Raw genomic sequence first — 1065693 nt, 5'->3', positions numbered from 1 at the left:
AAATGTTCTTCAATATTGCAGAAGGCGTCATTAACCTAGTATTTTTCGTTTAGGAGTAATTTGGTGCTAATGTCACTGGAACTTTTTCATTGCTCGTGAGTGTATTAAATACATTTATCATAACATAAAATGTTTAGAACCTCTGGAAATGGGGCTATTGCACCGCAATAGAGGCAATAACCCCATCAGCCCAGAGGCATTTACCCCCAAAAAAAGCTAAGCCTATACATTTTTAATTGCATATTGTGTCCGAATCTTACTTTATTTCAATAAAATAATATGTAAAGCATCAAAACAATAACAGTATTTACAGTTAGGAAACATAGATTCTTTTAAACAAACATACATTTGGAACGATTCAAAAAAACGTGTCAGGAAACCTGAGGTGGCCGAAAGAGGCGAAAAAATTAAAATGGCAGATTTGTTAAGAAAATTAACCCGGATACGACATCTATTGGTCAGAGGTAAAAGTTTTAGTTACAAAGATAGATAGCAGATGACTCCAGTAGTTCTAAAGTATGTGGTTCGGAAGATAAATGGATTCGAGGCATTAGCCCCGTAGGCGACTTGGCCCCGGTTGACCTTATTTATTAATTAATGCCGCATGTTTATAATAATTTAACAACTAACGAATGGACGGGGCGATACACACAAAATTGTGTTTTTGTGCGAACTGAATTTGTTTCCATCCGCAGATATGTTTCAACCATTAAATTTTGTAGAATGGATATTTCCGTTACTCGTATCTGAATAAAAATAACTGAATAATAATTTAATTCATTTAGGTAATAAAAATAAGTTAAATAAACTTAAACTAAGTAAAACGTTCAGTTTAAATTGGTAAATGGAAAGGTGGAGTGGAGTAGAGGTATAAATTTAAGTACTAATATTTAAAATATAGCGTAACCCTTCTGGCGCGAGTCCGACTTGCACTTGGCCGTATTTTTTCGTTAATACAGAAGGTTGATTTTTATACGGCCTCAAGGGACCATATTCAACTCGATATCTTTAGGCGTTCTTGAGATAAGCGGTCTTGATTACTTTTGTGATTTGACAGACAGATTATTTTTATTTATTTATTTATAAAAACAGGCATATATACAATACATTTTTGTTTGACAGCGCCATTAAACCGGAATGGTTTGTCTTGGCACATTAAAATGAATTTACACATATAGTAGGTACAATATTACGATACATTCACGGTTAAACATTACAGTACATTAATCGGTGAAGTATTATACTTATAGGTATTATCTTAACACATCGTACACTCCTGACTTAATACAAAAGCAAGTACCTATTTTATTGTAGATAGACGTACGGTGGCCAATTATGCCACTTCAGATTGCAGATTTTCAGAGCTATGCTGTCGGTTATTTTAGTATTTTTGCGAATTCATCCCCGATGTGATGCTTCGGAGAAACTCCGATTATAGCTCTATCTCCATACCACGCTTAGCAACAGCTTAGAATCGGTAGAACTGTCCGTGTCCAACCGTCACTTTTCACTTTTGTGACAGTCATCAACTCATCAATCTCATCACACTGCACGACACATTGGTTGTAGAACTTTGTCTTCAAACTTTGATAGAATGGCCAAGGAGAATAAGGGATAGAGCCTCCCGAACGCAGCCCAACCAAGTGATGCCCCTAGCAGCCTCGTTGTCGACTTCGGAATAGTCTCATTGATATTCACATTCACATATTCCTCTACAGTCTCTACACCATTTAGATTGTTGCATTCCCAACTAGTACTGCGACCGGAGTATTGAACATGACTTTCTCCTTTTCCAAGTTCATTCATACCAAGTTAGTATTTATAATACATTACATACATTGTAGTAGTTTGATTTGTTTCCGCTCTTTCCCGAAGAGACTCGTAAAAACTATCTCAAAATTGATTTGCCTATCCCTCTAGTCGTGAAAAACTAAAAAAAGCCGTCATATTTTAAAATATTCGGGATTGTGATGGCGTGGTGGTACCTATGAGGTGACTCTATAATAGTCTATACTATATGACAAAAAACTAAGTTTCGGAGCGGTCCTGCGCGAGCCACGACTCTATCTGGGTGTATTAAACGTGCCGATTGCACGACAGCTGCTCTTGTTCATTCGTTTTTCGTCAGTATAGAGTAACCCTCTTACTTCGAAAGGATAGGACACAGTTCAAATCGTTGGTTGATTGATTCATCTACAGTGAAACTATAAAGTCCTGAAATTAAATGAGGGCGCAGCTATCTATCATGTAGCAACCCTATATAGCGAAACAAAACTGACTTTGATACTTGAAATTTTGCCTTTGACTACCTACCCTATTTCTGTATTTAAAAACAACTTACCATCCACAAAAAAGCTCATTATTCAAGTTAGAAGGTGTTAATATGAAGGCTAATAGTGAAACCAATAAATATTTATTTAGATAACGTTATTGCAACTGTTTAAAATATCCGGATTTGTTGACGAAGGACACACATAGTAAAATCATCAATTTCTCTTTTTAGACGGCCTGTTCTTTTTCTTCCAGGAGTTAGAAATATTCCATTATAGAGCCCTCTTTTGCAATATGCCAGACGGTACTGTCCGATACTCCTATAAAATAAAATAAAAAATGCTTATTTGAAACTACCCTTAAGTTAAGAAAAAAAGAGTTACAGAATGACCCCCTTATTCATAGAGAAGTTACAGAACGTTTTAACTAATAAACTGTTTTGTCCCTCTCCGACAAAGAACAATTGGTTCTTTGACAGAGAGGGACAAAACAGTAAGTATATTAGTTAAAACGTCTCGTAACTTTTCTATGAATAAGGGGATGAGAATTTAGTAAGTAAACAAAAAATATAACTTCAAGTATCAAAATGTTATGGTTTGACTCAACTTAAACCAGCTCAAACCTACAACCAGCTGTATGTAAACAATGTTCGACTTGGGCTCTAAACCTAGGTTTATCGATAAATGAAGCGTTGGTACTGATAAAAAATAAATTATATCAATTTGTACAATGTTAAATACCCGTCATAGACGCTGTACGAGCGTAAACATCCTCCAAATTCGACAAAATGTGTCCAGCTTCATGTTCCGCTAAACATTGTATGTAAACTCGATAAATAACTTCCCTAGCTTTACTACGAATACTTTTCTTCTTCTTCCTAATTGCAAACAAGCGTAAATAGTTGTTTTTATCTAGATTATCCTAATAATTAATAAGAAAATTAAAAAAAACAGCCAACCGCCAACTGCCATAAACAATTGTTATGACTTTTATGTTTCGTTTCTAATGGTGCCAGGCTCCTGAAAATTTTAGTTCCTCAAACATTAATTTCAGGAATTAATAGTTTCACTGTATCTTTCAGTCGCCACCTTGCGACGACGCCGCGCCGACGCGATGGTATACCTACTACTTAGGTAGGTAAGCATACATAATGTTATGCGAGGAGCTTATTATATGGAGAGTGACTTATATAATTTTTACCTACATAGGTGTACATTTCTACGATTCGTTTTTTTTTATAACTAGGTATAAGGTTAAATTCCTACAACTTATAGATTTAATCATAAAAAATGGTACCTAGGTCGTAGGTAGTAGTAGGTACCTATTTAATTTCACAAGGATCTTATTTGGTACCATTACCTCTAATAGGGTCTGCAAGTTATATTTAGTCGCAAAACTCCGTTTGCGGGGGAAAATAATAATTATATTTTTCCCGGCGAAATTTCTAACCAGGAGGACTATTATTTAGTAAAATAATACCTCAAGGTCAAGTTCATTGTATTTATACTAACGTTTCTTTCCTGCATTCACAAAAGAACAGTAGGTAGATATTATTTTAAAAAAAAGTTAATAATTGTGCTTGTATATTCGACATTTCTATCCGTTTGAAATTGTTAGAATTATCTTCGATTATTATTATAATAAAATTACTTACTTAGTCCCGGGTTTTACGCATTAATTAACCAATGGTGGTTTACATTTTATTTCGGAGATACATAGGTATCGCTTTCAAACTAAAAATGAATGTGGCTTTGAGCGTATTTTAATTATAAAACAAATTATACGTATCGGATTATATGTTTTTATCATTTAAAATGAAATGGCGACGTTACTTTGAAACTAGCAAGAATAATCTCACTGTGGCAGTTAGAGTAGATTACAACTAGGAAAGTTAGCAGTCCACAAGATTAAATTTTGTGGAATGGTCGTGTCGTATGGATCTAGCTTCCAAACATAGAACCCTAAATTAATATAAATGTTATATTGAACTTTACTCGTATACATAAACTAAACTATATACAGAAATAGGGTTTTCATTGAAACTTGAGGAAGTCGACTTAAGAAATTGCTTACAGTTTGAAATACTACAGCCTATTCAGTTTTCCCTTATGCCTACATAATAATAATTATGTAGAACTTATAAAGCTTTCGTAGGGGGTTTGTAAAGTAAATCTTTGTGTATGTCAAAAAGTCAAATTCATGTGTTTTAGCAAGGTTTTGACATCAGTGTAATACATATTATACCTACTTGTAGTACTTATACACTTATGAGCAATGAAAAAGTTCCACCTACCATTGGTGTTCCATATGTCACTGGAACTTTTTCATTGCTCGTGAGTTTATAATTAGTAAGGTTATTTTTCATGTCATTTCACCACGTGGCGTGGTGTCTCCGTGGCCTGGCCGAGGATGCCCCGGCGGGGTCGAGGGTGCTTCGACACATAATCCCGTTACTTATTCATCAACACGCGTTCACTCCGCACCTCATGAAGGAAATTTACTTTAAGAACATCAAAAGGTTCAGTGTATTATGTAAAGATACGTACAGAATAGAAAACATCCTATATTTTGTTGGGTTGGTCGATAAAAAAATATCTACATGCGTTGCACGTATGTAGATGATTGTAAATACATCAACACAGAAGGTTTATTCATTTTTTGATATATTATTTAAAATAACCTATAATTACGTCAAACATATAAGACCTTTTACGTTCGGATGGGGTTAAAAACAATCAGTCGTCCTCTTGAAACAGCAGTTTAAAGTTCACAGCTGTCGTCAGAAAAATGTTCTTTCAAAGTTTGTATTAGTTTTAAAAGTACTGAACTATTTTCTGACTTGTAGAATATTGGCTTCACAGTTTTTATGATATTTGGACTTACTTTGTACTGTTTAATCTAGTTTATTAGAAAAGGGGTGGTATAACACTGCTTATGAGGTTTGCAAGCGTCATCGTGATACTCAAAGTGTTCGCATGAATTTCAGGGTCTTTATCGGAATTATTTTAGATACGTATTAAATAGCACTCCTAAAACATTTGTTTCCTGAAATTAATAAGATTATGTACTTATACAACTTTTGGGATAATAGGGCATAATAGCTCCTGTAATTACAGGTCGTCGACCAGCAGGCTGGATCGCATCCCACGCTCCGTTATACCTAAATAATAACGAGGTATTGCACAACCTTCTATAAATACACATATCCCAATATTCATAGCACTAACTGATAGCTGTTAGTTTACAAGAGCCGTGCATACCGTCAACGTGAATTAACGTGATACATGAATTTTTACCAACATAAAGAGTCGAAACTGGAGTGTTTGTCGCTGATTTATGAAGCTGTCCATCAATTTATCAAACCCTTTGTAAGATCTATGAATACGGGGTGATTGCTATCTATTTTGCTGTTCTATTTTGAGGCAAGGAGCAAATTATTATCAGGCGCCCGTGATGCACTTTAATCAAGTTCACCCATCTTTTATAGATCCTATTATATTGAACACGTCTTATTTTAGAAAAGAATAACTAGAGATTTGTATTTCAAGTAAAGCTGTATAATATGACCTAAGCTAGTTAAAATGTCGTTCAGTCTTTATTGGCATAACACTTGAAGGTTATTTATCATACCCACTTCTGACTAGTTCTGACCTAGCGTGCCCAAGTATTATATTTTCAATTTCGTGAGTATCATGATTATCATGAATGATAGATATTCATGTTTTTTTTGTATCTATACCTACATACATCATTGTACGAAACCACAGAAGAAGAGGTAAGCCAAAAAAGATTTTTACAAAGTAAAATACTTTTTACGAGTATCACATTTTAGTTTTGTTTTTGTGTGGATGTGGATCGTCGTCCCCAACATGTTTTTTTAAAGGATTATTAAATCGGCTTTGTTCAAATAAATCTAGCACATAAAAACTATTTCAATAAACTTCTCTGTTACATTTTAAAGGGGCTTTCTGCAACAGAGTGTCACTAACTCAGACTCCTTCTTAGCAAATCGGTGACAAAAACTAGAGCTAGCGTTTTACCGTGGTGAACCTGCCCATAGCGTACCCAGGGTTTGACAGACGTAAATAAATATCTGCCCCGCGTTTAACGGAACTTCGACAAGGAGGCTGCAAGGCGCATCCAACTGGGTTGGGCTGCATTCGGGAAACTTTGTCACATATTCTCCTCGGCCATTCCTCAGAACCTGAAGACAAAAGTCTTCAACCAGTGCGTCCTGCTCGTGATGACGTATGGTGCAGAGACGTGGACACTGACGGTAGGACTGGTCCACCGATTTAAAGTCGCTCAGCGTGCTATGGAGAGAGCTATGCTTGGGGTTTCTCTGATGGATCGTATCAGAAATGAACGTCAGAGGACTAAGGTTACCGACATAGCTGTCAAAATATGCAAGCTGAAGTGGCAGTGGGCTGGTCATATCTGCCGAAGAACCGATAACCGTTGGGGTAGACGAGTTCTCGAGTGGAAACCACGAACAGGCAAACGCAACGTGGGACGCCCTCCTGCCCGCTGGACTAACGACCTTAGGCGGGTGGCGGGTAGTGGTTGGATGAGGAAGGCCGAGGACCGAGTGTTGTGGCGCTCCTTGGGAGAGGCCTATGTCCAGCAGTGGATGATTATTGGCTGATGATGATGATGATGATGTTTAACGGATGTAATTATATCTCCTTTATATAGTAAAAATGACTTTTTGGATCATACAAAATTACGTGTATCTATCTACTTAGATGGAGTCCGCAAAAGCAAGTTATTAGTGCAACAACTTTCTTCTTCATTGATTTAGGGACATCATACCAGTTAAAGAAAAAACTTATACTTACCCCTAGCAAAGTTATCATTGTCTGATTCTATTGTGTATTGTTCTGTCGGAGCAAGAACCAGAACCAAGCTGTTCATACTGAAGGCGTACTCGGTAACTTGATTGTGAAGTCGATACGGTATTCTGAACACGCGCTCACGGACATGTCTCAGCGACACAAATAGCTTTCAAAAGTATTTCGCTTCGCTTATCTCTACTTCCAAATACTGCATTGAAGTACGTATAAAGTAACCAATACAAATATCAAAATATGCTTTGTTCTCAGTTCGTTGAATGTTGTATTTCTAACCGAGAGATTGCAAAGCTTTTAGGCGGTTCTCAAACTGCTACCCACCCCGCTGCATGTTTCCTACATTATAGTCGTTTTTTTTTACCTTAGTACCTGCTTAGTTCAGGGAAATTTATAAAAACTCTCCTTCTTTCAGTTGTTTCGGTTTTTTCAAATGTTTTTATTCCTTAAGTAAAATGTGCGTGGTTTTCTCCATGAAAAAATAAAGTCCTTTAAATAGGATTGGAGCTTTTCGTAATCTACAACTTTTCCGCAGAGAATCGCGCTTGAAAATGAGAATTCGCACATTTAATTTATTTTACGTTTCGCAGGTAAAGCTTATGCATTCTCAGAAAAAAATAAAACGACGAAGGCCGACGACTCTTTTTGGCGTGTGTGGGATACTTATAAATAACCCTAAAAAACCTTAACCGCGCTAACGTAAGACCTAACTCACAATAAGTGACTAAAGCCGTGCAAAAATATGGGAGAGGGCCGGCTCCGGAAGGCTATTGTATACTTTGCTATTGTATCGTAATGGAATTTTCTATTTTAAGAAGTTACCTACTTGATAAATAGCAGAATGCAGGACACCCTACCTGTACTGTAAACCCGTCAGATAGAATACTGTAAGCTTCGATTAACAATATACAAACGAATTCGTATTAAAATAATCGTTGACTGTAATGCTAACAGATTAACCTAGTAAGTAAGTACTTGAGTTTTCTAGCCAATAAACTGTTTGATATTCACTCGAGCGGATATTCCGCAATCTTGTCCTTCAGAGTGTCTGGAGTCTCGCGCCGAGTGTCGGCTGTCGGCGGCGGAAGTAATCTCTGCTCTCTGGAAATCAATTTCCATTGCGATCGCAGTGTCCATAGTGCGTAGCTACGTAGGGATAGATTAGCTAGCAAATGTGCCATGTGTATGGTTATAAATAAGTACTATTTTGTTTTTATACCGTGACCTAAAAGGACCTAAGTTTTGCCTGTGTATGAGGATCAATTTTATGGTGAATATTTTTTGGTAAAAAGACATTTAGATGCAATTTACTAAAAAATAAAAATGTGTGATGGGAACCGAGCTTTACGAAAATGGAATATTTGAATTTTCCATGTAATTGGACTGTCACAGCCAAATGTCTGTCAATAAGAAACGATGACTTCAGAAGATTTAATTACTTTTGGTTTGGATATTGACGTTGCACGGGACTGATCGCTCGGTATGGATCGGCCATTTTATCAATAGGTACCTATTACGAAACCAAGCGTTGGCGTTTTGAGGGTATACTTATGTTCAGTTGGTAAAATATAGGATGTAAAACTGTAAAAGTGATGCTCCGAAAACTTAAACAGCATACTCTTTACTATTTATACTGCCTATAAAACGGAACTGCTTTCCCGAGGACACACATCCTCGCAAATAAACATTTTTACAGGGCCTGGTTTTACACTGAAGCTAAACATCCTTAGCAAACCAGCAAGCAGCATTTAGATTTAGCACATTTAGATTTTTGAACCCACCAACCCGCCGTGGACCAGTCTGATGGGAAATAATCCAGGGGATATGGGATATGCATAAAGGCACTAACTCCGCCGTTATGTAATTTCGTTATGATAGTATATAATAGAGCCTGCTGTAACCCCGTAGTATTAACTATAGTGAATTACCTGACTATATAACAAGTTAATATTAGCTCAAGTGATCCGACTGCTCGCCCTTTCCCCTCCCCACGCTCTTTCTGATATTACATTATTTATATCAGGAATCACAATCACAACCGATATGAGATACATACAGGGTGTCCCGTTAGTCAGCAGACCGATGCCAGTGGCAGCAAGTCACTCATGTTACTTTGAACTCCCCATAGTAAAAAGTAATACAACTAACCAAATTAACCACCAAATACGTTAGAGAGTTAAGAGAAATATTCAAGTTATTTTGCTTAAATAAAGGTGTGTGATCTCCTATCGGCAGCAGCATGAGGTTGACTAACGGGGCACCCTGTATATTTTTATATGAGATTGTTTATACGGCCTACTATAAGGTTTATTATTTCACAACGTATTATTATTAGGTATATCGAATTGGTTCGGGCTAAAGACTGTAGAGTGTAGGTAGAGTTACAGGAAAATGAGAAAACAAAATATCTGATTTCCAATAAACATTTGAATTGATACCTATTGATAAGCGCAAGCGACCGAACATATTCGTGGTATCAAACAAATAATAGAATAAGTAATGTACTTAACAATATAATTATTTAAATAAATAAGTATGTGGGGACATCTCACACACGGCCATCCGACCCCAAGCTAGGCAGAACATGTGTTATGGGTGTCGGACAGCTGATATATCTACACAAATACATAATAAATATTAATATCAACACCCAAGACCCGAGTACAAATATCTGTCTATAAACAATCATCTGGCCCAGCCGGGAATCGAACCCAGGACCTTCGGCATAGCAGTCAGGGTCACTAACCACTACACCATTCAGCCGTTTCATTTTCATTTCATACACTTTAAAGTTTAGACATCGCATAACGTAGGTATCTACTTATTACATTACATTTTTTACTGTTTCAGTTAAGCTTTACTTCATATAAGCTTAGGAAGCTATGGCTAATCAACACTCACGAGCGATGAAAAAGTTCCAGTGAGAAACGCACCAAATAACCTACTCTTAAACGGAAAAACTAACTATGACATAGCAATATTTAAGTACCTAAGTAGCTTTAACGGCGTATCAGAATTTTTCCAAATAAACACCTAAATATTTTGTAAAAAAAACTATGAAACGTTTTAAAAAAATGGGGTTAGGTAGGTATTTGGAGCCAGTGTTTTTAAAGTTGAACTGTTTCTTTGCACGTGTGTGTATAATATAGTAGCCTTCTATGTACTTTTGTGTGTTTTAAAATAAAAACTGTCCACCTTTGATAAACAATCTGACCACCTACAAACCTAATAAACATGTGAGGTTGAAATTAGACATTACCCTGCAAAATTAGTGATACAATTTATTTTATCTATGACAGATTTATGACCACAATTTATCTGTAAACACATTTATTGTATGACAGAATTCAAACGCGACAGTATTAACTCTGTATTCAAAACGTGAGTTACGCGGGTAACAAATACAGCCTAGTGTTGCCACTTGATACTCCATTATCGATAGCATATCGATAGTTGAAGAAATATCCATACCTAGTCTACAGGGTGTTTCAAAAAGGGTATACTAAGCCGAAACCTACACATGTGCAGCATGTTATATCTAAGCCCGAAACTGAAATCAGAATTTCAAAATTCGCGAATAAAAGTCATTCTCTATAGCAAAAAGTCACGTGACCAACATAATTTCTAGCTTTTTTTTTAACCCTTTTTGCAACACCCTGTATCCATAGTTTTGATACCATTATATTATTGGTAAATAACACGCAGATTTACTCAACAAATTATCGATAGTATCGATGTTATTGATAGTATTTTTATTGTATTATTAATAGCTTTATTGGAGAGCAATATGTACTATCGATATACTTAGGTTATCAATATTTTGTCTATTTACAGTGTCGATAATATTGATATTCTACCGATACGCAGCAAATAAGCTATCGATACTATCCATAGTATAGCTTGAGATCTAATACTATTACTAGGTACTATCCATAGTATCGATAGTACCTATCGATATAGTATTTTATTTGTATTGTTCTTTCGATCGATTCAGTGGCAACACGGCATCACTAATACAGTGAGTATTAATTTTCCGCTTTCATCGTAAGGTAAATGTCCCAGTAGTTGACACAATAGTGACAATAATAAAAACGTTGTTAGGGAAAAACTTTTATTACGAAATCAGGCGGTAACTAAGTAACAAATTTTGGTAAATCAGTCTTCTATCTAAGTTATTGCCTTACAATCAAGTATCTAATTAAACGTTTTTTACTATTTTCCGAGAAAATTCAAACAGTCTCAAAATGTACCTATAATTGATAGGAAATTTTTCACTTCGCCCAGTAATTGACAAAGTAGTTTTACATTCTGTGTTCCAGTAATTGATATGAAGTCATCAACAAAAAATAATACAAAGTATTAAAAATCTGTCATAGCAAAATTAAAGTAATTTTCAAACATAAATCATTAAATATTTTTCATGTCTGAGCAACATATTTTACGCATTAACGTTATTTGATAGGGGGTATCAATTACTAGGTTTTTGATTTTTTCTTGTCCTAGTAAATGATACTCGTCACAAACAAGACATTATAATAAAAATTGGTAGAAGAAGCATGAGCAAGCGAAGTAACTTTACATTCAAACGTAATAAAAACAATACTTACCCGTAAAACGCCATAAATCAACTGCAATATCGTACCGGCGAACACTCCGACCTTAGTTATTCAATTTACAAAACACAAGTAAACGCGTTGATGCAAACGGCTACGCGCGAAAAAAAAATAAACGTCAAATTGAATCGATGCAGAATACTGACACTTTGGTAGTCAATTTGAGAGACTTCAAAGTTCAAATATTTACAGGAGTGCGTTTAAAAACTTAATTAGTTTTATTATTATTCAACCATAAAGTTGAAACTATCAATTACTGGGACGCTATCAACTACTGGGACATTTACCTTATGAACTGGTAGGTACAATGCTTTTCTAATACGAACGTGAGTCGTCCGGATCTGAAACGAACTCAAACATAAACTCATAGCAAATAAACTTCATCCAATATAACATTGTTTCGAGATTCAAATTCGCAAAAGCGATTTCATACTATATTTTGTGGAGATTATTATACAGACTGCACAGTTACTTATTTATATCTCTCATTTTTTAAAAGAAGATATATTCAATTTACGTTGGATTTGGACACACAGTTTTTAGTTCATTATTTATTTTGTTACAATATTTTTACAGTGCGTAATGAAGCTGATTAAAATAATGATTTTTGTAATAAACTTTTGCAAATCAATGTTACTTCAATATTTGTAGGGTTCCGTACCTCAAAAGGAAAAAATTAACCCTTATAGGATCACTTTGTTGTCCGTCTGTCTGTCTGTCTGTCACCACCCTTTTTCTCAGAAACGGGTAATGACATCAAGCTGATATTTCGCATAGATATACTTTACGGCCCCGACACATACACGTAAAGTGGAAATGATTTTTTTCCCGTCGTTTTGATGTGGTATCGTTGAATAGGTCTTTCAAAAATATTATAGGTATGCTTAAACCGTTTTTTGTTTCAGTGATTGGTTTACGAAATATTAAGCTTCAAAGTGCAAATTTTTGTTAGACTCAAGTGTCCCCCCCCCCCTGCTAGCTAAATAATTGGTCCAAAAAATATAGAAAAATTCACGGATGTAGTACGGTGGCCTGCGCCTAAAAGTATACAGGCGGAGTTTTTAAAATAGCGATCCCTGATGATTAAGGGACCAGCTACATCTGTTATAAATCCGGGGACGTGTTGTGTGTGATGTGTGTAGCAGTGGTGTTTATGTGGATGTGCTTGAGCAGCATGTGAGCTTGAGATCGCTATTTTAAAAACTCCGCCTGTATACTTTTAGGCGCAGGCCACCGTACCTATGATGAAATTAAAAGGAAAACTATTACAGGTAAGTACACTTTTACGGAACCCTCAGTGCGCGAGTCCAACTCGCACTTGGCCGGTTTTTTATACAGCAGTTTCCATAAGAATAAGATAACTTAAATATGTAGACTGGATCTTTCACAAACTCTTTGAAAAGAGCTAGAAAGCGATTAAGTTTCTGAATGACTTTATTGATCTATATTTTATTATTTGTAATTTTGCAAACTTTAATTAAATTAACAATAAAAGCATATTTGGTACCTTTTGTAAGTGCAGAAAATCTAAATTAGTTTTTGGAATTTAGCTATCTTGAAAGAAATTTTAATTTAGTTCGTCTAGTGGCAAAAGTTACTATTAAGTAAGTATATATTATTTAAAAATATACAAAGTATTTACCAATAAGTTATGTTCCAAAAAAAACATTTTATCAACTCGTCAAATTGAACAAGCAAAGAAAATTTCAATGAAGTTTTCGTCTACTCTCCAAAAATCCACAGTTCCTATCTATGTAAGTGCCTATGATTTTTTTAAATAAAGATTTAAACAACCGACGTAATGTTTATTCCTGAAAGTTAACCAGGTTAAGGAGATCATGTGGTTCTATTGTTTGGATGCATGTTACTTACAGCCTTTATAAAGACTATGTCCTTGATTTGCAGGCGCAGCATGGGACCTTGGGGACATCACCTCCGATCGTCATTTGTTTTGTTAATTGTGGAAGGAAAACATGCGATAAGTATTAAATTCTTTATTGTACAAAGTAAATTGGTACAAAGGCGAACTAAATGCTAGCAGCATTTTCTACCAGTAATAATACAGCGCGCCGGCGTTATACATAAAATAGTGTGATGGTAGCTCCACTCGTAAATATACATTTAAAAGCTGTTACGCAATAGGGAATTACTTCTATCACTTTATAGCTCTTTTTATCTCTCATGCGATCGTAAGTTTTACTCTTCCTACAAAAACTATAAACAAAGATTCCACACCTTAAGTTTTATTTGCAAAGCATAGATAACATTTATTTTATGAAATAATAATTTACCCTTGTATGAATCATGCGAGCTAAAGAAAATATGATTCTCCGTAGAAAACTACTTGTAAGTATGAAATGTGCAAGAATAACGAGTGAAACTCTATCTGTTTGCGACTGAAAACGTCGGTACAGCTAAGTTCTTTGTGTATGTATGTTTTATGTAAACATTATTTGCAATTGTATAAGAAAATCTATTTAAAGCTTTGTTGTTTTGCAGTTTCCATCATTTATGGTTAGGTACTTATCACTTAAATACCTTGTTACATATAGGTAACCATTGACATATATTGTATATTATTTGAAATCATTGTAGGTAACCCAATCTTTTCTAATTCTGATAGATAATGTCAATGTAAATAAAAAATATATCGATAATTTTCATGTTTTTATTCTGGAAAATAGGATTTATAATAATACACCTAATAATTCCTTGTCTCGGAAAACCCTATTTGGTTTCCAACCTGATTTGCACATTAAAATAGGCTTACCACCAATTTGAAAGTCAAATGATTTAGGATAAAATTTTGCTGCCTTTACTTCTTTTACGACTGTCTTTATGTATGTTTGTACTTATTAGTCGAAAATTGTAGGAATAAGTAGATAAGATTACATTGGATAGGGATTCTGGACAGGGATCCCAGGGTAAGCCGAAAGGGGGTTACCTGGGAGGTTCTATGACTTTTGAAAATTCTCCATAACCTGTACTACTGCGCCATCTTCACCGCCTAGTATATTATGAAGATGGTTTATGAGACTGTAGGATCTGATGTCCCCAAACTTACAGCTGTCACCAACAACCCTGTCTTCGGAGGCTCCCACTACCATTTCCAAATACCACTCAACATTCCTCAACATACAGTGACGCCTGCAAACTCCGAAATAAGTGTATAAGAAAGCATCGTTATTTAGTGTCATATCGTAGTGGCTGCTTTATCATCATGAAATTTAAAGAATAAACTTTGTCATAGTTTACATAATATATGTATAAATGTTTTATAGACAACTAGATATTTAGGTGAATAACTATTCTGTCCATCTTATACGTATGTCTTCGAATAAAAATCAGAATCAAAGTTTCAATCCAACGAGGTCATCAATCAATTTTAGTAGGCAATGATCCAGATAATACACCGGATTAAAAAACTGGGCAATTGAAAATATATCAATGTTTACAGCTCAAACAAACTTCTATCAATCAATGATAAAACACGTAGGATAATATGAGCAAAGTAAATTATTTTTCAATTTGAAATATTGCCCACTAATTAAGTAGATAGGAAATCTGGGATGTTTACTAAAATATTTTTCAATTTAAAATATTGCTTACTAATTAAGTATAGATTGGAATTTCGGAATGTTTGGTGAACGTGAAAATTGCACATAACATACCTAATTGATATAACACAAACATATTCTCGCTCAAGGCAAATTAATTAGAACATAACATCAACGCGAAGTGAATGCCGCAAGCCGCAAATGCGCCTCTGTACAACGCACATCATCAGAACCTGTGATCCTCGTGGACCTCACGGCTGCAAGAAGTCTGTGGCTGCAAGGTTACACCTCTACATCGTCTGCTCGTCTGCCATGCCGGCCCATGCTGCCGAGGACTGCGGGCCTATTCTTACGATACGACGCTAAAAAGTTAGTATTGTGCTTATAGGTATGTAATATCTTAATTTGAACTGTTTTCATAAAATTACTCAGCGTACTCGTAATCAGTTCAAATATTTTAGTCAGATAAATTTATCAGACTTTGTTTAAGATAAATATGCAAGATAAATAAAATCAATGTGTGGGTATTGTTGCTTCGGGTTATCATAAATTACAGGGAAACCGTTCATTGCAAACGAAAATAAAGATAAATGGAGGCGTTTATTACAATCTTCATCTCTCCCCTAGAATCGAGAACGAAAACAAACATGATGTACCTAAGTATTTATTATGTCGATGGTATAGTGTTGAAATGTTCTGAAATATTTATTCTTTATTTAATTTATTCTAATTAATATAACACTCCCATTATTACTTTCTAATTATAAGTAATATGGTTAACAAAGAGATTAATTTAAATTAAGTAAACTAAAAATACCAGGAAAATTTTTCGCCATAAATAATGCCTAATGCGGTAACGGAAATGGAATGTTGTGCGGAAAATTGTCAATGCAATTATGAATGAAAACTAGTTCTAGGTAATACGAAATCCTACTTACAACTATTCCCGACAATAACTATTTGGTGCTAGCAGATGAAAATAGTCACAAAATACCACCCATTTTTCCAAATATTATGGAGTTTATACTTAGAACAAACGGGGAGATTATTGTAATTGCAATCGACATAGTAGTGAGCAACTTACATAGATTGATTAGATAATACACTCACGTTCAAAGAAACAGTTCCACTCACAAAATGCCGACACTAAACGACCCCATTTTTTTCAAACATTTAATTTAAAATTTGTACAGAATATTACCGTATTTTGTTGGTAATATCCTGATGCTCTTTAAGATGTACTTCAATGTTGCAGAAGGCATCATTAAGCTAGCCTTTTCCGTTAAAGAGTAATTTGGTGTTTTTCTCAGTGGAACCTTTTCATTGCCCGTGAGTATAATTATACAGGGTGACTTTTTAGTCACTAACGAAATTTTTTCCATGAGTTAGGTATGTACAATAGAGTCGATTTCAATGAAAAAATTAGTAGGTAAATTTTTCATGATTTATTTTTTTTGTATCCCGAAATATTGGTAAAATATGGTCACTGAGTCACTGAGCAATAAATGTTAAAAGCGATAGGTTTCTCACGAAACAAACAAAGCCGAAATTAGACCTTATTGCCGCCATAAACCAATAAACTCTCGTTTAGCGTGAGAAAGGGGCGGAGCTTCATTTTGCAAAGGATGCCGCCGCTAATGGGTAATGCGTCATCGATCTGACGTCAGTCGCCTGCGCACCGCCGCGTCACACATGTCTCTGTTTACTCAAAAACCCTTTTTCTTTCGACGCGCGCGCACCCCGGCCCCGGGCCGACTTGTGTTGTGTTTGTGTGTGTGTGCTAAATGTATTCTAACCAAGAGTAGGAGTAGGTATGTCGAAGAGTCCCAAATTCTCGCAGACCTCAGAGATAAGATAATTGTCGCTTTCGAGGAAGTGAAAAATTACATTGTGGTGTTAAATAAATTAAAATACAATGAGTTGAAAGTGTTGTGACGTGCCAGACTTTGTGTAGATGTGTAGAAGGGACTCCACTTCGAACAATTTGATACTTCATCAATTGTTCATCACTTACAGTGATAGAGGAAGTGTGTGCTAATTACGGTGTTGCGGTAAGGTCCCCTTGGATTTGGATTTTTTATTGCAATTTGACGGTTCTAACTCTAACCCCTTGAAAGTATGGGGAAAATCATTGAGCAACTTATGAATTTATTTGAAACTAGTTGTTCCCGCGAGCTTGGCTTCGCCTTAAATAGTTTTCGTGTGGGAATTCCGCGATAAAAAGTAGCCTATGTTCTTTTTCAAGGACGAGACCATCTGTATACCAAATTTCATTCAAATCCGTTCAGTAGTTTTGGGCGTGAAAGAGTAACAGACAGACAGACACAATTACTTTCGCTTAGTTAGGATTCGCGGGCAAGTGGGCGTGGCCAGACGCGCTACTCGCGCTACTCGCGCACGGTGACCATGAGTCTTGGTTTTCTGGAGAAAACTTTGTGTGCCAATATCTTATAATTTTAGTACTGAAAGGTACTGAAAGAAAATACACGTAAGTTATATTTTTAACCAAGGAATGTTATATTACAATTTCGTTACTGACTAAAAAGTCACCCTGTATTATTATGATGACGTGTATAAACTTGTATGAGGATGTATCAGAGGCCACTCACTTTAGATCGCTGAGCCAGAGGACGAAGTTAATTGGATGAACACTCTAAAATAACTCTACACTAGTTAGTGTTTATAGTTATGAACTAACTAATTACCTAACTAACGATAGCTTGATAAAGGCCAAACATTAAAGGAATAGCTTAGAGAGTTAGCTCAGTACACCACATTCATTTGAATGGAAAACTAACTAAACTAATAGTATGGAGGTACCTCTATGTCACCTCGGTGTAAGTGCAACGTGCAACGGTTATCTCTACAAAATGGGGCCACTCTAGCTTTCAAAAACTAACCCCCAAATTCATAGAGCTTTTAGACACTTTACAATAGGTTTAAAATTGACGTATTGACATACGAATTTCAACTTTTTGACTGAGGTAAAGAATGGAAACTCGTGTGCATCAAAGTCAATTTTAACCTTGCTGTAAATTTACAATACGGTCTATGAATTTGAGGGTAAGTTTCCAAGCGCTGCTACGCTAAGCACGATCTCGTTGCACTATAAAGATTGCATGACATCTCGTTCTTAATTAGGTGCCCCCTAGACGATCAATTATATTGCGCAATATTGAAAATTGTAAGTTAATATTGAAGATTGCGAAAATGTCATTTGGATTGAAAACACAATTTAATCTTATTGCACAACAATCAATATATTGCACAATATTATTGTAGGTCTAGGGTCCACCTAAAGGCTCGATGACACTGCACTAGTCTTGCGCTAGTCTACACATCGTAGTGCGTGACTCGGTCTTCCGGAGGCCATGTTAATCTGCTTAAGCTCACTCTAAAGACAAAGCCTTAATACCTATTTATAAGTACTAAATATATTACTTAAGAAACTTAAAAGTTATTACTACGATACTGACTAATCATAGGTTTTACGGTGTCAGAGTGTTTTATGAATGGGTAATTTCACAAAACAGATAATGTGAAGAACCATTATTTAATAATAAAGAGTTGCTAACTTTATATCCACTTTATCTTTATAGGCAAGGAGCGGTTGCACTAAACACGCCCAATCCATATAAATGACGTACATAATAAATTGAGGCGTCAAGGGAAAGGGTTCACTCTATCTTAACGAAAAACGAAGTTTCGGAACGTTGCGGCGCTAAACAGATATCTATGTCGTCATTTTATTAAGCTTACCTATCGCATACAAATACAAGTAGGTATGACTTTTCTCTTCTCTCATTCCCTATATTACCGTACACTTTTACAAAAAAAATGTAAGTAAAGAGACCTACGAGTACATTCTGTTATAAATAAGCATAATTATATGCCTCTTTGTAACTCTTTGCTGCCTGAAATCTTATTTTCACTGATTGTTAATTTCAGAGGGTAGATGTAGAGTATAGAAATTGATGTTTATCTTCCTAGGTCTATTTGTGTAAATTTTTTAAACTTATTATTAGACCTTCCGTAACTAAATCCATTACGGCTAAATCTGTGTAATATCATAATGTAGCTATCTCTCGCTATAAATTGTTCCCAACTACCTATTGTAATGAAGAAACAGACTATGATTAATTTGTTTACTTTAGTGTAGCGCTTCTGTAAGGAATTGCTTATTTTCCTTCTCCCTGTTAGAGCTAATGCGAGCAGGTGCGGCAGATCTCTACTGATATAGAAACTTATACCTTGTTACAAAAAAAAAACTTGTCGTGACAACAGTGATTTTGATGCACAAAAAGAAGTTGTAAGTGTGCTTTGTGAATAGCGTTTACTATCCATGTAGGTTTTTAGAAAAACCTATATAGGAAAGTATGGCACAGTTTGATGAAATATAGAAGAGCTGAAGAATATTTAATCGATACATAGATACATATTATCTCTATTTATAAATAGAGAGGAATATTAATAAATATATTTATTACTAAATATATTTATTAATATTCCTCGTGTATTCAATGAATTCAGTAGATCACAATATTAAAGTGCATTGCACAGGGGGCTGAATACTATGCGTTGAGTTAAAGTCCGCCGATATAGATCCGTTATAAATTACGAGATTTATTTTGTCGATCGAGTGTGCGTTCAATACAATTTACAAAAGATCAATTACGTATATCGGCGGACTAAAGTCCCCGGAAGACAGTGCCTCGTCCTCGCCGAGGTTCGTAGTCGACGCTGTTCCGGGTAATTTAGTTTCCTGAAGGTGGCAGCCGCGGCACGCACTTGCTCCGGGCCTAATAAAATTGAGCCGTTAAGGGGTAAAATTGTGTCCGAGCGATTAATTTTCATTCCCTTATTATAGTAAGTAATTACGTATATATTTAACCCCCGATCAGAGTTTATAGGTGTATCAGTTTGATGGAGGGTGTCAATGACTGTCTTTTTTGTTTTTCGTAACTCTCAATGACCAAAAAGCGGAATGACCGAAAAGGAGAATTATGAAGAAGTGACGTAAGTATCCAATCTACTGCAATACTTGCACCGTATAGGTACCTGCCTTCGACGCACCCTGAGTCTGAGTAGTCAACGCGTTCGTTTCATCACGATATACAAGGTGGGCCAAAAGAAATGACCCTATTGGAAGTTTTGTACAAATGGCCGCCAATCCTAGTTCAACGAGTGTGTTATCTACACTCTTCCTGATTACGTATCTGTCGGATATCTTATACCTTTATCAGTGAAATCAAATTGAATTAATGGTATTTATACAGTATTCATTCAGATGCATATTCTTGCTTTTTTTATTCTGCAACAGGCTTGTTTAGAAAGCAGAGCTAGCTGGTATGCTGGCTCGGGCCGAATGGTTGTCTGCAGTCTGTCTACTTACGTGTCTGCCCGGAATGTATAATACTAGCGATAAATCATTGTGATGAAAAACACTCTTAAATCTTCCTTGCATTGAAGACGAATGTATGAAAATAGCACTATGATTGAGTGAATAGTCTGGAGTCTAGTCCGGTGTTTAACGTTTTTTATTTTGTTATTTTAAACGAGGATTATTACAAGGTTTAGTTAAGTACATAATATTATGAAAGTAAACTTAAGTTATGTTAGGTTTAAATTGAATATTCTATACCTACTCAAGTATTTTGCTTGCAACTTTATCTTACCTCAAGTACTCTAAAAATATAAATGAAACATTATTATTCAACCACAAACGCCTTAACAAAATAACTTGCGTAAATTATGAAAGCGAGTAGACAAGTTAACTAAATACGCTTAAAATTTATAAGACGGTTAATATTATCTAAAAAGAGAGGTATTAAGATTTCAGTAAGCAGATGCCTCATGTTTTAGCTCAAAATAATTACGGGTTATTTGTGAAAAATATTGTAACACGGAATGTTTAGTCAATAGAACATTAATGATAAATACACTTACCCTATTTCTTTACCGCCTAATTTGTTGATGAAATCATAGGTACTTTCAACATGTTTGGTGAATTACCCCGCATGCGCCCTGGGCCCTCGGGCTCGTGGAGGCACCATAGCGCTCCTTGTGCCAGCCGCTGCAGCCGGCATCGCCGCCGCTTCCAGAGTTTCCGAACGAAAATTACGTTCAAAAACTAAACAAACAATCGAAAACTTAACTAAAAAATTACTGGTTACTAAACGGACTAGGCCTGCGATAGTTTTCTCTGTGAATTCCGGAACTCTGTGAATTTATGTGGCGCTAACTGTTCAAAACTTTGTGGTGGTCATTTTAAAAGTTTTTTTGCAGTATATTTACTTTTAACAGTGATTGATCTTGAGTGATTAGATTCCATAGTTCTGTGGTAGATACTTAGTATTAATTTAGTAGTTTCATTCGGATAGAAACGAATAGAAGTCATCTGTTGCTGAAAGCTTCAGTATTTATAACTGTGAGCTTCTATACACGTGCATTCATCGAAGTGATGGAGTAAAGAATTATTTTGGTAAGTCCGTTTTTTCATACATAAGCAAATATCAATCATCTTTCAGAACTGAAGAAATATAATATGTTTTATGCGCACTATTATAATATTTTAAATAAGTAGGTACATTGATTCCCAGTTCTGTGAACTTTTAACGCAAGTGATGAGAATTGGTATCAAGAATCTACTCGTATGAGTAGATGATAATCAACTTTATTAAAATCACATTTTTTTAACTTATAAATATCAAAACTATAAATAATAAAAGACTCGGAATATTGTACAACAAGCGGCCTTATCGCTACGAGCGATCTCTTTCAGATCTTTTCATTTTAATCTAAATTTAACGTAGATTTTCAGAAACATACCTAGGTTTATTAAAATTTATACTATTTCTGGAAATAGACATGATTATTTATAAATATTAATATTGTCTGAAAAAAAAGTTAACTAACGTTGTCTGAAAAAAGAAATTAGATATCATTTATTCTATTATATTATTTATATTCCCTTATATCGAAGTGCAAGAAAGGAGCCAGCTGTAGTGTTTATCACCTATGAAAAATGCATGATAAAAAAATAAATATACTTATGTGAGATTTTTTATTTAATACAAAGATAAAAAATCGTTATCCATTGGCGAATTTCGCAGCATAAGTTCTACGATGCATCCAGTTTTCCAGCTTAAATAACGCAATTTTTCGAGGAAACCCTCTTTCTCTTTCCTGTTAAAGCTCAATATAAAAAAATACATTTGAAAGTCAAAACTCAAAATTTAAAAAAGTACTCGAATAGCTCAAAACAAATTCTATTTCTATAAATCGGCCACTGTGCATATTTTAACTCCTATATTAATAAAACTTAAAAATAATTAGATAAATGTACTTATTTAAGGCGAGAATTTCCTCACATATTCTATTCTATTCTCTACGGGGTGTTAGTGCCTGCACCTGGCTCTCCCGAATGAAACCTTTGAGCATAATCCCTATTCTATTATATTTCTACTCTGAGAGAAGGTTCAGGCCCTTAGCTCTCTTGGATGGAACCTTTGTAAATGCACGAAATGCACATATAGCTATAGTAAGCTGATGCATTATATAAATCTGTAAGTACCTATAGATCTAGTTCAGTACAGTACCGATAGTAATAATATGTTCTCTTATTTTTCAGCTAGGCAACCCTGCCACGACGTGTACCTAGAACTAGATGCTAGACTTACCTAAGCCCTAATTCGAACGGTAGATGTGTGCAGTAACTCAGCACCGAAGCCTTTGTCTGTCTGAGATATGTTTTGTTTTTATTGTAAACCAGTCTGAGCTTAGCTTTAGATGTGACTCACATAGCTGAGGTACCGTGAGCATAGCTCCTTTGCCTACGGCATCGGCAGCGCGTTAGGGCTTATATTACGGTTCAAAGGCAAATATTTCATTTTTGAACAGTATTCTGTCAAAGAATGTTATTTTCTGCGGAAAATACCTTTGTAGAACAAATAACTACTCGTACATACCAGCAGGTACAGGTCTGCTTTTTAAATTTTATCGATTTATCTACTTAAGTTAGGTATATTATAGGTACCTATCGAGATTAATAGAATCATTTAAGTAGGTACTTAATTATTGATATATCTATGTACCGTAAGTCATGTTGATACTTATACAGTCAGACGTGTACTTACAATTTTATAATATACCTACGTCCGGCGCACCCCAGGCAGTCAGCAACTGACGATGACGGACAATCAACTGGCTGGGAGATTCTTTACCACAACGACGGTTACAAACCCTAGTCCAACCTAGACCTAGTCTTTGTCACTGAAAACGTAAAGTTATTATGTAAGAAGTGATGGTTTCTTTTTCATGAAAACCTGAAGATCTTATTATGGTGGTTCTATTTTGTTTTATAATAGCAGTCAAGAGAATTGACCACCACCTTTACTGCGAATCATAAATCTGCAGGTAAAGTATCCATAAAATATGTGGAGATCGCATTTCTTCTCGTTTTATATTATAGGCATTTAAGCACCTATATCAAATTCAAGATAAATTCTGAAAGTGTAAGTACGTGTCACAAATTCACAATAGGTATAACGTGCATATTAAATTAACTACCTCATCGTTTTTAGGGGTAGGAAGCGAGTGGGAGAGCGGGCTTACTATAGGTAGTTAGGTTGGCTCTAGTCCACTATGGGTCACTTTAACGAAAGAAGCATATCATATAAAATTTTGCACACGCTCATTTTACGACAACTCTTGTTCATAGTGACAGGGCCAACCATATTATCTAAACATGTTATATGATAAAGGGCTACAGCAGAATTAGTTAGTCTCCACACATGTTCATTTAGTGGAATGAAAGGATACCTACTACGTGTAAAGACTCTGACTGTAAACCACAATTAAAAGGTCTTCCCAGAACATGTAGGACTGAAGACAATGTCAATGATTATTATGCGCAAGAGATCGCATGGGCATTTGACATTTCACCGAAATTAACTTGGAACTTGGATCACTGCATCTATACAAGCACCAGCGTAACACGTACAAGCTACGATTAACACATGAATTGAACGATTCGTACTTCAGAGAAAAGCTCGGTGGTGCTAAATTTGCCCAAAAAAACCTGAATGTTTTTAAAAAAAAATGACCAATTTACGCATCAATATAATATAGGCTCGTAAATTTTTAAAATTGCTACTGGAATAGCGAGAATTTAAAACTCAAACACCAAAAACAATGCATAGTCGAAGTGACGGTGTGGGCAGCATTCTGTGGCAGTAAATAAAATCGCTCGTTTTAAAGGGTTCCGTAATTCATAAGGTAAAATTAATTTTAAAAATACTTACTTAGTTATGAGGTGCGGAAACCTAATAAGTTTTTCAGTAAACAATATCAACACAGGTTCGCCAAGTACATTTAAGTGATTTGTGAAATTCTAAGAAACAAGTATACCAATAGATGAGAGTATATTCACTTTTTCACTCAGAACTCTCAAAGTACAAAGATGCCGTTTGCTGTAGACATCCACAAATTGAAGACCCAAATCCATTAACCTGAACCGATCGACTTTTTCAAGTTTCCTTTGTTCTTTGATACATATATAAGTATATACTTTCGTTTCAATACACTCTTATGCCATCTCTCACAAACTCCTCGAAAAGAAGTACTTACTGTATTTTATTTCAACTAGTACCTCTACTATATGGAAAACAGCCTTACAGCAAAAAAATATAAATAGACCCAAAAATAGACGATTGAACAATTGGTAACAGTACTTACAATTGTATGTTACTGGATTTCTGGGAATGCATACGTAAAACATTCAGTTTACACATTTTGTTATACATGTGTCGGGACTCGTGGCACAGAGCTTAATAACGCCCAACAAGCAGTAGCATTAGATCTAATTAAGTAGAGGGGAACCATTAATTTATATGTAGTCTTCAATTAGGTATTATCCTGTTATGTATTAAGTATAGATCTTAAGAGGTTCGTCTACGTATTTGGTGTAAAAAGAGATTTATAAAGAGCCAGAGAGAGCAACCAATAGGTATTTGATCCTGAAAGTTACATATGATAGATAGAGGAAATGTTGCCCGCGAGCTTCGCTTTGGCTTAAAAAGGGTCCTGTGGGAATTCCGGGTTAAAAATAGCCTCTGTGCGTCCAAGGTGTCAGCTTCCCGCTTACGTAATTTCATGAAAATCAGTTCAGTTGTTTTTACGTGATAGAGTAACAAACATCATAACTTATTTGTAGGATGAGTTGAATAATATTTAATCGATACATTCACAGCTCCATTAATTAATTACTATCCTCTTTTTGTTGACTGTACTTAGATATAGGACTCCGAGTTCCAGTGGAATGGCAGCAGCTACTTTAATGTGTGTGTTGATGTTATTATGTTATTGGCTTTTGGGGTTCGGATTATTGTACGAGTGAGCACGAAATTCGCGAAGAATTCGTTTCGGTAGCGATTATCGAGAACTAACAAATAAATAAAGTATGTATGTAAGTAGGTATAGGAGTATTTGTTTTTAGTTTACGGGGTGTATGCAAAAGGTGCAATCTGAAAGGTGTGTGCCTCAGTTCTTTATTCTGAAAAACTTCTCTTCTACGACTTTTGGTACAGGCAATTTAAAAAAAACAGATTAACAAAGTTTCAATGTAGAAGCCAATTTTAATGAGCAAATTTCATTAGTCTGTATTGTTTTCTGAAAACTTAACTGTTTACTGCAGTATGAAATGTAACAAAGGCAAATATGTATAACTGCTTAGGGCAAACTAAGTTAGTTGTTAGGTATTGTGAACGGCGTAATCCGCATAATACTCGCGAAATTTCTGGGAAATAGCGAAATCTCTGTTGCAAATATTGCAAACCAATATAATATGTTCTAGGAATTCCTACCGGGCATATGCATGTGTGCTTGAACCCAAACGCATATTCCTTCACACATTTCCACATTTTATTCTAATTATTATTTAATTGTGAGCCACCTCTGACTACCCATGCATCGGTGATTATAGTCGTGAGCGCATATACACATTCTAATTATTTTACTGCACAAGCTATACAATGCTATGCTCTGCGTTTCAACCAGCATATACAGGGTGTTGCAAAAAGGGTATACTAAGCCGAAAGCTATATGTGCAGCATGGTATACTTTTTTTTTTTTTTTTTCTAAATGAAACCTATTTACTGAAGTCGGCCATAAGGGACTTATTCAGCTTTACCTTAACTGTGGGGGAGGCGCCGATAGGCGCCTTCACCCAGTATTCAGCTTTACCCTAACTGTGGGGGAGGCGCCGATAGGCGCCTTCACCCAGTGGCATGGTATACTAAGCCCAAAACTGTGACTTTTTAATATGGAGAATAACTTATTTTTTTCGCGAAATTTGAAATTCTGATTTCAGTTTCGGGCTTAGATATACCATGCTGCACATGTAGCTTTCTTGGCCCCTTCCGCATTTACGTTCGTGTTTAATAATGTAGGTACTTACTTAGTACTTAGGTCAGATTCAGGTACTCCTAATTCCATTAAGTATTGAGTATGCCACCGTCTTCGTCACTTCTATAAACTAAATGAAACTTGTGAGCATGGCGGTTCTCTGTGAGCTAACTTCGACTCTCATTCGGCAGCATCGAGGTGGAAGATTCGTCAGTTAGTTAGGTTAGGTATGTACCTAATGTTCATTATGTAATGAAACCATTACAACAAGTTAATGTACTTACCCCAATTTAATTGCGGTCGTTAACTTATGTAACGACTGTGAAAGTGTTACTCAGGTGGAAATGTTTAATTAGAATACAGTACCTATATATATTTTTTTGTTATTTTTAGTACCAAAATACTTAACATATACCTAACAATAATAATTATACACAATAGTCTACAACATCCAGTAGTACTTTATTTAAATAGGTACTGGACAAGGTAAGTACAAAAGTGTATTCGCTGCCAACAAGTTGTTTGGACCGACATCATTGTCAGATCAGAAATTATAAACTTTTTTTAACTTTATGCTTCATAGTTTACCAATGTGGGGCTTTAGCGACACAATTAAATGTACTACGAAGTACCTAGTTCTTGCTACATCCGTGGTCTCACGTGCCATCTTTATAATTTTTACATGAAGGCACTGGGCCATACCGCGATTGTAGTAAGTATTGATCTTTACCAAATTAGCGGAGTTTCAAATTTCCGAGTTCCCAATCTATTTATAAATATCAACAGGCGGCGGCGGTTCCGCTTCGGGCGCCACCTGGCGGGTAGTGGTCGACCATCAATTACAGTTTATTAGAATGACTGTTATTTATTAGTTAGGCTAATCACTTGCTGATTCCTGAAAGTCTATTTATAAGTTATAAAGTGAAACTGAAAATAATTATTTATAAAGTTCAGAACAATTACAATATCATGATGTGCAGCTTGGTTACAGCATTGTCGATTTTATTAATATTTATTTTATGTATGCGAGCTCACGAGTTATGAGAATGATGGAACAGCGAGAGTCTAGTTCAGCAGTTCCCAATTATAGTGTTCCATGGATCTCAAAAATGGATCGCGAAAATACTGAAATCAAGCACTTTAGTGTAAATAGGTATATGTATCATTAATTAAAAAACCTAAGCTATGCCAACTAGGTTGTAGGGGTCCGCCAAAAAACGGAGAGCAAGAAAAGGTTCGGTAAGAAAAAATATTTGGGAATCGCTTTTCTAAATGAATTCCAGTGAGACAGCTCACACTTGAGTTAGTAGTAAGTACCTCAATGTGCAGTTGGCTGTTGTCAATGAGATTAGCCTCCGAGGTCGAGACGGTACTCGAGCGAGTTGATAGTAGGGTACAATTTAAAGTTGAATAAGTTCAATAGGCGGCCATTTCGACAAGAGCGATGTTTTCTAGACAACCTTTGGGTGAATGAAATGACTTATGGTATACAAGAGGAAGGCGTGCACGTATTGAACTATTATTGAGATAATATTTTTTATACTACTTTTAGATTACTTACGACATTTTAGATCTCTTTTAGATACTTGCTAGGGCCTGTTTTACAACATCTGGATAATGGCTACCTGTTAGATAAAATACACGTTTTAACTTTTTGTAATTATGTTTTAAGACATGTGTTTTTTTCCAGGGATATGTGGTCTAAGGTTTTATCACACAGGTAGCCATTATCGAAATATTGTAAAACGGGCCGTGTGTAAACGATCAATTAAATTTCACCTGAGATATCATAATGTGTTGGTTGATGCGGTGTTGCTGCAATATCGCGCCTTCGACGAACAATACAGCTCGTGTTTCAGCTTACTGAAACACTCATCCAGCTGAAACCTGAAACTCTAGCCTAGCATTTCAATTTGTAGCTAAGAATCAGTAAATTTTTGCATTTGCAGGGTTTTTCCAGGGTTTTCCCAAAACCAAATACATAAAATGATGATAATTACAAAAATAACATACCTACCTGTCAAAGTTCGAAATGAAGTGTGAGATTATGTTTATTATTTGCTATACATATAGTATACATATACTTAATAGGTATGTATCAGAAAAAAAATAAAAGTTGTTAATGTTAGATTAGTTTAACAAACCGGCAGACACAGCTAGAAAAATAATAGGCATGTCCATAATATATATCACATCTTTGAATAAGAGGTTCAAAAGCTATTTAATTTACAGAGAGATGGAAATTGGCCATAAAGTGCAGAGTACACTGGATCTCCATTAGCTCTAGACACTTTACAGTACCTGCGAATTACTCTTAATTTAAATCCGTCTGTATTTAGGTAACTTGTTACCAAGGGAACAAGGAAAATATTGATGCATCCAACTTACAAAATACGTACGTGTATATGTTACTGTAAAAGCTCGAACTACGGTAAATCCTAAGATTTACTAGTTGTCTTAGGCACACCAACATGCCGACACCAAATGGCCTTAATTTTTAAATCATTTAATTTAAAATTTCAACACAATATTTGCGTTTATTTGGTATATTCTGATGCGCTGTTAAATGTAATAAATACTGCAGATTTTCCGTTGAGGAGTAACGAATGCTGGAACTTTTTCATTGCTTGCGAGTGTATTAATGCTATAAAACGATTTTCTCGGAGCTGAGTAAAAATAGCGATAAAGAATACCTAGTCAGTGTTTAAAATGGTCCATAGGCTTATATCACAATAGAACGTATTACCTGCCTCGAAGCTAACGTCTAAAGTGAAATCCGTCCATTTAGCCAGCGCTCCATTTTACTCCTCACCAAAAAAGAGAGGCAAAAATAGCGTTTGGTAGCGGTGAAATCTTTATTGGTCGTTTTTTACGTCAGCATGACGAAGTAAAATTTAATTCGTACTTTCAGGGCGACTGTGAAAATTAGATTAGGGCAAAGTTTGCAAACAGGCGGTGCTTGAGCTCTAATGAGCTATGTCGCACGTCTTGGTAAATATGTATAAACACAGTCAGGTCAAAAAGAGTGGAAATGACTGTTGAATCTTCAAGAAAATATTCAGTTTGTTACAAAGTACATTTTTCTGCACTCACGTTTTTGTTTAGGCCCGATGTAATAGGGGCGATGCTATTGCTATAAATTTATAACTGATATTACTCTATGCATGAAAATAATCACAAAGCAATGTGTCAAAATTGTTGTGAAAGTAACGACAAGCTATCGGAAAGGTAAGTAATTGAAAAAAGCTATTAGTCTAGAGTCTGGATGATGCAGCATTTCAGTGGCTGTCGTTATAGTGGCGGTGTCGATGTCGTTAACTCGTTATAGCGGCAGACATAATATTGTTCCAACCACTTACTTCTTTCCCTAACGATTGAATACAAAATACTACTAAGTTAAGAAACCGCTTGCACATTTTTTTTAAATATTCTTCCTTCCCCAAGAAGTGCAACAAGACTCTATCCTCGGCTTTTCTTATCAACCAACTTTCAGTTCGGAGGGTGTCCCACGCTAGGCTTGATTGTTCGGATAAATCTTATCCTGGTGAAATTCTGTCGGGAAATTTTGTCTTTGTATTTATTATCAACACACACGCACGCACTACCCTGCGCTTTCGAAATTGGTATGATCGGGACGCAATACATAGTTAAATATATATTGTCCTAGTCTGGTCTGGTTTATAAAGTGTAGAAATTTCCAAACTTTTATTGAACCAATTTAGAATATTCTTATAACATTGGAAAGTCACTACATTTATCTATATAATCCTGAAATTCTTATTTTATCGGGAATCCAATCTTACCAGCCAAAACTAGTAAGTGTATTGAATATTTATATTTTAGGTGTGGATGGGGTTTATGACACCGATATGTTGCGGCGGTCTGTGGTGTAGTGTGTATATTTTTAGTAATAGATCTGTAGAGGTCGTGTTACAGCGATTGTTTAACCCACTTCGATAGCATTGAATGCAGCAACGAAATTAGCAATAGTCCTTTCTTTATAATATACAGTATAATAATATACTTATAATACGAGCAAGTATTATATAATACAAAAAGGAGCTTCCTGTTGGGAATACTAAATATTAATACTTACCTACCAAATATTATAGATATCCTACCCTATTTATTCCCATTTCCTATTATATATACATATGAGTATGTACGTACATTTATCAAAATAAGTGCTAAGAGAATCGTGTAAAAATATTCTAGTCACGTGACCAACAAAGTTCCTATGGAGACGATAAATATTCACGAATTTCCAAAAGTTGAGGAACAAAAGTTATCCAAAACGAGCCCCGAAGTCACCCTCTTTTTGCTTACTATAATACCACTTTTGCAACCATCCCATACTTCCCATATAAAAGTAGAAATACTTACTTATAAAAAATAAAAAACCGTGTCTGGCTTTGCCATTTATTTAATTCTACGGACTCTGCTAAAAATACGACTGCTAATAATGTTTCGTTATTTGTCCTTATTTCAGGAATTACAGCTCGAGGGACATCTTCTAAAGCTTGTTTGGGCTTTTTTATTAATCAGCACAAACTCGTGTCGTATCTATAGAATAATTTGTAGAATAATATCTCATTTTCTTATTTTATAAGATTCTTCGTTGTAAAATAAACGGCGGTGAAACTACTGAACGTATCCTCCAGAAACTTGCAGGGATTGTTCTTTGTATGACAGAGGCGCGCTCTAATAAACTATTTTCTGAAAAATAAATATAAAAATATTCTACGATTTCAGTGTTCCCACCAAGGACCTGCCAGTGTGCCCTAAACCGTCAGGACATCTCCGGGTATCAGGAAAATAAATAAGAATTCAATTAAAATTATCTATTGTAGGCTCACCCCCTTATTCATAGAAAAGTTACAATACGTTTTAACTAATAAACTGTTTTGTCCCTCTCCGACAAAGAACAATTTGTTGTTTGACAGAGAGGGACAAAACAGTGTATTAGTTAAAACGTTCTGTAACTTCTCTATGAATAAGGGGGTCAGTATGTACTTCTTACTTCTTACTACTACACGTGTTTTTCATGAGTCTAGGTACACGTGTATGTCTTGACTCTCGTGGGGCGGATTTACAGTTGGTGGGAAAATAATTTTTCATCACTCATGCTCTGAAAGTATAGGTGTGATTTTCCTAAAAAGGGGCATGAAAATGGCTCTTTTTATGCCCGGGGAAAATTGCTTTCTTGCATCTAAAATGTGATGAATGATGATTAAATTCAAGTAAAACCTGATGATAATTACCTCGCAATGAAAGTAAGGAAATCTCTGTGTCGTAGATATACACATCACATTTCTTATCATTCTATTCTATTATCTGTGGGGGTGTAAGTACCTGCACCTGGCTCTCTCGAGTGAAACCTTTGTACATTTCCCCAAGGTCTAAACTGCCTTCCTAAGCTTGGACCATTTCCCACCACGCTGGTCCTATGCGGGTTGGTGGGTTCACATTATAGATGTGCTAAATCTAGATATGCAGGTTTCCTCAAGATGTTCTCCTTCACCGCTCTTACACATCGCTTATTATGGAAGAAGAAATTACCACATTTTACGACATGTTTTTATTTCCTGTTTCCTCGCATTTGTAATGAAAAGCACAGTGTTTGCCTCGGGTGAACCCCTCGGGTACAATAAAATGTACTCGCATTTGATATGAAACCACACGTGGATTATAATTAGATACTCATACAGCACAGCACGTGGCGGTATATGTATAAATTGGAATTACAGACGGACGAAAACTATAGGAGTTAAGTATTTGTCGACATATTCCCTAATATAAACGTGAAATAAACTTAGTGTTGCATGAGAACCGGTGTTTACTTAAATGAAATTTCTAGTTAAAACCGGGTTTATACCAGGACTATATTTAGTCTTCGTTTTGTAATAAGGGGGTGTAACGGTGGAGTTGTGCTGAAAGTCTTGGGTTTGAGTGCCGACAGTAGCCAGGCACCGTACCCTCGATTATTAGACAAAGCAAACGTTATGATTTTGTTCTTAAATACGTTATTTTCGTATTATTTTCAGTCAGTTTTTACTTTCTTTCACATCGATTTGCCCTAGTTTTTAAATTCTTATAGTGTGTGAACAATGTCAATAGTTGATGATTGCTATAGAGCTGATTGGTGCACTTTGGTACAGTTCAGAACCTGCTCTAAAAGTATACTGATACAATTTTAGCCTGTGAAAAACCGCTATCGCTAATTAATAAACCTTCCTCCGGGTAAATTGAATCGCTTTGTTTGATTAATGCGAGTTGCGAAGAGTGCACCAGCTAGGCTAGCTACAGCTACAGTCTAGCTGCTAGACGGAAGCTTTGAGTAAAGAACAATTCCCGGAAAATTAATCAATCGCAGCGAATATTAAAAAAACGGAATATTAACTTAACCCTTACCTAATAGGACATGAGTCATTGCAAATTTTCCATTGGGTTTCGAACCTGGTAGAGTTCAGTAGTGCACTTAACCCCTTTTTGGTCGCATAATTCTTCCACCCAAAGGTTGTCTGGAAGAAATAGCTTTTTATGATCAGACAGGACGATTCGGTCGATACGACGGAAGATTCGGTCGGACACTAGTATATGAGAAATCTATATGAGATTCATTTTCTTCGAAGTACTTAAGATCATAGAACAACGCGGACTCGGATGTACCCTCACTTAAGATGGTGTATCTTAAATAAAAGGACATACAACATATAAATATCTAAAGGTACATGATGGAATTTTATTATTTACAGCCGAAGGGTACCTACATAGGTCAATGTCCAACACTCAATTTGTCCTGAAAATCCTGAAATACCCATCACAGTTTAATTAAATGTTGAACCTCGAACCTAGTAGAGTATCTTGTATAATAATTCCCCGGATATTTATTACTGAGTACGAGTACATTCAGGCGCAAGACTTGACATTATCAAAATGATTCTTCCCATTAAATTTAACTCAAAGTAAAAAAATATCCCTAAAGAAAAGGTTAAGTAACTTAACCTACATTGTTTCTTTGGATTTCATTTTGAAATTAGTTCTAAGTCAAGGAATCAATTGTTACTCTAATTACTTTTGCTCCAGAATTTCACCCTATCAGTTGGACGCTGTTATGCAAAAAGGACTTAATTCACAAGTTATTTAAAATTAAGTTAAATATACAAACCAAACCAAAAAGTAAAATAAGTTTTCCTAAGTGGTGACAAACGCATATTTATGTAAAAGCGGAATTAGCTTACTTTTATGGAGCTTCACACGTCAATCAGTACCTACTATTAAGGTACAGCATAAAATGTTATCTTATGCTGTACCTTAATAGTAGGTAGGTACTGATTGACTGCCTCACAAAATAAATTTAAGGTACACTACTTAAATAAGTTAGGTACTTAGCTCTTCTGAAATTGGCTCTTATGGCATGGTGCAGGGAAGGGTGAAAATACGGAAATTCAGTGATTCACTCACGCCCACGATCTCGAACCTTTTACCCAACCCATTGTAGAAAATGCGGACATTTGAACCATTCGTCATCTACATAATATGGAGAAAGTGTAATCAATCATGTATTTTGATTGAGAGTAAAAGATTTGGCCTTTCCATGGCTCTAGTTTTTTCGGGTACGATAAGCATTTTCTATTCTACTTCGGACTTTAACCTAATAATATATTGGGGATTGAAGAGTATTTGGATGAAGAGGTATACATGCCCTTCGGCTCCCTGGGACAATGACCCTAGACAAAATGTAACATACACCTGCTATCTGGTAATAGCTGGATGAAATAGGCCGCGTACAGCGTGACGACAAAGCAATTAAATTAATTACACGGTGGCAATCAACTGACTCCAATATTTTTCTTTTGTAATTTGTATCCTTTTTCAAGGTTCGCCCGTACAACAACCCGATTAAATAAAGCGATACCCGCAAATAAAAACAAGGATAAACAAACGAAAAAAGACCGTAATTAGAAGATAATGTCTGACCAGCGCGACTCAATCCGACGTGCCTCCTTTATCACCGACAAAGATTAATTTTATTTCAAACCAATCTTAAGAAAGGATAATAGCGTTTAAAACGTATTAAAACTTAACCAGATTAAGAGCAGATTTTCTACATAATTACACTTTATAACTTTTACGCAGAGAAACTATGCTTGGCCATTCTAATATGGTTTTCAGTCCCTACAGTATAATATAGCTTTAGCACCGAAATTGTTTATAAACGAGCATTTTCGACAAGCTCTTAAGTTTTACGTAGGTAGATATACCTACTTTATGTACGTATATTTCAATTTCAAATAAACAATGACGTTACATTAACAAAGGTTTAATTTGTTTCAGGTGATGAATGCTCTGGGTTGGGAGTGAGTATGTGAGTGGTAGAATGTGCGAGCATGGCGGAGGCGGGGGGCGGCAACTGGTCGCTGGACGAGGGCGCGTGGGGCGCGGCGTGCGCGGCGCCGGCGGGCGAGGGGGCGCTGGGCTCGGCGCTCTTCCAGGCCGGCGTGTGCGGCATGTACTGCGTGGTGTTCGTGGTGGCGCTGCTCGGCAACGGGCTGGTGTGCCTCGTGGTGGCGGGCTCGCCGCGCATGAAGACCGTCACCAACTACTTCATCGTGAACCTGGCCGTGGGCGACATGCTGATGACGCTGCTGTGCGTGCCCTTCTCCTTCGTGTCCACGCTGCTGCTGCGGCACTGGCCGTTCGGCGGCGCGCTATGCAAGGCGGTGAACTACTCGCAGGCGGTGTCGGTGCTGGTGAGCGCCTACACGCTGCTGGCCATCTCCGTGGACCGCTACATGGCCATCATGCGGCCGCTGCAGCCGCGCCTGGGCCGCGGCGCCGCCAAGCTGGTGGTGGCGGCGGTGTGGGGCGGCGCGCTCGCCACCGCCGCGCCCATCGCCGCCGTCTCCACGCTGCAGCGCCCCTCCGAGTGGCACATCCTGTGTGAGAGGTAACTAACTCAAGTTAATGTTGTGTTCGCCAAAACACGATAGAATTAATCCTTTACCCGAGTAACTTCCTGAAGCCTAAGTTACAGTGATCGGTAGTCCACTAATACCTGGTGGCTACAGATTTTCCTATCAGAATTCATATCTACTGCTTGGAAAACAACACCATCAAACTTGCTAAATCTAAAAAGTCTTCATCCAAAGTTAAACGCCAATTATTTGCAGATTATATAAATATCTCCAATAAGTCTTTGAGCTCTACTGACAGTCTTCAGCCACCTACACAACCTCTTCTCCCCAGGGACATCTGCGGCGAGCAGTGGTCGACCCCCGAGCAGAGCGCGCAGTACACGTGGGCGCTGCTGGCGCTGCAGTTCGCGCTGCCGCTGGGCGCGCTGGCGGGGACCTACGCGCGCATAGCTGCCGCTGTGTGGGGCGGGCGGCCCCCGGGCGAGGCGGAGAGTGCGCGCGACTCACGCATGCAGAGGTCTAAGAGGAAGGTCAGTCAACTTGTGACGGAAGTGGTAATTTAAGGCTCCCTACGCACAGGCAGAAGGTTTGCTTAGCGCCTAGCACCTAGCGAGTCACGTTTTTTCATCTGCCTTATACATAGTACCTACAGTTGACCACTAGACAGGCATTCCAGTCGCAAGGATTACTAAACAAGAACAATGTTATAAATAGACAAAAATAAAGTAGAAAATTAACTGAAAAATCCCGCTCAGCTATGAAATAAGAAAATATGCTGTCATAATCGAGAGCCGCATAATAGCCGGGGTTTGCAATTTTATATAATTCTTTATTATGAAAAAGTAAAAGCGTTTCCACACGAATAACAACACCCATTTCCACTAACTCATGTCTGTAAACTGAAAATGTACTCGTGAGTTCGAGAGCTATTCCAAACTACAAAGTAAGAAATTTAATTACATCTCTGCGAGAGGATGCCTGGTTGAGATGAGATCTCAATGCCACTCCGATCGGGCCATATTTGCCTGGCGACCACAGTTTACTTGTTTGTGTTTTGAATTATCGCCAACAAGGCTCTACAAATTCTGAAATTCCATAGTTAAATCCCAAAGGCTTTAGTCTAAATCCGTACAGTACAGCAGGCGGTATGAGCTGAAATCCTCTAATAATTTGGCCGAATAAACCCAACAACTTGTCGGGCAATTCTCACGAGAATCCATGAATCGATATAGGTACATAGAATAGGAAAGAGCATGTAATCAAAGGGCATTCTTCACTCTTATTGAATAGAAATCTCTTATGCTGCACTAGCTAGGTAGATTAGAATAATATCCGTATTTTCATGTGGCATTGTCGTGGGATACCCTGTATATTTCAGCAGATTTTAAACTTTGCTTACAGTGACATATCTCAGTGAAATAGCTGAAAGTTCGATAACCTGATTTCACGCCCTCAGATCTCACGTCTTCAGTTGATATTGAAAGATATAAAAGTCACGTTTTAGTACGGAATATAAATAAACGAATGAACTCCCAGTTTACATTTACTTCAAATGAGTAAATATTGGGCTTATTTACTCTACATACAACCTTTAAACAGTCGGAGAGGGGCATTTGATATCGCAATGAAAAGTTATCGTATACACACGCGGTTTTATACACAGGAAATGGAAGAACTGTTCTTTGATTTTAGACAAGTCGATGATGAATAGAATAATAGCAGAATGTTTATAAATTGGCAACGAACGTAGCTTTTATATTTATAGCAGTTTCATTTGGGTCGGAGAAAAATAAACAAGAAGGTATGTTTAAACTTCCACGCAACACATTTTAAGATAGGTAATCTAATTCATCATTATTGTTGTCTGTCTAATAATTCTGATTATCACATTGAAACCTTTCAGAACAAATTTTACATCGACATCTTATCTTGTTATTTTTAAAGAAAGTTTTGTTTTCAGATGATCAAAATGATGGTGACTGTAGTGGCAGTGTTCACGATATCTTGGCTTCCTCTCAACGTGTTCATTGTAAGTATTTCTTATCAACATCTATTACTTTTTTTCTGTGTTATACATATTTACCCGACTGCCGAAGGAGGAGGGTAATGTTTTTAATTATTAAATTCCAAATAATTTATTGTTAAAAGTGGGATGTTTGTAATGATCTCATATTATTTCATAGGTTCCTGATTGAAATGTTTACTTTAACTTTATTTTCGAAGTGCCTCAAATATTGTGCAACTTTTATAATTAAGTAGATCATCTCTGAAATCGTGTATAATTACATCCTCCTGTATACTAACTTTTTCAATCAGTTTGATATGCTGCACAAAATACTCGGCAATTTTTTTCTGTTTGGGTAATTTCATACGATAAGATAATGCATTTTCATATTAGGCTGTTAAATGTGAAAAGAGCTTAAGGAATTATGATAACGTATCTCGACCAATCTCGACGTACTGTTTTGTATTTTACCCAATAGATTGACCTGGATCTAGTGTTTCTAAAGCAATACTTGAGTTTGAGAAACTTTTGCTCCCGAAATTCCATAGGGAAATCAAAATTTAGGGTAAATAGGACTGTGTGCGGCCCACCGCTGGTAGGTACGCAAAACAAGTTCATAGTTCTGCATTTGCTAGAGCGAAATACTCATCACATCAGTCCTGAATGTTGAAAATTCACGCTCTAAATTTGAAAGTGCAAATTATTCTCATGTATTACTGTTATATATATGGTAATTCAAAATTCTTTAGAAATGTAGATAAAAAGGTGTTTTGTATACCTACCATGTTCCCCACTTCACAGTAAATGCTGGTAGCCTGTTTCCTCATATAAAGGATACAATTATGTCAATTAAAATGACGGGTTCAGTGCAGGTTGATGGATCCCAACATGAGCAAGCTTGTGCGACTAGGCTTTATTTACGACTTCTGCTGAAACAATAACAGCCCACCGCTTAACATGACGTCCGAAACATGGTAATCATCCACTTGAAATCGGTGACATTGGATGGGTGACCGTGCCATGTGTTGCTTAACTTCAGTTATTACTTACAGTACGATCACTATAGCTAGTTCAACTACGGACGCTTCGATTTTATAGGTAAAGTCATATTTTTTTGGTATTCCAACCAGGTGCTCTGGACGGTCCACCAGCACGACGACAGCTGGAGCCTGTGGCCCGGCATGCCGTACCTGTGGTTCGCGAGCCACTGGCTGGCCATGTCGCACACCTGCTACAACCCGCTCATCTACTGCTACATGAACCACCGCTACAGGAGAGGATTCAAACAAGTGAGTGACGGTGACAGTGCACGAGCACGACGACAGCTGGAGCCTGTGGCCCGGCATGCCGTACCTGTGGTTCGCGAGCCACTGGCTGGCCATGTCGCACACCTGCTACAACCCGCTCATCTACTGCTACATGAACCACCGCTACAGGAGAGGATTCAAACAAGTGAGTGACGGTGACAGTGCACGAGCACGACGACAGCTGGAGCCTGTGGCCCGGCATGCCGTACCTGTGGTTCGCGAGCCACTGGCTGGCCATGTCGCACACCTGCTACAACCCGCTCATCTACTGCTACATGAACCACCGCTACAGGAGAGGATTCAAACAAGTGAGTGACGGTGACAGTGCACGAGCACGACGACAGCTGGAGCCTGTGGCCCGGCATGCCGTACCTGTGGTTCGCGAGCCACTCAGACACTCGAACTATCGTCATAAGACATTACTATATAGGTTGCCTATAGTATCGGTATAGCAGCAATTGCATAGAAAAACAACACCAAAGCATAAAAGTCTGTAAACAAAGCCATCATCATGATCTTTCCTTTTTTCTTTGATAAATGGATCACTTTGAGAACCAATAATAATCGAACGAACGATCAATCACCGGTAATTTAACTTTGCGATTTCTTCCGCGAACTTTAAATATTTCTTTGTAAATAGTTAGAGACCATCTATACATAGAAAAGAGAAAGTATTATTAACAACAATATCCGAATTTATTTGTCATTCTACCCATATCTGTTCCAAGTAAACCCGAGACTGTAACGTAATACTGGCCTGCACTGTTCGGTCTACGATTCCGCAATAAATTATTAATCGCTACTCAAACAATCGAACAGATTAATATAAGTACTTAACACTTTTTGGAATATTATCGTCCTGTAATGGGATACCAACGTTTATAGGTAGTTTCAATTCAATTAAAATAAATTAATTTGTACCTATGCGTACAGATAAGTATAAAAAAATAGTTGGTCTGTTTCAATTAGATTAACTTACGTAAGTACCAACTAGGTGCACCTAACAATTATGTAAGTAAATACAAACTATTCCAAAATGAGTTTGAAGTTGTAACGTGGTAAGGTTAGTTTAGTAACGTATGCTAATACAGTTCCACTCTTGGTTTCTGTATACTCAGTTACTTAACATTCATAGGATACCTACGTTACCTCTACACAAGTTTATCTGTCCATAAACGTATCTATATCCACTCAACTCACTACGACTAGTCTATGATATATTATATTCCTACCTAGGTATATGTTTATGTATCTTTATTTTATGAAATACGATAGAAATAGCTTTGGAACTGATCAACAGTGACAATTATAGATAGACTTATGCGAGAATACAAATAATATCACGTAGTTTTTCGCCGAGATAGCAGACTTTTCGACCATTAAAAATGATTAATGAAGGTATGATCACTTTTATAACCTAAGTTTAGTATATAATTATCTTTCAGCTTATTATATTTATACCATTTTTTTTCCTACTTAACACTTTAGTCTGTGTTGGCTGTTCTTACTAAATTTCGGAAAAGGAATAAATCCAATAATCTTCGATAATGGTGCTGTAATCTTCGCAACAAGCCAAGCCCATCGTCTGTTCAATCACGCCACAAGGTTTTGATGGGTACCTATTAATAACGTCATAGGATACGATGATGGATCCATCTTGTAATTAAATGCCAATAATCTGATAAGGACATGAGAGACACTTTGTAATCTGATCCAATCTGTGCCCTTCGTGTCTGGTTTTCGGTTTGATTCAATGATTCATCCAAGTGCTTATGCAAAACCTATAATCTAGGCTGCGTCTAAAGTAGGCAAACTGTTGCCTGCATACTTAATATAGTCACAGAATAATAACTAGTACCTATAGAGTTTAGTATGCTGAATGTTCAGCGCTAGCCAGTTCAACGTTCAGCGCTCTATCTACACCTAGGAATTAATAATTCTTGCGCGTTATAGTTTGTAAGATAATCCGTTATACTTTTCGTTTTCGTTTACTACACAATATGTACCTCTAATTAAACATAATTCCTTTATCCCAGGTACTGAGCAGAATGCTGTGTCTGAAGACAGCTGAAGACGGCCACAGGTACGGCCACCGCTCCAGCGAAGGCCTACAATTGTCGGGTAAGTCTAAGTTCATCTTCCAGAAAAAAAACACAAGGTAGTTTGCTTTTTACTGCCTTTCGTTTCTATCATCAGATCAGCCCAGGTCGCCATCATATTGTTTCATTATAAGAACTATATTTATGATTTAAATGTCATTAGAATAAAATTAAAATTAATAAGTAAGTACCTTATTAGTTAGCTGTATAATGTGTAACGAAAAGTTAACAGTAAGCCGATATAGTGAATTTTCTAAAGTCGTAGAACGAAAGTTCAGGATTACCATCTTTCTATGGGTATAGGTACATCGTAATTTCTTACTGTCTAACGCTCAATTAAACTGTCTCTCTAAATAATAACACTCCATGGTTTGAATTTTAAAGTAAGTACCTAGTTCAGCTGAAAGGCACTGTAAACACGACGACAAAGACATGATGAAACAAATGTCACAAACAATTAAACTTTGTTAATAACTTGGACTTTCAGTTCGTTAGTAAACAGTATTCATTATTTATTATTATTATAGAGATATATAGAGGTAGGATTGACTGTTGGTATAGCCAATTCGCAAGTTGGTTATCATAATATCAGAGGGGTATCATTGTCAAGCGATTCTAAAGACACAAAAGTTTACCACTTTCTGGATTGTTTCGGATTTTCCAGTAGCAAAATTAAATTATAATAATTAAGTAAATACCTAATATATTCCACTAACACGCGAATTTAAAGACGTTTGAATTGTCCCATAAATCACAAAACATCGGCTCAAGTGCCACAGTTATGTCGTACATTGTAGGTACGCATTTTCGAAATGGACATAACAAAATCGTTTTCCACTTGATTGATATTTACTAACAAATAGCTGTGAAAGACTGCGCGATTCTCTATAGTCTGTGCAGACAAAGAACGATTGTCTCTTTAAGAGTAGAGTATAGCACTTGCTCGTCCATACAAAAAGAGAAAACGTTTTACTACCCCTAAATATTATCCAATCTCCATGATTTTTTAATATGTTATTGACACAAGGAATAACTAGGTTTATAGGTTTTCCTTTTTTCAAAATTTTCTATAGATTCAAACTTATAGGCACCTCAAATAATGTTTTTTTTGTGATTGCGACTTTGTTGAATTAAGCCGTTTGTGGATCAATAACAACGTTTTTTTTTTTTAAAAGCGAAACCTATAAACCTAGAATATATTAAGCTGAAGCGATTGACACTAAAATCAAAGAGATTGGTTGATATTTAGTTAGTGTAAAACGTTTTCTCCCAAAACCAGAATTTCATCAAGAAAAGTACCTATTGTCAGTGCCGAGCTGCAGTGCTCTCTATCGCACGATTGAGGGTCGGGGGAGGGGAAGCAAAGCACACGTACGATAGGGATGTCCATAGTGAAGTCGATAGTAGAGATGGGATCCCACCTGCGTTATCGATATCTATAGATATACACAAGATGTCCCATGTTAAATTGCACATCCGAATCATAGTGACACAACTCGTCATTCTAAACATCTTTTGTTTTAAGACTTTTGATTGTTTGCGAATTTTATTTTTGCTAATTCATAGAAACTTTGTTGGCTATGAGATTTTTTACTATAGACAGTAGATTTTTTTTCACGAATTTACAAAAGTCGTAAAACAAAAGTTGTTTAGAATTACAAATTAAGTCACTATAATTTGGATGTGCACTTTAATTTGGGACACCCTGTATATAAAAAGATGTGAATAGGAAAAGTTTAAAGTACTAGTAGGTTTTCAAGCAAAAAAATTACTAGTGACTATATTATAAATATTTAATCCTCACTCAACATGGATTAGGTTAACTACTTAGGGCGGCTTGCAAGAACGTCTTAAAACTCGATTTTGTTCAACTTAAGCTCAGTTTAAGCGTAAATCAGCAAAATCCTCTTGCACGACCTCGATTTAGTGTCAAATCTCGATTTAGAGAAACGTCAAAATTAAACCGGCAATATCTCGGTTTTACGCGTAAATCGAGATTTAACTTCTTTGTCAAATGTCAAAAACAATCTTTGAAGTATTCTTTTTGGTTGTTTTGTTGTTAGTAATTAGAATTTCTAATTAACTTACTCGGTAATATCAAAAATGTTTGAGGCGATGGGATATGCTCCCAGCCAATGCCAGCACTCTATGCAGTTGCGGAAGCCTCCAGACTACGTCACACCTTATAGAGTGCCCTAATGCCCCAAAGTGCAGTCAAGGAGACCTGATGAAGGCCAATGACCTCGCAATAAGAGTAGCAAAACACTGGAGGAAGTTAGCTTAGTAGAGCATTTACACGATAGAAGAAGAAGAAGATCAAAAATGTATTACTCAGACTACGTCACACCTTATGCCCCAAAGTGCAGTCAAGGAGACCTGATGAAGGCCAATGACCTCGCAATAAGAGTAGCAAAACACTGGTGGAAGTTAGCTTAGTGCATTTACACGATAGAAGAAGAAGAAGAAGATCAAAAATGTGTTACTCAGACGACGATAAAGAAATGATTGAATATTTGAATACCCCTTACTTTTATAGGAGGGTTAACTACTAAAATAACAGATTTGTTTCGTGCTTATCGAGACGATGAATTTATTAAAAGCTTTCGTCTTACAAATAATACCACAACAACCAACCTCCTCGTGCCTTACAGTCTGGGAACAATGCAAGAACTTCGCTGATCAATAACTATTTTGCAATGTTATAGCGTCACCAGTACCAAACACCAGTTGATTTAAAAACATGTTTATTATTATTAATTACCACTGTATATTAGTTATATACCTAAATCTTAAAATATGGCTTGTTGTTTTATTTTGCTTGATGATTGTTTCGCTTCTTTACTTAAAATATTGATGAATGTTGTATGGCATTCCTCTGGGGGGAGATTAACATCAGTCTTGTCCATGGAGCTCCACTGTCTGAACTACAGACGCGTTTAAAACTTTGCTATCTAGGTATATCTGCAAACATAAAAATCCAGTCATAAAAATTAGAGTAAATCACAGTACTCTAGCTACCTACATACTTTATTACCTACTATTATACAATTTATTGCCAATTTTATTTTGTAAGTAGCCATATAATAATAGAACTTACTTGAGATCTGCATTTTTACACTTGAGTGCTGTTTTTTCGTCTTTGTTTTCTGGTTTTTGTACCTACCAGTAAATTCTCAGTAGTTCTGGGTACATAAGTGGTGTTGGCGTTATATTATTCTTTACTCAGCATCTTCCAAGCCTTTTGTTTTTCGGCTACGGTCTAACCATCAGTTTTTTTATTTTCAATTATGAAATTATATGTGTCTACGTGGTTACATAAAAGCATACTTTCGTCACATGTAAAATTGGGTGCCCGTTGGTGTTTTTTACCTTCCATTTTTATAATTTATCAATTAGGTAACTAATAATATTTCGGTAACTGCACACGGTTGTTTGTTTATCAAGTGACACTGACAGTAACACTCGGTGACTGGACTGACATGTGACGACAAGTATATTTCATTTCACCCAAAATAATAGCCCACTTCATTGGAAACTATCAAATTTTAAATCAAATAGTGTATAACGAATCGTATAGACCGAATGAGAAATTGAATGATATCATAAACTAGGTTTTGTTAAATCGCTTTAGAAAAACCATGGCGCAAGACAGTTTTAAATCGTTTTAAATAAAAATCAGTTTAGTCTTAAGAAACGTTTAGTAAAGCTATGCTTAGGGGTTCTTTTCTGCAAGCCGCCCTTAGGAAATTTTATTTACTTACATCTAAACTAACATAGTTACTTACATAAAAATATAATACTTACTTACTTACTATAAATTGACTTGAGGCCACAAAAGCGAATAATAAAATGTATTCTATGATATAATTACTTAGGTAAGTATACTAAGACATCATCAGCCAATAATCATCCACTGCTGGACATAGGCCTCTCCCAAGGAGTGCCACAACACTCGGTCCTCGGCCTTCCTCATCCAACCACTACCCGCTACCCGCCTAAGGTCGTCAGTCCAGCGAGCAGGAGGGCGTCCCACGCTGCGTTTGCCTGTTCGTGGTCTCCACTCGAGAACTCGTCTACCCCAACGGTTATCGGTTCTTCGGCAGATATGACCAGCCCACTGCCACTTCAGCTTGCATATTTTGACAGCTATGTCGGTAACCTTAGTCCTCTGACGGAAAACCTCATTTCTGATACGATCCATCAGAGAAACCCCAAGCATAGCTCTCTCCATAGCACGCTGAGCGACTTTAAATCGGTGGACCAGTCCTACCGTCAGTGTCCACGTCTCTGCACCATACGTCATCACTGGCAGGACGCACTGGTTGAAGACTTTTGTCTTCAGGCTCTGAGGAATGGCCGAGGAGAATATGTGACGAAGTTTCCCGAATGCAGCCCAACCCAGTTGGATGCGCCTTGCAGCCTCCTTGTCGAAGTTGCTTCTGCCTAGCCGAATAGTCTGTCCGAGGTAGACATATTCTTGCACAACTTCGATTGTTGCCTCACCAACGGCGACCGGCTCCGGTTTGATGTGAGCATTATTATGACTTTCGTCTTGTCCAAGTTCATACCGAGGCCTACACGTCGGGAAGCAGCATTTAGGCCACTTAGCATCCAGCTGAGTTCCTGCAGAGATTCTGCCATAATAACGATGTCGTCCGCGAAGCGGAGGTGTGACATGTACTCGCCATTTATACATTTGCCATGTCAGTAGTAAATTATTGGGCATTCTACTCAACGAAATCAGCCAGGCGGAGGGCGACCGCAGGGAGCCCCGAACGGAGTGAGGCTTTGGATTTTTTGTGTTTGGTGTTCCTATAACAAACTTCATTAGATAAATAGTGATGATGGGTTACGCTTTCAACATTATACCATAAGAAACGCTACTGTTAACACTTTGTGCAAAATGAAATTTGTTAAACAATCTAGTACATTACATCTTACAAAAATCGATTTCGGTTCTGACAAATTACCACTTCGTCATGGTAAACTTCTGCCTACGACTATTCGTTGTTTAGTTTGTGGACCATCAAACTGTGGAAAGACAAAATGTAGTTGTTGGCCTGATTTTACATCCTAACGGATTAAATTTTCATAATATTTATGTTTACTCAAAAACGTTGCATCAACCAAAGTACCTATTTTTAGAAAAAGTATTAAGTCTGGTCCCTGGTGTAAGCTACTTTAAATACCGTGATAACGAAGAAGTTTTAAGTCCTGATAATGCTTCGCCAAATTCAGTTATAATTTTTGATGATGTTGCGTGTGAAAATCAAAATAATATTCGTGATTACTTTGCTATGGGCAGGCACAAAAATATAGATTGTTTTATTTGAACCAAACGTATAGCAAAATTCCAAAACAGCTGATTCGTGATAATGCTAATATGCTCATCGTATTTAAACAAGATGACATCAATTTACGTCACGTGTATGATGAACACGTAAGCAGTGATATGACATGGCTCCAATTCCGCGAAATGTGTTCACAAATTTGGAAAGACACATATAACTATTTAGTTATAAACAAAGACTGTCATAAAAACGATGGATGCTATAGAATGAAATTTGACACTTTCGTTCGTTTCGACAATTGATATAAATAAATTAAGCCTTTCACATATAAACATTTTAATATATTCTTTTAGTGTGAGAAGTTGTGAAATTTGTTAAAATGAGTGAAAAATCTATAAAACAGCAAATAATTAAATCTGCTGAAGCCGTTAAACAGAAGGTCAAGAATATGAAAAATAATAAACTTGATTCTGAATTAGCATTAGAAACAATTTTTAAACCAGTGACGGATCCACTTAAGCTACTGTCTAGTACTCATATTGGCGGTGCTGGAGAAAATGAAGAAGCTAACTCGGAATATTTTAATAGCGGAAAAGTCAATTTAGATCAGGAATTGACTCCTACGCGAAAAAGAAAATTATCTGACCCGAGTGTATCTCCAATTAACACATCCCAAGAGGCATGGAATGAAATTGATGATGGTACTCAAAGTGAATTGGAATTTCCACAAAATTCGAAAGATGATATATTTTTCGAAACGCTTTCCGATGCTCGTTCAACTCCGAATAAAAATTTTGTATCTTCATGGTCATTATCATCAGAAATCTTTAAAGATGTGCCCTTTGGAATTAGATTAGTAAAAGGTAAGCCAATGGTGGGAACGTCACTTGTTTCAGATTTTGATAATAAAATCAAAATTGCGGGTCATGTGTACGAAAAAACATCTGGACTTGTTGAATTACTGTACAAAAAAGAGCCCGATTTAAGCATAGTTACTGAAAATGATAAACAAAACTACAAGACTATATTAATAAACACAAATGCTCACCGGCGTGGGTTTGAGCCCGATCAACAAATAATGAGCAGCAGGGGTTTTAAGTACTTACATATTATAAAACCGTTATTCACTCAAAATAAAACAGTAAGTTCTGTTAAGACTACTAAAGGAAAAGGATTACCATTGTTAAAAAAAGTTAATCCAAAAATTGACTATGTTTATTGGGACGATCCAAATGAATTAGTTGAGAGATTGAAATTATTAATAGCTTCGAAAGATGCTGGTAACACTGGATTGGACAATGAAATCATTTCTATCTTAGAAGAACTAAAAGAATGTGGAGCATTAAATTGAATAAATACAAATGTAAACTATATATTTTTTTATTTCATCCCTAACCTTCGTTTGATTGCAATATGAATATTGATAAATTTGGTCATCACGTTCATAAAAGGTTGCGTGCGATGGACTCATTTGAATTCACTCTTTCAAATAAAGTGCTAGTTCAAAATGAATCTGGTGATTATGATTTGAGACAAAGTAGATTGAAAGGATTACAATTAGCGGTTGCTGCAGATGAAGCTGTAAATAAAGAATACGTTGACCAAAACAATAAACTATTTTGCAAAAAGCATAATTGTCTTACAGAACTTAAAAGTATAAAGGCGCAAATACAACAGTTACAGAAACAGTTAGGTGATAAGTGCTCGAGTACAGATGTCAGTAATATGATAAAAGATCACATTGTGGGACTGAGAGATAATACAAGGACACTATGAGCAAACAAAATGTTGTTGATGAAATCCATAAAGGAGCTAGAAGGAATTTTCCTCGTCGATCAGTAATTATAAAGGGTATTGATGATTTATGGCAATCTGATTTGATAGACATACAAAAATATCAGAAAGTTAACAAGGGCTATAAGTTCATTTTAGTTGTAATCGATGCTTTTTCAAAATATGCATGGGTAGCTCCATTAAAGACTAAAACAAAAACTGAAGTGTGTCTCGCTTTTGAAAAGATTTTAAAAATAGGTCGTAGACCTAAAAATTTACAAACTGATATGGGCACTGAATTTTATAATGATATTTTTCAAAAACTTATGAATAAATATAAAATAAATCATTATTCAACATACTCCACAAAAAAAGCTTCAATTGTTGAAAGATTAATAAGAACTTTAAAAGGAAAGATGTTCAAACATTTTAGTTTGGTTGGAAACTACAAGTGGGTTGGATTGCCATTGTATGATTTAGTTGATAAATATAATAATACTGTACACCGTACCACTAAATTCAATCCATCTGCAATTAATTCAACAAATGAATCAATTGTTGCAAAGAATATACAAAAATCTCAAAATTCTACAACATCAAAGAAAATAAAGTTTCACGTAGGTGATATCGTTCGGATCAGCAAGTACAAAGGGGATTTTAAAAAAGGCTATACACCAAATTGGTCAACTGAGTTGTTTACCATTTTTAAAGTAAACAAGAGTGTCCCTATCACCTATCATATTAAAGACCAACATAGTATTCCAATAAAAGGATGTTTTTATGAACAAGAACTTCAAAAAACTAAGTGTCCTCAAATTTATTTGGTGGAAAAGGTTATAAGAAAGCGCGGCAATAAGTTATTAGTTAAATGGCTTGGTCTAAGTCAAAAAGAAAACAGCTGGATTGATAAAACTGATATTGTTAAAAAATAAAGCATATAATAAACGTTTATCCTATCTTTTATTCATTATCTACTTAGTTATGAAAGGAAGAGGACTAATAAATACTTTCATCAATCATTTACCAATTGAGTTACATTTACCGGGGTACAACTACTGTGGTCCTGGCACTCGCTTGCAAGAACGATTGAATAGAGGTGATAAAGGAATTAATCCTTTAGACAGTGCGTGCATGCAACACGATATAGCTTATTCTAAGAACTCTAATTTAGAAGACCGTCATAAGGCTGACTTAGAGTTAAAGAATATGGCAAAACGCCGATTGAAATCATTAGATGCGAGTAGAGGTGAAAGGGTTGCATCGTGGTTGGTTAACAAAGTTATGAAAGCAAAACTAAAAACTGGATCTGGTATTAAGTCATTTAAGGCCTCAATAGGAAAGTTAAAATCGCTTATGAAAAAAATTAAACCAAGTAATAACAAAGAAGCTATACAGTTTGCATATTTAGCAGCAAAAAAAATATTTCATAAAAATAATAACATAAAACTTCCAAGAATTATTCCTATTCCGAAAACAGGAGGCATACTTCCACTAATTCCTATCTTCGCTGGTCTATCCGCATTAGGCTCTTTAGCTGAAGGTATTGGTGGAATAGCCAAAGCAGTCAGTGATTATAAGTCAGCTCAAAAAAATCTTGCTGAATCTGAGCGGCACAACAAAATGATGGAATCTATAGCTATAGGTAAAGGTTTATACATTAAACCATACAAGAAGGGGAAAGGATTATGTGTGCGTTCTTCAAAAAACTAATTACTAGGTTACCCAGGCGAGCACTTACTAATATTGATATAGTAAAATTTACTCATGACATACCATACTTTCGAGGTGTTTACATGAGAAACACTTTGCCGACAAAGTCCAAAAACATTGAGTGTGCTATTTTAAATTTAGACAGTTCAGAGAATCTTGGAACTCATTGGGTAGCCTATTGCAAAATAAATAACTATTGTGAATACTTTGATAGCTATGGAGATTTAAAACCACCAATTGAACTGATTAAATACTTAACAACAAAAACGGATATTTACTATAATTACATAAACTATCAAAAAAATAATCCATTTAATTGTGGTCATTTATGTATTAAATTTCTAAAAAAATTCTGGATAAAGCATTTATAATAAGATGTAGTAGTAAATTTTCTCATTAATATGATGGCATTCACACTATCAGTAACTGGTTGTAAATCAGCGTTATCAACATATTATTCGCCAGCGCTTCAGCTTGACGGTGAATATGAATGTGGACTTATCTTTCTGTCAACCTTTAACTCAATACCTAACATCGACCACAACAATAATAAGTTTTTTTATGGTGATAACGGAGTTATAGAAATACCCGAAGGATCTTATGAGTTATCGGATATTAATGACTATTTAAAAAATAATTTGAAAGATTGCACGTTTAAGTTAACGTGCAATAATAATACTTTGAACACAAATATATTTTGTTCTAAGGATATTCATTTTGAGAAAATTGGTTCTATCGGTAGAATATTGGGTTTCGGAAGTGAAATACTTAAAGCAAATATATTACACGAATCTCTCTTCCCTGTAAGCATTCTACCTTCAACCATCATTCGAATCGAATGTGATATAGTGAGCGGATCATATATAAATGGAAAACCTAGCCATATAATTTATGAATTCGCACCTAATGTACCACCAGGGTATCGGATCATAGAGATTCCGAAAAATTTAATATATTTTCCAGTAAATCAAAATACAGTAAGTGAACTTAATGTAAGAATATTAGATGAAAATAATAATTTGTTAAATTTACGAAACGAACAACTGCACTTATATTTACATTTAAGGCGAAAATGCTAGATTTCATAAATAAAAGATTGGAACCCAAAAGTAACGATGTCAGTACAACACCTACAGTGCAGCAGAAAGTACCTACTAAAAAGAAAAAGCTTACGAAAGAAAACAAGCAATTTTTAAAATACCTTAAACTTCTAAAATGAATATGTTAAACATCATAGATCCTATCGCGCAAGATAATAGTATCGAAAGCTATCAAGTTCATTCGTATAAACCTTACATAAACAGTTTTAACACAAATGATGAAATTCGTATTCCTATTAATCAACAAGACCTTTACGTATTGCCTTCAGCGAGTACAATATACATAGAAGGTTCAGTAAAAGTGTATCGACCAAACGGAGACAAAAAAGAAAGAGTTAGTGTTGTAGAGTTTGTAAACAATGCAATTTTGTATCTATTTCAAGACATTCGTTATGAATTAAACGGTGTAGAAGTAGATAGAATAAAAAATGCCGGTATAACAACCACTATAAAATCTTTGATATCGATGAATGAAAATGAAACAAAAATGTCTCGTTTGTGGGGATGGGACACTAATGGAATAAAAAATACAAAAGGTTTTTTTTCTGTTTGTATACCATTGAATAAAGTACTTGGTTTTGCAGAGGATTACAATAAAATCATAATGAATTGTAAGCATGAGTTGATACTACTACGTAGCAATACGAACCTAAATGCTGTAAAATTAAATACCAATGAAGTGTTAGAAGATATTAGCATAAATAAAATAGTATGGAGAGTACCGCATATAAAAGTATCAGATCGGGAAAGAGTCAACTTGCTTAGATATTTGGAAAAAGATAGAGCTATAAGCTTAGCGTTTAGGAATTGGGATCTCTATGAATACCCTATGTTACCAAGAACCACTAAACATACCTGGTCAGTGAAAACTTCATCGCAATTAGAAAAACCCCGGTTCATAATAATAGGTTTGCAAACACATAGAAAGAACATTGGAAGCGGGGATATGTCACAGTTTGATCATTGTCATTTACGTGACGTAAAAGTTTTTCTTAATTCAACATACTTTCCATACGAAAGCCTCAATATTAACTTTGCTGATGATAAATACTTACTACTATACGAATTGTATGCTAAATTTCAACAGTCTTATTATGGACACCGTTGTGCACCATTGTTTAGTTTAAAAGAATTTAAGGACTTATGTCCTTTGGTGGTGATTAATTGCAGCAGACAAAACGAAACTTTGAAAACGGGTCCCGTGGACGTCCGTGTAGAGTTAGAAAGTGACTCAGAGATTCCCGATCAAACATCTGCATACTGTCTCATACTTAACGATTGTATTGTTGAATATAAACCTCTTTCAAATATTGTGAAAAAAATTACTTGAATTCTGAAAAATATCTTGCTTTGTGTAATGAAATCGCATTACGATAAATATTTTTACCGTTTTTATTTTTATTATATAATTTTATTTTTTATGAGTAATTACCTACTGAATATATATTTTTATTTGTTAACTATTTACAGAAATGAATAAAAAAAATACCTAAAATACCTATTGGTTTCATTCCGATACTTATCTAAAAGATTGTGAGCAAAAAAAAGAGTACATATTTTTAAATTATTAACATTTATTGAGGTATTTACAAGATAATTAACTACTAAGTACAAAATTTAAAATTAAAAAAATATACAACTTAAAAATATATCTTATATTAAAAAACTAAGAACTACCTAATTACTTAAAATATTATTTTTAAAAATTATTATCACACATTTTTTTTGTTATTTTTTTAATTAAATTTTCAGTTAAGTCCAATATTTCGTCCATAGGATCTTCACAAACCCACTGACAACTCACTACAGCACTTTCACTGGTTGTGTCCTGGCACTCGTTGAGATCATACACCTCAATCTTAATGACCCTATTACCCTTTCGCATCGTGTTGCATTTTACAAAGGATGATGTCATCATTTCCTTAGCCGTTCTTTTCCTTGAGGTCTTCAATCGTTTTTTCACAATGTTCTGCGGCTGTGGAACTGGTCTTACCAGTTCAACGTCACTATCTAATCCTTCCAACATATTTTGGGCGTAGTAATAGGGATCATTGGGGTCATGAGTGTCGTCTAGGATCTGTAACAATAAAAATGTAATTAGGAACGCCTATATAAAATAAACTTGCAATAAAATAATTTCAATAAATATAAGTAGGTAGGTACATACCGATAGGGACATTTTTGAAATAACTTCGTAGTAACTATAATGTCAACAACCGCCGCAGTTCGCCTGTAAATCGTATTTGACTGCACATGGCACGTTACCTCCCCTCCCCCACCTACCTAAGACCTACATACCAACAGAATTTAAAATAAGTACTTAAATAAAATTTGTATCAATAAGCTGTTTTTGCTTAGTTGCTTGTTTCATTAATACCTAATATTTATTTCTGTATGCTGAAATTATAGGTAAAATAAGTCAGTAAGAATAAACTCAAATAGTTATGAGAACAAGTGGAAATAAATATATTTGTTTATGAAATAAGTACGAGTGGTAGGGTATATGAAATAAAATAAATTTGTAAGTATTAATTAAATATTCATATTTATTTCAGAAATACAATGTGTACACAATACTTAACTAAATTAAAAACTAGCGATACCATACACAACACCATAATATTACAGCGTGGAGTGAAGTTTAGTCAGGAATATAATATTAAATAAAGTACATCAATACAATTAGGTATAACCATCATAATATTATTATATAAATCATAATAAACTAATTTAGCTAAATATTTTTAGTACAATAATTGCTAATACATTCATGAAAGGCGCTTAATGTTTAAACTAACGAATTTATGTACAATAGTAATAAAGACAAGCCGTTACCCTAATATAATGGACAAATTACCCCAAGCTAACGTGGAGATGTTGTCGCGCTGCAATAGACGCTTATCATCGTTGCTTGACAGAGCAATTTTGTTAACAGTCTGAGTAAATATTTCATGCTTAATCGAACGAAACAAAATATTCTTTCTTCGGATTATTTGTTTTTCAAACAATGATTTTTTGTAATCTGAAATATTTAGTTTCTTTATTACAGCCGACTTTACTCCTTTTGCCTTTTTTATGGACCTGTCATCAGTGCGAATGCAATATAATTTCGATCGTAGGCCTACGAATTCGGATATAATCTTTCCACCCATTTCATCTTTAAACAGGCCCGGTATTTTTTTATTCTGTAACGGTATACCGTGAAGATTGTCGGCGTCGTAGTTACTCGTATCAAAATTATCTAAAAATATATTTTTTAAATCTTTATAAAAGTTTTTGGTCTGTAACATTAGTATGTACGAATCCGTATCTAAATAAAGGATAGACACATTATTTTGATACACTGGTTTTATTACAGAGTAGTAATAGTCATACATATGACTCTTAGATAACTCTAACACTGTGAAACCAATGTAGATTGGTTTATCCAACCGTACGCATTCAGGTTTCATTTGTATCGCAACTAAATCGTCTGATAGTACTGATACAGTTTGGAAATTTGGTCGAGCGATTAGTTTTTGTGCACAAGTTACCTGTTTGGTTTTGTTATTAGAATCGTTCCATTTTTTCACTAACTGCACGTTTGTACGTCGTTCAGTATTTTCCAATGTCTTTCCAAAAATACTGTTGTTCAACAGTTTAAAAAAGTCTTGCTCAAACTTTGACTTTGCTTTTTGTCGTAGTTTTGTATTAAGATCAATATATTTTTTTAAATAGGCACTTTGTCTAAAGGATATAACTCTGTGAACCTTGGTTAGTTTTAAGCCATGCTTTAGACACTGCTTCAAGTGAACATAATGGATGACATATCTATATTTATCATAGAGATTAGGCACAAGTTTATGATTTCGGCCGCCGGGTGGAATGCATTTTTCAGGACAAAAAGGAAGGTCATTATGCTCATGGTGTAAAATTTCAGGATACAATAGGTCTACTTCCAAAATAAAACCAGTATCTGCACTATCAGAAATACTTGAAATATCTAAATTATCAATTTCCTCTTCCGTTAGAAATCTAAAATTACTAAGAGGTAACGTCTGCGACATACAATATCCGTATAAATTATTAGCATCTATGTACACAATAAATGAATCAGGTTCAGATGAGTCATAGTCGGATAAGTACTTGTTATTCGCTTTAGCATAACGCTTAGAGCACATACACACACCACCTCTGATTCCACTCTGTATCATTCGAATCATCTCTAAATCAGTGAGGAGCTCTAGTTTTATTTGAGTTTTGAGAAGCATGCTGTCAAACGATAGGGCACTGATAGTAAGATAGAATAAGCTATCAAGCTCGTAATACTTTTTACAGGTTTTTCTAAAATTTTCAAATATGTCTGTAAGTAATAAAACATCAGTTTTTAAATACAGATCAGTGTATTCACCCAAATCTTTTACAGCGAATTTTGACCATACCGCTTGCGCATGCTCATAATCGGCATCGCTTATATCTTCACCCGTAAGTGAGTTGAAAAAATCTTCCTTTGGAGGCAATGACGTAATCTCATAGCGTTCCATATTTGACATATAGCAATAAGGATAAACACCTTTACGTACCAGCAAATCAAATGCACTATCGTCATGAAAATGTTTTCTCAAATGATGAAATTGAGTTTTCGTTAATGATTTCGCCAATTGATCTAAACTGGTCCCCAGAAATTTAAAGGAATCGATAAAACGAACTTGAATGCTCTCATCTTGGGATATCGGCACGTATTTCGTAAACGAAATATAGTTTTCCTTCGTTTTAGGTATAAGTTTTACAGGGCCAGGTGACAAAGCTAGCTCTTTTATAAACAAGTGGCAGTCGTACCCCGCTAAATTATGAAATACTACGGGAACGAACATAGGTTGTTTAAACTGTAAATTACAATGGGTATGTGCTGCACCGCGATATTTCCCGGTGATATGGCAATGATCACGAACACGATCTAAAAATAAGAAGTTTTTACAGATATAACATCGAGTGGCACTTTCAAAGTCTTTTTGATCTTTTTCCGTAAATATCATGCTTACAGTTTTTTTCAACACTTTATGAATTTTACGTACATCACGATTTAAACATTCGATAAACCTTGCAATACAGTCAACACCGCGGTAACTAACAAACTTGTCATATGAGTCATCAAGTGTGCAAACTATCTGGTACGCAAACGCTATCGGCACGTGACGTTGCGACGTGGATGTACTAGCGATGTTAGGGTCATTCTCACAGCCCTCATATTTGACTAGCATTGTTTCTAAGTCGGCATAAATCACAAAAGGCATGTTTTGTTTTCGCTCATAGTTTTTAAACTGCAAAAAACTCCCTTCTTTTGGTATTTCGGTAGCTACTCCACTGCATAAGTGAGTGTTAGCTTGTTCAGGGGTGGAAAAAAATAGTAAACAACTTTCGCAAATGTGTAACTTTTGATGGTGTTTAGTTATTTGACTTCTCACTAGACGAGTTAAATTTTTGATAAGACAATAATGAGATGTTTTGTCGTTCTCAATATATAATAGATGGATTACGGTCTTACCCGTTAATGTCTCTGATCTATACAAGGGGCCTGAAATAGTCTTCCCATCTTTCAGTCCATACACAACTACCGCAATGGTAGGGTTGTTTTTTTCGAATATAGTTATATCCGAAAATCCTACTGGAAAAGACATCCCCTCAATATTGAAAACTTTTCTAAAATCAGGGTAAGACGATACTCGTTCAGGATGTTTCTGAGCGGGAAATAGGGCTGCCACCACACTCCAAAGAAAACAGTAAGGGTCATTGTTCTCGATATTTAAACATGCCTTTTTATTTTTGATAAACTTAGGCAAATTTATATAGCTAGCACCTCGCAGCGGTTGATACTTGTTGATATTAATCTCGAGATGCGAGTTACTAAGAAATGTCCAACCACTATCCCTTTCTTGAAATTCTTCAATTTTTTTCTTAATTTCATTTACCAAGTTTAAATAAAGACGACCGAATGGCGTAGTGGTTAGTGACCCTGACTACTGAGCCGATGGTCCCGGGTTCGATTCCCGGCTGGGGCAGATATTTGTTTAAACACAGATATTTGTTCTCAGGTCTTGGATGTGCCCGTAAAATGGCAATAGGCTCGCCCGCTATTACATTGGGACTAAACATAACACTGGCGAAAAGTGGGTGCAGCAATGCACCTCTGCCTGCCCCGCAAGGGAGTATATTAGTACAAGGCGTGAGTGTGTGTTTTTTATCTTTATTTTATGAAATACGATAGAAATAGCTTTGGAAATGATCAACAGTGACACTTCTTGAGAGACTTATGCGAGGATAAAAATAATAGGTATCACGTAGTTTTTCTCCGAGAAAGCAGTTTGACGTGTCTGTCTCTGGCATCATAGCACCTGAACGAAAGAACCGATTTCAATATTCTTTTGTGTCACATCATCACATGTGTTCTACGGGAGAGTGTTCTTAGACAATATGTTTGCTGATAATCGATTGAGCCGTTTAAAAGTTACAGATGTATGTCGACCGAATGGCGTAGTGGTTAGTGACCTGACTACTGAGCCGATGGTCCCGGGTTCGATTCCCGGCTGGGGCAGATATTTGTTTAAACACAGATATTTGTTCTCGGGTCTTGGATGTGCCCGAAAAATGGCAATAGGCCCGCCCCCTATTACATTGGGACTAACATAACACTCTGGCGAAAAGTGGGTGCAGCAATGCACCTCTGCCTACCCCGCAAGGGAGTACATTAGTACAAGGCGTGAGTGCGTGTGTGTAAGTTTAAATACTTCGAATCAAAGTCATAATTAAGATATAAAATTTGATTTTTTGTTCCAAATGATTTTATTTCCTGACAATCATTTTTGAACATTAAAAACAATGAGAAGAGTTCTATATTTACTTTAATACAAGTATGCAGTTGTAAACATTTATCAAAAAGGTCCTTTATCTTGGCTCGAATTGAATCAAAAAAGTTATCTACAGAGTTTTGTTCAAACTCGCTGGTAGCTGTAATTCTATATGTGGCTATACGGGACTTGAAAGCTGAATTGATCATCTCGACACCATCGCATACAGATATCGCAGCGATTTTTTTATGTAAAGTACTACGTAAATGCCCTATCCATTTTTTCCTATCAATTGATGAACGACAAACGGTACAGTACGGCATTATTGGGTAACGGCTTGAAATAAAAAATGGAAATAGGTACCTAGCTAACTGAAATATTTAAGGTAAATAATTATTCAAATTAAATGAAATAAGTAATATTTTTAAATTAGGTACTTCAAAGTTAAGTTAAGTTGATAAATACTTAATATGAATTTTCGATATACTTATGGTTAAACGATGACTGAAATATTATATTGATTAAATGAAATAATATTCAACAGTTGAGTTAAGTTAATTAATTTATAAAAAAATCACTATAGTAAAATGAAAATGGAAAAACCTACCTAATTAAAAAATGGAAAAAATAAAAATTATAAAAATTAAATGAAATAAGTATAATATTTATTAAAAAACTTCAATAGTTAAAAAACGGTGGTAAGTTGATGAATTTACTTAAGGGTCTGCAAGGGGTAATCGAGGGTTGGCATTGTCATAGAATTATGTAGTAAACGATGCTCTACAACCTTGAAAAAAATCACACAGGTAGTCGAAGAGTCTAGCTAGGTGCTGAATGATTCGAATTTAAGTAAATGCGTATGGATAACTGTAAATAAAATTCAGAATATCACGAAAAACCAGAAAATCACACTCCCGTATTGTAACAACTGTTTCGTAATTATTATGAATTTTCATATGATTTTTATCATATTATAAAGTTAAATGCTTGGACTAGGCGCTAAATACCTTGTTTTTTAATAAACACACACTTATTTTGTGTAAATTAATCGCAAACTTGAGCAATTTTTTTCCCTCAAATCTTCATACAAATATCTATGGCGGCTTTCTGTGTTATAAAATCATAAACACAAGTGACGTTTGACTCAGTCGGCCGCTGGCCTCCAAAGAAGGGTCACGTCGGTTTAGGCAGCACTGACAGCTCGCGATCTTATCGTGTACAAACACAAAATCACTGCACATTGGTTGTCATTGCACTTTTTCAACTTTTATGACACCAACATAATTTGATTTGAAATTGAGGAAGCATAATTCTTTTATTATATTCAATACATTAAATTAGATAGTGGGTAATATTCTCGTGACATTACAGTCTCGTAAAAGTCTGATGAGGAGCAGGAATATAGCGAATGGATCTAAGTGATGACAATACGCAGGAACATTAGGTTAAGGATCAAAAATACAGTCTCATGGTGCTGGTGGAGGTATGGTCTCGTGAGGATCTGATGAGGGCAGTAACACGGTGGTGGCTCAATTTTATTTCAAAGATGTTAATAGCTAAAAGCATTGACTTTGGGCTATTAATTATATTCTTCAGAGAGAGAGAAAGATATTTTATTTTCCTCTGGATGAGTTAGGTTTACTGGGTTTACTAAGTTCATTCTGTTAATGGCACCAAGTTGTTATGTGTTCATAAGTAATAATTATTGATTAACAAAATGCTGTTGGTTCTCCACGAAAATGTAAAAATAAAAATAATATAAATAAAAATAAATTCGTAACGTAAAATTGTCAATGACGGAATTTCTTCTATAGACAGTAGCCACTAAAAAAAACCAACGATAGATTGCGTGATTTGAAGATAAAGATAAAGATACATTTATTCGACACATAGACAGCAACAACAAAAAAAAGAAAAATATGGATTTCAAGAAAAAGAAATACATACTTATACAAAACAACAAGGACAAAAAAAATAGAACATGAGACAAAAACAAAAATACAGACAAAATACAAAACAATAACACAACGGTTTGCTGTCCGGAGTGTTGAAACGGCACCAGCTCAGCATGAGCTGTGGACAGTAAGGCCACAGCACTTGATTGATCGGCGAGCTGAGCACCAAAATCAAGAAAATATTCAAAGTTTCCATACTCGCTTTTCACGCACACACATCACAAACTCATACCTTGTTCTAGGAGCAATGTCTACCCTGCTGCATTTCCATGACCACTTATCACTAGTGTCCCACCGGTTTCGGTGCTCAGCGGAATAGCACCATTAACCATTATTATTCTGAGATATCATCACTTTTTATTCTGAGTTACCCAACATAAAATCACGCCATCTATTGAAATCATTTTTTAAAATTAGGTTTTGTCTATGGTGTAATCCCCAAATTTAAGGGTAAAAGCTAAATAATTCTATTTTAACCTTTTTTATACCTATTATATTAAAAGACCTATTCAACGATACCCTACCTACACCATCAAAATAACCGGAAAAAATATCAGCCCCAATTTACTTGTATGGGACAGGGAGTACCACAATATTTTTTTTGGGGTACTCCCCATCTATGCGAAATGACAACTTGATATCTTTACCCGTTTCTGAGAAAAAGGGCGGTGACAGACGGACAACAAAGAGATCCTATAACGGTTGCTTTTTTCCTTTTGAGGTACGAAACCCTAAAAATAAGAAAAAATATTATGCTGCTACCAAAAAATGTACATACAGGTATTGAAAAAGCGGTATATACTAAACAAATTATAAACAAACAAAAAGGTATTTTGTTTGTTTATAATTATATATTTTTATTTGTAACTTTTTAGTTGTTTTTATTCTATGAAATTTTACGTCAGTAGTTCATGATCATTTTTTATTTCAATAATTTTGTTGTTATTTAAATAGGTACCTTCAATATGCATATTTTTGTAATGTGAAAATCAAGCCCTTTCATTCGGTACCTTACACGGCAATGTTGAATTATTATTTTTTCGATCATCACTTATGACCTCTAGAGGGTGCTATGTACATTTTAATGTAACGTCACATAAACTATAACCATCGTGCAATCAATACGCGTCTAACAATACTTCATGCATCAAAATTTATCAAGCCGTTTAGGCTACAGGAGGGAACAAAGAAACAGACAAACATACATACATACAATCAAAAAACATTACCTTCCTCCTTCGGCAGTCGGGTAAAAAGGAGTAAGACAGGGGGTCATTCTGAACTTTTGTTCTACGAGTTTTGGAAATTAACAAAAAAAACCTTTTTCATAGAAACTTTGTTGGACACGTGACTTTTTACCATGGAAAACGAATATTTTTTTTTCGCGAATTTGCAAAACTCGTAGAACAAAAGTTGTTCAGAATGACCCCTTGACTCATTCCCTTTCGGCTTAGTATAGCCCTTTTGCGACACTATGAATTTACTTTGCTTCGTCGTCGGGGTTCAGTTGGCTGGAGGATGTCCGAAACTTATTATCTACACTTTAATAGTTGTAGTTACCTTTCTACAAGTAAATACCACATTTGTTTGAAAAAGCTAGTCGGGTTCCGAGTATGGAGTAAAGTGGCACTCCTATTAATTTCTACTCTTTCCTGGTGCCTACCAGTGTAAGTAAAAATTATACTTAAGTACCTACCCTAAAATCACCCAAAATGTACTTGAACATGATTTTCAATAAAGTTGGCGAGTAAAAGTTTATCGAACCACTGTGCAAACTTACATGTGTGCGTGTCACTGCGTGTGCTGTGTGAAGAGCATTGAAAACCCAAATTTGGCGCGGCACGTCACCCTGTACGGGCCCTTAAGGCTGTCACTAAAGCTGGAAGAAAATCAGAATCTGTCAAATCTAGTGAGGGGGGGTTGAGGTATGCGGGGCGTTCTACGGACAATGACATGAAATTTTAACATAGTACTCGAAAACATAAAAGTGAAGACATGCCACTTTGTTAAAAATATACTAAGTAAGTAATATTGTTTTGTGATACGAAAATATTTATTTTTATTTGAAAGTATTTTTAATATTTAATAATTAATTATATATAAAGTCGTACCCGTGCCGATATTTATACAGGTTGTTGCAAAAAGGGTTTAATACTATGCCGAAACCTACGTGTGCAGCATGTTATTGATGTTATTTCTAAGCCAGGAAATGAAATCAGAATGTAAAAAAATCGCGAAAATATTATCAGAGTTTAATAGTTCAGGGTGTTGTATTAAACTCTGCCCCCGTGTGAGGTATAAGAATAGTAAATAAAAAAAGTATAGTTAGCCGAAAGGGCGTTACTCAGGCGTCACTCTGAAAAACTTTTATCCTACGTAATTTTTTATATTCGTGAAAAAAACGCTTCTTCATATAATTTTTTTTTGGTCACGTGACCTTTTAGTTAGACGACCTGTTTTTTTTTGGTGTTTCAAAAGCAGAACAGTAGTTTGCAGAACTCTGCATATACAGGGTGTCACAAAAGGTGCTGGCAAAGGGATATGGGGAGGTCACCAGAAAAATAATAACATGTAAGTACCCCCGCAAGGGAGTACATTAGTACAAGGCGTGAGTGTGTGTTTTTTTTTTTTAAGTACTTATGTGTATTTGGGATATGATAGAAATAATATTTTTGTTTCTTAAAAACCAAAAAATTTACACCTTGCTGCGCTCTTTTGCTCACTGTAAGTACACCTACAAATATTGCTGTATTAAAAAAAACGGTTTTGTAATAACGATTATAAAAAAAAGGTTATTTTCATGTCAAGGAGTCATTTACCTAATTACGATTTCACTCAACAGCAGGTGAACTGAAAAAATAAGTTCTAGTTCTATCATCACTTTAGATCGCAAACATTGTAACTCCACTTTTCTCGGCGAAAAGTACTCTTTGGTGTCAATAGAAACGTTTTTTGAATTCACATGTTTTCCTCTTTATTCGAAAAAAAAAAACTGTATTCCGCATTTTACCATTTGTTTTCCTCTAAACCCCAAACCGTGATTTTTAAACAAGAAAACTTAGTAATTACCCTTTATTCTCATATACAACGTGCGATGTAGGCGAACGTGAACGAAAACTATGCAATAAGCCTTTGTTTTTATTACTACTTTAGTAAATTACAATAACATACTCAACAACGTTAATTTTTTTTTGCAATGTTATGTTGTTAAATTAAGATCTAATATTTTATTAACATGAAGTTACTTTCAACTTTTTTTGCATCTATGCGTCGAATCACAGCATGACGGCTGCTGCAGCTTCCTGCTGTCCTGCCCTCCAACCAATCCCACCAGTACTGCAGGTTGCGTCGAATACGAGCCATTCTCTTCGACTTGACAAGACAGGTGCTCCCGGAAGGATCATAGATCGCACGGAACCCGTACCGTATAGATAGAGGCAACGGACTCCTTTGCAACAGCCCCCCAGATTCGGAAGTAGCCCATGCACTGCATGGCGAGCACAGCTGCAGCAATTTTTTCGTAATGAATCATTGGGATGTCATCCCCGAAGGAGGCTCTCAGCCTACCTCACGACCTGTGTGACATTAGAAAAATGCACTGTGCTAACGCCGTTTGCGAGCTTGATTTGCAGGACCGCGTTGTATGCCAAGTTCCACAGCAGAGGGGTCCAAGACCTACCGCTGTGGAACTCCGCAACTGAACTTCTTCTGTGAAAACAAACCCTCCCTTTTCGCATCCTTAATGTACTTGTTAGACACGTATGACCTCTGTCAATTTTCTGCAGATAAGAAGACAAGTGATGGTATACAAGAGCCGCCCTAAAGGTTCGCCCTCTAGGGGATAGAGTTGAACGCGGTTACTATTTTTAAGCAAACAGCCAGCGCAACAACTCGCCCGTGGTTCTTATCCTGCTCCGACAGTGAACGAACGCAAAGTATTGTACCCACTATTCGAATCCGCATTTCGGATGCCAAACTGACTGTCCGAAAGGTCGAAACCGTACCACCACAGAGGTATGACTCGTTCGAAGAGCTTATCAGGCTCTTACAGCAATCAGATGTGTCGGTACACTGAAAGATAATCTACAGGCCTGCTTTATTTATTTAGGAGCACTAATGGCCTCCTTTCAGTCATTGAGTCACTGGCACTCAGGCTGCGGTTGAACAGGAAGATAGACTGTCTAAACAAATCATTTTTAGGCTAGTTAAAAAAAACTTTAGGTGGGTAGTATGCCAACTAGAACTACAAATAAAACAGTATTTTTGTCTCGTCTAAAATTTGGTCACGAGGAGTTACGATGATTACGATCTAAGGTGACGCTGACGATATTTTATACAAGGTATTGAAAAAAGGGTATAAAGCTTAGCCAAAAGTGGATTTAGGTGCCATTCTGATCCACTTTTCTTCTACAATTTTGAAAATTCACGTAACAAAACCTTTTACATAGAAACTTATTCGATCACGTGACTTTTTACTATAGAGACCGAATTTATTTTTCGAGAATTTCCAAAACTTGGAGAACAAAAGTTGTTCAGAATAACCCCTGAGTCAAACCCTTTCGGCACAGTATACCCTTTTTGCAACATCCTGTATAGGTAATATCAGGTTAATATCAGGACCTGGGCCTGTAGAGTGAGACTCGGCATGGGGAGTCATAATTTATAGATCTTTTAGGTTGCAGTGGCGAATGGGCACTGGTAGCCCTGCCCTTTTCTATAACTATAACTATAGGTAATTTTATGGCAATTTAAAAATGGTATAACATTTATCTATTTGAAAAAATCATTAAAAATATACATTACCTATCACCCTAATTTAAAAAAAAAATTCAGCCCTTACTTTAAACTTATAACACCCCTCTATTTCCTTCAGGGGTTAAAAAACCTGTGTATTTAATATTTTCTTATGAGTTTTTTTTAAAAAACTAGGCTCTTACATAGTTGTACATAATATTATGCGGTATTTTATTCCACTTGTAACGCATAAAATTCATAGCTACAGTAAACATTTCATTTTTTTCATGGCGAGATACAGTCGCACTTAACCGCTTTTTTGCAAAGCTTGTTAAATAGATTTAAAAAATTATGTAAATTTTAGATCTTCAATTTTTAAAAATACTTACTTATTTTTAACAACCTGCACGCGTAGCACAGTATGGCGGTGACAAGATATAAATGACAGCTAGTTGCAACAAATTGTGTGATACCAGTTGTCCTCACAAACGCTAACATGGCCAACACGAAATAATCACTACAAGATGTGAGTTACAATTTTGACAGCGAGATTGGAAGATTTGTCTTATTTCCTAACATGGGTGTACCAATTTATCCACACATGTCTCAGTTTGACATTTGTTTAGGTAGCATTATATCACTCAAGTTCGAAGGTGGTGATAACATGTGACACAAATTATTATTTGTTTAGTTTTTGTTAATTTCATCCTTGCTCTACAAGAAGAGATGCAGGAAAGGAAAATTACTATAATATTTATAGGGAGGATGATCTGGGACTCTAATAACCCATTGAAAATGCTTTAAAAACAACATTTGTCAAAACACACATCCTCTTTTTTATTTGACTAAAATTATATATCTTTTACTTATATGTAGCGGTGTTAGCTCAGACGGGTAAGCGCCCGCCCCTCACGGAAGAGATGTGGATTCAAATCCTGTCGCTGACATGTGCTAATAAGTTAGATAGACATTAATTTGTTCCACTTAAACATTTGTACAGTTAAATTAAGAGGTGAAATGTGTGTGTTGAAGCAGACCAAAAGGGAAGCAACTCAGCGCATATGTTTTCCCTTAGGAACAAACCACAGATTTTCAGTTGTCTCCCATACTTATACTTTAAGTTTGCCTATTCACGTCAAAGTATGTAGGTAATGAAGTGGCTAATTGAATAGTTTGAATGCTAAATATAGAGTTCACGAAATTTAAATCATATAAACTCTACATTGAATACATCCGGCACACCGGGCAGTCAGCGACTCATTCTAATCCTTCACCACAGCGACAAACCCTAGTCAGGCTTTATGATTTATCAACAACATCTGAACAACACACTAACTGAGATGAAGTGGCTAATTGAATAGTTTGAATGCTAAATGTGGAGTTCATGAAGTGTAAATCATATAAACTGTACATTGAATACATCCGGCACACCGGGTAGTCAGCGACTGATTCTAATCCGCACACTGGGTAGTCAGCGACTAATCCTTTCACCACAGTGACAAACCCTAGTCAGGCTTTATTATTTATCAACTACACACTAACTATAAAAAAATAAGTGGGTATGCTAGCATGTACAACTAAATTAAACGGTTATAAAAATATAATATTTTCTTTAGGTAAGTAAAACATTTATTAAACTTTTAATTAATAAATTATAAAAAGTATACTATTTCACACACCATAAAAGCATATTAGGTATTCTTAGTTATCAACTATCACAATAATCAGTCTGAACTTGGCTTATATCAGTCATAAAATGGGTCTCATAGTATGTATGCCAAGTTCTTCAACTTTTTCAGTTTGGTGCCGCTCGGGTTCATTGTATCACCACAAGGTTGCTGATGTCATCTGACCATCTTCAGGTGGTTTCTGCCAACAAGAGCTCTCCAACCGTGTCTAGGCCATCAATTTCTGACCGGTTTTGACCATCTTCCGTCTTGCCTACAAGCCAATTTCAATGTTCTGTAACAAACAAAAATGTTTCATTAGATTTTAGTTATACTTATGAACTAAGATTATGACTCCTATTGTCATCTTCATCATCATCATAACCCATCACGTACCCACTGCTGGGGTACAGGTTTCCTTCCAATGAAGGAAGGGTTTAGGCCTAGCCGACCAAGTAGTGCCATGTGAAAAAAGTTTTATAAGTTGTTTTGTGTGCATATGCCCAATTATAATAACATGTCACGGGTACTGGCACTTACCTTAACTGTTTTTTTCCTTCCATTGATTATATAAATATTATTCAGTCAGGCCGTGGGACATGCATGGAAGATGATATTCTGCTGCGCCCATCAGGATCCTGCCCGGGCTTTTTTCTCAAGGCCTTCTAGCTCCTGGGTCCGGGTAGACAGTGGGTGGGTCATCAGTCAGGTGGCATGCTGTTTTTGTTCTTCGTCTCAGGGATCCGTTGCATCGACGGCTGCCGATAGCAGGAGCTCCCAAGGAATCTGAGCGTGCTTGGTCGGGAGCAAGCTTGGTCGTATATCATTTGATGAGACGATGTCCAAGAAACTCAATAAAGTAGTTTAATGAGCCAATATGAATCCATGGGGTAGCGCAAAGCAAAGTAATATTACCAAAACATTACAGTTCATTACACTCGAAACTCTCGAAAGCACCAAACAGTCAAAATTTTCTTCAAGTTTGACGTTTGGTGACATTTTAATTGCCAAAAAACCATAGACAATACAAACAACAACCACAAATGAGAGATTTTCGGAAAAAAATAACATTTGAAAAACCTATTTGCACAGAGCAGAAAAGTTATAGTGTCACTGGGACTAATGCCCAATCACCATCAATCACACAAATAAAATGAGTCCCATGTACACCCTATGCTAACATTTAAGACTGATATCAAAAAGTGACTCAATTTAATCAGTCACTTCACATGTTGTCTTATTATGGCCATACTAGCCGTGCTGTAGTGTACAGACTACCACATCTTAAAATATATATATATTTTTAATTAACTACGGTTTTTGGTTTCAAATAAAACAAATTATGAACTTACTTTTCAACACCCTGTATATTGTGTAGCTTACCTACCATACACAACCGTTAAAATAAAATAAATTACCCCTCAGAATATAAACAGGCTCGCGCTTTGGCATACTGCATTGACCGTATAGTTCTTATTCGGAGAATCTAATAAGTGTCATTATGTGCAATGTTTACCTTTATCTATGCATCTGTAACTCTATAGTAAAAAATGTAAACAAATCGAAAAGGCGAAATGTTTTCTAAGAATTTTCGGCTTTTCTGCATCTAAAATGATTAGAAAATTAACTTTCCATAGCAAATGCATATGTATTATAATACTTGTAGTCATAATTTGTTGATTTAATCAGTTTTTGTGAAATATTTGATAAAAAATAAAATGGCGTGGGTATCGCTCCTAACAGGCCGCCACCAGGGCGACGACTGAAGAAATCTGAAATCTGTCACGGTGTCATCATTTTTAAACAGGAATTTATTAGTTTTTTGCAAAAAAAGTTGACTTCTGGTCCATTAAATCCAACTCTTTAAGGTAACTTTGTTAAGAATTTAATTACCTACACATACATATAAGATTCCATGAAAATGGGCCCTCTGATTTCGAGGGTTTTTTCATAATAAGTCAAAAAATGGCAAAAGACATGGTGTGTTTGCATTTTTTTTTAACATACTTATTATAATCCTGCACCAATTTATAAGCAACTAACATGTTCAGTATACCCTCTGCTACAATATATATTTTTACCAATGTGATAGAAGCCACCGTTTTTCCAATCTAATCAAGTATATCAAGCCGACTTTAGCATTTTAGCTTTAGGGATCCCCTTAATATGAATTTTTTCGCTATAGTAAACAGGTTCGCAGTCTCCGAACACGGAGTGCGCTTCCCTGACAAACTTCTGCAGCGCCTGCCACGGCTCGCCGTCCTGCTCAGTCAGCAGTTTCAGATTGAACAGGGCTTTTTTCCACCGTTCCTCAGGCTTAGAGGTTTTAGCGTCAAGTGTGTTGTACACTTTTAGCTCAACATAAAATTCACCGTCGTTAATTAAGCTCTTTCGTACGGAGCCGTTGGCCACGCGAGACACGAAGCTAGACGATATAGGGTAGTTGTCCGGCGCTGCTCTGCTTGCTAGGTTTTCAGCTTCATCCAAAATCCCGAATATGTCCAGTTTGCTTGTGCCACTGGTCTTCTTCTTCTTATTAGTCCTGTAAACAATATATTTATAATTAAATAAACATAAAATATAGGTTTAAATTTATAAGTAGCAGTGGTGTAGGTATATTAAACGGCACGACTGTTAAAATATTGAAAGGATAAAGTGATTTTTGATGTAACACAATATATAATTTATAAAGGTCTTAGCCCACTTACACATCTCTGTACCCACTCACCAAGCGAGCTGTCTACTTATTTATATAATCAATGTAAAGTATATTAAATAAATATAAAATGCATAATTTTAATTTATATTTCTCTGTTGGGTAGAAAAGAGTTGTGTAAGTGGACTTAGACCTTAAGTATGTTCAGTAAATAGCGAGTTCTGTAGATATAGAGAATAACTAACACTTTAATGGTCACACAACACAATTATAACTAACATGTAGACCTCAAGACCTCACAACCAAAATTAATCAGTCTGTATAGGCGTCGATCCCGGTACATGAACCATCGCTGCTCACACAGCCATCGCATCATGCATTATCTTACTCAATTTTTATACAGTACAGCGAAAATAGAGGGTTATGGTATTAAATTAAATGAAATTTGGAATCATGTACCTAATTTTATAATAAAATAGGGATATGAGTACATACCTTTGGGGTTCTGCTGAGTTATTCTTCCGTTTGTTCGGGGCCGCGACTGCAGTTTTGCTTTTGGATGTGTGCGGCAGCGAGACGACACTTTCGTATTCTGAGTCAGACCTGTAAAACATATTTATTTTTAGCATTTCCATATCAAATTATCTGCACTAGATAATTGGGAGATTAAACTATCTATATTAAATCATTCATTTATAACTAACTTGAGATACTTTACAGATAATTTACTACTTGATGTGTAAATCAACATATTAAAATAGAAATTTACTTCATTATAACATTAAAGTTTAATTTAGGAGCACACACGAGGAAAAACAAAGAAACTTAACTGTAAGATAAAAAAGTACTCACGAATACTAACATTGTTTCAGGATGTTGATAGATTTTCACAGGAACCACGAACAGCACTTAAGGAATGACTGAAGAAAAACTGAAGGGTTTTACAGAGCGCACATACAGGCACGGTGATGGCTGAGCGAAGAAAGGACAGCCAAAAAATTATTAATTATTTAAAAACCATTATGGTTGTATTATATAAAATAATAAGTCTTACTTAATAATATTAAATTTTCAACCTTAACACTGCACTTTAAGGCTTACTTAGGTATTCATTGAGTTAGTCATATGACATTGTGAACTGTGCAATGTAGATGTGTGTCAGTGTGTGAAAATTGCAATCTCTGCAAAATAGATGTTTTCGAGTAGGTAAACCGACATATTTTGCAATAATGAAATATAACACCGGAACACGTTTATTGAAATGCATTTGTGCAACCATTACCCACAATTGGAAAAAGAGGTGTTATACGTTTGACATCTGTATAGGTGAAGTGTTGTGTTTGATATTATTTAATGAAGGAAGAAATAAACGACCGAATAGCGCGCTGGTTAGTAACTCTAACAGTTGTGCAATTAAGTGTTCTGCCCCGGCCGGGGATCGAACCCCGAACCCTCAGCATAACAATTAGAGTTACTAACCAGTGCGCTATTCGGTCGTTATACTTCTTTCTAAAATAAATAATATTGACTGTTATGGGTACAACATGAGACCTTATAGCTTATAGCTAAGAACGGTTATACAAGTGTTAACAGATAAGAATACATAGAACCATACTAGGATCCGTTCTTAGGTACTCGCATGTCACAAACACGAATAGTGCATGATGCGATTCGTTATTATTACCACTTATGTGGTAGTTAAATAAATAGGTTTCTTACTTAAAAAAACTCAACTTTCTTCGCTGTAAATATCTAGGTAGGTATATAAATTTACTTTAATAACAAAGTTTATTAACACCCAAAGTACAGAAAGTAATTTTATTTTATGAACCTATTTTAAAATAGAATCTAGTACTTCCTAATTCATTAACCACTAAACCATCGCATAAATGAATAGAATATGGACAAACAATAATATCATATATCAAGAACTGGCCGCAGCCGCGCTGCCTCGTGATGCAGCGTAAGCAAAACCGTGGAAAAGTCGATAGGCCGGGCGCGAGACCAATAGTTTTTAATATTAAACATACCTAGGTATAATTTCGCCAATATTAAGACCTTAAGCTGAGTCACAAGCATTTTTCGTAAAGGTACGTTTAATGTATGTAGTGTGTAATAAACTTATTTATAACTTTAAGTTTATATTGAACCAACAACCTGTGGAATGAAAACCACCATCTTAACCGCTACACCACAGGTAAACAGCCACGACGGTGTTTTCAAATATATATTATATCTCATACATATTCATATTGTTAGCTCCTGGTCTATTAGGCTTGGTAAAACATGGTAAGGAGTACGTAACATTTTATTTGAAATAATCTGAGTTAAATAAATAAGATGCATTTTATAGAAAACATATTTTATGTAAAAAAAACTATTTAGATATAAGTACTTATATTGAAGACATACTAACTTATATCAAACTAGTATGTTTATAACTTGATACCTACTTGTCATAAAAGAATTTCAAAACGTATTCGCTGACCATTTGGGCTTCAAGTACCTATTAGGTAAATATAATTATGATATTTTATCATACTCATTTCTTATGAAACGGTAGTTTCTTTAGATTGTTCATTTCTTACGCTATGTTTTAGAAAGTGATATCACGATCAAAATGATACCCAAAGTTGAGAACCCCGAATCACTTTACGTACATTGAAACAGACATTTTATTCATTATGGTTTTTAGACTCATACCACATGCAGGTCTTTGGGGTTAAGCATATCTCGACTTGAAGCGAGGAATCTGCGTCTTCGGAGTTGAGTGGCGGCTCCTAAGTCTTAAGCGAGAACTCTGCGTTTTCGGGACTTAGAAGCTAGATCTTACGCGGGAACTCAGCGCTCCCGGGATCGTGCCAAACCCAAGTATGGTTTAGTCCGGAGGTATCAGTTATGTATAAATAATCAAACAGGTTCCACAGTCTTAAGCGAGAACTCAGCGTTTTCGGGACTAAGGAGCTAGATCTTATGCGGAAACTCAGCGATTCCGGGATCAGTCTAGATTTAAACGAGGACTAAGTGTCTTCGGATCTTGACGCTGTATGATTATTTTAACAAAAACTGATATATACGACTTAAACCGTAAAACAAAAACTTGTTGGTTCGTTAGATTCATTTGTGCAGATAGTTTATATTTGTGTGATCTTTAATAATTAATTCACAGTTGGAAGCACTCATGTAAGTCAGTGTTTAATAAAATTTTAGGCAAATTATTTAAAGTATGAAGTTTAGTTCCCGAGCAAATTAGTAGAAATGCATAATCAAAATATTACCTATAAAAATAAATTATTGGGCATTCTACTCAACGAAATCAGCCAGGCGGAAAATAAATTATTGGGTATTCTACTCAACGAAATCAGCCAGGCGGAGGGCGACCGCAGGGAGCCCCGAACGGAGTGAGGCCTGGCTGATTTCGGTGGAGTAGAATGCCCAATAATTTACTACTCATGTCCTTTCCAGTCCAACGTCTTAAAGACATCTTCCAATGCATTGGTGAACAGTTTCGGAGATATCACATCCCCCTGTCTCACTCCACGTTGCAGTTGGATAGGTCTTGTCTTGTGGTCCTGTACTTGGACAGTCATAGTAGCGGCGTTGTACAGACATCTCAACACCTCGATATAGCGCCAATCGATTTGGCATCTCTGAAAGGATTCCAAAACTGCCCAGGTCTCGATGGAGTCGAAGGCTTTTTCATAGTAGTCCACAAAGGCTGATTATACTCTTCGGTCTTCTGTATAATCTGCCTTACTGTGTGGATGTGGTCTATTGTACTAAAGCCTTTTCGAAACTGAAACTCGTCTAACTTTACTACTTATACCTACTTCTTTCTATTTATCTTCAATAATTTCAAGTTTCGCTCACAAGTCACAACTCACAAGCACAACACAGAAATAATAATATGAAGGTAAGACGAAGACACTCCGTGTTTGGTCGCAATTTCTCGCCAACCGGCGCGGCGCGGTGGCGGCGGCGGCGGTGGCGGCGCGGCAGCGTCCGTCGATGTGTGCGTGACGCTACTTGCATGTGTGTGTGCGGTGCCCGGCGCGGGCGAGTGCACGAGCGACAGCAATACTTTTCCTAAATACCTATTTCGCTAGGATCGTTAATCGTTTAATCCGTCGCTGCCAGAGGCGTGCTGCTGAAACAAACCACGGCATCGCAACGACTATTATTTATTGTTTGCGCAAAATATTGATTGATAAAAGTAAACCTATAGGTACCTACTAGAAACACCGATCTGGTTGAGTTGAGTGGTGTTTTTTTTCATATTAATTCGTAGCGTACCGGGTTTTATTATTATACGACCGTATTATAATAGCGCAGTAGTTTTCTATAACAGTACCTATACGTCTGCATGAACTGTAAAAATATATAATTTATTTCGTACACGTAGGGGAAACTCGTGTAAATATAAAAAACTACGTTTGATAAAAAATGTGCTTATTTCGAATTCCTGAAACTTTTTGTATTTCCGGTTTTCCGTTGGCCCACACTTTATACTGGACCTTATTACAATTACTTACACATAACTAATAAAATACCACCTACATCACCCATAACACCCTTTATTCTCCCGTACAGAAATGGTGGGCATAAACGGGTCGAGCGTGCCGCGCCGCCTCTTCCTCTGCAAGTGCCGGCCCCCCCGGAGCGGCGACGCGGGCAGCGGCAAGTGCCTCAAGTGCGCGTCGATACGGCACGCCACGGACCACACGGCCAGCGTCAAGACCCTGCTGCCCGTCAGGGCGCTGTCCGTGCGCTCGCATTTGTCTTGAGATAATTATTGTAATCGCCTGAAACCAGCATTGACTTATATATTACTAGCGTAAGGACAGGCTCTAGAAAATGACACCCTCGCGTTGGACCTAAAATCTCATAAATCTGTCATAATTTGTATGAATTAGGGCCAGCGCGCTGGTGTCATTTCCTTTTGAAATCATTGCCTGAAACCCTGAAACGCACGTTAGCTTTATTACTTCTATTCTATGAATGCAACTATATGTACGACCGGTGCGAAGATCTTTAAGTATTAACCGCAGATTAGCCTCTGTGTTTAGCTGCGGTTTATCTATGACACCCTGCCTCTGTACTCGCCTACAGTGACCTACACTGCGGTTCATACATTGCCTATCTATCTATTGTATTACAGGCGTCACGGGTACATGGGTGTTGAAGCTGAAATGCCCAATTTTCGGTTTACATGATAAATGTTTATGTTGTGTTGTATGACATAGGTACCCTATTTTGCAACTTCTGTATCTGTAAACTGTATTACCGATTTTTGCAGGAGCCAAGAGTAGGTATTAAATGGTATTGGCGATAGAGTCCGCGCAACCACTGAAGTATCAGAAAAATCGGGAACTAACTTGCCTATCATATTTAGTTTTATGATAGCTCAGTGCACGTACCTCACACTCACACTCAACGAAATTGGACAGGCGAGGGACGTGTGGAGAGTGTGGAAGGGTCATTACTTACACATATAGGATAATTCTGCACAAGATAGAAACTGGTCACACTGCCAGTTTATCTTATACAGACTTATTTTGGGTTTATTGTTATTGAGTAGGTACTTTCTAGTCTAGAGTGATTTCGGCGAGTTGGTATGAAAGGAAAGTTTAAAGTGCGGGTCTAATCTGGATATTTTATCTCCACATTGAAATCCTTTCCTCATTCAATAATCTTTGACAAAATTGGCAAGTTTTGATGAAAATTATTGCTTAAATTCCTGAAACGTGTTTATTAAAGATAAAATTTTAATGGGAGGATTTCAGTTAGAACGCCTCGTGTTATTTAAATTCTATGGATATAATAGCCAGAATAGATCTCTTGGAATTCTGAAGTGATTTTTGTACAGTGACATTTTAACTCTAATGATAATTAATGTTATAAGTACTTATATTTAATTAGATTTCTGAGATAACTTTATTACTTGTTTTTAAGATTTATAACATGTAAGTAAGTATTACGTTTTGCTTACTTAAGTACATACATTGCCATTATTTAATAGAGATCTACCTACCTATACCTACCTGCCTCAATATGTAATATATTTTTATGTCCTACTCAACAAATAGAACCTATACATTAATATTTTACAATGACGCAATGATCTCAACGTAGGTAGGTAGTGCAGATATCTACCTCTCGGCTAATTCACCATATGCCATACATTAATAAATAGTTACCCTACCTATATTTTTATTTAATCCTTAGTCTAAACATAAGTGTACATAGGGTAGTTCTACCAGTCAACTTACCTGTACTATAAGTAGGTTACAACTTTTATTTCTAAATCTGAGCAGCCTGTAAGGTCGATATGGAACAATAGAGTAAAGTTATTTAAGTTTTAACAAACTTGTTTTAATTCAAACTTTTTCAATACCTACTTGCATTACAGCAATTTTCCAGAAACTATTTGAGGTGGCTCATTAAAAATTTATGTGAAACCCCGCATTTTTGTTCCAAGTTTCTAGCAGGGATGAAAAATTCATCATTAATTAGTTCCTATAACGGTGTAAGTTGGTTATGAAAGTTGATAACGAAGCCCCCGTCAATGTTAACCAATTTAAATTAAATGTTATAGATTACCAACTATCAAGTAATACTTTAGTTAGACATTGTTCAGAATCAGAATCCAGTAGAATACTTACAAAATAAGTTTTTTTTTACCTGTGGTCCTTATACACAGATCTCTTGTAGAGCCAGAGCCAAGTTTTTTTCTATACCTATCTATGAGCAGATCTAAATTTATTTGTGTCCTAATTAAATAAAATTAACCTCTTGCTCCTCGTCTTAGATTAACGATATGCGAACAAGATTGATGTTACATACAACAAGCAAAAATCTGTTCGTATTTTGTTTACTGCCAGTTTCTATAACTCTATCTATCTATAACTGGTAGTTAATTTCATACGATTTTGACAGATGCTTACTTTTGATTATGTCAAAATCGTATGAAAGTAACTACCAGTTATGGATAGATAGAGATATAGAAACTGGCTGTTAGAGTGCAACATGACAACCATTGTACCAATTAATAAAGTCACTAGGTACTCTTTGAACCAAACTAAGAGCCTATAGTGCGACAAACTTATCTGTTCCGGTGAGAGCGAACTAAATTGATTCATATCTCATTATTTACTAAGGAATTATATATTGATATAGATTAGATGGGTTTATTGAAACCACAAGAGCGTATTACCACTACTGGCAAACTTAAAATCTTATTGAATCAAGAAATATTACACATTTACGTGAGCTGTCACCGGAACAGATAACCCAACAAACATTTTACCCTCAGTTACAGCTATTTTTATAACTTTAACCTGTATAACTGTGTTATAATTATCTCAGTTCTAACATAAAGCGATAAAGATGAGTTAAAAAATGAAATTAGTGTTAACAGCAGGTTTAAGTGTTACATTGGTATTAGTCAAAGCAATTATAAATTAGATGTTATAGGTTTAAACTGTTTCTACAACCTAAAGTTATACAAGAGTACTCACCGACACCTGTTAACACTTATGGTTGTTAAGTGGTTTCCTTTAATACGCATACAAATCTTTAGGTGTCATATTGAATTTAGGCTGCAGTTATTGGTTATAAAAGAGATTTTGTCAAGAGTGTAGTAAGACAAGATTCTTACAGTGTTGGAAAACTCAACAATGCAGTTTTAATCTTTAAGGTTAACTTAACTTACGCTTATTGCGTTAGGCAAGTAGACTGTAAAAGTAACGGTGTTAAGCAAGACTGTGCGGATCGACTAAGACTGCATAATACCCTTGGCTAAGGGTGTTCTATTTCAAAAAGTGTAATAGATGACTTAGGTAAGTCTATATGTCTTAAATGTAAGTTCGCCATTTGCATTGGCGACCTAACCTATAAATTGCTGGGATAAACAATATTTTGCTTTAAAATACTTACCTATTTATGTGAATTTTGTCATTCCAGTCATGCCAATCGATTTATAAAACTAATGGACATACAACAAGGATACAAAAAAATACAAAATTGAGTCGTCTATTTTATATTTACTTATGTTTCATTTGAAATCCTTAATAAATTCGGAGCGCATTAAAATTGAGGTGGGAAATATGGTATACATTACAGTAAAATTACAATGGCATATTATTTTCAATTCACAAAACATGTTAAGTCAAGTTAATATATTATATTTACTGTTATTTAGTATTTATCAATACTGTCACTTTAATACTGTCGCGTATGATTGCTGTTGACACTATTATTTCCAAAGACATACAACTTGTATGGTAAAAGTGTATTCGAAAAACGGTAACATACTCACTTAACCCTTTTTTACCAAACAAATAAGAGTCAGAGTGTCAAATAACCATTCTACAACTACAACTATACCGGTAAAAGTTCTAGCTGAGAGTGATTAAACGCTCTTCTATAGTAACTTTAGCACTTCAATGACACCGTACTACAGGCTTTCTATAACTTAAACACTTCAATGACACCGTTTTACAGACTTTCTAAAGCCTTTACTCTCAAAATCGTGGGCCTCTTTCGTGGTTATAAGTGAGTTAGAGCACTCTCCTACACTCTTATACAGCTATGTCTTAACACTTTAATTTTCGAATGGAACCATTATACAAGTTATATGAGAGTTTTTTTAACGCTACGATGTTAGTTGGGAAGTTTGTGGCACTGTAGTGGGGTGTTATTTGTCGAGACGTTTATTTTGCACTGACACTCGATCTTGTTCATATACTTATCGTTAATCTAAACTCCACACAGAGGATGCCTTCGCGCCTTGGCACTGGTAAAGTAGGTACCAAAAGTACTTAAGTGGGTAAGTACCTATATCCTATTATACTATAGTATAGTTAGAGCCTTATCGAGGTGGTAGGGCAGCAGCTTCTTTCACCTAAGCCAAACAAAGCTTCAACACCAAAAATTTCAATTGAATACTTAACGTTATTTTAGCAATTAAAATTTTCGTTAAATAAAGGAAACAAAGGCTTTTTTATGCAAACAGTCGAGCCCAAAAGTTAATGATGATTAAATACGTGTTTGCTTAAGCATTACAGAGATGCTCATTATTGGAATGAGAGGGATTACACTCATTAAGTACCTACCTACCTACATTACAAAAAGAAAATGTAAATGTTTATAAACACTTCACTTCACTGTATGACAGGGATATGTAGCATTGAGAGCGTGCGTACGTAATCATTGAAACGTGAATAGTGTACGTTTACTTTAAAACAAAAAAAACTTAAGTACCTACCTATCTACCTACATCACTAGACTTACCTATTAATTACCTAAATATTCACTCTAGTTAAAATTTGCATGTTAGTTAAGTACTTATCTGTTTATGTTATGCCCCTACCAGTCACACACACTCGTAGAGCGGTGTGGCAAGGAAGTAGAAATATCGCGTCGTGCAGCCACGCTCGTCACACCGCACGCCACACTCCACGCCTAATATTATTAGGAACCTTGGAACATAATTATCAAGTACTTATACAGCTTTTCAAAAGGGGAATTCATCGGATATCCACTATGTTCGTGAACCTCTTGCGCTCCTTGCTGGATGCTCCTGTAACTGCTTCACGTAGGTTGTTGTTGTACCTTCGCACTTCCGGATTTTGAGCGAACACAAAGGGAAGCTCAGTCTGTTCGTATACAGCTGCGTACACACCGGGCCAACGAACGCCAACGGTTATCCCAACGATGGATATTAACATACATAATACAGGGCAGATTGCAGAAACGAAGGCCAACGAAAAACGTTCGTTGGCGTTCGTTGGCCCGGTGTGTACGCGGCTTACTACGTATTCTATTGGAGATGCGCTTAAGTACATCAGAGCGGTTGCTGGAGCGCCTATTTAACTATTATGCTGCCTGTATGCCTGCAAATGGGAGGACCTGAAGAAGAAGAATTTAAATAAGGTAACTATCGTGGCTGCGTTCTGGTCTTGATATATTATTAAGTAGGTAAGTATAGGCGAAAGAAAAGATCAAGATCACTGCTGCAGTGGCCTCCTTATTCTATCTCATTCTATCTACTTACTGTAAAGAGGGGTTGTCAGTGTTGTCACGCCATGACCATTTCTGGGCTTAGATATAACTAATACACTGCAAACGTAGGTTTCGGCATAGTATACAATACCCGTTGTGCAACAGCCTGTAAATAAAATAATTTAAAAAAAACTTTTTTCGCCGTTGCCGCCACTTTCTAGCGCTGGCGCGCTCGAGAGCTCATTGAACGCGATTTACGCAACGAAATTAATTTTTGACGTTTAACATTGACATGACACCTGTCATGTTGTGTCTCCTCGATTCTGTTTTGTCATTGTCAGTCAGAAAAAGTTTTTGAAAAGTTTGTTTGGGTGTTTTACTAGCATAAAATATTATTATCTACTCTTATAATAGTTTACTTACTACATTATTCAATAAAATATTACATGTATCAGAGGCAGACCACTAACCAAGCCATTTATTAAATAACCTTACTTAGTTTTGAGTCGGTCAAGTAAGTCAAGTTTCAAGTGTTACTACGGAAGATGGAGGAGAATCATGTAAATAACTTTGCCCTATCATTTGATGGAAATAAGGTAAGTTCACCTTGTCAACTAACATTTAATTAATTAATCAGATACGTATCTACTTACACAAAACAGCAATTTCACCCACCAAAAATATGTTAACATTCAGTTGTATTCCTACTAAGGCTTCTTCCTGATGTCAAGTGCGATTAATATGTCGCCGCCCCACCGCATCTTACTTGTAGTCCACTAACTAGAATCACCTTTAAAATACTTGAGAGACTTTATGTTCGTCTAGTGCGGAATTTGCAGATGATTCCACTGTAAACATGTTTTATGGAAATAAATACTTACTTTTTACTTTACATTAGACTCATTGAATAGTCATTTGACTTTGATGGCGTATGGTGCACCACACCAGATGCATCAAATCTTAAACTGTCTAACTTTCTTCATTCTTTTCTGATGGCAAATTTCTTCATCAAGTTTTGGACAATATGTTATGTTTAAGGTTTATTGATCTCTCACCTATGTTTTAGTTCTACAATGTTTCTGTCATAAATGTATGTGTATAGCTTGTGCAAAAAATGTAGCTTTCTAACCACAGCACTGTATGAGACTAATTAATTCAAGCGCCACACTGATGGTCATTTGCATTACAATGATAGTGCAGCATAAAGAGTGTTAAAGAGGCATTGAAAGCTCTGTCTGCTCTGGTTACTCAATTTCATGCATGGAATTTATTCATTTATGCTTAAATAATAACTTAAGGAGGCAAAGACAATATACCTACACTTTTTTGGTACTTTTAAGTTTTTAAAAATTTTGTTAACTCTTTGTATGAATTAACTTGTGATGCTAACAAAGATTATATAAAAATCTGTGGCACGGTTGTCTAGTGACACACATCAGCTTATTGAATTATTGTAATAGACGAGTCACAGTGGCATAACAGGATCAGAGCACTTAGGCATTGTGTGCTTTTAGACCTAGAGCCGTTTAGTGTAGCTTGTACTGTACTGGGTGATGGATTGTTTAGATTTAGAATGGATTTAGTTTTATCTCTTGACCCTCCAAATATGGCAAGGATAAATTACAAAAAGTAAAGACATGGAAATTATATAAAGAGAAAGTGTTTTCCAAAATGTTTTCTAACAGAGTATATACTGCCATTAACATTGGCATAGTGGTCCTAAGTTTTGTCGAGAGTTATGTGTTCCCTCTCGCTATTGTCAAGTGGATGATTGTGATAACTAAGTATGGTGGACTGCTTACCATTTTGAAGGAATACACTCAAACATTCAAGGATGCTGAATCAACTACCAAAACCCAGTACAAGTACTCTTTAAAACTGATGACCACAACAGGGACTAGAGCAAGTTGTGAAAATGGTAAAAAGAACTTATCACATATGAGTGTTGTTTGTATATCTGATAAGGATCACCAGAGGACCCAGGTAAACCGTTTACAATAATTAGTTTTGTAACTTAGTTAACATAGTTAATGTTGCCTGTGAGGGATTTTCAGAGTGTATTTCTGGAGAAGCCCCAGAGCCCCTAGCAATAGCATGCTAACTGTTAACTAGTTTTTTTTTAAATAATTGCGTAATATGACACACATTCAAAAACAAGAACCAAACATTTAATAATATAGACCTATAGTTCAAACTTTATATCATGGTTGTACGATATTTTTCAGCCAAAAGCCAATATGATACTTTGTATATGATGGTACACCAAGAAAACTTTGATTTTGAGTTATATTTTACAATTCTGCATCAAGACTTAAATATCTCTGTACAATAATTGAGATTTCAACATTTTAAGATTTTTTCTATAGGTACCATAGGTGTACAGTAGAAAAGTATGCCTTTTCGTTTACGAAGTAGGTACTCTTGATCTTGTGTGTAAATATGTATATGTATACCACTGTTTACGGGTATAGAGTGACATGTCGCTGTAGCCTCGTGACTCGTGACCCTGCTCGCAAGGGTTGTAATCTCAGCTGGAGGTCAGTAGGTACTTACACTTATCTTAGTACTTCGTCCGTACGATACCGCAGTCAGTAGGGCATCAACTGTAAATATGGTAAATTGCCAACACACCACCTAACATACTATTCGCAGTATAGAGCATGTACAGAAGTTTATTCCCGAGTGGGTAGGTATGAATTCATTGCAGTTAAGTATGCTGTTCACTAAAATTGGTGATAAAATATGATTATTATTATTTAATTCTTTATTGTACAAATATAAGCATAACATATTTTTCATAAGAGATCTTCCCATAGACTCATTCTTTCAAATTTTCCATCAGACATATCTCACAGACTTGTCAGGTTAATGAACATTTGAAATGATCAAGTACCTCCTATCCAATAGTTCGTGTTAAATATTGATACTGTTCGACGTCTGAAGCGTCGTTTCAGGAAGTTACCGGCTGGCTCCGCTGAGGCTACTCTAATAGTGTTAAAGAGGGCCACGAGCTTCGGCCGGCAGGATTTAAGCTTCCGACAAACAGCTAACCCGATTAGCTCTTTGACTGCACCCGGATTGATAGTTCCTAACTGATTGTGACTACACAGGCGAGCTTATCCATAGTTCCATACCTCTGCGTAGAAAGTTTACAATATTGATTAGTGCAAGTGACAAGTAGGTAAGTACTTAGATAGGTACGAGCATAGAACAACGCGGACTCGGGGTACGAATTGCCAACATTGCCGTCAAAGTGCTGCAAATATTATAAATCAAACACATCAATCCTACTAATATTATAAAGGCGAAAGTTTGTGAGTATGTGAGTGTGTATGTGTCTATGCTTGTTACTTCTTCACGTAGAAACGGCTGAACCGATTATAATGAAATTTGGTATTAGCTTTTATGTTGTTAAACCTGTTTGTTTACACAACAACATTAACAACTACATTAATGGTGCATGGTGTTAAAGGATTGTAAAGAGAATACGATCTCGACATAAATGGCATAAAGCAATTGTTAAATACGAGAGTAAAAGACGGCTGCTCGATTGACACTGACCTTTATTTCAACTAACGGTGTTAGTGAAGCGGTGACGTAGCACGCGCCTTATCTATTACTAGGTATAAGTACTTACATACCTAATATCCCTCCACCAAAGCTTACAACTAAGTATAATAATATTTAAAGGCTTGCAAAAACTAGAATAATTTCCTATAGTCAACTCTAGGTATATCTCTTAATCCTAATCTAGTACGGGAAGGGACAGGTTCGCGTGTTTCCTCATCGGGGGAGCGCGGCCGCTCCGGGGACTGGTGTGGAGTGGTAAACTCGACATCATCTGTCGGTGCCTCCTGGTGAAGAGCAGAGGCCGATGCCCCGGGCTCTGTGCTAGGACTATCAAAGTGTCCAACCAACTCTTCCCCTTCTCTAAACGAAAACTGCGTGTTGTCATTATCCAGGCTAAAATCGTAATGTTCGTTTAGAGATTGCCCTTTATACTTAAAAATCTGATTTTTATGTTTCTTTACTAAATTTTTGTCAACTGAATCCCTCACAAGATAAATAATCTTGCCCAGCTTTTCCACTATTGTTCCTCTTTTCCAAATGAATTTATTATTGTTTAAATGCTTCTTGTACATGACGTCATCGCCAGCGATAAAGTCCTTCCTAAGTGTACCACCTCGATATTTATTCTGTAAGCACTGTTTTTCATAAACTGTATTAGTTAAATTATTTGTCGGGGGCGGTGACGGTGGAAAAATGAGATCGAGTCTCGATTTCAGTTCCCTGTTAAATACTAATGAAGCTGGAGATTGCCCTGTTGTGGTATGCACCGAATTGCGGTAATCAAAAAGATACCTAAGCAACCTATTATTTATACTCTCCGCATTACGACCCTGTAGCAAAGCACATTTTATGCCCTTTTTTACAACTTTGACGAAACTTTCGGCTTGGCCGTTACTAGCCGGGTGGTATGGCGGAGAAGTGAGATGTTGAATTCAGTTTAGTTTACAAAAGTTTTTAAAACAATCTGATGTCATGGCCGTGCCGTTATCACTGACCAGAGTTGAGGGTATCCCGTAGTGTGACATAAAATCACACAACTTATTTACCAAATTGGATGACGTAACATTATTCTTCATGTCATAGCATTCGACCCATTTAGAATAGGCATCGACAATTACTAAAAACATCCTGTTATCGATTGGACCGAGAAAATCTAAATGAATTCTATCAAACGCTTGTTTCGGGTATGGCCATGAAACAATAGGTGAGCGCGGCGGCGCTGGCCGTAAACAAACACAAATGCTACATTCTCCTATCATTTTATCTATGGCTTCATCGACTTTAGGAAACCAAAATTTGGATCGTGCCAATGCTTTCGTCTTAACGATGCCTAGATGTGAGGTATGCAGTTCGTCTAAAATTTTCGAACGTAAAACTTCCGGCAATACCACCTTATGCCCTCGTAATAACACACCATTTTCGAACGAAAGTTGAAGCCTGCACAGGTAATACGGTTTCAAACTCTGGTCTGAAACTTTTTTTGGCCAGCCCTCCTGCACGTAAGTAACAACTTTACGTAGCACTGTATCACGTCCAGTCTCAATTGATAAAATCTTGTGAGTAACTGGCAAGCTACCATCTATGACAAAATTTACATAAGCGGTAGTCTCTTGTTGCGTGGCCCCGAGGCCGAGCGGCGACTTGCTATCGTCACGTGCACAACCCGGTTCTAAGGGCGCTCGTGATAAGAAATCTGCGCTATTATGTGCGCTGCGCACATATTCAATTTTGTAATTGTACGCAGATAAAAAAATTGCATATCTTTGCAGGCGGTTTGCTGAAACCTCCGGCACTCCGTGGTTTGGTCCAAAAATTGCAACTAGGGGCTTGTGGTCCGTTCGTAGAGCAAATGATCTCGCATATAAAAATTGGTGAAACCTACGTATTCCAAAAATTATGGCCGTTGCCTCTTTTTGAATTTGAGAGTACTTTCTCTCTGCCGAATTTAGAGTGCGGGAGGCGTAAGCCACAGGACGTTCCAGACCGTCTTCCCCTATTTGAGAAAGAATTGACCCTAACCCAAAATTTGACGCGTCTACTGTCAAAATTATGTGAGCATTAACGTTAAAATGAGCTAATGTTTTTTCCGAAGATAACTCATTTTTTATTGCACAGAAAGCCGTGTCATGTTCTTTTAACCACGACCATTTCTTATCTTTTTTTAGTAAATCGTACAGAGGCGCGAGCACGGAGGATGCATTTGGTACGAAATTACGATAGTAATTAACTAGTCCTAAAAATGATTGTAACTGATTTACATTTTTAGGAGTGGGCGCCTCCTTAATCGCTTTAACTTTATCAGGAGATTTCCTAATGCCGTTTTTATCGATGATATAGCCCAAATACGATACCTCATCCTTAAAAAACTCACACTTATCATAGCGTAAGGTCAGTCCTGCGTCCTTGAAACTTTGTAAAACGCGTCTGAGTCTTTCCATGTGTTCCTGCCTGTCTTTACCCGTTATCAATACGTCATCTAAAAAGGTTAATACCCCCTCGTGCCCAAGAATGCTCTCCATTACCTTTTGAAATATTGCTGGTGCTGAAGAAAGCCCAAAAACTAAACGCTTGTATTTGAAAAGCCCTTTGTGCGTATTAATGCATGTTACATTTTTATCATCTTCAATAATGCATTGGTTATAGGCGGATTTCATATCCAACTTTGAGAATTGAACCCCACCATGCAATTTAGTGAAAAGCTCTTGAACTGTTGGTAATGGGTATTTTTCAATTAACAATTGTTTATTTAGGGTTTGCGAATAGTCCGCACATAGCCGAACTGAACCATCCGACTTTAGTACCGGGACAATGGGTGACGCGTATTCCGAAAACTTTACAGGTTCAATGATCTCAGACTCAACTAACCTATCAATTTCCTTATCTAACTTCTCTCTCAATGCAAAAGGTACCGGTCTCGCCTTTATAAATCTCGGTTTCGCATCTTCCTTCAAGTGCAATTTTATTTTATATTTATTAAAACAGCCGAGGCGGTCTGAGAATAAATCCGAATATGTATGAATTAGCTGTTGGAGTTCGTTATCACCTAAACTAGAAAGCTCACAGTACTTTATTGAAGATAATTGAAGTTCGAATGCTGATATGAAATCACGGCCTAATATCGGTGGCCCGCCGTTTTTAATTATGAAAACTTCAAAGTTAATTGTTTTGTTCTCGTAAGTTATAGGCAAACTAACACACCCTAAACACTTAAGTTGGTTTCCTGAATAACTCAAAAGGTTTTTGTTTGTTTGCCGCAATGGTACATCACTGAAACACGAATTATAAGTTACATCAGAGATGGCCGTTACGGAAGAACCACTGTCAATCTCAAACTTCATTAGCTTATCTTTAATCAGTACAGTTTCTGACATAGGAGTACCGTTTCGACAACGAATATTATACAAGTACTCACCGTCATCGCCCTCGCTTACATTGTCTTCGCCGACATAATTTACTTTATTACACATTTTGCGTAGGTGACCTTTAGAATTGCACTTTTTGCACTTGTACCTAGCGAACCGGCACTCGCTAGTTTTGTGGTTTTTGCGTCCACACACTGCACATTTCACTCGATCTGTGTCGGGTTGCGATTTCGACACTCCTTCTATTTTAAAAAGAACGTCGCCGCCGCCGCTGGTCCCCGCTGGTGCACTCGCCGCCGCCGCCGCGCGCGCGCACCGCACGCTCTCCGCCTGGTCCACCGCCGCTGACAATGTCAGTTCCTTTATGTCCAAGGTGAAGATTTTCTCGCGTTCAGGTCCCGCTGCCATGCCCATCACGAATTTATCGAGTAAGGCGTCCTCTAAATGTTTAAAGTTACAATGAGCGGCGAGGCCTCTTAAACGGACCGCCCATTGTGCGTACGACTCCCCCTGCTGTTGTGACGCGGCGTAGAATTTACTCCTTTCAGCAAATCCGCACCGTTTTGGTATGAAATGGGCGTCCAACACATCAATAATGTTTTGGAAGCTCACTTTGTCCAACGTATTGGGTAAAACCAAATTACTCGCCAATTTGAAGGAATCGTCTGTGAGTGCACTCAACAATATGGCGCGCCTCTTAACTCCCGATTTATCGGATTCTTCATTTATTCCATTTGCCAGGAAAAACTGCTCCAGTCTACTCTTAAACGTAGACCAATCCTGTTGTTGGTGGTCGAAACTGGAAATATTTCCGACAAACGGAGAAAATGCTGCACACATTGTCCACACAAATTATGTTAATCTTTGAGGGTAGGTACGCGTCCCGTCGCCACTGTTAAATACGAGAGTAAAAGACGGCTGCTCGATTGACACTGACCTTTATTTCAACTAACGGTGTTAGTGAAGCGGTGACGTAGCACGCGCCTTATCTATTACTAGGTATAAGTACTTACATACCTAATAGCAATCAAAGTTCCCAGTATTAGTTCAGCAGCCAAGAAGCCGTAGGAATCATGTTATAATATGAAGCCGGTGCCCACTGACGTACTTTACCTAAGTATATTAAACTGTAGGTTACAGCAAAATAAGATATGTAATCATTTCTTGGGTTTAAAATAAAATTTCAGCTCGAAAATGCTCCCTAGACAGTCCTTTTATGAATGTGTAATTCCGATTAGAAGGGATAAAATCAATGTTATTTTAGCGTATTACGTAGGTGCATTCAATGATATTTTTATGTTCTTTGATAATATCACTGGATGTGATAACTACTATTGCATACCGTATTTCCTTGAACAGCCATTCCAAAATAAGTTTCAAGTATTTACAGTGAAACATATTACAGTTTCAGTTCTTGGAAAATCTGGAATTAAATTATCGAGGTGCAAAAGGTGACGTCCCCAGTGACATAATAACTCTACCTTATTATAATATGTACCTAAGTTCTAAGTATACAGGGTGTTGAGGTAACAAAAATGGTGAAGTAAACCGAAAAAATACCAAGTACCTATTTCGCGCGACGCCTGTAAGGGGCCTCTCGAGGGAATTCTTCTTCTTTGGGTACCATCTCCTATCGGAGGTCGGCAATCATCTGGCTTATTCTTTCCTTTGAGACTGCTGCTAGGAACAAGGATGTGGTGTCGGTGTTGTTCCAGTCTTTAAGATTTTGGACCCAAGATGTTCTTTTTCGACCGGGTCTTCGACGGCCTTGAATTTTCCCTTGTAGGAGAAGTTGCAATCGAGGGAATTACTGGATGATAATTAAAGAATAGAATAAGTACTCTTTATTTGGCACCATTAAAGAAAACATTACAATATGACAATCGGTTCAGCCGTTTGGAAGCTAGGTACGCTACCACAGATAATATACACAACACATACATATAATATACATAAACACATATACACGTCTTTTACAGTCGGGGGTTAAAAAATATATAGTATAAGGGATAATTGCTCTTGGTAGCCCTATCAGTACCAACAAATAACCAAATCCTGTCTTAGATTAATCACCATAGTTAATAAATTGAAAAAGTTATAGGCTTATCCGCCATTAAATAAAAAATATCAAGGATAACTAATTCCTATTTTGTTGTTATAAAGGGATTACGCGTTCAACCTAAACTGTTGATAGACACACCGCCCTCCGGCATCCAGATTCCCTTGAGAGATCCTTAATTTAACTTCAAAACCTAATTACAGAGGACTAGATGACTGAATTTAAATTATCCTTAGTGTCCTAAACTACTTATTTATACTATTACACAGTACAAGTAAATTTGTTCATCGTGAGGAACCTGTATGCATGTATGGTCAATAGCAACTTACACATGTACGTTAAGGATCTAACAAAAAAACGTCAAAAAACCATTATTATCCTCTTAACAAAGACTTTAATCATTCTTTGTTAAGAGGATAAAAAATGATTTTTGACGACATCAAGATTGAATCAATAAATAGCTCTACTTTTATATGCTTTGTGAGTTGACAAGATACAAAATTGTATAGCTACTTATACTATGTACCTAGATTCCAAAATGCATTGTACTCATCTCAAAACGTTTCAAGTGCTATCACGTGAGTAGTTGGAATGTACTTACACTGGAGAGCTCACTAGAACCACACCTGTCTGCCCGTTCGGGCGTTACAGTCGGTAGTACTGGGGGTCACTCTCTGAATCTACGAACGAACAAACAAGAAATTCCACGCAACCTTCAGAAGGGCTAGTACAGGACGCATTTAAGACGTGACAATAGTTTTGCATTGCGCTCACTCATATCACGCAACTTCAAGAGCGAGCGAGACGGAGAACTCTTGTCACGTCTTAATAGCGCCCTATGCTACAGGGCCTGCTTTATTCAACGAGATAGAGCCGTGGTTAGTGCAGCGCTCTGAACTTTAGGAAAAACTAAATTTCAGCGCTAACCACGACTCTTTTTTAAGCGTGCCTTTTCTCGTTCGTTATTCGGTTACTTAGAGAGTGACCCCCCTGATCATATTGATGCTGCATATTATAATAATATACAATCTAAATGCATGATTGAATGCAAACAGACCAGGGGGGTTACTCTTGATTGAGAAAAAACTGACTAATAAGAGCTGTCATGCAATCGATCGGTATGTTTAATACTTAGTTACAACGAACGAGATAGATGAACTTCGTTTTTCGTAGGAAGGGTAGAGTGACCCGCCAGTATTTCATTAAATCACTTTCGATTATTTACACAAATACCACAATACGAACTTATTTGCACAGGACATGAGCAATCACGGATAACACCATTCAATGAATAGGAGCCGGATTAATGATCCATCGGGAATATTGCTAAATTATTGCTATCATTTACACAATGGCCGTTCCATTCCAATATGATGAAGCAATATTTCGAAGGATATTCGTTACACGTTGTTATACTCACATATGTGAATTGTAGCGTTGTTACATGTAAACAGATTCCCAATATACATGCAAATTAAAGGTTTGTTACCCAACCCGCACTTGTAGTAGATGAATAATGTAATGAAGCAATAATTTCACAATATTCTGGACCTCGTAAGGAGGCGAACATATGTAGCATACCGCGAGCCTTTGATAATTAAGATATTATCTGTACTGAAAAGTAGGATCCATTTCGGATAACTGAAAAATCGCAATCGTGATGTGGTTTTACGTGGTACCTACTTACCTAATTTTACCTTTTCATGATTTTAGAGAATAGCCGTGGTCATATATTATCATACGATCTAAACGATATTTATTTATTTATTTCACAAGTACAAAAATAAGTGTAAAAATGGTGCACTTAATGTTAACAGCATTTTCTACCGGCCAACACACTTTTTCACTTGAATAAAGCCAGCGAAGAATATAGTTTTTATAAGTTTCAACGTTTTGTTTCAGTTAAGCTATTGCGGTCAAGAAGATTGTAAAAGGATTCCAGTAGCTTTGGGAAAAATGTATGGTGCTAAAGTACATTACTTAGATCTAAGGTAAGTGAATCAATTTATCTAAACTTTAGTCGTCCAAAAAAGGATCACGCTGAATTAGTGACTTACTTTGTCTACAAACAAATATGATGTAACAAAATATAGAGGAAAAATTACACACGGCCGGTCGTATCATCAGAAAAATAGGTATTCAGCGCGATTTATTATTTTCAGACAAAGCACATCTTTTTTTGATTTAATTTAGTAAATGAGCAATCGTACTAAAAGTCCTAGCGTACCTATACAGGGTGTCCCGTAAATAGTGGACCAAAATCGTTACACGTGTATCGTGGTTACGAGACCATGAAAAATCTTTATGCATTATCTTATTGAGCGAGTAAGGCAGGCAGGTATTTTATATCAATCGAATTTACGGGGACTCAAAGGGATATCTTCAAAGACCATAAGGGTCTTAAAACTCACGGTAAGGGGAGTATAAAATAGGATCGTTATTTCGTGATATTATCTGAGGACTTTGATAAATAGGGCTATAAAGCTCAAATAAAACTTCTTTACAACCGCACGAAATAAAAGCCCCGAGCTGGATAATTTGAAACAAAAGAAATCCTGATTTTACTATTCACGAGACGTGAACACGTCCACAGTTTACCTACATTCTTGTAGATCAGACAACTATTTGATAGTATAGTTGGTTAACTACGTTTTATCTAGGTACGGGGTTCCGTACCTAGATAAAACGTTATTTTCTCTTCATATTAGGAAAATTAAGGTTGGTAGTTTCTAGGGAGTACCTAAATCTTATGTAGGTTGAAATAAAAAACGTACTTGTTTTACGGAGGAGTTTTTGCTACATACTGTAATATTTCTCGAATACTACGACACCAGCAGTCGTTAGACTTCCCGCACAGGCTATTGAACTGCTGCAATTGGTAATAAGTCCCCATTATCCTAATTATCGGAGTCAATTACACTATCATCTGATCCATTAGTACTATTGATAACACTCATATTACTGAACAAATTGCTTAAAACTTGCGTTAAAGCCCGGTCCAAAAATCTGCTACATTAATCGCTGAAAATCTATGAAAACGCAGTGTATAGCTGATATTGGTCTAGAGGGGTCACTATGGCATACGAAAAACTAACGAACGAGATTTGTCACGCAATCGGTACGAAAACTCCAAAACTTCGTTTAACTAAGGATTGTAGCGCTGCGCTAACCACGACTCCACTACTATCCTTACTAATATTATAAATGCGAAAGTAACTGTGTCTGTCTGTCTGTTACTCTTTCACGCAAAAACTACTGAACGGATTTGAATGAAATTTGGTATACATACGGTCTAGACCCTGGGAAAGAACATAGGCTACTTTTTATCCCGGAATTCCCACGGGAAAACTTTTTAAGGCGAAGCGAAGCTCGCGGGAACAGCTATTTGTAATAAACAAACCGACAGCTCTCGTTCGTTCGGTTTGCTTAATCTACAGTGACCCAGGCGCGGATCCAGACCTCAAAATAGGTGATGGGCAAGCAAAAAAAATCGACCAAGTGCGAGTTGGACTCGCCCACTGAGGGTTCCGTACAAGTATACTTAACTACCTGAGATAAATTTCTTTTTAATTTCATCGTATGTACTACATCCGTGAATTTTTTCATATTTTTTGGTTTAAAAATTTTTAGCCAGAAGGGGGGGGACACTTGAGTCTAACACAAATTAGCACTTCAAAGCTTAATATTTCGTTAACCAATTGCTGAATCAAAAAATTGTTTGAGCTTACCTGTAATATTTTTCATCAAAACAACAGAAAAAAAATCACCCCAACTATGCGTGTCCCAAAAAAATCTCGTGAGGCAGGTAGCCCAAAAAAAATTTTTTTTCATTATTTTATTTGCCTATTTTGTCGGGCCGTAAATTTGTATAGGTATATACAGGGTGATTGGAAAGTCGATGTATTCCTTCAAATGGGTTATAGATGAAAGCATTTCCAGTCGATTGAACCCCATAATGCATTATCCGAAACTCAACCATTTCTGAGTTATTTAAGTTTTAAGTTATTTTTATAATTTTGCCAAAATTTATGTTTAAAAGCCAAATATTTAAAAAACTAACCATTTTATTAATACTTTTTTTATTGTTTTGCATTAGTGACACCCTAGTCAACTAATTATAATCATTGAATTTGCAATATTCAACTTAATTGAGACACAGTGCTTCAAAATAATTGAAACATTAAGAAAATGTTTCAAAAGGTGAAAACGAAAATGCTTAATTAAAAAAGAATTTTATCTGAAAAATTTTCAGGCACTACAGCTTAAAAACATAGTCAATTTATAAGCTTTAAAATGACATATTACAATCTAAAATCGATTAAGGTATGACCAAGATATAGCCAAAACGACTACATAGGCGGACAAATCTCAGTAGGGAAACGAACAAGATTTGTTCCAATTTTAAGGTAAAAGTCTTAACTGGACTTTGTAGAGCTTTGAACCGTTTACTAAAAATTATTGTTCTCCTATATCACGGTTCCTCAAAAGCACAGATCGACGACAAGGTTGCTTCACCGAAATAATGCTTGTCCGATAACACGGTTAGCCAAAAGTACTTTTCGATGACGATAGGTTCGACGATAGAATGCTTTTTCGACTGCACAGCATGTGAAATTGTTTAACCGACAAATTGTATCTCCTATAACACTATTCGGTGAAACTTTTCAGCAAAAACATTTGGCACAGTGTTTGAGCACGGTGAAGTTAAATCAATCATTGTCGAACAGTGCTGTTGTCACATGCTGGCCAATCATGTTTTCGGCGAATTAACCTTTGTCTAAAAGTAGTTTTGGGGAACCGGGTTGTGAAGAATTATTTTGTGTTACTTACCAATCATAATTGAAAAGTACTTTCGGCTAACGTGTTATCGGACAAGCATTGTTTCGGTGAAGCAGTCTTGTCGACGATCTGTGCTTTTGAGGAACCGCTCTATCGGAGAACAATAATTAGTAAACGGTTCGGAGCTCTACAAAGTCCAGTTATAAGACTTTTTACCTTTAAATTGGAACAAAAGTTGTTTATTTCGCTACTGAGAGTTATCCGCCTATGCAGTAGTTTTGGATATATCTTGGTCATACCTTAATCGATTTTAGATTGGAATATGTCATTTTAAAGCTTATAAACTGATTATGTTTTTAAGCTGTAGTGCCTGAAAATTTTTCAGATAAAATTCTTTTTTAATTAAGCATTTTTGTTTTCAACTTTTGAAAATTTTTCTTAATGTTTCAATAATTTTGAAGCACTGTGTTTAAATTAAGTTGAATATTGCGCATTTAATGATTATAATTTGTTGACTAGGATGTCACTGATGCAAAACAATCAAAAAAGTATTAATAAAATAGTTAGTTTTTTAAATATTTGGCTTTTAAACATACATTTTGGCAAAATTATAAAAAAAACTTAAAACTTAAATAACTCAGAAATGGTTGACTTTCGGATAATGCATTATGGGGTTCAATCGACTGGAAATGCCTTCGACTATAACCCATTTAAAGGAATACATCGACTTACCAATCACCCGGTATATTTATGCGAAATATCAGCTTCATATCTTTACCCGTGTCTGAGAAAAACGGTGGTGACAGACAGACAGACGGACAACAAAGTGATCCTATAAGGTTTACTTTATTCCTTTTGAGGACCCTAAAAAGGTGTTTTTTTTGCCTTGCCTTGAGGTATTGATAGGTAGCAGATTTTTGTGTATGATGGTAGTGATCATAACGCAATTTTTTATTTTTAAAAGCCCTCTGGATCAATAAATATTTATTTATTATTGAAAAAGAAATATTTATTTATTGATCGGTTCTTATTAAATAAGGAACACCAGCAGTTAAAACAACAGACATAACAGTAAATTTTACATTTCAAAACTGAAAAAACAGGTTATGATTTTTTTTTTACCGACAAAAGTTAGTGCTACGGCAAAAGTTACTATACAACGTAGGTATACAAATACAACTAGACTAAATTCTCATTTAATAGGGAATATGCATGTATTTTTTTATATTGCTATTCGATAATTTTACATCACTTTATTATAGTAAAAAAAATTCAACGCCAAAAAAAATATTTAAGGTACCTAATTTAAATAAAGTCAAAAAAGAGGATGGGCGTTTTGGGACATACATATTTGTCCATTAAAGATGAGTCATACATCGTTGGATAGCTCTTTTCAAGTGCGCTAAAAATATCATGACGACAAATCCGTATAAGATGTCCATTTTGAAATATATACGTTGGAAGCAAGTATTTTTCAGCGATATTGCACTCTATCTCCTATAGTATAGTGCCCTAACTGTCGGGCGTAATACAAGTAAACACGTATTATTAAAATGAGAGAAATTACTTTCAACTGGTTTTATTTACTGAGTTAATAAACAAATATAATATTATTATAAATGATGATCATTTGTCATAAAAATTCAAAATGAATGTGAAAAAATAACAAAAATATTAAAATTACAGAAACTAAATATAAAAACTTTCAAGGTACGATTATTCTAATTGGACAGTAAATCAGGACTAACGCTTCCGTTATATATAGAGAAAATGGAAAGAGTCCTGAAGTGCCGTCATGTCCCCGTTTTGTGAAACTTGAAATGTTTTTTATTTTTATAAAATTACTTACGCATAGAAAAAATCTGAATTTTTTTTTAGGATGATACGGAAGGTTATTCCTATCATCAAAAAATTAAGAGCGTTGTTGAATCTTTTCGGCCATAGCCCATTTACTTACTGCATTTTTTTTCTACTTTTCAACAATTATTTACTTGCTCAAAAATAAATTATATTTATATCTATCAAAAATATTGATAGAGGCATAATTTTGTAATAACATAATATTAATAAAAATAATATTTGACTTTATTTGAATCACATGCATATTCCCTATGTGGTTAATTTTATCTTTATAGGCCGAATAGTTTTATATTACCTACAGCTATTTAAAAGTCTATAGGTACTCACGAGCAATGAAAAAGTTACACTTACAAAATGTCGACACCAAATTACCAATTTTTATTAAAAAATATTAGAATTTGATCAAAATCTTGAAGTTTTTTATAGTAACTGTATTATAAAAACTATTTGGCTTATTAAGATCAAACTAGTCTAGTTGTAGGTACTTATACATAAATAGTGACTTTTGCTGTTAGCCAAAACTCACTCTTGGCATGACCGAAAATTTTATGGTTTTTGAATTCATCAACAACTAACCAGAGGGCTTTTGAGGTGGAAAAAAAAATAAGCATAATCACAGCAATAAACAGCCATACGAAAATTATAAAATAACGAAATTATTGTATTGAAATCCCGTGGTGTGATATGGCAAGGCATTTAGGTGATGGGCATGCCCATCTTGCCCATATGGGTGGATCCGCGCCTGCAGTGACCCTCCAGATAACTAGTGCCTCTACGTTTAGTTGTTTTGCTCAAGTGCGCCTACAAGTCGTTCCCGCTGACGAGTGACAGGGCAATTTCCTTGTTGACAAATGAATGGCCCGCCCGAGTCGACCTAGTCCGTGCTCGCAAGTAGGATCATAGGATTTGTTGGCCAAAATGCTAAATGTACTTACCCTAATTTATTTCTGACTAGCTTTTTCCATAAGCAATAATCACTCTATCTATTTAATAAAAAACGCGTCTCATTCCGTTAGTTACTCGTTTTAAAAGATCTAAGCATACATACATAGGTACACATACGCGAAAAGGTACTTTTCTTTGTATATGATAATACTGATAATGATCTTTCATATCCGTTCTCAGAAGCTTTGATTTGAAGCCATGCTATTTTCATACCTAGAAAGATCACAACATTGCTTATTCATTTAACATTCACAGATAAGCAGATTTTATTTATTTATAGGACAGAATCTACATGCTCACATCACATAGGTAGGTACATGGATATAATGGATTTGGACAACGCTCTTTGGTCGAGGATTAAAAAGTATCAGTTATTTCGTACTGTTGTTTGAATATTTGGCCATTGCAAATAAAATACAGAATTCTGTATATTTGTAAATGCCGAATAGTTCAAAAGCTGACACTCCGGATCTGTTACTTGCCTTTATGTATACAACTACATTTACATATACGTTCTCATTTTGAAGTCACTTTTGAACGGTTTTATTTAGCTCGTCCGCTATTTTTGCCATGTCGGAAAACTAATCTACAATTTTCGTTGAAACAAATTACATTTCAAATTACAGCAGCAGTAACATGTTTTCCGTAATACTTACCACATACGAAGGTATGTGGTAGAGATTAATTTAATCAATAAGGTCACCTTTTTGTGTCGTTTAATTAAATTTATAAGCAGTTATTTTGTATTACTTACTGTTATGGTACAAATAAACAGTATCTATTGTATTATATTAATAAAGAAGGTAATTACTTGGTTTAGTAGTAATAAAGTGGTTCGTATGTAGCGCGCCAGATGCTGTGTTTCAGGAATTCATATGTCTTAGTCACGTCAAAGGTTTGCGCTCATTTTTCACATTCGGCCGTACATTCAAGTCATATAATACGTTTTTTTATTAAATTTCTTCAAAGGAAATATTCTTTCTTAAGGGAAATAGTATGTTAAATTATCTTCATGGACAAGCTAAATATAAATACATACACACTCTGTATGCTTCCTCAACAATGTTAATAAAAATACAAGGTAACGGTTCAGTTTTATCAGTGAACTTGTCGTCGTTGGCAGGTCAATTACTTTCAGCACCAACTCTGAAATCCCGAAAATTCCGCTTTGTCCGTGTAGGTATTAATTTTTACTAACTAAGAAACTACTAAGAAACAGCGGTTTTGTTTTGCTATTTCTCTGAACTGGTCTCACAATAAAAGTGGTTCCGCAAAATTCAGCATATCGTCAGTTCACTGTTAAAATTTCATCCTATATTGTATTTATTTGTCCCTGATATTAAATTGCCACCCCTTATATTATTACGTTTATTACCTACACATGTCATAAGTTGCAGTCCCTGAATGCCTCTACCAAGCACAATACAGCCTCTCACATTTTATTAGATAAAATGCCTGTCCCGCGTTGTATTTATAGGCCCTTAAATGCCGGAACGCTTACTGGCCTTAGAGGTAGAATTTAATATGGAAATTGGCTTTGGTACTGTGGAAGACGTTTAAATTACAACTTGCAGACAAATTTAACTGTAAAGACGCTCACATTAAGATTACCCTACAGTTAGACCTAACCCGTTTGTCGATCAGTGTAAAAAGCGATAGGCGTAACAATAAATCAGAAGGGATTACCCACCTGTCATGGTTTCAGCTACAACAGTATCGAGACGCTGCGTGACTTGGACCAGTTCTGCGGCCTGGAGGAGCTGATCCTGGACAACAACAAGCTCGGGGACCACGCCGCCTTCCCGCCCCTGCCTCGCCTGCGCACCCTCGCGCTTAATAACAACCAGGTGAGAATAGAGTACATACTCGTAGACACGGAGTTAGATTTGCCTAGGGCAAGGGCATGTACTTCGTACAAAAAAAGTACAAAGGGCACGAAATTACATCACCGGCAATTAAGAAGTTCCACTGAGAAAAGCAACAAGCAGGTCTTCTTCTTCTTTCGTGTCAGTGAAATGCGATTTTTTATATTTGTTCAGACCAAAAAGAAGCAACTTTGATAGCATTCTGGTTGGCCTGGAGTAAGTCTTCCCGTGTGCAGGTGGAAGGGCACAGGGGACAGGAGAGTAAATGCTCCATAGTCTGGGGGGCGGTACCACAGTCGCATAGGTTGGTACCAACGGTATAGCCCCACTTACAGAGATGCAGATGAGAGTAGAGTATACACTCGTAGAGGCATACTTAGATGTGCCTAGACCCCTTCAGTGTATTAAGATACTTAGCGCATAAAAAGTAAAAAGGGCGCGAAACACTCACGGGCACAAAGGTCCAGTGAGAAAAACACCTAGTTACTCGTACCGCCTAAGGGAAAATGGCTAGCTTAATGACGCCGTCTGCAATATTGAAGTATATTAATTAATAGCTCACCAAAATATTGAACCAACTAAAAAAGTAACCATATTAATCGAATTTCCGTTTATTTTTTTAGTAAAATTAAGTGTCGGAATTTTGTAAATGAGACTGTTTGTTTGCACGTGAGTGTGGTATCCTTTAGTAGAATTTGTAAAAGCGTTACGAGATAATGGATAGATTATTTAATAGCCAATTCTGTACCTCTAGAGTTCATTACGAATTGGTCAAGTAGTGCTATTGTTCAATCTATATTTCGTGAATTTCTAACAGACTTATAAGCTGGAACAAAATAACTGGCAAATATACAAAGAGCAATCATAATAATTTTCTGTAATGAAATTTTTCGCTTCCCTTCCCAAGATGATTTTTTTAATGACACTCCTTTTAATCCGATTTTCCGACATCATTAGACTGATGGTTTTTACCCTTATTTTATTCATGTTAGCTTTACTGAATAATTGAGGTTATTAACAAAAACTAGCGCTGTAGCGATGATTTACCTATAAATATACCTATATAGTTTTAAACAATTTCATTATACTAAAAAACGATTTAAGAAAATATGAAAACTATAACATCGCTTTTTACCCAATTAATAATTTTTAGACGATATATTTTGAAAAGTTCCGTATTTACAGAAAATATATTTAAAGATGTTGAAGAAATATTTCATTATATTTTGTTAATTGCTAAAGCTCTCAAACAATTTCCGCAAAACGAAGCTTCTGCTAGTGATAGATTAACTTCTGACGGATGGGAGGGCGGGGGCGTTCGAAGGCTGTCTGTGTCTTTAAAGCAATGCGTCCTTCAAGGCATGAAAGAGAAGTGATGTATGATAATTTTTTTATGATCAAAAACATCCTGTATAATATTTTAAATTACTCTGAAATAGGCCGACCATTATGGATATTGTATTATTATTACACACACCGTATTCCTACTATTTATTCAAGAAATTGACCCTTTCGGTCGGCTTTATAAAAATACCGGGTATTGTTTTTACGCATACGAGTATTATGTAATAGCTTGAATTTACAGATACTGTTTACTTTTACTACAGGGATATTGGGGTACTTGCTATGCATGACGCGGAATTCGCTCGTTAGTGGATTGAATGAATTTTCGAATATATTTTACGAAAATAAACTATAATGTAGAATTAATGCCGCATATTATTTTGCTCTTAATCTTTTCCCTTAAGGATTCCATTGCTTGTTACATTGCAAGTTATGGTACAGCAGTCTGTACCCGACTTAACGGTTTGTTGTAATTTATCAATTCCTAACCTTGTGTGGTCCCATGACATGTTGACTTTGCGTTGGCGGAAATTATGTAAATCTACAGTGATATGGAAACAAAGGCCTTTGGGTCGGTGGACGGTGCGCCGACCACGTGTGTTGTTTATTTTAGAGCCCGATAACTGATCCGCTAATCACCTTTTCTTAATACATCTCAAAGAACATTCCTGCTCCTCTAACGTACACCCCGCGAGTTTAATTTGGCTATTTTAACCCCAATGAAATCGTTCAAAAAAGTATTATCCGTTGCCTTCCACGATCGCCGTAGTAAATGCATTTTTGATTCTTTAAGGACCCTTTAAGGAGCTGGCTCCTTAACTTTAACATTATTTCGACAAGAGACAAAATCTTAGCTATACATAAGTATATATCCGGTAAGTTTACAATATTACCAACTCGACTGCACCCTTTGCACGGTAACTTTATCGACACACATAAACCTCACTATATCGCGATTTACGAGGAACGTGCTCTAAACGAGTTTATCTACTTCCATAAAAATACCATGCGACCGGGCCAGGACGCATGAAAAGCTATTTCCCACCTCTAACTTTTCAGTTTAGTAGGTCCAAAACACGCTGCGGCATACCCGTCGCGTTAATGACATCGCGGTGGACCAGGGGACGGGACGACACGTTTTATGTCGTAAAAATGCGCATTCGTAAAGTAGCTACGTAATGGCGACACCCTAGCAGGGCGAACGAGGCCTGGCATCGGCGACGCTAATGCAAAGTGCTACTGTTGTTTTTAGCGTAGCTGAAACGTAATGAAATTTTGTAAGTCAAGTTTAATAGTGCAAGAAATGTGCCTACACCTAATGATATTCCATTTTTCGGGCCTGTATAATTATTATTCATAAAAGCAAATACTTTATGAGACTATTAAAAAAAATGACGCAGGGCTAAAATACAAATGCGAAGTTAATTAAAAGCTTTTAAATGAATAAATTAAATCTGTATGCTTTGCTGACTTTAGGTGGATGATCATTTCATTATTGTTTGTATTTTTCCGCCCTTAAAATAAATATAATGAATGTTACAATAAGAACGAAACGGTCTGAAATTTCGTATTCAGTGGTGTTGTATATTTAATTTGTTTTATCTGCCTTTGTTCCCCGAGAACTTTCTGAAGATCCGAGGGGACGAAACACTAATTGCAAGAAAAGAAGAAAATTACATAAAATATACAGGTCATAGGCCGGCCTGTCAGCGCATCCACTTACTTCATCAGTCTTGTACGGTGGGGATACCACCGCCGAACATTAGCAATTAAAAATCGCTCGGTCCTCAAAACTGACGTAACTTGTATGGATCTGTCAGATTTTATACAGGCTAGCTACAATGCGTCAGTGGTGGTAAGGTAGCGGTTTTCACAAAATTACAAGGTCTACGTAAGCACAGATATTCGTTTCCGGGTATTGTGGTTGTTTCCCGAAGATAGACCGCCCACTATTAATTACTTATGTGGGCACATTTTCACTTTGTGACTGAAATAACAAAAAGGCAAGAGCCCCGTCTGTCTATACGTGGGATGTTTACCTCTTTAGATTACACAGAAGGGAGCGGTGATGTTATGAATTATGATGTCCTATCTATTTTCGGAGAAATGGAAAAGTATGAATAGTGCGAAAGGAAACGAAATTCTAACAAATCACATCTTCTAGTATATTTAAACGAAGATACGGTAAAACCTATCGTTTACTTTTTATTTAAGTATTAATTAAAACTTTCCGCATTTCCGATAGGTCATTCGGTGCCTACGTTTTAAAGTTTTCTTCGAGAGCACTCTCACGGATGCGGTCTTTACTTTTGATTAAAAATGTTGTGCGTTTCTCTTGAAGGCTACCTAATACCAAGACTTTACGTAGTTAAGTGTGTAGCTAGGCTGCTTATTATACTTTACTTAATTACCTACATAATTAACATAGGATTATTCCTGATTCATGTACCTATCTGTCTTCGTAGACTAAGAGTACCTATACACAAAGGTAATTAAATTTACCCACTCCGCGTAAAGCGTTTGAGATTCAATAATTATGTAATGTAAGGTAATGTAGCCCGCTGTTAATTTCAATTCAATCAAAATTGTTGATATAAACCGCTTTTGTATTTATTTTATAATAAACATCACGCAATCGTTTAACGAATTTTCTATGCGATTCTGAAATGTACCATCAATATAACCCAATTGAGAGATAAAGCTGTGTTTTCCAATAATATAAATTAATTTTACAAATGAATGAGTTTGAAATTGTGAACAGTTTGGTGGACAATGGCCTACCGCTTGTCCAATAGTACCTTGTTCGTATAATCGTTTATAAGTAGATAAGTACCCTTCCCGCTTAATCACATTGTAGAATCAAAATCACCTGACGGTGAGAACTGTGGACTATGATGATGGCATATGATTGATACACAAATGAAAAATATTATGTATTAAGTACCTACTTAAAATAATTCAAACGCTTCTGTACAAACAAGGGACACCAAATAGATATTCATTGTTTTTTTGCGGTTTCTGGCTATTAATGATCCCCTAGAAACCCTCTACAAGTAAGACAATCTGATTGGTTACAGATAGAAGACCTGGAGGGTCTGCTGGACAAGATCCGCGCCTCGTTCCCGGCGCTCACGTACCTGAGCCTGCTCAGCAACAAGGCCTGCCCGGACCAGCTCTCCGACCTGGACAAGGACGAGTCCGACTACCAGCGGTACAGGTGAGCGACACACACTGTACACTGCACCTTATACCCTGATTATACCAACCAATACATACAACGACTCCGGTCAACTATTCTGCACCCAATGTGACCGGGTGTTAAAAAAAATCGGACTCTCCACCCATAAATCAGAGCATATGCGAGAAGTTAGACAGGGTCGTAGTTGTCGGATACTACGAGGAGGCCATCATCATCATCAGAGTGGCGAGACAGTATCCTCGGCCGATCCTCGACCAATGAACGGCTAGCAACCGGGTGGTCGGGCGGCTAATCTACGCGGTAGGTTATCCGTGTTTTAGGGTTCCTTTCAACCAGTGATATGCATCATAATACATCTTTGTTGGAAAAGCTTCCTGTGCTAAGTTTTCAGTAGGCAAACTGCTAATGTTATTAGGCCCATTTCGTTACTAGGCTCTCATAACGCTGTCTACGAATTGCGTAGAGTGAGCTCATAACTAGCCAACTGTGAACAGTCGGCATAATAAACCGATACGCTGCTAGTTCAGTTGGCGGCTAACAGATTGCCTGCTGGGATTGCAGCCTTAATGCCAAAAATACAAAATCGAATAACATTTCGACTGAACATTGAAAGGTCAGGGGATTAAATTGTGATGTCGTAGGTGTGTTATAATCGGCCAGACAAAGCGGGCAGTTATAACTTTGTGCCTGTTTGTCTGATATGGAAGAGCTTATCCATATCTCTGCACATATAGGTCGATTTTAATCAAATGTTCATAATATTTTAGAATCCCATATTATTTTCTGCAAACCTAGAAATACCTGTTGTGCTAGAAGTGCTTGACGACTAATGTCTAAGTGCATTTCATACTTGAATAACACTGAACGCAGAAATGCACGATGTAAAGAAAGAGCTGAGTGCTCGGACCATTTATAATATGAAACCTATTTTGTGCAGCTACATGTCTAACTGCATAATAATAATAAATAATGTTTTCTTGTTAACTCCAATTGAAGAAGAGGAACTCCAAGTTATAATCATTCTAATGCCGGACTGTTGAATTTAATTCGTCTAGAATTTCCGTTAGCTTATCTGTCAGGTAGCTACCCTCGTAAAGCTGTACAATTTATGGTGACGCGGCGAAGAGCGGCCGACCTCCGTGCGACCTCCAGTCTACGACGACACCATCTAATTACTTAACTAATTATTTTACCTGTACTTGCCTACCAGGCGTGGTAGTTTACCAACGTTTGTGCCAAACTTTGCAGGAATCTAAATATTTAATCTTAATCGTGTCAACATTTTCAACACTACGCCTTAACGACGCGACTACGAAGATAAAGTTATCAGCTAGGTTTAAATATTGGGTTGAATATTAGAAAATTGTGGTTTACGCCTCATTAGCACTTATTCCATTTGAAGTAAGTATAGGCTGTCGAAGACTGTTGCCGTTTTTAAATAATCTTAATTTAATATCTTTTTGATTTCATTTAATTTAACTTTAACGACATCGTTATCAATGTGAGTAATCTCTCTTGTAAATCATAAGCTCGGGTTCTTATGTAATTTCTCGTACTTTTAATATTATTGGACTTTCTTAACTTTCTTTCTTGTATCCTGAATCACCTGAAAGGTTCAGCCCCTAGGCGTAGGGATGTTCTTTTATATTGGACACATTTCCTTGTCCCGAATTTTCTAAGAATCATCCCAATTATTTTGGAAAACCAAAGTGATATTATATTATCTTTAAATTTCTGAGCTAAAGGCAAAAACAATTGTAGTGGCAATTGTGAATAATTTCATTTCAAATCAGAGTAAAGCACCTGTTTTATGGGTTCGGATAAAGGATTTTGAAAAAAAACCTAATTCATCAATAGTAGTGGATGCAAGATTATAGGCTTTCTTTATTCTATTCTATACTATTATACTTTGGGGGTGTTTACTCGAATGGAAGTTTGTGAGCATATATCCTCCTTAAGGCGGTCTTAAGTATAAGATTTATGCCATATCTACCATGTATCTGCTGTATGCCTGCGAGCTTTGCGTCGCCATAAAGATTATCTCGTGGGAATTCCAGGATAAAAAGCGCAATTGTTAAGGATGCTTACCAAATTTCATTCAGTTTTTACGTGAGACACTTACAAACTTTGCCATCAATAACTCAATACTGGTAGGATAAAGGTCACCGCACACTAACCGTGACGTAAAGCGATCGCCTTTTTTTCTTCTGACAACCATTAGAACGCGAGCTCGCGAATGTCTGTTTGACAGAAGAAAAAAGGGCGATTCCTTAACGTTACGCTTATATGTGCTGAGACCCTAATGTAGTTGACATGAAGGACCTAAACCAATACGCAAGTTGTTAATTCTGTTGAAAACTTCGCTTCGTCCGCCCATATTTGTGCCGAAACTTTTAAAGGAATAAGACCGATACTTAAGGTCAACACTCTCTAGCTAAGACTTGATTATTTACCACCATGCTAGTACACTGCGTGGTAGGTTCATTCATTTTAACTAAAAATTCTGGTTGAAAGCCGGGTTTCGACCATCTGTTGACTGTATGAAATCTCTGGACCGGTTCTAAACCAGAACTATCTTTAGGACACCGATAGGGAAGGGATGTTTACCTTTATTCTCCGTTTTTATAGAAAACACGCACATTCCGATACACAGATGCGGAACAGTGTGCCAACCACCTTAGCTTTCGTTTTATAATAAGGTAGTAAAATGCATTAGCCTCTTCAATAAACCGATTATAAATTGCGGATAGTGGAACAGTTCATCGATCATTATTAATCGAGTCACCTTTGATTATCCCCCGGGGTGCCCCGGGCCGGAGAGTTACTCTATACTGACGAAAAACAAACGGATGAGACTTTACAACGAGATGGAGGACGGCTGAAAGGTGTAGTGGTTAGTGGCTCTGACTGCTATGCCGAAGGTCCCGGGTTCGATTCCCGGCTGGGGCAGATATTTGTTTAAAGACAGATATTTGTACTCGGGTCATGGGTGTTGATATTTATATTTAGTATGTATCTATCTATGTATTTGTGTAGATATATCAGCCGTCCGACACCCATAACACAGGTTCTGCCTAGCTTGGGGTCGGATGGCCGTGTGTCACATGTCCCCGCATATTTATTTAAGTATTTATTTATTTGAGAGTCGTGGCTCGCGCAGTAGAGCTCAGAAACTTAGTTTTTCGTCATATAGAGTGACCCCCGGGTGCTCCGATCGATACACTTCCGCCGTAAGTGATCGTCCGTGTATTTTGATTAATAACAAACTTGCCCGAATTAGGAATATTGACTTTCATAAATATGATGGATTTGTAAGGCTAAAGTACAGTCAGCGGAATCATAGGTAGTACGAATATGTGGTAATAGGTACCTAGTTACAGTAAGCCTAATTTTGCCACTTTTGATAGAACACCATTCCTTTACGAAAGGGGGTGACACAGAAGGATTTTCACGTGAATAATAACCATGGGGAGTTCAAAATTTTATATCACGAATTTCTAAAAGTCGTAGGACATAATACCCTCAGAGCCATCCGCTATCGGCTTAAAATACCCTGTATATCACAGGCTATTAGACCGTCATAAATCATTTATTTTAAAATGTTACACCAACAAACAAATCATCTACTTAACGCTTCCCTAAATCAAATGGTACAACAGACTGCAAATAAACCTGATACCTCACAGTAGCAACATTAGTCTCAATGGTAGCAATAACTGTGGCAGTATCGAAGAACTTCTAATAAAGCACTACCAAAAGCAGCATTAACAGTGGCGGATTTACCTATAGGCCAAAAAGGCCAGTGCCTAGGGCGGCAGATTGAGAGGGGCGGCAAATTTGGCAAATAAGTCGTTTTTTTTACAATTAATTATACGTGTATCATCTGTAAGTACCATCCATGTATAAATTACTATTATAAAATACGAAAACGATTAATAAACGCTTTGTAATATTTCGATAAAACCGGATCCTGGATCATTACATACATATCTATCTTTGCTACTGCGAAAACAGAATTTGGAGCATATTATTATTTATCCAAACTTGGATAGCACTTCGCATTGCACACCGCTGCCCCCCTACTCTTGAAAGGATGTATTGCGTCTGTCTTGCGTTGGCAACATTTAGATTTTGGCCAAAAAAAGTCTTTTGGTGTTTTTGTAATATAACTTCTAAATTGTATGCATTATTTTCTTGTTTCTAGGTTCTTATAATAATTTTTTTTATTATTATTATTTTATTTTAAGAATTTTCAAAATCGGTTCATAAACGGCGGGGTAATCGGTGAACATACATAAAAAATATATAAAAAAAAAGATCCCGACGAATTGAGAACCTCCTCCTTTTTTTGAAGTCGGTTAAAAATAGGCATTACCTAGCTGATTACATAAGTATTTTTAGTCTTTGGGGCCCTCCATTAATTACTTGAGGCTCCTTGGAGGGGGTAAGGAAAACCTCACGAAACATCACGAGGGGGGAGGGGGGGTCTCGTTAGACATCACGTGTATGAATTTTTTGACAAAAAGCGCTAGGTATTTCTGAACCGAAATTTTTAACGGCGCAAAATTTTCTACAATAATAAATTTTATTGCAAATACACATTGTAAATGTTTTCCAATTCAAAACGCAATTTTCGATACATTTGTATCTATGTATTTGTGTAGATATATCAGCTGTCCGATACCCATAATACAGGCTCTGCCTAGCTTGGGGTTGGATGGCCGTGTGTGAGATGTCCCCACATATTTATTATTATTATTATTTATTATTTTTTCTAGTCAAAAATAGCCTATACATAGATTTACAAAAAAATACAAGTGATCCAGGGGGAGAGGGGGGTTCCAAACCTCACCGAATATCACCAGGGGTGAGGGGGGGTCAAAAAATGAGAAAAATGACCTCACGTGATTAATGGACGGCCCCTTTGTAAAAACGCTTTTGAAGAGAAGTTATGATTATTTAACGAAAGACAAACGCAATACATTGCCTTTCAAGAGTAGGGGGGCTGAACGAATGAACCGATTCAGTTTTTTTTGTATCACATGTGTTCTGCGGGAGAGTGTTCTTAGACAATAATTTGCTGAAAATCGTTTTTTAAAAGTTACAGATGTTTTACGCTTTAAAGTCTTTTTACGGGTTTTTTATTTGCCTGTCAAATTAAACTTTTTAGGTTAACATTAAACTCTTCAGTACATAGCGGGTTGCAAAAATTATCTAATTAAATGACAGAAATATGATTAAGTTCACAGTCGTACTAATAACGGAATTAAACTAACGTATTGAATTTCAAAAGTCAGTAGGGGCGGCAAAATATTGATGGCCTACGGGCGGCAAATTTGTAAATCCGCCACTGAGCATTAATGCACGGCTATACATAAGTTAAAATGCTGTACTGTAAAAATCTAATTCACCTAAAGAAAAACCTCATATTAGGTCTGTTTTCCCGAGTGTACGTAACACACGGCGGGCCACTCAATCACGTCATTAATTTGTGCCGTCGCAGGTACTTCGTGATATACAAGGTGCCGACGCTACAGTTCCTCGATTCACGTCGCATCACCCACCAAGAACGCAGTGAGGCGCTGAAACGCGGCGAGTTCACGAGAGTGAGACGCCCGGAGGCCGCGCCGCCCGTCTCTGTCGCTCCTACCGCCGCGGGGACCCTGCGACCGCTGCCTGTGGACTTGGCTGCGTTGGGCAAACACAAAGGTGAGATTCTCGTGGATTTTCACGCTCGAAACGCTAACCGCATTTTCAGGCTAGCATTTGTGTTTTGAGTTTCAGAGGTGCACGTGCAAGGTAATTTTACTGCAGAAATTTCAGTTTAAAAAGCTGGCGGTAGAATCTACATGCAATCTTTGCTTGGCGAGAAATAAATGTACTTACTTACCTCTGAATTAATTAAAGTTCTGAATGAAAGCCTTATGGGTCCCCGAGACGATCAAGTCGACTTGACAAGTCTACGTGCTTGAAGTGAATATTGATCGTTTACAGCGTTGACTTGACAAGTCCCGTCAATATCTACGGGCTTGACCATACTTGACAAAAAATTTGATTGACGGCACTTGCGCTTGATGCGACTTGACGCGACTTGACAAGTTTTATACATTTGCGTTAATTTTTGGGTCCACGAGACGATCAAGTCGACTTGACAAGTCTACATGCTTGATGGTTTCACTTGACGGCACCGTCAAGTCGCGTCAAGTCTCGCGTCAAGTGAAACCGTCAAGCACGTAGACTTGTCAAGCCGACTTGATCGTCTCGCGGACCCATTTGGTACCCTTAAACATAGTTAAACATACATGGCCATTATGTATAACCTGTATAACACCTTTATGAGTAGGTATTTTTGGTTTGCGGTAGATACTACATACTAGATACTTTCCTAGATAAACTCGTAGTGTTCTTTTCTCTATGGTTTATTATCCACTAAAGACACTACGTAGTACCTACCTAGTTAAGTATAGGTACTTACCTACCTAGTCTAGGCATGTTTAATGAAACCGTTGATGAAATGTAAACAGACTCCAGTGGAAAATCGTGTTAGCAAATGATTTTCACTACGTGACGGACACTTTGTTTAGTGTTTGTTGTTTTGTCAAAGTAGATTTTAGAACAAAGGGAAATTGATTATCTCCGCTATTATTAAAGGAAGGTACCGCAAATGTGATCCCTATTGTCTATCGGGACCCGCTACTGTTACACTCTGTATTGTGCCGTTTTAATTCCGACACAGAGTACAGAGTAAGCACCTAAGTACCTTGGAGGATGATTCGGAAAATCACAATTAGTAATGGATTTCCTCCCTACCAAAAGGTGGGTTTTTACAATGAATAGGGGTTCCCCTCATCTCGCCTAATCTTTATTGCTCAAATCTCGTTTCGCATAATTCGTAAGGTCTAAACTTTTTTGGTCAAATCATCACTTTGCCAAGTCTTACGTGGCATAAGGCTCGTTTCGCCTTAAACTCTTTTGGCACAGTCTTGAAACACCTAAGTCTCGTTTGCTCAAATTGTTCGTATAGGTATAATCTTGTTTCTCCTAATATTATCTTAATAAATAATATATTAATTATGTTGTAAATGTACAAATTGTGGTATTTTTCTCTTACATCCCGTAAATCACGATTTTGAGTTATCAAAATATCAAAAGTCAATGACCATTATAATTATTAGAAACGCCATTAAACCCCATGGGATCGAAACATAAAGATAGGTGCGACGACGAGCAAAGCGAGGAGGAGCGTGTTAGGTGCACATGTTCGTTAAAAGCAAAGCGAAGCGCAGCGAAGCGGAGCGGAGCGTTTCCTACATACAAGGAAACAATACACGGCACCAGTTGCGCTAAGACGCCCCATCCAAGTTAAAGCCCGAATATTATATTACTTTTTATAACCTATGTCATAGCATTATCAGCCTATTCAAGATTTGGCCATACCATTATTAGGCTAAACAATATTATGCGAAATAACTTTTTACTGAACGAGATTTATGCCATACGATTTTCGGCGAAACGAGACTTTGACCAAACGTTACTATGCAATACGAGATTAGGCAAATAAATCTTATGCCAAAAAAGGTAGAACCAATGAATAGGGTTATGTATGATTGGACTTATGATGATTTTACATGCCTTGTGGTCATACATACAACTAGTACTTAGTAGCTATACCTCAATATACGCCATGCACTACCTAGGCATACTAAGACTTGTTTGAGGATGTCCCAGTATACATTTTAAGAATTTTATAGGGTAGGTACCTACTTTTTATCTATTTTTTAGCAGTAGGCACCTAATTGGGTACATTGCTATATTGTGCTACCCCAAATAGACGTACTTAGACGGGCATCGGCACGCGGTATCTATTCTAGTAGCTACTGTGATCGATGCTCGTTCCATTTATTTACTAACTACGCTCCTTTGTTCCCATCGAGTCACACATCAAACCTGTCACACTGTATACAGTTGGGAATTCTTCATGAAAAGTGTGCCATCTAGTCACAGTGTTACTCGATGGGAGTATTACTCGTTGGGAATGATTTATTTCTGAATTCCAAACCAGCCGCTGTAACTGGATGGGAACATAAACTAGAAAATTCCCAACTGTTCTCCCGTTACTCGTTAAGATTTGTTCAGTGATGATGATGCCTAACCAGTGATAGGTACTGTGACTTATACAGTGTGTTGTTTTTCGGACCCGATGGGGGTTTTTTCTCGATGATATTACTCGTAGAAACCCTTAAAGTTTGTCGGGTCCGAAAAACAACACACTGTATAAGTATTTATTATTACGATTTTTTTTATTTTCGTTTCTTGAAAAAGTATGAAAATAGAAATAATTATTCCTAACAATCAAATAAGTTTTATTAAACTAGTTAACAATAAAATTATAAAATCAAAACCGAATTGTTAAATTCAATCATTTTTTTTCTATTAATGATAGATAGATACTGGGTGGGTAGTACAGCAGTAGCCACAAAATAATAGAGAAAATGAAAACTTTCATTTCCCAAATTTTGCGTGGAGGTGACTTTATGGCAGTTTGATATTTACTTATCGACTCATATCTGCTCTGCTTCACCATGAAGAAATAATTAGGTACTTCCGAAGTACCAACCTCAGATTAATGATGATCTGGCGCTTACATCGCGGGCGCGCCTCGGACATAGACGGAAGATGCAGATGATCTCAAAATAATGGCGAAAATTATGGGGACCAACACCGATCTAGTACTTACGTACTTATTTATTTATTTTATTCGGAAAACTTAAACTAGTTAAAACTTAATATTACTAATTTGCATAACAGCCATGTAGTAGTTATAGTTATCGCATATGGTGGAATTCAGATCCATTGGACTCTTGTATTGGCTCAAAAGACTTGATGAGGTTTCACTAGCGCCATCTACCTTAATCTCTTATTCCCTCCATCCAAAGGTTGTCTGGCAGAGATCGCTTTTAGTGATAAGACCGCCTTTTGTACCCTAATTAGGTTCGTCATCTTTAGCCTATAGCAGTCCACTGCTGGACGTAGGCCTCTCCCAAAGCACGCCACTGGATGTGATCTTTAGCTTTCCGCATCCAAATTAAGTTACAACTTGTATATTTTATTATTCTTTTGGGGTGTACAAATAAAGTGTATTCTATTCTATAATCGGTTTTTGTCTATGGTGGAAAATTCTTCGTTGAAAATCCCAACAAGTTACTGTGACTTGTTGGGAATTTTTATTTTCATAGTCCCAACTAGTTACAGTGTTACAGTTGTATGTGACACGTTGGGAATGAAGGAAAAGGGTGTTTCAACGAGTAACAGAGTGTGGACTGATGGGAATTTTGAACATAAAATTCCCAACGAGTAACAGTGTGACTGGTTGAGGTGTGACTGGCTGGGAACAAAGGAAATCGTGGGGAATTCTCGGAATAACCACCGCCGCCCACTGAGGCGTGCTTTGACTGATGATAATATAATTTTCTATCATTGTTATGTACTACCCTCGTGAATAAAGAAACATAATCATTTTCAATTCATAGTTTCAAAAGATGGCTGTAGCTCTTGCCCCTCTTCTTTGCCAATTATAGATAGATAGATAATTCTTTATTGCACACAAACACAGAAATTACACGAGGAAATACACAACATATATGGTACAATTGGCGGCCTTATTACCAAGAGTAATTTCTTCCAGACTACCTCGGAGGAGAGAAATTATACATATTAAAAGGGGAAAGTGCAAAAAAATTACAAACATAACTTATACTTTCAGGAAAATATACTATTTAATAGTATATTACTAATCTAATAATTAGAGCCGTTTCCGAATTAGGTGTAGTTTATTTGACTTTCCTTAAGAATTATGTTAATTTAACATCTTATCTGGCCATATTAGAGTGAGACTGTCCGCCATTTTCATATGGTTTCTTTATAGGCGGGCGTTATACCGCGAATACTTACTTAATTTCCATTTGTTTCAGGGGCCTACGGTAAATGTCATTACAAGTACACAGGCAAGCACTCGGAGGGAAACCGGTTCATAGTCAACAGCGATTTGTGATGTATTCATCATCATCTCTATCTACTAGTCGAGAGCTATGACTTCTATTAGATATATGCAACAATGTAGGGGAAAGCGTAGCGATCTGGTGTTTTATGCGATAGTTTCTGGTGTGCTGAAAATAATTTGGATGGGACATGATAGTATTGATAAGAAACATGTGTACCTAAAATAGATTTATACAAACTTGTACATAATATTTTATATGAGATTTAGTTTGCATTTATTTTTACTATAATGTTACCTAGGGACAAAATCAACATCACTGCTAGAATAAGTAAGGGGCCGTCCATTAATCACGTGAGGCTCAAAGGGGGGGGGGAGGGGGTACTGAAAACCTCACGAAACATCACGAGGGGGGAGGGGGGGTTCTCGTTAGACATCACGTATATTAATTTTTTGTCAAAAATTAGGTATTTCTGAACCGATATTTAGGACGGCGCAAAAATATATCGATTTGTAGTATAACCTATATTTTTTCTAGTCAAAAATTGCCTTTACATAGACTTCCAAAAAAATACACGTGATCCAGGGGGGGGAGGGGGGGTTGGTACCAAACCTCACCAAATAACACCAGGGGGGAGGGGGGGGTCAAAAAATGAGAAAAACGACCTCACGTGATTAATGGACGGCCCCTAACTACACTTTTACCTACCATGATTGTTGATAAAAAATGTATTGCTTTTAAAGTTAAAAGCAAATAAATGAAAGTATGAAGTTTATTCATAAATTTATTTTATTATTCTCATAATACGATGGATACTTTGAACCGTTAAAACCCTAGGAATGTATTAAGTTGGGTACAGTCAACATAAAAAATAAATTAAGTACTAAAAGTTACACTGAAAAAATGTCTATCGTACAGTATAATAATATGGTTTATCTTATAAACCATTTAATTTTCGCCTTGTACGTAAATGAATATGTACACGAGTAAGGGTCCTACTAACGGAGTGTTAGAATAAGAGGTAAGTAAATATTTTATATACACACTAAATGCAAATTTTGGCCTGACAATTTTGTCAAACTTATTACTTATTTTCTCTCTTTTACCTTCATTATATTCATCAAAGATATTATTGCGAACATAGAGCAATCCCTTTAATTAACGCTTTGAAAGGGATACAAATTCGATATTGGTAGGCTCGGTAGTGATCTAGTGAAGGCAGTGAACAATTTGACGTAGCTTTGTACGAGCCAATTAAAACAATGACTATACCCTCCTAGCCACATTAAAGATTTCTGGCAAGAATAGTCATTGTGAAAACTTAAAGGACATTGAACCTTCAGTGGAAAATATTTTCATTAATGAATTTAACACAAATCGATGAGCTAGACCGCAAGAATATCTTTGATTAGTATAAATGTGTTAAAGCTTATTTTTAATGTATTCGGGCATAACAATTCCGTAAATAACATGAGTAAATATGAAGAATAGACATTTATTCCGCCTTAAAACAAATGACATGGTAAAAGCGATATGATTTGTGCACACTTTTAAGACAATCTTATAAATACCAAAACATGCTAATTTATTAAAAAGTTTTAAGTAGATTTTAAGCATATAAAATATTTGTGTGACCTTATTTTGTGCACATTATTGAAGCCGTAATAATTTCTTATGAAAGCCAGTTACTTTAATTCCCTATAATGTACGTAGGCAACTTCTATCACATTATACCTATAACTACTATATGCTATTTAGACTCCGCCGGTCTTGGGATCATTCAATTTCACATTTATAATAATATGAAGTATTATCTTATTAAAGCATCGCATCAGGGGATTTTTTAAACACAACCGGTAATCTGGTCACAAATGTCACAACGCAGTGGAAAATTTACAATTTACAGTCATCTATTTAGGTATTTTATAACTTGTGTGCTTTATTTAATCGATTTTTTGATCTCTGAAGGATTGAAAATATCAATGTATAAACATTTCATAGCCAAGAAACAAAGCACCTTAATATTATTATTGCTACAAATTTTAAGGACTTTGCAATTTAGTTACTAGGTGAAATGGATCAATCAATATTTAAATAGACCCGGACCAGTGTCTAAAATACACCATGATAAATATCTGATGGCGGCGGTATTAAATGATCAATGTTTCAGCTTTTCGATATATTAGGCAATGATTTATTTACAAAAAAAACTTCATATATTATTATTCGGTCACCGATTTCTTTCTGTACAAATATAAAAATATTTAATAAAAATATAATATATGGTTCACCTTCTTGGGGAGTTACAACATAATACTTCACTTACGTAACTAAAATAGTACTGATAATGGAATGTGTAATCACTTTGAATGATATTATGCGTCCGTTACAATATGAATATACCAGACAATATGTCCACAAGCATCAAGCTGGCACCCACGTGCGATCAAATAAAATGGCACAAATTTTGTATTTATTAACATCACGCCGTTCATTATTCCTAACTACAATATTCTAACTACACCGATTAGGCATTAAGTATTACGCTTTCTTTTGAACAATTTATAAGTTAGTATAAGTAAAGAGTAAGAATAAAAAAGACTTTATGGCCGTACTGAAAACATCAAGGGTGGGAAAATTATAAAGTTATCAAAAATAAGGAGTGCCATTACATGACCTATCCGCGCGACACCACGCATACTGCAGCGCATGAATTGTGACGTAAATTATAATTAATATAATCTAAATCTCTTATTATGACTCGTTACAATATAATTTAAGCTACATACAAGTTTAAGCTTATATAAAATTTCTTTACAAAACACCGTTAATAGGCGAGTACATACCTACTTGGAATGAGTTACAGACGAACAAGGCCGAGTTGGCACGTGGCTAAAGTAAATTGACTCCTCGGCCGCGGTAGTTAGAGCTAAACTTGCGTGACGCAGTGGGCCAATTTCTCCACCTCTGACTGTAGCGCCTGTCTCTTTTCAACCTCCAGGGCCAGCTTTGAGTTCAACTCTTCTATCGTGGCGTTGAATTTCGCGTTTTGTACTTCTAGGAGCTTCTCTAAGTTTAATATCTGAAACGGAAAGGTGACGGTCAACTTACTATATAAGTTATTGAAGACAACTGAGCAACACAACTGCCTGAATACATAATAAACACAGAAAAACGGACTAAACACTTATGTCGATGTATAATTACATAAAATTTGCACGATTTTGTAATTGGTACACTTACATCACATTATTATGAGACATCCTAAAGCGCGTCTAGCTTTAGGCAACGTCCGTTGTGTGCCCGGATACTGTAACTACTAGTGATGTAACGAATATTCGCATTCGCATTCGCATTCGCGAATATTCGCATTTTTTTGGATATTCGCATTCGCATTCGCAAAATTTTGTGCGAATGTTTTGCGAATATCAGTACTTATTAGAAAACACTATTTGAAAATAATGGTAGGTTAACAAAATCGAAATGCATTCATCTATAACCATTTTACTTATAACAAGTATCACATTACCGGTCTTACTTTATCACTTGGTATTATTTATTTACTTTGGGAAACGAAATTTAAGATATAGTGAAGGTGGGTTATTCCGAAAGGTTTTTGTCGAGTTCGCTACATGTGCGAATTTTGTCACATTATCAGAACTGGTTGTCGCTTTGTATACTTGAATTTACAACCTAAAACTCTGTTTCATAGGATTCTGTCAATACCCTCGGAATTCGTAAATATTTAAGTTTCAAAAGTTGATTTATTTTTCATTGCTCGAGGGTAATTCCAGACATATGCGGGTAATTCCGATTACACCGAAAAATTAGTTTTACTTAGTTAATTTAAGCTAAAGTTACATAAGTATTTTTTTATCAACTTTAACCTCGCAAAAACATATTTCGTAATATTGCCTAGAAGCCTAGAACTGTCCAGAAGAACTTTTAGACATTTATGTGATATTTATAAGTAATTCAAAAGTACCCGATCCACAGAAATTCATATTAAAATGTTCCAACATTTGGAATTACCCTAGTCGGGAAATACAAAAAAATATGAGCTAGGGTTTTTAAACTCACAACTTAGTGAAAAAAATGACAATCTTTTGGATGAAAAAACAATCATTTAAACAACTTAACTGATTTCCTTAATACCTACCGATGTGCGGGTAATTCTGAAAGTTCGAAAATGCCGAAATATGCACTTTTTTACTAATCTTTCGTTTTAACACGCGCGCTCGGTCCTTGCGCCTGAGTCAACCCAAGCGAAGTTTTTAAGTTGCCATCAAGGTGAATGGTTCCACAGTTCAAAGTATGGCTGCGTTTGGAAGAAATCGCATATAATCGGAATCACCCCAGATTAGGCATTAGCCGACTTCAAATAGTTTCTTAGGACCTAAATATAAATAAACTCTTTAAACTTAAACAGACAAAAAGTGTATTTTGACAGTATAGTGTCAGAGCAAGACATCCATAGATTTAAATGTTTCGTGTAAAGTCGCCCTCAGAAACCGCACACAGACACAGTTACGGAGCTTAATAAAGCGTTAAGTTTATTAAGCTACTTAAAAAAAAATCTGCGACTAGTATTGGCTAGTCTGATTCGGAATGCGCCTAGAACAGAACGCACCTCGTTCAGTACGAGACTACCATTAAACCATAGAAATGGCGCCAAATTTGAACACAAACTGAATATTCGCATTCGCATTCGCATTCGCGAATATCGATATCAGATATTCGCATTCGCATTCGCATTCGCGAATGTCCAAAAACACATATTCGTTACATCACTAGTAACTACACTACACAACTACAAAATACTTATTAAAGAACTAATTTACAACTTACCCTATTACTAAGTTGCGTGACTAACTCCTCTAGCGCTTCGCTCTTGTCTCTGGCCGGCGACTTGGCGTTGTGCCGTCGCTCCAGAGTGCCGCCCACTGAGCTCACACTCCTCTCCACACTCTTCTCTCTCGCTCCCACACCCTTCTCTCTCCCTCCCACACTGTTCTCTTTACCCACCACACTGCTCTGCTTATCTAATTTCCCTTCTACGGTTTTCTCACTAGTAACCGTGCCACTAGAGGTTTTAATCTCCATGTATTTTTCCGTGGTGGTGGAGGATATTCTCTCGACTTTGGTGGCAGTTTTGTCGTTGAGCTCGGCGGTGTTGGTTCGTATGGAGGCGGCGGGCGCCGGCTGCTTCTTCATGTCGTCCAGCATTGTCGTGAAGGTCCGACCTGGAGGAAATAGTACAATAAATAAGGGGAAATGGAGCGTAGAAAATAGCCAAAATAGCTACACTGATCAATAAATTATGGGATAGCAGTCAGAACACGCCATCTGCTCTTTCTAACCGCGCTCACCCCGTAACTACAAGGGGTCTTAAAATGCCTCTTGCGCAAGTGATCGATTTAGGTGAACTGAACTTTTATGTTTTTGCGTTCTCGCAAAGATTTAGATCGTAAGTGGGCTCGCATGAGTTTATACAACAATTTTTTTTCAGAATCCACTTTAGCGGACCCTCTATAGTAATTCCAGAAGGGCTAGCACGGAACGCATTTAAGACCTGACAAAATTTTTGCATGGCGCTCACTCACATCGCGCAGGCTCAAAAGAGCTAGCGTGCAGAAAACTTTTGTCACGTCTTATTTGCGCCCCGTGATAGCCCTTCTGTAATTTATAATTAAACTAGCTGTTCCCGCGAGCTTCGCTTCGCCTTAAAAAGTTTTCCCGTGGGAATTCCGGGATAAAAAGTAGCCTATGTTCTTTCCCAGGGTCTATACCATGTGTGAATACCATACTTGAATATGCATCGACGGTATGGAACCCTCAATACCAAAATCACATATATAATATTGAAAGAATACAAAATAAATTCATTAAACGTTTAAAATATAAATTTAAAAATTTCGATACCAACTCTTTTCTTTCACTTGAAACCCGCCGTGACATGAGAGACCAGATGTTTTTGCACAAAATTATCAACAACCATATTGACAGTCCATACCTACTTGGTAAAATGGCTTTGTACTGTAAAGGCAACTCCCGCCATCCAAAGACCTTTGTAATTAAAAACTGTAGTAGTAACTATACTAAAAACCGCTTCGCTATAAGAGCTTGCGAAAGTTACAATAAATCACATCATATAACTGATATATTTAGCGAAAAACTCATTAATTTTAAGAAAAAAATTATTACTAATTTAAAAATAGCGTAGTAGTAGATTTGTCTGTAAGTAACTTATCATATAAATACATAGTAGGTACATGGGTAATATACCTAATTATATAATTATTATATAAGTACCTAATTATATGTTTGATTGTTAACTTCTTAACTTTATGCATCTTAAGCAGTTCAGTGATGTTCTGAGTATTTAGTAAAAAAATAGGTGTGAAAACTTTATTGGCTTGTGTGTAAACCTTATGTTAATTTATAATATGTAATAGTATAAGCTGTTTGTTTTCCAAATAAAGAAAATTAAAAATTAAATTAAAATGTGTAATACCAAATTTCATTCATTTCCGTTCAGTAGTTTTGGCGTGAAAGAGTAACCGACAGAGAGACACAATTACTTTAGCATTTATAATATTAGTAGGAAGTAGGATATTCACCAGCGGCAGTGGGCGAGTGCGCGTTGTTAGCGGGCACGGTGCGCGGCGCCGCCTCCGCCTCGCGCGGCGCTGCAGACTCCTTCTTCGAGTCCAGCGAGTGACGCACCTTCGTCTGTAATGTGAGGAGTTCATTATGTATTTATTAAGGGAGATGGTAGACAAATTATGTGCATAGGTTACATTGCTCGAGAGAGCGGTCACACGAGCATTATCGACAAAATATGATAAGGCCATTAATAAGAATATGACTGGCTGGATTATGGCTACCTGTGGGATAAACAACATGGTGTCACTCCCTGTAATTATGTTTTAGACAGTGAGAGCATGTCTATAATCCCAGACATTGTGAAACAGGCCCTTAAGAGACCGCGCCACCACTGAAGTTGTATGGACTATGGAGCCGCGGCGCTGCACACATAGAGCTTATAATAATGTCAGATGTATGATAGACAGGTGAGTTCGGAAATTTTGTCGTAAAACTTCAGTAGTGGCGCGAACTCTAATTATTAACCCTGTATTTATAAAACCAAGTGTCAGATTTCAAGAGGCTTACAAGTGTCAACGTGACAGTCGAAGTTCGACTCCTTGGTTTAGACATAACAATTTGGGAATAAGATAATAAGGAAAACAAAAGTGATTTCGTTCGCTTAAAGTATTAACAATGCTGCTCGATGCGCGATCTGAACAATAATGACATTGAGATATTCAATACATTATGGTTTATCACGGTTTACTGCACACAAGTCTTGTTTACGTAATGATTTATATGCAACACAAGATGAATATGATACACAGGATGGCGTTATATCACTGAACGACTTGCAAGAAATATTGTACCCAATACAGCGAACAAAACAATATTTTCTTATGTGCTCTTATATTTTACTAGCTAAATAGCTGAAAGATGTCTACTTCGTAAGCATTTTTCCCGTACAATTTCTGCCTTCAGAATCGACATCAATATTGTTTTATCGCTTTATTTAGTTTATGTAGTGTAGGCTTTAGTCACAGCTATCTCTAATCCTATTTTTTTTTAAATCTCTTCTATCCAAAGGTTGTCTGGTAGAGACTTCAAAACGGCTGAACCGATTTCAGGCGGCATGGAGTTAACTGACACCCTGGACATAGGCTACTTTTTTATCGCGGAATTCCCATGGGAATTTTTTTAAAGGCGAAGCGAAACTCGCGGGAACAGCTAGTTGTTACCTCCTTGTTGAGCTCGTCGAAGCTCTCCCTTACGGCGACGCGGCCGGCGATGGACGACGTGCTCTTGGACATCTCCACCGAGTGCGTCGACCGCTTCTCCTCCAGCCCGCACTCTAGTATCCTGGAATAAACGATTATGTTGTAAAAGTGTGTAGACTGAAGAGGGTATGTATTGTTTGCTTCTGTATTGGGGTATACAATACACAGAGGATGAATCTGCTCGACATTCTAAGGACCTTTAGTTTCATTTTCGAACACACAGTAGACAGACACCAAGGCTTCTTTACTATACTTTCTTTTATAATTCAGCACCGTGGGTGCAGGTCAGAGAATGACGCTTATCTAACCTAACCTTTCAATACGGTGCAAAACCCTAGTGTATAGTGTGACAAACTTATCTGTTCCGGTGAGAGCGAACTAAATTAATCCATATCTCATTACTTACTAATGAATTGTATATTGTAAAAGATTAGATGGGTTTATTAACACCGCAAGAGCGAATTAACAATACGAGCAAACTTAAAGTCTTATAAAATTAAGAAATATTAGACACTAGCGGTTCCCGCGCGCTTCGCTTCGCCTTAAAAAGTTTTCCCGTGGGAATTCCGGGATAAAAAGTACCCTATGTTCTTTCCCAAGGTCTAAACCATATGTATACCAAATTTCATTCAAATCCGTTCAGTAGTTTTGGCGTGAAAGAGTAACAGACAGACAGACAGACAGACACAGTTACTTTCGCATTTATAATATTAGTTAGGATTTATGTGAGCTGTCACCGGAACAGATAAGTTTGTGGCACTGTAGTTATTTTATTTTTGAGCGGTGGTAGCTCAGTCGGGTAAGCGCCCGCTTCTCAATCAAGAGATGCGGGTTCGAATCCCGGCGCTGACATGTACCAATGAGTTCTTTTAACTTAAGTACAATGTATACCATCGCTCTTACGGTGAAGGAAAACATCGTGAGGAAACCTGCAAATCTAGATTTAGCACATCTAGATATGTGAACCCACCAACCCGCAGTGGACCAGCGTGGTGGGTAATGGTCCAAGCTTAGGAAGGCAGTTTAGACCTTGGGGATATGCACAAAGGTTCCACTCGAGAGAGCCAGGTGCAGGTACTTACACCCCCACAGAGAATAGAATAGAATAGAATATTTTATTTTTTCATCACCTTACCTCTCAGTACTACCCGAGTTGCTCTTAGGGCCCATGCCGTCACTAGAAGACACAGACCGAGACTTGCCGGTCTCGGACACGAGGCTGGTCTTCTTGGCCTGGTTGAGCTTGAGCTCGGCCATCCACGGCGCGCGGTGCTTCTCCCACTCGCGCGCCTTGGGTTTGATCTCTTCTGCTTTTTCGGAGCTTTCTGTTGTAGGCGGCTGCGGGCTTTTCGGCTTGTCTGTTGGGACTGAGGGGCCACAGGTTACTTTGTGATAGTTTAGGAGCTTTTAACGTATGGCCCTATTGTAACTTATTTAAAATCACTTCCTTTTATTTAAATATTGTACGTGCTCACATCAAGCCAAAAATCAATGTCAGTTGCCAACTATAGTTATGACTCTTGTATATGTTGTAAATTTGTAATGTTTAAACATATTATTTACCTTCATGTCCATTGCTAAGTCCTATTTGTTGCGGCGTGTCGTCTCTGAACGCTTGACTTGGCGGTCGTCGTCGCGGCGCTTTTACTCTGCAGGAAAACAAACAATATTTTATCGGTTATCCTAATCCTAATCCTTCGTTCACATCCAAAGCCAGCGAGGCATACAAAATAATACTCGAGAACAATAAAACAAAAGATCGTGACAATTTCACCAAATATCTACCTTGGTCTATCTTGTAGCCGGATTGCCGTGTCTGAAATGACCCCACTTATTACTAGACTTCAACCCATTGGTCGACACATAAAAACTTTATACGAGTATTGTTCGCAGCTTCAGGATTTTTTTGTGAATCGATGCACTTATTTATTTACAGCCACGATGCCTCACCTGCCGGCCCTAGGGTCGTTGAGCATGGAGTGGCGCTCGACGTGGTCGAACGTGCTGGCGCGGGGCTGGCGGCTCGCGGCGCCCCCGTCCGGCTTGTCCCGCGGCTCCGAGCGGTCCCACTCGCCGCTGCTGTTGCTGGCGCTATACCTTGTCAAATATAGCAAGAGCCCTATGACAGCTGTCAAATTCATACATTTTGTGTCATTTAGTTCGTTTTTAAGGGGAAATTAACCTTATTTACAGGATCTGTTAATGAAACGGCTGTCAAATTCATACATTTTGTGACATTTAGATTGTTTTCAATGGAAAACCAACCTAAGGATCTATTAATAAAACATCATAGGGCTCATGCTATATCTTACAAAGCATAGAAGACACTGTCGACTAGTCTCTGTGAGTCGTTGTAGGTCATAGCCCTCACCTGCCGGCCCTCGGGTCGTTGAGCATGGAGTGGCGCTCGACGTGGTCGAACGTGCTGGCGCGGGGCTGGCGGCTCGCGGCGCCCCCGTCCGGCTTGTCCCGCGGCTCCGAGCGGTCCCACTCGCCGCTACTGTTGCTGGCGCTCGATGATACGGTCGATGACTTGTCTCTGAGATAATAGGTTATAGGTTAGGGAAGTGGTCTTGCGTTATTGTACTTTTTTGCTACTCAACTTTCTAAGGGCATATTTTTCAATAAATGTTATCCGAGGAATGAAATTGTTGCTAACACAGTCTTAGGGCTGATTTTTCAATAGTCAGATAAGTGTTATCTGATGAATAAAATTGTTGCTGCCGCATCTGAATGTTTGTATAAGACAGTGGCTGCAACAATTTTATTCATCAGATAACACTTATCTGACCATTGAAAAATCAGCCCTTATACAAACATTCTGACGCGAAAGCATTAGAATTATTCCTCAGATTACTTTTATCTAGCCATTGGAAAATTGCCCTATAACAAGTATTGATAATTACGTTTGATCAACTATTTTAAAACTCATATTGATGGCATGATGTCAGCCTTTACATAAGAATTTAATTTAGCTACGCTTTAACAACTTTGTTTAACTAGAATTAGTAAGCCAATGGCGGTGTTGTGATCAATAGATGATTAATTGTGATAATAATTTGTTCAAAAAGCCTTTTCGAAAACGCGGACTACGATTTTTTTAATACAATGGGTCAATTTATATGTAAAACTACACTATAAATGTTTTGGTTGTATTATAAAAAATACCTGGAATAATACTCAATAATGTAGGACGGCACATATTTAAATCAGTAGTGTATAAAGGAAAGAATGTACCGTATTTTAGAGTTGAATTACTATTTTGAATGGTGGTAAATAACAAGATTGTACTATACTTTCCTTTAAACTACATGAATCGAACTAAAATCTTCGAACAAGGTCTAACAATGTCGCACTCAACAATTCTAAACAAAATACAAAACTAAACTTATGTACACAAGCACTTCATGAAATTTAAATTTTCCTAGTGAACTATTTTCAACAGAAACTTACAAACTCATATCCAGGACTGAAAGGAGCCTGACAAATGGAAATATACACGGGTAAGTAGGTACTAAATAAATAAATAAACGGTTTGCAGGGTAAGTTTTGTGAATCATTTGTGAAACATACGGGACGGTAAAGGTAGTGTACATGGGTTGTATCTACTTCATTTATTTTAGGGATTATTTACTGTTTACTAGGAACTGGGATCAAAACTATGTAATCGCATTGGTTATGCTTTTCACTTCTTATTTTAAGCGTGTCGGTGACTAATACTAGAGCTGAACTATAGTTTGTCACCGTAGTGAAAGGATTAGCCAGTCTGATCAGTTGACAGTTGCTGACTGCGCCGAAAGTATGTAAAGTAAATAATATATGTTGCTATATTCCATTCCACGGGAAAAGACATCTAATACAAACAATATCTCCCCTTATTCGAATGTAATAAGGGTTCTGTCAGATGTCTTTCTCCGTGAAACAAGGTATAGGGATGGCTCCTTTTGTGAATTCTGTGCTTTGCGCTGACCTTGCACTAAAAATGGGTGTATAATATACATGGTGAATATCTTACTTATCTGAGGACGATAACATTTTGCTCTTCAAGCCGCTGAAGAGGCCAGTGACCCCGGACGATGGCGTCGGACTCTTCTTGGTCGGCACGGGAGGTTTCTTTATCTGATGAAAAAATAATAGGCTTATTATCTCTGAGGTACGATAAGGTGTAAATTGTAGCAGACGAAGTATCGATGTCGCAACATCACTACTGCTGGTTTCTATGGATTAAACCATAGACAAAAGCCAATACTGACGTTGCGAACGGCACCAATTTACACCTTTAACCCATATAAGAATATGCCCAGAACTAGTTTTATCATCAAGTAGTTTTACTTTGGGATATGTTTAAGATTCAAATTCTAAGTCCAAATATGCAAAAAACTTAAGTGGGTCGTTAGCGACATATATTCATAGGGCATATATTCCAAAAACAACTCCAGAGATGAACGGAAATACATTCGTGAAAATGTGTTAAAATGAATAACTTTTCCTCTCACCTGTCCATCGACGCCATCCGTCACCGACTCGGAGTGAACGATCTTCTCCGATTCGCTTTTGTTTGTGTGCGTGACTGTACTCTGTATGCTGCTTTCCTTACTCACTGTGTTTTCTTTGTGCAAACTGAAACATATTACGGGCGATTTGTTAGCTTTTTGTTACATAAGGGTATTTTAAAAGTGTCTTTGTAGCCCTTAATTATGTCTATGGCCTCATTACTTCAGGTTTGTGAATGCAGCTAAAGTATTATTGTGCTTATGTTTATAGGTTCGTTTTCTTTGTGTTATATTCATAAGTATTATTTTTCACAGCATAGCTTTCGCTTTTGAAAGAACTTCGAGTTACTTTTCAGTGCAAAAAAATACGCAGGTATATGTATAACAATTTTACAACCCAAGTAAGTTTTTGATTAGGACATTTTGATCTTAGAATACAACAACATATTTTTGCGATAAATCCCTATTGGTTTGCTAATTATTTCCCAGGTTGCATGGTTGCCTCAGAATCTCGAACATTATTTACTTCATATTCCAAAATGAATAACATATATTGACCTAGAGACACGAAATCCATATTAGTAAAGAATAAAAAAACATTGGTCAATCTAAATCTATAAGCAGGCCGTTTTACGGTGGCCAAATAAACAACCTTATTAGGTAGTTGGTGTTAAAGCTATAAATTATAAAAGTACAAAATACTTATTATATTAGATCACATTTGAGTAATCGAATGACCGGGTTATAATGCTGCCGCGGCGCCACGTCAAAGCATTCACAATTTCACACATCCTATTAGTGACATCATAATCTTTGGCTCATTTGCATATTTTATTCGACGTTTTATGCATTTATGCAATGTCTCGTGTATAATGATTGAAAAACATAATGGAATTACAAATTGTATCATTAATTCACTTTTTTAGCTATTCCAATGTCAACACAAAGTTGGATGTTTTTAAAAAAAAAAATCGTCTGGTTTGAATACTGACACAACTAGAGTTAAATATATACCTTCATATTTAAAAAAATATACGTGCAGTCACTAGACTTGAATCATAGCATAAAGATTTTTTTACATCTGCCCCTTCTATTCCAATTTCAATTTTATTATCCCGTCCCGCTCGCAATGCCAGATTCATTTTTGACAGCTCTAAAACCTACACTTATGTTGCTTCACAAAAGCACTTATTGCCTTATCTTAGAGGTACTGAGTTCCTTGGTGGAGGATATTTTTTTTTGTAAGTTTTTTTTACATCTGTCCCTTTTACTCCAATTTCAATCGTACTATCCCGTTCCACTCTCGATGCCAAATTCACTTTTGACATCTCTACAATCTATTTACAAAAGCATAATTCAATTACCTTATCTTAGAGGTGCTAAGTTCCTTGGTGGAGCATGTCTTTTCCGTGTACTTATTGAGCGAGGGGTACAGGTTGGTCTTGCCGGGCGGCCGCTCGGGCTTCTTCTCTTCTGTTACATCGTGCGATACTGGAAGGTAAATAAATAAAAAGAGATTATTTAAAAGTTACAATTGCTACTGAACTGTGGCAATAATTCTAGTGGAAGCCATTTATTAGGGTTTACATTTGATCGAAGGATGACCTCAAAAATACCTAAGTTTCCCGTAGGATTTCAGGAATACTTAAGAAAAATTTAATGTCTTCCTTTACCATCGCATCTATGATATAGATTCTCGGTAGGTACATAATTTTACACGTAAAACATTAATGAAAATTACATCATTCCTATCCCAAAATCTGGTCTATCATAGTCAGCCGGTAGATATAACTGTTAAAACTACAATCTCTAGAAAGCGCAACAGGTTGTTCCACGGTTTTAACTTACTTCCTAAACAAACAAACTTATCAGATAAACATGACGGCACAGTTTAGTTTTACCTTTGCCGTTCGCACAAAAACAATCACTCTCGACGAACTGTATATCTACGAAGCGCGAGCTTATCATTTCAAAATTGGAACACTATTTTCACATGCCCGGAAAACTCCCGCGATTTTCAATTTTCTTTTTTTCTACAGATTCGTTTTTATTTTTCTCTCCCGAGAAACGAGTTCTAAATATAAAGTTTGCATCAGCACTGAGGCAGCGACGGAGCGGAGCAGGCGATGAGGTAAGTTACGCAAAGTGTGTGCCAACCTTCGTGGAAATGTCAATAGCAACTATTGGTAGCCTGTTTCCCGTGCCCGGCTTCGCTTGTCGAGATAGTAAAGCTGATACTATGTAACTTCCTGGATGGGCGTCTTATGTGAATCACATAATTACTTCGATACGCCGCGCCGCACATAGCCCGAATTGTTTGCTTAATTTACAGGGAATTATTTTGAAGTTCTATTGTTTTTCATTTATTTTCTGATCAGTGTTCAGGAGTTTATGCAAATGTTACTTAGATACTTTATAACTGTGTCTGTTTGCAACTTTAGACAGACAGGCAGACAGTGAACTTTAATATGTATGTAAGTACATAAATATTATGCTAAAGTCGTGAGTAGGCGATTGTTTGCGCTCGTGTTTATGTTTGTGCTCAAACATTGTAAGATTGTAAAAAACTTTGTTTGATTAAGGTTGTTTTTAATTGGACTGCGAAGATGTACACTTTAAAGTATACTCTTAAACCAACTACTTGAAACTATCATACATTTAGGAATTGTAAGATCAGCCAAGCTAAGTCACCAGAGAAAAAAATTTAGATAACTTTACCAAAACGTTGAGAAAACACAACGATCTAACTGTGATGATTCCGGTTAACGGATAAAAGTAAACTAAACCTTTGTCACTGACCTCACTATAGTTCATCTTAATTGGTATAACTACCTACTCATATGTATGTAGGTTTGTCCAACAAATTAACATACAAACGGCTCTTATATTATTTTATCACATGAAGAAGGAAAAAGCCGTATAACTGAGCACGATCTGTCTCGTTTTCAATCAACTCCATTGATTGAAGAAATTCCTATGCGCCTTTGTATTGTTGCGGGAATTCCCTCGTCCGTTATTTCGTAATGTTGTGAGAAATATATAATCAAGTGCCCGTTATTATTATCATTCGGTACCGAGTATAGAATATAGGCGTATAAGTATATTTACTCATGATCATGACAATGTGAATGTTGCACTTTTTTAGTCTAAAACTATACCTACACCAAATATAATTATGAAGAAACAAAAAAAACAATTTGAGCTGTAATCACTGAACATTTTAAAAAGGGGGTGCAAATAGACATTTGTTCCTTCAATTCGACTAGGCCAACACGCGCGACGTTATCACTTCAAGAGAGACAGCAGTAGTTCAAGCCCTTAGTTGCCACCGACCATGAAGAAGAAGAAGACTCACCAGTCGACTGTAGTTGCATCAAGTTGTCATGATACAAACAAACAGTCAGCGACTGAGGCATTCTTAACTGGCCCGGTAAGCGCTACGTAAACGTGGTTTATGCCCTCAGTTTGCCATCGAACAAAGAAGAAGAACAAGACTCACCAGCCGGCAGTAACTGCACGAAGTTGTCGGGGAACAGGCCCTGCCTGCCGTTGAGCTCGCCGCGCCACCAGCCGCGGTCCGGCGCCTCCTTCGACAGAACCGTCACGATGTCGCCTTCGGAGAGAGATAGCTCGTCGTCATTCGCAGCCGAATACGGGAATAGCACCCGACAGAGCTCCTTTACTGTTGGATTTTAAATAAAAATTGTGTTAATGAGAAAAAAAACATGCAATCAACTTTTAAATCATATGGTGTAATTTACAGGCACATAGAAATATGTTTTCGCATCCTTAAATAAACCATTTGTACGTACAAAAATATCGTTGGTACATTGTAGGGTTTATGAAACTTGTGTGTCAAATCAACTAATTAACTGTTTGTTAGTTAGAAGCCGCGATGAGTATAGCATTGTAGTGTATCAGATAAGTGTTTCCTTACTTGGAATAAGTTTGGCTCGACCATCGACCTTCCGACAAAGGAATCCACAGATTGTTTATCAGAAGTCGCTAAACGCACGTTATTGTCTTCTATTTAATACTTTGTTTTAAAAAAATAAAGATCAGACAAGAAAGTTTTAACTTTGACATACTCTTGGAAAATATGATAAATAAATAAATAAATATGTGGGGACATCTCACACACGGCCATCCGACCCCAAGCTAGGCAGAACCTGTGTTATGGGTGTCGGACAGCTGATATATCTACACAAATACATAGATAGATACATACTAAATATAAATACTTCAAATGAAAGAAACACAGAACGTTACACTGCGCACTTTTAAGTCAAGTACACATTGGTCATGAAACACAAATTAAACAGTTACAACGTGTCGTAAAATATGTTTTGCACTTAAACAGCGCTTCGCTTTCAACCACTCGCCTTGCAAAAACGATTACAGGACTTCCCAATGACAGTGGCACACATGACACTGATAAAATCACAAGTGTTAGCTTAGATTACAATTAATTATAAACATGCATGATATCTAGCAATACATAAAGCGTTCGGTAGAATCTTAATTGAATGTGCGGTCACGATCTTGAATAAACATTAAACATGCATCAGAGTAATTGTTTTTAATAAGACTAAGATATAAATGTAAGTAGTATAGGTACTTGATGCGGAAAGCTTCAGAGTGCATCTATTATATATATTATAGCTTATGTCCAAAAGTAAACCATAATGGCCTGAACATGATAATGATGATGAAATGAAGTACAGATGATAAATAACATGAGGCAGATTTGATCCAAGATTCACAATTCAGAAGCCATTAAAATAAATAAAATGTCGTGCCTTGGCATATTGGTTGCAGTTATACATAATGATTATAAACTTTGTATAGTTTATGTTACCTGAATAGGTTACATATAGACCTATAGTTTATGTATGTAAGTACGATAACAAGGCGTAGTAATAAGTAATAACTCTCAAATTTATGATGTCATGTGATGAAGTCACGTACAAAAAGCAAATAAATAAATGTTCTATGAGTAAGTGTGAGTCTAAGCTTGTATTTTGTGTTATTGGCTATAGGTATTTTGAACTGTTGGACTCGGGCCTCTCCAACAATATAATGCCACTAGATGGGATCAGAAGTTATTTGCGTGTTTCTTAGACACCTTTCGCTGATCATGATCAGCCGTCAATACACATTATCCTTGTTGGGGATATCATGCTGTAAAACTGTTTCAAATACAAGTTTGCGAAATTGGTGTGCAATCATTACACTTAGTAGTAGTACACACTTAGTATACACTTAGTTAGTAGACAGTACCTAGTTGAAAGTTTAAAATATATCTTTGTAACTGTGGTTTGAAATCGCAGCAGTTCAATTCATGTAAATTGATAGTTTAATAACTAACTAGGCAACACACAAAAAGAGCCTTTGATTCGTCTACTGCTGCTGGTAAATTGTATACTGTGGCACACCTCTAACGTCATGTCACAATAACCCACGACTAGCATGGACGCCCCCCTAGCCCTAATACCCTAATTATAGGGTAACGTAACGTACCTAGGGACATTTTCGACTACCCCAACTTTGAATGAAGCTATCGCAGCGTACAACTAAGATATTAATGTGAAATTTTCTTTATTCGGTAGGATATATAATCTATTATCACTAGTATTTGTGCTTAAGCTTTAGTGTGGCCAGATTTTATTAAATTAAGATAAAAGTAAAAATGCTTGTTTTGACCCAAGGTACGTTACACGTTTGTACCTTGGGACACTGTTTCCTATAGCTTTGTACTATGGAAAATGCAAACTTCTAAATAACGCCTTATATATCTGTTCTTATTTATTTACTGCATCTCTCTTCTGTCTAGTTTCACTCTGGCACTAATAAGAACAGAGATTTAAGGCGTTATTTAGATGTTTGCATTTTCCATAGTACAAAACCATAGGAAACAGTGTCCCAAGGTACAAATTTAATCGTGTCCCAAGGTACAAAAAAGCAATATTTAACCAAAATTTAAATATCTTTATTTTTAATTAATAGGAATCTTTCAGATAATTGCCATGTCATAAAATTAAATAACTGAAAAGTTATATGTGACATCCATGTCTTTATTTAGAGCATGCCTCAATGAGATAAAGCAACACAATAAACTATACAAAAGCTACTTTTGACTCCAAAAAACTTCATACTGTCTTCACCACACACTAGATGCTGGTATGATCACGAGACTCACTAGTTTTGCCAAGCGAGTAAAATACTATGCCTAGGGTAGAATTTTAATGTTTTTATTTAGCCGGTTTTTAAAATACAATCAATGTCCCGAGGTACAAGCGTCCCAAGGTACGTTACGTTACCCTACCTACCGAGTAGAATAGCCGAGACATAGCCGTTAATTGTAAAAAGGGTATAAGGGCTGGCGATTTCAGACAGGTAGGATGGATGAGGAAGGCCGACGCCAGCGCCAGTTTCTTAGTGCTTATTGGCTGAAGCATTACGACGGTTGGACGATCCGGGTGACTCACCAGGTTTAGGCGGCAGCGCGGGCGCGGGCTCGCTCTGCACGGCCGCCGTCGCGGGCGCCGGGTCCAGCATCACCACGAAGTTGGAGGGGAACACGCCCACGCGCCCCCCGCGCCGCCCCTGCCACCACCCCTCCTCCACCTGCACGGGAAAATACGGTTCAATCGACGATACGAGGCTTACATAGACTTAGACAATCCTAGACGATCAACCATGTAACGTTAATAATAGACTTCCTTTATCATATCGTATAAAAGTAAATAAGTACAAAATAAAATAGGAGACTTTTGCAACTTTGGGAAACCCTAGAGGCTCAGAAAAAAAAACACGCACTCACGCCTTGTACTCCCTTGCGGGGTAGGCAGAGGTGCATTGCTGCACCCACTTTTCGCCAGAGTGTTATGTTAGTCCCAATGTAATAGAAGCCTAACATAAATATGGCCTATTGCCATTTTACGGGCACATCCAAGACCCGAGAACAAATATCTGTGTTTAAACAAATATCTGCCCCAGCCGGCCCGGCGAGGCTTAGAAAATAATGGTGAAATATTTTGAAAGGACGGCTTATGCTGCATGGAGTAGTTCTATATGCACCTCTGATTTTCTTATAAAAGAGCATTGCTATAGTTGTGCCCGCATATAGATAGAGTTTACACTATACAACATAGGGATCAATTCGCGTAAAACAAGAGACAGGTGACGGCCCTAACTGACACAAACACATTACCTTTCCCTTATTCTTCAACTTCCTTAGTCTGACCAGCTTCGCATCCTCTTTCATTAACTTTCCTATAGCCTCATCTCGCTCTTTCAATGCCCTTCTTGTATCCTCGAGCTTTTCCGAAGGTCTTTCTAGAGTGGACTTACAAATAAGGTTGTAGGTCCCTTCCCGCAGGGTGCGATAGCGCGGATTCTTATCATTGTCAGAGTACACCCACTGATATGTCGCAGTATAGGTTTCGTATTTGTACTGCCAATGCTTGTGTCTCGCTTTGCCACATGTGCAACAGAATTTCAGCATCTTACTTTACACAATAAATTAATTTGGGATAGTTATTATATTTGTTTATATTCCACCAGCTATCACTTTAACACACCGTAAATTATCTTGTATTAGAATTACCGATACTAACGTTTATTTATACACTAACTCATAAAGGCAAAGTAAATACGATACCTCCAGCCACGTCTTGCTAGGAGGATTGAGTTAATAACTGAACCGTATTCAGGTAGCACAGGTGAAAGGAAATAATCGCGTCCTTATTTATGTATTTTAAATTAAATAATCATTATTATATTATAGTTGGTGTTCAATTTACAACGGTATAATCAACAACCTGTAAACAATGACGATTATTGTCTATACATGATGTGGACATTTCCTCACGCAAGGTAGGGGGATTATTATTAGCTAGATCAATCGTGTTGTCATTTAGATGCTGAAAACTATCTAGGTAGATATTATCTGATTCATGTTCCCTTTGGAAAACGTAATTAAATAAAATTTGGATTGAGCAGTCTTACAGAATCTCGAAAAACTAGAAGAAAGGCTAGGTATGCCTACCACAGAGCCTAAGGATTATGAATTAAAGTTGATGATGAGGAGAAGTAAAACCGTAAACATGCTAGAAATAAGGTCTCACTTACCTCAGCAAGGACGTCGAGCACGTCGCCAACAGACAGCGGCAGCTCGTCAGGGTTGGCCGGCTGGTAGCTGAACACGGCGCGGCACCGGCCCTGCACGCCCCCCGACCTGCAAGCCACATCCATCTTTAATACCTCCCCAATAGGGATTCAATGGGGAGGAACACGCAAAGCTAATTCCAGATGTCGCGTAGGCCCGATTCCCCAGTTCTGATTGGTTGGTTCAGTCGCCATTTATTCTCCCCGATATTGTAATTGGTCAACCTGAAAGGCACACTCGATTGTGCTGCCGTTTCACTTGGTTTTCTTCCCCATTGCACTGAGATTTTGTGTCCGTACCTAGTACGTATCGGAGGTTTGGCATTCGCGCTGCTCCAAGTTAAGTACTTTAGTTTCGCATCCACTATTATAGGCTTTTTGGATCCTAAGTAGCGCTCCTGGACCATGGCTATATGGCTAAGCCAATATTTATTTTTTGAAATTCAAAAAAATTCACAGACACCGATCTAGTTTTTAGAAAGACCAAAACACAACTGACGATACGCCAGCGCGAATTTTTTAGAATGTTTACAAACGAATATACAATGAGGCTGATTAAATCAAATCTGAGATCACATTCGGTCGTGCACCTATAAATTATGACGAACTGGATCGCAGCGGGCGACATTGTGGCTTCGATACATTTAAATATTGATTAGGTAGCAACAAATTATACAACATCAGATTATACTAATGACCCGGTTTGTGGAGAATTTGCAATAAAATGCATGGACCAGTTTTGAATTTCCACTTTAAAATACATTATGAAATAAATGCGGATGGATTTAGAAGATGCTCTGGTACATAGTAAGTGAATACGAAATAAATTAACGTGGTAGGTATAAAGTTTGCATGGCTCTTTCGAGTGTTATGAACCTTTCTGCCGGGGTTAAACCCAACAGAGAAAATATTTAAAACGTGTAATAGTGTAATATTTATAATGCGAATAATATTAAGTATAGAATAACGTTGAGAACCTTAAATGATTATTTTATGATAAAAAAACATGGATTTTATCATTCATGTCGACTTCATAGTCACTCGTGTCTATTGAATAAAACTAAAAGTACATATTTTTTCCTAAATTTAAAACGTTACTTACCAGGTTTATTAAATTTGTAAGTTTAAAATTTTGTAATGCAGTTCCGAAACTAAACAATGCATGCAGCTGCACCCAAGAAAGGTATTTTAGAATCGCAAAACTGACACAGCTATTTTCGGTAATGCACTGAGTGTCATATGCAGAGTGCTTACGTGAGGGCATATATTATTATAAACCCCAACAATTTTTGCCCACCCTGCGCAAAAGACAATATAAAACTTAATTTTAAAAACGTTAAGTACCTACATGAAATCTTAGACACAAATTAAAATACATAAATATGGCCGTACACCACATACAATAATCCATCCATATGTAGGTATAGCACTATGATTGATTAATGTTATACTTTTTTTTTAATTATTACAATAGACTTTTTTAAACCTTCTTAATACTTGTGCCTTAAGCGTTATATTCAAACTTGTTCATGTTTCGCTGGAGGTGTCCTTGTAATATCGCACTGTTTACATATCAACATGATGAGTCATCTGTAGATCTGTAGTAGCTGCAAGTGCATGGCTACACCATTCATATTCATAACCGAATGAAATTTTCTTTTTAATTGTAACTCCCTTTGCTTGGCTTACATTAAATGCATTTAAAATTTAAAACCTGTCCATTTCAGGAGGATAAAATTTACCTACATCACCCTACATGTAAAAAAATATAATAATAATATGTAATTTAAGCCGTTTACCTAGAATGTCTGTTACCAATATTGAAGGACACTATAAATCAACACAGCTAAATTAATTTGAACCACAACAATCACGAATACAGTGTCCAAACTGAACATTTATCAACATTATCGCGGACTGCGCCCAGATTAGATAGCTGTGCATAATCATAATCATTATTGGTTAAGCAAATTGTAATTTTATTTTTAATCCAATCAGTGACGCAGTAAGATCGCCTGTTAATATTATATTTTAATTACATTTACGACCAAAACGGTGCAGCTGCACACCGTCAGAAGTCCCAAAGGCCTTAAGTTTCAGAGGTCATCATATTCGTTTTCAAACGGTTCTTTTAAGAGTGTCGTAAAATAGTTGCAGAAGTAAGCAAAGGACACCACTATATCTACCCCCGACCCCCGGGCGGCATCAACACGGCAGTAACGAGGCAGGAGGTTACATTTTCCCGTGCTATCCTAACTATCCTAACTAATATTATAAATGCGAAAGTAACTGTGTCTGTCTGTCTGTCTGTCTGTTACTCTTTCACGCCAAAACTACTGAACGGATTTGAATGAAATTTGGTATACATACGGTCTAGACCCTGGGAAAGAACATAGGCTACTTTTTATCCCGGAATTCCCACGGGAAAACCTTTTTAAGGCGAAGCGAAGCGCGCGGGAACAGCTAGTTTGGAATAGTAGTACAAATACTATGCTTAGTCCATTCAAATATGTCATCAATAGGTAAAAAACCTACTTGATCGATTAAAGAACACACTTATTAGGGACTCGTTGACACCATAGATGTAGTAAGATTTTTGATATAGAAGTGATCAGTACGTAAACCAGTTCGATTGAGTTACAAAACTGGCGAGATGTGTGTCAGTGAACTAGAAACATCATAGTCGCACGGTAATTGTATACAAACCAGTTTCGAAACAACTACCGTAGTAGGGGCCCGGTCCACTATCGCACTCATTAATACTATAATACTAGTAGGTAGAATGCTAAGATTAGAACTCAAATGTAGTTTAAAGTATTGAACAAGATCTTTGGAGGGTTTGTTTGGTAGCAGTATGTATTGATTTAGAAAAATATGAAAGATTGATAAAGAAACATTTTCAAGAAAGTTATGAATATAAAAAGAAATGTTTTTTTTACTAATTTCTTCTTTATCTGATTTATACCCCCACATGTACCTATCTATTAGTGAAGATTCAACTTACATGATTATGACTAGGTACATTCATTTAGCAGAATCACCCTTCACACTCTGATAGTAACAACAGAGCATGGGTGAGAATACTGCTGCAGGCCTACTTTACATTGTAATGCACGTGAACTTTGACATAGGCCTTGGGGCTACTAAATCATATTTCAGAAATGAAGAACCATTAGGAAAGGTGATGGAATGCTGTTAATGTTTTGTACTGTTACAATTTTGAGGTGTATGATGGGTTGGTCATTCATAACATTCTCTGTGCATTTAACTATGCTATATTTCATACTCATAAAATTGCAAGGATTATAAAATAGAAAGATCAAAAGATTTTAGCATAAAATCTCATTGATACAAAGTATCCTAACTATATGGCCTATACATAGACATCACTTTCTTAGATCCACTCATCTAGGTCTAGTGAATGACTGTTGGCTGATCTTGATGGTGATGATAATACAGACAAACAATATCTATCAATAATACTCGCCTATAGTCTATTTTAAACTGCCGGGGTACCGCAAGGGAGTACATTAGTACAAGGTGTGAGTGTTTGTATTGTATATAGTCTATTTTAAACTGTGTAAAATATTTTTTTTTGTGTTTTTAGGTAATACAATAAAGTAATCTCAGGCTCAGCCGTGAACAGCCAGATATTATTAATCAACACAAAAACTGACCTGTTATTAACATGATCAACAACAGACACGAAGTTGTCAGGGAACATGCCCCGCCTCCCCCTCAGCTCCCCCCGCCACCAGCCGCCGGGCAGCCGCTCCACGTCTTGCAGCACATCGCCCACCCGCAGCGACAGCTCGTCCGCTTCCGATGCGTCATACACATAGTTCGCTACACATGACACTGCAACAAATGGATAGCCTGTTGTGTGAATATTGTTTTTGTATGAAAGCTGAAAGGTGAACCTATTTGTAACTAGATTCCTGTACAAAATCAGTAAAAATAAATTGTTACTATTACAGTAACACTTTTAACCAAATTGTAGGTATAGGAAATCTTTCGTAGGGATTGTACTACTCCATAGGTTTCCTAATTACTCTTAATTTTTTTATTTGTGTAAACAATTTTGTAAAATTTTATTCACATCATGAAATGTAATCACATTTTTCAAAAAAAAATATTTATTCATTGCAAGCAATTTAATCTACATGCATTTCCATTCCTGTATTACAATATTAATTTTGGTGTATGGTTTATATTAATAACTATCTTACTTTTATAATACTAATTTAGGATACTATTAGTTTATTTTTAAGTTTGGCTACTCTTTTTAAAGGAATTTCTATGTGAAACCTATTCAAGCCAAAACTTCACAGTTTATTAACATAAATTTTTTTACAGAGTTTTGTTTTTTACACAAGGTTTGTAGTTGTATTTTGTACATCATAAAGAGGACATAAAAGTAAAAAGATTTAGATGTGTATTATATTATTTGTAAAGTTACAAGAAATGTATGGATAAGAACATGAACCATTCAAGTAGGTTTCATAAAATATGATAAGAACCAAAGGGTTAACATATTCAAAACTATTTAGATGAAGTATAAGTCAACATAGTGGACCAGGCCTAAAACCCTTCCCTCATTGGAAGGAGACCCGTCTCCCAGCAGTGGGGACATTATGGGCTATGATGTGATGATAAGTCATCATTAGGATCATTAATGTTTTACTGAGGGTCCATTCCATACGGTGACTGTTGTGCCTATTCAAAACTTTATTTACCCATAATGTTCAAATGTGTTAAGTATAGGTATTTATTTATACTTCAATGACTGACTTGGATCCTAAATGCAGGTAGGAACCTAATATTACATGAAACATGTAGTTAGTTGAGTTGCCATTTGGTGATTGTAGTCCAGAGTACACTAACCATTCTTCATCATGACATCATACACAATGCTCAGTTTGAATTGTGACGATCAGTGTACGATGAGGATGACTCACGATATGTTAATAAGAAGATGGTTAAGCAAACAACAATAAGAAAACAAATCATTGCCACAGTGTCGTTCTATTGCTAGATCTTGCGACCAATTGGCGCCCGAAATAGTGCAGTTATGAACATTTATTGGATGCATTTACATTAATATGAAGACGGTATATGAGGAGGAAGGCTAGGGCGTAGTACGTCAGCTAAATCGAAGTCGTAAGGTACAGTTATTCATACACAAACAAGAATATTTTACTTCATAGTACTTACCCTTTTGATTTGCATTTGTTTCCATTTTATTACTTAAAATCTACACATTACTTCATCACAATCGGTCACAATTATTGTTTCTTGAGAACAAATCAACATATCACGACAAAACACTGAGATTTATTATAAATAAGGGCAAGCGCTAGAAAAGCGAATCGACATGTTTTCTGATTTGTGATTCATGTCAAACTTTTTTTTAATTTCATTGAAGGAACAAGCTCTTACACAGAGCAACCTTAACAATATATTTTTAAAACTCAAAAAGTAAAACGGAGTAAAAATATTAAAATAAGCAAGTGATAAATAAAGAGTTTCTGTGTCTTTGGTTTGCATACATATTGGTTGGTTATATTACAAGATCTGTGTACAGTGCCACAAATTTATCTGTTCCGGTGAGAGCGAACTAAATTGATCCATATCTCATAACTTACCAATGAATTATATATTGATATAGATTAGATGGATTTATTAAAACCGAAAGGGTGAATTACCACTACAGGCTAACTTAAAATCTTATAGAATCAAGAAATATTAGACATTTACGTGAGCTCTCACCGGAACAGATAAATTTGTGGCACTGTACACAGATCTTGTAATATAACCAACCAATATGTATGCAAACCAAAGACACAGAAACTCTTTTGTGGCACTATACTAAATCTCATATTTTTTATATTAGTTATTATTCTAAGTCTACAACACAGAATAAAAATGTTGCCAAACGGAAAAATATATATTTTATAATGTTACCAGCATAAAAAAATCTCAAACTTGAAACCTCCGAATAATAACAATCGCGTGAATACTTATTCTGGGCCACAACCACAACTTTGCGACGCGTCGCGACGGTTAGAACGTTACCCTCGTCTGCGCGTTTAGAATACGCCAGCGCAGGCCAGCGCTGTGTATTTAATGATGATGAAATTATGACCATTTATTTACTGAGCAACTTTCATTGTTGGTCAAACTCTTGTACTGGTGTAATACAAACTTGACCAGTTAAATACAAAGAATTTGTACAGTGCGACAAACTTAAACTCTTATAGAACAAATATTAGACATTTACGTTAGCTCTCACTGGAACACATAAGTTTGCACTGTACATAATAATAAGTATGAGGGACGTCAAGATGGATGTATGTACCACATAACCACATATGAAATTCTATTCAATAATAATTCATTTACCCATTATAATAATGAAAAAACATTTACACTGTACAATTTTTAATAATTAACTGAAACCTATGAAATATTTTCTAATTATCTTTTATAAATGATTACTTTGGGCACAGGGAGCCTTCGGAGTCGGGAGGGATGCCCAGTTCTTCATCAGTCCAAGTTGAAGGGTCAACATAGGGGAACTCTCCCTGAAAAAAAAGAAGTAACATTTCAACCATCTCCTTCTGTATATTCAATAAAGGACAATAAATATTATGCGATGAATAAAATTATTGCTGCTACTGTCTAAGAGTGCTTCATAGCTACATAGAGAATTGGGTTCCCTGTATCTACCTGTACCGGTAACCTAATTATGCGAACATACCAACTGATAATCCTTATTTTATTCATTTGATGTGAAGTATCTTAATATTTTCTTATACTATCTTGTTAGAGAAGAACTTATTTATAATATATGTTCCTTGCCCTTGCTATGTACACAAATCATAATTAACTACATTATTATGATTTCTAAAAGGATCTTATAAAATACTAAAGGTGTTGTTTTCTTAGTTATAAATTATTTGGAATTATTTTGGAGTAATACGAAGAATTGCTTTCTATTTTATAGAGTAGAGAAGATGAAATGTTTGTGAGGAAAGCAACATACATAAACATGTTCAGGCTCAGTAGCAATGTGCCATAGGATCCAGAACCAGCACAGGCCACCCATGGCCTCGGCTAGGTAGATAGACTTCTTCGATGGCGGGGGAGGAGGCACTCGGTAGCTCCAGGTCCTGAAATTCATCAATTTTATGTTGAGTATTTGAGAGAATGTGAGTTTCACGTTGTGTAAGTATAGAGCATTGGAAATAATTTACCCATGTTCACAGAGCTAATAATGGTGAAATACGTTATTTAAACAACCTTTTAGTATTCTTATTTTGTACACGATATGATGGAAATGACATAACACCACTTACCCATGCCCAGAATTTCTTTTAGATTGCTGGGCCGTGTCAGCGATTTTCCTGAAATTACGAAGCAGGAGAGCCCTAGACAGAATTGTTCTATTCATTTTTGCTATTTAATATAGCTTTGGCTGAATAAAAGGGCCCAAATTCTCCAGTACGTGAAATAAATCAGTATTTTAGAACAAAATACTTGATTACAGCTGTCAAAATTGACAAGTCAGTGACATCAAGTGACAGGTTGTGCGTTGTGACATTGACTACGTCAACAAAGAAATAAATCTTATCTGTGATGTCGGCGATACGGTTGGCGTGTAAACGGTATGCTATCCGTACCCTGCAGACTCACCTCGCCGCGCCGCCTGCCACTCGTTTCCCGCGCCTGCTCCAGGTCTCGCAGCAGCGCCAGTACCACCGCGCCGGGCAGCGACTGTACGCACTCTCAGCTGCTCCATACATGCACCTATCATTTCGCAGACTCAAAAACAAATTTAGAAACCAAGCGCAGGATGTTGGGGTTGTTTATAATCTCATTTATGATGGAAGTATGAATGAAAAACTAAAAAACACTAATGCATTTAACCATGACGATTTATTTCAACACAGCAGATATATCTTACTAATTAAGAGCACTTATTTAAAACCATTAATCGCTTGGTAAGCAGTATTAAAGTGCTCCATAAGCCATTTTCTATCAAACAGCCACAATTTAAGAACAAATACACACGCAGAGCTTGAATATCATGTGCTCTATCAAAAATATGGGGCACCAAATACAAATACCACAAACTAAGAGACTAAATCGGCTTATCTGGTGGCAAAGTCTGTTGGTGGTTATCCGGAATGCTCGCCACCCGTAATAGTTAACATGGAATGCGCCTATATCTCTACACACTTGGTTTGTATTGTTTCTACAGGGTGAATTCGTGTACCTCGATGGCACTATAACATTTTGTTGCCTCGTGCCAAAGTCTGCTGCCTTACACCTCAGACATTTGAATATCATGTTATTTCTCCTCATCTTATACTTTCTCGTATAATACTGTCTCCGCCGCATATCTTGGTCTATAGGACTACCGCAAGTAGGATCAAGGTAACCTCTTGAGTCCGGATATGTTATATCGTGCTTAAAGACAGTTCTGTGGTCCAGTGGATATCCTCTTCTTACTAAACGTTTTCTATACGTTGACGCATAGGTGGGGGACATTAGATCCAAACGGTCACGCCGCATGATAGGGTCACGAGTTTTACTCCTATCACCAAATTCAATGGCTTGTCTTACACGTAAATCTTCATCTGCACACATGCGCTGCTTTTCTCTTTCAACGCAAACTTTAGCTAAGCGTGCCTTTCGCTCCAGTGCTTCTGGGGATCCTATAACATAACTACCTTCCACGCAAATGGGTGCAACGGTCTTCTTAGTAACTTTTACCTCTGATTTTCGAGATTCCTTTTCCTTCTTTCTCTTTTTACTTTTCTTTCTTTTGTGTGGTTTATCCTCTTTGTAAGCTTGTATTTCACCTTCATTCCAGTTGTGGTGATCAAAAATTATATTCCGCAGACGCTTTTTCTTAAATGGCTTTTGCTGTTTTGCAATACATGTTTGAACATAAACTTCATTTAATGGCTTCCTACTCTTTCTGCCGCGAGATTTTTTGTAATCGGCATCATCTTTCTTTTTGTTTTTCTTCTTCTTGTGCTTTTTTCTTTTAGCCCCATCTTCACTACTTGTATCAGATTTACTACGCCTTATTTTAATACCACTGATACTACTACTAATCTTGTTTGTTACCCGTGACGCAAAACTTTGAACTTCTGTTTTGCTTAATCTCCCTTTCACTTTACTTTTAAGGTTGTTAAGTTTATTTTTAAATTTGGTGCTGAATTTATCTTTCTTTGCTACATTCGTAGTATCACTAGATGACGTTTTATTTTTCGATTTCTCATCTGAATCATCAGTACTACTTTTATGTTTCTTAGTGCGTTTGTCTGTTTTGCTCGCCTTAACTTTCTTAGGTTTTGGAATTTTCTTAGGTTTGATTTTCTTTTTCGAGGTTTTAACAGCAACTTGACTAGCGCTGACGGTGTTCGGACTCTTATTTTTTGCTTTTCCCTTCGGACTTTTATTTTTAGCTTTTCCCTTTTTAGTTGGCGTATCATCAAGATCTTTTGTTTTAATTTGTGCTGCCATGACACTCGGCTGCAGCTTGACGAGGCAGGGGTCGCAGTGCGCGGAGCCCCGGGCCCGCGGCAGCTGCGCCTGCAGAGACCGCGCGTAGTCCGCTCGTGAAGCGTGCTCCTTGGCCAGGGACGCGATCAACTCCCGCTCCTTCTGCACCAAGTGGAGATGATCTTCGCGCTCAACCCTCGAAACTCGGTCGCGGAACCTCGAAGACCTAAAATTCTTCCCAAACGTCGGGTCACAGCGACACGGAAACCTAGTCGTACCCGCTGTATCTGTTAAATAAGTATTTCTTCGTCTCATCGCTTTACATTTCTTCGAGCATACTGGGCCTGCGTTCTTTCGTAAGAATCTAGATCTAGTATTGAATGCGGACTTGGCCCAGGCCCGACGCACTGTGCTCTTGCATTGGCACTGGTCCCTTCTGCAGGTGCACCCTTCAATGTACCTGAAAGGATACGACACGAACCAGCAAACTGCTGCAACTGCTAAACAAGGAGACCACAGACATAATAGCCACAATTTAAGGCACCGCTTCAGTGACATCTTGTATAAGTTTTTAGGAAAGCAGTCGCATTTCTCCTTGTCTTGCCCCGGTACTTTTGCACATGTACCTTGAGGTCTTCGGAGGACCACCTGAAAACAACGAAGTTCTTACAATAGATTGTGATTCATGGTTAAAAGATACATACTCAATGTGACTGTTAATATAAGCATGAATCACAATCTATTGTACTGGATGGAATGATTCTAACTATTACGAGTAACGCTCGTTGCAGCCCTGCAACTGACTTATCAACTGTACCTCACACAATAATATACCTACATACGTTGAGAACAGCATGGCCACAGCAACAGCTGACAGAAAAAAATAACGTTACTTACCCCTTTCCTTTTCCCGCGCGCTTGCGGAGTGCACTTGGCGACGGTCGTGCGAGAGCGTGCCGGCAGCCGCATCGCTGCCGGTCCCTTGTCCTGAGGAAACTGCACCGTCCTCAGCATCGTGGAGGGCTCGCAACGTAGCACCACCTGCGTCGATGACCTGAACCCCGTGCTGTGGGTCCCATCACTACGGAAACTATTCGTCTTTGATTTTATGACTTCTATCTTTACACCCTTTTCCATCTTTCCATTTTCCTCTTTGTTCTTTTCGTCTAGTTTCAGTTTCATCTCCTCAGTGGAGTAGATTTGCTTAACGGGCTCTAAATCTTGGATGTTGTGTTGGCTTCCCTTTACTGGTCGTCGTGGTGCTTTCTTCCTTCTACTTGTAAATAAAGATCTGCCAGTTATTCTAGGAGATGATTGTTGAAAGAAGAGAACTTTTAATCTCTCACGTCTGTATGGAAACGTAGGGGGTCTTAGATCATCTGAACGTGAATCTCGCGATTTGATTGAGTTGCTGTACATTTCGTTGTATGTTTTCCCAATATCTTTGATATATTTTGCTAAAAATAAATTACATAATGAAAATAACTTATTATAAACCGGTACGTGTAGGTACAGTATACGGTATTGTAAGGAAGGGGTGGAGGCAAATGTTAGCCCATGTCACAGAGTGTTGAATCGCAGTAGAAGATTGTTCAATCGAAGTTTTTCAGCTATAATACTCGTATACCTATGCGTTAGCTGATGCCGACCTAACGATAGCAGAGCAGATGTAGATACTTGGTGAAAATTGTGACCTTTGAAATCACTCACCATCGCCTATATATTTCTTACTCAATCGCCCTCTGGATTTTCTGTAAAGGAATCTTATATTCGATAGAACTTTGCTATCCTGTCGTAGCGTGTGCTCTTTTGGATTTCTGTTGTGTAATTTATATTTGTCTTTATTATCATGCTGTTCAGATATGTGTCCTGAGTATTTTTCGATAGAATTTTGTTTCGTTTGAACAATAGTTTTGTGTAGGACTTCATGTTTATACTCCTGGGTGTACTTTTTGTCCTGAACTGCTGTTTGAGTCTTTGGGAGAGCGTTTTCTTTAAAATTTACCACTCGTAAATTGTGAATATTATTATAATTCTGCTCAGCCTTGTATTTGTTTGGCATAATAATTAATTATAAAAGTTTTATCCCCAAGTACGGTCATGAAAAAACATTTTATTTTCACACGCAAATGATAAAATTGTATAAAATACAAAAAATCTCAGCCAAAAATCTAAAAATAATATCAAAATTGACAAATAAGCATAGATTAGAGAAGTTTACAAAGATTATTAATTTTTTCAGTTATATTGGTCTGTCATGAACCCATGGAAGTAATAAGTAAGTACTTGTAACTCACACCTTGCTCACACCACACCCGCAAAATTTTACTTTACTCGTATTTGTCTTGCGCCCCGTGCTAGACCGTGGAAATGAAGTAAAATTTTGCGGGTGTGGATGTTCATGAGTTTCATGGCAGATGCGATAGTATAGTGAGTGATATAGTCCGACAACGCTAACTTCACAACGGCAACGGGTAAAAGATCAGAGATCACTTAACTACCTATTAGAAAAAATTTGACCGAGAGAACCTACCCGGATAACCTAATGTTCATAGCATCCAAAAAAGCTACTTTACCAAAAATGACTGATGTCTACAAATTGACCTATTAAAACATGAACCTAGGCAGCTTTTTACACTGTATAAACATACAAAGACACATCCTTGTTGAGGAGAGGTGACCGGTCACTGCAGCCACAGGCCCCGAACCAACGCACGCGCAGAGTCGTTCACGCCGCCACACATACCGGACCTCCTTGCGCCTCGCTCAAGCGCGCCAAATTAAAAAAAAAACAAAAACTTTTTAAACAAAGAGGAAACAGACAACGAGGATGGATTAAAGTGATAGTGAAATGAAGAAAAACTTTTAACAAAGTTAGTTTGAGTTATCAAGTTCCAGTTTAGTCACGGATCCCATTGGCAAGGTATATTTTTAGACTCGCGTCCTGCCAGCCTGCATGCTCCGCTGGTTTCGTGCAAAACAGGTTTCCAGTCGCGAAAGTCAAATGTTGAACCCTGTCCGTAGATCAGTCGAAGTATTAATTAAGCTGTTTTATTGTTCGTGTAGAATAATCTGTTTTTTTTTCGGCAGGTGGCGCTGCTTACGTAAACATCTCATTCATAAAGTTCAAAAGTTTTTTACGATTTAAAATAGTAATACCTGATAATCTTATGTGAATTAGTGCTAGAAGTGTTCTCTGTTTCATAAATCTTCACTGAAAGTGTTATCTTGGAAATCCTGTGAGTACTTTTTCAATAACAAGTGAAAAAAGGCAAATAAACATACTTTTAAATTTTGCCGCCAACTTACTGCTGAAAAGTGTTATTGTTCCAATAAAAGTGATACGAAGTGGCCAATAATAACTTTTAACACGTCATCAAGAAATTATATCAATAGAAAAAGGCCTACAAATCCATAAACATTTTCTCAATTAGTTGTTTACATAATTCAAATTCAAACGATCTTTTCGCCAAACCATCAGAGCCACAGTGGCAACTTTTTGAACCACATCTAAAGATATTCTCAACCAAACGCAAGTTCGATTTATCACAAAGTGGTTCGACTTTGCGCCAATAGAGGGCAGTTTAATCACATTATTATTAAAAACGACAGAAGTTTCATACTTTCTCACATAGAGGTCGCTACTGGTATAGTATCGACGAGAAATGGATTGTAATAAATGCACAAAACCTATACGAGCGGAGGATCTAATAAAATGCGCTCAATGTCTATTCGTCTATCATTTCCTATGCGGTGGTATGACAGAAGGCGATTTTAAGAAGACTAGGACTATAACTAAGTCTAAATGGAAATGCGCGTCCTGTAAAATGAAACCATCCACCAGCAGCGCTACTGGGAATACCCAACAATCTCCAACTGAAAATGACAACCGAAAGCCACCCCCCTCACCGCTGAAAGATAACATCACTTCAATTGAAACCCGCCTGATGGACTACATAGGACAAAAATTCGATGCCTTGTCTGTTAATTTGGCTGATTTTAAGTCCTCAGTTAACAGCCAATTAGAAACCCTATCAAACACAGTAGCGACTTTTGAACAACGCATACGACAGCTAGAGTTCAAAACAACGGAGTTATCAAAGCAAAATGAAGAAAACCCTGAAATTACATCGCTGAACAACACTATATCCTCGCTACATGAGCAGCTGAACGCACAAGACCAGTTCTCACTTCGCAACGAACTCGAGATATCTGGTATAACCGAAGCAGAAAACGAGAATCTCTGCCACATTATCGCAACTACCGCTCAAAAAATAGGAGTTAAAATTAGCGAAGACGATATTGATATGATCAACCGCGTAGGTACCAGACACGATACAAATAACCAACCGTCAACCACTCAGTCACGCCCAATCGTAGTAAGGTTCATTCGCAACTCCAAGAGGAATGAAATGATCAACGCCCGCCGAGTCAGAAGAAACCTATCGACGACTGACATCGATCTGAAAGGTCCTCAAAATACGATTTACTTTAACGAGAGGCTGACCAAAACAAACCGGAAGCTTTTTCGAGACGCCAGAATGCGCGCCAAAGAGTTCGGGTACCGATACTGTTGGGTCAAAAACGGTCAAATATTCATCAGAAAAGAAGGGCAAAAATACGCAAAGATCATTAGAAATGAAAGAGACCTCAACGAACTTCAATCCGGACAAAGTTTTAAGTAGTAACATGATTTATGATGTTGTTATAATATTGTTTCTATTATCTATAAAATTCAGATCTCATTGTAAATTGTTATGTAATACTAGGTTAATTGAAATGTTCCTACTAACTATAAGCCACAATTACACTCGATTAAATTGTAAGTATAACACAATAATATATCCTATTCTATTTATGATCTTATTTATATATAAATTATCTAAACACACACACAAATTACGTAATATTATCCTCGTATCTATTTTAAAAAACAAGTGCACAAATGACACAAAAATGAAAGCAAAGACGGCCAAGTTTATGCGTGAACAAACTGAATCTCCCACCAACAAATTAAATTTTAACAAATGGCCAACTTAGACATCCTTAATGATAATATTGACGACTCTCTGGTTATTCCTTGTCACGCAATAGACTTACCTGAACTTTGCCATAATCTAATCCCTAATAATTATGATCTTAAAATCCTAACTTTCAACATCCGGAGCCATAACTGTAATCACGACAGCTTTACGATCTTACTGGAACGACTAAACTTTTCATGTGACGTGATAATCCTAACAGAATGTCGGCTAGGGTATAATCCAGTAATCAGATCAATGACGGGATATAGTCACTTCAACACCTACAAATATACTAATCAAAATGGGGGCATTATTATCTATGTTAAAAACCATTTAAACTCCTCAGTTACTGAGTCTGACTTTAGTGATGCTAACTGTTTAAAATTAACTTTACCAAACAATATGATCATAGTGGCTTTATACCGTTCACCATCCATTACTAATATAGATAACTTCCTAGTATCTTTGGATAACGTATTAAACACATCGAAAAACTCAGCTGATATTATTGTTGCAGGTGACATTAATATTAATATTCTGCCTGCATCTGACGACTCTCGTAAATCGGAGTACTTATGTCTAATGGCAGAGCACGGCTTGATACCAGCTATAACGTTACCAACAAGACAAAAATCGTGTATAGATCACATCTTTCTGAAAACGAAACACAATTCACTCGGTATAGTATGCAAATCATCGGTCACCGACCACGATATCTCGTTAGTTGCTTTAAATATTGGATCAAAAATATGTAAATCTAACAAACTTATAAGTAAAATTAACTATTCTGCTGTAACTACTGAATTAAAACACCTTGATTGGACTGATGTAACATCTTCAACAGATGTATCAGAAAGTACCACTATTTTTTCCAATAAACTTGGTGAAATTATCAACAACAACACAACAAAAATCAAGGTAAGTAAATCAAGATCAAATATTAAACCATGGATAACGCCAGGTTTAATTAGATGTATGAAAAATAGAGACAAGCTGCACCTGAAATATCGAAAATATCCAAACGATCCTACTGCACGTTTAATATACTATAGGTACAAAAACTTCTGCGTTGATTTACTACACAGAGTCAAAGCTGATTATGAAAACAGAGAACTAGCCAAACATAAAAAAGACCCAAAAAAGTTGTGGAACACCATCCGTGATATTTGTGAAATATCAAATAGTAAAGCGAATGCATCGAGTGAACTATTCAATAAAACAGAAACCCACAAAGAATCTACTAATAAATGTAACGAATATTTTACTACATTAGGTTCAAAACTAGCAAACTCTATCTTGGATCGCACAAATGAAACGGAGGAACACCTTGCTACTTTAGCATCATCATCACCAAGTTCGGCACAATCATTCTTCATGCAACCTACGGATGAGGTTGAAGTTCTAAGTTATATTCGTCAACTCAAAGAAAATGTTGCACCAGGAATTGATAGCATTAATAACTCACTTGTTAAACTTATCGCACCTTACATCATACAACCTCTCGTACACATATTTAATCTAAGTATCTCCTGTGGTATATTTCCAGATATCTGGAAATTAGCCTCCATCACACCAATTCATAAAGCCGGCAGCAAGGAATCACCTTCGAACTATCGCCCAATAGCTCTCCTTCCAGTCTTTTCTAAGCTTCTAGAAAAAATCGTCAATAGCAGATTGGTAAAATATTTGGAATCGAATAATAAAATTTCTTCCACCCAATTCGGTTTTCGCCATGGCCGATCAACTGAGGATGCAGTATCACTTCTAATCAGTTCAGTGTCTACACACTTAGACAAAGGCAGATGCTGTATCGGTGCCTTTTTAGATCTGGCCAAGGCTTTCGATACGGTATCAATCAAAATTCTCATGAAAAAACTCGAAAACCTTGGCATAAGGGGCATACCACTAGACTGGTTTTTAAGTTACCTCACTGATCGGCGACAACTGGTTAAGATAGAAGACACTTACAGTGAACCCTTACCTATAAAATATGGAGTTCCGCAAGGAAGCATTTTAGGACCCACGCTCTTTATTATATACATAAATGATATTTCATCGGCCTTTCCTCCCTCATCAAATGCAGAAGTTATCTGCTATGCAGATGATACAGCCCTCATCTTTCACGATAATTCCTGGCAATCTGTCCACCTCAAGACTACTAACGGTCTATCACATATATCAAAATGGCTATCTAGAAATTTATTAACTCTAAATTCAGAAAAAACTAAATACCTCTGCTTTCACAAAACAGCCGCTTCCAAACCAGATTCTGACCTAGAAGTAAAAATCCATTCGTGTAATCTCTCAGGTAACTTATGCTCATGTGTCTCAATTGAAAGGGCTCCCTCCATCAAGTACCTCGGCGTAATAATCGACGACAAATTAAACTTCCATAATCATCTACAATCACTAACGGGACGAGCAAGGAAGCTCATAAATATCATGCGTCTTTTAAGAAATGGAGCCACCCTAGAAACGTTAAAACTTGTTTATATAGCACTGTGTCAATCGGTGCTTAGTTATTGTATAAGCTGTTGGGGCGGCGCATGTAAAACAGCACTTATCTCTGTAGAAAGAGCTCAACGCTCGATCTTAAAGGTTATGCTCAAAAAGCCAAGGCGTTTTCCAACAACAGAGTTATACAATCTATGTAATGTTCTCACAATTCGCAAACTTTTCATTCTCAGAGTCATACTATCACAGCATCGTAAAACCATAAATTCAATTAACTATGAAATCATGCTAACTCGTAGAGTATTTAGAGTAGAGCCAGTCACTACTAACACAGTTTTTGGTCAAAGATTCCCTAATTTCCTGCATCCATATATCTACAATAAAGCTGTTAAAGAATGCGAACTACAACTCCTAACAGTGAAAGAAGCTAAGTTTAAAACACAAAATTGGCTAAAAATTATGGATTATAATGATACAGAAGCTATATTGTGCATTATTAAATAAACTCTCGCATTAACAATAAAACAATGCTAACAAGTTTATATTTATTTTTTATTACGTTATTATATTTTTTCACTATCTTTATCATATTTATTTTACTTTTATATATCAATAGTAGTATCTTCATTTTACTTAATGTATATATCATACCCGTATAATTATTTTTAATTAATGAGCCACCTGTCAAGCATTGGTAAATACTTTAGAAATAAACTACTTATCAGACTACTCACGATACAGGCCTAGCCTAGTGTGAGGGTCACTGACTCATTCATAGGAAAAACATCACCAATATTATTATTTCAATTATTTCTATCACTACTATTTGTGAATTACTCAACATTCTTAAGTTTTTTGATATATTTTTTTTTTTTTTAAATAGTTACTATTTAATTTTTAAGTTAAGTACAAATTTTAAGTTCTTAAAAGTTTTAATATTTTTGTTTTATGTTTTAGATGTTTAAATTTTATGTTTTCAAGTTTCTCAGCTTACATTTTTGATTTATTTTAAGTATGGTGTCAATAAAGACTTTTTAATTTAATTTAATTTTAAAATATCGAGATAGCGATCTCACTCAGGCTTCGAGATCGGAAGACGCCGAACTCTAGAGTGGCTAGAACAAAATGAATGCGTTTGTAATAATTCTATTGAAATTTACTAGGTTCCTAGCATTTTTTATTTGCCATTATATTTCACCAGTTTCAGGCAGGCCATAACCATTACCTACATACAGTATTTACTTGATTATGAATAGGCAGCATTGTTTCCTTATCTTGCTCTACATTTTCTTTCCTAGGTATTTGGCCTGTCGAGATAAAGAAAATGGGCCGACGTGCCGCAAACTAAATAAAACCTAATTATTTTCAGATACACCTTTTCTGATCTACATGACGTGAAATGGCGTATCTCAAGATACTATCAGCGATGACCATCATAACATTAGGTAAGTCTTTAAGAAAAATGTCATCTCAGGTCTCAGACTTCTTCTTGTTATAAGTTGCCGGTAATAAAGTAATAAATACTGCATTTAGTCGTTTATCACCGTGGAATGGATTAGCCAGTCTGATTGTTGTCAGATGCTGACTGCTAAGGCTTCCCCATCTGAGAATAAATAACCTTACCTAATCAGTATTTTTCAGGGGTAGTTAATATAATCTTTTAGTTCCTACAGAACTTACGCTACACTCATACAATACTTACTTACAACTTATAAATACAATGCTCTCAGATGTTCCTAGGAAAAATAAAGCTAAATAAATATAGAGATTCATTCATGTGGGAAATAATAGTAAACTTGTGATGTCACAGATGATTAACAAATACGTGTGTAACCTACTACTGTGCCCGTGCCTACTACCAACTGTTGAGATACCTACCTGCCTAGTTACATGTATATTGTATAATCAACAGATTTAATAGATTTTTTTATGAGTCACGTTTCCCTAGCTTGTGTGCTGCTAGTGTACTGGTAGCAATATGTACAATTCGAGGTCGGGGTAAAATTCATTTGCCTTATTAATTAATATCCACAAAGACCGATACTCATAATCGTACATATACCTACATTATTGGGGATACTGAAGCTCTAGCGGGAGGGAACCGTGAGTTATTTTAATAGGTACTTCAAAAAGAAATTTAAAAAAAAAACATAAAAAGCTTAATTGCACTTGTAATTGCTAAATCTAACCTAACCCAACCGGAATAAAATCCAGGACTGGCTGTAAAGTACCTACCTTACTAACATAATTTTTCAACGAACGCGAATTAAATTACAATCAAACAAAGTTGCAAGCTTGCAAGTTCTCGCAACGAGAGTAATAAAGTCTCAGTGAGGTACGCGGAAGGCTGAATGCGGTCTTCCGGCAGATGTGAGGGCAGAGGGCTGCGTGGAAGGCAACACGGGAAGCCAGTTAGATACCCGCCACATTGTTGTCATTACACACCGGAGGTTTTATATGGCGATACTTAATGAGTTAGGCATTGTCTCAATGCAGAGGTATTTTGTGATATCGTAGTGAAACTAGTGAACCGTTTAGAATTAATACAGACGTGAGAGTTTAACAGGGTATGCTTAGATCATATGAAGATGGCAATACTTACATGTTTTGTCAAATTAAGCACTTTTTATCGATTGAGAAGCAACAGGCTAACAGGCTCAACTGGCCATCAACATCAACCATGCAATTAAGGCCATCATGAAGGAATCGAACGAACAGCCTCCAATATATGTACTTATGTGTTTTTTGCTTAGTTAGATGCCATTAACATTATAATCGTAGATAAACTTATGTACTTAGATACTACCGATACTAATTGGTTAAATACTGGTTAAAAATCCTAGTATGTACCTACTGGTTCAGTAGCCATGAGTAGTACCTAGTGACTCTGTAGTAAGGTGAGTAATACACGGAAAGCCTTATGAGTAAACATTAAATTTTATCACGTCATAAAGATTTAAAGCGAAATCGTCAGTAACTCGTTTTAAATATATTAAGATAAAGAGTGATGACTAGATATCTATACCTACTTACCTAAGCCATAGACTATAGCAACTATAGGCATTATCTCTGTTCAAATTGAATGAATGAAAATGAAGGTGGGTTTTCAAACAGGTGAGGCAAGACATTGAAAAAACGACGTAGGTAGTTAGGCTAGCGAAGTATGATAAAAACTCTAAAGTATTGGTTTTTATAAAGTGTTTACATAATTAGTCGCCTCGCTACGAACACACACACACACACACACTGACACATCCAGATAAGACACGCAATTAGTGTAACCTATATTGCTCGGAAAAACTCTGATTTTATGACTGTGCCATATAAATCATATACCTACATACTTAAAGACTAGTATAGGATGCCTAGATATAATATAGGTACCTACCTTTTACCTACATCAGCTAACGGTTTATATGATAATGTACCGTATGGTATGTACTTGTAAAAGTTTAAATAATGAAAGTTTTCCTAAATCGAATTCATACATTTTCGTAATAATAAACAAGTTTTTTTTTAATTTTCTGCATTTCTTACGCCCTACATAGGTACAAAAGAGGATGCCTATACTTATCTAGATCTAGCTCACTGCTCCTGTCCAGTCAGTAAGCACTTGAGGCTCGAGGGCATCCTAAATCCTACGCACACTTATTTCCGTTGATCAGTACAATCAATGTTGTTTCTCCAACATTCAATTGAGGTAAGCCGGTTACATTCTTTATCGGCAACAATGAATCACCATTCATCTCGCGAAGCTTTTGATCCGACGGTGTAAATTTATCCGGACTTGGGGTCACTCTATATGACGAAGAATGAAGTTTCTGAACGCTGCTGCGCGAGCTACGACTCTATCGATTTTCGTCAGTATAGAGTAACCCTTCTGACTTGTACAACCGTTAAGCGTACTTAAATAATCAGACGAACTGCGACCCACTAATTCAAGTGTTGACTCACGCCAATCCCATGTGTACTTATGTACGTACCTGCATCGGTACATTGGGAAGTGTTTTCGCTCATTAGAGAAAGAATTTCTGAGGTTCATCAATATTAGTTTTATGCATAAGCACGCGTACCTTAGCCCTTTTTATGACTAACAGAGAAGGTTTATGCATTGTGTGTGGCACACACATACTTCATTATAATTAACAGCATTGGTAACAATTGTTTTTTTAACCTATAAAATAGCTCTCTTACTATGTCGAAGAAAAGATGATTGATTTGATTCTCACTATCTTCACTTCTTAGGTGTATTATTATTATGGATATAAGTTAAAACATAACACAAATAACTATAAGGTCCACCGTCTCTTCACAGGAGCACTAATATGCCATGCACAAGGCGTGCAGGCAACATCGCCGCCGCCGTCGCCAAGCTTACCCCAAGAGGTGGAGGACAACAGCCGCTACAAGACCTTGGAGGCCAACGCAACACTGATGAAACTCCTCGTCAATAACAAGGATGGAGTCAGCAGGTAATGTTTTTAGCTATCATCATCATCATCATCAGCCCAAAACGGTCCATCAGTGACCATGGCCTCGCCCCTGGAGCGCCACAACACTCGGTCCAGTCACATCCAGCCAATACCGCCTACCCGTCTAAGGTCATCGATCTAGTCGAGTCAGGGGGCGTCCCACGTTACGCTTGGCAGTTTTTGTTCGTGGTCTCCACTCGAGGAAACGTTCTCGATTCGGATTAAATTATGGCTGGCCCAATGGTCTCTTCATAGATTTTATTGCATTAAGCTATCTACATGTAAGAATATGCACTAGCGGCGATAAACCTCTACAGGCCGAACATTGACTACTACATATGTAGGATCGGTTAACAAAAGGCTATGATGATGATCCTAATGCCTCAGATACACAGGTGGCCCACGTAGCGCCTTCTGTTATCTGCGCTAGAATGCTATTAATTACGAATTACGATGTTATGTTCATCAATCATCTGTGACACATCATAATGCATCATGTGATGACTGAAGCTTAGGTCTTAGATAGTAAATATACTTAGATACTTCCTCGATTTGATTCAGTAAAACATATTGATTATTTGTAAAACACCTAGTAGGTCTAGAAAAATAGAAATCTACCCGTTATTGAAAGGAGTAAAGCCTGAAGCTAGTTATTATACGAAAGCGCACCGATAAAACGTTGCGCATTTAATCCGAAGAGAAATCTGCCTACATAGCGGCAGCTGCGCCATATTTGCATACATTGATAAACCTTTTACTATCACATGCAAATCTTACCCAGTAGCGGATTTATCGTAAGTTCGCAATGTGAGATAAGCATTTATGTACGAACAGTAAAGTTAAATTTAATTATTATCTTGTAGACTACATAGTAGATATTTATAATTATAATACATAAGTATATAATTAAGTAGACACGTGTATTTAGGATTTACGTGACGTGAGTTAGGTAATCAATAAAATGTATAGACCCTTTTTCTGGTAAAACTCATATCTAAAGTTTGTATTATGCTTTTTTTACAGCAACTGGTTACTGGCTAAATAAAACGGACGGAAGGCCAGATGGTCACCGCAGCCAGATTATATTTAAATTGGAGCGTTATTGTTTTTTTGCCAGGGTCCGAAAAAAATGTGCAACTGTGTGTGTAGGATATAATCTTATAAGTATATCGATATAACTCCTAACAAGTGTAGATATTGAGGCCAATCATACTTGGAGGCGGCTTGGTTATCACCTGCATCCTACTAGTTGGAAGTATGGGTTTTGTTAGTCTTTCGCGGGTCAACGGATGTAGAAATTTTGATGAAATTTGGTATGTAAGAAGAGGCACGCGAAGCGGAGCTCTCGGGCAACAGATAACTGTCATAGTCGAACGGGTCCTCCCATGCACCTGAAGATGATATACATACCTGAATGATGAATATCATCATAATCATCAGCCTATACCAGTTTTCCGCATCCAATCATTACAAGCCACCTTTCGCAAGTCGTCACCCATCTAGCCGGAGGGCGTCCTACACTTCGTTTGCCTAGTCGCTGTCTCCACTCCAGATACCTATGAATGTATAATATTTCTAATTCGCAGATCAGAAGTGTTCGACATGCTGCACTCTCGCGATGACGTGGAGAGCCACATGGACCTGCCCACCTTCCCTGATGACTCTGAAGACGCCCGCGTCGTCATACCGCCAGTCCCGGACTTACAAGCTGAACTTTTACAAGGTAGGAGTTTCATTGTAGCAAGATACCTTCGATTTAATTTTTCCTTTAATTCCTTTTAAGATACGTGTATCTTCGGCTTTTCAATCCCTTCCCGTCTGATATAAATCGACGGGTATTACGAAAAGTACTTATTTATCTTTGTGTATTTGTGTTGAATTTTTAAGTCACTGCTGGTATGTCACATAGGCATGCGACTGCGGCTATTATAAACTGGTCAGCTCAGCTGTTGAATGATAGCGGATATAGCGTGTGAAAAAGTAGAATAATTTACATGATCCATATTTCTTAAAACCCTCCTTCATGCCCCCAGGTGCCCCCGCTGATGACGTCACCCACGAGACTGACATAGACCAGGATATCGAGCAGCCACCGGTGGGGCTGGCCGCGGGAGTCATGGTCCTCATCACCGTCAGCATAGTCTGTCTCGCTTATACCTCCTTCATCGTGTGGAGACGGATAGAGTTGTGAGTGTTGCGCTTGAAGTGTTGTTTCAGAGAAGTCTAGGTCTTGTGTTTGTCGGCAACACCACCACGATAAGAAGAGGAAGAGTAAGATGGTGGCATGGTCGAGGTACCGTCGTAGGCGCGTGGCGAAAATAATAGATTATCCTGTTTTCTCCTATTCTGGTGAATTAAGGCCGAGTAACGTGTAACAGTTTGCCTACTGGGGACACAGCCTAAATGGTTTAAGCAGACTATGGCACAACTTATATGTCCTGTTTTAATATCGAATCGACTACGGAATATCAAATTATATACCTATTACGATTTATGTCCAAGAATTAAAGTCAACAAACTATGTATCAATCTAATAACTATAAAAAATGGGTTGTAACTGTTGAACATAAAAATCTTTAGCGTAGAGCCAAGCTCGTTAATAAATCTTAATATTGAGAAAATACGTGTTTCTGGCATTAAGAAATGCGCTTTCCTAGGCTATTTAAACTTATGGAAGACATAGTAAGTGGTTAGGTTAAGTCGTAAAGCGTTATGAATGAATATGGGGTCCAGAGAAGAGTAGCGTTATTTATCACATAAGTTACTGTTTCACGAATACGATCATGGTATCGCTACCTCTAATACAACGCGGTAAGGGCGCGTTTAGCGAGACTCGTCAGTGGGGCTTCCTCGCGTGAAGTATCTTCAGCGAGGGTCCGGTTTGAAACCCGATAGGGGCCGCGGGAGCTCAAGCGTAGGAAGTGGTCGAGACGGGAGATAAAAGAAAAACGTTAAGGTTTTATGCATCTGCATAAAGCGGCTTTGATACGAAATAAATGAGATGTTTTTATTTGTCGTAAAAAACAACTGTTTTCTGCTGTCAAACAGGTAGCTCTTGCATCTCTTGCATAAACAAGATACGATTTGAGGCCGAAGTCACGTGCTACGGCAAATGTTTTATACTATTATTTCAGTCGTGCGAGTACATTTTGCGAATTGTTCCAATAACGGCAGACACCTAACTTCCTAACTAGGATCTACATACAATAAAATGTAGATACCTACACAAATGAATAGAAACACAAAGTGCCCATCACACGAATATTTGACGGGTGGGATTCGAACTCGCGGCCTCGTGCTGAGGAAGCAGACTCACTACCGCCTGAGCTATAGTGACATTACGCCTTCGTATGTCTTAGGACTTTAAAAAATAATTTATAATTGTGTAATTATTTTTGTTCTACTGCTTCTTTAGCATAGTTATTACATAGATTTTACATAGATTCATACTTAATATTAAATACCTCTAATAATTTGTTTCAGGAAACGTAACGGGCTCAAGCACGAACTACTGAGAAATGAAGAAAACATAGCAGAAACAAGGATAGAAGTGAGTGCATATTTCAATGTACCCAATATTTAGGTACTTACACTGAGTTGCAGAAAGGATCTTTAAGTTAATGTCGGCATTAAATGTATTGTTGCCTTGCTTTGACAGTATACGGACAGAAAGAGACATACATAGATTTAATGTCCACATTAGCTTAAAGTCCCTTTCTGCAACTCGGCATTAGTTGTTTTAATTCCTACGGGGAACCTTAGTCACAATTTCTAAGCAATAATACCTAAAAGATTTATTGTTTTTTGCAGCTTTGATCGGCAGTAAACGCTCATGAAGCTCTGTGGCCTACAACAATAAACTACATCCATAAATCATATCATACAAATGCATCGTAGCCGTTTACCTAAGTGAAGGAACCACTACTTAACTAGGACCTTGAAAGGCTGACGAAAACAGTAGAGTTAGGATTATTTAAGTTTAAGCACTAGGCACCTAGGCATTATCGGCAGTGAGTATTTAAGTTTAGAGTCTATCTTTTCAAGAGTATCCCTAGAGTTTATTTAAAATGCGTAAAATCGCTAGATCTGAAATATTTATTTTGTAAGTAAGTGCCAAATTGGCACATCCCCGGCATATCATAGGCATTTGTATTTATTATCATTAGTTTACTTATTTGTTTTGCCATGTTTATTATTAGTAATATAATTATTTATTAAAATAAGAATGCTAGGTGTGTAGTTCAACATGGTTTAGTGGGATGTTGAACGGTGGTTCTCACACTGCCCTGCATCCAGCCCCGTCTTGCGTGTCCAAACGTTGCTTGTAAAACGTTGTTGTTGTATCTCCGTTTGAATAGAAAACACGCACAGTCCAACACACTGAAAACGTATCTATGTGTGTTCACATGTTCATACAATTTAGTTCATCAAAAATTAGCATGATACGCAGTGTTTTAATAGCCTTAGGGCGCCTTCAAATTAGTCGCTAAGTGTCGCGCGACTGCAGCGCTGCTGCAGCGCTGCAGCCGCGCTGCTGTCAAAATCCATATAAATTATTAACGCGCGACTGCAGCGCTGCTGCGGCGCTGCAGTCGCGCATCTTTTAAATTACAAAATTTATATGGATTTTGACAGCAGCGCGGCTGCAGCGCTGCAGCAGCGCTGCAGTCGCGCGACACTTAGCGACTAATTTGAAGGCGCCCTAAGTCATTATAAAAATACTGATGTGTACGTAGTCAAATGTTGCAGTCATATTATCGCGAAAAAGTTATGGTAGAATGCCAGTATCTAGCTAAATAATATTTTACTTTAATATTTGTACCATGAGTCCCTACATTTTCATAACAAATAGGTATCATAAGCAATTACTAACGGAAATACAAAACATTACCTTAGGTACATATACATATATCTTAAAGACTGATAAGATTTGAGAGTATGACCACAATGAGTTTTTTTTACTGAAATTTCAATCAACTAGGTAGGTACTTACCTTATTTTAAGTGTAAAAGTGCCATTACATTTTCTTTAAAATTGGTTATGTTATTTTATGTACTCTTAGACCATGAATGTAGTACTTATCTTTGCAAAGTCATATAACTTCAAATATCTGTGATTTATTGATTAGATTAAGCTAAGTGTAAGAATTTGAGAACTGATAAATTTCTTAATTTCTTTCAAATGATTTTTATTTTAACCCTGTATCTAGTACTATTTTAACTTAACAATCCGATTTAACTTTTTCAACAGTAAAACAATATTAAATAGAAATAAACATACTACAATAATACAAACTATAATATTATGTATACAAATATTAAATAAAAAAATGCTTTTACGTAGATCAGAAGGCAAGTTTGCTATAATATGTATAAATAAATATAAAATATCAAAGTTATTACTTAAATAGTTACATACATATCACTATTCATCACTACTGGTTTGATCAGGGGGGAGTTCATCACTTCTTTTCCTTGTGTCTAACCACCACGGGCCCGACGTTGTCTCTGGTCTCTTTGTTCAGGTTTCCATGAGAGCCGTCACAGTATGGCCACTGCAAAAAAAAAAACTTTTAGAATTTGCCTATTTATTAAAACATTGTTGTTTTTTCAATGCATGCAGGAAATTTTTTATTAAAGTTTTAAATCTAATTTGCTAAGCTTTGTTTTGATATTTTATGCCTAATTTTGTTTGAAAACAAATAAAGTTTTGGTTTCAAACTACATATTTCTAATGATAAGGCTGACAAGCAGATTACTTCATGCTATTTGAGAATAATCAAACTAGTTGCATAATAAAATTAGAATTAAGCCATTCCATATTAAATTAAATCATGTTTCTAGTTTTTTTCCTGTATGTAATAAAATATTTATATTGTTAACTACAAAAAAAATAATAGATTTGGTGTCATATTATAATGTTTATCATAATGCATACAATAAACATGTAGTTTGAACAAGCCAGTGAGTGCACATTTATCTAACATGGAGATAAACACTGTGTCAAGGCTCCCCCTTCCCTTCACTCAACACTTCAAGCAGCCACTTTAATTGCAAACAAATGACATTGAATTGAATTTCTTTTATCATTTATTACATAATGAATGGCTAATGACAGGCTAGGCATTACGGAGTATCAGAGTTTGATCTAATAGAATTTGAAGTCTCAGCTGTATGTTAAGATTGTTACTCCAACAACAACAAACATTATGAAGATATAAATATTTACTTACATTTTTGCTTCTCCAGCACCTGCATAGTGAAGCCTTGTCAGTGATATCTTCAATGTCTATGAAATCCACCACTTTTGGTATTTCTTTCCTTATGTCAGGGTTGACCTTGCCATTCTCTCGGGCCTTCTTAATGGTTTGATACGATACATAGGAGATGCCGCCCAGCACAGCCGTGGGGGGAATGAGAGCCAGCCAGTCTCGCACTGTCAACGAAATATTTATTATTATTCATGTTGGTGTAACATAACCAAAAAATAAATACGATCTTGATTAAATTCGAAAATGGTTGGTAGGTGATCTTTAATGGCCTAGTCTATATCGTTAAGGTTATTAGAAGTCAAGTGAAATCTTACCTCCAAGACGGAACCATCCTCCGATAGAGTCAGGAATAGGCAAACCAGCCAAATAGTTAGGAATTGATACCTTCACTAAATTAGAAACGATCTGCATTTTGATTCAGTACTAACTGAAACAAGTAGAACAAATAAAACTTTAAATCTTGTCCAATCTTACACCAAAATTCCAAAACGTGAACAAGAACAATAATTTCAATGGCATTTGATTGTCAAATTTGACTATTTTTGTCATGACTGTCATGTCAACCAGTCAACTGTCCAAAATGATCCGTTCCGTTCTGTGTTGACTCTCAGAAGGTGGTCCAGGAACCTTTAAGGTAAGTCCTACTCCCTTATCCAACCCCATATCCCCAAAAGGCCGTGGTTTTTAGGGTTCCGTAGCCAAAATGGCAAAAACGGAACCCTTATAGTTTCGTCATGTCCGTCTGTCCGTCTGTCCGTCTGTCCGTCTGTCACAGCCGATTTACTCAGAAACTATAAGTACTACAGTGATGAAATTTGATGGGAATATGTGTTGTATGAACCGCTACAAAAATATGACACTAAATAGTAAAAAAAAGAATTGGGGGTGGGGCCCCCCATACATGTAACTGAGGGATGAAATTTTTTTTTTCGATGTACATACCCGTGTGGGGTATCAATGGAAAGGTCTTTTAAAATGATATAAAGTTTTCTAAAAAACATTTTTCTTAAAGTGAACGGTTTTTGAGATATCAGCTCTCAAAGTCGTAAAAAGTATGTCCCCCCCCCCTCTATTTTTATAACTACGGGGTATAAAATTCTAAAAAAAATTGAGGTGATGCATGCTAATTAACTCTTTCAACGATTTTTGGTTTGATCAAAGTATCTCTTATAGTTTTTGAGATAGGTTGATTTAACTGTAATTTTGGTTAAGTTATTGTGCTTACACTGAAAACGATGTTTGCTGCTACGGAACCCTTTGTGCGCGAGCCCGACTCGCACTTGGCCGGTTTTTAGAGCAAGACTCCTGGACAAACCCTCCACTTCGACAATTTGCAGACTCCGTCTGGGTCATGCGTGCACACCTGTGCACCTGACTAGGATTCGGGTGCGCGATAGCTCTGTATGTGACTGCGGTACCAGGAACCGATGGAACAGTTGACCACCTTTTCTTTGAACGTCCCAACCTACAAACCTCCCTACGACTTCCTCCCTCGCTCTATCCCAAAACCTGTAAATATCAATTACCTACTAACACTTGTACATACTCCAATTGCTAACATCCTGTACAAATTTCTCAAAACTAACAATATTAAACTGTAAAGTATTTGTGTGTGTTCATTATATACTAAAATTATACTAACACTTTATTTGTGATGTCCTTGTATACATTTTGTTTGTAAATATCTCTAAATCACCACCGTAAAGACAGCAATAAACATTGTGTGTATCTCAAAATATGCTGTGTTAGTCACACACGGCATAAAGCCACAAACAAAGATTGATTGAAGATAAAATGTGCTATAGCGTCTCAGAATAATAATTTTCTTAAGTATTCTGTGTGAGAGAGTGGTTGATCGATGTAATGAACGGATCTCCAGCCACAGAATAACTAAAATAAAATCACACATCTGTCATGATATGGTTTTATTTTCTCTATGGTCAAAACTTTGTTTTGATTTTGTTGAAGTTGTTTGGACTATTCATAAAGTATTGTTGTGGTTTTAAAAGTTAAATTATCACGAATTTATCCGTTTACATTACAGCAATCAGTGTTTTAAAGCTTTCATTGTCATCAGCTACTAGCTGACTGCTGGATATTACGATACTGCGACCAGCACACCACTCTGTCCTCGGCCTTCTTCATCAAACCATGATTGATCGTGAGTTCAATGCCCATCATCATGAGAGCTCACGGTTTTGTCGGTGGCACAAGAGAGTGGACTGTGACTCGCCAGAGCTGGAAGGTAGGGTAAGAATGCAATATTTTATTTTATTTTATTTTTATTTTATTTATTTATTTACTACTTATATTATCTTACAGGATAAACCTAACACAATAATAAAGAAAAATAACAAACACAACAAAAAACTTTCTTAAAAAGACACAAACAACTAAAAATAAAAAACAATAAACTAATCAACACATAACATATGAAACATAACCTTTGCGAACTCACCCAAAGAACATGTGAGAATGTCAGTCCTCTCAGATGCCTTGTTGATTAGCCTAATAGCCCTAGTGAGTGGAGCGTCATGTAGCAGGTTGGTGCGGGCGGTGGGCACCGCGAGCAGCCGGCCCGCGCGCCACCGCAGCCCGCGCCCGCCCGCCGGCACCGCGAGCCCGATGCTCTCCAGCACAGTGGGATTGCACAACCATCCTCTAAACACCATAAATACCATTTTGGTCAAAGCCAGGTCTCTCCTAACTTCAATCTTGCTGTATCCAACCATACCTAGTATAAATAAAAATGGGTACAGCAAAGGATAGCCCGGATACACCCCGTACATTTTTAGGTAAAGATACCTTTTTTTTTTTTTTTTTTTTGTTCTCTTTCTCATCTGCCATCGACATTCTGTCTTCATCAGATTGTATGTTTATTATCCCTCGTTGTTTTGGGTGATGGTCCAGTGAACATCATCTCCTTGGTTTCTAATTCCAGCTTATCTCCACTTAGATTCTGTCACTGAGGGACAGGATGTGCCATCGCTTCAACCGTCGAGTATCCTCGGGGTCACTCATCAGTAGATCTCTCGCTAATTTGTTGGTATGTCCCTGCAACCTGTCCTGATATTTGGAGCTGTATGAGCATATTTCCTCTTTCACTGTGGGCATCCCCAGGTACTCGTGTATTTCAGCATTTCGGGTATACCAAGTAGCACCAGATATGTCCCTGAGTACTTTATTCTGAAAGCGTTGTAGGATTTCCAGGTTGGAGTTGCTTGCAGATCCCCAGAGTTGGATGCCGTAAGTCCAGATTGGCTTTATGGTGCACTTGTACACCAGCAGTTTGTTGTTGAGTGAGAGAGGCGACTGTCTTCCTATCAGCCAATTCAGCTTCTGATATTGTAGGTTAGCTTCTGTTTTTTTGGCTTTGATGTGTTCAGCCCAAGTAAGTCGTCTATCTAGTCTCAGACCAAGGTACTTCACACAATTTTTATGCGGTAGTTGTTCCCGTCCCAAGTTAACAGGGGGGCAGTCACCTTTGCGTAGGGTGAATGTGACGTGAACCGATTTTGTGGCACTGGATTTGATCCTCCATTTTTGCAGCCAGACATCAATATCGTCCAGTTGTGCTTGCAGTTTCTGTGAGGCTAGGATGGGGTCTTTATTGCTCGAGAGACAGGCTGTGTCATCAGCGTAAGTTGCCATAACAACATCATCATCTTTGCAAGGCAAGTCGGCTGTGTAGATGGAGTATAGCACTGGACCGAGGACTGAACCCTGTGGGACAGATGCTTGGATCTCATATAGTTTTGAAGTAGTTTCTCCTATTTTGACTTGGAATTTCCTGCCATGTAGGTAAGATTTGAGCACCATGAAGAAGGAATTAGGTACCAGGTTTTTCATTTTAAATAGGAGACCCTTGTGCCACACCCTATCAAAGGCCTGTTGTATATCTAGGAAGGCTGCAGAGCAGTACTCTTTTTTTTCTAGGGACAGTCGTATCTTTTCCACAATGCGGTGTATTTGTTCAACAGTGGAGTGCTCTTCTCGAAATCCGAACTGATGATCAGGGATAACTTTTTCTTCATCGAGTATAGGTTTTAATCTTCGCAGGAACACCTTTTCAAACACTTTGGATAGTAATGGTAGCAGGCTTATAGGCCTGTACGAGCCAGGATCAGTGGGTGGCTTGCCATCTTTGGGGGTCATACTATCTGCGACGTAAAGATACCTTAAAAATTTATTTTGAATACGCTCCAACATGAGATTATATTTAATTTCATGCGGAGCCCAGATGACTGCGTTGCTTTCTAATTTACTCCTAACTAGCGCATTATACAGGGCTTTCACAGTACGTATGTCTGTAAAGCCCTGGCAGCTACGGAGCACAAAACCTAAAGTTTTAAAAGCACCTTTACATATATTCACAATGTGATCACTAAATGACAGAGTGGAGGTGAACTTGACGCCCAGGTCCCGCACGGAGCTGACCCGCGCCAGCGCGCCGCCGCCCAGCGTGTACTGGTGTCGCAGCGGCTCGCGAGCTCGGCTGAACGTCATCTGCACGCACTTCGAACCATTAAACTCTAGTTTATTGTCGCAACCCCATGCTACGACCCTGTCAATATCCTGCTGCAGCCTAATCGCGTCTTCTTCATTTCTAATTTCTAAAAACAGTTTGAGGTCATCTGCGAACAACAGACAAGTAGCGTCCATCAGGATTTCGGGAAGGTCATTGATCATTATAATAAATTCTAATGGTCCCATGTTGCTACCCTGATTTACTCCTGAGTATGTTGAAAAAGGTTCTGAGTATCTGTTTCCAAAGTCCACGTATTGCTGTCTATTATGCAAGTAATTCCTGAAGAAGGTCAGCGAATGTGTCGTGCAGCCGATAGCTGCCAATTTGGTTAGAAGGATGTCGTTGTCAACCGTGTCAAATGCTTTTTTAAAGTCGAAATAGGCAGCATCGACTTGCACTCCAGCATCCACTGACGGAACCATACGAGACATGAAGCTGAGGAGATTACTGTTGGTACTTCGTCCTGGCCGAAAACCATGTTGGCAGTCGGACAGTTGACTACTTACCTCATTGTAAATCATTTTCTGCAATGCTGATTCAAAAACCTTCGCGAATACCGACAGAACTGCTACCGGCCTGTATCCGTTTACATCTGACCCCAAACTGCCCTTAGGAACTGGAATAACCCTAGTGATTTTCCATAGTTTTGGGTATAACGCACTTTCTAGGCAACAGTTATATATATGCAGCAGTGGATCGAGGAGCAGCATGCGGCAGTCCTTCACCAGGTAAGCAGGCACGCCGTCGGGACCGGCGGAGGTCTTGGGCGCGAGGCGGGCCAGCGCGGCAGACACGTGGCCGGCGCTGAGCGCGGCGAGGTGCACGCGCGCCGCGCCCCCCGCGCCCCCCGCCCGCGCCGCCTCCTCCACACTCAGCCGCGGCGGCTGTGCGCTTATATTATTATAAGTACCATACATTTTTTTTTTCATATTTTGTTTGCCAATTTGCCAACATGCAATCAAGTGAGCGTTTTTGTGGAGCTAGAGCTAGAGTGACCATCCTGTTCTATCACTGTCCTATTGCAACGTGTTTGAAAACAAAGAGAACCAACAAGGCAGGTCTGGAACTAATTGCTGCACAAATTGAAAATCTTCAATAGAATTGATTCTGAAACCTATGACCTATTTGAAATCCATTTAAATTGTTCCATTAATTTGTTACGTAAGTAAAGTCAGCTTTATTAGTAGCTATACACTTTTGAACCCTTTCAAACTCATAAACCATCAATAAGTAAAAATTAAGTTTGTAGATTTGTAAAGTCTTAGTTACAACAGTGTACAGCCAATAATGAAGCTGATTGTTCAAATTTACATGACATAGACTCAGCCAGATGTTTCTGTTAGTACATTAAAAGGATCAATAAAACATAATTGCATAAATAAGCAGCATGTTTATTGGGCAAGATAGACAAGAGATAGGCAAGATAGACATCCTAGCCGTAGATTTATTCATAAACAAAAACCTCAAAGTATCACATCACACTCTTTATAACACCACTTTTTCAGATCACACCATGGGTGCATCTCTGTAGATGATACCAGAAGCACTTGTGGAATGGAATGCAAGGATATATTATTATATCAATAATCAACAACTGTAGCCTCATACAGGATTAATGCAGGTAAGATAATGTTGAAGTGTTTATTTCTAGTCTAAGAAGTCAAGTATGAGAGGGCTTAGTTTCGTAATATTATGAGGCTACTTGGCAATTGAATTTTACCAATAGTTTATTATAAAGAATCCACTCAAAATCCCAATACTAGTGTTGAGACTAGTCCAAAAACACATTTCACATAAAAGAGCATTATTAGCATGATTTAACAAGGGAATCTGTTACTTTAATTGAATAATTTATGTTTAAATACATATGGAAAAATGTACAATACATATATCAATTGAATACTGTAATAATTCATTAAATTTTTGAAATGCCTTAGAATTCCATTATATAGTAGGTTTGCAAAATATCATTTTGTATATTATTTATTTGCTTGACGAAATTATGATTATGCTGACATGAAGCAGGTATATTTTGTAGGCTCATAGTTTAGAGCTATTCAGAGATTCACACATAGGTAGTAACTAAGAACATACATAGTTAGCTAATAGAAGGTTACATAATATGGTATTGGTGTATTGCTGCCATATCCTTGGCTAACTCACAATTTTAAATCTGCATAATAGATAAATAAAAATGTACATGTATGAGTTAATAAACTCATATCTTAAAAAAGCTAACCCTTAAACTAGAAGGTTCCAGTTTAAAGGTGAAGACTACACATGTTGTATTGTAGTATAGCTGGATAACATCATACCACTATTGTATACAAAATTATATTCTGGAATGTAGTTTAATAAAATTTCCATTATGTAACTATTATCAAAATAGCGATGTATCATGGAAATTTCTACTTCATTACCACGAAGTTACTTAAGGGGGTTCACACACTTCACAGCCTCACCGCGCGGATTGCATTTTCCATAGTAAATTTCCGCGCGGTGAGGCGGCAGTGTGTGCGGGTAAGCGAGTTTTCTATATAAACTGTAATTTTTGCATACAATGGTAATCCACCAACGACCTAAGCCTGAAAAATTGTATATGGCAGTTTGTTTCAAACTTTCAACACACACAACAACATAATTTCAACATAGCACCCGCGATACATACACTCGGGAGCAATGATAAAGTTCTAGTGAGATATTATGGAACGGCAATGGCAGGTGGAACTATTTAATTGCTCTTGAGTGTATTTTTCTTAGGTTTTTATTTTAAAATATATTTTAGCAGCAATGCATCTCTGCCTACCCCTCAACGCAAGGGTTCCCTTACGGGGAAGATAGGCATTATCATTATCAGGCGTGACGTATTTATGTTATGTTCACCTGAGCAGAGAGCATCTTGGTGTAGAATAAGAAGATCAAATAAAAAAATCATTTCAACATCTAAGAGAATCTACACACGTAGCCAATGCATTGCCGGCATCGTCCACATAAGCTAGAAAATCCATTTGTAAAAAGTGCAATAGACGTGCGCTAGTTCTATTTATACATCGCGTATCGGAGGCTGAGGAGGACCGACAGTGCTGCCAACACAACGGCGCGATCACGAGTTAGCTATACATCTTCCTTATCATCAGGTGACATTGATCAAGTGAGAAGTTTCATCTCTTTTGCTGCTCGGGTAGCGACTTCCGATACTCCTGTTGATGGTTTAAAGGTCAGTGTTTTACTTAATTAAATATAGGGTAGTTACCTCTAGATTTTCGTAGAGGGTAGAAGTTAAGGGATAGTAACAATAACATTAGTTCAAAGTAACTTTTAACAATTACACCGAATACTTCTATCTTTACTACATCGAAAACGCACCCAAAACCCTCCAAATTACGCTCGTGTTACTCAGAATTTGTCAATTTAAGCTCCTAACGAGAAGAGACAATAGTTTTAAAACTATTTAATGGTCGAATCACGAAGTTTGCCGCGGTCACATGCCAGCACCAACCTTACGAACATGGAGTAGTATGACAGTTTGCCCGAGCGCGTCCACCGCGCCTAACGTGTACGCTGCGGCATAAAACCGAGCAATCTTACGACCACTGGTGCGTCCTTAATGTATTTTTTCATGGTTTTATTAGTTTATTACTCAATTTTCTAGCTTATCGCCTTTTGAAACTAACGCTCTGTGTGTTTTTCGTTTGTGGACAGTGTGATTGTGATACGTTTTTTTTAAACGATGCAACAAAATCGCCGCTGCAGTTAATGTTTGTAGAATTAACGTGATCTAATCATATAACTTTCAGTGTTTAATTTACGAGAACGAGATCATATTATTTTTTCAGGGTTTATGTAAATAATTCTGATCTCATCTCTCATCTGTCTATTCTGAAACAATTGATCTCAGTCCAGGCCGTTTAACTACATCCATAGCTGTGCTCTTACTAATTGTCTATTAAACCTTGTTTAGCGGCACTTTAATTAATTAATTTCTTGTAGTTTCTTCAATAGGAATGATTTCATCACTAATTGATAGCATCTTTGGCTTAAGTTGTGTGTCTTGGCGACATTCCTTATCGTTCTCAAGAGAGCTGTTAAATAAACAATTAGGTAGATGATCAAATAAATTGTTAAGTACACTCCTGAAGATTATTATTATTAACAGTGTTTTATCACCGTTTTATCTAAAATTAATTTAAGACGGGCTTGAGTTTCCCGATTCCCTTAAACTAAACTATCTGTTCTATTTCAACGGAATCATATTCAGGAATACATACCTAGTATATAGTTAATTAACCTCTAGAACATACTATATAAATTTATCAATTGGATATCCTAGTTCCCAAGTAATAATACCTACCTAAGCTGATTTGGCAGTTCCGGTATTTTACCCTTGACTATCCGTGTGATCCCATTTCGTCAACTCATCTAACCATACAGGTACCTACCTGAGTATGTACATACATACAGTTATAATGTTTATATATGTACCTAATTAGAACTGAGTAAATTACGAACAAAATTGTCTCAGCCATGACTTAATCAAATAAAAACTCAAGTATTTTGCCCCTAAATATAAAGAAAAAGTTGTCGAAATCTCGTAATATATCATGTCGGTCGATCGGCCATGTCCTTGCTAGCGCTGGGTCTGGACCAGGCGCCCTTCCTCCGTGCCATTGAGAGCTGAGAACTGGTTCCCGAGTTGTGCCATCGCGGCATTCGCGGGCCGCGCGGTGCCCGATTTGGTTCTCAACTTCTCACCAATCTCAGCAAAAGGTTGATAATTTGCAAGATGAACCGCACCACCTATTTTATATGAGATCAATATTACAATTATAAAAAATCCAACGTTTAAACTGCTGTATGTGTTTTTTTATAAGACTGGCTGAAAATCTTCAGACTCCCACTTACGGGCATATTAAAATGTTTTTCCATGAGACGGACTGCTATTTTGATCATCTAAAAACCAAATAAATCTTGACATTGTATCAGGGGAACAACTAAGTAATTGAATCGGGAAATTGTATTTGATCGCAGCAATCAGTTGACAGGCTTGTTCAAGGTCTTCGCGAGATAAAAATGGAGAAAAACTCGAGACAAATTGAGATAATATTATGTCTTGTTGTACTGATAATGTCCCACTGACATGAGCGATAGGAATTTGATATGTAAGGTTACCACTCTCTGTTACACTTGCCTTGATCTAGTAAATCATAATAAGTATAGATATCCTATACCTGCGACTATAGTAGTAGGCCTCGTATTGCTATATGAATGTGTATAGAAAATCAACGTAAAATTTTCAACCTATCTCCCTATCTCCCCACCCATTGAGTTTAATGTATGACCTATACTGAAATGTTTTCCCAAATTAGGAAGTCTGATGCTGTAAAACGGGATGTAGTAAGAGTAAAACTAAGTTGAGGTGGTATTTTTGCCGTATGGATAAATTTTTCATGGTCATGTAACAACCCGTCACTTCATATTTGTGTCCGGACCCTGATAAGTACTCACTAACTCATGCAGCATGGCCACAACCACAAGAATCAACACTATATAGCCAGGTCTGCCTTCGGTTTAACTTCTAGCAAACCTAGCAAACCTATAGAGTTCCAAATGATCATGCGAATGGAAAAACTATGACAAGTCACGTGCCTCTATTAAGTAACAAAGTAAAGGCGTTACATTTAACTTGACTATTGTGCGCTCGATAGCCACATGATAAAATATTCTTAAGGCTCTTTTATATATCGTAACGTATCATCGTATCGTTTAGCAATCAAGACGCGAACGTCATTGCACTCATTCCATCTCTTGATGTAGGTGGGTAGATACTATGAGCAAACTTAGAAGTGGGATTACCTTGATAGTACTGTTGACATATTCATCATAAGTTGCTATACCTCTCGAGCTCACGAATTATCACGATGTAATTTATTTTAAGTAGTGGTAGTTACTTTACTACAATATCTACTAATTTTTTTTTTTATTTATTATTCATCCATACGACAAAATATTTAACGATGTAAATATTAAACTTAGGTATTGTTTTTCGTGCCAGCAAAAAGTAGCAACAGCAGTCGTTAGTTGTAGAACCAAATTTATGTTACAGGATATGTAAATTATCTGTTTGCTTTCAAATGCAAAGGTAATATTAAACCGTGAAGAAATATACACAGACTGTATACAGGCTGTTGAGTGATAAGAAACATGATTTGCACAATTTTAAAATAACTACGTATGTGTTTAAAGCGTAGCAGGAACATAAACTAAACTATACACAGATGCACTAAGCTACCAGAAACATAAAAACATTATGTTGCAAGTTTCCCTTCAAAGAATGCTCCTATAGTCATTCAATATTCCCATCACACCAAGGCCTATATATAATCTCCATACCTTTTTACCGAAGGCAAATTGCACAACCTCCAAGAAGAAAATCTAGTTTATATAATTCTAGACTATGAAAGTGTTGTGGTGAGATCTTGATGCAAATGTAAATTTAATCACCCGGCATCAAAGGCTTATCGTAGGTAGGCTTAACCTACATATATTATATCGTGACTATATTTCTTAAATCAGTACTTAGGTATCTTGACATTAAATTCAAGGGTTATAGGCTCGAGTCTCTGGCCTTGCCGGTGCATCCGATTCAGAGTTATCCCACTTAACACATAAAGTTGAAGATAGTAACTGGAAAAACAATCACATACTTTTTTGGAGGTTCAAAACGACCCAGTCTGTAGTTTGTTCCATATAATAAACGTCCGTCAGATAAATTCGGATATTATGATATTCTAAGAATAGTTAATGAATGAATGAGGAAGTCTTTTTATAGAATCGTGTTATGAAAATATTTTATAGGTAGGTACTATAGTATGTGACGAGCAAGACAATTTATGACTTTTTGAGTCATTCTATTTACTAATTTTAACTACTAGACTATCATAGATTTATTTTACTCAAAGAAGTCGTAAATGATAGTCAGCAAGACTTCCTATAACTATAATTAATGGTTTTCAAAGATAGCTTCTCGGCTGTTCTGAAAGTAGAGTTTGCTGAAGAATCCTTCAGTCTTTAGGAGTATTTAAAGTCAGGTGATGACATAATGATAAAATACGACCTTTGCCAGTATTAAAATAAAACAAGAAGCGTCAGTAACAACTCGTAGGGGTTCGATATGTTTGTATATTAAACTATAAACACTCTGCAGCACAAAAGATTTATATTGATTTACTTTGTAAACATTACATGCAAGTATTTATAACAGTGAGTTGGGAGTCCCGGACTATTATATACATTTTTTTTTTTTTTATGTAGCCTGGTTAGTGTCCCACTGCTGGGCAAATGCCTCCTTATTAGGGCGTGCAAAACCGGAAGGTTTTCAAAACCGGTTTTGAATTTTCGGTTTTCAGCCTCAAAACCGGTTAACCGGTTTTTCACCGGTTTTGATATTACTTATATATTTTTTGTCATACAGTACTAATTAAACAAGGGACGCATATTCTTAGATAGAGATATTTACAAAACATACGAATAAAACATTTTTTATGATATACTTATCTGTTTTTAATCAACCATATGACAAATTAATAATTTAGTGAACAGGAAAAAAAGTTAAATAAGAATTATCATAGTACTTACTGTTATCACATCTACAAAAAGTGTGTGGCACCTTAATGGTGTTTTTATATCGTTCTGTTATCATCAATAATTGTATATTTTAAACATACAGGCAGATTTTGAAAAAAAAAACATTTATCGTCTGATTCTTACGACCACTCTATAGTAGCAGTAAGATGATAAATGTTTTTTTGATGTATTACAGATTTGTTATCAACGCAACGAAAGAAAGCCTAACTCATTGATGGACACGACTGCATTTGATTTGAAGTCCTCAACACTTCATGAAAAAATTCCATAACGTCGAATGCAGTCCCCGCACTTGGCCTAATTATATTTTCAACAACGGTCAATGCAGTCCTGTTTTACCCAGAGTTTGTATGAAGACCACCTTGTTGTGCTTTATTGACCAAGATTTCAACGTTATAATTATGTGCACCCAGAGTACCTTTTTTTCACACAGCAATAAGTTTTCATACAGCAAAAAGTGTGAACTCACACGTCGTGTTTGCTTTACTGCGCCTAGGCAGAGTGCCGGCATGTGCACCAGAAAATCGTCACTCAATTTCCATACAATATTTTAGTGCTTTTTTATGAGTTTCACCATTAATCTAGTGTCCATCAGTGTGCCAACCGATATACAAATTCTTTTATTTTTAGAGTTTATGGGTTCAGCTTCTAATGTATGTAAAATGTATATAAAAATACGATCAAAACCGGTGAAAACCCGGTTTTCGGTTTCCGGTTTTGAACTCTCAAAACCGGTTATGAAAAACCGTGAAATATTTTCCGGTTAACCGGTTTTCGGAAAAACCGGTTAACCGGTTTTGCACGCCCTACTCCTTATAAATTGACCACCGGTCCCGATCCTGTGCCTCCTTCGGCCATTGAGGTAAAAACTTGTCGAGGTCGTCCCGCCATCTCCGTCTGGGTCTTCCACGACGCCGACGTCCATCATTGGGCACCCACTCGGTGACAATTCTGGCCCACCGGTCCGGGTGCATGCGACAGACGTGGCCTGCCCAGGCCCACTTCAGCTTCGCAGTCTGTGTGCCCACATCAGTTATACGAGTCGAGGAGCGTAGCGTGGTGTTCCGGATTCGGTCAATCCTTCGTACACCAAGTATAGTACGCTCCATCGCTCTTTGGCAAACCTTGAGTTTGGACTTCTGATGTTCGGTCAGAGACCAAGTCTGTGCACCGTAGGTTAGGACAGGCAGTATACACATGTCGATGAGTTGGCGTTTGAGTGTTAGAGGGAGAGTGCCCTTCATAAGATCTTTCATGGACCAGAAGCTCTTCCAGGCGTTGGTAATGCGTCTTTCGACTTCCTTGTCCTGCCTGTTTTCGAAGGATGCTATCTGGCCCAAGTAGATATACTCATCGACATATCCTATTTCCTGCCCGTCTACCTCGACCCTACTTTTGGCGCTATTGGTCATGACTTGTGTCTTAGACCTATTCATCTTCAGTCCCACCTCAAGGCTCGCCGTGCTAAGGTCTTGTAGCATTTGTGTCAATTCTGATGCGGACGGAGCGAACAAGACTATATCGTCGGCGAAGCGTAAATTTGTTAGCATTCTGCCACCAACGTCTATACCCTTCCGCTCCCACGAGGCCGCTAGCTTTCTGAAGATTTCTTCCAGTGTGGCAGTAAACAGCTTCGGAGACAGCGGGTCGCCCTGCTTCACACACTTCTGTATATTGAATATTGGACCTGGACTCTGTAGTTTGATATCTGCAGTGCTATTATTATATATCTTTTTCAGTATCTGTATGTAGGTAGGGTCTATGTCTTGGTTTTGCAATGCTGTGAATATGGAGTTGTGGGTGATGCTATCAAAGGCCTTGCTGTAGTCAACAAAACCAAGGTAAAGAGGTTTGTTAAATTCACTGTGTTTTTCTATAATCTGATTTAGGGTGTGGAGATGGTCGGTCGTAGAGAATCCAGGTCGAAATCCTGCTTGTTCAGGGGGTTGATGGGAGTCTAGTTTAGCAGAAATACGGTTTTCTATGACTTTAATAGCTACGTTTTACCTGAAAATAAAACGTTTATTAAACATACTTACCTTATTCAAAGCATAATATACATGAGAGAGTAGCGTACTTGACTTCCTGTCTGTACTAGCCGTCCGGAAACCGATCCATCGCGCCATCTTGAAGACCACGTGACTCGTCCATGCTTCCGCCACCACAAATAGGCAGATGATTTTATACTTTTTGAAATCATGCTCTCGTCATTGAGTCTTGAAATGTCACCAGGCAGAATTTAAAGTATTATGCTTTGAATAAGGTAAGTATGTTTAATAAACGTTTTATTTTCAGGTAAAACGTAGCTATTAAACTAACTTGACCGTTATTCAAAGCATAATATACATGAGAGACGTGTTTGTTATCGCCTGGTGGTGGTGGACTTATGATGCCAATGTGATCTGCTTAAATTTTACAATTATAAGATGTAATGTTTATTATAGAGGGTACTAAGAGTAGGTAATAAGAATAATGCATTTTTATTAAATATGATGTTGTATTCGTAGTAGAGTTAAGTAGATTATCCTTTTATCATGCGTAATTTTATTGATTTATTATTGTTTATTATACAATCAGTACTTATGTACTAAAATTATACACACATTTATGTACCTATATAATCACTTTTCCTATTGATCTTATGTATTGATTAGCTTAATTACAGGTCAATCACTTATGTAGTATTTGTGGGAGTAAATAAAGAAGAGATCAGTGTCTGATTATTAGGCCTTCTAGTAATAATGTCACGGCAATAGAATTTTCTAAATGTATTAGCTGATTTCCAATTGCCTCTTTCGAGGATATCATCTAATGAGAAGTTTTCGACCCAGTTTTTAGAGGCAACAGCTGATCTAAAGCTACCGGGGGTGCCACTTATGCCAGCCTCATGTAACAACTTTTTAATCCAGCCACTTATAACAGTGCGTGACGCAGCTTTTGCCTCTCCTGCGGTAGTCAGAAATAGGAAATCAGTTTTAACTAACTCCCTTCGGGGCCCAGATATCTTAATAAGGAGTTTTACCCAATGAACTGGATCTAATGATAAATTATTAGTATTTCTCATTAGTTTCCACCCAGACTGCTGATGTGTGGCATTGTCAGTTTTGGAACCGAAAACAGGTCTTAGGATTATAACATCTTGTTCTATGGTACAATACTCTGGTGAAATTTTGAGTAATGTTAAATCGTGTACACGACGCCCAGAGCAAAGCAGCAGAATAGCAGCTGTAAATTTCGACACTTCGTAAAGACTTCTTGGATTAGGATCTTTTTTACTTATATAGTTTGTTAAGACATCCACATCCCATATTGGAGGTTTTATTCTTTTTGGTTTAGCAAGAGCTATAGATTTTAGAACTTGTTTCACAAGTGTATGTGAACTAAGTTTAGTTTCGAGGTTGGGATTGCAAAAAGTGGACACTACCGATTTATGAACTAAAATGGTACTTAAGGATAATCCGTCAACCTGATGAAGGTCAGCTAGGAATCTTGCCAGTTGAGATCCAGATGGCTGAAAGGGATCTATGCCGTTCTTTGACGACCAGACCGTCCACCTTCTCCATGCAGGTTTGTATGTCCTCATGGTCGATTCTCGCCAACTCGAGGACAGTAACCTTTTTTGCGAGTCCGACCAGCCGGTCAGGTGTTGGTTCCACCCCCACATTTCCAGATTTCCAGTGTCATCTCCGATACTTTGGGAGGTGGAAGGCCGGTCGTCACGTCGACTAGGACATGGCTGAGATTCCTGACTGTGAACGGGGCTGCAGTTGCTCTGCTCTTCAGGTCTGGTCTCCAAAACACTTTGTCCCACCTTGGCACTACGATCAGGTATAGACCTTTGGCTGTATTCAGGTGACCTAGCACTTTGGGGATCAAATACGGAGGCGGGAACACCCAAGCTAGGGGATAGTCCCACATTCGACTCAAGGCATCGTGAAAGTATGCTTGTTGGTCTGACCTGTCGAGAGAGCAATAATTCTCCACTACATGTGCCGTTTGAGACGCAAACAGATCTACTGACGGAGTTCCCCACTTTTGGAATATTACCTGCGTTAATTGGGGTAACAAGTGCCACTCCGGTGGAGCCTTGTGGCGTGATAGGTGGTCGGCGTTTTGATTGTAATTGCCTGGAATGTGATAAATAGACATTTGGATGTTGTAATGGTCTATTAAATGGAATACCTTCATTGTCAGGTTCATTAACTGAGTAGACTTGGTCCCCCCCTCGTTGCGCAAGTAGGAGACTACCGTTTGGTTGTCGCACTGGATGAGTAGAGCCTTCGAGCTCAGGTGCCGACCATGACCTCGCAAGACGTTTAGTATGGCAATCATTTCTTTTTGGTTGCAGTGAAGGCTCTGTTCTGACAGAGTCCATGTGCCTTCCAAACTCTCGTGGTCTAACTTCGCTCCCCAGCCGATGTCGCTCGCATCCGTTGTTAGGTAATGCATAGGGAGAGACACATGTATTTGTGAAGTCTTCCTGCAGTTCTGTACCCACCATTTCAACTCTACAAGTACATTTTTTGGCAATGGGCGTGATTTTATTATTTGTTGCTTTAGCAGCGTGTTGACCTGTTTTTGAGTGGCTCGATAGTTTAGCCTCCCCCTCGGTATGACAAAACTGGCAAAATTCATAATGCCGACCACTTGCTGCAACTCTAAGGCGGAAGCTTGGCCTTTGTTGATTATCGCATGAAGCTGGTTTTGTATTTTGCCTACTATTCTCTCGGGGAGATATTTTATATTGTTCCAGCTGTCCCAAATAATTCCCAGAAACTCCAGAGCTTTCTGAGGTTTTAGAATTGATTTTTGTTTGTTGATATTCCAACCCAAATTTTCCAGCAGTCTTACAGTTTTGGTCACATGGTCCAGCAAGATGTCTCGGTTCTGGTGCACCAAGTAGAAATCGTCCAGATATACCAGTATGCGGACACCTTCTTCTCGGAGCCTCTGTGCGATCCAATTGGATATGGATGCAAAAGTTTTCGGGGCTGAACTGAGACCGAACGGTAGGCACGTCATTTCCATAAGTTTTTTCTTGTAAATTAGGCGTAAAAACCGACGATGACCTCGAGCTACCTTCAGATGGAAGTATGCCTGGTGGAAATCTATTTTTGCCATCCAATCTTGTGACTGGAGGAAGTCTGGCACACGATGAATGTTTATAAGACGAAATTTTTGTACCATAACGAATTTGTTGAGACTTTTTAAATTGAATATTGGTCTTGACGTGCCGTCGCTTTTCGGTCTCAGAAAAATCGTCGAAATGAAACTGGGGGACGGTGCTACCACCCTCAAGACACCTTGCTGCATCATTGTGTTTATTACCTGAGACATTTCTACTGAGGGTAATGTTATGTTGCTGCGATTGTTCGGCATGCACAACGGCGGCTTGGTTACGAATGGGATACGGTAACCTCTGATTATGTTGAGAATGTAGGGCGGTGCCCCGAGCAGTTCCCAGTTGTGGTAGTAGCGACCCAGTTGGCCGGCACGGAATATTCTGGCAGAGTCAGTATTTTCGTTTATGCTGTGCTCTACTATCCCGGTGGGAAGTGGGAGAGCGCTTCCTTGATCCTTTATGTGCCGTACCTCTTCCTCTGAAACCTGAAACCTTACCTCCTCGTCCCCGAAAATTACCATTTGATTGTTTAGAACGGCCATGATCAACCTGCTTGTAGTTTGGTTTCACAGGTTTTCTGGTAGAAAAGTCCTGTGTTGAGGAGGTTCCAGGATCAGCCTGCGGAGCAGAAGTACTGCGATCCTTTTGTTTTGTCCAGAAAACGCTCTTTATGCCTCCTGCTTTTTCAAGGACAGCACTGAATTTCTCGGTATCGAATAATGTAGTGCATGTGGGTGGAATTTTTCGTAATGCATTTTTATAATAGGGATCCTTGACGGATGCCAAAATTGCCTCTCTCCTGTGTTGAATTAGCTCCGCCCTGTGACCACACACGAGCTGGCATGTATCATTGGTAGCTTTAACGTACTCACCTGTCGTAAAAATATCGTTAAGCTTTGTGTAAATATTTTCGTAGCTGAGCTGGTCAGCCTGGCGTGCCCACACTAGAAAATCTCGCATTTCGCTCTGTAGTGCGTCACGTTGTTTTAATAAACCATAAGTTATCCCTGCAAAAGCTTTCTCGGTGTTAATGAGTGTCTTTGACGTATCATATTGCCTCACTTCTTCATTAGGATCTAGGTTAGTAAAGCCTGGCTTGTGTACATACAGTTTTTGTATATCTGAATACCGAACATCGGACCATTGTTCCTGGTCAAAGCGTTGAAGCAGTTTTAATTGTTCCAACATCTCAGGGGATGTGGTGGGTATAGCTGGTTCCTTAGTTTTGGTGGCAAACGGGAGACTAAACCCTAATTCCTTATCTGAATCAGCTTCAAATAATTCCCCGCTCACATTTGGGTCAATAATGTCAACATCCTCATTATTCAGGGAGTCTAGTTCAGGGAAGCTATTTCTGCTAGCTAATTGCCTCTTTAGACCCGACACCTCACTAATTAATTGTTTGAGCTTACGACCATGATGCCTCTTCTTCCGCTTGTGTCGGCGGCGGCGGCGCGCGCCGCTGGACGAGCTGGAGCTGTCGGAGCTGGCGCTGCTGGAGCTGGAGCTGGTGCTGGATGCGCGCGCTCGCTTGCTTCCACGCGCCGTCGCCGCCGCCTCCGCCGGGACCTCCGCCGCTTCCCTGCTCGTCGATGGACCGGGTTCACTCATTTTCTAAACAGAAACCGAACGGTAACACCGTTAATCACAATGTCGATTATAAATCTTGTTTCTGTTCCTATTCCGTATCAAAAGTGCATTGTTAACACTAACAAATTCAAAAAGAAACGGGCAATACCTAATGCTAAAGTAAGCAAATAATTATTGTTTAAAATTTAACCGAAGTTATATTTAATTTAAATACTGTTTCGTTGACCTGAACGAAAATTATTTCGAAAGTCACGGGCATTACGCCTGAAATAATGTTTCAAAAACTCACCAAGCTTCGCCAAATAAGGCTCACCAATATAATAATGCACTGAGATCCAAACCAGGGTCACTTGAGCACAAAATTCACATTTATTTCAACACTGGTGTAGAAAAATAATGAAATAAAAATTTCAAGCAAGTTTAAGATTTAATACGACTTAGTACAGAAATGCGGTGGGTTCCAGCTAATGCTAGCTGGGCACGTCCGCACCGCTTGAAATCAAAGACGCCAATGACGAGAGCATGATTTCAAAAAGTATAAAATCATCTGCCTATTTGTGGTGGCGGAAGCATGGACGAGTCACGTGGTCTTCAAGATGGCGCGATGGATCGGTTTCCGGACGGCTAGTACAGACAGGAAGTCAAGTACGCTACTCTCTCATGTATATTATGCTTTGAATAACGGTCAAGTTAGTTTAATAAATATTTTATAAATGTGCGAAATTAAACTAATTGGACGATAGTTTCCAATATCAGACCTGTCACCTTTTATCACCATTATATACATAACTATAAGAATTTCAATGTACTATATGTATATACTTTACACATAGGTATAACTTCAGTAGTGTGCTTTAGGAGAGCTACGTCCAGCAGTAGACTGCTATAGGCTGATGATGATGATAACTCCGTATACGTTTAAAACAATGCTTCAATATCGAATTTATTCAATAAGTATATAGTAAGTGTGCACTTACTAATGAATTTTATGCTATAAATAAGCATAAACTGTAGTGAAATTATCGTTTACGTGTTTAACGTCGCAGTCTTGGCACGACCGCTGCTGTTCCTATTTGAGTCTTCTCCGCATTAAGGGCTAGACTTAAGCATGTACCTACCTAAATAGTCGTCATACTGAAAAATATAAATAGGTATGCCGATCTACACGATATACGAGTGAGTGAGAGTATGAGAGCAAGGATAACTTTAATAACATACGGTAACGATCTATCGGCTACTACATTGGTACATCCAGCCAGTTTTCGCTATAGGATTTATAAAAAAAAAATTAACACCTGGCAGCATACTGTTCGTACATTAGAAATGTGTTTACATTGATGTATAGATTTCTAGAAATCTAGACTAGAGTAGGTGTATGAAACACGGGCTGCAATTTATCATGTCAGTCGTCGTTAACATAGATCGAATGGCGTTGGGTTTACACAAAGTACTTATCTTTAGAACTACCCAAGTGCTGTATTCCTGTGTACCTACTCAATAGCGGCAACGTTTCTAAAGCCATAGTGAGACGATAGTGAATTCGATAACATTTTCCGAGCAACGACTTTACTCTCTATTGGAAACTTAGCAAAGATAAAGGAAAGCTATACTGATTGTGGTTAACGTCCTGCTTGTGGTGATGATGTGTCATATTGTCAATGGATGCTCCCAAGTAATGGATATCGGGAACATTTTCAATTCAATTAAATATATTTTTACTTAACAACAAGTTCTCAACCCTTGTAGATTCCAATAAAATAAATATTTACTAGAGCCATGGGATGAACTTTCTCTGATAAATACAATTAATCAATAATTATATACACGGTAGTAATAAATAGTGTAGTCTGACGGCCTGCGCCGGAAGTGCGGGCGCATGACAGACCGGAAATGCCTGCGTAAGCGCAGCGAACCGGTAACCTTTAGGCAGAGTAAGTACTTGTACATGGTGATGATATCAACTCAATGTGTGCGGCAGGCGTACCTTGTGTTGTGACAGGAAAAAATGTATAAGTAACTACCTACTTATTTTACAAACTTTAAAATCTCATGAATGATTTTATCCAACCAAATAAGATGAGCTAACAGCTAACTTTTAAGTAAACTTTAAAATCCATTCATTTCAGTTTGTGTGTTTCAAAATTGCTTCTTTAACTTAACATTTCATGGTTGGTATATTTGGTTACTATGTGTCCGAATGGCTGTACGTACGTAAGCAATGCGACAGTGAAGGAGACTTGCAAATTCTATATTATTTAAATTGCCTAGTCACTCCATGAGAGTCATGAGTATATGAAAATGTATGAATATTGTATACATTTTGTCAGATACGGACGGGAGTACTGAAAGTGTTCAACGTTCATTCTAACTATTAATTAAGTACCTAATTAATTGACTATCCTGGACATTATGCCTCTTCAAGATTCATAAACAAGTGAAGGTCATAACATACCGGCTACCTGTCAAAGATCATCGGACAATCAAATAGATCACAATCACACACATCACTTGGAACATGGACATGGAAAATGATAATATACCTACCTATGATCTCCGTCAAGAGGAAACTTAAACTACCAAGTTCAAGTTATAAAGATGAGACGGGCAAAAACCAGACGGTAACCTATTGTTATGTGTCTCTGAGCATTGTTTACGCTGTAAGATAGTTCGAACAAAAACGTCCACGCCTCAACGAGTGGACCACAAAAACCAGTGGCCTTGCGAATTGACCGCGAAATGGTTTAGTTCCGCTCACCATCATCGCAGAGATGATCATGTTATCGGGTTCCGTATAGGAATATTGTATGATTGATTTCATTTATTTATCGATGATAAGTACTTACTTTAACTTCCTATCGTTCTGTATTTTAGGCCGGCATTTTTATAATTAACAAAAATACATTTTTATTCCCGCCTTGCCAAAAAACCGACACTGTTTTTTTTTATTATTAAAAACTACCTATACTATTATTATTAAAAAAAAACACGCACTCACGCCTTGTACTAATGTACTCCCTTGCGGGGTAGGCAGAGGTGCATTGCTGCACCCACTTTTCGCCAGAGTGTTATGTTAGTCCCAATGTAATAGGGGGCGGGCCTATTGCCATTTTACGGGCAATAGGCAATAGGCGGGCCCGCCCATTCTTATTATGAGTGGACTAAACTGTAGAAATTTTCATGTTCAGATGAATCCCTCCGTAATCTCCGCATACATCTTGCTAAACTGCCTATAAATCAAACTACTTAAACTACACCGCACTAACGCAATATTATCTTATTACAAACATTGAGTCATACATTCTTGACTTTGAGGTCTAAATTCGTGTTATTTATAGGTACTTACTTAAGGACTAAAGAACAGAGCATTACCTATACAGTATACACTCACGAGCAATGAAAATGTTCCAGTTACAGGGGGAACTTTTTCATTGCTCGTGATTCGTCATAAACGAGTGAATGTATAATATTTCTCGAATGAAAAAAAAGTTTCAAGATCTCTGTATTTTGTGTCTTAGCCTCGTCGAGTCCAGTGGCCACTGCGTGAATAAACACGAGTAAATTGGACACGCTTTTCGCTCACCAATAATAGCCATTGTAATTAGATAATTGCGGCATTACTGTGAGGCGCACTGAGATGAAGTTTAATATTTTACGTGTCCAGTTGGCCCAGTTTGTTGAGATTGGCCGGCTCAGCCATATTTAATAAAAAGGGTAGGCTCCAGATCGGTGTGTGATCTTTCTCCTGAAACTATTTGGCCCCCAATAGGGGCAGGGCCTTGGGTTTTGTGCCTGAAAAATATGTACGATATAATTTGAAGCTGAAAGATAATTATGTATATCATTGGTAACTAGCGAGATCAAATGTTTATTCAAGCATATTACAAAGTACCTTATACAATATACATATCATTTAATTACGTTAAACATTCATTTTCACTAGGTATGACAGGCAGGTCATATTTATTTGCTTACGATAGCTTTTATTGGTTAAAATGCGCAATCGGAATGGTGACAAGTGCGGGTGTCGGATTATAAGCTGGGTCGGCAGATCGCATCGTCATGTTATCGACAGGTTAGATATCTATATGTCGTGCAAGGCAAATGCAGCGAAGGTTAGAGGTAGGTGTGAGGTTGCTTTTAGCATGCATATGTGCTGTAGGTAACATTCGATCTTATATGTGGTTGACATTGAGAGATTATCTTATGTACTTATCTAGATCGGTCGTTTATGTCTCTCGAATTCAGTGTCGCTTGATACGCTACAGTTAGTTGAATAGGGTAGTAGATTCTGAGATCTAGAAGCATTCATTTTGATTTAGATTATTGCCTCTTTTCAAAGACATAAGGCTCTTTCCTAACGAAGCTTAGGTAGCTCTTAAAACACATTTGTACGGTAAATAAAACTGTTTCACTTTATAAAGTCTAACCATACCTACCATTACCATACCACCTAACCATAGACTTCGAAGAAAACCGCACAACTCCCATAACCAACAATCCTCACAGTATTTTTTTTCTTTTGCCTACAGAAGAGGACCTATAGGCTGCCATCATGGGGGCCATGTTCAGGAGCGAGGAGATGGCGCTGTGCCAGCTGTTCATCCAGCCCGAGGCCGCCTACACCTCCGTGTCTGAGCTGGGCGAGGCCGGCACCGTGCAGTTCAGAGATGTGAGTATACAGGGTGCGAGCGCTGTGGCTATGGTTAGAGCACTATAGGCTGCCATCATGGGGGCCATGTTCAGGAGCGAGGAGATGGCGCTGTGCCAGCTGTTCATCCAGCCCGAGGCCGCCTACACCTCCGTGTCCGAGCTGGGCGAGGCCGGCACCGTGCAGTTCAGAGATGTGAGTATGCAGGGTGCGAGCGCTGTGGCTATGGTTAGAGCACTATAGGCTGCCATCATGGGGGCCATGTTCATAGTGCTGGACATAGGCCTCTCCCAACGAGTGCCACAACACTCATCCAGCCACTACCGGCGACCCGCCTAAGGTCGTCGGTCCAGTAGAGGGCGTCCTACGCTACGTTTGCCTGTTCGTGGTCTCCACTCGAGAACGAAGTAGCAGCAGCAGTAGCTAGTGTGAGCACGTGAGCAACTAACTCGACAGTAGGTATTGTCGGTGGCCATCTACAGATCATCAACGTTTTAACGATTTGGTTGTCGTAGCTGTATGGAGATTTATGGGATTTCAAAATGTTTTAAAACATAATCCAATCCTTGTAAACGAATCTAAGTACTTTGACTAAGTATTCTCGTAGCTGACAAAACCGGTAGCTATGTAGAAAGTGACACTCTTAGAAAATACACCTTTAGGATGTTAAAACTTTCTAGTAGGTACATTTGATCAATTAAAATTATATGTAGAAATAATGTATGTGTAATCGACGCGACGTGGTTGGCATTTATATTTTTATGCGATAATATAAATTACCGATTGACATCTTGTTTATGTATTTTTCATAAACAGAACGGTTTACACGTTTAGATGTATGTCTATACATCATTTCCGACCTAATATTTATAATTCATAAACAATTGTATCTATCTAAATAGATAGGTATTTTGTAATCAGTTATTGTAAACAAAGCTTTAACAAATTAATTAATGTTTTGTAATACAAACTATTCAAAAATATAAAATATACATTTAAGTATACCTTAAGTATAATAAAATCATAGTTGGGTACTAATTCAACCAACAAATAGTTAAATATTGTAATAAATGCGCATTTTAATCGTGCAAATGAATAAAAGTACTATTCATAACTAGTTTATATTGACGTTATTTATGGAATCATCTCATAGTGTCACCAAGATCGTTGAACTTTGTGACTCCTTTATGGTGTGTCGGTAGGCATATTTTAGGTGTAGACTAATTATAAATAAACCAGTTTTGTTTACATGAGTTCAAAATAGAGATATGCTTTTATTATGTTTGAAATATGAAATATGAAATATGAAATATTTATTTACAGAAAAATGGATACATTTGTCACACAGTACTACATCCTTATTTCAACTAAACTTAACTAATGAGACTATTTGTGACAAGTAATGTAGCATCTGCTGCTAAACTAGGTATAACCTGTATTTTAGCCCGCAGCGCCCGTTACCCGTTAGTTATATAATATTAAATTGTTTAGATGCTGAAACTTATCTGATTATTAATTATGAGTACTGTAGATAAAGTATGAGTTACATTTAATAGCTTAGGTTAGTTACATGAGGATACCATAGGTGGATACAAGTAAGAATAACTTTTCTTAAGTATGACTAGAGACAATTTATCATACATAAGTAACTAGTTATTAAATTCATTCTCTTAGTTATTATAAACTGAAAGTATGAACAATAACAATATTTAATATTTAAAGGGAGTAAAACATAGTTAGATTAATAATTTCTTGTTGTAAAAGGGTACCACAATCATATTTGAGCAGGTAGGTAACTAAAATGTGGTGCTTTGTTAGAGGCATAAATAGTTGTTGATACAATAGTAGGAAAGAATATACATAATATTATTATGATTATTGCAACACAGCCAAAAGCTCCTCAGTATCATCATATGTGAGAGAAAGTAACCATTTCTTCACTGCTTTTTTAAATTCAAAAAAATTCAAATTATGTATAAACATAATCTTGTTAACCTTGTTATATAAAAAGGGACCGAGAAAGCAAAAGAATCTCCGTACAAAAGTAGTATGATAACGCTGGGTCTTGCATATGTAATATTTTCGACGTTTGTTTATTATTGACGGATTATATGAGACCTGACTATGCTGTTTGCTTAAAATATTCAGGAAAAAGAGTTGGCGAACTGTTAGTACCTCACAATAGCTATACAATAGTTTAGTAGGAAAAAGGAATGGCCGAAATGTGCAAACCTTTAAGATTGCTCGCTGAGCAACTTCAGCGCTTTTCAGGTAAGTTTTGGGTGCACCTCCCCAGACTGATATGCAGTAATTAATTATAGATTGGCAGAGGGCTAGGTACACCTGTTTTAGGATGTTAGGTTCGAGAATGTGCCTTAGAGTCTTAAATACAAAAATAAGTTTTCTGATGCGGCCGGATAGAAGTTTGATATGTGGTTTAAAGCTCAGGTTGCAATCGATAAGAACTCCTAAGTATCTGATTACGGGTACACATTGTAGTTTAAGGCATGTACAGTTCCCTGAGCTATGAGGGCAAGTATGATTATAAATTGCAAGGTCTTCATTTGGTTGACCGGAACTGCGGATTGAAAAGGTCATATACTTCGTCTTGTCCACATTTAGAGATAACAAGTTATTGTTTAGCCAGTTTTTAATAATATCAAAACTATGTTGGGCTGCTTCAAATGCAAGTTCCCACGAGTCAGCCGCCAGGATTACAGCTGTATCGTCTGCATATGATATTAAAAATGTTTAGTGTGTAGGTAAGTAGATACCCGCTGTTCTCGTTTACAAAAATGAGGATACTTCGCGATATCAGCAATTTTCAATGAAGAAGTTTAGCCAATAACATTCCATACATTAGTATTCCGGTCGCGAAAACATTTTTGCTGCTTACCTTGTATTTAGGTACCTAACTACCTACTTAGCAACCAATGAGAGCTTCCTCCCACTTAAGACGAGCCATCGATTTAGGTACCCACAGTACAAATTAATAGGACCATTTGTGTACCTGATGAAACAATAAAGACATTCCATATGTACTTTATTTTCATGAATTTCCATGGTTTAATGGAAAGCCAGCAGTTGTTCAGACTAACTACAAACAAATTCAATCCTTGTAATCCCCTTTGAAACACCTGTACGTGTATTAGTCTATGCCTGTACATTTTCCAGTAAAATGCGATAACATTAAACTCATATAAATACCATTTAATGACTTTCAAGTAGGCAAGTTAACTACTAGTGGTATGTAATGTAGATATGACTAGATCATGATAACATTGTTTTATATAATTAAGTGCTAGGGTATTAACAATATGCACGTGTATTTTATTATTATTCAAATTATAAGTATATTTACATAACCGTATTTAAAAACCCTGAAACAGACCTTATTAAAGTACTAGTCATCCCTTACACTGCTTTGACAAAGATAATGTATTCGGCTATAAGTACTGAAGCTGTGGTTACTCATTGTCTAAGCAGCAGCAGCTTCTTTTTTGTACGAAATGGATGTCATATGAGCGCATAAACTTTTATACTTAACATTTATTTTTTTCTTAACATTCCTTTTGTAAAGAAAACAGAAACCACTGCTCTAATATAATGTATGCTTAACTCAACCTACTTTTGCGGGTATTATAACAAAACCCACTTATCTTTTACCATTAAACCTACCTATGTATAGTTACTTATTGTAATGCGAAATCTGACTGTAAAACCAACTTTCCCCTGCTCCACACACTCACATTACATATGTGTGTTTCAAACGAATATGTTAATAAGTACCTAAATGTCTAAATTTAATTGAATCTAAAATCTCAATGTGCTGAACTAGGATCTAGATATGAAGCTACAGCCACCAACACTTTCCTTGAAAATTCCTATAGGTACCTAGAAAACAACAATCTGAATTTTCCATTTTCAAATCCTAACGCAACGACTTCACGCCAATAAACCATCTTCTTCTTTTTAAGAGCCTTGCTCTTGTCGGTGTAGTTCCCGCCAGTTCTGTCACAAGCCAGTACCCGTATCATGAAAATTCGAGCTAACGAATAGAATCGAATGCGAGTGCGACTATTGTCAACTTGACAGCACTTTCGAACACTTTTTACCTTTCGAATGAGTTTCGAAAAGAATGACCACAGAGTACATAATATTATTCTGACAATGACCTATGGAATGATAGCTGTCAAACTTTCGCAAATCTATACACCGCCATTTTGTTGTTGACAGGTTGACAGCACTTTCGAATAGACTATCGAATAGAATATGGTGCGGTTTATCGTAATACGGGTACTGTTCTTTCAATTCTTCGTTCGATACGACCTTTTCTTTCCTGATAACCATAACCAACAAATTCCAAATTCAAACCTGCTTCTCTTTCCAGCTGAACCCGGAAGTGAACGCGTTCCAGCGCAAGTTCGTGAACGAGGTGCGCCGCTGCGACGAGATGGAGCGCAAGCTGCGGTACATCGAGGCCGAGGTGCACAAGGACAAGGTGGAGGTGCCCGCCGTCAAGGAGCCCCCCAGGGCGCCCAACCCGAGGGAGATCATCGACCTTGAGGTCAGTCGTTAGGTTAGGGTTTTATATTGATTTGGTAGTTTTCCTAAGGATACCCGCAGATTGGAGAATTTCTTTCGGTCGATGTTTAATCGATAACCTTTATCCAGACATAAAAACAGGCACTCAGAACCAGCAGACTATAATGGCTTAGGCACACTATAATTACTATTATCTAGAATTTACTTATGTACTATAATAAATTCCGTATGGAAACAGCAGTTCCCATTTGATAGTGGTTACCTTAATTTATTCTTTTTGTGGCTGATATAAAAGGTCTGCATTAAGTGCATCTTGCATACATGTATTAATTCCTATTTATGATTTGCAATAATTATTAACCTAGCTAGAAAATCATGCCATTGTGCAAGAAATGCACTATTGCATTCTATCCATTAATAGCTATTGCGATAAAGGCATGGAATATGTTGCATACATCAATATTAAATAACCTCGCATTTCGCAAGAAATATCGTCTGCAAGTTATATTTTTTATAATAAAATGTAAATGTATATCTAGGTATTATGCTATTTGAAATGAAGTATTTACATATAACGCCAAAACGGTATAGAAAGCCGAAAAGGGGGTGACTCTATCTTCTATCCACCCAAACTGAATGGTTACGTGAATTTTGACCATGCAGACAAGTTTTTTTCATTTCCAAAAGTAAAACAAAATATTATTCAGAATAATTGTTGCAACACCCTGTATAATCTCATCCTCTTCCCCTCAGGCCCACTTGGAGAAGACAGAGAACGAGATCCTCGAGCTGTCCCACAACGCGGTGAACCTAAAACAGAACTTTCTGGAGCTGACGGAGCTCAAGCACGTGCTGGAGAAGACCGAGGCCTTCTTCCTCGCGCAGGAAGAGAACGCAGAGATACAGAAGTGAGTGTAACTGACTCTCTGGATTTCTGGGCGCCTAGTACCCCAGCATTATAAAGATAAGCCATTAAAAGCTAAAGTAGCGCCACAACACTCTGTTCTCGACCTTCCTCGCTAGCATCTACCGGCTACTGGTCTAATAAGTCATCGATCCAGTGGGTAGGACGGTGTCCCACGCTACGATAGCGTTTTAGCTGTCCCACAACGCGGTGAACCTGAAACAGAACTTTTTGGAGCTGACGGAGCTCAAGCACGTGCTGGAGAAGACCGAAGCCTTCTTCCTCGCGCAGGACGAGAACGCAGAGATACAGAAGTGAGTTTGACTAACTCTTTGAGTTTCTGGGCGCCTGGTACTTCATCATCATAAAGATCACCTAATAATTCCCGCGCTAATAGACAAAGCGGTGAACCTACAATAGAAGTGAGTGTAACCCTTCAACGTAATCGAGTTCTCGCTGTGGCATACTGTTTGAATTTATCGGCGCCTGGTACGTCATCACGACACAGAATAATAATATAATCTCACTCCTTAATATTTATAAATGCTTGACATAAGAGGCCTCTCGCAAGCAGGGCCACAGCACCTCTTCAGAATCTAACTGTAATAAGGCCCTTATGACAACCTCAGGCTCCGTACATCGGTACAGTTTAAAACATTTTCCGCGATGAGTTTTCAATTCTTGTGTCCGCTCAACACAGCAGAGCCCCAAACCCACATGGCCCCAAACTGCACTAACAACCATCGCCTTCCCCAGATCGCTAATGTCCGACGAGACCAACCAAACCGGCAACACACAAGGCCGCCTCGGCTTCGTTGCCGGCGTGGTACAACGCGAGCGAGTGCCCGCCTTCGAGCGGATGCTGTGGCGCATCTCCCGCGGCAACGTGTTCCTACGCCGCGCCGAGCTGGACCAGCCGCTCGAGGACCCCAGCACTGTGAGTGTAGTGTAGCGTGGGACCCCCCCTAGAGCGCATGCTGTGGCGCATCTCCCGCGGCAACGTGTTCCTGCGTCGTGCCGAGTTGGACCAGCCGCTCGAGGACCCCAGCACTGTGAGTGTAGTGTAGCGTGGGACCCCCCCTAGAGCGCATGCTGTGGCGCATCTCCCGCGGCAACGTGTTCCTGCGTCGTGCCGAGTTGGACCAGCCGCTCGAGGACCCCAGCACTGTGAGTGTAGTGTAGCGTGGGACCCCCCCTAGAGCGCATGCTGTGGCGCATCTCCCGCGGCAACGTGTTCCTGAGTCGTGCCGAGTTGGACCAGCCGCTCGAGGACCCCAGCACTGTGAGTGTAGTGTAGCGTGGGACCCCCCCTAGAGCGCATGTTGTGGCGCATCTCCCGCGGCAACGTGTTCCTGCGTCGTGCCGAGTTGGACCAGCCGCTCGAGGACCCCAGCACTGTGAGTGTAGTGTAGCGTGGGACCCCCCCTAGAGCGCATGCTGTGGCGCATCTCCCGCGGCAACGTGTTCCTGAGTCGTGCCGAGTTGGACCAGCCGCTCGAGGACCCCAGCACTGTGAGTGTAGTGTAGCGTGGGACCCCCCCTAGAGCGCATGTTGTGGCGCATCTCCCGCGGCAACGTGTTCCTGCGTCGTGCCGAGTTGGACCAGCCGCTCGAGGACCCCAGCACTGTGAGTGTAGTGTAGCGTGGGACCCCCCCTAGAGCGCATGCTATAAAATCTAAAGGTATAAAGATAGAAATGATAGAACTGTAGGTATGTACGTTGGTTTTGAGGTCACACAGATCTGACGATGAACGCCATCTGTCTATTTAATATTATGCAGGTACTACCTAATTAGCTAAATAAAACAAGTTATGGTTATATAGTTATGGTAAGGCCACCTGCCTTATTTTAGGTACATACCTAGTAACCGCACAGACTATAGTAGCATACCAATTCCTTAAAACATCCCACTTTATCTTACCTTACTTAAGGTCTACTAATCAACCACCCGACCCTTACTTACATAATCAAACCTCATCACCATCCGCAGGGCAACGAGATCTACAAGACAGTCTTCGTAGCGTTCTTCCAAGGCGAGCAGCTCAAGTCGCGCATCAAGAAGGTGTGCACCGGCTTCCACGCGTCGCTGTATCCGTGCCCGCCGAGCAACGCCGAGCGGCAGGACATGGTGAAAGGAGTCAGGACCAGGCTTGAGGATTTGAACATGGTGAGTGGTTTTATAACGTCATATTTTACACTCATATTTTATAAAATATATAAAGACGTAAATGAGAAAGCCGCCGCCGTCGTATGCTGAGCGACAGGACATGGTCAAGGGGGTTAGGACCAGGCTGGAGGACTTGAACACGGTGAGTGTTCATAAAATTCATCACGTCAGGTTTCACACTCGTGTGTTGAATGGATGAATTTTAGAGAGTGGGAAAGAAGTTACTGAACGCTGTCCTATGCTGAGCGATAGAGCATGGTGATGGGAGTCAGGACCAGGCTTGAGGATTTGAAAATTGTGAGGGTTTTTATCACTTCAGGTTTCACACTCGTCTGTTGAAAGGACGAAGGTTAGGAAGTGTGAAGTTTATGTAAAAACAACTTAACAGATTTACACGGAACTGCTCATTTATATTTATTTTATAATAACAAATTATATCAATCAAGTTATTGTGACCTAGGAGCGGATGAGGGGTTCTCACCCATATAGGAACGTAGATAAATTAATTAATTTCGTAAGAGCTTGCATGCAATAAAAAATAATTAAGTGGCAATTTACGTATCAATTCGATCCATGTCTAAACAAGAGACCAGTCTGTCGCAAATATGGAGGCTAACGACCTTGTGCCACATTCGACGTAATAACACATGTTTTATATCCTTATTTATTTAGGCATCCATATTTTACATTCTTTTACATAATTTCATCGTTATATCCTAGCCGGTTATCACCTTCGTGTAAAATAGAAGTACATTATTGCACCCTTAGCAGGCTACCTACAGAGTATTGCAAAAGTTGTATTGTATATTGTGTAACAAAAGTGGATAGTGTCTCAGGTCGCCGTTTTAAATAACTTGTGTCCCACGACATTTGAATTAAGTATAAATGAAGTCGTGAAAAATCCTATTAATAGGTCAATAGTGTATGCATCTATCCTTGGTGGAGGCTTAAAATATGTTAATAAATCACCTATATATACCCTACAGAACCACACTAACCTACCCCATTACATCCCAGGTGCTAAACGAGATACCTACCTATACCTCATAGAACCATAACTTACCTATACCTTTCACACTCTCCAGGTGCTAAACCAGACGCGCGACCACCGGCAGCGCGTCCTAGCCTCCGTGGCGAAAGAACTGGCCAGCTGGTCCATCATGGTGCGCAAGATGAAGGCCATCTACCACACGCTGAACCTGTTCAACATGGATGTGACGAAGAAGTGTCTGATAGGAGAGTGCTGGGTGCCGACGGCGGATCTGCCTAATGTGCAGAAGGCGCTGGTTGATGGATCGGTGAGTAGCGACATCTAGCTGTTTAATTTGTAAACTGATACCTTGGACCGGCTGCGTGGTATGTTTATCGCGTAGATAAAGTTGTTTAGTGCATGTCCTATAAATAATATTGACGTGTTTAATGAGAATAGCGATGTGACGTGTATCTTCGTCGATAAAGATGCCAAGCAACGGGGAGGTAACACAGATTATTTTTCTCAATTATTAAGTAGGTAATTATGATATTTAAAATGTAGTTAGAGCCGGTAAAGTTAATATAGGCAAAGTGTCTGATTTCACGGGAGTTAATTGAGTCAAGTTAAAATAAAATTGCGGTCAATAACTTAGTTTATCTGAGTCAAAATTATGAATCATACCTACATTGTTGTTACATGAAATAGTCCACGGGTGTTATTAACAATTAAACTTGTATACTGAGCTGGCACCTGTCTGTGTAAGTAAAATGGGATCTTACACCTGTTCAAATTGAACTAAAATTTAATTGGCATACGTCAAGTCAGTCCGTATTGTTACAGACAGTCACAGTTGTTTGTTACATTATAAAATTAATAACATGGCGATTCACACTATGCTATGAATGATCAGTTGCATACGATACAATACAATGATTGTCTGTGGAATGTAAAATATTGTGTCTACGGCTTTAATCTACTGTCAAACCGTACTCCAGAACTAGTACATGATCGCCAGGCGAAAATAATAAGAGCATTCCCGCACAGAAAAATGGGGCTTCCAATAATCGATTAATTTAGACCAAAATTCCTTCCTGCTCAATTTCCATATGGAGTAACTTAGCGAACCAACTCTACATCTAAGCTACACTTTAAACAAAGTAGGTATTTCGTGTTAAATTTATAACGTTCTAACATTCCAAAACCTCTCCACGATTCAGAAATCAGAATATACGCTCAAAACAAAATATTCCGTGTACTATACTAAATAACAAAATTGAAACATTCCAAAACCATCCCCGTTTCAGAACGCGTGCGGCAGCTCGATCCCGTCGTTCCTGAACTGCATCGAGACGCACGAGGAGCCGCCCACCTTCAACCGCACCAACCGCTTCACGCGCGGCTTCCAGACGCTCATCGACTCGTACGGAGTCGCCTCCTATAGGGAGTGCAACCCTGGTACGTTATCCATCACATCGTATATCTATAAACAAATGGTCAATGCGCAGAAGATACTTCTTAGGTCTACTTGGTGATTGGTAGGAAGCGTCAAAACGAGTGACGCTATTGTTGCGCTCGGCCGCTGTTAGTTTATTGTGGCAAGGTCGCGCTCCAATCCGTTCTTGTCATTGGTCCGTAAATGCAACTTGCCTACATGGTTAAGATCGATAGGTCAACCTAATCCACTGTTGGATAGATAAAAGGCCCACCCGTTTCCACGTCTGAAGAGTTTATGACAATACCGTAACCGTAATCGTTGAAAATAAATTTACTATAGCTTCAACCTCCATTTTACTGAAAATCTTATAAAGTAGCAAAACCTTCATACAACTCCTGATTAGTAAACAATTACCCAAATCTCTAACCACCACAATTCCCAACCTTACAGCGCTCTACACAACGATCACATTCCCCTTCCTATTCGCTGTGATGTTCGGAGACCTGGGCCACGGCCTGATCATGGCCATGTTTGGCGCGTGGATGGTCATCAAGGAGGTCAGCTTGGCCAAGAAGAAGTCCAACAACGAAATCTGGAACATTTTCTTCGCCGGTCGCTACATCATTCTCCTTATGGGTTGTTTCTCCATGTACACTGGGATAGTCTACAATGATATCTTCTCGAAGTCCATGAATATATTTGGGTCGTCGTGGCGGATTCCGTATGATAATGCGACTATGGAGAACAACGCCGCGTTGACGCTGGATCCCAAGGATTCCTACTCCAATGAGCCCTACTTCATCGGTATCGACCCTGTGTGGCAGGTGAGGTTTCTTTTGGTTATTTTCTTTCACTTTTACCTTAGGTATATATGTTGTCAGGTAGTTTAAAAGCAACATACACATATTAATTAGTTTTTTATGTCCTCTCATTGCACTTTTTTCACTTGTTTTATCATTTACTTTGGCATTAATTAAGTTCATATTTGAATCATGTTTTTAATTTTTGCATTTTATGATTTATTTTATTTTGTATTCGTTATATTTTATTTTGCTCCCCCGTGTAGACTGCAGACAACAAGATCATCTTCCTGAACTCGTACAAGATGAAGCTGTCCATCATATTCGGCGTGTTCCACATGATCTTCGGAGTCTGCATGAGCGTCGTCAACTACAAGTTAGTATTTACTAACTACGAATATTTTGTTACTGTTTATAAGTAGGTAGTTGTACGAATGTTTTTAAACTGTAATTAAGTAGTTGTTCTTAATGATGAGTCGTGCGTGTACCATTGAAGTCTTTTCTGCAATAGCCACTCTTTAGGTAGACGAGGATGGTTTAAATTCTCACAGAAGGTACTTAGGTACTATCTGTTTCTTTCTGGATTGTAAGACAACCATTGCTACTTTTCGCAATGTAACATCGTAAGTATTTACTTTATTCAGATTCGTAGCTGTACGTCTTCATAAGTGGATATAATTCAACAAAAATTGATCACACGAAACCTTGAAAAACCACGCGGTTTTTCCTTATTTTTTCCTGTGTCCACTGCGATTAAGTTGACGGATTGTTTCTTCATCCGCACGTTTTACACTTGTGTTGTAGGTACTATAAACTAACCACCCACTCTCCCCCTCAGTTTCTTCAAGCGTCGCTACTCGATCGTGCTGGAGTTCCTGCCGCAGCTGGTGTTCCTGTGCCTGCTGTTCCTCTACATGGTGTTCATGATGTTCTACAAGTGGATCGCCTACAGCACCTTCTCCACTGGTAAGGACTCCACGCATGGTTGGCAAAAAACTGGTTCTAATTGTAAAATTTTAGGAGAATTCATACATTAAGTAGGTACGTCTAAAAAATGATTTATAGCAGTAAAAAGAGTAGAATAAGAGTAAACCAACCAAACAAGCAGTCTCAACTTTTCTCTTCTTATTTTTGAGAGAGTCAATTATTTTATAATTAATCAGTCACCAAATTAGACAATATAATATATGTGAAATATGTATTTATGGATTTGTATCCTTTGCTCTATAGTTTAATACATAGAATAAGGCGGACATGGTTTCATATCCTGTACTTATCATTATAATATCGTCACATGCGGCTATCAAAAATGTGTGTATATCTCATGTAAGGCTGAACATTCTTCTCACATTACCCAATCTCATCCTCTGTTAGAAGAACCAAATCTACAATAAAAATCTCATCTCCTTTCAGACGAAGCCTACAAGCAGGGCTGCGCGCCGTCCGTCCTGATCCTCTTCATCAACATGATGCTGTTCTCGAGCACCCCGGCCGAGGGCGACTGCAAGGAGTTCATGTTCGAAGGTCAAGGCCAGCTGCAGAGGGTGTTTGTGCTGGTCGGGTTAGCGTGTATACCGGTGATGCTGCTGGGGAAGCCGCTGTACTTGTTGAGCGCTAGCAAGAAGAAGGCTAAGGCTAAGGTTAGTGACTTGTGGCATTGTTTAGTAGACTTTTGTGTAGGTTACTTTCCTTACTATACTTATGTATGGACATTATGAAAGGCACGTTTTCTATAAGCTACCCAGTGTGCCCTGATTAGCTATGATCTCATTTCAATATCATTACGGGCATCCTGGGCAACCATAGTACAACATCCAGGCACTAACAATGAATCTGACTGGGTAATTCTTTTACCACGGTGCCAAACGCTAGACCAGCTCTAATGTTTGCCACAAAAACGATTGAAGAAGTGTTAATTCAATTAACTTTTTGATTTTAAATAATCCCATATGCTAACCTGTCAATCCCCGCTCTACAGGCAGAAAACTCCAACGGCACAGTAAACTCAGGCATCGAGCTGCAAGAACAGACAGACATCGAACAGAACGGCGCCAAGCCCGCCGCCTCCGCCTCCACCGAACACAGCAGCGAACACGAGGACGAGCCGTTCTCCGAAGTGATGATCCACCAGGCTATTCATACTATCGAGTATGTGTTGAGTACCATCTCGCATACCGCGTCGTATTTGCGGCTGTGGGCGCTGTCGCTCGCTCACGCTGGTAAGTTACTAGTTTTATAATTTAGTAATTTATTGCTAACTTGCACCCCGAAAAATAGTGTATTAGAGGGCGTGATTGTGTATGTATTTAATGCCATCAACTGCATGAGTGTGAAGTTTCTTATGTTCCTTGGTGTCATTTGACGAGTGTATTTGCGCATGCGCTTTTATACCTATTCAAATATGCCTAATTAATGAATAGCAATGACAAAGGAATAAAGAGAGGACCTGGCATAAAAATCGGTACTTAAAAATATATCGTCGTCTCTTTTTAACTTATTGGTGTTATCCTACGTAAAAAAGGACAACAGTAGTTTTGTCTTTGCCTAAAATTACAACATTGCGACCGGTCGCCATGTTGATTGACATCCAAACACAAGGTACTTCAGCTGTCAAACAATTTGTTTGTTTACATTTTTCAAGAAAAAAGCCGCCATTTTAATTGAAACCAAAGTTTAGGTAGGCGCATTTTTTTCGTGGATATGCCATGTCCTCTCTTTATTCCTTTGTCAATGATGAATAGGCATCTTGTTAGTTTGACAAGACACAAAAGTGTAAAGCTGACTGTACATCGACGTATAGAGATAGAGTAAACCCAGAACATGTCTACATAAAATATTAACGGATCACACTGAAAAAAAAAACAAAAAGTAATACATATTCGTTTTATTTAAATTTTTCAGTGTGACCAGTTTATCTTATACAGACTTATTTTGGTTTATTACAGCGATTGCACACCTATTGCATCAATCCCGTTAACAAAACTAACTTTTTTATTTTTTCTCACATTCCAGAGCTATCAGAAGTCCTGTGGAGCATGGTGCTGACGTTCGGGCTGCACGACACGGGCTACGTGGGCGCGGTGAAGCTGTACGTGGCGTTCTGCTTCTGGGCGCTGTTCACGCTGGCCATCCTCGTCATGATGGAGGGGCTCTCGGCCTTCTTGCACACGCTGCGGTTGCATTGGTGAGTGTTACAATTACTAAAAGCAGATTTTTAAATAGCCAGATAAAAGTTATGTGAGGAATAAAATTGTTGCTGTCACTGTCTAACACAAACATTCAGACATTATTAACAACAGCATCAGAATTATTTCTCAGATAACTTTTATCTGAATATTTAAAAATCAGACCTAAATGAGATAACAGGCGAAAATATGTTGCTACTCCATAAACTTCGGTGTGGAAATTTGAGTTATTTGCCGGTAGAGGCGCCACTTTGTATGCGGGATAATGGGATGTTCAACATGCAGTAGACACTGCATGATCTTTGAGGTGGGATATGGGTGGTCATATCTGCCGAAGAGCCGAAAACAGACGAGTTCACGAGTGCAGGCTACGAACATGCAAACGTATAGCGTGATACGCCCTCCAATTTCAAGATAGAGCGAACCGACCGATCCTATTATTTCTACTGTCAAAAGTAACATACTGATCCCATTATGTCTACTGTTTATAGTAACTGGTATTTGAACAACACTATTCTCCTTCCAGGGTGGAGTTCATGAGCAAGTTCTACTCGGGTCTCGGGTACATCTTCCAGCCGTTCTGCTTCAAGACCATCCTAGAACAGGAGGACAAGGACGAATAAACATTACACAGAACCAATAACAAACTAATTTAATTCACGTTACACCTGTAACTGTAGTTTAGTGACGAAGCAGTATTTTTTGACATTTTAAGAGAATCCGTCTCTCAGGTCACAAGTTAAAGTTTAATAGTTGATTGTATTTTGAAATATAATGATGCACGTTTATTTTACTTTGTTTTACTATGCCGTAAATATTGGTTTAAATCTTAGCTATAAAATTAAAATAGAACGTTTCTCTGGCATATTTATTAAGATACATGTACAAAACTAAACTAATTTCAAATTGCACTTTAACCTATGTTCTAAGATTAGTCTTGGCCTTTTCCAGGATTTCTTTTCTGATTTTCGGATAGTCTGGGTGTGTTTTCAGGATGTGTGTGGAGACTACGATGCACTCGGGGTATTTCTTCAGCTTCAGGTAGGCATGTGCTAGTTTGTACCCGACGGCTAGGTTCGTCTTGCCGGTGTAACGCCACGCGTTGTCGAAGTTTTGAGCGGCTGACTTGTAGTTTTGCTCCTTCTCCGCTAGGAAACCTGATAGTGGAAAGGATATTTTAGAGAAATTCAGACCGTCTTCAAAACTATTAAGTGTGAAATCTAATTTAAAAAAAAAAACACGCACTCACGCCTTGTACTAATGTACTCCCTTGCGGGGTAGGCAGAGGTGCATTGCTGCACCCACTTTTCGCCAGAGTGTTATGTTAGTCCCAATGTAATAGGGGGCGGGCCTATTGCCATTTTACGGGCACATCCAAGACCCGAGAACAAATATCTGTGTTTAAACAAATATCTGCCCCAGCCGGGAATCGAACCCGGGACCATCGGCTCAGTAGTCAGGGTCACTAACCACTACGCCATTCGGTCGTCTAAATCTATTTACAGTCGTAATATTCTGCTCTACATTACTTACATGTTGCTCTATATTGATTATTTTCTGTTCTACATACGCTAGATTCTGCTCTCTACATTAGCTAGTTTCTGCTCTACATTACATAGATGCAGCTCTACATTAGTAAGATACTGCTCTACATAAGATAGGTTCTGCTCTAAATTAGGTAGTTTCTGCTGTACATTAGTTAGATGTTGCTCTACATTAGTTAAATGCGTCTCTACATACGTTAAGTTCTGCTCTACATTAGCTAGTTTCTGTTCTACATTACATAGATAGTGCTCTACATAAGTTATGCTCTGCTCAACATTTGCTAGTTTCTGCTCTACATTAGATAAGTAGTTTCTTCTCTTACATTAGATAGATGCTGCTCTATATTAGTTATATTCATCGTGGGCAGACTCAGTATGTCTACCTTAAGTATTATAGGTTCAACAATACATGTTGGCTACACTCCGCTTCACGTGGACAACTCACCTAACAGCTGGTAGGCGGGTGCGCAGGAGCGGTTGTGGTTCAGTATCTTGGTGAGAAGCTCGCGCGCCGCCTCCGCGCGCCCCGCGCTCACCTGGCTGTCCGCCACTTCTAGCCAGCATCTGTGGGGGTGATACAATCCTAACTAATATTATAAATGCGAAAGTAACTGTGTCTGTCTGTCTGTCTGTCTGTTACTCTTTCACGCCAAAACTACTGAACGGATTTGAATGAAATTTGGTATACATACGGTTTAGACCCTGGGAAAGAACATAGGCTACTTTTTATCCCGGAATTCCCACGGGAAAACTTTTTAAGGCGAAGCGAAGCGCGCGGGAACAGCTAGTAATCTATATAATTATATATAAATGAATTGATGTTCGTTAGTCTCGCTAAAACTCGAGAACGGCTGAACTTGAAATATTCGGTCTTTGGTCTTGAAATATTCGTGGAAGTCCAGGGAAGGTTAATTAAAAGGTAAGAAAGGTAGGGTAGGGTAGTGTAGTGTAGTGTAGTGTAGGGTAGGATAGGGTAAGAGGCGGTATGAAGTTCGCCGGGTCAGCTAGTAGTTATTAAAATTTTCTACAGTAATATTATAAAGAAGACAGATTTAACGAGGAGGAGATTACACGAAAACGGACTACGACTATCTTGTCGCCTTGGAGGTCAACTAGTCTAACTCTAACCACATTTTTTTAAAGAGTTGTGTATAGAAAACAATTCAGAATCGATTAAAGTCTACTGAGGACAATCATTCTTAGCCTCAAAAAAAATTGTGGGTTGGACTAATTGACCCCCAAGGCGACTATCTATGGTATATTAATACGTACACTAAGTAAAGAGATTTAGGTAGAGAGTTTATCAATAAAAAAGATTTGAACTCGGCGTTACCTTTCCAAGCCGTCAGCATTTTCCGGTGTCCAGGGTATTGAAGAGATCGTTCGTTTCAGAATATTCTTCGCTCGTGTTGGCTGTTTGAGAACGTTATACCTGTAAGTAAATATTTGTGTTTTATGGAGGTACTAATATTAAAAAGAAAACTTTATAATACAATTTGATTGGCATAAATATTTCTTAGGTCAAGATACAATATAAAAGTTGTATGGCACCCGTTACAATAAGTGAAGCGCACTAAGTAAGAGTAAAAATGATGATTAAAGACACGGATATCGTAAGATAGTGTGAGTCCGTGCACGATTATCGTAATATTATTTATATACTTCACGTTGCCGTTGTTTATTTAATTAGCGTTTATGACACATTAACTCATGTTTATATCAATTTATGTCGAGGGCACCTTAACTCGCGTTTATAAATCACACTTACGACAACTTCAACGCACTGCTTTTGACACACATCTTTACTCACGCATTAGCAACAGCCAGCAGCAGATACGGGTCGTCCTGATGCGCATCCTCCCCCAGCAGCGGCAGGAACTCATGCAGCACGCGTTCGGCTTGTGGCTTCTGTCGTGAAGCAGCCAATAGCAGCGCGTGGAGTGAACGACGGGAGCTAACGGGGACTTCTGATAGGAGCTTTTCGGCCGTGCGGAGGGCTAGCGCGCGCGTGTCACTGGATGGTGGGTTAATAGGCATGATTAGTTTATACGAGTGATTTTATTAGATGTTGAATGAGGAAGGCCGTGGGTTGTGGTGCTCCTTTTGAGCGTTCACCAGTAGACGATTAGGGGGTAGTGGTGCTGATAAACATACTATTTGACTCTCAATGTTAATAATTACGTATTTTTGGCATAGCGTCATCGTGAGGTGTAATATGAGCTATTCTTATTATGTTAATTATTTTTAATGTCAGTATATAAAGTTGCCCTTAGGGCGATGCTCCATCATGTCCGATGCTACGTCATGGCCACCAATGGGGCCTCACCCTAAGGACATGAAATTACCCTATAAAACTATATATGGATAACAAGGCAGTGCGGCAACGAACCGCAGCAATGGAGCTTCGCCCTTAGGGATCAAATTTCCCCACAAATCATTCTAAACCACCACTCACCCATCATCAGCCCCATAGCCTCGGGCGGGTCCTGACTGAGACACAACAACACCATGGCTCGCGCCGCCGCCGCCCCCCACACTGCGTCGCGCCGGCACTGGTTCAAACTTATCCACAAAACATTATATACCTACCTTGTTTCACGGGGAAAGACATCTGACAGGACCCTTATTACATTCGAATAAGGGTATTTTTTGTTTGTATCAGATGTCTTTCCCCGTGAAAAAAGGTATAAACCGCCCACCACTCACCCATCATCAGCCCCATACCCCTCAGCCCTGGCTTCAGGCGGGTCTTGACTCAGACACAACAACACCATGGCTCGCGCCGCCGCCGCCCCCCACACTGCGTCGCGTCGGCACTGGTTCAAACTTATCCACATTTTTATACCTTGTTTCACGGGGAAAGACATCTGACAGGACCCTTATTAATTCATAATTCATTTATTTTCTGTTAAATTTACATCGTCAGCTTAATAATTAGGTATAATTAATTAATACAAATTAATAATTGTATATTAAACAAATTTACAAATTGATAATAGGTATGTCACAATGTGTCATTAAATAATTACATAATATAAAATATATAACAAAAGGTATGTCAAATTAGTTAAATTAAATTAATACTTATGTCAAAGATAATTAAAATACAAATTTTTGTACCTATTGTACCTTAGCCATACTTATTTGTCATTAATAAATTCGTCAAATGTGTAAAAAGCCTTCTGGCTCAAATATTTCTTCAGATTATTTTTAAAAATATTGTAACTTGGTGACTCCCTTATGCCATCTGGTATTTTATTGTATATTTTGGGACCAACAATGTCTATCGACTTTGTGGTCTTGGCTAGCCGATGTTCGGGGACAAACAAGTTATTTGGCCTTCTGGAGCTGTACCTACTAATTTTCGAGTTTTATTACGTTTTATTACATTCGAATAAGGGTATTTTTTGTTTGTATCAGATGTCTTGCCGCGTGAAACAAGGTATAAACCGCCCCACACTCACCCGTCATCAGCCCCATAACCCTCAGCTCTCGCCTCGGGCGGGTCCTGACTGAGACACAACAACACCATGGCGCGCGCCGCCGCCGCCCCCCACACTACGTCGCGCCGGCACTGGTTGAGCTGGCGAAGCGCTGCGTTGGGCTTGCCACTGTAGCTGGAGAGAAGGCCCAGGCAGTAGTAGTAGCCTGGAGGGGTGGAAAGGTTTGTTTATTTTAACTGGTACAGTAAGGTGCAGAGAAACCTGACCCCTCTCAGAAGCATTGTTACTATGAGAGGGGGGTCAGGTTTCTCTGCACTTGACCGTACTAGCTAACATTAAACGTTAAAGAAGATAGGCTGTTGGTAGAGGGTAGAGGAAATAAGGTACAGTCAGCTGCATAAGTAGCTATACACTTTTGAAACTTGTGAAACTCACTAACTGCCTATTCATTCATTCAAACATTGACGTCGCAGCTGACTGTACTTTGTGTTACGTTGCAGGTGACTCTAGCAACATGGTGGTGCCTGAGAAGAAGAGTGAGACGACAGATAAATAGTACTTTTTTATGAATTGATGCATACCTGCACTTTACATAAATCTGGTCCTTCGAGCCGGATAAAAACCCAGTACTTTGTGTAGTGACTCCTGTATTTAATGAGTAAACGTAGTCTAACCGGCATCAAGCTTGTCCCCAGCGGCGGCTCTAGCGGCGTCCAGGGCAGCCTCGGCCTCGGCCCGCGCGCCGCGCCGCCACTGCACCGTCACGTGCTGTGCCAGCGCCGAGTAGCTGCACGGACGTACGGAGAGGATCTGTTGCAGGTGCCGGTGCGCTGTTTCTAGGTCCACCTGGGAAGTATGTGAAATATTGACGTTCATAAATATAGTACACACGGTGTAGCAAAAAGGGTATACTAAGCCGAAACCTACGTGTGAAGCCCGTAAATGAAACCTGAGTGTCAAAATTCGCGTCTTGTTGTATGAGTGTCAGACGTGATTAACTTTTATTTATTTATTTAATTCTTTATTGCACAAATATAAAAATACATGTACAAAAGGTGGGCTTAATGCTAAGAGCATTTTCTACCAGCCAACCTACAGGAGGTGCAGGAAAACAGGTACTTACAAAGATGTGCAAAAAAAAAAAAAAAAGGAAAAATGTAAGATGAAAGAACTAAAAACTAAATAGTCACTTAATAATTATCTTAATATATAATAACAATACATTCAAATAATTATATAAATTTATAAAAGATAATAATAATATACATATAATATTAGGATACATAACTATAATATATACAAACATATAATAATATAATATCCAGACAGGTACACGAAAATGCTATTTATTTAAGTTGCTGAGATAATGAGCGCGGGTTAGTCGCTTGAAGATGTGGCGAGAAGCTTCTCTAATATTCTCGGGAAGATTATTCCATAGGCGAACGGCGGTGACAGCGAAGGAGTTAGACATAAAACCAGAATGGAAAGAGGGCAGTGCTAATAGATGATTATGGGAGGAACGGAGATGACGTGTATGAGTGTCAGAAAGAAAATCAAACATGGATTTAAGATAGGGAGGAGTATTAGGCTCGTGGAGAACGGAGAAAAGGAGACATAGGATACGAAGATTCCTACGATTACGAATGGGGAGCCATTTTAGCTGTGAACGGTACTGAGAAACGTGATCATATTTACGTAGCCCAAAAACGAAACGGATACAGGTATTCAATAAGCGTTCAAGCTTATTGAGTAGCACTTCGGTCAGATCCAAGTAACACACATCCGCATAGTCTAAGATAGGTAGGAGCAAAGAGTTTACTAAGGCTAGTTTGGTGTGTTGTGGAAGAAAGTTTTTCAAAGGCGAAGCATAGAGTGGAGGGAAGCGTAGATTTTGCGGGACACTTTGTCTAACTGTTGCTCCCAACTTAAGTGCTCATCTATGATCAGACCAAGATCATTGACAGTTGTAGAGAAAGGTATCACACGACCGTCAAATTGAACTGGTGGAACAGTGGTGTAGTCCAGACAGGATAGAAGTCTTGAACTTCCTACAATTATTGCCTGACACTTTTTGGGGTTGACGGAAATGCCAAAATGCTGCGACCACCTTAGTATCTCATCGAGATCTCCATTCACCGCCGCAAAACTTTTGGCATCGGTTGGTATGGTATCGTTAGCAAATAATGATTGATTGCAAAACTATTAATCTAAATTAAAGCGTTCGACGACACTAAGGGCTACAAATGATTAAATGCGGAAAGCTAAAGACCGCATCCAGTGGCATGCTTTGGGAGAGGCCTACGTCCAGCAGTGGACTGCTATAAGCTGATGATGATGAAGCGCTACAGTATAGTAAGGTTTACCTTCCGGAAGGCGAGGTCGGCCATCATGACGGCGGCCGCCTCGTGCTCGGGCTGCGCGCTCAGCAGCGCCGCGCACGTCGCAGAACACTTCTCCTGGTTGTTCATCTGAAATCAATCATGGTTGCATGCTAATAGAATAAGAAAGAAGAAAGAAAGAAAATATTTGGCTTAGACAGCAATATTCATTTACTTACATAGAAACAGGGAAAGTGATAGGTATAAAAAATATAGGTATTTCATCTAATATAAGTACTGGTTATAAATCATATTTATATAATGAATTTGCTGTCTTCGTCAAAGGTGTCCACTCAGCTACTAGTTAAAAAGTTCCACTAAGAAATATTTAAGTACGTTTTAAGTTGGTAATATTCTGATGCGCTGATAACTGTACTACAATATTGAAGACAGCGTCATAAAGCTAGTCTTTTCATTGCTCGTGAGTGTAGTAGATCATAGTCCGAGAATAGCCGTAGTAATATGCCAAACATTGTAGTGGTTAGTGAAGTGATCAACGATGCGATGGATAATATAACTCCGTTTTCAGTATCTCTATAGCCTTGCTAATGGTGGACATAGGGAACGTAACTGAATGTCGCTTTATGGGGAGGGGAGTCTTTGTTTAGATTTTAATATTCGATTGACTTGATTAAAAATTGCAAAATGAAATTACCTGCGCATACAACTTAGCCAAGGCCAGTAAAGTATCCGGATCTCTCGGGCACTGGACCAGCGCCTCAGAATAAAGATTAGCGGCGACAGCAGGTTCCTTTGCAGACTTGGCTTTGGCCAAAGAACACAACAACGAAGCTAGCAGTCTCTTTTCTTCTTGCAGGTCTCCCCTTGCATCTATCTCTATTCTTTTCACAATTGCTGTTTGAATATCCTTAGCTTCAGTAAGTATTAGTGTAGTGTTGCCAGCGGTAGGGTTCTTCAATTCGCGTACTTTGGCCTGAATGTCGAGGAATTTGACGCGACGCTTGAGGGTGTTCATGTCTTTCTCTTTGTTTTGAGGCTGGTTTAGTTCCTCTGATATTGTTGCGTCCGCTTTGTCGTATTGTTTTAGCTGTGGATGCAAAAAAAGTGTAAATAAATGTTTTACCGTGTTAGACAATTTTTTATACATATTATACAAAAATACATAACGTTAATTAAATACTTTGAAAACCTTAAATAAAAATAAAAAAGTTCCACCCACTAAGTAGCTTGCTATGCCACTGAAACTTTTTCATTGCTTACGAGTGCACTACACTTTTACCTATACATGCCTTGATCAAAACACCCAAAAACTCAAACATGAGCTCCTCATCACCCACTGCCTCCACGGCCTGTTCGTAGTGTTGTATAGCTCTGTCGTATTCGTGCATCTTGACCAGGGCCGCCCCTAGCTTCTTGACGAGTGACACGTCGCGCGGGCTGGCGGCCGCCGCGGCAGCGTAGCACTCCGCCGCTTGTTCTGGCTCTGCGGGTGGGATAGAAAAATAATGAAAATCTAAAAAAAAACGTTTATTTACCTACTTAGTCTAGAATTGGGTTTCTTTCTCCCAAAATAGGATACCCTGTGCTATGGGTAGCCAGGCATCTTTCGTATACTATAGTCAAGTTAATTTACAGTCAGCTGCATAAGTAACTGTATACTTTTGCACCTTGTCGAACTCACAAACTGCCTATTCAAACATTGACGGTTTGTTATGTAGTCAGTTAGACAAGGTACAAAAGTGTATGCAGCTGACCATACATTATGGGGAGAGTGTAGAGAATGGTTTTGTGGCCAAAGTTGCCGGCTAAGATTCAAGAGCAGTAGGAGAAAAGTTTGCGCTGGGGCTGACTGACGAATAGCGTGCGGCCCAGACCACTATATCTTTCACAGGCGTAAGAGCTTAGCTTACCCCAAAGGTACTAGAAATGGTTTCTGCGTTAGACCAACAATTGTATCAAGAAGTTTACCCAATAACTGTAGATACCAAAGACAATTTTTTTAAACATTACATACATTCATAATACATACAGCCATTGGCATGTAGAACTCACCATGAATAGACATGTAGGCATCTCCCATCATGGTATGCGCGTCTGCCATGGGGTGGTTACTGACGACATCTTTGAAGCAAGTCGTGAACATCGCCTTATCTTTCTTCTCCTTCAAGTAAATATGGGCCATTTTCGTGTGCGCTTGGAAGTAGTAGGGCTGACCGGGCTTTATCTCATTCAGTATGTCTATAGCTTTATCGACATCGTCTTTCTTTAGAGCCAATTCAGCCTTCGCTAACGCTAAGCGCCCTTCTTCGGACGTGAATGATAAGTCCTTAATAGCATCCTGAAATAAAAATGGTTGATTAGTAAAAGAAGTCTCCTCGAACTGAATTATAAAGTGAATTAATAATAACAGTTTAACATAACTTACTTGCATAGTAATACCAGCTTCGGAGAATTGGCTAAGTCCACTTTGTATCTCAATGATTTGCACATACAGAGTTGCTTTGTCAATGATGTTGAGATCGGAATCAAAGACTCTGCTCACATTAGCATTCTTATTGTTGACAATACTGAGGGCTGTGGTGAAACTTGCCAGGGCTTCCTTGTGTTGGTTGGCGCTCTTCAGAATTACTCCATTGAGGAAGTGATAGATGGCGCTATCTCTGACTTTAAAGTTGTAGCTCAAACACATCTCCAGGCACTGGGCGGCCTTTGTGAATGCTTGTTGCTGGATGTGGATCTGAGCCAACAGGATCTGGCTGCCAGCATGCGTGTTGTCCAACTCCCCAATGTGTTGGGCCAACTTGTGAGCCTCACTTGACAATCCAAACAGAAACTTCAGCTTTGCTAGCTCGTACAAACCCGCTATAAGCCCTGGACACGCCTCACACACTGTATCCAGAATCTTCAAACAATTATTTACAGAAGCATGGTTTGTTTCCTGAGTGTAGATGAGGTAGCCCACTATAACAGATGGTTTCTTCGGCAAATGTTTCTTGTACTCCTTGTAGACATCCAACATGAAGTCAGGGTCCAGGTTTTTTATATACAAAAGACTGAAGGGAGATTTTTTTGCATTTGCGATTTTTGTTTCAGATGCAGTATTGAGAAATGTAACAGCTTTAGCTGAGCTCTTTTCATTGAGTTTAGCAGAAAGCAAGTACAGCAGTGGCAGCTTGTCAGAGCCCTGCATCTCAAACAGCAGCTCAATCTGCTGAGCCGCCTGCTCCGTGGCTCCACTCTCTGACATCTGGCACAATGTGAGCCCACACAGGGCTATAATAGAGTTGCTGTCTAACTTACTGGCTGCTTTGAAGAAACCTAATGCATCCTTAGTTTTGCCTTGCAGGATGCACTGGTAGCCGACCTCACTCAGGTAGTCCACATTCTGCGGGTACATTTCTGAAGCATACTGGGCAAATCTGTAAGCCTGGGAGAGTACGGAGCTTGATTTACAACATGTTTTAGAGTAAATCTGTGCAGTTGTGTAGAATTGGTAGCCATTGTATGTCTCCTCATTTTCCATAACTGTGAAGAATCTGTTTAACTGATCTGCTGCTTCAATGTAGTCAGAGTTCTTGCAAAGGGCTAGATAAATTCTTATTTTCAAGGCCTCAATATTATCAGGTTCCTGCAGGAACACTCTTTCAAGAGTGTCATACACTGCATCCCACTTCTGCATTGCAAATTCATTCTTCAGTTTTTCAACTAATGGTACAACTTGTCCCGGGTCACTGACTATGAGTCTATCAAGGGTTAGGTTAGAAGCAGTGTGGTCTTTAGCAAAGTATTTGTACTTGGCCAGTCCGAGGAGGCCCTCAGGGTGTTTGTTGCTCTTGTTGAGAGCGAGCTCAAGGCAGTCCAGCACCGACACCTGCATCTCTCCACTGCACAGGTACATGTCATTATAGCCTTTTAAAATGATTGTATCAACATTATTTGAGTCTCTCTTCAAGGATTTGTTTATGTACTCAGAAGCCTTCTCATACTTTCCAGACAGAGATAGAAACAAGCCAGCAAAGTAATATGACCTGGCAGTGCCTTGTTTTCTTTCTTCCTTCAGTTTTATTTCCAGGCTGTGGAGAGTGTCTCGCTCCAGGGTGGCCAGTGTCTTGTGGCCATAAATCAAAGCTATGAGGACCGCCAGGAGTAAGTCAGGATCTGATTGAAGAGGGGTCAGTTCATTTATCCCCTGTTGGACTTGACCTTGTAAAATTTGGGCAATACCATGGTAGAACAAGAAATCTGAATTATTAGTCAGCTGTGATGCTACATGTTTAGATACTTTTTTAACTTTTCCATAATATTTTTCACGCAGATAATAATGTATGTTACACCTATGCCAAGCGGTATCCATTATTTTCTAATTATTCTAAATCCAATTTTACTTTCAATCCCTTGTACTTATCTATGTTGTTTTGGTAGTAAGCAGCCAAGAAATGGCATTTACATGTCACATGCAAGTTTTCCTCCTTAGCATGATCAAAGGCATACTGCAAGAAAAAAGCACAATTAAATATGGACCTACTACTCAGAAATAAATAAGTATAACAGAAGTAGAGCATTGAATAGGTACCTACTTGTGAGTATTACTTACTTGTGCCAATAATTTCCCAACTCCTTTTCCTTGGAACTGCTGTGGGACATCTGTATGCACAAATGTTATATTCTTGCCATTTTTCTCATATCCCAATGTAGCTATAGCTAATAAAATAATAATTATGCTATGAGTAAGTTCAAAGTGTAATAGAATCTTGATCATGTACCATTTATGAGGTATGTTTTTATAATGGTTAAGTAGTGATACATTTAACCAATACTGAAACAAATAATATCATCTAAACAGAAAATAATTGCCATATTCTTACCGCCTGGCATCGACACAGTGTACTGTTGCCTAGCAACATCATTCACAACATTTAGGACTCGCGTGCAAAAATCTCTTGATCGAGTTATCATTCCAGACATGGATTATTGTTAAAATAAGCTGTTTTAATTTAATTTAGGAAAAACAATTACCTACGCCGCAAAATATTTACGCAAACAACACACACAAAAAGTTTATTAAAGTAAACTTTTTTTTGGTGTTCCAGATCCTCCAATGTCAAAATTTTAAAAAGTATGATTTGAAAAAACCTCTTTTGAATTTAAATTGTTAAAATGTGTGGGTATTTTAATAGTTAGCGCTATATTTTTTTTCTAGTAAGTACGTACGTAATTTTAATCAAGAGAAGCTTAAACATTTTATTTAAAAATTAAAAATGCAAAAGTCAAGAATAGCTTTTGCGTAGATTACAAAACTTCAAAACGTTTCATTTTACGAAAACTCAGGTGACAGATGAAGCTTTAAATTAAAATACCTAGCTACGTAGAAAGAACCGTATTGTGCAGATTGTGCTGCCATCTACACTTAACAACATAGAAACAATAAAACTAAAGATTAAAGTAATGGAAACATAAATACAAGTATTTCATTTCATTATTACCTTCTTCAGTTTCATCGTTTATTATATTATGTATGTAGGGACATTTATTTATTGTTTTTCTATGCAAGTATGGCAATGGGATGTAATGCAATGCAATCTAAGCGTGGGACGCCTTTTTAGGCAGGGAGCCGGCTAGCCAAAGGGCTGTAGAGAATTGATGAGTAAGGAGTTGGACACAAGAATATGGTGATATTGCGTGGAACAGGCATAGTTCCTCATCCATCAGCAATGAAGGGTTGTTGCTGTATCAGCTAATGATGATTGTACTTACATTACTTAATTATAATTGTATTTTTATTTGAGATTCTTTATCGCACAAATATAAGTCTTACTTACAAAAGGTGTGCTTACTTCATTTATTTTTGTTTCGGTAGTCTACGTAAATATAAGTTACTTACTTACTTAAGTCAACCTTGAATCCTTGACTATCCGTCTGCATGAGCCTGATAGCCCGTAGCTAATCGTTCATCACGATTGTTGTGGGTTGAGTGTAGTGGACTATGAGAATGTGCATTTTTTATTATAGACTTAGGTGCATAACCCCGTCTAAAAACCAGTCTAGTGAACTCTGGAGTTTAGATAAGTACTAACTGATTTTCAGATCTTTAAAATTAGAGTTTCCTTTGATCACTGTTAACCCCGTCACATGCCATTTGCAATCATTTGTAACTTGTAAGTAAGTAAGTACTTAGTTTCAACACATGTTTAGTAAGGCTTAAGAGATTTTTTAATCTCAGTTTTAAAAAAGGAACTTAGGTATCCTTTGATAAATTATTGAGGAATTTAGGCCGTTTAGATATTCGTTTAGTTCCAAAGTACTTGTGCAAATGCCGTTGCTCAATGTTACCCGCTACTACTTAGTTCCATTAATTAGCATATACATAACTGAACCCATAGTAAGGCGATGGCGGCATTGTGGCCACATGTTTGTTTACACATGGTGTCGTCCAAATATGCGTCTGTGCCGGTGAATGAATGAGTCAACGCTCGGTCAAGCGAGGGTTAGGAGTGAGGAGAACTATCATGGTCTACTCGATTCGATCTCGAATCTAACACGTAGACATTATTATCTGGTACTGCTAGCAGTACCTACCTAGTACAGCCTAGGTACCAGACAATTTCTGTACTTAGGTACTTAATACAGAAATTCATGATTATTGTCACCAGTCACCACGCCATCGCCATCATCCAACATAGGTTCGCTCACAATCAATGAAAAAGTTCCACATTCCATCGACGTTCCATGTGTCAATGAAACTTTTTCATGCTCGTAAGTGTCTATACACTGGCACTATTGCCACAAACTTATCTGTTCCGGTGAGAGCGAACTAAATTGGTCCATATAATCTATGTCAATATGAAATTCATTAGTACAGTAAGTAATGAGGTATGGACCAATTTAGTTCGCTCTCACCGGAACAGATAAGTTTGTGGCACTATATTTAGATCAGATGACTGTTGTTTGACAAAGGTTCCATATATGGGGTCACATCTGCCCATGGCCTCTCACATCCAGCCACTACCAATACTATCGAGAGATGGAGGAGGGCGTTTAACGATATAGGCTCAAAGCAACGGCTAGTCGCTTCTACTCAAGAAATAATAATATAGCTAGTTCTGCTGTATTCCGGGATGGTATATCATACCAACGGATGGTGACGGATAATCCACTGTTCCTAAATAGACTCTTCAGACTAATAATCACCAGGGCTAGTACGGGGCGCATTTAAGACGTGTCTTCTTGAGGCTGCGCGTTGTGAGTGAGCGCGATGCAAAACTTAGGTCACGTCACACGTCGTAAATGCGCGCCGTGCTACTAGGCCTGACTGGCTTTTACCGCGGTAGGGAAACCAAATCTCTGCTCTAGGTCTATAAGTTTGTCCCCAACACCGAAGAAGATAGATAAATATCTGTAAAAACAGATTGTGTGATCCCCGAAATGATATAGGTTCCTTCCTACAGAAACAACCAGTTAAGTAGGTACGTTTAAGACTGCACATCATTGATAGAGATGATGATGACTAAGTAGGTAACAAATGTCCTGACCGGTTCTACCTTTTTTGGCATAAGATTTATTTGCCTAATCTCGTATTGCATAGTAACGTTTGTTCAAAGTCTCGTTACGCCGAAAATCGTATGGCATAAATCTCGTTTAGTAAAAAGTTATTTCGCATAACATTGTTTAGCCTAATAATGGTATGGCCAAATCTGGAATAGCCTAATAATGCTATGGCATAGGTTTATTAGGTTTATACAAAGTAATAAATAATATTCGTTTGGCTTTAACTTTGACGGAGCGTCTCCCTACATAGCGCAAACTGGTGCCTTGTATTGTTTCCGCTGTTTGGAAAACGCTCCGCTCCGCTTCGCTGCGCTCCGCTTTGGTTTTGATGAACATGTGCACCTAACACGCTCCTCCTCGCTTTGCTCGTCGTCGCACCTATTTTTAGGTTTCGATCTCATGGGGTTTGTAATAATTATATTGGTCGTTAACTTTCGATTTTTTGATCATACAATATCGTGATTTTCGGGATGTAGGAGAAAAATACCACAATTTGTACATTTACTACATACTTAATATATTATTTATTAAGATAACATTACGAGAAACAAGATTATACATAGGTATAGACGAACATAAATTTGAGCAAACGAAACTTAGGTGTTTAAAGATTGTGCCTAAAGAGTTTTAGACGAAACGAGCCTTATGCCACATAAGTCTTGGCAAAGTGATGGATCGGCCAAAAAAGTTTAGACCATACGAGTTATGCGAAATGAGTTTTGGTCAATAAAGATTATGCCAGATGAGCGGAACCCGTCCTGACCGTTTTCAGCCAATATGACTGCGATCTATGGATATGTAGGGCACTACATCATGTAGTTTCCTAAGTTAGGATAGGACCAACCATACGAGAGTCAGATGAACCAGAGTACCCCAGCGAGTCCTCTCAACTCCTCCTCAACCAGTCTCGTGCGCACGCGCAGTCGCTAGCCGGTCGCTGCGCGCGCCGCCCGTGCCACCAACACACACATACACACACAAACAACACCGCGAAACACAAATCGACAGTTCAAAACAAAACAACCCTGTTCTTTCCCACAAGTGTTTGAAATACTGGTTAGTGATGGGTTTTAGGAACCCGAAACGAGTGAATCTGTTGATGTGAATCGTGAACTGTGTGGTTCCTAGGAAATGTTGTGGTTGTGATGTGTTGATTGTGAGTAAGCTATTCTATTCATTAATCTAAGGGCTTCGTATTATTCTTCGTATTCAGACATTAAAATCTAGGTTAAACCATAAGTTATTGCACCTACGTTGAGTAGTAGGTAACGTAGATACCATCAGAGAGCCTATAGGTATCTTGGGTTCATCACATCACAATATTGAATCTCTATACACAGCCCATCTCTAGTAGCAAAAAAGTAAAGTTAGATGATAATTAACTATAATAACTTTACGTATAAAGTTATAGGTAAGTAAGTAAAGTACCTACATATACTGGTATAGAAACACATATACAACTACCTATAAATACTTAACAGGTTCTCCCTTAATAAATATTATGGTAAAATTTTATTAGAGCACTATTACTTAGTAGACTGCTAGGTATTCAGAGATGATCTGAGTCATAAACAAAATACCTATCGGACAAGAATAGCATAGCATCCTTCGATGACGTAATAAAGAACCAGACAGTCATTTGTTTCTATTACCCAAAATGACAGTTCTATGTGGTTCTACTCCGCATGATAAGTTTAATCCTAAAGTCTGCTTTTTAATCACATCAGATTCGTTCTATTGGCGGGAGAATCGACTGCTGAGGTTCATCAGAACCTGTCAATTTAGTACCTGTTTGAGATTAAATAAACAGATTGATATAAACTCATTCCAATTTCCAAAATCCAACCACACCGTATCTTTCCAGGCTACACGCATGAACCATCCAGTGGCACACACACGTGACCAGTGTCGCTCGGAGTGCCTGGGATGTGAGCAGTAGGAGGGCATATGGGGCAATGCGTGTCGCGGGGTCACCCCGGCTCCTACGCCTTCTCCCGCCACTACGACTCCGCCAGTCTAGGCAGCCTCAGCTCGGGACCTCATCGGCATACCTGGGGGGTAAGTCACTTAGCCTAAACTGAAGGGAGGAACTGATAAGGTGGGTGTTATCTATTGGTGCCTTGCTTTGCAGATCAGATCAAGGTTGATCTTAGTTTAAAGTTCTTTCGAGCAACTTAGCGTAAAACACACACACAGTCAGCCTGTAAATAGTCCACCTAAGGGCATATATAGGCCTCCTGCTAGAGGAAGGATTATTGCACAACAGTTAGAATCAGCAACCGCTGCGGCGGTCTCTAGGATCATGATCAACTATAAGACAGAACATGGTGAGATGATGATATGCAAAATTTCACAATCTACCTATTCTGCTATCCATGATGACAGTCTTCAATTCGTAAAGGTCTCGAACACGGTATGCATTGGTGTCGAAAGCCACGGATAGGTAAAGGAGTCACGATTTCATCTTGACAACGCACGCTTCGCTGTCATTATGCTGGTCCATAGTCCATATAATAATATACAAGACCAAGGGAGGGACGCATTCATATTCAAACTTTGAAGAGCGAGCAATTCCAACAAGAATAATAAAAACCCACGCACATGCAACCGAAGACTCGGGCAGGTCGGGAAAAAAATTAATCGATTCAGAGTCGGTCATCATTTGAGTGACTACACGTTTCTTATTATGGAATCAATTATTCTTATTTAAAAGCCAGCCGACGCTTCAAATCGACGCATCAAAGCCAGTGTTTGATGCTCCAGTTTGCGTGTAAACACAATATTCGATCCAAATGCTGCATCGTGGGTCCGTGAACCGTGACTCAGCATGAATGGACCAGCGATGGAGCCTCAGATACTGGCCGCAGCAGGCAGCCACTATCAGCTGCATCACACGCCGATTGTCCGACCAACACAATGGGGGCCACTGACCCAATCTAACTGAGCATCTTTTCCCTTCTCCCGTTTCAAATTGTATTGTTATGACTTTATGACCAGTGAGACTGAGAGACGTATAACATTACTGACGTACTTCTTGCGCTGCAACCTGCTACAATAAGCTCACAAAACCGGATTAGGCAATAAGGAGCACAATGAGCACTAAGCTCCGTGAGTTAGAACAGTTTTTGATCTCTAAACACAGCGTGGGATATCAACAAATTAGCGATAGATTATTACGAAACACGATCAAGATCTATTTTATTGCATCGATAGGCTATCGACGATAACTTTCGTTCAAAGCGAGTTTTATGTTTATGGAGACGCTTTATGGAACGATTAAAACCTTAATACGGCTGTAAGAAATTTTATGCACGCCTATTAGCATTCGCTGAATTCTCCTCTGCAATTACAATGTACCTAATGCTGAGAATGTTCAATACTGAGGTTGAAATTCCAAAAGTAGCGATAGTGTTCGTAACTTGACCATTTCTCTGGAAATATTATGAATTTTATGCACCGACCACGATGGCTCGGTCTCCTATAACTTTCGTTAGTTTCTCGTGTCGGTTTCACCCGGGTTCACGGCTGGTCGTCAATTAATCCGGGTAAGTGCCATCACTGGCTGCACTTGTAATTACATTTTCACCGCGAGCTGATGCGATGCAAGCGGCTGCCCCATGTAATCGTTATTGCTAAATGCTCATTTACATGCCATATTCAATCTCTGCCTGGTGTTCATAACTCAGTTGTATTGCTTACCTCGGTAATGTAAAATTTAAGTCGATGTAGGTACTTATACTATAAGAAGAAAGTACGTAATAAGAGCCTCTACATAAATAATCAAATTTTAAGTTTAAAGTTTATTTGCGGCTGTGACGGGCCATAAACCACGTTTTTTTGCACAATCTTGGCTTGGTTCACACCAAACCTAATTACCCATACCCACAGTGAGTGCTTTAGATTGTTTAGCTCACAACATAATTTAATGTCAGTTTTTATAGATATAGGTATAGGTATAGATGTAAGCACTAAGCGCTAGCTTTATTATAGTTGATGGTTAGAAGTTATATCTAAGAGCTAAGAGGACATGCGTGCATCTTAGCTGATGATTATGATGAGTACTTTGAATATGAATATTGAATTTCCTCTACTGAATTCCAAACAATTCTTATTACATGCCTATGTAAAAATAAATATGTAGGTAGGTAATAAAACATAATGATCTACGTTTTATAATTCTTAATTATTCATTAAATTCGTCAAGCATGCAATTTGTTATGTTCAGAGTGGCTTAGAATAACAAGAACAATTCCAAGTGGATGAAACAAGACGACGTTATATTATTATCAAGCTGGTTAGTCGGTACGGAGGGCTGTGGCTTCCTGTCGGCAGTGTCGGTGCTGACCGCAGGGCACTGATTGATTCATTTCTTCGGCTATCGCATTCTTCAGAGAAGGATTTCCCTTTGGGGCTTTACCATACAGTGTACTGAGACTGCATGTGGTAGTATTAGGATGCGAAGCCATAGCGTATTTAATTTTAGTCTTCGTCTCGGCAAAGCCTAAGAGATTAGCCGGGTAATGTTGAGTTTAGTTTAATTGAGGCACTCGTTACATACATTTTTATGTAAAAGGGCAGTTGCTGAGGGCCGGACGGTCAAGACCCTCGGTACCACCTGCGTACCATAGACTGCAACACAGCACAACACTCTATACTTACTTACATTTTATATTACGTAAGCCAGGATTTTAAAACAGTTTGTATTGTGTTCTTTCTTATTGAAACTTATTACCGGCTTACCCCCTTAATTGCGCTGCAATGATATTACTTATCTTGATCTTGATAGTCTGAAGTAACAGTTACATCAGAGTTATAATAATAATGAGTAAAAAAACACTAGCACGCGAGCACTGAACAGATACGACAAAAAATAGTCTATTAAGTTATTATTACTTCATATCATCTGGCAATAATCTAATCCAATCACAGAGGAGGAGAATTATTGAAAAAGCCAAAAACTGACCCTGAATTTTTTTCCCAATATTATTGAGGTACTTACCTACCTAGTCTATTTAAAATTACTCTAATTAACTTATAAGTAGCGGCGTTTCTGGCCAAGGGCTTTAATATTTCAGATACTAACAATGGTCCTTTTTTATCACTATTCTTCTCTCTTGCATTTATGTCCGTGTTTCTCTTAAAATATAAAGGTACAAAATAGATTATTATACCCGTAGTTCATTGATACATGATACTTCTCTAATAAATTTGTATTTGTCTATCTATAATACTTTACTTTCACAAAAGGTTGTATTACACAATTTACTTATTGATTGGTCGGATTGGGTTTATGAATTACTTACTTATCTTACGTGGTAAATAATCTCATTTCGCGGTCGAAATGATATCAAATTCACTTTCTTTTGACTCACTTTGGCTGATTGATTGAAACATAATACTTTGTCTTTTATTTGTATTAGAAATAAATATGGCCTCCGTATAAGTACATGTGGTTTTTTGATACCAAACAAATTTTCATATATAATTTCCACTTAATTAATTGACGGCAAACTGTATGCCAACTGGATACGCAGCCTAAGTGAATTCATAAACCCACCCACGACACACCACGCTTCTGTCTATAAGATAGCAGAAGACACCCCCGAGCTTTGAGCTTTCTGCTGAACTAGCACGACTCGCGGCTCCGCTCGTGATCACAATAATTCACGACTATTTGTCCATCTGTCCGTCTGTATGCCCATTTGCGTTTATCTAGTCGGATCACGCTCTTCCGTAACTGTTGTTGTTGTGAACTTTCATAGCTGACATTTTACAACTTATGTTACGCTTTAATTGGCTAAGTAGGTTATTTTACTTAAAAGTAACTTACCTAATCAAACATATTAAGAGCTTTTTAAATAAAAGTGGGCTTTTAATAAACTACTTATTGAGGTTTTTAAGTAATAAACTGATATACCTAGGTACCATGTGTAAAGATGCTCTGCCTCAATACACAAGACAATTCGATGCCATTAAGTTTTTCTTGCATGCAGCTTTCTCTCTATTTGTTCATAATAGCTTTTAGCACATTGTTACAGTGTTCTCACATAAATGATTGTGTAAAACTACTTGGCAGTTGATAAACATACAAAAACACTATATATGTGTACTTTATATTGTCTTCCTTGTATTTGTAACAAGAATTACGGCTTTTTTGGTCTGCTTAAGTAGAGGTTTTTGTTCCTGTAAGTACCGAAAAGGTACAGTATGAAAACCTGCTGAATGTAGACTCAGTATAACCAGTATATTGAATTCAGTCTCAGTCAAAATCAAATCTCAGTACAAGTATTTAATAATACAGAGTGGCGTCTGCTGTAAAAAAACTGCAATTTTCATGATTTGCCTGAAGGTTTCTGTTAGTTTACACTTCTTAGCTAATTAGGAAGCTACAAAAAATGATTATCAACACCTTGTTCGCTTGTCCAAAGTTCCATGTTCTGCGGCGGCGGACGAAGACTCGTATGCAATCATACATATCAATCATTAACGACTATTATTTTCACATCGAAAATGGTTAAAATGCTTTTATCCGACTCCAGTGTAATATTAGGTACTTATAAAATGTTTTTTATAATGACGTACGTGATTGTCGAAATTCGTGGGAAAGTGCTCTTCTTGAAGGCCCACTTTAGGTATGAAGTGATAATCTTATTACTTAGAGCTTTAATAAGAAAACAAGCTAAGCCAAGTTACTCATTAATTTATTTATTAGGGGTACCTACTTACTAGGTATGTAGGTATAATTAGCGACTTAGTAGGTATTAATTATTAGTATACTTATTTAAGTTTACTACCTACTTATTTGTAAATAGGCACTTAGATATTTTTATAAAATATACCTAAGATCTAATATGATAATTTCTGTATTCTAGGGAAAGGTAAGCAATTACCTAAGAATAACCTATGTAGAGCTCAGTGAGATCTTAAGTACTTATGTTCCTTATGAGTGAGATGGACATGAATCTAGTGTTTCCCGCGCATGCGCATAATGTGCCGGATGTAATGTATCCACGAGTATGATTAAGGTTAAACATAGAGAGAACGTCGCTTGATATCCTGTTATATTTATATGAGTTATGGGCAAAAACGTAAAGATCAAGGAATGTCTATGTCTAGTCTAAAGAAGCCTTTTTGCTAAGCCATCATACTTAAAGCTCGTTGAGCGACGGAGACGGAGTTAATCAAATTTTTAGTGATGAGTAATGCTACAAGGTCGCATTACCTGTGTTTCTGCAATTAAAAAAATATAGAAATATGTAGATGGTACGTAATATTATCGTGAACGGTACGCGGCACCGGTCCCGCCGTTATTTCAATCAAACAGTCGTACAAAGCTCATTACGTGCTATTTCGCCTATTTAAGTGGAAGGAATCGGTTATTTTCTAAGGTGAAATATTCCAGTAGGTAACAGTATTTTGAAAATATATACAGTATGTTCGTGATCTATTTCAGGAGGTCGCAAGGTATAAAATTCAGTGTAATAACTAGGATTAATTTAAGACGGAAGGTATAAGAAGCAGCAATGCATTATTTCAGCAAATAAACGTCCGTCGAAACGAGAGCAGCAGTCGACAGACACATAATAGACTCACCTAATGGCTGGCATTGTTTCACAGCGGAACCCTATTAGCTACACCTAGAGTAACTAGACACAGTCACGGCTAGCAGCCAGGGTGCAGCGGAGGTTTATGAACGTGCTCCATGCAGGTACTACAGACTTTCGAACCTCCTTTCACTACACGGCGCTATCCCGCCAATCTGCAATGCTCCCGCGGAAATCTCCATTCTAATTTAATACTGGCTGATTTTCGCTTTGAATAGTGTTTGGAAAAGTTCCGAATGTTTTCAATCAAATACGGACTGAATAAAAATTTAATAACGTTTACAGATAAATTATGCGACTCCATATTGCCTACCTAATGAAGCGAAGTAATTATAGACGATATAGGTACAGTCAGCTGCATAAGTAGCTATACACTTCTGTACCTTGTCAAACTGACGAACCGTCAATGTTTCAATGAATTGATAGGCGGTTTCAGATTGACAAGGTACAAAAGTGTATGTCCTTTAGTAAATATGTTCTACATAGATTTCTTCCCACCCTATACACTACTCATAACTCACTGCTTGCTAGGATGAACTTCTCGTATTGGAAACTGAATTGGAAATTGTGATCAGAGTAACATTTTAGCTGAACTGGGGATTGTTCTCTACTAAATACAGTGGTCAAAAGGTTGTCTCATTTGATTATTTGACTTTAGTCGTAAAATATGTTATCTTAATAATATGCTTAATCTTACTTCGTAATTTTCCATGCGTAGCATTGTGTAATGTTGACTAGCGCCGCGCCGCGGGCTCGTGTGAGAATTAAATTAATTATACAATGCATGCCGCGGTGCGTGCCCCTACACCGGAGACATTGTTGTGGAGGTACAGTCGATAGATAACCACACTCACGGGCAATGAAAAAGCTCCAGTGAGAAAAGCATCAAATTACTCCTAAACGGAAAAGCCTAGTTTAATGACGCCTTCTGCAATATTGAACTGAATTTAAAAGAGCACCAGAATGTTACCAACTAAAATCGTAAACATTTTATTCAAATTTCCTATTAAAAGTTTAAAAGAAATTAGGTTATTTTGGGGCGGAATTTTGTGTTTGGAACTGTTTCGTTGCCCGTGAGTGTATTATTTTTATCTCCCTTACAAGATTAAGGCTTTATTAATAATCTTGATAAGTATCGGAAGGCAAACGCCCGGTCAAGATTGGAGATGAAACTAGAAATAGTAAAGTAGTCGAAATTTCATACATTAGACATCAACGCGCGCAACTGAACATTCTTTTTGAAATTTTAGTCGAAATTCTATTAATTTTTTTATTAAAACTTTTAAACCTAGATCATTAATGATAATCAAAATAGGTTTATAGTATAAGTAAACAAGTAGATTAACTGGTATATACAGGGCCTTGCAAAAGATGGTGACTCAAAAGCTTAATCTGAATAACTTTTATTTTTAGACTTTTAGAAACCCGTGAACGTATAAGTATGATACAATAATTATATGGTGTGAAAATATGATATAGGTATTACATACCTAATAAATACCATACGAGAAACGAGTCGTACTACTCGTAGTTACGTACTGCACCCTCGGAACATGGGTATCACTTGCACCGGGAGATACAACAACACAACCGGTGTGTCGGCTGTTGCGACAACTGGACGCAACCTGACATGACAACCACAACTACATGTATGTACAGGGTGTTGAAAAAGCAGTGTATGTATAGTAAGCCGACAAGTGGATTATCCTGAAAAACTTCTCAATCAATCAATAACAATCCTCTCTCCTCTAACCCTCTTCGGCTTCTCACCTTTTTGCAACCCCCTGTATATACCTACCTAATACAAGTACTCAACAAGTGTCCTATAAATTATTTACAAGTGTAGTCTCATGGTCCGTCAAGCGTCCGTCTATCTGTCTGTTAGTTTCCGTTGCGTTGATTTATGGCGGTGGTTTCGCGCAGACCGGCCGATTACTAAGCGATTATGTTTCACATTCTTCCTTAGGTTCCACAAGTTCCACTCGTTTAATTATATCTACCTACGGTACGGTCAGTTTTATAAGTAGGTAGATATACACTTTTGTAACTTGTGACACTAATAAACCAAAATGTGTCAATGACTGACCATTTCGAGTTGGATAAGTAACAATAATGTGTAGCTATTTATGAAGCTAAGTACAAGGTAGGTACTGATCGAAATGTTTGGACTAAAATTTAAAAGCTTTTTCGTTCTATAACTACACTTCTAAATACTAAATACTAGAAATATTTAAAAAAAACTGAAATTTATAAAAACGATTGTTTCTTACATGTGTTTTATACATTAAATAAAACCTGACTGAGGGACGACGACCGAATGGCGTAGTGGTTAGTGACCCTGACTACTGAGCCGAAGGTCCCGGGTTCCATTCCCGGCTGGGGTAGGGATTTGTTTAAACACAGATATTTGTTCTCGGGTCTTGGATGTGCCCGTAAAATGGCAATAGGCCCGCCCCCTATTACATTGGGACTAACATAACACTCTGGCGAAAAGTGGGTGCAGCAATGCACCTCTGCCTACCCCGCAAGGGAGTACATTAGTACAAGGCGTGTGTGTGTGTTGTTTTTTTTTCTGACTGAGGGAGTAGATACCTAATCGAAGCAATAAACTACATACCTGATTAAATATGTATACCCAGATTAAGCACTTTTACGTAGGTATAATTTAATTTGCCTTCATCGTACTGCAAGGGAGCAGCATGCATTTTGCTTTTAAAAACTTGTATTGTTTAACGTTGTTCCAACACATTGCTAAATTCACCAATTATAAACAACCACATTAGGTAATCAACAGATAACAGTGTAAGATAAGATTGTTTATTATATACCTATACTTAATAATTATTTACACTCACTATTTATGATTTTAACTCTCTAACTGTCTCTCCTATAATTGATTTAATAAATTAGTACCGGTATGTATGGGCATTATCCTCAACCTTATAAATGATGACTCAAGTTTGCCAAAAAATTTGAACAGCACCTTTAGAGCTTTTTTTAGAAATATGTATATCATTTTGGATGGACCCTTGGTCCATTTAAATAACATTATATTCTAACATGCCTGTATGTCCATGTCAGTATGTCAGCTTTAAATCGATGCAGCTAATTTAATACATGTTTTGTATATGAAAACTTTAATATACATTCATGTAGAGTGTGTAACGGTATCTAAAGGGTATAATAGAGATTAATGAGATAGCAAACAGCATAGCTATAGCTTTATAGCAACACTAAAACTATCTTAAGTATATTAGCTTGTGTAGACAGTATAACAATACTGTCTCTAAATCAAACTAAGGGCTGATTTTTCAATAGTCAGATAAATGTTATCTGAGGAATATAATTGTTACTGTCACTACCTATCTCATACAAACATTCTGACGCGACAGCATCACATTTATTCCCCAGATAACTTTTATCTGACTATTGAAAAATCAGCCTGAGTCATTTATCTACCTCCTACAAGTTGCTTTTCCGAAGCTATGTTTCTAAGGAAAAGTTGTGCAGTTTAACCATAGGTGTAGATCTTGTTTTCATTATATGTAGTAGCTATTCATTTACACCCTGTATAATTGATTGATAAAGGCATTTAGAGATCGTAGATTTTTTTTAAAGAAACTAGGAAAGAAAGAAAGAAAGAAACTAGCAAAACACCCAGTAACTGACCACCTTAAGGGAGTTGTTCCAGTAATTTATCTGTAGCGGGCTCAATTCTTATCGCTTATTAAATCCGATTTTTGTTTTAGAAACTAGAATAACAGAGCTACATTCCTGAGTAAACAGCAAACATGTAGAAGTTACTCATTTTTTAATATATTTTTGCAAACAAAAAGTAGTGATTTTCCCAGTAACTGACCACTAAAATCTAGTAACTGACCACACACGATGCCAGTAACTGACCACCAATTTAAAATGGTTTAAAAATGGAATTATGATTAAATCTTATTATTATTTATTTATTTGATTACTTCATGTAATAGTACCGATCCTCTGGTCTCTTTTAATGTGTGACACATCACTTTTGCTCAAGGTTTCTTAACTGAAAAGTGCATTAAATTAATTAATCAGATTAATGCATAATTTAAATGATATCTTATCCTAATAATCAACCATTTATTTATTAAAAACACAAGTTTATACATTTTTGTTAAATACTAAAAACAAAGGAATAAACACACATGCACATAGTGAACACGCATTTTAAATTTACAGCTTTCAGGGAGATTAAGTGGCCCCAATGTAGTACCTTCAGATAAGTCACAGAAAGGGCGATTTTGTTTGTCCGGAACAAGCCAGTATCAGTGGGATAGGCCCATGAAGCATTCATGGTGCCAGAAACGAGCATTTTCTTAAATATAAAGTAGCGAATCCAAGCGCTAAAGCCGGTCTTTTCCATATTCGGTATCAACTGATGAGGAGGAGGAATCGTGGCGGATTGTATTGTCGGCCTGGGAAAACATAAATTCCCCGCCGGAAAAGTAGGCCCTTTCCCCGCCGGTCCTTTCAAGGATGTAGGACCAGAGACAGATGGTTTTCATTATTGCTGAAACCCTACCCAGAGACTTTCAGTGCGGCTAAAAGAGTCATTGAGGCTAGCCATTGTAATTATGACCGAATCAGATATTGGGGGTTAGTTTTTCAGGATACAAAGATGCCTTGACGAACGGGATTTCAATGACTTTGTTGAGGATTCAACTGGAATATTTAGGGTGCTGTTGAAACGTGCTTTCGTAGGTAAGTATTTGGCCAAAGACAGAAGTAGTCATTTCTGCAAGGGGAACAGGGAATCTTTGCCTCGTTGAAGAGGCGTCACTGAAGCAGAACATCGCTGTACTTTCTGCATTTTCCGCTGCTGGACTAATGTGTCTGCCAATGTTATTATAGCGTTGCCAGTGGATTCCGGATAGTTGTGGTATCGGTTCCAAATGGCTGGGGTGTTGGTCGTGGTAACAACTTATAGAAGAATGCCCCATTTCTTGTGTGCCAATTTTACCGTTCTGTTTAAAATCCGCTGGCCGTTCATAATGCCATTGAAGGGCGTGTTGGTGCACCGGCTGAGGGTGCTAGCATTGTAGGTAGTGATGCTTTCTTTTTCCTATTTTGCTGAAGTGGCTTTGCCAGTCTTTGGAAAAATGTGGAGGCGCGTTTCGTCGGTAACGTATATTCGGGTTGGGTCATTAATAGCGTCATTAAGGTCTTGTTCGCCAAGTGCTTTTGTGCTCGGGGAACCAATTTCATCTGGTTCACAAGCGCTGGCATTGGTTAGGTACGCCTTCAGCTGTTCTGAAGAAAGCATTTGAGTATCTTTTCATAGAGTGAGATGGTGAAAGCCATTTGTCTCCTGGTCTTGCATTCTTGAAGGGACTGCTCCAACGATTATCTTTAAGGAAAAATTGTGACATCTGTCTTTATCCTGGAGAATCCACATTATCCTAGGCTGATAGTATATTTTTATATATATTTAGTATGCTCCACTAGCGTTTTTATCTTCCTCATCAGCTAATACCGAATCTGGAACAAACTTGGACTTTGTGTTTGAATTCTCTATATTTTAAAAGGTGCCTGCATGTCACCCTGAATTATTTTGGAATGTCTTGTTGATCCTAGTTTGTCTCAGACAAGTGGAATTGCCTTTTCTATACTTTTTTTGCAATCTTGGCGCTTTTTCATCTCGCTGAAAGCTGTAAAAATATATTATATATAATAATACCAGTAACTGACCACCAATTAACCCAATAACTGACCACCTATGTCAGTAAATGGAAGGAGTGAAGATAGAATGCTCATATTTTGACACAAGAAAATTGCACATATGAGCTTTAATATTACGTTCTTATTTTGCCTAAATTCAGCTTCAACCAAAAATCCCAATAACCGACATAGGTGGTCAGTTATTGGAAAATCGCTGTTTTGTCGTCCAGTAACTGTCCACCCCATTAAAAACAATCAAACGGGAAATAACAAGCTGAATCTTATCAAAAACGTAATCTTTATAATTAAATCTATATGGTATAATTTTTTCTTTCAATGATTTCAATTTTTTTCATGGTAAATTTTACGATCAAAAAATTCACTTACCTTAACAAATACGTTAGTCACAACTGCAATTTACTCGGTTCGCGCGCCAACTGAACTTTTTCGATCGCTCACTATCCATCTGTTGGCGGCTAGCAAAATCTTTTGTATCAGTAATGCTCTCAATGAACCACAAAATAGACTGGATGTTCACTAGATGGCCCTGCTTGGCTATATTTCTTATTTATTGGAGTTGAAGAGGAAGGTGGTCAGTTACTGGCACATGGTCAGTTACTGGGTGTTTTACCCTACTGTCAGAAATAAAATCAGTCTTTTTTGCAACCAGTCAGAGAGCGATGGATATTGTTTTTAATAAAGTATAACTCAGGCTAAATTTTAATCATTGTAGTTGCAAGCCACGCACACTTGTATGAATGTATTATTAATTAGGTATAAATAATTATAGTGTTATTTTGCACTCCTGACTTTATTACTACCAAGGCTGGCTTTAGTACTACCAAGCTTAATCTATCAGAGACTTTGTTTTACAACCTACCATTATACCTGCAACAAACTGCGTATGAGGATAACTAAAGGTGAGTCTACACTTGGATCTGCGTCCCATGATGCAACCGAACTCCACTGGGAATTCATTCAAGGCAAGGGATTGTTTTTAGCCTTGCCACGGCGGAGCCTTAGTTTGAATACAATCATATTATAATAACGGTTCTACTTAAATAAGTATGTGTTAAGTACTTATGTAAAGTAAGCTTTAAAATTTAACTCTGCCAATAGTGAAGATCGCAGCCTGATTGGAACATCGGGGAACTCCACGCTTGCTCCGATTTCAAAACGATATCCCGTGCGCAACTCTTTATGCATGCCTCTGTGTTTGTAGTGAACATGAGACCAGGTTTTTTACCTTTTAGGTAAGTACCAGCCGACTCCCCGATAGTACGTGTGACGCATTCTTCAAGAGGGTCACTCTATGACGAAAAACTAAGCTTCGGAGCGCTGCTGCGTGAGCCACAACTCCATCTCGTTGCCGATTGCATGACAGCTCCCGTTCGTTTCTTTTCCGTCAGTATAGAGTAAACCCCCTGTGCTGTGTGTGAGGCGCTGCAGTAGGGTTCATTGCTTCCCGCCGCCGCCGCCGCCGCCGCCCCGCGCCCGGTCGGGGCTCCCGGCGGAATGCAGCGGTACCTGTTGCCGACATATCATAATTTATAAGGCTTCGCACACACAAGACACAAGATAACAGAATTATCTTTATTAATATACTAAACGTAGGTACAACTATCCGCTGCGTTTGTACCTATTACTTGTTGCCTTGTGGTATAAAAACAGTTGTTCGCTGAAGTTTTATTGTCACTGAAGGCTGCTGCTTCTCCCAATCATCATCAGCTTCCACCACTGAACATACAGGCCTCTCCCAAAGAGCAAGTGTCACAACTTCCTTTTCCAGCTCCTGATGATGGTTCTGCAAGAAATAGAACGATGAAAGTCAATACTACGATAAAATATTGTACAATGAAGAAAACATTTCGAAAAGTCAACAATACGAATGCATTGCCTTCTTAACTTGTAATTAAACTTAAATATTTTTAAAAAACTTAATACATAAGTGGTTGCCGGCCACTCATCGATGTAAAGCTACAACAGCTAGGTATTTTTCTGTTTCTTCTTCAGTATAGGCAGAGCTTTATCTCCTTATCTTGTGTTGTAGGCAGACCCCAACTCCCGCCGGCACGGCTGTATCAGCGGACACTGAACCGCCCTGATTGGACGAGGGACTGGTATGCTATACGGATATTCTGATCTCAGTACCTAAGTATATGCAAAATGGTAAACACGGCAACATACCCCAGATAAACCTATTCGTATGATGATTTGAGTCAGTACAGTTGTTTTTTCTCAAGTTCTTCAAGAATAAGTATAAGGTAATAGTGCGGCAGTCAATTTACGTTATTCTATTGCATTGTACTGTAACGTATTATTTGTGCATCTGCAAACGTTTATTCGCTCCAAGAGATCTAGTTTATAACTGTTTTCATTAAAGGTTGTTACCTTGGTATTTCTGTAACAGAAATGTAGGAGAAATACTTATGCCATTGTGAATTACGAGCATAGGTATTAATAAGTATCCTAGATCTAAATAAGACCTAGCAAACCTAACGCTAACCGGAATCTGCCACCGCCGCCTTGACATTTGCTAGTTCCAATCGTGGTCTTACACACCTTTACTACTCAACATAACAAAAGGTTTCTAAAGAGACCAACACGTAGTTCGTACCCATAGTAATAAAGTAAGTAATAAGTACTTATCTACCAACATAAGTGATAGTAAATAAACAGTGGCCCAGCCAGTTGCCTTGACACGGTTCATTTTGCACCTGACTGTTAATTGACATTTTGTAAAGCACGGTGTCATTCATTTACCCAGCTGACTGGATGTACGTGCAGCGAGCACAGGATTCGATACTATTTTCGAATCCATATACATTTTGTACTAACTGACAGACGTATGACAGGCAACTAAATACGTTTAGCGTTTGGTGAAATTCCACCTAACATATGGAGAAAACAAATGTCACTTTTGGAACTAACTTACTTACATTTTGACAGTGACAGTTGACGATACGCAACGTTAACGGAGGATCGAAACTCTCATGCTCGCGACTCTGTGCCTGTGTGGTGATGTCGAAAGGGTCCCCCTGAGGTAGGTACAAAGTACACTGCCGGGCAATAAAATAGTTCCACTGATATAACACCAAATTACTCCTAAACGGAAAATGCTAGCTTAATGACGCCTTCTGCAATATTGGAGAATATTTAATTGCGCATCAGAATATTCCCATGTAAAAACTTCAATATTGTAATAAAAATTCAAATTAAATGTTTTTTTTAAAATGTGGCATTTGGCAAATATAACAAAATCTCTAATTATGCGTTTATTAGGTGTAAACGTGGTATTTTGATAACTCAGTACTTGGTGTTTCCTCCGTGTGCTCTCAATACAGCTTCTACACGATTGGGCATGCTGAAAAACAGATTCTTCAGCATATGCTGAGGAATGTTCTCCAATTCTTTGATGAGCGCGTCTTTCAAGCCACGACGTGTAATTAGAGGTGGAACTCGGTCTCTCACAGGTCTGTCCAGCTCGTCCCGAGCATGCTCAATGGGATTCAAATCGGGGCTCCTTGCTGGCCACTCCATTTTGTGGATTCCTACGTCATGAAGATACTCATTTACAACTTGAGCAATGTGGGCCCGTGCATTATCGTGCATGAACATGACATTCTCGCCCACATTGACCAAAACGGACCAGCATGTTCATTGAGGACCTCATTGATGTATCTCACAGCAGTTAGGTTCCCGTTCTCGATAGGAACTACCGCCGTTCGACCCTCTGCAGAGATACCCGCCCACACGTGAAAGCTGCCGCCGCCGTGTGCCACTTTTTCTTCAAAACATACTTGTGAAAAATGTTCTCCAGGTTGTCGGTATACTCTTTTCCTCCCATCATGATGGTACAGCATAAATTGTGACTCATCTGAGAACATCACTCTGCCCCATTCGTCCTCACCCCATTCTGTATGATCACGGGCGTATCGCAATCGGGTAACTTTATGATGCCGTTCCAGGTTTTGGCCAATTGCTGGCATGTAAAGCTTTAATCTTCGTTCGGCAAGACGTCTCCTGACTGTCCACTCGCTTATTGGCTCCCTTCAAACTTGTAGAAGTTGTTTTAGAACGGCTACTCCCGTCTGATGTCGATTTCTTAACATGATTTCCGCAATGAATCGATATTTTCGGACTGTTGTGCACCTTGGCTTGCCAGTACCTGGTCTTCTCAGGTTTAATCCAGTCTGCCTAAACCTTTAGATCACTCGTCGTACAGTAGTATGAGTCACGCCCATTATTCTGGCCGCATTTCTTTGGCTGGTTCCCATTTCCACCATGGTGATGATTCTCGTACAATCCTCGCGTGATACAGGCATGATTTATGGGTACGAGAGCCGTAAGACTTTACAATTTTATAATTCTTTCACAACGACAAAAAAAAAGAATGAATTTAAAAGAAAAACTAAAAACGAAGCAAATGTTGTCCTAAATTTTCAAACCCGAAAATTTTCCTTCTTATCTTTTTTTATCGATTGGCTTCGAAAAGAACACAAAAAAAAGAGTTTGCATTTAAAAATGTTTGCATAATAAACTATATTTCATTAAACTTTTTAATTCATGAAGGTAGGTTCTATATCTTAGGAGATATTAAGGTGTTTGTCGGCATTTTGTGGGTGGAACTATTTCATTGCCCGGCAGTGTATAAGTAGGTAGGTACTAGTAGGAAGACATCCTACACAGTGCACACTGTGTGGCACCTCTAGCAGAAACTACATGTAAATTCTTCGTTGTTGCACATAATTTAATAAAAATATTTAAGTAAGTAGTAACTCTACAACCCAGGAATCTAACCTAGGTATCTATAAAAGTTAGAGATGCATTTGACAGTAATTGTTAGTTAATAACAGTAACAGCGATGTATGGCCACTGCCCTTTATTAATGAAACATTTCCGGTTAGTCAGTTGGTCAATAAACCGTTTATTGACTGATAATTGTGACAATAATATGATTGGTAGGTAGGTATATAACTAGTTAGGTAAGTACCCATAAGAAATATGGTATTCGTATGGTAAGATAGCGGCTCGTTTATCTGTCTTAATTCTAGTGGTAATAAAAGGGAAATTGTAGGCAGGCGAAGTGCTGAAGTCTATATAATTAATATACCTAGTTATTCAATTTCTTTATTAGTAACAAATTAAAATAGATAGGGTAAATTATGGACACAATCTTTCATGAAATACGATACTACTTATGTGTTGATATTTTCGTTTTATTAGAAAATACATAGATTGTTTAAATAATAGCATAAGCAAAGCAGCAATTAGCATGATGAAACTAGGGTCAGTAACAGTAACAACAGAGTGATTGAACTAGCGGGTTGCTCAACATCGTGTGAGGCGTGCATTGCAGGCGGCATGCGGCAGGGTTGGAGGTAGAACTTTACTGGGTAAGGCTTGTGGTGTGGCAGTAGACACTACCCTTAATCAAATATTGGAAATAATATAATTTGAATTTTATACTGGTATTGTAACAAAACAAATGTATCCGTTGATTGCTGGATTGACTGGGTACTCTAACCAAAATTTCATTGCTGTGGGAATGCAATTCACATTAGTAAGAACTTTGCGTATAAAAAGGGTACATAATAATATATCTCTGTCTAAGACAAAATAGGTAGTCGTGTAACCGTATCTACTTCAATCTGACTTCAATAGTTATACCGTACGAAAATAAAATATTTGCGTTTACATAAAAGTAATTAAAACCTAAGGAGGTTACGTGAACATAATTAATTTACTAGCTAGGTAAGTACAGTGACTAGCGGAGATTAGACACTTGATAATAAACTTGTTTTGTACAAAAATGGTAATGGTGGGTGCCATTACCACATTGCAATGTCTTCCCACGAACAAATAATGAGAGACTCTACAATTTTGAGAGCAACGCATATGAAAAGAACAATTTTATGTGGCCTTTAACAAATTCACATGCCAAGACTTTTTGTTTGCTCCATAATCGAGCTCATTATTATATAAGAAAGCATAAATATACAATCTCGGAGTCCCACGCCATTGCTCGCCATAGAGCGCTTTCATCCATCGCTCTTAGAAAAAGCGTGAGACTCTCCAACTACTTAGAACATATTTAGAAAGAAAACAAATCGATCGAATGCTTAGAAGAGGTCGTGACGACCATTGCCATTAACAATGCTTATTCAAGGTGTTGCGACTTTCGTTCGTCGAAACTGCATCTGATGGCAGGCGGGGGCGAACAAACATTGCTGTGCACACAGCTAAAGGTCATCGAAACAAATGTCAAAATAGTAGTGGCCCTAGTGCACCCTAGCATGTTCCATGTAGGGTGGGCGCAGGCGCGCTGGCGGCGGATCAATGCGTGCGCGCGCCGCCGCCGCCGCCGCCACCCTCCGCCGCCGCTGGGACCTTCTACGCAGTTCACCTCACATAAACAATACCGCAATATCTACCGGGTTTACACCGCGAATCGTCCTTGACTGGCAAAAAACTGAGTCGACCGCGGTTGTAGACATTGTGAACCATCAGTGTGATTGAGTGAGCGCTGCCCGCTGTCCGTAGCTCGTTGAGTTATATTCCCTGTGCGTGAGTCACGCGTGATTCCCGGGCGCGGGTGCTGGAGTCGCGGTGTGCGGGTGCGGGCGTGCATGGGGCGGCCTCGGCCCGCGGGCAGCCCGGCGCCGCGCTGAGCCCTCTCCGGCCACACTATGGATGACTGCAGCAACCTCTACGACGACGAAGCTCAGTGCGACATGGTACGTTTCCCCTCGACTGCAACCGCTGTGTTTTGTAACTGATGCCACCTTGTAACACTCGCCAGCAGCTGGTTAGCTGATGAACGCACGGTACTCGTAACAACATGTGTTTTAGACTGCAACTGTTACATAACAATTGCGGCTGTTTGAGAACGAAATATTTCACAAAGTTGAAAAAGATTTTATAGCATTTAATTTAACAAGATGGACGCGCTTTGAATCACAAAAGTTTCGCATCTTCAGTTGATAAATTATCTTTTATATCTTAAGTATCTGCTATAAGCTTCTTAATCTAAGAGTATCATCAATTGAAACGATTAACGCTTATTTAGTCAATTGACTGGTTAAAAACATAAAAATGGGCACTCGTTCGCTTCTCAAATAATAACGTATTTGTTTTGTCTATTCACCGACTACACTGGTAAAGTACCTACTTAATGGTAAGTAACCGCAAGTCCACCCATCACTAAGCAATCACCAGATTATCAAACTATCAATTTCCTACGACAAAATAAATATAATCTTCATTTAATTATAATAGTGGAGACTTTCGTGATGTGATGTTATGCAAGATGATTAAATAAATACCATCTAGTACCTTACGTGTCTACCATATTTATTTATGTTTTGATCACAAGATTGCGGAAGGGAAGCTTTTTGGATGCAAGCTTTTTAAATATCATCCTTTTTATAAACTAATGATGTACTTATGGCAATAAATCTGCAAATGAATTTAATAAATAATCTTACTGTACCTACCTACCGTTTGACATAATATTTGTAAGATTCCTAAGTAAAATTCAGCCTATACATAGCGTAATAGACAATAAGAAATTGTGAATTTTCAAGTGATATGTTGTAAGTACAATATGTTTCTCTAGATGGGATGGATGGAATGGGAGATCATCGCTAGCCATTTCCACAGCATTTCGTTTTTTGCTGAGTCATTTGCACGTGGTCGCCGGTTGCGGTTCAGACATCGACATTCCCCCTCATTTGAAGCCGTTTGGCAAAGTGCCTGCGGTAGGCTGGCTGCATTTTCTGATATTTTTTTTACTTCCCATTGCACTTTGCTTTGGTTCGCTTCTAAATAAATATCGGCATTTTTCTATAACACAAAGATTTTAGTTATAACAGGTTTTCAGGAGTCTTAAAACTATACTTATCATTTTTCACATTCATAGTTCACCGTACGTTGTTGTTTACTCTTTAATCTCTTGATGATACATTTTCATATACATATTGGACAGAATAATATAACCGTTAGTTATGTATCACAGATCTACACTCCATAATTATAAACAACATTGTTTCTAAATCATGTTGATAGGAGTACGAGTATATCACCGACTCCGCCCTAGCAATGTATGTCAAAGAGTTCTAAAAGATTAGTGAAAGTGGCTGAATAGGAGCAATGGCAGGTGGGTATTAATCTTCATCATGTCGGACCAGCTCTTATATCCCACTGACATTGAAGTCTTTAATATAACAATGGCCACAGTCCATTTGTCTTACAGCCTCACGGCTGTTAGCTGGTGTATTGTATTAAATCATTATGTCTGCTATGAATGGGTCTCTTGGTCAAACGCTGTGATGGTCCAATAGTCAGTAATTGCATAATTTTATTAAATGATGCAATTCAATTTTAAGTTAGTAAGTAGGTATGTTTTTTTATATTTACATAGGTTCTGTTTCGTTTAATTTAGATATTTCGTAGCATAAGTTGTATATAATGTTCAATCATATAGTTTGTACAACCTTGTATTTTGAAAAGTATTTTGATATTTTAAAAATAATTTATGAATAGGCACACAACAACTCTTATTTTCTTTAAAACTACATAAGTCGACTATTTTTACACATTGCTTTAACTTTCGTTTCATAATTACTAAAACCAATTTAGCTATATAATTAAAGCCATTAAGATTTTAGATACGAACTGATAATAATATGCCTAAATTATGTGTGTAATCTCGGCACTTGAGTGAATGCTGAGTGGAAAGATTTTTCTTAATAACTTACAGGTAGGTACCACGCTACCTAGTACTTCCGTAAAGTAGGTAGATCGTATATTTTCCAAAGTCTTTTAACCCTTCTTTAGAGTGGTATTTGACATAATTATAAGGTGATTGACTGCCTATTTACAGCGTTTAGCATATAATAATTACATCTAAGCATGTTAAGGCCCTTATATCGGAACGTGACCTCAAGAAAATGACATGTCATGTGTATCTACAATAGAAATTAGCTATTATGTTCTTCTTTGAATAATGTCAATAGCACAACGAAGTACTATTGAAGGCAAGTATAGAGGAATTAACGGTTCACAGTGCATTCTACTGTATCTACGAAGACATTGAACGCTGTATGAATGTGGCAGTATGTCTGACTGAGTCTTCCTTTCTGTAGGAATCTCATTGGATAACGGGAAGTGAAACTGCATACAGAATTCTATTCAATTTATATTGTCACATTTAGTTACAAGTTGAAGGAAGGCGCATGCCAATCTGGTTTCCGAGAAATTATACATTGTCGGTTAATTAACATGGCTAGATATTAAGATATCGATGCGTTTTTGATGAATGAACAAGTTTATTGTATAAATCTTTGGAAGCGGTAATTTAAGTTTGCATATTATTTGAATATCAATGGCATGAGATTTAAATGCGATGGAATTTGTTGCCAAATACTATTCATAAAGGCTACACTGTGTTTCTACGAATTTGACTCAGCACGCTTGAAATGATAAGCAAAGGCAAGGGGTGTTGCAAAAATTAGGTAAGTGGGTATTGTTAGCTGAAAAATTGCCATAAACTGCCAGTCTAAACAAATTTGGTTGATCATGATAGTCTTGAGAATTAGATGCCCTAAACACAGAACTCGCAGGTTGCATCGTATTTTATGCTGAAGCAGTTAAATTTATAGTATGGCAAAGAGTGTCCAAAGCTCCAAATGTTACTGTTTCTAATCTATTGAGAGATGTACCAGATAAAAAAAATCAAGCCCCATTCGATACAATTGAACCAAATGGAATAGCTATTGTTAAAGATTTCATTCTCACAGCTGGTGCATTCTAAATTGATAGATGTTCGATAAAATGAGCTTTCACCGTGTATGGCGTGGACTGAATGTACAAGCGGCTACAAGACAACTGTCCATCTGATTAAGATATGTTACAGGGCTTAGGTACTTATGATTTATTGTTTGCTAAAAGAAAAGACTGATAAAGGTTAAGGAGAGAAAGTACGAGGTAGACAGGCTAAAATATTGTACCTACTTATAAGTTCAAAAGCTACTGGTGTTGTGAATGGAATGGAGTCAATGGAGCCAATGCAGTCAAATATTTTTTTATTTTTTTATGTTTTTAGGGTATATATGAGATGCAATACTTTTTTGCAGATAGGTACGTTAAGTGCAAACTCAAGTGTAACCATGTGTTCTTTCGGCCAAATTCTTTATTAATTATTCCGGACAATGCAAAGAGTTAAAACAACATAATAGAAGCAGCAGCATATGTCTGTGAAGACGTTAGCCTTCGGACCGAGGTCTTTATTATCCGTTTAGTTGCAGTCTATACAAGCTTAGCATTGTTAATGCGTTCTATTTTATCTCATCGTAATCATTTTATGTATTTGAGAATGTGAATAGTAAAACGAACCTATAATAAGTAAAGAGACTCTTAGTAGTAAACCCGAAGATACAAACTCAGTTAAATTAAGTTTAAGTTTTCTCAGCTAAAGTAACAAACTTAAAAACATAAGTTCATCATCAAGTTCCTTGAAAGCCTTCAATCTACAATGTACCTATGCAGCTCCACGCTGTTATGTTTACGATCATAAATACATGATGGCAACATAACAGACAATTTGTTACAGCTAAGAATGAGGGTTCACCGTTATAGGTCTGACAGGCGATGTCGGCAGATAGAGGGCAGCGAACAGGCGGCACCATACAGCAGAGAACATGCGGCCTGGCACACTAGGGATAGGTTTGAAGAGCAAATCTTATTTAAGCGTTTACATATAACAGCGGATTACCCGTTTGAACAGCCCTCCTAGATCATTGAAACATTGAAACATTGAAACATATTTATTGGTAAGTTTTTACATTACACGTCAAAGTCACATTAATTAAAATAATTAAAATGATTAAAATAATTAAAAAATGATTAAAATAATTAAAAAATGATTAAAAATAAATTCAATGATTAAAATAAATTCAATCATTAACAATAGTCATAGTAACATAGGTATTTGGAATAATTATACAGTAAATAATTCATCAAAGGTTAGAACGCTTGCTCAACAAGCCATTTCTTAAGCCTAGACTTAAAACAATGTATGTTTGTGGCGGACGTAACATCGTTTGGCAGAGAGTTATACACTGCCGGGCCCGCGATGCGAGTGGTCTTGGAGAACTTGGTGAGTCTTCGCGGCAGTTCAGCGAGTCTGTCGGCGCCCCGGGTCGCGTATCCGTGCGCGTCACTGTGCTTCTTGTATGTGGGTAGATTCTGCCTCACATATAGTGCAATCTGCAGTATCAGTACCGACGGCAACGTGAGGATTTCGAGCGACCTAAAGTGCGGCTTGGCTGAGGTATCCCAAGAGACGCCTGCTAGCGCTCTAATTGCCCTCTTTTGCATTCTGAAGGCACGCTCCCAGTCGGCAGCGCGCCCCCACAGCTCTGTGCCGTACTGCAGCACGGAGTGCACGGTCGCGAAGTAGCACGCGCGCGCCGCCTCGCGCGGCAGGACCCGCGCCACTCGCCGCAAGGCGAAGCACGCGCCGCCGAGCCGTCCGCACATCTTATCAATATGCGGCCCCCATGTCAGTTTTCTGTCCATCTCGAAACCTAGGAACGTAGTTACATCTACTTGATCTATGTTCGAGTTACCGACTACGACATGTATTGGCTTCGGTGGTCGCCCTGATAGGTCAAAGTGTAAGAAGTGGGTTTTCTCAATGTTAAGAACGAGACCGTTAAGTCGGAACCACTGAGCCAGCTGAGATGCCGTAACATTCAGCTGCACTTCGAGGCCCTCGACAGTGGGTGCAGTGGCTACCGCCGCCACGTCGTCGGCGTACATGAATACCTCCCCACCGCTGACTGCGTCGGGGAGGTCGTTAAGCAGTAGCGAGAACAGTATGTTGGACACCGACGAGCCTTGGGCCACTCCTATTGTTGTACTCAGTGGGTCTGATCTCGTCTTACCTTTATCCCCAACAACCACCTGTGATCTATTTCTCAGGAAATCTGAGAGGAGGGCTAACGTCATACCACCGATGCCGTAGTGTCGCAGCTTGGCGGCGATGACGTCGTGGTCGGCGACGTCGAATGCCTTGGACAGGTCGCAGCAGAGCACGGCCACCTGCAGGCGAGCGTCGCGCGCGCGCAGCACGCGGCTCACCACCTCCCGCACCAGCTGCGCCGTGGAGTGGCCCTCGCGGTACGCATACTGACGAGGGGACAGCGCCGAACTCGAACTCAGAAACGAAGTGAGCCTAGTACTTATCCCGTTCTCGAATATTTTCGAGGTAGCAGGTACGACAGATACGGGTCTATATTTGTCTAGGTCATCTCTTCTGCCTTTACCTTTATATATAGGTGCAACCTTGCTTTGTTTCAAGGGCACCGGATATACACCGTCTCGGATACATTTATTGAATAGTGTTGCTAATACTGGAGCGATTGGCTCGGCAATGACGTTGAGCAACTCCATTGATGTGTCATATATATCTTTTGTGGGCTTATGCGGTATACGTAGCTTAATGATCCGGTGCACCTCTAGAGCCGTGAAGTGCAGCAGCCGCATGGAGCGGTCCGGCGCAGGGCGGGCGGCGCCCAGGCCGGCGCTCGCAGCCTGCACGTCGGCGCGGGGCGCGCCACACGCTAGTGCGGCTCCGACATAACGACTATTCATGCAATTTACAATCGCCTTTTTGGACGGGAATTTATCGCCGTTTGAGTCTACGACGATGTCTATGAAGTCGACGCGTGATTGGTTTAATTTACCTCTTTCTTTATTAACTACCTGCCACATAGTTTTGCAGATATTTTTACTTTTACCGATCACGTTTGCGTAGTGTTTAGCTCTTGTCGATTTTACAAGTTGCTCGTACTTATTGTTGAGCTCTATTATTATAGATTTTAAGCACATATTATTAGGAAATAGTTCTTCTGCTTCTTTCATTTCAAATAGTAAACATTTAGTATTTTTTATTTCGTCGCTTACCCATGATTTATCACTTTTTAATGTTTTCTGTTTGAGTGGGAAACAGATGCCGTGTTTAGTCTGGATAATGTTGATAATAGACATCGCCATAGCCTCAGCCGACAAGTCACTCCTTACCAGGATTGCCTCCCAGTCGATGCTATTAATAGAAGTTATAAAATTTAACTTGTTAATGCAGGATAATTCTCTTACCAGTATCTGTTTAGGCTTTGTCTGCGGAGGTTGAAACGTGACTACAGCTCGTACGGCGCGATGGTCGCTGAGATGCGTCACGACCGGCGCGCAGGACACGCAGCCCTCGCCCAGGGTACTGTATACATGGTCTAGGCATGTGGACGACGTAGCGGTCACACGCGTAGGGAATCCCACCTCGCTTCTCACATCGCAAACCGACAGTATATCGCAAAGATGTTTTTTATCAGCGGAGTCCACCAACAGATCGACATTCATGTCACCTACAATAATACAGTTTAACTGCATGTTGCCGATCTTGTTGAGCAAACGTTCCAAGTGTAACAAAAAATCAGCGGATTTGATTAAATTTGTCCTATATATACAAACTACAGTTATGTTGTTGTCAATTAGATCTACCGCGGAAACCTCACAATATTGTTCAACTGACATGCACGTTAGGTCAGTATTTTCAACTACATTAACACTGTTACGAGCATAGATGCATGATCCTCCGTGTGATAATGTTTGTCTGCAGTACTTTGATACTAGTTTGTATCCGTCAATGCTCACGGTTTTTAGTTCAGGTTCATGGAGCCAATGCTCGGTTAAACCTAATATATCGCACGTTAATTCACTCCGCATTAACACTTCTAACTGTTGAGTCTTTTTGTCTAAGGAGCGAATGTTTTGGTGGCATACTGTGATAATAGTATCATCTTTATTTGGTGGTCGTGGCTTTGTCAGTGTCCGTCTGGTCGCGGCCGATGTTAGCGGAGGCGACCGGAGTGGTGGGAGTAGCGGCGGAGCCCCGCACGGCGGCAGCGCGGGGCCGCGCGGGAAACCAGTCTGAGAAGCGGACGCGCGGTGGCCACACAGTCGGCGAGTTGAAGCACTCGAATAGGCACTCAGGAATCCCTATGACGAACGATGCGTGTCGAGTAGTTTTTATGTTCCTCTTTTCGACATAGTAATCCTTAGAGCTTTTAATTCTGTTGAGGAATTTCATCACATTTTCTGTGGTTGTCTCAGGTAAGAATGACCATGCCTGGATATATTTAATTTGCTCTACTGTTTTTAGCTCCGAGTCTGCATTTCCAGTTCCTACAGTAACTGATCGTCGGTTTTTGCGTCGTTTTGATAGTACCTTCTGCCAGTCTCCGTCTTCTTCAGCAGTAGTCTTTTTGAGCTTATCATTTTCATTGGGTGGGATAGCGCTTGTCAGTTTTGTGGCTCCAACCTTGGGTGCGCTCGTCGTTGGTGTTGCGCGTGCGCTCGGGTCGATGGTGGGAGCGCTGTTCGTCGCTGCTCGGTTATCTTCGGTCACCTTCGGTGTTGTGATAGCAGTGAGTGACGGTCGCGAGGCATTTTTGCTCTTGGGAGCGGCGCCAGCTAAAATCGCTTTAGCGGCCGTTAGACGGGCCTGTCGTACTGGGCGCTGCGTCGTCGCTGCGGCCGCTAAGTTAGCTGCCGTTTTCGGTGTATCTGTTATGTGGGTAGACTCACCAGTTAGCACCTTTATTGATAGTGATTGATTAGATATCAATGCATTTTGCTCGTCAATCTTCATCTCCAGTGCACTCACTTTATTAGTCAACACATTTATTGATTTTTGCATATCGCGTACCAAGTTTTCGAGTGATTTATGAGACATTTTACGGTTGTTACGAATTAAAAATTGAACAGCGGCTACCGTGCGTGTCGGCCGCGCATGCACATTCCTCATCTCAGCATTGCTGAAATTAGCCCTTTGTAAGTTACGCTAACACTGCTGATAAATAGAGGGGCCAATATCAGACCAGGAGATATGCAACACTCGGGTATCATTCGGAGCACCTACTTAATACTCTCACCTAGATCACATAGAGATATACAGAGATATCATTCGCCTTACTTCAGGACCGGTTGCCTTATCTACTAATGGCTGCCATTAGAGTAGTTATGGTGTATAAATTATCCGATGCAGTTTTTCACTGCTCAGCCGGCGCTTAGCAGGTTGTTGGGAACCATATCATATACTTTACTACCAGTTCTGCTTCAGGCATTTCATCATAACTACAGATTAAATAGTTCTCGAGGAATGTTTTAAATTATATCCCTGTGACTTGTTCAAGTACCTCTACTCTACTTGAATGTAAGAACTTCAAATAGTTTACGCTGTAAAAAGGACAGTTTTAAAATATCTTTAACACTTGCTATTGATATTTTATCACTACAAACTTGAAAAAATCTGGACTAAATAACAGTCAAAACAAGCGGATTATGTAAATGACACACCTTTTAAAATTCCAATACTGTTTTAAGTTTAAATTTTGCATAATAAAATAAATTCGCAGGTCACAAGTCGAATCGAACCTACATAACATGCTATGAGAAAACTCTCACTGTTAATCCTTTAGCCCGACACCGCTGTTCATTACACGAGTGAATTGATTTGTAACGTTTATGTATCAATCTATTTGAATGGCGATATTTTCGTTACTTTTAAAGGTGAGTTCATGCGTATCCGCGTTATTGTTAAACATAATGGAGTTATTTTCTTCAATTTATTCTTTTTGCCTCACTTTGTTGTTGGTAGTAGCTTGGTTGTCCCTTCCCTATCTTTTTGTTAGTCATTGGTGATGTCTTTACTTTACTTGGTTGTTTTTGTATCTATGATATCTAGGGTAAATGTTCATTACTTGAGGCACACTAACCAGCGTTAGGGTTGTCTTTGGGTACTACGCCCATCGTTCCTTATTTCAGGTTTTCCATAATATTATCTTTAAGCTACTACATGCAACTACTTCCACTGAAATGGTTTTTTTACGTACCAATACTTAAATATTTTCAATATTATTAAGTAAGTAGGTACTTATCTTTCATAACTTTAGATATAACTTATGCAGAATTTACTTGAATTTACACTTCTTACACTTCTTAGTTAGGTACATTTGTATTCAGATTGGTAGACAGCGTGTTTTGAAACTATACAAGGCCAGAACGCACCCATAGTGTACTAGCACTGTATAGTTTCAAGTGAAAAAAATAAATATTTTACTTGAAAATATACACGATTTGTGCGTACTAATCGCGTATACTTTCAAGTTGGGATTTACTGAATCGTACTTGAAAATATACATTGCTATTACGCATATTGCTTGATTGGCGTACTTGTCGCATATAATTTATACCTACATGCTGATTCTAATTTACTTAACTATTTCGGTAAATGTAAATGACTACAATTGACTTGTTCTGCCTGTCATACCTATAAATTGATAATAAATGAAGATAAACAAGCTCTAATCTGATTGATAAATTGATATTTATAGCAATCATACTTGCAAGTAAGCATACCTACTAATATCTTATTATTTAAATGAATTAAGAGTAATATCTACTACACTCCTGAACGGATAAGACTAGCTTAATGACGTCGTCGGCAATATTAAAGTGCATTTAACAGCGCATCAAAATATTATAAACAAATAAAATAGTAAATTTTGATCAAATTTTAATTTTTATGGTTTAAAAAAATTAGGGTCATTTGGTGTTGACTGTTTGCTACTTGGACTTATTCATTGCTCGTGAGTGTAGTAGGTATTACCCTATAGACCTATTATAGACATATTTTTCATCAAGTTTTGAATTCACCGTAATTGTCTTTTATGAATTGTTCTACACCCTCTCATGAGATAATTTTTACTATTAACAACAGTTCTACAGTTTAATATCAATTTACTTTTTAACTTACGGTGTACTTAAACAAAAAACACGTTACGAAATTAATGCCAAGTGCGGAATGATGATGCAATGTTTAGAAACCAATAGACTTATTACTATTTCGCATGAAAGAAAGAGAGAGCAACAATTCAAAAGGGCTACCTGGTAACTAATCACGTATAGTTTCAAGTGCTCGCATTGTCGCTTGGCGCTTGAAAATATACACGATTAGTACGCAGTGGTAACTGCTGCAGTATATTTTCAAGCCATAATTTTGGCCCAACTTACTTGAAAATATACGCGATTAGTGCGTAATGGCCTTGTATACTTTCAAGTAAATCATGGCACCATTTTAATTTGAAAATATACGCGAGCAGTCCCAACCTCTGCGTTCTGGCCTTGTATAGTTTCAAAACACGCTGGTAGACATGTATTATACATGTTTTTCCTTCGCTGGAAGATCAAGATACTTACATTCGTTGATGTAATATTGTAATTATGCGTTTATTATGTGCGTACATCGAGGCTAGGTGCTGTAATAAGTGCCTTTGTTTCTGAGATTGGTAACCATTCTGATTATCATAGAATAGTATCTACGATTGGTATGCAGGTAGATACAATATGCATTTATACTAATTTCTTTAGATCTCCTGAACGCCCCTTTCTTTATATCGTAACTTAAACTTATTTAATTTCGTAATCTTATGGCCAAGTGTTTTAAATGGTTTAAGTCATAATGATCGGCACAGTCTAAACAGGTTGAAAATTTTGAATTTATTAGACCGTACAGGCTACCTACGACCAACCTACATAAAAGTTTTAACATATTTATAGCCCAGTCAGCGGACGTATGACAATCCAAATAAGTACCTGCTAATACGTGTGGTTGAGGCGATGTCGTCAGTCGGACGGTAGGCTATTGTTTATAGTTGGTAATATCCTTCCTATGACGATGCGAGCCACTGTAGACGAGCGACCAAATTGAACATATCTCCTTGGAGACTATAGTTACATTGAGTTGCACACTCTCATGCATATTGCAGGGTTCCCTACGTAAAATCGAAACACAAATTACATATAGGGTCTTGTATGTATGCTAAAGGGACATAACGTAGTGTTTTTTTTCTGTGAGAGCGACCTCCATAAATTCTAACCTGCCAAACTGCTCTTTTGTTTTAAACGTGGAACGTGTTCGTAAATGCCACGTTTGAAATCGGATACGTATCCGGTATCGACATAGATTTTACTTATGCCAACAGCAATGAAAATGATAGTGGCTATATATGTAAACGATGCGGACACAAGTGCACTAAAGTCGACTACGCCGACGACGACGGTGACAAGTTGACTAAGGGTCGGCGCCCATTATCGGCATCAGCAGGCATCAGGATTTTTGATGATAAATAGCATTATTACATTAACAACGTGTAATAAAGTAGAAATTTCCATGATTCATGCTGAAGCGGTATTTTTGTTAGTGTCCAATGTCCATATATATTATCATAGAAAAATCAACTTTATTTCCATGAAGTTAATGAATTATGATATTTCCTGATGCCTGCCGATGCCGAAAGTAGGCGTTGACCCTAAGTCCTCAGCAAGTTCCAGGATCGTTGCGTTCGCGATGTCACCGCGGCAACTTTAATCGCCTTCTTACATTAAACTCATCGAAGCATACATTATAGCATAGGAAATGAAGAAACACACCTGTCGATGACATAACGATGCACTCGAGTTGACTGTTAATGTATCTTTAATGTGAAGAAGAGACCAAGACAAGAAAAAATAATATAGGTAGGTATGTAGGTACAGCCTTAAAAGTAACAACAACCAAAAGTCTGTTAGAAACTTACGAAATAATGTAAAGTTGGAAATTGAATTTAGGCGTGATTGAGATAACGCATAACTTGCAAAACACCGTCAGTATTTAATTTTCCAAGCAGCCGTGCGTAGCCTAAACGATGGCTCAACGAATATAATAGGTCGAATTACGCTGACGTCAGCGTCTTACTAATTCCATATTTATGCATTTTATTAGTGGTATGTTTAATTATCTTCCTTTTGTTGTGTTGTGGGCAGCGGCCGGTGCTGTCGGTTTCAAATGGTTAATAAAATGTTTTAATAATTAATAAACTCAGTCAATCATGTGTATTTAAATAATAATAGATTTCAATCCAATCTTCATGTCCCACCAACCAACCAACACATACAACATGCCTGAACCAAACCACCGGCCCAACCTAGCCCAACTCTCCTCCTTATTCCCCAGGGTCACTCTAGCTACATATCACCACCGCCTAACCCCACTTTCCCCTCTCCGCAGGGTCACTCTGGCTCGAAAGGTGCGAAGAAGCGAGAGAAGAGCGCGCCAGGCAACGGCAACGGCAACGGCAAGCCCAGCCGCGGAGTGGCCACTTCCTTCGGTTTCCGGCGCCGCCCCGCCAGCTCGTCCAGGGCTGATGACAATGCAAGGAGGCGCAAGCCTGGCGACAACAATGGGAATGGAGGTACGGGAGATAGGTCTAGATAGATAGATAGAAAATTCTTTATTTGTTCACATACAGGAACAAAATGTACCGAGCTTATATAGAAACATATAGGTACAAAAAGGCGTCTATTAGGGATGTACTAAGTATGCTGTGTGTTTTCCAAAAATATAAATAAATAACTTAGTTACGTGCACCCCGTCTGATATATTATAGTTGCTGATAAAGTAGATAGGTGCTGAAGCTCAATAATTGAGTTATTTTATTTACACTATCTAGTTCCAAAACTTATTTCTTTCAACCGGAAATAATGATTCAGCAGACTTAGCAGAGGCTCTCCTTTGGCCTTTGATAATTTTCGCTGTGATACCTTCTTTATTAGACATTTATATCCAAGTTGAGTAACATGCAATAATGCACCGTTTAAGGTACGAGCCGTATAAGTATGTAAGCCCACCATGCAGGTAATTTAACCCTAAGCACTGACTGTTTTACTAAGTTAGTTCCTCTTCCTAGTGCCAATGCGTGTTATGCATTCTTAGTAGATGGCTTGGTGCACCTAATATTACCTATCTATCGGTTACCCAGAGCAGCATTTAAATTGAAGATAGAAGGTATTTAATTATGTTGTTAGCATATAAGTGGCTCCCGTTAAAAAATACATAGGGGTCTCTATGTAAACCTAGATGTTAACAGTCAGTGAGATGGTCTTCTTCTGCAGCAGGTTCAACCGAGGACCTCCGGGTCGAGGAGATCCTATCGGGTCGCTCGACGCCCCTGGCGCGGCCCCGCAAGGAGGCGGCTGCGCAACAACTCCGCACGAACAGGTGAACGCCTTTCCAACCACGCTTGCTTATGATCCACTGTTACGACTTGTTGCTAATCACTTTCTTGCAGGGGCTTTGCTATGGAATTAATCGCAGGCGCTTCAAAGTTTAGTTTTTTGGTGATTGGGTTTTGTTTTGTTTTTTTCGTTTATTTATGAGGATGGTATGAATTTGCTAGGTTCGGTTTCAGGCAGCCGACCATCAGCAAGACTGCGAAGGTGGGCGACGTGAACTGCGCGGCGGAGCAGGCGTTCGGAGTCAGCCCCAAGGACAAAGACTCCACAATCAACAATAACGCTTTAGGTAACTACTTCACTTTACACTCCAATAGCCGTCTACTCCCAGGTCAATAAATTGATTAAATCGCACACTCCCTGAAGACAATGGCAGTCCCAATAGCAATCAATAAATCCAATCACATTCAGATACACCGCTACGGCAGCAAAGCACGTAACATCGCTATAGCTATTCTATTTTAAACTTTATTTGCAGACAAGAAGGGTTCAAATCCGTATAACAGCCAGCTGGTGAGTCACCCCACGCAGGTGACTTCAGCTGGGCAGACCACCATTGTGGGCCATGCTGGGGTGCCCAAGAGCGTCACCAAGCAAACCGTCATATTGACGTATCAGCCGCAGCAGCTTTTGCAGGTTTGTAATGAGCTTGTATTAGTTATCAGTTTCATGATTCAACAAATTAATAATATTGTTTATAAGACTAGTACAGTATCTTGTATCTAGATAGGTACTTGCGTTGTTACGACGAACAATCACCAGCTAGATGGACAGCTGAATTTAATTGTAGAGGAATAATTTGTCGCAACAGCCGGGCAGCCTTATGAAACATTTACTTTCATATGAATTCTCTGAGTGCCTTTCCATTCCATGTTTTGCTTTTGCAATCCACCTCATTTTCAATCAAGTCTTTGCAATACGTTATTTTAACATGAAACCTTCTATTATTGGCATTTTACACTCGCAAGCATGAAAAAGTTTATCCGTTTAGTAGTAATTTGGTACCTACTATGTCTCTGGGAATTTTTCATTGCTCGTAATTCTTGTGAGTAGTTATACCCATTTAAACATTAGGGTAATTACAATTTACCTTCATAGTTAGTCAGTGCAATGAACTTTATTGATTTTAGCATTGTGTCCACCTGATTGTACGGTCATGTGCAGAGAAACCTGACCTCCCTCTCATAGTAACAATAACAATGCTACTGAGGGGTCAGATTTCTCTACCTTATACATTGCGAATTGGTCAAAACAAATAAACACAGGGCCCATCGATAGAACTAAATAAAAATCCTCCTTATCTCTGCACTATCTCTTCCATCCTATCCATAACCCAACTCTCCTGCGCAGGAGTCGCGTCGCCCCCCCGCGCCCCGCAGCGCGTCCGCCACGCGCGCCCCCGACGGCCCCCGCGCCCCCGGGAAGTACACCTTCCAGACCAACCAGCTGCCGCGCCCGCAGTACCCCAGCGTCAAGAATGTCGACTCCAAAACTGCTAAGCAGGTTTGTGGCGTGTTATTGATTGGCTTTGTCTATGCTTTCGAGCTATGTTTTTGATATGCTAAAAGACAAATAGTTAGGTTAGGTTAGAATCATCTGCCAACACCCGAGTCCGCGTTGTTCTATGCCTACCAACTTCAGGACTAGGTATCTACTTGTTTGGACCATGAAAGTAATAAGTTTGTGCTAACGTACAACGATTGGACCAAAATGTCGCGTAGTAGCGATTTCCAAACAATATCCTCGAATCAACGCATTGCTTCTCACACCTCACACCACAAAGATGTTGTTTTGATGTTAATGTTCCCTTTAATCTATTGACAATCTTTAAATAATCTCCGCTGGTGACTTCCTGTTCTCCATTTCCTTCATTAGTCGTCTGTTTATTGACGCGAAAATAAAATTCTTCCCGATCTTGTACTAAACTAAACCAGACTCTATTACTTTGCCAGCTAAGTTGGGTTTACGATGTGTTCGGATGTGGGTCACGAGACTATTTTAAAGTTGTCTATAGTAGATGAGCGTGGACTGAAATATCTCTGGAGTGCGCTTGCATAGGTGCACTACGCTCACTGATACACACGATATTGTGAATCTGCAGATTAGACGATCGAATAGGCATATTTTATTAATTTTGAATTTGTGCTACTTATTATACAAGTCAAGTACTTATATGTAGGTATAATAAGTAGCAGTACTTATTGAAAAATTTCAAGTTAAGGCAGTATGTAGCAGTAAATATCAGACTTTATAGTGTTAAAGTTATCATTAGTAGGTATAAGTAATAAACACATTATGCAAGGATGTAACAAGAATAAAGACTTGCATAATGCTTACTTTCGTATGTAAAGTTAATTGGCCAGTTAGAGGCACAGGGAAATTCCCAGTTTTATGATATTTTTAATGAAGATGTTTAAAACAAAATGGCTTAAGATTTATGTATTTTTATTCCATTTATAATTTCATTCGAATTATTTACACCTTTCATGTGTTCTAGACCGTAAACCCCTACTCTGTAACTACGTAGCTTTAAATGTATGTACCTACTTACTAAGGTAAAAGTAACATACGAAGCAGACGGGTTTTTTGTTGAGAATAATTTAATTACTTAGTCATAATTTTGTAACTCTCGTTAGCGATTTTTTACATTTAGAATAACTTAAACCAACTTCAGGTATCTATAAACTTGGTAAGTTTTTTTTATGATTGTCTTAATTAACGAATTGTACATACATTCAGACACATATCGAATATTGACTGGACGTGTTTAGTTAGTGGCGCAAGTGTCGCCACGACTTAAACAAAGTACCTATCTCGATCCCGGGAAACATCGTACCATGTGGAGCCATGTTTTTTAACACCTTTATTTTTAAACTCTTAAGTAACGTTTGTTAACCGCGCGACATTTCGTAACCCGGCGCCCGCGCCCTAGCGTGGAGGGCCCCGTCCTACGCTCCATTCTGAGATATGAGCTCCATAACACAACATGGTGAATGTCTACAATATACCAAAATAAGACGTTTTTTGTGAATAAAGTGCAATGGCTAAGTTCGGTGTGTTGTGTTTCCAGGTGGCCAACAGTTCGCGGAAGATCGCTACATCTACCGATGGATGGAGAGAAGGTAAGTTTTATAAATAACAACAATAAAACGAAGGTATATTCCTAGTAACTACTACAAAATCGTTATTTAACTCGTACCCTTCCATAAAAAAAAAACCGCCTTTACGAATTGTGTTTTTTAAATTTGATATTTTCGTTTTTCATGCAAATAAATTGTATTGGTATTGGTAGATTTTTTACTGAAATTTAACATGGAAGTCCTTAATAGACTTGTTTCTAAGATTTAGATCAGATCTCTAGTCTAGCATTAACAGCCAACAACTTGTAAACTTTAAACCATGTGTAAACTAAACTATCACTTTTCCCCGCAGGCGCTAGCTCGACAGTCTCCACGGACTCGGGCGTGTGGACGGGCGGCGAGGGCGGCTCCCCCACGGCGCGCCGCCGCCCCCGGAACCTGGAGATGGTCATGAAGGGCGCCCACAGCTTCCATCTCAGAGAACTCAACATGGATGACTTGGATATTTTGGGTAAGAGGTTCTTTGAAGGGTGGAGGGAAGTGCCAATGTTCGATCCAGGATTTCAAATAAGGACACCTCTACGCAAAATCCAGAACTGTTAAAGGCCATGGAGTAACCATCAAGATTGAACTACTTATGTTATACGACCAACTTCTTAGATACCTACTTATTAACTTATTAATCCTGATTCCTATTCCACAGATGAGAACGTCGTCACCGGCCATACAGTGATTCCTCTGCCTAAAATGCCCAGCTTATTTGATGGCAATCCGTCTCCAGACTTCGAAGTACCAGCTCCAACGTACAACCCTCCATCACCCATCATGACCAAGCCTATGGCTCCAATAGCTACGGCTGAAGTGACCAGCTCTCCGATGTCAACTCTCGAACGCTATCGGACCAGGACCAGACCTTCGAGGATACAGCCCATGCTGGACTCTAAGGAAGAAGAGAAGTTTGTCTTTGACCGAGCTGAGCCTGAAAGTTTCGCGAAGCAGGTTGGTTTAATGCTTTATACCTTGGATTCTATGTCTTTCAGTCCCGTTACTCCAATATTGACCTTTGGGATACCGATGCTCTTGTCTACGCTCCCCTATCCTGCGCTGCCAATTTCACGATACCAACGATACCTTTATTTACTTTCAACAGTTCCATTACATTTGAACTTCCTAGGTAGTTACAACAGATATACAATAGCTAGCTTTAGCTTTAGGCGATCAAAACCTAAATGAGAGACATTATTTTCCTTTCAGGAGTTATTCCCGAAGCCATCAAGCCGGGCGGTGTCTCCACCGACGGTGGGGTCCAGCAAGGAGTCCAGTCCGTCCTGCAAGAGCGAGGGCAGCAGCTTCGGCAACAGCACCACCGGCACCTGGCAGAACCACGCGGCTGGCGAGGCCATGGCCACCAGGTCAGTGGAGAATGTAGTGTCGAACTCTAAGCAAGTGACAATGTGAATTGAAGAAGCTTATTCTTGTTTGATGATCTGACTTACCTGATTGTGACGGGCGGGATAAAGATTAAATTATGAATCGAATCAAACAAATATTAACAATCTCTCAGATGCCGCACAAGAAAATATAACTAAATCAGAAGAAGAAAGACAATGGAAGCGATGTGAAAGCACATATGAACAATAGTCGTTTCTTCTGCAGGTCACAAGACGACGTGTCCCTGGCGCTCAGCGTGTCCAGCTGCGAGGACGACAGGTCCAAGCAAGAGCTGAAGGAGTACGTGAAGCTGGAGGTGGAGGTGCCCAAGAAGACCATCGTCATCGTGGACGAGCCGCCCGCGCCGCACCCACTGCTCATGAAGTCCATCAATCTGAGCCAGCATGAGAGCTCTAGGGGATCTTTGATGGGTGAGGGTTTTTGATTTGATTTAACTTCTCAGGCACAAACCTGAGCCAGCTTGACAGTTCTAGGGGATATTTGATGAGTGAGGATGATCGAAGGGTGAGGATTATTCATTTGATTTAATCTCTCACGCACAATACACAGGAGGCAATATCCGTATCGGATGAGTTTAAATTGTAATGGCTTTTGGTTTCAGTCAATAGAAAGAGAGGATAAACTTTGAGGACTGATATCTTACGCAAGCAGCAGCCCTAAAACAATATTCAGACGCTTATCTATACTAAGATACTAATATATTTCACGTTGTCTCCAGGTTCAATGACCAGCTCCAACTACAGCACCACCAGTACCTGCACCAACCAGAGCCTCGAGCACAACCTCACGCTCACCCTCGAAGAGTCCAAGTTCGACATATCGGCTCTAGAAACTTCCACCCACAGCCTGCTAGACGACGAGACATCTCCAGCAGATAGTCTCATCTCCTCTACTAGTACCACTGACTCAAACAACGACCTGCAGATAGAGCGAGACGTCACGTCTATCACCAGCTCCGCCTATCAGACGGCCAATACTAACACCAAGACGAAGTCGCCAGTGCCGATTGAGGAGGAAGATGGCGTTGATGGGGAAGCGTTTCTTCGGGAGAAAGAGGATATGTAAGTGTTTTTTGTAACAAAAAAAATACTTATAAAATAGCCTAAACCTAAATCATGAGTCAAGGGTCCATAGTTTTGTATGTAGGCTGGTGAGAAAGCATTTTTTTTGTACGGAAAAAAATCATAGTAGGCTATAAGTTATAAGTCAATGCTACTAAACCGAGGTTCAGCATAAATCGTATTAAGTAATACGTGCTTTTATGGTTTTGTTAGTACTCGTATCGGCACGCAGCCGGCATTGTTTGAAAACATTAAATAACCTTCGTGTTATTCGGTCATTAACAAGGTCAATCGATTATGTAGGTAGCTAATGTCTAGAAAATTTCTAGCGTATTAAGGTTACAAACTTAAACCGCCTCATTTAACAGTATAGCGTCATAAGCATAACTGTATACATACCTATACCGACTGTAGGAATCACAGGGAAGCTAAATCTTAAAATGTTACAATCTATTTGACTCCTTCGAAGCAATTACCTTATTAGCCGCCACCAAAGAGGTAAATTTTGAAGTTATGTACCTCCTTTGACTATCCGTGATCAACCTCTTTATTATTTTTCTTTTTCTACAGCGTGGTCCAGACTGGCGAGGCGTTCAAAAACTCCCCGGAAAGTCCCGGCACACCCACACACGCGTCCGGGTCACTGTCCCTGTCTGACGGACGGGACTTCTTCGACGATGAAATAGCTGACCAGCCAGCATTACTGTTCAGGAGTGAGTATTATGAGTATTTTTAAAAGTACCTATAAAAAACAAATGCGGAAACAACTATATTTTAAAAAAATTAAGTAAAATTTATAATGCTAGGAATAATAACTACTTATATAAAAGTAATAATTATAACTTTATTGTAGAAAATAACGAAGGCAGTCCTTCACTGAAGACCGTGGAGTCGGAAGCCAGTAAACAACTGAGGAAGTCCCGGGAGAGGATCAACGCCAGCCACGCCAACAGCCCGCAAGTGCAGAGGAATCGTAAAGGTAAGAAAATACGATAAAGTATAAAAATATACATCTAAATATAGAATAGGTGATAATAAAAAAAGTTTAAAATATGTAAAAAAAACATACATACATACGAATTGAGAACCTTCTCCTTTTTTCGAAGTCGATTAAAAACAACGAAAATATTGGCCTGAAATATTTCTGGATCTCAGAATAACGACTAACTAATCATAACATCGAAAACATTAATGCTGGCCACTTAGAAACTTTCGAATCGAAAGAATATTATAAGAAAGAAATACTTAGAGGTATATTCATAAATTCTGAATTAATTTAAAAAGTCTAATTTTAAGCATTATAATTAATTAACGTTACGTTTCCTCTGAGAGCTACATTGTCATATTCCTGTAACAATGGGTAAATAGGCAGATATTTCATACATAACGATCGATATAGTAATACACATACGATTTTATTTTCAGTCACATTTAACAATAGACATTAAATAGTTCATAATAAACTTTCGATGTCATGAACACCGAGGCTAAATTTCCAAAAAAAAAGAAAAGTCCACTACCAATCCTCAGCAGCATGTCCACTTAAAAATCAGTTTAAAATGCTAATCATATCCCCATTCCCGCAGTAGGTATGAGGACTGGCGGGGCAGAGCGCACCCCGTCGCTGGACACGCTCTCCAGCCTGGCCTCTGATGACCTGATGATGAACGACGACCTGGCGCGGTCCATCACCAGCCTGCAGAGCGTTGATGATTATATTGAGAGGTTCGTTGATGACACTTGAATCCTTAATTCTGTAGTAGACATGAGGACCGGCGAACAGTGGAACAGTGGGACGCCCTCCTGTCCGCTGGACCGACGACCTTAGGCGGGTAGCCGGTAGTGGCTGGATGAGGGAGGCCTAGGACCTGTGTTGGCAGAGGCCTATGTCCAGCAGTGAATGATTATTGGCTGATGATGATGAGGACTGGCGGCGACGAGCGCACCCCGTCGCTGGACACGCTCTCCAGCCTGGCCAGTGATGACCTGATGATGAACGACGACCTGGCAAGGTCCATCACCAGCCTGCAGAGCGTCGATGACTACATTGAGAGGTTCGTTCATCATCAAATAAAGATAAAATGCTTTATTACTTGAATAATGAGAGTAACGAGCATTTGGGTCCATTAGTGACTTACGAGTTGGTAGGTATAGGTCTCATATGTGTACAAACCCATAGGCATGTTAAGTTAAATGAAAGTACGCATATTATGATATTGATATGAATGCATGCATGTCAAATGGATGATGCATTGCCAAAGCATTTTATGTACGGTAGTTGCTATGGCCTACCTACTTCTTCTAGAATATAATATTTGATATTAAAATAATGGTTTCATCTGAACTGAAGTAAGTAGTTTTTTAATAGATCCAAACTTGATTTTTTCTAGATCATTGCCATGGAGATACCAAACCTATTTATTACTTCTGTTCTCCCGGCTATGAGTTCTCCTTTCAACCTGGCCAATATCCAAAAGTGGTAACATTCTGTATCTGAACATACCTAATATCAAGTAACTACTTCCCATATCTTCTCCTAACCGCTCCCGAACCCCCGCAGACTGGACAGCTCGCTCCGCAGCGGCCTCAACTCGCTCGACGAGAGACAACTGCACCAGGAGTTGTCCTCCCAGAGCGCGGTCCGGCAGTGGAGCCAGCTGCTGGAGCAGAGCAGCCGCCTGGACCTGCAGCTCGCGGCCATGGCCGGCAGTACCACGCACTCGCTCACTGCTAGCACCACCAGCCTGTCTAATATCGGGTAAGTCTTAAATACGTAATCTAATAGGTATTTCCAAGGTTTTCGCGATTTTATAACGGAGATAAGGAGCTTCACCAAGACCTGTAATGGTGTGCAGCCAGTATCTACATATTGTGACAGGTGGATCTAACTCAGTCACAAATAATCGAAAAGCGCGGAAATGGTCCTCTGGCAAGGGTCACCAAAACACTTTCTTGGATGCTGCTAAAAAGCTGTGCCTTAGAGGCCTAAACTCGCTGGACGAGAGACAACTGCACCAGGAGCTATACTCCCAGAGCGCGGTCCGGCAGTGGAGCCAGCTGCTGGAGCAGAGCAGCCGCCTGGACTTGCAGCTCGCAGCCATGGCCGGAAGTACCACACACTCGCTCACTGCTAGCACCACCAGCCTGTCTAATATCGGGTAAGTCGTAAACGCTCATTACCAGGCTATACGCGTTTTTGAAACAGGGATAAGAGTCTTCGCCAATAGTGGCCAAGAGTTGATGCGTTGTGCAGCCATCATGGATTGGTGCAACGTGGTAATCTCTACTAGTCCTCTGGCAAGAGTTACTAAAACACACATTGACTTGGTTATGCAAAAAGAACTGTGCCGTAGCAATGAGAGGCTACTCCACCGGGAATTTTCCTCGTCCAAGACTGTGAGGTCTTGAAGTGGGGGGGGTGTAGCAGAGCGCCACCAGCCTGTCTAATATTGGGTAAGTCGTAAACGCTATTATTTCGATGATGAATGAGTAGATTCGCGAAGACTTGGAGTGTTGTGCAGTCCATCATGTGTCCATCATCTAGATATTGCAATAAGGAATGTTGCACTACCATCATCACAACCCCTCACGTCCCCACTGCTGGGGCACGGGTCTCCTTCCAACGAAGGAAGGGTTTATAGGCCTAGTCCACCACGCGGGTCCAGTGCGGATTGTTGGACCCAAAACAAGAAAGCTTGTGCTTAGACAGTTGTCCGAAGGCAAATACTATAGGCTATACTGTTGCCGATATAGCAACTTCACAAAACTTCGCTATGACCTCCCTGTATGTGGTAAGCCCACGCCAACCGAGCCAACGTGCTGTGGATCTTAGATAATAATTGATTTGAATCTGCAGTGCGGCAGTTAGGTTAGCTTCAGAACTCATTTTGTTTATCGTGTCACGCCTTTATATGTAAGGTCGTAAAACAGTTTTAATACCGTATTTATAATACAGCATGGGTGCGATTTAAATATTTCTTATTTCATTATGTTATGTAGGTATAAAAAATACCTAATGTGTGGAATCCAATAAGCAAGGATGGCAAAGAGAATTTTAAGAATTGCATGTAAACAAAAGAATTTATTAAACAGATCATATTCATATTTACAAACAAGATACGATCAATGACAATGCAATGGATTTGTGTGATTGTGTGATGATGACCTGCGGAGTTTATTTTCTTCTGTTTACGATAACAATAAATTATAATCAATACAATCTCGTTATTGTCTTCAATCGTGGTAGGAAAATAAATTCATATTGCATCTTCAGAGAGTGTCGTGGCACGTTGTCTTGTATTTTAATAAAATGTGTGCTCATAAAAGGTTTCATAATAATGTAATTTCGAGAATACCCGTTCGGTAAGTTGAAGTTTGTATGATCAAATTATTGAGGAGAATATGCGGTTGAATGTGCTGTCCTAGAGGAAACTACCTATATAAATATATTTTTTTACAAAACTACCTAACAAGTTTTTTTTAAATAAGAAAATGTTGATGCCGTAAATTTTCATATATTAGACATCAACGCAGGTCCGGAAAAAAGAAGTTCAAAATATTTCATAATAAATAACAAAACACATATTTGATTTTTATTATTTGCTGTTAAAATCTAGATAATTTTGTTCGCGCCGTCCTGTTTGAAATCCTACTTTATGATACAGACTTGCGTCGTAATGTAGCACCAATTATTTATTTATCTCTTTCTCTCAAGTGATGCCTGTGACACGATGGGCCGAAGACAATGAGCCATTAGTCATTATTCAAGCACTTTTAGATCAGAACCTGCAATTTTCTTAAACACTCAGCCAGTGGTTTATCGAAAATGAGGTCCGATTGTTGCGCAAAGCTTTTATTCCGGTTCTTCCGGACACAATACTCATCGTTTTTCGGTATTACCTCATCCATATTGTGTCTGGTTTACATTCGAGTAATTGCACAGCTGTGTAAGTTGGAACAAAAGGAGTTAACCGTCTTAAGTTTAATTGTGTGAGTATTTATTTGGCCTGTTTCGTCTTGATACGACAATAGCAATTACAACAATAGGAACCGTTCCTTGCAGACGGATGACGTTAACTCTTCAGACAATAAATGAGCTTAAATTGTTTAATGGTATACCTTTACCTACTTGCTTAATTATAGTTACTCTTTTAAATATTCAGTTTTTGGTACGTTGTTGAAGTTACGACTTCATGCATATAATGTTCCTGCAACGGTATTTTATTATCATTGATATCATCACTGATAACTAGAACTACTTAGGTACATGTGGAGCTGCTCTGTCTGCCTCAGTGATGTAGGTCAAAACACTTGATTCTTGTAACTTATATCGCCATACACGTCATCTATTATTGATTTGAACAATAGTAACATCGTTATAAAGTAATCATGAGACATTATTTTCTAGGTAGGTATAATAAGGAATAAGTTGAGTATCATCCGAAATTACATATCTTAACCAAATCAGTAATATGGAAGTCTATATCTGCAATGATATTATTGAACTACTTATTTAGATTGACTTATTTATAATTAAATTACCTAAGACTTATTTTAGTTGCCTCCGATTAAAGACATGTAAAAGTTTAATGGCACATGATTGATCTATATCTGTATCATACATGCGCTGCGCTGCAAAAACCATCAAACCGAAAAAGTCCAAGGTCTTTCATTCGTGCGCTTACAGAGAGCTTTGTTTCGTAAGGTCCTTGCTCCACGAACCACGAGGCGAGCGTGCGGGCCACATCTCGGGCGCGGAACTCAACGCAACTCTAGTTAGTCTGTGGCCCGCGCCGCTCGCACACGCCCGGCCCTCATAGTTGAATACACTCCGGCCCTACGGCCAAAGTACGCGAGTCCCGATCGCGCGCGCTTCCCGGTTGCCGAAACCACAAGCTAATCAAAAGCTCAGCGAAGTCTGTGCCATTGAACTCTTTGTAAACAACGTGTTGTGAAGTGCCCAATTTATTTGCTGAAAAAATTCGGACTGTTTTCGGGTGTGACGGGAATGATGTACCCACGTAATGTGATCAGTTTGATTGATAAAAGAAACAACGTTTTGGTTTGGTAAATTTTTACGCCGTTGAAATCAGATTATGACGATCTAGGCCAGGCTAATTCAATTACAGGAAAATCTAAGTCCTATTGACCCGATTGCGGTGTGCTATACAACACATAATTAAGAAGGTAGAATGAGGAGTTAGATTTTTTGTTGATAGCAATTAGGTCCATCGCTCCATCAATCAGTCTACATAGCTTTACGGGGCTGGGAGGGTAAATAATTAAACCCGGTTACATCTTCAACTTTAACAATTAATGGAGTGGCGCACATTTCCTGTGGGAGACTAATGTATCGTATGATGACGATAAATAGTGTCTTTATACAAGGTTAGGTGCACATTTGAATTTTTATCAAAACATACCGGTTTTTCCTCCTTATCAACCTAAGTTTTTCACGAATTACCATCACAGGTCTCGTGAAACCGCGTGTCAACAACGCACATTTTAAATTATAATTATGATAGGTAGGTAATAGGTATATTAAATTTTCATTGAAGATCAACGAAGATAAACTTTTAAATATGTAGTATGTTTTGTATCTTCAAACGAGTGCCGTACCTACTAAAACATGCACACTCAAAATGCATACTTAATAGCCAACTTGAAGTGGTGGGTAGATAACCAAAATAAATATAGACTGGACTACACCCAGATGCCCATAGATCGATAATAGATTATCATTACGAAATTGCGACCGTTTATTATTGAAGCAGGTAGGTAGATATTAGGATTGATAAAAAAGCTACTAGGATTAGGTACTTACCTACATCTGTATATCTTTATTTATCAGTATTCAATAGCATATCCACCAACCCCACTAAATATTACAGTATACCTATTATAGTATAGGCTTCTTAAAAAGTTTGTGCTATAAAGTGCCGAGTTTCCTGTAGCTAAAAAAATAGAACAAGTACCTACCCATCTGTGCAGAGTAAAAAAATATCTATAGGGTGTAAATGATCCTTAAAGGTTTGTCTGCATTGAAGTTGGGGCGGTATTGTTGTCCAAAATCGGTAACCATGACAACATTGAATAGCACAAACACGCAGTCCGGACATAAGGCGATAAACATCGACGCGATTTTTGTTAAATTTCTTTGAATCGTGCGAAACTGACGTTTATTTTTAATATATAACAACAATGTGTGAAGTTTCTGATGCCTCTGATAGTTTAGAAGACTCGTGAGTGCTAGAAGATAAAGATAAAATCTATTCTTCCGCTTTTAAAAGTTAACTGTAAAGTTTCAGATTTATTTTAACATTTTATAGTTCCGTTCTGAAACTGCGAATTACCGTTGCTTGTCGAGCATCTTAATTAAGTAGTGCATACATGTAGCTATTCTAAACGGGCCTTACATTTTTTTACTCCTGCACATCTAGTTAATTGTGTTAAATACATCATACGCATGTATAAATAGTAGGTAGATGAGAATCATTCTTGTAATACATACTTTTTATGGCTTTATTAGTAGTTTATGTAGAAAAAATATTGTTATAAACTGATGTAAATGTATAAAATCAATTGAACATAATTTGATAAGTACCTACTGACTCAATATGTAGTAGCTTTAATGCATAGACATGTTTTAAGAATTTCAGTTGTTATTAAAAATGTTAGATAGTAAATTGTGAAATTTTTGGTCAACTGCACGCATTACCTTAATTCTTAAAGTTCTCAGACTCGATTAAAAATGCATTGTTGAAAGTGTAATTGGTAGGGTAAATTGGTAGCATTTTGCAGGCAAGATTTAACAAAAATTGTGGCTTTCGCAATTTAGTGTTGAAACCGTAATCGACTGAAACGTAGACTCTTGTTATCCCTGGTTGGTAAGCAAATTTTCTGTGCGGCGAATTATCGTCGGTTTAGCATAATTAACACTAGAGTAGGCGCGCTCATTTAACTCCTGGGATGGTCGCGCGGGCTACATATGTAGCCCATTTGTAATGCCTCATAAGCACAGATATTTGATTGAAAAGTAAAACACTTTGCTATATTTCAACTATCATATTTTTTTTAAACTTTAAAGTAAAAAACGTATGAAAATTTTCTAATTTTAACAAAGTTATTAACAAACAAAAACATACTTCTAAATATCGATATTATTTGAGACCATCGCACAAATTAGATATTTTTTTTAGTTTAGGACACAAAACTTATAAACTGATCATAGTTTCCTACAATATAGGATACAATATAGTAGCAGATGGTGGAAATTTACTCCATTTCATACCATACCGGGACTTGTAGCTGATCAAAACTGATGATGATGATGGTACCTTCACATCACATCATCTTCGTCCAAATCTTCTACTTATTGTTCACTCTGCGATAAATGAGAATTATCGGAAAGAATTAACGGTTCCATAGGACCTACTTCTTCGCTTTCCTTCAAGTTATCACTATTGTCCTCGTCTTCCATAAGCCATTTCCGAATTTGACCTTCGTTCACCGCCATTATTACCTAAAATGATTCAAATGATTTTTTTGTGTCTTTAGTCCAAAATAGAACTAACAAAGTAAAAAAAACTATCAAGTAATATGATTATACATTTCACATTAACGTAAATGTGCATAAAAAAATATTTAATCTAAGAAATAAAACAGAAAATCAGAAAAACACTTACCTAGAACGGTCGCGCGGGCTACATACGTAGCCCAGCAACTTTAGCCGCTGTGCTCCTCAGGTGTCCGTGTGCCGAGACAGTGGGCACGCTGCTGGGTCACGCGGGGGTTCGTGAGGAAGGAATACACGGGGAGACGGAGCGCTAGTGCCGTGCGTTCTAGATATTTACAACAAAATGATACCCTGGTCTACACCTGTAGCCCACGCGCCCACTCTAGTGTTAATTCCACAGTTTATTGGCCAATGCTGGCAGTTTCTCTGACTAGGTAGTAAGTATTTACTTTAAAACCCAACTCCAAAGGTCGTAATAGTCATCGATCACGTATTTCCACTGAAATAAACCAATCAAAACATTCAACTACGCCTAGAAATTTACACTGACCAAAACGATTGCAATTGACACTCAGAGGACAACGAAGTGACGAGTGAGACCAATAGCCACTGACTAGGTACCAGGACAACATCAGGTAGTCTATAGTGCAGTGTAGTGAGAGGGCAATGAAGTGACGCGTGATATCAATAGCCACATACTAAGTACCAGGACATCATCAGGAGTAAGGTTGTCCCAAGTTTAGTGTAGTGAGAGGACAATGAAGTGACGCGTGGCACCAATAGACACACTAGGTACCAGGACATCATCAATAAGTAGGTGGTTGGCAGTGTAGTGCAGTGATGAAGATGGACAAGCCGGGGCTGATGCTGGATCGGGAGGCGCCCGCCAAGGGCATCGTTGCTCATGTGGTCACCATGCTCAACGGACAAGCACAGAGGTAAAACTCAAACTGCGAAACGAAAATCAATATACCTAATGGTAAAATAAGAGAATTCTGTTAGTAGGTAGTGTCTGAACAACCCGATTTCGAAAAGGAAACCGTTGAACAAAAATATTGAAATGTTTACTTTTCGGCTGTAATATGTCGCCTACTTATCTTATGCAGTTATTTACGTCCCGACTCCGCGGCGTACATCCGCTCACCCAGGATGCACTTTCACCACTTACATGTTTGATCCTCTTCGGTATGCCCACTTATTTTTGTAAAATCAGGGGAACAGTTTCAAATTAATATACAGTTCTAAGGCGTGTAAATGTAAATAAGTATTTTTCAAAAGAAATCTAAGCAAATGAAACATCGATGAGGTCACAATTTTTTGATGCACATCATTATCTTATCATTACAGAGCCATTCTGTATCCAGGACCAATGGAACAAATAATGTAGGATGGGTAAAAGTATAGTTTAATATCTTATACCCCATTTACACTCTCGCCTCGGCCCTCGCCTCCTCGCTCGCCTCGTCACTCGTGCGGAGGCGCGAATGTAAACACCCACTCGCGTGCGACGCGAGTGGGTGTTTACACTCTCGTGCAGAGTTCAGTTCATAGAGAAAAAATAAATAATTGTGAAAAGAGCGCCATCTCGAGGAGTTTTTTGTCATACTCTATACGTCATACTGATCGTGCGCCATCTCTTTTTATTTCTCAGCCTCATTGTACATACATACAGGGTGCCCTTGGGACACCCTGTATATATATGCTGTTCCCGCGCGCTTCGCATCGCCCTAAATAGTTTTCCCGTGGGAATTCCGGGATAAAAAGTAGCCTATGTTTTTTCCCAGGGTCTAGACCGTATGTATACCAAATTTCATTCAAATCCGTTCAGTAGTTTTGGCGTGAAAGAGTAACAGACAGACAGACACAGTTACTTTCGCATTTATAATATTAGTAAGGAGTAAGGATTGTATTAACTTCAATCTATAATGATATCCTAATCCTTACTATCCTAACTAATATTATAAATGCGAAAGTAACTGTGTCTGTCTGTCTGTCTGTTACTCTTTCACGCCAAAACTACTGAACGGATTTGAATGAAATTTGGTATACATACGGTCTACACCCTGGGAAAGAACATAGGCTACTTTTTATCCCGGAATTCCCACGGGAAAACTTTTTAAGGCGAAGCGAAGCGCGCGGGAACAGATAGTAAGACATATTTGCCTTAACGTAGTTACACCACGTTACCAAGTCACCAAGTTAAAATCAGCAAGTTAAAATGGGACATTATAGGGTTATCCGAAGTCCGACGAGAGGGAGAGGATACGGAAATTCTCCAGTCCGGAAACTTGCTGTACCACCGGGAGGGCGACCAACTGTCCCAAGGGGGTGTCGGGTTCATCGTCAACAAGTCCCTCGTCAACAACATCGTTGAAATCGGAAGTGTGTCGACACGGGTTGCGTACCTCATCCTGAGAATATCTAAACGATACTCAATGAAGGTCATACAGGTTTACGCACCCACATCTAAGCACACCGATGATGAGGTCGAACTTGCGTATGAAGACGTATCGTCTGCCCTGCGTAAGCTCACTACTCATTTCACGGTGGTGATGGGAGACTTTAACGCGAAACTCGGAAAACAAGAAGGCGGCGAGACGAAAGTGGGGTCACATGGATTTGGAGTCCGGAACCATCGTGGGCAAATGCTGGCTGACTTCTTGGAGAAGGAGGGCCTCTATATGATGAACTCCTTCTACAAGAAGAAGCCACAAAGGAAGTGGACGTGGATTAGCCCCGATGGGAAGACTAAAAACGAGATCGACTTCATATTGACGGATAAGAAGCACATATTCAATGATGTCTCAGTGATCAGTAGGGTTAAGACCGGCAGCGATCACCGACTCGTAAGAGGCACTTTGAATATAAACTGCAAAATAGAACGCTCCCGTCTAATGAAGTCCACGCTCCGTCCTACTCCTGCTCAAATCCAGGATCCCGAAAGCTTTCAGTCTGAGCTTTGCGACCGCCTGATATATTTAGAGAATTGCGTTACAGTTGACGATTTAAATAATAGGTTTGTGGAAACTGTCCGAGAGGTAGGATCGAAATATTTTTCGTCCCGAACCAACCGAGGACCTCAAAAACTCTCAGATGGGACTCTGAGTCTCATAAGAGAACGGAGAGAAATGAGGTTGCAGTCTTCAGTTGATATGGTCGAATACAGACGTCTAAACAGACAGATCGCCAAAGCAAGACGTTGCGATATGAGACGCTACAATTGCAAGCGCATTCAAGACGCAATAGAGCAAAACAAGGGCTCCAAAGTCTTTGCTAGAGATCGACCTGTTCGGCAGACTCTGTTGACCCAACTGTAGACCGACACTGGCAACACCGTTTCATCAGTGCCCGAAATTCTGGGAGAAATTGAGAGATTCTACGGACAGTTATACACCACAACACAAAACCCTATTACCAGCGGTGCTCACGACAGCCGAGCGCCACTCACCCGACACTATACCGAAGATATTCCGGACGTCAGTCTAGACGAGATTAGTATAGCTCTCAAACAGCTAAAAAACAACAAAGCTCCGGGAGATGATGGAATAACGACAGAACTTCTGAAAGCCGGCGGTAGACCGATTTTAATAGCACTTCGGAGGCTGTTTAATTCCGTCATACTCGAAGGCACAAGCCCGGAGGCATGGAGCAGAAGTGTAGTGACTTTGTTCTTCAAGAAAGGCAACAAAGCCCTATTGAAGAATTATAGACCCATTGCACTTCTGAGCCATGTGTACAAGCTGTTTTCGAGGGTTATTACGAATCGTCTCGAGCAAAGACTCGACGACTTCCAGCCACCCGAACAAGCCGGGTTCCGAAAAGGCTATAGTACCATAGATCATATACACACGCTTCGGCAGGTTATACAGAAGACCGAGGAGTATAATCTACCTTTATGTCTAGCGTTTGTGGACTATGAGAAAGCCTTTGATTCTATTGAGCTCTGGGCGATGCTTCAATCCCTTCAGCGGTGCCATATAGACTATCGCTATATCGAGGTGTTGAGATGTATGTACAATGCTGCCACAATGTCAGTTCGATTACACGAACATAGCACAAAACCGATCCAGTTGCAAAGGGGCGTGAGACAGGGAGATGTTATTTCTCCGAAACTGTTCACCTGTGCACTGGAAGATGTTTTTAAGCTTGTAGAGTGGAAAAGACTGGGCATTAACGTCAATGGCGAATATATCTCTCATCTACGATTTGCTGATGACATAGTGATTATGGCGGAAACGCTGGAGGAGTTAGGCGAAATGCTCACAGACCTCAATGATGCCTCTAAACAAGTTGGGCTGAAAATGAACATGGACAAGACAAAGGTCATGTCGAACGAACATGTTTCATCATCGCCCGTAACTGTAGGAGGTGTCACCATCGAAGTTGTCGATCAGTATCCCTACCTAGGACAAGTGATCCGATTAGGTAAATCCAACTTCGATAAAGAGGTAGCTCGTAGAATCCAACTCGGATGGGCAGCGTTCGGGAAATTACGACACATCTTCACTGAAAACATACCTCAATGTCTGAAAACAAAAGTTTTCAATCAGTGCGTGTTGCCAGTGATGACTTACGGAGCCGAGACGTGGTGCTTCACCAAAGGGCTTATCCACAAGCTCAGAGTTGCTCAGCGTGCTATGGAAAGGGCTATGTTAGGCGTGTCCCTGCGAGATAGGATTCGTAATGAAGAAATCCGCAGGAGAACTAAAGTTACCGACATAGCCAAAAGGATTAGCACGCTGAAGTGGCAATGGGCTGGCCACGTAGCCCGCAGAGCCGACGACCGCTGGAGTAGAAAGGTTCTGGAGTGGAGACCCCGTGTCGGCAAACGGCGTGTCGGTCGCCCCCCCAACCCGTTGGTCTGATGATCTGCGGAAGGTAGCGGGAAGCCGCTGGATGCAGATGGCGGGTGACCGTTTGGGGTGGCGATCGTTAGGAGAGGCCTATGTCCAACAGTGGACTACAGAAGGCTGAGAGAGAGAGTTACACCACACAACAGTTATTACATTTATTAGCTAAATGTAAGTTCAATCTATTTATGTACCTACCTACATGCACCAATAAATAAAAAAACTAATTATTATATAATTATTTATTACCTCGCATATAACAATGTTTCAGTTCAGTTTTGTTCATGTCACTTGTAAAATAATATGCGAGTGGGTGTGTGTATTCCTTTTTATTCCTTTCACCATGAAAACCAATTCCTGTTTTGCTAGTTTAATGTTTCCCAAGAGAAGCAAATCCTTTCAATTGATCCTAGTGGCATCATAATGCACTTGTGGTGATAAAGTCATTTCGTCCAAGATAATAGTGCATCATTTATCCTCGCGAGGCAAATCTTTGACGACATTTATCAGTTTGGTACACATAGTATTTTAATCTTCAGCGGATATGAAGATGTCGAACGCTCTTTGCCAGTGCCGTCATTTCAGCTCGGTTCCCGTGGAACCACGTGGAACCTGGATCCATATGGAATCTGTTAAGTCGCAAGAATTTCATAAAAACACTTTTAGCGGATAAAGATGCTTTTTCTTGACACATCATTTTTATTTGTTTATAAAATTTATAAATAACGATAAACCGAGAATATAGGCTTTTATTTACAAAAATTAAACATGTTATTTGCGAGACATTGTAAGACAACTGAACTGACACTGACACGCAATTTCTTCATAATAGCCATAGATCATGACAATGTTGACATTCAAATACTACTTATCTATGTGTCTTGTTATTGTTCTATGGTCTTGTTCATAACGCCATCTTACATCTTTTTTGGTAATAAGAGTAATATAAAGAGATGGCACTACCTTCTACTAAAAGTTCAGCCACTAAGGCACTGACCCCCCCCTGGTTCAGTTGTCTTTGAGCTAGCAACGATGGAGGACGTCGAAGTTTTAGCCGCAACAATAAAGAATTTATGTATGATCACCCATTACTTCGCCGTTTATGGACCGATTTTGAAAATTCTTTTTTTTTTGTATTGGGTTGAGATCCCATTTTTTTCAAATTTTGATTCCACCTCCAAGGGTGGGTAAAGGGTTAAAAACAGGCTATGAATTTCCATTTTGGGTACCTATTAACCGATTGTACCTGTAAACACCCGCTCGCGTGCGACGCGAGCCCGACGCGAGCTCCTTTGACTCGTGCCCCAAAAACCGCTCCGGACGCGAGCGCCGCGAGTGGCGAGGCGAGCGAGGAGGCGAGCCACGAGCGTCTGTTCACACTCGCGCCTCGCCCCTCGCCTCCTCGCTCGCCTCGCCACTCGTGCGAGAGTGTAAATGGGGTATTACAGCTTAATTTATGTTAAGGGTTACGGGCGTACCCACATTACATAAGCGTAATAAAGCTCATTTGCATAATAAAATCTGCCAGTGTTGGTAATAAAAAAACTACTTTTTAGGTGCACAAAAAGTTCATAAATATCATAGCAATCGAGACAGGTTCGTGAGTTTATACTTTTATTGATTTATTTCTTTTTAAGTTACCTAATAGTGATTTATATCAGTTCGGTGCTATATTATTAAATGTTGCCAAAGTTCTGTAGTGAGTCTGTGTTGAAGAGAATGTTCACAATACGAGTATTTACGTAAATGATCAAGATAATTTATGTAACAAATTTTGGGTATCACACTGAAGGAAAATCAACTTTCAGTAAGTTTGTGTTCTAAAATTTGCAAAATAACTTGATAGTCGAATTCTGTTATATATAATTATAAAAATAAACTAAGTAGGTATGTTTAATATTTAACATGGTCGTGATGTAGGTATTGCTGCTTATAACGGTCCAGGTTAAAACTCCCGCCTACTCTGTCTGTAGATAGGATTGGGAGATGACTCAGCCAACAACTTTTAGGTAATTAAATTATTTGCTTAGAAAGGCGGAGTTATTACCAAAATATTTAATAATGTACAAAAAATCTTTAGTTATTTTCCGCCACAAGACGCAAAGAAAGTAGTAGGTATCAAGCTTAAATCTAAGAATGATTACCCTCCACAACCATAACCAATTCACGGTCACCGTCACAAAGTACCTAATGACTAGATTTTCACTAAAAAAAGAAAGGTAGATACTTATGGGTTTTGTTTTTTTTTGTTATAAAGTAGCAGTATGTATTTAAAGTTTAAAGTAAGTAAATGTCAGCAGGAAACCGTCAATTTCACAGCTGGCGCGGTCAGGGCCTTACTTTAGGTCACAAATAAGTAAATGTCTGAAAGTGTTTGCACTTTTGCCAGCAGCTCAACTGAAATCTAAGGAAGTTTGCGTCATAAATAGTCATAATATGGCAACGGCCTCGGCTTTGGTTGTCAATCAGTCATCAACTCATCATATCGGTTTTAGATTGATGGCTAGAAAAATGTAATGGACGCGGGCGCAATCCATATGATGCCGTTTAAACCAAATCCAACCTCAAGTAACTTGATATTTGTACTTGCTTCTCTATTTACGGCCAACACTTCAGCTGTGAATATAAAGAGTGTCCTGTTTTCTTTTGTATTTTTATCGTAAAAGGCTAAAATGTGTATGGCGGTACTGGTTTCTATTTTATTCAACGAGCAAGTTTCGAATTTCTGCGGCACCTGAGGTTGTTGCCCCTCGGATTATAAATAAGGTGCCTACCTCCGTGTAACCATAATATGCATATCACCTTATTGTTTCAATATACATGTAGTTACATAAATACGCGACTCCACGCAAATTTATTAAATTAAATTAAACGAATCCTACGCGACTGTGCCTGATTGCAATAACTAATAATGATAAGAAACAATAAAACGTAAATGTATAAGTTGATCAAGGCAGCATAAAGTAAAATTACATTAATACAAAGTTACAAGTTAAAAAAGTTAATAGCCATACATGAGTTCTCATCCCATCTCGCCGTCAAGTTGTACGGCAGTCAGGTGTCAGATGAACTCATCAACATGAGTTTTGCTTTCCCTATTGAAGCGTCGCCGGCCGCCCGCCGACTGTGATTGATGACGGCAAGTACGAAAGGAATGTAGGGCTTAATGCTGATGACGATTTCCATCCGACTAACGCACCTTACGAGCACTTGTAGCCAGCCCATGCGGGAAAGGTTATTTAACGCTGACACAGCACATATATGCTTGACAGATCCAGACAGCTGTAATTTCGGAACGGTTCTTCAATTACCTGTGATTTACCGTCTAACAATTACCGTATACTTTTGACAATGGCGTCTCGCTTGGCTGCTGGATGCGGGCCCGTGACGACGTTGCGGGTCGCAGACGCTACGAACTTTTCAGTCTTTACTCTAACTTCACTCGTTATACTTCATCGGGTGGTTAAAACAATATCGTCAATCGTATTACCTTTGCCCTAAATTCTTCTGTGCGAAAATATGTTAGTGAGGTGTTCCGCTCTTTGTGCGCCAGTGGGAAACTATTTCCCTGTGTGTAATACACGCATAAGTCGCCGACTTTCAGCGCATTAAAATACATGTATCGCTTTGTTTTACTGCACGGACTGAATTGTGTCGCTATCTGGGGGAAAACGTGGCACGTTACGGAATATTTTAATTTTCCTACAGTATAAAACAGTCGTACGGGTTTAACGCACAGATTGAAGCGATATACCTACGTATACATAGCTAAGCGCTAGGGGGATGCAATGAAAGCTGCACATCTAATAAATCAGCTGGGAGCTAACGCGGGGTCTGTTTATCGAGCGGGTGCGCGCATGCGCGGGGCGGGCGGCGGAGACCGAGGAGCCAGTCCCTCGGCCCGCCGGCAACGCGACTCGCGCAAAACAAACAAACGCACAGCAGATATATACTAATTCTCAACACATACTCGCGTTAATTCGCTAATCCAATCATATTAGCACAAGTCGGTGTAGGATCTTGTAATGTGGAAGCAGTAGAAGTGAGGGGAACGTGTCACGGGGACGATGATAAACAAAATCACGTGCAGAAGAAAGTGTTTAGCGCGGCGCGTCCAGCGAGCGTGACGGGCGCGGTGACGCCGCTCAACATTTCATTTGTATCATTGCTCCGTGCTCTCCCTTTCCGACACACCTGGCTGCGCCACCCGCCGCGGCCCCGGCCAATCAGCGCGCGGTGCATGTCACCGTCCGCAGCCTCCGCCGCCGCCGGAGCGAGCCAGTTCCGTAATGTGCCGGACGAAGGGGATCGAATCGATGAGCGTTTAATAAGTAACGGGATCCTAAACAGAGTGTAACCGAGAGTCTGCGTGCTGATCGGCGTTCGGCATGAATGAGTAGGGTCGTCGCCGCGAGACTGCGAGAGCCGGGCAGGTGCCGCGGTGGTGGCGATACCGCGGGGCGGCGGCGGCGGCGACGCGGCGCGCGTCAGTCGAGCGCGTGCGTGCGCGCCGCGAGAGTGTCTAGCGCGATGCGAGGGTCGACCAGCGCGCCGCCGGGCCCGGGGCTGGGCGCGCGGCGGCAGAAGACGGACCTGCACGTGGCCGAGCCCGCGCGCTCCGCCAGCCCCGCGCCCTCGCTGCGCTCCCAGCGCGCCAAGCTCTACAGGTGCGACCCACCACCGTGGCGTGACCGCTCTACATTACATTTGCCTTACTTTTTTTTCGTACTAATAACTCCAGTGTGTATTTTTTTATTTTCTGTATTTCGGACTAAATGTGAAGTGTTTTGATATGCTCGTTTGTAAGGTGTTATCATAAATTGCCAAGTTGATATCTTGTGAGGAGTTGGTCACTGTGATAGCGCCGAATCTATAACATGAACACATATTGAACAAGTCGCAATGTTTATCAGTTTACAAAACTTGGTGTTCTTTGGAAACTTGTTTGTTTTGATTCCCCATCGTATGATCACAACAAGGTATACACGAACATTCACACGTTCCAAAAATGGAAACAATGGACGGAGGTGCTCGTGCAGCGCACTCGGATTATCGGAGTTATCACACAATGCCCATATGCTCGAGTTGAGTCAAGTGAAGGCCAAGTGACGGCATCTGATTTCTGATAGTGCATTTGGCCACTAGCAAATTAAATTTGGTCTAACAACTGCTCCAAGGCTGCGTATTAGAGCGGAGGTCCGCGTGACGTGGGCACTTCCACTCGGACCTCACACACGGGTAGGAGCGGCGGCGGCGGTCACTGGCGCATGAACACTATATACGAATATACAATTGATATTTCCTGACTTCATCAAACAATTACAGCGTTTAAACAGCCCGCCCATAGTGATTTGTTCATATTCTATGTGGTTTACACTCGTGCCTAGAGCTACGCTACATAGCTACAGCTTGTTAGCTCATTTTCACGGTTTATTGGACAATAATTGCAACAGCGGATATTCGGAATACTTTTCATCATTCGCTGGATTAGAAACATTGGACTTATTCAGTTTCAGTTCAACCTACAATAGAGAGGTCAATAAACGACCTACCTAGAATAGGGTTGATAATGCCATGTTTGAAAAGGTATAAAAAGCCCTGAACTGGGCTAAACTGGGGTGGTTCTATTAGGATTAGGGTGGGTTATGAAGACCTTTACACGCCCACCTGACAAGTCTACGATTGCCCTAAATTAGCTAATTCGTTTAGTGAGTCATGCGATGGATTTAGCTCAGTGGTGACGTAGTAGCAGCTACTAAACTTTCAGATTTAACGGCAGTTTTATACCACAAGCGAAATTATCATACCACAAATGTTTATTTGAGTAAGGAAGTTATTATTCAGATTTTTTAATGAATAAGTTGTTATATAGGAAGGTACTGTAGGATTTAAATGTTCCAATTACTGATTCATAAGTAAGTACGTAGGTATTATTAGGTATAGGTAACGTAACGTTAAAGGATCCATTTAGTTATTGGTATTGTATCTTCAATTCATAAAACTTTCGGCAAGTACCTACATAACACAATCTCCTACCATATATCCCCCCTTCTAGAGCCAGTTTTCCATCGCTAATCCACTTATGAATATAGCCTACATGCCTCTCCTAATCAAGCCTCTAGAAACCCGAGAACTTGACAGATTCCTTGACCCTTCCAGGGCCAATCACCCGCTCTATCATCAGCCAATATATACTACATTCCTCGACCTGGAGACTGCGGCTTTATGATTAGCCAATAAAATCCCACTACAGACACCACAAAACCCCAAACACTAACAGCTTCCTCTCCACCCTTCCAGGGCCAGCCTGCCTGTCCGCACGGCGCGCCTGCTGCAGCGCTCGCGGGCTCAGACGCCATCAGACGCCGGCGTCAGCGACGGCAGCGCGTCGCCCGCGCCCGCCAACATACTGCAGGATGTCGTTGACATCAAGACGCTTCTGCTGCAGCTCAAGCGAGTGTTACAGGAGGTATGATGCGAGGCTGGTGATCCAGGGATCGAGGTTGGAGATAGAGTGGGGATGATTGATGGATGGAAGGAAGATGGGTTTGCACTGAAGATCATAGCAGAGGTCCGGTTTATTGATGAATTTAGATGGTGTCTATAGTGGTTTCTTGAAAACGTGGACAGAAAATAACGTAAGGCATATTATAGACAGTACAGAGCTTAGGAGCTCAAACACAGTGATCATGTTGGGGTTTCGCGTGACCCGTCAGTAATTTATTTCTTGGTATAATGTAGATGTTTGCTATAAGAACTCAATGGAGAAAGATCAGTTTTTTTGTTAATGTGTACTCGTATGTGCCGTGTTGAGTGAGGCATTTAACACAGTCTATTAACATGCCATGTCGTCAATGAAAAAGATACATGTAACAAGAGACGGCCTATCAGGTAGTTTGTATTAATTACTTAGAAGCTCAATAAGTCTTGGAAATACCATGTGTATATTAATTTCTGCACCAATTAAATTGGTCAAATTAAATGCAATGATCTTTGGTGCAACCTTGAGAGCGGTTTCACAACGTAATAAGTTTACAAGTGGCAATATTGGCAAACCACAAAGCATATGTGATCCAATATATCAATAACTTATTACTTGTAATCCAAGCTCGATTCCTCACATCTAAGCCACAAATATTTCTCAAACACCTCTAAATTATTAGATGTATATAGAAAATGTTACATGTGAATGCAACCCTTTTTTTATTCCCATCAATTTAATATTTATCGAGTTTTATTGTTGGATTTTGTAATTTATCTCCTTGATAACCAGAAGATAACTTATTTTATCACGAGATATCATATGAAAATATCTGAGTCATAAGCACCTACAGGTATGTACAGGTACCTACATTATAATCACATTACCTAATGGTATAATCGGATCAGGGTCTAAAGATAATTCAGAAATCCAACAATATAACAAAGTATGCTTTAGTTGTGTGTAAAATATGTAAATAACAATATTAAAGCATGGTCATAGAACTCATTTAGACAACAGTAAACTGCAAGGCATGTAAACGCATTAGTCTTCGTCAGTGTGTTACCTTCACTCGTGCCTGCCTGCAATAGTGGTCAAGCGAAGCCATTTATGCAGAATAGGCTCATTTGAATATATTTATTGAGGAGTATAACATTTATTGCTTCCAATGTGTTACACAAAAACGAGATATGAAGTTATGTTTTCCTAGTACAGCACGCAAGTTGTGAGTAGTTTTCAGGAAAACTGAAATCATTTGGATATTCTTTACGTAACCTCTTAGTACTTGTTGCTTCGTAATTTCACCGTTTATTCAATTAGAGTAGATATGAATTTTAATTTAATTAGTAGACTTATTTTATCCTACACTGAAATGATCTGAAAAACTGTTTGCCTGCATTATTGTTTTATCATACAACTTATATTTAGTGAATGAACCTCAGCATCCAATAAGGCTTATTCCCAGCAAACATGGAAAATACGGTTTTGCAAAAGTGGTAAACCAAAAGGGGGCTCTGCTCGTCATTCTGAACAACTTCTGTTCAACGAATTATGGAAATTCGTGGAAAAAATATTCTACCTGTAGTAAAAGTCACGTAATCAAAGAAATTTCTTTGGAGAACAATTTTTTTCCGCAAATTTTCGTAAGTCGTAGAAATTAAGTTGTTTAGAAAACACCCTTCGAGTTCACCCCCTTTCTAACAACATGTAAAAAAATAGAGCATCTTATTAATTTTCCTGAATAAAACGATTTTTCCAAGTTCCGCCGGAAATAAGCCTACCTATCCTCTTAAAGTATTTTTTATTTCCTTTGTTTTATTTTGTACCATAATAACCCAACGCAAGCGTGTTTTTGTTTGCGTTCTGGCTTGTAGTGGCACATATTGTTTGGCGTGTTGTAATGTGTATTTGTTTGATTGCATCGCGTTGTCGCCGCTAGCCGGGGGACGAGCTTCATTCGATGAGTGTGAGTATCGCTGAGCTAATTAAATATTGAACTAATATTACTAAGTAATATTAGCTCAATGGCTTACGAGTTTGTTTTGCGGCGATCCTTCACATGCGCCTGCGCAAGGCTATGTTGGCACTATGCTCGTTTCTGCGCTGCATGTTTTAGGGTTTCACGAGTGTATATTTTAAACTATGTTTAAATGATACGTTACATAAGGATATGGCCGGGATCGTGATGGAGATAAACTCCAAAAAACTCCAAAAAGAACTACTATGTAATCATTGTAAAATCACAACTAAAATAAGTTAAATGTAAGTAAATAAATAAATAAATAAATATGTGGGGACATCTCACACACGGCCATCCGACCCCAAGCTAGGCAGAACCTGTGTTATGGGTATGGTATGTGGTATGGTAAGTAACACAATCGACTGCGAATAATTCTTCCATTATGTTTAAAAGCCATTTACATGATTATCTATTTAAATGCACAACAATACACTTGAAGCAGGTACACCAAATTAACATGACAAAACGGTACCTTCTGTGACTGCTACAATTAGCAGCTACACAAAAACATTAGCCTCATGTGCGGTTTGCACAACAAATACATTCATAAAATAAATTTGCGAAGCGAATATCACGCTGTTATTATAATTATCAGCTTTGGCGCTGATTGGCGGGCGTCCTGAATACAGTCAGACCGTGAAAGCTTAAATACAGTCATCAGCGCAATGCTAAATAATAAGGTCAGGCATGCGAGTTTTACTGGTCAGGATATTGTATAATTAAGATCGTATCGATAAGGGTGGCTATTGGTGAACCTACATGATGATATTAATAAGCCTTACTGCCTCCATAATCAGAGGGCTGTTTACCAAGAGCCGTAAACTTGAATGTATTATTTATTTTATCTGCTGATTATATTAAAGAAATCCAGCCACTAGGTATGCAGAAATGATTATAGTGCCAACAATATCCCGTTACACTTGTTACGCTTGATCGCTCGCCGCAAAAAAACTCATTTTTTTATTATTATTATGGCTTTTCAATGCATCACTGCCGTTCTGTTCACTGCTACTGTTGCCATTTTATCGCACAGAAATTGTTGCATAACCAATTTAAATTACATATTTCATAGCTTACTCAGTTTCTCAATCATATTGTTTAAAATCATTAATCTTACCAAAGTAATACTATCCAAAATTCTATTATTTCTAGTTCTTAACTTCCAGAGATAAATAACCTAAACCCAGCTTAACAAATACTGCAAACTTTCACTCCAACCGTCGGCCCAATTCCGCACATTAATAAAGTAACCAATGCGCATTGCAGAGCGAAACTCTCGACCCGTTGTTGACGGTGTGCGCGGAATCGCCCGCGCGCGCCAACGGGCGCCCTCCCCCCGCGCTCCGCGCCGACGCCTGCGCCGAAATGAGAAGACAGATCCTCTATCTACAGGTTAGTTCATAATCATGCCTCTTTTACTTTCTAGCCTGTCTCTTGTTTAAGGTCGGCTTTGTGCGTCATGTTCATATATGTCACGCTATTTTACGCTATCCTCTTTCTTATCCTTCATAATCATACACGATAGCAAAAATACATGAAGGGTTACACAGAAGGAGCCTCCTAAATGATTTATCCAGTTTAAAACAAGGCGAACGATATTATTGAAATACATATAGGTACTTGTATGATATGTGTATTAAGTGACCATGCGCAGGAGTGGATTACAATACAATGCCACGTGTAAACATGATAACAAAAGGTAGAAATAAGTTACGTACAAATTTTTAAGAAGTGAGATGCTGGAAGACATTAAATTGTATTGGGCTGGGAGACTCATAGGAGACCTCGCAGAGAGAGATGACAAAATCTCATTAACTTCACAACTAAATCCGAACCACATCTAAGACATCCTCCATTTCAAACAACAAATTCAACATGCCCCGGCATGTGATCTTTCATGATGCGACATTTAACATCCATGTTTCCGTTTCCAGAGTCAGCTAGAGGAGCGCGACCGGCTGGTGAAGGTGCTGCAGTCGCAGATGCACAAGATGGCGGAGACGCACGACGCGCGCCCCGACGACACCTGCACCGTCGCCACGCAGACTGACAGGGTAATGTTACTCTCTCTTAACTGTACCACTAATTGCCAGTTATATAGCAATAACTCTATCTACCGATGAGTAACTTTCATACAATATTGACAGGCTGTAACTTTTAACGAATTGTCGAATGTAGAGGCAAAAGTTGCGCAGGATGTCCTACGGCCCGCTTAACCGATGACGTTAGACAAGAGGCCCGATGTTGAACGAAGGGTATAGTGGCGCTACTTGGAAGAGGCCTAACAATGGATGTTTAGATCATGATGACTATCGGGAAATCTAGAATAGAACTCGCACAAAGAGTTACGCAGCACGGGATGTATTTACACAAGGTTTTTAAAATCGATGAAACTACAACTTAAGAGATTCTTGAGGTTTCATGACTTGACAAATTCATTCTTCTGCAGACATTCTTTTCTGAATTCTGACCGGACAATGCTCTTTCTTTAACACTCTACACTACATCATCTTCTAGTTAACATTCTTTTCCCACTAATTAAGAACTGTCTCATATTTCTATTTTCTTACCAGAATGCAACTTTCTAGTCTGGTTGACAATCTCTTCTGTACATTGTATCCGATTTAATAATAATTTTCTTTTTTCGTTTCAGTTACGGCCGCCGATGAGCACTGCGCTAACGAATTCCGAAAATTCCGGCCTAGTGAGGTAAACACACGTTTTAATTTCTTTAAGTACTACAATATCGTAAAGTTATTATTAAATTAAACCGCCAAGTCATTGAATTTAATGAGATCTTAATCTAATTTATATTTTTACAACAACTTCAGTATTCCGGATCATTAATTTTAACTGATTTACACGCTATTTTATACCTTGGACCTCCGTTGAAATCGATATCATATTACTTTGCAACTTTCTATCTCTCTTTTTATTTATCTGTTTTAGGTTGATCATCACCTCGGTCGATTGCATAAAATCATTCTTACACACAATGCACATCATTTTAACTCAAAAGAACATGCTTTTATATATTCCTCCGATGATTCCCACTCATTATCTACCTCGCATTAGCCCTAATTACAGCACTATTCATAATACCATTTCTAATACTGTACCACAAAATTTTACTAATTGGATTTACACCTTCAAACATTACATGCATACTAAAATGACTTTTGCTCCAACATCCATGTGTAGGGTTGCATTTTTCATCACCCCCTATTTCACTGGGTTCATTTAACACGTCTAATTCTTCATCTTTCCCATGCTAAATTGGAATTATCTCTTTAAATTATCCATCAATGTAATCCAGCTTATTAATATCATTTCCTTCATGTAAATTTTCATTTCTTGTTAATTCCTCACACGCTGCCCTAAATTACAATTGGTTGGATTGAACGTGCAGTTTCCATTTGGGGAATTCCCGCGTTCGTTCGTCGGATCAGGTAGATTGGTTCGATTGCTTGTTGGCCGTGTGCCTCCTCTGCTCTGTCAATGTTATGTGCTTGTTGCATCTTCTGTACAAATCTAGCGATACCGATGGCATCTATGTAACCACCGAAAAAGATATCGATGAATATTGCCAAAAGTTTCTCGGCTATAATAAATAATAAGTGATGGAGGTTTTAATAATAAAATAACAGATGTTTTAGCATGTTTTCATTAAAATTCAATCTTGCGCTTTAGTGACTCTTTCACGTTGTGATCATAGAAAATAGGCAATTTAGAAGTGATAGTTATTTAAGTTCTAAAAAATTGTGCCTTTAATTTAGATTTCTAAATATTTAACAGATGTCTATATCAAGATTTAACCTTGTAAATAATTTTATCTAGCATTGGTGCTATTGAAAAGGTATTGGTTTTGATACTAAAGAGTTATTTTATGCTAAGCACCGGCTTAACTGCACGTTGTTGAAGTATTTCGAAGTGTGCAAGCAAAACTTTAGGGTGTTTTTGTGGGTAGTTGTGATTTTTCTTCGATTGAGTTTATTTTGTTTGCCGCGTATCGGATTTGTTTGTAATATTCTTTGATCATGAAATAACTTTCTGTGTTACACGCTGCCATCCCAGAATATAAAGGTGAGCGAGTGAGACTAGGCTAGAAATAAGATTTTAAGATTAAAAAGTCAATTTATCTTAAACATTGCTCATACATGCCTTAAAATATAAATAGAACAAAATCTACAAATACTTAAATAACCGAAAAGACCCCAACAGTCATACGAAATTTATAATTAAATTGCGAAATGAAACTAACACCTCCACTTTTGTCCCGCAGTTGGAATGAACAACCGAACGCTCGGAAGCTGCAGACATACAGTGAAGCACAAAAGACTAAAAGTAGAGTGACTAACGGAATCCCTGTGAAATGCACCTGCGGCGCCGGCCGGAGAAACGGGCTCTCCGGAGACGACCTCGACAAAAAGGACACCCTTCTGAAGCCCACCAGCCGAGTCGGCTCCAAGTACATACAAGCCATCTCCACGGAAAACAGAAGGTACATAAAAAGAGATTCCTCAGTAGGCGAAAAGACAATACCGAGATCGTACATGTACTCCACCAGATCGAAATCCATCGAGAACTTTCACAACCAGGTCTTCTCCACGAGAGAAACGAATAATTTCAGCAAAAACGTTCTGATCGAGGAGTCCAACGTGATGAAACATCACACGTCGTATGGGGACCTGTACAACGGACGGATCAGTAGCAAGGAGAGTGTGAACGGGAACAGACACAGCCCGAGCCTCAACGGGCAGTCTACGGACACTGACTACAGTTCCGACGGCGGCTACAAGTCTCTGCCGTCGAGCATCAACTACACCGGACACTCTCCGCCGAAGAAAACCAGCGGCATACCGAGAAGGTCCTTGGAACAGAAGTTTCTCACAACAAAACATGTAAAAGCGAGCGCTATATGAGATACGACGCTAAGTACTCGAATAGATCTCAACGGATACGTAAGGTTCGATTTTTAATGCGAATATTTTTCGTTTTCGGTTCTCTATTCTTGCCTTTAAGTGTGAACGGACAGAATCAATAGATATTGGCTTCAGAGTGAGTGCTTGTTTTGGTAGAACGGTCCCTAGTTTCTGAAAGACGTGTCTATAAAGTAACTAAATATTTTATTTGTGTCGTTCTATAAATCGATGACTTGAAGATAAATTTATTATTACATTCAATAACCCTTTGAGAAACTAGGCCCCTTTCTTTGTTGGGCTTGACAAAGCTTGTTCGCATTTACGTTTTATTTCCCCTCATTGTAAGGCTACTCGTATTATTAAGCTAAGTTCAATAATTGGATGCCAAATTATATCTATGTAACCTTTTGTGAGCCCAGTGTTAGCTAATAATTTACTTTCAGGGAGCCAATTCTCGATCCTGACATTATAGGACATGGCATTCTGTCTACTGAAGAATCTTGTAAGATAGATTCTTTCGACAATTTTGCGGTAAAAACTTTATTTTATGAAAGCGAAAATTGGCTCCCTTATTGACATGAAATTCTTTATGAATGGATGCGAGGATGCTTAGTGCAAACTTTTTATTTACTATTATTATTTTATTGATAAAATTATATTAAGTTACGTCGTTGACCTCTCTGTACTGTACAGTAGTTTATCAGAACATATTGTATGTATGTAGTTATAATTTACAAAGTATACAGGCGATATTGTTATCTTAGATTTTCTATGATAGACAACTAGTAGGGTTTTGAAGCTGTTATATGTGATAAGAGTGGCTGTAAGAACTTGTGTTTAGTTTAATTGTTACTTCCTGTGCGTTATGGCTACCCACACCAATCGCTGTAATTATTTTCGTATTATCTTAAGTATTTCCCCGGTATTATGAGGACCCAAAGGTTTTAAACGGTACAAGGCTATAGACAAAGCATTTTTATAATAAGGTTTAATGCATCATTTTAGAAAGGATTTGTAATAACTTTAAATGTAATCATTAACTTATTTAGTCCATCATTAATATTATATTCCATGGCGCCTACATATTGCGTACTTAAATGTCGATGCCTAGTTGGGTACGTACTTATATCAATCTGAAATATTTGTTAGCTATGTATTTTTGTAATCATTTAGACATCTACATCATATGTATTTATTACTTACATTTACCATAAAAATAATTTCATAAAACTACTTATATCAATAATGTAATATTTATCACAAGTAATTAAATAAAAAACTGTATACTAACTTAACCATTTAAAAGATCTTATAACACCAATACCTGTACAAGTGCAATAAAACTACTTATACTCATGTACTTATGGCTACTAGTATCTGTTATATTATGTTGCTGATTTCCTACTTTAGTTTTGTAAGGATAAGCCCAATATTTAGTAAAAAATATTATTTTTAAACACTGAAGTTGTTTTAATAAATAATTTTAATTTTCTCTTCTGACTTTGATTGCTTAAAAAACAAAAACGAATCAATCAGTGGTTACTATTGGAGGCAAATTTTGAATTTAAAGTAGTGTTGCCACGAATAGTGAATTGGCCGAATACCGAATACCGAATATTCGGCGACGCTGCCGGCCGAAGCGCCGAATATTCGGCCGCCGAATATTCGGCTCTACAACCTGTTTTTTTTGTTCCTGGAACTGCTTTGAAGAAGTCGCTACAGATTATATGAGAAATGCTAATTATTAGGAGGCAGAATGCTGTGGCAAACGAGTTGAATTTTTATTTGATAATAGTTCGCCTAGATCGGATGGCCGATCCTTACGGTGGTCAGCAAACAAAAAATAATACCCATTCCTTTTGAAATTTGCAAAAACTTATCTTTCTTCACCTGGAAGTAGCATTTGTAGTGAGAGGTTATTTTCTGAGGATGGTTACAATGAAAAGCGCAATCGTGGGCCACCAAAATTTGCTGAAATGCTCGTTTTTATCCAGCAAAACTTACTACTGATTAATTTTAAGTACTAAAATGTTGTGATTTGGAAATAAATACACAATTTCGATTAAAATAACAAGTCATTTTTTACATGATTTACTATTCGGTATTCGGCCCGAATAGTACGCACTATTCGGCCGAATACCGAATACTGAAAAAACTGGCCGAATAGGCCGAATACCGAATAATTGCCGAATATTCGGGGCATCTTTAATTTAAAGGTCTTCGCACATTATAACAACTCAACGGCGAAATCTCAAATATCAATGTCTAGCATAGAGTCGAGTCGCCGTTGAGTTGTTATAATGCGCGAAGACCTTAAAGTAAATTTAGGGGTGTAGTTCTGTAAGTTCCATCCTTGTCCCTGATAAGCAAGCAACACACAAGCTCCTAAGCTTTGAAAATACCGCCTACTCTCAACACCTCCAAAGAAAGAAAGTTATAGTCATAAAATAATAAGGTCTATCTACTCAATGGAATGCCAACTACCAATTTGTAACAGAAACATATTGGAAACAGTTTAAAACTTTTATTATATTACCAGAAATATATTTCTTAAAATTCGATAAAATAATAAATAGATACACACAAATTATCCCTTACTTACTATATAACAGATTTCCTAATAAGTAAAAGATAAATAAAAACATCCTACTTATTCCCTAATCACTAAGAACCAAAGGCAATACAGTACCGCAGGGGCCTTCAAAGTAGTAGTGGAACTCCGGAGTGGCAGGTGTGGGCTCGATGTTGAACTCAGCGACGGTGGCGCCCCGGGCTGCGGCCTGCGGGGCGAACATGGCCGCCGGGTACACCACCAAGGAGGTGCCCACCACCAGGCACACGTCACATGCTGACATTGCCGCCTCTGGAATAGATAGATGTAAGGCTGTTTTACAAAAAATTTGAGAGGAATAAGTATGTCTTTAATGTTGTATTTCTTAACTTTATTATTGCTTTTACTCTGTGGGTGTGTATGTGTAGCTCTTGGACAGTGGTTGGCAAATTTTACATTGCCATTATGTTTTAGATGTTTTAGTAGATATTAAATCCATTACATATAGGCATTAACAGTTCCTACAGGGTATGGGCATATCATCAACTATATTAGTGGTTAAAAAAAATTGAATCTTACCTGCTTTATTTAAAACCTCTGGTTCTAGGCCCTCTCCAAACCAAACTATATGTGGCCTCAACAGTCCACCGCAGGCAGCCTTCTGACAGTGGGGCAGAGATTTCACAGGGATATCTGAACCTATCTGGGCAGAATCAGGTGCACCTTTGCCAGCCAATGCCTGAAAAGAGAATGGGGATCTCAGTTTTTATAAAATAGTACATAAATAAGACAGTCAATTGTAAACTTGATCCTCTGAGAGGGGTCAGGTTTCACTGCTCCATACATATAGACTGTACCTACATAGATTAGCATAATTTTTCATACATGGGTGTTTCCAGCACAAGAAAAGTCTGTGATTGATATGTTTCATAACCATCAACATCAGACACATAGCATTTGTCTTCTGATGAAGAATGCTCAGCACTACTCCAATAGTGACTCTCATCATCAAATTCACCAGGTACAAAGTTTTATATCAGATTTTAAGTTGTGTTATGATAAATAAAAATATATAGTCTTTCTTACTCTTACCTCACATATAGGAGAGTCTGTATTCACCAGTACCTCCTTGCACTTGGTGCAGCGTGTCTTGTACAGGTTCCCGTGGAGCTCCACCAAGCTCTTGCTTCCCGCTCTAGCATGCAATCCATCTACATTCTGTGTTATCACTGTAATGTTTTTGTCTTCAGCATGATTTTCTTCATATTTCGCTATTGCTAGATGACCCTAAAAATAGTGTTGAATGGTAGAGATGAGGTTGTTTATTATTGAAGAAAATACTATTGCTACTACATAATACTTGTCGGAAAAGCATATTTATGATGTTTGTCAAGGGCAGGTATTGATAATAATAATATAATTACCGCATTAGGCTGCGCTTTTGCTGCCACTTCTCTCCTGTAGTGATAGAACTCCCATACAAGACTGGGGTTCTCGCGGAAAGCTCCCGGCGTGGCTAGAGCTGTAGCCTGGTACTTCCTCCACAAGCCACCAGCCCCACGGAACGTCGGTATACCAGATTCAGCACTTATACCGGCCCCAGATAGAATCACTACATTTTTAGCTGATTTCAGTACTTCTTTAAATTTAGTCATGTCACTCGACTGCCTTTTAGCCATAATTGTAGTTACTTTTGAAAATAGGTTGTTGGTTAAACTTCTATAGAACATACATGAGCTCATAACTTATAGTATTGCACTCTAAGATCAAAGCAAAATAATAAAAAAATACAAAAAAGCCCTAAAAAAACCGAATCAAAATATTTACATGCGTGACAGTGACAGTGATTGAAGAATATGAGGAGTAATGTCAAATACTCTGTGGCGACTCCTTAGAATAATAACATGCAGAGCGGGTTTTCACAGAATAACTTCAATGAATTTCTACTCTATGGGCTTACTTGTTACGACTTGTTACTCACTTCACTTTGCTTCTTTGTTCACTTATCATTTCAGTCAATTTCTTTCCGTCACGTCAGTCAGTCATTCAAATTTCAATTTCCAATCAACAAATTACTTGAACAAAATCTATCAGCTGATTGTTGCCTTCGACAAAAAATTATTGTGCGTGGTATTTTAGTGAAAGATTGTTAATTTTAATGCTGTTCAGAGCTGCTTAGTTGTGTTTGGTACTAATATCATTGTATTCCTAATGTGTTTCTCGTAGAACGTGTTTATTAAACGTCTCTCATCACTGTGAAAAATGAAGTGCGTGTTTAACTCGTTAAATATTAAAGTGATATCTATCAAGAGGTAAACAGTTGATGGGGAACAATGGATGATGATGAAGCAGACCTGCGGGAGCAGATCTTCCACAACAATGTCAGGGAACAAATCGTAAGTAGCTTGTTATTTACTTCGCTGACCTGCCAAGTTTCACATTTATTTAGGACGTAAAAGTACTTCCTAAACATTGGAAGAATCCGGAGATTTCGATTATTGGGTGGCATCTTTACCATGCATATTTTAGACAAAGGCCAAATTTGTCTCCATGTAACTGTTTTTTTATTACAACTGTGTTTGGGTTTCTGCAGTTAAGTTTCATTAAGTGGTCCATTCTAAAACATAGTTTACATGCTCCTGAATGTCCTTGATTTTAAGTTAATTAGACAAACCTGCTCATTATAATAAAATCCTAACAACTTAGGGTCCTACAGAAATGTCCAGCAAATGGTGTTGAAAGTATGAAATTCAGCATGATTGATCCGATAGATTTGGGGTACTTATACTTTAATTTAACTATAATACTTTCTACTACACTGTGTCTATGAACCTTAACCAATCCTTCCTACACAAAACTTTTATTGTTTCAGATATTTCTACTATTGTTCATATTACTGTACCTCTTCTCATTTGTGCTGATTGAGAAGTTTCGACGGCGAGATGGTGAAGACTACTTCATGGGGGACGAGGACGAGGTGAAGGTGTACCGCATCAGCCTGTGGCTGTGCACCTTCGCTCTGGCTGTCTCGCTCGGCTCCGCACTCTTGCTGCCGGTGTCCATTGTCAGCAATGAAGTGCTCATACTGTACCCCAACAGCTATTATGTGAAGTGGCTCAACAGCTCCCTCATCCAAGGTATTTGAATTTAAATCCTAATCCTGTTGCACTGCACCACTTCATGTTAATTTATGCTTACATTTATGACATATACCTACATGATCTCTTCCTTAACCCATCAGCTTTGAGATTATTATTATTTTTACCCTGAAATTTACTGCATGTCAGAGATAATTTTTAGATTTGTAACTTTTTAGCTATCCCAGAAAATTCCTACTTTTTTACTACAATTCATGTCCTAGTCCTGTTTCCCCTTTAATTTTCCATGGATACTATTGAGCAGGATCCCCTGTCAGACAAACCTTCTTGCCTTGCTTTCTTTCCATTTCGCTGAATAAATATTATTTTATGCTGTAATAAATAATTTCATTGCATCAGCAATCTGTTTTCAAGGCCAGAAACATATTGATATATTATGTTTGTAAAACGTCAATAACCAAAATAGTAGAGAAGTCTGTCTGTACGTTATGCCAAACACCTTCTACAAATACCTACCTAGCTAACTTTATGAGTACAACTTTTATTTTAATATTAAAATTCAGTGCCTTCAGTACAAACGAACATGAGTCTAAACTGTATACAATAACGTCTCAGTACTTAGACACTGTTTTTACATGATTAAGATCATGATAAGATGTGGTGCAACTAGGTATTATTCTAGTTGCATGTTCAATGCATTTAATTACCGCTTCTGGTTCTCATAACGTCTGAAACGTACCTACATATTGCACCGGCTTACTTACTGTAGAGTAGAATTCTAGACTATTGTATCCTAATTTATTATTTACGGAGGGTCCGAAAATGCCAGCACCTGGCGTATTGAATTTGCACCTTTATGAATGTCCCCTACGTTATCAAACCCAAAAATAACAACAAAGAAAATTTTCAAGGTTGACGTATTGATCGTGTCGCCTGCGCCTTAGAATGTACTATTTGCACACCATAAATTTTAAAGCCACCTAGTTGGTACGAAGTAGGTACACCTGGCTGAACGAACGCTGTTTACTTAACCGCAAATACCTAGTCGCAACAAGCGACTTTCACTCAAACAAGTGAGGAGTCAAGCCAAGAACATCACTCCTCTAACCGATCTTTTGTTTCTGGGGAGTCAATCCACCAACATCCCGCTAAACCGATTTTCTTTTGTTTCAGGTCTATGGAACCACGTGTTTCTATTTTCAAATCTGTCGCTGTTCGTGTTCCTTCCGTTCGCGTATTTGTTCTCGGAGTCGTCGGGGTTCCCGGGGTGCCGCGGGCTGCGGGGCCGCGTGTACGAGACCTTCACGGTGCTGGCCCTGCTGGGCGTCGCCATGCTGGGCCTCGCCTACGTCATATCCGCCTGGCTGGAGGGGGACCGCTCCAGTATTGATGCTTTGTTGAGTAAGTACTTACCGGCGGAATACCTACTGATTGTGACGCCGTCATGCCTGATGCACACGTATTGTGCTAATAGGCAGGGATTCGGAAGGCAAATGGTTAATGCATGTAACACGGAACCATATATTTATGAACGTGTCCATGAATCAAGAATAGACACAAAGTTATTCCATGAATGAAACTTATAATTTCGCAAGATTTGCGTGGGAATACAAACTATTACAGACACGTAGTAACAGTAAGCCGGTAGCTGTAAATTATGAGCTTAGAGCCAATGTTACCAGACATACCAAAACCAATTGTGTAATACAACTAAAACTATGTAGTCTGAACCACTGAACCCTACAATACTCTACATATTTTATTTACCTAAAGACTAGCTCTGGCTGTGGACTAGCTATTGTTATGCTTCCAGAAGTACATATAACATGTAGGTAATGCTTCATTTATTGAGATAAATACATATACGCCGCCGTATCTACATCCATAATGGAGTAAACATTGAAAAATAATTGAGATACCTCTTTATGAGCTCTTTATAATCAAAAGACATATTGGTACATGTTTGAGCCAAACAAAAGGCTCATTAGACAAGTAACTTTCCAGACGGATGACCAAATATAATGCATGGAACTGAATCGAATAATCGGTGGTCTATGTGTTTAATTGTCTGTGAAGCGCGCCGGCCATGTCTGTTTATGAAAGTCAATGTTAGTTGCTATGTGCCGGGGATTCAGCTGAAAATATTGTTATGAGTACCGAGGAATGTGTCAATCGAAATGCACTTTTAGCGATATGTTTACAACTCGCAAGGCACGCCATCTGAGTGAAATCCACATCTGATTTATGATGCAGCGGCTTGTCTTCTTCTTAGCGTATCGGCAAGCACTAGAGCTGGTCTAGCTCTAGATTTAGATTAGCCAGTCAGATCAGTGGCCAATTGCTGACTGGCCAGGGTAAGGTGGGCTTGTGCACCCCGGCAGAAGGCAATATTAGTCTCCTTATCGTGTCGGTGAAAAACACAAGCACTAGACTAGGGTTTAGCATCGTGGCTCATCAAGTACCTACAGCTACCTAATGACGATGTCTTCTTCATTGTCTACCTATGTATCTGACACCAGCGACTCTTCGAATCCGATTTTCGTATAAACACCCTGTTACACTGGATAGCAGAGCTGTCTCTATGTGCAGTATTAGGGGGTTAAAAATACTATTGACTTGAAAAATATTAGGCACCGTTCTTAAAAAATACAACAATGTTAATGTAACATTAGAGTATTGCAATTTAACGTTTTTGTTTCCCCCAGGTCTGTGGACGTACCTGCCATTCCTGTATTCGTGTGTGTCGTTTGTCGGCGTCCTTATGCTCCTTGGTAAGTTATAATAATTATATTTTTTCGCACCTTTCTGGCTGACGTACACAAGAATATTCCTAGTTTTAAATTGCTCAAAATCTTTTAAATCCAAAATGTATTTCTCGATTCACTGTTGATTTATTCCGAAATGCGGACCTTTATCTCATAATATTGTCAAGTATTAAATGCACTCCGTTTTACTCGTATTACATATCATATCGTAGAATAGTAGGTATCAGTCGGGCAGTCGAGCCATCACATAATGATTGGAGACGCGACCTGTGGATGCTTCTGGAATCCGTAACAGTGTCCTACCTACTTACATTACTATGTCCTGCATATCAAAAGCAAATGTAAATTTTGCGAATGAATTTGACCGTAATTCTATGCAGTACTAGTCCTACACCCTATGTTTATTCATTTTGAAACACTATCAGTCTTAGTACCGACATTATTTATGTTTCCACTAGTGATGTAACGAATATTCGCATTCGCATTCGCGAATATTCGCATGTTTTTGGATATTCGCATTCGCATTCGCAAAATTTTATGCGAATGTTTTGCGAATATTACAAGTAACCTTGTTAATCACATTATTACCCTTACTTTCTCATTTGGTACCTATTATTTATAATAATAAATCTGTCGGATGAGTTCGTAAGTTCGTATCCACTTGGCAAATCTCGGAATAAAATTGAGACAGCCTTCTGAAGCCCCATCCATACGCTTGCTGTTTGTCACAAACACGGCAAACAGCAAACAAAGTCGCAAACACCAACCACAATCACCGAACACAAACAGCCATCCACATGCTCGGCGAACGCTCATAACATTCCGAACCGGCAAACACGGCGGACGACGAGCTATTACTTTCGGGTTGACATATTTTTATTATATAAATTAAAACAAGAGAAAGAAAAAAAGAAAATAAGAAGAAAGCAAAGACGATGGTGGGATAATAATAATAATAAAAAAAAAAACTGACTTCTTCTTTTTAATTATTATTTTATTTTATAGTTTTTAGTTTATTTGCAATAATTTTTAATCAAAAGTAAGATGCAAATGATACCAAAAAGTCCTACTAATCAATACGAATCATTCAAGCCTAAACACGAGGTAGTTGCTATATACCGTTGAGGAGTTCCCTTGACTGCCTTCCGTTTCCATCATCAGATCAGCTCAAGGTCACCATCATATTTTTTTGTTACAAGAACTATATTTATGTTTTTAATTTCATTAGAATCGGTTAATATGTGTCCAAAATGGAAATTCATACCCTGTTTTTACCCCTTTACCCACCCTTAGGAGTGAGATAAAATTCTGAAAAAAAAATGGGACCACCTGGGAGCTCAACCCAATACAAAAAAAAAAGAATTTTCAAAATCGGTTCATAAACGCCGGAGTAATCGGTGAACATACATAAAAAAAAATGCGCGCCAACGAAAAAGTGTAGCAAGTTGATACGTCCGCCTCCCGCAATGCTAGCGCGCATACTGATCGCTGCCAGACGTGTGGATACGTAGCGAACTGTTTGCCGAACATCCTTTGATCTGGCAAGAAAAACCGACACCGATGCCGAACACAAACACAAACAGGCAAACAACGACAAACACCCATCCACACGTCAGTGTTTGCTGTTTGCTGTTTGCTGTTTGCCATTGTTCGCCGAGCGTGTGGATGGGGTATGATACGCACTGAAATCTATTAGAGCACCCGTAGGTAATCGTGTCAGTGTCACTGTCAGCCTTATTATTATATTGTGTGATTAGAGTGTGACACACTCAGACACCGTACCGCACACAGTCGCAATGTGTCGTAACAGTTACAAGGCTAAATATAGTGTCATCATCACGACATTCACGACCCATCACGTCCTCACTACTGGGGCACGGGTCTCATTCCAATGAAGGAAGGGGTTTAGACCTAGTCCACTACGCTGGCCTAGTGAGGAAGTTGCCCAATGCCCACTTAGAGCCGGCGGCGCCCACTGCGGGCACGGCATGGCACGGAAATTTCAATTTAGAATTTTTGAATAATTCCTCGATCCCAAAGTGACGCATAAGCCTCGCGGGATGCAATGGCGCGCCGCGACATCCTGCGGCGTGCCGCATCGTGCTGCAGCATCCTGCGACACGTCGCGACATCGTGGCATCCAAATAAAGTAACTTGAATTCTAATATGATGAAATAAGAATCAAAATAACTTCATTAGTAATAAAAACCTTTGCCCTGCTATGCCATGCCGTGCCGGCAGTGTGCGCCGCCGGCCCTAAGTGGGCAACCCGACTGTCAGATGTTTTTAAGCTGCCCGAAGGCCTCTGACTAGGCTTAACAACTGCTGCCGAAGCAGCAACTGGGACCCACGGCTTAACGTGCCGTCGGAAACAAGGAAGCGTCCAGAAAAAAAACACTTGAAATCGGTCACCCATCCAATCGCTGTCCGTGTCATGTGTTGCTTAACCTCAGTACGATCACTAAAGCTAGCTCGACTAAAGAGGCTTCAAAAGGTGTAACTACTTAAAAAAAATTGTGACTAGTGTTCTGTCTATAGTAGTCTGATTCGGAATGCGCCTCGAACAGAACGTAGGTACCTCGTTCAGTATGAGACTGCCACCAAACCATACAAATAGCGTCATATTTGAACACAAACTGAATATTCGCATTCGCATTCGCGAATATCGATTTCAGATATTCGCATTCGCGAATGTTCAAAAACACACATTCGTTACATCACTAGTTTCCACTTCCCACAAATTGCCTACGCTTTGTGTGCCGTACAGTCGAAGACCACGTACATTTATCAATTTTACTTAAATGTATCTGTAACATGGGACAAATTTCGAACTTTACCGTTATATACTTCTACAGTACTAATTTACTTTATTCATATTGTTTATTCATTATAATTTGGAAATTTAATTACTTACAAATTTATTGGATGAATATAAGTTTTCTTACTAGAAATAATTCTACTTTCGCTTTCCTTATCTCCAGTGGCGGATTAACCTATAAGCACGACAAGCACGTGCTTGGGGCCCCGGGCCTCCAGGGGCCCCCATCCTCTGCTGCTGTTTCATTTTATACCTATATTTTATTCGTCCACAATATGTCCGATGTAATGAGTTTGCTCTGATTAAAGGGCCTACCACACGCGTAAGTATCACCACAGTTTTGCCTGCGCAGGCCGGCTTAAACACGGAATACCGTGGGTGTGGTTGGTAAAGGGCCTACCACACGCGTAAGTATCACCACAGTTTTGCCTGCGCAGGCCGGCTTAAACACGGAATACCGTGGGTGTGGTTGGTAAAGGGCCTACCACACGCGTAAGTATCACCACAGTTTTGCCTGCGCAGGCCGGCTTAAACACGGAATACCGTGGGTGTGGTTGGTAAAGGGCCTACCACACGCGTAAGTATCACCACAGTTTTGCCTGCGCAGGCCGGCTTAAACACGGAATACCGTGGGTGTGGTTGGTAAAGGGCCTACCACACGCGTAAGTATCACCACAGTTTTGCCTGCGCAGGCCGGCTTAAACACGGAATACCGTGGGTGTGGTTGGTAAAGGGCCTACCACACGCGTAAGTATCACCACAGTTTTGCCTGCGCAGGCCGGCTTAAACACGGAATACCGTGCGTGTGGTAGGTAAAGGGCCTGCCACACGCGTAAGTATCACCACGGGATACCCATTTTCGAACTACGTGATATATTTATAGTGACCTGTAATTCCCGAAGACTTGGTCATAAACTACAGGCACTATAGCTTCATTCAGACGGCAGTCTGACATCAGGGATCCATGGAGCAGTGGATCTAGCCGCTGCAGCGTATAGCCACAGTACTCACAAGGAGAGTCGCTTCGGGGTGGTGAGACCCCTCCCTGATGTCCTGACAGGTGCCGGAGCTGTTGATAGCACGCTCACTTCCCGTATTCCATCCGGAGCACTCGTGTTTGGATCCACACTAGGGACAATCGAGAAGCCATTTGCCAGAACTCCAGTCTGGTACCGGAGCTGTAATGCGCGCTCACCTCCCGACACACTAGTGACCTACATGTCTACCCATGGAGCCTACACAGCTGGGTCGGCCGGCGCATCCTATCTGTCACGCACTTCTTGATATCCAGTCAAGCACCGGAGATGTCGGTCCAACTGACGTCGGACCAACTATAAGGGAAACTCACGTGCCCCGTGACTCTTTCCCATCAACAGCTTTCGTCCTAAACCGCTACTTGAGCCACTAGCTGCGCGCGGGGGAGACGCCCGGTGACTAGCTTACCGGGCAGACGAACGTTGTCCCCCCCTGTAGCTAACCACGCGCCACTACGAATCCATACCAAAGTCCGGATCCACTAGCAAGTGGAGGGCTCGAGATCCGGACGCCCGTAGTACCTACCCTGGTCCAAACAACCGGATTCGTAATTCCGGCTGCGCAACCCCGCACACCTCGGGTCCTGGTGGCGGGTGATCACCAGTATCACCACAGTATTAACTGTACAGGCCGGCTTGTACTGTAGGTACATGGAATACTGTGCGAATGGGTGGTAAAACTGTATACCGCGCTAACCCCGCCGATTTTTGGGTATAGCAGGCAACTAGACTTTTTTCTAGTGAAAAAATTCTAGTTGTTTGCAAACATTGAAAATATACCAGTAGAAGAAATAGTTCCTCATTGGGAAACATTGTTTCCAGTTTCCACGCCGACGAATTTGACCATAAAATAATAATTAAAAAAAAAAAGATTGATAGTGGTTTTATGAAGTCGGTAAGTATTTTTTTAAATTATTATTATTTTAATTTATTGTTTTTAGTTTATTTGCAATAATTATTTTCAATCAAAAGTAAGATGTAAATGATTCCAATACGTCCTGCTAGTCAATGCGAATCATTCAAGCCTAAACACGAGGTATGTAGTTGATATATACCGTTGAGGAGTTCCCTTGACTGCCTTCCGTTTCCATCATGAGATCAGCTCAAGGTCACCATCATATTTTTTTGTATTAATAACATTATTTACGTTCTAAATTTGATTAGAATCGGTTAAAAGGTGCTCAAAATGGAAATTCATACCCTATTTTTACCCCATTTACCCACCCTTGGGGGTAGAATAAAATTCTGAAAAAAGGGACCACCCCTGAGCTCAACCCAATACCTACATAAAAAAAAAATTCAAAATCGGTCCATAAACGGCGGAGTCATCGGTGAACATACATAAAAAAACATACAGACGAATTGAGAACCTCCTCCTTTTTTCAAAGTCGGTTAAAAATGAGGCTTGCGCGTAGGTACTTAAATGTGCCGTGTGATAGCTCGGCGTACCTGCGAGTTGTAACTGTGGTGATACTTGCGCTTGTCGTAGGCCTTTAAGGCAAGCAAATTAAAAAAAAAATGTTTTCCATCCTTTTTTGTAGAAAAGTTATAGGACGTTTTAGCTATTGTACTGTTTTGTCACACTTTTTCAAGGAACAAATTTTTCTAAATTAGGGGCCTACACAGGCTTTGTGCTTAGGGCCTCCGATGCTCTTAATCCGCCACTGCTTATCTCATTAGAGCACGTGGGTACATTGCTATATCAGTCGGTGCAAGGTCCCAAGGAAGATAAAAAGTTATTGACTCAATAATTACTTATTTATTTTAGGACGACTATTAATAACATCGAAATAAACTTAAGCAAATTCAATGGTAGGTTTTGTGTACAAATTGGGGCACGTTAGCACAGCACGAAACTGTAATATGTATTCAAAGACCTAATGACAATAACGAAATAGGAATAACAAAGACTAGCACTACTGAACAATATGAATAAATTTATGTTAAACAGCTTTCGAGTTCTGAATTGAGCGCTGCTAAATTAACATTTCATATGCAGAACTTTGGTGTTGTATAGAGATAGCGATAGTATCGAGTGCTACAATCTAGCTCTAACCAAACATGTTAGCTGTATTCAATTCAATATTTCTGTTGAACATGGAAAAAATATAGTTAAATAAAGTTCTTCAACTATCCAACAACTCAGTCATCTTCTTCAGAATCTTCTTCCTTTGAGGTCTTCATGAAGAAGGTTATCAATTCCTTGTGCTGAGGAAACATTTCTTCAAGCTCTTTGGTGCATTCCTCTAGGTTGTCTATGTCGTCTAGTTCTTTGTGCGCTCGGGCGCGGTAGAGGCGCGCGCGAAAAGATTTCTCGTTGATTCGAAGAGCCCAGTCACAATCGGGCAACACCTTAAAACAAAAGAACTAAAAAGTTTATTGTTTTAAATTAAGTCTTTCAGAAAAGGAAGCTTGCTAGCTATCTTCAGGCATATCCGGTGCTATGACGTCAAAATAACGGATTTAAATTACATTCACAGCTTGCAACGGTGAAATAAAAATCGCAATCTCCTAAACTGAAGTCTTTCTGTTTCTTTTATTCAAATTACCCGGCCCGGAACTCTATAACAGTATTCTGTGAATTACGAATGTAGGAAAGTAACTGATAGGTTGCGATGTACCTACCTACCTACCTGGCACCTGGAGTGTAGACAGTGAAAGAAATTTGCACATTACTGAAAGTCGTTTAAAAACTAATTAACATGCCACGGATAACCGTGAAGAATTGAAGATATTTTAATATTAAAAATTGAGTCGTGCAATACTTACAGAAGCGCATAAAATTTACATTCAGGTAAAACTTAAGTTAGGTATAGGTACCTATTAGTTCTTAAAATGTTTTTTTTAAATATTATATGGCGGAATTTTTATATCTGGAATTTTAGAAGTTTCAATTAGCAGACTACATTATTATGCCTCTAATGTAAAAGTTTTTGATAAGAAACTAGTGCACGGATATTGGCGATTCTATCAAATTACCGTTTCATATTTACAGTCAGTGTCTGCATGACCGTTTTTTTTTTCTAAAACCATCTTTATATTCTATGTTTTAAGAAACATTATAGATGAAGTGGTCACGTTGGCACACCGTGGATCGGCGCATGGTCTCATTAATTTGAAGTAGATGGAATAGGTAGCATTAACATGATTGCAATGCACGTGGGACACTCACCTGCAGTGGTGCCCAATTATTTACATTCTCAAGTGACTTCATTAAAAGTCTTGTAATTATTTGGAGCGATATTAATTTATTATGATGTACACCTATTTTTGAATGTACTCACTACTGTACGTCTACATAATTATATAAATATGCATCTTATGAAGATGATTTTAATTGTGGCAATTGTTTACATTTTCGTTGCTTCGTAAATGACCGTACTTTTTGTAAATTAACCGTGAAGGAACTAAAATTAGCACTCATGTAATCAGACTAGTTACTAACGGTGTCAAGAGTTCAGATATATCAGAACAAAATTGTTCTACGAGCCTTGAGATAAAATAATTAATTGTTTTGATAAATTACTATAATGACGGTGGCGGTGACTTCAGCTGTATCACTTATGTGGCGGGTGACTACGTCCATTTACTACCGACTCATGTAACGTAAACATCAATAACACTTATTATTATCATTACCTTTTCAAAATTGCCAAGCTTGATGTTAGTGAGTGCTCTATCGCAGTAAAGATTAGAGTTGTCCTTTATTTGTTCTATAGCCTTATTGTAGCAGGACAGGGCCCGGTCATACTCCTGTCGTCTAAACGCCTTCATCGCTTGAGTCTTGAACGTATCTGCCTTCTCCTTACGAATTTGCTTGTCCAAGAAGCGGCGCTCGGCATCCTTACTCATCTCTGCCATCCAAGCTTCTTTACTCACCTCACCCTGCTAAATAAATATAAGCCTTAATTAATTAAAAGCTGGCGTCAAATTTGATTATAGCGCACGTGGGGTGAAGGTCGTATTTAGCTTGTGATTTGGCTCATTTCACGTGGAGACCATTTCACGTGCCAGTGTCTGATAAATATTTGGTCAGTCGTCACCTGTTATTTTTGTATTAGATACTTCATGCCAGAAGGCCTATCTAGCTTATTTTGTGTTGGTATCATAGGACTTATAAAATCTGTATTATTTATTAGCTCTTCAGCCTATTAACTGCACACAGGCCTCTAGTTATGGTTGCCACAAACGGCCCATCACCCCGTTCAAAGTTTACATGATTTGTGACTGGCACATTTCCATTTCTAGTCGCTTTATCATGTATAGGACATTAAAATAGACAATATAACTCTATTCAAGGCTTGAATGCCTTGCGTTTTCTCTTATATTGAATCCAATTCACTAGTAGAAACTCTCCATCGCTACGGAAATAGAGGTTCAACTATGTGTTTAGTTCATTAAATATCTTATTAACTTTCTCCCACCACAGTGGCATGCTGCGATGCACTCATGGTTCAAATATTTCATTATGTGTGAAAGTTGAATGTTCATCTCTATGCGAGCACAGAACAGAGATAGCCATCTTTGTTCCTTTTATGCTAACTGATACTTAATTTTTTACATAACACAGGGATAACGGTGTGTTGTGGCAGGATTGGTTTTAAAAATCAATCTTCTATGAGCCAAAGTTGACCAATCGCCTTTGTCTCTTTGTTACAAGAGTTTTATCGAGATGCGATTCATTACGATGTTGCGTATGACGCCGGGTGTACATAGTGCAAGGGCAATGCACTGGAGTTCAGTTTTAGCCTGACTCGGCTCATTATGAAAATAGGATTATTGCCTACCAGGGTAACAGGCTAACAGGTGTGCCTGTGTTTTTATTTTATTTTATCTTCCTACATGTGAATGCAAACTTCCCCATTCAGAATTTCCATCCATAAATTAAGTATCTACTACATATATTATCTACTCAGTAGGTAAGGTAGGTACCTAAATTTCGTTGTAGGTATATTGAGCATAATCAAAATTACAATTGCCTGCATTGTAGCAATAATGCTCTACCATCTAGTTTGTTTACAGATTAATAGAACTTTTACTACTTATTCACAATGATTATTGATTTTCAGATACTTATTGATTTTTCTTATAAATGCCCTAGATTTATGATGTTGTCCTGCTTAATAATTCACATAGGTACCGTCACCTATATTAATATAACTTCACTTAAGCTGATTGCATTAATCGACCGTTTCTAGAAAGAGTTTTATTTTGTTGATAACCAGATTAGATTATTATAATCGAAATCGAAATATTAACTGCCGTCTGTGGTTTGATTATTATACGTTGGTAGAATCTTTTTAAGAGTCTCGTCATGTCTGACTTTAGCTAGCTGAAGCCCGACTTGCAATGCGTATACACAAAGATTGTAAGCAAAACAAGTTTACTGCCACAGAACCGGGCATTGACTCGCTTCAACTCTATCCATACACAAACACACAAACAGTCACCTTGAAAATGTAGGTGGTCGCAGAAATAGAACTTGGTAGAAGACAATGGCAGTAGATAGACGATTATATTAATAGTGGCATCAGTACACGGCCAAATTGCTTTCGCTGATAAGCGGCGCGCGGGTGCATTGGCTCGCTGGACTAATAATAAAAGTTTGTGCTCTTGAATTTCGTTTATGTAATGTTAATAACGAGCGTTCGGGCGTTGGGTAAATGTTTTTGTAACGCTGCTGACGGACAAAAAACGTACGCCATTAGTGACGCCCGAATAGTCCACTCGTTTTTGTTCTGTGTTTTTTTTCGTGAGGCAGACAAAAATAAAGAGATGCATCGCAGTAGTTAATCTGAGATGTAGAGTTTATTATATAGGCAAGCGATTTATGATTGAATAGCTGTGGAACCGGCCATATAAATAGTAAGTTATTTTTATCGTAGATTATAATTATAGTTGAATAGCCACTCGGAAGTGGGAACCTGACCATTAGTCTACGCAACACAACTCAACTTACTTTAGCAATATGGCTAAGTGATAATTTTCCTCAAGTATTTCAGCTCAACAGAGAAAGTATTAGAACATAGAAAACAATAATACAAACATGTAACAAACAACTCAGTATACTTAGATTTTCTCTTTCGAATTCAATAGATTACATTAAACCAAGTGTTAGGACTACAATTTGAAATGCACCGCACCACATTAGTTTGACCCAGTATTTATTCAATCACATAGTCCTCTCAGTGATGATAACCTAGTTCTGAGTGCGAGCCTCTGCCATCGAGGTCAGTGCGATGACTGACAGTCGGCGTAGCTAGTGAGAAGGGTCCTCGAAATAAACACCTCAGTTACTTTGAGATGCATATTTTTTAAATTGTCTCGATTATTTGTTGATCAACAATTTGACGTTCTGTTCAATATAATGCCTTATACGATTTCTAAGTATTTCTACCGCATATTATGAACAGTATACCGTGTTAAAGCGTCATCTTTCATTGCACGTAACGTTACCTGACACCGGACTGTTTATTATCACTTTACCTCTACACCACTAACCAACCACTAGGTTATACTCACAGCTCCATCAGACACGGACGGGAAGGCACTCTTGTTTATAACCGTGCGGTCAGATTTGATCATCAACTCCAAGTCATCGTCTTTGATTATCTTGCCGTTAAGATACTTGTCAGCTAGTGCCTGAGCTGCTTCAGCTCGGCCCCTGTCTCCACTAGCCAGGTCCTTCACTAAACTAGAGACTTCCCCCACTCTGTGGACGAAGTTGTTCCATTCCTCACTTCTCGTTTCCTCTTCGTGGTCCTTCAGAGCCGGATTGTTTAGAATGCTGTTGAAACTCATTGTGATGAGAGTTTTTAGTTTTTACGAGTGTCTGAAAATAAAACGAATGTGACATTGACGTAACGGCGTGCCGGGCAACGGTTGCTAGGCTGCGGGCATAGAGAACAATGGAGTTTGGTTTTCTTTGGAAGAAGGTTAATGTTCGCCTCTGTTTGATTTCGTATCTTATTTCCAAAACTGAATGCTTATGATAGCGCAAGGAACATAACATAAGTAGGTACTTCTCTAACGAGAAGTGAGAGGGGCTGCTTCAAAGCGAACCACTCTGTACTCACGTATACATACGATAGTTGTCTATTAGTCGCTAGCCGTAGCGCTCCTGTTCTGCGATATGTTCTTGTAGACCTATCAAGAATCCAGGTGTGTGCTGCCATGTGATGAGGATTGAAATTAGAAACTAGACCAACAATATTATCTTGATAGATATACTTTAATCAATAAGCCGTGTATAATTTTTTTAAGCTCTTGACTTTTTCTTCTTTAATCTTGCATGTACTTAACCTATTCCGCCCTCTTTCCAGTGTTCACGCCCTTGGGCTTCGTCCGCCTGTTCGGCGTGGTGGGCGGCGTGCTGGTGAAGCCGCAGTTCCTGCGCGACCTGGACGAGGAGTACTACGTCTACTCCGCGGAGGAGGACACGCTGCGTCGGCGCCTGCGCAACGCCACTAGCACAGGTAGGTGTGACGAATGATGAGAGAGGACGGGGAGAATAGACCAATAGCGGCCGAGCGGCACAGCGCGAGGCAATGGCGTTGCGCGGTTTTGACACATTGCACCCGCTCCTCACCTCGCACCGAAGGATGCCGATGTTCAATCACAGCGATGGTCATTATCCTAATCCTAACTTTATATTATAAATGCGAAAGTAACTGTGTCTGTCTGTCTGTCTGTTACTCTTTCACGCTAAAACTACTGAACGGATTTGAATGAAATTTGGTATACATACGGTCTAGACCCTGGGAAAGAACATAGGCTACTTTTTATCCCGGAATTCCCTCGGGAAAACTTTTTAAGGCGAAGCGAAGCGCGCGGGAACAGCTAGTCTTAGATAAAGTTACTCGCTGAATCCAGAAGATCTATGGTGTATTTTTTATTATACGATGTAATATAGGTGAATTGGTCTTATTTGCGTAATGTCTTAGATACCTAATGGTAGCTAGGGTCACTTGGCGTGCTATGTTCAACTACTAAGGCTGAGTAGAGATGCTAGATAATGCCTATCCATCCTCGTTGTTCTATGTGCCTATTTGATATCATTATTATAAACTGGTTCATTTGGTCCAATGACTGTCTAGTGTCTAGATATATCTAACAGCTGATACTTGGCTTCTGCACGCATTATCTCTATCTGATTGGCGACAGAAGTTATTGTAATGTCTGTGGAATATTCGTAGAACATGCGATAAGGAGATCAATAATATACCTACGTTGTTTAGTGAATTAAATTATACGACGTCGTCACAAACACACACAGATGTAATTTAGTGCATGTAGATTTAGATAACTCAGTTGTGTGATTAAACCTACCGATAACAAATAGCTAAGGACATTGAAATATGAATTAGGTAGGTTTTTTCAGTGCAGGTATTAAGACTAGCATATTTATCTTATCTTATTCTTTTAAATGATGTAGTGAAACATTGCATGGCTAATGGCCATCATTGACCCCTATACTATTTCATATCCGGCATTAAAATTTTAAGGAAAAAGGCTATTACGCTCAGATAAGATTACCTACTTACTTACGTACATAATATGCCTAACGACTAGGCAGATTATGTTTCCTCATGTTCATTAGAATATCGACCTTGGGTCAGACGAATTTAACCGCATCGTGACGCGAATAACTACTTGATTCCTGATCATGTCAGAACTAACATCTTGTTTTTGCTAGGTTTTTTGCATTTATACTACCTGAGTTGCAGAACTAAGAATTGGTTTTAAGTGAAGGAGATTTTTAAATTAGCTGGAGCCCTTATTTGACTATCAACACTTGGTTATTTTGCGGATGTTAGACATAACGTGTTTATTTGATGAAATGACCAGCTGTGGATGGATGTATGGTGCCAGAAAGTAATGAGATTTTACTCTTACCATTGCCACCATATTTAAATATGATAAATATGTACATTGCAATAGTATTTTTTTATCCGGATTAAGATGTCTTTCCCGCTAAATTCGGATAGACTTTGAGTCGAACTGTAACCCTAACGAACTCCATTGTTCTAGTTGCAATATTCTATGACGCTCATGAGTCTCATACCTCATACCGCATAGTGGGAATGTTTGTTTTGTGTACGTAGGTGATAGTCATATCAATAAACGTAAGCTATATTTCAGTTTACTGATTGTTAACAATAACTTCCCTAGACAATGCAAGTATTGATCGTTTATTGACTTAAAACGAATGCTGTCGAAAAATTCTGAAGATGCATGATGCATTCGTAATTCTATTGTTTCTTATAATATATTTTTTCTATTTAGGTACGCTTTTACATTATCTCATTGTATAGCGTATCCTATTACGTACTGACGATGACTGCATATATTATTTATTATTAAAAATAGGTATACTATATCATATTCTATTACTAACAAGCTCAGTAGCTCGAAACACATAAGTATACATTTTATTGAAGGCCGAATATATCAATTAACAATATAGACTTTGCGTTGCGACAATAAAGTAATCTATTAAAAATGATAGCTATCGTCTATCAAAACCTTGACCTATCACAAACAGAAGTTCCAATTTACTAATCGAGTATACTTTGTATCCAGCATGAAGTTTTTGTAAACTTTTTGTAAATAAACGTTTTTCTTTTTAACCCCCCCTCTTCCCCACAGGCATAGGCTACATATCCCCCGAGCCCATGTACCCGGACCGCGGCGACATCTCGGCGCCGCTAGACATGGACGTGTCCAAGAGCCCGGGCGTGGGCAAGCTCGCGCCGCCGCTGCTGCGCCTGCGCAATGGAGCGCTGCAAGCCGGCCTGAATGAGAGGCTGAGGAGCGTGGTTGGGAGACGGAAGGTGGGTATTTGAACCAGTGTTAGGATGCTTATTAACAGGCTACAGGAGGCCACAAAGAAATAGACAAACATACATACAATCGAAAAACATTACCCTCCTCCCTCGGAAGTCGGGTAAAAAGAGGGGTGTTATAAGTGTTTGTGTATATGTCTGTAGGTTAGAATACTTGCATAGATCCTTAATTTTAAATAAATACCTAAGTAAACATAATAGATACCTACATTGTTTACATTCTTCTTCATTATGTACGTCAGTTCATAAAGTACGTAATGTACCATTTACGATAACCGCCTACTGACGTGGTATCAAACATATGGAAGCATTTATTTCATTCATATTCGTCGGTTAGATATTTGCTTATCTCTTACGGATATTATCCTCGACCATAAAGAGCTAAATGCTACATAAAAAATGTTCTGTTGAGTTTTTTTATCTTGATCTAGTGAAAAAGGTAAATTGACCTTGCCCTAATCTTAACTTATTGCACATGTGCGTGGCTAGAAAAAAAAGCGGGATAGTGATAGTTTTTCAAAGCTCACGTCATCACTTAAAACACCCCATTGTATACCTACTCGAGAGCAATGAAAAAGTTCCAGCGACTTATGAAACAGCTTTCATTGATCGCGAGTGTAGTAGGTAACCTACTTAAAAACGTATTTAACCTACAGATAATAATACCATTAACATACACTTGAACAATTTCCAGGAAGTAGAAAGCCAACGCAAAACCTCATCCCTCCAACGCAACGTGGTGTACCCTATCGCGATGCTGGCGCTGCTGGCCCTGACCACGCTGACCGTGCTGCTGGTGTTGCACAACACGCTCGGCCTGCTCACCGGGGCCAAGTCGCCGCTCAACACGCGCGTGAGTCACCTATACCTACTTAGACATTCACAGGGAAACTTGGATAATTGGGACCTGGATAAGTGAAACATTCTAATGCTGTTTTTCTGTCCATAATATTATCTGTAAAAAGTTATAGGATAGTCTCCGCTAGAGGCGCCACTTTGTATGTGATAAAACGTAAACTTTCATACTCAGTTTGTACAGCTAACCCTAACCTCATAACTCTCCCATTCCAGCAATTCACGCTCGGCCTCACCTCCCTCTCAAAACTGGGCTGGGCGGGCGCGACCCTCGAGGCTTTCCTCATCCTGTACCTTCAGTGCGCGTCGCTCACGGGCGTGGGCACGACGGCGCGCGCGCTGCACGTGCTGCCCGGCGCGGGCCGCACGCCGCTGCGCCGGCTGATAGCGGCCGAGGCGGTGCTGTTGTTGCACTGTACTGCGCAGCCGCTGCTCGTGAAGATACTAGGTGAGTGAATGCATTATACTTTGTGAAATGTAGCATGAGTTCTATGACGTTTGATTGACGGATCCTTGTTGAATAGTACAGTCATACAGTGACATGTTGGGTAAGTAGTATCTGCCGGGCGCACGCCGCTGCGCCGCCTGATAGCGGCCGAGGCGGTGCTGTTGCTGCACTGTACTGCGCAGCCGCTGCTCGTGAAGATACTAGGTGAGAGAGTGCATTATACTTTGTAAAATATAGCATGAGTATTAAGACGTTTGATCGACGGATCCTTGTTGAATAGTACAGTGACATGTTGGGTGAGTAGCTGAGTATTATCTGCCGGGCGCAAGCCGCACGCCGCTATATAGCGGCCGAGGCAGTGTTGTTGCTGCACTGTACTGCGCAGCCGCTGCTCGTGAAGATACTAGGTCAGTCTTGTAGTGGGAGATTGGAATACACTAGAGCTAAGCTAGGGTTGGACACCGCGGTGAAAGGATTGGCCAGGATAATTAGCGACAGGCGCTGAGGCCCTGGAAGCGACGGACGTATATAGTTAATCAATCTTCTTTGATGACCTCCAAGTGCTCGGTGCACTAGGCTGTTAAATTCTCGACGTGAATTTGATAGAATAGGCCTATGCTGCTTAGTCTCCATCGAGCTATTGCGGCTTGTGGAAATCTTTTTATGATTTTAAAAGCGAGGAAAACACAATATTAATTTCACAATTTCCCCCTCCACAGGTATAACGAACTTCGATCTGCTAGGAGAATTCGGGCGCATCGAGTGGCTCGGCAACTTCCGCCTGGTGTTACTCTACAACGCGATCTTCGCGGCCACCGTCACGCTCTGCCTCGTGTCCAAGTTCACGGCGAGCGTTCGCCGCGAACTCTACAACAGGTTGGTCGAGAACGTGCACACGGTGGCCCACTGTGTGTCGTTCCTCAACAACTGACTGTCTGTGTGTGGAGTGTAGGGGTGTAAGTGGGTTTTGGGTAAGGTTGCGCTCACAGTCAGTGGCTGTATGGTCTGATAGTTGAGGTAGGAAAGGTAAAGTGTGTCAAACGCCTTTTTGAGAGATAATTAACATGGCATTATCACCATCGGCTTATAATCGTGTACTAATAGTCATACGCTGTTTGTTGAATTAGGCGGTTAATACATAATATCTCATCTGATAATGTAAGTCTGGTAGCGGCTGACTGTGAGACAATCTCGACGCGCCCTGAGGCAGACAGTTTGCGGCAGCAGTGAGTAGCAACTACCGCGACTTTGTATGTCAAGTGCGAGTTTTCTCACCGTTTGAACGAGTAAAGGCAAAAAGGGGTGACCTCTCCGCTTCATACAAATTCACGTTCATCTGTGAGTAAACTTGCAGTTGGCAAACTGACCTTATTAACACGGTGCTGGAGTGTTGTTCCGTGGTGGTAAATGATTTGTTTGTCGTGTTCTTGTATAACAATGTAGAGGGATCTCAAAGTAGCAGTTGCAAGATTCAAATCCAGTAGAAAGTCACAAAATGTCTTAGTTTTACTTTATATGGATTTGCCGTCTACAAGAAAATACTTATGAAATATTCTCGTAATGGTAAACTAAGTAGATATATTCTATTTAACACTCTCGCTGTATAGTGGGCGATTAGAAAAGCTACATTAAAGTAGTTAACAAAGACAAAGTAAGCTATATTTTTTTATAAAAAGGCTACAAAGAATAAAAATAGAAAAGACAAAGCTAATATAAACAACTAATGCATTTATTTTGCCTATTTCTTTTAGGTTAGTGAGCACTATAAGGTATTAAAGTGATTAATATATTTCGTGTCATATTTTTAATGTTGTTGAGGAATAGCGTCCTAATTTTAAAGTTTTATTACCGATGAGACTGAATCTGCTAATGAATGTATATTATTGTCGCGAGATTATTTATTCATGATTATGGTTGAATTTCTGGAATTCAAAATTATTATAGTTTTAGCTGTAAATGTAATTTAATTTGCCATGACATTTTGTTAAATTTAATTTTCTTGTGCAGTCTTTTGTAAATGAATTATAAATAATATATGAATTAACTGTGACACAAATGTAATGCCACAAAATGTGCGTAGGGCTATTTATTTATAAGTCGTGATCAAGTATGATAATTTGAAAGAAAAGACATTAAAGACTGTTCTTAGTTTTTAGAAGTAGGTTTATTTTATAATATAACCCTTCGGTTTGCTCAACGCCTCAACACAGTCATCACAAAGAGCCTGCAATATCGTCGAGTTAATAATAATATTTGTATGTGTAATGTAATTTAATCGATCTAGTCCATAGATCTCTCGGGCTATTGCAGGTACTGCTATAATTTACGCTCGAGCTATGTACTAAAATGAAATCCATTTCATATTCATTGTCATCATCATCAGTATGCCTACATTATGTATTTTCATTACTAACTCGCACAAACGTAGCCGTAGTTTTTAATTATTACAACTACAAAATGAACTTTTGTGCTTATTCATATTTGTATGAAGTAATTATAATCCACTTTAGCTGCATCCTATACTGATCTATGTCTGTTTCTATAATCAACAAATACTATTTATTTATCATTGGTGCTATATAGGTACCGACGATATCATGTATTCCACAATATGTAGAGTTTAGACGTTGTTAATGTAATGAAAATATTCAATACCTATCTACAAAATGTTTCCAATAAAGTTCTTTAAGCTTGCTATCGATATCGAACCTACATTGCCATAAAGATATGATCTTATTCAAAATTTAGTACCTAAAGATACGTTATCAAACTGAATATCGTAGGTATATTTATCTGGTAATAGTATGTAGGTTGGTTAATTCTCGTACCCTATAAAAACTAGAGTGCTTCTAAAATGTTGTAAGACTATTAAAAATGTGAAGTTGTTTGCGAATTTCATAATGTTAACTATTATTATGCGGAGTGTGTATGTGTGACGCGAAACGTGAGAGATTTTATACATTTTGTATTACCTTGTACCAAATGTTGAGATTGCATTGAAAAATACATATGAAAATCTATTCAGTCCTTTTAATTTTCTCCCCTGATATATCAAGAAACGCCAATGTATGCACCTGCAGTGGGACGGTTATGGTTATGAACTACGAAAATCTAAAAGATCAAACATTGTGCTGCCTGTTTTTAACCACCTGCAATTTACATTCATGCCTACCACTAACCACTATACATATAATAAAGCTGACCGTTCCGACTGTTACTAATATCCGGGGATTAGCTGGTAGAAACCTAATAGACTAATAATCTGGCATGTTTTAACCAACTACCTAAACCTACTATAATCTAACAGATATACTTAGTAGACAAATTTCACAGTTAGATATACCTGCTAGATTTCAAATGAATACTGTTCCAGCGTTTTCACCTATAGTTACTTGGCATAACATAAAGTGGCAAACGTTGAGGCACTGAGACACGAGTCAGCCAGACTTAAATCATGCTGTAATCGTCCGCTTATGGATATAGACTTCTGAGTACCACAATAGTCTCCTCGACCTTCCTCAAGTCCAGTGGGCTGGAGTTGCTACCTGTGCCGGTTTGTCCTCTACACTAGTTTATCATACAAACATAATTATTATTTATTAGATACATATAGTATAGGCGTGCTTATGAACTTCAAATAGGATTGATACATTGGTTTGCAATTGCATGTTAACTCTTCGCTAGAAATGAATAGTGGAAGGAAACCTCGACATTGTACATATCTACTAACCAGTACCTATTAGCTTTTTGGAATTTATAAGTTGAAAGATAAAATAATGACAGGTATGTGAAGTACTGCCCAACCCCTACTTGGTCAGCAGCATAAGAAAACGTCCAACATTTAAGACCTAAGATGATGATGTATTGAGGTTTTTAATCATATATAAACTCTGTATTTTGAAAATATGTGAGGCAGAGGCAGCTATAATGGTTGGGCCAGATTAACGTTTTCGTGAACGAAGTGACAACGGCAGATAAAACAGTAAGTATGGCTTGCGGTCCCCTCAAACTACTGCTCTTACAAGGAGAAATCAAAGGCAGTCCAACCGCTATACTTATTCAACCTATCCAGTAAATGTTTATTAATTTTGTTTCTAGGTTCAAATGGATAGGTGAACTGTTCAATCCTGAGCCTGTGCCTCTGGTAGCAGCCAGCCTGACGCCGAGGCCTTCCGCTGATAGAACTGCCACCCTTGCCGACTCCAACTTCGACCTTACTGAATCTCCTAAAGAGAAACCTGATTAATTTCATGGCACCTAAACCTTTGAATATTTTGTATATAATGAGATATTTTATCTGTGATTTGTTTAAGTACCTATACATATTTTTATGCATGTAGCTAGTTATTATAATGGCTTAATTTACAGCCGATTTGTAAATATTATTTTATAATTTTATCATTAATTTACATTTAATGTTTCTATTTTTGTACTGAATTTAAGAAATTTAATATATTATATTACCCTGAGCTATTCAATATTATGTACCATACAAAAACATGAATAATTATATTTATTTTAAACAGATAGGGTGGAGATATTTATTACTTGTTACATAGCTTAGTTTACACCTAAATTATTCTTCCACCATACTACTGTCTTCTACCTCACTTACTGCACTCACTTCCATGTACAGCTTCCCGCTCCTTCGTCCCTTTGCCTTGTTAATTAACTGCTTAGGGTTATTAAGAATAAGCTTTATACCTTCGTTACTGTTTACTCCCAGTAAGAAACCCAAGTTAATGACATCATGAATGCCTCTCACTTGTGCTGGCTGCTCGGCTCCACTAGAAAGTATCAAGTTCTTGGATTTGCCAACAGCGTGGTAGTTATGAGCTGTACTTATTATATTTTTCCTGGCAGTTGTGTCCTTGATAGCGGCCGAGTACATAAGTTCAAAGAAAATCCCACGTTCTGCAGCTTGCCTGTACAGTTTACGGCTAACTTTGAAAGGGATCCGAGTTTCCAGAGCAAATGTAATGATCTCAACATCCATCGTGCCACAAGCATACTGAAATGCCTGGAGAGTCTTGGGTAACACAGCTATAATGTCATATTTCTTAATGTTTTCCGATTGATTAATCTTAAGAGCTATGCTGGCATCTGATATTTCTATAGTTACCCTTTGCAAAATATTAAGTTTAGAGTTTCTCTTAATATCATCAGGTAAAGGAACTGGTTCTGGGAAATAATCCTGTTTTTCCCTTACTGCTCCTTTCTTTTTCTTTTTTTTGGGTTCTTCACAAACTTCCTCAACATAGGTATTCAAGGCCACTGTATTGAACCCTAATTTCTCTATGATTTGCAACTGGGTTAGATCGAAGTTTTTGCTGATCGAAAGATCACAGTAACCTATTTCTTGTGGGTCCATTGATGTTCAATCTGGTAAGAAAATATAAGGTTATTTTTAGTCTCCTTATAGTAAGATACTTGATTGTGTATTTTACAAATAATTGGCACTTAGAACGTACATAATTACGTACCGTCAGTAAGTAGCTGTAAGCAATTTAATTGTAAATATTCCTCTTCTTTAAAAACTTTTTCTAGGTTATGTATTTGTTGATGTCTGCTGCTCTGCTTTTGTATGTCTGTCTGTGTCAATGTCATTGTCATGTCAGTGTCAGTTTGTGTCCTATTCTATCACTGACATTTCACCACAGAGTACTTCTTAAGATGCCGACACATTATCGGACGCGGCTGTCAGCCGCGACTTAAAGGTCCTTTCTGGATAAAGGCGCCTATTACGCTGTTCAAACTATCGGACGTAACCTTAGGCTGACCTTCAGCTTTCAGACGTCCGAGAGCGATCTGGCACGAACTGTCCCAAAAGACCGTGCACACTTATCAGTCGCGGCTGACAGCCGCGTCCGATTATGATTTGGGGATATTCATTACATAACATTAAGGCCCGGGTCTCCTATTTACTCCGTAGGTCGCGTCAAGTGTCACTGCCGTAGGCCGCGTCACGATGCTCATTACATCTACGCGCCAACGTCGGCGTGTGAGGGAGACCGCATCAGTACATTTCTATAGTGAGCATCGTGACGCGGCCTACGGCGTGACGCTGGACGCGACCTACGGCGTAAATACGAGACCAAGGCCTTACATGGCATAAACATTCACGCCTAAGTCCTTATATAGTGGCGGCCCAGCTAAAGGGTACAGGTTTGGACTTTGCACCTTTCTTATTTCGTGCGTCGTAAGAGTTAAATTTGACTTCGAATGTGACATTTACCTGTACTAGGGCCCCTTGCACCAACAAATTTAATCTAGATTTAGGGCCACTTGCACAAACATTTAAATCTAGATTTAGTGTCAAATCTCGATTTAAGAAACGTCAATCCATATAAAATTTGACACTAAATCGAGATTTTACACTAAATCTAGATTTAATATGTTGGTGCAAGTGGCCCTTACAGTCAAATGTTGATTTAAGAAACGTCGCGTCAGTCCATTTAAAATTTGACACTAAATCTAGATTTAATATGTTGGTGCAAGTGGACCCTAATGTACAGGGGTAGGCAAAGGTGCATTGCTGCACCCACTTTTCGCCAGTGGTATGTGGGATGTTTAGTCCCAAACCCAATGTATGTGTTTATTTCACAATGTCTGGTTAGTGGCTACCTGTGAGATAAAATACATGCTGTCACTGTCAAAAAAATAATAACAGAGAGTGAAAGCATGTATTTTATCTCACAGGTAACCACTAACCAGCCATTGTGAAACAAGGCCTTAAAGAAAAGAAAAGTATGTAGGTACTTAATAAGTATTATTCTTTTATTTTACTTTTCACCATATTCAAGGGTGACGATAATATATTTTTTTATAATTGTAGAAAACAACATGAGAAGTAAATTGAAAAAAATATTAAGTACTTAACATGTTGGTTCTCATTGTTGTTATTCAACATTCAACAATGTCTAAATTTGTTCACTTTTGTTTCATTTTCTCGTACTAAGTGCCAATTTCTCCATAGTCGGTTATCTAACCAACTGGGATTGGTTTATCAATGGGAGATTTTCAACCATAGACAACAACCATAGACAAAAACTGATTATAGATGGCGCTAGTAAAACTTCATACTCAACAGCAATGCATATATTTTTTTAGCCGGCATGGATTCCAGTCCTTTCAGCCAATACATAAACCCAATGGATGCGAATTCAACCATATGCAATAACTAGCTGTTATATTATGCATAATATTAAGTGTTAACTAGTTCAAGACAGCTTTGTACCATTTATGACATCTTCCGTCCCCTCAGAAGAAAGCAGCTCATAAAAAACGACAGGAGGGTGCCATCTATTAGTCGGTTTTGGAACTTTTAAACGTCAAAAAAAAATCTCCCATTATACGTCACCTCCATATTAAATTCTTGAAAGATGTGTCAAAAGTCAACCACTAATACCTGGTTATGCTCTAACCGACTATGGAGAAATTGGCACAAAGACTAAGGGATGATTTATATTAGACCGGGCCGGGGCACTCTTGTATGAAGTTTCATGCGTGACGTGGCTCGTCCGTGCCTCGGCCGGCCGTGCCAAATTTCATACAAAAGTGCCCCGGCTCGGACACGGCCTGGTCTAATATAAATCTTCCCTAATAATACTTCGGTGTCACATTCCAGCAAGAACTTCATGAAGCTAGTTCCTCAAAATTCGTCCTATAACTTCGTCAAAATGTTAAATGTAAATAAAAAATTTAAGCACATGCAGATAATATTGTTCAGACCACAGACCAGTGGTTTGTCAAAAATACCTTAAGTGTTTTTTCGACCTTATTAAGTACGAGGTACGAGTCGTATACTCGTCACGCCTTTTAAAGTTCTTGGATGTGGCAAACAGGTACTCTACGTACGGCGGACAAAATTGTAGACATTTGGAGACAACAAGTGAAGCGTCAAAGGGAATTTTCGAATTTCTTCACTGTTTTTCTTTCTTTCTTCGCAATTTGTCTCTTAAGTACTCCATTCATTTCACGCACCGCGAGCCGAGCCCCGAGCCGTACCATTCCGTGGACATTTACATTTATTGCTGGCGACAAGTCCGCGGATTGGCGCGCCCGTGAATGGGGTCCTTTAAGAAAATATTTAGGGCCTGGCCTGCACACTGCTCCAACACAGACGCATATTCATCGTTCCTATTTTTTTTTAAATCTTTTATTAAAGTTTTCAAATCTGCTATTCTCTTAGACTGCCTTTTCACTTTTTCATTTAATCTTTTGATTTTTATCGTTTGTTCTTTGCATTTAGACTTAAGTTTTTGAATGACCAGTGGTGTTTTGTCCTGAAACAAAAAAATAAATATAGTGTTTTAAGAATGCTCCTATTAAGCTGCGTATGGACATGGACTGCCCACCGCACGCGTGTCCTGCAGGGTTATTCATGGATCAACCGAAATATTTGTAAGACGAGAGTGTTTTTTGCCCCGTGAATCACCCTGCTGGACGGGGTGCGTATTTTAAATTTTTTTATAGTGTTTTAAGAATGCTCCTATTAAGCTGCGTATGGACATGGACTGCCCACCGCACGCGTGTCCTGCAGGGTTATTCATGGATCAACCGAAATATTTGTAAGACGAGAGTGTTTTTTGCCCCGTGAATCACCCTGCTGGACGGGGTGCGTATTTTAAATTATTTTGTCAGTAGATTATTGACTTAGGGCTGATTTTTCAATGGTCAGATAAACGTTATCTGAGGAATAAAATTGTTGCTGTCTCTGTCTAATACTAATATTCAGATGTGACAGCATTAGAATTATTCCTCAGATAACCTTTAACTGACCATTGAAAAATCAGCCCTTAATTCAATAGTTGTCAATACGTCATTAGGTTAAACCTCCTGAATCTAGCTCTGTGGTCTAGTGGTAGAAGCGTAGCGTCATCACCCCGGGATCCTGGGTTCGATTTCCAGGTAGGGCCATCAATTTGTGTTTCTATATTGGGGATCCAAGTTAGGTTAGGACATTAAATTAAAACTTTTATCTCACTTTGACAGTATATGTATAAAATCCAGACAGTATTTCGCTTCATTTTTTAATGTCACACAACATCTAGTTAGTATATTGTTTTTTTATAAAAGGCTCTGTCAGTTTTTCCATCTTGAATTCTTGACAGTTGTGTCAAAAGTGAACAACGCAATGCCTGGTTACCGGACTGAACCGATTATGGGAGTTTAACCCTTTGATTTGGCATGGTGGGACACTCACTAACCTTAACAGTTCACTCCATGTAACCAAACCGAGGTTTTTATGACCTAACCAAATAATGAGAAACTCTGCCTTATACTAATAAGTAACTATTCTTAACTCAATCTTAACTTGAATAATTTATTATAGGTTGAAACATAATTATAACATCCTTACCTCCTCTGTATTAGTAGTGTTATCAGTAGTGCCGCAGACAAGCCAGACAACCTTCTCTTCAAATACTTTGTGAGGAACAGAATCTTGTTTCTCACCGTCATCAAATTGTGCTGGTGACTGTAAATGTAGTAATAATAAATACAATATATTAATGAGTGCAAGTCAGACTCACGTACAAATTGTTCCATACTATTATCTGTCAAAAACGGCAAAAAGATCATGTTTGTTGTATGGGGGCTGAGCTTAAATATTTATTTTATTTTGTTTTTTAGTATATGCTGTTAGAAGTTGAAGCTAGAACTAGAAGAGGATTCATACAAGATAGATGATAGGTACAGCATGGAATAATGAAAATATCACACTTACCTCTGCATAGTTAAAAGTGCTGCAGGTAGCTTTTTCCTCAAATTCCTCTTTGAGAGTAACAGATTGTTCTTTGTCACAGTCATCAAATTGAGCTGGTATCTATAAAGGTAGTAACAACATGCAATTAATAATGAGTCAGTTTAGTATGGAATTTACCTCTGTTTAGTCAAAAGTGTCTAAACAATATAAAGTTGAATGACAATGATGTTGATTCTGAAGGCAGAAATTCTAATTTTAACGCTGTCAAACTAAAAAAATTGCTAGCATAAAATGTCATTTACGGAAACAATCATAGAGTCGAATTTTAAACAAAGAAATTAAGGTTTTGACATCGCTAAATTTAAAATTTCTGCCTTCAGAATCGATATCAATATAGGTATAAAAATTACATTTAATCTTTAGTTAGTTAGCATTAAAATTTCAAGATTATTTAGTAGGTATCTAAAGATATTATTACTGTTGTATCTATTAGAATTATGACATTTACCTATGTGTAGTCAAAAGTGTCCAATCAATACAATTGAAAAAAATTTATCTTGAATATAAAAGTTCCTAGACGCTAAAAGGTATCTAGTTTATTTTCAAAACTTACCAACAACTCCCTTGAAGGCAAAGCATCATCGCGCAGTCTTATTACATCCAATGTTCGGTTAAAACATTTTTCTTCGAAATGCAAGGAACAAATATAAGTATATTTTGTTGTGACTACATTTTCGGCCCCGAGTATATCCAGCCACTTATCTCTAGTTTTTTTACATTTTGGTAATCTAAAATCATAAAAAAACTACTTTAAATTCAAATATCGATAATCAATATTATTGAAAATGTCCAACCACAACTCTATTTACTATGGCGAATAAAAAAGTTATAAAATCCCTAAATATTAATAGTAAAACAGTAGATGATTGTAGAAAAGCAAGAGTATCTTCATAAACTTTTGCACAAATAACAAAATCATTCAAAATAATGGACAATCCATGATATTTTTAAGGAATTGGGTAACTTACTTGTGCAACGATATATTTGAATGTTTTTTGTAACGTTTCATGGGGCAGCCTAACACATTGCATCTACCCATGATAAAGGCGGTATTGTGCAAGTTTTCACAGTATACACAGGCACAAATTCGGATAAAAACACTAAATTTTCTTGAAAAATGGGAACAAAACAAACAAGTCTTTTTGACACATATTTGACAGCTGAAGTACTTGTGGTCAGGTGGTCACAGACTAACAGTCGGGTCATCTCTTTTTTTCTTTCGTCATTGAAATAAGTTCAATCGATCGATTAACAAATGAAAGGTTATTTGGCAGTGTCCAAAAAGGTACACACGAGTTCACCTTGTTCTATGGTGTCCAAGGAACACTTCTCTAAAGCCGCGTACAGACCGGGCCAACGAACGCCGAACGAAAGCCCAACGGACGCCCAAGCAACGGTGGATATTTATCATACATAAAACAGGACAGATTGCAGCAACGAAGGTCAACGAAATCGGCGGGATCAGACGGTTCCTTCAAGTGAACGGTTCATTTTTATTTGCACTTTTGTTTTATTTTGAGTTTACAGGTACAGTGCAAGATGCCGAATGAAAGCCAAAAATGAACCGTCTGATTCCGCCTTAACCATGTGTCTATATAATAAGGACTCACAGAGTAAAATACATTATATTATTCCAAGGACTTTTTAGGTACCTATCTAGGGCAGATAAAATAAAAAATACTCTAGATCACCTATAACCTACGTAACCTAGTAACCACTAGTAACCTGAGTAACCTATTAAAACAAATAAAAATTATGAACTTCAGACCAACTATGAACAAAATATTCTAATAATAAACTTGCGCTTTCCCTGATGTTTCAAAATGAGTATTAGATTTATAATAGCAGGGGAGTCACAATGCCAATTATTTGCACAAGCATGCTTGGTAGCTGATTATCTAGCACAAAATTTACCAAATATTCGCTATGACACGATACAAAAGCCCGTCTTAGAATGGAAGGTACCTAGTTAAGTACTTATAATTATAATTCTGCTTTGCTTAGCTAAGATACTTAAACCGCAATCTACGGGAATTATTACTCTTCCGATTATCATGTAGTTAAGTACTTACTTAAATCTCTGTGCTTCAAAGGCTATAGTTAGCTAGTCACATTATTCCAATGAAATACCTACACTACAATACCTAATACCTAGTTAGGATGATATCCACATTTCACATCTCAGTAAGTTTGCATTTTTTAGCCATGGTTATGTAAAATTAACATGAAAAACAATTGGCACCATTGCTCATCTCCTTTGATATGGAAAGAACTTATGATGAAAGGAAGTAAACCGTATTATATTGGCAGTGCAACGCAATTCTGGGACTACTGCTACTCTTATTACAAATTGGAAACCTTTATAACTTGTGACAAACTAAGAGAATTAATCCCAAACATTGAACAATTTAAGCAAGAAATAGAAATAGAAACAAAAGCACTCAAGTGTGGAGAAGTACATGAAGAAATTAAAAGTAATATTACAGTCCCAAAGAATAATTTTGTTGTTTGCATATCTGGCGCGGAAATGAATATTGTAAAACATCTCATATTCAACCTTCTAGAAATGATTGTTGAAGAGAAAAACATTTCAGAAATATACATCTATGATATCAAAAACTCAAAGTCTTACATGAAGTACATCGAGCGAGAATCGAGTTGTTTTAAGAACAACCCCAAAACTTTGAAATATGCCGAGAAGATTGGATTTGCCTTGACTCATGCCGATTTATTAATAGTACTAGATCATGCACCTTACGAGTACGTATTATTATAACACTCAGTTATCCTTTTCAAAAATACTTGTAGTTAGGTAGGTATTTACATACCTTCTTAGTAACAATCATTCTGAAATTATAGTTCATATTTTTTACAGTGATGAGGATTCTATAGGGTTTTGGCTTCATGCCAATAGAAGAATCATGGAGAATTTAGCGCACATGATAAATCCATGTGCTCCATCCAGTATGAAAATTCTGTTCCCAAATATTGGCCCATCATGTTATAATGCCACGGTTTTGGCAAACGCGATGATAAGGATTCCGAAGTGGAACATTGTTGTAGCAACATCAGACCTGGGGATGGAGATGGCACCAGTTGCAGCAGAGATTGCGGAAGTTCCACATAGAAATATGTTCTGTCCACCTGTATGGGGTTTCGTCGGCATTAATCACTTAATTGATATCAGAACTACCATACATAGATACAATTCCTTCGATCCTTACAGCAGATTTCTCAAGGTGCAGGATTCTACCTTAAAAATTGGCTCCTTAAAACCTCAATTGCGAACCATGGAATATCTCATGGCATTTGATGAATCATTGTGGATTAAAGTAGCAGAGCGTAAGGTGGGTTTTTACTGTACTGTACTTTTGTTTATTTTAATTTATATTCTTCAATAACTATAATAATCTTGGTAACTATTTGTAGCATAAAATACCGGAAGGACAAATTGGAATAAATAAAGCTGAAGCAGTATTAAATGTGGTAAAACTATGGCTTCTTGAAGAAGATCCTGAAAATTACACTAATCTCGGAATTCGATGTGACGGTTTGTAGTATCCATGTACTTACCAGTAGCTTAGTAATAATAATGGGCGGCTTGTGGCGAGCTCTTGGGCATTAGTGACCCCACCCAATGACATGCCAGAGTTTATATACTATTTTAAATGTTTTCCTTAACACAGGGACATTTGGACTAACTTTTGATGGTGTATTTTCTCAACCCGCTCATCTCATTAATGGTGTATGGCAACCTGCCCGGGATTATATGACTCCTAAAGATCCACATATGAAGCTACCGTATCTACAGTATATTGCTGAATTGAGCATGAAATTTCAAGAAAAAGATCTTCCCAAAATCTATAATATCTGTCCTTGTGATTGTACTGGTCATACCAGTCTTTGTTGGAAATCATAGAATACTTTAAGCGATTATTGGGAGTTCGGATGGGCATAACTATTCAGAAAAATACATTCAGCGTTATCTGAATGCTCGATAACTGCAGATGTTAACTCGAATTTGCAAGACATATCGATAGCATGAGGCATAAATCATAATTGTAGAGACGCTGCACTACAGTCGTCGAAATATTGGACGGCCCTTTTGGACAGCTACACAAATTTACTATTTACTCTTGATTTATTTGATAAAATACATAAAAAGACACATAATAAAAATTATTTAACAGCTTAAGCTGCGTACACACCGGGCCAACGAACGCCCAACGAACGCCAACGGTTATCCCAAAGATGGATATTTATTATATATAATACAGGGCAGATTGCAGCAATGAAAGCCAACGAAACCCGTTCGTTGGCCTTCGTTGGGCCGGTCTGTACGCAGCTTAAAAAAAAAAAAAAAGATTTAGATTTGACACCAGCTGTCATCCCATACATTTTGGAGCTGTCTAAACGGGTATCTTTATATTTCGACGACTGTACCCTGAGTGCATAATCGAGAGAATACATTTTCTCCCTCACTAACGCCCGCCTCCGATTTGGAGAGTCGACTAATCAAGTACTTGAAAAGCGGTTTGCGCACATCACTAGTTAGTGCCCGAAGAGACGTCGTGGAGAGTGTTTGTGTCTCGCGAGCTAATGTTATGACGTGCAGTAACTGTCTTTGTTTCAATAACATTGCTATAGTTTACGATAGTAATTTTGTTAGAATAATGTGATAGAACGCATCCTAGAAGATGTAAGACGCGGCGGGATTGCGAAATGAACGTTAATTCCAAAGTATGATCGTGCCAATAGGAGTAATTAGCATAGTTAGGTGTTCATATTGGTTAAGTCGTGTGAATGTTGTGGCAATAATGAGATAGTGTCGTGTTGTGATGTGGTCTGGGGACATGTGGCGGGCGGTGGTGGTGAGCGCGGCGCTGGGGCAGGTGCTGGTGGCTGCGACGCCGCTGGAGCCCGCGCCGCCGACGCCGCCAGGTGAGCCCTGGGCCTCCGGTCCGGGCAGTGCGCCCGACACCCCGGAGCGCTAAACCTCTCCCATGACATTGCACTGCACGCACCGCTAAACGCTTTTCGCACTTGTTAAATCCTTATTGTTTTGTTTTTCATGAAATGAAAAAGAATGTTTTTATTTTGGAGTTAATTAGCTCCGAAGTTTTGTTTATTTTTACTTTTTGTTTAATTCATACTTACACTAATAAATAATTACTTATCTATATTTCAACGCTTTTGCATGTGTTTTACTTGTATATATAGTTTAACTAAGCTTGAACCAGTAAAGTGGTCTACGTCTACTCTATCTAACAGCTTGAAAGGTTTTTTTGACCTTGCATACATACGTAGGTAACTAGTTAAGTAAAGTTGTAACATACATACCTTACAGGGTTCTACCTTTTTTGGCATAAGATTTATTTGCCTAATCTCGTATTGCATAGTAACGTTTGTTCAAAGTCTCGTTACGCCGAAAATCGTATGGCATAAATCTCGTTTAGTAAAAAGTTATTTCGCATAACATTGTTTAGCCTAATAATGGTATTGCCAAATCTTGAATAGCCTAATAATGCTATGGCATAGGTTTATACAAAGTAATAATATTCGTTTGGCTTTAACTTTGACGGAGCGTGTCCCTACATAGCGCAAACTGGTGCCTTGTATTGTTTCCGCTGTTTGGAAAACGCTCCGCTCCGCTTCGCTGCGCTCCGCTTTGGTTTTGATGAACATGTGCACCTAACACGCTCCTCCTCGCTTTGCTCGTCGTCGCACCTATTTTTAGGTTTCGATCTCATGGGGTTTGTAATAATTATATTGGTCTTTAACTTTCGATTTTTTGATCATACAATATCGTGATTTTCGGGATGTAGTAGAAAAATACCACAATTTGTACATTTACTACATACTTAATATATTATTTATTAAGATAACATTAGGAGAAACAAGATTATACATAGGTATAGACGAACATAAATTTGAGCAAACGAAACTTAGGTGTTTAAAGATTGTGCCTAAAGAGTTTTAGACGAAACGAGCCTTATGCCACATAAGTCTTGGCAAAGTGATGGTTCGGCCAAAAAAGTTTAGACCATACGAGTTATGCGAAATGAGTTTTGGTCAATAAAGATTATGCGAGATGAGCGGAACCCACCTTACAGTAATAAGTAGGTAGGTATACTGCTGTTCACGAAAGCTGACTAAAATGGCAATATTTTGTCAATAGTGGACAGCTCGTAATACAAATACTAGGTACCTACAGGGAATGTTTTCGTACATACATGGAACCGCATACCTAGTTGCATTCATTTGTCCATTTTAAAATTTTGTGTTTCGACATCGACATTGTCTTAAACTTTTAAATTATTATGAGTACCTACTTTATCTAATCAAATCTAATAACTAATAACAGATATAAATTCAGGGTTTGAACTCCAGTTTTACCTACCTTCTAACGAAATTACATTTAAAAAAACGTAGGTAGGAAGGTGCTATAGTTATAGTGTAACTATCCATAGACCCAAAACTACGCATAGGTTTCTATGTATTGAATATAGATCTATTTATTGAGATACCTTGACCCTCTAATCATCTAATCCAAAGCGTCAAGTCTCCAAATCTCTAGTTAACTGTTCTAACAATCATCGATTTTGATTAAATTACCAAAGGAGGGCGGAATGGCACAGTATAATCTCCCCGGTCCCAACAGTTTATTATCCTGAGAATTTCTAGTTTAAATAGAAAACCTAAATAAGTATAGTTCAATAGGTTAATTATTATCCATTAGAGGACACTCCAATATCTGCCAATACTCCTATCCTCCAATATCTCCTATACCTTTCTATGGAAAGCAACATCAATTAAATACCTATCTAATAGGTATTGCAATGTAGGTTACCTACCTACGTAGAGAGTTATTATCTCCGCACTACGTTCAAATCGACACCAAAAATGGTTATCTAACGAAACTTAGCTAGAGCTCTCAGCATTATCAATACCACGTTATATGGCATTTTATTAAGACGTCTCAAATTAGCCTCCATGGATTCGACGTTCGTCTAATGAGGGGCGATCGTTTTATTTGCCGTTAAGGTCGTCCGCAAATCCCCACAAATTGCTCCCAGAGACGATAATCTGGCAGCTATCGAACTTGGGACCGGCGGGCGGGAGGCGCCCCCGTCTCCCTTCGCCACGATTTACCGTCCGCATTAGTTTCGGCTACGCGTTGGAATGTTCTCATTTTCATTTAATCGAATCACATCGAGTATTTTTCGGATTTCAATTTGTTCCAGCCTCGTTAGGGGATATCGTTTAGTTATTGCGGGCCGATTCGGCTTAGCATAATTTGTCTTTGGCCGGATCGAATCGTCGTCGCGGTTACAGCCTCATCGATCGGCTCAGGCGATTTGTGTTTAATGCCCTTTGGGGTTAGATATGAGGGCTCAACCTGCCCTGAACAATTACAAAAGGATTACGTTATAATAACTACAATATTCCCCTTCCGATAATCTGAAACGTCTCTGTGCCTGATGGATATTAACATTTATATAATAAATAGAGAAAACCTTTACAGATATTTCGTCGTAAGAAGCTCTAATTATTATTTATAACTTTTGACTTGTCTTCTAATATTTCACTAAATAAACACTACGCGATCCCTTAACAAAGCACCATCGGCAACATGAAAATATTCTCGAGGAAATTAAAATGTTATTCTGCGGAAGCCCACTAGGTACTTAATGAATGAAATTATTCGCAGCATCCAACAAGGGATGTGAAATATTCATAATTTGTTTCATCACGTATCATGACGCTGCCGGCGCGAGGTGGTATGTAATGAATGTTACATAAGGTGAGGGCTGCCCACGAAGCGAGAATTTCTCCCCTGATCTGATAAATACATAGCGAGAGTGTGGTGGAGTCATGTATAATATCTTGGTGTATATTTTTAAACATGTAGGTAGGTACTTAGGTGTATTTCGTTTTCTTGCTGGTTTAAAAAATAATGTCTCACTAACGTACAAAATGTGAACTTATATTGATTGTAACACCATGTAAATGTAAAACTCGCTGTCATAATTCAAAGGCACTGGAGGTTTATTTCTGCTACTTCTGAAATAGCTGATATTGATAGCCCTAATTTGAATACTACATTGAAGGTTCCTATTGGTATATAAGACAAATATATATCTACATATAATTTTTTTTTCGTCTACTAATCGAACCCTCGCTCGGGCAGAAAAAAATACGTTACTAACCGCTGTACAAGTCAGGACGTTCATATTTTTTTCAAATAAAATCAACTGCTAATTAATACTTTACAACATTTTAATTTGCTAGTGAGTACCTCTAGTCCACGTACACAGTACAAAAAGCATTGTTATTGGTGGATCTATTGCAAGTCAGTCGGTTGCATAACTAGCAGGCGAGGCGGCGGCGGCGGCATCCGGCTAACGGGACCGAGGCATCGGGGCTCCACGGTCCTACATAGTACAAATCATTGGCTCTTCAACATCACCATCAGTCATTGGCTAACATTAGGTACTTAAACTACATCCTGCGGTTGGTGAACTATGCAACAGTACAGAAGTATGCTGATGCACATACACTTACACTTTCTACTTTCTAGATCTTTAGATAAAACAAAATAATAACCTCTTAGAGATCTACGCATCGCATCGCAGAGCGTAGGTACATATAGCTGCGTGCGCTTCGATGCGTAGGTCTGAGATGAGGACACGATTGTTGCAAAAAAACACAGATATTATCTAGGTAATAATAATATGGTTATGCATCTAATGAAGCCCCATGATACTTTTCAATTTCGTAATTCTTCTCACGAATCACTTTGGAGTCGTATCGGCGATGCTCGTGCGTCGACGGTCCGGGCCGTGACTGATCGGACACAATGCCTCTGACGGATCGCATAGAGACTGGGAAGCTCTTTGAAATGTAAAAAAAAAACGACAGATGGACACGAGCTTTGCTCTATCTTCAAAGGGATTAGGTTGTGTATTGTATCACCGTCTATAGATAGATTGAAAAGAAACGCACAGTATAGGCAATATGTTGTATGGAATACAATCGCGTTACTTAGAATTTACAACAGGTGATAAAAGTACACAAAAGTTCGGAGGCTCAATAGTAAAACTAGTCTAAAGGAGTCTACACACCAAACCCGCCGACCCGCCGACACAGCCCGGCGGCTTGGTGTCGGCGACCCAAACCCGCCAACCCGCCAACATGTGTCATGGGGCTGTGTCGGTGAGTTAGTCGGCGGCAAGAAATCAGTACAACTTTTTTAGTTAGTGATTGCAGTGTGTACGAACGTGAAGTGTCGGCGGGCAACTGAGCGTGCGCGTACGCAAGTCGCCGGCCATGCCGCCGACTTGCACGCGCGGGTACGAGTTACCGACATGATTCTTGAAACAAAGTCGCCGACACTAAGCCGCCGGGCTGTCTCGGCGGGTCGGCGGGTTTGGTGTGTAGACTCCTTTAGCCTGCAAACAGGGCTTGGCACTCAGGGATTTGAAGACAAATTTAAAAGAAGTCTAGCTAACCTAGGTAGTCAAGGTATATGTATATCTAGGTATAAATCAGTGGTATAAATCCTAAGCATTTTTGTTTGTGTCGGTCCACAAACATTGTATTCTTATTTTAGATAAATATAGATATTTTTCATCGTCATTAAACACTAGATTAGCGGCAAACCAAAAGCGGCTTTTTATCTCTTCTCTTAAACGAGACACTTATGTCGATACTGGTCAAACCCGATTCGAAGACACACATTCGCCAGCTATGAATTTGCAGTAAACCTTTTTACATATTAATAACCGTGACCTTGAACAAATGTGACGATGAATGTCTCTCTCTCTCTCTCTCAGCCTTCCGTAGTCCACTGTTGGACATAGGCCTCTCCTAACGATCGCCACCCCAAACGGTCACCCGCCATCTGCATCCAGCGGCTTCCCGCTACCTTCCGCAGATCATCAGACCAACGGGTTGGGGGGCGACCGACACGCCGTTTGCCGACACGGGGTCTCCACTCCAGAACCTTTCTACTCCAGCGGTCGTCGGCTCTGCGGGCTACGTGGCCAGCCCATTGCCACTTCAGCGTGCTAATCCTTTTGGCTATGTCGGTAACTTTAGTTCTCCTGCGGATTTCTTCATTACGAACGATGAATGTATTCAGAGAAAATCTAGTCATGACAATTTAGAGTTTGCAAAATTATTTGAGATGGTCAGTAATATCCATTTATTTTGCCTTCGTGGAGTGTAATCTATCAACCTGATGTGTAAAGAGATGATACCGGCCGCTGACCAGGATACACAGGGAACATTAGCAATTAGCAAGTCGCAAGCACATAAATTACTAACTCCATAGAAAACTTGCATTTTCAGAGTTTCGAGAGATTACATACCCTTTCTACTTTCCAGTGTCATGTTAAAATATACTTACATTTAAATTCGACGAAAACCTTAGCTGAAAATCATAACATCCAAACAGAAACGGCTTCTTGATATAGGTCTTATGTAGTTTCTAGTTTGTGTGCATTTAAAATGTGGGTTTAAACTTGATATTATGCGTAGGAAGACTAGGAAAACAAGCGTCAAAGGCATTTCTACTCTTAGAAGCGATGCTCGACAAAGAAATATTCACAAAGAAAAATCTACTTTAATTTTCCATATCATGTGTTCGATATAACAAGGAAAACGTTAAAGGTCCTTTTAAAGTACCTCTATATCCTTTGACATTGCTGGATAAAGCTCGAGTTCAGATTCATGTTAAATTGGCATGATAATTATTTCCAAATTCGGAGAAACGGTTTATAATATAGTTTATTCATTCTGCTTACAGCTATAAAAATGAGGACAAATATTTCCATAGCCGCGGCAGCTCCATGAAAGAAAAACAACAATAGGCATTGGGGTCGTACCTGTGAGTGGAAGCGGAATGTGATAAAGAACAACTCCATCCTGTGGGTAATAATCATAATGGCGTTACAACACAATTATCAATTATGAAGTGTGCGAATATTGCAACACCGCTTCTTGAATAGAACGGATCAGTGATTGTGCGGTGACCTCTGCCAGATTCTCCCCGGTTGACAATACTGCGAACTGGCTATGTGTGTAGTCGGTATGTTAAGCATTTATGCACTTTAGCTAGTTTAACCCGCCACGCTTTGGGGTACGGATAACCGATACACCAATACAATACCGACCAACAGAGATCTTGATAATTCTGAGGTTAACTTTTAGTTTTATTTTGTAATAAAAATTCCCATAATACTGTGTAGTTGTGCACCTCAATATAACAGAAAGCATAATAAAAACAACCGTGACTAAGTCGACATACTCGCAGGACGAGTATTCAAATCACACGTCTGAGCCTTAGCTTAAAGGTTGCTTTGAAGAATGTGTGCGGACTATGGATAGACCGGTTAGAATACCGTGTACAACGAGTAGTAATCGAGTAGTAATGCACATCTGCCAGTTTTATAACTATTCTGCAGATTGTAATTACCCACAACTTTCTTAGTTTCAATGTAAGACAGTGCTTAAGTTGAGCTAATTTTCTAGTGAAACTCTGTTTTCCTTTATAGTGCCTAGCACAATGATTTCCCAGGCGATTTCCTTCGTAGCTGGCGAATACTGGCCACACTTCCTTGAGCTGTATTGCACCTACGACTAATCAACATGCACACTTGCAGCCCCGGGCGCGCTCTCCGGTGGTCGGAGTAATGTGTGAGTTAGTCGGGGAATTCATTACATTGCTATAAATTCCCTTTATGGCTCGATAGATACATATTATTATGAATATTTTAAAGCACTCCTTGGAGGCTAAGAACAGACCAACATGGTGTGGTGATGGTGGAAATGTATCAGAGACGTTTCTGTTTACGGGTGAATCTCTTCTATTTCGTATTATAAAGTTGCATGCTTACCGGAATGTACATAAAACAGTTTAGTTTTTCACGATTTCAGAATTGATCCCATATAAGGAAAGTTTATCAGTATTTTGCTTACATAATTCACATACCGATAGAAAGTACACTGTTAAAAGTCTACCCTGTAAATATACCAGGTAATGGATAGATGTGGAAGTACAAGAATAGTGTGTTGTGTGTCATTCATTAGATATACTTACTTACGTCCTACGTCAGTGGAAGATTTCTAGCCGATGAAGATGATGAATAAAGTACGCAAAAGGTTTTAGCAGATTGAATTCGAAGTATTTGGTAAGATAATATTGGAAAGTCCCCTAGGGCTTTAGTAGGTAGGTATTAAAGAAAATATAAGGTGACTTTTGTAGGAATTTACCTATTATTTGTCTTGTACTGAGGCTTTTTTTGAGACAATATATCATTTTCGATACCTATCGAATGGATGAAAAATAAATCCCATCCCTACGGAATATTTTTTTTAGGTTTAAATTTTTTTACGGTGACTACGTCAGCATTTACATAATTGATTGGGGAATTCGCGCCGAAATAAATATTTTACTTCGTTGAAAAGAACATTGTGATGATTATCTTAAAAATAACACCAATTCTCTCTTTGAAAACTCTAACTTTGATGGACGTTAAACAATCCAGATTCTAGACTCAACCTTTCCAAGTAAGTTACTTTGGCAAGTTTCTAATTAGTGGGTTACTCGGTACCTACCTACTAAATGAATCTCAGATCTAGAGTTCAAAATACCGAGAAAGACATTGGCGACTACGATTATATGATTTAAGCAAAAAATCCACTGTACTTTAATTACATCACGCCAAAATATAATTCTGTAGGTATGTACCTACCTTAATTAGACTTGTAGTATGTCTAAGTAGACATACAGGCCATCAATATAATTAGATAGGAACGTATTGTATACATATAGGTATGCACAGCGACATATTTATATTCTTATAATGATAGAAGCTTTGTACAAAAATGGTGAAGGAAGTAATAAAAAGCTTCGTGGCTCGTGAGGTGAAGTCATCAATACGGATGCATTATGTCGGCGGCGGTGGCTTGCCTTGGAGGATGACCGGACCCCGGATGGACGCTACATGACCACATCTATAACTGCATTCAAATTAAACGACTACGTGATGATAGCCGCTTGTATTTGTATATAACATACTTCGACCATTTAAGATTACATATATAAGGTACAAGTTGTTACAAAAGCCGGAAGGGGCTCAGTAAAGAACTTTTGTTTTGCGATTTTTGCTTTTCCATAGACATTTGTTTGTGACGAACTTTAAAATAATTTCCATTAGATCTCAAACAAAAGTTGTTCAAAATGGCTATTAAAAAGAACGATGGATGAAAAAGCACCTCACTGAATATTTACTTTTCTTACGAATCTAGCTCTGTAGGTTGGAACCTTTCTATAGTCGCACTGCACCAGTAAGAAACTCTCCTTCGAGCGTATCGCTTATGGGATAACCTTCTTATGGCTTCTGTCTCCCAGACTTGCTGTTGAGTGCTGAGGGGTCACTCTATATGACGTAAAACTATGTTGCGGAGGGCTGCTTTGGAAGCCACGACTCTTAGCTCGTTGTAGTAAACGACCAGATGGCACGACAAATGTCTTTCGTTAGTTTATCATCAGAATAATGACTATAGAGTAACCATCCTGTGACGTTAGTGTCTGTAACGATTATCTATAAGTAATATAATTCCGTGGTGGCGTAACGGATAAGGATAACGTCCTCTCATTCGAGAATATACCTATAAGGTATCTTATATATATATATATATATATATAACCGCCTCTGTGGTCTAGTGGTAGAAGCTTCGCTTTATGACCCAGAGGTCCCGGGTTCGATTCCCGGGTGGGACCATCAATTTGTGTTTCTAAATTGTGGTTCCAAGTTTGGTTAGGACATAGAAGGCTGATCACCTGATGTCCGAAACAGTGAAACGATCCATGCTGTCGGATGGGCATGTAAAGCAGTCGGTCCTGCGCCTAGCTCTCTCCAGTCGTGTCGGTCAATCCGTCCCATTGGGTTATGAGAGTGATGGAACAGAGAGTGCTCCTGTGTACTGCGCACACACTTGGGCACTATAATCTACTCCTGCGTAGATGGCTGATCTCAAATGAGATTGGCCGCCGTGGTCGAAATTTGGCTAGGAGGACATTATATATAAACACTCACACCTTACTACACCTTACTCCCTTGCGAGGTAGGCAGAAGTGCATTGCTGCACCCACTTTTCGCTAGTGTTTATGTTAGTCCCAATGTAATAGGGGGCGGGCCTATTGCCATTTTACGGGCACATCCAAGACCCGAGAACAAATATCTGTGTTTAAACAAATATCTGCCCCGGCCGGGAATCGAACCCGGGACCTTCGGCACAAGAGTCAGCGTGGCTAACCGCTGCGCCATCCAGTCGTCATAAGGTATCTCACGGTGAAGAAACCTGCACATCTTGATTCTTGTACAAATGTACCTACTATGAAAAGCAGTCACTTATATACGAATAACCTCTGTCTACCCTTCAGGAATTGCTGTCGTGAGGATATTATAATGCGAATTATTAAAAGATACACACTTATTTAGTATTATGTACTTGATTACAGATAAAATTTGGGAACCTCGAAGGTACATCATAATTATTATATTTCGATAACCAGTCTACGTACACTATAGCGTGCCTTTCGATGTATTTTTCTAAGAAGCATATTATAAAGGGGAGTGCACAAGCGTGGCTAAAACGCTCCGTCATTGTAGTAAAGGTCAACTACACTAGGCTAGACGGAATGAAAGGTCAATCTGACATGACTATCGATCAGATACTTCTATAAAGTGAGTCTCTTCACTTAATATAAAGCAGCGTTATAACGCGTGCATATAAAGAAAGACAATTTGTTAACTATAAGGTACTTATAAAAGATAATATGTGAATAACCGACTGCCTCGATCGGTCAATATGTCTTCGTACCTTCGTACTCCCACTTATCAAAGTTTGCCATTTTCAAATTGTTTCATTATCTGCACGGGTAGGTAAGTATATAATATAGCTATAATATGCAGATGCACAGGGGGACAGTAACCTTAACGGCGGCGGCGGAGTGTTTTTATTTCTTAAAACACAGTTATATGTCTGTTTTTTCTTAGGATACTACATGGCGCTTGGTGTAGGTACTCATAATATAATATTAAGTTATGTAGTTCGTTTTTTATTCTAATCAGAAACACATGACTGTGACTTGCAACTAGTTGCAACCGATCATTATTTGGTAGAGAATTGTGTTGTACATATTATTATGTGTTTTTGCTAATGATCTTTCTACATAAGAAGTTAAGAATTAGACGTAGGTATTACTTCCACTTTAACCAGTCTTCACGACAATTTTATTAATTTGTGTACAGTAATGATTAATTTGTATATTATAGGTACTCGTACTAATGAAAACGGTTATTCATGAAACTCACATGTTTTGTTTTACTTTGTTTCAGGTAATGACTGGGCTGGCTTCAGTTCAAGAGGGCAGTGTCTAGACTCTGGACACGGCTGTTATTAATTACCACCAACGAGGACTAAACGAGTGGAGAAAGTATTATTCATTAGTCAAACAACACAGGCAGGCTCGCCACAAGTTTAATAATACCTCACTTTTGTCTGACCTTTGAATTTTGCAAAATAGAATGCGAATTGGTAGGTAAGGTCCGGTAAAGTTAACTTTGCAACAGAAAAAAAGGATGATTTGGGCACAGTTTACATTATTTGTTGATGGGCGTCTTACTATTATTCATTCATGCAGGGTTGTAAAAGAAAAATTTGTACTTATATTATCTCCCATCTTTACATGTTTCAAAGTTAGAGTTGTTAGACTCTACTGACGTTCTTGTTCATTATATATCGTAGGTGTAGGTATAACAACGGCATGGCATCGGCACGACATGTCGAGGCACCTAAAAGTGTCTCCCGAGACGACGCCCGCCCTGACAGATTCTGTTGTGAAAGTTTGAAGGGAACTGTAATTGCTCAATTAGCTTCCTCCAGCCGAGTCTTGTAAACAATTTCAGATGTTTGTGTTCATTACGTTGCATAACCGGTTATTACTTTGCTCTTGTTTCCATAGAGCGTTCTCACAGCGCCAACAGAACAAGATGCACTCAAAGACAACTGTGGGAAAATGTACGCTACAAAAACCATTAAACGTTATGATTTCTGTGCGGTAACATATTGTGTACGTTAACTGATGGATCGATTGTGTACGTGTAGTGAACGGTGTCCGGAGCCGAGGGGGGTTAGTAAACCCTACAGGTTACATTAAGTTTAAATTTTAAAGAAATTACCCTTAAATTGCGATGGTGGCGCATCTTTGCATTGCATCAACGTTTTGCTGATGCTGACATCTTAATTGTTTAAGAAACTTTCAATTACGCTGTGCGGGCTCAGAAATTCGGCGAAAAACCTGCCACAAACGCCCCCAAATGGCCCAATCTTAGTTCACCGCCTCCCCTGAAGGGATAAAATAATGCTGGATCGCGGTTTTGGTCTCCTACCGTTTTCGGCCATTTTAATGGTCTCGTTTAAGTCCTATTAATTTGTCCCTTTGAAGCCGTATTGGCTGTGCGCGCAAAAGGGTGGGTTTTGAATTTAATTCAAAGTTTTTTTTATTTCTATCCGTTTTGTAGAAAATAAGGATGGGTCGACTCGTAAAAAAATACTTGTAATGTGAAGTTCTGTGTGTAACAAGGAGCATACCCGATGTGCCGGGAAGCACATCCGTGATAAATTATTCACAGCATGAGGTTACAAGAATCACATAGAGAATTCTTTCATGTCATCCATAATTTCCGCCTACATCAGCCAGGTAACGCTTATTCGAGAATTTTCTTTTCCAAATACGTTCAACTACGTATCAACTGTATCAAGTGGTAACTACATAAGAATATGTATAAATTTATGTACCACTTGATACAGTTATCAAATATGCCTAACAATCGTGTATGATAAGTAAATAGTACTAGCCAGTATGTTTATTTAAATTGAAAAGTTTAGCGACCTTAAAATGTATCTATCTAAGTACTGCTTTATGGTAGGTAGGTACAACATGGTACAATGCCGCTTGAATCATAGGATCATTAACCTATTTCCGCCCACGTACCTAAGATATACGCAAAACGAATATAGCATGTGTGACTCTGCGTTGCCGTAGGTATGTACATACAATACATACATAATACATACGACATCACACCTTTTGAATAGTTACGACGTACTATTATTATCATTCAAATGATCTTATCTTACAGAAAATATAGCAACAATTTTTACCATTATGAGTACTTAAATACGGGAACTATATTTCTTGCCAGCAAAGTTTATTTTTGTCATCAACTTGTATCAGCAAATTAATAGATCAACCGCAACAATATATTTTTGTCCTCAAATAAATAAAAAGTGTCCTCTGGTATGAATCAGCAAATAATATCAATACAAAAATCTAAAATAATAGATGGATTGCCAAAAAATTTGAGTTCATTACATAAATAAAAACTTTGTATGCAGAATATTATTTTTGCTCCTCAAATAATAACTGCGCCCGCAGAATAGTAGATTTGCCAGCAAATATATTGACTCTAGGTCGCATGTTGCGATTTCTTTTTAATTCATATTTTATCAGCATTGCAGTAGTTACATTATGATTGGTCCAGTTATTAAAACATTATAATTCGTTAGCAATTTAATACATGAGTTTACAAATTAGCGGAGACGGTGCTATGGAGAGAGCTATGCTTGGAGTTTCTCTGATGGATCGTATCAGAAATGAGATTATCCGTCAGAGGACCAAGGTTACCGACATACTTAGCTGTCAAAATATGCAAGCTGAAGAGGCAGTGGGCTGGTCATATCTGCCGAAGAACCGATAACCGTTGGGGTAGACGAGTTCTCGAGTCGAGACCACGAACAGGCAAACGGAGCGTGGGACGCCCTCCTGCCCGCTGGACTGACGATCTTAGGCGGATAGCCGATAGTGGTTGGATGAGGAAGGCAGAGGACCGAATGTTGTGGCACTCCTTGGGAGCGGATCTATCTCCACCAGTGGATGATTATTGGCTGATGATGATGATGATGAAAAGAGGAAGTTTAAGTTTTAATTACAATAAGATTGCTTTTGATTAGAAGAAGATTAAGGTTTAAGTTATAATTAGAAGAAGGTTGTTTATGTTGTTTTTAATTAAGAATATTGATGATTTAAACTTAATTTTTTGTTTCATTTAAATATTAAACATAACATCGAGTTATGTGGACATACCTATTAAAATATATACATAAATGTTAACTTGCCACTTGATCATAAATCCCGGCAATTTTAAGTGATTAATTGTTGAATTGATTTAAAATTGTTTGGGGGCAAAAATTTGCTGGCAAATCTACTATTTTGCCTTCAAACCTATTATTTAGCAAATTCAAAACGGATTTAATTGGCGATCGTTTAAATGACACCCCTTAAATACTCTCTGCGGTAATCATTCTAATTACTTTTATTAATTAATAACATACTCGACTCGTACAATAAATCGGTGCAACAGAACTGGAGAAAAGCAAGTTTCCTGAAAGTGGTTGTGCCAATCAAATAAAAAGACCGAGAGCTGTCGCCCGAGGCCCGAGGAGACGCTTTCGACGAAATTTGACTCTTACGTCCAACGAATTAAGGGCAGCAGGTACAAAGTCGAAATTATTTCGGCTGCCTCATTTCTAATTTAAATTACAAAAACTACTGGAGTGTCCGTAACCGTCGCGAGACAAGTTTAAATTTGTAAATTTCCACGCGAGCCCTTTGATGTTCCAGCTCCAGCTCTCCAGGTAATAGCTTCATTTATTTCGCCGGCTTTAATATCTAGGTAGTGGTTGCTTGTTTGAAGTTACGAATAGTTTGCTCCAGCGATCATGCAGGGCCGTACGCCGTACGAAAATAGGTTTTTAACACTTTCTTGTCGCATGTTACTAACCTGTTGTTTCTACAGATTATGTAGCAACTACTAATGTGATACTAACGTAGATTTCATTTTATGCTGGACATATAATTCTATTTTATATTTTTGTATCGTTACCGCTTTTTAAATATACAACTGAGTCACAAGCCAGCAGTAGTACGGCTAACGAACCCACAGAAGTTGTGTAAGCGTAAATCACATTACCAGCTGTTTGTTCGATCGATTTTTCCGAATTGGAATAATTCCTTTGCCCGTCGTGACGGTGACGTATCGTTAACAAAACGCGGTCACGATCCGGGCCGATTTCAATAATAATGGTCTCATAACCTGCGCCGACACTTCATCATTATTAACACTCTACCAACTTGCATGTGCCCACGGCAGAAACCTTCCTTCACAGGGATAACAGACATTTTCCCCTAACAGAGAGGCCACGCAGAACCAGTCAGCCGTTGGTTGCACAGCGGTCGATGACACTGCTGTGCTATAGTGGTTAATGAACAAAAGTTGCTGTAAAATTTCCATAGCATTTTTAATATTTAAAATAAATGTCGGTTTTATGCAAAATTACAACGCTTCACGAACAGTACACTCCGGTTCATAATACGTGTGGTGTATATACAATACAGCTAATGAACTGATGGAGAACGGTATTTTTAACAAATTGAAACATTGCTCAAACTGCTATTGTTAGTCACCAACGATTCTCTATAACGTATGCCTACTCCCTAGCAATAAAGTAGAGTCACCAATAAGTAGAGTCGGCCGATCCAATATATTTTTTGGGTGGATTTGGTTTTGCGCGTCCTTGTTCCAGCAGGAGAGCGTAAATTCTGTACGTGTTCAATTTGCGCCGCCGCCGCGTCGTGACGTATTGTTTATTCAACAAACAGTGGAGCCCCCGCGGCCCCCGCCCCCGCAGCCCCGCCCCCGCGCCCGACTAAATCTTCATATCTTTTGTGATGTTAGTTTGTTGCTAACAAACAACAACGGCCTCCTCCGAAGCCGGTGCCAGCGCCCGTAGTCACCTGATTACAGGGCAGGTATGCTCAATTTAACCCCCCTACAGTCTGCAGCACCTACCGACACACCGGCTGGCTCGCAAATGCCGTCGGGTATAAATAATAATTCAATTTTCCGGAAACTTAACTACAACAAATTCATAGCTTAAAACTTTGATTGCGAAGACAAACAAACCGGTATTTCTGTTTTCCATTTAAACTTATACGGGTTCCCCGATCCCTGCCCGGGGTCGATCGAGAGACGAAACTTTATGTGGCGAAAAATGTGAGGGTGAGCAAAATGAAAATTGTTTAGGCGACAGAGTAACAATAAGTTATGTGAGCCGTCTCCACGCACGCGCTACACTTGTTTGTTAAATAATTTGAATTCGGCAAACAGATTTCGTACTGTGTAAATAGACTTCACAAAATGTTTGCACCAAACTGTTATAAGATGGAGTTCATCAGTGGTTTAGTGACTTGAACTGAATGCCTTGGATTTAATTGACTTCAATATATAAACCACCTATTTCCAGATGCATCATGCATGAAAAAATGGCTCCAATGACGCCTTCAATGACGTTTCGCTCAGTGTAGGTAATGTTCTGTAACGTTATAATAATAATTGTTTATTTCAGTTTTATGTCGGTATACCCTAGTAAAATACATTAAAACTCTTCATTCGTTATCTTATTTCATTCGTAATAACGCTGGAATAGATGATTTACTCCTCAACATCAAGTACTTATAAAAGATATTTCTCCTACATTTTCCATAGGATCTTTCCCTTATTTTTAATATTTCATTAAAATCTTGGATAAGTACTACACTTTATGCCTTAAACGTTGATCGATTCAACAGGTAGCCATTAGGTATCATTATTGGCACTTGGATGCTGGTCATCATCATCATCCACGGCTCCAGGACACTACAGACTAACTGGTCATTACTCTGTAATAGCTTTATATTATAACTTATGTATTAAATAACTAATTTCTTGAAAATAACCATAGAAAATTCATAACAATTTTGCATCCAATTTAGCTTCGAAGTTTCTCTATTAATTATTCTTTGCAACAATTTTAAACGTCTTTTTTTTGCCGACGTAAAGTGATTAACTACTGGTCTAAGGGTGGTACTAAGGGTTCTGGCTTTATGGCTCTGCAATGTGAAATACCTTTGTATTCAGGAAGACTGTAAACATATACTGATTGAAAAGTTATGTAAGTTTAGTTTAGTTATGAATACATATAGTTTATTCAGATTTAAAAAAAAACTATACATGAAGTACAAGCATATTACTTTCGTGGCATTACCTCTTAGTATGGAAGTATGTACCGTGTTTCCCGTTGGATAGAATCTTAGAATACCTATATTATGTCTGAAACAAGTGCACACCAACAGATGCCAGCTAGCCAACCCTTCCTAGCTCTGAATAACACGTTCAATTCTTGCTCAGAAGAGTCCATGTCTAAAAGTTGACTGAATCGAAGCGAAAAATACCAATAAAGTTGAAAAAAACGCCAATATTTTTGTAGAGCTGCTCTTTATTGGCCTGAATTGCTTTCATCTCCCGCGCCGGCTTCATAAACGAGCATGACAGTTTTGATACACGAGCCATAGCCTGCATGATGGACATTTTCACTTCAATTATGTATGATGAAGATGGGTGAAATGATAGGATCATAGAGGTATTGGTTCTTGGATAGGAAACAGAAGCAGCAAAAAACTAAATCTTGTAATATGCATGTGCATTGTGCATGACAGGAAAACATCCAGAATTTACATGGTCCGTGCGTTATTCCTGTCATCTATAATTTTAAACTATACACATTTAAAAATCGAGTTTTACTTGATTAATGATTCATTAATATAACAAATTTTGATTAAAATCATGAAGCTATCTGCCTCAATTATTGAGAATAATGGCTCTATGTTTGTGCAAATTTAAGAATGGGTGTAGCTGTGCCGCCGTGTGTTTACAGCAGTTCTGCTCGGGCGCGCACAATCACTTCACGGCGGCTCGCAGTTTGTCACAGAGTCAATATTCTGTCGCCCAATTTATTCACGACACACGACAGATTGCCAAGCAGCCTGTGCTGCTCAATATTCAATATTTAGCCAAGTAACTTTTACATTACAAAGAAAGGAGTGTCTAAAATATATCGCTTTAAAATGAACGGCAATATAAGTAAAATTGGAAGCTCGTTTGATGTTCACACAGATTCATCGATATTCTCAATATAGAGGTAGCGGTAGGTACAAATAAACTTTGTTTTATTTCCTTATCTGATTCGTGTTTGTAAGAGGTCGTCAATGTTGCAGACAGGTCATTTCCCAATGTCACAAACATCGTGCCGTTTCCATTGCATCGTTTATTTGTCTAACTGACAGACAGCCTTGACATTATCAGCTGTCGTCGGTTTTGGGGACACCTATTGTCCCTCTATACCATGTATGCTATATAAATCATTGTGAACATCTATAGCTTGGTACTCGTATAAACCGATGGAATTTGATTTATTGTGTAGCCAACGCCGAACTCTGCATCCAAATATTTGCTGAAAGTTTTGCTATTTGAGTATTCCCTTTCAAATTACGGTTATTCGTGCACTAGCACAGCACCACTTTGAACCCGTCGAGTAAATAAAACTTGCAAATACTATTTTAATACATATTTCTCTCTTCCGGAGATAATAACAACCACAGCGTTGCACAGATTGCACAGGTGGGTCGAACAATCAAGTGGGAACAAGTTGAGGTTAACAATCAACAATCAATTGTGTAGTGTATGACTGGCTGCACGCAAGCCCGCGACTACGCTGCTGCCTCCGCCCCGCGAGCCGTGACCGTGGGGGCTCCACACGCTCCACCGTGCACCCAATCACACCACAATACCACCGGCATCGCTACCAGGCCATCATGAACAGTTAGCCATTGTCATAAGTGACTATTAGGACGATATGCGCCCATTGATTGCGGTGCGTCCCAGATATTTGTGACGGATAAAACTGTATCGCTTCTTTCTCTGTTATTTTTTATTGGCATATTTATGTGTATGCTTAATAGTCGATCAACTGAGAGATATGATGAAATGGGATTCAAGTAATTAGGGTAGCGGATAAAGCGTGTTGTTGACGTGTCTGATAGCAAATTTTCAAGATAATCAAACTTTCCCGACTCCGGGCGGGTATTTTAATTTTTGTGATTTCCCTTCGATTTGGGTGACTGTAGTATTTTTTGGCGCGGCTATTGAACTTATATTGAAGTTCACAAACAATTTATTTTCCAATAAGATCGGATCTGGGTCGCCACGCGGAAGTAGGTTGGGTCGGACATACGTTTATCTTGTTAAGGTCGGGTACCGATTAATGGTGAAAGCTCTTACGGAAAAGGGTTCGTATTTGTATAGGGCTGGGGCTGGTTTTGGCTTACGCTGGGTCTCCGAGTTGGTCCGCACAGGTGACCTTGTTCTGTCACATGACTAGCTTAAGGCTTTATTCAGGAGGTACTTGTAGCCTCCGTAAACAACACGTGTACTTACAAATCTATGGGAAACACTAGACTCTACGTGGAAATATCTATTAGAAATTATTACGCTTGTAAAATTGCTACCTAGAAGAAATGTCGAATGAAAAAAAATAAACTGCTTAATTTAACTTTGACTATAACTTTTAATTTAAGTTACTCCAATATAGGTAGGCCTATACATAACAATAGTATACATATTACTTTCCATAGCGATAATATTTAAAAATACGTAATGATGTCGCAACTAATCCGTGACGTCACCGGCACAACACTTCGCGTCATATTTAATGCACACAGACTCAGTTATTCGCGACACTCGGTCACAGAGCAGGTCACATTCAAAAGCAATTCAAGGAACGTGTACCAACACGGTGTGTTTAAAAGTACGGCTCAAAGCTTTGTCGCCGGTTAAGCCGGGACTTAATGAAAGTCTCGAGCCGTTTGCAGCCAGATCCTAGCTGCAGGAGCGGCCGCCTTCTCTACCCAGCTCAGCAGAACATTCCCGAAGTCTTAACAAGTTCGCTGTACATCGGTAGCTGTTGTTAGAGGTGGGGAACGATGTCGGTTTACCGCGAGGTAATGTACAGAGATCTCTGTATTGCGTTGAATGTTTCGCCGCGCGGTGTACCGGAGACACTTTCATACCGAGATTACGTCGCGACGTCGTCGCCGCGTCTTCGGATTTTAAAATAATTTCGCGTTTGTCTGTGGCTGTGTCCCGGTAAGCCGGGGATTGTTGTAGTAATTAAAACTGGTAAATCCTTGAAGCGCAGCGTTGTCTATCGTTTTTCCAGAATACCTTTTCATATTTCACATTCGCAAGACTGTGTCTAATATATGAATTTCTGGGATATAGCAATAATCGTTTATTTATTTTTGTTACAAATATACATTGAAATATAATGTTACCATACTAGCCGAATATTAAATACAGTTAAATATTAAAAAAAATGCGACCGTTAAAATGTTTAGAAACTCGAGATATTTCAACGGTCCCGCTTCTTCGCAATAACAAATTTTCTTCGTAAAGTCACATTTTACGACGTCGCGAACCTTTTCCGATGGTGATTGTATTTATACTTGTGGTCGGACTCGGGAAGCCGAAGTTTGTGGATGCTTGTACGGATAGTTTCTAATTTGTTCCTGTAGTTGAAAATATCTGTTGTGTTCCTGTTTTGATTCTGTACTTACAGAAAAAGGAATTACATTGGTTTGATACATTATTAATGCTTGGAGATAAACAAAATATACTGAAAAAAGTTTTATGAATAATATTATGTGTAAATTAAAAGCGTAGTATTTTCGTAGCGGTTCGTAGCGCGCGCGTAGCCCGGCGTCGGCGACTGAAAGAATTCAACGGGGTGCCTCGGAGCAAGTTCTACACTTCCATTCATAAATGTTAAACATATTCGGTTTTATAAGGAACACTAGATACGCGTAATTGACTTTGATTGCTTTTACGCTAAATATATGGTGTTTATTGAAATAACGATTAATTATTATTGTTTTTTTTTCTATGAAAGATTTGACACCTTATACACTGAGTGCAGTAGCTGTATTGAGATTAAAATAAAAACATTGATTAGATAATATATAAAAATCATATTTAAACAGGCATAGCATTATGTCCCGATAGATTACCAAATAACTAATGATATCCCAGTGTTCTCTGGAATTCATAATAATACTCATCTCTAGTATTTGCTCATAAACCGAACATAATTTAATTCCCTGAAACAAACATAATTCGAGTCAAGCGAGTGTCAAGGAGGCGTGCAGTTTGATTTATCTACTCTGTGGTTTAAACATAGCCATATACGTGTACAGTAATACCCATACCAAAGTGGTTTACGTATTGGAGAGAATTATTGTTGAAATATTTTAGTGTCACGGTGGAAACATAATGAGCTTATCGTATCAGCGCTCGTGTGACAGTCACATTATGTCAGTAATGTGATTGCACAGTGGTTAGAAAATAGATGACTGATTGTTGGGCCGGGATCCGGGTTTGATCCCCAGCCGGGGCAGATCTTTGTATTACCTTATATGCTTACCTCATTGACACACAAAGTGTTAAATTGGAACTCGAATGCTAAACACTACAACAAGTTTAATACAAGTTTACATTGTTGACGTCATGCATCGTATTTTCCTTGTTATGAGGCGATTAACCTTGGCACAATAAGCCTACAAATGAACAATCCGTTGATTACTGTTAACCAGCCTTGCATGAACCGCTGTGAGGCCGCGCACGAGCTACACTCCGACAACGATAACTTTGCAACAGAAACAAGTGTCAACACCAAATGGAAACAAATTATTGTTTATAATTTCTGACACCCATGTAATACTTACAGACTTAGCCCCTGTTCCACAATGTCTGGTTAGTCGCTACCTGTCGGATAAAATACATGCTGTCACTGTCTAAAAAATAATAACAGAGAGTGACAGCATGTATTTTATCCGTCAGGTAGCCACTAACCAGACATTGTGGAACAGACCCTTACTCTTGTTGATGCACTTAACGCTACCAGTAAAAGAAAAAATAATAACCTCCTCTTTATGTTGCAAAGTTATCGTTGACAGTCTTTAGTAAATACATTGTAGTGTAGTTCTATTTCCATTATAGGGTATTTATCTACTGGGGTTTCAGACGGCTTGCTTAATACACCATTTTATCGAGCGATGCACGGATCCCGTGGGTTCAATTCAATGACTCGTCAGACGAAATCAAAGCGGAGTCTCCGCCGGCCAAATTGGGTTACCGCGGACTACACGAGTACTTGCAACCATTCAGGCATGCTCACTGACCCCCCACAGGCCACTGTCAAACCCTTCCGACTCTGGAATAGTACCCGCTATCGCTTGACTTTAAAGCCGTGGAAGGACAAGCGGTTGTGAACACAGAGTGGTTCTATGATTGATACCTCTAGCCTAGCCCGTAGTCGCATTGATCTCGCGTGGAGTGCTCAGGCTGGAGAGGTTTTATTTGCGAGGGGAGACCTCACTCGTGAGGCAACTGGGGTGATGCGAGCCCCGCAATGTAAACAGCTTATGGGGTAATAGCGTTAAGGTATGATAATGATTGTAGCGCGAATTGTTTTGTAACGTAGTCTGTAACTATTGTTCGGTATTTGATTTCGATGTTGCTTTTAATTGGTTGAAACGATTATCGCAAGCTTAAGCGAAAATGACCTTTCTGTGTAAGTCATAGAGCACAGTACATACAAAGGGGTCTGAGGCAGTCTGGATGACAAAGTTAGCGCCCTGTGTAATACTCTGCTTTAAAATTGAACTGTTTATGTATTCCGGGAGCTCCCTCGGGCCTTTTACTGTTATGAACAGCTCTAGTTTATGTTACAACACAGTTTTGGAACAAAACTTCGCAAACTTTGTGCCTTGTAAATAAATTATGTGTGATAGGTATACATTTTTGAGTCTAAACACTGCGATCCTTCTAGTTTTGAGCTGTGTTTTACGCATGGCGGACTTGTTTGTATACTGATACATTGTTATTAGTTTAGTTAAAACAGAATACACGGAAATGTGCTTTTGTTGTTATAACGAACAGGAGGTACCAACAGTTTAATAAAATTTTATATAAATATTGCTAGTACTGTACTCTACAGCGGTTATGTAAATATTGACGGTTGTATCGCTGAAATTAATTAGAAATACACATGTAGGGGCGGGTTTATTTGGCAAATGCTCGAGGAGATGGGATTATTAAATCATCCGTTCTCAGGCAACGGGCCGACTCGGACCTGACCACTTTATTACATTATATAACTGCCTGTAACATAACACGTATATCACATTCGAAGGAACTCCTCATAATTAAGTTTCGTCAGATTTATTGAGTAATTATGTTAGTTCTAAATCAAATCGAGAAGGATTAGGTACTTGTATGTAGATAGTTCTGTTTATGTTGGTAAATTTTTTGTATGAGTAATGCCGGTTTGGATTGGACGTCGAATCTGAATATGATAGCAGTAACTCATTTATTTTGTTGAAAATTTCACATAATGACATTATTAATAGTAATGCGGGTGCGATTAGATTTTACCGACTACCACAAAATGATGAAGATGCCGCGAGCGTTGCGTTTACGCTCAGTGAATGAAAACGAAACCCGATTAGCGTGTGACATTCCTCCGCGGTCAGTGTTTGTTTGTTTACTCGAGACTTTCCCCGTCGCGGCGCGTGCGCAGGCCAGCACGCCACTTGGGGCCACTCTATACTGAAGAAAAACGAACGAACGAGAGCTGTCGTGCAATCGGTAGGTACGTTTAATACAACGAGATAGAGTCTTGGCTAGCGCAGCAGTGATACGAAACCCTGTATGTCGCTTCTTATAAATATCTTGTTAAATTACTTTTTACTCTTTGGTAAAAATGAATTATTGAACAACATAGGTCATTGTACTACGCTGTTGCACTTACAAATAATCCATGCAATATGAATATGTATGAGCGGTGGTTAACTATCGATTGTTTATCCTGCTGTAGTGAGAGGCGATTGGTACTGTCCAAAATATATATTACTAGCTGTTCCCGCGCGCTTCGCTTCGCCTTAAAAAGTTTTCCCGTGGGAATTCCGGGATAAAAGGTAGTCTATGTTCTTTCTCAGGGTCTAGACCGTATGTATACCAAATTTCATTCAAATCCGTTCAGTAGTTTTGGCGTGAAAGAGTAACAGACAGACAGACAGACAGACAGAAAGACAGACAGACACAGATACGTTCGCATTTATAATATTAGTTAGGATTAGGATTAGTTAGGATTAGGATTAGTTAGGATTAGTTAGGATGTGATGCCAGCTATACCACTGCTGATGCGATAGATCACTACCAACATAATTATTTTGTTAGATACTTAGGTAAGAATCTTTTGGCATAATTTTAATATTATGTACTTACATAATAACTTACCTATTCGTTATAATTTTGATTACAAAATGGGCATATTATTACCCCCGGTTCGCCCGGTTTACTACGTTGCATCCGTAACCGTGATAGAGTACACAGACAGTCGAAAACAAACCAGAATAATGAAGTATTTAAAAAAACATATATAAGGTATCGTAACTTTTGCACAAATTTACTAAAAAAACTTAAGAGACAATTCGAGTCTTCAGAACTTCAAAAAGCTGGAAAAAACTCAAAACTTCTTTGGAATACTATAAAAAAAATATCAAATACCACTCAACCCAAATCCATACCCTCTCAGTTAATGTTACCATCCTTACCAACAAAAGTGTCCTGCAATAATGTTAATAGTTTCTTTGTGAATATAGGAAAGAACCTAGCAGATGATCTAATAAAAAGTTCGCATTCTGCCCGAGTATGTCCATCACTTACTCCTCCATCAACAACCTCTTCCTTTGCCCTCATCCACACCGACCCAGATGAAATAATTACCGCAATTCGGTCATTAAAACCACACGCTGCTACCGGCTGGGACGGTATCTCCTCTGTTGTCCTCAAGCGGTACTCAAACCACCTTGCTCCTATTCTCAGCCATATTTTCAATCTATGCTTCGAACATGGCGTTTTCCCTAGTGCTCTTAAAAAGGCTATCGTCCACCCAATCTTCAAGAGCGGAGATAGGTCCTCCCCTAACAACTACCGCCCAATAGCCGTTCTTCCGTCGCTCTCGAAAATCCTAGAACGTCTGATAAATTGGAGATTTCTACCCTATCTTGAAAATAACAATTTAATTTCACCAAATCAATTTGGCTTTCGCCGCAACATCTCCACCTCAGATGCTCTTCTCCGTTTAACAAATACTATAGTCAATCATCTAAATAATAATAAAAAAGCACTAGCTATATTTCTGGACCTGGCAAAAGCCTTTGATACCGTTCCTATCCCCGCTCTTCTCAACAAGCTTTCTTTAATAGGAGTCAGAGGGGCCCAACATGATCTTTTCCGCTCCTACCTTTCAGAGAGACTACAGATGGTAAAAATTGGCGAATGTCTTAGTGATGAGCTAGAGATATCCTACGGAGTTCCTCAAGGTAGTATCTTGGGACCGATCCTCTTCCTGGTCTTTATAAACGACCTTTGTAACATATCTCTCACAAACGGCTCCATTATTACATATGCCGATGATACGGTACTTCTATTTGATGCCAATACCTGGATAGATATACAAGTCACAGCGCAGACGGGCTTTAACACCGTACATAACTGGCTTCTGGTAAATTCATTATCTCTAAATACTTCTAAAACTAAATTCATACCTTTTTCTGTTACCTCAGTTAGTCAACCCCGCACAAGTTTGATCATCAAAGCACATCTCTGTCATCAGTCTTACAACCATTCAAATTGTGTATGTCCCTCTATTGCTCAAACTGACACCATAAAATATTTAGGCATCATCCTTGATAAACATTTGACTTTTAAACCTCACATTGAAACTCTCACCTCTAGGCTACGTAAACTCATGTATGTCTTTAAATCAATCAGAAATGTTGCTGCTTCCTACATTATTAAAATGACATATCATGCCTTAGCAGAATCCATCCTCACATATTGTATCCCCTCCTGGGGTGGAGCAGCAAAAACTTTTCTGCAATCACTTGAAATTGCTCAACGAGGAGTACTTAAAGTAGCCACAAAACGTCCAATCCACTTCCCCACGACCGAACTCTATAAACTATGTGACGTTCTCACGGTCCGTCAACTTTTTGTATTAAAGACTAACCTTCTTCAACACCATCGTACACCTTACGACCCTATTCTGAAACGTCGTAAAGACCTAATCTGTCATACCCCATTCCCAAAGCTTACCTTCACTAAACGTCATAATGTCTACCTGGGTCCCTATCTTTACAATAAAATTAATAAAATCTTACCCATTCATCAAATTACATCCTATGAATGCAATTTAAGATTGACTAAATACCTAAAATCCCTTTCCTATGATGACACCGAAAAACTTGTGAATCCCTTTAACTAATTTAAAAATTAAAAATCAATAATTTCTATATACACAGTACACACACGCACACGCACACACACACACACACACACACATACACACACACACACACGCACACACACACACACACACACACACACACACACACACACACACACACACACACACACACACACACACACACACACACACACTCACACATGTCCGTATTCCCCAACCACTATCCATTTTTTATTGCATGTTAGTTTTAGCCTTACTCAATACAGTTTTAAATTTATTTCATTTTTATTGAAAGTTCAATATTGTTTAAATTCTCTTGAATTGTAACCACTACTTTAACCTTTTCACCTCGAAAGAGGAACGGGCCTGCGTGCCATAAACACAGGTTTATTTTGAGCCTAGCTATGGTAGCAGACACCTCTCATATGCTTTGTTTATAGTTTAGTTATAAACTATTGTAAACCGTTTTTTCCTGAATAAAGATTTTTATTATTATTATTATTATTATTATTATTACAGCAGGGTTGAGTATAGTCGGTCAAGTGCTTAGACTATCTACCTTGGGGCAGACTGCATGCATATTATATTTAGATATGCGATTAAGCATCTCATCTCAACACTTAGGTGACCCGGGGGTATAATTTAAGGTGGTGGTTGGAAGGGGTAAGAAATATTATCCACTGTGATATAGCGGTGGAGTTATAAGTATATTCACATCCACTCTAGATAACAATAGTAAAGAATATAATATCCTCATATATGCGTTACGCAAATCTTGCAACAGCAAAATAATATGCAGTTGTTGGTTAAAGTTAATAGTAATTTATTAGATGCACATACTCCACACCAATCTTTCTAGTACAAGAGTATGAACTGGCACGCTTATTTATGTTGTACTGAACGTCCGTTTTTGGTGCCATCCTCCTGAATATTTCAGAGGTAGCCCCGCGTTTGCACCTCGCGGATATAAAAAACACTGCGCCGCTATGTCACATGTCCAGATTAATTTTGTATGTGCCCACGATAAGGGTCAAAGTCGGATTTCAGCTACAAACAACGACTGAAAAAGCTTCGTAATGGACAATATTTTTACTACTTAATGGTACTCACAAATAGGTAATATGTGACTTTGTTTATGTGCTAAATGTGTTTATACCTACCTAATATTATGTATTCTACGTATACATACCTTACCTACATAATTATTTAAAAAAACTTGTAAGTAAATCTATAATCTGATTTACTTACAAGTTTTTTTAAATAATTATGAAAGTATGTAATACGTAAAAAATAAACAAAAATAAAGTTATTTACCTTCGCTATTAAGCAAAGATTGTTGAACAAACATTCATGGGTATTTCGGTAGGTAAGTCAGTACTTACGAAATTAAATTTCCTTCGTTGTAATCAATTTACTGACGTAAATATAATAATAGGGCCTAACTCAATATGAATACCTTTCCAAGTCCTTGTCCTCATTTCGCTGAAAGAATCTGTCCCAAAAATATTAGTAATAATACATTTATTCAAGTAAATATTTAGTAATGTTATTGTGCTGGATGTATCAAAGCTAGGTAGTGATTTATGAACGACTATTTAACGGTATCGTTCTTTACCTTTTGGTCTAAGATTTTAAACACAAAAAAACATGTGTTTAATTTAAAATTATAAAAACTTCACTCACAGATAACCTACTACTCTACCTAGCATTATTTTCATTTCGGTCCGAGTCTAAAGCTGCAGTAACAGTCTGATGGGCCATCAATTGGCCCATATATTATTACATTTCGGCTGAAACAGTCCAATAGTAAATGGAGTATTTACTCGGAAAAGGTTTGCCAATTTTATTGTTGCTTTGATCCGATGTGAGCTTGTCCAGAGCAATTTGCGAGGGACCGGGCGAGCGCAATATTAGAATCCTTAAAGAGGAGTCACGATATATCATACATGTGTAGGTATATATCGCAATAAATAACTTCACGTATTTCCGCTATATTTTCTTATTTTAGTAAGTATATACCTGGTCTCTCTGCATACTGTCTATGTCTAGGTTTTTAAGCGATTCCGTCTGTAACGCCAGCTGTAGATTCAACGGAAAATAAACTCTTTCTTTGTCATGTATTTTACATATTCTACACCTGGAGGATTTCTCCAGACCATGTAACCAATAACCCTTGTTATTTAAGCCTTATAGGACCTATTACTTAATATACTTACGTGGAATTAAAATCATGAAGGTACATAAAACATTCACTACAACCAACCGTTGCAAAGGATTATTGGAATACCAGAAGGATTACTCTACCTTCACATAAAAAATTACCAATAAGAGCTGTAATGCAATCGGTAAGTATTTTTAAGGCAACGAGATAGAGTCTAGGTCAAGCGATACAGCGCTCGGAATCTTTTTCGTAAGCTAGAGTGACTGCTTATAGGGCTTGGTCTGTCGAAGGTTTCCTTATCCGTGGTGTCCTGGACCGCATTCCTGGGCGCAGCCAACTCGGGCGGCACCACTCCAGAGATGGCGCTCCTTCACTCCAGAGATGGCGCTCCGCAACTGTTAATGGTAATCAGCTCACAGAGCAACGTGTCATGTAGCTGATTGATACTTCTCGCTCGAATGCTACGGTGATCAAGCTCTTTCGTATTTTTGTAGAAGTTATTTAATAATTAATAATGATTTAATGTCACAAAAACGATATTCGCAGATTTTAACATTTTGTTATTCGATATTTTTTATAAAGCACCATCTCTTTTTTATTTTTAATGTCCTAATGCAGTTAAAAATTACTAAAGCTTGCTATGCTTTGTAATATGTATTTCATAACTTAACATAGGTCATAAAGTTTCTAACTACGAATGTATGTAACTGCATAGTATATTCAGCTAACCGATGAAAATGCAACCTTCCATTTAAAGACATACACACCTATATCGTACAACAGCAGTAGTTCAATTACACCGGGGTCACCAACCGAGGATGCATCTCAGGATAATTAATCAGTAACCGACCCAAACACACACAAACACACACCCATGTACATTTTATACGTATGAAATGAAGGTAGACACATGACTAGAAGCCCATATGTATCCGGCCATGATGGATGATGCTACCGCTAGGGTTGTATCGATGGTTAATTTCGCTTACCTATCGATAGTCTCTTTTTTGACAGCACGAATCGACTGCCGGTCTAGGATAAAGGTGCCAGTGTGTGTTCAAAACATTGGTAGATTTGGTAGATAGTAGTACATGCCAGATCTACATGTCTACTAGATAGCCAATTTTTCGTCGAATCAATCCAACAAAATCAGCGTCACAGGCAGTGAACTTATCGACTATAGTTTTTCACCTGTGCCGAACTGTCAATCGTGACAAATTTTCAATATCAACTATCGATTGTTTTGTCATCGCCACCCTACTGCCGAGTATTGTCCACCTAAGCGTCAGCGCACACCGAACTGCAAAATGCTCGCGCATGGTCGAGCAAACTTTAGAACGCATACTCGAACATTTACTAGAAAGCTCGAGCATGGTCGAGCATCAAGTTGGGACGTGTATTCAATTTTGAAATGTATGGAATTATCATAAGATTAATTTTTCAATGATTTCACAATATGCTCTGCTCTGCTCTGCTCTTGGTGTGCGCTGAGCCTAACGAAGAAATCGTAAATTGGTTTTTATGCCATAGTTATTACGGTACGTTTTAACACAGAGTATCTTTATTGTTTTCACGGTCTCTCGGCGAAAAATTAATTCATTTATTGCTGTTAATTAATTTTGTATCCAAGCCTCGCTGTGAATAATGGGATCGTTTCTGTACCTACTGAAATTAAAACTTATATTTTTCATATTTACTTTTTTATGTATACCTAGGTGATAGCTAAAGCATTGTTTATTAAATTCACAATCTGAAGGTACCTACTTAATATAATATCTATATGTGCTATATGTATTCACTAATATTTTAAACTTTGCATGCAGTCATATATTATAATCATTTGCATGCAGCCATTAATTTAATTGAAATCAATTGAAAAAGTCTGTAGCGAAAGCTCTCTAGACCGGGCGTTTACGGGGTAGAGATGATACTTTCGTGCACCCCCAATTTTGTGGGGTGAAAACCCAATATAATATCAATATTTTTTTACATGACTTACTAGATGGTAGATGTAAAGATGAAGGCTTTGCTATATTCTCTGGGGGGAAGCTTCTCTGTTTTCCTTTAACTATATTTTTAAATAAATCGACAATTCTAAGAAATTATATTAATAAAATAATAATAATACTTACTTACTAGGAAACTGTTCACGGAAAATATGATCTTCTTTCATTTTTCATTATTTTTGTGCGTAGGCATACACACTTTCCCTCTTAATTAGACTTAAGTAGTTATTTATCGAAGCAAACGACATTAACTTAGTGAATTTACCTTGATTCTAGATAACATTGTAATCACAGTAATAGTTCGGAGTACATAGTAACTAACCAATCCATTACTACGAGTGCTCGGTGGTCAAATCAATCGTACATTGCCTCATTTTATGAATCACATCCATAGCAATGTACTATCGGTGAATCAGTCGGAAGTCTGAATTGGAGATGAGGACCACTTCACTAGCCTTCTCAGTACAAGCCATATAGTAATAAACTAACGTTAACTTTATGCTACGAGCACACACGCTTGCACGGCGCGACGCGTTGCACACGACACGAGATGTTGTTCTGAAATCGCAATAATATACCAAAGACTATAGCCAACAGTTGGCCCGTGTCACGTCTCCAACAGAGGTCGATCAGAGTAGATACTCGTAGTTCTGGCGGAGTACAGAATGATGCGGTCATCACACGGCCAACACAAGCGACGACGTTGTCTGGTGTGAGTTGTCATGCGTTGTATGTGTACTTGTGTAGATACTGTATGATGCGGGTGACGAGAGTATATGCTTTACATGCATGCTTTTAGTACCTAGCTTGCATGAGGGTCTGGATAATTAGCCTAGGTATCTAGGGCTCATATTAGGATACGATTTTCTGCGCGCTTGGTTTGGCTTTGGAAGGATTTTCCGTGGGAATTATGGTATTCCAGAGTCGCACATGTATGTATGTATCTTTAACTAAAATTTACGTGAAAGAAGGACAAACAAATTTAATGAACACACATTTCCATTAGTAAGTAATTAAGCAAGCTGTTAAGTATAAACTAGAATCGCCTTTGTAGGTAGGCACTTGTTATTGTAAATCTGCCCTCAATTAAAAGTTATCTTTGAATATAACATTGTTGTGTTTCACAAGAAACTAATTTACTAAAAGTTTATAAGGAAAAGTTTTCAAAGCTACATTATATCTAATACCTACTTCATAGATCATGAAAAGTTTTGATTTGATAGAACTTGAAACTAATTTCGCTAATAGCCAAGCGTGACTGTCTTTGAGCTACAGAAACTAAGAAATTCAGAGGCTGCCCGACGCCGCCGTCTCTCCAAGTTCCTACAATCGATGGGCACTCAGCTGAGTACTCGTGCCAATTAGATAGTGTCGTTAGATAAAATGCTCATCTGAATTGCCCTATTGCGCTAAACCTCCAGCTCTGGCTAATTAGCTTCAACTTCATTAAAGCGTAACTATTGCAACAAAAAGTAAAGCCAAGTCTTTGTCTACTTTAGAACCAAATCAATACCTACGTACCGTACAGTCAGTTCTTAAAATGACAGTCGGTTCGGAAATCCTTTGCGGAACGGGAGCACAAACAGCAGGAATTTAATCGGACAGTCTGGATATTCACATTTCTGAACGGAACTGTCTTTGAGCGGAGATCACTCAGAACAAGGAAGAATTTACCCAACTTCGTCCACGTTTTGTGAAAATAAACCGGATAATGCGAGTGGCGAGCACCGTTCGGGATCTTTCTGATTAAAAAGTTTGTGCAATACTTATTGTTAACCGCCGCCGCCGGATGCGGGGTATAGAGAACGCGATTGTCGTTTCAAATATTAAGGTAATACATAATTAAACGTTTAGCGTATAGCCTTATATACCTACAGTATTTCTATACAGGGCCAACAAATTATATACCTAGCGTCTACAAGTATATTATTTTGTAGGTAGAGAATTGTCTTATACGTAAATGTTAAATGCTGTCAATCAATTAAATTAGAACTTAGAATTCCTGTAACTATAAGGAATATATCCTTTCTAATCGTTACATTTCAAGTTATATAAAAAGCTACCAATACCTAATAATCTACAAAATATTTACATTGAAAGTACATACTTATCTAAAAATGTACTTGGACATTTTCTATTTAGTACACGGGTCCTGTTGCTTCTTGCGCCGCGTCCTCATATTCGTCACATGTCTGGCTTTATCTATTCCGCCAGGAAAATGCCATCTTTTCCCTTTTCACCTTGAAAGCGTCGGGAAATATCGAAGGCTTACAAAAGCAGGTCGGTAGGAAAATTTTGTACACTAGCGGTTGTTGTGATTTTTTACGGAGGAAAGTTTTATTTTCTTTAAAATGAGCACTTGGGAGCTGCACGTAACTCAATCATAGCTGCGGGACGACTTCAGACGACTATTGTGCGCGGCATCGGCCCTGCGCCTCCGAGCCGCTACGAGCGAACAAACACTGTCTATCTATGGACTCCTTTACAACCAACTCTTAACAAAACCGACTACGCTCGAGTTTGTTGACGATACTTTTCAACTTCACCTTTTTATTTGCCTGCGACTGGGATTGTACCTGATAATAAAGTTTGCAATCCAATTTATGATGTTATTGAATGAATAGATGCTTGCTGTTCATTCCGGCTCGTAGCCCATCAAGAGTGGCTGTAAAATAATTACGTACCGACCGAGAGTGCTTTCAGGTTCATTTTCCGTTGAGTGTAGCGAGGGGAGCGAGGCATGGCGCGCTGGAGGCCGACTGCTGCTAATGTTGGTGCTGCTGCGGACTGTAATGAGACCACTTAGCCACTACCCGCATATAAATGCTCCCGGTTTTGCTGTTCGCCATTTTACTTTTTACCTGAATACGTTACTTCCCTCCTATGGCTATGAGCTCATTGTTCAAAAGTTTTACAGTCTAAAGTCCCGTTAACTAATTCGTGAATTTGTGTTGTTTACAGGTACGTTGGGCAAATTGCACCGGATTTGAGGTTTACAAATTAATATTTAATTAATCGGCCGTCGGTTGTCAGAGTGATTACGTGATTAGCGGACTACAAAGCGACAGATTAAATAGTAAATATTGGATCATGTTGGTGGTTTGTGCTAGATATGCGTCACACTGATGCAGACACGATGTAGGCACGGGTGAGTGCCGCCTGGATTAGTCTCCATTAGGGCCGTGACGGGAGCCTCCGTCCCACTAACAAAGTAACCAGTGACAGTATGGACCTTCCACGTACCTATCTACACTCAATCTGTTTTGGGACCAATTTTCCAGGCAGCTGCGTTGTTTACTTAGCAAATACCTCGCAAATATGTTAGGTACATATTTTGAATATCGATCGGCCATATTTATTGTGAAGGTATATAAAAGTGCCATTAGTGGAATTACATGAAGTAAATGTTAGGTTTCATTTCTAAATGCATATCCATATTCAGAATAGATACATTCACGATATCGGTAAGCCACCTAACACGAAAGCATGAATTATATTGCATTGTCGTCACCTGAGCCCACGTCGGGCGCCACGTCTGGCGACGACCGGCGACCGCCGGCGACGCGTCGCGCGGTCGATGTCGCCGGGACTAGCGGGGTCACTCTATATGATGAAAAAAAAAGTTTCAGAAAGCTGCTGCGCGAGCCACGACTCTATCTCGTTGCATTAAGCATCCCAATTTCACGATAGCTCTCGTTCGTTCGTTTTTCGTCCTATAGGGTGACCCCCCAGCCACTTTGTTATTCAATTTTAATGAGCCCTACCCCAGCTTAAATAACTCGCAAGTCTCTCAACTCCAAACTGCTTCAAATTCCGTCACACGAACACTGTAACCGCCTGAGGGCTTCGGATGTCAGCGCCAATATCTTGCCAGAAGCTACATTGTATACAGGCGACAAAATATTCTGTGGAATTTTTGGTATTTAGTCCATTCTTGTAATTGGAGGAATTAGCGCCTTATTACAAAATACCTGTGCGCCTCCCACGTCGCTGGTAAATGAAGTAAATAATATAATAATATATATCTATCGAAGCGTATGTGGTAGAAAGAACGTTCTCAATCCCTCGTCACTCTTCTTCATCCTTTGATATGCGACGGCACGAACATCGGACGACAGTATCTATCATCGACAGGACCGGCAAGATGAAACGTATCAGTTTATATGTTTCACATAGTTTAGGTCAATATGTCTTTTTTTACATCTTATGTAGAAGTTTAAGTATTTTTCAAATGTAGTAAGGTATACTGAGTGATTTGCATTGATATCTAGGTACGCGCAATTTTAATTTCGGAGCTCAAAACGATGTTTCAAGATCCTCTATTCAGTCTGTCTTTCTAGGACACATCCTATGGATGAGAAACATTTTCTCCACTTTACAAAAGTCTCGCGAGCAATGAGAACTTTGAATCAAGTTTAATCTTAATTAGTGCCTATTTGCAAAAGTTACTCGGAATGTAAATGGCTGACGTGTGCTGTATCGGGATGAAAGGAAGGTTTAATTAGTTAATTAGAGATTCCGTACAGTCTCGCATTGAAGGCAGTTCATAATAAGTCACGTTGTTCAGCCGTAATAAGCAGCACGTGTCACGGATCCATCGATGTTCTTGAAATATACGCGTTGTGTAAAATTCACAACTGTAAGTAGGTGTACAATATTGTATTGCGTAGAGAGCGTTCAAATCGGTTTTGTTGAGTCAATATAGATAGAAATATATATAATAAATTGGAAGAATTACAGATATTATAACAAACACCAATACATAAGTATATATATGTCGCAGGCAACTGGTTTAATCTCCTGTTTGATTGAACCACTAGCCCGTTCATTGGATGGCGCTGTTCAGTTGTATGACTAGGCCGAACGTTGATTGTACAAGCGTCACAAAACGTCCAACTAGTTAGCTGACTTAAAATCAGTCAGGTGGTGAATAAAACAAATATGGCGTCTAACAGCTAACAGCTGACACAAAAAGCACCTATATTGTTATTTTTTTGCAAATAAAAGTGCGTTATTTGTGTTAAAATAGTGTGACAACATGGATTTACCTATTATTACGCCGAGGGCGGATAGTTTCAAAGAAAAAAAGTGGCGAAACTGGATAATTATGAACAACAATATGAAGGTACGTTTATTGTTGTTGTTTAGTTAATTTGTGAGATAAGAGCTTTGTAATATAGTCTTTTTGTTGACTCTTGTCTGGTGATGTTCACCCTAACCAGACATTACAAAGTTGCTATACTATATCCCATTCAACGACTCCGCTGAATGACGTTCAGTCAAGACGTCGAACGTTACAATCAACGACTTGACGAGTTGTCCTTTAGTCATACAACTGAATAGCGCCATCCAATGAACGGGCTAGTGGTTCAATCAAACAGGAGATTAAACCAGTTGCCTGCGACATATATAAGCCTTAACACTTTATTTCTAGCACTTCGTAGAATCGCCTCAAAAAATACCAGTTTAATCATAAAATCATATTTAATTTAATCGAAAATCCACCTTCAAAATATCCTAATAAAATTGTGCGAATACCTTCTTATTCTACGATCTTTGGTGCCTTCGCAATTTGTCGTGAAGAGGGCATTTTTCAGCTCGCGCCCCGCGCCCCGCACCCCGCACCGTGGCGAGCAATTTGTGCGCGAGTCGACGCTTCCGAACATAATGCCGAGTGTTCCCGCCAAATTACACCTTCATTCACCACCACTGAATACTTACCCAAACTTACCGCCTTATTCTTACACTAGTTCCTTCGTGTTCCATTAATAAAGCAATACGCTTACTCAAGAGTGTTAATTGGAGCAGACACTTATTGCAAAAACGATGAGAGCGCAACTTATAACAAACCTAACAAATTTCTTTGCGGGCAAAGTTGTAGAAACTTGTCCAGTCAGATGGTCTTGTTTGTAAAGAACAAGTAAAGTTGGGATGAGAACTGCTGAGTATTTGAAGTCTATAGACGCGGGCGTTACCTGTTCTCTTCTAGAGAGGATTGAGTGTTAGGTACAGCTAGCCTGCCAACACTTTCATTTTCCGTCTGCATTTAAATCAGCGGAGTGTCCGAGGCGTCCTCATTTGTCAACACAACAATCACTCAGGGGATTCCCTCGGCTTCCTCTTTCGAAAAACGTAATATTACTCAGGCGCTCGGTTGGTCGTAAGCCTTTTTTGTGTCGGCCGCATTTTTCAGCGGAGGCGAATGAAACGCAATTTGTATAACTCGGGCTGGCTCCGTCCGTTTACTACACTTATGTTCCGCGCTGCCTGCCTGTCGAGACGGTTCAACTTTTCTCCCCAAATAAATGGGCTTTGGTTGGCGCAGTGTTTGTGAGTCAGCACTGAGCACTACAAGCTGCCTGGCGGGCTCCGCGCATTCGTGTAGTAGCTTTATGGCTAGGTACTTACTGTGACTGTGACGGATTACTCCTACTTCTGTAGGTACTATACATACAGGCTCTCATGTTAGTGACCCAATCGCAAGATCAAATTTTTGGGCACAATTATATCACTGATAAAATCCTACCATGTACCTAAACAGAAAACTTCCATTTTAACCAGTTAGCTACAGTATTTTTACGAAAACATGCATCAGTGAATTACCCAACTTTTTAGCAAGTTGCAGCGTGTCAACAAAGCTCTGAATTCAATAAGTCAAACAAACGCCGGGCAGCCATTCGCGACTCTCTACAAATTGTGTCGAATGCTATTTATTTCTCCGCTGTCGAGTATTTTATTGGTAAGACTTTCGCTCGTGGTAGAACGTGGCTCGCAACGGGATATTTTAGACAAAATGATACTTGGATGAAAGTGGCTTGCAGTTAGAGTTATAAACGCGTTCTGCAGGAATAAGGCAAACTGTGCAAGTTTGTCAAAAAATGAAGAGATCAGACTTCCGACCAAGACTACATTTACATCGGCATCGGTTAACACTCTCTGTCACCCACGATACGGTTTTTACCTAGTGTAGGGGCCACCAATAATATTCAATTATTTTTTACTGCTCTAACACTCTATTAACCATTGATCATTCATCAAATAAATTCAAACAACATTCCATCCATCCGACTTTCCAGATCAATCTAACAAGCAATGAGTACAATCAGCGCACACACAATAGATAGTTACTGTAACCAGCCAGGATCCACCACTACCGTTACCAATATATAAAAAGGTTGAAGTAACGTGGGTGGAGATTGATACTGCGAGGTCCGAGTATTGAACTCCTTGGCCAAGGAGGTCACATGACGGGGTCGGTGACCCCACAGTCACAGCATCATGGATTTGCATGCCTGAGTCTTCATGCGCACTCAGCCTTTGTTAACAGTTTTACAAAGTCTTCCAATCATCTCTTTTTTTTTACTTGAAAGTTGGATCGAAATGAGGCAATATTCGATAAGGGTGACTGATGTTTTTATTTCACTCCGCGGAATATATGTTTATTTATATCTTTTATATACCTACCTACCTACAAATAAAATATGAAATATAATAATAATAGGTAGGTAATTATTAATTAAACAATAGGCCCCGGTGAGTTTTTACAATGAAAATTTTGTCTCAAACTGTAGTTATGGCGATTAGTAATTCCTTTGTTGTTTGCCACTACATTCGCACACATTTATTCGGGAAACCTATAAATGATGCAATAAAGAGGCAGAAAAATTGGTACATCATAAATTTAAAATGGCAGGATATCAAATAATGCTAACAATTCCGGAGGGTCAGTTGTAGACGTTGTAAAGTGGGTCAGTTCAAACAGGCAACATCTTCTAACGAGCTCGTGATAATAGGATCCTCGCATGGCTTTGATAGCCCGATCCCTACTTTGTGGTCCCGAGTTCCCGGCTCCACTGGACTTGGACAAAGTGCTGCTGGCGACGGAACTCTTCAATAGAAGACCTACTTAGTGTAGTCCTTGTCCACTTCCATAATAATAAACTTTTATTAGCTCTAGAATAGCCATCGTATCAATAGTTATTTTGAAATAAAAATAGGAAAATATTTTCTTCCTTATTTACGAAGAGTTTTTCCTTTCAATTTAGAAGTCGCGTGTTATTTGAACCGCATAGCCGTAGAGGGGCAAAGACTATTTACTATACACAAGTGCAGTGAAGTAGAAGGGTCTTGGGCCAGTCCCATCTGGTGGGACACATGTCTTCAGGGCTCATTTGCCGAACTTGGCTGCACCTAATTGAACGACTTGCGGCTCACTGAATTTGTTGCCAATCGGTATTCACGCCCAATTTATGTGTCCTTATGTTTATAATGATTGATACTGTAACTAAACTATGAAACTTTCATATCATGAGTCTTGCTGTGATTCCCTGCGTCATCGCATCGCTTTGATTTCGCAAATTTTATATCGAGTGTGTTTTTTTCACGGCTAGTTATGTAGGTACGCCATGCTACGGCTGCTGGTATAAGCAGTGTTTTGTCATGGCCTGACTTCGACATGTGGTCACTCCCTCACCGCAATCGCAATGAGAACGACTTGCGGCCGATCTGCTGATTGAATAGTGTGTGAAAACTGACTACACAACTGTAAATACTAGGCTAATAATAACATATAATATACATCGCTATACGAAGAAGATATTATTAGTACGCAATGTACGTGCACTTGCTCTCTTCCTGAACAGGAAATTATCCTTTTATCGTATTAAAAGATACCATCGGCTGTTATTCTTCATTTCTGAAAAAAACGAAGGGGATACGGAACGAGAAACGCAAATTGCGTCTGTATCTCGTTATATATTATTTACGCGATCCACACCATATCGCCACGAGGTGCTGTGACAAAAACGACATTTTCAAGAACGTAATAAGTGTAATAATCAAATCAGTGAATGGTGTTTGTGACGCGCGTCACTCGGACAGGCAAGGCGACAATAAGGCCGTCCACAAACTTTCGCGAGGGGATATAAAGCGTTATTAAATAACGCACCTACAAATTTTGTAGGTATGTAAGTTGTATAAATGTATAATTCTCCCCTGCTCATCGTTGGTGCACAGACAGCCTTATCGCTATCACATTACGAAGCCCCTCCACAAGCATTTATTTATTGGACTCGCTGTTGTGCCGCTTTTAATTTGCGAATAGCGCAAAGATTAAATATAATTCCATTTTCATATCCCTGCTCCCTGCTCCCCACGGCGCGGCGGTAGGGCATGCAATACCGGAACAATTTTCAATACCGGTATTGAGTTCCGGTATTACAACTCAATACCGGGATCCCGGTATTAATACCGGTATTAGACTTCCTTGTAATAAATGGCATAAACTGTGTTTAAAGGTCGTATACATCAAAATAAAACAAGAAAATGCAATCATATTCTGTATTTTGTTGTAGATTTTTACGAAAATTAAGTTTTAGAGTTTAAATTTTAGAATAAATTATTTTTTTACATCCGGTGCCGGTTTACGTATGGTCAACAATAGATTTCTAGCAGCCGAAAACTGCATTAAACAGTTGGGAACAAGTGCACTTTCACATTATATAGGAACACAAGGCTAACTAAATCTTAATCGCTTTATTTATAGCCTAAAAAAGTTTGATTCCGGTATTACTTCAATACCGGTATTAACTTTCAATACCGGTATTGAAAAAAACAGGAATTTTGTCCGGGATCCCGGTATTACGGATACCGGTATTGCGGTATTGCATGCCCTACGCGGCGGTCGTATTGTATGACCGAGATTCCAGTTAGTCGCGGTGTATTTTATGTACAAATGTATTTTTCCCAGAAATTCATAATATATGTTTTATATATAGTATAAAAATTATAAAACGCTACAACTAATAAACATTTATATTTATTTTTCGGCGTGGTGTAAGTAGGTTATTATGAGTTATACCATGTTTTTTCTTAGGAAGGGGTTGGTATCGGTATATCATCAAAGAGGATACACACGGATAGGATCCTTAGTTTTACCAAATTTATTGGTTAGACGATAATCATCATGGCAGATAGTGCAAGAGTTACTTACATACTTGTAACTAGTTTAACATTACATTGCAATCTTCGAAAATATTACCTTTATTTTGTGTTTAAACATTTATGAGAATTGCAATTCCTGTTTAAAAGGTATGTGCTCGCCACTTTTTGCACATTTGCATTAACGGTGACCCACTTTATATCTAGTTGGCTTTTGCTCACAAAGAAGCTCAAAGCTTAAATATAAAATTATGTCGTTGCCTGTTTTGCTGCAGTTTTTTTTAACTCTTTTTTCATTTGAAATTTTAATGAAAGTAAACAAGGTAAACTTCTGACCTATTGTCTATTGTTTTAAAACAGGAAATCTTATCGTACCTCAGATAATGTATCTTATATTTAAAAGAGTAAGTACTAGATACTTATGTATTTAATTTGAAAATTACAAAGACATGGTTTTTTGCATATTGGCTATGAATGTTATGATAGATGTGGCGCAGAGTAGGAGAGATTCAGAGATTCCGTGTCCGCATAGTGGTATTATCGTTCATCACCCGCACGAATATATTAAGGCCATATATCAGAGGAGCGTGGTGCATCCGTGGGCTCGATCTGTATAAAATCAAGTAAATGTTACAAAAACATTGTATGTATGTACTTTGTACCTATAGTTACATATTTAAAACCAAGCGGTAAGGTCGAAAATATAACATGACTAATACAATAATTATTACACCACATTTTTTTTTCCTCGCGTTAAAAATATACTTACATAATATTTTATAGGTATCAATGTTTTTATGCCTTTTCATATCCCTATTCTAAACCTATATCTAACTCGGGGTTATCTGTAACAAGTTGTTGCTGGGTAAGGGAGAAGATATTGTTTTCTATTTTAATGAAGCTTTTTTGCTTTTGTGTTCAAGTATTACTTTCTTTCCTTTGTAAAAGTTAGATTGGAGCTTTCTTGCGAAATCTAAAACAATATGGAGTTTTTGATATCGAATACACAATAACAACAAAATGACAAATTGTAAAATAATTTTAGCATTTGCTTCGTGTTTGCAACTTGCGCGAAACTATATAATGATATCTTCATTTAATAATTATAAAAATTGGTTCTGAAGTTCAGGACTAATCTAAGAAACACATTAGCCAAACATGATTGCAATTTTGATAAAGTTATTAAGTAGGTACATACTGTTCCAATATTTGATTGTGTTAAAGTAGCAGTAAAGTAGGTAGCAGGTTCGAACCCCGGCTGCGTCACGTACTCCACTCAGTTCTCGTTTCCAAAACCCGAGAACGTGAGAATTTCAGAGATATTTCGTTCTCTTTTATTTTTCTCCCGCCGACAAGCAGCCAACTTTATCTGTTGAGTTTGCAGTCAGGACACACTGCAATTAAGGTGTTGAATGAGCCACCTGATTCGGACAGTCAGCTGAAAACTTGCACTTCTTTGGTTTGACAGCAAATGCCTGAAATTTTATGTTTTACATGAATGTATAAACTTGTAACAGAAGGTAGGACATGTAGCTTCATTATATGCATGTCGGATATATTAACGATGATACCGTCGCGTAGAATAATCTAGGTAGAGAATTGTCTAGATAGAATCTAGTGCAATCTGGGTCTACATGGGAGAGCTTACCTAATAATAAGTTTATTGGCAAGGCTACGCTAACTACGACTCTATGTCTTTGTACTATGGGCAGAATTGGCTTGGCTGGGGTCAGAAACATCGCATACTTAAACATGTTTCCCCCCGGTGTCCAGGGCGTGCGGTCACGTGTCTGGAGTCAGGGGACACTCTAGCTTGGGAATAAAAAGCTAATAATTGTGCTATGTTTAAAGCTACGTACTGACCGGCCCAACGAACGCCCAACGATGGATATTTATCATACATAATACAGGGCAGATAGCAGCAACGAAGGTCAACGAAACCCGTACGTTGGCGTTCGTTTGGCCGGTCTGTACGCAGCTTAACACAACGACATAGAGTGGTGTTAGCGCAGCAGCGATCCCAAACTTAGTTTTTTGTAAGCTAGAGTGACCCTGCAGGGACAATGCGTGCGCGCATCACTTCCGTCGCTCGCTCATGCGTCGTGCGGCCGTTGACCCGCGCCCGCCGCGGAGTGGACATGTTCGAAAAACTTAACTCGTTTGTTTTTTCTTCTTACTGTGCAGGGTGTTAGGTATATGCCAGGCGTAGCATACGTGTATATGTTGTAGATGCATATTCTACCGTACAAAAAATGAAAAAAACACCCTCCTACTATACAGTTCATTTATAACAATTCATACATAATTCAGACGGTAATGAATGTTACTCATTTTAATAAGTCATCGACCATTCGTTTGTCCTGCCTACACCTCCGCCCACACGTACTTACCTACCTACCTCACAAAAACTACATCTGATTATTTTATGAACATTATAAGGCTTTCTAAATAAGGTGTACACCTAACAGTAATTACAGATATACCAGGGGATAAAGTGTAATGAACTGTAGTTTAAAGTGAGAACAGTCATTCAAGTGGGTGCTGATGATGATATTTATATATATGATGATGATACTACATTTTTTTCAACGACATATTTTGCTAATAATTCATTATGAAAATGTGTTTCGCCTGAAAATAATTTTGCTGATATTTGTATAAAGATCTGTAGATAATTCAAACAATACCTAACATTTAACCATCGTTAAATATGTTCACACGAGTAATAGTTACAAGTTACAATAGATATGAGTGTCGTTCCTCGACGGGCGCACTTCTTGTCTCCGAGAACCCAGAACCAAGTTAACTTTACTGCGCTCGGGAACTTTTAACTTAATTCCAGCGCTAGAACTTCGCTGCAACTATATACGTAGGTAGAGCTGGTGTTTAAATTATGACTTTCCACTTTGTAAATGGCATGACATGCAGATGAAATCCGCTGGGAATCATCAGGGTGCCATTTGGCTGCGCGCGACATGACGACGACGATGAGCGACGAGTTGTCGCAACAATCGTGTGGTACGGCGACACGTCCATAGAAATGCTGAAAATCTGCAGATGTCTTGCGACACATCGTCGGTTGCAACTTGAAGTCGACTTCCACCATTTCGCACCTTTACTAAGAGGAATAGAGTGTTGCAAAATGAGGTCATACAACTTTTCAATCCTCACAAATGGTGGTCTATGACTTTAAGAATATTACTGTGCTACCACAAAAAACTTTAAACACTGTTTAACAAGTGTTTAAAACGAAATTTGACAGATTTTGTAGGCGTTTGACAGCGCTAAACTCCTGTTAAATACTGTCTAAATTTTTGTGGTAAGGCCCTTAATCTTTGTATTGTTTGTATTATTATTATTATTATCAGCTAGGTCTTCCTCGTCCAGTCACTACTCACAGATTACAATACTTACCAGTCACGTATTACAATTGCCTAAAATGCTCTCAAATAAACTTTCTTTGATTCAAATATATATGTTATATATATAGTTAATCGTTTACCGTAGGTGTACCTGCCGCAGTTTTATTATCATCATCATAATTTCAAGTGAAAACTATATGTAGATTTTTCCAGGTCCTGCCTACCCACCTGCTTTGATGTCTGTGAATACTTTTAATTTAAACACGAATTAATTATTCATTGAATTTTAATGTTCACGCACAATCGAATTACATTTTCATGCAAAATAATGATTATCCTATGTATTTAAGCTGCAATTATTAAATTGCTATTCAATAGATTTGCATAATTAGAGTGACCACATAGCCACCCACCTGACTGAAACTGAAAACATACAATCATGCATATTACATAACATAATATACTCGTTGCTCGCCGGATTACTAAAACTACTCGTATATTGTATGATATTCCGTTGCCATTAAAAGGAATAACTTTATGGCATAAGATTTTAAACAACAATGCCCAAGTTCGAGTGTTTAGCCCAGTCTGAAGTAGTTTAAATTGTAGAACTGAATTCAAATTCAAATGGTTTAATCGACGTAAAATTTTACAATTATTTGTCGATAGTCATCTACCACCATTTCACAAAGGCCCCGTCATTGAGAAGGAAAGAAATGGCGAAAGAAACTCCTCGAGCATCTTTTCAACTTTTTCCTTATACAGGGTGTTGCAAAAAGGGTATACTAAGCCGAAACCTACATGTGCAGCATGGTATATCTAAGCCCGAATCTGAAATCAGAATTTGGAAATTCGCGAAAAAAAATTTTCATTTTCCATAGAAACTTTGTTGGTCACGTGACTTTTTACTATGGGAAAATAATATTTTTTTTCGCGAATTTCCAAATTCTGATTTCAGATTCGGGCTTAGATATACCATGCTGCACATGTAGGTTTCGGCTTAGTATACCCTTTTTGCAACACCCTGTATATCTATTACAATTTTTACTTATATCTAGTACCTACAATTTTACTTAAGTACCTATATCCATTTCATTTTTTCAATAGCCTTAGCTGAGGTGGACAAGACCACGCGTTTTTGTCGTTTAAATAATCATTTATACTATAGTAAGCTTTACTACATAATGTACCTTTAACATAATTCTTAAATTTTTGCTCAGTAAGGTTTATTGCTTCATTTGATAATTTATTATAAAAACGTATACAGTTCCCCATGAATGATGTGTTTGTTTTCGAAAGTCTGAGTGTGGGGAAAAGCAACTTTTTTTTTTTTTTGTACTCAGGAAAGAGAGTTTATCTCTCATAGCAGCCCTACATTCCCACTTGATTACCACTTCATTTCACAAGACCTAATGAATTGGTGTTTAGCCTGTGGACCTTATTATTTATAATACACTCACGGGCAATGAAAAGGTTCCACTCAGAAAAGCACTAAATTACTTCTAAACCGAAAATGCTAGCTTGATGCCGTCTTCTGCAACATTAAAGTACATTTATCAGAGCATTAGGATATTACCAACTAAAATCGGTAATATTTTGTCCCAATTTTAAATTATATCTTTGAAAAAATTGCGGTCGTTTGTTGTCGGAATTTTGTGAGTGGAACTTTTTCATTGCCCGGCAGTGTAATATTTTTCTTCAACTGTAACATAACGTAACGGTGACGTAGCGACATTGCAAAACACGTAGGTATATTTGCAAGTTGCATTTTATAACTTCTGTGCCGAGTCCCCGGGGCCTCTTAGCATTGTACATTGTACAAAGCGAAGTGAAATGGCATTTAACCTCTTTTGTCGTGGACTCCTGTTCGCAGTAAATCACATCTTCATTGAATGGTTAACTTTTCATTGTATCCCATTGTTGGCAGCAAAGGAGCCATGCGCCAAATTAATATAGTTTAATATTCCACTGCACAATGACTAGGGAATTAAGGCTTTAGCTTTATGAATACATCACTGTGTCCTGCAAAATTAAGTGAGGCGGTTCCGTCGCCGGGATTGTTGCGTAGATGATAATGGAAAATTTAAAGTTAAAGATATGTCGTGCATTGTTGACATTCTTAGTAGAATCCTATTTGTATGGTTAACCAACAATACGGTGGTGGTTAAAACAGTTTATTTTTGCTTGATTTGAACTTGAACTTATCTAGCCTCTAACCAATAAAAATAAATATATACTGAACCAACCAGTCATAGCAGCATAAATCGGACAAATATTTCGATCCTGCGATATGAAATATGATTGTAGCGAATATTGATCATTTACATTACAACCTTTGTATAGTCTAGTGCTGTAAGTATACCCTTGACTGCCAAAGAAAATGTTTAGCTGAGCCTTTTCCCTAATTACAAAATGTATTTCCCATTGTTTCAGGTACGACCACGATATTCCTACAACAACAAAGGCTGCCCGGAGTGCCAGCCTTGAGGTAACTTTAAAAACGCCAGCTAAACCGGGCTCGGAAACGAAACTGCGTTAATTACTCGTCTAAATTAACAGAAAAGTTTTGATAAGAGTCTGGGGGAATCCCGGCCATTCGTCGGCGAGTGATTAAACGACAACAATATAAATGGGGGTAGTCGCTGCAATTACCCCGGGCCACCCGGGTCAGCCGGTCGCCCGGTCGCCCGGGCGCGCCGCATCCATCACCGGGCAGATACTGGGGCCCATCACAGGCTTTCGTGGCAATTGCTAGCGTTGTACGACACTACACAAACATATAGAAAAAACAGCACCTTTTATTTTCACCTTACATTAGACAGTGACAGTTGACGATACGCAACGTTAACGGAGGTTCGAAAATCTGGTAATCGGGGCTCTGGCTAGCGTCACTCTGGTGATCTGTGAACGATTTAAACGCATTTTCTGAAATCGTAACTGCTGGACATAAAAATTATAGATACAATACAATACATAAAAATCAAGAGTAGAACAACAACAAAAGTGAATCAGAATGACTGCAAGAGTCACTCCCTTTCGGCTTAGTATACCACTTTGGAAATCCATTTCTTTTAAGTCTGCTAGATAGGTATTATTTTTTCCTTGTATTGACAAAAATAAGCGATTAACGCCATAATACTTTTAAGTTATCACCATCAGTAATTGCCGGCCATTGGGCATACACCGTACAATTTCATCGCGGACTAATTACCGGTTAATCCTACACTAAACGACAAATTTTACCTATGAAACGGTAGGTTGGTAATTAACTGCTTTTTACTATTATTAAATTCACACTCAAACTCAATTTGCCAATCTCTAAATTTTATTAATTCGTTTACTAATTATAATTCATTTGTTATAGTAAACAGTGTTCATAGACTGATATTTTGAACAAATTGTGTTATTGCAAAAAATTATAATATCAAAACCTCCTTCCAAAACATTTTGTATGGGGAATATTTTTTCTCAACACTCCTCTAATGTCGTAGACCGTTCCGGCTTTCAGAATTTTTGGTATTGTGGGGAAAGTGGTAATCACAGCGCTCTCCTTATGATTCAAATAAAAATCTTTATTAATACCTAGATACCCCGTACTGGTAATAAAACCCATTTTAATAATCGTCTCTACAATTATCTCAATAAGTTTGCGCGGTGCTACTAGTTTCCGGTATTTAAAGATGAGCTGCAGAACCGATTCGCCCGAGGCCGGACATGGAAACTTTAGCCACCAACTTTTATCACGGATATGACAATTCTGAAAACTTATGTAGTTCACCTCTCATTCTCCCACGACTTTCTTTCTCTCTCTCGGGGACGATGAATGCAAGTTTGCGATTGAGTTAGTGGGCGTTCGTTGTTCTCAGTAAACAAATCCTCGCAAGTACCTCTATCAGATATCGATTTTATATTTTCTCCAGAGTATAAAACAATATCTGATATTAGGTACTTGCCCACTTCTGCTTTGGTATTTGTTTTAGTGACGAATCTGGTTCTACCCTTTTTGGCATAACATTTATTTGCCTAATCTCGTATTGCATAGTAACGTTTGGTCAAAGTCTCGTTACGCCGAAAATCGTATGGCATAAATCTCGTTTAGTAAAAAGTTATTTCGCATAACATTGTTTAGCCTAATAATGATATTGCCAAATCTTGAATAGCCTAATAATGCTATGGCATAGGTTTATACAAAGTAATAATATTCGTTTGGCTTTAACTTTGACGGAGCGTCTCCCTACATAGCGCAAACTGGTGCCTTGTATTGTTTCCGCTGTTTGGAAAACGCTCCGCTCCGCTTCGCTGCGCTCCGCTTTGGTTTTGATGAACATGTGCACCTAACACGCTCCTCCTCGCTTTGCTCGTCGTCGCACCTATTTTTAGGTTTCGATCTCATGGGGTTTGAAATAATTATATTGGTCTTTAACTTTCGATTTTTTGATCATATAATATCGTGATTTTCGGGATGTAGGAGAAAAATACCACAATTTGTACATTTACTACATACTCAATATATTATTTATTAAGATAACATTAGGAGAAACAAGATTATACATAGGTATAGACGAACATAAATTTGAGCAATCGAAACTTAGGTGTTTAAAGATTGTGCCTAAAGAGTTTTAGACGAAACGAGCCTTATGCCACATAAGTCTTGGCAAAGTGATGGTTCGGCCAAAAAAGTTTAGACCATACGAGTTATGCGAAATGAGTTTTGGTCAATAAAGATTATGCGAGATGAGCGGAACCCGACGAATCTATCTATCATACAAAATATAAGTAGGTACAGCCTGGCAACAGATTTTCACGTCAACTGCATCAGTAGGCTTTTACAAGTTTCAGCAGATTTTATTAATAGGTATATGGAACAAATAAAACCGTTTCATTATCAAGACTAGTATAATTTATTCGGGTTTCACTTGAGGCTGGTTGTGCTTACGAGTAAGGTCCATGTTCTGATGACTTTTTAATTCGCGGCTACAACTTAGAATACGTAATAAGTAATTGCATTTCCTTTGTTGTACCGAGGTGAAATGCAGCCCCTTTTATGAAAATACGTCTAATTGTTTACTCAGAAATAGCAAACGCCCCGGGCAGATATTTATATTGCTCTCATTCTTTGCTGGCTATATTTTATTTTGCTAAATTACTTACTCTCTTCTGTTGTAAAAAGATGTTGTTATAAACACGTGAGAATTGTATATACTTACGTATAACTTATTCATATAAAAATTTACATAATTCACCGGCTACAGCTAAAAAGCCTTTTACATTCCCTCGCATTACTGATGTACAATATATTTATTCTTGCGTTTGCTATTTTACTTACCTTATGCATTCTTTAAAACAGGGTTTTTATTTTGCAGTCACCGGGGCGGTATTAGCAAATTCCATTCCAGTGTAAACTTCATATAAATACATAATTTGATTATTTACCTTCTACCGTAATGTGAGAAGTGATTCTGTTATAAAACATTGGGCTTATCGACGATTGTTACTGAATCATATTAGTTAGTTTCATAATGTTTAAGTACTATTTAAACCGCCATCCCTTGGGGTACCGTCTTACTACCTATACTTAAAATCTCCTGCTGATAATAAAAATATGTACATAATATCACTAAGGCCGATGAATTGTATCAAAAATTGTGTTTTTATTTGGTAAGTTTACTTAGGATTGTCGGAGCCGTGGACGCGTGGTGGTCCGTGATTGGGCATGCCCCGGACGGCTCTCGCTCGTATGTCAATAAATCCTCACGGAAAGGGTAAACACGCTGCCGAGACCATCTGAACCATTTCACTGACCGAATATAACTCTTATAATAGACGTATAAAATATGTTGTTTGTGGTTCATTATTCTCGTGTGCTCCACGGTCCTGAGATGTTGGGGTAGATTGGAATATCTGGAGTACTTTTATTATTTATATTTCGAAACGAATGTAACCTAATAGAATGTGCGGTAGGTATTATGTATTTTTTTATTATTTTTAATACTTACTAATATATTTTCCGCTACACACCAGTTGTTTTTAAAACTAATGAAGAACGTTTATAGAGAACAAAATAATCAGACTTCACATCTAATTATTGTTTCAAAGTTAATTCATAAAGTACTGTTAGACTCTGTACAAATTAAATAATTGATTTTCATTACATAACTTCGCAAATGAGTTAATAATCTAAGATTCCACTACCAAAAATTTCATTTTGCCAATGAAATAAATCCTGATAATATTGTACACGTGTACTGTTGTTAAAGTTTTAATAGATCTGTTTCAGTTGAAAACTGGCGAAGTTTGACCCTGCGGCGAGCCACCCAGTTATTTCTTGTTATGCATAATTAATTAATTATGAATTACCTTTGGCTTTCCAACGAATTCGGAGTTTTGGCCGTTTGTTATAGGAGTAAAATAAACAAACATCGGTTTATTCCAACCTTATGCCTTTAATTTATGAATTTCAATCGGACAGTAGGTACATGACAGTACACTATAAATTTGTTATGCTATGCTTAAATAATCCTCTGAATTCATAGAGCTTTTTGACACTTTAAAATAGGTTTAAAATTAACCTTTTGACTGACGTTAATTTACAATACGGTCTATGAATTTAAGGGTTATAGTTTTAGCCATATTGTTCATTAAAAAATAAAATAAAATTCTAATGTTATTAACCCTTAAAAACGTAGCTTTTAGTTGGACACAGGTGTATTATTGATATCGCCGCCATGTAGCCCGCTCAACAGTCATAAAGCCAAAGAAACAATGTTCTGCTGTAGTCCAACCGTTTAGCTAAAACGTTGATGTTAAGCAACAGCGAACGTTATTCTGGGAAGTGGTTTACAGAATATACTTAATCATAGTTTCGTATATATGTATTAGTTTTAACTATATGCTAAATCATTATAATCCATCACTAATCCATGTAATCTGTAGCATTTATCTAAGTATACCATTACGAAAATAGTTGTCAGCTTTCTTCGAACTTTCCAGGTATCGTCCAGAAATATGGGAGTATACCGAAGTATTTCTAAACGATGTCACCCACGTCTTATCTTTCGGATTTCAACAACCTTAAGGTTTTATTTCAGTTTTGTTCCACCAGCACCCGTAGTCAGTTAAAATGCACTTCAAACGAAATCGGTAACTCTGTAGAGCAAGATGGACGAAAGTCACGCGATTTGTCGCCAAAAATTTGGCAAAGTGCAAACCCGTGTAGGGGACCGGGCCGATCAGCCGCTGCTGAGCCTGCAGCTTTGGGCCGTCGGATCATCCTAATTGCAATAGATCTTCCGTACTTACCTATATACGTACTGTTTATTTAATAGCGTGCGAGCACTTGCGTTAGGTATAAAATAAGTTTTAGAATTCAATCGCAAGAATGAAATTAAAGGTTATTACTTTAAAATATTTTATTCGGTAGTGTAGAAGATATATCTACCTAATTAAGTAGTACAAAAGCCAACATAATATAGGTTACTACCACCTTACCCTTTTGATTCGGAGGTGTATCTTTTGAGGGCGCTGGCACAATCATACGCAAGAAAGGTTCCCAAGAAGACACAAAGAAAACAAACGACGACGAAAATTCAATCTATTTCTCAAACATTTTCTTATTACGTTTATGTGAGTGGGAGTGTCATTTACGAGGGTCGCTATGCCGGTGTCGGCGTCCACAGCATGTGTTTACTGCGGACCCGTTAACGTGGCTTTATCGCCACTAGCGAGCTCCGCGAACGCACCGGCAGCCGTACCAACCTCGTAAAAATAAACAAAACTTTCAGCAGCAAAAAGGATTCGGTGAGCTAATTAGCGCTTCATTCAAGATGAGTTTTTGAGCTTGCTAGTTAATGATAGAAGTTTTCTTTAAGCTACTCTAAAGATACCTTCTTAATTTAATGAGGTAGGTTAGGTAAGTTATCTATAAAACTTATTTTTATCTACACCTACAAATGATTATTAGGTTCTCTGCGAATTTTACTACAGTATTTTTCTTACCAATCTGAAATAAAAAATAAAATTACGGTACCAAAAACGTTTTGAATAAGTTACGGACGATGGTGCTTGCAATTTTGAGGTTTAACTGTAGGCGACGTAATGGGTTTACGAGTGAAATTATTTTGTACAAGCAACTCTTACCCGCAACAATGGGCCATGTTATTTTTAATTGCTGCGTCACATTTTATTGAAACGGCTCTTTAACGACGTTTTTATTATGAAATTAAATTCTGAACCGAATCCAAATTTAATTTTATCTCGGCTCAACAATTAACTGATATGGCTCATTTTTGTAGCATTTATTCAGCTTTTATTTTATTAATAGGTTAATGTCTTTATCTTTTGTATTCCATTGCTAACAGTCCTTGTAAAAGCGAATCTCTGTATCTGGCAAGTCGTCAGGGTCATTGGCATCCTGGCTGGAGGTCGGCAGTTTGGCTCCACACCAATGGGCCTGCTGAGTAATGTTCATCTCTAGTGTTCTCTTAGAACCAAGTCAAGGTTAGGCCGCCGCCATTGCGAAAACGTGCCCAATTCATTCATTTACCCAACTTAATTCGATACCATTTTAAAGCTGCAGACTTGAAAGAAAATGAATAATAGATTCGTGAATCTGAATTCGAAATACAAAGATTGCAGAGGTAAAATAAACCGCTTTTTGGAAAATAAAAATACCTACCTACCGTTACTTAAGTGAACGCTAGTTGCATGTATGTAAGTCGTAAATTTTAACATTGTTATTACAACAGTAAAAATTCCTCGAGACATAAATTGTAGAACGCTGGTTTCTCAAAATTAAAAAGCTATTTTACATAATTATATATCCAACATATATTAAAGACTACGTAGCCATTACCTAGATATTCCTTTCCTTTGTGAAAGTAATTTGTTATCAATTCTTATCTAAAATACATAATGATTTTTTAAAGGTAAAGTAAACGGCCAAGAAAACTGTTGAGCGCTACTGGGTCACTTGTATTGTCTCTGCAATGCAATTAAAATGTCGCCACGTTGTCATTTGACAAGATCGCACCGCTTTGCGTGAAAAAAAATGTAATGAGTAATCTCTCTCTCCTGCTGGCTCTGGTGCTGCGTCCTACATCGCATTACGCGGGCTCATATAATTACCGCCGCAGGTGTCGTCCCATCGAACCCCCCCCCCACCCCCTCGACGTTCCAATTTCCTGCCCCCCCTCCCCCGCCCATTTCACCCCCCCACTACTCCCAGACGTACCATCCCTCCTTCACATTTTTATTGGTTTTTTTTTCCTAATATCCTTTATTGGCAGGCGATGAGATGCTAGACGTCATCACAATTTACAACCGGCGTGCTACACCTTTACTAAGTTAAAAATACCGAAGCGGGAAAATATCTGCAGATGAAAATGTTTGGAGCTTTAAAATATTTTCAATTTCGTCTATCCTTGGTTGTGCATAGAGCATAATTTTAATGTTCTAATAATTAAAAACATAATCATCATAAGCCCGTAAGCATCCGCTGAGGATAATATCCCACCCAAGTAGCGCGCTAGCGCAACTACCGGCAAGTCGGCTATCCGTCAACACTCTTGCTTGACAACAGGTCATAAAGGCATATAGATAGAGCCATAATAGTATGATTTAACTGTAAACTTAAACTTGAGCAAGTATAAATAAAATAATCTAGTAGGAGCAATGTTATGATGCGATCATTCAACTTGGATTTCCGAATGAAAGCTTTATTTCAACACTTGTCTTTATTCCTTTTATATCGCTGTCATTGAAACCAAGTGCCTCGTAAATTTTAATGGCGTTTTAGCATCTTAAAGACATCACTGTCTTTTCTCGTCTTATTTTCTTCGTTCAATGTTCCTTTCTGTTTGAAAAAACTCGACGAAATGATGATACATTATTTTCGATACCAGTAACGGATAAATAAGAAATAGTAGTATTCATTGTTTTATTCGATTCTTGGGCGTGCGCTAAGTAAAATTTACAAAACCTTTTTCTTATACATAAATCTTAAATGTGTGCTTGATAAACATTATACACTACCCACGGTTCGATAAAATGGAGTTGCACTTCACTTGTACGCTGTATTGAACGTCTCATTTGATATTCATGGACAAACTGACAGAAAAACTCACATTCTCGCTGTAACACAACCGATGTTTCCATCTACGGGGAGTTTATTATAGAATGAATTGTACTTGTAATGTTATGTATTGCTTTATCCTCAGTACAGTCACCTGCAGAATAATATAGCCGGCAAGTTTACACTGACGCTTATTGAAGGTGACTCTACGGGGTTTAATTAAGCTTATTTCCTATCTTCTGATGACCCTCGAGATAATCCCAGATAAACACGGATAGTAAATACCACAAATTCACTGTATTCTAAGTCACGCGCGCAAGTTAGAGGAGAAACTTTAATTTCGGGCCACATTCACCGAACACACTCCAAACAAACGCTACTTATGTCCTAGCGTGTGCTCCATATTTTCAACAATATTATCCTTATCTCAAGTGCACCCCACGTTGTAACGAATGCTATGTTAAGATAAACTAATAAATATACGAAAGGCACGACAGGCATGAGTTTGTAGGAAACACAATTAAACGAAAGAATGAAAGATAGGTGGCAGAAAACACAGATTACTTCTGCGGTGTTCTAACCTTTATTCCAGTGTATCAGAGACTGTATTTCTGTGCATTGAGGCGTTTATTTGGTGGTGGTGTAAAGGCGCCTTCATCTCGATTGGTGGCATAAATTATTCAGCGGGGGCGGGCGGCGCGGGGGCTGGGCGGGCGGCGACCGACATTACTCATTTGCGAGATTATTGGGCCCCTTCCCGGTATTGTTGTTGTCAGAATAGACCCCATGGACACTCAAATTGGTCCTTACCAGATCCTCACGGGTGCGTCGATTGGATCCCACGGCACTGGAGCCACTTTGCGTATCCTGTCACATTTTGTTATTGGATGCTTTTGAAAAGGGTTGGTGTTTACTGGAATGTGTTGGATAAAATGTAGCAAATGTAAAGTTTTTATTTAGGCTTCATTACAATATTAATTCTTTGCGGATTAAGCAATCGAAAACATTAACATAAAGGTATACTTGGGATGTAACTCCTGAATATTTTATTTAGATTATCTTAGTAGGTATTTGGTTCTGTGTATCGTCTAAGCCACGCATACATTAACACTAAAAGTTGTAAACCACAGTCGGACGGTTTATGTACAACGCAGCTATCTTTCAGCCTATTTGCATAACTTTTAGCGCGACCTTTATTCTCAGTCTCGCTATAAAACTTGGAGTAGTTTACAAAAAGGTTTTCGTCGGGGTGCTATTCTGGGGTCCTTCAGGTCCGTCCCTTGTTGTCGTGTTCTAGGTAATAAGGAGACAATGGAGCTGTAACGTGGTACATTGTCACATAAACTGTTAGCTGAGTCGCGTCCCTCGTGTCCAATTATGAACGTTTACCAGACGTCTGTTTGGAGATTCCCAACTTGTGTCGCGCGTGATACGATATGTTTATGTGAGTGATACCCGTGCACAGAGTACGCGAGTATACGAAGTATTTAATTTACAATCATATTAACTCAAGTGTTTTTTACGGGGTAGGCCGAGGTGCATTGATGGACCCACTTCGCTCGTTAAATTTTAGCCAATTGCACATCGTTCCTAGGAAAATTTTATTTATAGCCGAAAATTTTACGTAAATATCTGCTGGCCTAAAGAAGGTATCTAAAACGGGTACACTACATAATTCCGAATTACTTTTTTACGAATATGAAAATAACGATTTTTTAAATTTTGAATTTCATAGTTCCGAATAATCCACAATCCCGAATTTTAAGTTTCCGAATAACGAAAATCACGAATAGTTTATAAACGAAATTTCAAACAACACATTTATTAAAATGACGAAAGTCAATTTTCCGAATATTATTATTTCGATGTTTCAAAAGTACGATTTTTATTATATCGAATTATTTAAATTACGAATCCCGAAGTTTTAATATTCCGAAAATACAAATTCCCGAATGTTTCTTAGTTAACAAGAAATGGTTATCTATTATGAATAATGCAGCATAATGCGTATAAAAACAATATTTTTTAAGCTATATTATGTGAAACGCTCCGCTCCGCTTCGCTGCGCTCCGCTTTGTTTTTCGATATCAATGTGCACCTAACACGCTCCTCCTCGCTTTGCTCGTCGTCGCACCTATCTTTAGGTTTAAGTCCTAAGGTTTTTAAGTTTAAACACCATAAAAATCCTAGCAATTGTTTTGCTCTATATTTGAAACGCTCCGCTCCGCTTCGCTGCGCTCCGCTTTGTTTTTCGATATCTATGTGCACCTAACACGCTCCTCCTCGCTTTGCTCGTCGTCGCACCTATCTTTAGGTTTAGGTCCTAAGGTTTTTAAGTTTAAACACCATAAAAATCCTAGCAATTGTTTTGCTCTATATTTGAAACGCTCCGCTCCGCTTCGCTGCGCTCCGCTTTGTTTTTCGATATCTATGTGCACCTAACACGCTCCTCCTCGCTTTGCTCGTCGTCGCACCTATCTTTAGGTTTAGGTCCTAAGGTTTTTAAGTTTAAACACCATAAAAATCCTAACATTTGTTTTGCTCTATATTTGAAACGCTCCGCTTTGTTTTTCGATATCTATGTGCACCTAACACGCTCCTCCTCGCTTTGCTCGTCGTCGCACCTATCTTTAGGTTTAGGTCCTAAGGTTTTTAAGTTTAAACACCATAAAAATCCTAACAATTGTTTTGCTCTATATTTGAAACGCTCCGCTCCGCTTCGCTGCGCTCCGCTTTGTTTTTCGATATCTATGTGCACCTAACACGCTCCTCCTCGCTTTGCTCGTCGTCGCACCTATCTTTTGGTTTTGGTTCTAAAGTTTTAAAGACGTTTATGTTTTTTTGTCAAAATCACGAATTATCATATTTCCGATCGGGATTTGACTTTTTCGTGATTATAATAAATCGGTATTTTATTTTTCGTATATTTAAGTAATCGTATTTTTTAACATTCGTATATTTAACAATCGTAATAACAATATTCGTGATTATAATATTCGAAATTATAATTTTCGTGATTATTATAATTCGGTATTTTAAAAAATCGGTATTGCAATATTTCGTAAATTACATATTCGGGGTTATCAAATTCGGAAAAAAGTTTTTCGGAATATTTGGGTGTTCCCATCTAAAACGGTATAAAAACAGAATACTGTGGCAATCCAAGTTTGCTGGCTCATTTACGTACACTTGACGTTTTCGCTTTTGATTTCATTTTCGTGCCCCAATTCCCGTATCCTGATTCAATCTAGTTCACGAGGCTGGCAGACTGTGTGTCGTACTCCAGAAATACAACCAGTTTAACTTTACAGGCGTAAGTGTTCTCATTTCTCTGGCTGAAAGAATATAGATCAAGGTTCGGAGGGTCAGGCTGGCTGGCCCGCGCGCCCAGTGGGGCTGTGGGGCGCGCTGCACAAGGTCACCACATTTGGAGATCATCCAACAGAGAAGTCATTTAGTCGCCTCTTGTGCCAGTTATAATCCGCGGGACTAAATGTCAACGAGTATGTTGTACATCTGCATTGGCACACACGACCCTAATTTACCTTAAATTCATAATACGACAACACATGCAGCACATCATTTATCGTTTTCGGAGCAGTAACGATAAGTTTGCCGAATAAAAAAGAATCGCGGGACGATTTGTGGAAAATATTTGCTCTGAATAGGAAGTGAGTATTTTGCTTTCGCTGAAATAAAATTCTTTTAACGTTACTGGTCGAGCTCGGTGGAGGGAATCTGAACACGAGAGGGGAATATTCTCACAAATTGAGGACGAATGGTATTGCTGACGGTGGAGTGTAAGAAAAATACGTAAACCCTTTTATGGGCCAAGTAATAGGTATACATTGGGGGTGACTGGAAAGTTTTCAGTAAATCTCGCACAAGTTTTGGTAGTCTAATGTCAACCCACCGCTGTTAAACTTGGGCACTATTATCTATTTGTTTCATAGCTTTAAAAAATCTATCGTTGCAACTGGGTCAAATTGTAGTACGTATCCAATTAATAATTAACTGTATTGTGTTGAATATCACTCTTTACAACAGACTCACTTTCGAAGGTACCTCGAAGCCTTGCATCAGTGTTGCGATGCGCCTGCTGTTGAGTAAACAATGTACTCACGACACCTCACATTAAACTATCGAATGATTCCAAGTTTAGCTGAATACATCGATCAGGTGTTCGTACTGTAAAGGTTGGTTGTTGCTTCTCGCTTGCCTTTCGATTGTTGCGTCATGAGATGCAGGCTCCGGCGGCCATGCTGCAGTGTGACGTCACGTCTACAGCCACCCACGAGCAACGCCACTGCCTGACTAATAAAAATGAGAATTTTATTATCTTGCACTGGCTTTGGAAGTCTAGATTGAACGTGGATATCTGTTTCCTAGAAATCCTGTTCGTATGTTTAAATATTTGTACCACTTTTACGGGCAATGAAAATACGTATAGGAATATTAATCGCATCTTCAACAACAAAAATCATCTAATACAACCCCTTTTATGAATGTAGGTATATTGTCGACCGCTGCCTATAATATATGATTAAACGAACTTACCTAAGTGAAGTTCGATCAATATTATATGAGTGGTTTCATTTGAAGATATAAATAACTGTGTAGTACTTTGACCTGTTGGGCAACAATCGCACGTTTTAAATTCACTCGATTCTAATTCGATAACTACTTTTTTCCCATCACTACTACTCCCTACCCCCTGACCGCCCAGCTTGCTGTCCTCATTCTTTTAAAGTAAGTATATAACCTGAAATCGCGTGTCTGATTCAAAACTTTGAATGGGTTTTGGGTGGGAGGGTATTTATATCTTCAAATGAAACCACTCATATAATATTGATCGAACTTCACTTAGGTAAGTTCGTTTAATCATATATTATATTTCGTGGTTTCATTATCGATATAAATAACTGTGTAGATGTTCAGAGCCAAAGTTTTGATTCAGGTCATTTGTTAATAACTGCTAGTTTATTGCTAATGAAACACGAGATTCTAATTCATAATCACAATGTATTTATTTTTATAAATCACATAATTATCATCGGAGGTAGGCACATACACATAGGTACATAAACCAAAATAAACAATACACCATGAGGTAGGTAATAGTAAGTTCTTAATTACTAAAATTTTAGTTTTAGTTACTAGGTACATAATATATTTATATTATATAATATTATATTAGTGCAAATTGAAACAGATATCAATCGTGATTAACTGGAACTATTATTGGGAATACAAACAGCTTTGGCAAAGTTGCTTTGTTCAAGCAGTGGTCGTTTATAATATTTTGCAAAGGTGGAGGAGGACGCAGTCCAGCCAGCTGTTTTCCGGATGAGATCGAGAGAGAGGCCGGCGGAGTGCGCGGCGGACGTGGCGGCGTGGCGCGCGCTGTGCGCGCTGAACACCGCCGCGTCCACCCCGCTCTCCTGCAACACTTGCTTGATCCACCTGGTTGGTCGCGTCCTGGTCCTGATGTTTTAATTAAATCAACAATATTAATTTTAACACCGCTATCACTGATTATAATGTTACTCAACTTAATCAACGAAAATGTTTGTACCCTGTGAGCCGTACAAAGAGCTAATAAGCTTACTAATTTCTTAGTTAACTTCTCTAACGAAAGTTCTGTATGTGGAGTCCACTTGGATATGTGACTCAAGACTATTTGCGGATCCCAAGTGTTCGCATATTTTGGTAAGGAAGGTCTAGACCTAAACACACCTTTAATCAGTCTTTTTATAGATTTATCTTGGGAAATATCATTTCCTAGTAACAGAGACAATGCTGACCGAAAAGAGTTGATAGTGCCATAGGATGCACCGTTGTTATATTGATCAGTGAGAAATTTAATTATAATTGGTGTCGAAGAATCAAATTTTTCATGACTATTTGTGTAACAGTATTGCCACCATTGATTAAAACAAACGCTATATTGTTTTAATGTGCTTTTTGACAAAGAAGCTATCATTAGGTCGATGGCCTCCGGTGGGCATCCGCGGCGAGAGAACGCGAGCCGGAGAGCAGCGCCGCCCCCAGGGTAAGCGTCTGGTGCAGTGGGTGGCGCCGTCTGAAACGGGATGATAGCAGACTTGGGTTTGGATGCAAAATTACTATTTCAGACACTAAAATGTCCATTAATTTGGGATACCACGGTTGTCCTGGCCACATAGGAAATACGAGAATTCCCGTGGCTTCGTCATGAATAATTCGTCAAAATTAAGCAGAAAGGGGGGAACGCATAAAATAGCTTAGGCTGCCATGAGATTGTAAATGCATCTACGGCTACCGCATCGGGATCATGATACCACGACACATAATCGCGACATTTGGCGTTAGTGCGAGAAGCGAACAAGTCTAACTCGGGTCTGCCGAGCTGTTGTACGATATACTCGAAGGCGGAATTTGATAACTCCCATTCTACATCGGAATTTATCTTTCTCGATTCTTCGTCGGCTTCGACATTTTCCTTTGTGTTAATGTAGGAGGCGTGTAACCAAATATTTCGCTTTTCGCACCACTGCCATATGTCACGTGCAAGTGCATTCAAATGTGGGAATTGAATGCCACCCATTCGATTAATGTAGCTAATTGCCGTAGTGTTATCTACTCGAAGCAAGATAGAACAGCCGAATCTGTTTTTAGCAAAGCATTTTAAAGCAAAGAAAACTGATAGTAATTCAAGGTAATTTATGTGGTAGCCTAATTCTTCATCTTTCCAGCCCCCATTCACACGTGTGTCATTAGAATATGCCCCCCAGCCTGTGCGTGAGGCATCGGTGTATATCAGTGTTTTTCAACCTTTTTCATGATGCGACCCCCCTGGTATAAAAAAATATTTCGCGACCCCCTTGACCCTTTCGGTTTTTTATCATATAATATGTATGTGTATGTTACAGTATTTATTAGTCACGACGTATTTATGGTCTCCATGATTAGGACTCGAAGTACATACTTCGGATTTAAAAACATATTATTTTATTTATTTTACATATACATACGTCGGATACGTGTGGCCATATGGTACATTCGTACGACTAATGCCATTGCGACCAGGAATTTCTATTGAAAAAGCTTTTTCTTTCTGACTTTTATGAGTATTTAAATATCTTGAATATTTTTTTAAGGGTGAAATTAAAATGGAAAGACAAAATACCTACCTGGCTTTACAAAAAAAATAATAATAGGTACCTACTTGTGGTCGTCGCCTTCCACGCTATGTTTGCCTATTCGTGGTCTCTACTCGAGAACTCGTTTACCCCAACGGTTATCGGTTCTTCGGCAGATATGACAAGCACACTACCACTTCAGCTTGCATATATTTTGACAGCTATGTCGGTAATCTTAATCCTCTGACTGACGGAAAACCTCATTTCTGATACGAGAAAAACCAAGCATAGCTCTCTCCATAGCACGCTGAGCGACTCTAAATCGGTGGACTAGTCCTACTGTCCTGCACCATACGTCATCACTGGCAGGAAGCACTGGTTGAAATCTTTTCTCTTCAGGTTCTGAGGGATGGCCATTATGGCCAAGGAGAATATGTGACGAAGTTTCCCGAATGCAGCCCAACCCAGTTGGATGCGACCCATGCTTGTCGATGTCGAAGTTGCTTCTGCCTAGCCGAATACTCTGGCCGAGGTAGACATATTCTTGCACAACTTCGATTGTTGCCTCACCAACGATGACCGACTCCGGTTTGGTGTGAGCATTGTACATGAAGCGGAGGTGTCACATGTACTCGCCATTTACACACATGCCATGTCCTTTCCAGTTCAACGTCTTAAAGACATTTTCCAATGCATTGGTGAGCAGTTTCGGAGATATCACATCCACCTGTCGCACTCCTCTTTGCAGTTGGGTAGGTCTTGTCTTGTGGCCCTGTACTTGGACAGTCATAGTAGCGGCATTGTACAGACTCAACGCCTCGATATTGCGCCAGTCGATTTGAAATCTCTGCAACGCTTCCAAAATTGCCAATGTCTCTATGGAGTTGAAGGAGTTTTCATAGTCCACAAGGCTAGATACAGAGGCTGATTATAATCTTCGGTCTTCTGTATAATCTGACTGTTTTTTTTTTACTAAAGTACAAAGTTTTTTCACCTTTTGGCGACCCCCCTACAGAAGCTTCGCGACCCCCCGGGGGGTCGCGACCCACAGGTTGAAAAACACTGGTGTATATAGTAAAATCAAAGCTAGGTTGTTTGATAGGGTTATTTACTATGAGCACATTATTGTTCCACCAATAAAGATCCTGCAAAATTGTAGGCGGGAGATCTACTTTCTGATCATACGACTTATACTTTTGCAGCAATAAATATTTTTCTCTTTCTAATATTTTGGTATACAACCAGCCGTATCGCATAGCTGGGCACGCTGACACAAGAGTACCAATTAGTTTGGAGAATTCGCGTATTGTAACAGTGGGCAGGCTTAGAAATTTTTGCACGAGTTGCAGAATTTTTTGTCGTTTATCTATAGGTAAGGACAATGTCATGTCTGTGGTGTTATATATGAAGCCCAGAAACTTACAGCTTTGTTGAGGTTAGAGGGAGCTTTTGTCATAATTTAGTACAAAGCCAAGGCATTCTAATAATAATATGGTTTCTCGAACATTAGCAATGCACTCATTATAATTGCGACCTAGACACAGAAAATCATCTAAATAATGGACAGATTTATATCCTTTTGATCGTAAATGGGTAATTACTTCTTTTGTTATCTTAGTGAAGCACCTAGGTGCTATGGCCAGCCCGTAGGGCATAGCGTTAAACTCATAGGTATACGGTTCGGCGGAGCCGGGTGGTATGTACTCAAAACGCAAGTATTTTCGATCTTCGACAGATATAGGAACAAGTAGGTATGATTCCTTGAGATCGATATTCGCCATGTACCAGTTTGGTTGAAGCAATTTGCAAGCAGTTCTAAAATCTTCCATTTTAAAATGATTTTTAGGTATAAACTTGTTTAAAGATTTTAAATTAAGAATAAATCTTTTGCTGCCGCTAGCCTTAAGTGCTAAGAAAGTTTTAGAAATATACTGATCAGGTATTGGTTCAACTTGAGATATAGCACCTAATTCTAAAAGATTATCAATAGCCAATGACATTTCCATTTGTTCTGTAAGAGACTGATGGTTATTAGGCTTCATTGTTTGATAAGGTTGTGTGACGAATGGAATAGTAACACCTGTTTTAACCCAATTTAACACAGTATTGTTGTTGGTGATATTAAGCCAGCAATTATGATAAAAGGCAATACGACCAGAATGTACCTGCATCAGGGACGAGTTGGGGCACGCGACCTGCCCTGCGGCGGCGGCGGCGGCCTGCTGGTCGCGGGCGCCGGCGCCGGGCGGCGCGCACTGGGTGGCGGCCTCCGCTGTCCCCCGCGCCCCCCCCGGCTCGGTGGGTATGGGTACCGATGAGGGCCCGTCCAATTTCCCTGGAACTGGGAAGGTCTGGGTCCTGAGTGGCTGGACGTGGTGGCTTTCGGAGGTTGTGGTGTCTTCCTTATTTGCATTCCTTGTTTTTCTATAGTATTTGATGCTTTAATCTTCTCAGACAAATTATTACCAAACAAAGTTTCGTCCCGTACACTGTCTTGAATGACGTTCAGGAATGGCTTAGTAAGCCCAGATGCGAGCATTTTGATTCGGCCTTGTGTCTCCATAAAATGCAAATCGCATAGCAACCGACAGCCATCACTTAATACTCTAACGGCCTCCACTTTATTATTTGTCGTCATCAGCGTCGTCAGTGCTCTGCTGATGGCCGTGATGCCCGCGCCAAGTTGTTGCTGGGCAGACTCCACTTTTTTATCACGTGACTTGACCATCTCGTTGGCTGTCGCGGAGACTTCAATGTTAAGTTTCGGCGCCTGCAGCAGTGTGCAGTTGCTTGGAACCAAGTACTGTTTTAAAATTTTGTCCTTCGCTTCTTTGGACATACCTTTTTTAAGTAAGGGCTGCCATAATTGGCATAAAGTTTGGTGTATTTCCTCGCCAAACGTAGGTCCCACGTCCGTAGCTTCCCCGAGAGCTTGTAAAATATCGGGGTCTACGTCCGTCGTTGAAGTGGTGGGCTCGGCGCCCGTGGGCTGGTCGGCGACCGCTGGGTCTGTGGCCGGTGGAGGCTCCGTGGCCGACGCTGTTGGCTCGATGATCAAGTCCACTGCGTCTTCTGAGGGCGGCTCCGCGGAGCCAGCCCTTAAATCATCTCGGAGATCTGGAGGAGGGTCCATGGTCTCGATGATAGCCTCCTGGTCTCGGTCGAGCACCAGGGTCTCGCTCCCTGAAGGAGAAGAAAGGGTAAATCAGATTTGATTTGAAAACGCCGTGTTCATAAAATGAATCTATGGCGGGTAGTTTTGAAATTTTATTTGCCGTGTTCAATTTTGAATCTATGGCAATATAAAACCGGCATGAGCGTTTGTAACTAAACAGATCATTGTCGGCTAGGTTTCAGTAATTGGTATCACAAGCACTTCGGAACACTTAATAATATTGTATATGGGTACTTACTGTAGTCATTTTCTGGGGAATCATCCGAAGATGAACTCAACCGCAAACGTCGTTGTTTCCGTCGATCTTTATCCATGTACTTTTTAATTTTATTGTTGTAATAGTCAATCCTTTCTTCGTAGGTTCTTTTAGACATTTCTAACTTGTTGACTGTTGCCCGCACGGAAAAAGAATGAGGACAGCAAGCTGGGCGGTCAGGGGGTAGGGAGTAGTAGTGATGGGAAAAAAGTAGTTATCGAATTAGAATCGAGTGAATTTAAAACGTGCGATTGTTGCCCAACAGGTCAAAGTACTACACAGTTATTTATATCGATAATGAAACCACGAAATATAATCATAAATTCATAACACTCATCAACTCAAGGAAACCAAAGGTCGCCTTAAACACTCGAAATCCGTTGTTACGCTTAGTGGCTAGTTTAATTTAAGTTTACAACCTCCATGGTCAGAGCCAGGGCTAATAAGTACATAGTTTAGTGAGTAATGGCTGTATTTACAAGCTGACATTGATATAACGCTGCGCCACCACCACGACACCGTAACCATGGGGGTCTACTGGGGTGAGGGGTACTAGTTAGGTAAGTATAAATAAAAATGTTATATGGATAATTTAACGGTCTGAAATTGTCAGGAATTGATGGGAGATTCGAGGACGATGTCGAGTAGACTGTAGACTACACATACTTAAACGTGTTTTTAACTATGAATAAATTAGTAGGCAATTAAGTAAATTATGTAGTTAGTCTCATTACGAAATAACTTCAATGATGGTAATCACCATCGCCCACAAAGGTTCCTGAGTACTTACATAAAATTTCTAAAGAGCATTCATTCCGCAAAATGATGGTTATTAACATTATCTTCCAAACAACCTTCAAGTGGCCGTTAGCAGGCAAATTATCACGCCAAAATGTATTCTTCAACTATTTTAACAATAGTTTTTTTTATTCCATCCGTCTAAGTGCCAACATAACACAACTTATTATAACATTATTGGCAATATATAGGTATTTTACAGTAGTCAACTCTATATAAACATATGGACGTTACAAAGATACGAACCATAAATAAATAAACCAAACCAAGTACCTACCTACCTAAGAGTACTATGAAACCGACATCAAACAAGCGCCAACTCTCTCCCTTTTACAATTGTTATTATAAATAACAAAACAGATAGGTAGTGTAAAGCCATGGCGAATTGTTTGTACTACCGGCACTACCTAAGTAAGTAAAGTGTGCTCATTTTAACGTGTCCCTAATAATTATTAGGCTTCTAATCTAATATTATACTAATGCATCTATGAAGTACCTTTTCATTGAACGCGTTTAAGACAGTACTGAACGGCCCACCGGTGCCTTTAGAGCTAAGAAGGGACACTAGTACCTTTGCGAGAACTCCCAGTTCCAATAAACCTATAGACAATGCAAAGTGATCGGGCTATGTCATGTCTGATGGTCGAGTTCGCTCTGTTTATATAACTGTGGCCTTATGACCTACTAAACTACAGGTGATATGTAGTGCGTGAACGTTGTGGTTTAACACAAACTCGCTACGGTCCATGGTCCGTATGGCGTAGAAAATAAAGGCTATAATCCGAGAGTGATGTTATTTGTTATTCTTAAAGGGTAGAGTGGGCGTCGGCTGTTGGGATAATTAGTTGTGATGAAAATAAATAATAATTTCTAGTTTAAGTAAGTATATACTTTTGTTCTATATGCATGTTTTTTTTTCAAAACAGGAATGTGTTTTTTTGTATAGGTATTCTTACAGCACAGAAATTAGCTCTACAAAAAATGTCCTTAGACCTGCCCACTACTTAAAACTTGCGTCAAAGAGGCTCGAGTCTTATCGCTGTTGCGGATAGTACTCATTACCCATGTGGTATTAAATCATTACATATTACATACACAACTAAAACAAACTGAACTGAATACTGTACTGAATTAAACACAATCAGTATGTTTTTGCTTTCGTTCCGGCGGAGGTCGTGAGAAATGTCGTTTTACAAACAATAAGATTAGACATTAACCTCCATTCTGCGTCTCTTATATTTGCATAAACGAAGTGTTTGTAGGCATGTATAGCTACATATATTGTACGTTTACGCATATCATCCTAAGCATCTGTCCTAAGAATCCTAAGTAATCAAACAAAAAATGCTATTACCCAGTGCGACGACTATAGACTACTTAATACAATAGAGATACAATATTACAATTATTTTTAAAAATGGCAAAAAATACAGATTACGGCCATGCTCAAGATATAGCCAATGCATATGGGAAAAATAAAATTATATTTATCTCTGCAATTGCCATCCGCTCCTGTTGTCCGTTCAGTGGAGGCGAATTAAGAAAGAAAGAAAGAAGAATCACGCTGAACTAAACACCAGTTTTAGACAAAAACCTGAGTTCCTAATTAAGGTGTGCCACTAGAATACTTGTCCGCATCTTTCCACTTTCGTTGTTTATGGCGCCTACGCATCAACGGTCCAACGGTGGTTTTTAGTTCAAGAGGTCGACTGACTTTATGGCTATCGTTTATTTTAATTGTCCATAACTATGGGCTCAGCCGTGATGGGGAAATGGCCGGACATTTTGTTTTGTTTGTCTCCGCCATAACGGGGTTTTTATTATTTGAGAAATTAATTATACTGGGTTTATGGGAACTGCTTCTGTGTAAGCTGAAGCTGAAATTCTTGGAGGCTTTCCCGGAAAAAACATTATTTCAGTAAAAGGGATAATGAGCTAAAGCCTAAAGCCTTTCAGACATCTAGTTGGAGTGGGTAACTACTGAAACGACTGCTGCAGAAAGGGTAGATGAGTTGGAAAGAATCATAAACAACTTTTGCTGTAAACACCTACAACTTTTCAAAGTGCATAAAAATTCAACGAGTGAATTTTCTTTGCTGGTTTTGTCACTTTTTGCGAATAGAAAGATATTAATTTAGAAAAAAACGAAACCTATAAAAACCTTTGACCATTTTACATGAATATTCCACCTTCAGGTAGATATCAATATATGACTTATAAGAACTAATAATTAATACTTATTATATTTATAGGTCTGCACCTAGATCTTTTGACTTAGCCTATGCATTATGTAATTGAATCAAAAGCTTTGCAATCTGATATTTAATTTACACTAAACCACCCGCTGCCGAAGATCTATAAGCTATACAGTAGCGTACGGGAGCAGATTATTAACAGACGTTTAACAGGGAATGTTCCGCCGCAGTCAACTATTCAATTAACAAACCAATGGAAATGCTGCTCAATTATTAATTTCCTATACCAGAGTTTCAAACTATCGCCGCTGGAGGCAAAATCGGCCGTATTACGAGTGTATTACAAGCTACAATGGAATCAACAGGATGAGCGTGCGTATCTCTGATTGATGCAGCTTGACCAGGGCAAGTGCCCCTGAATGGGGGCGCCACTGTGCGGCTTCAATCTAAATAATCATACACAACGTTTCCGGCTTGTTATTGAATTTGTTCTATGGACTCATTTGAGCTGGTTGTAATTTTGACGCACAATCGGTCATTTTATACAGAGCAGGGATTTGTTATTTGAATCGTACATTTAATATTAAAATAGAACAATACCATGGAAGTAACAAGTATTCGGTTGAACGATTACATCAAAACACATTAACGCAATAAAGATATTTAACGTTAATGAAAAACAGAGTAAGCTCAGCTATAAATAGTTTTAATTCGCGCTGGAAGCTCGCGAAATGCTAGTTATTTATTTAGCGAGACTCCGCTGCCGACTAACGCTTTCTTTATCCCCCGCAAAATTTACTCACTATTTAATATTTAAATTGTACACTAAATTATCTTATCCAAGTATGTATGGGTTTTTTTAATATCTTAATCGACTAAGTACAGTATTTATAAAAAAAAACCCCAATTGATTGAAAGCCAGTGGTGGGCCACCTTGCTATACCTACTTAATTCTTGCATTCATACTACATAATAGGTTAAATGCGATATTGATGTATGAAAAAGATGAGGTACCCATACCTCTAAAACATACAGTAGTATATAACGCGCAGGTTCGCCATGTTTCCTTCAGTACGCGAGCATGTGCATGATTCAATATTCCAGCATTATAATAATAATCTCTGCAAACTTATTCAGTGTAGCTCCAATATCTTCGGTTCTTCGGCCTGAGTTGTACCTAATGGAAAATCCATTTATGTGCCAAGCGCCGTCTATGTACTCAGACTACTCAAATAAGGCTCTTATATTCACGGCATATGCTGTTGTTGAACTTTGTTAAGTCACTTCGGAGGCACGAGCAATGTTGCTTGCAGACTAGCGACTACTAACGCGACGCTATATTGGTTACTTGACAGTAAGGCCCGGGTCTCCTACTTACTCCGTAGGTCGCGTCAAGTGTCACTCCGTAGGCCGCGTCACAATGCTCATTATGTCTACGCGCCAACGTCGGCGTGTGAGAGAGACCGCATCAGTACATTTCTATAGTGAGCATCATGACGCGGCCTACGGCGTGACGCTGGACGCGATCTACGGCGTAAATAGGAGACCAAGGCCTAATTAGCTGCTGAAAACTGAAAACTTACATTGCAACATGATGCAAGATGCTTTTGTTCCAAGCTACATGCACTTGGCAATTTATTATAAGTTTACAGAGCTGCATCCTTTTAAGCTGTAATATTTATTGTTGGCAATTTATAATAAGAAATTTACGAAGTAGCTTTATGAGATACCTGGATGTGATTCCCGTCTGAGGCAGACACCAGACATACTACCACACAATTGATATTTATGCATATGGTATGCATGAAAAATGCTGGTACGACAAGCCACAGAACATCATATTGCTCTGCCTACCCGCCGCCGCCCGGGAGCAAGTAAGTTGCTGTCAGATTATGAAAAAATCCGTGTCATGAAAATAATCTTCATTCAAGTATCACTGAACTCTACTTTTACAATAAATTCACAATACTGAATGCCTTTACCTTTCTCAAAGGCTGAGCGCAATTTGAATTGTAAAACCAATAAAACCATTCAAAAGAAATTTACCTTTCAAGGGATAGTTAAATAAAAGTATATTACGCCGTGAATACCTGGGTTGATAAATTAATCAATATTATTTAACTTTTTAACCGACTTCGAAAAAAGGAGGAGGATCTCAATTCGTCTTGATGTTTTTTTAGTATGTCCACCGATGGCACCGATATCTTTGCCAGTTATGGACCAATTTTCATGATATTTTTTTTTATGTATTGGGTTTAGCTCAGGGGCAGGCTTCTATGATACTGTAACACGGACGTCTTTGAGAAGTTAGAAGGCGACCTATGAAATAGCTTTTATAAGAGAACATTTATTTTAATAAAATATTTTCCCCGGAGGGAATTAACATTAAAAGATTATTTATTTTCGAAATATTTCAGAATTGTAACACTGAAATTGCCAAACAAAAGATTTGGTTTATAATAAAACATCGCCAACAAGTTAATTGGGCGCCAATTCAAAAACGGCCACAAATCAAAGCGTGCGATTACAACGCATTGTTCAATTTTCAATAAATACTGCTTTTGTTCATTACAATGGGGATCATAACAAAACTGGTGGACAAAGACGAATCAATCCTTTGATGTCTGGCATGCCGCGACAGAGTCCCTTTCATGTTTGTGACGGAATACCGGGCGGGTAGTCTATCGCCGGAATTAATCCGGAATATGAATGAATCGTCTGACGCAGCATCGAGCAGTCGCCTCACTCCGTGGAGCGAGCGGCTCCGAGCTCGCAAGTCAGCTCAGGTTAATAAGCATTCAAGCGGCCCTCATTAGGGCGCACTCGAAAGCCGTCTATTGATTTTGCACATCTCTAATAAAGGTGCCTCGAAACGATGATGTTTAGGAGAAACCTCTAACTATATTTCCGGTTATATACCGAGTTGCGTCGAAATTATGGCAAGGTAAGTACGGCTATTGAACCTTGCCGTGCATCTAGCTCGCAAGGTAAATTGCTTAGGTTGACTTTGGCTCTAAAGGTATTTGTACAGCTTCGGAGCACGCGACAGAGCTTTGTGTCATCTTGATTCTATTATATTCGGAGCAATGTGTGCATTTTACTTCTCTTACTCCTCTGTAACAAATGGTTATTGTTGTCTGTCGTTGAGGGAAACGAGTATTCCTGTAAAGGCTTCTTCTGTCCTCTACTATTCCCTCCACACTGCATAGTTCGACAAGGCAGGATTTTCATGTCTATCAATTTTAATTCGAATTTGCTCATTCGATTCTAAAGTAAAGCTAGTTGACTATTCTTACCTCGAACACACTACATGTTTATAATACACAGGGTGTAACTTGTGGACATGAGGGAAGGATTGTGCCGTAATCTCCACGGTTAGACCCTCACCTCAGCAATGATAGACTTTCTCAGAAAATCAACAATAATTTAGTTTGCACGCACGGCAGGATTTTATAAAAATATATTTATGTTATAGTTATGAATACAAGGAAAAGAATAAAAAGGATATTTCGGGACAAACAAATAACATAAGCCTCAAGATACAAAATAGAATTTGTATAGCGCAAAGACGAGTACTTTTTATTGTATTTCCCCTTCCTCAAAAGATCAGGATCAGGGTGATAATCCTAAATTCGTTTTGTTCACACTTTTAATATGAAATTATTGTCGAAAGATTGTTTAGTTTACTATTGTCACATTGTTAATTATTATGATTCTGGTGTTCATGTCCATATGAAAGATATCAATTGTTTATCTTATCACATCATCACCATCAGCATCAGTAGAAGTTGAAGTCATGATCGTCGAACTTATCCTCTACCAATTCCAATAAGGATTAACAGACGGATTATTGCATCAAATGCAATAATGACATAAATAATATGAATTATCCCTTACACATCCAGCATTTACCATTTGTTTCCCATGGCAATTTAATAAACAGTTTTCCGGCTAGCCGAGTACCAGGAGACTAGAGGTTAGTAGACAGTGTGTGGAGCGTCGGAGGTCACGTCTCGGCGGCGTCTGCAGCTGACGCCAGGCACGTCCAGCGGCAAATGGCCCGCGAAATTATATTCTACGGATTTACTCCGCTCCACCCCCGCGCCCCGCGGAACACCCGCCGGGGATGTGGCATGTGGATTAGATAAATAAATGCTTATTATTTGTTAGATATTATACAGGGTGGCCCAAAGAGTGACGTCCAAAGGAAAATGTTTGATTCCTTAGGTCAAGGGGTAGCCAAATCACCCCCATGTATGTTCAGCAATTTTTAGTAGTTTAGGAGTTATGATTTTTTTAACTAATTTTCTACGAAAATCGACCTCAGTGGATCAATTATGTTTTATTATTTTTTTGGATAACTTTTTTAATACTTTTTTTATTTTTGTGTCATCCTCTTAAGTTGTTCTTTTAACCATAAAAGTTTCAGCTTCCTAGCTGTAATGTAAGTTAGTTATTTTTATATCGAAAGTTCATATTATATCATCGAGCTACACTGCTCTGAATTTTCAACTTGAAATTAAAAATTGATCTAGATATTCTCATGGTCCCTTATTAATTTTAAAAACTCCGCAAGGTTCCAAAATAACATAAAAGTAAAAATAAACTATTGCTTAATGGGGTATTATTTGCAGAAAACAGCCTTCAAAGGTACTTGGGTGGAAATTACCTCATTAGTAAATTGTTTCAGAAAGTTGAAAGATTCCTGTTATGTCATTACTAAGGACTAATTCAGTTAGAAAATGTATTAAATTAAAGGGAAAATAAAATTATTTACTATTATTTTTTATTTAAGTTACATTTTTGAATGTAAATTCTTAGTAAAATGTTTAAGTCTGAGTTGTAAGATTTATGAGATAATTGTATTATTAATAATAAATAAATAAACTCAAATAATTATTTTACACATTTACTTACAATAAATTTTCAAAATGGCGACCTCCCACAGCAATACACTACCTACATCTACGCAAGAAATTTTCTTTAAGTCCAAAAAGTGACAAATGTAAAAAATATGACATCTGTCAAAAAGTTAAACATGTCAAAAAAGTAACTTTTCTCAAAAATGTGACATCTGTCAAAAAGTGACATCTGAATGAAACAGAGAAGCGTATAGGCGACTTAAAGAAAATTTCTTGCGTAGATGTAGGTTGTGTATTGCTGTGGGAGGTCGCCATTTTGAAAATTTATTGTAAGTAAATGTGTAAAATAATTATTTGAGTTTATTTACTTAGTATTAATAATACAATTATCTCATAAATCATACAACTCAGACTTAAACATTTTACTAAGAATTTACATTCAAAAATGTAATTTAAATAAAAAAAAATAGTAAATTATTTTATTTTCCCTTTTATTTGATACTTTTTCTAACTGAATTAGTCCTTAGTAATGACATAACAGGAATCTTTCAACTTTCTGAAACAATTTACTAATTAGGTAATTTCCACCCAAGTACCTTTGAAGGCTGTTTTCTGAAAATAATACCCCATTAAGCAATAGTTTATTTTTATTTTTATTTTATTTTGGAACCTTGCAGAGTTTTTAAAATTAAAAAGGGACCATGAGAATATCTATTTCAATTTTTAATTTCAAGTAGAAAATTCAGAGCAGTCTAGCTCGATGATATAATTTGAACTTTCGACATAAAAATAACTAACTTACATTACAGCTAGGAAGCTGAAACTTTTATGGTTAAAAGAACAACTTAAGAGGATGACACAAAAATAAAAAAAGTATTAAAAAAGTTATCCAAAAAAATAATAAAACATAATTGATCCACTGAGGTCGATTTTCGTAGAAAATTAGTTAAAAAAATCATAACTCCTAAACTACTAAAAATTGCTGAACATACATGGGGGTGATTTGGCTACCCCTTGACCTAAGGAATCAAACATTTTCCTTTGGACGTCACTCTTTGGGCCACCCTGTATGTGTTGTGGTTATTAAGGAGAAGATAAGGTTGTTGGTAATCTCAGATCAATAATGGATCTAAACGGCTAAACTGGTAAAAATCATTAACTAATGTTCCAAATAGAAATAAAGTAGTGTTTTATGAACTTATAGGCAACCTTGTTAAGAAGTTTGGATTGTAAAGATCGTATTTTGTTATCTAAAAATCTATCTTTAGCACTTCTACGTTTTTAATTTTTTCACGTACCAAATATAAAGTCAGGGATCGAAATATTTTAGGATCGTATTATTTTATTTGGGTTACATTCGACCACAATAGGGGTTGATAGTAGCTTGGTATCTGAGCATTATCGTAAGTTCAGCCACCGCCGCCGCCGCCAGACGGTGTTATTGATAAAAAGTTTGCTTTATTGAGCATTTCAGATATTATTATTTTAAGTATTTAAAATTATTTTTATGAGTACGAAATATGAATTTGATTTACTTAGTCAATTTATTTTAATAGTTAAGTTCTAGGTTAAAAAATAATATTAAAATTAAGGTGGTAGCTCAGTCGGGTAAGCGCCCGCTTCTCACGCCAGAGATGCGTGTTCGAATCCCGGCGATGACATGTACCAATGAGTTCTTTGAATTTAAGTACAATCTATACGAGTACCATCGTTCTTACGGTGAAGGAAAACATCGTGAGGATACCTGCATATTTAGCACATCTAGATATGTGAACCCACCGTGCACCAGCGTGGTGGGAAATAGTCCAAGCTTAGGAAGGCAGGTACTTACATCCCCATAGATAATAGAATAGAATAGGTATATAACATAGTTGCTTAGTTGTATTTCATTGGAGCTAAAGCCATGGATTTCGTTTGACAAAGACGGGGGATTAGTGCACAAAGCGGCATGCACGATATAAATCTACAACTGCATGTCGTATACTACAATAATCTAGCCACCAGAGGGAACTTTGCAGACATCCCAAACTTGCGAAAACGTATGTTGTACCAATATTAAATAAGTTTAAGGAGTAATGGTTAGGGTTATATATAAAATTCGTTATTATAAGTAACTGTAAGTTATAATTGTTAAATACTATTAATAAACTATTAGGATTACAAGTTTTTCAAAAATGCATAAAATCTAAGTAGATCTACTTGGATATGTAACTTCTAACACGTATATAAAAGAATTTTTTGTTCATGTTGCCGCGGTTCAGATCAGTTTGCAAAAGGTACCCACCCCACCTAACCTAAAACTTATGTCTGCCATAAGTTTTTTTTTTACTATTAAAATTCACTAAAGTAAAAATGTTGAAAGCACAAAAAGTAAGACGAAGTTTGGAAAGAGTCATGTGTGTTCAATATCACTTAGTAACTTGAAAGAGCCGCATCCAGACTATAAATTTAGAACTTTATACCATAACTTATCAGACATCTTAGTTACATAGTACTCAGAAAGAAACCCGAAGCTATATTAAAACTTTGTTATAACTATACTTTAATTTTTACACCGTAATACATGTTGCAATTTGCAATGGTTTCGTTATCAAACTATCACTTACATATAATTAACATCAAAGCCTTTTCGAAATACTTGTTTGCAGTTTTTACACTATAATAATAATAAACATAAAATGTCATTTTCAAACAAATAATTGTTTTAATTATTTAATAATTACTTATAAAAAAATCCCTTCTACCTATGCATTAGGCAAGTATCTGTTTTACGTTTACAAAATTAAATACAATACCATAAATATGTTATGAAATAGGGAAATAATGCCTTGAACTTTTAATTAAATAGAAGCTACTGCAGATGCAGGTTCTAAATACCAAGCTAATGTCAGCTCACGTTGCGAAGAGCTCCAGCCATTAGGTGAAGTTTGCAAACCGTATATAACTTTAAATTACTATTACAATATTATTCACAATAGCAACCAGCCATAAATTTATTAAAGCTGGGTTTCACTCGTAGAGATAATAGCTACGGACATACGTAAGTGCTTTGAGTACGAACAATGAAATGGGGTAGAAGTACCATCCTTTACAAAATATGCACTGTATATTTTAGTTTGTTGTATATTTTGTGTAATCATCGGCCAATCACGTGGCAGCCTGAAATTATTATTTTTTGCTTTTGTTTGCCCTGAAACAAAAGAGCCCCAACGAGCTTTCAATTTGCATTGCGTGAACTTTATAGAGATTCAAATATATGTTCAATCTGAGGGAATGATTTATTTGCCTACAATGGCCACAATCTACATCGGACTTCCTCAATAGTTGTGTTCCGATTCTCGGGCTAGCATAACTAGCGTGGAGTTTCAAGAACTCTCCAAAGACGACTTAACGGAAATATATGCGGCTCGTTTTCCAATTAGGTGTAACTCCGGTCTCGTATTTCCGCATCCGGCTCGCGGGGAGCCTTCCAACTTCAAATCGACCGCTATCTGATCTGCTCCTCAGGATTTGTATCATTAATCTTGAGTATCTACAATCCTGCATACGTACATGGTGTTTCTTGAAATTGTACATGGCACTTATCAGTAAAGTGGTTAATGTTGAATCTACAGGTGTTGTAGAAAGGGGGTTGCTTAGAAAGACCCCTAAGTCTCTTTTGCAACCCCATGCAATTGATGATCATGGTAAAGTGTAATAGTGTAATCAAATATTCAAGCGCCTATATTTCATTTATGAACTTATTTTGCAACAGAAATACTAGGTATATTGTCTATCAACATTCTACTTGCTATATGTATTTAATTACTAAACAGTAAATTCATTAGAATATTCGCAACCCCATAACCACAAGAACAGTCGCCGGAATGATTAAATTTCAGCCACAAATATAGTACGTAGGTAAATACTTAAATAAATTGTGTTTTGGGTCGCGCCAGACACAGATTATAGGTAAATTAAATTATGGAGGTGAAACCTCGACACTTTGCTAAATTTCAATATATTTTAATGAGTGCAATGTTAATTTTTAGACACCTAAAGTAATGAATTTATGTTACTTTTTTTTTTCGTGAATATAGTATAAAAATATAAAAGAGCGATGTGTTGGCTTAACGGATTAGTCGTCGTCCTTTCATGCTTGAGGTCCAGGTTTCAAATACTGCCATATACATATCTGTCAATTATTTTAGTACAATCATACCGTTCTTGAAGGAAAACATCACGATAAACCTGCACATTAAGAATCTAGATGAGTCAGAAGCATTGTTACCATGAGAGGGGGGTCAGGTTTCTCTGCACATAACCGTACAAGCGATATAAATGATGATGATATATCTGTGTCGCAAGATATTCTGTATAATAATAATGTACATGTGTTACAGAAGATAAATAATACGAAACTCAAATAAAAAGGATCACACAGCGTTCAATTATTCTATTAGTCGCGCGCACATTCGCTAATTAAATATTTATCAATAACAGCTCTGCGAGTTGGGACTTCGCTGGAAATTCTGTTTCATTGGAATCGATGTTTTTGAATCAATTTACTGAAGTACTAAATTTACTTTTTATACTCTAAACAATACTGTGTTTGCATTCAATTTGCTACAGGCAAACACCACTTTAGGAAACACATATCCACATGGTGAATGTTTGAGTAACGACGAGGAGGCATGACGACAAGGAATTCATAATTTTTTATCTATAATCCATGGTCCATGACGCATTGTCCTCCACTATTTTTGACTCCTCAGTTTCCCCTTCTTGCCAGTTCAGCCCTCGTTCTGTTTCTTTCTCATTATACCTATCTATGTTTGCTAATTTATTCAAAATATTAAATCGATAAGATTGAACTAGATAGATAAATCTTCTCCAAGCTCTTTTTCCCTGCTGAGGGACGTCAGGATGGATGTATGGATTCAAAATATCTAACCAGTACCATGTCTCCCCGCAGGAGTGTCGCTGTCGCCGTTCGTCCGGCACTGGCACGGCGCGGGCTACACGCCGGTGCGCGCGCGCAGCCGCCAGCGCCGCGCCGAGCCGCAGCCCATCCGACTCACCTTCCACGCGCACAACAGGTATGACGTACTGGGTGTTAAGATAATGGGAAGGTTAAAGTTATTTGGGTCGGACATAATTATTTAAGCTAGCATAAACGAACGAACGAGAGCTCAATCGTACTCCTATGTGCCTGTGTCACTTTCCTAAAAAGTTAATACAATATACTTAACTTTGAAAAAATATACAACATATTATTATATTACATTTTAAGTTAAACTAAGCAGTAAGCACAATAGGCCTTATTGCTAAAAGCGATCCATTACAGACAACCAATTAAATACAGAATCTAATTTTACGAGCACCAATGTCCTTACTACGAGCCAATCGACCCAAAAAAACATTTGAATAGAATAAAAATTTGCAAACATTAAAATAATATGAAAATATATAATTTCGTGTACTTTGTATGCGTGAGTTGTGTGTTAATTCTCAGTCCGAGATGCAGTAGGAAATTGAATTACTACTAATGTGCACATCGCGTGCTTTTAATTCATACATTATCGAAAACCACAACTTTGTACCATCTATAGATACACATCTTGTGTATACTGTATGAGGGTACAAGCTTTACTTTGAGTGGATAACATCTACATTCCATTTAGTTATGAATAATTTAAATACCGTTTTCCTTGATCCGAAGACTAACGATATTAAATATTCTTTACTTTGTTGTTTGAAGGTATTTCCAGTATGTTTGTTAAATCTCAGACTTTAGTCAAATTGAAAATGAAACAGACTATAAAGTGTTAGTTAAATATGTTCTCATATGAAAATAGATTAATTAATATATATTTTTCAGTAAACTGAAGACTTTAAACTTTACACATGATAATATCATTATGTTTATTTACTTGCTTAATGTTTTGTTTAACTAAAACCGACTATTATTATTAGATCGGTTTACACCGCGTTTCACAGAATGGAGGATTTAGTTCGAATCATTTGAAAGTTGCGCGAGTTGTTGGTTCAGCGGACAGCACAACTTCGTAAGCCGATTAGAAACATTTGTTCTAATAATAGAAGCTAAGCGTAGTTTCATATATGAGTATATACAAGGTTAAGTAAGGATCGGGGCCCGATGATATATTTAAATCGATTTTAAGTGTAAAAACGTTTTATACAATATCGCTATATCCACCTCAGTAATAAAAGTTCAACTCAATTATTTGTCCAGTACTCGTACAAACTTTACGTTTTTTTAATTCAACCCATTCACACGTTGAACTTATAAATAGACAGACACAGTCCACGGTTGCAGTTTTAGGGATTTCAGGAACCGTTTCATTGAAGAGCATTCATTGGACGAACGACTTCGCAACAAGGAATTTGCAATCCTTTTAGACGAGCATTGAAGTGAAAGAAATTACACCATCGATATTATATGCATAGCGATTGGGTAAATTCAAGCGGTGTAATAAATATGACTAGCAGGTCCCATTCAGGAAGATACGAAGGGCTCCTTTATATCACTGGTACATCGACAGACTAATCCATTTGTGAAGTGGTATCCGGTAGAAGCCTGGGCCACCCGGCCGGGCCATAAGTCGGCTAGGGGGGAATCCATTCGCTTAATTAAAACGTGGTGGCCAGTGGTCGATCGGGGCACCGTCGTGTTTACACGATTGTAAGGTACGAGTGTACCTACTAAGTATTGGGGGCTCCGGTTACGGAATACTATGTACGGAACGCTTGCCTTTTCTTTAAAATACTCTTAGGCCTGGGTCTCCTATTTACTCCGTAGGTCGCGTCAAGTGTCACCGGCGTAGGCCGCGTCACGATTCTCACTACGTCTACGCGCCAACGTCGGCGTGTGACGGAGACCGCATCAGTACATTTCTGTAATGAGCATCGTGACGCGGCCTACGGCGTAACGCTGGACGCGACCTACGGCGTAAATAGGAGACCCGGGCCTTACGGTTTCAAATCGTTCGAGGCCTTCTATAGTCAGTCAACATAGGCATATTTTTTTATTAAGAACGCTGTACCGGACCAACTTGTCGAAACTTGGTTTTAAGTACGATATTTATAAGGTTCACAAAATGTACAAAAAGTCAGTTTGATTTTTTTCTTCTTGAAATCACACTGGAAGCGAGGCACAGCTAGTACATGTAGGGCTGATTTTTCAATGGCTAATGGCAATAAACGTTATTTGAGGAATAATTCTGATGCTGTCACATGTGAATATTTGTATTAGACAGTGACAGCAACAATTTTTTTCCTCAGATAGCACTTATCTGACCATTGACAAATCAGCCCTTATGGGTGTAAAGTATGATTTCAAGCTTATTTATTTTCCGGTCGAATTAAAGTTTTTGACAATAACAATTACTTACGATATTATTATCGATAACTACTTTGCAATATCTCCTGCAGCTATGACGTTATTGTAATATTGGCCGGTATGTTCGTTGAAAGCGTCGTTATCAAGATGGTACACATGAATGTAAATGCGATTACATTTCCGCTAATGGCTGTCGGTGACGATAATTGGGAATGCGGTCTGCACTCCTTGGTCCTTGGATGATGCAGATTGGGGTTCCGCTCATCTCGCATAATCTTTATTGACCAAAACTCACTTCGCATAACTCGTATGGTCTAAACTTTTTTGGCCGAACCATCACTTTGCCAAGACTTATGTGGCATAAGGCTCGTTTCGTCTAAAACTCTTTAGGCACAATCTTTAAACACCTAAGTTTCGTTTGCTCAAATTTATGTTCGTCTATACCTATGTATAATCTTGTTTCTCGTAATGTTATCTTAATAAATAATATATTAAGTACGTAGTAAATGTACAAATTGTGGTATTTTTCTCCTACATCCCGAAAATCACGATATTGTATGATCAAAAAATCGAAAGTTAACTACCAATATAATTATTACAAACCCCATGAGATCGAAACCTAAAAATAGGTGCGACGACGAGCAAAGCGAGGAGGAGCGTGTTAGGTGCACATGTTCATCAAAACCAAAGCGGAGCGCAGCGAAGCGGAGCGGAGCGTTTTCCAAACAGCGGAAACAATACAAGGCACCAGTTTGCGCTATGTAGGGAGACGCTCCGTCAAAGTTAAAGCCAAACGAATATTATTACTTTGTATAAACCTAATAAACCTATGCCATAGCATTATTAGGCTATTCAAGATTTGGCCATACCATTATTAGGCTAAACAATGTTATGCGAAATAACTTTTTACTAAACGAGATTTATGCCATACGATTTTCGGCGTAACGAGACTTTGACCAATCGTTACTATGCAATACGAGATTAGGCAAATAAATCTTATGCCAAAAAAGGTAGAACCTGCAGATTGCGAGTGCACACGTGTTTATTTAATGGATTTAGGTCCTGTTTCACAATGTCTTGTTAGTGACTACCTGTGAGATAAAATATATGGTGTCACTGTCAAAAAAATAATAGCAGAGAGTGACAGCATGTATTTTATCTTACAGGTAGCCACTAACTAGACATTGTGAAACAGGGCCTTAGAATTGCATCTTACACGGATTTAACGATTGTTTATTGAGTTAATGTAGCGTTTGGGTAGGTTTATTAAAATACCTACATGTACAATTAACGTATAAGCAAAACAAAGTATGCAAACAAATTCAAACAGTTTTTCTTAGATTCACTCTTTCATACGTGTGCACTGTAAGTCGTATGTGATAGTGTAGATTATGCAGAGTAAAACTAAAAACTGATCATATATGTACGTAAATTTATCATACTATTTATTTCTATTCATATAATTTATCATATTATAAAACATTAACAAAATAAATACGTAAGTAAAGTAATAAATTAGGATAAATGTTATGTTAATTATTTGGTAGTTCGGTATTACTACAAAAGCTTCAGAAGTGAAGCAGTGTTTGTAAAAACCCGAGACTGGCGAGGGCCGAGCAAACAACTCCTCACCAGTAGAGTTACTTACAGAAGGCCTACTGTGGATTCACCACCACTAACTATCACTAACACATTCATGATTAAACACAAAGTTGTTAAAATAATAATAATAATAATATTAAAGTAAGTTGTTAAAATGAAGGCCATAAATCGATAATATAGAGGCAATATCGTGGGAATACTTCGGAACATTTACATACATACATTACCTACCTATGTATGTTTTTAAAGTTAGAGTAGGCCCCCAGGCGCCACGGACGCGGAACTATAGCAATTCCCAACAGTTGGCAACTGTAATATCTGTAGTTACTAGAGATGGGACAATTACACTAGTGCTGTGCCGGGCACGCCGCGCACCTGTTACTGGCGGGGTAAAACTGTTACTGTTACTGCACTACATAATGTCTTCAGGCTGGAATTAAAATTCCCTTTAACATTTTCAGGATTTTGTTTCTGCTGACTTCTCTTGGTAGTTAGGTTAGTTGTAACTGTGCTTTGAATTGATACATTAGTGTTGTATTTTTTTATATACTTAATGTTGTTTAAAATTGTTTTTGAAATAAAATTTTATTTGCATTACATGACGTAATTCATAATAATTAATAAATCTTGCCCGTTAACCCCCAAGGACCTCCTGGCCTTATGTAATACAAGGGAGTTAATTATGTTATTTTCATAAAAGGAAACATTATTTCGGAATAAGGAATCGTTATTTTCATAAAACATGTTTGTCATTATAAACTTTGAAACTAACGATCGAGAATGGGATCCTACAAGAGCATGCCCCAAAAAAGATTACATAACTTATTAATATTATTTATTGTAATAAATATAATATACAAACACTCATAACTTTTATTACTATAAGATTACAGGAACAAATGTTCGTAGCACGCCTACGAGATCTCGTAGCACTAGCCTACGGCGCGGCGTAGCACTTTTGCTTTTTTTCCTGCAAATTGAATTCATATTACACTTCACGTTATACGGAGTGGAATCTCTGTTAAGTATATTTGCATACATCAGTGAACAAACTCCATTGCGGTGTACTGTCTGCTGAAGTCTGGCATTCAACGGAAACTCAATTAGTGCGGGTATCAAACACAGAATTACGACTTACGAAGGTCTCCATTTCATTTTCATACAAGCGCCTTTAAACTAATAAACAAATACTTTATTTTGAAACTTTATTTTTTCTACTGTTTCAATATTTTGCAGCACCCAAATTTCTTACGTTTCAAGTAATCACTAATTTGTGTTATCATTTTTTATAGTTTCGTTTAGACCACACTAATCTACACTCGCGAGCAACCAAATCGACTCAAGCCTTCACGGCGCACATATACATTGATTTTCCTAAAACGATAAATGGTAAATATAAAAGTGATATGTCATTCGAAAGCTGAAGAATTAGGCTTTCAATTAAGATCAATACCATAAAAAAAAACTAAGCGCAGATTTAATGACGCATTTTAATTGCCCGTCAGTGTTAATTACCTCATTAGGAATCCACGCCTTGCGCTACCTGATCCCGCTATAAAACCTTTCCACATCCGGTGTACCTTATCAGTCGCTTGTTGCAAGTTGACCGGTACACATCTCGTTGCATTGTATTCCTTGTTTTCGCAAACCCATGGATACCACACCAGAAGAAGCTGCTCAAGTTGTTGCCTTGCTGCAACAAGGGTTAAGTCAGCGAGCAGTCGCTGCCCAGCTCCACTTGAGCCAGTCTGCTGTATCCCGAGTATACAGACGGTTCCAAGAGACTGGTGCCTTCAATCGAAGACCAAGAACGGGCCGCCACCGCTGCACTTCAGAGAGAGACGACCGCTTCATTGTCTCAACCTCGCTGCGCAATCGACACCTTACGGGCGTTGATGTGCAGCAAGAACTGAGACGTGTACGACAAGTGGCTGTCAGCGAGTGGACAGTGAGAAGACGCTTGAAGGAAGCCAACTTGACACCAAAAAGACCTGCATCAGGCCCCAAATTGACTGCAGGCCACCGACAAGCGCGTCTTCAGTTTGCTCGAGAGCATCTCGATTGGAGCATTGCGCAATGGCGGTCGGTCCTGTTTACTGATGAGTGCAGAGTGTGTCTGCATGGCAGTGACAGGAGAGGCCGGGTCTACCGGCGTCCGGGGGAACGATTTGCCCAATGTTGTTTCGCTGAAACAGTAGCATATGGCGGCGGTTCCTGCATGATGTGGGCTGGTATTTCTCTAGAGGGAAAAACCGCACTTGTTTTCGTGCCTGGAGGCGGCCGAGGAGGCGGGTTAACAGCTGATCGGTACATCACCGACATTCTACTCGGTCATGTTGTGCCCTATGCAGAATTTGTCGGTGAAGACTTCGTGCTAATGCACGACAATGCCCGCTGCCACACGGCACGAGTCAGTCGGCAGTTTCTGAGAGAGAAGGAATTGCGCACGATGGACTGGCCTGCGCTCAGTCCTGACCTGAATCCCATCGAACACTTATGGGACGAGCTCAAAAGAAGAGTTCGGGCCAGGAATCCAGTCCCTGCAAGCGTGGACGAGCTGAAGACAGCTTTATTAGAGGAGTGGGACGGCATTCCTCAGGAAACTGTCAAAAAGTTGATAAGGTCTATGAGAAACAGGCTGCAGGCTGTAATTAGGGCAAGAGGGGGCAATACAAAGTATTGATTTAAATAAATAAATTTTTATCTTAACATTTTTTGTTTAATTTGTATAATACGATACCCATACCCTTTTTTCCTAAATTCCCGTTTTTCCTACAATTGCGTTCAGACATCATTTATTTCAAAAATGATGAATGGATTTCAATAATAATGATATCAAATTAAAGCTGACATCTTAAGCTTTTAAATGACATATCATTTTTATTATTTCTATTCATAATTTTACTTGTATTAATGTATGTTTGCGCCGTCAAGGCTTGAGTCGATTTGGTTGCTCGCGAGTGTATATTCGGCCTTCGTCGAAAAGAAATGTATCAGTGACTAATCCGGGATAAGCTCGGAATGACGATTAAATAGCACTTTTGGCCTTTTGCCCTGTAGGTATAACGTTTGTGTACGATAAGTCGTGACGATTAATCCACCATCCACCATGGATACTCGTATACTAGGTGAGGTTAATTTGATAACTTAGTGCCAATTTCTCCATAATTGGTTAGAGCATTACCAGGTATTATATAGTGGTAGACTTTTGACACATCTGTCAAGAATTTTATATGGAGATGACGTAAATTGATGAATTAATCCCTGGTCGGTTAGTTAAAACCGACTATGGAGAAATTGGGCTTAATATATGATAAGGTGATTGAACTTATTAATTATTTAGTTCTACGTTCTTCCTAATTACTTTATAATCAGAGTCCTATACCCACGTATACTGATGATAGATGCCGCGGTGTAGGGGACCGTCGTACGTCCAACATTACCCTGCAATTTATAGACGCATCCCCTCATTACTCCACTCTGTCCAGCCGAAGGTACAATTTGAATTTACGCTATTACCCAAAGTCAACCTTACTGAGCGGGGATAAGGCATCGTCTTTATAGTCAGTCTTGTGTTTGTGTGCGTCCGATCGTAAAAACCACCGGGTATCGTGTAAAAATTAATTAGTCTACCCGCGCTCCAGTACGGGGGGGTTACTCCGAGTTTGCTGATTCGATACTTCGACTCGCTGCTGTCAACATAGGCTACCTTTTAGGCAACTTGATGGTATTCGATTCTCTCGGCATATATCAGAAACTTTGCGATCGTAAAGTGAAACTGTATCCCTCGGCCTATGTTGTGTGTTTCCATGCTTTTATTAGTGGAGCTTATTCGAAGAAGGACGATATAGGTTTATGGCGAACAGATAGCGGGTAGCTGCCTCTTTTGTGTGCCATCGGCCGTTCGTTTGAATACTGACTTTCATATATTGTTTTTTTTTATTTTTATTTATGGGTTTTACGATATAGGAACGGTGACAAATTAATTTTCCACACAGAATATTTCAATGTTTAGACTTTCATATTATAAAATAATTGATAATAATTTCACAACTTACACGAATTTGCTAAGATAATATAATCAATACTAGTGACTCAATCGTTAAACGATATCTCAGACATACCAACAGCAGTGATAACAACTATTTAGCAATTACTATTAGGCCGGCTATCGCGACGGTACGTGTAATGTAAACACACCTTTATGTACAGTACAGCCTAGTTCGAACCTGGAGGGCTACTCTATACTTACGCAAAACGAACGAACAAGTGCTGTCGTGCAATCGGCACGTTTCATACAACGATATTAGAGTCGTGGCTCGCGCAACAGCGCTCTGAAACTTATTTTTCGTAATATAGATGGACCCCCCTGCCTTGAAGGGTTAGTCGGAGGTCACGAGGTTAACTAAACGACTTCCGAAACTTTAATTGGATGGAGCTGTCCCGGGACAATAGTATTGCAGATAGCGGCGCGATAACCACTGCTATTCTTACTAGATATGGCAAGTTTAGCCCGAAGTCGGTTAACGAAGGTCGGAATAGCTCCGTGTTATATGTTAATGCTGTTTACCTACCTGCGGTTAAATAATTATTTATCCATCAGTTAGGAGATCTAACGCATAATACCTGCATTAAAAAAAAACACGCACTCACGCCTACCTGCATTACTTGTATAATTAGTATAGTAATGTTAACATAGAATACAGTAGCTCAGGTAGCTGATAGTAATATATCTTCTTTCTACGGTATTATAAATGGCGACATAAACCACCGACTTTCATTGAGCCGTTTCGCAGGCCCGAGGCTTCAGTATGAAAGTTACGGTAACGGTATGATTCTCGTCTTTTCTGTGTTGGCACAGCGTGTAATTTGGAACGTTTCAGCGAGCCTCGCTGCAGCACCTTGATAGCTAAGAGAGTACACACAACCTAAACATTTTACAGCATGTAAGTACAAAGATTAAAGTTAAACAATACCGGCAAGAGCGAGCGACTCAAATTATGAGACAAAGCTCCGCCCTCCCGCGTCAACAAAGGAGCAAAGTTTAGACTGACCTAAATACAATTTTTATGTGGCTTCGAAATGAATAGTCGCCTGTAACTCTCTAAAAGCCGCATGTTAGGGTTTCAGTGGAACCTTTCACTCCTGAAAGAAACCTAAATTGATCTCGGCGGTGCTGTGGCGTCTTTTTCTCATTTTGTTATCTTTTCCCTTGGTATTTCCCAATATGTGAGCGAAATATATCTGATAAAGTCAGTTTCATCCTATATTGAGTACGTAGAATATAAGAATTCATTTCTTATAGCATCGAGTATAATGTCTTGTGTGACTACAGTGTATGTATGCAATATTAATCAAACACTTGCATTCTATATTTTCTGTTTTGTTTTGGCTGTCTTTGTAATCAGTAATATTATGATGGTACAATTCGTCTTTCAAACTGTTTGTTTGGGGTGGTACATAAATTATCTCTTTAGCTGTACATATCATTGTATAGGTATAGGCTAACAAAACTTAAAGCTACAAACATTCACGGACACTTTTGATTACGAGTTTTAAAAAAAGTCCAACATACATCTAGGTAAGCACTAAAGTGTAAAGTTAATTCAAATAATAATATTATCTTTTTACAAGCACCTTGTTTAAGTTATAAACTTGACCTGATTTGTTATTTTAATTCTGTAACATCCTGCTCAATTTCTACCAAGTTCTTCCAAAACTTGAGTGTTCGCGCCGGCCTCCTCAAATCAGATTCGGAAATGAGTTTATTAACTCATCGCGCTGATTTATTCCCCAAATAAATGCCTCTTAAAAAGTATACCCATCTCATTACATTCTTTCAAAGGCATTAAACCAGGTTGATGGAGCAAGTTGGTAATATACGTGAGGTACAGGTAGGTATTGTTAACGACGTAACTTTTATCTAATTACGGAACTTTCACGTTTTTTAAGCTTTAACCATACCCATCGAAATAGATAGTATACTGTATACATATTACACCCAAGGCATGATTCTGGTGATATTATGTAAATATCCATTATTTATCCACGTTTTAAAGTATTTGTTTCGTTCATGATATTGAATTTCTATGGAAAGGTTTACTGATTTTATTTGTCGGCTTTATGTGAGATTTAAGTTTTTATTATTTTGCACTTCACTACATTCTGCCCCTGAACCTCCTGCAGGTTGACTTGTAGAGAACTTTTTGTATATTGTGCAATAAAAGTATTAATTAAATAAATTGCACAATATTAATTTTTAAAGATAAGATAAGAAAGAAAGATAAAACTTTATTTGACAATGACAGCAATCATACTTAATTATACACCATATTATAGAACTCACGTATAAATTTGCTGTCCGCCAAAAAGGCGTCCACTGATCCACTCAGCTATTGCAGCGCCTTTCGCCACAGCCAAGGACACCGCGCTGGTGTTTCTGATCCAACAGTGGCATAAACTAGCCAAGTACCTACTTAAAATAAAAGTTATTTTAATGTACTCACATCTTTATGCTTATTTTGTAAATAAATGAACTAGGTATAAATAAATAAAATTACTTACGTAATAAAAACGGTTGCAATGAACTGAAGCAATGTAGCAAGTAAGTAGCGGCGCCCTGAGTGGCGAGCAACAGCTGGAAACAGCTAACAGGATTAGCGGCAGGTCACGACGGTGACACCCGATAATGCCATCAGTTCCAGTTGGACTCGTCACTGGTACAACTATTTAGAAATTCTATGTTAGTTTGTAGGTACGGTGGCCTGCGCCTAAAAGTATACAGGCGGAGTTTTTAAAATAGCGATCCCTGATGATGAAGGGACCAGCTACATCTGTTATAAATCCGGGGACGTGTTGTGTGTGATATGTGTAGCAGTGGTGTTTATGTGGATGTGCTTGAGCAGCATGTCAGCTTGAGAACGCTATTTTAAAAACTCCGCCTGTATACTTTTAGGCGCAGGCCACCGTACATGTGTACCTACTAAATAGTGATTGTTTCATTGTCCCAATGTAGTGGTCGTACCACGGTCGTACTTAGCAATTCATATTTATTTATTTATTAGCGACCAAAGATGTGTGGTGTTACAAATGTCTGTTTGTAGCAATAAAAGCGTACATTCGAATCGATTTACGTTCGTTTCGAGCGATTGGTATATACGTTTTTTGTTGAGAATCGTGACTGTTTTAACACTGTTTCATCCAATTCTCCGATTTTCACTTGTTTTAACTTCGGTCCTGTTTTCCCCCTTACCTACGAAAACCAATGTTAGGCTAGACATGGTTAATTTAATTAATGAGTACTGAATCGACGAAACTGCCTAATCCAAAGTGCCTCCCTCATACATCTCCATTTGACTCGTTTCATTGAATATTTATCGTAACCTGTGTTACCTGTGTACATTTCCTTAACATTTCTTTTCCTTAACCACCATTCTTCCCTGACACGGAATCAATCTACATCAGTGCGCGGCGAACCCACGCATGCATAACCCCCCTCGATAAATAAACGAAACAAAAGGAGGGATAGGTACAATAGCATGCGATATTTTAACTTCAACTTGCAATACAAACCGTCCTTCGTTGCATACTTTACGAGTGACTCATAGTAGCGAATAAAAAGCGCTGCTAACCGGCTCATTCATACAACTTCCATCGCTTTGATGAGGAGAAGTTTTGAAACGGGCGTTTACCATCCGAGGTGTGAAATTGAATCAGAATAATATTTTTGGAGTAATTTCGATAACTTCCACTGACTATCGCAGAAACATCGAATAGCACAACGCCGACGTCAACCCCCAATTTCCTCTAATTATGGTTACAGGCGGCCTCAACAGAATTACTCGATTAATTAATTCGATAATCAAGTTGGAAATCCGCTCGGCAAACATTTACCTGCGCGACGGTGGCGCCACGATGGCCCGATGAAGTTATTTTACCTTCGCTGTTATTATGAAGAGAGTGAGTTTGTTTGTGTTGGGGTCGAACGGCAATCCCTTCATATCTATGTGCTTTACTCAAACACTGCTTAGCACAATATTACGACTAAAAGATTTGCATACAGTGTGTAGTTTTAATTTAAATAAAGATAGGTTTTTAAACTGTAGCTATAAGTAGTAATAATTTATAACAATATGATTTTACCTTAAAAAAATTAACTCATTATGTTTAATGGATTTCTTTGTAGATAGAGCCTCCGCTCTTATCCGTGACTAAAATTTCACTTCATACATACCTCTACATAAACCACCACAATAGTTGTATTCGAAAAGCGTACATCCAGCACTGTACTGTTAGGAACACAAAGTCAAAAAAATCTATCGCTAAGGCATATTGTTAAATAACGTTGGTTTTTATTTACACCAACGCCTCGACACACACTCGTAATATCGAGAATCGTGAGAAATGTTACGATTTTTCTGCTGTCGTCCTGAACATCAGGTAGGGGAGGCTGGGGGGGCCTGGACGTCTGTCTCTAACACAATTAGGTTCTTAGCCACCTTGTTAACGTCGAAACTGACATTTGCAGCTCGCTACAGGATAATATTACATATGTATTTGAAGGATTCGGCTTGTACGAGGCAATGAAAATAAATCATCCCGAGATACTGTTCTCTTGCCGGAAAGATATACATACATAATTTGTATATTCGTATATATTAAATTATTTCGAAACGATCGCAAACCGATGCAGCGTGTGCACAGATGCTTATTTTATCGTCTAATCTAAACGATAAGAAGATGGTTTTAACCGAGCAAAAAGTTTAAGGAAGCACTTATTATTAAAACTTACAACAATGTAGCAATTTCTTTATAATTATTATTTATGTTCGCAGCAGTAAAGGTAAATCTGAAAGTTGTTCAAGTTTCGCCATCATTTCCCGGGAGAACCTACAAAATCCTCGAAAACTTTTTATTTTTATTTTAAGCTAACGAAATTGTGTATATAGTTGATAGCGAGGGCAGCGACCTGCATGACCCGGGATCACTTTACAAACCCTTCCTGGACAGGTAGCGGCTGTAAATCTGCGCATAAAACTTGATATACGATGACCACGTGGCGACTTATGCGCCAAGTCTGGGAATAGCCCCCTATAATGAATATGAGCTCCGTAATTTATTGCGAAAAGAGTTCAAACTTTTTATGGCCTCCATGTATAAATGGGCGTTGGTAGTACATGAAGCCATCTATTACAAGGCTAGCAGGCTCTTGGGTATTTTTTCTTCGCTTGAAAGATAGTCTCATAATAGCCGGGTCTCGGTCGGACATGCATATTTAATCGTCGCTTAACTGGATGTTTGAAAAGGTTCATGGGAGATGATATTTTTTACTATATTATTATGATTGAGGACTTTATTGGGTAGAAATTCGTTTACTATGTTTATGGGTCGATGCCCAATGAAATAACTAACAATATTATCTAATTTTTATAGTTTTGTTACTTTTTACTATGGAATGGAATGGAATGTTTTTGTTGCGAATTTTCAAAAGGTGTTTTTAAATTTTCAATTGTCCCACTGTGCTAAGCCGAAAGGGAGTGGACCTTTCGGCTTAGCACACTCTTGCATACTTAGCCTCTCCATAAAAACTACCTTCTGACCCTGACCTGCATTGTTCCAGAAAGTTCGAGCTGGTGCTCCGGCCGGACCCCAGCTCGGTGTTCGCGGAGGGCGTGCAGTTCCACTCCTCCGGGGGGCCGCTAGACTACAACACCGCGCACGTCTACTCGGGGAAGCTCGCAGGTATGGACTATCATCATCTTCATCATCAGCTAATAATCAGCCACTGCTGGACATAGGCCTCTCCCAAGGAGCACCACAACACTCGGTCCTCGGCCTTCCTCATCCAGCACTACTACGGTACCAAATAGAAGCAACGATATTTTAATACCAAATAACTGCCACTTCTACCACTGAGCTCTTATTTTGAATTAGTTTGGCTAGAAGATTTGTATGTGACTTTATTCATTGGTACGACAATGGTTAAAACGCGAACATTTTTTCGCTTTGTTTTTGTATAATATGCATTGTGGCACATTTAACTGATTTTATCAAAACGCGGATTTTAAAAAGATAGTCCATTAAATTAAAGAAAATAATATTTACATAAATGCATATTATTATAATCTAACATATCCTATCGATAGTTAGGTACTAGAGGTAGCTTTTTGACACAATTCTCATAGACGCATCTCTTCTGCCTCTACTGTTCGACAGTCGTGACTCGTGATATGTCAAAAATCTGTTTAAATTTATTCAAATAAGAACCCTGCCAACAGAAGGAAGAATAGCGAATTTCGCAAATCAAGGCACGTTTGCTGCGGCTCGTTGGGGCCCATTCAAGCAGCCACTGCCGATATACGGCTGAAGCGAAATGTCACCTTCTTACCTTCCTTGTCTGTGCATCTGGGGGAGGGGGGTCACTCTATATGAAAAAAACAGAGCAGAGCGCTGCTGCGCGAGCCAACGTCTCTGTCTCGTTGTATTAAACGTGTTGATTTCACGACAGCTCTCGTTCGTTTGTATTTCGTTATTATAGAGTAACCCTTCTGAATTGTTCCCGGGACTCCCCGCTCTCCTCTTCTAAGCAAATATTATAAACTAACTTGTTTGCTTTGTTCCCGACTTGTGTTGGGAACTTCCCATTGACTTTGACGGAGCTTTCAAGTTCAAGCGATAAATGTGTGTAGTATATCGGTCTACGAGTATGTCTTGTGTGTGTTTTGAACTGTTAATGAAAATTTCAGATAATTAGCTAAGTTATTTAGTTACTTATAAACCGCTGCCACTGTAAACACAACTTTATATGTAATACGATTAATCACCATATTGTAAAACCTTGAACTTAAATGAAAACTCTCCTTATAGTTTAGTTTCGGAGATTTGAAATATCTGTACTACTTATGTATACTTATATTTATCTAAGATGATAAAAAAGTAATTAGGTGATATACCTGAAGCCTTTTCGGGTATTTCCACGAAAAACATTCACGCAGGTTAAAAAACTGAGTAAAGTATTTAACATTTTAATTCTTGTTGTTTCCACAGTCTATCTTTTATTGCTCGTTTCAATTAAGTAATTTACTTGTGGAGTATTGTTTTGATTCCAATTCCCTTTGTTTGTTTCTACTATTGGTTTATACTATTTTCTTTTTATTAAAACTTTTTCATGGAGACGAAGGTACAAATAGGTAGTTACGAGTATATTGAAGTTGCAGAACTCGTTGAATCAGGTGGCATGCCGCCCAAAATGCAGCATTTCCAAATTTAGCTTTAACTATTATGCTTTGCCAGTCCCCACTGTAGATAATATACAAATTATTTTCTCATATACCATATGCAAGGTACCTACCGTTGATTGTCAATCCATTGTAGTTTTGTACGTAATCCCCTTATCTTCTGCATTGTATAACAGTTTTAGCAAATCCGATTGTTTGTTCTCGTCGCCTGATTCCCGCGGCTCCACACAACAACACTCATGGATAAGTAAAGTACACACGCGTCGGAACACGAACCAAATTGCAAATCGAGATACACCTGCTCCCAACATAAGTGCCCTTTGAAATCGGCGAAACTCGTTTGTCGTCTGCAAATTGACAGTTATTCACAATTTATGCTCCTGAATTCCTGAAACATCGTGACTGTAAATTCTGCAGAGAAAATCACATTTCAACTGCTCTAAAACGCACTTACAGTGTTTCCAGATATGTTCTGTAAACAGGAATACGTGACTATTTTCCCCTCGCTTCTAGAGTGTTATAGTAATAATGTAGTGGCTTTCATGAAACTTTCACATTTCAGTGTTTCAGTCAATAATAAAAAAAACTTCTGGAATCTATCGTTTTTAATCGAGCTTGTTTTACTACTTTTATACCATTAGGGAGCGAATGAAAGAGGAAATAGAGGGCTGGGTCGGTACAGTAATTACAGTTATTTATTTGCGGTGTCTCCCCCCCCCCCCCCTTCCTCGCCGCCCCCCGCGGCTGCAACTTGTGATTTTAATTCATTTGGCGTCTCGGCGCTCTTTGCACCTCGAATTAGTTTGTATGAAATATCGCCAGCCATTTATTCCGGCATCCTCCGTTTGTTTCAAAGGTTTATTTTGAAATAGCGTGAGTTAGTAAATTCCTCATTTACAGAGAGATTCTTTTTTAAATTCAACGGTTGCTGCACCCGTATCATTTATTACTTTAATGTACTTATTAAGTATGTTTTCATATTTGTGTGCAGATGACGAGTCGTCGCAGGTGTACGGCGTGATCACGGCGGAGGGGCTGTTCGACGGCACGATCTGGACGCGCAGCGAGGAGTACTACGTGGAGCCGCTGTCGCGCTACGACGTGGAGCACCCGGCCATGCACAGCGTGATCTACCGCGCCAGCGACGTGGAGCCGCCCGCCGCCGCCGCGCCCTGCGCCTCGCACCGCCTGCATCTCCAGCGCGCCGCCGGCCGCGCGGGACAGCTGTTCGACTACGAGCACTCCACGCGGCCCCCGCCCCGCGCCAACACCACCGACGACCTCACCACCGAGATCAACAGGCGCAAGAAACGCTGGCTCCCCGACGACGAGATGCAGGACGACCAACCCAAAAAGAACCCCGAACTACCTCTAGATCTAGACGTGCCGTACACCAACAACGAACCCTTTGAAAAGCTCAGCACTCGCAAGCCGAAAACCAAGATCGATAAGAGCAATTTAATAACCAAGGTACGGTTAGACTCGGAGGAGTCGCGGCCGAAGCCGAAGACGCACGTGGAGGTGATCAAGACGAAGGCGGGCGTGGTGGCGGTGAGCAAGGACGTGGTGCGCCGCGAGCCGCTGGGCTACTCCGTGCTGACGGCCAACGCCAGCGACGAGCGCCACGAGACCAAGCGCGCCGCCGTGGACCCGCGCAAGACCACCTGCCTGGTGTACCTGCAGGCCGACCACATGTTCTACCAGCGGTACGGCTCCGAGGAGGCCTGCATCGAGGTCATGACCAGGCACGTGCAGAAGGTCAACGCCATCTATAAAGTCACAGGTACGTTTTAGGGTTAGATCACTCGTTCGTGCTTGCAAAAGTCTGCGAGCGGATCTTTAGGGTTAATTAACTTTTGATTGCTTTTCCGTTTCAGACTTCAATCAAGACGGGAAGCCAGACAACATAACGTTTATGATCAAACGAATAAAGGTTCATACTTTAGACGCTCTGAAGGACCCGGCTTACAGGTTTCCCAACAATTACGGGGTGGAGAAATATCTGGAGCTATTTTCAGGTAACGATCAAAGCAGTTGTAATTTTATTGTTATTTTTACTGTTTCCTCTTACTTACAAGTATGATTTCTTTGTTATTTCAGAGGAGGACTACGACGCGTTCTGCCTAGCGTATATGTTCACGTACCGGGACTTCGAGATGGGCACGCTGGGGCTGGCCTGGACCGGAGACCTCAAGAACGCGGGTGGCGTGTGCGAGAAGAACGGGGTGAGCATTCCGACACTAATAATACATCATAAGTAGTACAATTTCTACGCAATCGGAAAAACAGGATTACTGAAAGTTAGACCCTCATATTATAAAAGTACCTAATACTTATTAAAGATTTAGGTTTAAACCCAACTTTTGTCAACTGATTCGTCTGAAATCTCTGGACTATAACCGGTTCTAAACCTGAACTATTTTTAGTCTACGTTTTGGAGAATAAGGAGAAGCTTGTTTATAACCTACAACCTAATACCGCTGCGTTGTTAACAATAAAATCCAAAACATAGAACTGTGAGACCGTAAACATTTCTACGACTTCCTTTGCCCTTGTTCCGCAGATCTATTTTCATCCTGAACATGTTTGAATGAATTTCAACTTTGTGATAACTTTCCAAAGTCCATTTTCTATCACCCCGCACGGCCCGATGGCGTAACTGAAAACCTAAACTTCCCAACCAAGTTTGTCTTTGTTCCAACGTGATAAGATCTATTTCAACTTAGATTTCAGCTGTAAATAATGCTATTGTTTCATAGATTCAATTTCTAGCTCGCTAGTACAATGTCGGGCGAGAAGACTTGCAAAAGGCTGGCTCTGTTTAATGGCTATTTATAGACCATTTCCCTTTGTGATGAAACCTTTTTCTATCAAAAGTCGCTGATTTATTTCTCGCACGAATGGGTACTTAATATTCCTACTGAAAGAAAAATACTTATAACATTCTTTTTTTCAAAAGTTTTTATAGCACCCATAATCAGCTGACGAGGTAAAGTTATTGCAGCACTACCGCGGCAGTACTTCGTTTTTATACTGAAAGAGAAAATATAAAAAACTTTCTTTCCAAAGTTTTAAGACTAGCTACTTAGAAGCGCCCGTTGCGGCTCCGAACCAACTATGCTGAGTAGGTAACTCTAACTTAAACCCAAGTTAAATACCCCCATAGTTGACAAGGTAAACTGATTGCAGCACTACCGCGGTAGTATGAAGTCTCTGAACACGGACATCGTAGTTAACTCTAACCCCATCCCCATAGTTAACTAAGTAAACTGATTGCAGCACTACCAATGCAGTAAATTCAACCCCCATACCCATAGTTAACATGTAAACTGATTGCAGCACTACCGCGGCAGTATGAAGTCTCTGAACGCGGGCATCGTAGTTAACTCTAACTTAAACCGTGGGGATGGCCCCATAGTTAATGAAGTAAATGTATTACAGTCTATGGTTAAACCCCATCGCTATAGCTAACAAGGTAAACTGATTGCAGCACTGCCGTGGCAGTATGAAGTCTCTGAACACGGGCATCGTAGTTATCTGTAACTTAAACCCAAGTTAAACCATACCCATAGCTAACGAAATAAACTGATTGCAGCACTACCGCGGCAGTATGAAGTCTCTGAACACGGGCATCGTGACGCTGCTGAACTACGGCAAACACGTGCCGCCCGCCGTGTCGCACGTCACGCTCGCGCACGAGATCGGACACAACTTCGGATCTCCGGTCAGTCCATATTATTATCTCCGGTACAGGATAATGGGGGAAATGGAGGGAGGTTTGAGGTTTGAGGTTTTTAGTATGGTGGTGTCTGTCTGTGGTTAAATACTTAAATATTTTTTTGTGAGAGAAAGGGTATCAGAAAAGAGATTATCCGTCAGAGGAATGAGGTTACCAACATAGCTGTCAAAATATGTGGCAGTATGCTGGTCATTTCTGCCGAAGAATCGATAACCGTTGGGGTTGACGAGTTCTCGAATGGAGCCCACGAATAGGCAAACGCAGCGTCGGACGCCCTCCTGCCCGCTGGACCGACGACCTTAGCCGGGTAGCCGGTAGTGTCTGGATGAGGAAGGCCGAGGACCGAGTGTTGTGGCGCTCCTTGGGAGAGGCCTATGTCCAGCAGTGGATGATTATTGGCTGATGATGATGATGATGATGAGAAACGGTAAAGTGAGGGATGTCAGTATAATATATTTTCATATTTACCACTGTTTAACTGTACAAAAATTGCCGAAACGCACGTGGCGGCAGTCTGTTTTTCACAAAGCCCGGAGTTCTGAGAGCCAAGCTCATTTTGTTGGCAGTAATATTGTTTGTATATTTTATAGGTGCTTATGTTATGTATAGTATAGAAAAAGCTGACCCACCTATAAAACCTATCGTATTCTAATATCGTATTAAAATACGAAAAAAAACTATTATTATGAACAAACGGGAGCTAGGCTGGCTGAGCTGAAATGAAGAGGATATGTACAAAGGTTCCACTCGAGAGAAGTGAAGAGTATACAGGAACTTCGCCCCCTCTCAGAATATAACAACGTGGGTACCTACCTAATAATCATGAATATGTGGTAAGGTAACCCTTACCTACATACTCGTCCAATAATTCCCAACCTCTTCGCTTCCAGCACGACCCAGAAGTCTGCACTCCGTTCGGCGAAGACGGCAACTTCATCATGTTCGCGCGAGCCACCAGCGGCGACCGGAAGAACAACAACAAGTTCTCTCCGTGCTCGTTGAGGGCCATCGACCCCGTGCTTAATAACAAGGCACGGTCTTCTAAGGGCTGCTTTACAGGTTTGTGAAAAGTTACCACTTACAAGTATTTCCTATCTCTAAAGGTTGGTATGTACAGTCAGCTGCATTAGTAGCTATACACTTCTGTACCTTATCAAACTGACGAACCGTCAATGTTTCTATGAATTGATAGGCGGTTTCAGATTGGCAAGGTACAAAAGTGTACAGCTACTTATGCAGTTGACTGTACCTATTGCCATTTCGAAATCTTTCGGTTACGCCCAAGAGATAAGGAGCCTTTCTATCCACGTACCTACCCCGGCTAAAAATCGAACCCTGAACCTTGCCTGCATTGCTGACAACGGAAACGTTACAAACTCGCCGTGAAGAACTGCTCATCTTGAGTCAGCCTTATTGAATCCTGATCCTGGTGCCTTATTTAGAAATAATGCAATTTACAGCGCAGCAATGCACCTAAGTATTCACTATTAGCTTTTACATAGGTACTCATAGAATCGCTATTTGGCTGTTATCGCCATAAATCCACATAGAATGCGCATTGCGCAATGCTGCCGCCGCCAACCCATAATTTACCCAACCCTCATTCTCCCATGAACTAACTCCAACCCCTCCTCCAACAGAGCCCCAACCAGCGATCTGCGGCAACGGCGTGGTGGAAGAAGGCGAGGAGTGCGACTGCGGCTGGGCCTCCGAGTGCACGGACGTGTGCTGCCGCCCGCAGGCCGCGCGCCCGCACTACAAGCCCTGTACCCTGACGGAACACAGCGTGTGCAGCCCTAGCCAGGTATGCTACCGGTTTATAGAAGTTATAGGGGTGATAGCCATCAGCCTACGCGCTTAAACGGGCGCTCTTAAGTTACGTCGTCAGAAGCCAACCTTTCGCCGCTAGTTTAGTATGCCAGGTCTTCTCAGTTTGCTGGTTTTGGACTCGGCCTACGCAATTTATAGCGTTACACAGTCATACGAAGTCCTTTTATACGGTTTTCTGTCACAACACACAAAACTTTTCAAGTAGCAAGTAACATCAGTAAACCTGACAAGGTGTCTTGATTGTCCAATTTAAAGGGTCCGGACATGCAGATGGGAGTATAGACCAGCCTGATACCGTAGCACTCCCATAACTAACAGTATAAAGCCATAACCAACCAATCCTCTCCCCAGGGCCCGTGCTGCACAGCATCGTGCACGCTCAAGTTCGGAGACAAGTGCCGCTCAGACAACGGGTGTCGCGACGCCGCGCACTGCGACGGACGCCGCGCCGCCTGCCCCGCCAGCCGGCACAAGCCCAACCGCACGCGCTGCGACAAGGAACTCGTGTGCTATATGGGAGTGAGTGTTTACTGCTGTATCTCTTTGCACTGTGACGTCATAGCGCCGCCTGCCCCGCCAGCCGGCACAAGCCCAACCGCACGCGCTGCGACAAGGAACTCGTGTGCTATATGGGAGTGAGTGTTTACTGCTGTATCTCTTTGCACTGTGACGTCATAGCGCCGCCTGCCCCGCCAGCCGGCACAAGCCCAACCGCACGCGCTGCGACAAGGAACTCGTGTGCTATATGGGAGTGAGTGGCTTCATCTGCAATTGTTTTTCTGCTTGCTGTTTTAAGTGAAGAAGTTAATCCCCTGAGATTGTCAGTGTCGACTTTGACATCGAGACCGATAACCGATGAGGTAAATGCGTTCTGGGGTGGAGACCGCAACTAGAGGCAAACGAAGTTGCGTAAAGTGGCTGGTAATGATTGGATGCGGAAAGCTAAAGATCGCATCCAGTGGCCTGCTATAGGCTGATGATCACTTTCATATCTCCCTGGCCTACGGCCCTTTATATGCATAGTACGAAGACCTTACATTTCATAACCTTGTCCAACTAAAACAAACCTCTTTCCCCCTCCCCAGGAGTGCACAGGCTCCATCTGCCTGGCCTACGGCCTAGAATCCTGCCAGTGTTCTCCCCGCAAGGACGACCCGAAGGCGGCTTGCGAGCTGTGTTGCCGCAAGCCCGGCGGAGACTGCATGAGCTCCTTCCACTGGAACACGCCGCCGTTTGACATGCCTGACATGTATGCTAAGCCGGGCACGCCTTGTAATGAGTATAATGGGTAAGTGTATTGCAAGTTTTTGGTTCCGCTCCACTGTCTGTTATCTTCTATTTGGATGGTTAACTTGAGCTCCCAAGTAAACACCAAGGCATTCATACGACACCATTCATTAGTTCAGGCTTTAAGATTTTAAGCACAAAATAATAACAGTACGTTCAAAGGACTGGATTCCTTATTCTACGGTTAACCATCTCGACCATAGACTTACCCTATTTTTCCGCAGCTACTGCGACGTGTTCCAGCGCTGCCGCGAGGTGGACCCGTCGGGCCCGCTGGCCACGCTGCGCAAGCTGCTACTGAGCGACGAGAGCATCGCCGGCTTCAAGCGCTGGGTGCTGCACCACTGGTACGCGGTGCTGCTCATCCTCCTTGCTGTCATCGCCTTGCTGGTGAGTTTTCTTTTTCTATATACTCTGTGAAATTCTTTGCAGCCAGTTCGAGTTGTTTTACTTTTTATTTTTTTCGATGAGTTTTCAAAAGAGTTTTTTATATGTTCTGGTTTAAACTTCAACTTGACCGTGAGAATTTAGGTACCTACTTGATATTATTTTAATTACGAACTTTAATTCACTTTTTTATTTAGCGTTGTTGCAATACCCTCGACGCGGCCATTGAGATGGAACATAAAATGTAACATCAACCACAAACCTATCCAACTATCTACCTACCGACGTAAAGAGAAATATAAAAGGTATCTAGGGGTTGATTGAAAAGAGTGAGAAACATCCATAAAACGCTAAACTAAATTGTATTTTGTGTGGTATTCCATCATTCTGCACCAATAATCGACCAGCATTTCACGTGTAAGCTAACATACTCTTTTGTATATATCGTGGAATCATTTAGTACAGTACCCATTCAACCATTTCCAACAAAACAATTACAGGTAGACATTTGTGTGTTCTTCTACTACGCTAGTTTGAAGCATCCGTAACTCATCATCAAATCCATAATTATACTTTTATCACAAATCAAAACTATATGCAAGAAATGGCGCTACCACATCCGTATCAACCGACACAGGCCCTCAATTTACACTTCCCAATTCTTCAGGTGGCCAGCACGCGGTTCCTGGGCCGGCACGGGAAGAAGCTCAAGTCTGTCACCATCATCCACTCGTCCACCACGGAGACCGTCCGGCTGCCGGACGGGGATGGCCAGGGGCTGATCGTGCATACTGCTGTCAGGTGAGGAGTTATGAAAAGATTACTGTAGAACGATGTCAAGGCTTCGCGAAACTAATCACGGAAATATACGAGAGTGTGGATCGGCACTTATCTTTCTTCGTTCATCTTTACTGAACTAGTGTAGTAGTGTGTCGGAGGTTTAACAGGTATTGCTTTTCAGTTAGTGTTAGTCTTTACTGCCTACGATGGTCCACTCCTGGATATTATGCCACCCCGATATGTCTCCGCTATTTCTAGATAAAGCAAAAGTAACCAGTAGTTTGGTATTGCTTTTCAACGATAAATAAATTTTGCGTTATTTGTTCCACAGATCGAAGCTTCCATTGAAGAAGAAAGTGGCTCTGCGCACGCGCGCCTACCGCAACAAGAAGGATCACAAGAGCAAATCGGAAAAACACTCGCCCGCGCACGTCGCCAACAAAGTCAGGGTACGACCACTTTCTATTTTGCACCTCATTATCGAACGATATTTAAATAAACGGTGACTTATGTTTGTTGTCTTCTCTGTTTTTACAGAAACCCAGCTTGCCTCTCAAGCCAGAAGACGCTCACAAAGTGATAAAAGAAAGCACGGCAATCGTCACGAATGCCGAGGGCAAGTCCCCGAAACACGTAATTTTGTCAAAACAAAAAGGAAAAGTGAAAAAGCGTAAAGCAAAGGTTAAAAAGGAGACGATAGACTACAGTTCTATGCAGAAGCATCCTGCCACTCCGACAAAAGACACGGAGGCTCTGACCAAGGTGCAGAAGTGGTTGCTGAGCTCGCCGCAGCCGGCCGCGCTGCCCAAGTCCAAGTCCATCCCCGTGGCGCTGGCGGAGCAGCGGCGGCCAGGCCAGCCCGCGCGCCGCCCCGCGCGCAGCGCCACCAACCTGCTGCAAGGGGACAAGGCGCGCCTGCAGGTCGTCTTCAAGCCGCCCTTCCGCTTCAGCGTCAAGATATGCAAGAGCGACAAAACAAAGGTCGTCCTCGACAAATCCTCGAAGCCCGACATGGAGCGGAAACGTCAGGAACCGATACTTCCACAGATTACCCCCGAAGATGCCAATAAATCGAATCCATCCAATATTACTAAGGCTCTTAAACATTCCAATTCCACGAGAAATAGTATAGACACTGCCGTGCCAACAGCCGTAGCACCTAAATTAGAGAAGACAAAAGTAGAGGAGGCTGTCGAGCACGGGTACGCGAACCTGCTCCCGCGCAGCGCCAGCGACTGCCGCGTGGGCCGCCCCGCCGACGCGCGCCGCGGCGGACACAAGAAGAGCAACTCCGTCGGACAGCGGAAGGAGACCACGGAGAGCCGCCAGAACCTCATCGCGGCGGAGGAGGCCGAGCCCGCGCACCTGTACGAGAACGTGGCGGCCGACGCGCCGCGCAGCTGCAGCATGCCGCGCCGCCGCCCCGCGCCCGTCGCGCGCCAGAGCAGCCACGGCGGGCTGCCGGGCGGCGGGCAGCGCGCCGCGCGGCACCACAGCGCGGCCGAGGCGCCCAGCGCGCCGCCGCTGCGCCGGCAGCTCAGCGAGGCGGAGCTGGGCCGCTCCGCGCTGGGCCTGCACCTGCTGGGCAAGGACAAGCTGCAGCGGCAGCTGAGCGCGGGCGCGCCGCTGCCCCGGCCCTACAGCTGGAGCGCGCGCGCCGCGGACTGCGAGCCGCTGCCGCGCGCCAGCAAGCGGACCACCTTCACGTTCGGCGAGCTCAAGCACTGCGTGCCGGACGCGCCCGCCTGCCCCGCGCCGCCGCCGCCCCCGCACTACCACGACAACTGACCCCCCACTCCTAGTGACTGTGACTCTGTCGTGCATGAACGAAGTGAACAAACTATCCTCGTGTAAATTTAGTCCGACGCATGTTACCATCGTCGGGAAATAGTGTAAATATGGTAAATTCGCTTTTATTATTAGGACTAATGAAACCTGCCACTGAAACAGACCATTGCCCAGTTGAAAGAACCGTATATCTACGCACTCTCCATTCCATATTTTTTCGAGTGCTAGTGTGCGGCCGGTGCTACGCCTGTGGTGCTCATCTCCGAGGCAGGTAGATCGGGTCTCCATCAGCTGGCAATGGTCTAGTTTCACTGTATGATCTCTACAAATGAATCTCTATTTTTTCACACGTGTTTATTGTACAAATTGACTCATGTGTAAAGTGTTCATATTATTATGATGATTTTAATTCTCATACTTTTACGATGCAAGTCATACTCATACATTAGTATTATTTTCTTTTACTATTTTTATATTGAGTTTAGATATATATGAAGTAATGGAAACGTGCTAAGTACAATAATGAACAAACTAATAACGAATAGGTCTTACCATAATTATATTTGGCTATTATTTTAAATAGCTGTCAATTAACGTGTCAATGTATTTAAAACAAATTACTAAGTACCTATCTAACTAACTATTTAAACCTCTAATATTGTCATATCATCAGATCAGTAACTTTTAAACAATTTGACGTTCCAAGATATCTTGTAGTCACCATTTTAAAATCTTTTTTTAACCAAATCATGCATAAAATAATTATGTGGGATATATGGGTATCGAGAGTATTTAGCAAATACCTAGTTAGTTACCTTATCTTATTTTATAGAGATGGTTTGGTGACTCCAAGAGTTCTGACGTATTATTGTTTAGTTTTTACTGTCTTGAATACCGACATAACATTTAAAATATAATTTTGCTACAAATATTAAACTTACCCTATAACACCAATTAACAAAGTAAAATAAAAGTAAAGTAGGCATTCAAATACTTACCCATTATGTTGGATAAGGACAAGAACAAAATACCTACTTAATTTCCATTCTACACTATGATCTTTTAAGGTCCATTCCAATATACTGCGAAATCTATGCAATATTCTGTATTTTTTATGCTACATATTTTATGCAATATTGGGGCAGGCAGACGAACGAGCCCAATAAATGAATACATTTTAGACAATAGTATATTCATGTACCTACTTATGTACGATCTGTATTAAAGTTGTATTACCTTCTGCTAGACGGTAATGTTGGTATGTAAATACCATGTAAATACATAGCATAAGTTTGCGTGGCATAAAAATAATACTTTCAAATGTTTCAAACTAAGATTATTTTTTTACTACTTGACTAAATCCAAAGAGAAAGTATTAGTCGGTCAGTACCTACCCTCATCAGATAGATATCGCTCTAAACTTTTTAATTTGTATCTTGAAATACATAATACTTAATTGTTCTTTTAGATATTTACTCAGTTTCACCCAGTGATGTTGTAACCTACTTAATATCATTGGTTTCGTCCAATATTTTTAACTAACTGAAACAAAATGTAGGTACCTAGTTTTTTACTGTTGTGAAAAGAATAAAGATTTTGCAATTGCTTTCCGGCCAATGGCGGAAGCGCCATTGGCTTGTCTATGATAAAGAGCTTTGTAGTAGGAACGTAAGGGTAAGTACATAATACTAAAACTACGCTACGATATTGTATTATAGATGAACTGATATTTAAGACTATTTGGAGATGTTACAAATTTGTATTTAAAAAAATAAATGTATTATTAATTTATGTGTTGGTATGCCTTAATACTATACTATACCAATCTCTCACTATAATTGAATACTTGCCCCGACTGGAATTCGAACCCGTTAGGTAGGTACACATTGTGAGAATTTTCAAAAATATTATTTGGTAGAAATCATTTCAAATGTTTTTGACTGGTAATAATTCTATTGATGTTCTTCCTTAGATTAATAAGTAAAAGTACCTTTATCAGCTTATATTAAATTATTAAATGTATTTATTAATAAATGTGATTAGAGTAGGTATAAAAAACTATAAAATGGTTTTGTAGGAAATATATGTCACTGTTTTCGTTGTTTAGTAAACCTACCACGTAACTTGTGAAGTGGCGAATTCAGTTATGTATAAACTCCATAAGTTAAACGGGTGACAAGCATAATATTGTAGGTTACCTACATGACCTACATCCAACTACATCACATTCCGTAAAATCCTTATTAATAAGTAGTCCTTGCACTTTTTATTAACCCTGACTATTTTCTCGTACCGTACTACCTACATAACTTATTTGTTCCAAGTGCCTTAAGAACAAATCACAAAATTTCCTATATTACTAATACCAGGGAAAATAAAACATGATACCTATAGGGGTTTATATTAACATACGATACTAACTAACTAAATCAATAAAAATATACCGAAAAATACCGCTATCCGCTTTGCTAGCCTGCTCATCTCTGGTGGACAGGCAGCCTTATAATAAAACCTTATTATCATCGATATACGTAAACTAAGTAATATTTTTGAGTTAGTTATTTTATGTGTAAGCCCTTAACAATAAGATCATTATGTTTAACTCATGGAGTTAGCAAGTCTACATAAAAGTTACTCTATGGTACCTACTACGGTTTAACTTAAATAGATTGCGTGGTGATTACGTAATATTCCACCCTGCCCCCGTATTTTGTAACTTTTTGAGAGTTAGCAACCGGTGATAATTGGTATCAACTTAGAGACTTATTAACCGAAAACACCAAAAATCTTAGTGAAAGAAATATGCAAGAAGCCTAACAATATATCCTTACATTCAACATAAACGTTTGTGAAATCAGATAAGTCCGTAAAAAGTTATCAATTAATAATGCTCTAAGTTGACAGCCATTTTATACCAACCAACCCTACTCGGAGTTGCATAATACGGGGGCTGGTATTGCATTATTTTCTCTGTCTATTGTCTGTGATAGGAATACTTAAAAAATATTTTATAATTTCCATCTAAAAATACAAATTTGTAATAAATTCCTAATGTACTATTTTTTTCTGCATTTTTTAAAACCTACATAATATTAAATGAATCCAAATAAATACAGTTTATTATTTTTTAATTAAAATAGATCACCTACCCTCATAATGTTAAAATGGTTATAAAGATGCTTTGATCATTAGAATATAATCAAAGTAAAAGTAAAGATGGAGCAGTAGCTCTGTCGGGTAGGCAAGTAAAAGCGTGAGGCCATTATTAATATAATTATGCTGAATATGCTGAGAACATAAAGATTTAATTCGCGAAAAATTAGTCAGACGGACTAGCACACTAGGAAATAATACATATGCGCCGCGCCTACTGAGAAAAATATATAAGTAATGAACTAGTATTTTTGACTCAGAATAATGACCGTACTGTGCAATATTTTTTTGTTAAAAAATCATTGAATTTCTAAACTTTATGAACAGTTTTGTTTTTTTTTATATTAAGCGGCAAAAAATATTGTTCACTTTAAGGTATGTGACTGAAGATAAATTAACAGGAGTAGGTATATTTCTAAATTAGCTTCATTATAGTACCTAGGTACATTATTGAAAAGCGTAAATTCAAAAAAACCCTTGGTTTTCCTGTTTTTCCCATGTTTTTCCACGTTTTCAGACTTTCAATTGTTTTATTGCTATCACCTTTCTTTCTGTCAACTTCCTAGCCATCCTAGCAACTATAAGTTGCTATTTAATTTCTCATCTCAGTTTAATTATAAATGGCCCCGATTCGATACAGTCTCCATTATGAAGATTATTCAGAACATTTACTATCAAGATTTGGGAAATTACTACAAATTCAGTCCTTGGTTGACATGACACTGATGTGTAGTTCGCACACTTTGCGTGTCCATAAAGCTGTTCTTGCAGCTAGCAGTGCATATTTTCAGGTGAGTCCTTATACATAGGTAGGCCTTACCAATAGGATAGAGGTCTCCCCAATAGCGCCACAATTTTCTATTCTTCGTGGGTAACTAGGTATAACAATACGAACAGTACCGGAGATTAATGGCTGATCATGATTGACGAAGGAGTAATGACTGGTAGCGAAATATGTTTTGATGTGGTTCAAGATTACCTATCTTGTGATAGAGAAGGTACCTACCTATATAAAGGCCTCCTACAATACGTCCAGAAAGTGAAAGTACCGTTAGTCCAGTATTATGTAGACACATTAGATAGGTACCTACTATGTTTTAAATGTTACATCTACTCATGTTTTGCCAGGATGTCCTTCAAAAGCAAACTGGGGAACCCCTCATCATCCTCAAAATGCGGTTCAGCGTGCTAAAGTCGTTAGTAGAGTTCATGTACTGCGGCAAAACACAATGTTTGGAGGAAAACCTCGATGAACTGGTTTCTGCTGCCCAGTTTCTGAAGATAAAGGGTTTGTCCAAAGTGACTAAAGAAGGCCTGGGAATCGCAAATAATAGTAAGTTTTATTATGAGGTAAGTGCTTATCTTGTACCTACCTATAGGTACTTACCTACTTATTGCAAATGTACCTAACCATAATCGTATGTAATAGTATGTATAAGTGCCTATATTCTTTATAAGCCTTCGGAATCTTGTAAAATATTTTCTTTATTTTAGGTGAACTTCCAGTTTTTACGCCGCCCGTGGTAGTAAATCGCCCGCCTCAATCACTAATTAATTCGCAATTACCGGTAGGTAAACTATTTTTGTTTAGGTATTTTGAACTTTTCAATAAATAAGGTACTTAAGTAGTTTCCCTTATCCTTCACATTTTCCTATACCAGCTTACCCTTTACCTACCGAGTAATTAACCGTTGAACCAACAGGAGCTCAAAGAACCCCAGCCCCTGCCGCCACCGCCCGAGTTGCCCGATGCTACGGCCGGCGACCCAGCTGATGCACTTGCAAGAAATAGTAAGAAGGTAATGTGATTATCTGTTTTAAATAGGCAGCTATAACTAGATAGGTACCTATAGGCGCCAATAGGGTATTCATGAACTAATTTTCATGTCCCCAAAGGACCGAAATAGAACCTTCATCTCTTTAACAGGAACTTAACCACTTTCTTGTTTACTATATTCCTTCTTTCTCCCACAAGGACATGGTGGTCTGCTACCCATTTAACATGGACAGCAAAGGAGCCCCCCCGGCCCCGCCTGTCGTGGCCTACGCCGACACCCCGCGCCCGGTCAAACCAAGACGAGGAAGACCTAGCGTAAGTACCTACCTAGATAATTACATATTTAGATACTCGTGCATGTAGATGATATTGTACCAAAATGATTTTTTTATCCCAAACCGTGTGTATCATACCATCCGTGATACCATGCCATTCCGGGCAACGGATATTCGATTCCCGGTAGCTCAATGTATTACCTTTATCTTAAAGAGGCAACTATTAATCACGACGGTAGGTTCCTCACTAATAAATATCTCGATAACAGCAACGCAACACCTGGGAGTCAGGCGCAGGGCTAGGCCGCGCCGCCGAGCGAGCCCTCATGCGACGCGAACAGGACTCCAGGAAAGCCATACACCAGCTGAAACATCTGCAGACTAGATACAATCAGGTACTGTTCTACTACATTATACTGAACAACATCACTATAAATAGGTAAAATTAAAGTCTATTTATATTTGAGATGGTTTATGTTGTTAACAGGATTACATGGATAGAGTTTCCCTCTCGCAAGCCGTGAACAGCATCTGTGGTCCGGAGTCGGCCGACAGTAACTACATGAACATAGACGCAGACTTCATGTATTTGGACCAATCGGTTTCGTCTAATGTCCTCAATCCTCCTTTACCGTACAGCAAGGAACTAAACTTGGGTAACCAGACCATCACTTCGAGCTACACCACCCCTAGCACCAGTGGCGGTGACGCAGGCGCTACTGGAGGCGTCTCTTCTGCCATGTCGCAATATGTGAATGCCCTTAAAAACGCCGGCCTCCCGACTGACCTTCCGATCCTTTTCGAATCGGGCGATGGCTCATACATCAACGTGAACGAAAAAGTACTCCTGGATATGGTGCAGAGCAGTGAGATACAGTACGAGGTCATCGAGCAACCGAACATTATACAAAGTGTTTCCGATCCTAGCGAGATTAAAAGTATCGATGATTTGTCTAAATCTATAGAAAGAGGAGAAATGATGATCAGCAATAAGAACTACGATAGTGGCAATAGCAGCTATAATAAAGACACATCAGGGTATCGGAGCCAGGATGATACGATCAGCAGCTTGAATGCTATTCTTCCAGACAATTTGGAACCTTTCGAAGAACAGCAAAGCTATGTGGTGATGGATCAGCGACTGCAGGGGACTAGCAGTGTAATGGATCACGTTAACAATGACTTTTCGTGCATTGATGGAGACATGCATTTCTTCACAAAGTCTATGAGCGACGATGTAAAGAAATATTACGAGGGTCACCATGGTTTAGATGAAGCTTCCGTTATGGAGCAGCTATGTCCTACTAGCACTTCATTAGACACCAGTTTTAGCATGTCTCTCCTTGATAAAACTCACTTGGAAAGTGGAAATTTAGGGCAACAATTTGGTTCTCTAAATGCTGAAGATTTGCGCAGGAATGATGACTGTTACGATTTTGCTCTGGATTGCTTGATTTCCACCCCTAAACGGAATGATAAAAGCAAGTATGACAGCAACCAGATGGAAAAAGATGCTCGAGAACGCGATGAAATAATTAAAGATTTAATGAATATAGAAAATATGACACAAAGCTGTGTTGAAAATCGCAACAATAATGAGATTAATAAGACGGGCGGTATTGAGCATGACAAAGAGGAGGGATTTAACGAGCCTTTGAACGTAGACAGTTTATTTGAGGCAGGGAGTCATGAGACCAACAACCCGGAGAAAAATGATTCAGAGAATTTATCAGCTGCCGTTCCTTCTAGCGGTATTCAATGGGACAATACGGACAAGAATAAGGATAGCATGGCCGAGGTATTTGAAGATACAGATATAATTAACGTAACAAGTAACAAAGACCTCCCAGGTCCAGATCCTATGATAACACCATCCCAGTATGACAACGACGGCCCACCACCAGTAATTGACTTGACTAAATCAATGAAATCTGAGATGTGGAATGTAGACGTCGACATGTTGGATGATAAAGAAAACTTTGAAAAAGGTGCAAATGCCGAGAATATAGAGTCTACTTTAGAAGATGACATCCCTTTTGCAGTGGGGCTACAGCCGCTGAAACAAATCGAGCCAACGGGGGATAACAGTCTGCTGAAAAGGAGAAACCCTCTCGAAGACTTGTCTAATAATGATGATTCTAAATATCTGAAACGTAAGATGAAGCATAAGAAAATATTATAAAAATTATGTGGACGTACCTAATCTTTACTGAAGGTGTCTTAATATTTAGTGAATTAAAATAATATTAATAGATTTTAAATTGTTTGTTTTATATCACTAATTTTACTACCAGCAATGAAAATACGAAATAGTGGGTCAGATTTATTGTAAACTTCATAATTTATACCTTAATTTAACAAAGATATGCGAATCTGCTGAGATGTTCCACAATATCACACACTTTGAAAACAAATGCATGTACGTTTTGTACTAAATATTTACAGTCAGGCCCACATCGCTTATAAATAATAAAAATAAAACTATGCAATCTAAAGAAATGGCTCGGATTGTTTGTAAAAAGGTAAAAAAATACATCATACTGATTATAAAAGCGACTAAAAGCGTCATAGATAAACTAAAATTATTCCATTTGATTTGATGACTACAGCTGACAGATTTTACTAGTTTACTTCTTACTTTCTTACACTATCAAGGCACGATCGCAACACGCGTAACATCATTTTACTCGTTTTTGATGGACCCATTCTTAATATCTAAAGAGATTCATTAAGTCATCAACTAATGATAGTGATATGGGGCTTACATAAGGTTGTACGTTAACAGAAATAAGATATCTTACACACTAAATTATTGTCAGTAAAGACGACACATAAAAAAACGAGAAGAAATTGTATAAGTAGATAAAAGGAAAAGGTGTACAAACATATAAATGAGATTTCTATGTCAGAAATATAGCGAAATAAAATGGCCGGAATGTATCACAACCTAATATCAAATAGTTAAATCATAAAATACTTAAATATCATATTTAAACATAGTAACTAATGCTCTTTTTTAAATGATAGTTCATAGTTAATAAGTTATCGATAACTTTCAAATAGATAATAATCAGAAAAAAATACGTTCGCTTTCTCTTACACCTAAGAAATAGATTCACTTAAAGCTAATCATCACGTCATGGATTTGCGCGTAAAGTATGAAAGACCTGCTATCAATAGCATTTCAATTGCCACCCGCTGGGTCGCAGCCCCGTTGTTACTCCTCACGTAGTAACCGTACGAGTCACTGTGGTAATCACCCATTTGGAATGTTATAGTTGGCGATGACATCCTACCATCACCCCCGTTGGAGTAACCTAGGACTCGGAGTCTATAGGTCTTGCCTGGAGTGAGGCTCGTCACATAGGCCTCCAGCTTACGGTCGACGGGAACCAGAGTGTCGTTAGCCGTACTCATGTCCTGGTCGATCTCCCACACTCGTACCTGGTACAATAAGAACACATTATAGGTATGTAACATGTCTAGAGGGTAATGGAGACAAATTAGGGACTTCCTTTCAATGTGAACAAGAGGCAGACAAATAAAGGAATGACGCAAAGTAGGTACCTACTATAATACTGTAGTGTAGATGCCGTGTAGGCGGACTTTGAAGGTCAAAAATAGGATGGAACTTCATTAGTTTACGATTAAAACCTTTGTATTGAGCCCGCCATACCTACTACGAAACAACGAAACATTTCCTAAAAGCAATGAAATTATTACACTCTGACTTGTCAAATATTTTGGACATTTTAATTTACTAATATTTTGTATGCATAGTGCTACCCACGGTCTACCTACCTATTTTTAGATAACAAAAACATTACACTGTTAAACACCTCAGACAGGCAACCAGCCGATTAAGACTATTATGAAATCAAAATTATGTATGTGAGTTGGTCAGAACTCAGGGCAGTTGCCGCACTCTTGTGAAGGCCCTCTGTACCACCTCAGTACCAAATGACAACAATATCACCACTAACCTTATATCCAATAAGCGGCTCCTCTTCATCCGTGGGCTGCACATACCGCCACACGACGCGCACGGTGCTGGGGTTCACGGCCCACACGTTGACGGACGCCGGCGGCTTCTGCGGCGCTTTGCGGAATGTGCGCTCCAAGTACCGCTCGCTTTCAGGGCCCTCGCCGGCCGAGTTGAACGCCATCACCTGGGGAGGTTATGCTGTATAGTAAACTCTCATGTGTAGTTAAAAAAAAATCATATACAGAATTGTTGCGCACGAAATGGTTCTCGAATGGATCACGACAGGGTGCAGGGAGGTAGAGTGGGGCAACTTGTTTGTATGAGATTATGCTGATGATAGGGAGATCTTGAGTAAATCACGATAGGGGTAGAGTGGGGTAGCTAACAGCCCAATTGGGTAAAGATTTGTATGAGATAATTCTTCCAGAGCTGCAGATGATGATGACAGAGTATTGTAGCAATCTTTTAGATAGGACAACGTCTAGTAGTCAATGATTATATTGGCTGATTTTAAAGAACACTTTGAGGCAGTTTCTTACCTTGACAAAGTAGTAGGTATCGGGCTGCAGCCCCACCACGAGCGCCCAGTTGCGCGTGGTGCGCGACAGGTAGTAGATGCACTCCTCCTCCTTGTTGGCCTGCTTCCAGTACTTGAGGCGGTGGCCGATGAGCTTGCCGCGTAGCCGCTCGCGCGACTGGTCGATGGGGTTCCAGGTGACGTTGAGCGCCGTCGAGTTGTAGGAGCGCGCGTACACCTGCTGCGGCGCCACCTGCGGCATGTCCTCGGCCGAGTACACCGCCGCCACCGCGCTCTCCGGGCCCGCGCCCATGCTGTTGAACGCCTGCACTTTCACGTCGTATTTAGTGTAGAAGTAGTCGAGCGCGATGTGCACCACGTACATGCCGATGTTGCCGTACTTGTTCAGCAGCAGGCTCTGGAACTCCACCTCGGTGCCGTTGCGCCGCCAGAAGATCTTGTAATGAATGCCCGGGCCATTCTGGTGAGAGAGAGGCAGGGGGGTCCACTTGATGGTGAGGTCGCCGATCTTGCCGCCGCCGCCGCCGATGTTGTCGGGCGCGGTGTACGGCTTGTCGGGCAGCGTGGAGAACTGCGGGCTCGGCGCCGACGGCGTGCCGAAGCCGAGCAGGTTGACCGCCTGCACGCGGAACTCGTAGACCGACCACGGCAGCAGCGGGCTGTTGATGACCGCGCGCTTGCGCCCGTTGTAGCGGTCCACCTCCATCACGTTCACCACGTTGTCGTTGATGACGGTCCACGTGGCGTTCCACTGCGTGCGGCCCGACACGATGTAGCTGGTGATGGGGCGGCCGTTGGAGCCGCTGTCGGTCCACTCGAGCGTGACGGCGGCGCGCTGGATGTTGAGCACCTGCAGGCCGCCGGGCGCGCCGGGCGGGCCCTCCACGCGCAGCTGCATGTGCGACGAGATGCGCCCGATGGCCGACTTCACGATGCACTCGTAGTCGCCCGTGTCCGCCAGGCTCACGTTGTAGATCGTCAGCTCGCCGCCGTCCATGTAGATGCGCCTGTCAGCATATAGATCTGCTGCCTCCTTCATGCGCAGGCCGTTGTGCTTCCAGAAGTAGGCGATGTCGAGCAGCGGGTCGATGTCGGCGCTGCAGTGCAGGAAGATGGTCTCGGTGACCTGCACGGTCATGCGCGGCTGCAGGCGCTCGATGAACCGCGGCGCGCGCAGCACCAGCAGCCGCCCGCGGCTCTCGTCCGTGCCGTACTTGTTCTTAGCGATGCACGTGTAGATGCCCTCGTCGTCACGAGAAATCTGCCTGATTATTAAATTACCATTCTCTGTAATGAACCTTTTGCCGCCAGCGCCGATTACGATGTTGTCCTTCTTCCAAGTAAAAGTAGGTTTAGGAGCTGCTTCTGGGTTGCATTTTATGGTGACGTTGCCGCCTTCGGAACCGTATGTTTCGGATTCTAAAGGCCTCTTCTTGAATGAGGGCTTTAGGGACAAGACTCGAAGTTGCCCAGAGGAGTAACTAGTTTTCAATTGGTTTTTGGCTTCACACTGATACATGCCGGGATCTCTTGTGTGATGCAAATGTCTGATTGTCAAAACGTTATCTTGAATAATGTAGCGGTCCCTGTCTTCTGGTTCCAGTGTTTCCATAGAGAGCTTTACACCATTCTTCCACCAAGTATAGTTGACATCGGGAATACCAAATGCCTCACAGTTCCAGTGTAACTCACCATCATTGTCCATGTGCTTGTCAGTTAAAGGAATGGTAAAGTTGGGTTCAGCTTGTACTTTTAAGAAGACACTGTTAGAAATGCGAGCCCGGTCGTTGCGAACCTCACAGATATACTCACCTTCATCCTCAACCCCTACATGAGGAATTGTGAGGACTCTATTGAAGTTGCTCAGTTGTGCTTTTCTTGGCAAGTTTTCGTTTTTCCTTGTCCAGTTGTAAGAAGGAACAGGATAGCCAAATGTGACACACTCCAATCTGACTTCTTGGCCCACATAAGGAGCCTCAGGGAAAACTTTGGGAAAATTGTTGGGAAATTTAAGTTGCTGGTAATCTGAATGAGGATAGACATAAAGAGGAAAGAATGGTCCGTTTCTTCCAGCATCAGACACTTTGCTCATCACATTACAACTGTAGTTTCCCCTGTCTATGGCTTCCAAAGCTGAGAAGTACAGACCTCCATCATACGACACAAACACTCTCTTGTCCTCTTCCACCAGATTAGGGAAATATCCTCGTGCCCACAGGAAGTTAACCGCCGGGTAGTAGGAGGGTGGGTCACAGTACATAACCTTCCCCCAGTACTGGTTACCACTTTCAACCGGTCTCTTCTGGTTGAACTCCCTGATGTATCCAAAAGAAAGTAGCACTGACTCCGAACGAATGGTCCCAAACTTGTTGGTGGCTGTACAATGGTACTTAGTACTATCTTTCTCTGCATCTGGACTGTAGATCAGTAATGTTCCCCCGCTTATTACATACCTTGTGTTGTTCAAAGGGTCAAGTCGATGGAAAACTGGTCTATCAAGCTCAAAATCTTCTTTGTACCAATTGTATGAGGGTGAAGGAAATCCACCAGCAATGCATGTGAGGTGCACAAAAGTAGACATCACAGGATCATAGACAGTGTTGACTGGCTCCTGTATGAAGTATGGTCCTCGTGGAATGTGAAGTGGGTCATATGTGTCCAAGCCATAAGTAAAAGACCTTTGTTCTTCAAACAAGTACCTGAGTCTTTGACTCAAACCTTCACAGATGAAATGAAAATATTGGGTTCCCTCCACTGGAGACAAGCCCCATCGACCATCTTCCTTGGAAAATCTGTACACAAGATAATCTCTTGGCAACAAATTGTAACTTTGGTAAGTCAACTGTCTATCATCAAAGAAGGCATTTTCCAAGCCAGACAGTTGTGAGCCATCTGCATCGTTGGACCAGTAGCCGGGCGTCTGTTGGTGGGCGCCGACATACCAGGAACCTTTCTGAGGATCTAGTCTCATGAGGCTGGTGATGATGAAGCCATGCTCCTCGGGGCTGTTGACCGCAGCCAGGTCTGCCTCGTAAGCTTGGCATATCTTCCTGGCCTCATTCCGCGGCCGGTCTGGGGACTTGGTGAAGCGGTAGCAGGACTCACGGTACCGGATCCAGTTGGGTGGACAGCGGTAACGCTCTTCATAGTCTAACCCCGCATAGTAACTGGCTGTGTTCTGCGGGTCTATTTCGTTGTCATCGCCTTCTCCGTATGTGTCTGAGTTGAAACTGTCCTGGTAGAAATGGCTCTGAGGCTGCACAGGCGAGCTGTAATCATTTACGTTTCCATTTACCGGAAAACTACCGTAAGGCACTTGGGAGTTTGGACGATATGCTGAACCATTTAGAGAACTATCCGGCAAATAAGGCTGTTGCGGATAGTTTTGGTTGTACGGGCTATTTGGTTCTAACACTTGGCCATACACTAAACTTGTAACTGCCCACAAGAGCAACGCATTCTTCATTTTCTGAAATAAAAATAAATCTATTATGTGTTGATTTGTGACGAATATACAAGTATGATAAAGAGTTTTGAATTGATGAACATACAGACCGTTAAGAAATCATTCGTTACAAATAAATATTCAATAATAAAATTCTTTGATGACCAACACAAGCCTCGCCCATTTACCAGTTTCTTTTTAAAAATATGACATTTGGAAGTCAAGGTAAAGTTGCCATGAATTAAAAACACAGATCACCTACCTACCTAGAAAATAAATATTGATCTCTCTTTATACCCCATTTACACTCTCGCCTCGGCCCTCGCCTCCTCGCTCGCCTCGTCACTCGTGCGGAGGCGCGAATGTAAACACCCACTCGCGTGTGACGCGAGTGGGTGTTTACACTCTCGTGCAGAGTTCAGTTGTCTTTGAGCTAGCAACGATGGAGGACGTCGAAGTTTTAGCCGCAACAATAAAGAATTTATGTATGATCACCGATTACTTCGCCGTTTATGGACCGATTTTGAAAATTCATTGTTTTTATGTGTTGGGTTGAGATCCCAAGTGGTCCCATTTTTTTCAAATTTTGATTCCACCTCCAAGGGTGGGTAAAGGGTTAAAAACAGGCTATGAATTTCCATTTTGGGTACCTATTAACCGATTGTAGTTAATGAAATTTAGAAAGTACATAGGTACTTACCTATATTTTTAACACTAAAAAAAATATGATGGTGACCTTGAGCTGATCTGATGATGGAAACGGAAGGTAGTCAAGGGAACTCCTCAACGGTAGGTATATAGCAACTACTTCGTGTTTACTACTGACTAGTAGGACGTATAGGTATCATTTGCTTCTTAATTTTGATTGTCAATTATTGCAAATAAACTAAGTATAAATAAGTAATAAAATAAAATAATGATAAAAAAACGACTTCAAAAAACCACTAAAACGTAAGAAATAATTTAAAGTTTAGACATGGTTTAGACCTATTCTATGTGACAGTACTAATATATCTAAGCAGGTAAGTACTGCTTTTATTTCTTACGTTTTAGTGTTTTTTTTATTATTATTATTTTATTGAAATATTTACTTATATGAAATTAAATGTTTCGTCTTGCGACCAATCCATTACACAACTGAGGAAAAAACACTACGTTATAATTATACGACGACGAACACAACCTGCGCGGCACGATGTAGAAGCCAGAATGAAGCGGACGCGAGAGTGTAAACACCCGCTCGCGTGCGACGCGAGCTCGACGCGAGCTCCTTTGACTCGTGCCCCAAAAACCGCTCCGGACGCGAGCGCCGCGAGTGGCGAGGCGAGCGAGGAGGCGAGGCGAGCGAGGAGGCGAGCCACGAGCGTCTGTTCACACTCGCGCCTCGCCCCTCGCCTCCTCGCTCGCCTCGCCACTCGTGCGAGAGTGTAAATGGGGTATTAGAAGCTGCTGGCTAGTCGAGTTTTTGCGTATTTGCTAAAACTGCAGTGTGTGGTCAGTATATTCCTATAAAGCTGCGTACAGACCGGCCATACGAACGCCAACAAACGGGTTTCGTTGACCTTCGTTGCTGCAATCTGCCCTGTATTATGTATGATAAATTTAATATCCATCGTTCGGTGGGCCGATCTGTACGCAGCTTAAGTTGTTGGCAAATACGCAAATACAAATAGTCGATAAAACATGGCTGAAACCTGCTCGATAACCCAAGTAAAACTTTTCTGAGGAAGGTGAAAATGCTCAAAATATAAGTTGGTCTGTGGTAATACATTATTTAGAATGGTAACACTGCCATAGTGATGTTCAACTATGAACAAAATTATAATCGATTATAATCGAATCAAACAATTTGATTTTTGAATTCGTATTAAATAATATCGAATAGAATGTCTAGGGCGGCGGAGCGGTGACTACGCGACGCGACGGCGGCGGCGGCGATGCCACATGAAGCGGAAGAATAGTTTAGCATTTTACTGAAAAAATAAACTTAATGGTATGGCTTTTATAGGTTCCTCTGTCCTTATTTTATAACTTTATGACAAGATTTTGTCATTATGTTTCCCCTTATGTTTTCCACCTTGTCCGATCGGAGGCGGCTCGCATCCAGCGCTTCCCCGCGGACTTGACTAGATCGTCCGTCGTGAACACTACCTCTGCTTCACTTACCATCATTTATAATGCCGTGTCATAGACTAGCCGTGTGTATTATGTCATTTTTGGTAATACCTACTTTTTTACCTAGAGGCTGCCGATACCGTGCTGCTCCGCACGATTTTATTAAAATAAATGTTAGACGGCAATTGCATATTTTACTATTGTCATATATCAACTTGATGATAATATTTATATGTTTGTCAATTATAAAATATGATTTGCTTATTAATTCAAAGTAAATGATTACGCTTTGTCATTGTTTAAAATAAGATAACAAGAGTAAGGTTGCCCGTTGATAGTAATTTGGGAAACATGTTCCTTCCTTATGCGAGCGTACTTTGTTTAATCAAATTCTGAACTGTAATTTTTATGTTTTAAAACCAAATTTACTTCAATTTTAAAATAGTGCACATAAATGTAGATGTAGTACCGACCTCAACTATTCAGTATCTACCTACTTACAAAATTTGGGAATTAGTAGGTATGTGCCTAATTTTAAAAAAGAGTACCTAGATAGTTACCTTATTTTATCTTTATTTTATATTATAGCTAAAAGACACCATAAAAGAGTTTAAATTAAAGTTACATTTCTTTTATTTTTACAGTTAATTTTTTTTTTGTCTTGTGAGATTCTGAATAGTAGATCAAAATCAAAAGTAATGAATTTCCCAGTTATATTTTAACTGACGAGAAAAGTTGACTGTTTGCACTTTGCGTTTTCCTATTTTTATTTAACGTTATATTTATTTTCAGAATTGCGCAATTGTGAACTTCCTTTAGTAAATATGATTGATATGTTTTAGCTAACCTATTATTAACCTATACTATTCAAATTTATTTATTATTTTTGCAGATAATTATATAGTTATAGGTACATTATTTAGATTTCTACCCAAGTATACTTAATCTTATTTAATTAGTTTGCACATAGTAATAAAATTCATTATAAATAAATACAATGTTTCTTATCAGTTATCAACGTATCACAGGCAGATTTGAATATATTTTTTATCAGTTTGAGCCAGTTATCACACGGCATTTGTTGCAGATAATGCTCGTGCTCGTGAGCCGGCCAACACACAAGTCTCTACATTCGATTTGTGTTTACTTGAACTCGAACAGTATTTGTGCTGGAGAGGCGGGGCACGGACGCACTGGCTGATAATAAACCAGACACATGTGCATTGTGCATTTATACACAAAACAATACGTAAAGCCAATGTGAGCGTTCCTAATACAATTAGTGCCTTAGTGTAGTTATAGATTTTTTATTAGATCAAACAATAGTGTGCCTTAGTATAGATAGAGTTCAACCATAGGTAAGTGTATAATGTTATTGTTTACACTTTTGTTGTTATTTTTTTGGGGTGTGTATAAACTAGATGCTATAAGTAGATCCCTTTAAAATATAAAACTAGTAAGTACTTACATTTAATTTAAAATAAGTTGACAAAGAGGATTAATTTCTCCAATTTTATATTTTAAATTACAAAAAAAACTGTTTGTTTTGAATAAAAGAAAATTTAAACTTTAATAATAAAAAAACTATAAAATAAAACTACTTGCCTATCACGTATATTTGGTTAAACGAAAGTATACACAGTCAACATGGTAGTATGTACATATAGACCTAAAGGATTAAGAATTCGAGGATAACAACCTGCTAACTGCGCTTAAAATGCATTGGAATGGTATGCACTCTAGTGCCACACGATTTTGAGCTTTACTCTATACCTACATGTTTGATAATTTAGCTAACTACAACAAAATGTCTCACATTAGTACACTATATTTTTTGGTATAATTATGGTACTCTGAAGTACGTTTTTAATAATATTACTAGGCTAGGTAGGTACTTGTCTGGTACTGGTAGGTACCTAATTCTGTGAAATGTTTCAAGGTCCCTCGTTGCTTTCATGCAGATAGACAGATAAAGTACTTAGGTACTTATTTTTTTGTTACTGCCTTATTGTTAAATCCTAACTTAATACACAATATACCTACCTAATACATTTTTGTGGTAAAAGAGATCAATTCCATTTTATATAAAATATTGTAGATAGGTTGTACTTTTAATGATTGTGAAGATTCTTCGTAGGTACTTACTTAGTACATGATGCTTGCTATGCGTGTCATGAAAATTATGCGTGATAGCACCTAATAGTAACTTTTTGGCGGTGATAATGAATTCTTAAAGATCCTAATTTGTATCTCAGTAGTTATACATTTGGTGAGTACCTACATAGCTGCTATAATAATATTTTTGTATTAAGTACTTATAAGGTAAGAGTTACGTTTTTTTACAAGATTCTTTAAATTTGGTAAAATGGACTTGTGGTTAGTGAAAAACGGACAAACGTTGCACGAATAAATAATTACTGATACGAAAATTGGCCGAAATCTAATCCAATCGCCTTTGCCTCAAATTCAATAAAAAATGCTTAGTACCTATGCACATTGCACACATAACTTACGCATTTTTTGCCATCTTTAGGATACAGTCGAGATCTAAGAGTAAAATATTTCACCGCCTGGGATCCAAACTCAGCATCACTCTCAATAAAGTCTCAATTGAATAAATATCAGTGTCACTATTCACAACCAACTATTCGGTCATTTAGATCGAATCTTAATTTCAAATGTCAATGATACAGGCACGACGACGTAGGTCACTCTTGAAAGGTTAATAAATATAAACTTACTGAAATTGAATAAGCATCAGCGAGCTTTGACCCCCACTTCAACTAGAACCGCATGGGGTAAAGAATGCACATTACATGAGTTGCACCGCACCGGGGCTGCGTCGTTGCTACCCAGTTTTTTTTAGTTTGGGAGGTTATGTTTTTTTTTTGAAGAAGTGGAAAGTTTTTTTACTTTTAATACTTATTCTTGAGACTGAATTTAGGACTATTTATTCCAACAGACTTTTAGAATTTGTGGTGGCAGATGGTAATGTCTTTTTATATTTTTTAATTAAAAAAACTATTTATTCCGTGGGAGCTAACGGAAATATCGATACTATTATAGCGAAAGGCAATCAAATCACAAAAAGTCTTTTTTAGGGTTTTCGCAGATGCGTTGTGTTAAATAATTTTGAGATAAGTACTTCATCTCTCTAAGAACTATTGATAAGTTACATCCTCATTTACTTAAGTAATGGCTAGATACCAAGACGTAATAATGTCAGGTTCCGCTCTTACGAATAGCGGCCTTTTAAAGTTATAATTTTTAAATTACTTTAACCGTTTTATCTACTATATTGCCACAAGTGGTTCTCATCCTGTTGTATTCGGTTACTAGGTAGGTATACAAAGTACCTACAATATAAAAGACTAATTAAATTACTAGTAATAGTATATAGTTATTTCAATAATACATGTATACCCTCTGTTCAAAATATCAAGCGTCAACTAAAATCTGTCTCTCTACTAATCATGCAAACCTTTATAGCGTAACTAAAATATAGGTACTGAGTTACATTGAGATCCTAATCCTAACTTATAATATTATAAATGCGAAAGTAACTGTGTCTGTTTGTCTGTCTGTCTGTCTGTTACTCTTTCACGCCAAAACTACTGAACGGATTTGAATGAAATTTGGTATACATACTGTCTAGACCCTAGGAAAGAACATAGGCCACTTTTTATCCCGGAATTCCCACGGGAAAACTTTTTAAGGCGAAGCGAAGCGCGCGGGCACAGCTAGTATTTTATAATTTACTAACGAACAACTAAACGAATATATGTAAGTATGTAATTCGTCAAATTGTTAAATCCATTTATGTAGGTAGGCATACGGCATGCCTATGTTCATACTACTATTTCCTGTTTATTGTAAGTAATAAATATAATTTCATTACAGACCAACAAGATGTCAAATAAAGAGGATCTGATTGTTGAGAAATTGAGTATTCATGGAAGCGCAGTTAAGTTAAGACGAGAAATCGGATTATTTTCGGCAGTTAATTTGATAATTGGTGTAATGATTGGATCTGGGATTTTTGTATCACCTGCTTCAGCCCTTGAATATTCTGGTTCAGTGGCACTTTGTCTTATCATATGGACAGTATCGGGCATAATTTCCTTACTAGGTGAGTGTACGCAAAATTTCAACTAAATAATTTTCAGATTGTTGAAAAAGAGATTTTAGTGAGTACTTAAACCGGAAGAGAGACTCAGTGGTTTTTTTAACAACATTTTACTCCAAAAATATGATCATTTGAGTCACCCTCTTTTAACTTAAGTACCTACTTATAAAAAAATATATGCGTGGAAAGATTTTAAATTAATAATACAATAAATTTTATTGCAGGAGCTTTATCCTTCGCCGAACTTGGAACTGTTCTTGGAAAATCTGGGGGTGAATATGCATATTTCCAAGAAGCATTTGGCAAACTACATAAGTTTTGGGGACCACTACCATCATTTATATGTGCGTGGATTTACACACTGATATTAAGACCCGCAGAAGTAGCAGTAATAATAATGACTTTTGCTGAGTACGCTATTCAACCTTTCACTACACATTTGCAAACTGAGGACAGAGCGATGACTATTAAACTTACTTCGATTGCAGCTTTGTGTAAGTGTGAATATTATTATTATTGCCATGTTTTAATCCTAATCATTAAGTAGAGATTTTTCAAACCTCTTGAAGTTACTTTAAAAATGCTAAATTAGTAAAAAAAAATCGGGAATGAAATTAGGTAACAAATTAATTAAATTTCTTTGGTTCCGCACGAATTCGGTAGAGACTAGTGACAAACGCCAATTCACCCTTGGGCTGTGTGTGACAAACGCAGCTAAAACAGCGTACTATCTTAAGAGGCATTTGGGAGAGGGAGGTGGGTACTGTACCCCCTATTGCATTTAAACTGCTACTTCAGGCCTTGTTTTTGACCCGGCATCGATCGGCACGATAAAGAAGAAATAATCGATTCATTGCTCTCGATTTTCATCCATTACACAACACTAGGGCACTTTTGTCCACCGGAACTGTCACTGTCAGTAGTGTCGGCTCAAGTTGGCTGTCAAAATAAATGTTCGTTATTTTGTTATTGTTTTGATTTGTAATCATAAAGCTTTTTCCTTCTAACATCAAATTATGTGTTCTTTCGAAACACACAGCGTTGAGTGAAGAAGCAATTATTTGATTTCTTAGTATAAATAGGAAAAAATGGGTTTTTACATACCAATCTGCTGTATTTTCCTCTCTTTCACTTTAGCCAGTGGACAGTGCAGTCTAGAATCTGGATTCTACTCTGTGACGCGCTGTCAAATTTCTGACATAGCTTTTTGATTTCTTGAATCAAACGCGTTTATATATTTTTGAAAATGGATTTTTTACTAATAATCCATGATAATATTCGTGTTTGTGGAATAAAACAATCAATAAAAGTGTTAATTCACTTAATGTATAAAAAACTCTGTATGAGACATCGTACTTTTCGTCAATGTACAAAAAATAGTTTCGCGCCGCTACCGACGCCCCGCCCCGCGGGCCGGTATTAATATTTTTTTCAGAAAACCGAGAAGATCACAAGATTACATGAAGATATTATGATAAATCTCTGTGATAGTGTGAAATATGCTCTCCAGCAAATTGGATTCATACCTACCTTCGAAGTCTGAACTGAGTAAGTCAGAAAACTATTTCACGCATGAATCTTTCGGTACAAAAACATTGCAATTTACAAATGATATTTTATCTTTGTGCTTATACCTTTAAACCAGAAACCAGCTCTGTTCAATGGTGTTTCTTTATTCAAATAGTATTTACGTTGTTACACACTGTATTTACATAGTTTAACTCCATTTGGTAAAGCTAAAAATTCTCATAAGAGAATGCTTACTTATATGAGAACATTTAAGTTTGTTCCTATTCATTTAATGCCATGTTATCTAGCATTAGGAAGCCTCCCAGATGGGCTACAGATGCTTGTTAGACCTTTGGTTGTTGGGTTTATAACCTTTACACTGCTTACTTTGAATTTAAATGTTTCAATTGTAAACATGGTATTGATACTTGGTTTCAAAAGTTTGAAAATATTTTCACATCTGGTATTAATTAGTTAACATGTACCTACCTATCTACATAATATACCAACCTTTTGATTGCTGCATGCATAGATGTGTTGTCGCAAAATATTTGTAATTTGTTGATTACATTATTTATTTACCAAGTGTTTATGAAGGGTGACACAATGAAAATAAGTCACTATTTATGCCCTTATGTGGGTCACCTCTGACTACCCCTTCGGGGATTTGCAGTCGTGTGTATATTATACAGAGAACTTTACACTTATATTAGCAGTTTCACTATTGAGACTGTCATCTTAAAATAAATTAAATATGACATGCAGTGCTGTGGTTGACAATATTGACTTGCAACCAATGGCTTAAGCCAGTAGCATAGTTTGACCTAGCGGATGGGTTGATGAGATTATAATTTATAAAATCTCTTGGCTAATATTTATCCCTATATTTACAACTTTTGTTGTCTTATAGGTTTTTTACCATAATACCTTCTTACAACTTATATGTATACATGTTGTTTTATGCTCACATAGCATTTAAAACTGGCTCGGGGCCCCTATTTACCATATTGACTTAGTTATTAACCATAATAACTTCTTACAACATGTATGTATACATATAAATATGTTGTTTTTTGCTCACCCACAGGATTTAAACTGGCTCGTGGCCTTTTTATTCCTATTTACCTATTACCTAGGTATACATATTATGTCCTTTTACATGCGGGTGTAATGGACAGAGCAACAAAATACATTGCCAGTCTAAATGCTGATAGGCACTGGCTATGATGAACTCATGGATCATCTCATAATGTATTTTAACTTTGCATAATTTCATTAAACTTTCGGAAAGTTAAATGTAGCAGTTACTAACTGCAATATTATTGATGACACACACATTGGTGGTGTCGGACCCATCTTCAAGTACCTAATTATTGGGGATTTTATGCAAAGTTTATGAAGGTTTGAACTTATAAGTTCATTGTAATACATTGACCAGTCGAAATGCTGTTTATGGCACTGGTGAAGTAAAATGTATTATATTATATTTGCATAATTGCTGGAACCTTCCTCGCGGAGAGGTAAAATCTTATATGGTATCTGCAATTATTCACACACATTGTTCATGGGATACCTATATATGCGAAGTTTATGATGGTTCACAACCGCTTTATATAGCATTTAACCAGTCGAAAAGCCATGGGCTCTGGTAAACTAAAATGCATTGCCACCAAGTTTTTGCAATTATATATGCAAATATTATGATGTTTAACAACCATTTGTATAGCTTTTAACCAGTCGAAAAGCCATGGGCTCTGGTGAACTTAACTGTACTTATTTTATTATTACATAAAGATAATTAACTGTTTACTTTCTATCTGTAATATTTTTTCATGATTATAACTTTTTCAAAGTTGTTCATGTCATACCCTTGACTTTGTAGCTATTTGGGGTTTTTAAGCAAGAATTTATGGGAGTTTCAATACTTAATACTCAATCAATGATTGCATCCATAAGTCTTACAGTTTAAAACTGATAATAGGCATAATCCACTCATAAAAAGGTGAATTGCCAATTTTTTCTCCTGTTTACCAAAGCAGCTGCCCGCCAGAACAAAGCACAGTCCAAACAGGTTGGGAGATCCTCCCTTTCCAGTGGGGATAGCATGGGACCACCATCACATCCCTATTTATTTTTACAAATAACACCACTTAACGGTTTCTGGCTAAACCCATAATGACAAGATTGTTGCCGCGGAGGCCATGTGCTATTGGGACATATGATTATTGATATGCAGTGGCCAAACATAATGAAAGCTGATAAAGCAGCTTTCTAGGCCCAAGCCCTACCTTCATTGGAAGGAGACCCGTTCCCCAGCAGTAGGGACGTGATGGGTTGATGTTGAAGCGTCTGCGCCTTGGCAGCTAGAGTTACACATTTTCAATCTAATATATTGTGTTGTAACTTGCTTACTTTTTCAGGGATCTTTTCTTGAAAGACATAACCTGAGATCTCATATCTTCTATCTTAAAGGTGAGCTCTTGTATTGTGCCTATACTTAATATTGCATACAATACATATTTTTTCTGAATTTAATTTGGTCTTAATAGCTAACACAGGCTTGCCATAAGGAAGAGCTCAGTGATTACAACAGTAAAGTTGACTTCAGAATGAATGTTTATTCAGTAGACATTGGCATTAATATCACCTATACAAGGTGTATGCCACAGCACATATTTTACCACTATGTTGGCTGATATTGTTTGAGCCCGGATTTGAGTACTCCTGACCTAGTGTACCCACATGGCAGGTGGTTGTCAAATGATTTTGCCCAGGTAGCTTTCTAATACCCACATTGCACAAGTTTGTAGTCTCTGGAGAGTACAAACATGAGATAGCTACAAGTCTAAGTGCCTATTATTGTCCTGGACTTTTGTTCACCAAGTTGTGTTAATATTTGGCCTTTATGAGCCTTTCTAAGGATCTATCTGGTAAGGTGCCTATATTATATTGATTTTTATATGTATACCATATACCTACATCATGTGGAGCCTATGACTGATGGCTGTGAAAATACCTATCCAATTATCCATATTGGTTAGGCTATTGAATAGTCCCTATAAAGTGTTTACTTGCATTTATGGTGGATTATATTACAGTAGTAAATTGTTTATCAAGTATAGATAGAGATCATGTGCGGTTCTGAAACTTTATATTTCAACCTGAGAGAAGGGTGTAAGCCTAATAGCTGTACAAAAGCTGTTTCTATTCTGACTGGCCCTTTACTTAAGTAGGTTGCTACCTACATGCAGGCTTGACTTTTTAAAGACTGTTGGTCCTGTAAAATCTTGGTAAAATTAGTCATGTTTGATTGAAATTGGTAGTTACATCTATAAATTTTTTCGTGTACCTAGAGACTAGTCATCACCCATGTATATCTCAAAAGGAAAACTATGATAGTGTACACATAGACAGCTGTCATGTAATCCTATTGCAGTAGGCTATTCAACTACCTAGCAAGGGTGGTGCAGTGACATAAGTCTAATACAATCCATATTTCTGTGCTTTATAAAGTTCAATTTTACTTCAACTAAAAAGGAATACTACCTAATAATATGTTTGACTACCTAATATGTACAAATTACCTATGGTTATGTATTACCTAGAGGGCCTATGTAATACAAATTGATAGGTACTTATATAAAGACAATGATGTAAAATTTTATATTTTCTATTGTCTGTTTCTATGCTATTAGGTATTCCTCACACCTGGATTGGTCCTTTACTAGTTCTAACTTTAATTTGATAAGAAATTGGCTTATTTATGTTATACTTAGTTAAATTAATAATGGTATGATTTATGATCCCATTAGCAACATACTTACAGATCATAAGTGTAGGTAAGTATGTGATATGTTGTGTATCACACTAGGTATGTAGTGGATACACACCTATTGATCATTAACTAGAGTACCTATGTACTTATAAATTTTGTTTTTAATTAATTTTCTTTCTTTTAGGTGCAAGTACCTTTATGATGAAGGTACATTTTAAGTATGTTTCCTTTACAACTATGATGTTGTCTAACAGGAATCTTTATTATATTTTAGGTATATTTTACCTAAAAAGGAGATCACATAGCGTTTAGATTTTCTAATCTCTTTCACCAGCAGATAACAAACAAGTCTTCACTCAACGCTGTGTGTTTCGAAAGAACACATAATAGACCTGTTTTGCATTACAACAAAACAGATATTATGTGTATGAAGAAACACACAGCGTTGCAGCAACGGCTTGCAGGTGAGTTTTGAAGACTACTATGTCAGAAATTTGACAGCGCGTCACAGAGTAGAATCCAGATTCTAGACTGCACTGTCCACTGGCTAAAGTGAAAGAGAGGAAAATACAGCAGATTGGTATGTAAAAACCCATTTTTTCCTATTTATACTAAGAAATCAAATAATTGCTTCTTCACTCAACGCTGTGTGTTTCTTCATACACATAATATCTGTTTTGTTGTAATGCAAAACAGGTCTATTCTTTATAAAAATCTGAATGAATATCTTGCTGTTGGTATTAATTTTGAATGCAGACTATCTCCGTAGCCGTATTGTATTGCATCTAACCGTGTGTTCCTAAAACTTTGTTTCGATTTTAAATAGTAATTCAACATTACGGTAATCAAGATTTAAACTACATATAAGGTAAGTTTATTCATGTATTAGTGGTATTATTTGTATTGGTACCTAATATCCCAACATGCTCAGACCACTCAATAATATTGAACCATTGTTTTAGCATGGCAAACAACAATGGTAATAGCCAAACAAACACTGCACTAGCCGAAGAGACCAAGGAATTGAAGAATCGTTGTAATGAAGTTCGTAACATCATCAGTAATACAGCTGACATTGAGTTAACTAGATACACGGTAGACAATTTGCAAGAAAAGTCATCATGTTACTTGGAAGGGCTGAGGACAGATTTAGAGTCAACAGAAGTTCCCATTGTAGCAAATGAGAACCTGATCACCAGCCAGTATCTCACTGACACTGAACAAAAAATCAAACAATTGGAGGAGCTCATTGCATACAAACGAGGACTCATACTAGACATTGATGCTGAAACTTCTAGGTAAGAACTTAGACCTGTACCAATGAGATGAATAAAACTAAAACTATTATTGAATTTAGCCTTTCTCATTAATATTTCTCATTAACCTTTAATATTGTAGGTTAAAAGGCCTCATCAAAATGGGTGAAGAAGCTAAATGCTCACAAAAAACAGCCAAATTAGAGGTAAAGCCGGAACACTTGCAGAAAGCCAAAAAGAGATTCCGTATGATGAAGAACGAGTTCCACGGCCTCGTCTACTCACTCTACCCAAAAGTGGCAGATGATATGATGGAATTGCTGGCAGTAAGTTATAAAATAATTTAAGTCAGTCTAAGCTTAAGACAGTCTACCTAATTATCTTATCTAGTTTTAGTTAACTTAGTTGTTTTTATTAAGTAAAGATATTAGTGTTTTGGTATTAGTGTGTGTTACAGCTGGTGTCGTGTAACGCCTAGGTATAATAACTAAGGATTGAGTTCTGGAACCGGTCTCAGCGCTGAATAGCGAAGAGATGGGTTCTAGAATTCAATCCTTACCATTGGAACCATATGTGGGAACTTGTAATTGGCTAGTAGCTGTTTACCTGATATGTTCATATTGTGTTGTAGCTGTAAGTTCTCCAAATATTATAAAATAAAATAAAAAATAAAATAAAATAAATGAGCTTATCCTTGGAGTTATCTTATCATTCTATAAACAAGAGAGGTTTGTTTAGTAGTGTTTATATGAATGAAGGAAATGAAAAAGTTCAAACAACCCAATTTTTTCTTCTATCGTGTAAATGCACTAAGCTAACTTCCTTCAGTGTTTTGCTACTCTTATTGCGAGATCATTGACCCAATTTATTATGAATAAGTGATGTATGGATACTAACATTATTTATTTCACTCTTAAAAGGGACCTACCACAATTATTAAGAACCAATAATTTCTATTTTATCAGAAATATATGTATAATTAAATATATAATGTATAAGCTATATTTTCTAAATTTAATGTATTTTTTCAGCAACTGATGCAGAACAGGCTGGATGTAGAGTCACCGGATTATGTCGAGATAACATCTGAACATTTTCTCTTGATTGAAATGCTAAAAGATATGGGAATAGTGGTCACCAACCCTTACAATAAGCAGGAAATAAAGTTAGCAGAAATCTGAAAGTTGTAATGAGCAATCATGAAGTAAATAAACTATGAAACAACAGTGTGAATTCTATTTAAATCACATTATTATTGTGAATTTAAAGATTTATTTTTATGTAGTAAATAAAATAAGTGCCTAAATAAATAGCATTGTGAATTTCATTCGTTTATACCTAAGAAAATTGTTTTTACTGTGACTTTCACTATAAATGCCGAAAAAGCAGTAACATAAGTATGTAGGGCAAAACACCCAGTAACTGACCACCTTAAGGGAGTTGTTCCAGTAATTTGTCTCTAGCGGGCTCAATTCTTATCGCTTATTAAATCCGATTTTTGTTTTAAAAACTAGAATAACAGAGCTACATTCCTGAGTAAATAGAAAATATGCAGAAGTTACTCATTTTTTTATATATTTTTGCAAACAAAAAGTAGTGATTTTCCCAGTAACTGACCACTAAAATCTAGTTACTGACCACACTCGATGCCAGTAACTGACCACCAATTTAAAATGGTTTAAAAATGGAATTATAATTAAATCTTATCATTATTTATTTATTTGATTAATTCATGTAATAGTACCGATCCTCTGGTCTCTTTTAAAGTGTGACACATCACTTTAGCTCAAGATTTCTTAACTGAAAAGTGCATTAAATTAATTAATCAGCTTAATGCATAATTCAAATGATATTATATCCTAATAATCAACCATTTATTTATTAAAAACACAAGTTTATGCATTTTTGTTGAATACTAAAAACAAAGAAGTAAACATACATGCACATAGTCAGCACGCATTTTAAATTTACAGCTTTCAGGGAGATTAAGAGGCCCCAATGTAGTGCCTTCAGATAAGTCATAGAAAGGGCGATTTTGTTTGTCCGGAGCAAGCCAGGATCAGTGGGACAGGCCCATGAAGCATTCTTAGTGCCAAAAACGAGCATTTTCTTAAATATAAAGTAGCGAATCCAAGCGCTAAAGCGGGTCTTTTCCATATTCGGTATCAACTGATGAGGAGGAGGAATCGTGGCAGATTGTATTGTCGACCTGGGAAAATATAAATTCCCCGCCGGAAAGGTAGGCCCTTTCCCCGCCGGTCCTTTCAGGGATGTAGGACCAGAGACAGATGGTTTTCATTATTGCTGAAATCCCACCCAGAGACTTTCAATGCGGCTAAAAGAGTCATTGAGGCTAGCCATTGTAATTATGATTGAATCAGATATTGGGCTTAGTTTTTCAGGATACAAAGATGGATGCATTGACGAACGGGCTTTCATTGACTTTGTTGACTATTCAACTGGAATATTTATGATGCTGTTGAAACGTGCTTTCGTAGGTAAGTATTTTGCCAAAGACATGAGTAGTCATATCTGCAAGGGGGACAGACGTCACTGATTGTTGAAGAGGCATCACTGAAGCAGAACATCGCTGTACTTTCTGCATTTTCCGCTGCTGGTCTAATGTGTCCGCCTATGATGCTATAACGTTGCCAGTGGATTCCGGATAGTTGTGGTATCGGTTCCAAATGGCTGGGGTGTTGGTCGTGGTAACAACTTATAGAAGAATGCCCCATTTCTTGTGTGCCAATTTTACCGTTCTGTTTGAAATCCGTTGGCCGTTCATAATGCCATTGAAGGGCGTGTTGGTGCACCAGCTGAGGGTGCTAGCATTGTAGTGATGCTTTCTTTTTCCTATTTTGCTGAAGTGGCTCTGCCTGTCTTTGAACAAATGTGTCGGCGCGTTTCGTCGGTAACGTATATTCGGGTTGGGTCATTGAGGTCTTGTTCGCCAAGTGCTTTTGTGCTTTGGGGGACCAATTTCATCTGGTTCACAAGCGCTGGCATTGGTTAGGTACGCCTTCAGCTGTTCTGAAGATAGCATTTGAGTATCTTTTCATAGAGTGAGATGGTGAAAGCCATTTGTCTCCTGGTCTTGCATTCTTGAAGGGGCTGCTCCAAGGATTATCTTTAAGGAAAAATGGTGACATCTGTCTTTATCCTGGAGAATCCACATTATCCTAGGCTGATAGTATGCTCCACTAGCGTTTTTATCTTCCTCATCAGCTAATACCGATTCTGGAACAAACTTGGACTATGTGTTTGAATTCCCTATATTTTAAAAGGTGCTTGCATGTCACCCTGAATTGTTTTGGAATGTCTTGTTGATCCTAGTTTGTCTCAGACAAGTGGAATTGCCTTTTATATACTTTTTTTGCTATCTTGGCGCTTCTTCATCTCGCTGAAAGCTGTAAAAATATGTCATATATAATAATACCAGTAACTGACCACCAATTTACCCAATAACTGACCACCTATGTCAGTAAATGGAAGGAGTAAAGATAGAATGCTCATATTTTGACACAAGAAAATGGCACATATGAGCTATAATATTACGTACTTATTTTGCCTAAATTCAGCTTCAAGCAAAAATCCCAATAACCGACATAGGTGGTCAGTTATTGGAAAATCGCTGTTTTGTCGTCCAGTAACTGTCAACCCCATTAAATACAATCAAACGGGAAATAACAAGCTGAATCTTATCAAAAACGTAATCTTTATAATTAAATCTATATGGTATAATTTTTTCTTTTATTGATTTCAATATCTTTCATGGTAAAATTTACGATCAAAAAATTCACTTACCTTAACAAATACGTTAGTCACAACTGCAATTTACTCGGTTCGCGCGCCAACTGAACTTTTTCGATCGCTCACTATCCATCTGTTGGCGGCTGGCAAAATCTTTTGTATCAGTAATGCTCTCAATGAACCACAAAATAGACTGGATGTTCACTAGATGGCCCTGCTTGGCTACATTTCTTATTTTTTGGAGTTGAAGAGGAAGGTGGTCAGTTACTGGCACATGGTCAGTTACTGGGTGTTTTGCCCTATATCTTTGTATTACCCACTTGCATCCTTTTACAGGATTCATTCACAACACATTAACATTAATTAATCGTGGCTTTCATTTCCTTTCAGTTGTGATGACCTATATCAACATTACGAGTGTGAAACTGTTTGTTAAAGTACAGAATGTATTTGGAGTTTTCAAGATATTTGCATGTCTTATTGTCATTGGAGGCGGAGCATATCAAATTATTAAAGGTAATGTTATTTTTTAATGCTGAGGTCGCATTCACAGGTGGACAGGAATATTTTTTGTAAATTGATCTTGTGTTGTACAAAAGAAACTTGTACAAAAGAGCTAGTCGCGCCTACTAAGTTCAGTATACTAATTAAAAATATATACTTATCATAATGCATCACCTGATCACCTATAATTGGGTATGCTATGATTCTGTATTTACTAACTTTTTGGATTAGGCCTCATGCTAGACGCTCGCAGTACGCACTACTATCACAACTATTAACATTCCTAATCTGTACCATCACTAATCAGTAACGACACTCATTGACCCCACTTGCAGGTGACACGGGCTACCTGAGCCAGGGCTTCCAGGGCAGTTCCACCAGCCCCGGGTCCATCGCGCTGGCGCTCTACTCCGGGCTGTGGGCCTACGACGGCTGGAACAGCGTCACTGTGGTTACTGAGGAGATCATCAACCCCTCCAGGTATTTATGTTCAGCGTACCTAGCATGGGGCGCAAGATGTGCACGAGAAGACGTGACAAAAGTTTTTCGTCGTGCTCGCTCTCAAGGCCGCGCGAAGGAAATCTTTTCCTACGTCTGGTCGTGCGCGTCTTGTACCCTACATCGATTAGAGCCAGTGTCATGTAGAAGTACGTTAGTACTAACACGCACGTGTGATAATTCCATACAATAAGTACCTATACAAATAAATAAATAGTGGAGACTAGGCAAACGATTGTGAGTATTGTGACGACGCGACGATTTGCTAATAGACCACATAAATCCAGTGTCACGGCCTATATTCAGCAGTGTATAATAATCTTATACCCCAGAACTCCAAAAACAGACCCGGATTTACAGAGATAACATGTCTTCCGTAAAATATTGACAGACATAACAAAAATGGCGACGACCGAATGGCGTAGTGGTTAGTGACCCTGACTACTGAGCCGAAGGTCCCGGGTTCGTTCCCGGCTGGGGCAGATATTTGTTTAAACACAGATATTGGTTCTCGGGTCTTGGATGTGCCCGTAAAATGGCAATAGGCCCGCCCACTATTACATTGGGACTAACATAACACTCTGGCGAAAAGTGGGTGCAGCAATGCACCTCTGCCTGCCTACCCCGCAAGGGAGTACCTACATTAGTACAAGGTGTGAGTGTGTGTGTGTGTGTTACATAACAAAAATATAGATTTTGTGGGATGCGATCATGCGTAATATATAATTTTATACCTACCTACTTACGAAGTAACGGACAGGACAATGAAAACCATTGATTTTACGCTCTCATTGTGAATGTGACCGGTACTTAAACAAATCGACAGCTATCTCGTTATGTTATGTTATATGCTATTGTTATTGTTACTTGTGAGAAAAACATATTTTTACACACATTTTAAATTCATGCCTAATCATCACAGCCGTATACATAGTAAATGATTATGAGAAGCAAAGTGTTATTTGAGTTGCTATTTCCTTATTCTTATTATAACATAGTATACGTACCTACCTACATTATGTGTTCCCGTGATAACCTAGTGATGTGAGTCTAATGCGATAATTTATTGATAATTCTAAGTACCTACATATCAAACAGACATATTATAACACTTTTGCATGCATCGATTGATTGATGTATGTATACGTAGTTCAGATACAATCTTAAGTACCATAATAATTGCGATAGGGATGCAGGTCGCGACAAAACCTAACGTAAATGTATGAAGAATTCTAGAATAAAGATGATAGGTAGGTAATAGATAGATAGGTGGCTGTAGGTCTACATACAAGAATCAAGCACATTGCACCACTCAAAGCAATTTTTTAAATAGCTGCTTAGAACGTACCTACAGCCAAATTTTAATTAGATTACATTTTACGCATTAATTAAGTTTTATCTTAAGATAACATACCGATTACGGACTCGTGTCGTATTAAACCATACATACATACGAGTACTTTCTCCATACAAATAAGTAGGTATCTTAGGTGAACTTACTTGATTATTTATTTGCAATGCGTTTAATTTGAATCTACCCCATAGCCTCATCAATATCAGAGCTGTAGTCTCACATAGGAACATCTACCACACCAAACCAACTCACAGCACCCCCAACTCTTTCCAGAAACGTCCCGCTAAGCATAGCCATAGCGGTTCCCGTCATCACAGCCATCTATGTCTTCATGAACGTGGCCTACATGTCTGTGCTGAGCTACTCCGAGATGACGTCAGTTCCGGCGGTGGCGGTGGCGTTCGGGGCGCGGGTGCTAGGCCCAGCCGCCTTTGTGATACCTCTGGGGGTGGCGATAGCGACCTTTGGATGCGCCATGAGCGTGCAGTTTGGGGTTACTCGGTGAGTTTTGTGTGATGTGTTTTGCGGTAAAGGGTGTCTATCCACCAGATATGTGCTATGCATAAGTTATGCTGCGTTGATGTGAAAGAGATCTGCTTCCACCAGTGATATGCGTTGTGATCCAGTAAATATGATTGACGGATATCAAACGTTGCATAGCACATCTCTGGTGGATAGGCACCATAATTAGATATATAGTTACTATTGATTAATATCTATGCACGGTGTAATTTTTACTGATTGATCCGAATAATTTCGAGGGGTGCATGAAAGAAGTGTTCATGGGTGGTCAGCGACTGTGATTAATCTGACTGGCTAATCGTTTCAACAGAGTTGCAGTTCTGATATTAAGTTTCGCCGACACCATTTCTTAAAATAAACTTACCTAGTTACCTACTTATCTGTGGATTCAGTCGTTAATATGTATTTTAATAGAGATTTCCATGATTAGATAGCCTATATCTATAAGGCGCTAATCACTGTTCAAGCACGTGCGACGTTTAGTAGCTCCGCGGTCGTAAAATAGGCCTATCACAAAAGCTCCATAGCAGTCACAGGCGCGAGCTAAATTATATAAGATTTACGCATTCATACACATGGCTGCCATATCTACTGGTATCATAATAATTATAATCATATCTCTACTTTCCCTCCTATCATCGGTCTACATTTTGTTTTATCGTAGATTAACTTTAAATAGGTCCTTGAAAACTGTCTGTTACTATATGCCACTATCCTCACTACTGCAGTATGCTGTATTCAGTCGGTCCTAAAATAAATTCTTGCCTGATATAGTATTTAGAATAGTAGATACTAAATACGTTTGCTAATAAGCCAAGATGATTGTATAAACTGTAGGTGATTGAAATGGTGCTAACAAGGACACTCTACACTATGTTTACCTATCACTTTGCCAGCCCATCTTAACATACTGCATAAGTCAATGGGGTGGATCATCGAAAACATATATGATAACTATTGAAAGAGCGCAACGGTCAATCATAAAGGTCATGTATAAAAAGAAAAGGAGATATCCTACCACACTCTTATATAAAGAAAGTAAAATATTAAGCATAAGAAAACTTTACATCCTTCAGGCATCGCTCATACAGCACAAGATAATTCTCAATTCTATAGAATACGAACATATGCTTTCCCAAAGAGTGTTCAGAGCCTCACCAGTCACTGCCAATACTGCATTTGGACAAAGATTTCCTCCCTTCCTTCATCCACACATATACAATAAGATTATCAAAGTAAATCCTAACTTGAAACAATGCACAATGAAAGAAACCAAAAATATCTTGAGTAAATGGCTTATTAATCTTGATTATTCAGATACAGAAGAAATCCTAAGCATCACAAAATAAATTCCAACTACCTATTATATAATTAATATAAAAATAATTCCTACTTAAGCTCCCATATATATATATATATAATCTTATATAAATATTGTATGGTATGGTATATCTATATAATAATATATTTACCTATATATGTGATAATACTATTATTATTTATAACTTATCTCCAATGTTTAATTAAATTTCACAGTTTTTTTTTAGATTAAAATAATTTAAGTTTTTAAAGTCTAAATAATTACCTAAAGTCAAATAGAGATCTCATTTATTTTACCTAATAAGTTGATTACATCCTCACAAGGATAGAATAAAACTATGTTTTCTTTTTTAAATAAAAATATTTTTCTATAATTAGTTACTTACCTAGAATTTAAAGAATTTTGTTACTTTTATTTTATTTTTACACAACAGTGTACCACCTAGCGCATAACAAATTACTTTGGTTATATCTGTCTACCGAAGTCCACGACACAGGCTTAGCCTAGTGTGGACTTCACTGAAATTCCATGCGAAATACCTAATGTCATCATTTAGTATGGACGACTTGTACCTACCATCTTTTATGTAATGTTTCTTACTGTATAATATTTGTCTATGCTTACACGGTGTGTAAATAAACTATTTTTGATTTTTTTTTTTATTTGAAATTTTGTATACTGTAGGAAGCTGACACTGAACTGACTGGATCAACACACTACTAGCGAAACCTCTTCATACGAAGCGAAGCTCGCGGGAACCGCTATTAGTATTTTAATAAATTGAACTTAATTTCCCAGGGTGTGCTACTCGGCGGCGCAGGGCGGCCACATGCTGGAGGTGTTCTCCTACGTGCACATGACCAAGCGGACTCCGGCGCCCGCCGTCGCCTTCCAAGTATGTATGAATGATAGTTACATAAATTGGGGTTCCGCTCATCTCGCATAATCTTTATTGACCAAAACTCATTTCGCATAACTCGTATGGTCTAAACTTTTTTGGCCGAACCATCACTTTGCCAAGACTTATGTGGCATAAGGCTCGTTTCGTCTAAAACTCTTTAGGCACAATCTCTAAACACCTAAGTTTCGTTTGCTCAAATTTATGTTCGACTATACCTATGTATAATCTTGTTTCTCGTAATTTTATCTTAATAAATAATATATTAAGTACGTAGTAAATGTATAAATTGTGGTATTTTTCTCATACATCCCGAAAATCACGATATTGTATGATCAAAAAATCGAAAGTTAACGACCAATATAATTATTACAAACCCCATGAGATCGAAACCTAAAAATAGGTGCGACGACGAGCAAAGCGAGGAGGAGCGTGTTAGTTGCACATGTTCATCAAAACCAAAGCGGAGCGCAGCGAAGCGGAGCGGAGCGTTTTCCAAACAGGGGAAACAATACAAGGCACCAGTTTGCGCTATGTAGCGAGACGCTCCGTCAAAGTTAAAGCCAAACGAATATTATTACTTTGTATAAACCTAATAAACCTATGCCATAGCATTATTAGGCTATTCAAGATTTGGCCATACCATTATTAGGCTAAACAATGTTATGCGAAATAACTTTTTACTAAACGAGATTTATGCCATACGATTTTCGGCGTAACGAGACTTTGACCAAACGTTACTATGCAATACGAGATTAGGCAAATAAATCTTATGCCAAAAAAGGTAGAACCCATAAATTGATATAAAGTTCATTTGGTTTCACTTATTCATAGAAAGCTTAATAGATCCACCAATTGAAAAAAAAACATATCTTCTATTTAAAAGCGTTTTTACCAATATTAGGTGGTAACCTTAATCTTCAGGCTGATTCCATTTTAAAGTACCTAATAAATTCCGCCGGTCATGTTGACCAAGAATGAATACTTACCTAACCGCTGGGGTAGACGAGTTCTATAGTGGAGAGCACGAACAGATATCCTAAGATTGGGAAGTCAACGATCATTTGTAACTCTCACAAAACAAGTAAAAAAAAAGCGAAATGTTTGTTACTAATTTTGGTTTGTTACCAATATTTAACCCACCAATTTCCTCTTTTCAGGCAATGCTGACCGCCATATTCCTCATCATCGGCAACATTCGCACCCTCATAGAGTTCGCCTCTTGGTACCTCTGGTTCTTCTACGGTGCTTGCATGGTGGCGCTACTAGTCCTGAGAAAGACCCACCCACACAAACACAGGCCATACAGGGTGCCCACAATCGTGCCCTGCTTCGTGTTGCTAGTGGCAATATTCCTGTCAGTGTTGCCAATAGTTCACGATCCGTCGGTTAAGTACCTACTCGCTGTGGGCCTGTTGGTCGCCGGGTTCGTCGTTTATGTTGTCTTTGTTTATCATAAAAAGACGCCGTCTATGCTTATACGTGAGTATTAATTGTACTATAATTTTATTAGATAGCTACTAGTAATCTTCACCTAAATATCCATATAATTTGTAGGCATCAAGGAACCGCCTATTCTATCCTAAATACATCATCGAACCATCTTCTCGATGGGCCTAATTCTCCCGCACCACAACAGTGTGTTTTTGTGAATATGATAGTAATTATTTGACTTTTTGTTGCAGGCCACTTCACAATTACGACGCAAAAACTAATGATGAGCGTCCCTCCAGGCGCTCAGAAAGACTGATCCTTTTTTATAAGTACAGTTAATTGTAAATATTATATAGTACAAAAGTTGAAAAGTAATAAAAATTATCAAACGGAAATAAAGTTTCACTACAGTAAAATAGAAAGATACGTAATTAAGTAAAGGGAGAGCGGTGGTAGCTCAGTCGGGTAAGCGCCCGCTTCTCACGCCAGAGATGCGGGTTCGAATCCCGGCGCTAACATGTACCAATGAGTTCTTTTCTGAATTTAATTACAATGTATACCATCGCTCTTACGGTGAAGGAAAACATCGTGAGGAAACCTGCATATCTAGATTTAGCACATCTAGATATGTGAACCCACCAACCCGCAGTGGACCAGCGTGGTGGGGAATGGTCCAAGCTTAGGAAGGCAGTTTAGACCTTGGGGATATGCACAAAGGTTCCATTCGAGAGAGCCAAGTGCAGGTACTTACACCCCCACAGAGAATAGAATAGAAGTATAGGGATACATAATAGGCATAATAAATAAGATGTAACTGATTAATCTTAAAACATTTATTTACAACATTCAGTATTATAGACATTTAAATAATACACAATATTTTAAAATGCATTTTTAAGTGCTATCAACAGTAGCCACAGCAGGCGCTGGTACCGTTTCTTCAGATGCCTGCTCCATCTCTGTAGGTTCCTGTGTTGTTTCCTCAGAAACTACTTTTTTCACAGCATCATCTTTTGAGCTGGTACCAGCATCTTCCTTCTCTCCCTCTTCTAAGAACCTCCCCCATTTATCTATTCTCTTGTTAATATCAGCATCAGTCTCAGCAATTCTGTACTTGGTCCTGCCATCCCATATTTCGGCTGTTAACTGTCTTTTTCCAAACCAGCGTCCATTGATGAGTGCCACGGCAGCGTCAGCCTCTTCAGGCTCCTTCATGGTGACTTGGCAGACTCCTTCGGGGTGTCTGTCATAGATGGTCACCTTCCTCACCTCACCACATTTTGTGAACTCTTCCCGCAAGTCTTGTTGGTAATCCAGAATAAGTTGCACATCTTTATCAAAGTCTGCAGGATCAAAAACATTTTTGACAATTACTACTCTTTCGTGTTTTGACCTCTCCCCTATAAACTTCTCTGGTCTCCAGTCAAACAATTTTTGCTGCATTTTCTTTATCTTTTCCAACTCTTTCTTCTTTTTCTTCTTAGGCTTCAATGCAGGATTGTATTCACCTTTCTGTTGAAATTGTGCTCTTTCTACTTTAATCTTATTTCCCTTAAAATCACTTCCATCTAATATATTAAGTGCTAATTCCACAGATTCTATTTTGATATAAGTGCAGAGAGCATCCCCCTTGAAGCAGTTGTGCTCCTTGTCCATGTAGAATTTGATTTTCATTTTCTGTGTGCTGGGGTCCCTCATGACAAGACCACATTTTTGCATAAAATCTACAAATTCTTCTTCAGTGATGTCTGTAGGGAGATTTGATACATACACTTTAGTGTTGGTGTCTTCAGATGGCTGGAACCACTGTGGTTCTGACTTCCTCTTGACTCCAGCTGCCTCAGCTTTTTTAACCTCTTCAATTTTGGTTTCTTTTGGCTCATCTTTTTTCTCTTTACTTGTGTTATCAACAAAGCCATAAGACATTTGATATAAAGCCAGAAAATCATCATCTACCTTCGGAATCCATGCTTTTTTGTCAGCATCCCAGAAGAATTTCGAACCATCAGGCTCCGTGTAGGTGTGTTCATCATTCTCGTAGCTGTAGGTTCGGCCAGGACCTTCCCCATCATTAGGTTTCCATGAGTTTGTTTCTTTATCCCATGAGTACCGCTGCTGGTTGGATGGATCAGTATAGATTGCTTCTTCTCCTTCATATGTCACATATGGAGCGTAGTCGCCCCATGATGCGTTGGGATCCTGAATCTGTTTGGATTCAGTGGACTCGCTAGTATTACTGTTTGCGTCTTTTGAGGGTGTTTCCTTCGGTTCATGTTCGCTGATTTTTTGCGGAGGCACCTCAGATACTATAACTGCATCCGATGAGCTTTCAGAAGATTGTTTAGAATCACTGGGGGGCAAAACATCTGCCTTAGAATTATTGTCTTCCCGCGTCAGTTTCTCAACAGTTTCGCTCGAAAGTTTGATTACAAATCCTGTTTTAGATGGCTTTTCAACTTTTTCCTGTGACTCCATGTTTTGTAGGAGTAAATAGCAATAAAATTTGTAACTGTTTTAATCAAAACAATCACAAATACTTGCAAATCAACTCAAATAGTCAATAGCAAAAGTAAGGTTATGAGTAACTGTCATTGTCATCTTTAAAATTACAGTCAAATTAGTTATTCTGTGATTGCAGTTTGAAGCCACAAACTGGTACAGTACTGTGGACAGTAGTGTATAGGCACCAATACACTAGCGGACGCGGCTTATGGACGCGACTGTCAGCCACGACTTAAAGATATCTGGGTGAGGAATGTACACTAAGTATACGTTGCACGCGTAGCACAGTATGGCGGTGACAAGATATAAATGACAGCTAGTTGCAACAAATTGTGTGATACCAGTTGTCCTCACAAACGCTAACATGGCCAACACGAAATAATCACTACAAGATGTGAGTTACAATTTTGACAGCGAGATTGGAAGATTTGTCTTATTTCCTAACATGGGTGTACCAATTTGTCCACACATGTCTCAGTTTGACATTTGTTTAGGTAGCATTTTATCACTCAAGTTCGAAGGTGGTGATAACATGTGACACAAATTATTATTTGTTTAGTTTTTGTTAATTTCATCCTTGCTCTACAAGAAGAGATGCAGGAAAGGAAAATTACTATAATACTTATAGGGAGGATGATCCGGGACTCTGATAACCCGTTGAAAATGCTTTAAAAACAACATTTGTCAAACACACATCCTCTTTTTTATTTGACTAAAATTATATATTATATTACTTATATGTTGCGGTGTTAGCTCAGACGGGTAAGCGCCCGCCCCTCACGGAAGAGATGTGGAATCAAATCCTGTCGCTGACATGGGCTAATAAGTTAGATAGATAGACATTAGATTCGGTTTCGTGCGTGACTGGGGTACCCACGTGTTCCTTACAATCATCGCGATTTCGGACCTTTTTCTGTGCCAATTTACATAGTTAATACCTGTTATTTGTTGTTATTGTGGTGGTGGTAACTGGTGAGTGTTGTGATTGTCAGTAAACCCTCTTTCCCTTTCTGAAATGGAGTACCATTCAGATCGTCCTCCAGACCCCGACCCGCCAGATCTTTCGCCGGATATAATGCTGACGGATACTCCCCAGGAGACGCGAAAGCGCCCTAGGGATGATTTACAACCTTCTCAACAAGGTAAGAGAGTAATCCTAAACCCCGATCTCGCGTCTGCTAGCATACAGACCATTTATACGCACCCGAGTCTCGACGCCACTAAGGTGTACGATGACAGTGACCCTGGTCCATTTATCGTCCACGTTTCTCAGGATAGCTCTTCAGGAAGTCCAGCTTCTGGGACCCCGCTGAGGGCTATTAAGTTTGGACAATTTTTGTACAACCACAAAGTGACTGACATCACCAGAGGTGGTGTCAAAATGACAGGTCGTAACCGTGTTACTGTGGAATTTAAGTCTGCGGGAGCGGCCAACGAATTTATCAACCACCCAGGGGCGCGATTCACATCTCAACCGAAATATTTGTAAAGCGATACGAACGAGTTACGAGATGAAATCCGCAATGTTTAAAAACGCGATTCATAGCACACATACTTTGATCTCGTTTTCATATCGCTAGTTCGTATTTGGATGGCTTGAGTGAAATGAATGAAACTATTTTTTTTTTAATTGCCATGCAAAAATTATAAATACGACCACTAATTGTTTTAAATAATTTTGTTCCTACAATATATTTTGTTGGAATTAGTGTCAATAGCAAGTATCAAGAAACAGCTTTTTAATTCAACGTTGAAGAAATTCATAACCTGCGGCACTTTTGACAGCCGCCATGTTTTCTCCATAAAAACATTGATTTTCTTTGCTCATTTTCGTGTCAACATAGTTTTTTTGGAAAATAAGAAGAAAGGAAGTTTAACTTACTTAGAGAAATACGACTGAGACATGTAAGTATCAATGTATTAACCTATTTTTTTTTAAATATAAATGTTACCGGTTGTAGTCAAGAAGGTATTGTAATTTACGATGTATCCAATTTCTGTTTTGAATTGTTTTAGAAACACAAGCAGCAGCCGATGTGCTTGAGTAGCAGAAGGGGCAACTGCGTTGTGAGAGGGCCACGGCTTCAGCCCTTACAATGATAGCTGATTAGCTGAAGTAATGAACAGACAGGCTGCAGTCAATGAGAGGCTTCTTGAGGAGGTGTTCCTCATATGGAAATGGTAGGTTATTCCTAAATGTTTGGCTAAATAATAGAATAGAATTTAACTTCATTGTTACCCCAATAATGTCTTAGGAAAACTGGTGTTGAATATTTATGTTACAGCGTAGTTTTGTTTAGTATCTGTCTGTAATTTTTTAGAACAATATCATACTGAACTTTTCATTTTGTCTTTTCTAGGCTAATGAAAGGAACAATCAAGACCAGACTTAAAGTAAAATAATACGTATACATAATTTATATCGGAATAAGTACAAAATATTTTTGTAGGTATATGTTTTAACTATAAATTGAAAATCCACAGATTTTAGCGGCGACGCAGTTGCACGACCAGTGAAGCTCTGGCTCCGCGACCGGCGTGGAGCGCGCGGTCAGCGCGGCGCTGCTGCGGCTGCTGCGCAGGAGGATCCCGTCCCCGCGCATGCGCCTGGCCTTCAATGACCTCACGCCTCTCTTCTTCCTCTTCTTCATGCGTCAATTCAAACAGAGGAGCACCTGTGATTACTGATTACCTAAGTTCCTATATACAATAATAGTTTAATAATTGTTAACAAAATATTGTATATATAAGTATTAATAATTACTTATACAAAAGGCTAAAAGCATTTTGTACCAGCCAACCTATAGGAGAGAATATGAGAAAAATAATAAGACTTTAATCTTTGATTGCCATTATCTGTAGCTTTATTAAGTGGTAAAGGGACCTAATTACTACCTATATTTTTTTAGTATTTGTGATAATTCATAGAATTTATTAGTTCTATCAATAAATAAAATATACATGCATTACAATGTGTTTAATTCATTAACTTACAATTTGCACACTGAGGGAATGTGTATGCTTTCGGTTAAAATATTCTTCCTCATTCTGCGAGGGCCTCAGGCCAAAACCCACACCAATCAAATAAATATCACTAATACAAGCTTACTATAAAGGAAAATTACGAATTCGGTAAAGATGGAAACGTATCTCGTAGGGACGGCTGTCCGGCTGAAAAATGGCTTGAAGATCTTGGAGAGATGCGTACAAGGTCAATTTCACTTTTAGCAGTATTTTCTGAAAACGATCTAACAATTTCACCCTTTTCTTCGAAAGTTTAAAATCGCTAAAACGTCAAAATATGACAGATAAGCGATATCAAAAAGTTCAACAAAAATGACATGAATCGCGTCATTCTCCATTCCGTTCATTCATTTTGCGATCTCGAAACGATCTTACTATGTAGCTTGTTTTTAGTGCCATGTGAATCGCAATTTCATAGCTCGTTCGTAAAAATCTGAAAACGAGATGAAAACGAAGTTGTTTTTTGTGACACGAATCACCCTCCAGCTCTGTCCCCAAACAAGTTTAAGGCAGTTATCCCAACTTACCACATCACCCGTATGGGTGTTGCTAGGAGAGTCCCAGTGGATCTCTCCATGGATGAGTTTGTGGGTTCTTTGGACCTCCCCCATGGATGCGGTATTGTTCTTAAAGCACGCAGATTTAGTCGCAAAGTGATCAACAATGGAAACGTTTCATATGTCCCTACTCAAAGCGTAGTAATCACTTTCAGGGGACAATACCTCCCAGAAAAAATTTACTCTTTCCGTGCTGCTGTAGAAGTTGACAGATACACCTACCCAACCATCCAGTGCCACGCTTGCTGCAGGTTTGGCCATGTGAAGGCTAATTGCCGATCAAGGCCTTGCTGCTTCAAGTGTGCCCAACCACACTTGGGTGAGACATGCGATGCAGACCCTCCCACTTGCATTTACTGCTCAGGAAGCCATGCTTCCACGGATAAGAACTGTCCAGAACAAGCTAGACAAAAATCCATAAAAGTCATTATGTCTCAGGACAGCATTTCGTTCGCTGAAGCTGATGCTCGACTTCCTAAGAGCAAAAAATCATTTGCTGAAGTAGCATCTACACAACCTAATGGCCCATCTCCTAATAAATCCTACAAAAAGACTGTGACCACTCAACGCAGGCCTAGGTCTCCACTTTCTCCTGGCTATGACAGACTTGCCCATCAGGCCATTATCTCATCACCATCTTCCTCACTTCCTAATGGAAGTGCCCTGAATGTGATTACTCCCAATGACAACTTATTGGATAACTTACTTTCATTAGTTGTCAGTCTGCTGTCTAAATTCAGCGACACAATACCGCCCCACGTTGCACTTAAGATTAGAGAACTCTCCTCCTTCAGCCAGAATGGCTCTGAACCCGACCCGGGTCCTTCAGTGGAATGCTCAGAGCCTTAAAAGTAAAAAACATGAAGTACTCAACTTAATAGATGACATCAAGCCCGTCATTGTTGCCATCTCGGAGTCATGGCTGGCGCCGGGTTCTCGTTTCCGAGTTCCGGGCTACTCGTGTCTGCGGGATGACAGGGATGACGGGTTTGCTGGGTGCGCTTTACTTGTGAAGCGTACCCTTACTTTCTCCTCTATCCCTACCCCTCCCCACGGACAGGAATTTAATGTTGTGGCCCTTAGGGCTTTAGACATTACTTTCGTGTCCGTGTATTTCCCTGATCCCCACCCTTCTCACCTCCCATCTTTTTATAATATAATTTCTTCTCTCCCGCAACCTCTTCTGATCATGGGGGACTTTAATGCCCACCATACCTCATGGGGTTCTTACCACACTGACGCTTTTGCAATCGCCCTCTTAGACATGCTTGATACCTTAGATGTTTGTATTTTAAATGACGGCTCTCCTACCCGTCGAGTCCTACCCCGTCAGAACCCAAAAAGTGCTGTCGATCTCACTTTCTCGTCTCCTCTTCTTTCAACATCAATATTCTGGAGGGTCCTCCCAAATACCTTTGGGAGTGATCATTTTCCCATTTCTATTACACTCCCTACCAGATCCACCATTCTTGCTGATACATGTGCCTTCCCAAGGTACGTGATAGGCAGGAATGAGTGGTCTAACTTCATCACCTCGGTTGAAGATAAGCTCAGTCTGATCCAACCCTGTACTAGTGACAACTTTTTATACAACTACGACCTTTTTGAAAAAGCTCTAACATCCTCTGCCAAAAATAGAAAATCGCGAAAAGGCCAAAGAGTCTCACCTCCTTGGTGGGACTCCGACTGCTCCTTGGCTGTTGACGAGCGCAAAAATGCAGAGGATGTTTATATTGCTAATATGAGCATGGAAAATTTTATAAACTACAAAAGGATAGCTGCACGCACCAAACGGCTCCTTAAGAAGAAAAAGAAACAGGGCTGGATCAGATTTTGTGAAAATCTTTCGCCTAGGTCCCCTCCTTCTCTGGTGTGGAGATACATTCGCCGATATCGCGGTTCCCTTAACGTCGAAGATATTTTGAGCAATGACCCCTCTCTATGGCTAGTAGGGTTCAGCGATAAACTGGCTCCTCCATATGTCCCACACTCCAGTGCTCTCCGCCCCCCACCAGCTCTCTTACCATCTTCAGACAGATTGGATTCTCCATTTTCTATGGATGAACTCCAATCTGCTTTATCCGGTTTAACTGATTCATCTCCAGGTATTGATGGCATCCCATACTCTTTCCTTTCAAAATCAAGCCTCAAGGTCAAGCAGGCCTACTTGGAGCTGATAAACTACTTCCTTGAGTACGGAGTTACTCCATGCTCATGGAGTAAGCAAATAGTTGTTCCCATATTGAAGGCCGGAAAAGACCCCCGTGATCCTAACTCCCGACGTCCGATCGCCCTCTCCTCTGCTTTGGCGAAAATCTTAGAGCACTTAATTAAATGCAGGCTCGAATGGCTAATTGAGAATAGAGGAATCCTAGCCAAAACTCAGTTTGGGTTTAGGAAAGGGATGAGCACTCTAGACAGCCTTGCAATACTTACAACAGATATTCACATCGCATTTAAGAGGAAAGAATATCTTGTGGGTGTCTTCCTTGACATAGCGTCTGCCTATGATAATGTACTTCTTCCTGTGCTCAGGCAGAAAATGCGCCAGCTGAGCATTCCAGTGAAGCTTACCCGTCTGGTTTGCAGCCTATTCATGGAGAGATCCATCTTCATAAAATCCCCTACCACTTCCCTTGACTCCCCAAAATTTGTTTGGAAAGGCCTCCCCCAGGGATCGGTCTTAAGCCCCCTCCTTTACAGTCTGTACACTCACGATCTAGATAAATCCGTTGACTGCTTTTGCGACATTCTACAGTACGCTGACGACTTGGCCCTCTATTATGCTTCTCCTTCGTTAGCGGAGACAAATGTCCAGCTGAACCTGGCTCTTAGGTACCTCACGGATTGGCTGGATAGACATGGGTTATCTCTTTCTCCCACTAAATGCACAGCAGTGATTTTCACTAGAAAAAGAAACATCCCAGATCTGGATGTTGTTATCGGAGAGCATTCAATCACTGTGTCAAATAAAGTTAAATTTTTGGGTGTGATTCTGGATTCCAGGCTGTCGGGTAGCCATCACATGAACTACGTGGCTCAGAAGTGCGAGAGGGGTGTCAACGTCCTCAGGTCACTGTCAGGTGTCTGGTGGGGTGCACATCCATACTCTCAGAAGCTACTGTACAATGCCATTGTTCGAAGTCACTTTGACTATGCCTCATTTATCCTGAACCCCTGTAATAAGGCTGCATTAGAAAAAATTGATAAGGTTCAGTACAAGTGTCTTCGAATAGTGTCCGGTGCAATGAAATCTACCCCCACCAATGCCCTTCAGGTTGAGTGTGTCGACCCCCCTCTCTCGCTGCGGAGACAGTACTTGTGTGACAGGTTTTTCCTCAGGATCTGGCAATCAGAGTCTCACCCGCTATTGTCCAAGCTCGATACCCTTAAGCGGTTATGTCTTGCTCAAGAAACCCATGGCCTTTCCTTCCTTCTCAAATCATTCATTTTTGCTTCCAACCTTCCTCATCCTTCAATTAAATTTAAAATGAACCCTCTGTTTAGTGTCCCTTATGATGCCCTGGTTTTTCAGCCCAATGTTGTTATGGACATGGGCATTGTGAAAAACGCCCCGGGGGCCGAGAAAACATTGACTCATAAGCTCCAGACAGAGTGGCCTGGTTGGCTTCCAGTCTTCACAGATGCCTCCAAATTTTCAGATAAGAGCAATGTCGGTCTAGCTGTCTGGCTTCCTAAGTACAAAATTACTCTTAATTTTAAACTCCCCCCTGAATCCTCGGTCTTCACGGGCGAGGCTACCGCTATTCTGGAGGCACTTCAGTACACTGAGTCTCACAAACTCAACAAAACTATTATTCTATCAGACTCTTCTAGCTGCTTACATTCAATTATTTCATTCCCTTTTAAATCTAAATCTAAATTCCCTATCATTCTTCAAATTAGACAAACTCTCTTCCGTTGCAAGACTCAGGGTATTGAGGTGGCTATTGCCTGGATACCTGGCCACAGTGGCATCATTGGTAATGAGTGTGCAGATTCCTTCGCTAAGGATGCCGTTAGCTTGGGCCTGGATACTCATTACCATAATTTTGCCCACGACCTTGCCTCGCTCGCAGGACCGAGGCTTGATAATTCCTGGAAGGAGTCCTGGGAAGCTTCCAGGAACATTAAAGGTAAGTATTACTCCTTAATCCAACCACATATTCCCAAAAGGCCATGGTTTTTTAGAGCAAGACTCCTAGATAAAACCTCCACCTCGACAATCTGCAGACTCCGTCTTGGTCATGCGTGCACGCCTGTGCACCTGGCTAGGATTCGGGTGCGTGATAGTTCGGTTTGTGACTGCGGCACCAGCGAAGGATCTGTCGACCACCTTTTCTTTGAGTGTCCTAATCTTCAAACCTCCCTCTATGATTTCCTCCCTCCCTCTATCCCAAGACCTGTAAATATCAATTACCTACTAACACTTGTACATACCCCAATCGCTAACATCCTGTATAAATTCTTCAAAACTAACAATATTAAACTATAAATTTGTTTGTGTTCATTATAATACACCTACTAACCCTCTGTTTGTGATGTCCCTGTATAAATTGTGTTCGTCTGTTTGTTTCAGGTGTTAACCTTGTAAATATTTTTAAATCCCCACCGTAAAAACAGCAATTAACATAGTGTGTACCTTACCACAATCGTTTTTGGCCGAATTTGCTGTGTTAGTCACACACGGCATACAGCCACAAACAAAGATTGATTGATTGATTGATAGACATTAATTTGTTCCACTTAATCATTTGTACAGTTAAATTAAGAGGCAATGAGTGTAGAGGTAGAGGTATGTGTGTGTTGAAGCAGACCAAAAGGGAAGCAACTCAAGCAACTCAGCGCATATGTTTGCCCTTAGGAACAAACCACAGATTTTCAGTTGTCTCCCATATACTTTAAGTTTGCCTATTCACGTCAAAGTATGTAGGTAATGAAGTGGCTAATTGAATAGTTGGAATGCTAAATGTGGAGTTCACGAAATGTAAATCATATAAACTGTACATTGAATACATCCGGCACACCGAGCAGTCAGCGACTGATTCTAATCCGCACACCGGGTAGTCAGCGACTAATCCTTTCACCACAGTGACAAACCCTAGTCAGGCTTTATTATTTATCAACAACACACTAACTATAAAAAATAAGTGGGTATGCTAGCATGTACAACTAAATTAGACGAATATAAAAGTATAATATTTTCTTTAGGTAAGTAAAACATTTATTAAACTTTTAATAAATAAATTATAAAAAGTATACTATATCACACACCATAAAAGCATATTAGGTATTCTTAGTTATCAACTATCACAATAATCAGTCTGAACTTGGCTTATATCAGTCATCAAATGGGTCTCATAGTATGTATGCCAAGTTCTTCAACTTTTTCAGTTCGGTGCCGCTCCGGTTCATTGTATCACCACAAGGTTGCTGATGTCATCTGACCATCTTCAGGTGGTTTCTGCCAACAAGAGCTCTCCAACCGTGTCTAGGCCATTAATTTCTGACCGGTTTTGACCATCTTCCGTCTTGCCTACAAGCCAATTTCAATGTTCTGTAACAAACAAAAATGTTTCATTAGATTTTAGTTATACTTATGAACTAAGATTATGACTCCTATTGTCATCTTCATCATCATCATAACCCATGACTTCCCCACTGCTGGCCTACGGGTTTCCTTCCAATGAAGGAAGGGTTTAGGTCTAGCCGACCAAGTAGTGCCATGTAAAAAAGTTTTTTGAGTTGTTTTGTGTGCATATGCCCAATTATAATAACATGTCACGGGTACTGGCACTTACCTACTGTTTTTCCTTCCATTGATTATATAAATATTATTCAGTCAGGCCGTGGGACAAGCATCGAAGATGATATTCTGCTGCGCCCGTCAGGATCCTGCCCGGGCTTTTTTCTCAAGGCCTTCTAGCTCCTGTGTCCGGGTAGACAGTGGGTGGGTCATCAGTCAGGTGGCATGCTGTTTTTGTTCTTCGTCTCAGGGATCCGGTGCAACGACGGCTGCCGATAGCAGGAGCTCCCAAGGAATCTGAGCGTGCTTGGTCGGGAGCAAGCTTGGTCGTATATCATTTGATGAGATGATGTCCAAGAAACTCAATAAAGTAGTTTAATGAGCCAATATAAATCCATGGGGTAGCGCAAAGCAAAGTAATTTTACCAAAATATGTATATATATAATAAACACTCAAACTACACTCGAAACTCTCAAAAGCACCAAACAGTCAAAATTTTCTTCAAGTTTGACGTTTGGTGACATTTTAATTGTCAAAAAACCATAGACAATACAAACAACAACCACAAATGAGAGATTTTCGGAAAAATATAACATTTGAAAAACCTATTTGCACAGAGCAGAAAAGTTACAGTGTCACTGGGACTCACACACAATCACACAAATAAAACGAGTCCCATGTACACCCTATGCTAACATTTAAGACTGATATCAAAAAGTGACTCAATTTAATCAGTCACTTCACATGTTGTCTTATTATGGCCATACTAGCCGTGCTGTTCAAACTATCGGAAGTAACCTTGGACCTTCAGCTTTAAGACGTCCGGCACGGCAGCGCCGATTAGGCGACGACGCAAACATGCTTGTCTTTCACTCAGAATAAAGGCGCCGACACATTAGCGGACGTCGCAAAAGACCGTGCACACTATCAGTAAGCCGCGTCCGCTAATGTGGTGGCGCCTTAACAACGGTCTCCCGTTGTGATGTATCTGATCTGTGTTCAATAAGAAATTACATGTTGGCTGCACTTGCAAACTGTCATTTTCTCCTACCAATCAATGCTACCAACGTACCGATATTTAATTTGTTTTGTTTTCCATCACACTTTGAATTTTCATTATTTCATTTCGTTTTCAAGTAAATAAAACATAATTTTATAACTAATCTTACAAAGGTTGATGAATTAAATTCATTAAAAGGTAAGTTTCTTTTGACGACCGAATGGCGTAGTGGTTAGTGACCCTGACTACTGACCCGATGGTACCGGGTTCGATTCCCGGCCGGGGCAGATATTTGTTTAAACACAGATATTTGTTCTCGGGTCTATGATGTGCCCGTAAAATGGCAATAGGCCCGCCCCCTATTACATTGGGACTAACATACACTCTGGCGAAAAGTGGGTGCAGCAATGCACCTCTGCCTACCCCGCAAGGGAGTACATTAGTACAAGGCGTGAGTGCGTGTTTCTTTTAATTCATTATTTACTATTAATAATATTTAACTTCATTTGATACTATGACCTATGTGCATAAAAATACGATTGATTGCATGGCACTATCTGAAACTTGTAGATTTAATTTTTCGTAAAGTAGCCTGTCTACCGTTTTAATATAACTATGAATATCTATGCATTCATTTTCCAAAAAACTGATAGCATCTTTTCCTTGGTACGTTTTCATTTGTTAATCTTAAATACGAGTGAGTAATAAAGTTTTGGTTAGGTTTAGATAGGTACCTACTACCTATAAGCAACTACACTTTCTTTCGCGAAGATAGTTATTTTATTACAGACCCGAATATAGGTAATAGACTATAATTTCAGCTAGCTAGACAGCCTTTGGCCATTTATTCTGTAAGTAATAAAAAAGGTATGTAATTGAATTGTTCATTTTTTATTTTCCATGTTATCAACGAGAAATATCAATATTATAGTAAGTAATACTAATCAGTAGGTACTTATTACTGAATTAATTTTTACACATTCAGGGTAGTAGTTCTAAATAGGTTATTCATATCGCTTTTCACACTAAGATAATCTCCTTAATTTACCTATTTCATCACAGATCATTTATGTACTTGATAGTTACATCTGCTGTTCTGAAATACAGCAGGAGCACTTTAAGCACATTTTCGCTAGACATTGATTTTCTGATGTATACATAGTTTTACATTACACTAAAGACTTGGGAACATGTACTTAAAATACCTACTGCACATCAAAAAAAGATTTGAACATTACTTAAATGCAGCATTGATATTAAGTGGTATGTTTAATCAATTTATTTGGTTATGTGCCTACACATGTTCTATGATTTCTAAACAGGTAAAGGTTTTGCATTTGTTTTATATAATTTTTAATATAGTTTGTTTTGTTGTTACATAGAAAATAACTTTCATCAAATTAATTATATCTAATATTGTTAATAGAACATCTCAATATGCATTAGATTCAATAAATTTGCCTACTTTTTACAGGATTGTATAAATAAAAACATAAACTCAATTTACAAATTTAAATTAATTGTAAATTAGAATAAAAATATTTCAGCAGAAAGTTAGCAAACATAACAATAATTGGACATAACTTCTAATATAACACAAGATTGAATAGAAATTACTTGCATAATCTCAAAAAATAAAAACATAATAAACATATTTGTAATGTGGTATAAATTTAACTAACAAAAGCTAACTAGGTATGATGTGGCATTGTTATTATAAGACTTGAGTTTCAATGTGATATGTTGGGTTGGGAGCAAAGCTTGCTATGCCATGGATAAAACTGCCATGCGGCTATACTTTATAGTTGTGATTTAAGTACTCTGGCTGTGATAATCTTCCCTAACTCTGTGATGAACTCCATCCATTTAAAGTTAAAATTGTCTATAAGTTTAACACACATTTGCTATTGCACACAAAGTTAAAGATTATGCTATGTCTTAACTATATGGTAACTATTATGTTTATTATACTGATAGTAGTAACAAAGACAAGGTGTAGTCTGATTGTGCTACTAGGTCTTGTCAGTTCCTACATTATATCTACCCATTATACACACCATACACCATCACTAATTCGCATAAATAGCACCCATGAGAACTTCATACATTTATATAAAAGCAACATTTATACAGACATCAAAATTACTTAATTAACTATATTTACACTATTTACATTATCTCTTTCGAGATGTCTAAGCTAAACAAACTATCGAACGCCGGCTATTGGCCTGAATGGCGCCAAAAAAAACGTTTATGTAAAGGCTGGCTAAAATTACACAGTCTCATAAAACGAATATTATTTTGTTCTTACATTGAGATGTATAAAAATTAAGATTTGTAGTCAGTCATTGGTTAGGGTTTCATTGTTGAGCCAGTCTCCAAACTGAAAGTTCACAACACAGTCTCACACAGTTATACTCCTATCTATACTGTTTGTCTATCCTAGCCCTGTAGCACGGGGTGCTATTAAAAAGTTCTCCGTCGCGCTCGCTTTTGAGGCTCCGCGATGCAAAACTTTTGTCAAGTCTTAAATGCGCCCGGTACTAGCCCTAGTGTGGGCTTAATATCAGCTAACAAGGACGGTCTCGACCTTGAGCAGCTGGCGCAGCTTGTCCGTGACCCTGACCAGGGCGACCTTGGAGGCGCGCACGTTGACCTTCTCCCCGGCGCACAGCAGCTGGTGGCACTGCGCTCGCTCCAGGAACTCCTGGGTGCGGATCTCGCGAAGCAGCTCCTTGGGGGACCCTGAGCCGCAGTGGATCTGCTTCAGGAGACTGTCCTTTGATTTTATCTGGAAAAGAATGAAAGCTTTTGTTAGAAAAGCTGTGAAACGGTCAGCAGGAAACACCACATAAGATATTTTATATCGTAACCTTTTTGAGCCATTCACAAGAATTTACGCGAAGCAATAGAATATATCTACAAGTATAATGCGCACGACGACCGAATGGCGTAGTGGTTAGTGACCTGACTACTGAGCCGATGCGATGGTCCCGGGTTCGATTCCCGGCTGGGGCAGATATTTGTTCTCGGGTCTTGGATGTGCCCGTAAAATGGCAATAGGCCCGCCCCCTATTACATTGCGACTAACGTAACACTCTGGCGAAAAGAGGGTGCAGCAATGCACCTCTGCCTACCCCGCAAGGGAAGTACATTAGTAAAAGGCGTGTGTGCGTTTTTTTTTTTTATAATGCGCAATTTCAGTAGACAATAATATTCCTTCATCTTTTGCATATGGCTACGTGGCTCCCCCGATTACTCGATCCACGATACCAATTGCATCCTATAAGACAAGACTTTAAACAACTTATTTCTCCCTACCTGCAGCAGCGAGGTGATGTCCTGCAAGAGACACCAGAGCCCCTCAGACGGCTGCCCCGCGGCGCCGCGAAGGCTGTAGAAGGGCGGCAGCGGCGCCTCCGTGCACTGGATCTCGATGGTGGAGTCCGGCGGCGGCGGCGGCGATGCGGCCGGCGGGGACGACAGCGGGTCGCAGCCGAGCTCGTCGTAGTCTGCAAGCAGAGTTGGGGATTGGTGAGATTTTTTACATTCTATTTGTACTTATATTTTAATCTCTGTAAGGGATTAAGATTATTACTTTAAGACCCTATAGTGATAATGCTAAATCGCTGAAAAATATGTTAAAACTGTGCGCTTTGGCTTTAAGGGGCCTGTGCTGCATTCTGCGCGTAGCTGCCACGGGGCATGCGCTCAATTACGGCACGATACCACGGCATATATGACGAAGGCAGCGCAGACCCTTACATAATAATATAATCTGATTATGTAGTTACAAAACAACACTCACCAATAATCTCAGTGGGCGACGGAAACGTCCAGGCCTCGATGGTGTGTCCCTGAACATCAGCTATATACAGCCGCAGCAGCCGGCCGGCCGTGCCCTCCGCCAGCTCCACCGGGGTCTGCCCCGCGTACGTGCCGAGAATAGGGTCCGCGCCGTACGACAGGAGCAGACGGATCATCTCCACGTGGTTGTTTTCGGACGCCTCGTGCAGTGGTCTGGAAGCGGAAGTTGTATTGTTATGTTATGCGGATACGCTGTTGTGTGTTGTGTGTGGCTAGCGATAAAAGACGGAAAAGATAAGAGTGCTTATCAGATACTATGATGAGAGAGAAAGGGAGATCATAAACAGGCAAACGGAACACGGATCTGAAAGTCGAAGGTACCTACAGCATCGATTGCGGCGCTTTTTGGAAGTTATAAATTGCGGTTTAACGGTGATGTAAGTAGAGTGCACAAGTGCCACATAAAACTACGAGTTTTGAGTTGGCTGCCAGACCGGAATGGCGCAATGTCATTAAGTTACAGTTGCATTACGAGATAGTCAGATACTAATTTACGAGCACACATATCTGGCGCTGACTCTGTTTTAGGCTTTTACAATACAGTGGTATAGAAAGCCAAATGGGGATGACTCGGGTTATTAGAAAAGTCGTAGAACAAAAGCTGTTGTCACCCCCTTTCGGCTTGCTATACCTTCTTCAACACCTTGCATAACATAAACCATGATTCATCCTACCTGATGCCCCCCTGCGCGGCGGCAGACACATTGGCTCCGTACTGCAGCAGCAGCCGGGCTATCCGCACGTGCCCGCGCGCCGCCGCCACGTGCAGAGCCGTGAACCCCGCGTTGTCTTTAGCGGACGGGTCCGCTTCCATCTTCTCCAAGCAGTATGCCACGCAATCCTGGAAAGGAAAATAGGGAAATATTGAAACGTAGAATGTCTACTGGCCATTAAAAAATATATTTTTATATTCATTAATGATTGTGGTAATGATTTGTGGTATTAGCTATTTGTTTCATTATTTATTATAGGATGTTTAAGATACGTTACTTACCGTGTAGCCTAGTCGGGCAGCTCTGTGCAGAGATGTTTCTCCTATGCTTTTATTGATGAACCAGCCTTTGATTTCTTTGGCGATGTCATGTTCAGATTCTGGGGTCGGCTTGGGCGCCGGACGGCGAACTTTTCTTACAGTGCCATCTTCTCTTTTGATTATCTTCTTCTTCTTTCTTATGTAATCGAAACCAGAACTGAATTTCCTCCGGCCAAATAATCGTTTAAAGCGACGCTTTACTTCAGGCGGAGGGGGTACGGATGCTCCTTCTCCATTGGTATTTTCCTTTTCTTTCTCTTCTGGTGCTGGACTCTTCTCCTTTTTAATTTTGTTATTTGATAAATCTTTAATTTTCTTATTACTGGTCAATGAATTCATATTGTTCCTCTTTTTTAAACGAAGCAGACGACCCTTTGCATCGTTTCTTTTCAATGATTTTGTGCTTCGCAATCCATCTCTTATCGAGCTCGATCGTTTTTTAATTTTATCTTTTAGCAATTTCTTACTTTTTTCAATTGGTTTATTTTTTTCTGGTGGTGGTGTATCGGGTTCAATTTTGATACTAAGTCCAAGCAACTCGCCTTCTTTCAGGTCTTCGTCTTTATTATCTTCATCTTTAATTGAACCTTTATCTCTGCCTGATGATGGTGGGGCGGATGCTGATCGCTCATCACCAAATACCTCTTTTATAGTGGCTTGTTGTTTTAAAACTCGGCTTTCTTTTCTTGTTCGGGATTTCAACACTACTGGGGCAAATTCTTCTGTAGCACCTATTAATCCATCAGTGTTATTTATAAATTCATTTCTAAAAGCTGATACTGTTTCCTTTCTGAATGATCCTTTGTAGAATATATCCTCCATCAACTTTTCCTTTTTGGCACTCAGATTTCCATTTGATCCCGTCTTGAGTAGCCCTAAACTTGGTGTGGGTAGCAATTCGTTTTGATTTTTAGGTATAAGCTTTGGACTGCTCTCTTCTTTTTGCTTGTCTTTAGCCTTCTTTTTATTTTCGTTTCTTGTTCCACATTTTTTTATAAGGACATCAACTATTGAAGCTCCTTTCTTTTTATTTGATGAGAATACGGTAGATGTTGAAGCCTCAGAATCGTAGTTAAGCCGCAGTGGAGCAGAAAAACTTGAATTTGAATCTAAGTCACTATCCAGAGTAAGTTTGTCTTGACGTCGCGCGTACAGGTCATCGGTGGCAGCGGACGGGGCTGATGATGGGGCTGGTGACAGCGGCGCGGGGTCAAGGTCGGGCAACGACGTCGATCCTCGTGTGAATAGGTTACTGCCTCCTCGTACGAATGGGCCGCCAGATCTGCCCCTCGGTATGGCGATCAATCTACTTGGCATTCTTAGAGATCGCTTGTACCTATAAAGTTCTTCTTCCCAACCAGGACGAAAATCTGATCCGTCACCAAATCCTGGTTTACGCACCGGGGTACTGCTGCTACTGCTTGAATCGTGTTTCTTAGGGGAAGATTTTACTGGAGTTTTGTTTCCTGTTGAAGTTTTATTTTCTTCAGTTTTTATTGATTTCCGAATTCGAAGTCGGCTAGCAACACATATTTCATCAGTATCACTGTCAGAACTCGAGTCGCTTTTATGTATTTCATTATTATTTTCAGTTGATAAAGATTTACCTTGTGATCGTGACTTCCGCAGTATTTTTCCTCTAGTTAATTGGCCAACATCATTGTCTTTAAGCATAGTGGAAGAATCTAGTGATCTTCTATTACTTAATTCAACATCGAAACATTCAAGTTTTACATAAGGAGTGTTTTCTGATAAATCTTTCAAAAGTTGGTAATTTTTTCGTTCACTTTCTTCTTTTTCTTTTAATAATTTACTTTTTATAAGTGGTTCGTCATCATCGGTAGATTCTAATTCTTCTTTGATAATAGTTTTCATGGGCTCTTTTTCTTTTTTAATTTCTATTTTTGTGTTGGAATTACTCATTTTCTCTATTTCTTTCCCTTTAGAGCTCTTTGCTTTTGACGCTTTCACCGATATTTTATCACTTTTACTATTGCGCTTTTCTTTTTTACTGTCATTTATTTCCACACTTCTCTTTCTTTTTGTAATTTCACTGTTTCGTTTATCTTTTTTAATATCTTTATTTTCACTTCTATGTTTTCCTTTATCACCACTTTCGCTACTCCGTTTTTGTTTTTTGTTTTCTTCACTTTCGCTATTGCGCTTTTGTTTCTTGTTTTCATCACTATCGCTACTACGCTTTTGTTTCTTGTTTTCATCACATTGGCTACTACGCTTTTGTTTCTTGTTTTCTTCACATTCGCTACTACGCTTTTGTTTCTTGTTTTCTTCACATTCGCTACTACGCTTTTGTTTTTTGTTATCATTGTTATCGGTAATTCTTCTATCTTTTTGAGTACTGCAATTGTCCAAACTCTTTTTCTCTTTGATTTTTTCTCTATTTTGCGCATCTTTTTGTGCATCAATATCTTCGTCATTTTTCTCATCTTTGGTGTCAACCCTTTCAGTTTTTGCCGTTAATGTCGCTGGCTTACTTTGATAAGTTGATAATAGCTCATCATCATCAATCGGTTCCTGTTTTATAGTTATTGTTGTATCTATTAAGGATGTTTTCGAAGAACTTTGCACTGATGTATCATTTGGCAATTGAGAATTATCTACTGCGATATCAACAGATGTATTGGAATTGACTGTACTTTCTGTTTTGTTTTCTGAATCCAACCGCTTAGATTTAGTTTTTTTCTTATGAGAACCTGTCTTTAGTTGTTCCATAAAACTATCACATGCTGAAGCCCAATCCAAGTCATCTTCAGCAGGTGATTCAGTATCTTTAAAAGTATTTTCCATTTTTATAGATATTTCTGCGTCTTTTTCTATTTCATCTATATTCATAGGTTCTGTTTTGACTTCTGAAAGGGGTATCATAGGTTGATGGTCACTTTTGATAACTGATTCTAATCTTAAATTGTCTTCTCTTATCTGGTTAAATAAATGTTGTTTTTGTGACTTTGGGACTAATTTAGGTTGGTTACTATCCCGAAGATTATCTAACTTTGTTTCGATATGGGAAGCCCCCTCAGTAGGCATTACTTTTAACTCGGCTTTTGTTCTGATTCTTGACGCTACGTCAGCCTCAGGTGACTTGCTTTTTGGTTCTGAATGACCGAATCGGTGTGATTCTACCTCCCTTGGAATCGAATCCACAGCTTTCGGCATTTGAATATTCTGTTCTGACAAACGGGTATCTGAGCCATTAGGGCGCTTGTGAAAACTCTTAGCGCTTCCAACATCAGTTTCTTTTGTGAGATCTGTTATTTCTACATCATCATCTGCATCGTCTATAACAATGAGATCAGGTATTTGTTTTGAAACTGGCGAATCGGCTGAACCGGTTTGTTTTATTTCCAAGCTATTTCTAAGTATACTTAGAACTCTTTTATCTGCTGGAATTCCACTTTGGTGATCTAAGTGTAAGTTAGGAGGTTGTATATTATTATGCATTTTTTGAATCACATTGCGATTACTACTGTTTGGTGGATTACGGTCCATATAGTGAGAATGGTGATAACTAATAGGTGGCACACGATGTGAAGTTTCTGTGGGATATGGATAAGTATGCTTCTGTGGTTCTCCATATATATGTTGTGCCACTCGACTCGTTTGCTCTTTTTGATATGCTTCGAATCTTTTATGACTGCTATAACTGTAGACTGGTTGACTCATTAATTCTTTTTGCTCACGAGCAGATCTGCTTATGTGATCTATTCTACTATCGGTGTTCCACGTCTCACAGCGCACATTTTTTTCTGGAATGTTACTAACAATTGGTCCCCCAGAACGTTTTCTGTCTTCTATAATAAAGTTACGATCATCCCTTACTCTTTTATCTGAAAATCTCTCTTCAGCCACTGTCCTCGTTAAATCTATTCGAGGCACATAATCGTTTTTCGGTGGGTGGACATTATATTTGGTTCTGTCTGGATACGCAGGCTGTCTAGATTCTACTGGATACGATTCAATTGGTGGACGCAAAGTTTCATAAGTTCCGTTATATCTCGCAGAATGCCCAGATGCAGCAGCGTGATTATAGTTTGAATTACTTGGCCTCCCTCTGTATTGTGAGTGGAAATCTGGTGCAAAGTCTACTTTGTGAGAAGACCCAGTTGGAGGGATATGCCGGCTATTAGACGAAGGTCTAACTTGTAGTGGTGCAGTTTTACTCTCTAAAAGAGAAGCTGAATCCACCATATCATCTTGAGTCGTTGATGAATCTGCGGAGTTCTTGACAGTTTTGACTGATAAATCTAGCGGTGACTCCCGTTTTTGTTTTGTTTGGTTCATTTGATTAACAAGTGATGTGACCGAAACGGTTGGTCGCACTGGTTGGTTCGGTGCATAGTTTGGTTTTACGGTAGACCGTGCTGCGGATGCTTGAGCTAGGTTAGCAGCCGGGTATTCGTATGGAGTTTTTGGCACAGCTACAGGGGCTGGCGCTGGACGGTATGTGGAGCTTTTTGGTGGCAAAGATGGATGCTGAACTACAGGGACGGTTGCAGTCGGCGGGTATCTTGCTGATGACGTTGATGGACTTGTATAGTGGTAGCTATTTCTAGAGTCTATATTCCTCGTTGTGTTATATTCTACTCGTGGTAACCGCGCAGTTTCGTGAGGACTTGGTCCCGCGACTCGTTCAGGCGGCCTGGTGGCGTACTGTGCACTAAGACCTTCCATTCCCGTGTGCTTATAAGCATGACGATGGGCATCGTGCCGTTGGTTTGGCAAAGGTAGGGGTGCAGCTGCCGTGGGTCGATATCCTGGGTATGATTGTTGCGGATCATATTTTCTTGGCAATGCAGGCACATGCCTGTCGTAGTGCACATGAGGACGGCTGTAAGGCGACGTATCGCGGCGGTGTGATGTTGGGGGGTACGCTGCCGTGGACCGATTCTCAACGCCGGGCCTCTGAGTGGGTGGAACCGGTATCGGATGATGTATTGGAGGTACACGGTCATTATGCGGAGGTGGTTGTGATGCTTGCATGTATCGCGGCGCTGGTGGACTACTTGATGGTACATCACGCATTCGAGCCACCGTATGCATTGGTACCGAACTAGTGATTCGCCCATAATTGTGCTGTGGGCTTTGCCGTGGTATAGGCGCTGGCTGAGGAGACTGCATCGGTGGTCCATGCGATGTTCTCCCAGCATCTAATAGATTTGTTTCGTAATGGTAGCGCCTGACTGGCTCTGGTGGGCGACTAGTCGGGTAAGTGTCCGGTGGCCGGCCATATAGATCTGGTGCTCGAGATGTCGGAGTTTGCACTCGATGAGGTGTTAACCGATATGAGCTCTGCTGCTCGGCCTGCTGAGGCGCTTCAGGTGCGGACGCTGGGAGGGGCGCGGCGGACGGAGGGCGAGCCGGGGACGGGCACGGGGCGCCCTGCGCGGGGGCGGGGGAGGGGGGCAGGTGCGCCGCCGGCTTGCGAATTATATGCGAGGGCGGTGACAACGCCTCTGTATCATCGTCGTCTTCAGGGTCCGGTTGTTCGCGACGCTTTTCTAATGCTTCCCTCATTACTGTCGCCTTGTGTATGATATGCGGCTCGGGCTCGAGTGGCTCGGAGGGGGGCCGCGGCGGCGGCAGGGTGGCGGGCGGGCCGGGGGGCGCGGGGGGCGCGGCGGCGGCGGAGGGCGGGCGCGACGTCGGCGCCGGCGCACCGGACTGGGCCGGGGCTCCCTCCTCAGGCGGAGCGCTGCCCGCCGGCCAGACCTGCTGACCGTCGCCGGCCTGCTTCGGTATGCCCATAAAGTATTGGCGCGTTCCTTCCAATACATTATTAATTAATGATACGTCCATGCTAAGATGCTACTGGACTCCCCCTGTAACAAAAAAAATGAATTTTAAAATTCGGCTTTACTTATTAAACTTACATTAAATAATGCCATTCAAATGTGGCATCACAATTGCAATTTGTAGAGCAAGCGTCAAAAGTGCGTGGTGCCGGTAGGCGGGGTCGTTACCCGGGGCGGGCGGGGGCGGGGGCCTGCCCTTGGGCGGACTTCGTCCTGACGCACACGAGCGCAGTCCCGGCTTCACACACCCGCCTGCGTGCATCAAAACAGCCTGTCTACTTCCGTACGATTCGTAAAATTTATATCCAGCGAACAAGTTTGCTGACCTTCAAACAGTGTCTCAATTGCCGAATGGAAGGCAGTTTATTAACATAGCATTGTAAGGCCATCGACTCATGGCTTATACAATGTAACCTTTTGCGTTCGGTCGATTTGAGTTATGAGTAATATTGGCGTTGGCGGGTAATGAAGTGTGTTGAACACGAGATGTACCTAAGTACACAACATGTAGCTATGCAGTGCTCGGTCCCGCCGCGAGCCCCGGCGGCGGCGGCGGCGGCGGCGAGTGGGTTCGATAGAGCTCGCTCGGTCGCCGTGGATACCGGGAGCCCTCTATCGATTGCAGCCCTACAAGAACCTGCCTCGGATGCGTGCTGTAAATAAACCCTCCTCCTGCCTTTGGGACAAACTCGTTTAAATTTTAAATAGGTGACCCAATTTCGAAGTGAAACCCACAGTAAACGCGATGGTGAGAGATATTTGACAAGACCTTTGCAAATTGCTAAAGTTTGGGGGAATAAACTTTATATTCCAACAGTTTTTGTTTCGTTATTCCTACTGGAAAGTTTGCGTGACAATATTTTAACCAAAGAGTTTTTACAAGTTTTTTTGTTTAGATTAGGTCTTTGCAAAAATGATTGCCTTTTTACAACTTAAAGTATCTTATTCATATTCCTTCGTTACCAGTATATGGTCCTACCTCATGTTCCTGACTAATGTCATTGCACTTGTTGCATTAGTCAATAGTTCCCTTGCTTTCGTTGAACCATTCGATGACAGACAAATCTATGAAATTTATACGGAAAAGTTGAGTAAAAGCAACTCACAAAGTTATTTATAATCAATCATTCAGGAGGGTTTTTGCAGACAAATAGTTGCGTTCATCGAAGCAGTGCAATAAGCAATTATGCGTTAAGCATTTGCACGGATTCTGTTGCGAGAGTGCTACTGCGTATCAACTAGAAATGTTTACAATCGCACGCGTACATTGCACCAACGGAGTTATTAAATAGTTTGACATGAGTGCAGGTAAACAAACCAATACGTTGTTGTTTGATCAAACATGAACAGAAAATGATCAGTGAAAAGTGGTTTGTTAACCATAACACCATCGACGTTACCAATCGACATTATAAGCAGTGCTGCATTTGGAGTTAAATAGTATATGTGTCCGATACATGCAGATAAGGATTATTGATTGCCAAAGTTTCGATGGTAGATCCATAGTAATACCTCTAATAACATATTACTTACATAATTTAAGATTTTCATTCAGATCGAACCTTGAACTACTTGATTGTGTATTGACAATACGGAAGGTTGTTACGTTATCGACCAGGTTTCTGAGATTTTTATAGCTTGCATTTAATTAATTTTCCTCATTTTATGTTGTCGATGATAAATTGTTACTTAAGGGATTATACAGATTTGATCACGCTTATACTTATAATGCAATTGATCGATAATTCTGCCTCACCTTTAAAAGCTATCCTGCTTGATGCGAATGACAACCTCTATTCAATTTCGTGCTCATGACTGACGTTGTTTATTCTTTCCGATCTGAAACAAAAAGAGAATAATATAAATTTCCAATAGAAAACTCTATGTAGAAAATTACGAGTTTATTGCATCTACCTGCCTATACGAATTTATGCTATAGCTGAATGAGACATTGGCCTAAATACAATATCCGGTTAACGCTTCAAATTGTGAAGTAAATTGCATACGTTTTACCACTTTTACAGTCCCGTCCTTGCGGAAAAAAATATAATTTAGTATAAACATATTCATAATATTAAACAAAATACTGAACTCAATGATAAAGCTGGTTAACATTATCGTTATACGGAAATACTCATTATCGTATTAATTTTGATAACAAAACATTTTTAACAAAAAGATAAGGATGTCATCAAGATAAATCTTCCAGGGTAATTGCCTAAAGACGATAACAAAATGATTATTTAAGCAAATCTTGTACGTTTTACAAGAAATTTTATAGCACTAATGCTCAGAAAGTAGGTGTGATTTGTCTGTAAATGGCTCTTTTGTAAATAGAGCCATGTAAATAGCTGTTTTATGCACACAATAATAAAAAATCGAAATATACTTATTTTCAAATAATAATGTTTAAACGTGTACTGCCATAAAATTATGATAAAACATCATAGGTAGTCTACAATGTCTTGCGATCAGAAGTCAATACACTGGTAAACCCCGTACGAACAACATTTTCGATATCGCACACATTAACATGGTATTCTGTGCATATGTACACTACACATACACACGCATGCCGCGCGCTCCCAGCTGAGGCGGGTCAATGGCCCCATGGACGCGCGAAACAAGGTGACTCGCCTCGCCTGTTAGTTACGTCTTCTTGTGTTCTTAATTTCAAATTAGCTCGCTTAACATTTCTTACTCATTTTTCAATTTCAGAACGACAGATGCTAATTTTAACTCAAAACCATATTTCACGTTCACAATCTCGAACTCTACAATCATAATCAATCACAAATCATAAGAAATATCAACCTTGGAATATTCTAAGAGAAGCAAAAAACTGAATGTATTTGAACTTCATTTGTTCTTGAAACTGTTTGCTAAATAATTCCTACGATCAAATGACTCATAAACTGGGGTAGAGTTTTATCACTTGAGTTCAGTTGAACTGACGATGACGACATTAGTCAAGTACAAATAGCGAGCTTGTTACGCTGTAGCAAGTGTGCGGACTGCGGAAGGGGCGCGGGCGTGACAACAGGGGAACCGAGGGGACTCCAAAATTAAAATGATGACATTCGCCCTACGCTCCATGATTGTCTAGGGTTCGCTTTAATTGATTCACGTTTCAAATACCTAAACACAATATTAGTATTGTACACTGCATTTCGGTGTAGAGGCGGTTTGGACTTGTTTGCTCATCTGCACATGATGCATGTATCGAAATGTTCATGGTTAATCATCTTGATACTTTCATGTGGCTTAATCTGAATTAGAGCTACATAATTATGGTCAAAGTTATTTCGAGAGACCCTACCGTCCAAAAGACTTCTTTTCAGGAATTGCTGCTGTTATAGAATCAGATATCGTATAGTTATAAACAGTAGGATCTTCTAGACTATTGTCCCAATGTCCCTAGACTTTCGAAAATATTTGCTGTAGCGGCTGGCCCTGTGACCTTATTGTGGACTTCTAAAAAGTTTTGCTATCAATGTCGGGAGTTGTGGCAAAAACAGATTTAAATGAGCTGGTAGTTTGGTTGGATATTGCGGGGCGGCCGGGTGTAGTGATGGCCCACATTCCGAGTTCTATTTCCAACCAGTGTCGGTACCAGCGTGCGATCACTATTATTAGAACCGCATTGTTTATACGCTAAATTATTGATACTGATGTAATCAAATCTACTACTTCCTGTTTTAGTAACAGTTGATTTGTCTTCATAGTTAAGTCAATAGCGTAAACCTGTTATCTAGAACCAGTTTATTAACAGATTCTTCTGTTTAATCCGATATACTATTTACTCAGGAATTTACAACTTTACTATTGTGTTAGTTTTTTGTCCGATGAAATCCGTATCAGAATTTGGAAAGAACATCAATTTTATTTAGTTACTACATTACTTAACATATTGTCCAAAAATAAGTACCTACATTCTAAGAAATGTGTAAAGTCATGATAGCGATAACTAAGTTACATCAACTGGCAACATGCGAAGCAGTATGATTATTTCACTATCCCTAGAAAGTGTGTCAGTGGGTCAATAGCTGAATGTTAACGTTTTGCAAACAACTTGCAAACCGGTTTTTCATTAACTGCATTAATACATATCATGATCTTTGCCTAATATTAACTGCGCGCATCATAAGGTTATTAAAGTATCTATAAGTCTGCCATCAAATACATAATTGAGTCTCAGCATCGACCAGTATGTCAAGATATTTGTACTTATACAAGTTATAGTGGCGTTTCATAATTACCTACCTATCTTGGTTACTTTGCCGCCGGTGGCTTACACATTACACAATCGTGCATTTTGAACACGTAACGTACGAGTGCGATGGCGATGGCAGTCTGCGATATGATGTCAACAACTGTGCGTTGTGTGTTATAGTGGATACTAGTGAGAGGCATGAGGCAAAGCCAGTTGAACACGATTGTAGGTCAGCAGGCCAATGTCACACGCCCGCCGCTGACATATACTATGCAGACCTAGCCTACATTACACCGGCACCTTTACGACCCCTTAAGAACCATAAGTAAATTATAGTAGATCACCCAATCTTAATCTCTTATTCCCTCCATCCAAAGGTTGTCTTGAAGAGATCGCTTCTAATGATATGACCTCCTTTTGCACCTAAATTAGGTTACAACTTGTTAATTTTACTATCCTTTTTTGGTGTACAAATAAAATGTATTCTATCCATCTGTCTATATCTATTTACAGTAGGCCTAAATTTACAGTTGAGTTAAAATATGAATTATGATTTTCCCATAGATTCCGAGAACTGTGTGACTCAAAAGCCAAATTCAAACACATAAGAGTGGATGGATATTATTATGCTATTTCTGAGAATGCAACAAAAAATGTGAGCCACGTTCCGAAATAGACGTGCAGAACTCTAAGATTAATAAATCAAATAAATATTTATTGAAAAAAAAAACAAAATGTACATAAAGATGTTTACCAGTACAGTAAATTTTGGGCACAATGTTACACATCGAGTGTAGCTATTTGATAAATGTATTATTGATGAATTCTTACAATCTCACTGAGCTCTTTCAGCAGAAAACCAGCTTCGACGGTTGCTGGCAAGTAATTACTTGATAATAACTAAACTACTTATCATAATATCAATTCCCACTTGTTGTTGCGAAATCTAACAACAACTGATTCCAGTGCAACAGAAATACTGAGAATAATGAGATTTCTTATAAAAACGCAAGCAACAATCGAGTGTATGACAAGAAACGTTAAGAAGTTGTCAATAGAGAAGCACAGGTCGCTCGCAGCTGGTTGCGAGGCGAGCAACGCGGAAGTGGAGGTGAAAGTGGGGTGAAAGCGGCGCGCGCGCAACGTTTACCTAATCGCGCCTGCGCATAGACGGCCTCATCACGGGGCTTGCGTCATCGACGACTAACAAATGGGAAAGTCAATGTTGCATTGCGTAATGAGCAATGAATGACACGAACTCGCTAAGATGCGTCCCTTTTCATTTTCAAGGACGCGCCCAATCGAATGATCGGATGGAATGTAATGCAAAGCTTGGTAAATGCACTTTCTGAGTATAGTAGTTTAAAATTTATAAAAGTCTCAGAACGTTATGGAATGATTTCGGTATTTTGAAAAATCCCATGTTAATACAGAAAACTAGATGTACTAACTCTGAAATCTTGATACAGAACTAAATTACAATGAAGGTAAAGTTGGTTAAGTTTTGGCTAAAATATTGAGCCTGGTGCAGCAATTTGTAGCACTAATTTGAAATACGACAGAATATATTATGCTATTGCTCACTAAACAAACAAACGAGCGCGTGTTTGCAATGAAGACGTTAACAGCATAAACAAACACTGAGCATCATTGTTTATGGATTGTGACTCCAAGTAGAGCGAGCTAGAGAAAGTAGTGCTTTCGTAACGGTGCACGCTGATACGGTGTATCTATGTAGGACAAAGATTCTGGTGCAAAGTGCTGCCCCCTTTATCTTCTATTGTAAACATACTTAAAATATGACTTTACTCTCAAGTATCTCAACCAACATTTTGTACAAATACGTTTGGTCATATAGAAAATGAAACTAGGAAATATTTAGTTAAAGTTGGTTTGTTGATATCAATAATATGAGCTGTTATCTCTATCCTTAACCTGAAAGAGATTGCAGACTTATCAAATGACCTAATTATTACAAATGAAGACAATCATATCTATCTGCAAGTTTCGTACTAAATTAATGTAATATTAGGGATTTACTGATCACTGATTAGTATTATTACACGAGGACAATACATTCACATCTACTAAGCAACATGGGTAAAATATAACAAGGAAAAATCATACAAACATTAATAGTTTGAGTTTCGAAAGTTTATTAGCAATGTTATTGAAGTTTTCAATTCAATTTTGATGCACATTATTTTAAGTGCTGTCTTACACATCAGCATTACCTTGTTGATAATGATAATACAAACTTGACGGCAATACAAGTCGCGAAGGTTGAACAAATAAACGAAGCGCTTCAGCTATTTAGATGATAGCGTCTTGTCTGTTGAAACCAATTCAATCCATTTGTAAGGATCAAGGAGCGAGAGAGGTAATATGAATATAATGAGGATCTTCCTCGTAGCACTGACTGTAGGAAACGAGCCGAGCTAGCGCCTTGACCCACTTGCCTACCCGCGAGCCCGACACGACACAGTCCGCGCAACCAACTTCACGTTCAATTATTTAATACGACTCTCGCTATAAATTTATGAACTTCATCAGTTCTCTCTTTGCGCTCTTTTTAACGTGTTCATTTATTTGATGCACCTAACAAAGTTGTATTTGTATATCCGCGGTGTATCAGTCACGTGACCTATTTGAGTCATTGGCTATCTTTACATTCGATGACATATTTTCTTTTCTTAACGTATGCTATCTGTGAGGGTATCTCTATTATCTGTGGGGGTGTCGGTACCTGCATCTAGCTCTTCCGAATGGAATCTTTGTACATATACCCAAGGTCTAAACGACCTTCTTAAGCTTGGACCATTTCCCACTGCGAGTTGGTGGGCTGGGTTCACATATCTAGATGTGCTAAATTTACCATTAGAGCGGTGGTAAACATTGTACGTAAATTCCAATCAACTCAACTTGGTACATGTCAGCATCGGGATTCCAACTCGCATCTCTGCCATGAGAAGCGCTTACCCTATTTAGCTACGACCGCTCTACGTATGCTCTAAAATATAAAAAGAAAGACATAAGTATTTTGAACCTAGTACCTACCCATCTTTTCGTTTCATACAATAGTTGTTAATATGTTGTATTGGTTTATAATAATTACATTAACAACTTTAGCGAAGTTAATACTAGTAATATCTTCTAAAGCCATACACATTCGGTCGCCGATAAAAAATCATGAGGAAACACAATTCGGTATTTCATTATCGAAACCTCAATGGCATTATGAATAAGGCCTTGCTTGGGAATTCTCAAAATGTGTGAATAATGTTAGTACACTAACCAAGGCTGAGCTACTGAAGCTGAGCAAACGAACTTAACGTGCGATTTTACCCGATATCAGAGTATGTATCTCCCATATAACGGCACTCAATTATATTATTATATCGAAATTCAACCGTGAGTTTACCTTTACGATATCTACCGCGTGTTTATTATATTTCCGATCTCATTTGATTATTACAAAACAATTATTTAAAACTTTGTAGATGGAAGATAAAGAAGATATTGATTGATTAAAAAGAAACTACTGACTAATTGGTACTCACATTCGCCATTTAAATGTTAAAAATCCAAACATATGACAATCCAATTGCAACACTGATCACTTCGTCATAGAGCATAACAATCAGAAATCTGATTGTCACGTACTAAGCCAACAATGCACTTCGTTAAACAGCACTTGAAATGTATTTTAGATTTAAAGTTGTTCACAAACACGAATCGGGAATTTTAAGTACCGATTTTAAGTTTTATTCACTGTAAGTTTCGTCAACCAAAGACGATTATATAAAACTTCACACCACACCGTATCTGGGTTCACACCCAGTTCCAAGTAGGTACCTGCAACAAGACAAAGCGGTAGTAAGTTTTATGGTCCTCAATCACGACAATTACCAGCTAAATTATGCTTCGGATCATTAAACGTACAGATAAGACACGTACCTACTTGTTTGATGCTAGTTTTGAAGTGAACACAAATAAACTGTGACGTAAAGAAATGTAAGATATCAGAGGTGTGAGACGTGCGCACGGTCCAATTGTGAAACGTTGACTGCCTGGCGCAATGAGGGGAGAGGTAGTGGGAGGGGAGGGCAGACGAGGAGCCGGCGGCGGCGGCGCGGGGGGGCCGGGCGTCTGGGCGACTGGTTGGTCGACCTACTGGCACCCACACAAGCATCGTACATAGTCCGCAAGAAAAGATTAATAGGCTTTTTTTGTATGTTGTACATATTGGCGATCGCACTATCTGAAATCGCCGTGGAAATCATCTTAACGACTGAGCATCCATCAATGATTGTGTATTACCGTTAAATTCTGCGCTTACTTCATCACAAACCTAAATTTTGTCTATTAATCTTTCGAACTATGATGTAGGCTTGTGTTAAGCATGAGCAGCCACCCGCAGTATCATAAAACCTTCAGAGAAGTTCTCACGGCCATGCGTCCGCCAGTAAAGGTCGCGTCTCATCGATACTATAAATTGCTTGCACTAGCAAACTAACAAGGGAAATTTTTAATTCTTCATCGTCGTACAATCGTTTCTTAGAGTAGTTTCGACGGATCTTCAGACACTCTATTCTGCTCAACTACCGATTGTAGTTACACATACATAACACATAACATAGCTGTTAAGTATGAGATGATAGGATGTCCTGTGAGTGATGATAAATTGTATTTAATCGAGGGGCTCGTCGGTCTCGGTGAAGCACTATTTTCATTTATAATAATATTAGAGTAAATAAAACTTTTAAATGATTCCGAAGTTGTTATCAAATATAGCACAGATAAAAACGTATCTATCAACATGAAACCAGTTTTTATATCTAATTTACCTTGATTATAAATAGAATAACATTGAGCATTTAAACAAGGTAAAAATTCAATAAAAACCTCAAATCATCACATTCCTACTGAGAAGCTAAAAAACGTTTTCCCTACCTTGCAAATCATTGACCGTTTAATAGACACTTTGTAGAGATTATACATAAATCAATACCACCATAATTTTAATATTCGTTGTGGCTCGAATCTCGTGTAGCAGTCTACAATCCCCTTTGGTTATTGGTCTCCCACAAACTATTTTAAGTTTTTATCTAGTTCCCTTATCCTCTCAACAATGCCAGTTCATAGTGGTATAGGCAATATAGGCATAGGCTCTACATAAATCCGAATCCTATTAAAAATGTACTTAATATTTTACCACTACATATTATTAGAATTAAAAAAAACTTTAAATATATCCTGATTAAAGTATAATGTTATACACATAGACTTACACCCATATTCTAAGTCATTTCCTTCACTTAAGATTCTACTTCACTTGTTGAAGGATGCCATAAGGGATCTCTCACAGAACACTTCAAATCGGTATTCTAAGTCGGTATTTTGACATTCCTTCAAAAAGGAAGCTAGAAACATTTCGCTTAGGATTTTTTTACGTTCTATAGCTAATTAAATCATTTCCGGTCTCATTTTCTTTTGTCTATGGTAGAAATACGACTCCTTTTCTTGAGATTTATCAACACATTTCGTTCTACGCAGATGCTACAATCTATGACACGGAATAAATAACTTCAAATAATGTCAAAAAAAATTGCAGTAACGAAACGTGTTTAATAGTAATATATTTATTGCAACTATGTAAGTTTTACATAGAAAGTCATAAGCAGGGCATAGCATTCTTATATCTAGGTAATAATATTCTAAGTAATACACACAAATTTTTAGGTATTTGCTTACATAATAAAGATATAAAATCATAAGGCCAACACAATTTGCAAAGCTGGCGGCAGTGGAAGGCTTCGGCGATTTCTATTATTATTTACAAATAATAGAGACAAAAACATCAGCAGATTTATAACACTCGCTTTGCTAAATCGAAACCGTCCCTGAAATTCCGTGTCATTGTAAAATTCGAAAGGGTTTTCAGCATCCCTTATGTATCGCCGTGCCAAGAAATTATATGGTTCTCCTAAAACGTATTCAATAAATTCGTCAAACTCCGCCATTTCTATCCTTTGAGTATCTATAAGGTAGCTCAAGAGGTACCTTCACTTTGACAGTTCATTCCAAAACCTTGAGTAAGAAAATACTTAAGTGAAGGAGACTTTTTACGACTATAGCTACCGAATTAAGAAAGAAACCTTAAGTCAAGGAAATTATAAGGAAAGGAAGTGACTAAGAATATGGGTGTTAGTATATATGGTTATACATATACCTAAAATAAGAGAGAGGGAGAGGGTCCTAGAGAGAAAGTGTCTGTTTCTGACCATTACTTTCCAACTTGCGGTCTTGTTGCCGCCATCTTAGGCTGCCACGGCCGTACCGTTACCTAGTTTGTGTAACCGGGTCGCACACGTAACTTTTTAGACAATTTGCTATATGGCGTAATGTGGAATTTGAAAATTTTAACAAAAAATTGCACAGTTAGAACCAAATGCATAATAATTATAGACAGTTTCTAACTAAAATTATAAAGACACTTGGCAGACCGTGAAAGTAAAGATATCAATAAAATGTGGCTCATAAATCTCATAATAGTGAAATGTAGATAGGCGAGGTTAGGATCGTTAAAAATCGTACAACGGCCTCTAGAGGAGGGGGACGCAAAGAGGACAGTTCAAAGACAAGCGGTAACGGTCGATGCCTTCGAACCCCGAAATTCCCAGGTATCTTCTATTGGAGGCTGTTTATTTACAGTACCTTCAGATAAAAACGATACAATATTTCTGTTATTCCAATAAGAATTCAAAAAAATCTATTAATGAAACATTACACTCTAAAAGAAAATCATCTTAAGATTCGCAACATTATCAGTATCATACATAATATCATATGCACTGGACTCATTATTACATTTCATCAAATTCCACTTGATGCTAAATCCTGAATTTATATAACAATTCTAACTGGTTGGCCGTCGGTATTCGGTTCCGTTATGTTTCGCGATCACTGAACTCCGGAGCTTTCCACTGTTCTTTAATTCTCTTCCAAAAAATAACTGAACTATTTTGCACAGATCCAAATAACTACAATTATTTTGTAATTTATTTGCGTGATGATAAAACAAGTGCATTGTAGTATTCACTTTCTGGCGGTGCATGCTGAGCCTCTATTACGAAGTAATGATAGTACTTTAACAATAGGAAATATAGTTCGTCTGGTGACTGAAATCCCTCAGCATACAACTAGACCTTCGTTAGATGACCTTGCACAGCTCACGGACACAGTTACTGGGTCACTGGGTCGCCATTTTGCACTTTTTCTGTCTCAACTCAAGTCAACTCTCAACCCTACATGAGGCAAATATGAATTAATTTAGTACTCGCAGGTACAGAAGCCGTTTTAAATATTATGCAATAATTTAATTTATTTTCATATTAGAACGACTTATAAAAACTTACAAGTCTAATATAAAATATCCAAAAATAATTACATTCTAAGTAAAAAACTTACAAGTATCTATAAATACTTAGTCATTTTATATGTTCACAATTCACGAAGTCTTCTAATTAAACTAAATTTCAGATTTTCTGTGTAGACAACAAGGTCACAAGCTCACAAAATGTAACCTTTACCATTCTACACTAGTCTTGCTTCTATCTATATCTTTTGAAAACTTTTTTGCCTTGCTTTTTTCCACATAAACCCAGTCCCTTGCCTTTTGTGATAACTATTATCCCTCCGCAGGTAGTCAATATTTTTTCTATAACCTTAGCGTTGACGACCAAGCACCTTTTAAAAAGACTATCTACGTATTAAATTCCTATAGTTAAAACAGTTTTTTTTTTGTTTTAAGCATGTATTTAGTTGGACAATGGAAAAAATTACTTACGTTTTTTAAATGGTTCAAATGCTGAGATCTATTCCCTAACACTATTCTATTCTATCAGCAAATAAGTAATTAGAGGTAAGGTAAAGTGTCGAACAGTATGAGTCACGGAAGCTGATTACCTGTCGCGTGTGGGCATGGGCAGTGTGGCCCTGCTCAATCCGAGCCAGAGACCATATCACTGGTTAGCCAGTGGACTATTCATCTTTATTTTTTGTCGGTTCACTCTATTTGAAGGCACAGATGTTGAGCAAGAATCGCTTGCAAACAATGTCGTTGTCAGCCATTTGTGCCCGGATCTATTCTATTGTAATAATTTATGTGGCACTTGTTTCGTTTCTTCTTGCAGCTAAACTTTGAGTGATAAATTTAGAATGCAATCCCACGCGGCAATAAAATCAAGGATCACGAATTTTTATTTAATTTAGTCTCCAATTCTTACTTCTTATCCCGGGAAAAGGCAAATCCTTCATAGTTTATTTGATATTGATCGTATTTAATCGTACACATCAGTCAGTGTTAATAATAAGTACGTTTGCCGCGTAGCAATAACACGACAAGTCAACGACCTTCAGATATCTGCCGACGTCACCGCAAGGTTACAGGCGCGCTGTTGCGAAAATAATCACGATCGTGTCTTTGATTCAATACTTGCTGTATGTATTTGTACTTATTGTATTCATTTGACCGATTATTTCCTCATCACATAATGTGTTTATTATTCTATCATCAAACTTATCCATTAATCAATCATTAGTAATGATCATGCAATAATCAGTATGTTTCAATTTAATGACCTTATGATACCTGATATAATTTGGTACAATTAGGGTAACGTAACGTACCTTGGGACGCTTGTACCTCGGGACATTGATTGTATTTTAAAAACCGGCTAAATAAACACATTAAAATTCTACCCTAGGCATAGTATTTTACTCGCTTGGCAAAACTAGTGAGTCTCGTGATCATACCAGCATCGAGTGTGTGGTGAAGACAATATGAAGTTTTTTGGAGTCAAAAGTAGCTTTTGTATAGTTTTTTGTGTTGCTTTATCTCATTGAGGCATGCTCAAAATAAAGACATGGATGTCACGTATAACTTTTCAGTTATTTAATTTATGACATGGCAATTATCTGAAAGATTCCTATTAATTAAAAATAAAGATATTTAAATTTTGGTTAAATATTGCTTTTTTGTACCTTGGGACACGATTAAATTTGTACCTGGGGACACTGTTTCCTATGGATTTGTACTATGGAAAATGCAAACATCTAAATAAAGCCTTATATCTCTGTTCTTATTAGTGCCAGAGTGAAACTAGACAGAAGAGAGATGCAGTAAATCAATAAGAACAGAGATATAAGGCGTTATTTAGATGTTTGCATTTTCCATAGTACAAATCCATAGGAAACAGTGTCCCAAGGTACAAATTTAATCGTGTCCCAAGGTACAAAAAAGCAATATTTAACCAAAATTTAAATATCTTTGCATTTTCCATAGTACAAAGCTATAGGAAACAGTGTCCCAAGGTACAAACGTGTAACGTACCTTGGGTCAAAACAAGCATTTTTACTTTTATCTTAATTTAATAAAATCTGGCCACACTAAAGCTTTAGCACAAATACTAGTGATAATAGATTATATATCCTACCGAATAAAGAAAATTTCACATTAATATCTTAGTTGTACGCTGCGATAGCTTCATTCAAAGTTGGGGTAGTCGAAACTGTCCCTAGGTACGTTACGTTACCCTACGTGAATATCAATTAAATTTAAAGCTAAAATTGGCACCACAAACAACATACATTTATTTATTTTTATTTTATTTTATTTATACTTTTATTGCACAATATACAAAATTTATCATGTTGTTCTGTACATATTATTTAATGTATTCTAATTAGAATTAATATCGATATTTATACATATTCATATTAATGCTTAGTGCTTAGTACAATGTACACTTACTACACTTTAGTATTTAAACTTTTGTTTTTATTGCACGGGAAAGTTAACCTTCCATAAGATTCATTACAGGCAGTTTTTACTCAAAGTTTTGACCTTTTCCTTGCCGGATTGGTGATCCCAAGGTGATCAGCAAGCTATTGGTAAAGGAAATCTTGTTTTCTGAAATTAATTTGTCCGGGTCAGATAATGGCAACAAACTACAAAGGTCGATTTTAATTTACAGGAACATAATCATATATTTTTTTATATGAGTAAGGTGAATAATCTTGGATTCTGTTATCTTTGGTTTTTTTAAATTCCGTTATTGATTTTGGATTTCCAATGGGAATTCAGAAATTTTTGATTTCAAAAGAATCTTCTACTTACAACAGCTCAGGTATATTTTTAGATGCATATACCTAATATATTTTTCTTAAATATACCGATGCGCTAAATATAGTCACATATAATATTTATAGACATAACCTTCAAATGTAAGGAGTAAGTACATTTCTGCAGCTCAGAAAACAAAGGGACAAAATTATGAAACCAAACGACTTGTTTGATGTTTAAGAATTGCCCACTCACTTTGTCAAGGGGCTTGTTTGCCCTCGTGTAAATACCGAATACGTTTATGAAAACGATCGTAAAGAGCGATACGGCGTGACAGGCCATAATGAGTGGTGAGGTCGATGAGGTGAACACCCCGGCAAGGAGAACCGTTGACCCTCGCGCTTCGCATCCGCGCGGCGACGGCTGAGGCTCTGCTGGGAGTGACACACGCTCTCATCATCATCACTTATCACTGGCGGGAAATGAAAAAGTTCCAGTGAGAAAAGCAGCAAATTACTCAAACGCAAAAGACTAGCTTAATGACGCCGTCTGCAACAATGTTGCAGAAGTACAACAGATATTACAAACTAAAAACGACAATATTTTGATCAAATTATATTTTTTGTTTTTAAATTGGGGTCTTTGATGTCGTCACTTTCTACGTGGAACTTCTCATTACACGTGATTGTATTATACTCATTACTATCGATTGTTTGTTTGCTCTGCTTTGCGAACTGTACAGTGTAATCATCTTCGATAGCCACATGGCCATGAGAATCACTTATCCTCATTGTACTCTATATGATAGTAAGCGAAGTGGAAGTCCTAATACTCCTAGTAAGTAAAGTAGCGTTTGTTCTTATTTTTTTATTCCGGATCTTTCCTGGGAAACCCTTTTATAACGATGAACACTTCTCTTACGTTAGTTAAAATACATATTCTACAGTTTACATTTATCGAGTATACTTCCTAAATATTCTTTTTAAAATAATGTGTTCAAAGTAGAATCACGATAGTCCATCTAGTAACGATATAATTTCTTATAATGCTATAAAATTTACTATTACTTACAAAAACGATATGCATGTTACACAAAATTATGTTATAAGAAGTTATACGAGTTAAGAATATTGTGTAGCTAAGCGTCAATAAAACACGGTACGTATAAGAATTGCCGGCATAGTCGTGGCTCCGGCACGCACCCCCCGGACTGTTCCGTGGAATCGACCCACAATATTGTAAACATATTGAAAAGTTAGAAAGCTTTCGACACAACCGTCAGGAGCAGCGTTGGATGGAATTGGAACGTAGTCATTTAATTCTCCTAATCATTATTGCTCTTTGAAGAAAACAAATGAAATCTCGTTATGATGTAGAATTTTTAAACAAAAATGTGACCAGTTCCTAACTTCAAGCAATTTTGGCAATGATCTACCGTTTGACCTTGGGCGTTGTCAGCGAAGCAATCTAGATTTTTTGTGACATTGTAATAGCAGTGCTGACATAGAAACACCTAATAATAGTAAGCATGAAGATTTCGTAAAATACAGTTTTTGGCGACGTGGTGGTTTCAACACGTTTGACGAAAGCAGAGATTGTGTCACCAGATCGCGGACCTCAGTAAACTGTTATTAAATACTGTTCTTTCAGCAACTGCACTTCCATTAAATGGTTTTCTTTTCCAAATTACAAAATGATAAGCATATTTATGTAAGTAATTTAAATTTAAATACAGGCTTTTCAAGAGTTAAATCGGCTGATAAACGTTACGCAACATATTTCTGAATTGAAATCGCCGGCTCACTTCTCACTTTCTCCTACCGGTATTATATATTTTTTTATGAAAGTTGGCACTGTAGGCGAGCGGTGTTCTTATTGCAATGTGCGGCGGAACAGGACCAGGTAAGTATGGCGAGCGCGAAAGACGAAAGTGCAGTATCCCGGTGTAAACTAGAGAAGGCGAGGAGGTGAGCCACATCGCACGGGAACTGGTTCAGGCGGGGGCGGCGGCGGGGCGCGGGGGGTGCGGGCCCCAGACGGAGGGACGTCATTGACCTGAGCTTCGCGTTCCGCACCCCGCGCCTGTCGCGACGCCTGTGAGGGCCCTAACTTCATTGTATATCGCACTGCAACCAGAATCAAATTCGATGAAGCCCGGCCCGTTTTGCCCGCTAACTTCATTCCAGCGGTTCGACAATAGACGAGGATCCTTTGTTCCGAAACATAAGAAACCGCATTTATAACATTACCTTTGACAGCATTAAAAATACATAATAAGTATAAAAATTGCTAACTTGTGAAAGTATGAAGAGAAAGTAAAAGGTACAAGAAATAAAAATTTGCGCATGGTGACCAAAAGTAAAACTGAGATTCCAAACAAAACAAGTTCGAAGCCGAATATGAGAAGAAAAAGTTTTCCGAAGGTCGGAGGCCGGGCGCGCTAAGCAGAGCGGACAAGTGTTCGACACATTGCGACGTCGGGACGCGGGACGCGGTCGTGTAGTCTCGGCCCTGTTTGGGTCAAGTTCATTATTTTAAGGGTGACTGACTAGAATAGGGGATCTCTTTCATTTGGACCCTTTCATGTGTAAAGTGCCACAAAGAAAGATCGACAGCCGTAATGACTCGTAAACTTTCAATTTGTTATCTTGTAAGATTATGGATCTTGGAGATAATTTTGCGGTATTTGCAGTTAACGTGTAATTTAATTACATGGTGAAATTGATAATATTAAAACCTTGCGTGTGGTATGACACATTTACTATTATTTTCTTGGTCCGTAAATTTTAACAGGCTATACTATACCAATCACAATCAATAACAGATTTAAACCTTGGCGATAATAAAAGAAAGACAAAGACATCTGATACAACAAGTTCAAAATCAATAGATGTAATGAATAGTAATGATGCGTTATTTAAAACTTATTTTAAGCAACATAGAACATTTTGTACTTACATTAGCGTTTAAACCATGGACAATGAACCCTGTAACAAAACAAAGTTGAATTTAATATTCATGTCATTAATCACATCGAATCCAAATACACTCAAGAGCAATTAATAAGTTCCAGTGACAAAAGCACCAAATTACTCCTAAACGGAAAATACTAGCATCTGCAATATTGATGTACATTTAACATCGCATCAAAATATTATCAACAAAAAACGTAAATAAGTATTTTGATCAAATTCAAAATTGCCTAAATGTTTTAAAAATATTTTGCAATTGGAACATTTTCATTGATTGCAAGTGTGATTTTAAAATATAATTAGAGAGTGTTATCGAATTTCACGAATTAATATCCACATATTATGATATTTATCTAAACTTTTCTCAAGCAAAGCGTTATCGCGAAATTTAAAAATAAGTACAAGTCGCCGTTCCTGTATTGATCGAGAGTTAACCTGTTAACAGCGAGGGACAAACGACCGTATAAATGATCGCAGTGTTGGCCCCTCGCCAACTCGGTTTCCAAATAGGTATTTAAACTGTCCGTATTCTACATCTTTACGGCGAAAAATAATCAAAACAAACTAGGTAGGTACAGATTCTCACAGCTTAATCTTTAAACCTTGCTGTAGCATTTTAACAATGAAGGTTTCACCTTCAATGAAGGTTTTGAAACAATTTTGCTACAAAAGCCAATGTTAGAATTGGAATTGCATGAACTTCAATTAATGGTCGGTCTGAGTTAAAGCCACTTGCTTCGCTTACACTACAAATGTTTATACATGTACTTTCAGATTGATCGACAATAAACGAACGAAGACAAAATGTTTGTTAAGAAAGTTGAAGTCAAAGTAGCAATTCATTTTCATTTTACGATAATTGAAAATTTTAAATCATCTTGCTGCTCTATCAGCTACAATATAATATCTTGAGCATCACATGACCATGTTACTATGCTGTCAATGACGTCACGAAGCGAGGCGTGACAGAAGGCGTGCCGATTGTTCGGCGAATGCTGCGACGCGCGGTGTGGCCGCCGCAGCCACGTCGCAAGATGGCCGTGGTGAAAGTGGCCGGCCGACTATGTTGCTCGCATGCTCTGCTACAACGGCATACCTACCTACTTGCCACTGGAAGGTTACTCTAGCTCGATAAAGAACGAACGAACGAGAGCTTCCATGCAATCGCTAGGTTCAATACAAATAGATAGAGTCATGGTTGGCGTAGCAGCACTAGAAAACTTCGATTTTCGTAAGCTAGAGAGCTGATACTTGTGATGCCAAGCAGATTATGCGCACGAATCGCGCTATGCGTATCATCACGAGAATGAAACTTTTTTGGCGTTTATCAAATTAAACGGGCATTCATTTGAAATCGAGTTCATTGTTTTCAATGAACATCGCTATTTGAACTCATTTTATGTTGGATGTATTAAACTGATGCTGAGTGATGACAAACTATGTTTCTTAAAGTCTTCCGCAACTTTTCGCGATGAGCTACGCATGCCTAACAACGAAGGCGGAAGTATACTCAGGTGCGGAATTTATTGCAACATTAATACGGTTACGTGAGTTTCTAACTCATTCATTTCACTTCCTTATGAAACTATAGAGTTTAATATGATTTTAGCTGTACTGAATAATTTGTTTGCTATGTTATTAATTTTGAAATAAACTTTGTACCAACTACAATGCACCCAGGTAAATCTTTTCTACCTATCCTCTTTTGTTTACTAGTCCCAAGATCAAGTTCCACGGTCCTAGTGAGACAGCATACCTTCTTCAAGTTTGGTCTGATAACTTACTTGATTGCATACGACAATTTCTTGCTCAATTTACTATTCTTTCTCCCCGTTTTAGTTGGATATGTCTTTCTCCTCAATTCTCCCTCCATATAGCGTCAGACGTTTTAACACCTCCAAAAGGATTCCTGAACGCATCTCTCTGTGCAATCGTATGAATTAAATTACCAACGATAATAAACGTTTTAAAAACGTCGACCGATAACCATGCGACCTCTTCCACGTCACAGCAGATAAAGGCCAAATATGTATATCAGTTGTGTATTAGTGATAGAATAGCTCTAGGTGGAGACAAAGTCGCGTCCATTGACCCTTGCTATCAGCTGACGACATCACTCTGCGAACGCACCGTGCCACACATTTAGTTCTTGTGTGTTTCCATTACTATTACACGACATTTCAATAATGCAAAAAATCTTCTTATCGTATCGGTGACAAATACCAGAGCTAGACTAGGGCTTGTCACCGTGATGAAAAGATTGGCCAGTCAGATTAGATGAACAGAGGATGTCATAGATGAACTTAATAGTGTCTGTTGTGATAGATATGGTAGGCAGGCACAAACTTATAATAGTATTTCCCGTTTGTTGTTTCGTGAATGTTAAATCGTGATAATTAAACATAGCTACATAACGAATGTTCATTATAGATTATCTTATGTATGATTCTAGAAACATCATTTAAAAAAGTAATTAATTAGTAAATACAATTCGTTAAATTTCGGCGTAAATTGAAGTATCGTTTCACAATTCACATACATTTACCAAGAAAATTGATAAATGTATGTATTTAACTATTAACAAACCTATGTCCTTTGTGATAGCGAGAAAGGAAACAGGAAAACTGAAGTAAACAGCAATCATATTTTTTACAATTTAATTAATGATGAAGTATCAAATAGAACTTAAACTTTAACGAAGCATGAGTTATCTGCCACATAGACACACCTACAGTATACTGGCATCAGCAGCGTGGGTTTAAATATTGATAGAGTATCGATCAAGAACTGACACATTCCGAATCTTGATAACAGATTCACCGCGCTAAGTTAAATGCAGTTTTCAGGTATCGATTCAGTTACAGATTCGAGTTCCTCTTCTTGTAGACACAACATCTTTTAGACAAAACAAACATTAAAATGAATTCGTTACTCTCCCGGCTAGAGAAAATAAAATTTTGATGCAGTGAGTTTGGATTGGAATATGTAGAGTTACTATGGTTTTAATGTTTTAGAGGTATTGTTTAGCCTAAGCACCTACCTAGCGGACTCAAGAACATGATATAGCTACCAAGAACCCAAGAAGTGATTAAAAATTAGGTAGCGCTTAACCTCGAGTCTTTGAAAAAGATAGTAATATTAGCAAGACATATGGCGATACTGTGTTTTCCGCAACAAGGACATTTGTATTTAATTATAACTTAAGTTTAGTTAGGTATGAGTTCCGGGCCGGGCCATATCTTTGCCAAAATATTGTTCTTTTGTATGAGCGATGTCATTGACGCTGATACGTCGCGCGCGCACGTCGGTACAGCGGATCGCAAATATCGCGACCTACTTCGCGGCGCGCAATGCTACGCCCGCACGCCCCACCTCGCACCCGCATGCTAAAAATAAAACGTCGACAGTGTTGAAAAACTACAACGCTAACATCAAGCATACGACACAAGTTATCGTAAGAGATCGATTTTTCGAAAATCGACTCTTGACGTTGCGTTTACAGGTGCCACGTTTCGATGACGGGTTTTACACACTGTCGACAAACCTACGGAATATTGTAGAATTTCTTATCTGAGAGGCGTACGAATGTAAACAATATTCCACAAACAGGACCCATACCATTATCATATTCGTCACGTCCTCCACTCTGTTCAGTGGGGACATTAACTATGTGCGGTAGTGTGCTACATCGTAGTAGAAGTTTGAAGCTGTTCGATGGACGGAGCCCCGGTGTTGGCTGTCTGATGGCGCAATTTCTCGAGTGAGCAGTCTAAACGAGCACGATTAAAAAACCAGTCCCGTAGGCCTTGGCTACGTAGCTACTTACTTAAAGTCTAACCACGCCCAGACAGAAGTTTTAAAGTAGGTATGCTCACTATGTGCTAATAGATGCTCTTTTGAATAAGGTATTGTTAATTGGGAAACGATTCTTCTTTATTAAATACCGGTTTGTAATATAATTAGAAGCGATTATTGCTCGGGGTTACTTTAATAGGTGTATGTTTCTGATCAACTACGATTAGAACATATATCTTATCTAGATCATACTACTTATAATTATTATTATTTTCTAAATACTTTGTGACTCAGTTGCAGAAAAAAATGAATGGACTAAAGAATTCGTTTCCGGAAATTAATGGTCTCACATTCTACCACATCTTCTTTGTTGCTATAAGGGGTTTAACATATTTCGATTCACGATTGAAATCCGATGAGTACTGTCTTATATTCATATACTGGGTATCATTTGAGCTAATTAGAGGATTCAGGAGCGTATGAGGAGCAATGACGTTAGGGCATGATGGTACACGGACCGCGACCGCGAGCTAACGGTACATGCGCTTTGGTTCCGAACCACACCGCCCGACGCACTCGTGCACGACCAAGAAAAGAAATTTCACGTTGCCTCACTCGTTTTTACTTGTGCTTGAGCCTGCTTCAAGAAACCAGTCGAAGCGCTGCAAAAGTAAGATGGCAAATACATCGACGTAGGAGTCGTACCTCGAGAGAGTCGGTGAGATGACGCTGTATGTACGCGAACGCCACTTGAGGCACGAAGACCTGCGACCTGCTTAACTACACTCACACCAGTTCACCAAAAACTATTTAGAAAGCACTCAAAACGCTGCACATGAGCAAATCCAAGCTTCAACTGTGTCCAAGAGTTTTCAAAGCACTTGTAGAACGCAGACGAATTAGAAGACGAACAAAAATGGCGCGGATAATCGACGACGCGGACGCTCCAAGGAACTACTCGGCGACGACTGGCGACTGGCCGGGGACCGTCTGGGCAGGGGGGAGGTCGGCGCTTGCTCTCCTTGTCTGATCGGACATATTATAGCTCTCGATCTCGCTTCCACACCACGCAATCATATGCTTTGACGGAATCCGAGTGAGAGGGATGCACTACCGACTCCGACATTAGCCGAGCGAACAGAAAGATCACACACAACACCAACAACTTCTCCGTAGCCACACACAACATACACTACCACCTGCGCCACCAACACCACTGTCAATATCCGTCATTTCAATACATGCTCAAAAAGTCAGAACAGAAATCTGAAAGCTTTTTGAGATATTGGAGCACCTTATGTAGAGGTACTTATATTTTTTATGTTGTCTAAAGGCTTATCATTCTCAATTCAAGTATCAATTACGATAATTCTATTCGATCCAATAAGAATTCAGCCGCACCTACCTTTTTCTTTCTTTGATTTTTCTTTACAATAGGTTCACAAAAAGAGATTCCGTTTAGAATTTGCTGCAGAAAAACAGAAGTTTCTCAGCAAATTGTTGTTAAGACACGTTTTTGTGCTGCGTTGACGGTAGAGGTTTCCCTTCCCGATGTGATCTGACATTAGTGTGACTTTCCTCGGCTCGTGGCTCGTTCGCACAACTTTCCGCTGCCATTGTGCACGCACGCCTCCGCTCCGCCGCCGCCGTCGCTCCGTGGGAGACACCTGTTTTTATTTTAGCCTCCTCTCTTGTGAACACAAGTGATCTGGATAGCTATAACCCTTTGTACTCAAACTGCAGTTATCTTTCTGTATTTATATGTAGAGACTGGTTTAATATTGATACAAAGTTGCTCGTTTTATTATTCATAAGTTGAAGAGCTCACGTCTTGAATAGAAAATGCTTACAATGTTGTGGCTATAATTCTTTTGCAATGCCATGAAAAGCGTGTCAAGATGTTAGGAATTGAGGAAATTGCATCGTTATTAAATTTGGCGGATAATTAAATTACAGTATTATCAACTGTGAATCATCTGCTCTCCAAATAAAAATAATAGAAAAAGAGAATAGTCGAATGTAGGTAAAACTGTACAATTGTGTGAATATGATGCAATGCATTCATGATGACATTGTCTTGTTGTGAAAGCTGATATGCTCGGAATTGGGTTAAACGTTCTCCGGCGGGAGAGCAACACTACTTCATATAACTTTTAAGCTGGGCCATTATTTTGGTAGCCTTAACTTTTTGTATAACTTAGCGCTGCTGAATGTGCCTCATATTTACCTCCTGTAATTGTTTGATAAGTGTAGTTTGTAGCTTGTTTCATTTTTGTTGTATTAAAAACTCAACTAAGCACCTAAATAAGATTCATGTTTATAAAATAAACTGTCGCTATCAAGCTATCAAGTCTTTTTTCTAATATCTATCAGTTCCCCCGAGACATCCCCGTGTAATAAGAAATACAACAACATTGATTGCACGAAATAAAATTAAATTTGCCAATTTTCAAAGCCCTTAATTAATTATCTTGTTTTAAAATCTAGTAATAAACACAATTTTCCAGTGAAAAACGCAGACATTGTTATTCTTTGGGGCTCTGACATGGCTTTGACCCGGGCTGGAATTGGGTCAAGAGGAATCAATTGTAGCCTCCGCGACAGACTGTTGCCGGCCGATCAGCGTCACACGTGTAGCCTTTCATAACAACACTTTTCAGCCATTTTGTTGCAGACTCTCTTATTGATCGCTAAATTTGCTTTTACTTTCGTAGATGATATAAGTATAGTGAGTGTTTTGATTATTTTCCAGTATTTTCATAACTATATCAGAAAAAAAAGTAACGTAGGTTAATAATTTTCATCTGGGTACCAGATGAAATAATGTGAACGGCTCACTTATGATAACATATTACGATAATTTTTGCAACTCGGTGACTGCAATGACTGCTAACATTCACTACGCATGCTACGAGCAGTTTTCAAATAAGACATGATAAACAAAATATGATGAAATATTGTCTGATTTCGTTACATTGGCGTCAGTGAGTTACAAAGTCGAAGACGTGCGAAGCGGCACGTTCTAGCCGCGACGGCTCGGCTGTAGCCGCACTTCCGAGTGAAAGTTGGCTCAGCCAGGCTGCTCGTGGTCACCACCGGACCCGCTGCAAAATATAACTAAATGATACTTAAATTATTAATTATTATTATTATGTCAAGCCTATCCAGAGTAACCCTCCAGAAATCATGATAAATCTCTGATAAATTAACAGATTTTGATGAAGGAAAGAAATTATTTCATCGATTTCGATGACTTTTGGAAACAAAAAATGTAGGTCACGTCGTGGCTAACAAAGATTCTATTTAAACATGTTCAGAATAAGTAGTCACCCCCTTTTACCATTTTTGCAACAATTTGTGTATGTACCTACATAGTATACTTATGTATAATACCTATATACCTAACAACTCTCATCAGATATTTCTCAAGTTTCTCATTGTAGTCAACTATGTCAGCTAAACAATACCGTCCATTAGAGCCCATCTTATATGAAAAAGAATGCATTATTAAAGAAATAATAAACCCTTTGTAAGCCATGACCCTGACACGCCTAATTAAGACGAAGTTATTCTAAGACTATTCTAACACTGTTACCTAGCTAGACGACTAAATAGGAGGAAATTCAGACTGCTGACTACTGTTACCTTGGAATGATGGTACTTACCTAATTACCTACTTACTTATGATTAAACTTCCGTGTAGTGGCTTTTGTTTTATAAAGTAGCTTTTTTATGTACTTACCTTTTCACTTAAAAACTACGTAAACAGCAACTTTTTTTGTTGCGTTTTGTTTCTCCCATTTTGAAGCAACAGTTTGTGCTAGATACCAAACGTAAAATTTTGCTTCCACGTCCTTAACTTCCAAAGAAGTCATGATCCGGTCTGAATACTTAAAGGCTTTAGGTTTTTAAGGTCCTGTATAACTAAAGGAAAACTTCAGGTATGATTGTAATTTGTCACTCACGAGCTATCTTCCTGCATAGGTTCCTTGTGTCCTCATAAGTATTCTATTTAATCAATTCTGAAAGATTTTTCCTCACACACACTCTCACAGTTCTTTTCTTCTCTATCCTATATGCTAACTAGATGAGTTCATGGGCATCCTTTTTATTATATACATTTTATCCAGTAGTTGCAAATTTGTATAGTAGTTGTTGAGAATGCGGGTTCACTTCCTGAGTCAAGGTTGTGCATGCTTCCTCTTAGGATCTATTCTTTGCATAATGATTATCTGTTTGAGTCCACCAAGGCGTCCGTTGCCGGCACGCCACGTGGCTCCTCACAGGATAGTCTTTTATTACCACTCCATCTGTAGAGTATGCTCCAAAGCTATCTGAGATTTCGCAACAAATCCAGCCATTAACCGCTATAGCGAATCAGGCTTCGGAAGTTTCAATAAGGTTATTACGGATTCGTTGCGTGCTGCACCGAGGCGGTGAGAAGCCGTTCTACCTAACCGGTTGTCAGCGGACTCACCCGCATCGCATGTAAGTAGATTGACAAGTTATAGTACCTAAGCTCGTAGATATAACGCTATAACCTTTAGCTATGCTATGTTATAGACGAAGCTTATAGAAGGAGCTAACAACGTAAAACATGCCAGTGAAGTTTTCAGGAGGTTTTAAATCTAGAGACTGAAATATTAGGTGTCAAAAAAAAAATCACAAGGCCACACACAAGTTATAATATATATTTTTTTCCTATATGATAGACTTTATGTGAGTTTCATATAAACGGTTGCATTGTGAATATATTATAAACTTGCCATGGTGTCTGGTTGGTTCGTAGGGGATTACCCAGTCTGTGCCACTAATGGACTTCCATTTTCGGCGACCGTGTCGGGCGTGACATGTACTAAATCCCCTTTTTTGCCTCTTTCGTAGTCACAGACTCTTAACCAATGCTTATATGTACCTACCTATACATACATAATGTAGGCCCTAAGCCAATAGACCTGTTCGTTGCATTTCCTACAAGGTACTACTATCATTTCCTGGTTGTAACTCGTACTCGTACGTAAGGTAATATCGAGAAAGTCACTAGCATGGCGAGACCTCACTAGTATCACGAGGTAGCGTATACTCGTAGCAAGACATGAAACAATGGTGAGGCTTTGATAAACAATATATCCCCACATATTACTATTATTTAAACCTATTTAGGTACAATGTAGGATGAAAATTCTTGACTGTCTCAAAAAATGAAAAAAAGTTCAAGAAGACAAAAACGGGCAGACGTTATCCACACCGACAAGACCAAAGTTAGTTTGATATCGATTGCAAGTTTTCATGCGCATAAATATACAAAGAAGCTTTTGATAAAAATTGATGAAATATGTAAGTCTCTGGTTTTGTTCCACGTATGAATTGAATAATGCGCAGATAACAAGTTATCTCAAATGACAAAGGCAAACGAACATATTATTGGTAAAAGTAAATAAACTTTTATCTTATCAGTTGACCGTGGTCAGGATTGAGCAGATCTGTTTGGAGAGGTTCATAAATGGCGCTATCCTGTTTACAGACCCTATCCCAGACTCGGTTATTTAGCACAGGCACGCTATACCTACTTCAAAGTGTCTAAAACAGTGTTCTATGTATGTACATACTTACTTTAACGGTGGTCAAGCAGTCAATGTGGTTGGAAAGCAGAACTTTAGACTAGTTAGGAGAAAAATATATACCTACTACAAGAGCATAAGTAAATGTGAGCTTTATTTGGGAAGGTTTATCACAATATTTTATGATATTACACATCTTACTCATCAAGCAGAACTTTAGACTAGTTAGGAGAAAAATATATACCTACTACAAGAGCATAAGTAAATGTGAGCTTTATTTGGGAAGGTTTATCACAATATTTTATGATATTACACATCTTCAAGCATTCTTATTCTGAACGATTTCTTTCTCTTTTCAGGACCACCATACTTGACCATACAACATAATTACGGCATCTTTTCTGGAAATCCGTGACAGGAAAAGAGGTAAACTGGTGTGTATTTGCCACCTACTAAACTATGATTTTTAGACGATGGCGTAAGAATCCTACTCTTTCATCTATGTAACTACATATTTATCGTTGCTACGAGTACAGTAGCATCCCGAGTCCGCGTTTTTCTATGTACAGAAGGCTCGGTCTCCAATGAAAAAAAAAACTGAATTCATGAAAGCCAAACAAGATTATAAAATGTTATAATTTGGCATCCAGATTCCAGCTACAAGAATGTCCAGTCGGAGCGGAGATCGCGCGAGTCACCTGACACGAGTGGCCTAGTTGTAGCCGTAGCACCGCGCTACCAGATGTGTTTGTTGATTCTACGAACGCGATCGATCTGTGATATTTGTGCCACTGTATCAAACGAGCCAATTTAGTACTGTAGATGACCTGATTGTTAATAAACCAGTCAAATTACCTTATTATATCTAATTGGGTTACAGTCAGACAGAACTACCTAGTAGCTAAGAATATGTAAGTAAGTACTTACAACGTCTTTCACAGTGAACATCAGAATCAGAAGTGGGACGGTACCTAGTTTTGGAGCGAGGAACAGTAAAGATGCATAATTTTGGTTGCCACGCTAAAATACCTACTTACGAATTCGTTGATTCAAAAGGCTGGTCGGCAGTGGTAGATGGTGCGGTGTCCCCGTTCGCCGCTCGGCGGGGCGTGCGGGCGGCGGCGGGGCGCGGGGGGCGGTATCTACAGTTAGTTGCGCAAGATGCGGTCACGCGCCGAGGTCGCCACTCGGCCTCATTCGAGCGGCGCCCGCGCATCGCGCAACTGCACAAGCAAATGTCAGGATCAAGGCCGTCGCATGAACATTCGAAAATTTTGTCTCATTGCGTTTCTTCATTTTATTTAAAAAAAAAATAAGGACGTCATTTTCAAAATTGCAATTATTTGGTAAACTTATAATTACACTTTTTTAGGTCTGGAACAAAACAAGATAACAAAAGAAAAACACTTCGGTTTTCCAAGGATTTTATTATATTTAATAGACAAGTCGGGATGCTATTGATAAAGGCTACATTTAAACTTAAGTATCTACATAGTGCAAATAACCTGACTCACCGTAGTACAAACGATTTCCTCTCGAAAACAGATGCAACGATTACCGAGCGTTACTTGCAAGATGCACTGAATACAGCTACGGGAGTGGTGATCCTTGACTCGATCAAGCACTCGCTAAAATCTGACCAATCAATCACACAAGGGCATCAGACAAGATGTAATACAATGAAGTGAGTTGTTGAAACTAAATAATAATTTGCACGCGTTTGCACTCATATAGGTAGAGGCTGGGCGAGGCACAGATAAGATTTAATATCAAAGACTATACAGAGCATACAGGCCAGAATTTGAAGGTGACAACCAATTTATAAGTATGGAGAATAGCAAATGATTGAACAATATCCTGCACACGACGCTAAAAAGACAAAGTAAGTGCATGGGCCATAGCCAAAGCATCTAAATTGGTCAGACTTGAATCAGTTCATAACACAACTCCACTAAACGGACATTAAATGCACGTAAATTATACCATAAAGCTGGATGAAATATATGTAGGTACGCTCATATCGACCGGCGTTGCCAGGGTAATGTCGAGACTAACCTATTATTAGTTTCCATTACCGAGGTCTTTACGCTTCTATATAGGCGATTTATGACGTAAAAATGTTCGGGAGATTACTTACAAGGATTTCTCATAAAGCATTTATGGACATAAATTTGTGTTGTCTAATCTTTCCACATCGATGGTTATTCTTTTTTCACATAAGTAGGTACTTATTCATAATTTACGTAGAACCTGTGGCAAAAAATCCTTCAAATGTGTTGTTGGATGGCTTATGTATCGTAAATTGGACATGATTAGGTAATGTAATGACGATATTGCTGTAAACGGCAATTAAAATAAGGCATTTGTATGATGGACTTTCTTTATCCTTAGTCCATACGAATTTCTGTAATATTACCTCGAATTTGTGGTTGAAAATATTAAGGCGACTTAATCCTAATTCCGCAGAAGGAACACATAATGTGACTTTGACCGCAAAAATGTAAACCGCATTCATGCTTTGTTAAAGATTCTCACCGGGCGGGCGACGCGAGCCGCTGAATGGTCGCTACTCGCAATTTCCGCTCGCCGCTGTGGGACTGGCACTCCGGAAATATTGCCACGTACAGCGTATAAAATAAAGTGACATAAAGGTAAACCTTGCGGTCTATTTTTAGACTGGACGAACTCAGAGACGCGTCTAAAAGAGAATACGGAGTCTAAAACTGGATGCGGTAGTGGTGTCTTCCTTTGCTGTCCTTGGTTGTTTCGGCGGATCGTCGGCGGGCGGCGGCGTAGACGGCGAGCTTGGAGGGCGAGGGCAGGCTGGAGTCGCGGGGCCGCACCAGGGACTCGCGGGACTCGGCGGCCGGCAGCGACGCCGACGTGGGCACCGACGGCAGCTTGCGCACCGCGTCGTACGGCAGCGGCGAGCCGCGCGACGCCGTCGACGCGATCGAACCCGACCCGTCCGAGTCCTGCAATCAGTTATTATCTCGGAATGAAAGGTATCAGAGTTAAGTACAGTTCTCAGAGGCAATGATACCTATCTGTGTATGGCCCGCGAGGTAATGTTACGTAACTAACCTGTAGGTACGTAATTACATCATAACAACTGCAGTCTGCCCGCTTTGCTAATTATCTATTATAATTGTTATTTACCGAGTCGTAGGTACATGGAGTGGCTGGTTCTTATCTAATGGACCGGCAGAGCGTGGATAATAAACTAGGTATTTACGCAACTGAGTGTCTAATCTATCGCCGGTGATTTTCTCGTAAAGATCATTTCCGGGATACACTGACCTGTTACTCAGTCACAGTAGGTAGTTAAGTGAAAACTTCGTGTATCTGCATTGGTATTTCCAACTGGGAAAATGATTCATTGTTTGTCTTCCCATACCACTTTCCAATTAGAAAAGCCATGAAGCAATATACTGACTATTTCATCATCAGCCAAGAATCGCCGGTTTCTGGATATCTATAGGCTATTCTCGTAAGGAGCGCGACAGCACTGTCCCTGGTCTTCCTCGTACAATCATTACCGGCTAAGGTCGTCTATCCGATTTCATCTTTCGGGATCACGCCTCAACTCACCTTGCGTCCATCCCTTGAATGTTCGAGGCGGTCATAGCGCGTGTTCCTAGTGGACGGCTTGCGCGGCGGCCGTGGCAGTGCCGAGGGCGGCGGCGGCAGGCTGCTCGACCGCGTCTGCTGCGAGGCCCGCCCCTGCCGCTCCAGCAGCAGCGCCTCCTCACCCCGCCCCCCGCCCCCGCGCGCGCCCACCGCCCCCAGACCCGGGAAGCAGCACAGCCCCCGCTGCAACACGGCACAACCATGTGCACAAGTGAATGAGACGGCAATTGGTGTTGTCAGTTGTTTGACCTTGAAGTCGTAATCACAATTTAGTGTGGTTGTGGAAATGTTGATGTTGACTAATCAATCAATTGTTATGATAAAACGAAATTGATGTTCGTAAATACTAATTTAAAGACACATTAAATTTATAAGGGATATTGAAAACGCTTTATAAAGTAAAAGTAGGTACATGAAATGTTCAAATCATCGCGCTTACAAATAAACAACAAAAAGATGAAAGTTATATGAAAGTGTAAGTCGAGAATGCACGATGTGTTGTCAAAATGCAACGAATACAAGTCTAATGTCGAGCAATAAGACCGGTTACGGAGTTAATGAACTAATACATTGGAACGTACATAAGAGAGGTGCCCAACGAGATAAGAATTTAATAATGTTCGTATTTACCTTTTAGTCGTGTTGACATTGGGAAGGGTGTTTATTTTTGAGTTAATAGGTAGAAACCATACTTACTTTTGTTAAATACACAGGCACTTAATTAGGTTTAAGTTTTTTGTTTTTGAACCCATGATTTGTATTTGGGCAAATCAAACTAGTGTCGCCAGCCAGGTATTGTTACAAAACAGGGTCAGTAGGCTATCACTACAACAATACACACAAAAGCGCATACATTATGTTAATAAACCAGCTCAGAGGCACTATATGCTGAATTATTTCAACGTTCCTAAAATATTTGAATATATTATACAGTTCTGGAATGTACCTACAGAAACTCGGGAAAACGTTTCTCGGTCACACATCAAATCTTTATACATTTGTAATAGCTTTATAAAACCAATACATAGGTAAGTATTCGATTATTTCAATAATACGTTTACTATACGAAAATATACTCAAATAATATTAATAAATTTTACTTTTTTATACCTATTATGAATAAAAGTACCGTTTATAATGTGCATGGGAAGATATGGTAGTAGTGGGTATAAAAAGCGTTAAGAAACACAGTAAAACCACAAATAACAAAACACATTTTTATTAGAAAACACTTAAAAGTTACGATAGCAAATACAAATTACGTTGTATACAAAAATGTTTACGAAAATATATAATGTTGGATTAAATAGTCCTTATCAACTAATTTAGATACCTAATTTTAGGTACAGCCTCGGAATGATAGTATATACGGAAACTCTTAGTTAGGTTCATTCTATTATCATCATGCCATAAGTTTTACTTTATCTTTGAAAGTAAAAATAGGTATGATAATAACCGTGACACATACACATTCATTTTAACCTTACCAATTAAATAAATAGAAAATGACAATTCCTTTGCGAACTAAACACGGAACAGTTACACTTAAATAACAATACAGATTGATCAGTTTATATTAAATTAGCGAATTGGTTCTGTGTCGATACTATACTCTTAATTAATTAAACCAGAGAGTCAAAAATGGAATAATTTATGTAACACTAAACTTTGGCATATTTTGTGACCAAAAGTTAAAAGAATGTTAGTAGAATATAGGGCCCAAACTCCGCCCCCTAAATCTGATAATTATAAGGAAAGTTCGCGTGAACAAAATAATTGAGATTTCTCATTATACTTAAAATTATGTTGGCACCGAATGCGTTACAATAACAATAAACTATGTATTAGGCTTATGTTTAACAATAATATCAAATGTTATTCGGGACACAAGTTTGTTGAAGACTAGATTATCTAGAAATAGTGGAGATAGATAAATTCTCACCAAGAGATTCTATTCATTTAAATCGTTTACTTTTTATTCTCGATAATAAGGCTATCAATTTAAGGCACTATAAGTCATATTCTTTTACTTTACGGGAACAAAGAAATTTTACATACTGTAATAACATTTGATAAGATTTCATTTATGTTACAGGCACACACAGGTATAAAGCGTCAAGTATTATTTAAAACGTCCATTCTAAAGTCACTCAAATCAAGCGCTGGGATGTGATTGTTAAGGGAACACACTCAGGAATGTCTGTATTTGTACTTTTATAGATTTTGTTCGAGTTATCACTTTTACCAGATGAAATAGATAAAATTTACTGCAATCAAATATTGTACTTTAGATAATTTAGATGTCATTGTAACACGAGAGCCCTTTTTATCAAACTTGGTTTCAATAACAATGATGCCTCTTATCAAAAGCATTAATCTTACATTACCGACAACGCCAAATATAAAGGTTTCTTATGCATATTTTTACAGGTGTTTTTCAGCTAGAGCACACTTTGATTAGTAGTTGGACCTTTGCAGGAGGACCGTTGACTGTTGTTGTTATTAGAGGATTTTTTAATTTAATTTAATCTCAAATTTTCTATCTTTAAAGCCAACTAACGGATTATATTTTTTTACAATGTTTTATTCCGTCGGTCAAAATTTACTTCCTCATCAAAGAATTTTGAATGAAAAACTCGTTCTTTTACCCCAACCCCAAGTCCAATCTATCAACATTTACCCCTTAAATCCTCGAAGAGCGTTGAATGGAACACGCGCTCTTTTACGCCAACTCTAATCCGCCTACACTCCCAACCTCCCTAATCCTCGCAACAGTAACTCAGTCATCCCGCACAGGGTAGGTCAGTAGTAGGTGGTCTGGCGCGACTCAGCGGGCAGGTAACTCACGGCCGGCACGGGCGGGCGCTCCAGGCGGGACTCCAGGGCTGCCAGCTGCTCGTCCAGACGGAGGGATGTGCTGTCGTAGCCGCAACCTGGGGGGAAGATGGGGGTTTAGTGGTTAGTTCTAGAAGGCGTGTATTTTAGAAATTCTCTTTATTGTACAAATATTACAAATAAAAGTACAAAGACTTAGTGCTAAAATCATTTTCTGCCATTCAACCCGCAGGAGTTACAGGAAAAACAGCCCTTCTTCACTTCGGCCTCTATCTAGCAGGACCACAATATTGTCCTATGTTTATTTCCTCGCCTACCCACTATCAGCTACCTGTCTCATGTATTTTCTTCTTAATGTGTCCACGTGGCGAAAGGATTAGCCAGTCAAAATATCGTCATTAGCTGACCACCTAGGGTTCGCTGGAAGCATAATGTATACAGTTGTTTCGTCTTTGCTGCTTTCGTGCACCGTAGTCCGAACTTTATTAAGTATAGGTATTTAATAATGATAACAGCATACCACTAGAGCCGTCATTAGCAGGCGAGTAGTTCCGGCGCGCCAGGTGTCGGTAGCGGCCGGCCACGCTGCCCGAGCTGCCCACCCCCTCGGCGCTCTTAATACCCCTAACCTATTATCTATCTTACCCATTGTTTTGTTTATCATCTCCTATATTTTTATTATCTCCTATCTTGTCAATGTCTTACCGCTAGAGTTGTCATTAGCAGGCGAGTAGTTCCGGCGCGCCAGGTGCCGGTAGCGGCCGGCGACGCTGCCCGAGCTGCCCACTCCCTCGGCACTGGAGAATGATGCTCCGGAGGAGAGGCCCACTGGAAGGAAGATGACAGGTTAGGTTAGGTTATACTTTAGTTTTTAGATTGAAGGGAGTGGATATAAAAGAGGTCTTTGCCCAACCATGGGAACCAAGTAAACAAAAAAAACTATGAAAATTTATGCAAATCAATTCGTAATTTGTTTGTCAGTTTGACACCTTTTTGGCATTTAGCTATCATTTTTGTTTCTTTCGTAGGCGATTGGGTAGCGATATTAAGCCCCATTATAATTATAATCAAGCACCTATTAGATATTACTTTATCTAATATGAATATAATATATGGACTTTCTATCGTATTTTCTACACTATAATAACTGGTAACTCTATGGTATTTTCATACTGTCTGTTAACCTACTAGTTTCATATCACATCTTACCGAGTTCCTCTCGACTGGAGTTGTTCCTCAGCGAGGCGCCGCCGTCGTACGCCGACGTGGTGTGCTTCTGCAGCACCTTGATCATCGCGTCGCGCTCCGCCACCTTGGATTCTAGCTCTTTCACTCTGGAAATTAAGTTTCTATAGTTAATACTAGTGTTTTGATTCAGATACAAATCATTTGTATACCTACTAGCGAGCTTTATGGGCAAAAGTCACTCGTATGTATGACACCTAGCTTCCCGTAGGAATTTCAGTGTAAACTCGCCTATACATAATAGCATGATATTCCAGGGTTCCTTGATGTAAAATTTCATGAATCGCTCTAGCCGTTTTACCGTGAAACAGTAAAAAACATCCATTGTAATATTTGTAGGATCCTAGTAGGTAATTTCACCCAGCAGATAAGTTGTTTTGTAGAAGATGTCTTGGTGGAAGCGATAGCCAATCAATCAATCTACATCAATAACAGCTCAATAATCTCGGACGAGTCATAACCATATTACACTATTTACTAACCTGCCCTCTAGATCGGCGACTTTCTTCTGTGCGGAGTGCAGTTCGTCCATGTGTCGTATCTTCTCGTTGCGCGCTTCAGCCATCAGCCGCTCAGACTCCGCTGACGTCTTCTCCAATGCCGCGATCTTTGCGTCCCTGGTTGAGAAAAAAAGGATTAAAGATCTAAGCATTCTAATAGGATGGGGGGTAACCCTTGCAGGGTAGACAGAGATGCTTTACGCCGTGGTATGTAGGGGGACAGGCCTATTGCCACTATCAAGAGTGTTGAGCAAATACATAACTATGTATGAATGAATACTCGTAAGCCCCGTAAAATGCTATTTGCCTCTGGCTGCCATTGTTAACCACCTTAAGGCCCTCAAAACGCTATTTCGCCTCGCTGCCATTAGTCTCCACAAGATATAATGATCATTCGATCGACTCTGGCAGCAGCCGCTCGTCTCACAGACACTCGGTGACTTGGCACGAGCTCGTACTTGGGTATGGAGGCGGCGGAGACGGCGGCCTGGCGCAGCGCCGCCTCCTCCAGGTAGCGCTGCTCCCACTTGGCGCCCTCGCCCTCCAGTTGCAGTAGTCGCTCGTCGCGCTCCCGCAGCTGGCGCCGCAGCTCTGCCTCGGACCCGCCGGTGGAGGTGCCGCCGCAGAGGCACTCGCGCTTCCTGTGGATAGAGAAATAAGTGGAAGTTAATAATTTACAAATATGTTTTTTGTTCATTAGCATTTACAGCCACAGTTTTATTAACCTTAAAACGCAAACCAGGATACCCTGTGCTATGAGGACTGATGGGTTTGATTATCGTTTAAGGGCCATTTTTATCGAGTCGATGAAAAGTCAGAATAACTATTCTATTGTTTTTAATTTGAATTTCTATTGTTTTTTTTTTCGCGGCGCAGGCATGTTATGATAACCGCTCAAAGCAGCGATGGATAATAAACTTGATTAATCAGCACGCGGTACCTGAGAGTCTGCAGTTCCTTCTCTAACTGTGCCCTCAGTCTCCTTTCGGTCGCACGCTAAACGACATTCAACATTGAACCTGTAGCATTAACTATACAATACTATCACCACGCAGTACCTGAGAGTCTGCAGTTCCTTCTCCAGCTGTGCCCGCAGCTTGCGCTCGGTGAGCTCGCGGCGGTCGGACGCCTGCTGGATGGAGCCGAGCGACACTGGACCTTGTTGCTATGTACCTGAGAGTCTGCAGTTCCTTCTCCAGCTGTGCCCGCAGCTTGCGCTCGGTGAGCTCGCGGCGGTCGGACGCCTGCTGGATGGAGCCGAGCGACACTGGACCTTGTTGCTATGTACCTGAGAGTCTGCAGTTCCTTCTTCAGCTGTGCCCGCAGCTTGCGCTCGGTGAGCTCGCGGCGGTCGGACGCCTGCTGGATGGAGCCGAGCGACACTGGACCTTGTTGCTATGTACCTGAGAGTCTGCAGTTCCTTCTCCAGCTGTGCCCTCAGCTTGCGCTCGGTGAGCTCGCGGCGGTCGGACGCCTGCTGGATAGAGCCGAGCGCGCGCTGCAGCCCCATCACGCGCTCCACGTAGCCGCTCGCGTGCCGACACTGGGGATAATAATAAATTGATTAACTGCCAGTTTCAATAACTCTCTACCAATGACTGGTAGTTACTTTCATACGATTTTGAAAGATTGTAACTATAGTATGAAAGTAACTACCAGTCATCGGTAAATACAGTTATTGAAACTGGCAGTAAGAGAATCAATGGGCTTAGAGGAGGGGTAACAAATTCAAGTACCTACATCGTGGCACCAAGAAGGTTGTATTGTAGCCGGTAGTGGCTGGATGAGGAAGGTATAGGACAGAGTGTGTGGCTTGCACCAAACATTTCAAAGCAATTAAATAAATAGTAATAATAGCTGCCCTGCTTTGACAATATAATTTCAGAGCCAGAGAGCAATATATTTATTTTTGGGTAACTTTTTAGAATAAAAGAGGGGGGGTTGTCCTGTTGCGATAGAATAATAAGAGAATAATAAGAATAAGAATAATATTTATTCAGAAAACTATAGGTAGTATTTTAAAAATAGGTCAAATCTTAATGCTAAAGGTAGGTGAAATACTGCTCTGAACTAGGAAATAACAGAGTTTTTCCTGTGTTTCAGATTAAAAAGATCTTACATAGAAGAACTTAAGCATCTAATTAAATAATCTTAGTTACTAAACATCTTATAAATAAGTTTAAACAAGGCAAAATTATGTAAAAAAAGAATGTGCAAAGTAGAAATAAAATTGTTTGCTGAATAATTGTATAATATGTACAACGTGCAGAGGTGACCGTATCATCATTTATTAGTAAAGTGGGTCAAGATCGATAGGTATTAAGTAGGTACATTATAAAATTCTTCCTCAAGTCTGTCTAGATTTAGTTCAATAATTGTTTATGAGTAAATTAGCTTAGGTACGGCTTAATTATTATGGTTAGTAGGACAGTTCCGTGAGTTCTAATACCTATGTAGAAATAATCTAGTTCATTAAATTAAGATATAAGACAGTATATAATATTACACATGAATAAGTTAAATTTTTGACTGCTTAATAAGAGGCGCCTTCAGACGTCTTCATAATTAATTGACGCAATGTAACGTTTTTGGGCTATAACATTAGCTGGGCATTCGGCATCCCCCGTCTTGTGATTGCAGGGCTTGTTGAAGTGGAGGCAGGTAGCACATTTTGGCGGCTCAGCTTTTTTGGTGCATTCACTCTGCACGTGGCCTCTCTCCCCGCAGTGGCCGCACGTAGCGTCCGTCTCCCGGCACGACTTGGCCGCGTGGCCATACTGCTGGCACTTGTAGCACCTCGTCACAATTGTGAAATCTTTTACAGGGCAGGATGACCAGTTAAGAAATACTCTTCCTTGGGATATGAGGGCGTTGCGTATCAGTGCTGGAACTTCGATGATAAAATTGCAGGTCTTAGCATCTTTCTTACCAGATTTATGGCTTAATTTAATGCTGTTCATAAAGGACTCTTGTGTAGTATCCTGGATTTCGTCGGTGAGGTTTTGGTGTTAGAGGTAGTTGAAGACGTCTGAGTCCTGCATCTTCACAGGAACTCCTATGATAGCAACTCTCGGTTTACGTTTATGGGGCTCATCGATGGTAAGACCAGAGGTCTCCAACTGCTTCGACTGTTTTAACTTCTCGATATCCTCCTTCGTGTCAGTGCTGATGATGACACCTCCATTTCTCGTCTTTCGTAACCCCGTGACATGCAGCTTCATGTCGTTGGGACTAATAATTGTCTGGACTAGAGATTTAGTGTCTTCACTTGATTTATTTCTGTCACTAGGGTAGATAGCTATGGAACTTGAGTGGTTGGGCTGGATATGGGGCAATGGGCCTTTTTTCAGGATATCGGCGAAAGTGGAGGTTCCGGGATGAGTTTTTGGGGCTTCACTTATAATGCACTAAAGGTCTTCGAGTTTTTGGGACAAGTTAATTTTATCTTGAACTGCGTCCAGTGCGGTATAGGCTTGTCTAGTGTTCTGCCCCAAAGCCTGGTACAGAACCGCTATATGTGAGGTCTCACTTCCTACTTTCCGGCATAAATTGTGGATTCTGATTTTTTGGTCGGTATTTAGTTTTCCCTCGGTAGCAATAGCACAGATAGCGTTTAAACAACAGTCAATCCTGTTCATGTAGTCCTGGATCATATATAGAGAAGAAAGCATAGCGTGGAACTGACGAAATTGGATATAGATAGGTAGGTAGGATAGGTCTATATCATATAGGAGTGGTCTATATTCAGCAGTGGACGATTACGGGCTGAAGATGAAAGAAACCTCTCCGTGTGAGGCACCCTCTGTACCCTACACTGGCTAAAGCCCACAGACGAACTCTCCAAACAGGTGCAAACCAAATGACTAAATCAAATAGGATGCAAATCTATCAATGAACTTGTCTTTTTTAACACTGATACACGGATTTCGAACACCATCTATTGGGACCGTTCGCAAGTGGCCCTACCCTAATCCTTTCACCAAAAACCCTAATAAACAATACCTAAAACTGCATACCTCATCCTCAAGTCTGACGACATTAGCCTGTGCATTAGTTAAGGCCGTGTCCAGTATGTCGATGTGTGTTCTCTGCTCCTGTAGAGTAGCCCGCTGCGCCGCCATCTCGATCTCTTGGCGCTCCTTGGCGCAGGCCAGCTCTTTGTCTGTGGGGTAATACGAATATAATGGAACAGCACGTCTCATGGAAATAAAAAATATGTGATTTATTAAAAACTCTGGCTATGCTACATTTCAGTACATGTAAAGGCGTGAATGGTTTTTTTACTTGTAAATCAATTCCACATTTTTGCCATCACTAGCGCCATTGTAATACATTATACAAATAAATAAGTGAATTTCCTGCAAAATTTCAGAAGTGAACGGTCATGCATTCTAGGCTGGTTGGTTGATTTTTTTCTGCTGATATTTTTACCAGTTTGCTTTCTTTCAATCGTTAATAAATTTTATTTTATCTTTCGTATCCAATGGATTATCGTTGCAATAGCAGTTACATCCAAAGTGGACCGTTGCGGCTTTAAATTTCCTCACTAACTAGATAAATCAAATACCCAAGTCCCTGCCCCGTAGGTAAGTACTTACATTATACACAGAAACACTTACTCTGTGTGATGAGTTGCGCGATGAGCATCTCCCGGTTCTGCAGCTCCTTGCGCAGCGCCTCCGCGTTGCCCTCGCCCTCCGCGCGCACGCCCTGAGATAGGAGCTCCACCTGAGATGAGAGATAATGCATATGCATTAGTTAGTCGTTCTTAAGAACTCGCACTGGACGTTTCTTGTTTGATGATGATGTGTTGCAAAATAAAGAAGTTCTCTATAAGCAGCTGGTCAATTCCATAACAAACGGATAGAAACGATGAATCTCTGAAGGATGTTAATTATATAAACGGTGCACGGACGTATAAACTGTACCAAACATACGTCAGGTGCTCCCTGGACTTTCAGAGATTAACGCTTATCTGACTGGCAACTTCTTTCACCAGGATGAGGAACCCTGGCCGAGCTCTACACTCTACTGTTTGCCACTTTTACGCTACGAAACGCTGCGAATTCCACCAGATGACTGCGACATAATTATATACCTACGTACCTGTTGCTTCAAGGCAGTATTGAGGTCGTGCAGACGGCGGCAGTCGGCCTGCAGGCGCGCGCGCGCCGCCCGCTCCAGCCTCTCGCGACGCTCGCACGATGCCACTAACTCTTCGTGGGCTGTTCGTACTTTTTCCACTTCTTCTTCTAACTGTGGAGGGGAGATAGGATTAGATAAGATAAAGATTTATTCGGTGACCAGCACCACACACCATATACTATACACTATAATAGCACATAATGTAGAATATATAAATAAAATTAGACACAAATTGAGGGTATGAAACGAAAAGTTCGAACAGCCTTCGGCGTTTCAGCCGGCGAGCGAGACCGGTCGCCATCGCTGACTTGCTTCACCGCTCAGACCAGCCCGTGCCGTCCGGCTGAACACAACTGTAAAACAGTTTCATAATAAAATATACACTACTGTGAATGGAAAATAAGAAGAGAGAGAAATTAGTTACCTTTAAGAAACACGACCACGACTGAGTTTCAAAAGCTCTTCTCATTTATTTATTCATTGACTCAGTCAGTTCACCTACGCTGCACTAGCCGACATTATAGACACCACTCGGTATTTATAAAGGGTGTTGTAAGGGTGGTATAGTAAGGCGGAACGGTCAGGGCTCAGGGGATCATATTATTATTGAAATTCATTTCGCATAACAAAAAATTGTTCTTAAAGACTTTAGAACTTTATCCCACGCATATTGCTATATGCGAAGCATATAAGAAAGAGGGTGACCCACGCTACATACGCTCATGACACTCGGTCCGCAGCTCATTACACTCCCGTAATTCTGCCTGTCCACCAGTCTGGAGCAAGGGAGCAGGGCGGAGAAATTGACCAATGAGATTGCTTAAAAACTCCGCTCTTGCTATTTGCGCTCCGCTCATTGGATGATTACCTTGCTGGTGTTGGCGCCGCGCTCCCCCGCGTCCGCCAGCTGCCGCTTCAGCTGCTGGTTCTCGGCCGCCAGCGCGGCCAGCACGCACCCCGCCGACACTACCACGTGCACCACTAGCACCATACACACATGCTGAACAACATAAAGATGCTGCCCAACCAACGCCTTATAGAACCCCGTTAAACTTGCGTTTTCGAAGCATATAAGAAAGAGGGTGATCCACGCTGCATACGTCATGACACTGGCACGCACGGTCCGCTGCTCATTACACAACAAACAGATGCTGTCCAACGCCTTATAGACATCCGATAAACGTGCGTTAAGGCGCTATATACGCAGAAGTAGAGCCGGGATTAGGAGGTAGATTCTAAGAACTGGAATTAGCATGACGAGAGGGATGGCCTATGCAGTTTTTGGAAAAACGCTTTGAAACGGAAGTTATGGTTTTTTTTCCACTAGTAAGGTATATAGCGTCTTAAAAACTTTTTCCTACGCTTACATAGTGCATATAAGACAGAGGATGTGACCCACGCTACATCATGACACTCGGTCCGCTTCTCATTAAACCCTCACCTTGCTGGTCTTGGCGCCGCGCTCCCCCGCGTCCGCCAGCTGCCGCTTCAGCTGCTGGTTCTCGGCCGCCAGCGCGTCCAGCACGGCCGCCAGCGCGTCCTCGGGCTCCTCCAGCGAGCCCTCGCCGCCGCTGCACCAGCCGCTCGACTCTGAACCGCCGGGGACGGCTCGGACGCCCACGCTGGAAGGAGGCCATGGTTATAATTGGACCTAATAACTAATGCCAATGTTGTTAAAGCTGCGTTTAGTACGCTAACTATTTGCCGCAGACTTCGCTTTAGTATGCGGAGCGTTCACAATTTGCTATCGACTCTGAACCGCCGGGCACCGTCCACGCTGCAAGGAGGCTACAGTTAACATTGGGCCTAATGCCACAGTCTTAAGGGTTACGGGTGCCTCGCGTCCTCGGGCTCCTCCAGCGAGCCCTCGCCGCCGCTGCACCAGCCGCTGGACTCGGAGCCGCCGGGCACCGCGCGGACGCCCACGCTGGAAGAAAGCGAAGCGACGGTTATAATTGGAACTAATAATGGCAACGTCGTTAAAGCTGCGTTTTTAGTACGCTAACTATTTGCCGCAGACTTCGCTTTAGTATGCTGAGCGTTCACAATTTGCTATCGACTCGGAGCCGCGGAGATCGAGGACAGCCCAAGCTGCAAAGAGGCTACAGTTAACATTGAACCTAATGCCAACGTTGTTAAAGTTACGGCTGGTGCAACGCGTCCTTGGGCTCCTCCAGCGAGCCCTCGCCGCCGCTGCACCAGCCGCTAGATTCGGAACCGCCGGGGACAGCGCGGACGCCCACGCTGGAAGAAAATTTGACCTAATAACCTCATGCCAACATTGTTAAAGCTGCGTTGCCAATAGCCTAACTAAATGCCGCTGAATTCGGTATACCGGTATAGTATGCCGAGTGTTCACAATTAGACCTAATGCCACAGTCTGAAAGTGACGGGTGGTGCAGCGCGTCCTCCGGCTCCTCCAGCGAGCCCTAGCCGCCGCTCGACTCGGAGCCGCCGGGGACAGCACGGACGCCCACGCTGGAAGGAGTTAAAATTGTACCTAATACCCTGCGTTGTTAAGCCTGCTTTTCGACCAGAGCGGAGCGAGTTAGCGCTGTGTCGAAAAATCGACCAATCAAATTGCATAAAAACGATTGGACGATTATTGCCTGGCACACCACTCAGCTACCCCGCTCCTTTCTGGTGGACAGGCAGCCTTCAGCTGCGTTTCGAGAACACTATTTGCTGCCGTCTAAGTTAGCGGCGTTTCTGTTATGTATGCCATCTTATTTTGCAATTTTTGCGTTCGCCTCTCTATTGAATACAACCCCCCTTGATTGCCACACAATATTGATAATGAGCCTGGAAGTATGTCTGACTATTTGTAGAAAAGAAGCAAGTGACCAAAAGTAAAGAATGAATCAAAGTTAAATTGAGTCACCTATTCTTGTAGGCAGTGTTTTTGGCATGATTTAATCTGTTCAAATTCGTGACTTGCGAAAGTAGAACTGCCAAAATGATTCCCAGTGCATTACTACAAGCTTACCTAGTCAAATCAGGCTGAGACCTTGACAAATTCAGCTTCTCCTTGCTCAGCTTGGCCTTCGACTTGCCCTTGCTTCTCTCATCGCGGGAGGCGGAGGGCGCGCGCGGGGAGGGCGGCGGGGTGGGCCCGTGCGGGGAGGGGGACTTCGCCACCTCCTTGGCTAAGTGTTTGAGTACTGATGACTGGTTCAGGAAGTCGTCTGGTATTTCGGTAATCTCCTGTTGGGGTTTTAGTGGATTAGCTAGATGCCGGATGATTTAGGTTTGTCATTTTAACGTGTAATTTAAGGCTACAGCCTTATTGCGGAATTGTTTAAATTGATGAAGTTATATGAAATATGTTCGTTGTTGTTTACTGTGCAAACTGTAGACTGTAGCAAACCAGGGTGGTGTGCTACAAATATTCGTTTACGAAATCACATAAAGCCTAAGCTAATGTAAATTAAAAAAAGCCTAGGGCTAATACACACATAATAAAAATATGTCATCACATAATCAAATGACTTATTTACCTGAACTCCATGATCAGGTGGGCTGGTGTAGATCCTCTGCCCCCCAATGTCGATGTAGTTGGCCGACACTTGCACTTGTTCCTTGTGTATCTTCGGGAGCGGTATGCCGCTGGGTTTCTTCCCTCCTTCATTCTTTTTCAGAGTGTGGTACGGGGATGATTGAGAGGCCGGGTGTTTCACTTCACTGGTTGTTCGTTCATGTTCTCTGTTGACATCCATTTTATTATATAAAAAACTTATTATTTTTAAACATTTAAGGTAAAGGTAAGGTAATTCTACAGAGTAACTTTGCAAAAGTAGCTGTGACTTTGTTAAGCTGCTAGTTTGATATGTATCCCACTTTTGTTTGTTATCAATACATGGCATCAGCAAGTTGGTTCAGAACCCTCTGCCAATGTCTTTGTAATGTAAATAAAATGTATCTATTTGTGGAACACATTTTACATTCATCCTGAATCCTGACTATTCCTGACATCCCTGACACTGGGCTTGAAAAGATTTCTCCATCTGATTAGACATTGAGAAGTTGACACAATTCCATTCTCACAACAAGCCAAATCTAATAATTTAGTACTTATAGCTACTTGTTTAAATCCTTGTTTGCTGGGAAATAAGACACTATTGGACCTGTGCTATCAGGATAATGTTAATAAAGAATGCTCTATAAGTATGCTCACCGTATAGGAGTGGGTCGAGGTGGCCAGGAGTCATCCTGGTTGTGTATGATGAGGGTGTTGTACGACGAGGAGGACACGTCCAGAGAGCTCCGGTTGCTGTTGGTGCCGCCACCTACTGAATCCTTCAGAGAGTTGCGGTTGCTGCTTGTTACACTCTCCTGAAAAAACATTAGTAGGAATGGTAAATATAATAATTATTTTATAATAAGATGTAAAATTTACAATACCTACTTATTGGAAATCTTCATTTTACATTACCCAAAAAAAAAAAAATAGGCTGATTTTGAAATGGTTGTAAAGTCATTTTGAATGGGGAATAATTCTGATGCTGTTGTTTCCAAATATTTTTCGATAACATTTCTCGGATTATTGAAAAATCTTCCCTAAATCAAATTAAATCTGCCTAAATCAGATCAGTCAATCAATAGCTAATTTGATGTTCCATCATAGTTTACCTTCAACGAATTCCTGTTATTAGTATTAGGCGACTGTGCCTGTGTCTCCTGCCCCTGCGGCTCCACCCTGGTTGTGTGGCGCACCACATACCGCTCCTCTCTCGACAAGTTCTCGTTAGATGTGGACACATCTGTCTCACTACCAGACAGGCTTTGTGGGAAGCCACCTGGAACTACAAACAAAATAGGTTAATACTGTTAATTTCATAGATACATAATTATGTTGACAAATTATTGCTGTTTACTGCAGCTGTCTTATGGGAAATGGTGATACTCAAGGATAACCCACCTAACATACATAGTTACTAACAAGCATATTAAAATCTGGCAAAGATCCGAGCATTGGAACCAGTTACCGTCCTATAAGCCTCCTTTCATCTCTGAGCAAGTTATTTGAGTCCATAATATACTCCAGACTGTTAAAATGTACTAGTCATTTGCTCCGAAACGAACAGTTCGGTTTCCGCAAATGCCATTCTACTACACAACAGCTAGCTAGAGTGGCTGAAACTGTGGCTCACAACCTCAACCTCGGTGAATCTACAGGAATGTTCCTACTAGATATTGAGAAGGCCTTCGACACAGTCTGGCACGATGGCCTCCTCCACAAGCTTCAAAGGTATAATATACCACTCAGCCTTGTCAAACTAGTGCAATCATACCTTAGCTCCCGTAGCTTTTCTGTGCAAATAAATGAAAGTAGGTCCTCGCTGCGAGACGTCCCAGCTGGGGTACCTCAGGGATCTATACTTGGCCCATACCTATTCCTGTTGTACTTAAATGACATCCCCATCCAGACTAGAACTAAACTGGCTTGTTTTGCAGATGACACCGCCTCTTTGACATCTTCTAAAGACGTGGACCTTATAATTGATCGTTTGCAACTCTCCATTGATTTGCTCCAGTCATACTTTTCAAAATGGAAACTCAAACTTAATGGTACCAAAACGGAAGCTATATTATTTACACGACAGCGCAAATTACCTTCTCGTAGCTTGACTATTAATAATGAGAATATTCCTTGGAGCAGGTCAGTAAAGTACTTAGGTGTCCATTTAGATCACAAGCTTAACTGGACAAATCATGTCACTAAAACTCGATCCAAAGGAATACGGGCCATGAATGCTCTCAGTCCTATTCTAAACCGACGAAGTAATTTAAGTCCAAAAACGAAGCTTCTCATTTACTCGACGCTTGTGAGACCCTGCATCACTTATGCTGCGCCTGTCTGGAGCAGTACTAGCAACACAAATTATGCAAAACTCCAAGTTGTGCAGAATAAAGCTTTAAAAATAAGTTTTAACACCCCATTCAGGACGAACTTACATAAACTGCATAACGCTATAAAATTCCCATTAATTATAGACCTTATCTTGAAAATGACACGTAAATTCTACTTAGACAGTAACCCATCGAATCAAAATAGTCTTGTTTCCTCACTGGGCATTAGTCGATTCAACAACTTACCGTATATCGATAAATACCGTAGATGTTGTATGACGTCGACAGCGGCAGCGGTGTGTAAGCGCGACCACTGCCTGATAACATGTACATACGGGTCAATATTGTGCGCGCTCAGGCAAATACGATGACCGAATTATTAATTTCTACCCCCATGTTAAATAACCGTAAGCCAATATTATTAATCTTTTAATAATCTATGTAAGTGCTAAGTATAAATTAAAACCTAACGAATCTGCATGTTAATTAATTGAAACTATAATCATGTATACCTACCTATCTAGGTTATTTTAATGTTATATCCACAGTTGATTTAGTCAAGAATTACCACTTGTTTACACGTTGCACATTACCTTACCACAATAATTGAGAAACTGCCTATACATTTACTTACCTACTTAGGTATTATTACTAGTATAGGCCCATTTTGTAAGTAATATAATGATTCTGTAGGTTACATCCTAAACTACACGTACTACTTTAGTACCTACTCACCTATGTACTTACTTACCTAGTATGCTTGCAGATCCATGCTAAAATATGCGTGTTACCTACTCAAAACCGCATAACAATCTACTGTTTTATGTCTTATTACTAACACTTAATTTATGTTTTAAATAGCAAATAATAACCCCTAAGTTTATATGTTTTATAAAGGTGTACCAATCTGTAAAAAACATTTATCTTAAGTTTCAATGTACTGTATTTCTACAATATTCAGGAACCATTGTATCAATTTTTTATGATTAATAAAGACCTTTGAAAATCAATCATACTAACAAGCAAATAGCACAGAAGTAAAAGGAACTACTATACACTGTATAGGTATGGGTATCACACATATTCCAAAGAATGACTCACTAATCTAACCACTTTATCAAGCCCCCACTGTGCTTGTGCATGTTATATTACAAATTACCTTGTTGTTTCTGTGTCCGCTGGATGTTGTTGGTGAATGAGAGGAACCTGCCAGTAGGCCTCATGGAACCCATGGTTCAATAAAATGAAATATCAGATTTCAACTTGAAATCATTTTCTTTGCACCTTTATGTTGCTGCTCATACTCCAGGCGTTATGCATACAGCATCTAAAAGTAATTATACACATAAATTATTGTGCACAGAAATAGGAAAGAAGAAATTAATCCAAGCAGATGTCATAAAAATTGCAATCATTGTTTCTTGTATTACATTCACAATGCTGTAAAAACAATGTGGTGGCTAAATAATAGTTATTAAACGAAACACTCACAATCTATAGGAGATATTTAAGATTGCAAATATTTATTTTATGTACTTATTTGTTTGAAAAGAAAATACAAAACTAAAATAAATAAATTGCCAAAAAATAAAAAATAACTTTTTAAAGAATGCAAATGCATGTCGTTCACAGAACAGAAAGTTACTTTTAATTTCATTCTGTGTGTATACTCGATTAAGAGGTCGTTATTATTCTGAGTTCCATTGAATCAAGAACATATAATACTTCTCTAGCGAGAAGATGTGAATCATGTCATGCTTTGTAATAATATTTTAAATGTAAAAACACCATGAAAATGAAGGTAATGAACAAAAATCGGTCAAAAACAAACAATTTATTTAAGGTTCAGTGCAGTCTCGGCTTGTGGATCAGTGAACCAAGGACTTTGTATATATAACAGGACTGAGTACTCGGAACCCAAAAGCGAGCCGAGCAGGAGGGGTAGTAAAGAGGCCGTTTGTCCCTTTCTAATAAGGTGACCACGAAAGTTGTGTTTCGTGGGACTTTGGGGACTTGTTGTAATAATATAATTATTACAGTGATCAGAAATTGGGACCCAAAAAAAAAAATTTTTGCTTTATAGGTAAATAATTTATGGATAATTCTACTAAACAATCGCTACCGTAGGTCGACAAAATCTTAGTCACTCTTCGGAGTTGCATATATCGGAGATATATGTATATCTTCGGGATGCTGTCTATGACAAATGAAATTATTTTGTGATTATCAAGGACGGCGATAGTTTATATCCCATTCCACGGGGAAAGACATCTGACAGAACCCTTATTACATTCGAATAAGGCTAGTTTTTGTTTGTATTTATATATTGACTTTGACTTATCAAATGTCTTTCCCCGTGGAATGGGATATAGTAGATTCTGACAAATTCAAATAAAAAACACTGTATATATCGAATTTATTTTTATTATTACTAAACATGGCTAAACAATATTGTTTTATACAATAGGCGTGTCGACAGTATTACATTATCAAAGATTTAATGACTTTAGAGGAAAATACACATTCAAAGGATTTAAAAAACTGATTTAGTTTTATTAAAAAAATTGAGATTAATAAGATTTTCAATAAAATAAAAGAGTAAAATGCTGCAATCGGCCATTTTGACTGAAACGCCAATCACAGCGCATGACGTCATACTTATGTACGCTTCACTGTGTTTTGATTACCTTACATACTGATTGCGCGTTACGATTGATATATATTTGTTTTTGTGATTTATCGACTTTAAAACACGAATCTATCTTTAACAATGGAACCAGGTTTTGTTAAGGCAAACAGTGCAAATTTGCCCAGGATCGATTTATTGATGTTGGGCAAGTTCCTTGCAACAAATAAAGAATTTTGCTCTTCCGAATTTAGAAACGTGAAAACCTCTTTGTAAGTTTATTTTATTAGTATTTATCTTTAACTCTCTCTCTCTCTCTCTCTCTCAGCCTTTTGTAGTCCACTGTTGGACATAGGCCTCTCCTAACGATCGCCACCCCAAACGATCACCCGCCATCTGCATCCAGCGGCTGCCCGCTACCTTCCGCAGATCATCAGACCAACGGGTTGGGGGGCGACCGACACGCCGTTTGCCGACACGGGGTCTCCACTCCAGAACCTTTGTACTCCAGCGGTCGTCGGCTCTGCGGGCTACGTGACTAGCTACGTTATCTTTAACACTAGATATAAATATGACTAAGTAGCAATCAAACTCGTTTTAAACTCGTAGAAGTTTATTTCGCCGAAGAAGTTTGTTTCGTAGAAGTTTGTTTCGCCGTGCAAGCTTTAACCATTTATCTCTTATTATTTTCTTGTATGGGACATGTACAAACACCTTGTTGGGTGTCGTTATTGATGTATTTTTGCACTGAGGCACTGCACACCACTTATAAACTTTAGAATTCATTTTTAACACAAAAAATACGCAGTGTTTGTTTACTTTGCTGTTGTAAACAAATTTGACGTACGTAAGTGTGACGTCACACACGACGCCATGACACGGCGAGCTGTTTTCGCGCAGTATTTAAAAATGATGATAAAAATGGCTTTAAATTTCCAAAATCTTAAGTTTATTACAGAAATAAAGGTTTTGTTGTAAACAATAGATGGTTATCTGCATAACGGAAGAGGATTTCAAAATCTTTCGCCTTGCCTATTCTGCCGGAGGCCAAGCTTACTGCCTAAATTCTTTAAGGAATTAGATTTTCCATTATGGAATAAGTATGTTAAAATTTAAATATGAATTAGCTAATGCCTTCACAACTGGAACTCATGTGTGGTTCTTCATTACATTGAACTGGATGATGATGATCTATTGTGACACCGGAACAACATCTGGATGGATAGCCATATTTTTTTCTTATCTTCATTCTTGGGAAATCTGACAAAGAAATATATGGTATAATGGGTACCTTTGGGCCAGGTACGATTCGGGGTGGCCTTTTTGAGTGATTTTTGACGAGGCATATTGCTGATAACATTTGTTATATAGGTTAATGACGAAGCTATTCGCTTAAATTACCTTCCTAGAAATAAAATATATAATTAGTCATGGCACATTGAAAGACAGATGGGCAGACAGTGGAAGCTAGGTAATAGGTAATGTCATATCGCATGGTTACCCTATTTGTTATAAATCTAATATTACCATTCTCGGCTTACCTGTGAAATAATATGCCGCAACCACCACACGATTCACTTTTACAAACTTGTACACAGCACTTTTTCTCAATTTCTTCAATGAAACTTACTAATTTGCAAAAATAACTTGGTATGACAAGACAACAACAAATAAATTCAAAACAAACCGCCATGACAGATGAAAGGGTTGGCATAAGGTAATAAAAAGAATACTACCAAGTGTTTGAAATAATGACAGGTTTAACATAATTATTATGAGGTACGATACAAAATAATATCTTATTAAATAATAACTTTAATCTTATTAGTAAGTTTAAAGTTATTATTTAATTATAAGTTATGCTTAGAGTTCGTATGATAATTAAATCATTGTTTGACATAAAAATGTAACATTTTCAATTCAAATCAAATCAAATATTTTCTACCAACTATCACATTTTTTTTGGGATGGCAAGCGTTAGTAAGGGACAAACGGCCTCTAATCTAGCTATCTCGCTCGGCTCGTTTTGGCTCTTGAAACGTTGATTGCCAAATTGAATCTTATTACAACAGGTTACGACGTGTTTTAGTAATTAAAATTTTGGCAGTACTCAGTCCTGTTATAATACAAAGTCCTTGCAGTGAACGGATTGTTTTTGACAAACGATGGCCGTGTCAAAAATCATCAAACGTCAAAATCAAGTGAATCTGTCAAATGATGAAAGTTGTTTTATTTCTCGTTTCGTATTTCTTCAACACCGAAAGATTTTGAACTATTGAAAATATTTTTATATTGAAGTCCCATCTAAAATTTAAAAAAATGTCTGCTCCAAACTCGCCGGCTAAACCTTCTCGGTCTCCGAGTGATATAGAGTCTCTGGAGGACTTCGAAAATATGGTAAAACTTCTGCATAAAAACGCCTACTTTCTTTGTTTTTGTTTAAAATATTTGTAATGACGTGATTTTTTTCAGGACACATTGCTAAAACACGTCGACATCTCAATTGTTGAATCTGAGAAACGTGCTAATGGGACTTTGCACGTTCGAGACCATTACACAGTGTACCTAATTGATCTCAAGTAAGTTAGTCATATGATTTATGGTAATTGCTCTCAATTATCACCAATTTTGATCTTTGTGTGCTTTTGTTATCCAAACAACTTACTTTGAATGAGCTCTACAAATATATTGACTATCTTTCAGGGTTACGGATCCAGAGTATAAGACTATACAGCCTAAAATAAATACATTGTGGAGAAGATACACAGAATTTGAACAAATCCACGACTATCTACAAATTAAATATCCTCATGTGGTTATACCACCGCTACCAGAGAAAAGGGTAAATTTCTGAATGATATTTTATATCTAGTTAACATTCCATTTTATCACCAAATATTCAGATAATTCCTAAATAAAACCAATCATACCATAATTGTAAATCAAAACCAATGCTAATTTGTTTAAGCATTGATATAATAGAGTAACAATCATTTTAAGATGTTATTATTAGGAAAACTTAATTAGCATTTCTTGAAATGTACCTACTGAAACATTACTGATACATTTGTTTTATTATGTAAATGAAACTTTAGATAAGTCAGCTTAGCATTATGTGTCTTGTGAACAGTAGGTACATAAATATGTAAGTCTGCTTCAAATACAATCAGTTCAACTCAGTTTTATTTTAACATCATTTCAATAATTACCTAATCATCATGATTTATGCACATGATTTAATTCCCATCAAATAATACCCTAACCTAGCTCAGTTAAACTTGAAGACAAATTAAAATACAATCTACTGAAATATACAATGCTACAGAATAATGCTAATGTAAAAAATATTTTTGCAGGTGTTATATGCTTGGCATAAATCAGACACAACAGACCCTGAGTTTGTGGAGCGTCGGCGGGCAGGCTTGGAGAACTTTCTGCTGAGAGTGGCGTCACACCCAGTGCTCTGCTTTGATGACCAGTTCTTCACCTTCCTGCAGCAGGAGCACGGCTGGAGGGAAACTATCACTGATACTGGTATATACTCTAGTACTAACAAAGCTGTTATTATGCTACGAGGGCTACACCGAAAAGATCGGGAATAGAATACTTAGGAATAAATTAGAGTGAAACCTTTTTGGTGTATCAAATGTAGTGTTTTTTCAAACATAATTCCATTTTCGAATTTTAAAAAAAGTAAAAAATAAAAGAGTATTGACCATTTGAATTTGACAAGTCGGTGTAAAAAATGGAGCTTACGCGGGAACATTTCCGTGCAATAATTTTTCCCAACTTTCGTCGAGGTTTATCTCAAGAACAATGTCTCGCCGAGCTTGTTTCTATTTATAAACTTGAAGCACCAAGTAAAACGACTATATATCGTTGGTATTCTGAGTTTCGCCGTGGACGTTCCTCTCTTACCACAGTCCCTTCTACTGGTCGGCCAAAAACAGCGGTAACACAAGATAACATCGATGCTGTACGCCAGCTAATAAAAGAAGATAGACATGTGACATACGAGCAGATTCGGGCTTCTCTCAGCATTGGTATGACAGCCATTCAAACCATTTTACATGAAGAACTGGGTGTCAAGAAGTTAGTTTCGCGCTGGGTGCCCCACCTTTTGATCGAGGAACAAAAGTCGGCTCGTGTTAATTGGTGTCGATCTGCTCTGCAACGGTTCAATGGAGGCAGTTCAAATGCTGTCTACAATATCGTCTCTGGTGATGAATCGTGGATTTATTCATATGAGCCCGAAAGAAAACATCAATCGGCAGTTTGGGTCTTCGAAGGTGAGGTCAAGCCAACAAAAGTTATTCGCTCACGCAGCGTGTCGAAAAAAATGGTCGCTTCGTTTGTATCGAAAACTGGCCATGTGGCTACGATTCCATTACAAGAACAAAGGACGGTTACTGCTGATTGGTACACAACAGTTTGTTTGCCGGAAGTCGTAAGAGAACTTCGTAAAACTAACCCGAATCGTCGTATAATCCTTCACCACGATAATGCAAGCTCTCATACCGCTCGCAAAACAAGAACGTTTTTAAATATGGAAAACGTGGAGTTGATGGACCATCCTCCGTATAGCCCTGATCTGAGCCCCAATGATTATTTTACATTCCCAAGAATTAAAGATATGCTACGTGGTCAACGGCTTAGCGGCCCAGAAGAGGCGGTCGAAGCTTACAAATCAGCTGTTTTGACAGTATCCACTTCAGACTGGAATTACTGTTTCAATGATTGGTTTAATCGAATGAAAAAGTGCATTGAATGTCACGGAGACTACTTTGAAAAACAATAAAAGTAAATAATATTATGATATCTTTGTACTTTTTTCTATTCCCGATCATTTCGGTATCGCCCTCGTATTCTAAGATATTTCAATATTATATTTGTGGTTTATTGACAGTGCGGATAGATTACTATATTCCATTCCACGGGGACAGACATCTGATACAAACAAAAACTATTTTTATTTGAATGTAATAAGGGTTCTGTTCTGTCAGATGTCTTTCCTCGTGGAATGGGATATAAGTTGCAAGTATTACTTTCTTTCCTTTCTTTAATAACTTTCATAAAGAATTATTATAATCCCATTATACATATCACTGTCCTTATCCTTCTAGACCCAGTTACTTCCAGCTAACTCTGGTCAGTAGGTACTCTGCATTTTAATTCTATAAACAATAAACAAAAACGTGTTTTTGTTTGACAGGATATTTACTGCAAGCAGAGAATAAGTTCAAATCCTTATCCCTGTCGATAAGATTGAAGAAACCAAATCCTGAGATAGAAGGCATCAAACACTATGGGAAACAACTAGAAACTAATTTAGGAAATTTTCTATACACTAGGTAACAAACTAATTAACTCTTATTCATTTAAATACTTACTTAAAAACAGTACCTATGTACTTTGTATGGAGATAGAATTCCTTTTTATATTTTCCAGAAGTTGTAGAACAAAAATGTGGTCTCTCCTTCAGATTAAGAACTATAATTTCAATCTTGTAAATTAAAATTTATTTATAGTATTAATATTTGATGCCATAATCAGGTCCAAAATCATAGAGAAGAACTTTGCGCTATGCAAGCTACACGCGAACTACGGGAAGCTGTTTAGCGAATGGAGCGTCATAGAGAAGGAAATGGGCGACGGACTGCAGAAAGCTGGCCATTACTTTGGTAAGTATCCTCTTTTCGGTAACCTGACGGACTAGTGGGACTATTGACACTATTTAAAAAGTGAAAAATAAACGCGAATTGCACTGTAGCATCGTCATACTAACGTACTTACTTATTTTTCACTACATCAAAGCACGAAATAACTCCAATACAAATGGATTTGTTAAAAACACACAAAGTTTAACTCTTTGGGCCTTACCACAAAAACTTAGACATTGTTTAACAGATGTACTTATAGCAATGTCAAACGCCATAGATCCGTAAAATTTCGTTTTATACACTTTTTAGACAATATTTAAAGTTTTGTGGTAATACAGTTTATGTAAGGCTGAAAGTCAAAATTCGTGTATCACGATAACGCTTTGCAAGCCTACAGTTCGTGATATGAATTTTTGGCCAACACACTACAACAGTTATCTCGCACTTGCAGACTCAATAGCGGACAGCATCGACTCGGTGGCGGAGGACGAGGAGCAGCTGGCGGACCAGTTCAAGGAGTACCTGTTCTTCGCGGGCGCGCTGCAGCAGCTGTGCAGCGGACACGAGGCGCGGCAGCTGGCGCTCGAGACCGCTGAGGACACGCTTAATAACAGGTGAGAAACTTGAAGTGTCTATGTCTAAAGGAGCTAGACTAGGGTTCGACTTCGTTGTAAAAAGATTCTCCAGTCAGTTCAGCGACTAGTCTTTCACAAGGTGCGCCAGACTTATACAGAATCTTCCGTCGAGGACACGCTCAGTAACAGGTCAGTTCAAGGAGTACCTGTTCTTCGCGGCGGCGCTGCGGCAGCTGTGCAGCGGACACGAGGCGCGGCAGCTGGCGCTCGAGACCGCTGAGGATACGCTTAATAATAGGTGAGAGGACTGTAAGGATACGCTTAATAACAGGTGAGAGGACTGTAAGGATACGCTTAATAACAGGTGAAAGGACTTTGGGGGTTCTATTATTTTGGAATGAGTTAACGCACAATCGTACCTTCTATGTGTTCCGCTCGTCCCGGTTCTGACTTGAGATGCCTCGATACACTAATTTCTTCTTCGTTGCGTAACTAAAATGTGTGAAGGGGTGATGCACTTCCAGTAGGTGATTATCTGATGTTGTTGCCTGTAACCCCATGGCCTTGCTGGGGGAGCCGTCTCGTCCACGCCGTTCCATGCTGCGCCGCGTCATCGCCGTGCTGACTCCATAATTTCTTCCGATGGTTGCGTGTTCAGAACGTCGGGGTCACCAGTTTAGGGGTTCTATTATTTTGGTATAGTCCTAATCAGAAGGTTGAAGAGAAACACTGTTATTGTTGATACTGTTCAAATACTTATATTGTCCGAAAACACAAGGTTACACAAAGGCACGATTTAATTAATAGAGGTGTGACGAAGGCGGAGTGACGTGGGCTACTGGCGTGTGGTACCCGTGACTCCACTACGGAACGCTGAATGTCTGACACGCACTTTGCAACATAGTCGCCACAGGACTGTAAGGATACGCTTAATAATAGGTCAGTGCCTGTAAGGTTCTTGGCGTGTCTATGACTAAAAGAGCTAGACTATAAGGGTTCGACATCGTGGTAAAAAGATTCTCCAGTCAGCTCAGCGACAAGTCGTTCACAGGGTGCCGGACTTACTTATACAAGATATGTGTTGTAAAAAGAGTAACCCGTAAACCGGAAGGGGGTGACTCTGGGGGTCATTCTGAACAAATAGACACTTTGTTTTTCATGTGACTTTTTACAACTCTTTAAGTATGGAGCTTTTTACTATCGAGTATTTCCAAAATACCACTTTTGCAACGTGATGTAATAAATACAGTTGATACCTCGAGGAGGCTTCTTTTACGCACCCATCTATGTTTCCCCGTGAATGATTGTAAGCTCAATAATATAGGTCAGAAAAACTTATCATATAAGTACTTATACCTTCCTTTCGGATAACTCATGAAACCTCACACTAACCATCCACCCCCACCCCACAGGATAGCGGAACGCAAGCGCGCCGCCGCCGGCAAATCAGGCCTGATGTCGCGACTCTTCGGCACCACAGACCCGGACATCGTGCGAGACCAGGCCACGCGCGCGCTCGACGCCAAAATACTACAGGACCAGCAGGCCATAGACAAGGCCAAGCTGGACCTAGAGTGAGTACTGACTGAAGTCCCTCTGACTGACTGAGAGGTGTGATAGATGGCGCTATCGCTAGTAGGAGGGCACTATTCGTTTGGCAGTGGCGCCCTCTAGGTCGTACTATCAGAAAAGCCCTCGCTCGATACAACAGGACTAGAGAGCCATAGACAAGGCCAGGATGGACCTAGAGTGAGTACTGCCCCTCCTGAAGAAGAAATGAAGTTGCGTAATAGATGGCGCTAGTAGCGTTCTAAAAATAAATCACTGATATCGCTATACGAAAGTTAAATCTTCAAAACAAAAGCATTCTTCGAAATAATCATTTAGTTTTTCGGAAATGGTTCTTGTTGAGGGCAAGAATTTGCCTGTACTGTGTGGGCACCAAAATAACACTCCAAATCTCAGCTCCAAATACATCTACCCAAAATAAATATAGTGCCAACTTAATGAATGCACCACTAATACTAATGTAATGTGTGAAGTCATGGATCTAAAAGTGCAATTTATCTTTTAACAGGGACTTCACGAAGAAGGTGTCAATAGAGATTGAACACTTCTACAAACAGAAAGACAAAGATCTCCACGAGTCCCTGGTGGGATTCATCTCGTTACAAGTGAAAGCTGCAAAAAAGGTACGTAAATTTATCCTCCTTCATCTTCATCATCATCAGCTAAGGCTATGAAACGTACATGAAATGAACAAAATATATTTTGTTTTCAGAATTTGCAGGCGTGGACCCAAATCAAAGAATGCCTTCAAAATATGCCTTGAGCGCCCTTGCCCCACATATACGGGTTTTTATACCAAATTGTACAGATTTGTCTATTTATTAATACTTTTACCTTTTTAATACTTAGTCTGTCCCACATTTTTTACCCAAGAAAAATGATATTGATATTACCTACCTGATAAATGATTATAGATCTAGTTATTGAATAACGCTTATCAATAATTTAGAAACTTTATTTAAATCAATAAATACTTTTATGTATCTATGTTATATTTTAGCTATTTTAAGTCATTGTAAAATAAGTTCCCTAATCGAAAAATGCCTTGAATTTAAAGATAGCCATTATATAAATAATAGAACAACATTTTATGTAGCTTTGATACATAATTAGGAATATGTAAGAAATGTCAAGTATTCGATGGGTGGGAATGCTTTGTATTGTAGCTAAAGAAATAGTTAGCGATCGCTAACACTCGAGTGAAATAAACTTATAAAAAACAAACATATCTTGAAATATATCACGAGACTACGTTTGAAGTTGAAAATTTGGAAAATCCTCAATGTGTTTGTATACTTCGGTCTGAGATTTTTATTATGATCTATATTATAACAGATTGTTCAAAATCTATATACATACTTATAGGTAATTTTTAAAAGTATTTACCTACCGCATGCTGACAAGATAAGATATGAAACACTTTTCAATGCAGACTGACAAAACATTCTGATATTTTGACGCAAACTAAACAGCTACCTTGCCTTATTGAAATACATAAACAATAATGTTTAGAAAGCCTTTTATATGTATATATGTATGTGCATTGTGTAGGTGTAATACAATGCTTCGTTTCGGTACAAATATGGGAAAATAATATTATTATGAATTCGAGTGAATATTTTATATGAAACGAAAATACGTGCTCAAGATACAAATGATTAATTCATGAGCATATTATTGTAATTAAAAATATTCATACAGGAAAGTGTCTTTTCCCTTGAGATTAATTTTAAATTAGGATTTGTGGCTTCAAAGTGGTGTTATTGTAGCATGTCCTGTAGGTGAAAAGAAATTCCTATTTTCTTATATGTAGACGTTGTGATAAGTGATAATCTTTATGCATCTTTATATTTTCACATTATTCCATTTATTGGCCCTGATTTGTTTAGTTTCAGAGCACATTGTTTTATTTTAAGGTAAGTATTTTATTTACCTGAAAACAACTGATCGAAGTGGTGCATCATTTTCCGAGCTTCGCAATGTGATCGTTTACACAGTGCTAACACGTGAGTTCTCTGCGGTGCATAGATCTTGTTACAGTATTTTTTATATCAAAATGGGTCATTTGACTTTAAAGTTCGAGCAGCTACTATCATATTCATTCATAGTTATAAAAGCAGAATCGAGTCATACTGAAATATTTACGAGTAGACAGTCCGTTTGGCTATCTGTGCGCTTGATAGCAGTTGTGTAAACGACCTTAGGTGCTCTGCTCACATTTCAAACTTATGTCCCTTATGCTTATAAAAAAGTTTCTTTGGAGAAGATATTTTTCAGTTCCTGTGTCAGGCCGTTTACTTACTACCTATATTTAACGCCCTCCTTCATTGTTTGGTACAGGGCTTATATTGGGAAGTTAAATAAAATATGTAACTGATTAATAACACAATTTATGTAAATATCTGTTGAAGGCCAAAGGTTTCTTTCTTTTCCCATATAATCACAAGTCTCTTCACTTGTGATAATTATACCGTTTTGTAGGTATCAGTTTATTTTATTTTATTTAACTCTTTATTGTACAAATTTTCACTAAAAGTAGTTTAGTGAAAATTAACATTTAAGGAAGTATATCTTTTGTCGCAAAGTATTTAGCTAAACTATAGATTATTTAATAATTTTGTTAATTGTTTTATTATGTTATTGCAAAATGTATGGAAGTTAAATAAAACTTTTTTTTCTATAAATACCTACACTTTTAATGCTAGTCCTGTAACTACACATGATGTAAGTACATATTTACGTTTAAGTACCTACATATCCCTTATAATTATTGTTATTTGTACGCACAATGGCTCTTCTATATAGATAGGAAATTAAAACGTACCTTTGTTATATTTTAAAACTGCTACGTTTTACCAAGGCATATCAATATTATGTTAGGTAGGTACTCTATCTATAGTAGATACTTATCACTTACAATGTCATAACTCATACCCGAAGATGATATTTAGTTCAGACAGTAATAATAATAATAATACTGAGTACTGAGTAATAATACTGAGACAGTAATAATAATAATAATACTAAATGACCAGGAACAGGATCTTCCACCTCTTGCTTGCCTTCATTGGCTGGCTTGAGTGGTGTACCGCTAGAGCAGAAATGCTCGGAGGAAGGAAGTATATCCAGTAAGTGCTTGTAGGGGTCTTGACCGGCATCCGCGATTGCTCTGAGAGCCTTGGTATACCTCTCCACCCTCAGCACCTCATGCCATGTTGCCCCCTTGTTGCTACGTCACTGTAATGTGCTAGCGACTGTTTTGGGGGGCCCATTTAATGTGTGTGCGAGTCACCCCCTGCCTTTTTATCCGTATGTGAAACATATAGGTCCAGGCAGGGGCCATAGTCCTTCCATAGTCCCAGATACCCAGTCCATTTAGCACCCCATTCCATAACCCTGTATTAGTTTTCTCCATATCCTACAATAGTCCTGCACTAACCGGGGATTTTCCTTGAGTTCACTTCTATAGTTTTCACAGGGAAAATCGTCGGTTAGTGTCACATTTCATATAGATTAATGTTGTCAAAAGGGCCTCTACATGTTGGCTTCGGCCCCATGCACGCCTTCCAAATGCCCGGGACCCCATGGTCCCGAGATGGTAACGACACAACATAATAATAATAATTTATTTATTAAACCAATTACAAGGTACAGATGTGTTGAGTATTGCCATCTGAACTAGAATATAATTTTGTATTTCAGAGGACAGACTCTTCCAATTAGGGCACTTATTGGTAATTACAAGCATTGGTACTAGGTATGTTATATTCTTAATATTACTATACTAACATGCAAACTATGCTAAAATTACTGTAAAACATGAGGTAAAACGGGGGATATTAAATTTAAGTAATATTGTTAAACCAATTATAAACATTAATATTTGGAAATATGCAAGTGGCAAGAAATAACTTAGAAAAACATGATTTACTTACTTAAATAAGTACTTTACAAATAAAAATGCATAACAAATAAATATAATAAAAATACCTTACTCACTGCTGGACTTCTAGTATTAATTCAGTATGGGAATATGTTAGGTCTAAAAGATAATTTACAATAGTTTTTTTTGCGCTAGATTTAAGAAGACTATGGATAGAAATAATTTTAGCGTACAGTGCACATACGGGATAGTTATTCCAGCGATATACCAGGTTCATTGATAAGTCTAATGAGTTAGTATGCCACAATATTGTTATCGTGTAGGTATAATACATAATGTAGGTATAATACATAAAGAACACTAACGATGGTGCCTTTGAAAAAGCTGGTCGATTTATTGATTGGGTAAAACATTACAGGGACAACCAACATTTGGAACCGTTTCATGACTAAATTCACACATTTTGGTTATTAATTACAATAGTATTTCGTATTGTTGGAAGTCTAATCTAAGCTCAAGCCATGTCCCTAGAATAATTTATGCAGTCAGATAGTTACTTAGCTGTTGTTTCCATACCTAGGTAGGTAAACTACGCGTACAAAGCTTAATGAATAACGTATTGCTATTAGCATCACTTTGATACCTTCGCCAGACTGACAACTGGCACCTAGGTGTATGTAGATAGGTGACATGCTGATTGCATACTAATTGACTCATCATAATTTAATTCAATACCAGCGCGCCACTGTTGGTATTCACATTACATGGACCCTCCCGCCGCCTCCCCCGCCGCGCCTGATGCGCCCGCCACGCACGACGCGCTATACGAGTACGCGGCGCGCAGCCCCCCCGCTACACTCGACGCGTTCGCCTGCGTGCTGCTGGACACCGTCGCCAAGGCCGCCAAGACCAACCGCGTCTTTATGGAGAGGACGGTGATGACCCGCCCCGGCGCGCCCAGCGTGCCCGCGGCGCGCGCTCCCGCCGCCTCCCCCGCCGCGCCTGATGCGCCCGCCACGCACGACGCGCTATACGAGTACGCGGCGTGCAGCCCCCGCGGCGCGCAAATTCCGCCGCTTCCGCCGCTACACTCGACGCGTTCGCCTGCGTGCTGCTGGACACCGTCGTCAAGGCCGCCAAGACCAACCGCGTCTTTATGGAGAGGACGGTGATGACCCGCCCCGGCGCGCCCAGTGTGCCCGCGGCGCGCGCTCCCGCCGCCTCCCCTGCCACGCACGACGCGCCCGCCACGCACGACGCGCCCTACGAGTAAGCGGCGTGCAGCCCCCGCGGCGCGCGCTACCCCCGCCGCGACCGCCGCTATACTCGACGCGTTCGCCTGCGTAACGGCGGCGCAGCTCTCTGTCTTCATGGAGAGGACGGTGATGACCCGCCCCGGCGCGCCCAGCGTGCCCGCGGCGCGCGCTCCCGCCGCCTCCCCTACCAGCACACGGCGCCCGGCCGCCCCGCCTCACCAGGCTCGGCTGGCCCGCCCGGTGCCTTCTGGGAGCACACGGAGCCCGGCCGCCCGCCTCGTCAGGCAGAGCTGGCCCGCCCGGTGCCTTCTGGGAGCACACGGAGCCCGGCCGCCCGCCTCGTCAGGCAGAGCTGGCCCGCCCGGTGCCTTCTGGGAGCACACGGAGCCCGGCCGCCCGCCTCGTCAGGCAGAGCTGGCCCGCCCGGTGCCTTCTACCAGCACACGGAGCCCGGCCGCCCGCCTCGTCAGGCAGAGCTGGCCCGCCCGGTGCCTTCTGGGAGCACACGGAGCCCGGCCGCCCGCCTCGTCAGGCAGAGCTGGCCCGCCCGGTGCCTTCTGGGAGCACACGGAGCCCGGCCGCCCGCCTCGTCAGGCAGAGCTGGCCCGCCCGGTGCCTTCTACCAGCACGCAGCGCGCGGCGCGCAGTACCCCCGCGCGCGCAGAACCCCTGCGCAGACCACCCCACCATCCGACCATCAGTGTTCTCGAGGACGACGAACAGTTTAGGGGGAGGACCAGGGCTGTCACCATGCTACTCCGAACGCGAGGGCGCTTAGTTCGGACTAGAGGGGGAGGATGTAACAAGACTGCTAACCGTTTTCCCGCGAAAACAAATCGCGCGCCGAAAACGGTTAGCGTCCCACGCCGCCGCGCCGTTTTCCTGCGCAGCTCTACTGCGCAGACCGCGTCCCGCGTCCTCCCCTTCACCCGCGCGCACCCCGCGCTCGCGCCACCGGCCAGCGAAGCCCGCGCAGTCAGTCGGCGCCAATCCGTTTCCCGGCTACACGCTCGCTCGCGCTCCTTCAACGGACATTAGTTTTAGTTTTACCATAAGATTACCTCACTTGCATTATCACGTGTCTGAAGAACCTGACAATATAGTTTACATTGTGTTTTACCCTGAGATTGTGTTATTCCCTACCACTCCCACGATAGGACCTTTCTCATACCCTTTTAAAAACACCATCACTAAGTACGATAGTTCCAGTGGATAGAAGGTAGCAATATTCCCCTAAAAATGCTATATAACGTGTCTAAATATTACGCATTTACTTAGCTGGAAATACCCTATTAGGTATGACCATACAATAAATTGTACAGGGAACACCCAAATATTCCGAAAAACTTTTTTCCGAATTTGATAACACCCAATATGTAATTTACGAAATATTGCAATACCGATTTTTTAAAATACTGAATTATAAAAATTACGAGAATTATAATTTCGAATATTATAATCACGAAGATTTGTTATTACGATTGTTAAATATACGAACGTAAAAAAATACGATTACTTTAATATACGAAAAATAAAATACCGATTTATTATTATCACGAAAAATTCAAATCCCGATCGGAAATATGATAATTCGTGATTTTGTCAAAAAAACATAAACGTTTTTTAAACCTTAGCACCAAACCAAAAGATAGGTGCGACGACGAGCAAAGCGAGGAGGAGCGTGTTAGGTGCACATAGATATCGAAAAACAAAGCGGAGCGCAGCGAAGCGGAGCGGAGCGTTTCAAAAATAGAGCAAAACAATTGTTAAATAGAAAACTATTTGTAGTATTTGTTGTAAGTAACACAAGAAAGCAATACAATTGCTCGGATTTTTACGGTGTTTAACCTTAAAAACCCTGGAACCTAAACCTAAAGATAGGTGCGACGACGAGCAAAGCGAGGAGGAGCGTGTTAGGTGCACATAGATATTGAAAAACGAAGCGGAGCGCAGCGAAGCGGAGCGGAGCGTTTCACATTATATAGCTTAAAAATACATGTATAATAGATAACTACTTATTTCTTGTCAACTAAATTACATTCGGGGATTTTTATTTTCGGAATATTAAAACTTCGGGATTCGTAATTTTAGCAATTCGATATAATGCAAAATCGTACATTTGGAACATCGAAATTATAATATTCTGAAATTTGACTTTCGTAATTTTAATAAATCTGTTGTTTGAAATTTCGTTTTATCAACTATTCGTGATTTTCATTATTCGGAAACTTGAAATTCGGGATTGTGAATTATTCGGAACTTTGAAATTCGTAATTATAAAAATCGTTATTTTCATATTCGTAAAAAAGTAATTCGGAATTATGTAGTGTACCCAAATTGTACAAAATGGTTTCAAATGAAAATGTTTGTGACACCTGCAAGTACCTAGTACATTAATAATTCGTGTGACCCAGTGCTGTCGCTCAGCGTGACACCCCTGGCCAGTCGCTGCCCGAGCCTCCGATCTGACCGATATACCATACAATATCTAATAGCCCTATTAAAAACACAAAAAAGTTTTTAGACTGTTAGTAGGGCATTAAACTTGATTGGACCCAACACAGATTCTAGAGCTTTGATGACCTGGTACAGATATTCGACCCTCCTTTAATTTGTGTACCTACCTTTGCAACAACAATTGCCTGTAAAACTGGCCTAAATCTTTGACAAAAACTAGAGCCTATTACAACTTACGAGTAAAAAACCTCACAAGTATTTAACGCATTGACTTGAAAGCTTAAAAGTTAAAAATGAAGCACCAAGAAGTGGGCGTAGACTTCTGGGCCATGGGCAAGGCGATGCTGACGTACGGAGCGCTGACGGCGCTGTGCTGGGTGATGCTGCGGCTCTTCAACACGGTGTTCACGCTGCCCCGCCGTCTGCGCGCCCAGCAGGACCAGATACAGAACTCGCTGAAGGACTTGCAGGTAATTGGGGGAACGGATACCGGATCACCGGATCTCCGGATCCGGATATAGGTTTTGGTTTTTCAGAGATCCGGTAAGTAATTGGATAAAACAGAATCCTTAACCAGTTGGCTGCTTAAGTACAAATCCTTTCAAGCGCAATAAGTACAATTTAAATTGTTTATGATTTCGCTAGAAACAAGCGCTTGAAGAAGAGTTCTTGAGTGGAGACCACGAACGGGCAGCCAGTCGGTAGTGGCTTGATGTGGAAGGTCGAGGACCGAGTGTTGTGGCACTCATTGGGGGATATGAGCCTACGTCCAGCAGTGGATGATTATTGGCTGATAATGATGATAAATCGGAGAATGATGTCCATGAAGTATGTATCTGGTAAAAATATCACAGTGTTTTTGTACACGTGTTAGAAGTTAAATAACTAGTTAAGTAAGTATCTACTAAAGTTATCGGGGCAAGCGGCACCAAATCATTATTTATTGACCGTGCTTGGCGCAGACACAACTTTATTTAGGTCAGATTAGCGGGACGTACCTAAATGCAGCTGGATGATATCTAATAATGTCACAGTTAAATTTATAACAGAGATATCACGTCAGCTGAACTTGCCTATAAAAGTCCACTATTTGTTAACATAAATAAGTAATTATTAATAGGTATTTACAAAGAGGAAGGCATTTTATTTTGAATTAAATTACAGAAACGGTTTCCTGACCTAAACATCACAGAGGAAGATCTTCAAAACGCCGAAAAAGAACTAGACGATCTCATAAAGGAGAATGACAAGGAGAAGGAAGATAAACTTAAAAAAGAAGCTATAGAGGAAGAGGCAGTGCCCGAAGAAACAAAGAAAGACCTTTAGGAATATTTAATCAAACAGTGGTATCTAATAGAGCACAAAATAATTATTATTTTTCTAATCAATAGAATACCCATCAAATCACCAACGATACAGATGTTTTACTTTGCATTTTGCACCTGTCGGAAATCCCACCATTGCTTTTGAACTTGGAGTAAGTAATCAATATTTTGCTTGCTGTAAAGACCTTCGTATGACGTAGGTAGTTCAAAGATAATGAAAGTGAGCTGCTTCACTATGCAAACCATGCATTTATATTTACCACCCGAGAGATGTCGCTATATCGTGTTAGTTCGCCAGTGTCCCGCCAGAGGGCGGCGGCGGCGGCGGCAGATATGCGGAACCGGCCCGAGGCGTGGTTCCATCTCGGAGCGAAGCTTTCACCCCTAACTTAATGTTATTGATCGCTCATCGCAGTATCCCTGTACAAAACTGTGGCTATTAGACGCCGTTTTCGGCCGGTTAATATTAACATTCCGCGTACCCGGTGCCATTCTTGTTGTGATATCTACAATATACGTCCTTGATTGTGCATAGATAGGTGTTATCAGGCGAGCGCAACTAGTAAACATGGTTGTTCTAACTAAACAATGTTAATCAGTCGTGTTGATGCGGTGACATTTGTCACGCGTATAATTTGCTCAATGTGTGAGTCGCTGTGATTGTTGAGAGACTGTATACCTTCGTACGTAGATATGAGTAGCTAGTGTCGGGTGAGGGCCAGGAGTGAGCACTGTCGGTATCATGACGAGGTCCAGCTACCGGCCGCTGGTCCCGCGCTCCTCCAACAACTCATTGGACAACAGGGAGTCTGGGTGAGTACCACACGGCCTTTGTCATGTAACGTCAGCTGTAAAATTAGATTATGATTTAACAAGTTTTAAAAAATATTGATGTGTGCATGTCCTTCTTATCTACGTACAGACAAAGGAACCAGTCGTTGAGTCAGTTTCTAGATAAATATGCATTTGATAGGAGAAAATCTAAATGTAGCGCCAAGAAGTACCTATGTACCTACTTCGAGCATAACTTAATTAATGAACTCACTAGGTAGATGTAGCAGAGACGTAACGTTAGGTTACTGGATGCCACTTTGATTTTATGGTAGGTGGTAGGTATCATACTAAATTAAAAATCTATCTCTAAAAAAAATTTATATTTAGTTTGTGTACAAATAAAGAGTCAGTACCTACTGTTCTATCTATCTCATTGTGGCGATGGTTGAATACCTATATACAATTATACATACATGAAAATTATACTATTAGTTACTGTTATTCGAATGTGCAAGTTTTCACCAGTCAGCACAAGAGTGGTTTGAAACTTCGAAACGGAATGTTTAATAACGAGCAATCACGACAAGTGGCCGATAGTGGCTGGATTAGAAAGGCCGAGGACAGAGTGTTGTGGCGCTCCTTATGAGAGGCCTATACTATATGTACTCCAGGAATAGATAGAGATAGAGTAGTCTGGACATAGGCCTCTCCTATGGCAGCAGTGTATGATATGATTTACGGACTGATGAAGATGATATTTCATTGATTTATTTAAATGAGTACCTACTTCCCATTAACATCTCTATCACAAAATATCACTATATAGTGCTTGGTGCAGTTTTGAATTCATAATTTTCGTTAACAATGACATTTACTTATCATCATCATCAGCATCTATTATTTACATAAACTTTTGTTTAGTCGTTAGGTGCTAAGTAGATAGCGGTAAATATAACATAATTAGTTCAATATAAATATTATGTAAGTACTTATACGTAATTAAGACTTCAGTTTATTATATTCAGACATTAAGTACATAGATTTATAAGTACTATTTGGCTACGGTAGGTTTTATAGACTATTCAACTGAATGCCCTATAAATAATCTAAACTTTAGGTACTACTGGTAGGTGTTTAGATCATCTAAAGGACACTTCTTGTCACTAATCCCTTAGGCACTGAGTTATTTATGTTACTTGTGGTCCGCTACCACAAACCACAAGTAACATAAATAACTCAGTGTTAGGTTTCATAAGTACTTAATTGTGTTGTAGGTCTATGTTACATAGGTAAAAATACGGGTGTCTGTAATAGCTAATACTGATGCCGTCATAACGTAAAATTGTCCTAGATACACTAATTATGTAGGTTGGATTCTATTTTCATCATACTAAGTAGATGACATTCTGATGGATAATGTAGAGCAGTGTTTTTCTTCCTTTGAGCCCCCCTGGGGGGTCGCGAAGCTTCTGTATGGAGGTCGCCAGAGATCGAAAAAACAAAATAGCTTTTTTAATTCGGACCATAAATAATAATACACATACGAGTACATGATAAAAAACCGAAGGGTCAAGGGGGTTATTTATACCAGGGGATCGCATCATGAAAAAGGTTGAAAAACACTGATGTAGAGAGGATTCTCTATTCGGGGAATTTCCACTAAATCTTCAAATATTTTTAACCGATAAGCATCACCCTCGTCTACGAAAACTATACAGAGAATGAATTTTCAAGTATCTACCTATGACATGAGTTGGCTTGTAAAACGAATTTTCCTGCAAAATGGCAGAATGAAACCTTAACTTTGTTCCCCTCTGAATGAGGCATTTGCCAGATAATTGAACGTAAAGTGGACGGACGTCGAGAGGGGAAGCTAATGTCTGAACTAGGTTCCGCAATAGACCGCTCTCGATGACCTAGTTTGGGACCTAATTCTGGTTAGACTAGTTTTGTGCAGTAGGTCTACTGTGAAATGTGCATTAATAATACGGTTATACCTATGTACTTATATAAAAAATTTAAATACTTAAGGTCCTACCTATTTGATTGACATGGTATATAAAGCGTAATACATATTTAATTATAATGTGTATATTTACCTACCAAGTTGCCGCCACTTATTGCCGCGTAGTTGCCTAACTGTGTTTAATCAGAAGATTGCTAAGAACAATGCGTACTTAACTAGTTCAAATATTAGTTTATAAATTATTTCGATAAGATGGCAGCATCTTGTATTTAGTTTGGAATTTCGCCCTAACTACTCTTGTTTTAAAGTTATTTAGAGTTTATCTCTTCTCTTACAATTGTAATACTTACTTAGATAATAATTAATGCAGGTACTACCTACCTATGTACCCACACGAGATAAGTGTGTTGGTGGTAAGATTCGTTATGACATAATAAAAATCAGAAGTATACAAAAAGTACCTACCTACGTACATAAAGTACCTACCTACGTACGTCATAACAATTTATCATCATATTCATCAACGAACTGAACTAATGCAATAAACGAAAAACATACGATGAAACACTTTCATAATTTAAAATAAATAATACTAACCGAAGAACTTATAGACAGGTTGCAGGTCAGTTAATGGATGGATTAGAAAAGCCCACAGTGCTATGGCACTCCTTGGGAGATGCCAGTATTCCTTGATTCATAACTCAATAATTCAGATAGGAATATTGTTGTTATTTTTTCCGCAAACAAGATATATATTTCATAATAAGGTAGGTATCAAAGTCTATTGCGTAGTTTATAATCAATTATAGAGCAGTGAACTCATAATGAGCACACATGTTTATTTATAAAGGCGTCTTGTCTCTATTTAGATTCGCTATCACGTTTCTGCCGACACTTGTTATCTTCAGAAACACTTGCATTCAATTCTTATCTTTTAAGAGAACACGTGATACGTGTTACTAACCACGTAACAAACGAATCTGCATATATCATAAAAAACAGCATTTAAAGGGAATATAGACTGCAAATATTTTGTATACGAAGTACTGACCATGACCAATGCTCTAACTAATCTTATGTATAAGTACACCGTTATGTGCCTACACTACAAACTACAAATCGTCCAACTGCAGGTTGAAACCTGCAGTTGGACGATTTGAATCTGAAGACTGGTAAAGGCAGCATACCAAAGGTTTCGCATATTCAGTGCTACGCCGCCGCCGTAGCACTTCGTAGCACCGCGTAGTAACCTGCATCGAAAAATCCGAAATGAGAGTGAAAGCTTCAATGGAGCAAATGTTTTCTCATGGCAAAGTAAATTATTAAAATATGTTTAAATTAAGTATATTATTTACTCACGGTTGGGCTTACGGTATAGGTACAGAAAATAATTATTACAGGTCCGTAGGCTCTGGTAAACACTGTATTTTATTTACTCGTACATACCTACCTATGTATGTCTAGCAGATATTCAGAAATCAATCTAGGCCAATCTAGGGAAACGTCTCATCAGATGACCTTTACCATTCGTATTTGTAGGGATTCACTGTTTACAGGTACGGGGATAAATAACTTAATTAATAATTACACTCGGGGAAGCCCTAGCTGTGCCGGGAGATTTGTCTGTATTTGAAGTGAGAACAATACATGCCACATCAATTCTAATTAACGACTGTGTTACGAAACAAAGTACGAAACCTCCCTTCTTGTACAGTCAGAAAAAGAGACAAGTATCCACCCCCACCGCTTTCATATTGGAACGGACTTACAAAAAGGCTCAAAAGCGAGCTTATTTAAAAGAGCCCCTGTGTGTGTATCGGTCGAATGAAATTATTCATCACATTTATCTTTCATCTGTGGAAAAAGGATAAAACCAGCATAAAAAATATAATTGTGGGATTATTACCTACGAGGCTCAAGACTGAATGAAAACATGTATCAAAATTATAAGGCATATGCTTGTGTAAATGTAAATGATTACGATTCAGAGTATTTTATTTTATACCGTTTTCACATAAAAGGGATCTGGATCTCAGAAAGTCCAGTCGCTCCACTGTTCGGAACAACTGTGAGATCTGGAACGTAGCCAAATACTCGAGACCTGAGGACACTTCTATACCCTTCAGTTTGCCATTAACATGTCCGCCAACAATCCTATATTCATTCAAACTGCTGAATGTTTAAACTTAATCTGGGTCAGAATATTAAAGCGCCAATAAGGATCTTACGATGAAGTTTGTTCAGGAGTGTAAAAAACTCACGAATTCATAATATAAATATAGCTTTGCTTAATATATATGGAAATAGCAGTTAAACCCGGAAAAGAGTACCTGCGCAATCTTTATGTTTACTATATTTTCAGCTGAAAGGCTGAAATAGAAAGAAACACAAGACTAGGTAAAGATGTCGACTGCGGCTTAGCTCCGTGCTCCGGAGCAAAGGTGAACGAAATTGGGTTACGTAAACATACCAAGTGCAACCACGATGTGGGTCACCGGATTGTCGTTTTTTAATGAACCGCCATATAAGGTACCTATGGTACACAGAGGTAGCTATAACCTCTTCCATATCTTCGCCAAGGATGCACAAAAGAAGTCCCCGAGTGACGTATTAATTGTTATGTGTATAGGCAAGTAGGAGCACCCTGAGCAGTCAGCGACTGACACACGACAGACACTATTATGGACGCTTCTTGAAATGCACCATTATGGCTTTAGTGTACTTAATTACCAATGGCTTTTGGTTCCCAAATATGTACGAGTACTTATAAAAGATATACTTAGGTACTTATTTTTTTCTTTATAAAGAAGAGTGTCAAGTCGAGATGCAGCTTGCCAAATAGGGCACCGAGTGTGCCAAGCGCAAGCGTGGAGCACGTACATACACTGTGGTGCCGCTGCCGCGACGATATCTGGCAAATCTTTTAAACATTTTGCTTACACGTGTTCAGTAGATACTCGTACATGCAGTCCCCTATAAGATTTTTTTTTTTGTTTTATCTTACTAAATTAATTGTAGATACTTAGGTACTTCTAAATCTTAAAGAAATCACGTCATATTTATAATTAACTTTTGGAATACTAAGCAGTAGGCAATTAATTTCTTAGTTAGGCACAGCTAAGCTCGTGTAATTTTCATGGTTACTAAGTATACCTACCTATACGTATATGTTTTGCCTTCAAGCTATTTTGATTCAAGCATCATACCCTTGAAATGAAGTGCTCTCTAATAAAGCCTCTAAACAGAAGATGGAAGAGGTCTGAATATTTATCTTAGGTAGCATAGCACCCCAGACTTGAGGGGCTTTCCACAAGAACATAACCTTAAAACCGTGATAAAAGGCGCTGAGCTTTGACACTCGAAACGACGACACCTCCACCACCTCACTAACAAGTGGAAATTTTATCTGGCTCAAGGATAAAATTACTTTATTAAAACTCGGTGTGAGGGAAGGCGGGTATTGTGTACTCGATCGTTATTCGTTATACAAGTTACGAGCGTAGGGATCCATAATCCATCAACCAATAGGATAGATGGAATATGGAATAGATGGATAGATGGTTTGATATCTGAAAAATGATTAAAGTACCTTACGAATATTAATATGGCAAAAGTATATAGAGTCAGCTTCATTAGGAGCTAGCAAAGTTTATAAGATATAATATAGTTCATAATGTATTGTATGTACCTATTGGTATTATTTGGTATACTCAGGTCTATACCTATAAGCTAAATATAAAGCAAATGCCATGTGGGTCTCGAAGCAACTCTTACGTGTTACAATAAATACCCCACAGAACACCGAGCTCCCAACGACGCCAGTATACGGTCAGTGGTGCAGTGGTAAAGGTCTTACGCGTTACAAGAGTTAAATTTCATGGCGTTGGCCGAGTCATTTACTTTGCACTGTACCAGCAATGGCAACATATCCAGTGGGGCGATCACCAGTGTTGTCGACTACGATACGATAAGTCGATACGAATTCGATAGGAAAGTTACTGGACTATGTATGCGTTTTATTAGTTTCTAACGTTACCGACAGGGGCGCTGATCAAGATGTCGTAGGTACCCGAGTCCGCGTACCGCGTCGAGCTATCGGACTTAAGTTGACAGCACTAGTGAGTGGCCTATAGTGAGTGTTCTTATTGCGTTGTGGTCGCAGCTGTTCGACGACACACAACACCGTCACTTGGCTCCCGACCAGCTGGCTGACCAGAGACAGCATCATAGTCATCTGCAGGCACCTGACTATGCAAATACGCCCCTTTGTTGACAGAGCCAGGGTACATAATTGTGTTGGCAGGCTAGATTGCGAATTTACTACGTGGTTGTAGTAGCAAATTAGACTACTTTGGTTTTTCCATATTACCTTCTATGTATATGCAAGTCTGCTATGCGTAGTAAATTCATCGCAGCTGGTGTGTGTGTTTCAAGCTTTGTCTATTTTCGGGTAATACTACGTACTAAGTACTTACATGGTCGCGCCTAGCTTATCATGCCAGAGATGCGGGTTCGAATCCCGGCGCTGACATGTACCAATGAGTTCTTTGAATTTAATTACAATGTATATCATCGCTCTTACGGAGAAGGAACACATCGTGAGGAAACCTGCATATCTAAATTTAGCACATCTAAGTATGTGAAGTGTGAACCCACCAACCCGCAGTGGACCAGTGTGGGTGAGAAAAAGTCCAAGCTTATGAAGGCAGTTTAGACCTAGGGGACATGCACAAAGGTTCCATTCGGGAGAGTCAGGTGCAGGTACTTACAGCCCCAAAGAGAATAAAATAGAATAGAAATAGAATACATGGTATTGAAACGTGGGTAATATTCACGATTCTAATATATATCCAGTGTTCTAAATTTTTTATACTTACAGGAATCACAAAATAAAAACTCAGTTCATTCAACCCAACTGAAAATATCTGACCTACACTTGTAGCTATAAGTACTTACAAAGAATGTGCTTATGACAAATTTTACAGTAATAAATTAAATAAGTAACTATACTTACTTATCATATTCAGAAGTGGATTATGGGACTCACAAGGCAACTAACAACAACCTTCCTACGCATAGAGTGTCTTATACAGTCTAAAATAATGTAAGTATAAAATTGCCCGTTAATAAGTCGATAAAAACGTAGTCATAGGTTTACGTAGGTGGTTATCATACCATAATATTCTATTATTATGTTACACCGTCAAAAGACCAAATAGTGACCTATAAAGAGTAAAAGCACTTTTTAGAAAGTTTATAACTAAATACATACTTAATATCGAAGGGCACCCCTTCTTCTTGTTGTCTGCTGTGTTCATTCTAGTAAGTGCTTGATTAAGTACTTATTAATTATCAATTAACTAGCTACCTTACTAACCATGTAGGCATGTACTTACTTACCTATCCTATAGTAAGTATTCATACTTCATAGCTTTGCGTTGCGATGCACTTTAATTAATTAGAAACAAGAAAATGGAAAATAAGTATGTTACACCTACATTATAAACACGCATAGCAAATTAAGCTTGTGTCACTAGTTTAATTAATTTATTAGTATATAATTTAGCACCTAAGTTCAGGGCATACTGAAAACCAGCGCTGCATAGATTATACGAGGTATAACTCGCAGCATTGCTGAGTTTGTCCTTTTGCCACCTTTTAATCTTAAGTTAATTTTTGTATTTGTGTTTTATTGTGTTTTCCCGATTATGTGGCAATAAATGTTTTTTTCTTTCTTTTCTTTCTTTCTTTCATAGGGCATATAGGTACACCTAATTAAAATATTTTACAATAAGTACTTAATAGCGACTGTTAACCAGAGGTCAACTTCACTCTGGGGAACAAAAACACAGTAGGAAGTATAATTACTGCACTATAATAAATTACTAACCTACTTAAGAGTAGAGTATAGCACTTGCTCGTCCATACAAAAAGAGAAAACGTTTTACTACCCCTAAATATTATCCAATCTCCATGATTTTTTAATATGTTATTGACACAAGGAATAACTAGGTTTATAGGTTTTCCTTTTTTCAAAATTTTCTATAGATTCAAACTTATAGGCACCTCAAATAATGTTTTTTTTGTGATTGCGACTTTGTTGAATTAAGCCGTTTGTGGATCAATAACAACGATTTTTTTTTTAAAAAGCGAAACCTATAAACCTAGAATATATTAAGCTGAAGCGATTGACACTAAAATCAAAGAGATTGGTTGATATTTAGTTAGTGTAAAACGTTTTCTCCCAAAACCAGAATTTCATCAAGAAAAGTACCTATTCTCAGTCCCGAGCTGCAGTGCTCTCTATCGCACGATTGAGGGTCGGGGGGGGAAGCAAAGCACACGTACGATAGGGATGTCCATAGTGAAGTCGATAGTAGAGATGGGATCCCGCCTGCGTTATCGATATCTATAGATATACAGGATGTCCCATGTTAAATTGCACATCCGAATCATAGTGACACAACTCGTCATTCTAAACATCTTTTGTTTTAAGACTTTTGATTGTTTGCGAATTTTATTTTTGCTAATTCATAGAAACTTTGTTGGCTATGAGATTTTTTACTATAGACAGTAGATTTTTTTTCACGAATTTACAAAAGTCGTAAAACAAAAGTTGTTTAGAATAACAAATTAAGTCACTATAATTTGGATGTGCACTTTAATTTGGGACACCCTGTATATAAAAAGATGTGAATAGGAAAAGTTTAAAATACTAGTAGGTTTTCAAGCAAAAAAATGAATAGTGACTATATTATATTTAATCCTCACTCAACATGGATTAGGTTACTTAGGAAATTTTATTTACTTACATCTAAACTAACATAGTTACTTACATAAAAATATAATACTTAGGTACTTACTTACTATAAATTGACTTGAGGCCACAAAAGCGAATAATAAAATGTATTCTATGATATAATTACTTACGTATAGTCGTTTGCAATAGAATCCAACAATCATGTAAACAAATATGGCGGACTGACATTGACAGCGTATTGTTTATGCCCATAGTGATGTCATAGTGTTCTAATTAGATTAAATATATAAGCCATAGACTATAAAATAAAACTGATTATATATAAAAAAGTGTTTATTAAAACAAATTTAAATCTTCGTCTTCTTCATCATCACTATCAGAAGTGTCGCCGGTGACCGTAATTATAAATGGAACCACTGTGTCATCGCTTGCCGTGTCTAAAATGCCGTCGAGCTTTTTCATTTCTTCCTCTTCCTTTTTTCGTTTTGGTTAATTATATTAAGCTCTTGAAAAATTGTTTTTATTGTATTCAAATAATATTAAATTAAAATAATTTATTAAATTAAAATAAAAAGATAACTTGAGATTACGAACAACACTAACTATTCAATGACTTATAGAGTTCGATGAGTAAAAAACTAAGATGACAGCTTGGCAAATACTTCGAAATTTTTACGTTGCAAATGTTTTAACAAATTTAACTTATAAATACAAGTTAAATCGTGTTGAAGATAATGTGAAAACAATGGTGCGTTCGTTGAAATCAGACTATGTTCATAGTTGATCGTCAAATGTATGTGATTACGGAGTAATCGTGACAATTTGGTTTATTTACATGATTGTTGGATTCTATTGCAAACGACTATAAGTATACTAAGACATCATCAGCCAATAATCATCCACTGCTGGACATAGGCCTCTCCCAAGGAGCGCCACAACACTCGGTCCTCGGCCTTCCTCATCCAACCACTACCCGCCACCCGCCTAAGGTCGTCAGTCCAGCGGGCAGGAGGGCGTCCCACGCTGCGTTTGCCTGTTCGTGGTCTCCACTCGAGAACTCGTCTACCCCAACGGTTATCGGTTCTTCGGCAGATATGACCAGCCCACTGCCACTTCAGCTTGCATATTTTGACAGCTATGTCGGTAACCTTAGTCTTCTGACGGAAAACCTCATTTCTGATACGATCCATCAGAGAAACCCCAAGCATAGCTCTCTCCATAGCACGCTGAGGGACTTTAAATCGGTGGACCAGTCCTACCGTCAGTGTCCACGTCTCTGCCCCATACGTCATCACTGGCAGGACGCACTGGTTGAAGACTTTTGTCTTCAGGCTCTGAGGAATGGCCGAGGAGAATATGTGACGAAGTTTCCCGAATGCAGCCCAACCCAGTTGGATGCGCCTTGCAGCCTCCTTGTCGAAGTTGTGTTCCTCAGTGTCTGCCCGAGGTAGACATATTCTTGCACAACTTCGATTGTTGCCTCACCAACGGCGACCGGCTCCGGTTTGATGTGAGCATTGTACATGACGCAGCATTTAGGCCACTTAGCATCCAGCTGAGTTCCTGTAGAGATTCTGCCATAATAACGATGTCGTCCGCGAAGCGGAGGTGTGACATGTACTCGCCATTTATACATATGCCATGTCCTTTCCAGTCCAACGTCTTAAAGACATCTTCCAATGCATTGGTGAACAGTTTCGGAGATATCACATCCCCTGTCTCACTCCACGTTGCAGTTGGATAGGTCTTGTCTTGTGGTCCTGTACTTGGACAGTCATAGTAGCGGCATTGTACAGACATCTCAACACCTCGATATAGCGCCAATCGATTTGGCATCTCTGCAAGGATTCCAAAACTGCCCAGGTCTCGATGGAGTCGAAGGCTTTTTCATAGTCCACAAAGGCTGATTATACTCTTCGGTCTTCTGTATAATCTGCCTTACTGTGTGGATGTGGTCTATTGTACTAAAGCCTTTTCGAAACCCAGCCTGCTCTGGGGGCTGAAACTCGTCTAACTATTGGGCAAGACGGTTCGTGATAACTCTTGAGAACAGCTTGTATACATGGCTTAAAAGCGAGATCGGTCTATAGTTCTTCAGAAGGGTTTTGTCACCCTTCTTAAAGAACAATACCACGACGCTCTCAGACCATGCCTCCGGTGTAATGCCATTGTGAAGAACCGAATTGAAGAGCCTCTGGAGCTGTTCGAGGGTTGTAATACCTCCAGCTTTCAGAAGCTCTGTAGTAATTCCGTCTTCACCCGGAGCCTTGTTGTTTTTAAGCTGCTCAAGGGCAATCCTAATCTCGCCTATGTCGACGTCAGGGATGTAGTCAGTGTAGTGGCGTATTAGTGGCGCTCTGGAATCGGTGAGCTGAGCCACAGACTTCTGCGCATGTGAAGCATAAAGTTGTCCGTAAAAACCTTCGATTTCGGCAAGAACCTCCGGCTTAGAGACAACGATATTACCATCTGCAGACCTCATCTTCGTCAAGTGGCCTCTCCCAAGTTGCTGAACGAAGACTTTTGACCCCCGATTTTGCTCAATTGCTGCTTCTATGGCGCGTGTGTTGGAGCGACGGAGATCTCTTCGTATCAGCTTCTCTTTATACGCTTGTTGAGTACCCGTAGTTCTGACGAAGTGCCACCTGCCGACGGAAATTCGCGTCTCTGCCTCATAAGCTCGAGTGTCTCGATTGAAAGTTTAGACTCCTTGCTTTTGCTTCTCATGCTAAAAGAAATAAATACTAAGACAACTCAACATTTATAAACAGCCCCGAAACTTTGTTAGTAGGTACTTATAAACTTATATTTTTACAAAACTATCATAATGTTTTTTAGATTCATTGCATATATAGATCTAAATAACCTTGCATACAAAATGATAGTCCAAGTACCGGCAAAAGGTCTATTTTCCAATAATCAAAAATCCATTTTATGTACTTACCTACTAACTCGTTACTAGGTAGGTAATTACCTACATAATAAAATACTTACTCACATGAAATTATTACTAATTAGGTACTTATACTTCTTTCTATTTATCTTCAATAATTTCAAGTTTCGCTCACAAGTCACAACTCACAATCACAACACAGAAATAATAATATGAAGGTAAGACGAAGACACTCCGTGTTTGGTCGCAATTTCTCGCCAACCGGCGCGGCGGCGCGGTGGCGCGGCGGCGGTGGCGGCGCGGCATCGGCAGCGTCCATCGATGTGTGCGTGACGCTACTTGCATGTGTGTGTGCGGTGCCCGGCGCGGGCGAGTGCACGAGCGACAGCAATACTTTTCCTAAATACCTATTTCGCTAGGATCGCGAAGCTATACTCTCCTCTTAATCCCACACAGGACTCTAATAAGTAAGGGTGGTGGAATTGGGTCATATACATATTTAATTATTTACAATTCCCTCAGACAGTTAAAGACAAGTCCAGTGTAGATTAGACATATAAGTAGTTTTTTTTTCATTCCTACACTCTAATTTCAATAAGGGCGATTAGTTGCCCAGTGTATTAAATTTATCTTATCTTTATCTTATTAACAAAAACCAGCCAAACTCATTTTGTCAGAGCCTGACCCCTAGATCTAGAATCTAGAGCTTAGATAGAGTGAACACTAGTGTCTAGCAGCATATCGCGCCGCAGCATCAGGCGCGGGGAAATGCACCTACTTTCTTTTCACTGCATCTAGCGGGATCTGACCACGATCACTACCGACAACCAGCGCGCTGTACCACCGTAAACACCACTTTCTATCCAACCGATTCTGCTCCGTAACTGAAAGCTGCTAAGACTAGTTTTCAGCATGCGCAGTCGAGGCTTAGGCTGTTTACACACGGCACGTGCCGGTTTGATATTATGGAGCAGAGCGACAGTCGGTAGCGAGCCGCGGCGAGGATCGGTCGCCGCTCAGTGAGTCAGTTCAGTGAGTGAGTGAGTGATTGTGATCTGAATCATTCGAAATCGGAACATGTGCCGTGGCCGCGGTGGTTGGTGAAGATGACTGGCGACTCTGGCGAGCGCTGCAATCAGATATGGTATGCGTTAGTGATGACGCGTAGCTGAGGCGGAGGCCTAGGGGCATGCACATTAGTGCCTTCTTCGGCCGGGCCGCCGCCGCTGGCATGAAGGGACAACCGGTTTGGTGAGCCAGCTTGCCGATCTGTCTGTAGAATAGAAAGCTCGTAGCTCTTACACAACTAGACAACGCTTCAAAAGTAGCGCTCTGTTTGCGATCGACGCCCAACCACAAACATCTTATAAGTCTTATAAGATTGTACGGTCAGGGGCAGAGAAACCTGACCCCCCTCTCATAGTAACAATGCTTCTGAGAGGGGTCAGGTTTCTCTGCTCCTTACTGCCAGTAAATTGATGACAGAGAACAGACAGACCAAAAAAACCCTAGACTGATCATGTGATCATGTTTATGTTACTGCACACCTTAGATCACTTTTGTATGTAGAGATTAAGCTACACCAAGTCTAGCATTAGCATGGTGCCTTCAGTAGTTGCTGCAGCACATAACTAGGTATAGTGACTACCTTTTAATAGTTACATGAACAATATTTATATTTACTTTTTAAATAAGATTTAATGAGGTTCTCTACATTTTATAGATCAGATTCCTACTTATCGAATAGCCTATGTAGAACCTTGTGGTGACTGCTGATGGTTACGAGGTTCGATTCCATACTTGTTCCGCATCTCCAAAACGCGCCAAGTTTTGCTCTAAGTATTACAACTAGTAGGTGCTAAATTATTCATCGACTTACCAAAACTACTTTATTAATGAAAAGTCCAGCGTCAGACGTATAGAGTACATAGATATAGGCGTACTTATACTTAACGAAACAATTCGAAATTACTCAATACTACTACACTCAATTATTGATCCTACCATAAACGTACTCTATATTTTAGTAAGTAGGTGCTTATGTAAACAATCATATTTATTTTTCATTACTTTCAATATTCGTCAACAATATATTCATCGTAGTTAGTTCTTAAATTAGAGCCATCCGAACATAGTAACTTTGTAAGTAAGTATATTGCATCCGTCTCCCAAAATCCAAAAGTTCCAAATATTTAATTACGAAGCAGGTATAGGTACTATATCTACATGTAAAGAATAAATATAAAGGGTTAGCCTAGACAAGTAGATGCAAACTTACCTATTCAATATGGGGAATTATAAAAACTTAAGTAATTATAAAAATACAAAGTGAACAATAACTATAAATAATAACAATTTTGGAATGAACATTTGGACCTGAACACCGCTTCGACTTCCTGCTAGCCGAAGCAATTATACAGTTCAGATGCAGGCGGATGTACATGATTATACTGTTCGTCTGTACCTCTAGCTACTAGCCAGTTCGTGTGAACCGATCAGGAACTGAGAACTCAGAACTCTGATAGAGCATATACATGCTGGTCGTAGCTTTGTCATCCTAGCCTCTTACCATTGATCCAAGTGATATGCAAAAAATACTTTGAAATTATTTATTTATTTAATTCTTTATTGAAATTACTGAGGTGCGAAACGCCAGCAGCATAATAAATAGATTAAAAAAACTACTTACTTAACTGTGTGCTCCCCGGTTGGTCCGGTATAATCCGGGGTGCAGGGTAGATGTATTAATTATAACTCCTAGGAGCTGGCTGGGTATAGTGCCATATAAATAAGGACTTACACAGGTAGATAAAGACAAACTGAAACACTTTACGTTTCTAATTCTAACACGCTGTTGTCAGTACATTGCTGGATGCGCACGCAAATTGTAGAGACTAGAGATTATTATTCAAGGTTTTATTCTTCAGGAAGGTATATTTTATACCAGTTTTATGTAAATCGGTGTCTGATATAAAGTACGATTTCACGATGACGCCTCCTTCTGTCTCATCACGCGAGATTAGATCACGATGCCAAGATACCCAATCATCAGTATTTTATTTTTGTATTTCCAACTATCCGAATCATCTTGAGTATTTTATTAATAACAACAATTCTCACACTTTGAATATTCGAAGAACACTGGCGATTTGTTAGATTTATATAAGTAGGTATGATGTTATACTGTATGAGTCATATAAAAAATGTATAAGTACATGTAAGTTTTTATACGTATCTGTCTCAATACTCTCAATGCTTCTAATCTCTCTACATTACTAAGTATACAATAACAAAGCAAAACACGCCAAGAATGTAATTTTGATTGCGTACAGAAGTGTCTGCTATTTGTTTAGATATTATGCATGTAGGCATGTATGTTTACTATACTTACCCTCCGTGATTGCGTTATACAAATAAGATAACAGAATGCGAGCTGCCAGGCCTGCCAGTGATGGAGTGGCAGCTTCCGAGGAATTGCTCTATTTTCATGTTTTTCCTACAATCCGGTTAGATCATCGACCTCTCGGCACAAGAACATTTATTTGGAGGAAAATGGAAAGAAAAGAGGGAACTCACCCAGTGTTCCCTACCCCCAGTCGTATCGTAACTCGTAACGAATTTTTATAACCATTTTACTTCCTACCTTCATCAACAATCGTCTTTTAGGAGCTTAGGTCCTATTTTTCGATGCTTAAATTTGTTATGGTTGGTAAACCTAGTTCTTTATTCGAGATTGGAAGATTATAAATAGGGACTGATTAAATTTAAACATATTATAAATACATAAGTAAGTAGTTTGAATATTGAAAATTTACTTTATTACTAAAGTACTTTACTTATACTGTACTTACATCAAAACCTAAAACTATGGCACTGGACTTGGCCTGCTGGAAGAGCCACGAAGTCATTAAATGAAAGCAAACACCGACTTGCCTTGCAAATACATCCCAAGACAGAACAATGCTCCGTTAGAACAATACCGGGGCATGTAACATTACCCAGGCGACTGCACTAAACTGTGAACCCACCTCCAGTCTTCAAATCAACTAACACAAGGAAATCGCTATGGTTAGCTGAAGTTTTTCCATTATTCTGGGCGAGGACTTATATTTTTTTGCTGTACAAAGGAACGATTAATTTACTTACTCTGCTTAAAAAATATAAATTTTACGGTTACTGTAATCAATATAGTCATACAGTTAACTATCATTTTTTTCTTCTAATAATTTTATTCTACCTCAGTAATTGGCCTGTAGTCTGTAGACAGCTCGATCTTATCTAATGTAGGTAGGTCGGTCGTTCACTCACTGAAGACCAGCAAGCCAGCAACAGTTATAATTATAATTCAGATCAAGGGTCGAGAAACTTTATTGATTACACAATTAGTGTTTATTAACTGTAAATTATTGGTGCCTGCAAAATTAGCACACGACATGAGTCAATACAAACTGTTAGATATTTGGACCGTTAGGATATTAAGATTAATATCATATCATGCTCAGGCAGTAGGTACTTGTACTTAAACAAAGAAAAAAATGTAACATTTTCATCTGATCTCATCCATATTTGCAATGATTTGAGATCATATTTTAAGTACTCGCAATGTCTTCAAGCGACTAACCCGTGCTCATTTTCTCAGCAAGAATAATAGCATTTTCGTGTACCTCTTTGAATATTATTATTATGTATGTATATATTTATATATAATTTATAGTATAATATGTAAGTATATTTTATGTATTTCTATTAATTTAATTATCTAGTGACTATATTTAGTTTTTCCTGTTTAATTTTTTTTTTTGCACCTTTCTACTTGTTTTCTTGTACCTCCTGTAGGTTGGCTGGTAGAAAATGCTTTTAGCATTAAGTCCACCTTTTGTACACTTATGTTATATTTGTGCAATAAAGTATTAAATAAATAAATACTTTCATATGTAAGTATTCATGTTCACTACCACACTATGTACCACACCCCCTTAGTTTTTCATTGCACACATATCGTTGGTATTAGTAGAGTAGGTATACAAAGGCATAATATATACAAAGGGGATATGGTCTAGTTTATTGACCTAACTCTGTCCAAGATTTACAAATGATTGGCGATGGCGGATGAAACTCACGCCATCATGTTTGTTACTTTTTATGATTTTAGAACATTGACGTCATTATTTTGAGGTGTATACTTAACTGGTTTCTGCTAGGTTAGGAGGTTAGTCAGTTTGTATATCTAGGGCAGTGAGTAACTGAGGTTTATTTAGGTAAAGTACTGACTGTACTCTCTCGCAAACCAATAAACATACCATTCAATTCTCAAAACCTTTAGGTAGCATAGTTGGTAGGTACTTATGAAGAAATAGTGTCATTTATAAAGTAAAAAATAAATAAAAAATTAAATGATCTTCCACATCATACTCGTACTTCATCCTCATCAACTTCTGAACATCACTTTCTTCCTCTTCCTTATTTAATAATAAATTATTGTCTTCATCATGCATCGAAGCAGAAATGTTAAATTTAAAATTCATTCCCACGATGTTAATAACGCCGTTGACAATGTTAAAGGCTCAAGTCTGCAATGCAATCTTTAATTTTTTCACACCACTTTCTCCTTGCATGTAAAATCAAATCATTAGTTGTTTTATTTTACAATAATTCGGAATCATTAAGATTAAATTTTGTAACTGAAAATCTTGTACATAAAATAAAGGATGCTAGGCTAGTATGTACCAAAACACAATAGTATCTAGTAACTGCTTTTAAAGTAAATGCACTAAAGAATCGGGTCACACAACCTGCATAACATCCTATAAGTATTCTTGTTGGCATTTTGTTTACATGTTGGCAAAAACAGCGAACACAATGGAGCCGCAGATGTGAAATAAATAACAATTTCGGATATCATCCACCTGCCACCAACATCCCTGGAGGAACATTCACTTAAGCGAAAAGCGACTGTAGAAGAAACTGCTGTGAGTCCGTTTTGTATTGACTTTGAAGTTTAAGCAGCATCTTTTTGCTGGCTGGCATGGCACAGCTGATACAATTCGTGGACCTGTTTTTCCGTGCCATTTGTTGTGTTGACATATTTTTAGTAGTAGTACTTATGGACATACTTACTACTTACCTATGGTATGATAGGTGCTATACCTAATACCTATACAGGATGCTGCAAAAGCTGTATACTTACTAAGCAGAAAGGGGGTGCGTAAATTTCCAAAAGCCACCCTGTTTCAGTTTAGTATATAGGTATATTTAACAGTTTTGTAGCTAAAGAAACAAAAAGTTAAAACTTTGTTCTATTAAGTATTGTGAATGTGAACCGGTCTCTCTCCAACAGTTTACTTTGAGGTCGACGGACTTGTACATTTTTTGTGAAGTCACGAAGACAGGTTGATCTTGTCTGATACCAACGCGTCGCTCGCTAGCTCCACGATGATTTAAAAGCATTTTGGCAAGTCTACATAATATAAATAAGGCCTATTTATAATTGCCTTCCTTTGTACAGCTTGAACCTCATTTCTCCGAAACTCCGAACCGATTAAACTTGGGATATTGAAATTTAAAGCCTAATTTGAGGTTTATTGCCCGCTGCTGTCTGCTCAGTCACTTGCTGTCTCGAGTACTTATTTATAAATCTGACTCTAGCGTGATAGAAAGAGATAGGATAGGAGCAAATTAGAAAGTAGTTTAATTACTCAAGTTGCCGTTTTGTAATGAATGAGGTAGTGAATTTATCCACGCACTTGGGATTATGTTAAAATGATAGATTGCACAGATTGCGTCCATAAAATATGCTACCATTACAAGCATTGAAGTGGGCGCCATGACTGCAATCCATCGACTTACGTAAAACCGCTGGAGCAACATTAGATGTGGGTGCAACATGTTCCAGGAAATGTCCGTGGGATTTTTAAGTTTTAGTACTTTTACATATTTTTCACTCAAAACAGCTAAGTACTTACTATCTTTACTTTGAGAAGTTCTGAAAGATACTTGAAGCATTCTTCACCTTGCTTTATATTCCGTCGGTGTCCATTAAATATACAAAACTGAAGACAATGACTTTGTTTTTTTTAAATTTTGTAAGTAAGGAGGTACTTTTTTAACTTAATAACTCCATTAGTTCACCTTTTGGTAGGTTATCCAAAAGTTTGTTAGTACTTAATAGTTTTACATACTTAGGTCAAGCCTAGTAGTTTACGTCACTAGGAAAGTATTGGATATGGAAATAAGTCGAATACCTACTTACTCTTTTCAGTACAATGAAGGAAAATGCCATGAACAAAAGCATTGTTTATTTGAGTAGCGATTGCGTGCTGCATGCCGCCGGGCCCGGGGGGAAGAAGGTCGTAACTGTTTGCTGAGACATTGCGACGAACCAATATCAAATGCATACAATTTGAAAAATAAAAATGAAGGCAAAAAACATGCATGTAGAACGACACTAATATAAATGTCTGGCTGCTGCTTGTCTCCAGGATGTAGGTAGGTAGGTATATGCTGTAACGTAGCTTTAGTTCAGATTCAACTCCACGGCTGCGGCTCCACTGAATCACGTCTATCGTATCTATCTGTAATACTTATAAGTATTATAATAAATTAGCTAGTATAACTCACTCAGCAAACGTGATGCGTGATGATCGCTTTCACAAACTCAATGATTTTTCATGTAAGTATTATACTTAATTGCACCTCTGACCTTTGCATCGTGAAATAAGAACATGCAGAGTAAACCTACCAACTAATACTCACACTAGCTCGTTACAGCATGAATATGCTGAAATCTGGACAAATGCCAAATCGTGAACCTAGACTACGACCAGACTATTTAAAACAGTTTCCAAAAAACATACAGATAGAGACATAAACATAATTCGAAGAATAAAATTGGATCTTAAAGATTGCAATAGACCCCGATGGTTGGCATGCCCTGGCGCGGGTCGCGGCGCTGGCTGCCACGAGGGCGACCTTCGGGAGTTGAGGGTCACGGGCCCTGCCACCCGACGGAACCCGGCTAATTGAAGAAGTCAGCCCCACAGCCAGTTTCATTACCACGCCACGACTCCGTAAAATATTCGGCTAAACATCTTCGGCTCACGAATGCGAAGCTTTTCCTAAGAATTATGGGGAAAATGGCGGTAATAAGAGCCGATCACGGAATGCCTGACCCTGAATTTTACCGTGAACACGGTGACTAAGCTTTCCCTTTGTAAAATGGCTAGAGAAATGGCATGACATCTAAATTAAAGGTTTCTATAAATTTTGCTATATTATACTTACCCATACCCAGGTAGGTAGGGTAGTACATAACCTACCTACTATCAGTCTTATCTATCAGTCGTTCCATCTAAAGGTTATTTTAATACTTATAAATTGCTACAAACAAAGCTACTTCTACTTAGGTTTCTCAGAATTTTGATAAGAATTTCGACAATGTTTATTAGGTTTAGTCAATACACGGTAAATATACCTAAGATATTCAGAGATTCTAATAAATTCACTGTTTTGTGTTGTGTTTTCCTTTGTGCTACATATATTGCATTTTAAAAAACCTGAAAATACCGAACACCTACCAATCATAACACGCAGAAGGAATTCTATAACAACAACGCTTCCATCTTAATTATTTAACGAATGTATTATAATGGAACGTGCCGGAATTGAATGATTGTCTCTAATCCAATATTTAACTCGTACACGCGTACATAAGTAAGTACTTAAGTACATGTAAGTACGCAGTTAGGTATAATGATTAATACAGACTATAGTGGCCTCGATCTAGGCCTTGCACTTGCGAGTCTTCCGAAGTCTGAATAATGAGGCATAAACCTGAGGGCACGTGCTTCTTGATTACACCCCGCTAACATTGCCATCACATTTAAACGAAGTACTTTAGTAGATATGTACTTGCATAATTTTTAAAAAAATTCAATCTTTCGTCGTTTCAGTTCAGACTTTCAGACTTATTTCAGACTACAACAAAAACTGCGATTGCAAAAGAAAATGGTAAGGTGGCGATTCTGAAGGCACACATTTTAATTTTGGTAACGTAGGTAAAATCACTTAAATTTTGAATATGGAAAATGAGGTTTACGCAGCCAATCTTAAAATTTTAATTGAATTTTGAACGAAGAATTTAATATTTTGACATTTCTTTACTTAATTCAGTTTAATAATTTTGTGAGATAACTATGTTTTTAAAATAAAAAATAATGATTAGTCAAGTATTTATTATAATTCCAGGAATATTTATCAGTTCGCTATATGGGTCAAATTAATTTATTAGTTCATTTCTTACATATAGCAAGATTTAATGAATTCAATCAGACTAACAGCATTTCTCTAGTTCTACACGAGTTACACGACGCGTGTGTGGTCCATGTGTGGTTATCCGACCTATTTGTGGGTGGATCCTAGATAGATAGGTTTGAACTAGTTAAAAGTACTAGTACTTATCTATTTTTATCTCTGCTTCATACTAAATGAAATTATGCAGCTTTTTTTTTCTAATAAAATTTCTTAAAGGCTACTTTTATTCTAAACAGCCATTGTGTGACTGTGGTGGCCTAGATTTCATTCACAGTATAATGTTATGGTTATGGCACAACAGTATCTCCGTACTTTCATCCAAAACGCTCTAGCGTTGAGGCGAGGCGTTGAGGTTAAGTTACGTCACAAAGTTTGGGCAACTTTTCAAACACTACGATGTTTAACCTACACAAAATTCAATTTTATCTTTGGTGACGATAGACAATGAGCGTCGTCGGTCGACGGCAGCGGTAGCTATAGTGCAGCCAAGGTGTGAGTAAATAATTAATTAGTACTTAAGTATATTTAACAGGAGAAATAATAATATATCCCGCAGAAGTGTATTGGTATGGTAAAGCATACATTTATGTACGTAGGCAGCCGTTGACGTACTTAATTAAGTCTGTACGTTAAAGCCGCTTGTCCAAATTTGTACCCGAATGAATCCTACGATGCTTACTAAATAGAAATCTCATTCATTATTCATGGGGCGGCTTTTTATAGACCCAAGCAAGCCACCACACCAGCTATGTCACACATGGCTGTAAATTAGAATTGGTTTGATCGGGTTCCGCTCATCTGGCATAATCTTTATTGACCAAAACTCATTTCGCATAACTCGTATGGTCTAAACTTTTTTGGCCGAACCATCACTTTGCCAAGACTTATGTGGCATAAGGCTCGTTTCGTCTAAAACTCTTTAGGCACAATCTTTAAACACCTAAGTTTCGTTTGCTCAAATTTATGTTCGTCTATACCTATGTATAATCTTGTTTCTCCTAATGTTATCTTAATAAATAATATATTAAGTATGTAGTAAATGTACAAATTGTGGTATTTTTCTCCTACATCCCGAAAATCACGATATTGTATGATAAAAAATCGAAAGTTAACGACCAATATAATTATTACAAACCCCATGAGATCGAAACCTAAAAATAGGTGCGACGACGAGCAAAGCGAGGAGGAGCGTGTTAGGTGCACATGTTCATCAAAACCAAAGCGGAGCGCAGCGAAGCGGAGCGGAGCGTTTTCCAAACAGCGGAAACAATACAAGGCACCAGTTTGCGCTATGTAGGGGACGCTCCGTCAAAGTTAAAGCCAAACGAATATTATTATTTTGTATAAACCTATGCCATAGCAGTATTAGGCTATTCAAGATTTGGCCATACCATTATTAGGCTAAACAATGTTATGCGAAATAACATTTTACTAAACGAGATTTATGCCATACGATTTTCGGCGTAACGAGACTTTGACCAAACGTTACTATGCAATACGAGATTAGGCAAAAAAATCTTATGCCAAAAAAGGTAGAACCGGTTTGATCGCATATATGTAAGTAATAAAGTGTTTAATTTATAACAGTTTCAGACTGTTCGTCTAAAGACTCATAAGTTAATACCGTAAGTACATAATTAAAAATACTAAATATGACAAAGGAAATCACTAAATTTAAAAAAAAACACAAGTTTAATTGTTACAGATGGTCAACTAGATGAGCAAATCTACCACCTATAGTGCCACAAACTTATCTGTTCCGGTGAGAGCGAACTAAATTGGTCCATATAATCTATGTCAATATGAAATTCATTAGTACAGTAAGTAATGAGGTATGGACCAATTTAGTTCGCTCTCACCGGAACAGATAAGTTTGTGGCACTATAGTAATTACTAATTAGTTAATAACTCTACAAAGAGAACTAAAACATGACTAAAACACGGAGTGGTATGCAGACATCACAGACATACCCAGACGCACAGTGTGCCGACACCCGAGGTGAAATGGGACATCGGACAACGAACCCACTTCCTCGGCCCTTCCGCGCATCGCCCGTCCCGCTCTGGCACATTTGTGACGTTCATCCTTATTAGGTACTCGTGCAAGGAGTAGGTAGGTACTTAATTTTTTTTTGTTATTAATTTCAAAACTTTGAAATAAAAAAATGATTTTATAATTTTTTGCATATTTTTAGGGACAAAAGGTGGTCAAAAAATACATCTAGTAACATGTTTTTCATACTTACATAGGTAAATATAGATAGTACCTTAGTAGATAAAAGAAATCTATTTATATCTATTTATATCTTTTTTTTAAATTAATTTTTACATCGAAAGCTAACTACAATAAATATTAATGGTGCTATGAAATGGTGATGATAGCAATTTACCGCCACAGCCACTACGTCTGTTAATTGGCGTTTTCCTGAAAAATAAACGTTCATTAGTTTTATCATTCACTGCTTTAACTTCATATATACATTTGACATTTGCTTATAGCAGGCCTATAGGTCTCCCGTAACTTTTTATGAATAAGACCGATAATATATATTTATGTACAGTATATAATCCATACATCAAAGATCTAAATACCTACCTAGTACTGTTTAGGTAAACCACTGCATCTGAAACTGACAGTAGGTCCTAGTTAGATACTAGAGATGTATTTACTCCCAACTACGAAACTTCATCAATGATTGTTTCAGAAACAATGTTAAATACACTGAGATAATACAATATTGTACCTTGATTCGGAGATGCATAATCGGAATAGGAGGAGGTCGCCTAAGAGCCATATCAGAAATCGATACAGTCGCCCGGGTTCATTAATTTACAAAATGAATTATGTACTTATAGCTATCGTAGTTATTGGGAATATATTGAAGAAAAAATCGAAAATATATTAGTTATGAAGAATTTGAAGCCATAGCTACTTCATAGGTCCGCCAATATAAGTAACCTACTAAATTTTGGTTTGGTAGGTATATTAGATATGCGTTGATTTGATAAGGATTTGTCGAGTAGACATAAAGGCGGCAGTTTCGGCTCGATTACTTTCTTGTTTGTTCAGATCGAGGCTGAGGTTTGGGGAGCGACGGCCATCAATCAGCGTTTGTTTACCAGAACCCGGCTCTGATGTAACATTACTGCTGATAGAAATAGATGTAATGTTTTGCTGATCGACAAGGCTTTTTGTTGCCTAAAGAAATTAGAAAATGTGGACTTAGAACAAAATATTACTATAAGGCTTTTACCAATACGCTTGCCTGTGGTTACGTCCATACTGTTTGAAACATCTCTATAAACATCATAACGTAAGCTGGATTCTTTCAAATTGGTCCAGCATATACCTTGCCTATAATACTAATAAATTTGTTAGCATTATCTTGCTAACAGTATGCTGTCTCGTGATTCCTTCGTCATCATGATGATCGTGACGGCATCGTAAGCATCTCATATTGGGCTTGTCATTTCCTGCAATTTTTGCGTATGGTTAGTTTAACTAGGAAGTAATTTACTTGTTTTAATCATTTCTACTCCGCATGAATTTTGGAAATTACAATGTGTCCGTTGGGACTATGTGATTTTTTCATCATTCATTACCTATTTAACATTTGATGGAATCTTATAAGTAACACCCATCACACATAGAGATGCTATGTATTACATGGCAATAGATATATACACTATACACCCTTTCATTCAGAGTTCTATTCTTAAACCATCAGACCCGTATTTTATTCATTCAAAAATTATCCTCATTGACTGCGTTCAACCGATCGTAATGGCTTCAAATTGCAGCTCAACAGGATGCCCCTATTCTACTGATTGTCACGTGACACGTGACACCGTCCTCTGTTTGTCACTCACTCGTCAACGCATGCGGGGGCCGCACTATTTTTGCCCTCATACGACTCTCGACTCCCGGCTAATTTAATGACAAAATTGCCCCCCTGCTGTACCAGAATAGGTACATGCGACGGACTAAAATATCCTCTCCGCGTGTGTGTGTTCTCACCACTGTGTGGTGTGAACTGCTGTACTAGTTTACTTCTATAAATTTGCTCTTAAAATTTAAAGCTTCGTACTTATTTTGAGGGAAATCGTTATTATGTACTTAAGTAAATAATTTTGGTTCATACTTATATAGTTTTGGTTCATCCTTTATATCGCGCTCCATGGTAGAAAATATGTAGGTATCCCAACGATAGGGACGCAAAAGGTTAAAAAATCCTTGATACAGCCAAAAGGCCACAAGATAGATATTCGAATACCTACGCAGGTACCCAATCCATTTGTTGTTTGATCCACTCACCGAAAAAGGTCCGACAAAACCTTGAATCAGAAACAAGAGAGATTTCCGTGATTCGAAAGAGCCTTGTAATAAAAAGGCGCAGTATCCATCAGCCCCCGTATTATGTAACTTCGAGTGGGGTTGGTTGGTATAAAATGGCTGACAACTTAGAGCATTATTAATTAATAACTTTTTACTGACTTATCTGATTTCACAAACGTTTATGTTGAATGTAAGGATATATTGGTAGGCTTCTTGCATATTTCTTTCACTAAGAATTTTTGTGTTTTCGGTTAATAAGTCTCTAAGTTGATACCAATTATCACCGGTTGCTAACTCTCAAAAAGTTACAAAATACGGGGGCAGGCGGCGGAGTGATTAGCATTGGATTCGCGTTTGTCCGCGCTCACTGGATCGGAAATGGCTCTACGGTGAATTGACGCTAGCCCGCGGAAGCACCGCTATTCGACCATTCAGACCACTGTGTGCCTCACTGAAAATAGCTAACCTGTGGCTTAGGTACAGTTCCACTCAGCCTGGGAAATAAGTAGAGAACTATAGACAGTATTAGTAAGTGTACATCCTAATGGTAGGTACATAATAATGGTCTTGTTGTAACTGTTGTAAGTGCATCTTACATTTAATAGAAAGTTAAATACGACAGCCGTAGAGTTTACGTAGGCTTGGGCTCTTTTACTCCACTCAGTTAAACTTGAATACGATCACATGACGATTCACATCACAAGTTCACACACAACCCAACAATGAGGTCACAATCTTTATTAAAAGGTATTTTTTGCTTCATTTCAGTTTCTATTGTCATGAACATGATACCTAATTAATTATATGAACTTGTAGTGCTCTATCAATTACCTAGTTTCTCTCATGATCCATGGAATTATTTATGAAGCGTTTCAACTTATATTTAAGTACAAACTTTGTCAAACAGGTTCAATATGATCACAGGCAAGGTGGGCACTTCCTGAGATGGAAATAATGTGTTTGACTTGGTAAATAATAGCAAATATTAGTTGCAACTTGCAAATACGGTTAGGCATATAAGGGTGAATTTCCCGCAGCCAAAAATTGCGTGGCATCAATTAAATCGGTACTAAAAAACCAAGTTATAATTTTCTAATATTTTTTTCCGGTTAACTGAAATAGTTATCTATGTGTTGCACTAAATATTTTATCAATAGGATTAATGGATATTTTTAAAAAAAATATTAAACCTCCAAATCTTTCATTGCCGTGTCTGTCCCCACGTCACCACGTTTTGTATTATTCTTCATTGACGAAAAAATATTGAGTATTGATAGTTAAACTTAGTTTCATTTGATACATTAATAGTTAAAGTATTGTCACGGAATACATTTATTCAAATATATAAAGAATATAACGAACGGTAAGTGAAAATTCATGTGTCCCAGAACTTCTGTTCATCGCCGTGTCCTAAACATGATCAAGGATATTGTTTTACCTATGAACTTGGGTGCCCCCCTCAGTGCGCTAATCGTTTCTTACAAGTGTCGCCTAACTGCTCGACGTGGAAGGAGGTACATCGGTGCCCGCGTTTTTGCGCTATAGTGAAAATCAGTAAAAATTTTGGGGACTGGACATTTTTTCTTTCATTGCCGTGGATAGATATAACTTCTTTTTAAATTAAATTCATTTAAAATAGTTGGTGGTATAAAAGGTCGGCAACAGGCGCAATGACCCTACTTACATATTTCTGACGACTCTGTAGAGGTGGTTTCTTCCCGCACGTGTCGTCAGCTTGTTTGTTCTGCCAAGTCCGCCACGGCTCATGATTTCTGGTCACGTTTTATATTTTGTGACGATTTTAACTATTTACCTACACCATTTATAACAAGTTACTGATTGTACATATTTACCTTCATAGGTATAACCTATATCCACCACCTATAAGTACTTACTAAACTTACATGAATGTGTCACATTTCACGACACGAGGACCTATAAGCGGCACTTTCGTGACGTAACCAAATTCAGAAATAACTAAAGCTCGGTTTCATGCAAGCCAGTTGGATGCCAATTTTATCTGAACATCTTTAATTAGGTAGCTTTAACCTTTAGTTAGGCAAGTGTTATTATGTAAGTACCTATAGGTAGGTACTTACTACAATTTGATCTTTGACAGAGAGGGACAAAACCGTTCAATAGCTAAGACGTCCCATGACTTTTATATGAATAAGGGGGATAGCATATTATATATGGGGTCCCGCTTTATTAGGTTCTACCTCACTAGGTTGTACCTCCGCCTACCCTCGAGAGACTTAACATTAGGTGTATACTTACTTAAGTACCTATATTTATTTGAATAACATAAAAAATGGTTCTTAACTGTTAAAACGTGTAGTTCGAAGTAACAATCTTATTTTAATATTCATATTTTTTTATTGGGTACAAAAGAGTAAAGACTCATCTTACACCATTGTTTATCCTTTTTCGTTATTGTTCGCAGGACTACAGCGCCCCCTGGTGAGCCGCTGGTGCGAGCCCCGGTGGGCAAGCCGCGATGTCCGCCGGCCATCTCCAGACTACGAGTGGAGAAAGTTGAGGGCGGCTTGGCAGTGGCGGGCGTGGTCGTGGCCGCCAACTGCCAAATCGTCCTGCCAATCTTCGGCTTCCTTTTCATGCTGGTTGGCTGCGTTCTAACTGGTAAGCCTCATCTTGGATTTGTAACGGCCTCGTCTACCCCTCAAGAAGGAACACGAAAAGTCGAAAATATTTTTGATGAAGTTCCTTGCAGTTCCTGTGGATGCACCATAGTTTATTACTTCTATGGGATGGACATCTTTGTTTCTGGTTTTCTCCTCTATTTCCCGGAATAGTAATGTTGGATAGTTATGGAATTATGGATAAACTTCCGGTGATAAACGAATGAATTAATCGGAAGTGAACGAATGAATGAAACTAACTCCTAGGGTAGGGTGACCATGGTGTGACCATTCGATAGAGATTATTAGTAACTATTCGTTGTTTATTGAGCCATTAATCTTAATCGAAAATATTATAAACAAGAGTTAATTAGCGTAAAATAACAAACATATTTTAAATGGTTTTAATCAAATAAATTATTAATATGTGTTGAGATTAATGCTAATTATACATATAAGTACTTAATAAATAAGATAATTATGATAATAATTTAATATTATTAAAACAATATTTTTTATAAACTTATGTAGAGAAACCTAAGGTTATGTGTTTTGATTTATGTATTCCATAAATTTATATAAACTATGTTTATCTTTTTTCAGCGGCGTCTTACCGCGGATGCGGGGAGAACGAGGAACCAGACCACTATGCGGCTCGGATCGCGTTCACCGGGAACTCCCGCGTGCTGGGCCCCATCTGCATCGTCGCCGGCGGCGTCATGACCATTGCCGGTAAGAGACAGTAATTTTATAAAATAAAAGCGAGCACCAATCACACGAACGAAATAAGTCAAACAAGTCCAGCACAAACTCACATATTTACCTTTACATACCTAGGTACATCTAATTAAAAACAAATGTTGTTATTTTTAATATAAAATTTATATTTACAGGTATCGTGCTATGTATTTTAATGAGAGCTGCTCAACGTCGACAAAGAAGATTGGCTTTTCACTGTCCTATCCACGGTGACTTCTATCCCATGAGCCCACAAAGTACAAGGAAATACCCACGTAAGTGCATTGATCATAAAAAATCGTTGAGTCTGAGGAGGATATTTAGGCGCCATTTTAAATTGCTGTTATCTTCATGTTTCCAGGTAATCCAGTCGGAGTATGGCGCTGGATGCTGCGGTGGCTGGGTATGGCTGAGGAGAGTGATTCACCTCGTTGCCCTCGTTCAGCGGAGCCCACCTCTCCTGCCCGCGCTGACGCGCCCTGCCCTCCGCCACTACCCTTCTTGGTTCCCTCTGACTCTGTTGTGTAAGCATTCGAGATATCTTATAGCCAAATTGATGATGAGCCAAGTAGCTGGATAACTGACCTTAGATAGTTAAATATTTTAAATGGTTTCTGTTATTTACAGAGGGATGGCGTCTGTTCTGGGTGCTCCGCTAAGTCCTGAACAAACTTTTGGTTCTATAAAGTCTCTAGCAATATCGAGAGAAGTTGCAAGCTTTCCACTGTCTCGTTCCCCTACACCCCCTCCACTGAGGTTTGTTGTTTTTTTCTGTTCCATAATTAGTTTTTATATCAGTCTATACTTAGTCATGTTTATAAAGTTTAAAAGACTACGGCTAATTAAATCTTTTTTCTGTTATTTCAGTTGTCCTCCATTTAAAGAAGAAAGGATTATAGAAGAAAATATACCTAATGCCGTTGTATCTCGCCCTGACTTTGATTGCGGATCTCCAACGTGCAATTATAAAGTAGTTGAGTGTAAGCTTACCACGATGGATGAAATAGGCCGAGGCGTTTCTGTTCACGGCCACACACACACGACCAAAGACAAGATCTCAGAAGAAAAACACATAAGACCATCCACAGTATCTATCACTATTCCTGACGAAGGAAAAGGATAAATAAAAACTGAATATTGTATAGTGTAGGTATAACAAAATAAGGCTATGTTCAGAAAGATCTACGTAGTAATGTAAATCAAATTTGCTGTCAGTTATAAAAAAGTTCTTAATATCGTATCGATTATTATTTTTAATCTTAAAGAAAATCTAAAATAGTTATGCGATGTTTAAGTAAATCATTTTAAATCTGTAGGTATATACTTCTTACTCTTATTCTTATCAGTACCTAATTTATCGAATTTGTTCCATAAAATGATATAACCATGATCAGCTCAAATAATCACTCCTGTCTTCCGAGAGAGCTCATCAAATTGGATATTTTTCAATTCTCTGACATGGTTTGATTAGCATTTATGCTCATAATGAGAATGTGTTATACAAATATTTTTGGCACGTATTTATGTATTTAGGTAATTTTATCACAATAATGTAACTTTACTATTTATTTCAAATAGCAATACATTTCGCCAAATAGCGTGTAGTTATGAAATCATACTCACTTACAGCAAATAAATAAGATAATGGAATACCGATATGTTTATGAGAGCATATTAATGAATGGTGTTGTGGCAATTATAAATAGCGACACTGTAAAATAAATACCTATGGCTAGATTGGAGTATTTTAAGGTTTTTCCTATGTTTATGGTGTGACTGTAATAATAATGGGGTGAAACTATGTAGGTAAGTTTAAATTTATTTTAAGCGGAGAGAGCTAAGTAGAATGAATGAAAATTTATTATAATTATATTACAAGTGTCGTTTTTTATATATATATATATATATATATATATATATATATATATATATATATATATATATATATATATTATTATTCCGTCAGTCTACCTGTAACAGATATTTTACGTATGCAGCAAGTTACAAAATTGGTATAGTAAACCGAGTCGGTGTGAGTTCTGACTCAGCTCTTCATTTTAAACAACTTAGGTTTATTCAAAAATGTATAGAAATCTATAAAAAGTATGTCCGCCTTTCTTACCATGTTTTGGCTTGCTGTGACACTTTTGAAATACCCTTTGATATTGGAAAGGTCGTCCTAAGTTCCAATTTTAACCGACAATCCTACAATGGTCATTTTGTGTTATTAAATAATATCCTAGTCGTATTAAAATTACAATGGACGGCGTCCAATTGGACGCAATGTGGAATTAAAATCAAAATATTTCATAGTTAGTATATACATATTATATATTTATATTTTTCTGTATCTGAATTTCGTAGGATCTACCCTACCTATATGCCGTAATATATATATATATAATATTTTCTCTATAAGCTCTTCTGAGCATCACATTAAAGAAAGTCTACCTACAGTAACATAAAATCATTACCTTAGCGATAGTTCCGAATTGTGATATTTAATTTGTTTTATTTACCATTTATTGAAGTTAATAAGGCTTTGATTGTTTAATTGCTTGGTGTCGCAAGAAAAAAGGTATGTAATGTGAGAAATGTCTTAAATATAAATAACTATTCATAAAAAGTGATGTCCTAATTTTGGTGGTAACAGCCAAAATAAGATGCCAAAATTCAGTAAAAAATAAGTAAGCATTGATGTTGGTAAGTTATTTAATAATTTCGACGTAATGTGCTCACAAAAGACATGGTAAGTTATACATACAAAGTGGAGTTGAGAGGATTAGAAAAGTTGTAGCCCGTAATCATGTAGTTAGAAGTAGTTTAGTGGGTAATATTAATGTAACAAATGAAGTTTTGTGATGAAGGCATTTATTGGCCAAGTTATCGGAAATTAATAGGAATGTAATTTTTTTATAATCTATAGTTAAGTGCCACGCCTAAGTAATCGATTATATTACTTAAAACTTATTTAATATTGTTATAATTTAAAAACAAACCATAAATATTAAAATAATTTAAATAAGTACCTACTAAGTAATTTTATTTATCCCATACCAAAATAAGTAAATACCTTTTTGAGTTCATAGAAGTCTACAACATAAGAATTATTTGCCATAATAGATGCATAATAGTTAATATGTTTTTTTTGGTTCTACTTGTTTGCAATGCGGGGGTGGACAACAATGCCTGTTGTACCTATAGAAAAGATTATACTTACCTAATATACAATGAGTACCTAATATATATAGTATAGAATGAGTACCTAATATACATAGAAATCCGCAGGAGAACTAAAGTTACCGACATAGCCAAAAGGATTAGCACGCTGAAATGGCAATGGGCTGGCCACGTAGCCCGCAGAGCCGACGACCGCTGGAGTAGAAAGGTTCTGGAGTGGAGACCCCGTGTCGGCAAACGGCGTGTCGGTCGCCCCCCAACCCGTTGGTCTGATGATCTGCGGAAGGTAGCGGGAAGCCGCTGGATGTAGATGGCGGGTGACCGTTTGGGGTGGCGATCGTTAGGAGAGGCCTATGTCCAACAGTGGACTACGGAAGGCTGAGAGAGAGAATATACAATGCAAACTGAAATATAGTTATAGAGTCATCAAAATATGTTACGTATCCATCAACACCAAACTGACCAACCGTCAATCTTTGAAAGATGTGGTTTGCTAGTTTGACGAGGCAATCCCTATAAATTTTGCACTTGACTCGAAAGACGCGCGGATATTCGGGAACTAATGCAATAGAACTAATGAAATACCTACCTAGTTACTATTTAACCATTAAATCTACCACTCGTGACGATGTAACCCTTGGGAGTACCTACTCGGTTTGAAACGATTAAATATCGGCCATGGTGCCATGTTAACACCCGGGTTGTGCTATTTTTAGTAGGGTTTCATATATGATTCATCTACTTTATGCAGTCGAAGCTTGATGCGATAAAAAATAGAACCAATAGCATAAGCATAGTTAATAAATACATGTAAGTATAAGAATAGTACAACAGTTCAAGTGGCGGGCTTAACAAATAAAAATCAAGCTCGCATCGCTTTCGCACATACCTACATCAAGCTCCTCACAGACTACTAACGAATAATCATAACCACAGATTATAGAGGCTTTATACTAGCATAATAAGCACCCTGTAAATATTCCCTCCATAATCGAGTTTCCCAAGTTTACCTTTTAGATTTTGCGTCAGCAGCAATGTGGATTCGAATAAGAATTTTTTTTTTGTCATGTTGGATACCTAATTTTCGTTCATTCAAACAATTCTAGGTTCATTCACTCATTCCTTCCGCCATCTTGAACTGATTTTAATAAAACTCAATTCATTAAATAGCAAACTAGTAAACTACGCTGTTATTGTAATATTTTATGTTTTTACAATTATTTTGACTATTTAATACGTGGATCTAATTACTTGTTATAGTTTAGTAACACGAAAATTTGAAAAAAGATCACCAATAAAACAAATCAGCTGTTATCCGTCAATCGATGTCAACAAAATTACATAATTTTGTTTAGAAAAACAGTGTAGTCTTCGTTTTTTTGTGTCATTTCGAAATTTACAAACATGAAAATTCAGTGAGAGTTAAATTTGTGTAGTGTGTGGCAGTAGTCGCTGTTTTAATTTGGTCATTTGGCGTACCATGTAGGCCGTCATTTTAACGATGGATCGAAATAACATAATAGAGCAGAATGGATTTTACTTTATTCATAATTTCGACTCAGGAAACCTTGGGCATGTCGAATCAGTGCCCGCTGAAACTATTGGTAAGTAATTTGTTGATTATTTCATGACTAAAAGTCCTTACTAAAGATAGTGCTAAGGGATTGATCTACTGCCAAGGGTCAGCCTTTGTGATGCAGTTCTTATGACCTCAATCTAACATCATCTAATAATATTCCAAATAATTAATCACAGTTTTATATGACACTGCGTTTATAATTGTACTTGTAATAATAATTAATCACCAGAACAAAGCCAACTATATCTTTGCCAATAACAACAAAATATAATTTATGGATGTGTAGTTAACCACAAACTGAGAGTAAATAAAGTACAAGACGATTTTTTCCCAATTGAATCAACAGTCTACTAATTAAGAATCGACATTTACTTAAAAATGCTCCAATACCAATATCATAAGTGTACCATTATCATCATCAGATCCTGAGATCCCTAATCAGAGACAGTGTAATCATACAATATTTATTTCAGAGCCAAGTGTGAACTATAAGACTAATCTGCCGGAGACACCCGACTATGAGTTCAACCTGTGGACGCGGCCGGACTGCGCTGGCACAGAGTTTGAGAATGGAAACCGCACCTGGTTCTACTTTGGGATCCAGGCGACAGAGCCAGGAGTATTGGTTAGTATGATGTAGACAATTTGTTTGTTATTTTATTAATATAATAATATAATTATTTTGTTAATATTAGAAACCTACACTATACTACACTACTGTTACCAAAAAAATGCAGCACTTTATTTTTGTAGAAAAGCTTTGTGTGAAGAACCTGTTTCAACAACCACAATGTTTCATGAACATTTTTTTTGGTCTTACAATTCATCACTGGGAATTATATCCTGTACATAATTATACCTAACCCTGCTTTATTTATACTGACCTGTATATCTACAAAGCAACTACAGCCACAGAATGTACAGCTTAGGAACTCAAAAATATAGAAAAATTTCCCAGGAAAATTACTAAACCTGAATCCTGCTATACCTAGCAACTTGGATGTAAAACTAAAAAACTAAGAGCTTTAACCAACATCTGGAAGCATCGCCAAACCCGAATTACGCCGGTGACAGATGTGGCAAGCAGTCGAAGGCCCGTATAGGCCTGTTCAGTCACAAGAGAACATGTGGGTCTCAAAACCTACAGCTGTACCAATCATCTGTCAAGATGCAGTGGCCAATGATGATGACTATGTCTTTTTTATAACATGAATAATTTGTCTCCCACCAGGTGCGGCTGAACCTCATAAACCTGAACAAGCAGGGCAAGATGTACAGCCAGGGCATGGCGCCGGTGACGCGCACGCTGCCCGGCCAGCCCGCCTGGGAGCGCATCCGCGACCGCCCCGTGCCCATGGTGAGACTACACACATTGCTTCTTATTATAAAACAAAGACTATATCCCATTCCACAGGGAAAAACATCTGACAGAACCTTTTAAAAAAAAAACACACACACTCACGCCTTGTACTAATGTACTCCCTTGCGGGGGAAGGCAGAGGTGCATTGCTGCACCCACTTTTCGCCAGAGTGTTATGTTAGTCCCAATGTAATAGGGGGCGGGCCTATTGCCATTTAACGGGCACATCCAAGACCCGAGAACAAATATCTGTGTTTAAACAAATATCTGCCCCAGCCGGGAATCGAACCCGGGAATATCGGCTCAGTAGTTAGGGTCACTAACCACTACGCCATTCGGTCGTCAAGTATACATATTATTATAAAACGAAGACTAAGGGCCACTTGCACCAACATGTTAAATCTAGATTTAGGGCGACTGGCACATATTAAATCTAGATTTAACGTCAGTCCATATAAATTTATGGCATATACATCATTAACAATAAATCTAGATTTAATATGTTGGTCTGCAAGTGGCCCTGAATATAGTTCTAGTTTTAATCCGGCTTTAGGCTACTGATCTATATCAAATCGCTGGACTATAACCTGTTCTAAACCAGAACTATGTTTAGTCTGCGTTTTATACTAAGTGGCATTACTTCTTAGCTTGGTAGTGGGGTGAATAAATAAAGCTTCTATTATATTCAGAGTTCTCTCTAGTGCAACCTTTGTACATATCCCCTACCCTCTACCATTTTCTGAACGCAGCAGTGTACCACAGAAACTTAAGAGCCATACATGAGTATAGTTGAAGGTTTCGTTTTGTTTTATAGATTTTATAACATCTCTATCTTTTCCAGATAATCGACGAGAACTTTTCGCTCAGTTTCAAATATCGAACATCGGAAAATTTAAAGGCGACGACATTCTTCGCCTTCACATACCCATTCTCATTCGCGGAGCTCCAGATATCGCTCAACTCTATAGACTCGAAGTTGCTGCCTCTATCTCCGGCACAGAACCCAGATGATATATACTACTGCAGGGAGTGCGTTGTATATTCACTGGAGGGAAGAAGGGTGGATCTATTGACCATCACCTCGCATCACGGGATAACCAGTGAAAGGGAGGACAGACTGCAAAATCTTTTCCCGGATAAACAGGACAGGCCGTTTAAGTTTAACAATAAGAAGGTTGGTTGCGTTTTTATTTTTTATTAACTTTTGTTTGTGAGCTTGACTGAGAAGATTATTACGGGATAATCATCCCGAGATCAATAACCAAAAATTCGGCAAAATATATTTAGTTTAGACATCGACATTTAGTGCTATACTTACCCCAGATTTGACCTGATAAATGGCCTTATTTTTTAAATTAATTAAGTATGTATATTTCCAGATAATCTTCATGTCAGCGCGCGTGCACCCCGGGGAATCCCCGTCCAGTTTTGTGTTCAACGGGTTTTTAAATCTAATCCTCAACCGCAACGACCCAGTAGCCGTGCTACTACGGAAGCTCTATGTGTTCAAACTGATCCCGTTTCTTAACCCCGACGGCGTCGCGCGAGGCCACTACAGGACCGACACGCGTGGGGTTAACTTGAACAGGGTGTATTTGAACCCGTCATTGCAACATCACCCTACTGTGTATGCCGCGAGAGCTCTCATCAGGTACTTACCATACTACTACCACGGAATAATAACTATTAACTACTTATAAACTATGTAATTGCCATGATTTTACAACCAACAGCTTCTAAAACTATTCTTGTACACTTTATGAGCACTTTACGATAATTAACAACTATGTTTACCATGTTTTACGCAAATAAAGTACTCTATTATATTATAATTGTAGGATATTTTATTTTATCTAACAGATGATGTGTAAATTTTTTGTGCTCAATTTTTTAGGTACTACCATTTTGGCTGTGAAAAAGAAGACGATATGGAGAATGAGACGTTGTCCCTTTCCAATTGCAATCAGAACAGCGAAGATTCAGAGGTAAGGATTACATAAGATTAAGTAGGTTCCAGGTTTTTTTTCGTCAATTTTTTTTTGCCTTTTCCTGGTCGAAGACTTCCCGTTTCCCACTCATCCCGATTCAATGCAGTTTTATTCACTTCATATTATTCAAGTGAAGGAGGCGGCTCAAGATAGGGAAGTTTGGTGAAGAATATCTGTAGCCCAAAGCTCCACAGGGGAGTAACAGAGGACTATAAGCAATATTATTTAAAAGGCATTCTGCACTCTCAATATTTTGACCACCCCTCTCTTTTTCTAATACCTACTTCATTAAGTAATTTATTTAACAGAGAGAAGTAAAAAGTGCGAAGAAGCGGCTCCCGTCAGCCCCCGCGTCCTCTCGCAAGGGGCTGCCGGCCAAGTCAGCCGCCGTCAAGGCCGCCGCCGACTGCCCCAAGAAGTCACCCTTCGGAGAGGACACCACTCTAGTGGAACAGGTGAGTGGAGTGGTCATGAAATGGCATGTAATTTTGATTATCTGTATTAGCACAAGACATGTTAAACCATTTGTAACGGGATTTTAACAAGGTACCTGTTATGTATGTATACCTAGTATCTATATACGTATGTGGCTACGCCCGTTATATTACCCGCTACTTGACAAATAAATCTCAGTGTGCTATTACTCGTTGTTTCACTTACACCTCGCGCTCCGATATAACAGTGGCGACGAACTACCCGCGTTATTAAATAAATATGTCTCAATTCGGAATTTTGTCGACTTTTGACCATAATTCGCAAAACTGGTCAACCTTTAAGGGTCGAATAAACCAATGGTTTATCGCGAACGATGTGAGCACCGACGTAAAGAAAAGAGCTATTCTTCTAAGCACACTCCACGACGGTACCTACAAATTGGCATCGGACCTAGCTTTGCCAAAGGATTTGCAAAGTGTACCGTACGAAGATATAGTCAAGCTTTTGGATGACCACTTCACTCCAAAGGTAACGGGTTTCGGCGAGAGATATAATTTCTACGTCGCGACACAAGGCTTGGGTGAAACGTATACACAATGGGCAGCGAGGCTGCGCGGACTCACAGCGAATTGCCACTTTCTTAATATAGAAGAGGCGCTTCGTGATCGGTTCCTGATGGGCATGGCACCGGGCCCAGAGCGGGAGAAACTGTTCGCGCAGGACTTCAACGGGTTGACACTAACAAAGGCGGCGGAACTGGCGGACAGCATGAGGAGCGCGCGCGCGGTGACAGCAGCAGCCGCGTCGGCGCCAGCCGCGCAGCTGAGCGCCGGCGCGGACCACCAGCTGTACAAGATCGCGAAAAGTTCTAAAAGTGTTAGTGCTAACGAGCAGTGCAAAGTGTGTGGTCTAAGAAATCATGAAACGGCACAATGCCGCTATTCCAAGTTAAAGTGCAAAAAGTGTCATGAAAAGGGTCACTTACGTAGGATGTGCACTAAGATAAATTTCATTGAAAGTGAGGCTTATGAGGACAACGGAGACGACGGTGAGTTATTTAATATTCGCTCAATACACGGAGAACCCATGTTAGAACAAGTATTGGTTCAAGGCGTGGATATGAAGTTCCAAATTGATAGTGGATCCGCGGTGACAGTTATTTCTGAAGATTTATATAAAAAACATTTCTCAGCTGTGCCATTATCACTATCTAACAAAAGATTACTTACTTATACAGGCGACCATATAAAATGTATAGGTATAGTGCAGTTAAAAATCACATACATGTCCTGCACTCACGTTTTAGATGTCTATGTGATAAAAAACGGCGGACCACCCCTTTTAGGTCGAGATTTCATATCTTTATTTAAGTTAGAAATGACTCCTGTTAACTTTTGCGAAAAAGAAGACCCGACCGTCAGTCAGTTACAGTTGACATACGCCTCTGTGTTTTCAAATAAATTAGGGAAATTTAATAAGTTCAAGGTTAAATTACAGCTGAAAGAAGACGCAAAACCTGTTTTTTTTAAAGCTAGGCCTATAGCTTTTGCGTTAAAGGACAAGGTAGATGAAGAGATTGACCGGTTACTAAAAGTAGGTATATTACAGCGAGTAGATTACTCCGAGTATGCGTCACCTATAGTTCCGGTGTTAAAACGTAACGGATCAATTAGAATTTGTGCAGATTTTTCGGTTTCTATAAATAAACAATTAAAAATCGAACAATATCCATTACCGACAGCACATGAGCTATTTACGAAGTTACACGGAGGACAGCAGTTCAGTAAACTGGACCTAACACAGGCATATGCACAATTTGAACTGGATGAGTCATCACAGTCGATCACTTGCATCAACACTCACCGCGGTATTTTCAAATACATGCGTTTGGTGTTCGGTCTAGCGAGCGCGCCGGCTATTTTCCAACGCGCCATGGACTGTGTGCTGTCGGGAATGGAAGGTGTTCTCTGCCTGCTTGATGATATTCTGATCACCGGGGCAACTAAAGAGCAGCACATGGATAGGCTAAGCGCTGTGTTACTAAAGTTACAAGATGCCGGCTTAACATTGCAGAAAGAAAAATGTGAGTTTTTAAAAGATGAAGTCGAATATCTAGGTTACAAAATCGATAAGGATGGATTAAAAAAGTCGCAAAAAAAAGTTGACGCAATTCTAAATGCACCCGTGCCCACAGATGTCGCAAAACTGCAGTCGTTTTTGGGTTTAGTGAATTATTATCGTAATTTCGTGCAGGGTGCGTCCGCAAAACTTAGTCCATTATACGAATTGCTACAAAAAGGGAAAAAATGGTGTTGGAACTCCGAACACGATAACGCATTTATTAGTATAAAACAGTGTCTCGCGTCAGAACAAGTGCTCGCTCATTATAATCCAGACGCAAAAATAATAGTGACAGTGGACGCGTCACCGTGCGGGCTCGGCGCGATATTGTCGCAAATAGGCGACGACGGGGTGGAGCGGCCTGTATCATTCGCGTCACGCACTCTTAACAAAGCCGAAAAACGATATGCGCAAATACAGAAGGAAGCAACGGCTATTATCTTCGGTGTGCGTCGATTTCACCAATACCTTTACGGCAGGTCAGTTCCTTTTGTCTTACGGACTGACCATAAACCCCTTATTTCTATCTTCGGACCTTATCGAGGAGTGCCCGAAGTGTCCGCAAACCGGTTACAGAGATATGCGCTGTTCCTAAGTGCATATAATTACACTATTGAGTATGTGCGTAGTGCTGATAACAGCGCGGATTTTTTTGTCTCGCGCTAGCCTACCAGAGTGTGAGTCATCGCAAGCGGAACTGAAGGGACAAGTAGGCGCGGGCGCCGGGCTCGCGGGGGACTACTCTGACATTGTAGAAGATCGCGCATCTTACATAAATTTTGTAGTTGATTCGACAATGCCGGTCACTTTAGAGATGTTGCGTGAGGAAACCAGTAAGGATGTAATACTTCAACAAGTGGTTAGGTATATATTAAATGGTTGGCCGCCAAAAAACATAAGTCCCGAATTGAAACCATACTTTGTAATCAGATCAGAGTTGTCTTATGAAAACGGATGTGTTATGCGGGGATACAAAGTAACAATACCGGAAAAATTCAGGCAGGTTCTTTTGGCTGAGTTGCATATGTCCCACTTAGGCATTGTGAAAACCAAAGCAGAAGCTCGTAGTAGGTTTTGGTTCCCGGGCATTGATAATTCAATAGAAACAATGATAAATAGTTGTGAGGTTTGCATTCAATTAAGGCCTTCACCGGCGCGCGCGCCACTCGCAGTATGGCCCTACCCCCCGCATCCGTTCTACAGGGTTCATATTGATTTTTTGGGACCAATAAATAACAACACGTATTTGGTAGTGGTGGATGCATTTTCAAAATGGGTTGAAGTTTACAATATGAGCTGTGTATCAACTGCGGCGGTGATATTGCGATTACAAGACTTCGTGTCACGGTTCGGAGTAATGCATACACTAGTAAGTGATAATGGCACAGCCTTCTGTTCAAAAGAATTCAAATCGTTTTGTTTGGTAAATGGCATAGATCATGTAACTTCACCCACCTACCATCCAGCAAGCAACGGCCAGGCGGAGAGCTTTGTAAAGATTATAAAAAAAGGCATAAGGTCTAGTATTTTGAGTAACAAAAATTCTAATCAAACGAACACTAGTTTAATGAAATATTTGTTCGACTATAGGAATTCTGTTAATTCTACAACTGGCTCTTCTCCTGCTGAATTGGTTTATGGTCGCAAACTTCGATCACGCCTTGACCTACTGTCTAACACCACACCTCAACCGTCGTCGTCCGATGCCCTCAATGACCATGTTCGGGAAAAACAGTTTTTACAGTGTAAAGCGTACGACGGTAACAATAACAATGAGTTTGTGGCGGGAGATTTGATTTTGTATAAACAATATGTAGGTAATAAGCAAAGTACGTGGCGTAAAGGAACTGTAATTAAGAAGCTCGGCAATGTATTGTACGAAATTAAAGATAATGTAACTCTGACTAGTTATAAGAAACACAAGAACCAATTGTTACCCTACAAAGGGACACATGATTTCACCAACGTCAGCTATGACCTTGAAGATATTCTACCACATGTTGGTAATCCAACCACAAGCCAGGCTCCGACTCTTTGTGAACCTCCTAGTGAATCTCAGTCAGCTGATAGTGTCACAACCAACTTGGCACCGCCTAGTAGTCCTGGCGTTGATAACGAGAGTGATAACAACAATGATGATGAGTTTCACGAAGCGGTGGACACTGAACCTCCGGGGGGCGAGGACGAGGGTTCTAGACGTGCTGGTGAAAAGTTGTTACGTCCTTTGACGAAAGTTGATTATAAAAGATTTTTCTAATACTTACCCATTTGTTATACGTATTAAGTGATGTTCGATTTATTGTCAAAATAGGGGAGGAAATGTTATGTATGTATACCTAGTATCTATATACGTATGTGGCTACGCCCGTTATATTACCCGCTACTTGACAAATAAATCTCAGTGTGCTATTACTCGTTGTTTCACTTACACCTCGCGCTCCGATATAACAGTACCTATTTGACAGCGATATTAATGTATACCTATAGTGTCTAGTTTTGTGGTAAAACCGATTTTTTATGTTTTTGTTAACACCTGACTGCCAGAATCGAGAATGGAAGTACTCATATAAACTTTACCTATGTACATAGGTCGTATGAGCTTTATTGCATAGTGCTTTGCCAAATTACCAATTTAATTTATTCCGTGCAAAATATTTTATCTCGAGTACCACCCATAAGTGCAGTTATAAGCTCTTATTAATGAAACTTATTGGAAGTGCACATACCGTTACAAAGGGGATTAAGGTGATATTGATAAGCTGAAAGGTATTCCATGTTGATAATGTTTAAGAGGTACCAAATACAGGCATTGCGCTTATAAATTATAGAAATCCGTACTTAATTAATAAGTAATAAAACTTACTCTCCCTTATTGGGCCTTAAATCGTTTGTAGAAACGAAACGGATCAGCCTACCGATTCAAAATTGTTTTCAGAACCGGATTCATGTAGAATTTCATCATCATCACGACCCATTACGTCCCCACTGCTGGGGCACGGGTCTCCTTCCAATGAAGGAAGGGTTTAGGCCTAGTCCACCACGCTGGCCAAGTGCGGGTTGGTGGACGTGTAGAATTTTACCTACCATTATTCATAAAAATAGATTCAAACTTCCGCTCATATATTTTTCATAAAAAATTAGTCACTCTGTTTATTTATATCATGTTAACCATAAAAGTACCTGACCAAACCTAAACGCCAAACTAAACCCACAGGTATACGACATGAAGATAGGCGAAATCCAGTCAGACTCAACCACCACCAACTCCAAACCTTCTACCCAAGACTCGCCAACCGATCACCTACTCACAGACTCCGTGCTACGCAACTGTCTCGGTGTCAACGTGCAGTTGTCTGAGCAGAGTGAACTGGACCCGGGGACCAACCCGATGCGGCCGCTGAGAGATACGTTGAAGAATAGCATCAGTCTGCTCATGGGATCTAGCTCGTCGGATGGCGTGTAAGTAGTGTTCACTAGGATATTTTAGATGAACGAAAACATTGTGAGGAAACCTGCACATCTAGATGAGTGAACTCACCAACTTGCAGTGGAACAGCGTAGCGGGAAAAGGGAGCGAAAACATTTTATGTGATAGCGTATGTCAGCAAAAGATGGACAGATTTAAATGCGCTTTTTTTATTTCACTGGTTCCGTGGATCCGTTAATTAATTACATAATACACTTTTCAGGTTTTATACTTTCAGTAAATTTTGAGTATCGCTTTCATCATCATCATCAGCCAATAATGATCCACTGCTAGACATAGGCCTCTCCCAAGGAGCGCAACAACACTCGGTCCTCGGCCATCCTCATCCAGCCACTACCGGCTACCCGCTTAAGGTCGTCGGTCCGGCAAGCAGGAGGGCGTCCCACGCTGTGTTTGCCTGTTCATGGTCTCCACCCGAGAAATCGACTACTCCACGGTTATCGGTTCTTCGGCAGATATGATATATTATTATTTGAAACGTATAACCACTTCCACCTCCACAGAGGCAGTTCAATCGGCTCCCCCAAGGACAGTCAGCAGTCGGCGCCGCGGCTGGGCTGGTGCCGCGCGTGCCGGCTCGCAGCGCCCACCGCCGACGCGCCCGCGGTTAAGCATGATGTGAGAACAATTCACTTACTGTGTTTAGTTTAGTAATGGGTCGATTACACCTAAAGCTGCGTACAGACCGGCCCAACGAACGCCCAACGATGGATATTTATCATACATAATACAGGGCAGATTGCAGCAACGATGGTCAACGAAACCCGTTCTTTGGCGTTCGTTGGGCCGGTCTGTACGCAGCTTTACGGGTACAGTGGCGAGTCTCCTCGGCCGCGTACTCGGTCACTTGGTAGCCGTTGATTGGTCGAGGATCGGCCGAGGACAGTCAGCAGTCAGCGCCGCGGCTGGGCTGGTGCCGCGCGTGCCGGCTCGCAGCGCCCGCCGCCGCCGACGCACCCGCGGTCAAGCATGATGTGAGCACACTTTACTTACTGTGCTTAGTCATTATTAGTAATGGGTCGATTACACCTAAAGCTGCGTACAGACCGGCCCAACGAACGCCCAACGAACACCCAACGATGGATATTTATCATACATAATACAGGGCAGATTGCAGCAACGATGGTCAACGAAACCCGTTCTTTGGCGTTCGTTGGGCCGGTCTGTACGCAGCTTTACGGGTACAGTTTCGAGTCTCCTCGGCCGCGCACTCGGTCACTAGCTAGCCGTTGATTGGTCGAGGATCGGCCAAGGACAGTCAGCAGTCGGCGCCGCGGCTGGGCTGGTGCCGCGCGTGCCGGCTCGCAGCGCCCGCCGCCGATGCGCCCGCGGTCAAGCATGATGTGAGCACACTTTGTATACTGCACTTAGTCATCATCAGCCAATAATCATCCACTGATGGACGTAGGCCTCTCTCAAGGAGCGCCACAACACTCGGTCCGACTGCCACTACCAGCGACCCGCCGAAGGTCGTCGATCCAGCGGGTAGCGGACTGCGCTTAGACATTATACGATTTATACGTTACTATACAGGGTGTTGCAAAAATGGCCTACTAAGCCGAGGGTGACTCAGGGAGTCAATCTGTAGGTACACTTTTGTTCTACGGCACCATGCATATCACACTTGCATTTTTGTATGCACATTTAGAGTAGTTAAAGTATAGGTATGAACATTTCCGCTGGCCTTGGGAAATCTCTACCTAAGCCATATCCCATACCCAGTCCCACCGATCATTTCCTCCTCTCCTTGCTTCCCCAATACTTACTTGCAGCAATACCATTCACTTTTTCCTTCCCTATCCTTATTGCCATCCTAAATGTACGATTGCCTACCCACCTAGGAGACTCGCATTCAATACGTGAAGACGAGCGCGCCCACGTTCCTAGACATACAGGAGTATCGCGAACACCAGAGACAACAGTTTGAAGAAGAGGAGCGTAAGGTAATATTACACAAGGAACCGCGTAACTTGGCCAATGCGTAGAAGACACTTTTTATTTTATTTTATTTGGGAAAATTTACAATGTTTAATACTAAAAAAACAAAACACCTTAATAAAATATATGGTAATCGTACAATCAGCACCGCTTTCCACAAGTGAACGTTTTTAAAGCCTCTTGGAGGTTTGAAGTATGCCACTTGGCCACTTTCGGCCCATTATAAGGACGCGCACCGAATCTTTTCATATTGTTCGTTAATAAATGCAACAATAGGATGCATGGAAGGTGCCTCCTGTAAGTTTCTGTAGCATAAGTACCTACCTAACAAGCACTTATGATGTCCATTGTACTTGACTACTGGCAACTAATCTGTCTGTCTAATCATTTCACCACGGTAACCAACCCTAGTTGCAAACAGCAGGTTGCAAATGAAATAAAATGAATAAGTTATTATACAAATTATAAATGATAATCTGCTTGTTCCAGCAACTGGTAGAGTCGGAGTCGACGTCGACGAAGGCCGGTGAAGTGTTCTTCTGCACCAACTGCTTCAAGAGATTCCTCATGGCTGACAGCAGCGACGAGATTGTGAGTTTTATGTTTATAAATATTATTGTAAAGTAATACTTCATTAACTTCTCATCGTCCATTGTACCTATAGTTAATGTAACATTATGTCGGGTATTATATGAAGATATAGTAGATGTGCTCAATAAAAGAAGGGATTGAAGAATAGTTTTACCGGTACCGTATGCAAAAGGGAGCTGAAAATAAACGACAATGCTCTTGTTCCTACTGAATTAAGTAATTTAAAAGGAATTTCTTTAGGTATAGATTATGACTATAAGAATATAATGTGTGAACAATAGGGGTATTACAACGGGCACGTGTGTTTGTTATTACATGTGTGTTGTGTGTTGTTCTGAGTCGGGCGTGTGTTGCAGGCGCGGGCGCCGGGCGGCTGCGGCTCGGGGGACTCCACGCTGGCGCCCTCGCTCGACGGCACCGACCCGCCGCCGGCGCCCGTGAGTCCACACTATATTATAAAAAAAGAAACATTATTTTATTGATTATTTTGTGACACCATAAACTTCGTCATCCTTTATAAAACTAGCCAATAACACTGGGTAGTTACCACGGAAAACCTTTATTAAAACGATGCTAATATCGCGTGGAAAAGCTATGTCCCTGATCATAATATCATATTACATTATTTATTATTATAAACCTGCTGTTGTCTGAAAGAAGAAAGCTGAGTAGCTTAGACAGCTTATAAAAATTATAGAGTCACTCCATAACCACAATCCCAATCTCTCCTCAGCTCCCGCTCTCCCTATTCTCCAAGGAAGACAACAAGCGTCCTACGCCCGCCAAGCCGCCGCCGCCGCCCGCCATTGTGAAGAAGAAGCCGGCCCCCGTCGCTAGTAAACCACCAGTCAGCAAGGAACCGGAGTCCAACCTGTACCTGTATATTGATCTACATGGACACGCTTCTAAGAAAGGTAGGTTTATTGATTTGGTTATGTGGCATATACAGGGTTATTTGCAAGTAGACCTGATCCTTTCAGGAGGTGATAGAGGAAGGCATTTCCAGTCGATTATACATAATTTATACATTATTTATTTTGCAGTCGATTATACATTCGATTATACATTCGAACATTTCCAGTCGATTATACATAATATTCTCTGGAACAAATTGTCGAGCTCAGATGTTCCGAATGATGTGATAAGTCTGTTGAGGTACTGGTACGGAAACCAAACTAACTGCGTGAGGTGGGGCGACGCGACATCTAACGACTACAGGTTAGATTGCGGAGTTCGTCAGGGTGGGCTCATCTCGCCGGACCTCTTCAATCTGTACATCGACGACCTGATTCGGGGTCTACGGAGCACCAATGTCGGCTGTCATATTGGGGGCGTTTGTGTAAACAATCTCAGTTATGCGGACGACATGGTGCTCCTCAGCCCCTCGATCAGGGGTCTGCAGAAACTACTTTCGGTCTGTGAGCATTATGCAAATGCGCATGGACTGAAGTACAACGTGTCGAAGACCGAAATGCTGGTGTTCAGAGCGGGGAGGGGTCCGGAGAGGGTGCCCGAAGTCGTTCTGGATGGGGCACCGGTTCGGGTTGTGCAGCAGTTCAGATATCTCGGCCATATACTGACGAGTGACCTCAGGGATGACACTGACATAGAGCGTGAAAGACGGGCACTCTCGATCAGATGTAACATGCTTGCCCGAAGATTCCACAGATGCAGTGAGCAAGTTAAAATAACTTTATTTAGGGCATACTGCCAGAACATCTACACTGGGCATCTGTGGATCAACTACACCCGGAAGGCGATGAGCACCATGAGGGTGCAGTATAATGACGCATACCGCACCCTCATGAGGCGGCCGCGGTACTGTAGCGCGTCGGGCATGTTCTCTGAGGCGGGAGTGCCTGACTTCTTCGCAGTCCTGAGGTCACGTATAGCGACATTCTGGTCGGGGCTGCGCAGCACTGGGAATGCAATACTGAAAGTGGTAAGTGAGGATTTTAGAAATCCATTCTACAGACACTGGCTCTCTGTTCATCAAGACGCAAATCGAAAATAAAAATGACCTTACCTATGTAATAGGTATATTGTATGTTTAAACTGATAATAATTGTAATACTACAATTTAATTTATTTGTGTAAGTACGTTTGTGTTTATATAATGTGTAATATGGGTGTCTAGCCTGAAATAAATGACTATTTATTTTATTTTATTTTATACCCTATAATGCATTATCCGAAACTTAACCATTTCTACGATATTTAATATTAAAAGATTTTTTGAATTTTTGCCAAAATTTCATGTTGAAACCGAAAATAAAAAAAAACTAGCCATATTTCAATACTTTTTTGTTTTTTAGCATTAGTTACATCTTAATAAACTAATTAAAATAATCAAATGTGCAATATTCGACTTAAATTAGACACAATACCTCAAAATAGATAAACATTTTAAAAAAATATTCAAAACCTAAAAACAAATAAGTTAAATTAAAAAAGAATTTCATATTACAATTTTTTGTGCACATTCAGCTTAAAAACATTGTCAACTTATAAGCTTTCAAATGAGATATTTCAATATCAAATCGATTTAGGTATCACCAAGATATGGCCAAAACAATCAGAGAAGGCGGAGAAAACAAGTAATAGTTACAAGAAAGCTCTGTCTTGTCGTTCAGAGTTACATAAATATGTAATAAAAACCTGATGTATTTATAGTTAAATAAAAATCTCATAAGTAGGTCAGTTTGCCGTAAGAATAGCAAACATGCTCACACGCACCCTTATAATCCTCCTCTATTATTTCCTACAAATATTATAGACGCGTTTTTATGTTTGTTAATCTTTCACGCAATACTATTGAATTGATTTTGACGAAACTTGTATAAGTATAGGAAGTCAGGGTGTAAAACTTGGACTAAGACATACGTCACTTTTCATCGAAGCTCGCAACAGCTACTAGTGAGTTCGGATGTGAAATGTGATAATATAATTCTAAGGTATCTTCATGTAGGGTAACCGAAGCAAGCCATCAACTCTAATTCCTTAAATAAAGCAAGACTTATACTTAACGTTTGATTTACAGATTCTAGTAGATAAAATTGGTTTTCCTTTGAAACCTAACAAATAATAAAATTACACTGTCATAAAACTCATGCTATATTTAACAAGTACGGTCAGCTGCATAAGTAGCTTACACTTTTGTTCCTTGTCAAACTAGCTAAATAACAAACTGTCAATGTTTTAATAGGCAGTTTGTGAGTTTGACAAGGTACAAAAGTGTACAGCTACTTATGCAGCTGACTGTACCTATACTTAGTAAAAACTGTACTGTAATTTATAACCTGTGAAGTCGAATGTAAAACATGCCGCTACAAATCCTCAGGCATCTTCATGTACGGCAACCACTTCGCGTGCGCGGCGGCGGCGGCCGAGTGCATGCTGCTGCCGCGGCTCATGGCGCTGTACAACCAACACTTCCACTTCGCCAGCTGCAACTTCACCGAGAGGAATATGTACCTCAAGTATGTACCGTGCTTGCGACGATTGTTGTAGTAGTAGTTAGAGTTATGAAAACAAGCTAGATTTCTTTAAATCGTTTAAACACACAGTAATTACAACCATAGGATCTGACACATGCTGACATAAACTCTAGCTCTATGCTCTATGCGGCACCTACTCATCACCAAACAGCCTATAAATGTACAAATCTAACAGTAGTAATAAGATCGGTTTAAGTCCTCTTCTCCTTCTTAGCCTTATCCTTCGGGTCGGCTTTGTGCGTCATGTGCTAACATTTCATCTCAAAAAAGGTATTTCGTCATTCAGGAGTAATGATTTATGACGTCTCAATGTATGCTAATGCACATCAATCAGTAATATTGTCCACTTGCATAGTTTTATATCAACATAGTATAAAGCTAAGTCGCTTTTCGCGTCTGTCTATATCAGTATGTCTATGTAGGTACTACAGGTTTTACTTTTCATCCCGGCTTTCCCGCAGGATAACATGTTAGGGCATAGTCAAACTCGCGTGAAAAGTATTAAAATACAATCATGATCTCCCTCAGAGACCGTCGCGACGGCATGTCGCGCGAGGGCTCCGGCCGCGTCGCCGTGCTCAAGGCGACGGGGCTGGTCCGTTCATACACGCTGGAGTGCAACTACAACACGGGCCGGCTGGTGAACGCGCTGCCGCCGCCCCTGCGCGAGGGCGCCCCCGCCCCGCCCGTCCCGGCGCCGCCAAAGTACACGCCCGCCATTTATGAGGAGGTAAGGTTTGGGTTGTTGGTCTTCCTAAGACAAATATTGTATACACTTATATTTATATACGGTGCAGAAACTGTGCCGCCGAAGCTAGCTAGCTATTTAGGAGTACGGAAGGTAAGTTAGTTATAGGTTTGTCAAATTCAAAATTTATGTGGTAAAATGGCGCCCGGTACCGTGACCGTGCCGCACAGACTCTTCTATATTATATGACGGGGTAAGAATAAAGGCCATGTTTGACGTTTATTGAACCATTCCCAAAAATCTTGGATGACAATACAAACCAATACACAGGTCCAAGGTTCCAAGTACAAGACAAGTAACACACTACATATAAGTCCAATATAAAAATGGTAATGCGTTTCAGGTTAGAAAGTCCGCGAATCGCTTTATTCGTGAAAGGAATCTGGAGGTTTTTGAAGACATGAACCCCGTGCAGGTTCGTCCCATGCTAAAATGTATCTTGTAGACATAAATTTAGAGTTAATTATTGCATAAATTCCAGTAATTTGTTTTTTGCTGTAAATAAATGCTTAAACTTCTTAGATAAGGATATAAAATCCTTCCAAAATCTCCAGATAACTACTTGAACAGATATGAAAACATCAGGATTAGATACGTACACATTTACTTAACGGTATCACACTCACTTATAACTATGCTGTGATGCCTGAGGTGTGTCTTTAAACGGTGCAGATTTTTGTAGGATATTAATTTTAATTTTTATCTAAGTTTATTGCTAAATCGCTTTTATTACTCTTTTTTTTACACAAAAGAGCTTTAATTTTAATTTATATAGGCAGAGCACATTTTCCACAATCTTAGGTAGAACTAGGCTTGTCTATGTTCGGTTCATAAAGACACATTTTATTTTACGGTATGCTCCTTTTTAAGCCAATTTAATAAAGTCGAAAAATTTAAATTTATCAGTTCACGCCTCATCCTCACTAAGTACTTAGAACTCTCGACACTACACCATACCACAGTACGATTAGATTTTTATTGATATTTTTTGTAAGTTAGGTTAAATTGGTGACCCCGACGTGATGACCGATTTTGGATCATGGACGTTTTGGAACTACATCAATGTGAATATCTCAGAACTATATTTGGATTCAGTTCTTTCAGCATAACGGCGTTCCTTCTTAGTTGGTGACTTAACTACCCATGGTCCCATGGTGCGCTGGAAGTTTCGTGCAGGCTCCGTTCCTAAACCCCAGCTAACCTATATTCTTGCATGAGTTCAGTCTATCAGTCAGCTCAGAATGATCATCATGTCATATAGGACATCATTTTAAGCCTGATGATCATATCGATGGACATAATAGGACTGAATTGATGCCAGAATAATCGTGTAACCTTTGTCATACGACTTCGAAACCGTAAAACTGAAATGAAGTTTACCTACTGCTTATTTCTTGTTAATGGTGTCAGTAAAATGAATATTATTATACTTATGTTGTGTACTGGCAGGTGGGTCGCGCGCTCGGCTCATCGATCCTGGACATGACGGCGCAGCACCCCAACTCGCGGGTGCCCAACTCCGAGTACCGCTCCGTGGCCGGCCTACGGGACTGGCTCAGGAACAATGTGAAGAATATGAGGCCACAGGTATGAACTGGGGTGGTTTGGGTTTTAAAAGATGCTGTTGAGTCTGAAGCTGAAGTTCAAGTGATATGCAGATTCATTCGGCGTCATCTATACAAGTAACTTTCTCTCCCGTTTTGGAAACGCTGTCATAAAATGTGTTGCCAGGAATACCCATCTAGGTGTACCTGCAGTGTTGGACTATACTTACTGCCACAAAATCGCAGATTTCGATCTCATTACAATCGCGGTTAAACCGGAATATAGATGGAATCTCACCAGACGATGCACGTCTGGATCTGGTATAATCGCTATACACACGCCGACAGCAGCTGCTGAGTTGGATTTGAAAGCGGTAGCTTTCTGTCACACTAACAAAAAATTCAAACGAGATTTATTTTATATTTCTTCATTTATATTCCAAGATTTTTTCTTCAGGTTAATTATACATAGTGTGGTGCAGGGAATCAATTGATGTAAATGTGGCACGTTCGTCATTTCTATTTTTTTATTATTATTATTTAATGTTTGTATTTTAACAAGCATTTCGTGTGTTGTTGCAGAATGACCCCGACATCGAGGTGTACTGTAACTGACTGATCAGATCTGAATTATATTAACCAAAAAATATGTAAACGTTATCAAATTATCTAAAAAAAGTAATCCTTTATTTATAATTTATACCAACTTAAATTTTATATAAGTAACAAGGGTAAACACTAAATTGTTCTTTTGAACTGTTTTATTATTATTTACACCATTATATTTTTGTTTTCAAAAGTAATTTTATTGTTTTATTTTTTACATTACGTGTCACATTCACATCCATATTCCTAATCCTAAGTCAGTTATGAAGTGGTTATATATTTGTAACGTCAGAATTAGATCAAAATATATCTGCCGAGTTTGATGTAAACATATCAAATCAAGACATCCACTTTTAAGTCGATATTTATTTAATTTCAGTGCCAATAACTCACCACGCATACACAATACTTGTAACTGGGGTAAGAATATGCGTCGCACTAGTGAGAATGGTCTTCATTGTCTAGTAACAACATAAACATACTTTTACATCTAATTTTAGCATAAATAGCTGGAATGCGATTTTGCTGAGTGGATCTTGAATATGTTATTCATATTATCATTTTGAGAATGATGTTATAGGATAAGTACTTAAAGTAGGTCAGAAAGATTGGCCAGTCAGTGAAAAAGAAATAGTGAATTAGTCCTTGCTTATTACATCTAAGAAAACTTATGGGTTATTTAGTCCTAAGAGTAAGTAAGTACCTTCCCTCAAGTAGCACAATCACTAGAAGAAATGCATATTTAATCGATAGTTCTACCTATTAAAACCATAGCGTGTCGACAGCGAGCTTACGTATTCAATAGTGTCATCACGTGACTGAAATTTCAGGTGACGACGTCGCGCCTGCGCCCCAAGGCGGCCGCCACCTCGCCCAGCCGCGTGCCGCTCTACACACGCTCCAAGGGAAAGGTATGCTACAGTTTCTCTCGGTATATTTTATGGTTATGCATTAATTGATTTTCTACCGCGGCAGCCGATGTCATTGTAAACAAGGTACCTGCTGAACAGAGATGAAATATTCTGAATATTTATGTTTAGGTGACAGACGAGCGCAAAGAGAACACGTACGTGGGCGCCAAGCCGGCGGCGCCCCGCGAGCCTCCCGCCCCGCCCCGCGCCGCGCGCCCCGCGCCCCCGCTCGAGCCCAAGCCGAGCGCGCTCAAGCGACGCAACATCCTCGCCGTGCGCAAGCCCAACGCCAGCAAGACGCAGGCCGGCGGCGTCGTCAAAGCCAAGACGACCGCGCGACGATCCCTCGAGGACGCCCCCAGAATATCCGCCCCCAAGCGCAGCCTCACGCGGTCGAAGCGCCCCCCCGCCCCCTCCTCGTCGTCATCCAGCGGCGCCGGCGTCAGCTGGGACGAGGCCGCCGCCCCGCGCCGCCGCCCCTGCCCCGCGCCGCCCCCGCACCGCCTCAAGAAGATCCGCCTCAAGACCGCCTTGTAGCCCCGACTGTAGTCCACACACGCGCGGCATTCAGCTGCCATCGTCGCAGGCCGATGGACGCTGTTTTGTCGTAAATTTTCAGTGAACGCACCATTGGTATAACGCCGGAGAGATGACTGGACAAAATGGCAGCTAAATCACAAAAGTTCGTCCAGGCGATGGCGATGGTGCTGTCAACTGAAACATATTTTAAGCTCTATTCAGACCTAAGCGATAAAGCAATATCGCTTGGGTTTGGAAAGGTCTGCAATTGTGTTCCCATTTTTTTAACGTTGTGTGGACGAGTATACTAAAACACCAGTTTATATTTTTTTCGTTTGTACGTATAGTTGACTATAAGTCCTGAGTCCAGACTAAATTAGGCGTTTTCATAGTTAATAATTGAAAGACTATAGAGTATAGGCGCTTGCCATCAGATCTATAGTCATATTTTATAAAATCCTAATATATTTCTGTTTATATAAAATACTAATTTAGTTATAAATGTTTTGGGTGTGAGGTTAAAAATGATTTCTAAGTTCATCATAGTGAAGGTTTTTTGTAAAATTTTATATCGTGATAAGTGTGGGTAGCAGAGTTTGTATCTTGTCTTTACTGTACTTTGTACCTACCTAAAGAAATTATAGTCCTGTTTATTTTGTTAGGTATGTAGGTACTTTTGTAATTGTTTGTGCTAATAATTTTAATAATTTTTATGCTGTGCCCTTTCGTCAGCAACAACTAATTCTTGTATTGTTCTTCCTTTTTATGTATAGTAAGTAACAAAGTATACCAACCTTCTATAAATAAAGACAAATTATTATTTACTTAGATTTATATCTATAAAATCTCGAATTGTAGAATATTTTGGTGTGTTTAGGTGATAACTTCAGCTCATAGAGCCGTATTGTAAATGGATTGATCTCATTTAATCTAAAGTTTTGGGTGGAAATTCAAGTCTGTACAATATATTTATTTACAAACCTGACACGGTTGAAGAAAACGAGACTGCGCCATCAAGAAATGTTTAACTACTAGAAATGAGGTTTTACGAAGTAATTTGTATAACTACAGAGAAGACTTAATTATACCTAATATTTGTTGTTTTCCTGAAACGTATTATGCTAGGAATAGATACCTATACATGCGACCCGAAGACTTCAAATTATACCAGTGTATGTTGTATAAATTGGCAAATTTATAAAAAATATGTAGATGTGAACTAAGTAGATATATCTTTATTTAAATTTGAATTTATACACAAGACTAAAATACATATTATAGTTACAGTGATAGTTACTAGAAATACTATAAGTTTCAAATTCATACCTAGAGCATAGATAGGTTTATTTAAATTCCAGTGCAATATACAAATAAAGTTTTTTATCAAAGAATACAAGGTGGTCAAGGGAAAAATTTAATGAATCTGCACACTCGCAGAGCTGCCAATATTTTATTTATTTTCTCATGGGCACATTCTTTGGATTAACCTGTATCATGTTAAGAAAGCAGTCTAATCTTTGTTTTTAAAATTGTATGTAAAATTAAAATAGTATTATGTAATAATTGTAAGGACCTATGTATATCCTACTAGTATTTTTATTTATACCCTACATAATTGAAGTGAATGAAATAAACAAATATGTTCTCTCGATAATTTTCTCTTTTGTATGCCCATAGCCCTTGTGAATTTACAATGTTGCAAATTGCTATACTAAGCCGAAAGGGGGCGACGACTCAGAAACCCCCTTTCCTTAGCATCTCTTATAAACACTAGGTATGTTTAGTACTAGGCCTTATCCAGCTACCTATGTCGTGTTGTATGATTAAGGTGACCATACGTCCCGCTTTCGGCGGGACAGTCCCGCTTTCAAGCTGCCGTCCCGCTGTCCCCCGCGAGGGCAAAAATGTCCCGCTTTTATAAACAGGCCAAACGATAATTTAATTTACCTACATTTTGCATTAATCACTTGAGACAGCTTCTTACCTCTCACATATACTTAGGGAATGCAATTTCGTCCCGCCGAGATCCCGAACTCGCGAGATCCCGGCCATATTTAACGAGATTGAAACTTGTTAAATTTCGTACGAGATCTCGCGAGATAACGAGATCGACAAATGCAGCGTGACGATGTGAATTCATGCAAAAACAGAAGTCGTCTATCAGATGATTCTCTCGACATGATAAGTTTTTTGAGAAGCCAATGATGTCGATTCGAAAGGCAGAAATTCTAATTTTAACGCTGTCAAACTATAAATTTTGCTAAAAAGCAGAAAAAAAATACAATTACGGAAACACACATAGAGTCGAATTTTAAACAAATACAATAAGGTTTATACATTAGAATTTAGTCATGTCTTCAGAATCGAAATAATTTTCACAAAAATTAACTTGCCTTTCCGTACCTTCATAACTTGATCTGACTTCTCTTTTTAACTTCTTTTATTTGATTAATACGATCTCACAACATTTATTTAAGAACTTGTGAAGTTAAGTTTTTGTTTTTATTTACAATAACTAATGTTCCTATTATTCCTTTCCTAATTGTTGAAAGTAAAGTAATAAATTTACAAAATACTAAATATAGAAAATGTTTCTTTTACCAATATTGCATACCTAAAATTGAACTGATTAGCCGTAATAGGTGTATTAATTATAGACATAAACATTTTATTTATTGGAGTTAGGGACAAAATAATATTTTCATTCATTTTTTTAAATAAAAGTCACTTTATTTTTATAACTAAGCAACATTATGTGAGTTACTAGTACCTACTAAAAATAAGCATATGCATTTATGTTTTAATAGCGATTCTTCCAATCTCGCGAGATCCCGTAATTTGCCAGGTCTCGCGAGATCTCGCTAGGTGGAAATCTCGTACGAGATTTCATTCCCTACATACCTAGACTACATAAAAATTGTAATGAATAGGTACCGTGAAATGGGGTGAATGGGGATGGTTTTCAACTTTGAGTGCCAATTTCTAATGAATTTTGTACTAACAACTTTTAGTTTACCATATTAAAAGTTTAGTCTTGACCTGTATTTTATGAAAATGCATACGAAAATCTTTGATGGTCAGCCAATTTTATGTAAATTTATAAAATATATGATGTCCCTATTCATACATGTATAGGGGTTAATCGGGACGGTATTGAGAACAATAGAGAAATATAGTCATGGTTGTCACAACCCCTAAATATTTTTTTTCAGTAATATGTAGTAAAATGTACACTATACCTCTACATATTTCATTGCTTTCCTAGTTAAAATTTTAAAATCAGTTTTTGTAAAATTAGGTATATATTTTAAAAAAATACCTGCAAAAAGTACCTAAATGTCCCTAAACATCGAACTAGAAAAAAGTTTTTTTCTACTTGGATGTTCCTAAGTATAAAAATTTATTAACACACTATTATGTAATAAAGAAATAATTTTATTGTATAAGTACAGATACTTACTGGCGATATAGGTAAGTGACAACCCTATCAGTCCCTATCCCTATCCGTGCTTTAGTGTCCCTTTTCATACAACTACGTTCCTAGTTTATGGGACTCTTGTCCCAATTCACCCCACAGTCGTCCCAATGATATCCTGTAGGCGTCTCTATTACCCCCATTTTTAGAGAAATTTACCAGGTCTTATTAATTTTCAATTTAAACTAAAATTAATAAATAAAATCGCAGTAACTTATTTAAATTGGATAGAAAACAAAATTACTTTTCTAATTTAGTACGATTTATCCAATAAAAATAACATTTAACGTCTCTTTTTCCAAAGTTTCTGAGGAACAAAATTTCGACCTTGTGAATGGCGAACTTCAGATGTATTTTTTTCTCACTTGTAACCATCTTCACGTCAAAAAAGTGTTACTATCAACAAAAATCAATTTTCTACTTTAAAAATCATAAAAAATCTGACCATTATCATTTAATTTTATAGTAGATTTTCTGCTTCAATTTCGTTCATCGATAATATCCCTATTGACCCCTGAATTCCTATTCACCCCGTTTTACGGTACCAATAAGTTTTTTTTGCAACATAAATCCGCAGGTGTCCCGCTCTGACACAAAAAATAAATGGTCACGTTATGTATGATACAAAAATTGAGTAGTTTGGTAGGTACAGATAATTTCAGATTTCTTTTTCGAATTAATAATCTCTTGTTCTCATTGTTTTAATTGCTGGCTGATGAAAGTGAGGTAGCTTTAAAATAAAAATCCAGTGTTACTGTAAACTTTGTATTGAAAGTGCACAGTGAACTTAAACTAACAGATTACAGCCTGCGTCCTCGGCGACCACCCTTCCTACGAGTGGAGTCGGAGGGTACGGGAGTGACATCCTCAATGCGGCCAATCTTCATACTGGAACGAGCGAGGGCACGGAGGGCGGACTGAGCTCCGGGTCCAGGAGTCTTGGTCTTGTTGCCTCCGGTGGCTCGCAGCTTGATGTGCAGAGCAGTAATGCCGAGGGTCTTGCACTTCTCAGCAACATCCTGGAATAGATTGAAGGGTATTTTGAAATAATTGCTAAGGAAAATTATTGTTTTTTTTTATAAGATGGGCTGGTGTTAATGTCTTGTGGACCTTTCAAGAAATAACATTTACAAAAAAGAACAAGCAAGTCATACATTTATGTTTCTTATCAGGAAAATATTGTAACTCTGGGTAGTAAATGGTACAAATTACAAACATAGGTACTAAATATTTTTAGGAAGTCATGAGATGTTATCAGCATCCTTTCACAGATCATAGATAACCTCAAAACTGCGATCAAAACATTGTTTACATTCAAATAATAAAAATAAAGAATCTTGAAACAAACCTGGGCGGCCAACATAGCGGCGTAGGGAGAGGCTTCATCACGGTCAGCCTTCACCTTCATGCCACCAGTAACTCGGGCAATGGTTTCCCGACCGGATAAGTCGGTAACATGCACGAATGTGTCGTTGAAGGAGGCGAAGATGTGAGCGACTCCGAACACGGTCTCGCCGACCAAGTGCTGCGGGCCGAGGGTCACCTGGACCTCCTCTTTAGCAACTTTGTTTTTCCTGGGTGCCATGGCTCAGCCTGAAATTGACAACACTGGTAAAGCACTTTTGTAACCTTAAAAAATCAATGTAATCAGTGTGTAGTATATTTCACAAAGGTCACTAATTATTGCAAATCTCTTGAACAATACACTCGTGATCATATTTTCACCATTTTCAAAGAATTTACAAAACTTAGGAATAAAAACATTTTGAATACCTTTTGCTAAAAAGCTGTCAAAATTTAGAAAGAAAGAATCATAAATTGTAAATACTCTGTGTAGCTATATTTTTTTTAACACAGACAACCAAACGTCATGTATACGTTGACGTTTCTTTAGGACTCAGAATAAGGAATACTGACTTGCTCAATCTCACAACCAAGGAACATGAGTACTTCTCTAACGAGAAATTTATAACTTTCATAAGTACACTCGCGAGAGTATCTGAGTAACTTTCACGTTTACGTCTTGCGATCTCAATGAATCACGTCACGCTACCCAGTGAAGCTTGGAGCATTCTTGAAGCAAGACTAGCAAGAGCCATCGCGAGACGCACCGCACGAGAGTAAACGAAACCAAATAATATAATTACTTCTCTAAAAGAACGAAATCGTAAGTGGGCTGGCTTGAGGAGGAGTAACTAGGTTAGCAGTTTAGCACTCAACAGTTAACAATTACCGAGCAAATGCAGTAAGCCGCGTACAGACCGGCCCAACGAAGGCCAACGAACGGGTTTCGTTGGCCTTCGTTGCTGCAATCTGCCCTGTATTATGTATGATAAATATCCATCGTTGAGATTTATTTATTTATTATAATAACAATAATGCTTAACAGCTACTGCCAACACGCGATTATTGCTAGGTAGTACAAAAATATATAAGTACTTACAAAAATTATATACAAAATAGAATTTAACATTCACAACAAATACAATTAAAATTACACAAAATCAAACATAAAATACAACAAACATTTAAAAACAAAGAGAATTAAAATTTAAATAAATTGAGATCATTTTAAACAATAAATAACACATAATAATATCTAGGAACTAAGTACAACTTTACATAGCCTAATCAGAGAAGGTAATGTAGTGTGATGTATGTCGGCATCCTGACATCGCTCTAAAAAGTTATTAATATGACGAATAGCCCTAACAGTGGGAGCATTCTGTCCACGTATTGTGGTGACCTCAACTACTGGTGCAAGGGCGGGCGGGCGCGTGCAGGCGGCGCGGCGCGGGCGGCCCCCGCGCGCCGGCGCCCACAGCCCCACGCCGCTCAGCACCGCCGGGTTGTCCACGCCGCCCCGAAGCAGGCGCAGGTAGTGCACCCAGGGGCGTATTTACCCTAGGGCTAAAAGGGCTACAGCCCGGGGCGGCAGGCGGCGAAGGGCGGCCCAGGGGCGGCCGGCAGGCCGCCCTTGGGCTTTAGGTTGGAGGATTAAAAAGTAAGTATATAAAAATATTTTAGGACGTACGCCTAGAACGTCCTGAGCCAAATTTTCACATGTCCGGTCTTTGTTTTTTTCTGAACCGGTGGAATAGTCTAATTTTTTTCCGCCTCGGTATTTTTTTGAAGGAAATCTAAAGTTTTTTTTTTCCTCACTCAGCCGCCCTGCACAAATTTATTTCTAAACGTTCTAAAATGTACTAGTCTATCCACGGTCTATCCACTCTATCCAGAAAGATCTTTTTTTTTGTTCGGTAGATATAATTCTAATCTATACAAATCTATCACCACTAATAAACACACCTTCTTATATATTTATGTAGGTCGGTAGGTACTCTACACTTCTGCTTCTTTCGTGTCAGTGAACATGCGAATTTTTGAATTTGTCCAGACCAGAAAGAAGCAACTTCGATAGCATTCTGGTTGGCCTGGAGTAAGTCTTCCCGAATGCAGGTGGTAAGGGCACAGTGGACAGGAGAGTAAATGCTCCATAGTCAGGGGGGCGGTACCACTGTCGCATAGGTTGGTACCAACGGTGTAGCCCCACTTACAAAGATTGTCCTTGCAGCAGCCTACCTCTGCTCGCAACCGATTTAGATTTTTCCAAATGTGCCAGGGGAGACTGTTACCGGGAGCAAGTTTTTCCTCAAGAGGTAGGAAAGGATCCTGGGGCTATTTTCCCTCACAGAGCCTTAGCCTTGCGTTTTGTGGGTTTTCATCCGTTAAGGACATCTCACTGTTTAGAAACGCTTTGCGGCTCTTAAGGCGGGAAGGTGCGGCAGTATGTGAGTAAAGATGATTTCTGGAGTAGCATTCTTGTTTGGCTTTCTCAACAGAACATGCCACTTTTCGCCGTATGCTAGGGTGCTACTGCTATCCCAGCCAGAGAGTAGACTTTGTAGAGCGGTGTCGGTTTGACGCATCCCGTTACTATACGAACTGTGTCGATAAGAGCAAAATCTACTTCTCTAGTATGCGCGGATCTTGCCCATATCATCATCATCATCATCAGCCAATAATCATCCACTGCTGGACATAGGCCTTTCCCAAGGAGTGCCACAACACTCGGTCCTCGGCCTTCCTCATCCAACGACTACCGGCCCTACCCTCCTGCCCGCTGGACTGACGAGTCCAGCGGGCAGGAGGGCGTCCCACGCTGGGTTTGCCTGTTCGTGGTCTCCACTCGAGAACTCGTCTACCCCAACGGTTATTGGTTCTTCGGCAGATATGACCAGCCCACTGCCACTTCAGCTTGCATATTTTGACAGCTATGTCCGTAACCTTAGTCCTCTGACGGCGGATAACCTCATTTCTGATACGGTCTATCAGAGAAACTCCAAGCATAGCTCTCTCCATAGCACGCTGAGCGACTTTAAATCGGGGGACCAGTCCTACCGTCAGTGTCCACGTCTCTGCACCATACGTCATCACTGGCAGCACGCTCTGGTTGAAGACTTTTGTCTTCAGGCTCTGAGGAATGCGAATCTTGCCCATATGAGGCAGGCAAATTCAGCAGCTGAGAAGCAGAGTGCTAGGCTACTTGTTCTTAGAACTTGTGGAGAGGCGCCCCAGCTGGTAGACGTAAGCCGTTGTTTCGGGAGCTGACTATCTTCTTGGTGTTTTGGCAGTGGGTTTTGTACGTGAGGGATCTATCCAGGGTCACTCCGAGGTATTTTGTTAACGAGCAGTGCTGGATTTTATAAGTATGAGGCCGGCTGGCCTTTGTTCTTTTCTGAACCGGTGATATAGTCTAATTTTTTTCCGCCTCCGTATTTATTTGAAGAAAATAAAAAAAATGCCTTACTCAGTCGCCCTGCACAAGTTTATTTCTAAACGTTCTAAAAAGATTTTTCTTGATAGACAAGTATACAAAAAATGTTTTTTTTTTGTTCGGAAGATACCTATATCATTATCTATGCAAATCTATCACCACAATGTTCTTATATATATGTAGGTCGGTAGGTAATTTACACTTTGTTATCTTTCATTCCTTGATGGGGCGGAAAACTACAGGAGCCCAGGGCGCGCAATCTTTAAATACGCCCCTGAGTGCACCACGGTGTGCACCGCTCGACGCACTTCCAGTGTCTCCATACCTACCATGCCTATTACAAATAGAGACGGATATAGAAATGGATAGTATCCGTAAACCCTCCTAAATATATACCTAGCAAACTTACGCTGTAAACGCTCCATCATAACAATATACTTAGCCTCGTAGGGACCCCATGTAATTGCGTCAAATTCTAGTTTGCTACGGACAAAAGAAGTGTATAAGACCATGGCAACTCTAGTGTCGCTAAAATGAGATGCAGTGCGCATGACGTAACCTAGAACCTTGTTAGCACTCTTACAACATGCCAGAATATGGTTTCTAAATGTAAGTTGCGGATCAAACAACACACCTAAGTCGCGTATCTCTACCACTCTCTGGATAGGGCAACCAAGCAACGTATAACAGTGCTCAACATGGCTTTGCAGTCTGCCAAAAGTCATGAGCCTACACTTGTCCACATTGAAATGCATTTCGTTTAGTTCGCTCCAATGGCCAATAGCGTCGATGTCTTGCTGTAGTAATTCACAGTCAACAGTGCTTTTAATTGATGTGTAGATTTTTAAGTCATCAGCGTACATCAGGCATTTACATACCTGGAGCACTTTGGGAAGGTCATTGACCATCAGAGCGAACAGAGTTGGTCCGATGGTAATAACTTGGAGATAACCGTTGGCGTTCGTTGGCCCGGTATGTACGCAGCTTTAGATTTCAGCTGTGGAAGCCAAGAGCAGATACCCAGAATAATAACTTGTTCACAGATAACTTAATCTTAACACAGACCAATTAAACCATAGACCATAGAGTTCAAGTACTTCCGGAAGTAGCGTACGTCATTCTGCCAACAAATTCGTCGCGAAGGTTCAACATCTTGTCGCCCGAATATCTTCGAAATAGCGACGAAACCTATTGAAAACTTTGCGTTAAATATTGTGATAAACTTTGTGTAGCGTTAGTTTAACTAGTTCAATTTAAATAAGTGAGTATATCTATGTGGTTTTGTGATAATAGCTGAGTAAGTGAATGACGTCCTGTCATTGATGTTACTCAATTCAATATCGCAATTTTACTACGTTCTTGTTACGCCTCAAACAAGTTATGAAGGCATTTCAACTATTCGCAGACTCAACATTAGTATAAATTAAATTGTGGAGTGATAATACGCACATGATGAATACATTTTGCAAGTCATTACATTACTATTGCAAATAAAGGATTGTGTACAAAGCCATTCTAAATTTTCTAATTCCTACTTTTCAGAATAAAAATGTTCATCTTGGATTGGTTCAGTGGTGTTCTAGGATTCTTAGGTAAGTTTTTTCTCAATTAAACAGAATATAATCACAAGGTCATTGTCATGTATGCAGTGATGGTGATGAGAATATACATACAATTCAATAAAACATCTGGAGTTGTTTGCACATTTGTATGTTTGCTATCAATACAGTATGTCTGTCTGTATACTAAGCTAAGTATGATAACTGACTATATACAGTGATTAAGTTATTATTCTGTGTATGATTCCAGTGGCCCAGTGTGCTATTAACTTATCAGTTATATTTATGACCAGGAAGTAACTTTAGCAGGTCATCTGAATATATCATACTTACCTTTATACATTTTTTCTAAGCCTTTGTTCTTACTATTATTGCTTTTTTCATTCATAATTAATGATATTGCCATTAAGTCTTCACTTGGTCATGATAATGATAATGAGTTATTTTGGCTAAACATGTATGTATGTCAAATACATACATGTTTAGCCAAAATAACTCATTAACTAAGTAAATATAGTTATTTTGTAATGAATGCAAGAATGAAGTAATGAATCTTTGTTTATACATAGCACAGGTAAAATTCTTTTTTAAAAGGCCTTGGACGACGTATAGTTATCAGAGGTTATGACCGCCGCTCCGGTTCGTACCTCGCTCAAAGGATATCACTCGCTATACAACGCGGTAATGCTGCGAGTATAATGGGTACCTTTGGGCCAGGTGCGATTCGGGGTGGCCTTTTTGAGTGATTTTTGACGAGGCATATTGCTGATAACATTTGTTATATACAGATCTTAATTATAATTTTATAAATAATTATGTTGAAACTTCAAATAAAATTCATTATTCTACAGGTAAAATACATGGCACATTGTTAAATTCAATAATAAAGTTTTTCTTTTTGGAAATTTTTCCTTCAACATTGAAGTTAATATGAAACGGAGAGCAGTCTGGCGGATACTGGATAGTTAGCGGATGTCTGTTTTTTCTCTAACTGAGGAACAAAATGTAGTATATCAATAGAGGACCATGACCACAATAAAGGCTAAACCTTTCACCAAAAATCAGGCTTAAAATGTGATGTGAGAATGTATGAGTGTCATGTGTGCTTTGTTTAATTCATATTTCAATCACTGATACATCATGATTGAAATATGAATTCTTCTTCTTCTTCTTCTTCTAGTGCCTCTACACTACTGGAGGTTGGTGGACAGCTCTGAATACTCCTCTCTATTCTTTGTCAAGAGCAATATGAATTAAACACATGTATTTGTTTATAGGATTGTGGAAGAAATCAGGCAAACTTCTGTTCCTTGGTCTTGACAATGCCGGAAAGACTACACTCCTGCACATGCTCAAAGACGACAGACTGGCACAGCATGTGCCTACACTCCATCCCAGTGAGTATTTTTTTGTTCACTTATTTTATTGTACACTTAAAAAACAGTTATAAATTGAAAGTACATAAGGATACAAAGGTGGACATATTTCAAAAAAGCGGTTCTACCTTTTTAGGCCTAAGATTTATTTGCCTAATCTCGTATTGCATAGTAACGTTTGGTCAAAGTCTCGTTTCGCCGAAAATCGTATGGCATAAATCTCGTTTAGTAAAAAGTTATTTCGCATAATCTTGTTTAGCCTAATAATAGTGTGGCCAAATCTTGAATAGCCTAATAATGCTATGGCATAGGGTTTACAAAGTAATCATATTCGTTTGGCTTTAACTTTGACGGAGCGACGCTCTACATAACGCAAACTGGTGCCTTGTATTGTTTCCGCTGTGTGGAAAACGCTCCGCTCCGCTTTGGTTTTGACGAACATGTGCACCTAACACGCTCCTCCTCGCTTTGCTCGTCGTCGTACCTATCTTTAGGTTTCGATCCCATGGGGTTTAATGGCGATTGTAATTCGATTTTTTAATCATTCAATATCGTGTTTTTCGGTATGTAGGAGAAAATACCACAATTTTTACCTTTACTACATACTTCATTATATCATTTAATAAGATAATATTAGAATAAACAAGATTATACAAAGGTATAGACGAAGATAAATTTGAGCAAACGAGACTTAGGTGTTTCAAGATTGTGCCAAAAGAGTTTTAGACGAAACGAGTCTTATGCCACATAAGTCTAGGCAAAGTGATGATTCGGCAAATAAAGTTTAGACCATACGAGTTATGCGAATCGAGTTTTGAGCAATAAAGATTAGGCGAGATGAGGGGAACCCCAAAAAAGCAAATGCTTCCGGCCAACTTCTAAATTAGTTTTTAATGAGTGAGTTTATATTTAGTTTTACTTTAATTCTAAGAAGGGTAATGCTAGCCCAATTAATGGCTCCCAAATGCAATGGTAGGTCAACATACTTGATTACAATGTATGAAAAAAGAATGGTTCAAAGTCCAAGGTGAATCAGACACTATTCATGGTTGACTAAAAGCCTGTTGTTTCTCTTGTTTTGGCCTGTGTTATTTCTTTTTGGGCCTATTTCACCAATATATCTATGGGTTCTTTGTGGTCTCCACTTAAGTACTCTACCCCACAAATCATAGGTTTAAAACACATTGGCCAGTGCACTGCCACTCCAGCATGCCAATTTTAAAAACTATATAAAACACACACGCACTCACGCCTTGTACTAATGTACTCCCTTGCGGGGTAGGCAGTGGTGCATTGCTGCACCCACTTTTCGCCAGAGTGTTATGTTAGTCCCAATGTAATAGGGGGCGGGCCTATTGCCATTTTACGGGCACATCCAAGACCCGAGAACAAATATCTGTGTTTAAACTATATCAGTTATTTTAATTCTCATAGGTATTACCTAATTTTTGATTTGGTCCTTCAGAGAAACCATTAGCATTTATCTTTCCATAGCTTACTGAGCAACTGTTCCTTTATTTAGTACCATGAAAAAAGAACAAACATTCCTTATTTGTATACAAAAACAGGACACATAACTTATTCTTAGGGATATACTTTGTGTGTAGTGTGTACCTCTAACATGTATTTACCACAAACTTCGCCTGCAGCGTCGGAAGAGCTGTCAATAGGCAGCATGCGGTTCACCACATTCGACCTCGGCGGTCACCAGCAGGCGCGGCGCGTGTGGCGCGACTACTTCCCGGCCGTGGACGCCATCGTGTTCCTCGTGGACGCGTGCGACCGGGCGCGCCTGCCCGAGTCCAAGGCCGAACTGGACTCGCTGCTGACGGATGATACGCTCAGCAACTGCCCCGTGCTGATCCTCGGGAACAAGATCGACAAGCCCGGCGCGGCCAGCGAGGATGAGCTGCGCCAGTTCTTCAACCTGTACCAGCAGACCACTGGCAAGGTGAGGGTTGTGTCACTTACTTGTGCCCCTTTTTACAGTGATTAAATCTTTTGCATCTTTGATGATGCTGACTAATATTGCCTCTGAGTCTAAAAGGTAGTCTACAAGAAATTAGTCAATTAATTAGATTGTATTACCGTGTGTTGTTTGGCTAAATGTTTGAGCTGTAATGTCGTTATTTTTTGTTAAACGACCTATGGCTTTATCTCTTCATTCTTATTTAAAAGGCCGGTTCCATTACAACCTACAATGGAATTAAAACATGTCCATGTAGTTAGGATTTGTTTTGATTAAAAAAAGCCCTAACCCTGAAATACAACACAAAGAGTGCTACGCCATGGAGGGAATCAGCCTTTGTTGTCTAATTTTGTTGTTAGTCAATTAAATAATGGGGTCATTTAATTTGTCCCCAAGCCATTTTCATTGTCAAGAGTGCATGTGGGAACTATGGAATCAAAAACATGTTGGTCTATTCAAGTCACTATCATTAATCATTATTATTACGTACGACTAATAAACCGCACCTGTCTGCATCTTGGTGACGATTTATTAAAATTAAATTTTAATTTTAATTACTTCCAGGGCAAAGTGTCCCGGTCGGAGCTGCCCGGACGGCCGCTGGAGCTGTTCATGTGTTCGGTGCTGAAGCGGCAGGGCTACGGCGAGGGCTTCCGTTGGCTCGCGCAGTACATCGACTGAAGCGCCCCTCCCGCCGCCCCGCCCCCGCTTGCAAGCGCGCGCTTTCTGTTCACCACCACAACCTACTATTTACAACTATACATCAGCCTGTGATAATGACGTTAACGCGTAGTTTACTCGGTGTTGATGCAATCTGATATTCAAGTACCGGACACTTATCAATACAATCAAGTGCCATCGTAAAATCGGCTTTTGTACAATAAATTGTCAGTTGTGATAGCGAATTTGTCATCCTTTCTGGTTGTTGTGTAACAGAGAGATTGTAAGCGGACCACCAGTCTCACTCGCGATCTCATAATGCTTTGGTATAGGTACATATTTGTGTGGAATAAAAATGTTCTGTAGCTATTTAGATGTAATATTTTCTGTTGGAAATATTACTTTTAATGATTCCATTTATGGATAATATTTTCTATCGTGTACTTACAAGCCATCGGGGGTACAAATAATAGTATGTACGCTGTAACAGTGCAAAGCATTATTTGTTTGCGAGTGTTCTAATCATAAACTCTGGTAATATTTTAGTTAGTGCAAACGTAAATATAATAAAGTAATTTAATTTCAATCTAAGATTTGAGTTTCATCTGCGCGGTTTTAACACTCATGTCTCATTTTGGGCGAAAGACGTGAACTTAGATGGCAAATGTAATACCAATGTAGGTTTTAAAATGATTATTTTGGGATCAGGTGGCCCCGCACGGTCCAGCCAGCCGCACGGTTCGACCACCGTGTCTCAGTTTCTGTGTTAGTTTAGGCGCGCTTGCTTCAACTGCTACGTCGACGGTATTCTTGTATTTACTGTAAAATATTTTCAGTCTCGGTGTTACAATCGAGTGGTTCTATCGCAATAAGAAAGGATTGTTAATTAAAAGTAATGCAAATATTTATTTATTCTCATTCCAAATGTAATGGTTAATGGTTGACGCGGCTATTTATCACATAGTGCTCATTGTGTTGTATATTTTAAAAGGTACGATTGTTATATTTTTGTACATTATTTCAATCAGGCGACATGTATTTCAGGAGACATTTACTTTTTTTACATTTGTGTAAACGAAACGGCTAGTCTGGCTAGAAGAAATGTATAGTTGAATTAACCCTGAATATTGAGTTTACATTACGTCACTATCCTTCCATTTTGTTATCATGGTGTTGGTATGCAAGTTTCAATAGGGCGCTGAAATTTGCTGATATGGATTGTAATTTTAGTTACAAGAATAATTTAAGCACAAACATTGCTTTCGTTTATTATACTCGTTTGAGCGTCATCACAAGGTCCCGCTAGTTAGACATCGAGACAGCCGTTTCCTCTGTGCTACAGCTGTGTAACACAGGTTCTTCGGTATATTATTTGCAGTTTTAAGTCCAAAACAGTTTGTAATAAAAGTTTATATGAAATAACTGAGCTGTTTTATTTGAGTACCATTTTTTTCTTTCTAATATATAAATTGAGTAAGGTCAGAAATAAAAGTATCATTTTATACTAATCAATTTTAATGATAGGAAAATAATGCAATATAAAATACTAATGTATAATAGTATACATATTTCTAAAAGTAATTATTTTTATAAACTGTGTCAAAATATTTTTGTCTTATAAAGACAGTGCTAATAAAATTTGTGTCGTCAAATATATTCTGGTGCAAATGAAATGGGAATGCTTTAAATAAATGGATTTAAGATGAAAACTTTATAACTAAATATTCAAACTAGAAATAATCCTACCCGATAAAAGTTAGGTAATTTTGCTCAAACGCAGTAACTATTTACATACGGTATGAATATTGCACATTCAACACTTATAATTAAATTGCATGATTAAATAACATTGGTTGATGGTAGATCTGTATTATGTAAATGGAGTCACTGACGATAACTTTAATTATTATTATATTTTCTAGATCGCTCGGGCTTCTAACCTTCCTTTAACAATATTTTAAATCAAAATGTATAAACCTAAACAAAGCTGTCTGTTTAGATATTTAATGAGATACAGTTTGATTTAAAATAAATCACCATAAATTACTATTCTCATCCGATCCAGAGAATTCCACCCAAAGTTAACTTCACTTGAGGTGACGAAATGTGAGGTAATATCACATTGGGACTATCACTGTTACGATTAAATATAAATTAAACTAACTACATGATGAAAGAGGCATGGCACAGGTGTAAACAACTTACAGAAGCTGGTAAGTTATTTGAAGCCGTAATAAGTTTCCAGTTCAACATGCTGTTTACACAAGTGCACGCCTCCAAGCTAACCTGTGACTCTACTCGACGGTGTTATTATTATACAGTTAAGACATGTTCAGTGTTCAGGCACGTCGTGGTTCACGTACAAACTTACGAAAATAACACTCGTGCTACAATAGTGTATACTTACTAAATGCAAAACAACGTTTTGGTAACTTAACCTAATTTCGCTAAACTACTCTTCTAACATCCGATTTAGAGAATGTCAATCTTTTATGATTTAATTATTCATTTATAAAAATAATGTGAATTGAATAACAATCGCTGAGACTAATAGAATCCCATATCAATGAAACATTAATACATAATTTAAATTAATAAAATGTCTGATAGAAAAACAGCGGTGACGTAAAACATCCAAAGATATAAAATAGATAAAAAATTATAAGCTATGCTAGATCTACAACGTACTTCTCTACTAGGTACTAGGGCGACAGACCTGACTAGGGGAGGTGTCGGACGATGATGGCACTTGGGATGCTCCGCGCTACTCACACTCACTCGCTCTCGCTCACACCGAACACACACATACACCCATTTCATCCAAACAAAGTAGTCAGGCTGAAACTCACCCCAATAATAACAACGATTTACTTTTTACAATTTTGTGATCAACTTACTGAACTGGTTATAAAAGTATGTATAACAAATGAAGATATTCGATATTGTCTTCGCATCAAATCACTTAGTTGAAAATTACCTTTCCTACCTTACAATCGTATTCATATTCGTCTACTTGTATTTTATCGACTGCAAAAATACTTTGGTTCATAAAACTAAGTTCATAGCCTTCTCCTCACAGCAGACCTCGTACATAATAAGTATATTGATTAGTTATTGTGTAGTTTGTTCAGTTCATCCACTTGCGGCAGTTGGGCGCGCCGCACATGCACATAATCTTGTGCGCGTCGTCTTCTATGTCGAACTTGTAGTCGTAGGACAGCTGAAACACGTACATTTGCATGAGTACGGCAGTTTAATTTTGAGAGAATGTACCTACGAAATGGGAATAAGATTCTTTTTATCGGAATGAGTACCGATTTATAAGAAGAATCAAAAGTTTATTGATATCAGGTGTACAGATTTCTTTGGCTACGGTTTCCTTCATAGTATAGTTCTACCACCCTTACTGCCCGCTACTGCCATACAGTCTCAGTCCTCAGTTCCTCACCTCCTCGCCCCTCGCTATCCGTCGTTTAGCGAAGATGATGATGCGCAGGCTGCGGTCCACCTCCACGAGCTCCGTGACGCAGTTCGGCTGGCACGAGTGGTTGATGTAGCGCGCGAGGCCGCCGCAGATGGTCGCGTCCACCACGCGCCGCTCGTCTAGGCGGAACATGTAGATGCCGCGGTTCTGGAAACGGGGGGAGGGTTAGTGGAATGTGTTGTATGTGTGTGAGATGCAATTTAATTCATCGAGATGTTAGCGTAGTAGATGCTAGTTAAAAAAGGTCATTATTGCTTGCGGTGGACAATGGCAGCAAGGCGCAATAGCATTTTCAACAAAAATAACTGTCCCTTCCACTGTACTTGAAACTACGAATATAACCATCCATTTTAGCCGTACAATCATTGCCTCTAATATTTTTTTAAAAACCCTTGTCTCTTAATTCGGCCAGGTATAGTCTAGCTATTTGAAGCTTCCAGTTTTTTTACAGCAACACTGACGAAACATCATCACGTATACCTATTATTAATGATTTTTGTGGATGTAAAACCCGTAGCTTTAAATTCGCCAATATCACAGTCCACGTTGTATCGACTCACCCGTGACTCGTACATCTTCTCTCTGATCTCTGCGAGCTCGGAGCGGATGATCTCGCCGATGTACTCGATGACCATCGTGTGCTTCTCCAGGTCCCGTGCCGCGAACAGACCGAGGCCCTGGATCTTTGACCTGAGGGGGAAGGGTAGGAAATGACGGTTTTGTTAACCAAGTATTATACTTTGTAAAATATAGCGTATCATGATATCTACTTTATTTGTCATTTGTTAGTTTTCTAGGGAAATTACCAGACATAACCATCTGTCAATCAAACTTCATAGGATTTATTCTGGATTTTACAAAGCACCGACTATAGTGTGGTGTAAGAAATGAGCCTCTCCAAGTGATCAATGTCCGGCTCATTCTAGGCAGTTTTCATATTTATGAGAAGGCGCATTCAATGCATGCCATGTGAGGGCGTAGATTTATATCACGATTAGTGTAAAACATTATATCTTTTGTTCTTACCAAAGCCGCATCCGTAACAAAAACCTGCATCGCCTAGACACCGCCATCAGGCTAGATTAGCATAAGCCGCATATACGTCGCTATGAATAGTAACTCACCGTGCCAGATACACGTTGTTCCGCCACTCGCTCTTCATCTTCTTGTACTGGCTGCTCTTGGTGTGCACGAACTGCTTGATGTAGGGGCAGGCGGGGTGCTCGGCGCCGGGGGGCCCGGCCGGCGTGGAGGGCAGCAGCGAGCGCGGCGGCCGGCGCCAGGTGCTCCTGAAGGCGGATGTCGGGGTAAATTGTGTGTGGGGAAAGTTGTTTGGATAGTTATAAGTGAGGTTGGTTTTACTAGCAAGCGTAGCGTGGGGCGCATAGTATACCTATCACGGTATAATGCATTTTGGTTTTCTAGCTAGGTCCAGTTTCGTTACGATGTTTACTTTCACATAAAATTAAAAAACCGATATAGTTTATTTGCAATAATTTTCAATCAAAAGTAAGGTGCAAATGATACCAAAAAGTGCTACTAATCAATACGAATCATTCAAGCCTAAACACGAAGTAGTTGCTATATACCGTTGAGGAGTTCCCCTGACTGCCTTCCGTTTCCATCATCAGATCAGCTCAAGGTCACCATCATATTTTTTGTTATAAGAACTATATTTACGTTCTTAATTTCATTAGAATCGGTTAAATATGTGCCCAAAATGGGAATTCATACCCTGTTTTTACCCCTTTACCCACCCTTGGGGGTGAGACAAAATTCTGAAAAAAAAATGGGACCACCTGGAAGCTCAACCCAATACAAAAAAAAAAAAATTTCAAAATCGGTTCATAAACGGCGGAGTAATCGGTGAACATACATTAAAAAAAAAAAAAAGATCACGACGAATTGAGAACCTCCTCCTTTTTTTGAAGTCGGTTAAAAATAGTGAATATGCAAATTAGCTGATGTTGCAATAGTGATTGAGTGAGCCAAAAGGGGATGCATCGGGAGCTCAATCTGACCAACCTTTGTTCTGAAAAATTTGCGTTTTAATGATTTTCTCCATTTTTGTTGGTTACGTGGTTTATCATACCACATTAGCAATACCTGTATATTTTTAAAATGATATACAACTCAGTATACCTGTGTCGCGGCTCGCAGCGCGCGCAGCCGGACGGGTTGATGGCGAGCCCGCCCTCCAGCAGCGCCGAGCGCCCGAACTTGAACCGGTAGTCCGTCAGAGTCTCTATTCCTGTTCGAATAATATTAATAATAGTTTTAGTTGTGCGGCAGAGGCAAGAGAAGAAAGAGTATTCCTGAAAGTTATGAGTGTGTAGTCACTTTCTTAAGTAGCTTTAACTTATAAGTGTGTCTAACTCACAAACTGAATTCATTCAATCATTATTATTTGTTATTTTTCAAGATACATAGGCGATTGAGGGAGGAGATGGTATTCGCCTCATTCGACATTGCAATCCATGAGTCCACTTCCGGAAATCTGGCGAGACACTCGATATTAACTGATTTCACACCAGCAACCTTATGATATCCACTCCATAACGCCAATGCGTCGCATATCGGTCTCTCAACATACCTGGCAGACTCTCGAGCACCCTGACGACAGCCGGCTCGGTGAGTCCGAACAGGTCCTCTCCGGTCACGTAGTTGGGCCACAGCTTGAGAACACCATCTTCTTTTCGACTATCTCGCAACGCTGCCACTGCGTCTAGCACCTGCGGATGAGAAATAGTATTATTTTCTGACCAGTACAGACAAGATAAGAGTGATTTGAGTACAGAATGCAGCGCTTTGATTGGCTGATTGTCGTTGAGTAGGACTTCATGTTTATACAAGGTGTTGCAAAACGTTACTATAGTAAGCCAAAAGGGGGTGAGTCAGAGGACTACTATTGTCGTCCTAAAAAATACGGTACCAATAGTAAAAAGTCATGTGACCAAGAAAGATTAAAAGGAGCAGTGATTTTTTTTGTATTTTCTACCAGTCAACCAGTGTCATGTAGTTTTCCTTATCCTAGTGCGTGTGCTGGGGGGTATCTTCTTTGGTGACTATACAGTATAAGAGTGTACGGTCGGCTGCATAAATAGCTGTCCACTTCTGTACCTTGTCAAACTGACGAACCGTCAATGAATTGATAGGCGGTTTCAGATTGACAAGGTACAAAAGTGTATAGCTACTTATGCAGCACGATACCCGTTTTCTAAACTACGTATTGTTTTATAGTGCCTGTAATTCCCGACGACTTGGTCATAAACTACAGGCACTATACCTTCAGTCAGACGGCAGTCTGACATCAGGGATCCATGGAGCAGTGGATCTAGCCGCTGCAGCGTATATACTTATGCAGCCGACTGTACCTTGGCCCAGGCGGCGCGGGCGGTGGGCGCGCTCATGTCGGCGCCGGGCTCGTCCTGTGTATAGCTACTGATGCAGCAGACTGTACCTTGGCCCAGGCGGCGCGGGCGGTGGGCGCGCTCATGTCGGCGCCGGGCTCGTCCTGTGTATAGCTACTGATGCAGCAGACTGTACCTTGGCCCAGGCGGCGCGGGCGGTGGGCGCGCTCATGTCGGCGCCGGGCTCGTCCTGTGTATAGCTACTGATGCAGCAGACTGTACCTTGGCCCAGGCGGCGCGGGCGGTGGGCGCGCTCATGTCGGCGCCGGGCTCGTCCTGCGCGCGCACGTGGAAGCGCGGGCGCCCGTCGTCGTGCGAGATCCAGCACAGGTAGCGGCAGCGGCTGTTGGCTTTAGACATCGACCAGTAGAAGCGCACCTAGAAGTAGAGGGATAAGTGAGTAAGGTGGATTGTTTGGTGCTAAGTAAAGGCATAATACGAATATGAATATGAAACCGATTGCTTATGGCGCGTCACGACACGACACGACACGTGAGTGTGCCGGGAGCTTTAAAGCTATTCCAGACTCTCGATAAAACTAGACGAGACGCAGCGAATACGACAGTGTAGAGTCCCTATTCGGCAGGCCTCGCCAGTAGTTTTTAATAGTGGATAGTTTTGTCGAGACCCAAGACAAAACCTCTCGTAGAGAGTATGGAGCGGGCTTAAGACGGAATGTTTTGTGCTAAGTTTTTATTTTTATTTTTTATTATTAGATTTATATATATATTTAGATTGATTAGATAAATTACCTATATTTATATTTCTTTCCATATGTAAATTAATATTGCTGTCTAAAACAAAAAAGTTTTTCTTTCTTTCTTCTAAGTAAATGGATATTTTTTGGAATGGGTGAGAAGTTGGAAGTATCTTTTCTTGAGGTAAAATTGTTCTCGAAAGTCAGGGGCGGACGGTGTGTATATATTATGTGTAGCTGTGTGCTCTCACATAAGAACACATTTGTTCAGATTTTCAGGTTTGAAAAAATTGGGGTCGTTTGGTGTCGGTGAGTGGAACTTTTACGACGTATATTTTTTTTGTTCCTTACAATCTTGTACCCGGGCGGGTAGATGTAATGCGGCGTGTGGTGCGCGGGCAGCTGGTGCGGCAGCAGGTGGCCGGGGCTCAGGAAGATGAGCCCGCCCACGCGGATCACGTGGTCGCAGCCCGACAATACGTCAATGTAGAGGCCTAATTCGGCAGGCCTCGCCTTCACATTTATCCTAACTAATCCTAACTATCCTAACTAATCATAACTTGTCAGGACAATACAGTGCAAACACTACATTAGTATTGTTAATTGGAAACAGCTTAGATGTGACAGAAAATGACTTAATAAGATGCTATGACGCCCTTTCTACCATGGAAATCAAGAAAACGATAATCTGTGCTTTTCCTTATTCCGCTTCACGGTCTCATAAGCAGAACACTCAGATACATGAGTTAAATATGTTGATATTTAACATGACATTTGGTCATAGGGAACAGATGATGTATTTCGATACAAATAAATTTATTCACAATTTTATTTTGACCAAGAGTACATTATTTGTACCTAAGTTTTATAAGCGACAGATAGCTAAATTGTTAGCTTACAATATTTATGACCCTGTTATAAGTAGTATAACAGAAGTAGGACCAACTGATACGATAGTTAGTAGTAATACTAATGTAAATTTAAACTGCCATGCACGACAAGAGATGAGCAACTGAGAGTTGTACACCAGAATATTCAGGGGCTTTCTCGCAAACTTCTAATGCTAGAGTTATTTTTAGAACAATACGACATAGACATAATTTGTATTACTGAGCATCACCTTAAAAATGATGACATGAATTTTAATGTAAAAAATTACAATGTTATTAGCTCATTTAATAGGAAATCGTTAGACAAAGGAGGATCATTAATATTTGTAAAGAAAAATTTAAAATGTAAGGATAGGAAAGATTTTGTAAAATTATCGGTCGAAAGAATAGCTGAACTAGCTTGTGTTGAGATGGACAAGTATATAATTTTAAGCGTGTACAGGCCCCCCTCTTCTGACTATAAAGTATTTGAGAAAGTGATGGAGGATAGTCTTACCATCTTATCTAAGAGCTCAAAACAAGTGGTCGTGGTGGGAGATTTTAATATTGATTTATTAGTTGAGACTTCTATGAAATGTTGTATAATTAATTTGTTCAAGTCATATAATTTAAGTAATGTCTTCCTGGAACCTACCAGAATTACTCCCACCTCAGCCACTTGTATTGACAATATTTACTGTAATTGTGATTTTACTAATCATTCTGTAATCAATTGTTTACCATCCGACCACAGTGGGCAAATTATTACGTTTCCTTGTACTTTTGAACGTAAGTCAGCCACTTTCAAGTTCAGACCAGTAACATCATACAGAATTGATAAGTTTAAATCTCGATTGAACAGTAAACTTGACTACTGTAGAAGCTCTGAAAGAAATCCCAATGATGCCTTTAAGGAAATATTTCAAGGTTTGTCTCAAGAATTTGAAAACGTGTTCACTAAGAAAGAAGTAGATGTTAATTGTAAACTAAGTCTTAATGACTGGGCAACATCGGGAATTTATAAGAGCTTTAGAAGATTATGTAAAGAAATATATAAAGATATTCAAAGCTGTTTGCCACCAAGCTAAATCAGATTATATAAATAGAAAGATTAAAAACTCTAATAACAAGATTAAAACCGTATGGAATATCATTAATACTGAAACCGGGAAGAATAAACCACATGATTTAAATTTTGAACTTAAAATTAATGATAAAATTGTTTCATCTAGTGAAGAAGTGGCTTCCGTCTTTGAAGATTTTTTCCGTAGTATACCGATAGCTACAACTGAGAACCTTGATTCATCTTGCGCTGAAGCTGAACGTTTGCTAAGAGGGAATGCACCGCCTTGCGATCTCGACTTTCAATTTCATGGTATAAATACACAGACCATAATTACCACTTATAAAGAATTAAATTTAAAAATGACAGAAGATTTATGGGGCATGTCCGTTAAAGTTATTAGTCATGTTAATGATATCCTAGCACCCCACTTGGCTAATCTTTTTAACAGATGCATTGAGGTCGGTGTATTCCCCGATTTGATGAAACTTAGTAAAATAATACCGCTTTTTAAATCTGGTGAGAAAAATGATCCCAATAATTTTAGGCCTGTATCAGTTTTGCCAGTACTGAGTAAAATATTTGAAAAAAATATGCTGCATCAAATGCTTTCGCACTTTAGTATTCACGGCCTTCTCCATAACCAACAGTTCGGTTTCTCACCAAAGGTCGATCTACAACTGACGCTGGTGTCGCGTTGGTCAAACACATATTTAGTGCTTGGGAGGAACGTCTTGATGCTGTGGGTGTATTTTGCGATCTATCGAAAGCATTTGATTGTGTGGATCATGCCACTCTACTTATGAAACTTAAATATTATGGGGTAACTGGCAAAGCTCTTACATTATTGGAATCATACTTGAGCAACAGAACTCAACTAGTTGACATAAATGGAGTGCGTTCGGCTGGCTGTCCTGTCAGTATGGGTGTTCCCCAAGGCTCGATTTTAGGACCATTCTTGTTTCTTGTATATGTTAACGATTTACCGTTTTTGGAAGATAAATTATGTGAGATAGTACTGTTTGCTGATGATACTTCACTTATATTTAAGTTGAAGCGACAAGAAGTCAATTTTGACAATGCAAACAGTACTCTTTCCATAGTTGCTAATTGGTTCACTGTAAATAATTTAGCTCTGAACTCCAAGAAAACAAAATGTATTAAATTCACTTTGCCTAATGTAAGACAAGTAGAGACATATTTGACATTGAATAACGATAAGCTAGAGTTAGTAAATGAAACGGTATTCCTGGGTATTACAATTGACTCAAAGTTGCAATGGGGACCCCATATTGAGAGGATAGCCGGTAGATTGAGTTCTGCAGCTTATGCGGTTAGAACCATTAGACAGTTAACAGATGTAGATACAGCCAGGCTTGTGTATTTTAGTTATTTTCATAGTGTTATGTCTTACGGAATTCTATTGTGGGGACGAGCGGTTGACATTAATCAAATCTTTGTTCTGCAAAAACGAGCAATTCGAGCCATATATGTATTAGGGTCTAGAATTGCATTAAGAGATACGTTTAAGGAAATAGGTATACTAACTGTTCCATGCCAATATATCTATGAAAATATTATGTATGTTCGTAAAAACTTAAATTCATTTAGTAAAGTAGGAGCCACTCACGGTATTGAGACCAGAAACAAAAATAAGTTGCTTTTCCCCACACTCAGACTTTCGAAAACACACACATCATTCATGGGGAACTGTATACGTTTTTATAATAAATTATCAAATGAAGCAATAAACCTTACTGAGCAAAAATTTAAGAATTATGTTAAAGCTACATTATGTAGTAAAGCTTACTATAGTATAAATGATTATTTAAACGACAAAAACGCGTGGTCTTGTCCACCTCAGCTAAGGCTATTGAAAAAATGAAATGGATATAGGTACTTAAGTAAAATTGTAGGTACTAGATATAAGTAAAAATTGTAATAGATTATAAGGAAAAAGTTGAAAAGATGCTCGAGGAGTTTCTTTCGCCATTTCTTTCCTTCTCAATGACGGGGCCTTTGTGAAATGGTGGTAGATGACTATCGACAAATAATTGTAAAATTTTACGTCGATTAAACCATTTGAATTTGAATTTGAACTAATATTATAAATGCGAAAGTAACTGTGTCTGTCTTATTATTATTATTTATTTATTATCCAAAAAACAACATGCATGGTTACAGTTTACAAAAATTGCCAAACTGCTATTGCAGTTTATCGGCAAGCTCTTGGTTGGTATTACATATTTATAACTACATATACACAGCGTCGTCGCACACTAAACACAGTAACAACATCAGGAATACAGATATTAAGATAAGGAAACATGGATCAAGGTAGGTACCTAACTAAACTATGCTTTACAATGCACTTATTAGATGACGCTTAAGTTTGTCTTAAATCTGTCTGTCTGTTACTCTTTCACGCCAAAACTACCGAACGGATTGGAATGAAATTTGGTATACATACGGTCTAGACCCTGGGAAAGAACATAGACTACTTTTTATCCCGGAATTCCCACGGGAAACCTTTTTAAGGCGAAGCGAAGCGCGCGGGAACAGCTAGTACGCATATAAGAGCCCTTTTTCTTTCCGAATGGGGAGTAGATTATAGCTGTGTGCACTTACAATCTTGTATCCGGGCGGGTAGATGTAATGCGGCGTGTGGTGCGCGGGCAGCTGGTGCGGCAGCAGGTGGCCGGGGCTCAGGAAGATGAGCCCGCCCACGCGGATTAGGTGGTTGCAGTCCGAGTGCAGCATCACTGACGCCACCTGGTGTTGGAAACGATTTTGTTAGATGTTGTCAAATTGTACAGTAAAGGGCAGAGAAACCTGACCCCCCTCAGAAGCACTGTTACTATGAGAGTGCGGTCAGGTTTCCTTGCACCTGACCGTACACTTCTATACACTAGGGTGAATTTTTGGAGCGCAAAATTTCATATACATCATCGATTCCGAGTTTACATCAAAAGGTCTAGAGTTCAATTTTGAAAAGTGCCAGGTAAATGAGGCAAAAACAGTCGTTTTCAAATATTCACCCACTAAAGTTACAAAAGGGAAAGATTTGACTATTGAACGAAAAATCATTTACGTCTGGATAAGTGTTAACTATTTGACTTATAATGCTTAAAGAGGTCAATACTTTGGCAACAAAATAGTATAGCTGTTTAGTAAGGACTGATTGGTTTACCTGTCGTTGTTCGTCGCGGGATATGAAGACTCGCCGTTGTACGCTCAGGGTTGTTAGCTCATTGTCCTTCTCGCCCTGGCAAAAATAGGAGTACGGTTACAAAGCCATCAAAGTACTTAATTATTTATTGGTAAATATATGAAAATGTATAAACACTACAAAGTTTCACTATGTGTAAATCCAAGAACCTTATTAAAATGTATAAAATATCAATAAATAGCAGTAGAAACTGACCTTAGGTGCGTGCGAAGCACAATACGCAGTCTTGTTCTTGTAAAAGACGCAGTTATCCTTAACAGCGCATCCAAGATGGTAGACGCTGCCACACCGCACCTTGAAGCACCTCACAGTGGCCCCGAGCCTCCTACACACGGCGCAAGTAGCAGTAGACCCCGCTGCCATAGCCGTCTCCACATTCATCAGGGCCCCGCTTACAGTCTCGTATACCCCTTCAGACCACAAAGCACAGTTTAAATGCACCCAGCGGTCGACGTCACAGTTCAACAGTCGAGAAACCCCGTCTGCCACCCCATCGCCCTGTATGCCGCACAACTCGCAGCGTCTAGAATCTTCCGTAGTGACCGGCATGATGGCCACTCCGGTTCTAAACACTAGTTCTGTTAGCTCTCTGTCGGTCGGACGCTTGTATTTGACGGGCGGCCCGATGCAACCGGGCGACCATAGCTTGTATCTAATACCGCGATACTTCTCCTTTACCACTGGTTCGTTAGATTTCTCATCGCTTTCGCTTTTCAGGTCTTCGTCGAGAGCGCTGACGTCATCACCCACTTCCTTCATTAGTTCGTCGTTGTCTAACGAGTCTATGAATGACAGATCCATCTTTTCGTCTTTGATGTCTGGTTTGATGTCCAAGTCGTCTGTTTCCATGCTTTCAGTTGAGGCGGTGTCGAAGTCATCGCGGTCCTTAGATATGTTGGTTTCGACTTCTGCCTTGGCTTCTTTGACTGTAGCTTTCGATTTGCTATCTAATATGATGTTGGTTGGGCGCCAGGAGAATCGTTCATAGCATTGTGTGCTACAGAAGTAAAGTTCGGAGTCACTATCACAAAGTATTCCTTCTTTATTTGCAGACAGAAGCGGAAATTCTGTAGCTTTAGCCCTTACTACCGAGTCTAGTATTACCACATCACAGTGGCGGCAGAATTTCGCAGCACCATTGAGGATACTTTGAATATCAATGGGTGTTCCTTCTTTCCCATCTTTACCCTTCGATCTGTACAGACCCAGTTTATGTGACGGCGGCGTGGCTGTCCTCTCGATTATCTGATAGGAAGTGGGAGGCGGAATGTGTAGTATACCGGCTAATTCCTTTAGTACTCCCAAAATGTCTTCAGCTGCTCCAGAGGTCAATGTGAGTGTGACTGTTACGTTTTCATTGCTTTCCGTGCTTCCAGGGGAGTCGACGGTCTTGGCTGGTGACTCTGACTCCAGTTTGACGAGAGCCTTTTGTTCTTCGCCGTCTTCGTTGTATAGCGTGACGGGTTGGAGCCGGATCGGGATGGGCGTGACGATGGGTATGACGGGCGACACGCGGCCCGACACCGCCGAGTCACTGTCTTCATCATCCTCTTCGTCGTCGATCAGCTTCAGCCCCGGGAACCTGTTGGGCGGATCGATATCCAGACACTCGGGGCTCGAACAACTGACGATCGTGTCGGGGGTGTCTGTGTCTCTCTCCTTGCAGATGAAGTCCAGTTTCTTCTCCTCCGGGTCTTCCTCGAAGGTGATCGGTTGGAACTCTTGGTCGTAGAACCCTCGTTGAGTCGATGCTTGCGGTTTCTCCGGCAGCGGCTCATCTTCACCGAACGGTTTCGTGTTGTAGTAATCGCCGACGTTCGGTATTTTTGCATTACCGAATTCACCGGTCAGGTCGCCTTTGCGTATGTCATAGTCTTTGTTCTTTAGCTTGGTCAAGTCTCCGGACCCGAATAATGGACAGACGGCAAAGTTGGTGGTCAGTGCCGGCTCCTGAATCTGCATGGGCGGCAGCAGCCTCAGCTGCGCCATCAGGTTATCTATGAACGTATCGTAATCCTCCTCAAACCTAGACCCTTTGCGGGGCCGTTTCTTAGCGGTGGCCGTGATATTATTCTCTGCGGCCGCTTTCATATTCATTAGCATTTTGCGTTTCTTCTGCTGATACTCGCGGCGCTTGCGTTTCTTCGCTTCGGACGGTGTTTCGGGCGCGTTTATGTCTGACGAGACATCCATGCCGGTGACACTTTCGGGATACTCCTCTTTGATTGGTTGGTCTAGTTTCCCTTGATCAGACGCGGTGGATACTCCAGAAGTAGCAGATTGCTGCGAGCTCTCGTCTAGTAATTCTTTCTTGACGTCCATGGGCGTGAATGGTCGATGCACGGGGCTCTGTTGCGGCGGGGTGACCTCCTTCTTGACGGCGTGATGCACGTGTAGGGCGTGGAGGTCGGCGGGCGCGGGCTGCGGGCGCGGGGACATGTCGGGCGGCGGCACGGTCTCCTGCACCAGCTTGACCGGCGGTGGCTTGCGCACGTCCATCAGCGACTGCGTGGACGTCTGCATGACGGGCGACATGGCCGCCGGCACCACCGTCATAGACGAGGGTATGGGGCGCGGGTTGTACTGCGAGATGCTGCTCTGTGTGGACACGAGGCGTGGCGAGTTCTTGGGCAGCTCGACTTCCTGTTGCAGCGTCATGGTGGGCGGTGGAATAGAGGGCCGTGCTAGCTGCGCCTCCAGGGAAGGAATGGTCCCGAGGGCGGGTGCGGTACGTTGTATGGGCATGGTCCGCGCGGGGACGGTCGCCGACGCCGTAGTACAAGTCTGCAATAATTGCTTCAGTAACACATTCTGCGACTCGTCGTGCCGCTGCCCGACAGGCGACTGCGCCAGTCTGTTGCCACTGCCGTCTGTGTTGCCGGAGGTATTAGGGTCATCGGTCTCCATCGGTTCAGACTTCACAATGACAGACTCGACGCTATGTCTCTTGGTCGGCTGAATGTGACCCACGACGACGTCACTTTTAGGTTCGTCCGTTGATTTCGATCTTTTCAGTGGAGAAGTCAACTGTGTGTGTAATAGCTTTGATGATGTTATAAAGTTAATAGGTCCAGTGGGTTTGGCGCATGACACTGGGTTCATACCGGGACTCATGATGTTATGATTTCTGACTGTGACGTTTGGCGGAGGTTCCTTGCTACTGATCACCGGTCTAGATGTCATGACTAAAGCTGGAGGTTGACTAGAACTGATACTCTGTGCGTTGTATGACATGTTGCTGGTGTTTATTTGTCGAGACGGTTGCAGTAATGTGTGACCAAGAATACTAGTAGTTTGTGGTTTCTGATAGGCGCTGGTCGTTATGGTATTGTTAGGGTGAATCATGGTGGTAGTTCCGCTTTGATTGGCCTGATGTATCTTGGATAGTGCTGGCATCTGAATAATTTGTGATGCCATTGACGACGGATTTGATGAATCATCATTGAAACCTTGATTTGATACCAAACCAGACTGCTGTACTGGTGATTTGATCAACGGCGATTGGAAGCCAACTGGCGAATTTATAGGAGAGGGTGATTTTCTTGTCTGAGCCATGGATGATAGAGTATTCACTCGGGAGCCAATAACTTGAGCGGCGTTCATATGAACATTTTCAGTAGTAGAAAGTGGAGTTATAGGCTTTTCCATTCTTTGTATCGGTGACGGTCTTGAGGCTGCTATTTCTACTTTAGAGGACGGAAGCAAGCTCTCGAAGTTGACTTGTGTAGGCGTGGACGGGTCAGGTTTCCTCAGAGCGGCTGCGATGGCTTGTTGTTCAATTTTGCCCGCGGTGGACGTGTTGAGTGACGACATGATGGTGCGGAGTTGTTGGGACACGTTCGCCATGTTTGAGGTCAGTTCTGCTGGCTGAGACAAAGGCGACAGTTGTGGAATCGACGCTGATGGCAAATTCAGTCTTTCAGGTGGTGTTGGCTTTGGTTGTGGATGGTCTTGAGGGGCTTCTTTGCCCAGAACCTCAGGCTTGGGCGGCGGATTGATGTTAGGCCGCTGAATATTTTGCTGTATAGCCTGAGTCGGCGCCGGTTTAGGTAATTGTTGTTTCATTCCGTATGTTTTCGTATCATCTGTTATGTTCTCTAGCAAACAAAGCATATCCTCGAAGCTTTCGTCATGCTTCGGACCTTCGGCCACGTTTCTCTGCGCCATGTCATTGAGATATCTTTCTTGGGATGGAGTTGGTGACGGTATCGATATCTGAACGGAATCTTGCGCCATGTCTGTAGTTATATGCATGTGCGATCCAATAACCATTTCTTTGGTCTGGTTTGCGATGGCTTTTATAGTCTTGACGTCATTTTCCTCCTCTTTCGGAGCAGGAGTCGGCTGACTGGTGGGCGGATTTACAGGAGGTATAGGGTCGGTACTGATTGGTTTATTGAACGATAGCAGTAAATTGCTGTGCATATTATCCTCTGGCTTGTCTTCGTCATCTCCTTCCATGATATTGTCAGGTATGGTCTCTGGTATAGGATCGGGACTTTTGATGTCTGATTTGCCTAAAAGAAGAGGAGTCCTGTCAGGGAGGCACAGAGCCGGCGGCAGTTCAGTCTGTTTGCTAATGGCGGACTCTATGTCTAGAACATCCTTTCTTTGTTCCTTGGGTGTGGTCAGGGTCATATCTTGACTACACGAAGTTTGTATGTTGTGAGATTCTCTTTCTTGTTGTTCTGGGATAACGGTGCTGTCTGGCGACGCAGCGTCATCTTGAAATATCTTGGCCGGCAGCGTCACGTCATGAGAGACAGACAGACTGGACAACTTGGTGTTAGACAGAGACAGCCCCATAGGTTTCTCGATAGTTTTCACAATCTTCTGCTTCACCTGATGTTGTGTAAGGATGGACACTGGCACCCTGGATGACCCCGCAGTGTTTGACGTAGCGAGCGTGATGACGGGGTTAGCATTAGCGGTCTTAGCGACATTCGATGAAATCACACTAATTACTGAACTCATTGGCTTAGACATCGCTGTACTGGACATGTTGATGCTTATCGGAGAGTTAGTAATATTCAGGGGCATCTTCTTAATATGCGATTTATTGACGCCGCTATGCCCAGCCATGCCTGGTCTTTGGACGGCCAAGTTCTTCAACACCGGCACGGAAATTGTCTGATTGGCGATGGACACGGAGGCGACAGTCGCTTGTGACACTTCGTTGAGGATCTTTGTGTTTGAATGCGGCGATAAGACCGAACTTAACATCGGTAATCTTGACAGAGTTGACGTCTGTGTCGGATTAACCAGTTTGTACTGTTGTACGTTGGGTGATTGTTTAGCTGTGGAGAGACTGATGACGGCTACGGTTTTGGTGGTGGTTTCAGTGCGAGTGGCTTTCTCCGGCGGTGCCGTCTCTTCCTCCACCTCATCTTCCGGCTTGCCACTATCTATTAGCTCTTCGAAATCTTCTTCCGTGGCTATCCTTTCCTGCGGCGATATCGCGCCCGGCTCCACCACCACTATATCTGCATCATCGAGATGCTCTTCAACAATTTCCTCAATATCATCGTCATCGTCCCTATTGAAGCTCAACCCTTCCTCTGTACTAGGATAGTCAACACCTTCGTACAGCACAAACTCTCTAGTCTCACTGGAGCTGCTTTCCTCATCCGTGGGCATGTTAGGTGGTGTTTTCCCAGGGTACCTTTGCCTCGGTGCCGTTCGTTTCAATATCGACACTTTACTAATATGCCTCCGTTGATCATCCGGTTTGGGCCAGACGGGCGCGCCGCCCATCAGCCCCGGCTTGGTGTATCTGTATCCGGGGGGGAAGGGCGCGGCGTGGGGGTGCCCGCCGCCGTGCTCGGGCGCGGGGGAGGCGGCGGGGGACGCGGAGGGGGTGGGCGTGCGCGGGACGTGCGGCGAGCGGGAGACGGAGGGGGAGGAGGGAGCGCCACCCATCGGGCTGTATTGCTGACGTTGGAGCATCTGTTGGCGCTGTGGAGAAACGTTGGCGAGGTTAATTACTGTGATAGTGTAGCTTTAGATAGATAGATAAACTTTATTTGTACACCAACAAACAATAATAAAATTAACAAGTTGTAACTTAATGGACAACATTTAATTTTCTTTACCCTATATTTTTATTAGTTATTCGGAAAGTTTATAGAAAATTAGTGGACCCGTATTTTTTTATTTTGTATATACATAAATTTTTGCATGTTATTTTTAACTTTAAAGTTAATTATTTTAAAACCGGAAGTGACTTCAAATATTAGGCTCAATTTTTATTTTTGTCTATTGCTTGAGTCTCGAAAAAAAACATAAATGACACTGACAAGTGACATTTAAACTTTGTTTACATGCCAACCAACAAATGGGTCATTTTCAAATGACCTTGATATTTCTGATGATGGAAAGTAGGTACTTATCATGTAAAAAAATAAGCAGAAGCATTTTTTCAGCTGTGTAGGCGGTGGCATGCTCTGGGACATATTATATAGAGGTCAACTCTTAATAATAAATAAAAAAAATTGTCAGAAAGTGTCAGTACTGAATTAATGAAAATGACCCAAATAAACAACAACGTTACGATAAAACGTCAACATCAATCAAAAATGAAAGTGACAGTTACTTTGTTTTTAAATCTATAGGCTTTGATCATCAAAATGCATCGCACCTGATGCATGACGTCATCAGCACTTTTTTACTATTTTATGATTTTCTCGAAAATGATACATCCAAAAAATACAAAAACATTTTTTTTGTGGCCTTTAGAGCTAAATCTCGAAATGGTTTTCGATTTATAGCAGCTTTAGTTTTTTGAAATGTTGTCCATTAGGGTATAAAAGGCCGTGTTATCACTAAAAGCGATCTGTCAGACAACCTTTAGTACACGGCTGGGTACTAATATGATATTTTCTACAGCATCTTGGACATTACACAACTGTATAGTTGAGTTTGGGGTTTTGAATAGGTATATAACAGTATGTACTTACAGCCATTTCGTTGGCGGGGTTCCCCGGCGAGGGCATGGGCTGCGGGCTGCCCAGCGGCGACGTCTGCCGCCCGCCGAACGGCACGCCCACTCGCATTCCTGGAGCAAATAATACATACTTATATATTATATTTATTTTACACACAAGCCGTAAAAAGTTTACTGGAGAAAATGTGTCTCCTCCAAGACTGAAGGAAAAACACTCTAGAATAGAAGTTCTTTTTTAACTTTATAACCTTGTTAGCCTTACTAACAGCTTGAAGAGATGCGTGCTAACTAAGGTAAGTTACCAAGCAGTTTCACTTTAAACAAAAGTTAAGATTTTATTCAAGTTCATTCAATATTTATTCTTCCATACCTTGTAAAGCTTGCTGATGGTGCGGCGGGCGTGCGAAGCGCGACGGCAGCGGCGAGCAGCCGGGCGGCGGCCGCGGGAACCGGGCGTTGTTATACTCGCTCTGGAATTCATTATTGCATTCATTACACTCAAGTCGCATTATCTACCACAACGATTGACGTTGTGTCTTGGTGCATAAAATTTTAACATATTAGATTTTAACACATAAATGAAGGATGTTTTCCTGTATGTATTTGTATTACTAGACAGTGGCGTATCATAATTTGATAGTAAGATGAGATGAGTAAACTACAGAAAACCAAACAACCAGAAACATACCTGAAGTTGAGGCGAATGTGACGACACTGGGCTTTGTATTTGTGACTGTTGGTATATCTGCAAAGGAAGAAGCAAAATATTAGAATATAATTAATCGAATCCTTTTTCAATACATTTATAATTCATAATACACAATCAGATCCTTATTCAACGAAATATTTATAATTACATAAACACAACAGTTACGAACCTGAGGGCTTCTACTGGGCGTCGGAAGCTGAGGGCTTGTCCTCTGAGCCTGCAACTGTTGCAAGAAGTGTTGCGGCGACATCGCATTTTGCATCGGCGACTGTTGCGTATGCATTGGCGACTGTTGCATGTGCATTGGCGACTGTTGAGAATGCATGGGCGACTGTTGAGAGTGCATCGGTGACTGCTGCGGATGCATAGGAGACTGTTGTTGCTGTTGCATTTGAGATTGTTGTTGTTGTTGCATCTGAGATTGCTGCTGTTGTTGTTGTTGCATCTGAGATTGCTGCTGCTGCTGCATTTGAGATTGTTGCTGCTGCATCTGAGATTGCTGCTGCTGCATTTGAGATTGCATTTGAGACTGTTGCTGTTGATGGTGCATTGGCGACTGCTGATGCATTGGCGACTGTTGATGCATCGGCGACTGCTGATGCATCGGTGACTGCTGATGCATCGGTGATTGTTGATGCATCGGGGACTGTTGATGCATCGGGGATTGCTGCGGCATGCTCGTCTGTTGCACATGTAGCGGCGACTGTTGCGAGTGTAGGGGCGACTGCTGGGTATGCAGCGGAGACTGCGTTGAAGGATGAAGAGGAGACTGCGACGTATGGTGTAACGGAGATTGCTGCGAGTGTAGCGGCGACTGCATCGGCGACGGCATCGGGTGGAGGGGAGACTGCGGCGCTAGAGAGTGCAGTGGAGACTGCGAGTGAGGCGACTGCACGTGTAGAGGCGACATGGCAGGCCGCGCGCTCGGTGGCCGGCTGTTACCCTGCGGCATCGAGTTCCTAACTCCACCCATCTGCTGCCCGAACTGCACCATACCACCCACAGACTGAGGCCTCTCTTGGCTGACCCCGGACAGCTGTCTGACTAACTGCTGTTGAGGTGAACCGGCTTGCTCGATCACTAGTGTGCGGTTCCCTTGTAATATCCTCCCTTGCGCGTTTAGCGGTGACGTCACCAAACCAATTCTCTGCTGCTGTAATTGACCATCAGAATTCAGAACTTGCTGAGTTCTAATAAGGGTTTGTTGCTGCTGTAAGGTCGTATTCTGCAAGCCGATTTGCATGGGTCGGTTGATGGTTTGCTGTTGCATTTGTTGCTGCTGGCTCATGGATTGGTTCTGTGCAAATATCTGGCCCTGTTGGTTGGTTTGTATTTGCTGTTGGTTGATGACAGTCTGCTGGGCCAGTTGAGGATTGCTTTGCCGCTGCTTTGTCTCGTATTCCTGTGAGATATACGAGTGAATTAGATAGTGAGATAATCGCTAATGATAATTAGATACGAATCATACATAACAAGTTATAAGACAATCCGAAAACAATCTGTGAATGATTCTATGTTTATTGCAAGTAGTATAGTCAATAAATTACCTGCATAAGCATGCTATGCTGCCTGGCCTGCTTCCTGGCGCTCTCCAGATGCTTCTGCAGGGCTTGTTGCTCCGTGGCGACGCGGCGCAGCTCGGTCGCGTCAACCGCAGACAACTCGTTGCCCGACTTGCGCAACTGCCGCTGCTTGCTGTTCAGCGACTGCAAACACACGCCACGCACTCAGCAAAAGTGATCGAGAGACAGCTGAGAGGTTAGTCACTAGCCCTGAATGTTAGTCACGGGTCTCCCGTTAACACACCTGTGAACATCAAACTACAGGCTATAAGCTCACGAACACGGAAGCGCTACGGGCTCACCTTGCGTATCTTGCGGAGTTTTTGGACTTCGGCCTCGTAGTAGCGGAGTTGGTCGGTGGTGAAGGCGCTGTTCTGCTTGAGCCAGGCCTCGTAGAGGTGTCGGGGGCGGGGGTCGGGGTCGGCGCGGTCGGGCGGGGGGGGCGCGGGCGGCGGCACCCCCCCGTACAGCGGCACGGCGGGCGGCGCGGCGGCCGGCGCCACGCTCCACTCGGCCACGCCCCCGTCCCGCTCTTGTTCCCGCTTCTCCTGCTCCAGCAGTTCCTCCAGAAGCAACGGTTGCTCCTGGTTTACGTTCTGACGGTTAAATGGTCGGTCACGTCTCGTTATGCGTTTCGTCTCTCTCTCTAGCCCGCCACCGTTGACATGTTTGTCGGTTTTAGACGACCTTGATTAAGTTTACATTTTAATTGAACTTTTAAAATCAAATATAAGGGTAGGTCTTTATTTTTACAATATTTTAAAATGTTACATTGTATCTTAACTTTGAATATTTTGATGTTTCAAATGTGATTGATAATTGAACAAAAGAGAGAATTAAAACGATAACCCAATCTCATCTTGAGCAGAAGAAGAAATAACTCAGAAAAATAAATAAATTGGAGAAATTTTAGCAATTCAAGACTACTTGTTTTCTATTACTGCTTTAGTGATAGCTAACAATCTTGGTGAGTTTTGAAGGAAGTATTCTAAATTACATTGTGCAAGACTATTTGCAATTTAATTTGATGTGTAACTACGAGAGTGCTATCAATTTAGGTATTAATAGAAAGGCTAGAAGATTTGTGACTAAATAGAACTTTTCTAAATATATTGGAGGAATAGTTGCAATGTGTGCAAAGATATATTTTATGAAATCTAGTAATACATACAACTAAGGACTATGGTATCTAGCTGAATGAATGCGTCTATTTTAAGTGGGGAGATTTTACATGATTGATTTAATTTAAATTTTAAGGTGTATAACATATGCTTTAAAAAGTTTGGTGTTTTAAAAGGGGGTACTTTGTAAGCTATAACCAGAAAGCCAATGAACTAACGTAACCACCACCAAACAGTCGAACGATCATCAAGATGAGATAGGCGATCGAAATGATTCCTAACGCCTTAGTAAATACAGTTCTTTATACAAGACAAGAGTTTAGGTTTAAGTCTGTTACATTTTAGTAAGTACTAAAGTTAGGATTACCTAAATCAAACTCAGTAAGATGCATTATCTTTATTTGTTCAGAGAGTGATTTTGGTGATCTCGGGATTTTAACCAACCGTCACTATATTTGATATTTTTGTGTATATGACTTAACTATAGACTAATCAAAATAATATATGTATATTGATAGAAGAGATACACTTAAAATTTATTTGCAGAAAATTAAATTATATTATTTATGTATAACATACGTATGTTTACTTCCCGTCCGAGAGAGCACCTTTTTAATTTTATCGGTGTTACCACGTTATGACAGTAACATCTTGTGACGTGCCAGTTAAAATCCCGCCTTATTAATGTTAGTTGTAAGTATTTATTATTGTAGTTGTGTTAGAAAGGATGCTGAAAAGGTTTCAAAGGTTAGTCAGTTAGGCATGCGTGCGGCAAGCAAGCTGAGAACAGGCTTTGTAACAACTTATATACGACAAGGTGGATAGCGGTGATAGACTGTGGGATGACCAGGAAAGGATAGGATAAAGGTTTGGTCCCTACTGTAATATTTAGCTCCATATAACTGGATAGTTTCACAAGCATGTAAGAAGACCGACCGTAATGTCTGTGATTTAGGTATTGTTCCAATTCAAAAATAGAATCCAGTCGTCTCATAGAAAAAACAATAATTTGAAAGAAAAAAAACAAAAGAACATCGCAAGAATAAACATAAACTTCAGAAAAGGTTTCGACCAAGGAGTCTTCAACATCAAGAATAAGGAACCAAGGAGTTCAAGGTCGAGACAAGGTACGAAGGAGGTCGAGGGTGAGGTAAGGGTGTGTGCACATTGGCACTGACCTGCATCAGCAGCGGCCGGCGAGCCCACTCGTGCCACTCCGCTTCAAAGGGCACCTGCCCACGCCAATACGTTATGTCAATACACCGGCCATGCAACATCTCTGTCTGTACGACGCTTTACATTCGACAATATGGCTGCTTGGTGCACATGGATTTTATGGCTTAAAATATATTCCATTGTGTGTCTTATGGGTATTTTTTAAAATATTTTTTTTAGAGATTTGTAAAGCCCAATAATCCATGTACACCAATAGGAAACAACTATGATACCCATGCAATATTAGTCTTTCTGAGCTTGTCTTTATGACAATTTGTAATTGGATGTCTCGTGTACACAATGTTTGGTCCACCACCGATGATGATATAGATAAATTAATATTGCTTTGGATATGATCGTGATATCATCAACATCACATATTTGAGATAAAATATTGAAGCGATATTTAAACATCATTTTGTTGGGCTCATATTCAATTCTTGCAAACATAGTTTGTGACGTTATATCACATACTTATTGTATGTATCCTTTATCAGAAATGATTTTATATAAATATGAACCCATTCAACACAGCCTACACTTTAATAAAGCGGAGAATTCATCTTGTTAAGGCAAATTCTTTTGAAACACAAAAAATACTGCATGCGACGACATAATATCCAAAAATCCTCCAAAATGTATTAATATTTTATGTTCATCATTAGTATAATTTATGGGTAAGTATCATTCAATAAGATGTAAGATATAAAGAGACTTGCTTATTCTTTATGTCCCACACAATGAGTAGTAGTATGAAAATTATTGAATAGGGACGAATTTTATCTTTACATAATTATTTTCAGTTACAAAGGGTTTATAGGCAACTGTGAATTGATAAACTTCTTTATACGATTGACAATGCATAAGTAATAGTTTTTATTTGACATAAATTATTGATCATGAGGCCCATCCACAATAGCCCACAAACCCTGTACCAAGGAGTGTACAAGTGATAGTGAAACTGTCGTCATTACCTGCTGCGGGTACGGGGGCGGCGGCGGCTGCGGCTGTCGCAGCGTGCCGGGGTACGGGGGCGGCGGCGGCGGCCGAGACACGCCCACGTTTACTGTCGCTGCAATGATGTAAAACTAGGTGAGTAAATGCACTAAACTAAATAAATGTTTTTAGTCTTCTAAATGTAGTGTCGATGTTTGTTTCATATATGAGATGACAGTGTTTGGATACTTAAGTACTTCCCAGGAGCTAAAGGGAAATATACATCTTGGAAAATCGAGTATGTTCTTCTTTGTGACGCGTAAACAACTACTCGACGTCACTCCGACATAGCAGTACATTCACCCCTCCCCCTTTTCTGGGCGATGTGACATTCCAGATATATTTCTTGGGGACTATGTGCAGTAGGGTGACGGTACCTATGTGCGGCAGGGTGGCCAGCGCCACGGAGCGGTCGTGGCGCACGACGCCCACGGCCCCGTCGGCGCCCACGAGGCGCGTGCCGGGCGCGATGCTGCGTCCCGCCGCGAACGCCGCCTTCACTTGTGCCGTCATAGCGTTGACTATGCTCTGGGTGTTCACTGTGGTTTGGACGCCGGGTTGGTTCTGCACGTTGGCTCCCTGTAAGGCATTATGTTGCGTTTGAAATACGACAAAATAGTGGTAAAAAAAACGGGAAGAAAAGAATGTACTCCCTGTAAGGTATAATAAATATATAGCTTTTAAAATACAACAAAATAGTAGTGAAAAAATTCGGGAAAGGAAGAATGGAAGATCAAGAACGGCTTTTCTTGGTCTTGACAAACTGAAAAACAAGTGTTATCAAATAACGATGGAGCTGGCTAATTGAATTTCTAAAACTTAAAAATGTCATATCCAAAACGTACAATATTTACCTGAGCAAAGTGCATAGCATGTTGCTGTCCTCCCGTGAACTGGACTTGTGGTCTTTGTACAACTTGTTGTGACAACACTTGTGGTCCCTGGCTGAACTGGGTCGGTCGTTGAGGCACTCCCTGCAATATGCGAAATTTAAAATCAGTTGATAATTTCTTGTAGCACACATCCACTTTGGGTAACTTTGGCATTATCCTCCCCTGTATACACACTAGTTTACTGGTTGAAGTCGGGACAAATGTAAAATAAGATGAGATAGGCGGACAGCTGATATATCTACAGATAAATAAGTAAATACACATCATATTAACACGCATCAGCCCCGGCCGGGGAATGAATCCAGAACCTTCGGCATAGTAGTCACGGTCGTCATCGTCACTTTGAATAATAGCGATAAGAGATACAAAATACCCATACCCTCTTTCTCCACTATACCTGCAAGTTGATCTGCTGGTGCAGCATGCGCGGCGGCTGGTTGGCGAACATCTGTCCGAACACGGTGCGCTGCGCCGGCGCCGCGCGCCACTCGCCCTCGGGTTTTTGATCCTCGCCCTCGAGCTTCACTTCCGATTTGACGGCTTGCATTTGTTGCTGTTGGGTGTGAGGGATTTTGTTATATTTTGTAAGCTTAAGTCTATGGGCGCGTTTGGCCACGTACGTATAGTGAGCTTCATAAGTTGGTTAATACTATTGTTCCTTGTCAAACTCACTATCCACTTATTCATTAATTTTAACATTGTTACATATAAGGAACAAAAGTGTATTAATAGCTACTTATGAAGCTAACTATAAGCTAACGGACCTTTGTTTCTCATCCAAAAGTGAAGCGTTTATTTGCCATAATATTTCAGGGTTATGTTAATGTTTTTTTTTATGTTACAAAATTACAATTTGGTCACTTTTATACATTCTGAAAATTCTTGCATCACATTTATTTATAAAAGGCAAATTAACAGTACATTGACATCTAAATAAAAAAAAGTTCCATCGCTGTCACACAAACCTGCATAATCTGCGAGTGCGCAATCAGCCTCTGCACGGGTTCTCGGAACATCTGTCCCGGCCCCGGCTCCTTGTCTCCCTCGCTCTTCACTGTCAGCTCCGAGTCCATCTCTGTCTTGTTCTCTATGTTCTTGACTGCCTTTTGTAGCTCGCTGTTGAGCTTGTTGTCTTGCTTCTGGTCTGAGTCCTCTCTGTTGGCAGAAGAATATGTTTAGTTGCTGAATTCATTGGAAAGTATTATGTAATTTTTATCCACTTTTAACGTGCATATTTACTAGCCGGACATTCCTCAGAGAGAAAATACAGTGTTCAATGGTACCTATAGCAATGTGGAAACTGATGGTTGCATTAGCTTATCGCTGGAAAGTCGGCCAGAGAATTATACTGGGGGTTTCACTGAAGCGGTATCCTGTTAGATATAGAGGGCAGAGAGACGAACATAGCGCTCAGTAACCTGCACCTATAGCCTATAGTTCATTATAGTACCTTAGACAGGTGCCACAAATTATTTAACCAACAACACTCACGGTGGCTCCCTCTTAGCGTGTCTATCCGCCATGCCGTCCTCAGCCAGCTCCAGCCCGTCCAGTATGTGCTCTCCGTCGTTCAGAGACGCCAGCTCGGGGTCCGCATACTCGAGGATGTTGAACTCTTCTCCTATCTCTGCTGTGAGGGACTCTAGTAGCTACCTGTACGTCTAGTACAGGTTTGATAGTTTGTCGAAAACTATAAAGGTTTACGGTTATTCGCATACAAAGTGGCGCCTCTAGCGGAAACTATCATGAAACTTTTGACAGATTATATATGCAGATGACAGAAGACAACTAAAACCTTTTTCGTTTACGTAAATTACCAAACCCGTACTAGATACCCTGCACCTATAGTCTAGTAAACAACACTCACGGTGGCTCCCGTTTAGCGTGTCTATCCGCCATGCCGTCCTCAGCCAGCTCCAGCCCGTCCAGTATGTACTCGGCGTCGTTCAGAGACGCCAGCTCGGGGTCCGCATACTCGAGGATGTTGAACTCTTCCCCTACCTTCGCTGTGAGAGACTCTAGTAGCTACCAGCACCTATAGCCTAGTAAACATATCACTCACGGTGGCTCCCTCTTAGCGTGTCTAACAGTACAACGAAGCGATATCCTGCTATATGGACGTCAGAGAGACGAACATAGTGCCAAGCAAAGAGCGACTACCTGCACCTATAGCCTTCTTATCAAAAACAGAACAGACAACAAATTATTCAACTAAACATCACTCACGGCGGCTACCTCTTAGCGTGTCTAGTTTGCATCGCACTTATTCAAATCGCACAGCCTCAAGAGCGAGCGCGACGGAAAATTTTAGCCACGTCTTAATTGCACCCCGTGCTCGCCCTTCTGCACCTATAGCCTAGTAAACAACACTCACGGTGGCTCCCGCTTAGCGTGTCTATCCGCCATGCCGTCCTCAGCCAGCTCCAGCCCGTCCAGTATGTGCTCGGCGTCGTTCAGAGACGCCAGCTCGGGGTCCGCGTACTCGAGGATGTTGAATTCTTCGCCGATTTCTGCTGTGAGCGACTCTAGGAGTTCTTCGTCGTCTTCGCCGCCGAGGCCGGTTAGGATGTCTCCCACCTGGGATGAAAAGGGAGGTTAGTTATTGTAATAGTGGATTGAGCCGACGAGTTTTCCTTAGGTGTTTATTTTCGTCCTTAGGTCTTCTGTTCGTAAGGTAAGTCTCTCAAGCCATTTAATAATATCCACGCAGAAAAATATTAGCCGGTCATTCACTAGATCATTATTTCAATATACTATTATTCAGATGGATTATGACTCTGCAAGGCTAGATAATCATGTAATATTACGAAAGTAGACAAACAACGGCGGAAATAAAAGTATCCATCATAAAGCTGCCCTGCAATAAGTCCGAAAGGCCGATTTATTTAAGCTATTGTCTGTATTCTAGAGTATACCTCGCCGATGTTTCCGGTGTCTTGTTCCAGTTTGTCCATGTCTCCCATGTCCATTTCATCATGACCTTGGTCTTGATTGCCACCTTCTTGTTTAGGCTCCGTTTGAGCTGAAATAAAATTTAAAATGTAAGTATTTCTTAATTAAATATGTATTTTAAGATCGATTGAAACATTAATTAGTCATAATATGGTCTTTCTCATGAGTATGACCAAGATATTAGTTGAATAAAATATGTAAAGCCGAGAAGAGATCGCTTTTAGCAATAAGGCCGCCTATTGTGCTTACTCCTTTTGTTATTTAATGTATGTTGTGTGTTTTGTTCAATAAAGTTATATTGTATTGTATTGTAAAGCCGCATCCCTCTCAGTACGCTATGAAAAGCATATGCAAGAGCATGGTGAAAATGCAAGGTTGGTGTACGGCTTACAATGATATGCTCCAAATTAAAAACAAGGTTGATACATCTTTAATCATCTTGTAGAACGATTTTGGAGGTCAGTTGATTATACATACAGTCAATGGTAGGTCAGATGTAAATCTAGATAAAAAATAACATATAAATTCTTACCATTTTGTTGTTGGTGTTGTTGTCCAATAATGTTTGGTTTTTGTTCCTGCATGTGTTGTTGTTGTTGCTGCTGTTGTTGTTGTTGTTGTTGCTGCATCTGAATATTCTGTTGCATCTGACTGTTCTCTGGCGACACTAGGCGGTGTTGCATTAAAACTGTGAACGTAAAAACACACGAATTAGAAATTTCACTACTAACGCCACAGTTGATTACCAAATACACAAAGCGGGGTTTTTGTTTCTGAGTTATGTGATATAGATGTTTTCTTATTGCCAACAGCATATACACGAATAAATGCTACGTTGTGTTGATTCCGTTGATGGCGGCATACATTAGGTACGTAGTGGTAGCTCAGTCGGGTAAGCGCCCGCTTCTCAAGCAAGAGTACCTAAAACTGGGCGAATCACCCGCTTCGGTATGTAGATAAATATAACAGTTACTCACTCTGCTGCCCCTGTGGCCCAGTCTGCAGCGGCAGTCTAGGGCGCGCGCCGACGCCCACCGGCAGCGGGTGTCGGAACTGCTGCCCCTCCATGCCGCTAGGCACTTGCCCGTCTTCTGACGCACCTGATTGGTGGAAAAAGGTATTAGTTATAGTTATATGATGCACCTGATTGGTGGAAAAATCTATAAGGTGAGAGAGGTGTCGTGTTTCACATGTATCTCGTTACGCGTTTTATAAGTTGGGTTGTTTTGTCCACGCAAGCACTGTTACATTACTAAGTTTTACATTATTTAGGTATTCTGTCTGACTGTTTTCATAATTACAAAAATGTGAAGTTAAACGATTTCGGCTGTATCCATGACTCTTTTTGGTAATCCAGGGGATAGAGCATTACACCTTCACTTTTAAGGTTTTTAGGGTACTCCGATAGCCAGAAACATTCACAGTTACCGTGTTATAATAATGTCCTGTTAGCCAAACTTAGGCCACAGTGGAAAAACTCATCAGGATCAGTCATCTACACAGGAACCTATCCTGACGATTATACTCAAATAGCGGTACTTACGTGGCGGCCACATCTTATCCGGGTGCCTCTGCAGCAAATCCCTCAGCTGCCTGATGTCCTCATTGGCCCCGTAATGCAGCGGAAAGCGCTGCGCAGGGAAAGCGCTTCGCGGCGCCGCATCTGGTGTAGGGACGGGAGTGACTTCGCTGCCGTCCGGCGCGCGCAAGCGCTGCAGCGCTGGGGGCGACACCAACGCTATTGAGAGGGCGGGACAACTCGTTGTGTAAGTTTCTTGGAAGAGTTTGTTATGTTGTGGTGAGGTTATGGGTTTTTGTGCAGAGATTAAGAATTAATGAGTGGCAGGCAGTGGATTGGGATTGTAAGTTACATTAGTACATAAGGGGTTATTTTGTGTTTCAAATAAACACATTTATCATTATAATTTTGTGTTGGACATTAATTCAAATAATTGATCATCAATGCAATATTTATATAGATAGTCCCAATTGGTCTAAAATTCAAAATCCTTGCTGTAAGCCACCCGTAACTTGACAACGACAATGTTTCATAGCTGCGAATTCTGTTGCGTCGTTAAGGAAAATAGATTACACGCTACATAAAGGGAGCAAATATCTGTCTTTAAGCAAATATCTGCCCCGGCCACGAATGGAACTCGCCACCTTCGAAGATTCACTATACACTACACCATTCGGTCCTCTGAAGACAAGTAATGATTGCCGACCTCTGATACGAGCTGGCACCCTGAAAAACCAAAATAAAAACAATCAAAACCCCATCTCACCTTGTATCCTCTGGTCATGTATAATCTGGTGCTGCTGCTGCGTCTGCTGCTGCCGCATCTGCTGCAGCTGCTTCCACTGCCGCTCCTGTTCGGCCTCGCGCGCGCTGCGTTGCTGCCCGCACGCCCGCTCTTGTTCCTGTTGCGAGGGGGGCTGTTAGTGTGGGTTGGGGGGTGGGATAGATTCGGTTGCACTGGTGGTTGCTTTAAGCCCGTAACTCAAGATTTTCCCTTTGCCTTATTAAGGGTTAAGAAGAGTTTGGATTGCTTTTCATTGCATTCGCATTTTATTTGAAGCTCTTGATGTTTTGTTATACTTTAATCATTTATTATTAATGAATTTGAAAATATATTCTTGTTAATTAGGCTCTTGAAGAATGAAGAAATTCTAGTGAATTCTGAATAAGAAATGTAAGAATCAAAGTACCAGTGTAACCGAATCTATCTGAAACAGATTTTTGCTTGAAATGCAGTCTTTTTGAAAAATAAAGACCACATTCGGGCAATGAACATGCAATATGCATGCATTGTAACAGTCAGATGATTGCATGTTATGTCTTCCTTCACCAAATGATTTCTGCTTTCGTCTAACTGTTACTTACTATTGAAAAGATACGCAATACAGTTCTAACTACGCAAGATAATTATTTCGGAAAAACCTATTTCAAAATATATTACGAGTATTACATTATTAGTCCTACAATTCGTGTCAGTATTTATTGTTATAAATAACTATTCGACATATTATCTAATTTGTGAAAAAGAACTTTCAAGTATTTTTACAATATTTTAATTTCATTAATCATGCTTTGGTTATGATAGTTCAAATTAATACAACCACTATAACGTGACAATTACCATTATTGCAAATCTAGACAACTTGTTATTACAATACTTCGGCTACTTATTGGTAATTTTCATCCTAATACGAAAATATACATAGATATGTTATTTATTACAATTAAGTATATTAATACAATGTACGAAAGTTACAATAATGAGATCGAAGTACCAAATACTCTACAAGAGTACAACTTACAGATAAAATCCGACCAATATCAAAAGCTATACACATCAGCAATACTTCGCAACTGAAATACATAAACCGTGTGTTAATAGTGTTAGCACATCGACCATCCACCGGCGCCCAAATGTTAAGCCAACAAACTACAGAGGCGAAGCGAAAAATTAAAAAAAATACGTCAACATTACGGAAACAGAGGACTCGACTCCAAGAGGCGGATCAAGGATAGGGAATAGGGATGTTCTCAATTTAAAACAAAGCTTTAAAGAAAATAAAAAAACATAATCACACTGCTTACAACGCCATTGAATTGACAGCCAAAAAAGATTTGTTGGGTGATGATGACAATTTTGAATAGTTAAATTAGATGTGGGAGTGCGAAGGATCGCGGGTGCAGTCGCGGATCACCCAACAATGCCACGATATCAAACTCGCATACACACTGGTTTGTGTCACTGTGTGTTGATTAGGTCTGTAGTGTGTTCACGTGTGTGTTTTAGAGGTTGTTTAGATGAATGTCTTGTGCGAAATATGTGTACATGTATATATATTTTTCAGTATTTCAAACAAGAAATCTTATGTACAATTCAAACTTTTGCGGATGCCGTATGTGTAGATTGAAAATTAAATCTAATTCAGATGATATTATAAATTTCCCAACCATTTTATTGTAATGGTCATTTTATGAATCCCAAATCACGTCTACCATATCGAATCCTACTAAGACGCTTGAAAGTCTAATCACTTTCTGTAATGAAACATGTCATCGCTTATAAACTCGTAATTCTAGGTATTTTTTACACACGTATACACGTCTTTTATAGACGATCCGTGTGTTATGTGTAAGTATTTTTGAAACCAAATGTTTTTTCTTTTTCAATGACGAGTGTGTAATGTGTAAGTATGAACCCTAGTGCGTATGCGAGGCTTAGCGCGGTACCGTGAGCAGCGGCGGCAGAGTGCGCATGATCTCTGACGGGGTGAGCACGCGGATGTGGGCGTCCGCCTCGAGGAGCCCGCCAGCCGTCACCGTGACGTTGGGGGCGCGCACCGGGGCAGGCGGCGGCGGCGACTCGCGCGCGGGCGCTGGCAGCGGCGTCTGCGGCATTGGCCAGATTAGAAGGGTACACTGTGGCCGTTGGCACGTGATTGGTGCGTTGGTTGACCAATGGTATGCGGCCTTGTTCATGAGTTTTGTATGCGGCTGGTATGTGTGTGGCCTCGTTGGTGAATATTGTATGCGGCCAGTGTGACTCATTGTTTTTGTTTGTGTGTACTTTTAGAATGTTTTGTTGAGATGTTTTTACATCTTTTCATAAACTGTTTTACACTATACCTATATGATAATTTAATTATGTATCCGTTATTTATCATAACGGTCGATGTTTAGAGGAGGTTTAAGTAAAACCTACTTTCTACTATAATCTCCATTTTCAGTGCTTATAACTGTATTTTTGTATAAACTCAACTACTGTAATGAATCCCTTGAAATATGTATATGCAGGATGAACATGACGATGGCCATATGTGATGTGAGTGAATGAAAATGACAGTGAAAAGATGATTATGAATGAGGAAGAACACACATGGAATCCATTGGATTAATCACCAGAGCTTAAAGTACCTTCGGAGGTTGCAGAATAGATCCTTTCGCTTTGATACAGCCCGACGTATTTTCGCCACAAAAACCTCTAGATGCGTTGAATTGAACAATTGACTGATGTTGAAAACGATCACAAAGCAAAAGCAGTGCTATACGTGTGACATAGTGTTGTATTTACATTAAACCCGTGACTCGCTACACTCGGGACGAAAGCGAGAGAATCTACAGCACTCGTGTCAATCAATCTAGTGAATGGGGTACCTTGTGATATTTCCCTACACATTTATTATTATGCCAGACGTATATCATCGTCTACAATCCATGTCTGCTAGACATAGACCTCCTCTAATACTATCGAAATCATAAACTGCAAGGCAGGGTATTTATTTCTGTGTATTGTGAGAACATAGTGAGAAGCTAAAAATCAAGAAGTTAGTCGAAAGAAAAGAGAAGAGAAATATCACAACACACTCTGAAAACGTCGGCATAAACGAGCTAACCCATTCACACCGTCGTTGTTAAGGGAACAGCCTTCTATAAAGGCGCTTAGATCACACATTTGAAATAAACACGGTGGTAAGTGAGATTTGTTAGCACACACCACATGTAAACGACACACCCGCAACATACCTGTTGGGCTTTCCGCATTCTTATCGCGCTGCGGTTGTCCCTAGCCTGCTGTAAATAAGGTGCTTTTTGCTCCGCAGGCAGGGCGCGCCACTTCTTGAGTATTTGCTTGCATCGGTCGACCCAGTTGGGGAATTCGGTCTTCCATTCTGGGTGGTTTGTGTTCGCGTACAGCACGGCCGATATTGTGGCTGCCGAGCCTAAACCTATAGAAAAGATGAAACTATATTATAAACAGTTTATATTTTGACATAATCCTTGCTCCTTATAAACATTGATGGGCGAGGTTCTGAGAGTAAAATTTTATTTTTATTTCTTACGCATTTATTCATGAAGTGACAAAAACTCTGTATGTAGATGGAGTACAAAGAAATTAAATTAATAATATTATAGATCATATAGTGAATCTAATTTCCTGTCAAAGCGGCCATCATCAGCTTATAGAATAAGAATAGAAATCATTTATTTGACACACAGCAAAAAAAAGAAAAAAGAAAAATACAGTAACTTTCAAAAACAGCTAAGTATATATAAAGAACTTAAGTAATAATTAAATCAAACAAAAAAATATATATATTGTAAAAATAGAGTGTACCAGTACAAAACAATGGACAATATGCTGCGTGTCAAAAAGGCACATCCACTCAGCTATTGCTGTGCCTTAGAGGAACTCGAAGGACACCGCCGCAGCGTGATCACGTGTACTCCTGAAAACGGGATTTCGCACCGCCAGGGCAGAGAGGCCCACCCAGCTGCGCTCGTCGCACGCGCACAGGTGCCAAATAGATATAACAAAATAGAAACAGAATAATTAAAAAAAAACAAAACTTGACTTGACAGTAACCTGTGATGCATTATTAATGGTGAGTGTGTGACAGATAATATCTTATAGGACTAAACCACTTTGCTATATACCTACCTACTTAGTTTAAACAAATACATACATATTGTGTACCTAGTGTGAAATTAAAATGTGAGTTAGTGAGTATAGTATAGTATGCCTATGTGTGAGTGTAGCGTGTTTTGAAACTATACAAGGCCAGAACGCACCCATAGTGTACTAGCACTGTATATTTTCAAGTGAAAAATAATAATATTTAACTTGAAAATATACACGATTTGTGCGTACTAATCGCGTATACTTTCAAGTTGAGATTTACGGAATCGTTCTTGAAAATATACATTGCTATTACGCACATTGCTTGATTGGCGTACTTGTCGCATATATATAAATTATACCTACATGCTGATTCTGATTTACTTAACAATCTCGGTAAGTGTACATGACTACAATTTACTTGTTCTGCCTGTCATACCTATAGAATGTTAATAAATAAAGATGATCAAGGTCTAATATGATTGATAAATTGATATTTTTAGCAATCATATTTGCAAGTTAGAATACTAATACCCATCTTATTATTTATATGAATTAAGAGTAATACCTACTACACTCACGAGCAATAAAAAAAATCCAGTGACGATAGCTCCTGAACGGAGAACGGAGGAGCCGTCGGCAATATAAAGTAAAGTACCTACCTACATTTAACAGGGCATCAAAATATTATGATAACCAACTAAAAACGTAAATTTTGATCAAATTCTAAATTAAATGTTTTAAAAATTGGGGTCATTTGGTGTTGACTTTTTGCTACTTGAACTTATTCATTGCTCGTGAGTGTAGTAGGTATTACCCTATAGACTTATTATTACAGACATATTTTTCATCAAGTTTTGAATTCACCGTAACTGTCTTTCATGAATTGTTCTACACCCGTCTTCTGAGATAATTTTTACTATTTACAACAGTTCTACAGTTTAATTTAAATCAATTTACTTTTTAACTGTACGATGACAAAAAACACGTTACGAAAACAATGCCAAGTGCGGAATGATGATGCAATGTTTAGAAAGCAATAGACTTATTACTATTCCGCATGAAAGAAAGAGAGAGCAACAATTTAAAATGGCTACCTGGTAACTAATCATGTATAGTTTCAAGTGCTCGCATTGCCGCTTGGCACTTGAAAATATACACGATTAGTACGCAGTGGTAACTGCTGCAGTATATTTTCAAGCCATAATTTTGGCCTAACTTACTTGAAAATATACGCGATTAGTGCGTAATGGCCTTGTATACTTTCAAGTAAATCATGGCACCATTTTAATTTGAAAATATACGCGAGCAGTCCCAACCTCTGCGTTCTGGCCTTGTATAGTTTCAAAACACGCGTGAGTGTAATATGCTAGAAAGTGTGTGTGTGTGTGTACCTAAGAATGAAATAACATATAAATATATTTTTAATTTACAGACTACCTATGGAGACAGTATTTATTATACAAATACATAAATAAAACCAATAGTTTGTATATATTATTGCACATGCCATCGCCGTGTTCAAGCAGATCCAGGAACAATGGAAATCCTACCTTACGCACTGAGGATAAGGTCGTGGTAAGTGCAATTTTATAAAATAGATTTTTGCATTGCTAATAAATACGACTTAAAACGATACTTAAAAGAATTAATTGTTTTCAGACCTCGGATAGGCGGTGGGAGATTGTTATATATGTCGCTCGAGAGATATTTAAAACTATGGCGAAACATGGCAGATTTATGTTTGGGAGTTCTTGTTATCTATACTTTATAAATAGTCCGAGATGACGTTTGAACGACAGATCTTTATGCACGCTAAATAAAGTTTTCCATGAAAATGAACAAGTAAAAAATGAAATGTATGGCAGCTGTCACATGTTTCTTGCTATATGACGTTTGAACGACAGATCTTTATGCACGCTAAATAAAGTTTTCCATGAAAATGAACAAGTAAAAAATGAAATGTATGGCAGCTGTCACATGTTTCTTGCTATATTTTACCAAATACCTATAGTGCGGTGACAGGGTGGTACTCTCACTCTCGTCAGCGTTCATCTTGTCGGCAGAACACAGGACCAGTTGAGAGTTGCTACTGATATGATAGCTTACTAATGTCGTAACTGTAGGGTGCTACTTGAGAATGACTACTGAGACTACTAGTGCAGTGACTACAGGGTGGTACTCACTCTCGTCGGCCTTCATCTTGTCGGCGGAGCGCTGGTTGTAGGAGGGCGGCGGCGCGGGCGCGGGCGCGTCCCCGCCGGGCCACGACCCGCCGCCGCCCTCGGAGAACGCCGGGCTCAGCTGAGAGTTGCTGCTGTGGGGAAAAGAGAATGTGAAAGAATGTCAACACGATTATACATATAACTAATAATATTAGGTAAAATATAATAGATTTCATGGTGCTACAACAATCTGTGGCAGTCAGCAAATTTGCTATGGTGTTATTGTCACTACGGTCACAAACTCTAGTGTATTTGTTATCGACTCGCTAATAAACGGGAATGTACACAATGATCCTCGTCGATTGACATATAACTCGGTGTCCCCGCCCCCGCGACTCACGCTTATCTGACTGGCCAATCCTTTCACCACGGTGAGAAACGCTAGTCTAGCTTATGTGTCTTCGCCAACCCGATAAGAAAAAAAAGTGTACAGTATAGTTACTTAATACTCTTGCGACTCCTGCAGTTACAGTACAGTGTATACTACAGTATAGTTACCTGCTCCCGAACTCCGGGTGGTAGGGCGAGGCGTAGTCCAGCGGGCTCTGCAGCTGCTGCCGCTGCTGCGAGTAGGGCGTGCCCCCCATCGAGTTCACGTACGACACTGACGACTCTTGCGACTCCTGCAGTTACAGTACAGTGTATACTACAGTATAGTTACCTGCTCCCGAACTCCGGGTGGTAGGGCGAGGCGTAGTCCAGCGGGCTCTGCAGCTGCTGCCGCTGCTGCGAGTAGGGCGTGCCCCCCATCGAGTTCACGTACGACACTGACGACTCTTGCGACTCCTGCAGTTACAGTACAGTGTATACTACAGTATAGTTACCTGCTCCCGAACTCCGGGTGGTAGGGCGAGGCGTAGTCCAGCGGGCTCTGCAGCTGCTGCCGCTGCTGCGAGTAGGGCGTGCCCCCCATCGAGTTCACGTACGACACTGACGACTCTTGCGACTCCTGCAGTTACAGTACAGTGTATACTACAGTATAGTTACCTGCTCCCGAACTCCGGGTGGTAGGGCGAGGCGTAGTCCAGCGGGCTCTGCAGCTGCTGCCGCTGCTGCGAGTAGGGCGTGCCCCCCATCGAGTTCACGTACGACACTGACGACTCTTGCGACTCCTGCAGTTACAGTACAGTGTATACTACAGTATAGTTACCTGCTCCCGAACTCCGGGTGGTAGGGCGAGGCGTAGTCCAGCGGGCTCTGCAGCTGCTGCCGCTGCTGCGAGTAGGGCGTGCCCCCCATCGAGTTCACGTACGACACTGACGACTCTTGCGACTCCTGCAGTTACAGTACAGTGTATACTACAGTATAGTTACCTGCTCCCGAACTCCGGGTGGTAGGGCGAGGCGTAGTCCAGCGGGCTCTGCAGCTGCTGCCGCTGCTGCGAGTAGGGCGTGCCCCCCATCGAGTTCACGTACGACACTGACGACTCTTGCGACTCCTAGGAAATAAATTTAATGTTAGCAATGTAGTCTATAGTTCTTGCGCTACATCTTCTGCCTGTAAATCGAGGCCTTCTGAAGTGGCTATAGACTAATAAAGGCAAGTACAGGCAACATCGTCATCAAATTCAAGTTGTTAAATTTGATATAGCAGCACCCCTACCACTTTCAAATTCGACTGCGACTCGAGTATGCGATTTCAAGTTGTGAAATTGTGTGTATATGGCATATTTAAATAATAGAAAACTCATTCAATCCTTTCGAACAAGTAAATATTCGCTTTTCTAATATTAAAAGGTGTGAATCATACCTGTGAATCGTCAGTGAGTACACCCTTGAATATCTCGTCGACATCGGTACTGTCCATGTCGGGTAAGGAATCCCGTACCATGGCGTCCAGGCTCACTCCCAGTAGCGACAAGTCGTCTTTGGGCGATATGGTGGATGCTTGGGATGAGTTGCCAGTTTCTGTAAACATTATGGTATTTTGAAACTGAAGAAGAGGCTATTTCAAATTGCTAAAGAGTTACAGTCACTATCTTTGCGTGTATTTTATTTGTTGAAGGTGTTCTTTAGGATTTGCGATGAGTGTACAATTTACGATATATATAAATATTTCAATTCTATATAAACAGCTCCTCTAGGTCCTTACCATTACTAATCGGCTCAGTCTTCGTACTATGCACAGTGGGTATACTATCCGTGTTGACTGGCGTCTTGACCACCGGCTCATTCGCCTGGGGGCCCAGTATGGCATTCTTCAGAGCAGTAGAATCCTCCGTATGCTTCAGTTGGCCCTCTTCAGTACATTCTGTCTTGATTCGCGCTGTGCCATCCGCGTTCGTGCTGGGCCCTTCTTCCTTCTCCTCTTTAGGCTTCAGTGAGTGTAGGAGGTCTACTTCTTCCTGCGTTTTGGAATGAAATAGTTTTTTATAATACAATTATTGCTTTAAATAAGATGGATAGATTCTCACGCAAATAACTTTACTTTCAAATAGACTACCAATCATGAAGAAAGACCAATAGGGTCGAATAGCAAATAAAAAAAAATATAAAAAAATATATGTGGGGACATTTTGGTTTCTCTAAGACTATGCGGCTTAATCACTTTACATTAAAACAAACCACCACTTACAGTATTCAGATTAATGACCACAGAGTTGTCATAATCAGGCACGTTGGTCAACGCAGCTATAACGTCTTCGCCGTCACTGTCGCTGTTGTCCAACTCTATCTTGAAGTCTCGCAGCTCTCGGTAGCCTTCGGGAGTGAGCGGCCGGATGGTACCGGTTGGACTCTCTAGCGGGTTCCCTAGAGGGGAAGGATAAGTGATTATTTTTAACCGACTTCGAAAAAAGGAGGAGGTTCTCAATTCGTCTGTATGTATGTTTTTGGTTCTTCTTCTTTGGCTTGCGATATTTACGGTACCATAAGAAAGATAGCAACCTCTGCCGTCGTCAGCGAAATGTATTTGGAAGCATTTATAAAAAAACTGGCAGAAACAACTGGGTGTGGCAAATTGACCCTGGTCAATCCTAGCGAATATTTAATTACAAGAAGGAATATTAAGTTTAGCAATGGCCACAACGTACGAAAGAGATAAATTTCTATAATATATTGGACAAAACTAGTGACGTCTTTGATTGCGTCTACTTCATTTATCATTGATTCTTTATCTTCTCAACAGTTTATCCTGTATGGCACAAATGTACGGTCAGCTGCATAAGTAGCTATACACTTCTTACACCTTGTCAAACTGACGAACCGTCAATGTTTCAATGAATTGATAGGCGGTTTCAGATTGACAAGGTACAAAAGTGTATAGCTACTTATGCAGCTGACTGTACATGTACATGTATCGGTCGGTACATACCGGGTAGTGGTTGGATGAGGAAGGCCGAGGACCGAGTGTTGTGGCGCTTCTTAGGAGAGGCCTATGTCCAGCAGTGGATGATTATTGGCTGATGATGATGATGGTACATACCAGTAGAAGTGACGGTGGGCTTGGCGGGCTCCAGCAGGTCTTTGCCGAAGAACGCCTCCTGCATGTAGGACGGGAACTGCTCCATGAGCTTGGAGCGCGGCTTGCGGCGCGGCTTGCGCTTGTTGCCGGGGGACTCTGCGGGACAACAATAGGGAATATGCGTAATTTTTTTTTATACTTTCATTGGATAATTTTACATCACTTTATTATAGTAAAAAAAAATTCAACGCCAAAATAAGTAATTTAAGGTATTTTAAAGAAAGTTAAAAAATTACAACCATCACGACCACTTTGAAATTCCCGTCAGGATGGCGGGCTGTCGTGACGTCATAATCGTTTAATTTCACGGCTCAGAATAATGAGTCCCGTCAGTCGGCATAGATTTTTTACCTAATCAAGTAATCACAGAGTACTTTTGTATTTTCAACAAACCAATGTTGTCATGGTAACAAACGAAAAAGGAAGTGTATAAAGTGTGATCAGTGGCTGTTTTGTAATGGTAATAAAGTGTGACCAGTGGCTGTTTTGTAATGGGAGCTCGTAAATAGCTGCTAGTAGCTCTTTTGAAATGGGAGCGCGCAAACCAGAGGACCTTTGTACACAATATTACGCTATTATGGCAATATGAATATAAAGTAATATTTGTATTGTATGTAAGTACTTACTGTAACTTTGGTTCTCAGTAAGAGAGACTAGAGTTAGTGGGTCATTCTATTCTATTATCTGTGGGGGTGTAAGAACCTGCACCTGGCTCTCTTGAATGGAACCATTGTGCATATCTCAAAGGTCTAAACCCCCTTATCTAAACTATCGAATAAGAGTATAAAAATATATGCATATTCCCTAATATTTGGGCACACGGCTCTCGACTTTTCAATAGTCTTTGCTGTCCTTTACCGCAGCTGGCCACAGTTTACTCGTTCATACTGCGTAATAAATTTAATGTGTCCAGTTCTTCTGATTACGAGAATTCTTCCATAACTTAATTTAGAAAAAAATAACAACTTTTGAAATATACTAACGACTGCCATTATAACCTAAAAGTAGAAAGAGCAACTTGTGTCATGTTCATGTCATAATACTTACAATACAAATTTAATTTTATTGAGTTGCAATATGGAGCATATTTGAGTGGCTCGTTGACTAGCGAATGGCTGTTTACGCCTCATTACAATAGAACAATGACAAGACAAATATAAGACAACGTGGATGCACCCTAGATCAAAGCACTGGCACCTCATAGATTATGTAATTGTTCGTAAAAAGGACCTGAAAGATGTTCTGATCACAACAGAATTGAGAGGCGCACAGGGCTGGACAGATCATCGCCTAATTAGGTCACAACTTAAACTGTCATACAAACCACCTCGAAGAGCAGCTCACAAAACACCAGCAAGACTAGCATTTACAAGACTCGTTCACAGCAAAGAACTTCAACAAGCGCTTGATACTGATTTCGGTGCCAAGGTGGTCGATATAAACTGCTCGTCTGTAAATGATGGTTGGTCTTCGCTAGCATCGAACCTTCATGGTAGTGCTACAATAGTCATCGGTAAACCTGAACGGAAACACCAAGATTGGTTCGACAACTCCGACACAGAAATCCGAAAACTCGTAGAAGATTATAGAAAATCGCTCAATAACCGATCAAATAATAACGATCGTCAAGCGGTTCACCGCCAGCTCAAGGCAAAAGTGCGTCAGCTGAAAGACAAATGGTGGACAGATAAAGCCAACGAACTGCAGCTTTTTGCTGATACAAACCAAACAGGTAAATTCTTCGAAGGCCTACAGACTGTCTTCGGTCCTAGATCAAAAAGGACAGCACCGATATTCTCGCAGGATAAGAGTTGCCGACTGACCGAACAAAAAGATATCCTAGCCCGCTGGGCGGAACACTTCAATGAGGTCTTGAACCCTATTGCGCAGACTACTGACATGTCTTATATAGATGCCCTCGAATGTCTACCAACGAGTGAAAATCTTGCTCATCCACCAACCTTTCAAGAGTTCCATCTGGCAACCAAACGTCTCAAAAACGCCAAAGCACCTGGAAATGACAGTCTTCCTTCAGAAGTGTTTAAATATGGTGGCCCAAATATTAAAAACAAATTGTTTGAGCTCATAAAGAAAATCTGGCAGTCTGAAGTAGTGCCACAGGACTGGAAAGATGCCTCCATCTGTAAACTTTATAAAGGCAAGGGCGAAATATCTGACTGTGGCTCTTACAGAGGCATCTCCCTTCTCTGTACTGCTGGAAAGGTGCTAGCACATATAATTAATACCCGCCTTAGCAAACTCGCAGAAAAAATACTTCCAGAGACTCAGTGTGGCTTCCGCCCGTATAGGGGTACTGTAGACGGCATATTTGTAGTTAAACAAATACAGGAAAAAAGCCAAGAACAGAACCAACCCCTATATATGTGCTTCGTCGATTTGGAAAAAGCATTCGACCGTGTGCCGCGCAATGCTCTCTGGACCGTACTAAGGAAAGCTGGCTGTCCTGAGAAATTCATTAATATAATCAGACAGTTCCATGATAACATGAATGCCAAGGTCCAACATGAAACCGAATTCTCAGATCCTTTTCCAGTGTCTAGCGGGGTTAAACAGGGTTGTGTTATGGCGCCAACACTATTTGCAATATATTTTGCGGCTGTTATGAACGATGCACTGAAACAATGCAATGACAAAATAGAACTCACTGTTAGGACAGACAAAAGCGTGTTTGATCTCTCCCGATTCAGAGCAAAAACTAAAATTCGCAAGCTCTCTGTCATGGAAGTCCTCTATGCCGACGATGTGTGCCTGATGACAGACTGTCTAGAATCGCTTCAGAGATGCATGGATTCTCTGCACAACTCTTGTTGTAAATTTGGCTTGGTCATAAGCGTCTCAAAGACACAAGTCCTTAAACAACCACCTAGAGGTCTTGACGCCAACCGCTCGTCAGTACAACTGTGCGGAAAACCCCTAAAAGAAGTGACCAAATTTCAATATCTTGGTAGCCAAATCAGAGATGACAACAGCCTCGCGTCGGAAATACCTGGACGCATAGCTAAGGCAGCAGCCACGTTCGGCAAATTAAATAGTCGTGTTTGGAAGTCACATGACCTTAAACTGCAGACGAAACTTTTAGTGTACAAAGCGCTTATTCTTCCCATCTTACTGTACGCTGCAGAAACCTGGTGCCTCTACAAACCAGACATCAGAAAACTGGATACATTCCATATGAGATGTCGGCGCTGTATTCTGCGCATCAAGTGGCAAGACAAGATCCCGAATACCGACATTCTTCGTCGTACTAACATGCCTGGCATGGAGGCCATGTTGATGAAGAGCCAGCTCAGATGGTGTGGACACGTCAGGCGTATGGAAGACTGCAGACTACCTAAAGCCGTGCTCTACTCAGAGCTCAGTCGCGGGAAACGGAACCGTGGCGGGCAGTACCTGCGCTACAAAGACGTGCTCAAGCGTCACCTCGTTGCTTGTGGCATATCACCGGACAGTTGGGAGGAACTAGCTGAGATGAGGCCAGAGTGGCGTAACTCTGTCCACAAAGGCATAGAAAATTTTGAAAAATCTCGACTTCAAGCCCTTGACGTGAAATGCCACTCTCGGAAGACACGCCCTAAGCCCTCCTACAACTATACATACAACAGGATGGGACAGCTCTACTGTGCTCAGTGTGACAGGGTGTTCAAGACGAAGTTCGGACTTGCCAGCCAGATAAGAGCACATAACAGAGTGTAGCAAGAGTCGCTGTTGTCGGATACGACGAAGAGGACATCACAATAGAACAACTAGTGGCAGCCCATACACTACCAACAAAAAATATAAAAAGTCCTAAACTTTGCAAACAAACAAGCATATCAAACAAGAAGTGGAGAGGTTATAGGAGGCTAGGATCTACTCGTATTGGAAGAATTTTTATGTGATCCATCGTATCTGATCACAACGAGCATCACAAATACTCGGTGACATTAACATTTCTTTGTTTACACTTGACATTTATTTAACTATACGCAAACGCAAAGAAGTTATTATTCTGAGATTGATATATAAAGAATTATGACGTCACATCCACCCTAAGAAAATGGGTGACGTTTCTCGGAAGTTAGAATTTACCGAAGTTTTTTTGTACTTTTCAACTTCATTTACTTGCTCAAAAATAAATTATAATCAAAAATAATGATGGAGTCGTAGTTATGAAACAACAAAGTTTATTATAAATAATATTTGACCTTTATTTGAACCACTTGCATATTCCCTATTTATGTCACTATCGTAGTGATGATCACTACTACATAGTATAAAGAAAAATCGCTTCCGACGTCTTTGTGTATATCTATGTAGGCTTAGATATTTAAGTACAGTTTTGATTTTATGGGTTAAATAAATAAGGTAGAATGGTGAATTTTAGAGGAATGTTTATGATTATGTACTTTTATCCCAGAATTCCCATGGAAAAACCTTTTAGGATTACCGAGGCTCGCGTGAAAACCTAGTTTAATTATACCTACTTGAAAGTTTTATTGCACAGTTTACAAAAGGCGGGATGACTTGGATGCCTTTAGGAGCAAGTGTGCTATAACAAGTGGAATATTGAGGGACTTTTGTCCAGATACCATTGATAAGCAGTGGAGCATAATGGCTTATTTAAGATAAACGAAATAGTACAAAACTTTTGTTTAGCTACTGTACTGTGCTTCTGTACTTTTAATAATAGAAAGGATGTATATCATATACAAAACTGCAAATAAAATTGAATATATAAAACACAGTAACTTACCACCAGGCCCCAACGTGGTATCATCATCATCAGGGTGCGATTTAGCGTTCTGTCTCTGTCGCACAACAAAGCCGCCTATACCGAGCTTGTTTAGGTTTCTCTGTCTCTTTCTCCTCAACACGGTGATGCCTGAATCCATGGTGTATATCGTGAACCCTTCAGGCGGCGGTCCGTCCGATGCGACATTCCATAATATACCTTCCTTGAAATTCGCATTGCCTATTGTTCCTGAAAGAAAGATGAATCCTCAAATTTTACAGTTACATTTCCATAAGTACTTACTAGATTTTTAGTACAGCACACTCAGGGTTAAAACAAAACTTGTTAATTATAATAAAACACTCAAGTGTATTAATGAAAAAATAAAACAATGGACCAAATGAGTACCGCAGGTGACTTTGTTTCATGCATTAGAGTAGAACTTGATCATTTAATTGTATTTGTATTCTTGACTTGATTTCATTTGATAACTAGTAAAGAGAGACTTGGATTCTTGTGTGCACAGCGTATGTCAGCGTCTTGTTAAGCGTTATTATACAAATTAAGACGATAGTTTAATTTTTTACATTGAAACGCTTATTGTAGGCGTTACAACTAAGCCAATAGAATAATTTATCTATAGAACACCCGTACCAATGACAAATAAATGTGAACAAGATAATTACGTTATTTTAAAATCGAATGGAACTATCCATTCGCAAGGAAGCGCATTTTGCGTGAACCAATATACCATAAATTTTCTTTTCCCTTTACCATACATACGCCGTGCTCACAAAGTCCCTTTTTACACCAGTTTACTTTTACATACATATTTCTTTACGTAGTTTACCTGGCTCGTCTTTAACTTCGGCGGTGCTGTCCGGCTTAGCCTCGCCGTCCGCGTCCCCGTCATTGTTCTGAACCACTGTTTCAATAGATGCCATTATTTCTACGTCCACAAAGCCAGCGTCCACGGCAGACAAAAATCATTATTAGTTACTGTCTATGGTAACTAACAATAGGCTGTTGCACATTTGAGGGATCGACTTGACTTGTTACAACAAGATTATAAACAAGTTATAAAATCAAATTATTTACATAAAAAAACTTAATTAGACTATTTAACAATTAAATAGAGTTATAAAATAATTTGCTTGCGGAGATATTGAGCGAATGCGTCGATTCAACAGATGTGCAACAAATGAAATCGTTGTTAGGGCAATTTGTTAAAATAAGAGAGATTTTAACCTTTCTCCAAATTTCAAAATGATAAGTTATAGATTTCTCGAATGGTTTTTATTTCCCAAAGTTGAAGCTTTAATTCAGGGGATGTAAGATGAAGAAAAGTAATAAGATATAATATGTCGAGTACAATGATTCATGGAATTACTTTATATAATCTTTAATAAGGTTCCCAAGTTTAAAATATCCACCGACAAAACCGTCACAGAAAGAAAACAAAACACAACACAAACACATCAAGCCAATGATTCTGTAACGTTTAACGAGTAAAACAGTCAAGACAATAAAGTAAACTTTTGTAATGTACATAATCTAATGTATAACCTTTCAGGGTAAGATATCCATTGATAGACGCTTGTAAAAACATTACAGAATCATCACGTGAAAAACGAGATTCAATCAGTCAAACAAATCCTTCAGCCAGAGACAAATTTTCTCTCGCCAACAACTCCTTGACCGATCCAACCCCCACCCCACACACAGACCACCACAACACCAAGCACAACTCACCTGCATCCTTCTCCGTAGTTTCATTCTTGAACCTGCGTTTCCTTCTCGTGTGGGTGATTCCCATCTCCGCTTCCATCTGCTTCATGTGTTGAGCGCCTCGCTGGGAGAGACACACGTCGTCGATGTAGTATTCCCCCCCGAGGCCTAGGGATTGGGGGGTGGGCGGGGGAGGTCGGAGGGGCGCGGGGGCGGGCGGCGCCTCGATCGCCTTGGCCAGATGAGGTGGGGGCACGTCGCGGCCGCGGCAGAGGATGCAGTTGTATCTGGAATGGAGTGGTTGGTTTAGATATTGATACATTGCTTATCGAACATAGCAGCAGCTTGTTTTCTACACCTAAAAGTATTTTATTCATGTACCTACATACAGGACAGAAAAACATGGCTTAGTTTAGAAATTGTAATCCTTTGGAACGTACATGGAAACAACTACAACTAGGAAATCTATAGAGATATTAGCTTATGACCTATTTGGTCGGTCACTGTTACTTATGGACACAGGCCGCGCCGTTCACGTCTCATCGCGTCGCTAGATGTAGTCACGTGACACTCACCCCTGCGCACAGTTGGCCTCGGCCTCCGCCTCGAGCCGCATCGCGTCGCACGCGCCGTGCAGCCAGCGGTTGCACTTGCCGCACTGCACGATCAGACACAACTAGTCACGTGACACTCACCCCTGCGCACAGTTGGCCTCGGCCTCCGCCTCGAGCCGCATCGCGTCGCACGCGCCGTGCAGCCAGCGGTTGCACTTGCCGCACTGCACGATCAGACACAACTAGTCACGTGACACTCACCCCTGCGCACAGTTGGCCTCGGCCTCCGCCTCGAGCCGCATCGCGTCGCACGCGCCGTGCAGCCAGCGGTTGCACTTGCCGCACTGCACGATCAGACACAACTAGTCACGTGACACTCACCCCTGCGCACAGTTGGCCTCGGCCTCCGCCTCGAGCCGCATCGCGTCGCACGCGCCGTGCAGCCAGCGGTTGCACTTGCCGCACTGCACGATCAGACACAACTAGTCACGTGACACTCACCCCTGCGCACAGTTGGCCTCGGCCTCCGCCTCGAGCCGCATCGCGTCGCACGCGCCGTGCAGCCAGCGGTTGCACTTGCCGCACTGCACGATCAGCTCGCCGTCGCTGTAGGGCTCGGAGCACACGCAGCAGACCACGAAGGACGCGCAGGGGCCGCATTCTGTGGACGGAATTGGGGGTAGTTAAGTAGAAGTAGTATTGATGATGGAGGAGAAAGGAGACGTAACGGCAATGTTTACTAACTGAAGAAGGACCAAGGCTGGACAAGTTTCAACAACATGAAAGTTTTTAGAAGATGAAAAGCATGAGGCTCTAAAAGAACCAAACGGTTCTTACTGCATCCGGTGATTCATACTACAGAAGGCGTCAGCTTTGCTATACCCTTCAATGCGAATGGAGACAGCTTTGCGTGCCCTTTATGTGCTACAACCTAAAAAAGATAATAAAATAAAATTTATCTCAACACACAACACACCTGTATAATTATCGCACCAAACCGCCGTGTCCTTAGTGCCGCACACCAGACACTTCCGACACCGCTCGCATCGCCAGCTCCCCCTAGGGACCTCAGCCAACTGCGGCTTGGCACAGTAAGTGTGCCAGGCTGTGTCACAGTCATCGCAGAGTACTAGGAGAGCATCGTCGCCGCGACTGCCGCAGCCCTCGCAGACTGTGCAGTCTAGGCAGCGCCAGCCGAGGGTCACTATCACTTGGGACACCTGGAAATGGAAAGTGATTTTAGGATGTCCGATGTTTGATTAAAAATATTTAAAAAAAATATATAAGTATCTTGCGTAACTAATAAAAAGCCAGCTACGGTGTAACTTTCAACAGCATGAGGTTTATCAAGGGATAGATAGAGCTAGGATGTAGGATTCGATGATCTTTTATAAACAAGATTAACATATATTATATGATCTGTTTAAGACCACTGGAGAAGATAGCATAGCGGCATAAATATACTGCAGCGTATATGGCCAGGTTTTAAATACTCTGGTGGCTAACTTTGCCACTAATTTCAGTATAGTAATGAATAAAAACTAACCTTAATATTAACGCAGTAAGGGTGGTAACTCTGGCCGCACTGCGAGCAGGCTATGAGGCACCCTTCAGAGTCGGTGCCCACGGCGCCACACATCACGCACAGGTCTTGAGTCAGCACGAACTTGTCTTTACTCGAACATAACACCAGCTTGTTTTCTACACCTAAAAAAAATATGTATACATTTGTAGCATAATTATGTAAGTTTGTATTGCATGATTGTACTGTAACATTTGTTTTTTATATGAGCTTTTGTACATTTGTGAAAAGTGAAAGGATGTTATTGATTGAAATTGCACAAATTGAATATTGATTATTTTTATAAAGACACAATAAACAAACCTGGGTCATCCTCAGCAGTCTTATTATCCGGAGCCTGAGGTCTCTGCAAGCCCAATCCCGGGACTCCGAAAACCCCCCGCATCTTAGGCTTACTCCCCCTCTTCCGTCCAAAGTCTAGACAGCTAGATCTCTGTCGCTTCTGGAAGCCCAGCTTTCCGGCAGGAGGAAAGCCGCCTTTTAGTTTGTAACTACCCATTTTCTTTTTGGCCACTTTTGATGACACTGTGTAGGGTTTTCCTTTACCTAGGCCGATGTCGGGCTGAAATAGAAGAAATATGTTTAGAAAAATACGTAATATGATAGGACGTACGTCATAATGGGGTACACTACAGAATTTCGAATTACTTTTTTACGAATATGAAAATAACGATTTTCATAATTACGAATTTCATAGTTCCGAATAATTTACAATCCCGAATTTTAAGTTTCCGAATAGCGAAAATCACGAATAGTATAATAAACGAAATTTCATACCACAGATCAATTAAAATGACGAAAGTCATAATTCCGAATATTATAATTTCGATGTTTCAAAAGTACGATTATTTATTATATCGAATTGTTAAAATTACGAATTCCGAATTTTTTATATTCCGAAAATACAAATTCCCGAATGTTTTTAGTGAACAAAAAATAGTCATATATTAGGAATAGTACGAGTATGTTTATTAACAGCATAATCCGTATATAAACAATATTTTTTAAGCTGTATTATATGAAACGCTCCGCTCCGCTTCGCTGCGCTCCGCTTTGTTTTTCGATATCTATGTGCACCTAACACGCTCCTCCTCGCTTTGCTCGTCGTCGCACCTATCTTTAGGTTTGGGTCCTAAGCTTTTTAAGGTTAACCACCGTAAAAATCCGAGCAATTGTGTTCTATTATATTTATATTATATTGGCTTTGTTCTGTAACTTAACAACAAATACTACAAATATTTTACTGTATAACAAAAATTTTACTCTATATTTGAAACGCTCCGCTCCGCTTCGCTCCGCTTCGCTGCGCTCCGCATTGTTTTTCGATATCTATGTGCACCTAACACGCTCCTCCTCGCTTTGCTCGTCGTCGCACCTATCTTTTGGTTTTGGTTCTGAAGTTTTAAAGACGTTTATGTATTTTTGTCAAATGTAATCAATTTAGTAAAATTAATAATGTAATTATCTTAATTTAAATTAATAATGTAATAAAAATAGAGTAAGTACTGATATTAATTGGTTAAATTAATAAATAATGTATACTTAGTTATAGAAATGTAATCAATTTAGTAAAGTTAATAATTAATAATGCATCATAATGAATTTAAGATAATTGATAAAATTTTGATATAGAATGTTAAATTGTAAAATGTAAAACTATATAAAATTTATACTTAAGTCACTTTAGTTTGGAAATAAATGGCATATTATATAATGATTTTTTGTCAAAATCACGAATTATCATATTTCCGATCGGGATTTTAATTTTTCGTGATTTTAATAAATAGGTATTTTATTTTTCGTATATTAAAGTATTCGTATTTTTTAACGTTCGTATATTTAACAATCGTAATAACAATATTCGTGATTATAATATTCGAAATTATAATTATCGTAATTTTTATAATTCGATATTTAAAAAAATCGGTATTGCAATATTTCGTAAATTACATATTCGGTGTTATCAAATTCGGAAAAAAGTTTTTCGGAATATTTGGGTGTTCCCGTCATAATGTAATACAAGATTGGATTGATTTGTGTTGCTGATTTGTGCATTAATTATACGAAAGATGTATACCTTAGGTTCAATGGCGAGTGGGTCCTGTTCCTGTGAATTCTCGTCGCCAAACGACGAATCTTGCGACGTGGTCGCTAAACTGTCAGGCTCTTCAAACGCTGTGAAAATATTGTAATTTAACAGAAAATTTATAATTAGATTCATAACATAATATTGACGGCTGCTGTTACTGATCTATCAAACACTATGTTTTGATTATTTATTTGCGTTATCCCCAAATATGGAGTTTCTATTAAAAACTACAGCGCGACATGGAGCAATAAATCAGCGTAAAATTGTTATTATTTTAACAAATGGTATTGAAATTGTTTTACTGCCTTGCTATTGGTCCGAACAATGACCCATCTCACTCTGTCAATATTGGAAAAGTGGAACAGAGATACTCAGTACAGGTTTGTTAAAAAATATACTATACTAGACTACTACTACTACTACTTACAGCCCTTAGAGCCGCCGCTGAGCGCCGCCTGCGTCTTGCAGATGGGACAGTTGTACTCATACGAGGGATTCTGCTCCTTCTTCAGTCGGTATTGTTGAGGGTCCGCGTCGATGTCACACATGCCGTGCACGTATCTGACGAAATTATGTACTGATTAGTTGTTTAAAATTATGTATTGGTAATAGAAAAAACTATAAAAAGTTCAGTAGAGGATCCCCTGTTAGGTAATAGTGGACCAACGGAAAGGGGGTGACGTCAAGATCAAGATTTGAACAACTTTAGTTCGTAGTGTTTAGACGACTGACGATTGACTTTTGGAAATTAGCATTTTTTTACGGGCAGCATTAGCAGGTATTTACACCTGACGATAGAGCTTTTTTCCGGACGTGCACAGACACACACAGAGTGTGCGACAGTATATAGCGACATACCTCTTGCAGCGGTGGCAGCGGATCATGTCGCGCATGGCGGCGGCGCGGTAGGCGCGGCGGCACAGCGGGCAGCAGCTGCCCTTGTTGCGCTGCTGGTAGCAGCTGTCGCAGACGGTGTAGTGCGCGTGCCAGCGGGAGGACGGGCCGGCGCCGGGCGAGCGCGCGCCGCAGTCCGAGCAGATGCGGCAACACTGCGGGGGGAATGAAGGATTTTAGGATTGGGTAAAACATAAATTTTAAAAGTAAAGCTTATGGTGCGTTTTTTAAACATAGCCAGTTATATTGTAATGGCCACTGCGTTAGGTATTTCCGCTTTATGATTGGATGCGGAGACCCCGCGTTCAATGCTTAGTCTTCCGGCCCCTATAGTCAACCACCTCCCCTAAAGATGATCCTCCATACTCCAGTAACTGGAGTCCAGTTGCGGTATTCGTATTCCCTCCTTGAACCAGTTTTCTATTGGCCTAACTAGTTAACTTAGTTAAATAAATACTCTTAGCATCTCTCCTCACCTTGCACTTCCAGCCGTACTTGGGCACGGTGGCCATGGCGGGGCGCAGACACGACGCGTGGTACAGCTTGTCGCAGTGTCTAGGCGACACACCAGGCTACTAGTCCGCTCACACACTCACCTTGCACTTCCAGCCGTACTTGGGCACGGTGGCCATGGCGGGGCGCAGACACGACGCGTGGTACAGCTTGTCGCAGTGTCTAGGCGACACACCAGGCTACTAGTCCGCTCACACACTCACCTTGCACTTCCAGCCGTACTTGGGCACGGTGGCCATGGCGGGGCGCAGACACGACGCGTGGTACAGCTTGTCGCAGTGTCTAGGCGACACACCAGGCTACTAGTCCGCTCACACACTCACCTTGCACTTCCAGCCGTACTTGGGCACGGTGGCCATGGCGGGGCGCAGACACGACGCGTGGTACAGCTTGTCGCAGTGCTCGCAGGTCACGGGGCGCGCGTCCGCCGGCGCCGCGTCGAGGCGGCACACCTGGCACACTCGGCAGGCTCGGCATGACCAGCCGGAGCGGACGCCTGGGGGGTTAAAGGGTGGATTAGTGTGCTTTATAGTTGTGTAGGTTCAAATCATCCATAGACTGTATAACTGTATGTATGTAACTTAATAACTGTTGGGGTTAAGGTCTTCGAGTGGAGAATACTCCAGTGGTTTGGTCGAATATAAAGTGTTGCAGCCCTCCTTTAGTAGAGGATGATTTTTGACTGCCGGTGATATTTATTGAAATTTTTTGAATCAAGTTTTAAACCTCATTTATTTGCTCTTAGTAGTTAAACTTCATAAAATCTTCCTTTCTTCGCTAGCTTGTTCTCTTTTCAATCACCCTGTATCTGTATACATACCGGGCAGCTGCGCGAGGCCCACGCACGTGCCGTGGTAGTGCGCGCCGCACGCCACGCACGTCATTAGGTTGGCGATGTCGCCCACCACGCGGCACATGCGGCAGTCTATGTCCGCTGCGCCTGCGCAACAATTGTGATTTGTCAAGATAGGAGATAAAACCACAAAGCATTAATTAAAATAACAAAAGAACATAGATTTCATTACACAAAAAAACTTGAAAAAAATACTAAATATGGCCTACAATGGAGTGTTCATTGTATGTACGGGTGTAGTGTTAGTACGTGCGTCTTGTGGATAAAAGTATAAAGACTAACGCACACAAAATTATAACCTTTGTATGTATAGGAACCATAGGAACAAATAGTGTCACCTTAAAAACTAACTAACTTTAAATATAAATTTAAAATGCTACTTACATATAAGCGGCACTTGGTACAGATGGTCTTTACAGAAAGAAGACTTGGTCTGGAAGTCCATAAAACCCCCGGACGCGAGAACACAAGGCAGATGGAAGTATTTGCTGCAACTCATCTGAAACAATATTAATAAAAAGAGGTGTTATAAAGTACATAGTGGCTATGGAGTTCCATGTCCAAGCAGAAGTCTAAAAAATCCCATGGGCTTTTGTGATGCAAATAAAACTGAGTGTTAGTATTGCAAATAAAACTAAATTATTTCGTATTTTGGCTTCTACCAACGAGCTTCACTCCTCCTTAGGTTTTGTCCCACAGAAAATCTGGATAATAATTGTCTTTATGTAAATTGCATCTTCAACAATCTCATACAATACAATACAGTATTACGAACTTCAAGTCTTTCAGGACAAACATACACACTTAGTTATGACATAGAACATTAAGTATACATTACTTATGAAACAACATACACACCTTACAAGGTATACTAGCACCATGACGTAGACAGAAGGCACATTTTTTCTGTAAAGCGTTTGTAACCACCCCCTTGACCCGAGCTTCTTCCAACTGTTCTCTCTCTTCCTCCGAGTTGGAGATTGCCGCTACTTGGTCCTAGAAGAGAAGATTACTGTATAGCATCAGGTAGAACAAATGGCTTTATTTCAAAATCTAGTTTATGTTTTATTTTATTTTACTTAAATTATAGAATTTAATTTATTGAACAGAAAAAATATTATCACCAGGTACACTTCTAAATATCCTATAAAAAATCTGAAGAAAATAGTAAAGCTTACTTGAAAGGGCGGACTGAACTCCAAACAGAACCGATGCACATAGAAGGTCCTGTTGGAGACTACTGCAATCATCTCCACAATGTCCACGTGACCGATGATGGACAACTCATCCGTGTGCTCCATATTGTACAGTGGTGTCCTGATCAATCAGAATGTAGAGGTCAGACACATCACACACATAACCTAAACCACAAGGGATTTATACATATACATAGAATTATTGCAATAAAGTTTGACCGCTAAGGAGCTTGGTTCTACATTAGATTTGAAATCATGGTTTAATCTTAGCTACACAATGATTTTGATGGTATGTAGAATGTCTGCAGTTTGAAGACAAAAAAAGGTTTTCTACAACCACTTACTTGCACTTATTGAATCCTTTTTGCCTCCTGCTCAAAGGCATAGCCAGAGGGTTCTGATTAGGGTCCACAAGTTCAGGTGGCGGTGACACTAGTCCTGGTAACAGGGGTGTGCTTGGAGCACTGGTGGGAGTGGCATTGGTTGGTGTGGTGCCACCAGAGGCTGACGGCGTGGAGCTGCCGTCGAGCTCCCCGATGTTGCACCCAAACTGCCGCATCTCTCCTTGCCCCAGTTGGCTTCTCTCCCCCAGATTGCACAGAGCACACAGCTTTCCTGGCCTGAACAAAGAGTATAGTTATATTTCTGGTTTTAGTCTGCACAACATGCAATAAATATTTTTAAGAACAATAAGAATCTAGTGTTGGTATTATAGGCATTAACTCTTACTATTATAGGTATGTATTCATCTGAGTCTTTATTATGAGGGCAATATTACTGGTGAGTTAATTATTTAAATAGAGCTTCCACAACTTGGTTTAGCTCTACTAACTACAACAATAATGTGATGTGTTTTTTAATATTGTAGTATCTTTACCATTTTTCTGGAAAGTATGGTGGCTCTTCAGGAGCCGGCATGGATAGGTCATCTTCATCCATTATGTCCTCAAGAGCATCATCCCTACTGATTCTATGTTTTTTGGCCCCTCTCACTGACCCTGGGTTTCTATACCTGTTATAAAATAAATGTTATTATATGTAATTGATTAACCTGGAAGGGAGTAGCTTCAGTCACAGTTTATAGGTGTAACTCTATAGTGGATTACTTTTACTTTAGTTATTTGAGATTACTAACCTAAATTGTTAGAAATGTATTTTGTTAACTCATGCATAGACAAACAAATAGAAATACCCAATTACGACTATATTACTGACAAACTGATACGTATAACATAATAACTACACAGTACACACCTTCTGACAATCTTGCCTTCCTTCGCCAATTTGACACCTTCTTTCCTTGGTCGACCGGGCCCTCTACGCGCCGATGTAAAGAAAGGCCGAGTGTAGGGCTGGTGGTGGAAGAACGAGGGCTGTCCGAGCGCGGCGTGCGGCGACGCCGGCTCCTCCCCGCGCGGCGACGACGCGCACGACGTCGGCGTCGACGTGGGACCTGGGTAGAACTCTACTTCACCTTAGACCGACACAGCCAACCAGTTAGGTATACATACTCCAAACAATAACAAGCAACCGTGACAAGCCTTAAATACACTATGTATGAGTTGTATGACGCGGATAATGGTATGCAAGCCAGTTTTCCCAGATATTAGCCCTTACCTGAAGACGGCGGGGCTTCTCCTTCGTCCTCAGAGCCGTCGTCCCCCAGCATGTCCACATCGAGGACGCCCTCCTCGGCGATGTCCATCTAGAATCACGCACACGATCACAATTACACTACAACAGAAGCCCCGGACCCCCACGTCCCATGGTTATGACGAATTTATTAACAACTCGAGTCCCAAAGTTATCACCGCCATAATGAACGACAAGTGGATGCTCATGTAAACTTCCAACCAAACTTACCGCGAAGCGGGCGATGGACACAACTTAACGTGGTGTTAAGAGTAGTACATTGATATTAGTAAATTATCCATTTTCTTACTAAATTACATTAGAAACACTTGATGTTACATACAATACATCAAATAAAAATAATTTAGCTTGCGATTGCGAACGAAGCGCAGCAATCGCAAAGTAGTGATGGGACACATTAAAATTAGAACACAATGCATTGCAATGTAGCAGAATCGATTCTTTACTTCGATATTTTTTACGTAATCTATTTTTTGTTTTGTGTGAACAAAAATTTCTCTAACACTTAACTATGTTTTTAGTATTGATCAATGCAGGATTTGAATAAGATAAATAACTGAATCATTACCTCCAACAAGAGAAGTTTATTTAATGTTGCATGTAACGAAGCGCAAAACTGCCGCCAGCCGCTTGATAAATACAACGTGGAGATTTTATGTATGTGTGCGTGTGATCAAAACATTTTTACTGCGAATCTGGCACTGTAGTGGTAGTGCGGTGGACGTGTCAAAAGTCACAAGCACAAGAGTGTTTGTTTTGTTATTGTTATTATTAAGTTTATTATTTCTTATCGTACAGGCTTGTTAACTATAACAACCATGAAAAAATATCTTGTATCATTAGTTCTGTTTTTGTGCTTAAGTATACCATGTAAATCTTCTTTATTTGAATCAGATTCATGTTATTCGTTTGGAAGCGGTAATGTTTTTCCCGGTGGTGCCCGGAAAGGAGATCATAAGTTGCAATTTACGAAAGCAGTCAGTACGTACACATATTAATAATAGTAATCTCTTTATTTACTTATTGTATTGATCTTAATTATAGTCTAATTGAAATTGTAATTCACTTCCAGTATCAAAGCCGGCACCGGAGTGGGAGGCAACGGCAGTGGTTAACGGAGAAATAAAACAATTATCTCTAAAAGAATATAAAGGAAAATATGTCGTTTTCTTTTTCTATCCCTTGGACTTGTGAGTACAATATATAAAACTATCATACTGCAAAAAACAAAATCTACTGGCCACAGAATAATATATTATATATTTTCATTTTCAGTACCTTTGTGTGTCCGACTGAAATTTTGGCGTTTTCGGAAAGAGTTGAAGAGTTCAGAAAAATCAATACAGAAGTTGTTGCCTGCAGTGTAGACTCCCACTTTACTCATCTTGCGTGGATCAACACTCCTCGAAAAGAGGGAGGTTTGGGAAAAATAAATATTCCTCTCTTGAGTGATCTTACCCATTCTATTGCTAAAGACTATGGGGTTTATCTTGAAGATCTAGGTCATACGTTGCGAGGCCTTTTTATCATTGATGATCGTGGGATACTGAGACAAATTACTATGAACGATTTGCCGGTTGGCCGGTCGGTAGACGAAACACTAAGATTAATTCAAGCATTCCAATATACTGATAAGCATGGAGAAGTATGTCCCGCTGGATGGAAACCTGGACAAGATACAGTAAGTAACTAGTGTAAATCGATTTTAAAAAAAGCTATTACTTTAAAATATTTACACAAATTAATCGAACACCTAAACTGAATTTATTATTATTTTTCCAGATTATACCGAATCCCGATGAAAAAAAGAAGTATTTCGAGAAAGTTTCCAATAATTAATTTATGATATATAGATTTATGAAATGATTAAAAGTAGGTATGATAAAAACCACATGTCACAAGTAAGTAGTCAAACTAATCAGATAATAAATAAGTAGATTAGTAACTAAATATGATAAAAAATAGATTGGATTAAAATGGTATGCAGCATATTTTATCTAATTGACGGGGAGACAAAACTAAAGTTTCTAATAGGGTTAACTTTAGCATAACCAAATACACTACAACCATTTTAAATGATTTTAATAGTTCCTTGTATGAGGATCATGTAGGTGAGAGAGCCTAGTGCCAATAAGAACGTCACCCCCATCCAAAATACCTATATATTTTTTGCATATCTATTTCTTGAAATACCTTCTAAGTATAAAAAACTTCATCACAAATAAGAAAATATAATAGCCGTGAAAAGACTGATTTTGTATAAAATGCGTATACCTACTTAATTTAATAAACATTTATGTACAAAATAGAAATGTTTTTTTTTATTTCATCTCCCATAAATAGTCATTCAAAACAAATCGACTCAGTCATATTCGTTCCTTCTGTCCCTCCAGCCCATCCTTCAGCCTTCTATGATGACCCATCTTCTATACCCTTCCCTGCCAATCTTCGTTCTCTTTTTACCTCCCGCTTCATTCCCTTTTTTCATACACTTTCCTTTTATTACGAAAACGATTCCCATGAACAGATATGATGACGGACCCAACGGTTGACGGTATCTCTGATCGCAACGGCTGATTTATAAATTGTTTTGTTATCAGCGACCTAATTTACTATAAAAACGATACCCACGTCAATTATAAGACCTATCCCTATTATTGGGGGTTGTAGGTACCTATTTAATAATCGTTAAGTGTATGCTCACTCTTTTATTTACATAGGAGTACTTATAGGAATACTTCTGTAAACTTTCGGATTCAGTATAACTTATATTTTACCCAATGAGCAAATAATCATTAATTTTACCTATGAAGTCCTTCCGAAATATGTGACTAAAAAGTGTAAAAGTTAAAACTCTTATTAAAAATAATAGTTCTGATTACTAATCAACTTCGATCCAAAATAATCGAGTACATTTGATATTGTAGAACAATACATATTGCTACATCACTACTTTATTTTTAAAAGCATAATGGCAAGGCCATGTTGGGTAGGATCAAAGTCTGACTTTTAACATTACAATATTTTTCGGTAAAATGCTTCTTTTGGGTTTTGCATTCGAGTTGACTATTGAAAAGTATTATCCTATATCCCACAATGTACGCGGCACTACCCACACGATACTATATTTGTGGTTGCGAATATAACCAACGATACGGCTTTATATTATAAAGCAGAGCCCTCAGAATAATTACGGCACTCGATACCTTGCTCTATGAACCCAAGCCTTGAAGCCAGTTTTTTCGTGATTGTCAAAAAACTGTCATTTCATTTTTATCATCAACATCAATCATTTTCTGTCCGACTGACATGACAACAAACTTGATGCGTGCATTTTGTGAATTTCGTGATTGAATTGAAAAGTTTAATTCACATTATTTCAATCGTAATTCATTCGTGATTTTGGTTAAGATTACAATAATTATTATAGTGACTTTGTAAATTCAAAATGACATCATTAGCATTTAAAGTGAAGAGCAAAAATGGGCAACAAATCCTCAAAGATTTGACCTCTGAAAGTACTGTGGGTGAATTGAAGGTGTTTTTGTCTAGTTTAACAGGAGTTAATGTTGAAAGAATTTGTGTACTGTGCGGCTATCCACCTAAACCGCTGGATATAAGCAATGACAGCAATACTATAACAGCAATAGGGCTTAAAACTGGTGAAACTTTAATAGTAGAAGAAAAGACAGTTTTGAATACTGAAACTACTCAAAAGCCTGACCCACCGAAGGAAAAATCTAAGCCTGAGGACAATGGAGTAGCTCCTCATCAAAACATTGAACCTATGAGGCCAGGAATTCTGATGAAGAAAGTTGTTCCATCAGATAATTCATGTCTATTTACAAGTATAGGTTGGTTCTTGCTCCTTTTTAAACTGTTTTAAATTGTAGATGTATATGTTTTGAACTACAGATAATAAATTTGTAAATCTAATATCTATAATATACATGTCTTCTCATTAGATTTAATACAAAAATCTACTTTATTATAAAATGATTTTTTTAATCAGTACCATTAGTTGGCATTTATTGCATAGTCATTGCTTTCTGAGTTTCATTCAGATAAATGCTTGGTTTATGTTAGAATGTTGAAATTATTTAAATTGGTTTCAATTGTTAGATTTTAGTACTTATTTATTAACATGTTATATAATTTTATTTTTCAGGTTTTGTTTTGAACGGAAAAGTAGACACAACAGTCCACTCATTGATGAGGCAAATTATAGCGATGGAGGTGGCCGGTGATCATGACACTTACAGCGAGGCCATGCTGGGGAAGCCCAACGCTGAATACTGCAGTTGGATACAGCAGCCCAGCTCGTGGGGTGGAGCTATAGAGGTGCTTTATGAGTTATAAAAATACTATAGGGAATATAGAGTTTGTCCTTTGTGATAGTTTCACAAATTCTTAAGTTTGGGGCCTGTTTCACAATGTCTGGGTAATGGTTACCTGTGGGATAAAATACATGCTATCACTGTCTAAAACATAATTGCAGAGAGTGACAGCATGTCTTTTGCTTTTATCCCACAGCTAGCCAATATGCAGACATTATGAAACAGGCCATTAGAATCAGAGCTTGCACATAACATGGAAACTAATCAACTAAGGATATTTTTTTAGTAGAAATAACATTGTAGGCAAATCTTGTCTTTGCCATGTTTATTTTTTGGAAAAATAAACATGGCATGGCAAATGTATGTAGTATGATAATAAAATAAATCCTATTTTCATTCCAGGTGGCAATACTTTCTCATTTTTATGGTGTTGAGATGGATGTTGTGGACACTCTGAATGCAATAATCAACAGATTTGGAGAAGATAAGAACTACGGGCAGAGAGTGTTCCTCTTGTTTGACGGAGTTCACTATGATCCTTTGTACTTGGAGCAATCTGATGTAAGTTTTCTACTAATACAATAATTTTAAAACCCGGCTTTAGCTTGTCTATAATAGTACTATCTTTAGTCTATGTTTTATAATACAGGGAATTGACTTCTATATCATAAGATTTTATAAGTTCATAAATGTATGTTTCCATAATATGGCTGATCATCACAAACTACAAAAGTAATCTAAAATGTCATTTTAATATTTTAGGGAGGAATACAAACCATTTTCCCAGCTGAAGACATGGACGTGTACCGGGAAGCGGAGCAGCTGGCCCAAGAAGCCAAGTCGTCTCGGCAGTTCACTGACCTCAATAAGTTTAAGCTCAAATGCATGGTGTGTGATAAACTCCTCACAGGCCAGGTGGAGGCTCAGAGACATGCTAAAGAGACCAAGCACGCGAGCTTTGGAGAAGTCTAGCACCTACTGTGCTACAGCATTGACAAGGGATTGCCTGAGATTCAGACAGACATAATTTTATGATTTGAGTTAACTTACAGAGATTGAGTAATTTTCGGAATCTCAATCCGTATCTGGCTTCAATTGTTGAATTTGGTCGGATTGGATAGCTTATGAATTTCCGGCATAGGTAGATAGAATCAAAAAAATATTTCGACTAGTACTGTTCATAACAGTTGTGTTTAACTTTAACTCAATCTTAATTAACAAAAGAAATCGCCTTTACCGTTTCCGTCAGTCTGTTAAACTGATCCCTGTCAACTGTTGGGTAGGTTGGGTTAGGTCAATTTATAAAATAATATAAAACACTAACTGTATAGTATGTTTGATTTGAAGCAGTTGTATGTTTCCAGACATTGTTTTAATTAATTTTAGTCCATACTCACACAATGTCAGAAACCACAAATTTTATGTGTATTTCGTCGGGTGTAAATTTTATCCATATTTTGCTTAGCTATACCAAAGTAAGACATTTATAGCTAAATATAAAGTACCACATACTTTGTGGAAATGCAGTTGTCCAGATACCGTACAGATGAGAATGATACACCGCAGTTTGTCCTAATTGTTTAGTGAAATATAAGCTCATTTAACTCTTTTTTGTTTTTCCTCAGATTTGTATAAACTAAGATTTCTAAAACAAAAATTAATATTTCTAAATTGTATATGGCATGGAAAGTTTTACGTAAAATTAAACTATAATTTAGGCCGGCCACAGACGAACGTTCAGAACGTCATTATTGTATTGATCCTACTAGAGTCATGCTTCATATAAAATTGTCGTTTTCCCTTTTTGCCCACCGTACACTTCTTGAGATCACCTGGGTGAAGATTCGAAAGTTTTTTTAACTACTTACCGTACACATTTGTCCACCTATATATTCCGCGGATTTTTTAAAGTACTTACTGCCGATGCCGTACACCTGGATATAGGACGCCATTCCTCGATGACGTTAATTTGAAGAGTTCGTCAGTGGCCGCCCTTATAATAAGGAGTAGGATCTAAGTATGATTTCCTTAATTTCGTTGAGGGAAATTAGCCAACCGTGATTTGAGCAATATTGTACATAGTTTTGTACTCGTAATATTAATTATGATAGTACTTTACCAGCATCATGAAGGACTTGTAACACAGCTTGAATAAATGTTTTACCTTCAAAATTACATGTTTTACATTTGCCATAAATATTTATATAAAGTACCTACTACTATCTATTGCGGGTATTTGATAACCTTTACTGCCTATTTCACTACCCAATAACTCTAGGAGATAAAAGAGAAAAATAATAATGTTTTACTTGATTTATTTTTAACACAAAAAATATACAATATCAATAAATATAGTAGTCACATTGGATCTATATCACTCGTCGTTAACTCCTATATTTTATTTTACAATGTTGTTATACAACAAAATTATTAACATTTAATAGTTACTTATTATATTTATACCACATTCGCGTTAAAATTGTGCATCTGTAAATTACATTTAAAGTGTTCAATCAATAGTATTGAGCAAAATTAATATTGCTTGAAAATAAATAAAAATTGCTTTTAGAAAATTCACAATTACTTTGACCCTGCAAGGGTCACCAAGATATGTTTTGACCGATTTCTTGAAGAAGCTCGCTCATGTTATATTTTGAATACTGGACAAAAATATAGATATCATCTAATTACGTCTCATAGGTAATTTTTAAATTATAGATTTCTTTTGAAACTGGAAGGTAGGTATATTTATCTGCTTATAATATTGATAAAAGAGCAGTAAGGATATAATTATAGTAAAAATATAACTGTGTAAACTTTGTCTGCAGTGCATATAAAATAGTTTACTTAGCTTACAATATTTAGAAGATTTCTACTAATTAATGTATCTATCTATACGCAGGTAAGCAGCTTAAAATACAATAAAATATGGCCTAAAGTACATAACCTATGTTTTACGCAAATCGTTTATTTATTAAGAAAAATAATCTCAATGTAAACTATAAAAATGTATGAGATACGACAATACCTGTTAATAGTTCTAGATTTTAACAACACATATTCTTATTTTCCTTGTTTTTGAAACAGGAAGAATATATTTAGTACTCTTAAATTGTTCAATAATCATATTATTGAATGCCTGATATCAAACCATGTGATAGGCCGAGATTGTAGCGAAACAAACTGCAAAAGCGTAATAAAAACCCATAAAAACTTTCCTACGTGATTTGGTACATTAAAAAAATGCTAAAAATGGCAGTTTCTTACAAAAGCAATGATTCATAAATTTTTAAAAATCCTCAAAAGTCTCGTATTTTTATACCCCTCCGAATATGAGAAAGAATAACTTAACAAAACGTAAATAGATAAAAATATAACTTATAAAAGCTTACAAAACTGCACTGGAAATGTTGATAACATAGCATTTACACTTAAAAACATACATAACTGCAATAAAAATAATCGAGTGTCTTTTTCCTTTTTCCCCAATCACTACGAGAAAAAAACTTAAAGATCGCATAATCGTATAAATTTTCGTTACGGATAACAACTGGCGAAACCGGCAGCACCGACACGGCCAATCAGAGTATTGCTCAATCAACATTTTTACCTCGCCAACCAATCACAAGAGAGCTTGCGGCCACACCACAAGTGCTGCCCTCTAGTCTTTCTTCCAGAATGATACCTTAGGAGAGTGTTACAAAGAGTTATTGCGGCGGTGCGGGCTTGGCGATGGAGAAGCGAGGGAGGGAGATGCCGAACTTGGTCTCCAGTCCAGTGAGGACCGGGATGGCGACTTGGTAGCCGCCAATGTGGTGTGGCTTCTTCACTACTTCCTCGATGGGGCTTGAGACGTGGAGTTCTGAGCCCGTCGGTCGCCTGGAATACATTCGTTTGTTAACAACCACAAGACCACAACACGCCAGTAAAACTATTAAAAATGACAGAAATCTTTACTAGATATTTTTAGATGGACAAATTAAGAATTCGCTCTACCTTATAGATTTGTAATGAACATTAACCGCTCGGGTTTCTCTACATAGATACAAAGGCTAAGAAACGACCTAAGAGCTGCCATGCCATCGGTACGTCGCGATAAAGCCATGACTAAGTTTAGATCTTCCAGTGTTCTATGATTATTACAAGGCAAGCTACACAGTTTTTAATTAACACAAAAGGGACATCAATACTCACGATCCTCCGAAGTCGACGTAGAACAGTCGCTGCAGGATCTCGTACGTGACGAGCGTCACTCCGAACTGAGGCGACGAGCGGAACACTCGCGCTGTAAATTAATGGGAAAGTTAATAATAATATAGAAAGCATTTATGGAGCGCTGACAAGAGCGGGTAAATGCGCAAAGTTAAAATTGAATCGTCTAAAATATAAATTTGAAACACTTTATTTAAAAAATCAGAAGGGCTAGTACGGGGTGCCTTTAAGACGGGACAAGAGTTTTGCATCGCGCTCACTCACATCGCACAGGCTCAAGAGCGAGCACGACGGAGAACTTTTGTCTCGTCTTAATAGCATCCCGTGCTACAGGGCCAGGAGGGAATCACTTTATTAAATTAACTTCTTGTCTAAACTAACTTATTGTTTAAAGTAAATCTTGAGGTAGTTTTTAAATTAATGTAACAAAATATATTCTGGTTAATATTTTCACTGACGCCAGAGCTTTGATTCCCGGTTCGGCAAATATATTTTATTACATTAATTTAAAAACTACATCAAGATTTACTTCAAACAAGAAGTTAGTTTAGACAAGAAGTTAATTTAATACCAAGCAGTTAACGTCGCGTTGGTTATTGGATGGTCGATTATATTTTCGACGGTACTATCGGATTGTCCGCCTGTTCACTACAAACACACCCTCTCGCACGACGACTTTCACACGGGATATACTTTTTAAATATATATTATATTCCCCGATATATAGTTATATATTATATCCCGGATATTCCCTGACGGTACATACCGACGGCTCCCTTCCAGAACGCTCGCGCGCCCTCCTCCGCGTAGATCTTGCGCGCCGCGTCCCACACGCCGTTGTACGTCGTCTGACCTGATCGCGCCACCACCTGGGGACAAACAAGGGGACTGTTTGCTAGATGTCACGATATATCTTAAACTAGCTGTGCCCGCGAGCTTTGCCTTAAAAAGTTTTCCCGTGGGAATTCCGGGCCTATGTGTTAACTCCATACCAAATTTCGTTAAAATCGGTTCAGCCGTTTTGATGTGAAGAAATAACAAACATACACACATACTCACAAACCTTCGCATTTATAATATTATTAGATAAGTATACATAAAGTGCCTTTACATATAGGCCTATATATTATGGTCTGTCTGGCCTTGATTGGAGCATGAAAGAGCTCCGAACTTTTGTTATTGAGTGGAATTGTGCTGAACTGTACCGTTCCGATTGACCGACGACGACCTTAGACAGGTAGCCAATAGTGGATGTGTGAAGGTCAAGGACAGAGTGTTTTGGCGCTCCTTGCCGCCTCTAGACTAATACAGGCTGTTGATGAGTGGTACATACCTGTAGCCTGGTCTTGATGACGTCGGCGGGGGTGACGAGCGAGGCGGCGGGGATGCCCGCTATAGCTCCGGCCGCTAGCAGCGTCAGCGGGTGGTTGTAGCCGTTCTCGTCAGCAAACTTCGTCTGAAATGTTAGCAATGAGTTGAGTATAGGGTCGAAGTCAAAGGCGTGGCACAGGACCGGTCAGAGTGGGAATCTACACTTCGAGCCCTATGTCCCTGATTAGGGATCCCAGGACCTGGTGAGTATAGTGTGTTCTGTGTATGCGTGGTGTAAAAGTCTACTCAGATTGAGGTATATCAAATCGGTACGCCATATTTCATATAGCCTGTAAAATGTCAAGATTGGACAATGGGGTTTTAAAGAAAATATCTCCTGGCTTGATCGTGAGCAGCGGTTGCAAGATCGTCCCACGTTAACCTTATTTTTCACTAAGTCGCCAAATCATAAGCGAGTAAGAGTAACAATCGATAGCTTCTTCGTGTTATAAAAAAACAATTGAAACCACTCTTCTGTTTCGGCTACGTTGCCATACTTCAAAATCACACAGCCCTTTTTCCTGAAAGAATTCAAATTTAAAAATAAAGATTTGATACTAACCTTAACATGAGCATAGGCGGGGAAGTAGATAGCACTGAAGGGTACATCCCTCAACAGGCAGGCCTTAGCCCCCTTGTACAGTCCGAACAACCCGAGTTCCTTGACCACAGACAGCGCACTGACTTTGCTCCCACCCGCGATCTCTCCCGCCACTTGGAGACGGATCTTTACTATTTCTAGCGGGTTCGTGAACACTACTTGCGAACCTCCTGCCTGGAAATGATAAGTTAGATGAAGTAAGTTTTTTTTAACATTAGGGTTTGTGTTAGATGAAGGAAAAGTGCAGCGGACTATCCACTATACACTATCTAAACAGGCAATGGCCTCAGGTTTGATTCCCAACTTGGTCTGCCCGGTTTATACATTGCCATTGAAACTGAAAATTTCATATGAGTTTAGAATTGCCTGCCGTTTATCCGGCTTGGCGGTTTAGTACAAGGAGTGAGTGTTATTTTACGTTTGGTAATATAATACACCTACATGTACGGAATAATGCAATACTTACACAACCACCGGCCAGTACTTCTGCCCAGATGCTGATGTTGCCCTTCTTGTCCATAAACTTGTCACGCACCAGATCATTTACCTGAAAATAACATGAACCATTTTAGTAACTTTATAACTAATGTAAACCTGTACTTTTTATTTTAGAAGTATGTGTATAACAACACAATAGTCCTGCTGAGGGACTTTCGAATACACCTATATCCATTACTTAAAATAAAAGTATAAGATACACTTGGTTTTGTACTCACTGTAAGTTTGATGGCTTTTTCAGGAGCTACACCAATCAGCTGCGGTATGAGTCCTCGGTATAAACCGAAAACGCCCTCGTGTCTGCGAACAAATTTAAGTATATTTATTTAACATTCATTTTTTGTGTCAAGTTTAACGACAGGTGAAGCGAACAAGGATCGTCAGTATAATCTAGAAATTGTGTAGAATTCTACATAACATTAATTTTACTCCTACACATAATACACTTACCTTATCACTTTCTTGAAGCAATCGAATGAGTTTCTGTAGGCGACTTCTCCGATGAAGGATCCAGTTCTTTGATTCTGCATCCGAGTCTTCACCAAGTCAATGGGGTACACAGCTGAAGCACCCACGGCTGAAAAAAAATACATTTTTAATTATAACAATGATCATAACATAGGGGGAGGCAGAACGAGCGTAAATTATTGGGTTGTGGTATTATGTGGCGTAATTTTGCAGGTCACAGCAGTCAATGTAATACTGTAGTAATGTAACAATGCAGGCACTGTAGTTTTTCCATAACAGTTCTTCGAGTCGATGTAACTGCTAAAATAGTCCCTTATTTTTGCAAAAGCATAGGACAACACGGACACGGGCTTAGGACACGTGTAAAAAATACTGATTTTCTCCTCTTATGTTCTAGTGTGAATTGGATCTCATACTCAGGAATAGTTTCTTGATCCACTGGGTTTGGTAATACCAAACTTGACCTTGTTTTTATGAGTGAAAATATTTGAAACTTACCACCACCGATAGCACCGAGAGTGAATCTGTAAGTGCTCTCCAATATCTGTATCAACACACCACGGTCTTCAGGGCTCTGAAACAAACAGACAAACGCACATAAATCACGCCTTTATCACAACGCAATAGAAACTCAAATAGAAACATAATTTTGACCAATGTGTATTTTCAAAAGATGTTACATAAAAAAGTGTGAGAGTTATGCATGTGTTTTATGCACTAGGTACATTGCATGTGTGTGTTAAGATAATGCGTAGTAGAACGTCTTGTACAGGTTTTGCAATTTCTGAAAACTATAAAAGTTTACGTTTTCTTCTCTCATCTGCTTACATTATCTGTCAAAAGTTGCATGATAGTTTCCGCTAGAGGCACCACTTTTTATGCGAGAAAACCTAAACTTTTATAGTTTTCGACAATCTAACAAACCTGTACTAGACCCTCTGTATCGTGAACAGTCACCGTAGCAGCATCTTAGTGAATCGCAAATTTTATGGTATGGGGGTAGTTAATATACCAATCTTATACGCCCTATATCCACTTTTACACGTAACAATTCTGGCATGGATGACTCTTATGAAATTTTCTACATGAGATTTTATATTTAATTTGAAATTGTTTCTTAGGTAACAATTAGCGCTACAACAAAATACTTTAACCAACGAAGGACCTGGATACTTTACAGAGCTATGCCAGAAATTGGATTTTTAAATTAAATGGATTACTAAATATGTACGTGAATTTCATGAGACAGTAACAGCGTCTTATTACTGTGTATGTATATTATGAAGATGAAAGAAAAACTGATAAGCTTTTGGTAAAAAACAATGATTTTCAGACCCAGACTAGTAATTTTTAATAAACTTGATATACCAAAAACATATCTTAGAAGAGAGAAAAAGATAAGTGGATAGAAACATCATAAATATATATCTCAGCACTTACCAAGCGCCTGCCCCTTTATAAATCTATGAGTCGTATAAGCTACCCTAACATATTTACCTCATCCTGTTAGGCGTTGAAAGAAACAAAAAACACACATCCATTAAGTTAGTGATGTTTCCATAATTCACACTTATTGCTATCTAAATATTCTCCATCCTCAACTACTTACAATTCCAGAAAACTGAATAAGCTGCCAGTATCTTTATATTCAGGGGCAAATAAAACTGTTTAAAAAAACTTTGTGTTCAAAAGATTTATTAAATAGATTCATATATGGACACTCATTCAGTGTTCTGACACGAACCTAACAGCTAAATATTATGTGTACCATCTAAATTCTAAAACATGTACCTACATTAATAAAACTAAAATGATACAAGCACCCTAACCCTGTCAGGGGAATATACATTTATATTCGCATACGCCAAGTATCAGTTTAGTTTGTGGGCGGGTGTAGTGTGAAACTCACCGAAACGGCCTTTATTTCGGCGACTCGCCTCGTCACTTGCTTGAAGTACTGTTCCGGGGTTATCGTGTTCAGGTCATTGTATACTATGCGTCTGTAACAATTAGAAAGATATTTTTAGGTTTTTGAAACAAGAAAGAATAGATTATGAATTGGTTACGACAAATAGCAAAAAATAAACTTTTAAACTAGGAACAATGAACAAAAAACTTCATCCAAAATTCTAGGAGGCATGCTAAAAAGGGTAATTGGCCTTAGAATCATATTAGAATTCTAAAGAGTATTTTCATTTATGTGTTGTAGGTAATATGTATATTTTTACTGTAGTGTTTATTACACAAGTGTATGACAAACAAGTACCAACCACCACGTACCAAGAACCTATTTCAATAGTTATGTGATGAGTAATAAATAATACCTATATGTCTACTAAAACTAAAATGCTTCGATAAAATTTTACCACAATTGATTCATAAACCGATCATTCCATTAAATAATAACCACAACCGTGAAAACATGGTAAACACAACATAAACTCATGTACAGCACATATGTACTTAGGATAAAAAGTACAGATAGGTAGCATAGCAACGCTATCATTTAAGTATTTCAATCGCTATCTTTACACATGGTTATATTGATTGTGTCTGTGTGACATACTGATACATACTATGAGAAATGTTGATATACCTACTTTTTTTAAAGTCATGGTTAGGGTTGGCTGCTGATGATAAACTATGCGTTACTACTTGAAATCCACCACCAGGCAGCGCTAAGAATTCATTATAATTTAATTTCATTTTACATAGCTTTACTTTCTGCTCCCTGAATCTCCTGCAGATTGACTGCTAGAAAATGCTTTCCTCCTGATTGTAAATTATTACTTACAATCAGTAAGTAATAATTTAGTAATTTTCAGTAATAAGTATTTCACACTCACCCATTAGTATTATGTATCGCGTCGCACAGCATGTACAGTATATCGACTTCCAGCGGCGTGATCTGGCTCATCATTTGTGCGGAGTGGAGGAACTCTTCCTTCGTTACCTCCTGTGTTCTGTGGCCGTTGGTTGCGTTCAAGTAGACACGTTTTATCAACTCCATGTTGTTTAGGAGAGACGTGAACGCCATGTAGTAGGGGAAACTGATCTTGCGGGTGCCTTGTGGGAAGTTTGACGTCTGGAAAATGGAGTGAGATGGTGAATGGGCATATTTGTGGAGAGAATATTATGGAAAATTAAATTGGGGTACTTAATATAATTCTAAAGCACGAGAATTTAACGAACTCCAATCAGATCAGATTTTAGATAAACAGAAGAAGATTAGAACAATTTAGGTCAAGTCATGTTTCAGACAAACCATATTCTAATCATTCTATTATAATAGTTTGTTCCTGTGTATAATGTGCATATATATGAATTTCTAAATATCATAGCGTAACCTGCATAACTTTAGATATAGGTAGAAGGTGCATCATTATCATCAGCCCTTAATAGTACACTGCTGGACATAGGCCTCTCGCAGTACATAATATTTCAATAAAAGGTAGTTATATCAGTTGTTATTTACATAGAGGCTGATATTAATCTAACACAGTATTACATCAAATCAGTCAAAATAACAAACATCGTTGATATCTTACGTGACGTACTTGAGTTCAAGATAACCCCAATATGAAATTGACTTGAAATATTCCTAATATTCCCAGACTTCACGTGAGTCATATCTCGAACCTTTCTTTAATTACTATCTTATTCTTGATTATCTTATCATGATCAGTATGACAATGATAATCAACTTAAGATACAAACCTATAATTTCTAATCATGCTTACTATTATAAATGAGTATATCCGTTTGACCTTAGGTATTTAACTCCGAAACAAGTTGGACTAATAATGGCAATAGGTTTGAACAGTAGACCTTTACACTTTTTATCCTTAGACTCTACTACAGATATATCAAAACATAAAAAAACTAAATTCGCATGCAACAAAAACACTTACATCAATAACTTTAGCCTTCATTTCCTTGGTCAGCAGATGGCTCTTGATGCTCAGCATAATCTCTTTAAAGTCAGCGGCCGAGATGAACCCCGAGCCGTCCTTGTCGCACTTCTTGAAGGCCTCCACTCCGTACTCCTCGTGGAAGTCGTGGAGGAACTGGCTGAACTCGGAGTAGGTCACCAGCCGCTTCTTGTCCTTGCCGAAGTAGAGGCGCACGAATGTGCTCTCCATGTTGAAGGGAAGCTTCTTGTTGAGGACCGTCTTGTTCATGACCTCGGCGAATTCGTCTGGAACGTGGAATGACAATGGTTGAATGTATCCGTGATTTGGATGAAGGTGATCAACACGGAATTATAGATTAGTTTCTAAAGCCACCAGGCCAGTTACTATTGAGTTGCAAGGCGTTTTATTTTCCAAGATATGCTACAAAGTGACATCTTACTCGTTGCTGGAATCACAACCTTATAAAAGATAGCCCAAAGTGACCAGATGAAAATCTCCAGTGGTCCATCAGAGTGTCTAAAGCAGTGGAAGATTTTTGAAACTTAACAGAAACAGAAGTACAATAGGGTTACTGATGTTGTGATAGTAAAGCCATTACTAACCGAAAGCCACCAGCCCATTCCCGTTGGTGTCGAAGAGCTGAAAGGCAGTCTTGTACAGCGCGTCCGGGACACACAGCAGTCCCTCGAACGCCTGGAACTCCGGGAACGAAATGAGCCCGTTCTTGTCCATGTCCACGATGCCTGCGATGAGCTCCACCGACTGCTTGTTGTAGTCATCTAATAACAAGTAATTATGTTTCATTTGTTACTCTTACTGTTAAACTTATCACAACCCACCACTTCCCCACTGCTAGTGCTAGGGTAAGGGTCTCCTTCCAATGAAGGCAGAGTTAGGCCTTAGTAAAACATGTGAGTCCAGTGCAGATTGGTGGACATACGTCAAACACAGCATTATTAGTAAATCAGGGTAAGTTCTAGGATAAAAAGTAAAGTTCATGAAAAAATACTTAAACTAATAATACTTACCATTGTTTTCCCAGTAAATGTTATTATTATTAAATGGAAATTACCTTCATCAAATAGGCCAAGGAATTTCCGAACAAAATCTTCACTGGTGATGAACTTTTCGCCATTTTTGTCAACAGTTGCAAACTTCAGGAAGATTTCATGGAGTCGATCTGTGTCGGCCCGCTTTAAGTAACCAGCCCCCTGCAAAACCAAATTATTATGTAGAATTTAAAATACATAATTACTTAGATTAATAGTTTTCTATGTGTTTGTAATTAGTATTTCTTGCACTATGTATCAAAAGGGTGATAGTACTCCTAGTTAATCTTCCACATATCATGTTGTTATATATCTGTCGCAGGCAACTGGTTTAATCTCCTGTTTGATTGAACCACTAGCCCGTTCATTGGATGGCGCTGTTCAGTTGTATGACTAGGCCGAACGTTGATTGTACAAGCGTTACAAAACGTCCAACTAGTTAGCTGACTTAAAATCAGTCAGGTGGTGAATAAAACAAATATGGCGTCTAACAGCTAACAGCTGACACAAAAAGCACCTATATTGTTAGTTTTTTGCAAATAAATTAGCTTTAAAGTGCGTTATTTGTGTTAAAATAGTGTGACAACATGGATTTACCTATTATTACGCCGCGGGCGGATAGTTTCAAAGAAAAAAAGTGGCGAGATAAGAGCTTTGTAACACATAGTCTTTTCGTTGACTCTTGTCTGGTGATGTTCACCCTAACCAGACATTACGAAGTTGCTATCCCATTCAACGACTTCGCTGAATGACGTTCAGTCAAGACGTCGAACGTTACAATCAACGACTTGACGAGTTGTCCTTTAGTCATACAACTGAATAGCGGCATCCAATGAACGGGCTAGTGGTTCAATCAAACAGGAGATTAAACCAGTTGCCTGCGACATATCTAATCTTAGGGAATTCCTTCATATCTTTAGGCTACTACAGAGATGATTAGGGGTATAAATAAATGTTTTTTTTTAATATTTACCTATTACTACTACTACTACTACTACTAGAAAACCTAGAAATACATTATTTTAGTATGTGTTATGGTAGTACCTTCAATCATTTACATACACAATAGTGAAATATATCACTCACAAGTCAAGTAGTACAAGACTTTATAGTAAGTAACTGTATAATATAATATATGTCTGATAGTGATGGCCTTATCACAGGGTAACGCTAACTCAAAAGGCTTATGTAATAGCCATGTACTTTACATTAGTTTGTGTTACTATATCAACACATATTTATCAATGTCACTTGAATTTAGAAAACAATACATAAGATAATTTTGTATGTATATGTATGTAGGTTTCAGTAAAAGAAAGAATGCTTTTATACTTTTTAAGGCATTTGATTCCAAAAGCCAATGCAGTTTTACTGTCAAGAAGTGAAGATCAAGCACTTTTAGCCTTTGGCATCATCAGTTAATATGTTGAATATTTCAACTTAACTTGTTTAATATTTAAATATCAATCTTATCTTCTGTTTTAATTAAAAAAATAGTTTCAATAACCAAAGTAAAATCTCTAGCACAAATGAGCACATTAATTGGTTCTCCAGTTTTTTTTTGCTACTTTGCCTATATACTGCCGATCAAATCAGTCAACCAAACATGCACATCCTCTTATAACCTCCCTTTTTCAGATGGAGTTGAAAATTAAATCAACACAACACAAACTTTACAGATCACTCAATGGTCACAGCAGATGTAAACTTAAATTTGATTCCACAATTATTAAAAACAAACTATCAGTTGCTAGATATAAAACAAATCTTTACCCGTCGTGAAGTCATATTAAGATAGAGACACAAATTGAACTGAATTAAACATTATTGGTAGAATGACAGTAGATAAGATTATGTTATCAGTGTCACTCACACATTCATACATGAGACCACCGCAAACAGTTTACTTGGTTCATTACAGTATGGAATACATTATTGAAATGTAAATGTTCAAATAAAAAAAACAAATGAAGCCAGCTCACAACTACAACAAATAAGGTCAGTGTATGTCAACTTTAATTGACTTACATCATAAACAATTGACAAAGTTTCTGTAAATGTTAATTAATAGAATTTAATTATGGGTTTGTTTACATGTTTTACCAAGTTTGAGGTTAGGTATGAAATTTTAAAAATAATTTAAGTTTCTTCATACAATGGTCATACATTTGAAGTCAATATCTAACAGCACTGTTTTATGTTAAAGGCAATTATTATATGGACCAAACAATCTTTAAATATCTGCATAGACACGTAGTTCAAGGGCGGTCACCACAAGGTCAAAAATATCTTATCACTAGCAAGAAACCATACGCAGTGGCATGTTCTGAATTAATACTTAATACTTTGTTCATAGAGTCAAATGCCCATAAGTTTAATGGGAAAAACTTACCCACCTCTTGACAATGAGCTTGACTAATAACAGAGTTCAGCAAGGAATTAAACATTACAGTGTTTTTTGTCACTTCAGAGCTTTTTCAACTACAAGAAAAATACTGTAATGTTTAGCTCGGTGAGTGTGTGTAGTTTGTTTGCTAGGTAACGTCACACTTTATAAAAATAATCGAAGATCTATTTTTATTTTCTTCACGCCAGATTCTCGTGATCTTCAACACCGGGAAAATTATAAACCGGATAAAACAATTGGCCTATATTTAGAGGGCGGCTACTAAATAAAGACCACAACATAATTTAGACGGATAGTACCGATTAGTAAAAAAAAAAAAAAACTTTTTTTTGGATTTGACGTAATAGTGATGGGGTCACTTCTTGGCTTCTCTGGCTGTCACTGTACGGTAGCACTGTCCTTACTCGCCAGTATCATCCCGCCTAATCTAAAATAACGCTAATCTAGCAATAAATATAGCATTTCCACTGACCACCATCAATGGTCGATCCTTTTTGATTATGGATGTATAGGTAGGTAGTAGTAGGTCTTTGGATGCTCCCTTTGGTAAAAACGAGAGGCAAACATGGTAGAGCGTTGAGCAAGTCTGAAAATTTCGCCAGTTGATGAATAGATGGCGTGGTTTAGTGAAATATGTAGGTATCGCGTAAGTATCTCAATTTTTTAGGCCATCTTCTTTGGCAAAGAATATCATAATCACAAAAGCACTCGTGTTATTGCACAAAATAATAACAAGTTAGTAATATTAGGAAATAGCACCGTAAAAAAACAGTAGTTAGGTACTCTAGACCTGTACCTTAGTATGTCCTGTGTTGGTGTGCTAAAATAGTTAATCGTCGCTTGCACTGCACTGCGGAAACTATTGATGAAAGAACACAAAACACTTTTCTTTTTAGGTTAAGAATAATATAGTAAGAGAAGGTAAGGGGAGAATAGGGATGGCTTGGGGAGGGGTGTGCAGGATAGGGGATAGGTGGGATGTGATGGAAAGAATGCGGAGTGGAGATGACGGGAGTGTAGGACAAGGATGTGGAGGGTAAGGAAAGTCAGGGGAGAGCAGGGGAGGGGTGATCGTAGAATGGAAAGGCAATGAAGGAAATGGGAAAGGAATGGAGGGAATGGGGATTGATGGGGACAGGTACTATGTAGGTACTCGCATGTGGATATTCAGCTGCCTGACACCCACAATGAATAAAAAGTGGTTTATTATCTCTTGCCTACTGATTGTCTGTAGGTATATATATAGGTACTTAGCTAACTCGCTACCTTTTACTTACGAACATAAACATCAAAACAACAAGTTATCCATATTCACAGTCGCGACATGTTTTTGCTCTTCGGTCGCGCAAAGAGTAATAAAAGTAAAAATGAAGTTATAAATCACCCGCTCTCCTTAGCGGAGGGACAGTGTAAATAAATCGAATTTTGTTTGTCTCGTGGCTTAGAGAATAAACTTTCTTTGTACCCACTTGCATTGCGGCGGACGCTGAAAGGAACTAGGGGTGGGAGACCTAAAATATAAATTGAGTGCAGAGTGAGAAATGAGGAAGTGCAATTTCAGATACGGTATATTTTTTCGTCATAATCACCCCGAATATGAAAAGTGGAAGTAGGTAGGTATATCTTTACAAAATCTTTTGGATTTGGTAAAGATATTTGCTTTTGCTAGTAGGTAGCCTTCTTTAGTAGCATTGGCAAAGCGGATTAATCCAAGGGCACTTGTTAAGGGCATCAGCCACAATCCCGATCGGACATTTTCATTTCACTCATTTTTCATTATATGTAGGTAACTAGGTACTAGGTATGTAGTTTGTATTGTTGTTACATAAATAAATAAGGGACTAGATTAGATTCAAAACATTTTCAGTTTCAGTTAGGTTATTTCTTAACAACATCATATTCAACTTCACTATCACCATGTCACTTCACTATACCTGGTACTAGTTATTATTCTGTGCTATCACGTAACTTTTTGTAGGTTTTTTTTTCATTTCCAAAGCCTCTTTGCATGTGTCACCCACCCCATATTGGTTTACCACACCATGATTTAAAGAATCACTTTTGCTCAGCACTTTTGTAAACCCCTATACCTACATAATGTCAGGTACTAACCAGTATACACCCGGCTACATCTCAATCATTGATGAAGATCCTCTATTTTATATTTTTAATACCGCATCCATTGCTTGCATTGTCCTCTCTACAAAGCTGCCTCGGTTCTATCAGTGGGCAATGGAAGATTTTTTTGCAGTTCGAAACATCGTTGAGGACAGGTCGAAGCAATCTTTGGTTCTGAAAGAAGAATAAGTATTTTCAATTCTCCACGGAAATCTGTATTGTAAATGACAGTGCAGTTAAATTGAAATGAATACTTACTTAGGTACCTACTTCTATTATCTAAATGGTAGGTATCAGTTTGTAATATTTTATGTACTTATAGTAAGTAAGTTCATTGATGACTTTTTCTAAATACTCGTAGTATCAGCCGCGGTCCACGGTTTATCATTTATAAAATCATTATCAGCCAGTAATCGTCCACTGTTGGACATAGCCTCTCCTAAGGATTGCCACAACAGAGGCACTTATATTTCGGCTTTCCTCATCCTAAAGTTCCCTTTTAAATCAAAACAGAAATTCCGAAAGTCTCTAACGAAATACGGGATGATTTCTATTTGTATTTCGTGAATTGTTTATTGTTTATTTATTTATAATATTTCTTAATAATACATATGTACGCCTACGTACAATGTAAGCCTAACTGCGTTAGTAGGAAAGTAACAACACGTTATCATTTCAAAACTTTAAAGAATTTCCTATGCTACTACTAGCAGCGTAGCGCGGTGTCGTCGTTGGTAGCAACCGACGTATCGCCTACGCAAGGTTCGGCAGAAAGGCCCGTTATTCCGTCACTTCCTGCCATAAAACCTTCAATGCATACAAAAAACTTCATTTTCAATATCCTCGCTCGGTCGAAGATCGCCAATATGTCGTCCGCCGGGATGAAGCTCTACACGGGCTACTCCAGTATGAACTCAAATTATTACAACATGCGACTAATCTAAACTAAAGATCGTTAAAGTCATACAACGTATTTTTTTCTTAGAATGGCTGTCCTTAGGTTCGGCTGATACATACTGGAGTTATTGAGTTTTTTCATTATGACGGCATAAGTCATAAACACTGAATAATGAAGCTTTTTAAGCTCACAGCCCCGTCGTATGCACTGTGCACAAAACCTACTTTTCATATGCTAATTTACAGTAAATTCCAAAGTAACGACACTATAAACCTCCGGCAGTGTGATGATTTCAAGTAAAAGAAGTCCTGTACAGGAGTATGCCATAAAATGGGGCTCTAAAACATATTTTACGCCCTCGCCGGCCGATCACAGAGGGTCGCATCACGTTTTTTTACAGTTTCAGTTTCATGATAGCCAGTGGAGACAGCGCCACCCGCATTGTGTTTTGTACACACGCGTTTTTCCTTTCCACCTTTATTTTTGGACCTAAACATGATCAAATGTTGCAGGACTTGCAGGTGTTAGATGCTGGTCATCATCATCTGCACCTGACAATAATCGGCCATTGCTGACATAGGCTTCTGTTAAAAACATACATACCTATTAACCTCCACTCTCCGCATCCACCTATTGATGTAAATCCTACTTCTGTGTAAGGCATCGGTCGATCTATTTTAGTTGTCCAGTAGTTGCTTATTTGTTTATGAATAGAACCACACACGTTCTAAAAATATTATCCACTCACTTAAGGAAAGCCTTAAAATAGAATTTTCCACTTCATTCTCGCATGCATATAATATGAGATCCTCTTTCGAAACCCACACACCTAAGTTTGAAATGAAACTCCTATGAGGACACTTCAAGATACGAGAAGTGATAAGTGGTGAAACACTTTGACAACACTTACTATACACGTAGTTCCTAAATACTTTATACCATTATAATAATATTTACTTGTATTTGAGTATACATAGGTAATACAAAAAAAAATGCTCCTCCACTCCACAATTTTTTTTTAAGAGGTTTGATGTGAACATAAAAATCGCTAAGGCGATTCTATTATAACTACCATAGGAGGAGATTTTAACAGTGCATGTAATGTTCGTATAGGTTTTGATTTCTGTTATTAAAATCATTTAGCCAGTTCTTTTTATTCTATTGAATACTTGTAGATAAAAGTTGGTATGTATTTTACAGCCAAGTTATAAAAGTATATACCTAATCTTCAATGAAACCCTCACAATATTTACGATGTAGAAGGTTTGGGAGCTATCTACTCCGAGTTTATGTTATGATAGCCTTCGCACGGAGTTAAACCCAATATTGTCTTGAAACAAAGTCATAAAACGAGAATAGCCCTACGCTGTGTAGTTTCACACTGAAGTGGAAATAGTATCTTAACTGAAAGTTGTCTCTTTTGTTACAGATAACATATTGGCACTTCTAATAATGGAGAAAACCGTGCATGCCCCTGAGGGGATGGTGGTGACGCCCCACCACCTGGCTACTCAGTCTGCCATATCCGTGCTGAGAGATGGCGGCACCGCGGTGGAGGCGGCAGTGGCAGCCGCCGCGACCATCGCTGTGGTGTCTCCTCACACCAACGGCATCGGCGGCGACGGGTTCTGGCTGATCATCCCCCCGGCCGGCGACCCCGTGGCCATCGAGGCCTGCGGAGTGGCCGGCAGCCTGGCCACCGCCGAGCTGTACACAGGCAGCAGCATCCCATACCAGGGGCCCACCGCCGCCTGCACGGTCGCAGGCACTGTCGGCGGCTGGCACGAAGCTTTGAACTACATCACAGAGTGTGGGTACCAGAGGAAATCACTCAAACGCCTTCTATCTGACGCTATCAAATATGCTGACAGTGGCTTTCCCTTGTCAACAGTCACCGTTACCCAAATTCAAAGCATGATCGCCAAAAAGGTATTGCCAAAAGATATTGCCCGGCTCTTTTTAAAAGATGGTAAGGTGCCAAAAGTAGGCGAAAGATTTTGTCAACCGGAGTTAGCCGTAACTTTGAAATATTTGGCCGAGAATGGCTTAAATAGCTTTTATAATGGAGAGTTGGCAAAAGCTTTAGCGGTCGATTTTGGTTATTTGGGAATACCGATTACTGAAAGCGATTTGAATAATTTTCGGCCAATAAGGAAGAAACCGATAAAACTAACGCACAGTAAAGGTGACGTGTTTAACCTTCCACCACCTACGCAGGGTCTGGTATCATTATCTATTCTCGGGATATTGGATAAATTGAATATTGACCACAAAAACGATGCAAAGTTTATACATGCAACGGTCGAAGCTACGAAACAGGCATTTAAAATGCGCGACCAATTTATAACGGATCCTAAATTCATAAAAATCAACCCGGAAGTTATATTACGCGCTGAAAATTTGGTGAATATGTCTACAAAGATAACTGAACGCGCTTCACACGACGGGAAGGGCAAAGGACCCGGTGACACGGTGTGGATCGGAGTGATGGACAACCAGGCGCGGATCCAGACCTCGAAATAGGTGATGGGCAAATCTAAAAAGATGGTTTTGCCTCGCTTTGAGGTAATGATGGCTGTTTTTTGTATGAGTGATATGGTAAATGCAATTTTTGCATCTTAAAAGCCCTCTGGATCAATTAATTCAAAACTGTTTAACTTATTTTCAGTTACTTATTGAATTTTTTTACAGAAGTCTGTATTACGGTTAAAGTAACTATTATTGCTTACAGCATGTATGTCGCAGGCATCTGGTTTAATCTCCTTTTTGATTGAACCACTAGCCCGTTCATTGGATGACGCTACTCAGTTGTATGATTAGGCCGAACGTTGATTGTACAAGCGCCACAAAATGTCCAACTAGTTAGCTGACTTAAGGTCTTCGCACATTATAACGGCGACTCGACTCTATGCTAGACATTGATATTTAAGCCCTGTGTCATATCTTCAAGGTTTAATTTCAAAAAATGCCATTTAGTGTACGATGCCTAGGCCACTCGTTATAACGCACTTATTTGTGTTAAAATAGTGTGACAACATGGATTTACCTATTATTACGCCGCGGGCGGATAGTTTCAAAGAAAAAATTGTGGCGACACTGGATAATTGAAGATAACAATATGAAGATACGTTTATTTTTATTGTTTAGTTAATTTGCGATATAAGAGCTTTGTAACATAGTCTTTTTGTTGACTCTTGTCTGGTCATGTTCACCCTAACCAGACATTACAAAGTGGCTATGTCGCAGGCAACTGGTTTAATCTCCTGTTTGATTGAACCACTAGCCCGTTCATTGGATGGCGCTGTTCAGTTGTATGACTAGGCCGAACGTTGATTGTACAAGCGTCACAAAACGTCCAACTAGTTAGCTGACTTAAAATCAGTCAGGTGGTGAATAAAACAAATATGGCGTCTAACAGCTAACAGCTGACACAAAAAGCACCTATATTGTTAGTTTTTTGCAAATAAATTAGCTTTAAAGTGCGTTATTTGTGTTAAAATAATGTGACAACATGGATTTACCTATAATTACGCCGCGGGCGGAAAGTTTCAAAGAAAAAAAGTGGCGAAACTGTATAATTATGAACAAGAATATGAAGGTACGTTTATTGTTATTGTTTAGTTAATTTGTGAGATAAGAGCTTTGTAACATAGTCTTTTTGTTGACTCTTGTCTGGTGATGTTCTCCCTAACCAGACATTACAAAGTTGCTATACTATATCCCATTCAACGACTTCGCTGAATGACGTTCAGTCAAGACGTCGAACGTTACAATCAACGACTTGACGAGTTGTCCTTTAGTCATACAACTGAATAGCGCCATCCAATGAACGGGCTAGTGGTTCAATCAAACAGGAGATTAAACCAGTTGCCTGCGACAGCTATACTATATCCCATTCAACGACTTCGCTGAATGACGTTCAGTCAAGACGTCGAACGTTACAATCAACGACTTTACGTGTTGTCCTTTAGTCATACAACTGAATAGCGCCATCCAATGAACGGGCTAGTGGTTCAATCAAAAAGGAGATTAAACCAGATGCCTGCGACATATACAACTACAAATACTAAATTCTCATTTAAATGAGGCTAATTTTATATCTAGATAGGCCAAATAGTTTTTTTATGATCTAAAAGAAGATCATAACAAAATCTATTGTTTGTACTGGGTAAGTAATACGAGGTATAAAAACGAATGGTATAACATTCACAAGGTATACGCCCATATGATATAAATTTATTAAGTATAACGATAACTGTGCATAACAAACGAAAGGCATAATTACTAAATACATAATTTCGTAAAGAATAACGTTCAAAAAGTATAATTTCAATTGATATAACGATTAAAATGCATAAAGTTTATAACATATATTCTACAACGGATATAATTATCATAATGTATAATGCACAAAAAATTATTGACGTTATGTGGGGGGAACGCTCCGCTCCGCTTCGCTGCGCTCCGCTTTAGTTTCGACGAGCATGTGCACCTAACACGCTCCTCCTCGCTTTGCTCGTCGTCGCACCTATCTTTAGGTTTTGGTACTAGGGGTTTTGACATTATTATTATTATTGGCGCTATGTGGGGAGACGCTCCGCTCCGCTTCGCTGCGCTCCGCTTTGGTTTCGACGAACATGTGCACCTAACACGCTCCTCCTCGCTTTGCTCGTCGTCGCACCTATCTTTAGGTTTTGGTACTAGGGGTATTGACATAATTATTATTATTGGCGCTATGTGGGGAGACGCTCCGCTCCGCTTCGCTGCGCTCCGCTTTGGTTTCGACGAACATGTGCACGTAACACGCTCCTCCTCGCTTTGCTCGTCGTCGCACCTATCTTTAGGTTTTGGTACTAGGGGTTTTGACATTATTATTATTATTGGCGCTATGTGGGGAGACGCTCCGCTCCGCTTCGCTGCGCTCCGCTTTGGTTTCGACGAACATGTGCACCTAACACGCTCCTCCTCGCTTTGCTCGTCGTCGCACCTATCTTTAGGTTTTGGCGCTAGGGGGTTTGACGGTGTTGGGTAATTAAACACAGATTATGAACTTTATACTAAACGATAGTATATATTTTAATCGATATACGTAATGTATGTTATACGAATTGATATTAGTCTTCGTAAGTATTATATATTTTGATTTTATATAAAATGTACGTTATACCAATTGAATCTTATACCTTATGAAAATATAGATTTTGTTGTTATACGTAACGTTCATTATAGGTTGTGAACGTTATTAATGTGAAATTATACATTTCGTTTTTATACGTCGCAATACGCACCCGTTTGTACTAGTGCCTCTCCACTACTACAGGTCGGCGACTCTGCTTTGTATGATACCTAGAGCTATTTAAAAGAAAGCTTTTTCTTGAGAAAACAGTGTAATAAACGTACCTATAACGAAAAGTTTCACATTTCCTAAATTTTAACGCAAATACAAACGGAAAAGATTGAAGTACTTAATTTAACAGCCCATCAGATTATTACCAACAAAAATGGTAACTATTTTGATCAAATTATAAATAAAACGTTTAAAAAAATCGCGTAATTGATTAATGTTTTTTTTTACCCGTGACAAAAATTTATAAGTTTGTTAATCTTTTACGAAAAGCGACATCTTGAACTTGAATTCCGGCTATTTTTTTATTGTGAAATTGCTATGGGAAAACTTTTTAAAGCGAAACGATGCAAGCGGGGATATAATTAATTTAATACTACACTCGCGAGCAAAGAAACAATTCCACTTCCTAATGTTGACACTATATGGCCCGAATTTTTTCAACCGTTTATTAGGAAATTTGAACAAAATATTTATACGTTTTCAGTTGGTAATATTCTGATGCGTCGTTAAATGTACTTTATTAAGAATGTGACTCATTGGGCATCAACGCACATGCCAAACTGCTCAAGCTACAATAATGAAACTTGGCACGTAGGTTCCTTAGGTAGTGTAGGTGAGCACTAAGAAAGGATTTTCAGGAACTCCACCCCGAAAGGGGTCAAATAGAGCATGAAAGTTTGTATAAAAGTCCTTCAGTTTTCAAGTTAGGATCTTCAAATCCTAATCCTAACTAATATTATAAATGCGAAAGTAACTGTGTCTGTCTGTCTGTCTGTCTGTCTGTTACTCTTTCACGCCAAAACTACTGAACGGATTTCAATGAAATTTGGTATACATACGGTCTAGACCCTGGGATAGAACATAGGCTACTTTTTATACCGGAATTCCCACGGGAAAACTTTTTAAGGTGAAGCGAAGCGCGCGGGAACAGCTAGTTTTAGATAAAGGCTGGAGATTGAAAAATTCCACCATAAGGGTGACAATGGGGATGAATTTGTGAAAAGAAGTGCTAAGCCTAAAAAGTTTGCACATAGATACCTTTACCTTAAACCTTAAGTGTAAAGACTGAGACTAATAAAGTCTATACCTAAAGGGGGTAAAATATGGAATATAAATTTATTAAATGTCAAGACTTAAAATCTCCAAAAAATACCCTCCCTTTACCCTGAATTTGTTGCGAGCGAAGCCGCGGGCAGAGGATAGTTTTAAATGATAAAATAACTAAATTATAATATTAAATTCCCATGGTGTGATATGGCCTATGGCAAGTCATTTAGGTGATGGGCATGCCCACCTTGCCCATATGGGTGGATCCGCGCCTGTGGACAACAAAGGGTTTTCTGTTTCATTTATTCAAAGCCTTTACCATGAGTTTGGCAGTGGTGTGGTCCTGCCTTCGACAGGCATCATTTGGCACAACCGTGGGGTGGCGTTCAGTTTGGACAAGAACAGCATTTTGGCGTTGGAACCTGGCAAGAAGCCCTTCCACACGCTGAACCCGGCGGGCGCGCGCCTCGTGGACGGCCGCGTCATGGTGTACGGGACGAGGGGCGGAGACGGGCAGCCGCAAACTCAAGCGGCGATATTCCACAGATACGTCATTCAAGGAGTCCCCTTGCAGAAGTCCGTGAGCATGCCCCGGTGGTGCTTCGGGCGCACCCTCGGCGATCACACGGACCAGCTCAGGGTAGAAGGCAGGTTCAGCGAGGAGACCGTCGCGGCACTCAGGAAGTGGGGCCATAAGGTGCATGTGGTAGAGGAGTTCAGTGATATAATGGGACATGCTGGGGCTTTAGTTAGACATGCTGATGGTATTTTAGAGGGAGCTTTTGACCCACGCAGCGATGGTAGCGTAGTTGGGTTTTAATGAGCTTGATTTGATTATCTTTTCGGTAAGACTTATCGCTCAGAACTATTAATCTAGAAGAATCTGTAATCTTTATTTAGATAATAACAATACGATGTTATTAAGGGCATAACATAAAATTTAACAAAGGAAACTCTATTTATAATGATTTACAAGAGGTAAGGTAAGTATAATGTTTGTAAAAAATATTTGAACGAACCGAATTGGCTAGAAAATAGCACCCCTATCGTGAAGTGCGGTTAAAATTAAGAGTGTAGGAACAGTTTTAAATTAGACAATCTTTCTGATATATATCCTGTGCGCGCGCCGGTCTGTGGCCAGCAATAACTCACGTTTATTGGTCAGATAACGCGCGAACAAAGGACCCATCGAACTAAATCAAAATTCGAACCATTTGAAATCATTTTCCAAGAAATTTTCACTTTATTGAAGGTGAGTCCACGTTTTTTTGTATGCAATTTAAGACTTACGATGCACATTATACATACTGTAGCTTATCATAGTTGTACAGGGTATTAGTTAAGTGGAATAGAGAGCTATATAAACGAATACTCATAATTATTAAGCAAGATGATGTTGGTAATAAAGTCTATTTTACTAAAATAAATACTTACTTACCACAATCTTTGTTTTCCCGCTATTTCCCAAAACACCCAAGTAAGTATATGAAAGCCCATTCAAGGATATGAAATACACACTTCGCAGCCACCATATGGAGGGCGGTGCTAAGCCCATAATGAATAGATGTTGGTGGTGGGCTTTGATAAACAATACGAAATAAATGGAGTGTCAGTGCAAAATAAACGTCTTAAATAAATAGGACCCCAATTTCCAAGTGAGCTTGAATTTGTTCGGTTAGTGAATTAAGATTTGTGACTTTATTATATGTGACATAGGGTGAACATAAACTTCTAGGTTTGACAGTAGGTACTTAAATAAAATGCGGACAGTATTTAGCTTTGTTTTTGTATGTGACACTCCATCTAGTTCGTATTGTTTATCGAAGGCGGTGGCTCTCGTTACCAGCTCGTTATCTCATCATGCACAGCCCTGGTCAGCTCAGGCCGGTAGATAAGTGCGTCTATTTACCGACTTCTTGTGCTAAAAGTACAATGCCGCGTCGCACAGTAGACATACTTGCTAGAAAGTTTGAGATAGCCAGTGGAAATGCAGCTTTAATAATTATTTGCTTGGATATGTGTAGAGGCTAGACCATTCCCTATAAAGTTGGCACATGCTGAGTGTTGTGGGAAAATAATATCAGTGCTTTAATTAATTTAATCGAAAATCGAAATCATAACATAATAAACGATCACTGCTAGGATGGAATAGTGCCATCAAATTCATACATTTTTGCACAATAGCTCCTAATAGCAAACGTCAACTTATGGAATCACTGTACAAAAAGTGTACGTATTTAGATAACGACCTACATTAATTTCCCCATTACTTGCAGCCCCGAACCAGGGCTCAATTAACGAAAGATACAGTCGAGTAGAAAGGTGTTTTTCTGAGCAGGCTTTGTGAATGAGCAACGACTTGGATAATACCTGTATTATTTATATGGGCTGGAACGAAACAAAACATGGTTTGTTGGCGTAAAAGTAAATTGCTTTCCCTGTGCTGGCAACAGAAAACATAAATGGAAATGTCAAAATGTCCGAACCAATCGAGGGAGCGCGGGTGTTTCGCATCAAAAAGGAGGAATTTTGTCAGCAGCTTACTGAAACAGTTATCTATTTATTGAAAAAAAGTTAGCTTACTCCTTTAAATATAGTTAACAACGGCTTTAACGTTGTACGAGTATAGAACGCATTAAGTAAATTATGAGATTTCTGATAAGCAGTCCAATTACTTGAACAAGCAAAGCCAACGCAAACAACCTGATTAGCTACAATTATGTATTTCAAGCTACGCAAGGCTATAGCAAAAATGCTTACCGCTCGTAAAAAGTGTTTTGTTCAGCAACGTAGTGAAACTACATTCCAAGTTTAGTCGGTCAGTTGTGAAAATTCTGGTTACAGACACTCCGTTAGCTACTAGATAATAGATTTAAATTAAAAATACTTATGTTATGCGGTGTTTCGTAAATATTTATGGAACATAATGGCTTTTGGTTATTACAGTTTATTGAAATTGTAAGTGAACTACAACTTTGTTAGGTCTGTAAACACGTAAACTCTGCGCGACTGAGAGCAAATACATAACATTTGGTTAATTTAAACTAGTGCTACGTAAATTCGAACTAAAAGTCAGCAAGTACGTACAACACTCGTACATAATACGTAGAACAAATACTAAATACGTGAGTTACCAACTCAAAGCTCGTTTGACTACAGACAAACAAACGAAACAGAAGCTATGCAATTGTAATTTGTACCGTTGTGTGGCTGTGGCCGGATTACTGTTTGCCCATAAATTAAAGTTGAAATTGAATAGAAACAATATTAGACACATAACGCGTATAATTTATGCGAACTATTCCGCTCTCTGTGGGCCCGAGACAAATAGGGAGGCTTTCATCATAATTGTTACACATGCTTTTTCAACACACGAACGGTTGGCGCCGTAGTTAGCAACTGTGACGGTTGTGCCAAGGTCCCAGGTTCGAACTTCAAACGGTCTAGATAATTATAAGTTTGAGTACAGACATACAATTAAGTATATTTATGACACTTTATTTTTTATCAGTTATCCGTTGGTCAATTACTTTACAGGACATTATTGTATACCTCCTTGAAATTCTGAAACCGTCATTACAGTACTTAGGTACATTTAATTGTTTTCTAAAGGTATCATACTCGGCTGAGCTTCAAAGAAACGAGTGTTTTTTTATTCTTTCATCGAGAATCCGAGAGAATAGTGTCAGAATTTCACAGGAGTAGATGCCGAATACGATAAAAAAACTTAATGATTCTCTCGAAAATGCTGACGACATTTACTACGACAAAAGATAGAAAACTGGCCGGAGGCGAGTGCGTTACATGGCCTCTGGGTCCGTATATAGTTAAGGCATATACTTACATATATTTTTTCTTTGCAATTGTAAGTTATGTATGTTAAGTATCAATTACTTTTTATCACTTGTACGAATTGTTACGAATTCCGACTAAAAATTAATTCTTAATATTAATCACAAGACCTGTTAGAATGAATTCAATAAGTTTATATTCCGCCATAGAAGAACGCAAAAGCGAGCTATTGTACTAATATATTTTATCACTTATAACCTTGAGCAGTAAATTTTATAGAGGTTTCGCAAAATATCTAGTAGGTAGGTACCCTAAAATTCAGCAAAGTGTATAAAGTGGATGGATTAAAGCAGAGAACTAACGTTGGTTAGAAAAAAACACTTTTTTAGGTTTATGCTGAAGGCAGGCAGAGATTTTCGGACTTTTCAGATTCAAAAGAAGCAACAAATCATAAAGTAAGTAAAAAACATTCACTTTTGGAACCATTCGTCATATAGGGAACATAAAGGAACAAACTTTGTCTGCCATTTTTCTAGCCAAAAATATATTTGGAGGTAAGGAATAAGCGAGTGTTCTGCATTTCGTAAATAGGTAAGTTTTTTAAATTATGTTTAATTAAACCTACCGCTATTTGGTAACAAATAAAGTTGACAGGTACTTTGTAGGCTGCTACGACATTTCGTGGGCCGCTACGAATTTCGTAGCAAGCTGACAACGAACCAAGTATACAATACTTTGCAAAGGTATTTAATGTATTCCGTGATTTTGTTGATTTTTAAAATATTCTTTAATGACTATTCAGTCATTATAAAATAATGATCGCCTTTTATAAAGCATATTTTTAACAGGATTATATACGTACCGTATTTGAATCTGAAAGCGTGAAATGCAAGACTGAATTTTGAATATGCTACCTGCTTTGGGCTGCGAGCGAGTTAGATAACTAACACTTGCAGTTTAACTATTGGCAGGTAGAATTGAAAGGCATAGATACACCGTTGATATAGGGGGTGATGGCAGTCGGAAGTTCGCAAGCACAACAAGACGAAACAAGCTCTCCTCAGATACACAACGTCACAAGTTACACCATTAATAATACGAGATTGGACGACTCTGTCGCTGAGAATACATTTGTTATATCCTCGGAAAGCTCCGGATTTTGTAGTAAGTTCCCAAGAGATCAACTTCGCTGATGAAATTTTATTTGACGACGGACTGTAACTGCTGCCCATCGGATCAACGCGTCGAGACTCGGCTGAACTGCGGACAGATGGCAGTCCCTTTTAATGGTATTTAGTTACAAGAAGGTAAGTATTGTTAGTTTATTGGTATTGATGGTGCAGAAGGTAAGAGACATGTATACAACGCTCGTCGTACAGTAACGTAACTAAGAGAGTACCAATACAAAACATAATGCCTCAGGATGGTTTGGGGAATACTCTGTATTTCAGATTAGATGCATAAATAATATAAAAAAATGCACAAAAAAGGGATATTTTCTTTACCTAAGCGACATGAAGTGCTCATTTATAGGGATCATGTGATAACAAAATCAGCATACTAATTTCCTTTTTCTCTTATTTGATATTTTTCTCATGATCAGTTAGGACTGCGGAAGATTCTCGTAACTTTCGTCGCAGAGTAAGAGTGTTGTATGTTGTGATAATCTTATGTTGAAAGGCTAGACTGAGTCGCAGGTCATAACTCTAGTTTGCACCTAGGTTTTACTCGACAACAAAGGGAATGTGCAACCATTAATTCTGGTCCGACACGCCTCTTTCGCTATATCTGGACGTTGTATCATGGGTACATCCCCCCTTTATTCAACGAGGCGAAACGATTCTACAGCGAAAGCGAATAAGGCAGTGCCAAGTACCGCCAACAAAACGTAATGGTGAATAAATCGTACTGATTCTGACAAAACAATTAGAGTATTAATTAATTGTGCTCTTTATGAGCAGGGAGGTAAGTTGAGGTTGGACTGGCATGTGGTATTTATAGTAATATACAATATAAATATATCTTCGATAGAGTTATAAATAAATCTTACATTTATTTATTTATTTATTATTTATTTATTAAAGAAGCATGGAAAACAAACAGCATGGAATTATAGAACTAGGAATAGTTAAATTGGTTCACTTGCAGCATAAATAATATTTTCTTTGTTTTAAATAAATATGTTGTACATTAATAATATTAAAAACGACATTAGTATGTTCCTGTATACTTTACAGATTTACTAACGGACAACTATTGACCCATGAAGGAGAATATCCAGTTCCTAAATGTCCGGTGAAGATGAAGATAAAAGAATTCAAATATTAACACATTCATGTAGCCGAATGTTATAATACCTACTAAACTATTGTTTCATGCGCGGCCCAACTATTGCCAAGTTCACCTAAAGTGGATAGAGAATAATATAGAGATATTATATACAGGGTTATTGGTAAGTAGACCGGATCCTTTCAGGAGGTGATAGAGGAAGGCATTTCCAGTCGATTGAACCCTATAATGCATTATCCTAAACTAAACCATTTTTGAGATATTTAATATTTAAGGTTTTTTTAATCTTTTGCCAAAATTTTATGCTTAAAACCGAAAATAAAAAAAAACTAGCCACATTTCAATAATTTTTTTGGTTGTTTTGCATAAGTTACACCTTAATAAACTAATTAAAATAATCAAATGTGCACTATTCGACTTAAATTTGACATAACACCTCAAAATAGTTAAACATTTTGAAAAATATTCAAAACGCAAAAACAAATAAATTAAATTAAAAAAGATTTTCATATGACGTTTTTTTGTGCACTTCAGCTTAAAAACAAGGTCAACTAATAAGCTTTCAAACAAGATAATTCAATACCAAATTAAAAAAACCTTAAATATTCAATATCTCAAAAATGGTTAAGTTTAGGATAATGCATTATTGGGTTCAATCGACTGGAAATGCCTTCCTCTATCACCTCCTGAAAGGATCCGGTCTACTTACCAATAACCCTGTATAGCAGCTTTTCAATTGCTATGTTGTCCAGAATAGTGAATTGAAGCTATGAGAGATAGAATTAAATATAAATGTACTTACTCTATGAAACTACGGTACATAAATAAATGTGGTAGAGGTTGGTTCATAAATTCATAACTAAGGTAAGTCTTAGATAGTCTGTATATCGAGTGGAGCAGTGACCGCATAACTTTTAGTAGATATCATTTTTGAAATAAGTACTTATACGGTCTTATTCATAAAAAAACCTTAAAGTAGGTTTACTGAGCTCAATAGTTACGGAACACATTAAGCCTATTTGAGGTTTCGTAAAGATCTCTATTCATAATAGTTCCGTAAACCTTCAATAACTATAGTGATGCTAATAGATTTCACAGACCAAACATTTTGACATTTACCCTATTAAGTTGCCGGTCCGACGAAACCATAAACAAAAATAGCGAAAACTTTCATTCATTTATCAATCTCTATTGTCTATGTTAGCCACGGCGCGGCACTTAAAAAAGTTTACGTTGGCTTAAAGGCGCAGTGGCCAAGCCAAAACCCACAAAAAAAAATAATTAAATTTTTACGTTACCATGGCAACTTATTTTCAGCAAATATTAACTCACAATAAATGTCAAATCGTCAATAAAGCAGAACAGCTGTTGACCGGCCGCCATGTTTTTGTACAAGAGGAGGTTTACGGAAGGTGTATTGTAGGGTCCAGCCAACTTTAGCATATCAAGGTTTCATAGAGTTAGCTATGAAACTACGGTACATAAATAAATGTGGTAGAGGTTGGTTCATAAATTCATAACTAAGGTAAGTCTTAGATAGTCTGTATATCGAGTGGAGCAGTGACCGCATAACTTTTAGTAGATATCATTTTTGAAATAAGTACTTATACGGTCTTATTCATAAAAAAACCTTAAAGTAGGTTTACTGAGCTCAATAGTTACGGAACACATTAAGCCTATTTGAGGTTTCGTAAAGATCTCTATTCATAATAGTTCCGTAAACCTTCAATAACTATAGTGATGCTAATAGATTTCACAGACCAAACATTTTGACATTTACCCTATTAAGTTGCCGGTCCGACGAAACCATAAACAAAAATAGCGAAAACTTTCATTCATTTATCAATCTCTATTATCTATGTTAGCCACGGCGCGGCACTTAAAAAAGTTTACGTTGGCTTAAAGGCGCAGTGGCCAAGCCAAAACCCACAAAAAAAATAATTAAATTTTTACGTTACCATGGCAACTTATTTTCAGCAAATATTAACTCACAACAAATGTCAAATCGTCAATAAAGCAGAACAGCTGTTGACCGGCCGCCATGTTTTTGTACAAGAGGAGGTTTACGGAAGGTGTATTGTAGGGTCCAGCCAACTTTAGCATATCAAGGTTTTACGAATCAGTTGGAGAGTTCTTTAGCGCTATTGATCGTTTATGAATAAAGTTTTTTTGACATTTGCTTATAGCAGGCCTATAGGTCTCCCGTAACTTTTTATGAATAAGACCGATAGTATCCATCCAAATGTACATTTTTAGAGAGAAAAACCAATATAAAGTACCTATATAGTTAGGTACTCATAGATAATTTTATTGAAGAAAAACTATTCGTGCTCGAAATCCACTCCAACTTGTAATTTTTTTTTAAGTGTACCTAGATTATTTTTGTAATTTGGAGGAGGACAACTTTGGACTTTATTATTAAATTCGTAAAACCTACACTAATACGGTAATAGTTGCTGGTAATCTAGGGGTAGAAGATCAATTTCATTATGACAATTTCTATATATATATATATATATATATATATATAAGTTTCAGGCTAATACTGCCAGCGTATAGATAATTAATTCTTTAACTTCGTCTTACTTTAACTCAGTTTAGCCCTCAAAGGCACAAGGGTTTTGTATTATTGGGCCACGTGAAAGAGGGAACATCGATAGATATTTTTATAAAATGTTACTCATTTAAAGATAGGTAATTAGCGATAGACTCACCATACGTAGGTACATGGTAACTTTCAATAAATAACTGTAACTTATTCAGATTTTTTGTACTATACTCACGCGTCACAAAGTAATGAACAAGTTCCAGTGATACAATATGGAAAGTCAATGGCAGGTGGAACCTTTTCATGGCTCAAAATACCTACAAGTAGATACAATACGAGTAAGTACTTGAACTAAGCGTCCTGTAGCCCCACTCAAACGTGGCAAATTAAGTGCATCGCTCGCATTATCTTGTGTCACGTCCTCCCTCTATTGGCCATTGTCGAATGCGACCATTTGCGTCGACACACTCACAAAGTCACTACCAATTCCATGAATATAAAGCTGCAACATCGCTCACATGTCAAAGTTTTCAGCATTCACTCGCAAGTACGTCGCTCCAGCGCCGGGCGTACACAATACGCTCACACGCTAAATCTTTGGAGACATCGAATGTTCAACACTTCATATGTTCAACTCTGAATTGTAGAATTTACACGAGACAGGAAACTTCTTAGATGTCACGATACACACATGTAGCTATTGTGCCGAGGAAGTGTTATTTTTAAGCGGAGTAGTAATAATTTTCCTTGATGCCTTTCGTAGTAATAATATATTAAAATAAAGCAGTGACTTTATGATCAAATTGACATAAGTCTTTAAAAAACGTCGTTAAACTCAAATGGATATACTTATACTCAAAGAGAAGGAACAGGTTAATGTCCAATTTCTTGGTTGGAAGATTTTCAGATACATCTGAAACGATTTCTTTAACAAATTACAAGAATCCGTTTGCATGAACGTTGTGTTTTAAAAGTAACGTTCTAAGTCAAACAGGCGCAGCTACTCGCGTAAGCCCCTTATTCCCACATCTCATTTCGACTTTCTGAATACATTTATATACCTGGAAGAATAAGAATATAAAACTACAGGTGTACCTATAAAAACTTTCTTGCCGAAACCATTTTAAATTTAATTTAAAAAATAAATTAACCGAGTTGGCGCGGCGAGACAGCCGAATGGAATTTTCAGGTCTTCGACGTTTTATTTAATCAAGGAATAACTTGCCTACTTTGAATAATTTATGAAAGGAATGTCTTGATATTATTTCTTATTTGCTTACCAAAATACAATTTATTTTAGATATTCCGACTTTTACTATGAACTTACCATTGTATTGTTACTGGATATTAAACAGAGCAGATCCAATTTCAAGTACCTAAATGTTAATTATATTTCAAGGATGAATAAAGTAGCAGCCGCAGTGTCGGGCGCCATTATAATTGTCTCCGAAGTGTATTGTTACATATATGGAAGCACCAACTCTACGCCATTAGTGGATTAGTTAAGTTTCTTACAAGAAAAGGAAACTTAAGGAATTCCACGTTGTTCTTTACTTTCACTCCAATTTACGACCTTACTGCTTGGGGATACAGCCTATTCTACCCGCAAGAGATTGTTGGTAAGAATACAAATTAGGATGCCAGCTATGCCATTTGAAATGGGGTTCTACTGAGTACGGAATAGGAACTATAGGAGAAGAAATGGTAAGCTTGTGTATGTAAAGTCGTTTCGCTTGTAAGTTTCAGCTGTAGCCACAAAAACAGGTGGTTAACATTTGCTAATCGCTGTGCTTACCAAATTGATATAATTATATTTAGATAATACTATATATTATTTGTAAAAATCTTTATTTTTATGTGCGTACGAGTATCTACAGAAAAAATAGGCATTTATAAAATATATTAATTAAATATATTATTATAAAGTGCGTCATATATATCTTTCTGTATTTTATTCCCTTACTTCTTTTCGAGCTTCGCTTTGCTTTTAAATGGTTTCCGGTGGAAATGTTTCTCTCCCATACCGGTTGTCCCATTTCCCGTGTTTTTTTATATAACCCCGAAATTCTTGTCGATTCGTTTGTTTAGATCTTGCTTAGCTGCTCATTTGTAGGTAAGTCATCATCATCAGCCAATAATCATCCACTGCTGGACATAGGCCTCTCCCAAGGAGCGCCACAACACTCGGTCCTCGGCATTCCTCATCCAACCACTACCGGCTACTCGCCTAAGTTGTAGGTAAGTAAATAAATTAAATAAAATAAATAGTTTGGTTTTTATTTTATGTTGATAATAAATAATAAATGTCCTATGTCCAGCAGTGGATGATTATTGGCTGATGATGAATGATGATGATGATGAATAAATTTTAATTGATAAATTATGTGAATATAAAAAAGAAACGGTTGCAAATTATCCAAATATCCAAAACAAACAATGAATCTCGATATACAATAGACATTTATTTTAAAACACTTGCATAATCTGACGATTCACACAACGTCCCCGCACACTTTCTGAGCATTAACGAAATAACAGGTTTCAAAACAGTTTCGCATTAAACGACATTATTGTGGTCACGACTGCACTAGTTTTCCCGACTGTTTCTAACCACAGAGTAGAAAACTTCCGCTTCCCACGCGCAGAAAACTGGGAGCTTGAAAAAAATACTTTGATAGTTTTCTATCCTGTGCCATAAATTCCATTAAATAGTGAAAACCACAAGCTACGACAATCCGTTTTTACGAGGAACCATTGCAGAGCGTACTGTTATGGGAATCGCCTCAAATGGCCCCGCTGCGATTACTCTATGTACTGTGTGAGTTTTACTTAACTTAAAACTTTAATTCTGGAAACTAAACATATAATACCTACTTATTAAAGAAATGCACAAATTGCAAATATCATAAGTAGAGCATTTCAATGACTTAATGATGGGGATGATTACGTTTATGTATGTAAGTAAATATAACAATTTCATTGGTATTTTTAACATCTTTATTCAATATACTTATTTAAAAAAATATGAAAATTAAAAACCCAAATCATTAATTAATGCAGTTGTTTTTTCTTTTCCGTATACCATAAAAGAGAGCCTTGCTTGAGATGTAACCATAATTTAAATTCATTCTATTGCGTATGCAAAGAAGGAGTTTTAACGGCGATTTCGAAAGCCTCAAAGCCAATCGATTAACACAAACTGCTGCCATTGCAAGTAGTGCTGTTAGGCGGTCCCTAGACGATCAATTATATTGTGCAATATTGACAATTGTGCAATATAATTCACCGTTAAGGGTTAATATTGAAGATTGCGCAAACGTCATTTGGATTAAAAACTTACACGTATGGCACAATAAATATATTGCACAATATTATTGTAGGTCTAGGGTCCGCCTTAGTTAAAACCATACGTCCTTCAGTGACACCCCTGTCCTGTACACGGAGGCATGAAGCGTGCGACTTGATTCGATTTTTTACGTGGCAATGAAGTCATAAATCATAGATGGAGTTTCACTGTATGAGTCCCCGAGGCGTTGTTGGCCACACTCTGTATTAAGTTACGTCAATTGTGTCAGCCTACGGCGAGTTTTATGGGATCTCTGTGCCGTTTTGAAGGTGTTTCCGTGAAAAAACATTTTTATTTACTTACTGCCGTAACGTCATACTTATTGCCTTACAGCTTACCTGTTAAAATAAGTTTAGCGTTTTTAAATAAGAAATAGCAAAAGAAGTCAATAATTGTAAAAAAAAACATAATAACATCTAACAGAACAGAAACTTAATCCATTTTTTCGTATTAGAGGCGAACCAAAAGCATTAAAGTGTAAAAATATTATTCATGTTTATTCAACACTAAAGGTTAATATTAATTGGACGCCGCTGTATAGAGTGCACTGCTAATTATCAGAATAACGAAGTATGGAATATTTTTGCTCCGGTCGAGCGAGCATTTCGTTTCATACACACGCTATTTCTATGTTGCAGTTATTCGTAAAAAAATGTGAGTGTATCAAAAAGTTTAGGAGTAATTTGATTATTTTTACTTTTATAAAAAAGAATATCCCGACGAATTGAGAACCTCCTCCTTTTTTTGAAGTCGGTTAAAGAGATTGCACAGAGCATTATTTTCAATTAAATAAAAATATACATATGAAAAACAGACCCTGAAACAGAGCCTATCTTCAACAGTAGTGTTAAGCTCGTATGAAAAACTACCATTACTACTGTTAATGTTAATATCTGCTAGCCAAAATGGCAATACAATATGTGTCAAGGAACCGTTGAACCGTTGAAGTAGACGGATCTCTTAATCTAGATATGCAATTATGCATTCAACTAATATAGCACTAAGTGCGTCTGTCCACCACCGCCGTCACCGTCACGTCACCAAGAACTAGATGACGGCGCGAAGTAGCAGTACATTTTACTTAGCCGCGTGTCTACCGCACATTCGTCACGTCATCACCGTCAAAGTAATATTAAACTCGGCGTGAAATAATCTCGTTCTCGGTGACGTGAAGGTGACGGCGGTGGCGAGGCGACCTGAGCAGTTTGCACTATGCACAACTGTGCACGTTGACTGCGACACAGGACACGGTGTAATGATTAACGTATGCCAATTCAGCGGCCAGCTCGTCACAAATTAATGAATTCCATCAGAATGTATGAGCGCTGCCATCTGCCGACGCGAACTATAGCCACGCACATTTCCATACAGTTTGCCGACTACTAAATCGTAGGAGCTATGAAATTAATATTGTCAATCTACTGAAAATGAGCTTGGAAGTCTGGGAGACAATACTAAAAGGTCTGTCATTATCTCTACGCTTGAAAGGCACCAGAGATTGATAAAGATGAGTAAGCAGAATTTGATTATTCATGTTCTACTGAACAATACCTACTCTGGAATTGAATATTTTCTTTGATCTCCTATACCTTGTCTCTTATTTGTATCGACAAAATTAATACTCATTAGGTGTACTTGCAACTGTGTGCAAAAATTAGGTGCCTGTAATTCTTTTATTCTGCCTACCTCCATGGTTGTTTGCAATAAAGAATAAAATCCAATATAAAAGAACTTTGGCATTAAAAATATTTACATGAAATAGTCACCTAATAACTCCTACCTGAAACAAGTATACCTTTACGCATCACTTTATTTCCAAATCCACGCTCCTTTTAAATGATTTGCAATTTAAATGAGGTTTTCTATGAATTAGTGAAGCTTTTGTCGCGTTTGTTTAGCTCTCTTGTTGCTCTCCGACAGTGAAAATCAATTCAAAGTAGCCATTTTGGAATCGTGGAGTTTGTGCATTGTTAATAATGTTCACTGTCTAGCTAGCCCGACTATAATTGGGAATATTTCAGAGATCGAGCATAACATGGGTAATCTCAGTATAATTCCTTCCACAGGAGAGACAATATAGGTAGTAGAGCAAAATTTGATAGTGGCATGCAACGATATCATTTGAAATTGAAATAAAACAATTGTAAGCGCAGTTATAATATAGAGGGGTGTATTGTTAACTTGAAATTTTTCACTTCAACAGAAGTAATTACCTCTGCCATACTTCCATGACCTCTACCGACATTAAACTTTTCATTATTTTATGATATATACGCATAGGTATGGGTATGGATTTCGGGAAAATTTGAACACGGGTCGCGGTGGTGACAGAGGCTTCCCAAAACACGAAATTCCTCTAAACAATGCCGGATTGTGTTTATATTTTCAGAGTGTATTGTGGTTGTCCATAATCCTATTCGTATTGAGTGGCACAAAGGCCAAAAGATCCACAGGCTGGCACGACAGTGGGAACTACTTCACATATTTTTCGAATAATTATTAATTCTACTGAGTATTTTAATAACGGGAACTACTTCCATTACTGTTCCCGAAGAAAATATTATTTAATACTTATAAATGTTAAAATACATTCACGCACTTAAATAGCTTTTAATAGCTTTAGGCAGACCAAAAGTCTTTTCATCAGCACTAATGCACCCATTGAACTATGAAAAGAGGCAACTACTAAGAACTACTTACCCAATATATTTTGTAGATAGGTGATATGACATAATACCCACCCACTTACTTGACAAGGCTTACTACTGATACAAGTAGTAGCAGTTCAGCCAAGGATTACAGCACAGTTGTATACTCCGATAGGCTTGGCAAGGATTTCGGGCACATGTTGGGTAATCATGTAACTGGAAATGTTGTTAATCATTGTTACCCAGAACTTTCATTCGCACAAATAGTACAACTGATTTCAGAGAGGTCGTACACCGAAAAAACTACTATATTAATTATGGTGGGAAATAGTTTAGGTGTGTCAAATTCTGATATAAATAGAAGTTTTGCTATATTAGAAAGCATTCCTGCAAAACATATATTTGTTTGTGCATTTCCTTATTCTTGCACACTGCCTGACAAATACAATTATATGACATGTAGCCTAAATAAAAATATGTACAATGCGTGTTATAAATCTGACTGTATCAATTTCTTTGATACTAATTTGTATGTAGATAATTTTAAGTTGACCTGGGACAGTTTATTTCTGTCCTTAAATCAGAAACGACGTTTAGCTACAGAAGTAGCTCCTCTTATTAACTCAGTTATAAGCATTATAACGAAGAAAACTTGTGTCCCTATTGACACCGTCAGTAGTAATACTGAAAATAGTACAGTAGATTTAAATTAGATTTTCAGACAACGGGAGAGCATCATAGCGTTGATATAAAGATTGATTCAGTTCACTGCTCTCTCGGCTCAAAACTATCGAAGGACAAGACATTTAAGAATGAATTTAAATTGGTACATCAGAATATTCAGAGTATTTCTTCTAAATTGTTAGAAATAGAACTATTTTCGGAAAAATTTAACATTGATTGTTTATGTATCACAGAACATTGGTTAGACGAGAATAAAATGATGTTCCAATTAAAAAATTACAAACTTATAAGCTGTTTTAACAGAAATATCAACGAGCATGGTGGGTCACTTATATTTCTTAAAGAAAATTGTAAATGTAAAGAACGAAAGGATATAGTTGCTCTTTCTGTTAAACACCATATAGAAATTTCATGTGCAGAGCTTAATAAGTATATAATAGTATGTACCTACAGGCCACCTACTGGTGATTTTATTACCTTTGAGACTGTCATGGAGGATGTTCTAAGGTTAGCTTCCAATAGTAAAAAGGAAGTAATAGTGTGTGGTGACTTTAATGTTGACCTATTAGGTGACTCTCCTAATAGGTCGAAATTGTTGTTACTTTTTAAATCATTTAATCTTTTTAATGTTTTTCTGGAACCAACTAGAATTACACCCACGTCAGCCACTTGTCTAGATAACATATTCTGTAACTGTGAGTTTAAAGACAGTAGTGTGATTAATTGTCTGAGGTCAGACCACAGTGGGCAGACCATTACCTTAGTAAACACTGAAAAGACAAATAAAACTAAGGTGAGATGCAGACCGATTACTACAAAGAAAATTGACAATTACTTGAAGAAACTAGACGAAAAACTTCCGAATGTTAAATTAGATTGCAATTCTAATGAGATGTATAGTAACTTGTTTAAGATAATAGCTGATGAGTTTGAGAGTAATTTTGAAACGAAGGAAGTTTTGATTGACAATAAAATTAAATTTTGTGACTGGGCTACAGAGGGTATTCGCAAAAGCAGGGCGACATTATATGATCTGTATGAGATGAAAACATTCATACTCCGACCTGACTTTCAATCTTATGTGAAGAAATATAGCAAGATGTATAAATGTGTCTGTCACTGTGCGAAGACAATTTTTATTAATAACAAGATTAAAGACTCTGCTAACAAATCTAAGGCCGTTTGGACTATTATTAATAACGAAACGGGGAAGAATCGAACACGCGAGACAAATTTATCTTTGAAGGTAGGCAATGACATTATAACATCGAATGATGCGGTGGCGAGGGTCTTTGAAGAGTTTTTTACGAACATTCCTTTAGAGACTACGTGTAACCTGGATTCTTCGGCTGCAGCAGCTGAAACCCTGACGAAGGAGAACGCACCTTCAACCGATAAGGAATTTAAATTCAGATATATTAATACATTAACTATTATAAAAACATTTAAGTCATTAAATATGAAGAAAACTGAAGACTTGTGGGGAATGTCAGTTAAATTTGTTCTTTCTATTATTAATAAAATCGCCCCAATTTTAGCTAACATCTTTAATAAATGTATCGCTGAAGGTGTGTTCCCAGATCTTATGAAATTTAGTAAAATTATACCTCTGTTCAAAAGTGGGGATATGGAGGACCCTGCAAATTTCAGGCCTGTCTCGGTTCTTCCAGTTTTGAGTAAAATATTTGAGAGGGTCATACTCAGTCAGATGCTTTTGCATTTCAATGATGCTCGATTGTTTCATAGCCAGCAGTATGGTTTTACAAAAGGCAAATCAACAGCCGATGCCGGTACTGCGTTGATTAAGCACATATTTGACGCCTGGGAAGACCATCACGATGCTATTGGAGTCTTCTGTGATCTGTCGAAGGCGTTTGATTGTGTAGACCATCAGACTTTAATTTCGAAACTTAGATACTATGGAATAGGAGGAAAGGCTTTAGATTTGATATCTTCATATTTAGACAAGAGACAACAAAGGGTCGATATTAACAATACTAAATCACAGGGGGCTCATGTAAAAATAGGCGTCCCTCAAGGATCTATTCTAGGACCATTTTTATTCCTCATTTATATTAATGACTTGCCTTTTATGGTTGAAAAATTGACTAATATAGTTTTATTTGCTGACGATACTTCTTTGCTTTTTAAAGTTAAAAGAAGAGAAAATAATTTTAATGAAATTAATTCAATTCTATCTGACATACACGATTGGTTTACCGTTAATAATCTTCTATTGAATTCTAAGAAAACGAAATGTATTAAATTTACACTGCCGAATGTTAGACAATGCGATACTAACATTATTCTAGATGGGAATAAATTGGACCTAGTTAATGATACTGTCTTTCTTGGGATGACTATAGATTCAAAGTTACAGTGGGGACCTCACATTGAAAAATTGTCTGGAAGGTTGAGCTCCGCAGCTTTTGCTGTACGGAAAATTAGACAGCTGACCGACGTTGAAACCGCCAGATTAGTTTACTTTAGTTATTTCCACAGCTTATTATCGTATGGCATTTTGCTTTGGGGTAGAGCAGCTGATATTGAAACTATATTTGTATTACAGAAAAGAGCCATCCGCTCTATATACAAACTTGGTTCCAGGGATTCATTGAGAGAACTATTTAAAGAAATTAACATCCTTACAGTTCCATGTCAGTTCATTTTTTCCAATTTAATGTATGTACGAAAGAATATTTCAACTTTTGATACAATTGGCAGTAATCATGACATTAATACTAGGAACAAGCATAAGCTGGCTTTTCCAGCGATGCGTCTGGCGAAAGTTAATAAATCGTTTTTAGGGTACTGTATTAGATTTTATAATAAGCTTCCAGCAGAAGTTGCTCAAATGCCAGAGAATAAGTTTAAGTGTTACATTAAAGAGAAACTCAGTAAAAAAGCTTATTATAAAATTGATGATTACTTAGAGGACGTTAATGCATGGCTGTGATAAGTAGTTAGCTCTGCTCATATTATTATAATAATAATTATTAAGCTTATATGTATTGTATACCAACTAGTTTTAAGTCTTTTTTTGAAAAGATGGCTCAGGAGTTTCTTGCCTCCGTTCTTCTCCTTAGACAGAAAGAGCCCCCCTTATCCGAACGGAGAGTAATTTGTAAAAATTGACGTTCATCAGAAAATTTTATATTTGTACGATGAATAAAAATTTTTGAGTTTGAGTTTGAGTTAATATATTTTGATAAGCAGATTCAATCAGCTATCAAAGAATGTGCACCTGGCTGCAAATTAAGATGGTTTTATTAATCCTTATAATTAACATACCGATGACTAATAGTGACTAGAACACTTTAGGCACATGCGCCAATTATGAACTAATCAATCATATTTGCCTAGAATTTCAATCCCATTGTCTACAACTTCAAAGGCCTTATCGAGCTCAATAAAACTGACACAAGAAATCCGCAATTAAACACCCCCCGTTATCAAAAAAATAATAAAAACTATAAAAAAGTTAATTCCCGCCCGATAATGAGATTATGCTAAGTATAAAACGAGGAAGGTAAGTTTGGGCCCTTTAGTATCATTCAAGATGACTCTAAAATTGACAACAAGTATAGTGGTGCTTTGCATCGCGATCAGCGGGCTGGAAGCCGTCATTGTCGAGGACATCGATGCCCTCGGGGCATTAGTCTCTAACACAGTGGGTGTCTTTTATAATAATTATTACCAATATAGAAAAAATATATAGTTTTTGTTGAACTATATTGATTTACATTGACCAAGGTAGTTAAATCGTTCCAGCCAATTCAGGGGCAGTCGTCGCCATCATCACCATCAATAGCAAAAATACATTTTTTTAATGTGTAATTTTCTTAATAAACTTTTTCAATTGTGTTATTTTCTGATCGTTAAATTTTTATCCAGGCAGCGTACATCCACGCCGCCGGCTACCCCTCGGAGACCCACCAGGTCGTCACGGAGGATGGCTACATCCTGCAGATGCACCGCATCCCCCGCGGACCCAACTCCGATCCCGGCCGCGCCAGGACCCCGGTCTTCATCATGCACGGGCTCACGGCCACTTCGAGTGCTTATATCGCTGTTGGGGCTAACTTGTCCATAGGTGAGGAGTTACTTAAGAAGATATATTTTGTTATAGATACCTGCTTATATTCGCGTAATGGCGTTGTGATGGACACCTTTCGCCTGTTTATACCGGCTGATTCATAAAGGGTATACTACGCCGCAAGATGGTGTCATCCTGAACATCTTTTAAACAACGAGTTTTGAAAATTCACGAAAAAAAATTTGCTCTTCATAATCAAGTCACGTGACCATCGATGTTTCTATGGAAAAGGGTTTTTTTTTCGTGAATTTGGTATAAGTACCCTTTTTGCAACACCCTGTATAATCAATCTCTACTAACACAAGTGGATACTGTCAATTTGCTGGCTGTCAAAGAGTGTAGTTTATAACGAACATCACATTTACCACCAACAGCTTACAATGTGGTCGACGCCGGCTTCGACGTATGGCTGGGCAACGCGCGCGGGACCGTCAACGGACGCTCGCACTCAAAACTGAACCCCGACAACAACCGCCACGCGTCAGACTTCTTCGACTTCAGCTTCGAAGAGATCGGCATGTACGACATCCCTGCTATGATCGACTACGTTCTGGACCACACTAAGAACGAGAAGCTCCACTACATCGGCCACTCGCAGGGTTGTTCCACCTTCTTGGTGATGACGTCGATGCTCCCTGAGTACAATGAGAAAATCATCACCGCCCATCTGCTGGCTCCTGTGGGCTACATGAAGTACTTCCCCGACAGGTCCCTGTCGCTTATGGCTAGGACTACCAACATGTTGTATGTAAGTTGACTGTTTTTTGTGTTTCCTTTTCCGAAGAAATTAGTAGAATTATTGCAGGTTTTTGGTCTTTAATTTAATTTGGTCTGAATTGTAAATTGCTAGGTATCTAAAATAATTAGTACTCTTAAAAATCTTAAAGTATCTGCCTTTCTTTTTGATTTAATTTATCTTAGCAATCTATTCGACTGTCCCAACACCTGCACCCGGTACGACCTCCTTAAGGCCAACCAGAGGGGTATCGACGTTTCATGTGACGCAAGTCTGACAGTTGCGACACGACAAGAAGAAGATCTATTCGACAAACACTAAACTATCCTTCCATTTCCAGTCGATGGCCCAATCCAGCGGCATCTACGAGATCAGCGGCGGCGGCGGCCCGGTGGCGGCGCGATCCGAGCCCGTGCTCGCCGACTGGATGCCCATCCCCACCAGCGCGCTGGACTGCGACCACGCCAGCGGAGACATGGCGGCCACGTGCGGCGTCGTCGGACGTGACGGCTCTAGGGTAAGGAGAATGGTGTCATCAGGTAGTAGTGGCGCTCATTTGAAGTAGGATGACGGATGACTACTATAGGTGTAGCCCTTTGGGGTTACCATCTATATTAGCAAGTAATAATCCATAAGCAGCGTCGCACGCTTGTCAAATTTGACGCAACTTGTATAGATCTGCCAGATACCTACCTACAATAAACATCAACATGATAGCTTTGAAGTGTACACACAATACAGTCTTCACTTTCCTTTCCAATGCAATTGATTAAGAATTCCTGTGCTCACATTTATAAAATTTCCTGGGCATTATATCGTCCTACAGATAAACATACCTAACTAGACGAATAACAGAACGTGAGTTTACAAATATTATAATCCAAGTAATACCCATAATAGTAAAGTGTTGTTTGTAAATAAAGTCAGTGAATAAAATCCTAGATAATCAAGATAAGACGTTTTTATGTTAATATTTATTGCAAAAAACAGGAGTTATAAAATTTATCTGTCAATAAAACCGGTAGCTGAGTTCAATAAAAAAAGTTATATATATTTTATTGATTTATAGGGAATGCTTTTTATCTAATCGAATAGCTTGTGTGATTATTAAAATATGGGCCTATAAATCGTAGAGAAGTAGATAACTAAACACAATTTTTATTCAAATAGATATTTTTTTAAATAGATGAGACATACGGTCAGCTGCATAAGTAGCTATACACTTTTGTACCTTGTCAATCTGAAACCTATCAATTCACTGAAACATTCACGGTTCGGCTTTTGGACCTAACTGTACGGTCAGGTGCAGAGAAACCTGACCCCCCTCCCATAGTAACAATTGGTACCGATATGCAGTACGAGATGAGACATACAACGTAACCTGATGGCTGTCCGGTTGGACAATAGCCTCTACTAATACCGCCGCTGGCTAGATTCAATCATGTTTGTTACAACTGATATTGTATTTCATACTAGGATCTTGTACCGACGAACATTTTGTAAACCCTTATGTATAAATATAATATAAATTCTATCATACCATTGTTGTTGTAGTCCTTTGGCACCCCAGAGTCTCCATCAACGCGTCCGCCACTTCCAGCTATCTTAAGCTGTATTTTTGATTTCTCTCCAGCTAAGTCCAGCGGCTCGTTGCTTGTTTTTAACGTTTCGGCACCAGTTTGGACCATACCATTAGTCTATGACCATACTAACTATAACTGTTTGTTTACAGAACAGCATAGCCTCAGCCTTCATCGGCGGCGGCGGCGGCGCGTCCGTCAAACAGTTCGCCCACTTCGGACAAAACATCCGAGACAAGAAATTCAAGAGGTTCGACTACGGGCTACTGAAAAACCTGGCCAAGTACGGAAGCACCAGGGAACCAGCGTACGACCTGGGCAAGATCACTGTTGAGGCGACTCTGCACTACACTGTGGGGGATAATTTGCTACATGAACGTGATGTACTGGCTATGGCAGCTGATATGCCCAATGCGAGGGTTCGCCGCATCGCCCGGGACGACTTCACCCACAATGACTTCATCATCGCTGCTGATGCCAAGGAATTAGTGAACGATTACGTCGTCAAAGCGCTTCTGTCTGCGTAAAACTCTGAGTTGTTAATGTCTTTCTGGTACCTGATTAAAATTTTGAAAAAACTTTATTACTGTATTTTATTTTAAAATGTAGCGTATTTAAAATAATATTATCTAAATAAAGTTTATTCGCTATCAGTTAACTCAACACCATTTCTTAAAATGTCTGTTCTATTCCTCTAATCTCAGCTTAGCACATTGGATAGATATCAAAAAGATGATTTAAAGGGTAAGTTTGGGGAATAAATCGGGAATCTCGACGCACCCCTTCACAGTTTGACGTGGCTGCTTTATTTTTTCCTCTTGCGTACAGAGATTTATAAGCTCACTTTTTTATTATAAAAAGGAATGAATCTATGTTTAAATTTATAATGTTTAGTGAATTCGATCAAATCGATGATGTGAGGGAAGTAAAATAATTTGTTAAGTATTCTTAGTTCCTACAGTTTGTCTCGCTCACGAAACGTCCAATAAATTGTGCTATTATGGTCCGACCTCATAGCACTGATCCTGACTAATTTTAACGTAGTTTTTAATAATAATATTTATGGTTGATCCTTTATAATGCAATTGAGTAGCAGAGCATCTAACAGAGTAAGATATTTTTTACAACTAGGAGAGAAGGTGTAAAAATAAAAACCCTTTGTTTTCAAATATTTTAGTCCTTTATACAAAGCTATAAATCCAGTACTTTGTCGGTCGTTGACGCTAATGTAAAAGAATGGTTGAAACAGTCCACCAAAATTAGACTGGCGGAATAATGAAGTGGTCGCATTAATCTTAATTTGAGGGAATCTCCAATTATATGTATTCGTATATCTTATGGTGTAGGGTGAAAGCTTATTTTCGATTGTTGGTTTCACACGGACGTGTCTTACGTAGTACATATTATCTATCTACACTGGGCTGCAAAAATAAGTACTACACTTTTAAATGGTGGTTTTTACATATTGTATTGTCATTATGGTATATGTAACTATGAAATGCATGGATAAGATTCCCTATACTAAGAAATTCACATTTCAAGCAAACTTAGGACGGAATTTAGTTTTTTAGATCGTTTATCTTTAAAATTAAATAATGATTAACGCCTTATTATATGGTTATACCCCTTTTGCCCCACTAGATACAAATATTTATGTATAGAGTAGAAAAAATACCTTTTTTTAGTAATTTTTATAACGGAATCGTGCTAAGTAATAATAATATGTGGGGACATCTCACACACGGCCATCCGACGCCAAGCTAGGCAGAGCCTGTGTTCTGGGTATCGGACAGCTGATATATCTACACAAATACATAAATACATATTATATATAAATATATCAACACCCAAGACCCGAGTACAAATACCATAAAGTTATTGCAAGCTTAAAATGAGTACTTATTATTGCAGCTCAGTGTACATGCTACGACGCTACGACTTGCAAAGCTCGGCGGATGGGAGATGGATGAGGAAAGCTTTCGATCACTTCCGTATTTTGTTGGGTCCTTGGTTTGGAGAGTCGGATAATGTTCAATTGTTCACTTTTCATTCGGGAAGACCCAACAATAACCATAGAATATGGGTCATTACCATAAAGAGCTAATAATCATGTTTAAAAACCGCTGGACTTATTAAAAACAGGCACGGTACAAAGTAGAACTTGGTGACATCTGTTCCAGTCGGACTAAATTAAAAAACTTTATTACAGCCAGCGAACAGATAGGTAGGTATGAGAGAAACGAAATGGCATAAAACAGAGGAAAAAAAACCTTTGAGTAAAACCTTTACACAGTCAATTGTTATTCATTAAAATGCCCCTCTCATTATTGTTACGAATAATCCGAACAGATCAGTGACGTATTAATTAACCAACTTCGGAAAAAGAAGGAGGTTCACAATTTGTCTGTATGTTTTTTTTAAATGTATGTTCACTGATATCTCCGTAATTTGAATTATATATATAAAGTATTGTTCATTTATTTATAATATTTCATTGTTGTTTATAGTTCATTTATTTATAATATTTCTTTAATTTCTTTACTTACATTAATCCAAACGATCATTTTGATGATTTTAACTTTGAAAAACGTACTTTCGAACGAAAGTTACGAGGATGTTACAAACATAATAAGACAAAATGACAGAGCTACAATAAATAAGACCGCACATTATACAGTAATATGTACTTAATATGTTTTTGTTACGCTAACGAAACTCAATCTTTTTTTATACATCAGTCGTCACCAACATTCAACTCGAAGAAAAATATCTACGTTTGATCAGATAGGAAAAAGTATTGAATTCATGCGGTGTATTGAATTGTCAAAAATGTATTCGATGAAAAACTGAATGACTTTTGCCATCGGCATCGTCCACCATATTATACAATGTAGGTACTAACGAGTGGAATGGGAAAAGTTTTACTGATAAAATAGTGTTCTAACTATATTATAAACATACAAACAATAGATAAATGACCGATTAGATGTTAGTCTATAATCAATATGGACACATTTTAATCTTTATAGCAAGTCAATGTTTTACGACTATGAAGGTGATTTTTAGACAACAAACAATACGTCATCCGTTTTCCGACCCGGAAATTGGCCTAAGGAATTCCTAGCGTGAGGGTTTGTTTGTTTGATAGACATCATACCTACATAAGTTTTAAAAAAAACGAGCTTTGCAAATCAGGCCTAAAGGGATAACTCCACTCGGTAGCCGTGCGTATATACAGGATGGCCTCAGCCGGGGCGGGTCCGATATTTTGTTTGTTCTCATCTCACTCACCAGTCACGTGCCCGAGATAAATAGATTTTAGGGACGTAAATTAATTTGTAATCTGAAATCCCCTACGCGGGATACGACCGTTATTTTATAATTCATTCTGTAAACATCCTGCTGTGTGGCTAGCATCCATTTTGTATTACACTGATTTATATTTGTAAAATGTTTGTAATAAAACTACTATACACTTACCTTCACAACTAGCTCAGCTAGGTAGTCAATTCAAGGTTTGATTCGGAACGGTTATTAAATTATAGTTTTTAAATGTGATTTTCTTAACTCATTTTGTAAATTCTAATCTAATCTCCATAGACAATTTCAGTTACCCGTTACTCCCTGATGTCCATAAAGATAGTAAACCCGAAGATAATAAACCTGCTACATTACGCTATTATCTGAAAGGTTGAAAATACGAACAAAGGCTGTGTAATTGAAAGATATAAACTTTAGAGCGCAAATTCTAAGCTTCTATTCACGGGCGGGCTGCGAAAGAATCTATAACGCGTTAATGCCGTATAAAAGCTAGACAAAAGACTGCACATAACGGTTTTGTAAGAATTCGGAATCTTGCTAAAGGGATTCCTCCAGAAAACATATTAAATAGTTGGCGTGTTCAGGAGTTCAGGGCCGGCGGCGGACGCAGTCTGCGGTCCCCGCCCGCCCCGCCGCCCGCCCTGGCCGCCCGCCCTGGCCGCCCGCCCTGGCCGCCGCCGCGCTAACTACATGCACTCGGTAAATTAAACTCTGTAATAAAGTCTTGTGCGTGCTTTTGTTTTCTCTTTTAGTTTTAATGCGATGGCTTTAAATTATTACTGTGCTAGTTCTGTTTGTGGGTTCGCATTGCGTTAAACAGTTTATTTTCGGGATTTTCTGTAGAATGTTCGTTAAATTACTAAGATATGGCCTTACGTATTGTTCTTAAAGTAATGTTAATTAATGTCTTTTTTGACTATAGTAGAGGCAAATTAAAAAAGCGAAGAAATTTACTAAATAACTTACTTATCGAGGCTTACTTTGCTGCATCGACAATTTCGGGATACTCCTCTAACCTATGAGATGGAGTCAGAGGCAATTTCTTTCAAATAAAGGAGCTTGCCATCTCATAAACTACACAAATGCTGAAGCAGAAAGCGCTACTTTCTTCCCTGCAGTCGGATAAAGATCAACTGGTTAAGCCTTCCGCGGATGACTCTAAAACATCTTCTCTCATCTTCAATATAGTAAAGTAGCAAAGAACCTACTAACTGATTAAAACTCGCAGTGCTCTTTGACTTAGCGTCGTCGGGTCTCATTATTTTTCTCATTACCCCGAACAGGTGGGCTATTCCGGGTGATAATGACGAAAGCGTGAAAGGATATCGAGCTTTAAGAATCCGTCCTTGTAAGTTTGTATGGATGATTTGGCGTGGTTTTGTGTGAGTTTTTTTAGATAACAGAACTGTTAAAGTATGATCTTTGATATATTATGTGAATTAATATAAAAAATTGCATAACATCACAGGGTGTCGCAGATAAAAGTTGTTGTAATTAAAAATATATATTATACATAAATAGTATACTTTGTAAGAAGTTATGAGCTACTCCATCGGATTTATATAGGGTCATAACTATACTTAAAATATAGCATGAGCCCTACGACAGCTGTCCAATCCGTAAATTTCATTTGTCACTTGTTCCTTTTCGGAGACCAATCAAAATCGAAACAGCCGTGGCCCTCGGTGGAGAATACCGCTTCTATCGTCGGCACATTTCTCGATGGCTTAATGATGCTTTTCTCAGTAGATACGGCAAGATTGAAAACGTTAACCCATTACGTAGTGTTATTATCCTCTTTAAGGTGGAGTTTAGTGTTGATGTCTAACGGAACAGGCTTTTGTAAATAAACAATGGAACTTCTATTTATAAACTGTGTTTATAAGTAGTCTGTCAGTCACTGAAATAATAAAAGTAAAAGTATGAATAGTCAATTGTTTTTTACAACCGAGTACTTATGTCTTTCGCACATTTCCAAATATTGACAGAGTGAGAGGGGTCATTGTTAGGACCAATAGCCACGCAGTAATAAATAACATGGACCAATAGCAACGCAGGGAAACAATTTCTGTACTCGTTTGTTAAAAAAATAGGGTATAAGAGGTTCTTATTGCTATAGATGTAGGTCTATGTTATAGCGTAAATCAGGCTATTTTTGTAACCGCTGAAATTAAGTGATGATACAAAAAAAACAGATTTGTAAAATAAATATAAGTTTTCGTAAAGTAAAATAAACTTTTGACCGGTTTAAAGTTCGCTTGATTTTACTTTTGTTTTAATACGGAAATAGTAAGTTAAAAAGGTTATTTACCACCGATGGCGAAGGCTATATACAATGGGCCGACTTTAGCCAGCCATAGTGCGGTTGTAGATCTGCCGGGTACAAGGTTCAAATCCTTTTTACGAGATTTACGGTACGGATTGGGGGCCGCTTTCCCGTTTCCGGGGGCTTTTCTGGTATAACAATATAAGTTTTGTATTTTACCAGCTGTTCCCGTGCGCTTCGCTTCGCCTTAAAAAGTTTTCCCGTGGGAATGCCGGGATAAAAAGTAGCCTATGTTCTTTCCCAGGGTCTAGACCGTATGTATACCAAATTTGTTCAAATCCGTTCAGTCGTTTTGGCATGAAAGAGTAACAGACAGACAGACACAGTTACTTTCGCATTTATAATATTAGTTAGGATTAGGATTAGTTATGATTAATTTGACTGAGAAAGAGGTGTTCATATTATATGTAGCCTGTGCTTTATGTGTGTGTTTAGGTTCTTGCGTAGCTATAATAAAGATTTACCGAGTACATTACATGCGTTTTTTTAATCGTTTGTGGCTTGATAGGGAGCTTGCTTGTAATGTTTGAGTAAAATCATTTTAGCTGTTCCGTAGTCAGTTATAAATACAGGGTGTTGCAAAAAAGGTACACTAAACGGAAACCTACGTGTGTAGCATGTTATATCTAAGCCCGCAAATGAAATCAGAATGCCAAAATGTCAGAAAGCCTTAGTAAGCCTAAGTATACGAGTATAATAACTTTTAACATATTCCCTTTGAATAAGATAAGATTACTTCTATTATACTTCTGACTATAGAAGTAATCTTGTCTTATTCAGTGCTATTTTATAAAATGTTTTTTTTTCATTTCAAAATTGGTTCGTGTTTAGTATGACTACTAGAACTGGCTCACGAGGGTTCAATCGACTGGAATATAGTTGGTTATAGGGAACATGTACATTTTGTTTCATTGGTTTTTCACATGTATTCACAAGATTTTGCCTTTTTACTCTTTCACGGAGGCTTTTCAGCTTGTTAGCTTTTCTATCGCAAAAATGTGAATTTCGCATAAAACCACGACGGAACAATACTAAGTGAACAACGTATCAATGTATTGTTTGTTCGTAGATGCTTTTGTTTTAGAATTGTGCAAAAAACGGGGCTGTTACAAAAATGTTTCAATATTTGACTCGTGCTATTTACAAATGTGTGTGGTCGTTACACAATTATGCAGTACAGTTGAATTGTGCACGTACAATAAGCCCATTAGTACCATTCAATAAAAAAATCTGAATATACATACCTACTTACAAACATTGTTCTGTACAGTACACAAAATAACAACACACTCCTACCTAATTAACACCGATAAAATCGTCACTAAAAAAATCAACGACGATCAACACATTAACCTTTACACTCCTTTCACGTTATTTCCAACATAATTAAGATTAACGATGCGAAAGTGAGCCTTATCGACAGCGGCATAACAACTCCATTCGCCCAATATTTGCTAAGATACCGTCAGAATTAGCTGAGTCGGTGGCGGCCACGTAATGGATTTCTGACAGCAAAATAAAATGATAGATCGTTGCCGCTACCTGCGGCTACAGACCTAGGAATATATCAGAAGTACACACAAGCAATGAAAAAGTTCCACTGACATATGGAACATCTTATGGCCGGTTGAACTTTTTCATCGCTCGTGAGTTTAATATCGTGGAATTTAAAGTATTTTTTAGTTCTCGTCTACATTGAAGCGGTCGCGGGCGCGGTCAACCAGGCAGCACGTGAGTTTCGTATGTGAATTATGTTGTTGTATTGTATTATTATGTTTACCTGCCCAATATAATCAATGATTATTATTATTAAAATTATTTGTTGTACAAGTCATTAAATTTGTACATAGGCGAACTTAATACTAAAAGCATTCTCTTCCAGTTAACCTTGGGCGTTGTGGATAAAGAGATAGGTAGTGCAATAGACTAAATAATGTTTTGACCAATATTCTTAACCTTATCTTATAATTTACATACATAAGGTTATAAGTTTGGATTAGACTGTAAAGTAAGGTAAGATAAGGTATGGTAATACCTGCGTTTACGTTACTTATAATTTACTAATAAGTACAGGTTATTTTTCATAAATAATAATTAAACATATTATTTTATTGAGCCATCTAAATGTTTATATCGGTCTACATGATCTGCCATGCGATATTTGTTATTATTACAGCAGGAAATAATAGGGTATATAACTGAATCAAGCGGTATGATACCAAACCTATGTAGGAAAATATGATGTCTATGATAATAATATAATAAAAGTATAATTGTTTAAATTACCAAATTACAGGTACTTACACTGAACTGATTAATTTGGTTAATCATAATACGTATTTATGAAAATAGATTTTCATAACCACATAGTTCGAAAATAGATCAGATTGTAGTGTAGTCATAAATAATGTAAATAATAATCTTTTGATTTCATAAATTTATAACTAGCATTCAATATATGACTAATGAAAATAGGTACTTAGATTATTGTTATCGTTTCGTAAGTAATAAACTCATAACCATAAGGAACCTATATTAAAGTCAGTAGGAGGCATTATAAATTAAATATGGATAAGATTTCTTTTATTAACATTCCATAAAAGTACCTATATCCTGTAATAATTGGGCTGTATTCAATAAATATGAACAATGTAAACAATTCTATAATAAATAATATCTGGGGATAGAACAAGACCTTAGTCTTGTTTGTTAGTAGGTAGGTATATATGTTTGTACATTATTCCTTAGTGTCCAGGTTTTTCCTTTCGGAATGACGGAATCCACGAAAACGACGCGAAGCTCGCGCGAAAAAGCTAGTTTTCTATAATTTAGTTCAACAAAAGCTGATATCTCCCTAAGGAGGTGCCGACAATAAATATGATACTTAATAATTTCCCCGGCCAATTTACGTTCTTATATAAAATCGTGTTTAGACGGCAAATGGGCAATGAACCGGTGACCCCTGGGCTTGAGAGACCTACGAGAGGCAGCCGTCCACTCGCGCCTAGTCCTCTCGAAACCGTCTTGGCCACTACACACTGTGACAAAACATTCTTTATTCCGTTGCAGGAAGAGCTACATATCGTTGTGACACCCTTCATCTACGGGCCAAGCTACAGTGGATGGAGTGTAAACAGTAATTATTAGGGACGTCGCAACTTTTGTCCCGGCGGTGCCATTTTAACTTGATACTCCGTCCGTCGTCCAAATTAATTATGGTTGATTAGCTTTTAAAGAATGGAGACAGTCAGTGAGAGGGTAATAGCGGCCGTAGTCTCGTAGGCTGTCGCACTGTATCGGGTTACAAGGGACTTTGGAATCGACGGGAAATTCTGATGTTGGGTTTTATTAGTCCCCGAGCGAGGGATCATAATTATGACTTAGCTCTTCCACCTCTTATGGAGTTATGAAAGCTTGCCCGTAATTAATTTAAGACATTATACTATTCTCTGTGGGCATAGGTACGGGCACCAGCTCTCCCGAATTTAAGATACCTACAAGTCTAATAATTAATTACTCATAAACTATTGATAAGTAGGTCATTGTCATGTACCAGTTACTAGCCTCGATTCGTTTTAGTGAAATCTTTTAGGGCCTTTTTTTAAGAATATTAAGTATTTTCCTAACAGAAAGTTATCTGTGTTTTTGTATTAAAATTCCCAACACCTACCCAATCTCGTGCTGGCGTGCCGATGGTGAATATTAATATAAATAAGATTCTCTCCTTTATTACCAGACGCCAGTTTGCAAATCTCTTTGAAGCTGCTTATTTTTAGTTACGTTTTTCACAGCCGCTGTTGAGGCTTTAAATTGTGGTCTTAGAAAATATAAAATTTCATAACAAAGTCGACTTAATGAGAAAGTAATGAATACCAGCGCACCTAAGCTGCTAACTGACTAGGCTTTGATGCCTGCACTGATGAGGAGAGGCCTGCGAAGTATGGTCAGTGGGCAGCGGATGTGGTATATTTTTGAAACAACGATGTGCCTTGTTAAAACCAATGAAATTGTTTAAATAATAAATATATTTTCATAAACACAAACTACACCATTAATTACTCACAACACTACTAAACCAATCCCAACCGGCTTGCTGAACAAAGGTAAGATACAGAAGAAAATATTTAATTAAGATATTTTAAGTGATTTTAAAATTTACGTGGCTGGTCCCCGTCGAATTCGTTTTTGAATATCCCTCTAGTGGCCATGTTCCTCGTTCCTTGTTCCTTCGTGGCGGTTCATTAATGCCCTGCAGTCAGTTTATACAACAAATTCCCTAGAAGAAGGGAATTTTATATAAAAGAGAAGTTAATTTTCACGTGGAGCTTCCGTGTAAGCAACTCGCCTTGGGGTTCTCTCGTGAAAAACCCGAAACCCCGTTATTAGTCGGGTGCCGCGCCGCTGCGTTCACCAGCAAATGAACTCGGTCGTAATTTCACACTCTACATAGGTAGTAACCTACTTTTTTAGTATTCTCTAGTCAACCTCTAGGTAGTTGCAGTGTTATAAAAACTTATTAATATGCACATAACCTATAGTATATTTTTATGGAATACCAATATAAAAATTACGGTCTTTCCATAAAAATGCACTCACGTTAAAACTGTGTTTAGCGCATGAAGTATTTAGCGCTGATAAATACATTAAGCAAATAGTGAAATAAAAACGGGTTCCCACTTTTTGCGGGAAAAGTTAGCTAAATTATTAGTTTATCTCCCACGAATTAGCTAAGTCTATACTATAGAATAGAATAGAATAGAATATATATTCTTTATTTGTACACAAAAAACATGCACAAAAATTACAAGAATATTAATCTAACACCTAACACATATATTATACAAATGGCGGCCTTATCGCTTAAAGCAAGCTTTCTTCCAGGCAACCTTTGGGTGGAAGGATATACCTAGTATACCTACTATGTTACCTATAGGTTCATCTGTTTACTGCGGTATGACGGAAAACACGTCGTGGGTATATTTATTTGCTTGAAAGAACATCCAATTGCGTGTGAGAGTGGAGCACATTTAGCGGATAATCACCGTTTCTTCCGGTAACTCTTCAAAGCGAAATTTACGTGCGAAATGTGGATGAAGTGGGGTAGAGACAGTCAGTATCTAATCAGGGATGAACCGGTGCAGATACGTGATACGATACTTGTGGTTAAATATTTATAACATAACATAAACACTTCTTTATTGCAACACATTTATGTACAGATATACAGTTTTAATTCGTTAATTTCTCTGTGTACGTCAATGGCTTCCGGGGTAGGCAAGAAACAGCTGGAGTATATTGCGCAAAAAATAATAAACATGCTGTAATCTATTTAATTGCAAGTTATATTGGCTATTCTTGTTTTACTAAAACAATATAACATAATATGCAACTACTTAGTTTAGTACCTACCTCCTCTTCCCCCCGGACCGCTCTCGAGTGTGAACGTGTATCAGACGATTTATTGCCCTAAATAAATAAATTGGAGTTATTATTTGGAAATTAAATAAGCAAATATAATAGGAGTGCATAACTCAAGAAGAAGTCTAGCGGCGTGCGACTGTGCGACGCGTGAGTAGCCACAGTTGATTGACAGCTCATTACGCGGAAGCCACGCCCACCGGCTACCGGTTCTGCGACAACTCCTAATACCGTATGTGTCCCTGGTAGCGCGAGCGAGCGGGATTTTTGTCTTTGGTGACGTCACATCAGCGATCTGCAAGTTGAATTCGCCCGCTCAAAACAGGCCGCTGTTTAACTCGCTGCTATTTGAAGGAACTGCTGACTAGATAATAAGGAAACTCTTACACCGCAGGCAAGAAGTCTAGCTACCTACCTAGCACTAGATATACCTAAAATCTATCTACTTGAATATGGAAAAAAACATGAACAAATCTCTCTCAGAAACGGACGTTAGTTCGATGGACCAAGGTGTTTGCGCTACGCCCCAGCGAGCGTTCATCTCTCGAATTAAAAGGAAACGCGAAGATGAAGAAGATTTTATGGCTGAATTCTTAAAATTTAAAGAGGAAATAAGGGAATTGATCTCATCTTTACGAACCTCGCAAGGAGATGAATTAAAAAAAATTGCCCCAACCTTAACGGACATACAAAAAACAAATATAAACATTGAGAGTTCCATTGCATTTCTATCACAACAAAATGAAGAATACAAGAAAAGTATTGAAAAATTGCAAATTCAGGCCCAAGAGGATAGAAAATACATTGCTGTACTGGAGGAGAAGATGGAAGATATGCAGAAAAGCATGAGGAAAACCAGCTTTGAAATGAAAAATGTGCCAAAAGCTAAAAATGAGACGAAGGAAGATTTGATCGACATGGCTACGACTCTCTCAAAAACTATAGGCTGCGACCTCAACAAGACTGATATTAAAGATATTTACAGGGTCCACGGGAAAAAAGAAGGAGTTTCAAACACACCCATCATCGTTGAGACATCCTCTACCCTAATAAAAAATGACATACTGAAGATGAGTAAGGCGTTTAATATCAAACACAAGTCAAAACTCTGTGCAAAACACCTTGGCATCCCTACATCTGTAGACTCACCCATCTATATAACGGAAAACCTGACTGCCAAAGCATCCCGCCTGCATTTTCTTGGAAGGGACCTCGTCAAGTCCAAAATGTATAAGTTTTGCTGGACCTCCTATGGTAAGGTGTATGTTAGAAAAGACGAAATTTCCCCCATTATATTGATTAAAAGTGAAATGCATGTCCAGCAATTGTTCAACAGTGGAAAATGACTATATCTACACCTATACTATGTCATCCTATACTTGCGCCTTACCTATATATGTGTAAACAAAACTCTCCGTGAACTGTTGCATAATATATCATGGCCACAACTTACTCATATCAACTCCCCCCACATCACTGTATGCACAGTACTACGTATTATCTTAAATCTACTATATATACAAAATATTATAATATTATATCACAATAAACTATCAATAACGAATGCCCCCATACAGCCCCACTCATCTGTCCTGTTACCTGTCCTGATGACATTAGCACACAACGTTTACTTTGATAACATGTATCACCTACTTGTTTTTGTAAAGATACTCATTCCTATTTTGAAATTTATTTATGGATAGTAACTTAACCACATTGAAAGAGATAGACGGAATAGAGATTGCAAGCTCTGTTACCTGCAACATTGAAGACTTAAATCGACATATTAAAATACAAAATAATGATCTAACTATTATTACACAAAACATCACGAGTGTTTACAAAAATACGGATGATTTACAAGTTACATTAGCTCCCCTAGAGTTCGAACCTGATATCTTGATTTTGACAGAATGCCGTTTGGACTGCAAAAAGCCAATTCCTCAGATTCAAAATTACTCATCTTTTTCCACTATTCATAACATGAACCAAAATGATGGAGTGGTAATTTTTTCTAAAAATAATCTTAAAGTTAAAGTGAAAGAAATAAAAATGGTACATTCATCCTGTTTACAATTAGAAATATTTAATTACACTATATTAGGTATTTATAGATCACCGTCAAACCGAAATGCAGAAAAATTTATTGAATCACTCCGTACTCACCTCGATAGCATTAAAGGTCATAGCAATATTATCATTACGGGTGATATTAATATAAATATAATAAGTAGAATAGATGACACAACCTTTGAGAGAAACAACCGACATACGTCTCTTACCCGGCCACTTACTTCCTACCAGGCTAAGGAACTGTCTAGATCATGTTATCATAAAACTAAATAAAAGGAAAACAAATGCCAAGATCGCTGTCTTAAACACTACTATCACAGATCATAAAACAATATTAACCAGTATTTCGAAAACAAAACAAACGAATAAATGTCCTAAAACTAAAACCTATGTAAACTTTGATGAAGCGCTAGATAGCATAGCCAATAAAAATATATCCGACCTTCTCTTCTGTGAAGACCCGAATGCCCTGGTAGAGCTTCTTGTTTATAAAATTAATGAATCCCTACAGGAACATACTACTATAAAAACAATACCAAAAACTAGTCGCACTATTAAACCATGGATTACTCCTGGCATTCTGCGCTGCATAAGGAACAGGAACAAAATGCAAAAAAGAGCTAAAAACAACCCATTTGATCAAATACTTAATGTAACTTACAAAAGATACCGTAACTATTGTAATAATTTAATAAAAAAATTAAAACGTAAATATGATAAAACACAACTTACAAATTCAATAAAAAATACAAAACTATTATGGAACAATATAAAAAATATTACAAATTTAAAACGAAATAAAACAAGTAATACGGAATTACTTGACATGACACAGTGCCCTAAGCAATCAGTAAATATGGTAAACGATTTTTTTGTAAATGTTGGCAGAGTTCTGGCAGAAAGTATACAATCACATTACCCTGCCCTGGCCACTAACGCACCTCTTTCATCTGATGCGCACCTCACTACTTTTGTGCTCTCTGATACAGATGTCAACGAAGTTGAAAAAATTATTATGAGCCTAAAATCGGATAGTGCCCCAGGTAGTGATAATATCCCTACAAGATTTCTCAAGTTAGCTAAAAATCATATCATTCCTGTTATTTGCCACTTGGTCAATCTTTGCTTCTCTAAGGGCGTCTTCCCATCGGTACTTAAGCAATCCATAATAACACCAGTCTTTAAAAGTGGCAGCAAGAACGACGTGAACAATTTTAGGCCTATCTCTGTTCTGACAGCAATTTCAAAAGTTCTGGAAAAAATTATAAATAGCAGAATCATCGGATTTCTTGACAAGTATGATATACTGTCAAACTCCCAATATGGCTTTCGACAAGGCAGATCTACTCATGATGCAATAAAGGATCTAACGTCATTAATTATAGAACAATTAGACAAGGGGAAAAAATGCCTTACAGTTTTCTTAGACTTAAAAAAGGCCTTCGATACTGTGTCTATACCTACTCTACTACGAAAATTAGAACGAATTGGTATCAGAAGCACACCTCTAGAGCTAATGAAGGATTATCTTTGTAATCGACGGCAAAAAACAAAAGTAGGGGATTATATTAGTGAAGATCAATATGTGACCTACGGAGTCCCGCAGGGAAGTGTCCTAGGACCTACACTATTCCTAATATATATAAATGACTTATGTAACTATAAAATCAAGCAAGGTCACATATTCTCATATGCTGATGACACAGCTGTGGTGTTTACGGGAGAGTCCTGGGATTATGTACATAAGGTAGCAGAGGCTGGCTTGTCAAAAGTTAATACCTGGCTAAAGCAGAACCTTTTAACATTAAACACCTCAAAAACTAATTACATATGCTTCGGTATATATAATAGCTCACAACCTAAAATGTCTAACCTTAGAATACACGACTGTAATTGTTTGGGTAATAACTACTGTGACTGTCCATCTATCGAAAAAGTTGCCTTTACTAAATACCTCGGTGTTATAATAGATCAAAGACTATCCTGGCACCAACATCTTGAGTTAACAACCAGTAGAATAAGAAAACTTATTTACACGTTTAAAAACTTAAGACACGTCGCTGAACGAGATCTTCTAAATCAAATCTATTTAGCACTGGGGCAATCCGTTTTAACATACTGTATTTACATTTGGGGAGGCGCTACAAAGGTAAAATTCCTTGAATTAGAACGAGCCCAGAGATCCTTACTAAAAGTCATGTACTTTAAACCCTATAGATTTCCTACGCAAGACCTATACCATAATTCAAAATTACTGACTGTGAGAAAGATATACATACTAAACTTACTGATGCAAAAACATAAATCATTGACATACAATCCCACAAGCAAAAGAAGGAATGACATAGTTGCTTCCTGTAGTGTTAAAACAACATTTGCTATGCATCAATACAAAAAACAATCCGTTTTTATATACAACAAAGTAAACAAAGTACTTAACATCTACCCTATGCTATTATACGAAATGAAGAAGAAAGTCACCGAGTGGTTATTAACGTTAAATTATGAAGAAGTGGAGGAGCTGTTCAAAGTTATTGAATGAATTTTTAACAACTATGTAACTATTACCTTGTAGTAGTTGTAGGTAGGCGTTTGAATATTGATGTAATCTATATATACATGTATGTGTTTATATATTAACGTTACTATATTTAATATACTTATCTCCATTTATATTTTTTTTTCTATACATATATATATTTATATTATTATTTACATACCAAATATGAGTCTCGTAGCTGTAAAGCTGGCTAGTAGCTAAAGTTTAATTTAATTTAGTATAATCTAAAAATGTTAAATTAGGTTTTATAAATGAGTTCCTAGATTGCCTGTAACTTACCTGTAAACATGTAACTTGACCTAACCTTATAATAACCATATTTTAAACAGTTACTAATTTATGAAAGTTTGTAAATTACTTTTTTCTTTATTTTATATCTTTATAGTCTAAATTTGAATGTAAATAACTACATAGTTTAAAACTATCGTAAACTATTTAAAATGTACTTAGTATATGGAAGAGCGGGGTATCCTGGCACAGGTACTTTATACTTAAAAGGATGCCCCATCAACTATTGTAACTAGTATGTAAGTTTACGAAATAAAATATTTTGAATTTGAATTTTTTTTTTACCTACCCGAATAGTTTAAAAAATTTGCTCCCAGTTTAAAAAATGAATCACGAATAGGTGTGCTTAACATTTTAGCAAAACATTACGCCACTGAGCTCTCTGTGTGACAATTTAACTGGGACTGCAGTTTCACAGTTTTGCGGCGTTTATGTCGACGTATAAACCATAAAGAGATTAAAAATAGCTGCATTTGAATCATATTATTCTCGTACCATGTTGCGAATGGATTTTCTAAACGTAAAATCTGGTGGTATTAATGTTTAGTGTTGCTAAGAGTTGGGTTCGTGAAAGGAGCCTCCTCGAGTCACATATCATTATATAACTCACATAATTATATTTCTCTATCACCCATTTAAAGGAATTATTCGATATAGTAATCATCCGCCTGTATGTGTCCAGCCCTGGACTGTCATCGACTGCCAACTATATCTGATTGGCGATTCTTCCACTCCAATGACAATTATAGGTACTCTATTCCAGTTCTAATATTGACACCGATAAGCTAAGAATAAGACGAGTCTAAGGTATATTGCATCAAGTGTCGGTAAACATAGGGCGTTGGTAAGTAAATTGTACATATTTAACTACTAAAACAAGCTAAGGTGAAGGGCTTAGAGGATGATAAACAAATCCGTTTATGTTTCGTATGCATACTATGGCTCTATGTGTATAGCTGCTATAGGTTTTAGGTATATATCGTATTAACGTACGTTTTACTCAAACAGTGTGTGAGTAGAATTTACTTCACCGAACATGTACACAGCATTATAAGATATAACACATTTTCATAGTTAGGTTACTTAGGTTACACATTTTCTTACTTAATGGGTTTAGTATAATATGGAGGTAGTAGTATAATATGGTAGTATATGTAGAGGAGCGACAAAAACTCTTTGAACTTCCGACGGTAGAAATTAAAATGCTGATAGATAGACATAGATGATACGGCTAGATATAAATGATACGGCTTCATTAGTATGATCCTGTAATAGTATATTCCCGAATATAGGCCTCTTCCGAGGAGCTTTTTAAATTCCATTTTTTTTGGCACATTTACCACTCCTCCCAGGTAATCTTTAAAGTTTATCTTTACACCTAGCATTAATCGTAAAGTTAAATAAGTATACCTAGATCTCAACATGAGATTCAGATTTAATTACAATAGTGAACACAATTCAGCTACTCAACTCGTCAATTTCAATACCAGCAAAGAGACTTGTTTGAAAGCCGAACGCACGTTCCATTACTGCATAAAGCCGTAACGTATCTTTGTTCGGCGATCGCTTCCGCCGGATATCGTCGCGTGACGTGACACGGGCACGTGACGTCACGTAAGGTACAAAGCGGATTATTCTTTGACGTAAGCTCTCTCGAGGAAATTTAAATAAGTTTCACTTTTGACAGTTCATGAATGGTGACTGTGACAAAAAGCTTTGAAATGCCAATCACGTGAGAAACGAGCGTGAGCTTCTGTTTGTAGTATTTTTCAGGTATTTGTAATTTTATTGAATAACACACTATGTCACTTTATAACTTGTTATTAAGTCATCGTAAGTATTTTATTAGTTTGTTTTTGCTACTATAAGAGCACGTAGCACGTTTGTTTGCTTTCAGATTCTTTCTATTTGGTTTCAGAATATAATGAAATGAAACTGAAGGCACCATATAGAGATTTGGCAACATCCAACCTCCAACGAACCGACGACCGAATGGCGTAGTGGTTAGTGACCCTGACTACTGAGCCGATGGTCCCGGGTTCGATTCCCGGCTGGGGCAGCTATTTGTTTAAACACAGATATTTGTTCTCGGGTCTTGGATGTGCCCGTAAAATGGCAATAGGCCCGCCCCCTATTACATTGGGACTAACATAACATTCTGGCGAAAAGTGGGTGCAGCAATGCACCTCTGCCTACCCCGCAAGGGAGTACATTAGTACAAGGCGTGAGTGCGTGTTTCTTTTCCACCCTCCAAATCTTTATTTTTTGTCGTGTGTCAGACCTTAATTTAAATTTGTAATCTCGAACAACAAAACGTGTGAAAATTTTCTAATTAGGCACTGAACTAGTTAGAAACACTGTATCTCGAGGAAAAGCGCTCTATTGTAAGTTTTGATTGTACCAATGAACTTTAAGACCAGTACACGATCTGGCAAGCAGGTGGATTTGCAGTGCGTCGTACCTATCTTTGGTCTTTTTGGCCAGTTCATTATTATACCAAATCCTGGGCATATGCGGAAAATCCTCGACTATTTTCTCGTTCATAACGTAATTTAGTAAAAAAAACTCGATTATTTATTTACTTTACCTCCGGAATTGCCTGAAATTACTTCTAGTGGTCAGTTGACTGCCTCTGTCACTGGGTCATTGAAACAGCTACATGCATAGGGCTCATCCCGATAATGGTTTGTTAGCTGGTTGCTGCGGCCTCCTCCTATTACCTACATATTTGAACGTGGCGGCGCGTAATCATATCCGACACGACACATAAAATATATTTCAATACAACGCCAACAAAAACGCCCGTAGTGAGCGTAATGGGCACACGTTTAAAGTACCTAAAGACTTATTTAAGTAAAATAACTAAGTAAGCCAGCCCTACGTAGCTCGGTGTAAACAAACCTCCATAACTCAGGAGTGACATGTGTGTGACAAGTTAATGATAAACGGGCCTGTAGCGCACCGACGCACAGATTCTAGCCTCCACAATAAACCAAGCCGCAAACGTAATTTACGCACAAGTGTGAGACAGAAGTCCCGGTAAATATTCAGAGCTAGTTCACGCTTTGTATAATTCAAGAAACTGCGTGGAAAGTTGACGTGATCGTGGGTAGGTAAAGTTGCCTGAAAATATTTAAAGTTAACGTTAGGTACAAATTTGTGTATATAAATAGACGAAGTTCCCAATTAAACATATAAGTACATATATTATGTAACTAAGTATCTTGTGAAAGACTAGTAATCAGATTGCAGAGTGGGAGTTCTTCTTTCACTACTCGATTAAAATCGAGAAGCAACGACGACTACTTCACACCTATGCAGTTTAAATATTTATTTCGCGTAATTTTCGTAATGTTTCAGTACAATACATCGTAGGTACGTACGTATGACTAATTTCTACAACTTTCTTTATTTTTACCTGTCCTACTGGGGAATTTCCCGATGCCAGGCTTTTACTTAACACAATGTTTCGCCGAAAACTATATTTCTATGTCCATCGATAAAGTTTTCGGTATAAAGGCGCTGACACGCAGACATTTGCTCATAAAGGGCAATGCTCATAATGCTTGTTTTTACATTTTTATCAGATGACACATTTGACTAATGACGTCTATTCGAAACGAGCATTACCACGTTAGCGTCAGTCTTGAAGCGGGTCTCCGATGCAGTGTTCACACTGCTCGGTTTTCAGGCGTTCTAGTACGGGTTTATCAATTTACGAAAGACAAAATAATAGGGCTAGAGACGACACTTTGTATGATAGAAAACGAAAACTTTTATAGTTTTCGACAAACTATCAAACCTGGGCTTCTAGTATGACTTTTTCAGTTTACGAAAGCCAAAATAATTTTATTTTCTTCTGTCATCTGCTTACATTATCTGTCAAAAGTTTCGTGATAGTTTCCGTTAGAGACGACACTTTGTACGAGAGAAAACGAAAACTTTTATAGTTTTCGACAAACTATCAAACCTGAACTGTATAGCAGATGAAACTGATGCGACGGCACTGTATACTGATTTGTATGAATTTATATGAACGTGTCTTCGAGTGACATGTGAGTGGCTGGCTGCCATAGAATCAGTACCTCATCCTTTATAATTCTTTAGTACACTTGACCCTATTGGTTACAAAAATCCTTATACCCAAAGGTTTTCATGAAAAATCACTTTAAGCGATCGAAAACTCGGCCATGAATGAATTAAGTGACCTCAAAAAAATTGGTAATTCGATCCAGTAACTCGACCAAGCGTGAAGGAAGCACGAGCCGCTTTCCTTGATACGTGTCAAGTAATTCTATGAAGGCTGGTAGACGCCTGTCATTTCGAGCATAATTCGCTTTATGTGGAACCGGGCGGGTCGCTTACGTTATTCTAATTACGTTTACCTACCTATGCATATTCAAGAACATGCATGAAGTCTGGTTCTTGTCTTCTTATTCATAGTTAACGACCTGATGGAGACAAAGATCTGGTAATCTCTATTTCGGACACCAGATTTTTTGTTGTAACCAAATTTGGAAGCCACAATTCTGACACACTTATACATCGATAATCCTACTCTACTCGAACCCGGGACCTTAAGGTGTTGAAGCAAAACTTTTACCACTAGACCAGCCATATGTGTACTATACCAGCTACTATGTGGCGTGTGTGTTATATGAATTGTCAGGTTCAAACTCTGCCTCTGAATTTACCCTCTCATTAATGATTTATGATGCCAATTGTGAAGGGAATTCAAGTTTGGGACAAGATTAATAGATTAAATTAATCCAACCAAGAATACAATGACATTATGAATCACCATAATACAAAAATATAGTATATTTTGCTACAAGACAAAATAATTATAATCGCTTTTCAAAAGCTAGGATCAAAGCCTGCAAAAGGGGGTTTGATATAATTTTGACATACCTACCTATGTATATGAGAATATTTAAGTATCTGTCGTGGAACTGACAAAGGCCGTAGTAATCGATCATCACTATTCTTAGATATACCTAATTCATCCAATTTGGTTGTTCCATTCAAAAGTTTATTGCTATTTCTTACAATACGGTGGTTTTCGATGTTGGCGAGGTACAATGAAAATAAAGAGCACAAATAAAATAGGGATATATACTTACATGTAACAGATAAAATTGTAATTCTTAAGCGCCTACTAAATAAGGCAGTGAAGCTTAACCTTTTTAATCAAGGGTTGATCGAGTATACTGTGCCATATAAACAAATTCAATTGGACAATGGAATTTGACGTTTATTGCTCAAGATCTAGTTTACAACATAACGACATTGTTAGCCGGACTCGTAATGAAAATGGTAACCTCGGGGCCTTGACTATTCGGAATATAGAGACAAAGTTAGTTCTCTTTATACATTATCATTAAATCGCGATTTTAGATATATTTATTATAATCAAACAGTCACACTTTAGGAAACAATCTTAGTCAAACATGATTAAATAGCTGCTAGAAAAAATCTTCGCATGATTATGTTATTATGTGTAAATAAGGTGAGAACTTGAAAAAAAAGCACTGGCTAAGATTTGATGTGGAACACTTTGCATCGCATCCAGTGTCCCACAGTGGACTTTAGATACTCGTATATATTAGAAATAATATATAATTTGCTGTAATTCCACTCGAATGTTACAAATCAATTCTTTGATATGACAAACGGATAAAAGAGAGGGATGAAATAAAAGTGATGAAAACCAATATGAATGAATGATTAAACGGCAAAATGTACAAAAAGGCCTTTGGGGCGGTCCGAATTACGCCTTTCACGCGCAATCAGATATTATTTTGTTCGGTCGAATTGAAATAAAAGAAGCGATTGTTTTCAAGTTTAGACGTCGAAAAAGGTCCGGGCTATCGCCGCGCGATCGGGGAGCAAATTTCGTGACAGCTGAAAACCTTTTTGCGTGCTGGGAATAGGCTGATAGCGTCAGGTAGGGAAATTCATGACTGATGAACATCCCGAAACGTTTTGAAGTGGGTAGCCGGATATCATAGAGTGGTGTAATTACGCGACGTGCTTGCGCGAGCATTTTGATTTTCCTCTGCCGACTCTGAAAAAGTAAACCGCGGTCAAACGAGTTACGGTTAGTGAGCGCAATTAGGGTTTTGTGCCGGCGCCGCTACTCATCATTTGAACGAGGTGTTAATCTCATTAGAGCGTGCGAAGTTGTTTTGGTTGCTGCAGTTAACTTGCGAGCAGCCCTAGAGGGTTACTTTATACTGACGAAAAACGAAGGAACGAGAGCGGTCGTGCAATCGGCACGTTTTATACAACGAGACAGAGTCATGGCTTGAGCTGCAGCGCTCCAAAACTGCGTTTTTCGTAATATAGAGTGAGCCCCTGTTACATCGGGCACTCAAAAACGTATATCTGGACGCTGAAAGCAAAGCGGAACGAAGCTGTAAAACCCAGTCGCCTCATGAAAACTCCGCCCCGCCCTTTCCCGCTCTTGTCGGCCAGATTTACTTTTAGTTCGATGAAAGCAATAGACCGGCTCCCGTCCTCGTACAATGGAAATGTTCGATAAAAGCTTATAATTTCGAACAAAGTTTGCACTAACTAACGTCCGTACACATAAATATCGATTAGCTAGTCACAAAAAGCAAGACGTTTTTCTTTGAGAGTGTAATTTATATTTTATCTACGAATTTATGCGTTTTTATTATCTTTCTCTTCTTTTGAGTGATTAGTGTCTAGTTCAGTTGGATTCTTGTACCGTTGGGCATACTTGTACTAATAATATGCTATTCTATCTAGGAAAATCGAAGACCAGCCTTCCTCCCTAGGTAAATAAAAGAACGCGTCGAAAGCTGGTAAAATAAAATTATAAACTAAATGTGTCGTTAACAGATAATAATTAATGTTTAATGCTCGCTGGAAATTACAGGCAGGTTTAATTAAAACAAATATTAAAGCTACTACTGTTATTACTTATTACAAATAAATTTAATTTTACGTAAAATTAAATACCAGCATAATTTTGAATGTCCCATATAAGTACTTGGTTATAAAAATGATATTTTTAGTGTACAGATTGTCGGATATATATTATTAGGTATGCAGTATGTACTTGCATGTTTACTGTTCTATTTTGTGTGTAGATATTGATTAAACTGAGTATATTCAGTGAGTACCTATATTAAATTGTGATGTAAAATTTGTAAATATTTCTTAATAATTCTGTGCCAACGAATGTTTTAAATAAAATGAGTCGTCAAAAACGTATCCCTTGTGAATGCGCCCTTACTTCATATAAACTAAATAGACTTGTATTTTTCTACCCTTGTAATAGTTAGCTGCTAATTGTAGCAAGTAAAAACTATACTTGGCGTGATTGCGGAAAGCTTTATAAAGCTGTAGAATCGATGTATATGTAGTATTTTTAGTATCACCACTGTATGTCTAATATAAAGCAAATATAAGACAAAGTAAGCCTATGTCACAATTCTCTAATCTCAATTATCGTTAAACTGAGCGTATGCTAGAGGAAGTTTTTATTAAAATTAAGAGATATCATAAGCTAATTCATAAGCCGAATAACACTTCTTACAAGTTTGGGAGACAAATCAAATTATCAAACTTTCAGAACAAAACCTGAAAAACATCTGCTAAAATACTAGAAGAAAAAATGCTAGAAAAACTTTTTCCACCCGTCGTCTTACGAGTACCTGCATTCAACTCAACGAGATTTTAATATGAGCTAGATGGAGTGTCACTGCAAAAGAAACTTCTCGACAAATAACACCCCCTATCAATGAGCTCTTATTTTGAATTAGTTCAGTTAGAAGATTTGTGACTTTATTCATTGCTACAATGGTTGACATTAGGTTGACCTTACATAATATAACGGTTTGACAGTTTTGCTTTGTGACCATCTTTTTCATATATTGTTAATCTGAGACTGGACTAGTAAAGAGAATCCGCGCATAACTCTTGTTAGAAGCTGCATTTAATCCCAGTCATCTAGACGGATCACCGCCGGCGACGGTCATTAGTAGTCGGCATTAGTGGACAACGCGCACTACGTAGTAGAAGATGTTATACAGGGTAGTACAAAAATAGAAATTTTTAGTTCAAGGTTTTTAGTGCAAGGTTAAGGTGTAAGGTAAGTTAGAGAGAATCAATATTTGCAAAAATATAAACGTTTGTAACTGTTCGTCAGACGATCGACCGTGTTCTGATGGACGTAGATGACACTCTGTCCTTCTCATCACTACCTGCCAGGGTCTCCCAAAATTTCCGAATAACGTTTATTTGAATTTCAAAATACTGCATCTTTTTGTATAATTAAATAATATTATGGGTGATTCTTTAGGGACCGTATTTTCGACGGCGTTGAAGATATCTCTGTAACCAATTAAGATAATGACACGTATTTTTTTTTTCAATACAGTCTAGCTCTATCTTTATTTGTAACTAATCTCATTTTTTCAGTAAATGCTGTTTCAGTACTGAAAAAAAAAATTGATGTGTGTTATTCTGATTCATATAGAGCGTCCGTTTGCCAGCTTGAGGAACAAAATGTTCAGTATCACATTTCCCTTTTCAATTATATCAAAGGGCAATGAGTTTTCCTTTCACAAAAAAAATATTTAGTAATTATAAATACTTAAGTTTTTTTTATAAATAAATAATTAAGGAGTGTCCGGCATGTAGTACTGATTCATATGTCGTAACATGTTGATGACCATACTTGGTCATGTAGTGGCCATGGGAGTCTGGCTATCCGTTCGCTAGGAGCCAGCTCTCCAACGCACCAGCCAGTAGATGCCTAATGGTCCTAGTATGCCTACATCCAGATGAAAAGAAGGTCAATATCTGATTAATATGGTCTTGGTTCAGGTACCCTTCTGATTAATATTTCTCTTGTAAAAAATCTATTTTCTGAGTATGATTCTTCAATATGTGTTTCATGTAATGCTCGTGGGTTATAGAATTATGAAAAAAAAAATAACACTATGTGAATGGATGAATGGATTATGAACTACTTAAGGTTTTATGTAAAATCCTGATTCATATGTATATGATTCATACGGTAAAAAACCTCATCCTATACAGAATGTTCCAAAAATTTACGTCATACCTTGGAGGGCTGATAGTACAGCTTAGGAGTGACCAGAATATCACTATATTATGACCTTAGTAAAATGTCGATAGTTTTTGAGATATTGACACTTTTATAAATTTTCTGAAAAAAGTCGCCCCAGAACAGCTTTTTGCATGCCACTTTTACAAAATTCAATATTTTAAGTTTTAATTTTATTTTGCGTAACGTTCTATAGTTCTTTTATCGATGACAGTCCAAGAAAATTACGAGCAATGCTGTATGTTTAAAACAAAGATGGTTTTCCATGGTTTTCTTTCTTCTGGTTCTGATTCATATGGCCACAAAAAATTGTAACGTCAATAACTCAAAAACTACTTGATAAAAAAGAGTGCCTTTTCCAATTATATGTTATTTGCTGTATCCATTTTTATACAAACATATGTTATAGAGCTAAAAATGAAATAAAAAAACCGGCCAAGTGCGAGTCGGGCTCGCGCACAAAGGGTTCCGTAGCAGCAAATATAATAAACTTTAAATCAACCTATCTCAAAAACTATAAGAGATACTTTGATCAAACCAAAAATCGTTGAAAGAGTTAATTAGCATGCATCACCTCTATTTTTTTTAGAATTTTATACCCCGTAGTTATAAAAATAGAGGGGGGGGGACATACTTTTTACGACTTTGACAGCTGATATCTCAAAAACCGTTCACTTTAAGAAAAATGTTTTTTAGAAAACTTTATATCATTTTAAAAGACCTTTCCATTGATACCCCACACGGGTATGTACATCGAAAAAAAAAAATTCATCCCTCAGTTACATGTATGGGGGGCCCCACCCCCAATTCTTTTTTTTACTATTTAGTGTCATATTTTTGTAGCGGTTCATACAACACATATTCCCATCAAATTTCATCACTGTAGTACTTATAGTTTCCGAGTAAATCGGCTGTGACAGACGGACAGACGGACAGACGGACATGACGAAACTATAAGGGTTCCGTTTTTGCCATTTTGGCTACGGAACCCTAAAAATGGCCATATAAATCAGACGAAGAATTGAATTTCTAAGAATCACCCTTATAATGAAGAGCCGATAACCGTTGGGGTAGACGAGTTCTCGAGTGGAGATCACGAACAGGCAAACGCAGCGTGGGACGCCCTCCTGCCCGCTGGACTGACGACCTTAGGCGGGTAGCCGGTAGTGGCTGGATGAGGAAGGCCGAGGACCGAGTGTTGTGCCGCTCCTTGGGAGAGGCCTATGTCCAGCAGTGGATGATTATTGGCTGATGATGATGATAATGAAGAGGATAAAAAAAAACAAATTTTAATATTCTTAAAAAATATACGATACGTTTTCATTTGTCCAATATAAAATATATAAAAATGTTATAAAAAGTACCTTTTGGGTGAAAAATAAAACAACCAGAAATCAGGACTAACAATTTTGTGTTAAATGTAATACTATTTATCTCATCCTTGCTAAAGAGATGGAGCAATTACATCAACAATAAAAACATGAAAACAAAAACCCATGAAGAATGGCATGGAATTTGTAAGAAATGTTCAAAAAATTTAACGGAAATGAGACAAAGGAAGTTATTGCACATCTTGTGGGGTATTTGGGTAAATCATAGAGGTTTCTGGAGATTAAATTCACGACTGCGGCTTACAACAACATTGTCGTGTCAAAACGCACTGGGTTATATTTCAGACGCGTTTATTTTTGTAAAATTATTTACACTGTAACCTAATTATTAAATATAAATTTCATTACGGTGATTATTATACAGATACGAATACAAAGGCTGTCAGCAAAGAATCAAAGAATAGTTTCAAAGAATCAAAGAATAGTTTATTTCTTTCTACAAATTCAGTAACAAAGTAGTGACCAGAGCCTCACTTGTAAGTTAAAAGAAACCTGTGCCAGTGGGGCCCCGCTCTTCCGTTTAGTATACAATTCAATAAACTTAGGTAGTTAGAAATATAACAAGTAGTTGGTAAACAATTAAATATTTAAAATAAAAACAAGTAAGGTTAACATTAATTATTTAACACTTATTTAAGTGTGTATGTGTGTGTGTGTGTAGTGTATGTATGTGTGTGTGTGTGTGTGTGTGCGTGTGTGTGTGTGGGTGTGTGTGTGTGTGTGGGTGGGGGGTGTGTTACTTATTTATATGTATACATAATATATGATAACTGTTTCTTTTATGCTAGTCAGGAAGTTCTTTCATTTTATTAACGCACTTTCAGTTTTAGTGTAATCTAGAGTATTAAGCCAGTCTGTAATGATAGATTTACATTCTGATAATGTAAGAGAATAAATGTTAAGATTTTTATTAATTTTATTGTAAAGGTAGATGGAAATTGATACATATTGAAATTGGGCAAATTTAGTTTTTACTGCAGGGGCCATGGCTACATCAGGAATTCTTCTTGTGGCTCTGTTGTAAGCTACAAATGGAGTTGATTTGTGTCTTCTAAGGATTGTTGACAGTATATATAGTTTTCTAACACTAAGCACTTGCACTGTTTTATACAGTTCTGTTGTGGAAAATAACATAGGCTTAAACAATATTATCTTTAAGAGAAGTCTTTGAGCTCTCTCTAATTCAAGAAATTTGGTTTTACCAGCCCCTCCCCATACTGGAATACAATATAATAAAATAGATTGAGTCAGCAAGTTATCATTCTTAATATCTGTTATTTATAACCACTTATAGGTACTTCAATTGGTCTTTAACTTCCGTATTCCTTGAAGAGAGTCTTAAAAACGAGTGTGCAGTGTATCATTTTATATTTTTTATGGACGATTATTTTTGTTTGAAACTCCATTCTTCACTAAAGCCGTTGATCTCGTCTAATAAAATCAAGTACAATGAAAAAGTTCCACCTGCCACTGTCGTTCTATATGTCACTGGAACTTTTTCATTGCACATAAGTGTATTTAGGTACCGCAGCGTGCGACGTCGCAGTGCGGAGACACCGAGTTGGCCTCATGACGGAGCGGCGGCACATTTATCAGTGTCTTGCGTAGAACGACAGCAATTAACATTCCCCGCCATTGTTCTGAGATCACGGCGACGTATCGGAGCTGCACCTATTGTATGTAGCATTAGCCTGAGCCCTTCCACCCGCCATCTTAGCGTCAGGACACTGTCGCGCTGATTTATACGATCACCGCCGCTGGAGTGTGTGTTGGTGTGTGATGTGGCAATATTGTGTAGTAATATTGTGTTGGAGTTAAAGAACCACGCCAACTCGAGTTACGAGTACCACCCTCTATTCTCAATAGTTATGTTATGGTAGCAAACGTTAGTCTACAATAGAGACTTCCTTTGTTTTAAATAGGTAGGTACTAACCATCTTTTATTTTATTCGATAACATTAGTTATTCACACGGACGATTCCCTTTAACGTCTTACTACACATTAGTATTCATCCGTGTAAATAAGCCAAACGTTTAAATCAAGACGTTTCATCTGCGTCATAAAGACACCTGTTTTCAGTAAAGTGCGAAAATACGAGCGTTCTCCAAAGCTTCTTATGAGGGCTTAAAGGAAATCTCTACACACGTTTCTAATGAAATTAACGAAGGTGGGCCCGGATCGTGCTCGGTGCACAGACATACCTATAGTTATACATATAAGTGGAAATTAAAGACGATTAGAAAGCTATATTACGTAGAGTTTTAAGTCTCATATAAAGTGTGCATACAGTGGAGTTTATACATATGACTTGACATCTGACGGCGATAATCTCTATCAAACGGTTCTACCTTTTTTGGCCGAAGTTTTATTTGCCTAATCTCTTATAGCATAGTAACGTTTGGTCAAAGTCTCGTTTCGCCTAAAATCGTTTGGCATAAATCTCGTTTAGTTATTAAAAGTTATTTCGCATAATCATGTTTAGCCTAATTATGGTACGGCCAAATCTTGAATAGCCTATATTCGTTTGGCTTTAACTTAGATGAAGCGTCTCTCTACATAGCGCAAACTGGTGCCTTGTATGTTGTCCGCTATGTGGGAACTTTGCTTTTGACAATCATGTGCACCTAACACGCTCGTCGCACCTATCTTTAGGTTCTGATCCCATGGGGTTTAATGGCGTTTGTAATTATATTTATAATGGCCATTCTCTTTGGATATTTTGATAATTCAATATCGTGATTTTCGGGATGTAGGAGAAAAAACCACAATTTGTAAATTTACAACCTACTTAATATAATATCATTTATTAAGATAATATTAGGAAAAACAAGTTTATACAAATACGAACAATTTGAGCAAACGAGACTTAGGTGTTTCAAGACTGTGCCAAAAGAGTTTTAGGCGAATCTAGTCTTATGCCACATAAGTCTTGGCGCAGTGATGATTCGACCAAAAAAATGTAGACCTTACGAGTTATGCGAAACGAGTTTTGGACAATAAAGATTAGGCGAGATGAGGGGAACCCCTATCAAACATACACGTAAATAAATAACAAACATACAATCAATAAAATACTTCAGTCTTCTGCAGTAGACTATAAATTCCCAAATCTTGAAATTTTCACTATCCGCATGAGTGTTTCTTTCACAGACTGGAAACGTTTAAGAATACCATTTCGCTCTGTAAGGCTCGTAGCAGTCGTAGCCACGTCGCGTCGCCCAATTCAACTATCACAAGATACCATTTCACGGTCCCGGAAGCGCCGGAAAACTCTTGTATAATCATGACATGACTCCTCGTTTCCAGCTCGAGGGGCTATTCCCATTTTGTGCCTTAGTTTGTGATTTTGGAATCGTTCATGTACCTACCTACTACTTATGTTAGTGGTAATGTGAGAGGTACATTTTGGGGGTCGTTGGTGTTAGTAGAGTAACTTAATGGAGAGTAAGTAATTATGGTGGTCCACAGATGAACGGTGCATTAATGAATTTTGAGTTAAACCATCCAGAATAGTTTATACAGTTCTGCATGTATATCGAGATCAGAAGGTTTCATTTGGCGTAGAATGTGTTAGTATTTTGAAGAAATGTTTCAGCCTGCTGACGAAATCTTACGTATATTTTTCTCCTCATAAGAGCTTTTAATATTAAATGCTAAATATGTTATGAATGTTGTGATATAAAGAATGATACATTATGTATTCTAATATATATTCCTCTTGGGGATAAATCTGACTCGTCAATGCGCTCATATTTTTTATATATAAAAAACTGCAACTGCCATAAATAGTATGAAAATTTAGACACTGCGTCTAGTGAAAAGTACATTGTTAATAGCATAACCGTAGAATAGGTTTGTATTCACAGCGGTTTCCGTTCAAGAATAATAATTTTTAAAGCTGAAGATACCGTCACAGTGTGAAGTGCCCTCCGGTTGCACAGACACTGTATGGAAACGTGAACTTTATGTTCTACTTATATTCAACCGGATCGGATGTCATATTATTAGAACTTGCAAGGATTTTTCGAATAACTTAATATGGATTTAAGCTAAAGAACATTACAGCGTTAGGTGTGTAACTAAGATATTCGGTTTTGTTTTGATTAACGAGCATAAAAGTACTATTCTAGCCATACTTACATACTATACCCAGAAAATGTCCCGGAACCAATAATGGCCAAATATTAAATCAATAAGTGATTTTTTTTTCTAAATAATACTTTATTTTGTTGCAAGTAAAGTTGTATGAGTATATATTATATTTATATGTACCTGAGCATTTGTTTTAAAAGTATTTTTGTAATATCGAAAATGTTCGCAGATTCCTCTACATATAAACAGCTCATTACAAAATCAAACGCAATAAAACTCTGGCCCGGCGAATATTGAAGGCGCGTTCAAATTTAATTTTATCAGCTTCCGCGTTAGTCAAATACTGTTTTTAATCAAAACGCTTTATTTACTTAGATTACAGGATCAGAGGAAAAAGTGGAGCAAAAAATTCTCACCTTACCTGCGACGTTATGAACAATTTCAGACTTTCTGTGTAACGTCATAAGGGCGCTATGGCATGGAGTGATTAAATCTTGTAAGAAATTTTTATGTTTACATTTTGGAGGTGGGTATATTTATGTATGTATATTATTATATTCTTATTTTAATCAAATAATGCAACTAATTGTGATCGAATCTTTTTTTATTGTGCTAACATACTTAATATTTGCTTCGTGTTGCTACAGTGTCAATGATAGAACATAGCTTTTATAATTAAAACATTATTGTTTAAACTCATTTCTTTGAAGGATCTTTTATTTCACAGTGTTCATAACAGTAAAAGCCTGGTAACTACTCTTCAATACCTGAAAAAAAAACACAAACATAATGTTTAGTTATAGCAATAACAAAATTTAACTAGCACCACCAATTAAAAAAAAAACACTTTTAATAGCATTTAAAAAAAACATTATGACAATAAATACAATTTTACATAGGCGACACGTATGTAAAATCTAATGATCAGATAGTATTAAAAATTGCTTCGCTTTTATTTCTTTATTTGTTTGTAAGTCATTGGAGGGCATAGGACAACGTGAACTCGGGTATACCATTCATGCTCAATTTATACACTCACGAGCATGAGGGTGACATATGGAACGTCAATGGCAGGTGGAAGTTTTTCATTGCCCGTGAATGAATGAATGAATATACTTTATTGACAGAAAAGATATAAGTTGAACAACTTTTTTATCATTATATGAAGCGTCCGTAGTCGAGCGGGCCTCAGTGATCGTAACTGATCGCTGAGGTTAAGCAACAACTGACACGGTCAGCCATTGGATGGGTGAACAATTTCAAGTGGTGCTTTTCTGGACGCTTCCGTGCTTCGGACGGCACGTTAAGCCGTGGGTCCCGGTTGCTGCTTCGGCAACAGTCGTTAAGCCTAGTCAGAGGCCTTCGGGCGGCTTGAAAACATCTGACAGTCGGGTTGCCCACTTACCCGACAACTCTCTCAGCACAAGCTTGCTTGTGTTGGGGTCCACCAACCCGCACTTGGCCAGCGTGGTGGACTAGGCCTAAACCCTTCCTTCATTGGAAGGAGACCCGTGCCCCAGCAGTGGGGACGTAGTGGGTCGTGATGATGATGATATGATAAAATGATAAATTATAAGGTACAGGTGTCACGGTTATAATAGCTATGTGAGTAATAATTCAAAAGTTGAACAAGTAAATAAAGAATTTACATTGTTACCTAAACTAGGCTCTGATGATGCCTGTGTTTTAGACTCTTCCTTTACAACTTAATTATAACTTACATTACGAAAAAATAACAACCGTGAGTGTACATGGGTTATACTCACAGTGCTCATAGTAACCAGTGATAGGTCGTGACCAACAGCTGTTTTCAGGCCGAATTCTTTGCTCACATACAGCACGATGATGTAGTAGTGCTGGCGATTTTTCTTGACCAAACTTGTCCAGTCAAACTCGAGCAGTGCAGTTCTTATCTCTATCATCTGGTGAAGGTATTGAATACACCAGTGAAAAAAGGTTTTTATCAGCCTATCGACAACTTAAAACCAGATAACATTTGGGAATATATGTACTATATTAGAGTCAAAAAAATATGAATTTGGAATGTATACCAAATTCATATTTTTTGCGCATATTATAAATCGTAGTCATTACGATTGTATAGTATGAGTTATCGATAGGCCTCCAGTGTTAGATTTGTAGAAGTTGGCTGGATAAAAATGAATGCAGCATATATTTATATAGGTGCCTGTATGGTTAGTTTCGACATAGTACGAGTTAATGTTTAAATGCATAATATTGTTATTATGTAGTCTGAGCCTATCTGAAACCTAGTTAAACATTGTGAGATATGGCGTTTCGACTTTCTCCGTGTTCGGCATCATAAGGGTCACAGTGACAGTTAAATAAAGTCAATTTTTCTCTCCACCTTTAATTTGCAAGGTGCGGGTGCCTATATAAATAGAGTGAGTCGCCCGCGCGCCTCAGTTGGTTTTTGATTTTTGAAGTGAACACTTCGGCAAAATGGCTCAATGTAGCCACGGTTCTCGTCGGCTTCGCTCCGACGGGGAAAAATATAATATTGAATTTGCGGAGTCCTCGCTACCGGGAGCTGTAGCGCGATGCGGACCAGGCGGCGCGGGGCCTGCCGGCTGCTGCGCACGCAGCCATTGCTGAGGATTTCGCAACGAAGGTTTGAGTTGATAAGCCGTGAGTAAAATGCTATTATTTACTGCTTTTAAAAGCTCAGCCACTGGTCATAATGCTCCGGCGCTTGGGGTTTTTATCCCACGCAGTAGGGTCCGATTCAATAGTCGTGGTGATGATTGATCACATATTCCGGTCCTACTAGTGGCGCTTGAGCTAGATACTTACATTAATGACCGCTTTAAGTAAAGCATATGTTAATTTTATACAGGAAAAAATAAAAAAAAATATATATTTTTCTACCCTCAATTTCTAAGATTTTTAGAAAACAGTTGATAAAAACTTTGCTATTACAATAATGCACTTGATTATAGCTTATGTAAGGCTTTACAAACAGGAGCTTTCCAGGACCGTCATAGGATTTTTTACAGGAAGCACGTGGCTCCGAGTTTCAGTATGTTGGGACATTGTGGCATGTGCGGCGAGTAATGTGATCCGCCGGTACCTACCCGCTGAGGGTAGGCAGGCCGATTCAGTGAAATTGAAGTTTCGTGTAACCTGCACCCGGCCCTGTGCTCCTGCGCTAGCCGCCGTCTCGTGGCACCTGCATCGCAGCGTACACCCGGCCCTGCGCTCCAGCCCTAGCCACCGGTTCGTGCCACCTGCATCGCAGCATACACCCGGCCCTGTGCTCCTGCGCTGGCCGCCGTCTCGTGCCACCTACATCACAGCTACAGCCCTGGCCACCGGTTTGTGGTAAGTACCTGCATTGCTGAATAGACCCAGCTATGCACTCCTGCCCTGGCGGCTGTACACCCGGTCCTGGCCCTGGCCACCGTTTTGTGCTACCTGCATCGCTGCATAGACCCAGCCATGTACTCCTGCCCTGGCGGCTGTGTTGTCCCACCTGCATCGCTGCGCACACCTGGCACTCCTGTTCTGGTTGCCAGATCCAAACGCCCCCTGTCTGGGAAGAGATTTTATGCTCAGCGGAACCGCCTGCACTATTGCTAGCACGGTCATCATCATCATCAGCCATCATTATGAGTGACTTATTTAGAAGGTATCGAGTAACGTGCGCTATTCATCAGTGATTTTGGCATATGCAGACGAACGTTTACTGCCAAGGTTGGTCATGTTAGCCATACAAGGGCACACCAACGAAGCCTGAGTAACCACCTGCAGTCGCCGTAGCCGCATCGGCATGGATGACGACAAATCGGGTAACGTGCACCGCTTCTAAAAGTGTTATAGCACTTCAATTTGATGCCTCCGCTGAGGTAGGGTATTCTATTATAGCAGCTTTCTTCTGAACTGCCCAAAGTGACCTGTAGACTGCTCCTGGGGATAGTTGTGCAATCAATTTTTTATTTCGATGTCTCTGCTGAAGAAACTGTCTAATGCAGCTTTTGTTCTAAACTGCGTAAAGATCATTGGACTGCTCATGGGAATGGTGACGCACGGTAAGTACAGGAGCGTTACTCTATATTGATGAGAAACGAACGAACGAGAGCTGTCGTGCAATCGGCACGTTTAATACATACAAACAGATAGAGCGGCTCGCGCCGCAGTGCACTGAAAGTTCGTTTTTCGTCATATAAAGTGACCCCCCAGACACTATCTTAAGTGTCATGACACATCGGCAGATTCCAGCTTTGAGTCTTTTCTTTTCTCGGCTGTGAGCAAAGTGAATCCCACCGGCGAGTGTTCAACCTGAAAGCACTGAGCTAATTCCTGATTTCGTGAAAGTCGCTGTTGCTATACCATACCGCTTCACAAGTTACCGAATTTATTATGATCCTACTGTCGGGTGATCATGATCAGAGTGTCATCGCGGTTTCTGAGTGACACCATATAAGCTGTCTTCCTTATGTCCCAGTGGATTGTGAGTGTGTGTCCGAGCTCTTTGTTGAAAAATGCGTGAACCTCCTACGCAGCAGCTGTCTACTAGTTGTGTATCGAATAAATCGAGTAACGGTGCTCTTGCACGAGACGACTACCTTTTGGTAAAATTATAACTTCCACTATTCTGGGAACATGCATATACCTACTGTGTACTGTGTATCACATCACGTGTAGCCGTAGCCCAACTCAATGTACGGGGCTAGATAATAAACAATGGCAGTCGTCATTAAATTTCTATGAATTTCGAAGGTCATCATTTGGAGCACAATTCAAAGGGTTAAAGTACCTATTCATGCCTAAACGGCTTCTCTAATGAAAATGTATTTTTAATTCGATTCTGGCGCAAACGTTTCATAACTATTTTTCAACACTGTATCTGCTGAAACTACTTAGACTGACTGGTTAAGATGCAGACGTGCCGTTTTCACAATTCCATTTTGAGTAATCTGTTTTATGGATCTTTCAGTTAGTTACGTAACTAGTTACTTACCAAGTAAAAAATTACTTGTGTCATGCTCGTACTCGCATCTCATTTAGGAGCTCTCTGGCCTCTAGCTGAAGGCTAGAACTGGTATATATATCTACTAAGCTAGTACAGAGTTATAACCGGGCAGCGGTGACGTGGTAGCTGCTTGATTTATTAGAGTTTGCGGAAAACTTTCTAAATAAGTAATAATTATTAGTCATAATATTAACTCTTCGCGGTTCTTTCAGAATGCAATACCAGGTCGCTGAAGTAGGTAACCTTCCTTAGCTGGACAACAACAACAAGCCTTTTTGTTTTAAAGAGTGTCACAGTTATTCGCCGTTCCACTGTCATATCGATGTCCAAGGACTTTTTCTTGGGTATAGCTAACTACCTAAGTTTACCTATAGATAGCCGCAAGCTATCTGCTGTTGGCGAACTGTCAGTTCTGATTGATAAGTCAGGCTCGAGGTGGCTCGTCCAACTGTCCATGTTCCCGCCACCATGATTGTTGCTTCCACAGATTAGAGAGTCTATGTTGGCTGTCGTTGCATCAGGTTTGATCAGGTACAACTAACATCTTTACGTACCATCTTTATTTAATCGAGCTATTTTATTTTGTTTTATCTAGATTGACTTAATGGTTTCAAAATCGAACCTACAACAATGTAAGTAGGTACCTACCTACGTACCTTTGAAGTTGCAACAAGGCGAAGCCTTAAGGTTTTGGCCGAGACCTGCCCTTAGTGTTGACGAACATACCTAACCTGACCTTGTTAATGTTTTTCATATGAAGTACTGAACATTTTACTTATCCTGGTGGCATGACTGATCATTTACTTACCCAGTTAAGACATGTTAGCCGGGTTTCATTTATCAACTATTATAATTGTTATTGTTGTGTTAATCAATCTTTATTAATTGATGTCATCTACCAAGGAATGCTGCCAGAGCTCATAATATTCACACATGATGATACAGAATGATAGTAGCCCACAAAATCGGTGCAAAGGCTTATAAAATAACTTTCCTTCCTAGTAGGACTGCACAGGAACTCGTTAAACGCCGAGTTAGTTAGAATACAAAATTAGACTGTGTGTTACTTGTCAATCTAGAATATGAATATAGTTACCTGCATCATGTTTTGAAAAAACTGAATACTTAGTTATCCGCCAATTGTCACAGCCTTCATCTAATCTTTTCCAGTAGCTGATGAGTCTGAGATATTTAGTAAAATTATCTTCCCTTCAAGCACCACTCCTCGCTCCAAGGACTAGATGCCACGCCAGGTGTTGCAGGCCGTGTCGTCGTACGGGGCTGACTGAGCAGGTCCTCGAGGCTCCAGGGTCGGCTGCTGCATTTCTGAGGTCAGTCCAGAATTACATACCCTAGTCAGCATGTGCTGACCTGAGCCCCAGCGGCCTGGATCGATATTCTACACTTTACAGCTTTTAAATATTGTTGCAAAGTATTTCACTGGTTCCATCCATTCGGCTAGTGTATGTTAAAAATATTGCCTTGACAATAACAAGATTTTGATCAATAATTACTTATAAGTATTGCTTTCGAAGAGGCACTGTGTGTATCCATATGTATAAATACCTACCTATATGTATAGGTACATACCTTCCTGACAAGTCAGGAATAATAAGGAAGTACTTAAGTCTTATGTATACTTATACCTTTCTTTTTAGTATATCTATTACCTAGAAATCTATGCATTATAAATTTATAGATTCAAATATTTCTCTACTGATATACTCATCAGTAGCTTATGGGTCACAGTTGGTTTTCTCTCCACCATGCGATAATAAACACATCTCACAATGTTTAACTAGGTTTCAGATAGGCTCAGACTACATAATAGACGCATTTTTCCTGAAATAAAAATGACATATTATGTATCTAGCCTATCTGAAACCTAGTCATTTCTGCATGGTGATATTACAACTGAGGCGCGCGGGCGACTCACTCTATTTATATAGGCACCCGCACCTTGCAAATTATAGGTGGAGAGAAAAATTGATTTTATTTAACTGTCACTGTGACCCTTATGATGCCGAACACGGAGAAAGTCGAAACGCCATATCTCACAATGTTTAACTAGGTTTCAGATAGGCTAGATACATAATATGTCATTTTTATTTCAGGAAAAATGCGTCTATTGCTCACCTTTGATTTGAGTTGCTCACCGAAGTAACTGTACACAAATACCTCGCAAAACAATGGGAAAATATGAGGCACGAACTTCAAGTCTATTCCCTGAATTAGAAAAAAACATAATTAAGTACAAAGAAATGGAATGGATTAAAAATTTTGTGCATTTACGTACAAAGTGATAACTGTAAGGAATTATTACTAGTAAACAACCCATCACGTCCCCACTGCTGGGGCACGGGTCTCCTTACAATAAAGTAAGGGTTTTAGGACTAGTTCGGCACGGTGGCCTAGTGCGGGTTGGTGATTATTTGAAATTTCTTAACAGTAATTAATTAATTTCTAAATTAATCCCAAAGCTATGTATATGTACCGAAACTGCAGTGAGAAATACTCACATGGCTCAGCACCAGGAGAATATTGCATATGGACATGGCTGCGTTCATCAGAGGAATCAGAGCCATCCAGCGCCACATTTCAGATAACTTCAAGGTAAACCTAAACAAGACAAAAGCAATCTTTATCGTTCATTTGATCTCCGCGTTCACGAAAATGCCAATATTACATTGTTGATTTCGCTTTGTTCTATTTTTATGTAGGAGCCTATTAAATCTATTTTTATGTTGTATCAAAGTTATGCAATAACCGTGATACAGGACCAAGATTATAGAAAAATTGATGTTTCTAAATCAATTTTTCGTTTTTCGTTAGTAGTATGCAAATAAAAACTTACTTTACTAATTTAATATGATTTTTATAGAATTTCCTTAGGCTTCTATCAAGTCTCGCTGCATAAGCAAGCGGCGTTTCATCTGGCTGTATCCTGTCAACAGCTAGAATCTTCACCACCACCTCGCTCGCCTTGCAGAAGTACAGCATCAACACGACAAACCACAGGTCTATCACCATCACTATACAGCATGCCGCAGCAAAGAAAGCGCTGTGGAAGAACCACCCGAGCTCATAGTACGGTGACGTCATCGGCAGCAGAGTATCCGTGGCGTCTGACATCCACCTTCTGTTGCCAGTGACGTAGTCCTTCAGCGCAACCACCTGGTACGACCAAAACGGCAACGCAACAATCCAGAGCAGCGCAAACACCACCTTTCTATTCTCCTTTAACACCGCTTCCTTGGTCTTCAAGTCCTTTTGGATTATTTTGTACAGCGTAGTCTTTAGCATGATGTAGAGTTCGCGGAATGTTTCCTTGGTGTACATCAGGCAGGCTAATTTAAAAGGGCAGATTAATGCAGTGAGTACGGTGTACAGTCCCTCGGCTATCACGTCTATGCGGGCTTCGGGCTGGCTGATGATGATCTTGGTTCCGTATATGACGTAGACGAAGAGAGTGGCTATTACGAGCTGGTAGGGAAGGAACCTGCGCAGGGTCCACCGAGGGTCGAGCACCTGGTGGCCGAGCAGCCGCTGGGCGAGCAGCGGGACTGACATGATGTCATCAATCTCAGTTCTTACTCCTACAGTCGGAGTCAGTCTTTCTAAAATCTTGAACCGCATCGTTACGGAGTGAGGGTCGGTGAGTCAATGACGGTGTACGTGTAATGCAGGGAGCGTTTAGGGCTGTACAGTGTACAGTTCAATGTATGTTCAAGATGTTTCAGAATTCATATACCTAGCTATATCGGCTCATACATGAATGTCATTGTGAGTATTGTGACCATCGAATGGATTTTTGGTACCCCAGTGCTAAATAACAATAAAAAAATTACTCTTTTAATAATACTAATGTAGGATGGCTCCGAAAAAAAAGAGACTTTCTGAAATGAACATCAACTCAATTTACCTAAAAGAGGATGGGCAACAATATATGGGAGCTGGGACCACCCTCCAATAGCAGTAAGACTAACGTCGTTAGATAGGTCTTGTCAATAGGAATAACTTTTGCTTTGACAGCTTTGTTGTCACAGTTGTCCGTTCAGAGATATATGACTTATAAGTTCCGATACTCGTCAGTTCATCTTACTGCTATTGGAGGCTGGACCACCCTCCAATAGCAGTAAGACTAACGTCGTTGGATAGGTCTTGTCAATAGGAATAACTTTTGCTTTGACAGCTTTGTTGTCACAGTTGTCCGTTCAGAGATATATGACTTATATAAGTTCCGATACTCGTCAGTTCATCTTACTGCTATTGGAGGCTGGACCACCCTCCAATAGCAGTAAGACTAACGTCGTTGGATAGGTCTTGTCAATAGGAATAACTTTTGCTTTGACAGCTTTGTTGTCACAGTTGTCCGTTCAGAGAAATATGACTTATATAAGTTCCGATACTCGTCAGTTCATCTTACTGCTATTGGAGGCTGGACCACCCTCCAATAGCAGTAAGACTAACGTCGTTGGATAGGTCTTGTCAAAAGGAATAACTTTTGCTTTGACAGCTTTTTTGTCACGGTTGTCCGTTCAGAGATATATGACTTATAAGTTCCGATACTCGTCAGTTCATCTTACTGCTATTAGAGGCTGGACCACCCTCCAATAGCAGTAAGACTAACGTCGTTGGATAGGTCTTGTCAATAGGAATAACTTTTGCTTTGACAGCTTTGTTTCCACAGTTGTCCGTTCAGAGTTATATGACTTATAAGTTCCGATACTCGTCAGTTCATCTTACTGCTATTGGAGGCAGAATACACCTCCACCGCTGCCCTTTTTGTTTTTTATCGTCAGTTATTGTTATCCAATATGCCCAGATCTCGTCTGATAGTGTAGATAGTGTAATTATAATAATAAATAATTAAATAATCACCAGTGCTATTATTTTTCTTCCCAAGAAAATATTTAATTAACCCCCTATCGGAACTTATATGTCATATATCTCTGAACGGACGACTGTGACAACAAAGCTGTCAAAGCAAAAGTCATTCCTATTGACAAGACCTATCCAACGACGTTAGTCTTACTGCTATTGGAGGGTGGTCCAGCCTCAAATAGCAGTAAGATGAACTGACGAGTATCGGAACTTATAAGTCATATATCTCTGAACGGACAACTGTGACAAAAAAGCTGTCAAAGCAAAAGTTATTCCTATTGACAAGACCTATCCAACGACGTTAGTCTTACTGCTATTGGATGCATTTGGAGGGTGGTCCAGCCTCTAATAGCAGTAAGATGAACTGACGAGTATCGGAACTTATATAAGTCATATATCTCTGAACGGACAACTGTGATAACAAAGCTGTCAAAGCAAAAGTTATTCCTATTGACAAGACCTATCCAACGACGTTAATCTTACTGCTATTGGAGGGTGGTCCAGCCTCCAATAGCAGTAAGATGAACTGACGAGTATCGGAACTTATAAGTCATATATCTCTGAACGGACAACTGTGACAACAAAGCTGTCATAGCAAAAGTTATTCCTATTGACAAGACCTATCCAACGATGTTAGTCTTAATGCTATTGGAGGGTGGTCCCAATCTGCCCATTGTCATTTAAACACACCTGCTGCGATCACTTCACACTATAGCTTCTAAAGTGATAAGAGCTGTCCAACCAAATAAGTGTCCAAGAAAACCGATACAATAGCTAAGAGCCATCTAATCTGCAATTCCTGTATTCCGAAATCCAATACGAGGGAACTATCATGATGTAATTATTCGCTCCTATTTAGTTATTAAATAACGATTGTCAAAACAAAACCCACTAAGTATAATTAGTTCGTTATTAATTTCAGAATTGAACTGTGGTTGTGGCTGACAGTACGCTAGACAGAATAGTTTTCAATTTTCCAATTAGACTAATTAATCTTTTGCCGCCTTGTTGCTGTAACACACCTACAGTCGGGCATTTTGTGCAATTTAATGTATTGTTAAAACCAGAAGGAAAAGGTGACACAAAAAGTAAACTCATTCGTGAAATAGGTTCGTTTTACCATAAATCATGAATACAACTTGAAAACATGAGGATTTATATCAATAACAAACAAATTAAATCAGAAAATACAACAAGAGCACGACTCCATTCAAATCAACTCCCTCCTTCCTTGACAATGACATTGACATCTCCTTTTTTGACGTTTCCCGCCATGGCTTATCTGCCGACCACAGAGTACGTCGTCGCGGTGTAAATACGATTGCTTCCTGTTATTATTCTGAGGTTCGGAGTTATATTTGTAACACGGCCTTTCCTGATGGCGTGACGTCCTCGACCGCAACGTCTTCTCAAAGTCTTCAACACCACGCTCTAGGCAATCCAAAACTCAGCACTTCAAAATCTGTAAACAATTGATGTGATTAGAAGGGTATTTTTTGCATTTTATTCTAATTGGGCAGAGGCACACGAGTCGGCTTGCCACCCTAACCACTGGCAGAGGCACACGAGTCGGCTTGCCACCCTAACCACTGGCAGAGGCACACGAGTCGGCTTGCCATCATCACCACCAGCAGAGGCACACGAGTCGGCTTGCTAACCTAACCACTGGCAGAGGCACACGAGTCGGCTTGCCACCCTAACCACTGGCAGAGGCACACGAGTCGGCTTGCCAACATCACCACCAGCAGAGGCACACGAGTCGGCTTGCTAACCTAACCACTGGCAGAGGCACACGAGTCGGCTTGCCACCCTAACCACAGGCAGAGGCACACGAGTCGGCTTGCCAACATCACCACTAGCAGAGGCACACGAGTCGGCTTGCTAACCTAACCACTGGCAGAGGCACACGAGTCGGCTTGCCACCCTAACCACAGGCAGAGGCACACGAGTCGGCTTGCCAACATCACCACTAGCAGAGGCACACGAGTCGGCTTGCTAACCTAACCACTGGCAGAGGCACACGAGTCGGCTTGCCAACCTCACCACTGGCAGAGGCACACGAGTCGGCTTGCCAACAACTTGGGCAGAGGCACACGAGTCGGCATAACCCTGAACGAGAGATAAATCGGCATACAAATAAAAAGTAGAAATTCAGCACCGGCAGAGGCACACGAGTCGGCTTGCCAACAACCTGGGCAGAGGCACACGAGTCGGCATAACCCTGAACAAGAGATAAATTCGCATACAAATAAATAGTAAAAATTCAGCACCGGCAGAGGCACACGAGTCGGCTTGCCAACAACTTGGGCAGAGGCACACGAGTCGGCATAACCCTGAACAACAGATAAATTGGCATACAAATAAATAGTAAAAATTTAGCACTGGCAGAGGCACACGAGTCGGCTTGCCAACAACTTGGGCAGAGGCACTCTAGTCGGCATAACCCGAACAGAGAGATAAATTGGCACACAAATAAATGGTAAAAATTCAATACTCATAGTGGACTGAGCACCTTTGTAAACAATAGCAATGTCATTATGACTGCTAGATTAGCACACAAACTAACAACAAAAAATAATTGTTAATACCTTTGTTAGCATTCAAACAAATTAATAAAGTTATGAATGAAAGTCAAAGCCACTCATCGCATTTCTGCGTGAGATCCCGTCGAGAGCGGTTTGAAGTACTTGTGAATGCCCCTCGATGCATCTTCCACGTCAGCCGTCTATGGCCAACGGTAGCGCGCATCATGCGCACACAGCGTGCGTGTTGTGCACCCGCGTCAGGCGGTTGCCTGCGCGACCACCAGACCGCAGCGCGCATACAGCGCAGACAGCAGCGCGCAAACAGCGCAGACAGCAGCGCGCAGTCAGCAGCGCGCAGACAGCGCAGACAGCAGCGCTCAGACAGCGCAGACAGCAGCGCGCAAACAGCGCAGACAGCAGCGCGCAGTCAGCAGCGCGCAGACAGCGCAGACAGCAGCGCTCAGACAGCGCAGACAGCAGCGCGCAGACAGCGCAGACAGCAGCGCGCAGACAGCGCAGACAGCAGCGCGCAGACAGCGCAGACAGCAGCGCTCAGACAGCGCAGACAGCAGCGCGCAGACAGCGCAGACAGCAGCGCGCAGACAGCAGCGCGCAGACAGCGCAGACAGCAGCGCGCAGACAGCGCAGAAAGCAGCGCGCAGACAGCGCAGACAGCAGCGCGCAGACAGCAGCGCGCAGACAGCAGCGCGCAGACAGCGCAGACAGCAGCGCGCAGACAGCGCAGACAGCAGCGCGCAGACAGCAGCGCGCAGACAGCAGCGCGCAGACAGCAGCGCGCATTCAGCGCAGACCGCAGCGCGCAAACAGCGCAGACAGCAGCGCGCAGACAGCAGCGCGCAGACAGCGCAGACAGCAGCGCGCAGACAGCAGCGCGCAGACAGCGCAGACAGCTTGGAGGTACTGCATCGGCACCATCTGGTTGCAATCCAGCTCAGCCAGTCTGACCGGTGTAGAAGCTGGCTTCATTGAGATTCTCATTCTAAAGCTGCACTCATCCAGTCAAGTCTGCTTAACAAAAAAAAAACATCAAATATGAGTCAAAATTCATATCCTGCATTAGCTTTAACCTCAAGTGGTACCAGTTGAAGGTAGACTTTTTATTGACCTCATTTACTTCAGTTCGGCCACTCCTGTAATAAAATTAAACCATTCCTATCATACCATTCGGCCACTCCTTTAATAGGGTCTCACACACCTATGCATGAGGGTCAGAACCAATCTCAACTGCTTTCATAGGTTAGGTTAGGAAACATAAGAAGCAATAAGTACTTACTGAGTACTGAGTAACTGTACCACGTTATTTCAGGTTTACCTATCTCAATACATCTATATACAATGACATGGAGTGATGGTTGGTGCTACATGTAAGAAACTACTCAAGCTGATGGCAAAATTATTATCCTTTCACACTGCCACTTACCATCTCAACCTTAGATTAACAATATACAGATGGTGTGCCACATACATACAAAAGCAAAGTTTTCTGCATTTTGTTACTGTCAAACCGTTTTAATTTTAACCTACTACACCTCTGAGATAGCAAAGTCACAAACTAAACTTATTCAAAATAAGAGCTCAGCGGTAGAAGTGGGATGTAATTTTTTTTTTTATTGACATTTCTTTTGCACTGACACTCCATCTAGTTTGTGTATTCAAATATTGTTGCTCAACTGTTGAATTCATCTTTGCTTTCATATAAAATAATTTCAAAATAAATGTTAATTGATATCTGAACTATTGAAATAACTGAAACTGGTAGCAACATAATGCATAATGCTGTGAGCACGGGCAACAGTGGCGTGATGCAATCACTTCCTAATTCAAATCTTACCACGATAAATAGTGCCAAGAACATACTTACAGGAATAATATCAAACTACCTGTTACTTCTTTTCACAACACCAATGTACTTACGTACCGGCTTTATACAACAAGAACTCATAAACTCACCGCCTAGGGGACAGAAAATTTATAAAATAAAGTGTGCAGAATACCAATATTTCTGTATTTTTCTGATTTAACTTGTATTGTATGAAAAACATAGGCAGAAGCGGAAAATAGCGCGTGGAAAGAATCCCACTTCTGATGTTAAAACCAGAAGGAAAAGGTGACACAAAAAGTAAACTCATTCGTGAAATAGGTTCGTTTTACCATAAATCATGAATACAACTTGAAAACATGAGGATTTATATCAATAACAAACAAATTAAATCAGAAAATACAACAAGAGCACGACTCCATTCAAATCAACTCCCTCCTTCCTTGACAATGACATTGACATCTCCTTTTTTGACGTTTCCCGCCATGGCTTATCTGCCGACCACAGAGTACGTCGTCGCGGTGTAAATACGATTGCTTCCTGTTATTATTCTGAGGTTCGGAGTTATATTTGTAACAGTATTAACTATGCAACCCTGTGATTCTTTCCTCCAATTAGCTAAACGAGTTATATATCCAGCCCTGTTGGTCGATTCTCAACTCTACGGTGATTAGAATTAAGTAGACATTCGCTTAAAACGTATCAGTGATTTATACACTCTGAAATTCTAGAACAGTCTCTGGATGCAATTTCTCTAATTGCCTTGGAGTGTAGTAATTTGCGCAACAATAATTTTTCGTTGCCAATAAAAAGAAAACTTTTATGCTCCTTGGAGACGTTTTATTAGTTTTTCAAGTGTTATTTTTAGGAAGATATTTTTATTGGTGGTTTGCTTAGAAGTACCGTACTCGTAATATAGGAGAAATGAAAGTTTTATAAAGTTATAGTGTTATTATCTTTCTATGTTAAACAAAATTAAAAACATAGAACTTTGAAATATACTTCAAAGTATATATTTTTATGAGAGTTAAGTAATGATTCACAATCATAGTTCGTATATCATCATATTCTAAATGTTTTGGCTTATACCCAATTATACATACACCCGATCCAACAAAACAGAGCGTTAATACAAAACTGGAATAATGTCGGCAGCCATTCCTACGCAACACCAATATTGACAAGAAGCCCCACTCAACAGAAGATTGGTAAACATTGCTTATTTAAATAAATAACACTTTGCACGAGAGAATATAAGGAAAATCGAAAAGCGAGGGTCAAAGGAGAATGTTATTCTTAACAGGAAATAAAGGTTCTGCCACAATTTGTGCGAGATACACGGCGGTACGGCCACATCTCACAGTTGCACAGATCTCGGGCGACCATCCGGCCCGAATAATACATGTTAAGCTGCGTACAGACGGGCCAAACGAACGCAAACGACCGGTTTTCGTTGACCTTCGTTGCTGCAATACCTATGTCCTGTATTATGTATGATAAATATCCATCGTTGGGCGTTCGTGGGCGTTCGTTAGGCCGGTCTGTACGAAGCTTTACAGAAAGGTTACTCTATGCTGAGGAAAAACTAACGAAAGAGAGCTGTCGTGCTATCGGCACGTTCAAATACAACGAGATAGAGTAGTTTGGTGTCGACATTTTGTGAGTGGAATGTTTTCATTGCTCGCGAGTGTATTATTACTCAAAATATATCTAAATAGCTGTTCCCGCGCGCTTCGCTTCGCCTTAAAAAGTTTTCCCGTGGGAATTCCGGGATAAAAAGTAGCCTATGTTCTTTCCCAGGGTCTAGATCGTATGTATACCAAATTTCATTCAAATCCGTTCAGTAGTTTTGGCGTGAAAGAGTAACAGACAGACAGACAGACAGACAGACAGACACAGTTACTTTCGCATTTATAATATTAGTTAGGATTGGTAACCACCAAAACACTTAACTATAGAATCTTTTCAGAGATCAGATCTTGAGTTTTCTTTGTATATTGAACGCAGGAAGCGATCCCGTAACCTCTGGGTATCGAACCAAAGCTTCACTTACTACTAGACTACAACAGTTAGTTACACCTTTCTATTAATTCTGTGTATATTATATGTGGGCGCCAACAACTGCAACACGTTTATCATTTTCACAATCTTTGTTAACTATGTCCCTATTATGGTATTAGTTCCTTGCTCAATTCATTCGTAATTTTGCTACGCCGAGCCGTAGCAATATTCGTAGCAGTGCTACGCCGTAGCTTGTTTAGTAGCGTAGTTATTTTTTGAAATTACATTACTTTGATTTATTATTTACACTACTAATACTGGTTATTGTTGTATTTAATAATTATAATTGTAAAAAAAAACACGCTGGAATATAATGTTTATGTATGTATGTGTGAATATGTTTGTATTCTTCTCTTATTCACCAGACATGAATAGTATGTTAGAATAACTATGCATAATGTATTTAGCCATATACCTACTATGTGTTTTAATATTCCGACATGATTTTAACACGAATTGAATTTCTGTAGTTCTAAAAAGTTACATATATTCTCGGATCTCGCCAGCGTCCATTAGGAGGCAGCCGTTGCAAAAGTTCCTTTGTAAATAAAACTTTTCACAAAAAACGTACGACGACTAGTTAAAAATTTCATCCCACCTGTAACGAATGCAAAAAACGGAACGACAAAAAGCACACGAAGTTTGAAAAGCAGGAGAATCCGGCGAAGTACGACTGATGGTAACTGTGCCACGTACAGTCGCGATCTACAAGGTGATACGGAATAAATTTACAAAATAAATCTGCATATACATTTGTAAGCGTTAAATTGCTGATAATAATTTGCTTTCTTATTTATTTGTCATTTCTTTTTAAATTGAATTATATTATTCTATATTATAGATACATTAAAATTTATGTTTATGGAATGAAAAACGAACCTGTGACATCCAGATGCTAAACGAAGCTTCTGCCAGTAAACCGTGGATAAAATTGTAGAATTATTTAGAAGCAAAGGTGAGTAGTTGAGTACTGGAAAATGCGCATTGAAATAAAACTATTTTCAGACATTACACGCGACGTAATCCGTTAAAAGCTTTATTTCAAAATGTGACAAAAGATTAACAATTCACGCAAAAAATACGGGCATTACTCAATCCAATTTGGAGATTTTCGCATCCTCCAGTGATTACTACTAATGATATGCTCATGGTGATTGGTTGTTGTGTTCCACACATATTTGTGTCAGCCAATAGCAGAGCTGCTGCCACGCGCAGTCACGATCACAAATAACAGAGTAATTAATTTGTACAATCAATCGCCATTGAACAATTAAATTAGTATCAGTTGAATGGATTCCACCGAGCCGCGGCCTCATTAAGTATATCCTTCATATTGTAAAATTACTGTTATTACAGTCTACAAAATGGTTCTATAATATTAAATAATAAAATACTTGTTTGAATATAACAGAACATTAGAGTGAAATTCTACACACATGTCTTATTTAAAAGTGTGTTCACCTTTTAGCCGTTAGCATGTTAGCATTTTTTTGCCATTGAGATATAAATTATTTACGAATTTCAAAATAAATGTATTGATGTCTAAGGTCATAGATAGTCAAGACGAAATGTGTTACAAACCCGAATACCGTGGTACGTAGTACGTTACGTAAGGGTTCCCACGTGTTTAGCGCGGAACTCTACAAAATTAGGACAAAAAGCCAGTTCAGGAATGTAACGTAATGAAATTAACAAAGTCGTCTTGGAGTTAAGTTAATTTCAGTCGGGCCGGGCGTATTTTACGTTTCGTGTGACGGTCGCACGCACCTGCGCCCGCCTCGTGCAAACCCTCCACTTTGATTGGTTCAACAATCGTTGCCATTTATTCCTCTAAACATCTTTGGCTTTGGTGATACTTGCTTGTTTTATGTGTCATTGGGTTAGCGCGTTATAACTAACTAAAGAGTATCTACTTTTCATAAATGAATATATGCTAATTCACTGGCTTGTGTGTGTGTGTCCTCCTAGCCGAATTTGTGATGACAATACAATGAGTATCACTGTCACTACACATTTTTACAATGGTCATACTATTACTTTCATAATCAAAGTTAATATTTTATATAAGATAGAATTTTAACGGATAAAACATAATTGAGTAAAAAAAACATTTAAACTTCGTGCTTACTTAGTTAAAAAGGTAATTAATACTTTTTAAATGGAAAGTTTTAAAATAATTTTCCAAGAAGTTGCTTAAACGCGGTTCATTATTGAATCGATGTTAAATATAAAATGAAAGATCTTGCTTTTGATAAGGCAGTTCCTTATATTGTACCTGTATGATTCTATATTTTTTATTTAAAAAAATCATAATAGGTAGGCATTGTAAGTGAGTAGGTAATAGACGACAAAATTTACCAATAATAAATCTGATACATGTTAAGACATTGTCCTATATCTAGTTTGCTAAAGTAGAATCGTCCATCTTATAACATTAAACTTGTATCATTGGAGACCTAACTTTAACACAAAGCCTACTAACTTACATTTCTATTCAGCTCCTGTATCAAATCTCCATAAAACAGAATCCAAAAAGTTGCCAAATTTATGTCGCACCTACTTTTAGAGAAGCAGGATTTAGTAACAGTCTGGGGAAGGCCGCGGGGCGGGCGGGGGTACACTTGGGAACTTTTTTACCCCATTTACCTCTTTTTACCTCAAAGTGGGTCGGTGTGTAGTTGGTGAGTTCTTAGCGGCGCGTAGTGCCGGCAGGCCGGGAGACTGGCAAACTGGGGTTCCTATGTCAGATGAAACGAGCTTCATGACACTTTAAAAAAAAAAACGCCTTGATACCTACCTAAGAATTCAAACTTTTTGACCGACTTAAAGAGTCAAAACTAGTGTGGTTTAAATCCAATTTTAACCTTGTTGTAAATTTAGAATGCGGTCTATGCAATTGAGAGTCAGGCTGTTATTTTTGAGATAAACTGATAGGTGACAGATGGACAGACTGAGTGGATTGATGGCGATTTATATGTATGTACCTGTGAGTCTTCCTGTAATGATAGCTACAAAAAGGATAGATGGATGTTAGTTCAGAATTAGTTTTCACTAAGTTGTATAAGTTTCCTCCTTTTATTTATTTCACCCATTTCGAACTGTAACATATGACTAAATATTAAGTTCAGTTTCCATCTGTTATGATTGTAATGTTTCCGCAATGCCTAAACAAATAGATTTTCACAACCCAGCTCCCGGCATGAGTGTTTTATGCCATGGCGCCAAGGGATTGAGTTTTCTTAAAACTCTCCACTCCGGCTAGCTACAGCGAAATTCCATTACTTTGGTCCCGCCGCCGCCGCCGCCGTCGAGCCAGGCTGTCACTTCAAGCCAACTTAGAAATTTATTCACTATTGTTTCGTCTATCAAACGTATTGTTAAATTTTCAATGTTTTTTTATTGCACATAATTAAATGTGTATAGGCGAACTCAATGCTATAATAGCATTCTCATTGAGCTAACTTGCAGCGTAACGACGTTCTCTAGAAATATTATCAAAAATAAATACTTAAGTACATAAAATACTTGTAACAATGGTGATAATGAACTTTCTGTAGATTTCTGCCACGGTGGCTGCCAGTGCCATTGATTCCTAATCCTTAGCTGCCGTAGCAGGTTACTGATTTAATTTGGTGAACATTACGGCCTGATTACTAAAAGTAATCTCTTCCAGGCAACCAAAACGATAAAGATAATAAAACAAGAAAATACGTAATGTGTGGAAACAAGAGTTAAGGTTAGGTACCTACCTATTTGTAACCCATATAGTCTACATACATAAACATAATCAGTCAATCTCAATAAAATCCTCGGAATTAAGTAAGACTCAGCCTAACAAATAACCAAATGCTAATGATAAGCTACATCCAAACCAGAATTATATACTTTAAAAAAAGTAGTTTATGTACTCGTATTACAAGGATCCAAAAATAGGGGCAGTCACTCCATTCTTCACTTCAGTGATATAGTAAAATGAAAAAAACTATGTAGGTACCTACTTATTTACAGGAAATGTCAAGTCCAATTTGATTGGGCCTTTTCAGCAACAGTATGAGGATGTTCCTTCTTTGTTTTGTGTTGACTGTAATTGGCTCTGAAATCCAGTATTCCAATGGTATATTATTTTATGATATGATTCATAACAATATGAATAAAATTTTAATGGATTGACGAAAAACAACCATAGGTAATTTATTTTAAAAAAATTGGTAGATTTAATAGCTTTTTCATCACATAGTTCAAAATTCAAAAATCAAAAATTCAAAAATTCTTTATTTACACACCATGTAAGCATAGACAAATATTATACAGTGAGAAACATTACATAAAAGATGGTAGGTACAAGTCGTCCATACTAAATGATGACATTAGGTATTTCGCATGGAATTTCAGTGAAGTCCACACTAGGCTAAGCCTGTGTCGTGGACTTCGGTAGGCAGATATAACCAAAGTAATTTGTTATGCGCTAGGTGGTACACTGTTGTGTAAAATAAAATAAAAGTAACAAAATTCTTTAAATTCTAGGTTAGTAACTAATTATAGAAAAAGATTATTATTAAAAAAGAAAACAATAATTATATTCTATCCTTGTGAGGATGTAAACAACCTATTAGTAACTTATTAGGTAAAATAAATGAGATCTCTATTTGACTTTAGGTACTTATTTAGACTTCAAAAACTTAAATTATTTTAATCTAAAAATGAGAAATTTAAAGTTAAACATTGGAGATAGGTTACAAATAATAATAATATTATCACATATATAGGTAAATATATTATGATATAGATATACCATACAATATTTATATAAGATAAAATATATATATGTATATAGATAAATATGAGAGCTTAAGTAGGAATTTATTTAGCATATAATAGGCAGTTGACATTTATTTTGTTATGCTTAGGATTTCTTCTGTATCTGAATAATCAAGATTAATAAGCCATTTACTCAATATATTTTTGGTTTCTTTCATTGTGCATTGTTTCAAGTTAGGATTTACTTTGATAATCTTATTGTATATGTGTGGATGGAGGAAGGGAGGAAATCTTTGTCCAAATGCAGTGTTGGCAGTGACTGGTGAGGCTCTGAACACTCTTTGGGAAAGCATATGTTCGTATTCTATAGAATTCAGAATTATCTTGTGCTGTATGAGCGATGCCTGAAGGATGTAAAGTTTTCTTATACTTAATATTTTACTTTCTTTATATAAGAGTGTGGTAGGATATCTCCTTTTCTTTTTATACATGACCTTTATGATTGACCGTTGCGCTCTTTCAATAGTTATCATATATGTTTTCGACGATCCACCCCATTGACTTATGCAGTATGTTAAGATGGGCTGGCAAAGTGATAGGTAAACATAGTGTAGAGTGTCCTTGTTAGCACCATTTCTGAGAAGTCTCATAATATTAATTAATCGTCTAGTTCGACTAGATACTGCGTTTATGTGATTATGGAAATTTAATTTATCATCTAAAATTATACCAAGATATTTTATTTCTGTGGCTCTTTCTATGTAGTCACATAGTGAGTTAAACATAATATATGTAGGCACATAAATACAATATAACGCTTATTAAACGCACTTAAAAAACAAAGCATTAAAAATACTACTTATAAACAGAGTACATACCAAATTGTGTGTGTTATTTGCGTGACCGATAAAGACGAAAATAAATGAAATGCAAACTCATTAATACCTGCGTCCCGGTGGATTTTGCAGCAGCTGAAAATTAGCAACGAATTCAAATTTGCGGTATTACGCGGCCGCGTAGCCTCCCCCCCCGCGACACACGGCCGCTCGCATGCTACAAGCGGCCATGAGACTATCTGATTGTTTGGAATGACGATAATAATATTACAGAACCGAAGACCTGGCGGTACGGAAGAAACCGGGTTCGATTCCTGCACTGGCACATTATTTAAGCTCGAACGAATGGTGTAGTGGCTGGTGACCCTGACTGGTATGCCGAAGGTCTCGAATTCGATTCCCGGCAGGGGAAGATATTTGTTTAAAGACAGATTTTTGTTCTCGGGTCTTGGATGTATAAATACACCCGAGTCCGCGTTTTTCTATGTATAAAAATATAATATGTTATATTGATCATGTGATTGTCTAAAATGTTATCAATTTTGTGCCTTACACTTACAAGTTTATATTTTTTTATCTCTGTGAGTGTGTGGCTTGCCCCACCGCGCTAGTCCATCAAGCTATGCAGTGTTTATTCCGGCTCCAGTGATTATGTGTCTGCTAATGTAACCAGCGGCCGCGCTGCAGGTATTGACTCTCCGACAGTTTTGCTACGAATAATAATCCGTGCTATCCATTATCCATGACACATTATGTACGCAAAGATAAATCTGCGAGTCGGTCTGCAAAGTTTTTTGATAAAAATCTGTATAAAATTTACTTATTCCTTCTCTAACAGGAATAAGAAGTTTTATCCAGATAAGGCTATCTAAAGTTTTGGCGGGCAAGTTGAATTAATTTTGATACCCTTTCGATCAAATTTCGGAGAATAAAATATGGTTATAGAAGTGTCAATTGGCTGCTGCAGTAGCTGTTCGAGGAATTAACAAAGTCATTTATCTGATTTTTTTAAAGTTTCGTCTTGAATTATGAATACATACGATAATGTAGGTATATAGTAAGTACAAATATGTAGCAAATTCACGGGTTTCGCAATATCTCTGCGAAATGAGCGCAGTGACGCAAAATGATTGATGCCGTTGATGCGATGCAGTTCCAATGTGCCGCGTGCGACCGGATTCGAATTTAATTATCAAACGACTCTTTTTGATCCAAACGAGTTGATGGATCATACATCAGTTAGGCTATTGTCAGGTAAACAGTACAGTTAAAGCTTGATAATGTAAAAAAAAACTACATACTAACAACATAGTCGTAGGAACACATAGTACAGGTTTAATTATTTCCGATAACCGTAAAATATATTGTAACCATTTAAAATAATGAAGATTGCATTTAATAATAAGAATTATTATTTTCTAATGCTAACAGGTACTCTCGGGATTCCATGGATCAAAAAACTTCACAGAAAATTTTAAAGCATATATTTTTAGGAATGTTATCTGTTTGTGTAACCCATTTTAAGCTTTAAAACATTCCGTGGCCCAAGTAAGTACTCTACTCTCCTTTCAGTAACGCAGGGGATTTAAAATAATAAAAAGAATATAAATTTGAAATATTCTTTTGAACTGCTAAATTGTACTTTTGTAGCGACTTTTGTTAAAGCGTTTAATGAAATTAGCGCAAGGTCTGTTTTAATGAAAGTAAATGAATGAGCCTCTCCTTGTTGGAATTTGGGAACATCTCGGAGATTTCATTAGAAAGTGGCCGATGTAGTGTGTCCGTCTGGGCTTAGATTATCCGGAAAAGCGAATATTTTGCATCAAACATCAAAAGAACAGCACAAGCGAACACACACGTACTTGCCCCTGCTCGTTAGAGTGTAGCGAGCCGCCGCTCGTTTACATTCTTCAGGAAACTTGGGGCTGAGCAAGCTGGGCGGAGCTAATAAACACGACTAATTGGACTCATTTCGTGTTAACAAGATACATCGTCGTAGCAGCGGAGAACACGATAATATATTCAAAGAAAACGCGTGAAAATAAATTCGTTTTCCGCCGCGAAATTAAATAAAGATGTGAAATTGTTCTGCCAATACCGTCTCCCTCACGTACAGGATGATAAATTATTGTATTTGTTCCTCGCTACTCTTAATTTATACAGAGTGCTCCCGGGCGACGTGTGCTACTTGGGGCGCGTTCACTTGCATTGAAATTGTTTAGTTTTAAAACGTGTTCAGAATATCGAACGTGACCTAATATTGCAAAAATTTCATGTTATTGCTTGTGTATCGGTGCTGTGAAATAAGCAATTTCCTATAAGTGGTTCCTAGTGGACTGTGAATTTCGTATCGCTTGGATATGCGCGAGTTCTGAATAGACAGCAAATGTAGTGCAATGTTTAATGAAACCCGAGTCTAAGTTATGATGCTCGGTCGAGCGCCGGGCCGTGAGCTATTCCAATAGAAACTTCCAGCCCCCATGAACTGAAAATATGAACCCTAAACTGAACTGATGAAAATATGTCGAACCTTAACATTGCAGCTGACATGCACTCACACGTATTACTGCAAAACTAATGCCTCAACACAACAACAATATGTGGGATGATGCGATCGAGTACTTCATGTAGTTCACCCGCGTGAAGGTTTACTTTTGTTACCGTCTACACCTACACAGATATACTGTGTAAATACGAACTGTGTACCGCAGAATAATAAAAGCTGAGTAAATAAAAGACGTCCATAGAAAAAGTAACAAAGAGGAAGTGCTCAAGGCGCACCTCGCCCTATCTCCACAACAATAAACTGGCGTTGTTAATCTTGGTTCGACTGCGACCGCTATATTAGACGGCGGGACACCTTGCATAGAGAAATATACGTCTTCGGGGGGAACTTGAGCTTAAACTCGCACCAATGAAATTTATGAGGGCACTTTAGTTCACCGTGTTTGTGCATAGGTGACTGCCGAGTAATGGGCTCTGCAAGTATTAGTTTCAGTTAAGATAGTTGGGTATTATGTTACCACCTGCTGCTTTTGTTTCAGCGCTTATAGAGCTCTTGAGTTGTGATTTTCTCGGCGAGATTTAGCGCTCGGCGCGGATAGCGGTTTAGCGTTACTTGACGCCCTAATCTGTTTGCTGACTTGCGAAATTATATTTTAAGTGTGGGAATTTAAAATGTGCTCTAGGAAGATAACATGCATTTCCGCGGCTTTTGATCAAATCAGTTTAAATATCAATTAGGTACTTACGCCTAGAAAAAATATTAATTTGTACAGAAGAGTAATAATAAATTCAATATTATATACATAAAAGTAATATCTATAAATTATCTACCTACACGTTTTTCCTAGTGCAGGTCCCACTGTGTAATGATTTTTTGAGTAGGTACTTTTATGGCTAAATAAATAATTATTATTATTACGAAAAAGGCATATAACATCGATTTGATATACATATTATTAGTGCGTATTAGTAACTTAACCCTTTAACCTTGCTCTAGTGAAGGTCACAATATATCACAAGCGCTGGGTTTTGACCACAAGGTTTGACACAAACACTACTCTAATCCCTCTCCCTACAGTAAATATGTATCATTGTTAACACTTTCTACGAACTACATTAGTTAATGTAATGATTGTTTACGTAAATAAAACATGAATAACAATTTTCCTCTTACTATTTATTCATCTAGTGTCGGTACAGCCGATAACAGATTTAGACATGACAGCATTTACCATCATAGCACAATAACGGGCAAGAACCGTTTTAGGGCTCATCTCTGATTCGACGCTTGCGAATATTCGCAGTTGCTGTGCTGTAACCATCCTTAAATCTTTGCCATAGGGTCGATACTAGATGGTTCTTCCTCCTTTGGATCTCTAAGACCGGGAGCAAACGTATATGCGGAAACCCAAGCAAGCGTCTATGAATTTGGGCCCGCAATCCACATGTTGTTTCTGGTACGTAAAGCGCAGGAAATCCCAGACTGGGGACAGAACAATATGTTTGCTGTTGTTCCTGGAACATGTATAAATAGCTTTGAAGGATTTCCAAGCTGTTTGCGTGCTTGTTTGTGTGGCGCGGAGTAATGCGCGGCTAACTGCGATGCGTGTGATCTTAGAATAGGATGGAGGCTAAAGTAGATTTAATTTTATAGAGTTTTAGGGGATTTTAAACGAAGTATGACGTATGTAATATATTTTATGGGTTATGTTGTGTCTGCCTTTCAAGACGGATATCGGAAACTAATGGACTGATTTGAATGTGTTTTTGTTTCCTCCCCAGTCCCAGCTGTATGGCATCTTTAATTTATCGACCCGTAGATACATTTATGTAAATCGAATGTAATGTGAATCGCGGGAAGTGTATTATACGATTTATCTATCTAGAGTAATCTAGACAAAGAATACCCAGGCTCAGGTGAGATGGTTACAAGTTAGTGTCTAAAGGAAAATAAAATTCTGTAAATTTCGGATTATTACATCACTGTCGTTTAAATCTAAAGGCAATGCTTAACGGCATTTTGGTCTACCAAACTATCGTGTCGTGTTATGTAAAATTTTATGAATAATTTGTAATCCCATTAATTATTGGTGCGGTCGGCCGGTGAATCAAATTCTTGTATCGCATCCGAGTGCGCTGCCTGGTTAAATCAAAGAGCGATTCACAATGTTGACACTAACCCCTAATTCTGAATGGTTATTTAGTGAACTATCGATGAATTATTAAATATCTTTGCCACATACACACAGTTGGTAATCTAACATGTATGCTTACCACAAAAAAATATTCGTATGTTCTGTTTTGAAAAGGGTGTTGGCGCAGATAAGTGGACTGTATTTTTAAGTAAGGACTGGTCCTAGCTTTCCTAAACTCACACGTATAGTTATTGGGCACCCTTATTAAATTGGGATAAGAACAATTCACCAACCTGTACACGTGGTCAATGGCCGCTCCGTCTTCCGAGAAGAGTTCTTCTTGCCAGGCCTGGCGTTATATTTACTTGATAAAAAACACACACAGCTCACTATGCAAATAGTCTTGTTAAAATGTAAAAGTTCACCAATCACAATTGTCCGTAATAAATGAGTGGGAGCGGTTATAAGGTCCGCTGGCAGCCGACGACAAACGTTCTGCACGAAACCCGAGTCCACACTGATGATGGCCGCCTCTCGTAGGACGCAGCTCACAAACCGCCATGTGAGGGTAGTTTAACTATCCTCATACCAAAAAAATAAAGGTGCCCGAACATCCCGCCCCCTAACCAAGGTCCGCCTTGGTTCCTAAGCCTCAATAGGCAACCGACATAACTTGGAAATGGGCCTCAACAGGACACCATTCTGAGTCTTTACTTCCGCGACTCTAACAATACCGTCTTTACCGGGTAACAATTTAACGATCCGACCGCGTTTCCAATGTAGAGGCGCTAAATTGTCTTCTTTAATCAAAACTAAGTCGTCTAACTTAGGAGGTTCCGTCACCGACGTCCATTTATAACGTTGTTGTAGAGTATGGAGGTATTCCGTTTTCCATCTCGACCAAAAATGTTGCGACATCTTCTGAACGTGTTGAAACCGAGACAAACGAGATTCTTTAGTATCCGTATAGTCGTACTCGGGAAGAGCCACAAGAGGTTGTCCGATTAAAAAGTGACCAGGAGTCAAAACTTCAAGATCAGTTGGATCCGTACTTAGAGGGCACAACGGTCGCGAGTTCATTACCGCTTCTACTTTGGTGAAGAACGTAGTAAGCTCTTCAAAAGTGAGCCGGGTCTCACCGAGAACGCGCCGAGCGTGAGTTTTGGCAGATTTAACTGCAGCCTCAAAAAGTCCACCGTGATTCGGACTTGATGGTGCATTAAATAACCAAGTTATACTGTCTCGCGCCAATCTTTTTTCAATATCCGACCGATTGTTTCGTAGAAATATGTATAGCTCCTTAAGGTATTTATCCGTTCCAGAATAATTTGTTCCACAGTCTGATCTAACAAGAGTTGGCAAGCCTCTCCTATTTGAAAAACGGGCAAAAGCTGCAACAAAGGCTTCTACCGTAAGGTCCGAAACTACCTCCAAGTGGACCGCCTTAACCGATAAGCATACAAAGATGCACAAATAACATTTTGTTATCTTAGCGTTCCGTAATGTACTTGTCTTTATATAAAAAGGACCCGCAAAGTCCGTTCCGACGCCGAGAAATGGTCGCACCCCCCTGACCCGGTCAGGTGGCAGATCAGCCATGTACGGCTGCGTAGGTCGTGCTTTAGATCTATAACATTGCACGCACCTATATGTAATGTGTCGGGTGATTCGCCGCGCCGACATTATCCAATACGTCCGAGATAATATAGCCGCAAGTGTATTCGCTCCGACATGACAATTGATGATGTGGTAATGATTTACCAACATCTCCGTGAATTTACTTTTAGCCGACAATAAAATCGGATGTCGTGCATCATAAGGTAGCTCCGCAGCTCCTATCCGACCACCGACCCGTAGAATATTGTCATCATCCATAAATAAATTTAATCTTCTCATAGAAGTCCGAATCGATTTTTTGTTTGTCAAGCATAAAATTTCATCCTTGAAATGTTTTAATTGTTCTATACGAATTAAATGCATTATAGCGTTTCTACGCTCCGAAACCGATATATTTTGTGGAAACTGTTTAATTTTATTTTTGCATAAATGAGCAAACCGTAATACCAGGGCCGTAACTTTGATTAATTTTTCAAACGAACTAAATTTATCAATAAGAAAGTCCGTGTCCGTGTCCGATTGTAAATTTCCGATATTAACTACACAAGTTTTAGTCTTCCGACCAGGTAACATATCTGGCGGAAATGCAGGACCATCCACCGGCCAACAATCCGATGGTTGGCACAGCCACTGCGGGCCCCACCACAGCTCGTGGTTGAGCAGATCCGCCGCCGCAGCGCCGCGCGATGAAACATCCGCACAATTTAATTCACTTGGCACGTGACGCCAATGAATGGAAGCCGTAGATGCATTAATTTGAGAAACCCGATTTGCTTCAAAAACTTGTAATGTATGCGCAGGAGTACGAAGCCACGCTAGGACTATAGTACTGTCACACCATCCGACCACTTCCTCGAATACAATGTTGTCTGCAACCTTGCTGACCTCATGATTGAGAAGGGTAGTAAGCAGCGCAGCGCCATTTAACTCCATCTTGGGAATGGTCTGCTGAGTCTTCAGTGGGGCTAACCTTGACTTAGCAATGATTAGTCTCACGAGAACGCTGCCGTCTGGTAGTTCCGCTCGTACGTACACTGCCGCCGCATGTCCTAACGACGAACCGTCACAAAAACCGTGCAAGGAGTACCGAGCCTGTGCACCAGGTCTCAAACACCTAGGAATGGAAAGACGTTCTAAATTGGACAAGTCCGAAATATAATCTTGCCACATCCGTACCAAATCATCCGAGACTGGCGAATCCCAATCTACTTTATTTCCGCTTGTACCGATCACCGATTGTAGTAAAAGTTTAAAACGAAAAACCACTGGGCTTATCCACCCTAATGGATCGTATAGTTTAGCCGTCATAGATAAAATACTCCTTCGAGTAACCGTTGAGTCCGAGGGTAAGTTAACCCTATATGTAAAACCGTCCGAAATTGGGTCCCACTGAATACCCAATATTTTTATAAAAACCGAGCCGTCTGTACCGTCAAACGTCCGAGGAGTCTCCAGGTGATCTGCCGGAAGTCCCTGAAGCAGCTCCGGTACGTTGGAAGACCACTTCCGCAGTTCATAACCCGCCGACTTCATGAGCGATATCAACTCATCTCGTAAAGAAAGAGCTTCGCTTAAGCTATCCCCTCCCCCGTTGAGATCATCGACGTAGGAGTTTCTCAATAAAAGCTCAGCTGCACGAGGGCTGTCTTGCTTACCGTCATGAGCGAGCTGGTGAAGACAGCGAATGGCAATGTAAGGACTTGATTTCAACCCGTACGTATTAGTTGTCAACTCGTAAACGCGCAGAGGTTCCGAGGGCGATGACCTCCAGTAAATTAACTGATATCTGCGGTCCTCCGGACAGATGTAGGTTTGCCGAAACATCATCTTAACATCACACGTAAACACTACAAGTGGAAATCTAAAGTTTGTTATTATATCCGTTATGTCATTTTGTAACCGTTCTCCTGTATATAAACAATCATTTAAGCACACCCCTGTGCTACTAGGTATTGTCCCATTGAACACTACGCGAATCTTATTAACATCGCCCGACCTCTTGAACACCCCGTGGTGAGCAAGTACATAATATTCGTCACCTGAGTTAAAATCGAACTCCGATATCACCATATGTCCAAGTCTTAAATATTCTTCCATAAATTCAACATATTTGTCCCTAAACTCAGGCTGTCTAGACATCCTCCGTTCAATGGACATAAATTGTTTCAAAGCCGTTTGCCGAGAATCTCCTAATCGCTCGTGATTAGGTATAATAGGAAGCCGCACAATATATTTTCCGTTACTGTCACGTGACGTAGTCGACGCAAACAAATTCTCGCATTCTATGTCCAAAGGATCCTTAATTTTATGCATGGGCGGCTCCACAGTTCTCCAAAACCTTTGAACCGCCTCTAAAAGAGTCGTACCCGAAAATGTTTCTACATTGTCACCGGATTGACAACATAATAAATTTACCGCACCGAAGATAGCGAAATCAAAAATAGTTCCCAACGCATAGGGACCACCCGTTCCCAGATCTAACTTTTCACCGGTCAAAATCTGTCCTAAGATGTCACATCCGAAAATAATATCTATCTCCAATGGCTTAAGAGTGCCGTCACCCGATAGCCTAATATTATTATCATTATTTAAATTCAAGCGACGCGCCAAATACGCAGTCGGCCTTTTTATAATTACCGCTGTAACCGATAACAAAGGAAAATCAACTTTGTTTGCAGGTCTAAAATGAATAGACACAATACAATGGCTACCACTAGCCTGAATTCCGCCGATACCTACCAAAGATGTGTCACTGTAATGTCGCTTTAATCCTAACTGCGCAACAAATTCGCTTTTAATTATTGAGCACTGTGAACCTAGGTCCAACAGCGCCCGCGCTGTGATAAAATCATTCCTAACCGTAAGTACATGGATAATCACAGTGGGTAAATTTATACCGTCCGCAAGCTTAGGTACTGAAACGACATTACTAATTAATTGTCAATTATTATTATTTGGTTGCTGCCGCGACCCAGTAGGGCTGGTATGATTTAGTGCCTTATTACCACCGAGATAAGGTTCATTTAACCTACCGCCCTCCTTCATGAATCTCGAGTCATCGAAAGCTGGAGTTGCCGCCTGTGCGATATGAACATTTCGAGCCGATTGTCGATCAACTGTCCTATCGCTTGATGACGTATTACATTCGTTTCCTGAACGTAGCCTCTCCGTTGCAGGTACGTCAGAGCGCGCAATGTAATGAGAGCATAACATTTTATTGTGACCGATATTACCACATCTATCACATGGTACATTGTTGTGACAGGTTCTCGCCGTGTGCTTTTCGAAGCATTTGAAACACAAATCATTGTTTTTAATGAAATCCTTCCGTTCACCGTTAGTTAAGTTCCGAAATTTAAAACATTCACTAATCGTATGGCGTGGTAACTGACAGAAATTACACTGCTTTACTAAAACAGGTGACCTGCGTTGACCAAGGTCAGTTACATGTGCATGTGAATTGCGAATATTGTTAGAGCTCATTCACACGAAGACGAATCGTGATTTTTCACGAATCGTGTTTATTCATGATTCGTTATTTTTTTTGACGGGAGCAATGCTTTTTATATACCCATGTTCACACGCTTCACGAATCGTAAAAAAAGACGTAGACGGATACGTCGGTCACTACGGTCATAAGAATGACGATTCGTTAAAAATCTATTTCTATTAGATAAAAATTCGTTGAAAAAACACGATTCCGTATTCAATGTGAACATCTATCCGTCAAGGCGAATCGTGTTTTATACCGAATCGTCAAAGACGTATCCCGTGTGAATGCGCCCTTACTGTACCGATTTTCACGGACAGCGGGGCCGGCCGCTGTCGGTGACGTCACGCAACTTTTATTATTAGCCGTATCAAGAAGCCGACATTCGTTTTGTAAGAATTCTATCAGCTGATTAAAAGTAGGTAAACAAGTTGAGTCACCTCCGTACTTTTGTTCGAACCGAGTTTTTATCTCCGCCGGTAATTTATTCAGTGAAATAAATAGAAGTAGATAACTCCATTCATCCACTGGCAAGTCTAAGTTTTTAAGCGCCCGAGTACATTCCAATAATGGATTAAGTACATTGTTTCTAAGTCCGTAACACTTATTCAAAGCCGGTATATTAAGAATACGAGAAATATTTGAATCCACGAGTAATCGTTTATTTTCGTATCTTGATTTCAAAATCTCTAAGGCCGAATCCAAAGAGTCGTCTACCATAGGTAGGTGTTTTAACAGTAAGCGAGGTTCATTTTGAACATGAGAGAACAAATAATGAAATTTTTCCGTTTTGGAGATATCCTTCCTGGATAAAACCAATGAACTATATAGACTATAGAAACTAGTCCATGAGAATAAGTCGCCGTCAAATACCGAGAGATTAATTGGTGGCAAGCGAGCCGTTTGTGTACTTTCTGTAGGGACATGTGTGCCGTCTAAGTTCGGATAGGCCGCCGACCGTGCCTCCAACTGGTTATACCATTCCTCAGCTTCGCGAAACTCCTTATCGTACATAGTGATAATCTCTGAATCATCCGTATTAATTAATATATTCTCGTAAGCCTCGCTCAACGCCGAATATCTGTCCTCTAACTTACGTAATCTAGCCGTAATCACACTAGAAGTATGAGTTTTACTGTTACTCATATCTAACGTGTTATTTAACCAATCATACTGTAATTTAAATTTGGTCAAAAATACTTTGTTCGCCATTTTGAATATTTCTATGCACACACAGTGTAATATCTGTAAACAATAATCAACCGTAGATTATATATTAGTCCCGTGACCGAACCTCTTAAGAAAGGTAAACTAATATAAGTACATAAATAAAACTACGTATTGTAAGGTATCCGAAATTATGAATTATCTTAGCCGTAAAACCGCCGCCGCCGCCGTAATGCGTACATTGTTAACAGTACTTAAGTATAAAATATGTGTTTATTTCTAAATAACAACTTCTACCTAATCTAAATATAAACTGGTAGGTACCACCGTAACCGAGCCGATAATAATAACACCTAATGCTAAAACTTGCCTAGCAAACTAACTTACTTAATATAGATTAGTTCAATAACTACCTACTGAAAAACATGTATATAACTAACCGTAGTTTAACCATGTATATAACCGTTTGACCAACGAAATATAACATACACTAGCCGAAAATTTTGCCGAAGGTTGTTTGCAACCAAACCGAAGATACCGTAATTAATGAACCGAAGAACCGAAGTAATACCGCCGTACGACCGAATATAACCGAAGATACCGTAACTTCTCAGGGAGAAACCGTATGTAAGTAACAATAAAGTGGAACTGTACCGAGTAACCACCGTATGGTACCTACCGCCGAAATACAAAATGGCACCGTGCCATCCGAGAAATGATAACGCCTGCCCGTACTATTATAACCTTAATATTTGCCGAAAACCGTAATATATTTAAATAAAAACTTATGCCGAACCTTAAGCATTAGTTTTACTATGAGAATGAAATAATATTTTATCCGAAAAGCCGATTTTACCCAAAGAAACTACCGTTATAAGTTAAAGCAAAACTAGATCCGTGTCGTAGGACCAATAATTTATGTTGGCGCAGATAAGTGGACTGTATTTTTAAGTAAGGACTGGTCCTAGCTTTCCTAAACTCACACGTATAGTTATTGGGCACCCTTATTAAATTGGGATAAGAACAATTCACCAACCTGTACACGTGGTCAATGGCCGCTCCGTCTTCCGAGAAGAGTTCTTCTTGCCAGGCCTGGCGTTATATTTACTTGATAAAAAACACACACAGCTCACTATGCAAATAGTCTTGTTAAAATGTAAAAGTTCACCAATCACAATTGTCCGTAATAAATGAGTGGGAGCGGTTATAAGGTCCGCTGGCAGCCGACGACAAACGTTCTGCACGAAACCCGAGTCCACACTGATGATGGCCGCCTCTCGTAGGACGCAGCTCACAAACCGCCATGTGAGGGTAGTTTAACTATCCTCATACCAAAAAAATAAAGGTGCCCGAACAAAGGGAAAAGGTATTTTTTTAACAAATGGCAATAATTGTTAGAGCATCACGAAAAGCTCCTCCTTCTCTTAAATCATTAATATACTATCTCCATACAGTGAAACTTCATGTTGCCAAAGGCCTACACATAATTCACGGGGCAACAAATTAAGTTATAACCCGTCCAAACTATGTTGGGGTAGCACTTAAAATTTCAGTTGGTGAGATGGCTCATTCCCAACTACACAAGTAATGTATGAGGTTCTAAGGAACGTACAACTTGGGCTCTGAACATTTCGCCCACACTTAACAAGCTTACAGGTCAGTTTATTAAAATATATTAAATTCTGGTCTCTTTTCCTTTTATGTGGACATTCATAATGTGAAGGTTAGTTGTTTACTGTAATTATAATATTCTATTCTATTATATTCTCTGTGGGGGTGTAAGTACCTGTACCTGGCTCTCTCGAGTGGAACCTTTGTGCATATCCCCAAGGTCTAAACTGCCTTCCTAAGCTTGGACCATTTCCCACCACGCTGGTCCACTGCGGGTTGGTGGGTTCACATATCTAGATGTGCTAGATCTAGATATGCAGGTTTCCTCACAATGTTTTCCTTCACCGTAAGAGCGATGGTATACATTGTACTTTAGTTAAAAGAACTCATTGGTACATGTCAGCGCCGGGATTCGAACCTGCATCTCTTGGGTGAGAAGTGGGCGCTTATCCGACTGAGCTAGCACCGCCCCCAACTGAGCTACCACCACTCCCAACTGAGCTACCACTGCTCCCGTTATTATAATATAGTAGGTAAGTATTTAAATAACGGATTGAGTATATGGAATTAATTATACTACTTATATGTTGTAAAATTGTTATTTTGGGTCACACGACACAACTCATCAGTAACCAATCAGATAGACGGTTCGGTATTCCTGTTAATTGCCTAGCCTAGAAGCTATTTCTTGTATATAATTTGCACGGGTCATGTCGCGCGTATCTACGATTCTACGGCCAACTTCAGACTAAGTAGTGAAGTACCGGCAATATGTCACCTGAGTCCGCCGCGGACTGCCTTCTCACTTCTCATAACTTGCACGTTATTGGGGTGCACGAGAGAGGCCTCCCCGAATCAACAGTTACACTAAAACATAGACTAACCTTCAAGTTCATAGACGGTATCGTTTTACAACAAGGTTAAAATTGACTTTGAAACACACGAGTTTTAACTCTTTACGTCAGTCAAAAAGTTGAAATTCGTGACACCGTAAATTTTAAACCTTCTTTTAAATGTCACTCCTGTCAATCTAAAGTGTAAATATTCACAGAGTTTCGATTTTTATGACGTCAACGGCTGCACGGATGCCAATGACGTCATTAATTCGTCGAAGGGCCGTTTTTTTTTTTATTAAACTTACGAGAGGAGTATTAAAAAAATATTCAGGTTAGTGTCTCAAATTGCGACATATTTAAATTTAAAATTATAAAAACAATTACCATAAAATTACTTAACATAATAATATAGGCACCTCATTCGGGGGTAAAATGTTTTTTCACGAATATTTAAAAGACGTGGAACAAAAGCTGTTTAGAGTGACCCACTGAGTGACGTCGTTTTGGCTCATTATAGCTACTTTTTTTGCTTCACCCTGTATACGTCCCGCGTGCCCTGGGTGATTCATTGCTTTTCAGGTTTGAAGCACGTTTCAAATTCCATATTTGTACCTAATACCTGTAAAAGAAAATAATACAAAATAATTACTTAGAAATCCAACAAAAAATGGGTCTTGGGTCGATTCCTGTAACCTGGGTTCGCCCCAAGACCTCTTAAAAGCTCCCGCCCTCCCAACTGGGCTATTGCTCAGTTACACACTGTACCGAAATCATCGTTCGTTTTGAAGCTTTGCGCAGCTTTTGAATGTGCGAAAACTTGGATGTACAACTTGATGTTTAGAGTATATACGATAGAGTAGGTACGATATAGAGTCGTATGGGAGAACCGTTAATCACTATTCTATCTCCTTGTATTAAGCCTGTAAAATTGGTATCGGACAGCTGATATATCTAAACAGATACTTATACGTACATACATTTGTATATATTAACACCCGACTATAAATATCTGATCCTACCAGAAGTTGAACCCGGGACCATTCGGTTGTCTTATAATTTGTAAATTTTTAACCTGTAGTTTCCTATTAAACATAAATGTTCCTATTGATCTTTACCTGAGATGTTTGGAACCACATGTTCGATTGAGAGCGATTGGTTTGAGAAACCTATCAGGTGCAAATTAGTCTTGGGAGCGAGGTTCCTCAGTGATTTCATTAGGATATTTGCTCAACACTGCAACTGTAACTGAGACATAGAAGCATTTATTTGCATGCAAGGTGGGATGCGCGTTCGAATTTACAGTTTAACACTATGCAAGTATTGGGTTAAGTGAAGCAGGGGATTGAATTTTAACCTTAATTCAATAATTATAGGAGGGCGCCATCCGACTGGATGTGGATGTTTCACAGTAGCAAGTGGTAGTCGGCTGAGGAAGGGTGAGGAGAGAGCGTTGTGGCTCTCCTTGGTAGATACCGGACCAACGATGACGATGAAGACTTCAAGAAATTATACGTAACGTATCATGATATAAACTCACTGAGAACAAAAGTAGGTAAGTAGGTACATTTAATATTTACCAGTACATCTCACGATTCTCACGGGCACGATTGCTACTACGGCGGAACTCAGAACAATTACTCTTCACCAGACCTTTCGCTGTTGATTTATTTTTACCGAAATTTGCTTTTCGCAAACTATTATGTTAGCATGAGTAAGCACTTCGTTGAGCCATTAGCAGTTCTTCTGGAAAAACAAAATGTCCGCCACCCAACTTACAAGTGCTCTGGCTTTTAACTGTAACGCAGTTATCTGGAAGCTTTCAGTTTTTACATTATGCTTTTGCTTTTCTTTCCAACTTAGTATGCAGTTTTAATCGTATTGTACATTTGCGATGTTTCAATAAAATTTGGTAAATGTGCATTATTTGGTAAAAGAAATTAATTATATTACTTACGTAATTGATTAAAGATATTATAGAAATACCTACTTAATATTTATTAGTAATCACAAAAGACGTATCCGGCATATTTTTTGGTATTAAAGAACAAGAAGGTACCTACGAATATGAATTTAAAACAAAAACAATGATCAAAATGGAAACAGCTTAAGGGTCGGCAATAGGGAATCGAGGGTTGGCATTGTCATAGAATTATATAGTAAATGATGCTCTACAGCCTTGAAAAAAATTACACAGGTAGCCGAAGAGTCTAGCTAGGTGCTGAATCATTCGAATTTAAGTAAATGCTTATGGATAACTGTAAATTAATTTCAGAAAACCAGTAAATCACACTCCCGTATTGTAACAACTGTGTCGTAATTATCAAGAATTTTCATATGATTCTTGCATATGCTCACGACTGTAATCCCCGAAGGGGTAGTCAGAGGTGACTCGCAAGCGAGTCACCCGCTTTTCGCTGTACATTGTACTCACGTGATAGGTCGCGAGCCGTATCGCCGTTTTTAATTGAGTACAATGCACTGAAGTTGTCGGGTAAGTGGGCAACGCGACTGTCAGATGTTTTCAAGCCGCCCGAAGGCCTCTGACTAGGCTTAACGACTGCTGCCGAAGCAGCAACCGGGACCCACGGCTTAACGTGCCGTCCGAAGCACGGAAGCGTCCAGAAAAGAACCACTTGAAATCGGTCACCCATCCAATGGCTGACCGTGTCAGTTGTTGCTTAACCTCAGTGATCAGTTACGATCACTGAAGCCCGCTCGACTACGGACGCTTCTATTCATATGATTCTTATCAAATTATAAAGATAAATGCTTGGACTAGGCGATAAATACCTTGTTTTTAAATAAACACACATCTATTTTGTGTAAATTAATAACAAACTTGAGCAATTTTTTTCCCTCAAATCTTCATACAAATATCTATGGCGGCTTTCTGTGTTATAAAATCATAAACACAAGCGACGTTTGACTCAGTCGGCCGCTGGCCTCCAAAGAAGGGTCACGTCGGTTTAGGCAGCACTGACAGCTCGCGATCTTTTCGTGTACAGATACAAAATCACTGCACATTGGTTGTCATTGCACTTTTTCAACTTTTATGACACCAACATAATTTGATTTGAAATTGAGGAAGCATAATTCTTACACTAGTATATTCAATACATTAAATTAAATAAGATAGTGGGCAATGTTCTCGCGTGACATTACAGTCTCGTAAAGGTCCGATGAGGAGCAGGAATATAGCGAATGGATCTAAGTGATGACAATACGTAGGAACATTAGGTTAGGATTCATCAAAAACGCAGTCTCATGGTACTGGTTGAGGAATGGTCTCGTGAGGATCTGATGAGGGCAGTAACAAGGTGGTGACTGAATTTTATTTCAAAGATGTTAATAGCTAAAAGCATCGAGTTTGGGCTATTAAGTATGTTTTTCACAGAGACAGAAAGATATTTTAGGTTTCCTCTGGATTAGTTAGGTTTAATGGGTTTACTAAATTCATTCGTAACGTAAAATTGATAATCACGGAATTTCTTCTATAGACAGTAGTTACTAAAAAACCAACGATAGATGGCGTAATTTGCAGAAGTACCTATCTAGTCACCCTGTCACGGGGTGACTTCGGTTGGTAACTCAGAAAAAATACTATATGTTATTGCATCAATAATAAAAAAATCAAGAAAATATTCAAAGTTTCCATCCTCGCACACAAATCACAAACTCATGCCCTGGTCTAGGAGCAGGGTCTACCCTAGTGCTTTTTTGGCCCAAGATTTATTTGCCTAATCTCGTATTGCATAGTAACGTTTGGTCAAAGTCTCGTTTCGCCGAAAATCGTATGGCATAAATCTCGATTAGTAAAAAGTTATTTCGCATTATCTTGTTTAGCCTAATAATGGTATGGCCAAATCTTGAATAGCCTAATAGTAATAATATTTGTTTCGCTTTAACTTTGACGGAGCGTCTCTCTATAGCGCAAACTGGTGCCTTGTATTGTTTCCGCTGTTTGGGAAACGCTCCGCTCCGCTTCGCTGCGCTCCGCTTTGGTTTTGATGAACATGTGCACCTAACACGCTCCTCCCCGCTTTGCTCGTCGTCGCACCTATCTTTAGGTTTCGATCTCATGGGGTTTGTAATAATTATTGTATGTGTATTATAAATGTATGTTGTATTGCTCGTTAACTTTCGATTTTTTAATCATTCAATATCGTGATTTTCGGGATGTATGAGAAAAAATACCACAATTTGTACATTTACTACATACTTAATATATTATTTATTAAGATAACATTAGGAGAAACAAGATTATACATAGGTATAGACGAACATACATTTGAGCAAACGAAACTTAGGTGTTTAAAGATTGTGCCTAAAGAGTTTTAGACGAAACGAGCCTTATGCCACATAATTCTTGGCAAAGTGATGGTTCGGCCAAAAAAGTTTAGACCATACGAGTTATGCGAAATGAGTTTTGGTCAATAAAGATTATGCGAGATGAGGGGAACCGCCACTTTTCACTTGTGTCCCACCGGTTTCTGTGCTCAGCGGAATAGCACCAACTAACCATTATTATTCTGAGATATCATCACTTCTTATTCTGAGTTACCCATTCAACATAAAAACACGCCATCTATTGAAATCATTTTTAACTAGGATTTTTCTATGGTGTGGTCCCCAAATTTAAGGGTAAAAGCAAAATAATTATATTTTAACCTTTTTTTATACCTCTTATATTAAAAGACCAATTCAACGATACCCTACCTACACCATCAAAATAACCGGAAAAAATATCAGCCCCAATTTACTTGTATGGGAGAGGGTGTACCCCAATATTTTTTTGGGGTACTCCCCATATCTATGCGAAATATCAGCTTGATATCTTTACCCGTTTCTGAGAAAAAGGGCGGTGACAGACAGTCAGTCAGACAGACGGACAACAAAGAGATCTTATAACGGTTGCTTTTTTTCCTTTTGAGGTACGAAACCCTAAAAATAAAAAAAAAATATTATTCTGCTACCAAAAAATATACTTACAAACATACAAACATACAATCGAAAAATATTACCCTCCTCCTTCGGCAGTCGGGTAAAAACAAGTGAGACAGGGGGTCATTCTGAACTTTTGTTCTACGAGTTTTAAAAATGAACAAAAAAAAACCTTTTTCATAGAAACTTTGATGACACGTGTCTTTTTACCATGGAAAACGAATATTTTTTTTCGCGAATTTGCAAAACTCGTAGAACAAAAGTTGTTCAGAATGACCCCTTAAGTTGAGTCATCCCCTTTCGGCTTAGTATACCCTTAGTATCTACACTTTAATACCTGTAGTTACCTTTCTACAAGTAAGTAAATACTACATTTGTTTAGAAAGCTAATCGGGTTCCGAGTATGGAGAAAAGTGGCACCCCTATTAATTTCTACTCTTTCCTGGAGCTTACCAGTGTAATTAAAAATTATACTTACCCTCAAATCACTACTTGAAAATAATTGTCAATAAAGTTGGCGAGTAAAAGTTTATGACCCACTGTGCAAACTTACATGTGTGCGTGTCACTGCGTGTGCTGTGTGAAGAGCATTGAAAACCCAAATTTGGCGGGGCACGTCACCCTGTATGGGCCCTTAATTGTTTATCCACTTCTTCGCATAAATGATGAATTAATGTTTGCATTCCGGCCGTACTGATGTTAAAAATAATGAAAGGTATTTATGAGAATGGACGGAAATGCCCACTCGCATAATTATGCTTCAATTAGTATAATCAGAGGCATTCGCGCATTCAGTCATCATGTCAGTAGCATATATTGTATCACACCTACGTCCAATTATTCCGAAACTGTTTATTTCGACATAAATTTTGCAGTTATTTTACATATTTTGTATTTTCATTAATGCACAGTGTAGCATGAAAACTGGGTTACTGAAAAAAATCTTGCTACGCCCTGGAACAATACTCCCTTTTACAGTAGTGAACGTGATATCATGTCATTTTGTATCCGGTTTCTAATAATGAGCAACATAGATACATGGATGGTCGGGTGTCCGCGCCACCGCACCGCTGAAACACAGTGTATGTACTGTAATATCCCCCCCCTGTAGTGACGCTTCGGACTCTAACCTACCTATTTGAGACGTATTTTTCGCCCTAACTAAACTGAAACGGAACTGAAGAGAAGTTTTGTAACGGTATACGTGTTTTGCATTATTCGTTTGGCCAATACGTGATCGTCTAGTCTAGCGGTTAGGACTCTACATTGCCGAAGTAACTCAAGTTCTTTTAGGAGGTTGAGAGAATCCCTACCCTAGCACTAATCCCTAGAACCCTAGTTCATAATCCCTAGTTTATCTATTTGTTAGGACAACAGAACAAAGCTCAAGCAATAGTTATTTCTTAAAACATACATGATTTAATTAAACAAAAGTAATTTAAATATATACAAAATTATCTATAAAAAAAGGGTTTTAAATTTGAATAGAAGGTGCGCCCCGCCTCGCACACCCTATGAAGGACGACCAGATCCGTCCACCAGACCCATCTACCTTCTCTAGCCCACTGGCTCTATTCAAACTGTTTTTTTTTGTCAGTCAGTCCCTAGGAAAGGATCTATTGATTGGGATCCAGATGATGTTAATAATATTTTATTCAGCTTCACAATTCGGCACGGATAGTTCCTGAGCCTACTCTTGTATTTTCGACACGGATATTCCCTGAGTCTACTTATACATTTATTCGACACGGATATTTCCTGAGTCTACTTATGTATCAATAATGTGTAATAGTAATTCGGCACGGATAGTTCCTGAGCCTACTCTTGTATTTTCGACACGGATATTCCCTGAGTCTACTTATACATTTATTCGACACGGATATTTCCTGAGTCTACTCATGTGTATCGTCACAGTACAATGTCTTCCAATAATGGACATAATTAGAATATAATTACCATCTCCCATTTCAGCTTGTGTCAAGAGCAATCACTCAAATGTATCTCTATATTGTAGATCTCAGAGTTATGTGACAATTAATATTTTATCGATGCTGGCTTGTATCTACCATGGTACCTACAAGTTGTTCGAGGTGGTTTCCCTGCCTCTAATTAACTTCATCACAGTCAAGCTCAACATTACTTATTAATAACTAACTGTCATCATCTCCTCCTGTATATAGTATATTGGTAAGTTTGTAAGAAGAATCCAATTCAGCAACTGCTTTCCTTTACCCAAGCTGATAAGAAGTCATTTCAATTTATTTATCGGTAGTAAGTAACTCATGTACTATGAAAATATTTCCCTATCTTATTCAAAACTCAGTAAATTTTATTTAGAATAGAATACAGTTGAAACTCTTATTGCCGCCAATCGCCTCAATGACCCTAATTATAAGTTTTGTTTAATATTATCAACATCTTATCCAAACCCAAATCAATCATTATTTATATTAGCAGAATTAAAGTAGAATAATAAGTATAATAAATTAATATTAATCACTGAATATGTAAAAGTTGTCATGGTCACAGTCAAGAATATATAGTCAATGATATCCATTTAAGCATCAAATTATTTATTTATTATTTATTTATTTATTCCAGTTAACTTAAAATAGTGTTAGTGCTCCTATGGCCGCCATCCAACACATTGACCCTACGGGTATAAGTATCTAATTGAAGGTATTTATTTTATTTAATCAGACAAGTAGATAACTTTAGTAAAAGTAAAGTTGGTGCTCAACTAGGTCGGCAACTGACTCATTGACCCTATTATTTATTAATTTTGTTTAATATTCTTAACATCTTTTCCAAAGCAAAATTAATCTTTATTTATATTAATAAAAGGGTATAATGCAGGTTTTTAGGTATTATAAATTATCATTAACTTGCTGAATATATAAGAATTGTCTTAGTCACAGTCAGTCAGGTACAAGTCATGGCCAATATAACCATTGAATAAAAGGAATACTCACCAAATTACATGAATTCTATTCTGTTTTCTGATACATAACTAGTAATTGAGGTACTGAAGTAAATACCTATTGAATTCCAATAAAGCAAACTTTACTTACTTACCTTTACTTAGGTGGGTAAGTAAATACCAAAATCATATCTATCACATCAATGAGTAAGAGGCCTAGATCCACTAACTATACATCAATAACATTCACCACACATGAGATACAAAAGGATAGCATGTTTTCAATTCAATAACCTACTCTCCCACAGTCTAAACCTAACTGCTTAGCATCTAAGTGGTTTGAAGATGAAATGCATTTTATACAACCCCACATTTTACACAATGTTCCTAGTATCAAGTACCTAGTAAGTAAGTATAAATTAAGAATCTGGGTTTCTTAGTTCTGAACTAATGTTTTGAAAGTAGATTTATTTTGCAACCAATACAACTCTGGTGTCCCTTAAATGTTTGTTGGTTTTGTTGCTGCCGAATTGTTAAGTATGTTTTTCTTTTATGATAAACAATACTTCAAATACCTGAATTTACCAAGGGTAGCTAAACCCATAATAAAACCATAGAGAATCATTAAACTAGTGAATCACACAAGTACACACAATAATTATTCAAGTAAAAACATAGTATTTTATGAAAATATGGTCCGGCCAATTTTCATCCCGGTGGAAAAATGTTTAAAATCATTTCAAATATTAAGAATACAAGTAATAAGTAATGTTTATAATAACCACTCTTAGAGAATCAAAGTAGGTTGAGCTAGCTGTAGATTTTAAATTACTTAAGTACTAAATAGAAATGCTGATTCAAATAAGGATATAATTTTTCTAAATAGATTCATAGCTTAATATGAATAACCTGAAGCATATTCTTCATTCTGGTTTCAAGACTGAATAGATAAGTACATGCTTACATGAGAACTAGATGGAGTTGGTAGAAATAAGTTTATATTGTGTATCTCAGGAGATAAGTAAATAAGTACCGACTACCTAGGAATATGAATCTTCTTGTATCCTAAACAATTTCAGAATGATCTAATATGTTACCTAATAGGTTAACTTAAATTGCAAGCACTTATCACTGAATAGGATTCCACATAATTATGTTATATATCTGATGAATCATCCATTATTATTACTTAGGTACTTATTCAGATTGTTGTGCAAGCCTAGTAAGTTTGTAAACCAAATATGTTGGAACATAGGTTATGATCCACCACAATGAAACATAGGTACACCTAATGGTCTGTATTATGCTAATTACCGTTCTTTACTGGGTATGCAAAGACTGCTGGGTGAAACAATTTCAGGTAGATAGATTGCTGTGAGTAAAAGTAACATACTTAAATACCTACTTGACTCATTAGCCATCATCTCAATAGAACATACTATTCAATATCTGTACTATATTGATATAAGTAACTAAGTTTATTCCTTACAGGTAAACAAACATAGCTTGATGAAACAAGTGGGGTAATTTTCCCATAGTCGAATGTACTTATGCTTGTAAATTGATTGTTTTATGTGATAGAATCTTTAAGGCTGATTGATGAAGTAAAAGGTGGTTTCCTTGGGTCTCTCCTAATAAACCTAGGTACCCTAGCAGCCTTCAATTTCAAAATGGCCAAGAAGCTTAACAATAAATAATGGGAACAATTGGATTTTTAGGTTATGAAAAATATTCTAATTTTGAAACCAGAACAAAGTAGATAAATATTCTAATATAAAGAATGGGGTGAAGTATAGATATGCTGTGATACCTCTAAATAGTGGTTATGACAAAATATTATCGACACTTAGCTGAGGATCCTGAAGCGCCGCCGCCGGCCGGTCGAAGCTGCAAAACCACCCCGCCATAAAATACACTTCCACTAACGCTCCATCCTATCACCCGAAACTCCACGAGAAGACCAAGGGCCCGTTTTCTTCCCGAAACCTCTTTTATAGCCTCCCTGACCATCGACTCCCTCTTCTTTTTTTTTTCTTTCCCGGTTCATCCATCGAACTTTATCGATCCAACCCCCTCCCTAAGATCCTACCTAGACTACAGGTGGCGCCACTGAGCTAGACAATAACACAACTATTAAATATTTTTAAGGTAATAAACCGATGAACTATTGTTCTATAATTATTGATAATTAATATTATTATTATTTAACTAGTATTTACTAATTTTAAGTCCTGATTCAATTAATTAGAACTAAAAGATATTCAGTTGAGCGTCAAGGAGGCGTAGTACGTAAAGTGTCGCGTAAATTAGTGTTGTGCAAATCTGATCCTCATAATAATAACTTATCACTATGGCGTCATTCATTTCAATAATCAAACAATAATTAACAGAGCCGTATAAACGGTTGAAACATAATAAAACCGAATCTAGTATGATATCTCTTTAAACTCTAAGCGTCAACAATAAGACTTGTACTTATTCTAGGTATCTGTCGATTCGAACGACACAACAGCCCCCGAACATTACCATATAAGGAAATGCATCATCGAGTCTAACCCATTAGATGGCACTAGTGTGGCATTTCTACATCGCGGTATGGTTGTGTTTTCCAACCAGCGTATAGTCTTATTTTGCTTATAATAAAAATTTCGCCAATCTATACATAATGTATAAGTCTGCTACGGACGGACTATGTTCCGTTACAGTACCTACATCGGACATACGGTGCCGATGCAATGATGCAATTCGGACGCGTCTGTTTGGATACCCCTTAACTCCCCTTAAGTTAGCACATGGCGATCACAGCTTCCAAAATTTGCTACCACTACCACTGCCCGTGGGCACAGAGCAGTCAAGTGAAACAACGCAACGACTGAACTCACTGTATTCTGATGTCAGTGAAGATTAAGTGGCCTCAGCCTTTAGCTCTCCCATCGTTGGGATTTAATTCTCTTAACTCATGGCAGCAGTGCATTGAATACTCTCCTGATCAAAGAACAATTAACCTTTCAAAGAGAAGCATTAGTGTTGGCCCACTAGGTGAGATCACAAGATGAAGCATCGGTAGATACCGAGTTAGATGTTTCTTCGTAGTTCATAATTTTTTACACTTTATAAGGAATCTAAATTAGTAGTAGGCTTATTTATTTCCTTATACTTTATTGGACAATCTGCTTAATTAATAAATGTACAATTAGGTGGGCTTAATGACAAAACCATTTTCCGCCAGTCAACCTGCAGAAAGTTCAGGGAGAAAAAGTTAAAGGGTGTATCAGGTTCTTGGTACGTTTTTATTATTTATTATTTATTTAATTATAGGTAAAATACATAAGAAAAAACAAGCTTAAAGATACTACAATAATACTACGTAATGCATATATCCCATACTGAGCTTAATATAACACAACTGTTGCTGTAAGAAGAAGGTATTTAACTCTTACATCACCTTGAAAAATACACAACGTGTTCGCACTGTAATTTCGCCTCCAGCAATATGCTTCTCCCAAAATAATACTTTAATTTACCTACTTGGAAGCGGAATATTCTTAGCTCATTAATAAAAGATGAGTCTACGCATGTTAATTACAGGTTGTAATGAAGAGGCCTCTGGTTGCGTTTAATCTAAGATTTTGAATTTGAGCGCGAAAGTTCACCGTAAATTATAGGGCCTCCGAGAACGTGCCCTCGCCGTGCAGGAAACAACACCGGCTCCGAGGTGACTAATGAAAAACGTAACCATCTACCCGACTGTCTGAAAATCCAGACGCAAAGCAACAAAGACAACTTTGTAAGATAACGAAGGGATATATATTCCGACGTCCTTTTGATTTACGCACTGAGTTCTGTATCTGTTTTTCAAAAGTTCGTGAGCCCAACAAGGGACAGAGTGACAGAGGACCGAAACAAATTGGTCGCACGAAATATTAATGTGTTTCGAGAACTCGCATTCGTTATCCAATTATCCCGAGTTAGAAGTATCATGTCTCGATTAGTAGTTCATGTGATACTCTTACAATCCACATGTAACAAGACGGGGAGTCCCCTCATTGCGAGGGTATTAGTCCCCGGGGACGTGACCTAAATCTCATATTATTAATGGAGTAAGTTTTAATTGTTTGGAACTGCCACTTATGCCGGGAGCTGTACACGTGGTGTACGCATCTGTACAGATCTGCGGGATAAGGGGATGGATGGGTCGCTCTTATTTTATAAACTGGCTGTGTAGCTGATTGATGCCACGACGCCGCTGTTAGCCCGAGAGCTATTATTGTGCACGGGTTTCCTCGTTTTCGTTGGTACATGTTCAATATGATGTAGACAATATTGTCATTGAAGCATAAAGAAATGTCAATTCTCCAGGTAAACCCTGCAAATATTTTCATCATCAAAGAATGTAACGAAACTCGATTCTTTTGCACACCAAAAGGAAATTGGCATTTTATCTACTTGCGTATAGTATAAGCATAAATATAGGTAGTACGCTGTATAACGACGTCGCATCGCATTCGGATGGAAAAAAGAACTGGCTCTTCTGCTTGCTCCTCTGAAGAAAAATTAGACATTCCTCAGACAAAGGAAAATACCCCCTAAACGGAAGGCTGCAAAGTGTCGTTTACGTTGTTGTGTGTTAAAAACAGAGTTACAATTGAGGAGGCATTGTTAGGGTCGCGTTACAGATGTTAATGGCTGCTATTTGACACTAGACATTGACAAACGTATGTCTTTTGCGCTCTGGCAGTGGCGTTTCTGACTGGTTAACCTCGCAAACTTGCCCATATCGAGCGGTTCATATACACCGCTATAAAACGTACCAGCATCCAGAATTACAGAACATATTAAAGTTTTACGGTGTCTGCTAAAACCTTAAAACATGTAAAGTCATTTCATAAATCCTGTTTTCACGAGTAGCAAAGAATGGGTATTTTCATAGAAGAAGATTTAAGGTACATTGACTGGGAGTTTCATTCATGAGGCTACTTACCTTTGTTGCAAACATTGTATCGTCAGCCACCACGTTTTTATGTTAGCAATCTGAAGCAAAACTTATTAGTTTCATTACCGAGTTAAAATATATTAATAAAGGAATACCTTTTTAAAATCGTCACTCCAACAGACTAGACTGTTCAAAGATATTTTGCAAAAACCTGCAAACATTTAAAACCAACTCATGGAAAAGCTTTTTTGTGGCATGTTTCGTGTGTTTTTCTATTTTACACGGATTAAACGTAACGAGAGGCTGCTGGGAAGCGAACTCTTTTATTTATCCAAAGCAGGACTACTGGGTGGCAGGCAATATAGTTAAGGCGACGAATATATCTTTCTCAATAAACGAAATAATAACTAGGGATGGTGCTCAATGTGTAGTGCTTTTTCATTCAGTAATAAAACGCTCCTTCCTTTTTACTTTAATCCTATATAAAATACAATTATATAGTGAAAAAAATGCACAAAAAGACAATCTGCAGATATCTTCTTGAATTATGAAGCAAAATGGTGTCAAAGTAAAACAAAATACCCAGAAAGTATATAGGATATTATATTATAAGTTATATTTAAATTTAAATGCACTGTAAAAGCCCTCCTAAGAAATTCAGGAAGAGCTCTTTTAACAATTTTAATACAAGTAATAATGTTCCGTAGTGAGACAAGCGGTGCCATTATAAATGGTGGTTGTTACCTTGTGCGCGGCGCCGCTCCGCTGTGTCGCTCATTTAGAATGAGACCGCCCGAAGACTCGAATCCCGAAGTTTCCAGATTATTCCCGACAAACAGACAAACTGCGCACTCTATGCACGCTGAAGAGAAGATAACACATGTTTGTCGGTTCAAGCTCGCGCAACTTAATATGAGAATAAACCGGAGGCCATATTAGCGGCATGTCAGATGAATTTGCTCCCCCGACAACGCAACAATACATTTTGCTCATAATAACGATTTAAATTAAAACGGCATTGGATTTTGAACTGTAATTTTAGCTTGATAAAGGTCAGTTGGTTTAATAGCTAGTCCCCAGTAGTTTAAATAGAGCGTGAGTACGTTAGGTAGTTCGTTAGCTCGACGCAGCTATAAGATTAAGACCCCAGTAAAAATAAAGTGAGACGACATCACATAAATGGAATTACGCATAAAATGTTGTAACGTGGAGCCTTAAATGCGATTAACATGGCGGCCCCCAGTTCCGCGTCCATGCCATGATATACGGTTCAAATTAAAGGACACGGAAAACGTTTTACTGTGTTTTCTATTAATGAAATTATTTTGCTGATTTTGTGGTTTGTAAACCACATTTTCCATTATTTGCTCCATTCATAGTGTCCACGCAAAATGCACCCATTTTAATTATTATCAAACAAAGTACTGTATACATTAATATGCGTCAACTGTTTCAATAACAAATAATTAAAAAAATATTTTTTAAGTTAATTATATTTTTAAAAAAGTCTTATTCGGTCGCTATTAGTTAAAATATATTGATAATTCGTAAAATACCGCACAGTAGGCTGCAGAATGATTGTTTAAATATTTATGTATATCAGCAACGAGATTCAGCAGCTACTGACCGCAGCGGTAACTATTTAGATCGCATGTGTCCAACTAGCCCTTGACTGGCCTGTAGCGTTATTTTGGAACAGTAACTAAACTATTATTCTATTCTGCGTCAACAGCATGAAACCTACCCGCACTGCTTGTGACCTATCACGTGAAGTTGCCCACCATTGATTTAGAATATTCGAGTTGAACGGGAAATTCTAAATACAGCTCGAGTTTTCGATAGTACCGGCCTACAGTGAGGTCCGGTATGATATGAGTGAAGTTGAAGAAGTTTTATATGGCTGTATCTGTCATGTTTACCCACCACCCTTCATTATTGAAACGTTTACATAATGAATATTTACACTATTTATGCATTTTGCTAACGCAGTTTCTATAAGAAACTATTCAAGGTGATACATCCGATGCTAGGGCGATCTATCTCCAGAGGGCCAGTAAGTATAAATATGTAAGTATGTTATATGATTTATCTAAGTATAGCCTTTTTTGAGGAGTTGCTGGGAATAGGACTCTCTCAAGACACGTTACTCGATGTCATCTTTAGTTATTATTATTACCATAGGTAGGTACAATCTTTTGACCTATGGTAATTATTATAAGTACACAAATAATTTACCGACTATTGATAAGTTATTACAGTTAAGATAACTTATTATCTACTAATATAGGCTAAGGCTCATTGTTACTAACCAATTTTATGTAAGTATTTAAATTATTATTACAATTAAAAATTGCATTTACTGTGCCATAAGTGCTGTGTCTGCGCCGCTTCTGCCTACCTACAGCTAACGCGCGGTGGATTGGCGTTTCACGTGACCGCTGAGGGCTTCCGTAACGTCATGTTATTGAATGACGGCAACTTCCCTACGCCGGCGCCCGCAGCGGCCCGGTCGCGGCTCTCATTGTGAATTCCTAACTGCACTTCGGATTCCCAAGCCACTTACTAACTGCCTTTCTTGTGCTGCATTTTCTTCAGCATAAATTAGATTGAACATCTGCTCCTGTCCCGGACTGTTCTGTAACTAGCCTCGTAAAAGTAGAGGTTACTTGAGTTCAGTAATTTAGCTTTATTGACTAACTGAATTCGTCTCTTGTGTGTTTTTTAATTAAGATCTCAGCATCGATGTGTTTGCCGCATGCCTAGTACATATTCTATATATGAGCCTCCTGGTGTAATACCCTAGATATTGAATTAGTTCGAACATAGAATATTCGTGACGACAGCGTGATTGAAAGCGGCCGAAGTACTTACGCCCGTGTCGGCCACGGTACGGCCCCGGCAGGCCTTTGTATACGTCAAGGCTCTAATGGAGCCGATCAGGTTTGTTACGGGGACGATGAAAAGAGCCGCGCTCGCCCGCACGACGTGAAAATACGGTTACCACGGAACCGCTCATTAATATAGTTTCATGTACAGACATTCCGTCAATGGCGAGCGCTTTATAAAGGGCGGGAACTCATCAGTGATTGAGTCAAAGTCAATGGAGCCGTATGCTATGCGCTACCGTAATATTACTTATTGCAAGGCAAGCAGATTTTATATTCTATGTTTGCTTTAGTTACGACGTCGTCCTAAAATTTTATAATTTACTTACTAATAAATAATGGCACCCTGTAACTACTTATACCTAACTACTATATGTATTGTTATCCATCTTATAGTATGTAATAAATAGTCTTGTATTTTATCAATGCTAACATTAGGTATCCGTTTTGTTAGTAAAATTAAAATACTTACATTAAGTAAAAAAACAAGAAAATAATACCTACTTCTACGTACAAAAGTAAGCTGTCTTTGGAGCTTGCGTATCCATTGTTTTCTTTAACGAAACTAAAATCTTTCTCGTGATATGACGTTCTATTTTGCCTGGTTTTGGGTTACCTACACTCATTGGTGCACGTGTGATGAAGACCAGTCTGTCTGCTAAAGCTCTTCGACAGACACGTGAGCGACAGCAACAGGGCTCGTTTACTAAAGGCTGATTTGGAATAGTAAGATAAATCTTGTCAATGGAATAAATTTGTGAAAGTTTATCAAAATGACTGGTTTTTGTAACACATGTAGATATTTTATTTCTGAACCTGGCATAAATATTTTAGAACCACAAAGATTCCTTGAAAATTTAGGCATTGATCGAATATGAATCGAATTCTCGAAGAATGCTGGCAGACGCTAATAAAGTAGAACCACTGTCAACCAGACATACTTAGCTATGTAGATCCACTTAAATGCGCCGCCTCACCATGAATATTACATCTTCATCGCCCATCTGATCGCTTGAGTGGAATTTAATCTTTATTATCGCAATCAGCGATCGTTCGACAGATCACCGTCTTATACGTATTAGTTATGAAACTAATCCAGCGAGAGATCGCAAAATTAGGTTGAGTTGACATAACTGTGGCGGCGTATCACTTACGGATGTTTACCGTGGCGGTGCCTCTGGGAATCTACCAAAATGCCAATAGGGATACGTTTATGGAGTCTATTTCAGCAACGGTTAAGGCTGAAAATGGGTTGCTCGGTTTCTGTATTTGAAATCTTTAGTGCGACGGAATGTGTTTACGCTAAAGATATCCCCCATTGTAAATACGCTCAAACACCTCGGCTGGGATTAGGTACGTTGATAGGATTAGTTTTTATTACGGTGAAAAATAATAGAGTATACCTATTTCCAGAATCATAGGAGCAATGGTAAATTAACTCTAAATATAAAGGTTACACGTACTTAAACATTTATTACCTACCTATCTGTATAAATATGATGAATACGCATAGAATTACTTGAATTCATTCTACAGCCAAGTACCTCGCGATGTCCGCGCCACAAAGTATCCTTTCACAAATGTCACTCAGTGACCAAAGCAGCAAAAGGAAAACGTTATCCTACTTAAAGCCTCGTATTCACTAGGCGACAAATTGTCGCAGAACCTGTCTAGGCACATGTCGTCTACGTGTCGCCGCGACGTCGCGCTCTGTTCTGCGACGTCGCACGCACTATACAGCGACATCTACGTGTCGCAGAACAGGTTCCGTGTTTTGGCTCGCGAGACAGAACTTCCCGCGACATCAGTCTAGCGCATAGAGTATATTTTTTTTACTAGGTCTAGCGACCGCTGTTGCAGAGTGTGGACGCGTGCGCGACTTCTGTATCACGACATGTTACCAAAATGTTCTGAGAACACGCACCGTAGATGTTCTGTAACAGTCTCAGAACTTGTGCCCTAGTGAATTCGAGGCTTTAAATTAACCTCCACTCATTACTGGAACAAACTTAAATAACGTTATTAATTATGTGGGCACCTTTTTCCGCGATATGCCTCCATTAACAACACCGGGAACCGTAATCTCCTGAAATCCTCTTAGGAGAAGAAAATAAGAAAAATAACCGAGTATATAAACCGCCGAATAGGTATAAGGTTATAAAAATGCACGTTACAATATTATTACTGTCTCGTCTTAAAATAGAGCTTTCAGGATTACTAGAGAGTGCCTTTTTCGCATTTTCAGACGGATCACGATGAATGGATTCTTACTCATTCCTGGAATGTTTTCATTGGGTTCAATTTGGTATATCAGATTTCATTAGAGTACATTTGATATTAATATCTTGGCCCATTATTAAGGACAAAGTTATTTTTATTATTTATTTACTTAGATATTTTTTGGGAGCACAGATCGTTTTCAAAATCTAATCTCTATCTATCTTTTGTTTTTACATTATCCATCATCGATATCATTTTAAAAGACGCATAGAAAAGTTGTCCAATTTATAATTAGTACTCAAGCCAGTGTTCAGTTTGGGTGTCGTGTGACTCATATATTACATGAAGGATGTATAGAGACTTATATTATTATGCGTCTATGCATATTACGAGATATTTATAATGTTTATTACGTGACTTATTCAAAGTACGCACACATCGCGGCCATTATCCGAATGGGCGCTGCAAATCTTGCTCGCAGCATCCACCCGGAGGCGCCTCTAGCAGTAAACACCTCAATCTGTACGGGCTCGGTATACGGGCTATTAGGAACACAATATGCCGTAACAGCGTAAATACTCGTGTATTTGCATCTCGCTGTTACCTGCTACATCAGCCGGAAAATTTATTTGCACATTTCGCACTACGGCTTTGTGATGTCAACGGCTCATTTGTTTGTAGGCACTGCGGGTCGGAGGTATTGGCGGAATAAAATGGTTGAGCGACGCGTTTTAATATCTAGCTCTTTTTGAATGTGGATCGAAAAATAGTTGTTGTTTGCCTGACGTGTGTGTGATGTCAAACTCGAAAAAAAGGTAATGCATCGAATTGAATTGTTACAATGTTTAGACCACTCTATACCGCAAAGAGAACTATTATGTTCCTTGCTACAACAACAAAGACATGGCTATAAAAAAAACTTTGGAACATGAAAATTTACCTGGTCGGGCCTGAAATGTAAACTTTGGGCCGAAAAGGTGTCGTTCTAGTCCGATGAGAAATTAATTGTCTCAAAATGAATAATTTATAAGCGAGGACGTTAGCCGCCTCAGCTTATTTGTCGGCGGCGGCCATTAGGCGGAGCCGCGGAGGAGGCACTACCGCTACTGACACTTGTGTATGAGCCCTTAGAAATTCAATTCACTAAATAAAAAAAAATGAGAAGTAGTTGTTAGTACAGTGCGACAAACTTATCTGTTCCGGTGAGAGCGAACTAAATTGATCCATATCTCATTACTAACTAATGAATTATATATTGGATATAGATTAGATGGATTGGGTTTATTAAAACCACAAGAGTGAATTACCACTACTTGCAAACTTAAAATCTTATAGAATGAAGAAATATTAGACATTTACGTGAGCTGATGAGCTCTCACCGGAACAGATAAGTTTGTGGCACTGTACATCGGTTTGTGTGACTATGTCTTGGCTTTAATCGAGGGCAACTTCATTAATTAAAAAAAAACCTAAGTAAGTTGATGACACCTGAGGCGATTGAAAATGACACACAGGTTTAATTAGATTATGTTTCGCCAGTAATCTGACGATCTCTGCATGAGAGCGGATGTATAATCAGTCGGATTCATGCCTGCAATCCTGCAATCCATCCATCCTTGTCCAAATGGAAAACACTGAATAAAAGAAATGGCATGCTTTTTTAAATCAATTTAATAAAGAGGTGAATATTGAGTACACACTACTGAGTACCTCCAAACAAACAATTTCCATGCAACAAATTGAAAATACAATTGGAAAATTATGCACATCCGAATTAATATTCCGGTAAGCAAAATATTTCACTTATTTCCGGGACTCGACTGCGCCCGGGCCCACCGGAGTGCGCCCCTGAAGCGGTGATGGTTTACGCTAAATTTGCCAATGAGATAGGGTATCGGCGCCGGATGCAAGCTTTGTAGAACTTCCATGAAATGATACCGCGTTTTTGGAGGAAAATTGACGTTTTTCGCCACATGAATGACGGGATTTTGAAATAAAATGGAGGATCATCGGGTATAATTTCATCAATCTTTGCTAATATTTAGAAGACGCTTTGTTGATGGAAAAACAGGTGGATAATATATGTTTGTCTTACGTTCCGAGTTCTAAAAGGACACCAATTTGATTATTATTTTCGACATATTATTTCTTACTGCTTATACTCGTTTCAGAGCTATGTTAAAAATAATCAATAATTTAACAGGAAAAGATTCCGTAAAATAGCAACGGCAGCCGAGGAGGACGAAAAAAAAACAAATGAACAAACGCAATCTTGTATCAGACATCAATTGACCGGAAAATGTCGCGGATACCGACTGGAACCAAACCGCTCCGCGTGCCCTCTCCCAAAGGAACATCAGCTACGCTTAACCCTTCGTAAAGTGTGCTATTTATACTGCAAACAAAACACCACTTACCTTAATAATCTTATAAAAAACTCCAGTACTCAGACAGTAATCCCTGAAGTGGTAGTGTTGATGTGTAAATCATGTGCCAGTTCATGATATTATAAAGGTGTGTTTGTTTTGTGTTTTTAATATAATGTGTTATATTAGTATTACATAAAAACCTACAAAAAATAAATTGATTATACATAATATATACTGCACTTCTAACTAGTAAACCTATTCCATAAATTCAAACACTTGAATAAAAAAAACTTGAAATAAAAGTACAAGATTGCGGTAAATGATAGGTAAGATTCAATTTTCGTATTTTAAACGAAAGATCTCCTATTAATGTATTGTGCTTATTAAGAGGAATCATCGATATAAGACAGATTCCTCGAATTCAAAACAATTCATCCCCTTTCGATCTCTCGACCTTTCCAGCCTCAAGTGCTTATCCGCTAGGCCACTACGGCTTACAAAAATCTTGATTTTATTAATCTCAAGGATGCCATTTTGAAGCGTACAGCTGCTTATTTATTCAACAAGGGAGCAGTATAATTAATCATATTTTGATTTAACGAAGAAGGTCAAGATATTAAGAGTGGATTGTACTCACAGCTGACAAGCGAAGAGTGGAGCGTAACGAACATGACTCAACAACTTTGAGAATAAGACCTAAAATAGGGCATGTCTCAAGTTGTGCAAAGAAGGGTCAGATTACTTACACCTAAGTACAGGGTAAAGTTATTTCAATAAAAAAGCTCAACACAGCTGACTCTCCTAATAATAGTGGGATAGGGTGAGTGTACATACGTGCATCCAAAGTTTGTGTTAAACTCTCTAATTTTTAATCCCACGGAATTCTGACAGTTATCAATTTTTGACATGTCAGATATCACAAACCTTTTTTGGCTGGGTATTTTTTTCAATACGAGTCGGAACATCAGTTGTATCCGGACAATTTTCTATATTATATTTTTAAATATTTAGAATGATGGTTTTTACGTTAGACGCAAAAGAACCACGAGGACGCTTCTTTCTGGTAGAGAGAAAGTCGGACTCTTGTGCTTTGTCAGATGGGCTGCTGCACGGGAAGGACCAGGTTGTGGCTCCATAACGTTTATAAAAATCAACAAACGATCACAACATGAAAGGTCAATAATAATAAACTGGCCAAGTGCCAGTTGGACTCGCGCACTGAGGGTTCCGTACAAGTCTACTTACCTGAGATATTTTTCCTTTTAATTTCATAATTATGTACATCTGTACGAAATATTAGCTTGATATCTTTAACCGTTTCTGAGAAAAAAGGGTGGTGACAGACAGACGGACAACAATAAGGGTTCCTTTTGAGGTACGGAACCCTAAAAAAGAATAGTAACAATCGGATCAATCGTTTCCGAGATATTCGTGGACAACGTACAAACCAACAAACATATAAACATACTTATACAATAAAAGTTCATATTTGTTTATTAGGCTTAATGGATTGTCATATATTATGTGAATATGGTGCAGTTCCAATAATCTTACATACCTACATACTGAACATATTATTATGTACTTACCGAATTGAGAATCTTTTATTTGAAATCGATTAAAAAGGTTTGTTATCCCTGAATTTAGTAGCAAGTGATGCCATGCTAAAGAATAAAATAAAGTAATTAAAATTAATTCGATACAATGGTCGTGAGTCGTTATTTTACTTAATATTATAAATGCGAAAGTTTGTGAGTATGTGTGTATGTATGTATGTGTGTATCTTTGTTACTTCTTCACATCAAAACGGCTGAACCGATTTTAATGAAATTTGGAATGCAGTTAGCTGACACCCTGGATGGGTGGACACATGGGCTATTCCCACAGGAAAACTAATTAAGGTGAAGCAAAGCTCGTGGCAACAGCTAGTATTGAAATATTTGTTATTTTTGTATTACCTACTTCTCTTGAGCAGGTAAATATATAGATTTGTCTTTTTGCATGAAAACATTAAAAAAAATATTGCCCTGAAATGGATCCAAATTTTTAATTTTTTCGGTGAAGAGCTTTTTTAGTGGTATCACTAATGAAATGTCAGAATTCCGCGGAATTAAAAATTAGAGTATACATAATATTATATTACCCGTCTGTTCTCTGTTTAAAGCTACATAAATTGTTTCGCTTATCATCGTTTAAACTGTTTCTATCAAAGCTGTTAGGTAAATTTAATTACAAATTATAATTATAGCGTCCATAAATTTGTATCGAATGATTGTTTGTAATAATAAAGCCTATACAAGTATTTACAGCGAAATAGGATATTCGCAACGAATAAATATAATTCTGCTTACCAGAATCATAAGTCCATCAGGTGACCAATAATGCATATTGCTATATATAAGTAGTAACAAACCAACCATATTTTTTTAATTATAGGTTTATTTTCTAATTCAAACTAAACATGCATGCACATTAAATACTACTGGTAGCCTTTAAACCGCGACTAGCCTGGGTCATGTAAAGTACATATTTTTTATTGAACCCTGGGTTACCTTCAATAAATTCTGCTGCAACAGGGTTTCATTGATCATTAACAGGGGGTCACTCTAAATTACGAAAAACTAAGTATCGGAACGCTGCTGCGGGAGCCACTACTCTATCTCCTTGTATTGAACGTGCTGATTGCACGACAGCTCTCGCTCGTTTGTTTTTCGTCAGTATAGAGATAGAGTAACCCCCAGGTGCACTCAATTTGACATAGTCAATAGTGACTACGCGGTAGTACAGGCTGCCAGTAGCTCGTATGTAGCAGCTAGCACATTGAGTTTATCCGTCGCGTGATCGCAGGGAAGTCACGCCTCATCGACCATTCCCAATGCGCCGACAGAGCTAGAAAGCGTCCTAAAAGCCATTTGATTGCATACGATTTCTGACGTATTCACATTGCATGCGGAACGTAAAAAGGTTGACGTTGGTATGTATTTTAAATGTAGCACGCTATAAAATGTATGTTTTTCCGATATTAAATTTTCATTCAATTGGACAAAGAAATCACTTTATCCCATATAAACTTTGCGCCGCCTTTTTACCCCTGTAGGGATTGAATTCGAAAAATATAGTTTCTTAGTGCCTATTGTCTATGACATACAATGTCTACAAGTTTCCGGAGGATATGTTCAGTAGTTTCGGCTGTGCGTTGATACTCTGTTAGTCATTCAGACCGAAGGATTTTACAAATTAATGATTAATTATGAAGGATCACCGGAGTCCGCATGAAGGAATCCTATAAAGCTGGTCAATGTCTACACATACACTAATACAAGTTAGAGTAATTTTCAGTTTTTTTGTATGATGACAATTGCTGGCAAGGCTGATGGCCGCACCCTTATCTAGTGACGTAGTTTGTCGCCATAACCCGCGCCGTTCCGCGAACGCTGGAAGTTAAATTAGTACAATCAAGTTGCGAACTGCTATTTGTAATACTCGGCTTTCCGGACAGTGATTCATCATGTTTAGGTTACAGTCGAATAATTAAGGCTTTTCATCTCGCGCAAAGCCAAATAAACGCTGCAACTGGCAATAACGCTGAAGTTCACATTCCATTCAAATTTTGAACAGCAATTTTTAACTAAACACAACCACTTGAAAAGCCGCTATAAAATCCCATAAAACTTGTGCCCGCTACAGGAATTAAAAAGTCCGTTCACGCCTAAATGGTTGCAGAAAAAAGGTGATTTTGTACTTTGTGGGCCAGAGAACTCAGGCTGTATTTAATTGGCCAGTAAAAGCGGATTGCTTTTGGTTTATTACAGCTCTAATTTGATTTTATGCCGTAGCCCGCGGTCGCTATGGCCAGTCGTGACTGGAAAGCAAACAAAACGTAACACATTTAGCGACCCCGCGCCTCCAGGAGGCTCGCGGCTGAGGTCAGGCGGAACTCACGCCTACAAAGGGCCTTTTGAACGGTGAGTACGTACGCTCAAATGCTAGCAGTTTCACTTTCTTGGCCTGATATTTTTGGTTGACCAAATGGATAGTTATTAGGTATGTCACACACGGTTGTGCGAAAGGAGCCTCAGCAGTTCCTGGTATCGATGTACGATCGGCCAACCCTGGTCAGTCAGCGACTGACGTTATAATGTGACTTCTGATTAATCTGATCCTTTCACCACGGCCGTGGTGACAAACCCTAGTCCCAAGATAGTAAAAAGATTGCATATTATGACAGTGTTACATCTTTATTTATATACATATAAAATTAACATTGATAAACAAAATAAATTCGTTTTACATTTACACCTATGTGGCTTTTTGTACAATCTACAAACGGTCGGGAAATGGCTAGAATTAAATTTTGTTTTGCGCCACTCACACTGATTTCGGGTCGGTCAATTATTTCTAATTCAGCTTGATTGTAATTATGTACAATCAAATTGATTAGCCCCACTGGGCTTTATTTGGTTAATTTCCGACTGAAAATCAAGAGCCTTGATCACAAATTGTGGAGCGTTTTTTTTACATGTTGTAGTAAATAATACAGCTTTACTGTGAAACTCAGCCGATTCAATGCTTAACCAATGATTTAAATTTTTCCTCTAGCTTATTCTTTGTCTTGCGTGTAAGTGAATGCTGGCTAAATCTTTCCAGGCCAAAAAAAGCAATATTATAAAACTTATAGGGAAAGTCTATATAGATTCCGCTACAATTTGGCATTGTATGGATTCGAACCCGTAGGCAAAAAATAAAAAATCAATGTGGTCGTCCAAGGTAAAATCTCATTGGCATACATTAGGAAAGGTAAGATTCCCAGAATTGAGAAGAAGCGACGCGACACAGAAATAAGCGATGCCAGAACTTGGCAAAGTTATTCAAAATTGACCCAGTTTGTAAAGAATGAAATATTACTTTTTAAATCTCTACAGGTAGTTAGGAAAAATAATTTAGTTTAAAACTTACCGGTTCATTGGAGTTTTTGCTGAGCGAAGTGTCTTTTACACGAATAATATACACTACCTTATAGAGGATGCAAAATATAGGTTAAATCACAAACGTTGTGTCCGTTGTCTATTGAGACCCTTTGTCAATGATTGAGACAGAAACAAAAAATATACCTACCTATGCCTGGTAGGTAAAAGCCAAAGATTAAGATAATGATGTAATCTTCCCACATGTTTGTAAGTATGAAAACGTAAACGTTAATATTGTAAGGCATTGTGCACAGTTGTGCTGTAATGTTATGCCGCGTCACTCTGTCACAGCTTTTATTAACTTTCCGGTGCTTTCGTGTAAAAAGGGAGCCATGTGAGCGCCCTGGCTTAAGCCCCAAAACAATGTGGTTTATTTTATTACCATGGCTTAGATGAGGATTTTTAGGTTAGGTAGGTTACGCACCGAAATTTTAATACGGGTAATTTTGCTAACATTACCGTGATAAGAATGTTTAAGATTTTAGACTAAAATAATATACTTTCCACTTTCTTACACGCGTTATGTAAATGTGGTATCTTGTTTTAAGATAAACTTACACTTCATTTAAGTGGAAATCGTTAAGGTTTTAGAGTTAATATCTATTGCGACAAGTTTATCCTGTACTTACCTATACAGAGACTTTGACCTACAGATAAAGTAGGTACATACTTTATTTTTGACATCATAATTATAAGTTAAGAGATGAAATATTCTATGAATTGTATAACGATTTCGATAAACGGTTATTGGGAACCGAAACGTAACGCATTAAAAGCTCATGGAAGTTGTATGGGTTATGCTACTCGATTTTAATGGCAGAACAAGGAGTTATGAAAGCACTACACTGACTTTATCATTTATCCCCGTAAATTTTAATATAACTATTTCTGCGAAAACTATATGTGATGGAAGGTCCACTTCTATGAAATTGTCCAGAGACCAGTGACCTTAAGGCCACGACCGAAATTTCCGGTGCTACGTTTCACGGTAAACTAATTCACACATTCATTACCCACACATTATCATTCAATTAATTGGGAGAGGCTTGTGTCCAATATATAGTAAATGATGGTCGACGATCAATATTACTTTTTTCTACATCAGCTGTCGACATACGAGTTACAAAAGACAGTCGGGAGCATCCCTGCAGAGAAAAACATTCAGCGGCTGCCTCGCGATCGCGATGCAATTGGAATCTAAGCACCCCATTTTCTTTCAAGCGTCACCTCTACAAAGATATGGGTATCAATCTATACAGGCGGTTGCAAAACGGTGTAAGTAGTAAGCTGTAAGTAGGTGACCCGGAGATCTGGTTAAACTTAAAAAAAAACTGCAACACTATAATTACACCTTGATGTCCTCCACGACGTATCCGTCGACGGCGACACCGAGCTAGTTCCGGGCGTGTGCTCGGCAGTGGCTGGCGAACCCGAACTTTGTCTTGAATACTCTTCGGCAGGTGTAGCAGAAGAGCTGGCCACTTGAGTCGTATGTGTAGTCGTAGGTGGGCTTTGGGCGAGCTTTCCGATGCTGGCGTTTGGTGTCAAGGTCTTGGAGCCGGGCGTGTTCAAAATTGACCGTGCCTTTCATGACTGCATTTCGCCATTCGCATCTGTTCTGGACCAGTTCCTTCCACGTCTCACAAGATATGTCGCACGATACCAGGTGACGCTTTAGTACGTCTTTGAACCGTAAGTGCTGGCCTCCGACTCTCCGTTTCCCATTCGACAACTCAGAGTAGAAGACAGACTTTGGCAATCTGGAGTCGTCCATCCACACCAGGTGGCCACACCATCTTAGCTGTCCTTTCATAAGTAGGCACTCCATGCCGGTCATGTTGGTGCGACGAAGAATCTCCGAGTTAGGCACACGATCCTCCCAGGTGACTGGGACCCAATCACACCTTACCTTCATAAGAAAAAGCTATTTTTTTGGAAAAAAACAGTTGAGATTAATTATTCTTTGTATGACTATTTGTCAACCTGTTTTGGCAATACTTACCCTTTGTAACATCATATATACCCTTTTGGACTGTACAAAGATTGGGATTTACAAGTAAAGGTATATTTTAAATTCTTAGTAATATTATTCGTAGATCCACGTCGCGTGTGCGTATCTTGAAGATATTGCTTGAATAATGCGAGTGCATTAGAATTTATAAGAACATTAATAAGCGGTACTGCTCGCGGCAACAGCTTTCGAGCGAAGCAGTGGAGCTTGCTTGAATATTCCCAGGTTTGGTAAGCATAATAATATTTTTATATCCTAAAAACCTAGGTACGCTTTTGATCTAAATATGGCATAGCTGCCAAGACTTTTTTATCGACTTATGACGATGGTTTCTGACCAATTATTAGAAAAATTATTGCGGTTGGTCCTACCTAGATAATATTATTAGAAGTAGGTAATTCCAGTTTATATTTTTACATTTTGTTTTTCAATTATTTCAAACCTCTCTATCTTAATCTTGGGACGTCTTCCATTTAGCTTTCCGTACATGCTTGTCAAATCCTTATTTGTAACCCATATCAACTGGATGGTAAAAAATAAGAAACCATTATCTTTTCTAACCGCTATTTGTGGAAAAAAACTTCGATGTTCTAAAGAATACTTAAGTAAATATCGCAAAATCTGAACGGTCGTTAGTCTAGATTTTACGTGTAAAGAATGAAACTGTTTATTTTTTTACAAATAATAAATGGAATCGCTTTTCTTTTACCTAAAGCTGGTTAAAAATGTTTTTTTTCACCAGCCGTAATTAAATTGATGATCTGAAGGTACTTACACGATACAGATAGATATCACGTCCCAAAGCGCATGTATTAATTCAATTTGTGGGCCAGAATTATTATAAAAGCTATAATATGCATTTTAAATGCGTCGCTGTTGCAATTATGATTTAGATACAAATATAACATTCACAGCTGATAAAAGAGCTTGTGGACCCCGCTTAACAGCGTAGTGGCTGGTATGGAATATAAAGAGGGTAATTTTATCTGATTTATCGATCACATAACCTTTCCAAACTAAGCCAAGATGACAAAAGGCCTCTATAGTGACGTATCCTTTCATAAGTGCGGGCTCCGAACGGGACTTTTCCACTTTTTTCACGGGCGACTAACCCTTTATCGCCCTATATCGGTCTACATTCATACATAGAAAAATAAAAAACACTACGCATGGCCGCCAAATGCTCCTGACCAGTATCAGAGACCTGCTAAAGAGTTCAGGCCTCCCCCCGGATTCCCTAGTCTTCCCCGGTGCAGGGGAGGACGTCAAAGGTCACACAATACTGGCAGAAAATACCTCACATTTGCAGCTTTCTAGAAAGGGTCAGAGCGACCCACTTCTTTCGAGCGTTTTTAGGTTTGGCCTTTAGAAAAATACTCTTATGAAAATGCGGATATGAATACAGTGTGCGGATATTGCGTGAATATGTTTTTGTGGCCAATCATCGGTTTTTTTGTCTCGCGAAGGGGGAGAAGGCAATTGGCAGCCGGAGATCTGTGCCTCATTGAAGAAATATAAAAAGGAATACTTATTTGTGATTCGGGAAATATTGATGGAACAATAATGACAAATCGTGTAATCATCAAACTTCTTTTTATTCATTTTCAATGCTGTTTCAGTCCAGTTATTTACAAAATTTTGTTCATAATATCAATCGAAGTTAGTGACATGGATCCTTACATACAAGTAGATACTTAAATAAATATCTAAGGGGCCGTCCATTAATCACGTGAGGCTCAAAGGGGGAGGGAGGGGGTACGGAAAACCTCACGAAACATCACGAGGGGGGAGGGGGGGGTCTCGTTAGACATCACGTGTATTAAATTTTGTCAAAAAGTGCTAGGTATTTCTGAACCGCAATTTGGAACGACGCAAAAATTTGAACGATTTGTAGTATAGGATAGGATTTATAGGATTAGAACAATAAATTTATTGCAAATAGGTACACATAAATGTTTTTGAATTCAAAACGCAATTTTAGTTTATTTTTTCTAGTCAAAAATAGCCTTTACATAGACTTACAAAAAAATACACGTGATCCAGGAGGGGGGAGGGGGGGGTGGTCTCAAACCTCACCAAATATCACCAGGGGGGAGGGGGGGGGTCAAAAAATGAAAAAAAACTACCTCACGTGATTAATGGACGGCCCCTAATGAATACGGTACATCAACGATTATGTTTTTAATGATATCTGAGTTATTTAGGTGTTTACCCACTATTACACATCGAGTTAAGTAAATAAGACTACGTATATTTACAATACATACACACGTTTTACGAAATAATAACCAACAATTTAGATACATAACAGTAAAATAAACTCCAATAAAATCACCAACCGATAAATCTACCATGAGATCATTCGCACTTTAAAAATATACATATTTATGTATGTTATACCTAATTATAGACACTAAAAAGTTCCGTAGACCTAAGGGCTCCCACACATAACTGCAAATTAGCATTGCATCGCAAAAACGTCTCCCTCCAAGGCTGTTTTTAACAGCATGCCGATTTCATCACGCACGCGGGATGGCACGCCATTTTCCCGCGTCTCGCGTGTATATTCCACGCGTTACAACGAATACTTGTATGAACGCGTGCAAGGCAATCCCGCGCGCGTGATCAAATCCGCATGCTGTTAAAAACGGCCCAAATCGCAGGTGTCTCGAGTGTTTTTGTATGAGCCCTTAGGTTGAGATTAAAACCAAGATGGCGTAAAGCAAGATGGCGGCGGAGTGAGGGTGCGGCGCGCGCGACGCCAGCGCCGACGCGGGGTTGCTCACGCACGCGCGGAAGTCGTGGTAGTCGGCGCGAGTGATCGCACAGAAGTGCACGTGCACACACGCTGAGTCACAGTCTGTGTCGGTGGCGTGGCGCGCGCGCAACGCTGCTAGGTACCTGAGGATTGCAGAAAACGTCAGTGGTGATTCTTAATTAAAAGACAATATTTTTCGTTCGCTCGATAGGTTCAGAGGCCCTATCGTGTAGTCAAAACGAATATTTACGAAGTAATAAGTATATCAAATTCAATACAATTTGAATCCGTAAATCGTTGTCAAAACAAGTTTGCGATATCTCTTCTATATGGGTGCTTTTCTTCTATATGGGTTTAAACTTGCAACGATGCGTTGAAAACCAAGTACCAACCCACATCAAGTGGTCTCCGCAAGTTGCTGAGTAAGTGCAATAAATGGATTGTTGTTCAATAAATATGTGAAACGAAATGTAAATTTAAAATAAGACTAGATCTACCCTACATAAGTCTGTTTAGTACGCTGCCAGGTACACGAATAAACCTTATTCTTGGGATCACCTATAAAACTGAACTGTAAAAGCTTCACCCCGTAATTTAGTATTCACTATCACTTGTAATTTATAGCGTGTCAGTAATGAAATGCATCGTATAAAGTACAAGTCACCGTTTTGGCACTCAAGATGTTCGTGCAAAGTAATAATTTCTTGAAGACCGTCTTCTGATAGAGTTGGCTGTTCGCCAAGTCAGGGATTCGATTCTAGTTCGGAACAAGCAACCAGTATTGTTTATGTCCGATGCCTAGATTGTTTATAGTTTCAATACCTAGTGGACACATACTCGACGAGGGAAATACTTTATAAATTGCATCACATCAATATTAGATGGGGCTATCAAAATATAGTAGCGCTTTTAAACTGAAAATGGAGTATCTAGGAAGTGACTCATACGTTGCAGTTTTCATCGTGCTTCGCTATTAGTACTTCCTAGTTTTCAGGTGGTTATTTTTGTATCAAAATATGTTTTCCGCAATTTCAATCGGTGTAAATGGAGAGAGTAACAAATTAAATAACGTCTATATAGTTTTATTTGTCAAATAATATATGCCTAGCATAGTATCTACAATAGTATCCCTCAATACATTGGCGGACGTGTACGACATTTTGGAACAAGGCGCTGTGATTGGACAGGAACAAAAATGTAACCAATCGGAAGACGCTCAGCTACAAAGCGTTATACACATAGCCACTCGTGGTTGGGGCACTGCTTAGTAATAAGACTTACTTGGCAAACACTCCCCTATCGTGATGGTTTCGTATCCGGTCGGCTAGGGCATCTAATGACGCTGCAGTCACTTCTCTAAGTCCGTAATACTGCGTCAGGTTATACTCTATGGACCAGTGGGTTTCACCTCTGGTGTGGCTTATGTCTAGGTAATACTGTGTGTAGTCCAGCACCTGGTAGGAAAAAACATAAAAAGTATTGTATTTAAACACTTAAAATGTTAATAGAAAGGAAATTAATAGCGTTAAAATGGCCTAGTCAGCTAGTTCAATGACCTGAAACCGTTTGGCAGTATTGATTAGATGAAAGGCCAACACCAGACGTTGATGCATTTCTTATTCATTATCTCTATGCTGCAGTGGTTGCGGCATCTTATGGTAGATTGTAAAACCAAAAAATATTATTGTCAGCCGGAAATCATTATTAATTGCTGGACATAGGCATCTACCAAGGGCGCTCGTAAGGAGTTGGCAAAAAAACTTATCGGTAAGTTTAACCGCCAATAGTTTTACTTTCAACTTACTTTGCCGGTATTAGAGTCAAACTTGTAGAGTCTCAATCCTGGATTGGAGACACTGCCGGCGCCGCGCGGCGTCAGCGAGGGCGCTAAAAAGGCCCACGAGACTGGACGACCTATAAAAAAATATATAGAGTGAAATTTTGACAGTGATCGACCCCAAGGCAGGTCAATGTTCTTTCGTTAGCTATGTAGTTTTGTGTAATTCCTAACGATTGCTTATGTATACTTATTAGAGATACAGTTTCTCGTAATATAGTTTTATTGATTTTTTACGTTGGAAATAATAATATTATTTCTGGTTTATAGATCTACTGTTGAGTAAATAAGGCTTTTTTACTTGAAGTACTTAAGCTATTTCCGTAATCATGTTGTTTTTTAACCCCTAACTCTAAATATATACATAAAATTCTCAAAAAATTCTAATTCATAAAATTCTCTTTCAGCTACCAACCTTCATTGTAAATTATCCTAAAGGTATCGGCATGCCGATGTCCGTAGAACTGTCCGGCGATGACGTCACTGTACTGGCGGATGGTGTGGAGGATGCGCGAGTTGGCTAGGGGCGACAACTCGCCGCCCCCCGCCGCGGAGGCGCTGCCGGCGTTGGGGCGCTCCTCCATGCCGGGCCCCGCGTGCGCCACTAGGTACACCTGGTTAGAAAGTGGTGGATTCAAATTAAAATAATATCAAAGGTCGTGTAGTTGTTGACCCAACTGTGGGATTATCACCACCGATTATTAGCAATTTACAATTCTTATGTCTAGTTTTGCAATAGTCTGTTAGATCAATTATACGTCATCTCCATATTAAATTATTGTCAGATTTGTCAAAAGTCAACGACTAATCCTTTGTTATGATCTAACAGAGTATGGTGAAACTGTGGCTTAAGCAGAATCGCTCGCTTGTCAAATCTGACGTAAATTGTATGGATGTGAAAGATGTTTGACGGGCGAGCGACGCTGCTTATGTGCTTATCGATTGTTAATTGCTAATGTGCCGGTGGTGGTACGGTAGCTGGTAACAGCGTGTTGTATTCAAATTAGAGGTAAAATTATATCCAAGGTCATGTAGTGGTCTACTCGTTGCCGTTGGTTCAATGTACCCGGTCGACGACGTACGTACGAACGATACGTATGTAACATAATTATATTCTCTATGTAGTGAAAAGATTAAATCTTGCGTGGGTGATGTAATTTTTTTTGTATTTATAAATAAAAGGTATTTTATGAAATTCAGTTGTTCTACTGTATTTTCACATTTGATACTCTTTAATTAAAGATTAATATTTCATTTATCAAGTATTATTTTTACCGGGTTACCATTTCTGTTAACAATGTTATTAAGCCTGTTCAACTCCCACGCACTTGGGTAAGCAATGGAAAGTTTTTTTTCTGTTAATCCAATTTAAGTCGTGTTCAATGTTTATTCAGTGTGTAGGTAGGTTCAGAATTAAATATACCCATTATGAGATGGAAACTGACTCGGAATTTAAATAGGAACAACCTTAGAAAAAACTAGTAAGTATCTAGGTCAAATTACATAAATCTACTCGAGTATGTACAAACTGTTGAGGAAAAAAAATATAGCACAGTGTAAAACGAGCTGAAATCTTGGCCAACTGCCTCAAGAGACCGATTAGGTCTGTCGAAGTGTCAAACTTTGTACCGATCTTACATCCGTAGTTGTTGTGAACTCGCAGTAGTGTCACGCTTGCAACTTAGTTCAGTTAGCTTTGATCGTTATAATTGGAATAATGAACTTTATTGTTCTTCATCACTACGTAGTATAAAGCAAAGTTGCTTACCGTGTGTATGTATGTATGCTTAGATATGTGAAACTTAGATTTATAAATAAGGTAGATTCATAACTTATGTGTAAGTACCTAAGTATAATGTATAACGAGAGATAACGATCAAAGCTAAATTTATAAACCTTTCATCAATATTTTGTAAAAGAATATGAGAAGTCACTGAAAAATAACTATCAATTATTCTGTTCAGGATCCGCGAAAATATCAAATCAAAATATTGAATCAAGTGTACAATGGGCTGCAAAGAAACCTACCCTCTCAGTAGCAATGTCACTCTAAGAGGGGTCAGGAGGGTTACTCTATACTGACGAAAAATTTACGAATGATAGCTGTCTTGCAATCGGCACGTTTAATACAACGAGATAGAATCGTGGCTCACGCAGAAGTGCTCCGAAACCTAGTTTTTCATCGTATACATAGAGTGACCCCCCAGGTTTATATTAACTGTAGGTACGGTGGCCTGCGCCTAAAAGTATACAGGCGGAGTTTTTAAAATAGCGATCCCTGATGATGAAGGGACCAGCTTCATCTGTTATAAATCCGGGGACGTGTTGTGTGTGATGTGTGTAGCAGTGGTGTTTATGTGGATGTGCTTGAGCAGCATGTGAGCTTGATATCGCTATTTTTAAAACTCTGCCTGTATACTTTTAGGCGCAGGCCACCGTACATTAAATCTAATACGACGGTTCAAAACCCCAGCTCACCATCTCATGCTGCTTGCGCGTCTTGTCCAGCACGCCCTCCAGCCACTTCCACTGCGCGCGCGCGTGGCTGTGCGCATGCGCGTCGGAGCGGGACGCCCCGCCCGCCCACAGGTTGCTGTTCAGCACCACGATGCGCAGCTTGCTATGCGACTGCTCTATCGTGTAGTAGCCGCCTGTGGGGAATATATAGGTACTATATATATTATAATCGTCATCATCACTGTTGTCACATATTTCGTTAACGGCTCAACCCCTCACATCCCGAGAAATCATCAGTGGCAATTAAAAATCTATTGTGTTTGGTTTACCAATGGGTCGCCGGGACGCGGAATAGAGTCAACCCATAGGCACCTATAGCACTGCTGGGTAGGAGATACTCATTATCAGTTGTTTATTGGCCAATTCTTTAACGGCAATAGAAGCTTTATTCATGAATAAAGTCAACCCGTAGGCACCTGGCTATCTGACCTCGACCTTCCTAATCCGAGCACTACTGACCACCAGTTCGTTGTCTACATACCAAAGGTCAGTAGTCTTTCAGCAGATATGACCTGGCCACACTGACACTAACAGCTAGCAATTTTTAAGCTATATCAGTAACCTAAGTTCTCCGACGAAAAATCTATGACAAAACGTTAATTTATGTAAATGAAATAGACCGTCTTTTTATACTAGGATTCCAAATATAAATCAAAAGACGGGACCTTCTTACGAAAATTCAGGGTTAAGTCAATGGAGAATGAATGAAAAGAGGCCAAGAAAAACAATAAGTGGAAATGTGGAAAATATATACCCGTTCAATGAATATTGTATTTTTACCATTTGTGTATTTATAGAATGACAAAGAAATGGAATATTCATGATAAGTAGCCGTCGAAGAAATATGTTTATATCATTTTGATCTTATCTTATTGCACCTTCCCTGGAGTAAAAAGCTTTCAACACCACTTAGGAACCATTCTGACAGTAAATATTACGATTAACTCCCATCTGAATACATAATAATAATTTGGGTAAGTATATGTATTCTTTTAAGAATACGTTTTTCATTTTTTATACAACGTTATACATATACGTAGAACCTTTACACGTACCTATATAGGATATAGGCAAATTAGAGATAAAATCTCTCATTGAATAATAATATTATGATTCCACTAATATCAGCGAGAGCACGATTTTTCTTTTCATTCACAAACTAAATTGCAAGCCGCATGAAACATAATATTGATTAAAACCTGTGGTGTGTGCCTTAAAAGGGGTGTATGGGTAATAGTGATTTGCAATTTGCATCAACATAGATGAGTGGTTAATGTAATAATAACATTCAACCGGTGATGGGAAAGGACTTTCTGTCCAAATAATATTATTTGTAGTTGTGTTTGAGGTTGTTTTAATATCACCATCATACAAAATACTCAAAACAGATATAATAATATGAGTACCCTATGCTTTGCGCAGAACGTAAAACATAGACCTTAAATACATACATACATAATGCCCACGACTGTAATCTCCGAAGGGGTAGTCAGAACTGACTTGCAAGCGAGCGAACTTTCTTACCGCTTCTATTTTCTAACCGCTTATAGCTTCTGACTCATCCATCCCTAGATTTTCACACTGCCAAAGACACATACCAGTTTCGAAAGTGTCCAGCGCCTCGGTGGGCAGCCACTGCATCCACATGTCGACGAGGCGGCGCGAGGGCGGCGGGTCGTTGTGTCCCAGCGCCGGGAACACGAACTGACTGCTGAAGGTGCGGCTCAGGACATCTGTGACGTTCCTGACGGCTTCTAGCTTGAGCTCCTCGCTGGCGTGCTCCATGGAGGACGAGAGGATGTCCCTGTTGGGGTAGGGAAGGGGCTTTTAGTTAAACTTCATGCCTGGAGACCCTGAGGTGTACACACTACAGATGTGTATGTGTATGCACCACAACTGCCATAAACGGTGTTAAAATTGTCTCTCCATCTAAAGGTTGTCTGGTAGAGATTGCTTTAAGCAATAGGAGCTTTTTGTAAAATTTTCTTTCATGATGCAAAATAAAGAGTATTTTATTATATTCTAATCTATATGTTTACCTTAGATGTAGAATTTATAAATGTTATAACCAAGTTGGTTCTCCAACTCCGGTTAGTATTGAAAATATTTTTTATGTAATCCAAATGGACGCATCCAGCAGATAAAGATATAAAATAACATTCTTTTTAAAAGTTGCAAAATCATGTGACGCTCGCTCGCAAAATATCCAATATATATTTAAACAATTCAATCAAACCAATGTTGTTTCTTTACTTTTGAACACTGAGTTTACAATGTACATATCAGTAATTTTTTTTCGCGGAATTCCGAAGTTGTGGAACCAAAGTTTATTTTAAATAACGAGTTACGTGACCCCTTTTCTGATTACAAATACCCAGTATAATGTTTATTACGTGTTTGTGTTTATTTCAATACGAAGCTGAAATTGTTTCACAGAATCATCAACATTCTGAAATTATTATCATCATTTACATAATGTTACATACTAAATAACTTTATTATGTATTTCCTGAAATAAAATGAAGTTATTCATGTGAAATGCATTCCTAATACTCCAAGCTAATAGCATAGTCAAATTAGAAACATAATAATATAAAACATGACCTTTGAACTTTACATGAATGACAATAGTTGGAATAAAAGTAGATTACCTATACACGGAACGGTTACAGTATTTTCATAAGGTAATATCAGATCAGCTCTCGCTATAACATTTGCACAAGGTCATATTTGATCGACCTTTGTGTTCCTACAAACAAAGACACGTTACCCTCGACGGCGCTTACAAAACATACACGGGTTCAGGCAAACATACCGCCGGCAAATATGACATCCTAATATTGTTTGCTAAAAGTGTTTGCCCTTGATAACATTGTAGGCAGAACTGAGATTTCTCCAGCTGATCTGGTCTTCATAATTATGTTGTTTTGGATAATTACTTCAACTATGAAGTAAACAATGACCAGACGTTATTATTTTGAAGCTTATTTAACATTGAAATCTAAAATTCACTGACCAAAGCACCAAATAAACGCCATCCAAGTGGATTAATACAAATGGAGTCATGCTTCATGCATGATGTTGCAAAGGCGGATTCTGAAATTATTCATTGATGATATCCTAAATGGAGCAGCTTTGGACTGCAGAAACTAAGTAACTTGGTATTGCAAAAAATAAAATAAAAAATAAGCTAGTAGGTACTTATTGAATATGTCGCGTAAAATATAAAAGATTTTCTGTGAGATTCCAGCATACTTAAAAGTAGCTTATAGCTATCACAAATAACATAGAATTATACTGGTGAAAGAATTTGGATATCGACCCAGTAATTTCGGACCTTATTAAATAAAAACAATGAAATCCTTCTTCTTTACAACATTATTCTACAAACTGTATTAAACTCTATTAAACAAAACAGCAACTGACCCGGTCCACAGCACGAACTCTAGCGTGTCAGGATGCCTCTCCGCCATGAAGGCGGCCGCACTCTGGATGAGCGACCACGACGCGTCGCACGTCTCCAGCCGGTGCCGCCCGTTGCGGTGCGAGTGCTCCTTGTGGTTGTGGCCGTGGCGACATCCTGGACAGAAACAAATGACAGATTTACATGTCCATCGGCCACTCTGCTAGAATACTGCGACATTAGCTTTAGCGGCCACTGCTCCATGGATTCCTGATGTCAGAGATCTTTCTAGCTTTCGTGCATATAGTATGACCCATACTAAAATCACTCAGACCATAATAAAATAAAATTAGCTGATAATTATAAGACAAATTAAAGTGTATCGTAAAAGAATAAAAAAATATTTAAAAATATCATAAACTTTAGACGTTTAACGTAAACATAAACGACTTAGTTCTACGTACCTTTAAACTCGGGGGAGTTGTGAAACGGGTCATAGTGCAGGTCCGTGATGTGCCAGAAGTAACCTGAGAACCATCATAAATATAACTCAACTTGTTCAACACAGCTAAGAGGTGTTTAAAATATTTATAGCACAACAAGTGCTAAAGTCGGTAGAACAAACAACTTAAGGTAGATATTAAAAGTTTTAACAGCAAAAACTTTTTCTTTTCACAGCTTTTCTATTCCGCTATTGCTTTTGTTGGACTCAGGTCAGGATGTTGGTTGAAAAAAAGCATTGGTTTAAGAAAGACTTTCTACTATAATAATAGTAGAAAAATCATAAAATTGTAGCAGTTTTACTTTTCTTTGGAATACGCTATTCCCGTCCCATACGAAGAAGGCTCAAGTTAGATTTTTATCACATTAGTAAAACTATAGAAACGAGATATCTTCCTGTTATATTTTTACAAATACTAGGTATAAGAGCATTATGACATTGTGGAAAAACAAGTAGGCTATAAAAAAGTGATACTGTAATATTTTGTTAAATATTCATACATATATTTTACATATTATATGACATATTATGTATAGAGAATATTTAGGTATCTAAATATATTTTTCATAATAACAGACTGTTATACTACACCTTTGTAGGTAAGTAATATTGTATAGTGCTTATGGCACTATGGCTACTTTCTACTGAAGCGTTGCATTTTATTGTATCATGCAATAGTATTGTAGAGCCTTTCTGCCGGCTAGCCATTAGTTATTCCGTGCCAGAAACCTAGTTTCTCCGCTTTAGACACTTATACACCAATATTTGCTAGACATACTAAGAACGATGGAGGATAAACCTCACGATCTGTATGTGGAACATAAAGAAACAGATTTAAGAAATGAAAGAAAATAGTTATTACTAATAAATTAAGTACATAATATTTGCTGAGTAAAATACTTTTTAAAAGTGGTAAGTATTTAAAAGTGTATCATGATTGTAGAGTCAACTGAAAAATAAGTGGGCGATAGAGTTGAATGAAAGAAAATTGTATTGACCTATATAGGTACACAACACAAAAGCTCTATTGATCATGTATTTTTGATGTCACTCGTTAGTGAAATAAAAGTATTTGCGCTTGGGGGTATAGGTACATAATATCTTTTACTGTACACTAAAAAGTAAGTTCTAAAACTAAAATTCGACTACGAAAAGTGTGAAACGGTGTGGGGAAACATACTTACTGTTACGTAAACTAGTTAATCAACAAACAATCAATAAGCTTCTAATGATACTTTTTGTGTTAAATTCAAATTCGTTGTACATCCGACTCGTTGTTATAATGTAGTTAGATATGTGTACTGTGTAGGTATCTGTCATAATTTTCCTTTTTGTTTCACCGCACCTAGTAGTCAGTTAAAAACTTAAATTACACGTTAAAGCTGTAACCACCACCTTTACAGAATCAAGGAAAGCTTTGACTAAACTTATTCATTACCTTTATACTTGTACAGAAAAGCTGTAGCGCGATACTTTTGATGAATTGTAAAAGCAGCAGCCGGCTTGTTTCTGTACTTCTTGGAAGTGTCAGTACTTAATTTACCCAGACTCAAGTCTCGAGCCCTCTCTGCTGGTACTTTGACAACTTAATTAATATCTACAGCTATTTAGCGCGAGATTCCTCTTTTTCTGCAACTAAAAACATATTTCTATATTATCTATTTGTTGGTATATATTTTATGCGGGTAGATATTCATTTAAATAAGCAGTCTGAGATGCCTTCTAATACATTAAAATGTATACTAATTAATTATTTTCTTCAGAGCTAAGAACATATATTTGCATCAAGCTGTGATATAGATTTCTACTGAAGGTTCTCTGTAGTGCAATGTTTGATTACGTATAATCGTAGGTATATATCCGAGTTCCTTTTCGTTTATATCGGTCTTCTGAGCTTAAACATAAAGAAGCTGAAGTGAATGGTGATTGAAAGAGTTTTGTGGTCTGGATTCAGGTATTGGTTTTACATTTGATTACTTAGTTCGACATTGCAACATACATTGTCTGTTAAGGTCAACCGGGGCCATTGCGCCACAATACTTTGACTTTCATATTCATTTGATCATAACAAACAGACTATACGCCCTATTAAGCTATAACTTGTGATACATATTAGGAAATTTTATCTAGTTTCATATTTTGATGAAATTTCGTGGAATTTTAAATATCTTCTACGTGTAAACGACGTTTCTACAAAAAATGGGATTTTTAGGCGCAATAACCCCTAGTGGGGCTAATGCCTCTTTCACTAGTTTTGTGTGCTTGGAAGAACTTTTTACAAGTTTAAGTAGATATAATTTATAGAATTACTATTAACGTAGCTAATTATTAGCTTGTAAACTAAATACTGCGCTTAGTTAAGGAGAATTAGTTGATCAAAAATTTTTGGGGCTATGGCGCCTACACACCCTAATTTCTTGTAGTGGCATTTACCCCATCCAAGATTCCAGGGGTGCTCAACATTTTATTTATTAATACTTTATTGGACTTAAAAGTATAAATACTTACATAACAAATGAAAATACAGTATAAAATCATACAAGGGCATTTTTTATAATTTGCAATCAAACCACAACTTTAAATTAGTAAGTATACCATTTTTAGAGTCTGACAGAATTTTAATAATTACAAAACTATTTAGAGTTTTAAAAACAAGTGGGATCATTCTGTGAATATGACAATTATTTCATTTATAGAGTCTGACGGAATTTTAATAATTACAAAACTATTTAGAGTTTTAAAAACAAGTGGGATCATTCTGTGAATATGACAATTTTTTATTTATTATATGATTGTTTTCTATATACCGTGTTAACAACATTATAATGTCGACACCAAATGACACTAATTTTTTAAAACATTTAGTTTATTTATTTATTTATTTATTTATTGTTCCACCAACAGAATAACACACATGCAATTTATTAAAAACCAAGACACAAAAAGGTTCTCGTGTGCATCCCTATTACAGGCGGAAGCAACATTCATTGAACTGCTAAGTACTTAATAGTTGGCATGCAATATTATATAGAATTAATATTAAAAGAATTTAAAAACATTCATACATCATAAATTACATTAGCTTATAATTTTATATAAATTTCATTAAAAAATGTATTTATACTATATACTTGGCTATAGCATAAAATAAAAACAAATAATTAATTAGTTTAATATATATTCAAAATATTTACTTTTTAGTTGGATTACGAATTTAAGAATGTTAATTCTGATACGCCGTTAAATGTTCTTCAATATTGCAGAAGGCGTCATTAACCTAGTATTTTTTGTTTACGTGTAATTTGGTGCTAATGTCACTGGAACTTTTTCATTGCTCGTGAGTGTACAAAATACGTTTATCATAATATAAAATGTTTAGAACCTCTGAAAATGGGGCTATTGCGCCGCAATAGAGGCAATAACCCCATCAGCCCAGAGGCATTTACCCCAAAAATAAAGCTAAACCTACAATTTTGTAATTGCATATTGTGTCCGAATCTTACGTTATTTCAATAAAATAATCACAACAATATGTAAAGCAACAAAACAATAACAGTATTTACAGTTAGGAAACATAGATTCTTTTAAACAAACACACATTTGGAGCGATTCAAAAAAACGTGTCAGGAAACCGGAGGTGGCCGAAAGAGGTGAAAAAATTAAAATGGCAGATTATTTAAGAAAATTAACCCGGATACGACATCTATTGGTCAGTGGTAAAAGGTTGAGTTCCAAAGATAGATAGCAGATGACTCCAGTAGTTCTGAAGTACGTGGTTCGGAAGATAAATGGATTCGAGGCATTAGCCCCGTAGGCGACTTGGCCCCGGTTGACCTTACATCAAAGCAAGAAAGGATGGAATTATTCGATACAGGTGACAGATACCTGAATACGGATACATAAATACAGTGCCACAAACTTATCTGTTCCGGTGAGAGCGAACTGAATTGATCCATATCTCATTATTTACTAATGAATTATATATTGATACAGATTAGATGGGTTTATTGAAACCACAAGAGCGAATTACCACTACTGGCAAACTTAAAATCTTATAGAATGAAGAAATATTACACATTTACGTGAGCTGTCACCGGAACAGATAAGTTTGTGGCACTGTACGGGTATGTATACTCAGCTGCTTATGTAGCTATACACTTTTGTACCTTGTCAATCTGAAGACGCCTGTTGACGCCTATCCATTATTCGTCAGTTTGACAAGGTACAGAAGTGAACGACTTATGCACACCATAGGCTTTGGACTTTCACGCACCAGCATTGTAGCAGATAAGAGAGGAAAAAATATATAAAAAAATAAATATTGAATACTACATTGGTTTAGGTTTCAAAACCTATCCTTTTCGTTCTATTAATTTAGAAAGCACTACAGTGGCATTTGATTGCGTCGAGTGTCACCAATCCCACAAATAATACAGTACCAATCCAATAGTAACAAACGTAGCAACCCAACGATATTTACATAAATACGAACTATGTATATGGAGTGTTAGTGCAAATAACACCCCACTTCTACCACTGAGCTCATATTTGAATTACTTCGGTTAGAAGATTTGTGACTTTATTCATTGGTGCAACCATTGTCATTCGGTTGAACAACGGTTTGACAGTAAAAAAAATGCTTACAGTGCCACAAACTTATCTGTTCCGGTGACAGCTCAAGTAAATGTGTAATATTTCTTCATTCTATAAGATTTTAAGTTTGCCAGTAGTGGTAATTCGCTCTTGTGGTTTTAATTAACCCATCTAATCTATATTATTATATAATTCATTAGTAAATAATGAGATATGGATCAATTTAGTCCGCTCTCACCGGAACAGATAAGTTTGTGGCACTGTAACGGGCTTACCAATTTTAGCGTGAGTCAAGTTGAGCCACAGCAGGCTGGTGATGTACAGGGTGCAGCTGGCCAGCTTCATGTTCCGCTATTACATGGTGCCGGTGCCGGGGGTGGTGCCAGGGCGGGTGCTGGGGCCAGTGCTATTGCCGGTACTGATACTGGTGGTCGCTCGCTGTGCCCCGGGGACTGCTGGCGGCGTGGCGGGCTCATCATCTGACAGCTGGACCTGGAGACGAGGAAAAGTTTTTAAAAGGGGTGTTATAAGTTTGACGTGTCTGTATCAGTGGTAACGTAGCTCCAAAACAAGTAAACTGTTTTTTTGGGTCATAGGACTCATAGGTAATGTACTCCGAGTGTTCTTAGCATTTTTTGTTAATCGGCTTAGCAGTTCAAAATGTATTGTTGGTTGTTGGTTAGATTATTACAAATCATTGCTTATAAGATTTCACATACTACATTAGGTACAGGTTTTGTTTCAAGTTTTGTCACACCACAATTAACGACCTCCATATATGCTCTAGTCCTTTACAATCAGTATAGGTACGAGTATATAGTAAATTTTAGTTTTTAAATATACTAGTGACAGTAGTGGCTGTAAAATAGTGCAACAAATTCAGTGTTAATTCCCAAGTTCATTAGTAACACATAATACCATAAAATCCTCTTTGCAGATTAATTACAGGACTGAAAGCAATCAGTTTATGTACAGAAGAGTCTTAAGTTTGATCCCGGCCGCGTCCGGGCACTCACGCTCGCTCGGATTTACACAACAAACGCGGGAAAGGATGCAGCTGACCGACTTAAAGGCTATTTTACTGAAAAAATAATATTTTAAAAAAAATATCGATAAAAACTGCCTATTTGTTTTTATGGAAAAAGGAAACGTCAAGAATAGTTTTTATAGTCACCCGGTCACACAACAGGAACCCCACAAAACCTCATAATATCAACACCTTGACATTTACGGCCGTACCACAAAAAGGTAGTCACGCGTTGAAGAGTTGTTTAGTACTGTTTCAAGGCACAGTATGCTCGGCTGGGGTTCTAATCCCAAGCCAAGCTTATACAGTTCGAGTTCAGTAAGAGAACCGTTGGACACCGGCGGTGATGTTTAAAATCATAAAAATGAATAATGAATGATGACAGATGATCATTATACAAACGGAAACTTTAAATATATATACATATAAAGTTATTGATAAGGTGTACTCTGTCTACGACTGTGTTTTTCCGTTATACAACGAAAACGAGGCCTCAGCGACCGTACGTAGACCGTAATTTTATTATGAGTATTAAATGACTAAACTAAATTAAGAGATATTCAGTTCTAAATGAAACTTCATAATACTTAATACATAATTTGATAAAAGTTTAAGCAGGGAGAACATCTTTCTATTTAAGTATCAAAACCGTTTCTAAGTAGTTGGAAGATGTCGTTTGTGAGACATAAGAGCGGAGAATTGAAGCCTCGTCCGCCGCGCATCGCTTGTAGCTTGCTTATTTGCATCACAACCTCCCGCGGAGTGCAAACCCAGCCTAATGTTTACCGACCGTTCCTCAGTAACTTCTTACTCTCTCCATCCTTGTCATTCTCCCTCAAGCAGCTGAGACAGATGGCTGCCTGAATTACAATGGCCAGCGAGAAATGGACGCCTTTCACAGAGTTAGACGCTGCTGTTCGTAGGAGAAGTTTTTGATGTCAGAAACTTGGCAGCGTTGTTTTGTTTAGAATTTTATATCAAGTTTACGCTTACAATATTACAGCTGAGGTAAAAAGTTGCACTTGTAGTTTTACTTTGACATCTTACTGTATTTTTTTCTGAAGACAAAGAAAAAGTAGTTAGAAAGAATAAACAAGTCAAATAAACATTTGTTCAGTATTGTTCCAGCGTTGTTTCTCAAGATAAAGCTTCCTTGCGAGTTGACTTCTGTATAATATAAAGCCTTAGTTACGGAGCAGTACGCTCTGTGGTAAATAAAACCTAGAAGTATTTTCTCAATATCGGAAAACAATTTGTTCTGACACTAAAAGATGAGGAGTATTTTTGTGAGAGTGCCCGCGGCTAATCCCGGCGATGCTTGAACAGTGTACGGCTGAACTCTGCAAAATTGATTTTCTATAGTTATGTTATTACTGTAGTATCTTAATGCCGGCTTTGAGTTCCCTATATATCCAATATCTGAAATAAAATAAAAATCCAAGGATTGAGAAAATACTGCTGTTTATATTTTAAATGCGAATGTGAAGGATTTTCACGCCCTGCATTTTATTAACACACAACCGCCAGCTCTCGTATAAATGCTTAAAAAGTGCTATTTTCCGTGTGCCCAGTGATTTACCCGCATTCCTGTACCTAAAGTATTACAACCAGTTTCCATATGTAAGCGTTATCGGCAATCGTGACATTTTTAAAATACCACTATGTTTTACCGCTCCGTATACAGCTGTTTACTTCCTGTTTGGCAACGGTTTTATAGGCAATATTTACCGATGCAATGTCGAATAATTTTACCTAATATTCGAGTGAAAATTATGTTTGAAATGTACAGGGAATGTTCAATATCCACGCCTTAAATCTGAAACCTAAAAGCTCCTAGATTGGCCGTTGTTCGCTATGATTTAATACTTTAACACCTGGGTCGATACACTGAAGTTTGTGTACTTTTCTTTGTTCGAAATTGCTTCAAGTCACGGCAAGAATAGTACGGAAAATGCCAGTGAGGTTTTACGGGGAATTTGTAGAGCTTTTAAATATAAAACGTGGCATTTTATACTTATTTTGCGGTAGCTCTCTATCAGTCTATCGGTACGTATTTTGTGGCTTAGCTTGAGTACCGGTTATCTCATACTTACAATATTAGTTTTTAAAATACGTATATTTTTGTTTCGGTATAAGTGTACTACTCTCCCTTCCTAAATGGTTATGTGTATTATTATCATTACTTATATTTACATTTATAAAAAGCATTTTCGAATGTATTAAACTTACACCAGTGTGTGTTATAAAGTTAAAAAAACTACTTTTTCTTTCATGGCTAAATAACGAGTGCTTTCAAAACGCTAAGTTCCGCTGATATGATAATAATTACATCATTTATGTTTACTATATAGATCTATTACCCTATATCGAGATTATTACCGCAAGCCAAGCAAGTGGTGGAGGAAACTAAACACGAAACACGACCCGGCGGTCAAACTTTATGGTAAAGTGAATGAACAATATTGCTGCTGACGTACTTGAGTCTAATCAAAAGCTATGAGTTTCTCTCCGGAGCGGCCGGGGACCCTCCAGTGCGGCGCCGGATTATGTAAACACGCACTCGATGCCACCGGCCGACACTCCACGGAGGACTGTCCCAACTGATCACCTAGGGTGCTTCTTGTCAGCGTGTCGGTTGGTGCAGGAGGTGCCTCCCCGAGTGACCAATCAACTTATACAGGTTGTCCCAAAAGTCAACGTTATGCCTCGAAGGGCTGATAGACCAGCTCATGAGTGGCAAGAATATCATAATATGACCTTAGTAAAAATTCTATAGTTTTTGAGATATTGACACTTTTATAAATTTGCTGAAATCGACACCTTGGATCAGTTTTATGCGTGCTGCTGGTACAAAATTCCATATTTTTATTTTTTTCTTGGTGCTGTATCACCCTGTATAGTCCTGCTATTGATCCTATGATTAGGATTAGGACTATTCCAAGAAAATAATGAATTATGCTGTATAGCAGGCAAATAATTATGTCCTCGTTTTTAAATCCAACTGTCACGCTGTTTTTTGACATCTATAAAATTTAACAGACTTTGAGACCAGTTCTAGTTTTTAAACCGTGTCTAGTGTTTTTGACCGATACGATACGATATGCTTTATGTCATTGAATGTGCCAGAAATGTATTTAAGTAATAGAACCATTATTTTCAAACAATATTTTAGCTTAGTAAAACTGCATTTAATGTGACTATAAAACAGTAACAGTTTTTTTCGTTACAATTCCGAGTTAGACATGGTCTGAGTTTTAATATATTAATTTTATTTAGATACAGTGGACCAAAATTATTTTTGGAATATTATGTATTTAACTTATTTCAAACAGTTCGTAATCATATAACCATAATAATCATGCAGCATGATCCGTTAGGAAGCAAGGCAACATCAGTCAGGCAAGATCAGTTAGTCCACCCTATTGAAAAACCTCTTCAAATGGTCAGGAAATGTCTGTGAGCGGGCGTTGGATCGAGTCGACGGGACTTGACATACTTGAACCATTCCCAATGTTTGGGGACAATCCCCTGAATTCATGAATTGGTATTGGATTAGGATCCTTCTATACTTAATATACATGCAAAAGTTTGTAAGCTTGTTTTAAGGATTTACATATTTTTTTTGGGTACATCGCGGGTGGATAAAGGAAAAATTATAAAGAAGTTTTAACAGAAGTGGACTTACATCCATTATTATCCATGTTGAAATATTTCAAAAAGGTTAAGTGCATATTATAGTCACTAAAGTAGTATCAAAATGACATTGGCAGTAAATAACCCATTTTCACTCGATATCCTCGATAAAAGCAAAGATAAAATACTTTATAAACGTCGATGTACTTGTAACGGAGGGCTGATTTATTAAGCTCACTCGAGTTTTTCTATGTAAAATGTTAAGTTATATTCATAATTCATAACTCTGACTTTGTTTGCAGCTATCGTTCAATGAGAAATAAACTTTTAAGCTGTTCTAATGCTCTAGCTGCAAATTTCTAAGAACTTTCAACTACTCAGCGTAGTTTCTAAGATATGCCATGGTAAGATATCGGTTTATCCGTAGTACAAAGCAACAACAATTGAAGCATCTTTACTGGAATTTTCTGAGCATAAATATGGTGAATGCATACTTTACTCCGGAATTCGCTTGAGGGAGGAGAAACATTCAAGCTGCACAACAGCGCGCTGGTACAAGCTTCTAAACGTATTTCCAATCGTCTGTTTAAGTAATAACTTATAATTTGTGTAAAAAATATAACAGTTTATTTGCAACTTTATTGGAAACATCAGTGTAAGTAGTAGGAATGTTTAAGCATTGTTCTAGGTATTGTATTGTCTTCCATATATATTTTTTTAGGTATTAGTAGGTATATATTTGTGACATAATCTTTTCTTTATTAACTAAACTTATATATTTTTACCAAGTTAAGTACCTATATTGATGGAACAAGCACGACTTTTTGTTTTGTATTAATAAAAAAAATCGTAACTAAGATGAAACCACTAGGAATTATCTGTTAGGAATAATTGGAGCGGTCTGTCGTGAGAGGCCCTCCAGCGGCGAGCACGAGTCGATGAGTCGTGAACGTTCCGTGTTTGAAGAGAGCCCTGGAAATCGGAAATTACAAGTGTATGTGTTATTTTCACGTATATGTGTGTGTAAATCTGTGAGTGTTATTGCAACATCATTCGCCGTTCGTTAGGTACGGGATTGTGCTATCATTGTTGCATTGTATCAGGCAGGATAAATTAACCCTGTTATTAAAAAAAAAGTTATTGAACGTTGACAGAGAGTGATAAATAAACCAGTTCAATAGCTAAAACTTTCAATTGTTTTTTATGATGACATTTGGTATTGCCTTTTTAAAAATTTAACTATAATATGCACTTGTTTAACCTCTTGCGTCTCTTTGACGTCGGGATGATATCGCGCGACACAGTTATAATATTGTGTCAGGTTTATCAAGATTCAACCGGTTGAGTCGTAGTAATCATCATCAGCCCGTAGTCAACCACTGCTGGACCCCACCCTAAGCAGCGCCGCAACATTCTGTCCTCGGTCTTCCTCATCCAGCCACTACAGGCCACCTGTCTATGGTCGAACCGGCGGGCCGGAGGGCGTCCCACGCTACGTTTGCCTTTTGTGGTCTCCACTTGAGAACTTGTTTGCCCCACCGGTCATCGGTTCCAATCTAATCTTACTCGTAGTAGTATTAGTATAAATGCATATTAAATGCTTTTAATGTAGCTAATTTAACTACTGAATCCAAGTTTTTCATCCAGTACTAATCCCGTCTCAAACTCGAGTGAGTACGACGGGAATAAATCGATGTTACAGTTACAGCGGCGGGTAGCTATGGCACTAACCAGAGTATTACTATAACAAATAGTCAGTCTCCAGTCGACTGCACTATTCAGTCACTGTTAAGTGCGGATGTATTGACTGTCCTGGAGAATTCCTGCTGGAAGACAAAGCAAATGGAATTAGTGGAGCAAATCCGTCTTTCCCCTCTAGCGGTTCAAGTAACTTACTTAGAATGTATACCCGTAATGATTTAAATTTTGTTTGTATATTACAAGTTTATTATGGTTTTGTAACATCGCTTTGATATGTAGAGGAAACGTATAAGAGCATCTGAGTTTTTATGGTAAACATGTATTATGTATTAACTATGGGTGTAACATGTTGAGTCACATGAATGTTGTTTAGTGCTAATGAACTGTAGCAGTAGATAGATCGCATCGATACTTTTATAACGATATCATCTGATTAAAATTGTACTGAAGCCCTAATTTTATGTATTAATGCTGAAATAAGTTGCACAAATTGCAAATTATAGCAAAACATGTACCACTGAGTGTAGCACTGGGTTGCTTATAATATATTCTTTTACTTTATTATCAAGTGTATATTCAAAGTATTGAGTATTCTTCGTAGTATCAAGTACCCATTGTGGGATTTGTAAGAGACTTTTGCTTTGAAGTTTTCTTTTCATAAGTTAATGAGCTGTAGTAGACCCTGTTTCTCGTAAGGATGTTCGTGGAACAAGCAAAAAGTTACCTTACTTAGTTGCGTTAGAAGTTTCGAAACAAACATTATTTTGTGAACTGACTATGCAGTATATAGATGCTCGAGTTTGCATTTGTCTAGGTCGAGTTTTGGTTTTGATTGGATTTCGTTTCCTTGTTGTGTTTTTTTACTACAATACGAAGTGAAAGTTGAAATCTGATCTTTCTGTCTTTGTTAGCTTATGATGGTTACCACGAGTTTTGGAATTGACAAGCTATTGTTTGCAAGCGGTGTTTTGCTTATGTAAAGTTAATAATTTTAGTAATTATAATATATTTATGTCCTCAGTATATATAGATAACTTTACTTTTTTTTTTTTTTTTTTTTAAGATTTTATTATCACTCCACAGACTTTATGTCCGTGCCTTTTTGAGAGATCAATATATTGTGAGAGTTTGGTTGTTTTTTATCTTCATCTTTTAACTCAATGTGGAAGCTTATAATATATATATTTTATCTTTTATATATATATATATACCTATATATTATTAATAATTATTTTTTTTGCACTCCTGGAGGAAAATCTACACAGACACCTGGGAAGGGGACCCAGGTACAATTATAATGGCAACAAACATTTGAAGGGTAGGGCCAGTGTCAGCTGTCTTCAGAGAACTTAACAGACGCCTGTCAGTGGCCACACACTCCTTTTGTCATCGCTGTTGTTTTGCCTGGTGTTAATGTGTGACAGTGTTCTTAAAACTATCTTAATTTTATTGGTTAGTTCTTATACAGATAATATTAATTCATGATATACTATACAATACCTACATATCAAAACTATACAATACATGCTATATACTATACATAACAAAACTATAAAATATATGCAATACGATTTGGCCGTCAATATAAAATTAAAGTCAAAATTCTCCTATTCCGCTCCATTTTGCGTTGCCAAAAGCCTTGATTGCTGGGCAACGACCTCTTTGTCCCGATTTTTTATTGCCATCTTTAGGTTGTACTCGAGGATCCGTTTCTTCGGTGCTGTTATTGCCGTTTTAGCGAGGTTGCCGATAGCGTCCTCGGTGTCATCCGCATAGTAGGTGCAGGCGGAGGTGTGCCTCGACAGCGCCACTACTGCGTGAGGTATGCTATCGTGCAACTTTATTTTATCTTTTGTTTTTATGATAATGACGGATTCGTACGTCAATCCCTGTGCTTCGTGTATGGTTAAGACGCGTGATCCCGTTCCTTCTCCAAACCCTTGGCTGGTCAGGGTCTCTTTTTCTTCCTGTGTATGCGTCAGGAATAGAGTGTTGGTTTGGGATTTTGGAATTGCTGCGTCTGTAAACCTTTACTTTAATAGTTTAACTCTTACTTTAATTATTTAAAATGTTGTATTATTCCAGTTTATTTCTGTAACTTTTATTACTGTCCACAAAGTATCTTATATTTTCTTCTTCTTCTTCAGGTGCCATCTACTATCGTAGGTCGTCTATCATTATGGCCACTTGGGCCCGGGAAGTCGCAGCTCGGAATAGCTCTATGGTGGACATATTGAACCATTTTATATGGAACTTTGCATCAAAGCGACATATTACCACCTGCTCTAGTCTATCATTCTTTGTAAGAAAATGATAAACATATTTATACCCCACTATTCCCACACCCTCTCGCTTTAGTAATTCAAAGGCAGCTACGGTTTTACGACAATCGTTAAAGATTTACCCTGGATCTCCTGAAAAGCCTTGGTCATTATGCTCAGAAGGATATGATAAATTATACAATCACCTAGATTTAGGGCCCTTTTATCATTTATGCTAAGTAGGCGCGGATAAAGAACGACCGCTTCATTTACAAAATATATCTGTTTAGCTGTCGAACTGCTACCTAGAATAGGGAATATGCACGTGATTCAATTAAAGGTCAAATATTATTTTTAATAAACTTTGTTATTTCAGAATTACTTATGCCTCCATCAATATTTTTGATTATAATTCATTTTAGAGCGAGTAAATAATTTTTAAAAAGTACAAAATCTTCGATAAATTGAAATCTTTGAAACGTGACGGATTTTCTTAGAGCGTATATGACGATATGTCAATCTCAGAATAATCTATGCCCATAGAACTAAGCGTCGGCGCGACTGGCGAGACTCATTATTCTGAGCCATGAAACGAAAGTATAAGACGTCACACCTCTTCACGCAAAGTTTTAGGCGTTTATAGTGGACGTGTCGGTCATAAATTTTTTACTTTCTTTAAAATACCTTAAATTAATTTTTTGGCATTGAATTTTTTTAGAGCTTCTATTTTGAATTAGTTCGGTTAGAAGAGTTATTTTATATTTTTTTTGACGAAACTTCTAGTGGATATAATGCATGTTTGTGACTTATATGTTTTCATAAAACTGAATGGTTAATGTTATTAAATGCGCCATTTTATATGTGATATTACATCTAGTTCGTATTGTTTATCAAAGCAGGAACGCGACTTTATATGTATATAACGGGAAGGAGATGGAATGCTTTCTTTTTAGATGTCAGATAAAAATAGCCAGTATCTGTTTGTTCGTATTGCCACTGGAAAGGGTTAAAAACTGGCTCCTTGACTAAGCCCACACTGATCTCCGTCACGATCCAAACTCTGCATCATTAAACATTTTTGAACTTCAGGTGATCAGCCTTTTATATTGTAACGTCACCAAACTTTTAAATACAGTTACAAAACATAAAATATTTCCAAACGGTTCTCGTAACGGATAATAAACCACATAATAAGCGTTTTTGGATATACAGGGTGTTGCAAAATTGGTATACTAAGCCGAAACCTACATGTGCAGCATGGTATATCTAAGCCCGAAACTGAAATCAGAATTAAAAAATTCGCGAAAAAAAAATTTCATTTTCCATAGAAACTTTTTTGGTCACGTGACTTTTTGCTATGGAAAATGATTTTTTTTTTAATGTTATGGTTATTCATACATTATGTGTTATGTTATGGTTAATCCATCTTTGGATCAACAACAAATACTGAGAACCACATTCACAAAAAAATTAAAGTCGATTCAGAATTTTCCATCAAGCTTTTAAAAATATTGATTTGTACAGTGTACAACATAAAAACGAAAACATTTCTTCAAAACCACAGCTTACTCTTACAAATCTGTGTGGCGATCGGCTCGAAGAGACTGAAAAAAAAAGCAACTAGGTATAGCTAGTTTACGACAGCGAATTTTTTGACTTAGCGTCAATTCACACGTACCACAACCACACCACGTCGCAGCGACAAAATGTGGTCAAGCTGTGGTTACGTGTGAATTGTGTGACAGCGGCTTTTTGCAGTTGCGTTGTGGCAGCGACAAAATGTCGATGTGGTTGCGTTGTCGCTGTCATTGCGATGTGGTAACCACGTCGTCGTGTGCAGTTAATACGGAAAACAGGTTGCCGCGGTGCCGCCGCCGCGTGGCGGCGTTGCCGTTGCGATGTGGTTGCGTTGTGGTTGCGACGTGGTTGCGATGTGGTTGCGATGTGGTCGTATTACACAGGTGGTCGATAACGACGGCAAAATGTGGCACGTGTGAATTGGATTATTCATTGTCAATACAAAATATACGCCCGACCACATCGCGTGGTTGTGGTGTGGTTGTGGCTGTGGTGTGGTTGTGGTACGTCTGAATTGACCCTTAAAAATACAAGAAGATATTTTAAAAATATTATTCTTGTTTCTGAAGTAGTTTGAGATTTCCGACTGAGGCTTTTTCATTCTTTGGGGGATTCTCCCTTTGGCTTTTTTGAAAACTATCGAATTATATGTATAAAAAATAAACTTTATATTATGTTCTTTGACCATAAAGGATCTTTTAAAACTTTATTCATACGTATGTTACACCGGCACCGTGATCGTGAAAGGATAAACCCTTTGTTCCCAGCCAGTCACACCTCAACCAGTCACACTGTTACTCGTTGGGAATTTTATGTTCAAAATTCCCATCAGTCCACACTCTGTTACTCGTTGAAACACCCTTTTCCTTCATTCCCAACGTGTCACATACAACTGTAACACTGTAACTAGTTGGGACTATGAAAATAAAAATTCCCAACAAGTCACAGCTTAACTTGTTGGGATTTTCAACATTTATTTATTTATTTTTATTTATATTTATTTATAGAATAGAATACACTTTATTTGTACACCCCAAAAGAATAATAAAATATACAAGTTGTAACTTAATTTGGATGCGGAAAGCTAAATATCACATCCAGTGGCGTGCTTTGGGAGATGCCTACGTCCAGCAGTGGACTGCAATAGGCCAAAGATGATGAACCTAATTAGGGTACAAAAGGCGGTCCTATCACTAAAAGCGATCTCTGCCAGACAACCTTTGGATGGAGCGAATAAACGATGAAGGTAGATGGCGCTAGTGAAACCTCATCAAGTCTTTTGAGCCAATACAAGAGTCCAATGGATCTGAATTCCACCATATGCGATAACTATAACTACTACATGGCTGTTATGCAAATTAGTAATATTAAGTTTTAACTAGTTTAAGTTTTCCAAATAAAATAAATAAATAAGTACGCAAGTACTAGATCGGTGTTGGTCCCCATAATATTCGCCATTATTTTGAGATCATCTGCATCTTCCGTCTATGTCCGAGGCGCGCCCGCGGTGTAAGCGCCAGATCATCATTAATCTGGGGTAGGTACTTCGGAAGTACCTAATTATTTCTTCATGGTGAAGCAGAGCAGATATGAGTCGATAAGTAAATATCAAACTGCCATAAAGTCACCTCCACGCAAAATTTGGGAAATGAAAGTTTTCATTTTCTCTATTATTTTGTGGCTACTGCTGTACTACCCACCCAGTATCTATATATCATTCATAGAAAAAAAATGATTGGATTTTACAATTCAGTTTTGATTATATAATTTTATTGTTAACTAGTTTAATAAAACTTATTTGATTGGTATAATTATTTATATTTTCATACTTTTTCAAGAAAAGAAAATAAAAAAAATCGTAATATTAAATACTTATACAGTGTGTTGTTTTTCGGACCCGACAAACTTTAAGATCCATAGGGTCCATAATGATCGCTTGTTTATTTTTTTAACACCTTATGTAACACTAATTATGGAATGCAATAAAGATTTGAATTTGAATTTGAATTTAAGGGTTTCTACGAGTAATATCATCGAGAAAAAACCCCCATATGTGGGGGTCTAAGTAACTTAAATTAGATTTTCTTCTTCGTTTAGAAAATCATCTCGAGATTTAAACGCCTTACGGACATGAAATAAAATGCTAATATCCGCAAAAAGTCATCTCTATTCATTTAAAATATTCACAACTGCTTAAAAGTTACATAAAAAAAGTTCAAAGCAACTTTAAAATGGCCGCCATTTCTAGAATATTGAGATTTGACCCCACATATGGGGGTTTTTCTCGATGAAATTACTCGTAGAATCCACCTTTAAAGTTTGTCGGGTCCAAAAAACGACACACTGTATAAGTCACAGTACACTGGTTAGGCATCATCATCATTCATCATCACTGAACAAATCTTAACGACTAACGGGAGAACAGTTGGGAATTTTCTAGTTTATGTTCCCATCCAGTTACAGCGGCTGGTTTGGAATTCAGAAATAAATCATTCCCAACGAGTAACACTCCCATCGAGTAACACTGTTACTAGATGGCACACTTTTCATGAAGAATTCCCAACTGTATACAGTGTGACAGGTTTGATGTGTGACTCGATGGGAACAAAGGGGATAAACGTAATTTTATCACAGCATTGCCGCACAAAGGAAGAAGCAAGTCAAAATTAAATTCATATTTTAGCCCTATCTCGTGAAATAATTACTGTTGATACCGAGTGAAAGGGCCTCTTTTTATGCATTTCACTCGATTAGTCTTTCCTCTGCAAGTTCATTAAGACGCAAGCATCGTGACATCAGCATACCTACCTATAACATACTTATCTCCCAATATTGACTTACTCAAACTCACAGTCGGTACTATTCATATATTACCTACTTCAATAAATTACGGTGAAACTATTTAGCACAATTTTCTATGTGTAATACTTTATGTTAGCCGACGCGACGGTGTTACGTTAGGCAACGACGACTTAGTGTACAATAACTAGAGCAAAATTGTTTTAAGTACTACTTAAATGCCACAGTCCAATACATAAGCAGATATTGTGCATAATTGTAAATTAAGCTGTAAAGACTAGCATTATAAACTTTATAAACACTCGCAAGAAAATACACAGACTTAATTTGCCACACGCACAATATTTTTCGGGCACAGCCTTCTATTAAGCAACACAAGGAAAAGGTCTGTTTTACTTCTAACAAATTTTCTTTGTACAGCCTCTTAATTTAGATTAAAATATTTGAGTTGGCCGTATCTAGTAGAGGGCGGGTGTATCCCACCCGACTGTTTAGGAAAATCTCTTGACATTTTTAAACCTATTATCTCAGTTTATCCTAAATGATTCGTTTAGGCCGGAATTTAATACGGATTTTCATTGTTTTAGCTATAAATTTGACCCAGGCGGAGCGGTGCCGTTGCTTTCTAATATTATTTTGCAAACAATAATTGGATTTTATCATAATTATAGTTATGATGTTATATTATATAGAATAAGTGTATGTACATAACCCTAAAACGCTACTTCTATTCGTATCGTTATGATAAAACGTTGATAAAGTTAAAATTACAGTTTCGACTCATCGCGTATTATGCAAACCTAATTTATTTAATTTAAAATAGACACGAACCTTCTGTCTCGTATAAATAAGGGTTATATTTCATGACTATCATCCTAGTACTGGTTGGTGATATCACAAGGAACTAACGGTGATTTACCTTGGCCGAATTTAAACACAATAGAAAGGAACCTGGGGGGTCACTCTATACGAAGTTTTGGAGCATCGCTGCGTGAGCCACGACTCTATCTCGTTGTATTAAACGTGCCGATGGCACGACACCTCTAGTTCGTAAATTTTTCGACAGTATATAGAGTTACCCTCCCAGTTTTCACATTCGATAGACTTTTCGTTCCCCGAAACATCATTGCGGTAATACGCGTATATAGTATATTATAAGTTTGTCTCTATTGTACAAATACAATCTTGAAATTGATTAAATCATACAGTGCTACAGTGACCTGCAGATAAACCTGATGCTTCTTGGAGGAAAATTTCTACTTTCCAGACAGGTTTCTGTGCAGGCTACTGCACATGTTTTAATACATTTCAAGATTGTAACATATAGGTACAATTTTTCCAAGACAGAAACAAACTAAACTACTTATGTAAAGTAAGTACATTTTCCGCCTCTGCCTAACTTCACTATCTAACTTTACAAACAAGACTGTTAATTTTCGAACCTGAAAGTTCAGACTTGTCTAAATTATCCGAACATGTCAGAGTGGCTGCCTCAACATAAACACGGCCTATTCGCTTCGAGGGTGGAATTAACATATTTAATCACTATTTCATGCAGTAACGTAAACTTAAGAGTTTACTATAGCAATTAAAGACTGTCGACGACGGAGCCAGTCACGAAATGACAGGGCCCGGCTTAACGACTTAGAAATTGGGGCCTTACTCGAATGTACGCGGTTAATTTACAAATTGCTCTATTTATACACAACAGTGTTTGTATTGACTTGCTTAACAAAGTCAATTGTTTTATGGCGCTGCGCATGCGCGGTTAAGGAAGTGCGGCGTCGTCTTGTGACATTTGGGGACGAAATTTCATGTTTACGAGGTGTATTCTACAGCGTGTTCGGTACATGGTTTATTAAGAATATATAAATAAATATGTGGGAACATTTCACACACGGCCATCTGACCCCAAGCTTGGCAGAGCCTTTGATATGGGCGGACAGCTGATATTACAACAAAAATACATATACAGATAAATAGAACACAAACATTTAACACCCAACACTCACGTACAAATGTACGTCTTCAAACAAATATTTGCCCCAGTCGGGGATCGAACCCGGGAGAGTATACCATTTCGTTGTCCATCGGAACGTAATGTACCACATCTAAAGTCGCCCACGTGCGGAAAAGTTGAAAGTTACTTCACACGCGTTGAATATGAGCATACATTTGTAACTGAGAGAACTTCAGACACATTAGGCGGTGTACTATTCAGGTTTGAAAGAATATTGAGCATAGAAAAATAAAAATGAATGCAGCGCAATATCCATGAATCCACAGGATAAAATCGCCATTTAACAGTAAACTAGTGAAACAAATGTACGGAGCAACATCTAGCAAGCAGAAGTTTGTGGCAAAAAAATATTTTACTCGTGTAATTGTTTCCACAAAAAAACGTAAATAATCTAAATTCTCGCAACATCAATCTTTGGTTGCATGATACAATATAACTGTACATTCAATAAAAAAATATGTCTGTACAATTAACATAGGTGTATACAATGGTACCTATTAGATTACTCGGATATTCGGCCCGTACAAAATGTTATTGTGTTTCCCTTACCACTTTATTAAAGTACATTGTATGGAGTTAAAGAATAAACGTATAGGTATTCCATTGATGGATTCTCAAACGCAACATCCATCGCATTTTCGGTTTCAAGTTGTATTGAATAATAATGTTCGTAATAATGTTATTTTGTTTTGACTTCGCGATAGGGCCCCGGTATTGTTGGGCTGTCTCGAATATGCTGCCCAAAAAGTTTATGATAATGAAAGGTCACTTTGTGACCGCGGCAGGTGATTAAGGTGCCATCTGTTCGGCGCCGCGCTGGAGGGTTACTTTATACTCACGAAAAACGAACCACCGGGAGCTGTCGTGCTTGACACGTTTAATACAACGAGATAGAATCGTTGATCGCAAAGCAGCGCTCCGAAACTTAGGTTTTCCTCATATAGAATGACCCCATGCATTTCAGGTGCCCACCTTATTTGTGTGCTACTTTTTCCAACCTGAAAAAGGTTAAACAACTAACTAGAGTAATTTTTAACCAGACACAAGACTGAAAGCAGTGAGGTCTTTTAAATTTGACTTCTTTAAATCGGTGGCATTGTAGCTTCGTATTGGTTGGACTAATTTCAGTAAAGTTTGTTTATTATTTCACAGACGCAAATGTGTTTACTGACTGACATACAGTAAATTTGTGCACACATGTAAAGTTCACCTTAAAAAAAAACTTGTTGGTATTTGTGACATAAAAAGTATGTCTATCTAATAATAGAGTAGCATATAATATGATACATAACTACATATATTACAAATTTACCTTTCCTGCTTTTATAAGTACAAAAGTGTATCAAAAGAATCGAGAGGTGATTTTGTAAGTTTTGTATCTTTATTTTTCACCGACCTAGATACTTAACACTCTTTGATAATGACTGTTCAGAACGGTCCTTAAAAGAGATTTAAAAAGAAAAAGGATTAACGAAAGTAATTAACTTAATTCTAAACAAAGCTACAAGAGTCATAGTATTTAAATATTAACGTTAAACTTATTTTACTATACTTTCAATGAATATTATAATTAAATTCACTAACCAGTGTAAATGCAAATTAGATAAAATAAATGTAGTTTTGATTTACAGTGTTTTACTTTTTTTTTTTTTTTTTAGAGTTCTACAGTATCTATCTAATACTTTATTTAGTGTTTTACTTATTGAATTTTAATATTCAATCCATAACAATAATGATTAGGTGTGAATATTTGAAAAGGGCGGCTTAGGCTAATTTTGATTTAAATCAATTTGAACTATTTCCATAATACCTATGTTGGTATAATAAGTAATGTATATAATATTATAAGTACAGGTTGTTGCATTAACAAATTACCTTTTTTGGCTTACTGTAAAACTTTTGAAATATTCTGTATATCATTAGTAGAATTAATAATGCACAGGTTTTGACTTATCCCCACATCAATCTGTCTTAATGTGGGTTGTGTTCCCTCGCCTCACTAACAATCAAAGTTATTTTAAATCTCCCACGTAAAGCTGAAACAAAGTTATTCTCTGTATTTATTAGTTATTTCAACATAATGAAAGCTAATAACTTTTGTTACGCTCAAGTGACGCCAGTAAAGCCTTTATGGGGGCAATTCACGTTAACTGCCGTAATCAAAGCCGACTTGGATTTAAAACGCAGCTTTGTTTTAGTAACTCTAGGACCTGTAGGTTGAAGAGCAAGTACAGTGGAGGACACTCCTAATGTGACAGATGCAGTCCATTTGGGTGTTGATATTTATATTAGTATGTATCTATTATGTATTTGTGTACATAATATATATGAGCTGTCCGACACCCATAACACAGGTTCTGCCTAGCTTAGGGTCGGATGGCCGTATGTGAGATGTCCCCATATATCTTATTTTTTATTTTATTTAAACCCCTAAAACCAATGAACTACAGATCATAGTTCTGGTTTGTTACTAGAAAGTAGATTAATCGCCTATTTTATGGATACAAAACATGTGTAGCTTCAGTGGCGAGTGCGAAAAAATTATTGTTGTTTTTGAGGACGAAATTACTGGACTGCAAACAAGTATTTTTATTTTACACACAAATATATAATTAGTTAGTTCAATCAAAACTCCAATTTGAACAAATTATCCAATAATTATTATACATATGTGTTCAAAGTTGGAATACTGCCTATAGAGAGAGAGAGAACTACAAATTACTCTTAAAATTTTCCCGAACTCAAAATCCTTGATTCGTAATAAGAAGTGAAGCTCTTGAATCTGCAACTAAATATTAGAAAACTTTCAAATATATAATATATTGAAAGCAAGATATTCCGTGGTTCAAGATGGTGAATGTAGTTAGCGGCGAAACAACTTCGGTCAAAGAGAAATTAAAATATAAAAAATGTTTCAAGCAGTAGCAGCTTGTATCAAACTCGTAGCGCTACGATGCTACGCCGTAGCTGCTACGCCGCGCCGTAGCGAACTACGATTCTCTGAGCAGTTTACAACTTCGTAATGCGTTTAAAATTTTCACCGATAGAAATGTGCCATTTTATTACTAAACCAAAAAGTGGGGTGTTATGAGACTTATAAAATGAATGCTTTGCAATATTTTTTATTACAAAATTGACTTACGGTTAATGGTTACCTAAGGATAACAATAATGACTTTTCACAAACTGATGAAATGAACGGATAAAATCAATAAAACATAAAAATATCGACTGCCTTTAAAGGATAATTACAGACAACCTTGAAAATTTTATATTGAAATTGGTAGAACATTCTTTAAAATAAATTTCAAGTTGTTTTCCTCGTCGAAAGTCCTTATAATTCGATTACTTTTTATTTTGTATGGCTTATTTCACAATCTTAAATTCGGACTTGATGCCATGCTGACTGATTAAGTTCCACCCTGTATAAACAGGGTGTATAGGAATGGTAAAATCTTCCGCAGTGGCAGACACTATCCGTTATTCCGAGTGAGGCATTATTTCATTAGATTAGCTGTCAAGTTTGAGCTTGTCTTGAGCAAAACTTAAATTGAGTCAGCCCTCGACCTTCTTGCTAACGAAAAGTGACAAATTTTATATTAAACTATACTATGTATCTATCTATATACTTACGTTATATTTATGGAACTAGCCAGATATTTGGTCCGTATTACAATCAAATAACCATTCTCCGTACATTTTATTTACCATCAATGATACTACAAATAAAAAAAAATAATTATAAACAAATAAAAAACCCGACTGCACGCTAAAAAGATGAAAACAAGCCCCAATGTTAATGGAAAGTATCGCAGGCGGGGACCAGCAGAGGGTTCACCATTTAGCTGAATGTGACTTAGATAGGTGTACCTTTTGTGGCGGTCAAGTTGGTCCCCGCCTGCGATACTTTCCATTAACATTGGGGCTTGTTTTCATCTTTTTAGCGTGCAGTCGGGGTTTTTTTTTGCATCGCTGCACCCACTTTTCGCCAGAGTGTTATTTTAGTCTCAATGTAATAGGGGACGGGCCTATTGCCATTTTACGGGCACATCCAAGACCCGAGAACAAACACCTATCTGTGTTTAAACAAATATCTGCCCCAGCCGGGAATCACCCCCAATCAGGGTCACTAACCACTACGCCACAGACATAAATAATTACCAAAAATATATTATCATTAATCAGCCTTCATAAATTGCTTTTGGTAATCTAATTAAATTAATTAAAACAAAATTTCTATCTAGTCATAAAACAGTCACAACCAAATTCACAGGGATAATTAGAAAACATGTTAAATAATTATATACAAATACAGATTTAATTAAATATTTGTAAATGAGAAAGGCCTTCATATCATATTATTACTTCATACAATAATATGTTGGTTTTGTAGGAATTATTTGTACTGTATGGAACATCTGTTTACGGATTCATGTAGTCGGCCTCTTATTATTTTAAGGTGTCCTTCAGAAAGTATATTGTTAAACTTTTCTTGAAATTGAGTTAGTGTGGAAGTGTGGGTTCGCTTCCTAACTAATATTATAAATGCGAAAGTAACTGTGTCTGTCTGTCTGTCTGTCTGTCTGTTACTCTTTCACGCCAAAACTACTGAACGGATTTGAATGAAATTTGGTATACATACGGTCTAGACCCTGGGAAAGAACATAGGCTACTTTTTATCCCGGAATTCCCACGGGAAAACTTTTTAAGGCGAAGCGAAGCGCGCGGAAACAGCTAGTACTTTATAATTATATTTGTTAATTATAATATTAGACACTGTTTCACTTTTACTAGGGAACTCAGAGTGTAGTAATCAGAAGCAATGCCAGTGCAGTAGTAGTCACAATCGCATTACTGGGATCGCCATATCGTTACGTTTTGTCACAATCACATTGACGGCATTTCATTTGACGGCAGTATATTCAAATTCCTTCAAATAGATCATGGAATTGGGCAGTAAAGCTGCAGTTCTGGATTTCCCTACGCCAACAGGCGACAGGCAGTGGGTACGAAATACTATTAGCATAAATTACTCTTTTGGAAGTGAACAGAGTTTCCTCCTGTCCACCATTCCTCCAGTCGCAACAGACAGGCTTTCATATTTTATAATCCTTTACACAAAGAAGTAAGAAACATCAACTGTCTAACTAATAAGGGTAATAACTCAGTTATCAGAAAATAAATCATGCTTCTCTGAGTTTAATTTCAAATTTACTTTCTTGGGGTTAACAAATAAACTTTAACAAACCACAGATGAAGAGCAATAATGGCTTGTTTCACTAAATCTGACTAAAATACCTAAAATATCTTGCATTTTATACACAGTCCGAAAACATTTCAAACATATATATTATGGAGGTATAAATATAGGTCTATGTGTAACACAGACAACGTTATGTTGTTTTTATAACGAAGAAAAAAAATAAAGTAACCTACAAATCATTATTAGTGTACGAATTATCTGAAAATTACTTTTTATAAAAATTATAGAGATAGGTTTATGCTTAATTATTATCAGAAATTGATACCCGCTGAGTCGTAGGTACTTGACGATTCGTCAAATTAATATAATAGGCGAGTTCGTGACAAAACGAAATCCCTGGGACTCAGTTATTATTTGATAAGAAAAAATATGAAATTGGAAAGCCGTTTACATCTCAAGCAAGGGAAAATACATAATTTTATTACCAACAGATATTTATAAATGGATGATATATTTTGAGGATAAGTACGGCAGGCTGGGATAAACAATTATTTTAATGAGATTGGATGAGTTCTTTATTCTTTGACGTCGGGCTCGTTCGAATATTATGTTACAGGTCAAGTAGAGCAGAGGATAAAAAAAACACTTCGCTACATTCGTAAATGATTCCTCATTTTACGATCACAGGTAGAACAGCCTTACTGCAAATAAAAATAAGCCGTTCCCGCTCACCCATATAAAGATAACATCACATAAAAATTCATAATGCCAATATAAAAGTCATCACTCACGCATATTTTTATTCCGTGGGCGTCACGTCATGTAAAGCTCCAAATCAGACGATACACGATAAAATTCTAAACAAACATCAACGATCACGACGCTGGTCTCACTTTATATCACTCGCGTTAACAGTCTGAGGGCGGCAAGCACGCGACCGCTCCGGACCACTGCCCGACGACGAATGACTATCAGGTGTGAACTTTGTACAATCTCTCCTTGTGTGTACGTATGTATGAACCTCGCTACTTTTAAGTCAAAATAGTCCTTATGAAACTCTCATTTTAGTCTCATTTCGGGTTTTTCCGTAACGGTCGGTGTAGTCTGGAAAACTTTCAGATCAAAAGTGTGCGGAAGCATTTTTAGTGAACATTTGAATAGGAAAATTTCATGCATTGCTTCAAGTTGTAGTTCAACTCTGCATGCAAAGCATTTCAACAATTTTATGAAAGTATAGTGGATTCTAAATGGTTTATTCAGCTTTAATATGTTTCAAAATATAACTATAAATAACATATTTTATGTTATGTGTAAATATTTATTTGAAAATAAATTTTAGAATTGTTTATTATTCAGCAGAGCCTCAATTTAAATAGACGAATTGCTGAAGACACTGTAAGCAAAACTAAAAATAGTTAGATTGGAAAAAATGATATGATATACTCGTATTATTATCAGTTGTCAATTTGAATAAATAAATACCTAATAATAATAATTCTATGCAAATCATAGGCATCTTCTAACCAGCGCAACAAATTTCTCCTTTCGGCCTTCTTCATCTTATATCAGTGTCACCCAACCTCATCAACTGCCATTTTCAGGGTGTAGGTTTTAAAAGACAAATACTACTTAGTTCTCTTATTAATAACCAAATTTCTGATGGGGATTCTGGTTAGTTAGAGTGGATTGAGCTATTGCTCTACATAGGTATAAATATGTATATAGGTGTAGATAGTAACTTTTCTTAATATTACATTCGAGAGCAAAAGTCACTGAATTCACTTTTCCTTGACAAAGACTAACTCACTCTCACCTACGACGTAATATTAAGGTGATAGAAGAAAAAAATACATTTCCTCAAATAATAATTCTACTTTCTGTTAGTCTTTATGTTTTCTGGGATGAAAGATGAAGACACATTTGAGTGTGATTTATGTTGGCTAAAAAAACCTTTTCTTTGCGAATATACGACCTGCTATCAAAAATTAGGGCCGTGTGAAATATCATGCTAATAAATGATTCGCATTGGTTTTTTTTAGTATACAACTATACAGTGAGATTCATTTTTTTTTGTTTTTTGTATGTACTTATCTCAGAAACCATGCACTCTAGGTGGTTTAATTCGTATTTTTAAAGCATCTGCAGTTTTCACGATATTTGTATTAGGTACCTATTATGATTTCAAAAGTCGAATTTCGAAAAAATAATATTTTCATTTCATGGTTACTTTCTGATTAGATCTTCAACCTCTATTAGCGCCTATGACACCATTTTGAATACCGCGGCTGTATTCATTACCTTAATTATAAAATTTGTAGTACGAGCATCAAATGAACGAGTTTCATATGAAAGTACATAAATCAGGCGTTGTTAACTAGTAAAATTCTGTTTTATAGAGTGCTAATCAATTTAGTCACGCGATTGAACCAATAAATATAATGGTTTCGGGTTCTTTATTGTTCCTTACTTGGAAATAAATATAACACTATGTTTAAGAAACAAACTTTTTAAATTAAAACTTAATAATAATAAATCATTTATTTCGGATTGATCCATATTTTGTTAGTAACAATGAACTAACTAACTAACTAACTTAGCCTAAATGTGTAAGTTTTTTTTCGATATAAAGAATTATTGTGTATACGCGCAAATGGCACCCAAGCAAATATTTTAGGTTCAGTTAGGTACCTACTCAACTAATGAAAACGACACATAGAAAAAAAAGTTTGGATTCGACTATATCCTACATTCACTGTATGAAACGTATTATTGGAAACATATTCCTGCATTGAACAGCTAAAGTAAATAATTCAAACATAGCACAAACACAATAATTCCTCAACATTTCCCCAAACGCATGACGAATACAATTGACCATAAATTGCGTAAACGAGGGAAACATTACCTTTCTTTTTCTTTCAACTCACCGCCTTTCATTCCATAATTCTGCTTTCAAAAAGGTCCGTACCGGAAGTTCCCCCACCGTCTCTCATTAACAATGTGGTGGCGTACATTCAGCACTTCCGGCGCGACGAGTAAGGACGTAACCTGTTTCCGGTCGCTTCCTAGGCCCAGCTTGGCCTATCTTTATCTTTTGACGACTCTATTCTAGTTCATATTGTTGGGACATAAGTGATGTCTGTGGCGCTTACTAGTCATATAATCATATGTTTTTTTTCTATATTTTTTGTTTCTTTGATAGTGCGGTCGCTGTTTGGGTCGTTTAAATGTGTACCAAAAGCATTTAGCCTCGAATGCGTCATGATCAATCACTCTACATACACTCACGGGCAATGAAAAAGTTCCACTCATAAAATACCGACCGCAAACAACCACAATTTTTTCAAACATTTAATTTAAAATTCCACAAAATATTACCATTTTAGTTGGTAATATTCTGATGCTCTGTTAAATGTACTTCAATGTTGCAGAAGGCGTCATTAAGCTAGCCTTTTCCGTTTAGGAGTTATTTGGTGTTTTTCCCAGTGTAACCTTATCATTGCCCGTGAGTGTAATTATTATTTTTATTAACTATGAATAACTATGCAGAAAGATCTGTGTGAAAGGTTCCTAAAAAATAAGTTCTTCTTTCGCAAAATTTACGTAATTGAATTTCAACGCGCCAACTTCACATTATTATCTGACACCGAAAAAAAGCCAGTTTCATGTCATGAGAAGACAAATAAGAATTCCAAGCGAAGATACCGTACTTTACATTCATGCTACGTCTCTTTATTTCTTCGGCTGATAATTTAATTCCATAAAATGGCTACAGCATTATTTCTCATTTATGTAACAATACTAGGTTTATTTTCCCGGGGACATTCAGGGACACCAAGTAGCCTGCGTCACTTGCTTGACTGCAAATTATGTGTATTCAATATAAAATCGAACGAAGCCGTGTTGTTGGTCAATTCCATTGTAACATTATGGGATAGATATTTATATATTATATATTATTTATTATAATGTATACTAGCATTTCCCTCGAGCTTCGCTTCGCCTTGAATGATTTTCCCGTAGGAATTCTCCGAAAATAATGGTTTATAGTTAGTAATGAAATTGTGAGTTTTATTATTATTTATTTAATTATATGGCGATTACGTCCCGTCTAAGTTTGTTTGTAAATTATGATTCCTTAGACGCACTGGGAGGTTAGTCCAGCTTTAAGAACATAATACTAAATACTTGACAATTCAACAACAACAAAATTTACATATTAATACATTTTAGAGAAGAGTAACCTACACGACTATTAAGGTTGTGGATTTACTATCTTATTAAGAGAACAAAAGGGTCCTCCTTTGTAAGTAAGTGTGCTAGGGTTCTCTGTACCCTGATTTCGTATTGCCATTTAAGGGTAATTTATTTAAATGACTATAAAGATGACATTTAAAATACAACATGTGAATTAATGCATATCGACCTTCTTCCCATCGAATGTGATATTTTTATTTTATTTTATAAAAGGAGTACCTACCTACTAATATACAGTTTGTACATTAAAACTTGAAACCGTAACACTGTGTAACTTAATATATTCTGTACATGTACATGGTATTTTAAATAACACAATGGATCCAATTCACGACTACATTGGTTTTAGTCATTTAGATTGAACCTAACACTTTGTGCGTAAAGTAAAATAAAAGCGATAATGGAAACTGTAACCAAAAAATATGGATGTTCTAAGCTTTTCATGTTTAAGATCATTAAATTTGTTTAACTATACACCAACAGTGATAAGACATTCTTTAGGTGTAAGAGATCGCTCTTAGCGATAAGGCCGCTTATTGTTCATTGTTCCTAGTTTATAAGTACTCTTTGTATGTTTTAATATTTATGGTGACCAATAAAGATATATTCTATTCTATTATAATATATTGTATAAGGATTGGCATTATCCGCCCGCCCCGCCTGTCAGTAGGCTACAGCCTCGCAGCCTGGGGCGGACAAAAACCACGGCCACCCATAAAGTTTGATTAGATTAGTTGCCGGCCAAACGCCGAATTTCAATGCGTGAATCGCCCTAAAAAGTAATTGATTTTTACACGTCATTACACAAGTTTCCTGCTACGCTTTAAAAAAAGCGTCTCCCTGATTCGCCATTGAATATTTTAAAATTGTTGAGAATATTATGCTATTAATATGACAAATAAACAGCGGGAAAGTTTGTCGGGTGTGTTCTTTACTATAGGAACTAATCATTTGTAGCTCTTCTAAAAACGGCACAAACGATTTTTCCGAAATTTCGGAAGCTGAAGCCTTTTTATGTATGTTTCCACGGGAAAACTTTTTAAGGTGACACGTCGCTGGTATCAGCTATTTATTATACTTTGTAAAAATATAGCATGACCCCTATGGCAGCTGTAAACTCTATAACATTTTATTTGTCAATTGTACGTTTCCAAGCATAAGCCACTGAGGAAAAAAAACACTACGTTATAGCATAAGCATTAAGCATATATCAATCAAAACAAACGTCATAAAGATCATGCTATATTTTACAAAGTTTAATTAATAATCATACAATTCACCACGAGGCGATATGGTCTGGTGCTAGACGCTATTACTTTATGTTTGGTAAAATTATCTGTGTGCAAAAAAAATATTGTTTTCAAATTGCTAAAGTACACACGGCAACGTTAAATGGTTGGCAGGGCACACTAACGTAGGTAGTGTATGTGTGTGTCGGCGACGTCGACGTAATTATTTAGTTCTGGGCAACCCACACATGGATATTGTAAGCATGTAGTTGTGCCAGTGACAATGATTCATTCATTCATTTGTTTTTATGATATGAAGCAAAATTTTGCAAGGCATTGTAATAGATTGAATGGCTCAGTTGGTATGATACAAGACTTACATTAATCGGAATGGTGGTTCAAATCCCCCTGAACTTACAATATTCCTTTTTTGTTTTTTTTATAGATTTAATTTATTTTTTAAGATGGTTAATAGTATTGTAGTATATACTAATAAAAGCAACACAGAAAGTAAATGAAACAAGTTATGAAGTGTTAAAATTACGAAATTTATTCTTGCCGTAACATAAACATTAAGGATGTTACGTTTTTGTTGTTTTTCGTTTTAAAACATAGTTGTAGTTTATATTAATAAGGAAAATTTTCAATTAGCAGTTTTAAATCATAATTAACATCAGAAAAGGATGGACTGGCTGTTAAAACAGTAAAGTAAACTAAAGTAAATAGGCAAGTCATAAGTTATATCAATCAACATGTTAATTAGCTAGAAATAAGATAAGTAACTTATTCTAACCTCAGTAACAATAACATCATTAACACATTGGCTTACCCATAATTTTAAATAATGATAAGTATTTAACAAAATAACTAAAATCTTATACAAATGGAAAAATAAAAATTACTGAGCTAACCTCAATAACTATAATTTTCACCACTTTTTCGCCATAATATCTTACGTCCATCCTTGTCTGACTTAAAGGACTTTTCATCACTAAATATCACCACATTGTTGCACCAATCAAAGTTTAAAATAGTCAGTCGCAAAACGCACTCTGTTTCGACGATGCTGATCGGTTTGAGCAATTTTTTTCGCTGGCCTCCGACACCGCAACCCAGCAGCACGCAAGTGAACCCGTACGGTTTGTAGGGATAGATTATGTGTTGTGGCCGTAGAACGGGTGCTGCAGAACGGATCAGCGCTATGTGCAGCTACGATTTCTCGATGGCGTGGTGATGCATCCGTATAGACGACTACTGTCTACATGTCCCGAATCTGCGTATCGGTGAACCCATAATTGAACAGTTCTCCTCTGCAAACAAAAAAAACAAATACCTACTTAGCTTATACAAATACAAATATTCTAACAGTCAAATAAAATATTTGCAATTCTATGTTACTCGTACTTACCGTTAAACGTCTTGCGATTTCACTCATTGTAATGTTTTGTTCATATAAATACGATTATCTCCGCCTTTTTGAACATGGTTAAGTGACTTTCCATAGTGACTGCGAAGAGTTATTAATTAAATTGACAAATCACAAAGTGAATCACTTTACAGACGCAGAGGTGAATTGTCACTAAAACTAAAAACAAATTTCGTTTATTCATATTGTATGATGGTAGAATGGTTTTAATACTCAAATGAAGAACGAATCATATATTTTTGGCGAAGAGAAATAGTCGACAGCTATGCAGCTTGTAGTCATTTGTCAGTTTCAAATAGCAAAATTTGAATTAAATTAAATAAAAATAAAAAATAACCATCCGTGGACTCGAACCCACGACCTATGTTTCATTAGTCTAACATTCTACCAATGAGCTTCGAAGTGTATAGACACATGCAGTGAAATTTTGCTTCACATCAATTTTATAACTATTTCACTAACACTACCGGTTGATATTTTTATGTCACAGGCTCACAGCTAGTATACGGGCGTTTGCCTACGCGCAAACTCGTTTGTGCTGTTGTGTGTGTGTGTGTGTGTGGTTTGTTACTGGTGTGTAAACCGATTTCTGCGTTTATGCACACATATACAACGTTAGTGTGCACACATACACTACGTTAGTGTGCCCTGCCAACCATTTGACGTTGCCGTGTGTACCTCGCTCGATCAAGTTTAGTGATAATTTTGCGAGAGGTCTACGTCTACCAGTTCACAATTCTTATCTTATGATGACTGTATAATTATTATAATACGTTAATTCATTCAGCCTAATGTTTGTGAGGGCCTTATCCATATGATATGCGAAATGCAATGCATTAAGCAAGTACAGTCAACTGCAGTAAGTTGGAATGTGTGCCAATGGATTATTTTGTTGTGTGATTCTGTTATTCAGGTGACTTTGAGGTCGTTTTTCTAATATAATATTTTATAATACTTACCTGCATATTATTTTTGGGGCAATTTTTCGGACACTTGATATTTCCCGGTACATGAATCTATCTTGAATTCTAAGTAAAGTGTATGTAGACTACAAAATAATGTCAAGTGTTGAGATGATATTGAAGGAGCGAAACTCCAGGGCCTTGATTTATGAAATATAAAACCTCAAATTTTGCTACTGGAAAACATACGTACTTATATTTTTTTGGATTTTCCATAAAAATAATGAATGTTCAATTATTGCCATGCCATAAAAAGGACAACCCAAGTAACATTTCATTCGAGCTTAGGTTGTAAGAAATGCCTTAAGGTTTTATAAGGGTTGTTAAAAGGTTAATGCTTTGCTATCTGGTCATATTGAGTACTTGAGAATGATTAATAAGTCCTAAAACCAATTGTTTATTAATACAACCTTGGAGCTGCTAACAAGAGTTTAAATTAACGTTATTTTAACTTGTATTTCAAGAGCATATAGTTCTAGGATCTTATAGTTGTCGTAGACTCCTGATAAGGTTCTAGAAAAGCTAGCATTTATGCTAAAGTGAGAGCTTAAGGTTAAATTTTTAACCTCAATACAACCATAAAGTTATGGAATGTTGAAATCACTTATAAGTAATTTTTAAAACCTATCTTAAACCTTTAGGCTGATGAGAGTTGTCTAGGCAAACAAATTAGGACTACTTGGTGAAAACCAAAAGCATTAAGCACTGGCTATGAGCTAAACGCATGATTTAAGTCTTTCAAGAATATTTTAAAGCTTTAGAGGCATCCTCAAAATATGTTTAATGCTTTTTAGTAATTTCCTAACGGCCGCCATATTTTTTCACTGAAATAAAAAAAAAACTTGGCAAAAAGATACATTTTAATTAAGTAGGGGAAAATTCAGTAGCGTATGCTATACTATTCCAAATATATGTTTTTTTATATAGACAGTACTTTTATTTCTAATATAACTTTACACAAAACATATTTTTTTTTCTATTTTTTTAAATTAAAATATCTTCAAATTTTTTATTTACAAAAGGCCCGTCACGTATACAGAACTATTATTCAAAAGTACCACGATAAAGTGCTAGTCGCAAAGTTTTTCATATTTCCTGACTTCAGCCAAACTACTTATTATATTTTGTATTAATACAACACTTACAAGTTAGCCATTTTGAATCTTGGAAAGTGTCAGGTAATGGCGCCATTTATTATAATTATTATAAAATCTTACACAGAAACATTTTAAAACCCGAGAGTCCTGGAAAGGCATTACAAATATCCATCAAATATGTTTCAAGTTATAGAAGAGTTACATCCAGGACTAATTTAGAACTTAAAAGCTGTCTTCCAAGGTTATGTTAACGTTAAATTAAGGTTGTGCAGGTTGTATTTAGGTTCTGTGTAAGTAGTTCAAAAGGTTCTGGGTTTGAGCTATAGGTTTTGCTGTAGCTCTCAGAAAGGTTCTAAAACGTGGGCCCTTTTTGCACTCAGGAGGTTAATATAAGGTTAATATAAGGTTATCGAGACTTCTAAGTCTCACGAGTTGATTTCCATACAAAGGTTCTAGAACCTTTTCAAAACCTTTCTAAAACCAAAAATGTTACTTGGGAAGGCAATTTTTAAAATAACCTGAATTTAACATCACAGGATTCACATGCGTTTAGAGTGTACAATTGGCTGACTGTACCTACAAATTCACGACACATTACCGCATGATGCCTCGTTAACTACATAATATAATCTCATAACGTTACTATTATCATATGCTAATAGCAATCCTATTGTCAATGCTGATTGCATTGGCGCCTATAACGAAACTGCAATTACACACCGTAACTTCAAACAGAAGATATAATAGGATAATAATAATTAGAATTAAACAATCTTACATAATTACATAATAATGTACTAGAGATACTATTTATGGGATAAGGATAGGTTAGGTAATAAAGATGCATAATAAACTCACGAGGAATGAAAAAGTTCAAGTTACATTATGGAACGTCAATGGCAGGTGGAACTATTTCATTGCACGTGAGTGTGTACAGTGGATATTGATAAAGTAGGTCGTTCTTGGCTACTTGGGATATTAAAAAATTTGGTATATTCTGGGTAAGCGCGGTGCGTAACGTGATGTTCGAATTCAATGATATAGGGCAAAACACCCAGTAACTGACCATGCGCCAGTAACTGACCACCTTCCTCTTCAACTCCAATAAATAAGAAATATAGCCAAGCAGGGCCATCTAGTGAACATCCAGTCTATTTTGTGGTTCATTGAGAGCATTACTGATACAAAAGATTTTGCCAGCCGCCAACAGATGGATAGTGAGCGATCGAAAAAGTTCAGTTGGCGCGCGAACCGAGTAAATTGCAGTTGTGACTAACGTATTTGTTAAGGTAAGTGAATTTTTTGATCGTAAAATTTACCATGAAAAAAATTGAAATCATTGAAAGAAAAAATTATACCATATAGATTTAATTATAAAGATTACGTTTTTGATAAGATTCAGCTTGTTATTCCCCGTTTGATTGTTTTTAATGGGGTGGACAGTTACTGGACGACAAAACAGCGATTTTCCAATAACTGACCACCTATGTCGGTTATTGGGATTTTTGGTTGAAGCTGAATTTAGGCAAAATAAGAACGTAATATTAAAGCTCATATGTGCCATTTTCTTGTGTCAAAATATGAGCATTCTATCTTCACTCCTTCCATTTACTGACATAGGTGGTCAGTTATTGGGTAAATTGGTGGTCAGTTACTGGTATAATTATATATGATATATTTTTACAGCTTTCAGCGAGATGAAGAAGCGCCAAGATAGCAAAAAAAGTATAGAAAAGGCAATTCCACTTGTCTGAGACAAACTAGGATCAACAAGACATTCCAAAATAATTCAGGGTGACATGCAAGCACCTTTTAAAATATAGAGAATTCAAACACAAAGTCCAAGTTTGTTCCAGATTCGGTATTAGCTGATGAGGAAGATAAAAACTCTAGTGGAGCATACTATCAGCCTAGGATAATGTGGATTCTCCAGGATAAAGACAGATGTCACCATTTTTCCTTAAAGATAATCCTTGGAGCAGTCCCTTCAAGAATGCAAGACCAGGAGACAAATGGCTTTCACCATCTCACTCTATGAAAAGATACTCAAATGCTATCTTCAGAACAGCTGAAGGCGTACCTAACCAATGCCAGCGCTTGTGAACCAGATGAAATTGGTTCCCCGAGCACAAAAGCACTTGGCGAACAAGACCTCAATGACGCTATTAATGACCCAACCCGAATATACGTTACCGACGAAACGCGCCTCCACATTTTTCCAAAGACAGACAAAGCCACTTCAGCAAAATAGGAAAAAGAAAGCATCACTACAATGCTAGCACCCTCAGCCGGTGCACCAACATGCCCTTCAATGGCATTATGAACGGCCAGCGGATTTCAAACAGAACGGTAAAATTGGCACACAAGAAATGGGGCATTCTTCTATAAGTTGTTACCACGACCAACACCCCAGCCATTTGGAACCGATACCACAACTATCCGGAATCCACTGGCAACGCTATACCATCATTGGCAGACACATTAGTCCAGCAGCGGAAAATGCAGAAAGTACAGCGATGTTCTGCTTCAGTGACGCCTCTTCAACGAGGCAAAGATTCCCTGTCCCCCTTGCAGAAATGACTACTCCTGTCTTTGGCCAAATACTTGATGCTGTTGAAACGTACCTACGAAAGCACGTTTCAACAGCATCCTAAATATTCCAGTTGAATCCTCAACAAAGTCATTGAAATCCCGTTCGTCAAGGCATCCATCTTTGTATCCTGAAAAACTAACCCCCAATATCTGATTTGGTCATAATTACAGTGGCTAGCCTCAATGACTCTTTTAGCCGCACTGAAAGTCTCTGGGTGGGGTTTCAGCAATAATGAAAACCATCTGTCTCTGGTCCTACATCCTTGAAAGGACCGGCGGGGAATTTATGTTTTCCCAGGCCGACAATACAATTTGCCACGATTCCTCCTCCTCATTAGTTGATACCGAATATGGAAAAGACCGGCTTTAGCGCTTGGATTCGCTACTTTATATTTAAGAAAATGCTCGTTTCTGGCACCATGAATGCTTCATGGGCCTGTCCCACTGATCCTGGCTTGTTCCGGCCAAACAAAATCGCCCTTTCTGTGACTTATCTGAAGGTGCTACATTGGGGCCACTTAATCTCCCTGAAAGCTGTAAATTTAAAATGCGTGTTCACTATGTGCATGTGTGTTTTTTCCTTTGTTTTTAGTATTTAACAAAAATGCATAAACTTGTGTTTTTAATAAAAAAATGGTTGATTATTAGGATAAGATATAATTTAAATTATGCATTAATCTGATTAATTAATTAAATGCACTTTTCAGTTTAGAAACCTTGAGCAAATGTGATGTGTCACACATTAAAAGAGACCAGAGGATCGGTACTATTATATGAAGTAATTAAATAAATAAATAATAATAAGATTTAATCATAATTCCATTTTTAAACCATTTTAAATTGGTGGTCAGTTACTGGCATCGAGTGTGGTCAGTTACTAGATTTTAGTGGTCAGTTACTGGGAAAATCACTACTTTTTGTTTGCAAAAATATATAAAAAAATGAGTAACTTCTACATGTTTGCTATTTACTCAGGAATGTAGCTCTGTTATTCTAGTTTCTAAAACAAAAATCGGATTTAATAAGCGATAAGAATTGAGCCCGCTACAGATAAATTACTGGAACAACTCCCTTAAGGTGGTCAGTTACTGGGTGTTTTGCCCTAATACAGTATATGGTTAGTAAATCACACATTAATTAACTTATAGACAGAGAAACCATACTAACCTGGAAATGTAACAGTATCAAAAGAGTTTCCGATAATCCTACAAAATTCTAATTTACTACAAAAAGTTTGCTCCTACATCCAGTAAATAATATAATAATGAGATAGAGAGAACCACAAACACAATATATTGAGCCAGGACTCCCCATCCCTGGTTAAGGAAGCGTGTCACGCACAAACTGCTCCGTTTATAAAAAGCTGACACTTTTATTGCTTTACCTGTGCAATTTCTTTCACCTGTAATCTGATGTATGAGCAATAATATTCTCCAGTACAGGGCATGAAAAAACCTTTAAAGGTGATGTAAAGCTCGCGGGCTATATAGCTCATTTGCAATTAACGATGATGAAAATTACAAAAAATCTTGCTCTTTACTTTATAAGTATCGCAGTAGTATAGGGTCATTTTTACTAAAGAATTCTCACGGAAACCCCACGTTGATGTGACTGACATAGTGTGTTTAAAGTCGATGTTAAATTCACGCGGAAAAGCAAGTAAACACTAAAACTGAATGTGGTAGAACCGTAGTGTCTCCACTAAGCCCTGGAATTTCTAGACTTCTGGAACTCCACTGCGCTGCGCTAAGATACACTAATTGCTTGTGCCACAACTTCCTAACTATCTTATCGGGCTTAAACTCAGAATATTGGTTAAGGACTTGTTAATATGGAGTAAGTATACTTATTACGAACTTAATTTCAATAAAATTCAAAGCATGCTGATATAAAATGCTTCATTCTTGTTTAAGTCCAGTGAATAAGATTAAATTAGGTCTGATATTTTTGATATACCTAATAAGAGGAGAGCCGCGGTAAAAACTAGGACATAAAATATAGTAATATTAATTAGGTAATCTAGTTTGGCCATGCCGACTGCTTTGGGAACAGATGAAGATTCACAAAAACATACTTATCCGAATAATAGCCCATTCTTTTCACCGCAGTCGGGTAAAAATACACTAACAGCTCTTATTTTTATTGTATGAATTTTCCGTGAATAATGTTTGAGAACTGAGGGGCATCCCAGGAGAAATCCGGTATACCTCGCGCTTGCGACACTCGCGTCTTAAAACTCTAGTCTACTAAATGCACAACTTACTAAGATGAACTTATGTAAGTATGACTATCACTACATTAGTAGGTATAAAGTAAAGTCGCTTTTCGTCCGTGTTTGTATTTTGTTTGTATGTGTGTCTGCTTAGATATTAAAATCTATTCTACGGATATAATTTTTATCCCGGAATTAGGAAATCGAACCCGGGACCTTCGGCATAGCAGTAAGGGTCTCAGACCACTACACCATTCGGTTGTCTAAATATATTATAGAAATATAGTAGAATTTGGTCTAAGGTCGTATGTATGCTGTCAGCACAACACTCATTGAATAGGAAAGGAAACAGAAAGATGTCTAGTAAATAGGAATAGTGTCCAACTCTTCATATTATGATGACTCGCACGGTTCCACCACTTTTTCAGTGTTATCGCCTCGTTTTGTCAGTATTTGATTTTGGTCGTTTTAATTTAAAGCTCAGGAGTATTTTATTCTTAAAATCGTTTTAGCCATATAGACAGTTCGAATGAAAATCGGTTCGCCAGTTGGTGCTTGTATCATATTTTTCACTCAAAAATTCTAACGAAAACACTTTGATTAGGATAATGGTTTTAACATGTTTTAAAAAAAAATAAGATCAGAAAACAAGGCGTAAAATGGACTCGATGGTGAAGCCTCCGCAAATTCAGCAAAAAAACATCAACAACACATCCTAAGCCTTAGGGCTAACTCAGTAAACACAAAATCGGATCAGCGCGGTCAAAAATTGAGGGATGCTACCACGAGTGTTTTAGGAGGGTTTATCGAAATGTTTCTTGGAACAATCACTTAGGTGGACATATCACGACGAAATGAACTTGACAATATTAAACGTTCACTAGAAAAACTGAATAATTTAATGCAAAAAAATCTATGTTAGCGTAAACTCATGGTAGCCATATAGGCTGTAATAGCGAAAAGCGATACGGTCAGATGATTCCGGAAAATCCATTTATGCATGGATGGACGCTTTTTCTCATTTCGCTAAAGGGGTTCTCGTTAATACTTAATGCCACTTTGCTGTAGTGATATTGAGATATATTTTGTAATATTCAGGCCACATTTTAAAGACGTTTAAGGCTTTAGACGGCGAACTGCTTACTTTGTGGTTGCTTTTTAGGATGGGTCTTAAGAATTATGTAAAACGTACACGTTTTTTATAGTCTCGCGCCACAGACAAGACCTTCAAATATGAGTACCTATATGTATTTTAGAAATAATTATTGAAGAAATATACATAGTACTACAGGCAGATGCTGAAGGTAATGATGATGCGCTGCGTATTGCTTCAGCATTCATTAACTTTAGTTAGTGCTTTAATGACTCCATCGTAACAAAAAGTATACATACAAAGGACTTCAGTTTCATTTATAGCATCACAAAAAAGTCCCAAGTGATTTTTCATGGAGTAAAAAAATGAGTTTTACAGTTTCTCTACAGTTTATAATTGAATTTACTACTGAGAGAGCACAGAATTTTCATCAGTGTTCGTAACACGGATTTTATCGCAAAGACTTATTGGGTGTCCGACACTGCCCTGACAAAACCTGACCGCATAAATCTCGAAGCTTTAAATTACGACTGAAAACGTACAGCAAAAAAAGAAATACGAAAATAACCGTTGTCCGTGTCAACTGCCTTTTGAAAATCTTTGCACCTTCAGTTGGAAATGATTTAGATTATACGTTTCATGTCATGATAGACTATGTAATAGTTGTAGACCCATTACAAATATATATTTATGTTTATTTAGTTTACGAGTTATTAACTTTGTTTCACTTACATACTAGCATTATTTAATGGGAATCCTTTATCGAATGATTGATATGTTATGATATAGTCTCGGGTTTGTTTTCCTGCCGGGGAAGATATTTTGTACGCAAGGATAGGCCTGTCCCCTATTCTCACGTTGACTAACATAGCATTAGTAAAACTTTAGTTAAGCAGTTGACTGCCTTGTTAGTGGACATTAATAGACAAATCGTATTATTATAGTTGTTGCCAGTTTTTAATTTATGCTTAAAATACCTAGGTTTATACAAAGCATTTTGTTTTAGGTAAAATTAATTAGTTACAACTACTTAAGCCATAAAAAACAATCTTAACTAACTTCCCCTCGACTGCCAACCTTGCCGAAACGGCCGATACAAAAAACCCAATCGCGTCCTATGACCTGAAAAATTCAATTATTGAGGTGTCCTGCTTTCTGCATTCTAATGTAACGCAGAAAGGTCGAAATTGTAATCAGGGTTTACGATACAAAACTCCATCCCTTGTCAGAATTCGTTAGTGAGTTGTGAGACTTGTGAGCGAGTCTGGGTGAATAGGTAAATGTGGCAAGTCTCGGTGAATAGGTAAATGTGGCAGACTGTTATTTGCATTGGAAGTGATGGAATCACCGGCACTCTGGAAATGTTTTTTTTCATATATGCAGATTTCCGATAAAGTTTTCGGTTTTCAGCTCTGCCCTTTATGTAGAGGTATGATTTAGTTCATTGAAGGACGGTTTTTACTGTGATTCTATGATACATGGATTAAGAAGATTTATGCAATAAGCAACGGAATAAGTAATTACCATTTTTAACATTATCATTATTAGATAAGATATAACACTAGATGATACTAAAACAGGCCATAAAATTGTTATAACGTTTGATCCTGACTGAGCTAAAAATAATGCTCCCAAATTTTATTATTTCAGGTCAAGGGGCTTCGGGTAAGCAAATATGGGCGAATCACTCAGGACCAGAATTTTTATTAGACATTCTTATTTATTTATGCTTATCATCCTAAAATATGCAGTGACACATTTACTACCAGGTTTCAATAACCCTATCGACGACGGCTGGTAGTAAATTTCATACGATTTTGACACATAAAAAGTTGACGCTGACGATGACGTGAAAACCTAAAACGAAGCTCACGGGGAATGGCTTATACCTAGTATATATTTTGTCATGCTCCTACAAAACATTCTATGAAACAACTAACTACTTACGGTGACACAGCAAAGTTGAGTAGAAGCGTGGCTGCGTCGCCATACCGCCGCCGCCGCCGCCGCGCCGCGGGGCTACTCTAGCTATGCGAATACGATTTAACTGGGCCGCCCCTGTTAGATGTCCGTAAGCATGTCGGTAAGCACTTGTTTTGTTCAATGACAATTCAGCCAATCATCGCTGTTTTCATCGCTGTAAATTCTGGTCTATCTAATTAGGCTGTTGAATAAGTTATATACACACAATTTATGTAGTATGAATAATAGATTATTAAAGAATTTCTATTACCTTCTGAGTCACCTCCTTTCAGACTACTTAGTCACCCCCTTTCAGCCTAATAATACGTACCCAGGGTATGGCTAGGGTATACGTTTGTATACTCTAGGCATACCCTGGGCAGTAAGCACCTGAAGATAATCTCATCGGCATACCTGAGACCTATTCCAGCACTGGCTCAAATAAATAAGCATGACAGCTCTCCGTTGTATTAACTTATAACTTTCGTATAGCGAGAGTAGCGCCCAGTACCTCCAAACTAAATTAACCCTCACTTCTGGACTCGCAATCATTAGTCTTAATCAGTGACCAGCGCAGAGACATTCCATAATTGTTTCCCTAACATGCTCGGCCAAACCGCGATCGTAACTTTCTTCTCATAAATCATCGTTACGAACAAACGTACACCTGTACACTGAGTCCTGTATACTTGTACAGTCGCAGCCTGAAGTTTCAGGTCTGTGTTTATGCAACGACTATGAGGATTTGTTTTGGACTATACACGGCGTTATTCATGGTACAAAAAAGTGATGCTCTAGAAAACAGTTATAACATGGTCTACTGGTCAAACTGAACTAATTTACCGAAGCAACACTTTTTTCCGTTGTCCCATAGAAAGTTTAAGTACCTCCTGTAGAATTATGTGTAATGTAGATTCTTGACATTGACTTTCAACATGTGTTTTGTTTGTGAGTATATAATTTACACTTCATAGGAATTTATTACGATAAAGTAGCTGATGAAGTTAAATCAGCGATTTTTTATTTCTAATGAAATTTCTTTTATCTTCGGTATTTAAGTAAAAAAGAACAGTAGAACGTACAGAATGGTAGTTGTTCAATTGTTCAGAATGACGAGCTGTCTCACTTCTTTCGGCTTATTTAGCTTTTATTTTGTAGTTATACGTGTGTTAGTTAATTTCTATATAGGTAAAGCTATGATAATTTCTACCGGAATAACTTCGACTGTATGCTCGTCCTACCTAACTTTACTTTTGCAATTTCAAGTTAAACTTAACTTTGTGCTTTCCACCTATGATTTTACTGTTGCGAACCTACTATCTGGTGAGTATAGTGGTGGCTGAATAAGCGCTTATTCCTTAGTGTTTCGTTCTTATTCCCTGACTCATAAGAGTTTAATTTCCACTTTAGTTATTGCATTGACTGTGGTGTTCAGTGTAGTAGCGCACATTCGTACTATCAGCTAGTTGAGGTTAGTTCTGTTGCTCTATTTGTTTGCTAGTGGCAATAGTTTGTTTAAAGCTGGTTCTAGATAGTACGCTTCCAATTATAATATGTACTGCTTTGAAAATTATATATGTAAGTATCTAAATGTATAAGTATATAGCTCCATACTTTTCCAGGGCCCTATTTTGTAATTTATTATTTAAATATAATAAGTACATAAAAAAATATTGGATAACCAATAACCATACGGATAACGTGACACTATTGACCCGCAGGTTCCTAAAAATCTCTTTTCTGTTGCAAACAAAAGCTGTGTAACAAATTTATAATTTACGAAATTTAACATTGATTCTGTATACAAAACCATGTTTTTGTGAAAAGATACGAGTAGTTTGTACTTTTTAACAGTGTGCAGCGTCTCTCACAGGGATTAATCAGCGACTGTTTTGCCTTGTTGCGTTTTTCGTTCTCTATTTAGGTTTAAGTTTCAAAAGGCATTGTAAGCCGAAAGGGTGGCACAACTGTAATTCCGAACAAGTTTCATCGACCTTTTCAATCTCCCATACCGAATAGGCGAGTAAAACAACATTTTAAATCTGTGTTTATTCTATTCGGAATGATACTTAACTTTATTTTGCCTCTCTTTGTGGTTGTCTGGAAGAGATAACTTTTACCTAGTATTAAGGCCGCCGATTGTGCGAAAAACTTTTGAATTCACTATACACACAATATACATGACCAAATGACCATCAATGTTTCTAAAGAAAAGTATTTTTTGACGCGAATTTCCATAAGTCGTAAAACATAAGTTGTACAGACCACCTAGGTCATCCTGAATCCCCTTTCGGCTTAGTGCCTACACCACTTTTGCAACATCCTATAGAATGTTATCTAATTCAATTTCAGTACGACATAGTAACAAATCTCACCGAACGTACGAAGCCGGGTGGTCGGCTCTGATTGGTCGATTTCGCCAGTCTATTGTTAATGGCAGAGACGAATCGATCAGTTGTATGTGTGTGTAGGTAATTTAATGTATTATACACAGCTTTGAGAATTCTGTGTAATGAATTTAATGTATTCCAAAATAGTAATATTTTTTAGGTACTATTTGTTATTGGTTAGTATGTAAACTATCACAATCCATAATATATCTCTCATATACCAGTGAATATCTGAAGTCTAAATGGTCTATCTGCATACCTTTATCATTAGTGTTCATATTAAGTTGACCTCAGGAAGTGAATTCAGAAACGCTTACTGAAAAAGTCAAGGCGGAGTCGCCTCGACTCTAGCAGAGGGCGGAACGCTAACGTTCGATCCTAACGTTTGTCAGTTGAAAAAAAAAACAAAAAAAGGAGAGCTGCAATGCAATCAAATAAAAAAAAACATCTTGTCTTCATAGCTTTTAATTTAATAATACCTACCAACTAAGCAAACAACCTTGATAGCTAATTCGGTACCATGCCAAGACAAGCCTTGCCAACACAATAGAGGTAACGTGGGTTACGTTACTCACGCCACTATCCAACTTGCCACTTCAAATGAAGCCCATGCATTTTCTATCAACGTGATTGGCTGCGAAGTGAGGGAGAGTGCCGTACTCGAGAGTGAGAGGGCAGATTGACATGATAATTGCTTACTGATTGAGGCCTGCGTGTGAGATTGCGTGACTACATTGATTACTTGGCGAACGAAGCACGCACATGGGGGGTTGACTCTAGCTAAATAAAACACGAACGATCGAGAGCTGGCACGCAATCGGTTCGTTTAATGCAACTAGATAGAGTCGTGGTTAGCGCAGCAGCTCTCCGAAGCTTCGCTGTTGGTAAGCTCGAGTGATCTGTATGGTTAGGGGGCTTATCGACAAATATTTTAGCTATCACTATCACTATAACCTTAATTATCAAGGTGTCTTTTGAAAAATATTATCCATTCATCTTTTTAAGTCTGGTTCCTGGCAATAATACCTAATATAAGAAATTGTGAATTTTAATGTATGCTTATTTAATTGATTTGGAATTTTTTAATTAATTTGGAATATCCTTTCGTTATCAACCCGGAAATTGGACAGGACTATCGTTTTTATTTGACAGTCCTTTTGAATTCAATGCGATAGCGATAAATGTTAAGACCTTATAAAGAATAGGGCAGTTGAGTCTATTGGTCGTGAAATATTGATATAAAGCATAGATAAAAAAATAAAAACCTGTATTTACATATAAAATAACAATAACTAGCACGTTATTGAATTGTATCAAGGTTTTCTAGGGCGGGCTTTTGTTTCGTTTGGGTAGTGTAGTGGTTAGTGACCGTGAATGGTTTTCGATCGCTGCCCGGGGGAAATTTGTTTAAAGACAGATAGATACATTACGTTCTGGGGACTTTTTGGGACATCTTAGCCCTGTAGTACGGGGCGCTATTAAGACGTGACAAAAGTTCTCCGTTCGCTCGCTCTTGAGGCTGCGCGGTGTGAGTGAGCGCGATGCAAAACTTATGTCACATCTTAAATGCGAGTATGAGCCCTTTTACTTATTATAAATCAGTATAATAATGACGGCTTGGTTCCTCATTTGATTAACCAGTCATGCAATAATTCAGTCAATCATAGCGCTGCATTCCTCACTTAACTAGCGCTTATCTGTACAGTCCCAAGTTAGGAACTGGGAACTAATTATTTGTTTTGTATTGTATTACTTTCTGTATTTTTTGTTGTCATTGTCAGTGTATCAAATAAATGTATATTTAATAGTTTTTTTTTAAATTTTGCTTTCTCATACTTACTTTTTATCTTTATCTTTTTATTACCGCAACTAAATTGAGCCAAGTACAAGGCACAAGGCACCCCTTTCCGAAGCTTCCAGTCCAGCGGCTGCCATTTCCCCCGTATCAAGCTTGACCTGAATGTAAATATCACAAGCTCGTAGTCTAATCATGGGAGTATGTGTAACAAGGGGAGCCCCCTCGCTCCAGTTTTAGATCTGCATTGTCCAGTCTCTGCACTGCGAACTATATAGGATGTTCTAAAGAATTGACTGAAATCTTAGACGCCATGATTTTCTTCGTTTTCGTTTTGTTAGTGCGTGCGTTATATAACCAATATATATACTTAATGTATTTCAAAAGTTTTTTTTTGTGTCATACTACGAGTTTATCAGAAATTACTTACGTATGCCTGACTTTTGACAAAAATGTCTGAATTACAAAATAAAAATGAATTCGGAACAAAATTCTGAATTACTTACTACTTTTTTTAGATATTTTATCAACCTCCTGTAGTTTCAGCGTCGTATTACATAGTGTAGTATAGTTACACATTAGATAGACACTAGACGTGTTTGCGTGATATATCAAAGGCAGGACGGACTTGCTAGTAACAACATTCATTTTGAATTAAAGCTGTGTGTATACTTGATTTATTAGTGAATACTGACCAATATACGTATTTAATACGCTACGTGCCTAATAAGGGCACGTTTCCACTAGAGATATCGCTAAACTGGATTTTTTGTACTGGGCATAAAAGGTAAACAATCTTTATATTATATATGATTAAACGAACTTACCTAAGTGAAGTTCGATCAATATTATATGAGTGGTTTCATTTGAAGATATGATATGGCTGACGGTCTCATGGGGGAGTGATACTGAAATACGAGTGCGTATCGAAATTGCCCGAGCGTCATTCATGAATCTGAAAAAAGTTCTGTGTTGTCGACAACTTTCTATAAAACTCCGTACCAAGATTCTGAAGTGCTACGTGTGGCCCATCGTCCTTTATGGGTGCGAGTCATGGACCATAAAGGAAAACTTCAAGAAAAAACTTGAAGCTTTCGAGATGTGGTGTTACCGACGCATGCTTCGAATCAGTTGGACCGATAAAGTCACCAATGTCGAAGTTCTGAAACGAATGCATAAGCAAGTGGAACTCGTGCGTACCATTAAGCAGCGCAAAGTAGCCTACTTAGGACACGTTTTGCGTAATAAACGATACCAGCTGCTACATACCATAATAATGGGCAAAGTGGAAGGAAAGAGAAGGCCTGGAAGGAGAAAATTGACGTGGCTGTGCAACATCAAAGAGTGGACCGGTGTAAAAACCGTGGAAGAATTATTTAAAACAGCCAGGAATAGAGAGCGCTGCAAAGAGCTGACTGCCAACCTTCAATGATGGAGAGGCACTATAAGAAGAAGATTTGAAGATATAAATAACTGTGTAGTACTTTGACCTGTTGGGCAACAATCGCACGTTTTAAATTCACTCGATTCTAATTCGATAACTACTTTTTTCCCATCACTACTACTCCCTACCCCCTGACCGCCCAGCTTGCTGTCCTCATTCTTTTAAAGTAAGTATAGTTATAACCTGAAATCGCGTGTCTGATTCAAAACTTTGAATGGGTTTTGGGTGGGAGGGTATTTATATCTTCAAATGAAACCACTCATATAATATTGATCGAACTTCACTTAGGTAAGTTCGTTTAATCATATATTATATTTCGTGGTTTCATTATCGATATAAATAACTGTGTAGATGTTCAGAGCCAAAGTTTTGATTCAGGTCATTTGTTAATAACTGCTAGTTTATTGCTAATGAAACACGAGATTCTAATAATTCATAATCACAATGTATTTATTTTTATAAATCACATAATTATCATCGGAGGTAGGCACATAGGTACATAAATCAAATATTTACAATACACCCTGAGGTAGGTAATAGTAAGTTCTTAATTACTAAAATTTTAGTTTTAGTTACTAGGTACATAATATATTTATATTATATTATATTAGTACAAATTGAAACAGATATCAATCGTGATTAACTGGAACTATTATTGGGAATACAAACAGCTTTGGCAAAGTTGCTTTGTTGAAGCAGTGGTCGTTTATAATATTTTGCAAAGGTGGACGAGGACGCAGTCCAGCCAGCTGTTTTCCTGATGAGATCGAGAGAGAGGCCAGCGGAGTGCGCGGCGGACGTGGCGGCGTGGCGCGCGCTGTGCGCACTGAACACCGCCGCGTCCACCCCGCTCTCCTGCAACACTTGCTTGATCCACCTGCTTATTGACTGTGCTGTGGCGTTCCTATGAGGGCGCTTCACAGTTATTAAGAGGTGGTCTGAACTTGTTGATCTCAGTTCCTTTGTGAAGGATATGTAATCAACAAGTGTCGTCGCTGGACAGATATCGAGATTATCATTAAAATATGGAAGGTACAGCACTGGTTGGTCGCGTCCTGGTCCTGATGTTTTAATTAAATCAACAATATTAATTTTAACACCGCTATCACTGATTATAATGTTACTCAACTTAATCAACGAAAATGTTTGTACCCTGTGAGCCGTACAAAGAGCTAATAAGCTTACTAATTTCTTAGTTAACTTCTCTAACGAAAGTTCTGTATGTGGAGTCCACTTGGATATGTGACTCAAGACAATTTGCGGATCCCAAGTGTTCGCATATTTTGGTAAGGAAGGTCTAGACCTAAATACACCTTTAATCAGTCTTTTTATAGATTTATCTTGGGAAATATCATTTCCTAGTAACAGAGACAATGCTGACCGAAAAGAGTTGATAGTGCCATAGGATGCACCGTTGTTATATTGATCAGTGAGAAATTTAATTATAATTGATGTCGAAGAATCAAATTTTTCATGATTATTTGTGTAACAGTATTGCCACCATTGATTAAAACAAACGCTATATTGTTTTAATGTGCTTTTTGACAAAGAAGCTATCATTAGGTCGATGGCCTCCGGTGGGCATCCGCGGCGAGAGAACGCGAGCCGGAGAGCAGCGCCGCCCCCAGGGTAAGTGTCTGGTGCAGTGGGTGGCGCCGTCTGAAACGGGATGATAGCAGACTTGGGTTTGGATGCAAAATTACTATTTCAGACACTAAAATGTCCATTAATTTGGGATACCACGGTTGTCCTGGCCACATAGGAAATACGAGAATTCCCGTAGCTTCGTCGTGAATAATTTTCTGGATACAGTTCAAAATTAAGCAGAAAGGGGGGAACGCATAAAATAGCTTAGGCTGCCATGAGATTGTAAATGCATCTACGACTACCGCATCGGGATCTTGATACCACGACACATAATCGCGACATTTGGCGTTAGTGCGAAAAGCGAACAAGTCTAACTCGGGTCTGCCGAGCTGTTGTACGATATACTCGAATGCGGAATTTGATAACTCCCATTCTACATCGGAATTTATCTTTCTCGATTCTTCGTCGGCTTCGACATTTTCCTTTGTGTTAATGTAGGAGGCGTGTAACCAAATATTTCGCTTTTCGCACCACTGCCATATGTCACGTGCAAGTGCATTCAAATGTGGGAATTGAATGCCACCCATTCGATTAATGTAGCTAATTGCCGTAGTGTTATCTACCTACTCGAAGCAAGATAGAACAGCCGAATCTGTTTTTAGCAAAGCATTTTAAAGCAAAGAAAACTGATAGTAATTCAAGGTAATTTATGTGGTAGCCTAATTCTTCATCTTTCCAGCCCCCATTCACACGTGTGTCATTAGAATATGCCCACCAGCCTGTGCGTGAGGCATCGGTGTATATAGTTAAATCAAAGCTAGGTTGTTTGATAGGGTTATTTACTATGAGCACATTATTGTTCCACCAATAAAGATCCTGCAAAATTGTAGGCGGGAGATCTACTTTCTGATCATACGACTTATACTTTTGCAGCAATAAATATTTTTCTCTTTCTAATATTTTGGTATACAACCAGCCGTATCGCATAGCTGGGCACGCTGACACAAGAGTACCAATTAGTTTGGAGAATTCGCGTATTGTAACAGTGGGCAGGCTTAGAAATTTTTGCACGAGTTGCAGAATTTTTTGTCGTTTATCTATAGTCCAGTCAAGGAATAAGGTGTAGAGTGCGTGATCAGGTAACTCAGCGATTCCTTCAGAAACTTGTTCAGGGGGCTTAGGTTGTTAACATACCAAAAGTCCTGACTCCTAGGTGATGAGCGGGGGGGAGGAGGGGGGGATAAAGATACGAATTTTTGGTTTTTTGCTTATATCTCAAAAACGGTGCATCGGAGACAAATATTACAAACTACTAAAATGGAGGTCTTAAAATTATCTAAAACTTTTATATCATATGTTTTTTTCTAATTACTAACCGTTTTCGAGCTATTACCCTCGGAAAAAAATTAAATTTACAATAAAAAGTATTCATGTCAAAAAATTCATAAACATTGCATCATATTGTCTTAACCATTTCATAAACGAAAAAAATGAAGAGGAAAGAAGTTGTAGATTTTTTAATTCCCTTTTAGAATATATTACATATGCTGGTCAATGTCCAACCCGCCTAAAGTTAGAGCTATTTTAAACTTGCATTTTGGTAAAGTCACTGACATAGCTCACCGAATTAGTAAGGTTAAGTGTGAGTAAAATAGCTGTACCTTTAGGTGGGTTGGACATTAACCAGCATATGTATATATATTCTAAAAGGGAATTTAAAAATCTACAACTTCTTTTTTATTCATTTTTTTCATTTATCAATAGGTTTAGACAATATGATGCAATGTTTATGAATGTTTTGACATGAATACATTTTTCTTGTAAATTTCAACTTTTTCCGAGGGTAATAGCTCGAAAACGGTTAGGAATTAGAAAAAAACACATGATATAAAAGTTTTGGATAATTTTAAGAACTTTATTTCATTAGTTGAAAATATTTCTCTCCGATGCACCGTTTTCGAGATATAAGCTAAAAACCAAAAATTCGTACCTTTATCCCCCCCTCCTCCCCCCCGCTCATCACCTAGGAGTCAGGACTTTTGGTATGTTAACAACCTAAGCCCCCTGAACAAGTTTCTGAAGGAATCGCTTAGTTACCTGCTCACGCACTCTACACCTAATTTTGAGTCATTTATTGACTGGACTACTATAGGTAAAGACAATGTCATGTCTGTGGTGTTATATATGAAGCCCAGAAACTTACAGCTTTGTTGAGGTTGCAGGGAGCTTTTGTCATAATTTATTACAAAGCCAAGGCATTCTAATAATAATATGGTTTCTCGAACATTAGCAATGCACTCATTATAATTGCGACCTAGACACAGAAAATCGTCTAAATAATGGGCAGATTTATATCCTTTTGATCGTAGATGGGTAACTACTTCCTTTGTTATCTTAGTGAAGCACCTAGGTGCTATGGCCAGCCCGTAGGGCATAGCGTTGAACTCATAGGTATACGGTTCGGCGGAGCCGGGTGGTATGTACTCAAAACGCAAGTATTTTCGATCTTCGACAGATATAGGAACAAGTAGGTATGATTCCTTGAGATCGATATTCGCCATGTACCAGTTTGGTTGAAGCAATTTGCAAGCAGTTCTAAAATCTTCCATTTTAAAATGATTTTTAGGTATAAACTTGTTTAAAGATTTTAAATTAAGAATAAATCTTTTGCTGCCGCTAGCCTTAAGTGCTAAGAAAGTTTTAGAAATATACTGATCAGGTATTGGTTCAACGTGAGATATAGCACCTAATTCTAAAAGATTATCAATAGCCAATGACATTTCCATTTGTTCTGTAAGAGACTGATGGTTATTAGGCTTCATTGTTTGATAAGGTTGTGTGACGAATGGAATAGTAACACCTGTTTTAACCCAATTTAACACAGTATTGTTGTTGGTGATATTAAGCCAGCAATTATGATAAAAGGCAATACGACCAGAATGTACCTGCATCAGGGACGAGTTGGGACACGCGACCTGCCCTGCGGCGGCGGCGGCCTGCTGGTCGCGGGCGCCGGCGCCGGGCGGCGCGCACTGGGTGGCGGCCTCCGCTGTCCCCCGCGCCCCCCCCGGCTCGGTGGGTATGGGTACCGAGGAGGGCCCGTCCAATTTCCCTGGAACTGGGAAGGTCTGGGTCCTGAGTGGCTGGAAGTGGTGGCTTTCGGAGGTTGTGGTGTCTTCCTTATTTGCATTCCTTGTTTTTCTATAGTATTTGATGCTTTAATCTTCTCAGACAAATTATTACCAAACAAAGTTTCGTCCCGTACACTGTCTTGAATGACGTTCAGGAATGGCTTAGTAAGCCCAGATGCGAGCATTTTGATTCGGCCTTGTGTCTCCATAAAATGCAAATCGCATAGCAACCGACAGCCATCACTTAATACTCTAACGGCCTCCACTTTATTATTAGTCGTCATCAGCGTCGTCAGTGCTCTGCTGATGGCCGTGATGCCCGCGCCAAGTTGTTGCTGGGCAGACTCCACTTTTTTATCACGTGACTTGACCATCTCGTTGGCTGTCGCGGAGACTTCAATGTTAAGTTTCGGCGCTTGCAGCAGTGTGCAGTTGCTTGGAACCAAGTACTGTTTTAAAATTTTGTCCTTCGCTTCTTTGGACATACCTTTTTAGGGTTCCGTAGCCAAAATGGCAAAAACGGAACCCTTATAGTTTCGTCAGGTCCGTCTGTCCGTCTGTCCGTCTGTCCGTCTGTCACAGCCGATTTACTCGGAAACTATAAGTACTACAGTGATGAAATTTGATGGGAATATGTGTTGTATGAACCGCTACAAAAATATGACACTAAATAGTAAAAAAAAGAATTGGGGGTGGGGCCCCCCATACATGTAACTGAGGGATGAAATTTTTTTTTTCGATGTACATACCCGTGTGGGGTATCAATGGAAAGGTCTTTTAAAATGATATAAAGTTTTCTAAAAAACATTTTTCTTAAAGTGAACGGTTTTTGAGATATCAGCTCTCAAAGTCGTAAAAAGTATGTCCCCCCCCCTCTATTTTTATAACTACGGGGTATAAAATTCTAAAAAAAATAGAGGTGATGCATGCTAATTAACTCTTTCAACGATTTTTGGTTTGATCAAAGTATCTCTTATAGTTTTTGAGATAGGTTGATTTAACTGTAATTTTGCTGCTACGGAACCCTTTGTGCGCGAGCCCGACTCGCACTTGGCCGGTTTTTTAAGTAAGGGCTGCCATAATTGGCATAAAGTTTGGTGTATTTCCTCGCCAAACGTAGGTCCCACGTCCGTAGCTTCCCCGAGAGCTTGTAAAATATCGGGGTCTACGTCCGTCGTTGAAGTGGTCGGTTCGGCACCCGTGGGCTGGTCGGCGACCGCTGGGTCTGTGGCCGGTGGAGGCTCCGTGGCCGACGCTGTTGGCTCGATGATCAAGTCCACTGCGTCTTCTGAGGGCGGCTCCGCGGAGCCAGCCCTTAAATCATCTCGGAGATCTGGAGGAGGGTCCATGGTCTCGATGATAGCCTCCTGGTCTCGGTCGAGTACCAGGTTCTCGCTCCCTGAAGGAGAAGAAAGGGTAAATCAGATTTGATTTGAAAACGCCGTGTTCATAAAATGAATCTATGGCGGGTAGTTTTGAAATTTTATTTGCCGTGTTCAATTTTGAATCTATGGCAATATAAAACCGGCATGAACGTTTGTAACTAAACAGATCATTGTCGGCTAGGTTTCAGTAATTGGTATCACAAGCACTTCGGAACACTTAATAATATTGTATATGGGTACTTACTGTAGTCATTTTCTGGGAAATCATCCGAAGATGAACTCAACCGCAAACGTCGTCGTTTCCGTCGATCTTTATCCATGTACTTTTTAATTTTATTGTTGTAATAGTCAATCCTTTCTTCGTAGGTTCTTTTAGACATTTTTAACTTGTTGACTGTTGCCCGCACGGAAAAAGAATGAGGACAGCAAGCTGGGCGGTCAGGGGGTAGGGAGTAGTAGTGATGGGAAAAAAGTAGTTATCGAATTAGAATCGAGTGAATTTAAAACGTGCGATTGTTGCCCAACAGGTCAAAGTACTACACAGTTATTTGATGATGATGATGATGTCCTCCACGACGTGTCCGTCGACGGCGACACCTTGTCAGTTCCTGGCATGTGCTCGTACGTGGCTTGCGAAGCCGAACTTGGTCTTAAACGTGCGGCTACAGATGTTGCACTGTAACTGTCCGCTCGTGTTGTAGGTGTAGTTGTAGGACACCTTGGGACGAGTTTTCCGAGCGTGGCGTTTAGCTTCGAGTTCCTTGAGTCGGGCATCTTCGAACCTGGCCGTTCCTGTTTTAACTGCCTTTCTCCACTCCGATCGCATCAAGGCATCACTCTCCCATGTATCACAGTTATTTATATCGATAATGAAACCACGAAATATAATTAAGAAAATCAACCACAGCAAAAATAAATGGTCTCATTGCGAAAGTAACAATTTTTTCTAGTGAGTATTTCATTGTTGTAAGACGACCGAATGGCGTAGTGGTTAGTGACCCTGACTACTGAGCCGATGGTCCCGGGTTCGATTCCCGGCTGGGGCAGATATTTGTTTAAACACAGATATTTGTTCTCGGGTCTTGGATGTGCCCGTAAAATGGCAATAGGCCCGCCCCCTATTACATTGGGACTAACATAACACTCTGGCGAAAAGTGGGTGCAGCAATGCACCTCTGCCTACCCCGCAAGGGATGAAGATAAAGATAAAGATAAAATACACTTTATTGCACACAAACAGAAACAGTTTCACAAACATAGAAAAGAAAAATGGTACAATCGGCAGCCTTATTACTAAAAGTAATCTCTTCCAGACAACCACATTGAAAGGAAATATAAAGTATAAAGAAAGGGGTAACGTGTGACAAGACAAGAGAAAATACAACATAATTACTATGAACAATGTGTAAATACCTACATACAATAATACTTAAATATAATTATTATGAACACATATAAATACTTGAGTAGGTACATTAGTACAAGGCGGGAGTGCGTGTTTTTTTTATTATTTTATTATTTCATTGTTTCTTATGTTTTATTTCGAAATCTAGTTTGTAAATAATTTCAAATAAACTAAGATTGCTTTATGCCAAGTAGGTATGAAAAAATGCATTTTGAGCAGCATTGCTATGATGTGAAATAAATCCGTTTCCACCAGTGCTATGCTACGTGGACCAATGAATATGATTGGTGGATATCAAACGCATCCATACGATGCTATCATCGTAGCATATCACATCTCTGGAGAGCACCCTAAAAGTTGGTACGCGATATCGCGACAAGAGCCAAACACAGCTTTATGTTAATTTAATTTCATCTTTTCTCTTGCCTTTTCTTAATTATATCTTTGAAGATGGCTCCATAATATGATAATTTAGTTTATCTTGTTTTCTCTAATAAGAACCCTATTAGACGCTACGAGAATATAAAATTAACTTAAAATATTTATTATTTTAAATACTTAAAAGATTAATTATCCAACAGAGTGATGTCCATGTTCATTATATTTATTTCAAACAACCTTTTATAGATGTTAATAGGTCCCTACTTAATCAACGTGTTTCTAAACAACGTTATTTTGTTTAAAATGTTATACATAATTCATGTAATATTTATCAACTTTTTGCATTCACCATGTGAACAGGCATTTAGAATTCCATACACAAAAGTAGTCATAAAGAAGCACCCATTATCGGATTCCGAGATACGACTCCGGGAAAAACCAACGCTGCAGGGGCGCGGGCGGGGGCGGGGGCGGGCGGGCGGCTTCCACTGCAGGCACAGGCCTGAATTATGTAAAAGTTTTAATTGTCCCAGTCGCCTAGCGCGTTCATTAAAATTTGCGATGACTCCTACCAAGACGTTTTTGTTTGAGAAAAACTTATGCAGGTAATTCCGACGAGTAACTTCATACGACTCCAGCTGCGGAGCCTTTATTTACGGCACAAAATATGCAGCATCTTTGACATACGAAGTTTGTAAATCAGATTCCGGTTTTGTCAATTTTACGGTAGCGACTGCGTTTGACTCAAAGACGTTCGGAATATTATTTGTAAGCAGTTTTCATTCAATTTCCGTTCGTCTAACGACTTTTCGTTTGCTTTGGATTTTAGATTTATCTAATAATTATGTTTACTGCTTATATTTTCCATTCAAGCTCACGAAAAAAGCTCATGAAAGAACATAAATAAATCTCGATTCATATAAGTTGCCACGTCATTGCACATCGATCAACATCATGATGTCTGGTCTGGTGACTGTGCGCGACGACGGCAACGGCGAGTCAACAAAAAGTAAAATAAGTCGTACCTCTTCAGCCGAAATTCTCCTTTGTCCTTTTACGTCACTCACTCGCAGAGCGATACATAAAAGTCCAAACTATTTTGGTGAGTCAACCATTCTGTTACGAGCTATATTTATTATCGGCTCTAGCATCGATGCTAGGGGTAGCGGGCGATTACAATGATTACCTGTCAAAACTTTACCCTCCATGCTGTCGGGGGAGAATTATTTCGTTCCTGTTCGAAGGTTGTTTTAGGACCTACATTGAAGGCGACGGGCTTAAGTTAATTGGTTGTAATTATAAATGTGCGTTTGGAGCCATTGCACGCAAAGTAACCATCGATTTCTGTTTTTTCCTCTTGAAAAATGTTTACTGGGACGGTATTTATTTTTGTAACTGATGCAATCGTATGGCATTATCAACGACAGTGTTGAAGTTACTTACTATTATTTTACAATAGGTACAAGGCAGCAACAAACTTTCATTATAAAGACGTAAGGTAATGTGAAATTATCAAAATTTGAACAAAACCAAGCCAAAATGTGTGTTTTATTATTGTCTAGACCACGTTGCAATTTCATACGCGAGTGTTCATAAGTTTAAACATAAGTTACGAAAGCTCCCCGATAACGAACGAAGTGGGTGTTAGTTCAAACTGTTGGTACAGTGAGGGACCCTACACCTGCGAAGTTTAGCTTTCAAGCAGGTCTTATTCCGTCTATGTAGTAGGTGGTCTAATCAAAATACCATTGCTTATTTATTATAAGTAAATCTGCACCTGCACGCCCTTTCTTAAATATTTTTACCCCTGACCGAAATATAGGGGTGTTATAAGTTTAACGTGTCTGTATATCTGTCAGTGGTAGCGTAGCTCCTAAACGGCTGAACCGATTTTCGTTTTGTTTTTTAGAGTGATAGGTAATGTTACCCGGAGTTTTGTTAGCCATTCATGTTTCATCTTCAGCCGTTCGAAAGTTATCAGCTCTTTTCTAGTAGATGAGGGGATCTGATCATCTTCCTGATGACCGATCGCTTCCAAATTTCATACCATCTTACTTCAATCATATTGAAACTATTTGGTAAGGTAATCGTGACCTGTTCAGCCGTTTGAACGTCATAAGCACTGATGAGGGATTCTAACTATTTTCCATTCGTATATCGTTTTGAAATTTGCTACTCCAATCATATTGAAAGTATTATGCTTATGCATGACCTAAACACTTGAACAGTTAAGTCATTTTAAGGGAACAGACATCACTGATCACTGTTAAACATAATTGTAGAGAAATCAACTAGCTGTAGGTCTAGTACAGATTTTGAGATTTTTGAAAACTAAAAGTTTAAGTTTTCTTCTGTTATCTGCATACATTATCAGTCAATAGTCGCATGATAGTTTCCGCTAGAGGCGCCACTTTGTATGCGAGAAAACGTAAACTTTTATAGTTTCCGAAAATCTAACAAACCTGTACTAGACCTACAGTAGGTAACGTTTTAATTTGAAGGATGTGTCTCCGACGGTACGTCTCAGTTGATTGGCGCAATTCCCTTCAATTAGCGTAGCATTTTGTCGTCACAATTTAAACGCTGGAAAATCATTAGTAACTTCAGCTTGAGTGTTCCGTAACGTCACAGGTTGGGTTTCATGTTTTGGCGAGTTGTGCCAGCGAGTATGTGCATAGTATTTACCTGCAAATTGCATTATTATCCTATTGCTAGTCAGTAACTCATTCCTCCACCGAAAGGTTACCTGGAATAGATCAGTTTTAGTGACAAGTTCTCCTACTGTAGTGTGTTAATTCAACTGTATAAAAATGATAAATTTGTGTTTCTATTGATCAATAATATACCTTATATTGTATTGCGTGATCCTTTTTATGCATTTGCATTACTCATTTTTATAGCATATATATGTTATTTATAGTAATTATATTAAACTACATAGCTTTAACAAGTATGTAGGTTCAATGAATGTAAAGTAAAATATAATAATGGCCGGTGACAATGACGTTACAAAACCTGTTAAATTTGTAACGAAACAGATGAAGTGGACTCGAAGCTTTTTCAAAAATAAATCCGCTTACAGAAAGCAGGCTCCATTATCGTGATTTATTTAATTATTCGAAAACAAATGAATTTTAAGGGCCGCTTTTTTGTCGCCATTGAAAGAGTATTTAGCGATAAAAGGGGATCCTGAACCATGTGATTTCTGTTACAAACAATAGCATAATATCTCTTTTTTGGTGTAGGAATTAAGGTAATACCTATAGGACCTGTAGTTTATTTTATATCTATCGGCGGCTGTTAATTCTACAATATTGAAATACATTTAACAGTTCATCAAAAAATTACCAACTTAAAACGTAACATTTTTGTGGAGATTCTTCTAAAACTTAATTCTGCATGAAACGTTGGGTGCGTGAAACGAATTTTGAAAGTTGGGTGTTAATAACGCTTACCATCCTATAAAACAGTCTTAGCAGGCAAAAGGGAATTTAGCGTTCATTTTGCTACGTTGCTTGTAATGATGATATAATTCATTTTAATGAAGTTTAAACACTTTGTGTATTATTACATAGAAGATTTATAACATCGTTAAAGATTGATATACCTGCCTATGCGTAAAAAATATAATGCGTGTAGACTTCACTATACAATTTTCGATTTGGTAAAAAATAATACTTTTCTTAATGAAAATCTGAGTTTCATTAAAAAAAGTTTACATCTACGCTCATTTCGTCCAGACAAATTAACAATAGTAGCTTTTAAAACGTGTTCTGTCAAAAAACACGCAACGTTGACCACAGCTGGTGGACAATTGGACAATAAAAAGGGGTCAAAGTCCGAAAAATACGCTGATTGTGCAAATAATAGGCAGCAGATTAGTTCTGAGGCCCTATTTGCATCCACGAAACAACTTCATTGCTACTAGTAATACATTTGACCTATTGTTATGTTGTAACTAAAAAACTTAAGTGGTGAAAAAACATTGGAAAAAAAGTACTTAATTAAAAAAATATCTTTGGGTACTAAATAACATTTAGGTATATATGATTAAGTCCTGTTTAATAAGTGAGTAAGTACCTACTTATAAACTTAAAAACACTTATACTCAAAGCAAAACATTTATGCCATGAATATTAGAATAAAAATAAACACTTATAGCTTTCCTTGCTAAATATACGTGATTTCATGAACTAAACTTACTTATAAACTGGTTACTTGGGTATGGGTTTAATTTGGACAACAGAATACGCAGCTGCACCACACTTACTCACAGGCGTCTGTGGAACTTTGTTGTTCATCTCTGTGTTTATTTACGTACTCTGTGAAGATAGTGGGCAGAGAGAATGGCGCAGGGTGACGCGCTTTATTTGATCAAGCTGACGAAAATAAAATAGAAATACCTAAGACTTACCTACTACTTTATTAAGGAATTAGATGGTGTGTGCAAGCAAAGTCCCAAGCTTGGACAAACCTCGCTCAGAAAACTCAGGATTTTAATTAAACTATCTTGAAGAAAAAACTTCTAAGTTTATTTATTTAACACAGCATCTTTTTCCAACGTAATATTATCTGCACCATACTGCGTAAATTGATCCAAGGAATCAACTATCCAAGAACTTGATCGAAACAATAATCTCCCAATCATATCGCGTATCTCCTCCTCTACCTGGGAGCCTGGTAATCTTCAGGCGAAATATAATAATTATAGAAGCATTATGGCTTAATTTCACGCCCCATTCCGACGGCCATTCAGATATTTGATGTTTATACCGATCTGGATATTAAGAGCAGAGGGTCAACAAATTAGTTCCAGGGTACCATAGTATTTGGGGTAAGTTAAAGTGGATGCGGCAGCAATTTCTGTTGTGCAGGATTTGTAGGAAAAGAACTGTTATTTTTCTATTGTCATGTAACTTTAATAACAATCACATTTAAGTCCTATGGCAGTCATATGACTTACATTTAAAAAAAAACAAGAAATTAATTCGACATACAGTGCGACAAACTTATCTGTTCCGTTGAGAGCGAACTAAATTGATCCATATCTCATTATTTACTAATGAATTATATATTGATATAGATTAGATGGGTTTATTGAAACCACAAGAGCGAATTACCACTACTAGCAAACTTAAAATCTTATAGAATGACGAAATATTACACATTTACGTGAGCTGTCACCGGAACAGATAAGTTTGTGGCACTATACGATGCAAACATATACCTTCATAACTACAGACAATTCTTTTCTGTAATCACACATCTTTCATCTGTAATTAATTATTAATGCCTGGACAGTGCTACACCATTTCTCCACCAATTGCATATCTACGGAAATGTGCGGTGACACTATCCGATATTACGTTTTAGGCATTGAATGTATGATTTTTATCACACAGGAAACTTTATCCTGACATTGTGAAACAAAATGTAGATCAAACTATGCTGTTTGTGCTGAGGAGCATGATTGTGTACTTATTTGTACGTTGCTAACCAACTACATAATTATGTGTGCGCTAGAGTGCATACTATCTGTTTCGTTGCTAAATTCATCAGCTAGGATTATCCACTGTTTCCTCGCGCTGTCTGAGTTTATCGCAGTCTTTATAGACGCCTCTATACACTGTTATTGTTCAAGATAGTACTCAAGACAGCAAGGATTAATTTATACGGACTCTACGAGATAATATTAATTTTCGCTCCTCCATTATTTCTCGCTATTGTTTATTTCTTGAGAGTAATAAAGGAGAATGGATTCGGGGGGAGGTTGATTGCTTGTGTAAAATTAATTATTGGGATGATTGCGATGGGGGCAAGTTGTCGGGATGGATTATTGAAGAAAATAAGTATTGTGCTGCAAATAGATGATAAATAGGAGTTAGAATTGATAAAAAAAAAATATATATGTCGCAGCGTTGGCAGACAAACGCCGCATCGATGTTGATTTGAGCGTGAAAACGCGTCGTAATCGAATCAGAAACGTCAAGGGATTTTCCTTGGGTAAGGTCGATACAGCCCTGGCAACATTTTAAAAAGTAAGAGGTCACGTGACGTTTAAAAAGTGAAGGGGCCATGCCGCCATTCTGGATTCTGAGCTTGGACGAGTTGGACGTGACACGGGAAACAGTGTGCTGTATCGAACTTGCCGCGTTTCTAAAAGTAATCCGTCTGCATCATCGCGATCTTGCATTGTTACATTAAGTGTTGATTGTAAACTGAATAATCAAGATACGAACTACACGAAGAGCCTATTATTTCCGCCCGCACGATGAATCCACCGCCAGACGAGATGCCCGGCGGACCCCCCTCCCCGTTATCAGATGTGGGATCAGAAGACGCCACCCCACGTGCTTCACACCACCACACGAACGACGAAAAATGGTAGCAGCTTCTAGAAGAACAGAATCGAAATTTCCTGACGCTTGTTCGAGCTATGAAGACACCGTGGTCGTCGACCGAGCTGAGGTTACCCGATTTCAATCCCAGTAAATCCGATGTCGACGCACGTTCTTGGATGTCGACTGCGGACCTGTGCGTTAACGACGAGAATCTGCAAGGCGCACGGCTTATGGTTGCCTTGAGTCGTGCTCTGAAAGGTACGAGTGCCCAAAACTATAGCTTCATTCCTAATTAATTTGAGTGACAGTAAACTGAAAGAAAATGAGTGCCTTGCTACTTATGCTGCCTCGCTGATGACTGCAATCATGTCACGCTGGAAGAATATGAATACCGAACAGCTTGCTTTGGCTACAGTGTTGGCACATGTTTCCCGATTTGACCGACGTGTCCAACGACTGGCTTTCACTACGGAAGTGACCACGCGCAACCAGCTTCAGTAAGAGCTCAAGGCTGTTTCGTTTCTAAAACGGAAAGTAGCTAATAGCGACGACTACCCCGATAGTAAGAAAATGCGCAGCTACAGTGTCCCCGTTCCCAGAAAGTGCAACCGTGGGAAATTAGGGCACGAGTCCACGTTCTGCTTACAAAGAAGACGTGGTTGGAGGAGACCAGAAGAGCGTTCCCCTTCCCAACCAAGCGACAATTTCAAGAGGATACCGCCTCCATCTACAGCGAAGACTGCGGTCACTGGCTTCCTCTGCCAGGGCCAGGGACACTACGCATCCAGCATCCGCATGCCCAAAGCGTCGCAGACAGGACCAGGATGCTGCCAGTGGAGGAGCGAGTGGATCCGGTGCAGCCAAGGAGAAGAGGGTCAATCTATGCGTAGTGAGCGCGCCTGCTGGGATGTTGCATTAATCTGGTGAGCTGTTTTCGTTTAAACTATGACTGTAGTTTCAAAGTTTAGAGGCTAGATGTTTCATTACGTGGATGAGGTTAGTGTGACCGGTACTGTGGAATTATTTTCGAGGTTCGAGTCCTGGAACTGTTAATGTGTCGGGTTGCCAGACCTGTTGACTTTAAAAAAAAGGTTATGACATTGAGGTTGATCAAATCCTGAGGTCCTGTTAAGCTAAGGTCATTAGGGTTTTGGACATGCGTCCATGACCTCATTAGGTAAATGCCCGAAAGTTGAGTCCCTATTTTTGATTATGCTATGTAATGATCAAGCAATCGATTGAATTGTGTGTTTCTGTGGTGAGTCTTGCTCAATTGTTTAATGCCACTGGATGGAAGTGTTAGTGAGTGCCGGATGGAGGCACTGGAATGACACCGGATGGAGGTGTGCATTCGTGATGAGTACTTGGGTAACCGGATGGAGGCCGGACAAGTGACCATTGGTAATCAGATCCTGATCCGTGTTTTTGTTTTATCAAAAACACGGTTAACTTTCGAGTAGGTATTGATTTGTTTTGTCTGATACCACTAGATGGAAGTCGTAGTAGACTGACGCCGGATAGCGGTTGTCTTGAGTCACTATCAGACGCCAGAGAGAGGTTGTCTTGGATGAGAGTATGATTAATTGTAAGCTGTGTGTATACATTCTTCGATAATTTTTAACGTTATTGCTGTTCCATCAATGGGTTTAAGCTGTTTTGAAATTTTCCTTTTTGAAACGTGTAACTAATTGAACTTTGATATCCAATTTTGAGATTTAATGACTTTTTGTCTGATACCGTTCAAGTTAAAGCTTCATAGTTCATCAGTGTGATGAATGCAGAGTTCATGAGCCCACTGCTTTCTTCCCTGACTAGGTCAGGACTGGCCGAGTAAAATTCAGTTACTGCGGTTGTTTTTCTTTCTTTCCAGATAACTCACACGAGGACGTGTGAGATGTCATGATGGCCGTGTCGCAGCGTTGGCAGACAAACGCCGCATCGATGTTGATTTGAGCGTGAAAACGCGTCGTAATCGAATCAGAAACGTCAAGGGATTTTCCTTGGGTAAGGTCGATACAGCCCTGGCAACATTTTAAAAAGTAAGAGGTCACGTGACGTTTAAAAAGTGAAGGGGCCATGCCGCCATTCTGGATTCTGAGCTTGGACGAGTTGGACGTGACACGGGAAACAGTGTGCTGTATCGAACTTGCCGCGTTTCTAAAAGTAATCCGTCTGCATCATCGCGATCTTGCATTGTTACATTAAGTGTTGATTGTAAACTGAATAATCAAGATACGAACTACACGAAGAGCCTATTATTTCCGCCCGCACGATGAATCCACCGCCAGACGAGATGCCCGGCGGACCCCCCTCCCCGTCATATATATATATATAATTTACTAAAATACATAGGTACATAAGAAATAAAATTTACCAATTTCAACGAACTAGAAATGCCCTTTGTTTATAGGTATTGATCCATTCACCTCGGTTAACAACCTTTGTTCTGCTATGGAAAATGTGTACCTAATACATGACTTGACTACTGACATTGAAACTGAAAATCATTGATATTCATATATTTGGAACGTTCGTACGTAACAGAGTTAACAACAATTTGAATATGGGTCGCACAAATTTGGTAAACACAAAATATACCATTCGATATTCAGAAATATCAAAAGTTATCACACTCAGGGAAACTTATGCGCTGGTAACGGAACGAAGTTTTTTTTTTCTTTTGCGTGAAATCTTTCGCTGTTTGCATATTCGATGTGAATCTTATATTCAAATCTGTTTTTTCGATTGCCGAAACAGTCCAAGTTAAGTTTGGAACAAGTTCGGCCTGACGGAAACCGGGGTTTCCTCTGAAAATTAAATTAAAATGCTACAATTTATGGGCTCGACCCGTCATAAATTTAAGCTCCTAATTGGCTTTGCCAACTTGCTCTCCGCAGTAAACTCTTTTACAGCTCAATAGCTAACTTTATTAAAGAAGTAAAACCCATGTTGAGGATTTTCTTGACACGACATAACAACATTCTTTTTAATTTTAAAATTTTAATAACATCAACATCACAGTGCAGTGTGGTGTTCCGTGGTGAAATTTATAAAACCATTTTATATAATAACGGAAAATGCTTGAAAACCTGTCTTAAACTCCTGGTTTTAAACGAATTTAAAATCAACTTTGATAGTAAAAAATCAAAACAAACCATTTGTATATAACTACCTAATTTATTTTTGCTATATTAACAATACTAGCTTTTAGAACATCGTCTAAAACACGATTTATTAAATCATAGTGGCGCGGAACCTCGGATCTGGACGGCGGGAGTGCGTCCGCCACTCAGCGGCTGCCGAGTCATCACGCTTTGTTGCGGCCGACGAGGCCTAAATATTAAAATGCCATGTAGAACAAGCAAGTGCGCTCCTGTATAATTTATGGCGACCGTGGAATAAATACGGAAGCAGATGCTCTTTATTTTTTGCAAGAAAACGTCCTAATAAGTCGGGTTGGGCCGGTGTTACATTCTTTAGAGATAGAATTTCCATGCCGTGTATGAAAAGTTGATGTTTTATGTCGAATTCCTGCGAATTGCCTAAGTAGAGTACTTTTTTAACCGACTTCAAAAAAGGAGGAGGTTCTCAATTCGTCGGGATATTTTTTTTTATATATTTTTTTATGTATGTTCACCAACTCCGCCGTTTATGAACCGATTTTGAAAATTCTTTTTTTGTTGTATTGGGTTGAGCTTCCAGGTGGTCCCATTTTTTTTTCAGAATTTTATCTCACCCCTAAGGGTGGGTAAAGGGGTAAAAACAGGGTATGAATTTCCATTTTGGACACATATTAACCGATTCTAATGAAATTAAGAACGTAAATATAGTTCTTATAACAATAAAATATGATGGTGACCTTGAGCTGATCTGATGATGGAAACGGAAGGCAGTCAAGGGAACTCCTCAACGGTATATAGCAACTACCTCGTGTTTAGGCTTGAATGATTCGTATTGATTAGTAGGACTTTTTGGTATCATTTGCATCTTACTTTTGATTAAAAATTATTGCAAATAAACTAAAAACTATAAAATAAAATAATAATTTAAAAAAATAAAAAACCGACTTCAAAACCCACTAAAATGTAAGTAATAATTTAAGGTTTACACAAATTATATGTGACAGTACAAATATACCTAAGCAGGAACTGTTCTTTTTTGAAGTTGGTGCCATATTTCTTCAGATTACTTTGTCACTGCACCAACATCAAAAAAGAACAGTTCCTGCTTAGGTATATTTGTACTGTCACATATAATTAGTGTAAACCTTAAATTATTACTTACATTTTAGTGGTTTTTTGAAGTCGGTTTTTTATTTTTTTAATTATGTACAGAATTGAGATTCTTAATCGCATAGTACCTACATAGTATTCTTCACAATAGCAGAAAATCACCGTATAACCTATGGTGATTTTCGGTACGTAAGTACAAAACGTTACTATAGTTTATTCAATACCTCTATGACATAATTAAGTTATCACACTACATATCAAACTACTGCTAAGTCTGCCTTTGCAAAATAAATATCATCATTGGAGAATATAATATACCTGCAAAATGTAGCGTTAAACAAGTTAAAGTAAGTACTTGTAACTCGTTAAAATTTGATCAATGGAAGGCGTGTGCATAAATATTCGTAGAATGTTTTCCACGTCAATATTTCTCGCTTTCCGATGCCATCGCTGTCACTTAGCGTCAAACATAAAATGGTAACCTGCATTCATACACCGCGGCGCAGTTTACGAGCCAGAGTATTATCAGTTGTTCTCAAACTGTTATGTACTATATAATTCTTTATATTCGAATAAAATACAATACACTTTATTTGCACCAAGAACAAAAATTACAAAAAACAAAACTTAATTAATAATAAAACAGTTCAAAGAGGCGGCCTTATTGCTTATAGCAATCTATAAAATAGTATTTTAGAACAATTACATAAGTAACTTCTCAACAAATTATAGAGAGATTATATCTACCAGTTATAATATTACCTGGTACTTTTTCTTAGCGTGTTGTGAAGAGATTATATACAAAAAAGATCTTAAAAACCAGATTTCGGAAAAATTTACATAAATTTTTATACTGGCGGTACAGGAGCGTATAATGGTAGTAGAATTCATTGCTGGTAATGATGTCTTCATCACCCTGTTCTGTTTGTACCATGACTTACAGGGCTAGCTTGCTATTGCCAGTTAGTTCAAAAACTACACTCACAAGCAATAAAAAAGTTCCAGTGACATATGGAACGTCAATGGCAGGTGGAACTATTACATTGCCCGTGATTGTATGTGCAACAATACTTTTTATTTTTATTTTATTTTAAACCAGCTGTTCCCGCGCGCTTTGCTTCGCCTTAAAAAGTTTTCCCGTGGGAATTCCGTGATAAAAAGCCTATGTTCTTTCCCAGGGTCTAGACCGTATGTATACCAAATTTCATTCAAATCCGTTCAGTAGTTATGGCGCGAAAGAGTAACAGACAGACACAGTTACTTTCGTATTTATAATATTAGTTGGAAGTTGGAAGGATAGGAAAACTTACAGCTATTTTGTCAAACAACATCAAAAAAAAATAATAGGCAACAGCGAGCCAATTACAAGTTTTCACTAGTAGAAATACTCCTACTATTAATCAGGCGTTTGTAAGATATTGCCTTAAAGTAAAATGTATATAGTGAAACGTTTGAAAGCACTGGTTTGTAGCTATTAACGAAGCCCCAATTAAATTATTCGTGGACAGGTACCGTCAGCGGCATGTCGGGGTTTTAACAACTTTATTTCCAACCTACATATACTAGATATGTGTAGGTACATAAACTATGTATAAAGGTGTATATGGATACCATAGCGAATGCTGTTAGGGATGTTAAACTGAAAGAGGTTATTATCCAGAAATAAATTTTCGGTGCTGTGGAAAAATGTGCTTGTTTATAAATTGAATAAAAGATATAGGTAGTTAACTCTTGGATATACATAATAACTTTTGGTGCGACTTACCTTACTCTAAAATAAATTATCAAAATCTATAATATAAATTAACAGAAACACGTGTGTCTCCGCAGTTGGAACACTTTCAAGACCTCTGATAAAATATCCCCCTGTTCAATAAATGAAGCATGTAAAATCTGCTGCATAATTTAATTGGTTATAGTGATTAATTAAAAGCCGACCCCTGTTATTATAATAACTATAGAACGTGGAATTCGTCAACGGTGGGTTATTCCTATAAAACATAAATGTATATGCATTGTTTTTTACTACAAAAACATATCAATAGGTACATAGACCAGTCTTTGTAGTTATATACCTACCTCTATGTGATATTTAGATAGGCCTCTTAAACATTTTTCTATGCTCAATTAATAAATACCATGGTCCCATTACCTGTAAGTACTAGGTATATTGTAAAATGTTACAAGAAAATAATTGTTATATGTACTGCGTCTCAGTGAAGACTGGATGTCATAAAACTATACAATAAGTACATCAAATTTGATAAATATAGTGTAGTGTCTCCACTTCCAAGCCAACAGCAAAAAAACTATCGGATAAACGCTGTAAGTGATGTTCATGAAAAATATGTTATATGAATGAAATCAGTCTAGTACTTTTGCAGGCAAAAAAAGACTTGCTGGAAAAGCTTTTAGAAGATGAATACCGATTTATTTTGAATAAATAAGTATACAACAGAATATAAACGGCAAATCTGTACTGGATAATTTAGGAAGGATCCGTTGTTTTGACATTTACAAACTAATTATTATGCCGAATAGCCTTTGAATATTGAATATTCCATTCGAGATTGAAATGTCAAAAGAGTGATTTAGGGATTGATTTTCTGGTTTCGAATAGATGTTTTCGATTGATTGTAGTGCCAGTGACACCAATTGACAGCTAAAACATAGACATAAATAGGTGCCTACCTATAAATACTTATTCTAAACTAGGAGTTCGATTATAATCACTTATGCTAGCAACAGTTCAGTTTAAAAAATCCTTTGAGCTATTCGGGCCCACGGTACACTATATTTAGTCTAATTAACCTAACTTATTAATCTAACTTGAATCTAGAATAGTTGATTCACCCATCCATTCAGGTGGTTTACACAAGTATATCAGCATTTGGATACCTATATTTTTATTTATATTTGTCTAAAAGCAAATTTATGCCACGACTGAGCGTTGACAGAGTGGCCAATTTTTCTAACCGAATATTAAAAAGCCATCGATACACGTATTAATCAAAGTGACACATCAAAACGTTGCTATATACGACGGCTGTAACTTTTTGCTTGGCTTTTCACGCATCACGCACCAACTGAATTCAGCTGCATTGTTCCCGCAAAACTTTTGTTCCGCAATTTCCCTGATAGAGAACTCTTTTTGTGGCCTTTTTACTTTTGTCAGGAATTTTATGCCTACGACACAGGCAGTCATTCAATGGTGTCACGGTTGATTCGCCCGGGTTTTGCGAACTACGAATGAGTTCAAACTGGTCGTACCTTCCGGATTCGGTGACTGGAAACGATAGGGGTAATTTCAAAATTCAACGCTGACTCTACGTTCACAGGTTTGCTCGCTCGCTCGCTGACAAGGTTAAGCTAGGTTTTTTGTAGATTGAAACTGACAAAAATTTAACATTATTTATTTATTTTATTTATTATCAAACACATATTGGCACATATAATTAACAATATACGACACCACATAAGCCATATTATATTAGGTAAGTAGGCCATAGGGCACTACAGAAAGTTATATTTTATTCTATTCTATGTGGATGTTTTTTGCAAGGGTTACAATTAGTTTAAAATTATAAATAATAATATACTAAGTTGTTGTATTAATGGGAACTGAAAAATTATAATGTGTCTTCACACACAATTAGGGTAAAACTGCCAGTTATTAGCCATCGTTAGTTACTGGCCACTATAAACTTAAAAATCATAAAATAAGGAATGAGGCATCACCTGCCATCTGTGTTTTTTAATAGAACTTTGTTATCTAACTGACTTTGATTTTAGTACACTTTTTTGCCACTATGAAACAAAGCGCCATAATATGCCGCCTTTTTCTGACAGTTGGCGGTCGGATTTCCGCGTGTACGCTTCAGAGTAACGTATTTCTTAACGAAACACATTTCTTCAAAATTGACATTATTGGTGATTGAACGCAATTTAAGTGATTTCTTTAGCATATTTATATGGTGTTAATGGTAAGTTTTATTAATATATTATAGTTTCATGCAATTACCTTTGGGAAGGTGAGTTTATGGAGGTGGCCAATAATTGAATCAATATATTGCAAATTTTCTGTTACTGGCCGCCTATGCCAATAACTAAATAAAAATGCAAGTACTCTATTTAGATGAAAATCGACTGTTTTCATAATATTTATAAGTTGTAGTATCGTGTGGCAAAATATCACGCACTTTTATCAATTAAATTCAGTTACTGGCATAGGTGGCCAGTATTTAGTGGTGAAGTGGCCAATATCCGACCGATGTATTTTGTTACAGTGCGCAAATCATCAGCAACGGGATGCCACCTAAACGAAGACAGTATTCTTCAGATGACTTAAATAAAGCCTTCAAATTCATAAAAGACAAGACAAGACATAAGACAATAGAAAATAGTTTTCAGAAATTCAACCTTATTTTATTGAAGGATATCGATCGACGAACCGTCTTGCCCAAAAGCTCGACGAGTTTCAGCCCCCAGAGCAAGCTGGGTTTCGAAAAGACTTTAGTTTAATAGATCTACACAGTAAGGCAGATTATACAGAAGACCGAAGAGTATAATCAGCCAGTCTAGCCTTTGAGGACTATGAGAAAGCCTTCGTCTCCATCGAGACGGGCAGTTTTGGACTCCTTGAAAAGATGCTAAATCGACTGTCGCTATATCGGGGTGTTGAGGTGTCTATACAATGCTGCTACTATGACTGTCCAAGTACAGGACCACAAGAAAATACCTATCCAAAGGCAACGAGGGGTGAGACAGGGAGATGTAATATCTCAGAAACTGAAGACCGATGCAATAGACGATGTCTTTAAGACCCAACGTCTTAAAGACATCGTCACACCTCACTGGAACGGACACATGTCACACCTCCGCTGCGCAGACGACATCGTCAATATGGCAGAATGTCTGCCGGAACTCAGCTGGATGCTAAGTGGCCTAATGCTGCTTCCCAACCTGTAGGCATCCCTCAAAGCCTGAAGACAAAAGTCTAGTCAACCACTGCATCCTGCACGTATGGTGCAGACTGGTGCACCGATTTAAAGTGCACATGCTATGGAGAGAGCTATATTCTTGGGGTTGCTCTGATAGATCGTATCAGAAATAGGGTTATCTGTCAAAGAACTAAGGTTACCGACATATAGCTGTCAAAATGTGCTTAGATAAAATGGCAGTCATATCTCCCGATTCTGCCGAAGAACCGATAACCGTTAGGTTAGACGAGCTCTCGTATAGAGACCACGAACAGTCAAAAGCAACGTGGGACGCCCTCCTGCCCGCTGGACCGACGATCTTAGGCGAGTAGCTGGTAGTGGCTGGATGAGGAAGGCCGAGGACGAGGACCGAGTGTTATGTTTGGGAGAGGCCTATGTCCAGCAGTGGATGAGTATTGGCTGATGATGATTCTATGACGATGAATAAAATACGCACGTACAGCGTCGGTAGATCTTGCTTTGCTTGATTGGTTGTATGTAAAGTACGCAGGAACGGTGTTTATTAAGTAATTATATAATTATGTATACAAAAAACATGTAATTGTAAATAGAATAGAATAGAATAGAATAGAATACTACTTTATTGACTTAAAAATAATTTACACAAATAACAATTTACAATATAACGCAATAGGTAAATGTTATATTCCTAGTATTTTATTCTTAGAAAGTTGATTGTTTTTTTTGTTTTTGAAGTTTAGCCGTGGTTAATATAATTCTGCAACTGATTTTAATGAAGTTTTTATTAAAGGAGACAAGATTAATTTCTATTTTTTAGAGGTTTAAAGCTTTTTTATAAAATTGTTTCCTGTGGCCAATAACCAGCCTATGGATGGCCGGTAAGTGATTTTTTTGGCCAATAACTGCAATTTTACACAGGTTTGCAATAACATATATTTTTTTATCGGTTATAGTTTTCTAAATAAATTATTGATTTACTGCGAGGCAAAAGTAGCTTTTCTAGATTACATTCATACACCATCTGTCAATTTTGGTTTAATCTGTATGAAATAATTCAGCTTTGAAGTGGCCAATCCGCTTAGTTGGCCAATAACTGGCAGTTTTACCCTATGTACAAGTTAAAGGTACTTACTGTTACGTAATACCTAGTAAGAATATTTATTATAGTTGTGCATCTATTTCCACTACCGCACTATTCGAATGTGCCTTGGTGATGTGTATTCGATTACTTTGGCTGGAAAATGGCAAGAATTGCCCGATTGCCATTTGTTTCACGATTCGAATGCCATGTTCGATTTATGAATGGGTTAAGTTAACTGCCAGTACTCGTATAGAATACGACTGGTTTTTATTTACTGCCAGTAAAGTGTAGTGTTATAAACGGGCCAAGTTTATTTTATGACATTGTTGTATTGCCTGACACACCATAGGTTAACCGCCTACTGAACGTCTCTATTATAGTATAGACAGTACAGTGTTGTTATTTTACTGTTTTTTCAAACAATGTACCTAGTTCTAAAATATTATCTAAGTACTCAAAACACCTCCAAAGTGTGGTAGATTACCCATAAATACCTATAGGTATAAGTACTTTATACGTGGTTGAGTACATTTTTGGGGGAATTTCGTCGTTTAGCAAAATCTCCTTACGTAAGCGGCTTACCAATATTACTTTTTGAGCTAGAGTTATATATATAGATTAACTATTGCCCGTGACTTTTATAAAAGATGCGTAGCAGTAAAAAGTTTTCAATTTTTTTAATGAAAGCAATACTTTTATGTAGATCTTAATTAGACGTCATTATAAGTACACAAAGTGGGTTTAGAATACTTAAAATACAGTACAAGTTTTTATAGATTACACATCGAAATTAAAGAAGAAACAATATTTTTAAATTTATTATTTGGATAACTTCTACATTCGTCAATTACTCCACTATAAACTAAATACCGACTTGACGATGAAAGAACCATAATTATTCCAAATAAATACACAAATTACAATTATTGAAAAAAATACTTTTTTAACTCGAAAATTCGAACCCTCAATTTTGTAGGTATCCATTCCCTAAAAGGCAATTTACCCCGATTCGATTAAAAAACCTTCCCAACGCACAAATGAATGTAACAAGCAATAAATCTTTATGTTTTTGGCTCGTCCTTTTCCAGAATTTCCAGTGAGTTGTTGGCTACCATACGGAAAGGGTGTAATCAATAATCAGAATGCCATCATTGACACATGACTGCCATTAAACTCATCAATTTAGGTAACATTCAGACGGGATGTTAAATCTAAAAACGAATTTAGAGTTGGACGTTGCAACTGGTAAAATATAGGTGATTCTTATTTTTTTTAATTTAGATGGTAGCCCAATGGTAATAAAGAAGTTAATATTGATATTATTTTGGTGTTATCACTTGTTTTAAAATGGTTTTGAAATTGGCTAATTACAAAAATTACATAATATTATACATACCTACATATATATATATATATATATAACATATATATATATATATATATATATATATATATATATATATATATATATATATATATATATATATATATATGTATATATATATATATATATATATATATGTATAAAGATAATACATATTCTACATATACATATATATGTATGTATGTATGTATTAAATTAATGTTGACGTAAATATCTTTACTCAACTCACCTGCCAGGAATGCCCAAATCTCGGGCATCATACATATACATACATATATTTATTTATAACTAATAATTTTAGGGAGTATCAGCGCATAATAAACACATCGACATACTTACGTAAGTGTTTCTAATCCTTATATTCATTTTATTAAGATTTTTTAACATACAATGGATGTCTATGTCTAGTAATAATTTGATTTAAAAACTTACGATACTTGCTGTATAACTGTACATTAATACCTACTTACGATTTTTTTTTGCAGCATTATTTATAAAGATATCAAGTTTATATATTTTTTATTCCCTAATTGGGACAAGCATTAGAAGGAAAATGCTGGCAATTACGTTGTTGTTAGAGTAATTACGCCTTAATTCATCGTTAGCGTGGCGTCATCGTCGTGTTACAGGCTATCAGTGAAAAAGCCGCAATTCCGTTTATGAACACCCTATAAATTGAAAATTGAAACCCTCCTACAAAGTAGCAAAAAGTTTTATTTTGTATTTAACTATTTTTTTAAAGTAACTGATGAAAACTGGTTTATCTCCATATAGAAAAAGTTTTCGAGGTGTTTTTTTTTTTCAAATTAAATGTCAAATATTGTGCTGCATTTATATAATTTCCCTGTTTTAGTACCAGATCTTCGGCGCGTCAATCATGCTTGCTAGTTTCATGCATTACTTCTTAGAATATTTCAGTATATATGACGCATTAGAGATTTGATACAAGGAAGCGACACAAATGTAAACATAGCTTAAAAATCTATTCACAAGTCACAATCATATTTTGTGCTCTACTTACCTTTGAGTACACAAGGCGTGAGTCCCCCTGCTTTGTTTAAGATGCAACTGCAAGGCAGAAATGAGCTCCGCGGTGCGCGGCACAACTTCACGATAATGTTTTGGTCGATGCGGAGTTCTAGAAACAAAATGAGAAAAGTTCGCTCAGAAATACGCCGAGCTTCAGTTTCGAATCAGGTAACAAGCGAGAGGGGGTTTGCGGTGGAAACAAGCCGGGAGTTAGGTTTAGGGAAATGTTTGTTTTTGATGAAATCTAGTGCTTTTGTGCGGTCGAATTCTGTGGTTTTGTTGCTTCGGCCGTAGTTCGGTGTGCAATGTTTGGTGCGCCGCGGCCCGGTGTAACAGATGGCTCTGTGGCTGCCTTTTGCATATTTTCATATACAGTGATATTAATCTGTGATTCTACGTTTTTGAAAATCTTCACTCTCACAATGCGTACTCTTGCACTAAACTCTGCTTCTACCTAACTGATTTGTAGAATATTTGTACCAAGCTAAGGGAATCTTTTGGAAGATAACCGCATTAAAATTACACGTATCGAGATACATAAGGATAAACAAAACAGCTTTGGGCACAATTTATAACCATACATAAACATACCTACGTACCATCATTAAAGCATTTATGGAGATGCTCGAGGTGTTGGAGCATCCCCATGCAAAGGGAGGATCCTCCGACCAGGCCGGGTGGTGTGGCCTGGCGGGCAGCTGCCCAACGGTTAGCGTTGGGGATTTCTATATATTGCAGAGTAGGTGAGAAACTTCGAATGCGCGATGTAGGATTTTCATAGTAATTTGCGTAGTTCCCATACATCTTCTCTGTATTGCGTTCCGAGCGCCATCTGTTGATCTTCGTCTGAACTAGTGGCTAGGAGTCCGCCACATCACTCCCCCACCGAGACCGGAGGGCGATAGTCTTCAGTGCAGCCGAGAGTCTTGATTGCCAGCCAGTGCCGCGTAGTCCGCAGTGAGTCGGGACTGTGAGTGCGGTGAGGAGTCCCCAGTGAGTCGGGGTGATGCTGCAGTGGCGATGTCCACGGTGAGTCGGGATGAGCCTGCAGTGGAGCATGGTGGCAGAGTGCTGCGTCGACCAGGAGAGGATGGCTCTGCTTGCTGACCGGCCGAAGTGCAGTGGTGCTGTGCCAAGTTGCTGGTGTGGGTCGAGGGTGTGACCAGGCCTGCGCGTTCGCTGCATGCTGGTGGTCATGATGCCCTTTGAGACCGGATGCTGGCTGGTTGGCTCCAGGGGCTGCTTGCTGAGAGTTCTGCTACACGGCTGTTGAGGTGAGGAGAGAAAGTCGATGGAAGATGGCGTGGAGGCTGCTCTGCGGGTCTTCAGAAGGCTGCGCTGATGTTCTTCACGGGGTCACCAGTATGGAGATGCTGGAGGTGTTGGAGCATCCCCATGCAAAGGGAGGATCCTCCGACCAGGCCGGGTGGTGTGGCCTGGCGGGCAGCTGCCCAACGGTTAGCGTTGGGGATTTCTATATATTGCAGAGTAGGTGAGAAACTTCGAATGCGCGATGTAGGATTTTCATAGTAATTTGCACGTGCCTCCAGCTATAATCCTCCAAAATTTAAACTCAATAGAAACTAATTCTGATGATGCCAAAAAATAGTCGTGAAATAGTCATAAATAGTCGTGTTTTCCAAAAAAATAGTCGTATCATACTTTCGGAGTTAGAGCTATACTTTATGGAGGATTATAGCTGGAGGTCTCCAGCTATAATCCTCCAGCCTCTGCAGAACAAACGGTAAGGCCTATCGACTTGGTTAAGGTCTCAAAAAATAGTCGTGAAATAGTCGTAATGACATGCCAAATTTCAGAAATAGTCGTCAAAAGATAGCAAAGATATAAAGGTACTTTGCTGCAGCCCTGGTGGAGGATTATAGCTGGAGGTTTTGAAAATATCGAATATCTTTGGAACTACTATGACTATCGGTTTGAATTATGTCTCAAAAAATAGTCGTGAAATAGTCGCTTCTATTTATTATAATTTTAAGCTTGATAAAAGCTGTTAAATAATTATATCAAATTCTTCATACAAATCAAAGTGGACGAGAATGCCAAAGCAAGCCAGTACACAAAAATAATAGCTCCGTAGCATTGAAGTACTCATGTCGAATTTATCTATAAATCATTTATTTCGTCATACTTTGCATCAATAGTATCTAAACTAATCTTGGGTATGACATTTTATTGCTTTTGCTCTTAGCCTTTACCTTACTGTGCACAGAGAAAACGTATGCCTATACACGCACACATTTATCTCTGTTATCTTGACAAACGATAGCGATGACGACTACGGTGAAGTAGTACCTAGGTCAGTTATTGTCATCCCTTACTATTCCGTGATCAGACAAATATTGCTATCCTTGTCTCCTTTCTAACCGGCATGCATCGCACGCATAGAACGCGTGAACGAACGTGTCATCGGTTGCATCTTGACAAGCGATAGCAAAGCGGTATTTATTACGTCCCTTACTATCCCGGGATCACACAAATAGTGCTGTCTTGTTTTTTTATTAGCGTTGATGTGGCCGCCACCTCCGCCGGTGAAATTGGGATTAGTTTTATTGAAGACGCAGTACAGGGTAGCACTCAAGCGATAAGAATAAAATACGGTGTTTGAAATATAACTCATTTAATTACAATCACCGGCCGAATGTTCTTTTATTTATACTTAAGTTATTCATTAAACAATCTTTAGGTAGATTAGGTTTCATACAATTATCTCAGTATTATTTGACTATTACCTATAAACATATTTAGTTTAATTTAAAATAATCACAGTTATTTTATTGCTAAGTAATAATATAATATTGACGTAGTTCAATAAAAAAAACATGGTATGAACTTAAATATGTAATTATTTCACTATTAAAAAATAATTATTTTCTAGCCCTATATCATAATAAGCTTAAGTTGAAGTAATCACAGATTGTTCATTAGTAGGTTTAGGTAAGTATAATCACGGTTATTGTCATAATGAAATATAACCCATTTAATTACAATCACAGGCCGAAAGTACTTTTATTTATACTTAAGTTATTCATTAAACAATCTTTAGGTAGATTAGGATTTAATTATTTTTATTCTCCATAGTAAAAAGTCACGTGACCAACTAAGTTTCTATGAAAAATGATATATTTTTTTAGCGAATATTTAAATTCTGTTTTCAGTTTCGGGCTTAGATATACCATGCTGCACATGTAGCTTTCAGCTTAGTATACCCTTTTTGCCACACCTTGTATAATGGTTTTAATAAATATACCTAAATAACTTCGTAGGTGATTATAGGGTATCTATAATGCCCAGATAACTGAATCCTGTAGGTGTAGAACTTGCAAAAATTATCAACAGCCACTGTAGCTTGCGACGTTATTGAAGAACACACGTAAGCTGCGCTGAAAAAAAAATAAGGCAAATTAACGTCTTATTTATAAAAATATTTGTTTTTTTTTTAATATTATAAACATATATATATGATATACGAGTAGGTAGATACGAGTAGTAATAACGTTATTTCACCTAGACTATTTGTTTGGTAATTTATTGTCATTTGGAGACCACAGCAAACAGTGGAGTAAAATTTCTTATCAGTAACTTATTGCAACAATTACTTGAAACTGCGAACTTTTGTGCGAAAAGGGTAGAGTAGAAATACTGTTCATTAGTGTATTCGCCTTTTTCAATATATATGTCCCATAACCGACCTCTATTGTTTTTGAGCGAAAGAGATAGCTGAGAAAACAATTTGGCTTTTGTCCAAAACCGGTTTGGTCGGACGATGCGTTTGAAACTTGTATGAAATTTCACAGGGTGTGAATTACTTACATAGGTATTTAGTTCAGAAACACGTTTTTGTCGCTTGTAGCTGATAGGTACAAATGAGTTTTGACAAGTAAATTGGCTGTTATAACTTTATCAACTTCAGCACCACAACACTGTATAGGCCTAGCATAAGCACAATACCATATGAAAATAGTGATAAATTCTTACCCAGGATTTGTTATCTGGTAATCATGTATTCGGAGCCATTGCAGTTTTTAAGCGCATTACATCAATGGAGTCATGATAATTTATCGGCGCATTACATCGATAGGCTGCAATTTCACCTGAAATAATAATGGGTAGGCTTATAGGTAGGTTACACATATTTTTTTTTAATACATATATTTATTTGCCTAGTTTCATTCAGAAATACAAACAATAACGCCTTTTTTTGCTATTGAGGGGTAAATATCCACATTTAACCAGGACTACCATATGTAGGTAATCGATGATACCCACATATTTTCGTATCTACTAAGATATGTACATGAATGCCTTGATTGCATGTATGCACAATTTACTCGCTCATAGTGTAAAATTGCTAATTTAATAACAATCCCCATACATATTAAGCATAGATATTAAAAAAATAATTTGGCTACGTTACTTCAATAAAAAATCATGTTAATAAATAAGCTGAGCATAACAAAATGGGATGGCTTGCTTTGATATTGAGTATTAAAAAGGATACTTACTTGCAATATTCAAACATAGCACTCACTAAACACTCTTATCTGCATCCACTAATATCTTTTAGAATATAACATCTTGAATATTCATTTGCGTATAGAGCACTCATACCCCATTTACACTCTCGCCTCGGCCCTCGCCTCCTCGCTCGCCTCGTCACTCGTGCGGAGGCGCGAATGTAAACACCCACTCGCGTGCGACGCGAGTGGGTGTTTACACTCTCGTGCAGAGTTCAGTTGTTTTTGAGCTAGCAACGTTGGAGGACGTCGAAGTTTTAGCCGCAACAATAAAGAATTTATGTATGATCACCGATTACTTCGCCGTTTATGGACCGATTTTGAAAATTCTTTTTTTTTATGTATTGGGTTGAGATCCCATGTGGTCCCATTTTTTTCAAATTTAGATTCCACCTCCAAGGGTGGGTAAAGGGTTAAAAACAGGCTATGAATTTCCATTTTGGGTACCTATTAACCGATTGTAGTTAATGACATTTAGAAAGTACATAGGTACTTACCTATATTTTTAACATTAAAAAAAATATGATGGTGACCTTGAGCTGATCTGATGATGGAAACGGAAGGTAGTCAAGGGAACTCCTCAACGGTAGGTATATAGCAACTACTTCGTGTTTACTACTGACTAGTAGGATTTATAGGTATCATTTGCTTCTTAATTTTGATTGTCAATTATTGCAAATAAACTAAGTATAAATGAGTAATAAAATAAAATAATGATAAAAAAACGACTTCAAAAAAACACTAAAACGTAAGAAATAATTTAAGGTTTAGACATGGTTTAGACCTATTCTATGTGACAGTACTAATATATCTAAGCAGGTAAGTACTGCTTTTATTTCTTACGTTTTAGTGTTTATTTATTATTATTATTTTATTGAAATATTTACTTATATGAAATTAAATGTTTCGTCTTGCGACCAATCCATTATACAACTGAGGAAAAAACACTACGTTATAATTATACGACGACGAACACAACCTGCGCGGCACGATGTAGAAGCCAGAATGAAGCGGACGCGAGAGTGTAAACACCCGCTCGCGTGCGACGCGAGCTCGACGCGAGCTCCTTTGACTCGTGCCCCAAAAACCGCTCCGGACGCGAGCGCCGCGAGTGGCGAGGCGAGCGAGGAGGCGAGCCACGAGCGTCTGTTCACACTCGCGCCTCGCCCCTCGCCTTGTCGCTCGCCTCGCCACTCGTGCGAGAGTGTAAATGGGGTATCACAATATTTTAACAACCAACAATAACACCGATCGTGACCATAGTTTGCACTAAACTGTAATACCCCATTTAAACTCTCGCACGAGTGGCGAGGCGAGCGACAAGGCGAGGGGCGAGGCGCGAGTGTGAACAGACGCTCGTGGCTCGCCTCCTCGCTCGCCTCGCCACTCGCGGCGCTCGCGTCCGGAGCGGTTTTTGGGGCACGAGTCAAAGGAGCTCGCGTCGCACGCGAGCGGGTGTTTACACTCTCGCGTCCGCTTCATTCTGGCTTCTACATCGTGCCGCGCAGGTTGTGTTCGTCGTCGTATAATTATAACGTAGATTTTTTTCCTCAGTTGTATAATGGATTGGTCGCAAGACGAAACATTTAATTTCATATAAGTAAATATTTCAATAAAATAATAATAATAAAAAAACACTAAAACGTTAGAAATAAAAGCAGTACTTACCTGCTTAGATATATTAGTACTGTCACATAGAATAGGTCTAAACCATGTCTAAACCTTAAATTATTTCTTACGTTTTAGTGGTTTTTTGAAGTCGTTTTTTTTATCATTATTTTATTTTATTACTTATTTATACTTAGTTTATTTGCAATAATTGACCATCAAAATTAAGAAGCAAATACGTAATAATAATAAATAAACACGAAGTAGTTGCTATATACCTACCGTTGAGGAGTTCCCTTGACTACCTTCCGTTTCCATCATCAGATCAGCTCAAGGTCACCATCATATTTTTTTTAATGTTAAAAATATAGGTAAGTACCTATGTACTTTTTAAATTTCATTAACTACAATCGGTTAATAGGTACCCAAAATGGAAATTCATAGCCTGTTTTTAACCCTTTACCCACCCTTGGAGGTGGAATCAAAATTTGAAAAAAATGGGACCACATGGGATCTCAACCCAATACATAAAAAAAAGAATTTTCAAAATCGGTCCATAAACGGCGAAGTAATCGGTGATCATACATAAATTCTTTATTGTTGCGGCTAAAACTTCGACGTCCTCCATCGTTGCTAGCTCAAAGACAACTGAACTCTGCACGAGAGTGTAAACACCCACTCGCGTCACACGCGAGTGGGTGTTTACATTCGCGCCTCCGCACGAATGACGAGGCGAGCGAGGAGGCGAGGGCCGAGGCGAGAGTGTAAATGGGGTATAAACAAATTATCAAACAAAACATGCAAAATACTAACTCCAACTTCACCGGTGGCGGCGCACGGCGGCGGTCACATAAGGGACGTAATAAATACCGGTTTGCTATAGCTTGTCAAGATGTTATGCGGTCGCTCACGCGTTCTATGCGTGCGATGCATGCCGGTTAGAAAGGAGACAAGGATAGCAATATTTGTCTGATCACGGAATAGTAAGGGATGACAATAACTGACCTAGGTACTACATCGCCGTAGTCGTCATCGCTATCGTTTGTCAAGATAACAGAGATAAATGTGTGCGTGTATAGGCATACGTTTTCTCTGTGCACAGTAAGGTAAAGGCTAAGAGCAAAAGCAATAAAATGTCATACCCAAGATTAGTTTAGATACTATTGATGCAAAGTATGACGAAATAAATGATTTATAGATAAATTCGACATGAGTACTTCAATGCTACGGTGCTATTATTTTTGTGTACTGGCTTGCTTTGGCATTCTCGTCCACTTTGATTTGTATGAAGAATTTGATATAATTATTTAACAGCTTTTATCAAGCTTAAAATTATAATAAATAGAAGCGACTATTTCACGACTATTTTTTGAGACATAATTCAATCCGATAGTCATAGTAGTTCCAAAGATATTCGATATTTTCAAAACCTCCAGCTATAATCCTCCACCAGGGCTGCAGCAAAGTACCTTTATATCTCTGCTATCTTTTGACGACTATTTCTGAAATTTGGCATGTCATTACGACTATTTCACGACTATTTTTTGAGACCTTAACCAAGTCGATAGGCCTTATCGTTCGTTCAGAAGAGACTGGAGGATTATAGCTGGAGACCTCCAGCTATAATCCTCCATAAAGTATAGCTCTAACTCCGAAAGTATGATACGACTATTTTTTTGGAAAACACGACTATTTATGACTATTTCACGACTATTTTTTGGCATCATCAAAAATAGTTTCTATTGAGTTTCAATTTTGGAGGATTATAGCTCGAGGGACGTTAATTTGCGTAGTTCCCATACATCTTCTCTGTATTGCGTTCCGAGCGCCATCTGTTGATCTTCGTCTGAACTAGTGGCTAGGAGTCCGCCACACATTCTTCCTCAATATTATTTACTGATCTAAACAGATTTTGTGTAGAACATCAGATAATAATTGCTCCAAAAATAAACAAACTTGGAAACTAATTATTTTCCGGGTCATTAGGAGCGTTAAACAAATGAAAATCCATGTGAGTTTTGACACCGAGGCTGCGGTCTGATGAAAGTTTTCTCATCTCAACATCGCGCCACCGCGCGGTCAGATTATTGTTACTACGTTTAAACTAACTTTTATGTACAGTCAGCAAAATCTACTGACGAATTAGATATTTATAGATGAATTGAAGAGCACTCAGAAGATATACTCTATAGGTACTTATGACGAAAAATGAAGTTTCGGAGCGCTGCTGTGCGAGCCACGACTCTATCTCGTGGTATTGAACGTGCCAATTGCACGCCAACTCTCGTTTGTTCTTTTTTCGTCACTATATGTAGAGTAACCTCCTCCAGTTGATAAAGCTTGTGGGTTACCATAGAGTTAGTTCAGATTTTTTAACTTTTTTAGTTTCTCCAACACATTCACCAGTGACTAGGATCAATCTTTATACACTGGGGTTTAATTTCTGCTGACTGTACTTGTATATTGTATACTCTAAACGATTTAGTTTCTGAAATGGGTTCTTACACTTTTTACGGCTTTAAAATGAAAGGAATACAAAGCTCGGTTTTTATTGGGACCACAATTTGTTTTTTGGTCATTTCGTTTTTAGTGCTAGATTTACAATTATTTCAGCTTTATTTCACACTTAAGTAGTAATTTCGTAGCCATAAAGTTACTTCCTTAGTTTATTACCTCTATTGTTAAAACTGTAATAAATTTAGTATTCTTGAGAGCTGACAGATACCTACATGCATTCTACAAATAATAAAATAACTACATATAAACCATGGCAACTCTTTATATACTTTGTTTTGCACTTTTGTAGTAGTAAGTAGTTAGCGTACAAAGTTTTCTCATCTAATCCTTCCCGCTGCATTGAATGCGGTCACAGCGCAGCGTAGCCTGGGAGGGCGGCGTAGCGTAGACCACTTGTGTTGTCCATTGTACTTCACCACTCATTTCGAACTTATTGCAAAAGTGCATCTTGTGTGTGTAGTAGGTATCTTTCTTTCCCATCCATTGGTGTTTAATTTGTATTTTATAAAAAAATAAAACATCTTATCTACTTATATAAACCTAATTTTCAATTGTAAGTACTTACATTAAAATTATTTTAATTAACTGCTAACAGCTCCCAAAAACGGTTCGTAAATTATAATTTAGTGAAGAAAAGGATTGAGATTAATATTATCAATTTCAAGGGTTTAACCCTTTAATGCGGGTCCCTCCTCGACCTCATTAAGCTTCAACATCCTGTAAAATTTGAGCTGGTTTAGTAAAAAAAATGCTTATTTTCTCGCTTAGCGTAAAGGTAATACTTGGGATCATAATTTCAAGTTCTCTCGGAGATAATTTATTTATAATATAAGTGTAGGGAGTAGAATTTTTGTTAACGCTGTCCACCCTTTGCGCGCTCGCCTATATAAACGCCCCGCGCCAGACGCTCGGGCTTACTTTTCGGCGGCTCTCGGTGCGTGCAGTACTCTTGGAGTGCATAACGGGTTGGCAGCGGTTCGGTATCGTTATTTTTTTATTTTACTTGCTTTTATTTTCATATCTTACTGTGTGAATAATATTGCTGTGCTTAATTTGTGTATATACGAATGGCTTTTTGATTGTGTGATTAACTTAATTATTAAGAAATAGATCTAAGGTTTTGTTTTTCAATAAATTGTAATTTGTTTTATTGCTGTTTCACTTCTGATTCTAATATCAGAAGTGGGATAACAATTCACGCTCCACGTGTTGATTTTGAGGTTAATTCAAAGCAATAAAAAGCCATTCAATCATGCCTCGACGCTCGCGCAGCAGATCACGCCACAAATCGCGAAGCAAGACCCGAAGCCATCGTAGGCATAGGCATAGGTCCCGAACTCCATCCATACCTCGATCTGAGGGTGGAGATAACTCGACAAAACAAACTTTAGAGTCCATTCTTTCACGATTTAATAACCTCGAAGAAACTAGTGCGCGTGCTACTCCAAACCATTCGATAAATGAAACGGATCCTTCTACGTCCGCGTCTGCACAGGCCATTGCTACCGCTTTGTCCGCTTTACAGCCACTAAGAACTCAGAGCTATTACGTGTCCAACTTTGATCCTTCTATCCACAATATCGACGTGTGGTTCGCGGAGGTAGACCGCGCGAAGGCAGCTAACAATTGGAATGATAGTGAGTGTTTATCCCGCGTTGCGCCTTGTTTAAAAGGGGATGCAAAGCCTTGGTTAGATGAGTGGGTGTCGAGTGACAGGTCTTGGACTAACTTTAAGGTGGAATTCAAATCACTTTGTCCGCAAAGATTAGATTTAGCAAATATACTCTGGGATGTCATGTGTACCACGTCAGATGGGTATCGAACGTACGCCGAATATGCTAGGCGTTCATTGTTGCGGTTACGGATCGTGAAGGGGCTTAGTGATGAACTAATGGTTCAAATTATTATCCGGGGCATAATGGACCCCCAAATAAAAGCAGCCGCCTCGAATGCTAATTTAATGCCCGATTCCATAGTGTCGTTTTTGTCAACTTACGTGAAACCACAGCACAATGTGAACACAAATCGTAATCAACAACATTTAAAACGAGGATTATCGAATAACTGGACGACTAAATGTTTTCGATGCGGTCTGCTGGGTCATAAGGGTTATAATTGCGACAAAAAACCTAGGAAATTCACCCCATCTGCGAATAAAGCGTCTCCCAATACAACCTCGCGTACAAACACTGGTCCTCCTTCCTGTACATTTTGTAAAAAGCTGGGTCATACTGAAGACAACTGTTTCGCCAAAAACCGTTCGGAGTCACGCAACCAACGGAATGTCAACCTATGTAGGGAACGCCAGGTAGCTTCAGGAAATAACGACATAACGTCAGCCGTAGTCCAAGGCATTCCAATCGACGTACTCATTGATAGTGGGGCTCTAAACATTTCTTTGATCTCGGAAGACGTACTGAAATACTTTTCTTGCTCCGAAAAAACCCGTCCATTGCACGCTTAAGGGAATCAGTGATAAATTAATAACAGCTACGCGGTCTGTAACATTAAACATTGAATTCAAAGATATTACTATCGAAGCGGATCTTGTTGTAGTGCCCGCATCGTGCATGAGTACTCCGATTGTTATAGGTACGGATGTTTTGAACAGGGACGGCATAGTTTACGTACGGACAAAACATGATCAATTCCTTACGCGTTCCACCGAGAGCCCCGTAAAAGTTAATGCGGTTCATGCGGAAAAACGTCGCGAAATAAATACGCCCTTACTCGAAAGCGATCTCGATGCATTGAAGGCTGTAATAGACGAATACAAAGTTTTCTTTATTTCTGGAACGGCTACTACTACTGTTAAGACCGGAAGTATGAGTATTAAGCTAACTAGTGATACGCCTGTAGTTTACCATCCATACAAGCTTTCATACCATGAGAAGTTGAAGGTCCGGGAAATCGTGTGCGATTTGAAGGAGAAGGGTATCATTAGGGAATCTCAATCTCAATACGCAAGCCCTATACTTCTTGTAAAGAAAAAAGACGGAACCGATCGCATGTGCGTCGATTATCGCGCTCTAAACAGGATTACGGTTAAAGATAGATATCCGCTCCCTCTTATCGATGATCACATAGATCGGTTAGGGAATTTCGAGCTTTTTACTGGGCTAGATATGGCTACTGGGTTTCTACAAATACCGATGGAGGAAGAGTCGATTTCTAAAACTGCTTTTGTGACCCCCGAGGGACATTTTGAGTATTTAAAAATGCCCTATGGCTTATCAAATTCCCCTATTGTGTATCAACGCATTATCAACAACACTTTGCGCAAATTCATTGATTCCGGGAATGTTTTAGTGTATGTTGATGACGTGCTAATAATGAGCATGACCGTGGCGGAGGGACTAGAGCTTTTACGAGACGTCCTGAAAACATTGACAGAGGCAGGATTTTCGATTAATCTAAGTAAATGTTTCTTCCTAACTAAAGAGATTGAATACCTGGGGAGAGTTGTCAGTAGAGGTCAGGTTAGGCCGAGTCCGCGAAAAGTTGAAGCTCTAGTCAACTCACCCGTCCCACAAAACGTGAAACAAGTTCGACAGTTCCTGGGTCTAGCTGGATACTTCCGACGGTACATCAAAGACTATTCATCAAAGACTGCATGTATCGCTCGCTTGACGAAGAAAGGGGTTAAGTTTGATTGGGGCCCGGAACAAGAAAAAGTTAGACAAGAACTAATTACGTGTTTGACAAGCGAGCCCATACTTGCAATTTTTGATCGCACTTTAGCAACTGAGCTGCACACGGATGCGAGCAGTGCAGGATATGGCGCGGTACTTATACAGGTTGATAAGGAAGGAAAAAAACGGGTAGTTGCCTATTTTAGTAAAGTGACCCAAGGCGCTGAGAGCAGATACCATTCGTACGAGCTCGAGACTTTAGCAGTAGTCAAAGCCCTTCAGAATTTTCGCCACTATCTGGTCGGAATTCCTTTCAAAATAATCACGGACTGCAATGCCCTGAAGTCTACAGAACGTAAGAAGGATCTGCTCCCGCGTGTTGCTCGTTGGTGGATTTACTTACAAGATTTCGATTTCACAATCGAATATAGAAAAGGCACCATGATGCCCCATGCGGACTACTTAAGCCGAAATCCACCAACGACCAACCAGGTTCACAATATAGAGAAGCCACGAAACTGGGCCCAAATTGCTCAGTCTGCTGACGAGGAAACCATAGGTTTAATAGAGAAACTAAGAGATGGCAACTTGGATCCCAGACAATATGTTTGTCAAAATGACATCCTCTATTACATAAACATAAACATAAACATATCTTTATTGTAATAAGTAAAAACATACAAAGTGGGGTAGCCCTGGTTCCTAAACTAGGGTGACCTGTGTGTCAGGAACCAGTTCCTTCCAAACAGTGAACAATTCTAGTTAAGTATTACAATTATTGACATACAAAATTAATGTGTTTTGGCAGAGTTTAAGTGGGTTAGTAATTTTATAAGTAAAATATGTAAGTATGTATATTAATTAAAGTTAATGTAGATAATGTGTACTGAGTAAAGTTACAAATGATACAATACGAGCACTGCTAATGTTAGCTAATATGGTAGTGGTAGGTATAAAGCATACTTACGCTACGTGCAGATTATAGGTAGGTACTTAAGTATATAATACGCACTTTTTAAAAACAAGTATTTAGTTACATTCGTAGTTAAATAATATTTAACTAAATTTGAGGGTAGAAATGCCTTTATTTATTTTATTTGTTGAAGAAGTCGTTCGGTACTGTCGTAGTCAAAAGTGTTCAACCAATCAATTATTTTGTTTTTAATTAGATAGTTATTTATTTTTTTTGTTTTGTATTTTAAATTTAGTTTATTGTATATATGAGGAGCAGTATAGTTGTAATGTCGCCTTGCGAAGACACTCTTGAAGTTAGGCACTGGGCATTTGTCAATTCTTTTATTGTTTAGAGGTAGTGTCGGTACGCTGACTCGATGGTATCTCCTTAAGGCTTGATAGATAAATAGTTTGCGCACGCTGAGTACTTTGCTGTCTTCGTACACCTTGGTGGTGGGATACCTGTATGGAAGGTATAATAAGACCTTCAGGACTGCTCTCTGAGCTCTTTCCACTTCCAATATATGGGTCTTCCAATATACAGGTACACACCTGTAGGTGAAGATGCACGGTTGTTGTGTTATATTCCCAAGGGGCATAGGTTGAGTCTCTTGAGAATATTCCACGATGAACACGAGCATATTGGGGTTGAAAAAACTATTGATCTGATACTAAAGCACTTTTGGTTCCCTGGTTTGCGCCAATTTGTTTCAAAATATGTAAGCCATTGCCTCACATGTATATCAAGAAAAAGAGTCCCAAGGGCACCACACCAACCACTAACCTCATGGGACAAGCCTGATTCCCCATTTAATACTGTTCACGCTGATGTGTTAGGTCCATTACCACAATCAAATGGTTACAAATTTGTATTTGTATTGGTAGATGCTTTTACAAAATTTTGTTTACTGTATGCAATGTATAAACAAGATGTAACTGAGCTTAAACGAGTGTTCAATGATGCTATCTCACTCTTTGGAGTCCCAAAACTTCTTATAACTGACCGCGGGCGCATGTTTGAATCGTCCTAATTCGTAACTGTGATAACTGAGCTTGGCTGTGATATTCACTACATCACGCCTGAGATGCACCAGTCAAACGGTCAGGCCGAGAGGTACATTCGTACCGTTCTTAATATGATTAGAATAGAAACAAGCCAAAACAATTCCACATGGTCCAATGTTTTGTGGAAACTTCAGCTTGTTCTTAATATCATCAAGCAAAAAACCACTCAAGTATCACCGCTTAACCTACTAATTGGATCTGAAGGAACTACACCCGTGATTAGGTCCCTAGTTCGTGATGTCGCCGTGGAACGGTCACAACCTAACCGCGAAGCCCTCCGAGAAATGTGCAGGACTCGAGCTAATGAACTTTTGAAGAGGAATCAGGAGCGCCAGGACGCGTATGTCAATCGGGACCGTCGTCCACCACGGGTATACAAAATTAATGATTTGGTATTTGTAATCAAGTTTACGCAGTCAACAGGAAAGCTTGACCCAGGCATGCGAGGCCCGTATAAAGTAACGAAGGTGCTGCCCAGCGATCGATACGAGCTGAAGCTGTTGAGTGGGGGCTATGGAAAGACCACGCAAGCTGCGGCAGAATACATGGTGCCGTGGCGTGGAGAGTGGTGCCCCGATACGTGCGCAGCATTCTTTGCGAGTGAGTATGAACAGTGAGCATTGTGTAAACTGCGGGATATACGTGCTCTGATCTAGCCTACTGCGGCACACTTTTGTCTATTGCTAAATGCGGCACGCTTTTGCCTAGTGCGAACTGCGGGACGTATCTACGCATATCTTAGATGCATCATATAAATGTAAACTAGTTTAAGATAGCTGTAAGTTTTCCGAATACGATAAAATAAAATAAAATAAAAAATAAAAATATTATTATTTTTGAATAAGCTAACGGACTGAGGGACGATTTGCCTTATTAAAATGAGAAAATCACAGATTGTTAGAAAGTATTAATTACGTGGGAAACACTGAAGATTTACAATTTTGTTTATTTAAACGCGTGTTGATGTGTTGATGGACGTACGTGATGGTGAAGTTTGCTAAAAGATGAATGAGTTTCAGTTACAGATTAGTGTGAAAGAGTGAAAGAGGGCCTTGAAAGTTGAACGCAGTGACGGTTATAGAAGGGTAATAGTTAACACTTAAAAATGCAAATTCTAATACTAAGTTGTTTTCAGATGATGCTAACGAGGGTGACAATGCGGGGCCACCACTTCAACCTGATGACAACTCTTCAGCTCCAGCAGGGCCATCATCGCGATCCGATGATTGCTCTTCGGCTCAAGCAGGGCATCCTCCGCGACCTGATGACAGCCCTTCGGCCCCAGCAGGGCCGCCACTACGACCTGATGACGGCTCTTCGGCTCAAGCAAGACATAAAACTCCCGAGGACAGGATAGCGTCAGGATAGGCCGTATAAGTGTAGGGAGTAGAATTTTTGTTAACGCTGTCCACCCTTTGCGCGCTCGCCTATATAAACGCCCCGCGCCAGACGCTCGGGCTTACTTTTCGGCGGCTCTCGGTGCGTGCAGTACTCTTGGAGTGCATAACGGGTTGGCAGCGGTTCGGTATCGTTATTTTTTTATTTTACTTGCTTTTATTTTCATATCTTACTGTGTGAATAATATTGCTGTGCTTAATTTGTGTATATACGAATGGCTTTTTGATTGTGTGATTAACTTAATTATTAGGAAATAGATCTAAGGTTTTGTTTTTCAATAAATTGTAATTTGTTTTATTGCTGTTTCACTTCTGATTCTAATAATAATTATAAAATCCTCTGTCCTGAATGACTGAGTTAGACTCAACGCACAGCCACTCAGAAATATTTTTTCAAAATTAAAGTTGGTGTGGCAACAAAAGAAGTACATATGGTGTGTAATAGTCTTTTATATTTATTTTACAAAATATTATGTTGAAAAGTATAAGCGATCAGTACGCAGAAATCGTGTATATAAGCATTTTCAAGTAAAATATATAGTTTTTTGTTCAGATACGAGTAAGTGCTATATTACTCTATGGGTGCGTTCTGTGCCAGATAACCGATGGTAGGTACTTAAGGATGGTTCACTGCGAATGTGTCGGTAGTATTACCGTGGATGTAAACATAAACATGTTGACCAGTCCGCCAACAAGTAACATTTCGGTAACATTGGTGTAACATTTCAACAAAGTTATAAATACAGCTCAGTGCCGAGTGATATTTATTGAGGTGATATTGCGTAGACGCGGGCCTCACTGGCGGAGGTCAACCCATTTATATTCGTGGGATGTCTCGACCGCATATGACCCTTGGGCGGGGTGCGGCTACGGAAACCGGGGATTCTTATAAAATAATTAGTTCAGGAGGAATTGTGTTTAGAATGCAGAATTTTGTTTTGTAGGCAAGAAAAACCACAAACGCACAGGATCTCATAAAATATTTCCAATACTTATGTGTATTTAAAAACTGGCAACATTTTGGTGCTTGCATCGTCATCCTCTATCCATGTATGTCTCTCTCTCAGCCTTCTATAGTCCACTGCTGGACATAGGCCTCTCCTAACGATCGCCACCCCAAACGGCCACCCGCCATCTGCATCCAGCGGCTTCCCGCTACTTTCCGCAAATCATCAGTCCAACGGGTTGGGAGTTGGGAGGCGACCGACACGCCGTTTGCCGACACGGGGTCTCCACTCCAGAACCTTTCTACTCCAGCGGTCGTCGGTTCTGCGGGCTACGTGGCCAGCCCATTGCCACTTCAGCGTGCTAATCCTTTTTGCTATGTCTGTAACTTTAGTTCTCTCCTCCTCATGTATGTATTATAGGTAATTATTAAAATGCCTTACAAAATAACGTGATTTTTGGTAAGTAGTTGGTAGGTATGCTAAACCGAAAGGGGGTGACTCAGGGGGTCATCCTGAACAACTTTTATTCTACGAGTTTTGAAAATTCGCGAAATAATATTTCCTTTTCCATAGAAACTTTGTTAGTCACGTGACTTTTTACTATGGAGTAAGAATATTTTCATTTTGCGAATTTCCAAAATCGTATAACAAAAGTTGTTCAGAATGACCCCCTGATTCAACCCCTTTCGGCATGGTATACCCTTTTTGCAACACCCTGTATATTATTCAAACTAAAATATTAGTTGATCAATGATTTTTATCGAACTTGATAGCAGTCGCTTATCTCACAGCCACAACCTAATATTATGGGGCCAAGTCAAATACATGGAGCATTTATGTCGTTTGCTGGTTGTTCCTAACGTGGTATAAATTCATTAAGCGGGAACAAGAACTGATATTTTTCTGCGGAAAGAATATTTCCTTGCTTCGCTTAATTTTTCTGAGTATTCTCTGTGCAAAATCTAATGTGTTACTGTTATAGTGAGTTTGTACCACAAAATATAATTATTAATTAATGAAAAAATTAAGGAGAAGAAGTAGTTAATCGGCAATTAAAACAAATCTGTGCTATCATTCTGGACTGCCCCCGTTTTCTTGCTGCAAGACATGATCTGGAGACATTGATAAACAGGAACTTGGTGGAGTCGGAATTAAAAGATATTCTGGCAGACACCAATCACAGACCTCATTTCCTATCATACGCAGATCGAATCTTCCGAGTAGCAGCAAGGAGAAACAGCACAATTTCTCGCCCTGAAGCCCAATAAACATCAGTATTCCAATCATCAAACCCGACCATCTCAGCACCACAACAAGTGACTCCAAAAGCAACAGCGACAAACCAGCTGTTGTCTTGTGGCGAAAAAGGAGAAGCCGGACTAAGACGCCGAAGTGTGGCTCTGTTCATGGACAGTAGAAGCGAAAGACTCGGCATCAGCTTCTGCGTCTCGGGGGCGCGAAAGCGTGTAGCCATATCACCCGGCCTAGCCTCTCTCCTAAATGGAAGCACATCCAAAGCTACCATGAAACGTAAAGCCTATGACGCACTGCCGGTAACACTAGTGGGAGATCAGTCCTGCAGATTAGTACGATGCCGTAACAAGACCATCGCACTATTGGAATGGGCCTTTAGGGTATAAAGAGGTGGCTATGGGGTTGATGGTAAATGACGAATGCAGGATTTCTTGAGGCCAAACTATTTACTGAACCAAATTACATTTTCTTAAGTGTGTTCTAAGTGACGGGCGCGAGACGACTAGCGTCCGCGCATTGATCGCTACTGGAAATGCTTACAATACAAAACGTGACTAAAACATGTGTCGCTACATAACTTCCCCCGTTTTTCAAAATTTTTGTCAAAAATTTTCAAGACTACTACATAGGTAATACGTAAGTTACAAAAGCCTCTCTTACGGAGCTTTAAACTTGAAACAAACAATACCAAACAAAACTGAAATTACAAGATTACATTTCAATCTACCACATTAAGAAATCAAACTTATAAATCACACAATAAACCACTTGGTAAAACTACGTAGCACTCTGTTCACTCGCGACGCGCTTATCACATTCCGCTGACCGTGCAAGATGAACGCTGCTACCTCGGTTCTGCGAATCCGACCTCTTGTGTGATTGAACCATGTGGGAATTTCCGATCTAAAAATAGCTTCTTCCGTTGCATCTCTCATCCATCCTGGCGGGAACTTCCATGAGGACCCTCGAGTGAGCCTCCGCGTGGGGGACCAGTCCACTATGCTCCAGCTCGGCAGCCTCGCAGCGAGGAAAACAATACAAAAACTCGCATACTCCAGAAGCGCCGATTACCGCCCGTTGACCTTCCGTCGTGTACGCGCAATCGTACCTTCTATGTGTTCCGCTCGTCCAGGTGCTGACTTGAGATGCTTCGATACGCTAATTTCTTCTTCGATGCGTTCCAAAATTTGTGAAGGGGTGATGCACTTCCAGTAGGTGATGATGTGTTGATGTCGCTTGTTACCCCATGGCCTCGCTGGGGGAGCCGTCTCGTCCACGCCGTTCCATGCTGCGCCGTTCCATGCCGCGTCATCGCCGTGCTGACTCCATCGTTTCTTCCGAAGGTTGCGTGTTCAAATTGTCGGTGGTCACCAATTTAGGGTTACATGTGGGTGACTACAGGATCATGGTAAATGAAGAATGCAGGATTTCTTGAGGCCAAACTATTTACTGAACCAAATTACATTTTCTTAAGTGTGTTCTAAGTGACGGGCGCGAGACGACTAGCGTCCGCGCATTGATCGCTACTGGAAATGCTTACAATACAAAACGTGACTAAAACATGTGTCGCTACAGGCCGATGACACCCCGTTTGTCCAGGCATGCTCATGGCTCACTACGCTTGGAGAGAGAGCACAAGATAGTAACGTCCCCAAGATAATAAGCGTAGACGCAATGGTGATCGAGCATAAGAAAGGTGAAATTGTTGACCAGCTGGGCTGCCTAAAAGCCTCAAAACAACACGAAATAGTTGTGTATGAGGACAGAGGTGAAGACCTAAGCTTTCTCAGTGGACACATACCCGTGAGGAACAACAACCACCAACAAACTGAAGCGGTCACCGGATCAGAACGCCTACAGGAGAGGATGGCTTCCGAGTCCGTAGCTGCTGCTGAACAGCAGGAAATAAATATGAGGATGCAGAGCCGAATCTCGCAGGGGCGCGCACAAGGGTTCCTTCAGGGATTCAAATCAGCTGCCCAAAGCCTTATGGGGAAACCACAGAGGAAACCTGAGTGGCGCCAAATCCCCAAAGGCCCCATCCGAAAAAGAACGGCCCAAAGAACCATAACAAGAGCCGACATGGGTCAGGTGGTCCCACCGAAGCTAAAAACAGCAACCTCCCCTAAAGAGCATTTGGAGAATGCCGTCATAGAATTTGTGGCAATAACAACCGCCACAAAGCAGGTAAACCTCTTGTCGTGCAAAACCATCATGCAGACCTACAGGCAAGAAAACGAAGGCCGGCTAAAAGTTCTACTTGAGGAGGCCGAAGCCTGCATATACGATAACAGTAGTTGCCAAGTCCTCAGAGGCAAAATGACTGGAGCGTATATGGCGGCTTACAGCGAGGAAAGCGGATTTGTACCCTGGGAATGCAACTCCTCAAAATTTACTGTGCCACACAACAACCAAATAGTGGTCGTCGCCCAGTGCACCAGGATTATGCTAGAGGATAAAATCCTAGCAAAAGTGGAAACCATCAACGCCAACTGGAATCGCTGGACGATGCCCACTATCACTTGGGTGAACGGGGTACCTGGATGTGGGAAGACAACCTGGGTGATAAATAACTTCGATGTGAGCAAAGACACCATTATCACAACAACAACTGAGGCGGCCATCGACATAAGAAACAGGCTAGCGCATCGTATTGGTGACATGGTCAAAACTAGGGTGCGTACGATGGCATCAGTCCTGGTAAACGGCTTTAGAGAACATGTCGGATGCCAACGCCTGATAATTGACGAAGCCCTGATGAACCATTTCGGGGCAATCGTAATGGCCGCCCACCTGTCTCGTGCCTGTGATATTGCTCTGATCGGAGACATCAATCAGCTACCATATATCGACAGAGAGAACCTATTCGAGCTTAGGTACAATCGCCCAACACTGGTAGCAAACATCACCCAGGAGCTGTTGTGCTCATACAGAAACCCCATGGATGTTGCATACGCCCTAAAGGAAGTATACTCAGGCATATACGCAGCAACAGCGCGCATCCAATCCCTGCAGCTGAAAAGGTTAACTGACGCAGTAATTCCCAAATCCCAAACCAACACTCTGTTCCTGGTGCATACACAGGAAGAAAAAGAGACCTTGACCAGCCAAGGGTATGGTGACGGAATGGGCTCACGCGTCCTAACCATACACGAAGCACAGGGATTGACGTACGAATCCGTTATTATCATAAGAACAAAAGATAAAATAAAGTTGCACGATAGCATACCTCACGCAGTAGTGGCGCTGTCGAGGCACACCACCGCCTGCACCTACTATGCGGATGACACCGAGGACGCTATCGGCAACCTCGCTAAAACGGCAATAACAGCGCCAAAGAAACGCATCCTCGAGTACAATCTAAAAATGGCAGTTAAGAATCGAGACGAAGAGGTCATTGCATTTTCTGGGGAAATGTTAAGAAGGCAAAACGGGGCGGAATAAAACATAAAATATAATTTTGGTTAAGAGCGCAAAATATAGGCCAAATTGGGAAAATAATTTGTATAACTAACCTATTGATTATTATATCATAACTAACAATTAAAATAAGTTATCTTTAAGAACAGAGTCACACACTAACATCAGGCAAAACATGACCTGTAACGACTGAGGGGCCGAGCCATTGCCAGGTGTCCAGGTGCCAAGTCCTCCAAAGACAGCTGGCATTGGCCCTGTCCTTGTTAAGTTTGTTGCCATTACTAATGTAAGTGTGACTCTGAAAACCATTAATTAAAAAAAAAAAAAGTTTTCTTGTATAATGAGATACACGGCTGGGGGTTTTTAGTCGGTTAACGCCCGACACTACCTGGGTCCTCTTCCCAGGTGTCCATGTGGATTTTCCCCCAGCAGTGGAAAAAAAAAAAAAAAAAAGAGAAAAAAGAAAAAAAAGAACAATATATATATAAAAGATAGAATATATATAAATGAAACTTCCTTACCGAGTAGAAAGTAGATAAAAGAATTAAAAACGATCTCATAAAAATTACCACTCTTCAAAAGGCACGGACATAAAGTCTGTGGAGTGATAATAATTTATTAAAAAAAAAAAAAAAAAAAAAAAAAAAAAACAAATCTGTGCTTAATTAATTTATTAATTTATTTATTGAGAAACCAACAGCGTAACTATTACAATGTCTTAGGTAGTAACAAGTATACTAGTAAGTATAATGTATTTTTTACTAAGTACTTTACTTTGACAAATCCTAGTCTAGACCTACCGTTTGTAACTATAACACGCTAAGAGGAGAAGAGCGTCCACACAAACAGTTCATATAATATCTGCAGCCATTTGGCTTTATTTGATGGGAAATTCATAGATTTAATAGACAGACATAACTTATAACAAACACGGGAATAACCTTGTTAAATTAATTAGTGACTGTGATATTGCTTTATTGTCCCCAAAGCCCTTCCACATTTTAGCTAAACTAAATGGCTCTGGCAATTAAATTCCATCCTGTAACTGTACAGGAATGAATACCTATATGGTTATTAATCATTTGTGCTCGAAACCTGTTCGGTCATTGGAGAATGCCTATATATTTAGTTCCATTTACTAGTCTTAATCTACTGGGAGTTTTTAATGTTTATTATCATTTTATGGACGTCACCGTGACTTAGGCGGTAGTAAAGCTGCTTCCGAAGCTTGGGGCCGCGGGTTTGAATCCCGCCCAGGGCAAAAATTCGTTTGATGAGCACTTGTGTTTGCCTTGTGTATCTAGTTCTGCCTAGCATGGGGTCGGATGGCCGTGTGTGATGTGTGGGATGTCCCCACATATTTATTTATTTATATTATATAACTACCCGCTGTCTTCCACCTATACCTTTCAATGGCCTCCTCATTCCAGTTCCTACAAAAGGCATCCACGACATCGCACCATCTTTTGCTGGGTCTACCCCTGCGCTGACGGCCGTTATCGGATATCCATTCTACGGTATTCTTAGCCCACCTATCTTTCTGCATACGGCATTATGTGCTCAATAATTCAATAATATTAATAATAATAAAAACTAAACATAATACATACTCGTACATAATTGGTATGCTTTTTGGCGCATTTGACATTGAATTAGTAATTTAAAGTTCTCAAAAATTAGGTCTAAGTTTCCGAATCCGGCTAGGAAAGGTTCACTGTTCTAAAATGTATATTAGAGGTTTGTTAACAATAGTAAATGTCTAACTACATTTATACATTATAGTTTTATATTCGTGGTTGCAGCGGTAAGCGGTCGCGTATATCATTATGATGGCAATATATCACCGGGTCTGATTAATAATTGGCGATGTGGACGAGGACCATTTTGTGGGTTCTAAACATGAATACAGGATTTTTCAAGATTATTTAACTGCCGTCGTGTGAGTTGTTCCGATCATGTAAAATAACAAAGTCAATCAAACTAGATCTTCGGAAAACTTTACTGTACATTAGGTACGTAGGTACTCGTATATTTCACTTGTCACAATTTTCCCATAAATTACATTCTTTTCTGAAATTATTGTGGCCGGATAATACATTTTTATACAAAAAGTCTAGCCACAACAGATATTAATAAACAGTGTTGAAGCTCGGCTGACAGTAACTTTTCTCATCTACTGCAGAGGAAGGCCAAACTAGTGTCGGGGAGGAACGGAGTCCTTGATATGATTTCTACGTCAAATGGCGTTTGATCCCGTCGTTCCAATGGTATAAAGTTTGTTACAGCGTCGCACAAACTAGAAATTCGATTGGAACCACCAACTAAATAAATGTTATTGTTTCTGATTGCAATTTCATCTTCATTGGGAAGAAATTGCGATACATCTTACCTACTTATCACTATATTTTTTGCTATAGATAAGCATGGGATAAAAATCACTACATTGAGGTTCTGGTGTAATACGGCAACCTGTACCTACTTACATTTATTTAAAAAAAAGTATATTTACAAGGAAATTGTTACTTTCAAACGAACAAAATTAGGCATTGAATCTGAGGGATCTTTTAAATATAGTTAAGTAATGTAAATATTTAAAACGAACATTTAACGGGCTATACATATTTGTAACCTGCTAGTCATAGTTTATAGCTATAAATACTATGCTTTTAATGTTATATTTTAGTTAAGGGTCTATGACGATATATATGAAGAGTTGGATTTCTGGACGTGGCGGTAAACATTTTATGTCGCATTTTCGACATGTCTGCCTATCTCTTTCAGTATAATTATTTATTTGACTTATTAATAAGGTAGTTAAACGCGTTTTGATTGTAATATTTTTCAAAATTGTGCTCCTATATTATGAAAGAAGCGATATATTATCATGAGCAACAGTGTCATGAGGGTTCACGTGTCAATACTAACTGCGGTCGCACACCATAAAGCCCTGTACGAGTAACGGTGGTACATCGTCTTAACTGGCGCTATGAATTATGTAAATGTAGCCACGTAGCCCGTACATCTAGCACGCACGCGGCACGCGGCCTCAACGTTGAATACAAATAGCGTAATGCACTGTAAACGGAATCTAGTAGCGATATCACTGGGTCCTAGTGTTGGAGTGTTTCTCGCTAAATAGACTTTGAATTAGGATTTTAAACTGCTGCTGGGAAATAAATCTGGTTGGTGTAAGTTTGTGCCTCCGAATTGATAGTTTCGTTTGTTGTGTTTCTTCTTGAAGAATTTCATTCAGTGCCTTGCGGTAATTTGGCTAGTAAATGATGAGGAGGTTAATTACGCAGCGAAGGGTTTATTCTGTTTTGTATCGAAACCAGAAATTTCCGCGTATGTCCGCCAGTTTCAATAACTCTATCTACCGATGACTGGTAGTTACTTTCATACGATTTTGACAGGTTGTAACTTTTAGCCCCTGTTCCACAATGTCTGGTTAGTCGCTAACCTGTCGGATAAAATACATGCTGTCACTGTCTAAAAAATAATAACAGAAAGTGACAGCATGTATTTTATCCGTCAGGTAGCCACTAACCAGACATTGTGGAACAGACCCTTAATGTGTCAAAATAGTATGAAAGTTGTAACTTTCATACGTTATTGATAAGAGTTATTTAAACTGGCAGTTAGTCAGTTGCCTAAATCAATCAAAATGTAACGTACAATTTTTTTTTTAATTCCCTACCCAACCACCCAGTCACGTCATTTCTATAAAACAGCACCGGCAATTACAGTTCTATTCTACCCTACCAACGTTTGAACGTAAATCATAGCACGATTGAATTTGGTCTCATTTCGTTACATAAAGTGTGCCAAAGATTGGAAAATGATTGAAATATTAATTGGACTTTGCTACAATTTGGAGTGTAAACCGCTATCAATATAAGTTTTACCAACCGAAGTTCAAATGATAAAATATGGGTTGACGCCTGAATGAATCGTACCTATATCAATATACTAACTAATATTATAAATGCGAAAGTAACAGTGTCTGTCTGTCTGTCTATTATTCTTTCACGCCAAAATTACTAAACGGATTTTAATGAAATTTGGTATACATACGGTCTAGCTAGACCCTGGGAAAGAACATATTTCATTTCACTTTTATACCGGAATTCTCACGGGAAAACATTTTAAGGCGAAGCGAAGCTCGCGGGAACAGCTAATTATCAATAAAAGGGTGCATCCTTGCCTAAAATATAATCTATCATGATTTCGTATTATGTTATGTGAAAATTCCGATCATTCCACTGATGCGTTGCATAAATATAAATTAATATTAGTACCTAGGTATATGTATTTGTAAAATATTCGCTTTTAAGCATTCAAAGTCAAAGTCAAATCAAACATGATTAGCTAGCGAATCACGTAGGAAATTTACTGTATATGTAAATTATAAACGACTGTCATGTCGGAAAGCTTATTACCTATTCGTCTAGTTGATTAAAGCACAGCTATTACATTAGTTAAGCGACTGTCTTGTGTTGTGCTGAATTCATATTTAATTTACGATTTGCGATACGTATATTTTGTTGTGTTCTACGTAGGAGTAAATATTAGTAGGATAATTATAGTTTTTTTTATATATATATGAAACAGGAAATAATATAATAAAAAAGTTATTATAGAAAAAGAAAAAAGTATTAACATAATTTTTCTGCGTTTGTAGAAAGATACCAAGCAGGCATCTAATCGTTATCAAATTTTTACAAAGAGTCTACAAACCTACCTTACTGTTTCGAAACGACCCTAATATTTTCGCTTTTCGCGTCTCTCTTAATACCTTGATCCATGCTAAAGCACTTACTCTCTTACTTAAAGTAACCTAATCTACCGATCAATCAATCGTGCGAGATTTGAAACCTAATCTTCACTTAAGCTTGACAGAAAAACGTTTTGCCAAAGTAAGACGCCCTTGGTTGTATTTAATCGTCACAAAGCGATTACTAAGAGTATGAGGGCGTGAAATTAATAAATCCATTATTACACAATGTTCCCGGGCAGGCTTTTTCTGTCGGCGACAAGTCAGATTTATTACTAGTGGTGGGGTGTGGCGAGTCGCGCTGTGGTAGCATGCCGCCAAGGACGCGAATCATGAGGGATTATTAACGAAATTGCGGAATCTAATCGATCTTATGATGATGAATTACTTACCTAATTACATTTCATTAATACAACCTTCCTATTTGGAGAGCTGTGGTTTTTGATGCTCAGTAAGAAACTTATTTATCTAATCAGAAAAATGAGTGACATTCCTTTTTTCTTCAGACATATCACCTATACCCAGAGCTAGCGAGTCGAAATTATCAATTTTGCTTCTTGTTTTATCTGTTCTAGTTGATGATCTTCAAAGATTTTTGATTATAACTTTATAATCATCCCCTTGTAACAAACTTTGTCTCATTCAAGTTTGTTTGTTTGTTTTGCTACTGCACTTACTCGCTTGCTCACAATGTTCTAACTTAACTTATTACGAGTAAGTACATACTGTTATGTTGATAGATGAATTCCACAATCTAGGTGACGAGATGTGTCCAGTTATTTCAGTTAATCAGTATGATATTAATTTAACGCAGTTATTATCATTATATTAATGGAATTCATGTTCAAAATGTTCAATTTAGTATTTCAAAAATTCCTTGTTTTTGATTTTCATTTCATTTGAAAAAATACATAGAGCAAGAGGTTGTTAAAAATTATGAATTTGTGTCTTAATTAACACCACGTGAGAAAAGATAACCTAAAGTCTATTCTTTTATCTCGGATACTATTACATTATTTATTTTTTCTCTATGACTATTACTAAATAGGTAAATAAACAGGCAACTACTTACCCCACAGCAACAACAAAATGGTGATAATATAACCAACTTGACGTTTTCCGCGCAATATGCGTGCGAATCGCGTTGTTAACTTTCAACTTTCATAAAATGATAATAATAATACGTATCTCTCAGTCACATGTTGGCCCGACGTCCTGTCGCAGATAATGAGTCCACTTCTCTTGTTTTGCTGCTGGATTTTAACTGCGCATTCTGGTTCCGTCTGTTGTATAGATTAAGCATTGTTAACGCTTAAAGATATAGTAAGGCCTGGGTCTCCTATTTTATGCTATATGCGGCGTCCGACTTTGACGTAAACGTTTCGATCAACGTCCTACGGCCTACCTACGGCGTCTACGCGCCAACGTCGGCGTGTGAGGGAGACCGCATCAGTAAATTTCTATAGTGAGCATCGTGACGCGGCCTACGGCGTGACGCTGGACGCGACCTACGGCGTAAATAGAAACCCGGGCCTCATATGTATGGGCCCCGATTCCCACATTGTTTTGAATATTAGAGAGTTGGCGATAGCTAATGAAATGTTTGAAGTAGTCGCGCAGCGCACGATTAAAGGTTTAGGTCCATATTGACCATGCAAGTAACCTCTATTGCCCAGCTTTCTACACCCTAATGTCATCCATAGAACAACGCGGACTCGGGTGAATTCATAATATATACTCAATTATGTCATTGATCTACTATTGAGTAGTTTAATGACTTGACTACTGACTGATCGACGATCCTCAGCCACCAAACAAAAACGTTTCATGCCGATGAACCCAGCAATCCTAATCCTAACTAATATTATAAATGCGAAAGTAACTGTGTCTGTCTGTCTGTCTGTCTGTCTGTCTGTCTGTCTGTCTGTCTGTCTGTCTGTTACTCTTTCACGCCAAAACTACTGAACGGATTTGAATGAAATTTGGTATACATACGGACTAGACCCTGGGAAAGAACATAGGCTACTTTTTATCCCGGAATTCCCACGGGAAAACTTTTTAAGGCGAAGCGAAGCGCGCGGGGACAGCTAGTACTTAATATGGCAGGATACCACGATACCACCGATGTTTTCCCTCATTAACATATAAATTACAATTTGTTGCTTTCCACAGTGACCTTTTAAATATGGAACTGTTTGAAAAGGTCCCCCCGTTTGTCCTTTGTCATATTGCATTTAGATTACATCTATATGGCAAAGGGAAGTCAGGGCGGACTTGTATGATGTCGTAGGTATGTTAAGTAAACGACTTTATTCTGTCATTTTTCTATTTCAGTGGCTGTGTTTTGATAACAGAATGGAATGAATTACATCGAGTTGACTTAGTCGTAATGATATTTTTTTGAGGAATAGAGTTCATGTGCCTACTTATTTTGTTTCCTGACTACTCTGACTATAGGCTACTTATATTTTATTTTTAAGTAGTGATATTGATAATAATATATCGGTGTATTACATTTTAAATTTTTTACAGTTTTGTTTTTGAATTTTTTGCATAATATGTTACTTATTTGGAGAAACCTCTATACCGCGTTACTAAAAATTATTACTTATTAGATATGGCATGATTAGATAATTATGACTTTAAAGAAATTTAGAAAATAAATGATAAAATCATAAAGCATGACAAACTAGCTTCTTTGATAAAAGATGAAGTCTCGTGGTAGCTATAATGTATATTTTCTTACTTGTCGTAGATTTTGAGCAATCTTGGAGTGTCTTTTTATTTGAATTAATTTAAAAACTAAGTAATAAAATAAAACATAATGACAAATGAAATACTTACAAGCAAAAATTATTGATTTCGGAATTAAAACATTTATTTTGGCTGTAGTTTATTTGTTTAATAGTATTTTAATTAAAAAGACACAGAAAGATTGTTTACCTTTTTCGCCAAATAAGAATGAATAGAGTATATATTACTGTCTCTACACCCATAGTTATATGTTTCGTCGGTTGCGTGATCGACTCAGTGCATGTAATTGGGTTGTTCATACCATGGAAAGGTTAAAGGGAACATGCCAAAGACTGCACATTATACAATATAATTGCATATTACGCAAATTGCTTTTATTAATCCTTCGAATTAATTATAAGGAATTATACATTATACAGAGATTAACTCATGGTTCAACCAAAGGGGATGTTTGAGATATTTCCAGCAATTATCGTGAGAGTTCAACTTTATACACTCACGGGCAATGAAAAAGTTCCATTGAGAAAATCACCGAAATTCTCTTAAACAGAAAAACGAATTTAATGACGTCTTCTGCAATATTGAAGTACATTTAACGGTGCATCAGAATATTACCATTACCAACTAAAAACATAACTATTTAGTTCAAGTTTCCAATTAAATGTAAAAAAATGGGCCCATTTGCTGTCTACATTTTGTAAGGGAACTGTTTCTTTGCACGTGAATGTAGTTTAAAATTTACTTGCAGTTATACTACTTAATATATTATACAATAATAATAATGTTAGAATATCTGGAAAAATTAGACGCTGTAGTCGTACCTATTTACTTCATATTTTAACATTCCATAAACAAACAAATTATAAAAACAATATTCTATCATAAAAACATTAATGCGTATCGTACCTATAGGTAGATACTGTAAAACCATGAAAGAAATATAAGTAAGTGTACCCTTATTTATTTTACTGGACGCAATAGATTTTACCATTTAATTGTTTAATAAACTTCCTCATAACAATCTTTTATTATTGAGAGAGAGAGACCTCCTCCAAGCCGCGAGGGTTATTGCCATAATATCCACGCTAAGCAGGCAGGTTCGAGGCACATCCATCAACTTAGCGTAGTAATTCACATGGGAATCCAGAAAATCGACAAAGAAGAGATCTCAATGTACAATTCCAGTTGACCTGTAGTCAATCGATATAACAAGGTTTTACTACTTTCGATACAACAAGTTTTACTCTAACTTTACTCACAGCTTTACGACCATCCATCGTAGTATACGGATACTGACGAAAATTACTTCAATTTGTCATCCGTTTTATTGAACATTTATTTTATAGTGTTTCAGGGCGACGGTAAACGTTGATTGGCTAAAACGAGATGTCGTCGTGATCCTAATGAATTTGTTCAATTTCACAGATCGACCAAATCGTCCTAATGAAAAAGGTACAAGTATTTAGGGATGATTGGAGATGAGCAGCAGGCGTATTCTTTATCAGAGAAAATTAATGATAAATTCCATCTCCTCTTTTTCGACTTTTACTTATTTAACGCAAGATATTTCTCAAGGCTGTTAAATACCGTTTAAATAGAACCAATGCATAGTTTAACTTTTTGATATTTTTACAGTTAAACACAACAAATATCAATTTTTCTTTGTAACTTCAAAATTGAGTATGTTCGATAGAAATAAAACACTCTAAAACTGTGTCAAACTTTGCGTAAACAACGACGACAAAAACGATAGGCAAGTTTCAATAAACTCGGCAGCAATAATCAAAATGACCAACCAGATAGAAATTGTATTCGTAGTACAAACAAAAGGAGGCTCGCCATTGCAATCAGCCAGCACGTGGATTTGAGTGTGCTATGCAAACTGGGAACTGTTGATTTAGCCCCGCGACCCACGGGCCACCGTTCTCACTATACAGGTGGAGTTTTATCTGTGACCCGATGGCAGGTAATACCCGCCAAAAAGAGAACAACGTTAATTTTAGGGTATAACTTGGAAATCTCCAAAATAAAAGCGTTTCTAATAGTATAAGCTCGTTTTTGCAAGCGCGTTTATCATTAACTCGTTCGAGCATTGTCGCGCTTCTGCCAAAAACAAGCTTATACGCGCGTAAATAATCTTATCTGAAACCGCTCTTAAAATATTGAGTTTCATAGTAAAGCTACGAACCAGATTGTTCAGAACAGCTGTATTTTTCATGTTTTCAAAGTGGTTCTCGTTATAATGGTTGCACGGTTAGATCGTTTACATGTACATGTAAGGGATGGATAGGGAGGAATTTACTGATATCATTCCACCGTGATATCAAACTTATCCAACATTATATCCAACAGGAATACATAAATCTATATAAATAACCAGAAGTCTGAAAAAAGAAAAAACACTCAGACTACTAAAACAAAAGGTGAAGGCACGTGTGTCGCTGAAAAATGATGATTCACTTGCCCGTGTGTCCCCTACGTCCACGTTAGTTACTCGCAGAATGGACAGAAACATTGGTCCGGGCGAATTAAGAATCAAACGTCGAAACGCAAATATCACAACAACCGACAAAAATTACTGACGATGCCACGGGACATGCGTTTAAAATGCATATGTGATTATTTAATTATAATCATAGTATTATGTTGAGTCAGAACCCTTTTGCTAACATGATAAATACGTGGTCTCATATTAATGTTATGTGACTATGTAATCTTAAACTTGCTGTGTAACATGTGCAAGTGTTGTGTTTTGTATATAAATAACTTTGCTATCTATCTATATGTTCTCTGAAACCAATGACAATCTGAGTGAGGGTAAATTTTTGCGATTAGAAACACTCTAAAGTTTCTTGAGCTATACAAGCTAATGCCTACACCATATCTATACCTCGGAGAGCGGTGGTAGCTCAGTCGGGTAAGTGCCCGCTTCTCAAGCAAGAGATGCGGGTTACGAATCCCGGCGCTGACATGTACCAATGAGTTCTTTTAACTTAAGTACAATGTATACCATTGCTCTAACGGTGAAGGAAAACATCGTGAGGAAACCTGCATATTTAGATTTAGCACATCTAGATATGTGAACCCACCAACCCGCAGTGGACCAGCGTGGTGGGAAATGGTCCAAGCTTAGGAAGGCAGTTTAGACCTTGGGGATATGCACAAAGGTTCCACTCGAGAGAGCCAGATGCAGGTACCTACACCCCCACAGAGAATAGAAAAGAATAGAATCTATACCTCAAAATAAAATAACGGAATTCATAGGTATAATATATCATTCGACAGTCTAGTCTTTATTTGGAGGACACGTGAATATATTGTTATGAAACAATAATCATAATATTTTATAAATATTAACATATATTATAATAATGTATGGTCTCTTAAAACATATTGATTGAAGTTGAGCTTGAAAACTACATAATGTATCGAAATTCATCACAACGATTTTTGCAGAAAATACACAAATAAATGCTGCATAATTCCTAATTTCAAATAAGTTTAAAGCTTAAGGCTTGATTTTATTCGCCAGACTTGCACTGTTACGATAACATCATGAAGGCTTCATCATAGTATCAAAAGAAACATAGTCATAGTCAGGTCTGTTCCTAAACTAAATTCGCTCAAAGTAAACGGTGCAGTGTGTGGTTTTAGGTCTCGTCCTGTCCAAGGAACCTAAATGCAAACTGCAATGGGAACTGAAAATATTAATTTAAGTTCTTATTAAATTCGTGCAGGTTGTTTAAAATCTGTTAATGTCAGCTAAAACGGATTAATCATCATATAACTAAAATATTTTTTTTATATCATGAAAATAAAACAACTTTCCGTAGTAAATTTTCACGAATCCGCCAGTTTTTATTGAAAAACAATATTTTTTCTCAGATTTTCCATATAGAACAAAAGTTTAAAAAAAATAACCTACTTTTTGTGAAAATTAGGGCTGGTTAAAAAAAAAAACAGTGATAGCAACAATTTTATTCCTCAGATAGCATTTACCTGACCATTGAAAAATCACCCCTTAAATAATTAAATTAATAAGGCCTTGTACCGCACGGCGAATCATTCACATAACACTGCAGTGAAAATTATAGTTCCTTGGTCGCGTATCTAAAACACATTTGACAGGCGGCGGAAGCTGTCGCACACTGGCAGCGCCAGTTATTCGCCACCGGAAGCGCTGACGGCAAAATACTCTGACAACTGACGTGACCCGCCGCTGGAAATGAACCCTATTGCAAAGCCATAAGGCCATTTAACGAACGATTAGCCCAGTTCGGATTGTTTGCTAGTGTTATTGGAAGCGGCGGCGGTTGTATTTAAAATGCAATTTGATATGATGTGTTTGTCCGGAATAGCCGGATTAGATAATATTCGCTGTCGAATAACTCGTGTTTGTGACTTATTGTTTGTGAAAAATATGGGAGTATGTACCTACTGCGAAACCCATTTTATTTTTCAGATAGTGCACCGTTATTAAATATTATGTTTATTTTAGATAAACTAAATATGGTATGTTTATCAGAGTATTTCAATAATGGTAGTTACCATGTAGGTAACTCTAATTTAAGCACTTGTGTGGAAATTGAATAATGGGTGAACTACTGAATAAAGAAGGTAGGTAAGTACAAATTCCTTGTTGAAAGATTCGTGTGCAATAATAAAATTAAATTGTTATTACTCAGTAACTTAAAGAGGGCAACTTCTGGAAAAGTCAGCTCTACTAGTTTGGAAAATATGTCAGTTGTACTTACAGTTGAAAGAACGACCAAAATAAGTTGGTCTCCCAATGTGCCGTCTGCGCCTTATTTTCCCGGGTCTCGTTAACGCTCGGCGCAACGGGTTGAAATGAAACAAAGAGAACGTAGATTTCAAAGTCTTCATTTTCATATGTATACCAAGAAATAAAGCTCCGGATTTTATATTTAAAACGAAAAATATGGGACGAAACAATATAGATTATGTTGTCGTTTTGACAAAGGAAGCAGCGAGTTCCATAATATCAATATCATCATCATTAAACAAACCACCTCTGTTTTGTTTTGCTGAGTTACAAGGTTATTTCAGGAGCTTGTTTATTTTTTAATGATTTATTGAGAAGGACAAAAGTACTCTTGGACGTTCATAAAGATGGTATATACTAGTACTATTACTTATTTGAATTTCTTATTAGTATTAGTACTATTATATCATCAAGGAAAAAGATCGGAAAGACTGCATCGGACTCCACCTAATTTCAACGTAACTAATCAATACATAAAGATATAACTCCTATATAAGTGATATTATTGCATAATAAATAAGAGTGAAAATCCTTTGCGTGTAGATAAGTCAGGCTAAGCTTGACGTAGAGCAGCTTTTATGACGTCATTAAAGTAGAAATATGCTTTTATATAAACTTTCCAGGGCATATTTCACTATAGGTTCACTTTGAAATATTATAACAAGAGGGCAAATACACGGAATGAATGGGTTCGAGACAATTTTTCCGAAAAACCATGCCTGCATTGGTGAATAAGTAGTTTATAAATTACGAGTTCGTATATACTTGCAAATAGCCAGCGTGTTCGATTAAATAAAAAATACTAATGCTGTAGTTAAAGTGCTGCTGAAAAACGTGTCTAACGTTGGGGTTAGGACAAGTACTTATATCGCACTGTGATTATATGGCACTGTGTAAACGTAGTGTGGGACGCCCTCCGGCTAGATGGGGTGACGACTTGTGAAAGGTGACTGGTTATGATTGGATACGGAAAGCTAAAAATCGCATCCAGTGGCGTCCTTTGGGAGAGGCCTACGTCCAGCAGTGGACTGCTATAGGCTGATGATGATAATAAGACCTCGTGCCCAGTGCTTGCCCTCCCATGATAGCAGGTGACCGGGTGTTGTCCAAGTTTATGGCGACTTATTATTATACTCTAGCACTCATCGCTACCCTACCCTGCCTAATTACAAAGTATTTTATTACAAGATAATATAGTCTGATAGTCATGTGACATGTGAGGATATGAAGTCGATAGCTATTATTTTTTGAAGTGGTGCCGTAATACTTAGGTGCTTCGGATTAGTTTATCACCCACCTATAAAACAAATATACCAGCTTCGGTATTTTTCTATTGTTGTATAGAATTAATCTCAAAATTAAACGATTTGCGTTACTTTGTAGTAACTTTAATAGTTAGTTTTAATATTTTTATATATAAAAAAAAACTTGCACCCAAGTCGAGATGCACTTTTGAATAATTTAATACGACTTATTTAAGAATAGAAGCAAAAAGCTAAATATCGCATCCAGTGGCGTGCTTTGGGAGAGGCCTACGTCCAGCAGTGGACTGCTATAGGCTGATGATGCTGATCAATTTAAAAATTTACACGAGAACGAGTACATACATACTTTTCTAATCAGCCCATTTCCTTAGTTGGTCGTGATCGCGTGATGACGTGGCGCGTGGCGTGAGCAGCACTCACTCTCCGCGAGAACTCTAAGGAGAACTTAATAAGGGCTCTCACGCGATACTTCACCCTCCTGAAATGACATTATTGACGTGTAAATTAGGTGAGTAGTGGTTGGCACACAAGTGTACGAATCGGTTATCACGTAAATTTTACTTAGTTTGAAGCTTACTAAATTAAAAAAAGGCAATTTTAGATTGGTAGTTGGATAGGTTGGTCATTGGTTATTCAGTTTGTCTTGGTGTCACAATCACAATGCCTTTGGAAAAATTTACTGAAAATACTCCACTCTGTATCAAAATTGGGAATTGGGCAGGTCACCTTCGTACCGCACTTGGTATTCATCGTACAGTTGGCATTGTATTCTCTGCATTTTATTGTACGAACAAAAATCTAAAATGCAAGTACAAGCTTAAGATCTCTAGTACATAATATTACCATGCAAAGTTTCATATTCGCATGCAAAGTCCTTAGCTCTGCTTGCACGCGCTCTCAATGACACCTTTACTAAGTTTCAAGCATCGTACTTACTCGTTCTTTCCTATTGTAGCTTAGCTCTGGATTAAACATTCGCATATTTACTCGACGCGACGACGCAAAACGGTTGATGCCATAGTAAATACCTAGGTACACATTTTTTGTGTGTAGTTGTGTACCTTCCTTTCTACGGTGAAATAGATCTACTTATCTGGACACTATTTCACTATTATGAGGTATTTTAGTTTTAAAAGTGAATTGCAGTTCACCGTGGCTCATACGGTACGGTATTACAATTGTACGGTACGGTCATTATTAAAACAACATGGCTATTTCGAATGATGAGATAAATATTATGAGCTTCGATCGGATACTTGCCATTTGGCATAATCCTATACGAGGTGAAATTTTACTGTTGAGGTACGGGTGGGCAGGTCAAATGACGTAGGTATTTGAAATGAACTTGGTCTCTAAATAGTTTACATAGCAAGATTTTTAGTAGAGCAACCAAAAAAATAATTTTGTGTCTAAAATTATTATAATTGTGTAAGTAACCTAGCAGCTAAATTTTATACATTTAAAGTGGTTATTTTTAACTGACCATTTAGCTTGTCCACTGATAAAGTTCTATCCTGCACAGACAGCCGGCGATACAAATGGCGAACAATTTACTAGATCCAGTCGTTATAATTTTGAGCCAGAACATACCTAATCCAATATATCTGACGCATGCCATATCACCGCGATGCAGTATATGTGTGGTCCAGATACGGATAGCATAGTTTATGTTGCCACTGGTTGAGGATCAAGCCCCGGTTTAGATCAGTGCTTCCCAAACTAACATTCTGTTAGAGAGATATCCAGATTAATTCACACTGAACTAAGGTGAGAATTGAGATACCTCTTTTTGATTCAAAGAAACTACTTTTTTCTCACTTTTACTTTACGGCAACATGTAAAAACTCTATGGCAAGTCTATACCTTTTCAAAATCTTAAACTAAAAATAACATATGAACTCTACATACTGTTAAACCACTCACACGAGATCACACGTCATAGTATATTTTAGTCATCAATACCAGATTGGTAGTTGTGGTCCTTGTTTGTAGAATTTGCATGAGATTTGTGGATCTAGCTAGACTCCACCGCTATCTTTGCATGCTTTATTGAAATGCGATTATGAATTTCAAATCACGACGGTCATGAATGAAGACACACAATCCTTGAGTGAGTGAGGGTTGCCACGGCACTGACACTGCATAATCTTTGTGTTTGCTAACCACTAGCAATGAAATACATAAATACACTTACGGGCAAGGAAACAGTTCCACTTGCAAAATGCAGACATCAAGCAGCCCCATTTTTTATTTAATCGGAAATTTGAAATTTGATGCGCCGTAAAATGAACTTAATTATTGCAGAAGGCGTCATTTAGTTTTTTTCCGTTCAGGAGTCATTTGGTGATTTTCTCAGTGGATTTTTTTCATTTCCTGTGAGTGTAGATACAGAGGAGTATACGATTACTAGCTAATGATGATAAACGGTCTACAATTTTGTTATAGTAATATTTATAAAAAAATATATAGTATTTTTATATTCGTACAAATAATCATACAAACTGCAAACTGGATTCGATATGTTAATCGGGGGATTTCGTATATCTGCCGCGGAATCGACAGTATCTCAAGATTGATGTGTTGTAGCAGCGGAATGCAAATTATCCTTAATGCCCTATGAATATCAACTGAGTGGTATACTGGCCTTCCCGGCCTGATGTTTACCTGTAGCTATATTGCCTACCTAACATGTAAACGTGATGTAGTGGATGTGAAAGGTACATTAGTATGCTCCCAAAAACAAACCATATAGTTAGGAGTATTTTCTTATAACCAAATTGTAGATAGAATTTTGTCAGGACAATACAGTGCAAACACTACATTAGTATTGTTAATTGGAAACAGCTTAGATGTGACAGAAAATGACTTAATAAGATGCTATGACGCCCTTTCTACCATGGAAATCAAGAAAACGATAATCTGTGCCTTTCCCTATTCCGCTTCACGGTCTCATAAGCAGAACACTCAGATACATGAGTTAAATATGTTGATATTTAACATGACATTTGGTCATAGGGAACAGATGATGTATTTCGATACAAATAAATTTATTCACAATTTTATTTTGACCAAGAGTACATTATTTGTACCTAAGTTTTATAAGCGACAGATAGCTAAATTGTTAGCTTACAATATTTATGACCCTGTTATAAGTAGTATAACAGAAGTAGGACCAACTGATACGATAGTTAGTAGTAATACTAATGTAAATTTAAACTGCCATGCACGACAAGAGATGAGCAACTGAGAGTTGTACACCAGAATATTCAGGGGCTTTCTCGCAAACTTCTAATGCTAGAATTATTTTTAGAACAATACGACATAGACATAATTTGTATTACTGAGCATCACCTTAAAAATGATGACATGAATTTTAATGTAAAAAATTACAATGTTATTAGCTCATTTAATAGGAAATCGTTAGACAAAGGAGGATCATTAATATTTGTAAAGAAAAATTTAAAATGTAAGGATAGGAAAGATATTGTAAAATTATCGGTCGAAAGAATAGCTGAACTAGCTTGTGTTGAGATGGACAAGTATATAATTTTAAGCGTGTACAGGCCCCCCTCTTCTGACTATAAAGTATTTGAGAAAGTGATGGAGGATAGTCTTACCATCTTATCTAAGAGCTCAAAACAAGTGGTCGTGGTGGGAGATTTTAATATTGATTTATTAGTTGAGACTTCTATGAAATGTTGTATAATTAATTTGTTCAAGTCATATAATTTAAGTAATGTCTTCCTGGAACCTACCAGAATTACTCCCACCTCAGCCACTTATATTGACAATATTTACTGTAATTGTGATTTTACTAATCATTCTGTAATCAATTGTTTACCATCCGACCACAGTGGGCAAATTATTACGTTTCCTTGTACTTTTGAACGTAAGTCAGCCACTTTCAAGTTCAGACCAGTAACATCATACAGAATTGATAAGTTTAAATCTCGATTGAACAGTAAACTTGGCTACTGTAGAAGCTCTGAAAGAAATCCCAATGATGCCTTTAAGGAAATATTTCAAGGTTTGTCTCAAGAATTTGAAAACGTGTTCACTAAGAAAGAAGTAGATGTTAATTGTAAACTAAGTCTTAATGACTGGGCAACATCGGGAATTTATAAGAGCAGACGTAAATTATATGATCTCTATGAACAGCGTACATTTACTCATGACGATAACTTTAGAGATTATGTAAAGAAATATACAAAGATATTCAAAGCCGTTTGCCACCAAGCTAAATCAGATTATATAAATAGAAAGATTAAAAACTCTAATAACAAGATTAAAACCGTATGGAATATCATTAATACTGAAACCGGAAAGAATAAACCACGTGATTTAAATTTTGAACTTAAAATTAATGATAAAATTGTTTCATCTAGTGAAGAAGTGGCTTCCGTCTTTGAAGATTTTTTCCGTAGTATACCGATAGCTACAACTGAGAACCTTGATTCATCTTGCGCTGAAGCTGAACGTTTGCTAAGAGGGAATGCACCGCCTTGCGATCTCGACTTTCAATTTCATGGTATAAATACACAGACCATAATTACCACTTATAAAGAATTAAATTTAAAAATGACAGAAGATTTATGGGGCATGTCCGTTAAAGTTATTAGTCATGTTATTGATATCCTAGCACCCCACTTGGCTAATCTTTTTAACAGATGCATTGAGGTCGGTGTATTCCCCGATTTGATGAAACTTAGTAAACTAATACCGCTTTTTAAATCTGGTGAGAAAAATGATCCCAATAATTTTAGGCCTGTATCAGTTTTGCCAGTACTGAGTAAAATATTTGAAAAAATTATGCTGCATCAAATGCTTTCGCACTTTAGTATTCACGGCCTTCTCCATAACCAACAGTTCGGTTTCACCAAAGGTCGATCTACAACTGACGCTGGTGTCGCGTTGGTCAAACACATATTTAGTGCTTGGGAGGAACGTCTTGATGCTGTGGGTGTATTTTGCGATCTATCGAAAGCATTTGATTGTGTGGATCATGCCACTCTACTTATGAAACTTAAATATTATGGGCTAACTGGCAAAGCTCTTACATTATTGGAATCATACTTGAGCAACAGAACTCAACTAGTTGACATAAATGGAGTGCGTTCGGCCGGCTGTCCTGTCAGTATGGGTGTTCCCCAAGGCTCGATTTTAGGACCATTCTTGTTTCTTGTATATGTTAACGATTTACCGTTTTTGGTAGATAAATTATGTGAGATAGTACTGTTTGCTGATGATACTTCACTTATATTTAAGTTGAAGCGACAAGAAGTCAATTTTGACAATGCAAACAGTACTCTTTCCATAGTTGCTAATTGGTTCACTGTAAATAATTTAGCTCTTAACTCCAAGAAAACAAAATGTATTAAATTCACTTTGCCTAATGTAAGACAAGTAGAGACATATTTGACATTGAATAACGATAAGCTAGAGTTAGTAAATGAAACGGTATTCCTGGGTATTACAATTGACTCAAAGTTGCAATGGGGACCCCATATTGAGAGGATAAGCGGTAGATTGAGTTCTGCAGCTTATGCGGTTAGAACCATTAGACAGTTAACTGATGTAGATACAGCCAGGCTTGTGTATTTTAGTTATTTTCATAGTGTTATGTCTTACGGAATTCTATTGTGGGGACGAGCGGCTGACATTAATCAAATCTTTGTTCTGCAAAAACGAGCAATTCGAGCCATATATGTATTAGGGTCTAGAATTTCATTAAGAGATACGTTTAAGGAAATAGGTATACTAACTGTTCCATGCCAATATATCTATGAAAATATTATGTATGTTCGTAAAAACTTAAATTCATTTAGTAAAGTAGGAGCCACTCACGGTATTGAGACCAGAAACAAAAATAAGTTGCTTTTCCCCACACTCAGACTTTCGAAAACAAACACATCATTCATGGGGAACTGTATACGTTTTTATAATAAATTATCAAATGAAGCAATAAACCTTACTGAGCAAAAATTTAAGAATTATGTTAAAGCTACATTATGTAGTAAAGCTTACTATAGTATAAATGATTATTTAAACGACAAAAACGCGTGGTCTTGTCCACCTCTGCTAAGGCTATTGAAAAAATGAAATGGATATAGGTACTTAAGTAAAATTGTAGGTACTAGATATAAGTAAAAATTGTAATAGATTATAAGGAAAAAGTTGAAAAGATGCTCGAGGAGTTTCTTTCGCCATTTCTTTCCTTCTCAATGACGGGGCCTTTGTGAAATGGTGGTAGATGACTATCGACAAATAATTGTAAAATTTTACGTCGAGTAAACCATTTGAATTTGAATTTGAATTTGAGTATATATTTTGATAATTATATGTATAATTAGAATCACCTTCCAACAGCATAGCCACTAACGTAATGATCGAGTTCTAAAAATCTAATGTCATAGTTAAGACCAAACTTTAATCCTAGGTTATTCCAATTTTAACTGTCAAAAACACCCGTTTTGGCTGACAATACTCTTTTCCTAACACCCTATATAGTTTTTGTGTAGATCAATCAGTCCAATTTACGACCGTAGCGAACTATAATGGATTAGATTTTAAATATTCAGCGCCACGTATTTGTCACATCAAGTCAATTTCGTTAAAACCTTAATGAACATTGAACAATAGTTCAATAATGATCACCTTTTGTTCAATCTGATATTGCCTAACAACATTGGTTTTTTATTAATGGTTTCAGAATGTAAAGTATTCATAAGAACTTAATTACGATTGCGAATGTAGGTTTATATCTTTTGCTTTTATATCTTAAAAGAATCACTAATTCAAGTTTTAATTTTATAACAGCGTATCGTATATGTTACTAATTAAATATCCCTCATAACTTGGAGGAAAGCTTGAGATACTTATTAGTAGCATGTATAAAGAGCCTTCTAGATGTGAAAGAGTGGGCCTATATTGGCTGCTAATGATTATAATCCCTTATATTAAAAATAGTCTCAATACTACCAGTGAATTTAAAAAAGTAAATCACGAAACTTCGATGAAGTGAATTTGCGTGACACAAAATCGATTAAGTACCATATGAGTTAACGGGTCTGATCGATCTCCATAAGATACCCGAAATATGTCAAATGAAAAACAACTTTACGTCACTGGAGTTAGCGTCTAATCATTTGTAGGCATTTCACAGAAGTAATAAGGGAATTTTCACCTTATGCGTTCTGCGTCGTCGATATCCAGTCGACATCATCAGTAACGTCGTTTGTCAATGTTGTCGATCTGTCGGTCGACTCATTCGTCTACATCATGTGTTTTTCTAAGGAACGTCGTACATTGATCCTCATTTTGATTACTTAAATACTTTTAGGCCCTGTTTCACAATGTCTGGTTAGTGGCTACCTGTGAGATAAAATACATGCTGTAACACTCAGTTATTTTTTTGACAGTAACAGCATTTATTTTATCTCACAGGTAGCTACTAACCAGACATTGTGAAACAAGGCCTTAGTAAAACTTGGTTCATAAATAGTAGGTAACTATGAAAAAAGAATCATATTTTGTCTGAAAATACTTTTCAGTTATTTCAATATAACAGGTATAAAAGTGCATGTAATAATACTCGCCTGTTAAAAGCATTGTCAATTTTAATTTACTCACAAAATATGTCCATCCAGTGAGTGGTACGGAAGCTATTAAATATTTGTGGATGGAAGTAACTTCGTGTCATGTTCAATGGCCGCCTCGCCTTTAATCTTTGCTTCCAGTGACGATATTGCCATTTCTTTGGGTGTATTGAGTGTGCTCGGCGCATACGAAATGCGACGAAAATTGCTCATGTCAAAATGTTTTCCGTAAGTTACGGTCGCGAAGCCATTCCTGCTTTGTAACTGAATTTTTCCAAGCAAAAATTCCCTCGCAAATAGACTTGGAAAGAATACCGTGTTTATTGATATAAACGGTGATTGTGTGGTGGACTCTATATTTGTATTGGGGGTGTGATCAATACCTTTTAGTTTTAGAACCATTTAGAATAAATAGGTTATATAGAAAGCTCAAAATTATATCTTCTTTATTATTATAAATACGTTGTACAACAATTAGGTAGGGCAGGGATAACATGAAATAAATAGATAGATAAAATAAAGTAACTAGCACAAATGACCTAAAAATAAAGTAAATATGTCTAGACATTCAAGGTAAAATACAAACTCTATTCTTATATACCAAGTTCCCTATCTCATAACTAAAAACATTGAAACGATAATAACCTGAATAACAAAACTATTATTAAAATGTATGTTTGTTCTTCGTGAGCACAGTCTGCTATTTAAATGAACACTGTACGCGCACTACGGTCTGAGACGCCATCGCCATTGAGATTTTTATTTATTTATTTATACTTTATTGCACAATTTATATATATATATATATGCTAAAAGCATTTTCTGCCAGTCAACCTGCAGGAGGTATAAATATCAACAAGTAGGTGTGCTATAAAGGAAAAAGAAAGATCAAAACATAATAATGATTGTGAAGTGCCTAATGGATGACACTGGCTGATAATTTACCGATATAATAAGGTAGGGATACCCTACTTACTTGCATCCAAATTACCGAACTGTGTGTTGTTTTCTTTTATTAAATACCTTACTTAATCCTGTTTCAATATATACAGGATGTCCCAAAAGTCAACGTCATCCCTTAAAGACCTGATAGGTCAGCTCATGAGACGCCAGAATATCACAATATGACCTTAGTAAAAACTCGATGATTTTCAAGATATTGACACTTTTATAAATTTGCTGAAAATCGACACCTTGGATCAGTTTTTTGCGTGCCGCCGGTACAAAAATCCATATTGTTAGAATTTGTTTGATGTTGCATCACCCTGTATAGCCCTGCTATTGATCGCAGCCAAAAAAAATATCGAGTAATGCTGTATGTTTAAAAAAAAACACGGTTTTCAAAGTCATAAAAGGTAATCCTATTTTTTTATAAACAACTTTGACTCTACATACTGTAAAAAAAATATACCACGCAAACCTGGCACCTTATTTGAAAAGATTGTTCATTTGATGCAGTTTCCAAAATGGTATGAAACGTTGCTATTGTTTCAATTAACAAAAAAGTTATTGCTATTTTAGTACAAAACAACCTCGATGTAAATTTGTTTGAAGGAAATTTATCTGACTGAATTTATTAAGGGTAAGTCATGTTGGAATGAGTAAAAGTAAAATAAGTGGTGGGGTCAGCCGTGGCAACATAGATGACGCAAAAATAGCTAAGAAAAAACTTACCAAACTCTTATAAAACATATTTTGCGTTTTTTACACTTTATTTAAAAAAAACAAACATTTATTGACTTTTATTTTTATTTCTCAAAATTATAACACCACATTATTATATTAAGTCAGCAAAAAATAATACTCATTAATGGTCATAATCATAATTTTGAGAGTTTGGTTTTGTTTAACAATAACTTTAAAATAAATAACAAGTAATTAGAGGTAATGTTAATGACAAACTGATCTGTCCTTTTTTGGATACTGTGGGTGTACAATGTACATGTGCACCTAAGCGTTTTACTTGTACAATATCACACATTAGCACTACTCAGGAATCGTTACCATGCGCTACATTTATGGGGAATGTGGAGTTGCTATAGTCCACTTTTTTCGAGAAAGATACTCAAAATGCGTTTTTTAAATAACTGTGACAACGTTATCTTTTTTCCCACTTCCAGCCACACCACCTATTTTACTTTTACTCATTCCAACATGACTTACTCTTAATAAATTCAGTCAGATAAATTTCCTTTAAACAATTTTACATCGAAGTCGTTTTGTACTAAAATAGCAACAACTTTTTTGTTAATTGAAACAATAGCAACGTTTCATACCATTTTGGAAACTGCATCAAATGAGCAATCTTTTCAAATAAGGTGCCAGGTTTGCGTGGTATATTTTTTTTACAGTATGTAGAGTCAAAGTTATTTATAAAAAAATACGATTACCTTTTATGACTTTGAAAACCGTGTTTTTTTTAAACATACAGCATTACTCGATATTTTTTTTGACTGCGATCAATAGCAGGGCTATACAGGGTGATGCAACACCAAACAAATTCTAACAATATGGATTTTTGTACCGGCGGCACGCAAAAAACTGATCCAAGGTGTCGAATTTCAGCAAATTTATAAAAGTGTCAATATCTCGAAAATTATCGAGTTTTTACTAAGGTCATATTGTGATATTCTGGCCTCTCATGAGTTGACCTATCAGCCCTTTAAGGGATGACGTTGACTTTTGGGACACCCTGTATATATAAGGTGTCACCAGAAAGTGTTATTTTTTTCTATTAACTACTTCTACTATTAATCACTATTGACGACCGAATGGCGTAGTGGTTAGTGTCCCTGACTACTGAGCCGATGGTCCCGGGTTCGATTCCCGGCTGGGGCAGATATTTGTTTAACACAGATATTTGTTCTCGGGTCTTGGATGTGCCCGTAAAATGGCAATAGGCCCGCCCCCTATTACATTGGGACTAACAAAACACTCTGGCGAAAAGTGGGTGCAGCAATGCAGCTGTGCCTACCCCGCAAGGGAGTACATTAATACAAGGCGTGAGTGCGTGTGTGTGTGTGTGTTGTGTGTAACTACTTCGTCATTGTATTTAATAAAAATATAATTGTTTTGACAGCCACGTAACTTTAGCACAGGTGAACCAACGAAATGCGTTTTTTCTTTACACTCACGAGCAATGAAAAAGTTCCACGTGCCATTGACGTTCCATATATTATTATATCACTAGAACTTTTTTATTGTTTGTGGCATATTACGTTGAGTTGAGTCACTTAGTAGACTGGAAGCCCTGTTTACATTGAAGCGCGCAAACAGTGGCCGCGCTGGGTGCTGAAGCTGTAATTCCGCCGATGCAAATCACACTTGACCGGAAAAGGGGACATCGTGGAATTTGCAATCACACAACGCTGCAATGGAATGAATAACGATGAGCTTTTGTTAGGTTACAACTCGGTGTTGCCAGCAAAGTGACGAAATACTTCCCATCTATTTATTACTACTATTCCGAGTGTTGTGACTTCTACCTTCAATCACAATCCATCTGCTGATTATAGTATGATTGCGGGTTATTTTTGTTATGCGTAGTCGGGTTCCACCGTCCGAGCATTTAATATTGGGTACGAATCTACGCAAACACCTTTTACAGACATCAGCGAGTATACATACGCGTAGCTACAAGTACGCAAGTTACAAGTATACGCTTAGTATGTACGCACGCTCCATACACAGCTTAAGATATTGGTTTAGTACATATATACCTTTTTCTTTCGCGGGTGGGAATACTAAATTTAGCATCACAGCATAAGCTGGCAACACTACATAGTTTGTGGGCGACAGAGACAAAGAAGGTCGAAGTGCAGTCAACAATGTCCTCATCAACATTGAAGCGTTTTTGCATGTCGCGTATCCCCTTAGGTTTTAAAATATTAACGCTTGCAAATGTTATACGATGTGGAGTGCTTAGTATCTGTCGCTGTGTGTGAACTTTATTTTGCTCCCGGCGCTTTTGCTCCCTGCAGTCCATCGAAAAATTTGATTATGGAATATCGTTTAAAAAAAGATATAAAAAAGCTTGGAATGTTTATCGTTCTTGTCTTAGCTGGCCACTTTGGAGTAAGTTTAAGTATTTGGTTCTGAATCTGTTTTGTAATTTTAGTACCAGTTTGATTTAATTAGCTTTAACTTAACCTAAAACATCACTATTACTAGTTCAATTGTTGTTTAAAAGTTAATATTTTCCAACTGATTACGTTTGTCTTCAGTTCAAACCACAATATCATTTTATACGAATACCGCGATATAACGAACAATATACCTACCGGCCGAAAACTCGTGAACACTTTTAGTATTCAAGCTCTCCTTCGCCAAACAATTCGCACTCAGCCCGGAGTGGGCAACCCTTCAAGCGAAGTCATATTTACAAAACAAGCTACAAAATATAATTCTTAACACGTCCACAGTAATTCGAGTAGGGCCGTCGACAAAGAAAATGTGTTTACTGTGCTCATTGACTCAGCCCGTGTTTGTTAGTCAGAACAATGTTGGTCAAGACGGCTGTTGGCATTGGAGCTTGTACCCTCGGGCACTCTGCTCTCGAGATTGTACAGACAATGGATTATTTCCAACTTCGTGCGTAAAAAACGCTTGTTACTTCATTGGTACAGACCTATTCATGATTACAAGAATTTATTGGCGTTTGCGTTGTTTATACGATGAATGTGTTTCAAATTAATCGTTGAAACAAATGCATAAATACTTAGCACGATAGCAGAGAGCGTCTCACACGCTTATGTGAAACAGCTGGAGCGTTTGACCCGCACGTCTGCAGTGCGCGCCATCTCTGTAACACTTTGCGAAACAAATAGGTCAGAAGACCGATGTTTGTTCAGGATGCTTGCATATGCCATTGTGTAGTACAAGCTACCCACTTGGAATAAGGAGCGTAATTTCGCCCCGGCATCGTCCGAGACGGAATGTTGTATTAAATTCTGCACCGAATGCCTTGCAGGTGCTTGTTTTAGCTGCACCTCGCGAACTATTCGCATTTAATAAACATACATGAGTTTTTTCACGACTGAAAAAGTGTTTTGTAAATGTAACCGGGTATTTGTGAGCGTGTGTATGTGGATAGGTATATTGATTCGAATGCAGTTTGTTGAATAGATAACCCATAATCATAATCTCAATGTTAAACAATGGTGAAGTAACCCGAAAGGGAGTCATTACAGGGCTCATTCCAAACAGCTATTGTTGCATCTACAAGTTTTGAAAATTCGTGAAAAAATACATATTTCTCATCAAAGTTTTTCAGAATGACGAGCTGAGCCCCTTCCGGTAACTTATAAGGACGTACCGCAAAATTAGTAACAGAGAAATGTTATCAAAATTAAACTTTTTAATTGAGTTTACCTTCGTCACGTGAATAATTACTGCGGGAACAAGACAGCACACCTGTCCTTCTCTATTATGTTCTTATGTCTGAATTACCCAAATGTACAGTAGGGGAAATGTCCCCATAATTAGATAGAAAAAAAATGTCCCATCCTACGAACTCTTAGATCCCGTCTGATAAAATATGGATGCAAATTAAAGGTTTTTAACCAGCGGTGGCAGCAACCCAATAAGCCGCGATCGGGTTTTTGTTTTATTTCAAACTTCTTATAACTAAAACTGATCAAAAATCTATTTTATATCTACCGTATACATTACATAGAACAACGCGGACTCGATGACCGTATAGAGACGATTATAATTTCTATAATATTTTGACACAGACTAATTACATATATTTTAAGTTACAGGATGTTACTGTAAATAAAAATAGCCAGTGGTAAATTTGTGATGGTATATAAATAACCTTTCAAAAGCGAGACCAACTCGTGCTTAGCCGGTTTTACTCGCATTAATTCTCTTAGATCCTCCCACCTCTTAACAAATAATAAGAGGGTAATATAGAAGATTAAATATTAGAAATTTATGTTGACAAACGGGTAATCTATGGTGGCTTGGACTAGATTTATATATCCGCACCTCACCCGTTGGCCGCAAAATTCGATATCCGGTAACGTAATGGCGAATTTATACCCTAAGCAGTCGTCCAAATGTGTATTTACTTATGTCAAGGTATAACTTGTTATTAAATTTATCAGTAAACAGCAAAAATGTAGTACTAGATGCATACCTATATGATATAGTACAAGTAGCCCTTATGTGTACATATATTAACGGTTAACTATAAAAAATTTGGCTATCTTCCTAATAGCGCTAGACGGAATCATGCAGAGAGTTAGCAGCAACAGTCGACGTGGAATTGAATGGGGAACCTTCAGTGTATTGGAGGATTTAGACTACGCCGACGACCTCTGCCTGCTAAGCCACACACATGCACACATGCAAGCCAAGCTCGATGCTCTCAGCCAAGAGGCGGCGAAAATAGGCCTGAAAATTAACATCCGGAAGACCCAAGAGATGCGAACAGGTGTGCAGAATATGACCCCGCTGCAGATCGGTGGTGAGGCAGTGGAACGCGTTCACAAATTTACCTACCTCGGCAGCGTTGTCTCAGAAACAGGAGGTACAGAAGAGGACGTCATTTCGCGGATTGCCAAAGCCCGAGCTACTTTCGCGCAGTTGCGACCAATATGGCAATCACAAAAGTTAACCAGAAGAGTCAAACTGAAAATATTCAGGTCAAACGTTAAATCCGTGTTGCTATATGGTTGCGAAACGTGGAAGGTAACCAAAGCCATCTCGCACCAGCTTCAAGTCTTCGTGAACCGATGCCTTCGACGCATACTCCGAATATACTGGCCCAATAAAATCTCCAACGACCAACTGAGAGAACGGTGCCACGATACCCTGATCGACCAGCAGATCAAGCGACGCAAGTGGAACTGGATTGGCCACACCCTCCGAAGAAATTCTGACCACATACCCAAACAAGCGATGGATTGGAATCCGCAAGGAAAGAGAAAGCGTGGCCGTCCCAAGCAGACCTGGCGACGCACGGTAGTGGACGAAGCGAAAAAGATCGGGAAGTCTTGGAGTGAAATAAAATGCGAAGCTCAAGACAGGTTGCGATGGAGAGTCACTGTGGACGCCCTCTGCCCCATCCAGGGGACATAGGATACTAAGTCAAGTAAGTCAAGTCATAAAAAATTTGGACTTGTTATAATCAAAATCTAAGTACTAAGTATGTATAATTTTTCGCTACTACAGACCATAAAACGAAAGGCTCAAGTTCAAAGCACGAACAAAATACAACACGTCTATAAAAGTCCAGTACAAAGGACGATCTAATTGCCTCAGAGCAAGATCAAAGTAGGATCTAAAAAGAGCGTCCACGTAACTTTATACAGAAGGAGAGTGAGGTCGGGGCCATGAGAATAGCGAGCACCGGGAAATGGTGGCTTCAAAACTATATTCGTTTTTAGTTTAAAAATGTTGATAGAATGACGGTAATGCAAGCTGAAATGGAGTGACTTGGCTAACTTTATGACTGTCGCCTAAACAGCAACTGGGACCCACAGACCCACGATCCAGCCCACATCAACGTGTATTATGAAGCATGGAAGCTTCATCCATTCAGTGAGATGGAATGGACAACATTTCATTTTCTTTACCCTATATTTTTATTAGTTATTCGGAAAGTTTATAGAAAATTAGTGGACCCGTATTTTTTTATTTTGTATATACATAAAATTTTGCATGTTATTTTTAACTTTAAAGATAATTATTTTAAAACCGGAAGTGACGTCACATATTAGGCTCAATTTTTATTTTTGTCTATTGCCTGAGTCTTGAAAAAAAACATAAATGACACTGACAAGTGACATTTAAACTTTGTTTACATGCCAACCAACAAATGGGTCATTTTCAAATGACCTTGATATTTCTAATGATGGAAAGTAGGTACTTATCATGTAAAAAAATAAGCAGCAAATAAGCAAAAATAACATTATATGATATGTATGAGATGAAAACATTCATACTCCGCCCTGACTTTCAATCTTATGTGAAGAAATATAGCAAAATGTACAAATGTGTCTGTCACTGTGCGAAGACAATTTTTATTAATAACAAGATTAAAGACTCGGCTAACAAATCTAAGGCCATTTGGAATATTATTAATAACGAAACGGGGAAGAATCGAACACGCGAGACTAATTTATCTTTAAAGGTAGGCAATGACATAATAACATCAAATGACGAGGTGGCGAGAGTTTTTGAAGAGTTTTTTACGAACATTCCTTTAGAGACTACTTGCAACCTAGATTCTTCAGCTACATTAGCTGAAACCCTGATGAAGGAGAACGCACCTTCAACCGATAAGGAATTTAAATTCAGATATATAAATACATTAACTATTATAAAAACATTTAAGTCCTTAAATATGAAGAAAACTGAAGACTTGTGGGGAATGTCAGTTAAATTTGTTCTTTCTATTATTAATAAAATCGCCCCAATTTTGGCTAACATTTTTAATAAATGAATCGCTGAAGGTGTGTTCCCAGATCTTATGAAATTGAGTAAAATTATACCTCTGTTCAAGAGTGGGGATATGGAGGACCCTGCAAATTTCAGGCCTGTCTCGGTTCTTCCAGTTTTGAGTAAAATATTTGAGAGGATCATACTCAGTCAGATGCATTTCAATGAAGCTCGACTGTTTCATAGCCAGCAGTATGGTTTTACAAAAGGCAAATCAACAACCGATGCCGGTACTGCGTTAATTAAGCACATATTTGACGCCTGGGAAGACCATCACGATGCTATTGGAGTCTTCTGTGATCTGTCGAAGGCGTTTGATTGTGTGGACCATCAGACTTTAATTTCGAAACTGAGATACTATGGAATAGGAGGAAAGGCTTTAGATTTGATAGCTTCATATTTAGACAAGAGGCAACAAAGGGTCGATATTAATAATACTAAATCACAGGGGGCTCATGTAAAGATAGGCGTCCCTCAAGGATCTATTCTAGGACCATTTTTATTCCTCATTTATATTAATGACTTGCCTTTTATGGTTGAAAAATTGACTAATATAGTTTTATTTGCTGACGATACTTCTTTGCTTTTTAAAGTTAAAAGAAGTGAAAATATTTTTTATGAAATTAATTCTATTCTATCTGACATACACGATTGGTTTACCGTAAATAATCTTTTATTGAATTCTAAGAAAACGAAATGTATTAAATTTACACTGCCGAATGTTAGACAATGCGATACTAACATTATTCTAGATGGGAATAAATTGGACCTAGTTAATGATACTGTCTTTCTTGGTATGACTATAGATTCAAAGTTACAATGGGGACCTCACATTGCCAAATTGGCTGGAAGGTTGAGCTCGGCAGCTTTTGCTGTACGGAAAATTAGACAACTGACCGACGTTGAAACCGCCAGATTAGTTTACTTTAGTTATTTCCACAGCTTATTGTCGTATGGCATTTTGCTTTGGGGTAGAGCCGCTGATATTGAGACTATATTTGTATTACAGAAAAGAGCCATCCGCTCTATATACAAACTTGGTTCCAGGGATTCATTGAGAGAACTATTTAAAGAAATTAACATCCTTACAGTTCCATGTCAGTTCATTTTTTCCAATTTAATGTATGTACGAAAGAATATTTCAACTTTTGATACAATTGGCAGTAATCATGACATTAATACTAGGAACAAGCATAAGCTGGCTTTTCCAGCGATGCGTCTGGCGAAAGTTAATAAATCGTTTTTAGGGTACTGTATTAGATTTTATAATAAGCTTCCAGCAGAAGTTGCTCAAATGCCAGAGAATAAGTTTAAGTGTTACATTAAAGAGAAACTCAGTAAAAAAGCTTATTATAGAATTGATGATTACTTAGAGGACGTTAATGCATGGCTGTGATAAGTAGTTAGCTCTGCTCATATTATTATAATAATAATAATTAAGCTTATATGTATTGTATACCAACTAGTTTTAAGTCTTTTTTTGAAAAGATGGCTCAGGAGTTTCTTGCCTCCGTTCTTCTCCTTAGACAGAAAGAGCCCCCCCTTATCCGAACGGAGAGTAATTTGTAAAAATTGACATTCATCAGAAAATTTTATATTTGTACGATGAATAAAAAATTTTGACTTTGACTTTGACTTTGACTTTGCAGAAGCATTTTTTCAGCTGTGTAGGCGGTGGCATGCTCTGGGACATATTATATAGAGGTCATCTCTTAATAATAAATAAAAAAAATAGTCAGAAAGTGTCAGAACAGAATTAATGAAAATGACCCAAATAAACAACAACGTCACGATAAAACGTCAACGTCAATCAAAAATGAAAGTGACAGTTACTTTGTTTTTAAATCTATAGGCTTTGATCATCAAAATGCATCGCACCTGATGCATGACGTCATCAGCACTTTTTTATTATTTTTTTATACAAAAACATTTTTTTTGTGGCCTTTAGAGCTAAATCTCGAAATGGTTTTCGATTTATAGCAGCTTTAGTTTTTTGAAATGTTGTCCATTGGAATATAGAATATATACGAAGTATGACATCGCAACTTTCGCGGGTTTCATGTCTGCACCTTATTCGGTGTCATACTTTGAAACAGTAATTAGGTAGAAGTGCCGCTACATACAAACCGCACTGAAGCCACACACGGCCCATATAGTCTCGAGTTCGAAATAACACGACACAAACATAATAGGTATTGTAAACGAATCTGAAACAACCAATTTTAACTTTAGAGCTGTCGAATCAAATAGTTAAAACCTCGGAGTAGTCTTTCTTTCTTTCTTTCTTTCACCCCTTGGGGTATAATGTAGGTACTATTACACACGAATTACAATTGTGATTAGTTCACCGAAAGAGCTATGTTATACATTGTACCTACATAAATGGTAAAGAGCTGATTGGTACATATATCTGGGACGGGATTCGAGCCCGCATCTCTAGCGTGAGAAGCGGGCGCTTAACCAACTGAGCGACTACCGCTCTTCCCTTTTGCTCCATAGCTCCGAGGTGTCGCATGAACAATACTTTTTCTTTTCTTTTCGCGAGCGCGTTGGTTTTCCGAAAGAGAACTTGTTTCCCGTTTAGTTTGATAAACTTGATTTTTACTTTCTATTGTCAAGGAAACTTGTAAAGTAGTTAAAGTTTGGAAATAAAGCTTGTGTTGGACAAATACTTTCTGAGAATAAGCTACATAGGTATTATTTGGTATTTTAATATGTGTACTAATAGAACTTGAGTGATAAAATTTTTTTATAAAAATAAAATAAAACCGGTTGAGACTGAGTCGGACTCGCACCCTAGGGATCCCGTATACCTTTTAAATAGTACTCCAATCTTTTTGGCAGGTACCTAAATATAAGTAAATATATGTATCATAGTACCTGTATGAAAAATAAAATCTGGAAGGTTAAAATATTACAGTGTGTCCTGTAAATAGTGGACCAAAGGTAAGGGGTCACCCCCGGGTGGTCAATCTACTGTGTAGAAGCATTTTTTACGCTCAAACTAAAAAATCATAAGTTTATAAGTTGTTCTGATTGACCTCCTGAATAACATACGAAAATAATTCAGTATTATGAAAAAATACAGATAGACATAAATGGGACAAGAGTATATAAGAGAGTGTGCTACGAGGCCTACGAAATATGTTACAAAATATCGTAGTATGCTACGAAGACTACGAAATGCTGCGCAGGTTGATAGCTCGAAAAACGACCTTCATAATACCAATGCGACCATAAAATATAAATATTAGTTGAATAGTTAAAACGCAGTCAGATTCAAATTTAAAGTGACGTTTATAAATGAAAGCTTTCTAAAGGGAAACTTTGGTTATCTAAAGTTTTTTTCAGTTAACTAAGGTGTCCTAGTACCAGTGTTAAACAAGCGCCCAGTCAACAGCGTGACGCACAGAAGCTAAGTGCTGCGCCTGTGAGACCATTTTAAGAGTCCATTTGTGAAAGAGCACTTGACACTGTGAAAAGAACTTTTATTCTGGAAGGGTTACACTTGTGTGAGAAAGGCGAGAAAGCATGTGTTGTGTTTCTGAGTCGTGTTGTGTGAGAAAAGACGCATTCTTTATTCAAATGCTATTTGTTTTGGTGCGAACTACTTCACTTATGTGATCATGGCCCTGTTGTTTGACATCAGACTTTACATAACGCTATGTACCGCTGGTATTTAACATAGTAGGTAGGTGGTAATAATATTTTACTACATAGAACAACGCCATAAAGAAATCTATCTTTGTGTTGTTAAACCGCTAAAAAGCTCTAGAGTCTGAATTTTTTTAATTTAACTTTTTCATAACTCGTGAGTGTATTTTAAGATGACCTTGTCACCGTACCTTTACCGGTAATATTATTGAGTAAATGTTATTTTGATCAGGTGAGTCACGCATGAGTTAACTCCTTTCATCGTAACTTTATAACTCAACTTAATAGATAAAACAATTTCAAACCCATTACACAATATTCATGTTCCAAGGGAACCGTTTAATAATATCCTCAATGTGTCTTTTATTCTTTTGTACTGAAACTTTTTGAAAGTATTACACAAAGAAAGTGAATTTCGGTAATAATCGAAGTCAAAGTGGTTTCTAAAGAAAACCCGTAGGAGCTTAAGCTTATAAAGCTTCGAAGCTCGCCCAAGACTTCACCGGCTATTGAATTCGTGAAAAAATAAGCCGTTGAGATCAAAGTTTGCCTTTTGTCTAAGATCTTTATGAGACCATCAGAAATTAACAGTACTCTTTATTATTATCGCATAACGCGATTATGCGTATCTTTTGAACATTAAATAGCGAAAGAAAAAATATTTAATCATTAAAATAAAATATATGACCAATAATATATTGGTGACAACCGCTAGAGTTAGGCGGAGATTTGCAACGGTGCACCGGTAGGCAGGCACCAGGCATGCAAGTATAATGAGTGTAGATTGAAAGTTAGAGATGTACCTATCGTTAGAGATGTACTTGGTTAACTTGTCTAAGTTATGTACCTACTGACACCAACAAAATATGACACCTATTTTACCAGAAACATTATCCATAAATATAACTGAGTTCAAATAAATAAAAGTGCTAACACACAAACAAATACAAAAAGTATTGGGAAATTCCTGGGCCTGAAAAAGTCATAATCGTTCCAGCCACACCACTGTGTACAGTGTACAACGTACAGCAGGGTTACTCTAGGTTGACAAAAAACAACCAAAAATAACTGTCATGCAGCGGTGGTAGCTCAGTCGGGTAAGCTCCCGCTTCTCACGCCAGAAATGCGGGTTCGAATCCCGGCGCTGACATGTACCAATGAGTTCTTTGAATTTAAATACAATGTATACCATCGCTCTTACGGTAAAGGAAAACATCGTGAGGAAACCTACATATCTAGATTTAGCACGTTAGCGTGGTGGGGAATGGTATAGAGGTTCTATTCGAGAGAGCCTGGTGCAGAGAATAGAATAGAATAGAGAACTGTCATGCAACCGGTATGGTTGATAAAACGAGTCTGCTCCGAATCTTCAGTGAAAGTAGACTATGCAGCATTTTGCAAATGTGGTATAGTACGCCAAAAGGGGGGTGATTCAGGTGATCCATTTCATCATCATCCAACTTTTGTACTGCAGTTTTTAGAAATTATGCTTCAAGTAGGTACTATAGAAACTTTGACAGTCACGTGATCGTGCAAACATTTTTTACGCGCATTTCATAAAGTCGTAGATCAAAACTTGTTCAGATTGACCTCATTTTTGGCGTAGTGCTTACCACTTTTGCAACACCCTGTATGAAGTGACCCCTCTGTCACCGCACATGCGTACATATCCGTACAAATAATTTCCGTTCCAGTAGCCACGATTTGGTGTGGTGGCGCCTTTTTGCGAATCGACGTTTTACGATATTTGGGATTATATCGATTTAGCTGAGTCATTTATTTTCTAGGAGGTTTAACAAATCGCTACACCGGCCGGTTATGCGGTATTCGTATATTTGCTGACGTGACGTGTTGCTTGACTTCTACGTTTCCATTTTATTTATGGATAAAATAAATAACACTGAGTTAGATAGAAATACAGGGTGTCCCAAAAGTCAACGTCATCCCTTAAAGGGCTGATAGGTCAGCTCATGAGAGGCCAGAATATCACAATATGACCTTAGTAAAAACTCGATAATTTTCGAGATATTGGCACTTTTATAAATTTGCTGAAAATAGACACCTTGGATCAGTTTTTTGCGTGCCGCCGGTACAAAAATCCATATTATTAGAATTTGTTTGGTGTTGCATCACCCTGTATAGCCCTGCTATTGATCGCAGTCAAAAAAAATATCGAGTAATGCTGTATGTTTAAAAAAAACACGGTTTTCAAAATCATAAAAGGTAATCGTATTTTTTTATAAACAACTTTGACTCTACATACTGTAAAAAAAATATACCACGCAAATCTGGCACCTTATTTGAAAAGATTGCTCATTTAATGCAGTTTCCAAAATGGTATGAAACGTTGCTATTGTTTCAATTAACAAAAAAGTTATTGCTATTTTAGTACAAAACGACCTCGATGTAAAATTGTTTGAAGGAAATTTATCTGACTGAATTTATTAAGGGTAAGTCATGTTGGAATGAGTAAAAGTAAAATAGGTGGTGGGGTCAGCCGTGGCAACATAGATGACGCAAAAATAGCTAAGAAAAAACTTACCAAACTCTTATAAAACATATTTTTCGTTTTTTACACCTTATTTAAAAAAACAAACATTTATTGACTTTTATTTTTATTTCTCAAAATTATAACACCACATAATTATATTAAGTACATAATCAGCAAAAAATAATACTCATTAATGGTCATAATCATAATTTTGAGAGTTTGGTTTTGTTTAACAATAACTTTAAAATAAATAACAAGTAATTAGAGGTAATGTTAATGACAAACTGATCTATCCCTTTTTTGGATACTGTGGGTGTACAATGTACACGTGTAAGCGTTTTACTTGTACAATATCACACATTAGCACTACTCAGGAATGTACGTTACCATGTGCTACATTTATGGGGAATGTGGAGTTGCTATAGTCCACTTTTCTCGAGAAAGATACTCAAAATGCGTTTTTTTTTTAATTCTGTGATAACGTTGTCTCTTTTCCCACTCCCGGCCACATCACCTATTTTACTTTTACTCATTCCAACATGACTTACCCTTAATAAATTCAGTCAGATAAATTTCCTTCAAACAATTTTACATCGAGGTCGTTTTGTACTAAAATAGCAATAGCTTTTTTGTTAATTGAAACAATAGCAACGTTTCATACCATTTTGGAAACTGCATTAAATGAGCAATCTTTTCAAATAAGGTGCCAGATTTGCGTGGTATATTTTTTTTACAGTATGTAGAGTCAAAGTTGTTTATAAAAAAATACGATTACCTTTTATGATTTTGAAAACCGTGTTTTTTTTAAACATACAGCATTACTCGATATTTTTTTTGACTGCGATCAATAGCAGGGCTATACAGGGTGATGCAACACCAAACAAATTCTAATAATATGGATTTTTGTACCGGCGGCACGCAAAAAACTGATCCAAGGTGTCTATTTTCAGCAAATTTATAAAAGTGTCAATATCTCGAAAATTATCGAGTTTTTACTAAGGTCATATTGTGATATTCTGGCCTCTCATGAGCTGACCTATCAGCCCTTTAAGGGATGACGTTGACTTTTGGGACACCCTGTATATAATCTTTTTTATGTGTACACATATAAAGAACAGAACTTAGGTACGTAACTTATATTCTTACTAACACATTTGTTAAAACGCTTACACGCAAGTGATTTTTAACCGACTTCGAGAAAAGGGGCAGGCTCTAAATTCATCGTAACTACCTACAAATAAATGTTAGCATAGAATAAAAATTATGCCAAGCATCCTACGTCTAACAACTTACTCCCGTTATAACCTTCCTACATATAAGTACTTAATCATTGTAACTGTTGTAGTTCACAAAGACTAGGCTATATAGCGACGGTAATCAGGCCAGGTGACGAGAATGCTACCGAGCAAAGAGAGGTATGTATTGCTAATTTTCATTGTTACACAAGGGGTGAAATATGCTCATTTAATTCCGAGACGGGGTTTTGTTGGCCTGATGAGTTCAAGTAATTAAATAAACGCCAAAAATGAAACATTTCCAATTAAAAAAACAGTTTTGATTAACTTTGTGATTGTGAAATGATCTTGCTACATCAGTTCGGGGTTGGGTTACGTACCTGAATAAAGTAATTTATTGCATTATTTGATTTCCATTGTGGGACGCACTGTGTCCCTTTTTATTTAATTTGTGACGTCAGACAAATCCGGGATAAAGTTAATTTAGAAAAGAGGCTCGTCGGCAAAATCCTATGTTTTATACGAAATTAAATGATCCCGATTCCTGTTGTACCTGAGGTACGCAGATTAGTGAAATAGGTTTGTTCATAGTAGGTGCCTATATGCACTATAATGACCAATGAAAAAGTTCCACCTGCCATTGACGTTCCATATGTCACTAGAGCTTTTCCATTGCTCGTCGTGAGCGTATTTTGAACTTCCAATGGAAAAGCAGGGTGTATGTTTTGTGTAAGTTTAGCTTCTTGTGAGCGTCTTACCTTCGATAGCATGTTTGTGTTAGGTATAGCTCAATCGAATTTTAAATCGTTTTATTTAAATGTTACTAGAAAAAGGAAACATTTTTAACCATCAATTGGTTCAGCCGTTTTTCTAAAAGTAACAAACATTTTTCCATACAAAGTGATGGATGTAAGCGTAATCATCTTATATATAAAAATGAATTGCTGTTCGTTAGTCTCGCTAAAATTCGAGAACGGCTGAACCGATTTGGCTAATTTTGGTCTTGAAATATTCGTGGAGTTCCAGGGAAGGTTTAAAAGGTAAGAAAGGTAGGGTAGAGTAGTGTAGGGTAGTGTAGGCTAGGGTAGGGTAGTGTAGTGTAGGGTAGTGTAGGGTAGTGTAGGGTAGTGTAGGGTGGTGTAGGGTAGTGTAGGGTAGTGTAGGGTAGTGTAGGGTAGTGTAGGGTAGTGTAGGGTAGTGTAGGGTAGTGTAGGGTAGTGTAGGGTAGTGTAGGGTAGTGTAGGGTAGTGTAGGGTAGTGTAGGGTAGTGTAGGGTAGTGTAGGGTAGTGTAGTGTAGGGTAGTGTAGGCTAGGGTAGGGTAGTGTAGGGTAGTATAAGAGGCGGTATGAAGTTCGCCGGGTCTGCTAGTATTTTTATAAAATTAAACCTATCCTCTTTTATTTTTCGTTACATTAGTTCTGGCTTATCCAATCACCACGGTGACAAACCCTATGCGCTCTACTGCTTTGTGTTTGTCACCGACATCGACACGCTAATTTAAAATTTAAGAGCTTTAAAATGAAGCGCTAAGGCTGCTTTTCAAGACTGAAAACTTCTGTATGTATTTACTGACAAAGACAAAGGAAATAAACAAGCAAAGACTTTGCGTTCAAAGTAGGCGGCCCGTATTTGAGATGGACGAGGCACTCCCGTAGCCACGTTCAGTACTCTTACTAGGTATAGGTAGGGTATGACCTCGTCTAGTCAGCAATAGAGATAAATATGTACACCAACCCAGGGCGAACAGTTTGACTCACGGGTGGAATATGTATAAAATACCTACTATTTTACCGATACAAACAAACAATTATAAAACATACAATTCATTTGTTTTTATATTTAACTGTGTTATATTTTTGCGAGCTTTGCTTTACATTTAAGGTGTACATAGCAAGTTATACGACACTTGACACAAAAAAAAAACTAAAAAGCGGCAACAAAAAGTCACGGATTAAATTTTACCTACCCATCAATAAAACTAAAAAAAATATAGTTCACCAGTTTCATTTAATAACATTACTGGCATGTTTATAATTGATAATTATACGCACCGTGAATAAAATAATTACGTCCTCTGTTTAAGACACGTGTTAATGTGAATCTGCGACCGCACCGCACCTCCGAAATACCAATTTAAATTACAGTAATGTGTAAGATTAAAAATTAAATAAGGAACTTTCTGAAAAAAAATATGGTCATATTACATAATATGAAAACACAAATTGTTTCTGTCATTGACTTATATATTGGTTTCTGTAAAAAATCTCAATACTTTATAATTTGCCGCAATACCTAAACTAAAATCCGCGGGTAACCAAAATGTTTATATTTTCAATGTATACTCATCGTCACCTTAAATTAAAGAGGAGAGAATGAAGGTTGATTACAATGCAAAATCCCACAGAATTTCAGTATCACATTGAAAAATTAAATTTCATTTTCCTCATACCTCCCGTAATGATGCTAAAATTAATATCAATTGGGGTATATTCATTTTGTTGATATCGGTCGTAATCCCGGTGGTATTAAAATTAGCATTCATAGCTTAGGTGTGGGCGTCCAGAGGTGCAATTTATGCTGCAATTCGATGAATATTACATGAATGGAATTGAGTCGTGTGCTTTTCAACCGGGTTGCTTTTTGAACTGACTTAATTTAAGAGAATTTGAGATCAATAACGTAGCAGGCACGTAACTCATCAAGATATTAATAAAATATTAGTTATCTTTTGGCGAATAAACCGCATCTTTTTGTAACTTACCAATATCCCGTGCGAATTCTTAGAATAGTTAATTTCTACACCTCATTATAAATAAATAATATTACAGCAAAAGTTGGGGTAGACGAGATCTCGAGTGGAGACTACTAACAGGCAAACGCAGCGTGAGACGCTCGCCCTCTCGCTCGACCGAAGGAAGGTAGGTTAGTGGCTGGATGAGGAAGGTCGAGGACCGAGTGTTGTGGCGCTCCACGGGAGAGGCCTAGGTCTAGCAGTGGATGATTATGGGCTGATGATGATGATGTTGCAAAAGTGGTATAGAAAGCCCAATGGGAATGATTCAGCTCGTCATTCTGAACAACTTTTCTTATACGACTTTTGTAAATTCGTGGAAAAACTCCCCAATAGTAATCCCATGGGAAATTATTTTTTTCACAACTGATACATTTTTCTTTATCAGCGCCATCTTTTGGGTGGTCTTTGTATTAATTGTCAACGTAGGCATATAATGTACTGCAAGCTTACCTGAGTTACTTGAAGCTAGTCATTTTCGTAGTTCCTATGACACCCCAAAGATGTACTAGAGTGCATGCCGTGCCTCGAAGATTGCTACCGAACGAACCCTTGTTGGGGCAAAAGTGTTACAATGGATTACAGCCAGTTTCAATAACTCTATCTACCGATGACTGGTTGTTACTTTCATACGATTTTGACAGGTTGTAACTTTAAGAGCCAATTTCTCCATAGTCGGTTAACTAACTGACCAGGGATTGGTTCATCAATTTACGTCGTCTCCATATAAAATTCTTGACATATGTGTTAAAAGTCAACCATTAATACCTGGTTATGCTCTAACCGACTATGGAGAAATTGGCACTTAGGGTGGCTTGCACAACAAAGTTACGCCGGCTCCATACGTTGGCCCCAACGCAGGTCCCAACGCTACTCGTCCAACGTATGGATCTAGAAAATTGCATTGGCCCCAACGTTGGGGCGAGCGTTGGTAGTTGGCCGGCTCGTGTCGGTTTTATCAAAGGAATCTGCGCCAACGCTGGCGATCACGCCCACACGTTGGCGCTTTGCTCAGTGCTGTTGCATCACGCAACGAGTGCGGATGTCGAGTGAGAATGGATTTCTCATCCACAAAATCGTCACCTTTATGCAAAAATTAAAAAGTTACAGATTTTATTGAACTTAACAACAAGCACATCCAATAATATGGGACGCAACTCGAAAGGAACATAAAAATCAAAATGTAAATCTGATGCATGGCGCTGCATTCAACAGAATATGGGCATGATCTTCTCAATTGGAGATTTAAAAAAAGCGGGAATCATTAATGAGCACATATTTATCGCCTCAGAGCAGTTAAGATCTCTGTATCGGACATCTTCACGTTGGCCCTGCCGGGACAGAACTAGTTTATTAGCCAACGTATGTACGCCTCACCCAATTTGCAGTCCAACGTTGGCACGAGCGTTGGGACCAACGTGTGGAGCCGGCCTTAATCAAAATTAAAGTGTTTGTCACTTGCTCTGACAGTATAATGTCAGAGAAAGAGGTCATAGATTTAATTTGATTGACTTCGCTGTGCAAGCACCCTTAGATTACAATTCAGTTTTTAAGTTAAGTCTTATAAAACTTAGGGAAATGAGGAAATCTGAAACCATTTACACACTATTCATGTGCCTAACTGTTATATCATGGATAAAACCTTTCTTCATAATACCTCTGATCTTAGAATTTTCATAACAAAGACTTATGTTAAGTAGGTGGGTTAAAATGAAACAATATTTTGGAAGTATAGGTTTAATAAAAGTTTATAATTAAATTACAGCATAATCTCAGTACATAACTAGCTTTGTGTTCGAAATATAGTTTGAAATGTGAGCATTAATAATTATAATTTTTAGATATTTTGCTTCAATAATTTGTATAATATTTTATCGTAATTCAAACGAACATGAAATATGATTTGCTGTATCCATTATACTTGAACTCTTCCCCTTAGTTTAAGTATAACCGACATTGAAGATGCAACTACAGTTAGAAAACGATTTATCATTTACCTCTTAATATACATTTGCATTTATATTTCCTTTAAGATTCCTATAATTTGGTACCAAGAGGCTATATAGTTTGTGCGCTTTGCTAGATCAAAACTTGGTCAAAGCATTTATTGTGTGCACTTACAACCTATCATACGTGTGTAAATTTCCCCGATTTACACAGTCTTAGAAGTGTCCTTAGTCATTGAAAGTATACCTAAAAAAGAAAGTAAAGATAGAGACTAAAACTTTATCACAACTCACAACGATATCTCTCTATATACCAATCTTGAATATTCAAAAAACCTAAATAAAATTGAACACGCACTATTAAGACGAAGCTTAGTTTAAAACGTCAATACGAGTAAAAGCAATTATATAGAAATTAACTATATTATTTCGTTCACTTCTATGTCTAAGCATTTTAGTATCGAACACTCATCTTGTGGATGAGGTGGTCCCCGTAATCATTAAACGTCTACGCTAAGCCCATGTGTCGTAAGATTACAGCCCAAAAGATGAGAGGGATAGTTATTCTAGCAATCACTTACATAAAACACTAAAATTAAGAATAAAATTCAATTGCTTCGTTCCATTTAGGTACTACCTCTAGTAATAAATTTATTTACTGGGCAAAAGGCTGTATTATAATGCTAACAAAGCCAACTGTTTAGGGTAATATTTTTGTGACTATAATTATATTATTATATCTAACTATTTATCTCGTAGACTTGTGCTCTATGCTTTCTTCTAATATAAAAGTGTCTTACTTATCAAACGTGAAACTATTCAAAATGTGGTAAATTTAAAAAGTATTTTAAATATGTTAACTATTTTAATTACACTGAATTTAATATTGTTTTATGTTCAGAAAATCAGTTTATATTTTGAGAGTCAGAGGCACTTTTAAGTGACGATTTAATGAGCGATGCATATACTTTATTTTCGCGAATAGTGAAATATGTTAATGTAAATTTTATCACAATTACTGTAAATTCTGGACTGATTAGTTCACAATAGTTTTATATTATTTTACTTTTATTATATTGCATATTTTGATAAATTTAATTATTTTACATCTTAAATATCACTACTATCTGCATTTACAATACTCACTTTCGAAACCCTTTCAGAATTACTAATTTCAGCCCATTAATCTTCTAACGTTCAAGATATCAAAAAAACACATCACTCTACTTCTTAAACCTTAACGCTTGAAGAAAGAATTGCGTTCGCTCATGGCTGTAGCCTTGCACTAGCTCGCAGCGATGAAGCGGGACAGAATGCTAAACATTCGAGGCTAAAGCAGTGACTTTCTACTATTTAGGTAGTTGTTAGACGTCAGGGGCTCGTATTTCTACGGTGACTGACGTGGGCCCAGGCGAGATGGGCGAGCGCAGGGTCGCTGACCTCAGAGACGTGGCTGAGTGCCCACTGCTGGCTCTGGAACCACGTCTTGACCCTGAAACATATGAATACAAGATTAAACTGCTGAAAATAAGTTTAAACGCTGCGGCTTTATGATGACATTCCTCGAATCTCTTTTTTTGGAAACTTTCTACTACGCCCATGCGTGTCAAGCTCAAGAGTTTACTGAAGGTTTACTGTTTCAAATATGTTTTTAATTTATGGTTTAATATTAGGATGGATCTAAGGCATACTCCTCATAGGAGAACGATACTGTGATATCTAAAGCGTTCCAATGTTTTATTTTCGCAATGGATTGGTTTAGCACCACAACAGTTTGTGAAATGGAACAAGCCTGACAGTATCAAGCATCATTCCAATGGATAGCAAACCAAATAGTCGAGTTGGTACCTAATCTGGTCCCTTGGAAATAAATAACCTAATAGTAGAAGATTGTATGTAGATAGGTTTCCAATATGAAAACATGATGCACCGAAAAGAGCTATTTCTCATTACCTATTCGAAAATTATGCATCAATTCCATGCTGTCTAATAAAACTTAATTAGTTCTACTTACAATGTGTTTGCAATTTCTACTATACTCAGTCAAATTTTGATGTTATAACAAGTCTAATAGATCAGGGGGTTATTCTCTAAGCATGCTAAACACCAGGGTATGGTACATACATCTAGTACTTAAGTATATTATTATGTTTTACTGAAGTAGAAAGAATCGATAGGATTAGAGAATAGCACCACTGTCCAAACATGTGTAAGCAAAATAATTCATAACGTGCAATGACCATCACAATTTCTTAAACAAAAGCCAAATATTTGAGTTAACCTGAGGGTTTTCGGTGTTGATGACTTTGATGATGTCGTGCTGTTGATAAATGGAATAATTTGTTATGAATGTATTTTTGTGAAAATCATACAAATCATAAAGACAACATTTAAACACATAGATTTTACACTTAATTGACTAAGGAACTAAAAAATTGTGTGATGATGTTTTTGGTCTACCCTGATAGATATATTTTGTAGTATAATATTTAACTTTATGACTTTTTCAGTGTATTTATTTAAGTAAATGTTTTGGAATCTTATCAGGGAGACCTCTGTCTGGCACCCTTATTCACAAAAAGTTACAAATCTTTCCTAAAGTAATTCCTTTTCAAGCAATCAAGAAAAATAATATGCACAAATATATACAAAGTATTGCCAAAAGAGTATACTGAGCTGAAAAAAGGGACGAATGAAGGGATTTTTTTTCACGAATTTCCAAAAGTTGTTTAAAATGACTCCTTGTGTAACCTTTTAGCTTAGTATACCACTTTTTCAACACCCTGTATATTTTATCAATATGTAAAGTGAAGTGCTTTCATATCTTTTATGAATAGGGGTTCTTAGTATGTTTCACTTGATGGAAAAATATATTAAAATATTTAACCATCAAGTGAAACAGTTTGATGAGGGTACCTTTACCACAGACATCTGCAACACTGACTAAACATTTATAAATTGTGCATAGGATCTTATAAGCCATACCTCCATATTCATTAACGTCTTATAACACTGTTTTAGAAAAAAAGTGTTTGTTCCTTTTTGCCAAATTAAGCTCGTCCTGGGTGGGAAAAAGACAACGATATCAAATAAAGTGGTTCCAATTGTTACAGCTTATAAGATGCTCATGAAAACGGAGATTTGAGACAAAACTCCAATTATTTCGTATAAACGGCCCACTGGACGTTTTATTTTAAAGTCTAGTACAAAATAAGGGCAAATAAAACACATTTTCAAATCAAGGCAATATTGTATGTACCTGTGTATTTGTATCATTGTTATCTCCACCAGAATGTGGTTCAATATTATATAGTTTTATCAGAGCAGATACTAAAATAGTGGGCCAACAGAATTCTGGTTTCACTTTCTGAAACCATTTCTTATTGCAAATTTTCATATAAATCGTAGAGTGTGCAAACTTGCCTTTTGTAGCGTAGTATTGGCATTATAAATTGATATGTATAAATAACTTATCGTATTTGATAAATTTGAATATTAGGAACGTGCACCCTGGTTCAGATTTACTGAATTTTTCATAATGTACTTTCTGCATTACTTTTTTGATTTACCTAAAACATAAAACGCTAATGTTTCTTTCTGAAAGAATATGGGTCCAGTTCCTCGTTTGAGTAACTTGAACATGAACTTAAGTCATACAGTATAGTAACAATTTAGCCAATCACAGGACTGCAAAGCCTGTTTACACTTGTTTGTTTATGTAGTAGGCGTCATACCCTCTTATATATTAGCAGTACAAGCTTAGGTAAACTGGCGAAAATCTGGAGCAATTTCATCCTTTCTTCTTATAATCTGACTGGTATACGAGTATGTAGAAGCAGGTTTTAAAGAAAAAAAAACGTTTATTTGACACACTCACAACAGCATTACATACAAACAGTCCAAGACAAGCATTCATAAATTGCCGTTGCGACATGAACTCTCGCGAAACGGTATTCAGAACAGAAACACTTAACAAAGGGCATTCTTAATGCTGAAGGGCTAGCACGGGGCTAAATTACGACGTGACAAAATTTTTGCATCGCGCTCATCACACATGCGCACATCGCGCAGCCTCAAGAGCGAGCGCGACAGAGATCTTTTTGTCACGTCTTAAATGCGACCCATGCTAGGCCTTCTGATATAAGTAAATATATGTAGTATATTATATTATATTATGTACCTGGCCCCGGCGAGTGAGGGCGCAACTCCTGCTGGCTGGCGTGGCGCGACGGGGGCCGCATGCTCACCCGGGAACCACGACGATCCTGGAAAGTCATTCATGGAAAATTATTATAATGGAAGCGAATAAAATAAACCGCAAAAAAATTGTCACGCTCAAATTTACCGTATCAATCAAATCGCTATGGTTAAATTACTAGCCAGTATACTGGAACACTATATGAAGTAGGTGTTAGTTGTTTTTTCAGCGCTAGATCAATAGTCTAACCTATTATTACTCTGACTATACATCATTTCTGTAGATCCTTAAATAAAGTACATTATTGCTTTGACTGACCCTTTACTGTCAGGCAAGTTTATTATCATCATCATCATTATTCGGTTCGTCCACTGCTAGACAATATTATCCCAAGGGGCGCCACAACACTCTGTCTTCCATATAAATCCACTACCTTTTTTCTAAGGTACACTACATTCCTAAGGTCTTTAGCCCTGTTAAAGTTGGTGACGAACCCACCTGAGCATGGAGTAGTTTGGAGTCCCGGAGCAGAGACACGTTCATGAGCCGAGGGTTGGGAGTGTTGAAGATGGAGCGGTTCTCCCGCCATCTGGCCCTGGAAACGTGAGACAAGAAAATATTAATTTATGACCTCAGTATACGTTTCTTAGGTAAATAGATTGATTAATGATTGATCGCAATTTGAATTTGGTAATTTTATTCATTACATGATAATAAGAATAATATTTATCAGATAACTATAGGTAGTACACTGCCGGGCAATGAAAAAGTTTCAATCACAAAATGCCGACACCTAACCACCACAATTTTTTCAAAGATTTAATTTCAAAGTGGAACAAAATATAACCGTTTTTAGTTGGTAATATCCTGATGCTCTGTTAAATGTACTTCAATGTTGCAGAAGTAGTAATTAAGCTAGCATTTTCCGTTTAGAAGTAATTTGGTACTTTTATCAGTGGAACCTTTTCATTGCCCGTGAGTGTATTTTAACAATAGGTCAACTCTTAATGCTAAAGGTAGATGAAATAATGCTCTGAACTGATAGTGATGATAGCTTAGCATTGGTGGTTTCTTACGCATCTTCGCAGCATAGCTGCATTGCAAATCTCTGGTGAAAGTACCACACCGAGTGCTCGGCCGCGGATACTGTCTCGCCACTCTACTCGGTAGGCGCAACCAGATATTTAGGAGAATACCCTGGCTAACTGCCTCTGTGGTCTAGTGGTAGAAGCTTTGCTTCACAAACCAGAGGTCTCGGGTTCGATTCCAGGGTGGGACCAACAATTTGTGTTTCTAAATTGTGGCTGTCGGATGGGCACGTAAAGCAGTCGGTCCTGCGCCTAGCTCTCTCCAGTCGTGTCAATCAATCCATTCCATTGGGTTATGAGAGTGATGGAACAGAGAGTGCTCCTGTCTACTGCGCACATACTTGGGCACTATAATCTACTCCTGCGCACATGGCTGTTATAAAATGAGATTGGCCGCCGTGGTCGAAATTCGACTAGAAGGACTTTAATATTATTAAGATGAACATAAAGTGTTATGTAATGTACCTGCTGAAGAGCTGCAGCACGACGCAGATGATGATGAACATGAGCGCCATGCCCACCAACACGCCGATCATGGCCGGGTCCAGCGTCTTCGTCGACTCCTCGATCTGCTTCTCCGCTGAAATGAGATGAAACATCACATTTAACTGTGTTATTTTTCAGTACAAGAAAAAACAACCACCACCCCGAGGCAACACTCCTAGATTTGGTGCTGCGGCAGTAGCTTCGGCTCGTGTCTCAACCGACACTGTTGGAAACGCATGAGGATCTAGCTGTAGTATGCATATCTTCTACTCTAGCTATTTTACTAACAATCTGTGAGATCATGATGGACCGATATGACCGATAGGTAGGTAGTTTATATTGCAGGTGTACATGTACATAGTAGAAGCCCGGACTGATGAAGAGAGAAGACACATATTAGGTCCTTACAAGTGTCAGGTGTTCAAGCGATCACATTGGCCCGCGCTATGCCGCTCGGCCGCTATTGGTCGCAGTAATTATCTCTGATCATTCATTGGCTGCGTATACTCACGGACACACATGATGGTGCCGTCCTCGGCCGCCTCGGCGATCATCTCGTACTTGCACACGCAGCGTTCATTGCGACACTTCGTTTTGAACACCACGTCCTCGAGGTTACACCGCGCGACGCCATTGGTCCGCGCTATGCCGCTCGGCCGCTATTGGTCGCAGCAATTCTCTCTGTTCATTCATTGGCTGCGTATACTCACAGACACACATGATGGTGCCGTCCTCGGCCGCCTCGGCGATCATCTCGTACTTGCACACGCAGCGTTCATTGCGGAACTTCGTCTTGAACACCACGTCCTCGAGGTTACACCGCGCGACGCCATTGGTCCGCGCTATGTCGCTCGGCCGCTATTGGTCGCAGAATTTCTCTCTGATCATTCATTGGCTGCGTATACTCACGGACACACATGATAGTGCCGTCCTCGGCCGCCTCGGCGACCATCTAGTACTTGCACACGCAGCGCTCGCTGCCATTGGTCCGCGCTATGCCGCTCGACCGCTATTGGTCGCAGCAATTCTCTCTGATCATTCATTGGCTGCATATACTCACGGACACACATGATGGTGCCGTCCTCGGCCGCCTCGGCGATCATCTCGTACTTGCACACGCAGCGTTCATTCCGGCACTCCGTCTTGAACACCACGTCCTCCCTGGTGGAAGCGAGCGACGCCATTGGTCCGCGCTATGTCGCTCGGCCGCTATTGGTCGCAGCAATTTTCTCTGATCACTCATTGGTTGCGTATACTCACGGACACACATGATGGTGCCGTCCTCGGCCGCCTCAGCAATCATCTCGTACTTGCACACGCAGCGTTCATTCCGGCACTCCGTCTTGAACACCACGTCCTCGCACTGCTCGTTGAACATGCAGGTCTCGTTGATGCCGGCAGCTGCAATCATAAGTAGAAACTTTAGCCCCAGTTTCACCATACTCTGTTAGATCATAACAAGGGATTAGTTGGAACTTTTGACACATCTGTCAATAATTTAATATGGAGATGACGTATAAATTTATGTCATTACAATGTAAAGAGACAAGAGACCGCGACCGCGACCAAAAATGTATAAGGCGAGACCGAGAGGTAGATAGGTGATCATTGTTGCTTTATGTAAAAAAAGAGGACAATGATAACTAAAACAATAAACGTGAATAAATCGCGATTCACCATAAATACGGCGATCATCATCATCAACGTCGGTACCCCATAGAATGGGGATGGCGACCATCATCAGTCAATGTCAGCATCTCCAGTTGCTCCTGTCTGCAGCCGTGTGTAGAGTAGTTTTGGTCACACCATCTTGCAGGAGCACGACCCCTTCGTCTTTTCCCCTCCACTTTACCCATCAAAATGTGTTTTTCAAGGGATTCTGGGCCACTACGTGCAATATGCCCAAGAAATTTCAGCATGCGGGAATGGCATATATCAGACAGGCGCACAGTGATTTTGAGCTCATTCAGGATTAATTCATTCCGTCTGAAGGCTGTCCATGGTATGCGCAATATCTTGCGCCAGATCCACATAACAAATGCATCAATTCTTGTTTTTAAATTGGCCTTGATTGTCCATGTTTCGGAGCCGTACAAGAAAATAGGGAAGACTAGTGCGTGGACAAGTCTCACTTTGGTACGCTTGGTGATATTTGTATTCTTACATATATACCTTCCATAATACGACGATACAGCGCTGTAATTGGTGGATCGCGCATAAAACGACTTTATGGATGTCGATAACGGACCCGTGTAGCGGCCGCAGGGCCCCTCTTATCTATCCAGTCTATGTATATTATGCATACTACAGTGCTTACTGCAACAATTAGTATCATGCTCTAACAATCTGTGACCGTCGCCAGACTGTCAATGCATACACAGAATCATAAAACTTGCAGCAGCTAAGTGTACCCCGTGGATAATAATTCCCGTACGCAGGCATGCATATAAGTACAGCCTGGTATTAGAAAACCCATTAAACAGTTCCAATAAATATGAAATGAGGGCTCGAGCTACCGCATTGCATGTGTTAAAGAGAGTTGGAAAGCAGGTGACTGAAGAAAATTATACATGGGGTCACTCTGACTTTTCGGATGCGATATAAGATACATATAATTATAAATATGGGAGCGCCATGAGCGAACCACGATAATAACGACGTCGTTAATTCTAACCGAAGTTAAAAACCGCCAGAAATTATCTCATCTATCTGATGACCGCATACAAAGGTTTTCCGGTTTTTTTTCTTCCTGACTGTTACATCAAAGACGTTGTTTTCAAACTTTACGGTACTAATCTTTCCCGTTACAGAAAAACACTCGATTCGTGAATCAATACTTTTTTTTATAATGTATTAACTTAAAGTTATATAAGGAGTAAATGAGAAGGAGTACTTAACAAATGTTTAAAATACATTCAAACTTAAGTACTTAATAACGCGCATCTATTTACATATTACAATAAATATGTATTATACAATACAACATAACATTCTTCAGGCACCTACTTAAAATCGGGAAACCAAAGTGCCCCCCTTGGGTAAGGGGTAAAGATCGATGCGGACTATTGCATGTCGCATGATGTCGCCAGCCGAGCCGTTATGGAGCCGCGCGAAAGGATATACGGAACAACCGTATTAAATATCACACTAGGTCTCGGTACAGAGAATAGTTATTCTTGTTTATTCTTGCTTGGGTAGGTAATACAGAATGTACTAAAAGATTTGGAATTTTAAACCATTGAAGCTCGTATAATTTTTGAAAATTCGCGAACAGTTACTTAATTATTTTAGAATACGATATTCATTTAATCCTCACCCTTTACTATTTAGTTCTGTTGGAAAAATTACTTTAATGACACTGTATTAATACTGATTGACTAACTTTAAAATATGTATATATGTACTAAGAGTACACCAAGATTACACCCGAGTCCGCGTTGTTCTATGGTACTAAGTTCAGCGGTGAAAGTGTAATCATAAAACCATTAAAATTCAACCAAGCATCATAATTATACCGTCTAATTACCTATGAACGTTTTTATTTATTTTATATTTTCCTTTAAATTAATTAACTAACTCTTCTACACACTACACTATAGAATACCTACCTGGATAAAAACTAAGATATTAAGAAAACCGTTGCCGAAATGTAGCTTCGTTTATCCGCTATTCTGTCTGCATGATAATTTATCATGAAGATCCCCTGAAACCGGCTGATTTATGTTCACAGTTCAGCGTCGAGACGACAAGCAAATGTATAGTAATGAACTGCATTATAATGTGCTGAATAGCTGAATAGTCTGAATACATATTGTACTTGATGTGCTTCTGTTATGTTGTCTTGTACAGAGCGATAATGCTCACTTTGCTTCATAAACATTAGACACCGTGAACAAAAAATAAGTGCAACAATTATTTGTTGTAATTATTGACACTACTGTAGTGCGTCGTATTCTTCTTCATCTTCCGGATACCAGTTAAAGAAAATAATAATAAAAGATTTTATTAGTTTCCAAGATTAAAGACACCCAATAACAAATGGTGACAAAGTGGATGCCATATTGCCAACATGAGCTGTACCATATACACTGGAAACCACGAATATTTGTGGCATTTTAGCGGAAATCCAATAGGAGAAGGGTTCATGAGCAAGTTAGGAGTTACAAAAAATATGCCTAGTATATATGTCTTTAAAAGTATGTAAATAAGATAGTAATAACCATGTATAAACAATATTACGCAGTCTCCTTGACCTCTAGCACAGATAGGGAGACTATAAATAAACTGTGCGAAACCCACACTTTACATAGAGGTGATAGAGGTATCTGCAGAGACGCATTGATAAATGCCGCCCGGCCGCTATTCGTATATTGCGGCGTGAAAATGACGCCGTTTGAATCCTCATCATGGGAAAGCCCTTTCAGCTTCCAGATTTAGAAAAAAAATATTCTGTATTGATTTACAATACTTTGGGCTGGAATTAGATTTTTGTTCTGATTTAGGTTAAGAGGTGAAAGATCTAATAAAAGTAAGTATATTTTTTGGCTTGACCTAGACACGATCGTGTATATTGTGAGTTAAGTTCAGAAAATACAGTTTAACTACTAACTATGGTGGCTACTGAATGGATGATGTCCGGGTCAAAAGCGCCAGGAAAACGATTTCTTCCTCCGACCGACATTTAGATGGAAAACGATGCGCATAAATTTTGTAGAACACACTGGTACGAACCCATTCAATGTTGATTCTCACCTTTCACTTCTTGTAAATAAAATACGATGTACCTAAGCTACATAAATATAACTTCTTCGGTAACTTCTGAAAATAATGCACAGCAAAACATAACTTTTACCCAATACCTATAAATATCCATTTAGCCATACTTATAACTTAAAGTTATAAGTAATGTATTTTCTAGACCATTTGTTTTGGCAACTTTGACTCGTGTTGTACTGTACCATTCTTGAACAAGGTGGTAGTGACATCATGGTGACTACTAAGTGCCTAGCGTGAAAAGAGTATATAAATGCTTTCTTGACACATTTTGCATTAAAAGTATTCACGCGAATTTGCAGAAATGCTCATTAATTTACCGAGAAAATTTAATGCTATGGCCAGGAAAAACTTTGTATGACGTGCTTCAAATATTACTCACCATCATTAATATTCCTGGCATCATTACAGAAGTTTAAGTTCATTCAGAATGAGGTAAGAAAATATTCAATATTTTATTTAACCTAAGTACGTCTTTATACATTTCATGGAATAATTATTATGTTTACGAAGGTTTATTTTCGGAAACAATAGCTACTTTGTAATATTGTAATATGAAATTTTCTTGTTAAAATTACACTTAAGTTTTTGTATAATTATTCTAAAGACTCGCTCGTTAAATCCGAAAACACTCAAAGCTTCTTCGAAGTTGAAGTGGTTCAGGACTCAAGACACAAGAGCTACATAAGTTTCAGATGCTGAAATAACAACCTACATTTGAAAACCATATTAACAGATTTATACTTATCAAATCCACCGACTAAGGCCAGTTTTTATTATTTATATCGAGACTACAAAGACGATTTCAAATATGTACCATACTATAATATATTTCTTTTTATTAAAACTCTTTGAAAACAATTAATATACTTAAGTACATAATATAATTATTATGTGCGAAAGAAAAATCTGGTGTACAATATTTCCCTACGTTTTATTACTTTATCTTATCGGCTCAAGACAGGCGGTAAGCTAAAAGGTGAAATCGATTTTAGGTGGATCAAACGTATCTACCGGTAGCTAAGCCGATTTAGGTAAGTAAGCACTCTCAGCCCAAGAACGAAAAGAGGCTAATGAGATTGTTTCTTTCTTATTTACAAATAAAAGAGGGATGTTTAGTACAAAGGTGATTGATTACAACTGATTACTGATCTCTGTTTTCAACTTTTATGCTATTATGTTTTTACAAGAAATACTGTTCAATACTTGAATTCCACTCAGCGTTCAGTTATTTTAGATATATCTACGAGTACATAAAATAAAATAAGTAAAACATAATTCTTATAAATCTAACTAAATAATTAACACTAAACTAGAAAGAAAATGCTGGCCAGATCGCAGCCCCTGTCGGGTAGGGCACCCAAGAGGCTGCCTGGCCGCGTTACCTCGCTGTATGGCGATGCTTGGCCTTTGTGCGAGGTAAGAGCCAGCCCTAGCGTCCCTTGTGAATTCTTTGAGCCTGCTGCTAATGTCTTTAAACAGCTGCACACGTAGGTTTCGCCTTAGTGTATACTAAAGCGAACCACTTTGCAACAAACAACCAAGTTTGTTTGTAGATACATATATATTCTATACTCACGTTTCCCGCACTTGTCGACGTGGTTGGCGACGGGCGTGTCCGGGTGGCAGCGGCAGGTCTTGTACACGTCGTCGCAGACCGAGTCCGGGAAGCCGCACTCCTGCACGGTGGAGCAGGGGTCGCCGTACATCATCTTGCCTCGGGTCGATGGATCTGGAGGAGAATGTTGGTGAGGTTAGGTTTTTTAATGATAAAGCGCACTCCAACCTCTTGACAACACTACACTATACGCAGCGAATACGAGAGTGTAGAGGCCCTATTCGGCAGCGCTTGCCAGTAGTATTAACAGTAAATAGTTTTGTCCAAACCTGAGATAAAATCTCTCATAGAGAGAAGCGAGAGAGCTTTAGGGCAGATGATGTCAACGTCCTTACAGAAAACAAAATGTACAGCGAAAAGCACTTGCGTTATAATTATTACAAAAAAACTATAGCTTTTCTAGCTAGATACTATAGTACCTATCTAATTAGAATACAATTTACAAAGGAGTAATTTTCTGGATACCATACATTTCTGTAATAATGAACCTTTATTCCTTTGACAAGGGATATTATAATTCGTGATTAAGCAATTAGGTGGCTGTCAGCTCCTACTTAGGAAACAAGCTCATTAAAATTTCATGAACGTTTCAATGGCATTTAGGAATGGCGCTGGTAATAAGTACAGGAATGGCTATTTATTTTTTATTGGAGCAGACGAAACGCATGTAATCTAATTCTACATAGGTACTTGATAACAAAAGTTTCCTTTAAGCAAAATTTTGTAATTTGAAGTTAAAAATTTAGAATTTATTATGGTGAATAATAGGATTAGTGCCAATTTCTCCATTTTCGGTTATCTAACCGACAGGGATTGATTTATAAATTAAACGTCATCTCCATATAAAATTCATGTCAAATGTGTCAAATGTTAACCACTACTCCCTGGTTATGCTCTAACTGAGAATGGAGAAATTGGCACTTAATGTGAGAAAAAACGTATGACAAAAGTTAAGTTGCTATTGGTATTACCTACATCCATCTTAAAACATGCTGGGCATCGATATTAAGGATGAACGATCAAACGTTTTGTATGCAGTCACACGAACCACAGCGTGCAACGAACTAGCTAGCTGAAGCATTAGATTTACCTAGCCCGAACGACCACACCTTGTGTCGACAGTTTTGTTTTTGTCTTCTTACCACAAACTGCACCTAAAATATTACCAAGGTGTGGTGTGCACTGTGACCTTAACCTGTCTTTATGAAGCGAAACCTACGCTACACACCTGTTAAGCCAACTCATGCGCCATGGATAGAGGTTTATAAATAGAGAATTCTATTGTTGGAGGTTTTTTACCTTTTTGTTTTGGCAACATGATCTCTATGGCATGGTAGTACTAAGCTAGATAGGGTGAAGGTGGAACATAATTTGTTGTAAAGCTAGTACCAACAAAAGCTTATAAAGCTTTGTACAAATTTTAATAATCTCAGTAGAATTAAAGTTACCTCCGTTGTATTCCGCAAGTTGTAGAGTGCGCCATGAATAATTCTGAACTGCAGCGAAACTTTCAAGGCATTACTGGCGACTTCGACCGACTCGTGAGCCCGGAGTTTTCTGCATCTTACATGCAACATTGACTTTTACTACTGTTCACTGGGATACGTTTCGTCTGCGGTTTACGGACTTTCGGATTCATGTATTTTCGTGGTACCAACTTACTCACCTAGGACTTCGGGCAGCTTGAAAACATCTGACAGTCTGGTTGCCCACTTACCTGACAAGTCACTCAGCACAATCTTGCTTGTGTTGGGATCCACCAACCCGCACTAGGCCAGCTTGGTGGACTAGGTCCAAAGCCCTTCCTATATTGGAAGGAGACCCGTGCCCCAGCAGTGGGGACGTGATGATGAAAATTATGCTAATGGTAAAATATGTTAGGTAAATATCTCACCAAACACGGTGGTGGTGGATGTAGTGGTGGTGGAGATGTCGATGTCGTTCTGCCCGCGCCAGGGCGAGGGTAACCGCGGCCAGCGCGCCCCCACGACCCGCACTTGATTAAAGCTCTTATTACCATGCGAATAACTTACCAAACACGGTGGTGGTAGAGATTTCAGTCTCGGCCGCCACCAGAGCCAGGGCGAGGGCAATCGTGGCCAGCGAGCGCGACACCACCAACACTCGGTTATAGTTCTTATTGTTTTATAGCTATATGAGTAACTTACCAAATGCGGTGGAGATGTCGTTCTCGCCCAACCCCAACCCCAGGGCGAGGGCGAGGGCGAGTGCGACACGACCCGCACTCGACTGTAGTCCTTATTTCTATGTAAATAACTTACCAAACACGGTGGTGGTAGGCGTAGTGGTGGTGGAGATATCACTCTCGGCCGCCGCCACCAGGGCGAGGGCGAGCGCGGCCAGCGCGCCCGCCGCCCGCGGGGCCCGCACGTGCCGCATCGCGCTCACGTTGCCCGCGTCACATGCCCACACATAACCTGCGGGCAAAGTGGGGTTTAAGTAAAAAATAAATATAAGTATATATTTTAGAAAAGACGCATGGTTGCTGAGCCGTGTATGTAAAGCTACTGAATAGCAGTAGGTAGGTATTTTATTTTAAGTTTAAAAATGTATTGTTGTTTTTAGTTTCAGTAGAAGTTATACTTGTTGAAGTTGAGCCTTTTGAGGCGACGCGAAGCTACTAATTTATAAATATACCTTAGGTAGGATTGGAAAGCCATTCTAATTAAAACCGTTCCCATTCAGAGACGAAAGGATTTAAAAGTACCTACCTCACTTCAAAGTAGCGAAATCTTGATAATTTTCCAAAATGTATAATAAACCTACCACAAAAATATAATATGAGTACATGAGCCCTGAGGTCGAGCAACCGCGGCCGACAATAACTGCGGACGTCATGTCAAATTGCCCAATTTGCGCTGGCTGGGAAATTGCCCGGAATATTAGCAAAACGTTACACATATTTCGTCTAAAACACTCTGAAATAAATTAACTAACAAAGAAAAGTAATTTTGTGTGAGTTTTATTATACTATGTAACTAGCGAACTAACCTTCATAGGAGTGTGTTCTTGTAACCACCCATATTAATGGTGTAATGCTAAATGTAAATTAACAGGGACCTTCTCGAGAAAACGAAGAGAAGCGGGGTCAGCTAGTAATAATATAGTTTTAAGATATCCTCCCTCCAGCTGATAGTTTGACTAAATTTGACCCTCTTCCCCAATAGATTAGGTGATTAGTTGATAATCCACAATACCGTAGAGAGCTGGGTGTCAATCCGGATGCTAATAAGCGATAACTAGATCAGTGCGCCGCATCCAACTGACGAGGGATGGCCTGATTTCCTCCTCATGTAGGGAAATCTATATCTACGAGAACTTATACTTAACAACATGATAATGATATTAGTTTGTATGTTAATGAAATTAATTATTTGTGGTTTATCCTTTGCCTCCCGTCGTCGACACGCGAGACGCAATACTTTTTATGTTGTAAGTATCTAATTTCACGGTATTCAACCGGTTAATTATCCAAAGTATTTATTCATAGAAGTATGAGTCTAGTAAGTGTTGCTCTGACTTCCTAATGTAATATAATTTACCTAAATAATAACGCAATACCATCGTAAGAAATAACTGACACGACTGGCTGAAAATCGCATGTTTCATATAAGTTTCCTGATATAGGGTCAACAACCTTCTATTTAGTATCCTGTGATTGTATTTATTAAAACAATACAAGCATGTATTTCACTAAAATAAATAATTTACATCCCGAGGGTCCTAAATCCCAATTGAGTTATTAAAACTTCGGTGCAACGGAATATAAACATTAACCCCCTTATTCATAGAGAAGTTACAGAACGTTTTAACTAATAAACTGTTTTGTCCCTCTCCGACAATTAATAGTCAAAGAACAATTTGTTCTTTGACAGAGAGGGACAAAACAGTTTATTAGTTAAACGGTATTGTAACTTTTCTATGAATAAGGGGATAAGGTTCTACAAGTAACTCACTTATATAATAATGTTCTAAGTGCATAGCATCATAACAAAATACTTAATACGGTACGCGTTTCATACATGAATAAATACAAACATCTGTGTAAATTCAGATGACATAAATTGTAAATACATTTTGAATTGCTAACTACCACAAAATGTTAATTTACGCCAATGAGAATAATATTCGAATGAATGAATGGGAATAATGAGAAGCGAATTCTAATTACGATACAACACAGTTTTGGGTTGAAATAAACAAAATATTACTACACATAATTCTACTGTATTTTGGGCATTTGCGACAAAAAATATTTCATAAATTAAGGCGTGATTGGTGGTGTATATTTATACTGTTGGTAGGCACTGGATATCCTATTATACTTATTATTGCTCCAAAAACTTCACTCCCGGGCAATGAAAAAGTTCAACTCAGAAAATTCCGACACCAATCGACCCCAATTTTTAGAAAGATTTCATTTTAATTGAAAAAAATATTACCGTTTTTAGTTGTTAATATGTGCTCTGTTAAATATACCCTAATTTTGCAGAAGACGACATTAAGCTACTATTTTCCATTTAGAAGTAATTTGGTGCTTTTCTCGGTGGAACCTTTTCATTGCCCGTGAGTGTAGTAATATTCGGGCCTACTATGAATAATTGAAAAGGTATCTTGTAAGGTTTTCCGCTTTCTGCGGTTCTAACAAATAATCGAGATGCTCCTTCATTATGCAATGGATAGATATTTTATTCGTCAGACCATCCGTGGGTAATGCGAATTTTCGACTTAATGCTATAAGCTTCTTACCTAACTTCGTAAAGCATTCTATTTTATCGGCTAATCTGTCAAAGGAACACTCAAAGTACACGATATCGTTAGGTAAATAAGTAGGTATTTTATACATGTAGGTGTAGGTGTTATTATTAGTAAACAAATTATATCGCGACGTCAAAACGAATCATAGTATTTGTATGATGATGTTTAGGTAAATGGTAGTCAGTTACTAATGGATGCAATCACAAAATGTCTAATTATCAGGTATTCTTAAGGATTTCTATTCTATACCTATTATAGTTATGTATCCTTTATATAAATTTATATAAGTATTATAATGTATTTTTATCATATATATTTGGATAACTATTAAGTGACGTTTTTAGTTCTTTCATTTTTATTTATTTTTTTGCACATCTTTGTACCAGTTTTCCTGTACCTCCTGTAGGTTGGCTGGTAGAAAATGCTCTTAGCATTAAGCCCACCTTTTGTGCATTTATTATATATTTGTGCAATAAAGAATTAAATAAATAAATAAATTTCCTTTTGAGTTTGGTTACCCTAAAAGTACTGAGGGTAGGGCAGGGTAGGGCTAACTACCCTACCCCGAGTCATTTTGAGCTATCTTTTCAAGTAAACGGTTGAGGTTTTATTACAATTTTCTCGAGTTCCCCGCTTAGGTACTTAAGTGATTTTTAATATCAACTCTGCGATGTCGTTATTATAGGAAAATGTCAAATGCCTATCAAGTCTTAAATTCAATCAATCATTTTCATTTTAACTTCTCATCAGCGAAACAATACTCGGAAGATCGACATATTTTTTCCCAATAAGCTTTTACGATAAACAAAAAAGATTTTTCGGTACGGAAATGTAAAAAATACATTTGTATTCAGGAAATGACTCTCATTTCATGGTTATTTAATATTCCATAGCACATCATTTTCTGCCAATGTTTTTCCCCTTGTACTCTAACACTGAATAGATGTTGGGTGGTATTTTGTTTTATTTGCGTACTACATGAAAGTATTATACAAAATAACATGATAGTTTAGAGCGATAACACCGCTATTTTTGTACCTATGTATGTATTTTTATATATAAGTTTTGTTATTTCTATTCTGCTGTGTACAAATAAATAATATTCCATATATCTACTTATAATACATGTGTAAAGCCACATAGGTACACTGTGCTTCGTTTTTCCCACGGATTTTTGATTATTTTAGTAAGTACATTTACTTCTAGTTTCAAGCTTTCCTATTTTAATTACAAAACTTATTAGAAGCTGCTATTATCACGCATCAAACAGAAACTGAACATTAATTAACAATCACCTACTTTTCATATTTCTTACTTTCTTTACTCATAATTAAGCTCTGAAGTAAAGAAAATGTTCAACTTTCGTAAGAGAAAATAAACAACGAATTCATACTGTTAGCACATGCGTGCGTCACGCAAAATGATTCAATAAGATTAATCAACTATATTTATATGGCGTCAAAATGTAAAAAACATTTACTTAGGTATTATATATTCAGAAAAGAAACTTACAATGCCTATTTGAGATCAAGGAGAAAATAATACCAGCAAATACGGAATAATGACCAACATTGAAAATGGTCACATAGATAATAATATGTAAATAAATACATTGTACATAGGCTCATACTTATGTATTACTTAGCTGTAACGAACTCTACTTCGCCTTATAAAGTTTTTCGCTTAAGAATTCCGTGATAAAAACCAAACCTAGGTACCTATTTATGTAATCCAGTGTGTCAGCTACCTACGTACAAAATTTCACCAAAATTGCTCCAGCCGTTATTTTGTAAAAGAATAACAAATATCTATATTATTATATCTACTTTAAAAAAACTTTCGGGTTTATAATTATGTTCTATTAACAGGATGTTGTATCTATCTGTCTATAATATAGCTCAGTAACGAAAGAAGCTATGGTAGTCTTCACTGAAAATAACCTAACCCAAGGTTATATCAAAATCATTTAAGGCACTCTACATAATTCTAAAAACCAAGAATGTAAATAGAATATTTTAAATACAAAGTAAATACCCGTACTGTTATCTTGTTAAGCACAATGGCAAAGCTTTTACAATTGATGAGTTGAGTAAATTGATACCACGCCGAGTGGAGTTGTCTTGTTCAAACAATCGTTGAACAATGACAAACAAAGCATGAACAGGAGTAGGCTAACAAAGATAGGCTGTTTGCCGTGGCTCTGCTTGGGCACAACTTTATCTGATCATCTAAAGGGTGTTGTAAAATTGCTATCTCAAGGCGAAAGAGCAAATTTAACTTTAGTGCCTAGACATTTAAATAACAAAAATTTCACGCAACTGACATCACTAACAACACTGTTATCTAGATAGTAAGAAGCCTCTCTGAGTGACGTATCAATCCCTATTCCTACGTTAACAAGCAGAAGTTCAGTTCTAGTGTTTGTTCCGAGACGAAAGATAATCCCGTACTATCTAAGTTTTCTCCACATTTTCACCCCGTATATGAATACTTTACAGTTGTTTTGCAAAGAAAAGTGATACACGAATTTAGATCTTTTTGACAGACAAGACAGAGATGAATCTCGTGTGTTTTTGCCAATATACGCATTCTTATTAAGAAATGAATACGGAATATTTTCAGAACAAAAAAAGGGTAGGTACATAGATACATTACTCGTAAAAGAAACGCAGCATACGGCCTGAAAACAATAACAAAAGAATATACAAATTACTTATGGGCGCTACGGGCTTGCATTCCTTTCAAGCCAACCTGCGATCTTCCCACAGACACCAATTGTTTCCTGACTACCTCATACAACAATTGAGACATGCATAATGCACTTTAGCCACAAGGGAACTGGGTTTAGATTCGTATGTTACCGGCGACGCATGCGTGCTGGTGGTTCCGCAGTGCGCGGCGCCCGAATGGCCAGATAGAAGTAGCAGTGGCGTGCGGTTTTTCCATAAAATCACAACTTGCCTGTGACGTATCACTCGGCCAATGTTCTGTCAATTGTTGGCCAAGGGAATTCGTATTATAACGCTTATGCTGAGCCGGTTAACTCTAAAAGGTTTAATGGCTTAACACTTTATTTGTAACCCGAAACAAATCTAAATGTTTAGCTGTAATTTAAATTACTTAAAGTTCCAAACTTTGAACTTGTTAATGAAAGTAAAAGTTTTCGGTAACAGATTATTACTGCTAAAACTATTCGTAATTTAGGTAAAGTTTGTATTAGAATCATTTGTCACAGGCTCGCGTGCAGTGCCAATGTTTGTTAGTTTTCATGTGTGTTAAAGTTTTTATCGAACCAATATGCTTATTATTACGTGGCCAGACCAGTGTCTGCATGTTTCGTTTAATAGGGCAAAGCATATTTACCAGAACTGCATCACGCCATGGAGATTATTATGTACTTTGTTAGTAAATGTTTTAGTCAGAAAGCCGTCAGTTAATGAGTTAATGATTTTCTTTCATTAACTAATATTTAAAAACATAAAATTGAGCAAATCATTGTATGTATTATAGTACCTATATTGCGTTGTGGAAAAGTGGTGAACATTTTTATTATACTTAAGCTTAATTTTTAAAGAAGTCATAACATTAGTTATCATTAGTCAACGTCTACTGTACGAGTATATTTTTAGTATACTGCAATTATTTTAAAGTTTAAATAGTACCTACAATAGATTACAATACCTGCATTATCGCTAAAAGCGAGTAATCTCTTCCAAGGCAACCTCTTTGGGTGAATGAATGACTTATGGAGAATAATTTATTATAACAGGTCATAGGTTCTTGAACCAATATTGAATAGCCTCACTTTACACAATGATCGTACAATGAGATTCGATTGCTACGCAACTGTGAAAGAAATCCGTTCCCTCTAGTGCTATGCTATGTATTTGGGACTAATGTCCACATAATTGATTAGTGGATATCAACCGTATCCATGGAAGAAAAGCCCTAAGGTTGTGTGTCGTACATCTATATAAGCAACTATCTAACTACCTTATATTCACCTAAAAACCGATTTTAGCTTATTTAATATAAATACCGAAGTTTAAGAATATCTGCAAAATCTTAAACTTCGGGATTAATATCCACGATAGGATCAAGTCAAAGTTTAATATGTCTGCCGACAGCCATTGAATTTACGTTCGATGTGATCATGTTTCTATTGAAATATTCAGCACGTCCGAGGACATAGTGTAGGTTTCACATTACCAATCGAGCAGTGAAACCTAACGCAAAATTGTATGGCGCGGAGCAACTAGTGCAGCTTATTGCTGCTCTCTATTCTCCCACGCCATACAAAATATACTCGCTGCTTCTTAAACAGTGTGGTTAACTCGCACTCACCATGTAACAAACCGAGCAGCTCGATACTGCTATGCAATCCAGCTTGAACAAATTTAATATTCATGCGAAGATTCACATAAAGTGTGAATTCAATATGAATCGCCACTTTTAAAAAGCAGCAGATTTTATCAGATATACGAGCATAGCAGCTGCCGCTACACGGGGTCTTTTTCGTTGATAAACGTCTCTATATCGCGATTCGCCACAAATAAGCAACGCACATTAAACAAGTTTATCTACGTCGATAACGTACCCGTGTAACGGCCGCATCTCGGCTGTACAATATATCGCATAGTAGATATACTTACATATATTGCGAAACACGCACCAATGCAAATTATTTTCTTCACATCGTTATAAGTTGACACTCTGAGTGAGAGCTGAATCAATACTCTATTTCGGAACCAATCTGTCGGAAGTTATATTCGATTTTCAGCAGGAATAGATGTCGCGCCGCCACTCCTAGCAGCAGCCAAACCAACTATACATGACTGCCTATCAGTGGCATAGGTTTAATTTCTTTGTAGGGGAAGCCGGTTGGAAAAATACAATACATAGATACCTATCATGAAATTTCGTGACATAATAATATATGCCTTACAGAGAAGCATATTAAATAGCAAATCAGTTAATTTAAAAATGAAGCCGCTATATAGAAATTGTGTTGTATGAATCCTTTTCCACTGCTACCTTACACCTATGTGCATCTTAAACATCTTTCAAATCTCCTTACATTCTAATCAATATTAACTAATAGGTGGTAGCTTACTTGACACTTATTTGGAATTTATAAACCAGGTTTGTCTCACAGATTGTTCTCACAATAAAATATCCAAAGGCTCTACCTTAGTAGTCACTTCAATATACAACACTATATTGACTACTGTATATCTGATAGTATTTTTTTCATGATCGATTTTTAAACATAAGCAATTTGGTACACCGCTGCCATTAATGGCGGGTTTTAAACGTATGTTCGATTAAACCTTTAAAACATTTGCTGAATATCACACGTTTCTTACCACTTCATCACTTTATAATGTCCTTGAGTGAATATGTGAACTTAAGGGGATGTACCCAGAAAACTTATCAGGCATTATTTCTAGATTTTGATAGGGGTTATTACATAATTTCATGAAAAAAAACGCTCGTACGCGTTTTTTCTTGGGACAGATCTAGGCTCACAGACGGCAGAGCAGTGGGGTTACCACTACTAATGTGTCGGTGGTTGTACATTAGCAGGCAAGGGTGTTTTTAACCGACTTCAAAAAAAGGAGGAGGTTCTCAATTCGTCGGGATATTTGTTTTTTTTATGTATGTTCACCGATTATACTACATCGATTTCCAAGACGACATTCAGTTATAGATTATACGACAAAATATCCAGTTTCGGAGGGTGCCCGTACTCTGAATATGTGGGTTGTGTGATTATTGGCGCTTGCCAACTCATTTAGTAAGCAAACATCTGTCGGGAAACTAGGACAAAAACGATTAGATGATTATTTGGGTTTGAGTTTGCTGCTTTGCAGTCTGATCTGTATTTATTGATTACCCATTTTTATTAAGTACTGCTTAATTTATAATAGGTTTTCTATATTCACTGTAATCTTTAAAACTTTCTCGATATGCATTGCATATCCTTAAAAGGTTATTTTATTTCTATAAAATACTAAACTGCTATTAATTGTTAGAGAAATTATACGTAATTAAGAAAAAAAACCAAGGCTACATGATGTGTAAACACTCAATTCTCTACAATTATACACACAGGGTGAAATTTTATAAGTGATGTTCCCACCCGACATACAGAGCAACTTTAACTAAACACCTAAATAGTTGTGAAAATAAACAGGTGCTCCAACAGATTAGTTAAGTAGGTATAACGTCACTAATAAATCCTATCCTGTATTATTTTATGAACTATTTCGTGATGAGGAATTGTGTAAGGAAATAAACACTACTGTATAGAATCAAAGCAAATTAATAATTATCCAGTAATTCGTTTCCGTCCAATGATTTCGGAATATCCAATGAACGATATCTCATCGACAAATGCAATTTCAGATAATTTCATACATTTCAATAAAACCTGAATAAAAAGTGAGAGAGAAAAACGTTCAAAAATTTAATACTACGGGAATGCTACGGCGTGCTACGGCGGTGGCGCGTAGTAATGTTCGTAGCGCGTGGGTTTTGTTCGCTACGAGTTCCATTTTAGCGTTATTTATTTACTAATACTTTGTTTCGCAAATATTGTGTAGAGCTAAATTTTAAATTGATTTGAAACCACCGTGAGTGTAACAAAATAAAATTAAAAAATAACACATCATCGTTGGTTTACAACTTCATCAAGTATCGAGTGAAGTATACCAATTTTAATATTTACTGAATCTAATATGACGCATTTGCATACGGTCCCGGATGGCAATATCAGCTAATCTTCATCTTTTATGCATCCAACGATACGGGTTGAGTATCATTTATGGAATATTATGATGATATACTTTGAAAAACGTTCATGATGAATAACGCCAAGGCGTATTCGTAAAAGAAATAGAAAACGACAGATGACTCATGCTTCAAGGAGATATTGGTGATCCATCACTGATGCTAACATATTTATTTAGTTTATGTTATACTGATATACAGATATATCATATGAAATTTATAACTTTCGATATGTAATAGTTGCTACGTAAGTTAGCCACTCTCGTTTTGCGCTGGGGTTACCTAGATATCTCTTTTGTTGACTGATATAGAAATGTATTCATGAGTAACACATGAGTTCAGTTATGGGTTTTTGGCATGACGGCCGAATGGCGTAGTGGTTAGTGTGCCTGACTACTGAGCCGATGGTCCCGGGTTCGATTCCCGGCTGGGGCAGATATTTGTTTAAACACAGATAATTGTTCTCGGGTCTTGGGTGTGCCCGTAAAATGGCAATAGGCCCGCCCCCTATTACATTGGGACTAACATAACACTCTGGCGAAAAGTGGGTGCAGCAATGCACCTCTGCCTACCCCGCAAGGGAGTACATTATTAAAAGGCGTGAGTGCGTGTAACGTGTAACGGTAATGGATACCTTATCCAAGATATCAATTGTTAAGTTTATGTTTTTTTTATGTAGGTTGTGTAGTGTCCCACTGCTGGGCAAAGGCCTCCTTATAAATTAACCTCTTTCGGCCATTGAGGCAAAAGCCTGTCGAGGTCTTCCCGCCATCTCCGTCTGGGTCTTCCTCGACGCGGGCGACCATCACTGGACACCCGCTCGGCGACAATTCGGGCCCGCCGGTCATGCGATAGAAGTTTTGTCTTAATAAATAATTTTTGATTTTAATTTTACTCAATCATCTCAGCGTGGCGTAGAACAACGCGGACTCGGGTAATATTAATATTACATAATAATATATATTTTTATTGTGTTTTTTCATATAGGTACGCACGAACAATGCAGTAGGTTAGGTTCGGTAGGTACATTCACCAATTTTGTCGCAGCGCGTAGAGCCAAAAACTTTTCAAATCGCAGTGTATTCGGTAGCCAAAAACCAGCGCAAAATAATATATCTTGAGCCTGCAAAACGCTAAATCCTTTATAAGGATTTGTCTGGATGAAACTATATTTCGTTTAAATAATTTTCAGAGGCATAAAATAAATGTGTGTAACATTTAAGGCTTATCAGTGTTTGTGTATAGTGTTTCATGTTTGATTAGTCAATTGCATACTTATATGAACTCAATAAAGTTGACTCGAATCCTACGCATAGGGTATTGTTGTTCGTAACTTGGGTCTCTACCAAAATAAATTAGTAAATTTAAATCCTACGTAAGTACCTACCTATTTTATTTAAATGATGATAATTATTTTTATAAATAAGAGCTGTTCACAATCTTAACATAAAGTAGGTTCTAGCGGGAGATTGAATCTTTTTATACACCTTATTATCATCATTATTATGCGGCGCACAGTTGTACGTTTTGTAACTTTACTGTCAAGGGTGTTGTTGCGTTGTTACGTTGTGCATTACAATATTATTTTTAACCCCCGACGGAAAAATAAGGATCTTATAAGTATAACGTGTCTGTGTATCTATGTGTGCTCGCGTAGCTCCAAAACGACTGAACCGATTTTAGTTTGGTTGTTTTAGGGTAATAGTAGGTAATGTTACCGCAAGTGTTCAATTTTATAACCATATGCCAATGTCAAGTACCTACCTTATCTTAAATTGTTTGGTCAATCACTAAAATGCCACCAAAGAGTTATTGTAAAGCAAATACCAGACTAACGTGCGTAGAGCCCATAAGAAAAGATGGTGTTTGCCAGGATCAATAAATTTTGTTGGGTTCAGACCATAGGAAGGTGAGTGGCTCTGTTTAACAGGCTTCTCAAGATTAGGTGAACTATACATATATGGTATTTACACATGCCCTAAAAAATTAACATAAACTGAACTGCTTTCGTAATTGAAATGAATTGCTAACATAAAAAATTCGACAGTAATTTGGCTATAACAATATAATACTCTTAACTATGTTTTACAGCTATAATTTTTAATTAGATCGGCTTTATACATTTTAATTATTTGCTGGAAGAAACAAAGGAAACCCGCTTGTTATTAATAAGTTTATAACCATTAATTATGATGTCAATAAACTTTGGAACTTTGCAAATTAGCCGAGACGTCAAAGTCAAAACATCACTGCCTATAATTTATATGCATTATATATTTATGAGTAACAAAATGTCTAGCCATTAAGTTGGTGCCTCGTGGTACTTGGTACGAATCTTTCAAAACTACAAAAATAACACCTCTGAATATTCTCGTGTAATAGGTCAGTCTGGCACTTGTCATTAGTTTTATTCGATACGATTATTCCCAGTATCATAAACGTAGTCAATTGCGGACATAATTTTAACCTTTAAACAATATTATTTCCCACGATGGTATCGCATCGCATCATCGAAAAAATCTTCCAGGTTCCACGTTTCTGCGGGGAACAGTTCGTTTTATCGTGGCGCAACATATTGTATAGGTAACTGAGTTAAAAAGAACTCATAATTGGTATTATTCTTGTTGGGGCTAGTTATAGTTAACGGTTGCGGTGACGCTGTTTAATTGTTTATACAGTAATGTCGATTCTGAAGGCAAAAATTCTAAATTTAGATCTGTCAAAACCTTAATTTCTTTGTTTAAAATTCGACTCTATGATTGTTTCCGTAAATGTCATTTTATGCTAGCAATTTTTTTAGTTTGACAGCGTTAAAATTAGAATTTCTGCCTTCAGAATCGAATTGAGTATCTTGTTAGTGTTACGCACTTGGCCAACAATGTTCGTTTACTTTACTTATGAGATTGTGTCTCAAAAAAGACATAGATTTGTTTTTTACTCCTGAATAAAACGTAGTGGAGCATCATAAAAGGGTTTCTGAATGTATACTTTGTGTTTATATAACGATAGCTGTGTACACAAACAACAATAAAGTACCTACATATAAACTAAAGTAACTTAGATTGCTCAGGCAAGAGCGTTGTATATAAAAACTGTTTCGTAACGTCTTTCCGGAGCAAAGAAGAGATCTAAATAATTGCTTTGATAATATATACCTCCCTGAGAGACGCTTTATATAATTCAGGTTGTTCTGAGATAGTTATAAATACGGGAAGTTATAAATACGAATTAAGTCTACTTTCCTCTTTAAGTTTCTATGTTACTATATATATGTACTCGTAGTTTTAAACAATTTACTTTTTCTATGAATTTTGATTCTGTTTGATCTTGTTGATGATAAGCATAAGATAGAATACTGTTTGTAATCATGTGAAAAGATTAATAATTGACCAGTCAAATCTGCCCCAGCAGGTAGCGCCTACCGTATATAATCCTAACTAATATTATAAATGCGGAAGTAACTGTGTCTGTCTGTCTGTTACTCTTTCACGCCAAAACTACTGAACGGATTTGAATGAAATTTGGTATACATATGGTCTAGACCCTGAGAAAGAACATAGGCTACTTTTTATCCCGGAATTCCCACGGGAAAACTTTTTAAGGCGAAGCGGAGCTCGCGGGAACAGCTAGTATACTATATATTATGTAAGTCTACTTTAGGATCAAAAGTAAGTAGGTATAGCATTATGGCACTGAGGGATGTAACGTTATACAGGCTGTTGCAAAATTGGTATTCTAAATGAAAAGGGGTGACTCAGTGGGCTATTTTGAACAACTTTTGTTTAAAATAATATTTTTCCATACAAACTGTGTTGGTCACGGGACTTTTTACTTTGTGACTACATGCGCGAGCAATGATAAAATTTGACCCATAAAATGCTATGACGCAAAGGTGAAAGCTGGTACACTGAATAAAGTTAACAGGGATTATGCTTTGCTACTTGGTCACATAGAAATGTATCTACCTTAAAGTTCCACATTTTATACCTCTCAGACAACGTATTAGTAGTCATGAAAGCTGTTGAAAGTTGGTTTAAGTTGTCTTCATCACGAACTTTGACAATAAAGACGAAGTTTTTGGTTTACAAGTTCACAAAATATCGTAAACCTTATGTTTATCTCTGCTTGACAACTGTTGAAGACTTTTACTGATTAAAAAGCCAATTTCTGAATAGATACAAACTTATTCGAATTTAACCCGTTAACTGGTAGAGAATATAAAATATACTCACGACCAATACTGTACGAATAGTAGACTGTTTTAACAAGAGGAATAAGTCATAATACCCGTACTGGTATTTTTTATATGAATGACCACATCGTGAGACAGTAAAGCAGGACGCTAAATATTTTTGCTCTATGATGTTGAGATTCAATTTAGAATGTCATAAAACGGCTACGCTACGGATTCTTACGAGTATTATTACGTCTACAGAGAGACATGTGATAGAGTAAGAGTCCTTTTTATATAACACCTACAATATACATAGGTATATACATAAGTATATTGTATTATATAAATTTACTCATTTCATTTTATGGTGGATTTCACGGCAAATAGTTTTGATGCTGCGCTGCGCTGTAGCGTCTGAATGTTTGTGTTATAAATTAAGTAACAGTAACACATACTACAAATGTAGAATAAGATGAATACAATGATGTCTAATAATTCTGAACAAAACAATTAGATGATATTATTACTCCCGGATTCAAACTCATCAATATCCTAGAACATCACAACCTTTCCTCTGTACCTTTTTTCGTATACTTTTATACACTTCCAAGCTACCAACGTTAGGTCAAAACGTGACTGCGGTACTGATGGTCCAAATTACTGGTTCACATCAAGATTACCGACAAGAAGAAATGAAGAAACTTTCTATACCTAGAGATATAGGCATTTACAATCAAAGTAGAGGTCAAGGGGGGTTGAGAAAGAAACGTGACGATAGGTAGTAAAGTTTTCAAAAAAATAAGCCCGTTCCTAGATCGATATGAGAAGAAATGTCAACTACGTGCCGACGTGATACAGTGCTGATTCAGCCAAGATTCCAGCATGAATGAAAAGTAAGGTTAATGGGACCTGAGTAAATTTCCCGTGCTCAAAGAATGTAGACGACCAATTAATGGACAAGTTGGGTTGAACCTAATAAATGCACTACATTTCACACATCAGAAAATTTACGGTGTCAGCCAGGTTTTTGTACTTTCGTAAGTAATACCTATATGATTAGGAAAAAATTAAATTGTTGTGTCGTAGAGCGTCATTTTGATAAAACCTTAGATTAACAATATACGCACAAGATGGAGTATCACATACAAAAAAAAAACTGAACGCATTTTGTTCACTGTCAAACCGTTTTAATTTCAATTCGTTAGTGTTGACTTCATACTTATTATTTTATTAAGTCAAGTTAATAAAACCTCTACATACATACCTACATTACAACTTTTGGTTATTTTAGAATCCATTAAGTCCGTGGCACGGAACGTCTTACAACCATAAAATAGGTTCGAAATGCTGTTGAACTGTAAAATTAATATTGAAATTTAAGCACACGCGATCGCTTATGTATAGTAGGTACAAGTCTACAGGTACTTTATGTGGTAACTAACTCATAAAGTTTAGGTGCTTACAATTCAAAAGAATTTCGGTTTGACATTCGTTTTAGGGTGGTGCGATACTTTCTAGATACACCTCAGATCAACTACAAATAGATTCGCAATCGCCGTGTGCACTATTCTCTTTCTCACTCAAACCATAGATGTTGCCGACAAAAAAATAAAACCTAAATATGGGGAAATTTAACTTATCATAATTACAAAAACAAAACTTGAGTATATCGTCGGTTGATAGGAAAAAGACACTAAAGGCTAATTTTTCAATAGCCAGACAAAAGTTTTGCTGGGAAATAATTTTGATGCTGTTGCGTCTCAATGTTTCTCAATGTTTGTATTACCCAGATAACATTTATCTGAATATTGAAAAATCAGCCTTAGTGAGTTTTTCCTGTCAACCGACGATATAAGAAAAAAAACTTTACTCATACTTATTTGATTTCAATATAATTATTTAATATACACAAACTGAGTGGATTGTATAATTCATTGTCTTCGTCCAATCGAAACAATCCTCTTCAAAATGTGCCGAACACAATTTTTGTATGTTTCCTTGGTTCCCAATTTGTGCGACCGGTAATGTCTATCCATTTTCTTGATATTTTTTTTTTCTGTCGGAAACCTATGAAAGAGATAAATGGATGAGCATGAGCATTATAATCGTGGGCCAAATATGTGATGGGGTTTTTTTTAAAGGAAACACGTATTTCGTATCAATACAATAAACTTTATATTATACAGAAGAAATCACACATGGAAGAAAAAAAAAGAAACGAACGTTTCCTCACAATGAGAGGCACCTCATTTGAAAGAGGAGAATGACTTCTACAAAATACAATCTTCACAAAAACCGAATTCGTGCGCCCCATTTGTAAACCCAACCCGAGTCCGTTACAATTTCTAGTATTTTCTTTGCATACTATAATATTTGTGGGTAAAATAAATTTTCAATAACTTGCAACCCCATGTGATTTGTTATGATATGGTACCTCGTAATTTTTACTTAAAACTGATACTAAAAGACCTTACAGTATTAAAATTAGTATCGTTTTATATTATAATCGAGCCAATAGATAGTACTATGATGAATGTAAGCTTGTTAAACTTGATAGTATCTACTTACATGTGAAAATATATCTCATCCATCATTCCATCGTGTTTTCGTTCAATATGCTCTGTACAACCGAACAAGATCCACCCACCCATGTCACACACTCGTTAAGTGATGATAATAGTCTAATAAACTTAATAAACACCCACAAATCACTAGCAAATCAAAAATAAATAGCATTTAGAAAATTTTGTTGTAACTGTCAGCCTTTGTTTGGCAAAGATTTTTCATTTGTTTCATTGTTTGGCACAGAGAACTGACGTAAACAGGCGCCTCAGCAAAAAGGACAAAAAACATTTACAGCTTAACGTTTCTTTCTTACGCTTAATGTAGCTAAGCGTCTCTTTTTCGCAATGTCAGAACTGTCACGATTATACCCCTGTGAGATACACCAACTTTTGAAGCGTTTGTATCCCTTGCACAAAATTTTTATCTAATTCTATGTAGACTAATGTTATAAGTAACTTATTAATTATTGGAACAAGTTGTATAAAACATCTTAAGAAGCTTTATATTACTTTCCGACTCCCATTGCCCTCAATACGATCCAACAACCCATGCCATTTGGTACTTTGCCAATTTTTTACTTCGCAAAAGTGTCTTTAAACAATTTTAAATTTCAATTTAATAAAACTACTTAATTTTAACGATAATACATTAAATTGTATAGTTTACGTATTATGTGGGGATTTTGGGGTAACAATTAAAAAAAAAAAAGTATATGATAGTGTCTTGCTTGCAGGGACATGTCTATGCTTTTTTGCCATAATATGATAAAATGACAACATAATCTAATCAACGAATGAAGTGACCGAATGAATAAGGTTTATTTATAAGGTACTAATGATCGTGCACTTTAAGACCATGGACACTCGCTAAGCATAATGTTTCATCTACTTCCAATAAATCGTTCCTACTTGTTATCACAGATGATAATACATTGTTACTATCGCATGTCGTACTAATTCTAACATATAATGAAGAAAGTTTTTTTTTATATATCTTATACGGCTATTCGATCCCAAAGTAGACAGAGCCTGTAATATGGGTATCGGACAGCTGATATGACATAGACAGATACATAATTATTTTATACATAAACATCCATGACCCGTACACATATCTAATCGAACCCGGGAACATCGGCATAGCAATCAGGGTCACTAACCACTACACCCTTCGATCGTCAGTTGTGTATGTGTGACTGATACTCTATCACGCAATGTGGAAACTCAGTTGTTAATCAGAATCCCATGTAAGTAATAATTATTAATACTTTTATCACATAATTCCCAGAGGCAAATCTGTAAAGGCAAAGCACCTGAGATATTATGTCTCTTACAAAATTAAATTTTACCTCGATTCTTTTGTGCTTCAAATTATGTGTATGAGGAATTACTGAAATTAAACGCGGCAATTCACGATTTCCCTTTGTGAGACTTCATTTTTATTGTACCCAATAAATACAATGCACAGGCATATAATAAAACCATAAACAATTTGCAGATTCTCATAATTTTAATAGCGTATTTAAAGGTTTCAAATCCCGTGGGTTCATTCTTTAGTTCAGGAGATCACGCGATTTCACTGCAGTCAATTTAACATAACTTGGTGAGTTTATTTTAGGTCAATGTATTCCAAATTTACCTACATATACACATTTCATACATTTACGCTCATATGTAATTAATTTCACAAACAAAAGCTATATTAAACATTCATTAAATAATCTATAAAAATATTTTGATCCTGAAAAAGAATAAAGCTAACATTCCGTGCAAGCCAAAACGTATTGATCCACCGAACAACAAAGGGTTTGTAAGAATAAAAATAAGACAAAAGCACGTAAAAAAACAAAACAAACAGTTTTATGCCATTTGACTTACCGTGTCATTCCCCTAGCGCTTTGAGCTTGTACAAAACTATCCTGGCTGATGCCAAGCGAAGTTGAATCTTATCTCGCCGAGCCACATGTGTTAAAACTACCCGTACTGTAAATTCTGTGTTGATATCTCGCGTTCTAATCACTATTTTGGTTTCGTATAGTATTTTGAGGCATTTTTTGATTGTTAAGTGAGTATATTTTTTTGTTCCAAGTGTATGCGGAACATTGGTGGGCGGTTTCCGAGCGAGGCGACCTCTCGAGCCCGCGGCCGCTTCGTCGTGACTGAAATAGGGGTGGGAACAGTAGCGGTTTATTGCACGAACGTTTTTATTCTGTGTAGAAAACTGTTCCTTTTATTGGGCTGCTCTATACTTAGAGCGATGAAACCTAATCAAGGGCTCTACTTAAAATAAAAAGGTAAGTTTAAGTTCATATATTCTAATTAAGTAAGTATATATTTTATATCACCTCTATGTTACTTCATGTCGTATCTACTCAGAGATTTCATTTAATAATTTCAGGTATGTATCCCATAATAATGGTGGTCGGGTCTGTCTTCCTTGTATTTTAAAGCAATCGAAAATTAAATATTGTATACTTTTTATGAAGAAAACATAATCAACGCAAAACGTCTAAAAGCTCATGTAAAAGTTTCGCTCGGTAGCGAAATCAATCGCATCCCTATTGGCTGTCCGCGCATGCGCACTGGCGTCCGTCAAACAGAAAGGAGCCCAGCCAGACGGGGACCGGCCAAATTTGGATTTTAATAGTGCCACAATCTTATCTGTTCCGGTGGTCAAAATGTGCAACTAACGAGACGTCATTGTCAAACGTCATTTCATACTCTGTGCGTTATTTGAGTTGTCAATTTCAATTGTTGTTATTTAATTTGTTTTGTGATTTTCTGGGTGAAATACTGCCAAAAGCGCTGTAATGCAATGCAAGAAAAGTAGTACTATATATATTGGCTTTTATGCAGGAAGAATAACGTATTCAGGCGCCTTTAATTCCGTTTGAAAAATTGGAAGAACGAGTTGCAGCGGCTACAGGTTAGTGTTGCCAAATATGACGAATAATTTTACCCATATACTCCATGTAATTTTATGTAATATTTTCCAGAGAGGCCCGTGCCCCAGCAGTGGGGACGGGATGAGTCGTGATGATACTCGTGATGAAAAGTATATAATCTTTATTTTTCTTTGATTACAGGTGTTATGACATGACATGATACTTTAAATCTTAGGCAGTATACCAAGAAGAATTTCGCGCACCTGCGGCGATTTTAGACAAAATAATTATGATTTATGACATGTCATTGTTTTCCCAACCAATCAAGAGTTGCCTGAAAGAAATTGCTTTTTGGCAATTAGCCTTTGGAAGGAGACCCGTGCCCCAGCAGTGGGGACGTGATGGGTCTAGATGATGATGATGATGATGTATTAGCCTTTGCACACTGTCTGAATTTATTTTAATTGTATGCTCTTGTTTCTTGTTACTTTAGAAAATGTAAAATAAAGTGTTCAAAAATAATATTAATAATAATACTTAATTAATTGTTTTTTTTAAGTCTATCTATCTCGTTATTCCCACGACCCACATATATTACCTATACCATTGTAATCTAGATTTAATCTCCTATATCAGAAGCAGAACATAATCAGAACTACACTGAAACAAATGTCGTTTGATATATTATATCCACTTTCATTTACTATCGACCCTATATTTTGATTTATCTATAGTACTATACTTATGAATGTACCTAATTATTACAATAGGTAATAGCAGAAATGCATTATCGTTTAACCAGAAATAGGCAAAATTTAATCGAAAGCAACACTGGATTCGATCACAGCGATGTCGCCACCGGAACAGATAAGATTGTGGCACTATAATCAATTTGATGTGTCAAATCAAACAGTCGAAATAAGAATATTAGGGATCAATTGCGTAGTAACAAAGAATATCAGGTATTCCTTTAAAAGCTGATAAGACTAGCTACTGTTTGTAAATTGCAGATAATATTTGAAGTTTTTAATTCTTTAAGTACACCTAATTTTGTTTTGGAGTGTAGGGAAGTTAATATAAACTCTTGTATTTATTATGAATAGCTGTTCCCGCGAGCTTCGCATCGCCTTAATAAGTTTTCCCGTGGGAATTCCGGGATAAAAAGCCTATGTTCTTTCTCAGGGTCTAGACCATATGTATACCAAATTTCATTCAAATCCGTTCAGTAGTTTTGGCGTGAAAGAGTAACAGACAGACAGACACAGTTACTTTCGCATTTATAATATTAAGTTAGATTATATTGTAGTTATTGTGAATTTATGAAGAGTTTAAATGTTCTACTTCGTTGGTCAGGGAGTTTGTCTTCTTATATGGGACTATGATGCTTGCGTTCAGCTATTTCCATATATTTTCAGATTTTCTGTCATTTAAAACCCGTGCAAATATGTAATTTTTGCTCAGTTGCAGATACTTTAAGCTAAGATCGATATTAAATGTATTGCTGCGTTGCTCTGACAGTATACTGACAGAGACAGACAAACATAGATTTAATGCCGATACTAGGCGAGTTCCTTTTTGCAACTCAGCATTAATGGTAAATAGGTATCTGTTCTACACAACATTTTACAGCTGTGTCATTTCTATCAAAATAAACATACTCGTAATAATTATTATTATGTTGCAGTCATTAACAAACCGTTATTATTACAATGTAGGTGTTAAGCCTCCAACTCCGGAGCTTATGTCATAATCTCCACACTTGGCAGGCAGTATAATTACGATTATCATAGGTAAGATTGGAGCTGTAACATGTTCGGGACGTAGTAGTCTTCAGGCGGTGATTTCGATGGCCCTGTCATTTACAGGGTATAAGCTAAGAAACTGGGTAAATAATCCTAAATAAACTAATGTCAAAAAACCAAGTCTCGTAACTCAGTTGTTCTACGGTAAAAAGTTGTGAGATCCATGTAATACCAAGTCTTACGGTCTTATTCATAAAAAGTTACGGGAGACCTATAGGCCTGCTATAAGCAAATGTCAAAAAAACTTTATTCATAAACGATCAATAGCGCTAAAGAACTCTCCAACTGATTCGTAAAACCTTGATATGCTAAAGTTGGCTGGACCCTACTATACACCTTCCGTAAACCTCCTATTGTACAAAAACATGGCCGCCGGTCAACAGCTGTTCTGCTTTATTGACGATTTGACATTTGTTGTGAGTTAATATTTGCTGAAAATAAGTTGCCATGGTAACGTAAAAATTTAATTATTTTTTTTGTGGGTTTTGGCTTGGCCACTGCGCCTTTAAGCCAACGTAAACTTTTTTAAGTGCCACGCCGTGGCTAACATAGATAATAGAGATTGATAAATGAATGAAAGTTTTCGCTATTTTTGTTTATGGTTTCGTCAGACCGGCAACTTAATAGGTAAATAGGGTAAATGTCAAAATGTTTGGTCTGTGAAATCTATTAGCATCACTATAGTTAGTGAAGGTTTACGGAACGATTATGAATAGAGATTTTTATGAAACCTCAAATAGGCTTAAAGTGTTCCGTAACTATTGAGCTCAGTAAACCTACTTTAAGGTTTTTTTATGAATAAGACCGTTAGTATATTTATATCAAACATTAAATATTTTTAAGATTGAGATGCGTGCGTGGATAAGACTTGGTATTACATAAGTGGATGAATATCAAATTGCCATATGTCACCTCCACGCAAAATTTGGGAAATTGACGTTTTTGTTTTCTCTATTATTTAATGGTCATAGAACTTGCCCCGTGATTTAATCAGTTGACTTGTGACCTTAATAATGTATTTTAATAAACAAATCCATTATAACACTCATAGAAATGCGGAAAAGTTAAAAAACTGTTTGGACTTATAGCAGTTTGATATGCCCATACAGGACTTATGCTGAAATGATAAGAATCTTAAGGACTTATAGTTGTTTGAAAAATACCGATTAATATTTTTTTTTGTTTTTATTTTCAAAATCAACTGGCCCTTCAAAAGTTATACAAAATAGAAGGTATATAGGTAATTGAGGTAGAAAAAAATAAAACCTGGGCAAAATATAGGTACCTACTGTATATTCTACCCGATAATCTATTCTATATTCTATTCTATTCTATTCTATTCTATTCTATTCTAATGCCCTGTGTTTACTACGAAAATGCTACGTGGGTTGGAAATAAAAGGGGTTTTAAACTTACTTCGCCATAGCTTTCCATGCTTTCTTCACTATAGTGTTGAACCTGTTTCTATTGCGAGCTCAACAATAACAATGTGATCCACATTTTCATTCATTTTAGTTAAAAAAAAACACTATGAGCGCAAACCACAACCTCGAAATTCCCAGCAAGACAGACGCCATGTTGAAAAAATTACGCTCTGTGATTGGCCGCAATGGACTTGTTAGTATTTAAAATGCGAAAAGGTGAGACTTAATAGGATTTGAAAAAAACTTACTTTTTAACAGCTTTTTTCTCATGAATGCCTTGCATTTATTGGATTTTGAATCGGATCGAAATGGGAATAGGCAAATTGACATTTTAACGGAGAACACGACCAAATCAAAAAGTATTTTTTTTGGGTAGGTGGACATTTATGGCAGTTTTGATATTCATCCACTCACATGGATCTCACAACTTTTTACCGTAGAACAACTGAGTTACGAGACTTGGTTTTTTTGACAAGTATTGTTTTTGATGGGATCTCATTTCTTTTTAACCGACTTCGAAAAAAGGAGGAGGTTCTCAATTCGTCTTTATGTTTTTTTTTATGTATGTTCATCGATAACTCCGCCATTTATGGACCGATTTGGATAATTCTTTTTTCGATGTATTGGGTTAACCTCAGTGGTGGTCCCATTTTTTTTCAAAATTTTATTCCACCCCCTAGGGTGGGAAAAGGGGTAAAAATAGGGTGTTAATTTCCATTTTGGCCACCTATTAACCGATCTTATGAAATTTAGAACGTAAATATATTTCTATATACCAAAAAAATGATGGTGATCTTGAGCTGATCTGATGATGGAAACGGAAGGCAGCCAAGGGAACTCCTCAACGATATAAAGCAACTACCTCATGTTTAGGCTTAAATGATTCGTATTGACTAGTAGGACGTATTGGTATCATTGGCACCTTACATTGATTGACAATAATTGCAACTAAACTGAAAATAATAAAATAAAATAATAATAATTTAAAAAAATTAAAAACCACTAAAAAGTACCTAAGAAATAATTTAATGTTTAGACCAATTCAATGTGACAGTACAAATATACCTAAGCAGATACTTTTTTTTGTTTTTTGAAGTTGGTGCAATATTTCTTCAGATTAGTTTGTCACCGCACCAACATCCAAAACGATCAGTACCTTCTAGGTACGTAGGTGCGTTAACTTAGTTTGGTAGGTACCTACCTATATAAATCGCAAACTTGAGGTAAGAAAGAATCAAGAATCTTTATTTTTGCCTACGTAATGAATGAACGTAACTTTGATACTTCGTACTGCATCAAATTTCCCTAATTAAATTTCAACCTTAGTTTCCAATACACAAAGTTCATTGTATATTAAGAAAATTTGACTATAAGTGGTAGCACTGGTAGCCTGATGTGCTTTGTCCGTAGGTAGGTAATCCATCCTTTGCGGATTTAATTAGCATGACGGGAATTTTTGCTTGATTTGGCAGGGGCACTACCGTGCGCCTATATTTACTTGGTGGGGGCACTGCCGTGCCCCCAGATAAGTTTCTAAAACTGTTTCCCTTTAGGGTATTTCATTAAAAGGATTATTCCTAGGTTTTACAGATTCAAAAGTTGAAAAGTTAATGTAGGAAAACTCGGAAAACTGACCTGGTTAGGCGAAATAATCCGTAATCCGTACTACAAAATAAGTTGTTGTCGACAAGCTTTATCTATGTATAACACTGAAAAAGATCTAGATGGTACCTACTTCAAATAGGTAAGTAATTTATATTTTTATGGGAAAAGTGCTTGCTACTGTTATTGATTATTTAATTCATGCTGACTACGCAATACGCAATGGTTAAATGGAAATTAAGTTATTTTCTGTGGGAAACACAGGCATGGCATCTATCTAATCGCCTCTATACCACAGCTAAAGAAAGTCCTAGGCATAATGAATATACTTACTAGTACCAGTATAGGTACATACTTATCTAAGTTGAATGGGTAGGTATTATCATATTTCTCAATATTCATATTGAATACGTTTCATAAGAAATATGATAGCGTTATTAATAGGTTATTAACTCGTATACAATATCTCTGTCAAATATATCTATGAAATCATCAACTACCTTACAATCGTATATAAACTCACTCTCTTCCATGCAAAGGTTGTCTGGTAGAGATTGCTATTTTAAGCTATAAGGCCGCCGCCGCCGGTTTGAGCTGTTTTATTTTTTTATTTTTGTTTTTGTAATTTTTGTTCTTGGTGCAAATAAAGTGTAATTTAAATCATTATTCAGGATTTCTTACATATTTTCCAGTTTATTTATTTCATTTTACCTAATAAATGTAAGGATTAACTAAATGATGAGATCTAATATATCGGTACTTATAAGATGTCTATCTTATAGGTACCTATAGATATTATTTTTACTGATACCCATCCCATAAAACATTGGTAGGTTTATGAGTGTATTAAATGTAAGGCATAAACTGGCATCGTAAAAAATTTAAAGCTTGAAATGCAACACAAAATAAATACCCCATGCATTGGCGAAATGTCAAGCGTACCCATAAGCTTCTTTCTTTTTAGCTCCCAGTCTATCGTTAAACTTTGACATTTTCACTTCAAATAAGGCTGAAAGTGAAGTGATGAACTCCACTTCTTTTTGCATGAGGCCAATTTAAAATTCATATTTTGTCTACAAGATATTTTGGTAAACTTTTTTTCAACTTAACTAAAGTAAGATGTAAGAATTTAATCGTCTGCCTTCTCGTCGCTGTATATCGTAAAACTCGTAATGTATTAAATACCATAGAATTAAATACATATCATTTTATAAACACAACATACACTTCGTGACAGTAGATTTTTAAAATATTGATGTGTCTTCGTCGCCCTCTCGATAAGTTAGCGACTGATTCTAATCTAAGGTATTTAAGCGCTTAATAGGAAGGTTTATGTGTATAATAACAATAACATGTACAAAAATGTAGTGAGTATAAAATATTAATTTAAGTATTCCGAAGATAGCAGGATATCTGCATAGCATAGGGAAAGGACTTTGTATTAACACTACAAATTTTGCATGCGAAGCCGCGGGCAAAAGCTAGCAGGTCATAAAGTATTACTAGCGCCATCTCTTGTACTTGCCAGGTAACTTAATATGACATACTAGAGGTAACTTTCCTTATATCAAATCATGTTTCTGTGGATGGTCACATCCAACGAGTTTCATGAAAGTGTCGCTAGATAGAGCTACAATTTGTAAATTTCTTGAATCTACGATTCATGAAATGGACTGAAAATATGAGATGTACTTATATTATATTATTTGACTAGGTGGGTAGGTAAAAGGAACTTACAGGGAAGATAAAGAAGAGATCAAAATTACAAACTATAATAGTAGGTACGATTTATGATTAGTATATTTCCAGTTTCACTTCCACCAGTGTTCTTATGCTTCCAACTGATCTTACTATTATACATATATAGTATTTGTATTTATCAATACAATTATATCATTTTTGTAAATCTAAGTGTAAAACTTTAATACCTACATAATATCTGAAACTTCGAAGTCATCTAAATACATTTACTTAAGTTCTTTCGTTTAGCCTTAAATTTCATTATTGCGCGGAATATTTAACAGCAGCATTTAAATTCAAAGCAAATACACCTCTTTAATACCGTTCCGTACTTACAAAGTTCAAGTCACACGAGTCAGCCTTAGATTTCAGTTCTTTGTGCGACTGAAATGGAATTTGCAAGCACTTGCCCTCGTAAAGTTTAAGAAAGTTTTCATCTTTGACTATCTATAGACCCTTGAGAGTCGACTTATCTTATGTCTCGGTAAGTAACTTGCGATAAGCCGAGAAGGGGACTCAACTGAATCACCTTTTCACGATATCACGACGTTTCTTTATAGGAGTGTCACTAGTAAAAATACTTGCTTTGCATTGCAAGTTGTTAAAACATGACCCCGCTGCAGAAGTCCGTTATTGCCGTAGATCAAGGTCTATCTATCCTTACTAATATTATAAATGCGAAAGTAACTGTGTCTGTCTGTCTGTATGTCTGTCTGTCTGTTACTCTTTCACGCCAAAACTACTGAACGGATTTGAATGAAATTTGGTATACATATGTTCTAGACCCTGGGAAAGAACATAGGCTACTTTTTATCCCGGAATTCCCACGGGAAAACTTTTTAAGGCGAAGCGAAGCGCGCGGGAACAGCTAGTACATAATATATCTTTATTCACCAAATGGATCTCCCGATGCATTGGACGAGTTTATTGACGTTGATAAAGGGCCCGTGCCCCGTGGACTGCAGCTAATACTAATCGTCCAATGCTGCACATACTGTTGTAGACCAAATTTTCTTTCTTTTTTTGGATTAAAATTGTAGGTATTTGAGTACTTTCATCAACACAACAAAAAAACATTTAGTGCCAATTTCGCCATAGTGGGTTAGAGCGCAACAAGGGATTATTGCTAGACTTTTGACACACAATCATTTAATATGGAGATGACGTATAATTGATCAAGCTTTCCCTGGTTACGATCTAACCGACTATGGAGATATTGGAGCTTATTGTGTCCTTTCAAAAACAGCTATGTAGGTATCTTAATCTTCTCTCTTGTCTTAATCTTCTATTGAATTCTAAGAAAACGAAATGTATTAAATTTACACTGCCGAATGTTAGACAATGCGATACTAACATTATTCTAGATGGGAATAAATTGGACCTAGTTAATGATACTGTCTTTCTTGGGATGACTATAGATTCAAAGTTACAGTGGGGACCTCACATTGAAAAATTGTCTGGAAGGTTGAGCTCCGCAGCTTTTGCTGTACGGAAAATTAGACAGCTGACCGACGTTGAAACCGCCAGATTAGTTTACTTTAGTTATTTCCACAGCTTATTATCGTATGGCATTTTGCTTTGGGGTAGAGCAGCTGATATTGAAACTATATTTGTATTACAGAAAAGAGCAATCCGCTCTATATACAAACTTGGTTCCAGGGATTCATTGAGAGAACTATTTAAAGAAATTAACATCCTTACAGTTCCATGTCAGTTCATTTTTTCCAATTTAATGTATGTACGAAAGAATATTTCAACTTTTGATACAATTGGCAGTAATCATGACATTAATACTAGGAACAAGCATAAGCTGGCTTTTCCAGCGATGCGTCTGGCGAAAGTTAATAAATCGTTTTTAGGGTACTGTATTAGATTTTATAATAAGCTTCCAGCAGAAGTTGCTCAAATGCCAGAGAATAAGTTTAAGTGTTACATTAAAGAGAAACTCAGTAAAAAAGCTTATTATAAAATTGATGATTACTTAGAGGACGTTAATGCATGGCTGTGATAAGTAGTTAGCTCTGCTCATGTTATTATAATAATAATTATTAAGCTTATATGTATTGTATACCAACTAGTTTTAAGTCTTTTTTTTTTTGAAAAGATGGCTCAGGAGTTTCTTGCCTCCGTTCTTCTCCTTAGACAGAAAGAGCCCCCCCTTATCCGAACGGAGAGTAATTTGTAAAAATTGACGTTCATCAGAAAATTTTATATTTGTACGATGAATAAAAAAATTTGAGTTTGAGTTTGAGAGTTTGAGTCTAAACAGTGTCTGACAGTATATTTTTAAAGAATAATTAAGATAAAGCTGAAAGTAACTTAGTTTCCTTCTTTTGAAGTTAATAAAAAGTACTTTCATTCTCTTTTTTATGCCTCATTATTTCACACTGCCCGCTGGCGAAACTGAGTCAAATTTTACAGTAAAATGTTGTACTTTCTTCAGAGAGTATTTAGGATGCTGGCCATTTTATAATTTCATCAATTTAATATTCAATTGTAGGATCGTAATCCTTACAAGACATTTCAATTCAACCAGTATAGCTGCTTACTGCTTAGGTAGTAAGTGACTAGGTACTGCTATAATGGACAACATTTCAAAAAACTAAAGCTGCTATAAATCGAAAACCATTTCAAGATTTAACTCTAAAGGCCACAAAAAAAATGATTTTGTATTTTTTGTATGTATCATTTTCGAGAAAATCATAAAATAGTAAAAAAGTGCTGATGACGTCAAGCATCAGGTGCGATGCATTTTGATGATTAAAGCCCATAGATTTAAAAACAAAGTAACTGTCACTTTTATTTTTGATTGACGTTGACGTTTTATCGTGACGTTGTTGTTTATTTGGGTCATTTTCATTAATTCTGTTCTGACACTTTGTAACTATTTTTTTTATTTTTTATTAAGAGATGACCTCTATATAATATGTCCCAGAGCATGCCACCGCCTACACAGCTGAAAAAATGCTTCTGCTTATTTTTTTACATGATAAGTACCTACTTTCCATCATCAGAAATATCAATGTCATTTGAAAATGACCCATTTGTTGGTTGGCATGTAAACAAAGTTGAAATGTCACTTGTCAGTGTCATTTATGTTTTTTTTCGAAACTCAGGCAATAGACAAAAATAATAACATGCAAAAATTAATGTATATACAAAATAAAAAAATACGGGTCCACTAATTTTCTATAAACTTTCCGAATAGCTAATAAAAATAAAGGGTAAAGAAAATGAAATGTTGTCCATTATTTTAAATGAGACTTTTATCACGATGTTGCACAACAATTCCAGTTATTTGAAGACCCCACTCTAGCATTGTTATCGGATTAGTTATTGTTACATAAATATTAACTTCCAAAATGTAGTTGTTACGTTACGTAAAGCAACGGAAAACTATATTGATGTCTATTTGAGTTTAATCGTTACATAAATTGTATTCTTCAAGCACACATTCTTATTTACTTGTTATCAATATCACTGAATGCGTGAATGAAAGAATCAATTTGGCTGGGAACCTTACGTAAGTTGATCTTTGTAAGTTGTCTCCAGGTTCACTATCTAATAAAAAAAGTCTACAATCCCCTATTTTAACTGTTTACTACGTATTTTTATTGTTGACGATTTGCTCAGGAGGGTCCATGTTTATGTCGTTATTTTCCATGGTCAATGTGCCAATGGTCCATTTACCATAACAATTGGGGATACAGGTATTAAAAAAGGGAATAAGGTTAAGTAAGTATGCCGAAGGGGACTATTCTACGACTTATTTAAAAATCTTATAAAAATGGGTGAAAAAAAACTTCATATAAACTTAGTGGGTGACATAACTCTTTACTATGTATGGTAAGCAGATACATAATCTGTTAATAATAACCATAATCATGATTTTACTTATTTTTCCTCTGGTTTGAATGAATCGAGGATTATACGCACACGCATAGAAATAAACTTATTCTATACATTGTTACATTTAAATCACCTTGCTCGAGTATGACACATAATTTACACTATTTATTTATATTATGTGTTATTTTATAGCAATAGCTATAATCAGTTATACATGACAGATATAAAAGCCATTACGGTAAACTTGATTCTAACGCAATACTATAGAATTATTGCCATTATAGGAGGATTTAAAATTTACTTCCTATGATATTCATTCATTCATAGATTCATGTATTAATAAGGAAGTTGTTTTATGGTGAGCAGGAGGTAGCGTCAAACTCATAAAAATGTGTGTAAACAAGGTTAGTATGTTTTAAACACTAGGTATAGCTCAGATAAAAAAAGACTTATGGCTAATTATATGGACCCATCCGGTTAGGAAGTGGTGCCCATTTTCACCAGAACAATGTCCTTTTGGTTGAATTCAGCAAAAATTCAGCCATCTGCGCGGGAGCAGATTAATATTATTATTATTTAACTCTTTATTGTACAAATATTACAAATAAAAGTACAAAGGGTGGACTTAACGCTATATTGCCCAGATTATAGTGCCCAGTAAGTAAACAGGAGCACTTGCTGTCCCATCACTCTCATAAACTAATAGGAACGATGAACACTACTAGAAAGCAAGGAAGTAGACGATAGTGTTGAACCAATTAAATAAGACCGACCATATCCAAGAGAGCTGAATATATGAGATTTACCCAGACAGGAATCGAACCCGAGATCTTCAGCAGCTTATTCAGTATAAGTAATGAAATATACAGGGTGTTGCAAAAAGGGTATACTAAGCCGAAACCTACATGTGCAGCATGGTATATCTAAGCCCGAAACTGAAATCAGAATTTCAAAATTCGCGAAAAAATACCCTTTTTGCAACACCCTGTATATTATTGTTCGGTCGTCTAAATACTACAACAACAAAATTTCTCTTTCAACAAAATAATAAAATAAAAAAAGTTAGGAATTAGAAGAGCAGAATATACTATCAATTATCAAGGCGGGATCATAATGCATTCTACATAATGCATAATCATAGTAATCTTTATAATTATTGCATCATATTGTTATACCTACAAATTAATTCCAATGCGACACACGTGGCCCTATACTGGCATTATGCAACTATGCATACTCTACAAAATGCTTTGGGAAATATTATGCGTAATCTATACGTATGTAGATATCGCTACGACGAACGATAATTATCAGCACTATTAATAAATTTCCCGAAATCAATATTCGTCATAATATAGGGACATAGAACAACGTGGACTCGGGACTCAATGGCTTGGGATGAAAATTTAATTCCGACTAACTTCTTGCAATATCATAACAAAACATATCGAAGCAAGCGTCTACTGCTGAATTTAGGCCTCTCCCAAGGAGCGACACAACACTCTGTCTAAAAACATACAGATATAGATTTATAATTTCTTTTTTTAACAATACATTTAACAGATCAACTCACTCGGCTCAGCTTGAGGCAAATATTATATTTCTTGTCAAATTCTTAGAGTTTTTTAATTTTACTGCTAGCAGATAAGAATATTTAATAATTCTGCGAGCACTACGAAATTAAATCCTTAGTAATATAGAAGTATTATAATTCGAAAGTATGTCGGTATGCCCAGTGATTTTCCCGTTATTATGAACCGATTCAAAATATTTTTTTTAAGCTTAATTAGGTACTTAGCTGTCATCCATTACTTAGTTAATTTTTTTTTTGGGTTGCATGAAAGGAGTCTCCTCAAGTGATGTATCAAGTTGATACTATATGAACTGTACCTTATGTATATCCGGTGCATCCTGGGCAGTAAGCGACTGATAAATAAATAAATAAAAAATCTTTTATTTAAAAAAACCAAACAAAGACACAATACCTACATTTTTTTTGAAACCTTGGTCGTCAAACTAGGATTCCCTGTGCTATGAGGACCAGATGATAATCGCTAATGTCTTGCAATTTTTTTATATTCTCTGTGCCTAAGAATTTGCCAATTTCTCCATAGTCGGTTATCTAACCGACAGGGATAGATTTATAAATTAAACGTCATCTCCACATAAAATTCATGACAGATGTGTCAAAAATCAACCACTCCCTGGTTTGGTTATGCTCTAACCGACTATGGAGAAATTGGCACTTTAATCTTGTTCATCAACTAATGGAGACGTGCACCTGAAGTATTGTGGTGATAAACTTGTTCATAGCAGAAAAAAATGTAGCGACTTCTGCATGGATGTTTTGAAAAATAACTTAGGATCGGTATAACGACTTTCGCAGCTGACTGTACCTAATCGATTATTTACATTAGTATAGGTATTCAACAATAACTTAATTGTTACCTCATCTTATAAAGGTTCGTTTATATAACATTGCGAGTTTTGTAACAGTTAAGTCAATACAAAACAGAAGCTGAAGTTGGGTTCGTAGAAGGTTAAGCTAGTAAAAGTCAATAATAAAAATCATAGAGATCTAATTTTAAATCAATCATTGTGACGAATCTATCAGTGGCGTCCCACGGACAAAACTAAGGAAAAGTTCTGTGGTAGAGCACCCAGGCAAATATTATCTAAACATGTATTTTGACGTCATCGTCATTTTCTTTTTTAAAGTAACAAAGTATTTTTTAAATGTTCAACCCTGCTCATAATCTATATTATTAGTAACATACTTATCTCAATATATACCTACCTATTTCAATTCATTCTTGATTAAACTGTGTCATTGTATTCATTATACCTAGTCATCATAATCATTAATGATACCTTTATGATCACTGTATTGTACAAAAACCGGCCAAGTGCGAGTCGGGCTCGCGCACAAAGGGCTCCGTAGCAGCAAATATAATAACCAAAATTACAGTTAAATCAACCTATCTCAAAAACTATAAGAGATACTTTGATCAAACCAAAAATCGTTGAAAGAGTTAATTAGCATGCATCACCTCTATTTTTTTTAGAATTTTATACCCCGTAGTTATAAAAATAGAGGGGGGGGGGACATACTTTTTACGACTTTGAGAGCTGATATCTCAAAAACCGTTCACTTTAAGAAAAATGTTTTTTAGAAAACTTTATATCATTTTAAAAGACCTTTCCATTGATACCCCACACGGGTATGTACATCGAAAAAAAAAATTTCATCCCTCAGTTACATGTATGGGGGGCCCCACCCCCAATTCTTTTTTTTACTATTTAGTGTCATATTTTTGTAGCGGTTCATACAACACATATTCCTATCAAATTTCATCACTGTAGTACTTATAGTTTCCGAGTAAATCGGCTGTGACAGACGGACAGACGGACAGACGGACAGACGGACATGACGAAACTATAAGGGTTCCGTTTTTGCCATTTTGGCTACGGAACCCTAAAAAACACAGTAAAAGCATACAAGGGCGGGTTTATTACCAAGAAGCAATTTCTTACAGCCAACCTTTGTTGGTTATTTAGCTATTTAATTAAAGGTACAAATACTTCTAATTTAAGTAGTCTAAAATAATCAGTCTATAATAACGTCAGAATGAATAAATATGGTAGAAACAAACCCAAATTTAAAAAATCAGAATAATTAAATAGTACCTAACACATTTCATTATGATTTCAAAAAATCATTACCTACTGTTATACGATACAACACAACTATCTAACCCAAACAATTCACGTGTCAATACTTCATATGAGGTCAGAGACCCAGTTGTATAACTATGTAGATATACAAAAATAATGACTGTCTTCTTTTAGCTTTAGCAAACACTTTCATACGCAAAGACAAATACATTAACCTATTTACATTATATAACCAAGGGGGTTATTTGTTTTAAGCAGAAGGATAATTATGTACAGGGTGGAATTTAATCAGTGAATTTCCTAAAGACTGGAATATCGTGTTGAAATGTGAGTTGCTTTAGCGCCACAAACTAGGGTGCCCGGCTTGCCCTAGCAAGCGGGAGGAGCACATGAAAGCTCTACCGACGACGCTGCAGTATATCGGTGGCCCCGGGAGTCACTCTCTAAATTATTCTTATATTATTATTGACGACCGAATGGCGTAGTGGTTAGTGACCCTGACTACTGAGCCGAAGGTCGCGGGTTCGATTCCTGGCTGGGGCAGATATTTGTTTAAAGACAGATATTTGTACTCGGGTCTTGGGTGTTGATATTTATATTTAGTATCTATCTATGTATGTATTTGTGTAGATATATCAGCTGTCCGACACCCATAACACAGGTTCTGCCTAGCTTGGGGTCGGATGGCCGTGTGTGAGATGTATGCAGGGACATAGGGACACATACATATTCAAATTTATTTTTTTTTTTTATTTATTTAGGTAATCCACTTAACACTATCATTACAGGATTTCTCCCAATACAATAGCGTAAGGTATACATATAAAAAGGTAAGTAATAAGTTAATAACTAATTATCATTTAACATACACAGCAAAAAAAAATAATAATATAAACAGTCAGTATCATATAAAAATATACTAGTAACCTACATACTATAACACAATATATATAATGCTATCTTTGTGAATTCGTTCAGAGAACACGTAAATATATCTATTTCATTGTCCACGCGGTTGAGCAGCTGCAACGCCCGAGTGAGGGGTGCCTTCTTTACCAGGTTGGTCTTCCCTGCTGGTTCCTCGAACAAGCGGCACTTACGCAACCTCAAAAAGTCTCTTGGGACCCTTAGTGCAAATACTTTTAGGAGTACAGCATTGGCGATCTTTCCTCTCCATATTTTAAACAAATACGAGGTCAAAGCTAGATCCCTACGTACTTCCAATCTGTTGTAGCCCACCATGCCCAACACAAATAATGTTGGATACATAAGTGGGAATTTTGGATAGACCCCGTATTGTTTTTTGAATAAGTATCTTGTGAACTTATTTTGTATCCTTTCCAGCATCTGAATGTACTTAGCCTCATGGGGAGCCCAAACGACAGCACTGCATTCTAATTGGCTCCGCACCAACGTATTATATAAGCTTTTTATCGCCTCGCTGCTTTGGAAAAATTGAGCAGATCTAAGGACAAACCCAAGAGTCTTGTAAGCTTTCTTACATACGTTCGCTATGTGCTCGCGAAATGACAGATCTGCTGTCATCTGCACGCCCAGATCACGGACAGACTCTACTCGTGTCAGCGGCTTGTCTTGCATAACGTATTGGTGGTGCATTGGAGACCGACTCCGGGTAAAGGAGATAATGCTGCATTTTGATATGTTAAATGCTAGTTTGTTTCTTATGCTCCAATCTTCCACATTACGGATGTCCTTTTGTAAATTAGCATGATCCACTTCACTAGTTATCGTAGTGTACAGCTTTAGGTCATCTGCAAATAGTAGACATTCGGAATTTTCAATGACATCAGGTAGATCATTTATCATAATAATAAACTGCAGAGGTCCTAAATTACTCTCTTGACTGACTCCTGAGTAAGTGAAATACGGATCCGACACACTTTTACCATATTGAACATACTGCTGTCTATCTGTCAAATAACTTGCAAAGAATTTCAATGTACTATGGGTGCATCCCACCATTGCAAGCTTCTGAAGTAGCACATCGTTGTCCACGGTGTCAAAAGCCTTGCGGAAATCAAAGTATGCAGCGTCCACCTGTTTACCTGAGTCAATCGAAGGAGCAATTGAGGACATAAAGTTCAAGAGATTGCTGTTGACGCTGCGACCGGCCCTAAACCCATGTTGTGCATCTGCCAATTGAGGCTCTATTTCAGCACATATTTTTTTGTTCAGTGCCGACTCAAAAACCTTTGCAAACGGTGACAGTAACGCGATAGGTCTATGTTCATTGATGTCCGAATCCACTCCATTTTTTGGAATGGGAACAACGCGCGTAATCTTCCACTTGGCCGGGACCATTGTCTCACTTAGACATAAATTGTACAGGTAGGTGAGAGGCTCCGCTAGTACCATCCTACAGTCACGCACTACATATGGCGGTATGCCGTCCGGGCCGACTGAGCGCTTGGGCGGTAGGCCGGCCAGCGCCGCGCGCACCTGCGCGGGGTCGAGCTGCCCGAGGTGCACCCGCGCCGCGCCGCCGCCGCCGCTGCCGCCGCCACCCGCCGCCGCCGCTTCAACATCCAGTGACGGAGGATGTGTGCTGTACACAGAGTGAAAAAATCGAACAAACTCCTGAGCACATTCTTCTTCACTCAGTGCAATCCCATCTTTGAGAAAACTACGCTTAGTGGTACTTTTTTTACTGGAATTTATGTAACTCCAGAATGATTTAGGATCTCTGGATAACTGTGCCTCTAATCTAGTTGTAAAGTTTTTGTGATCTACTTTAATCCTATCCTTTACCCGCTTTCTAATATTGGAGAAAGATTCATACAGTTCACTTGACTTCCTAAGTTTATATTGCTTATGAACTTTTGATTTATTTCTAATGTCTCGAATTAATTCTGCCGAGTACCAAACCGGGTAAACGTGATGGGTGTTCGTGTTTGTTGTGCAACTTTTCTGAGGTACGCAATTGCTAATGACTGTAATGATTTTTTCATAGAAAAGATCAACAGCTGCCGTTACACCCTTAGTTAGGTATAAATCCTTCCAGTCAATTCGAGACATCGAGGAGTACAATTCAAGAAAATCCGCCTTGTAAAAATTCCAAAAATTAGTAGTAAGAGGCGGCGCGGGGTGCAGCGGCGGGGGGGTCGGGGGTGCGAGCCGCGGGGGCGCCGGCGGGGGGGGCGCTAGCTGCACGCTCACGGCGAGCGGCGGGTGCTGCGCGTCCTCCGGGACCAGAGGCTCATCAGACCGGGTGACCTGCACTGCATCCACATGCAGCGTGCTCAGTACCAAATCGAGACAACGAAGGTTGCAGTTGTTTATACCGTTTCTCTGAACAAATCCACAATATGAGACAAAGTATTCAAAGTAATTTCTAGTAAAATACAGTCGAACTAAAATTTACGGAACACCTAAGTTTTTTTTCGTGATTTTAAAGTTGCCTATTATTAGTGTTCTGGTCATGTTTGCTGTGTATGCTTGCTACTGGGTCACCGGTACTACGCTCAATCTCTAAATCGACAGAAACGGAATAGGTTAATAAATTTATTTAGTTAAGATACTTATGCCAATGCCACCATATTTATAAACTGCCTGTACCCTATGGGAGAAACTGGTTTCTGGAACACAGTTTTTTAACTACTCTAGGAGCTAGTTGCTCAATTATATTATGTAACCCTGTATGTTGGTAAATAAAGATTTTATTATTTTTATTATTATTATTATTAGGTTTCATTCTGAAGAACTGAGAGAAAGAGACTGGAACGTCACGAATAAAATATTACTCTGGTTAGCATATTTATAACTGATAGTGGTTGTTTACTATTAGTATGTACCTAAGTTTAATAAATTAATTACGTAACAATTAAGAAATTTTGAAAAGAAATATACCTACCTATGATAATTACGTAACACTTTTAACTTTTTGGTTAAGAAAGAAGATAAAAATAATAATTTGTTTTCTCACCTCAGCACCCTATCACGGGACCCTAGGGATACTACTTATCGATTGTAAACTTTAAATGAATGTAAGGGTATAAAATTGAGGGCTAGTTAGTACCCCCAACATCCGAGGCCTATATTTTATCTCAGTTGTTTATGAAAAAACTTCAGTCAAACAAGTATACTCATAGCCGCGAATAGCGGTTAATGGGAAAAATATGCAAAACAAACAGCCATTTTGTTTCAAGATTGAGTCTCTATTCACTCCTATATAGGGTGTCCCAAAGTTTACGTAGCTGGTAAGCGGGGTTATGATAGGGTTGGTCACAAAGGTCACTAGAGAAAAAATAAAACAAATTTAATCCACTCTAAAGAACTTATTTAAAAAAGACACACACAATAAACGTAAACAATCAACAGTAGGATATGGAAATTGACCTCCTTCACCATAATCTCATCATCATCATCATCCCAACTCATCCCCACTGCTGGGGCACGGGTCTCCTAGCATAACAAAATTCATAATATTATATTGGTATCGATTCTGAAGGGCACATTCTAATTTTAACGCTGTCAAAAAACGCTTACATTCTCTCTAAATTTATTTGGCATTCTGAAGGCACCGTTTATCTCCAAAATTAGAGACGTCACTTTAAATTTTGAATCTGACAGCGTTAAAACTATTCAACTTAGGTTAGATGGTCGAATTGGTATTCTGAAGGTGCCATTTTTAGCGTTGTCAACTTAAAATTAGCAACTTTCTTCCTAAATTTAAAAGGGGTCTAAACAGGTGCCTGTTAAAATTATACTAAAATTTCTAAAAGTAAACCCGTGAAATATATGGGAAATTGTTGTTGTAGGTGCATAAATATGGATTTAACTTAGAGCTGATGTGCTGTTTAAGCATGTAAAGCTGATTGCAACGACGCTAACTTATTATTTTTTGCGAAACTACGATGTGAAAGTGACTCTGTTTTGTCATATTATTATTTCTGATCTTTGGACTGAATGACTGAAAAACGTGTTACTGACAAGGTAGGCATGAACCAGGTTGCTTAAAACAACTTAAGTTATAGTTCTAGGTCTAAAAATTAATCAACAGACCTACCGATCTACTTCAGGATTACACTAGCCCTAACACCTCGGCTTTCCTCTTCCAAACGGACCGGCTCTACATACATGAGGAACATCTTAACCTCAACTCACCTACCTGTGTTCCTATCTAACTCTCTTCTTACCCCTTTCAACTTGTAAGAATATTTTACTCAAAGTGGTCTCTACATAGCTCAAATATTTAACTACCTATTTTGTTACAGGAAAAAACAAGTTATACCTACCTAGGTTACCTTTTATCTGAAAAATATGCCTGACTTTAAGAAACTATATAGGTACTTACTACTATTACTTTTTATGAAAGAAGAAATACATTTTATGGACGTAAAACTTTATTTGGGTGAATAACACACACAACACACACTGGTTGAGTAAATTTTCTGACACCAATATACACAATTGCTTGATTTCATTTCTGTATCTTATTTCCATTATCCTTCTAGTTAGTAGGTAGGTAACTAGGTGGTCTGATGGTAGTTTTAGTATTGTTGTCCCAGAGAGGATTTAATATCTTGTATCCAGCGTTTCATGTTTAGTTTATGGGTGTGGTTGAGTTTTCATTTTCTTTGTTGTTGTCACTGAAAAATAAAATAAGTATAGCTAAGTTGTACGGATAGTTGACAGAATAAGCTTATCCTTTTAGGAAGGTACACAAAACTTTAAATATTAGAAACGAAAACGCTAGAACACAAACATAAGTAACCAGATAGTTAGTTAGTAACCAGATGCCCAACTGATAAAAATATTTATTTAGATTTTACGTAGGTAACTTCCTAAAATAATTCGTAAACTTGCACACAAGCACCTTATCGATTTAACAATTGCATATTGCAAACACAAACATAATAATTTATAATAAATGTTTGTTTTGTATTGTAAAGATTTAACAAAAATACTTAAAAAAAATAGCGGCAAACTTTTCGGCGGAAAATTCAATATGGCGGTGTGGCGCCGCGCCGGCGGCGGCGCGCCTCTCTTGCAGCCCAGCGCGCATGCGCCAATGCGCCATAGAGATGTACCTAGTGCAATGTTACTTGCTTCCGAACTATGCTTGAATGTAAAAATAATCGATGCTGGATCGATTCCTGGGTAGGTACTTTTATTATAATCATATGCGTTTTTGGTAAATATAAATACGTACTCATAGGAAATAAGTAGGTAAGTACTGATAAGTTATTTGTGCTTTTATTCGATACTTTTCAAATTCTTATACTTATGAATATCATCCCTTACACAGTTATCTACTTAAGTATATAACGTAACATCATCATCAACTATTAAACATTTAAGTAAGTAAGTACTTACATTAAATATCGTGGATAACACATAGATGTAGAACTTAGTACCTACATACTTTACTGAAAAACAATTGTTTAAAATATTCTAGTGCAATAATCGATTATATTCGATTATTCTTACTATTTTATCAACTTACCCCATCCCTACTCTATTATATTTTTTTAAATCACACCATAGAACACTATAGAAGCATTTTCTAGCCAGAGTTACCAGTTGCAATAATAAATTATGAATATGTTACATAAATATTTGAAATTATCACGAAAACCAATATAAATGCAGGGTATTTAATCCTTTTAATTATTTTCAACTACTATTTAGGATAATTAAATTTATTTGGAGTGCTTTAAGGTTAAAAAAGTTAATCGATATTTTCGATTGTAATATCCTGAAGTGCATGGCCACACTCATTTTAAAGACGTCAAATGAGCCTTCTAAATTTAGTTGGCCGTTAAAATCGTTGCCTTCAGAATAGCAAAAATTAGCGCTGTCAGTTAAATTTAGAGATTTTAGCTCATTTTAAAATTAGGAAGTGCGCCCTTCAGAATCGGTACCATTATCTACCCAGCCGGTGATCAAACCCGGGACCCTCAGGTTCACTAATCACTAAGTCATTTAAGCCGAAAGGGGGTGACTCAGGGGGTCATTCTGAACAACTTTTGTTTTACGAGTTTTAGAAATTCGAGAAAAAAAAACCTTCTCCATAGTAAAAAGTTACGTAACCAACAAAGTTTCTATGGAGAACGTTTTCTTTTCGCAAAACTACACACGAGAACTACGCACACGCTAAGACAAATACACCGAATGTATTAGACCACTCTTGGAAATGGATGTCCAAAGGTAAACTGAAACTGATCTCGCACAGATAGAGACCAATCTATTGAAGTTAATGCATTTCTTGATTTCATTCATGTTGATGTTTTATTTTAAACATTGTTAGATAAGAATCTAGGATTAAATATTATTACACGTAACACGGTGCCGGTGGTATACATAATATATAATACGGTAAATATAAAATTAATTAAGGTGGAATTTTACCGAACGCTAAAGACTCAAGACGCTCTGTCAGTTAGTACAAAGTGTATAAAAAATTTGATTTAAATTAAATAGGTTTAGCGTTTGGTGAAATTCCACCTAAAACTAAGAATGTACTTATTCAGTTTGTTAGTTAATGAGGAAAAAATGCAGAACCAAGGCACTTTGAAATCTGCGGTGTTAGCAAAATAATCCGCTGTCTAAGTCAAACTGTATAGAAAGTCTATTAAAGGGGCTTAATTATGTAGTTTAGCTTTTAAAAACATATTTAAATTGATGACGGCATTTATCAGTGTAAAATTCATGAATACGAAAAGTATACGAGTAGTTACACTATTAGATTGAGTACCTTTAGTACCTATAGGTATTTATTTATTTATAGGTACTATACACTGCAATAAAAATGGCTGCCTCACGCGATCACGCGTCGCAGCCTCCCGTGTCATTATCTTTTAATTTAATAATCATCAGTTCTGATTGGTTTTATAGCCGCCACTCAAATTGAACCATTGGACCATATCTCATCACTCTGGTCCACTGCTGTTAATAGTGGTTAATGTTATCCGTGATAATGAGATATCCCTTGAGATTTGAGATATACCTACCTCCGTATCCGTACTTTTACAGGTTGATGACATTCCAAATTCATTCTAATTTTACAGAGCTATAATGAAGGAAAATACAACACAACTAACTAACTTAGCTTTCAGTTTTGGTTACCTAACATAACTCTCAGAGATATTATTTTCAGCCTTTGACCTTTTTGCGATTTCGACCATTGCTCCTTTTATATAACACGCTGTATTATTTTTTCTGTTATCAAAGACATGATTACTGAAATGGTTCAGTACTATAAAGTAGGTAATGGAATAAAAACTGTATTCACGTATCCATTAGACAATATTTATGGTTAGCTTTTGTAGATGGTAAATAAATATATTCAGGCCATTGAACGGCATTGCAATATCCTAACTTAATATTATAAATGTGAAAGTAACTGTGTCTGTCTGTCTGTCTGTCTGTCTGTTACTCTTTCACGCCAAAACTACTGAACGGATCTGAATGAAATTTGGTATACATATAGTCTAGACCCTGGGAAAGAACATAGGCTACTTTTTATCCCGGAATTCCCACGGGAAAACTTTTAAAGGCGAAGCGAAGCGCGCGGGAACAGCTAGTTTAATATAATGGGTTTCAAAATTATAGTGCCCACGTTACCTTTCGGATCGTGATTGTGTTTCATCGCGGTGACAAAAAAAACGAGTCCGCGTTGTACCTACTATGGTGACAAACACAAGTACTTATAGCTCTTGTGTTTTTCACCGATACGATAAGAAGATAGTGATGAATCTATGAGGCCCAGATGATAAATAAATCCATGGTGCCGGAAGGGGGTAGGTAAATCAGAGGCGCGATCACTGGATTCGAATCTATTTCCGAAACTACACAAACCTATGGAAAACGAACAGTATCGTCAACTGTCACTGTCAAAATGTAAGGCAAATTTGTCAGTTCCAAAAGTGACATTTGTTATTTCCATATGTTTGTGTAGATTCGAAAATAGTATCGAACCCTGTGATCGCTGCACAGGAACTGTGCTTGTCAATAACCTCTCACTCAATAAAGTCATATTATGTGAGTCATATTGATATTCGGTCCCATACAAACGCAATACATAATATTTCTCACATTCATAGTATATTATAGTAACTATGTACAGTCGTACACAACTTTTTATGCATATTATATAACTTGTTTTGGTATAGAACTGTCATATTACTAACCTTATCAATAAAATGCAAGCAAATATATTACAAGGTAATAATTAATGTCAATAATATTATAAAACTAGTTAAACATTAGACAAAAGTAAACAATTTACAGTACCACACATTGACTGACTGAATTGACTATCTCTCTACTGATTATGACATTATCATTTCTTCTGTAAACTAACCTTTAATGCGATGGTGGTATTATTTACCACTGTTTTTTAATTTTATTTTATAAAAATATTGATTAATTGCACGTTTATCCGTAATAAAACAATTAAAATAGCAAACAAGAAATTTAGTTATGCATATTATTCCTTATCAAACATTAAATTTCTATACACAAATTACTTAAATGTATAATTGAGGTAAAAAAATGTCTATCAACAAAAACACTCACAGTTTTAATTCGAAGTAAATTAAAAGTAAATTAAACAAATCATACATGTAGCAATAAAAACACGAATTAATCCATAAAAACAACACAGTCGTACTGAGAAATCTAATACGAATCGTTATATTTTTTACCTCATCTGAGAAATCTAGAATCTGACCACAAGTAAGGCTGCATGTAGGTCCGTGTAGGTATGCGACTAGTATAAAGGCGCGAACACACTCGGCGGACCGGCCCGACTAGGCACGGTTGGCACTCGTCGCATATTTGTCGGCTATTTATACAAACGGGACGCCGACCAGCACCATTCGAACTGTAACCGGCGCGCGCTCACCCGCTATCGATCAACATATCACCGTGTGTGCTTCACATCGTAAAACTAAATGATTGGTTGACATTTTGACAGTGAATTACGTAAATCGATTGACATTAGTGAGAGTTTATGGGGGGCAACAGTTTAAGGACAACCTTGAGTTGAAAGTGTTGTAATATTGTGTTTACTAGTCGCGGACTTTCCTCGGCGGGACTTGTAAGTATTCTTGTGCTGTTAAGAAATTTATATTTCTTTCTATATTTTTAGTTTATAAGTACTCGTTATAGATTTTATATTTTATAAAAACTATTAATTGCATAAGTATATAAGGTTAATTTTACCAGAAACTACATATCGAAGTTGTTTCTAACCTAGCTATGCAAAATAAACAACACATTTAACTTCATAAAAAGTACCCATAATGCGAATACAAGTAGATGTATTATATTATTAGTATTATTATCTTAACAACTTTAATGTTTGTTTGAAAAATAATATATTTTTTCACAAATGAAACAACATGCCTGTTTATCAAAGACAACATTTAAATAATATATTATGTACCTTTTTGTTTACATTGCGAAACATATTATTATTATACGGTAACTCCATCTGTTTATTTTAAACACATGTTTAAATCAAGTTTGACCTTCAAGAATTCACTACTTGAGTGAATTTTATAATTTGTAAGTAGGTAAGTGGGATCACAAGAGTAACGTCTTATAAATAATTTAATTAATTTGTTATCAGATATCAATTTTATGTGTGGCAATGGAAATAGATAAATGTAGTTGCAGACAGACACATGAGTTAGTGAATATATTATATGACCGGTTTTGTTGATTGAAAAATACACTTTTAGATCTATCTAATCATTTCCAAGCGCACACACGCGTGCATTGCGTTGTAGGTATTTTAATAAAATAGTTATATATATAATCTATAATTGAATTAAAATATGAAGAATATTAATTCAGATATGTAGATTGTAAATAGGTATATATCTCTTAAATACATCATTTATATTTTTCGCATATTCATGGGAGATTGAGTCTACGCGTTATCTCATTATCATATAATATGTAGTATCAGTGTCATTGTACGATACTATAAAACATGAATGTAGGTTAGGTACTTTAAAGTAACAATAAAAGTGTGTAGCATTTTTAAGTGTATTAAACTTTTGTCAGTTTCCCTAAATACGAATATTACCAATACCATTTGCGATTAGTAGTTAGTAGTTACTATATTATACGTAATTTATCGATCTCTTATCAATTGCTTCGTGAACTCTTTGACCAAGGGTCTTATGGGAGATAGATATTTAATTATGTATTTAATTATTTAATACTAAATTAAACTTGACTTCATTTAGCATATATCTCTATGGATAATTTCAATATAATCAGTTATTACCTTTATCGAGAGTATAGTTATTGGGTAATTAACTGATATTGATGAATCAGAAATTTACATAATGTACGATATTACGATATAATTTGAGACCACTGTCAAACCTAACCTTAACGAACAGCCTGTATAAACAATTATTTTCTTTAAAATACTATGTACTTGTCTATAGTTTTCAGTTTGGCTAAATTATATTTGAATAATTGCATACAGACTTGTCGCTCACGTCCGTAGGTACAAACCCTAGTTACCCTACACGTGCCCCCTGGGTGGTGCTAACGAGTGACAACGCCGAATGTCGGGCGGCGGTAAATCGACCCGACCTCCTCTCCTAGCAGAGGCGGCGATCTCCCGCCGTAAAAAAGGAGAATCACCAACACGCCTGCCAAGCGCGGTGATTATGGCAAATACACCTCCTAATGATGGAAAAAACAAAGCCCCGGCCCCCAGTCCCCGGCAGCCCCGCTATCCCGGACTCCGGTAGCGGTCACGGTAACGGCGGGGCAGGGGGTGCGAAGAATCTCCGGCAGAGAGTCGGCTACCAGCCCAACCGACCCTTGCACCTGGCAACATATAACGCACGGACACTGAGGGAAGACGTGAAGATAGAGGAGCTGGAAGAGGAAATCAGCAAGTTAAAATGGGACATTATAGGGTTATCCGAAGTCCGACGAGAGGGAGAGGATACGGAAATTCTCCAGTCCGGAAACTTGCTGTACCACCGGGAGGGCGACCAACTGTCCCAAGGGGGTGTCGGGTTCATCGTCAACAAGTCCCTCGTCAACAACATCGTTGAAATCGGAAGTGTGTCGACACGGGTTGCGTACCTCATCCTGAGAATATCTAAACGATACTCAATGAAAGTCATACAGGTTTACGCACCCACATCTAAGCACACCGATGATGAGGTCGAACTTGCGTATGAAGACGTATCGTCTGCCCTGCGTAAGTTCACTACTCATTTCACGGTGGTGATGGGAGACTTTAACGCGAAACTCGGAAAACAAGAAGGCGGCGAGACGAAAGTGGGGTCACATGGATTTGGAGTCAGGAACCATCGTGGGCAAATGCTGGCTGACTTCTTGGAGAAGGAGGGCCTCTATATGATGAACTCCTTCTACAAGAAGAAGCCACAAAGGAAGTGGACGTGGATTAGCCCCGATGGGAAGACTAAAAACGAGATCGACTTCATATTGACGGATAAGAAGCACATATTCAATGATGTCTCAGTGATCAGTAGGGTTAAGACCGGCAGCGATCACCGACTCGTAAGAGGCACTTTGAATATAAACTGCAAAATAGAACGCTCCCGTCTAATGAAGTCCACGCTCCGTCCTACTCCTGCTCAAATCCAGGATCCCGAAAGCTTTCAGTCTGAGCTTTGCGACCGCCTGATATGTTTAGAGAATTGCGTTACAGTTGACGATTTAAACAATAGGTTTGTGGAAACTGTCCGAGAGGTAGGATCGAAATATTTTTCGTCCCGAACCAACCGAGGACCTCAAAAACTCTCAGATGGGACTCTGAGTCTCATAAGAGAACGGAGAGAAATGAGGTTGCAGTCTTCAGTTGATATGGTCGAATACAGACGTCTAAACAGACAGATCGCCAAAGCAAGACGTTGCGATATGAGACGCTACAATTGTAAGCGCATTCAAGACGCAATAGAGCAAAACAAGGGCTCCAAAGTCTTTGCTAGAGATCGATCTGTTCGGCAGACTCTGTTGACCCAACTGAAGACCGACACTGGCAACACCGTTTCATCAGTGCCCGAAATTCTGGGAGAAATTGAGAGATTCTACGGACAGTTATACACCACAACACAAAACCCTATTACCAGCGGTGCTCACGACAGCCGAGCGCCACTCACCCGACACTATACCGAAGATATTCCGGACGTCAGTCTAGACGAGATTAGTATAGCTCTCAAACAGCTAAAAAACAACAAAGCTCCGGGAGATGATGGAATAACGACAGAACTTCTGAAAGCCGGCGGTAGACCGATTTTAATAGCACTTCGGAGGCTGTTTAATTCCGTCATACTCGAAGGCACAAGCCCGGAGGCATGGAGCAGAAGTGTAGTGACTTTGTTCTTCAAGAAAGGCAACAAAGCCCTATTGAAGAATTATAGACCCATTGCACTTCTGAGCCATGTGTACAAGCTGTTTTCGAGAGTTATTACGAATCGTCTCGAGCAAAGACTCGACGACTTCCAGCCACCCGAACAAGCCGGGTTCCGAAAAGGCTATAGTACCATAGATCACATACACACGCTTCGGCAGGTTATACAGAAGACCGAGGAGTATAATCTACCTTTATGTCTAGCGTTTGTGGACTATGAGAAAGCCTTTGATTCTATTGAGCTCTGGGCGATGCTTCAATCCCTTCAGCGGTGCCATATAGACTATCGCTATATCGAGGTGTTGAGATGTATGTACAATGCTGCCACAATGTCAGTTCGATTACACGAACATAGCACAAAACCGATCCAGTTGCAAAGGGGCGTGAGACAGGGAGATGTTATTTCTCCGAAACTGTTCACCTGTGCACTGGAAGATGTTTTTAAGCTTGTAGAGTGGAAAAGACTGGGCATTAACGTCAATGGCGAATATATCTCTCATCTACGATTTGCTGATGACATAGTTATTATGGCGGAAACGCTGGAGGAGTTGGGCGAAATGCTCACAGACCTCAATGATGCCTCTAAACAAGTTGGGCTGAAAATGAACATGGACAAGACAAAGGTTATGTCGAACGAACATGTTTCATCATCGCCCGTAACTGTAGGAGGTGTCACCATCGAAGTTGTTGATCAGTATCCCTACCTAGGACAAGTGATCCGATTAGGTAAATCCAACTTCGATAAAGAGGTAGCTCGTAGAATCCAACTCGGATGGGCAGCGTTACGACACATCTTCACTGAAAACATACCTCAGTGTCTGAAAACAAAAGTTTTCAATCAGTGCGTGTTGCCAGTGATGACTTACGGAGCCGAGACGTGGTGCTTCACCAAAGGGCTTATCCACAAGCTCAGAGTTGCTCAGCGTGCTATGGAAAGGGCTATGTTAGGCGTGTCCCTGCGAGATAGGATTCGTAATGAAGAAATCCGCAGGAGAACTAAAGTTACCGACATAGCCAAAAGGATTAGCACGCTGAAATGGCAATGGGCTGGCCACGTAGCCCGCAGAGCCGACGACCGCTGGAGTAGAAATGTTCTGGAGTGGAGACCCCGTGTCGGCAAACGGCGTGTCGGTCGCCCCCCAACCCGTTGGTCTGATGATCTGCGGAAGGTAGCGGGAAGCCGCTGGATGCAGATGGCGGGTGACCGTTTGGGGTGGCGATCGTTAGGAGAGGCCTATGTCCAACAGTGGACTACGGAAGGCTGAGAGAGAGAGAGAGAGAGATACAGACTTTTCTGTTCAAACGGAGACAATACAACATTTGAAAGAATCACAAAATGCTTTGACTTTTAAAATAAGCGTCTTTCTCTCTAGAGCTCAAGTTTTCTTTCTTTGTAGATTCCAGATACCTTCTTCCATATTTTATAGTTCTGAAATTCTTCTTAAAGAAGATAGTAAGCTTTACCTTAGTAAAGACTTGCTATTATAGGTACATAAAAAATGAAATATTTCTTTATTATACAATTGTTACAAATTTTATGATGCACAGGCTTTCAAAATTAAACGGGAGTTGTCTCCCTGAATGGATAAGCAAATAGTTTTAAGCGGGCACAAAATCTATTAGGTTAGAATTTTAAGTATATCATAGGTTCAAACATACTAAATACAAGGGTGTCAATGAAGGCCTATTCAGATGTAATCGATATCGCGCGATACTGAGTTACTATGATATACTTAATATATCGTATACTGACTTTGTAATGCTACCGCGCGACATGTATATCTAGAATCAGCTTAGATCTAGAATACTCAAAGAAAAAACTAAGTTTAATCTAATAAAACTTGGTTTCAAGAACTGCTACTCTTGTTATTAGGCGAAATCTTCGGTTCGAATAAGGGTAAATTGCAAAATGAAATTGATGTTAGATGTACAATATTTTTGCATTGACTTATTATGGAGATATTTTTGTAGAGGTTTACTATGGGTAACATATGTGCATAATAAGTACTTACATGTTTTTTTAGCCAACCTATATTATAAATGCTTTACCAGGTATTCACTACTAAAACGACGACCGAATGGCGTAGTGGTTAGTGACCCTGACTACTGAGTCGATGGTCCCGGGTTCGAGTCCCGGCTGGGGCAGATATTTGTTTAAACACAGATATTTGTTCTCGGGTCTTGGATGTGCCCGTAAAATGGCAATAGGCCCGCCCCCTATTACATTGGGACTAACATAACACTCTGGCGAAAAGTGGGTGCAGCAATGCACCTCTGCCTACCCCGCAAGGGAGTAGTACAAGGCGTGAGTGCGTGTTTTTTTTTTTTTTTTTCACTACTAAAACTACTATCTACACATAAACAAACGAAGTAAAGAAAAACCCACCGATAACACGATCTATGCAACACGATACTCGAAAGGAAACCATATAACTGTATTTATTACGAACAGCAAAGGTGCACTGGAAAATAGGAATATAATTAAACGTACTGCACTGCTGCACTTTATTGGTATGGAAGTATTTTATAATTTATAAATTTAATCGCATCGCGATTTGTTGGCGTACCTATCAACGCTAACTTTGCAACAGAATCATGTGACAACACTAAAAAAGTTTTTTAGGACAGCAATTATACATTAAGTATTCTTTGTAGGGTCTCTCAATAGACTATATTTTATGTACCCATTTTAGTAGGAAAGGGTCCTATACAGTAAAAAACTAATATTACAAGGTCTGACTCTGTGTATAATCAAATGGCACGATATCGCAAGATTTATGCTCTGCGTTTAATCTACAAACAAAATTGAACCCTATTACAAAAACGTAAAAACTATCCTTCTTGCTAAGTAAGTAAAATGCGTGCATCACATTATTGCACTCAGAGTCGATAATGTTACAGAAATTATTATTAAAACAATGTCAAATAACTCATACCACTTCCACAATAATTATTATTGTTTATCTTTATCCAATGTAGAGACAATGTATATTATTAACTTCATTATCAGGCTATACATTTTCTTGTGAAACCTCGAATAAAGACAAATAATGAGCAGCACAAATCTCTTAGAATTGCGGCCATTTCAGATAAAACTTCTCTAATTTATTCCAGCAATCTCGCCATTGGCTTCAAGGCCTCATCGCCAGCTTTTCGGATACAATACGAATCAATACGTTTCCGAAGACTGCAATGTACACATTTTTTTATTATATTTGAAACCCATGTAATATTAATTCCATGCCATAGCCGAGAGGTTATTTCGAGACCAGCCGACAATGGTCAGTATTATTATGTAAATTTTATATTTAAATGGCAGCGCTTAAAGCTACAACAGCTCTTTATCGCTTGGTTTTCACAATTACTTTACTATATGACTTCTTTCTGACAATCTGGAACTGTCCAGAGTACCTACCTATTGCCTTAATAAGGGAAAGGTCCTCAACTAAACCACAGGCTAAACTATGCTTTGAGCTGCAAGAATGTGGTTAGTCTCTCTGTTAAGTCCAATTCGCGGTCACAGCTTCTGTCTTTGAAGGGTACAGATACAGATTCATCTGAAGACGTAGCACGGGGCGCAAGACGCGCACTAAACTACTAAAAAAACGTGAAAAAAGTTTTTTTTTTTATCATATCGCACGGCATCGAAAGCAAGTGCGACGTTTGTCTGTCACGTCTTGACGTGAGTTCTCACGCCCCGTGCTAGGCCTTCTGGTCGTTGATATTTGTTAAATTTTCCTGATGTAATAGGCGATGTTTCCGATTCACTATGGTTTACACCGTATCAGCAAGAGAAAAATGCTATTATAATCTGGGGGCACGGCAGTGCCCCTACCAAGTCGAGCAAAAACGCGGCACGGCCGTACCATCCTTTTCTCGAAGCAATTCAGGCCATTTTCGAACCCCTGTAACTTCGTTGTGGATAAAACTAGAAGACTGAATTTTCAATAACCATGCAGGCATTGTAAAGACACGGTATATTTCAAATTTCATTCATTTTGAACCAGTAGTTTTAGAATTATAACGGGTGAAAGTTTCTTAATTTTGTCACTGACTCACTCACTCACTCACTCACCGATCATAAAAATTCTAATGCACTTCTAGCAGACCTAGAAGCTTCAATTTGACTTGGTCATCGCACTAAATAATTTAATTAACACGTGTTTCCATGCGATGGCCGTGTCAATATATTTATATAAAACATTAAATATTTTTAAGATTGAGATGCGTGCGTGGATAAGACTTAGTATTACATGGATCTCACAACTTTTTACCGTAGAACAACTGAGTTATTGACTTGGTTTTTTTTGACAAGTATATATCTTACAGACTCTCAAGAAATTAGTGGGCCCTGTTATGCCTATCTATGTATGTTGTCCTATTATGTATGTTGTTGCCCACGAGCTCCCCTTCGCCTTAAAAAGATTTCTCGTGGGAATTCGGGCTGTGTGTGAGATGTCCCCACATATTATTAATTATTACATTATTAATTTTTTTATAAAAAGTATCGTGTCCAGTATTATACCCAGTTTTTTGCTACTTCTCTTGTAATCTTTCTAGAAAGATCTAATAAAGTACTTTCCTATTTAATAAATAAAATTATGAGATGTTAATCACTAACACCGGTAACACCATAAAAGATAAATACAAAGAGCTTACCTCAAGCCCGGTCTTTTGATCCTGTATAATCCTGATTACTCAGTTAAGGGTGAGACATTCTAAGAATGAAGGTTTTATTTCGAAAAAGATATAAGTATTGTAAATATTAAATAGAAGTAGGTACATATAAAATTTAATTAAAGTTCTTAACACCGTTATTCTTTTTTTTATTCTAATAAGGCGGTCCACTAACCCACACTAGGCCAGCGTGGTGGACTAGGCCTAAACGCTTCCTTCATCGGAAGGAGACCCGTGCTCGTGCCTCAGCAGTGGGGACGTGATGGGTCGTGATGATGAATAAGGCGGTACGGTTTGGTATCATTCCTATAAGTAAAAAAAATAATTCCGCACCATGTAGCGTGAACGGAGCGTGATGCGGTCTGTGTGAATCGCCTAAATCCGTCGTAAACAATGAGTGTTTTTTTATATTCAGTAAATTATAATTTATAAAAAAAAAACACACACGCACTCACGCCTTGCACTAATGTACTCCCTTGCGGGGTAGGCAGAGGTGCATTGCTGCACCCACTTTTCGCCAGAGTGTTATGTTAGTCCCAATGTAATAGGGGGCGGGCCTATCGCCATTTTACGGGCACATCCAAGACCCGAGAACAAATATCTGTGTTTAAACAAATATCTGCCCCAGCCGGGAATCGAACCCGGGACCATCGGCTCAGTAGTCAGGGTCACTAACCACTACGCCATTCGGTCGTCCTACGCCATTTGGTCGTCAAATTTATAATAAACTAGCTGTTCCCGCGCGCTTCGCTTCGCCTTAAAAAGTGTTCCCGTGGGAATTCCGGGATAAAAAGTAGCCTATGTTCTTTCCCAGGGTCTAGACTATCTGTATACCAAATTTCATTCAAATCCGTTCAGTAGTTTTGGCGTGAAAGAGTAACAGACAGACAGACAGACAGACAGACAGACAGACAGACAGACACAGTTACTTTCGGATTTATAATATTAGTAAGGATGTTTAAAAATTGTGTCCACTTAAACGAGCTTCATAAGTAGGCAGCGCTATTGGCACTCTCGTTCATTTGATTAATTAAAGCAAAAGACAAATTTACAAGCTTTTATAAAGCTATTTTCAGTATCAGATAAAAAATAGAATTTTGCCTGCAAAATTCTAAGAATAAAATGCTTTCGCATCTCATAAAAGTAAAAAGATTTTCATTAAACACAACGTAACATAATCCTTCATTTTCTCATAAAATCCTTATAAAATCTTATTTCCTTTGCACTTTACATAATATTTTGATGTGGCAATTTAAGGACTTCAAGCGTTCATTAAGTAGAGATACGACGTGTAATAATTTATGTGAAAGATTGTAAGGATGTTTTTCTTCTTTACATGTCTACTTCATTGTTGAATTTTATAATTTAGTTAATTCAATATCTGAAAGTTTTACTTTGAAGTACTTTTATCTATGTATAAAGACATCTCACGGATATTCCGTTTAAGTAGACGCATAAATCAGTAAGCTGAGCTGTACCTGTTTCAACTTTCACATCAGTATTCCTCCTGGGAATAGTTTCCTCAAACAGCACAAATCTAGGATTGAATCTGTACAAAGTTCAAGTATTCCGAGTGAAACTGAGGTACCGGTTTGCATTCTTCTTAAGTCTTAGCATCTTGGATTTTCTTGAAGAACATAGGAACTTAGGTTAAATGAAATTCGTTCAATTCAAAGTCGACTTGATAATTATTTGAATGGCTATTGAGCCATTGGGACATTTTATTTAATAACAATCTTAACTCGCTTTACCATAATGTAAGGTAAAATAAAAATCATTAATAATACTATCTAAATAGTTTTACCATCGAGACACAAATGTATAATTTTGTATGTAAGGATAATTTAAAACACGTTAATACATAGATACATAGAAATCGGTCAAAAACCTTCCATTGGCAGAGGTGTTTCTAAATAAAGTGAGATAAGTGAGATACGAACTAATTCTATTTATTCAAGTAGGTCATATTACTGACTGAGCTGTTTGCCCGCGGGTTAATAATGTTTAATTACTAAAACGGACGGGTTAAAGTGATCCAATCAATTTAAGAGGAGTACGATGACTGTGACCGTTTCTAGGGCATACTCGGTGAGTATGAGTAGCCAGTCAGGCGCCATAATTTCTTTTCAAGCATTTATATTGAGTACATTTCTAATTTCTTTAAGTTCCAAAGCACAGTTACTGATGTTTGTTTTTTATTCTTATCTACCACTTTTAGAAAAATTATAAACATTAAAACGGAAAACAACACATGGTATGCGTAAAACTCCAGAAGGTTTTTAAGAGCTATGCAAATTCAAGTCAAAGAAAATGTTAATTCAAAGTCAAAGGAAGTTTTGAACGTCGAGGAGTCTTCTTTCGTGCATCTCAATTCCCAATCCAGTCACCATTCCTACCTGTCTTACGTGGTCGGTCTCCCGGGGAGGGCGTTCCACGTTACGTAGTCTAAAAAAATCCGAGCGTAGCTCTTCCCATAACTCACTAAAAGAGTTTAAGTTTGTGTACCGCAAACAGTCCAACTGTCTGAGGGTTTAATGCTATAATTGGCTATTAAAGTTATTAAGTGTTGTTTTTGCTGGCAGCATAGTAATCTTGTAAGAAACAGTACATAACGTATTTATAAATAATAGCATTTAAGGGGTTCCGCTCATCTGGCATAATCTTTATTGACCAAAACTCATTTCGCATAACTCGTATGGTCTAAACTTTTTTGGCCGAACCATCACTTTGCCAAGACTTATGTGGCATAAGGCTCGTTTCGTCTAAAACTCTTTAGGCACAATCTTTAAACACCTAAGTTTCGTTTGCTCAAATTTATGTTCGTCTATACCTATGTATAATCTTGTTTCTCCTAATGTTATCTTAATAAATAATATATTAAGTATGTAGTAAATGTACAAATTGTGGTATTTTTCTCCTACATCCCGAAAATCACGATATTGTATGATCAAAAAATCGAAAGTTAACGACCAATATAATTATTACAAACCCCATGTGATCGAAACCTAAAAATAGGTGCGACGACAATCAAAGCGAGGAGGAGCGTGTTAGGTGCACATGTTCATCAAAACCAAAGCGGAGCGCAGCGAAGCGGAGCGGAGCGTTTTCCAAACAGCGGAAACAATACAAGGCACCAGTTTGCGCTATGCAGGGAGACGCTCCGTCAAAGTTAAAGCCAAACGAATATTATTACTTTGTATAAACCTATGCCATAGCATTATTAGGCTATTCAAGATTTGGCCATACCATTATTAGGCTAAACAATGTTATGCGAAATAACTTTTTACTAAACGAGATTTATGCCATACGATTTTCGGCGTAACGAGACTTTGACCAAACGTTACTATTAGGGCATGCAATACCGTAATACCGGTATCAGGGACAAAATTCACGCTTTTTTCAATACCGGTATTGAAAGTCAATGCCGGTATTGAAGTAATACCGGAATCGGACTTTTTAGGCTATAATAAAGCGATTAAGATATAGTATTCCTATGTACTGTGAAAGCGCACTTGTTTCCAACCGTTTAATGCAGTTTTCGGCCGTTTGATACTACTGTTGTCCAAGCGTAAACGGACACTGGATGTAAAAATATTAATTTATTGTAAAATTTAAACTCTAATACTCAATTCTCGTAAAAATCTATTACAAAACACAGAATTTCATTGCTTTTTCTCGTTTTATTTTGACCTATACGACCTTTAATCACAATATATGCCATTTATTACAAGGAAATCTAATACCGGTATTAATACCGGGATCCCGGTATTGAGTTGCAATACCGTAACTCAATACCGGTATTGAAAATAGTTCCGGTATTGCATGCCCTAGTTACTATGCAATACGAGATTAGGCAAAAAAATCTTATGCCAAAAAAGGTAGAACCGCATTTAAGACATGCAGCATGATCTTACAAAATATCGTGATAGGATTTTCACAATAACTATATAAAAAGTACATAGAAAAAACTACACTAAAAACATTCTAGATCTGTTTCAAAGTAACATTGCATCTTCATTATTTAAAATTGAATCTTTATTATATTTTACTCTTGTTGTAGAAACAACTATAATACTCTCTCTGTTTATTTATTCTTATTCTTAACTTATCTTTGTAGCCTTTGAAAGAAACAAAGTAATTACTTACTTGTTACACTGCAGTAGATAAGTATCATAATATATTAAAACTTAAAGGATCATCTTAGTATGAGTAAAACGCGTTAAGATTTTCCTTTCAAAAATTACAGTCTAGCCATCGTAATAATTGCATTTTAAGTTCAATATCGGAAATCGTTTAGTGACCTAGCGATCCGCGTGTTTTCATAGCACACAAACGACAACATCTATAAATTTTTAAGAAAGTAAAACTATATAAACTTATGTTACGAGTACACAAGCTTTTCTGAAGAAAAGCTTGAATTTTTTTGAATATTGAGTACTTAAGTAATCTAATAGAGATCATTTTTGAGTTATAGGCGATATTATTTAATACTCACACACAAATGACAGAAAATAATTATCCCTTATAAGTATGTAGGCAACATTGATATTTTAATAAAAAAATATTAATTTTATTTGCTGTAATTTCGATCAATTCATTAAATATGTCGAACAAATTGGTCCGTCTGTAAAATTTTAACTCACCTATTTCGGTCAAGGGTTGGAATGAAAGCAAAGAAAATAGTTTGCTAAAGTTGTTTATGTCGCTGCCATACAAACAGTTAAACCCTTGTCAAACGGAGAAACATGTGTAGGGGCAACAAACAAGCGACACATTTGCCTACGATTTACAACTTCAGTAGAATTCAACCGTGTCAATTTTTTTTCCAGATTTCTACTCTACCTGACTGCGCGGAAAGTTCAAAATGGCAGCGGACTTCTCGTATGCGAATGCGAGTGTGGAGAATGCCTTGAGTGGCTTTGTCGGGGACCAGCTAAAAGGGTTAGGTCGGATGTTCTACATGGTTTCGCCAAAAGACACGATGTATGAACACAAAGAAGATGTACCCAATTTCTTCAGACAGGTATGTTGGCGCAGTTTAGTTTTATTTATCAGGCTGTAACCTTGCTGTTACTCAAATTTATCATGAATAAAAGACATTCATTCTTAATCTATACATCAATGCTAACTGTACTCCATCTGAACTACACTATCAGTAAAATATTATAAATATAAAATTCTGATCATTAAACATAAATTGTATCACTTGGCTTCGCTTCAGCATACTAAGTGAATAGCTTACTAGGTTCTTTTTGTACACCTTGAAATAATAAGCCCATTTAAAATGTTAATAAAGCAACTTTTCAATCTTGCTAAGACAGAATTTTAATGTGTATCTGACGTGCGCGCATGACACGGCACGGGGGACCACGGAGACTATGGACTTCGTATTAAAGAGTACCTTTAAAATACGGCAAACATAATATTTGTATAGCTCAAATTCATAATAGATAGAATAATTGTTTGTCACGCAACTTAATAAGTACCTATTTCTTTATCATTTTTCAAATCATAGAGCAAAAGTTTTTGGAATGGCTGTGTAATCTACTTTCGGCATATTATACCAATTTCACAACCCCTGTATGGATTACTATTGTTTTTCACATTCATATTCAATGCAGCAGCCCACAGGGCTCTCCACAGTTTACAAAAACACCGCATAGGTACTTTTTAGTTACGTAGTCGATGGTTTTAGTGGTTGGTCCCCTCATTACTTGTATTTGTGTACACAGCAATTTATAGAACAACTAAAGCAATTTCACAACTCCAAACTTCATTTTATAAAATAATTAAAATCGCTGTGTCGTAAGATCTTCAGGCAACTTACTAAAGAAGTCTTATTATATGAGTTTCAAAATATTTTATCAAGGTCACAAAATGGCTGTTATAAAATATCTAGACACCTCTTCCATCTTGAAAAAGTTTTTTTGCAAAAATTAAAAAATCTTAGTGTCATTCTCATAATTATTGTATTAATCTCGTTTTAATTACACCTTCAATTTACGAGTATAATAAAAAAATGTATTATAAGCAAGTAATACCTACTTACAAAAAACTCGGACATAAACTGAAAAAAAACAAAGCCGAATAAAAACAAAACCCTTTTAGATCAGCAAATTCAAAAACAGGGTCTTGTTTTTATTATTTCTATCTTGCAAAGTTTATTCAAACTTGTTTGAGTTGGGTGATCCACTTTTGGATACATTTTTGCAACACCCTTTACACGTTCAATTCTAAATATTTCATGTACTTCTTCCATTTCACGCATACTCTTGGGATATAAGCTATCAGTTACCGATGTAAGTATATGCTTAAGTAATTTTAATCAAAAAACAATTTAATACTGTAAGTATGCACGCGAATATATTATTGTATACACCCCGTGTTCGTAGACCTTACAGAGGGTTTGTTTGAGGGTTGTAAGTTGTAAATGGTTAATCCAATAATGGAATACCCCGTGTATTCGTCTTGTCTTCGTCAGACTCACAAACCTACAACCCCTTTATAGCTCTATGAATATAGAAATACACACTCTTCACCATCATTATACCATTTATCCTAACTAATATTATAAATGCCGTGTTTGTCTGTTACTCTTTCACGCCAAAACTACTTAACGGATTTGAATGAAATTTGGTATACATATGGTCTAGACCCTCAAAAAGAACATAGGCTACTTTTTATCCCGGAATTCCTACGATAAAACTTTTTAAGGCGAAGCGAAGCTCGCGGGCACAGCTAGTAATATAATAAATATTTGATACATACATAATAATGAAACCTCAAGGGGCCTTATCCTCATTCTCTTACATAATAGTTGATACAGTGACACCTGCAGCGACTAATGTCACATAGATATTACAATGTTGCACCTAAGACCTTAGTCAGATCTAGACATTAGTCCTTAGTAAGATTACCTCGTAATAGGATGCACTTTTATTAATAAGCAAGATGAATTAAGGCATCTTTATGTACCGCAGTATAATTACTTGGATTATACTTTAGTATCAGAAAATTATTTATATTACTTACTTCTTTCACACATTGTTTAATATTTTCTTCAAAAGATTATTAGTTGGGCACACTGACCTTATAGAACTCTACGTACAAAGTTGTCCAATTTAATTATTAATAATGTAGGTATTGATAATAATCTGTGAACTGTAGAGTCAAGTTACAAAACGTTCACCTTAGTACTTCGGGTGTCCGAGGGTGTCTAGTTGCAGTGGTTTTGTAATCCTTGCCACATACACATACTAGCCACCACTACTCATACAAGGTATGTAGGCATGGGATACGATAACTGTGCACTAACTGGCTCGAAAACTAAACAAATCATAAATTTAATTTGAATTTGAAATTATTAGAAGGCGAAAAATATTTTTGACACAGTTTTAATTTACACGGGGTCACCTGTGTAGTTAGCATAGATAGAAGTGCAAATAATTATATGAATATCAGTTTTTTAAGATGAAAACATGTTCAGATTATGAAGTTGGTATGTGTACAGTAAAAGAGATGTCGGATTAGCAAGAGCTTTTGTTCAGTAGCCGTGTGACGCTAGCAAAAGAAGATTCATTTTCCTATGTAATTTGCTCTATTTTATGTACGCAAGCTGTAATCGGCTTTACATTCTTTCAGGCAACAGCAGAGACATTGATAAATATTGCATCTCTGTTTGCCACAAAACTAATCACTATTTTCTAGCAATTAACAATATTGTGTCACCATTTTTTGTCAAGCCAAGTTGCAGAAAGGAACATTAAGCTCATAATATATCGGCACTAAATCTATTTATATTTCTTTTTGTTGAAATATACTTTTTTGTACTTGAAGAATAAAGTCCCCACGTGTTCATTCCAGTCGTGGCCATACTTCCTGCTGTTCATGGTGCTGGAGCACTACGTGCTGCGGCTGGAGGGCAAGAAGGGCATCCGCCTGAACGACGGCGTCACCAGCATCTCGCACGGACTGTTCCAGGAGTGCGGAAGGTGAGAAAAACTTCAAAGGAGTTTTAGGGTTCCGTATTTTAAAGAAAAAGGATATAAATGATCACGCTGTTGTGCGTCTGTGTCTGTTAAGGTAAAGATACGAGGATCCCGCACGGACTGTTCCAGGAGTGCGGAAGGTGAGGGAGTCTTCTTAGTAGAAGTTTTAGGGTTCTGTATTTCAAAAGGTTAAGCCCCAGTTTCACCATACTCTGTTAGATCATAACATGGGATTAGTTGCTGGCTTTTGACTCATCTGTCAAGAATTTAAGATGGAAATGGCGTATAATTAATGTAACAAGGGTGTTAATGATCTAACAGACTATGGTGAATCTAGGCATAAAGGCCATAAAGGATCACTTTGTCTGTGTCTGTTAAGACACTTCATCCTGTAGCATAAACAATTAAGTGGTTAACGAGCATTGAAACATTAAAAAAATCGTTGTTATTTATACCTCCTTTAGAATCGATAGGAAATATTAGTATGAATATAAAAACTTGAGTTATTTAGCAAGAATACCTCCCGAACCAATTTGAATGTTTACTCACACCGACCCTTCTGTTCTTCTTAGCGTAACACTACACCAGAACTACACTGGGGTTGTCACCTTGTTCAAACCTTCCACTCTTATTACGCGTCATTCAAAAGCCCTCCATTAACATTCTCACACATTTCCAGACTGATCTGGAGGGGAGGAGAGTCGTACCTATACACCTGGATCTACAGCAACTACCGGCTGGTGGACCTGCCCTGGGACAGCACCCTCACCTGGTACGCAGCCGCCATCGGGGTCGACTTCTGCTACTACTGGATGCACCGGGCGTGCCACGGTTGGTTCTTCTTTGGTTTTTGCGTTATCATCATCGTTGTGTTTTTCTTCTGTGTGGGCTTTATTATTATCATCATAGTCCTTTTCTACTGCACAAGCATAATAATTCACCACGTTTAGCCATTTTATGTCATTCTTGACCAACTGTCAATCTAATCTACCTATACGCGAATCTTATCCTCTACTAAATAGACTGCATGGATCACTTTAAGCGTTTATTTCTCTCCGTTTCTCATCCATTTATAACTGAAACATTTATTTCCAGAGGTCCACATACTGTGGGCCCAGCACCAGGTGCACCACACGTCGGAAGACTTCAACATGGGCGTCGGCATCAGGCAGTCGATACTGCAGGGCTGGTGCGGATTTGTAAGTTTCTTTCATAATCTTTTTCCAGCCATTTTGTAGTCTATAACGAATTGACGATGCACTTTTTTTGCATTTTCTCAATAAACAGTGGCCTCTATAAATCATAATATAGATTAGAGAGATGCCTACTTGGAAGACCATGTTTTAATGAAAAGATAATACATTTTAGTTACTAAATTATAGAATTTGTATTTGAGTACTTTCGGGAAAATCTTTATTACGCTTTAAATCAAAATACCCCGCTGTGGCACAAAACATTACCCCCCAAAGAGCGAAAGGTAAAGTAAGGAAGAAATTACTTTGATCATAATTTTAAGAGAATTTACTCCCATTTAATGTATTTGCCGTAGGTAAGTGTTAATTTTATTTCGCTCACGGAACCCTATAATGAAGGCTACCAGAGACCTTAATAATAGCAAATACAATGTATTGATTTAATGATATTTCCACACCCCAGTACAATGATTTTATTTGTCTTGTGGTTCCAAAATACCAAAACTTTACGCGTTAACCGCTTGTTTGCCGGAAATCGGACAAAGGGATGTAACTCTCCAAATCGACGTAGAGAGTGGAACAATTTAAAAAGTGTCTGTCCAGTATCTCGGATGGATCCGCGCTTTGTCGTTAAAAAACTTAATCAAATCACCTAATTCTTCTATCGTGTAAAATGCACTAAGCTAACTTCCTCCAGTGTTTTGCTACTCTTATTGCGAGATCATTGGCCTTCATCAGGTCTCCTTGACTGCACTTTGGGGCATTAGGACACTCTATAAGGTGTGACGTAGTCTGGAGGCTTCCGCAACTGCATAGAGTGCTGGTATTGGCTGGGAGCATATCCCATCGCCTTAAATTGTCCTTCGTCCGGGCAACGCCAGCCTGGAGGCGGTTTAGAGTTTTCCATACAGACCACTCTTCACCCCCTCCAGCATCACCTAATTAAATCTATTCTTACCAGGTATTCTACCTCCCGCTGGCCGTGGCCATCCCGCCGGCGCAGTTCATCATGCACCACCAGTTCAGCTACCTCTACATGTTCTGGATCCACACGGAGTCCATCAAGTCGCTCGGCCCTCTGGAGTACGTCCTCAACACGCCCAGCCATCATAGAGTGCACCATGGTGAGTTATAATTTATTAATTTTCCATAGAAACTATATTGGTCATGTCAATTTTGGACTATGGAGAATGATTATTTTTTTTCGCGAATTTTGAAATTCTGATTTCAGTTTCGGGCTAAGATATACCATGCTGCACATGTAGGTTTCGGCTTAGTATACCCTTTTTGCAACACCCTGTATAAACGATGTCATTGTAGATAAAACAGCCAGATTAGACCCATGGAGAACAATAAGACATTTCTGAAGTTTTATAATAATAGGAATAATTAATCTCCCTTATCAGCACATACATCTCTTTACGTAGGCTTTAGTTAAGATTTTAACTAACATAAAAAAAATACCTTGGCCATTATCTTCTATGACGTGTGAGCTTTCACAAAAGTTGTTTTGAGTTATTTCTGGGATATCAAATAATAGTGTTGTTAGTTTGAACCTCAAGTTTCACTTTAATTACGTACTATTTTAGTCTACAGCTCCGTTGTTGTAAAGTTCCATGAAGGCAGATTTCATGAAACTTTATAGAGCAGTTACAACGAAAACATACTCAATACCAATTAAGGTATTCAATATTATTAATATCCTAACTACACTGCCGGGCAATGAAAAAGTTCCACTCACAAAATTCCGACAGCAAACGACCCCAATTTTTTCAAAGATTCAATTTTAAATTGGAACAAAATATTACCGATTTTAGTTGATAATATCCTAATGCTCTGATAAATGTACTTCAATGTTGCAGAAGACGGCATTTAGCTAGCCTTTTCCGTTTAGAAGTAATTTAGTGCTTTTCTGAGTGGAACCTTTTCATTGCCCGTGAGTGTATTAACAAACATCATATTTATAGGTTTAAATAAACGTCAATTAATAATATTGAATATAACCTATGAATTCTTTGTGTGTTGGTTACTTAATTCTTACTTACAAATCTCAAGTGATCATGCAAGTCCTAGGTTTAATTTCACAGAAAATTTAACATGGTCACCCAAAGGATGAAAGCCGCCTATTTAGGTCCCGAGGACGGGTTTCCCTTATTTAGTACAAGGGACTAAATAAGCTTTAACCCACGGTCAACAATGTCATTACATACAAGGGAAGTAAAAAATAAACATGGAGAGAACTACCTATGAATCTATGATCGCTTTAGACCTACTTTCAGAGTATCAATGATAAAAGTTATCGTAAACGGATAGTTATTTCTTACGTGAAATTTAAGAAAAAAATGAAAGTTATTCTATTAATTGATTAATAAGTTGTTGTGGCCAACATCGTAAACCTATAAACACTTTTTTTACATTAACATATTCTTATTTTAACTATTGTCTGTGATTGTCTAATACCAATAACATACCTACATACTGTCCTAACAGAAAGTCTAGAAAAATTTACCTATTTCGCTTTCGTTTCAAAAAAGAAATGCGGTCATTGGCTCCATATTGGTCAAATTCCTTTCAGAAACAATGTTAAGCATAAGGTACTACGTAGATATACACTCAATTTATTTTGGTGTTCAATAAAACTCACAGCTGATGATTATCCCTGAAGCATTGCAAATAGCAGCGGCATTTCTAGACTGTTTGCAAACGGCTTCACCTTCGTCGAGATTATTCTAGTCTAGAATCTAGATGGATCTAGATCCCCTGATGCACTAAATTGCGGGAGCTATAACTTTGCAGATACGGAGCCGCCGTAAGTAAAACCGGGCCCGGAGGTAGCAAATTTTGATACTAATAGGTGAATTCAAAGTAACGTAGATTTTCACACTATGGAACTAGACTTTCTACCCCATAAACTACTGACCCGAAGCATATTTCTGACGGAATTTTCTATGTACTAATTTTTCTGGGAACCAAGGAATTTGGAAATATAGATTAGGTACTAGGAACCTTGCATTACATTGCAAGTGTAAGAGTATTTTTCACTGCATATAAAAACGTAAGGAATTAAGAACCGTACGTTATTTTTATTGCCATCATACTTCTTTTGTGATGGCATAATATATCTTATTCACTCGGAGATTTATAGCAGGATTCAGCAGATGTCTGGTGGTGCTTAAGCAGATAATCCCGTGGATCCAACAGTAATAGGTCTCAGCGTTGAAATCTAAACTTCGCTAAACTCCGATTCGGGTCAAAGTCAACTTCGGTTATACGAATAAAATTGTTATAAATGATTTTTATCGTATAAACGCTTGAGATTAACAATATACGAACACGATGGAGTGTCAGTGCAAAAGAAACGTCTCCACAAAAGAACACCCCACTTCTACCACTGAGCTCTTATTTTGAATTACCTCGCGAGCAACCAAATCGACTCAAGCCTTGACGGCGCAAACATACATTAATACAAGTAAAATTATGAATAGAAATAATAAAAATGATATGTCATTTAAAAGCTTAAGATGTCAGCTTTAATTTGATATCATTATTATTGAAATCCATTCATCATTTTTGAAATAAATGATGTCTGAACGCAATTGTAGGAAAAACGGGAATTTAGGAAAAAAGGGTATGGGTATCGTATTATACAAATTAAACAAAAAATGTTAAGATAAAAATTTATTTATTTAAATCAATACTTTGTATTGCCCCCTCTTGCCCTAATTACAGCCTGCAGCCTGTTTCTCATAGACCTTATCAACTTTTTGACAGTTTCCTGAGGAATGCCGTCCCACTCCTCTAATAAAGCTGTCTTCAGCTCGTCCACGCTTGCAGGGACTGGATTCCTGGCCCGAACTCTTCTTTTGAGCTCGTCCCATAAGTGTTCGATGGGATTCAGGTCAGGACTGAGCGCAGGCCAGTCCATCGTGCGCAATTCCTTCTCTCTCAGAAACTGCCGACTGACTCGTGCCGTGTGGCAGCGGGCATTGTCGTGCATTAGCACGAAGTCTTCACCGACAAATTCTGCATAGGGCACAACATGACCGAGTAGAATGTCGGTGATGTACCGATCAGCTGTTAACCCGCCTCCTCGGCCGCCTCCAGGCACGAAAACAAGTGCGGTTTTTCCCTCTAGAGAAATACCAGCCCACATCATGCAGGAACCGCCGCCATATGCTACTGTTTCAGCGAAACAACATTGGGCAAATCGTTCCCCCGGACGCCGGTAGACCCGGCCTCTCCTGTCACTGCCATGCAGACACACTCTGCACTCATCAGTAAACAGGACCGACCGCCATTGCGCAATGCTCCAATCGAGATGCTCTCGAGCAAACTGAAGACGCGCTTGTCGGTGGCCTGCAGTCAATTTGGGGCCTGATGCAGGTCTTTTTGGTGTCAAGTTGGCTTCCTTCAAGCGTCTTCTCACTGTCCACTCGCTGACAGCCACTTGTCGTACACGTCTCAGTTCTTGCTGCACATCAACGCCCGTAAGGTGTCGATTGCGCAGCGAGGTTGAGACAATGAAGCGGTCGTCTCTCTCTGAAGTGCAGCGGTGGCGGCCCGTTCTTGGTCTTCGATTGAAGGCACCAGTCTCTTGGAACCGTCTGTATACTCGGGATACAGCAGACTGGCTCAAGTGGAGCTGGGCAGCGACTGCTCGCTGACTTAACCCTTGTTGCAGCAAGGCAACAACTTGAGCAGCTTCTTCTGGTGTGGTATCCATGGGTTTGCGAAAACAAGGAATACAATGCAACGAGATGTGTACCGGTCAACTTGCAACAAGCGACTGATAAGGTACACCGGATGTGGAAAGGTTTTATAGCGGGATCAGGTAGCGCAAGGCGTGGATTCCTAATGAGGTAATTAACACTGACGGGCAATTAAAATGCGTCATTAAATCTGCGCTTAGTTTTTTTTTATGGTATTGATCTTAATTGAAAGCCTAATTCTTCAGCTTTCGAATGACATATCACTTTTATATTTACCATTTATCGTTTTAGGAAAATCAATGTATATGTGCGCCGTGAAGGCTTGAGTCGATTTGGTTGCTCGCGAGTGTAGTTCGTTTAGAAGTATTGTGAATTTCAGAGATCTGTCATATAGATGAGATAGAATCATGAAACTTGTTTTTTTATAAAGCAAGAGTAACCTCCCAGGTCAGTTTAGCTGATCCCAATGGCACTCGTCTGGATTAAGAGGGAGGAAACGGATGGCAACGTTCGAGAAAAACAAAACGAAAATGTTAATGCAATTATTTCAGCATCCTATCGAATTGAGAATTCGTAGGCGTTTCCTCAACTTTTCTCCGTAATGTAGGTAAATTTCACTTCTGTGAAATGGTTTCTAGCAATACAGGGTGTTGCAAAAAGGGAATCCGAAACCTACATGTGCAGCGTGGTATATCTTATCCAGAAAATAAAATCAATTTTTCAAATTTCAAAATTCGCGAAAAAAAAACATTCTCCATAGTAAAAAAGTCACGTGACCAACAAAGTTTCTAGTATACCCTTTTTGCAACACCCTGTATACTAACATAGATACTTACTTAGGTACCGTAGATTTCATTGAACCTACCCTTTTGTGGTCTGTGCTGAAATTCATTAAGTATTCAAATGTTCACAATACATATAGGTACTAACAACCCGTACCCCGTACCATGTGAGAGATGCCGACTATTGCGGTTTATAAAAAAAAAACTTAGTAGCCATCATAACAAAACATACATTAGGTACATATGAAAAGATAATTACTGAGTGTGTTACCACAATAGAAACTCTACTAACGAGAATTTTACAGCTGTCTAAATCTAAGAGACTATTTTATATGAAAGCCATTTGGATAATTGGCTAACGGATCCAGAAGGTGCCCCATATCAACCTTAATCCCGACATGTCGTTACATGCCTCAGACATATCAACGTAAATGAAACGCGTGAGTCGTGTACTGATAAATTTTCTTGAGGCAAAAAACAGGCATTTTGGCATTAAATCGGTTTTAAAATAGTATGTAGTAAAGGTCAATTACCTCTATTAAATATGGTGAACTTTGAATGTCTGTGGATGCAAAATAGCCGGAATGAATTTGAATGATAGGTAATAAACTCAATTAGAGTTAATTTTCATTCAAATAAATTCAGAATGTATGATCACACGGCTGTAAAATACATAAAAAAAGTATAAAGAAAGTAAAAATATTATAAGTGCCTATATATACTTACTATAGACTTGGTATGAAATTGTAACGGCTATTGATCTTATAAAATATTATGGAACCAGCTATTTCTGTATTACGATTTGATCCTTTGAATTCTTTTTTACGAGAAATACCTACATCAACGAAAATAGTCTCGAAAGTAATGTGTCATTGAAAGCGATCCAAGGTCCGATACATATTGCTCCACAGACTTTTATATTGAACCGGTTTACCGTTAGTCACGTTTTTGTCACGTTTATTATATTTTTAGATCACAACATGTATGTGGAGGTATGGCTACTGCTAATTAATATATGCAGACAGCTGAGGGCCGGTGCATCGACATGTATGTGTGTGTTTGTTGTGAGACTATGGCCCAGTTTCTTATTTGATGAAACTTTAAATTAAGTCGTGCTCGAAAGCATTAGGCAGCGTTCCCACTACGCCGGACCGGCAGATCTGCCGAAAACCGGACAACGGACAGAGTGTTCACATTACATCGGATCCCGGAAGAAATTCAGACAGTCCTCAGTTGAATTTGGACCTGCGCGCACAATGGACGACGAAATTGTTGTGTTGTGGTGGTATCTTAATAGAAGGCAAAATAAAAGAAAACATTGGGTATATTTTATTTTACTTTATTGCTATTTTACGGGAATGATTTTCCATTCTTTTCATTTTACATCCAGGGGCGAGGGGAGCACGAGCGGGGCGAGCGGGGTACAGATACCGGCACAAACTCGTTCACATTACTCCGGGCCCGGTCGTTCTACCGGCAATTCGTAGTGACAAAACGTTCGGTAGAAATGCCGGGCTCGGCAAAAATGCCGGACCCGGGATAATGTGAATAGCTTCATATAAATTGTACAGCCACTAGCTCTTCCGGCAGATTTACCGGCGCGGCAGATCTGCCGGTCCGGCGTAGTGGGAACGCTGCCTTACAGCCGGTCACAGCGCTGCATGTTACACATTTCTGCTCAACTTGACGATCTCAGTTGAGAAACCGGCAGTGTAGCAGCAGAGCCCGTATCATGAACTTTTCCAAGTTCCAAGTCCAATTAACTGATCTTATTTTATTGACGAAGGTTTTTTAGCTGTTTAATTAAAATCTGTTCTAGTATTATATATAAAGTATTATATATATAGTAAAGCTCGTTTTCTTTTTGCATTTTTGATACGTCCTATTTGAATATTTACTCTAATATCCTATACTGGGTGGATTTTGATCAGATTTATATTTTATTTTTGATTTGGGAGTTTGTTTTATAGAGTGCAAATAAACCGAGGTTATTGAATTTTAATAATATCGGATATTTCTAGGTATATCGATTCCAATAGCTTTATTTTCATAAACATATCGTTTTCAATTCACACGAAACGAACTTAAATCATAAAAATATTTTTTTCTTTTACAGGGAATACGTATGTAGCTATGTGTTTCCAATGTACAATAACTTTTTTTTTCAGGAAGCAACAAATACTGTCTGGATGTGAACTACGGTGGGGTTCTGATTGTCTGGGACCGTTTGTTTGGGACTTTCAAGAAAGAAACAGAGGAAATGGATATTGTCTATGGCCTCATCTACAACCAGCCTTCCTTCAATCCCTTCTACTTGCAGGTATTGGTCCTACACATATATATTATTATAAATAGATTGTATGAGAGTATCAGTGCGAAAAAAGCGTATCTTTTTTAAAGCCTTATATTTGGTATATCGTTATTAAAATACATTAGAAACAAGTAAGTAACTTTAAATCATTTCTGTCATTCATTTTACGATATTTTCCACTGGATGCTCCACTTGGTGTCTAAAGATACGGTTACGATAACAGTTTAGGTTTTAAGACTTTTATTATTGTGACCCACACCCACACTCGTCACACAGCGGAGCCTATTCTGAAGGCACACATTTTCCATTTTGCAGGCAATGACAATTTTTAGGGTTCCGTAGCCAAAATGGCAAAAACGGAACCCTTATAGTTTCGTCATGTCCGTCTGTCCGTCTGTCCGTCTGTCCGTCTGTCACAGCCGATTTACTCGGAAACTATAAGTACTACAGTGATGAAATTTGATGGGAATATGTGTTGTATGAACCGCTACAAAAATATACTACTAAATAGTAAAAAAAAGAATTGGGGGTGGGGCCCCCCATACATGTAACTGAGGGATGAAATTTTTTTTTTCGATGTACATACCCGTGTGGGGTATCAATGGAAAGGTCTTTTAAAATGATATAAAGTTTTCTAAAAAACATTTTTCTTAAAGTGAACGGTTTTTGAGATATCAGCTCTCAAAGTCGTAAAAAGTATGTCCCCCCCCCTCTATTTTTATAACTACGGGGTATAAAATTCTAAAAAAAATAGAGGTGATGCATGCTAATTAACTCTTTCAACGATTTTTGGTTTGATCAAAGTATCTCTTATAGTTTTTGAGATAGGTTGATTTAAGCTACGGAACCCTTTGTGCGCGAGCCCGACTCGCACTTGGCCGGTTTTTTTATATTTTATACTCACTTCAAAATGTAGCGTTAGCGATATTTGCCGGTGAAATACGATGTCTCAATATTTTTCACTATTACTATACATTATTGTGCACATTGCCACTAGAGGGAGCAAGTTCTTTGTGTAAAGTCTGAAAGCACTGCTTAGGAAGTCATACTACGCAATTTATGCATTCTTCCAAGAATCTTTCACTGGAATCCCGTGCGACGAACGCTGCTAAAAATTTTACTTACTTAGGCGCACCCTAGACCTACAATAATATTGTGCAATATAATGTATTGTGCAATAAGATTGAATTGCGTTTTGTATCCAAATGACGTTTGCACAATCTTCAATATTAACCCTAGACGATCAATTATATTGAACAATCTTCAATATTGTGCAAAATAATTGTTCGTCTAGGTTGGACCTTAAACAAGTTAACTTCATGATTTGTTTTGATGGACAGCATGCAAATGCAAGATGTAGTGTCACACATACAAAAAGTCCGCCTATCGTGCATTATTTCTAGTCTACAAGCATGTTTATGTATGTCTGACTTATGTGGTGTTCAATCAACTAATATTCTATTCTATTTTCCAGATATTCTACACGGGCTACGTGGTGGAGAAGTTCCGTAGTTTCTCTAACTGGTGGGACCGCTTCCGGGCCGTGTTCTGGGGGCCCAGCTGGGAGCCCGGCACCCCCCGACTGGGGGACGAGGACCTCAAAGTTGAAGTAAGTAAAACGTTTTTTTGATATTATAGTCAATTTATTCATAAAAACATAAAAGTCACAAACATGAAAAATATTCACTACAAGATTTACCTCCTAGATAAATACAACCAAACGCACTGTTTTAATCAAAAATACCACTCCGAGACACACCCTATCCAAAGGTACCCATGACACTGGCAGCATTACCTCGCTGCAGCCAGGGATAGCCTCTGCATCAGGTGTGCCCCGGAACGAGATCCCAAGTAAAAGTTCATTTGTGATCAGCTTTATTAATAGACTTGTTCAGTTTCTGATCGAAGTTTTTTAGTGCGCTTGAGTAACTTGTTGGGAGTTTGAAACCTACTTTATACCGTCTAAGTTTTTCACACAAACTACGGCATAAATTGTTTACTCGTGCGAATTTTGTTATAAAAATTGCCTATGGGTATTACCTATTGTAAATTTTCAATTGAAAGAACAGTTTTATTTATTTATAAGTCATATAATTTATTATATCTTACGTAAAAAGTATGAGCTATCAAACTTTTATAAGTACGTAAGTACTAATAAGTTCATCATCATCACGACCCATCATGACCCCACAGCGGAAGCAAGGTCCTTTAGGTCCTCCTTCCAATGAAGGAGCTCCCTAGTCCACCACGCGGGCGTAGTGCGGGTTGGTGGACCCCAGCACAAGCTGCCTTAACCGCCTCAACTAATACATTGGCTTTACAAAACTACACGATATGGTGTGACCAGGAAGAGCACCGACCGGCCCAAGTACGTTTCGATGCACGCCACTGGATGCGATCTATAAATAAATAATAATAAATAAATCAATAGATTTCCGCATCCACTCATTACCAGCCACCTCTCACAATTCGTCATCCCATCTAGCCGTAGGGCGTCACTACACTTGCCTTAACAAAACTACATGATGTATCTGTGGGGTCAACAGGTGGAGCATCGGCCCAAATATGACGTGGAGCTGCCGCGCTGGTGCGACGCGTACCTGGTGCTGCACCACGCCGTCGTCACCTTCGGCTTCTTCGAGCTGGCCGCACGGCATATGGTGAGCACACCTTTATACCCTCAGGAGTCGGTAGCAAGGAAAAAGTTTCAGTTACAAAATGTCAACACCAAATGGTCCCAATTTTTTAAAAACAATGGGAGATTTTCAACCATAGACAACAACCATAGAAAAACCAATTATAGATGGCGCTAGTAAAACTTCATACTCAACAGCACTGCATTTTTTTAGACGGCATCTAAAAAAAATGCAGTGCTGTTGAGTATGAAGTTATCTATAATCTATGGTTGTTTGTCTATGGTTGAAAATCTCCAATTTGATCTATTTGGTGTTATTATCTGTGGAACTTTTTCATTGCTCGCGAGTATGTTTATTACAACGAACCTACGTTAGCCGCGGTAACTCCATGTACCAATGAATTATTTTCAATTGTGGAATTTAGGTTTCCATATGAGTAAGCTAATGCATGAATTTGTGAATAAATTGACATTACATTCTAAATAGAATGTGACACAAATTCCACTGAACCACTACTATTGAAGAGGATTTGATTTGATGCTATAAATTATTAGTAAATCCATATTATTAAAATTCCCTCTGATAGACAAAAGTACAGTAAAAACGTACCAGTTCATAAAGAAAGAAGAAAAAAAACATTTATTCCATCGCAAATGCTAAAGCATATTTGTTTGGTTTTACTTTACATATTCCTTCATCTTTGATGAGACTTATGCTGTTTTCGTGGGTATTGAACTGAAAGTCTGAAGAGTGAAATAAGGTACTTTTTACCTCGTAGCTTCCACGGGAAATATGTATCTTTAATTTAAAGCGAAGATATAGCGGGCTTAATCGATAGAAATGATGCGTTTATGTATTTGACACAGTGTCAGCAGGCTTACAGTCTGGGACGACGAAACCTGACCCCTCTCAGAGTTTATGTATTTGTACCCCTCTGAGAGGGGTCAGGTTTCGTCGTCCCAGACTGTACGCCTGCTGACACTGTGTCAAATACATAAACGCATCATTTCTATCGATTAAGCTCTGCTGCCACAGATTAAACATGATTTACAGGAGGGATACTACTATATAACTGCTAACTGAGAGGGTTCAAGTTTTTTGGCCCAGCCAGTTATCGACGTAGATAAACATCTACATCGCGATTCGCCATAAACACTGCTTTGTAATTGGAAGAACGCGCATTAAACAAGTTTATCGACGTCGATAAGGGACCTGTGCCGCGGCGACTTACTGTACCTATTAGTCCCTAACAATATTTTACTTATTTATTAAAATCTCTTCCGCAGGCTATGACACCGATATCAGTCCTGGTCTTCGTGTTCTACATCATGGCTTCTCTCACCATCATTGGAATGCTGTTCGATGGAAACAAGATCGCTCCACTCTTCGAGGTCTTACGATGCTCAGCCCTCGCCTTTCTGGCCCGGTCCATAGCAGTTTCCAATCCAGCTCTAAGTTCTGGACTGCAGGTGTTCTATGTAGCCTCGGCCATGTTCTGGGGACTGTATAGTATGAAGCTGCTCGAAATCAAGAGAGGCACAAAGATTGATTAGTGCAGACGTTTCTAGACCGTTGCTGAAATGTTCTGATGATGACAATGATATTAATGATGCGCGAGTCCTTAATTTTTCCTTTTATCCGCTATTTTTTTTTACCATATCCATAACCATATTTGTTTTGTGTTAACTATAACACCTGTACTAAGGGTGAAAAGCTTACACTCAGCACACAATATATTGATTGGTTGGCGTGCGCAGCGTATGAAGATACTTAGGAAGATCATATTCAAAGAGTAAATAAGCATGACATGTATTCGTGTTTTTCAGTCGATTAAGGACGGGTTTATTCTGTTTCACAGTTAATTGTTATAATTTAGATGTAAGTTTGTGATAGTACTGCCTATACGTACGTACAGTAGTCATCGCCAAATTTAATTAATTTTAAGATTTAAGGTAAGTAATTACCGTGTTAGGCCCGGGTCTCCTATTTACGCCGTAGTTCGCGTCCAGCGTCACGCTGTAGGCCGCGTCACAATGCTCACTATAGAAATGTACTGATGCGGTCTCCCTCACACGCCGACGTTGGCGCGTAGACGTAGTGAGCATCGTGACGCGGCCTACGGCGAGACGCTGGACGCGATCTACGGCGCGTAATAGGAGACCCGGGCCTTAATACACTCGCGACCAATGGAAAAGTTTCAGTAACTATTGCACCAAATTAATCCTAAACGGGAAAGGCTAGTCTAGTGACTTTTCAATATTGAAGTACATTAAACAGCTTATCAGAGTATTGTTAACAACTACAGTGAGAAAAAATAGATTTATTTGGTATGGCTATTTTGTTAGTGAAACGTTTTCATTGCACGCGGGTGTGCTTTGATAGTCGTGATTAAGCCAATACATTATATTGAACTGAAGCATATTATGTGGATATTTTAAATTGTTGTAAAAACCCTGCTATGCATTGATTCAGGGTGCTTATACACAATCTATTCAGTTACACAATTAAATTTATAGACCAAGCAAATAATTAGTAAGTCTGAATATAAATTCCTAAAAATCACTTAAAGTATAGTAATGCTATTTAAGCACGTGTTGTAAACGATAATGATTGAATAATGTTATTTTTTTTACCTAAGATATTGCAGTTTGTAATATCAGAAGAATGACTGAATGTATGAACAATCAAAAGTAAATAAAATTAAGAACGAACTATATTTTTATAAGTAAACTAAGTTACATTAGTGAGGTTATAAATATAATATACTACATCCTATCATCCTATTAAATTATAATTAAGTAATATTTTGTAAAATTTTTAATAAAATAAATGTTTACATAAAAAAAACATCATTTTAATTACTTTCGAGACCCTGTTTCAGTAAAACTCACAAAGCAAAAGCAAACTTGACCTACAGTTATATTAAAATTAAACACAAAATTAAAACAATTTCAATTTTATATCAGCACTTAAAAAACTCCAAAATTCTGTCTAAAAATACCTCCATCCCGCTCGTTTTATCCTCTCCTTAGAAGTTTCCGTGTAATACCATTTTTAGCTACTCAACGCAAACGCCTCTTGGCATGAACGAAGACGTTGAAGAGTAATGAAATATTATAATTTCGCCTAAAAGGTTTTTGTGAGATCACATCACCGTCTAAATGTCGCATTATCTTACTTCTAAAGCATTTCAAGTTTCAGGTTATAGTGCCACAAACTTATCTGTTCCGGTGAGAGCGAACTAAATTGGTCCATACCTCATTACTTACTGTACTAATGAATTTCATATTGACATAGATTATATGGACCAATTTAGTTCGCTCTCACCGGAACAGATAAGTTTGTGGCACTATACCTCCATTTGCAACATTTAACTTTTTGATGATGTTCTTGGTCTGTGGACAACAAGGCAGGCACAAATACAGTTTTTTTTCAGCTTATAATTCAATATCAATTATATATAATCTTGATCTTTTACTGGAAATCTTACGGAGGTATTAAATTTATTTACTACCTCCGAAAGATTTCCAGGTAACTTACAGCGAACTAAATACATTAATATTTTAAATTACCGTATGGCCCATAAACCAATTCAAACGATAGGTAGTGTCTAGCCATTTCAATTTCAAAATAGGTTAAAAGGTACCTATATTTTATAGAAGCATACTCCTGAAAAAATATTCAATGATAAAAGGAATGTTGATACAGATCCATTAAGGTTACTCTTTTTATCAAAACCTGATTTTAATATATTGTGTAAATGGATGCTTTTAAATTCTAATTTTATCACAGCACTTTATTAATATGCCTACCTTTTGATACATGAACACAATTTCTTGGAAATACAATCAACTGGTTACCTTGGTTTATTATATACCGTACATATGTGTTATATACGGTATATTATGGATATGTATTAAATTATACATACTAACACAATTTAACGTAACAGCTCTTATCCTGCCACTTTATTACAAGTGCCTATTTACTTGCTATTTACTATGAACTATCTTTTCCCCAAGAATTGTCTTTTAGAAAATTATGTTACTAATAAAAAAATCTTATTTCTGAATCAACGAGGCATAGGCTGCGGGAGGAAGCTATGTTTTAAGTTTTTTTATATAAATTTTGTATGATATTTCATTACGTTAAATTTAACGTGACCAATGTTTATTTTTAAACGTTTAGCACTTACATACTAATAAATAATTTTCACCGTTATTTTTAATTGTCACACCTCATGTACGTAACATTCGTTTGTAAGTAATTAGAGTCGGTAAGCCTAGCCATCACTCTATTTAGCTACCCTTTTACAACGTCACTTACCTAGCTAGTTCGTCGGTAAAATATATTTATGAGAACTTAAGCTGAGGGATTAATCTATACTTACGAAAAATGAACGAACAAGAGCTGCCGTGCAATCGGCACGTTTAATACAACGAGACAGAGTCTCCGACTCGTTTTTATAGAGTGACCCCCCTGCACCCCTAGCGTTTATTCGAGGTAATTTGGCCGAACCGTCGGACGTGCTGCTACGAAACTTTAGTGAGCAGCCCTAGCACATGAAAACTCCGTCCTAAATGGTCGTAAACTCACGGTTGACACAGCCAATCAATACCTTGTGGGAAGTCACTATGACGATGGTGACGTCACCAATTTTGGTTTAATTATCCTGTTGCCCGAGCACAGGATTCGAAACCTCCGTTTACGTTGCGTATCGTCAAATGTCACTGTCAAAATGTAAGGCAAATTTGTTAGTTCTTAAAGTGGCATTTGTTTTTTTCCATGTTAGGTGAAATTTCACCAAACGCTAAACGTATTTAGTAGCCTGTCAGTTAGTACTAAATGTATTTAAAATTTGATTTAAATACGTTTAGCGTTTGGTAATAGCGACCCTTCGTGTAGATTCGATAATAGTATCGAATCCTATGCTCGCGCCTCGGTTTACTCTGGTGTTGGACGGTGACAATGCACAGTCTGTAGTGGATAATGAAATGGCAGAGGCTAGCCTTTATTACGTTGTAATTACAGCGCATCTGCATCGGAGATCAATGAACTTGTTTGTCTATTAGCAACCTTTGTTTGTTTAAAACTCATAGGTATATACCGTATACAGCATGTTACAAAAAGGGTAGGTATAAGTGATTCGAAATTGGGTCATCCTTAATAACTTTTTTTTACGATTTTAGAACGAAAGTGGTTCAGAATGACCCTTAGAGTCACCCCCTTTCGGCTTACTATAACCTTTTTGTATCCTGTATATTATGTAGGTAAATACAGACGCAAGCAATCATGTCATTAACTTATTATACAGTACATGGGCATATGTATTACTCGGGAATAATTAACAAAAGACACACTCAGAGCCGGTAATTTATGTACCTAAATACAGCTCAGCCAGTCACAGCGCAGCATTCCATATTCTCAAATGGGAAACCAACGAGGGCAGTGTATTATATTGGGTTTCCTTGAAGATATTTAGCTGATAGTGCACTGGGAGAGTGCACAGGCACACGAATGTAATCCTCTAGCTGAGTGTGATGTTGCATTTACCTTTGTTATTAAATTTATGTGACGTCTCCTAAAATAAGGTGCACACAAGTTCAGTATACGTTTTATAGTATAATACTTACAGAAAAAAAAACAGATACATAAAGATATTAATTTTATTACAAAGTACGATAACGCAACTCCTGATGCCTGAGGCAGACATTTCAACAAATTAAATTACTCATCATAATAAATTTAACTTAATCAATGAATATTTAATATATTTGAATCGTGATCAATAAAATACTTTACATTATATAGCTACTACAATAACGTTAGCTTTTCCCGTGATTTTTCACGACTGTCATAAAGGTGGGAGATAGGCTTTGTAATATGAACAATGTAGCCAGATTAGGAAGATCTCCGCTCAAGTGTTACTGATCTGAAACTGAGGTCACTGAAACAGTGGACGGACGTAATAAAAGCTAACTCTATCAACAAAATGTGCAATGAACGATAAAGCAAAAAATATATGATATTTTGAGTTATCTCTGCTTAGTAGGTACTGTGCGGAACTTTTATGGAAAGTGCTCTTCCAATCTACGAACTCGAAACCACCTCATCAACGAAGGGTAGATAATGGAATCCAAATATAATAATCCTACTTTTTGCATCGCCGAAGTAGGGAAAAAATACCGGCTTCCAGATAATAGATAGCCATTTATCTGAACTGAACTGACCCCCGATAGCTGAATCCTAACTAATATTATAAATGCGAAAGTAACTGTGTCTGTCTGTCTGTCTGTCTGTTACTCTTTCATGCCAAAACTACTGACGGTTTTGAATGGAATTTGGTATACAGATGGTCTAGACCCTGAGAAAGAACATAGTCTACCTTTCATCGCGGAATTCCCGCGGGAAAACTTTTTAAGGCGAAGCGAAGCTTGCGGGAACAGCTAGTAAAAATATATTTCGGTCAGCATGCTATGTAAAAGACAGCATTTATGTATAGACACAAGAATATGAGTATTTTGAGTATAAAACTTTTTAATTGGATACTTATACTCGTAGATACCTGATTTTTTATGTTAAAAGTTTCAATAGATATAAATAATGAAGCGCTGAAAGCGTTGCATTCCCTAGGCAATGCTTCTTCTAATAAATAAAACATATATTTGAATGAGTACCGGATACTACCGACTACACTAGGCATTTTTCTGATAAAATTTTACTTATCGCTTTAAATACGGTAGAAAATATATATATATATTTGTTGCAATTATCAGAAATTCTTTGAAGTGCTATAAAAAAACTCCAAAATTGGTCAAGTATCAATTTTGATATCTTGGACAGTACCTTGCACAGTATTTAAATCATGCTAAAACACGGGGTGGGGGCTGTAAACCTACTTACAGTTGCGTCGATGATAGCCGGGACTACGTCCACAACTTTCAGGAGGCTTCAGTCTCCGCCCGCCCACTACGCAGACTACACGCCACGCCGCGACCGCCACTCACAAACTTACGAAACAAAATAAAACCTCGTTCGTTGGTCGGTTCCATTTTATTCTCGTAGGGAATTTAAATTTTAAAAACAAATAACTGTTTTATCATAAATAATTTAAAACGTGGTTTATGGTACCGTTTAACGCGGTATTTGGAAACAATAAACATTTGTTGAATGTGTGTCTAGATAGGTATTAGTGTTAAAGTGAAATATCATGTGTTGGGAGTTCCAGTGTTTGTCAGCATCAACATAATCTAAAGAAGTCTTCTAAAAGAAATTAATAAAATATGGTAAGTTGCCTGCATATTACATGCCTGAATAATAATAATAGAATATAACTTTATAGAACATAAAATTGTAGTAATATTTATAAGTATACATTTACTACACTACTTACATACTAGGGACAATATTCGAGAGATTGCTTTATCGCTTATACTATAGCAATCTCTTACAGGCTGCCGTTAAAATCCATTACGATATTTATGGAGGCACTAACATACAAATAGATCACAATGACGAAAACATTGTTTTTATAAATGATACAATTATAGACTATCATCGCCATTTTTTATTTAAGAAGCCCAAAGTATTAAAAGCCTAAAGTATTTAAAGTAAAATTAACGTTTTAATTATGCTCACAAACTTTACCACCATAAGATAATACCAATGAGTAAAAAATTCTAAATTAATAAAACCTATAATTTGGTTGACCAAATACCGTATCAGAAAATATTCATGTAAAAATCAATTTCAATTATTTACTCACCAATAAAAGGCCCACAAAACTTGACAAAACACGAATTCAATTTCCAAAGGATCACGAATTCACGGCCAAGAATAGACTTGAGGTTTTTGCATACAACTATTAACATTAAATGTACTTTAACATCAAAATTAGCAAAATATTAAAAATGGTGCCAATAAAACCACGAAAAAAATATTTATAATCATCACCAGCTCGTTATTCTTCACTGATAGACGTAGGCATTGCATCTTTATGTCCTCGGCCTGCCTCATTCAGCCGCTACTGGATGCTTATCTGAAATTAAAATACCACGATCAAACAATAGGAAGTCCAACACTACAGTATGGTACATGGCTGCTACCGTTTGACCACCGAAACAATTAACAATCCATAAGCAGCCAAGGCAAACATGTATCAAATCTATACTAGTTAAAGAATTGTTTATTGCTAATATTCAGTGGTGGTAACTCCACTGTCCATGTTCCCCACTAGCGAACAGCAGCACTAGCAAATATGACAATCTAGATATGGGAGAAGCTCGCGGGAAACAACTAGGAGCCTATAAATTCCAAAGATAAATATAAGTATACTTACTTAGTATGAACGACGATATATCTAATTATAATCACATAAACAAATACGAGTTATTTTGTATGGATAGGAAGAATAATGGGGCGACGTGCGAGGGTTGTGTAAATATCATTATTACAGAAACAGGTTCAATATTTGTGGCATCTATCGTGGCAGAATCATTTCTTTATCATATATATATATATATATATATATATACGTTTATGTGTGAAAGATTAATATAGACTGAGAAAGATTCATAAATGACTCAAATTTTTTATAAATGCATTCAGGTTTTATTATACGTATACGCACACCGCACAGGGCCTCGTATAAACTCATTGAGTCAGCAAAACAATAGTAGAGTGGACATTAAAACTCCGGTCCGTCAGAAAAAAACGAGCTCATCAATTGTAATGATAATCTATCATCACATTTTTTACTTGAATCATTCGATTAAATTCCTAATTATTACTGGCATCGTTTGATCAATCAATACAAAGTCAAAGTAGATTATTTGCAAAATTACTATTTCTTCATAAACAAGAAACTTTTATTTAATAAAAAAATCTTATTCATCTCACAAAAAAAACAGAGTGTCGGATAGTGAGCATCATCTATTATTTATAGCACCAACTTCTCTGAAGCTAAAGATTATGTTGCCATTTTTTTCCGTAAGTAGGTATCTAATATCGTATCGGTATTGCGTTATTTCTGGCATCATCTGTATCTTTCCTAAATATTTTATCAGCTGTTGCATGAAGAAAGCTACCGAGTATAATCAATTCCGTTTCAAATATCTGAGAATTAATTCTATAGCTAAATAATTATATTTTTATTTACATGACCAGGTTGTAAATAAATGACTATGACCATAAATAAGCTTATCAATACAAAATGACAAAATTTGTGCTTATAAATTACGAAACTGCTAATGTTTTCAGCAAAACATTATCATCACATATAAATAATTATTAGGAATTAGAATATGATATTTCATTTTCACTCAAAAGGTATTATGATGAATATGAAGTGTGGGTATAAAGGAAACCACTAAATATTTCATGCCATACGCTCACACGCCAGAAGAACGTAAAATACGTGTACATTACTTTGATTAAATCGTATTTTTATGGATTCCGAGTGTACAGTACACGGGCTAAGAGTAATTTTAAATAATATATAAAGCTTTTTTTGTTTTAACTTCTGAAAGGTTACGAAATTTCTTTACGCTATAAGCTTATATATTTAGGTACCGTTATCTATATACCTAGGTTCCATACCAGTGTTCCTTGTGAAATGATACACCGATAAGCAAATATTTAAAAACGAATAGGCCTAAATTAATACAAAAGTTATTGTACAAAAGATTAGCCATTCATAGAATACAAATAGAGCTTGGCAAACAATTACACAGAATGGAAGATTGGTGTATGCCCGTCTCGGCAGTGAGCTCGTTACAAAGGCTTCTCTCAAAGGGACCCGGTGGGAGCTCCGCAGTCCACATGTTTCAGTTTAAGACCGGAGGCACTTTCCAAATTGAGCTCACACGCGGATGACTCTATTTTATTGCAGTCTCCTGGTAATTTACGAATTACTCTCGCAGTTGGCATTGTTTATTGAATATACGTAAGTTGTATAAGTAAAGCTGGAAAGGGGGTTTGCAAATTAAAATGTATTTAAGATCTTATAATTATGTAGGTTATATTCATTCAGAAATTTTACGTAGTTAATAATTATTTTAACATATTTTTTATAATTATTGTTTTACTTTATCCTGCACAAACCGTTCTATAATATTTTAAGGCCCTGTTTCACAATGCCTTTTTAGTGAGACTACCTGCGAGATAAAATAGATGCTGTCACTGTCAAAAAAATAATAACAGAGAGTGACAGCATGTATTTTATCTCACAGGTAGCCACTAACCAGACATTGTAAAATATGGGCCTAAATGTGATAGTTTTTCAATGTGAATGTTTGATTTTGTTCAAAAAGCGGCTGCTATTTTTTTATATAAAATTTTGTGAGGATGTATTAAGCTGAATCCCTGAATTAACAGATATGCTTCTTTTTACTTCGGAATTCTCACGGGAAAGATCTGCTTTTAAAGCGAAACGAACCCTGCGAGCAACCATTTAAAGAAAGAAAAACCTTATATTTTGTCCGTTTCAAAGTTAGCGTTCGTTTGGACTACCTATATTATGTCTTATCTGTATAGAACCGCTGTGTTCTGTCAAAGTCACTGGAGTTACTAAAAGCGACAGATGAAAAAAGACAGAACTTATTTGTACAAGGTAAATGCTTATTTACCTATAAGGTACCTACAAAATAAATTTCCATTGACGACCGGCCGAGGGTTTCAACTAACAACTTTTAACACGAATTTTAAATGTCAGAAAAATAATGAAATTAGGGTATAAGTAAATATATTTCCTAGAATTTTAACGGTGAAATGTTTACTGTATAAAAATCTAACGAGCCAGACCGGTGGTGTGGTCGCAATTTCGATGTGGCGGCGTTCTGTTATTAAAAGAGAAGCTTTTGTTAAAATGCATTTTACACTTGAAGCAAAATCCGTCAAGAGACTTGTGGAGCTACCTAAGAGTAGCTATAGTGACAAAGTGCTGACCTAGATTAAGTACCTTGTTATTTAGTTGTATTTTAATTTAAAATAGAGCCTGTTTGAGGTCTTCCAAAATTGACACAAAATACATAAAACAACTTTTAACCTGGTGGTTCATTTAAACTGTTCAGAAGGGTTCTACCTTTTTTGGCCTTATATTTATTTGCCTAATCTCGTATTGCATAGTAACTTTTGGTCAAAGTCTCGTTTCGCCGAAAATGGTATGGCATAAACCTCGTTTAGTAAAAAAATATTTCGCATAATCTTGTTTAGCCTAATAATCGTATGGCCAAATCTTGAATAGCCTAATGATGCTATTGCATGGGTTATATACGTTATATATTGTGTGGTGCTTTGTATTTTTTCTGCTATATGGGAAACGCTCCGCTTTGCCTTTTACGATCATGTGCTCCTTCTTGCTTTGCTTGTCGTCGCACCTATCTTTAGGATTCGATCCCATGGGGTAATAGCGTTTGTAATAATTATAATGGTCATTAACTTTCGATATTTTGATCATTCAATATCGTCATTTTCGGGATGTAAGTAGAAATTTTTACATTGACTACATATTTAATATATTATTTTTATTGATTAAGATAATATTATAAGAAACAAGGTTGTACTTGTACCTATACATACATAAATTTGAGCAAACGAGACTTAGGTGTTTCAAGACGATGCCAAAAGAGTTCTAGGCGAAACGAGCCTGATGCCACATAAGTCTTGGCGACGTGATGATTCGACCAAAAAAGTTTAGACCATACGAGTTATGCGAAACGAGTTTTGGGCAATAAAGATTAGGCGAGATGAGGGGAACCCGTTCAGAAGAGCTAGTACGTAGTAGTAGTAGTCGCGCTCGCTCTTGAGGCGGCACCATGTAAATGAGCGCGATGCAAAACTTTTGTCACGTCTTAAATACGCCCCGTGCTACAAGCCCAGCTATACCTGGGTGAACTTTGAAATATTACTATTATTACAAAATAAATATAGCGGAAAGAATTTTTCGCAATGGTGTGGCAGGGTCAAATGTGGAACGTCTTCCATGTTACTGGAGCCAGCTGCCATTACACGGGTTCGTTATAAACGTCAACTGCGCATTCCACCAATCACAGTAGCATATTTATCGAATCGCGATATAGTGACGTTTATCTACGTCGATAACAAACCCGCGTAGCAGCAGCTGTCATTCATCCCATTAATAAAGTAAATTGTGAAATTGAAATAGGGGTGAGGAAAAGAAATGAGAAAGAATCTTGTGAACTGTGTATGTGCTGACACTAAACTGGACACCTAACCAAATTCTACGCATATGGCAGATCGCTACGATATTCAATTGTTAGCCGTGGTTTAAAATAAAAGGTATTTATTAATAAAATATTTTTAAAAATTATACAACGTACAATTTATATGATATTCTAAATAAGTACTGTACAGTAAAAGTAAGTAAATATACTATATATAATATACTTTTTTCGTGGGTAGGGTGTAAAAAAGTCAACACATAACTTTTAAATTTTAATTCATAAATATTTGAAAAATCAACTTAAATTAATTATTTTCATATTTTTTAAATCATATTATATACAATTATAGTCAATAACTGTTATTGAGTCGTTTACTACATGCAATAATAGTAATTGCACACCCACCTGCTGGCTGACCTTTAAACTGTCATCACAACAACTGCTTTCAAACAAAACAAATACAATGATGTCTTCACAAAAACTACATGAGACTCAGATCAGTTTAGAGAGAACAATGGCTGCCCGAATGGAGGACTTCGAACGGAGACTCGGCAGCTTGAGTTCATCACCGATGAAGATGGACCTCGAGGAGCTCACGCGGGATTACTGCAGCTTCAAGGAGTCCGTGCTGCCCATGCTGCGCCTCCTGCAGGAACAGATACTCAGTGTTGCCACACAAGTAGACGAGATGGATTGCCAGACCCGCCGGAATGCCCTCCTATTCACTGGCATCAAGGAGGAGGATAATGAAGACACATCTGCGTTGATCTGCGACACTGTGGTCAATCTCATGGGGATATCTGAGTTTGCCAGGAGCTCCATGGTCCAGTGTGTCAGGCTTGGTGCTCGACGTCCGGATGCTACTAGGCCGATCTTGGTTAGACTTGCCAATCTAGCCACCAAGTCTCAACTGTGGAGCAGCAAGACGAGGCTCAAGGCAAGTCCAGTGGTCGTTGGCGAGTTCCTGACGAAGCCCCGGCAGCGCCTCTTCATGCGCGCGCGCCGGCACTTCGGGGTAAGCAGCTGCTGGACGAGGAGCGGCGCCGTCATGGTGAGGTTGCCCGACGACAGCCGGGTCAAGGTGGTGACCGAGGCGGCGCTGGACGAGCTGTGCAAGAAGCACCCCGCCGTCACCCCGAAGGCTAAGGACACAGCGAAGGGCCCACTGCCATCTGCAAAGCCGGTGGCCAGTCAGAGCAAAGTCACTCCGCCTACTACTCGTGCCGCGGGTGCGACCGCGCCTACAACCAGGAGTAGAACCGCAGGCTCGTCGGCCTCCCGGGACAAACGGTGATTCTCCCTTTACTTCAATTTCAATATTTGTTATTTCTTTCCACCTAATAGGAAGGTAATTGAAGGTATCGTGATATTTTGTTTTTGTTATTTGCCCGCTTTTAATTACTTTGTTTCGTTGTGTTTTCAAAGTTGTGATAGCTGTCATTCTTAATTGTCAATTTGAAGTGTCAAATGTCAACGTCATTGTTATGTCAATGTCAGTTTGCAACGTTCGTAAACCGTATTAATTTAGGTAATGTAAGATGTTTGTTTATCACAATCACTACTTGTTAAAAACTTATTGATTACTTTTAGCTGGGCAATCTAAATTAATCTTATTGTTGTGTTAAATGTTAGTTCCATTTATTTTTTTTCTCATCTAACTTTCAGCCAGCAGGACAGTGCAGGCAAATAGTCTCATTAGTATAATTTTTAATCTAGCTTAAATTAATATTTTATTCACGTCACTAGATAGTTAATTTATTTATTTATTCTATAATCTTCTCGTTTTGTCAAGAGAGGTCGCTGTTTAGTTGCTCCGCAGTTTTTATTTCCTAAAGTGTGCAAACACTGCAGATTCACCTTAGACAGTATTTTAAATATGTGTACATTGGTTCACCAAATATAAATGTGAAAGTGAATTGTAAATAAACAGTTTATTTGAGCAATAATCTTGATTTTTGTGAGACTATAACAAACCCAAAATCAATATGTGCGGTAGTAGTGAAAAAAGTGCGTAACTGTTGTGCGAAATAAAACTCTCATCGCCTAACGAAACCGGACTTGTCCCAAAGTTAATCATATCATTGACTTATATGCAAATTTCGTAACTTGAGACATAATACCAAGTGGCTTACTCGTTAAGACGGGGACTCCCTGGGTACAAAGTGCAGAGTGGGTGCAGGATCGAATCCCGCTCAGACACCTTCTTTTTTGATTTTAAATTATATTGTATGAGCGAGTGCAAGTTCAATTCCACCTCAGAAAAAAAAATCTTTTTACATTTTTTTTATTGAAAATTTTACAATGGAAAGCTCATCACTTCACTGGGGTTGCTGTGTGCTAGGAAAAGACAGCGACGAATTTATCAAGTGTTGTCACTGCTCTAAAGTCTTTCACCGCGACTGTATCATTGACGTCGTTGATGACTCAGAGTCAGACGGATGGTCATGTCCACTATGTAGGAGTTTGAAACCCAGACGTGGTAACAATGATGAAACCGCTATATCAAAAAAGCCCCAAAATGCAAAACAGCCTTCCAAAAGGAACCCTAAACGCCCAGCAAGAGCTTCACCAGAACCCGCATCCGCGATCCAATCGCCATCCAATGAAGATATTCGCAATATAATCAGAACTGAAATGCGTAATCTCCTACCAGAGCTCACAAAATCAATGACTGTGGTTAATACAGAGCTTAAATCAATAAGAGATGAGATTCAATCTTTTAAGGACTCACTGGACTTCATGAACCGCCAATATGAAGACATAATTAAGGAGCAAAAACGTAACGCTGAAATGATGAATATATTAAAAGATAACAACCTTCAACTGACCAAGACTGTACAAGAACTAACTGTTCGACTGAGTGATCTTGAGCAGAAATCGCGTGAAAACAATATCGAAATACAGTGTGTCCCTGAAAATAAGAGCGAAAATCTTATAAAAACAATTACAACGATCGCTGGAGTAGTAGGATGCACAATAACTGAGGACGACATAGTTAACTGCACAAGAGTTGCCAAAGTAAACCCGACTACTACACGCCCTCGTTCAATCATAGTGCAATTAAGCTCGATCAAGCATAGAAACAATTTTCTTGCTGCAACCATAAAATATAATAAACATCACAATGATAATAAGTTAAACACCTCACACATTGGACTGACCGGCACCAAAAGACCAATCTATGTGACCGAACATCTTTCACCAGCCAATAAACAGCTACATGCATCCGCACGCCTAAAAGCTAAAGAATTGAATTACAAATTCGTGTGGGTCAGAGGAGGTCGTGTATTCATGCGCAAGGATATTGATACACAATTTATATTCGTCAAGAACATGGAAACTCTAAATAGATTAGTTAGTTCATAGATATTCTGTTAATAATTGTATGCTCTATTCATCTATTATTGTATAAAATTCTCTAGTTTAAGTTTGTATTACCAAAATGTGCGAGGTCTTAAAACAAAGACCCATATATTTTCTCGTAATGTTTTATGTAATAATTATGATATCATCGTTTTAACAGAGTCTTGGTTACATGGAGGCATAATGAATAATGAACTTTTTGACGCTAGATACAATATAATAAGAAGAGATAGGGAGTCATCTAAATATAGTTATAAAAAAGATGGTGGAGGTGTAATGGTAGCAGTTTCCAATAAGTACAATTGCAAACGTATGTTACAATGGGAAAGCGATTTCGAAGATATATGGCTGACTATAGAAATCCCTAACCATAAGTGCAGCTTTGTTTTATGCGCTAGCTATTTACCCCCTCCAGTGGACTCATCATTATTGAAAAAATACCTAAAACACTGCAACAGAGTTTTTGATAGTTGTAAAAATGAGCAAATATGTATGATAGGCGATTACAATGTCAGTTCTATTGATTGGGATTTAGTTAACGATGCTAATGTGAATTATAAAGCTTCAACTTTGGGCGATATATTAATTGATTTCACAAGGTTAAATAATTTTAAACAACATAATTCTATATTAAATAATAAGGGTAAAATATTAGATCTTGTACTCACAAATATGGCTGGATGTAATGTAAGTAAGTCATTTAACGAACTAAGCAAGAACGATCCTTTGCATCCTACGTTAGACATAGATATTGATTTTAAAGTAAGTGATACAGTAAGGTTGAAATCGAATCAGCAAAAAACAAAATTAAACTATCATAAAGGCGACTATGATTCAATTCAAGCTTTTCTTGATGACATTGATTGGGACACTGTTTTTTCAGAATGTAACAATGTCGATGATATGGTCAGAGTATTTTACGAAAAACTCAATAACGCTATACAACAACATGTGCCAACCGTTAAATCTACAAGTAATATTAAAAAATATCCAGTGTGGTTCAATAAAAACCTAATTAATTTACTAAAAGAAAAAAATAAATTAAGACGGAAGTTTAAAATTTTTAAAAATCCCCTTGATGAATTATCACTAAAACTTATATCAAAGCGTTGTGAGAAATTGTCTGTTCAATGCTACAATGAGTATACACAACATATAGAAGACAACATAAAAAACAATCCCAAATATTTCTGGTCTTACTTAAAAAGCAAAAAAAAGGGTCTGGGTTCGTATCCGGGTCAGTTATCTTATGAACATAAGACTTCTGACAGTGGCGTCGAGATATGCGACATGTTTGCCGAGTTCTTTTCCTGCGTGTACGGAACCAATAGCTCCGAAGCTAACGCCGGAGTTGTTACAGATTGCTTGAGATTGGTTGAGAAGCATGCAGACTGTATGGGTACCTTGCACTTGAATATAAATGACATTGTCACAAAACTAAAATCTCTTGATATCTCGAAAGGTCCTGGTCCGGATGGAATTCCACCTATATTTATAACTCGACTAGCATCCAGTCTCGCGAAACCACTTCATACCATTTACAATAGATCATTGGCAACCGGTAGTTTCCCTATGGCATGGAAGACTGCTAAGGTTGTACCTGTATCCAAAGGCGGTGATGACACCCTAATCAATGAATACAGACCAATTTCTATACTTACAATATTCAGTAAAGTATTTGAACTCCTCGTATATCCCCACATTCATAATCACTTCCGAAGACATTTCTCAGATCATCAACACGGGTTTATGAAATCGAGGTCTACGTGCACCAATTTAGTTTCATTTGTGGAATTTTTATCGGAAGCTATTGATGAGCATAGGCAAGTCGATGTCGTGTATACTGATTTCAGTAAGGCATTCGATAAAGTAGATCATAAAAATTTAATAAAAAAACTGAGTATTTATGGAATTTTCGGGTCGCTTTTGTTATGGCTAGGATCTTACTTGACTGATCGCAATTTTTATGTTGTTGTCAACGGCTTTCAATCAAGGAACTACTCAGTAACTTCGGGAGTCCCACAAGGATCGCATTTGGGCCCGATTCTCTTTAATATTTTTATAAATGATCTCCCTGGTTTGCTACAAAATTCAACACCATTTTTATTTGCTGATGATCTAAAACTTGCAAAGGTAATTAAATCTGCAGATGAATCAATACTTTTACAAAATGACCTTAATGTGCTAAACGAGTGGTGCAAAATGAATGGCATGTTTTTAAATGCAAAAAAATGTTTTTATATTAGGTTCACTCGTAATATTAACGAAATATTGTCTACATATAATATTCAGTCAAATACTTTACTAGAAGTCACAACAGTAAGAGATCTTGGCGTTATACTGGATAAAAAATTAACTTTTGTGCCGCATATTGACCACATTGTAAAAAAATCAAATAAAGCTCTTGGTTTTGTCCTTCGAAATAGCAAAGCCTTCCGGAACCCGAACACAAAAATCTTACTCTATAATGCATTTGTTCGGAGTGTGTTAGAGTATTGTAGTGTAGTATGGCGTCCCCACTACTCAACCCATATTGCCAGAATTGAGCGTATCCAAAAGCGTTTCGTGGGACACTTATCATATTTTGCAGGAATTTTAAATAAAAAAAAACAATACGTTGATCGATTAGATTTTTTGAAAATTACTTCCTTAGAAAAACGAAGAGATCTACTAGACCTAAGTTTTCTGTTTAAAATAATTAGAAATAGAATTGATTGTCCACAAATTTTGTCCAAGTTTAATTTTTTGGTGCCTCGAAGACTTCCCAGACAACCAATAAAACCTTTGTGTCCGCCTCACCGTAATACAGTTCTCGGTTTTAACTCTGCCATTCCTAGGTTAAGCAGATTATTAAATAAATGTTCTGGATCAATTGATATTCATGCTGACTCTTTGTTTAAATTTAAAAATACAATTAATTTCTCAATCAATTAATATATTAATCTAAATTTTTAATTCAATTTTAATTCAATTAAATTTAATTCAATTTAATCAATTATAATTTTATTTTTATAATTAGTATAAGTAGTTAAATTTATTTTAAGTAGCCACTAAATTGACGATTTTTTTTTAATTTTGTGCATGCAGTGTTTACCTATAATTGTTTGTGCATCTAGTTTGTATTTAGTTATAGAATTGTAATAGTTTTGATGTAACAAATGTTGGTGAACCATAATAAATAAATAAATAAATATAATAAGTATATATTATTGTATATCTATATTATTTTATGTCTGGCGATGATGACTCGTTCGCATCGGCTCACTCTTCGCTTTCTTATCTAAGCGCCGATGAGGATCTGACGTTGGGTGCGGTTTTGGCAAATGACTTTGCGCCTCTTTCTAAAAATTTAAATATTTGTCACATTAATGCGCAGAGCATACCTGCTCATTACAGTGAGCTACTAGACACTTTTTCTTCGGGTTGCTGTCACGCCATCCTAGTGTCGGAAACTTGGCTCAAACCTACTCTACCTTCCACCTCCTACTGTCTACCTGGATACGTTTTAATACGAAATGATCGTCTGGGGGGCAGAGGTGGCGGGGTTGCCATCTATTTAAAGAGTAATATTCCCTATAAGGTGATAGCTCAATCTCCGGCCCGGAATGCTCTCGCGGAATTCTTGTTCGTGGAACTAAATCTTGGGTGCAAAGTCCTTCTTGGTGTAGTCTACTGTCCTCCTACCAATGATTATTTCTCCTCTCTGGAATCGGTCCTGGAAAACCATATTTCTAATTACTCACATCACTTAGTTATGGGAGATTTCAACACTGATTTACTTGTTTCCAACCCTCGCACCCGTAAATTTATCTCAATAGTCAATTCTGTCAACCTTAAAGTCATGCCATCTATGGCCACTCATCACTCAAACACTACTGATACCCTAATTGACTTACTTCTCACTTCCGATGACTCCCTTATTGCCGCTCATGGCCAGTATCTCGCTCCTGGTTTTTCCAAGCATGACCTTATATTCTGCTCATATAGATTACGTATCCCAAAAGCGAAACCTGTAGTCTTGTTCCAAAGGAACTTTGCGAGAATGGATGTGGAGAAGCTCAAACACGATGCATCGCTAGTTCAATGGAGCGACATGCAGGACTTACCCAGTGTCGACGATAAGGTTGCTTTTTTATGTTCTCACATACTACGTATCTTCGATAAACATGCTCCGGTTCGACCTGTCAAATTAAAACATCGCCCTACGCCATGGATCACCGACCCCATTCGCAAGGCTATGGTTTATCGCGACCGTCTATTTCGTCGTTACAAAAAACATCGGTCCGATGAGAATTGGTCTGCCTGTAAAGCTGCAAGGAATCGGTGTAACAAGCTGTGTAGGAACGCTAAACGCCGATATATTCTCGAACAAATCGAACTCCCCACTCCTGCAGGGATCTGGAAATTCCTCAGGAGCCTTGGCGTGGGAAAACCTCCAAATCAGGAGGGTCAAATACCTTTAGATCTTAATGATCTTAACCGGTACTTTACCTCAGCTCCTTCACTTGACCCTCTCACTAAGATGGCATCATTAAATCTCATCAAGAGTACCATAACTCCCACGCCAGATATCGAGTCTTTTAATTTTTCACCAGCTTCGCGGGACGAGATCAAAAAGATAATTCTCTCACTTAAGTCCAAAGCTGTCGGTCACGATAGTATAGGGCGCGTAATGATCACATCCCTTCTCGACATTCTTCTCCCTGCAATAACCCACATAGTTAACCATTCCCTTTCCTCAGGACAATTTCCTAACCTTTGGCTTAAAGCTTACGTCCTTCCTCTTCCTAAAGTTCCAACCCCCTCCGCTCCAAATGAATATCGTCCTATTTCCATACTTCCCTTCCTGTCCAAAATACTAGAATCAATCGTGCATCGCCAACTCACCTCATTTCTCACCAACGGCGGCCTCCTCAACCCTCTCCAGTCAGGATTTCGTTCAGGCCATAGTACCACCACAGCTTTGCTTAAAGTGACAGAAGATGTCAGGTGTGCCATGGAGGATCGGCGGGTGACAATTCTGGTGCTGATCGACTTCAGCAACGCTTTTAACGCTGTCGACCACGATCTGTTGCTCGCCGTACTCGAATGTCACAAGATCTCCGCTCCTGCTATGAGCTGGTTCTCTTCTTATCTTCGAGGTCGCCAGCAGGCAATACGCAGTGGTCCTTCTGTTCAATCAGATTGGGCTGACTTGACTGCTGGTGTTCCTCAAGGCGGTATTCTCTCTCCTTTGCTTTTTTCTACATTTATAAACTCCGTCACGTCTAATCTTCACTGCTCCTATCACTTGTATGCCGATGACTTGCAGATTTACAGCCATGTTAAAATCGACGAACTGGATGCTGGCATTGCTGGGGTGAATGGTGATCTCGACGAGATACTGAGGTGGTCACAGAATTACGGTATTTCCGTCAACCCCAAAAAGTGCCAATCCATCATTATTGGTAGTTCAAGACTTTTATCCTGTCTGGACTACAACACTGTACCTCCAGTTCAATTTGACGGTCGTGTGGTTCCCTTCTCTCCAGCTGTAACTGACCTAGGTCTGACTATCGATGAGTACCTGAGCTGGGAGCAACAGTTGGAAAAGGTGTCTCGCAAAGTTTACGCTTCTCTCCACTCCATGCTGCGCCTTAAAAACTTTCTTCCTCAACACACCAAATTAGCACTGGTCAACTCACTGCTTCTACCGATTCTGGACTACGCGGATGTGTGTTATTTGGATTTGACCGAGGCACTCCTCAATAAGCTTGAACGCTTATTGAACACCTGCATCCGTTTCGTTTTTGGGCTACGTAAATATGATCATGTGTCCCAGTACCGCGCACAGCTTAAATGGCTCCCCATTCGAGATCGTAGAAATCTACGGATTCTATGTCTCCTCTTCTCTGTTCTCCACGAGCCAAATACTCCCCCTTACCTTAAGTCCATGTTTAGCTTTCTTTCTGACACTCACACTCGTCATCTCCGTTCCTCCCATAATCATCTATTAGCACTGCCCTCCTTCCATTCAGGTTTCATGTCAGACTCTTTCGCTGTCACCGCTGTGCGTCTTTGGAATAATCTTCCCGAGAACATTAGGAAAGCTCCTTCTCGCAATGTCTTCAAGCGACTAACCCGTGCTCATTTTCTCAGCAAGTTAGATAAATAGCATTTTCGTGTACCTCTTTGAATATTATTA

At 38.4% G+C, this 1065693-nt stretch overlaps 50 protein-coding genes and 9 long non-coding RNA genes across 85 annotated transcripts; 30 read left to right on the top strand and 29 right to left on the bottom strand.

Annotated features, from left to right (window-relative positions):
- Window positions 1-34083: 34083 nt before the first annotated feature.
- Window positions 34084-39187, top strand: LOC105386835 (RYamide receptor). The gene is made up of 4 exons (XM_048623260.1): window positions 34084-35641; window positions 35941-36139; window positions 37570-37638; window positions 38745-39187. The coding sequence occupies exons 1-4, from the start codon at window positions 35082-35084 to the stop codon at window positions 39072-39074; spliced, it is 1158 nt and encodes a 385-aa protein (XP_048479217.1). The 5' UTR covers window positions 34084-35081; the 3' UTR covers window positions 39075-39187.
- Window positions 39188-42844: 3657 nt separating this feature from the next.
- LOC125489013 lies at window positions 42845-44908 on the bottom strand. The gene is made up of 3 exons (XR_007266664.1): window positions 44184-44908; window positions 43368-43981; window positions 42845-43202 (listed from the first exon to the last, which is right to left on the bottom strand). It is a non-coding gene; the product is annotated as an uncharacterized LOC125489013 (long non-coding RNA).
- A 13453-nt stretch (window positions 44909-58361) lies between these two features.
- On the bottom strand, window positions 58362-69686 carry LOC125489011. Of its 2 annotated transcripts, XM_048623266.1 has the most exons (4): window positions 69593-69686; window positions 69226-69333; window positions 68235-68616; window positions 58362-58433 (listed from the first exon to the last, which is right to left on the bottom strand). In XM_048623266.1, coding segments are annotated over exons 1-4 (495 nt in total). In that variant the 5' UTR covers window positions 69595-69686; the 3' UTR covers window positions 58362-58430. The 2 variants fall into 2 exon arrangements, 1 of the variants encoding a protein (XP_048479223.1); XR_007266662.1 differs by lacking the exon at window positions 58362-58433 and having other exon boundaries at window positions 69583-69601.
- LOC125489012 lies at window positions 66014-67074 on the bottom strand. The gene is made up of 2 exons (XR_007266663.1): window positions 66615-67074; window positions 66014-66369 (listed from the first exon to the last, which is right to left on the bottom strand). It is a non-coding gene; the product is annotated as an uncharacterized LOC125489012 (long non-coding RNA).
- Window positions 69687-73094: 3408 nt separating the features above from the next.
- Window positions 73095-78348, bottom strand: LOC125489019. The gene is made up of 2 exons (XR_007266671.1): window positions 78239-78348; window positions 73095-73532 (listed from the first exon to the last, which is right to left on the bottom strand). It is a non-coding gene; the product is annotated as an uncharacterized LOC125489019 (long non-coding RNA).
- Window positions 78349-79082: 734 nt separating this feature from the next.
- LOC105385982 (leucine-rich melanocyte differentiation-associated protein) lies at window positions 79083-112041 on the top strand. 2 transcript variants are annotated; one of them, XM_011556464.3, is made up of 6 exons: window positions 79083-79328; window positions 89626-89714; window positions 97013-97154; window positions 101594-101733; window positions 107219-107424; window positions 111687-112041. In XM_011556464.3, the coding sequence occupies exons 1-6, from the start codon at window positions 79278-79280 to the stop codon at window positions 111764-111766; spliced, it is 708 nt and encodes a 235-aa protein (XP_011554766.3). In that variant the 5' UTR covers window positions 79083-79277; the 3' UTR covers window positions 111767-112041. The 2 variants fall into 2 exon arrangements, with proteins under 2 accessions (XP_011554766.3, XP_011554758.3); XM_011556456.3 differs by lacking the exon at window positions 79083-79328 and adding an exon at window positions 80000-80715.
- Window positions 82647-86675, bottom strand: LOC125489010. Its single transcript, XM_048623263.1, has 2 exons — window positions 85715-86675; window positions 82647-82937 (listed from the first exon to the last, which is right to left on the bottom strand). The coding sequence occupies exons 1-2, from the start codon at window positions 86502-86504 to the stop codon at window positions 82924-82926; spliced, it is 804 nt and encodes a 267-aa protein (XP_048479220.1). The 5' UTR covers window positions 86505-86675; the 3' UTR covers window positions 82647-82923.
- A 1891-nt stretch (window positions 112042-113932) lies between the features above and the next one.
- Window positions 113933-137644, bottom strand: LOC105386000 (SH3 domain-containing kinase-binding protein 1). The gene is made up of 15 exons (XM_048623246.1): window positions 137455-137644; window positions 135918-136098; window positions 132205-132310; window positions 130560-130698; window positions 127571-127753; window positions 125436-125562; window positions 124075-124198; window positions 123594-123697; window positions 121950-122117; window positions 121142-121227; window positions 120714-120945; window positions 119540-119660; window positions 118334-118445; window positions 116562-116956; window positions 113933-114795 (listed from the first exon to the last, which is right to left on the bottom strand). Exons 1-15 carry the CDS (start codon window positions 137477-137479, stop codon window positions 114643-114645), a joined length of 2256 nt encoding a protein of 751 aa, XP_048479203.1. The 5' UTR covers window positions 137480-137644; the 3' UTR covers window positions 113933-114642.
- Window positions 137645-138664: 1020 nt separating this feature from the next.
- On the bottom strand, window positions 138665-139807 carry LOC105388708 (NADH dehydrogenase [ubiquinone] 1 beta subcomplex subunit 2, mitochondrial). The gene is made up of 3 exons (XM_038105470.2): window positions 139599-139807; window positions 139286-139412; window positions 138665-138824 (listed from the first exon to the last, which is right to left on the bottom strand). The coding sequence occupies exons 1-3, from the start codon at window positions 139691-139693 to the stop codon at window positions 138735-138737; spliced, it is 312 nt and encodes a 103-aa protein (XP_037961398.1). The 5' UTR covers window positions 139694-139807; the 3' UTR covers window positions 138665-138734.
- A 354-nt stretch (window positions 139808-140161) lies between these two features.
- On the bottom strand, window positions 140162-143951 carry LOC105388709. Its single transcript, XM_011559662.3, has 3 exons — window positions 143467-143951; window positions 142654-143213; window positions 140162-142404 (listed from the first exon to the last, which is right to left on the bottom strand). The coding sequence occupies exons 1-3, from the start codon at window positions 143816-143818 to the stop codon at window positions 140296-140298; spliced, it is 3021 nt and encodes a 1006-aa protein (XP_011557964.3). The 5' UTR covers window positions 143819-143951; the 3' UTR covers window positions 140162-140295.
- A 479-nt stretch (window positions 143952-144430) lies between these two features.
- Window positions 144431-158131, top strand: LOC105385953. The gene is made up of 7 exons (XM_011556420.3): window positions 144431-144679; window positions 150604-150679; window positions 153550-153706; window positions 155293-155429; window positions 155740-155893; window positions 157190-157256; window positions 157517-158131. The coding sequence occupies exons 2-7, from the start codon at window positions 150634-150636 to the stop codon at window positions 157520-157522; spliced, it is 567 nt and encodes a 188-aa protein (XP_011554722.3). The 5' UTR covers window positions 144431-144679; window positions 150604-150633; the 3' UTR covers window positions 157523-158131.
- LOC125488969 lies at window positions 145584-146441 on the top strand. The gene has a single exon (XM_048623096.1). The coding sequence runs from the start codon at window positions 145584-145586 to the stop codon at window positions 146439-146441; it is 858 nt and encodes a 285-aa protein (XP_048479053.1).
- A 746-nt stretch (window positions 158132-158877) lies between the features above and the next one.
- On the bottom strand, window positions 158878-160500 carry LOC105388710 (CDGSH iron-sulfur domain-containing protein 2 homolog). The gene is made up of 3 exons (XM_011559663.3): window positions 160292-160500; window positions 159939-160141; window positions 158878-159260 (listed from the first exon to the last, which is right to left on the bottom strand). The coding sequence occupies exons 1-3, from the start codon at window positions 160386-160388 to the stop codon at window positions 159168-159170; spliced, it is 393 nt and encodes a 130-aa protein (XP_011557965.3). The 5' UTR covers window positions 160389-160500; the 3' UTR covers window positions 158878-159167.
- Window positions 160501-167570: 7070 nt separating this feature from the next.
- Window positions 167571-198307, top strand: LOC105382866 (V-type proton ATPase 116 kDa subunit a 1). 4 transcript variants are annotated; one of them, XM_038109175.2, is made up of 15 exons: window positions 167571-167722; window positions 183391-183530; window positions 187900-188076; window positions 188808-188962; window positions 189715-189895; window positions 190950-191126; window positions 192212-192424; window positions 193404-193554; window positions 193985-194358; window positions 194601-194710; window positions 195173-195300; window positions 195748-195974; window positions 196313-196553; window positions 197347-197518; window positions 198046-198307. In XM_038109175.2, exons 2-15 carry the CDS (start codon window positions 183414-183416, stop codon window positions 198140-198142), a joined length of 2520 nt encoding a protein of 839 aa, XP_037965103.2. In that variant the 5' UTR covers window positions 167571-167722; window positions 183391-183413; the 3' UTR covers window positions 198143-198307. The 4 variants fall into 4 exon arrangements, with proteins under 4 accessions (XP_037965103.2, XP_037965097.2, XP_048479200.1 ...); XM_038109169.2 differs by lacking the exon at window positions 167571-167722 and adding an exon at window positions 167945-168101; XM_048623243.1 differs by lacking the exons at window positions 167571-167722; window positions 183391-183530 and adding an exon at window positions 183567-183704.
- Window positions 198308-198376: 69 nt separating this feature from the next.
- On the bottom strand, window positions 198377-209925 carry LOC105397371 (tetratricopeptide repeat protein 21B). The gene is made up of 13 exons (XM_048623269.1): window positions 209711-209925; window positions 209440-209546; window positions 207271-209335; window positions 206898-207183; window positions 206135-206328; window positions 205540-205932; window positions 204870-204974; window positions 203181-203352; window positions 202528-202711; window positions 200874-201077; window positions 200397-200495; window positions 199509-199627; window positions 198377-198676 (listed from the first exon to the last, which is right to left on the bottom strand). The coding sequence occupies exons 3-13, from the start codon at window positions 209197-209199 to the stop codon at window positions 198438-198440; spliced, it is 3924 nt and encodes a 1307-aa protein (XP_048479226.1). The 5' UTR covers window positions 209200-209335; window positions 209440-209546; window positions 209711-209925; the 3' UTR covers window positions 198377-198437.
- Window positions 209926-213338: 3413 nt separating this feature from the next.
- LOC105382868 lies at window positions 213339-279733 on the top strand. Of its 8 annotated transcripts, XM_038109655.2 has the most exons (25): window positions 213339-213546; window positions 214255-214448; window positions 244857-245040; window positions 245741-245846; window positions 246025-246149; window positions 246339-246496; window positions 247211-247363; window positions 248931-248982; window positions 249293-249451; window positions 249644-249939; window positions 250195-250352; window positions 250597-250802; window positions 251111-251453; window positions 252024-252166; window positions 252307-252432; window positions 253040-253178; window positions 254014-254211; window positions 271119-271287; window positions 273239-273265; window positions 274586-274711; window positions 275254-275373; window positions 275973-276028; window positions 276729-276768; window positions 277394-277402; window positions 277602-277732. In XM_038109655.2, the coding sequence occupies exons 2-25, from the start codon at window positions 214338-214340 to the stop codon at window positions 277608-277610; spliced, it is 3213 nt and encodes a 1070-aa protein (XP_037965583.2). In that variant the 5' UTR covers window positions 213339-213546; window positions 214255-214337; the 3' UTR covers window positions 277611-277732. The 8 variants fall into 8 exon arrangements, 7 of the variants coding, with proteins under 7 accessions (XP_037965583.2, XP_037965546.2, XP_037965539.2 ...); XR_007266661.1 differs by having other exon boundaries at window positions 276729-277402; window positions 277602-277741; XM_038109611.2 differs by lacking the exons at window positions 276729-276768; window positions 277394-277402 and having other exon boundaries at window positions 213354-213546; window positions 245744-245846; window positions 246037-246149; window positions 277602-279733.
- A 1017-nt stretch (window positions 279734-280750) lies between these two features.
- Window positions 280751-282607, bottom strand: LOC105382870 (NAD-dependent protein deacylase). Its single transcript, XM_011552838.3, has 4 exons — window positions 282217-282607; window positions 281885-282079; window positions 281372-281531; window positions 280751-281104 (listed from the first exon to the last, which is right to left on the bottom strand). Exons 1-4 carry the CDS (start codon window positions 282532-282534, stop codon window positions 280899-280901), a joined length of 879 nt encoding a protein of 292 aa, XP_011551140.3. The 5' UTR covers window positions 282535-282607; the 3' UTR covers window positions 280751-280898.
- Window positions 282608-282796: 189 nt separating this feature from the next.
- On the top strand, window positions 282797-306022 carry LOC105382873 (protein Lilipod). 2 transcript variants are annotated; one of them, XM_048623252.1, is made up of 11 exons: window positions 282797-283188; window positions 283665-283929; window positions 285064-285291; window positions 286596-286661; window positions 297830-297982; window positions 300156-300340; window positions 301047-301205; window positions 301424-301603; window positions 301808-301859; window positions 302375-302531; window positions 305754-306022. In XM_048623252.1, exons 1-11 carry the CDS (start codon window positions 283126-283128, stop codon window positions 305899-305901), a joined length of 1656 nt encoding a protein of 551 aa, XP_048479209.1. In that variant the 5' UTR covers window positions 282797-283125; the 3' UTR covers window positions 305902-306022. The 2 variants fall into 2 exon arrangements, with proteins under 2 accessions (XP_048479209.1, XP_048479208.1); XM_048623251.1 differs by lacking the exon at window positions 301808-301859 and having other exon boundaries at window positions 301424-301655.
- Window positions 292247-297465, bottom strand: LOC105382872 (tetratricopeptide repeat protein 12). The gene is made up of 3 exons (XM_011552839.3): window positions 297030-297465; window positions 294147-294395; window positions 292247-292859 (listed from the first exon to the last, which is right to left on the bottom strand). Exons 1-3 carry the CDS (start codon window positions 297306-297308, stop codon window positions 292650-292652), a joined length of 738 nt encoding a protein of 245 aa, XP_011551141.3. The 5' UTR covers window positions 297309-297465; the 3' UTR covers window positions 292247-292649.
- Window positions 306023-306153: 131 nt separating the features above from the next.
- On the bottom strand, window positions 306154-307517 carry LOC105382874 (ribonuclease P protein subunit p30). Of its 2 annotated transcripts, none has more exons than XM_048623264.1 (2): window positions 307127-307517; window positions 306154-307037 (listed from the first exon to the last, which is right to left on the bottom strand). In XM_048623264.1, exon 2 carries the CDS (start codon window positions 307024-307026, stop codon window positions 306232-306234), a length of 795 nt encoding a protein of 264 aa, XP_048479221.1. In that variant the 5' UTR covers window positions 307027-307037; window positions 307127-307517; the 3' UTR covers window positions 306154-306231. The 2 variants fall into 2 exon arrangements, with proteins under 2 accessions (XP_048479221.1, XP_011551145.3); XM_011552843.3 differs by having other exon boundaries at window positions 307139-307514.
- Window positions 307518-308061: 544 nt separating this feature from the next.
- On the bottom strand, window positions 308062-312578 carry LOC105382877 (THAP domain-containing protein 2). Its single transcript, XM_011552847.3, has 5 exons — window positions 312390-312578; window positions 311975-312149; window positions 311383-311481; window positions 311017-311133; window positions 308062-309940 (listed from the first exon to the last, which is right to left on the bottom strand). The coding sequence occupies exons 1-5, from the start codon at window positions 312458-312460 to the stop codon at window positions 309683-309685; spliced, it is 720 nt and encodes a 239-aa protein (XP_011551149.3). The 5' UTR covers window positions 312461-312578; the 3' UTR covers window positions 308062-309682.
- A 583-nt stretch (window positions 312579-313161) lies between these two features.
- LOC105382878 (putative malate dehydrogenase 1B) lies at window positions 313162-315617 on the top strand. Its single transcript, XM_011552848.3, has 5 exons — window positions 313162-313382; window positions 313625-314181; window positions 314297-314768; window positions 314851-314971; window positions 315108-315617. Exons 1-5 carry the CDS (start codon window positions 313245-313247, stop codon window positions 315338-315340), a joined length of 1521 nt encoding a protein of 506 aa, XP_011551150.3. The 5' UTR covers window positions 313162-313244; the 3' UTR covers window positions 315341-315617.
- Window positions 315618-315741: 124 nt separating this feature from the next.
- On the top strand, window positions 315742-420846 carry LOC105382897 (disintegrin and metalloproteinase domain-containing protein 10). Its single transcript, XM_048623239.1, has 15 exons — window positions 315742-316362; window positions 392698-392821; window positions 406307-406428; window positions 408916-409707; window positions 409802-409942; window positions 410025-410149; window positions 411520-411648; window positions 412554-412722; window positions 413304-413467; window positions 413845-414012; window positions 414579-414781; window positions 415005-415170; window positions 415835-415968; window positions 416279-416396; window positions 416485-420846. Exons 1-15 carry the CDS (start codon window positions 316260-316262, stop codon window positions 417733-417735), a joined length of 3909 nt encoding a protein of 1302 aa, XP_048479196.1. The 5' UTR covers window positions 315742-316259; the 3' UTR covers window positions 417736-420846.
- On the bottom strand, window positions 374806-379936 carry LOC125488526. Its single transcript, XM_048623261.1, has 2 exons — window positions 378623-379936; window positions 374806-375418 (listed from the first exon to the last, which is right to left on the bottom strand). The coding sequence occupies exon 1, from the start codon at window positions 379588-379590 to the stop codon at window positions 378628-378630; it is 963 nt and encodes a 320-aa protein (XP_048479218.1). The 5' UTR covers window positions 379591-379936; the 3' UTR covers window positions 374806-375418; window positions 378623-378627.
- A 387-nt stretch (window positions 420847-421233) lies between the features above and the next one.
- Window positions 421234-425201, top strand: LOC105382879. Its single transcript, XM_011552852.3, has 7 exons — window positions 421234-421679; window positions 422017-422221; window positions 422383-422456; window positions 422592-422687; window positions 422864-422980; window positions 423210-423335; window positions 423428-425201. The coding sequence occupies exons 1-7, from the start codon at window positions 421509-421511 to the stop codon at window positions 425120-425122; spliced, it is 2484 nt and encodes an 827-aa protein (XP_011551154.3). The 5' UTR covers window positions 421234-421508; the 3' UTR covers window positions 425123-425201.
- A 49-nt stretch (window positions 425202-425250) lies between these two features.
- On the bottom strand, window positions 425251-431118 carry LOC119690988 (contactin). Its single transcript, XM_038107168.2, has 4 exons — window positions 431019-431118; window positions 427465-430932; window positions 426924-427109; window positions 425251-426384 (listed from the first exon to the last, which is right to left on the bottom strand). The coding sequence occupies exons 2-4, from the start codon at window positions 430927-430929 to the stop codon at window positions 426073-426075; spliced, it is 3963 nt and encodes a 1320-aa protein (XP_037963096.2). The 5' UTR covers window positions 430930-430932; window positions 431019-431118; the 3' UTR covers window positions 425251-426072.
- Window positions 431119-434105: 2987 nt separating this feature from the next.
- On the top strand, window positions 434106-454361 carry LOC105394563 (b(0,+)-type amino acid transporter 1). The gene is made up of 9 exons (XM_048623255.1): window positions 434106-434381; window positions 436924-437152; window positions 437374-437643; window positions 447830-447955; window positions 448279-448423; window positions 450069-450296; window positions 452437-452533; window positions 453697-454018; window positions 454222-454361. Exons 2-9 carry the CDS (start codon window positions 436933-436935, stop codon window positions 454284-454286), a joined length of 1473 nt encoding a protein of 490 aa, XP_048479212.1. The 5' UTR covers window positions 434106-434381; window positions 436924-436932; the 3' UTR covers window positions 454287-454361.
- Window positions 443137-445004, top strand: LOC105394562. Its single transcript, XM_048623265.1, has 4 exons — window positions 443137-443301; window positions 443396-443731; window positions 443832-444015; window positions 444721-445004. Exons 2-4 carry the CDS (start codon window positions 443397-443399, stop codon window positions 444868-444870), a joined length of 669 nt encoding a protein of 222 aa, XP_048479222.1. The 5' UTR covers window positions 443137-443301; window position 443396; the 3' UTR covers window positions 444871-445004.
- Window positions 454362-454788: 427 nt separating the features above from the next.
- Window positions 454789-456553, bottom strand: LOC119690348 (HIV Tat-specific factor 1 homolog). The gene has a single exon (XM_038107250.2). It carries the CDS (start codon window positions 456443-456445, stop codon window positions 454865-454867), a length of 1581 nt encoding a protein of 526 aa, XP_037963178.2. The 5' UTR covers window positions 456446-456553; the 3' UTR covers window positions 454789-454864.
- A 1155-nt stretch (window positions 456554-457708) lies between these two features.
- On the top strand, window positions 457709-461490 carry LOC125489008. The gene is made up of 2 exons (XM_048623256.1): window positions 457709-457926; window positions 459983-461490. Exons 1-2 carry the CDS (start codon window positions 457854-457856, stop codon window positions 460900-460902), a joined length of 993 nt encoding a protein of 330 aa, XP_048479213.1. The 5' UTR covers window positions 457709-457853; the 3' UTR covers window positions 460903-461490.
- Window positions 458211-459485, top strand: LOC125489014. Its single transcript, XR_007266666.1, has 2 exons — window positions 458211-458653; window positions 458957-459485. It is a non-coding gene; the product is annotated as an uncharacterized LOC125489014 (long non-coding RNA).
- A 1740-nt stretch (window positions 461491-463230) lies between the features above and the next one.
- On the top strand, window positions 463231-464767 carry LOC125489009. Its single transcript, XM_048623262.1, has 2 exons — window positions 463231-464189; window positions 464633-464767. Exons 1-2 carry the CDS (start codon window positions 463301-463303, stop codon window positions 464668-464670), a joined length of 927 nt encoding a protein of 308 aa, XP_048479219.1. The 5' UTR covers window positions 463231-463300; the 3' UTR covers window positions 464671-464767.
- Window positions 464768-467672: 2905 nt separating this feature from the next.
- Window positions 467673-499601, bottom strand: LOC105394567. Of its 3 annotated transcripts, XM_038107206.2 has the most exons (9): window positions 499325-499601; window positions 494811-494839; window positions 485287-485581; window positions 479270-479352; window positions 471662-477540; window positions 471342-471508; window positions 470609-470820; window positions 470122-470312; window positions 467673-469591 (listed from the first exon to the last, which is right to left on the bottom strand). In XM_038107206.2, the coding sequence occupies exons 5-9, from the start codon at window positions 477515-477517 to the stop codon at window positions 469367-469369; spliced, it is 6651 nt and encodes a 2216-aa protein (XP_037963134.2). In that variant the 5' UTR covers window positions 477518-477540; window positions 479270-479352; window positions 485287-485581; window positions 494811-494839; window positions 499325-499601; the 3' UTR covers window positions 467673-469366. The 3 variants fall into 3 exon arrangements, with proteins under 3 accessions (XP_037963134.2, XP_037963129.2, XP_037963136.2); XM_038107201.2 differs by lacking the exons at window positions 494811-494839; window positions 499325-499601 and adding an exon at window positions 485684-485818; XM_038107208.2 differs by lacking the exons at window positions 494811-494839; window positions 499325-499601 and adding an exon at window positions 485688-485806.
- Window positions 499602-504547: 4946 nt separating this feature from the next.
- LOC125489016 lies at window positions 504548-505035 on the top strand. The gene is made up of 2 exons (XR_007266668.1): window positions 504548-504614; window positions 504831-505035. It is a non-coding gene; the product is annotated as an uncharacterized LOC125489016 (long non-coding RNA).
- Window positions 505036-505590: 555 nt separating this feature from the next.
- On the bottom strand, window positions 505591-525020 carry LOC105380363 (angiomotin). 2 transcript variants are annotated; one of them, XM_048623241.1, is made up of 18 exons: window positions 524877-525020; window positions 524545-524712; window positions 522165-522337; window positions 521710-521867; window positions 521033-521237; window positions 520522-520739; window positions 518977-519157; window positions 517497-517646; window positions 517010-517118; window positions 516407-516552; window positions 513794-513933; window positions 512849-513031; window positions 512373-512507; window positions 511855-511979; window positions 511351-511473; window positions 510658-510743; window positions 507772-507993; window positions 505591-507155 (listed from the first exon to the last, which is right to left on the bottom strand). In XM_048623241.1, exons 2-18 carry the CDS (start codon window positions 524615-524617, stop codon window positions 506898-506900), a joined length of 2685 nt encoding a protein of 894 aa, XP_048479198.1. In that variant the 5' UTR covers window positions 524618-524712; window positions 524877-525020; the 3' UTR covers window positions 505591-506897. The 2 variants fall into 2 exon arrangements, with proteins under 2 accessions (XP_048479198.1, XP_048479199.1); XM_048623242.1 differs by having other exon boundaries at window positions 520543-520739; window positions 524877-524980.
- A 2101-nt stretch (window positions 525021-527121) lies between these two features.
- LOC119690608 lies at window positions 527122-528150 on the bottom strand. Its single transcript, XR_007266665.1, has 2 exons — window positions 527553-528150; window positions 527122-527271 (listed from the first exon to the last, which is right to left on the bottom strand). It is a non-coding gene; the product is annotated as an uncharacterized LOC119690608 (long non-coding RNA).
- A 54-nt stretch (window positions 528151-528204) lies between these two features.
- LOC105380327 (sorting nexin-4) lies at window positions 528205-536501 on the top strand. 3 transcript variants are annotated; one of them, XM_048623258.1, is made up of 11 exons: window positions 528205-528408; window positions 528484-528590; window positions 528715-528853; window positions 529368-529545; window positions 531224-531362; window positions 531565-531692; window positions 532123-532187; window positions 532447-532544; window positions 533659-533820; window positions 534324-534438; window positions 534528-536501. In XM_048623258.1, the coding sequence occupies exons 1-11, from the start codon at window positions 528331-528333 to the stop codon at window positions 534576-534578; spliced, it is 1260 nt and encodes a 419-aa protein (XP_048479215.1). In that variant the 5' UTR covers window positions 528205-528330; the 3' UTR covers window positions 534579-536501. The 3 variants fall into 3 exon arrangements, with proteins under 3 accessions (XP_048479215.1, XP_048479214.1, XP_037964243.2); XM_048623257.1 differs by lacking the exon at window positions 532447-532544 and adding an exon at window positions 532594-532610 and having other exon boundaries at window positions 532123-532268; XM_038108315.2 differs by lacking the exon at window positions 532447-532544 and having other exon boundaries at window positions 532123-532285.
- Window positions 536502-541633: 5132 nt separating this feature from the next.
- LOC105380326 lies at window positions 541634-542825 on the top strand. The gene is made up of 2 exons (XM_038113481.2): window positions 541634-541881; window positions 542576-542825. Exons 1-2 carry the CDS (start codon window positions 541705-541707, stop codon window positions 542735-542737), a joined length of 339 nt encoding a protein of 112 aa, XP_037969409.2. The 5' UTR covers window positions 541634-541704; the 3' UTR covers window positions 542738-542825.
- Window positions 542826-543157: 332 nt separating this feature from the next.
- On the top strand, window positions 543158-574023 carry LOC105380325. Of its 3 annotated transcripts, none has more exons than XM_011549846.3 (7): window positions 543158-543549; window positions 571218-571414; window positions 572017-572145; window positions 572307-572426; window positions 572513-572675; window positions 572779-572907; window positions 573019-574023. In XM_011549846.3, the coding sequence occupies exons 1-7, from the start codon at window positions 543479-543481 to the stop codon at window positions 573272-573274; spliced, it is 1065 nt and encodes a 354-aa protein (XP_011548148.2). In that variant the 5' UTR covers window positions 543158-543478; the 3' UTR covers window positions 573275-574023. The 3 variants fall into 3 exon arrangements, with proteins under 3 accessions (XP_011548148.2, XP_011548150.2, XP_011548149.2); XM_011549848.3 differs by lacking the exon at window positions 543158-543549 and adding an exon at window positions 556100-556273; XM_011549847.3 differs by lacking the exon at window positions 543158-543549 and adding an exon at window positions 556243-556380.
- A 2412-nt stretch (window positions 574024-576435) lies between these two features.
- Window positions 576436-598309, top strand: LOC105380362 (cytosolic carboxypeptidase-like protein 5). The gene is made up of 19 exons (XM_048623095.1): window positions 576436-576935; window positions 577384-577535; window positions 578142-578267; window positions 579112-579444; window positions 579650-579921; window positions 580165-580255; window positions 580567-580713; window positions 586029-586273; window positions 586805-586861; window positions 587215-587275; window positions 588143-588244; window positions 588729-588828; window positions 589179-589267; window positions 589564-589744; window positions 592171-592309; window positions 592856-593057; window positions 594525-594662; window positions 596056-596136; window positions 596266-598309. Exons 1-19 carry the CDS (start codon window positions 576833-576835, stop codon window positions 596671-596673), a joined length of 3027 nt encoding a protein of 1008 aa, XP_048479052.1. The 5' UTR covers window positions 576436-576832; the 3' UTR covers window positions 596674-598309.
- Window positions 598310-600881: 2572 nt separating this feature from the next.
- LOC105380324 (40S ribosomal protein S14) lies at window positions 600882-601723 on the bottom strand (the record flags this gene model as incomplete). Its single annotated transcript, NM_001309148.1, is given in 2 exon segments — window positions 600882-601149; window positions 601479-601723. Coding segments are annotated over 2 exon segments (456 nt in total). The 3' UTR covers window positions 600882-600930.
- Window positions 601724-606009: 4286 nt separating this feature from the next.
- LOC105391406 (GTP-binding protein SAR1b) lies at window positions 606010-611893 on the top strand. The gene is made up of 5 exons (XM_038121796.2): window positions 606010-606168; window positions 606450-606499; window positions 607744-607863; window positions 609492-609793; window positions 610376-611893. The coding sequence occupies exons 2-5, from the start codon at window positions 606457-606459 to the stop codon at window positions 610490-610492; spliced, it is 582 nt and encodes a 193-aa protein (XP_037977724.1). The 5' UTR covers window positions 606010-606168; window positions 606450-606456; the 3' UTR covers window positions 610493-611893.
- Window positions 611629-667911, bottom strand: LOC105391623. Its single transcript, XM_048623268.1, has 56 exons — window positions 667719-667911; window positions 667473-667560; window positions 667110-667320; window positions 666733-666867; window positions 666200-666475; window positions 665838-665976; window positions 665518-665655; window positions 665044-665158; window positions 664627-664746; window positions 664130-664302; window positions 663258-663448; window positions 662827-662960; window positions 662388-662485; window positions 660614-660872; window positions 660275-660435; window positions 659705-659948; window positions 659230-659389; window positions 658199-658461; window positions 657297-657371; window positions 656468-656695; window positions 651676-651810; window positions 650827-651002; window positions 650344-650596; window positions 650002-650159; window positions 649566-649690; window positions 648214-648344; window positions 645154-645356; window positions 641900-642035; window positions 641158-641352; window positions 640592-640714; window positions 640147-640302; window positions 639578-639684; window positions 639037-639239; window positions 638725-638745; window positions 637628-637817; window positions 637060-637215; window positions 636624-636743; window positions 636147-636348; window positions 635748-635845; window positions 634737-634790; window positions 632740-633033; window positions 632423-632581; window positions 631045-632277; window positions 630855-630911; window positions 630537-630636; window positions 630180-630277; window positions 623419-629178; window positions 623185-623259; window positions 622623-622766; window positions 617588-617743; window positions 616549-616687; window positions 616098-616206; window positions 615080-615244; window positions 614516-614645; window positions 613920-614102; window positions 611629-613691 (listed from the first exon to the last, which is right to left on the bottom strand). Exons 2-56 carry the CDS (start codon window positions 667558-667560, stop codon window positions 613599-613601), a joined length of 15045 nt encoding a protein of 5014 aa, XP_048479225.1. The 5' UTR covers window positions 667719-667911; the 3' UTR covers window positions 611629-613598.
- Window positions 645841-647776, top strand: LOC125489015. The gene is made up of 3 exons (XR_007266667.1): window positions 645841-646013; window positions 647463-647605; window positions 647690-647776. It is a non-coding gene; the product is annotated as an uncharacterized LOC125489015 (long non-coding RNA).
- A 280-nt stretch (window positions 667912-668191) lies between the features above and the next one.
- LOC105391612 (peroxiredoxin) lies at window positions 668192-669816 on the top strand. Its single transcript, XM_011563115.3, has 4 exons — window positions 668192-668489; window positions 668581-668698; window positions 668784-669189; window positions 669291-669816. Exons 1-4 carry the CDS (start codon window positions 668327-668329, stop codon window positions 669345-669347), a joined length of 744 nt encoding a protein of 247 aa, XP_011561417.3. The 5' UTR covers window positions 668192-668326; the 3' UTR covers window positions 669348-669816.
- A 980-nt stretch (window positions 669817-670796) lies between these two features.
- LOC105380319 (ubiquitin thioesterase OTU1) lies at window positions 670797-674017 on the top strand. Its single transcript, XM_038110074.2, has 4 exons — window positions 670797-671362; window positions 671677-671849; window positions 672248-672406; window positions 672608-674017. The coding sequence occupies exons 1-4, from the start codon at window positions 670957-670959 to the stop codon at window positions 672815-672817; spliced, it is 948 nt and encodes a 315-aa protein (XP_037966002.1). The 5' UTR covers window positions 670797-670956; the 3' UTR covers window positions 672818-674017.
- A 126-nt stretch (window positions 674018-674143) lies between these two features.
- Window positions 674144-686579, bottom strand: LOC105380318 (calcium-binding mitochondrial carrier protein Aralar1). 3 transcript variants are annotated; one of them, XM_048623249.1, is made up of 15 exons: window positions 686351-686579; window positions 683982-684120; window positions 683512-683688; window positions 682907-683193; window positions 681842-682080; window positions 680905-680995; window positions 679494-679569; window positions 678978-679104; window positions 678746-678827; window positions 678496-678576; window positions 677991-678203; window positions 677391-677513; window positions 676824-676926; window positions 676040-676130; window positions 674144-675724 (listed from the first exon to the last, which is right to left on the bottom strand). In XM_048623249.1, exons 3-15 carry the CDS (start codon window positions 683639-683641, stop codon window positions 675553-675555), a joined length of 1815 nt encoding a protein of 604 aa, XP_048479206.1. In that variant the 5' UTR covers window positions 683642-683688; window positions 683982-684120; window positions 686351-686579; the 3' UTR covers window positions 674144-675552. The 3 variants fall into 3 exon arrangements, with proteins under 3 accessions (XP_048479206.1, XP_048479204.1, XP_048479205.1); XM_048623247.1 differs by having other exon boundaries at window positions 686355-686579; XM_048623248.1 differs by lacking the exon at window positions 686351-686579 and adding an exon at window positions 685732-685885.
- Window positions 685827-697218, top strand: LOC105380353 (oxamate amidohydrolase proenzyme). Its single transcript, XM_048623253.1, has 3 exons — window positions 685827-685956; window positions 690811-691869; window positions 696051-697218. Exons 2-3 carry the CDS (start codon window positions 690834-690836, stop codon window positions 696593-696595), a joined length of 1581 nt encoding a protein of 526 aa, XP_048479210.1. The 5' UTR covers window positions 685827-685956; window positions 690811-690833; the 3' UTR covers window positions 696596-697218.
- Window positions 697219-714592: 17374 nt separating this feature from the next.
- LOC105380317 (lipase 1) lies at window positions 714593-718077 on the top strand. Its single transcript, XM_011549838.3, has 5 exons — window positions 714593-714752; window positions 714977-715175; window positions 715553-715926; window positions 716255-716431; window positions 717647-718077. Exons 1-5 carry the CDS (start codon window positions 714642-714644, stop codon window positions 718019-718021), a joined length of 1236 nt encoding a protein of 411 aa, XP_011548140.3. The 5' UTR covers window positions 714593-714641; the 3' UTR covers window positions 718022-718077.
- Window positions 718078-725374: 7297 nt separating this feature from the next.
- On the bottom strand, window positions 725375-728723 carry LOC125489017. The gene is made up of 3 exons (XR_007266669.1): window positions 728547-728723; window positions 726613-726615; window positions 725375-725386 (listed from the first exon to the last, which is right to left on the bottom strand). It is a non-coding gene; the product is annotated as an uncharacterized LOC125489017 (long non-coding RNA).
- A 20040-nt stretch (window positions 728724-748763) lies between these two features.
- On the bottom strand, window positions 748764-756740 carry LOC105380352. The gene is made up of 5 exons (XM_038107966.2): window positions 755915-756740; window positions 755580-755679; window positions 755197-755286; window positions 749834-749989; window positions 748764-748834 (listed from the first exon to the last, which is right to left on the bottom strand). The coding sequence occupies exons 1-5, from the start codon at window positions 756694-756696 to the stop codon at window positions 748784-748786; spliced, it is 1179 nt and encodes a 392-aa protein (XP_037963894.2). The 5' UTR covers window positions 756697-756740; the 3' UTR covers window positions 748764-748783.
- Window positions 756741-759083: 2343 nt separating this feature from the next.
- LOC125489018 lies at window positions 759084-762880 on the bottom strand. Its single transcript, XR_007266670.1, has 2 exons — window positions 761911-762880; window positions 759084-759406 (listed from the first exon to the last, which is right to left on the bottom strand). It is a non-coding gene; the product is annotated as an uncharacterized LOC125489018 (long non-coding RNA).
- Window positions 762881-812726: 49846 nt separating this feature from the next.
- LOC105380351 (acid sphingomyelinase-like phosphodiesterase 3a) lies at window positions 812727-847356 on the bottom strand. Its single transcript, XM_038106935.2, has 10 exons — window positions 847194-847356; window positions 826457-826673; window positions 821551-821613; window positions 821110-821263; window positions 819282-819487; window positions 817645-817817; window positions 815582-815780; window positions 815134-815243; window positions 814611-814783; window positions 812727-813472 (listed from the first exon to the last, which is right to left on the bottom strand). Exons 2-10 carry the CDS (start codon window positions 826524-826526, stop codon window positions 813262-813264), a joined length of 1359 nt encoding a protein of 452 aa, XP_037962863.2. The 5' UTR covers window positions 826527-826673; window positions 847194-847356; the 3' UTR covers window positions 812727-813261.
- Window positions 847357-869300: 21944 nt separating this feature from the next.
- LOC125488968 lies at window positions 869301-875508 on the bottom strand. The gene is made up of 5 exons (XM_048623094.1): window positions 875209-875508; window positions 874630-874978; window positions 873837-874014; window positions 873394-873591; window positions 869301-870520 (listed from the first exon to the last, which is right to left on the bottom strand). The coding sequence occupies exons 1-5, from the start codon at window positions 875342-875344 to the stop codon at window positions 869501-869503; spliced, it is 1881 nt and encodes a 626-aa protein (XP_048479051.1). The 5' UTR covers window positions 875345-875508; the 3' UTR covers window positions 869301-869500.
- Window positions 875509-882689: 7181 nt separating this feature from the next.
- On the top strand, window positions 882690-884171 carry LOC125489021. The gene is made up of 2 exons (XM_048623277.1): window positions 882690-883349; window positions 883825-884171. Exons 1-2 carry the CDS (start codon window positions 883187-883189, stop codon window positions 884016-884018), a joined length of 357 nt encoding a protein of 118 aa, XP_048479234.1. The 5' UTR covers window positions 882690-883186; the 3' UTR covers window positions 884019-884171.
- A 26334-nt stretch (window positions 884172-910505) lies between these two features.
- Window positions 910506-911567, top strand: LOC125488986 (cGMP-specific 3',5'-cyclic phosphodiesterase-like). Its single transcript, XM_048623164.1, has 2 exons — window positions 910506-910686; window positions 911222-911567. Exons 1-2 carry the CDS (start codon window positions 910527-910529, stop codon window positions 911452-911454), a joined length of 393 nt encoding a protein of 130 aa, XP_048479121.1. The 5' UTR covers window positions 910506-910526; the 3' UTR covers window positions 911455-911567.
- A 2136-nt stretch (window positions 911568-913703) lies between these two features.
- Window positions 913704-918594, top strand: LOC125488967. Its single transcript, XM_048623092.1, has 3 exons — window positions 913704-914055; window positions 915260-915871; window positions 918535-918594. The coding sequence occupies exons 1-3, from the start codon at window positions 913837-913839 to the stop codon at window positions 918592-918594; spliced, it is 891 nt and encodes a 296-aa protein (XP_048479049.1). The 5' UTR covers window positions 913704-913836.
- A 40022-nt stretch (window positions 918595-958616) lies between these two features.
- Window positions 958617-991476, bottom strand: LOC119691084. 4 transcript variants are annotated; one of them, XM_048623163.1, is made up of 9 exons: window positions 991192-991476; window positions 973287-973442; window positions 970966-971118; window positions 965965-966014; window positions 965674-965764; window positions 964593-964707; window positions 963538-963634; window positions 963022-963106; window positions 958617-960333 (listed from the first exon to the last, which is right to left on the bottom strand). In XM_048623163.1, the coding sequence occupies exons 2-9, from the start codon at window positions 973402-973404 to the stop codon at window positions 960206-960208; spliced, it is 837 nt and encodes a 278-aa protein (XP_048479120.1). In that variant the 5' UTR covers window positions 973405-973442; window positions 991192-991476; the 3' UTR covers window positions 958617-960205. The 4 variants fall into 4 exon arrangements, 3 of the variants coding, with proteins under 3 accessions (XP_048479120.1, XP_037963542.2, XP_037963544.2); XR_005253831.2 differs by lacking the exon at window positions 965674-965764 and adding an exon at window positions 961827-961902 and having other exon boundaries at window positions 960201-960333; window positions 965874-966014; XM_038107614.2 differs by lacking the exon at window positions 965674-965764 and having other exon boundaries at window positions 965874-966014.
- Window positions 991477-1016086: 24610 nt separating this feature from the next.
- On the top strand, window positions 1016087-1045625 carry LOC105398573 (alkylglycerol monooxygenase). Its single transcript, XM_011570702.3, has 10 exons — window positions 1016087-1016353; window positions 1029175-1029368; window positions 1032209-1032336; window positions 1033013-1033164; window positions 1033429-1033532; window positions 1034488-1034650; window positions 1041186-1041337; window positions 1042803-1042937; window positions 1043875-1043988; window positions 1045251-1045625. Exons 2-10 carry the CDS (start codon window positions 1029210-1029212, stop codon window positions 1045515-1045517), a joined length of 1374 nt encoding a protein of 457 aa, XP_011569004.2. The 5' UTR covers window positions 1016087-1016353; window positions 1029175-1029209; the 3' UTR covers window positions 1045518-1045625.
- Window positions 1045626-1065693: the final 20068 nt, after the last annotated feature.

Source organism: Plutella xylostella, chromosome 9, assembly GCF_932276165.1.
Source record: "Plutella xylostella chromosome 9, ilPluXylo3.1, whole genome shotgun sequence".
Classification (NCBI taxonomy): domain Eukaryota; kingdom Metazoa; phylum Arthropoda; class Insecta; order Lepidoptera; family Plutellidae; genus Plutella; species Plutella xylostella.
Note: the sequence above shows the minus strand (reverse complement) of the source record. Positions and strands in the feature narration are given on the sequence as shown.

What these genes read in the sequence shown, in the direction of transcription:
- LOC105386835 (XM_048623260.1), top strand. Translation starts at nt 35,082, where the DNA reads ATGGCGGAGGCGGGGGGCGGCAACTGGTCGCTGGACGAGGGCGCGTGG. An exon ending in TGGCACATCCTGTGTGAGAG is followed by an intron (nt 35,642 to 35,940) that starts GTAACTAACTCA and finishes TCTTCTCCCCAG; the next exon opens with GGACATCTGCGGCGAGCAGT. An exon ending in TTCCTCTCAACGTGTTCATT is followed by an intron (nt 37,639 to 38,744) that starts GTAAGTATTTCT and finishes TATTCCAACCAG; the next exon opens with GTGCTCTGGACGGTCCACCA.
- LOC125489011 (XM_048623266.1), bottom strand. An exon ending in AACTCAGCAGAACCCCAAAG is followed by an intron (nt 68,617 to 69,225) that starts GTATGTACTCAT and finishes TATTGTTTACAG; the next exon opens with GACTAATAAGAAGAAGAAGA.
- LOC105385982 (XM_011556456.3), top strand. Translation starts at nt 80,404, where the DNA reads ATGTTTTCTAACAGAGTATATACTGCCATTAACATTGGCATAGTGGTC. An exon ending in GTACATTACTTAGATCTAAG is followed by an intron (nt 89,715 to 97,012) that starts GTAAGTGAATCA and finishes TCATGGTTTCAG; the next exon opens with CTACAACAGTATCGAGACGC. An exon ending in TCCGACTACCAGCGGTACAG is followed by an intron (nt 101,734 to 107,218) that starts GTGAGCGACACA and finishes GTGCCGTCGCAG; the next exon opens with GTACTTCGTGATATACAAGG.
- LOC125489010 (XM_048623263.1), bottom strand. Translation starts at nt 86,504, where the DNA reads ATGTGTGCAGCATTTTCTCCGTTTGTCGGAAATATTTCCAGTTTCGAC.
- LOC105386000 (XM_048623246.1), bottom strand. Translation starts at nt 137,479, where the DNA reads ATGGAAACAAATGCAAATCAAAAGG. An exon ending in ATGTTATCGTCCTCAGATAA is followed by an intron (nt 122,118 to 123,593) that starts GTAAGATATTCA and finishes CTATTATCTCAG; the next exon opens with AGACAAGTCATCGACCGTAT. An exon ending in GCACTCGCCCACTGCCGCTG is followed by an intron (nt 116,957 to 118,333) that starts GTGAATATCCTA and finishes TATTTCCTCCAG; the next exon opens with GTCGGACCTTCACGACAATG.
- LOC105388708 (XM_038105470.2), bottom strand. Translation starts at nt 139,693, where the DNA reads ATGAATAGAACAATTCTGTCTAGGGCTCTCCTGCTTCGTAATTTCAGG. An exon ending in AAAAGAAATTCTGGGCATGG is followed by an intron (nt 139,413 to 139,598) that starts GTAAGTGGTGTT and finishes GATGAATTTCAG; the next exon opens with GACCTGGAGCTACCGAGTGC. An exon ending in CTGAGCCTGAACATGTTTAT is followed by an intron (nt 138,825 to 139,285) that starts GTATGTTGCTTT and finishes CTTTTTTTTCAG; the next exon opens with GGAGAGTTCCCCTATGTTGA.
- LOC105388709 (XM_011559662.3), bottom strand. Translation starts at nt 143,818, where the DNA reads ATGCCAAACAAATACAAGGCTGAGCAGAATTATAATAATATTCACAAT. An exon ending in TAAGAAATATATAGGCGATG is followed by an intron (nt 143,214 to 143,466) that starts GTGAGTGATTTC and finishes ATTTATTTTTAG; the next exon opens with CAAAATATATCAAAGATATT. An exon ending in CGCGCGGGAAAAGGAAAGGG is followed by an intron (nt 142,405 to 142,653) that starts GTAAGTAACGTT and finishes CGTTGTTTTCAG; the next exon opens with GTGGTCCTCCGAAGACCTCA.
- LOC125488969 (XM_048623096.1), top strand. Translation starts at nt 145,584, where the DNA reads ATGAAACCATCCACCAGCAGCGCTACTGGGAATACCCAACAATCTCCA.
- LOC105385953 (XM_011556420.3), top strand. Translation starts at nt 150,634, where the DNA reads ATGGCGTATCTCAAGATACTATCAGCGATGACCATCATAACATTAG. An exon ending in GATGACCATCATAACATTAG is followed by an intron (nt 150,680 to 153,549) that starts GTAAGTCTTTAA and finishes GTCTCTTCACAG; the next exon opens with GAGCACTAATATGCCATGCA. An exon ending in ACAAGCTGAACTTTTACAAG is followed by an intron (nt 155,430 to 155,739) that starts GTAGGAGTTTCA and finishes TCATGCCCCCAG; the next exon opens with GTGCCCCCGCTGATGACGTC.
- LOC105388710 (XM_011559663.3), bottom strand. Translation starts at nt 160,388, where the DNA reads ATGCAGATCGTTTCTAATTTAGTGAAGGTATCAATTCCTAACTATTTG. An exon ending in AGGATGGTTCCGTCTTGGAG is followed by an intron (nt 160,142 to 160,291) that starts GTAAGATTTCAC and finishes TTTCGTTGACAG; the next exon opens with TGCGAGACTGGCTGGCTCTC. An exon ending in GGTGCTGGAGAAGCAAAAAT is followed by an intron (nt 159,261 to 159,938) that starts GTAAGTAAATAT and finishes TTTTTTTTGCAG; the next exon opens with TGGCCATACTGTGACGGCTC.
- LOC105382866 (XM_038109175.2), top strand. Translation starts at nt 183,414, where the DNA reads ATGGGGGCCATGTTCAGGAGCGAGGAGATGGCGCTGTGCCAGCTGTTC. An exon ending in GCACCGTGCAGTTCAGAGAT is followed by an intron (nt 183,531 to 187,899) that starts GTGAGTATACAG and finishes TTCTCTTTCCAG; the next exon opens with CTGAACCCGGAAGTGAACGC. An exon ending in CTACAGCACCTTCTCCACTG is followed by an intron (nt 195,301 to 195,747) that starts GTAAGGACTCCA and finishes ATCTCCTTTCAG; the next exon opens with ACGAAGCCTACAAGCAGGGC.
- LOC105397371 (XM_048623269.1), bottom strand. Translation starts at nt 209,199, where the DNA reads ATGGATACCGCTTGGCATAGGTGTAACATACATTATTATCTGCGTGAA. An exon ending in GGTTATGGGGCTGATGACGG is followed by an intron (nt 201,078 to 202,527) that starts GTGAGTGTGGGG and finishes CCCACCATCCAG; the next exon opens with TGACACGCGCGCGCTAGCCC. An exon ending in CTGCTGGCTGTTGCTAATGC is followed by an intron (nt 200,496 to 200,873) that starts GTGAGTAAAGAT and finishes ATTTACTTACAG; the next exon opens with GTATAACGTTCTCAAACAGC.
- LOC105382868 (XM_038109593.2), top strand. Translation starts at nt 214,338, where the DNA reads ATGGGGCAATGCGTGTCGCGGGGTCACCCCGGCTCCTACGCCTTCTCC. An exon ending in ACTCCAAAACTGCTAAGCAG is followed by an intron (nt 247,364 to 248,930) that starts GTTTGTGGCGTG and finishes TTGTGTTTCCAG; the next exon opens with GTGGCCAACAGTTCGCGGAA. An exon ending in ACGAGCTTCATTCGATGAGT is followed by an intron (nt 273,266 to 274,585) that starts GTGAGTATCGCT and finishes TGCGCATTGCAG; the next exon opens with AGCGAAACTCTCGACCCGTT.
- LOC105382870 (XM_011552838.3), bottom strand. Translation starts at nt 282,534, where the DNA reads ATGAGCTCATGTATGTTCTATAGAAGTTTAACCAACAACCTATTTTCA. An exon ending in CAAAAGCGCAGCCTAATGCG is followed by an intron (nt 282,080 to 282,216) that starts GTAATTATATTA and finishes CACTATTTTTAG; the next exon opens with GGTCATCTAGCAATAGCGAA. An exon ending in CAGACTCTCCTATATGTGAG is followed by an intron (nt 281,532 to 281,884) that starts GTAAGAGTAAGA and finishes TTCTCTTTTCAG; the next exon opens with GCATTGGCTGGCAAAGGTGC.
- LOC105382873 (XM_048623252.1), top strand. Translation starts at nt 283,126, where the DNA reads ATGGATGATGATGAAGCAGACCTGCGGGAGCAGATCTTCCACAACAAT. An exon ending in ACAATGTCAGGGAACAAATC is followed by an intron (nt 283,189 to 283,664) that starts GTAAGTAGCTTG and finishes TTATTGTTTCAG; the next exon opens with ATATTTCTACTATTGTTCAT. An exon ending in GCGCAACGCCACTAGCACAG is followed by an intron (nt 297,983 to 300,155) that starts GTAGGTGTGACG and finishes TCTTCCCCACAG; the next exon opens with GCATAGGCTACATATCCCCC.
- LOC105382872 (XM_011552839.3), bottom strand. Translation starts at nt 297,308, where the DNA reads ATGAGTTTCAACAGCATTCTAAACAATCCGGCTCTGAAGGACCACGAA. An exon ending in CGTCCGTGTCTGATGGAGCT is followed by an intron (nt 294,396 to 297,029) that starts GTGAGTATAACC and finishes ATATTTATTTAG; the next exon opens with CAGGGTGAGGTGAGTAAAGA. An exon ending in AGCTTGGCAATTTTGAAAAG is followed by an intron (nt 292,860 to 294,146) that starts GTAATGATAATA and finishes TTTTGTTTTAAG; the next exon opens with GTGTTGCCCGATTGTGACTG.
- LOC105382874 (XM_048623264.1), bottom strand. Translation starts at nt 307,026, where the DNA reads ATGGACCCACAAGAAATAGGTTACTGTGATCTTTCGATCAGCAAAAAC.
- LOC105382877 (XM_011552847.3), bottom strand. Translation starts at nt 312,460, where the DNA reads ATGGGTAGATGCAATGTGTTAGGCTGCCCCATGAAACGTTACAAAAAA. An exon ending in TGCCTTCAAGGGAGTTGTTG is followed by an intron (nt 311,482 to 311,974) that starts GTAAGTTTTGAA and finishes CTACCTTTATAG; the next exon opens with ATACCAGCTCAATTTGATGA. An exon ending in GCACTTTTAACTATGCAGAG is followed by an intron (nt 311,134 to 311,382) that starts GTAAGTGTGATA and finishes CTACATTTACAG; the next exon opens with TCACCAGCACAATTTGATGA.
- LOC105382878 (XM_011552848.3), top strand. Translation starts at nt 313,245, where the DNA reads ATGAGTATTAGATTTATAATAGCAGGGGAGTCACAATGCCAATTATTT. An exon ending in CTAGATCATGCACCTTACGA is followed by an intron (nt 314,182 to 314,296) that starts GTACGTATTATT and finishes TATTTTTTACAG; the next exon opens with TGATGAGGATTCTATAGGGT. An exon ending in TTAAAGTAGCAGAGCGTAAG is followed by an intron (nt 314,769 to 314,850) that starts GTGGGTTTTTAC and finishes AACTATTTGTAG; the next exon opens with CATAAAATACCGGAAGGACA.
- LOC105382897 (XM_048623239.1), top strand. Translation starts at nt 316,260, where the DNA reads ATGTGGTCTGGGGACATGTGGCGGGCGGTGGTGGTGAGCGCGGCGCTG. An exon ending in GACACAACTTCGGATCTCCG is followed by an intron (nt 411,649 to 412,553) that starts GTCAGTCCATAT and finishes CTTCGCTTCCAG; the next exon opens with CACGACCCAGAAGTCTGCAC. An exon ending in CCTTGTAATGAGTATAATGG is followed by an intron (nt 414,782 to 415,004) that starts GTAAGTGTATTG and finishes ATTTTTCCGCAG; the next exon opens with CTACTGCGACGTGTTCCAGC.
- LOC125488526 (XM_048623261.1), bottom strand. Translation starts at nt 379,590, where the DNA reads ATGGACCCTCCTCCAGATCTCCGAGATGATTTAAGGGCTGGCTCCGCG.
- LOC105382879 (XM_011552852.3), top strand. Translation starts at nt 421,509, where the DNA reads ATGGCCCCGATTCGATACAGTCTCCATTATGAAGATTATTCAGAACAT. An exon ending in CAAGACGAGGAAGACCTAGC is followed by an intron (nt 422,981 to 423,209) that starts GTAAGTACCTAC and finishes TCTCGATAACAG; the next exon opens with CAACGCAACACCTGGGAGTC. An exon ending in TGCAGACTAGATACAATCAG is followed by an intron (nt 423,336 to 423,427) that starts GTACTGTTCTAC and finishes TGTTGTTAACAG; the next exon opens with GATTACATGGATAGAGTTTC.
- LOC119690988 (XM_038107168.2), bottom strand. Translation starts at nt 430,929, where the DNA reads ATGAAGAATGCGTTGCTCTTGTGGGCAGTTACAAGTTTAGTGTATGGC. An exon ending in ATACCTACTACTTTGTCAAG is followed by an intron (nt 427,110 to 427,464) that starts GTAAGAAACTGC and finishes TAACCTCCCCAG; the next exon opens with GTGATGGCGTTCAACTCGGC. An exon ending in AGCCGCTTATTGGATATAAG is followed by an intron (nt 426,385 to 426,923) that starts GTTAGTGGTGAT and finishes TTATTGTACCAG; the next exon opens with GTACGAGTGTGGGAGATCGA.
- LOC105394563 (XM_048623255.1), top strand. Translation starts at nt 436,933, where the DNA reads ATGTCAAATAAAGAGGATCTGATTGTTGAGAAATTGAGTATTCATGGA. An exon ending in GGGCATAATTTCCTTACTAG is followed by an intron (nt 437,153 to 437,373) that starts GTGAGTGTACGC and finishes ATTTTATTGCAG; the next exon opens with GAGCTTTATCCTTCGCCGAA. An exon ending in GTGCAGTTTGGGGTTACTCG is followed by an intron (nt 450,297 to 452,436) that starts GTGAGTTTTGTG and finishes TTAATTTCCCAG; the next exon opens with GGTGTGCTACTCGGCGGCGC.
- LOC105394562 (XM_048623265.1), top strand. Translation starts at nt 443,397, where the DNA reads ATGGCAAACAACAATGGTAATAGCCAAACAAACACTGCACTAGCCGAA. An exon ending in ATTGATGCTGAAACTTCTAG is followed by an intron (nt 443,732 to 443,831) that starts GTAAGAACTTAG and finishes TTAATATTGTAG; the next exon opens with GTTAAAAGGCCTCATCAAAA. An exon ending in ATATGATGGAATTGCTGGCA is followed by an intron (nt 444,016 to 444,720) that starts GTAAGTTATAAA and finishes GTATTTTTTCAG; the next exon opens with CAACTGATGCAGAACAGGCT.
- LOC119690348 (XM_038107250.2), bottom strand. Translation starts at nt 456,445, where the DNA reads ATGGAGTCACAGGAAAAAGTTGAAAAGCCATCTAAAACAGGATTTGTA.
- LOC125489008 (XM_048623256.1), top strand. Translation starts at nt 457,854, where the DNA reads ATGACAGGTCGTAACCGTGTTACTGTGGAATTTAAGTCTGCGGGAGCG. An exon ending in CGAATTTATCAACCACCCAG is followed by an intron (nt 457,927 to 459,982) that starts GGGCGCGATTCA and finishes ATCACCCTCCAG; the next exon opens with CTCTGTCCCCAAACAAGTTT.
- LOC125489009 (XM_048623262.1), top strand. Translation starts at nt 463,301, where the DNA reads ATGAAATCTACCCCCACCAATGCCCTTCAGGTTGAGTGTGTCGACCCC. An exon ending in AGCTTCCAGGAACATTAAAG is followed by an intron (nt 464,190 to 464,632) that starts GTAAGTATTACT and finishes TGTTTGTTTCAG; the next exon opens with GTGTTAACCTTGTAAATATT.
- LOC105394567 (XM_038107206.2), bottom strand. Translation starts at nt 477,517, where the DNA reads ATGGACGTATCATTAATTAATAATGTATTGGAAGGAACGCGCCAATAC. An exon ending in GCCGCGCAGGGGGGCATCAG is followed by an intron (nt 470,821 to 471,341) that starts GTAGGATGAATC and finishes TTCCGCTTCCAG; the next exon opens with ACCACTGCACGAGGCGTCCG. An exon ending in GTCGCCCACTGAGATTATTG is followed by an intron (nt 470,313 to 470,608) that starts GTGAGTGTTGTT and finishes CTCTGCTTGCAG; the next exon opens with ACTACGACGAGCTCGGCTGC.
- LOC105380363 (XM_048623241.1), bottom strand. Translation starts at nt 524,617, where the DNA reads ATGGGTTCCATGAGGCCTACTGGCAGGTTCCTCTCATTCACCAACAAC. An exon ending in CCTCGACCCACTCCTATACG is followed by an intron (nt 521,238 to 521,709) that starts GTGAGCATACTT and finishes GGATGTCAACAG; the next exon opens with AGAACATGAACGAACAACCA. An exon ending in ATACTGCCTTGAAGCAACAG is followed by an intron (nt 517,119 to 517,496) that starts GTACGTAGGTAT and finishes CTCTCATCTCAG; the next exon opens with GTGGAGCTCCTATCTCAGGG.
- LOC105380327 (XM_048623258.1), top strand. Translation starts at nt 528,331, where the DNA reads ATGTCTGCTCCAAACTCGCCGGCTAAACCTTCTCGGTCTCCGAGTGAT. An exon ending in GAGGATACGCTTAATAATAG is followed by an intron (nt 532,545 to 533,658) that starts GTGAGAGGACTG and finishes CCCACCCCACAG; the next exon opens with GATAGCGGAACGCAAGCGCG. An exon ending in AAGGCCAAGCTGGACCTAGA is followed by an intron (nt 533,821 to 534,323) that starts GTGAGTACTGAC and finishes ATCTTTTAACAG; the next exon opens with GGACTTCACGAAGAAGGTGT.
- LOC105380326 (XM_038113481.2), top strand. Translation starts at nt 541,705, where the DNA reads ATGAAGCACCAAGAAGTGGGCGTAGACTTCTGGGCCATGGGCAAGGCG. An exon ending in ACTCGCTGAAGGACTTGCAG is followed by an intron (nt 541,882 to 542,575) that starts GTAATTGGGGGA and finishes ATTAAATTACAG; the next exon opens with AAACGGTTTCCTGACCTAAA.
- LOC105380325 (XM_011549846.3), top strand. Translation starts at nt 543,479, where the DNA reads ATGACGAGGTCCAGCTACCGGCCGCTGGTCCCGCGCTCCTCCAACAAC. An exon ending in TTGGACAACAGGGAGTCTGG is followed by an intron (nt 543,550 to 571,217) that starts GTGAGTACCACA and finishes TATTGTTCGCAG; the next exon opens with GACTACAGCGCCCCCTGGTG. An exon ending in AAGTACAAGGAAATACCCAC is followed by an intron (nt 572,427 to 572,512) that starts GTAAGTGCATTG and finishes TCATGTTTCCAG; the next exon opens with GTAATCCAGTCGGAGTATGG.
- LOC105380362 (XM_048623095.1), top strand. Translation starts at nt 576,833, where the DNA reads ATGGATCGAAATAACATAATAGAGCAGAATGGATTTTACTTTATTCAT. An exon ending in AGTGCCCGCTGAAACTATTG is followed by an intron (nt 576,936 to 577,383) that starts GTAAGTAATTTG and finishes TATTTATTTCAG; the next exon opens with AGCCAAGTGTGAACTATAAG. An exon ending in CCGACCCGCCGCCGGCGCCC is followed by an intron (nt 589,268 to 589,563) that starts GTGAGTCCACAC and finishes ATCTCTCCTCAG; the next exon opens with CTCCCGCTCTCCCTATTCTC.
- LOC105391406 (XM_038121796.2), top strand. Translation starts at nt 606,457, where the DNA reads ATGTTCATCTTGGATTGGTTCAGTGGTGTTCTAGGATTCTTAG. An exon ending in TGTGCCTACACTCCATCCCA is followed by an intron (nt 607,864 to 609,491) that starts GTGAGTATTTTT and finishes CTTCGCCTGCAG; the next exon opens with CGTCGGAAGAGCTGTCAATA. An exon ending in ACCAGCAGACCACTGGCAAG is followed by an intron (nt 609,794 to 610,375) that starts GTGAGGGTTGTG and finishes AATTACTTCCAG; the next exon opens with GGCAAAGTGTCCCGGTCGGA.
- LOC105391623 (XM_048623268.1), bottom strand. Translation starts at nt 667,560, where the DNA reads ATGGACATCGCCGAGGAGGGCGTCCTCGATGTGGACATGCTGGGGGAC. An exon ending in TTGGTGCGATAATTATACAG is followed by an intron (nt 659,390 to 659,704) that starts GTGTGTTGTGTG and finishes TTCCGTCCACAG; the next exon opens with AATGCGGCCCCTGCGCGTCC. An exon ending in AGAAGATGTACGAGTCACGG is followed by an intron (nt 614,103 to 614,515) that starts GTGAGTCGATAC and finishes CCCCGTTTCCAG; the next exon opens with AACCGCGGCATCTACATGTT.
- LOC105391612 (XM_011563115.3), top strand. Translation starts at nt 668,327, where the DNA reads ATGAAAAAATATCTTGTATCATTAGTTCTGTTTTTGTGCTTAAGTATA. An exon ending in GCAATTTACGAAAGCAGTCA is followed by an intron (nt 668,490 to 668,580) that starts GTACGTACACAT and finishes ATTCACTTCCAG; the next exon opens with TATCAAAGCCGGCACCGGAG. An exon ending in TTTTTCTATCCCTTGGACTT is followed by an intron (nt 668,699 to 668,783) that starts GTGAGTACAATA and finishes TTTCATTTTCAG; the next exon opens with TACCTTTGTGTGTCCGACTG.
- LOC105380319 (XM_038110074.2), top strand. Translation starts at nt 670,957, where the DNA reads ATGACATCATTAGCATTTAAAGTGAAGAGCAAAAATGGGCAACAAATC. An exon ending in ATGTCTATTTACAAGTATAG is followed by an intron (nt 671,363 to 671,676) that starts GTTGGTTCTTGC and finishes TTTATTTTTCAG; the next exon opens with GTTTTGTTTTGAACGGAAAA. An exon ending in TGTACTTGGAGCAATCTGAT is followed by an intron (nt 672,407 to 672,607) that starts GTAAGTTTTCTA and finishes TTAATATTTTAG; the next exon opens with GGAGGAATACAAACCATTTT.
- LOC105380318 (XM_048623247.1), bottom strand. Translation starts at nt 686,405, where the DNA reads ATGTTTAATTCCTTGCTGAACTCTGTTATTAGTCAAGCTCATTGTCAA. An exon ending in TCTCGGTGCTATCGGTGGTG is followed by an intron (nt 679,105 to 679,493) that starts GTAAGTTTCAAA and finishes ATTTTTTTTCAG; the next exon opens with CCGTGGGTGCTTCAGCTGTG. An exon ending in TCATCAAGACCAGGCTACAG is followed by an intron (nt 676,927 to 677,390) that starts GTATGTACCACT and finishes GTTTGTCCCCAG; the next exon opens with GTGGTGGCGCGATCAGGTCA.
- LOC105380353 (XM_048623253.1), top strand. Translation starts at nt 690,834, where the DNA reads ATGGAGAAAACCGTGCATGCCCCTGAGGGGATGGTGGTGACGCCCCAC. An exon ending in CACGGTGTGGATCGGAGTGA is followed by an intron (nt 691,870 to 696,050) that starts TGGACAACCAGG and finishes GATCCGCGCCTG; the next exon opens with TGGACAACAAAGGGTTTTCT.
- LOC105380317 (XM_011549838.3), top strand. Translation starts at nt 714,642, where the DNA reads ATGACTCTAAAATTGACAACAAGTATAGTGGTGCTTTGCATCGCGATC. An exon ending in TGGGGCTAACTTGTCCATAG is followed by an intron (nt 715,176 to 715,552) that starts GTGAGGAGTTAC and finishes TACCACCAACAG; the next exon opens with CTTACAATGTGGTCGACGCC. An exon ending in TCGGACGTGACGGCTCTAGG is followed by an intron (nt 716,432 to 717,646) that starts GTAAGGAGAATG and finishes GTTTGTTTACAG; the next exon opens with AACAGCATAGCCTCAGCCTT.
- LOC105380352 (XM_038107966.2), bottom strand. Translation starts at nt 756,696, where the DNA reads ATGCGGTTCAAGATTTTAGAAAGACTGACTCCGACTGTAGGAGTAAGA. An exon ending in TTCTCCTGGTGCTGAGCCAT is followed by an intron (nt 755,287 to 755,579) that starts GTGAGTATTTCT and finishes TTTCTAATTCAG; the next exon opens with GGAATAGACTTGAAGTTCGT. An exon ending in CACTGGTTACTATGAGCACT is followed by an intron (nt 748,835 to 749,833) that starts GTGAGTATAACC and finishes TTTTTTTTTCAG; the next exon opens with GTATTGAAGAGTAGTTACCA.
- LOC105380351 (XM_038106935.2), bottom strand. Translation starts at nt 826,526, where the DNA reads ATGAAGCTGGCCAGCTGCACCCTGTACATCACCAGCCTGCTGTGGCTC. An exon ending in TTGACTCTAATACCGGCAAA is followed by an intron (nt 814,784 to 815,133) that starts GTAAGTTGAAAG and finishes TTTTCCTACCAG; the next exon opens with GTGCTGGACTACACACAGTA. An exon ending in GATAGGGGAGTGTTTGCCAA is followed by an intron (nt 813,473 to 814,610) that starts GTAAGTCTTATT and finishes TGCAATCCTCAG; the next exon opens with GTACCTAGCAGCGTTGCGCG.
- LOC125488968 (XM_048623094.1), bottom strand. Translation starts at nt 875,344, where the DNA reads ATGTCTAAAAGAACCTACGAAGAAAGGATTGACTATTACAACAATAAA. An exon ending in TTTCCCAGAAAATGACTACA is followed by an intron (nt 874,979 to 875,208) that starts GTAAGTACCCAT and finishes CTTCTCCTTCAG; the next exon opens with GGAGCGAGAACCTGGTACTC. An exon ending in TTACTTAAAAAACCGGCCAA is followed by an intron (nt 874,015 to 874,629) that starts GTGCGAGTCGGG and finishes CTTGGTTCCAAG; the next exon opens with CAACTGCACACTGCTGCAAG.
- LOC125489021 (XM_048623277.1), top strand. Translation starts at nt 883,187, where the DNA reads ATGAAGACACCGTGGTCGTCGACCGAGCTGAGGTTACCCGATTTCAAT. An exon ending in CTTGAGTCGTGCTCTGAAAG is followed by an intron (nt 883,350 to 883,824) that starts GTACGAGTGCCC and finishes CTCCATCTACAG; the next exon opens with CGAAGACTGCGGTCACTGGC.
- LOC125488986 (XM_048623164.1), top strand. Translation starts at nt 910,527, where the DNA reads ATGCGAGGCCCGTATAAAGTAACGAAGGTGCTGCCCAGCGATCGATAC. An exon ending in GTGCGCAGCATTCTTTGCGA is followed by an intron (nt 910,687 to 911,221) that starts GTGAGTATGAAC and finishes AGTTGTTTTCAG; the next exon opens with ATGATGCTAACGAGGGTGAC.
- LOC125488967 (XM_048623092.1), top strand. Translation starts at nt 913,837, where the DNA reads ATGGACAGTAGAAGCGAAAGACTCGGCATCAGCTTCTGCGTCTCGGGG. An exon ending in CCATCGCACTATTGGAATGG is followed by an intron (nt 914,056 to 915,259) that starts GCCTTTAGGGTA and finishes GTGTCGCTACAG; the next exon opens with GCCGATGACACCCCGTTTGT. An exon ending in TAACAACCGCCACAAAGCAG is followed by an intron (nt 915,872 to 918,534) that starts GTAAACCTCTTG and finishes TCCTCATTCCAG; the next exon opens with TTCCTACAAAAGGCATCCAC.
- LOC119691084 (XM_038107614.2), bottom strand. Translation starts at nt 973,404, where the DNA reads ATGCGGCACGTGCGGGCCCCGCGGGCGGCGGGCGCGCTGGCCGCGCTC. An exon ending in GTGCTGCAGCTCTTCAGCAG is followed by an intron (nt 963,635 to 964,592) that starts GTACATTACATA and finishes TCACGTTTCCAG; the next exon opens with GGCCAGATGGCGGGAGAACC. An exon ending in CCCTCACTCGCCGGGGCCAG is followed by an intron (nt 960,334 to 963,021) that starts GTACATAATATA and finishes CATATGTTTCAG; the next exon opens with GGTCAAGACGTGGTTCCAGA.
- LOC105398573 (XM_011570702.3), top strand. Translation starts at nt 1,029,210, where the DNA reads ATGGCAGCGGACTTCTCGTATGCGAATGCGAGTGTGGAGAATGCCTTG. An exon ending in TGCAGGGCTGGTGCGGATTT is followed by an intron (nt 1,033,533 to 1,034,487) that starts GTAAGTTTCTTT and finishes TATTCTTACCAG; the next exon opens with GTATTCTACCTCCCGCTGGC. An exon ending in ACGAGGACCTCAAAGTTGAA is followed by an intron (nt 1,042,938 to 1,043,874) that starts GTAAGTAAAACG and finishes TGGGGTCAACAG; the next exon opens with GTGGAGCATCGGCCCAAATA.